General features: G+C 41.9%; 4 protein-coding genes, 1 long non-coding RNA gene and 3 pseudogenes across 12 annotated transcripts; 5 read left to right on the top strand and 3 right to left on the bottom strand.

The window, feature by feature from the left end:
• Positions 1–94,297: 94,297 nt before the first annotated feature.
• LOC126247970 (uncharacterized) lies at positions 94,298–99,166 on the bottom strand. The gene is made up of 2 exons (XR_007545391.1): positions 98,757–99,166; positions 94,298–94,635 (listed from the first exon to the last, which is right to left on the bottom strand). It is a non-coding gene; the product is annotated as an uncharacterized LOC126247970 (long non-coding RNA).
• LOC126247969 (BTB/POZ domain-containing protein 7) lies at positions 99,044–160,422 on the top strand. Its single transcript, XM_049948535.1, has 9 exons — positions 99,044–99,482; positions 99,714–99,950; positions 100,033–100,948; positions 101,081–101,395; positions 115,827–115,902; positions 125,879–126,346; positions 126,613–126,785; positions 132,927–133,148; positions 148,903–160,422. Exons 2-9 carry the CDS (start codon positions 99,733–99,735, stop codon positions 149,227–149,229), a joined length of 2,715 nt encoding a protein of 904 aa, XP_049804492.1. The 5' UTR covers positions 99,044–99,482; positions 99,714–99,732; the 3' UTR covers positions 149,230–160,422.
• A 35,070-nt stretch (positions 160,423–195,492) lies between these two features.
• Positions 195,493–199,161, top strand: LOC126248337 (bromodomain-containing protein 4-like). The gene is made up of 2 exons (XM_049949233.1): positions 195,493–195,706; positions 198,686–199,161. The coding sequence occupies exons 1-2, from the start codon at positions 195,493–195,495 to the stop codon at positions 199,159–199,161; spliced, it is 690 nt and encodes a 229-aa protein (XP_049805190.1).
• Positions 199,162–216,412: 17,251 nt separating this feature from the next.
• On the bottom strand, positions 216,413–784,047 carry LOC126247968 (polypeptide N-acetylgalactosaminyltransferase 16-like). 2 transcript variants are annotated; one of them, XM_049948532.1, is made up of 14 exons: positions 783,840–784,047; positions 427,456–427,634; positions 349,412–349,513; positions 332,682–332,749; positions 332,526–332,591; positions 309,107–309,228; positions 288,985–289,072; positions 288,828–288,912; positions 283,932–284,035; positions 269,678–269,804; positions 269,504–269,596; positions 259,667–259,750; positions 247,841–248,078; positions 216,413–217,116 (listed from the first exon to the last, which is right to left on the bottom strand). In XM_049948532.1, the coding sequence occupies exons 1-14, from the start codon at positions 784,008–784,010 to the stop codon at positions 216,943–216,945; spliced, it is 1,701 nt and encodes a 566-aa protein (XP_049804489.1). In that variant the 5' UTR covers positions 784,011–784,047; the 3' UTR covers positions 216,413–216,942. The 2 variants fall into 2 exon arrangements, with proteins under 2 accessions (XP_049804489.1, XP_049804491.1); XM_049948534.1 differs by lacking the exon at positions 783,840–784,047 and adding an exon at positions 464,816–464,839 and having other exon boundaries at positions 216,414–217,116.
• LOC126250067 (5S ribosomal RNA) lies at positions 432,534–432,651 on the top strand (annotated as a pseudogene).
• LOC126250120 (5S ribosomal RNA) lies at positions 614,328–614,445 on the top strand (annotated as a pseudogene).
• On the bottom strand, positions 641,313–641,430 carry LOC126249825 (5S ribosomal RNA; annotated as a pseudogene).
• A 195,584-nt stretch (positions 784,048–979,631) lies between the features above and the next one.
• LOC126247966 (golgin-84-like) lies at positions 979,632–1,148,861 on the top strand. Of its 7 annotated transcripts, none has more exons than XM_049948527.1 (11): positions 979,632–979,935; positions 980,013–980,145; positions 994,692–995,043; positions 1,011,614–1,011,755; positions 1,011,857–1,011,991; positions 1,020,987–1,021,207; positions 1,027,633–1,027,892; positions 1,028,415–1,028,660; positions 1,028,823–1,028,898; positions 1,148,054–1,148,214; positions 1,148,314–1,148,861. In XM_049948527.1, exons 1-11 carry the CDS (start codon positions 979,796–979,798, stop codon positions 1,148,380–1,148,382), a joined length of 1,935 nt encoding a protein of 644 aa, XP_049804484.1. In that variant the 5' UTR covers positions 979,632–979,795; the 3' UTR covers positions 1,148,383–1,148,861. The 7 variants fall into 7 exon arrangements, with proteins under 7 accessions (XP_049804484.1, XP_049804487.1, XP_049804486.1 ...); XM_049948530.1 differs by lacking the exon at positions 1,148,054–1,148,214 and adding an exon at positions 1,104,623–1,104,783; XM_049948529.1 differs by lacking the exon at positions 1,148,054–1,148,214 and adding an exon at positions 1,061,183–1,061,343.
• The last annotated feature ends 1,295 nt before the right edge of the window (positions 1,148,862–1,150,156 follow it).

Genomic DNA, 1,150,156 nt, shown 5'->3' with positions numbered 1-1,150,156 from the left:
ACCGAAAAATCCTCAATTAGTCACAAATTTTGCTTGATACACCGTACACAGTCATAGCTTTGACAATAAATGTAGGTGGGTCATTCCATTGCAAATCATCAGATTTTAGACTAAGTGGGTTGGATCATGGTTACAGATTTAAATGAACTTTGGCACAGTTAATACCTCCACTGAAGTAAGTCCATATCTCAGCTACTGAAATGTGAAACCCCCAGGGAGCTGAGCTAGGCCCTCCCAAAGTTACAATTTTGGTCGTTTTTTCCAAAAAAGATGCTAACATATGTGATGTCCTAGATCCTGTACTAAATCAGATGCAGTCAAAAGGTTGGACTCATTTGAAAGGTAGTACTTCTTCCTTGTAGGAGAAAGCAATAATGTGTTGCAATGGTTTATGGTTCGGGAGTAATACATAGACAAACAACTACACAAGCTATCACATGTTTGCAAGTTTCCAATATTTTTTATCTCGTGTGAATGATAGTACTGAAACAATATTTGGGGTGTATAGAGAGGTGATAAGGCTGAATTCACAAAATAAATTTGGTTGTGTTACTTGCATGCACACATTGACTTTTGGAGTTTTGAAAATTCTGAAATCGTCGAAAATCACTATTTGGGACCTCTCCAAATGCAATGTGTGCAAAGTCACAGCGTGCTGAAAATTGCTTCATTGTGTAGCTTGTATCTACATCTAATTACCCCCAAAATATCTTTGTGTTAATCCAATGCATAGCTTTTTTACTGTACTCTTTAACAGCGTGTACGTGACGATAAGGACAATATTGCAAGTGCCACAGAATTTGACACAAGAGACCCATTAGTCTGCAAGTAGAAATAATATGTTTCACACTCTGAACACATCAGTCCAAATGAAGGCAAGATACCACTTAGAATCGTAGACACAAATAATGTAAGAAGACAGCCTGATATCTTGCAATGATACTGCTTGGTATTGTACTGGAGGCTGTTGTGCCTCTGCATTGTGTGTGAGATAACCCATATCATACCTCACGGAGCATGAAGTATGATACGTCTTAACAACATCCTTTCCAGCAGATATAAAGAGGTGGTACTCTCTTGTGTTGGGAATTGTCCTGCACTGATCAAATCTTTCACTCAGTAGCATTGCACTGTTACTTTCAATGTCTCCTGAGGACACAGAGAAGAACTGCATACCCTTTATCTCTTGTGACCCAAATTCAAAAAGTGCTTGTGCAGTGAGGATTGGGTGATGAAGTTCATGAAGACTCCTCCTGGCAGCCAGTCTTTTGACTGTCCCCCCAACTCCATCACAGGCACTCTTCCTGTGGCTAGTGGCAAAGAAATGCCACTTAGCATCAATTCTGAAGTCCTTAGGATGCAGTGTCAGATTTTTTAAATTTTTCCAGTTTTTATCTTGAGATGATGTTCCATCTGAAAAGTAGTGAATTTTTCCTAAGTGTGGCATTATATCTTTTATACGGGGAATAAAGGTTTTCTGATAATAGTGTACTGCAGCTGTTGAGAGAACAAGATAGTCACTTATTATGCACATTGTCTTTACAGTTGATGATGCTGACCCTGATTTCTGTAGATACACTACAAAACGATGCACTGTGGCCTGGGATTGTTGCCAGTGAAATCCTAGTGTTGCATCTTGTACAATAAATGACTGATTCTCAGAAAAATCTCCAATCACAATACACTCTGATGGGCTGAGTGTTTCTTTCAGTGAAGCTAGAGAACATGATTGATGTTTTGCTATAAAATGATGACTTTTGAGCAATTCCAGTTTGTTGCAAAAATTGTGTATGAAATCATCAACTGTTTCCACCACTGATATCAACGTACACTGATCTGTTGTGATCCACAGCTGATACTGGACATCTTCAGCCAAACACAGTGCTTCTGATTTTGCAAGAAGAGCTAAAAACATTGCACTCCAGGGCATTTATCACACTTATATAACACACAGTCTTTGCTTTCTGTAGAGCAGACAATCTTCTCAAGTAAGTCTGTAGTTGTCTTACTAAGCTTGGAAATGTCTAACATCAGCTTCGTGTTCTGATGATGAATCCAAAACCCGCTGCATGGGTTCCATGAGCACCAGCGAGTACACACCAGTTGGGATGCAACTGTACAAATTTCGAGAAACCAATTTTATAAGTGGGAAACTTCTCTTTGAAGGCTACATACAGCTCCTTCAAAGTCACAAAAACAAGGCATTTCTGCTTGTGTTCTTTAACAACACATTCCGATCGGATAGATACAAAGTCTTTCATCCCTGGACACAAATGACTGTACTCATCATCTTCATAAAATATACAAACAGTATCATGTACATTATCACATAAAGACTTAGGTCCATGATGTGTCACATCAGGCAAGATTCCTTGTTTTTCCTTGAGTGCCCTGGCCTTCCGAACCAAATATTCTGACACCTCAAATCCCCTAGCACAGTATGCAATTTCCCACTTCAAAAGAAGGAGACTGATAATCTTGATTTTTATTTCATAGGCAGCCGTATTACATTTTTCTTTTAGCTGTTCAATAATATCAGCAAAGTCTGTCTGGTTGGAAGCTGAAGGGATATGATCCTCATCATTAGGTTTTGTAGCTTTGAGACCCTTTTTCAAGTGCTCAAGGTCAGCAGAGCAGATTTTCTTGTACTTCATTTTGCCATGTGAGACTATTTTACTACTACTCAGACACCGTTTCTTAAGTGGTGACACACTGAGAGCACTACATATTCACTGCAGCTACAAATTCTTCAGCAAGCTGAATACTATCACTTGTATCGATTGAACATTCATTCTCTTGGTTGCCTGTTATATTGGTGTTGACCATGCAGTAACTCTTTGAGCACAGAGTTTTGCCAGGTGCACGATTGACATTACCAGAAAGCTGCCTACACAGCTCTGTGGAAATAACTCTGAGATTTTTTTACCACAGTCTTGTGACGAGAGAATGGGTCACAACATACATGATCAAAAATGTGTGTAAAATTGTACAGGTGTACCTTCTCATGATGGTAACACAAAATTTCTTCATCATCAATTTGTAGTCCTGTATGAACAGCCAATAGGTGTTTCGTCTCATCACTATAGTCACACATATGTTTGAGTCCTCATTGTCCACAGTAAGATAGTTTATGACACTCCTGTCCTAATGCTGTACCAAGGAAACATTTCTCCATGTCATCCACGCACTGACCATGCACTTCACGACTCACTTCCATACTGAACTGTAGTGTCATGCACATTCTTCATAAGATGATTCAATACTGTGCACAATGACAGCACAGCTGTGATCGGATGGTGGTGGTGGACCAATTAAGATTCCTGGGCTGGCACAACTGTATTACAGGTGGTGTGTTAGGTTGCTATCTGTACATAAAAACGATAAATTACTATTACATGTATCTGGCTTTCCACAAGTGATGAATGGGACATTTGGAGTTAGGGAAATCAAAAGAAAATGTTTAATGTAAATCCTTGATTTCTTTAGCTGTAATTCAAACATTTATTATTTGATAGACAAGATTAATGGGCAATTTCAGTAATTCACCATTATTTTTGTCTGCAGTTTTGACTAGTAGTTCTGGATTAACACCATAAAAATATAACAGAGTGAAAAATTAAAAAAAATTAATGCTGAATTTAACTTAGTGCACTGTGGACACTTCAGAAAACATCCCAGAAAGATAGCAGTGTCATAGTTTGATGCTTCAGGGGATAGGTTTTAACTTAATTATCTGATATAAATTGTCCCATCCATCACAAGTAGCATGTGCCAGCCATCATAGTGTTTATCTATCACAGTGTTTATGTATGAAAAAAACAATTTGAATTAAAATATAGCTTACAGAATTCAGTAGATCTTGATCATGACTCAGTGAAATAAAAGTCTTTCTTTACTATCAAAAACCAAAGCATGATTTTAGTGACAGATGGGAGAGCTTTCATTGTGAAAAAGAAATTAATGCAAAAGAACTTGGTGATGCGAACAAGTTTCCAGATTTTCTAGCTATGCTACTGAAAACAAGCTTAATAATGAACTATTTGTCAATAATGGTGGGCAATCATTGTAAAGAGGAACTGTTTGTCATTAATGGTGTGAAATCAATGCCAACTTGACAACCTACCGTCTATGACTACCAAGCCACAAGTGTAATTTCTCTAAGATGATGGTGATAAATGAATGTTAAAAAGAAGTTGCAGAATGTTTCTGTCCTCTACATGTAATTTTACTGCTTTAGGATTTCATTGAAACTATTCACAGTCATGACTTTCACATTTTTTACATCCATTCACAGGCCCATTCACTCATGGAATGCCTGGTATAATATGGGGTGTATCAGTATTAGAACATTGTTAAATGACTTACAATAAATGGGAGTAACACAAAGATATTTTGGGGGTAATTAGACTTAGATACAAGCTACACAATGAAGCAATTTGCAGCACACTGTGACCTTGCACACGTTGCATTTGGAGAGGTCCCAGATAGTGATTTTCAACAATTTCAGAATTTTCAAAATCCAAAAAGTCAATGTGTGCATGCAAGTAACACAACCAAATTTGTTCCATGAATTCAGCCTTATCAGTTCTCTTTACACATCAAATACTGTTTCAGTACTATCATTCACACATGAGATAAAAACATTGGAAACTTGCAAAAATGTGATAACTTGTGTAGTTGTTTGTCTATGTACTACTTCCAAACCATGAACGATTGCAACACATCCTTGCTCTCTCCTACAAGGGAGAGGTGTTACCTTTCAAATGAGACCAACCTTTTGGCTGTATCTGATTTAGTACAGGAGCTAGGAGGTCACACATGGTGGCATTTTTTTTGGAAAAAAAATGGCCAAAACTGTAACTTTAGGAGGGCCTAGCTCAGCCCCCCAGGGGTTTCACATTTCAGTACCTGAGATATGAACTTACTTTAGTGCAACTATTAACTACCAAATTTCATTAAAATTTGTAACCATGTTGCAACCCCCATCTGATGATTTCCAATTAAATGACCCAGGTGTGGTATTCAGTTAAACACTTTTTGGAAATCAAGAAATGTTGCAGCCATGTAACTGCCTTGTACATAGCTTTCCTGATGTCATGCAAGAAAAGTGCACATTGGTTTTCACATGATTGATGTTTTTGGAACCCATGCTGGATTATGTTTGGGTTCAGAATATGCTGTAACATTTTATGACAAATGTATGTCAAGGATATTGGATGGTAGTTTTGTGGATCATTTGTACTACCTTTCTTGTAGACAGACCTCACCTGTACTTTCTTCCAACTAGTAGACACATTTTTTTGTCCAAGGAATCTATGTCAGATTACACTTAAAAGAGGGGCTAACTCAGCCACAAATTCAGTGAAGAATCTGATAGGGATTCCATTGGGCCCTGGTGTTTGGTTCAATTTTAGCAATTTCAGCTCTTTCTCATGACTGAAGTTAATGCCTATATGACTGATATTTGCAGTGATGCAAGAATTAAACTAGGGCAGTACTCGTGGATTTTCATTTGTAAACTGACTTGTAAACATTTGAAAACTGATTTCAGTATTTCTGCTTTTGGTTTGCTATTCTCCATTTCAGTTCCTGCTTCATCCATGAGTGTCTGGACACTAATATTTATATCAGTAACAACCCTTTCCATATGTCCAGACTTCCTTTCAGTTTTGTGAGAGATACTCCAATAAAATTCTGCTATGGCAGTTATTGAAGGCTTCATGTATTGCCATCTACAACCAAATGTGTTTCATTCAGCATCTCCCTATCTCTAGCCCTATGCTTTGTTTTACATGTATTATGCTGGCCGCTGTGGCCGAGTGGTTCTAGGCTCTTCAATCTAGAACTGCATGACCTCTATAGTCGCAGGTTCGAATCTTGCCTTGGGCACGGATGTGTGTGATGTCCTTAGGTTAGTTAGGCTTAAGTAGTTCTAAGTTCTAAGAGACTGATGACCTCAGATCTTAAGTTCCATAGTGTTCAGTGCCATTTGAACCATTTTTTGAACATGTATTGTGCAGTTCTGTAATATCTGTTGCTATAGAAGTGTGTATACAGTGACTGTATACCATGGAGGGTTCCACCCATTATGGACTGTTGTACTAGGTCTATACATATAAAGTGCCTGATCAACTATTTTTCTGAATCTGAGCCACAGTTTTTCTACATGATCTTCTACAGACTGAAATGTTTAAAATGAGTTGTTGAACTATGACAGTGCTGCCTCTATATCTAGTTTGCTGAAAATATAAATCCTTCTACTTGTTTTATTTTCCCTTTTTGTTGGTTTTACAACTGTCTCATTGTTACTGATGCTAGTTTCAATGTGGACACCCTCAGAGATGCCATGTGTATTTGTTGCTCTTAGATTCAATATATTTCCATCATGAATGGGTTTCTGTGTAATACGCTGTAGAAAATTCTTGGAGAACACATTCAGTAGTGTTTCACTGGACATCCTGCCATGCCCACCACTTATGAAACTGTAATTTTTCCAGTTGGTTATTGGATGAATAAAGTCTCCTCTAGTGATAACAGTATGTTTTGGGGAACTTACATATTACTGAACCTCCACAATCTAGCAAGCAATTTCATTTTCTATATTTGTGGATGTGAGTTTCTTGTCTACATCTACATTTACACTCCGCAAGCCACCCAACGGTGTGTGGCGGAGGGCACTTTACGTGCCACTGTCATTACCTCCCTTTCCTGTTCCAGTCGCGTATGGTTCGCGGGAAGAACGACTGTCTGAAAGCCTCCGTGCGCGCTCTAATCTCTCTAATTTTACATTCGTGATCTCCTCGGGAGGTATAAGTAGGGGGAAGCAATATATTCGATACCTCATCCAGAAACGCACCCTCTCGAAACCTGGCGAGCAAGCTACACCGCGATGCAGAGCGCCTCTCTTGCAGAGTCTGCCACTTGAGTTTATTAAACATCTCCGTAACGCTATCACGGTTACCAAATAACCCTGTGACGAAACGCGCCGCTCTTCTTTGGATCTTCTCTATCTCCTCCGTCAACCCAATCTGGTATGGATCCCACACTGATGAGCAATACTCAAGTATAGGTCGAACGAGTGTTTTGTAAGCCACCTCCTTTGTTGATGGACTACATTTTCTAAGCACTCTCCCAATGAATCTCAACCTGGTACCCGCCTTACCAACAATTAATTTTATATGATCATTCCACTTCAAATCGTTCCGCACGCATACTCCCAGATATTTTACAGAAGTAACTGCTACCAGTGTTTGTTCCGCTATCATATAATCATACAATAAAGGATCATTCTTTCTATGTATTCGCAATACATTACATTTGTCTATGTTAAGGGACAGTTGCCACTCCCTGCACCAAGTGCCTATCCGCTGCAGATCTTCCTGCATTTCACTACAATTTTCTAATGCTGCAACTTCTCTGTATACTACAGCATCATCCGCGAAAAGCCGCATGGAACTTCCGACACTATCTACTAGGTCATTTATATATATTGTGAAAAGCAATGGTCCCATAACACTCCCGTGTGGCATGCCAGAAGTTACTTTAACGTCTGTAGACGTCTCTCCATTGATAACAACATGCTGTGTTCTGTTTGCTAAAAACTCTTCAATCCAGCCACACAGCTGGTCTGATATTCCGTAGGCTCTTAATTTGTTTATCAGGCGACAGTGCGGAACTGTATCGAATGCCTTCCGGAAGTCAAGAAAAATAGCATCTACCTGGGAGCCTGTATGTAATATTTTCCGGGTCTCATGAACAAATAAAGCGAGTTGGGTCTCACACGATCACTGTTTCCGGAATCCATGTTGATTCCTACATAGTAGATACTGGGTTTCCAAAAACGACATGATACTCGAGCAAAAAACATGTTATAAAATTCTACAACAGATCGACGTCAGAGATATAGGTCTATTAGGTCTATAGTTTTGCGCATCTGCTCAACGACCCTTCTTGAAGACTGGGACTACCTGTGCTCTTTTCCAATCATTTGGAACCCTCCGTTCCTCTAGAGACTTGCGGTACACGGCTGTTAGAAGGGGGGAAAGTTCTTTTGCGTACTCTGTGTAGAATCGAATTGGTATCCCGTCAGGTCCAGTGGACTTTCCTCTGTTGAGTGATTCCAGTTGCTTTTCTATTCCTTGGACACTTATTTTGATGTCAGCCATTTTTTCGTTTGTGCGAGGATTTAGAGAAGGAACTGCAGTGCGGTCTTCCTCTGTGAAACAGCTTTGGAAAAAGGTGTTTAGTATTTCAGCTTTACGCATGTCATCCTCTGTTTCAATGCCATCATCATCCCGGAGTGTCTGGATATGATGTTTCGAGCCACTTACTGTTTTAACGTAAGACCAGAACTTCCTAGGATTTTCTGTCAAGTCGGTACATAGAATTTTACTTTCGAATTCACTGAACGCTTCACGCATAGCCCTCCTTACGCTAACTTTGACATCATTTAGCTTCTGTTTGTCTGAGAGGTTTTGGCTGCGTTTAAACTTGGAGTGAAGCTCTCTTTGCTTTCGCAGTAGTTTCCTAACTTTGTTGTTGAACCACGGTGGGTTTTTCCTGTTCCTCACAGTTTTACTCGGCACGTACCTGTCTAAAACGCATTTTATGATTGCCTTGAACTTTTTCCATAAACACTCAACATTGTCAGTGTCGGAACAGAAATTTTCGTTTTGATCTGTTAGGTAGTCTGAAATCTGCCTTCTATTACTCTTGCTAAAAAGATAAATCTTCCTCCCGTTTTTTATATTCCTATTAACTTCCATATTCAGGGATGCTGCAACGGCCTTATGATCACTGATTCCCTGTTCTGCACATACAGAGTCGAAAAGTTCGGGTCTGTTTGTTATCAGTAGGTCCAAGATGTTATCTCCATGAGTCGGTTCTCTGTTTAATTGCTCGAGGTAATTTTCGGATAGTGCACTCAGTATAATGTCACTCGATGCTCTGTCCCTACCACCCATCCTAAACATCTGAGTGTCCCAGTCTATATCTGGTAAATTGAAATCTCCACCTAAGACTATAACGTGCTGAGAAAATTTATGTGAAATGTATTCCAAATTTTCTCTCAGTTGTTCTGCCACTAATGCTGCTGAGTCGGGAGGTCGGTAAAAGGAGCCAATTATTAACCTAGCTCGGTTGTTGAGTGTAACCTCCACCCATAATAATTCACAGGAACTATCCACTTCTACTTCACTACAGGATAAACTACTACTAACAGCGACAAACACTCCACCACCGGTTGCATGCAATCTATCCTTTCTAAACACCGTCTGTACCTTTGTAAAAATTTCGGCAGAATCTATCTCTGGCTTCAGCCAGCTTTCTGTACCTATAACGATTTCAGCTTCGGTGCTTTCTATCAGCGCTTGAAGTTCCGGTACTTTACCAACGCAGCTTCGACAGTTGACAATTACAATACCGATTGCTGCTTGGTCCCCGCATGTCCTGACTATGCCCCGCACCTGTTGAGGCTGTTGCCCTTTCTGTACTTGCCCAAGGCCATCTAACCTAAAAAACCGCCCAGCCCACGCCACACAACCCCTGCTACCTGTGTAGCCGCTTGTTGCATGTAGTGGACTCCTGACCTATCCAGCAGAACCCGAAACCCCACCACCCTATGGCACAAGTCGAGGAATCTGCAGCCCACATGGTCGCAGTACCGTCTCAGCCTCTGATTCAGACCCTCCACTCGGCTCTGTACCAAAGGTCCGCAGTCAGTCCTGTCGATGATGCTGCAGATGGTGAGCTCTGCGTTCATCCCGCTAGCGAGACTGGCAGTCTTCACCAAATCAGATAGCCGCCGGAAGCCAGAGAGGATTTCCTCCGATCCATAGCGACACACATCATTGGTGCCGACATGAGCGACCACCTGCAGATGGGTGCACCGTGTACCCTTCATGGCATCCGGAAGGACCCTTTCCACATCTGGAATGACTCCCCCCGGTATGCACACGGAGTGCACATTGGTTTTCTTCCCCTCTCTTGCTGCCATTTCCCTAAGGGGCCCCATTACGCACCTGACGTTGGAGCTCCCAACTACCAGTAAGCCCACCCTGTGCAACCGCCCGGATCTTGCAGACTGAGGGGCAACCTCTGGAACAGGACAAACAGCCATGTCAGGCCGAAGATCAGTATCAGCCTGAGACAGAGCTTGAAACTGGTTCGTCAGACAAACTGGAGAGGCCTTCCGTTCAGCCCTCCGGAATGTCCTTTGCCCCCTGCCACACCTTGAGACGACCTCCCACTCTACCACAGGTGAGGGATCAGCCTCAATGCGGGCAGTATCCCGGGCAACCACAGTCTTAGTCCGATTGGGGGATGCGTGGGACGAGCTGGCCGTCCCCAACAAACCCCCATCCGGACCCCCACAGTGATGCCCATTGGCAACAGCCTCAAGCTGTGTGACCCTAGCCAACACTGCCTGAAGCTGGGAGTGACAAGTAAACAATCTACATTTACTATTTGCCTATGATTTTGATATACACTTGAATTTTCCTCGAATATCTCACTGCTATCAATCTTGGGTTTCAATCAGCTCTCTGTACCTGGTATAATGTGAGATCCACAGCTTTTTAGGAGCCCTTCAGTCTCTGGCATTTTGTTGTAAATTCTTGGGCATTTAATCACTAGAATTTTATACTCTTGCATGTACAAGCATTTATTTGGATTTTCTATTGACACTATCAGGTCCTCTACAGCTGGACTGGATGGTGAGTCACTTAATCTAAAAAACTCTTGTGCACTCACCAAACACAGTCAACTACCTAGGTAGCAGCCTGTGATGTGAAGTGCACACCTGATCTATTTAGATGCCCCCTATAGTTCTCAACCCTATGCCACAAGACCAGGAAATCGCAACCTAGTTTGTCACAGGACCTCTACAGTCTCTGGTTCAGTCCTACCACGTGAGTCTGAACAAGGGGGCCACAATCAGTTCTGGAGTCAGTGCTGAAACTTATGAGCTTTATTGGACATATCAACCTTCTCTGCCAGTTGCTGGAATCATACAAGTATGACCCCCCCCCCCTCCCCCAGGAGGCTCACAACTCTTTAGTGAGCTTGCACTTGGCTACCACAGGGCCCCAGCCTTTGCAGCACCTTTTTACTTTCCACATTGCATGACTGTCCTCCTGCTATTCTTTTTCACATCACTCAGGAAAAATGCCTGGGATATTTTTGGGAATGTGTTCTGAGGTTTTAATAGCCCCTCATCTGCTTTTTCTTTCTTTCCTCATTCTCCATCTCCTAATCTTTCTCTGTATCAGTGTTTAAGGTTCCTCTGTTTTTATTCTTCCTCCCTATGTGCTCCTGAAGTCCAGCCCATCCATTTCACATATAACAGGTGACTGGGTAATTCGTAATTCCCAGCCCTGGGTCAATAGGCAGGGTTTGCACGTACCCCTAGTACAGGCTAGGCCCAGGGAGAGGTGACTGTCTGAGATATTACCTTCCCAAATTGACAATTGGTCCCTCCATCAGGAGTTCAGGAGGAGTGACCAGAGGTGTGAATAACTGCCTAAGGCAGGTGAGCCTCCCTCTGAGGGGCCCCCCAGTTGGAAGCAGCGCGCCATTGTATATGCTGGCAATCATGGGGGATTTTGGCGCAATCAGCCAATCACCATATCAGTCTATGCCTACTAAACATAAATGGAATGAGGCTAAAGATTCAAAGAATCTCTCAGCCGCACCTCAGTTCCTCGTGGTGTCACATACCGAAGAACATCAGTCCTTTGTTACAATTAATCTGCTTATTATTCAGAAAGGTGTTGATGAAATTGCAGGCCCTGTGAAATCGTGCTCTTGTTTACATTATGGAACATTGCTTTTGGAGAATAATTGTGATTTTCGAGCCCAGCAACTGCTTACAACTCCACTCCTCCACAGCTATCCTGTTCGTGTCGAGGCCCATCGAACACTGAATTCTCCATGTCATGTGATTTATATTTCACTGGTTGATGGTCTGACAGAGAGAGAAATCCAAACTTACCTCTCTGATCAGGGTGTCACTGCAGTCCATGGGGTAATGGAAAAGGTTGATGCAAGGGAAGGAAGAATTTAAGTGTCTCAATTTGTATGGAAGTGTGACATGCATGGAGATCATGCACTTTACATGGAATTGCATCTCCATCTCTCTTTAGCACTGGTCCAAAACTTTCCTTGTATGTTGGCTGCCATTTTTCCTTGGCTTCTCATTACCATTGAGGGGAAATTTATAAACAGAACACTAATTATCGACACTGAGCATCATGCCAAGAGGTAACACAGCTAGCATAAAAATGGTCTAGTGACAAAGTGTGCACTTCGTGATACACAGAGTGCGGTATCAAATTCCGTTCAGAACACAACTTTTTCACTATAATTTTTAACCAAGCTTTCACTCCCCACAGACGGAGTGGCCACAAAAGACATGTGGTTCAGATTCCACGTTAAACTCAGGCCTCCATTTTCCGATTAGGTAACTGGGGAAGGTTAGGGACACCTAAGTAGCTGCAGTGGCATCCAGTTGAAAGACCTGCAAGAGGCCTACCAGGTACACCAGACAGAATTGTCTTCTGCTCGTGCTTGTTAGTATGTTTTCTTAGGTGAAAACCTGGCTTAAACTACACAAACATTTTTTTTAATAACTGCATAACAACAGCTCAGTTCTTGCACATGTAATTCTGATGAAAGTGGCTAGCAGAGAAAATAAAATCATGGTGGTGTTTGATGTCACAGACAACTTCCATCAATGAGGACTTGTAATTTGTTGAAATGAAATGTGCCTTGCAGTACTACATTTTATAACAATTCCTGTAGGCCATCCCTTATAATAATGTTTGACTATTGTACATCTGAATATCAGTGAAACAGTTCTTTGTGTATTCCCTTTAGTTGTCACAAAAATGTGAAGTACCTACTGAATGACAAAAACAAACATTTTTCTTGCACGAGGCACACCAGACTAAGGAAAAATTAATGCAGTCAGGCACTTTGCAGTAACCGCTAGTTTTATTTAGAAAGAACTGGGATAGAGTCAGAAATGGTCCCAGCCATTGTTCTGCATATTTTGCTGCATACCAGGCATACTTGATCAAATTTGTAAAGTGTGGCAAAGAAAACTGGTAATGCACTAATGACTGGAGCTTAAGAATACTGTTTTGCTGATAAACCTTTATCGAGAGGTTGAATCACACTAGTAGTTCCAGGTGGACTCCACATTATATCTACAGATTTTTCATCATCCTACACAAAAACAGAGGCATCGTTATGTCCAGACCATGAATCCAACAAAAGCAATGAGTTAGTTTCTGCAGCTGGTAGTAATATGTTTCAAATGAAATGTTGAAAATTATTCTCTTCCATTTTTCCAGATTTTGATACATCGATTACAAGATTTTTGCAATTAAACAGTCTATTTTTTTTATATTTGGTCCTTATTTGCCTTGTGGTTCTTGAAGACAGATATACAGCTGTGGAAACAGTAAACCACTCATACTTATCACTGGCATTATCGTATATGAATGTGTCATTGCATTCATTAATTGGACAACTGACTCCGTCTTTTTTTCATCCCGAAATGATAAAGTGTGGTGTGCATGCAGTTCTTCCATGATACCTAACTGATCAGTGTTATAAACATCAGTTGTGGTGATAACAAGTTTCATCTTTATGTCAGGTAAGAATTTCTGTTTAGCATTGACTATCACTGGTGGCTGCTCTACACATTTATGTGATGTAAACTTGATAATTTTGTAGCTTCCTATTCTGTACAATTTCTTGAACCTGAGTAGCCAGGTCTATGGAGCCTGGAAATTAGTGATGTTCATGTCAGATGCGATTCGGAGGGCCCAGTCTCGTAGATCTCCATCAGTAACAGTGCATAGCTTTTTACGAGCAGCTCTAAATCTTTAGAACAGTTTTTCATTCAGATGGTTTCGGGTTTTCATTTGGCGCATATTTCTTACTTCATGTAATTCATTCTTCCATTTGTACAGTTGACACTCCGATTTTATGAAACGAAAATGCCTTTGCACTCTGCGTAACTTCAAGCATTTTTCCCTCCTTCGTTTCACCAATATTTCACTGCCTCTTCTTTGCCACTGAAGCCTGTTGCAGTTAGTGTTTTTTTTAGGCTGGCACAACTTATGTCACCTGAACTACAATTCATGGAATCATCACATTTATTTCCTATGTATTCTAATGTATCCACAATTTCAAACGAAATGTCGATATCATTCGAATGAATGACAATGGAATCAACTAACAAATGACACATATGTACATCCTCAGGAGAAGTATGTGATTTCAGCTGCAAGCCACGGTCTTCATATTTCATCATTACTAAACTGAGAATGTTAAGTGGATTGCACATTTCTGTGAAACAGGAAGAAAAAAAAAGAAGGATGATAAATATTAATTCAGCTTTATCTGTATTGTCAATACTTAGTGATAATTTGTAATAAATGTTACTTGAGTGGCTAATTTGAGAGAATAGTAACTGTGCACTGTAGTGTCAGAAAAACTATCAACAAACAGTAACCTGAAACATCTTTTACCAGGTTGTATTGTTTTCCTGTTTGTGTGTGTGTGTGTGTGTTTTCTTTTTCCTTTTTTTCTTTCTTTTTTTGCACATGTGCAGTTGCTACAGTACCAGTAGGGGTGTACATTTCTACCGTCACCTGGTACACTACGAATTGGCAATTTTCCTCTTTTTTTAAATTTTTTTTTTTTTTAAATACGTGCAGTGCCTCATAGCAGCTAAAATTTTGACAGTGCAATTCTTTCATTGTCTTCTTCCTGTGTAAAAAATTTCAGGGTAGGTTTTGAAATGTCTTATTGGACTATTTCCTTGTTACTACTACAAAAAATTTCTGTCTCAAGCAAATTTCTGCATATGATATGGCAGTTCACACTGACCCATAATTCATATCCAAGCAGTATATATAAAATGAAGCCTGTCACATGTTAATGAAAATACTTTGGATAACAATAGAAAAAAATGTGTTAGTAACTTGCTATGTGGTCATATTTATTACAGTAATTGCCTATTGCTGTGAAAAATGGGCATTCTTGCTTATCACTATGTTTGAAACAATCCAAGCATAATTGTAAAGCTTATTTATGTCTTGTTTTTCATGTCTGCCTTTGTATCTTCCAGCATCCGCTTGTTTGTTTATTGTGTTGCTATGGGGCTTTCTGTTTTCCTGATATGGCCTCAACTGCCTTAGAAGCAGTGGCTAATGTCAGCAGTTATGATGCTTTGTGATATTTAATAAGAGTTAACTAGATGTTGATGAGCAGTGGTTGGTGGTCAGAATTAGCTGTTCCAATTTCAGTTTTATGTTGTAGAAGTCTATCTTTTTTTGTCTGTAAACTTGACTGCCTGTGCTACTTGTAGTACTTCTTCCAATAATGAGCATGTTAACTTGAACATCTCATACTGAACATCCTACTCGGGGAGATTTTTCATTAATAAATTAAATACTAATGAGTCAGCAAATGTCACTCGCCAATTCTGACATGTGAACCCACTTGTGACTTGAATTGCAATGACTGCTGTGCCATTCGTACTTTCTGTGATTGCTTCATGATTGGTGCAATTTTAACCAAGATGCTAGCCCATGAGTTTTTGTTAATAAGAACCTAACATATTGCATATTTCTTGAAAATTAACAACTGTGTGTCTACTAATGGGTAAACAACCCAGCAACTAATACCCTTCTCATGATCAGACAATGACAGGACAAAAAGCATTCTAACTCAAAGAGTCTATTTAATTATATGTTTTGAAATACTCTGTCAATCATTTAATATATTTAAATCTACATAGATAATCCACAAGCCACCATAAGATTTGTAGCAGAGGATAGCCTGTACCACCACTTGTCACTTCCTCCCCTGTTCCACTCGCAAATAGAGCAAGGGAAAAATGACTGTTTATATGCCTCTGTATGAGCCCTCTCATCTCTTATCTTCATGGTCCTTATGTGCCATGTATGTTAGCAGCAGCAGAATCTTTTGGCAGTCAGCTTCAAATGCCAGTTCTCTAAATTTTCTCAATAGTGCTTACCAAAATGAACACTGCCCTCCCTCCAGGGATTCCCATTTGGGTTCCCCAAGCATCTCCATAACACTTATGTTTTGTTTGAACCTGCTGGTTCAAATCTAGCATCCCTCCTCTGAATTGCTTCTATGTTTTCCTTCAATTTGACATGGTATGGATCCCCAACACTTGAGCACTACTCAAGAATAGGTTGCACCAGTGTCATATATGTGATCTCCTTTACAGGTCTCTTTGCCAAAATTCTCCCAATAAACTGAAGTCAACCATTTGCTTTCCCTACCACAGTTTTCACATGCTCATTCCACTTCATATTGCTTTGCAGTGTTATGCCCAGATATTTAAATGACTTGACTGTGTCAAGCTGGACACTAGTAATACTGTATCTGAACATTACAGGTTTGTTCTTCCTGTTCATTCACATTAACTCACATTTTTCCACATTCAGGGCTAGCTGCCATTCATCACATCAACTGGAAATTTTGTCTAAGTCATCTTGTATCTTCTTACTGTCACTCAGCTTCAACACCTTACCATACACCATGGCATCATAAGCAAACAACTGCAGACTGCTGCCCACCCAGTCCGCCAAATTATTTATGTATATAGCGAACAACAGTGGTCCTATCGTACTTCCCTGGGGAACTCCTGACAGTACCCTTGTCTCTGATGAATACTTGCTGTCTAGGACAACATACTGGGTTATATTATTTAAGAAGTCTTCGAGCCCTTCACATATATGTGAACTTATTCCATATGCTTGTACCTTTGTTGACAGCCTGCAATGGGGCACCTTGTCAAATGCTTTCCAGAAATCTAGAAATACGTAATCAGCCTGTTGACCTTCATCTGTAGTGCTCAGTATATCATATGAGAAAAAGGCAAGCTGAGTTTGCATGAGTTATGATTTCTAACACCATGCTGAGTCACGGACATAAGCTTTTGGCCTCAAGAAAATTTCATTATATTTGAACTGAGAATGTGTCCAAGGATTCTGTAGCAATCAGAAGTTAGTAACATTGGTCTGCAATTTTGCAGGCCCCTTCTTTTACCTTTCTTACATACTGGAGTCATCTGCACTTTTTTCCAGTCACTTTGGACTTTGTGCTGGGTGATAGATTCATGATAAATGCAAGCTAGGTAAGTGGCCAATGCCATAGAGTACTCTTTGTAAAATCAAACTGGGATTACATCCGGACCTGGTGATTTATTTGTTTTCAAATCTTTCAGTTGCTTCTCTACTTCAGGTGTGCTTATTTCTATGTCATCCATATGGGACTCTGTCTGATGGTCAAATGACAGTATATTTGTATGGTTCTCCTGTGTGAACAATTTCTTGAATGTTAAATTCAAAACTCAGGCTGTCGTTTTGCTATCTTCAGCTGTTGCACCAGGCTGGTCAACTAGGGACTGTATGGAAACCTTAGACCCGCTTAGCAATTTTATACCCAACCAGAATTTTCTTGGGTTCTCTGCCAGATCTTTTGCTAAGGTGTGATGGTGGTAGTTATTGTGTGATTTGTGCATAGATCTTTTCAAAAACGCATGAATCTCTACTAACTGCTTATCATCATTTGTGCATCCCCTTTTGAACCTAGAGTGCAACAGCCTCTGCTTCCTCACCATCTTACAAATTTCATTATTAATCTATGGGTGGTCTTTTTCATCCTTTATCCATTTACTAGGCATGTAACTCTCCAGACCATGATTTAGAATCTGCTTAAACTTTGTCCATAATTCCTCTACATCCTTCTTACTGGTACTAAGTGATGCCAACTCACTGTATAAGTAAGATGTTAATAACTGCTTATCTGGTCTATCTAGCAGGAACATTCTCCTAGCCTTCTTAACTGATTTATTAACTTTTGTAATCATAGTTGCTATAATGACATCAAGATTGCTAATCCCTGTTTCTATACTGACATTGTCGATAAGGTCTGGGCTATTTGTAGCTACAAGGTCTAAGATATTTTCATTGTGTGTGGGCTGCCGAGCTAGCTGCTCAAGACAATTTTCAGAAAACATGTTCAAAAGTATGTTGCATGACTGTCTGTCTGTACCCCCTGAAAAGAATCCATAGGCATCCCTGTCTATACTTGGCAGGTTAAAGTCACCTCTAACTAGTATTGTGTGATTTGAGTATTTATGCACTATTGACAGTAGACTTTTTTTGAATGACTCTATAACTGTCACAGCAGAATTGGGTGGCTGATAAAAACATCTAACAATTAACTTAGTTTCACCTACACCTGTTATACGTGACCAGACGACCTCACTGCCACACACAACTTTGACTTCCATAGAAATAATATTTTTGTCAACTGCTATCAAAACCCTCCTATCTGTGTTTCCGATATATGTTCCATGATTTGCTAAATATTTCAGAGCTTTCCATTTTGGGTTTTAGCCAGCTCTTAGTCCTTAGAATAATTTGAGCACAAGAATCTTCATGGAAGGCAGTATATTTAGGAACTTTATTATGAATACTTTCACAGTTTACTGATAAAATTGTGACAGTCGAAGTGTCTTTATTCTGAACGCTGTTTGACTTCCACTGCTGTGAATCAACTGTCATGTGTTCATCAGAGCACCTCAAACTACCGTCTAATCTAAAAAATCCTCATGTGCACTCCACAAGTACTCTGCTACCCCACTAACTGCTTCCTTTGTGTAGTGCACCCCTGACCTATCAAGAGGAGTCCTACAAAACCCCACATGATGACGCAGGTCCAGAAATCTGCAGCCAAGACAGTCACTGAGTCAAGGAAGCCTTTGGTTGTGACCCTCCACTCGACTCCAGACCAAAGGACCCTGATCAACTCTCGGAACAATGCTGAAAATTGTGGGCTCTGCTGGCACCCTGCAGGAAAGGCCAGCAGTCTTTACCACCTCCGCCAGCCCTCTGTACGAACTGAGGATCACGTCAGAACCCATGCAACAGGCATTGTTGGTGCCGACCTGAGCCACAACTTGCAGATGACTGCACCCTACAGGCTTGATAGCCACCAGTAAGATCACCTCCACATCTCAGATGAGGCCCCCGGCAGATGTACTGAGTGCACATTGGCTTTCTTTCCAGCCCTGAACACTATCTGTCTAAGGGGATCCATAATGTGCCTAACATTGGAGCTCCCAATAATCAGTAAACTCCTCCCCCTGGGTGCCTGCTCAGACCCTGCTGAAGGAGTGGCCACCTGTTCACTCACAGGGTGAATGGGTGAAGACAGGCAGCCAGTCTCCACTTTGACCCTCTGCCTTGAGCGACACGAATGCGTTACCACCGGCCACTCACCCTGCTGTGACGGTGGATCCGCCACGTCATGAGGACTAGGAGGTGCCTTAGAAGCAGAGCCCATGGGCAAAACAAGTGACACCTGAGGTGTCCCCTGCTGCCAATTCTATTTCATTGGTTGGAAGAACAAGAATTCTAGAGCTGGTGACTGCAATTTGGAATATTGTGGTGTCTAATTGTTGTTTCTTCAGCAGTAATAGATGGAACAGTTGTTCTTTTTGTATTTCCTGCTGTGCAATGTACTGTTGTTGTAGATTTTAACAGTTTCCATGTCTTTGGTATGCACTGCTGTGGCTATTACTTCTCCTCATCATAACATTACAGTTGGTAGTATGCTGATGTTCATTAATTCACAAACATTTATGTAGTTAATACCAAGAACACATCTATAACTCCCAGTTGTTATCTGCTGACAGGAACATGTTCTTGGCTAACCTAAATACTAAAGATAGTGAACAGAGAGAACCAAGGCGTGAAAAATGGTTATTAATAGTCTTGTATGACTCCAAGGTTGACATAGAGATTGAATTTGTTGATACGTAATATTTCTGCACTGAATTCCTATGATTAAATGAGCAGTGCTGTAGTTTGCTTACATTGTCTGTACATACACTATCTGATCAAGAGTATCTGGGCACCCCTATTAATGCAGAATTGACCAATGGATGTCATGAGATGCAGACCTGCTAGTATAAAATGAGGTGGGGAGCATTGTGTTGTCAGTAAAGAAGCAGTACCAGTAGACTGGCTTGGTCAGAAGACCCTAATGACTCCAAACATAGACCAGTCATTGGGCATCACCTGAAAAGCAAATCCATCACCCCTTCTAAAGTTGCTGAAGTTAACTCTTGGTGGTATGATTGTGAAGTCAAAATGTGAAAGAACAACCACAGCTTAAGGCCAGGCAGATCTTGTGTACTGACGGACAAGGGTCATCGAGTTTTGCAGAGGGTTGTGTGAAAAATCACATGAAATCAACCGAAGGAATCACTCATGAGTTCCAAATTGCTACCATTAGCCCAAATACCATGGTCATTGTGCATAAAGGGTTAAAAAGAATTGGGTAGAATGGTTAAGCAGCTCCTCGTAAGCCACACATTTCTATACTCAGTGTTAAGCAATGCTTGAAATGGTGTAAAAAGCGATGCTACTGGACAATGGATGAGTGAAAACAAGTGATTTGGAGCCCAGTGTCTAATATCCCTACCTTCTCTGACTTTAGCTCTTGAGGAAGAAAGGACTGCCATTCATGCCATCTCATTGAAAGTGACCTCAGAAGAGTTCACACTGTCATAAAGATGTAGAGTGGACATACTAAATATTAATGTCCACGAATAGGTGTCCGGATACTTTTAATCAGATAGTGTAGGAATCAACTGTGTGTTTCTGATTATGCCATCAGCTGGGAAGAAGGATTGAAGATTAGGGTTTAATGCCCCATCTATGAGCAGCACATCAGAGAAACAAGCCACTGGAACTATGAGAATAAGAAAAAGTAGTTGGGATGATAAGTTTGATTGAATAGTATTGAGGCAACATTCTCTGGATGAACGGAGAATCACTGGAGACTCAAAGTTGATCTGATGGTTGAACACTCATCATCCTGTTGGTCAAACACTGTGGCTTATACCAAAGATTTGGCATCCAGAGGATTCAAAGATCAACATTATTTTGCAATGAGTGCAAGTACCATTATGTATCTGAAGGAGTATGAAAATGACCCTATCCTAACTATGATCATCCCTTTCTGCAGTTACCAGACTGTACCATGTTCAAAAGGCTTCATAAAAGATGTATAAATGTATTGTAACTAGCCACACCTGTATCACTCATGGGACATCAGATATGGAAAAATTTCAGTAGGTAAGCCAACATACACAGTGGCATGCAGATTAATGGAGGATTATTTCTTCAGGGATAAGTCTCATCTTTTATTTCAAAGTGATAGCATACATGTTTTTGATTTGGCAAAACACCATAACTTGGTTGTTTCATCTAGTTCTTTCTATACTGAATTGTGACTATGCAGGTCAACACAGGTTATGGCCTCTGTGCTCATGTCATTCCTTGTATCAGAAAACTAGGTGATGATTTCATCTTGCAAGATGACAATGCTCAATTACATAAGGCTCACCATGCAGACAAAAACTGTTACTACCAAATAATTTGGAACATAGGATAGCCAGTTTAATCTCATACTCTCAACAACAAAGAACATGATACTTCCTGGCAGATTAAAACTGTGTGCCCGACCTAGACTCGAACTCGGGACCTTTGCCTTTCACGGGCAAGTGCTCTACCATCTGAGCTACCGAAGCATGACTCACGCCCGGTACTCATAGCTTTACTTCTGCCAGTATCTCGTCTCCTACCTTCTGGAAACAAAGAACATGTTTGGCATGCTCTCATAAGAGATGATGTTGCTCATAGTCTTGATACCTACTTTGCAGGACAGAACAGTTTTGCAAAAAGAATAACTTACTTCCCATGTAGCTAATCACTGTATAATTGCCCAAATTAAGTACTGCAATACTGAACACTTCAAACATGTTCTAGGTTCCAATTGTTTTGTTGTTTGACATTGCATTTACATGTTTTTCTATGCCATGTTACATGTTCTTCACTTGGTTAAGCTTTCATCATATTCGACATGAAATGGTGTCTGATGTAACCCTACAAAATGCTAAAATTTAAAAAGAAGCCCAGTCTCCTGACTTTTCCCTTTTTTGAATAGCTTATTGTTTCATAGTTGTTAATAAACAGATTAGCGGGCATCAGATAAACAAACCATTTGGCAACCTCTGCAGTCAAGTAATATGAGAAATATGACTTTTTATCACGTTGATGAATTTCATGTGAAGCTCTTAGTAAATATAATCATGGGGTATTAAATAAGGTAAACATGTTAATTTTTTTAATAGATCATACAAACAATATTAAATCAATTATTTGCACACCACCAATATTATTTAGAACTAAACAATGGGAAGCCCAAGTAAGGATATCAAGAGTGCTGTTCTTAATTAGAACTAAACATCATTGATGGCCAGTTCTGAGATAGAAAATGAAAATGTAAAGGAACATCTAAAATTAGACATTAAATAAAACAGGCAATTGATATTGCAGATGGGTTTAAAGGGACGGATATGAATGTGTCACTTCCTAGATAGCCTGAGATCAGGAAATTCCCAAGGAAATAAGCTTTTAGAGTTACAATGTTGTAATAGGTAACGCATTGTCCTGAGAAAAAAGGTCATGAACTTGTGTGGTAGGAATAATACGGAAAAAATGAAGTGTCCTCAGACCTCCTCTTTTTTTTAAAAAAAAAAAAAAAAAAGAAAAAGAGAGAGAGAGAGAGAGAGAGAGAGAGAGAGAGAGAGAGAGAGAGAGAGAGAGAGAAAAGAAAAAGTTGAGTTGTTGAAGTGAAAATGATCCTACTTCCTTGCAGCTACTGCTTACATACTCAATCATTCAAACTTATGATTTACTGGCTTAGGCATGAAGAGGACTGACAAGTTCATAAAAAAAAAATTCAAAAATTTTTTTTCAATAAGTATATAGCAGAAGAGAAAGGAAAATATTGTAAAACAAAACTTATGAGAGCAATGGACTGTTTGCAAATGGAATGGAAATGTTATGGTAAAATGGCAAAACAAAAATCACTGTATCATACCAAAAAAGAATTGTCCTTTCATGAAACACTTTGGTTCTCATAACACAACAAGGAAATTGTATTGTACGAGGTGTGGCTGGAAAAAAACCGGACTAGTACTGGTGAAACAATAAAACGAATGCAATAAGGCTGAAAGTAGCGTGGCCTGTCACGTGACTCTCGCTCCGCCTACTGCTCGAGTTTAATCTGCCTCCTGCACTCAGTCTGCCCGTGGCGTCTGTTTTAAGTAGTTGATGTTTTGTCTGTGTGTCGGAAAATGTTGAGTGTACAGAAAGAACAGTGTGTTAACATCAAATTTTGTTTCAAACTAGGAAAATATGCAAGTGAAACGTTTGTAATGTTACAACAAGTGTACAGCGATGATTGTTTATCGCGAACACAAGTGTTTGAGTGGTTTAAACGATTTAAAGATGGCCGCGAAGACACCAGTGATGACACTCACACTGGCAGACCATTGTCAGCAAAAACTGATGCAAACATTTAAAAAATTGGTAAACTTGTTCGACAAGATCGCCGTTTAACAATCAGTGCAGTGTCTGAGTTAACAGGAGTTGACAAGGAAAGTGTTAGGCAGATTCTTCATGAATGTTTCAACATGAACAAAGTGTGTTCAAAAATGGTTCCAAAGTGTCTCACAATTGAACAGAAGGAACGCCGAAGAATGATTTGTTCTGACATCCTGGAAAACATTGAAAGTGATCCCACCTTCTTACAAAATGTTATTACTTGCGATGAGTCGTGGTTTTTTACTTACGATCCTGAAACTAAACACCAATCGATGCATTGGAAAACTCCTGGATCTCCACGACAAAAAAAAAAAGCACGAATGTCAAAATCGAAATTCAAGGCAATGATGATTGTTTTTTTTTTGACATCAAAGGGATTGTGCACATTGATTGGGTACCAGAGGGACAAACAGTGAATCAGCATTACTACATTAGCGTCCTGGCTACCCGACGTGAGCGAGTACGGAGAAAACGGAACGATTTGTGGAGAAAAAAGTCATGGATCCTTCACCAAGACAATGCCCCAGCTCACAGTGCGTTGTCAGTGAAGACGTTTTTGGCAAAACACAACATTCCCATCTTAGATAATCCACCCTACTCACCTGATTTGGCCCCCTGTGACTTTTTTCTTTTCCCTAAAGTCAAGTCAGCTTTGAAAGGAACTAGATTTGAGACTGTTGAAGCAGTAAAAGAAAAAGCGACGGAAGTAATGTATGGACTTACCGAAAATGATCTGCAGCATTGCTATGAACAGTGGAAAATTCGTATGGAGCGGTGTAGAGACCGAGGAGGAGAGTACATTGAAGGAGATAACATGAAATTGTAAATAATTGTAAATAAATGTTTTTTCCAGCATCAGTCCGGTTTTTTTCTAGCCGCACCTCGTATGTACTGGTCTTGTTGTCTACAAAAGCATCTTTTGCATAAGACATTGGACAAGTCAAATTACAAGTACACTTGTAAAAGTGGTTGTATTGTATTGTATTGTTTTGTATTTATTGGTCCAGTAAATCTTACATGTACAGTACAGCACATCAGATATTGGACAGGTCAAAGTATATCTTACAATTAAAACACTTTAGAAACTAGAAAATGATGTTCACAAAATTTTACAGCACTTCATATACTGGGCAAGTCAATGTGTAAGTTATAATTAAACCACATTAGAAACTTGAAGTTTACAACTGAATACATGTATAAGAGAATATTAACGATTAAAGTATTTGCATGATCCTCACTTAAGCTCTAAGGATTTTTGAGGAACTCTTCTACACTATGAACTGACATGTACACTAGAGAATTACATTCACAGAATTTTACTTCATATACTGGGCAAGTCGGTATACAACTTATACTTGAACCCCATTAGAAACTTGAGAATTACATCTGAATGTATTTATAGGCCAATATTAATGGTTACAGTATTTGCATAATCATCACTTAGACTCTCGAGGGTTTTGGAGGAACTCTTCCACACTATAAAAGCAATGTGTCAACAGATATTCTTTTAATGCTGCTTTAAAATTTTTTACATCAGTCTTTACTTTAATTTCTCTTGGCAATTTATTGTAGATAATTTTTCCATGGTGTAATGTTCCTTTTTGGCACAAACTGGTTTTTGTATGGAGTACATGAAAGTCAGTTTTCTGTCTTGTATTATGATGATGAACATTTTCATTTTTGGGGAGGATACTAGGATTTGTTATTGTATATTTCTTTATAAACATTGCACTTTCAAATAGGAAAATACATGGAAGGGGAAGAATCCCCATCCTTTTAAATAATGGTCTACATGGTTTGTTCCTTTTTATTCCAGCCATTATTCTCACTATTCTTTTTTGCATCCTGAAGAGTTTTAGGCAGGATGATGAGTTACCCCAAAAAGTGATCCCATATTTTAGGACAGAATGTATATTAGAATAGTAAACTGTCATTAGACAGTCCTTATGACAGCAGTTTTCTAGCACTCTCATTAAATAACACATGGTACTTAGCTTCTTTAATACGTTGTCAATGTGAGTTTCCCATCTAAGATTATCCTGTAGCCAGATCCCCAGAAATTTTGTATTTGGCACACTTGCAATATCCGTGTCTGACATCTGAATTCTTATATCCTCTTCAATGTTTCTCTTGACATTATGAAAATTTAATGCTACTGTTTTGCTTTTATTTATTATTAGTTTGTTTTGGTTGAACCAGTTTACAACATTTGTTAATGCCTCAGACAGTCTTGTCTGTAGTATCTCTGCAGTCTTCCCGCTGACTAATATGCTTGTGTCATCTGCAAACTGGATAGTGCTATGGTACTGGTTGGTTGATGTTAGGTCATTTATATATATCAAAAATAGGATGGGGCCCAGTACCGAGCCCTGCGGTACTCCATATTTTACTGCTTTATAATCAGAATAGTGTCTTGTTGATTTATTTTCTTTGTGAAAAAGTATTTCTACTACTTGCTTGCGGTCAGTAAGATATGATCTAAGCCAGCTGTTGGGCATACCTCTGATACCAATTCTTTCAAGCTTCTGCAGCAATAGAGTGTGGTCTATGATGTCAAAAGCCTTAGACAGATCGAGGCATATGCCAGTTACTTTTTGTCCACTATCAATTTTTTCGAGTACTTCACCCAGAAATTCATATATTGCTGTTTCTGTTGATCGGCCTTTCCGGAAGCCATGTTGGGTTGTGGATAATATTTTGCACTTTTCTAGAAAATCTAGCAACCTCTTATGAAAAATTTTTTCTAGTATTTTCGAAACTGTAGATAGTAAGGCAATAGGTCTATAATTGGCTATGTCTTCTTTCTTACCCTTTTTGAACAGTGGTTTTAGTTTCACTGTCTTTAAGCAGGAAGGAAAGACTCCATTTGTTAATGAACTGTTGAAAATGTGGGCTAATGGTATTGCAATGAGGTCCCCCACATTTTTAATGACATAATCTGGAATCTCATCCACACCTGTTGAAAATTTTGTTTTTAACTCTCTTATTGATAGTATAATTTCCTTAGGGTTGGTTGGAGTAAGAAATAGGGAGTTGCAGTTTCTATTTTGATTGGATGGTGTTGTAGCAGGATTTTTATTTGAAGATTTTTTGTCAGATAGTAATTTTTCACTAATATTTGCAAAGTATGTATTAAAAGCATTGGCTACTTCTTCTGGATTTGTAATTTTTTTGCCATCTTGGATTACCTGGAGATTTACATTTTGGGAGGTCTCGTTTCCTACTTGTTCTCTGACTATCTTCCACATGGCTTTCATTTTGTTCCTGGCCATTTTTATATGGTGATCATTTGTTGTTTTTTTAGATTCTTTTATGACTTTGTGAAGCACTCTCTTATAATTCTTGAAATGCACCAGAAATTCTTCTGTAACATTTTGTGTTTTTGAGATTTCATAAAGTCTTCTCTTTTCAGCACATGATATTTTAATGCCTTTCGTCAGCCATGTAACATTTCTTTTTTTAGTTTTTAATGTTTGGTTTTTAACTGGAAAAGAAATATTGAAATAATGGGAGAATATTTCCATGAACATGTCAAACTTTTTACATGTGTCCTCATAGTTGTCTATATCATTCCATGTTTCTTTTTTCAGTAAATGCCTGAAGTGTTCTAGGTTGTGCTTACTTATTGAATTGAACGTTACAATAAAACACTTTATACATATACTAAGTATTTATATAACACACTTCATAAATTTAAATATTCTTCAATGGAGTTAAAAACAGTGGTGCTGTAAATATGGCTTTAGAGGTTTTTCAAAAGTTTTGATCCCAGTAATATTTTTTATGTTTTCAGGAAGTTTGTTATAAAGTTTAACTACCATGTGGAAAGTACCTTTTTGGCACAGAGGTGTGTTGATTTGGGTTATGTTTAAATTTTTGTTTTGTCTTGTAAAGTGATCATGTAATCACATATTTTTTCAAGTCTGCAGTCCTTACCTATTACATTTATATTAAATAATATAAGATTTCCATAATGTATGTACATGGTAATGGAGAAATAACAGATGTTTGCAAGAATCTCTAGGATTGTATTAAAGCAGTTTGAAAGTGCTATTAGCTGTTTTAGTTTCCCCAGAAAGTGACTCCATATTTAAGGCAAGAACGGAAGTAGGTTTTCTCACAACAGCATGATTTTAGTGAGCAAAGAAGGTAACATGTCCTGCTCAGTTCTGCACTGAGGTATCCAATATGCTTATTCCATTTTACATTGCTCTGCAGCCAAAGTCCTAAGAATTTGGTTTCAGTACTGTTACAGAGAAAGAATTTATATTGGATTTTAGCTGGAATACCGTAACATGTAAGTGATTAAGTTTGAAACATATCTTGAGAAATATATCTGAGTATGAGGGTTGGAACTTAAATAGTGGCAACTATTTATTCACAACAGATACAAAAGAGTTACATGTTTGCACTTGTTACTGTCCTTCAGAGTAGTCTCCAGCATTATGTAGAACCCGTTGCCAATGATGTGGAAGGTGAAGTATACTGTTAGCAGAGCCTGTTCTGTTGATGGTGTGAATGGAGCGGTCTACTCCCTGCCTACTCTCTGGAACAGTTCTGAAGTGAATGCCACGAAGTGGTTCCTTCATCTTGGGAATCAAATCAAAGTCACAAGGACTTACATCCGGGGAGTATGGTGGATGGTACAGTGCTTCCCAGTCCCATCGACAGGACAGAGCAGCAACAGCTTGTGCTGTATGTGCCCACACACTGTCGTGCAAAATGATGGGTGGGTTGTGCAGAAAGTGTGGCCGCTTCTTTTGCAAAGCTGGTCGCAGGTGATGCTCTAAAAAAAAAGCTTTGCAAAAGAAGCAGTGACAATTTCTGCACAACCCACCCATCATTTTGCACGACAATGTGTAGGTGCATTCAGCGCAAGCTGTGGCTGCTCCATTCAGTCGATGGGACTGGGAAGTACTGCACCATCCACCATACTCCCCAGACTTAAGTCCCTGTGACTTTGATTTGATTCTGAAGATGAAGGAACCACTTCGTGGCATTTGCTTCAGAACTGTTCCAGAGATTCGGCAGGCAGTAGACCGCTCTATTCGCACCATCAACAGAACAGGCTCTGCTAACAGTATACTACACCTTCCACATTGCTGGCAACAGGTTCTAAACAACACTGGTGACTACTTTGAAGGACAGTAATAGGTGCAAACATGTAACCCCTTTGTATCAGTTGTGAATAAATAGTTGCTGCTATTTAACTTCCAACCCTCATATAAAGGATGCATACTAGTCACATCTTATGCATGCCTGTATATTGGTATGCACTATGCCAGACACTTTCTGAACATAACAGGAAACTAGGCAACCCATGAAAACCTGGAGTCAGACTGTTAGCATTTAAACATTAGTAATACCATGTGAGAAATACACATTAGCAAACTAGTATTTGTTGGTAAATCTATAGATGCTAGAGAAGAGAAACTGCATTTGACTATTTCTATTAGTCTCTCATAACTGACAAAAACTTCACATCACATGGTAGGGAAAACTACTTAAGAAGATCTTTTTTTCTTATTTGCTGCCCCAGTACTTCTTTTTATCTATCAGTCTACTACAGTCTTGTTAGTTGACACAGGGTCTTAAAAGAGTGTCCCATATATTTACAGGAGATATTACTGGTCAAAGATAGAAAAAAAGGAACCAACTATTTGTTGAGATTTGGACATTGTCCTATGATAGCCATCAGACTATTGACACTACTACCCAATGTGGTTACCACTCATTCCAACATTCTCAGCCCTACTTCTCAGAGAATCATGAACATGTGAAAACACACTAAGTCTGCTCTCAGATTTTGTCAGCAGCATATGCTCCTGTACTGTGTTAATGTTGTTGATGGGTGCAGAATACACCAATGCATTTATCTGTCTCCATATAAATATAATTGATTAAGTTCAGGTGAACAAGGTGGCTGTACCACTGAGACTCTTTGAATAATCAGTTCCTCATGAAACAGATATATACTGTAACATGAAGTTGTCTTCTTGTAAGGGTAACCTTCTCCAACAGTGTGGGTAATTTGTCACACAGAAACTGGTGATAAACAGTACCTGGTAATTTGTGCCTTGAAGTGTATGGTGCTGCGAGTCTGTCACCCATAATTTATTCCCACACATTGATACTAAAATGAACCTGTAAGCAATATGAATAAAATAAATAATTGTGCAGAATTGGCCATGCCAGAGTGTGGCTTATGCCTTCAGATGCTCCAATTCTTCACACACTTGTTTCAGATCACCTTCAGCTTGTCACAACACTCAATCCTTCATATCTGGTTTTCAAGATCTACTGTGATCCCTTGTCCTTATTATGATCCTGTGTCTTAGGTCACCAAAACAACTTGCTGAACATTTTTTTTCTTTTTTCATGTGGAATGCAGATTGAGAATGTCGTTTAGCATTCAGGACACCTGTCTGTCGATTAACATAGTTGGTTAAATCAAGGGCAGGACACCATGTCCATGATCTGCCAATTACCGCATGGAACAATATGGCTCAGTGTCACTGGTTATGTTTTTCACACTCCATGGAATTATTAATCTTATTCTAATACCAGTACAACCCAAAATTATACAAATGGAATGACTGATGCAGGAAACTGTTGCAAGTACTGAGACAAATACATCTAATAATGAATGAATGTCAACAGAATGACAGGTTGTATGACTGAGTACTGACTGTACTTGTCACAAGTAAAATGGTCCACATTTAAAAATATATGTATTTGTTTCTAGACATATTTTGCAGAATTCTTGTCTCTAGTTTTGAGCAGTAATATCTCTCTTATGAATAGCATCATCCTGCATAACCTCAGAAGAATATACCTGATGTCATACAGTGTGGGTACAGTAAGATTTCCAGACATTCCATTGTAACATAAACATTAACGAACGTAAAACAAGGGTAATGGAGGGTAGTTAAATTAAATCAGGGGATTCTGAGGGAATTATATTACAAAATGAGACACTAGAGACAGTGGATGAGTTTTGTTATTTGGGCAGCAATATAACTGGTGATGGCCAAAGTAGAGAGGATATAAAATGCAGAATAGCAGTATCAAGAGAAGCATTGCTGGAAAAGATAAATATTTTTAAGAAGTCTTTTCTGAATGTATTTGTCAAGAGAGAAGCCTTCTACAGAAGTGACACATAAACAGTAAGCAGTTCAGACAAGACAAGATTAGAAGCATCTGAAAAGTACTGTTATAGAAGAATGCTGATGACTTGGTGGGCATTTTCGAAGAATATTGTCTTTCTGCTGTTCACTGTAATGTTTTATTTCTCAATACATTACAGCCAATGGCAGAAAGCTGATGTTCTTTAAAAATTCATTTTGACTGTGGACTCCAAGCCCCAGAAGTTATTGGACGGGCACATCAAGTGACAACTGGTATAGATATGTTAGACATTTCAGGATTTAAGCTAGCTTCCTACTCCTGCAGAGTAGATATCGATGGAGGAGGAGTTGCCACATTTATTAAAAACTGCCATAAATTCAAGAACATTGACATTAATAAATTCTGGTTAGAGCAGCATCTAAAAGCATGTGCAACAGAAGTAGAGTTCCATAACAGATCCTATATCATAGTAACTATTTACCAAGCACCTGCAGGAAATTATAATCTATTCTTAGATCATCTAGAAGCTCTTTTGGGTTATTTAACAGGAAGAAACAAAGAAATTTTGATTGCTGGTGACTTTAATACAGATTTTCTAATGCAATCTTCCAGTAAACATTTACTGCAGTTAGTAATGTTGTCTTTCAATCTAACTCACACTGTAAACTTTCCAACTAGGATCACTAAATCCTCAAGGACAGCCATTGATAACATTTTTATAGACAAATCAAGTGATCAAAATCATATTATAACACCTGTTATAAATGGACTATCAGATCATGACATGCAGCTCCTTGTTTTAGATGTAAATTCTAAGCAGATTATCAAGACAGCTAAATCTGAGTACAGGAGAGTAGTCAATCAACCAAAAATTGAGTGTTTTAGAAAACTGCTCAAAGATATGAACTGGAAAGACGTTTATAGTGCTCATGACATGAATGAAAAATATAACACATTCATGAACAATGTCAGTACCATGTTTGAAAACTGTTTTCCTCTAAAAGTTACTCAAATTAAACAGAATAATAAAACCACACAAGGAATAAAGATTTCCTGTAAGACAAAAAGGAAAATGTATCTGTCGACCAAGAAGAGCTCCAGTGCTGATGATTTAGCTAAATACAAGGAATACTGTAAAATATTAAAAAAGTAATTCAGACATCTAAACAAATGCACTATGAGAAGAAGGTAGCAATGTCAGGGAACAAAATAAAAACAATATGGGATATAGCAAAAGAGGAGACTGGTAGAGCCAGAAAGGAACAGGAGCAAATAGCACTAAGGGTAGATGACACATTAGTAACCGATAGGCATAGTGTGGCAAATCTATTTAACAAGTACTTTATATCCGTTACTGATAGAATGGGATTGTCAGGATCAGTAAATAATGCCCTTGAATATCTGAAACTAGCCTTTACAAATAGCTTCAGGTACATGAATATGTCACTCACTTCACCAAAGGAAATAACTTACATAATAAAATCTTTAAAAACAAAGCATTCTAGTGGTTACCATGAAATATCAACAAAGTTAATTAAGGCATGTTCTTGTGAGTTTAGTACAATTCTAAGTTACTTGTGTAACCAGTCAATTACAACTGGGACATTTCCTGACTGGCTAAAATATGCAGATGTTAAGCCTCTATTCGAGAAAGGGGATAAAGAGATACCGTCAAACTACAGACCGATTTCACTTTTGCCAGCATTCTCAAAAATTTTAGAAAAAGTAATGTACAGGCAGCTTATCAACCATTTGACCACAAATAACATATTATCGAGAACATAGTTTGGACTTCTGAAGGGTTCTGATATCAAGAAGGCTATTTACACCTACAGTGAAAATGTACTTAATTCATTAAATAACAAGTTACAAGCAGCAGGTATTTTCTGTGATTTGTCAAAGGCATTTGATTGTGTGAACCACAACATCCTTTTAAATAAATTAGAATTCTATGGTGTCACAGGCAGTGCTACAAAATGGTTCAAGTCATACCTCGCTAACAGGAAACAAAGGGTGTCAGTGCAAGGGACTAGTGAATTAAGTCATCAGTCATCATCAGAATGGGACGAAATTACATGTGGTGTCCCACAAGGATCCATCTTAGGGCCATTGCTTTTTCTTGTGTACATTAATGATCTCTCATCAGTTACACTGCCAGAAGCAGAGTCGTATTGTTTGCAGATGACACAAGTATTTCAATAAATAGTATGTCGAGTGTAGTTCTAGAAAGGTCTGCTAATGATATTTTCATGGCTATTAATAAATGGTTTAAAGCCAACTCACTGACATTAAACTTCGAAAAGACTCACTATATGCAATTCAGAACCTGTAAGGGGTTTCCCCCCAGCATATGCACAAAGTATGAAGAAGAGCAGATAGAAGAGGTTGACAGTCTTAAATTCCTGGGATTACAACTTGATAATAAATTCAGTTGGGAGGAGCACACCACAGAACTGCAGAAACGCCTTAACAAATCTGTGTTTGCAATTCGAGTGTTAGCAGACATAGGCAACATAAAAATTAAAAAGCTTGCATACTTTGCCTACTTTCATTCCATAGTGTCATATAGTCTAATATTTTGGGGTAACTCTTCAAGTCAAACAAATGTTTTCAGAGTCCAAAAGTGTGTAATACATATTATTTGTGCAGTAAATTCACGGACGTCCTGTAGAAACCTCTTCAAACAACTGGGTATACTAACTACTGCCACTCAGTATATTTACTCCTTAATGAAATTTTCCCTAAATAATATATCTCTTTTTTCCAACAAACAGCTCAGTTCATAAATACAATACCAGGAACAAAAATGATCTGCACAAGGACTTAAAAGCACTTACTTTAGTTCAAATAGGGGTCCACTACTCAGGAACACTCATCTTCAATAATCTGCCAGCAAACATAAAAAATTTAGTTACAAATAAAGATCAGTTTAAAAGGAGCCTGAAAGACTTGCTAGTGGCCAATGCCTTCTACTCCATTGACGAATTTTTTAATAGAAACAAATGATGTATTGTATATATTCATACTATTAGTATTGTTATTTCAGCTTTTTTTTAAAAAAATTGACATGTTCCACATCCATGAGGATCTCCTCAGCACGGATCTATGGAACGAAAAACTAATGTAATCATGGATGGGTGTACACAGAGTTTTATCCAAGGGGGGGGGGGGGGGGGAGATTATAAAATTGCTGCTTTTATAATACTGATTTGGGGTGTCTGAGAACATGTTGTGCCCTAAGAACTTAATTTGACAAGAGCTACACAAAACTTATTGTGTTAATTGTTTGACAGCTATCCACTCAATATGCTTTTGAAGATTAGATTACTTTCCTACCTAAATGGTCAGCATATTCTATTAGTATCTGTAAATCTCACATTTTTAAATCCAGTGAGCTATGAAATAATATGAAAAACTATTTGCAAACTATATTTTTATTCATAAATCACAAATGTTGAGCTTTTAGTGAAAATTAAAAATCCAAAAGAGAATAGCAATCAGATTCAATGAAGAAATCTTATAGAAAATCAGAAAAAATAACCAGTTAAAAGTGCCCCTCTTTGATACACTTCCAGGTGGATAAAAATTAAATAAAGTTATTAAAAAAAGTACTTATTCAACTTTGATACCATTGTTTTTCCTTACAAAATTTCACATGTTTATGTGTCACTTCTGTAGAAGGCTACTCTCTTGACAAATACAGCTGAGCATGCTAATGGATTTATCTCATTATTTCCATGACTTCTAACAATGGAATATCTAGGATGGCCACTGTAGACAGAGCCAGAGTGTTTTTTTTTTTTTTTTTTGTGTGTGTGTGTGTGTGTGTGTGTGTGTGTGTGTGTGTGTGTGTGTGTGAATGGTACATCTGGACGAACATAGAGGGGCCCAGTCAGCGCGACTCCATGCATATATATATATATATATATATATATATATATATATATATATATATATATATATATATATATATATATATCTAAAAAGAAAGATGATGAGACTTACCAAACAAAAGCGCTGGCAGGTCGATAGACACACAAACAAACACAAATATACACACAAAATTCAAGCTTTCGCAACAAACTGTTGCCTCATCAGGAAAGAGGGAAGGAGAGGGAAAGACGAAAGGATGTGGGTTTTAAGGGCGCCGGCAAACAGTGTTGGGAGCACACCCTTCCCACAGCTGGCCTCTGAACTGACTCTCAGCAACCTACTATTGAGCCAGTACAATCCTTGTCTCCTCAATTTGATACACTGTTGTGTATTCATGTCAAATGAATGGAACAATTCATAATGTGATGCCCGTGTGTTGCACTGTGTTAAAAAGGATGGAGACTATATTTCAGCAATGTCCTCATCATGTCCGAATCTGCCATGTATGAAAAACAGCACCAATACTGCCACTGCACCAAGGAAATGCTATGATTTACCATGAAAATCCTGAGAACCAAACAAATTTGAGTTTTGTAGTATTTGCAAAAGCTACAGTTCTTACTGTTGCACTCAGTATTGCTAAATCTCTCATTTAGTTGCATAACTGCCAATCATTTCTGGAGAAGGTTAAGAATCCTATAATGAATAAATTTTAGATTCCAAGAGGGATTTCTATGGATGAGTAGTTCAGATCAAGAGGCACAGAATAATTTGACGGAGGCATCAGTTTGGTAACAGATGGAATTGTGTAAGGGGGGGGGGGGGGTTAAAAATTGCCGGAGGAGACCAGGGCTTGATTACAGTAAGCATAAGCAGTTTCAAGTGAATATAAATTTCAGCAGTTAAGCAGAGGCATAGAGACTTGCAGAGTATAGACTGGCATCAAGCACTGCATCAATGCTGTCTTCAGACTGGTGTCCACAACAACAGCAATGGGAGATATCTTGATGGTAATTAAAGTTTTGTTTGTCATTACATTAATATGCCATTTGCAAGCAATGGGTTTACATAGTATAAAAGCAGTGACTGTGATACATACCAAATGGTGTACAAAATGATGCCCAGGATAGCAGACAGATGTATAGAAGTATCTGATACATAACATATTACAGAGAACATAAGAAAAATATCTACTATACAAATCATAATCTATACATATATCAGGATATGGCATGCATATTTTCAGATCTGTGGAACATACTGTCACAAGACAAATAATGCAAGGTCAAAACTACAACATTACACCACTAAACTAGAAATAATTACAGAGACAGTATAAATTACCAGAATTTATAAATTTTAAGTTAAGATCTATACACTCAAACCTTCAGCATCTTCAAAAGAGAAGAGAAAGATTTCAGAACCTAAGAGTACGATGAGTGAGCTGACTCGAAAAACTCAGAACAAAAGGTACAGACCAGTAGAATATACTCAAACATGACTGGGAATCAATCAGCCATACAAACAGTAGTATTCAAGGATACGTTGGCTCATGAAAGAACAAAATAATGGAAAAATATTAGGGTCTAAGTTTACAATGTGGGGATTGACCCATGAATCCAAACCAAACCGGGTACAAACCAGCAAAAAATGTGTCTTTAGCAGTCTTGGCTAACAATTCACACATATTAGTCACAAAACCTATCCAGTCTACTGATGCTCGAGTATGTTACCCAGCACCCACGACCTCTTGCAAGTTGACTGGTCCAGCAGGGTACAGCCATACAGCAGTGTGGAGAGTGGGTCTGCCCACATCTTTTAGCTTCCTCCTTAAAGTTCTCATCACACACTCCAACAGATAGGTAACTTCCTGTCTAGGATTCACATCAAATCCTGAAACATTGTTTTGCATACTAAATATGTTGCTCAATACCAATACCTCCTTCACATCACACAAGATATATTCTCCTTGGATATTTTACAGTCAGTTATAAGGGATTTATGTCTGGTGTGAATGAAAAGTGTTCACATATGAAACATTAATAATCAGAGTTAAATGCAGTAAAAAAATGGACTAATAAGGTAATTCACACAGATATGCTCAGATACTATTCCTAATCTTTGCAGTACAAGTTATGAATATTGTCCCATGTCAGAACTGTAAAAAGCTCTATTCATTTAGTGTCATGGCATCTATATATTAAATTCTAATGCACAAATCTATTACAGAACATAATTATATAGTGTATCATTGATTTTAACCCAGTCAATAGATAAGACAAAACTTTAAAAATCACATCATCTTACATACTAAATTCCAGACAAACAAAACACAGTTATATAGTCTTATGAATCTACAGATAGATTTAAACTCAGTCAATGGATAAAACAGAAATCTAGAAATCACATCATCTTACATACAGTACTAAATTCAGGAAAATGGAAAAAAGAACAAACAAACAAAAATTAGATACTTATGGATCAGCTCAAAAAATTGCTCTGAGCACTATGGGACTTAACAGCTGAGGTCATCAGTCCCATAGAACTTAGAACTACTTAAACCTAACGAACCTAAGGACATCACACACATCCATGCCCGAGGCAGGACTCAAACCTGCAACCGTAGCGGTTGCGCAGTACCAGGCTGAAGCGCCTGGAACCTATCGGCCACTATGGCCGGCTGGATCAGTTCAGTGATATTGTGTAATCCAAACAACAACTTAGATTTTGGATACACAAGTCTGTATGCATTAGGATGTGGATTTTCAAGAACTTTGAATGGTCCAATATAAATATCGAAAAATTTCTTTATCTCAGATGCCAACTCTTTAGATTTCTCTTTGGCTTTCACCAAGACAAGATGTCCTACTTCAGACTTAGAAAATCTACCTTTACCATCATGTCTCTGCTTTCTCCTATCCCCCTGTTTTTTCATCATCTCCTTAACACATTCTTCCCTCTCTTGAGGTGACAGAATTTTACATGGTGGAAACTCAACATTTCCAGAAATAAAGTTATGTGGTCTGCGATTAAACATGATTTGAAATAGTGAAAAACCTGTTGAAGAATGTAAGCTGTTCATAATATCCTCAAAATCACTGACATAATCTATCCAATTAGTATGATTCTTACTACAATATGTTCTAAACAGGCTTCCAGTCTCTGCAGGATTACTTGAAGATGGTACACCGAGATTGAATATGCCTTATTTTTGCATGATTGCTTACTGGTAGCTTTCTTGGGAGGAAACAGTTTTATAAATTTCAAAAATACATCAACCACCACAAAAACATAACAAAATCCATTCTTAGACTTAGGTAAAGGTCCATAAACATCCACGGGCATGAGATCTAGGTTACTATTAGGCAGTATGTTTTGCATTTGGCCTCTACTTGTTTGGTTTCTTACCTTCACTCTTTGACATTTGTCACAACTGGCAACTTTTGTGTGTATTTGGTTGTTCCACAATGACCAAAATTCTCATGTACAAGTAATTAAAGTATCAATACACTGTTCCGGACAACATAGTTTCCAATCCTCTGAGTCAGTCTTACATCTTCTGAATAAAATACCCTTGTGTTTGTGTACCTTATAATACTGTTCTGTCTTTTCTCCTCCTTTCTTACCCAACATTCTCTTGACCAATTTCCATTTTTATCATGATTTTGATACCTACAGATGTCTTTGGAATTTTTCAAGATATCTTTTTCCTCTTTCTCACATTTCAAGTACATAATTTTAAACTCTTTTTCTCCTTCTCCAAAGTTGTTACATGATTCACTTCCTAAAGGTGACCTAGACAAAGCATCAGCATCTACATGGTCTGTGCCCTTAATGTATCTGATTTCATAATTAAACTACTGTAAAAACAATACCGAATGAGTAATTCTGTTATGGTACAGTTTACACACCTGAAGATAACATAATGCTTTGTGATCAGTATAGATGATGACTTTGTGATCAAGTAAATAATTTTTAAATTTGTTTAATGCCCAATGTACTTCCAAAAGTTCTTTCTCAGTAACAGTGTATGTCTTTTCATGTTTCTGCAATACTCTACTAGCAAATGCAAGAGATCTATGTTCAATGATACCACCAACTTCAACTTCCTGAAATAAATGAGCACCCAAATCAACATCACTACTGTCTGTCATAATACAAACAGGAAGAGACAAATCTGTTCTGAACAATATCTGACTCTGACACAACTGTCGTTTGATCTCATCGAAAGCATCCTGACACTCCTAATTCCAATCCCAAATGGTATTCTTCTTCAAAAGTTCACACAAGCATGGAGCATTCAAAGCTTGGCTGCTACAAAATTTTCTATAAAACCCAAAAAATGATTTAATCTGTTTTTTGTTGCGAGGAGGAGGAAAATTAGCAATAGCATCAAGTTTCTCTTTATCAGGTGCAATTCCTTTTTCAGATGTAACATGACCTCAAAATTTAACTTCTTCTACACCAAATTTACACTTACCTATTTTAAAAGTCATGCCTCCTGATTCTAATTTTGAAAAAAACATTTCTTAACAGATTCAAATGTTGTTCCCAAGTCTTTTCTGTGACCAGTATGTCATCAACATACACAATTAATTTTGAACTCACTTCACTTTTTATGACACTCCTAATTCCAATGCCAAATGGTATTCTTCTTCAAAAGTTCACACAAGCATGGAGCATTCAAAGCTTAGCTGCTACAAAATTTTCTATAAAACCCAAAAAATGATTTAAGCTGTTTTTTGTTGTGAGGAGGAGGAGTCCAGAGCTCTTATGAATTCAGCTACAGATACATTTAGCCCAAATGGCACCACACAGTATTGAAAACACTTACCTCCACACAAAAATGCTGTATACTTTCAAGAATTAATTTCAAGTGGGATCTGGTGAAATCCAGAGGTCAAGTCCAAACTAATCATGTATTTTACATAATCAAATTTGTGTAACAGCATTCATGTTCAAAGGTTTTGCCTTCCAAACTAAACATTAAAAGCACCTGAGATTTTACCAATTTGTTTTGCTTACCTGCAGCCCCTAATTTTTACAAAATTCTTACTATACTGGATTTTGTCTCTAAATTGTTCGATATACCACAAATTGGGCAACCTGTGACAATCAAACAGTCCCCTTCCCATTGATCAGTCTTAACCTTAACATAAGGACATCCAAAATCTGAATTATCATCTCTGTTATTACACACTTCATGCAAAAGATCACTTTCAGTTTTGTCAAATGCTACATCTACACTGTTTTTGGAGGGTTTTATCAACTTTCCTGGTATCATAGCATTACTTTGGTTACACGTGCTGTTAGGTAAAGATTGAACACACTGAAAGGGTTCCATAGCACAATTAACATCACTTATTACAGAAGGAACACAAAATACATTACTGTCAAAATTATACTTTCTACTTAGATCTTCTTTCACATCACTCCCCCAATTTGGATACAGATTTTGCCTAAGCGCAGCTGACTTAATCCAGAATGCAAATTGTTGTCGTCAGTATGGTCCCAATCAAATTTCAAAAAATTTTCACCTTTATTCTCTAAGCTTACAGATAACCCTCCTTTACTGTTTGGATCATTACTCTGCATGACATTAATGAAAAACTGCTTTGACTGTACTAGTATCCCATAACTCTCACTTACATCATCACAAACATCACTTACCTTACCTGTATTCACAAATAACTCTTTAACTTTTTTATTCTTAAACTCCACAAAAACCTGATACTCATCATAATCATAATCATCATACCATCACCATCAATATTTTCATCATATTCTTCCAAAATTACTTCATCAATAACATCATTAACAACACAAGTCTCATCAGCATCAAAGTAACACTCCTCAACTTCATTTGCAATTTATTTATTTATTTACATGTCAAGTAATGTAGGACAAAATTGAGGAGCAAATCTCCAAGGTCATGGAACATGTCATTACATGAAATTACAACATAAAAGTAATAACAAATAAAAGCAAATGTTTATGAACCCAAAAAAAGTCAGTCCATAAGTTTAAATAAATGCAATCAACAATGCAACAAGAATCAGCTTAATTTTTCAAAGAACTCCTCAACAGAATAGATGGAGTGACTGACCCATGACGAAACTCTTCAGTTTCAATTTGAAAGCATACGGATTACTGCTAAGATTTTTGGATTCAAGTGGTAGCTTATTGAAAATGGATACAGCAATACACTGCACACCTTTCTGCACAAGAGTTAAGGAAGTCCGATCCAAATGCAGGTTTGATTTCTGCCGAGTATTAACTGAGTGAAAGCTGCTTATTCTTGGGAAAAAGCTAATATTGTTAACAAGAAATGATAGTAAGGAATATATATTGAAAGGCCAATGTCAAAATACCCAGACTCGTGAACGGGTGTCGACAAGAGGTTCGTGAACTTACACCACTTATTGCCCGAACCACCCGTTTCAGAGTCAAAAATATACTATTAGAATGGGAATAGTTACCCCAAAATATAATACCATATGTAATAAGCGAATGAAAATAAGCAAAGTAGACTAATTTTCATGTTGAATGATCACTCACTTCAGATACTGTTCGAATAGTAAAAATGGCAGTATTAATTCTCTGAACAAGATCCTGAACGTGGGTTTCCACAACAGCTTACTATCTATCTGAACACCTAGAGATTTGAACTGTTCAGTTTCACTAATCATATGCCCATTCTGTGAAATTAAATTGTCAGGTTTTGTTGAATTGCATGTTACAAACTGTAAAAACTTAGTCTTACTGTGATTTCATGTTAGTTTATTTTCTACAAGCTATGAACTTAGTTCATGAACTGCACTATTTCAAACTAAGCCAATGTTGCACACAACATCCTTTATTACCAAGCTAGTGTCATCAATAATCAGAAATATTTTAGAGTTACCCGTAATACAAGAGGGCATATCATTTATATAAATAAGGAACAGGAGTGGCCGCAACACTGATTCCTGGGGCACCCCCCACTTGACAGTACTCCACTCAGACCCCACATCACAGGTGTTATCAACATTGCGAATAACGACCTTTTGCGGCCTGTTGCTAAAGTAAGAGGTGAACCAATTGTGAGCTACTCCCCGTATTCTGTAATGGTCCAACTTCTGGAGCAATATTTTGTGATCAACACAAACAAATGCCTTACTTAATTAAAAAAAAAAACTTTTGTTTAACCCATCCAGTACCTCACAGAGAAAAGACAATATAGCATTTTCAGTTAAATGACTTCTAAAGCCGAACTGTACATTTGATAGCAAATTGTGTGATATAAAATGATCAATTATCCTTACATACACAGCCTTTTCAATAACTTTTGCAAACAGTCATGGCATAGAAATAGGTATAAAATTGTCTACATTATCCCTTTCCCCATTTTTATAGAGTGGCTTTACTACTGAGTACTTAAATCGTTCAGGAAACTGACCATTCCTAAAGGAAAAATTACAAATATGGCTAAACACAGGCCTAACATGTGAAGCACAGTACTTTAATATTCTGCTAGACACTCCATCGTAACTATGAGAGCCCTTAGTCTTTAGTGATTTAATTATTAACTCAATCTCCCTCTTGTCTGTATCACTGAGGAATATTTCAGACATCAATCTCGGAAAGGCATTTGCGAAGAAAGTCATATGATTCCCTGTAGAAACCAATTTTTTTTAATTCACCAGCAATGCTCATAAAATGATTGTTAAATACTGTACATATATCTGATTTATCAGTAACAGAAATATTTTTATTGCGAACTGACTTTATGTCATCAACCTTAGGCTACTGACCAGAGACACTTCCTTCACAATTGACCATATGGTTTTAATTTTATCCTGTGAATTAGCTACTCTATTTGCATACCAAATACTCTTTGCCTTCCTAATAACATTTTGAAGCACCTTACAATACTGTTAGTAATGGGCTACTGTAGCTTGATTGTGACTACTTCTAACATTTTGATATAATTCCCACTTTGTTCCTCAAGTTAAGAACATTATCAATTGCAAAGAAATGTATGTTCAAAATTTTTGTTTAGAGCAACATTTTGAATCATGTGCTATCAAAATTTCTGTAAGTAATTCCACCCTATTAATTGTGGCAATTTATAGAGCACCTTCAGGAAATCTTGACCTCTTTTTGAAGCAGCTCGATTTGCTTTTACTGCACTTATTCAACTATAAAAGAGATGTTGTACTACTTGGAGATTGCAACATCAACTTTCTTACACATAGTAGTGGGAAGACATACCCAGAAAATCTGATGTACACCTACAACCTTCTGCCAGTGGTCCATTTTCCCGCCAGAGTATTCATATTCAAGCACACTAATTGACAACATTTTTGTAGACCAAGAGAAATTGGGCAGTATCAGCGTTAGTAAAATAATAAATGGTCTTTCTGACCATGATGGTCAAAGACTTACCATCAAAAATATAAATGTTTGTCAGAATAAAACTGAGCCAACATGGAAGGTATTCAGGCCCATAAATGTGCTAACAATCAAAACATTCAAATCATGCCTCCATCATGTAAATTGGAGTCACATATAATCCAAAACAGATGTAAATTCCAAGTACAACCTGTTTAGTAAAGAAATTGCATCAATATTTGAAACCTCCTTCCCAAAAAAAGTTTATATGAATGTACCAAAAGAAAACACAAAAAAACCATGGATAACAAATGGGATTAGGACATCTTGCAAGCACAAAAGAATTTTGTACATAACAGCAAAAGAATCAGGAAACCCCAGTCAAATAAATCATTATAAAAAGTATTGTAAAACTTTGAGTAAGGTAATCAAACTTTCAAAAAGTATATATTTTAGATCCAAAATCAACCAATCCAGTAATAAAATTAAAACAATCTGGGACATAATAAGGAGCGAGACTAGTACGGACAGTGCCAGTAAACCAGTAGACATTGTACTAAACATTGATGACAATACTGTAAGCAACCAAGAGACTATTGCGAATGCATTCAATGATTACTTCATAAGTGCTGCAGAGCAAATAGGTTGCAATGGATCCTTAGAAAGTGCCATGGATCTACTGAAGCACAGTTTTCCCATTCCAGTGAGCGAGATAAGGACATCCCCCATAACCAGATATGAGATTAAAAAAACCATTGCCTCATTAAAATGTAAGGGATCATCTGGTGTAGATAATATCTCCAGTAAGCTGCTAAAAACCTGCTCTGACCAGTTAAGCAAAGTATTAGCCCATATATTTAATGCCTCTATGTACCAGGGTGCTTTCTCAGAGGGCATGAAACTTGCTATAGTGAAGCCTCTCCACAAAAAGGGAGACGCAACGCAAGTCTCAAACTATCGTCCAATCTCCCTCCTGTCCACTTTCGCTAAAGTCCTTGAGAAACCACTGCACTCCAGAATTGTAAGGCACCTAGAAAACTTTGGCATCATAAGTGATAGACAGTTCGGTTTCCCGAAAAGTATGTCCACAACTGAGGCCATATTTTCTTTCACAAATGATATACTGGAATCCCTAAATAATAAAATGAAGGCAGTTGGAATATTTTGTGATCTGTCCAAAGCCTTCGACTGTGTGGACCACAAAATACTCCTCAACAAATCATGCCACTATGGGATCACTGGGGCAGTGGGAAGCTGGCTAAAATCCTACCTCCAAAACAGGAAGCAGAAGGTAATTCTCAATGCGAGCAATAAAGAGGGAGAGGTAGTAGGGTCAGACTGGAGCACTGTACTCCATGGAGTACCCCAGGGATCCGTCCTTGGTCCATTGCTGTTTCTGATATACGTAAATGACCTACCTTTTTCATGCAATACATGCAAGTTCGCCATGTTTGCTGACGACACCAGCATTTTGATTAGTAACAAACAGCTCACTGATATAGCGGTTGATGCCAACAAATTACTTACAGTACTATTAACCTGGTTCCAAGTGAACTTGCTCACAGTAAACCTGAGCAAAACAAATTATATCCATTCAGCCTTGACAACAAACTCCCCCAGGAGATTACTGTTTTAAATAACAATAATCAGATAGAAAGGGTACACTGCACCAAATTCTTAGGCCTCCACATAGACAGTAGGCTCAACTGGGACCACCATGTCCTCGAGACTGTAAAAAGGCTGTCCTCAGCAATTTTTGTCATTAGGACAATCTCACAATTTGGAGACATAAATGTCACGAAGTCCACATACTTTGCATACTTCCACTCCATTATGTGTTATGGCATAATCTTCTGGGGCAATTCACCCTCATCTAAAAAAATCTTCCTCATGCAGAAAAAAGTAGTCGGTATAATGTGCAGAGTATCCCCGAGAACCTCCTGCCATATGCTCTTTAAAAAACTTGGAATACTTTCCACAACCTGCCAGTATATTTTTTCCCTAATGAGTTTCTTGGTTGACAATCCTGCCCACTATGAAATCAATGAAAGCTTCCATTATCACAATACAAGAAAGAAGGCTGACCTCCAATTTGAACTAAAAAGTTTAACTCGGGTACAGAAAGGAGTGCATTACTCCAGTGTAAAAATATTTAACTTATTACCGAGCTATATAAAAAGTCTACATAGTAACAGTGCATCATTCAAAAACAATCTAAAGTCATATTTAATCGAGAAAACGTTTTACTCACTTGATGAATAATTCAACAGAGAAAAGTAGTCTTTGTATGTATTTATATTTACTGTTGTTTGTTTGTGTTCTTTTTGTTCCTATTTGTAACCATATACTTACTGTGACAAATAGGCTTTTGCAATGTGATAAACTTTGCATAATGTATTATTCCTACGACTTTATTTTAGTTCATTATTATTTTTGCAAGTCTTATGTAATTTACGTCTAGTTCTGCTCTTGTAAACTAATTGATACCATGGTCTGTGAACGTATATTACGCAAGTCATTCTACATCTTAGTGTCATACGCATAACAGGATCTATGGAATTTGTAGATAAATAAAAATAAAGATATCCTTATCCCACTAATCAGCCACCCGGGCTGCCTATTAATGCTAGTACCCCATTTAGAGTGTTCTAATGGAAAGCAACTCTCAAAGGGTATGATAAATGTGTTAGTGAAAGCATTATATTTGTCACCTATGTTATCGGCACTGTAAACATCCTGCCACTCTTGTAGCAATAAGCTACCAACCTCAGACTTGCCAACCTCAGTCACTTCACAGCTCTCATTGACATTTACATCAAAAACACCATCTAATTCAGATGCAGTACAGTTATTACCTGTTTCACATACATCAATAACACTCTTTTCTGACCAAGAGAAGAAATCATTAGTACTTACTACATCAAAATTCTCATTACTCCCACATTCTGGTTTGTGATTAGTATCTACATCATTGTAATTAAACATAGTATTCCAAAACTTCTGATCAAAACATAAATGATTGATCTGGTGTTCCTTCTGATCAACTTCAGATGCCTGTGCTACATTATTAGTACTATTATTATTGTCTAAATGTACATGTAAGTTGGGGTCCTGTACTTGTTGTTTCCTTGCCCCAAAACTGTGGACCTTCATTGAGTCAGGCCACTGTTTCCCAAACATTTGCCTTTATGATTGTTTCTCCTATTATATTGCCCATGGTTATCCTTATTATTCTTGTTCTGCTGAGGTTCAAAATTTCTGTCTCTATTAACATTTTGACCCTGATTGAAATTACCATTATCTCTGTTTCTGTAGCTGTCACCATTGTGATCTCTATCATTTCAATTGTTATGGTACATGTTTCTTTCTGCTTCCCTATCCAGCCTGCCTACACATTGTAAAAGTTGTTCTAGACAATCATCAGGTCTGTGTACTAAATCCCACTGCAACCTTTCTGGTAATCTCCTTTCTAATATATCAGTTAATGTCATTTCGTCAAATGGCCTGTCAAGGTGTACTAATTTCTTAAGTTGATTCTTAAAAAATTCTTTCAGTGTACCGTCCCTATTCCTATAGTTTGGACCATTCAGAAATTCACTTTTAATTCTCCCTTGTTCAGCTTCTGACCACAATTTATTTAAAAAAACTTTTTTTTTCGAAGCTTTGGTTTGTCACACACTGACTTAAATTTAGATTTACCCACGGCAGAGCTTCACCTTCAAGACATCTTTTAACAAATTTAATCTTTTGGTCATCACTCATGACTGACACAAAACTCTCTCTACAGTGGTGTAGAAAATCCAGTGGATGTAAATTGTCTGATGAAAAACTTTTGATTGGAATTTTGGAGCACGCAATACCATTGTTTGAGTACTGATTGTGTGAATGAAATTTTCCTGAACTACTGAAACTTTTTGATCTAGAACATTTACATTATTGAGCACACTGTTTTCAACATTTAAATTTTTTTGATCTAAACTACTAAAGTTCTGTTCCATTTTTTCCTCTACGACCTTCGGTTGAACTCTGACATCATTAACATTCTTCTCCTGATGCAAAGATTGTGCAACTAACACATTTTCCAAAACAAAAAAAATTATTTTCTGTTACATCAACTTTTTCATTCACACTTTTTAATCCATCTGACAAACCCTTTTTTAGCTTCGAAATCTGATTGCTAAGTTGGTCTGTTTGGTATTGTACCCTGTCCATTTTGTCATTGTTTTCAGTTCATTTAATTGTCCTTGTAGTGAAGTAAACTTTTTGGTTAACTGACCATTAACTACACTAAATTTGCTATTGTTGTCTATCTTCATTTTCTCTAATTTTAATAAAATCAACTGCAAAATATTGGTTTTCACTGTTTCTTTGCTAACTACACTTTCACTTAGTTCAAACATGTCTAGGCTGAGTCCTACAGCTTTCATTTCATCACCACTGCCCTTGTCTCTATTCATTTTCCTAGCAATTACGTGAGTCCACTAACAATGATTAATTTGACAAATGTTTTCTGATGTCCTCCGTCATAGTTGTCAAGTCCTCCTTCAATTCATCCGATCCATCATTGTTGATATCATAGGAAATTCTCATCACTGTTGATACAACTTTGTTGGGCAGCTCTCTGGTCTTCTTTCTTAAGGTGACTGGAGTTTTATAACTTTAACTGACATAAATTACTATTCCTTCTTCTTCTACATCTAAATCTACATCTACATGGTTACTCCAGAATTCACACTTAAGTGCCTGGCAGAGGGTTAATGGCTCTGAGCACTATGGGACTCAACATCTTAGGTCATAAGTCCCCTAGAACTTAGAACTACTTAAACCTAACTAACCTAAGGACATCACACACACCCATGCCCGGGGCAGGATTCGAACCTGCGACCGTAGCAGTCCCGCGGTTCCGGACTGCAGCGCCAGAGAGGGTTAATCAAACCATTTTCATACTACTTCTGTACCATTCCACTCTTGAATGGCGCATGGGAAAAAGGAACACCTAAATATTTCCATTCGAACTCTGCTTTTTGTTATTTTATTATGATGATCATTTCTCCCTATGTAGGTGGGTGTCAACAAAATATTTTCGGATTCAGAAGAGAAATTTTCTTAAACAGATCTCAGCGCAAAGAAAACTGCCTTTGTTTCAGTGACTGCCATCCCACCTCGTGTATCACATCACTGACACTCTCACCCCTATTGCGCGATAACATGAAACGAGCTGCCCTTCTTTGCACTTTTGTGATGTCCTCTGTCAATCCTACCTGGTAAGGATCCCACACCACACAGCCATATTACTGTGTAATGTAGGATGTCTCTTAAGTGGGTTTGTCGCATCTTCTAAGTATTCTGCCGACAAAGTGCAGTATTTGTTTCGCCTTCCCCACAATATTATCTATGTGGTCTTTCCAATTTAAGTTGCTCTTAATTGTAATTCCTAGGTATTTAGTTGAATTGACAGCCCTTAGATTTGGACGATTTATTGTATACCCAAAATTTATCGTATTTCTTTTAGTACCCATGTGGATGACCTCATACTTTTCTTTGTTTAGTGCCAATTGCCACTTCTCACACCATACGGAAATTCTCTCTAGATCATTTTGTAATTGGAATTGATCATCTGATGATTTTACTAGACAATAAATTACAGTGTCATCTGCAAACAATCTAAGGGGGCTGCACAGATTATCACCTAGATCATTTATGTAAATCAGGAATAGCAGAGGGCCTATGATACTACCTTGCAGAACACCAGATATCACTTCTATTCTACTCGACAATTTACCATCTATCACTATGAACTGTGACCTCTCTGAGAGGAAATCACGAATCCAGTCACACAACTGAGACGATACTCCATATGCACGCAATTTGGTTAATAGTCGCTTGTGAGGAACTGTATCAAAAGCCTTCTGGAAATCTAGGAATACGGAATCGATCTGAGATCCCTTGTCGACAGCACTCATTACTTCATGGAAATAAAGAGCTAGCTGTGTTGCACAAGAACGATATTTTCTAAATCCATGTTGGTTATGTATCAATAAGTCATTTTCTTCAAGGTGATTCATAATGTTCGAGTACAGTATATGCTCCAAAATCCTACTGCAAATTGAGGTCAGTGATATGGGTCTGTAATTCAATGGGTTACTCCAATTTCCTTTCTTGAGTATTGGTGTGACCTGTGCTACTTTCCAGTCTTTAGGAACAGACCTTTTGTCAAGCGAACGGTTGTATATGATTGCTAAGAAAGTCACTATTGTGTCTGCATACTCTGAAAGGAACCTGATTGGTATACCATCTGGACCGGAAGACTTGCCTGTCTTAAGTGATTTGATTTGTTTCGCAACACCTAAGATATCTACTTTTATGTCACTCATGCTAACAGCTGTTCCAGTTTTGAATTCTGGAATATTTACTTCATCTTATTTCATGAAGGAATTATGGAAAACTGTATTTAGTAACTTCGCTTTAGTGGCACCATCATTGGTAACATTTCCATTGCTATCGCACAGTGACAGTATTGACTGTTTTTTGCCACTGGTGTGCTTTACATATGACCAGAATCTCTTTGGGTTTACTACCATATTTTGAGACAATGTTTCATTGTGGAACCTATTAAAAGCATCTCGCATTGACGTCCGCACAAAATTTCGAGCTTCCATTAACGTTAGCCAGTCTTGGGGATTTTGCATTCTTCCAAATTTGGCATGCTTTTTTCGTTGCTTCTGCAACAGTGTTCTGACATGTTTTGTGTACCATGGTGCATCAGTCCCATTTCTTATTAACTTATGTGGTATGAATATATCTATTGCTCTCGATACTGTATCCTTGAATTTGAGCCATATCTGGTCTACACTTACATAATTAGCTTGGAAGGAATGGAGACACTCTCTTAGGAAGGCATCAAGCGGATTTTTATCTGCTGTTTTAGGTAGATATATTTTGCGTTTATTTTTAGTGGTTTTGGTTGATATGGTTTTGAGCCTCGCTAATCCCTGTCTCCACCATGACGCTCTCTCTTACAAGGGGAGGCCACCAATTGTGAAATTCAGATTTGATTCATACTGCGCATAATAAAAGCTCATGGCCAGAGGTGTAATGTGGCAAAGCACCAAGATGCACTTCTCAGCCGTTGTCGAGAAAATCGATATATATATATATATATATATATATATATATATAAAAAACTATTAATGAATTGCTTATGCATGTTGGTGAAGGCGGATCGTTCTCCAATTGTACCACCTCCATTTTTCTGTTTGTTTAACAGGGTGTACCAAAGCTCTCACGTCCGCACTGATTTTCGACGATGTTATAAGTTGCGCTAGGGACCGCATCTACCTTCTTTCGAAGTTAGCAGGCAACTACGCTGTTATGCGGCGGCTCGTTTCGGCCCATTCAACAACTGTCCTTCAAGTGTAACGAGCGAGTAACGGAGTTTATATTTCATACCGGCCACAGCAAATTTCTGTTCGTGGGGTTTCTATTCTAATTCGAACGTTTGACTTATGCTATACGTATTCGTTTCGGAATATCGTTTCTATGTCTTCCGTTAACTATACGTGGTTAACATTATGAAGACAATTAATAACATTTGTGAAATACAACTTTGTTTGCGGAAAACATAATGATGTTCGAAGTCGCCAGTTTTTCCACGACAAACGACTTTCAAAAACTTATTATATGCATAATTGTTGCAACTGATTGCCGGGAGTGTGTGTGTGTTTATATACACATTTGGATTACAAAAAACAAATACTAAAAAAAAAAAGTTGCATGGCGCGAGATGCGAGATTCAATCCGCCAACCTTCGGATTACGAACCCGAGCGCTTACCGCAGCGCCACGACGCTGTAGAAAATTATTATTCGCAGAGAGTATTTCACCGCAATGGTTTATTTTAACTGTCGATTTTCTCGACAACGGCTGAGAAGTGCATCTTGGTGCTTTGCCACATTACACCTCTGGCCATGAGCTTTTATTATGCACAGTATGAATCGAATCTGAATTTCACAATTGGCAGCCTCCCCTTATTAGATCAGAATTATTTGAGACTAAGAAGTCAAGTGTGTTTTTGCAACCATTTACAATTTGTGTGGGCTCATGAACTAATTGTTCAATGTAATTCTCAGAGAAAGCATTTAGTACAATTTCGGAAGATGTTTTCTGTCTACCAACAGCTTTGAACATGTATTTTCACCAACAAATCGAGGATAGATTGAAGTCTGCATCAATTATAACTGTATGAGTGGGGTACTTATTTGTAATGAGATTCAAGGTTTCTTTGAACCGTTCAGCTATTATATCATCTGAGTCAGGGGGTCGGTAGAAGGAGCCAATTATTATTTTGATACGGCTGTTGAGTATAACCTCTAAAGTAATTCGCAGGAACTATCTATTTCAACCTCACTACAAGACAAACTACTACCAACAGGCACAAACACACCACCACCTACTTTATTTAATCTATCCTTCTGAACACAGTTTGCGCCTCTGTAAAAATTTCAGCAAAATTTATCTCCGGCTTTAGCCAGCTTTCTGTTCATATAACGATTTCAGCTTCAGTGCTTTCCATCAGTGCTTGAAGCTCTGGTACTTTTCCAATGACAATTTACAAATACAATACCGACTGTTGCTTGGTCGATTCTCGTCGTTTTTATGCCCTGTACCCTTTGAGACTGGAGCCCTTTTTGATCTTTTCCGAGACTGTCTAACCTAAAAAACCGCCCAGCCCATGCTGCACAGCTCCTGCTACCTGTGTAGCTGCCTCCTGTGTGTAGTGGGCACCTGACCTATTTATTGGAACCTGAAACCCCACCACCCTATGGTGCAAGTCGAGGAATCTGCAGCCTACACAGTCGCAGAACCATCTGAGCCTCTGATTCAGACCCTCCACTCGGCTCTGTACCAAAGATCTGCAATCAGTCCTGTCAATGATGCTGCAGATGGTGAGCACTGCCTTCATCTTGCTAGCAAGACTGGCAGTCTTCACCAACCCAGGTAGCCGCTGGAAACCAGAGAGAATCTCTTCCAATCCATATCAACACACGTCATTAGTGCCGACATGAACCACCACTCGCAGTTGGCTGCACCCTGTTCCCTTCATGGCATCCGGAAGGACCCTTTCCACATCTTGGATGACTCACCCCGGTATGCACATGGAGTGCACATTAGCTTTCTTCCCATCCTTAGCTGCCATATCCCTAAGGGGCTCCATCACCCACCTAACATTGGAGCTCCCAATGACAAGCAATCACACCCTCTGTGCTTGTCCGGACCTCTCAGGAAGACCGGCCAGTGCTGCAACTGGCGAGGCCACTCTTGGTGGCTCAGAAGTACTTTCAGCAGTGGGCAGTACCTCAAACCTGTTACGGAGGCATGAGGGTAGAGCCTTGTGGCCAGAACCAATTCTGCCTTCCGCCCAGGGATTCGTGACCCCGCCATGGTTCGCCAATCACCATCAGGCAAGTGTCGACCGGCAGGGATGTCCAAATCTGAGGGCACAGTTGCATCAGAGATCCCAGGCAATGCTACAGGTTCCAGAAGCGCCAAAGCGCTCGCCTTGGATGTCCCAATGTCACTGCAGCCCAGGGCAACAGCCTGGAGCCTGTCGACTCCAGCCAACACATTTTCCAGCTGTTTACCGATGATGGCCAACACACAAAACTTTGTTATTAGTCAACACTTGTAATTTTACCTTCCCACACATCTCTATTAAAATTTTCTGTGTTTGCACAAATTTTGAAGATTACGAGAGGTGTGAGATATACAAAAGAATAGCTTCTTACTTATCTTCATCATCCCATTGTTGTTGTTGATGGCTCAAAGTCTTGTCTAGGGGTACATTTTTGCAGCTTAAATTTCGATTTTATAGGTTCTTGATGACTAAGTAACAGGTGAGGATTTGCCTGTATTATTCTTGAATTTTATTCTTTGTCACATGTTTCAACATCACACCGTTTTTCCACTTTCCACATTCAAAAAAACAAATAACTTAGAAAATGTCTACTTCCATCAGAGGCATGCCCACCATTCTTACATTCTGTAGTCCTGACAATATTCCAAAGAGTTTATAAAGCAAAGAGTTTACAAACTTTCTTTACCAAAGAAGAATCTCCACCAAATTATATCATTATTTTATAAGGAAATCCAAAAATAAATTTAGCAATTAGAGTTAGAATGTACAACTAATAATATGAATTTTAAGTATGCCATGAATTTTGTAATTTCAATTATTTTTAAAAGAAGAGTAATTTTAACTGTTAGTACATGTCGATTGTAACATATTAATTTATTTTTTATACATTTTAGCCAGAAATATAATACATTACATTGTATACAGAATCATATGAGTTCCTTTAATGGAACAGCTGAGATAATTTTAACCTATGCAAGAATCAATAGTATACATGGTATCGATTATCTCTATAAAAAAAAATGTTAGAGGAGGGTGATTCATTATAAGGAGTAAAAACAACACAACCTGAAGTTCAGAAATTGTGCAGCATGTGTTATTGTGAATTCAGCCTCTACAGTCAAATGGAGTTGGGAGTAACTGACACATGACTGGCAAACTGATTTGAGATCTACACTGACCAACTACCACAAAAGTCAATGGATCACTGAGCCCCACATTCAGCACATTCAAATATCTAACACATGCAGCTCTACAATACAAGTTCTGTATCTGATTTTTTGTTATCATTTTTGTTGGATAGATATTAAAAAAGAACAACATGGTATCCTACAGTCAGGTCAAGCTGGACAAATGACTTCCAAAATTGCCATAGTTGAAACATGTAAGTTAAGACAATTCAGCATGTCCAGTACTTTGATTCTGGACCAATTTGCCACAAAAAAATAGGCTCAAAAATTCCACTGAGCTTTGAAAAGTGAATCTTTCATGCAAAATTATGATAAGTTACACAATGACAAGGACATTTAGAATATATGCAGAAATATTTCTCAGGCAAAAATTAAAAAATTATCTTTCTGTTCTTTACTCCAAGATCTTACTTGTATGTTATAGCTGGCATACTACAATGTCAGGAAAACTATATTGTTCAGAAATCACCAACAAATAAATAGCATTTGACAGTATTCCTTACTGTGAATGTAATGCTGCTGATGGTGAGGGTGGAGAGAATATTACTCATTGCACTTTACTGAGTGATATACTTTTGCTATAAGAAGCAATCTGACAAAATGAACAGCATATGGTATTCAACAGCATATGGTACAAAAGCATATTTGGCCCAGATAAATTACCATGAGAGTTGATTCCAGTTGCTACATTCTGAATGTATGGGTACATACGTGTGCCTCTGATATTAGTGGCAGGATGCAGCCTGTTTCTCTCTGCTCCCTCACAATACTAAGAGATTGTTGATCATTCTGAAAAATGTGCTGTCATTACATGCGATATTGTAAATTGTGGTTTACTTGTCTCATAACGTACATAATCTAAATCATCTGATAGAGGTACAGAAGACACATCAAATTATGGTAAAATTCCACCATAAACACAGAACATCTGATGTTAACAAACAGCATAATAATAATACAATTTTGTTATATATACACTGAAGAGCCAAAAAACTGGTACACCTGCCTAATATCGTGTAGGGCTCCCACGAGCATGCAGAAGTGCTGCAACACGACATGGCATGGACTCGACTGATATCAGAAGTAGTGCTGGAGGGAAATGACACCATGAATCCTGCACGGCTGTCCATAAATCCGTAAGAGTATGGGGCGGTGGAGATCTCTTCCAAACAACACATTCCATCGCATCCCAGATATGTTGAATAATGTTCATGTCTGTTGTGTTTGGTGGCCAGCGGAAGTTTTTAAACTCAGAAGAGTGTTGCTGGAGCCACTCTGTAGCAATTCTGAACATGTGGGGTGTCACATTGTCCAGCTGGAATTGCCCAAGCCTGTCAGAATGCAGAATGGGCACGAATGGATTCCGCTGATTAGACAGGATACTTGTGTACATGTCACCTGTCAGCCTCATGTCTAGACTTATTAGGGGTCCCATATTGCTCCAACTGCACATGCCCCACACCATTACAGAGCGTCCACAAGCTTGAACAGTTTCCTGCTAACATGCAGGGTCCATGGATTCATGAGATTTTCTCCATACCCATACACATCCATCCACTTGACACAATTTGAAATGAGACTCATCCGACCAGGCAACATGTTTCCGATCATCAAAGTCCAATGTCGGTGTTGATGGGCCCAGGTGAGGCATAAAGCTTTGTGTTGGGCAGTCATCGTGGGTACACAAGTGGGCCTTCAGCTTCGAAAGCCCATATTGATGATGTTTCATTGAAGGGTTTGCATGCTGACACTTGTTGATGGCCCAGTATTGAAATATGGAATAATTTGTGGAAGGGTTGCACTTCTGTCACTTTCAACAATTTTCAGTCATCAATGGTCTTGTTCTTGCAAGATCTTTTTCTGGCTGTATTGATGTTGGAGATCTGATGTTTTACCAGATTCCTGATATTCATGGTACACTTGTGAAATGGTCGTATGGGAAAATCCCAACTTCATCGCTACCTCGGAGATGCTGTGTCCCATGTCTTATGCGCCAACTATAACACCACGTTCAAACTCGCTTAAATCTTGATAACCTGCCATTGTAGCGCCAGGAACTTTTTACATACCTCTGTATTTGAATATGCCCACCAATACCAGTTTCTTTGGTGTTTCAGTATACAAACATAAGAAATTTCAAGGTAGTTCCATAAATGATAAATACTAAGTAACCACTATGCCACACTGCATACAGTACAGCTCACAGCATTGCTCCATCTCCTGCAGAAATAGTGACACTGTTCCAGAAGCTCTCATTGCAGTCAACCATCGTCCCTTGGACCTAAATTTTGTCAATGGTCCTGTGTATGGTAGTTCTGGTGGATCCTTATGTTATAGTCATGTTACATCCTCTTAACTATGATGAGCATCAGAGGTAGCCCATCCTGTCTGAACTTTGCAGTCATTGAGGTGATCTTCAGTTCCCTTGAACGAGAAGACCTCTTTGTTGACCTGCATGTCAGTACTGTAACAGGGCTACATATGGGGGCACTGATCATATCTCTGTCCTTTCGTGTTCCTAATAAGGAATCATAATCATTAGGTGATCGACAAGCCATAAAGGATACTATACAGCCAAAAATAATGCTATAGTAATTTTTTTGATAATTCTGTTTTCCAGACAGGTGTAAAAATCTGAGCATCCAGACTCAATATGCAAGCCAACTGTCTTGCTCTTTTAGTCCCACTCATGAAGTTTTTCATGTAGTCATACTGAACATCACCCAGTTCAAATGAGAACAGTGTACTCATTGTCATTTTGGTATTGTGGAGATTGTACTGTCTTGCTTCACTGTGCGTATGTGAATGTCACAATGGGCAGTCTTGTATCCAAATATCTCTGTTCAGCATCATCATACATCAAGAACATATCTGTCTATTTCTTATTAATGTGTTATGTCATACTGAACATCACCCAGTTCAAATGAGAACAGTGTACTCATTGTCATTTTGGTATTGTGGAGATTGTACTGTCCTGCTTCACTGTGTGTATGTGAATGTCACAATGGGCAGTCTTGTATCCAAATATCTCTGTTCAGCATCATCATACATCAAGAACATATCTGTCTATTTCTTATTAATGTGTTATGTGAGACCATTCATCTCTGGATTGTAGGCAGTTGTCATTCTGTGGGTGATATCAAAAAGTGAATTTACCTCTGCTAGTAGTCTAGACTGAAAAACTGTTCCACAATCAGATATCATCACACCAGCTGCCCTGTGCTTCAAAATGATGTTTTCTACAAGGAACCTCACAATTAATGGAGCTTCAGCTGTCAGCACAGCTTTGGGTGAGGGAGTTAGTGAACATTATTAGCCATAGATTCCCATTTGTCAGCTTGGGGAATCTCTCCAAAAGGTTCGTTTCAGTTTGGTGGAACAGTGCTGCAACAAGCATAATTTGTACCAGGCACCCCAGAGGTAATTGTTTCATGTGATCTAACCACTTCCATTTCTTACAGTGGCTCACATAGTGTTTAACATTTTGGCAGTGACTTAACCAGTGATACATGCATGTGATTCTGTCTACAGTCTTCAGGAATGACCAAATGTTGAAGTATCAAAGAAATTTTTGGGATAGCTGACCGTACATGAGCTGGATTGATAAGTACTGTATTTACCCCATCAGATCATAGTTCCTCTTATAAAATGTTCTGATTATTAATTGAAATTCTCCATTGAGTAGTTCCTTCTTCTTCTTAAAGGCTTATATGATTTACAGCAATGTTGGATCTTCCCTCTGTTCTGCATTAATATCTTTAGTGCAGCAATGACAAAATTCATTCAGTCTTCTGTGGTCTGCCAAAGGATTTCTTGGAAGGCACTCGGCATCCTTCTGTTTGCATTTGCTTTTGTGTACCACTGTGATGTCATACTCCTGAAGGCTCAGTGCCCATCTCACCAATCAACCAATTGATCTTTCAGGCTAGTCAGCCATCATAGAGAATGGTGGTCCATTATAAATGTGAATTTTTGCCAAATAAACTCAGCCAAACTTTCTGATGGCCCAGACAACTGCAAGATACTCTTTCTCAATAGCAAAATGTTACCTAAAGGGCTTGGAGAGCTCTGGAAGCTTAAGCTACCACCTTACTAATTTTGCATTAGAACTGCGCCTGTCTCAAAATCATTAGCGTCAGTTTAAAGTTCTGTCTCAGCATTCTCATCAGCACCTTCTTAAGCACAAGGAAAGATCTTTCTTGCACCTTGTTCCAGGAAAATTTGGTGCCTCCCTGCAGTAGTTCTTGCAAGGTATGTTCCAATGTAGAGGAATACTGTATGAATTCTGGTAGTATGAACACATTTTGATAAAACTTTTCACATCACAAATGTGCTGAGGAATTGGAAAACCTTTGACTGCTATTATTTTCACTTGATTGGGGTGGATTCCATCACCATTAAGTATGTGCCCCAAGATTTTAATTTCTTGGGTGACAAAGAGGCACTTCTTTGGATTCAGGTGGAGGTCTACAGTCTGAACACACTTCAGCATAGTTGTCAAGCAGCTTAGACATTCTGCAAACGTCTTTGAAGAAATGACAGTGTTGTTGTGATAGCAAAGACACATCATCCATTTAAGGTGTTGAAGCAGGTTGTCCTTCATACAGGGTGACAATTACTGAACTACACTCCTGGAAATGGAAAAAAGAACACATTGACACCGGTGTGTCAGACCCACCATACTTGCTCCGGACACTGCGAGAGGGCTGTACAAGCAATGATCACACGCACGGCACAGCGGACACACCAGGAACCGCGGTGTTGGCCGTCGAATGGCGCTAGCTGCGCAGCATTTGTGCACCGCCGCCGTCAGTGTCAGCCAGTTTGCCGTGGCATACGGAGCTCCATCGCAGTCTTTAACACTGGTAGCATGCCGCGACAGCGTGGACGTGAACCGTATGTGCAGTTGACGGACTTTGAGCGAGGGCGTATAGTGGGCATGCGGGAGGCCGGGTGGACGTACCGCCGAATTGCTCAACACGTGGGGCGTGAGGTCTCCACAGTACATCGATGTTGTCGCCAGTGGTCGGCGGAAGGTGCACGTGCCCGTCGACCTGGGACCGGACCGCAGCGACGCACGGATGCACGCCAAGACCGTAGGATCCTACGCAGTGCCGTAGGGGACCGCACCGCCACTTCCCAGCAAATTAGGGACACTGTTGCTCCTGGGGTATCGGCGAGGACCATTCGCAACCGTCTCCATGAAGCTGGGCTACGGTCCCGCACACCGTTAGGCCGTCTTCCACTCACGCCCCAACATCGTGCAGCCCGCCTCCAGTGGTGTCGCGACAGGCGTGAATGGAGGGACGAATGGAGACGTGTCGTCTTCAGCGATGAGAGTCGTTTCTGCCTTGGTGCCAATGATGGTCGTATGCGTGTTTGGCGCCGTGCAGGTGAGCGCCACAATCAGGACTGCATACGACCGAGGCACACAGGGCCAACACCCGGCATCATGGTGTGGGGAGCGATCCCCTACACTGGCCGTACACCACTGGTGATCGTCGAGGGGACACTGAATAGTGCACGGTACATCCAAACCGTCATCGAACCCATCGTTCTACCATTCCTAGACCGGCAAGGAAACTTGCTGTTCCAACAGGACAATGCACGTCCGCATGTATCCCGTGCCACCCAACGTGCTCTAGAAGGTGTAAGTCAACTACCCTGGCCAGCAAGATCTCCGGATCTGTCCCCCATTGAGCATGTTTGGGACTGGATGAAGCGTCGTCTCACGCGGTCTGCACGTCCAGCACGAACGCTGGTCCAACTGAGGCGCCAGGTGGAAATGGCATGGCAAGCCATTCCACAGGACTACATCCAGCATCTCTACGATGGTCTCCATGGGAGAATAGCAGCCTGCATTGCTGCGAAAGGTGGATATACACTGTACTAGTGCCGACATTGTGCATGCTCTGTTGCCTGTGTCTATGTGCCTGTGGTTCTGTCAGTGTGATCATGTGATGTATCTGACCCCAGGAATGTGTCAATAAAGTTTCCCCTTCCTGGGACAATGAATTCACGGTGTTCTTATTTCAATTTCCAGGAGTGTATATGAAAAAAATGTAAATTAGTTACAAACTTATGGTATGTGCCCACTTTGTTGAACATGTAAACGTCACTACAGATATTTGGATTTAGGTTATGAAATGTTTGATATGCCTGCCATCACTGGTGGTGATGTGGAGATGGACAGTAAAATTCTGCATGATCCCCTGAAGTGTTGGAACATCGATGCTGTCGATGACCTCTTGAATGACTGTTTTCAGCTCAGCAGTGGTTTTTGGGATTATTGCTGTACACCTTGTCTTCAACATAGCTAAAAAAAGAGTCACACATGTTCAGATACGGAGAATATGATGGCCAATCAAAGCCCATGCCAGTGGCCTCTGGGCACCCCAGAGCCAGAATGCGGTCCCCAAAGTGCTCCTGCAGAACCTCAGTCACTCTCCTGCTTTGATGGGGTCAAGCTCAGTCTTTCGTGAACCGCATCTTGACAAAATCAGAGTCACTTTGGATAATGGTGATGAAATCATCTTCCAGAGCCTTCACATACCGTTCAGTAGTCACTGTACCATCAAGGACTATTGCACCGATTATTCCATTACTGGATGTTGCACACCGCACATTCACCCGTTGAGAGTGAAGAGACATCTTGATTGTTAAATACAGATTCTCAAACCCCCCAAATGTGCCAATTTCGCTTATTGACGAAACCATCCAAATGAAAGTGGGCAACAACAACATGGCACATGTGCATGCACACAGTAATTCCCATCTTACCCCGAGGCCAACCATGCAGTTTGAATGTCATAATGAAATTGTTCAGAAGTTATGACAATGTTATTTCATACAGTTCAATAATTGTCGCCCTGTGCATCTGAAGGTGGCTAGTGTATGTAGTACAAACAGCATAACTTTGAACTATAGAGGCTGTCAGGAGTTATGACTTCCCAGTCAGTATTATCAACCTCGTACTGTGACAGTAATCACTAGGCCACACTGCATGCAGCACAGCTAGTGGCTATATTTGACAATGAAACGGACACTTGAGAGCAGATTTGCTTGAGAAGGTAGAATTTGGCTTCTACATTATAATAGTACAGACTTCATCCTATGTGACTGGATCAAGAAACAATGTTTTGTGGCATAAAGCTATATCTGAACACAGAGTGGGCAAAGGAGTAATAATCTGAGAAGGAAGTTTGTTACCAATATTTATGAAGTACTTATTGAATATTTCTTTACGGTCAGAGATAGTGCTATACTAATTCTTAATGTATGTTACTGAGTGACCCTCACCTTTCTTACAACTGACTCATTGATAAGTCCCACGTGGCTTTTTATTTACACTTTGACTTTATTATAAACTGCAGGTTGTAGAATATCTTGGCTTTGTGAATAGCCTTGTTGAGAATTTTTGTACACAGTATGAAATAGTCATGAAATAACTTATTGTCTGTAGTTCTTTTATATGCAAACAATTTTTTTTAATTTTTGCTAGAGACTTGTTTCCCAGAGTTAACCATTTCTTACTAGACATTTTGCACTGGGGTTGTGTAGATTTAAACCTGACTGGAAACAGTACATCATAACAGTGCAGCAGAGTACCTGCCAATTCATCTACCTTAGTACCATCATCACAGGCACTATAAACATCCCTCCAAACAGCTTTATTGAACAAATGTGTGAAAGTTTGCTACACTGTTTTTATTGTCTGCCGATACTCATTTTTATTGTTGGAATATTTCTGTCTGCTTATCTATGTTTGGCATTGTCATTTCAAAGTTAATAGTTACAATGAGATAGACCATTAAAATATTGTTTAACTTGTATAATAACAATATGTTGGTATTGATGAGAAAGGTGTCAATAATGGAGAAACTAGTAGCTGTTATTCTTGTAGGTCTGTGGTCCATGTTAGAGCAGTTTAACAAATAAAGCAGTTTTTACCATGCTGAGAAAATGTCTATGACACTGCAAGATGTTAGGGTACTTTGAGCTGTAGCACAGTGTCTAGTTTAGAACTGAATATTGGTATGCTACTATGAAGTAATCTGTAGAAGCATATAGCTAAAAGCTTCATGAAGCTAATCTTTACTGCTACATATTCAAAATGTTTTTCATAGTTCAGTTATTTCATTTTAAATATGGGATTACATTCTACAGTGTCTCTGGTAAGAACTGGACAGCTGCCTCCCTTGTGGTCATTTCAACAGAAATGGTTAACACAGTGGTAGCCTGGAAGGGAAAAAAAACTCATCTTTGAGCCAATTCTCAGCTACACAAAGCAGATCTACAGTTTTCAGTGGTTTTATATGAATATTTGTAGGTCTAAACGTTTGTTTCTGATGCTTTGCAGATATTTTGGAAGAAAATAAAAAATTCTGATTTTTTTTGTGTAGTTCACTGCTTTTAGTTGATGTCTCAATCGCTTTTAAATGGGGAGTAGATGGCTCAAAAATTTTAAATTGTTGTAAAAGGGATAGGTTTGTGCTCTTACTTGGGCTAAATTTGGAGTCTTGTTGACATAGGATGCTAAAAATACTTAAGATTTCTGTTTTTTCTGCTTTTAGTGGTTCTACTGTTAACTTATACTGCTGTTTGTGCTGACTGTGGTCTATCTGTGGAACTGGCTCGGGGTGTGGAGCTACTGCTTCTACTGTGTGTGGTGGTATCTCTCTCTTTGTGCCACTACTGCTTCTGCTGCACATGGTAGTGATATTTTAGTTACAGCATACTCATTCTTCTTGTCTTTGACTAAAAACTCATTTGGATGACAAGGAGATATAGTTTTCTTGCCATTCACTTCAGTACCCACTGTTTCTTCTGTTGACTCTTCACCATTTTAGCAGTTTCTGCATATTGTGTTGGCACTGATGTTGGTGCTACTGTTTCTACCTCTTTTAGTAGTGCATTAGTGCAGTGTTTGTTCAGTTCAAATCTCCAAAATCAGCACAGCCAGAAAAAGATCTTGCAAGAACAGGACCGCCGACAACTTAAAATTGCTCAAAGTGACAGAAGTGCAACCCTTCCAGAAATTGCTCCAGATTTCAATACTGGGCCATCAACAAATGTCAGCGTGCAAACCCATCAATGAAACATTAATATGGGCTTTTGGAGCTGAAGGCCCACTTGTGTACCCATGATGACTGCCCAACACAAAGCTTTATGCCTCACCTGGGCCCACCAACACTTACATTGGACTTTTGATGACTGGTAACATGTTGCCTGGTTTGATGAGTCTCGTTTCAAATTGTATCGAGCGGATGGACATGTACGGATATGGAGACAACCTGTTGACTCCATGAACCCTGCATGTCAGCAGAGGACAGTTCAAGCTTGTGGAGGCTCTGCAATGATGTGGGACATGTGCAGTTGGAGTAATATGGGACCCCTGATGTGTCTAGATATGACTGAAAGGTGGCACATACATAAGCATCCTGTCTGATCACCTGCATCTATTCATGTCCATTGTGCATTCTTACAGACTTGAGCAATTCCAGCCGGACAATGCGACACTCCACACATCCAGAATTGCTACAGAGTGGCTCTAGAAACACACTTCTGAGTTTAAACACTTCCACTGGCTACCAAACTCCCCAGGCATGAACATTATTGAGCATATCTCATACTCTTACAGATTTATGGACAGCTCTTTAGGATTCATGATGTATATTCTCTCCAGCACTACTTCAGACATTATTTGAATCCATGCCATGTCGTGTTGCAGCGCTTCTGCATGCTCGTGGGGGCAGTACATGATATTAGGCATGTGTACCAGTTTCTTTGGCTGTTCAGTGGATATTCTGGAATATTCAATGACTGTATAAATATCAGCATATTCCATCCAGGAGACATGCTTTCAGTGCTGAGAGTTGTACTTCATTGATGACCTTGCTTTTGTACTTGGACTCGATTGTGGTTATCATGTGACAATACAATAAACTGTTCTTTGCTGTTGGGCCTATTTCCTAAAGTGTTCAATGCACTAAAAGTAGTTGTTTTTTTTTAAAATGTTGAAAGGAGTGATGTTAATAATTACAGATCCATCTTGATCCTATCAAGCTTATCCAGGGTTCTTGAGAAAGCAGCACATGTATGTGACGGCATTATTAGGTTCCTGGAAATCAACTATTTATTGATCTATTATCAGTTTGGGTTTTGAAAAAGAGAATCACTAAATGAGGCTCTATATACACTACTAAATGAAGTTTATAGTGTACTTAATGGCAGTAAACATACAACAGGAGTATTGTTTGAAATTGCAAAGATCTTCAGTCTTGTCAACCATCAATTACTTAAGGAGAAACTGCTATAGTATGGAATTGGGGAAAAACACAATGATTACTTTTGATCATATCTCTCAGACCAAATACACAGAGTTGTAATCACCTCAAAAACAGTTGGAAGCATACAGTCAATAGTGTAAGTCATGAGGCAACATATTGCTCAAGGATCCACACTCGGTCCACTTCTGTTTATTAAATTTATCAATCATCTGCCACAAAATACACAGAAAGATCTGCCAGTAACAAATTCAAATTGCTGTACTAATGAAATCAATAACACGACTTCTGACATAAATTCCAAACTCGTAAACTCCTTAAACACGAAAAAACTGTTACAGGATAAACAGGATAAAGAAAAAACAGTGTACATACACTACTGGCCATTAAAATTGCTATACCAAGAAGAAATGAAGGTGATAAACAGATATTCGTTGGACAAATATAATATACTAGAACTGACATGTGATTACATTTTCACGCAATTTGAGTGCATAGATCATGAGAAATCAGTACCAGAACAACCACCTCTGGCCGTAATAACGGCCTTGATATGGCTGGGCATTGAGTCAAACAGAGCTTGGATGGCGTGTACAGGTACAGCTGCCCATGCAGCTTCAACATGATACCACAGTTCCTCAAGACTAGCGACTGGCGTATTGTGGCGAGCCAGTTGCTCGCCCACCATTGACCAGACGTTTTCAGTTGGTGAGAGATCTAGAGAATGTGCTGCCCAGGGCAGCAGTCGAACATTTTCTGTATCCAGAAAGGCCCGTACAGGACCTGCAACATGCGGTCGTGCATTATCCTGCTGAAATGTAGGGTTTAGCAGGAATCGAATGAAGGGTACAGCCACGGGTCGTAACACATCTGAAATGTGATGTCCACTGTTCAAAGTGCCGTCAACGTGAACAAAAGGTGACCGAGACGTGTAACCAATGGCACCCCATACCATCACGCCGGGTGATACGCCAGTATGGCAATGATGAATACATGCTTCCAATGTGCGCTCACCACGATGTCGCCAAACACGGATGCGACCATCATGATGCTGTAAACAGAACCTGGATTCATCCGAAAAAAATGACGTTTTGCCATTTGTGTACCCAGGTTCGTCATTGAGTACACCATCGCTGGCGCTCCTGTCTGTCGTGCAGCATCAAGGGTAACCGCAGCCATGGTCTCCGAGCTGATAGTCCGTGCTGCTGCAAACGCCGTCGAACTGTTCGTGCAGATGGTTGTTGTCTTGCAAACGTCCCCGTCTGTTGACTCAAAGATCGAGACGTGGCTGCACAAGCCGTTTCAGCCATGCGGATAAGACACCTGTCATCTCGACTGCTAGTGATACGAGGCCATTGGGATCCAGCACAGTGTTCCGTATTACCCTCCTGAACCCACCGATTCCATATTCTGCTAACAGTCATTGGATCTCGACCAACACGAGCAGCAATGTCGCGATACGATACACCGCAATCGTGATAGGCTACAATCCAACCTTCATCAAAGTCGGAAATGTGATGGTACGCATTTCTCCTCCTTACATGAGGCATCACAACAATGTTTCAGCAGGCAATGCTGGTCAACTGCTGTTTGTATATAATAAATCGGTTGGAAACTTTCCTCATGTCAGCGCATTGTAGGTGTCGCCACCGGTGCCAACCTTGTGTGAATGCTCTGAAAAGCTAATCATTTGCATATCACAGCATCTTCTTCCTGTCGGTTAAATTTTGGGGCCGGAGCACGTCATCTTCATGGTGTAGCAATTTGAATGACCAGTAGTGTAAATGTTCACTCATTACATATAGTTTCATCAAGAATCGATGATGTCAGATTTCAAAATGTGTCTAGAAATCGAAAGGTAACCACTATATTCCTCAACGTGTGGATAGATGACACTCCACAGGGGGGCATACATTTAAAAAGGTTAGTAAATAGACTGAGCAGTTAGTGCTATGCATTTAATGTCTTGAGTAAAATGTGTGATATCAGAACACTAAAATGTGCATACTTTGCACTTGTACATGTCAGTTCTCTCATACTGCATTCCATTTCAGGGAATCTAACACAGAGAGATATTTATTATGCAGACGAGAATAATTCCAATAATGAGACAAGTGCCTCTCTCTTCCATCACTAAACACCCATCTGTAGGGCATGGTTGTACCCTATAATGAATATTGCAAACACTAAATTCAGCTCTGTTGCAGCCTGCAAAGTCATAACAAAGGGAGTTCTGGCAGGCATCCAGAGTGCCATCTGACTGCCAATAACCATGAAAAATGAATCGCTAACACTACAACACCTCAGCATACACCTATTATACCCTGGTGCCACTGAACACAGTCCTTGATGATGTTGCATTTTTTCTCAGTAGTGTATTATAATTAATAATAAAAATAACTTACATTTTTAGTGTGAACAAAATTAGCTATAAACTTATGGTTTATAAGAAAATATATAATTTGGTTTTTTATAAATTCCTCTACTGTAAAGAACCCAGATTGCAGTTATAAAGAGTCGAGGGGCATGGAAGGGAAGCAGTGGTTGGGAAGGGAGTGAGACAGGGTTGGAGCCTATCCCCGATGTTATTCAATCTGTATATTGAGCAAGTAGTAAAGGAAACAAAAGAAAAATTTTGAGTAGGAAATAAAATCCATGGAGAAGAAATAAAAACTTTGTGATTTGTCAACGACATTGTAATTCTGTCAGAGACAGCAAAGGACATGGAAGAGCAGTTGAACAGAATGGACAGTGTCTTGAAAGGAGGATTTAAAATGAACATCAAAAAAAGCAAAACGAGGATAATGGAATGTAGTCGAATTAAATCAAGTGATGCTGAGGGAATTAGATTAGGAAATGAGACACTTAAAGTAGTAAAGGAGTTTTGCTATTTGGGGAGCAAAATAACTGATGATGGTCGAAGTAGAGAGGATATAAAATGTAGACTGGCAATGGCAACGAAAGCGTTTCTGAAGAAGAGAAATTTGTTAACATCGAGTATAGATTTAAGTGTCAGGAAGTCATTTCTGAAAGTATTTGTATGGAGTGTAGCCATGTATGGAAGTGAAACATGGACGGTAAATAGTTTGGACAAGAAGAGAATAGAAGCTTTCGAAATGTGGTGCTACAGAAGAATGCTGAAGATTAGATGGGTAGATCACATAACTAATGAGGAAGTATTGAATAGGATTGGGGAGAAGAGAAGTTTGTGCCACAACTTGACCAGAAGAAGGGATCGGTTGGTAGGACATGTTCTGAGGCATCAAGGGATCACCAATTTAGTATTGGAGGGCATCGTGGAGGGTAAAAATCGTAGGGGGAGACCAAGAGATGAATACACTAAGCAGATTCAGAAGGATGTAGGTTGCAGTAGGTACTGGGAGATGAAGAAGCTTGCACAGGATAAGAGTAGCATGGAGAGCTGCATCAAACCGGTCTCAGGACTGAAGACCACAGCAACAACAACAACTGCTACCAGTGTTTGTTCCTCTATCATTTAATCATACAATAAACGATCCTTCTTTCTATGTATTCGCAATACATTACATTTGTCTATGTTAAGGGTCAGTGGCCACTCCCTGCACCAAGTGCCTATCCATTGCAGATCTTCCTGCATTTCGCTGTAATTTTCTAATACTGCAACTTCTCTGTATACTACAGCATCATCCGCGAAAATCAGCATGGAACTTCCGACACTATCTACTAGGTCATTTATATACAGGGTGGTCAGAAAATGTCTGAAACGCTTGTAGTGATGTTGAAGGGAAAGTTGTACTGAGACATAAATGTTAAGAAAAAAATTCAATATGTTGCGCCATTTCTGAGTTACGTAGCTTAGAAGCTAGCCAATCAGGTCGTTTTGCGCTCAGATTCAAACAGCCTGGAAAGGGCAGTGTTGCCAAACGTATTCTCCATGTGGTTTGTTCAAACCGAACAAGAGAGCAACACAAATACAAATACAGGAAAATATTCACCTGTAGCAGGGATCGAACCCAGGATCAACGGGTCAGCAATTCCATGCGGTACCATCTACGCTATGACAACATCCGACTCCAATCGTCTCGGCCTGTGTAGTGAACCTTTATCTGCTTGTCATTAGATCACCGTCAGGAATCGTATGTATGCAGTCGATCTTTGTCGTAAGACTTAGCTGCGCAGGGACACGGAAGCAGGTGTGACAGAACCACAATGGAGGTAGGCTTGACACACACGTAGTGGTAACATGGCACGACATCGGTACTCCTTCGAGGAATACGCCGATATGCATTTAGCATACGGCGCTGTGGGTCCAAATGGACCGAAGGCCTGCAACATTTACAATGCAAGATTTCCCAATCGTGTTATTCCATGTGCAAATACCTTCATAGCGGTTGATAGACGGTTAAGGGAGACCGGAAGTTTTGCTGTAACAAATGTTGATGCTGGACGAGAACGCTATGTACGGAACGTTCAATTAGAAGAAAACGTTCTTGATACGGTTGCTGGAACACCTAGTACCAGCTCAAGGGCCATTGGTAATGCTTTGGGGGTAAGTAAAGTCATTCCGCTGTTCTTAATGTATGCCTGCAAACCACACATGGTAAAATTTATCCATTTGTTTGTCGCTACAGGTTTCGCACGCTGTAGTATTGGACATCCTACACGATGAAGACCTATTTCTGTACCACCTACAGAAGGTGCACGATGTGGTGGAAGGGGACTATCCCTCTTGTTACCAATATTCCGTGTGGTATTTAAATAAATGTAACTAATATCCGCATTTCGAAAGAATGGTGTTGTGGACAGACGAGGCATGTTTCACCAGAGAAGGACCATTCAACTCCCGAAACAGTCACATTTGGACGGATGCAAACCCGCATGGTACTTACGTTAAATCATATCAGCAGAGGTTTAGCGTAAACATTTGGGCAGGTATTGTGGGTGACTGGTTGGTGGGTTCCGTCCTACTTCCCCCCCATGTATATGGACAGACTTATTTAGCATTCCATGAAAATGTCCTTCCACTGTATGTAGATGTTCCACTGGCGGTCTGGCAAGGAATGGGGTTCCAACATGATGGTGCACCGCCCCACTTCGCTGCTGCGGTACGTGAGCATTTAGATGCGTTGTATCCTCAAAGGTGGATTGGCCGAGGTGGTCCAGTTCCCTAGCCAGCTCGTTCACCAGATCTGATTCTGTTAGATTTTTATCTGTGGGGGCATGTGAAACAAATCGTCTACGCGATCCCAGTAGTCACAATCGAAGAGCTTCTTGCGAGGATAATTTTAGCCTTTGATGAAATCAGGGAAACCTTTGATTTTGGAAAGCTTGTGGACTCCGTGACACAGCTGTCCACAACAGGTTGGAGGAGGACACTTCGAGCAGCTACTGTGAAGATTTATTGTTACGTTTTGCTCCTGGAAATTATGTTGTTACTTTAAAGACCTGACAAAACATCAGCTGTATTCCTTTTTTTTTTCATCATTATTTTCCCTGTATTTGTTACATGTATGGCTATTGACTATGTATGAGTTTTACTGCTTTTCTATAATTATGTCCAAACAGTTACATATTATTAGACCTTTGTCCAATGCAATCATAAGCAATTATTGAACGTTACGGATGCTGTAGCTGTTGGAATAAATGTACGCACTTGTGCTCATCACCAATGGGTTTTATGTAAATAAAAGTTGTACAAATCCTTTACAAACATGAAATTCATACATAAATGTACAAACAACAACAAATTGGTTAAATAAAAATAAAATAATGATCCTGCCGGGGGTCAAACCCGGGACCTTGCATTTCTCTTGTCTAGCCTTCTACCCCCAGACCATGCTGCCCGATAAGGCAACAGCCTTTAATACGTAGCCTTATAGCCATATGCTTACAACATGAAACATACATTTGGCAACACCGCCCCTCGCAGGCCGTTTGAATCTGAGCATGAAACGACCTGATTGGCTATCTTCTAAGCTACATATCTCGGAAACGGCGCAACGTATCACATTTTTTTCTTAACATTTATGTCTCAGTACAATCTGCCCTACATCACAACAAGCGTTTCAGAGATTTTCTGACCACCCTGTATATTGTGAAAAGCAATGGTCCCATAACATTCCCCTGTGGCACGCCAGAGGTTACTTTAACGTCTGTAGACGTCTCTCCATTGAGAACAACATGCTGTGTTCTGTTTGCTAAAAACTCTTCAATCCAGCCACACAGCTGGTCTGATATTCCATAGGCTCTTATTTTGTTTATCAGGCGACAGTGCGGAACTGTATCAAACGCCTTTCAGAAGTCAAGGAAAATGGCATCTACCTGGGAGCCTGTATCTAATATTTTCTGGGTCTCATGAACAAATAAAGCAAGTTGGGTCCCACACGATCGCTGTTTCCGGAATCCATGTTGATTCCTACAGAGTAGATTCTGGGTTTCCAGAAATGACATGATACACAAGCAAAAAACATGTTCTAAAATTCTACAACAGATTGATGTCAGAGATATAGGCCTATAGTTTTGCGCATCTGCTCAACGACCCTTCTTGAAAACTGGGACTACCTGTGCTCTTTTCCAATCATTTGGAACCTTCCGTTCCTCTAGAGACTTGCGGTACACGGCTGTTAGAAGGGGGGCAAGTTCTTTCGCGTACTCTGTGTAGAATCAAATTGGTATCCCGTCAGGTCCAGTGGACTTTCCTCTGTTGAGTGATTTCAGTTGCTTTTCTATTCCTTGGACACTTATTTCGATCTCAGCCATTTTTTTGTTCATGTGGTGATTTAGAGAAGGAACTGCAGTGCGGTCTTCCTCTGTGAAACAGTGTTGGAAAAAGGTGTTTAGTATTTCAGCTTTACACGTGTCATCCTCTGTTTCAATGCCATCATCATACCGGAGTATCTGGATATGCTGTTTCGATCCACTTACTGATTTAATGTAAGACCAGAACTTCATAGGATTTTCTGTCAATTCGGTACATAGAATTTTACTTTTGAATTCACTGAACGCTTCACGCATAGCCCTCCTTACGCTAACTTTGACGTCGTTTAGCTTCTGTTTGTCTGAGAGGTTTTGGCTGCGTTTAAACTTGCAGTGAAGCTCTCTTTGCTTTCGCCGTAGTTTCCTAACTTTGTTGTTGAACCACGGTGGGTTTTCCCCATCCCTCACAGTTTTACTTGGCACATACCTGTCTAAAACGCATTTTACGATTGCCTTGAACTTTTTCCATAAACACTCAACATTGTCAGTGTTGGAACAGAAATTTTCGTTTTGATCTGTTAGGTAGTCTGAAATCTGCCTCCTATTACTCTTGCTAAACAGATAAACCTTCCTTCCTTTTTTTATAATCCAATTTAGTTCCATATTCAGGGATGCTGCAATGGCCTTATGATCACTGATTCCCTGTTCTGCGCTTACAGAGTCAAAAAGTTCGGGTCTGTTTGTTATCAGTAGGTCCAAGATGTTATATCCACGAGTAAGTTCTCTGTTTAATTGCTTGAGATAATTTTCAGATAGTGCACTCAATATAATGTCACTCGATGGTCTGTCCCTACCACCCGTCCTAAGCATCTGAGTGTCCCAGTCTATATCTGGTAAATTGAAATCTCCACCCAAGACTATAACATGCTGAGGAAATTTATGTGAAATGTATTCCAGATTTTCTCTCAGTTGTTCTGCCACTAATGCTGCTGAGTGGGGAGGTCGGTAAAAGGAGCCAATTATTAACCTAGCTCGGTTGTTGAGTATAACCTCCACCCACAATAATTCACAGGAACTATCCACTTCTATTTCACTACAGGATAAACTACTACTAACAGCGACAAACATGCCACCACCGGCTGCATGCAGTCTATCCTTTCTAAACACCGTCTGTGTCTTTGTAAAAATTTTGGCAGAATTTGTCTCTGGCTTCAGCCAGCTTTCCATACCTATAACGATTTCAGCTTCGGTGGTTTCTATCAGTGCTTGAAGTTCCAGTACTTTACGAATGCAGCTTTGACAGTTTACAATTACAATACCGACTGCTGCTTGGTCCCCGCATGTCCTGACTTGGCCCTGCACCCTTTGAGGCTGTTGCCCTTTCTGTACTTGCTCGAGGCCATCTAACCTAAAAAAACCGCCCAGTCCACACCACACAACCCCTGCTTCCTGTGTAGCCGCCTGTTGGGTGTAGTGGACTCCTGACCTATCTGGCGGAACCCGAAACCCCACCACCCTATGGCTTGTGGGAGCGTACAGGAACGAGGTGGAGATAGGGTAGGTCAACTAGGTGCAGTCAGGAGGTTATATGGAGATGGTGGATGGCAGGAGGGGGCCCCCAAAAAGAGAGAACCAGAAGAACGACAGAAGGACAACAAACACTACAATGGACAAAAGAGGACAAGAAAACCACAAAGAGATACAAGAAAAAGGGAGAGGAGAATAAAAACAAGAAAGCAGACTACCATGGCTGGCTGAACATGAGAATAAAAAAGGAGAAGCCAGTCACTCTGCAACACATTAAAACCTCCCCCCTAAAAGCCCTAGTGTGGAAGAGACAGAGGGGTGAAAGACATGTGCTAAAACTAAGATCAAATGATAAAACCCACCCTTACGAATATAACGTAAAACTAAAGCTGCTGTTTAGGCATTGTCGCCGAACACTGAAGGCAGGGTGATGGGAAAGTTAAAAGTCCACCACAAAGCGGCTAAAAGTGGGCAGTCCAGCAAGAGGTGGACGACCATCATTTGTGAGCCACAGCGATGGGAGGAGGCACTCATGCATTAGCCACGTATGGCCAATACGAGGTCGACAAAGGACAACTGATTCCCTGCAAGAAGCCCGCAGGGAAGACTTCCACACATTCACAGTGTCCTTAGTGACACGAAGTTTGTTGTGCATACTGTTATGCCAATCCGTCTCCCAAAGCCGAAAAACCTTTTGGTGTAAGACAGAACTCAGGTCATTTTCAGAGATACCCATCTCCAGGAGCGCTTTCCGCGTAGCCTGTTTGGCCAGCCTGTCAACAAGTTCATTGCATGGGATTCCGACGTGTCCTGGGGTCCACACAAACACCACTGAACGACTGGACCATTCCAGGGCATAGATGGACTCCTGGATGTTCGCTACCTAAGAATGGCAATGGTAGCACTGGTCAACAGCTTGTAAGAAGCTCATAGGGTCAGAACAGAGAAGAAATGACTCACCAGAACAGGAACGGATGTACTAAAGTGAACGAGATATGGCCACAAGCTCTGCAGTGAATACACTGCAGCCAGTAACATGGAATGCTGTTCAATATAGCCTCTGTGGACATAGGCAAAGCCAACATTACCATCAGCCATCGAGCTGTCAATGTAAACAACTTCAGAGCCCTGGAAGACATCAAGAATCGAGAGGAAGTGACAGCGGAGAGCGGTGAGGTTAATGGAGCCCTTAGGGCCATGCAACAGGTCCAGACGAAGCTTCGGACATCGGCTGAGGCGTACACCATAAAGGTGTATGTGAATGGACCTCAAGTAGAGATGGTAAAGGGAAGGACTCCAGTTTGGAGAGAAGGGATCACACGCGAACCGCAAACTTGAGCCCTGCCCTGGGCCATGGATGTGGAAGATGAACTGCTGCGGGTGGGAAAAGGAGACAGTAATTCGGATGCTCAGGAGAACTACGAATGTGCGCAACATAACTGGTGAGCAGTTGTGCACGTCGGAACCACAATGGATGGACTCTGGCCTCCACCAGGACACTAGTCACCGGACTCGTTCTGAAAGATCCCGTCGCTAGGCGAACACCACAGAGGTGCACTGGGTCAAGGAAATGCAACGCTGAGGGCACCACCGAACTGTAAACCAGACTCCCATAGTCAAGGTGGGATTGAACAAGGGCTCTGTAGAGCTGCAGTAGCGTAGAGCGATGTGCACCCCAGTTGGTGTTGCTCAGGCAGCAGAGAGCATTGAGGTGCTGCCAGCACTTACACTTAAACTGACAAAGGTGAAGCAGCCACGTCAATCGGTTCTTGTAATATCCCTGTAGCTGCAAAGGGCAGGGGATCCGCATTGATGGGAACCAGGTTTCCTGGAGGGCAATGCAGAAAGCAGGCGTAAAGCTTATTAGTTGCTGCTCTGCCAGGTTGTGGAAAAAGCTGCCACAATTCCCCTGGAGGAAGATGTGATCGTGAGACTAAGAAGGCATGAAACACTCAATGAGGTAGTCTATGCCTCAGGATCACCTGCTGCCACAGACGTACTTCCTGAACAGGCTATATCTATTGTGTCTGCGGGTCTGGTGAGATCTAGGTCCTCAGCAGATGCCAGAATCTTCACCTCATCCTCAGACGCAGAGCTCGTATGCAGCAGTGGTGTGGGTGCCACCACAATTCCCTTGGTCTTGGGGGTCTTCTTTCTGGATTTCTCTTGCTGCTCCTTGGGTTTCTCTGGCTGGGAGGACTTCACTGATCCAATCTCCGGGACAGAGGATGATCATGAAGCCCTACAACAAGCTGCTTTTGGGCACTGGCGGGTGTCATCTTTCCCACTAGCAGAAAACTGGGAAGGGAGTGACCCAAGGGACCCCTTCCTAGCGAGAGGAGTTGAAGATGACTTACGCTTCTCCGGCTGCTGGTGTTCCCGATGGTTGGGGGGACAGTGCTCCCGAGGTACGTGGTATGGGAGCTACAGGGAGGGAAGTGCCCCCCACCATCAAAGGGGCAGGTGTAGTCTTTCAGCTCTGAGGGCCGACTGGAACTCGCGGAACTGATGGGGCTACAACTGTTCTCGTAGCGGCGGCATAAGAGGAGGTCATAGCCAGAGAATGTAGGCACTCAAATTTCTCCTTTTGGCCCCAGTGTAGGTCAGTCGGTCCAGGGTCTTGTATTCCATGATTTTCCTTTCTCACTGTAAAATCCTGCAGTCTGGTGAACAAGGGGAATGATGCTCTCTGCAGCTGACACAAATGGGAGGAGGGGCACATGGAGTATTGGGATGGGATGGATGTCCACAATCTTGACATGTGATGCTGGAAGACACTTGGCTGAACTTCAAGCAATTAAAGCACCGCATTGGGGGGAGGGATATATGGCTTAACATCACAGTGGTAGACCATCACCTTGAACTTCTCGGGCAATGTGTGACCCTCGAAGGCCAAGATGAAGGCACCAGTGGCAATCTGGTTATTCATCACACCCCAATGGACATGCCGGATGAAATGAACAGCTTGCCGCTCTAAATTGGCGTGCAGCTCATCGTCAGACTGCAAAGGAAAGTCCCTGTGAAATATAATACCCTGTACCATATTTAAGGCGTGATGGTAGCAGAAGTAGCAGAAACATCTCCCAACTTGCCAGAAGTGAGCAATGCCCGTGACTGGACAGAGGATGCTGCTTTATCGGGTAATATGTCACCCTCGAAGGCCAAGATGAAGGCACTGTGGCAACCTGATTATCCCTCGAACCCCGATGGACACGTTGGACGAAATAAACTCCTCGTTGCTCTAAGTTGGCGTGCAGCTCATCGTCAGACTGCAAAAGAAGATCCCTGTGGAATTTATGTTCTTATGAGGTGTGATGGTAACGGAAAAAACCCCCAGCTTTTCACAAGCAAGTAAGGCCCGTGACGGGACAGAGGATGCCATTTTTATCAAGACTGACACTGACCGCATTTTGGACAAGTTCTCCACCTCCCTAAACATGTCCTCTAAATGCTCTACAAAAAACTGAGGCTTTATAGAGACAAAGGAGTCCCCATCAGCTCTCGTACATACAAGGTACCAGGGCGAATAAAGTTCGCTGCCATCCTTAGCCTGGTGTTCCTCCCATGGTGTGGTGGCCAGGGAGGGCGACGATTTAGAATCATGCTTTCTTGCATTGTACTGAGACATGGAACACTTAGAGACTGCTGGTGTTTGATCAACAAGTGACGACATGGCATGCTTCATCACGTATCATCCGCCCTGATGCCACCCACTCCGACCAGGGGCCCTCCCCACGGGCGCCACCCAGCCAATACTGTCACTTGGCAGGATAGCCATTGCCGGGAGTCCCGACGCCCCAGGGTGACAGGCATCTACTCCGTGGCATACATGGGGAGTTAATGGTGCAGGCATCAGCACAGCGATACCTGTGTATAATTGGAAGGACAAACAGCATTGGTCTTTTTTTTTTTTTTTAATTATCCGCAAAATCGATTTTCGGTCACTTAGTGACCATCCTCAGTGCTGTAATATACAATTAAAATTTGTATGCACTGGTATCAACAAGCTTAGAGCGATCACATAAACTTGCTCAGTTGCCGAAAATCGATTTTGCGGATAAAAAAAAAAAAAAGACCGATGCTGTTTGTCCTTCCAATTATATCCATTATCTGGTCGTGGTGCACAAAAAACTCCATGGAGTCGCCAATCGATACCTGTGTAGTCATGGGGCTACAACCGACAGGGTACATGGTGGATCCACCACAATGGACTGTCTACTGTGTTGGGTGTTGGATATGAGGTGCCAAGAATTCCATGGTCCTCGTCGGTGCAGAAAACACAGTTTAGTGGGTGGAGGAAAATACACCCCAGAAGGTGTCCTCGCTCAAGAGATGGATTAGCGGGACTGCAGTGCCACGACGAGAAAGTGGGCTAAGGATCTCAATGCACGATGGACACGATGCACCACGTAAGGCGCCCTTCCCCAATGGGCTCGCTCTACGGGAAAATTTTGAAAAATGGAGGTCAAACCCTACAAGGGAGCAGCACGTAAAGGCTGATAGGTGTGAGACTCCTTTTAGTTGCCTCTTACGATAGGCAGGAATACCTCAGGCCTAGCCTAACCCCCAAGCCTGCATGGGGGGGCAGACGATGGGCCTTTGGGAGGTGGTAGATGACTGAAGAGGTAAGGCACAAGAAATTTGTTTCTGTACAAGGTTGGAAGGGTAATTACAGTTGGTGAAGGCCTCACTTATACCCTTTGTATATTTGAGAGGGACTGAGTACAGATGTGATAGCCACGGGTGGCTAGACTGTATGGATGAGACATCTTGGTATGAAATGGGTGGTAGCTGTTGAAGTGGATGTATTGCTGGTGATTGGTAGGTCCAGTATGGATGGAGGTGCTGATGTAGCCATCTTTGATATGGAGGTCAACATTAAGGAAGGTGGCTTGTTGGATTGAGGAGGACAAGGTGAAGCAAAGGGAGGGAGGGGGGGAGAAGGTGTTGAGGTTCTGGAGGAATGTGGATAGTGTGTCCTAACTCTTGATCCAGATCACGAATATGTCTTCAAAAGAATCTAACCAGGTGAGAGTTTGGGATTTAGGGTGGTCAGAAAAGATTCAACTAGCTGGCACATGAATAGGTTGGCATTGACAATTTGGGGGGTGGTATTACCATCAAATTACCCATCTCTGGCTGCAACCCTTCCTTCCACAATTACCGCCATCTGATCAGATTCCACCAACCCTTAACCCTCACCTCCTGCAAAACCGTATCAATCAGTCCCAAAGCTCCTTGCAATACCTCCTCCCCATACATAAAATTCTCCCGCTGTGCACTCCCAAATTCCTGGATTCCATCTCGCACAATGAAACACTTGCCCTCCATGAAATAGAGAAGCTTGCACAATGCCATCTCAGAAAACTCTCCAACCTGTTCACTTCCTACTCCTGTCTTGGACTACCACTATCCTCCAAAGCTCCCCCGCTTCTCCCCATAGCTGACAAACCCTGCCTCACAGACTTACTACATTTACCTCACACTCAAAAACTCCCATCACCATACAGAATCCAGAACCTAAACAGAGTCATGAACTTTTCCTCCAAAAAATTTAGCTCCATGGTGGTATCAGCCCTTTCCAAAGGCCTTACCTTTTGCTCCATTCCCAAACTCAATCATGCTGGAGCTATTAAAGACCTTCTCTCCTCCTGGATCCCAGATGTAGAGCCCTGGCTGACTCAGTTGACTCCTCCATCCAACACTGATCCACCCCCACAGCACCCAAATCACCCCATTTACTTTCCACAATTTCTTAACCTTGAACCTTGCCTCACCATCATTCTCTAAATCCCTCAACATGCAAGCTAACTTACATCTACAGAAAAAACCGCAATCCATCACCTAACAACTGAGCCTGATCTTATAATTCTACCTGCTGACAAAGGCTCCACCACTGTTGTTTTGAACTGCAAGGACTACCTACCAGAAGGTCTCCACCACTCCCCAAACTGCTGCCCCTTCTATATACTTTCTGAAGTCCATAAACCAAACCACCCACGATGCCTCATTGTGGCTGGTTACTGTGCCACTGAGAGAATCTCTGCTCTTGTAGGCCAAAACTTTCAGTCTATTACCTGCAACCTACCCTCCTAGATAAAATATACCAACCATTTCCTCCACCAACTCTCCACAGGTTTTGTTCCTTTACCACACAGTACCCTGCTTGTCACTACCGATGCCACCTTCCTTTACTCTACCATCCCTAATGCCCATGGCCTTGCTGCTGTTGAACATTACCTTTCTCAACATCTGACAGATTCCAAACCCACACCCCCTTTCCTGGCCACCATGACCAACTATATCCTCACCCACAATCACTTCTGCTTTGAACGCATTATCTACAAACATATCTGGAGTACAGCAATGGGCACCCACATGGCACCATTCAATGCCAACCCATTCATGGGCCATCTAGAGGAATCCTTCCTAACCACCCAGAATGAGGAGTGAGCAATTTGAACACGACATCTCTTGTATCTGGCATCACTTTTAAATAATCTGACAATGCACACAGTTTTGACTGTATAACAATTACAATCTACTATGAAACTGAAATGAAAAGACACTTTACATGTTATACATGTTACAGATAGTATTCTGCTTGCTGCAGTCCTACTTTCTCTGTTCCGAAATATACTGACCATTAGTTATTTGGATAAATTGGCTCTGCACTTAGATTCATATACATACTTACTATAAAATGACTGACAATGACCAGTGTTGAAGTAAAGTAGTGACAGTGTAATGTCCCAAAGCAGCATGTATGGATAGTCTCTGTAAATTCTAGAAGCATCTACCTGTCTCTGGTGTCACCTTACACCTCAATAATTCTCATACGAATAGTGTGGTACCCTAAGAGACGTTGTTCGTATCAGAAACCACCGGGGACTTAATTAGTAGCATTCTGTTTAGAATCTCAGTACCACACACAACTTTGTGAACCTGTTGTTATATCAGGTTCTCTGTCTCACTGCATATTGCAAGTCGAAAAGCTCTTCAACATACACGGTTTTGCATTTTTATTCACGAAGCAGCAGTTATACTGTAATAATTATGAGTAGATGACACTTTTTGTTCTTTCAGTATTTATAGACTGAATGAGTTTTGCTAAATGCTGACTTGCTCTTGACATTACTGCCAGTGTTTAGTGTTACCTGTTCAGTATCCTGATGATAACTGCCATTCCTTTCACATTAGCAGAAGCTGTAATCAAACTTGCACTGTGCACATATGCTGGTTTCATTTTCTTTGTAACATTTTTGATCATACAGTTTCCTTGTACAGTGGATTATCTTCATTTGAAATGTTATGTTATTCATATCTTACGAAGTCTCTCTTTGTGGATGTTCATGTTTTACAGTCAATGCTGGGTTACATTTTCATTTGTGTTGTTCTGTTTTGGGAATGGTGCAAATGACAGTGATCTTAAGAAATTCATTTTCTAGTCTATATCACAATAATGTTGCCTACTCACATTTTTTACAGTATTACTACTGCAGATGCTCCAAAAATATTAACTGCCTCTTGTGAATGTGCTTTACCAGTTTCAGTATATGTAAGACAGAAAAACAACGAAAGTAGCTGATTTATGATATTTAGTTTGCAGCATATGTAACTGGGCATTATTATATAGTAACTATAAAACCTAGCTGCAGGAATGAGAAAACTCTAACTTGCTAAATAACACAAGTTTGGTTGTCAAGATAGCAATGTGTGATGCCTTCAATGACTTAGCAGAATATTATTAAATGGTATTTCACAAAACCCAGTGAAATTCTGGTTGTATCTAAGGGCTGTTAGTGGCACCAAAGTTAGTGACCAGTCCCTAATGAATGAGACAGGAACTGAAATTGAAAACAGCAAAGCAAAAGCTGATAGGTTTACTCAGTTTTCAAATGTTACTTTAAAAAGGAAAACATAGGAGAACTGCCCCAATTTAATCCTCGTACCACTGAAAAGATGAATGAAATATTAGTGTCAATGGTGTTGACAAATAACTGAAATTGTTAAAATTGAATGAAGCTCCAGGGCCTGATGGAATCCCTGTCAGATTCTATACTGAATTTGCAGCTGAGTTAGCTCCTCTTCCGAATATAATCTATCGTAGAACCCTCAAACAAAAAACTGTGCCCACTTCTTGGCAAGGAGTAAAAAAAGCAAAGGTCACACCATTCTACAAGAAGGGTAGTAGAAGTGATCCACAAAAGTACCATCCAATATTCTTGATATCAATTTCATGTAGAATCTTAGGACATATTCTGACCTCAAACATTATGAGGTATCTTAAACAGAATGACTTCGTCAATGACAACCAGCGTGACTCGGAAAACAACAATCCTGTGAAAACCAAATCTCACTCTTCTCATGACATATAGAAAGGTTTGGATCGAAGCAGTCAGGTAGATGCAGTATTTCTTGATTTTCAAAAAAACATTTGACTCAGTTACACATGTACACTTATTGTCAAAAGTATGGTCATATGGGGGTATCGTGAAATTTGTGACTAGACTGAGGAATTTTTGGTAGGGAGGGCGTACCATGGTATCTTGGATGTAGTAATCGTCAGAAGAAGAAATTTCAAGTTTTCCCCAGGGAAGTACATTGGGATCCTTTCTGTTTATGTTGCATATTAATCACCTTGCAGACAATATTAGCAGTTAACACAGACTTTTTGTAGATTATGCAGCAATCTATAACTAATATCTGAAAAAAGCTGCATAAATATTCAGTGAGATCTTGATAAGACTTCAAAGTGGTGCAGAGATAGGCAACACTGCTTTGAATATTGAGAAACGTAAAATTGTGCACTTCATAAAATGGAAAAAACAAAAAAATAATATCCTATGAACATAATATCAATGAGTCACTGTTGAAATTGGCCAACTCATACAAATTCCTCAGTGTAACACTTTGGGGGGGGATATGAAATGGAATGATGAAGTAGGCTCTGTCGTGGGTAAAGCAGATGGTACACTTCAGTTTACTGTAGAATACAGAGGAAGTGTGATCAGTGTACCAAGGAGCTTACTTACAAATCACTTGTGAAACCAGTTCTAGAATACTGTTCAAGTGTGCGGAACTCATGCCAGATAGTGCTAACAGGGGACAGAGAACATATAGAGAGACTGGCAACATTAATGGTTTTTTTTTTATTGATTGATTTCATTATTAATCCATGTAACAATTTACATTGTGTGGATTTCGTCAGCAAAATCATACACAATACAATATACCTACAATTATACACATAAAATTAGTATTTACACACATTTTTGAGGTATCTTAAATTAGTTTTATATCCTTATGTAATTTGTAATTTTCTTATAGTACTGTACAATTTTTGATTTCATATTATAATTATTTCCTCATGTATTACAATGCAGACTACTTTAATTACACTACATGTTTTAATTCAGATAGTCGGTTACTGCGTAATAACTTTTATTTAATAAAAAAATTTTTAGTTTTGTTTTGAACTGTCCAATTGTGTCAATATCTTTTATTTTTTGGGGTAATTTATTATATAATTTAACAGCATTGTACAACAAGCTCCGCTGAGTTTTAACTTTATTTTTCCTCTCTAGATGCAGATTGTATTGGTTTCTAGTTTCATAGCTGTGTACTAAAGAATTTTTCATGTAGCAGTCAATTTTTTTTTATTTTTTTTTTTATTTTTACATACACAACACTTTGAAAAATGTATTCGCAGGGGACAGTTAGGATTTCCAGCTTTTGGAAATGTTCAAGGCAGTGAGCCCTTCTGCCATGCTTGGTTATTGTACAAATTGCTCTTTTCTGTAATTTGAAAACTATTTGAATATTTTTACTGTTGACTCCCCAAAATATTACTCCATAGGTAATAACAGAGTGGATATAAGAAAAATATACAGATCTGACACATGTAGTATCACAAACTGCAGTCCGAATTCTCAGAGCATAGCATGCTGTAGCGATTCTGTCACTAAGTATTTTAATATGTTCTTCCCACTTTAACTGACTGTCAACATGCATACCAAGAAATTTTGTGTAGTCTACACATTCTATAGTTTCATTGTTTAACTTAAAGTTGTTATACTGTGGTTTTTTGCAGACATAGAAGTTAACAGCATTTGTTTTTTTTAAGTTTTAGTGTTAGTTTATTATTGGATGCCCACTCACGTACACTGTTTAGTGTTTGTTCGGCTTTTTCTTTTAGCGCATCTGGTGATTTGTCACTGATTAGAACATTTGAGTCATCTGCAAACAATATTGTTTGTCCATGCTTGATGCTCTGTGGGAAGTCGTTTATGTAAATGAGGAATAGTACTGGGCCAAGGACACTACCCTGTGGGACACCTATATTTACATAATTTGGGTCTGAAGTATACTTTACAATATAGTTTGAGCAACTTGAAATATGTGAGATTTCAGTTATCTATCTTCTATTTTTTAGATATGACTGGAACCACTTTTTCACAAGTCCCCTTATTCCCAGTTCATCTAACTTATTTAACAATATGTTGTGGTCTACTTTATCAAACGCTTTAGTTAGATCAAGAAATATACCTGTTGTGTAGTTCCCTTTATCTAATGCTTCTAAAATGTGTTTTGTGATGTGTGCTGTTGCTGATTCTGTGCTTTTCCCTGATCGAAATCCAAACTGGTCAACAGACAGTAAGTTGTATTTATTTAAATAATTCATTAGCCTATCTTTCATAATAGTTTCTAATATTTTTGCAAAGCATGATAGTAGAGAAATTGGCCTATAATTTTCAATAATTCCTGCATCACCTTTTTTGAAGAGAGGTAGTAATTTCGCATATTTTAAATAGTCTGGAAAGTAGCCCTGCTAGAAAGATTGATTTATAATATCAACTAAAGGTGGAAGTAGGCTCTTGATACAGTCCTTAATTATAAAAATGGGGGACTTCATCCAGACCAGCTGAGTTTTTGTTTTTCAGTTTGCTGACTGCTTTATAGACTTCTTCCTGTTTTGTGGTGAATAACACCATTGAGTGTGATACACCATTATTTGGCTTTTTGACCTGAGGGGCTGTTAGAAAATTTTCCTGTAATTTTATTCCTATGCTACTAAAATAATCATTTATATAGTTTTTTTTTTTTTGGGCGCAAAACTGCTACGGTCATTAGCGCCCAGTCCGTGACTTAGGAAACAGTAAAAAACCTAAAATGGAAACCAGCAGCAATGGGAACGAAAGTCATAAAATTGGAGAAACAAAGCAGAAGGAAGGCTTAAAAAATCCACTACAGAAAGGGGTTGGTTGTCCCCAAAAAAAGCTTCAAATGACTGACGTCATTTCACTGGCACTAATAAACTCGAGAACGAGATCGGCTGAGCGCGTGTCATATGCTAAAATCGACGATATATCAGGCGATAGCTGTAGACGGGAGCGTAACGGATTAAAATAGGGGCACTCAATTAAAAGGTGTCTTACCGTCCACAGCTGAGAGCAGTGGGGACAGAGTGGGGGAGGATCGCCGCTTAAAAGATGTCGATGGCTAAAAAGACAGTGCCCTATCTGGAGTCTAGTTAAAATTACCTCCTCCCGACGACGCGGTTGGGAGGAAGAGGTCCAAGCACAAGGAAGAGCTTTCACGTCCCGCAATTTATTATGGGGAAATGTCGACCAATGCGCGTGCCATAAATGAACAACACGACGACATAAAATGCTCCGTAGATCGGCGAAGGGAATCGATTGGATAGCTGGCCGAAGAAGAGAGACTGCAGCCTTGGCTGCAATATCGGCCGCCTCATTTCCACAGATACCAACGTGTCCCGGGAGCCAGAGGAACGCCACCGAGACGCCCCCCAGGTGGAGCAAGCGCAGACAGTCCTGAATCTGGTGGACCAGAGGGTGCACAGGGTAAAGAGCTTGGAGACTGAGGAGAGAGCTGAGAGAATCTGAGCAGATAACGTACTGTATCCGCTGATGGCGGTGGATGTAATGGACAGCCTGGAGAACAGCGTAAAGCTCCGCAGTATAAACCGAACACTGGTCGGGAAGCCGAAAGGGATTTTGGGTGTCGCCAACAATATAGGCACTCCCTACACCTAACGATGTTTTCGAGCCGTCGGTGTAAATAAATGTGGCGTCCGTCAGTTGTGCTCATAGAGCAGCAAATGCCCGACGATAAACAAGTGAAAGGTTACCATCCTTGGGAAATCGACAAAGGTCACGGAGCAGGCAGATCCGGGGACGGAGCCAAGGCGGTGCTGTACCCCAAGTTGTCAAGAAGGTTTTAGGAAAGCGGAAGGAAAGAGAATGGAGCAGTTGACGGAAGCGGACTCCCGGTGGTAATAGGGAGTAGGGGCGGCCTGCATACCCTACATCAAAGGAGGCGTCGAAAAAAAAGTTATGGGCTGGATTAGCAGGCATGGAAGACAGACGGCTAGCATAACGACTCAGAAGGACTGCTCGCCGATTGGACAGCGGAGGTTCAGCAGTCTCAGCATAAAGGCTTTCCACAGGGCTGGTGTAAAAAGCTCCAGACACTAAACGTAATCCACGGTGGTGGATAGAGTCGAGACGCCGAAGAATAGACGGCCTAGCAGAGGAGTAGACTATGCTTCCATAGTCCAATTTCGAGCGCACTAAGGCGCGATAGAGGCGGAGAAGGACCACTCGGTCTGCTCCCCAGGAGGTACCATTCAGGATACGGAGGGTGTTGAGGGATCGCAGACAGCGAGCCGAAAGATAGGAAACGTGGGAGGACCAGCACAGTTTTCTGTCAAACATAAGACCCAAGAATTTAGCGACGTCTGAAAACGGAAGGTTGACAGGACCTAGATGTAAGGAGGGCGGAAGAAACTCCTTACGTCGCCAAAAATTAACACAAACGGTCTTCCTGGGAGAAAAACGGAAGCCGGTTTCGATGCTCCAAGAGTGGAGGCGATCGAGACATCCTTGAAGACGTCGTTCAAGAAGGCTGGTCCGTTGAGAGTTGTAGTAGATCGCAAAATTGTCCACAAAGAGGGAGCCCGAGACATCAGGAAGGAGACAATCCATAATTGGATTTATGGCAATGGCAAACAGTACAACACTCAGCACGGAGCCCTGGGGTACCCCGTTTTCTTGGAAGAAAGTACGGGAGAGAGTAGTGTTCACCCGCACTTTAAATGTGTGCTCTGCCATAAATTCGCGAAGAAAAAGGGGCAGCCATCCTCGAAAGCCCCAAGAGAACAGTGTGCGGAGGATGCCTGTCCTCCAACAAGTATCGTATGCTCTCTCCAGATCAAAAAATATTGCTACCGTTTGGCGTTTCCGGAGAAAATTGTTCATGATATAAGTGGAGAAAGCAACAAGATGGTCAACTGCAGAACTATGCTTTCGGAATCCGCATTGGGCAGGTGTTAAAAGACTGCGGGATTCAAGCCACCAAGCTAAACGGTAATTCACCATACGCTCCAAAACCTTACAGACACTACTCGTGAGAGAAATGGGGCGATAGCTAGAGGGGAGATGTTTGTCCTTTCCAGGTTTCGGAACAGGAACGACGATAGCTTCCCGCCATCGTCTGGGAAAAGTACTGTCTGTCCAAATTCGATTATAAAGGCGAAGGAGGTAACGCAGACTATGGGTTGGTAAATGCAGCAACATTTGGACGTGAATACCAACCGGTCCTGGGGCGGAGGAGCGAGAAGAAGAGAGTGCATGTTGGAGTTCCCGCATGGAGAAAACAGTATTGTAGCTTTCGCGGGTTTGAGAGGAGAAAGCAAGATGTCGCACTTCCGCTGAACGTTTCTTCAGAAGAAACGCTGGCGGGTAATTTGAAGAGCTCGAAATCTCAGCAAAGTGCTGACCCAATGAGTTAGAAATAGCGACGGGGTCCACTAATGTATCATGCGCGACAGTGAGCCCAGAGACTGGGGAGAAACTAGGCGCGCCTGAGAACTGTCGAAGCCGACTCCAAACTTCCGAGGAGGGAGTGAAGGTGTTAAATGAGCTAATAAAGAATTTCCAGCTTGCCTTCTTGCTATCGCGGATGACACGACGGCATCGCGCACGGAACTGCTTATAGCGGATACAGTTGGGCAAAGTAGGATGGTGGCGGAAAACGCGAAGAGCACGTCGCCGCTCACGTATTGCGTCACGGCACGCCTCGTTCCACCAAGGAACTGGGGGGCGCCGGGGCAATTCGGAGGTGCGTGGTATTGAACGTTCCGCAGCTGTAAGAATAACGTCGGTAATATGTGTGACCTCATTGTGGACGCTGGGAAAGTGACAGTCATTGAACATTGCTAGAGACGAAAAAAGTGTCCAATCGGCTTGGGCAAACTTCCAGCGTCGCAGGCGCATATATGGCAGTTGAGGCTGCAGTCTAAGGACACAAGGAAAGTGGTCACTCGAGTGTGTATCATCAAGGGCGAGCCATTCGAAGCGCCGAGCTAGCGGAACAGTACCGACCGCAAGGTCCAAATGAGAGAAATTTGTCGTGGAGGCAGACAAAAATGTAGGGACCCCAGTGTTGAGGCAAACTAGATCCGCTTGGTGGAAGACGTCTAGCAATAGTGAGCCACGTGGACAAGGATGTGGAGATCCCCAAAGCGGGTGGTGGGCATTGAAGTCCCCAACCAGCAAATAGGGGGGTGGAAGCTGACCAAGAAGATGAAGGAGATCAGCTCGTGCCATTGGTGTGGGCGATGGAATGTATACAGTACAAAGAGAGAACGTGTATCCAGAAAGGGAAAGATGGACGGCGACAGCTTGGAGGAAGTGTTTAAGTGGATTGGGTGATAATGGAGAGTATCATGGAGAAGAATCATGAGTCCTCCATGGGCTGGAGTGCCTTCAACAGAGGGGAGATCATATCGGACGGACTGAAAATCAGGGAGAACAAAGCGGTCATGGGGACGCAGCTTTGTTTCCTGAAGACAGAAGATGACCGGCGAGTAGGATCGTAAGAGGATCGACAATTCATCACGATTGGCTCGAATGCCGCGGATATTCCAGTGGATAATGGACATAGGGTGGACAGAAAATGGAAGAATGTGAGCAAGGTTGCCGTCAAGTCAACGACTGCTCAGAGCTTGCGACCGACAGTGTGGAAAGGCACTCAGCCGAAGGCAGAAGATCCTGATCCATAGGTTGTTCAGGAGCAGCTCCTGCAACCAGCGAACGGCCGGTTGATCGGCCGCCGGCAGTGCGCCTCGGCGACACCGAAGACGGCTGAGGGCGATTTCCGCCAGGTGGTGCTGTAGATGAGACACCTTGGCGGAGAAGGAGATGAACTGGGTTTCTTATTAGCCTTCTTGGAAACATGTTTAGATGAAGGAGGAACCGATGGTTGTGAAGTTGGGGTACGTAAAAAATCTTCACGAGTATGCTCTTTTTTCGAAGTCTTGGTGTCTGACTTGTGGGCTCGAGATTTAGCAGAACCCGATGAAGGGTGAGCCATAGAGTGGGCAGGCGAAAGTGGTGAGGCTGAACGGGCAATCTTTGCGCTGGCCGATCTGACGACAGTGGTACTAAAGGTGAGGTCGCAAGTCTGCATGGCCGCCTCCTTTGTTGGCCGAGGAGAAGCAAGGACAGTGCTGTATTTACCTGTCTGAGGCACAGTGGGCTTTCGACTGGCGAATAATTTCCGAGCAGCAAAGGTCGACACCTTTTCTTTCACTCTGATTTCCTGGATGAGTTTTTCGTCTTTATAAATGGGGCAATCTCGAGAGGAAGCAGAGTGGTCACCCATACAGTTGATGCAGCGAGGGGATGGAGGTGGACAAGCACCCTCATGGGCATCCTTGCCACACATAACCCATTTGGCCGGATTGGAACAGGACTGGCTGGTGTGATTGAACCGCTGACACCGATAGCAACGCGTAGGGTTTGGGACATAAGGGCGAACGGAAATTATCTCATAGCCTGCTTTGATTTTCGATGGGAGTTGAACTTTGTCAAATGTCAAGAAGACAGTGCACGTTGGAATGATGTTCGTGTCAACCCTTTTCATAACTCTATGAACAGCCGTTACCCCCTGATGAGACAGGTAGTGCTGAATTTCTTCATCAGACAATCCATTGAGGGAGCGTGTATAAACGACTCCATGCGAGGAATTTAAAGTGCGGTGCGGTTCAACCCGGACAGGGAAGGTGTGGAGCAGGGAAGTACGCAGCAATTTTTGTGCTTGGAGGGCACTGACCGTTTCTAACAAGGTGCCATTCCGTAATCTGGAACAAGACTTTACAGGACCTGCAATTGCGTCGACACCTTTCTGAATAATGAAAGGGTTGACCGTGGAGAAGTCGTGACCTTCGTCAGACCGAGAAACAACAAGGAACTGTGGCAACGATGGAAGAACTGTCTGTGGCTGAGACTCGGGGAACTTACGCTTGTGAGCGGACATAGTGGAAGGTGAGGAAACCATTGCGGAAGAATCCCCCATGATTACCGGCGTCTCCGATGGCGCGCTCCTCCCTTGTGGGTGCCCTCTCTGAGGGCACTCCTGCCTTAGGTGATTGTTCACACCTCCCGACAAACGGACGGAGGGACCAATCGGCACTTTCGGAAGGTATCAGCTTGGGTAATCACCCCTCCCTGGGCCTGGCCGTTACCAGGGGGTACGTACGTGTCCTACCTGTTTACCCGGGGCGGGGAATTACGCGTTACTCCGTCACCGGCTACGCATGGAAATGCGTGGGTCGGCCTTCAGACACGCACAGGGAGGAAAAAAGAGAAAGGGAAAGGAAAGAAGAGGGGTCTCAAATGCCGCAGCGGAGAAAAGGGCGAAGAGAAGAAGTAAGGAAAAGAGAAGGACGGAGGAAGGACGAAGACTTGCAAGCGTAGAAAGCAAGGAATTTGTAACAGTTTCGAGCGTCCATCTCCGGACGTAGGCACAAACCATACTCCCAGAGGGGGAGAAGGGGAAGGAAAGAGCCAGAGGTGAGGGGGGTGGGCGAAGATGGGGGATGTGGAAGGATGTGGAAAGGGAAGGTATGCAGCCCGGAAAGGAGGGAGGGCCACATTAGCTCGGGTCCCGTGCTTGCTACGCACGTATCCACGAAAGAGTTATGGATCCCCTGGGGGGATTTATATAGTTTGCCAAATATATTGGGTCTTTTATTAGAGTCCCTTCCTCTTTGATTTTCAAGTTTGACAGATTCATTTTCCTGGTACCAGTTTCCTGCTTCACAATCTTCCATACTGCCTTATTTTTGTTTTCAGCAGAGTGCACCACTTTGGAGTTCTCTCTCTTTGCTGCAAGCAACATTTTCCTATATCTTTTATAAAAAGAGTGAGAAAGCAGGATTAGTTTGGCTGTGTTTAATGGAGCTCAGGTACTTTAGAGTTTCAGACGATTTTTTGATTCCTTTTGTGACCCACTTACTTTTTCCTGTTGTTGATAATGGACATAATACTTTAGGAAATGTTTCTTCAAAATTTAATTTAAACAATGTCATGAAATTTTTGAATTTTTCATTTGCATCTACCTCTGAGTATACTGAGTCCCATGTTTGTCCTGCTATCTGTTTGGCAAACTCATGTCTATTTTGTTTAGAAAAAATTCCTCTGTAAATATGCATTTTCTTTGTTTCTTCTGGAGCCACTTTTATATTAATGATTTGACCTGAGTGATCAGATAATCCTAGCTCTGCTACCACCACCTCACAGTTTTCTTTGCCTAAATCTGTTAATACCTGATCAACAGCTGTCTTTGAGTATTTTGTTGGTCAAAAGTCTGTCTGATTCACGGGAGAGTGTCACAAAGATACTGAAGGAACTTAACTGGAACACTACCCTGATAAAGTCTGTTAAAGTTCCAAACTCTGACTTCAAATGATGACTCTAGGAATATACTACAATCTCCATCACTCGCATAGGGATTGTGAGGATAACATTAAAATAGTTACGGCACACACAGTGCCATTCAAAGAACCATTCTTCCCGTACTCCATATGTGAATGGAATGGGAAGAAACCTGAACTGGTAGACCAGGGCATAACCTCTGCCACACACCTCAGTCTGCAGACTTGAGACTTCCCGAGTGAGAAAACTCATTCATGCTGGAACAATCTTTCTTGAAACAAGGAAATCCTTTTCTGGTGTGATTTGCCCAATAGCATTCAACCCTGACATGATACAGATGTTTCAAAATGCCTGTAGTGCCTTCACCCCTTCATTACACCCAAAGTGAACAGTACATTGTTAATTTTAGACCTTTCTCCATCTGCAACTATTTTATAATGGGTAAACAACATTTAAAAGTTTCAACCCTACATAAAACTGCAGGACAAATACCAGAACTTTTAAAATATGACAACGATTGACAAATCAAAAACTCCAACTATAATAATAAACAATTCTATGCTAACCAAACATGTCCAAGTTTAACTGCTATGGACAATCACTGACTTCATGCAACCAGTGGCAGGTATCTGGCAACTGCTATACAAGTAAACACTAACATAAGCTAATCATAGCGTGTAGGCTTTCACGGCCGGCGTCTTCAGTAATTAAAACTTCCGGGCTAAGAGGCCGTGGTCCAATAGTAGAAATACTAAGATAAGCTGTTATCTTGATGCATCCATGAGCTGCTTCATGGATATGTTTCTGGTAGTTTCTGCTATCACTGGTGGATTACAAAGTGAAGCAAATTATACTTGAGGTTTCATCAGTCTAATACCCCTTTAGTAGACAGCCAAAATGTGGTTTAAGAAATGAAGGAATGTGTGGACAAACTCATGAATGTCTACATTGTTTGGTGTTTACCATTGGATCTTGAGTAGATACAGCATTGCAATGGCTTGAGGGAAGGACAAAACTTCCTCCAGAAACATCTGCATCCAGCAATATAGCAGATTGTGCAGATGCCCAGACTTGAATTCTGAGGGACAGCCAGTTCTATTGACACCATCAGTGAATGACAGTATTTACAGCAGTAAGGCTTTAAATGACATCTGTCTTTACATGACATGTCTCAAAAAATTCTCTTTGTGAATGACAAGTGTTACTATCAAAATATGTTGAATGTGAATGAATTATGTAGATAAACAGTTAAATCAGCACACAGGTTTCAAAGGAAAGTAACATTTGAATGTAACAAAACACAATGCCTAGTTTCCGACACAGTATTCTGACAAGCATTTCTGTCCCAAAATGGCCAGTCAGTGGAGATCATTTTAAAATCTTAGAATGTAGGGTAAATCGATGGCTTTCTTGGAAGTATTGCATTCAAGACTCCATGAAAAAACAATGCTGCTAACTTCACTACAAGAATGATCTCCACTGTTGCTGACACTGAGATGTGAGGCTTGTTTATTTTGCTTGCTTTCACTCATTTAGTACTACGGCATATTTTGGGGCAACACTGCACACAGTAAGAATCTTTTTAATCCAGACAAGGGCATACATACTGATCAGCAGTGTATAAACTCTGTAGGTTGCTGTTCATGTGTGAATTTTAACTTTACCATGCCTACACATATATTCTATCACAAGATGACAATATTTACTCTTTCAGCATTCATTCACAGAACACTAGGTGAAAAAACAATATGTACCTTGATAACACTAATCACTGTACAGAAAGGCGTGGGTTTTTCATCACGTTTTATTTTCAACAGGTTTGCAGCAGAGCTGGGGGAGGGAGGGGAGGGGGGGGGGGCTGCTAAATGCCAAGGACCCAAGTCCAAGTTGAAAGTTCTACTTGAGCCAATTCCTATCCTGTACAGAAGTTTTACACAGTAGTCAAGATCTCTAATGTGCTATTTATTCATATGCTCTATTCAATTTTAGGTCTTTAATAATTTTGTTCATAAATTTTCCAATCAGCATCCTGTAACCTATGTACTGACTCCTTCCAATGATAAAGTAACTTTGGCTCACATGATCCATGCATCAATACATACAGTTACATAATTTTAAGAATGTGGTGCCTTGCAATGTTCATCCTGTGAATAGTCATTATCTCAGATTCATAGTGCTTCCACTCATTCCACAGGTGTCAGGCCTGGTGATAAAGGTGGTAAAGGGTGTGACTGGAAACAAATATCACAGAATATTTCAATTTACTTTTAACCTACCTTTTCCTTCTGTGACGAAGATTTGCCATGAATGGCAAAGTTTGGATTCCAAGTTTAGGTCCCTATCCTCAGTAGGATTATTAGGTTAAGGACATAACGGTTGCCAAAGTGATGTCCAATTGAAAGACTTTCACATGCCATTGACTCCCAAGGAAAAATAATAATCATCTCCTAGATGTTGTAGTGTTACTGTAAATCAGTAGTGTGTCTGCATATCCACTATAATTCATACACTGGCATAAGTTTTTGCAAAATTTCTGTTAACTAGGTACTTATTTAAGGCAAGAAAATTAAACAGGAATGTTATGTTCGTTCCCTTCCCAGAACTATCATTGACTCACTTGGCAAACATTCCTGCTTTTCTATACATTTCACCCCACAATATTGGTAAAGTTACCTAAATAAATTAGTTTTACAAAACTTTATAGGAGTTCATCTTAACGTGGCACGAGCGAGCACACGCAGAGCTCTAATTTTCTGGACATTATTTCCACATAATATATTAAACTTGTAGAACACACAATTTTGTTTTTACCACTGTTACTGTGCCAAACAAAAATTTCTTAGTGACAATATGCAATGTTCGTACCAAGTTTTCGATTTGTTACTTATGGAAAACAGTTCAATAACATTTTAGATTTAGTTCGATATCACTATGGTGTGTAAATAATCATAAAAATGGCACTAGTTTCAATTTTAACATCATTTCTACTGAAAGTAATGGTAAATATATTTTACACCAACAATTAAGCCATTATGTTTATGCTATTCCTGCACCAACCTGGGCTCATTCAAAAGACCCAGAACTACATCTCATAAAGGGACTTATAGTGGATCAACTCTGAGGGATGATCCCAACAAAGGCATTAAATTTTTTATAATTTTTCCATGAATTATGTCTTTGGGACAGATATTCCCCATATCATACGAACACAATATAGATTCGACTTTCTCCAACATGGCACTACAAATTATATATTCAGATTCCAAGCAGTGATATTTCTGTAATTGAGACATATTGCTGACTAAAGTTTTGTATCAGCACTTATGTCTAACACAGACTGCTTGCAGCCCAGGTCAAACTGATTTTCCACAAGCAAATATCAGATACATCACACAGCTCATTCGCACAAAAGGCGATCCAAGGACACCAATTACAGCAAAATATGATATTAAATCCTTCCAAAAACCACTATTTCAAAGAAACATTGCATAACATTTACTGCATCTGATGACAGGGCTTGTGATGTGTGTCATAATACGATTCTACACATTAATGACACTCAGCACCAAAATCATACCAAGAGGAAAACAAAGATATTGACATTTTATCATACAAATGACCCACTTACCACCAAGTTTATTGCAGCTTTCCAACTTCCAGAGCACATAATTTAGACAAAAAATCTTCTCACTAAGCAGCAGCAACACACACACACACACACACACACACACACACACACACACACACACACACTTATGTATTAAAGGTTTCAGGAGCCAGTGGCTGCTGCTGCTCCTCCTCCTCCTCCTGGCAGAGAGGTTGAAGGTGAAGGAAAAGGATTGGAGAGGTTTAGCAAAAGGAGTAGAGTTTGGAAAAGTCACCAAGAACTGCAGGTCAGGGGGGACTTACTGGAGGGGACGAGAAGGAAAAAACTGACTGTCAAATATTGATTATTTTTGTTGTTATATCAGATCATCATTTCCTTCCACTGGAAATTTAGACCCCCCATTACACCCTAAGAAATCTTAATAAGTACAAAGATAATCACTACTCACCAAATATTAGTTTATCAGTATAGAGGAACCCAGGAAAGGAGGAAAATTGCTCAACTCTCAGACTAAGCCCAGGACTGTTGAAACTAGACAACTTGCCATCTTTTCTATATGCTTGGTATTTATCAGAGGTCCAATTTAGTCCCATACATATTGCATTCATTCCTGAATTTTCTATAGGTGCAAACATTTTTGAAAGAGCAGGAAATTCTGTCCACAGAGCTTAATCACATCAGCTGATTAAGATTTTTCACAGCAATAGCTTTTTGCACATACAAGTAATTCTTGCAGAATGTTCCAGTCCTTGCCTTCCTGGTCCTATATAAGATAACTATTTTGTGTGGGATTTGGTCCAAGGAACTGCAATACAAATTAATGCAAAGAAACCATGAACTACTTGCTACTGCTGTTTTAAGCAGTTACTATTATGGCTTACAGATAACTCAGTCGAAAACATTTTTGCGTCTATTTTCTCATGTAAGCTGTATATAACAGTTTGTATTTTAAGGAAACTTAGAACATACGTACTATGTACATAATCACTTTTATTGCAGCTAGTACATCATTCACAAGTAAAATATGACAACTTCCACCATAAGTTACTTTCACACAACTGTATTATGCACAACCAGCACTATTTCATTAGTTAATGCTTGTAGCAAGCTTACATCCAACACAGTAGCTGACAATATTAACAATGCACTAAGTAGTATAACAGTGAAATATTTACACCAAAACTTTAAGATACTCTACTGAAAGTAAGCCTGTTATTCTCTTCCAGAATAATGCTTCAAATTAACCAAAACATAGGCTGGTATAACACAAATACTGGTTGCCAGGACTGTTGCCAGGACGTATTTTTCCTGTAAACAAAGAGCAAAAAATTACGATTTATAAATTTTAGTCTCAATTATAAAAGCAATGCATTTTCAGTTTTCCAAAAAACTGAGACATTCCTTGCATTAAGATGACAAACCTATATAATTGTAAAATTATCCTTGGGCAAACAAATTACTAACACTAAACAATTCGTTTGGCTGCAAATGGTTACACTACTTAATGTCTTTTTGATTTAAAACTTTAGAGAACCTTTAGCAGCTTTGTTGTTCACAACAACATGATACATATCATGTGCTAGTAACATCAATGGAAAATTAAAGAGCACCAAATGAAATTAATGTGAATGCAGTCAACATTTCCACACATCTGTCAACACTCATTACAAGTCACGAAGTGTAACAAAATATATACTGTTAAAGTTTTATTTTATACAAGCTATTTCAGATACACTATGACAATATCAGTATCTCAACTGAGCTTGTCAATGTCAGTAAGCTGTTCATGACAGGGGCCACAACCACCTTCAAGCTCTGAAGAGAGAGAAAACCACACACCCCAATTTTTGGCAGCAGACAGCAGAACCACATCACAAGATGTCAATCCACATGGTCCTTCCCTCATTTTTCTTTCTTCACAGCAATCATCTTAAAATGTATGAATGCATTTGACTACAAGCAAAACAACTCTATTTGTGGGGGATGTCTATGATGCAACAAAGCTTTCCACACACTAATAGCCTGCAGTGATGTTATAGGTGACAAATATAAGTACATTTGCTGTTACTTTATGTCCAAAGAGTTCACATCATTCAACATGCTTCACAAGGTGCTTGGTAAACCACTCTGTCCATTTCACAACAACCACTTACATGTTTGAACAGTAGAACAAACCCCTGACTGTCTGGTAATAGGTGATCTGAACATACAAACTTTTAGACTACCAGTGAATGGTGTGGTTAGGAAATTTGCAGGAACCTTTTTGTTGTTGAATGGATGCCTTTTATAGCAACACCATACTGAAGGGAACCACTACACAGCTCTGTGCCCAAGTAAAAGATCTCTTAAGTTTCCAGCCAAAAATGAGTCTGCCACATTGTGTGAGAGAGACATGCTGGCTACTACATTGCTTCAGAAGGCACAACTCTTAGTGTAGTGTATACGAAGTACAAGTGTAGCTTTTGGTTCTATGGTTCCTTCCTCTATGGAACAAAAAAGGAAACTGAAGAATTGCAGGTCACTCAAAAAAAAAAAAAAAAGAAAAAAAAAAAGAGCAACCCAAGAGGAGCAAGTAGGAAGGTCACATACTTTCCTACAGAAAAATTTGAACCCCAAAGTTGTCAGAATTTAACAATTTCATAATCAGATTATTTTTATATGACAAACCAATGCCCTACATGGGAAATAACACTGGTTCTTGGAAGAAGACCAATCTCTTATTAAGAATCAATGTGTTAAGTGTGACACAAATGTAGACATTTGGCTACACCACAGATCAGTCTCTTACCACAACTTTCATTTTGCACACACATTCACCAGCACACCTGAACTCAACAGCAGAGATTTTGTTAGACAAAGTGTGCATTATCACACAACTAATCCATTTACTTACTATTAACTAAAGTATGCTGCCTCTTTCATATTTTACTTCAATCATAAGACCAGCAGAAGATGGAAAGGGGGACTTAACTGAAGAAAAGGATTAGAGAACTACTATGACGATTACCTGACATTGTCAGCTGTATTGGGAGGTAACTGCACAATCTAAACACTGTTGATCTTATTATAGAAGATCATTTGCCCAGACTGCACAAATAACACACAATGATTACCAGTTTCAGTGAAATTAAATCACTATCTTCAGCTCATTTGTATAGAAAGACTCTACAGGACCAATCCATTTTGTCAAGTGGTTCACATTAATTGAACAACTTATAGAAATTATATTCCATTGTACTGTCTGTAGCCATATAAATAAGAAAAAAGCTGTCCAAACAATGCACAACAGTTACAAATAAATTATGAGACACATGTATAAAACTCTTTCATGTTGTGTCCAGAATGGCAGTTAATTGTGTCAATACTAGTGTTACATTTGCTTCTGTTTACCAGTACATATATGCACTGTAAACACCGTTGCCTAGTAACTATGGTTGATTATGCTAGTTGTGGTAAAAGAAACTGTTGGCACTAACAAAAGTCTTCACTTCTATCTATACAGTTACTCCCATGAGCTAGCACTCCATAACTTGGAAAGTTATCAAGTATGAAAATGTGTTCATTCTGAAATTAATACCATGATATGTACAATACCCCTGTACAAATAAATCTACTAATGTGAATGCTTTACCCAACCTTGTTATTGCATACTTCATCTTACTTAAATTTCCCAAATAAACACATTAATTACTTCACATGCGAGTTTGTGAACTTTCCACATCCAATGTAGTAGGCAATGCAAAAATGTCTTTCAACTTTTTCATTTACAGTGTACTTCAAAATTTAAAAAAAATTATATATATATATATATATATATATATATATATATATATATAATTTCTCAGTCTATCTACACCCTTTAAACATGTCAAAGGGCATTCTACAGGATATGTGGTTTAAAAAAAATTGAGATTTTTCTATTACTGAGTACATTACCCAATTTACCTTGCAGCTACATTTTTTTATAAATAGAAATGGAGGTAACAAACAGCGATACCCAAAAGCAATCCGTTCCCACAAAACTATTACATATTCACACTCACTGCCTTTGACCGTTCCCAACCAAATTAACCTCCAACCTCAAAACGTATATATTGATTAGTGTTACCACATGACAAATGGTGGGTAGCAAAGGGAAGCACTATCGCACACTAGCCAACAAAAGCAAAATAAATTTGAAGTAATCATGAAATGAATTTCAGCCTACATAATTTTACATTCACACACACACACACACACACACACACACACACACACAAGGTGTGCACTTTTTCTTGGCATGTGGATCCAGTTCCTGGTCTGATGCAGACATTACCTGAGTGTTCTTTGGTAAAGAAATCTCACTGCAGTGATGGTACATGCAAAGTATGATGCCCAAGTAGCGGTCACTCACACTCACCAGACATGATTACACAGTTGTCAAACTTCCATGGTCTTTTATGGGAACTTCACAGACTTTGGAATATATGCATAACTCAGAAATCAGTATATTGACTGGCGGATAAAAACATGAAGTAACCATGTCATAGTTCTGAAAACACTTCTGAGGTTTCCTGGCAGGTTTTTAGTAAGTTTAGCTTCTCTGCTGAGTAACTTTCAACAGCTCTACAAATAAATTCATTACTACATATAGTTTACCTAGGGCCCTAATCAAATTACTGCTACAGTGTCTGAAAAAGTAAAGCTCTACAATGTATAATGAACGTTGAACAAAGCCCAGCACTATTATACTAAGATATGAAACATTTATCATAAAGACATACTGTTGCCAACTCCGTCCCCACACCCCACCACCAACGAAAAAAAATAAAAAAAAAATATTTTGACTTACGTTCATACAACGTAAACAGCAGGCTGATTAAACTTTTAACAATCATAACTAACAGGAGTTGGAGGAGACTGGTGTTTAAAGTCCATTGGTCATTACTTTCAAAGGAACCATCCCAGCATTTACCTGAAGCTATATAGGGAAATAATGAAGAGCCTAAATCAGGATGGCCAGACGGCGGGGTTGACCCGTCGTCCTCCCCGAATGAGAGTCCAGTGCGCTAACCACCGTGCAATCTCGCTCGGTAATGCATGATACGGTTTTCACACGTAGCTAACGATGTTGTAAAGGTTATACGGCCTTCTACTTGCACACAAATGTCTTACAACCAGAGTGTATCGAAAATAATTCGAAGTAAGACTTGCACGCTACAACAAATATTAGCGGCCTGTTCTTTCCGACCCTAGAATAGAAAAGAACCTGCTCGAAACCTTATCAACTTGAGGTAATATTAAATCATTTAGAAACGGGTAACTGCGTCAACAAATATCTTCATAATCTAAATTACTACTATATTTTAACTAGCTACACTAAATGATTTTGAAAAATAAAAGTTATTTGTAAGTGTAATGCTCATCTCAGATAAGTTTCACAAACATACCGCTTTTGAAATTTTTGATCGGGGCACACCCGAAACAATAGACCGACTTTGGCAAATCATGCTGCCAAATCTCGGGGCTACACGGAATGCTCCTTGAATTCCAATCATTTTCCTTACAAGTTGTTCGAACTGCAAATCCTTCTTCAATGGCTCAACCTGCAGTCTTATGAGTTCGGAATATGGCTACACGAACAAAGATGATAGACTTATATTTTTAGATGTTCGGGAGGCCAAAGATGCTACGTAGTAACTGCTGTAGCATGTTGCTATCACATATTGTATAATTTTTTACGACTTCGTAGTTGTATTTACAGTGTTCTTTTAAAATTCTTATACTTGAAAACGTGAGGGGGTTTGCCTATTGAGTGAAACGCACAGGTTGATATTGTCAACATTCAGGCAGCTGCTTACTGTAGTGTACTGTCGTAGTCTCGATGAGAAAACTACTAGCCGAAAGAGTAGAGTTTTTCTGCTCAATGAGCATGAGGCTTATAGTTATTGGATAGTTTTGGTCTTACTTTCATGCTTAGAAATGCCTCTCAGAAATAAAAGTTAAGTGGATGGTTTATATTTGCGTTGTGAACTTAAAGTATGCGATTGTCAAAACATTAGACAAATGTAAACATGGCGGCAGACTGTGTGGAGCTGTGTTTATGTTCATGTAGTGTGGATATGCGAGGGTCTTGAGAGAGAATAACGAGCACAAAATGCGAGTTCTAAACTCAGGTGAGTAACACTCATGTGAAAAACAACACATCGTTTATTTTCAATCAAGACGATAAATAGATACTTGTGTGCATGATGGACATGACTTTTTTAGTTTTCAAACAAAGTTTGATACAAGAGAATGGGAAACAGTTTTAAATAAGTTTATATTGTTTATGCTACATTCCAGCTTGATCATACAATAGTAATTAGAGATTCTCCGATTTCGGTTAATTCGATCGGTTTTTGCAGCCTGGATGCTGGGCAAGAAATGAATGTCTTTCGAGCCCTCATTCCTTGTGCGTTGCAGCGTAGTTGCTGGGCGGGAGATGATCGCATGACTGGTAGAATGGGAGCATCTGCCTCCAACCTGGCAGCAGAGTCTCAGGGCCAAGTTGGTGCTATGAGTCAAACTGCCAGATATTCGCCTGCTTTTCAACCTGTTGTTGCACCTTCAGGAACAAGTGAACAAATGTCAGTGGCTGTAAGGTATGGGCGTTTTATATTATTGTTTTCTGCCTTGTTCAGTGCCCCTTATGTGTGGTTTTTCATTGGCTTCTGAATTTTGTAGGGAGAGGAAGAAAAAAGCAACTGGGTTTGCAACACTCAGAAAAAGATTTATTCGTCGTCGTCGGTCATCAAAGGCGTGTGATCACGGGCGTGTATTACGTGAGCTGGTTGCTGAATGGGGACCTATGGAAGTTGGAGCTTTATTGGAAGAATACGAGGCATTGGCAGCCTTGAAGGACCTATCAGTGCAAGCAGAGTTGGCAAGACCACCAGCCGCTACTTACAAACAAGATCTGTCAACGTTATACGATTTTAAATATTGTACAGATGCAGATTTGGTGTTCAGAGGGTTGTGCTTCCCAGTGCATCGTGCTTTGCTGTCTGCGAGGTGTCCGTATTTCAGAGACTTGCTTGCTGGCTGTCCAGGATATGGAGCACGCATTTGCCTTGAGCTTAGGACTCCTGGAGTTGATGTTCAGATGTTTTCTGCTTTATTACGATATTTATACACAGGTGACATCTGTCCTCATGATGGTAGTTTGGATGTTGGTTTGTTACAGAGGCTTGGTGAGGAATTTGGTATGCCGAATCCTCTTGATCATGACTTGCGATATCTGTTAGAAACGGGTGATTATGCTGATGCTGCTTTGGTTTTTACTTCTGACGGGGATTATCAGAGGCCAGACTCAGGAAGTTCTGAATATGGCTTTCGGCCAAAACTAGAACTTCCTTGTCATAAGGCAATTCTGAGTGCAAGATCTCCCTTTTTCCGCAATTTGATACAGCGTCGTACCCGCTCTGGAGAGGAGCATACAGAAAGAGCTCTTCATATACCAACAAGAATAGTGTTGGATGAAAGTGTAATACCAAAACGTTATGCTCGTGTGCTGTTACATGCTGTTTATTTGGATACTGTGGACCTTTCATTAATATTAAGAGGCAGTGGTTGTGGAAGCAGTGCAGGAAGTTTGGGAGAGGTATGTCAATTGTTAATAAATAAATCATTTGTTACACATTTCTTTGTTTTCATTTTAAATGTTCCATGTTTATTTTTTATTACTGTACCTGTAAATGTCTGTGATTCATGTCTTTTACCACTGTACTTACAGGTGCAAGCCCTGACAAATACTGGTAGAACACGTCCAAGTCCTTTGGAAGAAGCAATGGAACTTTATCAGATCGGCAGATTCTTGGAACTGGATATACTTTCTCAGGGTTGTGAAGATTTAATTTTAGAGTGGCTGACTTTGGAATCACTACCAACAGTATTGAGATGGGGAAGCCAACCTCATGGTTCAGCTTGGGTACACCGTCAGGCTCTTCACTTTTTACGAGAGGAGTTTCAGACAGTGGCACAGTCACCTGTATTACACCAGCTTGATAAATCTCACTTGATTGATGCTCTGCACAGTCACTTCTTGCAGGTATGACTTATTTTTATATTAACTAATGGGAATCAATGGGTCATTTTCTGCTTGTTGTTCTTGCTTGTATTCTGTATTCAAGTGTTTTGCATTATGTAAGTCAATATGTAGATTGTGGTTGGGCACTGATTAAGACACTGGACTTGTACCCAACTACTATGGATTGTCTTCTGTGGTTTTTCTAAACTATTTCAAGTAAATGGTGCAGTTATTCCTCCAACAACGTTATGACTGATTTTTCTCAACTGTACCTAATGTGAACCTAGGCTTTGTTTCCAATACCTTAGTGCCAAATAAATGCTAGCTCTGATGTCATTATTTCTTCCCTTTCTTCAGTTAGATAGCAGTGCATTAGCTATGACACAGAAGACTTGCAAAAAGCTTTATATCGTATGAGGATAGTAAGGTGGTAGTTGTTTGTTCAAGAGAAACTTTGTTAATCTTCGAGCACATGTAAGAGTTTCTGCTACTTCTCTGTATTACCCAATCATACTGAATTTAAATGGGAGGTGTTGCAAATTTGTTACCTACTTCAGTTATCTGAATGACCTTGCATCAATTAATTCTAGGTATGAACTGCAAACAGAAGTGCGAAAATGTTTAGTTTATAAATTACTGTATTTTTCAAAGTGAGGAAATACACTCCAATTAATCACATCACATGAGCCTCGATTTTTCGACTGAAATGGAAGTTGACAAAATTGCCCTGATGACATTAAACATTTTCTTGCACAATCACAGGTATTTAAAGGTAGTGAGATGACACTTCACAGACCATATTATAGATTTAGATGAAATAATTTTTTTTAACTGTTGGGACTTTACTTTCTGAGATATTTATGGAAGTACATATGTGTTTGTGTTACCCACAAGCCAAAGTTCGTTACATAGTTGGCTGGTTAGTTAGTTGTTGTTGTTGTTGTAGCGTGTTCCATGGATCATTTTGCATGGTATGTACATGTGGTTACATTGTGAATATTTCTAAGTTTTTAAAAGTTTTTGTTGTTTATTTTTCATGACAAAAAGAAAAAAGATATGCAGATATGAGTTAGTAACTCCTACCCACCACCTGTAACACCTTACAATAATAGAAATTATTCCACAAAATAAGAATTTTCAAGGAAAATCTGTCTCAGTTCATTTTCAAATTTTGCTTTGCTGTCTGACACATTTTGTATCACTGGAAAATTTTTGTTGGACCATTGTGCACCCATTTTTGTGCTAAAGACAACTTTAATGTGGCGTTATGAATGTCATTTTTCCTTCTGGTATTGTAATCATGTACATGATTGTCCATTTTTATCTGTAGTGGATTAGTCACAAAAAACTTCATGAGGGTATAAATATATTGCGAAGCAGTAATCAAGAATATCCAACTCCTTAAACACGTCTGTAAGATGATTGTGGGGCAACATCACATATCATTCTTACAACACGTTTCTGAGCAACAAAGACTTTCTTTCTTAAAGATGAGCTACCCCAGAACATTATTCTGTACGACATTATTGATGAAAATATGCCAACTTACTGATTTCTCTCCCCAAGATATGCAGTGATTCTATGTGCAAATGTGCTTGAACTAGGTTATTCTGGTATTTCCTCACCATATGCTACACTTATTGATGATGTAATACCTCTAGATGAGCAGAACTGAATATGTTATGCCTTTTTTAAAATTGAGGGTGAGACCATTCACAGCAACCCCTCAATGATACTTTTAAAAACATTGTTTACCATTTCTCCTGAGTCTGTATGTATGCTTGGATTGATTGCAGTGCTAGTGTCTTCCACAAAAGAACTAATTCTGATTGTTCTGTATTAGCAAGATCCTGTAGTATGTGGAAAAATAGTGGACCTAAGATTGAGCCTTTGGCTGCCCCATACATGATTTCTCCCGTCACTATTACATCCCTGAATTATATTGGTTGAATTACTAAGTACAGATTTCTGCATTTTATTGCTTAGAAAAAACATTATTCGTTAGTTCGATATACCATCAATCCTATAAAACTTCAGTTTATATAGGAGAATACTGTGATTCACACAGTCAGATGCCTTAAATAGGTCACAGAAAATACCAACTGGCACCATTTTATTATTTAATGTTTGTAAAATTCGTTGAATGATCATGTAAGTGGCATTCTCAGGAGAGCAACTCTTCTATAACCCAAACTGTGATTTGATGATGATATTATTGTTGCTAAGGTGGGATACTATGCTAGAATACATCACCTTCTCAAAAATTTTGAAAAATGGTATTGGTAGTGAAACAGATTGGTAGTTATTGACATTTCTGTAATCATTAAGCTGAGCATCCCTGTATAACTGACTGGGTGAGTCAGTTTAAAGATTAGATGATTGCAAGGGCATACCCCCTCCAATAGTACCTTGCCTAGCAAAGTACTGTGATGTTGAAACTAATTTTCACATTGGGGATAGCTTTAGCTTAACAGATTTTGTAGCCCTATAATTATTTTGATTCTTGGCACTATTCTTAACTCAGATACAGCACTAAGCAAAAAACTACATGAAATAAATCAAACTCATTAAAGCAGTTATCAGATTAGAATGAATTATTTATTCAAACAGTACTTTCTATTGAAATGGAGGGAGGATGTTCCCTGCCATGTATGACTCTCACAGGTTCATCAAGGTGGTTACTAAGTCCAAATATGAAGTGAATTGACTGAGTATATTGAAATAATAAGTGGAGGAAGTGGGGAGGAGAGTGGGTGTGATGAGAGAGGCAGATGGTCTTCATCCCTAGGTTACATTTGTCAACAGTTCAGATTGTGACATTCTTCAGGGAAAATGTGGAGACGTACATGCATATTTGGCAATAGTTGTAGGTGTGGTATTCAGAACAGGATTAGGACAACTAACCACAGCAGCAAGTTAGAGCTCTTTAGTAATGGAAAGGTCTGTCCTATTTATTAAGTTGCTACAGTAGTCAGGTGACGCAGGTAGTAGCACACATCCATCACCGTAGAATACAGTGGACTATGGAGTACAAATTCAGTTACTGATAATTCAGATATTTATATAATTAATTTTCTTCTTATTTGTGTCTGTTCTCAAATGATTTATTAGTCTTTCATGAATTGCCATATTTGGTAGTGAAATTAAAAAGAAGGGAATGCCACGTAGTACACCATGTGACCATACTTCTCTAAGAACCTCTTAAAATAAGCTCTTTGTTACATTGTGATATGTAAGTAAATGAATCTACTTGATTACTCTGCAATACACACTTAAGTGATTGGCAGAGGATTCATTGAGCCACTTTCAGACTAGTGACCATTCCATTCTCAAATCTTTCCATGCGTGCACTGATTTCTCTATTTCATCATGATGGTCCAGCAACGTGGGTGGGAGTTGTCAAGATATTTTGACGTTTGGAGGAGAAATAGGTGATTGAAATTTTGTGGAAATATCTCGCCACAGTGAAAAAGCCTTTGTTTTAATGAATGTCACCCACAACTCACTTATCATATCTATTACCCCCCCCCTCATTTTGCAGTAATACCAAATGAGCTGCCTCCCCCAGGGTGGTACATCCGTCTTGTGAGTACATACATGGTCACCATGGGGTCCCAGCACTTCTTCTCTTTCCGTGCTGCAAGCCTATCTTCCTACTGTTCATTTTTCCTGTCCACTTTTCCGTTGGATGGTCTTCTTAGCACCAGTTGTTCTTGGAACTTTTTTGTTATGGACACTCTTTTTCTACAGTCTCCTTGTTGCATTTGACTTACTACTTCTTTTCTAAATTTAATGGAATGTGGATCACACAGGGAAGGTCACCCAGTGTGACATATAATCCACTTTTATTCCTTCCTCTCTTTGCACCCTTCTTTCTTGCAGCAGTACTGGGCCCATAACCCAGCAAGATAGTCATTCGGTATGCGAGGTGGTGGGGTAGGGAGGAAGGGTTGTCAAATATGTGCACTGTGGTAGCCCCCTGACCAATCAGGGATTGCACTGTTAGTGCCTGAGCTGGAAACTCCCTGCGCAAGCCAAGGAGTACGTACCTGTCTTGGCTGGGGCATGGGGACTCTGGGCAATGGTCTACTGGCCAGGTAAACCGAGTTAGAAAACTGCTACGGAAGCAAAGGGAACTTCACAGCAAACATAAACATAGCCAAAGCCTTGCAGACAAACAAAAATTACACGAAGCGAAATGTAGTGTGAGGAGGGCTATGTGGGAGGCGTTCAATGAATTCGAAAGTAAAGTTCTATGCACTGACTTGGGAGAAAATCCTAAGAAACTTTGGTCGTATGTCAAAGCGGTATGTGGATCAAAACAAAATGTACAGACACTCTGTGGCCAAAATAGTACTGAAACAGAGGATGACAGACTAAAGGCCGAGATACTAAATGTCTTTTTTCCAAAGCTGTTTCATAGAGGAAGACTGCACTGTAGTTCCTGCTCTACATTGTGGTAGATATAGAAATAGTTGACAGAGGGATAGAAAAACAATTAAAATCTCTCAAAAGAGGAAAGGCTGCTGGACCTGATTGGATACCAGTTTGATTTTACACAGAGTATGCGAAGGAACTTGCCCCCCTTCTTGCAGCCGTGTACAGTAGGTCTCTAGAAGAGCGTAGTGTTCCAAAAGATTGGAAAAGGGAACAGGTCATCCCCATCTTCAAGAAGGGACATTGAACAGATGTGCAGAACTGTAGACCTATACATCTAACATCAATCAGTTGTAGAATTTTGGAACACATATTATTTTAGAGTATAATGACTTTCTGGAGACTAGAAATCTACTCCGTAGGAATCAGCATGGGTTTCGAAAAAGACGATCGTGTGAAACCCAGCTTGTGCTATTCGTCCACGAGACTCAGAGGGCCATAGATACGGGTTCCCAGGTAGATGCCATGTTTCTTGACTTCCGCAAGGCGTTCGATACAGTTCCCCACAGTCGTTTAATGAACAAAGTAAGAGGATATGGACAATCAGACCAATTGTGTGATTGGATTGAAGAGTTCCTAGATAACAGAATGCAGCATGTCATTCTCAATGGACAGAAGTCTTCCGAAGTAAGAGTGATTTCAGATGTGCCACAGAGGAGTGTCGTAGGACCGTTGCTGTTCACAATATATATAAACGACCTTGTGGATAACATCGGAAATTCACTGAGGCTTTTTGTAGATGATGCTGTAGTATATTGAGAGGTTGTAACAATGGAAAATTGTACTGGAATGCAGGAGGATCTGCTGTGAATTGACACATGGTGCAGGGAATGGCAATTGCATCTCAATGTAGACGGTTGTAATGTGCTGCGAATACATAGATCCTTTATCATTTAGGTACAATATAGCAGGTCAGCAACTGGAAGCAGTTAATTCCATAAATTATCTGGGAGTAGGCATTAGGAGTGATGTAAAATGGAATGACCATATAAAATGAATCATCGGTAAAGCAGATGCCAGACTGAGATTCATTGGAAGGATCCTAAGGAAATGCAGTCGGAAAACAAAGAAAGTAGGTTACAGTACACTTGTTCACCCACTGCTCGAATACTGCTCACCAGTGTGAGATTGGTACCAGATAGGGTTGATAGAGGAGATAGAGAAGATCCAATGGAGAGCAGCGCGCTTTGTTACAGGATCATTTAGTAATTGCGAAAGCTTTACGGAGATGATAGATAAACTCCAGTGGAAGACTCTGCAAGAGAGATGCTCAGTAGCTCGGTACAGGCTTTTGTGGAAATTTCGAGAACATACCTTCACGGAGGAGTCAAGCAGTATATTGCTCCCTCCTATGCATATCTCGTGAAGAGACCACGAGGATAAAATCGGAGAGATTAGAGCCCACACAGAGGCATACCGACAATCTTTCTTTCCATGAACAATACGAGACTGGAATAGAAGGGAGAACCGATAAAGGTACTCAAGGTACCCTCCTCCACACACCGTCAGGTGGCGTGCGGAGTATGGACGTAGATGTAGATGTATCTGTTGCTGTGGCTGGGTGTCACCTGTGGGGAGAGCACTCGTTCGGAGTGTATGGTACCATGTTGGAAGAGTCGCACGTGAAGTGAATTAAACTATCTTTTGTTGGTGGCCCCACAGCCCCAGAAGCCTATTCTGAAGCTAAGACATATTACAAAGCAGAGAGGTATGATCCCAAATGTTTCGTTTCCTGGCTACACTGTCCGAGAAACATGATCTGAGAAACACGAGGCTCAGAGACAAGGTGAGAAATACTCTTCCCCCCCCCCCCCCCTCCCCGTCGCCCAAATGGGCTACCAAGATGCCACTTCTGAGATGGGGATACTGGAAACAGTTGGATGACTGTACACTGACAATTGTTGGAGGTTTGGAATGTGGATTGGTGTGCCCTGTTTTCTCCGAATAAACTGCAAACTGTAAAGGAGACCACAACCATGTGGCAGTGTTCCCTCCCTGCTTCTCTCAGGGAATCTACTGTCCTCTGTCAGCTTCTCATTGGTCTCACTTGGCTGACCCACAGTGACATGCTCTGATGATGTGAGGATTCACCCCATTGTCAGTGTGGTGCCCACCTTCACAGTGGCCCACATCCTTCTGGACTGACCTAATTTGGCCACCTTACAGCAAAACCTTAAACTTGCTGGCACACTACCTATAGTGCTATAGGGCTTTCCTGAGGTCTTCAGCTGCTTTCTGTGTGGAGCAGCTCTCCCACCTTCACCCTTTTATCCCTCTCTCACTTCTACTTGATTCTATCTCTTGGCTTTCTTGATTCTCGGGTACGGTTAGGTCCATTGGGATTTGTCTTTTGTGTCCTTTCTCTATGGGACTGTTCCTGGCTTGACACACAAAAAATTAAGAGCCCGATGACCTTGTAGTTTGGTCCCTTTGATCCCAACAATCCATCCCTCCAAATGAGCTAACCTTCGTTAATCTTTTTTTTTTTTTTTTAATGTCCTACATCAGTGCTATCAGTTAAGGACCCCATACTGTACAGTAATACTCCAGAAAAGTATGGACATTCATAGTGTTGAGAGTCTCTGAGTAGATTAATCTTCTATAGGTGTTCTGCCAGTCTGCTCTGATTGGAAGCCACTTGTGAAGAATCGTGTCACAGACTACTGGAAATTGTTACTTCATGTGAATAAAGAGCGAGTAGTGTTTCAAAAGAGCAATATTTTCTGAATATGGTTTGGTTGTGTGTCAGTAGAATGTTTTCTTCATGGTAGTTCATAATGTTAGAGCAGAATATATGTTCCAAAATCCTGAAATCAATCAATATCCTTGATAGGTGTCTATAAGTCATCAGATTACTTTTATTTCCATTCTTGTGCATTGGTGTGAGCTGTGCAACTTACTAGTCTTTAGGTACAGATATTTCATCAAGTTTCATATGATTGCTAAGTTACTATATCAGCATACTCTGAAAGGAGGCCAATTGGTACACGGTCTTGGCCAGAACACTTGCCTTTATTAAGTTACTTCAGTTTGTTTCATTGCATCAGAAGTATTTATTTCCAAATTTCTCTGATTTGAATTCTGGAATGTTTCCTGCATTTATTTTCATGAATGAATATTAGAAATCCGTTTTTAGTAAGTCTACTTTAGTAACACAGTTGTTGTTAGCGTTGCCACTGCTCTCTCACAGCATAGGTATTGACTGTGTCTTGTGAGTCGTACACATTATAAATGGGCATAATCACTTTGGATTTTATGACAGGTTTCAAGACAGAGTTTCATTGTGGAACCCATTAAAAGCCTCCACACTTATTTTCGAGCATCTGTATACCATCTTGGAGATGGTGTGTTCTTTTAAATCTGGTATGCCTTTTTTCATTGCTTCTGAAACAGTGTCCTGGCCTGTTTTGTGTACCACGAGGGATCTGTCGAGCTCTAAAGCCACATTTGGTTGATGCTTACATGGATAGTGTGGGGCTGGAAGCTGTCTCCTAGAGATCTGAGTTTGAATGGTACATGATAATTGGGCTCCCAAGTCCAGGCACTGAGTTGGAGAAATTTCATAGGTGTTAAACATGCTTAGGTTCACTGCTGGTGATATGCTGCTGATATGAAGTGGAAATGTCACTGAAGCATTAAACACAATCCTTGCTCATATGATCCCAAAAATTAAATGATTAAGGAGTACTGAATTTTAAAATCTAATACATCAACTGATTACTGTACATCTTTGCTGTCAAAGATAACTTCCATTGTAGCTCAAGCACAGATCTTCATTGAAATATATAGAATTTTGTTTTAATCACTGTACTGCTACACAGAACACACTGATTACAAGAACAAATGTGCAGTTTCATTAAATGACTGCAAAACAATTCCATCACTGATATATGAGGTGGTAGAAGAAGTTTGTACGGAGTGATTAGTTATAATACTTGATGTTGTTGTGATTATGAGCAGACTTGGTGGATGTCTGGTGATTGGTACTCAACTGGTCTTATGGTAGCAATTAAATTTGATAGAGGTGGTGTGGTGCTCTGATTTTTTTTCCCCCCCTCGTAGTTTGGGCTTGGGCTATTAGTTTTGGTTGATAAAATGCTCCCTCGTTTTTTGAAAAGGCATCTTTACTATATTGGTATAGTAATTCTGCTCTATCCAAAACTAGTACCATTGCATTAAGGTTAAAAAATAAATGGATTTCATGGATTTGCTCAATCCAAGCTCTGATCTGAAACCTACAAATGTCTTTGGGATGAACTACTATGTTCGTTGGATGTCAAATATGTTCTGTCAGAAGCTTACAAATAACTATTCACACAGTGCTGCAAAGGATGAAACTAAATTACACTTTCATTGTGGCTGAACTTTGTAGAATTCAGATCTTAAAAATTAAATGTTGTAATTGTGACAGAGAGAGATTCTCAACCTTGTTATTTCTGTGACTAGTGCTGTTGGAATGGACAATAGTAGATGTCCAGAAAGCTTTGGTTTCATAATGTATATTGATGAGAACTGACACAATTCAGTGCTTGCTTGTCAAAATGAGATACTAATTGGATTTTTAAGGAATTTCTTCAATTCAAAACATCAGCTAACTTTAGTCAACTGAAGAAATGGCACTGCTTGGTGAGAGGTCGGTAACTGTGGTATTTGCAGAAAAGTGTCCTACTTCAAAGTGTAGCTTATATACTTTTGTCTTCCATATGGTACTACATGTTGGGAAGTAGTAGTATCATTTTTGTTAAGTGAACCCATGAGGAATCAGCTTTTTGCCTTTACAGAGTTCGTGCAAGTGATGGGTAATTGTGGAATGTAGTTTGTCCATTATCACTGAGTCCCAAATGATTTGCCAGGACTGAAATGTGTTGGCACTTGCAACTCTCATTTCCAGTGAATACTTCTGAGACAGTTTAAATCTGTGTTTTGAGAGCTCAATTTTTTGAATTATGTATGGTTTGTTCTTACCAATTCATAGCTCTGTTGTAATAAAATGAAGACTATTAAGCCAAAAAAGGGCATATTTGACTTTCATTGTGTTCTGTCTACGTGATCATGTAGCAGTTTAGCATTACCAGGTGTTATATGAGTAACTAGAAATAGCACCTTTTGTTATAAATTTTGTCCAATAGTTCTTTCTTATTTACTTCTTAGCAAGTAATGCCACAGTTATCAGAAATAATAAATCCATCAAGTTTCAACTCAGTATGACATTTTCACCAGTATACAAATTAAAAAACTTGCTGTTACAGTTTGTATACATTTTTCAACCCAAAGCAACAAATGATGGTACTGAAGTTCGTCTGATGCAAGAGGAATATAAGCCAGATTTGTGTGTGTGGCATGCATAGCTGGCTCTAATTCCAAACAGTATCTCCCAAAACTGTTTTTTTTTCTTCTTACATGTGTTAGGGAATCAGTGAAAAGCTTAACATAGCTAAGGTTAATTCAGTACAGGAATATTCATTTAAGCAAACGCAGGTACTATATCAGCTGAAAGATGCGGATAATTTTAATGTAGAACCAGTGACACACAATGAAGTAGAAAAGACTGTCAAATGGATGAAATGTAATAAATTCACTGGACCAGGACCTTGAATTACACATAAGTATCAGGTTAGTGAAATATGGACAGAGTACCTCATGGGAAATATTGGCGTGCTTCTTTAATAAATTGGTGATGGAAGATGAAGAGCTACCAGAATATCTGCTTGTGTCTGTATATGTGTGGATGGATATATATATATATATATATATATATATATATATATATATATAACAGAGGGAAACATTCCACGTGGAAAAAATATATCTAAAAAGAAAGATGATGAGACTTACCAAACAAAAGCGCTGGCAGGTCGATAGACACACAAAAAAACACAAATATACACACAAAATTCTGGCTTTCGCAACCAACGGTTTTGAATTTTGTGTGTATGTTTGTGTTTGTTTGTGTGTCTGTCGACCTGCCAGCACTTTCATTTGGTAAGTCACATCATCTTTGTTTATATATATCATGCAAATGTGTCATATCACCGTAATTGCTGTAAATATATTTGAAATCTCACGGCAAACATCACCCAAATCAACCGACAGATTGCGACCGCATTCGTGGATGGCTGAGACCATTGCCTGAAACATCCATTGTGAGGTTGGCCGTGCTACAAAATGGATCCTCTATCGCCAACCCTACTCACAAGACCTCAGCCCATGCGACTTCGACCACATTCCACAAAGGAAACCATTGCAGGGGAGGCGCTTTGCAAATGGGGCAAATGTCCTTACAACATTTCGGTGACAGGTGGCACACATTGATGGCAAAGCCATGGGGGGAGGGGGGGGGTTCAGCCCCTTCCCCACGATTGGCAACACTGTGTGTATGCACTGATTGACTATTTTGAAGCATAGTAGCTGATTTTGATTCAGTGCATATCTTAGAGTTCTCATCACAAGATGTACCATAGTTGCCATGACTTATGGAATGACCCTTGTAGAAAAGAGATTTTGATGCACTTCTGTTCCTATGTGTTCTTGTTGTGATATCCAGGTTTTCAGTGAATATAATCTCTCTCTCTCTCTCTCTCTCTCTCTCTCACACACACACACACACACACACACACACACACACACACACACCTTTTGTTTATTTCATTCTTGGTTTCTGCAGATTGTGTGGTTCAGTGTATACCATAATCTCATTAATTTTATGTGTGTAGCATTTATAAGGTAGGCATTGTAGGGGCAGTAACATTTCCTTAGAATTGTTTGTGCAGACTAAATTTGGTCATTTTAGTAGCATATCTGCATATAATGATATGCTTTTCTCATAATCTTCCATTGGTGTTTGCCATACTGATGTAATGCTCTTGTGTCGACCTAATGGAACATCCATAGACCACACAGCTTGACTTCAGACATTATAATGTGTCAAGAGGTACAATATAGAGAAGAGATTGATGCACTGCAAATGTGATTTTTCTTTTAGAGAGGCCTCCTCTCCCCAGTGACCTGCAACAGAGTATTCACCTTCCATGCAACAAAATTCGTGCGATTGTTTGATTTTGTCACCTTAAATGGGCATTAAATTATTTGAATAGTGTTTTAGACTCAAGTATATTATTGCTGTTACTGTAGGTTTTCCCAGCTAGAGTCAGTCTCCATAAAATCCTTCTCAGCTTTAATATACTTATTTTTCTCCTGCCTTTATAGTTGTTTAACAAAAGTGGTCTGAAACTGAATGTTCCAAGTGGGGGGAAGGAGAGCTGAAGTAATAGTAATAAATTCATAAATTGTCATGAAATAAGTAGTAGTATTACTCTATGCATACTATTTGCTTGAAAATTGTGCGCAGAAAAGTTTTATATCTTTTACTTTTGGAAATAGGGTATCTAAGCTACACTATGGCTAGTTGTGATAATTCGTGTAATCTCTCCTGAATAATCATCCAACTGCTGCATGCAGGAAATAGCTGCTTGGGTGACAGTGTTTATATGGTTGCACAGTACAGTTTCTAATTTTAGTTAATTTTCCATTTAATGAAAGTTGTAGGTCCATTTAGTACTGATCTGCAGTACTCTGAGAGGGATATTGATGTACATTACTTACAGAGAATGGAAAAATGACCTTATAATCCTGAAAATGTCACAAAGTATTCATCTACTAGAGTGTTCTAGGGTAGTTTGTAAAATTACTCCATCAGCCGTATTTTCCATATAATGGTGATAACTGATAGCTCGCTGAAATTGGATGTAAGAGGCAGTGAAATTCGTGGTTTGAAATGGAGAAGGGTAGTGCGTGAGGCATTAGCCTGTATTGACGTTATTTTATTTCTGTCTGTCGGATCACTTTTTGTGATATTTGTGTGAAATATTTAGTGTTATCAGAGTGAAGTTTTCACTCTGCAGCAGAGTGTGCGCTGATATGAAACTTCCTGGCAGATTAAAACTGTGTGCCGAATCGAGACTCGAACTTGGGGTCTTTGCCTTTCGAGGGCAAGTGCTTTACCATCTGAGCTATCCAAGCACGACTCACGACCCATCCTCACAGCTTTACTTCCGCCAGTACCTCATCTCCTACCTTCCAGGAGAGCTTCTGTGAAGTTTGAAAGGTAGGAGACGAGGTACTGGCAGAAGTAAAGCTGTGAGGACAGGTCACAAGTCGTGCTTGGGGAGCTCATGTGGTAGAGCACTTGCGTGTGAATGACAGAGGTCCCAAGTTCGAGTCTCGGTCCAGCACACAGTTTTAATTTGCCAGGAAGTTGCATTTAGTGTTACGTTAAGTGTGTGTATGAGTGGGGGGGGGGGGGGAGGTATTTATGCAAAACTGAACTCAACGTGTTTTCTGATGTTTATCTTGAGTGTCTAAATGACGTAGTTTTGAGATCTCTTGGAAGTATGTTGATCCAAACTTATTTACTCAGTCTCCCTAGAAGAAGGGAAAAGCGTTCTTAAGGTTATTAAAACATTAGTTATGGCAGCCAATGGAAAAAAAATGGCAAAATACATTTGTGTGGGAAGTGTGACTATGAACTTATTTGTATGTCTATCCAGCTGCACACTTAAAAAAAAAAAAAACTGCTTCTACAAAAATATGATGGGGGATATGTATGGCTTGGGCTGTAATGTTGTGTATGCTAACTACATATATGCCATAAGAGATAACAAAGGTGGGAAAGGTCCCCCTCAAATTGATGTATTCTAAAACTATTTAGAAAGCAGCGATCATGATTGCATGTTTAAAAGAAGTTGCAAGCTTATTGCGAAACAAAATCAAAAGGACCACAAATACAGACATGACATTTATTTCTTATTTTTTGTGCACTACAGGCTATCAGTTCAATGGACAGAACAATTTCTATATGTGGTGTTGTGTTTATTCTGTATTATTGATATGTTTCAACATCAGATCATTGACATGAGTACAGTGGATGTGGGGCATTGTTATACTAATGGCATGTCAAAAATAGCATCATTGTGTTAGATCAAACATGGTATTTTTATCCACAGATTGACACAACTCCAATACATATCAAAGGAACCCACATATAAGTTCTTGCTCATAACCAAGTGCCACATGTGATTATCTCAACAGTACTTGTAATCTAGTATAAGAAATCTATAAGGTTCTAAGCAAAACCTGTGAGATTATTCATGATTTTGTTTAGTTGGTGTGAGAGTATCACATACGTGCTCAAGAAGTGCTTGTGAGAGAAACTAAAATAAAGACATTATTCTTTATAAACAGGACCAGCCTTGAACTTAAAGAGTGTCCATCTTCAAAGTGGAGTCAAGAGACACATTACTATCTTCCATGCACACATTATGTAGTGTCTATCACAGTTAAAGTTAGGCTTACATACCAGCCTCAAATGGAACTGTAATGTTAATGATATACTACAGAGTGCCTAAAATAAAATGAACCCAAAAAGTGTTTTCATCATTTCTTGACAGCACAACCTACACAGCAACGAGGTTGTGCATTGATATCAATGATGGGCAGTTCCTGTAACTTCCGCGAAGAATAGTTTTCCTGTTCATTGAGTGGGTAACTTAGGTTATGTGAACTTACTGAATTTTGTGTATCAGTTTTATTTTAACCACACTTTATACACTACCTACTGCACACCACAGAGTGGCTTACATTGCAGTGGTCATTGTGTCTATGTAGTGCCCAATCAGTATTAAATAATACACATCCATTATTATGTATTGTGTATATCTGCCATGCTTAGTTTATGGTAAACAGTGGCATTTACTAGAATAAGCAATACAGTATTCAATTGCATATTTCCAATTATGTTATTTTTTAAATTAAGTGAAACATTAGTTAAAGAGATGGAGATTAACACAATGAGGAAATGTATTGCAAGAGGTTGTTCTATCTAATTTATTCAGTTAATAACTCTCAATTTCTATATATATATTGGGTAGTATCTATTTTTCCTCCCCTTTGCCTTAATATAATTACTAATTTGTGTTGTTGTATACATTTGAAAGTTTAATGTATTCAATTTTCTTAGGCAAGTGAACTGGAAGTTCTGCAGGCTGTCTTGAAATGGGGAGAACACGAGCTAATTCGCCGAATGGAAGATAGAGGTACGAACTAAAAGTTTAAATTTTTTTTTATTCCATTTCCATCCAATCTGTATGTAGCTCATTAATATGCAGTAATGTGGGGTCTAAGTATCATATTTCTGGAAGAACCACCTAATATTACCAATCACTAAGCCAGAAAATGCAAAGACCCCTTTGAGGTCTTCTGTTGTATAGTATCACTCTTCAAGCCCTTTATGCATTCAGGAGGATGACGTTTCAAATTCACACCTGGTCATCCTGCATTGGGTTTTCCGTGATTTCCCGAACTTGCTCCAGGGAAATGCCAGAATGGTTCCTTTGAAAGGGCTGGGCTGATTACCTTCCCCAGCCTTGAAACAATCTGAGCTTGTGCTCCGTCTCTAATGATCTCAATGCCAACAGGACATTGAACCCTAATCTTCCTTTCCTTTTTTCAAGCACTGTAAATGCTGATCATGCTTTTATTAACTACTATTGAAAAGACACTGAGGATTATTTGGTCATCATACTGTGCAATGAGCCAAGATAACTACTCCCCATAAAAGGAGATGTTGAACTGTAGATAAGGTAGGCACTTACTTTTTATTTACTAAAGAGTTACAGTACTACCTTTAAGTCACTTAATTTTGACTTTCAAAGGGGCTTTGGCTTTCCCGTGCATATTCTGTATTAACCCCTTCCCTTCCACAATGCTCGGAATGTATTTGCATGTGGTTTTATTTTTGGTTCTCAGTATCTTGACACCAAGTCCACGAAATTTTGTTGAAATGAAAAACTGTTGCCGGCCGCGGTGGTCTAGCGGTTCTAGGCGCTCAGTCCGGAGCCGCGCGACTGCTACGGTCGCAGGTTCGAATCCTGCCTCGGGCATGGATGTGTGTGATGTCCTTAGGTTAGTTAGGTTTAAGTAGTTCTAAGTTCTAGGGGTTGATGACCATAGATGTTAAGTCCCATAGTGCTCAGAGCCTTTGAAAAACTGTTGCCTTCAGTTTTTGTTCAGTATTTCACTTATTTCAGCAATTTTTGTTTGCCATGAGACCCTTAAGCATCACTTAATGCATTTGTTCTGAAGTGTTAATTCTTGGTATTTGTTTTGCGGGCTATCCCCGATAGGCTGCTTCCATGGGTTGTCCTGTTGCTTTGGGGAGGGGGGTTGTCATTTAAATCTTTGTTAGTCAACAATGGTATAGTTTGTGGTCTCAGAGATAGTTAAATAATATTTTGATGTATCAGTCTGCTATTAACATTTCTTCATGTAGTTGAGTTTTTATGCCCAATGTTTACAATTATTCCCACTGTTTTATTTGATATGTTAATTTGACTAGATTTTTTTTTCTGTGATGTGCACTAGTTGACATTATATGGACAGTCAAAAGTGTTCTATTTTACCTAGTTGGGTTGTTCAAGCCAGTGCAGAATTACTCGAGAATGACTCTTTCCTGTCAGCAGTGCTGTGTTTTTTAGGAAAGTATTTTAATTTGTTTGGAGTTCCTTGTGTAATGAGGGACCTGGTGATAAAGAACAAGAATGTAGTCTTTCAAGAACTTCAATTCTTGTTTTGAACATAAATGTACACTCTTGAATACATCACTATATTGTTGTAGCCTTGTGGCCTATCTAGGATAATGTGAGTTTTACTTATGCACACCCTCATTCCAGTGTTAGAATTAGGAGACTCAGACATGCAGGGTTGACCTGAATGGTTATTCATTCCTCTAGGTGCTTGTGCAGTTGCACTGGTTTTTAAGATTAACAGAGACATTTCTTGAGGAGTGGGTAGATTACATTATAAGAACAACATCTATATTAATGAGGTGGCTGAAATGAGCGAGACCATTTATGGCCAGAGAGAACCTATATCCAAATACCTGTTTAGTCATAAAGGGCGGAGAGAATTAATGGTACATAAAAAAGACAATAAAAAAGGGCAGATTGCTACTTACCATACAGTGGAGCTGCTGAGTCACAGACAGGCACATCAAAAGGACTACTAAACAAGTAAGTTTCTTCTGGAACACACACACACACACACACACACACACACACACACACACACACACACTGACCACTGTCTCTGGCTGCCAAGGGTTGAAGTTTAAAAGGCGCTGTCCACAGACTGTACTTCCGCACTGTATAAATCAGATGTTCACAATGTTTCATAATATTGGGTAGGAAGCAGACAGTGAGGGGATCGTGTGGAGCCAAAAGCTGTTAATCAGATGATAACCATAAGCAGAGTAACACAGATTTATTGCATTGTGTGGACAGACTTTCCTTCACTTCCTGCATTATACCAAGCTAGTAACCAGACATCAGAAAATACAAATTTTGTTGACAACCCTTCGTCCACACTCTGTATTTGCCTCAAATTGTTGCTTTTATTATTGGCACACACACAATAGAGGGAAACATTCCACGTGGGAAAAATATATCTAAAAACAAAGATAATGTGACTTACCGAACGAAAGCGCTGGCAGGTCGATAGACACACAAACAAACACAAACATACACACAAAATTCAAGCTTTCACAACAAACTGTTGCCTCATCAGGAAAGAGGGAAGGAGAGGGAAAGACGAAAGGATGTGGGTTTTAAGAGAGAGGGTAAGGAGTCTTTCCAATCCCGGGAGCGGAAAGACTTACCTTAGGGGGAAAAAAGGACAGGCATACACTCGCGCGCACACACACACATATCCATCCACACTGGATATATATATATATATATATATATATATAGTATTTTTGCACTTTTGTATTGTGCTCAAACAGATTTTAATACAAGTGTTGGAACTTAAATAGTGGCAACTATTTATTCACAACTGATACAAAAGAGTTACATGTTTGCACGTGTTACTGTCCTTCAAAGTAGTCACCAGCATTGTGTAAAACCTGTTGCCAGCAATGTGGAAGGTGTAGTATACTGTTAGCAGAGCCTGTTCTGTTGATGGTGTGAATGGAGCGGGCTACTGCCTGTCGAATCTCGCGAATGGCATGAAGTGGTTCCTTCATCTTCGGAATCAAATCAAAGTCACAAGGACTTAAGTCGTATTACTGTTCATTTTTGGATCATCACCTGTGACCAGCTTTGCGGAAGAAGCGCCAACACTTTCTGTGCAACCCACCCATCATTTTGCATGACAATGCGTGGGCGCATACAGCGCAAGCTGTGGTTGCTCTGTTCGGTCGATGGGACTGGGAAGTACTGTACCATCCACCATATTCCCCGGAATTAAGTCCTTATGACTTTGATTTGATTCCGAAGATGAAGGAACCACTTTGTGGTATTCGCTTCAGAACTGTTCCAGAGATTCGACAGGCAGTAGGCCGCTCCATTTGCTCCATCAGCAGAACCGGCTCTGCTAACGGTAAACTATGCCTTCCACATCGCTGGCGACGGGTTCTACACAATGCTGGTGACTACTTTGAAGGACAGTAAAAGGTGCAAATATTTAACTCTTTTGTATCGGTTGTGAATAAATAGTTGCCACTATTTAAGTTCCAACCCTCTTAATTTCATGTGAAATATGAAATCTTGGCTGTGGTGACAAACTTATCTGTAGTTTAGCCTGAGATCTAGGTTGGGTTCCACAAGTGAAGTGATTGGTGTGAAGGAGCTGAAAAGAGAAGGATGTTGTATCTCTTCCTGTGGTTGTAGTGAAGGATGTACATATATACCTAGTAACTCACTGTAAAAGTGTATAGCTTGGTGATAAAGTACAAGACGCTACATCGAAGTTGTGGGGTTCTATCTCTGGTCAGTTGTAGAATTTTTATCTGTCTCTTAAATCTTCTTTCACCTCTGACAGTGTTTGTTAATACAAAAAATGCCAAGTTGCACAGTGGTTAGGGGTCCATGTTAATCTGTAAGTATCCATGTAACTACCTAATTCAGGCAGTTCAGAGGTCAGAGGTAGGCAACGACAATAGAGCCATGCCTAGTAAAGCACTGTAGTATTCATACCAACCTTCAGGTTAATACAGCCGCACTACTTTTCAGTATCTATGTTACATTCAAATTGAGTCTGAGAAAAATGTGTGCTTATAAATTTAATCTTGATACCTTTGCCCCACCCCCAATGTGTTGATACCCAGTCTATTGGAGGAGGGTTGAAATTTCACTGAGTTGCTATGGTATATGCCGGGAGCATATATGCTAGTAAAGTTATGTTTTCTCTAAAGATACAAACTATTTGTACAGACTGTAGTTGCTAGCAGAAGGGTATAGCTTCTTTTAGGCTGCTCTTGAGAGTTAAATTTGCCTGAACAGCTTCCATCTAGACTCTTTTTCTGTGGAATGACATTTTGTACTCACTGCAAAAAATGTGCAATCTTGCATCCCATGTATCCTGTTATTTTGGTAAACACTTAGATTTGTCCCAAGTATCACACTACTGTTGATTTCATGTTTTGTAAAACTATTGGCACAAAATATTAAATGCACCCTGCTACTTTTTAGAACTGTTTCAAATTCTGGGATATGTTTACAATTAATTAATTATACTTTTAAATTCTGAACTGTCAGAAATATTTGTTACATTACAATAAGTTTTTTTGAACTATTTGCAGATATGTTTATAAAGATTGATCATTGTGTTACTTGCTCTTAAAAATCCTTGTGTGCTTTCCATACAGACTCAGTTTTGCAGGTAGTAGTCTGTGGCATATGTGTTTGTAAGCTAATTATAGGGACATCACAGCTGTAAGTTGTGTGGGACAAGTGTAAATCATCACAACCAAACTTGTCACAGTGCCACCTAAGTGTCTTGGTTTTGAGCTTAGTGGAAAACCATAAGCTGACAACCACATCACTTGTGGGAACTTTATTGCATGTTGTGAGATTAACTGAAAAACTGTTAGCAAATGCTAGTCATGTCCACACCTACATTTGCCAGAAATAGTTCTCATGGTGTGGGATACAATGTGCAATCAATTATACCTTGTTTGCTTTGTGGCTGGAATGGTTTGTGTGATAGTATTGTATGAATACCTCAGCTGTACGTAGCATGCTCCTCCCCATTCCTTAGCATCACTTACCAAATGGACATTGTCACCATATGTGATGTGGTCATCTGAACAATTCACATTTGCGATAAATGCAAATAAAGATGTGAATTATGCTTCAAAATATGAAAATGCGAATTTACCTGATAAAAGCTATTTCATAGTGAATTGTATTCAAATGAAATATTTTATATATTTTATCAGAGATAATTTGAAATACTTTTATTCACCGTTTATAAATACCAAAACAGTAACCAATTTTCAGTTTCTGGTATTGCAGAACGTCTAGCAAAGCCCAGTGTAGGAAGAGAATGTGCACAAGACTGCAAAATAAAGAGTTTTGCTATGCACAGACACAACAACATATGAACGTGATCGTAAGTTATGCTGTGGCGCCATGTTAACTGTGGGCTGTTGTATGGTTTATTGTATTACTCAGCTGTAGGACCTATGCTTGGGTTAGAATAACAAAATGATTGACAACTAGAGATGCAAGTGGGAATTGTTGGAGGTTCGCTGTCACCCACATACCCAAATTTGTGCGGCAGCAGCACTTGTGCGATTCAGTACTGAAGTCCATCCAGTGTCTTCTGTTAATATGCAGTGATGAGTTCGCCTTGCAGGATCTTAATAGCCTTATCATTTTGCTGCATACTGTCACTATTAGCTGCAGACATTCTTTTGTGTGTTTTTAAAAGATAACAAAAATACACAGAGCGCATTATGAAAATGAATCACAACAGTTATGTAAGCAGCTGTAATTGTTGACTGGAGTATGGTATGACAATGCCAAACAAACAGGCAGTGTGACTAAGCTCATTCTCTGGTTGGTAATTGGTATGATAGCTGTTATTTTAACATCTAGGTGCCTGTCACTTTGTAACTCTGATATCGCTATAGCATTTGAGAACAAAGAAATGTGTTTCTTTGTCTGTTAGTATGCAGAAAAATGTGGTAGTTTTATGTTGGGGGAGAGAGTGTTTTGAACTGTGTTGTTATGAAGAAGAATAATAATATATATGCCGTAGTTTTAGCTAAATTTATTTGTATGTTCCAATCGGTGATTCCTTTTTAATCCTAGATGAACTATTTTGCTAAAATGATGTCTGTTATACGCTATTTGTTACACATTTGTGTCTTGAGTTGCTTCCAAATAAAGAAACTTGCTTAACAAAATGACCAATAAATCAAAGTCTCTCTAACAACAACCACTAAAAATAGTCTGTAACAGCACAGATATGATTGTGCACTCGTTAAATGGAGATGACATTGTACTATCTTTAAACACTAAATGAACCTGGAAAGGAAGGGTGGTATCCTGTAACGATTACCACCACCGCCACAGTTGTCGTGATTGCCATGGATTTACAAAAACTATGTGCAGTCATCATTTTTATGTCATTTTTAATGTAACTTTTTCACCCAAACCCTTAAAAAGAGTCAAATTCAAATTGTTCTGCAGGTGAATAAAATGTGTGACAAATACCAGCCCGGCACATGCAGTCGATGTAGAACGGAAGTTGTTATTCATTTAACTTCATGACCCAGGATTTTGCATCGGATTAACAAGGCATCAGATTGGTCCGTAAACATTTATTTTTGTAGTCTTGCACACGTTCCCATGTTTCTGCAAGTTTGGAAATACCCTTGCGATAGAACTCCGTTACAGCTTCCTGAAGACACTAACACACTGCTTGCCGAACATCCTTCACTGTCTTGTAATGTTGGCCTCACTTCTGTACCTTAACAGAACCAAAAAGATAGTAGTTGGAGGGTGCCAAGTCAAGGCTATAGGGCAACTGTGGAAGAGTTTTCCAGCCAAATGTTTTGATCTTCTCCACAGTAACAGGAGCAATGTGAGGACACACGTTATCCTGTTGCAGAATGGTATTCTTCCCAGTGCGTTTATTGTGCAATGAACAATAGAGCTTCAAAAGTGTCTGGATGTTGTGAGGCAACGGCATTTCTGGATTGTCCAATTTCAAAGAAATCAGTCAGAGTGCAACCCTGTGCATCCCTGAAGACAGTGTCCATTACTTTCCCAGAAAAATGCGCCGCCTTTCTTCTTTTTCAGCGATGAATCCGAGCAGTGCCATTGCGTACTCTGGTATTTTGTTTCAGGATTATAATGATGGAACCAATTTTCATCACCTGTCACAATACTCACCAAAAAACAGTCACCTTCATTTTCAAGTTTCTGAGGGTTTTGGGTGATTGTTCTTCTCTCAAGTTCATGGTCTTCGGTCAAGAAATGTGGGGTCCGACGGACACAGACTTTTTGATAACCTAAGCCTTAAATCGTTTCTTACACTGCACCATGTCCTGCTGCAAGTTTTGTAGCAATTTTGTTTACTGTGACACACCTGTCTTCTGTAGTGGGTTCATCAACTCTCCTTTTTGCGTTTATGGAGGCAGTTCGAGGGTGACTGTTATGAGGTTCAGCTTGAATACTCAGGTTTCCATATTTGAAATGTTTCACCCATCTCCTAGCACTGCTGACATACATGCAGGCATCTCCATATACACGTTGATGGCTGAAGTGAATTTCAGCACCACATTTTTTCCTCTTTAACTAAGAATTCAATGATGGCATGTGGTCGAAAGGAAACATTGATGTTGTCTATTTTGGAAGTACTGTCTGTGATCACACGATAGATGCTAATAATGCCACAATATGGCAACATGTGGTGTAAAGTCTGTAGATTATGATCGTGCAGTCATTTTTTTTTACGTTGTTGGAATCTTAACAATAGGTTGCTCCCGACTTTCATTGTGGCCTACTTGGCTTTTAATAGAACATGTTTAAAAAGAAAATACCATAATTACATTGAAGGAAGTCACACACACACACACACACACACACACACACACACGCACACACACACACACACACACACACAGAAAATTTCCAGAATTAGTTGCAGAGGGTACAAATAAACTCAGTAAGAAAAGGGCTCCCTTTGGGGCCATGGAGTCCAGGATATAAGTTCTGAAGGTTACCTTGAGTCTGGCCTTAGACGACTGAGGGTTGAAAAGTTGCTATTGTAACACAAGATGTATTCACATAGTTTCGGGAATTTTAATTTTTTGGAAATAATTTTATTTGTTCAGCTACATTAATGTTTTGTCCTTCAAAATAGTTCTCATTAGGGATTTACACTTATGCCAGCACTCCTCCCAATCCCTGAAACACCCCTGGAACTCAATCTTTCAAATAGCACTCAGCTCATTTAATGATGCACTTTTAATATCATATAAGCTCATAAAACGATGGCCCTTTAAGGTCCTCTTTATTTTTGGAAACAGGAAAAAAGTCACTCAGGGCCTTATCTGGTGAATATGGAGGATGGGGCATCATTACAGTGTTGTTTTTTGTCAAAAATTCATGAGCAAACAATGAAGTGTGTACAGATGCATTATCATGATGCAAATATTCACATTTGACTACACTTGCTGAGCTTTTTTCAGTCTTGGTGATCCAGAATTCCTCCACTGGGGCGATTGAGTCACAGTTTTTACATCTTACACCGTACACCCATGTCTCATCTCTCCTTATGACACATTACAGTAGTTCTGCATAATTCTTGACGTCATTTAGCAATGCCAGAGCAACTTCCATTTACTGATGTTTTTGCTCAAAACTCACCTTCTTTGGCACAAATTTTGCTGTTCTAAATTTTGTATCCAACACATCCGAAAAGATTTTGTGGCATGCGCCAGGAGGCCTGAAGATGGTACTGTCTGAAAGCAGTAACCAATCATCAAAATAAATTGTGGCTATAGACTAAAACATATACTTTTGCAAGTTGTTGATGTGCTGCGGCATCCAGAACATTCATCATAGTCTACTACTTCACAGCCATCTAGGAAACACTTGTACTACTCGTAAACCCATTTTATTCACAACAGAATCACCAAAAGCAATATTCAGCATTTCTAAATCTTTGTTATTATTCCATTTTTATAGCAAAATTGACTGAAAATTCTCTGATACATTTTTAAAACAAATCAATAATTGGCACTTGTAGGCAGACACATTTAACCTTCTTGACAGCTGACCACAGACTAAACATCCAATGTGGCTACCAGTGTAAAAATACATTTCAGCCTTATTTACCAACACTGCAATAATAAATCATGCGAATCAGACAAATACTATCTGTGAAAATACAAAATTTCTGATACCTTTTGAACACATCTCATATGTTCATTTAGTGATAAAGTCATGGATATAGTGTGTGTGTGTGTGTGTGTGTGTGTGTGTGTGTGTGTGTGTGTGTGTGTGGACTGTTGTAGTTTTCTATATTTTATGTAGATATGGCACACATTGGCCCTATTTTGAATCATAATGGTGATCACTTCAGACTGGGAAACAAGTAGTGGCTTTTGACATCGTGACCTCAAAGATCTGCATATCTTGAACTATTTGTCACTATAGTAGTTTTCTTGGAGAAGGAAAGGAATGGCTTTGTCACCTGTAATAGTGAAACCATGTATCATTAGGAAATAACTATGGAAAGTGGAAATCAGATTTTTTTAATAAAAGTTGTAGAAAAGTTTGTATTACAATGATCTGACTTTTTAAGACTGACACACACAATAAAAAATTGAAGACTGGCTGTAGCTAAGATATGAGGACAATTGGCAGAGGTGTAGCTCAGTGTAAATGGGTTCCATAATGTGCTAATATAATAACCTAATATAATAACTGGTACTGAAAACTGGTATCATTAGTGAAGCCTGAAAAGTTTTGCAAAAATATAGCCATTGTATAACTGCTTTATTCTATACCAATTATGAGCAGCTGGTTACCATCACATATGTTAAAAGCTGCTTTGTTAAGTGGTTCTTATTTCTTGTGAATATTTGCTTACTGTTCTTTCTTCATAATGTATGTTTTTCCTGTTAGATGTGCTGTTTTCTGCTGGATATATTGAATTTATCACTGATAATTTAATTTTATCTCATATATTGCCTTTATTTCCTTTCAATCTCCACAGAGCCAAATCTTCTTAGTCATACAGCCCATTCAGTGTCAAGGAAGGGTGTAAAGAAACGTGACCTGAGTGATGTTGAACTTAGAGAAATTTTGTCAGATTTGTTGCCACTGGTACGTATGGACCATGTACTGCCTCCAAGTAGTGAAGTACTTAGCCAAGCAATCAGACGGGGCCTTGTAAGCACGCCACCCAGTCACATGATAGGAGATGAAAGAGAGAACTTGCGCCTAAACGCATGGATACGATGTGGGAAGAATAATGGACTTTTTGTTCGGCCTCGTCTGTTCATGCCGTATTATGAAGAAATAAAGGCACAGCTTGATGATCATATGCTACAGGAGGTAGAATTACTTCGAATACGAAGAGCTCGATATGCCCCTGACATTCCTGATACGCTGTACATGGTGGAGGAGAAACCTCGACCAATGGGTGCAGCTGGTGTTGATGTTCTAGCTGCAGCACTTCCAGGTATGGGCAATGTTCCAAATTTCATCTTTAAAAGTTGTTGTTTAAAATAACAGCAAAAGAATATATGGTTGAGGAGAAGCAGATTACAAAGCCATTATCTGAAAATGGTTACTAGATTTCACAGTTATTTTTACTCCACATATAGTAAGGATTAAATTTATATTTCTAAATGTAATAACTTTTTGCATTGAAACTGTTTACTTGAGGTACTTACTGTTTTTATCTTCAACATTTATGCATATCTTTAAAAATTTGCCCTTTTGCAGATGCTGCCACCATGACAGCTATGTTAAAAAGGGAGCAGAAGTTAAGACAGTCTCCTAGCTGCCAAAGAGCCATTGCCTTGCCATTATCTAATCGCCAAGAAATCAATAAACAATTAAGACTTCGTGTTGTAAGAGAGTTCAACTTGCCAGATGCTGTCTCTGATTTGCTAGAGGTAAAAATACTTTTATGATTTCACCATTTAAAAAAATTAAATGATGGGTTAAAATAAAAACAATTATGTGTTTTTACTTGGCTTGTAGTATGTAATTGAGAAGCAGATACTACTGTAAGTGGTATTGATTTTGTATTTAAAATAACAGCACAAGAATATGTGGTTGAGGAGAAGTAGATTACAAAGCGATGTAAATTAATAGGGATAGAGGAAGAAACATGGAATAATAATAATAATCTTATTAAAATGATGAAGCAGTAATTCTGTTTATCAATCAGATAATATCTGCAAAGGAAAAAAAAAGTAATAGTATAGTATATTCACTGGTAGCAAGTTTATGTTTGTTGCTCCGTTGTCATGTTCTTAAAAACCAAACAGAACTTTGTAGGATTTGATGATTAGGGGAGGAATTAGCTATGATCTTTATAGGAGAATTATTATTAAGTGAAAAGGTTCAGGCAACATATGGAACTCATGGATTTTGGGTATAATAGAAAATTATGCATTGGTTTATTCAAGATATGAAGAGAAGGATATTGCAACAATGAATTGGTTTCTCCCTGTTTAGAAGGTGAGAAAATAGTTCGTGGATGCAGTCAGTTCCTCAGTGCACCCAATAGTAGAAATGTGGTAGTTGCTTAAATATGTACCTGTTGCCCAATGATATCTGGCATGTTCCCATGAATTATTATTATTTTTTTTTATAAATAGTTTTAAAACAGAAATGTATAAAATGTTTGTGCTGTTTTTATATGTTATGTTATTGTGTGGCTGCTTTTATTTGCACTGCTGTGATATTCACTAGCACTGTGTTTTAAAGCATGATAATTTCACATGGTTAGACTGCTACATATCTGTGGATGCAACTGCGTTATAAGTTGTTGGTAGTTCTGGTATGTGGTGAAGTTCTCGATCATTCGATCGAAAGATGAAATAGACATTTTGTTAGAATGTCAGTTATTCCTATTTTGAAACCTGTTTAATGTACACTGATGAGCCAAAACATTACGACCACCTTCTTAGTAGCATATTGATCCACCTTTGGAATGCAGTGCAACAGTGATTCTGCCTTGCATTGATTCAACAAGTCCTTGGCAAGTTTTTGCAGGTATGTGGCATCAGATACCTAGGCACAGGTCTCACAATTAAGATTAATTTATGAGCTGGTGGATTGTGTCCATGGTGCTGGTGTCCAATAGCATCCCAGATGTGTGTCATTGGTTCCAGAGCAGGTGAATTTAGTGTACAAGATGCCAACATGAAATCAGTATAATGTTGCACAAACTACTGTGGCATAATTATCTTGCTGGAAGATGCCATTGCATTTGAGGAAGACATCAGTCATGAAGGGATGCAGGTGGTCTATAATAATGTTCATGTAGTTCACAGCTGTCATGGTATTTATGATTTCTACCCCAGGCCCCAAGGACATCTACGTGAATGTCCTTCATGGTGTAATACTGCTTCCACTGTCCTGCGTCCATAGCAAGGTGCATGTTTCAGGCAGCCATCTGGAAATGATTGTCGATCTGGTGTAAAGTGTATGTGATTCGGATGCCCAGGTGACTGGTGACCATTGATCCATGATCCAATATTGTTGATTCCTTGTGCACTGCAGTCATAATGGACAACGTTGGATCAACATGGGAACAGGGAGGAGTCATCTGCAGCGAAGCCCCATGTTCAGCAATGTACACTGAATGGTGTTGTAGTGTCGGCAGACTTGCCAACACTACGCACACTAATTGGAAGAGGCGGCCAAGATGCACGCGCTAACTCACGAAGGATGGCGTGAAGTCTGAAACAGGATACGTAATGAATGCTATAAAGAAAAGTACGTAGCTTCTGGACTACTTAACTTTAATCCATCCTTTGTATACATCGTTCTTGATGAGACATCTGGAGATTGTGGCGATACAAGTGAGACCCTTTAGATACAAGCTATCTAAGGCTAATGGCGCCTTGCTAGGTCGTAGACATGGACTTAGCTGAAGGCTATTCTAACTGTCTCTCGGCAAATGAGAGAAAGGCTTCGTCAGTGTAGTCGCTAGCAAAGTCGTCGTACAACTGGGGCGAGTGCTAGTAAGTCTCTCGAGACCTGCCTTGTGGTGGCGCTCGGTCTGCGATCACTCACAGTGGCGACACGCGGGTCCGACATGTACTAATGGACCGCGGCCGATTTAAAGCTACCACCTAGCAAGTGTGGTGTCTGGCGGTGACACCACAGGTGTGTTCAAAACTCTTGTACCTGCACAAGCATTGTACACTGTCATTAGATCTGCAACAGAGCGGGCAAGTCTCTGACTTCTCCATTCTGTGACTTGTGACTAGGCATGTATGTCCACCACCTTGTCACCTACTCTTGATTTCACTGTCTGTCAACTGGAAGTAGATGTTCAAGACCATATCATGCAAACACCCAACCAGCTTCACTATTTCCCAAAGGCTGATTCCCCAGCAACATGCCTTGAGAATCTGTCCTCTGTGCATGTCAGTTATGTCTGGGGATTTCCTCATTTGCTGTTCATACCGTCACTAGAATGGTTCCCAATTTGTCTCTGCTCCTCTTAGATACTTTCCTTACTGATTCACGTGTATGCAGTGCCAAGGCAGTGGTCATAATTTTTTGGCTCATCAGTGTAAGACAAATTACAAATTAAATAACATATCTTCTTCCTGAAAGTTTGTCAGAAAAATAGCTGTAAGAATGCCTGTACAGATAGAATCCATGTAAGGTGGTACGCAAGATATCAATGTGACCTGTTGATACTGAATCAACCAGTAGTGATGAATGCTCTCAGAAGAATTGAGTATGAGCATATTTCTTGCACAAGTAATTGCCAAACTTCAGCATTGTTGCTCATACATTGTAGAGAATCTCCTGAACTTGAATATCATCCCTGACATTCCAAAGCAAAACTTCTATTTATCAAATAATGACATACAAATATCCTTTGCAGTGCTGTACTACAAAGACTATTGAGACATCAGTGATGTGAGAAAGTTTTGCAAATAGTGTAGTACCCAAAGACTGCTTGTGTAACATTTTTGTCCACATTGTGTTAATGACATCATTTGACTTCGTTAGTCCCTGAAAATTATCTAATGTTCTTTAAAATCAATGAGAATATTCCTGCAAATTCTTCCTTCCATTGATACAAGGATTAACATATAATCCTGCAATATTCTCTCTCTCTCTCTCTCTCTCTCTCTCTCTCTCTCTCGAATCGTATTCATGCCATTTAATGATTCATAGCAATCTATTACTTAACTTTGTTTATGTAAAATTGGCATTTTACTTACCACTACCATACTCCTAAAACTATTAAAATTTCACTTCTATATTTCTGCATCAAAGTCAGCATCATTTTTGTAATAACGCAACTGTTTGTTCATTATAGGATTATCCTACAGCGCACTATTTTTGTACGATTTTTGTGATATACAGCCTCTGCCCAGAAAGTTTGATGAATAACGTCATATGCTCACAGTGGTAAGAGTTACCAGATCCCATACCAGACAAGTCAAGACATGGCTGAACAAGTTCCCCAGCAGCAGTACTGCAAGTGTCCTTCTTGTGTGGAAAAAGACTGAGCAAGGTAGTGCAGTGGTTAGCACACTGGACGATGGTTCAAACCCACGTCTAGCCATACACATTTTGATTTTCCGTGATTTCCGTAAATTGCTTAAAACAAATGCTGAGATGGTTGCTTTGAAAGGGCACGGCCAATTTCCTTCTCCATCTTCCCTAATCCAAGCTTGTGCTCAATCTCTAATGATTTCATCATCAATAGAATGTTAAACAATAATCTCCATCTCGTGTAAATTGCATGGTGTAGAGTGAAGGTGTATTGCACACAGTCAGAACACAAAATGGATCAGCAAACGAATATGCTATTTTGTTTCAAACTTGAAAAATCAGTTAAAGTCTCTTGAAATGCTGATAATAATTTACGAAGAATGTGCTGTCACCTTGAAGTGTATTTGACTGGTTTAAGTGGTTCCGAGAAGGGCAAGACACCTTGGAAGACGACCACTGAGCTGACTGGCCTGCAACTGTTTGCACCATGGAGAGTGTACTGGAAGTAAAGGAACTCTTGTCCCAGGATTGTCATGTGACAGCACGAATGATGGACAACAAAGTGGGAATAGTGCCCACCTCAAAGTGATGCAAGCTTTGGTCCTGACCTTTTCCCCACACTTTGATGCCATAAAAAATGCAACTTCAATTAACGCCTGTGGAGACATCATCAACATGGTGGGTAGAGACCCAAATTTCCTGAAAACCATCATCGTGAGCAACATGACCTGGTGTGTGAGGTATGATTCCAAAGGTAAGTGACACAGTATAATGTGGTGGGGTTATAAAATCGCCAAAAAGCAAGAAGGAACATAGTGAGAGATCCCACATCAGGATAATGCTTGCGGTATTCTTCGAATCTGTGTCTCATCCATAAAGAATTCCTCCTGGTGGGCACCACGTCACATGCTGCTATATGTGTGGAAATGCAAAAATTTCTGCTGTAACAGATAAAATGGGTATGCACCCGTACACCAAACAAGATGACTTGATCCCTTTCCACGAAAGTACCTGGGTGCACACTGTCTTTCTGGTACAGTAGTTACTGACTGGTAGAGGTGTAGTCACTCAATAACCCACTCTACTCCCCTGAGTTGTCTGCCCCAGATTTTTTTCTCATTTGTAAAATTGAAATCTGTGCTGAAAGTTAAGAGGTTCGGACATAATGTTATGACCCAACTGAAGTCTATCTGTAAGGACCCCAGATTGCACAAAGGGTTTCCGTGACTTGTACAGCTGTTACCAGAAGTGCATTATCATCGATGGGGTTTACTTCGAAGGACAGAAACTGCTGTCTCAGCTAACTCAACAGTCTGTTTGCGATATAGCCACATTCACCGAACTTTCTCGACAGAGGTTGTATATTATTCTTCAACACTTTGAAATTAATTTTTGTTTTGCCATACATCCTCCCTTTTCACCAAGGGAAAACCTGTGGCAAATTTTTTGATTATTGACTAATAGAAATTGAAATAATTGTATTACTGAAGTTCTCACAGATGTTACTCTTATATTATTAAAACTTTTTAAGAGACAAAAATTTAACATGGAGATATATTCCTTAAGTTCATATGTAATTGGCAGAAGTGACAAGCAAAATAATGTATTGTATGTGTGTATTGTATCTTATAAGTGCTGAAATGAATCAGAATCAAAGCTTCTACTCTGCAGCTGTGTCTAAAATGAAAGTGACCTTACATCACAAAATACAAGGTCCAGGTTTGAGTCATGGAGAGCCCAAGCATTTTAACTTTTGAGGAAAATTCATTGCTGTGAACAGTTAAGACATGCATATTTTCATGTTGGAAATCATTTACCTGTAAAGAAAGGCAAAGAGTACTGGATCAAAGATTTTTTACCTCTGGCACCTCCCGTTATTTTCTCGGAGGAGGTGGATATGTTTACAGATCTGCAGCCATATGTAAAACATTTACGTATACATCTATACCCTGCAAGCCACCTTCTGGCGTGTGGAAGATGGTACTTTGTGTACCAGTGTCACTTCCCCCCTTTCCTGTTCCAGCTGCAAATATTTTGCAGGAAGAATGATTGCCGGTAAGCCTGTGTGTAGGCTCTAATCCCTCTAATTTATCTTCATGATCTTTTCATAAGATATATGTAGGAGGAAGGAATGTATTTGTTGACTATTCTTGGAACGTTTTAACATGAAACCGCACCTTATTGCAGGATGCTTCGCTTGCAGCAAAGTTGATTAATCATCTCTGTGATGCCTTCATTCTTATTAAATGTAGTGTGGTTGATTAAAATACAGTACAATTAACTTAGAAAACAAATGTTGTAATATGATTTTGTTATATACTCATAACTACTCTTCTTTTATCATGAACATAATTTTCTGTTGTTAATCAGTGATGTAAAAGGATATAAATCATGAAAACTTTAGAGTAAAAAGTTAGAAATCGTTTGTAGATAAAACTAATATACTAAGAGCTGTGTAAGCATTTTTGAGCATTTTTTGCCAGTAATTCATAATGTTGATAACTTTGCTGATAAATATTTGCAATGATTTCATTGAACTTTCCTTTGTCTGAAATTTCCAGACAGCAGCTTGTTATTGTGCTCAGGAAGAAGAGGAAGATGTTGCTATGGACGGAGAACCAGTTAAGGCACCTGTTGGAAATAAACAGCCAATATGCTCTCCTGGGATACCGCCAAATTTTGGCCGGAATATGACCTTCCCACGTGGTCACACAAGTTATTCACAGCGCCACGAGTTGCCAGCCATTGTCACGGAGGGTGATGCTTATAGAAGTCACGGAGAGGTAATTTCAACAATATGTTCTTTCTTCTTTTTGTAAGACTTTACCCATGTAAAAGAGACACTTGAAAAGTAACTCACTTTAGCATTTGATACTTAGATGTTCCTTCTTCAGAGAAGAAAGAGGGACTAGTGATTGGTTGAGGTTGGAAAGTGTCGGGCGTAGATCACTAGGACTCTGGGTGGAGAGGGACACCATCTGTTGTGTGGAGAGGAGAGGCAAAGATGATGGAGAATATGTCAGAGAGAGTAGGTGGTGACATAGTGCAGTGCTAAGCACTGTGCTGGCTTCAGACAGAAGATGACAGATGGGGGAGAGTGAGACATAATGATGAATTAAAGAAGAAGAGAAATGAAAAGTTGAATGAATAGTGCAACCAAGAAGTGGTATGAGAAGAGGAATAGAGTGTGGGAAGAAAACATCAAGAAAGAGTGAATGGGTGGAGAGAACTGAAAATAGAAATAAATAATTCAGTAAATGATCTGTGACTCACCCAGGCTTCAGACAGGTAGCATTAAGTATGCACGGCTGAACGACTTGGCTGACATGGTGGGTATTTTATTTACAGGTCACATGATAGAGTTATGATTTAAGTTTATAGAGAACAACATTAGGCAAGTGAAAAACGTCACTTTCGTGTAACTTAAATGATTTATGCAGTGCTCGCTAGGGAAGTTTTCAGGTGGCACAATTGTTGTGTTCTATATTTAATTGGCGTTCGGAATGACATCTTGTGCCAAAAGTGGAAGGTGCGAGCTACCAGGCCGCCCGGTCTGCCCTGAATCAGTGTATATGTTAATGAAAACTGTACCAAAATCCCTACAGTAGTTCCTAATAAGATTATCCTTCACATACAGAAAGAAAAACATGTTGGGGGACTTTAACTTAGAAAGGGTATACTTAGAAGTATAGCTTCAGGTAATAATAATTTTATGTGGCTCTGTGGCCTGGAAGATACTGACTTGACTCAGAAAGAGGTGCGTGTAGCACAAAATGTGCAAAACCCAGAATGGAAAGCAATAATAGCTCAGATAAATGCGACAATGTTGTCTTAGTGAGAGTGTAGAACCATACCTATTGCGAGGAGCGGTGAAGATGAAATGCTCTCGTTCATACAGTAACAGCCTAGGCTGCGAGTTCTGCCATTCACTATTAGATGATAAAAACATTGTTTTCTCAGCAGTGATTAATTCATTATAGTTTGGCCAATTGCATGGAATATTCATAAATTACATACACAAACCGTCCTTGTAAATCAGTCTACCTATTAGTAAAAACGATATCAAAATTGCTACAGTAGTTCCTGAGATTAGCCCAAGCAAACAGACAAAAGCAAGCTGGAGACTTCATTTTATATATAGAGAGAATATTTTACCATTGAGAAAATAAGGTCCGTGTGGTGTTTGGGGGGGGGGGGGGGGGGAGCGAGCAGATGTTAATGGAAGTAAGTCCAGGAGAGTGGTGATGAGAGAATGTTGGAGGAAAAGTTCCAGTATTTAAAGTTAAAGTAAACTAATACTGGGCAAGAGGATTCAAATGGTCTTTGTGGTGTAACAAGCACTAAGGTCACTTGAGTTCTCCTGTAAAGCAAGCTCAGTCACTAGATACTGGGTATTCTCAAGGACGGCACTTTTTTTATATTCATTCATTTGTTCAGCTTAGAGGTACCTCTTCATATATAAAAAGTTGTGCAGTAAATCCATGTTAGTAGTTAAATAACATGAACTGTTTCACATGGTGTTCTTCTTTTGATGAGTCAGGATTTAGGAAAGAATGACATTTCAGTTGTTAAGGAGATAATACAAAATTTATTTGTGTCTGTGAATTCTTTGACATCAGCTTTATTAGTTGTAGATATAGTACCTGTTAGTGACATAATGGAAATTTGTGCCAGAACAGGACTCGAATCCAGATTTCTCTCTTACTGCAAGAGGTCACCTTAACCGATTTGGTTATCTATGCACCCTGCTCGAACTAACCCGAACCTCCACACATCACATTGTGGACATCCTTATGCCTTAGTCTCCTATAGTCACCACCTAATGCTCGCCAAAATTATTAATTGGATTCCTGCCCAGGGAGAATGAGACTGAGGAATCAAGACCACTGCTGTTATCACTGTATACCCATCTGGGCTTGTAATACTTCACTTGCATGTTTGAAAGAACAGACAGTTTGCAGTCAGAGCAGAAATCTCAAATTATTTCATGTAGCTGTGGATCGTCAATAATGTCTGTTCTTTCAGACATGCAAATAAAGTATTACAAGCCTCGTCGGGTTTACAATAACAACAGTGGTCCCGACTCATCATAGTCTCATTCTGCCTGTGCAGAAATCAAATTGATAATGTTGGTGGGCATTCAGTGATGCATGATGCATGTAGGGAATGGTGACGTCAGGATGTAGACCATGTGACATATGGAGGTTTGGATCAGTCCAGCATGCACAGATAGCTGAAGATGTTTGTACAACAGATCGTGATAAGCAGTAAATTGGGGTTTGAGTCTCTGTATGGCACAGATTTTTGTATGTCACTAATAGGTAGCACACCTGTACCTAATACTTCAGTATCCTTTAGCTGAGTAATGTGACTGCCAGTGTTGAGATACACACTTTGTATTAACAATTGTTTATTAACGTGACTTAAACTGTGTACAGCTTCTGAGAACCAATGTTCACATGACCCAGTGACAGAAACGTTGTCCTTGACAGTGTCTAACATGGGCGGACTAGGACGAAGTCACGAGGAATAGAGAGGATAAGTAATGACACAGTCCCTCTGTGCTGGGAGCTTGTAGGTAGCCCACTGATGAGCAGCAAGTTACTGTAATGACATGGTCCCACAAGGTAATGAGCTCGTGGGCAGTCATATGTGGATACTTTGAAGTGATGCCCTAGGCAGTGGCTGACAGAAGTGCAGCATCATACAGGGCTCACAGCAAGGGCTAAACGACACGTTGTAGGATGGTGGCGGCAGTTGCAGAGGCAGCAACAGCAGGTGTTGGGTTTTTATTGGAGACTTGTAGCAGCTGTCAATTGGTCGGAGAATGGATCATAACTGGCTCTTGATGGGTGGAGTGTCGACCTAACTAGGCGTGTATGGAAGAGTGCATGTGTAGTGTCACCTAGACACACGATTGTGCGGATGCGAGTAAGTGCCCAAGACTTCAGCGCTATGCACCATGACCTGGTTGCCCTGTAGTGGCATGTCTTGCACTTCCAGGTGCCGTGGCAGGTGCCAGAGTCTTTACAGTAAACAGCTCAGCAACTCTTCTGTGAACAAAAGTCTTCCAAGGTGATGTTGGAGCCATACCTGATTTGCAAAATGTATGTGTAGGTATGGTGACCAAATACGTATGGGCACAGCCCTGCATGTACTGCAAATATAACTAGTGTCAAAGAACTTAGTGAATAAGCTTTGGGTTTGTGCAGCTGTGGATCATCAATAATGTCTCATCCATCAGATGTGCAAGTAAAATATTAATGAGATGTTTGTTGATTGTTTAAATAGTTTTTAAAATGGTTTATTGGCTGGCACAAACACAAATTTCAACAAAAATTATAATTTTCTGCCATTACTGGCCTATCAACAGATTGTAAAAGGAAGCAATTAATTGTGAGCATATTGAGAAAACCTCGGTGGTAGTGTCAGATCCTAGATCCACACTGATGATGCTGTGTCATCCGAACAAGACACAGCCAAGGCAAAAGCACCAGAGGCGCAAAGGTTCGAGCTGGTGCCAGTGCTGTAGAGACTCACTACTTGCGCGAGTTCCACCAGTGCCACAGGCAGTGCTGAGGATGAAGATATCGACTTCGCCATGGCCAGTTGCTGGCGAAGTACAATCCGCCAATGACCAGATGATAATGGGCAGAAGCCTACTTGGAAGATAGAAGAGCAGCTCTCGCACACTTGGCTATAGATCGTCGTCCAGTGCGACTTAGACAGGGAACGTCATTAGTGAACTCTTAGAATTGATCAGACAGTTGTTTTAAATTGCATTTGCTATGTACTGTGAAGTTTACCTACGATTATTTGCACTTAGCCATTGAGGGCCTCTTTTGTGTTATATTACAAGTAGTGTTGCAGACTTCTTATTTGTCGAGACGCAAAGATAAGTAATCCTTTTAACTCATTTGTGTGACTTTGTTACTAATTTGTTGGAGTGTTGTAGAACCTTCATTCTCCTAACCTGTTACCTGACCCTGGCACATAGCTCTGTAATAGCGGCAGGGACAAACTGTCCTAGTGGTGTACTGCACCAGAAGCCATTTCACAAACTCTGCCTACTGTAAGAGCAGTGGCAACTCGGCCTCCACAGCAGTAGCAATAAGGCCTTTACAAAACTGGTGACAAGGCTTTACAAAAAGCAATGTGGTTTTCTCAGTGTGTTTGTGATTGAACTATTGCTTCTGCGCATAATCTAGAAATTTCTTGTGGAAATTTTATGTGGTTATGTGTGACAATAAACCATTTTACAAAGATGTAGGATGTACCAGTGATGGGACTAATTTAAATGGTGGTGGGTGATTTTATTTCAGAAATAAGAAAATGATCACTTTGGCAAAGATAGTGAGGCATTCAAGGCCTGAGTAGTGCTGGATATTATTTTTATTTATTTTTTTTTTTTTTGGGGGGGGGAGGGGGGGTGTCGCCCTCTCCACACTCTATATTTTTCAGAAGATTGAGATAGGAGAGTGCCAGGGAGATTTGTTTTTGGTCAAGATCAGTGGGGCAGTTGACAGAGGAAAGCCTGGGAGAGGGTGTTGGTATAAGCATTGAGACTGAGTATGACTATGGAGCAGATCAATTTACCAATCATGCCTAGGATGAAGAGAATGGAGCAATTTATGTTTCAGGGTTGGCAGCTCTTGAAGTGGAGGTATTGTTTCCCTAGATGCTAGTTTTATAGAAATTGAGGGTTGTTTAATATCCCTGCCAATGGCTGATATTGATAGTGGCTCAGAGGCACTTCAGCTCATGGTGTTGACCACCATTAGGGATATGTGCAGCAGGTCACACAGTTCGAGCTGCTTGCCGCTATGGGGTAGGCGGGCAGTCATGATTCAGTCTACTGCAGTATGTTGCATGAGCTACTGTCAATCTTGCCATGCTGCTTAATGGATTTTGACCCAGCATTGTACTTGGCCTTTCATGTTCTCATTACTTGCATTCATTCAGTATTCTACTCTTGACGAACGTGGCTTCATTTATGGAGTACATGTTTGTATTGGGAGCAGATAGAATATAGACGTGAGCCTCAACGAGAAGGTCAGCATCGATGAAGAGTGCTTTGGATTTGGAAAAGGGTCTTGGTGGATTGCAATTGGGAAATGGAGTTAAGCTGCTGCAGGGAATAGTGTTCTCTTTCACAGTAAATCCAGACTACAAATATGTCTTCAATAAAGACAGTTGGCACAGTTTCTGGGTGTTGAGGGATGCTTCAACTGTGCAACAAATGACATGGTTGGAATAGGATGAAGCCATTCTGATTCCAATATCTAGTGTGATAATGACTGAAGTTTTTCAGACATTTTCAGGTTTGCATTGGGAGAGGAATTTTTCTGAGGATTAGAAGCTATGTGTCTGCAGGGATGTCAGTGTGGAGCAAGGTCGTCTCAGTTGTGACGAGGAAAGTTTCAGGTAGGACAGATGTGGGAAATGATTAGACATGTTGCGGGAAGTGGTTGGTGTCTTTTAAGTAGTTAAGTAAATTAAAGTGTTTCAAGCTCATGCAGTCATTCTTCCTGTGCACCATTTATGACAATTTGGGGGGGGGGGGGGAGATTGGGGAGGGAGAGTTGTGCAAACAACACCCACAGCCACATATCTTAAAGTAGATTGTAGGTATGGGATGGGAGACTGTGTCATGGGTTTTAGGTGGTGGTTTACCAGAGCTGAGATGGGTTCAGTTGGAACTTTGAAGCCTGTTACAAGGTGATAACTACAGCAACATGACTACACTGCAATTCACGCGTAGGTGCCTTACAGAGAGTTCATCAAACCACTTTCACACTATTTCTCTATTGTTCCACTGTTGAACAATGCATGGGAAAAACAAATGCTTAAATTTTTTCCATATGAGCTCTGATTACACTTATTTTATTACGATGATAGAGTGTGTGTGTGTGTGTGTGTGTGTGTGTGTGTGTGTGTGTGTGTCAACCGAGTAGTTCTGCATTCAGAGGACTGCCTTTATTTTAATGATTGCCACCTCATCCCATGTATTACATCTGTGACACTGTCTACTGTATTTCACTATACTACCAAATGTACTGTCCTTCTTTGAACCTTATTCCTTTTAGTTCTCATGTGGACAGTTTCACACTTTTCGTTACTTAGGATCAATTGCCACTTTTTGCACCATGCAGATATCTTGACTAAATCATTTTGCAGTTGATTTTGATCTTCTGATAAATTTACTAGACAGTAAATGACAGCATAATCTGCAAACAGTCAAAGAGGGCTGCTCAGATTGTCTCCTAAATCATTTATATAAACCAGGAACAGCAGAGAGCATATAACACTTCCTTGGGGAATGCCAAGTATCACTTCTGTTTTACTCAATGATCTTTCGTCAGTACGAACTGTGACCTTTCTGACAGGAAGTCACAAATCCAGTTGCACAGCTGAGACAATACTCTATAGACACACATTTTGATTAGAAACTGATTGGCAGGAACCAAGTCAAAATCGTTCTGTAAATCTGAAATCAATTTGAAATCCACTTCGATTGCACTCATTACTTTGTGAGAGTAAAAAGCTATTTGTGTTGCACAGAAGCGATATTTTATGAATCTGTGCTGGTGATGTCAGTAGATTTGTTTTCTTTGAGGTAATTCATAATGATTGAACACGGTATATGTTCCAGAATCCTACCGCAAATCAACGTCAGTGATATTGGTCTGCAATTCAGTGGATTATTCCTGTGTCCTTGCTATTGTTTTGGTGTGATCTGTGCAACTTCCCAGTATTTAGGTGTGCATCTTTCATCAAGCAAACTGTTTTATATGATTCCTAAGTGTGAAGCTACTATATCAGCCAACTCTGCAAGAAAGCTAATTTGTATACAACTGGGGCCAGAATACTTGCCTTCAATTTGTATACAACTGGGGCCAGAATACTTGCCTTCATTAAATGATTTAAGCTGCTTTGCTACCATGAGGATATCTACTTCTAAATTAATCATGTCAGCAGCTGTTCTTGATTTGAACCCTGGAATATTTACTTCATCTTCTTTGATAAAGGACTTTTGAAAATCATGTTTAGTAACTCCATTTTAGTGGCACTGCAATTGGTAACATTACTATTGGTATCATGCCGTGTAGGTATTGATTGTATACTGCCACTGGTGTACTTTACATATGACCAAAATCTTTTGGGATTTTCTGCGAGCTTTCGAGGCAGTTTTGCTGTGGGAATTGTTAAAAACATCTCACATTGTACCCCTGCTAAATATTAAGTTTCTGTAAAACTTTGCTGATCTTGGGGATTTCACATTCATCGAAATTTGATATACTTTTTAATCTGTAACTCTTCAGGCTTTCCCGGCGATCTAATGACATCTTGGGTTGTCGGGTGTTCTGCCGGATATCAGCGTCGTACTTGCACGATATTTCGGTCACGTAGCTCGTAACCTTCATCAGGTGTGACCTGAGACTGCTCCTCGAGTGGACCTGGTCCAGTATTTATGCCTATGGCCTTCCTCCTCCACCAACGGCTGCAGGCGCTCCCTCTGTGGTCCGCGCCCATTCCCTGCGACCTACTGGAGCGTTGCTGCTCCGTTTTCCGTCCGCTGCGGTTCTAGGTGTTCCCTCTGCAGTCCGCGCCCACCAAACCCGCTCCTGGGGGTTTCATCTACGGTCTGGGGTACCAAGCGTTCCCCCTGCGGTCCGCGCCCGCTCACCACGACCTGTTGGAGCGTTGCCGCTCCATTTTTTTGTCCGCTGCGGCTCTGGATGTTCCCTCTGCGATCCGCGCCCACCAGTCCCACTTCTGGGTGTTCCATCTTTGGTTTGGTGCGCCTGGCAGTCCGTCAGGGGCTCGTTTTCCATCTCCATGTCTCTGGTTCTTCTGTTTGTGTAGTGTTGCAGCTGGCCCCATTGCTCCCCGTAAACACAATATCAAGTGTGTTTTCTGTCCATCCAACAAGATCGGGGGACTGCTGGGGAGTGTCAAAGACGACCTGGGGTTACGAAAACCAGGGATTTACAATATACCTTGTCAATGTGGCATGTCCTACATTGGCCAGACGACAAGAACTGTGCAGATCAGGTGCAAAGAACATGAGAGGCACACCAGATTAAGACAGGTGACTAAGTCAGCCATTGCTGAACACTGTCTAGAACTAGATCATGCCATGAAGTATGAGGATACCAAGATTCTAGCACAAACACACAGATTTTGGGACAGTGTTATAAGAGAATCGATAGAAATTAAAATGGCTGACGATCTTATGAACCGTGACACAGGGTACCAGCTAAACAGAACCTGGGATCCGGCTCTGGAATTGTTAAAGGAGCAACGGGGCCAGCTGCAACACTACACAAACAGAAGAACGAGAGACATGGAGATGGAAAACGAGCCCCTGACGGACTGCCAGGCGCACCAGATCGAAGATGGAACACCCAGAAGTGGGACTGGTGGGCGCGGACCGCAGAGGAAACATCCAGAGCCGCAGCGGACGAAAAACGGAGCGGCAACGCTCCAACAGGTCATGGTGAGCGGGTGCGGGCTGCAGGGGGAACGCTTGGTACCCCAGACCGTAGATGAAACCCCCAGGAGCGGGTTTGGTGGGCGCGGACCGCAGAGGGAACACCTAGAACCGCAGCGGACGGAAAACGGAGCAGCAACGCTCCAGTAGGTCGCAGGGAATGGGCGCGGACCACAGAGGGAGCGCCTGCAGCCGTTGGTGGAGGAGGAAGGCCATAGGCATAAATACTGGACCAGGTCCACTCGAAGAGCAGTCTCAGGTCACACCTGATGAAGGTTACGAGCTACGTGACCGAAATATCGTGCAAGTACGACGCTGATATCCGGCAGAACACCCGACAACCCAAGACGTACTTTTTAATCGCCTCTACAAGTGTTTCTGACGCGTTTTGTGTGCCGTGAGGGATATGTTCCACCTCATATTAAATTATTTGATATAGATCTCTCAATTACTGTTGATATTATTTCCTTGAATTCAAGCCACATCTGGTCTAAACTTAGTTCAGAAGGAATGAAGTCTGTCTCTTAGGAAGGTATCAAATAGATATATTTTACAAGTATTTTTAATGGGCTTGGATGTGATGGTATTCAGGCTCGCTACAATGACATTGTTGTGTTTTTGTAACCATTTACAATTCAAGTGAGCTCCTGAACAAATTGCTCAAACTAATATTCAGAGAAAATATTTATTACAATTTTGGATGAAGTTTTATGCTTACCACCTGCTTTGACCCTCAATTTTTGCTAACATATTGAAGGTATGTTGAAGTTGATACCAACTGTAACTGAGCAAGTGGGTACCTATTTGAGACAATACTTCTTTGAATATTTCAGAAATTGTAACATCTGAGTCAAGGGTTTGAGAAAAGGAGCAAATTATTAATTTATTTCAGTTCTCAAATATAACGTCTACCCATACTAATTCACAATAACTATATGTTTCGATTTCATTACAATATTAACTACTTTTAGCATCAACACACATGCCAACATCAACTGTATTTAATTCATCCTTTATGAAGATGTGAAGGTCCTTTCTAAAAATTTCAACTGACTTTATCTCCAACTAAAGCCAGCTTTCAGCCGAGATGGTAATTTTTGTACATTTTAGGAAGTATACAGAAGGTAAGTGTGCTTGGATCAGGAAGCATACAGACTTCTATGGAGGCAGTTAAAACCTTTTAAGGTACTTACGGCTCTTAGAATTTTATGTTGATCATTCTGGATTCAAGGACAAAACTACATAAAATAAATACATTGCTTGACACAAGAAAAGTGAAATGAAATGTTACTTCACCAGTTGATATGATATGTGATGTTACTTCAGTAACAAATAAATTGGCAGTATGAGCCCATATATCAGTATGACATTTCAATCCTCTGGTCTGGATATGTGCATTTATTTGGTTTGAAAGGGTGTCATAAAGCCATATAGTCCTCTCATGAGGCAAGCTGGCCCCTATCTATAGTAACTGATTCTGTTAAGCGTGATCTCAGTTTGCATAAAGTGGATGTCCATCGTATTCCGTGCAGTTGTGGCATGTCATATATTGGTCAGACTGTCAGGACCTCGAAGGACCAGTGTGTTGAACATAAGCGTCACACACACTTACAGCAGCTAAGCAAATCAGCTAGAGTTGCCAGATTTCAGTGAGGGAAAGTAGGAACACATTTATCGACACTAACATTTTTTAAAATAATTATGTTCACTGGACATTTTCTTCATAATACACTCAACACAATGAAGAGGAGCACCTTCCAGTTGAGCAGGCAATTCTCAACATTTTTCATTAGACAGTACCGTCTTATAAAAATCACTGCCACTTTCATCATAATTGAAATTTCTTGTTAGATCAACTGAACATATGTTTCGCTCATCCCTCCATTTAATGTTCATAATGGAGAAAACTCTCTCTGTGAATGCATTTGAAGGAAATATACTTAAACCAAATCTAACCAAAACTAAAACACTGCACAATTTTGATGTATCAGTCATTTCTATAATGTAGACCCATCTCTGTGGTATTGCCATAGTAGCCAACTTTGCTTTCAAATGGTCATTCCCTCACCCTCCCCCCCCCCCCAAATAAAAGAGAAATCAAAAACATCTGTGACCTCTGAATACATATTATCTACAATCAGGAAATCAACAATACAAAATTATTCCGCTAATTTCAGAATATTTTGAAACTGTCTTTTTTTTTTTTTAATGACAAAACATTACTGTCATCAAAATCAAACCATTTATTTAAATATTTCAGTCAAACTTCATATACACTGAAGAGCTAAAGAAACGGGTACACCTGCCTAATATTGTGCAGGGCCCCCGCAGGCACGCAGAAGTGCCACAACACGACGTGGCATGGACTTGACTAACATCTGAAGTAGTGTTGGAGAGAATTTACTCCATGAATCCTGCAGGGCTGTCCATAAATCCGTAAGAGTACAAGGGGGTGGAGATCTCTTCTGAACAGCATGTTGCAAGGGATCCCAGATATGCTCAATAATGTTCATGTTTGGGGAGCTTGGTGGCCAGTGGAAATGTTTAAATTCAGAAGTGTGCTGCTGGAGCCACTCTCTAGCAATTCTGGACGTGTGGGGTGTTGCATTGTCCTGCTGGAATTGTCAAAGTCCCTCGGAATTCACAATGGACATGAATGGATGCAGGTGATCAGACAGGATGCTTATGTATGTGTGAGTTGTATCTAGACGTACCAGGGTTCCCATATAACTCCAACTGCACATACCCCACACCATTACAGAGCCTCCACCAACTTGAACAGTCCCCTGCCGACATTCAGTGTTCATGGATTAATGGGGTCGTCTCCATACCCGTACATGTCCATCCACTTGATACAGTTTGAAATGAGACTCGTCTGACCAGGTGACATGTTTCTAGCCATCAACAGTTCAGTGCTGGTATTTATTGGCCCAGGTGAGCCGTAAAGCTTTGTGTCATGCAGTCATCAAGGGTAAATGAGTGGGCCTTCGGCTCTGCAAGCCCATATTGATTTTTTGATGAATGGTTCGCACGCTGACATTTGTTGATGCCCAGCACTGAAATATGCAGCAATTTGCAGAAGGGTTGCACTTCTGTCATGCTGAATGATTCTCTTCAGTTGTCGTTGGTCCCATCTTTTTCCAGCCCCAGAGGTGTCAGAGTTTAATGTTTTATCAGATTCTTGATATCCACAGTACACTCATGAAATGGTCATACAGGAAAATGTGCACATCATTGCTACCTCAGACTTGCTGTGTCCCATTGCTTGTGCGCCGACTGTAACACCACATTCAAACTCTGTTAAATCTTGGTAAACTGCCATTGTAGCTGCAGTAACTGATCTAACAACTGCGCCAGACACTTGTTTCTTATATAGGCGTTGCCGACCACAGTGCCGTATTCTCCCTGTTTACATATCTTTGTGTTCGAATACGCATGCCTATACTAACTGCTTTGGTGCTTCAGTGTCTATGTCTGCATTCTTCCAGTTGTGTTTCTTTTTCACCTGGGATCAGGCCCTCCAACTGATCTAGCAATTGTTGCACATTATTGCACATTATAACCAAAAAACAGGTCAGTTATTCTATGTTCTAACTCCATTTTTATTTTCTCCATCACATGGTATACTTCACAAATTGTCAGTTCATTTTTTTCTAAGTTGAGTGCACCCTTCAAAAAAACATCAGTTAAGTGCAAGGAAAATTGTAGATATAATTCCACTGAAGTAAGTTGTTTTCCTGAACCAGACACATCTATTAAGTTGTTTTTAATGAAGCTGGGCAATTGTCTACACTAGAAAAGTATGATATAATTGTAGGAAGATTTCTCAACAATCTTTCTATGGCAGGCTTTAGGCTTAAACACCTTGTTGGAACATGTCTCAACTAAGCATTGCATTCTGTGTTAACAAATTAAAAAAAAAAAATCTTTCAGCTGAGATACCCTTTTAGCTGAATTTGAGAAATAGTTGAAAGTCTTAATTACTAACATAGTCATCATACCAGATTTACAGTAATTATGGACTATATATGCACAGCAGTTTGATTTTACTGTATCATGATTTTCCTTTTGTAAGTAAACGTGAAGAGAGATTTCTTCCCATAGTTTGCATTTGTATTGTCAGCAGTAAAACTTTAAACCGGAACAAATTCAACTCGTATTTTGGAATCCTTTTCAAGATCTGCTCAGACATTGCAGATGTAGATTCATCAGAGTCCTCATAGAAATCTAGAATACTGTGGGACACACCTGCTTGCACATCAAGATACCTTACACCCAAATAGGATAGTACTTTTGATTAACCTTTGTTGGAAGTGTCAAATCCCACACCAAAAAACTTGTTATCCTTCAACTTCCGATTTAATTATTGACCCTATTTGGTCTCAGAACACCAGTAAGGAATGTCTCACATTTTGTTTTACCACACATGGTTTTGTTCGCAATTGTCGAATCTGGTAATAACTGAGAAGATATTTTTACATTGCAGTCAGTGCTGGCATAGCTAAGATGATGTTTAACTGTGTGAAAAGTGAGTTTAAGCTCAGATGCTGTTATCTGAAAATGAAGAAAGAAGCACTAATAATAATAACATCTTTTTATAATTGGCTAAACAGATTATTACCTTGAAAATTAGAGATGTTGAAATTAGTGTGAACCTACTACATACCTTGTCTGCTTCAACAGAGTCCATCTTGTAGAGACTTTTTATCAGTGTGGTTTTTACTGGTATTAATCGTTTGTGTTCGTGATTGACACTGTTAAAATGATGCCGAACATCAGTTATGCCACCGTGTAAAATCGAAAATCCCTCTCCAGCTTTTCCAACACATAAGGTACACCTTGCTTTATATACATTTTCTGGAACTGGCCGCAATTCTGGAAATTCTTTTTCCCAAACTGAACGATACATATGCAGTTTTCTATTCTGGTGTGTGCTGGTTTTGAATATCTAATTTTCTTTTTGTGGGATTTGTCACAGTCCCATCCATTTTGAACACACCACTTCCACAAAGAAATAAGTTCTAAAACATAAAATATACAATGGCTTGCATAAAGTGTTGAATCTGCTCCCGAAATGAACGAAACAATGTGCCTCATTGCATGGAGTGTAAGTACAGCTTGTTCAGAAAAAGAAGAAAAATTATGAGGGGGTGTGGCATTGGGAGAGCAAGCCGCACTTCCATCATACAGTGCTATTGCTACACTCGCAGTTACATACCATTATCAATTTATGCCCAAGCAAGGCTCCAGTCGGAATTGATAGTTCCATGTTGAGTGATGGTGCTTTTCTGCTCTTAATTCCATATCATAGACAATTAGAAATTGAAAAGAGCCACTAATAAAACTTACATTGTGGCAGTAAAAAGAACACATCCCAACAATCACTTTGGAATGGTAACAAGACAAGGTTCTGTGTTGGATCGCTGAGGTTGACAGCGACTGACATAAAATGTGAGCAGGCCTAAGTTGGTCGACTTCTGCTGAGCAAGAACTAGGCAGGACTCGTTCATCTGTTTGTTAATATACTGCACACAATGCAGTTCTGATTCTGATGTCACATCCGTCTCGTTCTCAGTCCCAACTGCCATCACGTGCACCCTAGCACGTAGAACGTAATCTGCATTGTAAAATTTGGTACTGAAAGATTAAAAAATATAAGTCATTATACCTCAAGCTCAAAATCGGAATGTTTGGCATATGGTTAAAGGTGTGCACCGTGCCCAGAACAAAATGGGAAAATTCCGTATTGTTCTGGCTAAAATCATATGTCTGGTAACCCTAAAATCAGGTATTGCAAAACACGGTCTTGCACCAGTCATCTTATGGGATATGACAGTGTGGGGATTCTGGCATGTACTTCCAGCTATTGGCATAGTGTTCTTAAGGAAGCATTTAAGATTAAATTAGCAAGTAACCTTGTAAACAGAGATGGAGATTTTTGCTTCATTTCTATGTGGAACCCTGCTCTCTGTCTTATCAAAAAATGGGGGAAGAGTTAATGCTACGCCCCTCATTACTTAGTAATTTTCATTTTCGATAAGTTTGTTCATCTTTGGTTGTGTGGTGGCGCTAATGTTTATTTTATGTGTGTGTGTGTGTGGGGGGGGGGGGGCTGGAATTGCTATGCAAACCAAGGTTTTAAATTCAGTTTATGAATGTCCATCCTATTGCATGGACAATTACTTGCTGCAGTTCTGCCTTGATAATGGCAGGGTGGCCACCTGTCGGTTATCTATGCGATGATGTGTCACCTGGCTGCATTTTCATAGTTTACTTGAACATAGTATACACCAGGAAAAACTCAGGTCTTACACTGAAGACTCTTGTCATGTGTAAGTTAACTGAATGTTACTCTATAAGTAAAAATGAAGAAGGCTGGATGGGGACTGTCCACATTGAGGCAGCGTTAGGTAAAGTAGTTAAGTGTAAATTTCACTTTGAATAACTGTAAGATGTTCATAATGTGAGTGTGTTAGTAGTGTGGTTTTATGAACTTATGCAATCACTACTATTTTCTCTCTCTCTCTCTCTCTCTCTCTCTCTCTCTCTCCCTCTCTCTCCCTCCCTCCCTCCCTGTCTCAATTTTTCCATATTGTTATACCTCTTCAGTCTTCAAGAAGGGATTTGAAATCAGTAGTTTCTTTGTCTTCCTTTATAACAACTTTGTGTTTCATGCTTCAGTAGAGCCCAGATGAGTCTTATTGTATTTTACATATCTTGCTACAGATATTGTGACCCACCAATTACAGTCAAAAATGATTTAAAAAGACAGAGTATTGAATTTAGTCAATAAATAGGAGGACATGTGTGGTTGCCATACCTTGTATTCTTCCATCCAATTTCAATTAACATTTTATAATTCTTGTTAAATCTGCTAATTTAAACTGTTAGTGTTTTCATTACTTGACTGATGAAGTTTGTGTGTGGCTAGAGAGAGAGAGAGAGAGAGAGAGAGAGAGAGAGAGAGAAGTAAGGTATCTTTAATGTAGAGTCATCTTGTTGAATTGAAAAAAATTAGTGCAGTGATTGTTTTCTTCCATTAGCCTGAAAGCAGTTCATGCAGCGATGGGCACTTATCGGACATAATGCCAGATGTGGCAATGGCAACAGCGTCCTTTGGCCAACTGCAGTTACAAGATGGTCAGGAACTGGAGCTTGACCTCGGTGATGGAGCAAGCCATTTGGGATTTGGAGGCCTCAGCACTGTATCAACTAGGGGTCCGAGCTCTCGTGCTGCATCTCACAGTGCTGCACCCTACCATCGCTACCTGTCTGCTGTCGGTCCCAGCCCTCCCCCTCCATATCGTCCATCACCATCTCTTGGACATGGACACTCTACATACCACTCAGGTCCACCACGCTTCATATAGTCCACTGGTATTCCCTCTTTTATTAAAGAGGAGTGCCCAAGCTCATGGGTGCAAAACTTCTTGTGGTGTTACAGCAGGATCTAAATTTCACTGGGAATGTGTGTTATTATGTTCAGACAGCTTCAGTGATGATGCATGTATTGTATAACATGCAAGTAGTAATTTGTATGTATAGATAGCCACTGCTGGAATCTGGTAGCAAGTTTCTTTTGTGACATTTGTATAAAGTTTATTGATATAATGCTATTTTAATGTGATAGTAACACATGTGAAAGTGTTAGAGCTGTGTTATACATCCATTTGCGAAATGAAATGGAAGCTTGTAAATATTGTTTCCTTTTTTCATTTTCATTACTTTGTTATTGTTACTGTTACTTTTCTGTCTGTCTTTTCTTTTTTTTTTTTCTTTTTTTAAGTAAGAGTTCTGTGAAGCAGAGACTGAGAAAGCACAAGCATTGGTCAATGAGTAATCCTCTGGTGCAGAATTGCTGGTAGAAATACTAATGTCACTTGTATGTGCTTTGTTCATTTTCTGCTGACACAAATTCAAATCACTCTCTATTTGCTATCTGCATTGAAATAATGGCACTGCCATAAGTACCAGAAAATTACTCGTATCTTAATCAAAAATATTGTTTTGAGAATCTGATACCAAGCTTTTGGGAAACTAAGTTACTTATAGACGATGGGTTTTGTAGAATCTGCTGTTACTGTTGTGATTTAAAAATGAAGCCACAAAATTATATTTATTAGTTTTTTTTTAGAATTTGTGGGGAAACAGCTGAAGCTATCTACTCTAAAGTTGTTGTTAATAACTTGTGGAATGGGTGCCAGTTATGAGGTGTAGTCATGGAATGGGCATCTCATGATGCAATGCCATAAAACTCTGTATTAAAGATTTGTGGAAACCAGCACTGCTAGCCACTCACTCCTTGCTTAATCATCACTTATGATGTGTACTCTGGTCAGAATTCTTTACAGACACCCTAGAGATATATTAATGCTCACCCTCAAGGTTTGAGCATGTTGTACTTATTCTGTGTCGAGCTTCTACATTCCTTTATAGCAAATAAATCTTGCTTAAATTTAAAGACAGTGTATCTGTTAGGTATGTTTCTTTGCAAAATGTGCATTCAGCTTCCTAGAACATGTGACTGTAATACGTCGGGACTAGTGGTCTAGTGGTGAAGCACATGCCTGGAAACCAAAAGGTGGTGGGATTGAATCTCTGTCGGACCTTGAATTTTTTCAGTGTGCCTTTAACCGACTCTTCACCTCTGATATTAAGATTCAGCAGCAACAACACATAGTTCAGATTCCACATTAAACTGTACGACATGTTTTCTCGGTAGATTTACTGGAGTAGGTAGAGACATGCAAGTTGTCAAAATGGTGTCCAATTGAGAAGTGTGCGCCAAGTTGTTGAGCAACAGGAAAATATTATTTATTATTACTGTAATATTATTTCTTTGCAAATGTTAGCAGCCATGGTGTCTTTTCAAGGGCTCTGATAACCTCTTGTCAGATCAGTGTTGTCTGTTACAATCAGCTTGTCTGTTATGTTGGTGAGACCTTCATTCTGCCCCAGTTGTTTTAAAATAATAATTGCAATTTTTTGTAATGGTGAGGGTAACTGTTCTCATTTTTGTTTCAATTTTTGTTCCATAGAACAGAAATGAAGACCATTATTGCAATATAATCATGAGAAAATAATGGCTATATTCAGCTATTTTCAGTTCATTTTAGTGTACTTTTTGCAGATTGATCTAATAACATCATTTAAAATTGTGTGACAGTACCAATTGCATACTATGAAAATTATTTCCCATTGTGTATCTGTTAGAACTGTTATTTACTGTTCTGAGATCATTCTCATGAAAAAGCGTTACTAATAAACATTTTACTTCACATTTGTTGGTCGGTGACTAAGAGAAGTGAATTTCGTGTTATTTTCTTCATGTTGCCGGACATCATTATGTGCTAATTTATGCACTCCATACTTCATAGGATCTTGAAACTGAATATGAGAGAGAAAATGGAAATGTCACAAATACTAAGCTTTTGCATTATTTGTTTAATTATTACTTTATATTTAATTGTAAACTATAGCAGTATTAACAGAAATTTTTAAGATCTACTGTGGAATGTTCTGTTGATAGCTGACTGTTTCTTGTAGGTGATGTTCATGAGAGGCAGACATTAAAATGCCATTTCACAAATAAATTTTCAACTTGTCATTGTGCTGTCAGAAAACATAAAAAAACAAAATCATTGCATTAATGACATTCAGATTATTAGCTCATTGCTCCAAAATGCAGGAAAGGCTTGGCAACAGCGTGTGATTGTGGCATTATCTTCACTTTCTTTTTGTCTCATTGAATCACACACACAGTATTGGGCCATTGAAAATATGACAAGTGAATGTACAACTCGAAATTTTGTCCCTTAAGAATCACTTGACAACTAAACAAAATTTTCAAAGGAACTGCAATGAGTAGGATATTGGGTATTCTTAAAGCATTGTGGAGATCTCATAAGCATGGACTATTCTTGAACAGTTACACACACTAATTTCATATTTAGTCCATACTTATCCATCAATGTGGTGCCAAATTTGGATTTTTTACTACCTTAGTACATTGACTTATGTTACCGAAACTATTAAGACAACCGTAAGCCTGGGATTTAAAGCACAAACCACTTCTTGATGATCCTAGTTTGCACATACCATAACTTGTGGGTAGGATGAAAGTTTAAGATTAATTTTGCTGTATTGACATTTAGTTGGAACAAGTTGAAAACCTCATCTGTGTTGCCTCATAAACCTGATACCATTGTAATCTTTGGACAAATGTGTATGTTCTCAGATGCCACATTCCACACTGACTCTTTCAGTGAATATAAACACAGCATAAAACAATTCCCATGACCTAAAACTCACAACTTGTTTGTGATACATTATGGTGCAAAGTTATATTGTGAACTTTCTCCCATTGCATCAGTATTCTCCCAAAAAAAAAAAAAAAAAAAAAAAAAAAAAAAAAAAAAAAAAATTACTGTGATAATCTCTCTGTTGTGTTAAGTTTGCTCTTGTTTGGTCTCTAACTCTCTTCTCATATCTTTCTTAACTAATGCAGCAGTCTTTCCCGTATGGCAGCTGAATATGCATGGCACTCATTCTTTGAGTGAGTAAAGAATATACTGGCCCTTTTTTCCCAGATGGAATGTCTCCTCATATCTCCCCCCAGCTTTTATCTTAAAAAGTACCTTCATTCATCCTCTATGTACTACCTTCCCTATTAAGAATTACATCTCTAACAAGAGGTGAAAATAATAATCTAATTCTGTGATTCTTTAAATCAGAAATACTTGGGTTATTGTTATATGCTCCAAAACTACTTGTAACTCACCACAAAAACTGTCTTTGCTCATATCTATGAGAAAGAGAGAGCATGCACACATGTATGCTGTCTTGTGATCAACAGATTTCACACTAATCATTGTTCCAGTTTACCCCGTACAACCAACCAAATATTGCCTTTTACTGAAGTTGAGCTGACCATATATTTTTAATACTGAACTATTTACATTATTCTTCCTACAGTCCAACTACCTACCTATCCTATCTATGTACCTAACCACCCACCCATTATTGTTCCTGTTTGAATTGTAGTTTACCCACCATCTTCTGCAGACATTGACTTTGTTTTCCATTCTAGTGTCATAATATTCCTATTTTAATCACGTTCCTGTGGACACAACAGTCTAACAGTGTGCGAATGACTTCTCCCTCACTCTCCCCCCCCCCCCCCCCCTCTCTCTCTCTCTCTCTCTCTCTCTCTCTCTCTCTCTCTCTCTGTGTGTGTGTGTGTGTGTGTGTGTGTGTGTGTGTGTGTGTGTGTGTAAGATCATATGAAAGTACCAGTGATCAGAAGGCTGTGTTTTACACAGCACTATGCTTTTCTGTGCCGGTAATAAGAAAGATTCCATTAATTCCACTACTGTAGCGTTTATGAATTACTGTTTAACTTTTTATTGTTATGTCATGACTTCTGACACCTTTGCTAGGAAGAAAAGTACTTTGATTTGATGGAGACATGAACTTGCTTTAGAAGAGATTCTAAAATAAGGGAAAGATATTTTTTAAATTTTTTTTAGTGGGTGAGGAACAGATATACTAGTAATTCTAAGGAAACTTTTTTTCCCTAGAAATACAATAATTGTCTTAACTTCCTAAATAAATAAATGAATGATAATTTACAACTCATCTTCTTTGTTTAACTGGATGAGTGGCAAATGGAGTAGTGGCTGGAAGCTGTTGGAACATTTCACTTTGTTCACTCAGTCTTTTACATATTTGAAGATTAGAAGTAATTATATTAAATACCAGTGAAATATTTATATACATATTATGAAAACTCTGTGTTGACATAAACTAATAGAAAAATTCAGTGTTTGTACTGGTACCACATTATATAAATTGTAAATTAATTGGTGAGAGATTGTTGTATACTGTTTCTTAACATACTCAATACAGAATCTGATTTGTGCTGCATATAGCAGTAAACTTGCACATTAGTATTACCTGTTTGCAGCTTCTTTAAATTTGATGTAATATCTGTACACTTATTTTGTCTTGTTTGGAATTTAACACATGTACAGAAATACTTGTTAAATGTTTTCCACTTTCTCCGAAAAGAAGTTTCTAGCTGTCAAAAATATTCTACTGTGTGTTATATTGCTATTTCTTAAGCATTAAACATTCTTATAAATTGTGGTCCTCAAAAGTTTTGTGGAAAGAATTTAAGAATGGATGTCTGCATATGTTATTACTAGTTCACAAGATTTGGTTGTACAGGTTTTTTGCGGAATGTAAAAACTGAAAGCACCCAGCTTTTACATTCTTTTGCTTTCAAGTAATGCAAGCATTGGCTATTCTTAAGCTCAAGGTTATTAAAAGTCTGACAGATTGTGATACCATCACAGTTTTCACTTTTTGGACATGGGTTAAGTTGTATTTCGTGTAGTTTTAGAATGCTGAATGTGGCAAAACTTCATTTCATCCACCTTAAAATTGGATTTCCCTCCTCTTTCTCTGACAAACTGGTCCTTATTTGAACATTCCATCTGAAATACTTGTGAAGATGTAGATCTGTAAGTTTCCTACATTCCACCTATAACCTTAATTGTTATATCAGATGTGTTTGTACAGAACATGGCTGACAGGTAACATGTGAAACTACTGTATAGGCACAAGATAAACAGATACCATTGCAGTTATGTATAAATGTGTTTGTAAGTAACCTTCCTCTTAACTTTTTGCTGTTTGAGTACTGGGTAAAGTAAATTGGGCTTCCCACAAATACCCTTGTTAGAACTTCACTGCATGATTAAATATGTGGTGATCTTGTCACGTATATAAGCTGCAATATTGGAATATGGGGAATGAGATGATGATCTGTCGAGGAGATTGTTTCAGTATTACTTCCATTTAGGAAGTATGTGAAATAAAAATTATTGTACTTGTATTAATGTAAATAATATGCAAACAAATATATTTGAATCACTAATTGTTTGTGAAGTGTTCTGACTAAATAATATTCACACAGTAGTAACTGGGTCTATTAAAGTAATATATGAGAAACATGAATGTGTAATGCACAGTTTTTAATGGAATATGTTTTTATGCCTCCATTTTACACTCATTAAAAAAGGATTGAGTGCAGTGTTAAGTCTGTTTTGCCTAAAGTAAAAGTGGTGCACATCACAAAGTATAGAAAAAAATGTAGCGAAAATTTCTCTAAAATTCATGCTCATAATTTCTGTTTCCATGAAATCTCTCATTACACACATTCTTAAGATTTCTCATTCTCTGAATCTTATACTTCTGTGGGAATGGCTACAATTATAAATTCTAAGCTGATACGGGATCTTCCAGGAAATAGATTAAGTTTCTGTTTATTTATAACATGTCCATTATTTCCCATAAGGTAATAATTAATTACTGGAGACATATGTACAAATTATTTGTTGGGAATTAAAAATATTTACAGTTTTTGTTACATTCATTGTATGTGTAATTCAGTTGCATTTTGGCAGTAATATACATTTGTTATGTAACTTCAGGGTTTTTTTTATGGTGATGTTCATGGTTGATGATTTCTCAGGTGTGCAGTCAGTTGTCACAAGATGCTCTCACTGACTTCACATTTAACAATAATCCAGCCAATATACTTTTGTGTGGTTTCATAATTATTTGGATTGTATGAGTACATAACACATCGTAAGCCACACTTTTCACATGACAGCTCTCTATTTGTTTGTAAAGTGATGCATAATATACTTTTACCACTGGTGCATAAATTATAATTTGTACATATAATCTAATTTATTTAAAAGCTTTAGGTACTGGAAATTTCCACAATTATTCGTGGGTTATATCTGCCATTGGTAAATACAGTGGGTGCATTTACAGGTAGGAAAATGTTTCTGAAACCAGGTTATTACTACTTGGAACTGAAGCTTAAAAGTAACTGTATGGTGCATGAGAGACGATAGTAACTTTCGTTAATTGTTATGTTAGTATCGTAAACCACATATCACTGATGCATACTTGATGGTGAATAAGTTACAGGAGTGTAAACGCGAGTAAATATTTTATTTCATACAACCTTCCACCTTTAGGTGTAATTTTGATTCCTGTAGAGTGTGTAGGATACGAAGTTTTAGTCGTTAATTGTTGTTGGTGGTGACCGGTGACATCTCTGTAATAACTTAACTGAAGAGTAACAAATGATCATGGATGACTAAATATCATTTTTCTTCTTGTGGTTTCAATCTTACAATTGTCACCCTTAACATTGCTGGTGGACACCAAAAGGGATTGTTGAAAACTGACTTTAAGAGAAAAAGAGAATATTTTCAACCAACAGTAAACAGGCTAGATACACTATGATCAAAAGGGGCCTATTGTTTTAGGTGTGCTGGTATTTACTTTTGTTTCTAAATTTAAAAATTACGATACACAGTTAATATGTCATTGTATACCTCTGTGACTTCAGCTCGTAAAATTGGTTGTGGTGTTACAGTTCACAATTTTATGTGATTTTACCACACAAAAATAGGTATTCTAGTAATTTGAATATAGAATATTGAGTTACATTGTTGTCAGGTAGGGAATGTTAACTTACATACTTAGCAGTTTACCACTACTTTTCTTTACACTTTTGGCTCCAAACTAATGACATTTTACTTACAAGTAACTGCTAAAAATAATCATCAGGTAGAGAAATCATTTTACACACTGATAATCTGAATTTGGGCTCCAGTTTTGAAGAAATTTTTATACTATGAATTTGGTACCATAAAGCATACCTCATTGAACATCAGCAATTACCCTGTAAAGTCAGTTATAAAAAAAATTCACCCAGTCTCATGGATAGTTCTTGTACTGCTATTTGATGTTGAGTGAAACTACACTAAAATAGAAAGGAGATGCAGCAACTTACGAATCTTCATTGTGTATATGTTGCATTCATTTAGATTAATATTGAAGGTCATTTTAACTCAGTAATCAGTTGATTTATGCACTCAACCAGCGTGAGGTGATTTCTTTTAAATTTGTTGTGTATCAGTGTCAGGGCATTTTAATGCCAGATACAGTGCAAAAGCAACTGATTCTTTGAATCCTCTGATGCTCTGGATAAGTAATAGAACAATGGATGAATTTTACCCTGTGAAGAAGCTAAATGTAATAACAAGTTATGGTTTATGATGATAGTAGTAGTAATAGTAGTAGTTTCATACCCTTCTCTTGTCTTTCAAAGAAGAACTATGATATTTTCTTTTCTTGAGAGTAATTCAAAGTTTATTGTGTAACAACACTGTTGGACAATTAATTTAAAATATGACACATAAATCACACTGATGAAGTCGTAAGTGATGTTAGAACACACTGGATCCATCAAATGACTTTTTCTTCTTTTTTATTGTCTAGTGAGAATATTCCTCACTACACAAGAGTTTGATATCATACCAGTGCCTACACTTTCACAACTGATTTAGAGAGAGAGGGAAGAGGGGCTAGACTGTGAAAACGAGGGAAGAATTATACATATTTTTTGGGTCCTCTGTTTGAAAAATAACTTTTGTGATTAAACATTTGTACTAAAGTGGTAATTATTTTCTATCTTTCCAAAAGCATGACAAGGGTAAACATTGTTATAACTGTCACTCATAATGTAATCTGTGAGGTAAGTGGTAAAATTCCTTAATAATAGATGCCGCATCATTTAGCATTTATTATTATTAATGCCATTGGAATTTATTACTCTTCCTTGGCATCAATGTTTGTTGGAGTACCACAGCAGAAGGGGGTGATATTTGTTTAAACCAAATCATATTTAAATCATTTCATCATCTCCGAATCCTTTTATTTTTAAATTGTGCGAAATTCATAAAAAGAAAATGCACCATTTCTTGTAGCTTTCAAAGGAGAAATGCTTACTGTTATCGACTTCTGCTAAATCGCATCTTGCATCACATCATGTTCTGTGCCATAAAATTTTGCATTACAAAATAAGTGAGAGCACTTGTTTAATGATACTAGTGTGGATGTTTCTGCCAACACAGAAGCTACTATACAGCTGTTTATTGTATGATTGATTATAATATGTTATTTATGAAGTACATTAACTCTACCAGCAATCTTATCAGTATTTTAATAATTTTGGGCTCTTATTTGCTGATATTCTAGTAGCTATTGAAGTTCTATAATGAGCTTAATAATAATAATATTATTAATAATAATAATTATAATTATAATAATTATTATTATTATTATTGTTGTCATGGTTATTGTGGACAATGCTATGCTAATGTACAATACAGACATTGACAGATTGTGTAATTTATAAATATCGGAGAATTTCCGGCAGAATTTAGCAGTAGCAGTATCATAAAGTCTATTCTGGTATCAAATTCAGTTCAAGCGGCAAGTATTTCCATTTTCAACATGAATTCTGATGATAAGATATAAATGTTAACAGATGCACAAGATGTGATCCTTCTTTTAACAGTATTATGTTTTTGGTGGTTATAAAACAAAATTTATCTTGGGAGTTTGACTTGCCTTTGTCATATGGTAGATCAGTATTGTGCTTTATGGCTTTGTCATCCAGTAGTGTTGCTTTAGTGTGATTTGGCACTATAAATAATTGTTGATTTCTTCATCTATTGATCTTGGTGTTACTATGTTCCATAATTTTGCAAGATCTTTCAGTTTGAGACTGTTTGTATATTTTAAACCAATTTTTGTACTTAATATTCATTACTAGATAAGTTAGGTATGTTGTTTTTCTTTTATATCTCATTTAGGTTCTTTATCTTGTGTTTACAAGTAGTTTCTAAACACAAAATATGGCTAACTGTGATTTCCCGCTTATCACATTATGAGGATGTAATAGGCAGATGTGGATAAAATCAACACTCTTGTTTTACTTGATCTTTTTTTTTCCAATTTGATCTTTTTCATGTTTATATTTGGTTTTCGTAAGCGGATGTGGAGGAAGTGGGAGATCATTTCAGAGGTGTCCTGGTATTGTTTTTCTTACATATGGAATCTTGCATGTGCCTGCAAGTCACAGGTGTTTTGCTTTTCACGTGAAAATGCTTAATCCTTTTGCTCTCATCTAAAGTTTGTATTTCTTTCTTTAACATATTTTTGCCCAGAAAAGGTAGCAGAGATAGGCACAACACTACCACAGTTACAATTTTTATATGATTTTCATCACAACTTAACATTTTCAGAAAACTACTTGCTTTGTGAAGTAGCACAAATTGCACTTTACTGCATTTCTGTAAGCATTATATGTGCACAGTATCTATAATGACTAAAAGTGTTGCAGTTCATAAAAAAAGAGTCTGAACCTGATAATCTGTGTTTGATACTCTGTAAGATATCTCATTTTTTTACTGACCTAAGTTATTTACGAGGAAAATACTGGAGGAGTTAAGTGTGCAGTTTTTATTTCTCGTTTTAGGCCATGGTAGCATGAAATGAACTTTACAGTAATAAAATTCTTGCTGTTATAATGAAATTTAGAGAAAAAAATATAATTTTTCATTTGTATATTCCTTGTCTTATTTCTCAGCCAAGCTGCTGTGAAGCAGTAAATGGATTTCATGCTCTCTTTCAAGTCAGACTGACATTTTCATGCTGATAATATTTGTGAAATATGCTGATATGTCTAAATGTCCATTTTCTTTGCCTGTTCTTTATTTTACAACTGTATAAATTCCAGAATATTATGCGGACTTCATACCTTGCAACTGAAAAGTACATTTTAAATGATGATGTGTTACTTACCTTTAAGCTGCATCATTGTTTTGTTATACACTTACTGGATATGTTTCAGAAATGCACTAGTTTTCAACAGTCAGTTATCTGCTCTAAATGGAATGCTTTTCTAAAACCTGCTAAGTATGTGAATACAAAAACAAAGACACAGTTTAAAGGTAACAATGTGTCTTTTTTTTTTTAATGTATACATTGTGGTTTTCAGTATTGCCATTAATACGTAAAGGAACCTGCCATTTTATGGCAATTTATTTTATTAAATTTTGTGTATTTAAGTTAAGAAAAGTTTTGTTGCTGAAAACAGATAGTAGTAAATAAATGGATTATACAGTCTAATGGTAATTCATTTCACTGCACTCTCTTTGTCAGCATTTTTCTATGCTGCTTGTGTCTACACTGTTGTCAGGTAATGTGTACACAGTGCATAATCAAGGAATCCACTAAGTACCTGTTTTAGGATGAAAATGGTAATGTTGTTGAACTAAGTTAAAACTATTGGAGTGCATTAGTTTTGGATACACTGTGATGATGTAAGCTTTATTGTTGTTTGTTCTATTTCGAAAATGATCAGGCTGGAAATGGAGGACTTAAGATGTCATATTGTTTAAAGCATTATTAATTTGATATCATATATAAAAAGCATCATAAAATTAACAGGATCATTCCATTGAAATAGTTTTAAAATGGACATGACGAAATTTCATATTCTTTGTTGTATTTGAGTAGTACAAATGCTGAAATTGTGAAAATAATGAACTTATATATTTGTGACTGCTTTGTCACTTAAATGTTAAAGCGTAGCCTTTGAATATGTGTTGTTGTAATAAAATTTCTCTTTGAACCAAAGCATTTATAATTATTCTATACAACAATAACTTTATAGATTTTTTTAATGTCTGTAGTTTTCTTCCATTTGTGATTGTGAGTTAGTATCTCTGTGTTTTTAAAACTTACAGAGAGGTAAAACATAAATGTATATGTATCCATGAAAGGACAGTCATATGCAGTGAAGCTTTAGTCTGTCACATTAGTTAGAAAATCTTGAGACATTATTCAGTGACATGTGCAAGTTCATTTTTTAGATTAGTAGCTGTCCACTCCCCTCTCTCTCTAAACAGACCTAAGTTCAATTTAATTGCAAATTAGAATAAATTAAAAAAGGTGGAAATATATTGAGAAAGAGCCAACACTGGAGATTAGTTTACAGTGAAGAGAGTGCTGGAACAATTCTGGTACTCGCATAAGCGTACACATTGAGGGAACACTATGGAATTAAACATGTGGCTTCTCATAGGGTTAATGCAGTTATAAAAGGGCGGTGACTAGGATGCAATATATGTATACAAGACAAATTTGATATCCAGAAGCAAATGTCTGTAGCAAGATTTGTGGCTTGGAATTTAGTTGTTCAGTAAAAACCTGAGGTGTATTACCTTCCCGCTAACTGGCACTGTTGTGGATCTGTCCAGTAATATTATGGTCTGAAAGTGCATACGAACTTGTACATTCATTAGTAGACTAGCTTTTATGGAAGAGATACAAGCATATACTGCAAGCATAGGTGAGTGACACTTATCAACTGCAGCAGAAAAAGAGGAAATTTCATAACCTGTTGCCCACTACAATAGCAGATAAAAGTAAACTTTTCTTCTACAGTTTTATGCAATTTCTGCAGTAAACATGTTTCAGGTATAGTCACCTTAAGTGCTGTTCCAACCAATACATTTATACTGTAGTATGTTGTACTAAGTATCTCTCTTTACAAGGGTTATTTAACTATTTGCCAAATCTCTTCCAAACACATAGCTATCACACTTTTTTTTCCTTTATCCACTAACAGTACATAAATGACTACTCAGAGGAACCTTGTGACACACACACACACACACACACACACACACACACACACACACACACTGGTTTTCTGCTTGCCTTAGATTACTTTCTAATGGAGTTGTATATGGCATGCTGCAAAGTACAGTAGTGTCATTGAGACATTGACAGAAATTTTCTCTCGGCCTCCCTTTCCATTTATCGGAGCTTGGTCCTTTGAAACAATGTAAGAGAGTTATTCATGAGGGCAGATGTAAGAACATTACTCACTAAAGGCACTTCATAGTTAGATACTTTTTCAGTATGCCAAATTCACTTTGCTTTTCTTACCAGTGCATAATCCTTTTTGATATTGATCAAATTGTAGGCTTTTTATGAAGCATGGTCTTATTTAATTTGATAAGCTGTTTTATTAATCTTACTTGTGGTCTCAGCCAGGCAGTTATGAGGGCAGACCTTCAGATTCACATAGAATGCATTTTTCGCATTTGTGGGGTACTGTGAAGGACATAGGTTATTCTGGTTGTATGACTGCTCCCTGATTCAGAATAATCTAATGTTTTAGCCACTATTGTAGAGATATGTTCAGGTGAGTGCCGATACATACCAATGGACTCTCATTCAGGAGGTTGGTGGTTCAAGTCCTCATTCATACATACAAATTTAGGTTTCTGTGGGTTTTCTAAACCATTCAAGGCAAGTTTCCTTTGAAAAGTATAGTGCTGATTTCGTTTTTCAGCCTTCCCCAGTTTGAACTTGTGTTCTATGACCACATCATTGACACGATGTTAACACCAGTCTTCCTTACATATATCATTGATGTAGTTGTTGTTGCCCTTCCTAATCTATCCTGTGCCAGTCTCTTCATCGCTACATAACCACTGCATCTTACATCCGTTTTGACCTGCTTATTGTATTCAAGCCTTTTCTCCTTTCACAAATTTTAATCCCTTTGCTTCTCTCCATTACCAAGTTGTCTTTTCCTTGCTGCCTCTGGGTGTATTCTGTCAACCAGTCTCTTATTTTAATCAAGTTGTGCCATACATTTCTTTTCTCCTCAATTCAGTTACATATCTCCTCATTAGTTATTCAGTCTACCTATCTAATCTTCAATCGTTGTCTGTAGTTCCGCATTTTGAAAGCTTCTGTTCATGTTTTTTCTGGACTGCTTATCGTTTGTGTTTCATGGCTACACTCCAGACAAATACATTCAGCAATGACTTACTAACACTTAAATTTATATTTGATGTTAACACTGTTCCTGTTATTGTCAGCTTACATATTCTCTCTAATTTTGATATCATCAGTTAGTTTGCTGCCCAAATAGAAAAACTCATCTACTAGTTTTAGTGACTAATTTCTTAATTTTTCCCCTCGCCGTTACCTGATTTAGTTTGATTCCATTCAATTACCCTTGTTTTACTTTAGCTGGTGTTTATCTTGTAACCTCTTTTCAAGACAGTATCCTTTCTGTTGACTGCTCTTCCAAGTCCTTCACTGTTTCTGAGATAAATATAATCCCACTGCCAAACACCAAAACTCTTTTATTTCTTCTCCATGAATTTAAATTCCCTTCCCAAGTATCTTCTTAGTTTCCTTTACTGCTTGCTCATTGTTCTGATTGAATAACATTGGATATAGGTTACAACCCTGTCTTACTCCCTGCTCAACTACTACTTTTCTTACATATCCTTCAACTTTTATGATTGCAGTCTGGTTTCTGTACAGGTTGAAGAGAAGTTAAGATAGTATTCCAGTCAACACTCTAAAAAATATTCTATATCTACAAATGCTATGAACATAGGTTTACCTTTCTTCAGCCCATCTTCTAAGATAAATGGTTGGGCCAGTATTGCTTTTTGTGTTCCTACATTTCTCTGGAATCCAACCTGATGTTCCCTGAGCTTGGCTTTACAAATTTTTTCATTCTTTTGTAAATAGTTCGTGTCAGTATTTTGCAACCGTGAATTATCGAACTGATAGTTCACTCATACACATGTGCCCTCATCTGACTTTTTGGGATTGGAATTATTACATTTTTCTTTAATTCTGAGGGTATTTTGCAAGTCTAATATACCTTGCACACTTGTGGAATAGTTTTGTCACGACTGCTGCTTTTGAGGATGTGACCGATAATGAACCTTACCTCTCCCACTTGTGCAGCAGTTTCTCCTCTGTTGAGGCCTACACACACACAGAGAAGAAACTTGGGGCTCTAGGGCTCTAGGCAGTTCCAATTTTGGGTGTGTGATGACTTCTTTCAGAGAAATAACATCACAGTAGGGGGACAAGGCCAATGGGCACTCTGTATGTACCTGGGGAGGATCTGCCTGCCAGGTCAACAATTGAGAAGTTGGATCGCAGTCAGCTGCAGATTGTCACTCATGTAAGCATTGATGACCTGTGTTGCCAGTTCTCAGTATGCAGATATGATTTATCATATAGGATCAGCAGTACTGTAGGATTGTCAGCTGATGATGCTGTTGTGTACAGGGAAGTATCATTGTTGGATGATTGTAAAGAAATGCAGAAAAAAAACTTGGACAAAGCTTCTGCTCGGCTCTCGTTAAATGTGGATAAATGCAAGAAACTGAAAGAACCTGATAGTCTCAGATTATGAAATTAGTGGTGAACATCTTGAGTGTGTCACATCATATAAGTACACTGCCTGACAAAAAATTGAAGCACTGTGAAGTGGAGGAGAAAAAAAATGAAATTCGATGGGTCGAGATTGTACATGATGTTATTACAGAGATCACAAAATCGAGTTAAATTTACAAACAACTTACCAGTATCATTTTTTCAAAGGAACACACTGCCATCTGACAGTTTTATTGTTTATTGCTAAACAGGCTTTTATGCCACTTTCAAGTATTTGATTTTATGTCTTTAACATCTATTGCAAATCACTTAACATGTTGTCAAGTGTCCTGCAATATATATTAAAGACATAAAATCAAATAGTTGAAAATGGCATAAAAGGCTGAAACCTGGCTTGTACTTAAATAAACAACAAAACAGTCAAAATGTGGTATGTTCCTTTAAAAAATATAGTATGACTGGTGCTCAGCAACATCATAAACTGTGTAGCAATATCAACCCACTATCAGTAGGATGTTGCACCAACTGTGGTCCAGATGCACGCACTGATTCTGTTGGAAAGGGTGTCGTAAAGCCACTTCATGTGTCTCTCTACGAATTGCCCTGTTGAAAAATGGCAGCATGATGCTGTCACGTGAGTAGCAACAAGTGAAAATGCAGGATGTCTGTAACATACTGTTGTGCCGTCAGAGTTCCCTCAATCACTATCAGCTGTGATCTGAAGTGATACCCAATGGCTCCCCACACCATAACACCAAGAGTAACACCACTGTCCCTCTCGAAAACACTGGAAGAAGGGACCAATCTCCAGGTTGCTGCCATATTCGCTGATGATGGTCAGTAGGGATAGTACAGAATTGCAATTAATTGCTGAATAAGATGCCATTCATCTTGAGTCCATGTTTCCCATTAGTGACACCAATTTGTATGCAGCTGTTTATGTTGTGGTATTAATGATGGCCCATATACAGGACAACAGAAATTCCCTAGACTGTCCGCTGTTGCAGGATGATTCAGAATGTTGCAGAGAGTCAAATACTGGTTTTTGGATAGAAGGTGCAGACACGAAGGCATTACGTGGTCGGTGAACAATGCGGTGGTCCTCCCTTGGGGTGGTCAGATATGGCCGGCCTGAATTGTACCTACTCTCAAGTTTCCGTGCAGTCTGATGTTGGGCTACAGTCACATCTGTATGCCCCACAGATTGGGATATTGCAAAATTTGTCCAGCCAGCCAATTGGAATCCCACAATGAATCCCCTTTCAAACTCTGTCGGGTGATGATAATGCACTCTCATGAAAGTATGTAGCATCTCCCAGTCCTTCACAGTGATCACTCAACATCTGATGCTGTTGTCATCCCTTATATACTCTATCAGGCCTTGTAACAACATTAAACATGATGAACACTAACACACTCTGGTGGGTGTTCTACTTGTCACAGAAAATTGCAACTCTAATCACTTACATGCTTGCTAATGGTCTTTTTGTGTATAAGTTACACTGACATCTGATCATGTCTTCTTTGTTCTTTAATTATTTTCTCAGGCAGTGTATTTAGCAATAATACCAAGATGCGATATGAAATGGGATGACCATGTAAAATCAGTATTAGGGAAGGCAAATAGAAGGCAGATTTGTTGTAAAGGTTCTGTGGAAATGCAGTGAATGTGTATAGGAACTCTAGAGTATGATACTCCATTTGAGACATGATCAAGTTGGCATCACAGTGGACTTCAAACAAATTCAGACACACACTACTAGGACTGTAACATGTTGGTGTAGCTCACATGAAAAGGTAACAAAATGCTTGGGAACTTTCAATGGCAGTTCTTTGATGAAAGATGACATAGTTCTTAGAAAACCCTGTTTTGTACATTTACAGAATGTATATTTGAGGAAGACTGTGTGGCCATTCTGCTACTGCTATCATATATCTAGCATAGCAGTCATGATATATATAATAGAGGGAAACATTCCACGTAGGAAAAATATATCTAAAAACAAAGATGATGTGACTTACCAAATGAAAGTGCTGGCAGGTCGACAGACACACAAACAAACACAAACATACACACAGAATTCAAGCTTTCGCAACAAACTGTTGCCTCATCAGGAAAGAGGGAAGGAGAGGGAAAGAGGAAAGGATGTGGGTTTTAAGGGAGAGGGTAAGGAGTCATTCCAATCCCGGGAGCGGAAAGACTTACCTTAGGGGGAAAAAAGGACGGGTATACACTCGCACACACACACATATCCATCCACACATATACATATACATATAAATATATATGTGTGGATGGATATGTGTGTGTGTGTGTGTGTGTGTGTGTGTGTGTGTGTGTGTGTGCGCGCGAGTGTATACCCGTCCTTTTTTTCCCCCTAAGGTAAGTCTTTCCGCTCCCGGGATTGGAATGACTTCTTACCCTCTCCCTTAAAACCCACATCCTTTCGTCGTTCCCTCTCCTTCCCTCTTTCCTGATGAGGCAACAGTTTGTTGCGAAAGCTTGAATTTTGTGTGTGTGTTTGTGTTTGTTTGTGTGTCTATCGACCTGCCAGCGCTTTCGTTCGGTAAGTCACATCGGCTGTACAACTGGGGTGAGTGCTAGGGAGTCTCTCTAGACTAGACCTGCCATGTGGCAGCGCTCGGTCTGCAATCACTGATTGTGGTGACACGCGGGTCCGACATATACTAACGGACCGCGGCCGATTAAAGGCTACCACCTAGCAAGTGTGGTGTCTGGCGGTGACACCATAGACTCATTCTGCACTGCTTCTGCATTCGCAGAGAAAAACTTTGATCATTTTGTAATGTCCACCTGGAATACTATTCAATGGTACAACATTTCCCCCTTCCTTTAGAAAATTCTCCTAGAATTTCTCTGGATTGAGTATCTCTGTAATAGTCTCATCATACATGAATGACATCAAAAATTATACACTGTACAATTTAATTATCCTTTCACTCTCTTGAAGCTGAATCACATTACCCTTGTATTGACTCTGAATCTTATAATATTATATTCTATGTTCAGTCCAGTGGATCAATTATATTGATGTTTGTTGAAGTCATTACTTACATGCTAACACAATTTTACATTTAAAAGTTTATTCAATGGTTCAACACATAATCACTTATTAAACCTTAGCTCTATTAACAAACCAGTTAACATGCATTTGGGGTACATGTGACTCTGAACAATGTACTGACTGTCTAAAGCAAAAGTAGATTGCACTAATTGCAGTCAGGATCACTACAGAACTGAAAGATGTAACACTTACAGTTCTTGAGTTGTGATGTTGTCTATCATGATATTTGTGCATGAGCTCGAGCATTTGCTCTGGTGTGATTCCTCCTTTTTGTGTCACTAAACGTTCATCTACTGAGTGTAGAATGTCTAGATTCAAGGCTTTACCAGGAAAGTTAGGTTTTGAGTTTGGAGCACCTCTAATGGTTTCTCTGACCAATATAACATAGTGTGCAGGAACGACTCTGTTAAAGAGTGGCTAAGGCGATGGGCGAACTTGTTGAAAGAAATTATCCCAACACCTTTTTTGAAATGAGACCATTTATTGGCAGAAAAACCAACAGATGCGAATTCAAATGGGCAACATGAGCCAGGCCTGGGGAGGCGAGGGTGAGCCAAGATGTAGTGGTGGGCGTAACATAGTTCGCAGCAAACTTAGGCAAAGTTAAAGAAAAGTGGTGGCTGCCATTCGGACAAGTCAAAATGGCATGGCAGCTACAGAAACAAAGTCCTCAGCACCACAGCACTGGGAAGACAAGATGATGTTCACAGCTACAGGGCATGTGATGGTAGAGTGTTTCAGCTGACAGGCGGCAGGGTATCTCCAGCACGATCACGCGGCTTGCTCCGTCCTGATTGGTCAGGAGCCGAGAAAATTTCAGGGGTGGCATGGAAAGTTGCAAAGCGTGGCCTGGTCAGCTACGCCTAAGTGGCGTTACCTTGTCAGCACATGAGGGAGGCGCGTGATTCAGATTGCCCACCTCGGTGCTGACTTGCTGCTGCCAGACCATGGGACAAGAAAATTACAGGCAGCTGAAGCTGCCGGCTAATGTTTGACCATAACAAGAAAATGAAATAAACTTTTTCTAAGAAAATAGAGATAGAATCCCCTACTATCTGGCTCAACCTTACACTCCTCCCCCTTCCATGGGAGTGGAAAACGTATGTGATTTTGCTCAATGAAATTGTTATTTAAATGTTGACAATTTTAGTTTGCAAAGACAAAATAGACATTGTTTGATTGTTAAAGGTTTCCATGGAAGATGGCAGGGGCTTTAAACTATGAGTGGGAGTAGAGACTTTGAAGACCTCTTAGGGGTCACAAAAGGGTTTACACACTACAACAATATTATGTTTACACAAGAACAAGGAATAAATATTATAAAACATCAAAACAAAATTACATGAGTTAACAAGCATGAATAAAACACATTGGAAGGTAATAGTTTGAATCATGAGTACACGCCAAGCATCTTTATTTCTTAAATGAATTTAAAAGCATATACGTATCACCACAGAAGTTACAATGCAAGGCTGAGTGGCATGACACGGGGCGTTGTGTTGTCCTCGGCAGGCAGCGCCCAAGCTGGCGGCTAGAAGGGGGTGTGGCGGTGGCCAGACCTGTCCACTGGAACTCAGCGCAGTGGAGTATGAGGGAAGGTTCACACGTTTCACACACATTTAAAAGGGGATTAACCTAGGGGAGCACTTCACTATGCTGCACCAGTTTTCACATTAATTAATAACACAGTTGAACTCTAAAAATTAAAGGAGGGCACATGCCTTGATAGGCTTTTCTTTTGAATCATTGCTGATATCCGCCATGAGGCTCTGGGGTCCTGGAACTATTGGAGGGTACAGTCGTAACAGTTCGCAAAATCCCTTTTTATACAATATCCATATCAGTACAATAATAAAAATAGCAGTGACTTGGATTACTGTGACAATGGGTACAATAGTTGTATGTAGATTAGTGGCTGTCTGCCATTCACTTAAATGGCGCTAACAGGCAATCGTAAGAAATTTGTCCTCTCTTGTGTTTTAAAAGGTCATTGATTGACGTTAAAAGGTGATCATTCAATATATTAGATAAAACAGGCAATTCAGTTGACAAAGGAACCACAAATGAAATTTCAGGTAGAAGAAATGTAGGTAAAGGGGCACGAATACTGACAGAGTAAGCCATACTGGCATGAAAGGTTACAAGTGGTGTGTTAACATCACAATAGGAACTGTTTGCTAAAAATCCGCCGTTTGAGATTTGTATCTCGTATGTTTGTGACTGGAAATTATGTTCATAGCAAAGAAGTGTTAATATCGTAGGTTGGTCTAATGCATACAGGAGGTTTGTGCTAATGATTTTAAAGCAGGGTTCCACTAGGAAATGACAGTTGTTGAACAGGGTGGTGATTTGACGCTTTCCCAAGAAAAGGCTAATCTCACATCCCATAGGATGGTTTTGAAGGACGATTTCAAGGCACATGAGAATATGAACATGTATGCATTCATTCAATTGATTTTGAGACATCGTAGAATATTTTTGGTGATCCGGACTAATGACTAGAATGTCTGCCGTATTCCAGCGTGTATACTGTCTGGTTGCTGACCACACAACAGGGAACACATGTATCTTGTAACACTCAAATTGACAATACAAACAGGCAAGATATGGAACTATAGGGTGTTGGTGTATTTTAATAACTGAGTCCTAGCCATAGCATAATAATCGGGTAACATGGCTTCATGTTCAGGCAACACTAAACACAATGACAGGGGCAAACAGTCTGCACTACTTGAATAAATTGTTTGGGAGGTAAAAGTTCTGAACTCAGAATTCCACACAATCCTAGTTGTATTGTGACATGTAAATTGACAAGTAGCAGATGGGTAGTCTGCACATTATGTTATAGCATTGGTATGGTTTCAGATGCTTGAAGGTTTAGTGTAAGGTGGGATATCTCGGCTTGTATAGGCACAAAGTCTCATTGTACAGAGTTCTTAAAAGATTCATATTGGTGGAGTATCATAGCTGTAACACTGCATATTTGCCTAGTGCCTGATAACAGATTGTCTTCAATGTGCGTTAATCGTACTTGTTGGCATAATAACATCTCATGGTTCTGTTGAGTAAATGTGTCAATTTGTCTAATTTCTTTATTCTAATGTTGGGCTCTTTATGATCGGGGACTCCGAACACAGTTTTGAGTATGGCGCCTCCGGCGTCGAACCCGGCTCGTTTTACACGTGGGGCTGGTACAGTTGAAACTATATGATGCAGTTCGCATTGAAGGTGATCAATATTTTGCCTAAGATCATGTAATACCAGTAAAGCTTTCTTCTGACCCATTTGTACAAGCAATGATTCATATCCTAACATTTGATCGGCAGTTTGTTGCAATGCTAACTCTTTCTTTATGAGGGACATAGTATCAAGTATTGTGTTAATCACTAGATGATGTGGGGCATACCATAGATTTTCGGGTTTCTCAAACATGATGCCTGACACCAAAGGATGGTTCGTACATGGAGGGGCACTGGAAACCATACAAATAGCTGACAGCAGAAGTATCCTCTTCATGATGAGGCGATAGTTGAGGACAATGAAGTGGCAAATGTAATAGGGCAGGTAGTGGAGCACTTGCATCCATGTAATTGCAAATGTCCAAAATCTGGAAATAAACGATGGTCTGAAATCATTCTGGCAGTCCAGAATGGTGAAAATACGTTGCATGAACGACAGAAAAAAATGACAATCATTTGTTTTATTTCCTTGAGTGTAGAGTAGTGAGCAAAGATAGAATGTGCACACCAATAGTACTTGCAGACACGGTTCGAAAGAGGTGACTGAAGGTTACAAGAAGTGCTGTTCTCCCCTTATATTAGGGAACAAACGTATTCGCAGAAGTGAAGGTCAAGTATTTGCTGAGCAATGAGTTAGGTCAGCAGTTTTTCAAATCAATGGCCATTGAGCTGTGTACTACACAGTATACAAAGTGTTCGACATCAAAGTTGATGGTGGTAGCACTAATAATGTGGGTGGGGGGTCAGAACAGCAGCTATGTCAGAGCAGCGCGCGGTAGATGACTTCAAGGCTGATTCTCGCACTATGTCACTGTGCTACGCAGGAAGTAAGCAGCGGGTCTAAGAACGAGAGAGAAATAAAGCATACTGATGCTGTTTACTGTGCTGACTGTACTTTGCACTCTCGATTACTTGCAGAACAGAAACTCTCCATGTTTCTGGGCTCCTACACCCGATGAATGTATTTATGTGATTCAGAGTGAGAAGTGGTGAATATAAACATCACAAAAGGGGTATAATATTATTGAATAAGGATAGATGAGTGCAATTGATATGGTTCATTAAGTGATTACCAAAAAAACAATAATTATAAGGCATGTAATTATGGGTTCATGCACCCATTGAACAGATAAGTTCATCTACTAGGTTCGGGTTCCTGTTCTTGGGCACGAAAATTGTGTCATTGAATGTCAAGTCGTTGAGAACAAGAAGAGAAAAACAAAACTTGATGAGAATCTAGAAACTTCCACAGTGGAAACAGAAAGTGTAAGGGACTGAGTTATAAAAGACTAAGTTGAGCGTTATTCCTGATGAGCTTTTCCTTTATGAAGGTAGAATGTACAGCACATTGCTGACATGATGGTATCACCTACTCAACCATTTATACAACAATACTGCAATTCCAAGATAACTGCTACGTATTTCTTCTTAAAACTCGACCTCTCTCTCAAAACAAACTTTATCACATGACCAAATTCGCCATATTCATCCTCTCACCATTTTGTGACTAAATTTGCTGTCTCTATAACTCCTTGGTGCTGGCATCATCAGGTCCAGATAGTTGCTTAAAACTCACAGCTATCCTTGGATATATCGCAGTGCCCTGAGACACATCATACAGTCAAATAATACTGCTTCAGTAGTCGGAAGAAAATACAATGGAAGAACAATGTCATAGAATGCACAGATTTTGAACTGAGATTTCTGCTTACTGGCGGTTAAGCTGCGGGCTAGACATGGCTTGCGTCTGACAGTGCTTGAACAGTGATCTTCAGAGAGCACAGAACACTGTTATCATGAACTGTTCTTCAACACGAAAGAGTAAAGTACATGGAATGGGCTGTGGCACAAAAACTAAAGGTGTAATGTATGTTGTGGTTAGCTGAAGTCTGTGCAGTTGTTGGCTACTTCATGCAAGATGCATGACTCTTCAGGTGTTGTTCTGTTGCAAGTTGAAAGATGAAATGGGTAGGATGGACTATGCCACAAAATTGAAAAGTTGAGGAATGACATAGACAGCTAGGGATCCGTACGATTGCCAGTCGCATCATGCAAGAAGTGTGCCCTTGCAGGTTGTCCTCTCGAAGTCAGTTGAACTAGGTGTTGTGGCCAATACTGGTTAGCGCTCACATAGAGTGACAGCAGAATTTAATGTTACTTATCAGTGGCAATAACCTCTCCCACATGAACGACCGACGGCACTTAATTGTAAGAAGGGAGGAAGATATCTAATTTGATGTGGCTGGAAAGGTAGAAAGGACCAGTACTGTCAGAACAAACTAGAAAAGCTGACAGAAGAGGAAAAACAGGATAGCTTCCACAATTCGATAGTAGAGTAAGTGATACAGGGGAGGGCAAAACCTCTCAGCAGACATCATTTTTGGCTCTCAACTGGGTTGACTCCCAGCAATAGCCGATCGCTCACTTAATGTGTTACATAGGTGGAGAAAAAAAATGGAATTGCAGAGGCGCCTTCATTATTCAATGAACATCAAGGGGGGAACATAGTAAGTTGACACAAGAACCAGAGGGGATTGGTTGCCCCCTGGTTTATCTAACAAACAAGATGTACGGCCAAAATCTCTTGACCTGTGGGGGTTATTCACTCTGTTTACATGACCTACAGTAGGGAGGCATGTGGCATGTCCCTCCAAATAAGCATTCAAACACAAATGAAATAAAGCATGTATAAATCTTAAGTTACCCTTCCATAATAGTTTCTTATCTAGAACATTATCAGTAAACACTTAAATAATGGGCAATACTTGGGAACTTACTCTGGTATAATTGAAATCCCACAAAATAAATAACTACCCTCATAACTCTGGCAACAAATTAACACATGGAAACATTAGGCTCATTGACGCAAATGCTTAATTACTGGTGCTGGAAAAACTCTAGGGGACTGCCTTTGTAAAGAATTGATAATAAAAAAAGACAAAATGATTACTTAAAGTAGTATACAGACATAAGTAATTGGCAACCCGTCACAGTCACACACGTGGTGGCAAAACTGCAATAGGAACAAAAGTACAAAATACTATCTCCCTTACACAAAACTCCCTTATTCTCCAGTTATATTTAGTAGCAAAATAAGTATAAGTAGTCTCTATTATTCTCTTTACGCTCTTGTTTGTATCTCCATACTGATTGACATGTCTTTGGTATGTCTACCTACATGACTGCTGTCCTTAGGTCATACCAATGTTATTAGTAATGCGGTATAATAGTACAGTGTCAAGTTAATACTTCGTCTAGCAATGTTTTAGTTTAAAATGGTTTCACATCTCCTTCAGTTCTGAGATCGATAATTGCCATTACCCTCCTTGATATTATTAAACGTTAACCTATTTTGTACAACGTCACCTGCTTTAATTTGTACTCCTTGTCTCGCAACTATGTAATGTTGGTTGTTGGCAGCCTCCTAACCAATTGTGCTGAGTTATAATTGTTGTTCCTTTTGTTAACTCTCTCACCTACCTGCTCCCTAATACTTGTTGACGACAGTTCGACGATACTGGTTGCCTCTTGATGATGTCGACATAACTTACCTGCCAATGTTTTTGTTTTTTAATAAAATTAGAGTCCATTTTCCATGTGTAGAGTGTATAGGAAGGGAGGTAATTTTTTAGTGTTGAAAATGTGCATAAAGTTATACAAAATATTCGCCGTATAGTGGTTAAGAATTCTATGTTGAGGATCAGTGCTGTTTGAGGCACTAAGATGCGGCAGACATGCACTCACAAGATTGCAGAGTGCTGACATTATAGTTATGGCTGGATCTAACCGGTGTGGGAGCAGTGCTGGTATCCATGGCCACAGGATCCGTCCTACTGGCAGAGCGTTGCATGCTAAATAACTCCGGAATAATTCTCTGCGAAAGGTGGGTTCAGTGCTTGTTTTATAGTACTAACGGTGACTGCCAATGTAACTCATATACCTAATATCGTTGATAGAGGCATAGATGACTTCTCAAGTAACTCTTTGCAGGTCATGGGTTCAATGCTAGTAGGAGCTGTCTCTTTCCCAACTGAAGTATGTGGCAGTTTTATATTTTACTTTGACTATTATTCTGTTGAAAGTTACTTGTATGGTGTTGAATTGGAGCTTTTATCTCTCCCTTCTTTACAACTCGTGATTAGTATGTACATAAAACACTCTCAATGATACTGTTGCGACAGATTAAAGTTTAATTTCAGTAGTAGTAGTATTAGCGAGGATAAAAATAGTCTCATATAAGGTGTAGATATTTCATGTACTTCTTGCTTTTGCTAACGTATATCGTAGCCATCATTGTATACTGCACTAGGTGACACGGCTTAGACACTTTGGGAATGCAGGGGTGTGTGCTTCCTTAGCCATCATTTCTCTTGCCTGTGGCTGGATACAAAACAGATGGCTGGGCTTAGTCCCAATGAGGGGTGGGGCAGTGGTGGAGAGCAGAAAAGGGCCTTTGTATGTGGAGGCTGGGTAGCTTTCCTTGCTACGCACTGAGTTAAGTTCCTCTGGGCAGTTACTAAATTTCTTCTAGGCTTACCTTATGTCATTCACAACATTTATTCATAGGAGCCTTCTTTTCAAGGGACTCAAATAACTTAATCATTAATATTCATGGAACTATCACGATTCATTTACTCACTTAGAAACTCTGTTCTTCCAAAATGTATGTAATTGATAGGTTTTATACTTTTGCATGAGTTGTGATGATGACTTGACTCTCTTAAATATTGTTTACTGGTACTTGAAACTTGAATCTAACAACTTCTGAAATTGACACTGGGGTATGCAGTTAGCACTGTTATTCTGGATTGGTACTAACTCGTTTTTACTCTACTTTTCTCTATTTTATGATGGCATTTCAAACTCAATCCTTTTGGTTGATGTGTTTCCCACACAGTGGTCACTTTACTGAATAAATATCATGGCAAGGGTTGGCTTCCTTGAACGCCATATAGATCTGTTTATGAACCACGAGAGTGGCAATACAACATAGCTGGAGACTGATTTGAGACCCCAACATCTCCTATTTTGGTGGATTAGGCAGTATTTACAAAAAAAAAAAAAAAAAAAAAAAAAAAAAAAAAAAAACTTTTTTTTCATACTGAAAATTTAAATAAGTGACACAAATAGATTTCTATCCTAGAGTAAAATCAGTAGAATCTGTAGGGCAATATTAGGCTGGTGAGTTTATTTTTATAACTATCTTCTTTGGGTCTGTTGGTTACATTGCAACCATGTGATGGAATGTATGGAAGCGTAGTGTGGGGGCTTACTCCAGCGCAGCAAAGGCATGTGGCCTGTGGGGAGGAGAGAGGGGAGTGAGGGGTACCGCGTCACAAGGCAGTGAGGAGGGGTGGAATCCTAATGGACGCTCACATGGTGGGGAGGGAAACACTTGCGGTTTGTAAACATCCTGCGTGTGGCTATCTTTCCTGACATTAACCACACAACTTTCTCTTTTGCATTTGGTATACAAAAACATGTAGTATTATGAACTAGTATTATGAACACCTACCTTGTTGTCTCTCCAGCAGCATATTAAGAAATAATAAAATAGCACTTAGGGAGGACTCCTTTTACTTTTAAAGTAACATGTTTTATGTTCAACTTGAACATAGGTATTCTTGTTAATTGAAGCCACTGTCTCTCTAGCCTGGAGTTTGAATTGTTTTTTCTCTTTTTAACATTGTTATTATGGGTGTCTGAACTCTTAGCATGAACATACGCGTAATGTGGTGTATCCCAAACTGTAAGTAGAGGATGGCAGGTTCTCACTGATATTATGCTAATGGCAGTTACAAATACATGTTACTAACATGATTTATGCCAAAGCTCTAACAGCTGTTCCTGTTTGCTCTTCACTAAATCAACATGTGATGTGTCATTCCATTTGACATATAAAAGATTACTTGATTCTCACTCTGTGTGTTCTACTGCCTAATCCACCAAAATAGGAGATGTTGGGGTCTCAAATCAGTCTCCAGCTATGTTGTATTGCCACTCTCGTGGTTCATAAACAGATCTATATGGCGTTCAAGGAAGCCAACCCTTGCCATGATATTTATTCAGTAAAGTGACCACTGTGTGGGAAACACATCAACCAAAAGGATTGAGTTTGAAATGCCATCATAAAATAGAGAAAAGTAGAGTAAAAACGAGTTAGTACCAATCCAGAATAACAGTGCTAACTGCATACCCCAGTGTCAATTTCAGAAGTTGTTAGATTCAAGTTTCAAGTACCAGTAAACAATATTTAAGAGAGTCAAGTCATCATCACAACTCATGCAAAAGTATAAAACCTATCAATTACATACATTTTGGAAGAACAGAGTTTCTAAGTGAGTAAATGAATCGTGATAGTTCCATGAATATTAATGATTAAGTTATTTGAGTCCCTTGAAAAGAAGGCTCCTATGAATAAATGTTGTGAATGACATAAGGTAAGCCTAGAAGAAATTTAGTAACTGCCCAGAGGAACTTAACTCAGTGCGTAGCAAGGAAAGCTACCCAGCCTCCACATACAAAGGCCCTTTTCTGCTCTCCACCACTGCCCCACCCCTCATTGGGACTAAGCCCAGCCATCTGTTTTGTATCCAGCCACAGGCAAGAGAAATGATGGCTAAGGAAGCACACACCCCTGCATTCCCAAAGTGTCTAAGCCGTGTCACCTAGTGCAGTATACAATGATGGCTACGATATACGTTAGCAAAAGCAAGAAGTACATGAAATATCTACACCTTATATGAGACTATTTTTATCCTCGCTAATACTACTACTACTGAAATTAAACTTTAATCTGTCGCAACAGTATCATTGAGAGTGTTTTATGTACATACTAATCACGAGTTGTAAAGAAGGGAGAGATAAAAGCTCCAATTCAACACCATACAAGTAACTTTCAACAGAATAATAGTCAAAGTAAAATATAAAACTGCCACATACTTCAGTTGGGAAAGAGACAGCTCCTACTAGCATTGAACCCATGACCTGCAAAGAGTTACTTGAGAAGTCATCTATGCCTCTATCAACGATATTAGGTATATGAGTTACATTGGCAGTCACCGTTAGTACTATAAAACAAGCACTGAACCCACCTTTCGCAGAGAATTATTCCGGAGTTATTTAGCATGCAACGCTCTGCCAGTAGGACGGATCCTGTGGCCATGGATACCAGCACTGCTCCCACACCGGTTAGATCCAGCCATAACTATAATGTCAGCACTCTGCAATCTTGTGAGTGCAATGTCTGCCGCATCTTAGTGCCTCAAACAGCACTGATCCTCAACATAGAATTCTTAACCACTATACGGCGAATATTTTGTATAACTTTATGCACATTTTCAACACTAAAAAATTACCTCCCTTCCTATACACTCTACACATGGAAAATGGACTCTAATTTTATTAAAAAACAAAAACATTGGCAGGTAAGTTATGTCGACATCATCAAGAGGCAACCAGTATCGTCGAACTGTCGTCAACAAGTATTAGGGAGCAGGTAGGTGAGAGAGTTAACAAAAGGAACAACAATTATAACTCAGCACAATTGGTTAGGAGGCTGCCAACAACCAACATTACATAGTTGCGAGACAAGGAGTACAAATTAAAGCAGGTGACGTTGTACAAAATAGGTTAACGTTTAATAATATCAAGGAGGGTAATGGCAATTATCGATCTCAGAACTGAAGGAGATGTGAAACCATTTTAAACTAAAACATTGCTAGACGAAGTATTAACTTGACACTGTACTATTATACCGCATTACTAATAACATTGGTATGACCTAAGGACAGCAGTCATGTAGGTAGACATACCAAAGACATGTCAATCAGTATGGAGATACAAACAAGAGCGTAAAGAGAATAATAGAGACTACTTATACTTATTTTGCTACTAAATATAACTGGAGAATAAGGGAGTTTTGTGTAAGGGAGATAGTATTTTGTACTTTTGTTCCTATTGCGGTTTTGCCACCACGTGTGTGACTGTGACGGGTTGCCAATTACTTATGTCTGTATACTACTTTAAGTAATCATTTTGTCTTTTTTTATTATCAATTCTTTACAAAGGCAGTCCCCTAGAGTTTTTCCAGCACCAGTAATTAAGCATTTGCGTCAATGAGCCTAATGTTTCCATGTGTTAATTTGTTGCCAGAGTTATGAGGGTAGTTATTTATTTTGTGGGATTTCAATTATACCAGAGTAAGTTCCCAAGTATTGCCCATTATTTAAGTGTTTACTGATAATGTTCTAGATAAGAAACTATTATGGAAGGGTAACTTAAGATTTATACATGCTTTATTTCATTTGTGTTTGAATGCTTATTTGGAGGGACATGCCACATGCCTCCCTACTGTAGGTCATGTAAACAGAGTGAATAACCCCCACAGGTCAAGAGATTTTGGCCGTACATCTTGTTTGTTAGATAAACCAGGGGGCAACCAATCCCCTCTGGTTCTTGTGTCAACTTACTATGTTCCCCCCTTGATGTTCATTGAATAATGAAGGCGCCTCTGCAATTCCATTTTTTTTCTCCACCTATGTAACACATTAAGTGAGCGATCGGCTATTGCTGGGAGTCAACCCAGTTGAGAGCCAAAAATGATGTCTGCTGAGATGTTTTGCCCTCCCCTGTATCACTTACTCTACTATCGAATTGTGGAAGCTATCCTGTTTTTCCTCTTCTGTCAGCTTTTCTAGTTTGTTCTGACAGTACTGGTCCTTTCTACCTTTCCAGCCACATCAAATTAGATATCTTCCTCCCTTCTTACAATTAAGTGCCGTCGGTCGTTCATGTGGGAGAGGTTATTGCCACTGATAAGTAACATTAAATTCTGCTGTCACTCTATGTGAGCGCTAACCAGTATTGGCCACAACACCTAGTTCAACTGACTTCGAGAGGACAACCTGCAAGGGCACACTTCTTGCATGATGCGACTGGCAATCGTACGGATCCCTAGCTGTCTATGTCATTCCTCAACTTTTCAATTTTGTGGCATAGTCCATCCTACCCATTTCATCTTTCAACTTGCAACAGAACAACACCTGAAGAGTCATGCATCTTGCATGAAGTAGCCAACAACTGCACAGACTTCAGCTAACCACAACATACATTACACCTTTAGTTTTTGTGCCACAGCCCATTCCATGTACTTTACTCTTTCGTGTTGAAGAACAGTTCATGATAACAGTGTTCTGTGCTCTCTGAAGATCACTGTTCAAGCACTGTCAGACGCAAGCCATGTCTAGCCCGCAGCTTAACCGCCAGTAAGCAGAAATCTCAGTTCAAAATCTGTGCATTCTATGACATTGTTCTTCCATTGTATTTTCTTCCGACTACTGAAGCAGTATTATTTGACTGTATGATGTGTCTCAGGGCACTGCGATATATCCAAGGATAGCTGTGAGTTTTAAGCAACTATCTGGACCTGATGATGCCAGCACCAAGGAGTTATAGAGACAGCAAATTTAGTCACAAAATGGTGAGAGGATGAATATGGCGAATTTGGTCATGTGATAAAGTTTGTTTTGAGAGAGAGGTCGAGTTTTAAGAAGAAATACGTAGCAGTTATCTTGGAATTGCAGTATTGTTGTATAAATGGTTGAGTAGGTGATACCATCATGTCAGCAATGTGCTGTACATTCTACCTTCATAAAGGAAAAGCTCATCAGGAATAACGCTCAACTTAGTCTTTTATAACTCAGTCCCTTACACTTTCTGTTTCCACTGTGGAAGTTTCTAGATTCTCATCAAGTTTTGTTTTTCTCTTCTTGTTCTCAACGACTTGACATTCAATGACACAATTTTCGTGCCCAAGAACAGGAACCCGAACCTAGTAGATGAACTTATCTGTTCAATGGGTGCATGAACCCATAATTACATGCCTTATAATTATTGTTTTTTTGGTAATCACTTAATGAACCATATCAATTGCACTCATCTATCCTTATTCAATAATATTATACCCCTTTTGTGATGTTTATATTCACCACTTCTCACTCTGAATCACATAAATACATTCATCGGGTGTAGGAGCCCAGAAACATGGAGAGTTTCTGTTCTGCAAGTAATCGAGAGTGCAAAGTACAGTCAGCACAGTAAACAGCATCAGTATGCTTTATTTCTCTCTCGTTCTTAGACCCGCTGCTTACTTCCTGCGTAGCACAGTGACATAGTGCGAGAATCAGCCTTGAAGTCATCTACCGCGCGCTGCTCTGACATAGCTGCTGTTCTGACCCCCCACCCACATTATTAGTGCTACCACCATCAACTTTGATGTCGAACACTTTGTATACTGTGTAGTACACAGCTCAATGGCCATTGATTTGAAAAACTGCTGACCTAACTCATTGCTCAGCAAATACTTGACCTTCACTTCTGCGAATACGTTTGTTCCCTAATATAAGGGGAGAACAGCACTTCTTGTAACCTTCAGTCACCTCTTTCGAACCGTGTCTGCAAGTACTATTGGTGTGCACATTCTATCTTTGCTCACTACTCTACACTCAAGGAAATAAAACAAATGATTGTCATTCTTTTCTGTCGTTCATGCAACGTATTTTCACCATTCTGGACTGCCAGAATGATTTCAGACCATCGTTTATTTCCAGATTTTGGACATTTGCAATTACATGGATGCAAGTGCTCCACTACCTGCCCTATTACATTTGCCACTTCATTGTCCTCAACTATCGCCTCATCATGAAGAGGATACTTCTGCTGTCAGCTATTTGTATGGTTTCCAGTGCCCCTCCATGTACGAACCATCCTTTGGTGTCAGGCATCATGTTTGAGAAACCCGAAAATCTATGGTATGCCCCACATCATCTAGTGATTAACACAATACTTGATACTATGTCCCTCATAAAGAAAGAGTTAGCATTGCAACAAACTGCCGATCAAATGTTAGGATATGAATCATTGCTTGTACAAATGGGTCAGAAGAAAGCTTTACTGGTATTACATGATCTTAGGCAAAATATTGATCACCTTCAATGTGAACTGCATCATATAGTTTCAACTGTACCAGCCCCACGTGTAAAACGAGCCGGGTTCGACGCCGGAGGCGCCATACTCAAAACTGTGTTCGGAGTCCCCGATCATAAAGAGCCCAACATTAGAATAAAGAAATTAGACAAATTGACACATTTACTCAACAGAACCATGAGATGTTATTATGCCAACAAGTACGATTAACGCACATTGAAGACAATCTGTTATCAGGCACTAGGCAAATATGCAGTGTTACAGCTATGATACTCCACCAATATGAATCTTTTAAGAACTCTGTACAATGAGACTTTGTGCCTATACAAGCCGAGATATCCCACCTTACACTAAACCTTCAAGCATCTGAAACCATACCAATGCTATAACATAATGTGCAGACTACCCATCTGCTACTTGTCAATTTACATGTCACAATACAACTAGGATTGTGTGGAATTCTGAGTTCAGAACTTTTACCTCCCAAACAATTTATTCAAGTAGTGCAGACTGTTTGCCCCTGTCATTGTGTTTAGTGTTGCCTGAACATGAAGCCATGTTACCCGATTATTATGCTATGGCTAGGACTCAGTTATTAAAATACACCAACACCCTATAGTTCCATATCTTGCCTGTTTGTATTGTCAATTTGAGTGTTACAAGATACATGTGTTCCCTGTTGTGTGGTCAGCAACCAGACAGTATACACGCTGGAATACGGCAGACATTCTAGTCATTAGTCCGGATCACCAAAAATATTCTACGATGTCTCAAAATCAATTGAATGAATGCATACATGTTCATATTCTCATGTGCCTTGAAATCGTCCTTCAAAACCATCCTATGGGATGTGAGATTAGCCTTTTCTTGGGAAAGCGTCAAATCACCACCCTGTTCAACAACTGTCATTTCCTAGTGGAACCCTGCTTTAAAATCATTAGCACAAACCTCCTGTATGCATTAGACCAACCTACGATATTAACACTTCTTTGCTATGAACATAATTTCCAGTCACAAACATACGAGATACAAATCTCAAACGGCGGATTTTTAGCAAACAGTTCCTATTGTGATGTTAACACACCACTTGTAACCTTTCATGCCAGTATGGCTTACTCTGTCAGTATTCGTGCCCCTTTACCTACATTTCTTCTACCTGAAATTTCATTTGTGGTTCCTTTGTCAACTGAATTGCCTGTTTTATCTAATATATTGAATGATCACCTTTTAACGTCAATCAATGACCTTTTAAAACACAAGAGAGGACAAATTTCTTACGATTGCCTGTTAGCGCCATTTAAGTGAATGGCAGACAGCCACTAATCTACATACAACTATTGTACCCATTGTCACAGTAATCCAAGTCACTGCTATTTTTATTATTGTACTGATATGGATATTGTATAAAAAGGGATTTTGCGAACTGTTACGACTGTACCCTCCAATAGTTCCAGGACCCCAGAGCCTCATGGCGGATATCAGCAATGATTCAAAAGAAAAGCCTATCAAGGCATGTGCCCTCCTTTAATTTTTAGAGTTCAACTGTGTTATTAATTAATGTGAAAACTGGTGCAGCATAGTGAAGTGCTCCCCTAGGTTAATCCCCTTTTAAATGTGTGTGAAACGTGTGAACCTTCCCTCATACTCCACTGCGCTGAGTTCCAGTGGACAGGTCTGGCCACCGCCACACCCCCTTCTAGCCGCCAGCTTGGGCGCTGCCTGCCGAGGACAACACAACGCCCCGTGTCATGCCACTCAGCCTTGCATTGTAACTTCTGTGGTGATACGTATATGCTTTTAAATTCATTTAAGAAATAAAGATGCTTGGCGTGTACTCATGATTCAAACTATTACCTTCCAATGTGTTTTATTCATGCTTGTTAACTCATGTAATTTTGTTTTGATGTTTTATAATATTTATTCCTTGTTCTTGTGTAAACATAATATTGTTGTAGTGTGTAAACCCTTTTGTGACCCCTAAGAGGTCTTCAAAGTCTCTACTCCCACTCATAGTTTAAAGCCCCTGCCATCTTCCATGGAAACCTTTAACAATCAAACAATGTCTATTTTGTCTTTGCAAACTAAAATTGTCAACATTTAAATAACAATTTCATTGAGCAAAATCACATACGTTTTCCACTCCCATGGAAGGGGGAGGAGTGTAAGGTTGAGCCAGATAGTAGGGGATTCTATCTCTATTTTCTTAGAAAAAGTTTATTTCATTTTCTTGTTATGGTCAAACATTAGCCGGCAGCTTCAGCTGCCTGTAATTTTCTTGTCCCATGGTCTGGCAGCAGCAAGTCAGCACCGAGGTGGGCAATCTGAATCACGCGCCTCCCTCATGTGCTGACAAGGTAACGCCACTTAGGCGTAGCTGACCAGGCCACGCTTTGCAACTTTCCATGCCACCCCTGAAATTTTCTCGGCTCCTGACCAATCAGGACGGAGCAAGCCGCGTGATCGTGCTGGAGATACCCTGCCGCCTGTCAGCTGAAACACTCTACCATCACATGCCCTGTAGCTGTGAACATCATCTTGTCTTCCCAGTGCTGTGGTGCTGAGGACTTTGTTTCTGTAGCTGCCATGCCATTTTGACTTGTCCGAATGGCAGCCACCACTTTTCTTTAACTTTGCCTAAGTTTGCTGCGAACTATGTTACGCCCGCCACTACATCTTGGCTCACCCTCGCCTCCCCAGGCCTGGCTCATGTTGCCCATTTGAATTCGCATCTGTTGGTTTTTCTGCCAATAAATGGTCTCATTTCAAAAAAGGTGTTGGGATAATTTCTTTCAACAAGTTCGCCCATCGCCTTAGCCACTCTTTAACAGAGTCGTTCCTGCACACTATGTTATATTGGTCAGAGAAACCATTAGAGGTGCTCCAAACTCAAAACCTAACTTTCCTGGTAAAGCCTTGAATCTAGACATTCTACACTCAGTAGATGAACGTTTAGTGACACAAAAAGGAGGAATCACACCAGAGCAAATGCTCGAGCTCATGCACAAATATCATGATAGACAACATCACAACTCAAGAACTGTAAGTGTTACATCTTTCAGTTCTGTAGTGATCCTGACTGCAATTAGTGCAATCTACTTTTGCTTTAGACAGTCAGTACATTGTTCAGAGTCACATGTACCCCAAATGCATGTTAACTGGTTTGTTAATAGAGCTAAGGTTTAATAAGTGATTATGTGTTGAACCATTGAATAAACTTTTAAATGTAAAATTGTGTTAGCATGTAAGTAATGACTTCAACAAACATCAATATAATTGATCCACTGGACTGAACATAGAATATAATATTATAAGATTCAGAGTCAATACAAGGGTAATGTGATTCAGCTTCAAGAGAGTGAAAGGATAATTAAATTGTACAGTGTATAATTTTTGATGTCATTCATGTATGATGAGACTATTACAGAGATACTCAATCCAGAGAAATTCTAGGAGAATTTTCTAAAGGAAGGGGGAAATGTTGTACCATTGAATAGTATTCCAGGTGGACATTACAAAATGATCAAAGTTTTTCTCTGCGAATGCAGAAGCAGTGCAGAATGAGTCTATGGTGTCACCGCCAGACACCACACTTGCTAGGTGGTAGCCTTTAATCGGCCGCGGTCCGTTAGTATATGTCGGACCCGCGTGTCGCCACAATCAGTGATTGCAGACCGAGCGCTGCCACATGGCAGGTCTAGTCTAGAGAGACTCCCTAGCACTCACCCCAGTTGTACAGCCGACTTTGCTAGCAATGGTTCACTGTCTACAGACGCTCTCAGTTGCAGAGATGACAGTTTAGCATAGCCTTCAGCTACGTCATTTGCTACGACCTAGCAAGGTGCCATATTCAGTTACTATAAGAATGTATTCTGAACAGATAATATTGTGAATCATGTACCGTCAAGAGCAACGTTCATCATTAATGGATTAAAGTTAAGTATCAAACTAATTACATCCGCTTTCTGAGTTCTAATTCCTGGTAATGTTTCAGAATTCATGTCAATATAGTTATTCCCTCCTCATGCCAGCCTGCATGAGCTAAAATGCGTGCATTTCAGCTGCCACTAGTAACACGCTGCTGGCTCTTCTGCCAACACAACATTGGCGACGAGCAGTAAAAACAGTGTTCTTCACTATACTGACATTTATCGTTGCGACTGCCCTGATTTAATTGTGTAATGGCTTCGCCACAATCTCCAGATATACTGTCTGAATTTTATCGCTTACAGAATCAGCAGACGCAGGCATTACTGGATGCTCTTGGGCAGCTCGTCCAGGGTCAACATGCAATGCAAAACAATGCGGCAGGCACCTCTCCACTGCTAACACAGCCAAAACACACTGTTGCACCGACCTTCTGACCTTTTGATGCTGCACTGGAAAGCTGGACGGAGTGGTCACGCCAATTTAGATTTCATCTCGTCGCCAACAGAATTCAAGATAACGAGTGGCAGCCTTATCTTTTGTCGTCCGTCGGTGTGCAAACCTACCATGTGATAGTCAAATTATTTCCCTGACGCGACGTAGCAACTCTATCCTATAAAGAAATTTTGTCTGCATTAGGTGCATATTTCAAACAATTCGTCAATGTTGTTGCAAAACGGTATACCTTCTTTCGTACAAAACGTATGGCAGGTCAGACTAATCGGGAGTGGGTTGTAAACTTGCAAGGCCTTACTAGGGATTGTGCTTTTGAGTGTCAATGTGGACTCCCATATTCAGATACTATGGTACGTGATGCAATTGCACAGAACGTTTATGATGTTCGTCTAATGGAACAGATTTTGAAACTAGTCAATCCCTCCCTTCAACAAGTGATGGACATATTGGCGACCGCTACGGTCGCAGGTTCGAATCCTGCCTCGGGCATGGATGTGTGTGATGTCCTTAGGTTAGTTAGGTTTAATTAGTTCTAAGTTATAGGCGACTAATGACCTCAGAAGTTAAGTCGCATAGTGCTCAGAGCCATTTGAACCATTTTTGGACATACTGGATCGGCAGGACACACTTGACTTTGCTCAGGAATCATTTGAAACTTCGCCAGCCGTGTGTCAGGTTAACTGGCTCACAGGGTGAGCTGCATGAAGCAGTAAACAGCCCTCACGTCCGGCTGCGCTGCTGCCGCCAGGCTCTCAGCCACGTGTGCTGCACCGGCAAGCAAATGCAGTGCTCAAATCATGCCTGCGGAGCGCTACTAAACATTCGCGTGAGAATTGCCTGTCACGCCAAGCTATTTGCTTTTACTGTAATAAAAAGACGTGTTCAGAGTGTTTGCCAGAAAAAGCTCCGATCAGACACTCCAAACCATTCCAGGCCCTTTGCTTTGCGCCGGAATCGGAATCGAACCAAGGATACTCATGCTCGTGAAACTTCGCCCATGGAAATTCATGTCATTCATTCCACTCTACCCAGTGCCACTCTCTCTCTACCAGTGACTGTGTTCGTCCAACAAATAGTGTGCGTCGACATCGCTGGAACTCCTGTCAAGTCGCAAGTGATTTTGTACCAGTGTCAGTTCACGTTGCACGAGACAGTTGCTCTTGTCATCAGCAGGAAAATAAACTTTTTGTAGATTTGGACATTAACGGTAAAGTGATACCATTCCAGCTCTATACCGGAGCTGCAGTTTCACTGAACAATCAAGACACTTACAAACTGCTGGGCACACCTCCGTTGCATGCCACAAATGTTACGTTAACTAGCTGTTCAGGTCAAGAGATCCCTGTGTTAGGACAGTGTAGCCTTCTTGCAACATACAAAGGACAAACAAAACTTGTGTCATTTTACGTCCTACGTTCTTCTTCTGCGGTGAACTTGTTTGGTTTCGATTTATTTCAGTTATTTAACTTGTCTATAGTAAATCAGGTCCTATCAGTGAACCAGACTGTGCCTTCAGTAAGTGTGTCTCGTCTATGTGAAGAATTTGCAGACATTTTTGCACCGGGCCTCGGCTGCGCTAAGAACTATACAGCACATTTGGAACTGAAAGTAAACACGCAACCAAAATTTTTCAGAGCGTGCAATGTTCCCCACACATTGCGTGATGAGGCTGCAAAAACATTACATGATTTGGAATCACAAGGTGTAATTGAACGTGTGCAGACTTCTCTCTGGGCATCACCCTTAGTAATTTTGCCAAAACTTCCGGGAAAATTGAGACTTTGTGTGGACTTCAAGGCAACAGTGAATCCACTACTAGTGATTGCAACTTTTCCTTTACCTCACCCGGAATATCTTTTTGACATACTGTGCCCGTGAAAATATTTTTTGAAGTTGGACCTAGCAGATGCGTACTTGCAAATACCGGTGGACGAAGAATCCCATCGTGTTTTGGTGGTTAACACGCATCTTGGTTTGTATCAATTCAAACGACTGCCATTCAGGTGTGCATCCGCCCCCGCATTGTTTCAGCAATATCTGCAAACTGTTTGTGTGTCGGTCCCTACTGCAGCAAACTATCTGGACGATATTGTGATCTCCGGAAAGACGGAAGAAGAACATTTAGCCAATCTCAGAACATTATTTCAGGTCTTGCGACATAATGGTCTTCGCTTATGGAAGGACAAATGTGTGTTTTTTGCTCGTGACTTGCCGTACCTGGGCCATGTACTCAATGCCCAAGGCATACATCCCAGTCCCACGCACCTCCATGCCATACAAGACTTGCCTTCGCTGCAGACTCTGAAGCAGCTACAGAGTGTGTTGGGAAAAATCAACTATTATCACAGATATGTGCTGCATGCCTCTTCCATTTCAGCTCCGCTTCATCGCTTACACCGTAAAGATGTTCCATTTGTCTGGACGATGGAATGCGAATGCGCCTTTCGCCGGTTGAAATAGCGTTGCTTTCCAATACTTGCCTTACGCCATTCGATCCCCAGAAGCCCCTTTTGTTGATGGTGGATGTATCGGATTTTGGTATCGGTGCTGTGCTTGCGCACAAAGATGGCTCGCACAATCGCCCTATTCACAGATCGAGAAAGAAGCATTGGCTCACGTATTTGGTGTTACAAAGTTTCATGTATGGTCGTCCCTTTACCATAATCACAGATCACAAACCTTTGACATCACTTTTTCATCTGAACAAGCCTGTACCTCCACGTACAGTGCAGAAATTCATTCACTGGTCTATTTTCCTCTCGCAGTACTGCTACGATATCTTGTATTGGTCCACTGCTAAGCACGGAAACGCCGATGCGTTGTCCTGTTTGCCTGTTGCTGAGGATAGGGCATTCGATTGCTCCGAACTTGCTTGCATGTTCATTGATTCAGAAACCGATGGTGTGGTCGAATCGTTCCCGATTGATTTTCGTCGTGTAGCTACAGCCACAACTGTCGACCCTGTCCTTGCTACCGTTCTGCGTTTTGGCTCTGAGCACTATGGGACTCAACTGCTGAGGTCATTAGTCCCCTAGAACTTAGAACTAGTGAAACCTAACTAACCTAAGGACATCACAAACATCCATGCCCTAGGCAGGATTCGAACCTGTGACCGTAGTGGTCTTGCGGTTCCAGACTGCAGCGCCTTTAACCACACGGCCACTTTGGCCGGCGTTCTGCGTTTTGTTGCTACACAATGGCCCTTGTCAAAGTCACGGATCGGGGATCCGTTGGTTCGCTCACGGATCGGGGACCCATTGGTTCGCTGATTTTTTGCTCACAAAGCGAGACTTTTTGTTCGACATGGTGTTTTGCAGTTGCGTACTGATAATGATCAGTCCAGGGTCGTGGTCCCATGTTCGTTACAGTCGTCTGTCTTATTGGGGTATAGTGAGAACAAAACAACTTGCTCGCCAGCACTGTACTTGCTTCGGAATCGATGCCGCGATTATGAATATGTGCTCTTCTTGCATGGTGTGTGCCGAACAACAATCAGTACCACCGAGGAAATTCTTTGCATGGCCAAAAGCCAATTTCCCGTGGCAACACTTGCACATCGATTTTGGTGGTCCATTCTGGAATGCTCGATGGTTGATTGTGATAGATTCATTCAGTAATTTTCCTTTTGTTGTCCGGGTGTCTTCCACGACATCATCTGTCACCATCCAAGTGTTATCTGCTATCTTTTGCATTGAAAGTCTTCCACAGACAATTGTTTCCGACAATGGCCCACAATTCATGTCCGCAGAATTTCAGTCATTCTGCAAGGCCAATGGTATTTCACATCTGATGTCCACGCCGTTTTTGCCACAGCCAAACGGTGCTGCATAATGATTGGTCAGGACTTTCAAGTCACAGGTATTGAAGTTGAAAGAGTCGCATTCTCGGGAGGACGCGTTATTGCTCTTTTTGTCCTCGTATAGCTCTCAGCCCTGAGATGGTCGCTCACCAGCTGAGTTGCTCCACGGTCGCCATCATCGAACCTTGATGTCTTTGCTACATCTGCCACATCAGGTTCCCGTGCAGCGGCAGACACCTGCTTTTGCCCCATGCGATGTTGTCTACTACCGCCACTACCGAGGTTCACGGCGTTGGCTCGAAGGGCGCTATGTATCTGGTTTTGGGGCCTCTGGTGAGGTGCGCCAGCATCTCAATCAGCTGCGCCTCTGTCGTCGCACGGGATCTGCCACTCGCCGTCTGCTTTCAGCAATGGTGCCGTTCGGTCAGCGCCCCAAGGACCCATCTACTGGCTCACCTCAGCCGCAGGTGTTACCGATGCTGCCTTCCATTTTGCCCCATGGCGATGCGCCGCCGCCGCCTGTTCTCCTGCCGGAGACGCCCGCAATGGACCCGTCGCTGCAGCCGTCGGGCACCTCCCTAGGTCACGTGCTACCAATCGCTCCCCGTGACCAGTTGTCCTCCGACACGGAACTCTCCCCTGCTCCGGACCATATGTCGTCTTCACCCGTCGGGTGCCCCGGCCCGATGGAGGTCGACCCTTCGGCCCCTCCTGTCTCTCTACGGGCGCATACACCACATGTTGGCATGCACCCTGGAGTAGGTTTTCAGGCGTTCCATAGATCCCTGCGGTCCGAATGGCAGGGTGCAGGTGGCACAGCCTCACCTGTTGTTAGGCTCCCCACCTCGTCGCATATACCAACATGGAGCCCTCCCCATGGTGGGCGGAGGCCTTATACCACAACGGTCTGCCAATTTGCGGGGGAGGAATGTGGTGTCACCACCAGACACCACACTTGCTAGGTGATAGCCTTTAAATCGGCTGCAGTCCATTAGTATACGTCGGACCCGCATGTCGCCACTATCAGTGATTGCAGACCGAACGCCGCCACAAAGCAGGTCTAGTCTAGAGAGACTCCCTAGCACCCGCCCCAGTTGTACAGCCAACTTTGCTAGCAATGGTTCACTGTCTACAGACGCTCTCAGTTGCAGAGATGACAGTTTAGCATAGCCTTCAGCTACGTCATTTGCTACGACCTAGCAAGGCGCCATATTCAGTTACTATAAGAATGTATTCTGAACAGATAATATTGTGAATCATGTACCGTCAAGAGCAACGTTCATCATTAATGGATTAAAGTTAAGTATCAAACTAATTATGTCCGCTTTCTGAATTCAAATTCCTGGTAATGTTCCAGAATTCATGTCAGTATAGTTATTCCCTCCTCATGCCAGCCTGCGTGAGCTAAAACGCGTGCATTTCGGCCGCCACTAGTAACACGGTGTTGGCTCTTCTGCCAACACAACAGAGTCAATGATTGGTGGAATGCCAGCAAGAGAGAAATGCTGACTGAGTGGCAGTGAACATGGAAACTATTGCAAGACTCCAAACACAATGACATCAAGGGAACAGAAGGACACTATTGTAATGGAGACTGCGCAGAGTGTCACAAGAAAGCCCACATCTATCACAAGAGCAACTATTCAGTTATCAAGACAACACAAAAGAGCATCTTAAAGGTAAAGTTGTCATGTCCTGAAGTGACCAAGAAAGCTGACCAGACTGGAAAATCAGGATGCATGATGGCACTGCTGCCTCACCCTACCAGAGCACGAGTGCAACCAGCATAAATACCCTCCTGTCCTGGCAGATTTCTATTCAGTTGCAGTGATTCTTTAAAGGAGAGAGGCTTATGTTGGTCAACCCTGTACTCACCTAGCCACCTTCAAACTTCCATGGATCAAAAGGCCCGTTGGAGGGACTTAGCCACAGTGAACTGCAGCACCTACTACTGAGACAAAACTGATGAGATGCTGTGAGTATCACCAACCAGCTGGTCTTCTGGAAGTCTAACCAAGAGGGTACAGCAGCAGATCATCATCCATCATCCTGAAGATGAGTCACTGCTGCAGCTCACCCTGGTTCGTGCAGCAGACACTAGTGCTGCCAGCCTCTCTCTCTTAATGGGAGGCCATGGCCTCCCTCTTCATAGCTACATGCACTCCAAATGAGGCTGGAGGATGTGTCTCCTGGGCATTGATCTTCAGTGTCATCGAGAACACACTGGAGATCAATTAGCAGAGCTGAGGACCACCATTGCTAGCTCTTTGTGTTGGTGGCACTTCTGAGATTGTCATCCACGGCATGTGATCCACCAGTGTGTGGCATCCTGCAGTAGACAACTGTGTACTTGTGATTAATATACAGGGTGAGTCACCTAACGTTACCACTGGATATATTTCGTAAACCACATCAAATACTGACGAACCGATTCCACAGACCGAACGTGAGGAGAGGGGCTAGTGTAATTGTTTAATACAAACCATACAAAAATGCACGGAAGTATGTTTTTTAACACAAACCTACGTTTTTTTAAATGGAACCACGTTAGTTTTGTTAGCACATCTGAACATATAAACAAATACGTAATCAGTGCCATTTGTTGTATTGTAAAATGTTAATTACATCAAGAGATATTGTAACCTAAAGTTGACGCTTGAAACCTCCGATGTTCAGTTGCGTGTTGTAACAAACACAGGCCACGGTCGGCGAGCAGCATCTGCAGGGACATGTTTACGATGACGACCGTGTTTACGAGTGTGGCTGTAGTGCACTGTTGTGGTTTGGTCTAGCTGTCACAGTGTCTGCATGTAGCGCTTGCTGCTATTGTTATTCTGCGTTCATATCCACACGCAGACCAACTGTAGTACATCATGTTATCAGACGTCTGAGATAGTGTAGTGTTGTAGAAACTGTGACCATGGTGTATTCGAGCTCTGAAAAGGCGGAGATGATACTCATCTACGGCGAGTGTCGACGAAATGCAGCTGAAGCCTGCAGGGTGTATGCAGAACGGTACCTGGACAGAGAGCATCCAACGTGCCGCACATTGCAAAACATCTACCGCCAACTGTATGCAACAGGTATGGTCATAGCATGCAAACGGGTCTGTAACAGGCCCGTCACAGGAGAAGCGGGTGCAGTTGGTGTGTTAGCTGCTGTTGCCATGAACCCACACATGAGTACACGGGACATTGCGAGAGACAGTGGACTGAGTCAAAGTAGTGTCATACGCATACTGCATCGTCACCGCTTTCACCCGTTTCATGTGTTGCTACATTAGCAATTACATGGTGATGACTTTAATCATCGAGTGCAATTCTGTCAATGGGCATTAACAGAGAATGCGTTGCAGTTCTACCTGTTTACCGATGAAGCGGGTTTCACAAACCACGGGGCAGTGAATCTATGGAACATGCAATACTGGTCCGTGGACAATCCTCGCTGGCTCAGACAGGTAGAGCGACAGCGACCGTGGACTGTAAATGTATGGTGCGGAATCATTGGCGACCACCTCATTGGTCCTCACTTCATTGCAGGGGCCCAAACAGCTGCAACATACACTCCTGGAAATGGAAAAAAGAACACATTGACACCGGTGTGTCAGACGCACCATACTTGCTCCGGACACTGCGAGAGGGCTGTACAAGCAATGATCACACGCACGGCACAGTGGACACACCAGGAACCGCGGTGTTGGCCGTCGAATGGCGCTAGCTGCGCAGCATTTGTGCACCGCCGCCGTCAGTGTCAGCCAGTTTGCCGTGGCATACGGAGCTCCATCGCAGTCTTTAACACTGGTAGCATGCCGCGACAGCTTGGACTTGAACCGTATGTGCAGTTGACGGACTTTGAGCGAGGGCGTATAGTGGGCATGCGGGAGGCCGGGTGGACGTACCGCCGAATTGCTCAACACGTGGGGCATGAGGTCTCCACAGTACATCGATGTTGTCGCCAGTGGTCGGCGGAAGGTGCACGTGCCCGTCGACCTGGGACCGGACCATAGCGACGCATGGATGCACGCCAAGACCGTAGGATCCTACGCAGTGCCGTAGGGGACCGCACCGCCACTTCCCAGCAAATTAGGGACACTGTTGCTCCTGGGGTATCGGCGAGGACCATTCGCAACTGTCTCCATGAAGCTGGGCTACGGTCCCGCACACCGTTAGGCCGTCTTCCGCTCACGCCCCAACATCGTGCAGCCCGCCTCCAGTGGTGTCGCGACAGGCGTGAATGGAGGGACGAATGGAGACGTGTCGTCTTCAGCGATGAGAGTCGCTTCTGCCTTGGTGCCAATGATGGTCGTATGCGTGTTTGGCGCCGTGCAGGTGAGCGCCACAATCAGGACTGCATACGACCGAGGCACACAGGGCCGACACCCGGCATCATGGTGTGGGGAGCGATCTCCTACACTGGCCGTACACCACTGGTGATCGTCGGGGGGACACTGAATATGTTATATCCTAGCCAGTAATGCCAACCGAGCCCGCTGCCAAAAGGTTGGCAGCATCAAAGTCCGGACGCCGTCCGCATAAGCAGGGCCAGCGATACAGGAAATCGCCGCAAGTCTGCGCGCGCCACCGCTGGCTTCTGGCTTCGTAAGCGCTGGAGTCGCGAGCGCTAGGACAGTTCTGGATTCGCCGCTCAGTTGTATACTCGCCACCGAATTGTGTACCTGCTAGTGAGTTGTGTGTTCATCGCAGCAGAGTTGTTGTTTGTCGTCAGCCGACGCTGACCTAGCCGCTCCCGAACTAGACAGATTTCTGTAGACCATGTTCACCACTGTGTTCTGTATCGTCGTTAATAAAGATAAGTACCGACTTTCATTTAATCCGAGTGTTTGGGTTTTCATCTTTCTGTTCACTGTTCCAGCGGACCGGTCGGCCCGCTATTAAAAGTGTGGCGGTGATTTCGTAGGCCGTTTCTACAGTGAAGTGTTGTCGCTACGAAGGCCGTCACAAAACTGGCGACGAGGACTTCCGAACTCGTGTGCAGGGCTGGTTCAACTTGTTTCTTGAGATAGAATTTTGGGGGCTGGTTTAATTTGTGTTCACTATGTCTGCCGAATTACAACAGTTTATCTTGTTACAGAGTCAGCAAATACAAAGTCTGGTGGAAGCAATCGCCAAACAAGCGGCTAATCCACCACCACACAAGGAACAAGCACAGGCAGCACCGCCTTTTCGTGCTTTTGAGGCATCACGAGAAGAATGGCAAGAATATTTCGCGCAGTTGCAGGCGCACATGACAGTCTACAAAATCACAGGTAATGAGCGGCAGCTTTATTTAATTTCCACTGCAGGCGTGGAAGTCTATAGACTACTTTGTAAGTTGTTCCCGGAATCCAAGCCAGAAGCTTTAGACTATGACGTTGTTGTTACCAAGCTTGCTGAGTATTTCGAGTCACGAGTTCATGTGGCAGCGGCCAGATTCAAGTTCTTCAGATTAAAGAAACTGCCACATCAATCTAATAAACAGTGGTTAACAGATTTACGGGGCCTCACCCGTCAGTGCCGATTTAATTGTGTGTGTGGAGCTTCCTACAGTGATGTCATGTTACGCGACGCTATTACTCAAAACATTGCAGATTCTCGTATTCGTGCTGCTATCTTAAAGTTGCCTGACCCGTCATTAGAGACTGTGATGAACATTATTGAAGCCCAAGATACTTTTGACTATGCTGAGTGTGAGTTAGATCAGCCATGTATTTCTCAAATTGCCTGTGCTAAGCAAGTTATGTCACGCCCGCGGCCCCACCGGCAGAGTCAGACTGCAAACACTAGCCGGCCGCGTCATGTTAAACACATTCGTCAGCCGCGTGTGCAAAATGATAGAGTTAAGTCTTGCCCTAAGTGTGTTCTTGCTCATCCTCGTGAACGTTGCCCGTTAAGAAACGCGGTTTGTCACTTTTGTCAAAGGAAAGGACACATCCAGACTGTTTGTTTGCGTAAACGCAAGAACATTTCTAGTGCTGCCCAGCCCATGGATATTCATGTTCTTCAAAGCCAGCCCGCCCAGGAGGTCGGGTTTAAAGACTCTTCCACGGTTCGTGTGGGTAATAAACTTGTTCGCAATAAGCCACCCACCCAGCCCTCTGCTATGCGACCCAAGCGTAATTCACACGCTGTAAAAAGTAATGTACAGACTGCAAGTGAAGCGGGAGTTGTTGTTCCACCCGCCCAACCCACGAGTTGTCGTAAGCAGCGAACACGCGCTAAACGCGCTGATTTTGTGTCTTCCGCCTCCGCTGCACCGATCCAGAGACAGTGTAATAAACTATTTGTGAAGCTACGCATCCAGGATAAGACCTTCAATTTTCAATTAGACACTGGTGCGTCTGTGACTCTCATAAATAGTGCTACGTATGCGGCTATCGGCCGCCCTAAACTTTCAGCGGCAAAACATTCTTTGGCTACTTATAGTGGAGAACAAATTCCTATGTTAGGTGTATGTAGCGTGCCAGCCACATTCCGGGGCAACACAAAAACAGTTTCATTCACAATGCTCCGCGCTACAGACAGTGTAAACATTTTCGGATTAGACTGTTTTGACTTGTTTGGCCTGTCTATCCAAGACAATGTGTTGCAACTTACTTCTGTTGTTGTTCCTCAAGACAGCATAACCGATTTGTGTAAACGATACAGTGACATATTTAAAGACGAACTCGGTTGTGCTGCGAACTTTGCCGCTCATATTACGTTAAAAGATAATGCTCAGCCTCGATTTTTTCGTGCTCGTCCAGTGCCTCACGCCCTCCGGGCACCTGTAGAAGATGAACTTCGTCGTTGGCAAAACAACGGTGTTATTCAACCCGTTTCAGCGAGCCAGTGGGCTTCTCCCTTAGTTATTATAAAGAAACCGTCTGGCAAGTTACGTTTGTGTGCTCATTTTAAGTCGACAGTTAATCCTCAGACTGTCATTGATTCTTTTCCTTTACCTAGACCGGACGAGCTGATGGATAAGTTAGGGGAAGCTCGTTTCTTTTCCAAAATTGATCTCCGTGAAGCATATTTGCAATTGCCCCTCGACGAGCAATCACAAGAGTATTTTGTCATAAACACGTCGTTGGGGTTGTTCCGTTTTCTGCGTTTGCCTTTTGGTTGTGCGTCAGCTCCAGCTGTTTTTCAGCGTTTTTTGTCCCAACTTTTGGCTAATGTGCCATCGTGTTGCAACTATTTAGACGATATTGTTGTGTCCGGTCGGACGCCTGCTGAACATTTCCGTAATTTGGAGTGTTTGTTTACAGTGTTGTCTCAGGCAGGCCTACGTTGCAACATCGATAAATGTTCATTTTTCCTTACGGAGTTGGAGTATCTGGGACATGTTATTAATGCTCAAGGCATTCATCCCTCCCAGTCACATTTAGCAGCTATTCGTGATTTGCCCGCCCCTCGCAATCTGCATGAATTGCAAGCAGTTCTCGGCAAATTGACATATTATATTAGGTTTATACCTAATGCATCACAGATTGCTGCACCGTTGCATCGTCTCCGCCGTAAGAATGTTCCGTTTGTGTGGTCAGCTGATTGCCAATCAGCCTTTCAGCAGTTTAAAGAGGCTTTATTGAATGATCGTTGTTTGGTCCATTACGACCCTAACAAGCCTCAGGTGTTAGCTTGTGATGCTTCTTCTTTCGGCCTCGGTGCTGTGTTGTCTCACCGAGTCGGTAACACCGAACGTCCTATTGCGTTTGCCTCTAAATTGCTAAACAAAGCTCAGTGTAATTACAGCCAATTGGACAAGGAAGCGTTGGCTATTGTGTTCGGTGTCACCAAATTCCATCACTACCTCTATGGTAGACCATTCTATTTAGTAACAGATCACAAGCCCCTGACGTCACTGTTTCATCCTTCTAACCCAGTTCCTCAGCGGACAGCTCAGAGACTACAACGTTGGGCTCTTTTGTTATCACAATACCAGTATGAGATACTGTATCGCCCTACAGCTCAGCATGCAAACGCTGACGCGCTTTCTAGATTGCCGATTGCTGCGGATGAGGTCTTCGATTCCTCTGACGACTCTTGCCATCAGATTGACGCCGATGAGCATCAATCCCTCCGGGATTTTCCGATTGATTATCGTCAGGTGGCACGTGAGACAGCTACGGATCCTCATCTGAGTTTACTATTACGTTTTGTTCAACGTGGTTGGCCGTCCAAGGCAAAGGACATATCGGATCCTGTGGTTCGTCGCTATTATCCGCAACGTCATCTGTTGTCCGTTTCGCACGGAGTTTTGCTGTTACGCACCGAGAATGACCAGCTTCGTGTAGTGGTTCCCCAAGTGCTCCAATCCAAGGTCCTCGACTTGTTGCATCAAGGTCATTGGGGAGTGGTCCGCACCAAGCAGCTTGCCCGCCGTCATTGTACATGGATCGGTATTGATAAGCAGATTACGCAGATGTCTACAGATTGTTCGACGTGTGCCGAACACCAAGCTGCTCCGCCTCAACGCTATTTTGAGTGGGCACGCCCTGCCGGTCGCTGGCAGCGAGTACATATTGATTTCGCTGGTCCATATTGGCATTCTCGTTGGCTCATCGTGATAGATGCATTTAGTAAGTTTCCGTTTGTTGTGCCCATGCAGTCTACAACGGCTGCACAAACTATACAGGCGTTGACTTCAATTTTTTGTATTGAGGGTCTTCCAGAAGTTTTAGTGTCTGACAATGGTCCACAATTTACCTCTGCTGAATTTGAAAGTTTTTGTTCTGCCAATGGCATTCGCCATGTTCTTACTTCGCCGTTCCACGCTCAATCGAATGGTGAAGCGGAACGTTTTGTACGCACATTCAAGGATCATATGGACTGCCTTCGTGCTACGCATTCTCGTCAGCAGGCCCTCATCACGTTCCTGTCGTTGTACCGGACCACGCCACGCGACGGCCCTTCGCCTGCGGAGCTTCTCCACGGCCGTCGTCATCGCACCCTACTACGGTTGTTGCACCCCCCGGATCGACCCGCTGCTTCTGAGCATCGCACGCGTTTTCAGCGCAACGACGCCGTTTTTTTCAGAGTTTATCACGGTCGCCGTCGTTGGGAACGTGGTACCGTGATAAGTGTCCAGGGTCGCGGTTTTTATACTGTTCAAGGTGCTACTGGGGTGCACAGGAGGCATCAGAACCAGTTGCGCCGCGCTGGCCGCCCGGATTCTGCCGCTCGTTCTTTGTCCACAGATTTGGTCCGAGGCGAGTTCCAGCCGCGCCTTCCGACTTCGCTGCCGCCCCCAGGGCAGCAGCAGCAGCCGTCGCCGCTACCACGCCGACAGCCCGTCCCGTTGATGCCTCCCGCGCAGCTTCATCCGGGAGCGCCCCAGGTGGTCGCTCCGGCGCCTGCGGTCCCTCTTCAGTCGCCACCGCCTTCGGAGCTGATGGACGTCGACCCCCCAGCCGGGCCGCCTTCCCAAGCGGTGGCTGTGCAGCCTGTCCTGCAGCCGCTTTCCTTGGGCACCCCCAAGGCGTCTGACACCGCAGCGCCTTGTCTGGCGCCCACTCAGCAGCCGTCGACGCAGCGCCAGGAGACGCTGCCTCTCTTCGTGGGTCCCGACGCCCCGTCGCGTCCAGTACCAGAAGCTGCGCCCGTGGTCACAGGCGTGCACCCTGACCTCGGTTTTCAGTCGGTGTTTCCCGAGGCCCCGCGCAGCCAATGCTGAGGTGCGGACCGGGGACTGCCACCGACAACAGTCTCTGCCCCGGTCTCTTCTGCTACGTCTGCGGCCAGACCCCTCCCCCGCCGTCGACGCTCGCCACGTCATTATTCAACGACGGTGCGGCGATTTGGGGGGGAGGAGTGTTATATCCTAGCCAGTAATGCCAACCGAGCCCGCTGCCAAAAGGTTGGCAGCATCAAAGTCCGGACGCCGTCCGCATAAGCAGCGCCAGCGATACAGGAAATCGCCGCAAGTCTGCGCGCGCCACCGCTGGCTTCTGGCTTCTTAAGCGCTGGAGTCGCGAGCGCTAGGACAGTTCTGGATTCGCCGCTCAGTTGTATACTCGCCACCGAATTGTGTACCTGCTAGTGAGTTGTGTGTTCATCGCAGCAGAGTTGTTGTTTGTCGTCAGCCGACGCTGACCTAGCCGCTCCGACTCGAACTAGACAGATTTCTGTAGACCATGTTCACCACTGTGTTCTGTATCGTCGTTAATAAAGATAAGTACTGACTTTCATTTAATCCGAGTGTTTGGGTTTTCATCTTTCTGTTCACTGTTCCAGCGGACCGGTCGGCCCGCTATTAAAAGTGTGGCGGTGACTTCGTAGGCCGTTTCTACAGCGAAGTGTTGTCGCTACGAAGGCCGTCACAAAAGAATAGTGCACGGTACATCCAAACCGTCATCGAACCCATCGTTCTACCATTCCTATACCGGCAAGGGAACTTGCTGTTCCAACAGGACAATGCACGTCCGCATGTATCCCGTGCCACCCAACGTGCTCTAGAAGGTGTAAGTCAACTACCCTGGCCAGCAAGATCTCCGGATCTGTCCCCCATTGAGCATGTTTGGGACTGGATGAAGCGTCGTCTCACGCGGTCTGCACGTCCAGCACGAACACTGGTCCAACTGAGGCGCCAGGTGGAAATGGCATGGCAAGCCGTTCCACAGGACTACATCCAGCATCTCTACGATCGTCTCCATGGGAGAATAGCAGCCTGCATTGCTGCGAAAGGTGGATATACACTGTACTAGTGCCGACATTGTGCATGCTCTGTTGCCTGTGTCTATGTGCCTGTGGTTCTGTCAGTGTGATCATGTGATGTATCTGACCCCAGGAATGTGTCAATAAAGTTTCCCCTTCCTGGGACAATGAATTCACGGTGTTCTTATTTCAATTTCCAGGAGTGTATATCGCGTTTCTACAGAATGATCTGCCACTGTTGCTCGAAAATGTCCCACTGGAAACGCGTCGACGTATGTGGTATCAGCATGATGGTGCACCTGCACATTCCGCAATTAACACTAGGCTCACCCTTGACAGGATTTTTGACGGGCGTTTCATAGGACGTGGAGGACGCATAAATTGGCTAGTCCATTCTCCTGATCTTACACCTCTGGTCTTCTTTCTGTGGGGTACGTTAAAGGAGAATGTGTACCATGATGTGCCTACAATCCCAGAGGATATGAAACGATGTATTGTGGCAGCCTGCGGCGACATTACATGAGATGTACTACGGCGTGTACGACATTCATTACGCCAGAGATTACAATTGTGTGCAGCAAATGATGGCCACCACATTGAACATCTATTGGCCTGACATGTCGAGACACACTCTATCCCACTCCGTAATTGAAAACGGAAACCACGTGTGTACGTGTACCTCACCCCTCATGGTAATGTACATGTACGGTAGTGAAAAAGACCAATAAAAAGGTGTTAGCATGTGGACGTAATATGCTGTTCCAGTCTCTTCTGTACCTAAGGTCCATCACCATTCCCTTTGGATCCCTACGTAATTCGGTGCTCTCCGATACACACGATCGAACAGCGGAGGAGTGGTACTCAAGCGTCAACTTTAGGTTACAATATCTCCGGATGTAATTAACATTTTACAATGCAACAAACGGCACTGATTACGTATTTGTTTATATGTTCAGATGTGCTAACAAAACTAACAGGGTTCCATTTAAAAAAATGTAGGTTTGTGTTAAAAAACATACTTCCGTGCATTTTTTTATGGTTTGTATTAACCAGTTACACTAGCCCCTCTCCTCACGTTCGGTCTGTGGAATCGATTCGTCAGTATTTGATGTGGTTTATGAAATATATCCAGCGGTAATGTTAGGTGACTCACCCTGTATATATATATCACATCCAGCACAGTGCAACCCTGATGACTGTAGGGGCCATGGACTGGCCTTCTGTAGAAGGTTTTCATGATGTGGATGTAGTGTGATCATGCAGTAATGCCTTAAAACAAGAAACCACTGCTGAAATGTTGACTGTAGGGCTGAACAATATGTTAGTAGATCCTGTCTCAGCACTGCACAGCCCTTAAAGTATCCTCAGTAGTGATGACATCTGTACATGATACTGACCCAAGCCATGACTGACCTAGCTGTTTACTGAACTCATGGGACCAATTGCTGTGACATGCATTGGTATCTGGCTGCCTCCACATTTTCCTATGATAGTCATCAGTTGTCAGATAAACCCATCACTTATCAGTGAAGAGAACCTTATGCCATTGACTCAGACTCCATATTAGGTGTCCCTTGCTCGCCTTACTCATATATCATGGTGCTGATTACTGAGAAGCTGGTATAATTGATCCAGATTCCATTTCAGACGTTCCTTACTCACTTTCTGCATATATCATGGTGTTGGGTGGTTTGTACTGTTTAAGTTCTATCCCAAGAAGTCAAACTGATTGTATGGGGATGGTCATGAATTGTCTATGTCAACATAGCCCCCCAATTGCCTTGAAAAAGACAGCATGAAATTCTGTTCTATTATCCTTGGGGTATCTACACTCCTGGAAATTGAAATAAGATCACCGTGAATTCATTGTCCCAGGAAGGGGAAACTTTATTGACACATTCCTGGGGTCAGATACATCACATGATCACACTGACAGAACCACAGGCACATAGACACAGGCAACAGAGCATGCACAATGTCGGCACTAGTACAGTGTATATCCACCTTTCGCAGCAATGCAGGCTGCTATTCTCCCATGGAGACGATCGTAGAGATGCTGGATGTAGTCCTGTGGAACGGCTTGCCATGCCATTTCCACCTGGCGCCTCAGTTGGACCAGTGTTCGTGCTGGACGTGCAGACCGCGTGAGACGACGCTTCATCCAGTCCCAAACATGCTCAATGGGGGACAGATCCGGAGATCTTGCTGGCCAGGGTAGTTGACTTACACCTTCTAGAGCACGTTGGGTGGCACGGGATACATGCGGACGTGCATTGTCCTGTTGGAACAGCAAGTTCCCTTGCCGGTCTAGGAATGGTAGAACGATGGGTTCAATGACGGTTTGGATGTACCGTGCACTATTCAGTGTCCCCTCGACGATCACCAGTGGTGTACGGCCAGTGTAGGAGATCGCTCCCCACACCATGATGCCGGGTGTTGGCCCTGTGTGCCTCGGTCGTATGCAGTCCTGATTGTGGCGCTCACCTGCACGGCGCCAAACACGCATACGACCATCATTGGCACCAAGGCAGAAGCGACTCTCATCGCTGAAGACGACACGTCTCCATTCGTCCCTCCATTCACGCCTGTCGCGACACCACTGGAGGCGGTCTGCACGATGTTGGGGCGTGAGCGGAAGACGGCCTAACGGTGTGCGGGACCGTAGCCCAGCTTCATGGAGACGGTTGCGAATGGTCCTCGCCGATACCCCAGGAGCAACAGTGTCCCTAATTTGCTGGGAAGTGGCGGTGCGGTCCCCTACGGCACTGCGTAGGATCCTACGGTCTTGGCGTGCATCCGTGCGTCGCTGCGGTCCTGTCCCAGGTCGACGGGCACGTGCACCTTCCGCCGACCACTGGCGACAACATTGATGTACTGTGGAGACCTCACGCCCCACGTGTTGAGCAATTCGGCGGTACGTCCACCTGGCCTCCCGCATGCCCACTATACGCCCTCGCTCAAAGTCCGTCAACTGCACATACGGTTCACGTCCACGCTGTCGCGGCATGCTACCAGTGTTAAAGACTGCGATGGAGCTCCGTATGCCACGGCAAACTGGCTGACACTGACGGCGGCGGTGTACAAATGCTGCGCAGCTAGCGCCATTCGACAGCCAACACCGCGGTTCCTGGTGTGTCCGCTGTGCCGTGCGTGTGATCATTGCTTGTACAGCCCTCTCGCAGTGTCCGGAGCAAGTATGGTGCGTCTGACACACCGGTGTCAATGTGTTCTTTTTTCCATTTCCAGGAGTGTATATTACAAGGAAAAGATAGTCATATCAGATAACAAAATAAAGACAATATGGGATATAGTGAAGGAGGAGACCGGTAGAACCAGACATGAAGAGCGACAAATAGCACTAAGAGTAAATGATACATTGGTGACAGATGTGTATAGTGTTGCAAAAATTAAAAAAAAAAAACATTTTATAACTGTTACTGAAAAGATGGGGTTGTCAGTTTATGTAGCTGCTGCTATGGAATACCTCAGACCAGACATCTCAAGTAACTTCCATAATGTGAATTTGACCCTGACTACCCCAGCAGAAATAATGTACATCATAAAATCTTTAAAATAAAAAACATCTAGTGGGTATGATGAAATATCAACAAAGTTAATTAAAGAATGTGATTCTGAGCTACATAACATATTAAGCTATCCGTGTAACCAGTTGTTTATCAGTGGAATATTTCCTGAATGGTTGAAATATGCTGAAGTTAAGCCACTGTTTAAGAAGGGAGATAAGGAAATAGCATCAAATTTCCATCCAATTTCACTTTTGCCAGCATTCTCAAAAATTTTAGAAAAAGTAATGTACAACTCACTTTATAACCATCTTATCTCAAATAACATTCTGTCAAAGTCGCAGTTTGGATTTCTAAAGGGATCTGATATTGAGAAGGCTATCTACACTTACAGTGAAAATGTGCTTAATTCATTAGACAAAAAATTGCAGGCAACTGGTGTATTTTGTGATCTGTCAAAGGCATTTGACTGCGTAAATTACAATATCCTTTTAAGTAAATTAGAATATTATGGTCTAACAGGAAATGCTGCAAAATGGTTCAAATCTTATATCTCTGGCAGGAAACAAAGGGTGTTATTAGGAAAGAGACATGTATTAAGCTATCAGGCATCATCCAACTGAGAATTAATTAAATGTGGGGTCCCACAAGGTTCCACTTTAGGGCCATTATTTTTTCTTGTGTATATCAATGACCTTTCATCAGTAACATTACCAGAGGCCAAGTTTGTTTTGTTTGCTGATAATACAAACATTGCAATAAATAGCAAATCAAGTGTAGTCTTAGAAAGATTGGCTAATAAAATATTTGTCGACATTAATCACTGGTTCCTAGCCAATTCTTTGTCACTAAACTTTGAAAAAACACACTACATGAAGTTCAGAACTTGTAAGGGATGCCCCACAAGTATATGCCTAACATTTGATGACAAGGAGATAGAAGAAATGGACAGTTAAATTCGTGGAATTAAAGCTTGATAATAATACAACTGGGAGGAGCACACCACAGAACTGCTGAAGCATCTTAAGAAATCTCTATTTGCAATGCGAATTGTGTCAGACACTGGGGATATAAAAATGAAAAAGCTGGCATACTATGCTTGTTTTCATTCCATAATGTCATATAGGATTATTGTTTGGGGTAATTCATCAAGCCAAGCGAAAGTTTTCTGGGCACAAAAATGTGCAGTAAGAGTTATATGTGGTGTGAACTCAAGAACATCCTGCAGAAGCCTGTTTAGGGAATTAGGGGTACTAACTACTGCTTCCCAATATATTTATTCCTTAATGAAATTTGTCATTAAAAATATATCACTTTTTCAAACCAACAGCTCAATTCATGGAATCAATACTAGGAATAAGAATAATCTTCACAAGGATTTAAAGTTACTTACTCTTGTACAAAAAGGTGTGCATTATTCAGGAACACACATATTCAATAACTTCCCAGCAGCCATAAAAAGCTTAACAACCAATGAAATTCAGTTTAAGAGAAGCCTCTGAAGGATTTATTGGTGGCCAACTCCTTCTACTCCATTGATGAATTTCTCAGTAGAACCAACTGATTTGTGTGTGTGTGTGTCTATATATAACTTCTGCACAATTTCAGTGCAGTAATGTGTTCATTGTAAATAAGTATTATAGTAGTTCTATTACATGTTTATTACCTTATAAATAAAAAACCTTTTTTTTATTTTAAATTCAGTGCATTAATGTTTGTAAAATGATTCTTTCATATAGTGTTCATTAAGAAATGACGATCATTCCACTTGGGACCTGTGGAATGGTAAACTAGCTTATTAGTTTGAGTTGTAAATATTTGTCATGTATTATTGTTTTTCTGACATGTTCTACATCCTGGAGGACCTCCTCACTATGGATCAATTGGAATGAAAGTAAATTTAAACTAATCTAAACTGAACAGTATATGAAAGCTGTTCACAATTAAAGATGGAGTGTACTCTACCAAACTGACTGAGGATGCAATTTTAATTTAATATTGGGTCTGTTCTTGTTATTGTTCTCATAAATTATCTGCCATCATACACTATGTGAGAACCTTAAGCTAATGATAGTAGTAGTGTACAGGCCACCTAGTGGTGACCCCCATATCTTTCTGGAGAAACTTGAGGAACTCTTAATGTACATATGTATACCAAAATGGAAAAAAATACAATATTGTCATTGGTGGGGATATCAATTCAAGTTTTGATGTCCTGAAGGACAGAAAAACTGTGACAGAGCTCAAAAATTTGCTTCGACAATTTAACCTGTACTATGTTAACTGCAAACCTACCAGAGGCTCATCCTATCTACACAATATATTTACAAATATTAAGAGAACTTGTATGTCCACTGATGTAAATAGTTTCCTTTACTCAGACCATGATGCAGTATATCTTAGTCTTAATAATGTGACTTCAAACTGTGCCAAACCAGAATCTAAGATTGTGATTACTAGACCTGTGAGCAGAGAGAGTATGTATAGGTTTAGACATGCCCTCACTTATTTCAGTTAGGACACACATTTTATTAGGCTTCAACACTGTTCAGCTGATATTGTTTTCACCAAGTTTTTCTCCATATATTTAAATATATTAGAAAATAACATCCCTCTGAAAATATGTACAGTGAATATTAGTAGTAATTACAAGAAAAGGAAAAACGAAGGAATGGTATACTCCACAGTACAAAACCAGTAAATCAGAACTGTATAAAGAACTGTATGCTAAAGCCAAATACAAGTATAGGAAGCCAATAAATGAAGTGAAGAAACTGCATAACATAGTAAACATTAAAAAATTTAACAATAGATGCAAAAAGGCCTGGGGTGTAATAAACTCCATTGCTCATACTAAACACAAAGAGGAAATCACCATTACCCCAGAAGAATTTAATAAATATTGCATTCAATCCATTGAAGAAATCAGTAGCTCAATAAACAAACCCCTTGAAAATGCAATTAATATTATGGACAGCTGCTTTGAAAAGTTTCCCCCAAGCACTTTCACTTTCACAGAAGTGAGCCCAAATAATATCCTAAAATTATTGAAAAATTTCAAACCTTCAGTTAGTGTTGATTATTATGATATGTCATGTAATTTGTTGAAAGATGTTATTGATTGAGTGATTTATCCCTTAACTTTTTGTATTAACAAATGCCTAGTTGAAAGTAAGTTCCCCGACATACTAAAAATTTATAGAGTTGTGCCCATATATAAAAAAGGGGAAAAGAACTGTCCCGCTAGTTACAGACCTATATCCATAAACTGTTTTTTCAAAAATTTTAGAAACAATTATGTATGAGCAAGTTAGTGTCTACTTGGGTAAACTAAATATAATTAGTGATAAACAGTTTGGATTTAGGGAAGGTAAATCCACAACGGATGCAATGGACTCCCTTGTAAAATTAGTACTAGATGTGTTCGAGGCTAGGAACTATGCCCAGGCTACATTTTGTGACCTGAGCAGAGCCTTTGACTGTGTAGAGCATGACACTATGCTGAATAAGCTAGTTTACTATGGTTTTGATGACAACAGTATAAATATGTTCAGGTATTTTCTAGAGAACCATCAACAAATTGTGTGCATTGGTAGGGAGAGATCAAATTTGGTTAATATTAGGTACGGAGTGCCTCAAGGGTCGGTGCTTGGACCTTTACTGTTTATACTAATGATTAATGACCTGCCCTTGTTCATAAATTCTCACACAATATTATATGCTGATGACACAACTTTTACACATAAAAACTCTGATCTAGGTACACTGAAAACACTGACCGAAAATACCCTTGCTCAGTCCTCATTATGGTTCAAAGCTAATGGCTTCTTACTAAATGAAAACAAAACCCAGACACTTTACTTTAGCCACTTTAGCCTCAAAGAGATTCCTAATGACCAAGAACTAGAAACTGTCAAATTTTTAGGTGTTACCATTGACAACAAATTGACATGGGAACCACACATTAGAAATATATTGGTTAGGCTTTCAAGAGTTATTTATCTAATTAGAAATTTAAAAAGATATGTTCCCAATGACTATGTGAGATCAGCATATTTTGCCTTCTTCCAAAGCATCATTTCAAATGGAATCTTACTGTGGGGTAGTAGCTGTCATGTAAATGACATTTTACTTTTACAGAAGAAAGTAATAAGAATAATAACAGATTCTGATAAAACAGTACATTGTAAACCTCAGGCTATTAAATTGCAGTGTCTTACAGTAATAAACAATTTGTCTACAATGTTTTATTGTACATTAGAAACAATGTCTCTAATTTTGTGTTGAGGAGTGATATTCATAGCCACAATACTAGAAATAGAACATCTGTAGATGTTCCATATCATAGATTATCAAAATCGCAGAACTCCTACCTAGTTCTTGGACTAAGGATGTTTAATAGACTAAGTGCTGACTTTAAAGAACTGCCTGTAAATATTTTTAAAGCTAAATTATACAAGCTACTAGTGAACAATCCATTTTACACCACTGATAAATTTTTTGAAGATGAAAATACTGCTGTCTAATGTGTACCTATTTTATGTAAACCAATTTACATCAATATTGTAGTTTATGTAGAAATATATGCTCTTGACTTTGTCTATTGCTGTAATCAGCTGACTGACAATAAAATTTTATTATTATTATTATTATTATTTGATCAAATGTATCCGGACACCCCAAAAAACATATGTTTTTCATATTAGGTGCATTGTGCTGCCACCAACTTCCAGGCACTCCACATCAGTGACGTCAGTAGTCATTAGACATTGTGAGAGAGCAGAATGGTGCACTCCTTGGAACACACAGACTTTGAATGTGGTCAGGTGATTGGGTGTCACTTGTGTCATACATCTGTACATGAGATTTCCACACTCCTAAACATCCATAGGTCCACTGTTTCTGATGTGATAGTGAAGTGGATATGTGAAGGGACACATACAGCAGAAAAGTGTACAGGCCAACCTCGTCTGTTGACTGACAGAGACCGCCGACAGTTGTAGAGGGTCATAATGTGTAATAGGCAGACATCTGTCCATACCATCACACAGGAATTAGAAACTGCATCCAGATCCACTGCAAGTACTATGACAGTTAGGCAGGAGGTGAGAAAACTTGGATTTCATGTTCAAGCGGGTGCTCATAAGCCACACGTCATGCTGGTAAATGCCAAATGACGCCTCGCTTGGTGTAACGAGCGTAAACATTGGACGATTGAACAGCGAAAAAATGTTGTGTGGAGTGACAAATTGCAATACACAATGTGGCAATCCGATGACTGGGTTGGGTATGTCGAACACCCGGTGAACGTCATCTGCCAGTATGTGTAGCACCAACAGTAAAATTCGGAGGTGGTGGTGTTTTGGTGTGGTCACGTTTTTCATGGAGGGTGCTTGCACCCCTTGTTGCTTTGCATGGCTCTATCACAGCACAGGCCTACATTGATATTTTAAGCACCTTCTTGCTTCCCACTGTTGAAGAGCAATTCAGGGATGACAACTGCATCTTTCAACATGATTGATCACCTGTTCATAATGCGCAGCCTGTGGTGGAGTGGTTACACGACAACAACATCCCTATAATGGACTGACCTGCACAGAGTCCTGACCTTAATCATATAAAACACCTCTGGGATGTTTTGGAATGCCGACTTTGTGCCAGGCCTCAGTGACCGACATCGATACCTCTCCTCAGTGCAGCACTCCGTGAAGAATGGGCTGCCATTCCCCAAGAAACCTTCCTGCACCTGATTGAACATATGCCTGTGAGAGTGGAAGCTGCCATCAAGGATAAGGGTGGGCCAACACCATATTGAATTCCAGCATTACTGATGGAGGGAGCCACGAACTCGTAAGTCATATTCAGCCAGGTGTCTGGATACTTTTGATCACATGGTGTAAATCCAAGAGGCAGGAATGTTTTTATTTGCTGATGGTGGAAATCTTATGATCCAGACAATGGGTAAACTTCAACACTTGAAAAGTTGTATAGTTTTTCTTCAGAATTAATAACTGGTTTTATGCAAATTGTCTCTCACTGAATAGGGATAAAACACAGTGCATGCAGTTCTATACTGTCCAAGTTCTGTCTACACCATTAGAAATAATGTCTGAGTATAAGTCAATAAATGAAACAGAATATTCTAAATTCTGAACTGGTTATATTGATAAGAGCCTGAACTGGAAGTCATATGTTACAGATCTTGTTAAACATCTGAGCTCTGAAACTTTTGCATTTTGGGTAGTATCAGATTTGGAGAAGAAAATATCAACTAGTTCATTCACTTTTCCCATTTCAGTTCACTAATACCTTGTAACATTATATTCAGGGACAACAACCCATAGAACAATAAGTATCTGTGCCATAGAAGTGTGTGCTAAGCTATAAACAACTCTTTAATCAACTGAGCTTACAAGCAGCTGCTGAATCAGTCCCAATTCAAGAACAATGGTAACATTCATAAATATAATACTAGAAGAAGAAAAGATGTACTATCCTTCACTTGGCCATAGTATGGCACAGAAAGGAGTGAGGTATTCAGTCATAAATATAACACCTGTTTCTATTGAGAGAGAAAGAGAGAGAGAGAGAGAGAGAGAGAGAGAGAGAGAGAGAGAGGGGGGGGGGGATATATCTATGTATAAAACACTGTATGAAAAAGGAAGCTTAAGATAATCATGTAAATGGTCAGCATATTACAATATTTTTTACTGAGAAAATGCATTACACTGTAAACCGATTCATTCTACAGCAGAGCAAGAATTTTGAATTATGATCCATGGAACATGTAAATAATTGAACTAAGCTTACTTCTGTTATATCAGTGCTTGTACATAGTGATTTCTTATGATCCAAAGAAAACTGTGAAAGGGAGTTTGATAAAAAGACAATTATGCAAATTACGAGGTTGGTGCAAAATCTTTTTTTGGCATTTTATAATAAAAAAAGGGACAGGTAGGTATGGTTATGAACATTAGTTTTAATGAAAGTTTTACAAAATACATATTATGGCACCACATTTAACTGTTTATGTGGCTACCTGCTTTGGGTGGGACAGATGCATTTTCTCCACAGTTGGTCACTTGAAAAACAAGTCTTCTGGTTTGGAATTTATTGGAATCATTAGACAATCTTTAGCGTACATGTGATGCTGAATGAACAATATTGCATCTACTGCATTGTCATAGATGTTATTTCTAGATGAGATAAAGAACACTTTTCTAAACTTCCAACTGCAATACTTGTACATCTGTCAAAACTTTGTGTGCTACACCACAGCTCCTGCCGGGTAGTCTGCCCTTCTGTCATGGGTGGTGAGTGTTAAGGCCTACATTAAGGTGAAGCAAAAGTAGTGAGTACTTAACCATGTTAAAGAGAGGCTCCCAGTGATGACTGCACCACTTTGTGCATCTCTGTCATGTGCACCAATCAGGATGAGGGACGACATCACTGCTTGAGAAGCCATGAGTGGATACGTGATATCACTCGACAGCCACAATCAATCATGCAGATTCCCAGTATGAATCCATATGGCTATTTAACTCATGCTCCAGTGAGTTAGCAGCACTCTTGTCTCGAATCTGTGATCCACAGTCTTCACCTGGATTCTTCAGTCCATGGGTACAGCAGTTCTGTAGCCATGACTGCTTAGCGAGAACAATAATAGACTTAGCTCTAGACAGTGTTTAGTTCTGGAGAGTGAGTATGTTGTGTATTGGACTTGTTCTCAGCCAAAACAGGTTCTGACAAATGTCATACTTGAACTGGAAGTTATGATTTTGTGTTATTGTAATAAATGAGTATTCATTGATGTTGTACTGATTATGTGGTAGCAGTGTTGTAGACACCACAATATTGAATAGAAATGTTTCCAGCATGTTTAATATACTGTTTTCTGCCTGACATGAGAAGATTTTGTAAGTAAAATATGTGAATCAGAATATCCTGTTATTGGTATGCACTATACCATTTAATAATATATATGTAGGAAGTAGTATACATGTAACTGCTTTATTTATTCCTTTAACTTTACATTTAAGTTGTGTGATAAGCTGATGAGACAGTTTATGTTTCTCTCTTGAGGTAAAATGTGCCACTGAGTTCTTGTGCATAAATATTTCCAAATTCTGAAATATAAGAATAACTGCTATTCACACTCACGCTAACTGACAAGAAAAAAATAACTACAACTTGAAGAAATCATCTGAAAAGTATCAAATCTGTGTTAATAGGGCATTACACCAGCCAGCTGTGTGTGTTCTTGGATCAGAGGTTAGAAACCTTGGGTACCCTGAAAACTTTGGTAATTTCTTAAGGATAAGGCAGATTAGGCATAAGTTTTTTCATTGAAAGTAGGAAGTGTATAGAGCACATGCTTTAGGTCAAGGAAGGTGATAGGAGTAACATGTATATTAAAACTTCCTGGCAAATTAAAACTGTGTGCCTGACCGAGACTCGAACTCGGGACCTTTGCCTTTTGCGGGCAAGTGCTCTACCATCTGACTTTACTTCTGCCAGTATCTCGTCTCCTACCTTCCAAACTTTACTTCTGCCAGTATCTCGTCTCCTACCTTCCAAACTTTACAGTAAAGTTTGGAAGGTAGGAGACGAGATACTGGCAGAAGCAAAGCTGTGAGACCGGGCGTGAGTCGTGCTTCGGTAGCTCAGATGGTAGAGCACTTGCCCGCGAAAGGCAAAGGTCCCGAGTTCGAGTCTCGGTCGAGCACACAGTTTTAATTTGCCAGGAAGTTTCATATCCGCGCACACTCCGCTGCAGAGTGAAAATCTCATTCTGGAAACATGTATTTTAATGATTAAAGATAGACTTAATTTAGGATTTAAGGTCATGGCTAAGTCAAAAATACTAGGAGAGATAATCTGGAAAAATGTGACCCCTAGGGAAAATAGTTAACTGTCACTACCTAGTTAATCAAGAAAGGTTTAAGCCATGGTACAGTTCTGATAAATTAGAACAATAATAGAGTGTCACAATGGTACATCTACATCTATACTGTGCAAGCCACCTGACGGTGTGTGGCTGAGAATACCTTGAGTACCTCTATCGGTTCTCCCTTCTCGTATTGCTCGTGGAAAGAAAGATTGTTGGTATGCCTCTATGTGGGCTCTAATTTCTCTTTGCAAGATATACATAGGAGGGAGCAATATACTGCTTGACTCCCCGGTGAAGGTATGTTCTCGAAACTTCAACAAAAGCCCGTACCGAGCTACTGAGCATCTCTCTTGCAGAGCCTTCCACTGGAGTCTATCTGTCATCTTCATAACGCTTTTGTAATTACTAAATGATCCTGTAATGAAGCGCGCTTCTCTCTGTTGGACCTTCTCTATCTCTTCTATCAACCCTATCTGGTACGGATCCCACACCGGTGAGCAGTATTCAAGTAGTGGGCGAACAAGCATACTGTAGCCTACTTCCTTTGTTTTCGGACTGCATTTCCTAAGGATTCTTCCAATGAATTTCAGTCTGTCATCTGCTTTACTGATGATTAATTTTATATGGTCATTCCATTTTAGATCACTCCTAATGCCTACTCCCAGATAATTTATGGAATTAACGGCTTCCAGTTGCTGACCTGCTATATTGTTGCTAAATGATAAAGGATCTTTCTTTCTATGTATTTGCAGCACATTACACTTGTCTACATTGAGATTCGATTGCCATTCCCTGCACCATGTGTCAATTTGTTGCGGATCCTCCTGCATTTCAGTACAATTTTCCATTGTTACAACCTCTCGATATACTACAGCATCATCTGCAAAAAGCCTCAGTGAAATTCTGATGTTATCCACAAGATCATTTATATATATTGTGAATAGCAACGCGTCCTACAACACTCTCTTGTGGCACACCTGATATCTCTCTTACTACGGAAGACTTCTCTCCATTGAGAATGACATGCTGCATTCTGTTATCTAGGAACACTTTAATCCAATCACACAATTGGTCTGATAGTCCATATGCTCTTACTTTGTTCATTAAATGACTGTGGGGAACTATATCAAATGCCTTGCGGAAGTCAATAAACACAACATCTGCCTGGGAACACGTGTCTATGGCCCTCAGAGTTTCGTGGATGAATAGCGCAAGCTGGGTTTCACACGAATGTCTTTTTTGAAACCCATGCGTGGTTAGGTTTTACTGTCTTCACATCATGTGGCATTGTCTCAAAACAGTAAAAGTGCTGAGATACCCATGGATTGACGATGGTTGTTAGACATGATATCACCAATTACACTGTCCCAGGTCCCTCAAGAAGAAATGTCCATGATAGGGCTCGATTCACCAACAATAGCCAAGCAAGCAAAAGAAGTGACAAAGTGGGAAAATCTATCAGATGTCAAAAGATATGTGGAAGTAAAGGAATTTATAACATACTGCTGGGCTGATATAGCATCTGTTGCTTGGAAAATGATACATCTGTTGTACATTACAGGTAGGTCTGATATAGTGTCCATGTTATCACTGGATATGTCTCTGAGAGTGAGAGGAATTAAATAAAGAATTAATTAACAATGAAAAGCATAATAGGTTATAGTACTTCAGATAAAATTTTCAGCCACAATGTCTTGAGACCATGACTGAAGCATGGTTACTGTGATCTCCTACTGCTGTAAATAAGCTGTTCCAGACTACTAAGATAAAAGAATATGGAGTAAAAGGACAGTGTGCAAACCACAGATCTCATGCAGGCCAGAATCGAAAAACAATAGGGCAGTGCACATACCATTGTGTTCACAACAGTCAGTTTTGTTCCCCACAGGTTAAGGAAGGCTTTAGCCCACAGCACATTGTAGTCATTCATGACAGGTAGTAATTATTAGTGTAAACTTGTAGACAATGATACAGGAGGAGTAGATGAGAGAAAGTCAGCTTTAATTCTAGGAAGCCGCACTGATATCTGATCGCTTCCCTGTAATGGAGCTAAAAGCTGCTCACCAATGAGAAACAGTCTGACAAAGGACAGAAGTAACTGTGAATGAACACTCCATGTATGAGTCATGAGCTAGCATGTTCAGAAAAAGTATAAGTAGTGAAAAAGGAGCAAGTGACACCATTAGTGAAGTGTGAATAATTTAGTGCCTATGATACAGCAAAATTTTCAATGGAAATCCAAGGGCAGATTTTTTCTTAGAAAGGAGGAATTGTAAGGGACTAAAACTAAAGCAGAAGAGGAAGCCAGAGTAGTAACGAGGCCACAACCAGAGTCAGATGGCACTGGTCATTGCACTGTGTGATCAGTGGAAACAGCCGTCTCTGTGTTGTCAGACTGTGCATACCCCTGCATGACTAAGTCTTCAGGAAGTACTACTGGCAGATATGACAGCCAGTCAGTGCCTCTGTTCCAGATTGTTTGGCATGATATACATATGCAGCCACCACCACATAATCAGCTGGGAGCTGCTGCGTTTAATCATCATTGAACAGCTGGTGCAGTTATGTGATGCCCAGTCTGTGATGGATAGTGCCATGCTGATAATGCAGCCATATCTATTGACACCAAGCCTCAAATCCATTCCCCATTACCTGAGCACCTGAATGCTCAGGCAACTCAATGCTTTGTTGCTATTTTGGGGGTATGATGTGAGGGACCAACCATCCCTTCCTCTGCCGAGGTGTCAATTGAGGACGTCTCACTCTGGGACACTGCAACCTGATGCAGCTGGTTGTACACACAGCTACTGCTGCTGGGTAGCCTGTACTTTGTCCAGGGGCTATAAGCAACTAGAGGCCATCATCCTGAGGGTTGTGGTGACAGAGTATTCACATTGCTCACCATCATCATTTGCAGTTCCCCAAGTCCCTTGATTGTAAACAAACATCAATAAATAAGTGGTAGTAACCTCACCAGGACATTCTTCTGCTGCACCTACATCCATTTTTGGCAGAGAACTGTAACTCACTCCTAGCTGTCTTGCCATTCTGTTATATTTGATAGATTTAGTCCAGGATAATGAGATCAGTATTCAAATTCATTACTCATGAAAAACTGTGACTGCACTAATTGCATGCCAATGTGAAGTGACTAGATCTTTCTGATGATTCATCCCTTTTCCCACAACAACCTACTCTCTCTTAAAAAATCAAGACTGCAAGAAAACTGTTTTACACTGGACATCTTGTATATGAAGGAAGGAGGATGGTAACTAATCATCTCTCAAGGAATTCTAAATCCAGTATCCATCATCATCATTTTCATTCAGCATCAAGTAAAACCATTCAAAATCATGCTGAGATTAATTCTATCATCAGTTTGCAAGTGCCTGTCAGTCTAGGCTTCAGTGACCAGACATTCCAAAAATTAAAAGTAAGTAATAAGTTTACACATTCAATTGAAAACTCAGTCATAAATGTCCTCTGCAAATGAACTATGCACTTTATTTAGCTTACCTTGTAATACTGCAGGAATACACACAGCATGACTTTATTTTATGCTACAGTCTAAATAAATTATTTTTGTAGCTCATGAGGCTAAAAAAGTACTGTACTGGTCCAGTACAGGTAATTTGGATTTGTTGTTATGAAGCTTAAAAGTTATTTATTATTTGCACCACTATGAGGTATAACTCAAAAGGTGTCGTAGTTATTTGATCACTGTGTATTTACCTTTCCATGTAATATTTAGATCCCTCTAGCTGGTCAGGAATTAAGGGAAATTACAGAATATTACTACATTTTAAATTTAAGTAACAAATTTATTATAAACCAGAACTACAGAATGTGACAGCTCTGTGGAATGAAACAGTCTTAGCTTAATCATGTTTTGGAAAGTATATTCCAAACTGAAGCTGGTAGAGAACTTAGAATTCTACTTGTGATGTACAGTCTGATCTGCAAAATAACATATCACATATACTTGTATTATCTCATTGTCTATGATTATAAATAACAATATTCATGTGTCCATCATGGCATTAAAATAAATAATGTTCTTTTTAGTTCAATTTTTCACAGCCATTAATTGACATTTTTATATCTTTAACATCTTAAGCACCTTAATTGTTAACTCAGTTCATTATTTTATCTAGGTAATGCCCCTGAAGTGAATTTCATTTATGTAAATTTCTCTGTTATAATAAGAATGATTTCTCATTTAAACATTCTTGTTTCATCACCACAAAACATAGTTTTGATAGCTAAATGCTATTTTCATATACATGTAGCCTAAATACAAAAAAGACAACATGTGTATAGCATAATGTTGATTATCTCATCTTTTTCCATGAGATTTATTACATATGTTTTAAACTGATTATGACAATCACGTAATCCGGACGGAGGAATCATATTGCATTTGTAGTTCCACAGTGAAATCCCATTGTTGTGACAGTGCTCCAAGCCGACACTCTGATAACATAACTTCACTTTGTATTCCTGTTTCCAGGCACTGCTCTCTAGCAGTTAGTATTACTGCTCGACCATGTCGACTCCATTCCTAAAACACACACTTATCAGTTAAACTTCCTTCAGAGCCATGTTAACATTGATGTTTACACAAGTTACTTCAGTTGTGAACAAGTCACTTGTATTCAGTAAAGAACATACTGTCTTGATTTTTAGAACAGTGTCACTAACAAAATTTCAGGTTCATTTATTGTATTAAAGATACCTGTGGCAAGTAAGCGGTTGCATCAATTATGTTATGTCTCCTTGTGAAAATGAATTTACTGACTTTGGGCACAAAAATTTTTGCTGAGATGAAAAGGGTTTTCTAAACAGTTAAAATCTGTAACTTTTATATCTCTGAAATGTTTGTCCTGCATGAATAAAGCGATAAAAGTACTTCAAGTTCTTAAAGCTGTTACTAAAGGGACAAGTAATTCCTCACAGGGGAACAAATATGTGTGGAACAAAAGAACAAACTAGTGTATGTACTTTATAAGTTAAAAATGCTAGAATACAAAACTTGAAAGACATTATAGTAAAATGATTGTATTGTGAGAAGATAAACTCCTCATCATAAATGTCAACAATCAGAAACAAACTACAGGGGATGAAACTATTCTATTGATTTGCCGGTTTGCTGCAAATTTAAATATATTAACTCATATATCAAGTATATGGTTTTATGAAGATGAACACATCTCATAATATTATTTGGCTAAAAATTTACAAAAGCTTACAAAATTGTTCTCTATTAGTTTCACCATATCAAATGTAATCTGTATGTTATTCTGTATATTACTCCTTGTTAATACCTTTAGATTAAAGGAAACCACTCATGGAAATGCAGAAAAATTGAGTTCTCTCTCTCTCCCTCTAAAAAAAAAAAAAAAAATATATATATATATATTTGCTAGGAGTAACCCTTTCATGAGATACATACATAATTTTTGCAGGAGAGCTTCTCTGAAGTTTGGAAGGTAGGAGAAAAAGTACTGGAGGAAGTAGAGCTGTGAAGACACTTGTGTGGCTCATTTGATAGAGCACTTGCCCATGAAAGACATAGGTTCTGAGTTTGAGTCTTGGACCAACAGACAGTTTTAATCTGCCAGGAAGTTTCATCCTATTTACATGCTTGGTAGCAGCACACCTCCATACTTTAATTCCATATGTGAGATATGGATGCACTAAAGCATAGTTAGATAATAATAATTTGCTCATAACTGAGAACTTGCAACATTGTCCTTATTGTGTAAATTGATTTTCTTAATTTTTGGCATAAAAGATGAATGTGATGCTCCTGAGAGATATGTCTGTCTAAAATTACACCAAACAAAGTTTTATTGTCCCATTGTATTTCTGCACCACCATCAGATACAACAGTCCATTGCACTCCATCTGTTTGATGATCTATTTGTAAGTTCATTTGGCTTTCTTTTCTAATGTTTAAGCTTAAGTGATTATCTTGGAATTAGTTCTTCAAATTATTGGCCAGATCATTCTTGTTGGGTCCCCAATGAACAACTGTTGTGCAATCTGCATAGTTAAGTACCTTTTGTTGTGCCATGTGGACAGATCATTAATATATAACATGACCCTTGGGGCACAGTGCACTTTACGATAACTGGACTGAAGTTATACTTCTTAATAAAGTTGGCCACTTTGTGTGTGACTTGTGAGCGTTCATGTCTATCTTGTAGCCCATAAGTTTCCAGTTTATCAAGTAGAAGCTCATGAGATGAAATATCAAATGGATGTGAGAAATCTTGGCACAAACATGCCATCTTTCCTTTCTCACCTAATTTCTTTAATATTGTATGCACTAGGTCACATATGGCAAATGTTGTTGAGTAGCCTATCATAAAACCATGTTGGGTTTCTTTTAAAACTTTTTCTTGGATAAGAAAATTTTCTAATCTTAATGCAATAATTTTTTCTAATACTTTTCTTAAGATCAGAATTAAGCTGATTAGTTGGTAGTTTTCAACTTTATTGGTACCACCTTTTGTGTAATAGGCTGACTGTTGTATACTTCAATTCAGATGGAAAAACAACTCCATTCAATCTTTTATCAAAAAGATGTACCAGAACAGGAATGAGTGAGTGTTTGCATCATTTTAAGATAATGGAGGAAATTTCATCCCATGCAGTAGAGAATTCATTCCACACTTAATTTATAATTTGTTCTGTTTCAGCTCATCTGTTTCATACCTGTATACTAATTTCTGTACCTGGTAAGGAGGTCTGAAGTCATTAGCTCCTCATCAGCTCCAAAGTTCAAACATATGCTACCTCAATTACTAAAAAGCATATTAAAAGCACTGCTGGCCACTAATGCTCTAAAACATTTACACTATCACCCTTCAGTTGGATATTCCTGACACTAAGGTTTGTTTTTCTGTTAAATCTCTCATTTATACAGTTCCATACTGATTATTTTGTTATTTGAGTTTGCTGCTTTTCGTTGTATAATTTACTTAGTGTATAAATTTGGTGCCTGTTTATAGGCTTTTCAACACATTTCATAGTTATCTCTAGCTGATGTCTTTGGGGACTCTTCATAGATTTTCCAAGTAACAAACATTTTGTCCTCCAGCTGTTTCACTTCTGCAGGCAGTCTTACATGGTTTTTAGCATATTTATTTTTTAATTGGGCATGTTACATTGAAATGAATGAAGAAAATGTCATAAAAGTTATTCCATTTTATCTGCAGCATTTTCTGCACAATAAACAACATTCCATGTCTCAGACTGCGATGCAGACTAACTTCTCTAAAGACTTCTCATTTACACATCTTATTTCCCTCATCTCATTATGTGCTTTGAGAATCATGTATATTCAGTATTTCCATTATCTGGCAAAGATGGTCAGAGTGGTGAAAGTTTATTCTATCAACTGTACAGTTATCTAAGTCAGTGTAAAAGTTATCTATACAGATAAAGGTGTTTGTAGCTAGTCTGGTTGGCCCATCAGCTCTGTTTGGCAAATTATAGCTACACAGAATATTATGTGCTTTTTTTAAAAAATCACCAGATAAAACAATACCTATGTTCTTATATTTTCTGGATACAGTGTTAACCATTTTTTTCTGTATCTTGTAATAAATTATCAACTATGCTACTAGGAGATCTGTGCAGTCCTATAATAATTAGGGGTACTTTATTTACCACTAGCTTTATTGCTGAAAATTCAAATGTCATTTACACACTAAGTTCCATGATAAAATCCAGTTTTGTGAAATGTAATTAGTCTTTATAATATATGTCAACACCCCTCCCCCCTTTTTTATGTTATGATAAACTGAAATTACTGAGCAGTGTATAGCTGTCAAATTTAGTCATAGTAATTATGCTATTGGACAAACCATATGTTGTAATAATGAACACATCTGCAGTTTCCTCATTGAGTGCTTGCTATAATTGTATGCACTTGTTGCTTAGATACTTGATTTTTGGTATAGTACTTTGAGCCCCATTCTGTTTTTTTTTTTTCCCCCAGGATATTTCTTGCCAAAGCTTGCCTTTTCACAATTTTCCTGTGGTATATTAAGTTCAGATGCTATTGAAAATGTGAACATTTCTCTGTTTACTGTATCATTTACCATTCCCATTAGGATATATTTGCTCCCCAAGCCCATTGCATTGTTCTCTCATACCATTAGTTTCCTTTACTTGTATTTATGATTGTTATACAAGTGATACACTGCCTGACAAAAAAAGTGAATCACCCAGAAGACATTATTGGATGTCAATGTATCTATGTATATGATCATACCTTTGGTCGGTATGTAAGAGATTTGATTTGCAATTCTCTGTAACAGGTAGAACAGCCACAAGATTGTGTTAGTGTTTTTTTATATTTAGTGTTGTTACCAGGCTCAGTAGGGTATATAAGCGGCATGAACAGCATCAGATGTTGAGTGATTACTGTGAAGGATACAGAGATTGCACATACTGATATACGCATGCGAGACAACATTATCAGCACCTGACAGAATATGAAAGTGGCCTCACAGTGGGTTTCGATTTGGCCAGCTGGTCATATCATGCAATATCTGGATTTTTGGGGCATTCAGATATGACTGTGGCCCAATGTTGCACTACATGGGAACATAAGGGCAAGTACGCCTATCCTCAAGTTTCTAGTTGGTCACGTCTGACCACTATGAGGGAATATCACTATATTGTGCACCAGGCACATTATAACCTCGTCAAATATGTGCCTGCCATCCAAGAACAAGTAATTGATTCCCTGAAAAATTCTGTGTTATTCCATATTATTTGTCAGAGACTACCAGCAGCAGGAGTAGCAAATTGTTGTCCCACGTGTAGATGCCTGTTTCATCACAACACAAATGGCCACATTTGGAGTGGTGCAGTTACTAGGAAGAACGTATAGCTGGTGAATGACATTGTATTGTGTTCAGTGGTGAATCACAGTTCTGCACTACCCTGGATGACTCTGGTGGCAACCTGAGGAGAGGTCAAATCCTTCCAGTGGTTCAGAGAGGCACAGCAGTGATGCTCCTTGTGTCATGGTGTGGGGAACCATCAGGTATGACTTCAGGTCACAGCTGGTGGTAATGGAGGAAACTCTGACAGCACAATGGTATGTGACAGACATCCTGTGTTCTCATGCATTATCCCTCATGTGACAACATTGTGGTGCCATGTTTCAACAAGAAAATGCTTGTCCATAGATAGCAGGTGTCTTACAAACTGTCTGCATGATGATGAGCTACTCCTGTGACCAGCAAAATCCACAGATCTGTCACTGATAGAACATGTATGGGATCAATTTGGATGTCAACTCAACCCCAGTGCCAGTATCCAGGACATCACAGACCTGTTACAACAATTGTGAGCCAGTTTGCCCTATGAGAGTACACAATGACTTTATGACATCCTTCCCAACCGAATCAGTGTGTACATCCAGATTAGAGGCAGTGCAACATCGTACTGATAAGTGGGCTCATACCGCCAAGTTCTTTATACGTTTGACTCAATTTTGTGATCACTGAAATAATGACCATGTACCATCTCAACCTGTGAAGTTTCATTTCATTCCCTCCTCCCCTTCTAAGTGCTTCACATTTTTGTCAGGTCGTCTATATCCAGAATAGCAAAACTGTTTTACAATTTTATGTGACATAATGGTTCTCTGAAGTTATGTAGCAGTGTTTAATTAGAAAAAATGTGGCTTTTACAGAAATTTGCATTTATATTTTTGAGATCATTCAAAGAAAGAAAAGAAGGGTGATTGGGGTCACATCATGATGATGATGAGGTCATTAAATATCAAGAACAGGCTTGGATTGGGGAAGAATGGAGAAGGAATTCAGCCACATTCTTTCACAGGAACCATCTCAGGATTCACATTAAACAGTTTAGGAAAGTCATAGAAGGGCTAAATCTTGATGGAGGATTTTAACCGCTGACCTCCTACATATAAGTCCAGTGTCTTACGACTGTGTCACCTCACTTAGTGAGAAAATTGAGGATATCTGTGTATGGGATAAGGTTGCAAGTGACATACCAGCAATATGTGTGAGAATTTATTTGATTTCTGTACATGACACAGAAGCAATGTTGTTTTAACTTTCCTATGCTAATCATACGCAAAAGGGACAGACAGGGCTGGCTCAAGGCCCAAGCAACACAAGTGATCACTTGGTGGGCCAAGGTGAGAGGGGTGCCAGAAGTGCCATTTGTACAGAATTTGTACTCAGGGTGTATCATAATTTATAGTGAAAACAGCTCATTTCCATGCTCAACAATTCAGATTATTTTTAAAAGTCTTACCAAGAGCTCAACAAATAACAGGTAATGTATGAGGAAGAGAGAGAAAAGGGAGAGTGTGCCAAATGATGTGGTGCTTGTGTGGAAAAGTAGAAGGGGGGAGTGGCTCCGAATTCCTGCAACAAATGAACATGAAGTGATTAGGGTGACTAGGGGCTTAAAACCAAAAATGGCAGCAGGTGTAGATGAATCAGTAATAATAAACACTGCAGCACGGATTTCAAAATCTTTAGCACATATTGCCTATTTATCTTTCAGTGAAGGTGTGTTTCCTCAGTCACAAAAGCTCTCAAAAATAAGACCACTATTAAAAAATCGAGACAGAGATAAAATAGAAAAATGTCGATATCACTTCTTTCTGCTTTCTCTGAAAAATTAGAGAAACTGATAAAATTAAGAGTCACTAGTTACCTAGACAACAATAAAGTTTTAAATTGTAATCAATAGAATTTCTGTGCAAAATGCAGCATAGAAGCTGCAGTCATAGGCTACACTCAAGAAACAATTATAAATTTGGAGAAAAACAAAATTGTAGTAGGGATTAGTTTAGATCTGTCTACCGCCTTTGATACCAACTTCCATTAAATCCTCCTTGATAAGCTTGAAGGAGTAGGTATTAGAGGAAGAGCTAAAATGTGGGTCCAGTAATATCTCAAAAACAGATCTCAGATTGTAGAGCTCATCACTGTTAATTCAAATAAACAAGTAAGGTTAGTTTCAAAAGCAAAAGAAGTTCCTTTAGGAATATACCAAGTCAGTGTCTTAGGACCACTACTCTTTCTCATGTATATGAATGAGTTACAGTATAATATGACCAAAATTGTATTATATGCAGATGACACACATCAAATAGTGAGCAACTTTAAAAACTCATTACATTCCACTACTAATAAAATCTTAAAAAGTATTGAGACTTGGTTCAGTGCAAACAAACTTACATTGAATGCAAAGAAAACAAATTACATACAGTCTGGTAAATTGATTCAGTATTAAATCATTCATCTAGTACTAGATGACAGACTAATAGAGAGAGTGCAGTTTGCAAAACTGTTGGGAAAGCATCTAGATGAAGCTATGAACTGGAAACAGTGTGTAAGACTCCTTACACACAAACTTAGAAGGCATCAGAATGGCATACTTTACATTTTTTTCGTTCCATTGCCTCATATGGGACAGCATTCTGTGCCAGTTCAAAATCTAATTTAAAAGACATTTTTATCTTGCAAACACAGGCTGCTCAAATAATAAGCCACAGTCCTACACAACATCACTGCAGATCTCTTTTCAGGAAATCAGGAATACTTACTTTTGTCATCACTCTATATATTTAAATGTGTACTCTTGACCAAAGCAAATCTAAGAAATCTCCACACAGATGCTGATGGTCTCAAATATAACACAAGAAACAGGAATGATATCAACATAGAACAAATAGAAAGATCACAAACTTAGAAGTGTGTAAGCTATATGGACATTAAGCTCTACAATGCATTATCTCAATACGTTAAAGTATTTTACAAGATGGCATAAATTTTAAATTAGAAAATTTGTAATTCATAAATGTTGCTACTCAGTAAATGAATATCTTGAAGACCAAGAAAATGATTTTATAAACTAATCTCCAATATACATACTGCAGTTTTGTGATAAATCTTGGTGTGGGGTGGCTGTGCGGTTTGAGGCATATTGTCACGGATTGCATGGCCCCTCCCACCGGAGGTTTGAGTCCTCCTTCGGGCATGGGTGTGTGTAGTTTTCTTAAGATAAGTTAGTTTAAGTAGTGTGTATGTCTAGGGACCGATGACCTTAGCAGTTTGGTCCCTTAGGAATTCACACAGATTTGAACATTTGTGGTAAATCATGTGAGAAGTTTTTACCTTTGCATGTTTCAGTATATACTATACTACTTTACCATCTTTATTATTATTTATTCTACATGTAATTATTACTGGGAAAAATTATTACATAACATTCATGTTGTTGTTGTTGTGGTCTTCAGTCCTGAGACTGGTTTGATGCAGCTCTCCATGCTACTCTATCCTGTGCAAGCGTCTTCATCTCCCAGTACCTACCGCAACCTACATCCTTCTGAATCTGCTTAGTGTATTGATCTCTTGGTCTCCCTCTACGATTTTTACCCTCCACGCTGCCCTCCAATACTAAATTGATGATCCCTTGATGCCTCAGAACATGTCCTACCAACCGATCCCTTCTTCTAGTCAAGTTGTGCCACAAACTTCTCTTCTCCCCAATCCTATTCAATACTTCCTCATTAGTTATGTGATCTACCCATCTAATCTTCAGCATTCTTCTGTAGCACCACATTTCAAAAGCTTCGATTCTCTTCTTGTCCAAACTATTTATCGTCCATGTTTCACTTCCATACATGGCTACACTCCATACAAATACTTTCAGAAACGACTTCCTGACACTTAAATCTATACTTGATGTTAACAAATTTCTCTTCTTCAGAAACAGTTTCCTTGCCATTGCCACTCTACATTTTATATCCTCCCTACTTCGAACATCATCAGTTATTTTGCTCCCCAAATAGCAAAACTCATTTAGTACCTTAAGTGTCTCATTTCCTAATCTAATTCCCTCAGCATCATCCGACTTAATTCGACTACATTCCATTATCCTTGTTTTGCTTTCGTTGATGTTCATCTTATATCCTTCTTTCAAGACACTATCCATTCCATTCAACTGCTCTTCCAAGTCCTTTGCTGTCTCTGACAGAATTACAATGTCATCGGCGAACCTCAAAGTTTTTATTTCTTCTCCATGGATTTTAATACCTACGCCGAATTTTTCTTTTGTTTCCTTCCTGCTTGCTCAATATACAGATTGAATAACATTGGGGAGAGACTACAACCCTGTCTCACTCCCTTCCCAACCACTGCTTCCCCTTCATGTCCCTCTACTCTTATAACTGCCGTCTGGCTTCTGTACAAATTCAAAGAAATTATAAATTTACTGGTATATGTTGTATTCAATTTCATTTTGTACATTCCATATTTTTAATTTCTGTGTATGACAAGTTCAATATCATTTGTATGATGACATGGATCCTAAATAAATAAATAAGTAAATAAGATGTCACTTGCATGAAAAAATGTTCTTGAACCAGCCCTAGGGAAGGACATACATATCCAAGCTGCGAAGTTATTTAGCTTAAGATTTCAATGTGATTTATACCTCCATCACTCAATAAAGTATCTCCACTCATTGTATAATCCATTGAGTGGACAATTTTGAAGTTCCTGTATAACTGTGTGTAGCATTTCTGCATCATGCTGTTACCTTTGGTGAGGAATTCTGCAGCAATGGCAACTTTATATCCTACTGAAATTTCATTAGGACCTGGTACCTCATTTGTCCAGAGCTATTTCCATTGTTTTTCAACTATCACCGTTCTGTGACATCTATGTGAAAGTTTGTGTGGTAACATAACATGGTCTCCCTGTGTAAATAACCTTTGAAATACAGAATTTAAGGTTACAGCTTTAGTTACAATGGCATTTTCTCAGTGCCAGACTCAGTGATGCATTGTGTAATTAGGGCTAAAAGCTCCTGAGTTTCTCTGACAGATCTTGAAGTAAAGTCTATGTTTAGAAGTTGCAGTAGGAATCATCAACAGATTGCCTTAAAAATTTGTGAATAGCTACTAATTTTTTTCTGTTTTGCTCCACATATTTCTTTTAAACTGAGAAAACAAAATCTCTGTTGCTTTACCAATTTCAGATATGACTTTTAAACAAAGATGGGCATCTGCTAACACTTTTTACCATATTTGATATAAATATACTTGTAACCTATAAACTGATGAGACTGGCGACTGTGAGATTGAGTGTCACCTGATGACACTGTGGTCATATAATGCTGTAAGGAAAGTATGTAAGCTGAGAAGAGAGAAGTGGAAACAAACAGGGAAACATTCTAGCAAGATAATGGGCTAAAAATGTGGAAATGCACTGACAGAACTGACTTTCACAAAGGGCAGATTGTTGTGGCTTGGAGCCTGGGAACAAGCAGCTCTGAAACAGCAAGGCTGGTCAGCTCTTCATGTGCTGCTGCCATGAGAATCTATGAAAACTTTTTTTAAGGACATTGGATGTCCATACCTCATCACAAAATGTCGAGTTTGGAGGCTTGTTTGCTCTGTAAAGCAGTAAAGGAGGTAATCTTTGTAGATCCAAAGATAGTGTACATTGCTTGTCCAAGAGTAAGTGTTTCAGAAACACACGATTCAGTGCTCATTGTTGAAAACAGAACTCCACAGTAGACAATCCCTACATGTTCCTATGTTGACCCAACAGCATCACAAATTAGGATTGCAGAAGGCTAGGTATCATTAAGATTGGATCTTGGACTAATGGCAATGTGTTTTCAGATCAGGTGAACCACGCTTCTCATTACATCAGGTTGACAGTTGTGTTGGGGGGAGGAGAGATGTTGTAAGCTGAGAGGCACTCAATGACGAGGTTATCAGCACTTGGTTGTGTATGGATATGCAATGACCATGCACCACACCATGAAAGCAGGCCTGTGGGGCAGTAATATGCTATTGGGGACAATTACCTGGATGTCCAAGGGACCAGAGGTAATCAAAGGCATTATGACATTTGTGTACTACTTGGACATTATTTTGGACCACCTGCATCCCTTCATGCTTGATGTCTTCCCTGATGATGATGGTGCATTCTAACAGGATAATTGTCCATGTCACAAGCCAGAATCATGCTACAGTATTTCAAGGAGTGTGGTAGTGAGTTCATGACCATACCTTTGCCAGCAAATTCACCTCGCCTGAGCCCTAAGGAACATATATGGGACACAATAATTATGATGATTTATAGCAGTACGATAGCTATTAGTACAGTGGCCTAGCTTGTCAGACAGGTAGGGGAGCCAGAACTGGATCAAACCTGTGCAGTGGGTTAATGATCATGTGCTTGTACATCAGCCAGCCTGAGTAGGGTTATTAGGTGATTTAACATGTTCATTTAGGCAAATTATGGGTAGGTCCCCAAATTCAATCCACCAAAATATTATAACACACATATTTACATGATTCACATACAGATGGGATGCACAACTTCCCTCCCTTAGGTTTCCTGCATGACTGGTATTGAGAAGGGTGCCCTGCCACTCAGTCAAATAATAAAATTTGGCAAATCCTGAAAAGAGTGGATCCAATATTAAATGGGAGAAATGGAAAAATCAAAAAAAGATAAATGGTTTATAGTAGTGGGTCACATTACATTTCAAAATTTCACAAACTGAACTGCTCAAAAAGAGTTTTGCATCATTGGTATATCTACGAACATGTGTAGATTGATTCCTGTAAAGCATGGAATAGAAGGATATATTAAACTAAAAAAAAATTACGTTCCTGTGAAATGAAAACAAAGCAATGACCAAAGTAAAGTCAGTCTGTGTGAAAGTGCACAGCTTCTCACAACTTTCAAATCAAAATCAATATCATGATGCTCTACCCCTTGCATTCTAATATGCTTGCTTCCTCCTTGGCATGCTGTCCACCTGGTGGTTGAGATGTTGCTACTAATATCACCCACTACATGAGGAAGTTTCCTACAGTGGTGTTCTACAAGTTTCAACTGGTCTCAAGATGCCCAATCATGTTCATATCAGCAAGTATTGCAGGCCATTCCGTTGACTGACTCCTGCAAATATTTTGCTTCATCCAGGGTTTATGACTTTTGTCTACAGTCTTAATTTTATGTAATGTACTATCTGACACATGTAAACTTTAATATAACACCATTCCAGCAATATGGAGACAGACTTGGAGAGAGGCATTGATTTTATCCATTTGACACACAGTTCTGTCATTCGCTATCTTGACCCAAGAGGTCACAGTTAACATGTTTTACGGTACTGCCCCTTAGCTCTCTCCAGGAAATTACTACCCAGCCAAGCTGGTAGATCAGGAGCTTGTATCTTTTCATTGAAACTATCATTATGCCAGTTCTCTAATACAACTGATATTTCATTTTTCTGGGCATGGAATTTCATTTCGAACTCTGTTTGATGGTGTGTTGTTGAATAAGATGATTCTTGTTTAGTTCATCAGTAATGATTTAGATTCATGTTACTTCCAGTCATAATGTTTACACTCCACTGCATTTTTTAGCCTTGAGCTAGTGATAGTTTTTGTTCCTACGAAGTATGTGGTTTATGGCAGTGACCTGCCTAATTAATGTTAAGCTATGACAGGACTTGAACCAATGAATTTTATTAGTGCATCATGGACACAAAGTCTATTGAGATATGTCAGCAGCAGTTGATGCTGCAGCAGCAACAGCACAACAAGAGGAATTACAGCATCAAATTATGAGACAGTTCATTACACTACAGAAACAGCAGAACAATCTGCTGAAATGTACAGCAGTATGGGACAATGTTCTGCTAACACTACCAAACACTGCTCATATTGAGGCCAGTATTGTGAGAACTTACATTTCCAGTGTTTCATCATTAGAAGGAAACTTGGAACACAAAACTCCAATAGTTTCTTCTGTTTTGCAAGACTAGAGACATTTATTACACTCATGTTCAGCCTATTTTTTATTGCCTTCTATTGATCACATTTCTGAGCTGGTTCACAAATAGTGATCACACATAGAAAATAGTAGGCTGAGTAAAATCTTCTTGGTTCTCAAGACATGTCATTTCAAATATCCTCAAGCTTTCGACAGCTTTCTCTATCATTGTTGCCAGGAGTAAAACTACTGAATGTTAGCCTTACTCCTGCAATTTTCTTTTCTTAAATTTTGATGTTTTCTTATATGCATAGAATCAATTTCAAGACAATATTATTTCATCTTCAGGTACCTGTTAGGTGTACTACACAAATTGAATGCCCTAAGTACCGTAACTGTTGTTCCTACATGGGAGGTGCTTATAATGTGTCTGCCACACTGTTTGATAATTCATGTGTCGAAGCAAAAATGACATAGTTTTGATACAGAGAGTAGAGGCTGTTTGACACGAAAATATCAATTTGTGTGGCTGACAAATCATAGGCACCTTTCTTGATGGAATGACAGCTACAGTACTTATGGAATTCAGTTCATGATTCATGCCTACCAGGTGTCAGAAAATGAGACAATGTTGCCTTGAAATTGATTGTAAGTACATGAGATAAACATCAAAATAATGTACAGCTGCAAGGCAACTGATTTTCATTGGAATAAATAAATATCAGCTGAAAGTCCTCTGGATATTCATTATGTAGCCAACAGACAGCAGCACCTTCCAGAGGGGGGCTGAAATGATACATGCACATGATGAACATTTGGGCAGCTTCTAGCAACATGGGCCTGCTGCAGGACAGAGTGATGTCTGAGGGGCATGAGGGACTGCCACCACATTTGAAATGGCTGCTCCCATTTCTCTACAAGTGTCCAGCACCCATATTTACCTTTGTTATATAAGCAGAATTCTGTGCCAATCCCAACATTTGAAGCTGTGCTACTGATGATAATGATGCTGGGGATAGCGGTTAAAAGCTTGAAGATTAGGTTTGAAATGATGTTGCCTGAAAGCCAAGAAGATTTTATTCAGGGATACTGCTGTGAAAGATTTCAAGGACATGTAACCTCGTAGCTTATCATTTGACTTCTTGTGTCGTTTGTTGCCCACTGATTTTGATATGGGGAGCATTGTTTCAAATTAATTTATCTCCAAAAAACAAAATTTTACAGGAGAAGCAAAAAAGCTGATTACTCCTAACTCAGAAATTTTTCAAAAATTGTTAAATATGAAGTTATTGTGTTTGTACTTGTTTGTATTTGTACTTTGCTAATCATTATTGCCACAATCACATCATGCTTATTGATACCAGTTTCAATGTGGGAATCCCCAAAGAGGTCAGGACTATTTGCTGTCATTAGATCCAATGTATTTTCATTCTGAGTGGTGTTCTATGTAGTTTTCAGAGAAGGCATTTAGTAATGTTTCACAGGATATTTTATCGTACCCACCACTAACAAAATGTAATTTTCCCAATTAATTGTTGAATTTTTAAAGTCTCCACTGATGCTTAAGTACAACTGGGGAACTTCAGTACATGTGAACTGAGGTTTTCTCTAAAGTTTTTGGTTATATCAAGAGACAAGTCTGGTGGCTGGTGATATAAGGATCCAATTACCATTTTATGCCCACCCCTGATACTGAGTCTTGCCCAAACAATCTCACATGCAGCTCCAATTTCTATCTCTGTGGATCTGAGTTTCTTGTTGACTGTGACAAATACACCACTTTCATTTCTCAATTGTCTGTCATTTTGATATACACTGAAATTTTCCCCAAAACTCTCACTGCTATCAATTTCAGATTTCAATGAGCTTCCTGTATCTAGTATTATGTGAGCTTCACTGCTTTTCAGAAATGCTTCAAACTTTGTCCACGAAGTCACAGCCTTGCCTGTCACAGAACATTCAAAGTCTCTGGTTCAGTCCTTCCACTTGACTCAGAACCAAATGGCTACAATCTTTTTGTCTTTCTGCTACAATTCCTTAATAATATATTGTATTATTTAAATACTCAATTGTGTTATTGACAAAACTGTTAGCCCAAAATCTTAATCTTCTGGTTAAATGTTTTGATTTATAGAGTGTTCAGGATGGTCATCCTGTTTGTTTTGCTTAAAATTTGACTTAGTCCTCATTGTTCTTCCAAACAAATGCAAACTGACATACAAAATTCTTCCTCATTGGCCATTGCCAGTTATCCTAGCAACTGAATCGAAGATGTTAGCACAGAAATCTAAATCTCCTACGCTGCTCCAGTCAACCCCAAATTGTTTGCATGGTAAATTATTCACATCAGTCTACTTTGCTTAATACTCTCTGCTCAATTATGATTTAAGTTGATGGGTATGTTTGGTTTTTAGTTTTTCAGGACAGCCAAAAGTCACAGTCAGTATATTTTATTGACTCTTTAATTTAATGTGAGCATTAAAGAGTGAAACCATCCAGCTAAACATAGTGAGTGTAACTTGTGGCTGTCCTGAAAAACTGTAATTTCAACAGTCACTGTTTCCCTGCAGGGAATGCTTGCTCTTGCTATGTTTGGTTTTATTTTCACTCTTTCGGCTGTCTCTTGAATTATCACCAATAACAATTTCTGCCTGAATGAAAAAGTTGTTCCCTTGCACACAGTCCCCAAGTAAAAGATAACTGTCATTACTGAACATGTGGCATTGTCAAGGAAAGTCTGCTCATCATCATACAACCAGCTGAACAATGTAACTAATCAGCTTCACGTAGTGTTAATGTTGGACACGATATGGTTTCAAACACACAATATAGAGGACTGAATATGATTTGAAACAACAACTAGTTTTCAACAGCTATTTACACTGTTAGTGAATATGATTTGTTACAACCTGACTTCACAGCATGAATCATCACTTCAGAAACTGTACTCAATTTTGTCCATTGGTGGACATAATACAATTTGAAATGAGGCTCCTCATATACAGACACATTTAGTGGCTGTTAGATTACTTGATCCGCAGCTGAAACAGTTATAAGTGTTAGATAGTATTGTGTAGGTCACCAGTATGCTTTCCACTTCCTGTAATTACCTATCATTTAAAATTTAAAATTTCTGAAATGTTCTGGGCCTGAATATTGTGCTTCATTAGAACATTCTCTGTACGAATAAATTGGAGCACTCACTACTGAGGCAGGCAGTTCATTGGTTGGTTGGTTTGGGGAAGGAGACCAGACAGCGAGGTCATCGGTCTCATCGGATTAGGGAAGGAAGTCGGCCGTGCCCTTTGAAAGGAACCATCCCGGCATTTGCCTGGAGCGATTTAGGGAAATCACAGGCAGTTCATCTCCACGTATACTTTATGTGTGCTTAATAATTGTGCTCTCAGTTTGAAGTATGAATTCCTGTTGATGACCGTGCTCTTATAAGCGATATTCAATTTTTGATTCTATATGAAATCATGTATGTTAGTAAGCTACTATCCTTGAACACAGTACTAATAGCAGGTTGCCTATGTAACTGCTTCCAGCAGTAACAATAATCTGATTATAAAAATTTTGGGTGATTATTAACCAAATTTAAAACTGTTAAAGTGCTGTTTAATCTGCTCATTAAGAGGTATGATTTTATATTAAAAGTTTAACACAGTAAGGCAAGTACTATTGTTAGAAATTGCATGTTCTTCTTCAGGCAGCATGGCTGATGGCACACAAATACCCTGATTATCACTGCATGAATATGCAGTATTTGAGAATGAGAGCAATTAATGACACAAACTTTACACATAATTTTAAACCATCATGAAACTTCTCTTGCTCACACCCCATACAAAATGATTGAAGGAAAATGTTTATCACTTATGGTACTATATCTTTTCTGTTCATGCAGTCAAACTTCAACATCTGGAACGATGTTTTAATTCATTAATTCTTTATTACTGACTCTATTTACAACACAGTTTGCAGAGAGTATTCACATATGCACCTGCAAAACTATATCACTGAATGACACATAGTTCAAGAGCTAGTCAGATGCATGGAAAACTAGCTTTTGCTAAAAATGGCAGCCAGTTAAACTTCAGCATCATGAGTCATATTTTAATTAATTACTTATTTACTGTTAACTCTATTCATAAAACACTTTGCTGACAGTATCTAGATGTATCACTGAATGTATTTGCAAAATTATGTCACTGTATGACAGGCAGTTCATAAGGTAAGACGTCAGAATAATTGAAGTGTGTGAAAAACTAGCTTAAAATGGAGTGCAAATTACCCAGATGACATTCATCCAGTGTTTCATGATGAAAGCACTAAGTGCCTTCCAATAAACTTTAAATTTTTCTAAACCATTTCTTGCATACATATTTAAAGTTAGATATTCAACACATTAACTCATTTGTAACATAATTAGACATTTGAAGCTGTTTTATACATGGCAGTTTGATTATTTAAGGAATCAAGGGTTTACTGACAAATCCTAAATGGCCACACCTATTTGAGAACACTGCCATATTCTCTTTAAACCTAAGTATCTCAGATCACTCTGCTCTGCTTATAGAACTAAATTTTAAAAAAGAGCTACATGCTGAGCTGAAATCAAATAAGAGTCCTGAGTTCACAAAATATGTTAAAGCATATAAAAAACTATTTAAGAAGGCTGCAAAAGCAGCAAAGGAAATGGAAAACACTAAATTCATTAAAAATCACACAAATAAATCCAAGGCAGTATGGACAGTAGTCAAATCTGAACCTGGAATCAAACCTAGCAACCAGGAAGTCTCTAAAATAAAGGTACAAAACAAAATAATTGTACATCCTACTCAGACATCAGAAAATTTTAATAAATCCATCATAAATGTAGCAAAATCTGATGTTGATGTAGTCTCTTATCAAGGCAATGTACATTTGTTTGGCTCAATTCAGAGCAAGAAAGAGAGCCTACTAAATTTAACAAAGTAACAGTAAAATATGTAGAGAAAACTATACTAAACGTAAAAAATAAAAATTCTGTGGGATGGTATGAAATACTTGCCAAAGTCATTAAGGCAGTAACAAATATAACAGCACACCTACCACACAGAATAATTAATCAATCACTTGAAGATGGGCACTTTCCAGATTTACTAAAATATGCAGAAGTCAAACCAGTATTAAAGAAAGGCTCCAAAGATGATATGGGAAATTACTGTCCAATTTCTCTTCTTCCCATGTTTTCTAAGATATTTGAAATGATTGTTGCAATTAAAACCCAAAATTTCTGCTACAAATACAATGTTATCTCAAAAAATCAATTTGGATTCCAGTAAGGCAAAAATACAATTCATGCAATCAATAAATTTGTGACTAAAGTTAGTTCCACTTTGGACAAGTCACAAAAACCTGTGGGAATCTTCTGTCACTTAGCATTTGACTGCATGAATAACTCCATACTATTATATAAAATGAAAAAAAAAATTGAATTATGTGTAGCGCCTTACAGTGGTGTAAGTCATATTTAATGGAGAGAAAGCAAAGGGTTGTCATGACATCATGCAAAGGGAAAATACTCCTCGAAGTGGAGAACCATCTCACAGGGCTCAGTTAGGGCCCAATCCTCTTTCTTTTTTTTATGTAAATGATTTACCCACAAATATAAATTATCATTCGGTTTTATTTGCTGATGACACATCAGTACTGGTAGAAAATAAAAACACAGAAAATATTCCTGACAATTTCATAGAAACTCTAGAAAACCTAGATGTCTGGTTCCATCTAAATGGCCTAAAGCTAAATATTTCAAAAACACAGCTGATGCAATTTAAGACAAAACAGTCTTGAATAAATTATATTCACATTATCCACAGAAGCGAGGAGCTAAATGAAACAGAGCATGTTAAATTCTTAGGAATACAATTGGATGGAAAACTATCATGGTCCTCACACATAGATTATCTAAAAAATAAACAAAATAGCCTGTCGTTTGCTATGACAATCTTAGCCAATGTCACTAGTATAGATACAAAACAAGCAGTATACCATAGTTACTTTGAGTCAGTAGTGAGATACATTATTGTCTTCTGGGGGAATGCTAGCAACATGACAAAAATATTAACCTTTCAGGAAAAAACTATCAGCAAGAGAATCTTGTTGGCCATTATTAAGATATCTTAATACAACTAAGCATCAAATAATTTCCAGCATAGTTATGAAACTAGAAACAAAGAAAGCTTCATGCTGCCTACACACAGGCTTAATCTTTTTCCACAGACTCCACAATATATGGGAATGAAGTATACAATAAACTGAAAGACATAAACTTTAGAAAGATCAAAACTGAGGCAGTAAAAAGAGAATTGTATAGCACAATGGTGCAGAAATGTGATTACTCTGTTGATGAATTTTTTGATGCCCTGACCATCTGGACAGGATAAAAAACAATAATAATAAATAATATTCAGATTTTATTGTGATTATATAAAAATATTACATTCCATGTATAATTTATCATAGTTATAAGCTGACAAGTCTCCTGTACATAAAATCAATGATTTAACTTGTACATTATGAGACAATAAAATTCTGATTCTGATTCCACAGATTCTAGTTGATACTACAATTTTCTGTGCTCACAGTGTGGCATATCTTATTCCAGATCTTTAATTCATGGAGTGGTTGTGCACCTAGCTCCTGACAAAGGAAACAAAAGCTCTGGTATCCAATGGAAAAGCTACGTACACATGAGATCATCAGTTTGAGTGGAGTTTTGGTATTTGTTGATGCTGGGCAATGCAGTGTCATTTTATGACAAATGCTGTAGGTGGCTTAGATAGACAGCAGCCCCATGTCCACATTTCTTGAAAGCAAAACACATAGCAACACACTGTTGATAATTCTACCAGCTGTGACTGCAGTAACATTCAGTGTACAATTTCCTTATTTTTGCTATACTTTGTGCCCTACCACTATGATAATTGTTACAGCAACAACAACAACAACAACAACAACAACAACAACTACTACTACTACTACTACTACTACCACTACGATTATTGGAATTTCTACCTGCTCTACTTGTATTTTTGCTTGATCTGACAAAGAGGACAAATTTCTAACTACATTTCTGACTGGCTAACTTGAACTTTTGTGTGAGTGTGCTACAGAGCCTGTGGATGATGATGATGTTCTATCATCAGTTGCCTTTAGGGAATGATGTTGTCAAGCACTGCATAAAAAAGGGGATATGTTTGATGTCCCCCCCCCCCCCCCCCCCCATGAACCATGGACCTTGCCATTGGTGGGGAGGCTTGCGTGCCTCAGTGACACAGATAGCCGTACCGTAGGTGCAACCACAACGGAGGGGTATCTGTTGAGAGGCCAGACAAACATATGGTTCCTGAAGAGGGGCAGCAGCCTTTTTAGTAGTTGCAGGGGCAACAGTCTGGATGATTGACTGATCTGGCCTTGTAACATTAATCAAAACGACCTTGCTGTGCTGGTACTGCGAACGGCTGAAAGCAAGGGGAAACTACAGCCGTAATTTTTACTGAGGGCATGCAGCTTTACTGTATGGATAAATGATGATGGCGTCCTCTTGGGTAAATATTCTGGAGGTAAAATAGTTCCCCATTCAGATCTCCGGGTGGGGACTACTCAGGAGGACGTCGTTATCAGGAGAAAGAAAACTGGCGTTCTATGGATCGGAGCGTGGAATGTCAGATCCCTTAATCAGGCAGGTAGGTTAGAAAATTTAAAAAGGGAAATGGACAGGTTGAAGTTATATATAGTGGGAATTAGTGAAGTCTGGTGGCAGGAGGAACAAGATTTTTGGTCAGGCGAATACAGGATCATAAATACAAAATCAAATAGGGGTAATGCAGGAGTAGGTTTAATAATGAATAAAAAAATAGGAGTTCGGGGAAGGTACTACAAACAACATAGTGAACGCATTATTGTGGCCAAGATAGACACAAAGCCCACACCTACAACAGTAGTACAAGTTTATGTGCCAACTAGCTCTGCAGTTGACAAAGAAATTGATGAATTGTATGATGAGATAAAAGAAATTATTCAGGTAGTGAAGGGAGACGAAAATTTAATAGTCATGGGTGACTGGAATTCGAGAGTAGGAAAAGGAAGAGAAAGAAACATAGTAGGTGAATATGGATTGGGGCTAAGAAATGAAAGAGGAAGCCGCCTGGTAGAATTTTGCGCAGAGCATAACTTAATCATAGCTAACACTGGGTTCAAGAATCATGAAAGAAGGTTGTATACATGGAAGAACCCTGGAGATACTAGAAGATATCAGATAGATTATATAATGGTAAGACAGAGATTCAGGAACCAGGTTTTAAATTGTAAGACATTTCCAGGGGCAGATGTGGACTCTGACCACAATCTATTGGTTATGAACTGTAGATTAAATCTGAAAAAACTGCAAAAAGGTGAGAATTTGAGGAGATGGGACCTGGATAAACTGAAGGAAACAGAGGTTGTAGAGAGTTTCAGGAAGAGCATAAAGGAACAATTGACAAGAATGGGGGAAGAAATACAGTAGAAGAAGAATGGATAGCTTTGAGGGATGAAGTGGTGAAGGCAGCAGAGGATCAAGTAGGTAAAAAGACGAGGGCTAGTAGAAATCCTTGGGTGACAGAAGAAATATTGAATTTAATTGATGAAAGGAGAAAATATAAAAATGCAGTAAATGAAGCAGGCAAAAACGAATACAAACGTATCAAAAATGAGATCGACAGGAAGTGCAAAATGGCTAAGCAGGCATGGCTAGAGGACAAATGTAAGGATGTAGAGGCTTATCTCATGAGGGGTAAGATAGATACTGCCTACAGGAAAATCAAAGAGACCTTTGGAGAAAAGAGAACCACATGTATGAATATCAAGGTCTCAGATGGAAACCCAGTTCTAAGCAAAGAAGGGAAAGCAGAAAGGTGGAAGGAGTATATAGAGGGACTATACAAGGGCGATGTACTTGAGGACAATATTATGGAAATGGAAGAGGATGTAGATGAAGATGAAATGGGAGATATAATACTGCGTGAAGAGTTTGACAGAGCACTGAAAGACCTGAGTCGAAACAAAGCCCCAGGAGTAGACAACATTCCATTAGAACTACTGACAGCCTTGGGAGAGCCAGTCCTGACAAAACTCTACCATCTGGTGAGCAAAATGTATGAGACAGGCGAAATACTCTCCGACTTCAAGAAGAATATAATAATTCCAATCCCAAAGAAAACAGGCGTTGACAGATGTGAAAATTACCGAACTGTCAGTTTAATAAGTCACGGCTGCAAAATACTAACGCGAATTCTGTACAGACGAATGGAAAAACTGGTAGAAGCCGACCTCGGGGAAGATCAGTTTGGATTCCTTAGAAATATGGGAACATGTGAGGCAATACAACTTATCATAGAAGCTAGATTAAGAAAAGGCAAACCTACATTTCTAGCATTTGTAGACTTGGAGAAAGCTTTTGACAATGTTGACTGGAATAATCTCTTTCAAATTCTCATTCCTGTATCTGGGTAGTATAGTGGCGGAAGATGGTGGAGCTGGAGATGACATGAAAAACCGCATTAAAAAGGCAAATGCTGCCTTCATACAAATGTATCCAATATGGAAAAATAGAAATATCACATACAAAACAAAAATCCGTATTTTTAATACAAATGTGAAGGCTGTCCTTATGTACGCCAGTGAAAGCTGGAAAATGGATAAAAAGATAACAACCCAGTTACAAAGCTTCATAAATAGATGTCTTCAACGCATCATGAATATCTGGTGGCCAGAAAAAATATGTAATGAGGAGCTCTGGCGAATAACAAACCAGATACCTATAGAAGACCAGATACAAGAGAGAAAGTGGGGCTGGTTGGGGCACACCTTGAGAAAACCAGATGGAGCCATCGAGAAAAAAGCATTGGAATGGAATCCCTAGGGAACAAGGAAGAGAGGAAGACCAAGGGGCACATGGAAGAGGACAGTGGAAGGGGAAGCAAAAAGAGTTGGCAAGACCTGGGCAGAATTGAGGCAAATGGCCAAAGACAGAGACGGATGGCGAGTTCTCCTGGATGCCCTATGCCCCCATAGGGGCCAAAGGAATTAAGTCAAGTAAGTCAAGTCAAATTCTGAAGGTGGCAGGGGTAAAATACAGGGAGCGAAAGGCTATTTACAATTTGTACAGAAACCAGATGGCAGTTATAAGAGTCGAGGGGTATGAAAGGGAAGCAGTGGTTGGGAAGGGAGTGAGACAGGGTTGTAGCCTCTCCCTGATGTTATTCAATCTGTATATTGAGCAAGCAGTAAAGGAAACAAAAGAAAAATTCGGAGTAGGTATTAAAATCCATGGAGAAGAAATAAAAACTTTAAGGTTCACTGATGACATTATAATTCTGTCAGAGACAGCAAAGGACTTGGAAGAGCAGTTGAACGGAATGGATAGTGTCTTGAAAGATGAATACACTAAACAGATTCAGAAGGATGTAGGCTGCAGTACGTATTGGGAGATGAAGAAGCTTGCACAGGATAGAGTAGCATGGAGAGCTGCATCAAACCAGTCTCAGGACTGAAGTCCACAACAACAACAACATTTCTGATGTCAACAACTACTGCCCAATCTCTCTTCTGACTGCCTTATCCAAAATTCTTGAAAAAGTAATGTATTGTAGAGTAGCTTCCCACCTTTGTAAAAATAACATTTTAACAAAATGTCACTTTGGTTTCCAGAATGGTTTTTCAATGGAAAATGCTATATATACTTTCACTAATGAAATATTAAATTCTCTGAGTAACCGGAAGTCACCCGCTGGGATTTTTTGTGATCTCTCAATGGCATTTGACTGTGTAAATCATGGAATATTTCTAGATAAGCTCAAGTACTGTGGTATGAATGGGACAGTGCTCAAATTGTTTAAATCATACCTAACTGGAAGAGTGCAGAATGTTGAAATAAGCAGTTCACATAATATGCAAAAAACTGGTGATTTCTCAAACTGGGGAACAATCAAGAATGGGGTGCCACAAGGTTTGGTCTTGGGTCCTCTGCTGTTCTTAATATATGTTAATGACTTGCCATTCTATATTCATGAAGGTGCAAAGCTGGTACTTTTTGCTGATGATACAAGTATAGCTATCACACCCAACAGACAAGAATTAACTGGTGAAATTGTATACGATGTTTTTCAGAAAATCATTAAGTGGTTCTCTGCAAATGGACTCTCATTAAACTTTGACATAACACAGTACATACAGTTCCACACAGTAAATAGAATGACACCATTAATAAATATAGACTTCGATCAGAAATCAGTAGCTAAGGTAGAATATTCAAAATTTCTATGTGTATGCATTGATGAGGGGTTGAACTGGAAAATACACACAGAGGATCTGCTGAAACGTTTGAGTTCAGCTACTTATGCTATTAGGGTCATTGCAAATTTTGGCAATATACATCTCAGTAAATTAGCTTACCACACCTATTTTCATTCTCTGCTTTCGTATGGCATCATATTCTGGGGTAACTCATCATTGAGTAAAGGAGTGTTCATTACCGATGTGTAATCAGAATAACTGCTGGAGCTCATCCAAGATCATCCTGCAGACACTTATTTAAGGAACTAGAGATCTTCACTGTAGCCTCACAATATATATATATTCACTTATGAAATTTGTTATTAAAAATCCGAACGAATTCAAAAGTAATAGCAGTATACATGGCTACAACACTAGGAGAAAGGATGATCTTCACTACTCAAGGTTAAATCTAACTTTGGCTCAGAAGGGGGTAAATTATGCTGCCACAAAAGTCTTTGGTCACTTACCTAATGGCATCAAAAGTGTGACAGATAGCCGAATAGCATTTAAAAGAAAATTAAAAGAATTTCTTAATGGCAACTCCTTCTACTCATTAGATTAATTTTTGGATATAGTGAGAGGGTAATTTCCAATTTCCCCAACCCCCCCTCCCCCCCCCCCCCCAAAAAAAAATTAAGTGTCATATAATATTTTGTGTAATGTATTATCTTGTGTGGACACCTTTTATTAACTTGACATGTTCCACATCATTACAAAGTGTCGTATTCATGATCTGTGGAACAAGTACTAATCTAATCTAATCTAAGGCTACCAATGTGCCACACCTAAGTCACCACTGGATGCATATTGTGCTGCTGATGAATGAACTTTTGTTGTATCCTACCTACTCATTGGGGTGCTTAGGAAACCTGCTTTCTTGAATTGCTAGACAAAAATTCAAGCAAATCATATTAATGAATTTTATTTACAGAAAATAAATGACAATACTTAACTCTGAGAAATACTGATGTGTTGCGAGCAAAGGGTGACAGACAAACGAGAAATCTCTTCAGTATATACAATTTTGAATACAAGAGAAGTAATACAGTGAATGCTTCCATCCAGGTCACTGGTCTTGACACTTCTCATAGAACTTGCAGAACTGGCCACAGCCAGGCAGGTGCAGTGCTTATGTTCTCTTTGCCTAGAGGGCACAGTCATTGCATTGTCATCCCACAGAGGGGTCAGTCTGTGTACAATTGGCTGACACCATCTTCACAGATTTGTCTGCTCTAATGTTCCTGACTGGCGTGCCGGCACTCGACTTTATGCCAGAACATTCCTGCCCCCCCCCCCCCCCCTCCAAAGTGACAGACCATCATCGTGTAAGGAGCTCGAGAATGGGAGGATAGGCAGGATTGTGGATGTTGCACTGAACCGGTAGCTGAGGCTGCAGGGGACATCAGGCTTCTGGTCATACCCCGCCATCCAGCCCTCGCTCTGGCAGAAACGTCCCTTGGAAAATAACCAGAAGGGTATGCGTCCACCTCCTGAAGCCCACAACCAGCTGTAGAATGAATCTGATGCTGCTGTGGGGCAGGTCTAGCTCCATCAGTAGGACAAGAGGAGGCAGAGGAGGTGAAAGCTCCATCTCCACGGGGTCATCCAACTGTGTCACGGTGACACCTTCTCATCGTTGCAGTGGCCACACTGTCCTCGAGATCTGTGAATCTGAGGGAGGGACACAGAAGGATCGCCATGCACATGACAGTGGCGAATTTGATTGTGATGTCAGTGCTGAAATCTGTCGGGACCTGAAATGAGATACACGCATGCACCAAGTCGAGGAAGGATCTCGCATTGCGCCACTAGGAACCCTGTAAAACACAATATCGTGTGGCGCAAAGCGATACTTGTGGACTTCCTTTGGCACCTGATGCTAAGGAGGGTGGAGCTGGTGGAGCAGTGTCTGATGGTGGCGGCCATGAAGCAATTCCACCGGTGAAGGTCCATCTCGTGGTTGTGAGTGACAGGAGGCGAGAAGCAGTTGCAATGCTTGACCCCTGGTGTGTGAGTTGTGAAGTTTGGTCATCTGCTGCTTGGAGGTTCTGACAAAATGCTCCACTTTGACACTGGACTGTGGATGGAACAGTGCACTAGTTAGCTACTGTATGCCATTGCATTCACAGAACTATTCAAATTCATTTGACGTGAACTGAGGGCTATTGTCTGACACTATGATTTCAGGCAAATCTTTGAGGCAAATAATAAAGGACAATGCCCGAATTGCACTATGTGACATTGTTAAGTTCATTGCCACAACAAAAGGAAACTTGCTATAAGAGTCTACCACAATCAACCTACAGGTTTTCCAAAAAGCTCCCGCAACATCTATGTGCACACATTGCCATGGTGATTGTGACTTAGGCCAAGCAGTGGAATTAGGTGACACCATACACAATAGCCTATGCCTCTTTCTCTATTTGTGAATAGTTACACTGAGTTTTGACAGCACTTTTGATGTGAAAGCAATAGGCCTGTCCTAATCACCAATTCTGTGCAAAGCACTGCACCAATTCTGTAAGAGGAAGTGTCAACCTGCAACACAACAAGTTTGTCAGGATTGTAGTGAACAAAGCATTGATAACTAAGCAATGAATCTTTCAGTTTCTGTAAAGCTTCTTGGCACTCACCTGTCCAAACAAAGGGGGCATTCTTGAAATGCAAGCAGTGCAAAGGAGATGTGATTTGTGCAGCATTCAGTATGAACTGAATATAATAGTTCATTTTCCCTAAAACTGACTGCAATTCTGTGACACTGTGAGGGTCCGGCAGGTCCCGTATGGCTAACAAATGTGACTGAAGAGGATGTACACCTTGACTGTTTATGACATGACCAAGATAGTACAACTTAGGTTTAAAAACATCACACTTCATCAGATAACACATGAAACAAAGCACACATATCTGCAATGTGTTCTTCAGGTGTACAACAATATTGTCCAAATAGTTTGAACAGTTTGGTACTTGAGCAGTCAGCTGTTTCAAATACCATTGGAAAATGGTGGGTGCAAAAGCACTGCCAAAAAGCAAATGCAAATATTTAAACAAGCACAAGTGAGTGTTCACAACACTCACATTTGAGATTCTTCATCTAGAGGTATTTGAAGATATGTGTTGCACAAATCAGTTTTTGAAAAGTAGCGGCCAGTGCCTAATCTATTCATGAGATCCTCTGGGCATGGAAAGGGGTAAGTATCAATCACAGTTTGGGTGTTGACTGTAGACTTAAAGTCAACACAGAGGTGAGTGCAACCTCAAGGTTTGGAGAGCAAATCCAGTGGCCTTGCCCATTGACTAGCTGGTATGGGCACAACAGCTCTGCTATCTTGCAAGTCTTTAAGTTGTCCCATAAATCAATGGGTACAGTTATGACATGGCAAAATTTTGGCTGGACATTGTCTTTCATAGTAATATGTGCAACAACGTTGTCTGCCTTGCCTAAACCTTCAGAAAAAAATTCAGGGAACTCTTTCAGCAAACTAGCTACACTGTCTTTTGCATTGAATGCAGACACTGACAACACATTGTCCTGAATTTGAAAGCCTAACTAATCAAAAGAATCAAGACCAATTATGTTCTCACAATCACATGATTGTAGTACAGTGAAAGTTATAGTTCATACATAGCAAGCAAAGTATATTTTCCAAGAACGGGATTGTCTTGTCCATTACAAGCTGTCAGGTGCATGCTAGTTTTAGACAGGCATGGGGAGCCTAACAGTTCATATGTGTTATGATTCAGCAGTGTAACAGAGACACCTGTGTCAAACTGAAATTTCACACGTATTCCACCACTAATACACAAGTGAACAAAAAGTTTGTTGGACTGGTGTAGCACTGAAGAAACTGTTCACTTGCTAGTTTTGCTAATGCCTGTTGCAGGATTTTAATACACTACATTAGTTACAAAATTTTTATGAGTGAGCAGAATTCTTATGTTTGTTCTGTTGCAAACAGATAGATTGTATGTGACCTTTCCTGCCAAAAGCGTAATACTGTGCTTGTCTGGCCAAGCAGTCTTGGTGTTTGTGCAGTGAATAGCACTGAGGGCATGACCTAATTCCATTTGCCTGTTTAGAGAGCTGTTTGTGTGGGATGGAGAACTGTTTATGTGGCATGGCACATGCAAGCAGCCCCTGCCTGATGGGCTGGTAACTAGCAAGGGGTGACTCAACTCAACATATTTGTGGCTGCTCAAATTTATCAGCTGACATGACACCTGAATCACACTGATCTAGTATTTGCACTGCATGCTGAAATGATGGATTGGACTGTTTCAAAATCTGTTCTCAAAGTTTGACATCAGTGACATTGCACAAAATCACATCACACAACATAAAATCTGAATATAAAGCACCACAAACACATCTGCATTTGCATTTCTAGTGTCATACCCTTCAAATCTGTTACCTACTAGTGATAAGTTTGTTCTGACCTTTTCTTACAATTGAAGAATTAGTACCTAGATGCTACCACATTCACTTATTGGTCATAATAGTTAATTAGCGAATCTACAACCTGTTCATAGGAAAGTTCACTTGGAGTTGCATTAGGGAATAACTTCTGTATGAGGTAAAACACTGCAATTCCTACTAATAACAATAAATCATGGAGCTTCAGAGCACCTGGTATGTTGTGAGCAATTATGTGGGCTTCAGACTGTTGCAACCACTTGAGACATTCCTCTTGTTGTTCATGAAACTGGTAAAAAGGTGGTATGGCACTCAGAGTTACTGTAGGTGCCTGCTGCACCATATTGGTGGCTAGAGCAGTGAATAGCTGCTGTACTGTATTTAGTAAGGTTGTGATTTGTTGACTCTGAAACTGAAACACCTGTGTCAGCTCTGTTGTATATATCCTTGGAGCTGTGGCACCTTAGAAGGGGTGGGAGAGTTGGGGTGGGCATGTTGCAAGAGACAAATGCAATAAACAGACAATACAAGCAACATAAATAAGTAAAAAAGCAAAGAAAATTTTTGCAATGTCCATCTGAAAACAATGATTAGCAAAAACATTGTAAGAGACACTATTAAAGGAAGTAAACACGCCACTGTGAAGGAAAGACACTGTAGAATTAAGGCACCAGAGAATCAGTGGTGGCTGTCAGCTCTGGGTTCTTTGTACACCTCGTTGCCAATGTTATATCCTACCTACTTGTCAAATATGGGTGCCTAGGAAACATGCTTTCTCAGATCACTTGACAACAGTTCAAGCAAATCGTATTAATGAATTTTAGTTACAGAAAATTAATGACAATACTTAATTTTGAGAAATACAGATGTGTTGTGAGCAAAGGGTGACAGACAAACAAGAAATCTCTTCAGTATATACAATTCGTAATATAAGAGTTATACAGTGAAGAGTAATACAGTGAATGCTTCTATCCAGCTTGCCGGTCTTGATGCTTCTCATAGAACTCGCAGAACTGGCCATGGCCAGGCCAGTGCAGCACTTATAATCTCTTCGCATAGAGGGGGCTGCTGTCACATTGTCGTCCTAGAGAGGGGTCGGCCAGTGTGCACTTGGCTCATGTCTTCTTCACAGCCCTCTTTGCTCTAATGTTCCTGACCTATGGGCCAGCACTTGAATTTATGCTGGACCATTTTGAATGCACATTGGGCCACTGACACAAAAAATGACGGAGACCACAGACACTGGACTATGGGAAGCATATGGAGATTGAACCACTGCTCCCAAATGTTGAAGTCCTGTGCCAGTAGAGGAACAAGTTCCAAATGCCCTGTCCATGACACCAATTGTAAATAGAGCTTTGGCAGGAATATTGATCTCCCTTCCTCCTATATCACCAGTCCCAGTTTCACTATGGGCACTAACACTTTAAGGGTATAGGGAGCTTATAACCCACCATTCTAGTGGTATGGAGATGATCTCGGAGAGCAGCACCAACATAATTTATATGACACACAGTTCTGCCTTCGGCAGCCATGACTCAAGGGATTGTAGCCCCAAGGGTACGGCTGTTAGCCCTCTATAGGAAATAAATATACAGCCAAGCAAGTGGATTCCGCTTGTATCTCATCACAGAGGCCTTTGTTACACTGATTCTCAAATATAATTGTTACCTCAAGTTTTTGGATGTTGACTGTTTCAAATACTGTTTTATTGTGTGGTGTTGTTTAAGGAAATTCTGGCTTTGTTCATGGGTATTAACTTGGGTTCATATTACTTGCAGTTGTAATATTAACTTGGCTACAATACAAAGTAAACACCTAAGACAAGATTTGTATTGAGATGTGGTCTTGATTGCTAAAACAAACACAATATTTTAAAAATCAATAAAATTCCTGGGAATAATCAGCAAGTAGGTGATTCGGTAGTGATAATGTATAAAGAAGTAATTCATGATAGATAATGTGTGTGCATTGATGAATAAAATCCAGCAATATAAACACAGCGTTTCTTGACAGAAAATGTCATAACAAGTCAAATAATGATTGTTTCTTGAGCTATCAGTCATGTAGCTCTGAAAAATTGGAGGAAATAAATGGAATAATATATTCTTAGATAAAAACACAGAAGATACATAGTTCACAGAACTAGAGAGATGGGGAAGGAGGGGGAGCGATAAAAATGGTAAACACACATTGCATTTTACTGCTTTGTTAGACAAGGGAATTTCTTGTAAATTATCCATTATGAAAAGATACACTACTTGAGGAAGTTCTTACACATGCATACTACTAAACAAATGTACATTATAGTAAAATTAATAATACATCGTCAGTGTAACGGAAACCTATTACTCAACAATTTCTTAAATTGGATTATTTGAACTGCTTGTGCAGCTAGTGTATTAATAAAGCTTTCTCTTCTGTAGTTTTTGCATTTTCAGTCAGTACACTTATAAATCAAAGGGTGTGTTCATTTAGAGAGCATGTGAATAATGCTATGTGAGAGTGTATGAGTATTATCAACAATAAGAATAAGTTGACTGTAATCTCAGAATCATTAAGAATGCAAATCACCAGTAACAAACTGTGCATGGGAAAGTTACTAAAGACACAGAAAATAATTGCTTCAAGTTGTTTGTACCATTGATCATTCAATGGTCATTACAGTAGTTTCAGTTTGTAGTCTGTATTACCTGCTGTGGTGAAGAGTGGCATGTTTGAAGATGTGGCGTTACAGTGCCCTCTGGTACAGCAAGGCACAGCTTACCATGTTGGATAGTATGTAGGTGTGAATTGTATGCCCAAAGGTTTTGTGATGTGGACATTTCACTGCACAAGGCAAGTGATACAGGTGACTTTTCATTTTCAACTTGTAAGCAATGTGATCCTTGACGTAACTGGCCAAATGCACTGCTGTCTTCATTTGGAAGTCTGAAATGAAAAATTATAAAACTTGTTTACAGGAATCTAACTCAGAGCATGTATCAAGCAAGGATGACACTGTCAAAAATACTTATATCCTATGAAATAGTTTATATATTTGTTTTAAAACCATATTATGGAGTATTCAATTATATATAACATACAAGACTAATAAAGAATGGTATAGCACTTTTGTGTAGTAACTGGATCTCAAAGGTGAAAAACCTAGTCATTTTTGTTTTATAAAAACATGAAAAAATTATAGATATCACTAAATAAAAAGTTATTCTGAACACCAAGATAAACTAATAACAAACTGAAATGAGAACAGGTGACTATTCTCCTACATCTGATTGATGTGTGTCACACCCTATCTGTCTCTTTCTCTGAACTATGTATTTTCAGTACCTATGAATGTTTTATTCCAGTTGTTACTTTTTAAGACATACATGACAGCACATAAAATTTCACATACACAAACACAAATGAACACTGCTTTAGTAACGGTGGGGGGGAGTGAGGTTTGGGAATGCATCAATTAGCTCCAGATGAGTGGTTGCTTACCTTCATTTTAGATTATTGTTGCCATGTTGGACTTCACATTATCATAGTAAAATGAATAATTGAAAAAAAAGTCATTACTTTGATCAGTTGACTTTCATACTCCACCAGTTCCTTACCACCTTTCTGTGGAATCTAACCTATTACAATTGTGCTTTTTTCTTGTGTACAAAATGATACACAATCAGAAAATTGAGCACGGAATTGCAAATTACTTTTGATATCTATAAATAACGTAGTTAATAAATGGTAGGTAATGAAGTTATGTGCAGCTATGTCCATATAACTGCATACTGGGTATTTGGAAATTCCAATTACATACTACTAGGACTTGTAGAGGAGAGTCAGTACATAGAGGGGAGTGCATGCATAATGTTTTGAACAGGATACCATGTCAAGAAATGTACCATTTGTGTGTTATAGCCATTTGAAAACATGTTTGCTAGGTAGTTACACAACTGGTTAATCATGGTGGGGAGTGGTTACATCAGGTTGTCTGATGTTATTTGACATCTATCCTACCTCTATGACCTCATTCAAGCTTCATTCATGTGTCTGTAAGTGTTAGAGCAACATGGTTGAGTACACATTTGAAGAATACACTGACATGATCCTTTTGAAGCTCATAGTAACGAAAGAGCTGCTCGTCACCTTTATGAAGATCATTCTCCACAATGTCTGACTCCTTTACATACCCTTTTTGCCACAATTATACAATGTCTTCACCGTCAGCTCATGTGACTGTGGTGCTCCAAGGAGATACTGCACATCCGAAGAGGGTGTACTGCATCACACTGAAGGGAACATGTTAAAAAGCACACAAGCAATTTCTTTGGCTATTAACTGGTGGAACTGCAAAACAAGTGATGTACTGTGTCATGCATAATCAATTACTTGCAAAGACAGTCACATTACCAACATGTTTTCAAATGGTTATAGCACGAAAATGGTACATTTATGGACATGGGCTCCAATTCAAAACACCATGTACTCACTCCCCTTTACAAGTCTTAGAACTTTGTAAGAGTTATTTCTGAACACTTTGTGTATAGGATGATCCAAACGTCCATTAACATTTGAAAAATCAATACTTCACAGAATAATGTAAGTAGAAATGTAAAAATTTTTACACACATGCCTGAAATGAAATTGGGTTTTACTGAAACCAAAACAAAGTGCACAAAGTGACCAGCAGATGGTGCTTCATATGACACAAATGCAATAATTATCATAACAATTGATTTTTAGCAAAGACAATTCTCTTTATAGGAAATGCTCAGCATGTCAGCCATCATTCATCAACAATACCTGTTGTCAGTGGACAGTGTTGTGAGTAATACTGTACAGCATATCAGTAAGGATGAGGAGAAATTGCTGATGAATGTTGTCTTTTAGCATCCCTAATGAGGCTGGACAGCCATGGTAGACTTGCAACTGCAGGCAACCTCACAACAAATAATCAAATGTATTGAAGTGTGCAGACCTGGCAGGCCAAGCATGATGGAAATGGTGGCTCAGCACACAATTCAAATCAAAACATGTGTGCACAAGGTCTTTCACATGTGTAGCAATATGGGGTGCAGTGGAATTCTGCATAAAAGTCATACCTTCCAGCAGGTGTTTATCAGCCAGGCTAGGGATGATGAAATTCTGTAAGATATAGGCATACCCTACACCCATCACACAGACAGTTTGAAAAGCAGCATGCACATTTCCTTGACAAAAATGTGTCTGATCATGATTGATGTGGCAAACCCACATCACACTGTGACTTTCTCATCATGCAATAGAGTTTCTACGACAATTCTGCTAAAAATTCATGATGATGCTGCAATTTGTACAGATAGCATTGGAGGGTACACCTTGGTGCTGTCCAAACAGTAGTGCATGAAATGCCAGTGTGATGTGCGGCTTATGAGAGCTGACTTCACAATCTGGAGACGAACCTGCTAAAGTCTCCATTTCTTCCTGAACTGTCTGAGTAGAAGCACTTTTGTCTGGTCACCCACTACATGGTTGATTGTCTAAACAATCCATGACTTTCAGCTTTGTGATCATTTTCTTCACAGTGACACTTGTCACAGGTATACCATATAATTACACAGAAAAACACAGTGTACAAGTAATGTAATATCTGTAAAGGAACTCAGTGCTTGGTGCCATGCAGTGAGTGTTCGTTTCCACTTGTGATGAGCTGTTTGGATACATTACATGGTTTTATGTCACAATTAATAAATGTTTGCAGCAATAACTGACTTGAGACATTTTAGTTGACAGTAAATGGGCTTGGTGTATTGTCACAATTGCTTGCTACTAACACTGTTGTAACTGCAACAGGAATAGTCACAAGGTTTCTGCTAATGAAAATGCGGTGGGACCGAATGGAAGCAGCTCGTGAACAAATAAGACAGACGAACGGTAATGGAAGATCAAGCATGATGACAGACAATCGAGCAAGACACCAAGATCAACAACAAAGTATTAAGCAATGGGGTCACAAGAGAACTTCACAGAATCAAAACAACGCCCACTCGTAAATGGGAAGTAAGCACATGCAACATTAACCTGATGTCTTTAAGCGAGATATCAACTGACTCAACGTGAATACCAGCTTGCCTTGCTGAGTGAGAGGCAGCCGCCTAAATACATAACAGGGTATGTCGCTATTGGCCGCTGGGATCACATGCTCCACAGTGGCCCCCTCACATTATACTCAGGCCAAGAGTGCGTGCAGTCACGGCTTATGGTGTGACTGCTGCAGAGACTTCTAGTGGTCATCAAGTTCCATGCTGTCTGGCACGCATTCGAAACCCGCGGTGTTCAGTACCAGAAACACCATTTAAACCAGGTTGTTAGAGTGCATTGCATCCAGTGCATTTTTAAAGGCATGAGGGCTCCAGAAACCCTCAGCAGGTTTATCACAGAGAGGTTTGTCTAAACTGACAACCTCATCAAATGGATTCATATGCTACGCTGTCTGTTGCCCAAACAACTTGCTGTAGTACTTATATAACAACCTATGGTGTTGTTTCAGCACCAATATAAAATTTTAAAAAGCTTCAAATCATCTGTAAACTGAGAAGAGAACATTTAGCTTGGTGGATCTTTTGATGCTGTTTAAGACCAGACCAGGTTTCATCAGCAGCAGCATTATTAACATCATCATCAGTATCATCAAAAAAAAAATATAAACTTGACATTACACTATATATGCATTCAGCACAGTCACAATTAAGACCTTGACATGTCCAAATAGTTTCAAGTGGAAAGGTTTGCACTAAACCCTGAGATATGCAAGTACCGTAAATAAAATTCCAAGGGTTGAGTGGCTGATAAATACACAACTCTGAAGAGCTTAAGAATGAGGTAGACAATGTGACACAACATATTAACAACTTAGTGGAACTGAATTAAAGGACAGAGGCATGCTGCCAGAGGTCTCTGATGTGCATGGAAAGCTGGACGTCATATAGCATGAGGTCAGTGTGATTACAGCACCAAATAGGGCTGGCCCTGTGACATGAAGCAGTTGAAGGAATAAGAGAAGACTGTGTGTATTGATCAGTGAGCAGTTACTGTGCCCTGTGGTGGTGTTCTTCATTACAACATGGCCTGGAGACAAAATTTGGATGACTTACCATGGAGAAGAATCACCAGGAAACTGGAAGAAGGATGAAGTGTGACAAGTGTAGCTTAGGAATTTGGTACTGTTCACAGCATTATTTCAAGTTCATGATGTCCAAAAGAGGAGAGTAGTTGGTTGATCACGGTCAACTACAGCAGAAAATGTCCACTGCATTATGCAGCAGGCAAGAAGTGACACAGGTCAGACAGTGGGTGCAATTGCAACCACATGTAATGGGATTTAAGGCATGCAATCTCACATTACACAGTAGCATGATTACTGCATAGATGTGGTCTCTTAGCTCAATGATCAATAGGTTGTATTCTGTTGGTACCTGCACATTAGTGGCACCATTTGCAATGGTGCCAAGAGCATAGAGATTGGACCATCAAGGAGTGGGTTGTGTGGTCTTTTTGGATGAGAGCAGATTCAGTGTTGCCAGTGTAGCCCAAGCAACAATTTCTTGAGGGAAGTCATTTTCTTTTAATTGGTGGTTTTATTTTGAAATGATCACTTTACTTAGCTACTAGTTAACTTTGACCCCTTGAGCATTTTCAAGCTACCTCTGTTACCTGCATCACAGTAAAAAGTTCATAAATGTATAACATCACATATTTCACACGTCTTATAAATTGAAGACATAAAGTCAGAAAATGAGCCCCTGATCATATTTTGGCACTTTATTTTACAGGTCCATCTTGATCACACAAATTTTGCACTTTACTATTACCAGTTTTGTGAGCACTTACTATGTACCTACATGTTTAGTTTGACATTGATACTACATCTGAATATTTTATGATCTGATGATGGCAGTAGCCAAAACTGGTAATAATGAAGTGTAAAATTTTTGTGATCAAGACGGACCTGTAAAATAAAGTTTCACATATCTGTGTGGAGGAAGCAACATATGGTTGCACCCTTAATAATGATTTCTAACAACTGTGGTGGGTAGAAGCACAACTGCAGAGGCACGAAGTCCATATATAAAAACAGTAAGAAGTGAGTATTATGCAGGTTTTATCATTGTGCCAGTTTGGAAACCTTAAAATTTGATGCTTCACCTGAAATGCATCAGCACAATAAAGGATTTACTCCCATCTGGATCTCCATTTCATCAGGCTATCAGTATTTTTAATGTCATATACACTCCTGGAAATTGAAATAAGAACACCGTGAATTCATTGTCCCAGGAAGGGGAAACTTTATTGACACATTCCTGGGGTCAGATACATCACATGATCACACTGACAGAACCACAGGCACATAGACACAGGCAACAGAGCATGCACAATGTCGGCACTAGTACAGTGTATATCCACCTTTCGCAGCAATGCAGGCTGCTATTCTCCCATGGAGACGATCGTAGAGATGCTGGATGTAGTCCTGTGGAACGGCTTGCCATGCCATTTCCACCTGGCGCCTCAGTTGGACCAGCGTTCGTGCTGGACGTGCAGACCGCGTGAGACGACGCTTCATCCAGTCCCAAACATGCTCAATGGGGGACAGATCCGGAGATCTTGCTGGCCAGGGTAGTTGACTTACACCTTCTAGAGCACGTTGGGTGGCACGGGATACATGCGGACGTGCATTGTCCTGTTGGACAGCAAGTTCCCTTGCCGGTCTAGGAATGGTAGAACGATGGGTTCGATGACGGTTTGGATGTACCGTGCACTATTCAGTGTCCCCTCGACGATCACCAGTGGTGTACGGCCAGTGTAGGAGATCGCTCCCCACACCATGATGCCGGGTGTTGGCCCTGTGTGCCTCGGTCGTATGCAGTCCTGATTGTGGCGCTCACCTGCACGGCGCCAAACACGCATACGACCATCATTGGCACCAAGGCAGAAGCGACTCTCATCGCTGAAGACGACATGTCTCCATTCGTCCCTGCATTCACGCCTGTCGCGACACCACTGGAGGCGGGCTGCACGATGTTGGGGCGTGAGCGGAAGACGGCCTAATGGTGTGCGGGACTGTAGCCCAGCTTCATGGAGATGGTTGCGAATGGTCCTCGCCGATACCCCAGGAGTAACAGTGTCCCTAATTTGCTTGGAAGTGGCGGTGCGGTCCCCTACGGCACTGCATAGGATCCTACGGTCTTGGCGTGCATCCGTGCGTCGCTGCGGTCCGGTCCCAGGTCGACGGGCACGTGCACCTTCCGCCGACCACTGGCGACAACATCGATGTACTGTGGAGACCTCACGCCCCACGTGTTGAGCAATTCGGCGGTACGTCCACCCGGCCTCCCGCATGCCCACTATACGGCCTCGCTCAAAGTCCGTCAACTGCACATATGGTTCACGTCCACGCTGTCGCGGCATGCTACCAGTGTTAAAGACTGCGATGGAGCCCCGTATGCCACGGCAAACTGGCTGACACTGACGGTGGCGGTGCACAAATGCTGCGCAGCTAGCGCCATTCGACGGCCAACACCGCGGTTCCTGGTGTGTCCGCTGTGCCGTGCGTGTGATCATTGCATGTACAGCCCTCTCGCAGTGTCCGGAGCAAGTATGGTGGGTCTGACACACCGGTGTCAATGTGTTCTTTTTTCCATTTCCAGGAGTGTATATACTGAAATTAAAATATTGCATTTAGAATACAACTACACTTGATGTAGACAGAGTCTTAAAATAAAATGGAGTACATATCAATGACTTTAATAGGACAATGTCATGTTTCCTGAAATGAATTGTGATTGATTTTTAGCAAAAAATAGTAACTTTCAGTTTCTGTTTATTGATGTAGAGAGACATACTTTTTGTTCCCAGACATAAGCAGAAATCTAGTAATGTGTGTCTGCTGCTTCCAGCAAAAAATTGTTGTGATCTATAGAGGATTAATCACTGAAGACACACAGCAGTTGGCTCCAGAGTAGAAATGCTGAAGTTGTGCCCCCCCCCCCCTCCTTTTCAACATCCATAAATCCATCTTCGTGCAATTTTTTTGTTATGCTGAACTATAAAAGTTTATAAGTAGGTTAAATACAAATGAAGCATTACTAAAAATTATTACTTAAATGATCAATAATTAGTATTTGCAGCCATGCTTCATTAGTTACATGTATCACCTAGATAAGAATAAATATTATCCATTTTTCCAACTGAATGTTTATTTTGTTTTAAACCAAACATGTGTCAACCATTTGTACCAGGCGTCGTCAGTGGTCTATAAAATAAAGGACAATTGTTCAACTGTAAATATTATGTTATGAGACATATAGGGTTTCATGGCAGCAAATATAGGTTATCTTACTATTTACAATTATAGGCTTGTGATTTATATTTCCTATTCTTCCTTTTTTCTCCCATCAGGGCTTGCCTCATTTCTTTCTCCATGAGAGAAATCCAATAGCAGAGCTAGACTGCATGGAAAATAAAAACATCATCATGCTGGTGCCTCTAGCCAATAATATGCACCCATGCTAACCATAAAGAAACCAAAGAGTCCAGGGTGCATAGGCAAGAATTTCAAGGTAACAATTGACATGTACTCTGAGATAAACAGCACTACTGGTACTCACTGAGTTGCTTTTACAATAACTGCTTGGTGATGAATTACACTTAACAATGCTAAAAAAAAAATGGTGGAAGATGACGATTGGTTTAGTAACATGTTGTGGACTGACGAACCTCATTTCACACTCCGAGGGTCTGTAAATGCCCACAACTGCAGAATTTGGGCTACCGAAAATCCTAGAACTGTTGTGGAAACTCCATTGCACAATGAGAAAGTCACGATATGTGTTGGATTTACCACATCTACCATTATCGGACCTTTTTCCTTCAAGGAAATGCGTAATTCTGGTTTTGTAACTGCTACCGTGATGGGTGAGAGGTACGCAAATATGTTACAGAATTGCATCATCCCCAGCCTGGCTGATAAGCACCTGCTGGAACGTATGATGTTTATGCAGGATGGCACTCCACCCCATATTGCTAGACGCGTGAAAGATCTCTTGCGCACATCGTTTGGTGATGATCATGTGCTCAGCCACCGCTTTTGTCATGCTTGGCCTCCCAGGTCCCCAGACCTCACTCTGTGTGATTATTGGCTTTGGGGTTACCTGAAGTCGCAAGTGTATCGTGATCGACCGACATCTCTAGGGATGCTGAAAGACAACATCCGACGCCAATGCCTTACCATAACTCCGGACATGCTTTACAGTGCTGTTCACAACATTATTCCTCGACTACAGCTATTGTTGAGGAATGATGGTGGACATATTGAGCATATCCCGTAAAGAACATCATCTTTGCTTTGTCTTACTTTGTTATGCTAATTATTGCTATTCTGATCAGATGAAGTGCCATCTGTCAGACATTTTTTGAACTTTTGAATTTTTTTGGTTCTAATAAAACCCCATGTCATTCCAAGCATGTGTGTCGATTTGTACCTCTCTATCTACATTGTTCCGTGATTTATTCAGTTTTCAAATTTATACTGACTTTTTGATCACTCAGTAGATATAGACATAGATGTAGAGAAAGTAATGAGAGCCAAATATAAAGATCCTTCACTAAGACAGTAAAAAATGTCCAGCATGGGTTTTTAGAGAGCCTACCAGCATGGACATCCCTGACATTGCACCACCCTACCACCAAAATATAAGTCATGGCATCATCCTGCTGCTGACAGAAGATTTGGAATGCAGGGTACTCATTTCAAAAGCTACAGATACCAGAAATACTCTATTAGCCCAACTGGATATTATTCTAAGTATGGATGCCAACATAGAACTGGTGATCCAGGGTAAGGCCACTTGAGCCTGCAGACAGGCAGTGCCTCCACAGAGGTACTCTCTATGACCTACACTGCACAGTGGGAGTGTACAAATAGTGGTTGACAGTTGTGGGTATCCTCACCAAGATTCTGTACATCACATGAATGACAGCCACCACATCATAGGCCATGATCCAGGCTCCTATGAAGATCTTCACTATCAAGTGGACTCCATGCACCACAGCTTTGGGGAAGAGCCTGCAGATTGTCTTCACAGCTTGCTGCAACTTTTACTGCAGAAGTGGCTTCCAGTCGTTGATCACCACACCACTGAACCCAATACCCAATGTAGACACCAAGTGGCTTGTTGGGACATTCAAAACCAAAATGCAAGAAGTGATGACAATAGTTTCTTCCAATGAAGCCCTTCCTAACTACATTGCAACACAGTACTCTTCTGTCCATGGCCACAACCCCCACTGAGGTGCTTCACAGACTTAAGTACTGAACACTCCTGGATCCATTTCAATCACCACAATGAGCCAAGGGAATACAGCAGTAACTGAACAGCCTCACAAGGTTCCACATTTGGGCTTCCACGTTCAGGCACATGCCGCGGTGGATACAGGGTGGTGTTATCAGCCAAAAGTGATTGCATTTGTTGATTTTCAAATATAAATGGGGGGGGGGGGGGGGGGCAGTTGACATCCCACAAGAATCAGCCGCTGCCTCAGGAACCGCCAGTGGTACCAATGGTACCAGTAGTACCTTCCCAAAAGCTCTCACAGCAGTTGGTGCCAGTCATATGCCCCATCTCTGGACATGCAGTGATACGACAATCAACCATGCCACACCCACCTTCTACCAATGAATTTGAGGAGCTGCGGGGTGACATGTGGGCACCTACTGAGATTGACACAGCACTGCTTGTTACAGCACCACTGATGGAGACCCCTGTTGCAGCCATCCCCCTTGCCATCCAACCAGATACCATTTGGGAACAACTGACCCTATGGTCTGCTTAAATGGAGATGAGATTTAATAACTACATTGGAAGCAAATATGGGCTTAGACTCTGGTGGTATCAATAATAGCCAGTTAGCATGTTCTTGAATCAGTGGGAGACACTAGAGTTGCCAGCAACACATAACTTGGACATTGACTCTGGGCAGCTTCACTTGATAAATTTGCATGCCGACACATGAAGTGCCAGTATTCTGTTTACATGAAGTCTACTAGTATTGCTGTCATGTATGTAGAGATGATTGTGCAACAGTCTTGGTTACTGCTTAGATTTTCCTTGGGATGGTTTTATGTGCTTGCAACAGACTTTTCTCCTTGTAATAGTTTTGATTTGACTCACAGTTTCATTCTTAATTTGTCAGTCTATGATAACTTAACAAGTACTGTACTTGGTGCACCAATCATTTACTTTTTCAGTGTGTAAATAAAGTTAGTTTTGACTCTGAACCTAAATATACTACACATGATTTGTATGATAATGAACACTTTATGTTATGTGTTATATTTTCAAGTACACTGCACACAATCCTAGTTACTCTTGTTACCATATTTTTTTAAAATGAACATATAGTTTTTAATGAAAATGGAAGCAATTGAGTTCTTAATAATTAAGAATTTCATCACACATTACCAACTGTATAATGACAAGAACTGGCATGTTTTAAGTATGTCACTTCTTGCAGCTCTCAAATATTGAAGAAAAGACATCTTTTAATATTCAACACCAACGTAGCTTTGGTGTTAAACATTAAAAAAAGTATTTTCTTCAACATTTGTTTTTGTAAACAAGGCACTCATGACCTTACATATAAATTTATTATAGATGCTTAACAATGGTAGCTTTTGAGAAATAATATAAATGCAATGATTAACGATTGTTTATTTAACCTGTTTCACTCTTCAATTCTCCATAATGCAGACACAGGGCATCCCTGGGCACTTTAATTTTAATCACCGCTGCCTGGGCAGCAAATGAACCACAGAGAATTGTGTGAGTCTCTTAATGGAAACAATGAGATCAGTAACCAACAACTAGGATATACTTTAAAACAAAAAGTGCACTTTCATTGAAATATATTTTCATAAGTGTTACAATACAAAACTTTTCACTGTGTCATATTTTTTGCAACTATTCAGAGTAAAGTGTTTCCATTGTCATTTCAGTTGAATTGTTTACAAATGAATAACTGTCATAATCAAAATCATTGTCATTAAAATCATTGTCACACTCATTTTCACTTAGCTGTTCCTCTAAAAGCCCTATAATCTCTTCCTCAGAAAGGATTGTGCATAAAGAACTAGCCATTTTGCACCTACTAACTACAATGTAATAATTACAGCCTTTCTCTCAACACAACTGCTACAGTTTGATCCCAAGTTAACAGAGACTCTCCTTGATAGCAGTACTATGCAGCATTGACACCTAGTACAGTCATATTTGAAAATAGATCATGTGAGAGCTACAAAAGTTATGTCAAATGAGGCTCAACATTGGAGTGCAAATCAAAATTTGCAATGTTGAGCACCACTAGCTGTTGGAGTGGAAAGGGTTAATGAGGGGGTACACAGAATGAGAAAAATGGTTTATTTTATTTTATTTACTTATTTATTTATTTATTTTTTTACATGTAACACTGACAGCAATAGTTTATTTGGAACAACTCACCTGAGTTCAGGAAAAATATTTTCCAGGTACCACTGAAATGGCTTGCACTGCAGTTGTTCTTTAAGTTTTGATCTTTCTTCTAAGCTGAAAAGTAATTCAAATTAAAACTATAAAGTACTCTCATCAAATGTGAATGTTGTACAGAAATTTTCAATCCTTTTTTCAGTGAATAATAAATTAACTGAGCAATGTGCTTCCATAGTTTGAGTTACTAACACAACATGCTGGGATCTATCCAAGTGATTGACAAGAAACTGAGAAATCCTTAAATATATCAACACAATAATTACTGCAATACCTAACTGATACATTTTGAACCAATATTGTGCAATGGCTGTTTAGCTGCTGAAGTGTGAAGGTAATGTGGTTGAGATTGTATTAACTTTATGAAAGGGAATTTAATTCGTTTTTGGCACTTTCAAGGGAGTCAGTGACAGTTTATTTTCTGTATTTCAAATAATAAGAATGTGTTCACATGCTTTTTAACACTTTTCTAGCAACAGCTTTATAAATTTGCACTCATCAAAGATATGAATATGATTTTTTGAGTGATTTGTGAATACATCAGAGTACCATGTCCTCTTGTGTTATAAAAAATTATAGATGGAAGCAGTATGGTGCTCGTATTTATTTCAGTGAGTGTGTATACAATAGGCAATGACACTGTGTACATGTCTTTTAATTGCTATTATTGTTAAAAACATGCAACAAATTACAACAGTTACAGTAGACAACAGCTACACATCACATAAAAGGCCTGCAACTACTAATTTTAAATTTCTCATGTGACAACTTCAGACATTGCGGCTTACCTATACTTGGCCTTATGCAATGTGATTAAATACTGACAATAAGAAACTAATCTGCCTCCTGGAGCAATACATCACAGTAACTCTAGCAATCACTCATAAAAATTTATGGAGATGCAAGCTTTTAGAATGGATATTTCTCTTCTGGAGGTACAGAGCTTCAATGTAAAAGTGAAAGGTGTTGAAAGTACACACAAGTAAGAGTTCCTCAGTAAAAGTAAAATGTGTGGGGAGTAGAAATAAGCTATACAATAAAAAGTAAATAAATTTGAGTATCTGTTTTGGATAAACAGCATTATAGCAAGCTGAAATGAATGCTGAATATGCAGCTAAAGTGACACATTTAGTTAATGGAACCTTCATTTACTGTTGGGTTGCAGAGAGGACACTGTTTAAAGAAGTAAACAAAAATAAACTATGTTAGCATGAATCTCCAGACACCCTAATAAATCTGCTCTTTTTGACAGTGCTGTACACATTAAATGAAGTACAATCATAATGGATCATACACACAAGTCTGAGGTACCCTCTGCAGATGACCCACCACTGCCACTGAGCATAGCTGAGCTAGCCTGAAATAGACTGATGCCCATGGCAGGTTCTGATGGTGACCTCATACACACAAGTCTGAGGTGCAGTAGCCACCAGAAAGATCACGGGAGGCGCACATCAGCACGGCGCGTCATGGACGGTAGTTGCCGCAAGTAGAGTCCCGTCCACCAGAGGGCACGCGAGAATTTGGACGCGACCTCTGCTGGCGTAACAACTACAACAACAACTCAGGCAGCAGGGGCCGTGCCCAGTCAGTTAACATCGAGCATGCCTAGGGCACAGTCCCAGTCTACACCAAGTGAAGTGCGACATAAACGTGAACAGTGTTATTACACAATTGGCGACGAGTAGGGTCGTTCTTTCGCATGTTGTGTCGTTGTTCCGGTTTCGCAGCTTCTCCACAGCATGGAGGATTTAGTGCGGGTTTTGGTTGAGCAGCAGACGGAGCTCATGGCCACCATGAAACAAGTGCTTCCGGCGTTGCTCTCCATGCAGTCTGCTCCAGCGCCATTCCCTCCTCCCTTTCTCCCGTATGACGGGACGGCGGAGGATTGGGACGCATATGAACATCGCCTTCGGCAGCATTTCCAGGCGTTTCATGTTGCCGATGCGGAGGTATGTCATGCTCTCTTCTTGTCTTGGATATCTCCCTCACTGTATCAAGTTTTGCGGCAGCTAGCGCCGTTGCAGGGACCCTCGTCCTTGTCTTTTGATGCACTGTGTTCATTGCTGTCTTCATATTATAGCCGCCGCACGCATGTTGTGGCGGCTGGGGTCGAGTTCTATCAATGCAAGAAACAGCCCCATCAGTCTTACCGGGCGTGGGTCGCTACCCTGCACGGTCTTAGTCGCAAGTGTCATTTTGTCACGGAGCAGTCGCGAGAGTCGTATGCCCACGTTATGGTACGCGACGTCATTGTTCGTTTGGCCCCTGATAGGGAGGTCCGGCAATGGGCCCTGCAGTTAGAAGACCCTTCCCTCGAGGAAGTCCTGTCCATTGCTCAATCGTATGAAGTCTCTCACGCCGCAGGTCAACAGCTGGAAGTGTGGTGCGACGTCGCGGTTGTTCAGGGTGGCGCGGCCGCGTCCGCTGCGTCCGGGGTGGATGACTTGCAAGCGGTACAATCCGGCCGTTACGGCCGCTCCCGCACGGCACGTAAACAGAATTCCGGCCACCGGCCCCTGTTGCCGTCCTGTGTGTCGTGCTATATACATCATGATCGGTCAGAGTGCCCCCAGCGTTGGGCCATTTGTCGCAAATGTAATAGAAAAGGTCACATTGCTAAAGTTTGCCGCTCAGCCTCAAAAGAATCGAAGGAAGCAGGTACAGAGGACATGGACGTTGACATTCAGGAAGTTTCATTGGGCCAGGCTCCCAGCACATCGGCACGCAAACTCTTTATCGAGGTGTTGGTTCTGTCGCGCTGGTTACAACTGCAAGTAGATACGGGCGCGGCAGTTTCGTTGTTGAATGCACAAACTTATTCCGACCTTGGATCGCGCCAGTTTACCTGCGTCTACGCGGTTATGGTAAACAGTTCATTCCCCTACTGGGTCAATTCACTACCGACGTGACTTACAAATCAGTCACTCGGCCTATTACTTTTATTGTTGTCAGTGACGCGAGCTCCGCTAACCCTTTTGGCCTGGATGCCTTTCAAGCTTTCGGTTTTTCTATCGCTGACACCATACAGTTGGTCTCCGAAGACGTTCCCTATCAATCATTGGAATCTTTGATCTCAGACCTTCCAGATATCTTTGAGGAGGGCCTGGGGTGTGTCTCAGATTTTGAAGTTCACTTAACGTTGAAGGCGTCGGCTCGCCCACGTTTTCTACGCGCGAGGCAGATCCCCTTGGCTCTCCGCCCTCAGGTAAAGGAAGAGCTAGACCGGCTGACAGCCCTAGGGGTCGTTCTTCCCATTTCTTCTAGTGAGTGGGCTTCGCCCCTCGTTATTGTAAGGAAGCCCTCGGGAAAATTACGTCTTTGTGGCGATTTCAAGGCCACAATTAATTCCCAATTGGTGGTAGACACCTATCCTTTGCCTCGTGCTGATGAATTGTTCTCCGCTGTGGCAGGAGGCCAATATTTTTTGAAAATCGATCTTTCCGAGGCTTATGATCAGATACCACTTGATGAGGACTCCAAACGGCTGGCAGTCGTCAACACCCCGTTTAGCCTTTACCAATATCAGCGGTTGGCCTTCGGAATATCCAGTGCCCCGGCGATATTCCAGCGTTATCTTGAGCACGTCACGACGACAATCCCTCATTGTATTAATTACCTGGATGACATAATTGTCACAGGCCACAGCACGAAGGAACACTTGCACAACCTTCGCACCCTCTTTCTCAAATTCAGGTCTGTGGGCTTGCATTGCAACCTGCATAAGTCAAACTTCTTCCAACCGTCCATTGAGTATGTGGACTACACCATCTCTCAGCACGGCATCCAGCCACTAGGAAGTTTGGTCCAAGGTATCGTCGACCTTCCTCAGCCCGCTTCGCTGAAAGAGTTACAAGCTTTTTTAGGCAAGATAGCCTATTACCACCGGTTCATTCCCAGGGCTTCCACCATAGCCCGCCCCCTGTACTGCCTTCTGCACAAGGGTGTTCCTTTTGATTGGTCGCCTGCATGCGAGCGAGTGTTCAACTCATTGAAGGGCCTCCTCACGTCAACGCCTTATTTGGCTACTTTTGACCCCCATAAGCCGTTGGTCCTGGCTACAGATGCTTCGCAGTGTGGGGTGGGGGCGGTCCTGGCCCATCGCAACACAGATGGTTCTGAGCAACCACTGGCGTTTGCATCTAAAACTCTTAGTCCCGCACAGGCCCATAACTCCCAGGTGGAAAAAGAGGCTTTGGCCATTGTCTACGCTGTTACCAAGTTTCACCCTTTCTTGTATGGCACGAAGTTTCAGTAAATCACTGACCATAAGCTGTTAATATCGTTATTTGGCCCCGCCTCTCAGATTCCGGATAGGGCGGCCCACAGACTACAGCGCTGGGCCTTGTTCCTCTCTAAGTACCATTATGACATTCATTTTTGCCCTACCGGACAGCATGCCAATGCCGACGCTCTTTCCCGTCTTCCGGTGGGCCCGGATCCTAAGTTCGATCGAGAAGAGATTATGTGTTTTCATTTGGATGTGGTGTCCCGCCAAGCAGTTGATGGCTTCCCGATCACTAGTTCTAGAGTCGCCAGAGAAACAGCAGCTGACCCGGTTCTCCGGCAAGTAGTTTGCCTCATTCAGCAGGGGTGGTCATCCCGCCCTCCAGGCCGGGCCTCGGACCCTCTTCGTAATTATTTTATTCTACGAGACCGCCTCTCGGTCTTGGAAGGAGTTCTCCTTCTGGCTACCGATGATACAGCTCCTTGCGTGGTTGTTACTGCCAGTTTATGAAGGGAGGTCCTCACGTTATTACATGCGGAGCACTGGGGTGTTTCCCGTACTAAAACCTTGGCTTGCAGACATGTGTACTGGCCTGGTATTGACAGAGAAATTGAGCACTTGGTGGCCGCCTGTTCCCAGTGTGCGAGCCTACAGGTATCTCCCAGGGCAGCATTCTCTTCCTGGCTGCCGGCAACCCAAGCATGGGAACGTGTTCACATCGATTTTGCGGGCCCGTTTCTCAATGGCTTTTGGCTCATTGTCATTGATGCTTATTCCCGATTCCCATATGTGGTTCGCTGCTCCTCAACCACTTCAGAAGTTTCAAGCCAGGCACTAGCAAAAATCTTTTCTGTGGAAGGTCTGCCAATCACCCTGGTCTCGGACAATGGAGGAGGAGGAGATTAGTGTTTAACGTCCCGTCGACAACGAGGTCATTAGAGACGGAGCACAAGCTCGGGTGAGGGAAATATGGGGAAGGAAATCGGCCGTGCCCTTTCAAAGGAACTATTCTGGCATTTGCCTGAAGCGATTTAGGGAAATCACGGTCTCAGACAATGGACCGCAGTTTATTTCGCAGACCTTCCAGGATTTTTGTAGGCGCTTCGGTATTCGGCACGTTTGCTCTCCCCCCTTCCATCCACAATTGAATGGGGAAGCCGAGCACATGGTGCACACATTTAAGACGCAGATGAAAAAGTATGTGCACGAATTTCCTGTGGAGGAGGCATTGACATTTTTCCTGACGGTATACCGGACCACAACAATGGGCGAACGCAGCCCCGCAGAGCTCCTCCATGGGCGCCAACCTAGGACTCTGCTGCACCTCCTCTGGCCTGGTCCTCGCCAGTCTTCGCAAAATGGAGTACCTGGCTTTCCACTGGGTATGTCGGTCTGGGCACGTGCGTTTGGTCGCAATCCACGTTGGATACCAGCGGTGGTCCTGCGCCGAAATGGCCGCTGGCTCTATACCTTGCAGGCAGGGGACCGGGTGGTACATCGTCATCAAAATCAGCTACGTCCACGTTTGGGCACCCACCCTCCGACCTCTCGGACACCGGCTTCCCCATTGCCGGCACCCGTGTTGGTTTCTCAGGGGACGTTACCGCCTCTCCCCGCTGTGACCCTGCCGCACTGTGATGGTTCTCAGCCTTGGCAGCCTCCAGTAGCTCCAGCACCGGCATCGCCATCGTTCGGGATGCCCCAGTGAGAGCCGGCCCCCCTCGCAGGCCCGGTTTCTCAGGAGGCTGGTTCACCTGTGGTCGTCCCTTCCCCATCATCCCTGCCACTGGGTCTTGCCCCTCCCGAGTTGGCACAGGATCCGGAGTTCGACAGCTTGTCGCCCGTTCTGTCCCAGGCTCCGGTGGTGGGACGACAGGGGCCTCTTCGTGTGGGTCACTTCCAGCCGTATTTGAAGGTTCCGGCTCGAGGATTGGCAGATCCGCTCAACTCCTGCCTTCCAATGGATGTGGAGGTCATCGCTCCTGCCCGACGCTCCACATTCCAACACAGTGGATCACAGTGGCTTCATCCCCCGAAGGAAGAGGAGTGCAGTAGCCACCAGAAAGATCACAGGAGGTGCACATCAGCACGGCGCGTCACGGACGGTAGTTGCCGCAAGTAGAGTCCCGTTCCTCAGAGGGCACGCGAGAATTCGGACGCAACCCCTGCCGGCGTAACAACAACAACAACAACAACAACAACAACACAACAACTCAGGCAGCACGGGCCGTGCCCAGTCAGTTAACATCGAGCATGCCAAGGGCACAGTCCTGGTCTACGCCAAGTGAAGTGCAATGTAAACGTGAACAGTGTTATTACATGAGTTACCCCTGCAGATGACACAGCACTGCTGCATGTATGGCCTTTTGAAACTACATGCATGTATCACTGCAGTGTCGTTATAAATCACGGGAGATAACTGAGAGGATTCAAATGGGACACGATTGTTGGGGTCCATGTGTGAAGCATTCCATCATAGAGACAACAGTGTGCTTAACCATTAATCTAGCAGATCTAAAACATTAACTGACAGGAACTTCAAGTTTCAGCTTGTTAAAATGTTTTGTTATTTAGTGTAAATTATAGACCTTTTTTCCAGTTGAATATGATAATGACTTTTCATAAATGTTTTTCTTTCCCTTAATGTGATGGGTGTTACTTGTCAGTTTTATGTTTAGTAAAATTCAGCGCACTTTAATTGTATTTATGTTTTGTTATAATGTAGTACCCAATAGTTTTATTGTGATCATGCCAACCATCGTAACAACTAATGTCAATATTGAAAACTTCCATACTGTCCAAGAATGACAGTAGTTGATGGTAAGGCTAGATGTGAACATTTGAAGTGACAGTCCCATGCAAGACTGTTTTGAAAGTTCACCCTCTGCAATACATCACATTTTATGTATAAACATGGAAAGGCAATGGCTAGCTGCTGTGTAACGTTGAGTATAAACATGACTATGTAGTTCCAGATGTACACATATCAAACAACTGTAGATGGCATAACCAATACATTATATCTCTATTACTCAATATTGATCAGATCTTGATAAATAAGTGCAACTATGCCTATAATATACAAGTTGTGAACATGGATTTTGGTGATCATAATGCTCAAATTCTTCCAATGAATATTTCAGGACACTCAATTCCCAATAGAATATGACACACTGTAGGGAATTTCAGTACAAAAAATGTGGAATATTTTTGTTCTCTCCTAAAGGGTGAAACCTGGAAAGAGGCATATGATTGTAATGATACCAATGAGAAATATAAGTTTAAGGCTACATTCAGCCATTTTTTGAAATGGCTTTTCCGAAGAAAATAACTACATTTAATTCTACTCAAAAAACAAAAAAAAGTGGATTACAAAAGGGATAAGGATATCATGTCAAAATAACAGGAAATTGTATGAGTACTCCAAGCAAAATACTAATCCTGACTTTATTCCATGCTTAAAAAGATACAAAAGAATACTAATGCGAGTTATTTCAAAAGCAAAACAACTAGAAAATGTCAAAATATTGCGTAATCCCAAGAATAAAACTAAAGCAACCTGGCAAATAATAAGGAAAGAAATGGGCACCAGGCCAGTTAATCACAGAAATACAGAGCTGATTAGGAATAAAAATAAACTAACTGACCCTAAACATGTGGCTAGTGCTTTCAACAATTATTTCTCTAACATAGCATAGCAGTTAATAAATACACACCTTGACAAACAGCCAGCCAGTCACTCAGATCAAAAAATTCATCAAAACACATTATTCATGCATCCAGCAACACCCGAGGAACTGTCAAGAATCCTAAAAGAATTACCTAATAAATATTCATTGGGTGTTCATGAGATACCAAATGCTATTACCAAAGTCAGTGCAACAGTTATTGTGGAACCACTAACAGACATAGTAAATTCGTCTTTTGAGAGTTGTGCCTTTCCAACTAATCTAAAAACTGCAAAAGTAACACCTTTGCATAAGAAAGGTGCAAAAAGTGATATTGATAATTATAGGCCAGTTTCAGTATTGTCAGGCTTCAGCAAAATTGTGGAAAAAATGTTCCTAAGAAGATTAACAGTTTTTTTAAATAAAGAGAGCCTGATAAGTGACTCCCAACATGGTTACAAAGCTGGGAAGTAAACTCAGACAGCAAACTTTGCTTTCTTAAATGAAGTATTAAAAGTAGTGGATGATAAGCAATATGTATCTTGGATATTTCTGGATCTTACTTAGCCTTTGATGTTATTGATTATGGCATTCTCTTGCATAAATTAAGTAAATATGGAATTAGAGGCCAGTCTGAAAGGTGGCTCCAGTTGTATCTCAGTAATCAACAGCAGATTACAGAAATGAAACACAAAGATAGTAAAACACAAAAAATTTCTAGTTTTTACAGTGATGAGGAGAAAATCAAGTATGGAGTCCCACAATGTCAATTCTGGGACCTGTCCTATTACTACCGCATATAAATGACGGCTTGTAAAATATATTATGGAACCACTGTACTCTTTGCAGATGACACCAATATTCTAATTAAATCACAGAATGAGGGAAATCTGCAGGAGGCTGCAATATCAGTTATGCATACATTAATGCACTGGTTCAGGACCAATAGGCTCATCAAGAATTCTGAAAAATCTGTGGCAATTAACTTCCACATCACACCCTGTTTTCACTATCAAAGGAAAAAAAATGTGTCAAAGGTCAGTAATACAAAATTTCGAGGCATTCATGTTCAGTCAAATCTAAAGTGGGAGGTGTGCCTAAACAATTTAAAAAAGAGACTGAATTCACTAGCACATGCTGTCAGGATCAAAAAAGATTATCAGGGTGATAAAAAAAGCCAAATGCAAGGATCCCTGTGGACCCCTTTTTAAAATTCTCAAAATATTGCCTTTGCCTTGCTTGTATATATATGAAATTCTAATTTTCATAAAAGTGAGTATCTTAAAAAAGGAAGATCTCTTCACACACAACTATGATATACAAACTTATGAAACTAGGCACAAGAAGAACCTACACATGAACACAGTAAATACAAATTTATGCAAAAGAGGAGTGTATCATACTGGAACTGTGTTATATAACCATTTGCCTTCTTACCTAAAATGAACACCAACATTAAATGCATTTAAAATAAAGTTGAAACAGTTCTTGCTTGACCACTGCTTCTATTCTTTGTCTGGATTTATGGAACATCATAATAAGTAAACCTCATTTACCAAATTTTACTAATTGTCAATTCATAATATAGTTTACGTTGTGCTTATCATGTCATCTCATTTAATAACTGCTATTATAACATGTAGAAGCAACGTAGTACACCAACCTAGATTATTATGTATTTTGATTATGTCAACAATGTAGTCAAAATGACTACTGTCTTGTAAAGTAACTAGGTTTACCACTGTCCTGTACCACATGTACAAACGATGTATTAAAATGATTCTTGGAAAAATAAACAAATAAAGAATGAATGTTATTAGTTTTCTGACTGTACATTTTTTGTGTCAGAGTACAGAGCTTCTTTCCCAACTTAGGACATTTTTGCTAATTAATGAATGATTTCTATTGAAGGCATACCTTCCAATCTCAACATCAACAGCATTTGGCCTTGCTTCATAAAAGAATGTCTTGTATTCCTCAAGCCATACTTCTGCTATACGTCTGCTGTTCCTAAAAATTAATTTTTTAACTGTTAAGTAATTTGCATAGACTCAAATTTGTACTAGATAATGCTGAAGGATCTAATCTTACCTGAGATATGTTTGTGCATTTCCACGTGGGAATGAATAAGGATGCTTTTTTCGGAACACGTGTCCCACTCTGCTACAGGGAATGATTTCAAGCCTTCCTCCACACAGCCACGTCTTGAGAGAAATTTCTAAATAAATGAACAACTAAGTCAAAATTCGACTTGTAATACCACTTGTCTGTTGTAGGAATAAATAATTTGGAAGAGAAGAAGTAAGAAGCAGTTTAGAAAAATTGGACAAGGCAAATTTCAAGACTTAGTCATGAGAAGATCAGTGGAAGTTAAAATAGAAAAAAAAACTTACCATACTAAATCCATGGATGTTAATAAATAAAACATAAATTGAAATCAGAAACGAATAAATTAAAACTGAAGGGCATGCAACAATATAAGATGAAAAATTTGAAATTAAATTGGAGATAGAAAATATCAAAAGAAAGTCAGATGGATAGAAAGTGAGAGAGAAAGTTGCATCAAATAGTTAGCTACTAATAATTTGATTACCTCTGCAAAACTATAATTTAAAACTAAAGCCAAATGAAAAGAGGAAAATAAATATTCCATACTGAACAACAACAGACACATCAAAGGAATTTTTTGTGGGTATTTGACAGGTAAAGTCACTGCTTAACAACTTTTTTGGTGATGTGGCTTTTTTACCGTCTTCAGGTGACTGATAACTGCTCCCAAGGGACGTTGATACTCTGTAAAAATGGTAAGGTGTGATGGGGCAGTGTGAGTCATATCACATGTCTCATTACCATCTTTTACTGCCATCCTACTGTCATTGTTTTTTAACATATTTCATGTTGTATTTTAATGATCCAGAGACAGTATCTCACTCCATACTGAATTCAATTGTGTTTCCAAACTTCTCATAAAATCCTAAGCTGAAGAAGGTTGATTATTTTTTAATGTCCCATTGATGACAAGTTGATTGAAGGTAGTCCAAATCTCATAATGAGGCTAAAATCAGCAAAAAGCATATACCTTACACTGATCAGGCAGAACATTATGACCACCTACGTAATAGCTGGTACCATGTCATATCACTTAATAACTGCTATTATCACATGTAGAAGCAATGTAGTACACCAACCTTCGCCTTTGGCATGGATAACAGCAGTGAGGCATCATGGCATGCAAGCGATGAGGCCTTAGTAGGTCGCTGGAGGGAGTTGGCACCACCCCTGCACACACGTCACCTAATTTCCATATAGTCAAGGGAGGGGGGTGATGAGTTCTGATGCCACATTCAATCATATCCCAGATGTGTTCAATCAGGTTAATATCTGGTGCGATAGTGGCTAGAACATCAATAGGAACTTGTCACTGTGTCCCACAAACCACTCAATCACACTCCTGGCCTTATGACTTGATGTATTATCTTGTTGAAAAAGGCCACTCATTTTGGGAAACATGATCGCTGTGAAGGGGTGTATGTGGTATGCAACCAGTTTATGATACTCCTTGGCTATTATGGTGCCTTGCACAAGCTCCACTGGACACATAGATGCCCATGTGAATGTTTCCCAGAGCATAATGAAGCTGCCGCCAGCTTCTCTCCATTCCACAGTACAGGTGTCATGGTACTGTTCCCCTGGAAGACAACAGATTTGTGCCCTCCCATTGGCTTGATGAAGAAGGTATTGAGATTCATCAGACTGTGCAATGCTTTGCCAATGCACCAACATCAGGTGCTGACAGTCTTGTGCCCATTTCCATCATAGTTGCTGTTGTGGTGTTAAGCCAATGTTGTGGTGTTAGTATTGGCACATGGATGGGTCGTTGGCTGCAAAGGCCCATTGGTACAAGTGTTTGGTGCACTTTGTTTTCAGACACACTTGTACTCTGCCCATCAGATCACACAGTTTGCCACCTGTCCTGTTTTGCCGTCTGCCCAGCCTATGATGTTCAACATCTGTAATAATGGGTGGCCACCCTACCCTACAACATCTGGTTGTGGTTTCACCTTGGTTTTGCCACTTGTTAAAGACACTCACCACAGCACTCCCCAAACACTTGACAAGTTGTGCAGTTTCCAAAATGCTCATGCAGAGCCTCAGGGCTATCACAGTCTGCTCTTGGTCAAACTCAGATAGATCACGTAGCTTACCTATTCTACACACGGACAGCACGCTCACTGACAGTACATGCATCATGCATGTATCTGACTAGCAGTCATTTCTTGCCAGGTGATGCTGCTATCGCCTTGATGGGTTTATATTGATAGCTGCTCAGTGGTCATAATGTTCTGGTTGATACTTTTCTGGTGATACTAACACCAATAATTCTATGTCATCAATCACACCTTCTCTGTGAGATTAATCAAGACTATTAGTGTTTTTGTTGTTGTGACTGTTTTCCTCTTTTGGATACTCAAGCCCAGAGTCCTGTTCATTTAAATAATCAGACTGTAAGCATTGTAATTTTCTCTCTCATTGTGCACAAGATGGTGCACTTCCATAGCTTGGTGGTCAGAATGTCTAGCAGCTATGAGGAGGACCAGGATTTGATTCCCAATACTGCCACGTAAGTGAGAAGTGGGGGATCAAAGGTCAAGAAAGTTGACAGCAACTGGGTGTGTGGTGTGCTGACCCCATGTGCCTCCGTACCACATCTGAATGATGCCATTGGCAGAAGATGACATGGCGGTCAGTTGGTCCTGCTTGGCCCATCAGGGTCATAACATGGAGCTTTGCTTGCTTGCTTGTGTATAAGATACACAAAACAAATTCACTTTGAGAATTGTGGTGAATATCTGGAACCATGTAAATTCAAATGTGTGCATAGCAGGCACTGTACAGATTGTGATCAATGGAACTGTTATTTTTCCATCTGCTCAGAATGTTCGGGCTCATGATGGTGCATTCTGATTAGATTAGATTAGATTAGATTAATACTAGTTCCATGGATCATGAATACGATATTTCGTAATGATGTGGAACGAGTCGAATTTTCCAATACATGACATAAATAGGTTAATTTAACAACATACTTAAGTTAATATAACAACTTTATTTTATTGTGTTTTTTTGTTTTTCTTTATTTTTTATTTTTATATTTTATTTTTTTATTTTTTTAATATTTTTTTCTTAATTTATATCTAAAAATTCCTCTATGGAGTAGAAGGAGTTGTCATTCAGAAATTCTTTTAATTTCTTCTTAAATACTTGTTGGTTATCTGTCAGACTTTTGATACTATTTGGTAAGTGACCAAAGACTTTAGTGCCAGTATAATTCACCCCTTTCTGTGCCAAAGTTAGATTTAATCTTGAATAGTGAAGATCATCCTTTCTCCTAGTATTGTAGTTATGCACACTGCTATTACTTTTGAATTGGGTTTGGTTGTTAATAACAAATTTCATAAGAGAGTATATATACTGAGAAGCTACTGTGAATATCCCTAGATCCTTAAATAAATGTCTGCAGGATGATCTTGGGTGGACTCCAGCTATTATTCTGATTACACGCTTTTGTGCAATAAATACTTTATTCCTCAGTGATGAATTACCCCAAAATATGATGCCATATGAAAGCAATGACTGAAAATAGGCGTAGTAAGCTAATTTACTAAGATGTTTATCACCAAAATTTGCAATGACCCTTATTGCATAAGTAGCTGAACTCAAACGTTTCAGCCGATCATCAATGTGTTTCTTCTAATTTAATCTCTCATCAATGGACACACCTAAAAATTTGCAATATTCTACCTTAGCTATGTGCTTCTGATTAAGGTCTATATTTATTAATGGCGTCATACCATTCACTGTACGGAACTGTATGTACTGTGTCTTATCAAAATTCAGTGAGAGTCCGTTTACAAGGAACCACTTAGTAATTTTCTGAAAGACAGTATTGACAATTTCATCAGTTAATTCTTGTTTGTCAGGTGTGATTACTATACTTGTATCATCAGCAAAGAGAACTAACTTTGCCTCTTCATGAATATAGAATGGCAAGTCATTAATATATAATAAGAACAACAAAGGACCCAAGACTGACCCTTGTGGAACCCCAGTCTTGATAGTTCCCCAGTTTGAGGAATGTGCTGATCTTTGCATGTTACGAGAACTACTTATTTCAACTTTCTGCACTCTTCCAGTTAGGTACGAATTAAACCATTTGTGCACTGTCCCACTCATGCCACAATACTTGAGCTTGTCTAGCAGAATTTCATTTGAGAGATCACAAAAAATCCCAATGGGTGGTGTTCGGTTATTCAGATCATTCAAAATTTGACTGGTGAAAGCATATATGGCATTTTCTGTTGAAAAACCTTTCTGGAAACCAAACTGACATTTTGTTAGTACTTCATTTTTACAGATATGTGAAGCTACTCTGATTCTCCTCCACGGCCACAGTAAGCTACATGGGAGGATACATAAAACTGAGATATTTCACAACAGTTTGTAAGGGTTCACCTTCTTTTATTTCTTCATTGATTGTCCTCAGTGTCGACATACTGGCTGAAAAAATAGGGGGTGGAAGTGCAACTACTGTCTACTGTAAATGATGTAGCTGACAGATCCACAGTTGTGTTTCACAGTCTTTTACTTTCACTGTTCACAACCCCCCAATAATCCACAGTTATATATGGCCAGTGCACTATTGTTTAAACTTTCCATAAGCCTGATTAATAGTTTTCAGGTGAACATCCTCATACTGCTACAATAGTTTACTGTTGAATATCTATGAGCAGTAAAAACATAACCACATAATTCATAGTTTTTTGGAATAATCATTGTTTTACTGCATAGCCAAATTGTGTAACACTTATTTCATAGTTCAGTTGAAGCATTTTCATTGTTGTGACCAACACAAGTTTCTCGTCTGAAACTCGGCTGTGGACTGACTGTCTTGGGACCAAAAATTGGGCCCTTATACATACTCACAATAATAGGTACTGTAAGTACACAGTGTTAGAAGTTAAATTTACAGAAATTACAATTAAAACTTAACTCACTAAATAACTGCATACATCGAAAAATTTGTTCCTTTTAACACTTTCTTCTACTACAAGAGTTAGACCAATTTATTTGTTAAAATGATGAAATTAACACATATAATTATGTAAACAATACTTTTGAAAAAAACTGTTAGTTACTTTGGAATTAATTAAGGGCTGGCTTTGCCAAATAGATCCTTTAAGAATGCTATTGTTTCATCTCCCAAATGTTTATAATTATAGAGAATTTATATTTGTTTATATGTCAACAATAGAATTTAAGTTACAAAACAATGACTGATTTCACCCTATAATGAAAGATACTAACTTGGAATAGTCAAAATAAATTAGAAAATCAATTACATACATAAAACTAAGCACAAATTTAGATCTATTGTTATATTCTTTAAGACTGAGGGCCAACCTTTCACTTTTATGAAAATGCAGATTATACTCATGTATGTTAATGGTAATTAGTTAAGAACAAAATGAATTTTAAGGAGGCAGATGGAAAAACAAGAGGGGAAGTAAAATTATCCCAGCTTGCTTTGTCACAAGTTCATTTTCATAAGATCACAAATAAAGAAACCTTGTGGTGTGGACCTAGGAAGACAAATGACAACAACCAAAAGTAAGACCACAATGAAACTTGATCAGCCTCCCAGGGAATATAACTGATGAAGTTGTCTTCCGAGTGCAGGCTAAGGGTCCAAAATTCACTCTGATTCCAACTCAATTACCAATTGCAGATTTTGTAAACAACAAGGAACCACAATAAGCTAATTCTTTACATCAGCACAAATAAGTCCACATCATCAAGTCACACTCCTATGTGCTGGACCATAGTTCATTGCATTTTTTATTGTTGTAACTGATGTTTTTGTTCCTTATGCTCAAACCTAAAGCCCTGTTTGTTGAAACAATTAACTCATGAATGCTTTAATTTGCTCAGTTCTCCTTCATCTGAAGTTTTTCAGCTCAATGAGGAACCTTCATAGATGATGATTTCCAATTTTCAGGTTCATATCAAACCAGCAACAGTAGCTCCATTGTGACAGCTTTGACTCAACCCACATTAAAAAGTAGCTATTATACATACTTGCACTCTTAGGCACTCATCCATAGTGGGAAGCAGGAGTTACCTAAATATGCTGATAACCTTACCAGAGCCTTTACAAACAATATCCTGCCCATCTAGTCCAATCCCATGTCATTTCTGTTACACCTATTATGGCAGAAAGTCTGTCACCTCCGTGAACCAGTCATTTACCAGTGCTCAGTATTACCCGGTCCTTTAAGAATTCAAACAGATCCACTAAATTTCATTGTGCCCTGATGTCCAGAGCACTGTGAGATAATACAACTAACTGCTGGGAATCAGCAATTCAAATGTATGTTGAGTAACATACCCCTAAAGGAAATGGTAACAACGAATAACTGGGGCATCAGTCATAATGCTGAAGAGGCCATTCCAACAGCCACTGAGGGACAGGGTGCAACTAGCTACAGATTGTGGTGGGTATCAGAACAAACAATGCTTGCCCTCTGGGCTCTGAGGTCACACTTGAACCATCCTAATTACTGTCAGAGAAGTTGAGAGCCTTTCTCATGGGATTTCAACAAAGCTCGCAATCTGCAGTATTGTTTTCATAACTGATTGTGGGCCCCTGGTTGTGAGTTGGGTGGAAGGTGTGAACCAGTGACTTTGAAGGTTCTGGCACATGATAGGATGTCACTCCTAGACTTGCATAAAGGGATGAGAACTGTAGGGATTCCCTATATGACTCTGGGGTGCACTACATATAAGAGGTGGAGTACACATAAGTACCCTGAAGTATTAATATAAGATCCAAAGAAGTACACTCCATAGATGAGACTATTTACATTGTGGTGGAAAATTACTAAAACATTCACAACAAATTGTAATTGTTTGAAGCACTCCTGTAATACTAGGCACATAATGCAAGCTGAAACACAAAATTGCAGTAGTGAGGCGATTGGGGCAATTCTAAACATATACCAAAATGACAGGGTATTGGGAATCTGAGGTTGTGTATTCATTGCAATAGACAAGAAACTTAAATTCACCAAAACAGAAATGGAAGCTGCACAAGAGATTGTTTGTGCAAGACTCAGTATCAAGTGTGGACATACATGTATAATTTTATCTTTATACTAAAAATCAGACTCACCCCAATATGTAAGTAAAAATTTTAGAAAAAAATCTTTGATCACTAGTACATACACTGATCAGACAAATTATTATGACCACCTTCTTAATAATGTGTTGGTCCACATTTGGGAAGAAAGCAATACAGCAAAAATTCTGTGTGGCATGGATTTCACAAGTCTTTTGCAGGTTTCTGGAGGTAGATGGCTCAAGATACCCAGTGCATATTTCGAGCAGCCATTCTCCTGAACAATATCTGGAGACAACCTATTTGGTGTTTCTGAAAGACTTGTGGCTGCACCAGCACTGTACTCTGTCATCAGATCTGTTACAAATTTCTACCTATCCTGCTTCACAAAGTGGGCAAATCTCTAATCTACACATCCTGTAATGAGGTGTGGATGTCCAACAGCTTGTCACCTACTTCTGGTTTACCCATCCTTTAAGCACTTTCCATAGGTGTTCACAACAGTAGTATGGTAAAAGCTGGTCAAATTCACTATCTCTAAAGTACTTGTTCCTAGGTGCTGGTAAATAACAATCTGCCCTTTGTCAAAGTTACTTATGTCAGTAGATTTCCAGCTGATGCAGAGTGTAACTTTAGTTTGTATTAGTGCTGCTTCTCATGATGCAATTAGTAATGGCTGCTTATCTCATGTGGATGTCCAGACATGAGCTTCCAGTTTGCAATATGACCTCACTGAAGTCCTTTTGACTTCAAAAATTATATCCATTGACAATACTGGCATATTTTCAGTGTCATGCATGATGGATCACCCTTTATGCTAGTCAGATACAGTACATGGTTCCTACAATTACTACAGCATGCCAGTTTGAATACTAGATGGAACATTCATATCTAACAAGCATTCAAAAAAACCTGAAAATGTCCCTCATTGACAAAGTGACTGAAGTTTTTGAAAGAAAATATTATCATGTAGAAGAAGGTGTAATTAGACGAATGACGAACACTAACTTCACTTAATGAAGATTTATTTAGCACTTGCACATACAAGAGTGCGGAGTGAACTGCATATGGCCAGAACACATATTGTACATTTACAGTTGCAGAACATTCCACTACGCACATACAAGAGTGCGGAGTGAACTGCATATGGCCAGAACACATATTGTACATTTACAGTTGCAGAACATTCCACTACAATGATTCTTGACACTCAAACTGAATATAGAAATTAAAATTGTACAGTTCAGGAGAGTTTTGAACTCACCACCCTACATACAACAGTCTAGTATTATAACCACTACATCACAGTGACTGCATTACTCAACTTCTTCTGCAACATTACTCCCTCCTTCAGAGAACAGTGTGTCTGTGTTGTGTCCTCCTAGTCCGGGAACGAGTCATAGGTCATGCATACTCCGACTCCTGATGACTGATGTTTGCGCTGGTGGTGATTTTCTTAGAACTTCCTTTGCCACTATGCTCTTCATCACCTTTCCACTTGTTGCCCGTCGCTGGAGCTTCAAGTTTACCCTGGGTTGCAGGATCCTTATAGTGCTTCATTCGAAAGATGTGGACCATATCTCTGATCTTTCATTGTCTTGTGTTGGTGTCAAAATCTTCAACTTCATAAGTAACATCAGATAACTGTTTTACAACCTTATAAGGTCCAAAGTAGCACCTGAGGAGCTTTCAGAGAGACCAACCTCCCGCACACAAGTGAAGATCCAGACGAGATCACCAGACTGGTAGACAACAGGGCAGTGGCTCGTGTCATACCTTCAGCGATCGTTTTTTTGAGCCTGCAGTATGTGTGGAGTCGATCTAACTGCCAAGCTTCCTCAGCTCTGGCTAACACCTGGCCAATGTAGTCATCGTCCACGTCATCAGGATGTAACGGAAACACAGTGTCCATCGTCGTAGTCGCCACACACCCATGCACCAGGAAAAATAGCATAAATCCTGTGGTGTCTTGTTTGGCTGAGTTGTAGGGAAACATCACGAAAGGTAATACCTCATCCCAGTTGCTCTGCTCAACACTGACGAACATTGATAGCATGTTGACCAAGGTCTTATTAAGGCATTCAGTAAGCCTGTTAGTTTGTAGATGGTAGTGAGTCATCATGTGATGAGTAACGTTGCACCAACAGTTTATCTCTGTCACAAGATTTGATTGAAAAACTTTCCCTCAATCCGTCATTAACAATCTTGGGGCACTGTGTTTTAATACAATGTCTTACATGATGAATTTGGCTACCTTGAGTGCTTCGGCTGTTTCCACAGCTTTTGTAATGGCATAGCGTGTCAGATAATCAGTACAAACAATAATCCATCTTTTGCCACTAGCAGACATTGGAAATTGTCCGAGGAGGTCAATCCCAGCACTCTGGAAAGGCGTTTCAGCTGTTGGAATTGGTATGAGTTGGCCAGGTGGTTTCTGAGGAACTGCCTTTCTCCTCTGGCACTCTCGACAGTGTGACACATGGTGACAGACGCTCCTAAATAAATGTGGCCATAAAAATCTCTTGCAGATCCTATCGTATGTCTTAATAAATCCTAAATGTTGGGCCTCAGGTGTGTCATGGATTTTCTGTAGAACATCTATGTGTATGTGTTTAGGAATCACTGGTAGCCACCTCTTTCCAAATGGATCAAAGTTTTTCTTGCAAAGTAATCCATTAACTACCTTAAATTGTCCTTTCACATCTTCTGACCAATTTAAGGCAAGCATGATTTGAGATATCTTGGCATCCTTCTTCTGCTCAGCAGAGAGATCCTGGAGTGCAGTGAGACAGTCACTGTCTTCATCAAGGTCTTTATGGTCTTGCACAGGGATTCTTGAGAGACAATTGACATCTTGGTGTTTTCTTCCACTTTTGTACACTATGGTAATGTTATACTCGTGCAGACGCAGTGCCCATCTGGCGAGTCGTCCTGTTGGATCCTTGACCTGTCAACCAACAAAGTGAATGATGGTCTGTAACAACTCTGAATGGCCTTCCATAGAGATGCTGTTGAAATTTTCACATGGCCCAGGTCACAGCAAGACATTCTCTTTCTGTAGCTGAGGAGTTTCTCTCGGCTTTTGTAAGTGTCCTAGAAGCATAGGGTATAGTCTTCTCTTTTCCATCCGAAATTTGCACCAGAACAGCACTGATCCCATACCCACTGGCATCTGCATGCAGTTCTGTAGGTGACCAAGTACAGGGTCAGTTCTCAGAGCTTTTCGCAGCACATCAAAAGAATCTTGTTGAGCACTACCACAGGTAAATTTAGCATAGGCTTTTAACAACTCTTGGAGTGGCCTGACTTTGATAAAACGATGGTAATAAGAACATAATCTGAGGAAGCTTCTCACATTTCTAATACTTTTAGGAATAGGAAATTCCATTATAGATCTCACCTTTTCTGGGTCTGGCCGCACACCTTCGTTTGACACAAGATCTCCAAGTATTTTGATTTCTTTCGCTCCAAGGAGACACTTTCTTGGATTAAGTTTCAGTCTGCCTTGTAGGAGACACTTAAGAACGTCCCTCAGTCTTTTTATATGTTCATCAAATGTCTCTGAGAACACTATAATGTCATCTAAATAACTAAGACACACCGTCCACTTCAGGTGACTTAGAAGATTATCCATCATCCGTTCAAAAGTTGCTGGTGCATCACATAAACTAAATGGCATTAACCTAAGCTCACACAGGCCCTCAAGGGTGATGAATGCAGTTTTCTCACGATCTGCCTCATCTACTCCACTTTGTCAGTATCCCGAGTACATGTCCAAGGTTGAGAAAAACTTAGCCCTTTCAGACTATCTAGTGTATTGTCAATTCATGGAAGGGGGTAAATGTCCTTTTTAGTTATCTTATTAAGCTTCCTGTAATCAACACAAAAGCACCAACTGCCATCCTTCTTCCTAACAAGAACCACTGGTGACGACATTGGCTCTGAGAAGGCTGAATGATGTCATTCTTCATCATTTTCTTTACCTCATTGCAAATTATTCGACATTCTGTTGCTGACACGTGGTATACTCCCTGGCTTATTGGTTGATGGTCTCCGGTGCTGATCTGGTGCTTCACTGTTGATTTGTCTAATTTGCTCTTCACCTGTGGATTGAAGCATCCAGATAAATCTTGAAGAATGGCAAGTAGATTCTTCTGTTGCTCCTTAGTGAGATCTGGTGATAGTTGAGCTAGAAGATCTTGTTTTGTAGTGGTAGCTCCAATGTCGCCCACAGACTTGGCATGGGAGGTTTCTATGATGCTCAGCTGTTCAGCAAATACTGGCTCAGTGTTTGCTACATACATGCATCTTGGAAAGATCTGAGGTTCTCGGCGGCAGCTAACTATTCGCAATTCACCGAATACATTCTTAAATGAGACAACAGAGGCTGGGATGACCAAGTTTTCTTCAGTGGCATGCTTCTCTTACATTCCACTACAAGATTCACAGGTTGATGCATGGGATGACATATGACAGTTACCTTTCTAGTGCTGGCTGCAGGAAAGATCACTTCATCCAGCACACATAGTCTCCACACACTCGGATGCGCATCTTCCTGTCCACAGTATCTTATCTTGTCTAGCATAATCTTCGACTGACCACAATCTATAATTGCTTGAGAAGCTTTCAAAAAGTCCCATCTGAGAATGACGTCATGTCTACACTCTTGTAAGACGACGAATTCTAAGGGCTTTGTATGGCCACTTATACCCACACAAATGACACATCTTCCTGTAGGTTTTACATATTTCCCATTAGCCACCTTCAGCAGAGATGTTTTGTTGTCGATGAATATGGTTTTCTGCAATTGGCGGTGGTACTTCTCTGAAATGACGGAATATGATTCTCCAGGGTCCACAAGAGCTTGGGCTGGTTGGCCATCCATGAGGATATTGACACAGTTTCCTATAATTTTTGTAGTGATCAATGGCAGAGGATTTTTCTCTTCAGCGGCCTCACCTCCAAGGAAGGTCGCACCCTTTATTTTTCCAGGTTGCAATGGCTAGGTGATTGGCAGGAGCTTCTAAATGGCAATGGAGACCTTGATCGGCATGTTGGGGAGCATCCTCTTCAGCGGCTAGCTTGCAGCGATGGTGACCCATGTCGTCTTGCACCCACATCTTCTTGTTCATCTTTGTTGTCCCGGAGCTGGCGTTGGCTAAGATCAGTCTGCTGTCTTCTGGTGTTGGTGTCATCAAATACCTGCCACCTTTCTTGACAATAGTGCACCACATGTACCGGTCGTCCACAGTGGAAACATACTGATTGGTTATTCTGGGTCCTCCAGACAGCAGTCTTCCTTGGTGCCCAAACAGGTTCCTCATGTGGCATTGTAGGAACATAACTTACCCTGGGTCTTGACTTTTTCATCGTTTTAAATGGAAATGAAGGACGAGAGATTGGTTTCAATGCCTGTTCCACTTCTTCCCTTATGACCTCTTGAAGCATCTTGGTATTTTGCTCGCCGTGCAATCCAAGTGCCTTCTGAACTTCCTCTCTGACTATCTGATGAAGAACACTTGTGAAATCAGTTCCTTCCTCCATCGCAGACATTGATACGGTGTTTGGAAGCCGTTCAAACTTCTTGCATGTAATTCTTTTTTGATGCATTGTCTTGATATACTGTCACCATTTTAAGAAGTCGTCTGCTGTCGAAACCTCCTTCAGGAGTAGGGCTTGATACATGTCCTCAGCAACACCCTTCATGAGATGTGCAAGCTTATCTTCCTGCTTCATTCTAGGATCCACTATTTTACACAGTTCCAAGACATCTTGAATGTAGGATGCTGTAGTTTCTCATGGGCATTGTGCCTTGCACTTTAATTTATATTCAGCATTGCACTTCTGTCATTGTGTGTCACCAAAATACTTGCACAGTTCTGCCTAGAATACTTCCCAGCTTGTGAACTTCTTCTTGTTGTTCTCATACCATTGCTTGGCAGTGCCCTCCAAGTAGAAAAATACCTTAGCCAAACACATGGTGTCATCCCACTTGTTAAATTTGGCTATACACTCATATACCTTCAGCCACTTGTTTGGATCTTGGCCATCATCACCAGAAAACCCAGAAGGATGTCTCATGTGGTGGCACACAGCTGCTGTCATTGTAATGTCCTATTCTTCTTCTGTCTCCAATAGATTGTGATCTGTTGAATATGGCTCAAACTTGGGTTTCTCGCCACGTAAACGGTGGCTCTTTCGTGGCCTGATGGGAGCCACTGTGTCATTGATAATGTGCGCTATCACAAGTTCCAATACCCAGTGTCTCCACCAGAATAATGTCACATAAAGGAAGGTGTAATTAGATAAATGACAAATACTAACTTCACTTAATGAAGGTTTATTCAGCACTTGCACATACAGAGTGAGGAGCAAACTGCCTCCATCCAGAAGACATATGGTATATATACAGTTACAGAACAATCCAGTGCAATGATTCTTGACACCTGTGGATACTTCTAGAATGTACTCGAATGAAATAAAGAAATTTAAATTTTACACTTCAGGTGAGCTTTGAACTCACAACGCTCCATGCAACAGTCTAGTATCATAACACTAACCCACAGTGACTGTGCTACTCAGCTTCTTCTGTGACAATATAAATCAAATTTTACTGAAAAATAAGGTAAACATAGAATATATTTATATATCAGTGTAAAATCCATGCATCTAAAAGGTAGTTAAACTGGGTCTATGCTGCAAATGAACATGAAAATTCACTCGAATTAGTATCTTGAGCTGTTTTAATTTTTATGGTTTACCATAAAACTGTCCTTGACCTCATAATACTATAATCAAAAACCACCCAATATTAAGATAGTAGGATCTTTATCAAGCATCTGCTGTTGTGCATCATAGTGAACTAAATTTATCTTTATCGTTACATGATGTGTGTGTTTATTATAGGCATAAAACCCCACTGGGCTAAAAAAGGGGAAAAGTATCTTATATTTAAAACAAATGTGTTACTGTACTGGCAATTTTAAAGGACTTGATTGGTACTCACTAATGGAAACTGAGAAGTTGTTGTTTCTCTGTTTTAAAGACAACCATAGTGTATATGTGTAGCATAACCTCTTGTCTTGAAAATTCCTTCACAGTTTATGAAGCTGTGGATGTGATAGTCTTCCTTACATTGTACATATAAAATCTTAATGGATTAATACTTACCTAGGCTTTCAGCGCCCCATATCTCCAAGCCTGGATCAAAAGCCCCAAGTTGATGAAACCAATCTTTGCTGATTAAAAATAATCCACCAGCAATGGTTGGACTCCTAGGAATATTAAATCAGGATTTGTAAACGGAGAAAAAGTGTATATTAATATGTTGCTGATACTGTTCACAATAACTGCAGAAAGTCAAAAGACTTTAAACAAAAGTACATGTCATTTTATATAAACATAAGTTAATTTTTATACAAATGTTTTGTATAAATATATGTATGGGTAGTTTAACACTGCATTATATTAAATTAAAATTATACACATATAGTAATAATCTATGAGAGCAACAGATTTTAACTTTTGATGAAGGTGATGGTCATCAACTATAGTTAGCAGCTATCATGGTATTACTTTGGAAAACCAGTCACAGTGACTGGGTCTGCTAATTACCCTCAGTTTTCTATAGAAGTGCAACATTTTCAAAATTTCATACTTTCAGTGTACTACGTTAAAATTGTAACATTTGATAAATAGAAGAAGTAACCCACAAAAAACTTTAACTTGTGATTGAAATCTGTACCTTGTTACTGTCAGTTTTTATTTCATGTGGGGACCATGTTCAAGTTGTGGGGTGCAAAGCAATGAACACTTTGCTGTATGATGGACAAGATTACATTCTCTGTACAGAGGTTGTTCCATTATTTTGTGTTGCTTGAATGGATACAGCTATTAATTTCAAGTGAGTGTTCATTGCTGATAAAAAAATTTCAAGACAGAAAGTGTGTGTGATGTTGTCAATTTAGAGTGCTCCACTTATTGAAGAGTGGCTTGGAAGTATTTGAAGTAAATCAGATTCAGTGTAACCCATGAGTTGTCAGTGGCCAGTGTCCTGGTTCTAGCTCAAGGTATTATTAATTTCTATTGGGATGCACATATTTTTGGACATTTTAATGACTTTTATAGAAAGCAGTACAGTATTTTTTGTACAATGTAAGTAACCTTTTTTTTTGGGGGGGGGGGGGGGGGGAGCAGGGAGCTTTGTAGGAAACCTAATTTCAAATACTGACACAAATTTTCTGTGGAATATATTGAACTTCACGTTAGGATCTCCTTCAATATATATACCTCAACTTATTCTTAAAACATTCTGTTCTGGTCTCATTAATAAGTGTCATTGCTTTGTACACCTCACAGCTGTTAGATGCTACATTGTCTACTTTCATTAATTGTGCACCATGATGAGACACCACATTATCAACTGGGTACATATTAATCATTTCAGCTTGAGCACTGTCTATAAAAATGTTATCAATCAGGCTCCTGCTATACTGCTGCACATAAGTTGGAAAATTCACTGCCGAAACAGCCAAATAATGATTCCAGTTCATTTTTCCTGTCAGAATCTTTTATGAAATCTACACTGAAATCTCACAAATTACTACCTGTTTCTTCTTATCTGACAGGTAGCTCAGTAATACACCTAGATTTTTCATAAATAGCTGAAAGCTTCTTACAGAGGATCTGTAGACTCTTACAATTACAAAAATTTTAAGTCTATAATCCATGATGTTTGACTTTTTTTATCCCTGTGGTTACATGGTGCTGAGACAGGCACTTAGCATCTATCACTTCAGAATTTTACACACCTGCTAGAAACACAAGAAACTCATATACCTTTTTTTTTCAGCTACCTAATGCTATGATGAAACAAATTAATTTTACTTTTCTGGAAACTGTTATGTACATTATGGTCCTGTTCTGCCCTAGTGTCTTAGTCTATTTGAAGACTGTCTGTCTATAGTCTGACTAACCTAAAAAATTGCTCTCTGACTCCAGTAATGGCAGGGATTTTGCCTTTTGTGCTTGTGGATGCCCTTACACTTTCTGCAGTCTGCGGTTCCCCCTCCTGTTCAAGCACAGGTCACTATTTGTGACCAGGAAAAACTAATAAGGAGTGTTAGATGGGTGCCCACATGAAGGAAGAGAGATGTGACATCAAAACTGATCAGGAAGTCACTGTTGCCCAGACACAGGTTTTGAGCACTTTAAAAAATGTCTTTGAGTGCTTGACATAGTGTGGGCAATGACCCATGAGAGACTTCAGCAACCTTACAAGTTTTTGAAAGTACCACACACAGGGAAAATTTATTTTTCACTGTGGACATAAATAGTGCTCCTTGCTTATGCATTTTTGTAAGACCATTAAGCAGTAGCAGTGTCAGTTCTTGTGGGAACAGCATTTTGACAATTCCTTGTCGAAGCCTGAGCTGGTGAGGAGTGAGATGGTCTTCCATGTCACAGCTGGTGAAGAATCCTTTCTCACTTGCTTGTAAGCCAATCTTCCACCAGTAGTCAAGTGATGTAGCACCACAGTTGGACTGTCTTCATCTGTTGCTAGGTTAACCATGGCTTTCTTCTCAAAAAGAGCCAAGTGCTCTCTCACAGAGATGTTAGTCTTTGGCATTAACTTTGTTGAGGACTTTTTTACATGTCATCTTTCTTACCTCTTCAGCAGCTCCAGAGGGGAACCTATGAATAGCTTTCTTGATGCTGCTTATGCTCTCATGCTTAAGTAATGCTCTTATAACTGGAGCAAACTGCCTTTGAACAGCATTAATTTTATCACTTCATTTAGTTCCTTATGCATTAAACTGACAGCCGTCCTCAAATTCTGAGTGCCAATATTTTTCATGTGATCTTCAGATAGTTTCAGGTAGTTATTGGAAATTTTTGCACTGTTTTACAGCAGTTTTTAGTTATTGGAACTTGTTACACTGTTTCACAGTAGTTTACCTACTCCCACTAGCAGGGCAAGATTCTGGAGGCAGGTGCAAGTGACAGATGAGCAAAGTTCATACTTTTTTTTGCCGAAGTCTTGCTTGCTAATGCAGATATGCTCTCACACTTCATTCAGAGATATTCATGAGAATGCAGCTTTTCCACTCGTTAATACTTCTTGGGTTATCAGCTGAGTGGTTCTGGGACTATTTTTAAAGAGGAAATGAAATGATGATAATGGCAATTAGGAGAACTGTTTCATCTAAGTTGTTCATGGAATGTGATGATAAGATAAATTCATCAAGAATATTCCCATTTGAGAGTGTTGCAGGCAGCAGACAGAGTAGACAGAAAACATCTTCACATTCTCACTACTGTGAAACATCACTTCTAAAAAAGTGTTCATAGCTCTTTAAGTATGCATTTTAGAGTCAATGTTAAATAGGAAATTTTTTCTTGTTTTGGTCCATACTACCTTTTCCCAAAATATGGAAAGCAAAGAGTTTGTGCTAGAAGAAATTTGTTTCACAGTATTGAAGATGAAGAATTGCTCATAGCTCTTAAGATATGCATACTGACCATTCCTCCTGGCACATCCTGTAGACACTACAAGTTTCTAAATAAAATTCACCTATCAAATATCATAAAATGTTGGGAAGAAACACATTAGATTTCTTTGAAAAGCAACTTTTCTATCTGTTGACCCCACAGCATAATTAGCCAGTTCACTGAAAATTTTTCAGTTTGCTATGTGGTATTGTAGATAAGGTTATTATTACTCATTCTGATCTGTGACAAATTATGTACAGTAACTTTTATAAGAGAATATACACACTATGTACCAGCATTGAAAATTATTAACATCATTATGGAAGAACAGTGATCTTGTTTAATAAACAGCATATTTAATAAACAGCAGTCCATAGCACAATAAATTTTTATTTTTAGTTCTGGCTATTGGTTTCAGTCTATAAGACCATTCTCAGAGCAAGACTCCAGATGACAGGAGGAGGTGGTGCAGAGAACTGCTGTGCACCAATGATTAAAAATCTTTATGTCATTATGGAACAACACTAACTGTACTCAATACTTTAATAAAAAGCAGACCAGATCTTATTAAATTTTCATTTTTACTTCTGGTTGCCAGCTCTGATTTAAAAGACCATCCTCAGATGAAGGTTCTAGATGATATAAGGGGCTGCTGCACAGAGCTGCTGTGTAGTACCAACTGGTAAGTGTCACAAATTGGATATTTTTGAACCAATAATTTATTTTCTTTTCTTACAATGGTTCCATACCTCAGACGGTAAAAATAGAACCCATATGGATGGATCACTTTGTTTTCCGTCTGTCTGTCTATTACGACCCCTTTTTCTCAGGAATAAGTAGAGATATCAAGTTGAAATTCATGTAAGGTACTAAGGTCTACAATCCATTGGTGGCACGAAAAATTTAAGCTTCTAAGTCAATGCAGTCAAAAAATGCACCCACGTATGTCAAATATATTGATACTCACTAACTCCTTCATCAAAACGTATAGATGAAATATTTACTTGTTGGGTCTGGTGGTCTAGCATGCCTCAAAACAGAGGCCACAGAGCCACAGAGTTTTTAGTCATTGTTTTAACCTAGCCTTCACTCTCAGTGATATGAGGAGTCACCAGAAACAGCACATGGTTCAGATTCCAATTTAAACTGCAGGCTCCTTTCCCTGGTTGGATAACTGGGGTAAGTTAGAGGTATGCAAGTCACTAAAGTGAGGTCCATTAGAAAGAATTGCACCAGGCCACTGTGCCACATGAAATTGTTACCTATGTACATAATTAAGTTTTTACGAAATCCTCAGAGCATATGTCCCACTTGCACTTGTCCACTTTTTTTTAAGCTTCCACACATTTGATAAACATTACTGCTGGACAAAACATGTTTCTATCAACACTGTAAACACAGTACCTGTTTCAGAAAGGCAGTTAAAATGTTGGTGTGGTTTATGCAAGTTATATTACAAAGTGGTTCAAAGTTTGTATTTCCCTTTATAAAAGTAGCATACTACTTTCTTTAGTGGCAGTTAACTCAGGGAGACAAGAATTACTTTGTATGTCATATAAGGAAAATTTTACCTACGTGAAAGGTTCAGATGGATCTTTCTTACTTTCTTTCTCTTCATTTGAGAGAGGCAACCATTTGAAATGCAGACTCCAATCAAAACCTGCAAAACATGTTGCAGTACGTTATTTAATGACAGTGGGAAATTAAAACACATTTGGCAACAATTGCTTACCTCCTTTCAGTTGTGATGAAGAAGAGTGGTATTCAAATGTGTCTTGGTTTATCACATCAATGACAGGACTAGCAACTAGCAGAGGATTCTGTAAAGAGAGAAATCTCCACAATTACAGCTAATAATAACATAATTTCTTTAATATCATTTCAGAAACACAGTATAAATTTAAGAAGTGTAAGTTTTTAAACTTTTGACATAGTTTTAAGCATTCATTCAGCTGAACCAAATTTCAGGGTCATCTCTAATGACATCATCATTGAAGGAACATTAAGACATAAAGTTTCTTCTTTTTATGTCCCAAGGGCAGAGCCAGTTGTATTGTAGTAGCATAATCCTTTTTTCTTGAGAAACATTGGCCAACCGGTGTGGCTGAGCGGTTCTAGGCGATTCAGTTTGGAACTGCGTGACCGCTACAGTTGCAGGTTCGAATCCTGCTTCGGGCATGGATGTGTATGATGTCCTTAGGTTAGTTAGGTTTAAGTAGTTCTAAGTTCTAGGGGACTGATGACCTCAGAAGTTAAGTCCCATAGTGCTCAGAGCCATTTGAACCATTTGAGAAACATTGGCATTGTTACTCTGTATTGTAATCTGTTAAGAATGAAGAATATTTTAAGGCTATTTCCTCCCATAATTTGGTCCTGCATTTTAGCAAGGGCATACCAAGTTTCAGGAAAAGTAAAGAGGCACAAAAATAGGAAAATTTTATTGCGAAAGGTATAATGAATAATTGAAACAAAAACTTACTCTCCTTTTCTCTAAACATACTTTACACATATAAAATTTTGATAATACTTTTCATCTAAGTATTTTTTCTCTTAAAACATGAATAACCCTTATCAATCTTCCACTTACTGTGTGATATGTATAGAAAATGATGCTGTGCAGTATATAAGAAGATCTGAGTGCAATATAGGTATCCTCTATGGTTATTTCTTCATTAATGATAAAGATGCCTGACTTCATACTTCTTGTAACTAAATTAGAGTGGTGTCATGTAATATGATCTGAAATATGACCTCCAATTAGCCAATTTGAGCACTAACCGTTGGAACAAGTTCTGTCATACCAATCTGTTTTCAAACAACCATGTTTGACATATAGATCCTGATGACTACTTTTTGTGAAGAATCCTGTGTTAAATACCAATCTCTCTGCAGTGCATTATTGGACAGTTGTTCATTGGGATCAAGTCTTCACATCATGATGGTGCTGATGCTAAGTTTTATTCTCTCTCCATTTCATTATCACATTTTTTTCCACAATATCAAAGACATAACACTGTGCTTAACATACAATCATCCACAATACACAGTTACTCATTTCACACATGATATGGTAGGGTCAAAGTAAGACTAATGGCAAGCCATCTATACTTTGGTTTTGCTGAGAGAGCAGTGTAAGATTTACAAACTATACGAAGATATATGAAGGTACATCAATTTTTTGATAAAGGGTGGGCATGGTACTCATAGATATGACAACTGGAAAAATAAGACATACATAATTATAGCCAGTCATTAAACTCTTTAAATTCATCTAGTGTTTAAAAATGAGGGTATGATTATTTTATCCAGGAATTATTAACATGCAGTATATAGGTTGTACAACATTGTTTACAAGTGTGGAATAGCCTGTTGAGCCACTATTAAATTCATAATTTCCTTAGCTGAATAACATTTGAAATAACCAGAATTAAGGCGTCCAAAAATGAGGAACTGGAAAAAGAAGTATTATTTTGTGGCCATTTTTAAATAAAGGATGGAAGGTAGATTAAGATTTAATATCCTCTGGACAATGAGCACCAATAGAGGCAAAGTACATTTTTGATACTTGTTAACTCCAAGAAAGAACATTATCCAAATACATAGCTATGATTTCAGTCTTTTTTAGGCACCTATCTGCCACTCAGTGTTTGAACTATACAGCGAATGGTTTTCTTTACTCTTTCCATTTTTAATATATACATTTGTTAGTCAAAATGTGTTTCAGAGACCAGACTTCATCTTCAGATGGCAGTCTAGGACTACAGTTCAACAGTAATGCTCCCACAAACACATGGTTTTGAAGACATGCTGTATACACTCTTGCTGTTTTGGCCCAAAGTGCAGACAGAGCAAAACTACAGCAAGTATTCAGAACATGCATATTTAAGCTATAAATTGAAAATTATTGTGTTTTAATTTTCAAAATTTGCGTTACTTTAAAACATCTAATTGCTCTGTAATATCTACTTTAGTTTGTGCTCCACAGATCTAATAAAATACATTTTCATATACCACTAAAATCTGCTAACATGCCAACACTATACATGTATTGTATCCCATGTATTGTATACTATATTTTTATGCAATGCATTTTCACTATTTACAAAATCAATTTGTATGTTTTAAAAGTTATGCAGTTGTTTTCTGACTAGGCTTTTCATATGAAGACAGGTGGTTAATAGTTGTTAAGCCTGAAAGTTTTAAAGTACTATGACACATTGTTTTTACAGGATATATTATTTTGTTTTATTTAACAATTATATGATTTATTGTAACATTCTAATTAATGTTGTGGTATATTGTAGATTAAATTGTATGTTATTTAATAACAAATTACGTCAGTGGTGAACATATGGATTTCAGTGTCAGTCATCATGCACACTGGTAGTTCTGACAAATATGTACAGAAACTAAGGCTCTTGATAATTCTTTGCTATGAAAAAGTAAAAAAGTGGTAATGTGGACAAAACCACTTATAACTACCTCAAAGGATATTACAGATCACAAATTAGAATAGCCAACTGTAGGGAAAATGACCCCCCCCCATGAACCATGGACCTTGCCGTTGGTGGGGAGGCTTGCGTGCCTCAGCGATACAGATAGCCGTACCGTAGGTACAACCACAACGGAGGGGTATCTGTTGAGAGGCCAGACAAACGTGTGGTTCCTGAAGAGGGGCAGCAGCCTTTTCAGTAGTTGCAAGGGCAACAGTCTGGATGATTGACTGATCTGGCCTTGTAACAATAACCAAAACGGCCTTGCTGTGCTGGTACTGCGAACGGCTGAAAGCAAGGGGAAACTACGGCCGTAATTTTTCCCGAGGGCATGCAGCTTTACTGTATGATTAAATGATGATGGCGTCCTCTTGGGTAAAATATTCCGGAGGTAAAATAGTCCCCCATTCGGATCTCCGGGCGGGGACTACTCAAGAGGATGTCGTTATCAGGAGAAAGAAAACTGGCGTTCTACGGATCGGAGCGTGGAATGTCAGATCCCTTAATCGGGCAGGTAGGTTAGAAAATTTAAAAAGGGAAATGGATAGGTTAAAGTTAGATGTAGTGGGAATTAGTGAAGTTCGGTGGCAGGAGGAACAAGACTTCTGGTCAGGTGACTACAGGGTTATCAACACAAAGTCAAATAGGGGTAATGCAGGAGTAGGTTTAATAATGAATAGGAAAATAGGAATGCGGGTAAGCTACTACAAACAGCATAGTGAACGCATTATTGTGGCCAAGATAGATACGAAGCCCACACCTACTACAGTAGTACAAGTTTATATGCCAACTAGCTCTGCAGATGACGAAGAAATTGAAGAAATGTACGATGAAATAAAAGAAATTATTCAGATAGTGAAGGGAGACGAAAATTTAATAGTCATGGGTGACTGGAATTCGAGTGTAGGAAAAGGGAGAGAAGGAAACGTAGTAGGTGAATATGGATTGGGGCTAAGAAATGAAAGAGGAAGCCGCCTGGTAGAATTTTGCACAGAGCACAACTTAATCATAGCTAACACTTGGTTTAAGAATCATGATAGAAGGTTGTATACATGGAAGAACCCTGGAGATACTAAAAGGTATCAGATAGATTATATAATGGTAAGACAGAGATTTAGGAACCAGGTTTTAAATTGTAAGACATTTCCAGGGGCAGATGTGGACTCTGACCACAATCTATTGGTTATGACCTGTAGATTAAAACTGAAGAAACTGCAAAAAGGTGGGAATTTAAGGAGATGGGACCTGGATAAACTGAAAGAACCAGAGGTTGTAGAGAGTTTCAGGGAGAGCATAAGGGAACAATTGACAGGAATGGGGGAAAGATATACAGTAGAAGAGGAATGGGTAGCTTTGAGGGATGAAGTAGTGAAAGCAGCAGAGGATCAAATAGGTAAAAAGACGAGGGCTAGTAGAAATCCTTGGGTAACAGAAGAAATATTGAATTTAATTGATGAAAGGAGAAAATATAAAAATGCAGTAAATGAAGCAGGCAAAAAGGAATACAAATGTCTCAAAAATGAGATCGACAGGAAGTGCAAAATGGCTAAGCAGGGATGGCTAGAGGACAAATGTAAGGATGTAGAGGCTTGTCTCACTAGGGGTAAGATAGATACTGCCTACAGGAAAATTAAAGAGACCTTTGGAGAGAAGAGAACCACTTGTATGAATATCAAGAGCTCAGATGGCAACCCAGTTCTAAGCAAAGAAGGGAAGGCAGAAAGGTGGAAGGAGTATATAGAGGGTCTATACAAGGGCGATGTACTTGAGGACAATATTATGGAAATGGAAGAGGATGTAGATGAAGATGAAATGGGAGATACGATACTGCGTGAAGAGTTCGACAGAGCACTGAAAGACCTGAGTCGAAACAAGGCCCCCGGAGTAGACAACATTCCATTGGAACTACTGACGGCCTTGGGAGAGCCAGTCCTGACAAAACTCTACCATCTGGTGAGCAAGATGTATGAAACAGGTGAAATACCCTCAGACTTCAAGAAGAATATAATAATTCCAATCCCAAAGAAAGCAGGTGTTGACAGATGTGAAAATTACCGGACAATCAGTTTAATAAGCCACAGCTGCAAAATACTAACACGAATTCTTTACAGACGAATGGAAAAACTAGTAGAAGCCGGCCTCGGGGAAGATCAGTTTGGATTCCGTAGAAATACTGGAACACGTGAGGCAATACTGACCTTACGACTTATCTTAGAAGAAAGATTAAGGAAAGGCAAACCTACGTTTCTAGCATTTGTAGACTTAGAGAAAGCTTTTGACAATGTTGACTGGAATACTCTCTTTCAAATTCTAAAGGTGGCAGGGGTAAAATACAGGGAGCGAAAGGCTATTTACAATTTGTACAGAAACCAGATGGCAGTTATAAGAGTTGAGGGACATGAAAGGAAAGCAGCGGTTGGGAAGGGAGTAAGACAGGGTTGTAGCCTCTCCCCGATGTTATTCAATCTGTATATTGAGCAAGCAGTAAAGGAAACAAAAGAAAAATTTGGAGTAGGTATTAAAATCCATGGAGAAGAAATAAAAACTTTGAGGTTCGCCGATGACATTGTAATTCTGTCAGAGACAGCAAAGGACTTGGAAGAGCAGTTGAACGGAATGGATGGTGTCTTGAAAGGAGGATATAAGATGAACATCAACAAAAGCAAAACGAGGATAATGGAATGTAGTCGAATTAAGTCGGGTGATGTTGAGGGTATTAGACTAGGAAATGAGACACTTAAAGTAGTAAAGGAGTTTTGCTATTTGGGGAGCAAAATAACTGATGATGGTCGAAGTAGAGAGGATATAAAATGTAGACTGGCAATGGCAAGGAAAGCGTTTCTGAAGAAGAGAAATTTGTTAACATCGAGTATAGATTTAAGTGTCAGGAAGTCATTTCTGAAAGTATTTGTATGGAGTGTAGCCATGTATGGAAGTGAAACATGGACGGTAAATAGTTTGGACAAGAAGAGAATAGAAGCTTTCGAAATGTGGTGCTACAGAAGAATGCTCAAGATTAGATGGGTAGATCACATAACTAATGAGGCGGTACTGAATAGGATTGGGGAGAAGAGGAGTTTGTGGCACAACTTGACCAGAAGAAGGGATCGGTTGGTAGGACATGTTCTGAGGCATCAAGGGATCACCAATTTAGTATTGGAGGGCAGCGTGGAGGGTAAAAATCGTAGGGGGAGACCAAGAGATGAATACACTAAGCAGATTCAGAAGGATGTAGGTTGCAGTAGGTACTGGGAGATGAAGAAGCTTGCACAGGATAGAGTAGCATGGAGAGCTGCATCAAACCAGTCTCAGGACTGAAGACCACAACAACAACAAGGGAAAATGAACATTACATTGAAAAATGAAATAATATATGTAAGCCAGCATAAAAGCACAGTTGGGTACAGATTGTAAAGAAATCATAAGTACTGTCAGTATCACAGCACATGAATTTAATCCATTTTTTGTCAAGGCAGCAAACCTGACTACAACCCCAACTTCTGGTCAGTATATTTCTGGTTCAATGTATGCTCTAATCTAGACCCCATTTTTGGCAATCAGTTTCTTCAAAATTGTGCAAATACTGGGCCAACTTTCAAGTGGACACAAATAGAAGTATGTGATGTGGTTAAAACAATTAAAAAACTAGAAAATTCAAAATCTCAGAACATTTATAGCTTATCAAATTTTGTGATTAAAAATAGTGGATCTCATATCAACTCACCTTTTACATTAATAAACTGGATGTATGCCAGTAGCCATTTTGCAGAGCTTCCAAAAAGAACAGTTGTCATCCCTATTCATACAAAGGGCAACAAAATATGCACAAATAATTATCGTCCAATTTCACTGGCAGTTATCCTTTTCAAAATAAGAGAATACTGAGTACAACAGGAAATTTTCAGACATTTTTCTGGAAACAATGTTTTGACTCAATCTCAATATGGTTTTACGTCTAAATTATCAACAATGAAAGCTGTTAAAGACATCATTTCTTTCATACAAACATCATTTCAATCAAAGTTATCTGCTGAAGCCATTCTAGTTGACGTAAGGAAGGTATTTGATTTGGTGAAGCATACAGTGCTACTGGAGAAACTGGTGTTATGGAGTCAAACACTTAGAATTTTCCATCATAAGCACCCATCTCAATGTGACAGGAAACAAACTGTAGTTTAGAATAACCAAAAGTCCCAATACTTAGAGGTAACTCAAGGTGTTCCTCAGGGTTCTGTGCTTGGCCCTTTACTGTTTATAATATTTGTGAATGATCTTCCTTGTCACATGCTCACTAAATCTGTAGCTTATGCTGATGACACATCATTCATTAGCTCTGGGAAAGACATAAAAAATTGAAACAGAAAAACAACGAGTACCTTAACTTGTCTATTATGATTCAAAACCAATGAGCTATCCATCAACTATGAAAAGACAGTGAACATCACTTTCAGCTTATTTAGCAGTGAAACTGAGTGCTCAGCTGTTAAGCTACTTGGTATATACCCTGACTGCAAATTAACTTGGGACAAACAGACAGACCACTCATGCAGAAAGCTCTCACATGTTACCTTTTTATTGACTAAACTACAGACATGTGTAACAAAGCCTCTGTTACTTAACTTTTATTATGCCTTTTTTTCACTGCCACCTGCAATATGGTATCCTTTTATGGGGTAATTCTGCAGGTTTCATAGAATGAGATATTTACGCTGCAGCGGAGTGTGCGTTGATATGAGACTTCCTGGCAGATTAAAACTGTGTGGCAGACTGAGACTCGAACTTGGGACCTTTGCCTTTCACAGGCAGAGCACTTGCCCAGTCTTGAGTTTGAGTCTCAGTCTGGCACACAGTTTTATACTGCCAGGAAGTTTCAATTCTGCAGGTGCCCAAAAAATTTTCATCTGGCAAAAAAAAAAAAAAAAAAAAAAAAAAAAAAAAAAAAAAAAAAGGAGAGAGAGAGAGAGAGAGAGAGAGAGAGAGAGAGAGAGAGAGAGAGAGAGAGACTATCAAGTCTATTTCTGAAGTTACAAAATCTAAAACCCACTTTTTAAATACTTAAAAGCATTGATAGTCCCAACACTTTATATATATACTGTTGCCTACTAAAGATTAAAGAAAACTTAAACAATTACATCTTGGGAGAAGCTGTACATCAACATATAGCTTGGGAGCTGAAACTAATAGACTTCCACAAAACTATATTAAAGAAAACAGTCTACCTATGAATATTTGGGTATAAAATTATTTAATACCTTACCTTTACAGGTGCATAATGACTCAATGATTTTAAAACAAAAACTCAAAAATTGTTGGAAAAAAGGCTTTCTACAATATTTCATAATTTCAAAACTGTTCTAAGGATGACCTGAGATGCTAAATTATTTCTAACTGTAAACTATTTTCTATTTATATTAGTATGGCAATAGCTTATTTGATACTTCTGGATATTATTTTCTATGTATGGTAAATTAAGAAATTGTTCTCTAGAGTATATTTTATGTGCCTTGTATTATTATTATTATTATTATTATTATTATTATTATTATTATTTGTACTGTAACTATGTCAACAAAATGTATTTGCAGAAAATATGTAAACTCTCTATGATGACATCAATTGCATAAAAATGCTCAGAGATGGATCAAGTTAAATAAATAAATAAAACCAACTGAGCTGTGTTTGGGGACTGGTTGATGAAAAACGACACACCAGGTAGTCTGTGACCTAATGTGAAGAGCTGCTGTCAATGATATGTAGCATTAGGGTTCTGAAGTACTCTATCCTATTAAAAGTATCCACACACACCTATGTAATGAATAATTGACTACTACATGCCATGAGAGGCAGCCCAATGGTATAAAAGGAGGTGGTGAGTATTGTGTTGTCAGTAGAGAAGCAGTAACAGTAGAATGGGTCCATCGTTAGAGCTCATTGATTTCATACAAGAACCAGAGTAACAAATTCATCAGGGACACTTGAAACCTTCTAAAGCTGCTCAAGTCGACTGTTCACAATGTGATTGTGAAGTGGAAATGTGAAGGAAAAACCACAGCTAAACCAAGACCAGGCAGACCTCATGTACTGATGAACTATAACTGTCAAGTATTGTGAAGGGTGGTTGTAAAATATCTCATTGAATCAGCAGAAGAGATCAATCCTGAGTTCCAAGGTGCTACCATCAATGTGTTGGAAGCTGAGGAAGATGTGCAATTGTTGATCAGCTCCTTATAAACCACACATTTCTGCAGTCAGTATTGAGTGACGCTTGAGATGGTGTAAAGAGCAACATCATTGGACAGAGGATGACTGAAAATGAATTATTTGGAGTGAAAAATCTTGCTATACTGTGTGGCAATCCAATGGAATGATTTAGTTTGGCGAAAGCCTGGAGAAAGTTACTTGCCATCATATGTAATCCTAACAGTGAAGTACAGAGGAGGTGGTGTTATGTTATGGGGGCATGTTTCATGGTCAGGGTGTTGTACCTTTATTGTGCTTATGAAAATGTTAGGTATGGAAGGATATGAACACATTTATCATAAAGTAAATGGAAACAATTATTATTTGTATCAGAATGACAATGCAGTTTGTCATAAAGCAGGTTCTGTGAGGCAATTATTTGTGGACAGTGACATTCCTGAAATGGACTGGTGTGCCCAGAGTCCTGACCTGAACCCAAATGGAACACCTTTGGGATAAGCCAGAATTTCGACTTTGCTCCAAAGCCAGGTGTCAAACGTTACTTCCTTCTCTGGTTGTGGCTCTTGAGGAAGAATGGGCTGCCATTCCTCCACAGACATTCAGACATCTTATTGAAAGTGCTTCCAGGTTATTTCAAGCCACTGTAAAGGTGAAAGGTGGAACTCCCCATATTAATGTCCATTAACAGGTGTCCAGATACTTTTTATTTATTTATTTATTGATAATATGTGGTACAATGTAGATGATAATGGACTTAACTCTAGTTATTACAGAGGACAGTTTTCTATACTTCTACATGTTAATGTATTACAAGAGTTACAGATCTATACATTTATTGTGGTTCAAGTATTCACTTACTGAGCAGAAGCAGTAGTAATGTAGATATTCTCTAATTGATCTTTCAAAAGCATTAATATTTAGCATAGATTTTATATCATTTGGCAACTTGTTGAATAGTTTTATTCCCATGTAGCATGTACCTTTCTGATAGTGTATATTACACTTGTGTTTGTAGAGTCACTTGCCTCTAAATGTTCAAATGTGTGTGAGTTCTTAAGGGACCAAACTGCAGAGGTCATCAGTCCCTAGACTTACACACTACTGAAACTAACTTAAACTAACCTATGCTAAGAACAACAAACACACCAGGGAGGACTTGAACCTCCGGCGGGAGGGGCCACGCAGTCAGTCACGTGGTGCCTCTAAATGCGCACCCACTCTGCGCGGCTCACTTGCCTCTATAGCATTAACTCGATATTCGCACTATTCATCCACGAGACTCAGAGGGCCATAGACACGGGTTCCCAGGTAGATGCCATGTTTCTTGACTTCTGCAAGGCATTTGATACAGTTCCCCACAGTCAATTAATCAACAAAGTAAGAGCATATGGACTATCAGACCAATTGTGTGATTGGATTGAAGAGTTCCTAGATAACAGAATGCAGCATGTCATTCTCTATGGAGAGAAGTCTTCCAAAGTAAGAGTGATTTCAGGTGTGCCGCAGGGGAGTGTCACAGGACCATTGCTATTCACAATATATATAAATGACCTTGTGGATAACATCGGAAGTTCACTGAGGCTTTTTGCGGATGATGCTGTAGTATATCGAGAGGTAGTAATAATGAAAAATTGTACTGAAATGCAGGAGGATCTGCAATGAATTGACGCATGGTTCAGGGAATGGCAATTGAATCTCAATGTAGACAAGTGTAATGTGCTGCAAATACATAGAAAGAAAGATCCTTTATCATTTAGCTACAATATAGCAGGTCAGCAACTGGAAGCAGTTAATTCCATAAATTATCTGGGAGTAGGCATTAGGAATGATTTAAAATGGAATGACCACATAAAATTAATTGTTGGTAAAGCAGATGCCAGACTGAGATTCATTAGAAGGACCCTAAGGAAATGCAGTCCAAAAACAAAGGAAGTAGGTTACAGTACACTTGTTCACCCACTGCTTGAATACTGTTCACCGGTGTGGGATCTATACCAGTTAGGGTTGATAGAAGAGATAGAGAAGATCCAAAGGAGAGCAGTGCACTTTGTTACAGGATCATTTAGTAATAGCGAAAGCATTATGGAGATGATAGATGATTTTCAGGCTATTGGGAGAAACATGCACACACACACACACACACACACACACACACACACACACACACACACACATGTACATGGCTGTCTCCCTACAGTGTTCTCAGTCAACTGCCAGCTCTTTCCTGGACCATGGAGTGTGTACTGGGTGAGACGGGGTTGCAGGATGGAGCGAGTTGAAGGGTGGAGAGAGGCAGGAGGCACGGAGAGGGTTGGAGGCAAGTGTCTGGCAGCTTGTAGGAGAGAGAGGAGCCGCCTGTGGGCTAGGTAGTGGTGCAGCTGGAGGGGTCAGGTGACAGACAGCTGGGCATGAGATTTCATTGACTAGAGCATGAGATGACAGCACACAACTAGCTGACACAAAATGGGTGGGAGTACTGGGACAGGGGATGGAGTGTGTACACACACACACACACACACACACACACACACACTATTGGGTATTGGGTGAGGGTTGGGGGGGGGGGGGGCAGTGAGTTACCTTAGGTTTAGGCCATGGAGGTTACAGGAGCGAAGAAGGATGTGCTGTAAGGATAGCTCCCATCTGTGCAGCTCAGAAAAACCGGTGGTAGTGAAGAGGCTCCAGATGGCATTGGTTGTGAAGCATCCATTGAACTCTTGCATGTTGTGCTCTGCTGCATGTTGCCCCAATGGGTGAGGTGCCTCATTTTTCGCACCAGTTTGGTGGTAGCCATTCATTCTGATTGACAGATGGTTGGTTGTCATACCAACGTCAAATGCTGTGCAGTGGCTGTAGCAGAGCTGGTATATAACATGGCTGCTTTCACATGTGGCCTGGCCTCTGATGGGGTAGAATAAGCCTGTGACAGGACTGGACAAATAGAAGATCTGCAAATGTTGTTCTGAAAAAACAGCTTCCTGGAATGCTAAATCTGACAAATCCTACATGCCATGATAACAGCACAACTCACAGACAAAGAAGAAGAATGAGAAAAGGAATAGGTCATAGGCACTTGCACTTTATTGGGGTAATTGGACAGATCCTTAGAAAACACTCCATTAAGATGGTTTTCCACCTGCTGACTAAATCTGGGGCACTATTAGTGAGTGTAAAGGACACTCTCACACTGTGTAAGTATATCGATATAGGTATATATGTCTAATGGCCAAATGGTGCACACAGTCAAAGATATCTGCCATGAACCCCACCACCACACCCGTTTACTCCAGTCAAACGAGTCAGGGGCTGCACACATCATTTGCCCATATTACACGCTATGGAATAAGACTACACCAGAATTTTGGCATAGACATCTGAATATTGGGTCTGTGTAATAAATGAAGCCACCCTAATATGACATAGGGACCAACTGATAAACTGTGGCTGCACCTTCGCCTCAGCAAAGCCTGGGAACCTGCCCTCATTATGGTTAAGGAGGACAGATCTATGAAAACATCAAAGAAATATAAAAGAATTACTGTCCAAACTGAATGCTTTAGGAGGTATATGGGTTTTTAACTAAGGCAAAGGAAATGGAGAATTAACAGCATGTAGTGTATTGCTATACATCACTGAACATTCACAATAAATATTTTCTTTCAGTGATTGTAACTTTGTTATTACATACTTCTATCAATAAAGTACTGACTTGAGTAAGGTCTAAGATGACCTTGAGATCATCCTTGAGTCCAGGCCAGTAGCAGTATGAGTTTTACAAGATAGGGTAGCACAGCTAATGGCAGATAAGTCAGAGTTAGAGGGACAGATGAATGGCTAGCATGTATAGCTGTCTGAGCGTGAAGTGAATCCACCCTCCACCAGACTGATCACTCCTTTTTCTGGTAGGTATCCCTTTTGGAGCACTTGAAGACATCGGCAGATTTTGGTAGTTGGTCAGATAATCAGTTGTTACTGATAACAAAACTGCCATATATCAGTGAGGCAAAGACGTTTGATAGATGTAATTATGTGTTAAAAGCTGCACAAACTTTTAAGCAGTTGAGGCATCCCTCTTGAGATAGTCAAGAAAGCAAAACAGTGTGACGATTTTTAGGGGCAACTGAGTACGTTTATAGAAAACATAGGGAAACAGTAGAGGAGTTCATCCATAGAATACATAAAGTTAAGATATGGGATTATGAGTTAGGGGAGAATGATAAAATGAATTAAGTAACACTGCAGGAAACCAAACATAGAGCTCTCAACGCATTCCTGAGAGGCCTGTCACCTAACATGATGTAGACAGGTACCTCAGAAGTTCTATATTCTAATGCTAGATTGGCAACAGAATACAAGGAAATTAGTTTAGGAACTGGTGAACCTGATTAATGTGGGATATTCTCCAATGATTTGAAATGTTGTAAATGTGGGAGTGTCAGCAGCCTCAGTGGTGTAGGAAGGGTGGTTATCAGCAGAAAAATAATGGAAATGGCAATAGAGGTAAATAATGAGTTAATTGTCCTGTGTTAAACATTGAAGTGAATCCCAAGTCTGCTGAGTGGCACTCCCAGTAAATGTCAATGCAGCTTGGATACTAGGGTGCATGTGTCAGTAGTGAGTAGAGAGCTTTTCAGTCGAAAATGATTGACCTCCCATACCATAGGTTGCATGGGGTAGGGGATAGTGATGTGAGAGCAACTGGATTGATTGAATTAAGTTTTCAAATTGAGGTGGTTCAGTTTGAACAATGTATGGATGTGTTGCATCATGTAAGTGATGGTTATTGTATTATCTTAGGGTTGGACTTTTTGAGTTTGAAGACGTGTTTTTTCCTTAAGGACTGACAAAGGCAACACCCATTATGCAACATCAAATACTGATTGGAAATGAAGTATCATTAACAATATCGGTTGCTTCATTATTTGCAGCCAATTACAGAATAATTTATCGACCAACAGTTAGCTGACAGAATAACAGCAGAAAGTTTTAGGCCATGGGGTGCCACTATTGTCACTGTGCCAAAGAAATGGACAGATGAGTCCAAGAAATGTAGGTTTTGCTGTGTATATAGACATTTTAACAGTAAGATGGTGACTGACACATACCCCATCCCTAATATCATGGAGGCTGTTGATGATTTAGGACAGTGCCAATATTTTTCTGCTATGGATTTTTGATGAGTAGATACCACAAAATAGAGGTAGCTATGGATGAACAATCAGCGACAGCATTTTTGGTACCCTGGGGTTATTATCAGTATAGGATGCCATTTGGATTGAAGAATGCTCTGGAAACATTTCACGAGTTATTAGATGGAGTCCTGAGGTGATTAAAATGTGGGCAGCATTTGGTATATCTGGTTGATATAACTGTGTTTTCAGAAGATATGAATGAACATTGGCGGTGATTAAAAGAATTTTTGAAAGACTGTAGGTAGCATTTTGACAATGGGCCTAGAGGTCAGGCAGGAATTGGGTTACTTAGGTCACGTAATCAGCAGGGAAGATAGCCAAAGCAGACCCAAGGTTCAGTTACTAAAGCAGGTAAGGAGTTGTGATCATTTCTAAGACTCACTAATTATTATGCAAAATTCGTGAGGGGCTTCATAGATATAGCATAAGTATTTATACAGTTGTTAAAGAAAGAGGTTACATTTAACTGGACAGAGTAATGTCAAAGTGTATTTGAATCACTGAAGAAAGCATTAGCATTGAGCCCATTTTTAGTATTCCTGGACTATCAGGAAGAATTTACGTTACCACGTGATGCATCCAATCAGGCATTGGAGTGCATGTGGAGCCCATGAGGTCATCAGTGACGAACATCCTGTTATGATTGTATCAACACAACAAAGCAGAAAAGAACTATTCCACCATGGAAAAAAGGTTGCTTAGTCCCATATACAGAATTACATAATTGTGGTGTTACTTATAAGGGACAGTCAAATGAAAATGAGACAGATGAAAAGAATAAGCTAGCTGTATATTATTTCAAAAGTAATTGCTATAACCGTTAATACATATATCCCACTGTGAGACAAGATTGTCAATGCCTGCATGAAAAATTTTTTCATGACTGTCCCAGGCATGCATCTCTTCATCCAAAGAAAATCAACAGCTGTGAATGTCTTTCTTCAAGGCTCCAAAAATAAGGAATCACCAGGGGTTATTTTGAAATTGTATGGAGGATGTGTAAAGATTTCACAGCGTAATTTCTGCAGCGTAGTAAAAAAAAAAAAAAAAAAAAAAAAAAAAAACTGGCAACTTGTTGATATGCATTATCCTGAAACAGAATCATGCCATCCACCACCATTCCTGGGCTTTTTGGCTTGATAGCATGCTCCAATTTTTGCAAAGTGCCCACGTACCATTGTGCATTAATTATGGCACAGTGTTTCAAAGAATCATCTTGGCTTACATGGACTGGCGTACCTATTGTATTGACAATGCTGCAGAAGTTTTGCTGGGAAGCCCTTACATATTCTCTATAAAGCCCTGATCTCTCTCCATGCAATTTCCATATTTTTGGAGTCCAGAAGAAAAACATTTGTGGCTGTTAATTTGCTTTGGATGAAAAGACGTGTGCCTGTATATAATTATGGTTTTGTAGGCAACTGCAAACATTTTTCCATGAAGGAACTGCCTGTCTTGTCTCACAGTGGGATACATGTATCAATAGCTTTGACATTTACTTTTGAAATAATAAATAATTTATTTACTTTTTTCATTGGTCTCATTTGGGAAAAATTTAAAGTAGTTACACATTTTACAGCCCTAAAGTGTTTATTAGGCTTGAAGGGCCATCGAGTATGTTAACAATGTGGTCACAATACAGCCATAAGGGCTAGGCCTTGCCCAATGGCAGGTAGTACATATTTCCAACTGCAAGCTATATAGGGTACAGCTGCAGTTCAGCATATGTGGCAGTCTGTTGTGTAAGGCAACAATGTTAGGGTCATGCATGGTGGTGCCATACAAATGCAAAGAGGAAGTACTAAAGGAAGCTCACAATCATGTATAATTGGGAAGTCATGCTTGTAGGGCAACAAATTGGAGGGTAGCAGAGAGGTACTGGTGGAGAGGAAGAAAGAAATGTGTGAAGAATAGTGCACAGACAGCAGATATGAGCCATAAACAGGTGTTATTGCAGAGATTACCAGAGACTACAAAATCATTTAAAATGTTTGGAATGGATGTGTTGGATACATTTAACAGGACTCCTGTAGGAAACCATTTTGTGTTGATAGCTATTGATCATTTTCCTAGCTATGTGGAAATGACTGGAAATGACTACAGTCCCTAATCAGTATGCAGCAACAGTGGGAGAAGCCATTGTCAACAGTTGGCTACTGACATTGGGAGTTCAACTTGATGAAACAGTTATGTACATTGCTACAATCTGCAAATTTATAACTAGTCTGCTAGTACACACAGATGGATGGTGGAATAGAGAAGGTACACCGTATTGTAGGAAACATGTTGAGTGACTACCCATATGTAAACTCACACCATAATGACTGGGACCCATATCATTCACTTGTAATGGCACCTTACAATTTGAAGGTTTACACCAGTACAGTACTACAGATTTGTTAATCCATATGAGGTGATTTATGGGACAAAAATACCATCACCATTTGATACAATTAAAACAAAGTACGGTAGAGACAAAAAGGTAGAGCGTAATTTCACACAAACATTGACAGAGGTGTGGAGGCAAGTCCAGAGGAGAAATGCGAAGGCTTTGGAGCAACAAGAAGCAGCAGTTGAATGCAAGGGAAGACTTCTACATGATAGGGTAAGACAAAAAAGTTTGTCACAGGATAGCAAGGACCATATTAGGTGATAGAGACCATGACTCCAGTTAATGTGAAGCTATAGTTGCCTATAAAGACACAATAGTGCACATTGAATGCCTACGGCCATTTTCAGGTGCTCCAGATACATCACCACAAGTACTGAGAATTACTTCTGGGAATCAGACAAAAAAGAAGAAACATAGGGGTGAATGCTCGGATATTGAATAACCAATGCAGAAAGTACCATACACATTGCAGTCAAGGAAATTAATGAAAACATATAATGTACTTTCAGTTACAATAATGTGATCACAGGCTTAAAGGATTTTGAGGCAGTGTAAGGAGTTACGGAGAGTAATGATTTGTATTGTGTAGCAAGTTAGTTTCATGTGCAGTATTACTGTAGTATTTAGAATACGATTCTTTTTTTTTCATATGTGTGTCTAATATAAACCAGTGACAGTAGACTTTATTTTAAGGGGGGAGAGAGAGTGACTGTAGTCCTTGTCCTCAGGTTGCTGTGCACCAAGGTTAAGGATGAAGGGGATTCTAGCCATGGCAGTACTACACTTCTTCCTCAGGTTTGCGGTGTGGGTGCTTCATGATCATTGCCTGCAGGGTGGAGCACTGTTTACAAGGCAGGAAAATATGGTAATTACCAGCCATCAGTGGACACTTAGACTTTCAATGCATGGAAACTAAGAAATGAAGTAAGAAGGTTGGAAGATGTGTTTTCTGAACTAAGGTGAGACACAAACATCGAGGGAGCACTCGGAGAAGTATTGAGGGAATATATTTAGCTACATTGGTCTTATGGACAGCTGAGGGAGAAAATGCAGCGAGCAATAGATAAGAGTGCTGTCAACTATATGCTGATGTAAGATAGACCATTAGATAATGGAGAGAGAATAGTGAAGATGGCTTTCAGGCAGTGTGTGATTTGCAGGGGGGATGGGGGGGGGGGGCGGATTTCTCCCCCTCTGCATCAAACCATTCCCTCCTCTGGTTTTAGTTTATGCATCCCAACCTGGGATGTTTATTTCCCACTCACTGTAGTAAAACTTTACATATAATTTAAATTTGCGGAGCCGAACACTGATAGTTTTTAATAAGTCTTACTATTAATACTATTAATATGTTTCAGTTTTCTATCATCAGAATAAGTACAGCTTTTCACAAATTTGCCTCTACTTTTTGAATTCCCCTTGTATACCTGTATGTAGATGATTTTGTAAATAAGCTTTACCTGTAATGTACTTTTAAAGATATAACATAGTGCATACGCGTGAATAGTGAGTTTCGGCATTAACATCTATTTAACATCAGCTGTTTAACCATGTGTAACGCCACAGTCCAAGCTAGTAACATATATGATTCTACTAACCCCCTAAGACATCCCCCCCCACTGGTAAAAGCACAAATCGCACCCTGCTTTCAGGACTGCGAATGAGTAAGACACCACGGAAGTGAACGGGACTACAGAAAGAGTGAAGTAGTAGGAATCAGGAAGGCATTGGCTAAATGGCATACCATGTAGTTAATGTTGTGGCGTAGTAAGACAACCACGCCACTTGGAAGTAGCCGAAAGGCACGCGTTAACTCACGCAGGCTAGTAGATAGGTCTGAAACAGGATACGTAATGAATGCTATAAAGAAAAGTACGTAGCTCCTGGAATACTTAACTTTAATCCATCCTTGTGGTACATCGCTCTTGACGATACAAGTGAGACTCTTTAGATACAAGCTATGTAATGCTAATGGCGCCTTGCTAGGTCGTAGCCATTGACTTAGCTGAAGGCTATTCTAACTATCTGCTCTGCAAATGAGCGAGGCTTCGTCAGTGTGCATCGCTAGCTAAGTCATCCGTACAACTGGGGTGAGTGCTAGTCCGTCTCTTGAGACCTGCCGTGTGGTGGCGCTCGGTCTGCGATCACTGACAGTGGCGACACGCGGGTCCGACATGTACTAATGGACCGCGGCCGATTTAAAGCTACCACTTAGCAAGTGTGGTGTCTGGCGGTGACACCACAGTTAACAAGTCTAGAACATGAAGTACTGAACAATGCAAGCATGTTAGGGAAACTGATGGGAGAGTTACTGAAATACAGAAAAGCATCAACCAATACTGCGAATCAGGATTTTGGAATTATGCAAACTTGAGTGGGTTTGAAATTTCCTGGCAGATTAAAACTGTGTGCCAGACCAAGACTTGAACTAGGCAGAGCACTTGCCCACGAAAGGCGAAGGTCCCGAGTTCGAGTCTCGGTCTGGCACACAGTTTTAATCTGCCAGGAAGTTTCATATCAGCGCACACTCCGCTGCAGAGTGAAAATCTCATTCTCAAGTGGGTTTGTTAGACACGAGAGTCACCACAGGGACAATGTTGAAACAGTAGCATCTGGGAAGCACGGACAGTGATTACAAGCTTGCAGGAAGCTATTTAACACAGAGTACATGGACAGCTGAGTCCAGCATTGCTAACCTTTGAGCAATATTTGTTAGCATTACACAGGGTGCAGGAAGATCTGCTGACTGAGGTAGGACTTATTGTGGAGCCCAGTAGATAGAGTTATTATATAATATCGATAGAGGTCAGGATGGAGTAGATATTGATATTATTCCCAGTGGTACAGTGTAATGCACAATTTAGATGTTTCACTATACATCTTTGCCCGATAAGGCAGGTGCAAGAGGGAAGGAGGACGGTTAGCCAATAAAAGTACATGCAACGCAGAGCGGTTCCTAGGAAAGGCAGATGGACAAGGGTGCCTCAGGAATATAACAGAGCCCAAACCATATTCACAGCAGGAATGATACTACTGGATTTACTCATTACACAATGCTGTAATAGTAGTGGAGAACTGCTATGAGCAGGCTATACTCACAGTGGCAAAACAGTTGGAGTTAGCAGTAGCAGAATATTGACAAATGGAATAATATATAACATAATGAGACTAACCCTCCATCTATCAACCACAGTTTCAGAAACTACCAGACTAAACGTAATGCAGCCTCAGTTGTATCGGTGAGACAAGCTGTCAGCAGTGTCACCAGTGTAGAATTCACCTACCTCACTAACACCTTGAAACCAGACCTCATCAGTTACTTGAACCATATCACTGCGTATGGTTTCAGAACAAATGTTACAAATTGTCCAGCAATAGAAGGAGGGTCAGCACTGGAGAACAGTGATCCTGGGTATTATGTTGCCTAGTGCCGCAGTACCTCTGGCTTTGTTTTGTGCAACCCCCTTCTGGCTCCTTCTTTCAATTAAAAAAAATAACTGTTAGAAAAGGTATTAGTTAGCAAAAACTTTCACGTACAAGTTAGTAGATATATAATACTTAACTGATGACCTTTACCTGCGAAAGCCTGTTGAGAAGTGGCTCCAGCCATCCAGTGTTAACCTCGCAGTGGCTGTCCAGAAAAACTAAATAGTTGCCTCTTGCCTCGCTGGCTCCAATGTTGCGTGACCTGATTAGGCCTAAGAAGACAAGATTGTTTATTGTGAATTTCAGGAACTGTTGGTGACTTGATACATCATTCTTAATTTTACTGTTATTTTTTTCCTCTTAATTGTGAACATGAAAAAAAGAAATCATAAAAAGCTGCCAAGAAGTTGATGAACTGAACACCTGCTTCACTCTCCATAAGGCATTAATTTATGAAATCTACCAAACAACATTGCGTTTGAGAAGATGATTGTTTTTGTCATTTTAACATCCACCTTCTAGCTGTTTCAATGAGAATGGAACTGACACATGTCATTACCACTGTCAATACTATGTAATGCTGATAGGGGGAAATACGTATGATAAACAGAAAATAATCAGCCTCAGCAACTTGTTTTACACAGGGTGACTTTATACAGGGTGATTGATTGATGAGAGTATATGGAACAAAAAAGGACTAATGAATCGTCCAGAAATGCATGGTTTTTACAGTATGTGTTGAAAATGGTTTCCATGTGCATCAACACATGCATTTATGTGCCATAGCATGTTCTGTCCCAAACATTTACATCAGCCATGCTGCATCAGAACAGTGTCAAAGGCAGCACGGATACACTGCTCTCGTGTCTGCACATCTGGAATTGGCCCTGCATACACAATACTTCTGAGCTATCCCCACAACCAGAAATTGCACGGATTGAGATCCAGTAAATGAACAGGCCACGAAACTACATCCCCTCATCCAATCCATCGACCAGCGAAGACGTGTGTCCGGAAGTAATGGTGAAGTGGGCTGGAGCACCATCACGTAGCAGCCACAGAACCCTTTCAAACATCAATGGCATTTCTTCCAGCAGGGGAGGTAAAGTCACCCACAAGAAACGCCTATAGTTTCGTCCTGTTAGGTGACGTGGAAGGAAAACTGGTCCCAAAATACGGTCGCCAATTATCCTGACCCACACATTCCGACTGCACTGATGCTGATGATTCACTGTCACCATGTGGTAGGGGTTTTGCGTACTATCCCACAGATGATGATCGCGAAAGCTGAAGATACTACTCTGCGTAAAGATGGCCTCATCTGTGAATAGGATGAATGACACAAATCCTGGAATCGTGGTTGCCTGGTGAATAAACCAGTGAGAAAACTGCTCCTGATGTGGAAAGTCTGTCGCTAGTAAGCCCTGCACACACTGTAAGTGATAAGAGTAGTAAAAATTGTCGTGGAGAATGTGCCACACGGTAGTCTGGCTTATCCTGTAATGGCGGACCAACTGTCTGGCAATTGACATGGTCATTGCCTTCCACAGTGTCAATCAAATTTTCCTCCTAATCTGGTGTCCGAACATTTCGGGCATATCCTTCATGATTTCCTGCTTCCTGAAGCGACCCTGTTTCAGACAAACGGCGAAAAACTGTGGCAAGCATTGAATGCTGTGGTTGTTTCCAGCAGGGATGGGTCTCCTGATACAAACTTGCTGCCCGTCGTTCATAAGTAAACATTATGTTGGCAAGCTCTCGTTTGGAATACAGAAGCATTGTGTACAAGGCTGTATCACATCCACTACAAGGTGAGTCTGCAAGAGAAGTGAATCAGACACATTACCAATGACTATGGCATGAGAGAGCACTAGGGGCATGACGTATGAGGAGCACTACCTTCTAGGAGGAAACCGTGCGTACTGTAACATTGGCTGCATGGTGCCGCGCCTATTAGACCGCAGTCTCTGTAACAAAGTATGATTGAGTAAATGGTCTCTAGCACGGAAATCATGCATTGTCGGACATAAGTTCATTATAACTTTTTTGTCGTGTATCCTCTCATCGATCAATCCCTAGAGTTTGTACACGAAAGAAACAGATCACCCTGTATATGATTCTCATTAGTGTGGTTAATTTTTCAGACGCTACTCACTAATTAGTTAACGGGAATATGTTTCTTCCGTGCATATTATTCTCCAGGTAGCAAATGTATAGGTGTTAGAAGAAATATGGGTTAAATGCTAAACGTCGAGTGTTCCCTTTTCTTGTTCCACTGTAGAATAATTTGCAATTACAGGTTATTGTCCACGTCGAAATCTGTGATAACTGAACAGGAATTAGTAACTCCTAGGAGACATGACGCTAATACCGTGTAACATCGCCTCTAGCCTTTTAATAGCCGCAGTTCTGACAGGAAGAGAGGCCGCAAGTTTCTTCAGGTATGCCACATCCAGCTGAAGCCAATCATTGATGATTAGATATTGTGGAACTAACAAACTCAATGTATGTTGATTGCTACGTTTCACCAGCTGTTCCAAATAGTCGCAGACATCATCTTTGAGATGAAATCAGTGGTTTAGCGTGCCATTCGAGATACAATAGGCTGCCTGAGTATTCGTCAAACCAGGAACGTACGCGTGAACACCCCTGTTGTCATCTTGAAATACAGGAGTGTCCACAACATATTCATCTCGAAGATGTAGAATAAATGGCAAAACTTGGTCACCGCGAACACTGAAATAAAAAATCTTTGATGACGTTGATGGTAAGCAGGTCCGCCCCCGGTAGCTGAATGGTCAGCGTGACGGATTGTCAATCCTCTGGGCCCGGGTTCGATTCCCGGCTGGGTCGGTGAATTTTCTCTTCCCAGGGACTGGGTGTTGTGTTGTCCTCATCATCATCCTATCATCCTCATCGACTGCAGATCGCCGAATTGGCGTCAAATTGAAAGACCGGCAACCAGCGAACGGCCAGCCCGACGGGGGGCCCTAGCCATACGATTAAATGAATTAAATAAATGGTAAGCAGAATAAAAAGGCCCCATTACTGGTACGAAAACCAACTCCAAAACATCTGAGAACAGTTTTCAGCGTCACTATACCGTCCACATACTGCAGGTCAAACGCCTCATTGGACCATCGGTGCACTTGCTGCCTTGCATCACTAAAAAGTGACAAAATTTTGGATCATACTACGCGCTTGCACTCAGCTACGGTGCTGTTTCTGGGTTGTTTGGACCACTGAAGACGTGCAGCCTTATGTGCAGCGGCGATAAGTCACCTTTTGCTATGTACCCGACTCCAAATGTCCATCGCCAGCTGTTCCATTCTCAATGTTCTCTGGAAGCTAGTTGAGAGAGATTTGAATTCAAGCATATTCGTAAATCAGATGGACACAGCCCTGTGGCACTTGAAAATTCAAACCCCTTTTAGAGCGAAGGCATTCACTGACACCGGCATTTCCTGTCGGATTTGAAACCATCTTTATCGAGAAGAAGTGACACTCGTCTCCACTCCCCATCGATTAGGATCTATTTACGTCCACTCTTCTTACTCTGTATTAGATGGTTGCGAGTGGTACACCAATCCTTGTACACACAGTGAACAGTCCGCTGTGTGATATCATTCTTACGGTGGTCATGGGGACCTATAAACACGATAGCCTCTTTCGGTCACTCATTCGGAGTTCCACGTCGACTAATCTTACCACACTGGTTCCAAATAACCGACTGGCACTTATACACCATTTCACTGCCATGACATGCGTCAGTGGTGGAGGGTCACATAATCACCTGGTACAATTATGCAACGTGAACAACGCTCAAAAGCGACCATTATGCTCTTTTAAGGGAGCTCATTACTATTTCGTCTGGTGAACGTCGCGAAGTGGATGCTGGGAGCGAATGTACACGATACATGCAACACACATGCAGCAGTCCTGCAGGGCGGGTGGTATATGAAACAAACATCTACGTGTGTTTCTACAAAAACATAGACGATATACAGAGATAACCAAGGAAAGGCAAAGTTACATTTATAGCATTTGTAGACTTGGAGAAACTTTTTGACAATGTTGGGTGGAATACACTCTTTGAAATTCTGTGAGTGGCAGGGGTAAAATACAGAGAGCGAAAGCCTATTTACAACATGTGCGAAAACCATACGGCAGTTATGAGTCAATGCGGATGAGAGGGAAGCAGTGGATGATATGAGACAGAGTTGTAGCCTATACCCGATGTTATTCAGTCTGGACACTGTGCAAGCAGTAAAGGAAACAAATGAAAAAGTCGAATTAAATCAGGTAATTCTGAGGGAATTAGATTAGGAAGCGAGACACTTAAAATAGTAGATGAGGTTTGGTAATTAATCAGCAAAATAATTAATGATGGTTGAAGAAGAGAAGATATAAAATGTGGACCAGCAATGGCAAGAAAAACGTTTCTGACTGAAATTTGTTAACATCGAGTATAGATTTAAGTGTTAGGAAGCCTCTTTTGAAAGTGTCTGTGTGGAGCGTAACCATGTCTTGAAGCGCAACATGGGCGATAAACTGTTTAAACAAAAAGAGAACAGCAACTTTTGAGATGTGGTGCTACAAAAGAATGAGGAGGTTCTGAATAGAACTGAATAGAAAAGAAATTTGGGGCACAGCCTGACTAGAAGAAGGAATCGCTTGATTGGACATATTCTGAGACATCAAGGGATCACCAAATTAGTACTGGAGGGAAGTGTGGGGGGTAAAAATCGCAGAGGGAGACCAAAAGATGAATACAGTAAGCAGATTCAGAAGGATGTAGGTTGCAGTAGTTACTCGGAGATGAAGAGGCTTTCACACGATAGAGCGGCATAGAGAGCTGCATCAAACCAGTCTTTGGACTGAAGAAAGACAGCAACAACAACAACCCAGACACGGTCTCAAAAATTTTGTAGTACTTACTGAAATTTTGTCGCTATACATTACAAAATGCTGTAATACAATGCAACAGCGAATAGCATTGTTTATTATTACTGATACTGAGCGGAAGCAAGCCTGTAACGGCCGACTTCAACAGATTCATTACTCGTAGCAAAAATTCAAATGGTTCAAATGGCTCTGAGCACTATGGGACTTAACATCTATGGTCATCAGTCCCCTAGAACTTAGAACTACTTAAACCTAACTAACCTAAGGACATCACACAACACCCAGGCATCACGAGGCAGAGAAAATCCCTGACCCCGCCGGGAATCGAACCCGGGAACCCGGGCGCGGGAAGCGAGAAAGCTACCGCACGACCACGAACTGCGGACTACTCGTAGCACTCCTTCCACGAATGGCCCACTTATGTTATACATGTAACAATGGTCTTTTTACTGGGCAACGTTCTTTTATCCAAAACGCTGCCAGGAACATTTTCTGCTTGTAATTTCACTGCGTTACGAAATTAATGAGGAAGGTGGAGACTAGCTCAGGCTGTCCTGTGATATCTCTTCCTGGAATATACACACTGATTAGTCAAAACATTCTGATCACAGGTCACCGCCAGACTGAATGCCGCCTGGTAGCGGTGCGGGCACGTGATGCGATAAGGGAAGTGCATAAGCGGCACAGCGATACGGGTCGCAAACGTGACAATCCACTGACATAAGCGAGCTTCACGAAGGGCAGCGCCCTGCGCTTGGGAACGACCATCTCGGAAACGGCGAATATGGCCGGCTATTCGCGTGAGCACTTATAGAAAGTATCTGAAGGACGATAAACCGACGAGTAGGCGACAAAGTGTTGGACTTCCACGCTCCACTGCAGAAAGTGGTGGGCGGAGGCTTGCCCGCTTTACACTTAGGTGACAAAAGTCATGGGATAGCCATATGCACATATACAGATGGCAGGAGTATCGCGTACACGAGGTGTAAAAGGGCAGTGCAATGGCGGAGCTGTCATTTGTACTCAGGTGGTTCATGTGGAAAGATATCCGACGTGATTATGGCCGCACGACGGGGATTAACAGATTTTGAACGCGGTAATTAGACCTATTCAGTTTCGGAAATCTTTGGAAATTCAGTATTCCGAGACCCACAGTGTCAAGAGTGTGCCGAGAATACTAGATATCCGACATTTCCTCTCACAATGGTCAACGCAGTGACCGACGACCTTCACTTACGGACCGAGAGCAGAAGCGGAGTTGTCAGTGCTAACAGAGAAACAACATTGCGTGAAATAACCGCAGAAATCAATATAGGATGTACGATGAACGTATCCTGTAGGATAGTGTGGCGTTAATTGGTTATGGCAGCAGACGAGTGACGCGAGTGCCTTTGCTGACAGCACGACATCGCCTGTAGCGCCTCTCTCGGCTCGTGAGCGTATCGTTTGGACCCTAGGCGACTGCAAAACCGTGGTTTAGTTGGACGAGTCCCGATTTCAGTTGGTAAGAGCTGATGGTAGGGTTCGAGTGTGGCGCAGACCCCACGAAGCCGTTGACCCAATTGTCAACAAGGCACTGTGCAGCCCGGTGGTGGTTCCATATGGTGTGGGCTGAGTTTATATGGAATTGACTGGGTCCTCGGTCCCACTGAATCTATCATTAACTGGGAATAGTTATGTTCTGCTACTTGGAGACTATTTGCAGCCATTCATGGACTTCATGTTCCCAACCAATGATGGAGTTTTTATAGATGACATTGCCCTGTCTCACCAGGCCACAATTGTTCGGGAATAGTTTAAAGAACATTTTGGACAATTCGAGCGAATGATCTGGCCACCCATCTAACATTTAAGAACATAATCGAGAGATCAGTTGGTGCACAACATGCTGCTCCGGTAAGACTTTAGCAATTACGGACGGCTATAGACACAGCATGACTCAATATTTCTGAAGGTTGTTGCCTCCACGCCACGTCAAGATGCTGCCCTACGGCGGGCAGAAGAAGGGCCGACATGATATTAGGAGGTGTCCTATGAGTCTTGTCATCACAGTGTAAGTAAGTGGCCAGTTTGAGTATTTATTATGGAGAGGGAATGTGACTCATGTCTTTTTAATGACATTGTGTTGAAAGCGTCAAACGTTGACTTCACAATCCTACTTTAGTTATTTAAAGTTCGATAATGCTATTAGAAGGTAGCCGGCCGCTGTGGCCGAGCGATTCTAGGCGCTTCAGTCCGGAACCACGCAGTTGCTACGGTTTCAGGTTCGAATCCTGCCTCGGGCATGGATGGGTGTTGTGTCCTTAGGTTAGTTAGGTTTAAGTAGTTCTAAGTCTAGGGGACTGATGACCTCAGATATTATGTCCCGTAGTGCTTAGAGCCATTTGAGCCATTTATTAGAAGGTATACAGCTTTTGTGTAAAGACGTCAAAGAGAGCAAAGTTGCCATCTCTTGCGGTGGCTTCTGGCCGCTTTTTATAGGGGGAAAACTTAAAAGCAGCAGCGGAAACATGATCTCAGCAGCGAGACTTGTAGCATATCCTTTTAAGAGTGACCTAGAAGCGGAAAATAAAAAACGAGGAGAAGAGAAAGAAAGCAAACACTAGGAGAAACTGAAAGCAGTTGAAGAGAAGAAGATTGCGTAGAGCAGGAAGCACAATCCTAGAAGATCTCATTTCGACAACACAGGAGAATGAGTGCATGTACTGCGAAGAAAAATTTTCAGATTCGAGGACAGAAGAGCAGTGGATGAAGTACCAGTTGTGCTTCCTCTAGGCCCACGAACTCTGTACGGGAGTTGAGGAACACAGTCTGACTTTTATTTGTGACAAGTGCAAATAATGTAATTCGAATCATGTTTCACAGTAAAATAAATTTAGTTCTTTGTTAAAACAGTTTTTATCCCTTGTTTTTGATTTTAAAACTAAAACTGATTGTTTAAACTACTTAATTTTTTTACGCAGGTGATTAAACTATTCTATATTATACTTGAGTAGTTGTGGATTATAATCACTCATTTCTATGCATTTCCTTCTCCTGCTACTCAGCTTAAAAAATAGGAATATCTTAGCCTGGCCATTATATCCGACTCCCCCAGCCTCATGATGTCTGTAGTAGATCAGCGGCTGTATACATGGATGCTGTAGGTTGACTTCGAGAAACCTCGTCAGTCCAAAAAGTCCAGAGTCTGGATTAAGTCTCCGCCCTGCCACACTTCCAGACTTGAGTACTACTGAACTGGCGTGGGTGCGACATACCGGCAGATCATCAACATTTAGAAACACACTGCCAACGCACAACACTTCCAGAGATGTTATACGGTAGTACGAAGAAACAAAGGCCATATTTTGTGGTTTACAAATAGTTTAGAAAATGAAAACCGTGAAAATTAGGTGTATTTATAGTACAGCGTTTATATTATTTTGTCAATTCCTGTACTTCGTGAAAGATTCGGCATATAATTTTTCTGTATAATTTAATGCTGCATGCCCGAAGATAGTTGCTAATCGTCTGCAGAACCTTCAGTGCCTCTTCAATAGTTTTCGCAACTTCTACAAGCACTATTAATAAGTCGGTTATCTTTTGCTTTCGCTGATCTCTGTCATAACGCACCCTGGTATTGTCAGTCTATAAGCCTTTTTTCAAACTGATAGCGCTGAAAGCAACATACCTCGACCATGCTACAGTGTAACTGCGTTCACAAAATGATACACAGTGATAAATATTTGGAGTCAATGTGTACAAAGTGGCACAGTTAACACCAGCCTTCGCTGTTTGATGATTTATGTTCAAACACCTAGCAATACTGTTCGTCGAAGTTTCATGATGATAATAGCATTCACTTGGTTCTCGAAATTCTGCACAGCATGCCTATTAACCGAAAGTATAAACTGCTATTCTGCAACTCATATTACAGTCTGTGCTGACAGCGATATTCTCATCAAGCCTTTACAACAAACTACAGAGACCTGGGCTTTCATTTCAGACATTTCTAGATAAAAAATAATCACACGAAAAGACGCAGATCGAATACTGTATAATTACATGTCGTTAATGACGTATCTTCACTCGACTACAGTAAAATTTAATGGAGTACTAGAAGTTGTTTTGGAAATAAATAATTTTTGCAAAAATGACTTAACTTTTGTTACTCTTGTGGAAACTTAATATATGCTGTGAGACCTTAGTTTCTCCCGCGTATACTTTGTTCAAAAAACTTACGGGGATGCAGCCAGGTGACGTTGTCGACAACCGCCGATATTTCGACAGCTGCACACCCTTCCATTTTCAAGGCAAAACTGTAGCAGGTAAGTGCTGTGCAAGGAAATTTAATACCTTGGTTTTGACACACACACACACACACACACACACACACACTGTAAACACTAGAGCCATCACTGACTAAAGATGACCGACGTCAGAAGTTATCGATAGTGAAATTAATAATCAACGGGTGAGGCAGCATAACCTCTGCCCCTGTGTTTTTTGACAAGTCAGAGAGCAGGACTCCATGCAGAATTTAAACAAAAACCACCATCTCTATTTATAAAGTTACTTGCTAATTTAATTTCAACAGCTTCCTTAATAACACTGTCCCAAAGCCTGCCAGACTCTCTGTGTTGTTATGTGATGGGAAGCCCGTTGTCACCTATTACTGCCAATTTGTACATGGAAGATTTCGAAGAATGTGCCTAGGAGTCGGAGACTTTGAAACCTACGTGTTATTTCAGAAGTGTAGACGATACTTCTGTTGATTGGCCTCATGGCAGTGAGAATTTAAACGAATTTTTAGAACACCTGAAGTCAACCCAAATGAATGTTCGTTTGACGATGGAGGTGATAAATGATGGCTGTCTTCCCTTCCTTGATGTGTTGGTTAGGTGGATAGTACGTTGGGACATGCTATTTATAGGAAGCCTACTCACACTGACTTGTATCTGCAAGCTGATAGTTGTCAACGTGAGGGATAACTTGGTTCACAAGCCGCATGTCATGTCGGCCCCTAAGGGTTTGTCAGCCGAGGTAGTCGCCTTTCATCAGAATGGCTACCGTGAAAGACAGATTAGACGTGTGTACCGGGTGAGTCATGATAATCCCGAGGTGGCACCAAAGTCTACGGCCTTTTTGCCTTATGCAGGGAGCATCCCGAAAAGGACTGGTCGTATTTTGCGGAAATTTGATGTGAAGTGAGTTTTTCGACCCCCATCTAAGGTCAGGGTCCTTTTAAGTTCCGTAAAGGATGATTTTGATTTGCGTAAGGGGGGGGGGGGTCTACCGTATTCCTTACAGTTATGACATGTCATATATAGTTAAGACTATCAGGACTGTGGAGGACCGGTCTACCGAGCATAAGCGGCACACACGCTTGTAACAGTCGAGCAAATCTGTCATTGCAGAACATTGTCTAGGCACCCGTCATCCTATGGAATATATGGAATATAACAAAACGCAGACTTTAGCATGCACTTCCAGCTATTGGGATAGTGTTATTAAGGAAGCAGTTGAAATTAAATAAGCAAGTAAGCAAGTAATCTTATAGAGATGGTGGGTTTTGTTTACATTCTGTATGGAATCCTGCTCTTTCACTTACAATAAAAAAAAAAAAAGGACAGAGGTCATGCTACCTCACCCATTGATTATTGATGTTACTATCGATAACTTCTGACGTCGGTCATCTTCGGTGTGTCACGGCGCTAGTGTTTACAGTGTGTGTGTGTGTGTGTGTGTGTGTGTGTGTTAAATTCTCTTGCGCAGCTCTTACTTGCTGCAGTTTTTCCTTGAAAATGGGAGGGTGTGCTCCTTTTGAAATATCGGCGGTTGTCGACGACGTCACGCGCTGCATTCTCGAAACATTTTTGAACTTAATATATGCTATATACATTATGGAAACACCTTCGCATGTCATAGAATTCACACGAAGCTATCCACGATTCACAATAATGGTAAATAAATGGTAAATACTTCACTGAAAAAGTCATTTTATCTGCAGATATTTCTTTATATTGGCCACTTAACACATGATGTGGACCTTGGTGTTGTCCCTTCCCAATAAAGTTAATGGCAAATTATATCATCAACGTATCTGTGGCACTCCCACCGACAGAGAGGCTCCTTTTTTTCATTTGTTAACACTTGAAAATGCTACGTCCTCCCTACCGGGAAGTCTTCAGTGCAGTAGCAAATATCATATGACACTCAAACGCTTTTCTGAAGTCAGCAATTACTGCATTCACCTCATTGTCTCGATCCGTGGCTTTCAGGATGACATCTGAGGAAAGCGTAAGTTGGGTTTTGCATGACCGATGTTTTCGTAACCCATCCTGGTTGGCACGGAGAAGATCATTCCGTTCGACATGTGTCATTACGCTTGATCTCAGAAAATGTGATTCGACAACTCGTCAATGATAATGGCCAATAGTTTAGTGGACCAGTTCTCTTATCCTTCATGAAGCCTATCGTGACTTGGGCATTCTTTCAACCACACGGCACATCTTTTTGTTCGAGAGATTGCAGTATATTATGGTTAAGAGAGGGGCTAACCTAGCTGCAGTTTCTGTAAACCATCTGACAGGGATTCCATCGATCCTTGGGGCCTAGTTCAATTTTAGTTTTTCAGTTGTTTCTCAACGACACCGGTACTACTCCTGGATCCTCCCTTGTAAATGATCGTTTCAAAGCGGAATTCAGCACTTTTGCTTTTGCTTTGTTACCCCTGGTTTCAGTTACTGTGCCTGGAAACTAACTTTCCATCATAAAAAGCCTTAGCATATGACTAGAAATTCTTTGGCTCCTGTGGCACGAATTTCGATAATATTCTGCTACGATAATCGTCGAATGTTTCAATCATCGTCTTTTCACAGCCAAAGGGCATTTCATTTAGCATATCTCTATTTGTAACCATGCGCTTTGTTTTACATCTACTGCACAGAAATCGCTGTTTCTCAACACATATTGTATGACGTGGAGTGTCTCTCACAGCGAGCTGTTCTATTAGCTACATATATATCCACTGGGTACGCTGTTCTTCTAAGCTTGAGCCACAGTTACCTTACATGCTACTACCCAGAGAGCCGCGCGGGATTAGCCGAGCGGTCTTAGGCGCTTCAGTCATGGACTGTGCGGCTGGTCCCGGCGGAGGATCGAATCCTCCCTCGGGCATGGGTGTGTGTGTTTGTCCTTAGGATAATTTAGGTTAAGTAGTGTGTAAGCTTAGGGACTGATGACCTTAGCAGTTAAGTTCCATAAGACTTCACACACATTTGAACATTTGAACTACCCAGAGCCAAACGTTTCGTGTTCCTGCTTTGGACATATCACTGCATGTATATCTAGTTTAATGTTTACGTAAATTTTCCACCTCGTTTTAGTTGTCCTTTGTACTTCGTTAATCATTGTTGTATAATTGCCTCACTGTGACTGGTTCCAATTTCAAGAAGGACATCCTCAACAAGGTCGGGTCTATTTGTTGCCATGAGATCTACTTTATTTCTGTCATGAGTGAGCTTCCGAAATATCTATTCTAAGTAGTTTTCAGAGAATGCATTTAGTATTGATTCGCAGGATGTCTCGTCAAGCTAACCACTTATACCGGGTGATCAAAAAGTCAGCATAAATTTGAAAACTGAATAAATCACGGAATAATGTAGATAGAGAGGTACAAATTGACACACATGCTTGGAATGACATGGGGTTTTATTAGAACCAAAAAAATACAAACGTCCAAAAAATGTCCGACAGATGGCACTTCATCTGATCAGAATAGCAATAATTAGCATAACAAAGTAAGACAAAGCAAAGATGATGTTCTTTACAGGAAAAGCTCAATATGTCCACCATCATTCCTCAACAATATCTGTAGTCGAGGAATAATGTTGTGAACAGCACTGTACAGCATGTTCGGAGTTATAGTGAGGCATTGGCGTCGGATGTTGTCTTCCAGCATCCCTAGAGATGTCGGTCGATCACGATACACTTGCGACTTCAGGTAACCCCAAAGCCAATAATCGCACGGACTGAGGTCTGGGGACCTGGGAGGCCAAGCATGACGAAAGTGGCGGCTGAGCACACGTTCATCACCAAACGACGCGCGCAAGAGATCTTCACGCGTCTAGTAATACCTTTTTTTTTGGTTCTAATAAAACCCCATGTCATTCCAAGCATGTGTGTCAATTTTTGCCTCTCTATCTACATTATTTGGTGGTTTATTAAGTTTTCAAATTTGTACTGACTTTTTGATCACCCGGTAAATTATAATTATATCAATCAATTGTTGGATTATTAGTCTCATCCAATGATGACTGCATGATTGGGAAACATATATATAGACGGGGTGCTGTTTTCTCTAAAGTTTTCGGATTCATTCGCCAGCGAGACTTGTGCTCAATAGAAGGATCTAATTGTAGGTTTATGCCCGTCCTAGCAGACTTAAAATTCTGGTCTGCTCATCCAGGTTTAGGATTTTGCGGTTTCTCTAAATCACTTAGGAAACATGTCAGGATGCTAACTTTGAAAAGGACATGGCCGATTTACGATTGTATCCTTATCCTTGTCTCTACATCTACATCTACATCGCCGGCCGAAGTGGCCGTGCGGTTAAAGGCGCTGCAGTCTGGAACCGCAAGACCGCTACGGTCGCAGGTTCGAATCCTGCCTCGGGCATGGATGTTTGTGATGTCCTTAGGTTAGTTAGGTTTAACTAGGTCTAAGTTCTAGGGGACTAATGACCTCAGCAGTTGAGTCCCATAGTGCTCAGAGCCATTTGAACCATTTTTACATCTACATCTACATGGTTACTCTGCAATTCACACTTTAGTGCCTGGCAGAGGGTTCATCGAACCATTTTCATGCTACTTCTCTACCATTCCACTTTCGAATGGCGCGTGAAAAAAGGAACACCTAAATCTTTCCGTTCGAGCTCTGATTTCTCTTATTTTATTATGATGATCATTTCTCCCTACGTAGGTGGGTGTCAACAAAATATTTTCGCATTCAGAAGAGAAAGTTGATGATTGAAATTTCGTAAATATATATCGCCGCAAAGAAAACCGCCTTTGTTTCAGTGACTGCCACCCCACCTCGCGTATCATATCAGTGACTCTCATCCCTCTTTTGCGATAACACGAAGCGGGCTGCCCTTCTTTGCACTTTTTCGATGTCCTCCGTCAATACTACCTGGTAAGGATCCCACACCGCGCAGCAATATTCCAGCAGAGGAAGGACAAGTGTAATGTAGGCTGTCTCTTTAATGGGTTTGTCGCATCTTCTAAGTGTTCTGTCAACAAAGCGCAGTCTTTGTTTCGCCTTCCCCACAGTATTATCTATGTGGTCTTTCCTATTTAAGTTGCTCGTAATTGCAATTCCTAGGTATTTGGTCGAATTGACAGCCCTTAGATTTGTGTGATTCATCGTATACCCAAAATTTAACGGATTTCTTTTAGTACGCATGTGGATGACCTCGCACTTTTCTTTGTTTAGTGCCAATTGCCACTTTTCGCACCATACAGAAATTCTCTCTAGATCATTTTGTAATTGGAATGGATCATCTCATTATTTTACTAGACGGTAAATTACAGCATCATCTGCAAACAATCTAAGGGGGCTGCTCAGCTTATCACCTAGATCATTTATGTAAATCAGGAACAGCAGAGGGCCTATGACACTACCTTGCGGAACGCCAGTTATCACTTCTGTTCTACTCGATGATTTACAGTCTATCACTACGAACTGTGACCTCACAGAGAGGAAATCACGAATCCAGTCACACAACTGAGACGATACTCCATATGCACTCAATTTGATCAATAGTCGCTTGTGAGGAACGGTATCAAAAGCCTTCTGGGAATCTAGGAATACGGAATCGATCTGAGATACCTTGTCGACAGCACTCATTACTTCATGGGAATAAAGAGGACGTTGTTGCACAAGAACGATATTTTCTAAATCCGTATTGGGTATGTATCAATAAGTCATTTTCTTCAAGGTGATTCATAATGTTCGAGTACAGTATATGCTCCAAAATCCTGCTGCAAATTGATGTCAGTGATATGAGTCTGTAACTCAATGGGTTACTCCTATTTCCTTTCTTGAATATTGGTGTGACATGTGCTACTTTCCAGTCTTTAGGAACAGACCTTTCGTCAAGTGAGCGGTTGTATATGATTGCTAAGAAAGGCACTATTGTGTCAGCATACTCTGAAAGGAACCTGATTGGTATATCTTCTGGGCCGGAAGACTTGCCTTTCATAAGTGATTTGAGTTGTTTCGCAACACCTAAGATATCTACTTTTATGTCACTCATGCTAACAGCTGTTCTGGTTTCAAATTCAGGAAAATTTACTTCATCATCTTTCGTGAAGGAGTTACGGAAAACTGTATTTGGTAACTCCGCTTTAGTGGCACCATCATGGGTAACATATCCGTCGCTATCGCGCAGTGACGGTATTGACTGTTTTTTGCCACTGGTGTACTTTACATATGACCAGAATCTCTTTGGGTTTCTACCATATCTTGAGACAATGTTTCATCGTGGAAACTATTAAAAGCATCTCGCAGTGACGTCCGCACTAAATTTCGAGCTTCCGTGAAAGTTAGCCAGTCTTGGGGATTTTGCGTTCTTCTGAATTTGGCATGCTTTTTTCGTTGCTTCTGCAACAATGTTCTGACGTGTTTTGTGTACCATGGTGGATCAGTCCCGTCTCTTATTGACTTATGCGGTATGAATCTATCTATTGCTGTCGATACTGCATCTTTGAATTTGAGCCATATCTGGTCTACACTTACATAATTAGCTTGGAAGGAATGGACACGCTCTCTTAGGAAGGCATCAAGTGAATTTTTATCTGCTGTCTTAAATAGATACATTTTGCGTTTATTTTTAGTGGTTTTGGTTGATATGGTTTTGAGCCTCGCTACAAAAACCTTTTGTTCACTAATCTTTGTATCCGTCATGACGCTCTTTATTAGATCAGGATTATTTGTGGCTAAGAGGTCAGGTGTATTTTCGCAACCATTTACAATTCGTGTGGGCTCATGAACTAATTGTTCACAGAAATCCTCAGAGAAAGCATTTAGTACAATTTCGGAAGATGTTTTCTGTCTACCACCGGCTTTGAACAAGTATTTTCTCCAACAAATCGAGGGTAGATTGCAGTCTCCACCAATTATAACTGTATGAGTGGGGTACTTATTTGTAATGAGATGGAAGTTTTCTTTGAACCGTTCAGCTGTTATATCATCTGAGTCTGGGGGTCGGTAAAAGGAGACAATTATTATTTTGGTACGCCTGTTGAATATAACCTCTACCCATAGTAATTCACTGGAACTACCTATTTCAACTTCAGACATAAACACACCACCACCTAATTTATTTAATCTATCCTTTCTGAACACGGTTTGCGCCTCTGTAAAAATTTCGGCAGAATTTACCTCCGGCTTTAGCCAGCTTTCTGTTCCTATAACGATTTCAGCTTCAGTGCTTTCTATCAACCCTTGAAGCTCTGGTACTTTTCCAACACAGCTACGACAATTTACAACTTCAGTACCGACTGTTGCTTGGTCGTTTCTCATTGTTTCTTTGCCCTGTACCCTTTGAGACTGGAGTCCCTTTTTATCTTTCCCAAGACTGTCTAACCTAAAAAACCGCCCACTCCACACAGCACTTGATACCGGTGTATCCGCCTCCTGCGTGTAGTGTAGTGGACACCTGACCTATTTAGACGGAACGCGAAACCCCACCACCCTACGGTGCAAGTCGAGGACTCCGCAGCCTACACGGTCACAGAACCGTCTGAGCCTCTGATTCAGGCCCTCCACTCGGCTCTGTACCAAAGGTCCGCAATCGGTCCTGTCGACGATGCTGCAGATGGTGAGGTCTGCCTTCATCTCGCTAGCAAGACTGTCAGTCTTCACCAACTCAGATAGCCGCCGGAAACCAGAGAGAATCTCTTCCGATCCATAGCGATACACGTCATTAGTGCCGACATGAGCCATCACCTACAGTTGGCTGCACCCTGTACCCTTCATGGCATCCGGACGGACCCTTTCCTCATCTTGGATGACTCCCCCCGGTATGCACACGGAGTGCGCATTAGCTTTCTTCCCGTCCTTAGCTGCCATATCCCTAAGGGGCTCCATCACCCGCCTAACATTGGATCTTCCAATGACAAGCAATCCCACCCTCTGCGCTTGTCCGGACCTCTCTAATGGTCATATCGTCGAAACGACATTTAACCCTGATCTTCATTCCTTCCTTACATTTTCATCAGTAAAAAGCTATATATACTTTCTTGCAAGACGTTAAATCTCTAACAAAAGTTGTTGTGTAAAAAGATACTGGGAAAAGTTTAAAGATTTCTGTTGTAGAAAAACATTTACGAATTTCATTAAAACTACCTTCTTCACAATAATCGTATAGTTCAAAAAGTTTTAAGTGTCTGTATATCTGGATATCTTTCACCCCTACATAAGCTCATACCTTAAGTAAGAAAAAGACACTACACTTCCTTCTTTAGAGTTCTTGTTGATCCTGTCGGACAGAAAAACAAGAAAACAGACATTACTTTTTTAGGTTAGGTTTAGATGACAATACCAAACTAAGGTAGAATTTTCACTTGTTTTGCAAACTGTCTTTTCATAGTTTGTACAAACTTATATACATGCTTCTAAATAAATAACCTCGGTTTTCAAGGAGTTAAAAGGAAATTTAATGTGAAACATGACATTCTCAGCTTTGATTACAGGCTCATTAGACGGTCTCATTGCGTTGCGACTACTGCACGCACATCTTGTGTTGTTAGCAGCAGTATCATTATAAATTCGCAGTCTGCAACTAATAAATAAAATTCGTTTCCATATTAACTACACTGAAGCGACAAAAGTCATGGGATACCTCCTAATATCGTGTCGGACCTCCTTTTTCCCGACGTAGTGCAGCAACTCGACGTGGAATGGACTCAACAATTCGTTGGAAGACCCCAGCAGAAATATTGACCCATGCTGCCTCTATAGCAATCCGTAAAGCGGAAGTGTTGCCGGTGTAGGATTTTCTGAGCGAACTGATCTCTTGATTGTGTCCTATAACTGTTGCACGGGGTCCAAATCATTCGCTCAATTTGTCCAGAATGTTGTGTCCAGGAATTCTGCATACTCGGTTCGCTAGATAAACAATCAAACAATTCGTATTAATGAGTTTTATTACAACAAGACAATTAACTTTGATAGATGTGTCGCAAGTAAAGGGCGACATACAAAATAATCAGTCTCCTTCAGAACAGACAAACACAAGTCTGTGCTACGTAGAGAGTACTAATGATAGAGACTGCGATGCGTGTGCTAACGAGGTGTCTAACATTGAAGCTGCTATCGAAGTGGGCTGCCATCAGTCGGGCGCGGCGCTCATGTCGTCTTCACCTAGGGGCCACTGCTGTGACTTTGTCATCCTGGAGGGAGGTCGGTCAGCATGTGATTGGCTGACCTCTTCTCACAGCCGTCTTCTCTCTGTCGTTCCCAACTGGCGTGCCAGCTCTGACTTTACGCCGTAAAACAGAATGTTCTTAAAACCAAAGATGAACAATTGTGCCCTGGTGACATACCGCAAAGTCATCCATAAGAGCTCGATAGTTGTTTCGGAACATGGAGTCCATGACTAGTTGCAAAAGGTCCCCAAGAAACCGAACGTAACCATTTCCAGTTAATTATCGGTTCACTGAGACCAGAGAATTCAGTCCATTCCGTATAAGTACATCCCAAACCATTATGGAGCCACCACCATCTTGTGCCCGGTCTTGTTGAAAACTTATGTCCAAGGCTTTGAGGAGTTTGCGCCATACCCGAACCCTACAATCAGCTCTCACCAACTTAATCGGGATTCATCTGACCAGGCTACGGGTTTTCAGTTTTCTGGGGTCCAACCGATATCGTCAGGAGCCCAAGAGAGGCACTGCAGGCAATGTCGTGCTGTTAGTAAAGGCAGTCGCGTCGCTCATCTGCTGTCACAGACTATTAACGACGAAGTTCACCACACTTTCCTAACGGATACGTCCGTCGCACATCCCACATTGATTTCTACGGTTATTTCATGCAGTGTTGCTTGTCTGTTAGCACTGACAACTCTACGCAAACGCCGCTGATCTATCATTTAGGGAAGGTCGTCGTCGGCCACTGCGTTGTCTGTGGTGAGAGGTAATACCGGAAATTTGGTATTCTCGATACACTCTTCAAACTGTGGATCTAGGAATATTGAATTCCCTAGCAATTTCCGAAATCGAATGTCCCGTATGTCTAGCTCTAACTACCATTCCGCATTCAAAGTCTGTTACTTCCAATCGTGCTACCGCAATCACGTCGGACACCTTTTCACTTGAATGACCTGAGTACAAATGACAGCTCCGCCAACGCACTGTCCTTCTACTGTACGCGATACCACCTCCATCTGTATATGTGCATATCGACGTTCCGTGACTTTTGTCACATCTGTGCTCGAAAACATTCTTGTTACTTCTATTCTGTTGTAGTAGGCATATTTCACGGTTACCTGATAATTATGTTATGAAAGAACCATTCTCAGAGTAGCGTCATATTTGAACAGAATGTTATCGAAGAAGGGGGAAATCTCATGGAAACCAAAAATAATTAACCGCCATTTTATCACTTGATGGCGCTCTAAGCGTCAGAATATGCAAAGTAAAAGACTTAGGGTACACAGCTGTTCCTCAGTTTTCGTCTGAGACGCTCGACATGATTGTTCCACAGCAGGATCGCGAGCTACTGGTAAAGCTCTTTCACAGGAACCATGGTGACTGTGCGCCAGTAGCTTTGTAGCAGTTCTGGACACTCAAAGATACGAAAAACGGCGTTGTTCCGATGTCTGCCAAGGCTCTGGAGCAAATAATCACAGAGTTCGAAAACACAGGTTCTTTTCAAATGAAATGTGGCAGAGGGAAGAAGACAATTGATCCTACGTCAGTAGCAAACGTGGCCAGAACAATGAAGGAAGGGTCGAATGATAGAGGGCATGGAAACTGCCCAAACGTTGGACACAACTATGAGCACGGTGCATGAAATTCTACGAAACATCCTGCACTGCTATCCATACAAAGGTACCCATGTTCAGGAGTTGCTTCATGCTGACCTGTCAGTAACACAAGCGTTTGCTCTGTAATTTCTTGCTCGCGTGGAAGAGGCCAATGAATGGCCGTGGGACACTTTGTGGGCAGACAAATCCCACTTCCATAGACATGTCAATACACAGAACTGTAGAACATATGCAACCGAAAATCCGCTCGCATACCAAGCGATACCACTTCATTCCCCTAAGGTAACCGTGTAGTTTGGGTTGACGACATCGTTTATCGTAGGGAGGTGGCTCCTTCAGGTCCTGTTATCCGTACTGTCACTGGTAAACGCTGCGGGAGCCCTTTGTGCACCAACGTCATTCCAACCCTCCAGCATCGTGAATGTGTGGATAGGATCATTTTTATGCAACATGACACTCCTTCACAGATTGCACAGCCAGTGAAGCAGCTGCTGCAGAAGCATTCTGGAAATGCTAGAATTATCAGCCGCCATTTCCCTATAACCTGGCCGTCCACATCACCTGATCTTAAACGGGGTGACTTCCGGCTGTGGGTTTATTTGCAAGACGCTATGTTCAGTGCTCCGATTACAAACATAGCTGAACTGAAGGCACGCATTGCACAGCGTGAGCAGTGGGACACTCCAGTCTGTTGTCGAAAGTGCTATTCCTCAAGTTCTGCTTGTGGCAGGAAACAGAGGAAAACATAATGAGCGTGTCTTGCGTCAGTCTCACGACAGTTATAAAGCGACTTGATTGTTGCTTTTTATGCGGTTTTTGGCCTCAGGACAGTTAAAAACCGATTTTTCCCATCCTATGTAGTACGACCTTCCAGTGGTGGATGGACTCACTTAACTAACAGTGCCACAACTGTTGACTGCGGTCATGCTTATTGCAAAGTACGGTTGGTTTAATGTGCAACTCGCACCATAGTCGTCGCATTGTGATTCATCAGTCATTTGTGGCAGAAACCATTTACGTTATGACGCGAACAGCGCCATCTAGTGAGAAAATTTTCGTTAATTTTTATGTTGCCATAACGTTTTCCCATTCTTCGATAATACTCCGTTCAAATTTAATTTCATTCTGAACAGCGATTCTTTCCTTGCGAGCGTTTTTAAATTGGAACTTTAATTATTATCACCCCGAATATCTGTATTTATGATGTGCACAAACGAGTTTCTGTATCACCAGAAGTCTAAAGTGCTTGACACTAATCTGAACCACAAAATGTATCGTTTTACTCTTGAGAAAGCACGCATATCTGACCTAGTGTAAAACTGAAGCACCCCAAAATGAGAATTACTTCTTGAAAAGGGCCTTGCTTAAAAAAAAAAAAATACTTGAAACAAAACCTCTCGATAACGGCCTCAGTTAGTCGAGGAAAAGAGTTCTCCAGTGCCTTCAGATATATCATGTCTAGCTGAAGCCATTCATTGATGATTAGAAACACGTAGAGCTATCAGATTCTGGGGATGTTGAGAGTTACGTTTCGCGCGCTGTTTCAAATAGTCCCAGACATATTCTACGGGATTTGGTGGACCAGTCGATGTGCGACAGGTCACCAGCGTATTTGTTAAAGCAGTAGCTGACGCATGCAGACCTGTGAACACAGCTACTGCCCTCTTGGAATACAATACTGTTCACACCATATCCTTCGTGAATATGTAAAAGAAGGGCAACACTTGATCACGGAGATGGTGAAATAAATATCCTTGACCATGTTCGTGGCAAGCAGAATAAGTAGACCATGGTACGAAAAACACCCTCAAAACATAACAGAACCATTTCTGGCCCCAACTAGGCCACTGAGGTGACAAAAGTCATGGGATACCTCCTAATATCGTGCCGGAAACCCTCTAGCCCGGCGTAGTGCAGAAACGTGACGTAATATGGACTCAACAAGCTGTTGGAAATCCCCTGCATAAATATTGAGCCATGCTGTCTCTATAGCTGTCCATAACTGCGAACGTGTTGTCGGTGCTGGATCTCGTGCACGAACTATACTCTCGATTATGTCCCATAAATGTTCCATGGGTCGCCAAATCTTTCGCTCGAACTGTCCAGAATGTTCTTCAAACCAATCGCGAACAATTGTGGCCTGGTGACATAGCACAATGTCATCTATAAAAATTCCATCGTTGTTTAGGAACACGAAGTCCGTGAATGGCTGCAAATGGTCTCCAAGTAGCAGAACATAATCAGTCGGACCAGAGGACCTAGTCCATTCGATGAAACACAGCTCACTCCATTATGGAGCCACCACCAAGATGCACAACGTCTTATTGCCAACTTGGATCCACAGAACCGTGGGGCCTACGCCACACTCGACCCTACCATCAGCTCTTACCAACTGAAATCGGGACTCATCTAAGTAGACCACGGTTTTGCAATCGCCCATGAAAGGTGCTACATGCGATGTTGTGCTGTTAGCAAAGGCACTCGGCTCGCTCGTCTGCTGTCACAACCATTAACAACACAGTGCCTAAAGGATACGTTCATCGTTCATCCCATATTGATTTCTGCGGATTTTTCAAGCAGGGTCTGTTAGCACTGACAACGATACGCAAACGCCACTGGTCTCGGTCGTTACGTGAATGCCGTCGGCCACTGCGTTGTCCGTGGTGAGAGGCAATGCCTGAAATGTGGTATTCTCGGCACACTCTTGACACTGCAGATCTCGGAGTATTGAATTCCCTAACGATTTCCGAAATGGAGTGTCTAGCTCCAAATACCATTCCGCGTTCAAAGTCTGTTAATTCCCGTCGTGAGGCCATAATTGTGTCGGACACCGTTTCACACGAATCATCTGAGTACAAATGACGGCTCCACTTTTTATACCTTGTGATATATGCATATCAATACCCCATGGCTTTTGTCATCCCTGTGCATACTCTGCAAGTTAAACGCATCATACGGCGACTAGTGCATTCTGCACGTTGCGTCATTGGAAAAGAGACAAAATCACGACTCGTCTGACCACACTACACGCACCCAGGCATCTGCTGTGCAGTTTCTATGTTGTTCGGTCCACTAAAGACGTGCTGCTTTTTGTTTAAGGGTGATCAATGGTCTTCTGTGAGGAACGTGACTCCAGACGCTCTGCGAGAGGTAGAGACATTGGACAGTCCGTCTTGATACAACAACGCACTTCAGCATGGCGTTGTCACGGTCACGTCAAAAGCAATAGCTCCTTTCATTCTGCTACGAGTACGCTCGACTCATTTTACTGCGCTGATTCCATAAGACTGAGTGGCACTTTGGTGTCAGCGATGGAGAATTAGACGACGGTGCCAGCTGGAAACCATCTGTAGCGTTCCAAAGACACAAGTGTGCTCTTTCAAGCGTAGTGGTTAATATTTTGTCTGGTCATCTTAGTTTCTAGTATGGTGGAAGAAGTTCAGGGAAAAATCTTTATTCGGTTTGCGATAGGCTTATGTAATCGTGATTTTAGAATAATAAGCTGAAAAGTAGTGAAGCTTAAAAAAATAGTGAAATTTCTGTGTCAATGATGTTCCATCTCAGAGGCCTATGGTAATTCGAAAAACGTGTTGACATTAGTGACAGTGCTGTCACACCGACAGTTCTACTTACCTTCTCTGACAGTATTCCTTATGACCCGAACTTTTGGAATGGCTTCAAGAAGCGTACCGTCCTCCTCTGTAAAAAAGAATGCTGTTGTCATAACTGTCATCTCCGCAATACGCAGTTAAGAAAGTCTATAGTGAGTGTGTGTGTTTGTGTGCTTACCGTTGTCACTGAAGTCGTCTACAAGCAGTATTTCCTCCAGCAGCTCGGCGGGTGTGCGGTTGATTATGCTATTATGATAAAAACAAAAAGCCGTTACAATAACGATGACATAAATGTTGGAAAGAACAGTTTTTAGCAGCGTTAGGCAAAGTGTATTGTCGAGCACTACGTGTTTCCAGAATACTGCTTCAGTAATTCAAAGACGAACTACTAGGGTCGAAACACGTCAGTATAGCCCACAGGAGGGAACTTAAATAGGAATATTAGGCATTATTAAAACAAACGCAACCAATAACTTGTACCTTTTGTTGATGTTACTTCACAACGAATAACTAGATTCGAATGGACAATCACTCGCTGCAACATACGTCTGTAACAGGTTTGTCCAGTAGCTTGTGGTAATAGCCATCCAAAGTAGTTCTATGACGTGTGCTGGAAATTCGAGAATGGTCGCCTTCAGTCTGCGCAAAACACCCTAAAAATGTAGTGAGAACAGTTTCCTCCTCATGAGAAAAAGTACTGATACAGATATACAGTACGATAAATTGAGCGGGCACGCTAATAAGCCGAAGTGCACGGTAGTCAGCACGAGCTTTACATAGTGTTCACATATGATAAAAGACCTCTTTGCTCGAGCCTGTTTCGTGCAGACTCAGTAAGATAATTCTTGCACCAACGTCACTCGTCCGTAATGTTACACCGAAAACGACATTAGGATAGCTGTTAGTACGAGATACAGGACAAACCTCTGCAAACGCCGAATCTAGGCATCTGAAAATCTGCATATATGCTCAAGAAGTCACCGCACAGTACATATAGAGGATAATTTGTACCACCATTAGCTAGCTTCTGTATTATTCCATTTGCCTAGACAGGAACAAGAAGAATCTCGATACCCGCTCTACTCTCTGTCTTCTTAGTCTCAAGATCCCTAAACGAGGTACGCGATGGAAACAGCTTATTGTTGTGCAGTCTGTTTTGAATACTGATTCTCTAAATTTACCCAAAAGAGTTTTGCGAAGCAACTGTCGCCTTTCTTTCAAATATTCCCGCTTAAGTTCCTCCGCGCAACGTGGTAGCCCTTTGTATGGGCTGCACCGACCCGTTGCGATCCTAGCAGCCCCTCTATGAATTTGTTCGTTACGATTCTGGAGTTCTCGAGAATTGGTAACACTAGTGTCTTGTATGCTGTTTCCTTCATACACTTGTGAGCCAAAATAGTATGACCGCTGCTCACCGCGATATAGAATACCGCCTCGAGGCGTTGCTGGTACGTGGCCCGGTAAGGGAAGCGTACAAGCGGAGCAAACATCAACATTCTAACCGCAATACGAACCGCAAATGGGGAAATCCACCAACGTAAGTGGCTTTCACAAAGAGCAGATTGTTATGCCCACTGTCTGGAATCGAACTTGTCGGAAACACCGAAGCTGAACGTTTGTTGGCGTGCTTATAGTGCACATCTATGGGAATCCTGATGTCTAATTCCATTGGGAACCGCGTGCACCACGATCGTATTATTGCCAATATATATTGAATAAATGGTATGATCGGTTATAAATATCGAAAGTCTTTATTTTACAGATAGGTTTCGGTCACTGTGTGACCATCTTCAGTGCTAAAAATACACAGGGACCATCAGACATGAGGATCTTAACACAAATGTAGTCCTGTTTATAACCACCATCAAAAAAATTCAGAAACATAAAACATATACAAATGTACAGATACTCATTCAATAATTTTTTTTCTGTGCTTGTGACCGCAATGTCAATACGCTAAACTAACGAAGTTTTGGTTCCTGTTGCAAGTTTCTTCAGGATGTTTTTGTTTACTGCTGGATGTTTCTTATATACCTGTAGAAGTGGCTGTTATCTAATTCTGATAGACTGTTAAGGATGAAGGGATGGGATGTTAGAAGTCTTTATTGGTGTTTTTATTATTTCTTTGCAGTAATGCAAACACCAATAAAAACGTCAGGTTTCCACCAACGAAAAGAAATAATAAAAATACCAATAAAGACTTCTAACATCCCTTCCCTTCATCCTTAACAGTCTATCAGAATTAGATAACAGCCACGTCTGCGGGTATATAAGAAACAAAGTTTTCTCATTCAGTAGTAAACAAAAACACCCTGAAGAAGGTCACTTGCAACAGAGACCGAGACGTCGGTAGTTTTAGATATTGCCAATGTGGTCACAAACCCAGAAAAAAAGTTACTGAACGCGCAATGGCCGCGGAAGCCTACGTTTATATACAGATTCTCGTACGTACCAAATTATTCGAATGTTTTACGCTCATATCATAATAGCACAAAATTTTCTATGAGTTGTGACATGTACCACGATGACTACTTCCAACAGATATCTTCACTTTTACTGCATACAATAATTTTTAAATTAACAGAGGGGCCTATCTCATAACCTTAGCAGTTGCCGATCCAACGTACGGTGAGCGTGTAGTTTACACAGCCAACTAACTAAGCTCAGTATTGCAAAACAAGCATCATAGTGCCCTCTATATTACGAAGTGTAGACCACGAAGACATCAAAAACAACAAATATCATCAACAGAAAAACCAAAGCTTAAATAAAACATAACCTTTAAAATAACATGACGACTTTTTACTGCCAGAAGTCACAGAAAAACTTTAAAAGCGCAGTACAGCCACAATAAAAAGAAAAAAAATACAATAAAGTTACCCCGTCTGACCCAAAGTACAAGATAAAATTTTATAGGAACATACCCAACGTAAAAACACATAATAGTTTTTTAAACACAAATACAGAGAAGTTAACATCAGAAATATCGATTAAATGTAAAAACATTAACACTTTACAGTGGGACTTCGCTCCCTCTTTTATCATACTCTAAGACTTGACCAACCTAATGAATGACATTATCAGCATATGTACTTAACAAGTATTTACAAAAAGTAATAAAAAATTAACAAAAATACAATGACAATGGCGGTTATAAATAAGGCCACGTGTCTGTTAAGATCATGTCTGATGGTTCTTTTGTATTTTCAGCACTGAAGATCGTCACACGGTGACCGAAATCGATCAGCAAAGTAAAGGATTTGAATATTTACTACCGATTCTGCCATTTAACCAAAATACACACATCAAAAAAAGTTTTGCATCACCTCGATTCCGAGATTTCCGGAACCTGTACAGAAAATTGGAATAGAGATCAACACAAACATCATTTCCGCCTTTTTTTATTGCTCATGAAAACCACACCTTGCATGTTGTACCACCATACAGCGAGACTTTCAGAGGTTGTGGTCCAGATTGCTGTACCCACCGGTGCCTCTAATATCCAGTAGCACGTTCGCTTGCATTGATGCATGCCTGTATTCGTCGTGGCATACTATCCACAACTTCATCAAGGCACTGTTGGTCCAGATTGTCCCACTCCTCAACGGCGATTCGGCGCATATCGCTCAGAGTGGTTGGAGGGTCACGTCGTTCATAAACAGCCCTTTTCAATCTATCCTAGGCATGTTCGATAGGGTTCATGTCTGGAGAACATGCTGGCCACTCTAGTCGAGCAATGTCGTTACCCTACAGGAAGTCATTCACAAGATGTGCACGATGGGGGCGCGAATTGTCGTCCATGAAGACGAATGCCTCGCCAATACGCTGCCGATATGGTTGCACTATCGGTCGCAGGATGGCATTCACGTATCGTACAGCCGTTACGGCAACTTCCATGATCACCAGCGGCGTACGTCGGCCCCACATAATGGCACCCCAAAACAGCAGGGAACGTCTATCTTGCTGCACTCGTTGGACACTGTGTCTAAGGCGCTCAGCCTGACCGGATTGACTCCAAACACGTCTCCGACGATTGTCCGGTTGAAGGCATATGCGACACTCATCGGTGAAGAGAATGTGATGACTCTCCTGAGCGGTCCATTCGGCATGTTATTGGGCGGTCCATTCGGTATGTTATTGGGCCCATCTGTACCGTGCTGGACGGTGTCGTGGTTGCAAAGAAGGACCTCGCCGTGCACGCGGGAGTGAAGTTGCGCATCATGGAGCCTATTGCGCACAGTTTGAGTCGTAACACGACGTCCTGTGGATGCACGAAAAGCATTATTCAACATGGTGGCGTTGCTGTCAGGGTTCCTCCGAGCCATAATCCGTAGGTAGCGGTCATCCACTGCAGTAGTAGCCCTTGGGCGGCCTGAGCGAGGCATGTCATCGACAGTTCCTATCTCTCTGTATCTCCTCCATGTCCGAACAACATAGCTTTGGTTCACTCCGAGACGCCTGGATACTTCCCTTGTAGCGAGCCCTTCCTGGCACAAAGTAACAATGCGGGCGCGATCGAACTGCGGTATTGACCGTCTAGGCATGGTTGAACTACAGACACCACGAGCCGTGTACCTTCTTCCTGGTGGAATGACTGGAACTGATCGGCTGTCGGACCCCCCTCCATCTAAAAGTCGCTGCTCACGCATGGTTGTTTACATCTTTGGGCGGGTTTAGTGACATCTCTGAACAGTCAAAGGGACTATGTCTGTGATACAATATCCATAGACAACACCTATCTTCAGGAGCTATGGGAACAGGGGTGATGCAAAACTTTTTTTGATGTGTGTATATTCTCTATGGAAATTGGATGAAGGCCAGAGAAAACACGAGTAGGCGGTAAGTTGTTTAAGTTGTTGGACGTCCACGCCTCAACGGAGGCTTGCCCGCTATGTACGGCGACGATCTGTTCTTAGGATGATCCGACGACAATGTCACTTACGTTTGCAGTGGGCACAGAATCCTCGAGATTGGTCCGTGGATCAATGGAAACGTGGCGCCTGGTCGGAGGAATCATATGTGTTGTTAAACCAGGTTGCTAGTAGTGTATGAATTCGCTGTCATCTAGGAGAACAGCTACTTGAAACACGCACGGTATGACGGACGCACAACGCTGGGGCAGTGTCATACTATGGGGGGCCTGTGATAGTAATGGAAGGCATCTGTAGACTACGTGAACATTATTTGTGTCCACCTGCGTCGTTTCGTGTTCGATATCGTCCCCGACGGCGCTGACATCGGAGCAGCAGGAGAACTGTCCTGTCAGAACGACAGAATCGTGCTATAGTAGTTTGAGGAGCATGGTTGTCATTATGGAGAAAAAATTCGTCCAACATGGATCGAATAGAACACGTCTGGGACGCCATCGGGCACCAGCTAAGCGTCAAAAAACCACCAGACCGTAATTTATGGGAACTACGTGACCTTTCCGTAGACATTTGGTGCCACATACATTCCGAAACCTACCGAGGACTTTTTGAATCCGTATCACGCGTATTCGCTGCTGTAGTGCGTCCAAAAGGTGTACCAACTGGCTATTAAGCAGGTGGTCGTAACGTTTTGACTCGTCAGTTGAGATCCACAACACTATCCCGACAAATGTGCCTTCCATTCAGTTTCCCTTTTGTTGATTTTACGCGTTAGTCTCACATCGTGTCGCTTTGTAGTTTGGCCCACAGATAAACAAAATACCTGTCACCCTCGTAAAGAGGCCGCAGAACGCTTCGGAGGGCTGTAGGTGGTTCATAACTGCTAGTAGGCGGTAATGTGACCCTACAACCCCGACGTAAGTCTTATCAGTGAAGTCGTGTGTATGTGCCAGTCAGCTGTGTGTAATCAGCGAAGTAAGATGACCTGACATTGAGACGTGACAGCAGCCATGAAGTTTGTATGTGCCCATGGCAACACCATGAATTACGTCGCCAGATTTGTTGATTTATTAACGCGAGCTGTCCAACGTGTGTACGGCGTAGGAACAGAGGTCGTGAAGAGATTCTAAGCGACAGGGATTGGTGATTAGTGTCAATCCTTACCTAACCCAACAGTAATTGCTGTTCTCAATGAATACAGTCCATCTCAATCAGTTCCCGAAAGAATGTTACGAAAGGAAGTGCATGCAGTTGACAACTGGAACAGGGTTCTTCGCAAAAGGCCGTTGCTCACAGCGATATATGAAGGTCCGCGCCTTCAATGGGCCAAAAAACACAAACTTGACGATAGGTGACTGCAGGCAAGTTGTGTCGTCCGAATAATTGTAATTTTATCTCTTTTCCGAATGATACAAGCTGCCGCGTGCATCGAAGGCCCTCCAACGGGTTTAACTAGCAGTGTGTGGAGGCTGTAGTTCAGACCGCAGGTGGTTCCGTCACGTTTTAGGGTGTCTTCCGTACCATGACTTGGGCCCACTCATCCAAGTCACAGTGAATATGGACCAGGATGTTGATTTCAACATTCTCAAAAATGGCTCTCAGCACTATGGGACTTAACTTCTGGGGTCATCAGTCCCCTAGAATTTAGAACTACTTAAACCTAACTAACCTAAAGACATCACACACATCCATGCCCGAGGCAGGATTCGAACCTGCGACCGTAGCGGTCGCGCGGTTCCAGACTGTAGCGCCTAGAACCGCTCGGCCACACCGGCCGGCTTCAACATTCTCGATAACCAGATGTTGTCCTTGCTTCCACACTTTCATAATGACTATGTCGTGGACATTTCTGTCTTTCAAGATGACAACACCCGTGTTCACAGGGTTTCACGCATTGGTTGCCGGTTTGACGAGTACTTAGATGCCATATCGCACATCGACCGGCCTGCTAAGTCATCCGATGCTACTAGACAGTGAATACGTGAGTCTATTTGGAAAATCGGGAGAAACATAGCAATCGACGTTCCGCAGTCTGACAGCTTTGCGGGATGTAATCATCAGTGAGTGCCTTCAGCTTGATGTAGCATGTTGTTGTTTTGGTCTTCAGTCCTGAGACTGGTTTGATGCAGCTCTTTATGCTACTCTATCCTGTGCAAGCTTCTTCCTCTCCCAGTACCTACTGCAACCTACATCCTTCTGAATCTGCTTAGTGTATTCTTCTCTTGGTCTCCCTCTATGATTTTTACCCTCCACGCTGCCCTCCAATACTAAACTGGACACGAAGAAATTTGAGGACTCCCTTCCCGGCGAAATTGCGGCCTTTATCACGGCTAAAGGTCATGGTATACGGTATTAACTTGATGACTACTGTGGGTGGTTACTTTTTTGCCTGCTGTGCTTATTTAAACGAAGTGAGAGGCTATTGAAGTTTTCCACTGATCTTGAATTAGTGTCAACATATCCACCATTCGGTACACCCAGTGGAGATACTACGTCGCTCTTAATTTACTTCAGGTTATCTAGCGGCTACACTGTCTTGTGGCCGAAATATTGAATTCTGTCTTCTGCAATTGCTTCACTGCAATTCCGCCTTTCAGTCATTGCAGGAAAGCCGAGATCGCAGATATTCAGATATCGTGGAAGAGAAAATTATCTGTAATTGTGGGCAGAGGAAATATCTGTGGATCTGATGAGCTTCTTGTATGGTTATTTAAAGATGACGCGAAAAAAACTGCTAACACTGTATCAGAAGTTTATCGTAGGTCGCTGGAGTAACACACGACTGCAAAAATGCGCAACAGAGTTATGGACGCGATCGATTCGAGAACATTTCTCCGCACAAGCGACTTATCATTTGGCGCCCCCCCCCCCTTTTTTTTCTCTCTCGTTCACTGTGACCTGCGTCAGTTTTCACAACTGTGATACGCACTATATACACACTTTACGCTTGCACGCCTGGCGCCCGTTTGAGTTTGGCGCTCCAAGCGGGCCCTACTAGTTGTCATACTTCTTCTGCAGAAATCTAACTGTTGTTTCCCTTTCCAGTGTGGCGCCCCAAGAGGCGGCTTGCTTCGCTTGACCTTAAAACCTGCCCTGGTTATGGAACACACTACATACTCACGTATATTTTTGGAGAACGATAATCTCCTCTGTAAGAATCAATATGGATTCACAAACAGAGACCTTGGGAAACTTTGCTCTCTTTGTCCGTGAATACGTTCCATACTTTCGCTTCGTTAAAAAAAATACAAACTTATCAAGTTTCGGACCAGATTTCCAACTACTGGTTCCGGGACTTTTAAGCAGACAGAACTCAACACGTGGTTGTTAATGGGATGAAGTGGACAGATGTAAAAGTAATTTTGAGGACGTTATAGGGCCGCAACTGTTTACAGTATATGTAAAGGATCTAGTGGATAACGCTGGAAGCTCCATGCGAACAATGCTGAAGCTGCAGCTCCAGGAAACTTTAGCAAAATACAGGACGACTTGCGGAGGATCGATAACTGGTACACTGAGTGGCAGTCGATGATCAACGTGAACAAATGTAGCGGTGTACTCAGCCGGCCGCGGTGGCCGAGCGGTTCTAGGCGCTTCAGTCTGGAACCGCGTGACTGCTACGGTCGCAGGTTCGAATCCTGCCTCGGGCATGGATGTGTGTGATGTCCTTAGATTAGTTAGGTTTAAGGAGTTCTAAGTTCTAGGGGCTGATGACCTCAGATGTTAAGTCCCATAGTGCTCAGAGCCATTTGAACCAACCCGTTGTACTCATAAACAGGCGAGCTGGCCAATTACACTGTTCTCAGTAAATGACTGGAAACAGTACCAACCGTAAAATACGTAGGAGTAACCGTTCAAAGCGAACTAACAACGACCACATAGACTAGCTGTGGAAAAGCAGATGTCAGGCTGAGATTCATTGGAAGAAACTGCTCAAGACGGACAACATAGGCCGCTTGTACGCAGAACGCTCAATTGCCAACTGTACTCGGAAAGTTACGTTGAAGTCGAAACTTCAGCAACTTCGTCAAACAGTTACAATTAAATGAAAGTATACTAGACAGCCAACAGAAGACAGGCTGTCCAGAGCAGCGAGAGCTCAGTCTTGTAACCTACTCCGACCGAAAGGGCACCCGTACAAGCCGAACACAGAACATTGCCGCCCCCACGACAGTAGTCGTGGTTAAACGTGCCAATCAGCAACTCGAAAACCGGCGGAAAATTCCCCTCTATTGCTGACGCAGTACTATCCCACCAATGGAGATACTTGGCGCCAATTTCTGCGCCGATTTTGCTACGACACGGAGCTATTCCCTAAACAAGCCAATCACAGTTATGATTTTGCAGAAAACGCGGGCATTTTGCCCGCCAAGACTGCCTGGGAACACAAGTCATTCCCAAGCCTCGCTGGTAGCCCGCTAGAAAGTGTTTTCACTAAGTTTCTGCGAAGTAACGGAATCTCTAGCCCAGCTGCTCCGTCAGGCCCCTGTGGGCGTGTCGCCGCCGCTCTTATGACAATGTCGGCGTCTGGGGGAAGTCCGTGTGTGAAGGAATAGCGACTTTTCACCGCATGTAATTAGAGAGGAAAATCGAATTACTCAAAGATAGAAATATGAGAGGGGGCTCATGCCACCTCTCAGATGGTGAGAAAGAATTACTAACTCACATCTGCACATATATTTTTTAAAAAAGAAAGCTTATAAATATTCAGCATGTAGCCATATTTACAAACTAATTTTCGATGTGAATGTAAAATGACGCATTCCATACCATTACGACTTATCGTGAAAATTATCCATGAAACACGAAACTAACTACCTAACTAATGTCTGGAACCGTTTTCGAAACATCACCGTTTCTTCAGTGTCTAGGTGGCAAACGGGTCCATACTTTTTCTTTCCCAGCACTTTCCTTTCAAGAACGTTAATGATGAACATGATATCTCTGATGACACGTCCAATGAACGTTATTTTTTTTCTTTTCCATCTAATTTAATAATATTCTCTATTCGTTGACTTCCCTTAAGAATTTCACGTTGGCTCTTCTTCCCGAACAGCTTGTTTTTGTCATTTTTCTCCATATCCACATTTCAGCAACTTTGGGTAGATTCCTTTCCAATCTATCCAGAGTCCAACTATCTATCCACCATAAAATATTACGGTAGCTCATAGATATTCTATCTAGCATTCCACAACGAAATATTTCAGGTTTGTTACTACTACACCAATATTTCTTGTCGCACCTGATATATTGAGATATGCATCTTTATTTGGCGTCACATTAGTCCTTCCGTCTCTGATAACCTCGTCATCGACGGTACGTTAAAACCTAATCTTCCGTCCTTTTGCCTTACGTTAGTCACTGCAAAAGATATCACAAAAATATGCTCTTCAGTTCTATCCTTCTCCATTAAACAGTCCCATTGAGTCCATGCCTGCAGTAGAAATTCGTGGTAGAAGATAGTGCTGTTGCGTGTAACACTGAAGCAAACTGATTATTAGGATACTGCATTGCCTGTGTTATTCAGAAATACGATGCTTGCATGTCCGAAGGAAGAGGCACCGCGGTGACTACAGCCGTTATGAAATACATTAAATGTACTCGAAGTTTCGAACATGGACAACCATCAGCAGCATAATGGAATGACGACAATGAAAATTTGTGGGGGACAGGGACTCGAACTCGGATTTCCCGCTCGTCGAGAGCGGTCGCCTTATCATGTGTCTATCCAAGCACGAGTGACGCCACACCCAAACTTCCATATGTCGTCAACCATTTGTCTACATCCTGTACTCGTACATCCATTACGTATATTCCCGTACAGGGGAGACATTTTACTTGGAAGTCGCTTTCCCAGTGTCGGCGGATATATACGGTATTGCAGTGCCTGTGTTATCCAGAAATCCGATGCATAGTTCCTTCGGACATTTACGCTTCACTGCTGTGAAAACAGCCGCTGAGGATTTCGTGTCTTTGATGGTGTAATTTCCACCGATGAACCAAAACACTACCAGTGCATGTAGCTCTTCAGGCTTTCCCAGAGAGACGTTGCCATCTTGGAAAATTGCGTTTTCTACCGGTAATCCGCTTCTACCTCCACAATATTTGATCGGGGACTAGTGGCTAGCGTTGCTGCCTCTGGATCACGGTGTCCCGGGTTCGATTCCTGGCCGGGTTGGGTATTTTCTCTGCCCAGGGACTGGGTGTTAGTGTTATCCTCATCATTTCATCATCATCATCATCATTCGTGACAGTGGCTACATTGTACTGCGTACACACTGGACTGTGTAAAAACTGGGACTTTGTACGGGTGCTGAGACCGCGCAGTTGAGCGCCCAACAAATCAAACATCATCATCACGATATTGGATCGCGTAACTCGCAATCTTCATCAGGCGCTCCCTGAGGCCTCAAGGAACCTCAGAGAGCACGCGATGAAGACTGACAGTTACGCGATCGAAATACCCTGCAAGGACGACGTGGATTGTCGGCAGAAAACGCGATTTTCCTAGATGATATTACCAACGCCTGCTTAGTAGTGCGCGGGTTCACCTTTCGAACGTAGTACAGCAGCGATTCTGCGTGCTGGAGATTAGACAAGCCCTTGATAGGTTTTCAGAAGTGCCTCTCACCGGATGTTTACGTACAGCTCATGCAGTTCCCCTAAATTACGGGCCGGTGGTTTGCGGCCGCAGAGATGGCACCCGATAGCGTCCCTGATGTGTTCAGGTCAGGCGAATCTGCTGCTCCGAACATCAACGTCAGTTTACTATCGTGCCCCTCACACAGCTTTGGCACGATTCTGGCCTTGTCACACGTTCAGTTATCCCGCTGTTCAGGTGCCATCGCCGTCGGGAAGAGATCAAGCACGAAGGGACGTAGGTGGTCCGCAGCAATGTTCATGTTCTTCACAGTTGTTTGGTGTCTTTGATTACTAGTGCATGTCCCGTGGAAAGCCAGGTGAATGCCCCCCCCTCCCCCCCCCTTAGCGAAATGCTGCGCCCATTGGCCTGCGACCGTTGTGCGGTGCGCGTTTCTGGAAGCCGGCTGATGGCGTACCCGGACACAGCGAATGACACGGTGTAACAATAAATGTGATTCGTGCGACACTTTTCCATTGATCCACGACCCAATCTCAACGATATCGTGCCCGCTGAAATCGTAATTGACAGTACTGTTAGGTCACAAAGGAAACACGTTTGAGTCGTCTACTGGGGAGCTCCATCTTCGACAATGTGCGCTGAGTGGAGTGGTACGAAATACTTTCGCCTACACCAGCTACGTACACACATTGCCACCTATCCTGCTTCACACAGCGGGTAAGCCTCCCACCTCCACGTTCTGTGATGGACCTAAACGTCCAATAATTTGTCGTCTAACTCTTAGTTTCACCGTCCTTCAGTCACTTTCCATAGATGCTGATGACAGTAACACGCGATCATCCGACCTGCTTTTCTATTTCCGAGTTCCTCGTCCCCAGGCACCAGCCATAGCATTCTGTCATTCGTCAAAGTTCAGGTGCCCGTAACCCTAGCTACTCGTGGTGGTTGTAATTACAATGTTTTGGCTCATTGGTGTATAACCAAAGCATTTTTCAGTTACCAGAATAAGATAGTAATCATAAGAACAATTTCATGAGTACGTGTTCCAAGTGGGTATATGGCTGTTCCCTCTTTTTCTCATACCTCATTTTTGAAGAGTAATATAACATTCGAAAGAGCTCATGAACGCGACAGCATATGAAATTTCTAAACGCTTCCATTTGTTAGCCTGAGACGAGGGGAAGAAACTGGAATTCTTTTCGTAATTACTCGTACAGCCATTCAACTGAGCTTGTGCGGTAGTTAACGTTCGGAAGGAAGAAAATTATGTGTAGTAAATGATTTATCTTTCAAAATTATCCAATATGGCCGTACTATTTCTAGCTCATTGGCGGAGTTGGTGCTGGAGCGATCCTACTACATTCCGCAGATAAACCTTCCCTAAATAACTCCTCGTGCTCACAATCTTGAAGTACACAGAACTTCTTAAAAAATGAGACGGCGAAATGACGCGGGATGTCGTTACAGGACCGCTCCTTGCCTCTATGCTGTTTTTGTCAACTGAGGAACTCAGCTGTAATGTCAAAACACGAAATATTATAATGCCGCGAAATTATGAAAATGACATTACATTCACTGCTTTCAGGTTCTGCTTAAGGAGCTACACGGTTACTCCTAATGACTGCCAGTATCTTAGCTCACAGGAAAACTGTCAGCAATTGAAGGTAAACGAGAAAGTAGGAAGTTAGAGTGGGAGGAAAGTGTTTCGCGGTCGAAAAAGTAACTGGGAACAGCGAATGAAGCTCGCCAAAAGCTTCAATTCCAGCTTTCACTTAAGTTCTTCGTAGAGCTATTTCTTCTTGCTGTATCATATTACATGCTAAAGTTGCTTTTGTGTTTTAAATTCTAGTAGTTGCTCAGAAACGTTTGAATCTTTTATATACTGTAGTGTCTCCTAAACACCAGAAGGTTGCTTTTCGAAGACAATAACTTGTCACAAGCAGTTTACCTTAAAACGGTATGTAATATTTATTGTAGCTCCCTTGTCCTTCTTAAACTTGTTGTTACATGAAATACTTAGGTAATGATATCTTCAAAACGAATGTATTAGTATATTTGTCAGTACAGTCAGACACGTAAACCTGGTTTTGTAATCCGACAGCCTCTTCATTGTTGTAAATCATTTGACTCACTACGGCATGGTCCAATCCAACATGTCGAAACCTACCCCGAATTTTTTCACACAGGAAGAGTACAACGAAAGAAACGCACTGCCAAAATTTTAGCTGATAAGGCGCACTGCACGTATATTTAAAAAAATTTTAAAATTACTCATTTTTGCCGTACGAAAAACCGCTTATAACAGCGATTTGTACAACGCTTCCTGCCTAGTGCGTGAATCGGCTGATAAGCAGACGCAGCCGTGATAAGAAAACGTAGCGCCGCGTAGCGCTAAGTCCAAAGAGCACACTCGCGAATTTTAACCACTTAAACCATACCAGAAATGTCTCAAATAATCAATTTTTTGGGTAACTTGCAAACTTGCAATTCATATCAACAGCTAAACTGTTGTAATTGTTGCACAAGTGACTAGCAGAGGAAATAAAATCAAGGCAATGATGTTACATTACAGACTCATCCATCAGGGCCGGCCGCGGTGGCCATGCGGTTCTAGGCGCTTCAGTCCGGAACCGAGCGACTGCTACGGTAGCAGGTTCGAATCCTGCCTCGGGCATGGATGTGTGTGATGTCCTGAGGTTAGTTAGGTTTAAGTAGTTCTAAGTTCTAGGGGACTGATGACCTAAGATGTTAAGTCCCATAGTGCTCAGAGCCATTTGAACCATCCATCAGGCGGGACTTCATTTTATTGACATAAAACATTTTATAACAATACCTGTGGCACAGTTCTAATGATAATTTTTGAATAATAACGACGAATCAGTCTCTTTTTTATTTCCTGTAGTTGTCACAAAAATGCGAAGTTTCTTTTGGAAGACGAAAACAAACATTTTCCTTACACCAGACATGCCTGATAAAAGAAGAATTAACGCATTCAGGCACTCTACAGTAATTACTAGCGTTATTCAGATAGAACTAGAACTGGGTAGGAAATGATTCTGGTTTTGTTCTGCGTACCGGGCATACCTGATCAAATTAGTCATGCAAACTGACACTGCAGAAATGACTGAAGTTAAGCATTAATGTACCGCTGATAAACCTGAAATGGCAAAGAGCTATCGGAAATTATATTCTCCTACATCTTTTTGAAAAATGCTTTACGCTGCTCAAAATTTTTTCTGTCGAGAGGTTGAATCACATTATTAATTCCGGGTGGAATATGAATTTCTTTTCGTTGTCCTCCTAAAGGCCGAGGTATCATTATGTTCAGATCAAGAGTCCAACAAAAAGAATGAATTATTTCATAGAAACGATAAGAAGACTGTCCGCCTCCTGTAGTTGAGTGGTCAGTGCTACAGAATGTCAATCCTAAGGGCCCGGGTTCGGTTCCCGGCTGGGTCGGAGATTTTCTCCTCTCAGGGAGTGGGTGGTGTGTTGTTCTAATCATTGTCATTCCATCCCCATCGACGCAAAAGTCGCCGAAGTGGCGTCAAATCGAAAGACTTGCACTCGGCGAACGGTCTACCCGACGGGAGGCCCTAGTCACACGACATTTACATTTATATAAGAAGACTTTCAGATGTAACATTGAAAATTACTCTTTTGTATCTTTCCAGATTTTAATACGTCGATTACAAGATTTTTGCAAGTAAACAGTCTTCGTTTTCTAATATTTTGTTCTAATTTGACTTGATGTTGCTGAAGACAGATATAAAGCTGCGGAAACAGTAACCCAATGATATTTCTCATTAGCACTGTTGTATAAGAATAAGTCACAGCGTTCATCGACCGCACAAGTGATTGTCTTTTTTTCACTAGAAATGATAAAGTGCGGTTTGCACGTAGTTCTTGCACAAAACGTAACTGATTGGCTTTGTACATCATTTTAGGGGATAATAAGAAGCTTCATTTTCACATTAGCTACGAATTTCTCTATAGTATGACCTATTAATGACGTCTGCTCTTGAGGTTTACTTGAGGTACACTTCGTAATTTTGCGACTTCCTTTCCATATAATTTTCATGTCGAAAAAGACTGCAAGTCAGTAAAGTTCATATCACCTGGTATTCCGAGCGCCCAGCGTTTCGTCTCAATTTGGAAATTTTATGGTTATGATAAGTCCTATGGGACCAAACTGCTCAGGTCATCGGTCCTTAAGCTCACACACTACTTAATCGAACTTAAACTAACTTACGCTAAGGACAACACAAACACCCATGTCCGAGGGAGGACTCGAACCTCCGATGGTGGCAGCCGCGCGAACCGTGACAAGGCGCCCTAGTCCGCGCGGCTATACCGTGCGGCCGTAGTTTCATAGATATCTCGCGAGCAGTTTAAAACCTTTCGAATAATTTTTTGTTCACACTTGTACGAGTTTCATTTAGGCGCATGTTTCGTACTCCACGTAAATCTTTCTTCCATTTATACAACACATGTTGAAATTTTACGAAACGAAACTGGCTTTGCACACTGCCTAATTTTATGCATTTTCTCCCTCCATCGTTTAACCAAAAGATATACAGCCTCCATTTTTGTTCTGGAGTTTAATTCGCACATCTTCGTGTCAACCACAATCAGTGTTTCTTCTAATGTTTCCACAATTTCTAATGAAATATCGACATAATTCAAATGAATGTCCAAGAAATTGACTAATAAATAACACACATGTAGGTCTTCAGGAGAAGTAAATGATTTCGACTGCATACCGCGTTTCTCTGCATTTGATCATTGTAAGGCTAACATTAATTGGATTCCACGTTACTGTAAAATTCTGGAACCTGCACAAAGACAGGTGCAAGTATATATGAAGAAATCACAAAGAAAATTAAGTTTTATCTCTATTGTTAACACTTAGTGATACCGCAAAAGCAACTGCTAATTGTTATGGATATTAAATGAGTTGCGAAACGAGTGAATGGTAACTGTGAAAAATCTGTTGTGTTAGAGGAACTATCAAAGGAACCTGGAATTCGCTTTACGAATTATGATCGCGTTGTGCCTTGTTATCTGTTTACCGATGAGTTGTCAACGAACGATATGTGGCCACCATGTTGCGCATGCTCTGCTTGCTACAACTACGGCAGCTTTGAATAGTTCTCCAGTCGCCCGGTGACCTGTGATCGGCAATTTCCAACATTTTTTAAACTAATAATTGCAGTGTGTCTTAGCAACTAAAATTTTGACAATATGTTGCTTTCGGTGTATTCTTCCTGTGTAAAAATAAGGGCAGGTTTTGACCTTTTGGATTGGACAATTATCTTATCAGAAAGAAATTATTTGTGCTCTGAGGTCTGTGAAAATGATACTCGATAGAAAACTGGATTATTTGTATGTCGATTTCGACATCGAAGCTGGTATTAAAGTTGGAGAGCAGTAACTTACCTGACGACAGTCCTTAGGAGGGCGGAGCGGGCCTCGTTGTGGAAGGAAATCACTACGCTCGTTGTCTTGTCGCTGTCTATGGTGTATGTCATCTCTCTGCAACTAGACAAACAAAACGCACAAGATGTAGCTCGGTAGTACCACACTGTAACGCAAAGGACAAGTTTAGTTACTAGAATGCGCAAACAATCCATCTCTGGTGTTGGCTGCAGCTGATTTGCAGCCAGACTCAGGAGAAGGATGTATATTGGTCTTGTATTACTGTTGTAGCCGGACAAAATAATAAAAACATGGAAAATGAAAAATATATGCCAAGAGGAGTCACTTTCCCGAAGTAGTTTTATTACATATACACTGACGAGCCAAACCATTATGACCATCTGCTTAACAGCTTGTTTGTCCGTCTTTGAAAAGAAATACGTCACTGATTCTGTTTATCAGGGATCCGATAGCTTATTAGTAGGTTTGTGGAAGTATGTGGCATTAAAAATCTACGCGCAGGTCATATAATTTGCGTAAATAACGGGCCCTTGATTTGTGTACGCGGTGACGGCGCCCGGTAGCGACCCAGACGGGTTCCGTTGGACTTACATCAGGCGAATATGGTCGACGACACACCAACATGAATTCACTACAACGTTCCTCAAGCCACTATAGCACGGTTCTGGCTTCAAGATGCGGATAATTTTACTGCCGAAAGATGACAGCGCCGTCGGGGAAGACAAAGCATGAAGGGATTCAGGTCGTTGGCAGCTGTCAGCGTGTCTTCGATTACTAGCAGAGGTCCCATTCTAGCGCAGGAGAATGTCTCCCGTAGCATAGTACTGCTGCCACCAGCCTGCGTCAGTGGCACGCTGTACGTTTCCAGCCGCCGTTCACCTCGTTGACACCGTTTGTGGAGACAACCATCGTGATCTGCGTAATAATAATCTGCCCTTTGTCAAAGTCACTTATCTCAATGGAGCTCTCCATTTGCAGCCCATATCTTCGCTAGGGTGATCTCCAGCCCGTGTCTGCCCCGCTTACTCATTTTTGTTAACCGCGTCAGATGCCCAAAACGCCGCCAGGCGGCATCCAACGTAGCGATGGGACTGAATGCTCCCTGCGGCGTCGAGGGAAGGAGGCGGTCAGGAAAGTACACTATGTGATCAAAAGTATCCGGACACCCTCAAAAATATACGTTTTTCATATTAGGTGTATTGTGCTGCCACCTACTGCCAGATACTCTATATCAGCGACCTCAGTAGTCATTAGACATCGTGAGAGAGCACAATGGGGCGCTCCGCGGAACTCATGGACTTCGAACGTGGTCAGGTGATTGGGTGCCACTTGCGTCATATGTCTGTACGCGAGTTTTCAACACTTCTAAACATACCTAGGTCCACTGTTTCCGATGTGATAATGAAGTAGAAACGTGAAGGTTCCCGTACAGCACAAAAGCGTATAGTCCGACCTCATCTGTTGACTGACAGAGTGCGCCGACAGTTGAAGGGTTTCGTAATGTGTAATAGGCAGACATCTATCCAGACCATCACACAGGAATTACAAACTGCATCAGTATGCACTGCAAGGGTGCAAAAAAGGGCAGCTCGTTTTGTATTATCACGTAGTAGGGCAGAGAGAGTGGCAGATATGATACGCGAATTGTGATGGAAGTCATTACAGCAAAGACGTTTTTCGTCGCGGCGAGATCTATTTACGAAATTTCAGTCTTCAACTTTCTCTTCCGAATGCGAAAATATTTTGTTGAGCCCAACCTACATAGGTAGGAATGATCATCAAAATAAAATAAGAGAAATCAGAGCTCGAACAGAAAGGTTTAGGTGTTCGTTTTTCCCGCGCGCTGTTCGGGAGTGGAATGGTAGAGAGATAGTATGATTGTGGTTCGACGAACCCTCTGCCAAGCACTTAAATGTGAATTGCAGAGTAGTCATGTAGATGTAGAAGTACTATGACAGTTAGGCGAGAGGTGAGAAAACTTGGATTTCATGGTCGAACGGGTGCTCATAAGGCACACATAACGCCGGTAAATGACAAACGACGCCTCGCTTGATGTAAGGAGCGTAAACATTGGATGATTGAACCGTGGAAAAACGTTGTGTGGAGTGACGAATCACGGTACACAATTTGGTGAACCGATGACAGGGTGTGGGTATGGCGAATGCTCGGTGAACGTCATCGGGCAGCGTGTGTAGTGCCAACAGTAAAATTCGGAGGGGGTGGTGTTATGGTGTGGTCGTGTTTTCCATGGAGGGGGCTTGCAACCCTTGTTGTTTTGCGTGGCACTATGACAGCACAGGCCTACATTGATGTTTTAAGCACCTTATTGCTTTCCACTGTTGAAGAGCATTTCAGGGGATGGCAATTGCATCTGTCAACACGATCGAACACCTGTTCATAATGTACGGCCTGTGGCGTAGTGGTTACACGACAATAACATCTCTGTAATGGACTGGCCTGCAGAGTCCTGACCTGAATCCTATAGAACACCTTCATGATGTTTTGGAATGCCGACTTCGTGCCAGGCCTCACCGACCGACATCGGTACCTCTCCCCGGTGCAGCACTCCGTGAAGAATTGGCTGCCATTCCCCAAGAAACCTTCCACCACCTGATTTATCGTATTCCTGCGAGAGTGGAAGCTGTCATGATGGCTAAGGGTGGGCCAACACCATACTGAATTCCAGTATTACCGATGGGGGGCACCACGAACTTTTAAGTCATTTTCAGCCAGGTGTCCGGACACTTTTGATCACATAGAGTATGTAAGCAGAGCAGAGACGAATGGGGAATCATTCTAGTGACGACACAGTCCGCAACGGGTTAAATCCACTAATACAAGCGATTTTCACAAAGGGCAGAAGGATATTATCTGGTGCCGGGGAATGAGTATCTCGGGAATGGGGCAGCTGGACGGTTATCCATATGGTAGTGTCGTGAGCATCTATGGAAAGTGGTTGATGGACTGGGAAACCACAAGTAGGCGTCAAGGTGTTGGGCGTCCAAGCCACACGTGGACGTTGGATGTTTGCCATTACAGTAAAACGAGATAGGTGGCGACCTGTGGCAGGACATTGTAGAACACGGCGCTCCACAGGAGATGATTCCAACATGTTATCATATTAACCAGTGGCGGCCGGTTATCATACGCTAATACACTACCGCTCACTGTAAATACTGCAGAACAATTGCGCTAATTTCGCTTTGAATACGAGCCGGAAATCGCACTATTATGACGCCTTTTCTCTTAGATTGCGTGCTGGAATGCAAATAAAATGGATGAAAGCATGTTTTGTAACACTCTTCCCGTGATAACTAGAAACCACTATTGAGTGCTGAAATGATTGTGAGCCGCTCTATGATCAACTCAGAGAAGTGATGCAGCTGTCAGTTTTCGACTATGCTTGCTCTGATGTGATGTTTACCTACCAGCACTATGAGTGCTACGTTCGTCACAACACCTGGTCAGTATTTTTCCTTGAACTTACGTGTAACATATTGTCAAACATAGAGTAAGAGGAATTTTAGAGGAGCAGTTTTTGTAATGGCGCTATGGTCAAACGTATCTTCTGTACCTATTGATGGGGAAAGCATGCCACCGGCCGCTGCTGATGAGACCTATATCGGCACAAGTGTACCAGTGTACTGTAAAAGACATACCGGCCGTTTTCGTTTCCAGTGATTCCCAGGAGCTGCACCGCCCACCTGTGGAGGAGTGGGGTGTGTCGTCTGTGCCAGATGCTAAATTTCAGCATGACCGCCCGCACCCTCCCCCCCCCCCCCCCCCAACGTCACCCCATACGGCAGTCGCTTTCCTGTCCTGCAATAAACAGCGTTTTCAGCCTGAACGTGCGGCGTCGCGAAAAAAGAAGAAACATAAAGAGGATGGAGGAAAGTGCTCCAGCACTTTACATCCAGATTCATCTGTTGAATCTGCCATGGACTGTGATACACGACCGTATCCAGGCCTATACCTTTCTTACTATGAATGTGAATAGAATTAGTTCTGATCTTAAGAATTGTGGCTCTGCGACACTTTATGTACGATTCAAGTGCAGACGTAATATTTTTGCTATAGGTGTTATTTGATTATTTTTCTATTCCCAGCTTTTTTACTTTCTTTAATGTGGCTCCTAAACGATCTACTGGTACTGCGTTATTTTACAGAGAGGAAATACCACTGACCGATTTCGAAGTTCTTGATAACGGCCAATGGATGGGCAATGGATAGCTTGCACTTTTTGTAACCTTAGTTTAATTCTTCTTTATGCTCCTTCAAGTTCTGGTCATTCCACAGACCGAATGCGTTTTTACAAAGACGTTATAGTTTATTTATTTCGTAAAACTCCGCAGAAACTTCTTTTGTGTTTAGTGTCCTGCGTATCAGATCCCAGTTTTAATTTTAGCAAGAAACTAGATGATTTGATGCACTCTTCGCAAAAACGTGATTCATGGATGTGTCACTATCCAATTCTTTCCAGGTATACGCATTTTACAGCTTCTTCCAGCAGCAGACTCGACTATTTTTATCTGTCCGATTCCTTATCTGGCATCTGTTACCGATAGACGTGATACCTACTTGTTTCACTATTATTGTGCCCTAGCTGTCACATTATATCATGTGCCGCAACCAGTAAAACCGTATCGTATCCCCTGGATGTTGAACACATTTGTCTTAGAGGACACTTCCCCCGAGATTATAGTTCGCGAGGTTTGGACCTGTAACTTGCATTCACAGTACCGTTATCCTTGTCTTATGGAACGTTGGTCATAGCATGCAAAGCCGTTGCCCCGGAAAGCGTTAACGCATTACGGCGTTGACAGGGCGAGGGCTTTTCGGCAGACCCAGGAATTTTATTGTTTCGTCTTCCGACAATTTTGTGAAGGTACCAGACAATCTCCACTGTGGATTGGATGTTCACTAGTCCACCATGTCAAGGCCAAGCTTTTTCAGTTGAAAATACAACATATGAAAGGACTTAGGGTGTGATCACAATCACGCTCATTCCTACAGAATGAACTGACTTCCCAATATCACTTTACATGATCGCGGGGGTGTCGAAGAAGCGCATGTATCAAATCCCTCACTCACACCGATGATCACGGACTGACGTCCCAACGTGATATTTCGAGAGGGATCTATAATTACTCTACCGACGTTTATGGCGTCCGTGCTACTGATACGATTTTCTCTGATGCATTACTCGTCTAGTGGATTGCGTGGTTACTCCTGCATTAAATAATGAATTCCTAAGCGATTTTACTCGAGATGATATATATCGCCTTATTGTTGGTTCACCACCGCAAAAATTGCCAGGACTTGATGGTATTCCCAAGGAATTTTACGTACATTTTTGGGCTCTTATAGGTGATACCATTACGTCACTGGTTAATGAGGTGATTCCTGCCCCTTTCAAGGTTGGTAAAATCGATCTAATTCCAAAGACAACCGGAGGTCCAGGCATTGATGAATTATGCCCGATCTCATTCCTTAATTTCGATTACAAAACTGTCAACCCGGCCGTTAATAGCCGTTTGTCGAGAAAATTCTTGAAACTGCCTGACAGATTAACACTGTGTGCCGGACTGAGACTCGATCTCGGGACCTTTACCTCGAGTCTCGGTCCGGCACACAGTTTTAATTTGTCAGGAAGTTTCATATCAGCGCGCAATCCGCTGCAGAGTGAAAATCTGTCTGGAAACATCCCGCAGGCTGTGGCTAAGCCATGTCTCCGCAATATCCTTTCTTCCAGGAGTGCTAGTTCTGCATGGTTCGCAGAAGAGCTTCTCTGAAGGTTGGAAGGTAGGAGACGAGGTACTGGCAGAATTGAAGCTGTGAGGACTGGTCGTGAGTCGTGCTTGGGTAGCTCAGATGGTAGAGCACTTGCCCGCATGAGGCAAAGGTCGCGAGTTCGAATCTCTGTCCGGCACACAGTTTTAATCTCTCAGGAAGTTTCATATCAGCGCACACTCCGCTGCAGAGTGAAAATCTCATTCTGGAGAAAATTCTTGCAGTTCACCGAAGCTGTGTGCCTGGGCGCATGGTCCTGACTTCTGTAATCGAATGTCGGGACGTCGTCTCGGTGGCTGCACTTATTTCAGTTTGTAGAGCTTTACTTTTTATTGTTTTTAATAAGGCATTTGACCAGGTCAGTCACAGCTTCGTCGTGCAGGTGCTCGAGGCGACCAGTCTCAATCATACTGGCCCGCATCTCGTGGTCGTGCGGTAGCGTTCTCGCTTCCCACGCCCGGGTTCCCGGGTTCGATTCCCGGCGGGGTCAGGGATTTTCTCTGCCTCGTGATGGCTGGGTGTTGTGTGCTGTCCTTAGGTTAGTTAGGTTTAAGTAGTTCTAAGTTCTAGGGGACTGATGACCATAGATGTTAAGTCCCATAGTGCTCAGAGCCATCAATCATACTGCGGTAAGCCCCCTCTCCCTGTCTATTTTTGTCTTGTCCCCAGAGCATCTGTCTGATTCTTTATCTGGCATCTGTTACCGATAGACGTGATACCTGTTGCTGATCAATTATATGGCTCGAAGATATTGGGAAAACCCTTCTCGGTGTGAGCGGATGATGTTATAGTATCGCTACGATATATCGATGACATATCCTTGCTCGACGACATATTGGATTCATTTTGTTCTATCTCTGGGGCCCACGTCAATGAACGGAAATGTACCCTGTTACCATTTCGGAGTTTTCATCAAGCTGTCATCCTATTCCACGGTGGTTGCTCGCCACAAATCGTTGGGTGTTACTACCCGATGAAAATGACTCCACTTAACTGGCGGGAGGTGACGGATGGAATTCAAGGGGCAATTCTTGAACACGAAGGCCGTTTCCTTGGCCTTCTTCACGAAGTGTATCATGTTGCACAAATACTTTTGCTCCCAGCGATGGTGGCGCAGAAATAATGCAATAATCCGGTAGTTTCCTATGGAAAAATCATATTTTTCGACTCCGGTATGAAGTGGTAGCAAGGCTTCGTCCCCTTGGAGGTTTGCCACTTTCCAATATCAGGCCTCAGTATTGTTTATATGGTGTAACATTTTAACTCGATAGAAGATTAATACGACTATATGGCTCCTCAGACACTACGTCCACCGAGCAAGCTGGCGCAGTGGTTAGCGCACCTGACTCGCATTCGGGAGGCAATCCTGATTTAAGTTTTCCGTAATTCCTCTAAATCGCTTCAGGCAAGCGCAGCGATTGTTCGTTTGAAAAGGCACGGCCGACTTCATTTCCCATCTTTCCCTAATCCGATGTGACCGATGGCCTCACGGTTTGGTCCCCTCCCCCACAATCAACCATTCTGATTTAGGTTTTCCGTGATTTCCCTAAATCGCTCCAGGCAAATGCCGGGATGGTTCCTTTGAAAGGGCACGGCCGACTTCCTTCCCCATCCTTCCCTAATCCGATGAGACCGATGACCTCGCAGTTTGGTCTCTTCCCCCAAACAACCCAACCCAACCCACAATCAACCAACGATCTAACACCACGTCCACTATGTAGTCACGCATGACAATGATCCCGATCGCCGTGTTTTTCGCCAGTATATGGTGAACTCGCATTGGAAGTCGCCGAGGCTACCACATTATCGTGCTTTATTTGCAATATTGATCCTTTCCTTTAATCGTCAAGGTAGTGGATGGGATTTGTTTGTTTCCCATTGTTCTGGATCCTTCTCTCATTGTGTTCTTCCTAGAGAGAAATAAATTGGTTTTGTTTTGACTCCTCGAATTGTGAAATTTATGTCTGTAAAAGTTTTTTAAAATAAGTAAAATAACAGGCCAGTACCATGTCAGGGACTAGAACAGTAACAGGCGGGAAGGAGGCATCGTGACCAGACATCGGGTTACTACCCCTGTCCATTTTGTCTCCATCCAGCCTGAAGTCATCAATAAAAGAAAAATAAAAGTGGTTAATCGTGGCTAATCGCACTGACTAGCAATTTGTCAGCTCTAGTTCGATTTCCACCGCTATCAACATTTTCTTCACTTTCATTTATTTTATTTTATTCCTTACAATGATAAACTATTAATTACAAAATTAAAATGTATTTAAACAGTTAAATTTATAAACGTAAAATTAGTATATTCAAGTTAGTTACGATTACTATCCTTGCAAGTCAAAAGGCTATAGACCACCACATTGTAGCACACTGTTAAAATTTTGCACGAACCCCCGCTGATGTTAGCCGAACAACATTGTCAGTTACGATTGCAGTGGGCCCTCGATCATCAAGATTGGACAGTGATCAATGGAAACGAGTCGCCTGGACGGAGGAATAACATTTCTTGTTATACCAGAGATGTTAAGTCCCATAGTGCTCAGAGCCATTTGTTATACCAGATTGACTGTCGTGTATGGATATGCCGTTATTCAGGCAAACAGTTGCTTGAAACATCCACTGCGTCACAGACGTACGTCGGTAGCAGCAACACTCCACTGGGAGGATTCACCTGAGCTTCCAAAGGACCTGTGGTAGTAAAAGAAGGCACACGACAGCTGAGGACTGTGTGAACATTATTGTCAATCACCCCCATCCGCTCTTGCTTGATGTCGTCCCCGAAAGGGATAGCATCTTCCAGCATGATATATGTCTGTGTTACAAGATCAGAAAGGTACCACAGTGGACGCAAGTTGATGTCTTGCCTGATCTGAACCCAATGAAAAAAAATCTGGAACGCTATCTGGCGGTAGCTTGGTGCCTACATACCACTGGCCTGTAATTAACCGGTACTGACTAGACGTCTGGTGTAACATACTTCCAGGGACATATGCAATTCTTGCCACGCATAATCGCTACTACACCGCGCGCCAAAGCTGGACAAACGCGTTATCAAGCATGTGCTAATAATGTGATGTATTATATAGCTTGTTTGCTGCATATGATCGTAACTGCATAGAGGAGGAGGAGGTGTTTTTACTGTCGACAACGAGGCCATTAGAGACAGAGCACACGCTCGGATTAGGAAAGGAAATCGGCCGTCCCCTTTCAAAGGAACAATCCAGGCATTTGCCTGAAACGATTTAGGGAAATCACGGAAAACCTAAGTGAGGATGTGTTGTGTACATAGTCCCGCGTAGTCAGCGCGTACACAACTTTCCCACTAGAGCGCGCCCCACTAAGGACAACAGCGCAGGCGCAGCGCTCGTCCGTCTCCGCACTACGAGATGGCGCTGCCTAAGAGACGGACCAAATTCTGCTTCCGCCGATCCGCGTATTAATATGTAACGCAGCCAATGAGATTGCTGCTAACGTAGAACCTCTTCTCCTCGCGGATTACACTCGCGCAGCGATACCTGAACGCGCGAGGTATTATAACGAGTCTACAGACCTCCGATTAGTTAGTCTGCATTAGTCTGTACCAGTCTGCATTAGTCTGCATAAGTTTTAGTCTGCGCCTAATAAGATTATCATATTCCTGTACATAGCCATGAAGATAAAGGTATAGACACTTTGTCAAGTATCAGAGATATGTGAGAATAAGATTAACGTACCAACACCAAAGGAACTTCAGATTGTCAATTGTAAATAGCATACAGAATCAAGTTAAGTAAGGTTTATGATTGTTATTATTTTAATAAATGTGTGTGAAAATTAATCAAGTTCTGTTTAAAGTTGGTCACCGTCAATCTGCTACTCTAAGCATGCAAGTGGCATTTCTATCGTCTGACCTAATGGCAGAAGATAAACACGCCACGATAAGACCACGAGACATATTGCTGACACTCGCCTACTTCGTTAGAGCGACAAGTCAAATAATCTGATGGTGTGTGTACTGAAGGTCTTACAGTACGCACACCACAGGATGTCCGGAGACAGGTTTGAACCATCGTCCTCCCGAATGCGAGTCCAGTGTGCTAGCCACTGCGCCGCCTCGCTCGGTTTAACTGCAGAGTTATGCAACTGTGAACAGATTATTTTGGGTAATAATTTCAATATCTTGCACACACTTCGCTAGCTACAATATAGACATAGAAATTACTCATAAAAAAGATCATGCAAATGTCTAATACAACACTGTTTCCCTCTATTAGCACTAGAGCGCGGATTTTCATGCGTGGATATAGGGAGTATCACGCCGTTAAACATGCAGAGAAAGGCAGCAAAACAATAAAATCATGTGGTATCAACATTCAGTTCTACATTTACTTCCATTTTCTTCTAAAAAGTACACAGCAACCGATTTCTCCTTTCTTCACTTAGGCTCATGCGTTTATCAGACAGAACATTTTTGTACGAAAGAAATGTCCTTTCTGCGTCACAAGAAGTGAGAGGCGCATACTTAAGAAATTTCATGTTGAAAGTCTCTTACTTTTTCACCACAAAACATTTTTTTGTTCACTTCATAAACACAGAACCACGATTTGAACGTTAACTTTGATCATCTCATCTCTCGCTGCATCACACTTCTCCACAGGATGGTTGCAAAGATTTTTCAGTCTTTTAAATAAATATTCCACCAGTTACCTATGGCTTTAACTTCGCTATTGGTGCAGGCAGGCAAATGCACAAAAATCTGATTTGATATAAATCGGGTCTTGCTTCTAATCCCTTTTCTTGAATACCAGATCCGTGTCTTTAATGTAAGCTGTATCAGTCGCTCCCAAACTGTCTACGACCCACAACTGAAAAAAAAGGAAAACAAAAAACAAATAGGGGGCAGTAACTTAAGGCTCTTCAATAGAATGAAGCAAACAGATGTTAATTTCAATAAATTTACGGGAATTTATGGTCTCTAACAGACTTCATCAAAATTATCACAGCACATATCCAGTACACTATACCGGTTGTGCTGGCAAAGCTAAATGTGACAGTATATCTGTAAATGAAGCAACACGGAAAGGAAAAATGTCAGCATATGAATTAGTTAATGTTGTCAGAATCATTATCCAACCTTCGCATTTCGTGCATATATTTACGTTACTTGTTGAAGGAATAAGCGTATCCACATTGTCGTATTTTTGACGTACTGTTTCAGCTACACGATGTAACATGTAGGCTAAACATGTAACACATTTCCGATAAGGATAAAATATTTTATTTGCTTACCCAGCCTTTACGATATAAGAGCAGCACTGTTTAACAACAATAAGACTTTTTTTTATTTAAAGTTATTGGCGCGAGGTATACTGACTTCTAGCGTCATCTACCAAACCGAACTAGGGCGCTTGAATTCACTATGGAATTTACAGACTACAACAAAATTCGCGAAATTACTCATGTTCTGCACTTTGAAGTAATTTATAAAAAAAAACAGTAAAAAGTGCTAACGCATTGCCGGCCGACGTGGCCGAGCGGTTCTAGACGTTACAGTCTGGAACCGCTCGACCGCTACGGTCGCAGGTTCGAATCCTGCCTCGGGCATGAATGTGTGTGATGTCCTTAGGTTAGTTGGGTTTAAGTAGTTCTAAGTTCTAGGGGACTGATGACCTCAGCAGTTAAGCCCATAGTGCTCAGAGCCAGTTGAACCTTTTTTTTCTTTCTTTCTAACGCATTAAAATCTATGAAATCTTCGAGATACGCACTTACTCCCCAAATGGCCCAAACATGCATGTAACATGCGTTTGGTAGCGAATCTGGGCTATAATTGGCACGAATTATCAAGGCAGGTGCATATCTAGGTTTTGGTTCTTGGGGTGTCACAGTTTGTTACTTCCGCTATCCCCTCCAATATAATTTGCTATGACTACAAATGTTAACGTGGTACACACATCAGATTTTTTAAAAAATAACAACAATAAATTAAAGTGTTTTAATATATAGAAAAGTATATTTTGTTTACATTACTGCTTAGTACATCAATTTAATATAAACTGCAATGCAGAAAATACATTACTTTAAAAACATTTGTACGAAAATTTGAGACGTTCATGTGTCATGCAACTGAAATAAGAACTGTAATAGCAATACTTCTCACATTTTGACAATGTTGTAACTTGCAAGGTATTACCAGTATTTCGACTTCTTTATACTGGGTGCCATAGCCATAAGTTTATTAAATGAATTAATTTTCCCACTGTATTTATTTAAACTGCTTCTTCTTTTCGCTACTAGTTTCAGCTTTTGACGCCATTTTCCAGTGCTTAGCTATAGAAAAAAACTACGTTGCCGCCACGAAATGGGAACACAATGGGGTGAACTTAAATTAACTGGAGAAAGACGAAATTGGCAGTGTATTTAAATGATGTGCATCCGTTCGCTTTGGTTCACAAATTTAATTTTTCTTAATCGTATATAACGTTGACCAATGAACAAAAGTGAGAACAGCCTAACAGTTTCAGAGATCTATTGACACATATACCAAGTGTCCCTGCTAAGAGTCATTAGGCGTATTTTCTCTGATGTTTTGATATTTGCAATTTCGTTTTTGCAATGTGCAACTGCCGTCAGCCTAAACAAATATTGCCCATCACGTGCTTCGTGTGTCGCGCAGTGTCTACGGAAAGCGTCGGTTCATCTCCCATTAAAAAGAAAATTATGTTTAAAGGGAAATCTTACGTTCCCATTGTACAGAGTCGTTCCAAATTAATTCAGTGCGATATTCCTTTTAGCCGAACGTATTCACAGGGATAGTAAAGCACGAAGAGTAACGAATACTCCAGCAGCCACTGAGCAACGTAGCTGCATAGTGGTAGTAGTCAGTGCGGGCCGGGCCGGTGCTGTTGTTACTGTAATAATGGTTCTTCTTCGTGCTATAAGTTCCCTGTTAATACATACCACTAAAACGAATATCGCACTGTACTAACATTGGACAGGTCTGCTGAACGGGCACTTCAAATTTTCAGTGAAAAATAATTTTTACTGTAAAGGGAGACAAGATGTGATGAACACTATATGTTCAGACTGATTCGAGCTGCATTTTGCAAAAACGAAATACTGCAAATATCTGACGAAACATAGGAGGAAATGCGGCTGACATCTCTTAGGAGTAACGCTAGCTATATGTGGATATCCAAAGGAAAAAAAAAAACCTATTAAAAATACAGGTATTATCAAGATATGATGCACCACTTGGAATTATTTTTACAGGAGATCCATACACAAAACTTAGCAATGCAGAAACGAGATTCTTAGATGAGAATGTAGTTGATACACAAAACACTACCGAAGTTGTAAAGGGAAGCCAGCAGTAAGAATAATAGAGAATCTGCCAATGTTTGGAATCAGAAATGAGAAGCTTGATTCAGATCATTATCTCTCTAAGGTTAAAACATGATTCCTCCCATCTAAAACGACAAAGAAAACCTAGAAAGAAATCAGATACGACTCCAGTAGAGTCAATATTACAAAATCAATAAATAAATAAATAAATGTAGAGAACTCTCGAGAAGAATCTGAGACCGCTAGAAAAGTTGACTGGCGCGACCTCCAGGCACATATTACTGAACGGGCAAAGAGAACATTAAGATTGGTCAAAAATAAAAGAGTACATGCTGGAATGAGGTGTGTAAACAAGCGGAATGAAGGAAATTAAAAATAGTCGTGTGACTAGGGTCTCCCGTGGGGTAGACCGTTCGCCGGCTGCAAGTCTTTAGATTTGACGACACTTCGGCGACTTGCGCGTCGATGGGGATGAAATGATGATGATTAGGACAACACAACACCCAGTTCCTGAGAGGAGAAAATCTCCGACCTAGCCGGGAATCGAACCCGGGCCCTTAGGATTGACATTCTGTCGCGCTGACCACTCAGCTATCGGGGGTGGACATGAAGGAAATGGAGATGTTAAAAAAAAAAATGAGAACACCTAGAAAAATTCAGACAACATAGCTAAGAAACATCAAATGTGATCAAAAGAAGTTTTAAAAAACTTGTTGTTGTTGTTGTGGTCTTCAGTCCTGAGACTGGTTTGATGCAGCTCTCCGTGCTACTCTATCTTGTGCAAGCTGCTTCATCTCCCAGTACCTACTGTAGCCTACATCCTTCTGAATCTGCTTAGTGTATTCATCTCTTGGTCTCCGTCTACGATTTTTACCCTCTACGCTGCCCTCCAACGCTAAATTGGTGATCCCTTGATGCCTCAGAACATGTCCTACTAACCGGTCCCATCTTCCAGCCAAGTTGTGCCACAAACTCCTCTTCTCCCCAATTGTATTCAATACCTCCTCATTAGTTATGTGATCTACCCATCTAATCTTCAGCATTCTTCTGTAGCACCACATTTCGAAAGCTTCTATTCTCTTCCTGTCCAAACTATTTATCGTCCATGTTTCTCTTCCATACATGGCTATACACCATACAAATACTTTCAGAAACGACTTCCTGACACTTAAATCAATACTCGATGTTAACAAATTTCTCTTCTTAAGAAACGCTTGCCATTGCCAGTCTACATTTTATATCCCCTCTACTTCGACCATCATTAGTTATTTTGCTCCCCAAATAGCAGAACTCCTTTACTACTTTAAGTGTCTCATTTCCTAATCTAATTCCCTCAGCATCCCCGACTTAATTCGGCTACATTCCATTATCCTCGTTTTGCTTTTGTTGATGTTCATCTTATATCCTCCTTTCAAGACACTGTCCATTCCGTTCATATGCTCTTCCAAGTCGTTTGCTGTTTCTGACAGAATTACAATGTCATCGGCGAACCTTAAAGTTTTTATTTCTTCTCCATGGATTTTAATACCTACTCCCAATGTTTCTTTTGTTTCCTTAACTGCTTGCTCAATATACAGATTGAATAACATTGGGGAGAGGCCACAACCCTGTCTCACTCCCTTCCCAACCACTGCTTCCCATTCATGTCCCTCGACCCTTATGAGTGCCATCTGCTTTCTGTACAAATTGTAAATAGCCTTTCGCTCCCTGTATTTTACCCCTGCGACCTTCAAAATATTAAAGAGAGTATTCCAGTTAACATTGTCAAAAGCTTTCTCTAAGTTTGCAAATGCTAGAAACGTACGTTTGCCTTTTCTTAATCTAGCTTCTAAGATAAGTCGTAGGGGCAGTATTGCCTTACGTGTTCCAATATTTCTACGGAATCAAAACTGATCTTCCCCGAGGTCGGCTTCTACCAGTTTTTCCATTCGTCTGTAAAGAATTCGCGTTAGTATTTTGCAGCTGTGACTTATTAAACTGATAGTTTGATAATTTTCATTGGGTTTGGAATTATTATATTCTTCTTGAAGTCTGAGGGTATTTCGCATGTCTCATACATTTTGCTCACCAGATAGTAGAGTACTGTCAGGACAGGTTCTCCCAAGGCTGTCACTAGTTCTAATGGAATGTAGTCTACTCCCGGGGCCTTGTTTCGACTTAATTTGTACAAATACATGAAACTTTCATCAAAAAATACTAACATTTTTGTCAAAACTTAAATCATGTAGTTAAAGTATACCAAGAACCAAGCATTTGTTTCATTGATGAAAAGGGAAAAAATGACTAAATAACAAGGATAGTTGTGAATATAAGTCAAATTGCTTTACAGTCTCTTAAACTATCCAGTTTGTGCAGTTACACTAGAATTTTCAGCAGCACTAGAAAATCTTGGGGAAGGTTTCCAATCAACAGAGTTAGAATTTAGTGAAACCACCAAAAAACTCGAAATCCACAAAGCAGGAGGTGAATACTCAATTACAGCAGAATTATTTAAATGATCAGACGCAAAGGTTACAAGTGACCTATACTTGCTTCTTGAGAACATTTGAAAAACAGAAAAGATTCCTGAAGAGTGAAAATTAGTGTTAATCCGGTCAGTACATAAAAATGGAGGCAACAAAATGTCAACAATTACAGAGTAGTGTCACTTCAGCCAATGGCATACAAAATATTATGAAAAATTCTCATGAACAGAATAGAAGGAACTGAGAGAATGTCAGATCCGTACAGAACATATTTTAACATAAAATCAATAATTCGTCACAGAATGTTTAACTACAAACCTGTAACAGTATCATACTGTATATCGATTTCAAGAAAACATTTGATTCTCTAAAGACAGAAATAACAGGAAAAATCATTTGAGAATTTTGTGTTGAAGCAAAATTAGTAAACATAATTTGTGATCTCATACAAATATATCAGAAGTTAAAATTATGGGAGAAGTATCTCAGCTATTTAAAAAAAACTGTCGTTAGACAAGGAACGACTTATCGCCTTAACTGTTTAACTGTGTTCTAGGAAAAATCGTAAATACCTCGAATTTGGAGCTAAAGAATCACAAACTTGAACCAGTAAGTCAGGGAAGGAAATCAAATTGAATTAAAGTGCCTGGCTTTTGCTAATGATTTTGGAGTGATTTCAGAAAATCTGATGGAAGTATTACTCAGATAAAGCCTGTGCAAAAAATAGTGCATAGATCTGTTAATAAAATTTCAGGAGAAAAAAATTCATGACAAATACAAAACAAGCATGTAAATACACAAAAACAAAAATAGGTGAAATAGGAAGAGTTAGTAAATTTACTACCTTGGAGAAAGGATATAGCAGAACCGAGTAGAAAATTTGCAGCATATATAAGAGTTAATAAATTAGAATGAACATATGATGTGAAAAAAATTCTACAACAAGAAATGTATATCTACAAAAACAAAACTAAAACTCTGCACTATAATGGTAGAATGTTTGTATGCATGTCAATGCTTAACAATGAAATACAAGCAGCACAGAATAGAGGTACATGAAATATATATTATTAGGAAAACTATGACAGCTGAACAAACTACAGATGGTTAGAAAGTGAGAAGTAATGAGCAGATCTACGAAAATATACAGGAAACACCAAAAGTAATGGCAAAGCGAAGATTAATTTTCTTGGGACGAGTCTCCTGAATGAGTGTGAACGGGCTAACAAAACAAATAATCCTGTATTTCAGGTCAAAGGAGTCGACAGTAGCATGAATTATAGAAACAGTAAAAGAACTAGGAATTATTAAAGAACTGGAATTATAAGAAAGGAATATTTTTAAGAACAAACTACTAAATTTAGAAGGCTTTCAAAATGGAAGAAATAAGAAACTAGGAACAACATGGAGAGAAGTTAGGGAAAGACAACATGGGGATAAGGTGAAAGACTACTAGGGAAACAAGAAACAACAAAGAAAGATGAGGAACTGAAATTGTTGCATGATCTGATCTGCTCAATACAAAGAAAAAATGGTGCACCAAAACGAGAAATTTTAAAATTTCGCTTAGTATATAAACAATACAAATAGCCTTATCTCACGGTGTTTAAACTATGGATGGAATTGCTACTTTAGTGTTCTTAGATGTAAGCAGAATACAAGGATGCTTTCCGTTTTCTTGTTCAGTTTGTTCATTGATAAACGTATGTGGTTGATTTTTAATTGACTAAAATTTTCTATTTCCTCCAGAATATTAATTTTCTTCCCTTTCTTCGTGTGGTGAAGTATTTAGAATTTATCATAAATATTCCAGGATGTGCGTTTGTTGTTTACAAGATGCACTGTGGGTGCTCTTGCAATATTGTCATCAGATTCCATACATCATACCAATTAAATCGGAAAATTTCTTCTGGTTTCCTGATGTGTATCATATTACAATCGCCACATTAAATTTTAAACATTACTTATATATCTGATGGTTCACTTGTATGTACAGTGTATCTTCTCATACTTTTAATATTTTTTGGAGGAAAATCGAAATTATATTCTCACATTTTCAAAAGTGTTGGTTATTTGTTCAAAATGTTATCATAATATGGGAAAAATTAGTCTTTTGTTTAGCTGTTCCTCTCTCTTGAGATAATTTGTTTGTGGCTGACCTTTGTTTCATTTTTAACTTTTTTTGAACATTTCTTGAACCATTTGTAGTTCGAAATCATTCAGTTTAGCTAAATTTTCAGGGGTTACTATTTTTCTGTTAAATTCGTTTTATCAAGCTGAGATTTATCATTCTCCACATCACAGCATGACAGTATGTTTTTTTATGGATTACTGGGTGGCATGATCCGTTACTGATTAATGTAACTGTAGTAATTGGTTTCTGAAAAATTTCGGATTTGTGTATTGATTTTTTTCTTTATTTTAACATTCAAAAAGTCATTCAGTTATTTACTTCGACTTCATTGGTGTATTTGATCTTATCATGTACACTGTTTCATTATGACGGAATATTAGCGACATTCTCCTCTACACCATTCAAAATGACTAAAGCTTCATTGATGCAACATTTACAGTAAACATCTTTGTCAACTTTCTATTTAAATCGATCAAAAATTTTGTCCTCATTATGATTAGTTAATATGTTGGCCAAGGATCCAGCCATCTTGTTCCCCATGACTAAACCACCAAATTGTGAATATATACCATCTTGATAACTTAAGCTGTTTAGGTAACAGTAGGTTGCAACAGTTGAATGAGCTGACAGATTTGAACTGGATAGTTTCTTGGGCTTTATTAAGTTATTTTCGATCATATCTGTGGTTTCTTTAATTGAAATAGTAATATCGAAATAAATCAGTTTACCATTGTCATGAATAGTAGTTTTATTGATTTGGGCACTTAGTTATTGTGTATTCTTTATTGTGTATTTCTTCTCACATGTACAGAATTTGTTGAGTAAGTAATTAAGTTTTTTTGCATAAAATATAGGAGATGACTGTCAATACTATCAATGATGGTTCAAATAACGATGTCTTTTTATGAATTTTTGTTTGTGCACACAATGCTGGTGCTATGGTGTTCATAATAATCCATTCTGTTTCTTCTTCGTCTGTGAAGAAATAGTTACATTCCTTAATGACTTTCCTGATTTGTGCACTAAATTTGTTTGTGTGATCATGTTGTTACCTGTAAATTACTCTTTTCAAAAAATTCGAAAGTTTAATTTTATAAATATGAATTTGTATTACAACTAATGTGTTGCCTTTGTCAGCTTTTGTACCTATTGCATCATGTCCTTATTAATTCTTTGTAGTATACATTGGTCAGTTCTTCCTTTGTGTTTGTCTTTGCTGCCATGCTTCATTTGATCTGAAATTATTTTGGAGATTTCAGAGGTTCATGTAAACAGAGCGTAAGTTAAGAAGCTGCAGTTACTTTACCGGTATTCCACTCAGAATTACAATTCTGAACACAAGTATGCTTATGCAAGCGTTCCCATTTACGTTTGGTAAAGTGAATCTTCCTGATTTTTGTTTATTTATCTTAGTGGAGGGTTTTACCCTTCCTATCACGCTTAACTTGCTGTGGTTTTCTTGTTTTACCTGTAGACTGACAAACCATGTCGATTTTGTTGCTGTCATCAGGTACAATCAGCCCATGAATGGGCATCTTTACGTAACTGAAATATTTCTTGCAGCTGGTCAGGCTGTAAGACAATCCACGTCAGCAAGCTCTCAAGAAAGCAACTGAAAAAATCCTGTATTAAAATTAATATAGCGTGTAATTTTCTAAACATCCTTAACGTTCTCGAGACTCTTAGTTATTGTTCTGAGGTGGAGCATATCGATACCCGGGACAGCAGAGAATCATAATCACTGTCGGATATTTAACTTTCAGTAAGGTAAATACAGTTGATAAGGGCTAGTGTTGTCATGTAGCTTGATTCATATATCGTACACGGAACAGACCTCAGAATCATTAAATTACTGCCCTATATCAATGCCCAATTCAAATATGGTATTTATACATCTTGTCTTTACAGACGTTCAGTTTTAGTTCTAACTGGTGGCTGTAGATCCATGTGTAAACATACAACTTTCAGGCTATGTTTACTTACTTTCTTGCAACAAGTGGAAACTGTTATAACAATCATCATGTGTTGTGAGTCACCTGACGTCAATGATCGTTGCGATCTTACGTTCATGATATAAAAGCAAGTTGCCAGCGTCCTCCCAGTTGTATCAGTGACAACAGTCACAAATGGACTCGCGTTAGGACACACCAGGTTCAAATTCCCGTTCAGGCCTCCAGATTAAGGTTTTGCATAGTTCATGGTTTCCCTAAAACACTAAAGACGGACGACCGGATGCTACCTTTGGAAAAAAAAAAAAAAAAAAAAAAACACGACCGTTCTTTCTCCAACCATTCCCAGTCCGAACTTATGGTCTCTAATTATCTAGCTGTTGACAGGGCGTAAAACCCTAATCTTCTTTCCCTGCTTCCTTCAACAATCGCAGATCTAATAGAGAAATCAGGAGAAAACTTCGCATCCGCTAAATACAACAGTGGAAGTAAAACTGGAGACAGGAGGCAGACAGGATTATTATCTTAAATAAAATGAATACAGACACGAGAGTGACTGATGAGCGTAATACGCATCTAGAAAACACAATTTAAAGAAAAAAAAAAGAGAATGCTACTGGAACGATATAAAATATTTTGGGTGAGCAGCTTCAATGTATTTAAAAAAAACGCCACTGTTTTCCGCGGATAGCTCCTGTATTGTCTACTTTATTAGTTGAAATTGCGTTTAATCACTTGACCATCTGTCGATAGCAAAAAAAGTGAAGCACCGTGGAGACATGGTCAGATATCAATGTAACGTAACTTCTTACACGCATACACCATCGGTGGGCATGTAAATGACTAGAACAGCAATTCTCTGTGACAACCACAATGGGCACCAGAGTGCATTAGTGTTGTTCATGTTTACTGTTGTTACCAGGCCTGGCAGGGTATATAAGGGGCGTGACCAGCGTCAGATACAGAGTGGTCAACGTGAAGGGCACGGAGATGCCGTGTAATTGTGTGAGACAACGTTATCAGCACCTGAAGGAGTTTGAAAAGAGGCTCGTTGTGGGTCTCCATTTGGCCAATTGATCGAATCTTGTAATGTCCAGATTTCTGGGGCATTCAGAAGCTAGAACGGCCCGATGTCATATTGCATGACGATGTGAGAACAGGCATACTCGTCGTCAGGTTTCCGGTCGAACACGTCTTGCCACCACAAGGAAGGATTACTGTACTATGCAACAAGCACATAACAATCCCTACGCATCTGCACCTGTCATCCGAGAACAAGTAATGGTCTCCTTCCAAAATAATGTGTCATCAATCGCCACTAGTCAGACTAGCAGCAGCTGGGGTATGGAATTACCGTCCCACGCGCAGCCTGTGTTTAACATAACATACGCTGCTTTTGGAGTGGTGCTGTGACTGGGAGGAATGTATTGTTGATGAATGGTACTTCAGTGTGTTCAGCTATGAATCGCGTTTCTGCATTACCCTGTGCGGTCATGGTCACGAGTATGGCGACGACCTGGGGAAACGTCCCATTCATCCAATGTTTAGAGAGGCACAGTGGCGCCATGGTGTGAGGAACCGTAGGGTATGACTTCAGGCCAAGGCTGGTAGTAACTGAGGGAACTCGATGAAAAATACGTCATGGACCTCATGTGTTACCTCTCATGCGACAGAGTCGTGGTGCCATTTTACAACAGGACAAAATTCTTCCACACATGGCACATATCTGCATGAACTGTCTTCATTATGTTGAGGCTCCTCTTGGACTAAACCTCCAACAGCATCCTGGTTATGAATAATCTAGTTGGTCTTTTTCGTTAGAATCGCCTGCCCATCGCTGTCGCCAATGCACCAGCCATATTCCAATGCTATTTGGAACACCTGAGATGGTATGTTCTGGGGATGGCAAATTATTTGGACGATATCACTGTTACTGGCAAAAGTGCACAGGATAATTTGGACTTCATGTTCAGTGAGCTCCAACAGGCTAACGTGAAATGTCATAAGGAAAAATACTCTTTCTTTGAGCTGCAAGTGGAATACCTGGGTGCATATTTTCAGCGTATTAGGAATACGCCACACTCCGTATCATACTGACGCCATACAAACCTACCAGTCCTAAGAGACGTCAAACAATTCGGATCCATATTACGTCAACTGATCTATTACAGAAAATTCATTTCTCATTTGGAAGCTATTGTCGAACCACATCAGCTCCTTTGCAAGAATGTGGTGTGGCAATGGTCCTTCACTTGCAGCATGTCTTTTAGAAACTTTATAAAGGCTCTGCTCCGGCCACCATGTCTTATAGCATTTGATCTTTCCAAGTTCCTGATAGTGGTGGCAGCTGCATCCCACTGGGACTTGGGGACCATTCTTTCTCACACATCGATGGAGCTGGACGACCAACTGAATTTTTTTCCAAGATTTTAACGCAGGCACAGCGAAATTACAGTCGAATCGGAAAGAAAGTCTTAGCTATCATATTTACATGGAAGAAATTTCATGAATATGTGCATAGGATGCGGTTTATCCTGTTAACAGATCATAAGCCTCCGTTACTACTGTTCAATGCCCACGTTAATATTCTGATCAGGACTATCTGACACCTGCAGAGATGGGCGCTGTTCCTCCTGGGATATCACTATGATCTACAGTGCAAAGTGCTGATGTGGTCATCCTAACATGTCTCCCAGTGGGACAAGACCCAAAGTTTGATGCAGCTCCTGGCGTCTGCTTTCATACTGACGCCAAAGCTGAGGCAGCAGTGGCCAGCTTAACCATTGACGCCAAAGTTACCATCCGCTGGTCGCCAGAGGACCTGGTCTTCTCAAAAGCCAGGCAGTTCGTGAAGAATAATTGGCCAGCAGATCACAAGATCCTTGAACATCTGGACATTCAGGCCTACTTGTACTACCGATATGAGTTGTCTTCTCTCAATGGTGTCCTCTTGCTCCAAGGAGATAATGGCCGCATCAGAGTGGTCATTCCACAAGCATTCCAACACTGTGTCTTGACATTACTTCAAGAAGGTTATTGGGGTATGGTCCTTACCAAATGGTTGGCCCACCAACATATCTTCTGGGGGGGGGGGGGGGGGATCCACAGAGATACAGAACATGGTTGTGGCGTGCTCGACATGTCAAAGGAAATAGGCATCACCAGCCCATTGTATTTTCCTTTACCTGACGTGATATTCCCGTGGTCTCGCACTCATCTAGATTTTACACAACCCTTTCTAGTTTACTGTGTTAATCATGATAGATGCTGTCAGCTGTTTTCCATATGTTTCACAGATGCACTTGACATCATCAGCAAAAATCATCCAGGCTTCATGTCGCATTTTCTCAGTAGTAGTGCTCCCAGGAACCTTTGTGACAGATAATGGCCCTCCATTCATGTCAGCAGAATTCCAGTTTTTGTATGGACAATGGCATAGCTTTAATGTGTACAGTGTTATTCCAGCCTGCTTCCAACGGACTGGCAGAGAGGTTTTTCTGCACTTTTAAAACTCAACTGGCAAAGTTGCACTGACATCATAATCTACATGGAGTGCTCAGTTTATTTCTGGCCTCCTACCGCTCTTATCCACAGGATACATACGGTATAGCCGAAAAACTTCATGGACAGCTGTATCGATTGCAATTATCTGTCATCCATCCCAACTCTCTCCTGTCTACCACCTGCCATTCGCGCAGTCACCCCTCAGGATGCAGTCTGGGCACTAGTTTTTGGCAGGGTCGCCAAGAGTGTATATCGGTTCACATCACACACCTTTTGGCCAGAGCAGTGATCGAAGTCCAGATGCCTGCAGCAGAGGCATATCAACGAAGTACGACCTTGGAGTGCGTGAGCTGCCCAAACAGAGAAATTCCCACAAGTTTCTGTTCTAGAATTAGTCCCCTTGACGCCCAAGAGTGTCCATCGCGACAGCTGGCAGACATCCCAGTTACACGATCCTTCCTGTAGGCCTGGCGCCCACTCTCATGGACACTGAAAGAAGTCACCCGGGTTCTCTGCTTCCCCCATACACTGCAGCAGGACTGCCATCTTCTGGGAAGCAACGGTGTTTTACTATCTCTCTTCTAAGGGCAGGCTGGGTGGTATAGTTCGCGCAGAATACCGTGGCCGGTAGATGCGCAGACGGCAGGGCACACGAGGGGAGAGTGGTAGTGACGGGGGCTACGGGCAGACGCTGTAAGGGATATGCCAAGTGCTGGAGGAGAAGTGCCATTCTAAACTGAAGCCTACACTCACATTTTTTATAAATATTAAGCGAGGCCCCTCCATGCCCACACTTACATAGTAATCATTCAAAAAGATCTGTCACCTCTGCTTTGGTTAGTATCTAAAAGGAATTTCGCTGAAAATGTAGCGATTTATTTTCGCCAGGCTTGTTAACCATTTGTAACTTTCATAGAAGTGTCACGAGTATCGAATTTTGAGTAAAACCTAAACATTTCTCTTGTTGGCATATCAAAATCTAATTCTTTTCACAAAACACAGCAGAGTTTACACAGTTTCAGTTAACTAACATGTCGTGCAGACGTACTCGCGAGATAACTGTGAAACTATGTTTTTTTTTAAGCGAGGAGCTGAGGAAAAGCAGGGTCAGTATCTTATGAAAAAGCACATCCTCGGTACGAAATAAACATGTAATTTCTTCACTTATGTTGTTCCAAAACCCATTGCATTTCTCATTTCACGACGTATCGATGGCCGTTAAAAATTACATTCTTTCACCCAAGAAGTCTGTAGTTAGAGGAACAACACGGTAGACAATGAAGTTTTGCCTAATAACCATGTGGAAACATACTCTCCTCTTTGTGTACTATCATTTGCTAACATTTCATTTCGATATCTCAAACCGTTTATAAAATATATGACATGTTGTGGATATTTCACTCTGAATTTATCGCTGGTGCGGCGACATCACAAATAAGTGTGCCACGTCAGATCAGATTTCTCAAGATTGGTGATAGACAGAGACCCGCACCCGACACTAAGAGAAAAATTCAATACGTTCACCAAACACAAAATCATATTGATACCTATTTTTCATTGCAAACTTATCCGAATTTCGCGCAGTGTCTTATTTCCAAGTAAATATCACAATAACTATGACTATTAACGAAATGATGGGCACATCATAACGAATATGACATATAAGGTTACCGAATAATTTCTGTAAAATCGTTTGAGAAAGATTGCAGGGCATGCGCCTCGCTTCTGCGATCGGTGACCGGCCCAAAACCGCACGACCGCTGCGGTCGCAGGTTCGAATCCCGCCTCGGGTATGGTTGTGTATGATGTCCTTAGGTTAGTTAGGTTTACGTAGTTCTACGTTCTAGGGGACTGATGACCTCAGAAGTTAAGTCCCATAGAGCTCAGAGCCATTTGAACCATTTGAACCGCCCCAAAAGTGGCAAACACTTGTCGCCCTACCCTTCCGACCAAACGAATGAACTCGCCCGGCGCTTTGGACGAAAACTGGTCACTGCGCATCGGTCACCATATCCTGCACAGAGTCAATATTGGGGCTGATAGCCCTCTAGCATAACAGTGCTGCACCACAGGTGGCCGATGCCAAAAGTCGCTGGGGCTACAATGGCGAACACCGCTGCTGCAGTACTGAGTACATACTTCGCCAACAGGTGGCACCAGCATCATTCCAAGAGGCAGCAGTCAGGGTGGACGTATTTTCATTTACAGTATCAGGTTCTCGAAAATAGGTCTCACCATATCCTGGCTCCTCAACACTATTTAGGCCAGTGCACAGTTAGGCTAGTCAGTTCTGCACAGACGAGCTCTCTGGGCTCCACGCTGATAGCTTACACAGTTCCTCAATCTATAACTCTCCAGGAATCCTCCTCCGAACTGTCATCCGATGGAAGTCTACCTGCCTCGGATCGCCATCTCCGACATTACGTGTAGCCACAAGCGGTGGTCCTCGAGCTATGTCGGGCCTTCGCCTCTACAGTGCGGAGCTCCAAGACTTTCGTATATTGGCGAGAGGCAATGTTTGTGTAATTAGAATCAGTTCCCCGTGAATCACTACTTTGAGACTAATAATTATGATTCAGTTTTCAGTGGCTGACACACCACTGAGCTAACGTCTCTCACCCAGTTCAAAGACAGAGACATAACTGTGAACTATTTCTTGTGCTGCGTAATTATGCTTTGAAGAAGGAGAATTGAAGCTTTATTTTCATTTGAGTAAATATGCTTTTTATTGGGCTTTAATTTCCTTACGCAGACAATGACATGGGCCATTACAGGAAGGATCCCCAGATCTGTCTCTGATATAACACGTAAGGGAACAGCTTGAACATCAACTCCATCCCAGTGTCTGTACCAAGGATACTAAGGCCCTGTTACAACAGTTGTGGGCCAGCTTGCCTCAGGATAGGATACAACGGATTTATGACATCCTCCCCAACCAAATCAGAGAATGCATTCAGGCCATAGGGAGTGCAACGTCGCACTGGTAAGTGGCCGTATACTGCCAATTTCCTTGTAAATTTGACTCGAGTTTGTAATCACGGAAATAACATCACGTCCCTCTCAAGCCGTGAAGTTTCAGTTCCTCCGCTTCTGACTGCTTCCCGTTTTTCATCAGGCAGGGTGTGGCTTCCAAGACAGGCCACCACAAATACATCCAGAATGAGTAAATACACTGAAGCGCCAAAAAAGTGGTATAGGCATGCGTATCCAAGTACAGAAATATGTAAACAGGCAGAATACGGCGCTGCGGTCGGTAACGCCCATATAAGACAACAAGAGTCTGGCGCAGTTGCTAGATGGGGTACTGCTGCAACACTGGCAGGCTATTAAGAGTTAAATGAGTTTGGACGTGGTGTTATAGTTGGCGTACTAACGACCGGGCACAGCATCTCCGAGGTAGCGATGAAGTGTGGTTTTTCCCGTACGATCATTTCACGAGTGTACCGTGAATATCAGGAATCCGGTAAAACATCAAATCTCCGACATCGCTGCGACCGGAAAAATAGCTTGCAAGAACGGGAGCAACGGCGACTGAAGAGAATCCTTCAACGTGACAGAAGTGCAACTCTTCCGCAAACTGCTGCAGATTTCAATGCTGGACCATCAACAAGTGTCAGCGTGCGAACCATTCAACGAAACATCATCGATATGGGCTTTCGGAGCCGAAGGCCCGCTCGTGCACCCTTGATGACTGTACGACACGAATCTTTACGCCTCGTCTGGGCCCGTCAACACCGACATTCGACTGTTGATGACTGGAAACACGTTCCCTGGTCGGACGAGTCTCGTTTCAAATTGTATCGAGCGGATGGACGTGTATGGGTATGGAGACAACCTCATGAATCCATGGATCCTGCGTGTCAGCAGGGGACCGTTCAAGCCGGTAGAGGCTCTGTAATGGCGTGGGGCGAGTGCAGTTAGAGTGATATGGCACCCTGATACGTCTAGACACGACTCTGACAGGTGACACATACGTAAGCATCCTTGCCTGATTATCTGCAACCATTCATGTCCATTGTGCATTCCGACGAACTTGGCCAATTCCAACAGGACAATGCGACATCCAGCACGTCCAGAATTGCTACAGAGTGGCTCCAGAAACGCCCTTCTGAGTTTAAACACTTCCGATGGCCACCAAACTCCCCGCCGGCCGCGGTGGTCTAGCGGTTCTAGGCGCTCAGTCCGGAACCGCGCGACCGCTACGGTCGCAGGTTCGAATCCTGCCTCGGGCATGGATGTGTGTGAAGTCCTTAGGTTAGTTAGGTTTAAGTAGTTCTAAGTTCTAGGGGACTGATGACCACAGATGTTAAGTCCCATAGTGCTCAGAGCCATTTGAACCATTTTCTGAACCAAACTCTCCAGACATGAATATTATTGAGCATATCTGGGATGCCTTGCAAGGTGCTGTTCAGAAGAGATCTCCACCCCTTCGTACTCTTACGGATTTACGGACAGCCCTGCAGGATTCATGGTGTCAATTCCCTTCAGCACTTCTTCATACATTAGTCGAGTCCACGCCAAGTCGGGTTGCAGCACTTCTGCGTTGCTTGCGGGGGCCCTACACGATATTATGCACGTGTACCAGTTTCTTTGGCTCTGCAGTGTATATACATGTGCGGTTTCCGACTAGTTATAGCGGAAAATATTGTGAATTTCCTAGCCTTCGCAAGTACATTTTATCATTTATAGTCGCCGAATGGCGACATCGAATTTGTATTTTCTGATGGAACCATATATTTTTTTCTGTGACATTTGAAACAATTTTTTAAGAGAACACCAACGACATATCATGTATGGGACTTGATCAAATAGTATCAATATAACAGCGCCGCAAACGACTGTGCTACCGTCAGGAGGAGAGGTTCCACAAACGCCTGCCCTATTATACCAAGTGTAAGCGAACACGTATCTCAGGTACGGTTCGTATTTTTACTATCACATCTGACATACCAAGTGCTCAAAATGTTGGCCTTCAGCATTGATACACGCTGTAAATTGATTCTGGAGAAATTATAATGCACGTTGAATTTCATTTGGAGTTAACAGCAACACAGACCCTTGTTATAAGGCATTTCATTGCTTCGAAGATCGTTGGTGTTTCCTAGTAGCCCTCCTGTTTTAATTTTCGGCACAGATAAAAGTATAGAAGTATTTTCTATTGTGAGTTCCCTGACCGATTGTCTGATTGCTCTCCAAATGTTCCTGTAAGAGGGTCTATCATTACATGTGCAGAATGGGAGGGACATCCGACATGCTGGTACCACACTGACTGCCGTATGTCCAGCGGGACGTCTTCCTATAACCACAGCAACAGCATACCTTACGAACACGAGATCTTGAGTGTATTTAGGTTCCCATCAATAAACTTTTTTGAGCCAGCGTGGATTTTCAACTGAAGATTAATGGATATTGCGAAGACTGACTTGCCCATGTTTTGAAAATGAGTCTGCTTCCTCTTAGTGACGTTTTCATTATGTGTTACTGCTCCTAAAATGTTAGTTCCGTTTCTTTCATTAGTTGCTCTTCTTTTTCCTTGCCGTGTTATATTCTCCACACTTTAGGTTCTAGAACTTTCTTTTAAAGTATGCAAAGACAGATCGTGAGCGCTTCGCAGTACCTGGATACTCTTCAGCGTACAAACGCACCGCTGCTCTAATAATATGGCGACGTTCACCATAAACGATATTCACTTTTTCGACTGTGACGTATATAGATCCACTAGAAGAAAACAAAATCGGTATCGTAGGTCGACGGCTATAAACGATAAAAAGTTCTTATAACTTCGCAAAATTCGCTATATTGTCCGCTATAGCTTGGTGAAAACAGCATCTCTGTACATTAATTCGTTCTGAATATATTTGGGGTGGCGTGTCTTATCTAACTCACCCCGTAAAATATACCGGCTGTCTCTACCACGAGTCGTCAGGCGCAATTTATTTGGTGCTTCGAGAGATATTTGAGATTCATCTTTTGCAATATTTAGGTGGAGTCATCCCAAACAAATATTGTCCATCACGTCTTTCGTGTGATGCTCATTGTAGACGGGCTGTGTCGGTTTATTTATTGTCGCAAACAAAAACATTTTTAAAGAGGAATTTAGGGTGCCTTTTCGACTGTGCGGTCTCAATTTACTCTAGTGCGATATTCGTTTTTATCGATATGTATTAACAGGGAGAAAAAAGTAGGAAGAGTAGCCTGGACTCGTGCAGCGATTGTGTGCCATCGTGGCCCAGGTTGACCGTTATCGCCATGCAGCAGCGCTGCGCAGTCGCTGCTGGAGTACTGGATATTCTTCATGTTTTAATGCCCCTGTTAATACAAACCAATAAAATGAGGCTGCGCTGTTATATTTTACCACGAACGGCACTTGTACAATGTCCTAAATACTTTGGAAGTATCAGTCATGGTCAGAACTGTGTTATGTGTAGTTGTGAGTGCATTATGTCGGAGCTAAGTGATTTCGTACGTGGGCAAATTATTAGTGCTCGTATGATGGGTTATTCCGTAACCGAGAGAGCGTAACTGTTTGGTGTTACAAGAGGCGCCGTATTGAAGACTTATACAGCATACAGGTTCAAATGGTTCAAATGGCTCTGAGCACTATGCGACTTAACTTCTGAGGTCATCAGTCGCCTAGAACTTAGAACTAATTAAACCTAACTAACCTAAGGACATCACACACATCCATGCCCGAGGCAGGATTCGAACCTGCGACCGTAGACCGTAGCGGTCCCTCGGCTCCAGACTGTAGCGCCTAGAACCGCACGGCCACTCCGGCCGGCCAGCATACAGGGATTGTAGAAAAACATCGTCCGCTAAGTCACAACGCGGTCGAAAATGAATGTTGAGCGATCGTGACGGGCTGTCGTCGAAGAGGGTTGCGGCGAAAAATAAGAGGACGACAGATGCAAAAGTCACTACAGAACTGAATGTCGCTCTCCCGATTCTTGTTAACACCGAAACAAAACGAAGAGAGCTCCATAAGCAGGGAACTGCAGTGTGAGCTGGAATTCTAAAACGATTCATCAGTGAGGCAAATGCCGGTAATAGCAAAACGTCGTGCCTAATCCATAAAACCTGGACTTTCGAGCAATGGAAGAGTGTCATTTGGTCGGATGAGTCCTGTTTCACACCGTTCCCAGCTTTTAGCAGAGTATACTTCCCAAAAATGAAACATGGTGGGGTTTAGGTGAGAGTTTGGGCAGCTACATAATGGTATTCCGTGGGCCACATGGTTACTCTGCAACGCTGCATTACTGCCAAGGATTAGGTGACCATTTTTGCTGATCAGGTCCATCCCACGGTACAATAAGTGGTGATGCTGTGTAGCAAGACGACAGGGCCGCTGTTAACACAGCTCGCGTTTTCGATGAGTGGTTTTGAGAGCACGAGGATGAATTGTTGCATCTCCCCTGGCAACCATAGTCACGAAATCTGAATATTATCGACATTTTGTGTTCTGCTTTGGAAAGAAGGGTGCCTGATCGCTGTTTCCCTCCATGATTGTGACCTGAAATTGCCACTATTTTGCAGAAAGAATGGTATAAGGTTCTCCTGAAAATGGTGCTTGATCTATATCTATCCATTCCGAGACAACTTGAAGTTGTTTTGAATGCCAATAATTTTCCTACAACGTATTAGGCATGGTACTGTGTTGTGTTGTTTGGTGTTTCCGAGTTTTTGTAATTCCCTTCGATTATTCCCTTTAGGAGTGCGTGTGAACTTGAGGCAGTCACAGCTTCACTCCTAATTTCCTCATTTAGTTTCTTCCCAAGACTTCTTTATTAATTCACTGTGTTTTTTCCCTTTTCTCTGTCCATATTTTTTACCCTCCTATTTGATTTTCTTGATGATTGTCAAATTTTCATGTTTCTGCCTTCATTTCTCATTTGTTTTCTGTCCTCAATTTCTTCTTCTGAGATTTTTAATCGCTTCACGTCTTCTTGTGTTTGTTTCATCCATCTGGTCTTTAATTTACTTACATTAACGACGTTGAAAATGTTCTAAGTGAGTCTATATTCATCCGCCCTCCACAGGAGTCCGAAGAACTGCAGGCGTCTTTCCCTAAATTTATTTGCAATGCTGTCTGTGTTTTTGTAGAGTTCCTTTGCAGGTCGTCTGACCCCATTCCTTATCGGAGAACACCACCATAGTTTTTTCTAAGGATTTTCCGTCCCTGCTTCGTGAGGTCGTAAATTTTTGTCATCGCTCTAATTACTATGGATACTGTCGCATACAAGGTTCCTGGTGAAACAACCGTGTAGGAGTGTCGTGGTTTTGTATTAAGAAATACTGCTTTTTTTTTTAGTGCAGAGATTCCATGTAAGTTTGTACGCCCTTTGAAGTTTGAATATTCTTTCTGTGTTAGAGATCTTGTTCAGTCCTGAGAGTTGGATAGTTCCTCCTAAGTAACTGAAGTGAGTGACCTGAGATATTTTTCCATACTGTGTTTTCAGAGAGACTTTTCCGGTTGATTTGGTGTCCATGTACTGAATTTTTTCATAAGAAATTTTTAGTACGGTTTTACACGATATTTCATTAAGTTTATCTCGTGCTAATTTTGCATCACCTTTGTTGTTCATTAATATAGCCACGTCATCTGCAAAAGCTAAGTATTTCACAGTGACTTTCTTTTTCAATTGGGATACCTTTGACGTGCTTTTCCCATTCTCTGATTATTCGTTTTCCTATCGACGTTGAACAAGAGTGGCGATAAGCTATATCGTTGTCCGACCCTTACGCGAATTATGAATGAGATTGAGATTTCTCCCATGAATATCACTTTTGAGGGAGCTGACGATAATGTTTTCGGGATGATGGCCATGGTTTTCTTGTCAACACCTAATTCTTCTACGTTATTAAGCAGAGTTTGTCCGTCGAAACAATTGTAAGTTTTTTTGAATTCCACAAATGTGAGTATAGTGCTCCGGTATCGTGTGATGTGTAGTTTGGTTTTGAGGTTCCAGATCTGCTCAATACAAGATCTCCCTTTAATGAATCCGCCTGGTTTTCGCCAATCTGTGGATCCGCTTGGGGCTGGAATCGGTTCAAAAATGTTTAAGAGAGAATTTCATTAGTTACTGGAAGAAGTGAGATTCCTCTGTAATTATGAGGACTCGTTTTGTCTCCTTTCTTGTGGAGTGGGTCCATCAAGGCACTCCTCCACTCTTTTGGAATTTTCTGTTTTCTAGACTTCAGATATTATCCTGTGAAATTTTGGTGTTCTGTTTTTGTGGTCCAATTTCCGTAATTCTGCAATGTAAATCAGATGACTTAATGTAATCTGAAGGTTTCTCCAGACGTGTTATTATCATAAATCCTCAAAAGTTTTTCTTTGGCAGCGAAGCCATGTAGGTGAAATCCTTGGGGTCACAGAATAGAAAATCTTATTCTTATGCTGGTAAAATCTTGCCATGTCACTTGTAAAAATTCTCGGTTTCTTTACATCACTGCTACTGTCGCTATCTTTACATCACTGCTATCAAGTGAGCGTTTACGCTGACCACTTGCGACGATCCTAAGAGCTGGATCAGCTGATACCTCTTTACATATGGAGCCAGTGATAGTGGTTCTGCGATATCGAAATCTTCGGGTAGTCAAACATACATGTAGACCAACGTTCCAGGTCTATATGTTGTATGCTGGTAAAAGATTTCAAACGTGTGACAGAACTTTTAGCAAATAGTAATTTCTGTGTTACACTAGTCAACCCTCGGAATACTGCTGTTTCATATGGGGGATTATAGATAAAACGTATATGCATATATAGTGATACAAACACTAACTTCCTGATGTTACAGTTACAGATGGTGTATGAAATTGATTGTTTCATGTATAAAATTCCACTATTAAAAACTACTTCAGTCTACTCTTACAGGTTACAGTTCTTCTTTCATATTCAGTTGAATTTAAACTTATATACGAAATAAAACATTTAATAACATTAATAATTACATTAGAAATTACATTAATAAAACCGAAAAATTGCAGGGACTAATTTCTGACCGGAAGTGGAGGAAAAAAGGCTCTACGAACATGTGTCCAGAAACGCATCGTTGCCACGGTAGATGGTGTTGACGAATGACAATTTCTCTGACCACGTGCCGTGGGTTCCTTATGCACAGTAAGCAGCAGAATGGTCCGATATTCATGTCGGGAACAAGGCGAGATGGTACCGTGCACGGCCTAGCAGATGAAAACGGTCGAGAGGCATTTCAACAATGCCAAAACAAGTACCGTTATAGACACCAACCACATCACACAACATTTCAAGCGCTTTTTATGTGTTCGTATGATCGTGGATCCTTTCAGACAGACGAACATGCAAGGAGGCGGCGGACTTTGCGTACACCAGATTTGGAGGACCGTGTTCTACAGGCTACTGAGACGAACCCTAGCGTGGTGAAAGCCAAACTACGATTATGCATGACAGCCGCCACTATCCCTATCATCTGAAATCCCATGGAGGCCACTTTGAACATCCGTCATGACATGGATGCTATGCAGCTCTGTACTGTGTTAGGTGATGTTGCAAGCACAACGTCCATTTCCGGACTCATGTTCATAGGACCTTGTTTTCTCGATTTCCAGTCAGGAATTCGTCTCTGCAGTTTGTCGGTTTTATTAAAGTTCACCCTGTATAGTAACATAGTCTCTCGTTTAAATAAAAATATCAGTTTTCTAATTACATTTGTAGATAATGTAAGAGTCTAATATATCGTAATATAAAAATATACTATTAAAATCAGTTTTTAGTCTGCAACTTTTCGGTTCACTTAAAATAGAAATACAGTTACTAGTCATGTCTTCACATTCTAACCGAAGTGCGTAACAAAGAGCGTCTGTGACGGTAGCATTACTATGACAATTTACAAAGCAGCGTTGTATATTTGTATACCCATAAAACTCGAGTAAAACACTGAAACTGAAGTTGTGGCACGTTGGAAAAGGGAGCAGGGAACAACAATGAGAACCAATAATAAATGACAGAAAGCGCTTTATGAATCACGACTGGCTGACTGCTCATAACGACGTTTATTGTATGACTGTATTGGCATGAGAACACATTCTTAAACTGTCTGGATATTACTGAACGCTCAACTAGTAAAATATGGTGTGAAACCATATAAAAGGCAATAAGTAACGTATAAACGTACCAGGAAGCAGGAAGGGTATCCTTAAGCTCCGGAAAATCGTAAAGAACTGGCCATAGTTTCACTGTTTGAGCCCACAGTTTATAGAAATGCTTCCCGGAGGACAACGGTCAGCGTTTTGGATGTACCTACCCAGGCATAGTCAGGGTGCGATATACTTAGCCAGTAGACCGGCCACGGTAAAAGCGGGCTCTGGTATGCTGCGAAAAGGGCTCAAATATTTCAGGCAACACGGGACCGAACTTATTCTAGTTGGAATATACTGCCAGACATACTACAATAGCGGCGTTGAAGTTGGCGAGGCGTGACTCTCACGGGGATCAGAAACGTGTTACAAGACTCAAAAGAATTAAAATTTTCAGTTGTGTACTGTAGTGAGTAGGGCTTTGAACCCTGGAACTTGACGCAGACATAGAGTATTGCTAAGGGTGGTTACTCTTGTTAGCCAAATTTCCGACGATACCTGTTTATGGTCACCACAGTCACGCCTGTCTTTCGTTCTGCGAGGCACTCTTGAGTACGTAGTGTCATAGCCGACCAACGGTCCACTCGCCGGGCCAGTTTCAAAGACAATGGCGTGTCGGATGGGAACTGGCCGAGTTTCCGGGCACCGGCCCTCTATAGCTAGCGCTGCATTCGCTTAGCCAGTCCACTATTGTGCTCGTCATTTTTTGCGTGAATAGTGGGAGTGTCGTTGCCTCGATCTGCGCTTGCTGAGACAGCTTTCGGATAAAAACCTGTAGTAGCGAGAGTGGCGCTGGGCAAAGGTGTGCAGTTTAATTTTAAGTCCTTCATTTACATAATGTCCTATGCTGTATGTTGTATTCCGACAACGGTTGTGTGCAGTGGCACCACATATAAGCTCATTAAACGAAGTGCGTGCAATATACAATCTCAGCAACTAGGCTTGTCAGTTCCGTTTACCACCGGAATCTTCGCGGAAAACGTTTACCACCGGAATCTTCGCAGGAAATCTGAAACAATCAAGTACTTCATAAAAAGAATGACATAAACATCTAGAGATCAGTCAAATTACACTGCCGGAAAAAAAATTAGTACACATGGATAGACCATGTCGATTTTGATCCGATGACGGCATATGCCACCTGGGGAATAGTAGACATACTGATAATGGTTTCAGCATCGTTCGCCAACATGTAGCGTAGTATCACAGCTACCAGAGTGTCATCTGTGTCTACCCTTTAATACGGAATGTTCACAGCCAGAAGATTCAGTGTGGTCTAAACGTGTGAATCAGGCTGGCGACTGTGCCACGGAGAATCACTCGTGCTTCGTACAGCCAAATGAGCGAGTTGGAAATGGGTCAAATTCTCGCCTTCCAGGTTGCGGGATGGTCATTCCGGAGAACTGCCACACAAGATGGATATTCCGCGTCGGTTATGCAACAATGCTAGTGTAATTGATCACGTAAAGGTTCTCATACCCATAGATGAGGCACAGATGCTAGCCAGGATCGTCATATGCAAGGGCAGCAGTGGCAGATCCAACACAGATAAGAAGGTTTGTGAGCCCAGAAGTGTCAACACCCACTGTTGCGAACCGGTTATTAGCAGTGGAATTACCGGCACGCACACCTCTAGCCCATCCTTCACTCACGCCATAGCATCGACGTGGACGTCTCGACTGGTACAGTCAGAGGATCACTAGGAGATGGGATGGCATGCCGTGGTCTTCAGTGACGATAACAGATTCTGCCTTCACGCAAGTGACGGTGGTTGGCGCGTACGATGTGGACCTGTGGAGCACTGTCTCAAAGAGTGCAATCGTCCGAGACACACTGTCCCCATCCCAGGCCTTATGATCTGGGGTGCGATATGCTACAACTCTGGCGCACCTTGAAAGGTGGCTACACTGAGCCACAGCGCCAGAGATTGCGCTAGAGAGTATTGTTCCGCCGCCTCCACTGGCAGTGATTATTGAGAACTGGTAGTGGGTAGTGCTTTGGGAGAACTCGTGGTAGTCAGTGCTGAGATGTCGTAGTGAGGAGTGTTTGTTGAGATGAGCTAGTAGGCAGTGCTTGCTGAGATGTGATACTGAAAAGTTCTTGTTGAGATGTGATAGTAGCGAGTCGTTGTGGAGAGATTGTAATGTCTAGAGTGCTTTTCATCAATATAAATTAAGGTAACAAACTACTTTTCTTTTCTTTCTCATTATTTCAATGTCCTGAATAATGCGTCATTACAGGTTCAGTCAACAAAGCATCTGGCTTGTGTTCTTGTATTAGAGTGTAATTCTGGTTTTCTTGAGTAATTATGGTATTTCTATTTTCTTTAATTAATTCAGTATAAATGATATTTAAAATTTCTTGTGTTGTTGAAGAAGAACCGTGCCAGATGCGTACGTTGAGTCATACTTCCACACACAGAACAGTTACACTTGTGCTTTGGTTTCGTAGGTTTTATAGTTGCTGGGGACTTAATTAATTAATTGTGTTAATGAAAATTTCCATTTCATTCTTTGATGTTGTTCTATGCAGTCAGATTGCGTAATAATACTAGTCAGGGCCAACCGTTACGAGACTTCGTAACCGGACAGACAGCTACGAAAATAAAAAAAAAAATATTAAAATTATTTGCATTTTCATTTAATTAAGCCCCCATGCACGTGGCGACCCTGCCAGGATCGTCCCTTGGAATTCTTCTGATTGTAAAAATAGTAGACAGTAGTATTGTTGTAGTAATTTGTAGTTTAGTAATTGTAGTCTATATTGCATGTGTAGATTTGGTAATTGGCATTCTTCTAATGTTATTTTTCAAAATGTATTTTTTTTGTTGTCTTGTATACGCGTTTGATAATTTAGTGCAATTATTTCAATTGTTTGTTAATCGTGTTTGAGGGAAGCATTTCGTGTGAATGGTATTGTTGGTGATAACGTGTTATATTCTCTGTAATTTTCATATAGTGACGAGTTTTGTATGTTTTGTAAATGATTACGCGATCAATGAAAAAGGCGAAAATGATGGATAGTGAGAATGACGAAATTGTTAACATGGCGAACTCGCCAACAGAGGAAAACAGTATCATGAATAATGAAGTGGAAAACAATTTAATAAGCAGGGAAAATGGTCCGGAAACAGTTCAAAATTTTTCACAATCAAAAAATTTTCAGAATACGAGATTAACGACAGAAGATATGGAGCAGTTGATGAGTGCTATATTAAATTTGGGAGCACGAATGGAAACACGGTTAGACTCACAACGATCTGAATTTAAAACAGAGATGGGAACTTTGGCAACACGGTTAGACTCACAAATGGAAACACGGATGGGAACAATGGAAACACGGTTTGGATCTGAATTAAAAACAGAGATGGGAACTTTGGAAACACGGTTAGATTCATGAATAGGGACATGTTTCAAAAATATGAAAGATGAATTGAAGAAAGAAATCAGAGAAGAAGTACAACCGATTTTGAATTCTCACAATAATAGCTTAATTTCAACAGAAATCAGAAAAGAGGAACAGGACAGAGAACGGGAAGAAAAAGATCGCGTGATAGTACAAAATTTTTCAGAGTTAAATTTACAAAGTGCACACGATAAGGAGGAAATATTTGAGAGAATCGAGGAATCTGTAACAAATAACCTAACACAACAATATGAACAGTTAACTACTAAATGTGACAATACCGAAACCCGAGTCGCGACACTTAAGGAAGACGTAAACTTATCGGAAAGAGTTGAGATTTCAGATAAATTGACAAGTCTTAGCTTAAATGGGGACAGAGATTTGGATGATACAGCTCCATTACCATTTGCAGAAACTGAAGAGTATCAGAACATAAATAAACATGTTGAAAATCAGGGAAAAATTAATGAACGCGTTAAAAGGGAAGTTGAGGCATTACAAAAGCAAGACAAATATATTGAAAGCGAAATCGTAGGAAAAGACAGCAGACGAATTTTAGTATCACAGATAGCAGAGGGCTTTGAAGAAAGTAATTTGTTTCATTTACGGGATGTAACAAGAGAGCGCCAGGCGCGGGAACTTGACAATAATCGACATTGGGACTGGGACAGACGCGGTAGGTCTTTGTCGCCACGAGGCGAAAACTTTGACTGTAAACATTTCTAGACTGTTCGGAAATTTAAGATCTTTTGCAATTCTAGGAATGACATACGTCCATGTTCATGGTTGGATCGATTTACGTGCGCACTTCCGCCAAATTTGCCACTAAGTCACAAACTGAAATTTATATGCAGCTATTAATGTCCTCAGGGGATTCACTACACTAAGTGAATATGTGCCGTAGCGATCACAGGGCCCCGAGCTGTAGTGGTGCTATTTCCCTTTTAGTTTTCTGCACCGCTGCCTACTCTTTCACTATTCTTTGTATCTATAAAAAAGAACTCTTCTACTATCAATCTATCTAGACAGTAGGTAAAGATTAACCGGATTTGACTGTTTTACCCGAAAGTGACTTCGAAAGTTACCATTTGGACTTACTATATTTTTTTTGCAGGATTTATTCGTAGTATAAACGAAATTTTACCTGTTTATCTTCGTGACAATATTACTTCATATATTGACGATATTCTTATTGCGAAACGTTCTTGGAGTGAGCATAACAAAATTTTTGATTCATCATTACGTATTTTTGCAAGAGTTGCCATTACAGTGAACTTGGAAAAAATCTGAATTTGGTCGTTCTCAGGTGAAATTTCTCGGTCACATTATTTCTACAGACGGTATTCTTCCTGATCCAGAGAAACTAGACGCTATTCGTAATTATGCTGTTCCTTCCACAAAACGTGATGTTCGTAGTTTCCTTGGTGTCTGTAATTTTCTTAGACGCTTTGTTAGATTGGATGATTTGGCCACACCTCGTTTACGCATTTCAGTTATGCACACTTTGGTCCCAGAAAATGCTTTCATAAATTACGAGAAAATTGCTACTTCAGTAATATGGAAAAACGTATTCGATCTGTTCTTGCCAAATGCAAATTATGTCAAAAGGCTAAGCCGCCAACTGTTTCTCACAGAGCACAGTTGTTTCCTATCATTCCAGTAAAATTAAAGGAGATGGCTGCAGTCGATTTGTTCGGTCCAGTGGTTCGTTCTACTAATGGTTTTGCGTACATTTTGGTAGCAGTGGAATTGACATCAAAATATGTGTGTTTTACACCTTTACGCAAAGCAACAGCTCGTTCAGTATCTAATGCTTTCATCAAACATTTTCTTAAAGAAGTTGGTCATGTTGATAAGGTTATATCAGATAATGGATCACAGTTTCGCTCTAAAATTTGGCTTCGTACTCTACGGCGTCGTAAGATTAAACCAATTTTTATTTCACTTTTTCACCCTCAATCTAATGCTTCAGAGAGATGGATGAAGGAAATCAATAAATTGTGCCGTCTTTATTGTCATCAGAATCACAGAACTTGGGATCAGTATCTTCATATTTTTCAAAACATTCTGAATGAACTTCCTAATGACTCAAGTTCTTTACCGCCTCTATTGATATTAAAAAATAAAGTACCAACAAATCGCATTTCTGAAATCGTTCCTTTTCCGCCTTCACGGAAACTGCGGCATTCTGAAGTTGTCAACCTGGCTCTACGAAATATTGCATCTGCGGCTGCTAGAAGAGAGAAATCAGCGAAACGTCCTGGTCGTTTAAAAATTTTGTCAGTTGGTCAAAAGGTGTTAATTAAGTCTCACCGTTTGTCTCATAAAGGAAAAGGCTTATGTCGCAAATTTTTTCTGCTTTATAACGGTCCATATAGGATTCGCAAAATTATTCATGATAACACTGTTGAAGTAGAAACTCTTAAATCTCGGCGCTCTAAGGGAATACATCATATATCGAATGTAAAAATTTTTGTGGAATGACATACTTTAGAGAAACTAACAGCTACATGTAAACGTGCAGAGAATACAAGGATACCGCGCCGTGTTCTGGCGGCGGCGCGTACTCAAAGCAACAGTGAAGTCTGCGCGCCGCAAAAGGCAGTCGTTGACCGCAAACAATCACCTTCTACGTCACGCGTCTACAGCTGATCGAGCGCTCAGTGCGAATGCACTGACAGACGTAAACAAATACACAGTCTAATTTCTCGGATTAAATTCAGTATAAAGCTATGGTGACTTTATAAATTATGTTATTAACGTTCAGTATTTTTCAGGATACGGTTGTGTAAAATATTTAAGACCTTCAGGTAAATTCTGTGCGTGTCCGACGTTAAGACGACTTGCTATGGAGAAAATTTCAGGAAGAATGTAATTTCAAAGAAAAAAGTAATAAACTAAAAAGGGTAACTATTAATTGAGTTATTTTTCAGGTAACATAATTCCACTTAGGTACGTATTTTAGATGTAATTTGCTGCTCGCGATTACGTGATTCATACTTTGTGCTAATTTCATGTTCTATGAATTTACTTGTGAAGCGACGTGCTTGTGCACATTTGCTGATTTTGACAATTATTGATTAATGAACAGTGTTATTACTTGTGTATATTATGCATCGCTTGGCTGCTATGCTTTTTCACTGATGTCATATTTTTTAATTATGTGCCTGCTGTGCTTATTTATTTAAATTGTAATTGTCAACTGATTAATTGTGCTGACTGTGGTTATGTATGTAAGATATACTTTGTGATTTATCTGCTTGCGCCTTCATGTTTACTTATTAAGATTACGTATGAACATTTATTTGCTTATGCTGATATGATGCTAATGACTTGTTTATTATGTAAGATACGTACTTGCTGCTTTGCGTATGGATTGCATATTTACACATTTCTGTTTTGTTGTCATAACTACTCTTTAATTTAGTATATAGAAATGCTGATATACTGTGTACGAACATGGAGTTTAGGTTACACTGTGGTATTAATTATAGATTGTTCGCTTGGCAGAGCCTCGTTGTAGGGATTGTGCTGCATCCACTTGTTGACATTCTGTTCTCTACTGGTATATTTACGCGCTATTGCATGTTTTGCTTACGCTCAGTGCCTTATATTTTTAAGATAAGAAAATGAACTGCTATAATTCTACGAACGACATTGGTACAAGAAACTGCATAGAAGTCACATGAGCTGGAGGTTTTTAGGAAGCTGTATAAATTTATGCTAATAGGAAGGAAGCTAACGACGTGACATACCAACACTAGGTTTAGACCATTGACAGTTATTACACTGCATTCTTCGTGAGCAATTGAAATAGGAAGTGACACTTGACAAGAAATACTCCACATGTTTGCTTCTGCCATGATTCTTGAAGTGGTGTACACACTGTGAAATATTATGATCATTCACACTCCGTAATCGTAATTAATTACTGAGAGTTATTCGAACTAAGTCTGTTAGAGGTCATGTACGCATTTCTTTTATTTAATGATGGACAAGGTAAACAAAATGTATCTTATAATTTATAATGAGTAGCAGATTTGGATCAGATGGATTACACGAGAGGTTGTGTGTTGACATTGTGTCTTCGGATTGTATGAGATGATGAATTGAGGTTTGCATTAGGATTTTGTCTGCACTTGTTCGAGGAGACTGACTAGAGGAAAGAGTTGTTATGGAAGTGAAATGATATTGGCAATGAGGTTATATATATCGACGTATTGAAGAGGTATGATTGAGGTATTGAGATTATGTGAAGTTGATGATTATTGGAGTTTTCGTGGACAAGAGGTAAGGTAAATGATATTGATGATCGACGTATTGAAGAGGTATTATTGAAGTATTGAGATTATGTGATGCTGATGATTATTGGAGTTTTGGTGGATAAGAGGTGAAGTAAGTGAGGAGCATATTTTTTTTTTGTTGGTCTATATGGAACAAGGAGGATAAAGATGGCAGACTAGAACACTCAAGTAGAAGGAAGATTGTCTACACACACACTTTGTTAAATCACTAAGCAGTATATGCTTTTTTTGAAGAGAGGAAGTATTTGCATATCTTGGCTCACTGACAGTTGTCCAGCAACCGTACATTTTGATCTGGCTTGGCAAACATTGGTCTTGACATGATGACTATGACGTTGACTAACTATTATTGACTGTTATACATTGCTGCCACTACTACTTGATACACATGATGAACATAAAATTTTGACAGAATTGCATTTACACAGTTAACACTATTCAACTACACAGTAGCACTAAATGTGGATGAAAGATGAGTGAGTGTGTTTTGTGTGTTTTCCTTTCCCTATCCCAAATTGGTACCAACCTATCTCCTAAATATTATTTTACTTGTTGTTGTGGCTTGCACTGACACCCATAAAAATTATAGGTTTACTGATATTTGTGTATTTGTAATATTTAATATGACAATTATCTGATATCATTTGTGTGTTTGTTATGATTTGTATGTTTAGTGTAAAAGCATTGTATGTGTATTCAAACTATTGTTCATGCCTGAACTGTCTGATTAGTGATGGTGCTGCACTTTTCAACATGATGTGTGACATTTAGTCATGTTTAATTTCTGCTGATGAACAGTGTGATTAGTGAAAGTGAATACTATGGACTGCGGTCTGCACCTGTTCAACATTGCTGGTGCCACTAATGGAACTGCTTATACTGAAATGGTGTTACTTGTTGATGTCTGCACCTGCTCAACATTGCTGGGTGCCACTGATGGACTGCTTCTACTGAAATGATGTCACTTGTTGGTGTCTGCACCTGCTCAACATTGCTGGGTGCCACTGATGGACTGCTTCTACTGAAAAGATGTCACCTGTTGGTGTCTGCACCTGCTCAACATTGCTGGGTGCCACTGATGGACTGCTTCTACCGAAATGATGTCACTTGTTGGTGTCGGCACCTGCTCAACATTGCTGGGTGCCACTGATGGACTGCTTCTACTGAAAAGATGTCACCTGTTGCTGTGTGCACCTGCTCAACATTGCTGGTGCCACTAATGGAACTGCTCATACTGAAATGGTGTTACTTGTTGGTGTCTGCACCTATTCAACATTACTGGGTGCCACTGATGGACTGTTTCTACTGAAAAAATGTCACTTGTTGGTATTTGCACCTGTTGACCATTGCTGGGTGCTACTGCTGGAACTGTCAACTACTTGTTTCTTGAGCTATGGAAAGCGTTTATGTGAATATTTGTATAAACTGATTTTTTGTGTATTACTATTTGTGAAAAGTTATGAGACTCTTACCTGCACATATTCGTCATTGCTGACGCTATTGATTGAACTGTTTAGCCACATAATACTTGTGTAAACTATTACATAAAAGTCACATGTATGAAAGAATTTGTATTGCTTACTGTATTCTATATATTAGGTTATTGAAAGGTCAGTGCAAAGCCAAAATTTTATCTAGTTATATGATATTTACGCATTAATATTATCTTTTATTTTTGTCTGTATTTTTTTGACGAATTTGGTGGTATTTTCACCACCAATGCTGGCAAAAATACCATCAAATTCAGGCCCGTAGAGGAAGGGCATATGAAAGGTGGCTACACTGAGCCACAGCGCCAGAGATTGCGCTAGAGAGTATTGTTCCGCCGCCTCCACTGGCAGTGATTATTGAGAACTGGTAGTGGGTAGTGCTTTGGGAGAACTCGTGGTAGTCAGTGCTGAGATGTCGTAGTGAGGAGTGTTTGTTGAGATGAGCTAGTAGGCAGTGCTTGCTGAGATGTGATACTGAAAAGTTCTTGTTGAGATGTGATAGTAGCGAGTCGGTGTGGAGAGATTGTAATGTCTAGAGTGCTTTTCATCAATATAAATTAAGGTAACAAACTACTTTTCTTTTCTTTCTCATTATTTCAATGTCCTTAATAATGCGTCATTACAGGTTCAGTCAACAAAGCATCTGGCTTGTGTTCTTGTATTAGAGTGTAATTCTGGTTTTCTTGAGTAATTATGGTATTTCTATTTTCTTTAATTAATTCAGTATAAATGATATTTAAAATTTCTTGTGTTGTTGAAGAAGAACCGTGCCAGATGCGTACGTTGAGTCATACTTCCACACACAGAACAGTTACACTTGTGCTTTGGTTTCGTAGGTTTTATAGTTGCTGGGGACTTAATTAGTTAATTGTGTTAATGAAAATTTCCATTTCATTCTTTGTTGTTGTTCTATGCAGTCAGATTGCGTAATAATACTAGTCAGGGCCAACCGTTACGAGACTTCGTAACCGGACAGACAGCTACGAAAATAAAAAAAAAATTAAAATTATTTGCATTTTCATTTAATTAAGCCCCCATGCAACCTCTGATGTTTCTGGAGAGGACGCTAACCAGCGCTCGGTATGTGCAGTATGTTGTTAGACCGGTTCCTTTGCCGTTCTTGCAGCAGGAAGGTGATGTGTTGTTCCAACAGAATAATGCTCGCCCACATACCGTCCGTGAAAGTGAACGTGCTCTGCAAGACGTACAGCAACTTCCCTGACCAGCACAATCTCCGACTTGTCGCCCATCGAACACATGTGGGGCACGATGAGATGACAAGTGACCTGTGTGACTCATCGACTAACAACCCTTACAGAACAACGTAAACAAATCGAACAGGCGTGGCATAACGTATCCCAGGACAGTATGCGCCACCTGTACGATCGACTGGACGCCACAGTCAGCGCCTACATTGGCGCCTGTGGAAGGCTACACCACCTACTAATATGGATGTATCAGCATGGGTTGATACCTGGAACCTCAGAACCGCTTGTGCTACTGATCTGTAAATGTAATCATTTCATGTACTCCATATCCACTGTAGCAACAATAAATCTTGAGTGAACTGGAAACGTCTAAAAGGGCCAATTTTTTTTTCTGGAAGTGTATTACATCGATTTTCTAAAGTAATGAAAAGAGCCACAGAAGAGTACCTTCTTAAGTACGACTGACGAATATCAAAAATGATTTATGGAGAATGAATTAGCTGACATAATAATCTTTGAGATTCTGAAGGAAGTTTGTTACGCCATAGATCGTGATGATACATCAAAAAATTCTCTATGTATTTCACATTTTAGATTCATACATATGTAATTTCTAGTTACGAAACTACTAAGCCGAGTGTCATATTGAAAGTACAATCACAGCTGCAGGTTTAACTGAAACGTATCAGAACTTTGTGTAATGTCATCTATATGTGCACATAAGCACAGCGGATAAAAAACTAGTTACCCACAAGACACATCACCCTGATACCTTGCGACATCACCTCTAAACTCGCCCGGGTAGCCGCATGTGTTAACACGACCATTTGCGGGACGGGGATGCATGCTGGCCCAACTGAATCAAAAAAATGGTTCAAATGGCTCTGAGCACTATGGGTCTTAACTGCTGTGGTCATCAGTCCCCTAGAACTTAGAACTAGTTAAACCTAACTAACCTAAGGACATCACAAACACCCATGCCCGAGGCAGGATTCGAACCTGCGACCGCAGCGGTCGCGCGGTTCCAGGCTGTAGCGCCTAGAACCTCTCGGCCACTTCGACCGGCCCAACTGAATCCGATCGGCAGATGAGTGATGAGGGTTTGATGTGCTGACCGGATTGGAAATGGTTTTTAGGCAGTTTTCCACACCCCACTAGGTGAACACTGGGCTGGTAACCATGTACCACCTCAGATACACGCTATGCAAACATTTTGTACATTTTCTCACACTTCCACAAAGAACTTACTCCATCCACAGTCAAACTGGATACACTGCTTCTGTCCTGGTGGGGTGGATAATAGGAGACTGATGACCTTAGCTGTTTCGTCTCCCTAAACACTTACTCAGCGCCACTTCTAGCTTTGATAATGGATTCATTGCGGTGAGTAAGAGAATCCACAGATTTCCTCTGGTGTGTCATATGCAGGCGAACCACTCACTGAACATTAGGTCCTGTACAGCTACCAGATTGAGGGGAAGTGGATTGCTGAGTTTCAAGAGCTGTTCCAAATATTCCCACATATTTTCTATAGCATTAAGATTGGGTGATACAGCGTACCAGCTGAAATGCGACACAATGTCAGTGTTTGACAAACCAGAAAGGTCTTGCGAACATGGATGTTGTCATAGGGGAAAGTGGCAGTGTCAACAGCATAATGACCATGGACATGCGAGATTTAGAAGAAATGGCAACACTAAACCTTTGAGATCATTGAAATAAACACGCTGGTTCATATTCACATTAGTAGTGGGGCAACAAGGACATGAGCTCAATTTGTTAGTGTGAGATGTCTAGATAAGGGGCGTGTATACACTCAGGGGCGCAAACCTATTGTTCTCTTTGATTGACAGGTTCTTAAGCTATTGTTCCCCACCCTTTCCCCTCCCCTCCTCCTCCCAAGCCCTCTGGAAACCTCCAACCTACCCCCCTTCACCTCGCTGATACAGATACACTTTCAAGCCTGACCCATTCAAACAGCCCCCTCTCACTCTTATCATTACGACTGACTACTTAATTAAACAGCTCAATTAATAAAATCCACCCTATCGGAAACCCCCCTCCCCTACCTGGAAATTGGTGGGAATAAGATTCAGTTGGTTGGTCATTTGGAAGGAATAGAGTGCAGTGTTTGGAATACTGTTTATTTATTTATGGCAATGTATGGAATATAGTTTGTTTATTTAGTTACAGAATTTGTCAGGAAACCGACTGAGTACGTTTGAGTATCACACACAAACATTATGCAAATCAGGTATTGAAATTTCCACTACAAATAGATCCTAGCACTAAATTTAGCCAAGGTCTTGTACACACCAGTGTTTGAGAGCACAAACACCCTCCTCCACGACACCGCTTCTACTAATCATATCTGTTGAAAACAATCCTACCAATCACACAAAATAGCGATCGCGAGGCGCATGCCCTCAGCTGACTGCAGGGTAGCCCCCATCAGCACCAGCTGGGAGAGAGAGAGCTATACCCGATCACATACCTGCGTGCAATACACCTATCAGAAATGCGATGGGGTTTTTAAAAGTACTATAGGATTCCTAAATTGATTCTCTCCACTACATTCAGAAAGATGAAGAAAGGCTCCATGACTGAATGGGTTCGAGTGCAGTGCTATATTATGCCGCCCGACAAGAAAAATATTGCATTTGCACTAGCTGTTGGCAACTGTACTACAAGTAACTCTAAAATACGGTATGAGAAGTGATGCCATGATCGCATGGGTAGAAGTGACATAAAGTCAATAAACTACGAAAAATGACGGAAAATACGTATAAATTGAGGGAAAATACGTCGAAATACATGGAAATTGAGGGAGCACTTATATGTCTTCTGCTTGGCGCAGAAAAATTCCTGTACATGAGAACGAGTATGCGACAGGAAGAGGAATATGAGAAAACGTTAACATGGAAGCACTGGGAACCAGGCAAACAGTCATTTTTTTCGTCAAGGTAATAGTGATACACCCAAGTTGACAGCTGTCTTTGATGTTTTTCTGGAAGAAAGAGAACCATATGCCACTAAACTTACTTGTATTTGCGTTAAAGGGTGAAAGAAAGTGGATGGTGTGATCGGTTGAGATGGAGTCGTAACAAGGTACGATTACATGGTAGACTGATGATGTGATGCATTCTAGAGAGAGAGGACGATGTTGCTGTAGGTCATTTAATCACTTTTTCACAATGATCTGTTGGGATGTATCAGCTATGTGACATAACCTGTGTCTGACTCGTATACAACTGCGTGTGACTTAGAGGAGTATCTATTATCAATCGTTAACAGTAAACCTGTCGGTCATCAGAGGACTTCCATGTCATGTGTGATGAAAAATGTCCATCCTGTTTCGGCGCTTTTGTCAAGACAAACGAGGATTTATGGGACATACTCTATTCCCCTGCCGCATATTTGGCATAAAATCGAGTCTTCAATTTCATAACTACAGTGATTCTAAGTTAGCGACAGGTGTTTGTGAGATACTGCAATCCTCGTGTACACATCTGCTTGATAGATGTTCTGTTTATGGCGTTAGTGGCTGCATGACATGTAATTTTCACATGTTAAACACCACTGCTATGCGTTTGATTCTTTCTTTATAAGAGGTATTCTCCGCTACTAACAATCATTTTATACAGCACTGATGCGAGCATAGTATAATTTCTGAACCATGATCGGATATTAACAGTGGGCAATATATACCTCTGGAAAGCTATATTGTGCATGTATCGCAAAGAATTATTGTTTTAAGAAAGTAGTTTTTTTCATTTCTCAGTTTCTCACCATAGTTTATGGTAGAGAAACCTGCTAGGAGAATGTATGTCATGCACTGGAGATATATTTCTTACATCGGTGTAGTAACAGCGTTGGATTCCCCATGGGTAATAGGTTGGAATCCACACTGCTCTAACACTATAGCATGTTTTAAGTGCAGAACCGTGTAGCCTTAGGGGTGTATGTGCTTATGTTCTCTCTTACCAATACCCGGACGCTAGAACAATACTTTAAAATTGATAGCACAGTTAATTTACGTAAAATTCTCCAAACTCCGTCTTTCTGGGGCTCTATCACGCATAAAACCACCAGTTTCTTATTCTTGTCATCTGTTATATCATGACAACAGTTTCATATTTACTATACTCCGCCGACCGGGGTGGTCGAGCGGTTCTAGGCGCTACAGTCTGGAACCGCGCGACCGCTACGGTCGCAGGTTCTAATCCTGCCTTGGGCATGGATGTGTGTGATGTCCTTAGGTTAGTTAGGTTTAAGTAATTCTAAGTTCTAGGGGACTGATGACCTTAGAAGTTAAGTCCCATAGTGCTCAGAGCCATTTGAACTATACTCCAATAAGGGGTGCAGACCTCCTCGACATTTGTGCATCTGGAGCAATGTTATGCTCTTGGATGGGTGCGGGACAGTGTTTACGGACTCGGCTTTCACTGTTCCTTCACAAAAGTGGAATGTAGTGGCCTACTTCTGGTCAGCCAGTGCTGCAGGGAGCGTTGGTCAGAGACAATGCGAGGAAATTTTTCGGTCATTAACTTTATCCTAAGAATGCGAGAATATTCTGTGACTCCCATCACACAGAGAAAGATTGTAAATTACTCACTATGCTCGAAGTGCTAGAAATATGTAGATCACTGTCTGGTACACTTTGATGTATATGTTCAAGAATTAATAATAAATGGACGTACTGCACAGTCATCTATCTTCATTCACAATGGTACTCGCAAAGTAGTGGAGAGGCGGTTTAGCAATGATGCAGAATTTAGGAAGCCTGCTGCCACATCATTGGTTGGTGTCGATATTATGGTAAAATTACTAAAATTTATCGCGCTATCGGCTGTGATGCTTATTATTAGAGTACATCTGATCACTGGTACGCTGTTGGCTACCAGATAAAGATTGACTGACATTGCTTGTTTGAAATGGACAAAAGAGTCTTGTTGGAGGGGCAGCACCTTCAGGGGATGGCTAGCAACAAAACAGTCATCACGTACATGACTGCAATATGAGGGATTAATCGAAACAGAACACAGAGCCGTCAGCTATAACATCACTGTGAAAGATGAGTTTTGTTGTGTCGATTCCCTAAGGTCTCGACACAATGAGTGGCTAGGTGCACGCGAAACTAACGCAGACGGGCGTAAATTCTGAAACAGGAGACTGGATGAAAAACTATAAAGAAAAGAAGAGAGATTGTCATCTACTTAACTTTTAATGATGTTCTTCTTGTTGAAATACATCTCTTGCATAGTAGTAAGCAATTAGCAATGATACACATGGCGCCTTGCTAGGTAGTAGCGATGGACTAGCTGAAGGCTATTTAATCTGTCTCTCGGCAAATGAGAGGAATACTTGGTAGGTCTAGTCGCAAGCTATGTCGTCCGTACAACTGGGGCGAGGTCAAGTCCGTGTCTTGTGACCTGCCCTGTGGTGGCGCTAGGTTTGCGAATACACAGTGGCGACACGCGGGTCCGACATGTACTACAGGACCGCGGCCGATTTAAGTTACCACCTAGCAAGTGTGGTGTCTAGCGGTGACACCACAAGTTTACATTTAGAAGTCGTCAATCACCTTCAGACAGCAGTTTGGGAATGCTCCACAACACTGCAAAACTCTCCCAGTTTCTGTATGTTGTGTCTGTCTTTTATTTAAAATCACCCAGTGTGTGTGTTGTGGTAGCAGCAGCAACATGATTTACACCGTGCGATGTCTAGTTTTCTGGACCAAAAGGTGTTAATGCCAGTTTAGAACCAGACACAGACCTCCAAGGAGCAGTGGAAAAAACAAAATGTATGGCAATGTACAAAGTGTGTTATAGCAGAAAAAAACAATGTATGAAACAACAAAAAGGAGACCCTCTCTTGCGACTGATAGTCTGTTGGATATGGTCCTCCCACAGTATAGGCGATGAGACTTAACACTGGTCTGTGCAAGCAACTTCCATCCAATGGATCAATACCTGTATATTTAATAGGATCACAACATATGCCCGACGCCAGCACACAGATGGTCCTTGTTTTCAATATATCGGAAGAGAGAGATGTGGTAAAAATCTTACCGAGTTCTCTGTCTGGAGGGAGGCCGGGGCAGAGACCGAGGAACAGTTACAAGATGCAGAGGAATTGTCTAAAACCACATTGGAGTTTTGTTGTAGCGGATAGGTTCGAAAAAGATGACTTGTTTCAAGATATGAGAGTGGCACTGATGTTGTTCGTCAGTGGCTGTAATCATTAAAATACATCTCCATAAGATCCAACGCAAGTTTGTGGCTGAATGTAGAGACTTGATTCAAATCGCTGACATCATTTCTACCAGAAAGTGTTACACTATCATCGACTTTTGTGTGAGCCTGTCGAATCAAGACCGCTTTTTATGCAGTGTGACGGTAACAATAGGTTAATGACCTGTCAATCAAAAGGGTGGGTTATCCCGAGGTGGTCATAATCTGTCAATGAAAAGGGTGCATTATTCAAAAGAGAACAATAGGTTTGCCCCTGAGTGCATACCTGCCCCTGATGTAGGTAACTCACACTAACAAATCGTGCTTATGTCCTAGTTGCCCCACTACTCACGATAGTGACTGAATAAGCTGAAGTTATTTGATGAAAACCGTCAGCAAAACATCACGAAACAGCCTCCAGGCTGAAATTCGCTCTCGACACACTGTGCATTAACCACCCGATGGGGCCATTCATGCGCTCAGCACCTAGAATGATTTGGAAAGAGATAAAGTTACGACTGGTCAGACCACGGTACACGCCTCCAGGCAGCTACTGTCAAGTTTCTGTTTTCTTTGTCCCATTGCAGACTTACAGCTTCATATGCTGCTAAGAGGCATGTCATTTTCTGAGGTACGCAATTCCAAATGTCCAATGCGTGCAGTTTCCTTCGCAGTGTTCGCTCACAAACCGACTGAGACGGATCTGCATTCTCTGAGAACTGCTGTTGTCATTGACAAAGCGTGACACCCGCCTCCGCTCGTTTATGCTGGGATCTTCTTCCGACCACCGTGGTTACGGCTTGTAGCGTGTCTGCAAGTGGTAAACCATTCCTTGTAGACACGCAGGACAACCCTTGCTGGTACACCGGGTACTTAATTCCCACTTCGTTGGCATGTCCAAATACGATAAGTCTTTTCTGCCACCCTGTTGCGACTCTTCGTCCCATCTTACTGCGCTTACATCTAGCGTTTGTACTCCGCAAGCCACGCTGCGGTGTTTGGCAGAGGGTACTTCTGGTACCACTATCTGATTCCCCCTCCCCATCCCCATCCCCTTCCCTGTTCCATTATCGACAGCGTGTGGTATGAACCTCTATAATAGCTGTAATTTTCCTATTGTGGGAATTTCGCGAGAAGTGTTTGGGAGAATGTAATATGTTGCCGGAACGTTGACGAAATGGAATTCCAACAGTGAACCTCTCCCTGACGCGCAACGCTTCTCTTGTAGCGTCTGCCACTGCGGTATGTTGAGCATCTCCATAACGCTCTCGCGCCGACTAAACGATCCCGTGACGAACCGCGCTGCTCTTCGTTAGATCTTCTCAGTCTGTTCCATTAAACCAACCTGGTAAGCGTCCCAGGCAATTGCGAAACAATCAGGAATCAGTCGAACGACTGCTTTGTACGCCCCTTCTTTCGCGAGTGAGATATACTTTCTTCAGATTCTTACTATGAATCTCAGATCTCAGCCTGCCACTTGCTTTTCCTACTATTTATTTTATATGGTCATTCAATTTCCATTTCAGGTCGCCCCGTTTGGCTACTCCTAGGTAGTGCTTGATTTGTAAAAGGAGAGGTTCCGGTATTGTGACCACCTTTCAGGGCGTGCTTTTGAAATTTAGACTTCTTCAAATGTTATTTTAACGCTTTTCTGAGCATTTTAAAAGTGTGAGTACAACATTTGCTTTACAGCTGCTCAACAGCAGCAAACTTTCTGTTGTTCCACATCTCAAAATCTGCGGTTCCGATTTTTTCTCGTTAGAAGTAACGACACGGCATAACGGTGCGTAACGTCACAAATGAATCACTGCTCCTGGGTATTTTACGGTAGTTACTGTTTCCAGCGACTTGGCACCAATGGTGTGGTAGTACAGTAATAGAACTCGTCCCAAATATGTTATATTTATTTAAGTTCAGGGTAGACTACCAGGCCCTGCATCATTCTTCAGTCCCCTGCAGGTTTTCCTGCAGTTCGCTACCGCCACATAGGGATGCAACCGCAATGTAGACAACAGAATCTTCTGCTGATAGCCCCACGGATCCTCCAACTTTATCCACCAGATCAAATGGCTCTGAGCACTATGCGACTTAACTTCTGAGGTCATCAGTCGCCTGGAACTTAGCACTAATTAAACCGAACTAACCTAAGGACATCACACACGTCCATTCCCGAGGCAGGATTCGAACCTGCGACCGTAGCGTATCCACTAGATCATTAATATAAACTGTAAATAGTAGCGACTCCGTAACACTCCCTTACAGTACCCCAGAAACTAAGTTTACATCTGTCGATCTTTTTCCGTTGAGTTCTGTCTGTGATGAACTGCTATTTCTAACCACAAACCTTGTCCGATACTCGCTAAGGTCTCGTTCTGTCCACTAAATGTCAACCTGACGGCCGTTGTCTACAGCACTAGGAATTTCTGAAAGTGTTCTGAGCTGTTAGTACGTCTGAGATCGTTGTGATATGGTGTACATCTACCATCACGACGGGACGAACAGATATCCAACAAAGAAGAATGTCAGTTATCGCTTAGTAGGTGCACCAGAGAGCTACTCTTTCGAGTGCCATGACAGCATATGTTGTTCATTTGGATACGTCGTCTGCTTAATCTGTATCTAATGTCCTCGCTAAACCCTAATCTTATTTCCTTCCTTCTTTCAACCAATAGTCATAATGGTGAAAAAAGGCCTAAATTTAATAATGAATAGCGGAGGAAATCGATGAGGATTGTTGCCGTTAACAAACAGACCACTTCTGAGCTTGATATGCGTCTAGAGAGCACTATGTCAACTCTAACAGTACAACGGAAAATGAACATAAGCAATCACTGTAGTAGTGTTATCGACAAATTTCGTCTACGTCATGTGTATGAAAAGAAAGGACTTAAGTGGTGTAAAGAACATAAAAAAACTGTCCTATCAACCGCAGGATGTGTTTACTTATGAATTCCAAGAGAAGTATATACTCTTGTCTCTCTTCTTTCAGTTATGACGAGCGGTAGAGGTTCTGTAATAGCGGGAAACTCATTCTAGTTGACCATGTTCGCTCAGTATTAAGTTTAGTTCCGGATCGAGACAATGTAACCAATTACATGGTCGTATATGTCCCCGATTGATCTGATGCGCATAAGGATAAAAACATTCTTCTTCCCTCGCCCTTTAAAGCTGGTGTGAATGAAAGTTATTGAACAACATTTGCCGTTATTCGAGAAACAGGTAAGGGTGTTTTAGGATTACTCAAAGGATTTTCACTTTCTTTGGGACAAATACGACAGACCACAATTCAGTAGACGCCTATCAATACCCAGGAAAATCCACACTATTTGATTTGCTAAATGTGGTTCAAAAATGGTTCAAATAGCTCTAAGCACTATGGGACGTAACGTCTGAGGTCATCAGTCCCCTAGACTTAGAACTACTTAAACATAACTAACCTAAGGACATCACACATCCATGCCCGAGGCAGGATTCGAACCTGCGACCGTAGCAGCCGCGCGGCGCCGAACTGAAGCACCTAAATGTGGTCCTCTACCATATTCGTTTGGTGTTCATATTACTTTGTTCATTTACTGACTGTAAAATTTGTGCCATATATGCCTAGCAACGTTCCAAATAAACGATTAAAGTTTCAGATCGATAATTCTACAATTACACTACGTCTGAGACACGAACATATCTTTGTGACATATGAGTTGTAACGATACCATCTCTATATCTAAAGCGTGTAACAGAGGCTGCATTTCAAGTATCGATAAGATGTTGCTTCTCAGCTTGCTCACTCTTTAGAGAGGAATATGACACACAATTTGATCAGGAGTATCACCGACACCTACTAATCGATATTAATAGACGGTGTGTCTATTCTTCGCCTATATGTTGGCCTGAACTCTGCTGCGAGGTGCCTGAATGTGTGTGGAGGAATGGAAGCCCATTCTTCCACAAGAGCTGGGACCAGAGAGAGAAGTGATTTTGGAGGCTGGCGTCTGGAGCGAAGTCGACCTTCTAACTCATCCCAAAGGTGTTACATTGGGTTCAGATCGGGACTGTGTACAGGCCACTCCATTTAAGGAAGGTTATTGTCCACAAACCACTGCCGCACTGATGCTGCTTTATCACAAGGTACACTGTTATGTTGATACAAATAATCATAACTATAGTCGACACAATCGTCTTTAAAGAGTCAGCAACTGTAAGCTATTTAAGATAATTATAATATATTGTTCCGTCTCAGTTGCACATTTTTAATTAGATAACATTTTCAATCATTCTGGATCAGCTTCAGATCTTAGCAGTTGCGTCAGCAACCCGTCTTCTCTACTCAGAACCACACATCAGAGTACTGAATTCTGGTATCAGTTTTGCCACATTACATCTACAGTTCTTTGTGACAACACAACAGTGTTTACATAGACCACCGAGGATAATTTTCATCTACTGCAAGGATTATCCATAAAACAAGTTTCCCACATTGTTAAACGACACGAGACCAGGAACTGTGAAAGGTGTGTATATAAGTGATAGCTACTTCTCATGTCCGTCTGTAATCGTTATGCTATTGCTTTGGTGTGGGTGAATGTAGTTTTTCTAACTCATCAACGTCTCCGTGACGAAGAGGGCAGTGTTGGTCGCACATCATTAGATGTCACCAGATGTATTACGTGCAGCAGCACATTATGAAGAATCGTAGCTTTCAACGACTATTTCCACAACCAATCTTCTTCTCGCCTCTTCGCGTTTCTCTAGGGGACCGGCATTATTACAAGGGTTTTCGCAGTGTTAGTGACAGATTTTGGCCAGATGCCCTTCATGTCGTCACCACTCCCTCAAGGAAGGAATCTGCGTGCCCCATCTGTCTGTGTGTAGAGTAAATCTCATCTTCACTGGCGATAGCTTGTCAAGAACAGTTGTGTATACCGTCAGTACCTTGGAAACTGTTGCTCTTGCCACTCTCGACATATTGCCAGTCTTTGTAATTCGAGAGGAGAGAAGTTCAAAACACCAACCTACTTTATGTTTTCCACGGTTAATTGAACCACATGAGGTGAATTATATGACGGTTCTTCCAACAAGGCCATGTCCGATTTTCACCCATCTTTCCGTATTTACAGCTAGCTCTCCGTCTCTGTTGAGGTCTATCTATATGTGACGATAGAATCTAACCTTCTTTCTTTAAACAGCACTTATTCTCCCTGAAAATCAATGAAATCTTTCCATTTGGCTTATCAACTTATGGTCAGTTTCACTAGCGAATAAGAAATACGTTGCCTAACATACAGCAGACTAACTTCGCTACTGCAATAACAAACAACTCGCAAAGTAGGAAGAATTACATTTCACAAAGACGATGTGTTCCGAAGCCTATATTTTTCTATTTTTACGATTATCACCTAACAGGTCATAGTGCGCACAGCCTATTAATCCCAAGTTTTAATTTACTTTGTGTTGTGGTATATGTTACATTTCATTTATAAACTAAACAATGTCATGCGGACTTCAGTTAAAGAAAGACTAATTAATGTACTATTAGGAAAATGCACTGTTACTTATGACACTGTTATCAGTCACCTCGAGTCGTCAGTATATACGCTATTTTTAGAATATCAAGGTCAGACTGGAGCTGGAGACCGCTCAGCCACAGTGTGGCGTGTGAGTGAAGCAATAAATTGACTGAGTTGCTCCACTGAATCACAAATTGCATCTATGGAATTGAAATTTCCATAAAATATACGTAGTCCTGGAGCATGCGCAACGCGTACGTCAAGTTAATCAGCAGGAAGATACACAGAGCATATTGGTACTGTAGAATCCCGTATACGGCGGTGTGCAGTGAACGACATTCGTATATATTATGAATAGCATCCCCGTAGTGGTCCTAAGCACTGGGCAAAAGAGCTATAGCTGTACGAAGTCCTCATGAGATGTAAACAGGTAGGATTAAATACACACCTCATTTTCATAATTTGTTTTCCGATTCATCTATAGCTCTCTGATGCTGTCTTTTTGTTTTGCCACGTACTACAACCTTTCCGAAAGTGTTCTGAGCTGTTAGTACATCTGAGATCGTTATGATATGATGCACATCTACCATCACCTTTTCAGTACTCTGATATGTAGTTGTGAGTAGAAAATACGGGTTGCTGACGCCACTACTTAGATTTGAAGATGATGGAGAGCGATGGAAACATGTAACTTAATGAAAATGTGCAACTGAGACGGAACAGTAAAGGAGAATTATCTTAAATTATAGACAATCATCGTCTCCAAATGGTTCCTCTGTTGTACAGACTACACAATGCTGTAAAATGTGTTCATATCGTTCCCCATTCAGCGTTTTCTTTAGCGTGCTAAATGGATCACACCACATCCACGAAAAATACCCCATAACAACGCCCCCTCCGTACCTCACTGATTGCATTTCATATGATGACAAGTTAAGTTCTCCAGGCATCCGCCAAACGCAAACCTTCCATCGAACTGCCACAGGGTATGGCGTGATACATCATTTCAAATCTCTCCCGTCACCCACTGTCCAGTTGTGTCGTTCTTTAGACCATCCAAGCGGAGCTTGGTACTGACTGCACGAATGTGTAGCTTATGAGGAGCTACTCGACCACTGTGTCCCATTCTTTCTATCCCCCTTCTCGCTATCATTGTGTTAGATGGATTTCTGCTAGCATTTTGAAATTTACGAGTGATGCGACTTTTTACAACCCTTCTTCGCAATGCTTGACAGTCGCAGTTCGTTAGCATGTGATGTCTGCCTGGTCTCGGTTTGGCTGTGTAGTTCCTTCGTGTTTCCACTTCACGGTCACATCATCAACAATCGACTTGGGTAGCTTTAGAAGAATTGAAATGTCCCTGACGGGTTTGTACTCAGGTGACAGCCAATGACTAGTCCCCATTCGAAGTCACCGAGCTTTCCCGACCGATCGATTCGTTACTGGTTCTCTACTGACAACACAATAGGCCCCCACCCTCTTTTTGTACTAATCTTGTGACATGTAGCCGTCAATTCCGCATTACATGAATGCCGGACATTTGCCACGCCGGACATTTGCCACGCCGGACATTTGCCACACTTACCCCTTCGCCAGGTAGCGTGAGTAGCGATACCTCAGGTAAGGGACGCCCTTCCTCGTACTTCTTCTGTCCGCTTTCAAACCGCCGTCTCCACATCTTACTAGATACGACCAGTACGTAAGGGACCTTCTTCATCTTGGTAAAATACAGAGCTTCTTTTCCGAAATCGAAATATTTATAACTTTTGGGAAACTAAAGCAATACCGACGATTTTGTCGGGATGTAATTAGTTCTGCCAAGTATAAATATAGATCCCTCTGTCTGTAAGGTAGCTTCCTTTCACGCTTACTGATTGCGATAGAAACAGTCCATCGCCATGGGAGCAGCAAGAAAGGAACAATGTAACGAGAATGCGAATGTATACTAATCATTTGTTTTTGAGCACTGCATTTGTGCCTACTTTCATTACTACAACTGCTTACCCAAAAGACAATAAGGAAAGAATAAATGGGTATGTGAATGTTTGAAAAGAAGAACGACATACTCCATATTAATTTACTCTCTAAAAACATTAGTTAATAGAGTGTAGCGGGACAATGTTCAAAACATAACTGAAAACATGCTCACTAAATATAGATAAGAACATCTATGATTGACATGTCATGTAAAGTCAACGTACAATTTTAAAATGTTAGAAATAAGGAAATAAAGTAATACAGAATGCTACGCTTGTAACGTACGTTGTTGTTCTACGTTGTTTAGCTCTGGTATTGACAGGGTCACAGAGAAAGCATACTAGGTTCTGGAGGGAAAAGCCGTAATTGTAATTATCTGCACTACAACAGAACCAAAAAGGACAACTTAAGGAAAAATAATGTAATGTGTGTTCAAGCTCACAATCGACATTGAAGCAGATAGTTCCTATGACTTAGCATGGGCAGAGGTTATATTCGACAACCGGAATAAATTATTAACTGGCTCCTTTTACCGACACCATGTCTCAGATGAAACAGTTGCTGAAAAGTTCAAAGAAAACTTGAGTCTCATCACAAATAGGTACCCTACTCATACAATAATAGCAGTGACTTCAATCTACTTTCCGTATGTTGACAAAAATACATTTTCATACCATGTTGTAAATAGAAAACAACTTCCGTAATTGTTCTAAATGCTTTCTTTAAAATTATTTTTAACAATTAGTTGACGATGCCATTCACATTGTAAATGGTTACGAAAACATACTTGACCTCTTAGCCACAAATAATCCTGAACAACACGACGGATACAAGGATTAGTGAACACTAAGTCGTAGCGAGGCTCACTTCCGTAACAAAGAAATTCAAAAAAACTGAACGCGAAATATATTTATAAAAGCAGCTGAGATAGTCTCCAATCCTTCCAAACTATGTAAATGAAGACCATATGCGGCTTAAGTTCAAATAAACAGTATCAACAGCACTCGAGATATTCATACCAAATAAATTAATAAGAGACGGAACTCATCCCCCCATGGTACACAAAACACGACAGATAGCTGCTGCAGGAGCACCGCAAAAGGCGCGTATAATTTAGACGAACGCAAAATCTCCAAGATTGGTGAAATTTTTCTGAGGCTCGAAATTTGGTGCGGATTTCAATGCGAGATGCATTTAATAGTTTCCACAACGAAACTCGCTCTAGAAATGTGGCGGAAAATCCAAAGAGATTCTGGTCCCATGTTAAGTAAACCAGCGGAAAGGCTCAGTAAGTACCTTTAATGCGCGACAGCGACGGTAATGTTACTGATGACAGTGCCACTAAAGTGGAGTTACTAAATACATTTTCCGAAATTCCTTCACCAAAGAAGATGAAGTAAATATTCCAGAATTCGACATGAAAACAGCTGCAAACATAATTTAGAAGTAGATATCCCTGGTGATGCAAAGCAACTCAAATTACACTGTCAGTGACAGAGGAAATGATCAAATATCTTTTCAAAAAGTCTCTAATGTATAAGAAAAGTAGGTCTAATACATTTGTTTGTGACGTTCTTTAGTAACAATTAATTTTCAGTAGTAAGCTCCTTGCTTTTACTGGCCTGTTTAATGATAATCAACAATTTAGTACGAAATTTTAATTTTTAAAGGAATATATCTAAATGTACTTAAGTAGATTGACATCTTCTATAAATGTTTGCAGCTAAACTTGAATAAAAAATATTTGAGGTGCCAAAATTGTCAACCTTAGGATCAGATCAGTTTTGGGATGTCAATTTTAGGTGCAATTCAAAGGTACAGTTCCCATTTTCTTTTACAAAAGCGTATACTATCAGTTTAACAAACCATGCTATTTTAGGTGATAGTTGCGACTTTGAAGCTTCAGAAAATAATTTTAGAACTCACAATTATTTAATAGTATGGCTACAATATTGGAAGGTAGAAAAAGCTTATCTTAACTACAATAAGGATACTTTTGTGAGGCTTGAAACACCTTAATTTTTACATTAAAGGCTGATTCCCATCACACTTTAATAATTATAACTCAGTAATCTGCGAGGACTCAGTGGTCTTCATAGTTTCTTAATACATTATTTTTGCCGTATTTTAGTCAAGTTCATGAATATTGGCAGTGGCTTTCAAGCAAGGCCTAATGTTGCCAGTCTCTTCATAATTCTTTACGATTCTCTCTATCCTGTCGTCCAGCTTCAAGTACTTCTTCTTCCTCTTCTTACCGTCAAGATTCATTTCCAATTTCATGTACATGCATTTTGTGGGCTCTGCTTTCTTTTTCAAGCACTCCACCAAATAGTTGATTCTAGGATGAGGGTTTCCAATAATACTATTTATTTTGTTGTGACACCCTTCAACAGCATTCGTCGTTCGGTGCCTTTTTCCGTAACAGTCCCACATTTCTATTGTGATATCCTCATTCTCTAGCCAGTTATCCACAAAGTAGTCAAAAAATTGAGAGAACCTTCCGTTATCAGGAGCTTCTGCATGAATCTCACTGAATCCATCCATTCCTTACGTCCTCCGTTTTTACAAATGCCAGCGCTGCACACATGCTGAAGTGAAGTCTCACATCCTCGTTCTGGCGGTACTGCTCAGTTAGACCGAGAACTCGAATTCTTCTCCATAAACTCTTCTTCATATGGAAATAGAATCCATTTATTTCAATTGTAGTAAAAACTTGACGAATATCGCAGCTGCCTCAAAGTCGACCTGTACTTGTTTAGGACACCACTCAGGGACTGCGTGTTTTATCAGAAGAAACAGACGAATATATGTGTCTTTCTTCTTATTAGGGAGCAGTGCAAATACAGTAGGAAGAATGTTTGTTTCTTTAATCGGGCCTCCTAAGTCTACGTGTATGGTGTAGATCTGTGCAAACTGCTTGCTGCAGCTCTTAAATGTTCCATCCATAAAAAAATGGGAATATGTTTTTAAACGTTCTTTTCCTTTGCTTCCACTAAAAATCATTATTCTCTCCTCTAATCTAACGTCTTCCAGAAGAAAACTACTGCCATCTCCCATTTTTAATAGATCTTCATGGAGATCAATTTCGTAAGAGTTCTTTGGCACTTGTTGGTTCCCCAGCGCTTGACTCCATCGACGACGCGTGGTTCTCTTCATAGATTCTGAATTAGGCATCACTGTAACAAAGTCATAAATTTTATTATGTAGATTTCCCATTTCATCCGCTTATATCTCCGATAACTGTGTAGTTTCTTCTCGAGACCTTCTCTCCGCCCTTTCCACTTGCTTTCTCACTTTCAGAGCCGCATCGTCAGGTGGTCCACAGAGATGTTCTAATACGTTCAACACTTGTCCGTTCCTCGAAAGCAGCTTTCCCTTGCAATGATCCGCTTTTCGGCGTAAGCACATCCATGTAACAACACCTTCTTTAGATTCCCTCTGTTTAAGATACGTGTAAGCTTTGTAATGAGCAGGAGGCCTGTCCTTGCTCGTTGTAATAACGTCCAAACTGATAGTCACGTTAGGAACTTCGAAAGCAAACTGGGCGGGCGGGTGAGGAGGAGGAGGAGGAAGGGGGACGGAGCAGGTAAAACAGTGGCAAATGTTCGGCGTGGCAAATGTCCGGATACCCATTACATAGGGATGTTCGGATGCTTTTGATCAGATAGTGTACACAACTGCTACCATAAACCATTTTGCATTTTCAGACATTCAGTAAAGTGAGAACACACTGATGACGGCAGAGATGAGGCGAATCATGTTTGGGGAAGAGATCTAAAAACGATTTGTGCTTTGCAAAACCAAGTGGGACCCTGTCCTTTAATATATGAGTCACACAAAAAATGGACAGTGCCTTAGGCCTGCAAATATTTACGGCCAAATAAATCATTCAGGCGCCGAAACTGTGACTGGCTATGAAATTCTTTTATTGTTACGATTTAGAGAAACGGAGGAAATCTGAAGCCTGTTCAATCCGAGAAGGAGATCATGCCTCTTTGCTCAATAAAGGTTACAAGTGAACGTTTTTTGTTCAACACAATAATATGGGATGAATGGGACTCCTACTGATCCAAATTTATATTTTTTCAAGAACAATGAAAAGGAGCCAGTAGCCGAGATTCGAAGCGCATATACTCAAATATTTGAATTTGATCGATAAAGGTGTATGATAGAAGGTTGGAACAAGCGATATTTCGAAACTTCCTGGCAGAATAGAACTGTGTGGCGAAACTGAAGTAGATACTTAGTGTGAAATAGTATGGGTAAAGGTTATACCTGACAATCGGACTAAACTATTAATTGGATAGTTTTACCGACCCCCCCCCCCCCCCTCCACCTCAGAAGATACAGCTGCTGAACAGTTCAAAGAAAACTTGAGTCTCATTTCAAATAAGTACCCCGCTCATACAATTATAGTCGATGGTGACTTCAATCTATCCTCGATATGCTGGAAAAATTATAAGTATAAGCCGGCGGCAGGCATAAAACGTTATCCGAAATTGTACTGAATTCTTTCTCAGAAAATTATTTTGGACAGTTAGTTCATGAGCCCACTCGAAGCGTAAATGGTTGCGAAAGCATACTTGACCTTTTAGCAACAAGTAATCCTGGACAAATAGTGAGTATTGTGACGAATACAGGGATTAGCGACCACAAGGCAGTTGATGCTAGGCTGAATACCGTAACACCTACAACCATCAAAAAGAAACGCAAAGTATATCTATTTAAAAAAGCTGATAAAAATGCTCTTAACGCCTTTTTAAGAGACAGTCTTCACTCCTTCCGATGTGATCATGTAAGTGTAGAAAACTTGTGGAATGTTTTCAAAGAGATAGTATCGACAGAAATTGAGATATATACCACATAAATTAATAAGTGATGGTACTGATCCCCCACGGTACACAAAACGGGTCAGATCGTTGTTGCAGAAGCAATGAAAAAAGCATGCCAAATTTAAAAGAACCCAAAACCCCCAGGATTGGCAAAGTTTTATACAAGTTCGAAATATGGCGCGTACTTCAATGCGAGATGCTTTTAATAATTTCCACAACGAAATTCTGTCTCGAAATCTGGCAGAAAACCCAAAGAGATTCTGGTCATACATAAAACACACCAGTGGCAAGGCGCAATCAATACCTTCACTGTGCGATGACAACGGTGAAGTCACTGATGACAGCGCCACTAAAGCAGAGTTATTAAACACGATTTTCCGAAACTCCTTCGCCAAATAAGACGAAGTAAATATTCCTGAATTCCAATCAAGAACAACTGCCAAGATGAGGAACATAGTAGCAGGTATCCTCAGTGTAACGAAGCAGCTTAAATCACTTAATAAAGGCAAGGCCTCCGGTCCAGACTGTATACCAGTCACGTTCCTATCAGAGTATGTTGATAAATTAGCTCCAGAGTTAGCAATTATATACAACCACTCGCTCACAGAAAGATCTGTACCTAAAGACTGGAAAATTGGTCAAGTCACACCAATACCCAAAAAGGGAAGTAGGAGTAATCCACTGAATTACAGGCCTGTATCACTAACGTCGATATGCAGTAGGGATTTGGAACATATACTGTATTCGAACATTATGAAGTACCTCGAAGAAAACGATTTATTGACACATAGTCAGCACGGTTTCAGAAAATATCGTTCTTGTGAAACACAACTAGCTCTTCATACTCGTGAAGTAATAAGTGCTATCGACAGGGGATGTCAAATTGATTCCATATTTTTAGATTTCCAGAAGGCTTTCGACACCGTTCCTCACAAGCGTCTTCTAACCAAACTGCGTGCCTACGGAGTATCGCCTCAGTTGTGCGACTGGATTCGTGATTTCCTGTTAGAAAGGTCACAGTTCGTAGTAATAGACGGAAAGTCATCGAGTAAAACAGAAGTAATATCCGGCGTTCCCCAAGGAAGTGTTATAGGCCGTCTATTGTTCCTGATGTATATTAACGATATAGGAGACAATCTGCGTAGCCGTCTTAGGTTGTTTGCAGATGATGCTGTCATTTACCGTCTCGTAAAGTCATCAGATGATCAAAACGATTTGCAAAATGATCTAGGTAAGATATCTGTATGCTGCGAAAAGTGGCGATTGATCCTGAATAAGGAAAAGTGTGAAGTTATTCACATGAGTACGTAAAGAAATCAGCTAAATTTCGATTACGCTATAAGTCACATAAATCTGAAGGCTGTAAATTCAACTAAATACTTAGGGATTACAATTACAAATAACCTAAATTGGAACGATCACATTGTGGGTAGAGGAAACCAAAGACTGCAATTCATTGGCAGAACACTTAGAAGGCGCAACAGGTCTACTAAAGAGACTGCTTACACCACGCTTGTCGGCCCTATTCTGAAGTACTGCTGTGCAATGTGGAATCCGCATCAGATGGGACTGACGGATGACATCGAAAAAGTACAAAGAAGGGCAGCTCCTTTTGTATTATCGCGAAATAGAGGAGATAGTGTCACAGACATGATACGTGAATTGGAGTGGCAATCATTAAAACAAAGACGTTTTTCGTTGCGGCGGGATCTTCTCATGAAATTTCAATCACCAGTTTTCTCCTCCGATTGCGAAAACATTCTGATGGCACCCACCTACATAGGGAGAAATGATCATGGCGATAAAATAAGAGAAATCAGGGCTCGCACAGGATAATTTAAGTGCTCGTTTTTCCCGCGTGCCGTTCGAGAGTGGAACGGTAGAGAGACAGCTTAAAGGTGGTTCATTGAACCCTCTGCCAGGCACTTTATTGTGAATAGCAGAGTAATCACGTAGATGTAGATGTGTGACGGGACGAGACTCGAATTCGCGACCCCTGCCGATCGCGGGCAAGTACTCTACCGACTGAGCGAGCCAAGTACGATCTAAGACCCATCCTCACTGCTTTCCTTCCTCCATTACCTCGTCTTCTAACTTCCAGACTTCACAGAAGTTCTCCTGCGAAACTTGTAAGAATAAAACTCATGGAACATATACACGTACATGTACGTCATTCAGGGGCCGAAACTGTGACTGGCTACACAATTCTTCTCTCGTTGTTACGCTTTAGAGAAACGGAGGAAATCTGAAGCCTGTTCAATCCGAGAACGAGATCACACCGCCTTGCTCGATAAAGGTTACAGGCGAATGTTTTTTGTGCAACAGAATAACATACGATGAATGGAACTGTTACTGATCCAAATCTATATTTATACTTAGTGTGAGCTGTGCAACTTTCCAATCTTTGGGTACGGATCTTTCGTCGAGCGAGCGGTTGTGTATGGCTGTTAGGTATGGAGCTATTACTCGTACATCAGCATACTCTGAAAGGAACCTACTTGGTATACAGTCTGGACCGGAAGATACGCTTTTATTAAGTGATTTAAGTTGCTACAGTACTCCTGTTCTCTATTCTGATTCTGGAATATTTACTCAGTCGTCTTTGGCGAAAGAATTTCAGAAGGCTGTGTTTATTAACTCTGCTTTAGCCGCACTGTCATCGATAGTATTTCCATTACTATCACGTAGTGGAGGCGTAGATTGTCTCTTGTCGCTGTCATACTTTATATACGACCAGAATCTCTTTGGATGTTTTGCCAGGGTTCGAGACAAAGGATACTGCGGAGGCATGGCTGAGCTACAGAATGCGGGAAGTGATATTTTTGTTGGATACCTCGTAGAAATCGGATACAACAGTTTCGCAATTATATTAGTCGACCACAACATTATTGCACCTGGGAGTGAGGGCTGTAGGTCGGCTCGTGTGTTTACCTGTGCGCTCGAAGCCGATCAGTCTGAGCTCTGGCTACACATTTTGCTCGTGAAGTTATTCGGACTTCTACTGAGTATACTACAGTTCAAAAAAAATGATGTGGTTTTTGTTTACTGTAATGCCACCTCCCGTTTCCGGTAACGGCAACAGGAGGCCAAGTGCAATAATAGTTGGGTAGTGCAACGCAGGGTTCCATGGCTGGTATTTACGTTCCTGTCAATTTCTGTTTCATGGACATTAGGTGGTGATCTAAGCACGTTTGTGCTGTATCCTCCGGTTGCTGCGGTACGCGAACATACAGAGGCTGCCGCACACCAACTCTGGTTTCCGTCTGGCGTCATGTAGTTCTGACCGGACGCCATAGTGGGCGAAAATAACGGAATATATTTTGCTTCCACCCTACGCCATTCACATAGTCCTATCCATCAGCCATAGTTATGTTCCGATACTGCAGAAAGCGCTCAAACAGGGACTATATCCTGGTCACGCCTGACGTCAGGCAAATAGTTCGGAACATACATCTGCCAATCGTGGATTTAAGACGACACATAGCTCCACTCATCAGTCAGCGGCTGCAGAATCTCACAGTGTCGCAGTATTCGCCAAGTGTCGTGCTGCACCTTACTCGACACACTTCCAAATTGTCATCGCTAGTAGAACCGGACTGGGCAGACTACTAGTTAGCGTTCACTATAGTCAGGAATAAGCCTGTCTTCGTAGTTCGTGAACTTCAACTAATTTGTTTCACCTCAGCATCATACTCAAATTAATTATTTATAAAGGTAAATATTGTAAATTGTCACATATCTGTACTGCCAACATTATATCGTCGTAATTCCATTGTTTCCTGTGAGGAGACTGTGTTGCTGTGCGTTTAGCAAGCAACCTCAATAACAGCAGTTAGTTTGTGTGGGAGGGGTTCTCTCCCTGCCCCTTTATATAGTACACGAAGCACATCTGTTGCATATAACAGTTTCTGCGGTGTAGTCCTAACAACGAGGTGCCGAGGTGAGGTCGGTACCTTGTGACAGAACCTTAAGTAAACGTAGTCACTGCCAGAAGCAGCAGCGAACGAGAGACAGTGGCATAGACACACTCAGAAGAGCCGGCCGCGGTGGCCGAGCGGTTCTAGGCGCTTCAGTCCGGAACCGCGCGACTGCTACGGTTGCAGGTTCGAATCCTGCCTCGGGAATGGATGTGTGTGATGTCCTTAGGTTAGTTAGGTTTATGTAGTTCTAAGTTCTAGGGGACTGATGGCCTCAGATGTTAAGTACCATAGTGCTCAGAGCCATTTGAATCATTTTGAACACCCAGAAGAGTTTCCCTGAGCCACCACATTAGCTCGCTTAGCACAATGCCGCTCAGGTCAGTCGGCAATCATCATTGAACACGACAGCACCGTCTCCCTACCGAGCCAGCTGTGTGACAATCGTATAAGACAGAACTCTGGATAAAATCTTACAGTAAACTGTACTTTGTGAGAAGAGACTGGTATCCTGTGCTGTATGAAGTGATACATTAATGTTTTGTGACAGTAATAAATACTCACGACATTCCTGTGGACACGGATCATAACACAGTTATATGTTTCATCTTGTTCAAGTTATAACAAAGTGGTCTAATATTCTATATATTGAGTATCACTCGGACCCCTCTAGCAGTAAAGCTAAGAACCCACCACTGTACCGACGAGTATTATCTCGTCCAGTCCAACACTTTCTTTGTTTAATGTTTCGTTTTCTCATGCTTGAGATATCCTCAGAGACTATAAAGACGTAGTTGTTTACTTTTCAAACATAAACTTCTAGTTGAGTTTAAGTTTAAAAATTAAATAATTACGTGTTCATACTCTCTGAGGATGTCTGCAGCATTAGGAGACGAAACATTAGGGAAAGAAACATGCTTTAGACTACAGTCTAATGCCCATAAAATAGAAATCATCACATTTCGAAATAATTTCTGAATGTCCCCAACTTCCTCCACTATTGTATTTCAGAGCATTGTTCCATTACATCAACGCAACTCAAAATATCATCACAGTAATATTTTAGTTAGTCAACTGGAGAGTTGAACACAAGGAAGTATTATGTATGCGCCGGAGTAGGCTGTTGCCAGCACACCAAGCAGCAAAGAGGTTGCGAGTAGATCGATAGAGGCCAAAGACAGACTCCTAAGAAATGGACCGCCAACGCCCTCTCGGCCGCTAGTATTTATATCGCCGCCGCCCAGTCAGACCCAGTCAGTCCTCCAGTGAGTCAATGAGTCGAGACTTCAGTCGCAGCCCAGTGGGAATGGTAGTCGCAGTTAGCTCCACCTCTAGCTCAGAGTCAGTCTGTACCTAGCGACCAGAATAGTGAACATAGCAGGACTTGTACTTCATCGCCGGCCGGAGTGGCCGAGCGGTTAAGGGCGCTACAGTCTGGAACCGCACGACCGCTACGGTCGCAGGTTCGAATCCTGCCTCGGGCATGGATGTGTGTGATGTCCTTAGGTTAGTTAGGTTTAAGTAGTTCTAAGTTCTAGGGGACTTATGACCACAGCAGTTGAGTCCCATAGTGCTCAGAGCCATTTTTTTGTACTTCATCAGCAGTGAGGCTAACGTAGACTATTACAGGAGAGCTTGTACCACAACACCTGAACTATCTTGAGTTAAGTAATTTTCTGTTCTTATAAATAAAGAATCCTATTAATACATGTGTGCAGTTGTGTTACAGAAACAGGATACCAGCCACCAACAACATCGTCTCCTTGCTTCCCATGGTACAAGCCTACAGCGACAACGAGACAACACAAAAATATATGTCTGTAATATGGATGAGTGCAGAAAGAAAGAACACTTAGGGGATGCCCATAGTGGAGTGGAACAAACTGAAATTGATTGGGTTGGATGGGTTGATTGGGGGAAGAGACCAGACAGTGAGGTCATCGGTCTCATCGGATTAGGGAAGGACGGGGAAGGAAGCGGCCGTGCCCTTTCGAAGGGACCATCCCGGTATTTTCCTGGAGCGATTTAGGAAAATCACGGAAAACCTAAATCAGGATGGTTGGACGCGGGATTGAACCGTCGTCCTAAAATTGGTACTGCTTATAGATGCATAAGACAGTCGACTGAATAAGAAGGAAGCAACAAGGTGGGTATTGATAAATATGGTTTGGAGGTCATGCCAAACACGGTTGTAGGAGTTTTCGAGGTCAAGGAGAAAAGATGGTAGATTACTTATTATAAATGAAAAGCACAGGAGTGTGTATGTTCTAGAGGATTAATTTATTTAGTTAACCTGCTTTCGGCTTATAAGACCATCATTGACTTTAACTGCCTATCATTGTCAAAGAAGTTACAAAATGGTTCAAATAGCTCTGAGCACTATGGGACTTAACTGCTGAGGTCATCAGTCCCCTAGAACTTAGAACCACTTAAATCTAACTAACCTAAGGACATCACACACATCCATGCCCGAGGCAGGATTCGAACCTGCGACCGTAGCGGTCGCGCGGTTCCAGACTGGAGCGCCTAGAACCGCTCGGCCACTCCGGCCGGCAAAGAAGTTACAAAATTTGTAAAAAACATTGAAACTGATACTGCTCGTCAAGACTGAGGCATGAACAAGCAGTAACTGTCATCTCTGACAGTGCAGTGGTATACAAGTAAAAAGGTAAAAAAAAAAACTGAACAGTAAATATATATAAAGGGAGAAAACCAGGAGAAATCAGCTCTCTACATTGGATAAAGAACCTTTTAGTGCAAATATTAAATACTGGTTTAGATATGTGGATGATGTACTGTGGATGTGAACAGGTACTACAAGGCAACCAACCCAATTTTTTATAACTTATACAGTCAACATTAAAATATTCAGTTAACAATGGAGATTGGCAACAAGTTCATAAACTGTCTTTATCTAACTATTGCCATCTGTACCCAAACACAGTGCTTAAAAACTAATAGAAAGCCTACAACAACAGACAAATTAATACCTTCTTGCTCGCAACACTCAGTAACATACAAAGATGCAGCTTTCCACTCCATTGTACACTATCTCATAGCTGTTGCTATGTCCAAACAAGAGTTCAAAGTAGAGTTATAGACATAAAATTTATTGCCTCAACCAACGGCTACAGTCCTGTCCTGTTTGACCACACCTTGCATAGGAAACCAGCACTGAAAATTGTATCCTTTTTCTATGGTCCCTCTGCTGCTCCTTTCACTGTCCACAGGAAGTGGAGTACACTCCCACAGCTAGGATTGGTATCACAGAGTGTAGAAGAAACTGAAATTCTCCAACTATATATTTTCCTACCATGTAAGGAACACCACAGCCCAGTATGTTTTCAATATCAAAATTAAGACCCAGTTATTAGCCAGTAGTGTGGCTTACAAAATTACTTTCCCAGATTGTGATACCTTTTGCATTGGTCGGTCGGCAGAGACATAGTAACTATGTTGGCTCAACATGAGTGCAGCTGGAGGCTTCAGAATTATGACTCCACGTTTGTTGAGCATGTACACAGTAAGGTCACAGCTAGCAGCCACAGTCCCATGTCCTCCATTAGCAAACAAAGGTCAAAAACTTAGCCTACTGGAAGCCGTACATATCAACGAATATCTTTCCCACGATCTTCATTTAATAGACCATTAAATGACAAAAACACAACTCAGCACTTCCCCTCTTCTAAGCTTCACTTAATCCTCACTTTACAATGCTACCCACACTGTCTATCCCTTTCTAGTCCTCCATTCTTTTATATTTATTTATTTTATTTTGATTGCATATGTAGTCCATATATTCTGTTATTACAATTATCAGTTCTAGTTTTAACTGTGTTTCTGTATCACTCTCCACGTATAATACGTCTTTAAGGTATGTTTCAGTAATCTTGTCAACACCTTATTTTATTTTATTGGGACAGTTAATTTAATTTCAATTATTATATAGGCACCGTTTTTCGAATTTATTTTTAATGTTTTTCCTGGTTTACTTTATTGTGTTCTGCCCACTCGTCTAATAGGAAACCTGCATTCCCGGATCGGTAGACAACAATTCAAGCGAATCGCATTAATGAGATTTTATCACAGTAACATAATTGACAATACTTAACTTTTGTGAAATTCAGAAGTGTCGCAAGCAGTGGGCGACAGACAAATAAGAAATTTCTTCAGAATATACAATTCGCAATACAAGTAAAACAGTACAAGTCCTAAATCACTACTGTAGCGTTTGTAGATCAACTTGTCTTCCACTGGGCCACGGCTTTTTAAGTACAGCTTCACCGGTTGCTCATGGTCTTACTGTGTTGGTGGATGGTAAAACTGTTCCATTCGACAGTGATGCCATTCCAAAGACATCACCGGAGTGCACTTTGAAGGTGTGGCGGTGGGACTTGAAGTCCCATACCACGCTCCGACGGTGGAAGTTCAAGTTGCAGGCAAGAGGTAACATAATGATGAACAACATTAGGTATAAACACTGGTTGTTTACGATGGTCGACACCCATCCAGTGGTCAAGTCAGTACTAATGCTGCGTGAGTGGCCGTAAGAAGGCTAATGATAATTGTGATCAGAATCGGAGTCCTCAAGGATGGTGAGGGGAACTGGGTGCTGGTGCCAGTGCCAGGGTGTCGTGGTGCCAATGTTTTGTAAACCAGCGACCGTGTCGTATAGGGCTTGTACTGTCACATAGAGATGCCTTGCCTTCTCTCGCATGGACGTCTTGAGAGTGGCCATGTCCATTTCCTTGTGGAGGGTAACTACCCTCGTCAGGGGAGGGGCATGCAGGCTCCACCGAAGCACCTTATTCAGCAGGCACCGGAGGATCTAGGAAGCACTAATCGTAGCCCACGCAGTGGAGCCATAGGTGAGGGAAGGGTGGACAACCATCCAGTACAGCTGGAGCTTGGTGTTGAGGTTCAGATCCCTGCTGATGAACACTGGGTACAACGCTTTGATCAGCTTGAGTCCTTTTTGGGTTACACATTCTGCAGGGCGATGGAAGAGCAGTTTTTTATCCATCCAGACACCTACGTATTTGGTATTGGGACCATGGGACCTGGACGCCTGATATAATGATGTTGCGGCGGAGAATGGGGCGCTGTTTAATGAAGTAGACTGCTGTAGTTTTGGCGGCATTGAGGTCAATCTTGTTGGAACAGCACCAGGTCACTGTCGCGTCCACCTGTCTGTGGAGGCGAGTAATGAGCTTGTCTGTGTTGCGGCCGGTTGTATAGAACGCCGTATCATCGGCATATTGTGCCAGGTGGCAATGTAGGAGGACTGGCATATCGTTAAAATAAATGTTAAAAAGGATGGGAGACAACACAGAGCCCTGAGGTGTATCCATCAACACGTGACATAAGCTGGAGTGTCGACCTCACCGAGTAACCAAGAAAGTCCAATCATGGAGGAAATTATCTACAATCTTCACATAGATGTTGGGTATGGTCGTCTGTGTCAGCATTTTTTACACAAGATTGTCCTGCCATATCTTGTCATGCGCGTTTTGCAGGTCCAGGAAAACCGCTGGTGTCGACATGGTGGAGTTAAAGCCCTTGCTGACATGTTCCGTGATCCAAAGGACTTGGAGTTCGGCTGACAGGTGGGAAGCGAATCCAAACTGTTCCAGATGGAATGGTCCCAGCCACCGCCAGAGGCTGGGAAATGCGGTGGAGGATCAAAGATTCGAGAACCATTGCCATGGCATTCAGAAGGCTAATGGGCCTGTTGTTAGTAGGCACCGTAGGATCCTTTGAGGGCTTGGGGATGGCAATCATTTTGGCCTGTTTCCACTGTGGGGGAAATGCGCCATTTGTGAGACAGCGGTTCAGAATGCTGGTAAATAAGACCAGTGGCTTGTGTGGGAGCCGGCAGAGGCGTTCGTTTAAAACACCATCCAAACCTGGAGCCTACCGTCCATGCTTCCACCGGAGGATCCGCTGGATTTCCGCTGTGGAAGTAAGTTGAGGGGCTGATAGAGATGGTCTTTGAAAGAGCCAACGGCCGCTAGAATATCGTGTTCATCTTGTAGTTCATCATGCGTGATGTCCTGGATACGAAACTGGTTTTGGGCCTCAAACGCGTCGGCCAGAGTTTCTACCACATGGGGGGGGGGGCATCATAAGTTAAGCCATCAACAGTGCAGAGGGGGACAACATGGATGGGCATAGGGATTAACTTGCGGGTCTCTGGGTTCCTCTTGTTTTGTTGGTGAATCAAAGGGTCCAGGAAATTGAGACGGAGTAACTCATCTCTGACATCTGCTTCTGCAGCTTCACAAGGAAGGTCTTTGATGACAATTTTTGCTCTTCTGTCGGCAGAAGCCTGATGAGTGTAGTAGTCCATAGCCCTGGACTTCACAATGTTGAGGACTAGGAGATAATCATCCATGTAGTCAAGCAGGTACTTCACGCTGTCTTTCCGTTATATTGCCTGCAGTTGGCCCGCAATAAGGCTTTGCAGTTCAGTGTTCAGTTTGATGTAGTTTCTGGGATTGTAAACAACGGTAGGAGGGATCTTCTCCTTCTTTTGTGGTGTTAGCGGTGGATTAGGTGAAGTGGAGCTAGGAGGGGGACCCACGTCCTGGTCCACAGAGGCATCGGTATCCGAATCACGACCGCTGTGACGGGCACGAGTGGAAGACCGTTTAGAGTATCGATAACAGGGGGGACCGACAGGGTCGGAATCCCCAGAAGGCCCGATGGGCTGACGAGATGGTGTAGACGAGGGAGCACCCGATGGAGCGTCGGTGTGGCGGTCGGTTGTATTAATGCTGGGGGACGACATGGCTTGACTGTCACTACGTGAGAGTTCTATCACCAGGAGGCCATGGGAATCGTTAGAGGACGAAGAGAAAGATTGGTCCCTCACGCGACGTTGCGTATAGGGTTCACGTGAATCAGTATCACTCTCAGTGGTCATCAGTGACTTGTGGCGGGAGGGACGATGCCCTCGGTCCTTTGCCAGTTGGGTGGTGGCAGTATCAGTGCAGCCGGCAGCTTTCCGGGACGGCCGTCTAGCGGTCGGTGTCACATTGCTGCGAGAAGGGGCGGCGGAAGAGTCGCCTTGCCGCGAATTCCTGTCCTTGGCCCCATGCATGCTTAGCCCTGGCCCGACTGACGTAGTCAGGGCGCTGGCAGGATATGGGCACGAACGCCGGTCGCCTATATATACCAAGTACAACGGAACGCGTACGAAATAACCACGCTGCCTTACAAAGCGAATGACAAATCAACGTCGACTCTGACACTACGACTACACAACGCTGAACAACACTCGTGAGCGTAACGACGCGCACAAACTCGCAAGTAAACACTGTCAGGTCTCCAGCCTGACTCTTCGTGTAGAGGCCGCTCCTGTCTCGGTATTGTGCTAGAGAAGGGTCGGTCAGCGTACTATTGGCTGACGTCGTCTCACAGCCCTCTCTGCTGTAACGATCTTGACCGGGGTGCCGGCGCTTGACGTTACGCCGGAAAATACTTCCTTTACATTTATTTTCTGTTCGATTTTTTTACCTTCTTAACTGCATACCACTGCACTGTCAAACGTGACAGTTACTGTGAGTTCTTGTCTCAGTCTAGATGAATAGTATGAGCTCTGATGTTGTTTAGAAACGTTGTAACGTCTTTGACAACAATAATTAAAGTTTGATGATGGCATTTAAGGAAAACCGGTTATTGTAACTAAATGAACTAATCCTCTAGAGCGTACGCAATACAGCGATTTTCATTTATATACAGAGTGAGTCACCTAACGTTACCGCTGGATATATTTCGTAAACCACATCAAATACTGACGAACCGATTCCACCGACCGAACGTGAGGATAGGGGCTAGTGTAATTGTTTAATACAAACCATACAAAAATGCACGGAAGTGTGTTTTTTAACACAAACCTACGTTTTTTAAAATGGAACCACGTTAGTTTTGTTAGCACATCTGAACATATAAACAAATACGTAATCAGTGCCGTTTGTTGCATTGTAAAATGTGAATTACATCCGGAGATATTGTAACCTAAAGTTGACGCTTGAAACCACCGACGTTCAGTTGCGTGTTGTAACAAACACGGGCCACGGTCGGCGAGCAGCATCTGCAGGGACATGTTTACGATGACGACCGTGTTTACGAGTGTGGCTGTAGTGCACTGTTGTGGTTTGGTCTAGCTGTCGCAGTGTCCGCATGTAGCGCTTGCTGCTATTGTTATTCTGCATTCGTCTCCGCACGCAGACCAACTGTAGTACATCGTGTTATCAGACGTCTGAGATAGTGTAGTGTTGTAGGAACTGTGACCATGGTGTATTCGAACTCTGAAAAGGCGGAGATGATACTCATCTATGGCGAGTGTCGACGAAATGCAGCTGAAGCCTGCAGGGTGTATGCAGAACGGTACCCGGACAGAGAGCATCCAACGTGCCGCACATTGCAAAACATCTACCGCCAACTGTATGCAACAGGTATGGTCGTAGCACGCAAACGAGTCCGTAACAGGCCCGTCACAGGAGAAGCGGGTGCAGTTGGTGTGTTAGCTGCTGTTGCCATGAACCCACACATGAGTACACGGGACATTGCGAGAGCCGGTGGACTGAGTCAAAGCAGTGTCATGCGCATACTGCATCGTCACCGCTTTCACCCGTTTCATGTGTCGCTACATCAGCAATTACATAGTGATGACTTTAATCATCGAGTGCAATTCTGTCAATGGGCATTAACAGAGAATGCGTTGCAGTTCTACCTGTTTACCGATGAAGCGGGTTTCACAAACCACGGGGCAATGAATCTACGGAACATGCATTACTGGTCCGTGGACAATCCTCGCTGGCTCAGACAGGTAGAGCGACAGCGACCGTGGACTGTAAATGTATGGTGCGGAATCATTGGCGACCACCTCATTGGTCCTCACTTCATTGCAGGGGCCCAAACAGCTGCAACATACATCGCGTTTCTACAGAATGATCTGCCAACGTTGCTCGAAAATGTCCCACTGGAAACGCGTCGACGTATGTGGTATCAGCATGATGGTGCACCTGCACATTCCGCAATTAACACTAGGCTGACCCTTGACAGGATGTTCGACGGGCGTTTCATAGGACGTGGAGGACGCATAAATTGGCCAGCCCGTTCTCCTGATCTTACACCTCTGGACTTCTTTCTGTGGGGTACGTTAAAGGAGAATGTGTACCGTGATGTGCCTACAACCCCAGAGGATATGAAACAACGTATTGTGGCAGCCTGCGGCGACATTACACCAGATGTACTGCGGCGTGTACGACATTCATTACGCCAGAGATTGCAATTGTGTGCAGCAAATGATGGCCACCACAGTGAACATCTATTGGCCTGACATGTCGGGACACACTCTATTCCACTCCGTAATTGAAAACGGAAACCACGTGTGTACGTGTACCTCACCCCTCATGGTAATGTACATGTGCGTCAGTGAAAAAGACCAATAAAAAGGTGTTAGCATGTGGACGTAATGTGCTGTTCCAGTATCTTCTGTACCTAAGGTCCTTCACCGTTCCCTTTGGATCCCTACGTAATTCGGTGCTCTCCGATACACACGATCGAACAGCGGAGGAGTGGTACTCAAGCGTCAACTTTAGGTTACAATATCTCTGGATGTAATTAACATTTTATAATGAAACAAACGGCACTGATTACGTTTTTCTTTATATGTTCAGATGTGCTAACAAAACTAACGGGGTCCCATTTAAAAAAAACGTAGGTTTGTGTTAAAAAACATACTTCCGTGCATTTTTTTATGGTTTGTATTAAGCAATTACACTAGCCCCTCTCCTCACGTTCGGTCTGTGGAATCGATTCGTCAGTATTTGATGTGGTTTACGAAATATATCCAGCGGTAATGTTAGGTGACTCACCCTGTATAACAGTAATTCTTGCTTGTATTGTGTCTTACATGCAGACGATGTCACACTGCTGGCAGAGAATGAAGACGACTTTGAAAGGGGAATACATTTATTAGGTGAGGTTTATGAAGAGTACCAGTTGACGATTCCAGAGAAGAAGACAAAATCAATGGCTCTCGAAGAGAAATATCCCGTACAAACAAACATTATGGTCAACAACTGCACAATAGAAGAGATCAAATATTTTAATTATTTAGATTCTGACGTCACATATGAGTATGGCGAAGATATAGGGAAGAAGTTAGCAAAGTTTGGAAATATACGTGGAACAATACGAGGAAAGAAACAAGACTGCGATTTTATAAGACAATGGCAGTTCCAGTGCTTGTTTACGGAAGTCAATCGTGGTTTATATGTGAACGTCAAGAAAGTCGCATACAAGCAATGGAGATGAGGTTCCTAAGTGCAGTACAGGGATGCATATGAGCCAATAGATTTCGTAATCTGGAAATTAAGGTAGACCTGAACATATTTAATATCCTAAACAAAATACAGAAAATAGAAGATGCAGGAATGAACATCTCGAAACAATGAATGAAGAAAGATTATCTCTCCCTGTAAGAAGGTTTAAGCAAGCTGGGAAAAGATATCAATAAAGACCGAGGACGCAATAGGTACCGTAAAAATCAAAATAAGAAATGGCCTAATGCTTGAAGTGAAGATGATGGTGATAATGATGGTGTATAATTATGTTGTTCTATCAAGAAGCAAAGGAAGAGTCAATTAAAAAGATGACTTATTACTGGTTCTTAGTTTATGGGATAGTAAGTGCGAAATGTTAGTGTCGGTCATCGGAAGAGAAGTTGGGGTAGAGCCCACAATGGTCAATACGAAGAAGTATTCGATAGTGTTGATATTTCTGAATGCGATGCAAGATGACGGCTTCGATAACCCGAGAAACACAGAGCTCCCGCTGTCGGGGTTAGTCAGAAAGGTGTGACTGCTGCTGAGGAGAAGGCGTTTACCTGTGGTGCCTGGTGTCGGGCAAGGGGCGGTCGCAGCGGAGGCGGCTGCTGGCGGCGGCGCTGAAGGCGTGACGCGAGAACGGCTCGTTGCTGGCCGCGCCTGCCTGCAGGTAGGCGCGCTGCTGCACCAGCGCTGCCCACAGATGGCTCTGCGCGCCGTCAGACCCACCCGTCCGCACCTGCCAACAGCCCGCCGCAAACTTCACCAACGATCAACTACAAAATAAAGCAATAAACACGACAGACTCATATTTTTATTATCTTGTTGCATAAGTTCGTAGCGTCTTTGCTTTGTATGTTGGTATTCCGATTGGTATGGATTTATTTATCGGTTGTCATTTTTTATCTGTAGTTAACTTTTGCTATTTGAGTTTACATATTGTCATTTTGTCATTTGGAGATAGCGAGTGGAGCTGTGGATGCTTGAAAATAAGAGTGCCAAGTGGAGAAATCGAAGCATATCCGACATATTCTTCTGTTTGAGTCCAATGGAGTGGTGACAGTAGCGGAGGCAGCCAGGAACATTTGCGCCGTGTTGGGGATAATACCATTGGACAGAACACGCCAGGAAATGGTCCTCTCGTTTTAAGGAGTACCTTTGTGTCAGCAGTGACACTCTATGATCAGGAAAACTCCTGTACAGGAGTTGGGTTGCGAAGTCATTCAGCACCCACCTTATTCACCAGATCTTGCGCCATTAGATTTTCGCCTTTTACCTCTCCATCAAATAACTTCAAGGAACTCTCCGAAGTTGCCGCAACGAATTCCTCGCCTCAAAACCATGTGATTTCTACAGTCGCGGAATCGAAAAATTTCCGCAGCGCTCACAGACTGTTGTAAGTAATGAAGGAGAATATATTATTGATGAGTACATTCTCTGTTGTGATGGTAAAACGCTACGAACTTATGCATCAACCACCAACCCAGTACTATAGTCCTCATTTCATTTCCCTCACATGGGGGACAGACTGGCAGCAGCCAAATCACTGTACTGTGGCCAGATAGTGTTAAAATATATACATATAATGTTATGGATCAGGCGAAAAGTAGTAGAAACATCTAAAAATAAGATTGACAGGAAGTGCAACCAGGAATCGCTAGAGGATAAACGCAAGGCTGTAGAAGAATTTTAGGAAAGTGTGGTTCATCTGTAAAGGAGACGGTGAGTTGCACAATAGTGCGACCAATTCGTCAGTACTGCTCGAGTGTTTGGGGTCCCCATTAGATCGGATTAAGACAGCGAAGCAATTGAGAGGGAGGCTTCTAGGTTTATTACCGGTAGGTTCGATCAACACGCGAGTCTTATGGAGATGCCGCGCGGGATTAGCCGAGCGGTCTGGGGCGCTGCAGTCATGGACTGTGTGGCTGGTCCCGGCGGAGGTTCGAGTACTCCCTCGGGCATGGGTGTGTGTGTGTGTGTTTGTCCTTAGGACAATTTAGGTTAAGTAGTGTGTAAGCTTAGGGACTGATGACCTAAGCAGTTAAGCCCCACAAGATTTACACACTTTTTTTTTTATGGAGATGCTTCGTGAACTCAAGTGGGAATCTCCGGAGGTAGGACGACGCTCTTTTTGCGGAACACTATTGAGAAAATGTAGAGAACCGGCATTTGAACCTGAGAACGATTCTTCTGGCTCCAACGTATAGTTTGCGTAAGGACCACGAGGATAATAGAAATTAGGGCTCGTGCGGATGCACATGAAGAGTCGTTTTTCCCTCCTTTATTTGCGAGTAGAAACGGAAAGGAAATGACTAGTAGTGGTACAAGTGATGCCTCCGCCGCCCACCATACAGTAGATTGCGGAGTATTTATGTAGATGGAGATGTAGAAGATTGCATAACTAGGAGAACACAAATGTCGCTAATTGTAAAATTAAACATACCTTTGGAGAAAAGAGAAGCAGCCGTATGAATATCAAGAGCTCAAATGGAAAGCCAGTACTAACGAGGGAAACTCCCCATCGCACCCCCCTCAGATTTAGTGGTAAGATGGCCCAGTGGACAGCCCGACAAAAACTGAACACACATCAAGCATGAAAACAGGAAGGAGGTGAGCAGAACTGCGAGAAAAGAAGGAAATTTGAAACAGTTAACGGTCTACGCCTAAGATAAGCAACATCGAGCACACTGGAGTGCGAGGTCGGAGACCCGTGTTCAAACCTCCCTCGTGCTCAATTTTTTTTTTCTCACAAAATTATGAACTGGTCGTACTGGCGTTGACGAGTCTGTTCGCTGTATTCAAATTAGTGTCTGTGTCGTGGTGTAACGTCCGTTTGCAACATCGAGGTGGGAGTAAGGGACCTCCAGATACACGCACCTCCTATTTGTTGTACATGAGTACCACATGTTGTGACTCTTGTCTATCGTTTTTAGAAGTTTTGGTTCTTGAATTCCTCTTTGTAGCATAGGTCACACCCATTTATTTGTTGTTTTCATTTCTGTGAGAGGTCTGTGCAACAGCAATATGCTCTTACCACATGACATATTCTATAACCAAAGTACAGCATGACAGTTCCCAAGACTACAGAAGGAGAACAGACACATCAATGAACGGACGGAAAGTTCATAATTTAGTGAATAAAAAATTAGGATTCAAGGGAGATATGAATGCGGACCTTTTGCTTTGAAGTCCCACACGCTGACCACACGCCACGAACCCATGGTTACTTCTAGTTACTTGATATTGGATATCTTGAGCTTGGACCGTTCACTGCTTCTAGTTTTCTTCTTTTTTGACAGTTCAGTACATCTTCTTCCTTTTTTCAAGCTTGATCTTTGTTCAGTTTTGGACGGGCTATGCACTGGGCCATTGCACCGTGAAATCCGAGGGGGGTGCGAGGGGGAGTTACTCTTGTAAGCAAAGAAGGGAAAGTTGCAAGGTGGAAGGAATGTATAGAAGGGCTACACAAGAGAATGAACTTGAAGGCTGTTTTACAGCAAAGAAAGAGGAAGTAAATGAATATGTGATGGGAGATATGATACTGCAAGATGAATTTGACGGAGCACTGAGAGACCTAACTGAAAACAAGATACCTGGAGGTGCTGACACTCCCTCATAATTATTAAAATCATTGGGAAAACCAGCCATAACAAAACAAGTCCATCTGGTTTGAAAGATATGTGAAACAGAAGAATGTATTGGCTCTGAGCACTATGGAACTTAACAGCTATGGTCATCAGTCCCCTAGAACTTAGAACTACTTAAACCTAACTAACATAAGGACGTCTCACAACACCCAGTCATCACGAGGCTCAGAAAATCCCTGACCCCGCCGGGAATCGAACCCGGGACCCCGGGCGTGGGAAGCGAGAACGCTACCGCACGACCACGAGCTGCGGACAGAATGTATTGATTGCAGTTCCAAAGAAGACAGGTGCTGACAGGTGCGAATATTACCAGACCGTCCGATTGATAAATCACGGTTCCAAATACTCATAGTCATTATTTACAGAAGAATGCGAAAGCTTGTAGGAGTCGACATTGAAGAAGATGTTAGAGTTCGGGAGACATGCAGGAACACAAGAGGCAATATTTGTCCTACCACTACGTATAGTTAGAAGAAGATTTTTACAGTTTTCACTGGAATTCACTCTTTGAAATTCTAAAGATATCAGGTGTTCTGGCGTAACTACAAGCGCCGGAACGAAGATGCAGAACGGAAGACCAGAGAAGGCGGTGAGGAAACGTCGGCCAATGGTGTGCGGAATTGGAGCGCGCCGCGCCAAGAGCGACACCTGCAAAAAGTGATTATAGCGCCGCTCCTGCCTGCCTCGGGAGTTTAGATCTGCCCAGTCTCAATTGACATTAGTGCTGCGCTATCAGATTGTCGTCATTCGTATCGAGTGTTTACTTGGACTTTGTGTATAGCAACAACTTCACTAGTGACATTTGCTGTAATCAGAGTTACGTGTTGTCAATTTGCTTTCTAGAAATAAAACTATAATGTTATTTGTTTGAACTGTTGTATAGCATTCCGAGAACGCAACATCCTTTAGGCACCCTATAAGTAACGAGTGGGCAAGATCCCACAACTGGCGACCACGTGTTAGAAACACATACTGGCCAACGCTGCGCTCCGGCCGGAACAAGCACCGCCTACTACAGCTGTTGTACCACCTTTTCGACAGTTTAGTGAACAAGACGAGGAATGCCTCGAGTTGCCGTCTCAGTTTGACGCCCACGTCATCGCCCACAACGTGCCAGGTACATCTATTATCAACGGTAGGAAGTGCAGTGTTTGATTAATTCAAAAACTCTTTCCTAACTCCACTCCGAGTGAACTTAGCTACGAACAGGTGGTACAGGCCCTAACAAACTATTATGACCAACAAGTGTATGTGGTAGCAGCTCGGTATCAATTTTTTCATTGCAAAAAACGATCATAACAAACTTACCGCGAGTGGGTAACAGATTTGCAAAGCCGCGCAGGGTAGCCGCGCGGTCTGCGGCACCTTGTCACGGCCCCTGTGGCTTCCCCCGTCGGAGTTTCGAGTCCTCCGACGGGCATGGGTGTGTGTCTGTTGTCCATAGCGTAAGTTAGTTTCAGTTAGATTAGGTAGTGTGTAGGCTTAGGGACCGATGACCTCAGCAGTTTGGTCCCATATGGCCTAACAACAAATTTTTAAAAAATTTGGAAATGCAAATTCAAATGTCTTTGCGGTGCTTTATATTCAGATGTTACATTGCGTGAACAAATTTTGAAACAGTCAGAGCCATCATTTCAGCAGGTAGTGCAAATGGTAGATCAGTGCGATTCCGGTGCCTTGTCGGCTCATACATCTGCGCAGCCAGCTATTTGCCGGGTTGAGTCCCTCAGTTGTGATCGCCCCATTCCGCACCGGCGGCGTCCGCTAGCCGAGGCGCGTAAACAACCTTCCACACCGCGTACGGCTGTTACACACGACACAAACGAAGACTGTGCCTCCCGCCAAGCTAAATGTTACGCTTGTGGTAGGAAAGGACATGTGACATGTGCAATCAGTGTGTTTTCAACGGAACGAATAGCAGAATTCGGCCCACTCACGAAAATCTAGTCACAAGGCCGATGTCATTAATGCAGTATATTCCAAATCTGCAGGGCAACGGCCTTGCCACAGTGGATACACCGGTTCCCGTCAGATCACCGAAGTTAAGCGCTGTCGGGCGTGGCCGGCACTTGGATAGGTGACCATACGGACCGCCATGTGCTGTTGCCATTTTTCGGGGTGCACTCAGTCTCGTGATGACAATTGAGGAGATACTCGACCGAATAGTAGCGGCTCCGGTCAAAGAAAACCATCATAACGACCGGGAGAGCGGTGTGCTGACCACACGCCCCTCCTATACGCATCCTCATCTGAGGATGACACGGCGGTCGGATGGTCCCTATGGGCTACTTGTGGCCTGAAGACGGAGCGCAAAAAAAAAAAAAAAATCCAAGTCTGCAACAAGCAAGCGTGCGGTTTCTTCAGTAATACGCCAGTCATACAAACTTTTTGTTCATTTACTTGTTTGTGGGAAACGTGTGAAAGTCCAGTTGGACACGGGTGTCTGTCACATTGCTAAATCGTCACACATATGAACTGTTAGCCTCCCCGCGCCTTGGCTCAAATGGCTCTGAGCACTATGCGACTTAACTTCTGAGGTCATCAGTCGCCTAGAACTTAGAACTAATTAAACCCAACTAACCTAAGGACATCACACACATCCATGCCCGAGGCAGGATTCGAACCTGCGACCGTAGCGGTCGCTCGGTTCCAGACTGTAGCGCCCAGAACCGCACGGCCACTCCGGCCGGCGGTAAAGAACTTGCAAAACGATTTGAACGAAGTGGATAGTGTCTGTAACTGAGGTTATGAAATGGACAGCAACAAAATTAAAACAAGGGTAATGGATGGTAGTCGAATTAAATCGGGCGAGGCTGAGGGAGTTAGATCTGCATAAGAGACACTAAAATAGCAGATGACTTTTGCTATTTGGTCACCAAGATAACTGATGGTGGCCGAATTCGGGAGACTATAAAATGCAGAATGGCTATAGCAAGAAAATCATTTCTGAAAAAGATGAATTTGTTAACATCTAGTACAAATTTTGGTGTTAGGAAATCTTTTCTGAAGGCCTCTGATTGTAGCCTTGAGCCGGCCGGAGTGGCCGAGCGGTTCTAGGCGCTACAGTCCGGAACCGCGCGACCGCTACGGTCGCAGGTTCGAATCCTGCCTCGGGCAGGGATGTGTGTGATGTCCTTAGATTAGTTAGGTTTAAGTAGTTCTAAGTCCTAGGGGATTTATGACCTCAGCAGTTGAGTCCCATAGTGCTCAGAGCCATTTGAACCATTTTTTTTTATTGTAGCCTTGTATGGGAGTGAAACGCGGACGATAAGCAGTTCAGACCAAAAGGTAACTTCTGAGGAATGCTGAAGTTCATATGGGTAGATCGAGTACCTAGTGAGGAGATACGGATCGAACTAGGAAAAAAAAAAAAAAAAAACAACTTGAGTAAAAGAAGGGATCAGCTGAGAGAATATATTCTGAAACATCAGTTAGTCGTCACTTTGATGATGGAGTAAAGTTTGGGGGCTAAATATTCTAGCGAGAGGCCAAGGGGTTTGTACAGTAAGCAGGTTCGAACGGGTGTAAGTAGCGGTAACTATTCGGATATGTAGAGGTTTGGAATAATGCGGAGATCTGCCCGCAATTAACCTTCGAACCGAAGACCGCAGAAGCAACAACTGTGGTGTTTTGTCAGTAGGTGAAATTATGATGCTTAATGCAACCATCTAATGATGAAAATGTTGGAAACCGCAATGGCAAGACAAAAAAAAAAGTGTTAAAGAAAAATGACATCTTGTTCGTGGTTAATAACAGTTTTGATAACATATCTTATACATATAGCGTTTTTTTTCACTTGACAGGTTAAAATAATAGCATTAAATACAATAAAATACGATGAAGATGGCACTGACGATAACGGCGATGATGACACATTATATTCACGTTTGCAGCATCCATACGGACTGCGAAGACATCTGAGTAATTTGAGGTGAGGGAAGAATTTTATCAAGTAGCAGAGGGTACTTGTAGGAAAGGGAAGGCAGATATGAAAATCGAGGCGGTGTACATGGCATTGTGAGAAAGAGAAAGGAGGAAGGAAGATTACGTTTTATCGTCCCGTCGACATCGAGGTCATTACAGACGGGGCACAAGCTCTGGCTGTGCCAAGATGGGGAAGGAAATTCGTCGTACCCTTTCAAAGGACCCATCCCGGAATTTACCAAAGATAAATCACCAAAACGCCGTAAGTTTTCAAAAGCCGTTATTTTATTTAGACGGCTATTTTCGACATCTCATTTATACCATCTTAAGGCACATATGCACTTCATGTATAAAAAATCAGATACATCGATGTGTGCATAAGTGGAGCCACCAATACCTGGATTCTGTGACTTTTTTTGTGAAGAATGTACTTCGAAGACTTGACAGCCAGGGTGGAGTCTTCGAAGTACAAACTCTACAAAAAACTCACAGAATCCAGGTATTTACGGCTCCAGTTATGCATGCATCGATGCATCTGAGTCTCTATACATGGAGTACATAGGGGCCTGAAAATGGCATTAATGAGATGCCGAAATTGGTCGTCCAAATAAAGTAACAACTTCTGAAAACATATGCTGTTCGGTGATTTTTCTTTGGCAAATGTCTGACCGGCCGCCGTTCTATATCCACGATGGCTAAACAGAGATCCCGGTATTTGTCTGGAACGACTTACGGAAATCACGGAAAACCTAAATCTGGTTGGGCGGATGCGGATTTGAACCGTCGTCATCCTGAATGCGAGTCCAGTGTGCTAACGCCTGTGCCACCTCGCTCTGTGTTACGTGAAAGAGAACTATATTTCTGAGTTATTGTGTAGGTACGCTTCGAACAAGAACAAAGCCACATTCTTCTTCTTCTTCTTCTTCTCCTCCTCCACTTCTTCTAGGCTTTAGTAGGCAGTCAGTGGAGGTCGTTTTGTTAATTCATCATTTGGAAACTATTTATTGCAACTTTGTGCCTGAATGCTGTTCCTCCTACGACAGTCGGCTTGTGATCCAAGGAGAAAGCCGTGAGCTCCTGTTTTCTGTGAATCTTGTAAACTGTTCTACTCTTAATTGTATTTAATCTGTATGTGTATGAAGCGGAGTTCCGGGAACTAGTCGGTATCTGAGCAAAGCAGCGTGGGAAGCGCCTAAAAGCAACTCTAGGATTGGTGAGAACAGCAGACCAACATCGTTAACTGGACGCATGGATTCTTTCCGTCTCTGACTCGCCGCCCCGCCTCCTAAGATAGCGTTCTGCAGCTTAAGCCTCATGAGCGGGTCAAGTACAGCTACAAGAAGAAGATTACGCTGCGTGACTAACAGATGGTGTTGATATTTTTTATATTTATTTTTTCTCACGTCGGTACAGGAGGAGCAACAACGTAGGGCAAGTGTGAATATGACATGTTGGATGATTTTGTTTACATGCCATTTTATGTATGTTTCCTCCCAACAGATAAACTGGAATACCGTGACACGATGAAATTCATAATCTTGGGCGGCTCGTTGCTAACGGAAATTCATCCAAAGTGGACAAAGGTTTACAAAGAGACTGCCCTTTCGGTTCAACAATTACGAAATTGCTGTCCGAACTCAACTTCCCTTGAAGTTGATCCACCACGAAGGACGTCTGAAAACTGCCACCTCTGATGAAAAATCGGGAATCCTACAATACGTAGTAGTGTAAGACTGTTAGTAATAAAGATGTATGAAATAGCTGACGCTATAGACATACCAGAACAAGATTACGGTGCGTTGTACATAAAAACTAATTGCGACAAAGATTTTTGTAAGGAGAATGGCGTATTTGCCAAATGATGACCAAAAGGAAAACACAAGACGAAATTCTCAACAATTTTTGGACTCTTCTAAAAGGAACCCAAGTGATTTTTTGCCCTATTTTTTTTTCTGTAGGACGACGTGGGTATACCAGTTCCCGCCAGAAACGGAACACTTATCAAGGCACTGCGTGATCCTGCATCAAAAAATTGCGAATCCAGTAGCCACAAACCTTATGGCCAGAGCCATCTCATTGATTACCTTGTGAAATGTAAAACAATAACTACCATATATTACGTAGGAATTCGTAGTGCATTAATTGAAAGAAAAATGTGAGAAAAGTCTTAGACTACAAAACAAAAGTATACCACAATGGTCCTATCAACAAAAGTGTTTAAAACTCAGCTCCCCCCCCCCTCCCCCCCGAACAGACCATGAAAAATTAACGGTGCCGACCGGCCGCCGCGTCATCCTCAGCCCACCGGCGTCACTGGATGCGGATATGGAGGGGCATGTTGTCAGCACGCCGCTCTCGCAGCCGCATGTCAGTTTACGAGACTGAACAAAGAGGTTTGCCAGTTGTAAAAATGAGTGATTTGCGATTTGAATTATTGGAACATCTACCATGTCACCAGATTTGGCATTAGGGATGGCGGTTATCGCTGAAGCAACCTGTTTTCGCTTACACTGGTGCTTTTTTTTCTGCCCCTTTCTAATCGGCCTACTGGATTGCGATATTACTGACCGTGATCACATATGACTAATGAAATTTTTCAGTGAATAAGGCTATCGTTAGCGAAGGAAAATAACACCGGTTGGTTGGAGGAAAGTGTACAAGACTCTTCTGAAGGAAGAATATATTCAAAATTTTAGATGATAATTTTGAAATGGGATATAGTGCAATCGCTCACGAACCGCACAGGTGGAGGGGGGGGGGGGGGGAAGGGTACCACGTGATATTTACTACAATACTACAAAAATCACTGATAACACAAAGTAATCACTGATTAGCTAAAAAAAGGATAATTAAACGGTCGCCAACTCGCTAGGACAATGAATCCCCAGAATCTTGAGAAAGGTAATGGCAAAGAATTTTAAGCAAATAATCACTGGCAACAGAAGGGTGCCACGCTTTTCTACAGCACAAAAGTTCACGAGAAAATAAATGAATCAGAAAGCACTAAGTTTGCAGTTACTTATTCTGAAATAATAAATTTTGAAAGTAACTTCAAATGAAATTACTGGTTTAATAAATGACCGGCTTAACTTGAACTTTGTTAAATAAAAAATAATTTTCAGTAACCTCTGTGTAACGTAATGCAAAATTTAGAAAAAGGCAAGCAATTTACCTTTGATTACTGAACGATTGAACTGAATTTACTTTAAGCAAATGAGCAATTGGTTTTACTTTTAAATAACAGCAATAAAATACATACCAAACCAGCAGAAGTCACTCGCTAAGCTAAATACAGAATAAATGAATTTGCGCACTTTTAATTTGTGCTATATCTTTGGTTATTAGTTTTGCCAGTGAAATTTTACTCTACTTTAAGGAACCTCAGTCATGCAATACAAGGATGAACAGTTCTTGAGGCAGAAAATTTAGACTAAAACTGATCAGAACCAAATACACAAAACTGGCAGTAAATATTTAATCGGTTTTCATATTCTTACGACACTCGGTGATTGCATGGAAAGGAATGGGACCCTGCTTGGTAATACTGTCTGAGGACAATGACTGCCGGCCGCGGTGGTCTTGCGGTTCTAGGCGCTGCAGTCCGGAACCGCGGGACTGCTACGGTCGCAGGTTCGAATCCTGCCTCGGGCATGGATGTGTGTGATGTCCTTAGGTTAGTTAGGTTTAAGTAGTTCTAAGTTCTAGGGGACTGATGACCTCAGATGTTAAGTCCCATAGTGCTCAGAGCCATTTGAACCATTTTTGAGGACAATGACTACACATGTGCCCTACAAGTTTTAACTATTGCAAGTTATTATTCAAGTTATTCATACTTTGTGAAAGAAATGTTGCTGGGCAAAGCCTATACAGAACTATGTTTGTCAGTTAACAGTCTTATGATGTTGCAGCTATGCGGACGACGAAGAATGTAGCCGACGACAATGCTGAACTGCCGTTGTTGTTATTGTTGTTCTTGCTGCTGCTGCTGCTGCTGCTCGATGACAAGAACCCCGAGTCGTCTCCAGAGCCACGGATAATTGTGGCACAGGTAATAGTTGGAATTGCAGCTTCCCCCGCCTGTCCACTCATACCGTGCTCTTAGTACTCACAGGTCAACGAATCAGGCGCTTCTACATTGGCGCTAGCATAGCTGCACAACAAACACTTCCGAACTCTTTCATAACTCAAGCTGCTCTGCTTCCTCTCTGCTCGCAACGCGACAGACTCTCCACACGCAAAGATAAACAACGGCACAGCAACTACCATTTCGTCGTTGCTATCGATACATTTCAAAAAAGCTCCCTTGGCTATTAGCCAGCGATTTACAATATTTTCATTACAATCAATTATATACAGTCAAAATTAAATACACTAGTACTTCGATTACGTATTAAATATAGTTTCTGTAATACAGCTTTCAGCTTCAGAAGCAAAAGTACAGTGCAAGTTATCAACGAATATTAAACGGCGAAAATTTGGGCTCTTGTAGAAGGAATTTTATCTGCAATTTCGGTGTTACAGATGTTTAGCCCGCTCAAAACAACCGGTTTCTGAAATAACCGAGTTTGGATTTTTTATTGCAGTTACTTCCAGTAATAAACGTAGGCTTCGAACAGAGATTGAAAAATTCTAATGAAGGTGAAGAAGTAGGTGATAATTATCGATATGGGGCTGAGGCTGCGGCAGTAATCGGTCTCATTGTCTCCGGCAACGACTGCAAAGGTGAAGGAGACGGGCGTGGCGACAGAGGGAGCAAGAGGACGCTACTTGATGACTTGCCTGCATCGTCACGTCTTGATGGTATCAGTTTTTCACATTGGAGCAATCACAAATTAAGGGTTCAATTATTATCCCAAGTTTATAGCACGTCAATAAAATTGTAGGTTTATCAGTCAAATTTACCTTCTCTTCCACGGAACATTGTGAATTTTTTCATCTTATATACTGCCGTAAGTTTGTTGTGCTTCCTCGGGCTTTTAATCTTTTAAAGCAAATGGAGCGTTGTACTTCACTGCTACCGCACTTCTTAAAATACTTTCAACCTAGGGATGGTACGATTCTACAACACAACAGATGTCGGAGGACGCGCCGTGGACAAGGTGGGAGCAAATTATGCCCACGGCACATACACAAAAACCGTTTAACAGGCCACGCCACCCGGCAACATGTACACTAGTGTCTCTGCAATGCTGTACTACCGATTCTTGTGTCTGTTGCCAGTTTCTAACTTAAGGCGTTCTTATGAAAATAGTGCTGATCACTTTTCCAAGCCGGCCGGGTTGGCCGAGTGGTTCTAGGCGCTCCAGTCTGGAACCGCGCGACCGCTACGGTCGCAGGTTCGAATCCTGCCTCGGGCATGGATGTGTGTGATGTCCTTAGGTTAGTTAGGTTTCAGTAGTTCTAAGTTCTAGGGGACTGATGACCTCAGAAGTTAAGTCCCATAGTGCTCAGAGCCATTTGAACCACTTTTCCAATTTCTGTAATAATCCAAAAGCAATGTAAATTTTCGAATAAACATTACTCGTTTCTCAAAAAGTTTTATTTGGAAACCAAACATTTTAGCACTGCTGCTACGGCAAACTGTTAAGCCGATTTTTTACCTGGTTATTAGTAAAAAATGAAAGAACTTTTTATAACTGAAACCAAACAAATACCGAAAAATACCGGCTATTCAGAAGAAAATACCGGTATATTTTTAACCGGTCGGCTTTTCCCGTCCATATTTGGCATCCTCTAACTTCCACTTATCCCATATCTTAAAAAGATTGTTAGTGGCAAACGTTGTGAAACCAGTGAAGCGGTTATTGCAGTTGTATTCGGGCATTTTGGAAACCTTCTAGAATCGTTTTTCAGTGCTGGATTCTATTTACTGGAGAAACATTGGTCAAAGTGTATTGAGTTAAAAGGAAACTATGAAAAAATTAGTTCATTTTGTTCTAAGCAGAAATTGGTTCTTTTTGGGCTTCTTGCTTTTTATTTATGTAGAGGATACAGCATCCCTTCAACAATCAATTCGTAACACGCACTGAGGCGTAGTTGCACTAGAGGGTTGACGTATCAGAACATGAAGACAAATCAGTTCTCTGTATTGACGCATCGCGCCTGCAGAAAGGCAACCCAGTGAACGGATTTTCTGAACGGGCTGCCGACGTGCCTTCTCGGGAAACTTGCGTCTGAGACTTCCACAAATTCACTTTTGCCGCGTCATGAACTGCGCCCACATCGAGCACCTGTAATGGGAGCTTAAAAATTTGGATAGGTGCTCTGTCCACTAACATATATATATGGACAGAGCATATATATATATATATATATATATATATATATATATATATATATATATATATATATATATATTTATTCTGTCTTGTAGTTTTATCGAGCGAGGTGGCGCAGTGGTTAGCACACTGGACTCGCATTCGGGAGGATGACGGTTCAATCCCGCGTCCGGCCATCCTGATTTAGGTTTTCCGTGATTTCCCTAAATCGCTCCAGGCAAATGCCGGGATGGTTCCTCTAAAAGGGCACGGCCGACTTCCTTTCCTGTCCTTCCCTAATCCGATGAGACCGATGACCTCGCTGTTTGGTCTCTTTCCCCAAAACCAACCAACCAACCATCTTGTAGTTTTCACGCAGTCTTTTTCTCAAACCCCAGGCGTACTTATAAAAAAACCCTGTTCTATCAATAAGTATGAGTTCTCTATTAAGAAAGTCTAAAAAATTTTATAATTTTTAGATTTTAATTTTCTTTTTTAGGGTTCTGTACCTCGATCAGTAAAAATCCTTATAGCATCACTTATTAAGATCCCTTTTTGTCAGGAATTGCTACAGGTAACGAGCAGAAATTTACGTCAAATACTAAGGTCTGTAGTCGTTGGTGGTTTAAAAATTTGAGCTTCTAAGTCAATGTCACATATTTTGATACTCGCCAACTCACTCATCAAAACCCGTAGATGGACCATCTATATACATAAATAAGCTTGTACAGAACCCTCAGAGGGCGGGTCCTACTCGCTCTTGTGCCGTCTCTTCGTTATTTTTATGACAAAATGGTTCAAATGGCTCTGAGCACTATGGGACTCAACATCTTAGGTCATAAGTCCCCTAGAACTTAGAACTACTTAAACCTAACTAACCTAAGGACATCACACACACCCATGCCCGAGGCAGGATTCGAACCTGCGACCGTAGCAGTCCCGCGGTTCCGGACTGCAGCGCCAGAACCGCTAGACCACCGCGGCCGGCTATTTTTATGACAGGTTATGATGATTCTGAAATGCGTCATAACAGGTGATGTAGAAAAATAAAGTTCGTTCTAGACTGTTCTTACATTTAATAGGTTTACCGTGATTGCTGGTCTCTCCCTCTATCTTCTGTAACCAAAGTGGTGTTCTTACACTTCTCAGAAGTATGCACCGATTTATTTAAGTCTCTCCATCTAGGAACGTGTTCCATCCTTCCTGTCTAAAAATTGTCAGCATACGACTGAAATCAGTAGTTTCCATGGATGTAGTGCTAATTCACTGACTAAAGCCAAGAAACACCACAGCACTCTGCTTACGGAGATCGATGGCTTTTACGATATTATGTATGCAGCATGTGAATGATCGAGGTTTACACTGCAGTCTATTGAGTATATTGATATAACATTTCCATCAAATGTCCGACCCCGGTAGCTGAGTGGTCAGCGCGACAGAATGTCAATCCTAAGGGCCCGGCTTCGATTCTCGGCTGGGTCGGAGATTTGCTCCACTCAGGGATTGGGTGTTGTGTTGTCCTAATCATCGTCATTTCATCCCCATCGACGCGCAAGTCGCCAAAGTGGCGTCAAATCGAAAGACTTGCATCCGGCGAACGGTCTACCCGATGGGAGGCCCTAGTCACACGACATTCACATTTATTCTTATTTGCCCCAAATGTAGCTGTATTATTTATCTACTCGGCAAATAGTTCAATACCTATGTTAACCATCCTCCGTATTCTGGTACATTTGTTTGTATTTATATGCACCCTACAGGACGATGACAGCCACTCAACATGCAGTGTGTTATGCCACTTTGATCTGTGTAGAGTGGAGTGGCGAGACGTGACTCTAATCTGTAAACTGCCTTCAGGACTAGGCACACCTCGTCCCAGTACTAGTATAAATCATTAAATTTTTGCTCAAGATGTTTAATCGCGTGAGTGTAATAGGAACTGTGCACAAACTACCCATCCGGCTAAAACACAAATACACAAGTCACACGACCCTATTATATCGTACACACACTATCAATGCTACTACACTCGTCAATAGTACTGCAATGCACTGAAATCGTGACGGTGAATTTTAGTATCGATACTTCTAGTTATAGTAATTAGGATTTGATTAAATCTTGTGCCCACTGCACGTTACTAGAAACAAAAATACGCTCTTTGAATGAGCCGTAACGTCGGTTGCTATTGACAACAGTTCAACAACTCTTAGTAAATTTGCATACGTTATAACCCGAAACTTACCCCGACTATGGCGTTATTATTCACAGTTTAAATGATAAAAAACTCTTAATGACAGCAAACAACTTTATAACCCGAAATAACTGTAGCCATCGCTGGTTATTTACTTTATTCACGCTAACGATCAAAATGGTTCAAATGGCTCTGAGCACTATGGGACTTAACATCTGAGGTCATCAGTCCCCTAGAACTTAGAACTACTTAAACCTAACTAACCTAAGGACATCACACACATCCATGCCCGAGGCAGGATTCGAACCTGCGACCGTAGCGGTCGCGCGATTGCAGACTGCAGCGCCTAGAACCGCTCGGCCACACCGGCCGGCTACTATAAAACAAAATCACCTACAAACGCGTAATAAATATTTACAGTGACAAACGTTTGACTTCCTTACTGTGAAATGAAATGATGGTGTGGCATTCATTGTTGGCTGGGAGGGCCCTTCCGGGAGAGGTCGGCCGCGGGGTTGCAAGTCTTACTTCAGGGCGACTTGGGCGTCGGTGATGATGAGGACAACGCAACACACATATCGGCGGAAAAAAATCTCCAACCCGCCCGGGAATCGAACCCGCGCCCAGTGTATGATAGACAAGCACGTAACAACTTTTTTTTTTTTGCGCCAATCTCCCATGACACCTGTTCAAGTTCAGTGTTGATCCGTTCCCTCAGTTTTTTTTTTTATTACAGATGGCAGCTAACCTTCCGACCGAACACGCTGAGCTACCGTGCCGGCATTTAAATCCTTGATATAACCATTAAGTGAATAAAGAAGTAAATATCTTTGCCTTTTCTTAACCGAAATCTAATTAAATCCTTTTTCTGCCATTACTGATTCCAAATCGTAATAAAATCTCAATAAGACATTAATTCTTTGAGTCTTGCTCTTTGAAACCTGAAACAACTGACTTATCTTTGCAAGACTGACTTTTAACTACGTTGCATCAATATAGGTATTTACTCCACTTGCTTATCAGGCAAAATAGGAAGAGTCCTGGGTAGACGGGGCATAAGACCGATTTTTCGTCCTCATAAGAAAATTAAGGAGATGATGCGCCCTGTAAGGACAGTTTCGGCCTCAGGGTCCCTGGAATTTACAATATCCCCTGTGAATGTGGAAGCAATGATATAGGTCAGACCATTCGTACCGTTTCCGACAGCTGTGGAGAACACCAACGCCATATTAAAAATAGAGAAGTGGAGAAATCGGCAGTTGCGGAGCACAACCTCACGAACAAACATAAAATACTGTTCGATGAAACAAAAATTCTACCCATTCCCTCCACATACTGGGATTCTGTTATTAAGGAGGCTGTTGAAATAAGAATCTGAGCTGTGCATGGAAACGAGCGCTCGATGCAGAGAAGCAGCAGACACATTCCTTGCAGGGTTACGTTCCAACGGAAGCGGTGGCGCCACCAGCGCACACATACAGTCTGCGACAGCAGTACGTAATCGCGGACCAATCACAAGCTGACCAATCAGAAGCAGTCCACGGTCTATAAAAGGCCACCACAGCAGCAATGAAGACAGTCAGTTGCTCCTGATGATGACGATGGAGGCTATCGTCGAAAGCTTGAGGTTTAATCCCGAACTGACACGGCAAGAAAACCGAGAATGTTTTACATATAAGTGCCGTCGCGAAATACTTCGTTCTCGTATCGTATATTGTTGATCGTGGAGCTCCCAACCCCTAGGTGTTCATATGTTGATCCAACGATATCGTCAATCACGAATGCAGTGGGCACGGGACCATCGGGATCCGACCGTCGATCAATGGAAACGTGTCGGTTCTCGGGTGAATTACATTTATACTACTCTAGATCGCTCGAAGTTAGTCGTCCCCACAAACACCGTCAGCGATGTGAACGGCGGCTCGAAGCGTGCAGCGCGCCATGGATGCAGACTGGTGGAACCTGTATGATGCTACGAGAGACATTCTCCTGCGCTTGCATGGGACCTTTGGTAGTAATCGAAGACATTCTGACAGCTGCCAACGATCTGCATCGTTTCATGCTTGATGTCTTCCCCGACGGCGATGTCATCTTTGAGCAGTCCGTGTCTCGAAGCCAGAACCGTGGTACAGAGGTTTGAGGAGCATTATAGTGAATTCACGTGGATGTGAGATAAATCCTACGGAACTCGCCTGGGTCGCTATTGGGCGCCATCACCGCATATGACAATCAGCGGCCTGTTATTTACGCAAATTACACGACCTGTGCGTAGACATATAATGTCACATGTTTGGCGTAAAGTCGAGCGCCGGCACGCCAGCCGGAAACGATAGAGAAGAGATGGGTGTGAGAAGACGTCAGCCAATCGCACACAGACCGACATCTCTCCAGGACGACAAAGCGACAGCAGCGACCCCTGTGTGAAGAGGAAAGAAGCGCTGCGACCGACTGGTGACGCCCCAGTTGAATAGTAGCTTCAAGACTAGCGATTTGGGTAGAAGCGTCGACGCTCGTTACTTCACTTGTACACTTTACGTTCAAATGGCTGGTTCAAATGGCTCGGAGCACTATGGGACTTAACTTCTAAGGTCATCAGTCCCCTAGAACTTAGAACTACTTAAACCTAACTAACCTAAGGACATCATACACATCCATGCCCGAGGCAGGATTCGAACCTGCGACCGTAGCGGTCGTGACACTTTACGTAGCTCAGACTTGGAATTGTTTATACTGAAGAAGATTTAATGTTTTGTATGTTTTCCTTTGCTTGAGACACTTCTGTGTAACTGTCAAAGTTAAGTATTATCATTTACTTTTTTGTAATAAAACTCGTTAATACGACTTGTTTGATTTGATTGTCTAGCGAACCGAGTACGAAGGATTCCAAGACACCGAATATTTGACGACAAGGCTGGACGTAATATTTGACGATGAGCATGGAGACATAATACCACATACCTCCAAAAATCTACCATCAAACTGTGAGATCACTGATACGTATAATACGTGATGTATTTCGTTCCAAAGACGGACAAAGAAGCTATTAAGCAGGTGGTCATAATGTATTGGCTCATCAGCGTATGTGATGCAAATCGATTGAAAACTGTTAGTATTTTCTCTCGAATAAAATTTTTTTACAGTCAAACTTCAACTGACAGACGTGTAAAACTTTCAAGTTTGAATCTCGAATTGCATTCATAATTGTGCAATGCTTTTCTTTTACGAGAAAACAATATATCACTTGGACGAGCTAGTGGCACTTAAGTACAGTACGAAAGAGCAAGAGAGATAGTAGTTACTTTGAAATCCAACTCGTTATCCTCTAACGATCTCAACGACGGCAAGCTGCACATGATATCACGTACTTATTAGTCCAAACGAAGTTCCTCCTCTTACAGAAGAGGTGTACACAGAAGTAATTCTCTGCTCAAAATTATATCAGCTGTTCACAAGGTATTACTTGGACCTGTGACTTAAATGTAAAAGATTTATCTGCAACAGCTAATGTGCGAACGCTGTTCATACGTGGACCCCACTGTCTCAGACAAAAAGATTATTAAGAGATACGAAAGTACGGAATGCTGTTGTTCCAATACTTCTAGGTAAAACAAGGCAGAATTCCGTGCAGACAAACATGTCCGTCTGTTGCCTTGAACTAAATTCGAGGAACAGTAACAACTAGTTTTTGATGGTGAAGTTCGTCTCGACAAATTCCGAGCTATTGTGAAAATCACTCTTTTATACCCATTACTTACATGCTTTCGTGCAAGGCAATGATTCTATAAATTTGTTAATCAAACAGTGTTGCAAAGTACCGAAACGTCCATTTGGGAGGACTATGATCCGACTCATCAACTAAATAACAATGACGTCGCTCCTTTTGATTACTCCCTTTATATGTAAGGGCTAGAGATAGGCTGTCCACTCTTGAATTGATACAAAGAGCCCAATCATTCTAAAGATTGGATGATGGATGATTCGGAAAAAAAGAATGGTAGCTCATCTGATTTCAAAATGCGTCTCTGGTGGCTGTAACGAGCAGGATGAAAATTCTGCACTAGGCTGCTGCAGTGGCACCCCTTCCCACATCCTTAAGAAGACGTTTCCCAAGATATAAAAACTGTGTTATAGACCATGTGCACATGTGGATTTGCATGCTTTATTAGTACACGAACTTCCTCTCATCCATGAAAAGAGAAAATAAAGAAAGCTCCATTTTTTTTCAATTTATTGGCTGTCGGGCAGTACTCATTCACCCATCTCAATAGTAATACTAATTATGACGATAGGAAAGTAAGTATAACACAACACCCAGTCTTGGAGTGGAAAGAAAAATTTTCGACCCCCAACCAGGAATTGAATCTGTATCCCTTTGCTTCACAATACGCTGCGATGGCCGCACGGCTATCGAGGCACACACTACCAACGTCGCGAAGTACGACACATTCAGGCAGAAAACACTTCCAGCATCATGTTTCCAGTTTTGATTTCAAAAGAATGTCTCAAATTTCAGAAGCTCGATAAACGTTTACATACTTTGAGAGTGATTTGCAACTCCTTATCCTTTGGCTTAGCATCGTACTCGGAATGTGTGAGCATAAAAGCTGCCGTCGGAGCGTATCGCAGTGCGATCCAGGCATCACTCCCCTCCCAAGAGCTCAGCGTTCCCCAGCATTCTCACCGATCGGACCGTATGCTGTCTCTCTAGCTCACTGCTCCCCACCATTTTCAGGGGTCGGACTGCAAGGTATCAAACTAGCTCATTGCTCCCCCACCATTCTTACTGATCTGACTGCAAGATAGCTCACTGCCCCCCCCCCCCCCCCCCCACACACACACTCTCACCGACAAGATCGCGCGGAGCAGAACACCGGTGACTTGAGACGTCACTATGTTCGCTGCGCTTTTGGCACAGTGATACAGCTTGCAACTCGCTTTCTTGACTGAATACCTCTCCATCCGAGTTCACGTCTTTATTCTTGTATCCTTATTTGATTTGTTCTAATCTTCGTCTTCTTGTTTTGTTGCTCTTCTGATTTATTGTTGTGTGAGTGTTGTTGTGAGGTGTACTATTATGTCTTGTTCTATGTCTGTTGCATTTATAGTTACTGTTGTCTCTGTGTTGGTATCCTTTATAAAGGTTTTAATACAATGGGTGGATAGGATGCTAAATATAACGGTTTGTGTAACACATAATTATTTTACATACATGATAGTCCATGTATAAAGGGTGTCTCGGTCAATATTCGGAGATATGACAGGAAAGAACATTTGAATCAAAAAACTAAATACAGACATATGCCTTATTCCAAATGGTTTCTGAGATGGAACATATGTAAAGTTACTTTTATATGTATTTCTTGTATAACATGAAATCGGCGACCTCTAGCGAAAACTTGTTGCAGTACAAAATTAAACTACATTCCTTTAAAAAGCTCCAGTTAATTTTTTCTCGAGGACTTACAGGTTGTGTGAAGAGAGCGAGAGAATGGGGGAAATCTTGCGCAACGTACATGTTGAGGTGTAAGTAAACCAGTTTGCGGTAGTTTCCCGACTTGACAGACCACGTGTCCTGTATCAGATTATTCGTTTCGACTTAGTCTACGCTACGTTGTAAACAGTGACAGTGTACTGAACAGTAAAGAAAATGAGTAACAATGTACATTAAATATGTTCTGTCCCGGAAACTATTCACAATAATGCATATGTACACTTGAAGTTTTCTGCTTCAAATGATCGTTAGTGTCATATCCATGAATATTGACCATTCATCCGCGGGCAGCCTATATATTACGTTAAATTTTTTATTTATTCATTTAACTTGAACAAATTAATGCCTTAGGGTGTCCTCTTACATCAGACCAGTTTATATGTAATTATAAAAATTATTACAATCACAGTTACTTAAAAAATCATAATAGTTTGAACATAATTTCTCTTCTTCCTCTCTCAACATGTATTAGGCATTTGCCTCTTAGCCCTCTTGGTTGAAATTGTTGACTTTCCTCGCTCTTCCTAAATGTCTTCTGCCCATTTCGTAATAATTATCACCAGTTTTGGTAATCTGTCACCTTCCATTCTCGTGATATAATCCTTCCAGTTATTTCTGTATTCTTTAATCTGCTCATTGACATTTCTCACTCTCAGTTGTTTTCTGAAGTCTACATTCACTCTCCCCTCAGACAGAATGTACCCAGATACTCTTTTACGTATTCGGAATTCAAGTGCTTGTATTCTGGTCGGAACGATTGTTTCTGCTGTGTTGTCCAGGCAAGAGCTTCAAAGTCTGCAGAGCAGTAATTATTATGAACAGTAGTAGGTCAACAATAAGTCTGACCATTAGGACTGCGCCGTCGCCCTATACAGTAAATGCTGAGCTAGAGAATTATTCCACGGCATTGTCAGCTAAAGAAAGAATTTTTCGTGACTACAATCACTTACGTCAGTGAAATAATTAGTAAGTCTATGTTTTGTTTGCTAAAGTCAAGTACTAGTTTAGTTCCTTGGTTGGGACAATAGGATCAGCTGCAGCTTCTACTTTGCCTACTCTTCGTAGTTCACACAAGCTTTTCCATAGAGCATCTGGTCGTTATTTGTTAGATTAATGTATTGGGATGTCTTACTTATCGTTTCTCTCCGATTGATTGACTCTGTTTGCTTTTTGTTTCTAATCAATTCTATTTTCAAGGACAGGAGGTCGTTTGTAAGTCCTATGTGCAGTGTCTCCGAGATTCATGAACCATTTTAGCTCTTCCACTAGTCATGGTGCAGGTTTTCCCTGCAGGTTTACGGTCTTTGGGGGAGCATACTATTAGTTTCGTAGTAAATCCATGGAGCTGTTCTTTCACATCCAGGAATGCTATGGAAGTTGTGTCCCAAATTATCTCTTGTGCCTCCGCTGCAAGTTCAGGTACAGTGGTACACTTAAAATCTTTGTATGTTGTCACAGTTCATTCCTTGCATATTTTAAAGAGTAAGTCATGAATATGATAATGTGAGCTGATATTCCAGTTACGAATTTCTTTGCTTGTGGATCTCGTGGCAAATATATGTATGGGGGCCTGACTATAGGCTGCATTATGGATAGGTGCAAGCTGAAATACTGTTACATTTGAAGAAGAAATTACACACTTGAATTTCAGAGTGAAGGGGCAGAGTATTTATGTTAGTGTTCCTAGCAATATATGTATGCTTCTAAGTCGAATTCAATTTTGAAAGGTCAGTTCTGAAACAGGCTAATCCTACTACTTTCGGAGGTCTGTAGAGGACGCACGTTATGCAGGTTTTCTTATTGGATTTGATTTTTACGAACACATATTTGACTTGTTTGTCTTCATTACGATTGAATGTTAGTAGCATGGTCGGTAATAAGTCAAAGCGTTTGTATGCCACTACTCCGCCTACTCGTCTGTTACTTTTCTGGTGTCTCAGGACAATGAAGTCTATATTTAGGGAACTGGAGAGCATGCTTGGCTTAAGCCAGGTCAACGTTCGTTAGAAGAAATACATGGATGTCGGTATTCATCGAAATAAGTTGAAAGTGATGGCCAACTATGTTCTACAGTAACAGTACAGGCACACAAATAGAACTAGTGGCTGCGTGAGTAGACAAGTTCGTAGCTCCTAAAGGCTTTAGAGTTCATTTGCATTGCTTTTCTCCAGCCTTTATCTGCACTATTATCCTGCCATCTCTTGTTCACGCGCTATGAGACCCAAATTCACATTATTCAAAATTTTTATCTTTCAGCAGAGAAATCCTCGCATATTATCAGGCTTGTCTTCGCGAGTTTCTTAATCACTATGACTGTTTCAGACCTTTCCGAATATGATACAAACTTCACGATTGTGGGTTTAGGTTTCCTGGATCACAACGTTCTATTTCCTACTCTGTAACTTCTGATTATACAATGTGCTGCATGTATATTTGGTGTCGCTTTAAGCTTTTATCATTTTAAATGGTTATGTTAATAGAAAATATTTTAATTTTACCAGTTTACTTTTCAGTACTGTGCAACAATATGTCATCCACGTTGCCTTCCCCTAGAAGAATTACGAGTGATGTTTGGTATCATTTTACCAAAATGGAAGAAAAGGGAAAATGCCGCAACTGTCAGCAAATAATTGCCATGGCTCCTGGCTCATCGTCAAACCTGAAGAGACATTTAAATTCGAAGCATCCTACGGTACCTCTGGAACGATGTGGGTCAGGAAGCCCATCACGCCATCAATCGATGCAGAAATTCGAGAAATAACTTCTCGTGAACCGTCCTCACGGACCTCTGTTTCTGCTTTAGGTGAAGTTATCCTCTCAGAAAGCCAAACTGAGTCTCAAGCTGTATCCAACCCACCAGTGTCGTCAGTTTCTGGACCAAGTCCTCACTTATTTCCTTTCATGATGCCTTCACCCCAACTGCTCTTCATTTACAACAACCAATAAGTAATTTTTTTAATATTATAAATCCGCTCACATTAAATAAAAGTATGGCATTAGATGTACAGCTTTTAAAAGTGATTTGCAGAAAATACTATTGTTGAAGAAACAGAATTTAATATATGTTTTGCCCAAATTGTATTTAACCAAGTCGTAAAACGTTGGCAAACTCTACATCATGAGTTGTTTGAAAAAATTAAAAATGATTTGATCACCGCAAAGGCAGTCTCTTCTTCATCTGATACGTGGACGAGTGTAAATAACATTAGTTTCTATGCACTCACTGCACATTTCATAGACGAGAAAAGTGAACTAAGTCATACCTTTTAGAGTGCTCACAATTCGAACACAGACACACTGCAGAAAACATCTCAAACTGGATATAGTCTGTTATCCCAAATACAACATCAGTTTTAAAATCACTTCCATAATAACAGAAAATGGCTGAAATATGAAATTAACTGTCATGCTTCTGAAACTTCCACATATCCTACGCTTTGCACATTCTTTAAACCTCACTGCGCAACATGCAATTCAGAAGTCCATACAGAAAAAGGTTGACGACGTTAAATGAATTGTTATCTTTCTTACGGAGAGACCCTTTGCTTCAAGCAAACTTGTCGAAATACAAAAAATAAAAAAAAAAAAACGACTGAAACTGAAACAAGATGGAACTCTACTTACGAAATATTGCAAAGATTTACTTTAAATGAAGAGCCTATAATTTCTTCTCTCACTATATTACGTGGAAAATCGATCACCTTAAACTTAAAAGGTACAGACTGGGAGATAATGGAACAGGCTTTACAGATTTTGAAAGTTTGCGATGAGGTACCCAAAGACGTGTCCCCAGAGAAAAGAGTTTCACTTTTAAAAATGAAAGTCTTGCCAAGATTAATGGAATGGCAACTAAAATCTTTTGAAGACAAAAATAAAGAATGTCCCCCAGAAACAGAGTCATTGGTTGATAATTTGCTTAAAGGGTTAGCAGAGTGGTTTGGGACTATGTCCAGCAACGAACTGATTAGTCAGGCAACGTTACTGGATCCTCACTGCAAAGCAAAGAATTATCAGACGACAAAACATTTCAGGTCTGCTACATGAAGGCTACTGAAGAAATGAAAGCGTCAGTTGTTGGAAACAGGGCTCGTTTCTCAACCAGTTACCACAGTAACACATGAGACGTCTTCCTTGTGGGAGGAGTTCAGTGAAACTAACCCAGAAAGTGCAGCAATTGTCGCGCTGAAGAAAAGTTTGCCTAGAAACAGCAATTCCTTAAACTGCTGGGAAACAAGAAAATTGCTGTGATCTGCGATGTATCAATTGGTTCTACAAGTATTATGTATCACAGCAACATCAGTGGCCTGTGAAGGAATATTTTCAAAAGCAGGACAAATGTGCACAAAGAAGAGAAAGAGACTCACATCAACTAAAATGCGTCAAATTTTATTTATGAATGAAAATATTGATTAATTTTTCCTTTATGGGAACATATATGGTTATACTGACTGTAAATGATGATTGCAGATACACTTCAACTGCAGTTGTAATAATTTTTATATCGATTTTTTCAATAAAAGTATCAAAATATAACAAGAATCAGTCTTTATTCTTGAAATGTTTCTACTTGATAATAAATATTTAAGATTATGTTATAATATTTATAATTTTTACAGCAGACGAAACTTTTGTATCTGAAAATTACTAGGGACATAACATAAAATTATTACTCCTCTTTATATTTTCTTTCAAAGTAGGACCAAATTAGATAAAAATACAGGGTCAGAGATCTGAATTAAAAAGGCAATGTACCTGTCTTTTACTTATTTTTGTGAGTGAATGGTGAGTGCTGCGTATGAAAAAGAGCTAGTTCATTCCAGTGAATGACCAGGTCTGATCCAGTCTCTGGAAGGAACAGTTTTGCCCATCTCTAGTCAGGACATATCATTACACAAAGAGATAACGATTCAGTTCCCGAGCTTTCCCAATTCAAAATGCGTTTGCCATCTTGGAGGAGCTTACTCGCGAGAGATTAATAAGTACAGTATCCTAAAACTAAACCATCCATCAGGATATCCGTGCGTGTTAAAGCGCCGCTTTCGGGGCGGGGAGGTTCACCAGCCCTGGACCGAATGCTCCCGTCAGATTAACGGCGAGGGTCGGTGTGCCGACCAGTCTGGATGTGATTTTTAAGCGGTTTTCCACATTCCAATAGGTGACTACCGGATTGGTACCCAATTCCCGCCCGAGTTGCAGGATTCGCAAACTTTAGAGAAGTTTCAATCATTTTCATACGAATGACACTACACGCAAACGGTTGGGGTACACATATTCCGTCCCGGGGGGTAACGGGGTGGCTATGGAAAGGAAATCCGGCCACCCCTTAAAGTAACTGTGTCAAATCCATTAAGAACTGTGCCGATGCCGGACAAAGGCACAAGAAAAAGAAGAGGACTCTGAAGGTAAACCAAGTTTTCGACAAAACAGCTCAAACCAGACAGTATAATTTCTGTAAGTGTTATCAGTATCCTCGTATTGAAATAAATGACGCACGGATTAGATCCTGCTCTTAACGTACACAACAGCAGATCTCATTTGAACCTTCTTAGATTGTTGGTTGGCACTGTTTAGCTTCCTTTGACTACAGAACAACCCCAGGGAAGACTGCAAGAACTCAATAAAAAAGTATGATAGGGTATTTGAAAAGTAGCTAAATACTGAAATTAAGACGGGATTTGCCACTACGATACTGAAGTAATTAACTAATTTACGCGATAAGTCTTAATAAAGTGGAGGAGTCCGAAAAATACTTTTATCCAACAACAGGTGGAAAATGTCTGACTATGTTTATGACGATGATGGTGATGAAAATGATTAAAGTTCAAAAGGAAGTGAGTGCAATTATTTATGTTTACTGTTGACAACAATATAATGCAGGTCTCTCATACTTTACTTCAATTATAAAGGGAAACGTTAAAATGACACCTCATCGAGAAACGTAACAAATTTAACAGCAAGAAGTGGAAGATGAAAACTTACATTTAATAGGAATTCTCTTTAAAATGGAATTATGTTTATTTCAAGGTGCACTTTAAATACAGGTAGACGGATTGCTTTCATTTGTGTTTATCGGATTTGCTCATTGTAAGGTAAACTTTCATCATACTGAAAACGATCCTTAGGAGACAACGAGGCGGCGACTGTTGTTATCGTGCTAATACACTCAAGAAAAGACATAATTATGAATGTTGCGATATGCAATAATACCGATCTTGACGACACACAGTAAACAGGGTTATTCACAGGTAGGTCCATGGTTTCAGTAGGCGACTGTGTGAAAACTAGAAGACTTTGAAGTGGTGCCAGTTGAACAGTAGATCGGGTTTCACTAGGCATAGCCTGCACTTCAGTGGTTATAAGAAGGGAAGACTGGCAAAGCTTATAGGTTACAGTGTAGTGGGTAGTGGTGGGATCACCCATGGAAAAATTCCTGTAGTAGTTGGTGTTAGAGCTGCACTTTTTTTTTTTTTTTTTTTTACTCTGGAATTATTGGTACATCAGAGCACCGCTTAAATAATTTGAAAATTCCTAGGCTTCCTTTACCAGGATACAGATTAAGTGGCTGTTTTTCAAGGAATTTCTTGCGGAGTGGGGGAGTGGCCATGTACGCAAAAAGCAGTATTCCATCTGAGTCCGTAGACGTATCACGGCACTGCACTGAACAGATATTTGAATGTTGTGCAGAGGCAGCTGAATTTGGTGAAACCAAACTTCTAATTTTTATTGTTTATGGGTCCCATTACTCTGACTTCAGAGCATTTCTATTCAAGCTAGAGAGGGTTCTCGATTCACTTTATAGGAAGTACCAGAAATTAGTTATACGTGGTGACTTCAGTATTAATTTTGTATACGATTGTGCAAGAAAAAGGATGTTGGTCGATCTCCTAAACTCATATGATCTGATGCAGACTGTGTTTTTTCCAACTAGGGTGCAAGGGAACAGTGGCACAGTCATAGACAATATTTTTATTCATTCATCATTACTATCTGGGCATTCTGTTAGTAAAAGGGTGAATGGCCTTTCAGACAATGATGCACAAATTTTAACACTAAAATTTTTTGTACTCAAACAAATGTCATATATAACTGCAAACTATGTAGGATGGTTAATCCAACGGCAAAAGAGAGTTTTTTAAACCTCGTCAAGGAACAAGAGTGGCAGGTTGTTTCTAGTGCCGATAACATAGATGACAAATATAATGCTTTCCCTAATACATTTCTCATTCTCTTTGAGATTTGCTTTCCATTAGAACGTCCTAAACAGGGTACTAGCACTAAAAGGCAGCCTGGGTGGCTGACTAGTGGGATAAGGATATCATGTAGAACAAAGCGGGAATTACATCAAAATGTTAGAAGTATTCACAATCAAGCTACTGTAGCCCATTACAAACAGTACCGTAAGGTGCTTAAAAACGTTATTAGGAAAGCAAAGAGTATGTGGTACGCAAGTAGAATAGCTAATTCACGGCATAAAATTAAAACCATATGGTCAGTTGTGAAGGAAGTGTCTGGTCAGCAGCACAAGGTCGGCGATATAAAGTCAGTTCGTTGTAAAAGTTTTTCTGTTACTGATAAATTATATATATGTACAGTATTTAACAATCTTTTCTGAGCATTGATGGTGAATTAAATAAAAATTTACTTTCTAAAGGGGCTCATAAAACTCTCTTGGCAAATGCCTTTCCGAAATTGATGTCTGAAATACTCCTCTGTGATTCAGACAAGGGGGAGATTGAGTCAATAATTAAATCACTGAAGACTAAGGCCTCTTATGGATATGATGGAGTGCCTAGGAGAATATTATAGCACTGTGATACACATATTAGCCCCGTATTTAGCCATATTTCTAATTTTTCCTTAAGGAATGGTCAGTTTCCTGAACGATTAAAGTAGTCAGTAGTAAAGTTGCTTTGTAAAAAGAGAGAAAGGGATAATGTAGACAATTTTAGACATATTTCTATGCCATCAGTGTTTGCTAAAGTTATTTTGAAAAGGCTGTGTATGTGAGGATAATTGATCATTTTATATCACACGATTTGCTATCAAATGTATAGTTCGGCTTTAAAAGTCGTTTAACAACTGAAAATGCTATATTCTCTTTGCTCTGTGAGGTACTGGATGGGTTAAACAAAAGGTTTCGAACCCAAGGCAATTTTTTTATTTAACTAGGCGTTTGATTGTGTTGATCACAAAATATTGCTCCAGAAGTTAGACCATTACGGAAAATGGGGAGTCGCTCAAAATTGGTTTATCTCATACTTTAGCAACGTGAAATGTGGGGTATCCCAGGGATCAGTGTTGGGGCCACTCCCTTTGCTTATTTATTTAAATGACATGCCCTCTAGTTTTACAGGTAACTCTAAAATACTTCTGTTTGCTGATGGCACTAGCTTGGTAGTGAAGGATGTTGTGTGTAATACCGGCTCGGTTTCAAATAGTGCAGTTCATGACATAAGTTCATGGCTTATAGAAAATAAACTAACGCCAAATCACTGTAAGACTCAGTTTTTACAGTTTCTAACACACAGTCCAACAAAACTTGACGTTTTAATTTCACAGTATGGGCATATGATTAGTGAACCTAACATTTCAAATTTCTAGGTGTTCGAATAGATAGTAAGCTGTCGTGGAAATCCCTCGTTCAGGATCTTGTTCAAGGACTTAATGCTGCCATTTTTACTATTCGAACGGTATCTGAAGTAGGTGATCGTTCGACACGAAAATGTGTCTACTTGGCTTATTTTCATTCGCTTATGTCGTATGGTACTATATTTTGGGGTAACTCTTCCCATTCTAAAAGGATATTTTTGGCTCAGAAACGGGTGGTTCGGGCAATAAATGGTGTAAGTTCACAAACCTCTTGTTGACCTCTGTTCACGTGTCTGGGTATTTTGACATTGGCCATATATATATTTCTCACTGTAATTTCTTTTTAACAATATTAGTTTCTCCCCAAGAATAAGGAGCTTTCACTCAGTTAATACATCGCAGAAATCAAACAGGCATTTGGATCGAACTTCCTTAACACTTGTGCAGAAACATGTGGAGTATACAGCTGCATACATTTACAGTAAGAATTCAAAAATCTTAGCAGTAATCCACGCACTTTCAAATCGAAACTGAGGAGTTTCCTCATGGGTCACTCCTTCTATTCTGTCGAGGAGTTCCTTGAAAAATTAAGCTGATTCTTATGTTGTACTGTTGATTGCGTTTACTTAAACTTATGGCTTGATTTTTTTCGGTTCATAAACATTTTATTTTTATCTGTTATTACTTTTACATTGTAATTTCATGTACTGTCACGTTCCATGACCTTGGAGATTTGCTCCTCAATTTGGTCCCACGGAACTTAACGTGTAAATAAATAAATAAATAATAAATAACATACAGAGAACAGACATATTTCAGTGGATAGAGCATCTCCCAAGTTTTTAACTCACATTATAGGTGCTTTATCTGGGCGCCGTTTGTGACGTAGTGAACATCAATAGAAGTGAAACAGCATGTGCATTGCTGCTGCTGGTGTCGCCCACGTAGGCGCAACGTCTGCAGCCCACTTTGTGTTGCCGATAAGCAGGGGCGACCTGAGAAGATCCGACAATACGGAATCGATGATTTGTCTACATGTTCTGATACATGTGTCCTTAATAGTGCACTCTGCGTCTAGGCCACGAATTGACACTTGAAGATGCTCTATACGCTCATAAGTGTAAATTTTCTGCGTGTCTTGTAGTTTTCTCACAGTCATCTTCTGAAACCCCATAGCTCCTTAGAAAAAAACCTGTAAATTACTGTAACCATGCGTGTTAGTGAAACGAATTTCGTATCACGAGGAGGTGCACGGTAATACATAAATCATCAGATTTATGGCACAAACTTCATAGTATGGACTCAAAACGGGCCTGGACAGGTTCTTGGCGAATTTTTTCCTCGTAAGTGGTATTCGAGTTTCAAAGTATCAGTAGTGCGTGTGGTGGATCGTAACGTAAATGCTTTCTTTTACCCACGTCCCAAACATATTCGATAGGAAACAGGAAACAGTGTTATCCGTCAGTCTTCGATGGATGCAATCGAGATTAGTGTGTAGCGGCCTATCGACGACGAGATCATTAGAGACAAAGTACAAGCTGCGATAGGACGAGAATGGGGAAGGTAATCTTTCATGTCCTTTTCAAATGAGCAAACCCATCATTCGTGTTAATCGATTTAACGAAATCGCGGAAAAGTAAATCTCCGGATCTGAGTCAGTTCGCTCGGTGTCGATCTCCAAGGAAGACTCGTACCTTCCTTATTCATATCCAGAGTCAAGGTTAAGTTCCGACCAACTGCCCTGTCTTCATCCGCCACTGGCGGCACCGAAAGCGGTATGGAGGGACACGTGGTCAGAAAACCGCTTTCCCGATAGTTGTCAGGTTTTTTGACCACGGAACCACTACTAATCGCTCGAATAGCTGCTCAGTTAGCTTCAACGGGCTAAGTACACCCCGTACCAATCTTCCCACCACGGAAAAATCCCTGGCAGTTCCGGGAATGGAGCCCGGGTCTTCCGCATGGTACTCAGCATCGCTGATCAAAATCGCTCTGTGCACTATGGGACTTAACTGCTGGGGTCATCAGTCCCCTATAACTTAGAACTACTTAAACCTAACTAACCTAAGGACATCACACACATCCATGCCCGAGGCAGGATTCGAACCCGCGACCGTAGCGGTCTCGCGGTTCCAGACTGTAGCGCCTAGAACCGCTCGGCCACTCCGGCCGGCCATCGCTGATCCCTCAGCTACGGAGGCTGACAACCAGGCTGAAGTATGGCATGTGGGGCTGCCTGCAGGTGGAGCAATACCTCGGACTCTATTGTGCGGACACTTTAATGTGGCATTTTAAGTGTAGGGGGGGGGGGGGAATTGTTTGAACTACGGTTGCGTAAAGAACAAGTAAAGGTCGGGCCTTTACTACCTTATTACCGACATTATCTACCTCAGCAAGCTATTGTGACAGCCACTACTGCATGATTTGTGTACTCAACTTCGTTTTATCTTGTGTTTTACTCGTCGATTCCTTATTTTGAGCTAGTAAAGAGGTTACTCCAGATCCATCGAGATGTTCGAGTATGTCTCCCGCGACCCCAAAACGTTCGGTGAACATAGGAATATTTTGTCCTGAAAGCTGGGCAAAAGTACGCTTTTCAAGTGCGAATAATTCTCGGAATGGCATAACTTTCTGCGATAGTCTGATAGGTGCGGCGTTGCTGAGGCAGTGTGTTATTTGCTTATTGCGCACTGATACGCCGTAGACCTAGTCTGCATTTACGTCTCGCTTACAGTGCTTCTGAAGCTTCTCTACTGGCTTGAAATCACTCTGCGTTTGTGAATGTGTCAATGTGAGTTTTTACTTGAAGTGTGCTGAAAAGCAATATGTATTCCGAAGATCCGAGTATTTACCGTTATTTATAATTATCTTTATTCTTATTATTTACTACTTCTATTAGTAATCATTCTTTTTGATTTACTTCAGTGTGTTTCCTTGCATATTTGTTTATATAGTGTGATACAAAAGTCATTCCTCTACTGTGAATTTAAAAAAGTAGCCGCTGAATACCGCAGTTTGATTTTGTACGATTGTTTTACATTAATGAGCTGTCAGCTAGAAAAAACGTCATTTCCGAAATGAATTCTGAAAGCATTTTGTTTTTATCCTAGGTCCTCTGAAAGTAAAAAATATGACAAGAGAAGGCCCCTAGGACCCACGAAGAGATATTTTGAAAAGTGTTTGTAAAAAGATTGGATTTTATGGAAAAGTGTATATTATCAGTTCCTTCCTTCCCTGGCGAAGAAAAGAAAGGTTTTAAACATAATCTGTCTTATATAAAGTCACAATTAAAGCAACGATGGCTTGCTTCATTCAAAGTTGAAAGTACCTTCTTAAATATAACCATAATTGACTGCAAAGTACCATTAAAATTCCATGTTGAAATACTCGAGTTGATAGACCGTCAAAGTTACGCAAAAGCAGTAAAAGGCGTAAGACACAGCTATTACGAAACCCTTGTGCCCCCACAGAATTAAAGTATGTCCGTCAAATAAAGCTTTGAAAACCTGGAAATGTTGACAGTTCCAAATTGGTTAAAGATGTTACTTGATCTCCTACATGGGGAGCTAAATACAGACAAGCATTAGATCGGAGTCGTAGAGACTTACAAGCACAAAAATTACTTTCACATATGCTAGCCTTGTCAGGCTTTGTGGAAGCCTCGCTGAGAAGAAAACAGTACGAAATAATCCGAACAGCTGATAAGAAGGTCTATCCCTGTTACAGTAACCTTCAAGAGGTAGTGCTAGCCTCTGAATCTTATCAGGTGACTACCACATGTTTGGAGATTCAACTTCGAGCCTTGCTCGGTCACACATGTGAGCGATTAATATTATATTTGCGAGAGCTTTTAAATGAACTTGCAAATTATGACATAAATGTATTGGAACTTATCTATAAACGGGGTTTTGATGCTTCACAGTAAATTCAGTTTAAACGAAAATCTGAAAATACCACGATTCTGATGTGAACATATCTCAATCATCTTTAGTTGCGTATAAAGACGTAATTGTTTGGAAAATCTTACACCATCGGCTCCTCGCTATTGCATGTCAACAGGAATTAAATTTATTCACGAAACAGATAATGTTACTAATGAAGTAATTGGTTATATCAACAGGCAAATTGAAATATTACAACAAACAAAAGTTGCAATAACACACATTGCTGATGACTATGGTAGATGCAGCAACAGAGACAGCATCAACAATGAGATGCTATATTTGCAAGGCTATCTCAGAACACTTGAATGACTTGTGACAAACAAAAGTAATAAATACAGAGGCTCTTCAGTTTGGCCTGTCTGTACTCCATGCACGTATTAGATTTTTGATTTTACACTCCTGGAAATTGAAATAAGAACACCGTGAATTCATTGTCCCAGGAAGGGGAAACTTTATTGACACATTCCTGGGGTCAGATACATCACATGATCACACTGACAGAACCACAGGCACATAGACACAGGCAACAGAGCATGCACAATGTCGGCACTAGTACAGTGTATATCCACCTTTCGCAGCAATGCAGGCTGCTATTCTCCCATGGAGACGATCGTAGAGATGCTGGATGTAGTCCTGTGGAACGGCTTGCCATGCCATTTCCACCTGGCGCCTCAGTTGGATCAGCGTTCGTGCTGGACGTGCAGACCGCGTGAGACGACGCTTCATCCAGTCCCAAACATGCTCAATGGGGGACAGATCCGGAGATCTTGCTGGCCTGGGTAGTTGACTTACACCTTCTAGAGCACGTTGGGTGGCACGGGATACATGCGGACGTGCATTGTCCTGTTGGAACAGCAAGTTCCCTTGCCGGTCTAGGAATGGTAGAACGATGGGTTCGATGACGGTTTGGATGTACCGTGCACTATTCAGTGTCCCCTCGACGATCACCAGTGGTGTACGGCCAGTGTAGGAGATCGCTCCCCACACCATGATGCCGGGTGTTGGCCCTGTGTGCCTCGGTCGTATGCAGTCCTGATTGTGGCGCTCACCTGCACGGCGCCAAACACGCATACGACCATCATTGGCACCAAGGCAGAAGCGACTCTCATCGCTGAAGACGACACGTCTCCATTCGTCCCTCCATTCACGCCTGTCGCGACACCACTGGAGGCGGGCTGCACGATGTTGGGGCGTGAGCGGAAGACGGCCTAACGGTGTGCGGGACCGTAGCCCAGCTTCATGGAGACGGTTGCGAATGGTCCTCGCCGATACCCCAGGAGCAACAGTGTCCCTAATTTGCTGGGAAGTGGCGGGGCGGTCCCCTACGGCACTGCGTAGGATCCTACGGTCTTGGCGTGCATCCGTGCGTCGCTGCGGTCCGGTCCCAGGTCGACGGGCACGTGCACCTTCCGCCGACCACTGGCGACAACATCGATGTACTGTGGAGACCTCACGCCCCACGTGTTGAGCAATTCGGCGGTACGTCCACCCGGCCTCCCGCATGCCCACTATACGCCCTCGCTCAAAGTCCGTCAACTGCACATACGGTTTACGTCCACGCTGTCGCGGCATGCTACCAGTGTTAAAGACTGCGATGGAGCTCCGTATGCCACGGCAAACTGGCTGACACTGACGGCGGCGGTGCACAAATGCTGCGCAGCTAGCGCCATTCGACGGCCAACACCGCGGTTCCTGGTGTGTCCGCTGTGCCGTGCGTGTGATCATTGCTTGTACAGCCCTCTCGCAGTGTCCGGAGCAAGTATGGTGGGTCTGACACACCGGTGTCAATGTGTTCTTTTTTCCATTTCCAGGAGTGTATTTTGCATTAGTCCTATAAAATAAACACAAAAAAGTGGCAAAACCGTTCAATAGAGGAAAAGAAACATGTTCAAGAGAGGAAATGAGTCACACAAGAAATGTTTAGAAGTGGATTGGGATTAACAGTATATGTTCCCAAGCAAAGCTATGGAAAGAAAATGATCCAAATGCCAGTAGAAGATGTTTTGCAGACCCTGAAACATTAGCAGAAACATCAGGTATTCATCTGCAACTCATCTGTCAATTCAGGGTTATTCTTGAAGCTATTTCCAGTGGACATAAGGTAGACATAGACAAATTTTCTTCTTATGCTACTGAAACAGCAGGACTGTATGTTGATTTATGTCCATGGTATCTTATGTCTCCCACAGTACACAAGATTTCGATGTATGGCCCAGCGGGCATTGAACATGCCCTCTTACCCACAGGCAGTTTGTCAGAAGAAGTAGCCGAGGCCTGCAACCAGCACGTTTGTCTGTACACACAAACGTTCACTAGGAAACTCTCACGAGAAGGATGCAATCTGAACTCAACAAACAGGTTAATACTGAAATCTGCTCCATTAATACGTTAATAACAGGTATGAGACGGGAAAAAACAGCACACCTTTCATAAAAGGAACAAGACATTTACTGCTTTCAGGTGTAGGACGGAATAGGCTGAGCATGATGATTAGGAGAAGTCCCCAATAGAAACAGACTGCTCAAGTAAACAAGACTGGGAGGCATCATCTGAATAATACGTAGTTACTGTAGATAAAAAATAAAGAATCCGATGAAAATAGCATAATTTTGTTTTATTTCATGTTATAAAGTATGTAAATACATTATAATCCTACAAAAATGTTCTCTAGGGTCTCAGAGTACAGAAAATACAAAACACTAATTAATGTCTATGGGCGGCGGTTGCTCTCACTATGTGTCAGTTCCGCTTTCGCAGAAGCACATATCACTGGTTTATGTTTCCAGCCATGCGAGAGGGAGGCAGCGCTTGTTCCCCCAGACCGCTTCTCTCCCTACTGCAGTCTAAGAGCTTGTTTACGCTCGCTGCCAGCTGCTACCTTAAAGTGTGTTCGAATCATAGGAGGCACCCGATGTAGCATTTGTAGTAAAGACCGTCCTCAATATGTAAAAGTGTTTTGAATCCAATGTCTCCCAAAACCATCACACTTAGTGTTCGTGCGCCACGGTTTCCAACAGCGCAGGTTACCATATTGAGATTACCACAGCAGTGTCTAGGTCGTATGCGGGCAGGATGAAAGCAATTGTGATTTCTGGACAACGGAAGCCGTTGCAACGTTTATGTCGCCACTTGCTCAACTCGAAGTAGACGGCGGATACCTGTCGCCGCAGACAGATTCACGTCTGTAGAAGTACTTCAGCATCCGAATTTGGATTCTTTTGGGTCCTTTTGGGCCACTGTTTCCGGTTGTTGCAATTTTACACACGTTAGTGTTTTTCCATCAGCCTGTGAAAATTTTAGGTCACAGTTAGGTTCGACTTTTTTCTGGTGGGATTTAACTTTCGTTGGTGTCGAAGTCGTCTGTGGCGAAGAACTATCGGTTACATCAAGAGCTGGAGAATTCGTAGTGTCATTCATTTTGTGTGTTTTAGAAAAATTCTGATCGGTATTGTCGGAGTGGAATTTGAAGCCGCCAGTTGCTGAAAATTGGTCTATAGTTTTTGTTTCCTGCACTTTCATCTGCTGCCCAGTAACACTTTTTTCTTTAGTTTCTAAACTTTCTTGTTCATTTTCTAAGACTACCTAAGAGTTACAGTTAACTGTATTACTGTGACCATGCAGATTTATATGAAGTGCAGATACAGACTTATCCAAGAATTTTCCGTATGGTGTGAGGCACACGATTTTATTGAAGCAGTTTTTGTGCTGTAGCAGCATCCTCTTCGGTGAAACCGACCAAGGTGGCGTAGTTAGTAAAATAGTCTGGTGGAATGGCTAATTCTCATCTCATCATGATGATTTAGGTTTTCTGTGTTTTCCCTGAATAACCTGAAGTGAATGCCGATGCAGTTTCTTATGCAAATTTACATCAGATTACCTTCTCCATAGTGGGCTGTTGCCACCTCGTGCTACCTCTCTGTTGGCATCAGTGTCGACAGTACGTTATCTCTTCCTTCCTTTATTCCCTCTTCAGCAGCCGATGAAGAAATCGATCCGTGCCAGCATGGTCCTCGAGGTTGACGTCATCTCTCAGCAACAATCTGAATGTAGTTGAGCAACATTAGTACTGGGTATACCTCTGTTACCCTCAAGAGAAATTGTACCGCAAGATTGCTTGGCGATCTTAACTACCAGATCGTGACATCTCTTGCAAAAATGGTTCAAATGGCTCTGAGCACTATGAGACTTAACTACTGAGGTCATCAGTCCCCTAGAACTTAGAACTACTTAAACCTAACTAACCTAAGGACATCACACACATCCATGCCCGAGGCAGGATTCGAACCTGCGACCGTAGCGGTCACGCGACTCCAAACTGACGCGCTTAGAACCGCACGGCCACACCGGCCGGCCATCTCTTGCAAGTGAGTGAATAAAATCTACAGTAAACCTGATAGGAAGAACTGACACTCTTTGCTACAGTGCATATATGGGAAGGTCTAAACACGCAATGAATGAGACCGTGAACTGCCCATCTTAAGCTACACATTGCATAATACACTGAAGAGCCAAAGAAGCTTGTAAACCTGTATAATACCGCAGAAGTGCCGCAACACGACGTAAAATGGACTCGATTGATCCCTGAAGTAGCGCTGGAGGGAATTGACACCATGAATCCTGCAGGGCTGTCCATAAATCCGTAAGAGTACGAGGGGGTGGAGATCTCTTCTGAACTGCACGTTGCAAGGCATCCCAGATATGCTCAATAATGTTCGTCTCCGGAGAGTTTGGTGGCCAGCGGAAGTATTTAACCTCAGAAGAGTGTTCCTGGAACCACTCTGTAGCAATTCTTGACGGTTAGGGTGTCGCATTGTCCTGCTGGAATTTCCCAATTCCGTCGGAATGCACAATGGACATGAATGGATGCAGGTGGTCAGACAGGATGCTTACGTACGTGTCACCTGTCAGTCAGAGTCGTATGTAGACGTATCAGGGATCCCATAACACTCCAACTGCACACGCCCAGAGAGCGCTACCAGCTTGAACAGTCCCCTGATGACATGCAGGGCCCATGGATTCCTGAAGTTTCACCATACTCGCACACGTTCATCCGCTCGATACAATTCGAAACGAGACTCGTCCGACCAGACGACATCTTTCCAGTCATCAACAGTCCAATGTCGGTGTTGACGGGCCCAGGCGAGGCGTAAAGCTTTGTGTCGTGCAGGCATCAAGGTTACACCAGTGGGCCTTCGGCTCGGCAAGCCCATATGGATGATGTTTCGTTGAATGGTTCGCACGCTGACACTTGTCGATGGCCCAGCATTGAAATCCGCAGCAATTTGCGGAAGGGTTGCACTTCTGTCATGTTGAAAGATTCTCCTCAATCGTCTTTGGTCCCATTCTTGCAGGATCTTTTCTGGCCGCAGCGATGTCGGAGAGTTGGTGTTTTACCGGATGCCTGATATTCACGGCACACTCATGAAATGGTCGTACGGGAAAATCCCCACTTCATCGCTACCTAGGAGATGCTGTGTCCCATCGCTCGTGCGCCAACTATAATACCCTGTTCAGCTTCACTTAAATCTTGACAACCTGCCATTGTAGCAGCAGTAACCGATCTAACAACTGCACCAGACACTTGTTGTCTTATAGAGGCGTTGCCGACCTCAGCGCCGTATTCTGCCTGTTTACATATCTCTGTATTTAAATACGCATGCCTATATCAGTTTCTTTGGCGCTTCACTGTATGACAAAGGAGCATTGTGCGATGGTCAGGATTAAACCGCTTAACTGAAACTCGCCCACGAAATGAAAGCGCAAATTTTCCTAGATTAATGGTAGTAGTAACAACGTCACTTTCAGATGCCTAAAGGAATTTTTTGACTGGTCCACATGTCGAAGACTTCGATATTCTTTATAAGTCATTAATTTTAGCCTCACTAATCAGTTTCGGTGTATTAAAACTCTCGGGTGTCTCCATTTCACCACTTTATCTACCACTGTTCATCGCAGTGTTTTTGGTTTGTTCGAAATACTATGTGTGGAATTAATAGTATAGCAGATAACTATAATTATTTGCTTTCCAGCAGCACTCTGGTGTCCCCTTCAGTTTATTTTGACCGGTAAAGCTAGATAAGTTTTCTTCCGAACATAGATGTCCTTATGCAAGTTACTAACATTTACTTGACGTCCGGTATCAACCTGCTTCTCTTAACGGGGTGTGCCAACTCGAGTATCATTAGCGGAAGAATGAGGAGTCAGGACTGAGGTACCCTATTCTCATACATATTCCGTAAACGATGTCCTAAATTCATTTCGTTGGCTTCCACGGCCAGTTTCTGTCTGATAAAAAAGCTTTTTGGTTATTAGGTTGCCTCATTATCAAACACTAAAACAACGAAAATGCGACTTTGCACCGGTCGAGTTCAGGGCGATTAACTATTCATCATCCTGAAGAGAAGCGCTGCACAGTCGATCGAAACGTTGGAATTTTAGTTGTTTTAGTGTTTCATAATGACCCGGCCTAATAACCAAAAAGATGTTATTCAGATATCCTTGTTAACTGGTTTTGTACTATGTTAAAGACATGACGGCAGAAAGGCCAGCGCGAGTACCTGGAAGTTATACAGCGTGAAGCCAAACTCCACCGACAATATTTTGGAGGCTGTTGAGGCATATATTCTAATTAGGTGTAAGGGACTCATGGTTTCGGGCTACGCATTATAGAGTTATTGTGTATCGTTTGATTTCTTATCCTATACATCTTCTTATCTGCACTGTATTGGAAATATCTGCGCAACAGTGTCTTGTTTGGAAAAAACTTCCTCAATTCACTCACGGTGCTTGCTGCTGACAACAATATTTTCATAGACTCTTCTCCCTAAAGCTTGCATTCAGTGCTGTTCACTTCTGCCTATGATTTGTTTCTCCGGTTGTGATAGCTGCACGTTAACAGTGATACACGGCAGTATGGATAGGTTTACTGGTGAAGAGTTTGGCGACATGCATCTTGCGTGTGGATTCACTGAATGCAATGGGAGATCGGCGTTACGATATTATATCGATCTGTTCCGGGAGCGACGGGAACCACATCACCGTACTTTTGTATCTGAAACTTTTGTAATGTATCTATGCATACTGCTATGCACCATTATTAACGTACAACGAACACTGCTGGAAAAACAAACCCGAGACGGAACCGAAGAGCATTGAATGCAAGCTTCAGAGCGAAGAGTACAATGGACAACAGCAAGTACAGAGAATGAATGGAAGAAGTTTGTTTCCAAACAACTCACGCAGTGCATACCGTGGACATCTGCAATTGTTCTGCAGATATTTTCAGTGCTATACAAGTACATGGGTTCGATTCCCGGCGGGGTCAGGGATTTTCTCTGCCTCGTGATGACTGGGTGTTGTGTGATGTCCTTAGGTTAGTTAGGCTTAAGTAGTTCTAAGTTCTAGGGGACTGATGACTATAGATGTTAAGTCCCATAGTGCTCAGAGCCATTTTGAGCCAAGTACATGGGAGCAAAAAATAAAATGAAACCACCGGAACCCTTACACCAAAATACTAAGAAAATGTTCATGGAAAACCTTGGAAATTTTGTTGCTGCGGATAAGATTGACTCCGTATAAGCCGACAAGCCGAGTGCTGCATCGCGACCACGGCCCCGTAGTATGCCAGTGTAAAGTGCTTAGGGCTACAAAAGCACTTGTTCAAAAAGTAGTCTTCCACTTCAGCCACACATATACGCACAGGATGCCGAGTGTAAAGCACAATGAGGTTTTAATGCATCCTACTAAAATTAATCGCACTTTAAAGGTACTTTTCCCCACACAAGGGATGCCAAGTGTAAAGTACTCATGAAGATACGTCAAGTACAATTCCCAAGAGATGCAAATAGTTACGTTCAAATACTACACAGTGGGTTCCTGAGTATAACACTTCCCACGAAAAATATGTGCCAGGATTAACAAACAAGGTGAATTTCAGTAAATAATGTCCGTGCTCAGTGGGTCCCTGAGTATAATACTTTCCACGAATAAGATGTGCCACGATTAACAGACAAGATGAATTCCAGTAAATAATGTCCACCATAAATTTCCCTAGTGCAACGGAAGGGAACCTCTTTACCTTTCGTCTTATAAAGATGTAGCTGCCGTCCCAATTCGTTTCTTCTCCGCTGGTCGCAGGCTATGGCGTGCACGCAGTAAACAGTGCACGACGAACTGGCAATTGGGAAAGAAGTCAGTGCCATTAAAACAAATTACGGAGTATTGGGATGCCACTGGATTATATGTCTATTTATAGAAGCAAAATATCAATAAAAAGATTCTGACAGCTGAAACTCCCTGGCAGATTAAAACTGTGTGCCGGAGCGAGACTCGAACTCGGGACCTTTGACTTTCGCGGGCAAGTGCTCTACCAACTGAGCTACGCAACCACGACTCCAAACTTTAGAAGGCAGGAGACGAGGTACTGGAAGAAGTGAAGCTGTGAGGACGGGACGTGAGTCATGCTTGGGTAGCTCAGTTGGTAAACTGAATGTTGGTACAGATGCTCTGAAAAGGACATAGTCGATTTTTAATTCCCATCCTCGTCACCTTCTATTTTATGATCCATTCCTAACTCGTCTTCGGTTGCACGTTGAGTACCATATCATGCTTTCATGAGGGCTGTCGCCGAGTTCTTCTCTCATGCTCATCTAACTGAACTAAAGCTCCGTCTCTGATCTTCACACTGACTGAACGCTAACGCCGAGGATGGAATAGGATGGTACATATAATCATTGTGCTTTTTTTTTACAGAAATAATAAGCAGTTCCCCAAACGTTAAACATCAGTTCTTCCAATGATTCACACGTAACAAAACGCATTTTTTGTGAATCCGCTGTGTGCACCTGGATAATTCAATCTTACACTTGTGATCTTTATTTGAGATAATATACGAATGCATGGCTTCGCGGTGTTATGTGCTGATAAAATTCTCTCGGTCTTCCAGCCGCGTCAAGCAGTTTAAAATCCACGAGCTTTCGACTAAGTATTCCTCGACCGTTGTCTAGTGGTGGGTGTCGTGTGGTTGCTGTTGTCGTCTTTATATTCATCTACGTATACATACCTGCTGTGGAATTCACACGTAAAGGCCTTGCAGAGGGTTCATCGAACCACTTTCGACTAAATATTCCTCTACCGTTGTCTAGTGGTGGGTGTCGTGTGGTTGCTTTTGTCGTCTTTGTATTCATCTACGTATACATAGCTGCTGTGGAATTCGCACGTAAAGGCCTTGCAGAGGGTTCATAGAACCGCTTTCAAGCTATTTCCTTACTACTACACTAATTAACAGCACACTGGAAAAATAAACACTCAAATCTTTCGGCATGAGCTCTGATTTCTCTTATTTTACTATGATGATCACTTATCCCAATGTAGGAGGACATCAATAAAATAAACACATCAAAAAAAGTTTTGTATCAACTCGGTTCCGAGAGTTCCGGAAACTGTACAGAAAACTGGAACATAGATCAACATAAACATCATTTCCGCCCTTTTTATTGCTCATGAAAACCACACAGTGCATGTTGCACCACCATACAGCGAGACCTTCGGAGGTTGTGGTCCAGATTGCTGTACACACCAGTACCCCTAATATCCAGTAGCACGTCCTCTTGCATTGATGCATACCTTTATTCGTCGTGGCATACTATCCACAAGTTTATCAAGGCACTGTTGGTCCAGATTGTCCCACTCTTCAACGGCGATTCGGCGTAGATCCCTCAGAGTGGCTGGTGGGTCACGTCGTCTATAAACAGCCATTTTCAGTCTATCCCAGGTATGTCGATAGGGTTCATGTCTGGAGAACATGCTGGTCACTCGAGTCGAGCGATGTCGTTATCCTTAAAGAAGTCATTCACAAGATGTGCAGGATAGGGGCGCGAACTGTCGTCAATGAAGACGAATGGCTCGCCAATATGCTGCCGATATGGTTGCACTATGGGTCGGAGGATTGCATTCGGTATCGTACAGCCGTTACGGCGCCTTCCATGACCACCAGCGGAGTACGTCGGCCCCACATAATGCCACCCCAAAACATCGTCATGGAACGTCCACCTTGCTGCACTCGCTGGACTGTGTGTCTAAGGCGTTCAGCCTGACCGGGTTACCACTATACACGTCTCCGACGATTGTCTGGTTGAAGGTATATGCGACACTCATCGGTGAAGACAACGTGATGCCAATCCTGAGCGGTCCATTTGGCATGTTTTTGGGCCCATCTGTACCGCACTGCATGGTGGCGTGGTTGCAAATATGGACGTCGGGAGTGAAGTTGCGCATCATGCATCCGATGGAGCATAGTTTGAGTCGTAACACGACGTCCTGTGGCTGCACGAAAAACATTTATTCGACATGGTGGCGTTGCTGTCAGGGTTCCTCCGAGCCATAATACGTAGGTAGCGGTCATCCACTGCAGTAGTAGCCCTTGGGCGGCCTGAGCGAGGCATGTCATCGACAGTTCCTATCTCTCTGTATCTCCTCCATGTCCGAAAACGCCCGACTCGCTACATGTGAGCGACCATTTATAGCTGTAGTTTATGGCGGGTCATGGCCTATCGAACATAGGCCGGTGTGAGGTGGAGGTTACACCATTAAGTTAAGTAGTGGTTTAGACTTTGTATATATGTACTGTTTGTGTTTGCCTTTTTTTCGTTTATAAATGTATAGCTATGGTGTTCTTTTAATAATTGACAAAGGTCTTCTTAGGCACTTGTGGGTTTTATTGTTCTGAAGAAGGTGTAGTTATCTACGCCGAAACATAGGTTAACACTAGGTGCTATTTTCGCAATCGTGGCGGGTTTCTAGTTTTTTAATATATTAACCAACGATTGCTGACGCGCTGCGATGTTGAAGGTTCTTGTAATCAAACAACCTTGATGAAGTTCACAACTCTTCTTTTGATCTCTTTCGTTAATTCAGATTGGTAAGGATCTCAGAGCGATGAATATTACTTAAGAATTGGGCCAAAGTGCATTTTGCAAGCATCCTCCTTCTTGGGTGCGTTAAACTCCGTAGGATTTTTCCAACAGAGCTCAGTCTGGTGTCTGCATTTTCTCGGTTAGATTTACCTGGTCGTTCAAAGTCACTCATTCGGGAAAGATACTCCTGCATACTTGAAAGTCGTGACTGATTCTTGTCACTGATCGTAAATCGCATTGTCAAACGATACCGGATCTTTTCGTTTATTTAGACCTATAACATTTATTTTTGTTGAGGATCTGCTGCATCTCCTTGCAGCATGCTGTGATCATCTGAAAGTCTTTATGAAGTTTGCAACAATTTTACAGTGGCGCGACTTCCCTGTGGAAAATTGGTCGTGAACTGCGACGATCCTGTCACCCTTCCCTGAGATATGGAAGGTTTTTCTGTCACTTGTGGTCCTACCTTCCCGCTGCTAATGACATCCTGGGTTCTATTTGCTAGGAAGTCTTCACATGAAAAGAAAAAATACGAACATATCTGTTTGATATTCCATAGGCACTCTAATGTCACCTTTACGGAAGTTATTTAAGTGTGATGGACCCGTACTCGACTCATTTTCACGAGATAATAACATACGGAATTAAAGAAAAAATCTGTTCAATGTCAGTGAGTAACTTCCTAATTATTGAAGAAGCAGGGGGATAAGTAGCGTCTGAGGGCAGTAATGAAGCAGAAATTTTCTGAACAAAATAAACCAGCGTTCAGCATTCTTTGAAAACTATTGGCCTTAACAGAAAACGAGGTTTGAAACTTCCTGGCAGATTAAAGCCGTGTGACTGATCGGCACTCGAACCTGGAGCCTTTGCCGTTCGCGGAAATTTTTCTATTGACTCGACAATCAAACACAACACGCGTTTCGCCATCGCAGTTTTATTGCTGCCAGTAACCCTGTCTTATTTTCCAAACTTCACAGAAGTTCTGTATGCCTAACGGGACTAGTACTCCTCGAAGAGAGGATTTCTCCGCAATATTCGGGAAATTTCGCATCGGCGCACACTCCGTTGAATAGTGAAAATTCATTCTGGTGTACACAAGGCTATACAACTTAGGAAAAGTAAAAAAAAAAAATCTAAAATCGAGAAAAAAGCAGTTGACACAAAGCTGAGTACCGCAATAACGCTGCACAAAACTGCCACATGCTAGCCAGCGGCGCTACAATCTGCTTTAGTTATCTGAGAAGAGCAGATAGCAATTTGGTTTTGAGTCGGACGGCAGTTCGTTTCAGCCAAGGCGAAATAAGACAATTTGTATTTACATCACATTATATTGGTCTTATTCGATCGATCCCACTCAGACGTGTCTCTGGGATGTGGAATGAAGTCAAGGAACAACATTTTATTTCAGCAAAATTCGGTAAAATTACTTATTATTATGAAACATGTGGTAATAGTAATTATAAAATAACATAAAGCGCTAAGTATAAACATATCCAAGAAGACACGGTTCAGCAGAGAAGAAAGGTTTCCCCAATAGGAAGTCCCTTAATTAACAATTCAGCTCCACTCATGAGACAATCTGTAAGCTATCGCAGTTTGTTGAACACTTGAATAGTCATACATTTGATCCCTTTCTGCAATAACGTTAATGCCTTGAAGGTTTTGTAGAGGTTGATGTTAGTCGCAGAACTGCTGTATGTTCATGTCATGCATTATTTATTGAGAAAAGAGAAGCATTGGTAATGACAGAGGATGTTACCTCATAATTACTTTGTTTCGTTAAAACCGTTGACAGTGTACGAATTTTTCTGAAGAGTTTCCTGTAGAATGTCGTAGAACCAACAACACATTTAATTATTAAAAAACGCTTTTGTATTTTGAATATACTGTATCTGTGAGATGGACTTCGCCTAGAATGATCCCGTAACTCATTAATTAAGGGACATATGTAAAAGGAACTAGTTTCTTAATATTTAAATCACCTATAAAAGAAATAATTCGTATAATAGATATAAACGATCTGCAGGACTTTTTAATTCTAGTGTTGGTTTTTCCAATTAAGGTTGTGATCTTTTTGTGGTTCCAAAAACTTAACACTATCTGCTTCTAGTATTTCATTGCTTGAGTAGACTGTTCTTACAACTTGAGGTTCTCTTTGAGTAGTACTGAATTGTTTGTACTGTGCCTTGCCAAAACGGAATGCTAATCTAGTAGCCTTGAACCACATACCGCTGTTTTCAAATAGTTCATTAGCTGCTTTCCAGTAAGACGAAATATCGAACTTGTAGCTTCCGAAGCTGTAAGTCGAAGATCATTTAGACTGAGGTGACAAAAGTCACGGGATACCTTCCAGTATCGTGTCGGACCTCCCTTTGCAATCGACGTGACATGCATTCAACAACTCCCGTGCTGTAATATTGACAAATGCTGTCCCTACTGCCGTCCATAATAGCGTAGGTGTTGCCGATGCAGCATTTTGTTCACGAACTCACCTCTCGATTATGTCCCATAAATGATCCATGGGATTTATGTCGGCCAATCCGGGTGGCCAGATCATTTACTCGAACTGTCCAGAATTGTTATTCAAACCGACAGCGAACAGTTGTGGCCCGGTGACATGGACATTGTTATCCATAAATGGCTGCTAATGATCTCCAACTATTTCCAGTCAATGATCGGTTCTGTTCGGCCAGAGAACCCCAGTCCATTGTAAACACAGCCCACACCATTACGGAGCCACTACTAGCTCGCACTTGGGTCCACGGCTTCGTGGGGTCTGCGTCACACTCGAATCCTATCATCAGCTCTTACCAACAGAAATCGGGACTCATGTGACTAGTCCACGGTTTTCCATCTGTAGTGTCTGAGCGATATGGTCACGAATGCAGGAGAAGCACTGCAGGTGATGTGCTGTTAGCAAGGACACTTGCGTCGGTCGTTTTCTGCCATGGCCCATTACAGCCAAATTTCGCCCCACTGTCCGAACGGATGTGTCCGTCATACGTCCCACATTGATTGCTGCGGTTATTTCACGCAGTGTTGCTTGTCTGTTAGCACTGACATCTTTACGCAAATGCCGCTGCCCTCGGTAGTTAAGTGAAGGCCGTCGGCCACTGCGTTATTCGTGGTGAGAGGTAACGCCTAAAATGTGGTATTCTCGGCACATTTCTGAGACTGTAGATCTCTGAGTATTGAATTCATTAACGATATACGAAATGGAATGTCCCACACGTCTCGCACCAACTGGCATTCCTCGTTCCAAGTCTGTTAATTCCCGCCGTGCGGCCACGATCACGTCGGAAACCTGTCACATAAATCACCTGAGTACAAATGACAGTTCCGCCTTTTATACCTCGTGTACGCTTTACTACCTACTACTACTACTACTACGTGATCAGGCCCAGTGGACCGCACGCATCTACAAGTTTCCTCCTCCGCTGTATTCTGCCCATTGCTGCTATCCGTCATTCGTCCACATCTACTGACACTTGGTTTAAATCTTCATGGAGTCCATCCCTCCAACGCTTCTTGGGTCTCCCTGGCGGTCTCTTTCCTGTAGGTGTGAAATCCAGGAGCTTCCGAGGCCATCTGTGATCCTCCATCCAGGCCACATGGCCGGCCCACTGCATTCGTTTGGCTTTGACAGTTCCTGCAATGTTGGGCTGCTGGTATGGTTCCTCAAGCTCTTGGTTGTATCTGATCCTCCATTCCCCTGTATCTGCATCCAGAACCGGACCGAAGATCTTCCGAAGCACTCTTCTCTCAAAAACAAGGAGCTTATGGACGTCCTGTTTCCGGATACTCCATGTCTCACAGCCATATAGAACAACAGGCTGGATCAGGGTTTTGTACAGTCGAATCTTGAACTGTCTGGAGAGACAGCTTACTACCTTTACTACCGCCTTCTCTATATGTCCATATCGCTATCTCAGGAGTTTTGTCACCTCAGTGGATGTGTATCAGAAACAATAGTGGGCCGAAAATAGTACTCTGAGGTAGAACATGTCTGACTGCTTCAAATTCTGACTGCTTTTTACTTTGTGTTTGACATGAAGAGACAAAGGAAACCACGAACTTGCTGTGTCTACTAGTCCACAATATTTTAACTTTCGCACTTAGATAAGTCCATCAAAAATTATTAATTAAGAGAGAACACTGGTCGCTTTCTGGCGCTGTAAATGGTGTAAAATTGGTACCAGGCGGTCATGTGAGTTCCCACGGCTTACGTAGTAATTCACAGCAGTAAGTGGTCTCCATGTGCCTGTCGCTAGTATCGAATCAGTGCAGACGTTACGGAACGGATAACAGCAGCTATCGTGTTTAGCCATGCCCATGACCGTAGCGTGAATGAAGTTGCCCTATTCATTGGTCTATCAACGCCGACTGTCGCATGTGTTCGCAGGGAATAGTGTACCACTGGGAGTCACTTAACAAAGCGGAAGAATAGTGGCCCTGAAAATGTCCTACCCGACAAGGATCGGGGTCGAGTGTCACTTATTGTCAACAACGATCGATTTCAGTTCCGACAGGAAGTAAGGCTGTCAGTGAATTCAGATTCATCTCAACCAGTTCCCGAGCAAAAATTGCAAAAGAAGTTACACGCAATGGGCATTTGGAATTGAGTCCCTCGCAAAAGGCTGTTTCTTTTGTGACGGCCTTCGTAGCGACAACACTTCGCTGTAGAAACGGCCTACGAAGTCACCGCCACACTTTTAATAGCGGGCCGACTGGTCCGCTGGAACAGTGAACAGAAAGATGAAAACCCACACACTCGGATTAAATGAAAGTCGGTACTTATCTTTATTAACGACGATACAGAACACAGTGGTGAACATGGTCTACAGAAAACTGTCTAGTTCGAGTCGGTGCGGCTAGGTCAGCGTCGGCTGACGACAAACAACAACCCTGCTGCGATGAACACACAACTGACTAGCAGGTACACAATTCGGTGGCGAGTATACAACTGAGCGGCGAATCCAGAACTGTCCTAGCGCTCGCGACTCCAGCGCTTAAGAAGCCAGAAGCCAGCGGTGGCGCGCGCAGACTTGCGGCGATTTCCTGTATCGCTGGCGCTGCTTATGCGGACGGCGTCCGGACTTGATGCTGCCAACCTTTTTGGCAGCGGGCTCGGTTGGCATTACTGGCTAGGATATAACAGTTTCTCTCAGTGATACCGAAAGCTGCATGTCTCCAGTGGGACAAGCTGGACTGTGGATGACTGCACGACAGTAGTATCTTTCAACTGGTGGTGAAATCCTCTCTATTCAAATGATTCACCGAGCGAGGTGGCGCAGTGGTTAGCACACTGGACTCGCATTCGGGAAGAGCGTAGCGTTCCAAAGGATTGGGAAAGGGCACAGGTCATCCCCGTTTTCAAGAAGGGACGTCGAACAGATGTGCAGAACTATAGACCTATATCTCTAACGTCGATCAGTTGTAGAATTTTGGAACACGTATTATGTTCGAGTATAATGACTTTTCTGGAGACTAGAAATTTACTCTGTAGGAATCAGCATGGGTTTCGAAAAAGACCATCGTGTGAAACTCAGCTCGCGCTATTCGTCCACGAGACTCAGAGGGCCATAGACACGGGTTCCCAGGTAGATGCCGTGTTTCTTGACTTCCGCAAGGCTTTCGATACAGTTCCCCACAGTCGTTTAATGAACAAGTAAGAGCATATGGACTATCAGACCAATTGTGTGATTGGATTGAAGAGTTCCTAGATAACAGAACACAGCATGTCATTCTCAATGGAGAGAAGTCTTCCGAAGTAAGAGTGATTTCAGATGTGCCGCAGGGGAGTGTCGTAGGACCGTTACTATTCAAAATATACATAAATGACCTTGTGGATAACATAGGAAGTTTACTGAGGCTTTTTGCGGATGATGCTGTAGTGTTTTTTGGTAGGTTGGTTGGTTTGGGGAAGGAGACCAGACAGCGTGGTCATCGGTCTCATCAGATTAGGGAAGGATTGGGAAGGAAGTCGGCCGTGCCCTTTCAGAGGAACCATCCCGGCATTTGCCTGGAGTGATTTAGGGAAATCACGGAAAACCTAAATCAGAATGGCCGGACGCGGGATTGAACCGTCGTCCTCCCGAATGCGAGTCCAGTGTCTAACCACTGCGCCACCCCGCTCGGTGCTGTAGTGTATCGAGAGGTTGTAACAATGGAAAATTGTACTGAAATGCAGGAGGATCTGCAACGAATTGACGCATGGTGCAGGGAATGGCAACTGAATCTCAATTTAGACAAATGTAACGCACTGCGAATACATAGAAAGAGAGATCCTTTATCATTTAGCTACAATATAGCAGCTCAGCAACTGGAAGCAGTTAATTCCATAAATTATCTGGAAGTAGGCATTAGGGGTGATTTAAAATGGAATGATCATATAAAGTTGATCGTCGGTAAAGCAGATGCCAGACTGAGATTCATTGGAAGAATCCTAAGGAAATGCAGTCTGAAAACAAAGGAAGTAGGTTACAGTACACTTGTTCGTCCACTGCTTGAATATTGCACAGCAGTGTGGGATCCGTACCAGATAGGGTTGCCGGCCGGGGTGGCCGAGCGGTTCTAGGCACTACAGTCTGGAACCGCACGACCGCTACGGTCGCAGGTTCGAATCCTGCCTCGGGCATGGATGTGTGTGATGTCCTTAGGTTAGTTAGGTTTAAGTAGTTCTAAGTTCTAGGGGACTGATGACATCAGAAGTTAAGTCCCATAGTGCTCAGAGCCATTTGAACCAGATAGCGTTGATAGAAGAGATAGAGAAGATCCAACGGAGAGCAGCGCGCTTAGTTACAGGATCATTTAGTAATCGCGAAAGCGTTACAGAAATGATAGATAAACTCCAGTGGAAGACTTTGCAGGAGAGACGCTCAGTAGCTCGGTACGGGCTTTTGTTGAAGTTTCGAGAACATACCTTCACTGAGGAGTCAAGCAGTATATTGCTCCCTCCTACGTACATCTCGCGAAGAGACCATAAGGATAAAATCAGAGAGATTAGAGCGCACACAGAGGCATACCGACAATCTTTCTTTCCACGAACAATAAGAGACTGGAATAGAAGGGAGAACCGATAGAGGTACACAAAGTAGCCTCCGCCACACACCGTCAGGTGGCTTGCGGAGTATGGATGTAGATGTAGACGAATGTTCAAACCAGCGGCGGCCCTTTCTAATTTAGGTTTTTCATGATTTCCCTAAATCGCTTCAGACAAATGCCGGGACGATTCCTTTGAAACGGCACGGCCAACATTCTTCCCCATCCTGCCCTAATCCGATGGGACCGATAACCTCGCTGTTTGGTCCCTTCCCCGAATCAACGAACCAACCAACGAACCAACCAACGAAATGGTTCACGGCGTCGAGTGCGACGACGGCCAAATAAGAGGTTATATGTGTGGAGGATGTGTTTCAGGGCGGGCGTGCTTCTATGATGTTTCGGGGTCACGTTTTTCGTACAGTGACTTGAGTCCACTTATTCGGGTTGCCGTTAACATGAAGCATTGCAACATTTTCGGTGAGTAAGTGTTGCCCTTCCTCCTACATCTTTATGATGAGTATGGTGGACACTCCCATCTTCCACCATGGCAACAACCATGTTTACGGGGCTGAACGTATACGGTCCTGGTTGGACAAATACTCAGGTATCCTACTGCATCTCGCCTGCGCCGCTAAATCACCCTATCTTAACTTCACAGAACATGTGTGGGACGTGTGGAACGTTGCTATCAATATCCCTGGAATTTTGTATTTCTACGGAATCTAATCATAGTGAGTGCCTTCACGGGCAGAACATTGTCGGGAGTGGATTCTGTTCTTCGCAGAAGTGAGAGCATTATCGTGGCCAGAGGCGGTGTTACGCAGTATTAACATAATTTCTCCTGGAGTGACTAATTTTTTGTCCGATGTGCCTACCGTGGTTCACACGTTCAAAGTCTCAGCCAAGGGAGAAAATGCAGTACTCTCGATGTTGATCATTTCTTATTGTTTATTGAATCTAGAAAATCATATTTTATGGTAAATATATATTGTCAAGTGGACAGTAACTTTTGAAATCCAAACTATTATTAATTGAGAATATTAAGTGTCCACAATTCATAAATTTCATTGTGCACAATCTTCTCAAAAAATTTTGAAATTTCTGGTTATAATTAAATAAGTTGGTTATTGTGTACTGTTCTACACTCCAAACTTGTGTGCCAACAGAGAATTCTTTGAAACACTTTCACAGTGGTTCTCTACCGTTCAACTCTCTAACAGCGAGTGGGAAAAATGAACTCTTCATTTACGAGCTCAGATTCTCTTATTTTATTACAGTGAGCTGTTATCCCTATGCAGGTTGGATATTATAAAACATTGAGAGGAGAAAGTTGGTGACTGAAATTTCGTGAAAAGATCACGCCGCAACGAAAAACGTCTTTGTTTTAATGATTGCCACCCCAAGTCGATTACTACATCCGTGACACTCTCTCCCCTATTTCGCGACTGTACAAAACAAGTTGCCCTTCTTTGGTCTCTTTCGATGTCCTCCATCAGCCATACCTGCCAAGGATTCCATATCGCACAGAAATACTCAGCAGAGGACGGACAAGCTGTCTCTTTAGTACACCTGCCGCATCTTCTAATTGTTCAGCCAATAAAACACAATCTTTGATTTGCTTCCCCACAACATTATCTATATGATCGTTCCAATTTAAGTTGTTCATAACTGTAATTCCTAGGTATTTACTTTAATTGACATCCTTTACATTTGTGTGATTTATCGTATAAACGAAATTTAACTGAATTCTTTTGGTACTCAAGTAGATGACACCACACTTTTCCTTATTCAGAAACAACTGGCACTTCTCGCACCATACACTGATCTCTTTTTTGTGAAGAGGCTTGAAAACAGCTTATATACGGCTGTCTGGAAAATACCACTACGAAATGAGTAATTTGTTTATTTCAATTGATTAGATGCCCAATTTCATCACATGCCGCAAATGCATCGTTTGGCGGAAAAACTACGATGAGGGGCCATTAGCAGATTGAAGTGCGTCACACTCTTCTCAGGTAATCAAATGTTTGTACCGCGTTTTGAGAAGACACTGGTAAAGATTTCTTACCAGAGCTTTGGGATCCTGAATGGCCAGCCATTGATTACGACACGGAACATATTTGCTGTTTTGTAGTCTAAGTCATGGGGTCACGATCTCATTCCAACAGCGGGCTGCCCGTGCTGCAGCCACCGGAAGGGTGATATCATCGAGCACTGCGCGCTGAAAGCTTCACGAAGGTCGTATGTTTGTGTGCACCGCTCACCGCTCATCACAAGGGACTGCACAGCAACGGAAATCGATCTCTGCGCGGTCGACTTCCGAGTTAGATTGCATAGTGAAAGCTGCCGTGTTGTGGTTCGGCGAGATGCCTGAACTCATTCCCACTCAGCAACCATCAGTGAAAGGAAAGCTTAGGAAGATGCAGTGTCTGTATATGTTTTCGATTGTGGATCTTTATGCAGTCGTTAGACTTCTAGGTCCCTTCACGTGAAATCGTGTCTCCACAGGTCTCCAGAGATGTCATTCTTCATACTTGATAGGTTGGAAAACAACAGCCCACCAGTTGCAGAAATAAAAGTTTATTAACCCTTTACGATGGTTTTGACAAATACAAATTTGTCGACCTCAGAAGGGAAATAGACCTATTGAACAAATTATCACCAAACAGTTACAAATGAAAACCTGAAATGGAATCAAAGACAACAAATTAATATTTGTCGAAACCATGCCAAAGCGTTGATAATTTTTTATTCTGCAACTGGTTGGCTGTTATTTTCCAATCCTACCAAGTTTCTACGTGCACCGTTGCTGAAGCGGCACCATGTTTAAAATTCCGAAATTTCAAATTCATTCTTGATAATTGTGTACGTAGTTATGGTGGTAAACTAAGTGCCAATTGCATCCAACAATGCGACAACGCTCGATCACACTGAGCTCGTATGGTGAATGCATATCACCAACTACAACAATTCTAAGCATGGAGGAGAGAGCTCTATCCTCTAATCTGAAAACTGAAGAAAATATCTGGAATGGTCTTTGGAGCAGGAACGTGACAATACTACACACATCAAAAAAAGTTTTGCATCACCTCGGTTCCGAGAGTTCCGAAACCTGTACAGAAAATTGGAATAGAGATTAACATAAACATCATTTCCACCCTTTTTATTGTTCATGAAAACCACACATTGCATATTGTACCACCATACAGTGACTTCTTAAGTCAAGAATACCATCATAACGACCTGGAGAGCGGTGTGCTGACCCCACGACCCTCCTGTCCGCATCCTCCAAATGGTTCAAATGGCTCTGAGCACTATGGGACTCAACTGCTGAGGTCATTAGTCCCCTAGAACTTAGAACTAGTTAAACCTAACTAACCTAAGGACATCACAAACATCCATGCCCGAGGCAGGATTCGAACCTGCGACCGTAGCGGTCTTGCGGTTCCAGACTGCAGCGCCTTTAACCGCACGGCCACTTCGGCTGGCCCGCATCCTCCTCTAAGGATGACACGGCGCTAGGATGGTCCCGGTAGGCCACTCGTGGCCTGAAGACGGAGTGCTTTTTGTGCTTTTTTTTTTTGCAAATGCCAGTGTGATATACCACTGCATAGGTAAAACGGGACCTGCCATAGTGTACAAAACAAAAATGGCTTCTTGAATTAAAGCTTATTGTTGCCGAACGTAAAATGATTGTGTTTTTTCCGACATGTGAACAAATGGCATGAAAGGCTGTATTCTGTATTGTTATTTCATGTGTCTCAAGTCTTTGTAATACACACGTGCATGACAGTTTATTTACCGACACGAATTTGAACGCCAGGGACGCTTTCAAACCATGTAATTTTGTCCATTAAACTGAAAGAAATTGCTTAACATAGATGTTTTTTTCTTTGGAGTTTAAATTATCGCTTTTTCTTTACTCCAGTGACAGGCTGCTGTGATCAGTAGTTTTTGCAGCAAAATAATAGAAGTCTTTTCGATTTTGTGCAAGATGGGCTTGTATAGGAGATGTAAGATAAGTTAATACATCTGTCAGATGTATCGCCATAGACCACTGACCTCTGTACTTTGGTCATCTGTAACCGACGGCAGTGCTGTAGTTTTTTTTTTTTTCGAGTCGTTGGATGTCACAAAATAAGAGGAGGCGGGGGGGGGGGGGGGGTAGAGAGATGTGAACTGTATCTTGCAGTCGAACGTAAAAAACTATACCGATTTTGCTCATAAAACTAAAATGGACTGCGCCTAATTTCGTGAAAACAGGACATTTATTACCACTAGAATTGTGCTTGTTTTAAAACAGGTGCTCGCTTATAAGAGGTGTGTTGATGTTAAATACAACTGTTACAGTGAAATGCCTTCCTTCACAGAATGGCGCGAGTCAGCAGAAGCAACCAGTTATGGTAGAGACAGTGCAGTGCAGCTGCAGTTTTAGACAAACAATTCGCAGTCGGGGTAGCTGCCATTTATCTCACTTTGTTCTGTGGCTTATTGTGTACGTCGGCGCCGATAGCTCTGACCGCCTGGACCGCTTGGACCTCTGGCTACAGCTGGCCGCGCCTGCCTGCTGGAGTGGATTGCGAGGTGGCAGGCTGGAGGCTATGTGCTCAGCTAGGGCAGTTGGTCGCAGTGGCAGCTACCTGTTTCCCCTAGTAGAAGACGTTTCAAAAAGTAACCTGGAGAGTTCTCTGAAAGTTTGTTGTTGGCGGTACGTTTAACAGCCTGCGGGAAGCGTCCTGTTCTCGTCTTTTGTTCATCTGTGACTGATTCCCGCAGATCGGAAACAGTATATCACCGCCACTAGATGGATCTCTTTGTGGACCATCAGTGACAGGATAGAACAGGCTAGTATCCCTACCTACAGTGAGGAGACGGAGGGATGAGCGGTGACAGGGGGGAGATAGGACTCGCTCTAAGCAGGTTACTTCCTGATTGCACATTGAGGTGAACACACATGATGCTGCTTCCCCTCTCTCCTGGTGCTATCTTTTGGGGTCGGTTTGTGCAGTAGTGCCCGCATCTCGTGGTCGTGCGGTAGCGTTCTCGCTTCCCACGCCCGGGTTCCCTGGTTCGATTCCCGGCGGGGTCAGGGATTTTCTCTGCCTCGTGATGGCTGGGTGTTGTGTGATGTCCTTAGGTTAGTTAGGTTTAAGTAGTTCTAAGTTCTAGGGGACTGATGACCATAGCTGTTAAGTCCCATAGTGTTCAGAGCCATTTGAACCATTTTTTGTGCAGTAGTTCGGTTATTAACAATGACTTCCACAATCCTCAGTACATATGTTGCATTACGACCCATTGTTTACGAGTGCTGGTTTTGTTTTCATGACAACTGCTATGTGTAACTAGAACGGCGAAGCATTTCCCAACAGTTGTGGTAGCGTATATTGGCCTCTGTGAAAAATGAGCCCAGGGCTGCAGGGTGATTGTCGAGCAATGCTGTGGGAGGCGTCTGTAGCCAACTTTGACGTCAAACAGCGATAGACAAAGTCCTCTACTGTTTGCTTAAAGGTAATAGACTTATTAAGCTCCTCTCTGTCCAACACAAAAATCTCGCCAGTTGAACATATTTCCCGCCAGAAATAAAGATAGGACTGTTCACTCCAGCCTTCTTTCCACCAGCTTGTAATTGAAGGGATCATCCTATGTAGAGTTTAGCTCGCCTGCCACTAGTTTCGAGTGGAACTGTGAATTCTTTCCCCTGCAGGATAACACCAGTTGTTAGATGCACATTGAGACGCGTATAGCGCGTGTGGCGCGGCGCAGCGCAGCGCGTTTTTTTTGTAACTTCACTGGTTCAAAAACGAATCAGGCTCGTCTATAATGGCGCGAGCATAGCTGCACATTGCGTCTGCTGGAGCGCCCAACAAACACTTCCACACTCTTTCATCACTCAAGCTGCTCTGCTTCCTCTCTGCTCGCAATGCGACAGAGGCTCTCCATACGCAAAGATAAACAATGGCACAGCTACTACCGTTTCGTCGTTACTATCGATACATTTAAATAAAGTTCCCTAGGCTATTAACCTGCAATTTACAATACTTTCATTATAATTAGAATAAGTTATATACAGTCAGAAATAGATACACTAGTACGTCGATTACGTATTAAATATAGTTTATGTAATAAAGCTTACAGATTCAGAATCAGAAGTACAATAAAGATTATCAACGAATATTTAGCGGCGAAAAATTTTTGATGTTGCACAAGGTATTTTATCAGCATTTTCGGTGTTAACAATGTGTATATGTAACACTGGGTAAGTGGGAGAAGGATTCACGCTCTGAGGGTTCCTGCAAAACTTAATTATGTATACAGGGTGGTCAGAAATAGTCTGCATAGCTTGTAAGGATGTTGCAGGTGAGGATCCGTCGAGAAATAATTGTTAAGAAAAAAGTTCTATACGTTGGGCTTTTTCTGAATTGTTTAGCATTGAAGTTAGCCAATCAAGTCGTTGTACCCGCAATTCCTCGAGCTAAAATGCAGTAATGCACAAACACCTGTGGGTCTGAGAGTTATCACTTGTTCAAATGCTCATTATTAGTTAAAATGCGCCTTTTTCGGAAATGATAAACTAAAGCTGGATGAGCAAGAGCTACGGTGCTTCGGTTTTAGGAATCCAAACGAAGAACAAGTTTGGCGACACTGTCTCTGGCAGGTTGCTTGAATTTGCGCTCGCGGCGACCTGATTGCGTAATCTCAAAACTAAATAACGCGTAAACGGTTGCAACATGTCGAATTTTTTTCTTAGCAATTGTTTCTCAGCACAACCTCCCCTGTAATACACTTTAAGACTTTTTCTGATACTGTATAGACAGTTCATCTATAGGTATTGCTGAGTGAGTTTCTGATACTATATAGACAGTTGATCTATAGGCATTGCTGACCGAGTTTGCATACATGGTCATATCTTCTGAGTACATTGACTTAGAATATTACTTTTTTACACCACCAAAGGACCGTAAACATTAGTATTTTATACAAATTTCAGCTTGATACCTCTACTGTTGCTGTGAAATGGGTGTCTGAACAGACAGACAACAAAGTGATTCTCTAAGGGCTCTGTTTTCACCGGCTAAGGTATGGAACCCTAAAAAAAACGAGTCTACTTCTTTTAGAATATTTAGAACATAAATGTTTTATTGGGAAGAGGAAGGGGAAGGAAATCGACCGCCCCCTCTACAAAAAAAGAAAACGACAAAACCGGCATTCTCCTTCATCAATGTAGAGAAAGGAACGAAAACAAAAAAATATGTATGGCTGAAAAAAGAAACCCGTTTCCGCTAATGCAGGTACAGTGTTTTAACCACTGTGCCACCTCGCTTAGCAAGTATACTGTTACCGTGAGGACATAAAAAGAAACTGAAGCCAGGTAATGAAACAAAAATCTAATTTTCATTACTTTTTACGGCCAAGTTCTTGTTTGCTGTATTGTATTATACGCGGAATTGTGAGGTGTGGGAGACAAACCGCAATTCAGAATACAGCAATTAAATGGTTAATCGCAGTCCTTGGCTGCGGAGTGAGCGTCATAGCGATATTCGCAGGGGACTGGCGCTTGACCTTGACGGATGCATCTGTGCGTTTTTCTCGTCATGGCGTATCTCTTGAGCAACTGAAAAAGCCAAGTCTGCGACCTTAGGACGGCCGTACGCAGGGACTGCTGTCCACAGCTACCGGCCTCGTCGAGCACCGACGAGAGACGATCACCGGCTTCGAACATATTCACAACGTAGTCTCCTAGAGACGTCTCAGCTTAGAAGTCTCATTCTTGTTAAAGACCATCCCACCAGCGCTGACAGCTTTCCTGCTGCACCTCTGACAACAGTTACACTGAATTTGAACTGTGAAAACTGTTTCCAATAAAAGTATGACAGTGAACTGACAGTACTTTTTATTATATTTACACGCAACTTCATAATCAGTGAGGATTAGGGCTCAACAATCCGTCGACCACGACATCATTAGTGACGGATTGGGAAAGGAAATCGGTCTCGTCTTTTTCACTAGAAACATTGCAGTATTTGCCTTAATCTATCTAGGAAAACAACGGAGAACCTAAATCTGGATGGCTGGACGGTGATCTGAAGAGCCGTCCACCTGACTTAGATTGAGTGCCTTCTTCTCTTGCTCAGTAGAAACACTCGTAAATTACGTTCTTTCTGTTGTGTCCTCTTGGAACAGTTGTTTCGTATAGGAAAGTCGTCTTCAGGCTGCAATTACTTATACAGGATTGGCAAAGGACATCGCCTCTGTGGATGATAGAGAAAATAAAGAAACGACAAGGGTGAAAACCGGTGACGGTTCATGGTGCGAAGGAGGGCGTGGACATTAACATTTCCAGGTGATTGGCAGATCACGACCAAAGTAGTCACATAACTTCACCCCATAGGACTTTGTGAAGATGTACATACATAAAACTGCAACCAGTCACTTTTTTGAGATAGTTATGTATTCATTCCATAACCGAAACCTTTTCAGGCTTTTCTTCAGATGGTTTTCCAGAAGTTACATAGCTATTTCAAGCATAACGCTGGATGCTGACTTCCGATAGTATGGGCGGGTTTTGTTGTTAGTATCCATCTGTATGCTTCCATTTTGTGGCCAGTTGGTACCACATCACACAATTTTACACGACACGTATGAATATACACTGTGATAACAAAAATTTGCCAGCGTCCAGCATGTGCTACACACACACACACACACACACACACACACACACACAAAGGCTCAAATGGCTCTGAGCACTATGGGACTTAACTTCTAAGGTCATCAGTCCTCTAGGATTTAGAACTACTTAAACCTAACTAGCCTAAGAACATCACACACATCCATGCCCGAGGCAGGATTCGAACCTGCGACCGTAGCGGTCGCGCGGTTCCAGACTGTAGCGCCTAGAATCGCTCGGCCACCCCGGCCGGCCTGTGCTCTTTTATTGCATTGACTTAGAAACTTAAGTTTTTTCTATGCCAAGGGATCGTAGACTTCCGTTTGTGACAAAAATTTCAACTTGACGTCCCTAACCGTTCATGCAAAAAAGGGGCCTTACAGCCGGACAGACAGACAAATAGACCGACAACGAAGTGTTTCTATAAGGCTTCTGTTTTCGCCGTATCAAGTACGAAATCTAAAAAGAGTTTCACGGTTCCAATCGATGTCCAGATCACCAACAATAGCGACACGCTCTTTCACTTCATGGCACACTCAAGAGAGATTAATGTACAACAACTCATTCTACGTCTGTTTTGCAAATTTGGAAATTTGTGGTAAGATCTTATGGGGCCACACTGCTGAGGTCATCGGTCCTTCAGCTTACACACTACTTAATCTAACTAACTTACGCCAAGGAAAATACACACACTCACGCCCGAGGGAGGACTCGAACCTCCGACGGAGGAAGCCGCACGGACCGTGACAAGGCGCCCTAAACCACGCGGCTACACCGCCCGGTTCTACATCACTGGTTTATTCCAACATAAACTTTTTCAGATAAATAATTTCTTTCTGAATCGGTTAAGGCTTTTTCCGTATTTCGTCTACTGCTATCATCGGATAAAGACTGCATTTTAATAGAAAAAAAAAAAAACACAACGAATACACAGCACACGCACCTCATTCCCCGTATGTACACATCCAAGTTGACCCCTCTGCGTCCTCCGCAAAAAAGAGAGGCAAAGACTCACGGTACATACACACGACAAAAGACAAGAGGGAATTCGTAAATTAGCACCACGCTAGCTCACATTTACACTAGTTAGGTGCGTTAAATGAACGCAACAAAAATGGAAGTAAGAGATAAAATCGACCACAGATATGTCGGTGTCCATTTGGAAACAGGGACAGACATGAACAGAATGACCAGTAAAACATGAGCTTTAATATAGACATACATATGCTCACCAACTACTTTCTGTTATTGATATACGATGATTAAATTGATCCTTCGTAAATCTTTCAGTAAAGCACTGATGGCCCGTTGATACAAAAACTGAAACGCATCTGGCAGTAATAAAAGTATGACTAAGCAGTTATGTGTAGATAGTTTTTTTTTAATTTTATCATTATAAATGTATTAAGGAAACGGAGACTTAGCTTCAAGATATGATACATTTAATTTGGATAGTTTCGTTACATTTTGGCGAAGACGTAGTACCGGTTGCATTATTCAATATGTACGTCAGAAGGAAAATGTTATGATGAGAATATATTGTGCACACACCTTTATGACGACGTGTTGAAAGGCAAGCTTGTTCATGAAGTTGGAATGAAGCTATCCAAATACAACCTGTGAAGTCCATAACAGACAGTCCCTGCCCCGAGTCACGAACAGACTGCAACACAACTTTTGATTAATTGACTGCTATTAAGTATCTCTGTTTGAGACGTCTGTCCAGTATGGATTCAGGATCGTAAGTAGCGTAGGTGGCTATTGTTACTCCGGTTCCTTTAGAGTCTAGAATACGGAATTGTGGATCTTAAGAACGCTCATTAGTACCAATTCGTATAATTATGAACTACTGGCATATTGTTCCATGTAACATTTGACCACAATGCATTTGTACGTAGCGGAAATGAGGAACTACTTTCTCTGGGAGCATCAACACTGTTCCAGATGAAAGTCGCACCCCGCAAACAACATCCTACCAACAAAGCACTGATTCCCGAGTGTTATAAGTGGAAGATGTGCTCGCCCACCCACCCACCCACCCACCCACACACACACACACACACACATACCAAAATTTCACTTACGACACTTATTACTTTCTTGTTTTTTGAATACAAGGAAACTGTGCAGTTCTATGTAAACGAGAGTTGGGGTATAAACGTGAACATTAATGAAATAGATAAACTGCAGGGACAGATTCCTGAATGGAAATGGAGGAAAAAAGCTCCTATGAACATGTGTTCGGAATGCATTGTTGCCACAGAAGATGGCGCTGACGAATGAAAATTCCTCTGACTACGTGCCGCTGTTCTTCGTGTGTTGCAGGCTGTGTGATTGACGCAGCGTCTGTAAACAGCAGAATGGTCCGGTATTCATGTCGGGAACAAGTCGAGATGGTGTTTGTGTACGGCCAGGCAGATGGAAACGGTCGAGAAGCGGCACGGCTGTACGAAAACAAGTACCCTCACAGTCACCAACCACATCACACAGCATTTCAAGCCATTTTTGGGAGTTTGTGTGATCATGGGTCCTTTCAGACAGATGATCGTGCAGGGAGGCGGCGGACTGTACTAACAACAGATTTGGAGGACCGGATACTCCCACTCGACAGTTTCCATCTGCTTGGCTGTATACAAACACCCTCTCGACTCGTTCCCGACATGAACATCGGACCATTCTGCTGCTTACAGACGCTGCGTCAATGACGCTGCCTGCAACACAGAAGGAACCCACGGCACAAGGGAACTTTCATTCGTCAGCGCCATCTACAGTGGCAACGATGCATTTCCGGACTCATGTTCATAGAACCTTTTTTCCTCCATTTCCAGTTAGCACTCCGCCCCTGCATTTTGTCGGTTTTATTGATGTTCACCTTGTACGAGCGGGTGACCAAGAAAACCGGAAATATTTTTTAAAAGCTATATATTTTGAAATTGTTTACGAAACAACCTTATCCCCTTAAAAATACTCTGCATTACAAGTAATATATTTGTCTCACCAGTGCTTCCACTGTTCGAAACATTTTTTATAGTAATCTTCAGAAATGGTTGACAGTTGCTCCCTCGTTTTTTTCTTGATTTCTTCAATGTTGTCAAATCGGTGTCCTTTCATGCCCCTTTTCACGCGTGGAAATAAGAAAAAGTTGCACGCAGCCAGAACAGGCGAGTAAGCTGCGTGGAGTAGCGGAACCGTGCCATTTTTAACCAAACGATGTCTAACAGAAATGGCTGATGTGTACAGGTGCGTTGTCGTAGTGGAAGAACCAGTCTCCTGTCTGTCACAAATCGTGTCTTTTTTTATTAACACTGTTGCGCAATCTTCTCAAAACTTCCAAATAAAATGTTTGATTGACCGTCTGACCTGGTGAAACAAACTCTGAATCAACTACGCCTTTGGCATCAAAAAAGCAAATCAGTATTGTTTTGATGTTTGATTTGACTTGACGACAATTTCTTGGACAGGGTGACCATGACGCCTTCCATTGGCTTCACTCTTGCTTCGTTTCTGGGTCGTAACCATAACACCATGACCTTTGACAGAAAATCTGGATCTGTTTGAAGCTTTTGGTTCAAAGCACGACATGTTTCAACTGGACGTTCCTTTTGATTGTCAGTCAGAACCCGAGCAACAAACTTGGCAGCAACCCTTTTCAGTTCTAAATCTTCCGTGAAAATTCGCTGAACCGAGCTCCAACATAACGCACTAATCTCTGTCAGTTGATCAATTCTCTGTCGACGGTCTGTGAGAACAAGCTCTCGAATTTTTTCGATATTTTCATCGATTCGGGTAGTTTATGGAAGTCCATTCAGTTTGTTATCAATCGGCATGTCGCCATTTTCAAATCGAGCAAATCACTCGTACACTTGAGTTCTACCCAGAGCGTCATCTTGGTTAGCTGTTTCCAACATTAAAACAGATTCAGCAGCATATTTACCGAGTAGACAAAAATTTCACAGCTGCACGTTGTTCACTTTGGCTTACCATCATAAAAACGAAACAAGAGCAAAACAGCGCTAGCAAAAACAATCGCTGCAGATGAACAGAACGAGCCAGGTCGACAACACAGGCGCCACTGAACTGGCAATGAGTTGCGCTATACACGCATAGTGGCAGAAATGCGCACTACACAAGATCCGCCCACGGCAATGTTATTCCGGTTTTTTGGATGCCCCTTGTATAAGTTTTAGCATCATATCAATATTCCTAATACAACTAAAAGAGCCGTTATCGACACTAGAGAGGCTTCTATTAGATTCTTAACCTAAATGGATCAATGGGAAAGTATTTTGTGATGAAAACTAAATCATAATTGATGATTATTATATACACACGTACGTATCTTCCACAAATTTTGTACATACGTCCATTGCTTTCATTTCTGAGTTATTCTTATGGTACTATCGGAACCGTTCCTGCATACATTCATAGAAAATTTACTGCCTGTTAAGATAAAGAGCTAATGACAGTATTTTTCATTTGTTCACCGACACGTAGTCTGGTAAGAAATGTTTTAACACTAAAAAACGCGCGAAAATCGTCTCATGTCAAATTACAACTGTAGAAATGCTGAGGAAACTGATATCAACCGAAAGTCGTGACTGTTGTGTTGCGCCCGGGTAATTATAATGGAACGTAAGAAGAGACTTATTAAGCGTGACTCGTCGTTTACTGCTTTTTGAACAGGCAAGAACTCTGATTTGACGACTAATATCACTCATTAAAAAGAAAAACTAGCGTTCGCTGCCCGAATGTATCACGTTGGAATACCAATTATATTCCTCTGTATAAACACGAGTGATAACACCCATAACGCTAGCTAAAGTCAAAAATGTGCGGTACAGAAAAACCGGGTAGCCGCACGACACTGTTGTCGGGATTCATCATAATAAGTTACATGCCGATGGGTTATCGTATTCCAGAGACAACTTCATCTTCAAGCCAATGTAGCAACATATTCTACTTCACTTCCATCTTGTACAGTCTGTATGTGTGTAGTAGTGGAAACAACAACGGGTTTTGCATCAGAAAGCAAATTGCTATTCGTATATTGCCTTTTTGCTTCAATTACTATGCAACAGTGAAGTTAGGACACTACCACATGTCAAACTGCTTGTTCATTAATACTACAGGAGGCTTACTGTATAATGAGAAGGTACGATGTGTCGCTGAAAGTCTCCAGGGCACTGTATACGTTATGAGTGATATAAGCGTATTCGTCTGGAGGTATGCATCAGCATCAAGTACTTCTTTTGTTTCAGAATGTCATAACAAAGACAACTGAGTGACTCCGAAGGAGCCGTGAAAGTAGGTCTAAGAAATTAACTGGTAGGCTCTGCGGAACTCTGAAGTCTATAGTGTGAAACGATAACAGCCTTTTTTGTCAAATATTACAGAATTTATTTCTCTAATTCCACTAAGAAACCGGCGTCAGATCCATTTTGACCATCAGTATAGGTGAGAGCGACAGCAAAGAGGATGAAACTGGTGGTTCGTTTGGTCCCGTTTGTAGCTAACGAGATGAACGAAGACATCGTGGTTATTAGAAAATTAGGCTAATTTGCTGGTATAACCTGGTAAAAGCAGCGATCTGAACCCATCGAACATTACCGAACATCATCGATTCAGGTGAGCTCAAAAACCTGACAAGAACTGTTCAACATGCTTCACAAGAATTTAAGGAAATTCGGCTTTCAGTGTACCAGAAGGTTGTGAAAAATCTTCTGCAGAGCCCTTGAGGCAACAGGTACGACACATACAGATTATCGCAGAACGTTGAGCCGTTTATAAATTGATATTTTTCATTGATAGTTCATTAGGATTTTACGGGGAATTAAATTCATCGGGATATTACGGGGAACTGGAGCTCAAATCTCTGGAGTACTGATCAGCCCCTTAAACATCCTATGCACAGATCCACACACATAGTGAAGTCCAGATAATAGTCTTCTTTACTACAACAATACATTTTATGTCGTGTTAACTAATGACACTACTATATGCTCTGTATATTCTTACACATAATTTTAATCGGATGAACTATCTGCGTAACAGGCTGCTGGCTGCATGATATGTTCGCCAAGTGGCACAAAAAGAAAAAAAAATCGAATATAGCCCCGTCTGCAAACAGGTGGACTCTCCCACTAGTTCCTGCGGAGGCATCTAAAATACGTTACCTTCTTCGTCAACGGCAGCTGAAAAGTTTCTCACCGAGTAAAGTGGTGCAGTATTATGACAGTGAGATTTTATTATGAAGCTCAAACATATTCTCCCCGAATGGTTTCAACTTCGTTAGTGTTCCACTCGGAGAATTTAGTTGTCGATGAGACATTAAACTCTCAATCTCCCTTCATTATTCCTTTTTTCTGCGGTGCCCTGTAGAACTTTACACAGGACACAGAAAAAAGTACCTGCTGATGAGGTCAGAGAAGTGTAGCGAACGTCGAAACGACCAAAATGTGCCTTAAAAAGCATATTTCACAAACGCACCGTCGTCGATATACTGTCGTAAAAAGCAGCAAATGAGCGAAGAGCGCTTTAAAGTGTGTTCATTTAATCTACAAGTAACTCGGCTCAACTAATTCTTATTATGCGAAAGAAAGTAGTTACCCTTTTATTTATTGGCGGGACAAAGGAGTCGCGGCAGATTCTGTGTGGAATTATGTTAACTCGAAAGCCCGTTAGCTGCGTTCGCAGTGGCACCGACAACGGTCGTCAGACACCTTCGCCAGAGGTCGACCGATAACATCGGCCGGTAACGTGGTCATAGTGCGTCCCATCTCCTTCGTCAGTTTTTGGCACGGTCAGGGAGGTTAGGTTAGGTTAGAATCTATTCTATGTATGAAGTAGGTTAGTTATTAACTTCTTAGGGTGGGGTGGGTACCACGACGCCCCTGTGCTCGGATACAAATGCTGCATAGTGGCTTGTACTATTAAAGCAACGCCTAATGCACGTGATCGAGCTCCCCGTGGCGAGTACTATACGTTCTGTCTTCAGTTATCGGAATAACCAGACAAGTTTTAGGAAATATATGAGATGACGGGAGAAACCTTCTGCTACATTCTCGACATAATTCGTGGTGACCTTGAGAAGCAAGTTATAAACGCTCTGTTTCACTGTATTTATTTGAAGTTGTGCAGACGTATGTCAGTTAACCTTCAATGACTGTCATTTAGCCCAAGAGTGGAAGAGAAGCATAACGTGTAGCATACGATACTTTGGAAACCTAAAGCACTTAGAAGTGGAAGTACATAGCGTACATCACATTTGCAAATCACTTCATATCAATAGAATCACTACCCTTCTGGCATAAAACGCCAGTAAGCAGTAATAATAGTTTGTAGACAACTAATGAAAACCTACCAAAAAAAATATTCAGTACAGTAGCTATAAGTGTATAAGATATGCCACCCTTTTGACTCGAACAAATTATTTTTTGACGCTATAATCTATGCCTAAAATTTCCAATAAAGATTTTACCTATTTGACGTTGCGAATAAACCTGCTATTTCAGTCCATAGATTCTGAACTATATCCCGATTATGCTATTTTCATCTTCAGGATGCCACAAACTCACTCTTTCTTGGACTAAATTTATCAGTTTCGCACGCTCCATATTTCGTGTGAGAGAACGTCGGTCGATTTCACCGAAGGAAACTAACTGATTTGAATTTCAGCGATTGCCATACGAAGTCTGTACGTTCGGGAAATAAGATCGGTTATAGTGTGACCGCGCACGTTATGGCGTTTTGATTTGAAATGATCGGCCGTCTCCGACCGATGTCGGACGTCGGCGGAATCCACCGATATCTGTGCCATTGTGACTGCAATCTTAGACTTGTAGCGACTGAAAGGTGCCACTCCATACAGTTTGTGCATCCTACGGGAGATGTCAGTACACGCCATTCTGAAGCCTATACACCAGCCTGAATTGTGAATAGCTGTATTGCAAATGGCTGCTTGGTGTGTGAAACAATGCTGCAGGGTTACGTAAATAAAAATGAGGTTCGAGTGTGAACTGAGGTGAGTGACAATTGCTGTGTACTTACCTTTATAAACACTGATGTTAATTTTGATAAAATATTTATACAAAACCCTAGTGGTATTCAATTATAGCGTAAAATATGACCTGTCAGGTCCAGCACAGTGACGTTGCAAGTTGAGGTTATATTAACTTTTGGTTGCTTCCCTTTGATCATTACAGCTTTTTCTGCTTTCAGAGAAACTTCTGTAAACAATAACAGATTCTTGCAAAGGACAATATAGCACTTCATTTTATAAAAAACAATAGAAATAATACGTGACTTGTAAAACAGTGGCGAACTTAGTAAGATTTTGTTTGTTTCGGGTCATGGCTACCTATTGCAAAAGAGATGTAACAGACGAAAAAAATTATACTCAAGTAGGTAATTTTCCACATGATTTTCATACACCATCTGATGTAGTGATGACAATGCAGATGTAATGATGCGGAGTACTCTGCGAAACAATAATGAAAAACTCTTCAGGCGTGTGCCTGTACTTCACAAAATATGACAGAACCTGAACCAAGCGCTAATGAGGAAGAGGCAGACAATGAAGAAAATGTTCAAACTGTGTCACTCCAACTATGTGCTAGTACTCCACAGAATATGGATGGGCAATCGTGAAGTTCACTTTCTTTCAAATTATCGTGGAAATGAAGTGCGTGGTGTATCAAGAACCCAGAAAGATAAGAGGATGAAACTGGTGGTTCGTTTGGTCCCGTTTGTAGCTAACGAGATGAACGAAGACATCGTGGTTATTAGAAAATTAGGCTAATTTGCTGGCAGTTGTATATGATTATAATGAACACGTAGCTAGCGGTGATAAAGCTGACTTGCTGAGGTCTTCTTATGAATCAGACAGGAGGTCAAAGAAGCATTGATACAGAATGTTTTATGCAATGGTCGACCTGACCCTTGCGAATTCCTATATTTCATATTGTGACGTAAAATCGACACTTCAATTGATTGATTTCAAACACAGAACTGCACTTGGTCTACTCACACTTGTAAAGCAAATGCCCAAAAGAGTCAAAATTATTCTCTTTCAACTCCAGTGAGACGAAAGATAGCATTTTCGGTACCAAACGACGTAAGTTTTTGGAATTCAGGATCTTACTAACCAACATTTTTTAATTAGAGACACAGATTTGAACTTTGCTCATCTGCAAATTTGGAATCTAGACCCCATTTAAAGTGTTGAGAACGCAATATTTTTTGTGTGTTAATGAGAAAAAAACTGTTTTTGTAAGTAGCACCAGAAGCACTAATCTTAGCTGTATGATTTTTTGGGACTTTTTAGTCCCTTAATATACTTCCCCTGTATAATACTGTCGGGGCTTACATGCCCTCTGAACATTTTATGCATTTTAATGACGTTGTATCATATTTGAAAGAAAGCAATTTAGGATTAATTCAATCAGAATTAATGAAGTATTAAAGCAAAAATTTTTAATCCTGATTTATGTTTTTTAATTACATTAAATAAAGTGTTAAACAAGCTCGAGGAAATTTTTGAAGCTGAATGGTCAGAGTTACGCAAACTTAAAATTCTCTACGCTGCTAGTTACTTTAGACGCAACTTTTCTGTGATGTTTTTTCAATAGCAAAATATACTGATCAGCCAAAACGTTATGACCATCGACCTATTATCGATATAAACCCGTCCAAGCTATAGCAGCGTCGCCTGGCGACGTATGACTACTAGTCAGGCACACGAACGGTGCAAGTAGCGTCAGAGCGTGCTGTCCGTGCGTAGAATGGGGAAGGTGCGCGAACTATCTGAGTGTGACCGAGGGCAAATTGAGATGGCCCGGAGTCTCGGCACGAGCATTTCGGAAACTACACGAGTTGTCGGGTATTCTAGGAAAGCTGTGGTGAATACCTTCAACATATGGCGAAACCGAGGTGAAACACCGTCCAGACATCGTGGGGTTGGGCGGCCACCCCTCATTAAAGATTTCGGACGTCGTAGGCTGGGCAGACTGGTAAAACGGGACAGGCGGCGGACTGCGGCGAAACTAACATCAAACTTAAATGCTGGGAAGAGTACAAGTCTCTTTGAACACACAGTGCACCGATCACTCTTAACGATAGGCCTCTGCAGCCGACGATTCATGAATGTGCCACCACGACATTGGCAACTACGACTGAAATGGGCACCTGACCACCGGCGCTGGACATTGGCGCAGTGACAGAGCGTTGCACAGTCTGACGTATCCCGATAAGTTCTTCATTGCGCCTATCGGAGGCCGTGAATCAGTCGTCTTCCAGGGAAACAGCTCCTTGACAACTGTACTGCGGGACAGAGACAAGCGGCGGCGGCTCCATTATGCTCGGGGCAACAGTCACGTGGGCTTTCTTGGGCCCAGTGGAGCTCGTGCAAAGCACCGTGATGACAGGGGAGTATCGTACACTGGTTGCAGACCACTTACAACCCTTCGTGACGATCATGTTTCCTGACGGCAGTGGTATTTTTCAACAAGATAGTGCGCCATATCACAAGGCCAGGAGTGTGATGGAGTGGTTCGAGGAATGCAGTGGCGAGTTCCAGTTGACGTGATGGCCCCCCAACTCGCCAGATCTGAACCCGTCTGGGATGTGATTGAACGTAGCGTCAGAGCATATCGCCCCCCTCCCCTGAATTTACGGGAATTAAGTGACTAGTGTGTCCCTCCAGCGACATACCAAGGTTGCTTCTATTCTATGACGTGTCGCCACTGTTATCCGTGCCGAAGGTGGACATACCGGCTATTAGGTAGGTGGACATAATGTTCTGGGTGATCAGTGTATTCGTCCATGTGGTATCATGTATAGATACCATGCTAAAGGCGTCACAGCAGTGGAATTGAAAGTTTCCATTAGACGGCGATAGCAGTCGCGCGGGGTCTGAGAACCCAATGGTGTACACCTACTGTCAAAATGGTTCAAATGGCTCTGAGCACCATGGGACTTAACATCTATGGTCATCAGTCCCCTAGAACTTAGAAGTACTTAAACCTAACTAACCTAAGGACATCACACAACACCCAGTCATCACGAGGCAGAGAAAATCCCTCAACCCGCCGGGAATCGAACCCGGGCGTGGGAAGCGAGAACGCTACCGCACGACCACGAGCTGCGGACTACACCTATTGTCCCACGCCTCCAGAAGCTCTGGACCATGAGCGCTCTCGGCCGTCGCAACATAGGACGGCCGGCGGCAACCAGTCAATTCACTTGTACGACACCATCGTTTGTGCTTAGTACAGCGAGTCTCAAAGTTGCTATTGTACGAGCTGGCCTCTAATTCTTGCTGCATTATCTGTGACTAGTCTTCGTACACTTGAAGAAATACAAGATAAGTGAATCTTTTGTTTGTAGTGTTATCTTGTTCGCTAATCACTTCTGCTCCTGTCCAGCTTTCGTACGACGACAGTTGCAGCATCACACTGTGCCCACTTCTTCTATGAAATCATACACAACATTCCACACATGACATGTGTCTCATGAATTGTCTGCGTGATGCTGACGTTCTCCCGTCGCCGGCAGGACCCCAACTCTGTTTCCGATTTACATGTATGGGACCAACGCGGACGTCAGTTCCGTTCCAGTGCCTATAATCGGGATATCAAGGACGAGTTACAACAGTTGCGAGACAGCTTGCCTCAGGAAGGGGTACAACAGCTTCATGACACCCTCCCCAACCAAATCATTGCATACATCCAGGTCAGAGGAGGTAAAAGGTCATACTGATAAGTGGATTCCTTCTGCAAAGTTCCTTGTACATTTAACTCGATTCTGTAATCACTGAAATAACATCACATACCCGCTCGATCCATGAAATTTCATATCATTTGCTCCTCTCCTTCTGGGTGCTCCATTCTTTTTGTTAGACGGTGTAATACACTGCATTAAAGAGACAGCATTACAATACCGTGGAGGACGTGTTTTAATAATAAAATCTAAAGGTTACATAATTAATTTTTCTTACTGTATGAGGAGCACAAATGAACTAGTATTCTGAAAAGTTGATAGGTAACTCTAAACAAAGTAGATTTTCAACACTCCTGTTTTCCCCCCTATCATTTTTTACAATAAATGCTCGAAATTTTCGGCTTCAACTCCGTTAAAAGGTAAATATCCCTGTAGAATGATTGATCAACTCTCTCAAAAATTCCTGGTATGTTGCAAATGACTATCGTGACCTCAAAAATTCTCGCAACGAACGAACCTATTGGGCACCGCGCACCCCTCGCTGATTGGGTGCCGTTCAGTGCCAGAATGGTGCGTTTCCAGCATATGGTTATCTGACAAATTTCGGTCGATTCGACATCCCCTACTGTGCTCCGACCTAAACTGTTTTTTCTGCGGGGTCGTGTGGTGATACGACTCTGGAGTCGCGTTCGAAAGGACGACGATTCGAATCGTCTGGCTAAGCCTATACCAGCTTCGGCTCTATCTCTACCGGTAACGACAGCATTGCAGACCTGACGTTAAACCCTTATTTTACTTTCGCTTCCAAGAGAAATGATAGGGGGATATACTGTTACATCGGTAACATTTGTCGTAGTGTCCGCATGCTTAGCTGGGTGGTTACGTGCCTGCCTCCCATGCAGCGGGCCCGGGTTCGAATCCCGGCCGGGTTGGGGATTTTTCTCCTCTCGTGGACTGGGTGTTGTGTTGTCATCATCACTGGCACGCATGTCGCCCAACGTAGTGTCGACTTAAATAAGACTTACACTCGGCGGCCGAACTTTCCCGGTTGGGGCCTCTCGGAAAACAATGCCATACGCTCATTTCCATTTCCACACATTCCACACATGACATGTGTTTGTAAAGAAGAAAGCTTTTTGTATGATATGTTTATATTTTTCACTCATGTTCATTTAGCTAATTCAGTCATGTATACTCAGTTGCGCATTCGTGCAAAGAGGGCATATTTTTTGTAATCTTAATTTTACACATTATTTTACATAGCGAGATTTCATTAGAATGATGTGAAGAGAGATTCTTGAATGTGTACAAATGGTAGCCACGTACGCTTGATGTAGTATGTACTAATTTATTCCTCTATATGTTTTCTTTTGCTTTATGTTAACAGTTTATCCTTAAGATAAATCTCACAGAACTTAAAAATATAACAACGGTAACTAAATCCTTGTAACATTTTTCACGAGGTATCTGGAAGGTAGAACAGTTTTCGTTACGTGTAAATTTCTTGGATGAGAAGATGTTGTTTAACGTACGTACTCGCAGTCACATCATAAATGTTTTAATTTGATTACAGGATCAGACTGTAAATACTCTTGACTCCTTTTAATTTTTGAATTTTGGACTTACTGTGATATAAAAAAAGCAATTTGTATTTCAAGTAACTGCTAATTGAATAATATGTTAAGATTTGCACCAAGCAAAAGTTTGTTGCTGTCCTTAGTGAAAAACAATTAAGTCCAGCTTAAAAAGCGTCATTTTGTAACCGATATGTCTACCTTTCTTCACCAGAAATTGAGCAGGTTCTTGTTAATTGTGAAAATCCTATTACTTCTGTGTGTATCATTTGCTGTCTGACCAAATAACCGATGCATTTGTTCTGGAGTCCATTTCGTCTTGCCAGCATGTACGTGTCCGATGAACGTAACTATAATGTCACAGTGTTTTACAGCAGCGCGCAATCCGATGCAAAGTGAAAGGTACATTCGAGAACAACTCAACAGACTGTACTGAAACCATTTCTCCGCCATGTCATTTCTTTCAACAGTGTTACTTCAGCATGGTTTGCAGGAGAGCCTCCGTGAAGTTTGGGCTGTAGGAGAAAGGTACTCGCAAAACTGAAACTGTGAAGGCAATGTTTGCGTATTGCCTGAATAGTGCAGTCTGTTCAGAACACTGCTCGCAAAGCGCAAGCCTCCCTTTTCGAGCCTCGATCCGGCACAGAATTTCACCTGAGAGAAAGCTTCAAATTAAGGGAAGTTCGTATTTACTATATTAGAGCAAAAGGCAAACAGATGTCCATAAAACAGATCATGAAAGTGGTGATTTGATTCCGATATAGGATGTCGAATTTAAACTGTGATATAATAGTCCTTTGCCCTGTGACGATATAGGATGTCGAATTTAACCTGTGATATAATAGTCCTTTGCCCTGTGGCGTCATGCGTGAAGAAATAAAGATCTAAAAGAAACATGACAATATTTATTTTGTACATCAATTGAATTCGCAATTGCGAATAAGGACAACCACCAGCTGCATGCATGTCCAGAGGAACTTTGCATCGTAATCAGAATAACACAGGCAGTGAAATATCGTATATTTATTTTGCGTCTGTATAATTTTTTTGGAATATGGGTTGTGGTGACAATCTATCTGCAGCGTAGCCCGAGGTCTAGGTTAAGTTGCACGTGTTTGTGAGCTGGTGAAGCCAATGAATGTGAATTAAAATTTTTCACTGTAGTAAATATGTAATTCGATGAGTGATTTTCGTCTGCCATTATGACGACGCCATGCGTCAAAAAAAAGTGTGGTGTCGGCAGGTTCAATACTCCCCACGAAAAAATTAGCGTAGTGTTGCTCAAGTGGTGAAAGCGAGCGAATACACAGCATGAGCCACGCCAAGCACGCGCCTTGTCTCGCCACCTGTGAAGTGCGAGCGCCGCTGGCTGTTTGCACTGATAATGTCCTCGTGTGCGTGCGAGTAGCTCGCCTCACACCACGAGATACGGCTCCGTGCAGCGCTTGTCACGGCTGTGAGAGTTTGCTCACACGTCCACCTGCAACCTCTTACTGAAATGTTTTCGTTTCGTCGTTTTCCCCGAATGGTAGGGCACGTCTCGTATGCGGGAGCAGATAATTTCAAATTCACCTCCAACCATTACGAGCCTTTAGTGTTTTCAGTAACTCACTTCGAGGTGAATGTCGGAATGGTTCCTTAGACAAGGCAATGGTCGACTCCTTGCCCCATCCTCGTAAACTGAGCCAGTGCTCCGCCTCTAAGGACTACGAGTCCACGAGACGTTGAAGTCGAAGTTACATACCTTCCTTTCTCCTGGCTGGGTGGTGGACGACGTAGAAAGCTTGCCACTGTCTAGTCTCATCGCTATTATAGCACCGGAAGATATACGGGGTGATTCAAAATGAATGTGACAAAGACCAATCATTCCTGTGACTACCGTAATGATTTCACTTCAGAAATACACACATAGACTGAAAGATTAACTCCTACAATTGCTATGGAGATTCACAAATGTTCGATGTGGGTTCCAGTTGCGACACGGCAGGTGTCTAGCCATTACTGCATTTGCTGTTTTAAAGTAGCTGAATAAAACGCGCTGACTATCCTGCGGCAATGGGGTGAGGGTGTGGTGTGCGGTGTCACTTTTTTTTTAAAAAAAATCTTTTTTCAATCCAAATAATATCATACATAATAACCCACCACCTTATACATTAGTGGGTCTTAATATCTACAATACAATTCAATGATGTTAGCAGCATTTTCTAATTCTAGTTTTAGTCTACTTACATGGTACAGCAAATGATGAGTTAGTTACTTAATGGGTAAGATCTAGTCTCTACCCTAACTATTATAAAAGCTACTTCCTGCAGCGTTACAGGCGTGCCAGTTGTTGTATAAACCTACTATGTGGCCGTGCCCACCGAGCTAATCCCAGTGGGCATGTCGCTGGCACAGGGCTGGCCCTTAGAAAATCGCTGCAGCTTCTGTTTGGAGATGTCCTTTCTACTTCCTATTGACAATTATGTATCTACTAGGTCGCTATCGGTGTGCTATTGTCAAGTTCGGATGTTAGCGCACCTTCCCCCTGTTCCAGGACGTGGCGGATTCCTACCGTCACGGCGATTGACCAATCCACGCCCTGGCGGAATGGGATAGGTCGCATTGAGTCATGTCGTGATCAATAGTTCATGTGTTTTCCTTACGATATTCTCGCAGGACTTTTGCCGATACCTCGCTGGCAAGGCGGTTTATGATGTCAAATGTGGCCGGGTTTCTGATTAAGTGATAGGTGTCATTGTTTGGTAGCTGGTTTCTTAGATCGCTGGCTACGTCATCGAAGATAGGGCACTCGTAGATCACGTGATCCGGAGTACCCTGTTCGGCTCCGCAGTTACACGAAGTGGTAGCCCTTTTCCCGAACAGGCAAAGATATGCCGGGCTCGGTCCATGACCTGCTTTACCAGACTTGGTCCTAAAGTATATTTGAACAACGATTACTGATGATGTTTTTGTGTATTATGTGGCACAATATGCCTTTTCTATAGCGGATGCCACCACTCTGAATATTAGCGCCAACGATGAACAACAACGATAACTTTTTATGTTTGTTTCATTGCTGCCAATCTAAACTCTGAGAGTTAAACTTCGAGTCTATACGGGTTTTTCTGAAATAAAGCCATTACTGAAGCCAAATGAATAATTCCTTTATGTCCCAATGTCCCACTCGTTTTCAATCGCCCTGTATTCAAAAAGCTCATCGACCCAGGTGGTGCAGTGCCAAAGTACCCGCTCAAATCCCCTGCCGGCCATTCAGATTTCGATTTTCCATGATTTCCTAAATCGCTTAAGGTGAATGCCTGGATGGTTCCTTGGAAAAGACTTCAGCAGTTTCCTTCCCTACCTTCCCCAGTCCGAGCTTTTGTTCGGTTTCAAAAAATGGTTCAAATGGCTCTGAGCACTATGGGACTTATCCGGAGGACGACGGTTCAATCCCGTCTCCGGCCATCCTGATTTAGGTTTTCCGTGATTTCCCTAAATCGCTTCAGGCAAATGCCGGGATGGTTCCTTTGAAAGGACACGGCCGATTTCCTTCCCCATTCTTCCCTCACCCGAGCTTGCGCTCCGTCTCTAATGACCTCGTTGTCGACGGGAAGTTAAACACTATTCTCCTCCTCCACTATGGGACTTAACATCTGAGGTCATCAGTCCCCTAGAACTTAGAATTACTTAAACCTAAATAACCTAAGGACATTACACATATCCATGCCCGAGGCAGGATTCGAACCTGCGACCGTAGCGGTCGCGCGGTTCCAGACTTAAGCGCCTAGAACCACTCGGCCACACCGGCCGGCTGTTCGGTTTCGTAGCGCATTATACGTTAATCTTCCTTCTTCCGCTGATGAGCTAAAGCATTATGATCGCTGTCCACCACAAGACTAAATTCCGCCTGTTGGCGATGTGGGCACCTGTCACTGTAAGGAAAGTATATGAGCGGAGCAGAAACAAAGGGGTAATGGTGTAGCCACGATAAGGGGCACAAATGACATAAACCACTTTGACAAAGGGCAGATTCTTACGGCGCGGTGCCTGGCAAGGACATCTCGGAAATAGCGAAGCTGGTCGGCTGTTCGTGTGACACTGTCGTGGGTACCTTTGAGAAGTGGTTTCAGAATTTGGAGGTCGGAAGACTGCCCGCTTTGAAAAGCAGCATAGGTGACAGGCCTCAACGTTGGTGCAGGCACAATTGTTTCGTCGGAGCTCACGGTGATACATCCGTCAGAAGAGGTCGTTAAGTTGCGCGGCTTTGTGCGCTACTCCACATAAGTACGCTACGAGCAGGCATCAGGTTTCACATCTTGCCATCTTCGAATGGTTCAAATGGCTCTGAGTACTATGGGACTTAACTTCTGAGGTCATCAGTTCCCTAGAACTTAGAACTACTTAAACCTAACTAACCTAAGGACATTACACACATCCATGCCCGAGGCAGGATTGGAACCTGCGACGCAGCGGTCGCGGGGTTCCAGACTGAAGCGTCTAGAACCGCTCGTCCACACCAGCCGGCTTCTTGCCATCTGTCATCATCTTCATCATCACGAACGGTACGGAAATAGCTCTATAGCCTTCGGTCACATATCACCATCAATGACGTTAATTAACTACGCTTGAGATACAATCGTCACTTTGCAAGATGGCCGGTTTCAACAGTCTTAGGCTGCCATCACCTGATCTGCCAATGCGTACGAAGGAAGGAAATCATTTCATGATGTAAGAGCAATTCAGACCTCAGCAGCAATTCGGCACTGAAATAAATATAATGACAACAAGTGAAAATTTGTCCTGGACTGGGCCTCGAATCTGGATTTCCGGATTTGCGCAAGCGGTCGCCTTAATTGCTTCGGCCCAAATTCTCAACTTGTAGCACACTTCATATGTAGCTTCCACCGTCTATTATCATCATTGTTTGCAGCTTCACGTATTCCCACAACAGGTCTGTCGTAGCGCGCATCTGCACTGAAGGTGTCATCATTCGCCGTCAGGCGCATATATACAGAAAATAAACACGCGTAGTACGCTGCGATCGCAGTGTAGTCACTTTTGTTGCTCCAAGATTCCCCCACCTGATCTTACGGACCTCGTAATAAAATTTCCATGTTACATTGGCAAAGCATGAAAGGCACTCCCCACGTATACATGTCTTGATAAAAATGCAGCTGATTTGTATCAATTAGATTTTTATCGAGACATGTATACGTGGGGAGTGCCTTTTATGCCTTGACTTCATGTAATGATCATGACAATTTTATAGCTAGTTCCATAAGATTATGTGATGGTAGCATTAGACTGTTGAAACCGGCCATCTTGGAACAATAAAAGTGTCTACACTGCGACCGCGGCGTACAAAGTATGTTCATCTCCGATCATACCGATCGCCCCACAGCAAAGCATGAGTACCTTACCGCATATATACAGGATGTCTCTCACAAGAGTCGTCAGGCGCATTTCCTCTGGTGTTTCTACAGATATTTGCAACGTATTTTTTGCAATGTCTAGCTGCAGTTACCCCAAACAAACTGCTCATCACACCTTTCGTGCGAAGCCCATTGTCACCAGAAAGTGACGGTTTGTTTCATATGATTTTTGAAACAGAATTTTACGTGTCCATTCGATAGAACGTTCCAAATTAGTATAGTTCAATATTCATCTTATCGATATGTAACAAGAGGGACAGTAAAAGACGAAGAATAACCAATACTTCAGCAGTGACAGCCCGCGCTGACTGCTCAGTCCCTGGTGGAGTATTGGCTATGTTTCGTGTTTTACTGTCCCTGTTATTACGTACCGATAAGACATAACGGGAAACAAACCGACACTTTCCATCGAACCTGGGCGTCACATGAAAGACGTGATGATCAGTATTTGTTTGGGCTGACTGCAGCTACAACTGCAAAAAATAAATAGCAAATAACTGCCGAAACACGAGAGAAAATGCGCCTGACGACTCTTAAGAGAGACACCCTGTATATACACTGGTACACATGCCTAATATCGTGTAGGGTCCCCACGAGCACGCAGAAGTGCAGCAACACGACGTGACGTGGACTCGACTAATGTTTGAAGTAGTGCTGGAGGGGATTGACCCCATGAATTCTACACGGCTGTCCATAAATCCGCAAGAGTACGAGGGGTGGAGATCTCTTCTGACAGCACGTCGCTAGACATCCCAGATATGCTCAATAATGCTCATGTCTGGGGAGTTTAGTGGCCAGCGGAAGTGTTTAAACTCAGAATACTGTTCCTGGAGCCACTCTGTAGCAACTCTGGACGTGTGGGGTGTCGCATTATCCTGCTGGAAATGACCAAGTCCGTCGGAATGCACAACTGATATGAATGCATGCAGGTGATCAGACAGGATACTTACGTACGTGTTACCTATCAGAGTCGTATCTAGACGTATCAAAGGTCACGTATCGCTCCAACTGCACACGCCCCACGCCATTCGAGAGCGTCTACCAGATTGAACAGTGCCCTGGTGACATGCATGGTTCATGGATTCATGAGGCTGTCTCCATACTCGTACACGTCCATCTGCTCGACACAATTAGAAACGAAACTCGTCCGACCAGGCGACATGTTTCCATTCATCAACAGTTCAATGTCGATGTTCACAGCCTAGGCGAGGGGTAAAGCTTTGCGTCGTGCACTTCAAGGATACACGGGTGGGTCTTCGGTTCCGAAAGCCCATATCGATGACATTTCGTTGAATGGTTCGCACGCTAACACTTGTTGATGACCCAGTACTGAAATCTGCAGCAATTTGCGGAAGGCTTACACTTCTGTCACGTTGAACGATTCTCTTAAGTCGTCGTTGGTCCAATTCTTGCAGGATCTCTTTCCGGCCGTATCGATGTCGGAGATTTGATGTTTTACCGGATTCCTGATATTCGCGGTACACTTGTGAAATGGTCGTACGGGAAAATCCGCACTTCATCGCTACCTCGGAGATGCTATGTCCCATCGCTCGTGCCCCGACTATAACACCATGTTCAAATTCACTTAAACCTTGACAACCTGCCATTGTAGCAGCAGTAACCGATCTAACCACTGCGCCAGACGCTTGTTGTCTTATGTAGGCGTTGCCGACCTCAGCGCCGTATTCTGTCGGTTTACATCTCTCTGTATTTGAATACGCATGCCCATACCAGTTTCTTTGGCACTTCAGTGTATGTGTTGTCTATGTTCTTTGTGACATGTTCGAAAGAACAGACACCACATATATATTAAATCATTTCAATTAGGCGGCTTCTGTAGGGCTATAAATGCGTATCTTATCCGTAATAGAAAATTTCGAATGCTGTTCAGACGATGGCTCTCTCGTCTGCGGAGCGTGGATGGTATCCTCTTGCACCCACTACTGTGTGTGGTATTCAAATTCAGTATAAATCTGCAGCTACACGTGTGGCCGTCCGGTCCCTCTTGCAGACTTTTCTTTCAAACGCGGAAGTGCTGACGCTTTCTAATAGAAGCCAGTGTGTGTCTCACTCTGGTGCTAACCGCTAGTACTAACAGTACGGTTGAATTTATTTGAGTCGCGTCTGACTTTGTATACTGACTGTGAAGTTATGCTTGCTGGACAGACCTAAAACCTGTACTTCACCTGGCTGGCTTCTTCTCCTCTGTTATTTTTCCTGGTGTTTGTTCCCTTTGCTACGGCATCCGCTTTACCGATCGCGGTAAGTCTAGCACGCAGCTTCTTCTTTTCATATTTATTGCTGGCTTGACGATTCCGTTGCGTCCAAACCATTATACAACGTAGTTGAAATTGCAGTGGTGGAAAATGCGAAAGCATTACCCCGAAGCAATGATTCCACACGACATACACTTATGAACGAAAGCATTGTGACCCCGGCCAGCGTGAAACTGAATTTGCCTGGTGGCACTGCGGTCGTGTGACACGGTACAAAATGTACATGGGTAGGATAAAAAAGTAGTGTTAACACCGTCGTAACATGAAGGATGTGCGTCACACGACACGTCAACTGTCTTTGGCTGATAGCAGAAGGCCAGGAGAAATTGTACAGAGAGCGGCGACTGCAGCTGCCACGTGTACTGCCTGAACTGGCGGAAGGTCAGTGCGAGCGCCCTAACAATATGCTTAGGAAACACAAACAACGTGCGTGGATCAAGACTGAAGTGGCAAGTGGACTACAGTCTTTCCTTCTGGCACTGCATCCCATCTTCCTCCGTGACAATGCACGATGCCACACGGCGAACCCCGTGCAGGAACTCCTGCGAACGTACGGCTGGGAGATAATGGGTCATCCACTGTATTCGCCCGATACGAGTACGTGCGACCCTCACCCACATTGCTGACCTCTAATAGCTACCTGCGGTTGTACAGCGTCCCATATACATATTCATCATCGCACCTTCGTCATGACAATTTTTACATCTCACACATAGCATCACCATCACACTGTGGCATTATTTACATTCATTAGTGAGTATATTTTAACTCTAATATAAAATCGTCAAACGAGTTTTAAAAACCATAAATATTTTGCGTCTGTATGTATTTTACTAAATCCTCGTTTATTTTCACTCGTTCTTATGCAAAAATCGTAAATATCGTCCGCCTGCATATTTTTTACAAAATCATCTGTTATTGTCACGTTTTGTATATTTTAATCATCTATAAATACAGTTTATGTGACTCTTGGCGGAAGAGGAGTTTTTATCCGCTGGCAGCCCGAGCCCCGTTGTGGGGAACTGAAACAACAATAAAGAACAAAAAGACTGGAGAATCATTTTAGCGACGATACGGGACGCAAATGCGGAAATCCACCTAAATAAACGACTCTGACAAAGGACAGATTGTTATGGTTCGCCTGCGAACAAGCTTCTCGAAAACGACGAAATTAGTCCGCTGTTCACGTGCTACTGTCGTGAGCATCTATGAAAAGTGATTGAAGGGCACTGAAAACACGTGTGGGCGACAAGGTGGTAGACGTCAACGCCTCATCCCAGAACGTACAAGTCTAAGGCTTGTTGCTCTGTAAAGCAGGACAGGCGGGCAGAGTATAACGATAGCGCAGCCACAAGTGTTTCGGAGCAGTCTGTTCGCCACTAATTGTTAAACACCGGATTCCGCAAAAGACGGTCCCTAAGTGTTCCCAAGTAGATCCGACGACATCGTCAATTACGACAGCAATAGGCCCAGGTCTTCGAGATTTGACCCTGAACCAATGGCAATGTGTGCCCTGGTCGAATGACTCTCATTTCGTGTTACACCAGGTCGATAGTTGTGTCCTGATACGCCTTCATCCAAGTGAACTGATGATCGAAACGTGCACCGTGCTACGGACACAGGCCCTTGTGGTACGGCGTTTGATTCCTCCATCAGGGTGACTGACAACTGCTGGAAGATCATTGGTGCATGTGTAACTGCTGGAATACGTCTCCTCGGACATTCACCTGGGCTTCCACGAGACCTGTAGTATTAATCGAAGGCTGTACGAAATCTACAAATTACGTGACTATTATTACGGACACTTATATTCCTTCATGTTTTATACTTCTAATTCTGTTGCAATTCTTCTGGTACTCGTCCTTCGGGACAATGCCTATAGACGAGATTCTCACGTTACGCAGTGCTGTTCCCAAATTGTTGGTCAACTGCAGTGTCCCGTTTGGTCATAACATTTGCGTCTCGACATATCTGGTACGTAAAGGGAACGCGACTGGTCCGAGGTGAATATCGGAAACATCTTGTCACCGACGCGACAACAGGAGGAAGTAGAGTGGATATCACAGTGGTGTGCAAAACTTAAGGACGAAGGTAGCTTTCGCACGATGTGACACTGCCAAATAACATAACTCGATTAACCTTAGACCGTACATACAGAGAACCGCTACATTTAAGTACAGTACAGTACGGTCCAGAAGGCAACTGATAGAAACACGCAGTGAGATGAACAGCAGTGACACTTTTATTGAAAGGCAATAATCACACTAAAGTCAGCGCGATTCTCGATGGTTCCCTGGACATTACAAAAGGCAGGACACGGTTCTCATTGGGGTGCGTGATCACCACGGACGGCAATGCATGCTCTGCAACGTGCTGCCATGTGGACCACGAGGCTGGTAAGGAATTCTTGTGGTAGGGCGTCTGATTCCTCCATCAGGGTGGCTGGCAACTGCTGGAAGATTACTGGCGCATGTGAAACTGCTGGAATACGTCTCCCCTACGCATCCCACTCGTGCTCGATGGGATTTAAGTCGGAGGAATGGGCAGGCCAGTCCATTCGCCAAATATCCATCCTCTCGTTCCGAGAGCTCGTCCACCTAGGTTGTTCGATATAATCACGCATTTTCCTCCGTAAGAATGAAGTCGGAGAGGAATGCACAAACACACAACTGAAAAGACGCATATGGGAGAGGAGTTTAGTGTGACAATAACGTTGACTGGTGAGTGTACCGTGTTCAGTGATTTGGATGTCAGTCCTCCCATACAACATTATGCCTCCCCAAAGCACACCTGGGCGGCCTAAGCGATCATATTAGAGTATCCTGATTCAGAGAGAGGTTGGAACACGTAACGTATCCAGGAACATTGTCGAACATGAGCGTTTTGGTGGTCCGGTTGTTATGGCACAAAAAAATGGCTCTGAGCACTATGGGACTTAACAGCTGTGGTCATCAATCCCCTAGAACTTAGAACTACTTAAACCTAAGTAACCTAAGGACATCACACACATCCGTGTCCGAGGCAGGATTCGAACCTGCGACCGTATGTTATGGCACACTCACCAGTCAACGTCATTGCGACACTCTACTCCTTTACCATCTGCCTCTTTTCGGGGGTGCACTCGGCACTGAATCCATTTTTTGCGGATGATAAGGCGCGGCTGCATCGAAGAGCGCATGTGGAGGAGGAACATTGGAACGAGAGCATATTCAGCGAACGGACTGGCCTGCGAGTTCCCCCGATTTAAATCCCATCAAACATGTGTGGGATGCGTCGAGGAGAAGTATTGCAGCACGTCCTAATGCACCAACGACCACCCAGAAGCCATCAACCGCGATGGTGGAGGAACGCAACGCCCTGCCGCAGCATGGGAGCACGTTGCAGAGAATGCTTTGCCGTCCGTGGTCATCACACACCCTGTTAAAAATCATATTCCGCCTTTTGTGATGTCCAGGGGACCATCGAGAATCGCGGTGACTTCAGTGTAATTATTGTCTTCGAATAAGTATGTCATTTCAGTTCGTCTCATTGTGTATTTCTTTCAGTTTTCTTCTGGCCTGTACTGTGCTCTAGTGTACTACAGCCGTTCTTTCTATGTCCAAGTTTCATCGAGCTATGTTACTTGGCAGTGACACATCATCCGGAAGCTACTTTCACCCTTAAGTTTTGCACACAACTCTAGTATCCACTTTACTTGCTCCTGTTGTCGCGATGGTGCCGGTATGTTGCCGGTATGCATCGAGGACCAGACGCTTTCCCATTACGCGACAGGTTTATCGAGACACCAAATGTAGTTACCAAACGGGACAATGAAGTTTACCAACAATCTGGGAATAGCTTTGGGTAACGTGGTAAGTTTGTGTATGCGTATTGTCCTAAAGGGAAAGTACTGCAAGGGTAACAGTAGAATTAGAAGTACGATTTTCTCGCTGTAACCTGCATTGTTCAGTGTACCTTGTAAAAAAAAGTAAGGTTTTTGGACTTGGTGGCTCTACACTGAAAGATTCCCGCTCTTGTTCCGGAATGTTTCTGGCAGAAATACTCCGTTAGTTGCTACCGTCCTGAATGACGACCGTCAATGGCGCCAAGGGAGAATCTGCTCTCATCACTGAACACAATTTTGCTCCATTCATACGTCCGACGCCATCTTTCAGTACATCATCCAAAGTGGGCTGTACAGAGATAAAGCGTAAGGAGATTGACAACTACCTAAGCAGAGCATCGCATTCTGTCACGGGTTCATCCTGTAAGAGTGAGAGCATTACGAAGAACGAAATTAGAATTACATTAATATCTTCAGCTGCTGACGGGCGTTGATGTATATCAACGGGGACAGGTGAAAAATGTGTCCCCCGACGGGGACTCGAACCCGGGATTTCCTGCTTACATGGCAGACGCTCTATCCATCTGAGCCACTGAGGTCACAGAGGATAGTGCGACTGCAGGGACTATCTCGCGCACGCCTCCCGCGAGACCCACAGTCTCACCTTGTATGTCCACACTACATTCTTAGTGTCCCACCCCAACACACGCATTACTCTTGGAAGACATACTTACCACGTCCCGTAAGAGTTCGGGGAATATGTGTGCATCCGCACAGAAGAAGAAGGTCATGGCCGGTATTGCCAGAACTATATACTTATACATGTCCGAAAGAACAGACACTATACCCATATAAGTATGCATTACGAAGAAGGTCATCAAACTCCATTGGCAGACGTTCCAAGGGAACTGTTCTACATCACGACGATTACTCTTAACATTACGACGACGTACGTTCGAAGAAGTGAGGCAACATATTACAAGCTTCCATACCCATTTCACGATATGCGACGGGAAAATCAGAAAAACTATAGCTCCGTTGGGGCTTTAACGACAGGTGGACAATAGCGGTGATCTCCGTACGGTGTCGTGCGATGTTAGATATCGATGTAAATCCAGACAAACGGCGGTCTTCATCGCAGCCCGGCTTCCTGCACTGTATCTGCAGCTTGGCTCCATATTTGTCCTGCTATCGTCGAGAAATCGACAACGACAGCTCACCTGACACGGCGGTCGAGCCGACAATTTGTACACCACTGCCGTTTACAACCAACAGAACCAGTGTGCCTCCTACGGAACACCGGTATTAACAGTGATAGTCAGCTAACACCTCATATCAACATTTTAGGGTAATTTTTCGGAATAAGGGAATGTTACGATTTGGATGATGTCATTGAAGACGGTGAGCTAGCTCGGATAATGGAAGCCTGGGGCAGGAAACTGCCTGTGTTCTTCACAGCGGAACCTTTCCAGATTTCTCAGAAGTTCAATGAAACCTCTCGTATGGCTACAATATCACCTCATTGAATTTCAATTTATTGTGCGAATTGTTTTTCTGCACCGCCCAGCCATGCCTATAATGTTTACTAACCCCGTGCGATGCGCGAAACAACAGCCTAATCTTTCAACAAGCCAAAACCAACTGTTATGTGCTCAAAATTTAATACATAGTATACGACTTTTCCTCCATTCACAATTTGACTCTTTGGTTTTGTTATCTACTGTCGGTGCCTAATTCACGGCTAACGTTTCTACCCAGTGTATTTTGAGATGCTCACATTTCTTTTTCACTGATGTAGTTTCCTTTGAGCTATGAAGTACATTGAAATTATTTTGTTGGGTGGACTGCTATATCTCTGCCAACGTGTGTTACAGTTGCATGTGTGGGCGTTCACATCCAGAAATATGCAGAGGGGCATAAGCGACGTCGATACTCTACCCTGAAGCGAACTTATGAACCACATCCTGTCAGACGTTGTGGGCACGAAGACTTGTGTCACAGTGTAATCAAATAATGGACCAACATCAAGTTTTGTTACATATTGCGAAAAAAAGCGATGAGGGTGCATGCGACATTGGCGTAAGTGTGCGGAGCAGACGTTGTGGATATAAAATGTGTTCCTACCATTTAATCAGTTTCTGAAGGAGAAGGAACAGTATGATGATATGGTGTTAGCTAAAAGAACGTATAGTGACAGGCAAAAACTGAGCATTTCTTCTTTTCGTTCATGGCCTTATCCCGTATCTTCACGGTGTGAGTATGTTAATCTGGATATGGCAACATTACTGGCAGAGGGTGGCCAAGTGCCCTTCCTGTCGCCTCCCCTGAGGTGAACGGAGAGAGAGTGGGGGGGGGGGGAGGGGAGGGAGAAGATGAGATGGACAGAGATATGTGGAAGGGAAAAGATGGAAAGAGAGATGGGGGAGGAGAAGATGGTCAGAGAGAGGGAGAGAAGGGGATGGAAGGTGAGAGACGGGAAGGAAAAGATGCGAAGAGAGTGGGGGAGAAGGAGATGAACAGACAGAGGGGGAGGAGCGGATAGACAGAGAGAGGGAGAGGAGTGGAAGGTGTAACATGGAGATGGGTAGTGGGCAGATATAGGATATATTGGGCCATACATGGGTGAAGCCGCGGATAAAAAGATGGTAATTCTTAAATTCCGGGAATAGAGTCGTGCAGATCACAACTCTTCCACTGATGTTTCGGTTGCTGTCCTTCCGGCTATCATCGGAGCGAGCCAGTTACATTTCAGACAAGTATAACGGATGCTCCTAATCGTTATCGAAGGTAGTTTCACGACTGTGCAGTATCGGGAGAGGCTCTTCCAACTTATTGTCTAGCGATGCAGTCAACATTTCGGCGATGACTCTTCTTTCAGGTCCAAAATGCACGAGAACACCACGCCCAACTCGCGAAAACTCCTCCAGAACGCCGGAATGAGCCGAATGAAGTGGCCTACATTATCTGATGATATAACCTTGACTGAACGTGGCTATGACAACCTGAAACTCGCAATGCTTTGCCGGAAGACTCTTAGTCTCGCACTGGATGACCCCAGCAGGGCTCGTGTCGCAGGCACGTCTCGACCTTTTTGTGTGTAGCATGCCAAGGAGCATCCAAGCACGTTGTCACGCATGGGCTGTACAAATACGCTTCTGACTGTTACCCGGCACCAGATAGCGATTTCACAAATATATGAACATGTGCACTTTCGAACAGACAGCCGTTACTTCGGTTACTGTTTTGTCTTTATTTCACAATGAAGTTCTTTTGCGCTTGTATAAGTTTTATTACTTCATTCCCTTGTTCCTTTAAATCTAAACTCACATACAGATTCCCAGGTGCAGTTTAGTTGGTGTGCCATATGGTCAGTCGGTTCTACGAGCCAGCTGCGTAATGCTATAGGCAATCCTAGGGAGTTATATGTGTAACAACGTGCATCTCAATCGATTAAGCTTCTATTTTGAAACTGTACCGACGCTTGAACCTGTGAGGGCAGACCCGCGGTCAATAAGTGTTGCAGATGTTCACGTCAGTTATCGCTGTTTGACCTTACAGGGAGACAGCTCGTCCATCGTTCCTCGCGTGACAACCGCTGCCGTATCAAGTGGCGTTCAAAACTGGAACTGTAACTAGCATTAAATGCCAAGTGTTAAACAGCAGTATCTCAAATACATGTTACCGAGCGAAGTGGCGCAGTAACACTAGACTCGTTTTCGGGAGGACGATAGTTCAAATCCACGTCCGGCCACCAAGATTTAACTTTTCCACAATTTCCCTATATAGCTCAAGGCAAATGCCGGGATTGTTCCTTTCCAAGGACACGGCCGATTTCCTTCCACGTTCTTTAAACATTCCGAAGTTGTACTGAATCTCTAATGACTTTGATGGCGACAGGACGTTAAACATTAATCGTGCTTCCTTAATTCAAACACGTGTCTTCCGAAAGAAATATGGGCCATTCCCGCACGTAAATTACATTTTACGCTCGTCTGTGAAACCCAATAATCAAAAAGTGTAATCGTTTCGCTGAGCATGAAGCTTTTCATGATGCAATTCAGTGATACTGTCAAACCTTCATCTTTCTTTAACCATCTAGTTCCAGGTACCAGCGATGGTTCTCGGTAATAAGAACGAGATAACATCCAAAATTTCGAGCTACAAAGAGAAATTAATCGGCTTGTAAGCCAAACACTTTTTATGAAGAATTGTCATCGATGTAAAATAACTAGAAAGAAACTATTAACACACGTAGTATTTCTGTAATATCTTTTGTCATCAACGGTGAGGCTCCAAGCCGCAAGCCGTGTGGTAAAGTCTTCAAATGAATGCGTAGGATTTTTTAATGACTGGAATTCCAATCTTTCTAATGAAGAAACGCAGAGCAGACAACTGTGAAATTTCTTCTTGAAATCGTGCATAGGTGTCCAGGACGAACGTCGTTTCAAAGCAATTTTTCTTGGAAGTGGAACATGTTGCTTGAACTGCTGCATTATGTGTGTTGAAGAGTAAAAGTATGAAGTAACTGAGTGAGTGCCACTGGTCTGGTTCGAAGACACATCACTGCAGCAGCACTTTTAAGCACTCGACGGCTGCTCGCCTGGTGAAAAAGATTGGTTAAAAGTGTGCGCGGATGGCGGCCGTACACCGTATGTAGTGTTATGATTTAGCTACTTTCAAGACTCAACTTCAAGATTCCGAGTCGACTTACAATTTTAACTAGTCACAAACGATAAAACAGTGTACACATCACGGAGAGTAAATTCAAAGTACATCTTTAAAGCTACATAAAAGTAAACAAAAGCATGTATAAAAACATTAAATGCTAATACATTTGTCTTTATCGCCAAATTTTTTTAAATTTCTCCCCTCATGATGCATTTTGTGAGAACCTCATCATCAGATCTGTTAAAATCAATACAAAATATCTTGTCTCTTCCATAACCTTAGAAACAGATGATGTTACGGAAGGGAGCAGCAAGCGACAAAATGCTTTGTATGGATTTTAACAGATCTGATGATAGGGTTCTCCCGAAAACGCGTCATGAGATGATAAATAAAAATATTATTTTAGCGACTAAGACAAGTGCATTGCCATTAGCGCCAAAGATGGTCGCAGATCGCCTGAGAAGCTTTTTGTCTGATGTATTGAACCATTTGAGAACAGTGACAAGAAGTACAGTGTAGTGATATGAAGCAAAATTTAGGACGTTGACGGACAAACGTCTACGGATAAGAGAATCACAAACGCATCCGCATTTGCGGATATTAAAATTTTGAATATTATTCGATGCCGTGCGTCGGTACTCTATCAGCAGTCTTGCCCCTGTCCTGCGTAATTTATCTTGTTACCAAATAACTCTGAGGCCGATTATGAGAATATTTTAATTCAACATAGCCTGTCATATTCTTGATATGTTTCACAAATTACATCTTTCTGTTGTAATTACTGAAAATAATTTTGCCGGCCGGTGTGTCCGTGCGATCCTAGTCGCTTCAGTCTGGAACCACGCCACCGCTACGGTCGCAGGATCGAATCCTGCCTCGGGCATGGATGTGTGTTATGTCCTTAGGTTAGTTAGGTTTAAGTAGTTCTAAGTTCTAGGGGACTGATGACCTCAGATGTTAAGTCCTATTGTGCTCAGAGCCTGAAACGAATTTTATGAACTTGGTGGAAAACATTCCGGCAACCTTGGAATGTCAAATTAAGTCGTCTTACAAGTGGTCGTCACATATTCCAGGCTGTTGAAAATTAGTCATATAGTTCGTTTATTAAATTTACACTAGTTCACCTAAATGTTACATGGTGACAGTTATTGAACAATATGAAATAGAATCGCCATAATTTCTGAACGGTTAGCGTTGGGACATTCAAACTGCCCGTTTGGCCGCGGGGGATGATGGGTATTAGTATGCGCATACGCACGCGCATTGTTGGTTTCGTTTAGCGTCGTAGCCCACTTTCATTTGGATGGGTTCGTCAATAAGCAAAATTGGCCATTTGCGGGACTGAGAATCCGCATTTCGCGACCGAGAAGTCTCTTTACCCCCAACGGGTGATTGTGTGGTGTGCAGTTTCACGGAATAATCGGTGCGGTATTCCTTGATGGCACGGCGACTACCGAACAGCACGTGAAGGTTTTGGAAGATGATTTCATCCCCATTATCTAAAGTGACCCTGATTTCGACAAGATGTGGGCCATGCAAGACGGAGCTCGACCCCATCGAAGCAGGAGAGTGTGTGATGTCCTGGAGGAGCACTTTGGGGACCGCATTCTCGCTCTGGGTTAGCCAGAGGCCACTGGAATCGGCCTCGATTGGCTGCCATATTCTCCGGATCTGAACACATGCGACTCCTTTTCGTGGGATATATTAAAGACAAGGTGCACAGCAATAGCCCCAAAACCATCGCTGAGCTGAAAAAAGCCATTCAGGAGGTCATCGACACCATTGATGTTCCGGCACTTCAGCTATTCGTCTGCGCCACATCATCACAAATGATGGCAGGCATATAAATTACACCATAACCTAAATCCGAGTATCTGTAGTGACGTTTATATGTTGAATTAAGTGTCTGCACGCCGTAACTTGTAACTAATTTACGTTTTTTTTCATGTAGTTAAGTAACTGTCACCCTGTAAATCATATTTAATGATACACTTCTCACTTTATTAAGCACTGCATTATATATTTGTAAATATGTTTAAGAGAAACGTTGATAGATTCACTGTCTTTATACAGAACATTATTTGTGTCGTCAGTGATAAACAAACAGAAGTAAGACCACGAAATAGAGATTCCAAGGGAAGAAGTATCCTAGAACAGCCCCATGTCGTGTTGTGGAAGATTTCGGAAACTGTGTATGTGTCCTCGGTTACTCCAAAGGAAACAAGAATCACACAGACGTAAGGCAGTTGGTGATACGATGGAAGCAGGATCCATGTGCAGGATTTGCGGAAAACTAAGGAGGGGGCATGTCGCCATTTGTAGCTGTTGTAGATGTCAACAACGTATCTACCTTACACTGGGCACTGAAGTCAATATAGTGACATTTCGTCTCGAATAGGTAATATACTGACTTAATAAACTGAAATGACTTGAAATGATCGTATTGCTTCATTGGCAGAGGGTCCCCGTCTGGCGATGTTCGGTCCCTTTGTGTTAGCCTTTCTGTTTGACGACACTCAGAAGACTCCCGCGTCTGTGAAGATGAAATGAAATGAGTGGGACAACATAGCACCCAGTCCCCGAGTCAAGAAGAATCCGACCTGACCTGTGATCAAAACCAGGACTCCGCGATCAACTACTAGACCACGAGCTACGAGCATTTAATACGTTAATATTTATTATTACCGATCGCATATCATGCAATACATGAAAATCGTGGCACTGTCATTGTCTTTTAACTGTTGACCACAAAGTAATTATTATTACAGATATCTGTAGATATACCTGCAATACCTTTATGGGTGAGGACTTCATCAACAAAGTAGTTATTACTGTATATAACCAACGGCATCAGTATAGGCCCTGACATCTACCTATACTCGATCTAAACTCTTCGTTACGTAGAAAAAAATTTCTGTATTGATTATAACTTCCTATCATTCTCATTTTTTGTCGTTTATTGTCCTCCAGTTTCTCTATACTGTTTCTTGTGTTTGCACTATTAGATTAAGAAGAAGTTTCGCGCTCTGACGAGACAGAGTCAGTGGAAATGAAAATGGAGATAGAGGACGAGGATGAATAATCGATGTACCTTTGTTCAATCTACTATCTCAAAATTCACCTAACATAACTTTCATGCACTACGAAAAACTTTTTTGGAGTGATTGGAGGGAATTTAAGCTCTGCTCCTACAAGATTCGAGCCCAGTTTCAGAAACGTTGCACAGTACGTGTCGTTACAAAACATACGCTGAGTTTCAGTTCTAACAAAGCAAAATGCCTTTCGTTAATGACGCCGGACTGGCATAACTAACCTCGTATTTTCCTCTTGTACCTAAACTGCAGTCCATATCGACTAACGACGAGTGTGCGTGTCCCGTTTTCATGTCACCTTTAGTGCGTTGTGTAACCCGCGAGATGATGACAAGAGGCGTTGCGAAGATCGCTGACCACACATTCGATGGTCGATGCCTTTTTAACACGAGGGTAGCGAACATAATGAGCTCCATGTCGAAGGGGCACTAAGCGAGTAGACAGTCACCCGAGCCGCTGCTTTAACAGGCAACAAACAAAAAGCAAGTTGTTGTTGCTCCGGCTGTATTAACATGAACGCGCGTGGCATGTTTCGTGTCCGCACCGGTGGTCAGGTTCTGGAACGCGCGAAACAGCCCACGAGGTAGAAAAAGCGGTTTATTCTGCAGCATGTACAGGCGGATGGAACGGGTTTCGAATTTTTTACATCTCACGAATTATTTGACATAGATGGTCTCAAATAGTGTAGAGTAAAATACGAAAACGGTTAACCCGACGTAAAGCACAAAATTCTGGGTCTGTACACTGATAAGATCTAAAACTGGAAACATTATATAGCTTACTAAACGTTATTGCTAAGCAACGTTTGCTGCGCGTCAATGCTTGTTTTAGTGATCAAAATGACAGAAAGCAGTTTGTTTTGCGTATCTCCCTTCATTAATGTCAAATGGAACGATAATATGTGACATTTCTACAGGTTGTAATGATGTGCTGAGGGAAGCCCCGAAGAGAGACATGCAGTTAATCTCAAAAACTGTTCAAATGTGTGAATTCCTAAGGGACCAAACTGCTGAGGTCATCGGTCCCTAGACTTACACGCTGCTTAAACTAACTTACGCTAAGGACAACACACACACACACACACACACACACACACACACACACACACACACACACACACACACACACACATGCACGAGGGAGGACTCGAACCTCCGCCAGGAGGGGCCGCGCAATGCGTGACATGGTGTCTCTAACCGTGCGGCCACACCGCGGCGCAGTTAATCTCACTGCTGAAAGAAGCGAGATGTGTCCTAATGGGTCTCAGCCGTTAGTGACGAAACAAGATGAAGAATTGGCGTTTGATAGATAAAGTGCTGGAGATACGAGATGATAGCCAGCAAAGAATCAGAAGTAGACTAGTCTGGCACGTAAACGGACATTTTTGAAACGAAATAATGTTTATTTTTTATTTCTATTTATTGTTTCCATATTTATTTACTTTGACTTTAGGCAACATCGACCTTACAACCAATAATCATTATAACTGCACAGATGTAACGTGAAACTGGCTTAAATTATGCTGACAGAATAAGCTCAGCTACGTCGATAGTGCGCTACTGGCCATTAAAATTGCTACACCAAGAAGAAATGAAGATGATAAACGGGTATTCATGGGACAGATATATTATACTAGAACTGACATTTTCACGCAATTTGGGTGCATAGATCCTGAGAAATCAGTACCCAGAACAACCAGCTCTGGCCGTAATAACGGCCTTGATACGCCAGTATGGCGTGTACAGGTTACAGCTGCCATGCAGCTTCAACACGATACCACAGTTCATCAAGAGTAGTGACTGGCGTATTGTGACGAGCCAGTTGCTCGGCCACTATTGACCAGACGTTTTCAATTGGTGAGAGATCTGGAGACTTTGCTGGCGGGCAGCAGTCGAACATTTTCTGTATCCAGAAAGGCCCGTATAGGACCTCCAAATTGCGGTCGTGCATTATCCTGCTGAAATGTAGGGTTTCGCAGGGATCGAATGAAGGGTAGAGCCACGGGTCGTAACACATCTGAAATGTAACGTCCACTGTTCAAAGTGCGGTCAATGCGAACAAGAGGTGACCGAGACGTGTAACCATACCTGAGGCCATCAGTCCCCTAGAACTTAGAACTACTTAAACCTAATTAACCTAAGGACATCACACACATCCATGCCCGAGGCAGGATTCGAACCTGCGACCGTAGCAGTCGCGTGGTTCCGGATTGAAGCGCCTAGATCCGCTCGACCACCGCGACTGGCCATGAATTCTGGAATAGCACTGAAGCCACATAGAGTAATGTTCCCATATCTGTCACTCCCACTCGATTCCCAGCCAGGTTAGTGTCACTGTTGCAGCCAGAGGTGGCATCTCTGCGTACTAAACTTCGCACCCTGTAAACATCCAAATTTGCTCCAGATTTAATATTGTATTCTTCCCACTATAGTGTGTGTATAAGTGTATGTGTGTATTGACCCGGGGACCTAGAAACGACGGAAAGGCTTCGTCCCGACGTAGACCTCAGTGGTTCACAACCCCACAACAGACCACAACAGTCTACCTACCCCACCGCCGCCCCACAACGAACTCAGGGTTATTGTGCCCCAAATGTTTGCATGGTAGAGTAATTATGATGTACACGTACGTGGAGATAGTGTTTCTGCAGCAATTTCTGCCATAGTGTAACTGAGCCAGAATAAGGGGAACCAGCCCGCATTCGCCGAGGCAGATGGAAAACCTCGACACTAATCCGCCGGGTGGATTCGTGCCGGGGGCTGGCACGCCTTCCCACTCGGGAAGCAGTGCGTTAGACCACGCGGATAGCAAGGCGGGCTACTATAGTGTACTCACGCAGTAAATAAAATTTCGTTATTTTTTTTTCTTTTGTGAAGCTTTTATTTTAATGGCCATCAGAGTAGATATTCTGTTGTGGGAACTCCTGGCGAAGACATTTCTATTATGGACCTTAGACACTTGCAGCTTGGCCATGTATTCATTTCACTAACGGTAGCTCCGGACAGTTACTCCTACATATTTTGCGTTTGTTATTGTTTTCACTGATTGATCACCTGCAGAGCAATGGAACAATTACGGATATCTTCACCCGTTTATGGGCAATACATTATTACATTTATTTACATTCAAAGTCACCTACCAGCCCCAGTAACAATGATCGAGCCTCCTCGCTCTTCCTGCATTTACCTCCAATTTGCTGGCGTTGCACTCTTTCTGTAGAAAACAGCATCGTCAGCGAAGACCCTAATAGAACCTCCGACGGAGAAAACTGCCACCGTCGAAGGCACCTGCCCCGGGAAATAATTTTATAATGACGGGGGTCGCATTATAAGAATATGCACTGACGGAAAAAATCTCAACGCCGAAATATAATTAATATAGCGTAATGAAATTTATGGATTTTTAAGTGATTAACATTGCACGTTAACAGATTAATGTAAGAGCGAGATAAGCAATTATACATGTGAAATGCTGGTACATTAATAACCGGCGTAGGTACCAGAAGCCGGCCGGAGTGGCCAAGCGGTTCTAGGCGCTACAGTCTGGAACCGAGCTACCGCTACGGTCGCAGGTTCGAATCCTGCCTCGGTCATGGATGTGTGTGATGTCCTTAGGTTAGTTAGGTTTAAGTAGTTCTAAGTTCTAGGGGACTTATGACCATAGAAGTTAAGTCCCATAGTGCTCAGAGCCATTTGAACCATTTGAAGCTACCAGAATGTTGAATGCAGGCATGCAGACGTGCACGCATTGTGTTGCACTGGTGCCGGATGTCAGTTTGTGGGATGGAGTTCCGTGCCTGTTCCACTTGATCGGTCAATACAGGGAGGGTTAATGCTGTTTGTGCATGACGCTGGAGTTGTCGTCAGATGAGTCCAATATGCGCTCGACTGAAGACAGATCTGGTGATGTGGAAGGCCAAGGCAACATGTCCACATCCTGTAGGGCATGCTGGACTGAACAGCGGTATGTGGGCGGCCTTTATCCTTTTGGAAAACACCTCCACGAAGAGCGGTTTTCACGAATGGCAGCACAGGAGGTCGAATCACCACATTGACGTACAGATTTGCAGTCAGGGTGCGTGGGGTAACCACGAGAATGTTCCTGCTGTCATACGAAATCGCATCACAGATCATAACTGCAGGTGTAGGTCCACTGTGTCTAGCACGCAGACAGGTTGGTTGTAGGGCCTCACAAGATGACATACCTCGTCACACATGCAGCAACTGGGCTTGTCGATCCTACCCTCGCAGATAGGCGCACCGGTAGGGTACTCTGTTTTCGTTCATGCACGTTCCGATGTGATACGCATACTGCTCGTAGTAGTTGAAATACGGGACAAAAATGATTCGGTTGACATTTACGAAAACAGAGTACTCTAGCGGAACGATGTGTAGTACTGTCCACTACTAGCGACGAGACCAACCCTGCCTGTGCGGCGAGATACGGAACCTGGTGATGTCACATATTCAACATTTGGCATCCTCTTTTGGGGTATTTCCCGACATTTGCGGCCCTATGTGTCTTGTATTAATTTACTTGTCTCAGCGCCCTCTACGTCGCTTTGAGGGTTTTTAAACGTTAATAAGAATCACGCTGTATGTTTCTGTGGTAAACGTTTTGAGTATCAACTTACACTGACATCAAGAATGGCTAAAACTTTAATATGAGTTCCTGCATCGTCTCTATTCACCTCGACCTTAAAGCGATCTTGAAACGCAACTTTGTTTCATTTCATACAGTGATGACATGTAGTAATCTGTTCTGCACACTGCAATTAAAACAAATCCAATAAATCCATTTACTAAAAAATGACATGCTTCTACACGTAAACTGATGAACAGAAATATTATGACCACCCACTTAATAGCGTGTTGGCCATCTATGGAACGCGGAACAGCAGCGAGCGATTCTTAGTGTCACGGATTCGCAAGTTTCCGGAGGTATGTGACACCACACGTCTACACCCAGGTCACGCAATTTCCGTAAACTAGGGGCCCGCGATCTGTGGGCGCGGAGCTGGCGCCCGATAGTGTCCCAGATGTCTGTCGTTGGGTTAAGGTCAGGCGAATTTGGCGGCGAAGACATCAATATGAGTTAACTATCATGCTTCTCAACGTACTGTATCACGATTCTGACCTTGTGACACTGACAGTTATCGTGCTTAAAGCTGTCATCGCCGTCGGGGAAGACATAAAGCTTGAAGGGATGCAGATTGTCCGCAATAACGTTCACGTAGTCTGCAGTTGCAACGGTGCCTTTGATTACTACAACCCACGAAAGACAATGTGAAATACTGCCCTCCAGCGGCCTGCGTCCGTATCGTGGTACATGTTTCGAGCAGCCATTCGCCTCGGTGACGGCGTATCCGTTTGACAAAAAATGTCATTTATACCCAAAGCGACACGTTTTCATTGACACACGACCATATCTCAATGATCCCGTACCCACTGCATTAGTACATGACGGTGTCGTTGAGTCACCATGTGGACACTTAAAGGTCGTCTGTTGAGGATCCCTATGTTCAACATTGCGCGTTGAGCATTAGTGCCAGCACCATCATTGTACTCTGTCGTCATATCTGCGACAGACCACTGACTACCCTACTATATACAGCGGTCAAGTCTCCGATCTCCATTTTGTCACCCGCTCGGGTTTCAGTGCCTCTCAAACACTTTCCATAGATGCTGGCAAGAGTTCGATGCGAACAGCGGACGAGTTTCGCCATTCCCGCGATGCTCGTTTTCAGGTGCCGGGCTGCAACAACCGTCCATCTGTGAAAGTGACTCATCAGTGGATTGTCCTATTTGCAGTCGGTATCGCCGCTATGCTAACATACTTCCCTTACCGTGTAACGTGACCGCAACGCCAGCAGGCGGCATTTAGTCTCGCGCTGGGAAGCAGTCTTAATAAAAACCGCCTTTTATTGTTGCACTGTACATTATTGCTTCCAGACACGTTTCTCATTGTACTTTATGGTATCTTCAGTGGAATCTAGAATGATAAAATTTCGTTTTGAAATGTGATATTTGTAGATTATAAAACAGTTCGCGTCTCGTTTTTTACGTAAATAAGCGATTACTTACAAAGGTACAGTTCTCCGCGGTTTTTGTTGGCACCTGCGTTTCCTTTCATCTGGTCACATGTTGCAGGTCGCACTATAACTTCACTTACGAAACACATTTTTCACAATTTTCATATTTTTTGCCCTTATTTCTGTGGAGCACTATTAGTCTTCTGTCACTAGTTGCAGATATTTGATCAAAAACTGTGATTTAAAGTCGTAGGTAGGGTGAGTTCACTTTGTCTTATACTGTTTTGTTTGTTTGCGTACATGTTGCCAACTTAACGAAATATATTCATTTCTGTTATGTTTATGTACGTGTGTGTGGGTGTGTGTGTGTAAGAGCGAGAGAAAGAGTGTGTATATAAAGGGTGTCTCATCTAACTCTGCCACCTCAAATATCTCTGGAACAACAATAGATATTAAAAACGGTTTTCACCAGCATGAACGTACGGCAGGAACTTCGGAAACCAAATGCTATGCGAAATTTTAAAACGTAAACAAATACTATTTTCAACACAAACTTGTGTATTTTTAAATGAACATGCCCTATTATTTCGTATGCAATCAATTGCATGAAAAATCGCAAAAATAATGGCGTTGGTTGCATCGCAATACGTCAATTATAACCCGAGAAATTGCGAAGCGAAGTTGACGCTTGAAATAAATGAAGCGCACAGATAAAGCGCCTCCTGGGACTCAAGCGTGCACCTCACGCTGCCTGTGTCAGCGGCTCACACGATGGGAAGGTATGCACAATCCACAAAAATAAACAAGTAACACGTCCAACGCAAAGCTAAGTTTTCAAAATTGTAAATTTATATTTATTCTAGCGAAATGACAGACGGGTAATGAGAGAGTGTTGCACAGATTGTAGAGTTTCTACAGATGCTGCCGCACACGTCTTAGTAATACGATGTTGCATATCCTCTACTGTCGTTGGGGGTTCTTGATAAATTCTGTCTCTCACTGCGTCCCAGAGAAAAGAGACTAATGGCGTCAAGTCTAGGAACCGTGCTGGCCATCGCACAGTACCTCCCCGCCCCATCCACCTATTTGGAAACGTCGCATCTAGAACGTCTCTGGCAACTTTTGCATTGTGTGCGGGACATCCATCATGTTGGGACCACATTGATAGACGAGTTTCCAATCCTAGATCCTCCGTGAGGAGCGCTAGTGTGTGTTGAAAGAATGATGCATATCGCTGTCCATTCAATGCTCCACACTAAAAATAGGGACCTACAATACAGTTAGCAATGATACCGCATCAAACACTGACACTCCACTGTCGTTGATGAGCAACTTGGCGAATCCAGTGGGGATTTAGCACGGACCAGTAGTGCACGTTCCGCAGATCCACACTACCATGACTTGTAAATGAAGCCTCGTCCGTAAACAACGTATTGCTTAGGAATACTGGATTACCATGCAACTGCTGAAGTGCAAAACGACCGAATGCAATGCGGGATTCAAAGTCATTTCCGTACAGTTCGTGGCGCAGTGCGATATGGAACGGATGAAACTGATGCCGATGCAAGACTCTGCACACACTTGTGTGGCTTATTCCTTGTGCGCTACAGCAGCCAGAACAGCAGCAGAACAGCATTCGTCATAAATTAAAATATCTAGTTTTTATTAATTACTGAAGGCTGGCATATGGACTAGATGCCGGCAAATGTAACAAGTCACAAGAAAACAGGTTTTAATGTGGCAACGAGTGTGAATTATGTTACAGTGTGAAAGCAGTTCAGCGGACCAGCTTTGGAGAGACTTGTACACTGAAGGTAGAGCGTGCCCCGGTGATATTGGTATGTTTACGGCAGGATACAGGCGCCAGTGCAGGCAACCCCTGCTCTGAGCACAGTACTACGTGCGATGCATTACGTGAGAAACTGTGACGACGTTGCTATCCTTTAAAAGCTACATATTCTAGGACTTATGAGGTTTAGAAACGTGAAACCAAGTGTGCTACCACTAATTGTACCTCTAGTTGTCATTTCGCAACAATAAACATTATGTGCAGGACATCTATCATTCTGATACCGCATTATTTGACACATTATAAGAGGTGGACCGGTTCAATAGGGTACAGCTCAAGAAAGGGCTACACTGTCCCCCTTTAGGAGTGCCATCAATGAAATATGGGCCAATGATGTGTTGTCAGCCGGCCGCTGTGGCCGAGCGGTTCTAGGCGCTTCACTCCGGAACCGCCCTGCTGCTACGATCGCAGGTTCGAATTCTGCCTCGATCATGGATGTGTGTGATGTCCTTAGGTTAGTTAGGTTTAAGCAGTTCTAAGTCTAGGGGACTGATGACCTCAGATGTTAAGTCCCATAGTGCTTAGGGCCATTTGAACCATTTGATGTGTTGTCATACAATACCACACCATACATTAACACTCCACTGATGCAGTACGTCAATCACATCACGATTACCGGTAGCGTGAGGTGCACGCTTGAGTCTCAGGACGTGCGCTAGCTGTGCGCTTCACTTAATACAAGCGTCGACTTCGCTTCGCAATTTCTCGCGATGTAATTGATGTATTGCGATGCAACCAACGCCATTATTTTTGTGATTTTTCATGCTATTGACTGCATATGAAACAATAGGGGGTGTCCATTTAAAAATACACTAGTTTGTGTTGAAAATAATATTTGTTTACATTTTAAAATTTCGCATAGTATTTGGTTTCTTAAGCTCCTGCCCTACGTTCATGCTGGTGAAAACCGTTTTTGAATATATATTGTTGTTCCAGAGATATCTGAAGTGGCAAAGTTAGGTGAGACACCCTGTATATGGATTATTATGTGTGTGTGTGTGTGTGTGTGTGTGTGTGTGTGTGTGTGTGTGTGTATGGTTGGTTGGTTGTTTTGGGGAAGGAGACCAGACAGCGAGGTCATCGGTCTCATCGGATTAGGGAAGGACGGGGAAGGAAGTCGGCCGTCCCCTTTCAAAGGAACCATCCCGGCATTTGCCTGGAGCGGTTTAGGGAAATCACGGAAAACCTAAATCAGGATGGCCGGACGCGGGATTGAACCGTCGTCCTCCCGAATGCGAGTCCAGTGTCGAACCACTGCGCCACCTCGCTCGGTGTGTGTGTGTATGTCAGAGAGAGAGAGAGAGAGAGAGAGAGGGGGGGGGGGGGAGAGAGAGAGAGAGAGAGAGAGAGAGAGAGAGAGGGAGGGAGGGAGGAAGAGTGTGTTTACGTATGGATTAGTACTTTGTGTATGTATGTGTGTGTGCGTGTGTGTAGAAGAGAGAAAAAATCATACATAAATAGACGGTAGTTTGGCTGGCTCTGAGCACTATGGGACTTAACATCTATGGTCATCAGTCCCCGCCGGCCGGAGTGGCCGAGCGGTTAAAGGCGCTACAGTCTGGAACCGCACGACCGCTACGGCCGCAGGTTCGAATCCTGCCTCGGGCATGGATGTGTGTGATGTCCTTAGGTTAGTTAGGTTTAAGTAGTTCTAAGTTCTAGGGGACTTATGACCACAGCAGTTGAGTCCCATAGTGCTCAGAGCCATTTGAACCATTTGAATCATCAGTCCCCTAGAACTTAGAACTACTTAAACCTAACTAACCTAAGGATAGCACACAACACCCAGTCATCACGAGGCAGAGAAAATCCCTGACCTCGCCGGGAATCGAACCCGGGAACCCGAGAGTGGGAAGCGAGAACGCTACCGCACGACCACGAGCTGCGGACTAGACGGTAGTTTCCAGCATAAACTTCATTAGGTTGGCAACATGTACGTAAACAAACAAAACAGGATGAGACAATGGTGACTCACAGTAATTACGACTTTAAACCACAATTTTCAATCAAATATGTACTACTAACAACAGAAAACTAATAGTTCTCCACAGAAATAACGGAAGACAATATGAAAATTGTGAAAAAAAGTTCGAAACACGAAAAGGTGCGTACGTTTCGTAAGTGGAGTTGTAACGCGATCTCCAGCATGTGACCAGATAAGAGGAAACGCAGATGCCAACCAAAACCGCGAATAACTTTAAGTAATCACTTATTTACGTAAAAAACGAGACGTGAGACTGTATCTATAAATATCGCATATCAAAACAAAATTATATCATTCTAGATCCCACTGAAGATGCCTTAAAGTAAAAGGTGCTTCTGGAAGAAATAAAATTCTTTGCATCAAGAAAAGGCGGTTTTTATTTACAAAACGAATATTTCTGTGCTTGTTGCGGATGATGGCCACGCAAACAAACTTGTTAACTGACGACACTAGCATCTAGACACAATGACTCTTCTCACTAAACTGTCGTCACTTTCGAACATGATAAATAATATTTATAGCTGTTAATACATTTATGTTTGGCGATTGAAATTTCGGCGGCTTGTCTGGCACACATTAACAATATCAGAAGCGAACAAATTCGGCTGCAGTAATAAGATGTCTAAAATCTGTCACTTGTGTTGCTTCATTTGGTGACTGGAATACAAATGCAGCCATTGGAAGGCACATATATTTAGTTCCTTCTGTGGCTCCATCCTTACTTATGTTCCAAGAGTTGCATTTTAATACAGCTGCCTGAGGAAGCAAGCCTGCGGCAGATTTTAAATGTGGTGATTCTTTTTCCTTCTGGGGGTCATAATTGTCATAAAATGGGATTCGACAGCTTTTGTTTGCTAGTAATATTGCTAAGGTGGATTACGGTACTCGATATGTAGGCTACAAAATGACAGACCATTGAAATGAATCGCCATCTAGTTAGTATATTGGCAGCCATAAGTGTTTATACTACGTTCAAAAACCTGTAGAACCGTGTTTCACCAAACTGTTGGCGTTTCATTGTAGGTGCGGGAAGTGTGAATGAAATCTGAAGCAAGATGAAATACAAGTTTGGCTTGTGACTTGTGTGTGTTGTTCAGTATGTGCCGAGGCAATGTTTATGTGGTATCTGTTGTATTATTCTTCAATTATAATGATAGCTGACTGTGTTGTATAAAACCTGGAGACAATTTCAAGGCAATAAAATCTTCTCGGGATTCCTGCCATGTCAATTCGTAGTGTGTCCACCCCGATTCGGAGGACATATCTTCTACTTCAATTTTCGCCAGAAGGTGAAGGTAGAGAACACTAAAAATGACGTTCAATGAAGGAAAACTAATTTTCTGTCTAAAATGTTAAAATAGCTCCAGACCGGTGAGAAAGTTGGCTGTCACTGGAACTGAGCTATGTTTACTATGCTCTCGTTAGAAACTTGTAGATTAAGGGCAGTGCTGTTCAGTTACTTTGTCACTTTCCAGTAAAGTAGCGCAACGAGTTATTTAAGAGTCTTGGGTAACGCGAAGTAATCGGCAACATTCACGTACGATCTGGATCTTTTCGCCTCGCACCGGTTTAGTGAATTACAAATCATGTACAGTAAATGAGGTGTATTTCACTTATAAACTTAGAATTTTACATGGTACTAGAGGATATTTATCTAGTAATCTAAATAATCTACCAGAAAAATATCCTGTAGCAGTCTGAAATTCTAAGATTCTAAGTTAAACCTCAAACTTTAAATTCTAGATCGGCACCTCGCTTGCCGTATATGCTTTCGACCATAATTCAAAGGCGCGTCAATTTTTTCTCTTATCTATTTTCTTTCTTACATTTAGACATATCATTTCACAAAATATTTGACTGTTTTTCAGTTTATTTATTTACTGGTTCCTTAGCTCCTGTAAAAAAAAAAGCCACTGGTCCTTATGAAAGGAGTTATTCGGCTCGGTATTGATTGATAGAGTGGTTGGATGTCTTCCTGAGGAATATCGTGCCAAATTCTCTCCAATTGGCGCCTTAGATCGTCAGAATCCCGAGATGGTTGGATGAGTCTGCCCATAATGCTTCAAACGTTCTCAACTGGGGAGAGATCCGGCAACCTTGCTGGCCAAAGTAGCGTTTGGCAAGCACAAAGAAAAGCAATAGAAACTCTCGCCGTTTGTGGACGGGGCATTATCTTGCTGAACACTAAGCCCAGGATGGCTTGCCGCGAAGGGCAACAAAACGGGGCGTTGAATATCGTCGACGAACCGCTGTGCTGTAAGGGTGTCGCGGATGACAACCAAAGGGGATCTGCTATGATAAGAAATGGCACCCCAGACCATGACTCCTGGTTGTCGGCTCGTATGGCGGGCGACAGTCAGGTTCGTATCCAACTGCTGCCCGTCGCGTCTTCAGACGCAGGACCAGCTCAAGATAGAATCACTTGTTATGTTTTTAAGAAAGATAGAGCTTTACTTTACCCAATGAGTAAGTTAACTGGAGAGTTATGTTAGTGACCAATAAACTTATTAGTGTTTGACAAAGACTTTCCTCCTATTGCTATAAAAGTTTATCGTAATAGCTTCCGTGTTTCAGTAACAGCCTACAAAAAAAATGGTTCAAATGGCTCTGAGCACTATGGGACTCAACTGCTGAGGTCATTAGTCCCCTAGAACTTAGAACTAGTTAAACCTAACTAGCCTAAGGACATTACAAACATCCATGCCCGAGGCAGGATTCGAACCTGCGACCGTAGCGGTCTTGCGGTTCCAGACTGCAGCGCCTTTAACCGCACGGCCACTTCGGCCGGCCTAACAGCCTACAGTTCAGGCTTATAAGCCCACGGACTTAATTTCGTGAAATCTACTACAGCATTAAGAAGAGTACAAAGAAATGTAATTCTCAGAAGTATTGAGGCATTTGGGACTACTTCAACGAACATACTACCACTGACATTTGGGTGTATGTCCTATTGAACTGTCAATCGAAATACAAACTGGGAAACTGGGAAGATTAAACAGGTAATTACTGAACCATCTTTCATCAAGCATGAAATTAAGATTACCATATTAGACATATTGCAGAGACAACGGCCGCAGATTGCAGAAATTTTGAAGTGTTTACTATTGTACAACAGAGACTAATATTACGATTTTTTCTGCGAAAGCATGGAATGTCGCACTTCCTTAGCGATTATGGTTGCTACCCATTTTACTTGTATATTTCAGGGAAAAGCTTTACGCGAGATTGCGAGTATAATGGAAAGTTTGTGTATCGAATGTAATAGCTAGATGGCCTCGGTGGGAAGGCAGGCATTAATACACAGAAATGTAAGTGAAATAATAGGTCAGAAAGATTAACTGACTATATACTTCATAGCTTACTAGATTAAAAGTCTAAGAAACCTCAAGATGGCTTTTCAAGGCATCGAAGTTAGGTAAATGCGAGAAGATGTCTGGTTATGTGTAGTGTACTGAGCGTTGGACAGGAGAGATGCCAACAATAGCCCGGACCCTGCGGAGATAGACTTGTACGACTATAGGCATGATTTGCAGCAAAATGTGGTAGTTTCCGCTAAATATTCAGTGTTGACAGTAGTGGACTTTAACATCATGTTGTTATAACAGTTTATCTTTACAGTAAATGAAAACAAATGTTTAAAATAACGAAAAGAAATTACCAGCAATGGCAAAAAAGGTTAAGGAGATTGGTGAAATAATACTACGCGTAGGTCGTAATTGTCCGTAATTCTGTTATTGTTTTATCTGCAAAGGATCAAGGCAATCCACTATCTGTAGCCCACGACCCCGTATCCGGAGAGCTGTAGCACCTCCAACTCTCGGCGTCGGATTCAGAAAATAAGTCCTCCTTTGTACTGGCAGATATCCACACTGATCTTCGTGCTTTTGGTATTTCGAGTGTCATGTGACTGAGGTCCTGTCCTTTGGCCGACTTTGTTGCCGTGAAGTGGTGTGCTGTCTTTTTTTTCTGTGCTGGAATTCTCACCAGTCCAGGATCACTGGAATTCGTGATGGACTCGGGAGGAGAGACTCGTGGTACATGCTGGGAACAGAATGCGCTCCGTCCCAGGTGTCGACGTCAGACACCACTATCTCCTCTGATGCTGGGTCTACATTGATGCAGTGCTGTCGGATAATATCGAGTTTCCTCTTCCTCTCTGTAGAACTCTCTTCTGGAACGTGTGTGTCTGATAGCCTGGCCAGAGCAGCGCATGCTTCTCTGTTATGTATAATACTATACAAACTATGACCTCTTAGACACCCAGTCTCTGCATCACCTGTGCGCCTTTGATCGAGGCACTCCATTACTACACGTTCAGGTGTTCCCGTTTCTCCACAAATCCTTCTGTTGTTCTTCCTATACTGAATTTATAGAAATAACAATTAATTCGTGCATATCGTGGAAGGAAAAACTCAAGTGGGATGGATCGGGATTCCGATCACTGAATTCCGAGTGCGAGGCGGGCCATTTGACGGCTGCGCTACCTACGGGGAAGAAAAAGAGGAAAGTAATTTCTTTATTAGCTCGTGGCTGGGAGCTATCCTGTGATGAGTGGCAGGGCTTTAACACGCGTCAAGGAACGACATAGACGTCGAGTCACGCTGACGGAGGCTTGCGCAACAGTAAATTGCTTTCTGCCTCTGGGCTCTGCACCCAGGGTGAATTTATCAACTGAAACTACAAGTTACAGTAGTGCCCAGTCACATTTATTATACTTCCTACAGCGCTTTTCGGGGCATTACACATCCGTCACCAGGTGGACTTAGGTCAATTAATAAGTCACGGATGTATTCTATATTGACTTTCAGTGATTTCAGGCTACTTTTCCAATCGTGTGTACGTCACACGCATTTCCTATAAACGAACATACCATACAGAAGTACACGAGGTATGGGTATAGAATAACGAAACGATTGGTGTAAAACATTTTATTTCAAAAATATATATTTATTTTCACCCTCAATATAGTCCATTCCTCTATCCCTGCAACGCCCCATACGAATTTTCCATTGATGGAAACAGTGATGGAAGGCTTCCTCTGTGAGCTCCTCGATGACGCGCGCCGCTTTTTCTTTCACTGCTTCAGCAGACTGAAATCATGTTCCTTTTGAAGCATATTTGACCTTGGGGAATAGATAAAAGTCACATGGCGCTAGGTCAGGCGAATGAGGCGTTTGGTCTACCACTGGGCTGCTATACTTCTTTACAGATGGTGCTATAAGAGCCGGTGCGTTTTCTTCATCCAGAACCTATGACTTGTTCTTGCATAGTTACGGTCGTTGTTTCCTTGTTTCCTCAACAAGTTGAGCAAGAACGCCAAGGTAGCAACGTTGATTATGAATATCGAAAAGACGCACTCATCACTGCTTCGAATCATGATTTGCTCGTTCGAGCTTTTCTCGCCCTTCCATTTGACGGACTGACGCTTAGTTTCTGCATAATAAGAGAAAATCCAAGATTTGTAATACTTAATCACTCTTACCGTGGAATTAGGATCATTTTCAATGGTATTCAGAGTGTCAGCGCAAATATTTTCACGAGCACCTTTTTTGTCCGACAGTGAAAATTTTCGGCACCATTTTCGCACACACTTTTCTCATATTAAATTACTTATGTATAACTTGCCTTCCGCATTCTTTGTCAGTTCCTACAGTTTCAACAATTGATCGAATACTCGACCGACGGTCAGGTCGAATCAGATTACCTACTTTTTTTATATTTTCATCGACTTTTCACGTTGAAGGGCGTCCCGGGTACGCGTCATCTCCGTCTTTTCAGTCAGCTTGGAAACGCTTGAACACTCAAAAACTCGCTTACTTGAGAAACAGTCTTCTCCATACACTCAGTTTAGTTACAGCAGCTCTTACACAGACGAAGTTCACGCCCATTTTGATTTGTCTTCAAACACCAGAGATATCGCATTCGTCTGATGCTTCACGCCTCACAGCTATTGGTCATTCACCTTCGGCGCATGCGTACTTACTCGGTGACAGCATCAGTCTCATTATTTTATAGTCACACTTCGTATGTCATCTAAAAGCAACCTGAGATCGTAGAAAGACAATGTCTTTGAATATCCCAAAGTCGTATATACAATACATCCATACCTGATGAATTGGCAGAAATCCGCCAGCTGATGAAGATTAACCCTCCCAAACAGGTGAGGGAACGTATAATAAATGAGACTGGTTACAATAATTTGTATTTTCAATTGACAGTCATAACTTAGCCCACCAGGATAGATGCACGCCTTAGCAGACCGGTTACGGAATTTGGGGAGTCGCGACAGCTGCCGATCGACTTCGCACGACGGGTTAACTACAGAGGCGGTGTGCCGGCCAGGCTGCACTGGTTTTCAGGCAGTTTCCCACATATGACTAGGTGAATGCCGGGCTGGTACTCCTGTTCCGCCTCAGTTACATTTAGAAAACGTTGGCACACTTTCACGTGGAGTAACACTACTCGCAGCAGATGGGATACACACATTACGCAGCCTGGCGGAAGGGGTGGCGACAGGAAGGGGGTCCGGTCACCATCTACCACTAACATTTCCAAGTCCATAAATTACCATGCCGATCCAGTGAAAGGCCAGGAAGAAGAAGAACTGATATTCATAACGGTCACGGTGAAGTCTAACCTAAAAGGCTGAATTTATTATTGGAGCCAGAAATGTGAATACACAGGAGCAAAATGCCCCTACGTAACTGGATTTCCAGATGAATATGCTTTCTTCTGTTTATAACAAATTTATTGATATGTGTAGTAGAAATTATTACCCTATGTGACGTACTACGTACTTACATGTTCCATAGGTCATTCTAATGACATTACTTACACCCGAAATGTATGGACAAATATAGCGAACATATTAATGACATTCCTGTTTAAGAAAAGAGAACTGAAAGGGTATTTATCTACTCATCTCTGGATATAAAGTATTATCGAAGACTCGCAGTAGTTTTAGAAATTATCTTGCTGGAGAAGCAAACTGGTTTCAGGAATGGAAGGTCTTGTTCAGACAATACATTTGTCATCAGATAAACACTTGAAAAGCATAAAGAATTTAATAGTAAAAGTCTGCTATTTAGTGACTTTGTGGAAGTCATTGACCATGTAGATAGGAGAATGTCGTGGGAAATACTAGACAGGAGAGACATACCACACCGTATTGTAAGAGTAAAGCTAAAAAGTACCAAGACTTCAGAACTGCCAACGTTGGAAAAGAGAATATTAAAGTGACAACAAATTTAGCCTTACGGCAGGGATGCAGTTTGTCTCAAATACTTTTTAATATCGATGGTGGGGACAGTGACTAAAAGAAACAGAATTTTATACTCGTAACTTTAACCAACGAAATTATCTGATGACAACACTCTTCGCTGGTGACTAGCTTCTAATTATAATTGACGTGCAGAACACCCTTCAAAAGGCGATTTATAAATTAAAGACACGCATCAAAATGTTTGCATCACCTCGGTTCCGAGAGTTCCGGAACCTGGACAGAAAATTGGAATAGAGATCAACATAAACATCATTTCCGCCATTTTTATTGATCATGAAAACCACACATTGCATGTTGTACCACCATAAAGCGAGACGTTCAGAGGTCCAGATTGCTGTACACACCGGTGCCTCTAATACCCAGTAGCCCGTCCTCTTGCACTGATGCATGCCTGTATTCGTCGTGGCATACTATCCACAAGTTCATCAAGGCACTGTTGGTCCAGATTGTCCCACTCCTAGACGGCGATTCGGCGTAGATCCCTCAGAGTGGCTGGTGGGTCACATCGTCCATAAACAGCCCTTTTCAATCTATCCCAGGTATGCTCGATAGGATTCATATCTGGAGAAGATGCTGGCCACTCTAGTCGAGCGATGTCGTTATCCTGAAGGAAGTCATTCACAATATGTGCAAGATGGGGGCGTGAATTGTCGTCCATGAAGACGAATGTCTTGCCAATATGCTGCCGATATGGTTGCACTATCGATCGGAGGATGGCATTCACGTATCGTACAGCCATTACGGTACCTTCCACGACCACCAGCGGCGTACGTCGGCCCCATATAATGCCACCCCAAAACAGCAGAGAACCTCCACCTTGTTGCACTCGGTGGACAGTGAGTATAAGGCGTTCAGCCTGACCGGGTTGCCTCCAAACACGTCTCCGACGATTGCCTATTGCGCACGGTTTAAGTCGTAACACGACGTCCTGTGGCTGCACGAAAAGCATTATTCAACATGATGGCGCTGCTGTCAGGGTTCCTCCGAACCATAATCCGTAGGTAGCGGTCATCCACTGCAGTAGTAGCCCTTGGGCGACCTAAGCGAGGCATGTCATCGACAGTTCCTGTCTCTCTGTATCTACTCCATGTCAGAACAACATATCTTTGGTTCACTCCGAGACGCCTGGACACTATCATTGTTGAGAGCCCTTCCTGGCACAAAGTAACAATGCGGACGCGATCGAACCGCGGTGTTGATCGTCTAGGTATGGCTGAACTACAGACAACAAGAGCCGTGTACCTCCTACCTGGTGGAATGACTGGAACTGATCGGCTGTCGGACCCCTCCGTCTAATAGGCGCTGCTCAAGCACGGTTGTTTGCATCTTTGGGCGGGTTTAGTGACATCTCTGAAGAGTCAAAGGGACTGTGTCTGTGATACAATATCCACAGCCAACGTCTATCTTCAGGAGTTCTGGGAACTGGGGTGACGCAAAACTTTTTTGTGATGTGCATATTACAGCCACGAGCCATAACTTATCAGTCTCCAACCAAATAAACAAACGTCATGAATTTTAAAGGTCAAGAGGTTGTCGCATGCAAAATTATAATAAACGACCAGAAAATAGAGAGAGCGAACGAGTTCATCTTCTTCACAAACGAAAAAGACGTACGGAAAGTATTAAAAGGTTCAGATATATTAATGGGACCATATACAGAATTCTGAATGAAAGGCGAAGAAAGATGCCCTGCGAAAATTCTACAAAACAATGTCAATACAATTTACACTGATGAGCCAAAACATTAATAGCGTGTTGTTCCCCTTTTCAAACACAGTACAACAGAGATTCTGCTTGGCATGGATTCTACAAGTCTTTGGCAGGATTACAGAAGTATGTGGTACCAGACGTCTACGCACAGGTCAAGTAATTCCCACAAATGGCGGGATGGTCGGTTACGGGCACGCTGCGGTCCGATATGTGTTCCAGTGGGTACAGGTCAGGCACATTTGCTGGCCAAGACATCAATGTGAGTTCAGTATAATGCCCCTGAAACCACTGCAGCACGACCTCGCAACACGGGCAGTTATTCTGCTGGAAGATGTCACCACCGTAGGGGAAGACATCGATCATGAAGCGATGCAGGTGGTCTGCAAAACGTTCACGTAGTTCGTTGCTGTCGTGATGCCTTCGATTACCACCTCAGATTCCATGGGAGCACAAGTCAATGCACCCTATAGCATAGTTCTGCCCTCACTGGCCTGCACCTGCGGCGCGGTGCACGTTTCGTCCAGGCATTCGCCTCGATGACGGCGTATAAGGCCCCAACCATCGACCTAGTGCAACAAGAAATCCGGTACGTTCCTATCGATCCACGGTGAAAACTCAGTGATGTTGTGCCCACTGCAATCATAGGTGACGACGTCGTTGGGTCAACACAGGAACACGTAGGAGTCGTGTGACGTGGAGCTGCATGTTCAACAATGGCCTTTGAACGCTGTGCTCCGGAACAGTTGTGCCTGCTCCAGCACTGCATTCTGTTGTCAGATCTGCCACAGATCGCTGCCTATCCTAGACTGTACAGTGGGGGATTCTGCGACCTCTGCGTTTTGTGGTGAAACGTGGTCGTCAAATACCATACGGCCTATTCGTTATTTCGCCTCCCTTCAACCACTTTCCATAGGTGCTCGTGTCAGTAGTATCCCAACAGGCAACCACCTTCGCCGTTTCAGAGAGTCTCGTTTCCAGCCTCAAGGCCCTAACAATGTGCCATTTGTGAAAACCGCTCATATCAGTGGCTTTCCGCATCTGTGGTCCGCACCTTCGCTATAATGACTGCCCATTCGTCTCTCTCACGGATACGTTCTTTCTTACTGCGTCACATGTCCGCAACACTACGATAAGGCACTGAGCATCGCGGTGGGCAGTGGTCATAATGCTTTGGCTCGTCAGTGTATATCTTACGGAGGCGAGACCTGGACAATAACAACTGAAAATGAACGAAGAATACAAGCCGTGGAAATGAGGTATTCAGGACGAGAAACTGGCTACAGAAAGCTTGATATGATAACGAATACAACAGTCATAAAATAACTAAAGCTTAAAAGCATAAATGAACAGATCAAGAAGTATAACAGTAACTAGAGAGAACGTGTCACAAGAATTAATGAAAATACAATGCGTATAATAATAATGAATTGTTGACCAACAGGGAAAAGACCAATAGACAGAGCAAGAGAGAGATGGAGAGATCAGATAAGAAATAACCACAGGGGAAGAGGACGTAGTAGGCAAATGCCTAATGCTTGAACAAATAAACAATAAATGAAGAACTGAGACTGAAAGTACTATTAGATCTAAATTGAGACTCAAACTGCAAAGCGTGACGGCAAAGTGTTTCCCACGATGACAGTAAACTTTAGCTGAAAAAGGAGTTGCAGGACGCTTAAGACCTCAATTATGATTTGCACATTTCTATACTTTAATTGTTACGACAATTTAGCTCCTTATTCGTTGAGCTGTTTCTTCCTAATAGAGGGATTATTACTTCACATGCAATTTCTGCGTGAGAGAAACAGACAAGTACAGCAGTGCTATAAAGTTAAATGGTGGTGGAACATGTAAGCAGGTATCACATCCACATTTGTGTATCAAACTGATGATAAAAGTACAAAATTTTCTAGAAGTAAAAGAGCTTTATATCAATAGCCTTAAAAACGAACTGGAATAGGTTCTATCGAACAATATTATTATTTTCATAGCACTCTGTACGCTCTTGTTCGGCATAAATCAAACACGCGTGGTGAAAACTGGATTTATAATTAACTACGATGGAAACTAAAAGAAGTATTCAAACGAAAATACGATGAATTCATTTGAAAAACTTTTTGTTAACGGTCTCGCCACTGAAGACATGACGTGATGGCCTGTGAGCCGAGGACCTGCAGGTGGCTGCCTCACCAGGGTCGTCTAGTCAGCAATGTAAATGCGGACTCACTTTTAATTGCAACATTATACACGACATTATTTTTGTTGTCGCAGCTCGAACCTGGTCCTCAGGTGGCACCGTGAGGTAAGCTCTTATTTCTGAAGTAGGAACCCGTGCACCCAAATGAACATACCAACGGGAGGTAGCACAGGCCGCGAGCCAGAGTCTTCTGCATGTTTTAATCTTCGCTATAAGGTTCATTACTTGATGGTGATCATTAGTGACAGTGCCTTGACATGTTCTGCACAACAGAATTTGTCTCTACATTGCAACCTTTTCTATCTTCACATGGGAAGTTTTGGTTCTCTTTACACATTTCCTGGTACGTAAATTACGTGGGGAGAGAGAGAGGGGAGGCTGGAGGGAAGGAGGGAGGGAGGGAGAGAGAGATAGAGAGAGAGAGGGAGAGAGAGATAGAGAGAGAGAGAGAGAGAGAGAGAGAGAGAGAGAGAGAAAGCGTTGTACACGGAAAATTATGCTAATAAAACCGTAAAGGTTAAGACTCGTGTCTGCTCGATAAAACCGTCAAGGTAATGTATAAGCAACAAACAGAATTTAACGCTCTCATTTCTGCGAATTTATGATTTCGCCTTATGCCTTGTGGTTGATGTGGGACAAAACGACTAGGACGCACGGCAAAATGCTGCAGTACGTGCCAGTCTCGAAAGTAGAATAAGGGACAGCAGTAAGCGTTGTGTAAACTCATTCGAGAAATACAATTGAGCGTTTTGAAGCTTTAACATTATCACTGTTCATACATTAAGGGAAATATGTGGGAAAACATCACATGGCAACAGTGAAGAAAATGTGGGTGGTGAACATTCAAGCTGGATTAGTACGGTGAGCGATAGATAGAACCCTACTAAACGTATTCTCTTATGGGAACAGAAAAGAATTGACTCGGCTTGAAAGTCTTACTTATCACTTCTCCCCACAGCCCGCTTCCATTATAATTTATCTCCTTTTTGTGCTTATTATTTTATTCGTGAACTACAGTTAGTTTCAGCAGCCCTTCCCTGTTATTGGTGAGTCAGATAAACTCTTTCAGTGGCTACTATCTGTGCAAGTCCGGTCCCTATGTGTCCCTCGTAGCTTCAGTTTATGGCTGACTGTCCATTCAGTTTCTACCGTCTTCTCAAACCGTATTTCGTTTCTCGTGTCGTTGGAGGAGAGGTCTGGACTGACCTACAACAGGTGAAATATGTATTTTATCTTTTGAACACGTTTCCTGCTGCAGTTTAGGATGCCAAACAGGCGTTTACTTCATTTCCCAGATCTCTACAATACTTTTCTTTCTAATGTTGGAACTATGTCCTATCGAATACGCTGATTTGCGAGTGCTTTGAGTGTTTCGAGATGTATGGCAGAATTCTTTAACCTTCTCTTATAACAGGACTGGACCACGGCAAGGCCATCGTACTCTTTATCAAAATATTTTTTCCATCGCTCAGTTAATTGTTCTATTCCTCCTCGAGCGATCATTTAACGAACGTAATGTGACGATTAAGACATAGTAAATGAAGACAAGATTACTCTTTTGCGTAACGTAAGCTTGAGAAACTTTACATGAAAGACGTCTAGCTTAAGATTGACGAAGGTCGAAAAAGTGCTCATCAGCCCCATCCTGGGAAACTAGTTATTAACAGAGGAAGATTGCCACGAAATGTAACATCTGGCCAAGGATAATAAAGAAGGAGGATGTGGAGTGAGTGTGTTTCAGTAGACCTATCACGAGGTTACTAGTGTTCCGTTATTACTTACAGAATTTTTAAATCCCAGAACTAATACGATGGAGAACTAATAAAACGATGAAGCCGTGTTAGAAATATAGAGAGGTAACACAGACACGATAATTTAAACTCCCATCCGGCAATCTTGATTTAGATTTACCTGGGTCTCTTCAGCAAATGCCAGTCTAGTTACATGAACACAGTTCCGTAGTTTCGTTCCTCGTCCTTAGCCACTCTGAAGCTAATGCCGTATGTCCAACTTTCACGACGTCGAAAGTGTCGGCAAACATACCAGTTGTATTTTCAAAAGAAATTGACTCACTTTTTCCGTAGTGTCCTCAAAATTCTCTGAGTGAAAGTAGTGATTATTGTTTCAATAATGCAGCGGCCACGACGTAAAGGTGAAATATTGCACCCTAGCTGAATTTCTGTCAAATTGCACTTGTCTCTGGGACTTGAAAACATTTTCTACACCAGACAGCTATTTCTCCGACAAGAGTTGTATCCGTAATGCTTTCTGAATTGATAATATCATCTGTACTTTTCTTTAAAACTACCGTAACTTAAGGTCAAAAGAACTTTGTGATAATGACGTCATTACAATTCACACGAGGCAATAAATAGGCAATAGCGTAGAAACAGCAAAGAAGAAAATGAATGATTTGGCTATAGCACCAGTGTAAGATCGTGCTGATATAGAAACCCGCTGACGGAAAGAGCAAAGAATGCAAGAGAAGTATGTTGGGTGGACATAAAATGTAATAACAACGAATAGGAAACAAAGGAGAAACTAATAAAAATGAAGTTTTGCGACGCCACGGCCATTTCAATGCCCCTCACTGCACGTGAATAGCACTGCAAACAGTAACTTGTTTGAATGAGGAGCCTTTATCTAGCTATGCTTGGCAACATACACTCAGAATCTATTGTCCAACAATAATCAGTGCTGTTGAAGTAATAAAAGTATTACCAAATGTTTTGAAAAATACGTAGCACTTATTCACGCTTCATATGAGACTGAACAGATGCCCCAGTGGGAAACATAAAGGAAAATAGAAAGTTGCCTAAAATCTATCTCAGGCTAACCTGGGCATTAGTAACGTAACTCGTCTACCCTATACACAGGGCCGCCTTACAGCATACGTACCAGGATACAGGCAAGGACGGACAATACAAAGATATAATTTTTACTGGTTCAAAACATAAAGACACTATTGAAAGTTTCCGTCACCCCTTCCAAATAATCGGAATCAAGTTTCTAACATCCATGTAGTCCGGGATTTATGAGTTTAAGAAAAGAAATGACGTTGTTACAAGAGGCGCAAGTTTGTTTTACGGGTGTGTATTTCTCCGCCGCCCAGCAGAGTGAGACGTCACTTTAAGCGTACTGCTTGCACGTCGTCGTCGCTGCAATTTCGCCATGTGTGCAGGCGCGTTCTCGCCAACCGAGATTTGTTTATTCTTCGGAATTCCTGAAAGTCACTCACTGCTTTGTTGCCACACAGTCATCTCCGCTACTCGCCCCTTTTGAAAATATGCAAAAAAGTCTTAATGCTGCACTCCAGTTTCTGCACTGATGCGTGTTCTGTGTTTCTGTTACATTCTCAAATTAAAAATGACTTGAGTAGTCGACAATATCCGTAAGTTTACTTTCGCTTGTGTTTCGTTTCTGATTTCTACGAAAGCTGTCGCCCTTTAACCGTTTCTTGTATCAAGAAGGTAACAGATGCTCCTCGCCATGGACCAGGCTTCTGACGCAAGCAACTGCAGTGGCCCTCGACCCTCTCTGTTCGAATCCTGGTAGTAGAAGAAATGTTCATTGACTATTTTTGCTCATCAAAGGGAGAGAAAATGGTATCGTAAAGTTGCTTATTGCCAGATCATATACCAGTGTGCTTTGTTAAATCCCATCCATCTCCGCAGTCTCACACTGAGTAGGAGTATGTGATAATGCTGTTGGTGATTGGTCAGTAGGATGATCGGCGCTCCCTAACCTGTTATTTGAGGGGAATAATCAGTATACTATAAATTAATTTCATCGTCTCCCTTAATTATAAGAAAAGGCAACACAATTTTGTGTATTGTTTCACGCATGCACATCAACCAAATATGGACTCAACCTTCTGTACAATAATTACATTTAATTATGTGCCGCCTTATCAAATCGCTGACTCTCTCACATCACTGGCGTCTGCTACTCCGTTTATTATCAAATGAACGTTTTTGATTCTCAAGAACAAGGAGAAGCTTGGTGTAACTTTCTTTCTTAACATCACATCCACTTACTGAAAATCTGAATGTAACTACTGACAACTTTCTACATAGTTATATAAATCTAATATGCCTGCGTGAGGACTTGTTTAATTCATGATGAATGACTGATAAGACGAATATAGGCACTCTTATACTGGGTACCCATAAGAAAATTAAAAGATGACGATTAAAGTTAATACTGTAAATTTAAGTCATTGTAATTGTGGCTGTATTACTCACATCCTTGGAGTGCTGTTTTTGAATCAAGACAACAAGACAACGGATTACTAATTTCTAATCATTTCGATATTAACTTCTCGAAGTATTCTAATAGAGGAAAGTAGTGTTAAGGTATTTATAACTTAGTATCAATCGTAATTTTGGGTACTCATGTAGATTTATGCTACATAACGTTAGCAGATAATTTTATTTGCGCATAAAGCTGAAGTTAAGCTAGTATACGCCAGCGTTTGTTAGCATGAGCCATTTGGAAGTGATCAAAGAAAGAAAAAGGTTGACGACTAATTTTCAAAAATGGTTCAAATGGCTCTAAGCACTATGGGACTTAACATCTGAGGTCATCAGTCCCCTAGACTTAGAACTACTTAAACTTAACTAACCTAAGCACATTACGCACATCCATGCCCGAGGCCGGATTCGAACCTGCGACCGTAGCAGCAGCGCGGTTCCGGACTGAAGCGCCTAGAACCGCTCGGCCACAGCTGCCGGCGTTGACTAATTTTGTGACGGAACAAATTCTAGCAATAAAACTAAAAATTCCAGTGAAAAGTTTTTTTTTAAAAAAAAAAAGGGTTTCATTGACAAAGTCTCTCAAAAACAAAACGTGAAATTTAGAAGATGAGTAGAACAGGTGTCGATCAGGAAGATCTATCATGTTTTAGGCGATATTGTGTCATATTAAGAAACTCAGCAAAAGTGCCTGCACAGCATACCTAGAAGTGGGAAGTTCGAATAGTAAAGCAAAACTAATATGGAGAATTGTTAAGAGGGAGACTGACATGAAAGTCAAAGAGGAAGGAAAATAAGAATATCATAATTTAAACTGTTATAGACAATGGAAAAAAGAACAGCCATCGATCGGGAAATCCGTTGTTTTATTACAGCAGATCTAGATTTCAATTATTAAGTGGTCATCTGCAGCGCATATAACAACAAGAGATATTAGTCCATAGTTGTTACATGTTGTTATACGCACCGAAGGTGACTATGTAGTAGTTAAAATCTAGATCTGCTGTAATAAAACGGCGGATTTCTCGATAGATTGTTATTTTTTGCCGGCCGCGGTGGTCGAGCGGTTCTAGGCGCTTTAGACCGGAACTGCGCGACTGCTACGATCGCATGTTCGAATCCTGCCTCGGGCATGGGTGTGTGTGTGATGTCCTTAGGTTAGTTAGGTTTAAGTAGTTCTAAGTTCTAGGGGACTGACGACCTCAGATGTTAAGTCCCATAGTGCTCAGAGCCATTTGGACCATTTTTCAAATGCATCTATTCTACTTTTCCTGTTTCCCCATAGTTCATGATTCACTTCCATACGCTGCCGTGCTCCAGACGTACATTCTATGAAAAGTCTTCCTCAAATTAAAGCTGATTGATACTAGTAGAATTGTTTTCGTGCAGTGCTTGTCTACTTTTTACCTTCTACTTGCTTCGTCCATCATACGATGTTTTGCTTCTAAAGTATCAGAATTAATCTACGTTGGGGACCCCAATTTTGATGTTAAATTTATCGCTAGTGTCATTTCTGCTACTCCTCACCTTCGGTGCGTATAACAACATATAACAACTATGGACTAATATCTCTTGTTGTTATATGCGCTGCAGATGACCACTTAATAATTGAAATCTAGATCTGCTGTAATAAAACAACGGATTTCCCGATCGATGGCTGTTTTTTTTCCATTGTCTATAACAGTTTAAATTATGATATTCTTATTTTCCTTCTTCTTTGACTTTCATGTCAGTCTCCCTCTTAACAATTCTCCATATTAGTTTTGCTTTACTATTCGAACTTCCCACTTCTAGGTATGCTGTGCATGCACTTTTGCTGAGTTTCTTAATATGACACAATATCGCCTAAAACATGATAGATCATCCTGATCGACACCTGTTCTACTCATCTTCTAAATTTCACGTGTCATTTCTGCTACTCCTCATTAATTGTGGTCTGCCTTCGGTTTACTCTCAGTCCATGGTTTGTGCTCATTAGATTGGGCGATAGTTGTCGCACTTATGTAGCCTGCTATCTTTGGCCTCGAGTAAATGATATTTTTCCAGGAAGCTGATGATACACTATGTGATAAAAAGTATCCGGAGACCCCCAAAAAATACTTTTTTCGTATTAGGTGCATTGTGCTGCCACCTACTGCTAGGTACTCCATATCAGCGACCTCAGTAGTCATTAGACATCGTGAGAGAGCAGAATGGGGCGCTCCGCGGAACTCACGGGCATCGAACGTGGTCAAGTGACTGGGTGCCACTTGTGTCATACGTCTGTAAGCGAGATTTCCACACTTCTAAAAATTCCTAGGTCAACTGTTTTCGGTGTGATAGTGAAGTGGAAACGTGAAGGGACACGTACAGCACAAAAGCGTACAGGCCGACCTCGTCTGTTGATTGACAGAGACCGTCGACAGTTGAAGAGGATCGTAATGTGTAATAGGCAGACATCTATCCAGACCATCACACAGGATTTCCAAACTGCACCAGGGCCCACTGCAGATACTATGACAGTTAGGCGGGTGGTGAGAAAACTTGGATTTGATGGTCGAGCGGCTGCTCATAAGCCACACATCACGCCGGTAAATACCAAACGACGCCTCGCTTGGTGTAAGGAGCGTAAATAATGGACTATTGAACGGTGGAAAAACTTTGTGTGGAGTGACGAATCACGGTACACAATGTGGCGATCCGATGGCGGGGTGTGGGTATGTCGAATGCCCGGTGCACGTCATCTGCCATTGTGTGTATTGTTATGGTTTTGTCGTGTTTTTCATGCATGGGGCTTGCATCCCTTGTTGTTTTGCCTATACTATCACAGCACATGCCTTCATTGATGTTTTAAGCATCTTCTTGTTTCCCACTGGTGAAGAGCAATTTGGGGATAGCTATTGCATCTTTCAACACGATCGAGCACCTGTTCATAATGCACGGCCTGTGGCAGAGCGGTTACACGACAATAACGTCCCTGTAATGGACTGGCCTGCACAGAGTCCTGACCTGAATCCTACAGAACACCTTTGGGATGTTTTGGAACGCCGACTTCGTGGCAGGCCTCACAGACCGACATCGATACCTCTCCTGAGTGCAGGACTGCGTGAAGAATGGGCTGCCATTCCCCAAGAAACCTTCCAGCACCTGATTGAACGTATGCCTGCGAGAGTGGAAGCTGTCATCAAGGCTAAGGGTGGACCAACACCATATGGAATTCCAGCATTACTGATGGAGGGCGCCACCAACTTGTAAGCCATTTTCAGGCAAGTATCCGGATACTTTTGATCACATAGTGTATGACTGCGGACTCATAGATTCTACAAACTAACTCGAATAGTCGTTTTGTTGTCACCTCTCCGCAACGGTTATAAACACTTCTAAGGAATGTTTTGTATTCCTTCCACCTTATTCGGTCTGAAGTCTTCCAGAGGTCTCTCAGACTTTGGTTCCAGTACTGGATGACTCATGTCTTCCATATTGACTCCAATTTCTTCTTCGATCACCTCATCAGACATTTACACCCCCTCGTAGAGGCCTACATCGTACTCTTTCTACCTATACGCTCTTTCCTCTGCGTTTAACAGTGAAATTCTTCTTGCACTGTTGATATCGACGCCTTTGCTTTTCGGTTCACCGACGTTGTTCTCACTGCTCTATATGCTGAATGAGTCCTTCCAACGACCATTCCTTTTTCAGCTTCATCAAATTTTCCTGCAAACATTTCGCCTTGATTTCCTTGAAATTCCAGTTTATTTTATTTCTAAATTACTTATATTGCTGCACTCCTTTCCTTTCCTGAACATTCTTACACTTCCTTACTTATTTGATCAACTGAATTATTTCTTCTGTATTCCATGCTTCTTTCGTAGTTACCCTACTCGTACCAATATTTGTTTGTCCAACTTCTGTTATTACTCTTTCAAGGACGTCAACCACTTTTCAACTGAACGGACTATTGTGACCATCAATGTCGCAGTATCTACATTGTTGGAGAACTTCAAAGGCACCTCATCGTTCTTCAGTACTCTAGTATCCAACTTCGTCATACACTGATTGTTCCGGACGATTCTCTTAAACTGCAGTCCACTGCTCTACACTACATAATTGTGATTTGTGTCTGTATCTGGCCCTTGGTATGCCTTACAATACAATATCTGATTTCTATATCTCTGTTAGATCATGATGTAATTCAGCTGAAATCTTCTCGTGTCTCCAGCTCTTTTTCAAGTATACCTCCTCCTCTTGTCATTTTTGAACAGTGTATTCGCTGTTACTAACTGAAGTCTACAGCAGAACTCTGCTAGTCTTTCAACTGTATATTCCTACTTCCGAGTCCATATTCTCCCGTGCCCCTGTCTTCTATTCCTTCTCGCACTACAGCGTACCCATGACTATTAGATTTTTATCTCCATTTACATTTTGAATTACACGTTCAATATACTTTTCTCTCTATTCATTTTCTGCTTATAATGTCCAAATGTACACCTGAGCTGTTGTTGTTGCCCTCGATTTGCTTTCGATTCTGACGGGAGTAATCGTTCACAGTAACTTATTCTCTTTCCTACCTTTCTGTTCATTACGAATACTACTCCCGTAACAGAATTTTTGAGAACAAACTGTAAGAATCAAGTAGCAAATAGCCCACCTTCTGAAACGAGTAGGCTCAGCAAGTTTGCCAATAAAAACAAAATTTATTGATATCTAAATCAGTAAATTATTTATCTGCGTATACTTCTTATGGTATAATATTTTGAGCGTAAATCTGTTAGACAAAAAGAAAGTTATTATAAATTTGCATGTAACTGACAGTAACACATTTCGTAGTCTGTCGACTAAGCCGTAAACGTTATCATATAATGTCTCTTGCCAACAGTAGCAAGCTACTGTTTCACTTCATGCATAATTTTTTCCGAAACTGCGTAAAATCGGGGTTACGAGCTGCAACTTTGTTTCATTACCTTTTCCTCTGCTGCCAGCATTTATTTGACATGTGGCTGTTTTATAACACCAGGTTTTTTTCTTATAGCGCACAGGCTAAGGCGATAACTTGTAACACAAGGAGGTGAATCAGATCCTCTGGAATAGCAACGGCGGTTTAACGACTGTTATGTTGATTACTGGCCCGCCTGGTGTTGGTTTTCAGGTTCTTGCTCAATTACCTCCGAAAGTACCCTGCCGGAAAACAAACTGATCACTTCAACATAATTTATAAATAGCAATCACGGTTTCTATTGCTCAAATGAAGCTGATGTGGTTGCAGAAGTGGAATCAGGCTCCGGAAACAGATGTCACAATAATAAGTGAAAGTTCATCACATGCAGAGTTAGTAAGAAAAAAAGGAAAGGGAGTGTCACAGACTATAATTGGACAGGATATCCCGGGAGGCACGTCAGCTGCGATTTTTTCCTTCACACATTCTGCCACGCTACATGTGACTGTTCTCAATCTCACGTATTTGCTTAGAAAAGAAGACTGTAATGAATGTATGGAGCATACAGTATGGTGTGTTCGTTGCTGGTGGTGATGAGAGAGAGGATAGGCGATGAAATCGAGTACCAGCACTTTGCCTACTCATCGCGAGGAGGTTTTGGGATGTAACCCAGTACGATTGCGCACAGCTTGTTTAATGAGAACAATACATCGCCACTTCTCCTCCTCCACCTGCCGGCAGTATGCTGGCGATGCAGATTCAAAAATGGTTCAAATAGCTCTGAGCACTGTGGGACTTAACATCTGGGGTCATCAGTCCCCTAGAACGTAGAACTACTGAAACCTAACTAACCTAAGGACATCACACACATCCATGCCCGAGGCAGGATCCGAACCTGCGACCGTAGCAGTCGCGCGGTTCCGGACTGAAGCGCCTAGAACGGCTCGGTCACAACGGCCGACTGATGCAGATTCAATCCACCGTCTCATTACAGGAAAATAACGCGTTCCGTCGACGTCAGAGTCTTCAATGAACTTCTCAACAACTGCTTATAAACACAGAGCAATCAGAAACGCAGCATATGGACTGCAATAAATATGACATACGTTAAAAAGTGGGGATCGATAAACCATATAAAAAAGCGTTTTTCTTAGCGGATCTCGGTCTAGTAAGGCATCAGATGATGAACGAAGACTTCAAATGTACGGCACAGAGTTAATTAATAAGTAAATATATGTAAATGATTACAACTGAAACAAAATAAAATTGTTCTAGCGACCTGCTCCGACTTCGCTCAGGTAGTGCTAACAAGGAACCCCTTTAGTGTGGGGTTACAAAAAGCCAACGATATTTACGGCACTCGATGCCCCACATGTTGTCTACCATCCATGCAACCACAATATTAGCTACAAATGACAACAGGGGGTGCGACTGGAGGTACCCAATGATGAGCACAACATGAGGCTACAGAGCATACTTAACTTGCCTAGTCGACGAGTAACTCACAACAGTGCTACAATGCTAGGGGCGCTGATACAACGCAGAGCAATGGTAACGATAAACGAAGCAAATATTGCATTGTATCTACAACAACAGTTCCCGAAGTTCACATTTCAGCAGAAAGGAACCCAAGGAATTTCACAGAGTGAGAAAGAAGGTACAGATGAAATATTACCGTTTCTGCAAGATGATTCAGTGGAAAGGGTGGAATTGAATACGCCCTACTGTGCGGACAATGTACATAAGGTGCACAATGATGACGATTCATGCTGAAAAACTGAAAGTGATATTGAAAGAGGTGTCGAGCCATGTAATTCATCATGCTTATCAGACAGGGAGCCACAAATCCCGTCTCCAGTGAAACGTAGTAATTGACAATCATTGTCCAATGTGCCGGTGTTAATCATAATTACATCTATGGAAGATCATCCGCAAAATAGTAAAAAAAAGCAATTATGAATAGATTTAGAATACGTCTGCAGCAATATGACCGTGTAGTGCATAAGAAAAACTGTTGATATTCAAGGAAGGACAAAACGCACTTATAAACGCTGGTGTTTGCGCGTTTTAGGGATGCTCGATACGCCGGCCGGTGTGACCGAGCGGTTCTAGGCGCTTCAGTCTGCAACCGCGCGACCGCTACAGTGGCAGGTTCGAATTCTGCCTCGGGCATGGATGTGTGTGAAGTCCTTCGGTTAGTTAGATTTAAGTAGTTCTAAGTTCTAGGGGACTGATGACCTCAGACGTTAAGTCCCATAGTGCTCAGAGCCATTTGAACGTTTTTTGACGATCGATACGATTTGCAGGACGTGCATGATAGTGACCTACTGCCTTATGCACATCAAACTGCACGCGACATAGATTACAATGATTCCAAGGGAAGCGGTGGATGGTTGCATAAGTTCATACAGTGCTGCAGAATTCGAAGACGTAAAAAGATAACGAAATTTCAAGCAAAGCGTCAACTTGACGATGCACAGCAAACTGCGGAATCGGCCCGAAGATTTGTAGATGAGATAAACTTATCCCGTCGTCCAGTAAGGAATTTGTTTTCAACTCCGACCATCTGGGATTTAAAGAAGAAAGGCATGTGAGAGAAACCCCGGAAATTATAGGTACCAAAAGAGTTGTATCAAGAACAATTAACATCAATGCCGTAACGCATTCGTATACAAATATGCCGACTGTTAATCTGGATGGTAAATTGACTGGAAAATTATTTATTATGCTGCGAGAAGTTGGCGGTGCTCTGCCCCCTACGATTCTTTCTCGTTTGCGTCATCTTGCAAGGGCAGTAGGGAATGTTTATGTCGCAGCAAGCAGGAGTGGACACATGGGCGTAAGAGAACTACAACTGTGGTATGAGCACTGCTTTTGGCAAATAGCTTGTCAAAATAACTTGCTTTTGCTTGATTCCTGGTCTGCGAATAAAAATCATACTTCTTTATAGCAAACTAGCCCTCTGAAAAGTGAGTGACATAGCAGTTCATATCACCAGGAACTACTGGACAAATTCAGCCTCTGGATGCTTGTTTTTCTCTGTGCTTATAAAACACGTTATCGCACTCTCTGCAGCTGGGATAGCCAGTTTCACGATAAGCTCCGCAACAGACTGTTTCGCATGCGGTTGCATGCCGTCGCATTTCATCAGGTCCCATCACCCGTTACACCAATATGATTTTATATGCATTCTTCGAGCGTCGATACCTAGCTGGACGTCCTGCACGGTTTGTAGCTACCAAGGAGTTCACCTCCGATCCTGATGGTGCGAACCTTTCTGATCGCTGTGGCACGCCATTTTTCATTCGATGTTCATCGTGTAAGGTAATGGTTTGTTTTGAACATTAGGTTGATCTCTGCAGCTCCTGGACACTAATTTTCTGTCGCCCTCCTGATGCAGATATGTTTCCTGTCATAATTGTTAACACAACACTGTAAAATTAGATATACTAAAGACCGCACACCTCACACACAAGGTGTTCCTTGTAAGTACGAAGGGCGCTTAATAAGTAATGTAACACATTTTTGTACTGAAAGTAGGTTGTTTTCATTCAGGATTCGAATACACCATATTATTTCGCACGGTTTCTACTACAAAACGATGCGCGGGATTAGCCGAGCGGTCTTTGGCGCTGCAGTCATGGACTGTACGGCTGGTCCCGGCGGAGGTTCGAGTCCTCCCTCGGGCATGGCTGTGTGTGTTTGTCCTTAGGATAATTTAGCTTAAGTAGGGTGTAAGCTTAGGGACTGATGACCTTAGCAGTTAAGTCCCATAAGATTCCACACACGTTTGAACATTTACTACAAAACCTTATTTTTCAACATAATCTCCGTTGAATGTGACGGCCTTACGCCACCTTACTGGCAGGGCCTGTATGCCCGCGTGGTACCTCCCTCCACGTACTGCTTCCCGCAGAGTGCATCCTTCATTGGGCCAAACGGATGGAAGTCGGAAGGTGCGAGATCCGGATTGTAGGATCGATGACAGTCCAATGAAATTTTGTGGCCGGCCGCTGTGGCAGAGCGGTCCTAGGCGCTTCAGTCCGAAACCGCGCTGCTGCTACGGTCGCAGGTTCGAACCCTGCCCCGGGAATGGATGTGTGTGGTATCCTTAGGTTTTTAGGTTTAAGTAGTTCTAAGTCTAGGGGACTGATGACCTCAGATGTTAAGTCCCATAGGGCTTATAGCCATTTGAACCATTTTTGAAGTTTTGTGACTGGTGGACAAATGTGTTAGCTCTACCGACGGAGACGTCCAGCAGAGCAGCGAGGTGTTTTATTCTCATCCGTCGATCACCTTGAATGAGAGTGTCTGCACGGTCCGAAATGTTTTCAGCCAAAAGATGCTCAATGACAATTTTCTGCTTGGACTCACCTCCGTTACAGATATCATTTTGAATGCTACGTACAGTGCCGCCAGCTATTGGAACTTCATGAAGCTGTAGCAGATGAAGCGGGAATATTCCACGATGTCCCACAACAAATTTTTTTCAACCGAGAGGGAGAAAGAAAGTGTTGCATTACTTGTTGAACACTCTCGTATGTACTGCCGGACGACTTGTCTGGAGCACCGATCATAAATTATACCGGCTGTCCTTAGCGGAATGGTCAATATTCGGGAATATGATAGAAACAATCTAGTGTCTAGTAAACATGGCCTCTAAAATGCATACCTTAAGAGCTATGAGCACTTATTCAGCAGAAGAGAGGTGTTTCCACAACAGCGAAGATGAACAAGCGTTCATAGCTCTTACAGTATACGTTTTAGAACCCTTGGTTACTAGATTTTTTTGCTTCGAATGATCGTTCCTGTCATATTCCTGAATATCGACCATTCTCCTGGGACACTCTGTACGCACAAACCCTCCTAGTGGCTTATCCGTCTGTTAGTGGAAATCGTATCAAAATCCCTGTAGTTTCTCCTGATATTAGCCTTCACACAGACAGAAACGCATGGGGGGGTAGGGGGGGGGTAGGGGGGGGGGGTAGGGGGGAGTCTTTAATTTAGTAATATGTACAGATTTGAGCAAGTGCTCCATCTCGTGCCTACAATGGCGGTCTCGTTGGCGATACATTAATCATTCTTCTTCATTTCCTAATTCAACCATCCTAGGTAAGTGATAAAACTGAATTAAAACTTCACCCTTTCATTATATTCTTTGCTATCGCATGAGAGACAGAGACATCACAGATTTAGCTTGTCACAACTATTTGAATTTACTTGATGTCATAACTGACTTTCGAATGGGCACGTCCCGAAACCGATGAAATGGAAAAAGTCACTCGCTACAACGTAAATACTGATATGGGAGCCAGCCACAGGCAACAGCTAGCAGGAGCAGTAATAATAAAAGTAATAATAGTACACGAAACTGAGATACTACAACTCAGTTACCTAACCAGTATGTCTTTAGGGGGCTTTGAAACACTCATTTTAAACAGAAAGAGTGACACTGAAGAAATCCAAAAGGGAGAATGAAAAGTAATCAGAAAAATACTAGCTGTAAAGTATGTTGAAGAAGGCACAGTCAGAGTAAGAGCCAATAAATACATTGAAAAGCACACCAACAATTATTGAGATAAGAGAAAAACATAGGTTTGAATCTATGAACAGTTTAAAAGAATGGAACCAACTAGATTAACTAGACAAATTATAGAATTCTGCGGATTTCGCAGTAACGCTAAAACTGAAAAAATAAAGTGGATCGGTGTAGTAAAAGCAGACCTAAAGAAAGCAGGACTATCAAAAGTGGAGCGCCAGACAGAACACTTTTCAAGCAGAAAATTCACGAATGGACAGCTGGCCCAGCAGAAAAGCCCAAGAAGGCCAGAAGAACATGGTTTGACGAACTGAAAAGATCCCATTCTGAAAGAATGAATGTAATTTGGACACAAAGGAAAAATAAAACAAAAATCTGAAAATGCCTCTCGTGTACATACCGTGGTCTAGTAGCTCCGATACGTGGATGATGATGACAGTAAAAATAGTAATAGACTTTTAAAATATGAGCCTTAGTGTGCTGTTTTCGTAAGTAAACAATTACAGCTGGCGAAGAAATAAATCTCTGAAATTTAAGATTTTTGTACATCGGTCAGTTATTCGACATACGAATGAGAAGTTTCGTTCTAATTAAAAGATAGTATGGAAGGTTGGCGTCTAACGTCCAGACAACACGGAGATCAACAGAGACGGACCACTATTTAGTTTTTACTCAAGGATGTGGGCAGGAAACACTTCCGAATTAAGCTGCAAGCAATTCAGGTTCAAATGGTTCAAATGGCTCTGAGCACTATGGGACTCAACATCTTAGGTCATAAGTCCCCTAGAACTTAGAACTACTTAAACCTAACTAACCTAAGGACATCACACACACCCATGCCCGAGGCAGGATTCGAACCTGCGACCGTAGCAGCCCCGCGGTTCCGGACTGCAGCGCCAGAACCGCACGGCCACCGCGGCCGGCGCAATTCAGGAAAACGAAGGAAAATCGCATCAGTATGGTCGGAAGTGTATTTGAAGCTTGGTCGTTTTCTGGAGGATCAGATTTAAACTCCAATTATGGTCATCTTACTTTTTTACGATATACCAGGCAAACAGAGGTATAGAACTTTAGTAAGGAGATTGATGGTTCCCTCCATTATCCTTATCCAGAAGAAATGGTTCTACATCCATAGTAGTCTCCATATTGTATTCGAAATAGGTCTCGTACTCAATAAGTGCTGGTAAAAACACAGCAAGTCAGCATTGGTGTCTTTATGCCAATGACTGTGATTTACTAGTGATTTCTGCGAACCCGTGTAGTACATGCCAGATGTGTAACTCTATCACGTCGATAACTGCACAGTGTAGTTCTTGAGTGTGTGGTTATCGATGAGTATTAGATGGAAGAAAATGAGATACTGATATCCGATGCTTTCAAAACACCAAGGGAGTAGCTGAGCTGAATGTCTCCGTAGGACAGATGGAAAACCACCAATACTGTATCAAGCTCACACTCCAGAAGACGATAAAACATCTCAAGTTTAACGCAGTATATTGGCACAGAAGTTAGTGATTAGGATCTGTACGTCGAAATCCTTCTTCCATCTCCGGCAATGTTCAGGTCACGAAAATGTCTTCCAGGAATGGGATTCGAATTATCTACATCGATTGCTACCATGTAGAACCATTTTAGTCCACTCTGATGCAAACGCATGTTAGGATGTCAGACTCCAACAAAAATACGAACAGAAACCTTATGTGAATAGCGTAAGTACAGCAGCGACATCATACATCCGAAATAAGCGAGAGGAGCTGCCCAATGTCGCGAGCAGCCACTGAAATGGTTGTAAGTGGATTGGGGGAGCTGGGCGTGGATGAGTGTTTGACATTTGTGCTGAGGAAGTGGGCCGCTCGAGCAGGGGCTTCGTGTTTGTTGCCAGACAGCGCGCGCTTCCGGGTGACGTATTCGCTCTTGCCCAACCTCCCACTAACACCAGACGTGCCGCTCCTTAGGACTACCGCTAACTTGGAGGCTGGCCACTCGACACTGTTCCGTTTCTTTGATACGATTAGCTTTCATAGTCGGTGCTGCTGGCAAAATACAGTATCCAAATTCCCGAGAGACGGGAACGTATCCCCGCCTAGTCACCTTGCTCCAGGATTCCGAAGGAGACAGGGAGAGGGTGAGAGGGTGGGGGGGTTCTTCAAATTCAGACAGTAAGGACGCTGCGAGAAACCGATGTTTTTCACCAGCAAATGCCAAAACTTTAGTTAAATAGCTATTCTTGTGATGCAGATGTCATTGGGACGTCAGATCATAGAAATACGAATACAGGCTTAAGTCTTCTTAGCAACAAAACTCTCCTTAACCAATCACTAAACTTAATAGTGATTAATAATGCCATGTTTCACAGCCCTAAATTCACGTACACATAAACGTTTTGAATATTGTACCAAAGCTCTTGGTACTAAACATACGAGTGCTATCTACAGGGGATGTCAAAACGATTCTACATTGTTCCTAGAAGACTTTTGATACTGTTCCCCAAAAAGAGACTGTTAATCAGATTACGTGCCTATGGAGCATAGTCTTAGTTGTACGACTGGATTCGTCATGTCCTGTCACAAAGGCCACGAGAGCCGTTGAGTAAAACAGAAGTGATATCTGGCGGTCCCCAAGATAGTGTTACAAGACCACTGCTGTTTCTGATGTATGTAAAAAATTTAGGAGATAATCTGACCAGCCATTTTCGCTTGCCTACACCTAAACCTACTTACACCTACCTGGTTACTCTGCAATTCACACTTAAGTGCCTGGCAGAAGGTTCATCGAACCATTTTCATACTATTTGTTGATACAATAATGGATCAGCAAAGATTTTCATACTACTTCTCTATCATTCCATTCTCGAATGTCGCGTGGGGAAAAGGAACACCTAAATCTTTCCGTTCGAGCTCTGATTTCTCTTATTTTATTATGATGACCGTTTCTCCCTACGTAGGTGGGTGTCAACACAATATTTTCGCATTCGGAAGAGAAAGTTGATGATTGTAATTTCGTAAATAGATCTCGCCGCAAAGAAAACCGCCTTTGTTTCAATGACTGCCACCCCAATTCGCGTATCATATGAGTGACACACTCACCCCTATTGTGCGATAACACGAAACGAGCTGCCCTTCTTTGCACTTTTTCGATGTCCTCCGCCAATCCTACATGGTAAGGATCCCATACCGCGTAGCAATATTCCAGCAGAGAACGGACAAGTGTAATGTAGGCCGTCTCTTTTGTGGGTTTGTCGCGTTTTCTAAGTGTTCTGCCAACAAAGCGCAGCCTTTGTTTCGCCTTCCCCACAATATTATCTATGTGGTCGTTCCGATTGTTCGTAATTGTAATTCCTAGGTATTTAGTCGAATTGACAGCCCTTAGATTTGTACGATTTATCGTATACCCAAAATTTATCGGATTTCTTTTAGTTCCCATGTGGATGACCTCGCACTTTTCTTTGTTTAGTGCCAGTTGCCACTTTTCGCACCATACAGAAATTCTCTCTAGATAATTTTGTAATTGGAATTGATCGTCTCATGATTTTACTAGACGGTAAATTACAGCGTCATCTGCAAACAATCTAAGGCTCAAATGGCTCTGAGCACTATGGGACTCAACTGCTGAGGTCATTAGTCCCCTAGAACTTAGAACTAGTTAAACCTAACTAACCTAAGGACATCACAAACATCCATGCCCGAGGCAGGATTCGAACCTGCGACCGTAGCGGTCTTGCGGTTCCAGACTGCAGCGCCTTTAACCGCACGGCCACTTCGGCCGGCAACAATCTAAGGGGGCTGCTCAAATTATCACCTAGGTTATTTATGTAAATCAGGAACAGCAGAGGGCCTATGACACTACCTTGAGGAGCGCCAGATATCACTTCCGTTCTGCTCGATGATTTACAGTCCATCACTACGAACTGTGACCTCTCTGAGAGGAGATCACGAATCCAGTCACATAACAGAGACGATACTCCGTATGCACGCAATTTGATTAATAGGCGCTTGTGAGGAACGGTATCAAAAGCCTTCTGGAAATCTAGGAATATGGAATCGATCTGAGAACCCTTGTCGACAGCACTCATTACTTCATGGAAATAAAGAGCTAGCTGTGTTGCACAAGAACGGTATTTTCTGAATCCGTGTTGGTTATGTATCAATAAGTCATTTTCTTCAAGGTGATTCATAATCACAGTACATGCTCCAAAATCCTACTGCAATTTGAGGTCAGTGCTTAAATATTGGTGTGACATGTGCTACTTTCCAGTCTTTAGGAACAGACCTTTCGTCAAGTGAGTGGTTGTATATGATTGCTAAGAAAGGCGCTATTGTGTAAGCATAATCTGTAAGGAACCTGATTGATATACCATCTGGACCGGAAGACTTGCCTTTCTTAAGTGATTTGAGTTGTTTCGCAACACCTAAGATATGTACTTTTATGTCACACATGCTAACAGCTGTTCTGGTTTCGAATTCTGGAATATTTACTTCGTCTTCTTTCGTGAAGGAATTACGGAAAACTGTATTTAGTAACTCCACTTTAGTGGCACCATCATCGGTAATATTTCCATTGCTATCGCACAGTGACGGTATTGACTGTTTTTTGCCACTGGTGTACTTTACATACGACTAGAATCACTTTGGCTTTTCTACCATATTTTGAGACAATGTTTCATTGTGGAAACTGTTAAAAGCATCTCCCATTGAAGTCCGCACTAAACTTCGAGCTTCCGTGAAACTTAGCCAGTCTTGGGAATTTTGCGTTTTTCTGAATTTGGCATGTTTTCTCGTTGCTTCTGCAACAGTGTTCTGACGTGTTTTGTGTACCATGGTGGATCAGTCCCGTCTCTTATTAACTCATGCGGTATCTATCTATCTAGGCAGATGATATTGTCATTTACCGTCTAGTACAATCTTCAGACGATCAAAACAAATTGCAGAATGACTTAGACACGATATCTCTGTGGTGCGAAAAGTGCCATATGACTGTAAATAAGGAAAAGTGTGAGGTCATCCAGATCGGTACTAAAAGAAATCCGTTAAATTTCAATTGCACTATACGTCACACAAGTCTAAAGGCAGACAATTCAACTAAATACCTAAGAATTATAGTTACAAACAACTTTAATCGGAACGATCACATGGACAATGTTGTGGGGAAGACAAACGAAAGACAGCATTTAATTGCCAGAACACTTAGAAGATGCAATAGGTCTACTAAAGAGACTGTCTACACTATGCTTATCCGTCCTCTGATAGAGTACTGCTGTGAAGTATGCGATCCTTGCCAGATAGAATTGACGGAGGACATCGAAAAAGTTCAAAGAAGGGCAGCTCGTTTCCTATTATCGTGGAATGGGGAAGAGAGTGTCTCGTACATGATAAGGTAGTTCAGGTAGCAATCACTAAAACAAAGGCGTTTTACGGTGCGTCGAAATATCTTCACGAAATGTCGATCACCAACTTCCTTCTCCGAATGCGAAAATATTCTGTTGACACCCAACTACATAGGGAAAAAATGATCGTCGTAATAAAATATGAGAAATCAGACTCGTACGGAGAGGTTTAAGTGTCCGTTTTTCCCACGGGCTGTTCGAGAGTTGAATGGTAGAGAAATGGTCTGAAGGAGGTTCGATGAATCTTCTTCCAGGCACTTCAGTGTACATTGCACAGTAGGGACATAGATGTAGATGTGTCAGCTGGAAAATTTTAAAAATCGGATATAAAACCCTTAGGAAAATACACTGCTTATATTGGACCACGCTACGGAAATTGTAATGACATTCAATTTCTGACGGTTATGCTCAGGAACCAATTCATTTTCCTCACGACCTAACCAAGGTTGTGATAACGCACCGCGACTAATTAATATGCATTTAAGTGAATTTTCGCTGAAGATTTTGTTACTTTAGCAGTTTAACACAGATTTACAAATATGATCGCGAGTAATGTTACTAGTTTTGTAAGCGTAGAATAGTGGTTGTTGCAGTATTGGTAGGTTAATAGTTGTAGTCGATATTCTCAAAATAGTAGTGAAAGTAATAGGCGATAAAGCTAAATGTAAAATAAGTGAATGTGGATAAAGTATAGAGAAAACTTGGCTATTTGTCTGTGACATAGAACGGACACGTGACAGGGAACTGAAAACGGTGCTATAGAAGAGTGCATTTAAAGTGTAGGCAGTCAACATAATTTTAATTTTTGAAGGAAAGATGTACAACGTATTTATCATGAATATTATTATAAATTGAGGTTAAAATTAGTGGAGAAATAACCTTATTAAACTGAAACTGCGATATTAAATAATTACAAAACTTGACGACTAGCTGGCCGCAGTGGCCGTGCGGTTCTAGGCGCTACAGTCTGGAACCGAGCGACCGCTACGGTCGCAGGTTCGAATCCTGCCTCGGGCATGGATGTGTGTGATGTCCTTAGGTTAGTTAGGTTTAATTAGTTCTAAGTTCTAGACGACTGATGACCACAGAAGTTAAGTCGCATAGTGCTCAGAGCCATTTGAACCATTTTGAACATTGACGAGAAACGGTCCATTATTGCTTTCGAGAAGTTGTACTATTACAAATAAGTGCAGAAAATTTTCACTGTTGATTGAATTGATGAGAAACAACAGCAAGATGAAACTAATATTAAAATATCCTGATACATACAGAGGAGCAGGATGGGCCAGCAATAGAGTAGAGTACATGCGCTCAGTATTACAGGAAAAGGAAGTAGGCCACTTGTTTTTGCTAGGTTGAATTAGACGTGCGTGTGTGTGTGTGTGTGTGTGTGTGTGTGTGTGTGTGTTGTGTATTGAACCGGGGACCTAGAAACGACGGAGAGGCTTCGTCCTGCCGTAGCCCTCAGTGCTTCACAACCCCACCCCACAGCTGCCCCACACCGAACTCAGGGTTATTGTGCGGTTCGGCCCCCAGTGAACTCCTCCCCCCCTCCCCACCCCCCTGGGAACGTCTCATAACAGACGAGTGTACCCCAAATGTTTGTGTGGTAGAGTAATTATGGTGTTCTCATACGTGGAGACAGTGTTGGCGCAGAAATCGCCGACATAATGTAACTGAGGCGGAATAAGTGGAACCAGCCCGCATTTGCCGAAGAAGGTCGAAAACCGTGTAAAAACCATCCACAGGCTGGACGGCACACCGGACTTCGACACTAATCCACTGGGCTGATTCGTGCTGGGGACCGGCACGCCTTCCCGTTCGGGAAGAGGCGCGTTAGACCGCGCGGCTAGCCGGGTGGGTGAATTAGACGTACTAGCAAACGCATATAACTTTTTAATATGTGTAGATCGACCTGATCATAACAAGAGAACCAATTTCCTCAGAACTATTGATAAAACAGAGAAAGTGAAAAGATGGCTCTGAGCACTATGGGACAACTTCTGAGGTCATCAGTCCCCTAGAACTTAGAACTACTTAAACCTAACTAACCTAAGGACATCACACACTTCCATGCCCGAGACAGCATTCAAACCTGCGACCGCAGCGGTCGCGCGGTTCCAGTCTGTAGCGCCTAGAACCGCTCGGCCACCACGAAAGTGAAAAGATGGCACAAAGCCAACGCATTACAACATGGTTTTGTTGTAATCCATTGGTGTTGTCTGACAATTTTAGTTTTACCATTTTTATCAATAGGCGCTAAGATGACTGCATGTAACGGATGCAACCGGTAGCCTTTTAATTGTTGTAGCGATCTACACACATTAAGAAGTTTTATGGTTACACAGAGATCGCGTGTTCCTGAATCTGATCATGTTAAATTTCGTGAAAACAGTAGTAAATATTGTATAGTTCAAATAGTGAACTTCCAGGAGTCGTGCGATGTGTGTTCACAACGTTACCGGAAAATAAAGAAAGGATGTCCAGATTTAGGCAACAAACATGTGAATACCGTTAGGGAGAAAACAAATGAATTTGGCAGGAATCTGCGTAAGTGAACGTGTGAACCTCTACGTTATGGTTCTTGAAGCCTCACATATTTACTCCACACATTTTATTCTGTCGCATTCTGGTGTTGTTGGTGCCTGCTTTGTTTTTTGGAAGACGATCTTCGTTTCCTATACATTAGTGAAGTATTAGATGCTAAAAGTTAACAGTAACATTCGGTTAACATGACCAGACTGTTCTGCGGTGATCAGTCCGTTTGAACATAGCTGACGTTGGTTTAAATGAAGTTTTGCAGATCCGTTTGCAGTTTCAAGACTGTAACGGAGCAAGGACAACAAATTGTATTAGGACACAGTAATTATCATAGCTTGATGTGTTTCTGACGTGTCCCACTGCTGACAGTGATGTGGTGGTTATCAAGGTCTTTGCTGACTATGAGTTTGTGCCTCTCATGGCCTGCAGAAAGTCGGGTATCCATGGTAACGTTACTGCAACACATTCTCTGCACCAGATGTCTTTGCAGCAGTGAGTTTCACTGAAAGAAAGATACAACTAAGATAATTCCCATACTCAAGCGATGGATTAATGAAAGTATCCTTAGCGAATAATTTTAAAGAGATGAGCACGCGATCCGTGGGGTCCCGCCGAGCTATCAGGCCAGCGTCTCCCCCCCCCCCCCCCCTCCCACCGTAAAAAGGATTTCACGGGAGCATGTCGCTCCTGCGGCGAGGTTTTATACTTTCAACGTGGTGTGTGTGTTTAGGGATGTCTAGATAACAAAACTGAATTAACTTATATCGGGTCTGCCAAGATTGAAGCTGATAAATTTTCAAAACCTCACCTTTATGAGGAATAATGATGAGTTTTAACGTTCATACTGAATATCGTGCGGGCAACCTGCAATAGTACTGTAAGTGAATTCTGGTTATTTTTTGATCCTGACACAATTGCGGTCATTAGGCCCTGTTTTACGTATAATCAACCATTCATCTTATTTTACGTTACATTCATTACGATTCATATTACAAGATTTTTACATCCAGTATGGAATTCAGTATTAGGAAATGGTTATGGCATAAATAATGGAAACGATAATACGCCATCAGTCCACAAAGCTTCGAGCCTGGATTAATAAAAAATACAGAAAAGTTACTACGGTGGATTTAATGCTTCAGGTGTTCTACATAGTCTCGCCCACCCTTCTCCCCTCCCACTTGAGCACAACGAACAGAATGTTCATACAACCACGTGGAACTGACTGAAAGATCTTGTTTTCTATTGTTTTCACCTCCCCCGTCACATTGGCTCGAACGACAGTAATTTCGTCAAAGTGTTGACCCTTCGCGTGAATTTCTGCACCTAGTCGCATTGTGGCAGTCTCGTCAACCGTGATTTTCTTTCCAGAAAACAATTGTTCATAATTTGCATTTCAGTCAAGCTGCAGCAGATATTAATGCGTCGTTGCTTTTGTCGGGGAGTCAAGGTTAGGGGGACATACTTCGTAAATATATTTCTCTTCTTCACAACATTCTGGAGAATATCTTTAACACTTGATTTAGAGAAGTTGCTTTAGTGCGATTTGTGACACAACAGTTTTGACACACTATGGCCACACACCCCTCGACTTAACATTGGTCGAATGCAGACATGTTGTGTATAATTGTTAGTTCAAGCTGCTGCCGTAGTTACTGCGCTGAAGTCGTTTATGCGCTAGGACTATCTCAGAACTTTTAGATGGGTGGCGTAGCTAGAGCAGAAAGAAACAAACTTTCTATTCCATTGTAAAAGTAAAGATAAATTATACTCAGGTTGATTTAAACTACTCACTTGCATTAATGGTTGTGTAACAGAGATAGAGGAATGTCACGGAAATAACGAAGGGAGCAAGGAAAGAAAGTGGCGCGACAGAGAGAACTGGCACAGAACGCCAGCTGTGAGTTGTTGTCATTGTTTACAGACTGTTCTATTAAAAATATATTCTCATGTTGGGGTCAACGGCCATGATCAACAACGTTTGGATGTCAGTAATCATTCTCGGCTGGCTCGGGCTGTAATAGTGGACTGAGAAATGGATTAAAATGTATTTCACAGATACCATTTAAAACTACGGTTTACTTATTAAATAATTTTTTTTTCAGGCACTGCGTACAAGTAAATATAATGCACTTAATAAATGCCAAATCTTAGCAGTGTCCCGTTTGGCACTGCCTTTGAAGATATTACTGTCCACCTGGTGTGAGAATTCTTGACACTATTGACATGGATGCAGATCAAACTTCCAGAACATGTATGGGTTATATAGCAAGATGTGAAGTGCATTATTCTCAAAACTTTACATATTCTAGCAGAATCCACGACACAAGTAGTGCCGTCCACCAACTAAAATAGCATTGTCGTAACAAATGCTGTCTGCAAACGCTAATAGGTTTTATCAAAAATGTTTTGCTGTTCAGGTTAGCTTTATTTTTATTTGTGCTTTAAGTATATGGATTGCCTGAAAATGAGCTCTCAGAGTATGAACAGCATAATTTCTTAAATAAAATAAACAGAAATATGTTCTTTATCGGTAGCTGTGAAGTGAATTAAAATATGTGTACAACATTTTTCAAGGTTTCTGTAACATCGAGAGCTTCTGAAATCGGGAAAACGATGCATCTCGTTGCGCAATGTCACCCCGGGTGAGGCTAAGAGCAGTGTTGTGATCGTGGGATGGACCTTACAAGAACGAAGTAGATCTCTGTTCAGGTGTCACAAAATGTTCTCATCTTGTGAGACATGGAGCTTTTGTAAAATTTCATATTGAGAGAGGGATATCAGAGACCTAGACTCTGTCGTGAAATGCTTTTATGGGGAACATTCCTGGTAAGTAGGTGTTTTTCATATGAGAAAATACGACGTTACTTAACAACGACGAAACTAGTTACCAAACTATTCATTTGGTGGGGCTCAAAACCAGAGCCCAGAGCTGGCCGGGGCGTCTTCAGTCACCCTCAATTCGAAGCGATACACATCACTGAAGGCAATTCTACACCAATCAATGAGATTCTAGGCCGAAGACATGTACAATACATCTACCGATTTCCATCCCACTCAGATAATTACTTCTTGGTGTGTCTTTTTTTTTTTTTTTGTCTTAGAGGGTATGTGCACAGGCAATAAAGGAAGCCTGTTTTGAAAGTATCATTTTCACTTTCAGTGCAAGCTCCCTTCTTCCGATGTCAGCTTAACTCAGGTGAATGGAAGATGACTCAGGTTCAGACGCACCACAAACAAGAGTGTCAGACAAAGTGACTCAGCGACCTGAAGGCAGTAGGTGTGCTCGAGCAACATCGCTGGGTTGTATGCTTTTAGATTAGCACTAAGAAATGTTCGTTCGCTGCCGCCATGTGGTCTGTGTAGGCTAAGTCAACGACACGTCAGCTTCGAGTAAACTAATTTTATGGCGAATAGCCTTTCGAAGCCACGCTTACGAGTTCTACCGTAGCGTTACACAAAACAGTCTGGCCATTCACATATTTAAACTCAATCTGAAGCTGCTTATGTGGTATACAAACACACGCTAATGTCTTAGTGGACAATACATGCGACAGAAATGCATAATGACTAAAGAAATCATGTATTATCTATTGTTCATACACCGAAATGAGGGGTAGTTAAGAAAGTGCACAGGCCTTCATATTTAATTAATTTCAATACCATATTTCAGAGCTATAAATGCCGAATCTTATGGCATTCCTGTTGATCTCTATTTATTAGCGCACAACAGGGTGTCATGTAATCAAATCTTTCCAAAGCATGCATTTAAACTCGTACTGATCCAGCCCGTGCAGTATCATTTCACTCGATAATGTTTTCGAAAACGTTTCGTTTTGGCTTATCAGTCTATTCATTGGTTTAATGCGGTCCGCAACGAATTCCTCACTTGTGCCAACCTCCACCTCTTATATCAGCACTAGCACCCATCTTCCTGAATTATTTGTTGGATATCTTTCCTTACAGTTTTTATCCTCTACAGCTCCCTCGAAGACCATGGCTGGTATTCCTTGATGTCTTAACACGTGTCCTACCATCTTCTCCCTTATCCCTGTCCTGTTCTCCACATGTTTATCTCATAGCTGATTTTGCAAAGATCCTCCTCATTTCTTATCCGTTCACCTCATTTGCTACATCGTTTGTATCAACACATCTCAAATGTCTCGATTATCGGCATTTCCTGTTTTCCCGCAGGCAGTGGTTCACTTTTATGAAAATTATATGAACTGTTGAAATGTGCAGTAATTAAAGGAATCTTTTTAAGTAATGTCTCTTATTCTCGTACCGAGATAAACGTCATTAAAAAAAGAGACCTAGAAACACGAACATACTAACTTCAGAACTGCAAACACTGAACCTCATGGGAGACTGGCGAATGGGATTGTACCGTAAAGTGGGGAAAATATAAACAGCGGGATGAATAGAAACGAAACTTCCAAAAAAATGTCTAGGCTATAGTGACGGAAGACAAATGGGAATATGATTCAAAGATTCGTTTGTGTAGGTTGCCAGTCAACCAGTCTAACAGGGAAATTATTAATTTCAAATTTGGCGACAGTGTCAGTTGATGATTTATTCATTCTATGACAAACATTTGGTGCTGAACTTCCTTATTTCAAACCTTTTTTGTAAGTATTAATCTAAATAGCATTGTTTTAGTTTAAGTACATCGTAAGGAAATATGCAATTGCGTTTCATTAATCGAAAGTTCATTTTTGAAGTACACTTTAACCTGATTTGTGTTTCAGCTGATTAAATACGTAGGATCTGAATTTGTTTTCGGAATTTTGGGGGTGAATAGGAACAGTAATTGTCAGTGTTTCTTCAGAATACCAAGAATTTGACGCAAGTGAAGAAATACCAAGCACTATTCTCAACCCAGGAGATTATGCTGTGATTAAAGTATATGGGAAGCGTAAGTTGTCGTTTATAATTTCTGCAAGTGATATTTGTTAATTAGAACGCAAAGATTATGTCGTCTTCTTTGAAGGAAACAAAAACAAGGTTGATCAAACAGGTTTATTTTAACAGATGAGGAGTCATTTCTTAGTCAAGGAGATGATGTTCAAAAGCTCTTTGTTATTTCTGCATGTACAACTTGTAGCTTCAAAGACGACATGTTTAAACATATCAGTGACTTAATGCATCAACGAACAAACCAAGTTCATCAATTTAATGTTACAATACAGTAATTAGAGATATAACATTATTTATTCGGAAAACAGAATAAAAAACCAAAATTCATTCAAAATTTTTGTAGTTTTTTCGTTGAAGAGAACTTTGTTGAACCAGGTAAGTCCCTATCTACCCCAAGGACCAATAAATAGTAAAAATAATAATGTTAGCACTGCTGTTTTTGTTCTCTGCAGGGTGAACAGAAACGCCAAGTTTTTATTTTATTATTATTATTATTATTATTATTTTTTTTTTTTTGCTATAAAAGCGTGAGCCACGCCTCAAATCTAATTATAAGTTTAAAGTTAGGCGCAAGACCACTAATTTCACACAATTTTGATGATCATATTTTCTTTTTAATTATCAATTTTTTCTTTTAAAAATGTAAGCTGGTTCTACTTACCACACTTTACGGTATTTTGTTGTCTTAAACAAAATATAACGTGCAGTATAAATATTTCAGAAGTGGATGAATAACGATGTTATAGGAAAATAATCTTATGGAAGCCAAACCGGAACCTTGTCATTACTGAAATGTCTATTTTGGCAGCTTATTTGAGCCAAAAGTAAGTTAATGAATCCAAACATAGAAGACGTATTCCGTCAAGCCCAGTCACTGAAGAGCCATCAAACGAAGTGGAAACGTGAAAGTAAGGGCAGTATGTCTCGACAATATCAAGGTGCAGTACCAGTATTTGAGAACCTTCAAAAAGAACAAAACAATTGTATCTAGAAAATGCCGCTGCTGCGACAATAATATGTGTGTGAAACCAAAGGACAGGAGCGTCTGCAGCGACAAGCGGATACTGGGCTACGTAGTGTAATCACAGCATGAGATGAGTGACATTCTGTCCGCATAGTTTTGAAATGCTGTACAGCTTCAATGTTGACTCGACACTCGACTGCCGCATTGAGTGCACAGCTGTCTACGTCGACGAAATGGAAACCACAGGGAAAATCAAAACTGTTTTATTTCCAACAGTTTGCTTCGCCTTCCAGCTACTTCTCCAATAGTTACCACTCCGACGTAGACATTTGTCGTAGCGTTCTACCAACTTTCCAATAACCTCGTCTTCTAAGACAGCCGCCTCTGCGTCTTTATGCTGGTCTGCAGTTCGTCGTCTGAGCCAAAATGTTGTCTCCAGAGACAGCGGTTCATACGAGCTGGGATGAACATCAGAGAGCGCCAAGTCCGAGCTCGTATGTTGGGTGATCAAACACCTTCCATCAGAAACGCTAGAGGAGTATCCTCATTGCCCCTGCAGTGTGCGGCCGAGAATTGTCGCGAAGGAGGAAATGCATGACAGGTGCGTTATGTGGGGTTGCATGAAGTTAGGCGTAATCTCGCAGCGGGCACCCATACTTGGAGGGAGACGCTATTGTTCTAGATAGCTTTACGTGTTCATTGTGTGCTCAGAACTGAAAAGAGCAATGTGACGCGGTCGACAGGCATACTAGAACACTGCCCAAAACATCTGTGCTAAGCTTCATCAGATTTTCACTGTCGTTTCCATTTCGAGACCTATCGGACTTTACTTTCCGAATAGCTCTCGCATTTCAGTAGGACAGAGCCTAGTCTCATCACAGGGAAAGTGCAGCCTTCTTCAAATAATGATGAGTACAACAGTTTACCTTCTTGCACGGTCAGCGAACATGTCACTCACCACCGTCGTTTTGGGTACAATCTTTGACTAATAAACCAAAGGACGTGTCTCCCTACTAATTAGATGTTGAGTATTATATGACCATTACTGTTCACAATATGTGTGACCTAGTGGATAACGTCAGAACCTACAAGAAGCTGTTAAAAGATGATGGTGTGCATCAATCCAAATAGTTTCGAGAGTAGATTAATAAAAAAATATATAAAAGTTAAGATGGTGATTCTAATGTTTCAGATGCTCTATATAGTTTCTCCCCCCCCCCCCCCCCCAACACCCCTTCAGTACAACGCACACTGTTCATACAACCACGTGAAATTGTCAGAAAGACTCTTCTTTTGGCTGTGGTTCAACGTGTGTGTCACATTGACTTGAATATCGGTTATGTCTCCAATCACGAAAAATTCTGCATTTTGTCGTCCTTCGCTGGGTTTGTATTGATAGCACCAAGTCTCGTCACCCGTGATGATTATTTCCAGAAGCGAATTGTTCGCGTTTTGCATTTCAATCAAGTCGCGCAGGCGTCCACGCGTCGTTGTAGTCGTTCGGGAGTCAAGGTGTGCGGGAAAAACTTCGCACACATTTTTCTCTTCTTAAAAACATTTTGTAGACTGTCTTGAACACTCGATTTAAAAATGTTCCTCAGTTGCGATTTGTGACACAACAATTTGACACATTAAGCAGCACGTCTTCTGCTTAACACCACCTGCTCACAGCTGAATGTTGGAATGCACATCTGTTGTTTACGGTTGTTAGTTCAAGCTGCTACCACAGTGACAGCCTTGACGACCCTTATACGCTTGGAATAAAATCAATTTAGGAACTTTTTGGACGAATGGTGTGTCGATAAGATTTCAAAAACTAAATTACACATATTATGGAAGGCCAAATAACGGTTACTGAATGATGTACTACACTTCAAAGTTCGCAGATACATGACACTGTTTCTCAACATATACACTACTGGTCATTAAAATTGCTACACCAAGAAGAAATGCAGATGATAAACGGGTACTCATTGCACAAATATATTGTACTAGAACTGATATGTGATTACATTTTCACGCAATTTGGGTGCATAGATCCTGAGAAATCAGTACCCAGAACAACCACCTCTGGCAGTAATAACGGCCTAGATACGCCTGGGCATTGAGACAAGCAGAGCTTGGATGGCGTGTACAGGTACAGCTGCCCATGCAGCTTCAGCACGATACCACAGTTCTTCAAGAGTAGTGACTGGCGTTTTGTGACGAGCCAGTTGCTCGGCCACCATTGACCAGACGTTTTCAATTGGTGAGACATATGAAGAATGTGCTGGCCAGGGCAGTAGTTGAACATTTTCTGTACGCAGAAAGGCCCGTACAGGACCTGCAACATGCGGTCGTGCATTATCCTACTGAAATGTAAGGTTTCGCAGGGATCGAATGAAGGGTAGAGCCACGGGTCGCAACACATCTGAAATGTAACGTCCACTGTTCAAAGTGCCATCAATGCGGCAAGGTGATGGAGATGTGTAACCAATGGCGCCTCATTCCATCACGCCGGGTGATACGCCAGTATGGCGATGACGAATATACGCTTCCAATGTGCCTTCACCGCGATGTCGCCAAACACGGATGCGACCATCATGATGCTGTAAACAGAACCTGGATTCATCCGAAAAAATGACGTTTTGCCATTCGTGCACCTAGGTTCGCCGTCGAGTACACAATCGCAGGCGCTCCTCAAAAATGGCTCAAATGGCTCTGAGCACTATGGGACTTAACATCTATGGTCATCAGTCCCCTAGAACTTAGAACTACTTAAACCTAACTAACCTAAGGACAGCACACAACACCCAGTCATCACGAGGCAGAGAAAATCCCTGACCCCGCCGGGAATCGAACCCGGGAACCCGGGCGCGGGAAGCGAGAACGCTACCGCACGACCACGAGCGGCGGACAGGCGCTCCTGTCTGTGATGCAGCGTCAAGGGTAACCGCAGCCATGGTTTCCGAGCTGACAGTCCATGCTGCTGCAAACGTCGTCGAACTGTTCGTGCAGATGGTTGTTGTCTTGCAAACGTCCCCATCTGTTGACTTAGGGATCGAGACGTTGCTGCACGATCCGTTACAGCCATGCGGATAAGATGCCTGTCATCTCGACTGCTAGTGATACGAGGCCGTTGGGATCCAGCACGGCGTTCCGTATTACCCTCCTGAACGCACCGATTCCATATTCTGCTAACAGTCATTGGATCTCGACCAATGCGAGCAGCAATGTCGCGATACGATAAACCGCAGTTGCGATAGGCTACAATCCGACCTTTATCGAAGTCGGAAACGTGATGGTACGCATTTCTCCTCCTTATACGAGGCATCACAACAACGTTTCACCAGGCAACGCCGGTCAACTGCTGTTTGTGTATGAGAAATCGGTTGGAAACTTTCCTCACGTCAGTACGTTGTAGGTGTCGCCACCGGCGCCAACCTTGTGTGTATGCTCTGAAAAACTAATCATTTGCATATCACAGCATCTTCTTCCTGTCGGTTGAATTTCGCGTCTGTAGCACGTCATCTTCGTGGTGTAGCAATTTTAATGGCCAGTAGTATATTTACATGCGCTCCCAAAACCGGACTTCGCAAACCGATTTATCCATACCGTTTCTGGCTGGCCATGTAAACACTCCAAAATCAATTATGGAAATCCGTTTCCAGCTGCCGGTTTTCCACTTCCACAATCTACTTTCGCTCCCATTTAAACGCACAACAGTTTTTGAAACATGCTTCGGCTCTCAACTTACGTCTCGTTTTCAAAACATTCAACTAATATGGAAGGAGTGATTTATTGTGCAGTGAAGGAGAAACAAAAATATTAGACTGAGCATGTCTATCTCTAATATTCAAGTGAAGATATATAGCGTCTGTGCTCTCTAATTCAGTAACTGGAACAGCTGTTTTCGAGACTCCATATTTAACTGGGCTAGCAAATCCCATTCAGAACTTAACATATAAAGACTACAGCGAAAAACTGTTTCCGAAATTCCGTTTTCGTCTTTCGGAAGATGTGACGCAAGTAAACGTACTTTGTAATCATCGGTCGGAACGTTCAGTTCCTCGATGACAGAAGTCAGTTCCCTGGCCACGGACGCTTTCCACAACCGCTGTGTGAACATCTTCATCACTGGAAAATCTCTTTCCCTCCAGTAGTCCTTTCAGCGTGCCGAATAGATGGAAATGACACGGTGTAAGATCTGCACTTTCCGATCAGCATCACCCACGTCTGTGCGCCCTCGATCAGATTGCTGGCGCCTTTTCACTACGGTTGGACGTGACATTGCATTTGTTCCACATACCGCCATAATTTCACGGTCAATCTGTGTGCAACTTAGTCGTATTGTCTACAAAATCCTAGTGTCCAACATACGTCAACTTTAGAATACGTTTCCAATAGCAATATATCTTGAATCGCACACTCTGATGCCCCTTTAGGCCGTACCGCAACAGAAGTGTCTCTGCAGGAAACCTGGAACTTATTCTCTTCTGGCAATGTGCCCCTCTTGTTGCGCAACGTTATTAGCGTGGGACAATCATGTGTGTCCATGTGTAGAAGTCGCTATGCTAGAAAATTGTAACGAAATGCTGAAAAACGTGCAGAGAATCAAAGCTCGGTGCAGAAACTGGCAACTGGAAATCATTATAATGAAATATAAGGTACTGAGCACGAATAAGTGGAAAGACCAGCTGTTGTTTGGTTACGTGATTGCTGAACGATGACTGGAAACAGTCACATTCTATAAATATCTGGAGCAGTGACCACGTAAAAATAATCGTGGGAAAGGCAGATGCCATACTCAGCAGCATGGAAAAAATGTTCGGCAATATAGTCCATCCGTGAAGTAGGCAAGTTGCAAAACATTCGTTTGACCAATACCTGAGTATAGTTCCTCAGTCTGGGATTATCAGCAGGTAAGATTGACAGACGAAATAGACGATCGAAAGAAGAGCAGCGCGTTGCTCCAAGAGTTGGTTTAGTAAGAATGAAAACGTCACGGAGATGCTAGTGCAACTCGAGTGGCAGGGGCTACAAGAGAGGCGTTGTGCACCACGGCGTGGCTTACTGTTAAAATTACGAGACTGTACATTTCAAGGAGAGGCAATCAAAATTTTACTTAATCTTACGTATGGAACACGAAGGTAAAAAAATTATAGAGATTCGAGTTCATACGGAGACTATACCCGCACACCATTTGCGGTTGCAACGGCAGATGGAGGATGTGACAGTGATACACTAGACTTAACATAGGTGGCCTGCAGAGTACAGAGGCACTTGTAAATTGCTGGCATAACGTTAGTCGGCAACATGTCCATCACGGATCTTCAGCGTCCACTATCGATGCTCTGTGGGCTCCCTTACAACGCTATTTGCAAGGAACCTATCTGAGCGCTCTTCGAATCGAGATCGCGACATTTAGAAGCTCTCGTTATGCCATACTAATTTCTCAAAGTCCGTGATCATGTACAGTACTGGAATCGTAACCATTTTCATATTGTAATGTATGTAAAATGTGATAGAAAGTTAATTTTAGCCTCATACACTTTTCCAAAAAATGTTAGAGTATAATATTCGTCCATGCTATAAGAAATTTCTGTCCAGTTTGATAATCTCCCGGCCAACCAGATTAACGACCCCTTTGTAGTCATATATGCTGGCTTCAGCTTATAGCTGTTTTTTCTGTACTCACTACCGAGTAAAGACTGATTCTTTGAGACTGTCCAGACCTCGACAGGAGTGTGCCTTTCACACCTGCGCGCAGCCAGGCAGAGTTGAAGGATGTGGAGACTTGGCAGTGGCGGGGGCAAGATTCGCGGAGGCCACCAGGGCCCCCAGAGGTGCCCCCCGCTTTTCGGCTGCAGCCACGCCTCTCTGTCTGCACACTCTCTCGTCACTCCTAGGCACGCTGCACAGCTGGTCTTCCTGATCTAGTCAAAAGATGCACACGAGTCCACATGCAGACTACAGTGCCGGAGAAGAAAATCTACGTCTGCTTACAGGGACTGGACAAAAATACGGAAACGGCGGAAACTAAGGTGACCATCCGTCCCTTTTCTTTCGGGACAGTCCCGATTTTTGTGTGTCTGTCCCGAATTTTTTCAAAGGTCATTCGGGACACCTGTTTGTCCCGAAATTAACAATCATGACCCAATTTGTCCCGAATTAGACATTCATTTCACCTGTATTGGTCTATTTTATTATTAGTTTTAGTTATGATGGTAAATTGTTTGACAAGAGAGTACGACAAACTGTCGAAACCGTTATCAAACTGTTTCTACTGTGCAAACACGTGTTGGCCGCAGCTCGAACAGCTAAAGGGGAGCCAGAGACCACGGAAACTGGGAAAAAGTCGCACTCGAACGCATTCGCGCGGTCGAAACGGTTCTAACCGTAACTCGAACCCGAAGAAGGAAGAAATGTGCATATTTTCTGTTAGCCATGGAAGAGGCAGAGGAGGTTTTATGGCAAACATGCAGATGAAATGCAAAGTAACTCGAACAGACGAACAGTAATATACGCTCTCGTTGACTTTGGCGACGCCAACGCACTGTATGGTGGTCTCTAGAATACTACCATTTGTCATCTGTGTGCGCCATATTATATCAGATTGAATTTTGTGTTACGTCGTGTTATGGTATATTACGTTTGATAAGTTTAGTTGTGCTATCAACACTGTTCCAGGTCATAGATGGGTTGAGATGATTTCTCATTTCAGCCAGAATCATGTGCCATTCTCAAATGTACTCAAGCTAGTGGAGTTTCTTTTCTGCCTTCCTGGCACTAATGTTGCTACTGAAAGGGTATTTTCCCACATGAACAATATATGGACAAGTGACAAAACACAGTTGGCTGTAGAAACCATGAAAGCAATGTTAGTAAGTAGAATAAATTATGAAGAAACTTGTGTCGAGTTTTTTCATATGTTGTCAAAAAATACAGACTTGATAAAGAAAATTCACAGCACTAATAAATACAGTTGCCCTGATCACACTCATTCATCTTAGAAGGTATTAATAAGATGTAAATGTGCTTTAATTTGTAACAAAGTTAATTAATATTTTGTGTTTATTACATGTAATTGAAACCTTTTCCTCATGTAATAAACAAATAAATATAGCCTATTTTGCAAAATTTTTAATGTGTCCCGGATTTGGGCCTAGGAAATATGTTAATGTCCTGCATTTGAGTCTAGAAAATATGGTCACGTTACGGAAACACAACATATTATTATGCCTAATACGCTGGAGGAAACCCGTTGGCATTCGAAATAGCTTTGTGTCGTCTCGGAATGCATAAATACAGGTCCCGTATGGTTTCCAAGGAGATCTTACAGTATTTTTCCTTGAAAATAGTGGCACGTTTAAGTTACGATGATGGTGGTGGATAGCGATGACGCACCCTTCTCTCCAAAGCCGACCACAAAAGCCCAATACTGCTGACATCTGATGTCTGTGGTGGCGGGGAGTGATGCAGCAATTCATTTCGTGCTTACAAACCAGTCCTGGTCGATGCGAGCTGGGGCTCTGTCATCTTGGGACACAGAATCACAACATTGTACCGTAGGATGAACCTGATCAGCCAAAATGGTCCCATAATCCTTAACAATAATGCGACCTTGCGGAGTAACCGTGGGGCCCATCGACTCCCACGAAATGGCTTTCCAAATCACCACCCAACCACCGCCATGTTCACTTTTGGGACGTAAACTCGGCCAGAAGTTGGAAACAGTGTGAAACAAGATTCATCCGACCAAATGATATTCTCTCATTGCTCCAAAGTCCGGGTTTTATGGCTTCGGCGCCACGTTTCCCTGTTACGGACATTTGCATCACTAATAAATGGTTTTGGAATATTGCACACCTTACCGATCGAGGTGACACAGTGGTTAAGACACTAGATTTGCATTCGGGAGGAAGGCGGTTCAAATTCCCGCCGATACATCCAGATTAATATTTTCCCCGATTTCCGTAAATCTCTTAGGACAAAGTTTCCTCAGACGAGGCCACGACCGAATTCTTTCCTCAACTCGAGTTTGTACTCGGACTGACTTTGTGTAGTTTTGTGCGAAATGGGAATTGTTCTTCTTCGGCCGTTTTGAAATAAAAGTCCAATTATATCAATTTTTTTACTATGGAAAAGACTCTGACCTACCACATTAAACAAGAAACGGAAAACTAAGGGACCTGCTCGAACATCGTTCTTCTTAGTCAAATTTGGGACCTTCTGACTTTCGGTTATTCATTCCCACGTCTAAAGAAATTTATAGCAGGAAACTTTTTGTGTTCAATAAACGAGCTGTGTCAGCCACATGTGGCTATTTTGCTGTCTTCCCAGTGTCTCAGATCTCGAATGAAATCTACAAATTGCATGCATAAAAAATAAGTGTATTTCATAGAGGTACGTATGCTTTGACGGCCAGTGGATGTTAGGCTGCGCTATAGTGAAGCACTAACACAGTTATAAAGCCGACACTTGGAACATGTTTGTAGCGGTTCTCTAAAGGGCGGCCAAACTACAGCTGTTTAGTCGCCCTGAAGAGAACCGGTGCAAAGACGATCGAGACGTCAACTTTACAGTTGTTTTAGTGTTTCATTATAACGAAGCCTAACACTCAAAGGGATTTTATTAAAATACGTTGATTTCATTCGTAAAAACAATCATTCACTGCCAAGCAGGAAGCTTTTTATATATTCCTCGGTACATTTTTAATGAACCGGATCATTAATTCTAATTTAAGATTGGATTGGATTGTTTGAGGACAGAGACCAAACAGCGAGGTCATCGGTCTCATCGGATTAGGGAAGGACGGGGAAGGAAGTCGGCCGTGCCCTTTCAAAGGAACCATCCCGGCATTTGCCTGGAGCGATTTAGGGAAATCACGGAAAACCTAAATAAGGATGGCCGGACGCGGGATTGAACAGTCGTCCTCCCAAATGCGAGTCCAGTGTGCCTAATTGAAGACTTCTCTTAGATTTGACGGATATCGTCCCTAGAGAAAACGTTCAGAAAGTCAGCTCAGAATGCGCAAACACCTTTCTCTTAATCTACAAGAGCTGTTATCTGTACGTCGGTATTTCGTGCCATGTTTCTTCAGTCACGTTCCAAAGACTTTCAAAATCGATGTCACGACCAGCTGCAATTTTTTATGAGGTCTAAGGTGGACCAACACGCTATTACGACGTGTTAACCATGCTGTGGCTGGTCAACAAATGTTTCTGAGATGTCCGCATGAGGCCAACTGGTGGGGACTCAATGTGATTCTATCGTTAATTCGCTTATCACTGTTTTGTGTAAATGGTGTACCGGTAATTGTCTTCCTTCTTGTTCTACTAACCAATGCTGCAAGAGAACACATCAAAGCTTCCATACATACCAATACGTCCATTTGTACACAACTGTCCGTGGACATCGCAGCACCATGGAGTAACGAAGCAAACGATAGGAAATTTATATAACTTTCAAAAGAAAGTTTAGGATCTAACGTCTTCCCGTCATGTGGAACAGCGCGCAAGCTTAGACTGTACAGCGAAGGTGCAGGAAAGCCGTCGAGGTTTTCCGCATCGTTCGTGTATTTGTCTGAACGGATTTTTTTAAAACGCAGAAAACGTAGATAACTAGGGGCGGACAATTTTTTTTATTAACAAACCTTCCAAATTCGATTGCAGCATTGTAACAGTTAAGCAATTTAATTCGTTTACAAGATACTCAATGCACGGAATGTATTACCTGTACGTAATTTGAATTAAGGATATGGCTCATCTGAGAGAAATGTACTAAAGTAGACTGAATTGTTAATATAGTAATGAATGTGCCGAATTCAAGGACTAAATAAAACCGAAAGAATCAAAAACTAATCAGTGGGCAACAGAAAGTACCGTCAGTGTGAGAGAACAGTCACTTGAATCACAACGGTAACGACAGAACATGGTGGTTCAGTCTAACGACGGGACAACATTGGAGCAAGGCTACAGCTGTTCAAAAGTTCACCAGAGAGTGAAATGAACGCTACATGAGTATTCATCTAAGCCGGGATATCCCTGATGCTAAGGAAAAAGACGCCTCTAAAAACGATAGCCTCGTCAATGGAGATAATCACTTTCTGACCTGAAATAAATTGTCCTTTCTTACGAGTGACGCCTCAGATTGTCTTACACCGGTGACAAAGCTCACTAGAGACGCAACAGAAGTGCATAATTTCATCTCACTAGGACGAATGCTTGACATGATCCTCTGGGGCGTCATTAGGTATAACTGACAATCCCGATTTTGGGTGATCTTAGTATTCACCTCATCAACGAAGTTGTAGAGCCCATATTTTTGCAACTTATTTCCAGTGTGAGTTATCTACATAGCACGAGGAGGATTTTTTGTAATTCCTCAAAAAAACGGCGATCGATTTCTTTCTTCATCTTCTCCTACATGAGCGACAGCTCGTCTCCAGTTACCTCCATGATGTGGGTATATTAAGCGCCCTTCTCCACCTTCTACATATGCCAGAAACTGCTTTCCATAAGAACAATATCCGTTCATATTTTTCAAGAAATGTGCAAGACCACTTCTCCATACAACGCTGTAGATGACAGTAGACTTCCTCCATAGTGTACCCATCCCCACGAATTTCACCCACAAAAAAGTCTGAGATTTTGTAATTCGTTAAGTCGACACACTCTTGATGCTCGTCCTGTAAGCAATAAAGATGACCTCTAGAAACAGATATAAACTAACTTTAAAATCATTTCTCAGTGTCACTATCGAGATCCGTCTGGTCTGATACCAGCACTTATTGCAGCACGTTGCATCTAACAGTTTTAATTATACGAGGGCCGTTCAGAAAGTAACCTCCGGTTGATTTAAAAAAATACACCAAGTTAAATAAAAATACACTCCTGGAAATGGAAAAAAGAACACATTGACACCGGTGTGTCAGACCCACCATACTTGCTCCGGACACTGCGAGAGGGCTGTACAAGCAATGATCACACGCACGGCACAGCGGACACACCAGGAACCGCGGTGTTGGCCGTCGAATGGCGCTAGCTGCGCAGCATTTGTGCACTGCCGCCGTCAGTGTCAGCCAATTTGCCGTGGCATACGGAGCTCCATCGCAGTCTTTAACACTGGTAGCATGCCGCGACAGCGTGGACGTGAACCGTATGTGCAGTTGACGGACTTTGAGCGAGGGCGTATAGTGGGCATGCGGGAGGCCGGGTGGACGTACCGCCGAATTGCTCAACACGTGGGGCGTGAGGTCTCCACAGTACATCGATGTTGTCGCCAGTGGTCGGCGGAAGGTGCACGTGCCCGTCGACCTGGGACCGGACCGCAGCGACGCACGGATGCACGCCAAGACCGTAGGATCCCACGCAGTGCCGTAGGGGACCGCACCGCCACTTCCCAGCAAATTAGGGACACTGTTGCTCCTGGGGTATCGGCGAGGAGCATTCGCAACCGTCTCCATGGAGCTGGGCTACGGTCCCGCACACCGTTAGGCCGTCTTCCGCTCACGCCCCAACATCGTGCAGCCCGCCTCCAGTGGTGTCGCGACAGGCGTGAATGGAGGGACGAATGGAGACGTGTCGTCTTCAGCGATGAGAGTCGCTTCTGCCTTGGTGCCAATGATGGTCGTATGCGTGTTTGGCGCCGTGCAGGTGAGCGCCACAATCAGGACTGCATACGACCGAGGCACACAGGGCCAACACCCGGCATCATGGTGTGGGGAGCGATCTCCTACACTGGCCGTACACCACTGGTGATCGTCGAGGGGACACTGAATAGTGCACGGTACATCCAAACCGTCATCGAACCCATCGTTCGACCATTCCTAGACCGGCAAGGGAACTTGCTGTTCCAACAGGACAATGCACGTCCGCATGTATCCCGTGCCACCCAACGTGCTCTAGAAGGTGTAAGTCAACTACCCTGGCCAGCAAGATCTCCGGATCTGTCCCCCATTGAGCATGTTTGGGACTGGATGAAGCGTCGTCTCACGCGGTCTGCACGTCCAGCACGAACGCTGGTCCAACTGAGGCGCCAGGTGGAAATGGCATGGCAAGCCGTTCCACAGGACTACATCCAGCATCTCTACGATCGTCTCCATGGGAGAATAGCAGCCTGCATTGCTGCGAAAGGTGGATATACACTGTACTAGTGCCTACATTGTGCATGCTCTGTTGCCTGTGTCTATGTGCCTGTGGTTCCGTCAGTGTGATCATGTGATGTATCTGACCCCAGGAATGTGTCAATAAAGTTTCCCCTTCCTGGGACAATGAATTCACGGTGTTCTTATTTCAATTTCCAGGAGTGTATTTTAATATATACATCTTACAACTACATCTTTGCACTATTTTTCTACATAGTCCCCATAGCGATTGAGGCACTTATCGTATCTCTTCACAAGCTTTGAAATTCCTTCTGCATAAAAATCACCCGCTTGTGCCTGGAGCCAGCCTGTGACCGCATCTTTGAGCTCTTCGTCGTCATCAAACCGCTGTGACCCGAGCCATTTCTTCAAATGCATGAAGAGGTGAGAATCACTTGGCGCCAGGTCTGGGCTGTAAGGTGGATGGTTGATAACGTCCCACTTGAAGGACTCAAGAAGGGCCGTTGTTCTGCGAGAAGAGTGAGGACGGGCGTTATCGTGCAAAAAAACGATACCGGAAGTCAGCATACTACGGCGTTTGTTCTGTATAGCCCGTCGTAACTTTTTTATTGTTTCACAGTACACGTCTTGATTAATGGTCGTACCACGTTCCATGAATTCAACCAACAACACCCCTTTGGCATCCCAAAACACCGTTGCCATCAGTTTTCTGGCAGAAAAATCTTGCGAGGCTTTTCTTGGTTTGGTAGGCGAATTTGAATGTGCCCACATCTTTGATTGTTCTTTTGTCTCAGGGTTCACGTACTTAATCCAGGTTTCGTCACCGGTCACGATTCTGTTTAACAATGGTTCTCCTTCGTCCTCATAACGTGACAGAAAGTCTAATGCAGAGGCCATTCTTTGAGTTTTGTGGTGGTCGGTAAGAATTTTGGGCACCCATCGTGCACAGAACTTACGGTAACCCAATCTTGCTGTCACTATCTCGTACAAGAGAGTCTTAGAAATCTGTAGAAAACCAGTAGACAACTCCGACATTGAGAAACGTCGATTTTCACGAACTTTTGCATCAACTGTCTGAACGAGTTCGTCAGTCACCAATGATGGTCTACCACTCCTCTCTTCATCATGAACGTTTTCTCGTCCACTTTTAAATAAACGTACCCATTCACGGACAACTCCTTCACTCATAACTCTTGGTCCGTACATGGCACAAAGCTCATGATGAATAGCTGCTGCAGAATATCCTTTGGCTGTAAAAAACCTTATGACAGCACGCACTTCACATTTGGCGGGGTTTTCTATTGCAGCACACATTTCAAACTGCCACAAAAACTAAACTAGCGCAGGTACGACGTTCACTCGACCACGGCTTGATGCCGACTGACCTGTTGAGTGCGTGAACGCACAGATGGCGTCGCTACTCCCCCCACAACCCGCACTGTGACCAATCGGAGGTTACTTTCTGAACCGCCCTCGTATGTAGTCTTATTTTATTCATTTATGAATTTATTTCACGTGACAAGATTAACGCCTTAAGGCGCTCTCTTACATCTAGCCAGACATCCTCAGTGAGTCAAAATCACAACTTGTATAGCACATGAGCAATATAAAACAATAATAATAATAATAATAGTAATAATAATAATAGTAATAATAATAATAACAACCAACACAACTGGATACAGATCACAAGTATACACAACATTTATTACCAGATACCCAGAATTAAAATTTTTAACAGAACAACGACTAGCTGATCAGATCCGTGAAATAATCAAAAATAAGAGGATACCTCAATCACAATTAGAAAACATCAAAATACACAAGGCAATCACTCATATAAATACATCGGCTACACCACTGCAATTTCATAACCACTTCTACAACCCTTTAGATCACATAACATCAACAGATACGAAGAAAGTAAATTGGAAAAAGAAAACACTTCATGGCAAGCACCCGTATCATCTGACACAGCCACACATCGATCAAGACGCATCCAACACATGGCTAAGAAAAGGCAATATATACAGTGAGACAGAAGTATTCATGATTGCAATACAGGATCAAACAATAAACACCAGGTATTACAGCAAGCATATTATTAAAGATCCCAATACCACAACAGATAAATGCAGACTTGGTAAACAACAAATAGAAACAGTAGATCACATCACAAGCGGATGTACAATACTAGCAAATACAGAATACCCCAGACGACTTGACAATGTCGCAAAAATAATACATCAACAGCTTGCCTTACAACATAAACTTTTAAAACAACAAGTTCCTACATACAAGTATGCACCACAAAATGTACTGGAGAATGATGAATACAAATTATACTGGAACAGAACTATTATAACTGATAAAACAACGCCACATAACAAACCTGACATCATACTCACCAATAAAAAGAAGAAATTAACACAACTAATCGAAATATCCATACCCAATACAACAAATACACAAAAGAAAACAGGAGAAAAAATTGAAAAATACATCCAACTGGTTGAGGAAGTCAAAGACATGTGGCATCAGGATAAAGTTGACATCATACCAATTATACTATCAACTACAGGAGTCATACCACACAATATCCACCAGTACATCAATGCAATACAGCTACATCCAAACATATATATACAACTACAGAAATCTATAATTATTGATACATGTTCAATTACCCGACAGTTCCTAAATGCAATATAACACATACTGTACAGTTAATAGGAAGTGACGCTTGATCAAGGTCTGCGTCACTTTCCATTTTTAACCAGACTTAACGTCTGAGAAAGTAAAGAAATAATAATAATAATACCCGTGGAGGCCCAGGAAAAGAATAGGCCTCTGGTATGTTCTGCCAGTCGTAAAAGGCGACGAAAAGAACAAACCACTAAGAGGGCTAACCCCCCTTTTAGTGTGATTAGTTGGTTCAGGACAGAACTAATGAAGCCTCGGACAAGCGCTGTCATGGTCGGGGACGACGCTTGAACCCTATGCCCGTCCACAATGGTAACGACACTGCTAGCCACACGGAAAATGATTTAAATCCAAACAGAGGTGTTTTGCGGGATATTCTTCCTGCAACCACTCTAGAAGGAAAACAAAGACAGAGGATGAGATGGTCAGATGAAGTTAATCGACACCTCATGATCTGTTATTACCAAGCAACAAACTTAGGAACCAACACAACTGGATACAGATCACAAGTATACACAACATTTATTACCAGATACCCAGAATTAAAATTTTTAACAGAACAACGACTAGCTGACCAGATCCGTGAAATAATCAAAAATAACAGGATACCTCAGTCACAATTAGAAAACATCAAACAACAAGTACAACAAATACTGGAACAAAATAATGTGCAATCAGAAGAAGAAGAAGAAAATACAGTAATGGACTCAAAAATCCAAGAGCAAACAAACAAAGAACAACACGCATCAATTAAACAATCAGAGGAAAATGAAATCTTAAGACAGCCACCAGAACAAGGACAAATAGAACACGAAGTGACACACATGTTAGATATAGAAGAAAAATTTCAGTTGACATATATAGAATACAAAGACACAAATACAGACATTAGACCATTCTTGCATAGACCACCAAATAACCCACAAGTCGAAACAACAATAACAACTATAAACACAATCATACACAACAAAATAAATGAAAATACAACTATGGAAGAGTTACAACTACTGGTTTATATAGAAGCACTCACTACACTTAATATACACACTAGGCAGAGATCAGAACCAACCAACACACAGAAGAAACCCACAAAACCAGCATGGCAACACAGGTTACAGACCAGAATAGAAAAACTGAGAAAAGACATCGGACAGCTAACACAATTTATAAGAAATGAAATGTCAGACAAAAAACGAAAAAGGTTAGGTAAAATCTCACAACAAGAAGCGATAGAGCAATTAGATGAAAAGAAGTAGAAATTACAAGCATTGGCCAAACGACTTAGAAGATACAAAAAAAGTGAAAATAGAAGGAAACAAAACCAAACATTCAACACAAACCAAAAGAAATTTTACCAGACAATAGATAACACACACATTAAAATAGACAATCCACCAAACATAACAGACATGGAACACTTCTGGAGCAACATATGGTCAAACCCGGTACAACATAACAGGCATGCACGGTGGATACAAGCAGAAACAGACACATAAAAGATGATACCACAAATGCCTGAAGTGATAATTTTGCAACATGAAGTCACCCAAGCAATTAATTCTACTCACAATTGGAAAGCCACTGGAAAAGATAAAATAGCAAATTTCTGGCTAAAGAAGTTCACCTCAACACATTCACATTTAACTAAATTATTTAACAGTTACATTGCAGACCCATACACGTTCCCTGATACCCTTACACATGGAATAACCTATCTCAAACCTAAAGATCAAGCAGACACAGCAAACCCAGCTAAATATCGCCCCATAACATGCCTACCAACAATATACAAAATATTAACTTCAGTCATCACACAGAAATTAATGACACATACAACACAGAACAAAATTATAAATGAAGAACAAAAAGACTGTTGCAAAGGAGCACGAGGATGTAAAGCGCAACTGATAATAGATGCAGAGGTGACATATGAAGCTAAAACTAAACAAAGGTCGCTACAGCACGCATACATCGATTACCAAAAAGCTTTTGATAGTGTACCCCACTCATGGTTACTACAAATATTGGAAATATACAAATTAGATCCAAAATTGATACAGTTTCTAAACATAGTAATGCAAAATTGGAAAACCACACTTAATATCCAAACAAATTCAAATAATATCACATCACAGCCAATACAGATTAAGCGTGGAATATACCAAGGAGACTCATTAAGTCCTTTCTGGTTCTGCCTTGCTCTGAACCCACTATCCAACATGCTAAATAATACAAATTATGGATACAATATTACTGGAACATACCCACACAAAATCACACATTTGCTATACATGGATGATCTAAAACTACTGACAGCAACAAATCAACAACTCAACCAATTACTAAAGATAACAGAAGTATTCAGCAATGATATAAATATGGCTTTTGGAACAGACAAATGTAAGAAAAATAGCATAGTCAAGGGAAAACACACTAAACAAGAAGATTACACATTGGATAACCACAGCGACTGCATAGAAGCGATGGAAAAAACAGATGCCTATAAATATCTAGGATACAGACAAAAATAGGAATAGATAATACAAATATTAAAGAAGAACTAAAAGAAAAATATAGACAAAGAAAAACAAAAATACTGAAAACAGAATTGACAGCAAGAAACAAGACGAAAGCTATAAATACGTATGCTATACCAATATTGACCTACTCATTTGGAGTAGTGAAATGGAGTAACACAGACCTAGAAGCACTCAATACACTTACACGATCAAAATGCCACAAATATAGAATACATCACATACATTCAGCAACAGAAAGATTCATATTAAGCAGGAAGGAAGGAGGAAGGGGATTTATCGACATAAAAAACCTGCATTATGGACAGGTAGACAATTTAAGAAAATTCTTTCTAGAACGAGTAGAAACTAGCAAAATACACAAAGCAATCACTCATATAAATACATCGGCTACACCACTGCAATTTCATAACCACTTCTACAACCCAGAACATCAACAGATACGAAGAAAGTAAATTCGAAAAAGAAAACACTACACGGCAAGCACCCTTATCATCTAACACAGCCACACATCGATCAAGACGCATCCAACACATGGCTAAGAAAAGGCAATATACACAGTGAGACGGAAGGATTCATGATTGCAATACAGGATCGAACAATAAACACCAGATATTACAGCAAGCATATTATTAAAGATCCCAATACTACAACAGATAAATGCAGACTTTGCAAACAACAAATAGAAACAGTAGATCACATCACAAGCGGATGTACAATACTAGGAAATAAAGAATACCCCAGAAGACATGCCGGCCGAAGTGGCCGTGCGGTTAAAGGCGCTGCAGTCTGGAACCGCGAGACCGCTACGGTCGCAGGTTCGAATCCTGCCTCGGGCATGGATGTTTGTGATGTCCTTAGGTTAGTTAGGTTTAACTAGTTCTAAGTTCTAGGGGACTAATGACCTCAGCAGTTGAGTCCCATAGTGCTCAGAGCCATTTTGAACCAACCCAGAAGACATGACAATGTAGCAAAAATAATACATCAACAACTTGCCATACAACATAAACTAATAAAACAACACGTTCCCACATACAAGTATGCACCACAAAATGTACTGGAGACTGATGAATACAAATTATACTGGAACAGAACCATTATAACAGATAAAACAACACCACATAACAAACCTGACATCATACTCACCAATAAAAAGAAAAAATTAACACAACTAATCGAAATATCCATACCCAATACAACAAATACACTCCTGGAAATTGAAATAAGAACACCGTGAATTCATTGTCCCAGGAAGGGGAAACTTTATTGACACATTCCTGGGGTCAGATACATCACATGATCACACTGACAGAACCACAGGCACATAGACACAGGCAACAGAGCATGCACAATGTAGGCACTAGTACAGTGTATATCCATCTTTCGCAGCAATGCAGGCTGCTATTCTCCCATGGAGACGATCGTAGAGATGCTGGATGTAGTCCTGTGGAACGGCTTGCCATGCCATTTCCACCTGGCGCCTCAGTTGGACCAGCGTTCGTGCTGGACGTGCAGACCGCGTGAGACGACGCTTCATCCAGTCCCAAACATGCTCAATGGGGGACAGATCCGGAGATCTTGCTGGCCAGGGTAGTTGACTTACACCTTCTAGAGCACGTTGGGTGGCACGGGATACATGCGGACGTGCATTGTCCTGTTGGAACAGCAAGTTCCCTTGCCGGTCTAGGAATGGTCGAACGATGGGTTCGATGACGGTTTGGATGTACCGTGCACTATTCAGTGTCCCCTCGACGATCACCAGTGGTGTACGGCCAGTGTAGGAGATCGCTCCCCACACCATGATGCCGGGTGTTGGCCCTGTGTGCCTCGGTCGTATGCAGTCCTGATTGTGGCGCTCACCTGCACGGCGCCAAACACGCATACGACCATTATTGGCACCAAGGCAGAAGTGACTCTCATCGCTGAAGACGACACGTCTCCATTCGTCCCTCCATTCACGCCTGTCGCGACACCACTGGAGGCGGGCTGCACGATGTTGGGGCGTGAGCGGAAGACGGCCTAACGGTGTGCGGGACCGTAGCCCAGCTTCATGGAGACGGTTGCGAATGGTCCTCGCCGATACCCCAGGAGCAACAGTGTCCCTAATTTGCTGGGAAGTGGCGGTGCGGTCCCCTACGGCACTGCGTAGGATCCTACGGTCTTGGCGTGCATCCGTGCGTCGCTGCGGTCCGGTCCCAGGTCGACGGGCACGTGCACCTTCCGCCGACCACTGGCGACAACATCGATGTACTGTGGAGACCTCACGCCCCACGTGTTGAGCAATTCGGCGGTACGTCCACCCGGCCTCCCGCATGCCCACTATACGCCCTCGCTCAAAGTCCGTCAACTGCACATACGGTTCACGTCCACGCTGTCGCGGCATGCTACCAGTGTTAAAGACTGCGATGGAGCTCCGTATGCCACGGCAAACTGGCTGACACTGACGGCGGCGGTGCACAAATGCTGCGCAGCTAGCGCCATTCGACGGCCAACACCGCGGTTCCTGGTGTGTCCGCTGTGCCGTGCGTGTGATCATTGCTTGTACAGCCCTCTGGCAGTGTCCGGAGCAAGTATGGTGGGTCTGACACACCGGTGTCAATGTGTTCTGTTTTCCATTTCCAGGAGTGTATACAGAAGAAAACAGGAGAAAAAATTGAAAAATACATCTAACTGGCTGAGGAAGTCAAGGACATGTGGCATCAGGATAAAGTTGACATTATACCAATTATACGGTCAACTACGGGAGTCATACCACACAATATCCACCAGTACATCAACGGAATACAGCTACATCCAAATGTATATATACAACTACAGAAATCTGTAATTATTGATAATGTTCAATTACCCGAAAGTTCCTAAATGCAATGTAACATATACCGTACAATTAAAAGGAAGTCACGCTTGATCAAGGTCCGCGTCACTTTCCATTTTTGACCAGACATAACGTCTGAGAAAAGAAATAAAGATAATAATAATAAAATAACAATAATAATAATGGCAATACGTATAGTAATGAATACGCGGAATTTAAGAAATGCCAGTTTTATTACAACCAAGGAATTTCCTCAATGTTCTTGTCGAATCTGAGTAGTAACATCTAACAGAAACGTGTGAGAACAGTGCACAAGAGTTGTCGTCAAACGTTTTTGCTCAAGGGCCAAAACTAACAATACGATGTGGCACCTCGTGCCGCAGATTTCCAGGTCTTTTTATTAACTGGAAAATCACGTAAATGGTGTGTTATGAACCTCCAATAGACTAGCTATAGTAAAGAAGCGAGAGGTTTACCACTGACTTTCTAGCACTTATCGTTAAAGTCGATAACATTCGGACCACTATATATAGAATTTTCTCTGTTTCAGATTGTTGCCACCCTCAATGACCTGTAAACAGTAGCACTGTTAATTGCCCGACGAAATGTTGCTGCGTTGTCTTTGTGAACAGATGGTTAATAACAGCAAAGAGACTTATACCTAAATGTATTATGTAACATGAGACACGATCACAACTGTTTTCTACATGTTTTGAAAGTCATTTTTCTTCAACTCACTTGACTGAACTACAACAGCCTTAATTATATTTCGTATTAGATGAGGTACCTGGCATTGGCTAGATATGTATTTATTCCAATCTTATGTTATTCTGTCTCTTCCTTCCCTCACTCTCTGTCGCCCATCTCGACTTTCCTCTCACTCACCATCTCTTCACCCCTTCATCTGCCCATTTCGCACTCCCCCTGTATGTGTCCATGTCCTCCTCCTGCTTCTCCCTCCACTTTACCATCCCCCGCCCCAATAAGATGTTGCCTTTGCTTACCCCACAATATTTCTTTACAGATTGAAAATAATATGTGTATCAGAGTGGCTGAAATCCATCCGAGGGTTTAGGAGGAGAAGTGGAGGATAAACACACACACACACACACACATACATTCTTAAGAGCTAATATTTCCTTTAACAAATATGTACCGCATATGACCGTCTCTATAATGCGTATTCATGAATCCAACGCACTTTCATTTAAGATTGGTACAATAGCAGATAATTGGTACGAGGCACACGCACCCATTTGTTGTCAGCACTGAGAAACAAGCAAGAAAACATTTCCATTATTACGTCCCTTCCCACCGCAACGACATATCTATCTGCCCCTGTACCAAGTGGCACCTGTAAAGGTGATAGAACAACTTTACGCTCTCCTACTTACAATTCTTCCAGTATATTATTCATTTGACGAAGGAGACAGGTACAACCGACAGCTGAAAACCACTTATTCTTTACCGGATTTCGATATATATCATTTATCGTTCTTCAGAAACTGTAAACATTAGCACCTGTTAAAATGAAATAGTGCTTTCGGAAACAAACCACTCGCAACTGTAGGATGTATGTGACTCCTTCGCCAAATAACATTGCTGTTGAGTTTCTGACAACAATAAGCCATGTTTATGACACTGAAATTCTGCAATACAGGGAAAAAGATTTTTAAATACCCGTCCGCCGGTTTGACAACTATTAGATTATGAGGGATATATTCGTAGGAGACATACGAGCAGTTATGTCACGTTGTCAACAATTGCATTTTTAGTCAGTCTTCACAGGAGTCGAGTGTTGAGACCGACTGGAATAATCGTTGTGGTAGCATGAATCAATGATGACATGTATCATTCACAGACTTTCACAGAGTGACTGTCAGCATGTTTACGAGTGTTGAAAACTGCATAAAATGCTTCTGATCAAATTTCAATAAACTGGAAAAAAGCATACAGTACATCTGACTAATTCATTCCAGTTAAATTATCTCTATGAAAATAAAATTCACATGACTTGCATAATCTTACAATATTCATGTAGCTAGGCAGAGGCATGTGAAGGGTGAAGGGAAGGAAGGGAATCATAACTAATTTTGAGCCACTATCAAAAACAAATCTGGGATCAGTGATCTTGTTCCTGAAATTTATTTTAAAGTACTTTCATGCAAGATGAGATAGATGTATGATTAAAACATTATATTACATTATTCAAATAGCCACAAAAACTTTATTATAATTGCATTAACCTCAAACTTTCAAAAATGTAGAAATAAATAAGAAATTTAAAAAATAAATAAAGGACGGATGCACTGCACATGCAACAGGCTACATAAGAAAGCTACAGGTCTCTTATTGAATCTAGTTTTTATTCATTATAATTGCAAACAAACGTAAATACAAATATATAATTTTTCATTAATGTGACTTGCGATGTTGAATTTTTTGGCTATGTCGTCTATATCTGCGTCGTTTGGACTGCATGTAATCCTCATTGCGTCTTCTAAATGATTGGACAACCGATTACGATATTTATTCTTCAGGTACTTCATTTTCGAAAATGAAGCTTCACAAAGGTAAGTTGAAGGAAATAGTGTTAAAATGAACTGTGCACAGTCTCGTAAATTTTTATGATTGTTAGGCACACATTTCTAAAATTCAGTGTACTGTTGTGTTTCATGATGTTTTATAAACAGATCTTTAAGCTGTGTGTCATGCTGAAGTTCGATTATTTCATTTAGCAAATTAGTTTTGGGAAATCCAAATTGGCAGAATAATTTGAGACCATCATGTCCAATATGCCAAGGGTTCTCTACGAGAATGAAACAGCAGCTGAATATTTCTGACATCTGCAAATCTGTTTTTTATTTCTTCCAAATAGGGATATAAATTTTCTTTCATGTTTTGGTAAATAGTTTCGGCGATAGTTAAGCCTGATCGGAGGATAGCAACAATTGGAAAATTAGACAGATAATTTACTTCGAGTTCATTTATATATAATTGCAGTTTGGCTTCAAATGCAAATATTTTGTTAGTCATTTGTCCCATTATCCTGTTTGGTCCTTGTAATTCCAAGTTAAGTGTGTTGAATTTTTGTGTAATATCGGTCAAAAAAGCTGTAAGTATCCATCATCCATCATCATCAAGTTCAGGATAATTTTTGCCACTTTTTTGTAAGAATAAAACAATTTCAGATTTCAAATTGACAAGCCGTTCCAGCAGTTTTACTTCGCTTATCCATCTGACAGCAGTATGTAGGAGAACATCACTGTAACAAGCTTGCAATTCCTGCAGAAGCTCTTTAAATTTTCAGTGATTAAGTTCGCGGGTACGAATGAAATTTATAAAGCTTATAACCGTTTACATAACGTTCTTCAATTTTGTACTTGAAATTTGACATGCCAAACCTTCTTGATGCAGTAAGCAGTGAATGGAGAGTAAATTTGGCAAATTCCGTTACTTCTTAATCAGTGCTATCAAACCATTGTTGACGCCCGTTATTGACGGACAACCATCTGAACATACTATTAATTTGCTCATAGATAAGTCATTTTTTTTACAAATTCTGTAATTGCATCCACAAAATCACATCCTTTAGTGTGACCTTTCATGGTTATAACTACTAAAAAATCTTCCTCTATTACCCCATCATTTGTGCAGTAACGCACAAATAATGAAAACTGAGCCATCGAAGCTAAATCTGTACTGGAATCACATGCAAGACTGAAGTATTTGCATAGTTTAACTTTATTAATTACTGCCTCAAATATATATTTTGAAATGTCCTCTATACGACGTCGACAGGTAGATTCTGAAAGTGTGAGCTTATTTATTTCAGCTGATATTTATTTACAGTTGCAGAAATTTTGAAACAAAGTTTCAGAAACAGTCATCATACATTGCTTCACTAATTCAGCATCAGTGAAAGCTCTCCTATTTTTTGCCAGAATATTATATACTTGGTACGATGCTTTTGTGACAGCCTCACCTTGCCCAACTGCTGCTAACATAACGTTTTGTTGACGACGAATGGTAGATTTTAGATGAGCAATTTTTTTCTTTCTTTCATTTGAATTCAAAGGAAAAGCTACTGTAATTGAATTGTGCTTACTTGTGTAGTGGCGAAATTGTATCTCTTCAACCCCACAAACGTATCCCAGCATGTTAAGCAAGTAGCAGTACCTTCTTTGTGTCCACTTGTAAAGCAAAACTCTTCTTCCCATATTTCTTGGAAACTTCTTTTCACATATTTTCCTCTCTCTTAGTCACTGTTCTTGAGGGTGCATCAGACATTAATTATTCCACTAATAATTATATCGCCAAATATTAGCACAAATACACTCAATACGCGACGAACAATCAGGGGCACCGAAACTTGGTTCACGACTGACACACCGACACGACAAAGCTAACAATGAGGCGGCTGCGGGACAAGACCGCCGCCGACAAACGAGCGGCCGTGGGCACGCGGAGCGTTTGATGCAAGGCTCACATTGTTGGCTAGCAGGCCGCTCACGCCTTCAGCGCTGCGGAACACCGGCAAGTGGTGCGTTAAATGAAAGTGGTGGATGGTTTTCAGGTACCTAATTACTTCCCCGACTTTAATCACAATTCTACGCAGTTTCCGTAAACAAAACACCGCTATGCCCTACAAGTAGATAACTAATGCTACCCGTGCGAAGCCGAGGAGGGTCGCGGGCCGCAATAAACGTGATCTGGGCCGCATGCGGCACGCAGGCCGCAGTTTGATGACCACTGGTGTAGAAGGTATCAATGAGGAGAAAACGTTGACTGGTCAGAGGAAGTACGAGAAATAATAGGGTAAGATTAGCAGATAAGATGGGAGGAAGAAAACAGAAATGTAAAGCGATGAGAAAATGTTTACGGTGTGACAGAGATACTAGTTTCCTGTTGGACAGAAAAAAGTTTAACGTTTCTTTGCAAAATAATAGTTAATCGGTATACTAAAGTTAATTTGTTTCTCATTCCTTCAGGATGTTGTAATTTTCATAAGAAAAAATGAACTTAGGTGGTAGCCATTCTTAGCCACTCTTCTAACTATGCGAGCTCTCTCAGTCTTAAAAAAAATGTCATTTCGTTGCGTACATTTCTTCTCTTGTTGAGTTTTGGTTTGGAGTCTACTGCACATCTGTGACGCAGATTCGTACTGATAAAACAATCCAGAACGGGATCGAGTTGCTCTTACTTTGAACTTCTCTTGTCTCTTCGGTCAGTCGTACTTGGCATGGCACCAAAGCAGGTGAAGGATACTCAAGAATAGGTCTGCTAACACATTTGAGAGCGGCCTTCTCTTCGGATGAGTTACACATCACAAGTCTTACAGTGTATATTAATTTATAGTATATTATTCGTAGTTACAGGTTTAGGCGATTGTTCCACTTCACGCCTCTTTGGGTGATGAAGAATAAAAGTTTAATGTTGCGAATGAAATTAACAGCTTATGATCGATATTATGGTTAAACATCTGTTCTGTTCACAGGAATCGCATTTGCATATACAGTGCACCAAAATACAGATTTTGTGCCGAGGTCTGACTTTTGTATTACTTCTGTTGCAATTCCTAACTAATTTCTAGGGATAACACTTCTCTATAAGTATAATCTATTCGATCAAAATTTTCTGGAGACGCGAAACAGCAGTATAGGTACGTTCATATATCTATTTTCTTGGATGGGGTCTGCTGGGGTTGTAACCACTACTATTTTTTACACTGAGGTGACAAAAGTCATGGAATACCTCCTAATATCGTGTCTGACATCCTTTTACCTGACGTAGTGCAGTAATACAAAATTGTTAAGGCTTTCGTTGACACTTGTTGACAAACTGCCCATTAGCTTCTGTCTCGGGTTTTTCGGCCGCCGTTCATCTGATGATTTTACTGACGTTTCGCCAGCAATGGAGGGTGAAGCTTTGACAATGCCAGCCACTCGTGCTGGCGAAACGTCAGAAAAATCATTAGATGAACGGCGGCCGAAAAACCCGAGACAGAAGCCAATAGGCAGTTTGTAGAGCAGTAACTCGACGTGGTATGCATAGATTCAACAAGCCATTGGAAGTCCCCTGCAGAAATATTGAGCCATGCTGGCTCAATGGGCTTCTATAATTGCGAAAGTGTTGCCGGTGCAGGATGTTGGTGCACGAGCTAACCTCTTGATTATGTCCCATTAATGTTCGATGAGGGGCAAAATCATTCGTTCCAATTGTCCAACTGTAGCCCAGTGACATAGCGCATTCCCACCCATAAAATTCCATCGTCGTTGAGGAACATTAACTCCATGAATGGCTGCAAATGGTCTCCAAGTAGCAGAACATAACCATTTCCAGTCAGTGATCGGTCCAGGTGGACCACAGAACTCAGTCCATTCAATGTAAACTACGCCCGCGCCATTATGGAGCCACCACCAACTTGTACAGTGCCTTGTTGACAACCTGGGTCCATGGCTTCGTGAAGTCTGCGCCACAATCGAACCCTGTCATCAGCTCTTAACAACTGAAATCGGGCCGCGCGGGGAAGCCGCGCGGTCTAGGGCGCCTTGTCACGGTCCGAGCGGCTCCCCCCGTCGGAGGTTCGAGTCCTCCCTCGGGCATGGGTGTGTGTGTGTTGTCCATAGACTAAGTTCGATTAAGTAGTGTGTAGGCTTAGGGACCGATGACCTCAGCAGTGTTGTCTCATAAGACCTTACCACAAATTTCAAATTTTCAAACTGAAGTCGGACTCATCTGACCTAGCCACGGTTTCCCAATCATCTAGGGTCCAACCGATATGGTAGGGAGCTCAGGAGAGGCTCTGCAGGCAATGTCGTGCTGTTAGCAAAGGCACTCGCGACGGTCGTCTGCAGCCATAGCCTATTAACGCCAAATTTCGCCGGTCTATCCTAACGGATACTTTCGTCGTGCGTCCTAAACTGATTTCTGCGGTTATTCCAAGCAGTAATGCTTGTCTGTTAGCACTGACAGGTCTACGCATACGCCGCTGCTCTTTGTCGTTAAGTGACGGCCGTCAGACACTGCGTTGTCCTTGGCGAGAGGTAATTCTTGAGAGTTGGTGTTCTCGGCACATTCTTCATTTCGGAATACTGAATCCCCTACGATTTCCGATATGGAATGTCCCATGCGTCTGGCTCCAACTACCATTCCGCGTTCAAAGTCTGTTAATTTCCGTCGTGCGGCCATAATTACGCCGGAAACTTTTTCACATGAATCGCCTGAGTAAAAATGACAGCTCTGCCAATCCACTGCCCTTTTATATGACTTTGTGACCTCAGGGAATTATAGATTACTCCTTCGTCGTTGCACCAGTTATTTGGAGCAAACAGAACGGAAACACTTATTTTCACGTAATACTACAAAGTGGAAAGGAAACGGTATAAGCGTTTGTGTTGTTTAATTCAAGCCATGATTATAAGCAGACAAGATTATTGTTTTTTGTTAAATTACTCCTTCGCACACTATTTCGTACGAATAGAAGTTCTTCTTGTTAAGAAGCACCAGCTCATTGTTGGGGTGTTCTTGGGTGATAGTTCGTAAATGCTAAGAATATTCTTACAAACCAAATCTGTGTCACAATTTCACAAAACAATAAGAGCTTCATTACTCAGTATAAAATGGGTAGATGTTAAAGTGTTTAAGGCGCTGGACTGTTGTTCGGGGAGATTCGGATTTAAAGCCCTTCTGACCGTCCTCGCTTAGGTGCTCCGTAATTTCCCTTAATCGTATCAGGCGAAACGTCGGACAGTTCGTTCCGCAATACCCTTTAACCTCTTATGTCAGAGTGCTGTTAAACTCTAAAATTCCTTCTTCATTCCCTGCTCAAAACAAGTGACAGAATCGCATCGCAACTTTCACATCTGAAAATGTTACCGTTGATTCCATACAGGCAGGTGGATTACATTCACCGGATATAGTCCCAGCTAGCGCAAATTTCATAAGAACAGCAGATGTCGTATCTCGATTCCTCGTTGTATAACTAAATCGGCCACGGTTCTGTGACGTGCATACACGAAGAGCGACAGCATATATGTTAGTGTGATGTGAGGAATATGGGTGCCAGCTTACATCCGGAAAAAAATATATATGTCTCTTCTACGCTCACCGGTTTAAGGACGTCAAAATGTTTGTTCAGTCCGGTCACTTTTACGCTGTGAAAGTTCCTTCACATATCCGTTGCACCGATGATGTAGAAACAGTTGATGTGAATATCTTCATTAATTCTGAAATTCCTCGCGTCTACTAGTTTTCCTAGTAGCACCAAATCACCCATCGAGAAAGTTGCACCTGTTGCAGCGTTGAATTTAATTCCTCGTCCAGCCATCCTGATGTATGTTTTCCACATTTTCGTGCAACAACTTCCTTCAACCACGTGGCCAATTTATTTCCTCCAGCACAATCAGCTGACCATCATGGAAACACACTTATTCTTCTCTTCTTGTGCCTGTGTTCCGCATCGGAACGGTTATTAAGGGGGTAGGACGGCAAACGGGCCGCCTTGGTGCAGGAGAGGCACCACAGGATATTTAAATTTCCACTGTCTATACTTTTACAAATAAATTCATAAAACTCTGTCAGCATAAGGAGGAAGGATTCAGGATTCACATTCGTAGCAGTGGAAGTTCAAAAACATAACAAATTAATTTTTCGCATGTGAAACTTCATTATTTTTTCACTTACTATTGGCTGCATTTGTTGCTATAGGTACATTTTTCTTCGTAAGTAAGAGAGATTCTTCGACGAATTTTGCATAGCATACAAACTATACTTACATGTGTACTAAACTCTCGAATTTTCCAAATATATTAAAAACTGTGGTGAAAAGTGAGGTAATTAACTATAAAATTTGAGTTTTTTCTAAACGTGAAATTTAAAATGTAACAGCTCATCGATTAAAAAATAAATAAATAAAATAAATATTATATATATATATATATATATATATATATATATATATATATATATATATAACAAATGAAATAAATGTTAAATAAATATTAAATAAATAAATTAAATAAATTTTAGAGTTTCATACACCTGTAAGTATGGTTTGTATGCTGTGCTAAATTCATCGAAGAATGTCTCTTACTTTAAAAACTGTGGTAAAAAGTGAGGTAATTAACTATAAAATTTGAGTTTTTTCTAAACGTGAAATTTAAAATGTAACAGGTAACAGGTGTGAAGCGCACAGTGAAAAAATGATGAAATTTCACATGTAAAAAAAAATATTTTGTTATGTTTTTTAACTTCCACTGCTATGAGTGTGAATCCTGACGTCCTACCCCCCTTTACGGATAGGGCGCGGTTAGATTAAGGGGTAGCCGGATATCCTCCATGTTGCCACCCCGTTACTCCCCGGGACGGAATACGCGTACCCCAACTGTCTGTAGCGTTATTCGTGAGAAAGTGAGTGAAGTGTTGGAAATATTTCCGAATCGTGTAACTGAGGCGGGATTTGGGTACCAGCAGGGTATTCACTTAGCGGATTGTGGGAAACCTCCTAAAAATTGCAACCGAGATGGCCATCACACCGATCCTCGTAGTTAATCCTCCGGGCTGATGCGATCTGGACCCGGCGTATCTCCCCGTCCCGGCAGCGGCGCTTTAATACGCACGGCTATCCCGATGGGAATCTTCTACAGGACAGCCAGTAACTGTGCTGAGTTTAGAAGTGACAATGTTGGTAACAGTCTTTCTAGGGTACAACCGTGCCCCACAAACGAGTACGTACTCCTGCTGAACAGCTTCAGCCTACAGGGAGTTAGGTGGACATATCGACGCCTTTCTGCTCACGTTCGGCACAATATATCGGAGGTGTGAAGCGCACAACTGTAGAACAGACGCATGTCAAGATCGACGCATTGTGCAGACAGTGATGGCCCACTGGGATGAAGTCAGAGCACATGTTGCACCTGCTGTGGATGTTTGAGAACCGTCTGCTTGCAGCAGGAAAACCACCACAGACGCCACGCCTCTGCCAAGCATGGCTACTCCGTGAAAGAAGTGACTGCAGAGTGGAATGGCGCTCCGTTGTCTTCAGTGATGAGAGTATGTTCTGTCTGTATGCGACGTACACGTGGAAGGCGTAGGCCTGGTGAGCTGCCTATTCCCGAGTGCATTCGTCAACGACACTGTAGTTCATTCTCTAGATTGTCGCACAGATGACAAAATGGTAGATATCGAAATAGATGACAAAGGGATAGAAAAACAATTAAAATCGCTCAAAAGTGGAAAGGCCGCTGGACCTGATGGGATACCAGTTCGATTTTACACAGATTACGCAAAGGAACTTGCCCCCCTTCTTGCAGCGGTGTACCGTAGGTATCTAGAAGAGAGTATCGTTCCCGTTTTCAAGAAGGGTCGTCGAACATATGTGCAGAACTATAGATCTATATCTCTAACGTCGATCAGTTGTAGAATTTTGGAACACGTATTATGTTCGAGTATAATGTATTTTCTGGAGACTAGAAATCTACACTGTAGGAATCAGCATGGGGTTCGAAAAAGACGTTCGTGTGAAACCCAGCTCACGCTATTCGTCCACGAGACTCAGAGAGCCATAGACACGGGTTCCCAGGTAGATGCCGTGTTTCTTGACTTCCGCAAGGCTTTCGATACAGTTCCCCACAGTCGTTTAATGAACAAAGTGAGAGCATATAGACTATCAGACTAATTGTGTGATTGGATTGAAGAGTTCCTAGATAACAGAACGCAGCATGTCATTCTCAATGGAGAGAAGTCTTCCGAAGTAAGAGTGATTTCAGGTGTGCCGCAGGGGATTGTCGTAGGACCGTTGCTATTCACAATATATGTAAATGACATTGTGGATAACATCGGAAGTTCACTGATGGTTTTTGCGGATGATGCTGTAGTATATCGAGAGGTTGTAACAATGGAAACTTGTACTGAAATGCAGGAGGATCTGCAACGAATTGACGCATGGTGCAGGGAATGGCAATTGAATCTCAATGTAGACAAGTGTAATGTGCTGCGAATACATAGAAAGAAAGATCCTTTATCATTTAGCTACAATATAACAGGTCAGCAACTGGAAGCAGTTAATTCCATAAATTATCTGGAAGTAGGCATTAGGAGTGATTTAAAATGGAATGACCAATTAATCGTCGGTAAAGCAGATGCCAGACTGAGATTCATTGGAAGAATCCTAAGGAAATGCAGTCCGAAAACAAAGGAAGTAGGTTACAGTACACTTGTTCGCCCACTGCTTGAATACTGCTCACCGGTGTGGGATCCGTACCAGATAGGGTTGACAGAAGAGATAGAGGAGATCCACGGAGAGCAGCGCGCTTCGTTACAGGACCATTTAGTAACTGCGAAAGCGTTACGGAGATGATAGATAAACTCCAGTGGAAGACACTGGAAGAGAGACGCTCAGTAGTTCGGTACGGGATTTTGTTGAAGTTTTCAGAACATGCCTTCACCGAGGAGTCAAGCAGTATATTTCTCCCTTCTACGTACATCTCGCGAAGAGACCATGAGGATAAAGTCAGAGAGATTAGAGCCCACACGGAGACATACCGATAGCCTTTCTTTCCGCGAACAATACAAGACTGGAATAGAAGGGAGAACCGATAGAGGTACTCAAGGTACCCTCCGCCACACACCGTCAGGTGGCTTGCGGAGCATGGATGTAGATTAGATGTAGATGACGATGTAGAGGTAGACTCCCAAGTCCCTTCCCGGGCTTAACGGTATGGGGGACCATAAGTTACGTCCGCCCCCGATAGCTGAGTGATGCCGGCACGGTAGCTCAACGTGTTCGGTCAGAGGGTTAGCTGCCCTCTGTAATAAAAAAAAAACTGAGTTAATCGATCAACAACGAACTTAAACGGATGCGTTACGACGTCCGCCCCGAGCAGATGCAACGAACAAAAGCGAACAAAATGAGATTAAAAAAAAAAAAAAAGGTGATCAGCGCGACAGAATGTCAATCCTAAGGGCCCGGGTTCGATTCCCCGCTGGGTCGGAGTCTTTTTCCGCTCAGGGACTGGGTGTTGTGTTGTCCTAATCATCATCGTTTCATACCCATCGACGCGCAAGTCGCCGAAGTGGCGTCAAATCGAAAGGCTTGCACCTGGCGAACGGTCTACCCGACGGAAGGCCCTAGCCACGCGAAGATAGATACCATAAGTTACAACTAGCGCTCAAATTTGGTGTTTCTGCCTGGTAAACTAAGCAGTGCCCGCTACACTGCATAGGCTGTTACACCCGTGCTGCTGCTATTTCTTCGACAGGAAGGTGACGTGCTTTAACAGAAGCCTCGACTACATAGAATTGGTGGGACGCAACGTGCTCTTCGTGGAGCATTCCTCATTATAAAGAGATCGCGTAGAACTTCCATCAGATCATTTTTCTGCGAAAAATTCGTTTAATTTGTTGACTATAGGCAATTATATCACCACGAGTCACATAATATCAGTTATAATCTGTCGCAGTGTTAGAAGGTGTATCGAACCTTACTATTCTTCGCCATGTTCCGTCAATTAGGCGTTACTTTTCGGAAACAGAGGAAACAATACACTAGCCTCTTTTTGGTTCTTTTTAAAGACAAGTCCAGGAATACCCAGTGAACCAATCTATGCATCATGTATAGAGAGTGGTCAAAACAGTCTGAAATGCTTGTAAGAGTGTTGCAGGGTAGGTAGTGCTGAGAAATAATTATAAAGAAAAAAATTCGATATGTTGCGCCTTTTCCGAGTTAATTAGCATTGAAATTAGCCAATCAGGCCGTTGCGCGCGCAAATTCGAGCGGCCCGCCAGAGGCGGTGTCATCAAACGTGTGCTTCGTTCGGTTTCCTAAAACCGAACAAGAGAGCGACACAAAAATTGGCCCTGGGGCGGTAAGTAAGGATCGAACCCTAGCCCAAGGCCGTGCAGTATCGTGCGCTATTATCTACGCTATGAGGACACCTGATACTAATACTGTATCTAGTGGGCCACTTGAATTTGTGGTCGCAGCTGCCTCATTGGCTAACTTCAATGCAAATTAACTTGGAAACGGCGTAACGTATCGAATTTTTTGCTTAATAGTTATTTCTCAGTAAAATCTACCCTGCAACGTCCTTACAAGCTTCTCAGACTTTACCTGAACACCTCATCTATCAAAGAATTAACGATAAACAATTTCTAATCTTAAAATGGTTCAAATGGCTCTGAGCACTATGGGACTTAACATCGGAGGTCAGCAGTCCCCGAGAACTTGGAACTACTTAAACCTAACTACCTAACGACATCACACACATCCATGCCCGAGGCAGGATTCGAACCTGCGACCGTAACGGTCGCGCGGTTCCAGGCTGTAGCGCCTACAACCGCTCGGCCACCACGGCCGGCCTTTCTAATCTTAGTTCGCATATCGACTCTAAAACATATTCCTTAATTTTACTCTTGCAAGTCAGCCTGCGCACTATCTCCACTCCACACTCACTACCACATTTATTTAGACCTTATTTTTCCTCATAGATATATGTAAATTACATAATAAAAATATTACAGACTAAACGTGTGAAATAAGTTATGAGCAGACATTTGAGTCTAGTAGAGCCTGATGGAAGTGTCACCGTTTGTGAAGTATTAGTTTGTAATCGGAGGTTCTAAATAATGTACATGATACAAATTAAGCGACAAATGAACGGAAAATATGGTAAATTCATATTCATTACTATTTTTAAGTTAACGTTTATCCGAGACGCCATTCTAGCAAATGAACAGTTGTCTAGTTTTTTTATGAGCAGATGGAAAACTTAAGAAATGTAAGGTAAAACCCCAAATTGTAGTGTCTGTAAATGTAGTTTATCACGGAAACGCGTCGAATATAGAAAAATAAACATAGAAAACTGATAAACATACATCGACTGGAGATGGTTTGTTGTTATAGATTACCCTGAATTAAGAGCTAAAGTCACGGTACAAAAAATAGTTGACATTCCAAATCGTTTTAATCACTTCGACTACCATTTTTCGCGGTTATTTATGTCAATATGCTGAAGACGTGAGCATCAGGCATTCTGAAAATCATGCTCTTAGTTAATCAGTCAGATACTATCTCCACAATAAGGGTCCGACATCGCAATATCTCCCAATGAACTTACTGTGTTTGTTATTCAGAATTAAAATGGTGTATGTTAAATGATCTCGTAAACTACTATGCAAATGTGGTGCTGCAGTTACGAAGGACCTATTACTTGTCAGGTGATTTGTTATAAACAGGAGTATGCAGATCTTAAGACTCGTGTCCTCCTACACGAAATCTGAATAGTCAGAAACCCGCCGTGGTTTCCGATGAACGCATATGACCTTGATACTTGCACCGCCAAGGTCATCTGCTGAGACAATTCACTACCTGCACGTGCACCTGGCCAACCGGCCTTGATAGTGAATTGGAGAAGAAGTACTGTTATTTTTTTCATTTGGACGTAATCTGATTTAATTTCGGTATGCGGTAGAAGAAAATTGCTTCCTGTGCAACAGGTACAGATAAGTAGCAGTACTGGTGGTTCTGTTTTGCAGGTGCTCAATACTGGACATTCTAGTTTTCAGTAATATACTGGGATAGAAGATATAGCAATCTTTCTGGGACATACCCACAATGATCAGTCGCTTAAAAATGGCTTCAAGCGCTGCACGATACAACAATGCAATCCGTTATTCTAAGAGGAAGATACACAGCACTTGACATTCATGATAATCAAGACCTGTATTCTGGGGCTGGCGTGAAGCAGGGTCATGCTCGAGGTGCAAGCCGGAAATTACGTCAACCTGCCTTTCATAGGTTGTTCTCTTCCTAAAACACCTCAAAGTTCGAGGGAAACTTTCAACCTGTCACTAACAAAGGAATAACAATGATTTTAAAATACAGAGGCATAGACGTTCTAAGCGTGGAATGTCAGATCCCTTAATCGGGCAGGTAGGTTAGAAAATTTAAAAAGGGAAATGGATAGGTTAAAGTTAGATATAGTGGGAATTAGTGAAGTTCGGTGGCAGGAGGAACAAACTTTTGGTCAGGCGAATACAGGGTTATAAATACAAAATCAAATAGGGGTAATGCAGGAGTAGGTTTAATAAAGAATAAAAAATAGGAGTGCGGGTAAGCTACTACAAATAGCATAGTGAACGCATTATTGTGGCCAAGATAGACACGAAGCCCACGCCTACAATAGTAGTACAAGTTTATATGCCAACTAGCTCTGCAGATGACGAAGAAATTGAAGAAATGTATGATGAAATAAAATAAATTATTCAGATAGTGAAGGGAGACGAAAATTTAATGGTCATGGGTGACTGGAATTCGGTAGTAGGAAAAGGGAGAGAAGGAAATGTAGTAGGTGAATATGGATTGGGGGGAAGAAATGAAAGCGGAAGCCGCCTGATAGAATTTTGCAATGAGCACAACTTAATCATAGCTAACACTTGGTTCAAGAATCATAAAAGAAGGTTGTATACATCGAAGAAGCCTGGAGATACTGACAGGTTTCAGATAGATTATATAACGGTACGACAGAGATTTAGGAACCAGGTTTTAAATTGTAAGGCATTTCCAGGGGCAGATGTGGACTCTGACCACAATCTATTGGTTATGAACTGTAGATTGAAGCTGAAGAAACTGCAAAAAGGTGGGAATTTAAGGAGATGGGACCTGGATAAACTGACAGAACCAGAGGTTGTACAGAGTTTCAAGGAGAGCATAAGGGAACAATTGACAGGAATGGGGGAAAGAAATACAGTAGAAGAAGAATGGGTAGCTTTCAGGGATGAAGTAGTGAAGGCAGCAGACGATAAAGTAGGTAAAAAGACGAGGTCTGCTAGAAATCCTTGGGTAACAGAAGAAATATTGAACTTAATTGATGAAAGGAGAAAATATAAAAATGCAGTAAATGAAGCAGGCAAAAAGGAATACAAACGTCTGAAAAATGAGATCGACAGGAAGTGCAAAATGGCTAAGCAGGCATGGCTAGAGGACAAATGTAAGGATGTAGAGGCTTATCTCATGAGGGGTAAGATAGATACTGCCTACAGGAAAATCAAAGAGACCTTTGGAGAAAAGAGAACCACTTGTATGAATATCAAGAGCTCAGATGGAAATCCGGCTCTAAGCAAAGAAGGGAAAGCAGAAAGGTGGAAGGAGTATATAGAGGGTCTATACAAGGGCGATGTAATTGAGGACAATATTATGGAAATGGAAGAGGATGTAGATGAAGATGAAATGGGAGATATGATACTGCGTGAAGAGTTTGACAGAGCACTGAAAGACTTGAGTCGAAACAAGGCCCCGGGAGTAGACAACATTCCATTAGAACTACTGACAGCCTTGGGAGAGCCAGTCCTGACAAAACTCCACCTTCTGGTGAGCAAGATATATGAGACAGGCGAAATACCCTCAGACTTCAAGAAGAATATAATAATTCCAATCCCAAAGAAAGCAGGTGTTGACAGATGTGAAAATTACCGAACTATCAGTTTAATAAGTCACGGCTGCAAAATACTAATGCGAATTCTTTACAGACGAATGGAAAAACTAGTAGAAGCCGACCTCGGGGAAGATCAGTTTGGATTCCGTAGAAATATTGAAACACGTCAGGCAATACTGACCCTACGACTTATCTTAGAAGCTAGATTAAGGAAAGGCAAACCTACGTTTCTAGCATTTGTAGACTTAGAGAAAGCTTTTGACAATGTTGACTGGAATACTCTCTTTCAAATTCTGAAGGTGGCAGGGGTAAAATACAGGGAGCGAATGGCTATTTACAATTTGTACAGAAACCAGATGGCAGTTATAAGAGTCGAGGGACACGAAAGGGAAGTAGTGTTTGGGAAGGGAGTGAGACAGGGTTGTAGCCTCTCCCCGATGTTATTCAATCTGTATATTGAGCAAGCAGTGAAGGAAACAAAAGAAAAATTTGGAGTAGGTAGTAAAATCCGTGGAGAAGAAATAAAAACTTTGAGGTTTGCCGATGACATTGTAATTCTGTCAGCAAAGGACTTGGAAGAGCAGTTGAACGGAATGAATAGTGTCTTGAAAGGAGGATATAAGATGAACACCAACAAAAGCAAAACGAAAATGGTTCAAATGGCTCTGAGCACTATGGGACTCAACATCTTAGGTCATAAGTCCCCTAGAACTTAGAACTACTTAAACCTAACTAACCTAAAGACATCACACACACCCATGCCCGAGGCAGGATTCGAACCTGCGACCGTAGCAGCCTCGCGGTTCCGGACTGCAGCGCCAGAACCGCACGGCCACCGCGGCCGGCTAAAGCAAAACGAGGATAACGGAATGTAGTCGAATTAAGTCGGGTGATGCTGAGGGAATTAGATTAGGAAATGAGACACTTAAAGTAGTAAAGGAGATTTGCTATTTGGGGAGCAAAATAACTGATGATGGTTGAAGTAGAGAGGATATAAAATGTAGACTGGCAATGGCAAGGAAAGCGTTTCTGAAGAAGAGAAATTTGTTAACATCGAGTATAGATTTAAGTGTCAGGAAGTCGTTTCTGAAAGTATTTGTATGGAGTGTATCCATGTATGGAGGTGAAACATGGACGATAAATAGTTTGGACAAGAAGAGAATAGAAGCTTTTGAAATGTGGTGCTACAGAAGAATGCTGAAGATTAGATGGCTAGATCACATAACTAATGAGGAGGTACTGAATAGGATTGGGGAGAGGAGAAATTTGTGGCACAACTTGACTAGAAGAAGGGATCGGGTGGTAGGACATGTTCTGAGACATCAATGGATCACCAATTTAGTATTGGAGGGCAGCGTGGAAGGTAAAAATCTTAGAGGGAGACCAAGAGATGAATACACTAAGCAGTTTCAGAGGGATGTAGGTTGCATTACTTACTGGGAGATGAAGAAGCTTGCACAGGATAGAGTAGCATGAGAGCTGCATCAAACCAGTCTCAGGACTGAAGACCACAACAGCAACAGACGTTCTAATAATGTTCAGAATAATTTATATATAAAACTCTGTATTTGTGTAAGATCGATGTTTGAAAGTTTACGAACGCAAGACTACACAAGCACAAACACCACCCTGTTACAGACAACCCTAACCTGTAGATTAAAAAGAGTCCGAAATGATGTATTATTTGGCTGTAAACTAAAAATTAACCAGGGTGTTAACAGTTTAAGTGCAGATATTTTTAGTGGTGGCAGAGGACAGTGTAATGAACAACAACTCATCAGTATTTACTTAATTCGCACACTAATAATTATAGCTATTAGGAGTAATATGTTTTTAGGTTGGTTAGTACCTCCAAGTACATGTGGCAAGAGCAAGCCATTAATGCTTTTTCTCCCTGGCCATCAAGTCAGGTTCTGAAGTTTGGACGCTGGACACAAAACGGTTAGTCTGTACTGCCAGGCGTGGTTCACTTAGTGGTGCAATTACGAGCGCGCAGAAAACATCAGGTAGCAAATCATGTGACGTGTTTGTGGAAAAAGCAGAGAAAAAACAACTAACACACTAAAAAGAGTGCATATTAAGGTAACAGTGATCACAATATCTGAACTTAAACGCCTAACGCCCTGCATATTAACGCACGCTACTACAGGGTCACATTATCGAAAACAGAAGCTGCTTTATTTATAGAAAGCGAAATGAAAAAGAAGTTGTTGTGTTGTACGTTCTTCTCTCATTCATCACTGAAGTGCAAATGCAGAGTCTGAACGAAGCGATAAAACACAGCGCAATGGTACAGATTGTACACTTGACACAAAATACATGTCGACGTACTAGATCGTTTTCGGTGCATCCGCACAGCAGCAGTCCAGAATAAAAATCCACGTTATCCATTTACTTGCGACGAACTCTTCCATTCCGTTAGATTTTAATCTATTCGTTGAAATCCACATTCGTATTTCGGTGACGAATAGGGTAAAAACATACGACTACAAAACAACGTCTACTTTCGGAAATATGATTGAAAGTATTGCATGCCTCCAATGAAAGCATTCTAGTCCTCGCGCTGAAAAGAAAAATAACGTAAGTATGAAAAAACCAATGGAATACATGAACGCCATACACAAAAAAGATTAGCAGACGGTTTCCATATTGAAGCGTCGTAACCGAAGCAGGTGAAGTTGTTGATATTCGTGCTTCCTCGCTTAGTGAAATGAACATGAATTGCTCTCGATTCTTTTCTGTGTCATCATTATATGCCCTCCTGTTTTCTGCACGGAAGCATGTTTACAGCTACAACGATTTTTCGGCAAATTTAGATTCGATTGTTGTTTAGTGCACTTGTAGAATCGTCTGGATATCTCATTTACTAGGAAGTAAGGAAGACTATGGTTTAACGTCCCATCGACAACGAGGTCATTATAGATGGCTGTCATATACAGAACAATGCAGTAATTAACACTTCGTTACTCTCAAAACATCCGTCAAGTCCAGTCACTGTACATTGATTGCCACCTGATGAACCCCCTCCACCTCTCTCTCTCTCTCTCTCTCTCTCTCTCTCTCTCTCTCTCTCTCTTCCCTCCCCCGCCCCACCCCACCGAACACACACACACGTTCGTACGTGCAAACGCGAGCGTGTTTGCACCGCGCAGAGAGAGCCACGACAATGGGACCTTGTGTTCCAGAATTCTGCCCTTAAACGGTTTTCCATTCTATAGATAAAACTTTCTCCAACAAAAAGTAAAGGTCTTCCGCGAGGAGCAATTGTTCCTTCCCTGTAGGTAAGATGGAAAGCATTATATTATGAATATTATACACATACTCTGGGTCATAAGTTGAATGGGTGCACCCACGCGCTCATTACAGATTTTATGTTATTACTAATAAGGGGTGTCTCACGACGATGAAGGAAAATATAAGTGAGGTTTGTTGGAGCGGACATATTCGCAGCAGCGATATGAACTGCGCGAATCGCGAATAAGGAGTGCGGTTAATGTTACCACAAAACAAAGAAAACAGAAGATGAAGTACCATTTTCAGTCTTCAAAGTTGTCCCTTCTGGCCACAAAGATCTTTTGAATACTATTACAAAGCTGCAAGAAACTTTCTGTGAAGGTTTATTTCTTTATTGATAGACGCGTTGATGTCGCATTACGGTTGCTGCACGTGAACTCACACTATATCTATGGATGTCGGTCGAAATGTAATGTAGAAAGGTGCACACTCCCATCCCGTCATGGTTGTTTACTCTGCTTAGAATCAAACTTATAGCACTGTGACGATAGTTTGCAGAAAAGATTGAAATGCGTTAAATGTTTCTATGAAATCAGTTTCTATTTGCAGTCCTTTATCCTCGGCAGTCACGTTACGTAGCAAAGAGCTTTCACTTATATTCTGTTGACTATTTTTGTACTTGTTGACGGGCAGTCCGAGTATGGCACACAGATTCCTTTAAGTCCCGAAAGCGTTTGATGGAGTCGTAAAAACTTTTTTAACAGGTCGTCTGTTCCGTGCATTTTCACGAACATCGCAAGCGCCTGCGACCTCGTTTTTCGCAATTCATAAAAATTAATCTGCGTTCTTACGGGTTGTCCCGTAGTACTAAGACTTCGCTACGTTCGAGCGACCACAGCAGTCGGAACAGCTCCAACGTAGTGTGAACGACTCGATGTGGTACTTTTCGGCACACCCCTCCACGTACACACCCACGAACTCATTTGTTTCGGATGTTATCATTTAGATGTTATCTACCCACGTAACATTGTAAACGTATATTTATGAACTATTTTAAACGAAGATTAACACTGATCATGATGACATATTCTGTTCAGAGACGCCGCAATTGTGTGATTAATTATATACAAATTAGTGTTACATATATATTTTTAGATCAGAAGATAATCACTGTATGATAGAAACTCCTTATCATTTGTGACGAATTACAACTGAGACTGTTAAGATGATTTTTTTAAAATTAACATGTTTATTAAATCTTTCGTCCCCCCATTGTGTCCTTACCTTGTCGTGGTGGTGGGGCTTGCTTGGTCAAATGATCCTGAGAGCTAGACTGGGGGTGGCTTTGCTACTAGTAGAGTCTCCCATACCAGATTGGTCAAAGGTGATGCTCTAGACTAATTGGGACATCCCCCCGCACCGTAAAAAAGATGACTGTTACGAAATACCAAGAAGTAGCCTCGGACTCGGCACGGAACAATGGAAACGATCGCAGCAAATCAAAGGAGGTTAATAATTCCAGCAGATCACGGAACAAACATAGAGTGAAGTGTGGGACTTGGAATGCAAAAACACTATTCTCACCTGGAAATGTTAAGGTCCTTGATGATGAACTGAACAGGTACAGGCTAGACATAGAGGCACTACAAGAAACGAGATGGCCTGCAGAAGGAATGCACAAAGAAATGTGGTATAGCTACTTCCATAATGGAAATAAAGAAGGTAAACATCAGTTTGGAGTGGGCTTTGCAGTAGCGAACAGAGTACGGGGAAAGATCATTGACTTCAAGGCTGTTAATGAAAGAATATGCTGGATAAGAATAAATGGAAAATTCTACTACTTAACTCTGGTTTTATCCCATGCACCTACAGAAGATAAAGATGACGGTGAAAAAGACAGTTTCTACGAAGACCTTGAATCAGTGTATGAAGATGCACCATCATACGATGTGAAGGTTTTCCTTGGTGAAGCCAATGCTAAAGTAGGAAGAGAAGATATGTTGAGACCTTACGCTGGCCTTCACAGTCTGCATGATTCCTCTAACAACGATGGAATGAGACTAGACAAACTGACAGCTTCAAAAAAATTAAGAATGATGAGTATCTACTTTCCTCGCAGTGACATCCATAAGACAACATGGAAGTCACCTGACCAAGAGACTCAGAGCCAAATAGACCACATACTTGTGGATGCCAGACACAGAAGTGCTATCCAGAATGTAAAATCTCAAAGAGTTGCAGAAATAGGAGCAGAGCATTACCTTGTGATGACAACCATACAGGAGAGAATAGAAAGCCGTAACAGCAGGAGAAGAGAAGCAGACCAGAAAATAAATGCAGACCTACTGAAAGAGGACCACATTAAGGAAAAATATACACTTGAAATTGGAAACAGGTTTGCTTCCATAGAAGAATAAGAATAAGATGATATTGAAATGTTTTGGTCGAGAATCAAGACAGGTTTAAAAGATGCTGCAAGTGAGGTGCTGAAACCAATGAAGAAAAGGAGGAAGAGCGGAGGATGGTTTACTGATAGGTGTAGAGATGCAGTCACCAAGAGAAAAGCAGCGAAACTGTTATAGCTGACAAACGAACAGAATGAAAGAACAAGGTTGGGACACATGGAAGCAGCTAGAGAAGCAAGACAAGTTCTTCGAACAGAAAAGCGAGAGTTCATAAACAGCAATATAAAACTGGCAGAAGTCAGTCAGGTTCTTGAAGAAAGGATACAATCCAAAGATTGAAGTGATCAGAGGTCAAGAAGGACAGATAATCACAGATGAAATGGACGCTATGGAGGAATGGAAAAACTACTTCGAAAACCTCCTGAATGTGGATGCTACATGAGTGCTACAACAGAAAATGAAGAAGAAGAATCATATAGAGAAAACAGAGATACTATAAGTATGAACTACCAAGCATGGAAGAGGTAAGAGCAACCATAAAATTGCTGAAGAGGGGGAAGGCACCAGGAATAGATGGCATACCTGCAGAGATGCTGAAGGAGGGAAGAGCTAGACTATACCACTTAATCTGCTTAATTTGAAAGAAGGAAAGGATCCCAGACGAATGGAAGGAGTCTGTCATCTGCCCTAAACTAGAGAAAGAGGACCCAACGAGATGTAGCAACTATAGAAGAATCACACTACTATGTACAGCATATAAGATTTTGAGCATTTTGTTACTGAAGCAACTAACACCACATGTCTAGAAAGTACTGTGATTCCAAAAAGCAGGTTTCAGAAAGGGAAAGTCAACTGTACACCATTTACATACAATACGGTAAGTGCTAGCAAAGAGCTGGGAATTCCGAAAAAATGTTCACTGCATTTTTGTGGACTTGCATAAAGCATATGATAGTGTGAATAGACAAGCAATTTGACAAGAACTCGAAAGGGCTCAAGTTTCCAGAAAACTCACAAAACTGACACAGATATGTACCCAGGAGACAACACGCATGGTGAAAGTAAATGGAAACATATCAAAGAATTTCAAGGTGAGTACTGCCTCTCCCCATTCCTGTTTAACCTGGTACTGGAGAGATCCCTGAGAAAGGTATCAAGCCTAGAGACAGGAATACAGCTGGGAAGAAGGACTAACACCCTGGCCTATGCGGATGATGTAGTTTTAATAGCAGAGAAAGAAGAAGACCTGGTTCAAACTACAAGCACGTTAATGGAAGAGACAATGAGAGCAGGCCTGAAGTTGAATATGGGCAAGACAAAATACCTCGTAGTTAGCAGAGAAAATGGTGACAGACCCCTGAAAGTGGAGGATAAAGTCTTTGAAAGGGTAAAAGACTTTAAATATCTCGGAGCTGTGCTCAATGAAAGGAACGAGATAGACCAGGAAATTACCAGACGAATACAAGCAGGAAACAGATCAAAGTTTGCACTGGGAAAGCTGTTAAAGTCCCTGCTTCTATCGAGATCCTCAAAGACAAGATCTACAAGACAATAATACAACCTGCAGTCTTGTATGGAGCAGATACCTGGACCATTACCCAAAATATGAAAAGAAAACTCCTGACATTTGAGAAACCCATCCTCAGACAGATTTTTGGGCCAGTGAAGGATGGAGACGAATGGAGGAAAAGAGAACTGTGAATTGCAGGAGCTATACAAGTCGATGGACATCGTGGCAGTGATCAAAGGAAGAAGACTGACGTGGTGTGGACAAGTAATGCGTCGAGAAGGCCAGATCATCAGGCAGGCAGTGGAGGAAGATATTAGAGGCAAAAGACCACGGGGAAGACAACGACTCCGATGGATTGAGCAGATCAGAGAGGATATGAGTACGCTGGGGCTGTCTGAAGAAGAATACACAGACCGAGGACGCTGGAGGAGGCTGATTGGTGAGGTCAAAGACCACCTGCGGTTTGTGTGGCCAAGGCAGTAAGTAAGTAAGTATTAATTCTTTCGTAGTTGCCTGGTAGAGCAACGTTATAACTGTGAACGAAAAATACGAAACTGTGAATGTTCTACAGCATACATTAATTTTGGTAACTGGTTTTTGGTTTACAATACCACCCACTATCAAAGTGCTACAGGAATCTTAATATTTCATACTAAATGATAAACCACAGCTTAATAGGCCTACTTTCCCTCTGGAAACTTAAATTCCCCCAATTCTTTCCACACTGTCTGTTAGATATTATTGTTCAATTTTTCCTGTATTTTCTATACTTGTATGTACATCTTCCCTGCAGTAATCGTAATTCTTCATATATCCATACATATTATAAATGTGTATGTATGTATGTAAATATGCATGTTCGACATATCTTCCTAAACCGCTGCATCGAATTCAACCAGGCTTGGTACCCATATCGCCAACGGTCTTGCCGCAGTGGTAACACCGGTTCCCGTCAGATCAACGAAGTTAAGCGCTGTCGTGCTGGGCTAGCACTTGGATGGGTGACCATCCGGTATGCCGAGTGCTGTTGGCAAGCGGGGTGCACTCAGCCCTTGTGAGGCAAACTGAGGAGCTACTTGATTGAGAAGTAGCGGCTCTGGTCTCGGAAACTGACATACGGCCGGGAGAGCGGTGCGCTGACCACATGCCCCTCCATATCCGCATCCAGTGATGTCTATGGCCTGAGGACGACAAGGCGGCCGGTCGGTACCGTTGGGCCTTAATGGCCTATTCGGGAGGAGTTTAGTTTAGTTTCGTACCCATATAACTTACTGGAAAGAACCGCTGTGAGAGTAAGAAACACTACCTTTCAAAGGCTTGGTGGTTAAAAGAATGCATAGCTCACGACGCACAAGTAGCCAAAGAATATTCACCCAGCATTTGAGAATGAGAGCACTTAGGAACTCGCATGCATCCTTACACATAATTTCAAGTCTTTACGAGACACTCTGGCTGACACCCTCTCAAAATAATGAAAGGAAAAAAGTTTATCTCTTACTACAATTCCGCTGTTCATGCAGTAAAACTGCTGCATCAGCCATGATCTTTTAATTTATTACGTCGTTACTACTAACTGCACTTGCAACACAATTTGCACAGTGTATTCACATATACCACTGAATGTACTTGGAGAAATATATTGTCACGTAGAAGAAGGTGTGTGTAATTAGATGAATGACGAACACTAAATCCACTTAACGAATGTTTATTAAGCACTTGCACATTCAAAAGCGCGGAGCTAACTGCCTCCGGCCAGAACACATACAGTATATATACAGCCACAGAACATACCAGTACAATGATTCTTGACATTTGTAGATACTTCTAGAATGTACTCGAACCCAATACAGAAATTAAAATTATACAGTCCACAATTATACAATCTCATTGTACGACACACAGTTCAGGAGATATGATGTCATGAAAATGAGATACATAAGGAACTACCGCGTCATGCATGAATTTTTAATGTAATACTTCTTTCCTACCAACTCTATTCGCAACACATTTTATACCACTGGAAGTACCTGGAAAATTATATCACTGTTCAGGAGCAATAAGGTAATAAACGTTGTGCTGCGTGAATACGAAACTACAGAGCAAAATTCAATAGAGATACAGGTGAAATATGTGTACAAACATAGATGAAATATATTAAATGTGTGCGAAATGTGACATATGCGTAGAAGGGTGCAGCTGCGAGTAAAAAGTCCTTCCTTAACTCCTAGATCGATTTCAACCAAACTTGGTACATGTTCCGGCCTAACGACAAGCGCCGGCACGAAGATGAAGAACGCAAGAGCAGAAAGGGCTGTGAGACGTCAGCCAATAGCTCGCTGACTAGTACCGTATCACGACAGGAGCGGCCTCTATACGAAGAGAATATAAGCGCCGCTCCTGCCAGCCTCGGGGACAGTAAAGGGAGAGCAGAAGACGGACACTAGCAGAGAGGCCTAAATGAGCAACGATATTAACGAGAGCAGTGACTTATGAGCGAGTGTGAATGCTTACATGGGCATTGTATATAGTGAAGGACACTAGCTGTTTCCATGTCGCCCATCGCTTGCGACAACTCTTTGTAAATCCGAAGTTAAGTATTGTCAATCTTCTTTATAGTAATACAAATCATTAATGTGATGTGCTTGAATTGTGGTATAGCTATCTGAGAAAGCAGCATCCTTTGGGCAACCTATAAGAGACGAGTGGACAGGACCTCACAGTACAGAAATTACTTATTATCTGGAAATAAATACTGCGAAGGTAATAACCAGCAATCTCCTATTGGGGTGGGGCTGATTACATGGAATGACAAGAATACTGGGATGAGGAGATGGACATAGACAGACAGGAAGAGATGGACAGAAGAGGAGTAGGGGGACTGCACAGAAAGGGAAGAGGTGGTAAATGACAGGGAAAGGGAAGAGGAGGAGAGAGACAGAGAGAGGGGAAAGGAACAGATGGAGAGAGAAAGGAAAGAGGAGAATAGACCAGAGAGAGCGGGAGTTGCAGATGGATGGAGAGCGGGTGTAGGAGGATATGGACAGAGAGGGTGGAGGTGGAGATAGAGAGAGGGGGAAGGAGGAGATGGACTTAGAGGGAGTGATGAGCGATAGTGGAGGTGGAGGGGGTGAACGTAGAGGGGAAGGAGGAGCTGGATTGGGGAAACAGCAGATGGTCAGTGAGGGTGGATCACATGGACAGAGAAAGGAAAGAGGAAAAGATGGACAGACACAAGGGAGAGGAAGAGATGAATAGAGAGAGGTGGGACGAGGAGAGGAGGAGGAAGAGGTGGTGGAGGTGGACAGAGAGGGGATGAGGAGATGATAGAAAGATAAAGGTGGGAGGAGGAGATGGGCTTAGAGATTGTAAAGAGGAGACACCTGGGTGAGGAGGACATGGGCAGGTGCAGATAGGGGGGGAGGAGGAGATGGAGAGGGGGCAGGAGCTGATGGACATAGGGGAGGAGCAGGTGGACAGAGAGAGGAAAGAGGAGATGGACAGGAACAAGGGAGAAGAGGAGAGAGGCAAAGAAAGGAGAAGGAAGACATGGACTTTGACAGGGGAGGAAGAGAGGGACTAAGAGGGAAGAAGCAGATGGACATGGTGGAGGATGAGATGGACAGAGAGAGGGGTAGAGGAGATGAAGAGAGAGAGGGGAGGAAGAGAGGCGGAGGAGGAAATGGACAGAGAAAGAGTGAGCAGGAGATGGCCAATAGAAGATTAAAATACACTCCTGGAAATTGAAATAAGAACACCGTGAATTCATTGTCCCAGGAAGGGGAAACTTTATTGACACATTCCTGGGGTCAGATACATCACATGATCACACTGACAGAACCACAGGCACATAGACACAGGCAACAGAGCATGCACAATGTCGGCACTAGTACAGTGTATATCCACCTTTCGCAGCAATGCAGGCTGCTATTCTCCCATGGAGACGATCGTAGAGATGCTGGATGTAGTCCTGTGGAACGGCTTGCCATGCCATTTCCACCTGGCGCCTCAGTTGGACCAGCGTTCGTGCCGGACGTGCAGACCGCGTGAGACGACGCTTCATCCAGTCCCAAACATGCTCAATGGGGGACAGATCCGGAGATCTTGCTGGCCAGGGTAGTTGACTTACACCTTCTAGAGCACGTTGGGTGGCACGGGATACATGCGGACGTGCATTGTCCTGTTGGAACAGCAAGTTCCCTTGCCGGTCTAGGAATGGTAGAACGATGGGTTCGATGACGGTTTGGATGTACCGTGCACTATTCAGTGTCCCCTTGACGATCACCAGTGGTGTACGGCCAGTGTAGGAGATCGCTCCCCACACCATGACGCCGGGTGTTGGCCCTGTGTGCCTCGGTCGTATGCAGTCCTGATTGTGGCGCTCACCTGCACGGCGCCAAACACGCATACGACCATCATTGGCACCAAGGCAGAAGCGACTCTCATCGCTGAAGACGACACGTCTCCATTCGTCCCTCCATTCACGCCTGTCGCGACACCACTGGAGGCGGGCTGCACGATGTTGGGGCGTGAGCGGAAGACGGCCTAACGGTGTGCGGGACCGTAGCCCAGCTTCATGGAGACGGTTGCGAATGGTCCTCGCCGATACCCCAGGAGCAACAGTGTCCCTAATTTGCTGGGAAGTGGCGGTGCGGTCCCCTACGGCACTGCGTAGGATCCTACGGTCTTGGCGTGCATCCGTGCGTCGCTGCGGTCCGGTCCCAGGTCGACGGGCACGTGCACCTTCCGCCGACCACTGGCGACAACATCGATGTACTGTGGAGACCTCACGCCCCACGTGTTGAGCAATTCGGCGGTACGTCCACCCTGCCTCCCGCATGCCCACTATACGCCCTCGCTCAAAGTCCGTCAACTGCACATACGGTTCACGTCCACGCTGTCGCGGCATGCTACCAGTGTTAAAGACTGCGATGGAGCTCCGTATGCCACGGCAAACTGGCTGACACTGACGGCGGCGGTGCACAAATGCTGCGCAGCTAGCGCCATTCGACGGCCAACACCGCGGTTCCTGGTGTGTCCGCTGTGCCGTGCGTGTGATCATTGCTTGTACAGCCCTCTGGCAGTGTCCGGAGCAAGTATGGTGGGTCTGACACACCGGTGTCAATGTGTTCTTTTTTCCATTTCCAGGAGTGTAAATACGTAACAAAGCAAAACCTGGTACTCGGCTTGGTGCAGTTGTATATCTTTTACTCTGCTTCTGTATCATCGTCTATATGCATTACCTTTCCAAGCTGTTCTCAAATACTCGTTTCTTGATAACTTAAGTGAAATTGTTATAGAGGTTGATTCACAATTCATATTACTGGCTTCTAGAGGTATAGAGGGGACTTGGTAGATAAAGGTTTGATAAGGAGCCCATGCTCGGAAATGTACCGTTTGGTTATAAAATAAGACTGAAAATCGAATCATTTTCAGATCTCCCGCTTCACGTTACGCATGCGGACAGAAGAGAGCGCTGTCGTAATTATGATAGCACAAATATTTTTGTCCGACTGCAACAAAGTCTACGAGAAGCTGAAACGATTGTAACTGCAAGGGTTGGCTGTGGTGCTCCAAGGATGCGCTGCACCCTTGATTTGAACAGGACCCCTCCGTCAAGTATAAAGGCAGCACGGCGACGAGTACTCGAAGCATTGCCCATGTCACAGGGTCTTGTAGAGCACACATTGTCTCCGCTGTGTGCGTACCGTGAAGATGGAGATTTGAAAGTGATCTTATTTTCAAATTTATCTTACATCCAAACGGAACATTGCCGGACATCGGTTCTTTGCCAAAATTTTATCTACTAAATCCTATCCGCAACCCCTTAGAAACCTATAATGGAAATTTTGTTGTATTATTGCATGTACATCTTTCTTCTGTTGACTGTAATTCTTTGCCAATGCTGCCATCCTCCTCATGTTCCTGACACACACAGAGCACTCGTGTGCGCACACACACACACACACACACACACACACACACACACACACACACAAACGCGCGCATGCACGCACACGCATACACACAATGTTTTTTTTTTTCGACGTTTTCGATGTTTTCTGGTTGGTTCCCTAAAGATATATTTACTCTTTTGCTTTGACGTGTTACTCTGTCGCCGGCCGGAGTGGCCGAGCGGTTCTAGGCGCTACAGTCTGGAACCGCACGACCGCTACGGTCGCAGGTTCGAATCCTGCATCGGGCATGGATGTGTGTGATGCCCTTAGGTTAGTTAGGTTTAAGTAGTTCTAAGTTCTAGGGGACTGATGACCACAGCAGTTAAGTCCCATAGTGCTCAGAGCCATTTTTTGTTACTCTGTCGAAGATGACTTTTACTCCGTGTTTGCAGCTCACTCTGCGTGTTACTGTCTGTTCAGTGTGCTCACTAGCACTATAACGACTGTCAGTTATAGCCTGATGACAGCCTTGTAACCGGAAAATCGGTTAAGGAAACTTAATACTGTAGAAAATTTTGCATTGTCATTTATAATTTCATTTTAGAGTGATATCAAGAAATGATGCGTTATACATCTGTAGTCAGTGTTATGTGGAACCACGGAAAATTGTGGACTATCCCATGGCGCCCACTGAAATTCGTTTTAAACAGAAAGGAGAAACACGGTTTAATTTAAAACATCTACAATGTGCGATACAGCTGGTAGTTTCGTTTATTACAAATTACAGATTTGTGAATGTTTGCGCAGGATAATGACACTGTTTGTACAGTGTACATTTTGTTTTTCGAGTGTTCGCGTTTGGAATCTACGGTGCACACAGTTAAGAGGCAACGCTTCCGACGTTTATAAAGTTGGGAAATTATGTCATCGATTCGTATCGCGGAGAACAGACAGCGTTATTTGTATTCAGTTTCGGCTAGCCTGAAAGAGATAAAGCGTAAATGGCAGTATTTCAAAATGAATTACTCGGAATTTGTCGCTCATTATCTTTCAGTGACTCAGGCGTGGCCTTTAATCCTTGTTAACTAAGCACGCGTGCTGTTTGCTGGCCTGAGAAATATGGACGCACACTTCGACACTGGGTTCGTACTAGCTTGTGGGCGCGGTGCTCACCCCGGAAACACACCGACCTCCTGCAACCGCTATGCGAACACACTGCGGAAATGCTCAAATGCTTATCGCTGGAGAAAATCTATCGTTCTGTAAGATCTGACCGAGAAATAGTTATGAACGCAAAGAAGGCTTTAAAATTCTCAGAACGTCGTACACCCTCATGCAATAAGATACTAGGGAGACGTTTTGATTTTATCACTGAAGACAGGGATGTCTCACTGATGGCCAGTTTCTGAGATGAAATTATCTTCAATTCCATTAGCTACCTCTCGAGATAGTCCACCTTGGCTATTAGGAAATGTGACTGCCAAAGTCAAGCTAGCACTCTATTCGAAAAACAAAGGCAAGTAAATGTTAACTTTAGAAATGCTGCTCACATTATCTGGGTGCCTTTTTAACTAGTGATAATGATATGAAAAAATGTACCTGAGAAAGACACAAGGAGGAGGGCCTGTTATGGGAATTCACAAGTGTTTAAGAATTCTGTAATCAGAAGAACAACAAATTTAAGAGTATACAATTCCCTTATACGACCAGTTGTTATTTATGGGTCAGAAATGTGGAAAATGGCTGAAGGGGATAGAGACAAACTAATGGCATTTGATGGAAAAACCCTGCGAAAAATCTACGGGTCTGTGAGAGTGGCAGAGGGCTGGAGAATAAATTATAACCACTAACGTTTATTAACTCTAAGAGAATACGCTGGTCAGGACATATGGAGAGTATGGCAGCTGACAGGATGCCCTAAAGAATAATGAAAGGAAGACTGTATTGAGCCAGAAGAAAGGGCCGACCAAGAGCAAGATGGTGGGACAATGTGTTGTTGGCTGTGCTTCCCAGCATGTGGAAATCTGAGGCAGGGAACACAGTTGTAATGTGTGTGAATTCCTAAGGGACCAAACTGCTGAGGTCATCAGTCCGCAGACTTACACACTACTTAACTAACTTACGCTAAGAACAACACACACACCCATGCCCCAGGGAGGATTCGAACCTTCGGCAGGAGGGACCGCGCAATCCGTGACATGACGCCTCACACCGCGCGGCCACTCCGCGCGCCACACAGTTGTATGGAGGCCAAGGTCCATTAAAGGCTGTAGTGACAAAGAAGAAGAAGATGATGAAATAGAAAAAGAAGGATGAGGTACACCAAGGGAAACGGAAAGCTGAATTACGCAACACACAAATCAAAGGACAATTCGTTCTTAGATAACGTGAACCTTTGGCTCCACTATACACAAGCGCATGAAACAGCGCTCTAGGAACTGTGTGTGTAGATGCAACCAAGAAAGAGACCTCAGAGGTGAAAGATAATTACTGAACTGCTGAGAAACAGTGTTGCAACTCTTTCTTTTTTTTAAGACGTCTCTCTCTCTCTCTCTCTCTCTCTCTCTCTCTCTCTCTCTCTCTCTCCACGCAAGTAATCAAAACAACTCATTTTTTTGCATTTAGCTTGCAGTTATGACTGTTACTCTTGTGCAATAATTGGTTTTCACGCCGTAAGGAAATTGCAAGTCTCATCATGAATTTATATGCTTGTAGCATTACTCCTGCGCAGATTCTAATAGTTTGTGTCGTTTAATAATTACACATGTATCATTTCATTCTTCTAAAGTGTACCCCATGTTTTGTAACCGTTCTATTTGGGATAAAGCGGTGACACTGTTTTGCAAGAGAGAAATTTTCGTGGAAGAAACGACGCCAATTACAGTACTACTCTCCAACTGTGTTTCATTCTTACTTTAATCTACCGTCTTCTCCCTAACATACGTGAGGCGAACGCCAAGACGGTGCTTTCAAGGAGGCTTGGTCGGATTTGCCTTTCAACAAGGCTTTCCAACTTTACTCCAAGCGAACTAGAACTCCGTATTTGATGACCTTCAAATCGACGGCGCTTTAACTTCAACCTGTATTCTATCATTCACTGACTCACTTCTTAAAATGTTCCATACGAAATTTCATCAAAAAGTGACGTAATGGAAACGTTGCTGTATGCAAATACAGGGAGATTCTTACTGATATCGAAAACAGAACCCACCCCCCCCCCCCAACACCACCATTAATTATACTGCTTCTTAAAAAATAGTGCTGCTACCTGTTTCGAAAAGACAGGTTAATCTCCAGACAACTGTCAAATGGTTCACAAGTTACAACGGTTCTATTAAAAAAAAAAATAGTATCATTAACAGTGGTGGGTTCTATTTTCGCTTTCAATAAGAATCTACCTTAATATTCAAATGCTTTTACGCGTACTCTTTCTAAGAGTGAATGGCAATGATAACATATATTTTTCTTTATTGGTCATTACATTTTCCTCACAGATGATGAGTTGAGGCAGAGCGGGCTGCCAGCAGCTATGCTGCTGCTCTTCAATCCAAATTATTTCAAAAATACAAACATAACATTTTTACAGTTAAAACGATTAACACAGTAAGATTAAATTACAATGGAATGTTTTCCATCGGTTATTTACTATAGAAATAAAGTTGGTGATGGTGCGACTGGTGCTAAGATATGGAAGACGGTGTTGCTATCTGGCGAGCCAGCTCTCATTACGTGCCGTGATGGTAGAAGGGGAGGGTGGAGAGGTGAAGGGCAATGCAGATGGATAGATTGACGTGGTGGGGTGGTTCAAATGGCCCTGAGCACTATGGGACTTAACTTCTGAGGTCATCAGTCCCCTAGAACTTAGAACAACTTAAACCTAACTAACCTAAGGACATCACACACATCCATGCCGGAGGCAGGATTCGAACCTGCGACCGTAGCGGTCGCGCGGCTGCAGACTGTAGCGCCTAGAACCGCTCGGCCACGTGGTGGGGGTAGGGTGTATTAGTTAGAAGGAGCCTTAAGCTAGGGAAAATATCTTGGGGTGGACGGCTACAGCTTGTAGCACTAGTCGACGCCAGGACGGATTTTTGGTTTAAAAACAACGTGCCTGTTGAATTTTTCTTAGAATAGGGTATTGTGGATATAGAAGTGCAATGAGGTGTCAGCAGCAGCCCAAGGTTGGAGAGGATTGGGGAGACAGTGCGGGTTTCATCTTAGAGTTTACGGGATGCGTGGGACCTGCGAATGTGTTCGATGAGTTTGAGGGAGGATGGGGGAGTGTTATCAGCTGGTAAAGGATGTCTGAAGAAGAAAGACGGATATCAAAGCTGAGGTGAGGTGTTTGGCATTCTAAGACTCCTAAGGAATGCTAAAATTTTGTGGGCGTAACGTGCTAATGTGATTTGATAGATATATTTACTTATATGTCACTCAGAGTCAGTCACGTAGTCAGGAAATCAACGCTCATTGCAGATACGGGAATCCCGCATTACCTTCTCGGGCAAGGTCCTAGTGGACGTGGTTTTGACGCTATGGAGTATCATGTTTGTAATCGTAATAGGTAATTGTACAGTGTGGCTCTTTACATTGTTATGGAAGAAAGGAAGAGGATAAAGGCCTGTGCCATCCGACAGACGGATAAGAACAACAGCATCCTCTCGATGTAATACTGCAGAGAAATTTGGTGTAAGTTGTAACTAAGAGGTATTTTATACCACCACCTCTCGTTTCCTTGCCACTCTAATAGAAGCGATGAAAACTGGCTCCTCTACCAGGATTCAGACTGACTATTTCCGAGTCAAGTGCCACTGGACAAGTGGCATTAGCGTGCTCGGTTACAGCCGTATGTTAATCGGTGGTAGCATCTGGACTTCCTGCATTAATCAGTGAGGGAAAAAGCGACAAATTATAGAGAACTGTTTTCTGTGATCACGTCAGCACTACTGCATTTTTATTGTGTACCTCTTAATTGTGTGACCGTGGTGGTCTAGCTGATAAAGCACTGGACTCCAGTCCTGGAGGTCCTGCATTCGATCCTGGATATAGGTGGGGATGTTCTCCGTTCTAGTCCCTCGGGGACGGCCGCAGGCTCACTCAGCCTGATATCAAACGACTCCCGGCGGGGCTGTGGGCCCGCCACCATCCTCTCTTAGTGCACTCTTCCGGCAGTCAGGTCAATACTTTACCTTTACATCTTACTTGTATCCCGTCATCATAGTCGTCAAAATCCTTTTTTTATTCACTCATCGATTAAGACACATGACTTGTACTCAAGAAAAGTCGTTCAGATGCTCCGTACGGCGGCACTAACACGGATTTCTCGTGGTTTCTGTAAATCACTTCAGATGAACACCAGGATCATTCCTGAAGCAAGACCACAACCTTCACCAGTCAAGCACGAATTTTACGATCAGACGTCCCGTTGACGACGAGGTTGTTAGAAAAAGTCCGCACGGTCACAGTGGGGTAGGTTCAGTAAGGAAATCGCGTGTATACGATTCAAAGCAATCATCGTGTAATTTGCGTTAAGCGATTTAGGAAAATCGTGAAAACATAAATCTGGATGGGCGGGCGGGTATTTGAAGCCCCGTCCTTCTGGTGGCTAAGCTGGTGTCGGACTACAAGTCCAGAAATCTTGCCTTAAATCCACAGTCTCGCCTATTATTTTTTTTCTGTCACTTATTAGTCATTTCACTTCTGTCAACGATTTATATGTATGATATCAGTTTTGTCCCGTGGTTTGGAGTTCACATGAAACTGTAAGTTCAAATGGTTCAAATGGCTCTGAGTACTATGGGACTTAACATCTGAGGTCATCGGTCCCCTAGAACTTAGAACTAATTAAACCTAACCAACCTAAGGACACCACACACACCCATGCCCGAGGCAGGATTCGAATCTGCGACCGTAGCGGTCGCGCGGTTCCAGACTGATGCGCCTAGAACCGCACGGCTACTGCGGCCGGCAAACTGTAAGTCCTCCTACAACTGGCTGAGTAAGACAGTTAAAAAGTCTGAGGAAGGCGTAACAGCTCCAGGAGGGCCAAGCTCAGTAAAGCACTCGTGTCCAAATCAAACTTGGGACTGATGGCAGCTTTCACTTACTTCTCCAGTGCAAGTGCAGTGAATTAATCCGTGCGCGACCTTGCTCGACTCCAATTCCAGTTTGTGCTACTTAACGATGTCGTCGAAAACATACATTAAATTTTATGCTTCCTTCACTCACTGACAACAGTCACGATCTTCGACGACACTGTTCTGCTTTGTTTATATTGTTCCAAAAGCAACTCAGTTGCTCGTAAAAGGGAGGTCTCAGATATGTCTGACGGTGCTGATCAAGTTTCTGGTCCATCACCTTCTACACTCCCAAAAATTACGTTGCCGAAGGCAATGACAAGTCCTGTATCACCTTCTCGACTTCATACAATGTGCCAATATGAGGAATGCAATCAATTGTCTTCTGACAAAGCAGTTCCTCAGCGGTACTGTAGTTAGTGCCTGAAAAACGGAAAGGAAAATACGGAAGATCGGAATCTAGCTTTAACAGAGAAGAAGCAGCTCCTCCAAAACTTTAGTAATAGTATTGGTAGTTGAAGAAATTACTGTTGGAAGTATGTGACCGATGTCAACAAGAGGAGAAGGTATACAGTGCAATGAATTTATTGATCGTCATACTGTCCCAAGATAAATTCTAAAGCTTTTTGAAACGTCATGGGATGACGGCCAGTGACACCTGGGATGGTGATCTGTCTGCCGAATGGGGATGTCGAGCTTAACGGCCATCTAGTTATTATTCGGGACGAGTTAGCAAGATTTCACACTCTCCGTCATAACATTATCACAATATTCTATTGCAAAAACAACTTCGTGCGTGGCTGGTACTCGGATGGCTAACCGCATCGGTACGCCACGCACTATTGGCAGTTTTCCCTTTGCCTTCCCGGCAAAGGAGAGAAGGCGCAGTGGCATAAGGTTCCTGATCACCACACTTTGTGATACGCCACGCACTATTGGCAGTTTTCCCTTTGCCTTCCCGGCAAAGGAGAGAAGGCGCGGTGGCATAAGGTTCCTGATCAATGTCCTGGATTACATTCCAGACCTCACCGAAATGTCTCAAAAAGTGAGGATATGTGACACATTTGATAGTGATCCGTCCGACGGATGGCGAGGTTAAGCTCGGTGGCCCTCTTGCTAGTAGTGAGGAATAGGCTATGTGCCGGCACCAGGTTCCACCTTCTCCCTTCTATCATCATCACACAACGCAAACAGGAGACCACACTACACACACACCCTTTAGTCATCTACCGTTCCGAGGCGTCTTGTCACAGTCTGCGCGGCTCGCCCCGTCGGAGGCTCGAGTCCTGCCTCGGGCATGGGTGTGTCTGTTGTCCTTAGAGTAAGTTAGTTTAAGTTAGATTAGGTAGTGCGTAACCTTAGGGACCGATGACTTCAGCAGTTTGGTCCCATAACACCTTACCACAAATTTCCAATTTCCAGCCATCTACATGTATCACATACACTTAACACCCAACCCTCACACTTCGCGAAGGAAAGGTGCCAGTTTGCACGAAGGATAGGAAAAACCTTTCTAGTCAGACTCAAAGATCTACCCCTCGTGGTCTCCCAGCCAATCGTGCCATATCACTTTACTATTCTAACTGCAAAAGCACTTACCACAGCGATCAAAACATTACATACACCCAACTGACAGGTCAGAGGAAGGTAACGGCTCCTTACCTAAGTGTGGGACAGATTTTCACCTAATATAATCCCCAGGAATTTGGGTTCTTTATTTGTCAGCTAACAAGGGAACGCCACGACATTGGGATCGCGGATTTACTTCAAACTTTGTGCACTTTCAGCACGCCACTAAAAAAACTAATGTGCAAGTATTAAGGTGCACTACTCTGGCTATTCCGAGAAAATCGCAAGAGAAGTTTCATGCGTCTATTATGTAACTTATACTATGTGATCAAAAGTATTCGGACACCCCAAAAAACACGTTTTTTATATTAGGTGCATTGTGCTGCCGCCTACTGTCAGTTACTCTATATCAGCGACCTAAGTAGTCATTAGACATCACGAGAGAGCAGAATGGGCCGCTCCGCGGAACTCATGGACTTCGAACGTGGCCAGGTGATTGGGTGTCACTTGTGTCATACGTCTGTACGCGAAATTTCCACAGTCCTAAACATCCCTAAGTCCACTGTTTCCGTTGTGGTAAGTGGATACGTGAAGGGACACGTGCAGCACAAAAGCGTACAGTCCGACCTCGTCTGTTGACTGACAGAGACCGCCGACAGTTGAAGAGGGTCGTAATGTGTAATAGGCAGACATCTATCCAGACCATCACACAGGAATTCCAAACTGCATCAGGATCCACTGTAAGTACTATGACAGTTAGGCGGGAGGTGAGGAAACTTGGATTTCATGGTCGAACGGGTGCTCATAAGCCACACATCACGCCGGTAAATGCCAAACAACGCCTCCCTTGATGTAAGGAGCGTAAACACTGGACGATTGAACAGCGGATATACGTTGTGTGGAGTGACGAATCACGGTACACAGTGTGGCGATCCGATGGCAGGTTGTGGGTATGGCGAATGCCCCGTAAACATCATCTGCTATGGTGTGTAGTGCCAACAGTAAAATTCGGAGGCGGTGGTGTTACGGTGTGGTCGTTTTCAAAAAAAATGGTTCAAATGGCTCTGAGCACTATGGGACTCAACATCTTAGGTCATAAGTCCCCTAGAACTTAGAACTACTTAAACCTAACTAACCTAAGGACATCACACACACCCATGCCCGAGGCAGGATTCGAACCTGCGACCGTAGCAGTCCCGCTGTCGTTTTCCATGGAGGGGACTTGTACCCCTTGTAGTTTTGCGTGACACTATGACAGCACAGGCCTACATTGGTGTTTTAAGCACCTTTTTGCTTCCCACTGTTGAAGAGCAATTTGGGGATGGCGATTGGATCTTTCAACACGATCGAGCACCTATTCATAATGCGTGGCCTGTGGCGGAGTGGTTACACGACAATAACATCCCTGTAATAGACTGACCTAAATCCTATAGAACACCTTTGGGTTGTTTTGGAACGACAAGTTCGTGCCAGGTCTCACCGACTGACATCGATACCGCTCCTCGGTGCAGCACTCCGTGAAAAATGGGCTGCCATTGCCCAAGAAACCTTCCAGTACCTGATTGAACGTATGGTTGCGAGAGTGGAAGCTGTCATCAAGGCTAAGGGTGTGCCAACACCATACTGAATTCCAGCATTACCGATGGAGGGCGCCATGAACTTGTAAGTCATTTTGAGCCAGGTGTCCGGATACTTATGATCACATAGTGTATGTATCTGTGCGCAGGTGCCGGACGTTAGAGATCTTGCTGATCAAGTGTTAGCGTTCGAGATTCGTAAGACGTGCGTGTATGAGGCGACGGATCGACTCCCGCTCAAACCTTCAGTTTTATAGTACAAATGTAACTTCTGAGATATTCAAAGAAACTGCAGCTACACCATTCGTTCTTGTTACATAAGCAACGTCTGACCGCTACATGCCGGACGTTGTGGCCGAGCGGTTCTAGGCGCTTCAGTCTGGAACCGCGCTGCTGCTACGGTCGCAGGTTCGAATCCTGCCTCGGGCATGGATGTGTGTGATGTCACAAGGTTGGTTAGCTTTACGTAGTTCTAAGTTCTAAGGGACTGATGACCTCAGATGTTAAGTCCCATAGTGCTTAGAGCCATTTGAACCATTTGACCGCTACGCAGGGTAACTGCCAAATGGGGCCTGCCTCTGTATCTGCATTCGAAAGGTCGAGGTGCAAAGTACTCGTAGTTCCGGGTACCTTACAAGATAAGGGATTTCGCAAATCACGACAGGCATACATTTTCGGCGAAACTCTGTGCGTTTCTTCGTTTACTTGTCGATAGTTATAAATATGTTGTTCTAATGATTAAATTTAATTAAAATAGTAAGTAGTCAAATAACATGTAATTCACTAAAGCTTCATGCAAACACTCGTGGTTTTTTAATTATATTACCCCTCAAATGTCATATAAATAAAATAATATGACCAGTGATTAAAAAATATAGATTAAAAATTAAGTGTGAGCGGGAGTCCAACTGTCGCCTCATACACGTTCGTCTTACGTAGCTCGAACGCTAACCACTTGTTTTTTTTGTTTTTTTTTTTTCATAAGGTAAAGGAATAGAAGGAATGGTCTCGGGGCAAAGTCGGCCGAGGTCATTGTACGAGGCCTGGACACAATGTCTCCGTCGCCAAACAAGAATATATTGAAGGGGTAAATGGCGACAGGAGAATATTCATTTATTTATTGACAAAAAACAAATCCGCATTTTCCATGACTTGTCTTGGAAAAAAAAAGAAAAGAAAGCTACTCTTCTGTAACACGCACGTGCGGCGCCGATACTCCACGGACGCCGCCGCCCTGTCTTCATGGCATGTCTTCTCGCAATGTCGTGTAGGCACCGTTATCTGTTCATCTTCTTGTGTGAATGTATCAAATTTATCTCCTGCGATGCATAATCCAGCTACGGGCCGCATCGTGGAAGATGCTCCGCAAGAAGTTCGAAAAGTATTGACTGTACTTAGGATTCTTCACAATAGCACAATAACGATTGTTTAAATAGTTCCAAAACTCCATGAGCCTTATGACACTACCTCCAAATAAATAATGAATCTCGTGACCTCTGATCCAAGTGGCAGCGTTGTGTTTCGCCCTCGGATAATAAACAGTATCAGGGTAGAGGAGAGTGCAGGAATCGACATCAGCGAGCGACATCCATAAAAAGAGGGCCAAAATTTGGCGCAGAAAATACCAAATCTCTTAGGCGGTGTTTATATGTGTCCTCGACGTTACAGTTCACACATAAAGGCGAATCTGCAAGATGGATCCTATGGAGTATCTCTCGAGTAATTTGTTTTCTGTTCACCGTCAAGTACCAGGTCAAATGTACGTCTGAATCAAGCCTTACCGCGTTGACAGTGCGCCATACTACGTTCCAGTTCAGGGTAGGGCATGTCAGTTCGACGGCGAAGTAGTGTGCGATAGATGTCCCTGGCCGTTGGTAAGCGAGAGAGAGGGAGAACGTCCCGTAGTAAGCTAGACTTCAGATAAAACCTCCTACAGTAGGAAAAGGGCAACGGTACCTCAGTAAGCGCCACCGGATGGTCGGGGGAATATGGTGCCAGAGCCTCAATCAGTAAGCCCGTGAGACTGGTCGGGCATCGTCACCAAAGCTTGAGCTGCATACTAATGTATAGAGGCACTGATCGATCATGAACATTGACAAGGCCCAGTCCTCCCCGTTCTTTAGGAAGAGTGAGGGAGTCGTATCGAATCCTAAATATCATTCCAACGCTGACAAAGGAACCGAATGCCGCCATGATGCTCCGAGCTATATGTTTAGGCATCGGTAGTGCTTGCGCTACATGCGGAATTCGTGATACCTTATAGACATTAATAAATTCCGTCCATTGATGAAGGTCCAAAGTACGAAGACGACGGTTTATGTACATTTATGTGGCTCCCCGTAGCTTCACCATAAGTGGCTAATCAACCCAAGGCTCTGTGGACATCATGTTCGTCATGAAGAGTTAACAGCAGATCATCTGCATACGCGGTGCACCTAAAAAACGACGCCACATCTCGTGAGGCGGTGTCGCAGACAACAGAACAGAGGTTCTAATGCTAAAGCATACAGTATTGTCGATGTGGGGCATCCCTGTCTAACAGATCGGTGAATTTGCAAAGTGTTCGACTGTCTACTGTTGACAAGCACTTTGGATGTTGCGCCATGTAGGAGAGGAGTACCACCCGACGAAAGCGCCCGGGTAATGCATACTCTGAAGAATAGCAGTTAAGTACGTATGACTGACGCGATCAAATGCTTGACTGAAATCTATCACAGCCAGCGGTCCCGCCACACGACGCGCCTTAGCGAGGACAGTCAGATCAAATCAAATGTTCAAATGTGTGTGAAAACTTATGGGACTTAACTGCTAAGGTCATCAGTCCCTAAGCTTACACACTACTTATCCTAAGGACAAACACACGCACCCATGCCCGAGGGAGGACTCGAACCTCCGGTGGGACCAGCCGCACAATCCATGACTGCAGTGCCGCAGACTGCTCGGCTAATCCCGCGCGTCTATCAGATCCCTGTAGCGGCACAGGGCGGCGCGTATCTTATACATCCCACTCATCGCTGCGTGATCCACTGATAGGACACGAGATGTACGCCGAATTGGAGGTGCCAGTAGACGTGTGATGATTTTCATATCAGTGCTCAACGAAGTTAATGGTCGGTAGTCCGTAATACGTGATCCTCCATGAGGTTTATGGATTGAGATGATGATACCTTCCACAAATGCAGCCGGAAGTTGCACCTCTGCTGTCATGAACTCTTGACATGTAGTAGTCCAATAGGCCACCAATAATCTCTGAAACGTCCTATAAAACTCCAAGGGTAACCTATCCGGTCCTGGTGACTTACTGGGTGCCGCTATTCCTGTGGCATCCAACACTTCTTCTTCAGTCACCGGTTCTAGCAGTTCCTGTTGGAGTTCCGTAGTAACCGTGGCGTGCGTCAAACAAGCGACAGCAGTAATGCTCACTGGATTAGATCTCTTCTCCGCGTACAGGTGAGAATAATGGGTGAAGTATGCATTGCTTATGTTGTTGGTTGTTTTTTGGGGAAGGAGACCAGTAAGCGAGGTCATCGGTCTCATCGGATTAGGGAAGGACGGGGAAGGAAGTCAGCCGTGCCCTTTGAAAGGAACCATCCCGGCATTTGCCTGGAGCGATTTAGGGAAATCACGGAAAACCTAAATCAGGATGGCCGGACGCGGGATTGAACCGTCGTCCTCCCGAATGCGAGTGCAGTGTCCATTGCTTATGTCTCTCTGCGTGACGCGACGGACGCCATCGTCTGTCGTCACCCCATGGATCAATGTCCTGTGTCTGCGCTTTCTTTCCATGGCTATATGGTACATGGAGGGCCGTTCATTGGCGATACCGATCGTTTGACGTGTAAGAATGATGTTCCTTTCCAGGTGTTGACGTGCCAACGTCAAAATCTTCGCTTTTCCTCGGCTAACAGTCATCTGGAAAGCCGGTGATGGCGGCATAACGGAACACTACCTGAGGATGGAGTATTAGAACGGATCGGAGTCGCGATACGTTGCATATACGCTGCAGCAACACCCTCAGATGGAAACTTTTTGTTCGCACTTTATATTGCGATAATTCTTCGCAGTTTGTTGATTATATGTGTAGTACGAGCTTGGGTCACCACCATTTTTATGCAGCATGCAATAGTGAACTCAGCGTCATCTTCATACAGGACACTTATTGACTCCTCCAAAAGTTAATTACGTGTGCTTAACGTCAAATGCAACTACCACGAGAATTTAATCGCACAGGTTACAGTGATGTATGTCCGTACACAGCAATAGCGACCTCTACGGTATGTTTAGCTGTCTTGCTATTGATTGTGCTAATGGCTGTGTAAGCGCGTTTTATCACGCAGGCACGGAGTTAAGGAGCCCTTGTTTCCATTAACTCTTGTCACAGATTCTTTTTTAAATCTTTTAATTATTTTTCAAATAAGCTTTTCTTTGGCATCTTCTCCCGTATGAAACTAGCAGATTAAAGCGGGTTTAACGATACAATGACAGAGTGTATCATCTGTTTTAAAATAGACAGGGAATCTCACTTTTAGCATACACAAACATATAAAGTCACTCAGTCTGCCAGGAATGGCGTTAATATCAATGAAAGTTTGCTGTTGATGTAATTGTACATGTGGTACAATAAAGTAAGTGAATGTGAGTTCAATTTTCAGAATAGTTTCGTTTGTGCGGCTTTTAAGTTTTCGTTTCTTGAGTGCCGTTCAGATGGCTAATTTGAATTTAAAAGTCATTGTTTTGAACTATTTATCTACAGAAAAAGTTCATGCGAAGTTAGTGAGTGATTATAAGAAGTCTGCTCCTTTCTCGGCAGCTAAGAAATTAGCAGCTCATTCTTACCGTGGCTGTCGTACTTCTGTTGAAGTTAATCTACAGGATGTACCGCAGATGCAACCACAGAGACTGTGTACCATATGGTATTCTTGCTTGTCAGTTTAAATTATATGAAGCACCTGACGCTGTAGGCAAATGAGAAGGAAAACATTGTGCATGTTGGATACAGCCTTTGTTGAATACTGACCAAATCACATACGAAAATAAAATTCAGTAATCTTTGGTCCGTTTTTAAAAAGAATCCAACTGGTTCTGTACACCAATTTCATATTGTGGATGAAACCCGGATGTACAACTTCACGGTAGAAACGGAACAGTAGTTAAAGCTGTGCGTGTGATATAGTAACCTAAAAATGTGCCGCGCGGGGGAGCCGCACGGTCTGACTTCCAACAATTCAACCATGTAAGGTAATTTGTCGATGGTAACTTTTTTTGCTCCAAATGAAGATGTTATGGGAAGCGTAGATGGATAATTTGCAGATTTTGGAGAACAGCATTTCAGGGATGGGATCTATTAATTGGAAAAAATGTTGGAAATAGTAGAGTGACGTACAATATAATTACGAGAAAACGTGTGTATTCTTTACTTAAAACACTGTATTTCACTGCCAGACCTTTTTAGAAACCAAATCTAGAAAAAAATACATATAAATTGTAAACGCTTATTTTAATAGGCATCGTTAAGGAGAACGTGGTGTAGCCTTGGTCTTATAGGCTGTTCGCTCTACGCTAGTATTCGTATTAATGAACGAAGACTAACTCGTTCGTTGTTCTATTACATTTACTGATCCGTGTGATTTAGATAGCTTATCTTTGATTTCACGACGGGTGTTTTGGAGCTCAGTGTATTATAAGTAAGAATGTAATGTAATGATAGAACACGTGGATGTGTTTTTTTAACCAGAAGGGAAACTGAGTTCTCTGGAAGAACATCGTATCTTGTTCATGGCACAGGTTCCCCGTTATGACTGCGCAATTCTATTTGGCAGCAGTACACGGAATTACGCTTGCCGTACTCGCAGCTGTGCTGGTAATTATTCAGCGAACGTGTAGGGAATACGCTCTGTTGCGGAAGTCTTCATGTATAATCGTGCATCAGCATACGCCAATAGATAGTTATCTTCTTGCTACGAAAAAAAAAATCATTTTACTGTGAGGCAGCAAAGCTGCAGGTGGCACCAAACTTCAATTGTCTTTTTTGAATCAGGGATACTGAGCAACTAATGACCAAAATATCTGCTGCATCGTTGAGTACTTGAATTTTGAAAATTTACGACTGAGTTTTCAGGAATCTACCGTTGGAAAACAAGAAAACTGAATGAGATGAGCAGGGATTTGTACATCTGAGATGATTGTACGACTGCATTAGTGAAAAGCGACGCATCCAGTTTGACGCTGCATTGCCGAAACAGAATCAGATTTTTCATTTATCTATAGAAATTAAATTCTGCTGAAAGAATTTTACATGGACTGACTCGCCGTAAGCTTAATCATTAACTAAAACGAAGAGTCAAAGTTAAAATAAAAATCAACAGTCTATCGTCGTCGTCGTGATAAAACGTTTAATCTGCCAGAATGTATTTGTGGCGACTGTACCTCCCGTAACATAAGAAGCAGCACAGATGAATGCACGGTCTCATATAGCTTACTGGGTTGTTTAACAAGCCTGAAAGATTTCTCGTATTTCGTTACCTTATTCGTATTTCAAATACGGATGTCAGGAAGTTCCTGGCATAAGCATAAAGGTTAACTAAATTCCGTAGCGTTAGCGTCCTGACGACGAATGCTCCTTCGTCCGGTACCTGAATCGTCGGTGAACAGCGGTACTGGAGAGGCATGTGGTCTGCACTATGTCTTCCCTAATGTCGGGTTTTGTAAACGGAGTTGCCGATTTCCCTTCAAGTAGTTCCTCCATTTTCCGCACGAAGCTTCGTGGGTGAGGTTTTTCCACCAAAAACACCTATTAGAGTCACTGTGAGTATCTGGTCCTCCGTGTGGCTGCCACTATATAAACAGCTCACTGGACAAAATATTAGTTAGCCAGTTAAAAAGAAACAATGGTCCCAGTGGAGCGCTGCGGATGGTGTAGAAGTGATACCAGGCCGCATGTCAACCTCCACCGCTGACATAGTAATGACAGAGAAGTAGTGTGTACAATCCAGACACCTACTAGTGGACATTAATATGGCGTGAGTCCACATACTGGGAACACTTTCAATGAGGTGTCCGAATGTCTGTGGAGGGATGACAGTCCATTCTTCCTCGAGAGTCGAAAGTGAAGTTCAGGTCGGAACTCTGGGCAGACCATTCCGTTTCGGGAATATTTTAGTCCACAAATCATTGCCTCACTGATGTTGCTTTATGACAGCGTGCACTGTCATGCTGATACAAGAAAATCATCGTCTCAGAACTGTTGCTCTACTCTATGCAGTACACATTGTTGTAAAACCAGTTCACATCCTTTCGAATTTAGTGTTTTCTTAAGTGCAATAAGAGGACCACATCATAAACATGAAAATACCCCTATACCGTAACACCACCTGCTGTGTACTTCAGCCGGCCGAAGTGGCCGTGCGGTTAAAGGCGCTGCAGTCTGGAACCGCAAGATCGCTACGGTCGCAGGTTCGAATCCTGCCTCGGGCATGGATGTTTGTGATGTCCTTAGGTTAGTTAGGTTTAACTAGTTCTAAGTTCTAGGGGACTAATGACCTCAGCAGTTGAGTCCCATAGCGCTCAGAGCCATTTGAACCATTTTTTTGTGTACTTCCCTGTTGTCACCACACAGGATAGCAAGTAACGTTCTCCAGCCATTCGCCAGACCCAAACTCTGGCATCGGACTGCGTGATTCCTCATTCATCATCACTCGTTCCCAGTGGTGTCGCTGTATACACCACCTCGAGCGTCGCTTAGCACTGACTACAGATACGGAGCTGCTCTCCCACTGTCTCCAAGTAGCTGTTGTGCCAGCTGGATTGCTGGTAGCACTTTGGAACTCACAAATTATTCCCTCCGTTCGTTTTGTGCTATTTGTTTTCAGTGACCCTGTGCAATACTCGACCGTCCGTACTTGAGGTCTACCTGGTTTTGGTTTAGCTGCGGTTCTTTCTTCGCGTTTCCATTTCACAACCGGGTTGCTTTACAAGGGCTGACGCGTTTGTTACTGAGGTGACTGAGCTACGTTCGAAGTCAGTGAGCTCTCCTGACCGACCCAATCTGCTGTCACTGCTCCTCTACTGAGAACATACGCTACAGGCTATTAAAATTGCTACACCAACAAGAAATGCAGATGATAAACGGGTATTCATTGGACAAATATATTATACTAAAACTGACATGTGATTAAATTTTCACGCAATTTGGGTGTATACATCCTGAGAAATCAGTACCCAGTACAACCACCTCTGGCCGTAATAACGGCACTGATACGCCTGGGCATTGAGTCAAACAGAGCTTGGATGGCGTGATCAGGTACAGCTGCCCATGCAGCTTCAGCACGATACAATAGTTCGTCAAGAGTAGCGACTGGCGTATTGTGACGAGCCAGTTGCTCGGCCACAATTGACCAGACGTTTTCAATTGGTAAGAGATCTGGAGAATGTGCTGGCCAGGGCAGCAGTCGAACATTTTCTGTATCCAGAAAGGCCCGTACAGGACCTGCAACATGCGGTCGTGCATTATCCTGCTGAAATGTAGGGTTTCGCAGGGATCGCATGAAGGGTAGAGCCACGGGTCGTAACACATCTGAAATGTAACGTCCACTGTTCAAAGTCCCGTCAATGCGAACAGGAGGTGACCGAGACGTGTAACCAATGGCACCCCATACCATCACACCGGGTGATACGCCAGTATGGCGATGACGAATACACGCTTCCAATGTGCGTTCACCGCGATGTCGCCAAACACGGATGCGACCATCGTGATGCTGTAAACAGAACCTGGATTCATCCGAAAAAATGCCTTTTTTCCATTCATGCACCCAGATTCGTCGTTGAGTACACCATCGTAGGCGCTCCTGTCTGTGATGCAGCGTCAAGGGTAACTGCAGCCATGGTCTCCGAGCTGATACTCCATGCTGCTGCAAAACGTCGTCGAACTGTTCGTGCAGATGGTTGTTGTCTTGCAAACGTCCCCATCTGTTGACTCAGGGATCGAGTCGTGGCTGCACGATCCGTTACAGCCATGCGGATAAGATACCTGTCATCTGGACTGCTAGTAATACGAGGCCGTTGGGATCCAGCACGGCGTTCCGTATTACCCTCTTGAACCCACTAATTCCATATTCTGCTAACAGTCATTGGATGTCGACCAACCCGAGCAGCAATGTCGCAATGCGATAAACCGCAATCGCGATAGGCTACAATCCGACCTTTATCAAAGTCGGAAACGTGATGGTACGCATTTCTCTTCCTTATTCGAGGCATCACAACAACGTTTCACTAGGCAATGCCGGTCAACTGCTGTTTCTGTATGAGAAATCGGTTGGAAACTTTCCTCATGTGAGCACGTTGTAGGTGTCGCCACCGGCGCCAACCTTGTGTGAATGCTCTGGAAAGCTAATCATTTGCATATCACAGCATTTTCTTCCTGTCGGTTAAATTTTGCGTCTGTAGCACGCCATCTTCGTGGTGTAGCAATTTCAATGGCCAGTAGTATAGTACACTGGCGGGTCTGCTTCTCGCGCCATCTAGTGAGTAATTTCACTTTACACAGTAGTGTGTCGGATATATTTAATCACATAGTGTATGTCCCAGTCAGTTACATGGAATCAGCGCAATAAGATGTATGGAGGTGGAAACGTGCAGAATGGCAGAAAGAAGCTATTTTCTCTGCATTTACCCATGTCCACACGGTGAACCAAGTTGTCCGATTTGGTGGTGTTCAACGCGGACTGTCCAGTGTGTTTACAAGGAATGGTATGTCAGCCTCAACCGAGCAAAACGGCTTAGTAACAGTAGTCCTAAAATTTTCATAATACATAGGCACCGGAGACGACTGTCACGCCTTGTCAAGCACAAAATAAAAACAAATCTGTTGCTGCTGTCAGTGAGTGCAGCTCCATCTTAACCAATTTTTGGAGATATCATCGCGAAGGGGGCTGGATGCAATGGACATTCGGAGTCGGGTTCGTCAAAAACGGTCACTGATTGCAGCAGAACATGAAGCTGCTCGTCTGCAGTGGGCCAAACAACACAGAAATTGGGAAGGAGCTGAATGGAAGTGTGTAGTATGGTCCAATGAGTTGCGATTTTGCCTGATTTCGACTGCGCCGACGATCGAATGGGATGTGTAGCCCGCAGTATGTGGAGGGAGCAGGCCAGGCCGGAGGTGGTTCTCTGATGTTTTGGGGGTGTATGTTGAACCGTGACTTGAACCCACTCATTCAGGTAACCGTGAACAAGAACCGGGCTGTTTACTTGAGTCTTCTCAGTGATCAGGTATTGCCCTTTCACCTGCTTCTTCAAGAGGAGTATGTTGTGGATGCTCCCTTTTTTGCGAATGAGAACAGCCTTATTCACAGAGGTGCACGCATGCGTATCTGGTTTGACGTGGACACCCAATCGCAATACAACTGGCCCGCTAAATCACCAGAGCTTAAACCCATAAAAAATATCTGTAACTATTTGGGACAGCGGGTGAAACGTAGCCATCAACATACCCACAGTTTGGTAGCTCTACGGGATGCAGTCAACAATCGACTGTTTCAGCACAATATGACATACGTGAAGAAACTTGTGAGCTGTCTTTTTCGTCGAACTGAAGCCATTAACAAGACTGGAGGAGCTGTTAGAAGCTATTAGTGTGATTTCTTCTGGGAGTGACTAATTACACTGACGGAAAAAAATCGTAGAACTAAATGGTTCAAATGGCTCTGAGCACTATGGGACTTAACTTCTGAGGTCATCAGTCCCCTAGAACTTAGAACTACTTAAACCTAACTAACCTAAGGACATCACACACATCCATGCCTGAGGCAGGATTCGAACCTGCGACCGTAGCGGTCGTGCGGTTCCAGACTGTAGCGCCTAGAACCGCTCGGCCACTGCAGCCGGCTCGGAAAACTAAAAATGATTAATGTAGAGCAATGAAATTTCGGATATATATTTGTCTAGGTAACATATTTAAGTGAGTAACATTACAAGATCACAGGTTAGTCTAAGAGCGGGATAAGCAATTGCAAAATGTGAATTGGTGTGTATTAATAAACGGTGCAGCCGCTAGAGTGTTGAATGCAAGCACACAAATGTGCATGCATTGTGTTGTATAGATGCCGGATTTCAGTTTGTGGGATGGAGTTCCACGCCCGATGCACTTCATCAATTAGTACAGCGATGGTTAATGCTGTTTGCGGATGACGTCGGAGTTATCAGTTGTCGTTCGATGATGTCCCGCACATGCTCGACTAGAGGTAGATCTGGTGATAGAGTAGGCCAAGGCAACATGTCGACAGTGTAAAGTATGTTGGGTTACACAGCGGTATGTGGGCGACCATTATCCTGTTGGGAAACACGCCCTGGAATGCTGTTCACGAATGGCAGCGCAACAGGTCAGATTACCGATTGACGTACAGATTTGAAGTCAGGGCGCGTGGGATGACCACGAGAGCGCTCCTGCTGTCGCACCACGGACCATAACTCAAGGTGTAAGTCCTGTGTGTGTGTGTGTGTGTGTGTGTAGCACACAGACAGGTTGGTTGTTAGCCCTCAACTGGCCGCCTTCTAACAAATATACGGCCATCACTGGCACCGAGCCAGAACCAGCTTCCATCAAAAAACGCAACCGACCTCCACCCTGCCCTCCAATGAGCTCTCGGTTTTCAGTCTGGAACCGCGCGACCGCTACGGACGCAGGTTCGAATCCTGCCTCGGGCATGGCTGTGTGTGATGTCCTTAGGTTAGTTAGGTTTAAGTAGTTCTAAGTTCTAGGGGACTGATGACCTGAGATGTTAAGTCCAATAATGCTCAGAGCCATTTGAACCATTTAGCTCTCGGTTGACACCACTGATGTCACGTATGGCGGTGATTTTGGGTCAGTGGAATGCACGCTAAGGGGCGTCTGGCTCGGTGCTATAATTGAAGTAACCGATTTGTTACAGTTAGTTGTGTGGCTGAGGTGCCAACTGCAGCTCAGATTTCTGCAGCAGATGCAGTAGGTTGTGACAGAGGCATACGCTGAACACGATGGTCTTCCCTCTCGGTAGCGCCACGTAGCCGTCCGGAGCCCGATCTTCTTGCGACCGTACTTTTTCGTGACCACCACTGCCAGCTATCACGAACTGTGGCTACATTCCTGTCAGGTCTTTCTGCAATATCGCAGAAGCAACATCCAGCTTCTCGTAGCCCTACTACACGACCTCATTCAAACTCAGTGAAGTATTGATCGTGGCGTCTTCGTCGCCTTAAAGGCATTCATGCCTAACATCAACTCACCACGTCCAATCTCAAAGGCAACTAACGCTCACCACGGTCTCAGCCTGTATTTAAAGCAAACCTGATGTGCATTACCATAGCGGCGCTACTAGCGCCATTTTTATGAAACTGGCACGAAATTTGAATAGACATCATCTTTGAGATGTAGAAACACGCCTACCAACTTTCGTTATGTCGCACAACTCCTCCTTGAAGTTGCGATATTTTGCTGTCAGTGTATTTGTCCGAAATGCTTATTACCTACCAAGAAATAGTCGCGGCGGTTCATTTAACGATTATTGTTGTGATCGACTGCAACTTCGATGAAATTAGCCACAGCCGACAACAGCGGTAGTGTTCTCCGGTATTTGCCATATGGTGGATCGGTGCGTCTTCCCTGAGTTGAGCATAATCTAGGACTCAATGTGACTAAATTAAAGCACTCCGTCTTCAGGCCACGAGTGGCCTACCGGGACCATCCGACCACCGTGTCATCCTCAGTGGAGGATGCAGATAGGAGGGGCGTGGGGTCAGCACGCCGAAAAATGGCAACAGCGCAAGGTGGCCTGGATGGTCACCCATCCGAGTGCCGACCACGCCCGACAGCGCTTAACTTCGGTGATCTCACGGGAACCGGTGTATCCACTGCGGCAAGGCCCATGCCTGACTAAATTAAGTTTACCTTTATTTACAGCAGGAGCTCAAAATGACGTCCGTCTGTGGGCCGAGCACCGTCATATCTTATGAATGCATTGTCAAAGACTTGTCGAATTTCGCCTACTGAAATTCTTGAACATAGTCGCCGTCCTATAGGCAGAGGACATCAGCTAGCATATCATTTAAACTTTCTTTCTGTGGTGTCCTCCGAAGAGCGAGGTGCAAAAGCAAGGTTGGTACCTCGCAACGCAACTGCAAGAAAAGACAGTAGCTGCAACCGCACCGACGAATGAGCGACACCGGCGCAGCCACGCCCATAAATGTTTGGCTGCGCCGGGGTAAGGGATTTTCTACTTAGGACCGAGCACAGTACCGCTGAACCCAGTCTGAGATCATCGAGTAAGGCGACAGAATCGTCTTGCAGTAGGCGAGCTGTGCGATAAATGTGTTAGGCAGGGGACTACGCGAAAGATACTGTTAAATGTACACTGAGTGAGAGACTTGTACTGTATATTGTCTGCATCAGGTGGTACGTTAATGTTCAGAGACAGTTGTAAATACTCATGACTTTTCTGTGAAAATGGATTGTACAGAGTAAGTAATTCTTCGTATCATTGTTGTAATAAAGTGACCAAGCATTCTACGCTAACGAAAAAAAAATCACAACACGAAGAAGGAGTTGTGTGACATAAACGAAAGATGGTAGGCGTGTTTCTACATCTGACAGACGATGTCTGCTCAGAATTCGCGCCAGTGCGATGCATGCCAGATTCGGGCTAAATACTGTAACGATCGTGAGCGTTAGTCACTAGACTGGACTTGATGAGAGACTGGACTTGGTTAGTAGGGGTTAGCCAAGAATGCATTTAAGGCAACGGAGACGCCATTATCCATAGCAGGCAGACTTGGCAGGAATGTTGCCGCTGTACGTGATTGTTGGCAGCGGTGGTCACGAGAATGTACGGTCGCAAGAAGACCGGGCGCGGACGGCCACGTGGCACTACCGTGAGGGAAGACGATCGTCTTCGGCATATGGCTCAGTCGCATCGTTCTGCATCTGCTACAGCAATTTGAGCAGCAATTAGCAACACACTGACACGACGAACTTTTACAGATTGATTACTTGAAGGACAGTTCCGAGACAGACGCCCTGTACCGTACATTACACCCGCCCCAAACTGCTACCATTTGTGGTTTCAGTGGTGTCAAGAGGGAGCACATTAGAGGGCAGGGTGGAGGTCTGTTATTCTTTTCTGGTGAAAGCTGGTTCTGTCTCGACGCAAGTAATGGCCGTGTTTGGACAGAAGGAGGCCAGTTGAGGACTGCACCCAACCTGTCTGCGTGCTAGGCAAACTAGACCTACACCTGGAGCTATGGTCCATGGTGCGATATCGTATGACAGCCGGACCTCTCTCGTGGTTGTCCCACTCATTTTGACTGCAGAACTGTACGTCAGTCTGGTAATTCCACCTGTTGTGCTGCCATTCATAAACAGCATTCCGAGGGGGGGGGGGGGGGGGAGGGTGTTTCCCAGCAGGATAACGCACACCCACATACTGCTGTGTAACCCAATATGCTCTATAGCTTGCTCTATCACAAGGTCTGTCTCCAGCGACATCTGAAAACTGCTTTAATCGTTTCTGTATTGACCGACCAAGTGCGCTTAGACTGATACCCTGCATCTGTTCAACACAATGCATGCACGTTCGCATGCTTGCATTTAACATTCTGGCGGTTACACCGGTTATTAATGTACTAGCACATTTTTCAATGGCTTATCTCGCGCTTACGTTAACCTGTGATCTTCCAATGTTAATCACTCAAATATGTTACCTAGACAAATGTAACCACGAAATTTCATTACTCTGCATAAATTATTTTCTTCGTTTTGCGATTTTTTTCCGTCAGTGTGTATTGTCTGTATCAAGTGATACGTTAACGTTATTAAATACTCGTAACTTGCCTGTAGTAATGGACTGTAAAAAGTTAAGTAATTCTTCTTATTTTTGTTGCAATAAAGCGAACTTGCATACTACATATTACAGTATCCACTCGGTCTCCTCCCGCAGCATCAACAAGTGTAAAACAGATTGTTTCTTTTTCGTCTGCGTTTATCCCGCCTAGGATATACTCCGCTGCACTGAGCATGTGGCAGGTTTATTTTATTACACTCTGCGACCGGACGCAGTTACTGTCACCGCAGTCGTCGTTTACCTGACGGAGGGAAACCGTGAGCGTACCCAGTCTGCGAATTGTGTAAACTCTGTTCTGTCTGTGGTCGTATTTTAACTGTTTATACATCTTACATTTTGAGGCGTACATTGGGGACCAGCCCAGCATTTGCTTAAATGAGCGTGAGAAATCCACAGTGAGGCTGGCCAGTTCACCAGCCACGTCGTTAATCCGCCGTGCGGATTAAATCCGGGTCTGAGTAATTTCCCTGCCTCGCCAGCTTACGCGATACGCTATACCGACAGCTGGGTATATTACTTAAAAAACTGATAGAACACTCATGGAATACTGACTCCTGCCATGTTCTGACTCAGTGCTTACGGGCTATTAATAATGACTACACAGCTGAAATTAATTTAATCATTAAAAGTTTATTGAAATTCTTGAAATGACAAGCGGATAACTGTCTTCTAACTCTTCGACTGTAAGGGAGTTGTTAGCATGATATCTTTTAACATCCCCCAAAGATAAAAGTCACATGTATTTGGATATGGGTAATAAGGAAACAAATGAACTATACTATGATCGAAGACACTCCGAACACTATCGCAAATGCGTTGGCGGTGTGCGCTCTTGCTCTGTCCTGCATGTAACAACCGTAGGTATTTTAATTAGTTGTTCTATGAGAAACGGTTGCAGTATGTTGTTCACATACTTATCAGAAGTTACGATTTACTGAAGCAAATACAACTGACACGCCAGTAACGTTTTTAACAGAATGACGACTTTTGTGGACTTTTTTGCGAGATGTCTCCTAACTAGTTTAGTTTACATTCGGTTAATGCACTGGCATTTTTAGACCTCTTTTTGTTTCACACAGATCTAGTGTCTTGAAATTAAGTTACTGATCTATGTACCGTCGAGTCTTTCGGAAAACAAATTTCTGTACGGAGACAAGCTAACATTACACATACAACTTTGTTCTTCCATTGTTCGAGAAAAGAAACACTCGCTGATTGCTCATGTGTAACGTAATGAACGGAAAATACACGCAGAATGAAAGGGAAAAAGTATATCGATCACAATGTAATCTAAATAGACGCACACACAAGAACACGAACACACACACACACACACACACACACATATATATATATATATATATATATATATATATATATATATATATATATATATATATAACGATACGCCACCTCTCCCACAATCTAAGCAATAGCCGGGACATCATGCTATGATCGCAGCCTGCCTAGCGGGTGTATTAGTTCGCGCGCAACGAAGGAGAAAACGCATAAGGCGTAACACAAAAACCCTGTATTTCGCTATCTTTGCGGGAAACGATGGTCGTAAAAGTTAGGCTCAATAACTGACAACACTAGAATCCAGCACTGATGTATGAACCCCACATATCGTTGGCGACAACGTTTACTGCTTGGCGGCTATCAGTTACAGCTTTAGATCACATCCCGTGTTTCTTGTGGGCCTGGACATATCACAGCAGTATACCGTGAGCCGTTGCAGCTGCTCTTCCATCCATTTCAGCGTGCCGTTCCCAGCGTGATAATTTGCGGAATGGAATGCCGTAAAGCGTAATACTGAGGCTACTGTAGCTGGCCTTTAGGTGTTACGTCCCCAACACGACGCGCTACATTCTGGGAAGAGGTAGTAAAATGATGACGTACTCAGAAAACTACGTAAATTTAGGTGAAACTCCCAGATAATCTAAGAATCACCGGTCAATAACTCAGCAGTGATGACTGAGCCGTCGTAACATCGTAATGAAGTCCTGGAATTCAACCTGCTTCAAAATATTGGGTTGGTGCATAAGTTGGTAGCACTTTGCCGCAATAAACACAACAGATACACATAACAGAGACTTTAGTATTCTGCTTCACAATTTACAACGATCTTCCAATGCTGGGGCAACTTTTCGATCCCGCGACTTTAGAAATCACGTGGTTTTGAGGTGAAGAATTCGTCGAGCCATCTTCGGAGCGCATTTTCATCCGGAAAGGAAGTTCTTTGAATCGATAGAGATCGGAAAAGGTGAAAATCTTAGGACGGAAGATCGGGTGAATAAGATGGGTGCGGTGTTTTTTGTCGGTCTAATAAAATGCGGGCGGGCGTTGCCGTGGAGTAGCATTACTTCACGCACTGTTCCTGGTCGGTGTTCTTGGACTGCTCCTGCAAGACGTCTCAGTTGTTGACAGTAAATGTCAGCACTGATAATTTCACCACCTGGAAGCAATTCGTAGTTAACCACACTGCGCTGTTCCACCCGATGCAAAACATAATCATTTTTGAATGCACGCGGGTCATCGTACGAGGAGTTGCTGCTTTGTTTGGGCTCAGCCATTCCTTTCTTTTCCTTACGTTAGCATAAAGACCCCATTTGTTGTCACCAGTAACGATACAGGACAGAAAAGGTCGGCGTTTTTCACGAGCCATTTGGTGACGAGCAAGCACAGACGCACATGCGGCCACCCGCTGATCTTTGTGATTTTGGCTTAGAGCATGCGGTACCCACACACCCGATTTGTGAACCTTCCCCATTCCTTAAAAACATCGCACGACGGTGGAATGATGACAGTCCATCACATCTGCCAGTTCTCGAGCATACTGACGTGGATCATTGTGGGTCAATGCGTTTAATCGATGCTCATCATACCCCGGACGTCTTCCTGAACGTGGAGAGTCACTAATGTCAAAAACGGTCCTCCTCTCTTTCTGTGCTCTGGCGAATGGCATTATCCTCATGCACGGCGCAAATGTTTCTGGCTGCTTCCGCTGCTTTCAACCCTCTACTGTACTCAAACAGAAGAATTTCTGCCACTTGACACTCCATTTTCTAGCGTCCACAGTTCCACTCACTATATCTAAATCACAAAATGTAAATTCAAATACCAATATGAACTACAAATAAAAATGACAATCGATAAATAAACCCATAGCAACCGTAATATCAACATGTGAAATAAAAACGCTACGAACTTCTGCACCAACTTCATAGAACTGCCGCTCTTCTGACTCGAATTGCGATAGTTCTTGAGACTTGACGTAATAAATAGTGAAGTCTTTACCAAGACAAGGAACTGCAGTAGAAACAGGTTCCCTAGATGTGGAGACTCTACTTCTCTGACAGATAACATAATAAAGTTACAACCTGGAGAAGTTGAAGCGATGCGCTCTGATCTGTCGCTATACGATTCGGAGGCGACAGCACGACCAATCAAATACGAAACGATTAGAAAAATTACGAGAGCATTCGAGGATTAAAGAGAAAAATTGTTGTATAAATGAAAGAGGTTTTAGGAGGAGTTTTGTTCTTTCATCACTGTACATTGGGATCATTGGGATGAGCTGACAACAAAATTCAAATGGCTCTGAGCACTATGGGACTTAACTTCTGAGGTAATCAGTCCCCTAGAACTTAAACCTAACTAACCTAAGGACATCACACACATCCATGCCCGAGGCAGGATTCGAACCTGCGACCGTGGCGGTCGCGCGGTTCCAGACAGTAACGCCTAGAACCGCTCGGCCACATCGGCCGGCTGAGCTGTCAACAGCTGAAGGATGAAAAGTATTTTGTTTATAACCTCAATATTGCATTTAACAACAACATGTCCGTTTGAAGTTCCCACATTAGTTGAACAACGTTCCTTTCTGAAGGTGAAAACCAGCTAAAAACTTTACTTTACAGTATTGTAAAAGTTGTATACACTACAGAAATTTTTATAAGTGAGCTGAACAGCTCAAAAATGGTCGAACCCGAGTTACTAACAACGTCCTGGCTGTCCAGTTGAAGTATCAACTTCATCGCTTGAAACCCGAACTGACGGCATTATTCTTGAAGATCGACTTATTACGGCTGAACATGTAGCAAAAGCGGTTGAAGTAAGTGATGACGCAGTTCATCGTGTTATCGGTAACAAGCTCTAGTACAGAAAAACAAGTGCGACGTGGGTCCCGAAAGAGTTAACGGAGCAACCGAGAAAACAAGACCCAAAGAGTATACAGTCTTGAAATGTTTTTTTCTATATAAATTTCTTTCTTTAATGATTTAATATCCAGCGTAGTTAAAGATGTATGACAGTGAAGTTTGTGTATTTTCATGATATTAATGTGGATAAAAAAGGAGTATAATAAGACAATAAAGTATTCCACTTTGATGTTGTCAGCGTAAGTGCCCAAACGCGCATCCCAAACAAAACAAATACTAATTAGAAGAAAAGTAGTGCTAACAATGGAACCTCCCCATCGCACCCCACTCAGATTTAGTTATAAGTTGGCACAGTGGATAGGCCTTGAAAAACTGAACACAGATCAATCGAGAAAACAGGAAGTAGTTGTGTGGAACTATGAAAAAAATAAGCAAAATATACAAAGCGAGTAGTGCATGTGCAAGATATGTAACATCAAGGATGGTCTGAGCTCAGGAGCGCCGTGGTCCCGTGGTTAGCATATAGCCGGCACGGTAGCTCAGCGTGTTCGGTCAGAGGGTTAGCTGCCCTCTGTAATAAAAAAAAACTGAGTTAATCGATCAACAACGAACTTAAACAGATGTCTTACGACGTCCGCCCCGAGCAGATGCAACGAACAAAAACGAACAAAATGAGATTAAAAAAAAAAGCATTAGCAGCTGCGAACTGAGAGGTCCTTGGTTCAAGTATTCCCTCGAGTGAAAAGTTTAATTTTTTATCTTCAGACAATTGTTATCTGTCCGTCCGTTATGCTTTCATCACTTTTTGGGAGTGATTATCACATCAACAAGAAAACCTAAATCGGGCAAGGTAGAAGAATCTTTTTACCCATTCGCCAAGAGTACAAGTTAGGTGGGTCGACAACATATTCCTGTCATATGACGCACATGCCTTCACCAGTGTCGTATAGAATATATCAGACATGTTTTCCTGTGGAGGAATCGGTTGACCTATGACCTTGCGGTCAAATGTTTTTGGTTTCCATTGGAGAGGCACGTCCTTTCGTCTACTAATCGCACGGTTTTGCGGTGCGGTCACAAAACACAGACACTAAACTTATTACAGTGAACAGAGACGTCAATGAACGAACGGACAGATCATAACTTTGCGAAAATAAAGAAAGTAAATTTTTCACTCAAGGGAAGACTTGAACCAAGGACCTCTCGTTCCATAGCTGCTCATCCCAACCACGGGACCACGGCGCCCCTGAGCTCAGACTGTCCTTGATGTTGCCTATCGTGCGCATGGACTACTCAGTTTGTATATTTTGCTTATTTTTTTCATAGTTCGACACAACTTCTTCCTGTTTTCTCGATTGATTTGTGTCCCGATTTTCAAGGCCTATCCACTGTACCAACTTATAAATCTGAGGGTGGTGCGATGGGGAGGTTCCCTTTTAAGACTATATTACACTGCTGGCCATTATAAGTGCAGTACTGGAAAGGATAAACAATATCGAAATTTTACGGACTAGAGTAGAGTAGGAAGAATACGTGATTAAATTTGTAGGGGATTTGGAAGTATACTGGGTGCGAAATTTCTGCCAGCTCTGGCATATACAACCGGTCTAATTCGGCCGGGCGACCGCATCGAACAGCGCAGGTGATGCAGCTCTTGAAACGAGAGAATATTCGGCGAATAGACTGGCCTGCCAGTAACTCCGACTTAAATCCCATAGATGCGTTGGGCAGATGTATTGCAGCACGTCCACATGCACCTATGACCACCCAGCAGTCGGGAATCTCGCTGGTGGAGGAATGGAACGCCCTACCACAAAAACTCCTTACCAACCTCGTGGCCAGCATGGGAGCGCTTGCAGAGCATGCAATATCGCCTGCGGTGATCACATCACACACCCTATTAAGAACTCTGTCCTGCCTTTTGTAATGTCACGGACCGTCATACACTGAGGCGACAAAAGTGACGGGAGAGTCAAAAGCACATATCCAGATGGCGGTAGTATAGCGTACACGAGGTATAAAAGGGTGGAACTGTCATTTGAACTCAGGTGCTTCATGTGGGAACGCTTCCGACGTGATTACGGCCACACGACGGGATGTAACAGACTTTGAACGCGGACTGGTAATTGGAGCTAGATGCATGGGAAATTCCATTCCGAGAACAGTTAGGAAATTTCACATTCCGAGATCCACAGTGTCAAGAGTGTGTCGAAAATACCAAATTTCAGGTATGACCTCTCACCACAGACAACGCAGTGGCCGACGGCTTTCACTTAACGACAGAGAGCAGCGGCGTTTGCGTAAAGCTGTCAGTACTAACACCAAGCAACACTGCGTGAAGTAACCGCAGAAATCAATGTGGGACTTAAGACGAACGTATCCCTTAGGACAGTGCGGCGAAATTTGGCGTAAATGAGCTATGGCAGCAGACGACCGACGTGAGTGCATTTGCTAACAGCACGACATCGCCTGCAGCGCCTCTCCTGGGTCGTGAACATATCGGCTGGACCCTATTCGGCTGGAAAACTGTGGCCTAGTCAGATGAATCTCGATTTCAGGTGGTAAGAACTGACGTTAGCGTTAGAGTGTGGCGCAGACCCTACGATGCCGTGGACCCAAGTTGTCAACAAGGAGGCACTGTGCAAGCTGGTGGTGGCGACATAATGGTTTGGTTGTTTTTACATGGAATGGACTGGGTCCTCTGGTCCAACTGATCGGATCATTGACTGGAAATGGTTATGTTCGCCCACTTGGAGACCATTTGCAGCCATTCATGGACTTCATGGTCCCTAACAACGATTTCATCTCACCGAACCACAACTTTTCGCGATTGGTTTGAAGAACATTCTGGATAATTCGAACGAATGATTTGGTCATCCAGATCGGCCGACATGAATCCCATCGAACATTTATCGGACATAATCGGGGGGTCAGTTGGTGCACAACATTCTCCACCGACAACACTTTCGCAATTATAGACAGCTGTAGAGGAAGCACGGTTTAATATTTCTGCATGGTACTTCCACCGACTTGTGGAGTGCATGCCATGTCGAGTTGCTGCACTACGACGGGCAAAAGGAGGTCCGATACGATGTTAGGAGGTATCTCATGACTTTTGTCACCTCAGTGTAAATCGCGGAGACTTCAGTGTAGTTTTCGTCTGGATGGAAATTCCTTTCAGTTACCTTCTGTACTATAGTGTTTCAGTCCTTTCTGTGCATAGTTCAAGATTCATCGGGTTGTTAGCCTAGCGGTCTAAGGCGCTGCAGTCATGGACTGTGCGGCTGGTTCAGGCGGAGGTTCGAGTCCTGCCTCGGGCTAGGGTGTGTGTGTTTGTCCTTAGGATAATTTAGGATAAGTAGTGTGTAAGCTTAGGGACTGATGACCTTAGCAGTTAAGTCCCATAAGATTTCACACACATTTGAACATTTGAACATTCATCGGGCTGTGTTACTTGGCAGTAACGCATAATGCGAAAGTTAGTTTCCTCCTTAAGTTTTGCACTCCAATGTACACTCCTGGAAATGGAAAAAAGAACACATTGACACCGGTGTGTCAGACCCACCATACTTGCTCCGGACACTGCGAGAGGGCTGTACAAGCAATGATCACACGCACGGCACAGCGGACACACCAGGAACCGCGGTGTTGGCCGTCGAATGGCGCTAGCTGCGCAGCATTTGTGCACCGCCGCCGTCAGTATCAGCCAGTTTGCCGTGGCATACGGAGCTCCATCGCAGTCTTTAACACTATTAGCATGCCGCGACAGCGTGGACGTGAACCGTATGTGCAGTTGACGGACTTTGAGCGAGGGCGTATAGTGGGCATGCGGGAGGTCGGGTGGACGTACCGCCGAATTGCTCAACACGTGGGGCGTGAGGTCTCCACAGTACATCGATGTTGTCGCCAGTGGTCGGCGGAAGGTGCACGTGCCCGTCGACCTGGGACCGGACCGCAGCGACGCACGGATGCACGCCAAGACCGTAGGATCCTACGCAGTGCCGTAGGGGACCGCACCGCCACTTCCCAGCAAATTAGGGACACTGTTGCTCCTGGGGTATCGGCGAGGACCATTCGCAACCGTCTCCATGAAGCTGGGCTACGGTCCCGCACACCGTTAGGCCGTCTTCCGCTCACGCCCCAACATCGTGCAGCCCGCCTCCAGTGGTGTCGCGACAGGCGTGAATGGAGGGACGAATGGAGACGTGTCGTCTTCAGCGATGAGAGTCGCTTCTGCCTTGGTGCCAATGATGGTCGTATGCGTGTTTGGCGCCGTGCAGGTGAGCGCCACAATCAGGACTGCATACGACTGAGGCACACAGGGCCAACACCCGGCATCAGGGTGTGGGGAGCGATCTCCTACACTGGCCGTACACCACTGGTGATCGTCGAGGGGACACTGAATAGTGCACGGTACATCCAAACCGTCATCGAACCCATCGTTCTACCATTCCTAGACCGGCAAGGGAACTTGCTGTTCCAACAGGACAATGCACGTCCGCATGTATCCCGTGCCACCCAACGTGCTCTAGAAGGTGTAAGTCAACTACCCTGGCCAGCAAGATCTCCGGATCTGTCCCCCATTGAGCATGTTTGGGACTGGATGAAGCGTCGTCTCACGCGGTCTGCACGTCCAGCACGAACGCTGGTCCAACTGAGGCGCCAGGTGGAAATGGCATGGCAAGCCGTTCCACAGGACTACATCCAGCATCTCTACGATCGTCTCCATGGGAGAATAGCAGCCTGCATTGCTGCGAAAGGTGGATATACACTGTACTAGTGCCGACATTGTGCATGCTCTGTTGCCTGTGTCTATGTGCCTGTGGTTCTGTAAGTGTGATCATGTGATGTATCTGACCCCAGGAATGTGTCAATAAAGTTTCCCCTTCCTGGGACAATGAATTCACGGTGTTCTTATTTCAATTTCCAGGAGTGTATATCAAAGTATCAATTCATCACTTTCATACATACATGGTTCAAATGGCTCTGAGCACTATGGGACTCAACTGCTGGGGTCATTAGTCCCCTAGAACTTAGAACTAGTTAAACCTAACTAACCTAAAGACATCACAAACATCCATGCCCGAGGCAGGATTCGAACCTGCGACCGTAGCGGTCTCGCGGTTCCAGACTGCAGCGCCTTTAACCACACGGCCACTTCGGCCGGCTCATACATACATGTTGATGTAAACATTCTTAAATTAGTTGTCAGGTGTGAAATTGTTACAGATATACTATTATACTACAAGGAGGTCGAATCTTGACGATCTGATAAAATTCACCATTCATATGTTGACAGAGCTTCATAGATTAGCCGCACGGAGTTAGCGTACGGTTTATGTTTTCAGTTCGTCTTTCTATGTACATACCTCAGACTCAATTTTTCTAGTAATCTTCTGACACACAACAGTATTAATAGGCCTACGCAGGGATAGTGGTCGTATTTACCACTTTACATGGTCGATGAAGGGACCATTATGGCATTTTTTTATTAATTTGAAAACAGAGTATTAGCTTATTGATTTACTCGGCAGTGTAGGATTCGAAAAGGAAGTCATATACGTATATGCAATAAATAGTAAGATGTCTGTAAAATGAATGTCAGGCTCACCAAACTACTTGTATCACAGAACGTAAAAAAAGGTTTACGTTAATTACCTGTATATATCAATGCAAGGAATATATAATTGCTTCTGAGGTTTTCATCAGTTTTGCTAATATTACAGCTGTAAACTTCAAGCATTCCAATAACCTGCCTGCCGTCGGCAACCTCAAAGCTACTCCTCTTCTCCCGTCGACTCGACTCTCTCTCTCATTAACTATATGAAATGCATGAGGTTGCTGAACAGCATCCACAAGAAATGCTCTCTCATTAACGTATTTTGCTGCTCTATTTTACGTCGAGTAGACATTAATAATTTGTCGTATGATGCAGGACCCATCCGAACGTAATTTATGAAAACTTAAGTGTTCATGGTTCTGATTTCAGTCAGTATATTAATATGCGACAAAAGCACTCCGTCATCAGGCCACAAGTGGCCCATCGGGACCATCCGACCGCCGTGTCATCCTCGGTTGAGGATGCGGATAGGAGGGGCGTGTGGCCAGCACACCGCTCTCCCGGTCGTTACGATGGTTTTCTTTGACCGGAGCCGCTACTATTCGGTCGAGTAGCTCCTCAGTTGGAATCACGAGGCTGAGTGCACCCCGAAAAATGGCAACAGCACATGGTGGCCCGGATGGTCACCCATCCAAGTGCCGGCCACGGTGATCTGACGGGAACCGGTGTATCCACTGCGGCAAGGCCGTTGCCGTTAATATGCGACAAGTTATTCCTTTTTAGAGCCATTCTCGGACCCATTTCCTCTTTTTCGCCGTTTTCTGTTGTTTCTTGCCAGCTATAGCTACTGTAATTGCGTCACAAGCTTTCTTTTGATTGTTCGCCATCTTAACCGTGTAAAATTGCGTTGTTAACAGACAATACAAATAGTATTAGAGATGCGGTGAGGGCCGTTTCAGTATATTGAGAGTTCGACAATCTAGGGTTGTCAGTAAATACTAAACGTATGGAGGCACTGTAAGCCCATTTTACGGGAGCGACTTTGTCTCAATCGATCATTCGTGGAAAGTGTGTCTACTGTAGCGTCCCTGGAGGATTATTCCTGTACTGCACTCGCTTGTGACGAGAGGTCGTTTTCGTGTGTTGAGAGAGGTGTCTGCTGTGAAGTTTTGCATCTGAACTGTGAAAGTAGGGTTATGTGACAGCGTCGTTTTCACGAAAAAAATTAATATAGTAACAGAATGTAGGAAGAAGCAGTGATGAGAGAGATTATTAATGACCAACGCAAACTTCAGAGTGAATGTTCTTGACAACTTTCTACATTACTGAGAACTGGAAGAACAGGAAATGTGTCATCTACAGTATTTAGAAGACAATAAACAGCGCCTTCTTACCTTATCCTTTGCATATTGTTTTCCTACCAAGTCCCAATTACACGTCGAAATTTATTTTTCTCGTCCAGTAGATCTCACTTTTTCACTGTTCAAAGAATTTTCATTAAAAATGTTTATCCATTTACGTTCTTTTCTACGCATACTATAGGCTTTTTCCTTGTCCAGTCGTTTTAAAAAGCAAACAATCCCGCCGGTGCAGCATCCGTAACTGGGTATTACAGCAGAGGTTAAAATACCACTTCAGTTGTACAGTTATTTTTATTTCTAACTAGTTAAAACACGACCGGTTTCGTGCTCTTACATGCACATCATCGGTTTTTTTTTACTGAAAATAAACAAGAGACCGGAGCTAATAATAGTTTTTACACGCAGTAGTACATATAGAAAAGCAAAAAAGAAGTTCCACATAACATTCTAGAAAACAGCGGTCGGGCTAGGTGCGGCAAAGCACAAGTCAATGGCAAAGTGACACCAGACAATACTACGGACGACTGCCTGGGTAAAGAAATATGCAATGAACACCAGGACACTTACACTCCGTGCTGCGACCCCGAGTACAGGACGCGGTTTACAACCAGCGAGGACAGACCTCGGAGTAGCGTACACGAAGGGAGAAGCAAACTGGTAAACCGAAGTGGCAAAAGTACTGCCATCTGTTGACTAGCAGAACAACGCGTGGACAACTAGCCCGGTCGTTCACAATTTGAATTGGTGATTTACATTCAAAATGAAAAAAAAAAAAAATACGTTGAAAGTTATATGAAAAGCGTTAAAAGTACGTTAAGAGCGGTAAGGGAACATATTGAACGGGGGTAGAACAGAGCTGTAGTAAAACTAACTGGAAGCAGGTGACATAAAATTTATATATGAACTGTAAAACACAATGAAAATTTTCCCTTTCCATCAGTGGCATGCAAGTTTTTAATTTAGTGGGGATCTGCACTGAAGAGACAAAAATCTGGTACACCTGCCTAATATCGTGTAGGGCCTCCACGAGAACGCAGAAGGGCCACAACACGACGTGGCGTCTACTCGACTTATGTATGGAGTTGTGCTGGATGGAATCCTGAAGGCTGTCCATAAATCCGTAAGAGTACGAGGGGGTGGAGGTCTCTTCTGAACAGCACGTTGCAAGGCATCCCAGATATGCTCAATAATGTTCATATCTGGGAAGTTTAGTGGCCAACATAAATGTTTAAACTCAGAAGAGTGTTCCTGGGGCCACTTTGTAGCAATTCAGGACGTGTGGGGTGTCACATTGTCCTGCTGGAATGTACAATGGACATGAATCGTTACAGGTGATAAGACACGATGCTTATGTACGTGTTACCCGTCAGAGTCGTATCTAGACGTATCAGGGGTCACATATCACTCTAACTGCACACGCCTCACACCATTACGGATCCGCCACGAGCTTAAACAGTCCCTTGCTGATATGAAGGGTCCATGGATTCATGAGGTCGTCTCCACACCCCTGCACGTCCATCCGCTCCATACAATTTGAAAAGAGACTCGTCTGACCAGTCAGCATGTCTCCAGTCATCAACAGTTCAATGTCGGTGTTGACAGGCCCAGGCGAGGAGCAAAGCTTTGTGTCGTGCAGTGATCAAGGATATACAAGTGGGTCTTCGGTTCCGAAAGCCCATATCGATGTGTTTCGTTGAATGGTTCGCACGCTCACAATTGTTGATGGCCCAGCATTTAAATCTGCAACAATTTGCGGGAGGGTTGCACTTCTGTCACGTTGAACAATTATTTTCAGTAGTCGTTGGTTCCGTTCTTGCAGGATCTTTTTCCGGCCGCAGCGATGTCGGAGATTTAATGTTTTATCGGATTCCTGATATTCACGGTACACTTACTTGTGAAATGGTTGTACGGGAAAATCCCCACTTCATCGCTATCTCGGAGATGCTATGTCTCATCGCTCGTGCGCCGACTATGACACCACGTTCAAACTCACATAAAGCTTGATAACCTACCACTGGAGCACCAGTAACAGATCTAACAACTGTGCCAGACACTTGTCTTATATAGGCGTTGCCGACCGCAGCGCCGTATTCTGCCTGTTAACATATCTCTGTATTTGAAAACGCATGCCTATACCAGCTCCTTTGGCGTTTCAGTGTATATGGTGACGTGAAGCAGCGGGCCACAGTCATGAGTTAAAAGAACATACACATGTGAGCTTCCTATTAAAAAGCATCTCCCTACTGAACAAAATGGAAGGTAGCAACACCTTACAGTCCACACTGTCACAAATTACTATACCAATCAATAGCTAGTAGGAATTGCACTAAAGGGACACATTAAAAGTAGGATCAATTTAAAACCTGCTAACTAAAAGCCGACGACTTAACGAGCCTTACATAAGATAAGACCCACGACCAATTTTACATCATGAAAGACAGGAAAATTTTAACTTAGTGAGGACACAAATAATGACGCACAAAAATGCGGCGTAGTCATAAGATAAAAAAAATACACAGACCTGATAATGGGCGTGTAAGAGCTCGAAATCGGTCGTGTTTTAACTATTGAAAAATAAAATGAACCTTACAACTGAAGCGGTATTTTCAACCTGTGCGTTTTGAAATGTAAATAACGTTTTGCTTTTCGACGTGTGACCTTCGTAATTTCTCATGAAAAGTAATAAAACTACGACTAAAGGTTAAGAAGACAGAAAAGCAGAAATCCATTAGTATAACAGGAGGAGCTCGGCAGGAATAGGTTAACTTCCGATGTTAGCAGATGACGCCACAGTCTCACGGGCAGTCTGCCTCATAGTCAAGGGTTCGTAACTCCACACTCGGCAGTGTTAATGGATGAAAGACGTCACTGACCCACTATCGACTTGCTTGGCGGCTGATTTACACGTAAATGTGTGACATGCAGCTAGAACGACTACTCGATTTTGATCGGAAAGTCGCTCGGCTAAAAGGGGTAGCCGTGTTCAGACTGCCGCACGAGCGTGTTATGGGTCCGACGAGAATGGTGAGTGGCGAATAACCAGCGCCGCGGCTCTTGTGTTATGCCATGTTCTTATCCCACGAGGCGAGCCATTATCGCAACGTCAACTCCTGGCAATCAATCGAGACGACGCCGGCAGCCACACTACTCAGAATCTGGCGCTATCTGCAGCCACATCCAAGTGAACGCCAGTTGCAAACAAACTCTCTTACTCTCCCACAGATGGTCTGGTTTCCTTCCGGGGAAGTTGGATCCAGAGCTCTGCGGATATTGGAAACTGAAAAAGTTATATAGTCAGTTCCACAAGAAAGTGTACGCCATAATTTTAAATGTAACGTCCGCAGCGACGTCTCTAGTAGAGGCCTCGAATCTGTAATCAATGTGCTTTTGCGCAGTTTATAGATAAACAGTGTGAGAGTTGAATGTTTTGTTTTGTCGGTTGCAGTTTAAAATGAGTGCAAAGTATCTGAAGCGTCACGAAGCAGTGTTCCATAAAACTCATCCAAAGCGACCAAAGCTTTCGTATGGAACTGCTACTAAAATTCTTAGAAGATCAAAGACATCCGTTGCGAAGTAGGCCAAACGATATTTAGAGATTTGAAACGTGGATGACTTACCGGAGAGAGTGATAAGGTGGTTATAATCTATAATGGCGGCGACTGGAGTAACTATTAGGTAAATGTGGAATTAGTAATAACATGTATTTTCATGTAAACATAAATTTATAATAGTGCGTTTTACTTCACACAGATAGCGGCGTACACTTTCTTGTGGAACTGACTGTAGATTTCTTCCATCTAGAGCGATTTTGCTTCTGTTTCCCTTGTCTTCATCTTTTCACGGTCAACGAAGAATCTTGTATTACAGTACAAAATAAACTGCAGTTACGACTGCACCGGGTTACGTGACAATCCATTTCAGAGTAGAGCACGCTGCTACCTTGCAATCTAAGCGAGAAAATAACCCCGGAAAATGTCTTCAAGGAAGCGCACGAAATTCGTTATTAACGTAATTAAATTTATTGACGATGAGGTCTACGACTACATCCGTGCACAGCATATCCCTTTTAAGTGTATGAGAGCGTATGCTTTGCATTGTTCCACACGTTATGATTTCTTTCCGTTTTCGCATGACTGCTTAAATGTGTCTCTGTTTTCTGTAATTAGTTAAATATCATCTCAGCGTTCCGTATAGGAGCAATACGTCGGGGGCGGTGATACATAGGGTGCAACAGGGATAAGCGCACATATTTTTATATATGCTACCTTTACACAGCGATCAGCCAGAACATAAACCCGTCCAGGCGATATCAGCGTCACCTGGCGAGGAAGGACTGCCGTCAGACACACGCATGGTGCATGTATTATCAGTGAGCGTGACTTCCGTGTGTAGAATGGGGAAGGCGCGCAATGCACCTGAGTTTGACCGAGGGCTGATTGTGATGTCCCGGAGGTTCGGCACCAGCATTTCGGAAACCGCTGCTTCCGTGAGTGTCTTCAACACGTGGCGAAACCGAGGAGAAACCACATCCAGACATCGTGGGTTTGGGCTGCCACCCCTCATTAGAGATATCGGACGTCATAGACTGGGCAGACTGGAAAATAGGACAGGCGGCGGACTGTGGCTGAACTAACATCAGACTTTAGTGCTGGGCAGAGTAAAAGTGTGTCTGAACAGAGCACCGAACACTCCTAACGATGGGTCTCCGTAGCCGACGACCCATGCATGTGCCAATATTAACATCATAACATCGGCAACTACGACAGAAATGGGCATGTGATCATCGACACTGGACGTTAACGGAGTGGTAGAGAGTTTCACGGAGTGATAAATACCGATACCTACTTCATCATGTTGATGGGAAGGCGCGAATCCGTCGTCTTCCAGGGGAACAGCTCCCTGACATCAGTACTGCAGGACGGAGGCGAGATGGCGGCGGCGGCTCCATTATGCTCTGCGAAACATGCAGACCATGTACGCCCCCTTCATGACGATCATGTTTCCCGACAGCAGTGGAATTTTTCAGTAAGATAATGCGCCATATGACAAGGCCAGGAGTGTGATAGAGGAACACAGTAGCGAGTTCCAGTTTAGTTGATGTGCTGGCCCCCCAAGTTGCCAGGTCTCAACCGAATCGAACACATCTGGAATGTGATTGAATGTGGCGTCTGAGCTTATCACCCCCCTCCTCGGAATTTACGGGAATTAGGTGACCTCTGTGTGCAGATGTGATGCTAATTCCTTCCAGCGACTTACCAAGGCCTCACTGCTTCCATGCCATGACGTGTCGCCACTGAGAACATACGGCTGTTAGGTGGGTGACTATAATGTTCTGTGTATGTACACACATCAGTGTGTTGGTTGTTTCTTCTCTGTGTAGAACAGTATTCTCACAAACACGTCACATAATTTACTACCCCACGTTTTCAGCGTGGTCGTAACTGCACCACTAAGTGGACTACCCCTGTCGGTATAGACCAACCATTTTGCATCCGTACGTCCGCACTTCGAAACCAGACCTGCTGCCTAGGGGAAAATAAGCTTAATGGATTGTTCTTCGCACATGTGCATGGCGGTACTACCCAACCTAAAGAAAATACGACTTGTAATAGCTATAATTGTTACTCTGCAAATGACATAAATATTGATGTGATGTGCTGTTTGAGACTTTCCTGTCGTAATAACTGCTTCATTGGTTCACGCGCGTGATGTTGGATAATGTATCTGAATAGATGTAAGATAGCGAGTTTCGATGTGGTCTCTTTGTTGACATGGGTACCTCCGGTGATTCACTACAACCTACAGGACCTCAGTGGAGAAGGACTGCTTGGATCTGTTCAAACATGTGCTTACCTCGACTTAGTTTTTATTTAATAAATAACATTCTGAGATAACTGACGCTGTTGCTATGAATAGCCCTTTGTCTTCCACAGTAGCTAATCTTCTTAAGGAATACTTCGAGCAAAACGCACTTCATCCAGCGGAATTGAAACCTAAATGTTTCTCGAGATATGCGGACGACACCTTTGTAGTACGACCACACAGGATAGCAACAGTTCCTGAATTTCAGGAACACCTTAACTCCTTCTGTCTAAGTATCTGCTTCGCCATGGAGATGGAGAAAAAGGGAGATCTCCCATTCTTAGATGTCTCGGTCTGCAGAAAAGACAATGGTTTCTTGGGTCACAGCGCGTTCCATAAACCAACTCATACTGGCCTGTATCAACGAACTACGATCTGCCACCACCCATCTCAACACAGAGTCGTGTTACGGACTCTCGTTCACAGAGAGTTTCACGGAGTGATAAATATCGATACCTACTTCATCATGTTGATTGGAAGTCGCGAAACCGTCGTCTTCCAGGGGAACAACTCCCTGACATCAGTACTGCAGGACGGAGGCGAGCTGGCGGCGGCTCCATTACGCTCTGCGAAACATTCACGTGGGCATCTGTGGGTCCACTGGAGCTCGTGCAAGGCACCATGACGGCTAAGGAGTATTGTACACTGGTTGCAGACCATGTACGCCCCCTTCATGACGATCATGTTTGTTATGTTCGCAGGAGAGTTATGTCGGATGCAGGGAGCTTATCAGCAGACCTTAGCCATCTTCGCTCTGTCTTTATACAAAACGGGTACTCTGATACACAGATTTGTAATACATTTCAACCTGCACGTTATGAACCTCAATAACAGCCAGAAGAAACGAAGAACTTCACGTGGTCGGTTTTTCTACTCTCTGTTGGTGGCGTGTCCTTTAGTTCACGTTCAAGAAACGTGAAATAAAATGTGTCTTCCGCCCTCTAGCGCGAGTACAAACAATGTTGGGTTCTGTTCAAGACATCCTAGATCTAAGGAGACTGGTGTATATAAAGTCCTGTAGCAGTGTGGGAAATCATACGGGTCGCACTGTTAAAGATAGATGCGCTGAACATAGACGTCACACCACAATGGGTCAGACAGAGAAGTCTGCTGTTGCTAAGCACTGTCGTGACACGGGACATAGCGTGAACTACGGAGAGACAAAGATCGTTTCGTTCGTCTCCACGTACTGGGTTCAAATGGCTCTGAGCACTATGGGACTCAACTGCTGAGGTCATTAGTCCCCTAGAACTTAGAACTAGTTAAACCTAACTAACCTAAGGACATCACAAACAGCCATGCCCGAGGCAGGATTCGAACCTGCGACAGTAGCGGTCTTGCGGTTCCAGACTGCAGCGCCTTTAACCGCACGGCCACTTCGGCCGGCCCCACGTACTGGGACTCCATCAGTAAAGAAGCAGTCGAAACACGTTTGAGTAACGACCTGATTAACAGAGACACGGGCTTTCAACTCAGCAATACACGGGAACCAGCACTGGCGGTGCTAAGGCCACAGAAGAACGTATCCAAGTACAAACAGACGGGGAATCGGATCCACACACTTAAACAGGGCGCCAACGCTCTGCTCGCTCGCGCGCTGGGCCGCGATTTGCCGCCGCGCTTTTGCGGCGCGTCACGCGTGCGAAGACCGTGGCCCGTTTCTCCAGCAGGGGGACACTGGATGTTGCCGTGCTCTGTGACTCGCCCCATCCCGTGGCGCCTGCCGTCTTCTAGCGAGCCAGCGCACATATTGGCGAGCCACTGCAGTAACACTTCGGTAAGCACCTAAAAATAACGAGCAGGTGTCTCGTTGAAATATTTGCAGCATTCACAACATTATCCGGCGCGACGCCCGTGAACCAATGAATTACTGATGTAATGTTGTTCAGCACACCGTCCGCAGTTACTAACAGAAATATCTGCACTGATACCCATTACACCCAGTATTACTTGATCCCTCACATAACATTCGTTCTGGAAACTTTGAAAATAAGCGTTCGCTAGGATCTATTTACATATATTTTGACACGTCTGCCAGTTGAGGGGTTTCAGCATTTCCGTTATGCCGTCCTGTGAATCAAACAAACCTGCGACAGTTCGTACAGCCCTCTCTGCACAGTTTTAATTATGCCCTGTTAGTCCTATTTGGTATGGGTCCCGGAAACTGGAACAATATTCTTGGATGGGTTACACGAGTGTTTTCTAAGCAAACGCCTTACCAGACCGATTGCATTTTTCCGGTACTGTACCAATACAAAATGTGTCACTTGCTTTGCCAACGATTGGGCCTATGTTGTCACTCCATTTCATATCCCCAAAAACTGTTACACCCAAGTATTTGTATGGTTTGACTGATTCGATTTGTGACTCACTGGTAAACTCATCATAGGATAGAACGTTTACGCGTTTTGCAAACTTCACAGTTTTACATTTCTGAACATTTAAAGCAAGTTGCCGAAGTTCGTACTACTTTGAAATCATATCAAGGGCTAACGGAACATTTGTGTATCTTTTTCATATGGTTTGTTGGTTGCGCGGGAGGGAACCAAACAGCGTGGTCATCGTTCCCATCGGATTAGGGAAGGATGCTGAAGGAAGTCGGCCGTGCTCTTTCAAAGGAACCTTCCCGACATTTACCTGAAGCGATTTAGGGAAATCACGGAAATCCTAAATCACGATGGCAGGACACGGGTTTGAAGCGTCGTCCTCCCGAATGCGGGTCTAGTGTGCTAACCACTGTCCCACCTCGCTCGGTCCTTTTTCAGACAGAACATTATTGTGTAGATAACTGTATTGTCTGCAAAAAATCAAAGGTTACTATTAATACTGTTAGCTAGGTTATTAAGAAACGAGCGACAGTCTTATCGAAGAAAGTGCAGAAGTGTGGTTGATCAATGATGGCTTTGTGTTAAGTCAATGGTGTGCATAATATCGAAGGAAGGGCATGATACACAAGGAGTGGGATACAGTATATATCCCAAATATGAAGCGGTTCACAGTAAGTATTCCATTGATGCTGCGCATAAATGTGCTGTTAATCAGCCATTTATGCAATACTACTAACAAGGGAACCTCCCCATCGCACCCCCCTCAGATTTAGTTATAAGATGGCACAGTGGATAGGCCTTGAAAAACTGAACAAAGATCAATCGAGATAACAGGAAGAAGTTGTGTGGAACTATGAAAAAAGAAGCAAAATATATAAACTGAGTAGTCCATGTGCAACATCAGCAACATCAAGGAGAGCGGAAGCGCCGTAGCGCCGTGGTCCCGTGGTTAGCGTGAGCTGCTACGGAGCGAGAGGTCCTAGGTTCAAGACTTACCTCGAGTGAAAAATGTACTTTGTTTATTTTCGCAAAGTTATGATCTGTCCGTTCGTTCATTTTCGTCACTGTTCACTGTAATAAGTTTAGTGTCTGTGTTTTGCGATCGCACCGCAAAACCGTGCGATTAGTAGACGAAAGGACGTGCCTCTCCAATGGAAACCGAAAACAAAGGTCAAACGATTCCTCCACAGAAAAACACGTCTGATATATTCTATACGACACTGGTGACGGCATGTGCGTCAGATGACAGGAATTTGTTGTCGACCCACCTAACTTGTACACTTGGCGAATCGGTAAAAAGATTCTTCTACCTTGCCCGATTTAGGTTTCCTTGTGGATGTGATAATCACTCCCAAAAAACTGATGAAAACATAATAGTTTGTCACATAAACTGAAAATAAAAAATTAAACTTTTCGCTCGAGGGAAGACTTGAACCAAGGACCTCTCGTTCCGCAGCTGCTCACACTAACCACGGGACCACGACGCTCCTGTCAATAGATTGTCCTTGATGTTGTCTATCTTCAACATAAGACTAATCAGTTTATATATTTTGCTCATTTTTTCATAGTTCCACACAACTTCTTCCTGTTTTCTCGATTGATCTTTGTTCAGTTTTTCAAGGCCTATCCACTGTGCCAACTTATAACTAAATCTGAGGGGGGTGCGATGGGAAGGTTCCCTTGTAAGAATTAAAGAAGATACTAACGCTGCAAAAATTTCTCGTTGCGAGTTGTCTTCTACTCGCTGCGCTCCACAACTTCTGTTGTACATATATGGCGTGCAAGATTAGCAAAGAAACTCCAGGAAAAATTACTCTAAGTGATGTATTCGGCTTGAAAAGCTGACAGATTGAGAGAATGATCACATGTAAACGATGAAAAAAGACTGCGAAAAGAGCATACTAGGTGTTTTTCGCAAACATAAAGCTACGGGATTCAAGCGGACAGTACTTTATTTAGACTAGACGTGGAATCAAGAGACATCGCTTGGAAAATAAATACTCACTAAATGATAGTTGGTGAGTGGTATAGCTCTTAAGTGCTAAACTTTCAACTGTCGTTTATCGCGTGACAATGTTTCAGTTGTAACTTACCGCAGCGTACGTTGTTTGTTATGTCTGTATCTTTCTAACTTCACAAAAACAACGGAGCGATCGGGGCCTTCAGTTTAGCTTGTCGCGTAATACAAACTCGCATTGGATGTTCTGCCTTCCTATATGTATCGTAATTAAGACCATGTTTTGTTTCTGCTTTGATTTACTACACACTGATTTAAAATTTATTTATCCTTTAAATAGAGGAACTAGAAAATACTGAAGTTCTTCCCAATCACTAAAAAATTACATTAAAGGTATATCAGAAACAATTCGGATCATGAAACTTCCTGGCAGATTAAAACTGTGTGCCCGACCGAGACTCGAACTCGGGAAGGCAAAGGTCCCGAGTTCGAGTCTCGGTCGGGCACACAGTTTTAATCTGCCAGGAAGTTTCATATCAGCGCACACTCCGCTGCAGAGTGAAAATCTCATTCTGGAAACATCCCCTAGGCTGTGGCTAAGCCATGTCTCCGCAATATCCTTTCTTTCAGGAGTGCTAGTTCTGCAAGGTTCGCAGGAGAGCTTCTGTAAAGTTTGGAAGGTAGGAGACGAGGTACTGGCAGAAGTAAAGCTGTGAGTACCGGGCGTGATTCGTGCTTCGGTAGCTCAGTTGGTAGAGCACTTGCCCGCGAAAGGCAAAGGTCCCGAGTTCGAGTCTCGGTCGGGCACACAGTTTTAATCTGCCAGGAAGTTTCATATCAGCGCACACTCCGCTGCAGAGTGAAAATCTCATTCTGGAATTCGGATCATATCAAAAATGAACATCTCATTACTTGTTATACCTTGTTTAACTCACATGCTAAGTTCTGTTGGTTGACTTCTTCTTACAGCTAGAGCTGTTTGACGTAAGACGTGTAAATAAATACAGTACTTAGACGTTAAACATCATTATTTAGCTTCGGAGCTGTAATAGCAGTCATGTTTGCAGATTAAATAATAGGAATCCAAGTCCGCCTACTATGCGAAGAACTATTATTTTGAATGCTCAAATATGTTTCAGTGGTTAACTGTATTGAGGTGATATTCCCTAGAATTTTAGTTTCCGTAAGACCCACGTGTCATTTCTCTTTACCTTGCCATAGTTATTTTCGTGGTATTTGTCCCTGTCTGCATGCTCATCTGTTGTACAAATACACACAGAAACAGGGAGCATGCCCTTAATGACTCACACTACAAATTCAAACGTCGAGACTTCACAAAAACACAATGTGTATGTTCTTTCTCTGTTTTTGTTCCCTAATGAACATAATATTTAGTCATATTTGCTTTCAGTCAAGATCATCAACCAGTTTTCGCCAAAAAGTAAATATTCTCAGTTATTGCTTTGTTGTAACTTTAGAATGTGTTTTACTGGATCTTCTGGTGAGATAAGTGCGCAGGCGCAAAGTAAACAGAACACAAATTTGTAGGAAACCTTATTGTTCTTGCTGAAGTTTTCTAGGTGATACAGGGAAGAAAGGAGGCTGAGAAGGTGAGGGAAAGTTGTCATAATAACAAACAAGATCGAACTTATCAGTCTCACGCCACAAACGATGGAAGACTTTTTCCTGCTGTATGCTGAGCGCATCGTGATGAAATCAAGGAGTATTTGTGGGTCTCTTGAGATGAACCGGCGGGCATAAACTGTGATGCAGCAAGCACAGATAAGGGCCGCTGATTTATGAGTTACACCAAGAACGTCGGTTTCTTAAGCAATATACAGAACTCACTTGCTAAGCGTCCTTTTGTAGTAACTAAATAACTACAGAAATAACTGATGCTGGCGACACAGAGATACATAACGTCTTTCTGCAGCGCGGGGACTGGTCTCTGCAATTAGTCTTTTTATTTTAAATATTTTGAAGACCTTCTAAACCATCCGACTCCAACACCGCGACAGTTCCTTTCGGAAAGCAACGATATTACTGACGTCTCAATTCACACAATCTGTGACAAGAAAAGACGTGCCGGTGACCAATTTGACCCACGATTAAGAAGAGGACATTGGACTCCTTGTCCTTAGTAAAGCTTTTTCATGGTAACAGACAAAAACTGGCCACCCGTCTTTCTTTTTGACGTGACACCGTCTCATTCCGGGGCATGCATGTACGAGAAGCTTGCGATAGGAAAGTTACCTTGCCTGTCCCCGGCTATTTCTAACGAACTATAAGTGATATATGCAACATCCTAGCATCACTTCGTAACCTAAGATCTTAGACAAAAACTTTCTCAATAGGTTTTACGGAATGTCATTTCTCCTGCCCGTGTTAGGAGTTAAATTTTATGCCCATAAGAACACGTGGCTAGATCACACTGATGCACCAAAACAAATGCAACCACTAACCAATTTGTGAAATTTTGGATAGTAGTATTATTTGCAAATTAGAAAACGTACAAATCTCTCAAATTATGTACTATATCATGAAATCAAACATAACGACAAAAAAGAAGCTAGTCGCAAAAAACTAATTAGACTGGCATCAAGAAAGAGTGTAACTTTGTCTGTGGAGTGACAGAAAGATGACAGTGAAAGACAGAAGAATGTGAAACGGTCAGTGAAGGTGCGCCAACTTCAGACGAAGAGATATCGACTTCCACCGAAGTCACTCAAGTAAAGGGACACTCCATCATTGTGTGGTGAAACAGACCCATTGAAGGGAAGTCATATTCATAAAATTATACGAAAGATATATTCTCCAACATCAAATAAGCTTCAGTGTAATTCAGTACCTTAAATACCTGCATTTCACGAGTAATCACCCTGTTTTCTTTCAACTACTCTGTTTATGTCCATGTTCAATTACTTAACTTGTTCTCCCTTTCATTAGACATATTTGGGTCTGTAGATGGCCTCACTTTTGTGCAGTAAGTTAAACAGTCAGGCACTGATGAAATTATTTTTTTCTTGAATTTATCTTCATATATTACTTATCATGGGAACTAAAGTGGGAATAAGTGAAACTCGGTGGCTGGAGGAGCAGGACTTCTGGTCAGGTGAATAAAGGGTTGTAAATACAAAATCAAATAGGGGTAATGCAGGAGTGCGTTTAATAATGAGTAAAAAAATAGGAATACGGGTAAGCTAGTATGAAAAGCATAGTGAACGCATTATTGTAGCCAAGATAGACACGAAGCCCACACCTACTACAGTTGTACAAGTTTATATGCAAGCCAGCTCTGCAAATGAGTACGAGACTGAGAAAATGTATGATGAGATCAAAGAAATTATTCAGATAGTTAAGGGAGACGAAAATTTAATAGTCATGGTGGACTGCAATTCGATAGGAGGGAAAGGAAGAGAAGGAAAAGTAGTACAGGAATATAGACGGGGAGCAAGGAATGAAAGAGGAAGCTGCCCGGTAGAATTTAGCAAGAGTATAATTTAATCATAGCTAACACTTGGTTTAAGAATCATGAGAGAAGATTGTAACCATGGAAGAGACCTGGAGACGCCAGAAGAGAGATACTGCCTACAGGAAAATTAAAGAGATCTTTGGAGAAAAGAGAACCTCCTGTATGAACATCAAGAGCTCAGATGGAAAACCAGTCCTAAGCAAAGAAGGGAAAGCAGGAAGGTGGAAGGAGTATATAGAGAGGCTATACAAGGGAGATGTACTTGCGAGCAGTACGGTTCAAATGGCTCTGAGCACTATGGGACTCAACATCTTAGGTCATAAGTCCCCTAGAACTTAGAACTACTTAAACCTAACTAACCTAAGGACATCACACACACCCATGCCCGAGGCAGGATTCGAACCTGCGACCGTAGCAGTCCCGCGGTTCCGGACTGCAGCGCCAGAACCGCTAGACCACCGCGGCCGGCCGCGAGCAGTACGGAACTGGAAGAGCACGTGGAGGAAGATGAGAAGGGAGATACGATACTGCGTGAAGAATTTGGTAAAGAACTGAAAGACTTAGGTCGAGACAAGGCCCCAAGAGTAGACAACATTCCGTTGGAGCTACTGACAACCTTGGTAGAGCTAGCCAAGACAAAGCTTTTCCATCTGAAGAGCAATGTACCAGACTGGCGAAATACCATCAGACTACAAGAAGAATGTAATAATCCCATTTCTAAACAAAGCAGTTGCTGACAGGTGTGAAAATTACTGAACTGTCAGTTTAATAAGTCACGGCTGCAAAATACTAACACAAATTCTATACGGAAGAATGGAAAAACTGGTAGAAGCCGACCTGAGGGAAGATCAGCTTGGATTCCTGAGAAATGTAGGAACATGCGAGGCAATGCTGACCTTAGGCCTTCTCATAGAAGATAGGTTAAGGAAAGGCAAACCTACATTTATAGCATTTGTAGACTTAGAGAAAACTTTTGACAATGTTGACGCGAATACTCTCTTTCAAATTCTAAAAGTGGCAGGGGTAAAATACAGGGAGCGGAAAGATATTTACAATTTGTACAAAAACCAGATGGCAGTTATAAGAGCCGAGGGACACGAAAGGGAAACAGTGGTTGAGACGGCAGTGACACAGGACTGTAGCCTATCCCCGATGTTATTCAATCTGTATACTGAGCAAGCAGTGAAGGAAACAAAAGAAAAATTTGGAGTAAGAATTAAAATTCAGGGAGAAAAAATAAAAACCTTGTGGTTTGCCGATGACATTGTAATTCTGTCAGAGACAGCAAAGGACTTGGAAGAACAGTTTAATGGAATGGACATTGTCTTGAAAGGAGGATATAAGATGAACATCAACGAAAGCAAAACAGGGACAATGGAATGGAGTCGAATTAAATCAGGCGATGCTGAGGGGATTAGATTTGGAAATGAGACACTTAAAGTAGTAAATAAGTTTTGCTATTTGGGAAGCAAATTAACTGATGATGGTCGAAGTAGGGAAGATATAAAACGTAGACTAGCAATGGCAAGAAAGCGTTTCTGAAGAAGAGAAATTTGTTAGCATGGGGCATAGGTCTAACTGCCAGGAAGTTCTTTCTGAAAGTATTTGTATGGAGTGTAGCCGCGTATGGAAGAGAAACATGGACTATAAACAGTTTAGACAAGAAGAGAATAGAAGCTTTTAAAATGTGGTCTACAGAAGAATGCTGAAGATTAGAAGGTTATATCACATAACTAATGGGGAGGTACTGAATAGAATTGGGCAGAAGAGAAATCTGTGGTACAACCTTACTAAAAGAAGGGATCAGTTGGTAGGACACATTCTGGGCATCAAGGAATCACCAATTTAGTACTGGAGGGAAGCGTGGGGGGGGGGGGGGGTTAATATCGTAGAGGGAGACCAAGACATGTATACAGTAAACACATTCAGAGGGATGTAGGTTGCAGTAGTTACTCTAAGATGAAGAGGTTTGCACAGGATAGAGTAGCATGGAGAGCTGCATCAAACCAGTCTTTGGACTGAAGACCACAACAGCAACATTACTTATCATGTATAAATTCAGGTATTCATCATTTTTTTTTAATCTTTGTACTGACCAACTAGGGTCACTTAATAACTTCAGTTCCTCTCCTTTCTATGTTGTTTGCTGTTTTTGCGGTACTCCTTCATCGTGCTCCCATGTTTTCTTTTCATTTCTTCTGTCGATGTTGTTCCCGATTTCTTATTTCGTCTGCCTTGAAAGCCTTCTAAACACTATTCTTAAATACTTTTATCCCTTTTACCTCTGATTTTTTGATGTTTCTTTTGGGTTCTTTTCTTATTTGTACATACATCAAAGAAAGTTTTGCATCACCCCGGTTCCCAGAACTCCTGAAGACAGTCGTTGACTGTGGATATTGTATCACAGACACAGTCCCTTTGACTCTTCAGAGATGTCACTAAACCCGCCAAAAGATGTAAACAACCATGCATGAGCAGCGCCTATTAGACAGAGGGGGTCCGACAGCCGATCAGTTCCAGACATTCCACCAGGAAGGAGGTACACGGCTCGTATTGTCTGTAGTTCAACCATGCCTAGACGGTCAATACCGCGGTTCGATCGCGTCCGCATTGTTACTATGCGCCAGGAAGGGCTCTCAACAAGGGATGTGTTCAGGTGTCACGGAGTGAATCAAAGCGATGTTGTTCGGACATGGAGGAGATACAGAGAGACAGGAACTGTTGATGACATGCCTCGCTGAGGCCGCCCAAGAGCAGCTACTGCAGTGGATGACGCTGCCTACGGATTATAGCTCGGAGGAACCCTGACAGCAACGCCATCATGTTGAATAATAATAATGTTAAAAAATTGTATTCCACTGGCACAAAAGACTTCTCTGTAACTGATGACATTTGTTTGTTTCCTTTTTTATGTAGTGAGTGGCTCATTTCTATCTTCCATCCTTCTGGAATCTTCCTTGTTTTCCAAATGTTGTCAGAATGCAAGTGTAAATCATTCATAATCTTAGATTTTGACCATTTCAATAATCCTGCTGTAATGAAGTCTTCAGCACTTGCTTTCTTTGTTTTCAGCGTTTTTCTGGCTCCTTGAATTTCTAGCTGTGTTGGTGGGAAATATTTATCAAGATTTACCGGTACTACTGAAAATTCTTTTACTGTTGAAACTGGAGAATTTAAGAGCCTTTAACAATTTTTTGCTGGTATTTCTCAGTTTTCCTGCTTATTTAATTATATTTCGCCATTTTCATTTTTGAAACAAATAATTGGTGCTTGACACTCTTTAAGTACGGTTTAGAAGTTTGGTAAAAATTTCTAATATTGCTTTTGTGAAATTTTCTTGTATTTCTATATGCTGAGATTTTTCCGCGGTTCTTATGATTTTAAAGGTTACTTTAGCTCTTTTCCTTTGTTGCCTGTATAGTTCTAGGTGTTCCCCTTTTTTGTACATCTCTGTTTCCTCCATATTGAGCTCTTTGGTCTAGAACTTTTTCACACACCTCGTTTTTGCCTGTCTTATTTTTATTCTTTGGCTCTGCTAATGTTTTCTCTGCCGCTATAATAATTTGTACCTCTAGTTCATGCCAATCTCCCTTTTTAGATGTCTTAATTTCTTCTCCAATATTTTCCATATTTTCTCTTGCAAATTGGTTCTACTGTAGTTGTGTCTGATAACTTTTGGGTTTCCTTTTTTGTTTTAGATGAGAGAAGCTGTGTTTTAACATTAGAAAGATAATTATCTGAATCAAACTCCCCATTTATGATCGCTTTAACAGTCGTAATTTCGTTGATATCCCTTTTGGGAATGGCACTGTGATCAATTGGAATTATCCTAGATTTGGATGCAGAGATATACAAGTTTTTGCTTTCCGTCGTATTTTGCGAAAATGTGTGGAAATAAGTTTTAAATGGTTTATGTTACCCATATCTGCCAGTCTTTCACCATTTCTGTTTGTTCTTAAGAGTGTTGGATATTTTACATTTCTTTTCCTTTCCAGATTGCCCATTGAATTGTCCATACGTATTTTTACATTCTTTTTATGTATGATAGAAATTTCAGATGCTTGAAGGTCCCAAAATTGTTTCATCAATTATTGTTTGATTTTTCTAATACTGTAGAAGATGGTCATCCACATAAACATATTATGTATATGTTGTTTCAAATAAGACTTTTTTTCCTTAGGCACCAGGTGTACAATATGTAAATACATTTTGAAATATTATGAACATTTTACTCACTATTCTACACGTGTTTCACTTAAAATAAAGTTCAGAGCCATTAAACGACATTGCCAATTTACAAATTGTCAATTTAAACAATTCCCATCTAGACCTACAAAAAATGATAACATTAAAGAAGAGGTGAGGTAAGAAAAAAATTTCACGAAATTCAAAGATAGATGTTCAGTGATAAAACACTGAACTCGTAAACAAGAGAAAACGAGTTCAAATTCCAGGACAGCCATATAGGCTTATATTTCGCACAGATTTGCTAAGCTATATCTGCTGAAATTAGTTTTCGATAGGGTGAAACGATATTAACACTTTAAAAAACGAAATAAATTGTTATCTATCTCAACGTTTAAAGCCACTTTACAAATGCTCAAAATTTTTTGACTCCATTGAAGCTAGAGATTTTTTCGAGTGAAACTTAACGTCCCTCCAATAACAACAAAGGTGGTAGAGTATTCGTTACTGTACAGTGAAAATAAAGGCCTGGAGGTACGAAATGGCTCCAGCTGGATTACATCATGGCCAGACAGAGATTCTGAAATCGGTATTGGATCGTAAAGCATACTCAAGAGCAGATATAGACTCACATCACATTTTAGTAATGATGACGAGCAAACTAAAGTTTAAGAGATTCGTCCAGAAGAATCATTTTGGAAAGGAAAGGGATACTGAAGTACTGAGGAATGATGAGATACTTTTGAAGTTCTCTAAGACCGTAGATACTGCGATAAGCCCAGCAAAGTGGGCATTTCAGTCGAATAGGAATCTGCATCTGTAAAAAAGGTAATTACAGAAGTTAGACAAGCAAATATAGATACAAGGCAGGTATCTGCGTAGGATCGTCGAGTAACAGAAGAAATACTTCAACTGATCGAAGAAAGAAGAAAGTACAACAATGTTCCGTAAAACACAAGAATACAGCTATATAAGTGACTTAGAAATGAAATAAATACGATTTGCAGGAAAGGCAATGAGAAATGACTGTAGGGGAAACGCGATGAAATTGAAAAAGAACAGTTGTAAGGATTTATTCAGCATATAGAAAAGTCAAAACAACCTTTGGTGACATTATAAGTAAAGATGCCAACATTAAAAATGCAAGAAAATTCTATTGTTAAAAGCAGAGGAATGACCAGACAGATGGAAAGAGTAATGTATGCTCTTTACGAGAGGGAGAAGCTGTCTGATGAGGTGAAAGAAGAAGAAATGGTAGTCGGTAGGAAAGACAGGGGGTATGCAGTATTAGAGTCAGCTATTCAGCTATGGAAGACTTGTGATCAAATATGGAGGAAGGCATAGATAACATTCCTTCGCAATTTTTAAACTCATTGGAGGAAGTGATAACAAAACAACTATTCAAGATGACATGCTGAATCTATAAGTCTCAAGAGATACCACCAGATTTTTGTAAAAATATCATACACACGATCCCAAGAACAGAAAGAGCAGGTAAGTTCGTGAATTACCGCACAGTCTGATTAACATCACATGCATCCAAATCGTTAATAAGAATAATATGCAGAGAATGAAAAAGAAAGTTGAGGATCTGGTAGATAACTATCAGTTTGGCTTTAGGAAAGGTAATGATACCAATGTGGCATTCCTCAGGTTGATATTGTTAATGGTAGCAAGACTTCAGAAGAATCAAGACATATGCATTGGATTTGTCGACCTATATATAGCACTCGACAATGTATAGTGCAAGGTGTTCGAAATTCTCATAAGAACAGATGTGAGCTATAGCGAAATATTGGTGCTATTCAGCATGAACAAGAACCAAGAGGGGAAAATCAAAATGGAAGGCAAAGAACGAAGTGCTCGGAATAGAAAGAGTATAAAATAGGGATGTAGACATTTTTGCTTATTGTTCAGAGGATACACTGAATAAGCAATGTCAAAAATAAAATAAATGTTCAAGGGTGGGATTAATATTTGTGCTGAAAGGCTATCAATGATAATCGCTGGTGACACTGCTATCTACAGTGAAAGTCAGGAAGAACTGCAGGACCTGCTGAATAAAACACAATGGATTGAGAAGAAAGACGAAAGTAATGAGGAATAACAGAAATTAGATTAAACTTACCTTCAAAATTGGGGTTCGCGAAGAAGTCGAAGTTGGAAGCAAATTGCCCGCATCTCGTGGTCGTGCGGTAGCGTTCTCGCTTCCCACGCCCGGGTTCCCGGGTTCGATTCCCGGCGGGGTCAGGGATTTTCTCTGCCTCGTGATGGCTGGGTGTTGTGTGCTGTCCTTAGGTTAGATAGGTTTAAGTAGTTCTAAGTTCTAGGGGACTGATGACCATAGATGTTAAGTCCCATAGTGCTCAGAGCCATTTGAACCATTTGGAAGCAAATTAACACATGATGGACGAAACAAGCATACGCGAAGAGGGAATCCCTGGGCAAAATAAGTCTTCTAGCATCATAAATCAACCTCAATTTGAGAAGAAATCTGTTAGAAATTATGTATGGAGCATAGTATTTTATGGAAGTGAATCACGGATGTGGGAAAACCGGAAAAGAAAAGACTCGAAGTCTTCGGGATGTATAGCTCTAGAAGGATGCTGAAAACCAGGAGGATTGATAGGAAATAGGAACAGGACGATAGGACAGTTTGTTAAGACATCAAGAAATAACTTCCACGGTAATAGATGGAGTTGTAGCGGGTAAAAACTGTAGGCGAAGACAGAGACTGGAATAATTGAAGACACTGGGTACAGGTGTAACACAGATGAAGAGGAAAGGGCTGCATCAGCAAATAAGTCAGGAAACTGTTGACTCATAAAAATACGAAGGAAGTAAGGTTATATGGTTCAAATGGCTCTGAGCGCTATGGAACTTCTGAGGTCATCAGTCCCCTAGAACTTAGAACTACTTAAACCTAACTAACGTTAGGACATCACACACATCCATGCCCGAGGCAGGATTCGAACCTGCGACCGTAGTGGTCGCGCGGTTCCAGACTGTAGCACCTAGAACCGCAGGGCCAGCCCGGCGGGCAGTAAGGTTATAGCTGAGGCCCCAACGATAAGAGGAGTCTCAAGCTCACATTGCAAAAGTATAAGAAAACAACTCTGTCGTGTCTTTTAGAAAGCAATAAGCCCATATTACGCGCCACTCGATCTGGAAAAACCGCAGGAAACCAAAATGCGTATGTTCGGAGCGTAGGTAATTTGAATGCAGATGTGAGTCTAGGGTTTCCTCACTGCGCCACCTCTCTCGCTCGGAGTGATACTGCAGACGGCATTTATTCTACACTGTGTGCTCCAGATTCGTGATGAACATGCAATAGACTAGCAGAATAAAAATTGAGGAGGTCCTTCGAACGGTGATAGGGAGTTCTATAATTACTAAGCGTCTGCGCCATTATGGACATTTAGTTTCCAAAACTTACCAAAATTATGATCGACTAAGGATTATACGATACCGACCGTCATCGATTTGACTCTGGATGTCGGAATGGAGGAACACACGATTTGCATGCCCGCCTCCCGGCCATTCCTGACTGCTTCTTCCAACCGGAGCGCGTTCTTATAATTCAAATATCTGCCAAATTTTTGTAACCAAACTGAGTACAAGCAGTTTCTGCTAGTCCTCAATACAAGGAAAAGTTTTCGACCCGCCTGGGAATCGTACCTTTCGCCACCGAGTGGCCGCTGACTGGTCAGACACTGGGCTGCTACAAATAATAACCGAGAGACATGTGAACAGAAAGAGAACGCGGAGAAGACAGCGATCTCACTATACTGATCAGCTGCACCTGACGGTTATAAATAGATGAAGAGCGGAGGGCAGAAACAAGAACATCGCAAAACAGTTGTAGACCAGATTTCAGACTGACCTCTAACGCTGATGAAATGGTTCCTAAATCAGATTGACGAGCCAATATTTTGTGCTCGGCAGCTTCCGATTGTAAGACCATCCTTACACGCTGTGTCACCTCATTCGGTAAAAGAGATATGAACAATGATTTCACACAATGATGTTCTCACGATCGTATGAATACATGGGAGCTCCGATTAGGTGTGAGTCAGCGCATTTTCTTTCGCTTCATTAAGAAGCGTTTGTGTTTTAGCCCTCCCGTACTACCTTGCACGACAAGGGCACGCGCTCGAGAGCCACTGAGCAGATGAAGCCCCGCACTTATTTGCCTCTCCGTCCTGGCAGAGGCACGCAGAAGGCATCCTTACTAACTTATCTAGGATATTTGGGGCCAACTCTAAAATTGCAGTCAAAGCTTATATCATTTATTAGAGTCCAACGGGTGGCCGCCCGCCTTCTTCGTGTAAGTAGAGACACGGAAAAAGTGTGACTTCTTAGTGTCTAGTAGATAATTTTTTACTCGATTCATTTGAACTGATACTTTTTCTCACATCAGTACTTTATAGCAAGTGAAAGTTATTTGAGCTGACTCGATCGTTCGTTCGTGAGCGTTAAAATGTTTGCTTGCTTTTTACTCAAAACTAAAGGTACTGTCCTCCGTTATAAAAATGTTGAACTGAAATTTCTATTGCGAACAGCGTGTCTCGGTACACACATTTACATAAAGACAAAACTGGCATTTGCTGTGCAGTAAATTAAATCAAACTGTTACTCGAAAAACCACCACCAAAATCACACTGTGCTCTGCCCAGAAAACTGAACCACTGAAATTACATTGCAATACTATGAAAGACAAACTGTTAAATGGCCCATTAAAAATCTAATTACAAAGAAAATATTTAGAATTTTGCGCAATGGAAACGTGAGATGAGAAACAAAAGAACCAACAAAAAATGTAACGAATCTCACCTGAAAAATTGCAGCATAATCAGCAGCAACAGCACAGCATGAAGAAATCGCGCCAGTTAAAATATGCTAAAGTAAAACCAAACTACTGGTATGATTTTCTCACACTTAGAAAAACTTCTTATTTGAGATGAAAATACTAATCCGTTCATTACAATGACAATGCTGTATTTCAAACTCTTATTTCATAAGAACATAAGACTCACGGAAAGCCAAAAACTTCACTTTCTTTACAAAAGAATTACAAGGAAACGCTTTTACCATTACGCAAATTGAAATGAATTTAACTGAAATGACTTAATGTGAGATGGAGAGGTGGACTTGTCTGTTGCAAGAATCGTTAATATTATCAGTGCGCGCGAAAGAAAATTGTAACCTTAAAAATATATCCATAATACAGATCCATTCTCTCTGTTCCATAAATGCTGCGTCTGTAAGTTCTTCCATCATATTAATAATTCCTAACAATTTTCTTGAGCAAAATCCTCCTCCAACATGCACTGCACTAAGCGTTCTGCCAGGTTATTCCATATCCAACACTTGACTACTCTCTGTCTCTGCTCTACAACTGAGACAAAGATACACAAGTTCAGAGATACTACTGTCACCACCGTAAGTCGGTTATTCCACAGCTGTTACACGCGACTGCTTCGCTCTCGTAACATGAAATTTCCACTTATTTTGAAACTATCCGCGAATAAATGTGCACTCCACCTATATATCTCCACCTTTCACAAGTATCGTATCCAATGATAATAATAAAGATTTATTACATTTTTATTATTTACCCGAAACGTTGGCTGCATGATTCAGTCCCAACACTTTCAACAATGCAGGTAGAACAAGTCAGGCCAACAACTGAATGAGCGATGTGGGCGAGCGAGAGAGTGAGAATAAAAAGAAATAAAATAAAATGTATGCGAGGCATCAGCAACCTTGGAAACGTTCGTAGTTGGTTCACTTGGAGTCCCTATGTTTTCAACATTCGACTAGCTTGTTTGCTTTTGTATTTTTGGTTACAGCAGTTTATGTGCGATAATTATTGTATCAGCAGGCAAATCAGATAATCATCTGGATGCAATATCCCGTTTGGGTGACCCAAGATTCAAAGGAACATACATTTTCAGGATCTAACGACGAGTGCTAAGACAATACCTACAATAACATGTTTATCAGCAATTAGTCTTGCTGCTACCGCCGGTACCAGCAGTGACGGATCACATAGTGATTCTTCTCTTGAAACTCGTATATGGCTTGTGAAACATTCATGAGACATTAGCACACAGAAAACAAAAGACAAAAAATCTGGAGAAGACGCCTCTTCCGAATCCGCTCTGGCTGAGCAAAAATTCGGAGTGAGCCAAAATTCTCCCAATGAACGATTCGACTTCCCTACCACAGTCCTCATATGCTGGTTCCATTTCTTATCGCTTTGCAACGTTCCGTCTAGGTATTTAAACTGCGTGACCGTGTCAAGCACCACACTACTAATGCTGTATCCGAACATTCCAGTGTGTGAGGGTTATATGCGTACATATGAGCCTTCAATTTGTCCCATAGGTAAAAATCACAAATCAGATGATCGAGGGGGCCAGAAGATTGCAATGCCTCTGCAGATTGTCCTCTACTCACCGAACACCTCTTGCATTCGTGACAATGTTGTCATGGACGTATGTGCTGTTGTTCCGCCTGGTTGAAGATATCAATACAGACGTTCATGTTCTGCCAGCTGATCCCTATACAGATTAAACAGTTTCTGGACAGACAGGTTAGCATTAAGAGTTTGGTGAAAGAATCATGCTACAGCGCGGACACCAGACATTGCCACAACCATCTTGACATTATGCAACGGCTCTTCAATTTTCTGATGGACAATGGCGCATGTTCTATGAGTTCACATACCGTGACAGACTGGACCACGCCGTATCTGAAGAAATGGAAACCTGATTATCCAAAAGTCCTGATTCCACTTCACCCAGAAACCACTGGTTGAACTCAACAGCCGGCCGGTGTGGCCGTGCGGTTCTAAGCGCGTCAGTTTGGAACCGCGTGACCGCTACGGTCGCAGATTCGAATCCTGCCTCGGGCATGGATGTGTGTGATGTCCTTAGGTTAGTTAGGTTTAAGTAGTTCTAAGTTCTATGGGACTGATGACCACAGATGTTAAGTCCCATAGTGCTGAGAACCATTTTTGAACTCAACACATACAAGTTCTTCTGAATGCTTTAACTCATGCCAACGGTTAATTTGTAAGGATGCAGATGCAAGTCCAGTTTCTTAATGTTTCGATCTGTTAATTCACTGTTGCACTGTAAATGACGTTGAGATTTCGTTGGTCTTTGATTCACGCTTTCCTTCAATCGAACAATGTTTTCTGGCCTACGTACTCCTTTCGGATAGTTACAGTTTTTATTCGCTACAGTTTCCGTTCCTCGCTATTTTACCACTACGTTTTGCATTGAAAACTTTGCTCGGGGTTTTGATAGTACACTTCCAGTTTTAAAGTCTTGCGCAGACTGTTCCGCACACGTTTTCCACGAATTGTGCTTCGCCTAACACTCGACAACGAGCAAACACTGTTTTTTCGTAACCGTCATTTTGTGTCGCATGCAACCTGTCTGCTCAAGTCACTCCTCAAACGTAATGACGCAGCGAAGTACTCGGGACAGAGCATGCGGGCGATGGACATGCGCAGACATGTAACAGCAAGCGATTGCAGTATTTTCTGTGATGGGCAGTTCTACCGTTCATTAACAAGGGTCAGCCTTATGTTTTCCGGACGAGTTTTACTTAGGCCACACTGTAAAAGCTAGCCAACCAATAACTGTCAACTGCAGCGACGTCAATGTCCTCAGAGAGCCAATATAGTGAAGTTGTCATTTGTCATGAAACAGATTATCAGCGAAACCACTAGACAAAATATTGTTTTTGAGTGATTGTACAGATGAAGAATGGGGAGTTTAGGAGAGATATGATTTATTCACTTTCGGATACTATTCACCAACTTTTCTGATAAAATTTTCTGTAATTTCGTATTTCCAGTTCCAAATTTTTAAGGATTGTAGTATTTAATGAAAATAAAATAATTGCTTGTCTTAGAGCTTGTTTTATTATTATTATTATTCGAATTTGGGCAACTCAGGACCACGTGAAACAGCTGTTTTATGAAATCATGTTCTTTTCCTTTTTTGGCTTGCCAATACTTCTTCATTCTTGCTCTGTTGTTCTCCTCTTTCTTCTGTGCATGACCCTCCTCTCTTCCTTTGTGTTTTCTTCTGGAAACCCTTGGCGTTTTCTATCTTTTTCATGAATTAATGTCTTCCCTAGGTCTTTGTCCGTTATTCCCAACTCCTGTAGATCTTTCTTCACTTCTATAAACGATGAATTATGGGTTTTTGGATTTTTGTCAAAGAAGCTGAATATTCGTTTTGTCAGCGTTTTGTTATCCATTCTTTTCAAGCGGTCATAACATGTAATCCTCCGCTTTCTTCTTGTCTCTGTCATATTCTCTATTTTTTTCATACACCGTCTGGTTGCTTATCAATTTTTTAATCTCATTTTCATACTCTGGACCCAAAGTTTTTCGGATTACTCTTCCTTCTTTCTTCCTTCTCAAAAACGGTTTGGCTCTGTTTATGGGGAGGCATTCTAAAGCTTAAGGACACCCGGTTTTAATCACTACATTTCAATGCCTCAATTTCATGTAATAGATAAGCATTTCTTATTGTACGTGTTCTTTGTCAAGTGAGTCGTGATTTCCATTTTCCTGGCTCTATTTTTGTTACCCGCTTTTTCGAGAACATTTAGCTGGATCATTTCTCTCAAGTAATTAAATTCTGACACTTCCTTTATTTTTACATGTTTTGATTCTATATATTTTGGTATACCTTTAACGTTGGTCAGGTGAGTGGTTTTTCAAATGAAATGTTAATACAGTTTTTCCTGCTGCCTCTGGAGGATGTTTATCTGTTTTACTGTGTCTTGTAGGTTCTCTGCTAAGATTTCTACATCATCAGCAAGACATAAGTGATCAATTTCAAAGCTCTCTCTCGTTAAAAACTGAATTATTCAATACACAGCTGTATTAGTATATTTTATTATCTCTAATAAAATATACTGATACGGCTGTGTATTGCGTAATGCAGATTTTAACCTTAGTTAAAGCTGTAAACCCCTTCTGCATAAATTTTTTCTCTGTATTTCTTCCAAGCTTCACCTTACGTATTCCCACTTCTTCTGTTATTTTTCTCCATTCGCGTATTACTTTTTCCAAAACGCAAGTTGAATAACAACGGAGACAGTCTATCCCCCTGTCTCACGCCTATTTTAATTTCGAAAGGTTTTTATATTTTACTTAAAAATTTGACTTTGGAAACTGTGTTAGTCAGACTGCTTAATAATGGGCATTGTTTTATAATCAGCTCCAGATTCTTCAAGGACATTAAGTGATATGTCTTTATCGACTGACTCATAGACTTTTTTAAAATCAGCAGAAGTTACATAAATATTTTGTGTTCGAGATTTTTTTGTACCTGAGTAACACCTTTAAGTTAAATGCACATGATCTTCCTCTCCTGAACCATCCCTGTATACTCCTAAGTATTCCTCCATTTGGCCGGCCGAAGTGGCCGTGCGGTTAAAGGCGCTGCAGTCTGGAACCGCAAGACCGCTACGGTCGCAGGTTCGAATCCTGCCTCGGGCATGGATGTTTGTGATGTCCTTAGGTTAGTTAGGTTTAACTAGTTCTAAGTTCTAGGGGACTAATCACCTCAGCAGTTGAGTCCCATAGTGCTCAGAGCCATTTTTTGTTCCTCCATTTGATTTTCTGATCTCCTTTTGCAAAGCTTTTGAGACAATTTTATACGTCACTGGGAGGGCAGATATCTCTCGGTAACTGTATACAATTACAATGGATAATCAGCGTTATTTTCTAATCTTCTGGTATTTTTTAAGTCTGCCAGATATCATCGACTCCTTTTTGTAGTAGCCTGACACGTCCGTCATCTGTGTCTTCCCACATTTCTGCAAGGACATTGTATTCCCCCGAAGATTTGGTATTTTTTTTAGCTGCTTAACGCATTAGAACTGTTTAAACCTTCTGGAAATCGACTACATCTCTCTACTATAGATAGATTTCAAAAACAGAGGTAGAGAGATTGGAGGTGATAGACAGTATCTAATCTTTTTTTCAAAGATAAGTATCGTTACTTCAGTGTATCGATACTTTTATGAGTACGATACATTTTTACGATACTATTTATATGTGAAGTATCGAGACTCACCGTTCGATACATGTCCATAACTGTAGGACAGTATTTACTGTATGTGAACATATGGAAAGGCGTCCTATCTTTCAGTGATGGCTGATGTGAAGATGTTGACGGAAGAGTTTATAACCTGTGGAGAAACCTCTGATTCGCAGAATCGTATAATCGGACTCAAATCCGAACGATGACCAAAGCAACAGATCACTAACAATTCGTGGAATCACGGATCTTACTTTATGAACAGGTACTCCCTTTAAACTGATACCCACAGCATTCAGTTTCAATGCTGTCTTTCATAATCAAAAGTCAATGTCAGCCCCATGCTCAACTCTCATCTTCGAAGCGGAGAAGGAATACCGCGTTGCCTTCTCGGAAAGATCAATGTGCAAGGAAGGAAGACAAGAACTTAACGTCCTATCGAACACAAGATCGTTAGAGAGGGAGGACTGGTTTGGATATGTCAAGGATAAGGAAGGAAATCGTTCGTGTCCTTTACAGACGAACATTCTTCGCATTCACCCTAGTAGATGTAGGGAAACCACAGAAAACCTAAATATGGATAACCAAAGAAACTTTGCACCCCGCTCCTTTCAAATGAGAGTATAATCTCTGAACCACGATGCCATTTCGCTCGGTCACTCTAGAAGAAGTGGTCTGCCGATGCCTTCCTCAGTGAAGCGTCATAGGGGTAGCTGTATCGTGGTGATAACTTGTGCCGTGTGCTGTCGTGTTTGTATTGCTATAGATGAATTATACATGAATGTAGAAGCAACTGTCAAATGAAGTGTCAGTTGTAAATCTGTGTCTCGGTGCTAAATGTAATCACACTTGTACAGCGTACTGTCGGTTTTTTATTGTTGTGGATGAGTTGTGCATAAATGAAGGCGTGCGCTTTTTCCCAGCAGCTGCACGTAGCTTACCCCATTTGAATAACAAGAAGGGACTTTAATGTCCACAGCCTTCTTGTGGGTCACCGTCAACACTGTCATACGCTCTCTTTCTGTGAGATATTGTGTAGAGCTTCAGCATTTAAGTTAGGCCAGTGACGCGGAATCTGGTGATCAGACTATGTACGCCAGCACTTTTCGTGCTCTTGTCCGTTAAATCTATACACGGAAATTTCTTCCAGGACTAGGATTTCTATCTGCCTATAGGACGAGCGACAGCTTGGTGAGTGCATCAGCGATGTCGGCTGTGAAGGGCATGTTTCTTGAGTCTTAGCAGGCTGCACGTAATTGGTACGAATATCTATATAACCTTCTGGGGTGACATTTCAGGGCAGAGCGATAAGATGCCTAAGACCTTTCAAAGTGCGGTAAAGCGGGTACTCTTCGACCGCCGTGGTTACTTTGATCACTCATACATCAAAGTTTTACAGCTCTCTACTAGCTCTCAGTTGGGTGTTAAGTGTATATTGTTTGGTGGTAAAGTTCCATAAATATACGCTAAATGGCCCCGCGAACCTGTTTCGACTTATAATTTATATGAAAAAGTGTGTTACAATAGGTTTTGCAAAACCCATCGATATCAAAAATGTTCAAATGTGTGTGAAATCTTATGGGACTTAACTGCTAAGGTCATCAGTCCCTAAGCTTACACACTGCTTAACCTAAATTATCCTAAGGACAAACACACACACCCATGCCCGAGGGAGGACTCGAACCTCCGCCCGTTGCGGACGTCACATGACATCTGTTAAAGTTCGTTTGTTGATCTTTCGACTCAGTTTTTTTATTACAGAGGCCAACCAGCTCTCTGACCGAACACGCTGAGCTACCGTGCCGGCTGACCGCTCGGCTAATCCCACGCGGCCCATCGATATCATTTAACTGCAAAGCGATAGGTGCTTTCAACTATGATTAATTATCAAAATAGATCACTGATTAGTTTTTTGTTCACATGTATATATCTGCCACTATATTACGCTTTCTGAGGTCATGTGCATGATTTTTCTGTTCCAAGGCTACTTTGACCATTGGTTACCTCAGGATTAGAGATACAAAGACAGTGTGGAACTAAGGAATAAATACATTAACCATCGGTACATAGGCGAAGTCCCTTTTGTGACTCTTAATGTGGCTACATCTGAGAAAAACAAATGTCCATCATAAATTGCTCAAACTGCAAACAGTTATGGTTCACGCAGTGATTCAGGTACAACATATAATGTCGAATATTTCCAGAAACAAGGAATGATGCTCGTCTGGTCACAAGTGCCAGATATTGTCTCGATAAATGAAGAACAGAAAATCTTAGCTGTAATCGACGTTTTGGAACGAGGATTTAGGTCCAAGATGGATGAAACTGAAGGCATTATGCTCAGCTAAACTTGTAGCTTTCAGTTTGATGCTCATCTTAGCACCTTTCATTATAGTTACTTTGATGTTGGATCACACTTCGATTTATGTATCGTACTACGATTTTTCTTTCATGAGCCTTAACAAATCACTTAAGAAAACATTATATCAGTGTATTTGTTTATATTATTTATGTATTCTTCTGTTATATCTTGGGAGAACAATTCTATATTTATAACAAAAACAGTGTACTTGTTATTCAAACATAAATATTTTGGGTAGTCTTAGTTTCATCGTGTTTTTGAAATACTGCCCACAAATGAAATGGTAGCTGGCAGTTGTTGCGGAAGTGTAGGCCCGTCAATGTATCCCAAAATCCATGCTAACATGGACCACCTTCATTTTTCCCATCGCTTCCTCTGCATTTTAGAAAAAGTATTGTAGTAATTAGTATGTAATCCTTCCATAAAAGCCCCCACGTTCACTAACATAAATATCATAGAAGTTAAAAACAGTCATGATAATCAGATTTAAATCCGAAAATCGGTCAGAGTATACCCGGTTTATGTTATACAGGAGAACAATGCAACATCCCCGCGACCTAATTTCTCTATTTACGTTTATTCACTGGCAAATTTATTTCATCTTGTGACATTACAGGCGCTGTGCAAACTGTAGACAAGCTCGAAACACGGTGTCTCATGGTATTGTCGAATTATAACAGTTATTCATCATTCCACAGATCGGTTTCCGCTTCTAACTATTTTATTGTCAAGTCGTGTCACTCCATAAGGCAACAGAAGTGCCGACCATTAATTGTTGAAAGGTTGTGTAAGTTATGGATTTGTACTTGGGCAGGAAACATCACGCTGTTCCCCTAAGAGAGTTACAGAAACGTCAGAAAACTTAATTCAGTATGGTCGGACGGTGATATGAACCCGACTCCTAGCAAAGTTCGAGTCTCTGAACCACCTTGCTGAGGGAATTATTCAATGAGAGTAGCGATGGATAATCGCTCATTTCTGAGAGAGACCCTCTTCCACTCTCTCTACGCGCAAACACTGCTGTGGGTTGTCGGTTTGAGATTTGAAAATCTCCCGCCAAGTTTCTATTACTTATAACACCGGAAGTAATTCACTATGATATGACAATGCTGAAGTTTTTTCTCATTGACATTTTACTCGTGTGGCAGCCAACACCTCAACATGTGAGAACCCAGAGAAGTCCGAAAAAGATTCAGTCCGCTCTCTCGTGGGCTCTCGTCACGACACGTAGAGCGAGGTCGCTCCGTAATAAAGCAGTGGATCAGCATTCACGACGGCAGCGGTTCCAAAAAATGGGTCAAATGGCTCTGAGCACTATGGGACTTAACATCGATGGTCATCAGTCCCCTAGAACTTAGAACTACTTAAACCTAACTAACCTAAGGACATCACACAACACCCAGCCATCACGAGGCAGAGAAAATCCCTGACCCCGCCGGGAATCTAACCCGGGAACCCGGGCGTGGGAAGCGAGAACGCTACCGCACGACCACGAGATGCGGGCGGCAGCGGTTCCGATCCCCGTCCTAAATCGCTTGAGGAAAATGCCGTTTTCCTTCCCTATCCTTCTCATATCGGAGCTTGTGCTGCGAAAATAATCACCTCTTCGTCCGCGGGAGATTCATCCCTAATCTCCCTTCACTGAGTCCTTTCTTCGTTACGGCAACGAACGCTGTACGTGGGTGTCGGGTGGCAGGAGAGATCGTTATGACCAAACACATTTCTCGATATTTCTGCTATATCGTGTATCTCTGTGCGAACAGTCGTTTAAAGGACAATGCCACACATTCACTCATTCAAACTAACTAACACACTATGTGATCAAAAGTATTTGGACACCCCCAAAAATATACGTTTTTTTATATTAGGTACATTGTGCTGCCGCCTACTGCCAGTTACACCATATCAGCGACCTCAGTAGTCATTAGACATCGTGAGAGAGCAGAATGGGGCGCTCCGCGGAACTCACGGACTTCGAACGTGGTCAGGTGATTGGGTGTCACTTGCGTCATACGTCTGTACGCGAGATTTCAACACTTCTAAACATACTTAGGTCCACTGTTCCGATCTGATAATGAAGTAGAAACGTGAAGGGGCACGTACATCACAAAAGCGTACAGTCCGACCTCGTCTGTTGACTGACAGAGACCGCCGACAGTTGAAGGGGGTCGTAATGTGTGATGGGCAGACAGCTAACCAGACCATCACACAGGAATTATAACCTGAATCAGGATCCATTGCAAGTACTATGACAGTTAGGCGGGAGGTGAGAAAACTCGGATTTCATGGTCGAACGGCTGCTCATAAACCGACACATCACGATGGTAAATGCCAAACGAGGGCTCTCTTGGTGTAAGGAGTGTAAACATTGGACGATTGAACACTGGAAAAACGTTGTGGAGTGACGAATCACGGTACACAATGTGGCGATCCGATGGCAGTTTGTGGGTATGGCGAATGCCCGGTGAATATCATCTGCCAGGGTGTGTAGTGCCAACAGTAAAATTCGGAGGCGGTGGTGTATGCTGTGGTCGTGTTTTTTCATGGATGGGGCTCGCATCCTTTGTTCTTTTGCGTGGCACTATCACAGTACAGGCCTATATTGATGTTTTAAGCACCTTCTTGCTTCCCACTGGCCGGCCGCGGTGGTCTAGCGGTTCTAGGCGCGCAGCCCGGAACCGCGCGACTGCTACGGTCGCAGGTTCGAATCCTGCCTCGGGCATGGATGTGTGTGATGTCATTAGGTTAGTTAGGTTTAAGTAGTTCTAAGTTCTAGGGGACTGATGACCTCAGAAGTTAAGTCCCATAGTGCTCAGAGCCTTTTAGAGCTTCCCACTGTTGAAGAGCAATTCGGGGATGGCGGTTGTATCTTTCACCACGATCGAGCACCTGTTCATAATGCACGGCCTGTGTCAGAGTAGTTACGCGATAATAACATCCCTGTAATGGATTGCCCTCCACAGAGCCCTGATCTGAATCCTATAGAAGACCTTTGGAATGTTTTAGAACGCCGACTTCGTGCTAGGCGTCACCGACCGACATCGATACCTCTCCTCAGTGCAGCACTCCGTGAAGAATGGCTGTCATTCTCCAAGAAACCTTCCAGCACCTGATTGAACGTATGCCTGTGAGAGTGGAAGTTGTCATCAAGGCTAAGGGTGGCCCAACACCATACTGAATTTCAGCATTACCGATGGAGGGCGCCACGAGCTTCTATAGCGACTACTACTGTCCACTATTTATATTAGAGTTACTTCCTTGTATCCCGTATTAAATATAAGCAATTTTATATGGCCATAACGTAAAATATGTACGAGAAGGAGTGAAACGAAAACATTAACAACGTAATTAGCATTAAGTCTGCCGCGCCATAGCTCTGCAACTTGTCAGCAGAGTTCCCAGTGCTTTAAAAATCGTCCAGCAGGTGGCAGTATCCTGTAGACATGCGAAATGCTGCCGAAAACCCGCTTGCGATATGCACCAACGAAAAACAGCGTTGTGTCATATGTTTTCCGAGCAGCGAAGTTACGAAACCTACTGATATCTAACGGCGAATGAAAGTCCAGTACGGTGAGGTATGTTTATTACTGCAGCAAGTGTACAACTGGAAATGGAAGTTCAGAAACGGCGTCACTCATGTGGCAGATACTCCTTGCCCAGCTTAGTCACACAGTGTTGTGGTGCAGTCTATTGCAGCAGTTGAAGCCATTGTGATGGACCATTGCGATAAGGCGATGGGTGGAATAGACGCAGATGTGAACAGTAGCCATGGCTCAGCACATCACATTATTCGTGACGTGCTTGGGTTTCACAAAGTATATGAAAGGTGAACGCCACGTCATCTCTGTCCAGAACTGAAACAGCAGAGCGTTGATGACTGTGAAGAACTTTTTCGGAGCTTTGAAGCATAAGGTGAAGGCTTTCTTGAGGCAGTCATTAAAGGAGTAAGTACTGCTCCACTACCATCAGCCCGAAACAGAGATAGCAAGCAAGCCATTTACCCTCACCGTAACCCAAGAAGTTCCTGGCGCAGCCATCTGCAGGGAAGTTTAGTTGACTCTCTTTTGAGCTGAACGAGGCGTTATTTTGAAACACTGCACACAAAGGGGAAACGGTCTCCGCAATCTGCAGTCAGATCAGATCGACTCGGACGTCTGCAACATGAAAATGCTCGATCTCATACTGCCTGTGCAACAGTTGCAACCATCACTGATCTACATTTGATGCTCTTCCACGTCCGCCATATTCGTCCTAAGTGATTGATCCACTGAAACAGGCGATGGAAGGCATGAAATTTCATTTGGATGAAGAGGTACACCAGGCGTTACATGAGTGGCTGCGCACAGAACCAAAGAATTTTTTCTAGAGCAATTCGTGCACTTTCCCGTCCGGTAGAGGGTCTGTATTGAACGTCAGGGAGACTTGGTCGGAACACGATACACTTATGTTTCAAAAATGTTCAAATGTGTGTGAAATCTTATGGGACTTAACTGCTAAGGTCATCAGTCCATAAGCTTACACACTACTTAACCTAAATTATCCTAAGGACAAACACACACACCCATGCCCGAGGGAGGACTCGAACCTCCGCCGGGACCAGCCGCACAGTCCATGACTGCAGCGCCTCAGACCGCTCGGCTAATCCCACGAGGCCCTGTCTCCTGTGGATGCTCTATTCTCTACAGTAAGTACAGAATCTACCAACAAATTCGAGTTGCTGTTGCGGCACTTATGTTTCAAATGGTTCAAATGGCTCTGAGCACTATGGGACTTATCATCTGTGGTCATCAGTCCCCTAGAACTTAGAACTACTTAAACCTAACTAACTCAAGGACATCACACACATCCATGCCAGAGGCAGGATTCGAACCTGTGACCGTTGCGGTCACGCGGTTCCAGCCTGAAGCGCCTAGAACCGCACGTCCACACCGGCCGGCACTTATGTTTCACTTTTGTTAAATAACTTATATGTAAAAACGTATTTAAGATATTCATTTGACTCGACTTGTTAGGAGCCTGGTTAGATGTATGATAGGGCCTGATGGCCGTAGTCTTGGCAGTAATAGTAAATAAGTGAATAAATCAATTCCTAGTTAGGTACTTTCATCTGCTTCCGTAGAAGCCTCGAATCGATGCATTTCCCCGAGCCTTTGTCCTAATCGCTGTGCCCCAACCAGTCCTGGGAGAAATTGAACGTCGCGTACGTCCTGCGCACAGAGCCTGAGCTATTCAGACATAGAAATACAGCTTTATAAAATGCGTACACATTCGTGACTCTCACATCACAACTCCATATTTCCGTTTTGTCTTACCATTTTCCCCATGTGGTATGTAAACTATCCGCCTTTCGTAATCAGTCACTGCTTGTCAGGCCTGTCGTGGTATCCTTTCTCGAAACTGCAGATACAAATTATACTAAAGCACCTTATGTTAACGACCAGCAATCTATGGGTCTTCTTATATGGGCATCAGTAGAGGCAGTGAGACATCGAGATACGCTGACTACATAGTGGCTGAATTTCTATATCAAGTACTGCAGGGTTTTATACTGTAAATAGAGATTTCTGTATTATTTCGTATTGTAGCCGGCACAAAATGCAGCTGAAGGCATTTGTCTCCAATGATGAGAATAGATTATAGAAACTGGCGCTTTCTCAGAGGTGTAGATTTCTATTCGATAACCGTTATGTATTGTACACACGTAATTAATACTCACTGAATTGGTTTTTGTTCTACCTTCAGACTTTCTGCTGTTATCCCTAGCTCGATTGGAAGGAATTATTATCCCTCAGATTTGTCTGGTATCCGAAAGCGAGGTACGCGAACACTGCCTTCCAAGTCCCTGATATTAATAGTAAGGCGTATGAACGTTCCTCCACTAGGCCGCGGACCGAGACAGGTAAAACTGTCCCTGTATTCGAGTTAGTATAAGTATAATGCCTCTGGGATATGTTAAGCAGTGAGAGCACAATACAATCTTGGCGGTGATTTTCACGTATCTCGTTGTCCCTTCGGTAGACTGGATTTCGTGCAGCCTACGTGCAGGCTCCAGGATCCTCCATTCTCTCATCTGCGTCAGCGACACCACTGGCGTAACACTATATTTTATTCTTTCTTACCGCGCAGTCGCCCACACTCTTTTTTTGTTAGAGTTGCACGTTCCGCCGTAGCCTTCCACACCGAACGTCAGAAACAACACTGAAGCGTCAGTGGAAGACGCCAATGCGCACGCAAATACAAAAAAGCTTCGGATCGCAGCGGCCTTCCACACCGTAAGGCGCCTCCCAGGCCCCGGGACGGTGCCGTGTTACACGATACGTCGACTTGCCCTGCTCTTCTGTAGACGGGATCCAGTATATTACTTGCCTAAGTGAGAACGAAAAAACCTCGACGAAGGATATGTATGCTAGATAGCTTGTGAAAATGTGCCGCGCCGCTTATTCCCACTAGCGGCACCGGAGTGAGACCTGACTTGCGTTTTCTCTTCCTTCTGTGTCACAATTACTCGACGGACTCCGTTGCATCATTGGCTCAGACCTTATAGTCACACCTCACGAACGTCTCCAGTACAGCACCACATTCCTCGCCAGTTTTCTCTTTATTTTTTATAAATGCTTAATTTTACACCAAAAGAAATCGTGGCAGAATTCTCTTAGTAGAGTGGGAAAATGTGTTACGGGACAGTGCACGCTGTGGAGAAAATGTGTAACTAGATGGATCATTCGTACATACTCGGAGGACTCTAGCGCTAACAACGAAACTCTAGGAGGATATAATTATGATCCCGACAACATAAACGAGGACACAATCGTCAAAATATCAGACTTGTGCTCAGCGCCAATGCTGGTAGGGAACCAACAAGACTCGGTATAATAGACTATGTAACAGGTGGTCGCTATATATTATCTGGATAAAATGGATATCAGGATGTAGTGGAAGGACACCGTGGTGTAAGAGGGTGTGAAGTTGTTGATGTTCTTGCGAATGAGGCAGCTGTTAAAGGTACAAAGACATACTATCAATTTCCTATAGGGAGTGCGGCAACGTATTAGAGGTAAACATAGGAACACGTTGCATCTCTCCTGCCAGCATAAGGAACGACGCTACATGCAGACAGTCTCGAGTATCTCATAACTGTGACGCAGTGCGTAACGTGTTATTATTTCTTAAACTTCTGGTGACAATAATTCAATTTCATTGAAACCAAGGAAGATTTAGACAGCAAACTCATCGACTGCAATAGACGCAATCATTCTTTTGCGAGTACTGCATTGAGGTGTTACCAACCGTAGCATCAGCGGCTGAGATCTGACAAGGAACCCCTTCAGTGCGAGGTCGCATAAGGCCAATGATGTTTACGGAATTCAAAGCCCTACGTATTGCCTACCGTATTGGCTGCTAGTGGTAACGTGGGGCGGGACTGGAGGTATCCAATGGTGAACAAAGCATGAGGCTACGGAATGTGGCTCAACTGCTTAGTCAATGAGTAAGTCACAGGTTTACAGTGCTAGTGGTCTTTACACGAAGCAGAGCAATGGCTACGATAAACAAAGCAAACATTGCATTGCCTCCACAACAATATTTGACGAAGTTGACATTTCGTCAGAAACGAATCCAAGGAATTTCGCAGAGTGAGAGAGGAGTGGGAGATGGAACATTACCGTTTTTGCAATATGAGTCAATGGAATGTATGGTGTCGTAAACGCTCGACTGTCCGGACCTTGTACATGAGGAGTACAATAATGAGGATACGTGCTTAACAAGAGAAAGTGAAGGTGACACTGAAACAGATGTCGATCCGCGTAGTTCATCATCCTTGTCGGACAGGGAGCCATAAATCACGTCTCCGGTGAAACGTAGTAAAGGACAATCGTTCGAGGAGCAGGTCCTAAACGTAACTACGTACATGGGCGATCATCAGCAGCACGGTAAAAAACAATTATGAGGAGATTTCGAATAACTCCGAAGACTTATGACAGTGTAGTGCATAAGGAAAACTACGGGTGTTCAAAGGTGAACAAGGCGCGCTGGTGTTTGGGAGTTTCAGGCATGTTCAATACAATTTGAAGGTTGTGCATCATAGTGACCTACGACATTTTGCGCAACAAACTGCGCGCGACATAGATTACAGTGATTTCAGAGGAAGCAGTGGATGCTCGCATAACTTCAAGCAGTACTCCAGAATTGGAAGATATAATATAACGATATTTCAAACAAAGCGTCAACCTGGTGATGCACAGCAAACTGTGGAATCGACCCGAAAGTCTGTAGATGACATATACGAACTTATCCCATCGTTCAGTAAGGAATTCGTTTCCCACTACGACCAACTGGTATTTGAAAAGGAAATGTATATGATAGGCATCCTGTCAATTAGAGGTACAAAGAAAATTGCATCAAGATTAAATAACATGAGTGCCTTTGTGCATTCTTATACGATTACGCCAGCTGTTAATCCAGGTGGTAAATTGGCTGGAAAGTTATTTATTGTGCTGCGAGAACTTTGAGGTGCTCTGTCCCCTAAGATTGTTTTTCGTGTGCGTGATCTTGCAAGGGCAGAAGGGAGAATTTACGTCACAGCAAGCAAAAGTGGGTAAATGGGTGTAAGAGAACTGCAACTGTGGTACGAGCACTGCTTTTGGCCAATAGCTGGTCAAAATAACTTGCTTTTGCTTGATTCCTGGTCTGCATATAAAAATCATACTCCTTTAGAGAAAACTGTCCCTCCTGAAAAGTGAGTGACATTGCAATTCATAACACCTGGAACCACTGGACAAATTCAGCCTCTGGACATTTGTTTTTCCGGAGCCTATAAAACATACTATCGCTCTGTCTGCAGCTACGCCCTAAAGGATAGCCAGTTTCACGATATGCTCCACGACAGACTGTTTCGCATTCGTTGCATGCCTTCACATTCCATCAGTTCTCATCACCTCGTTACACCAATATGGTTCTATATGCATTCTTTAAAGAGTGAATACCCAGCTGAACGTCCTGCACGGTTTGTAACTCTCAAGGAGCTCGCCTTCGATTTTGATGGTGCGAACCGTTGTGATAACTGGGACGCACCATTTTTCATGCGGTGTTCATGGTGCAAGTTAATGGTTTGTTTTGAACATTTCTTGAATATTGAATATGTCAATTTTGTGAGGTGTAATACATAGCGTCTCACAAAAGGTTGATCTCTGCACATCCCGGCCACTCATTTACTGTCGCCTTCCTAATGCACGTGGTGAGTCATTAGCAGCTAATATTTTTCCTGTCATATCTATAAAACAGCACTTTAAAATGAACATTACTAAAGATTGCACTTGCAACCTCGTACGTAAGGGGTTACTTGTGAGATCCTAAGTCGCAACTTCTTTACTACACCGTCAAGTGAAGCGTAGACAACTGTTTTTTACTAGTGCGAAGATGTTGAAAGTGACACATATGATGTGTCGATAGACACTGACGGAAAAAAAATCGCGACCTGAAGAAGGAGTTGTGCGATATAAACGAAAGTTGGTAGGCGCGTTTCTACATCTTAAGGATGATGTCTAATCATATATAGCACCAGTCACATAATAGTGGCGCTAGCAGCGTCACAATGAGGATGCAAATCAGATTTGCTTTAAAGACACGCTATAACGGTCGTGAGCATTAGTTGCCTTTGAGATTGGACGTGGTGAATTGATGTCAGTCAAGAATGCCTTTACTTCAAGGACACCTCCGAACCAGATGCCGTGTAGCGTGCATTCCACTATCCGGAAACCACCGCCATTTGCGACTTCAGCGTTGTCAAGTGAGAGCTCATTAGAGGGCAGGATAGAGGTCTGTTGTGTTTTCTGCCTCGGTGCCAGTGATGGCCGTCTTAGTTATAATGAGGTCAGTTGAGGGTCTGCAACCAACATTTCTTCATGCTGGACACACTGGACCCACACCTAGAGTTATGATCTGGGGTGTGATGTCGTATGACGGTATGGTTATCCCATACATCCTGACTACAAATTTGTACGTCAATCTGATGATTCGATCTGTTGCGCTGGCATTCGTGAACAGCATTCCAGTCCGGAACCGCGGGACTGCTACGGTCGCAGGTTCAAATCTTACCTCGGGCATGGACGTGTGTGATGTCCTTAGGTTAGTTAGGTTTAAGTAGTTCTAAGTTCTAGGGGACTGATGACCTAAGAGGTTAAGTCCCATAGTGCTCAGAGCCATTTGAACAGCATTCCGGAAGATGTTTTCCAACAGGGTAATGTTCGCCCACATACCGCTGTTCTAACCCAACTTGCTCTACAGAGTGTTGACATGTTGCCTTGGCCTGTTCGATCGCCAGATCTATCTCCAATCGGGCACATTTGGAACATCATTGAATGACAACTCCAGCGTCATACACAAACAGCATTAACCGTCCCTGTATTGACCGACCAAGTGCTATAGCCATGGGACTCCGTCTAATAAACTGATATCTGGTCCTGTACAACACAATGCATGCACTTTTGCATGCTTGCATTCAACAATCTGACGGTTATACCTCTTATTAATGTACTAGCATTTCACCACTGGAATGGCTTATCTGTATCTTACATTAAACTGTGATCTTGCAATGTTAACCACTTAAACATTTTACCTAGACAAATATATCCCCGAAATTTCATTAGTACACATTTTTTGTGTGTTATAATTTTTTATGTCAGTGTATTATGAACTCTAATTATTCTAGTCGTTGGGCAAATAATAATATATTTTAAAGAACTTATCCTAGACGCACGAATTTCCAACCCTATAATGTGTGTGTCTGTGTACCCGGAATTTTAGACCTTTTTCTATGCCATCAGTGTTTGCTAAAGTTATTTAAAAGGCTGTTCAAATGGTTCAAATGGCTCTGAGCACTATGGGACTTAACATCGGAGGTCATCAGTCCCCTAGAACTTAGAACTACTTAAACCTAACTAACCTAAGGACATCACACACATCCATGCCCGAGGCAGGATTCGAACCTGCGACCGTAGTGGTCGCGTGGCTCCAGACTGAAGCACCTAGAACCGCTCGGCCACATCGGCCGGCTAAAAGGCTGTGTACGTAAGAATAATTGATCATTTTATATCACACGATTTGCTATTAGATGTAGAGCTCGGCTTTAGAAGTCGTTTAACAACTGAAAATGCTATATTCTCTTTCCTATGTGAGGTACTGGATGGCTTAAACAAAAGGTTTCGAACGGTAGGCATATTTTTTTGATTTAACCAAGGCGTTTGATTGTGTTGATCACAAAATATTGCTGCAAAAGTTGGACCATTACGGAATACAGTGAGTGGCTCAGGATTGGTTCACCTCTTACTTTAGCAACAGACAACAAAAGGTCATGATTCACAGTGTTGAGAATGGCTGTGATGCGGGTCTGAGTGGGCTACAGTCAAATGGAATGGAGGGGGGCGGGGGCTCTCTTGTGCCCCGTCATTCAGTTCAAGACGGGTACACGAAATGTCAAAATACATGTGTCAGTGACAAGATAAGCACTCTTACCATCCTGTGGAGAAAATTTGTTAGTGTCCATATCACTCGCATTCACACAGAAGGAATTAATTTTGTCCTGTATCTTGACACTGTTCAATACAAGGTAGTGATTCATTTAGGAATTCATCACAATATGCACATTTCAATCACGGCACTGTTTGCTCCTTATTTATATAAATGATATGCCCTCTAGTATTACGGGTAACTCTAAAATATTTCTGATTGCTGATGACACTAGCTTGGTAGTAAAGGATGTTGTGTGCAACACTGCCTCGGTTTCAAATAGTTCAGTTCATGACATAAGTTCATTGCTTGTAGAAAATAAACTAACGCTAACTCAGAGTAAGACTCAGTTTTTACAGTTTCTAACACACAATTCAACACAACCTGACGTTTCAATTTCACCGTATGGGCATATGATTAATGAACCTAACAGTTCAAATTTCTAGGTGTTCAGATAGATAGTAAACTGTCGTGGAAAACCCACGTTCAGTATGTTGTTCAAGTCTACTTTCCTTATTTTCATTAGCTTATGTCATTTGGTATTATGTTTTGGGGTAACTCTTCCCATTCTAAAAGGAAATTTTTGACTCAGAAACGGCGGTTCGGGGGATAAGTGACGTAAGTTCACGAACCTCTTGTCGACCCCTCTTCATGAGTCTTGGTATTTTGACATTGGCCTCTCAATATATATATATATATATATATATATATATATATATATATATATATATATATATATATATATATATATATATATATTCCTTACCGTCATTTCTTGTTAACAATATTAGATTATTACCAAGAATAAGGAGCTTTCACTCAGTTAATATTCGGCAGAAATCAAACCTACATTGGGACCGGACTTCCTTAACCCTTATGCAGAAAGGTTTGCAGTATACTGCTGCATTCATTTTCAATAAGCTACCACTAGAATTCAAAAATCTTAGCAGTAATCCACGCGCTTTCAAATCGAAAACTGAAGAGTTTCCTCATGGGTCACTCCTTCTATTCTGTCGAGGAGTTCATTGAAAAATTAAGCTGATTCTTGTTGTATTGTTGATTGTTATGGCTTGACTATATCGGGTTCATAAACATATTTTTTTTTATCTGTTATTGCTTTACGTTGTAATTTCATGTTCTGACACGTTCCATGACCTTGGAGATTTGCTCCTCAATTTGTTCCTATCGAACTGACGTGTAAATAAATAAAATAAAGAGAGAGAAAATGTGTAGTTCAGCATTAGAAAGCAGTTCATATTCTGTTCGGATTTCATGAAAGGTAGACTGGCTGAACTGATGATGACCAGCGTCCACGAAGTTAAATAAAAATGCCGTTCAAAATTTTGGAAAGTTATCTCAATTTCGTTTTTCTCTAAATAACGCCAAGGAAAAATAACGCACAAATTGGAACAAATACGAATTTGTAACAATCTGTTGACTTGTCTGTTACGTGAAAATCCTTTCTTTTGTTCGTAAACCTAACAAACGTGAAAATTTTAACTCTATTTGATGCTAGTACATGCAGAGTCGCCTAAAAAAAGTAGAGAAGGTATCGTCGGAATTGTTAATTACAAATCTTTTTACCTTTCAGTGTCTGAGGTAACGATTCTGCACAGGATACGACGGGAAAGTCGATCGTATAAAGCGATCACATTTACCTCAAAACCTGTCTTTCGGCGAAGCAATACCACTTCTTGTGAAACTGAGTACGGATGTAATATAATCTACATCTACATTTATACTCCGCAAGCCACCCAACGGTGTGTGGCGGAGGGCACTTTACGTGCCACTGTCATTACCTCCCTTTTCTGTTCCAGTCGCGTATGGTTCACGGGAAGAACGACTGTCGGAAAGTCTCCGTGCGCGCTCGAATCTCTCTAATTTTACATTCGTGATCGCCTCGGGAGGTATAAGTAGGGGGAAGCAATATATTCGATACCTCATCCAAAAACGCACCCTCTCGAAACCTGGACAGCAAGCTACGCCGCGATGCAGACCGCCTGTCTTGCAGAGTCTGCCACTTGAGTTTGCTCAACATCTCCGTAACGCTATCACGGTTACCAAATAACCCTGTGACGAAACGCGCCGCTCTTCTTTGGATCTTCTCTATCTTGTCCGTCAACCCGATCTGGTACGGATCCCACACTGATGAGCAATACTCAAGTATAGGTCGAACGAGTGTTTTTTCAGCCGCTACCTTTGTTGATGAACTACATTTTCTAAGGACTCTCCCAATGAATCTCAACATGGCACCCGCCTTACCAACAATTAATTTTATATGATCATTCCACTTCAAATCGTTCCGTACGCATACTCCCAGATTTTTCACAGAAGTAACTGCTACCAGTGTTTGTTCCGCTATCATATAATCATACAATAAAGGATCCTTCTTTCTATGTATTCGCAATACATTACATTTGTCTATGTTAAGGGTCAGTTGCCACTCCCTGCACCAAGTGCCTATATGCTGCAGATCTTCCTGCATTTCGCTACAATTTTCTAATGCTGCAACTTCTCTGTATACTACAACATCATCCGCGAAAAGCCGCATGGAACTTCCGACACTATCTACTAGGACCATTTATATATATTGTAAAAAGCAATGGTCCCATAACACTCCCCTGTGGCACGCCAGAGGTTACTTTAACGTCTGTAGACGTCTCTCCATTGATAATCCCGAAAATGATACTAGTCTTCAACGGGAATCTATTGAATGCTGTCCAGGGGCCCAGGCCATAGGTGTTCGTGATAATCAGAAAACACCACACACACTAAGAGTAGTCAGTTGGAAGACGTCTGAAGTAATGACTGTCCACAGCGACAGATTCCTCTTCCACAGACAGTAGCCTGCGTACAGTACCCCCTTCAAGTCAAGTGTCTAAAGAAAAGTGTAAAGTCGAACTGCTAACGCATGTTTAACGAATGAAATTTATTATGGCTCTCACTTTTTCAGTGCAAGTTAGGTTCTATTTGATTCACACAGCTACTGGAAGATTTTCCGCCGCTCAGAGATTTAGCCTTACCAGATATCTGAGCCACCGAATTTAACAACTTAAAAAACCCAGAAATCGCCAAAGAAAAATATTGAGAGGTGTCAACCAACAGTCGTTCCGTCATTAGAAAGGCCGATATACAAAGTGCGTCTGAAAAGTTCGGTGAACGATTTCATAAAATAAAAGAAACAAGAGTTACAAACGAAATATCTTTACTAGCCTTCAAAGTAGTCATCATTGATCTACAGCACACTTCTGGCGTCGGTTGTAACGCCGTTGGAAGCTGTCAGCAAACGTTTATTGTGGAATCGTTCGAAGCGTCGTGGTCACGCGTTGTTGGATATCCGCAACGTTTGGGAACGTTCGTGAACAATAGTGCCTACTCTGTATTTGCTTATCTTCAATCCTTCTGCTCTCATTCTCAAAGACAGCAGCTGATCATTCGCAAGCATCCATCGGTCTTGTTCGATTTTATGGGGACTGTGCGTGTTGACCCAATCGCGGCTCATCCTCGACACCATCCTTTTCCTCCATAAAGCGTTTAAACCACACAAACACACACTTTTTACTCACTGATTCAACGCCGCACACTTGTACTAACATTCCACGAGTCTCCGTCGCCGTTTTCTCTAATTGGAAGCAAAACTTCGTGTTAACACGTTACTCCATTTCACGCTCGATTTTGCAATGACACGAATGCGAGGAATGCTTGCGGACGATCGGCGGCTGTCTTTGAGAATGAGAGGAGAAGGACTGAAGATAAGCAAAGACAGTGTAAAAACTATTGTTCACGAACGTTTGCAAAGGTCGCGGATATTCAACAACGCGCGGACAGGTTGCTTCTAGCGATTCCGCAAGAAGCGTTTGCTGAAAGTTTGCACCAGATTTCCAACCGATGTCAGAGGTGTGCTGCAGCTAGTGCTGATTTATCAAAGGCCAGTAAAGGTATTTTGTTTGTAGCTCTTAGTCATTTTATTTCCTGATTCCATTCACTAAACTTTCCAGACGCATCTTGTATAACGATTGCAGTACAGGGTAGTGCGCGATGTACCGGCTTGTTAGGACGTAACAGCGTTTCTATTTACGTAACGCAGCAGATTTTTCGCCGCGTTTTCGAGTTGTCGATTTTACAATGTAAGGCAAGGAAGATGGTGAAGTAGTTGTAAACCAGCAGTCTCGTAATACTGACGCCAGAGGCGTGCAGTTCCTTTTAGTGTTGTACTTTAATTGGGAAGATGAATAGGCCTGTGTTAAATTAATCCAAAAGTAGATGCGAGTTCCAGCGGCCGGAAAACGATAAGACCGTTTTCGACCTGGCCAGTAGCTTGTTAGTCACGCTCGCCGCTTGGGAACTGGTGCGGGCAGAATATGCTGGCTGATTACGAAGCATTTCCGCAAGACATGGTAGTCCGATGCGATAAGAAACTGCCGATGTTCTTGGAAATCAGTCCGAGCTAGTGGCGTCCCTTTAAATCAGGAACAAACACAGAAGTAGCATATCGGAGAACCGTCCCAGAACTGTTGACACTATAGCGATGATTAGCGGAATAAGAGTGTCGGCTAGTATTTCAATGTGTGCACCTTCAGTAGGTAGCAAATATACAGCTGAAAAGAGGACCTCTTACTTTTAGTTTTTGTTTCTACTGAATTTCACAGCCGTAATTCTTCCCGAGGACATGCAGCTTTACTGTATGATTAAATGATGATGGCGTCCTCTTGGGTAAAATATTCCGGAGGTAAAATAGTCCCCCATTCGGATCTCCGGGCGGGGACTACTCAAGAGGACGTCGTTATCAGGAGAAAGAAAACTGGCATTCTACGGATCGGAGAGTGGAATGTCAGATCCCTTAATCGGGCAGGTAGGTTAGAAAATTTAAAAAGGGAAATGGATAGGTTAAAGTTAGATATAGTGGGAACTAGTGAAGTTCGGTGGCAGGAGGAACAAGACTTTTGGTCAGGTGAATACAGGGTTATAAATACAAAATCAAATAGGGGTAATGCAGGAGTAGGTTTAATAATGAATAAAAAAATAGGAGTGCGGGTTAGCTACTACAAACAGCATAGTGAACGCATTATTGTGGCCAAGATAGACACAAAGCCCATGCCAACTACAGTAGTACAAGTTTATATGCCAACTAGCTCTGCAGATGATGCAGAAATAGATGAAATGTATGACGAAATAAAAGAAATTATTCAGGTAGTGAAGGGAGACGAAAATTTAATAGTCATGGGTGACTGGAATTCGTCGGTAGGAAAAGGGAGAGAAGGAAACATAGTAGGTGAATATGGATTGGGGGGACGAAATGAAAGAGGAAGCCGCCTTGTAGAATTTTGCGCAGAGCATGACTTAATCATAGCTAACACTTGGTTCAAGAATCATAAAAGAAGGTTGTATACCTGGAAGAATCCTGGAGATACTAAAAGGTATCAGATAGATTATGTAATGGTAAGACAGAGATTTAGGAACCAGGTTTTAAATTGTAAGACATTTCCAGGGGCAGATGTGGACTCTGACCACAATCTATTGGTTATGAACTGCAGATTGAAACTGAAGAAATTTCAAAAAGGTGGGAATTTAAGGAGATGGGACCTGGATAAACTGAAAGAACCAGAGGTTGTAGAGAGTTTCAGGGAGAGCATAAGGGAACAATTGACAGGAATGGGGGAAAGAAATACAGTAGAAGAAGAATGGGTAGCTCTGAGGGATGAAGTAGTGAAGGCAGCAGACGATCAAGTAGGTAAAAAGATGAGGGCTAATAGAAATCCTTGGGTAACAGAAGAAATATTGAATTTAATTGATGAAAGGAGAAAATATAAAAATGCAGTAAATGAAGCAGGCAAAAAGGAATACAAACGTCTCAAAAATGAGATTTGCAGGAAGTGCAAAATGGCTAAGCAGGGATGGCTAGAGGACAAATGTAAGGATGTAGAGGCTTGTCTCACTAGGGGTAAGATAGATACTGCCTACAGGAAAATTAAAGAGACCTTTGGAGAGAAGAGAACCACTTGTATGAATATCAAGAGCTCAGATGGCAACCCAGTTCTAAGCAAAGAAGGGAAGGCAGAAAGGTGGAAGGAGTATATAGAGGGTTTATACAAGGGCGATGTACTTGAGGACAATATTATGGAAAGGGAAGAGGATGTAGATGAAGACGAAATGGGAGATAAGATACTGCGTGAAGAGTTTGACAGAGCACTGAAAGACCTGAGTCGAAACAAGGCCCCGGGAGTAGACAACATTCCATTAGAACTACTGATGGCCTTGGGAGAGCCAGTCATGACAAAACTCTACCATCTGGTGAGCAAGATGTATGAGACAGGCGAAATACCCTCGGACTTCAAGAAGAATATAATAATTCCAATCCCAAAGAAAGCAGGTGTTGACAGATGTGAAAATTACCGAACTATCAGTTTAATAAGTCATGGCTGCAAAATACTAACGCAAATTCTTTACAGACGAATGGAAAAACTGGTAGAAGCGGACCTCGGGGAAGATCAGTTTGGATTCCGTAGAAATGTTGGAACACGTGAGGCAATACTAACCTTACGACTTATCTTAGAAGAAAGATTAAGAAAAGGCAAAACTACGTTTCTAGCATTTGTAGACTTAGAGAAAGCTTTTGACAATGTTAACTGGAATACTCTCTTTCAAATTCTGAAGGTGGCAGGGGTAAAATACAGGGAGCGAAAGGCTATTTACAATTTGTACAGAAACCAGGTGGCAGTTATAAGAGTCGGGGAGCATGAAACGGAAGCAGTGGTTGGGAAAGGAGTGAGACAGGGTTGTAGCCTCTCCCCGATGTTATTCAATCTGTATATTGAGCAAGCAGTAAAGGAAACAAAAGAAAAATTCGGAGTAGGTATTAAAATTCATGGAGAAGAAGTACAAACTTTGAGGTTCGCCGATGACATTGTAATTCTGTCAGAGACAGCAAAGGACTTGGAAGAGCAGTTGAACGGAATGGACAGTGTCTTGAAAGGAGGAAATAAGATGAACATCAACAAAAGCAAAACGAGGATAATGGAATGTAGTCAAATTAAATCGGGTGATGCTGAGGGAATTAAATTAGGAAATGAGACACTTAAAGTAGTAAAGGAGTTTTGCTATTTAGGGAGTAAAATAACTGATGATGGTCGAAGTAGAGAGGATATAAAATGTAGACTGGCAATGGCAAGGAAATCCTTTCTGAAGAAGAGAAATTTGTTAACGTCGAGTATAGATTTAAGTGTCAGGAAGTCGTTTCTGAAAGTATTTGTATGGAGTGTAGCCATGTATGGAAGTGAAACATGGACGATAACTAGTTTGGAAAAGAAGAGAATAGAAGCTTTCGAAATGTGGTGCTACAGAAGAATGCTGAAGATAAGGTGGGTAGATCACGTAACTAATGAGGAGGTATTGAATAGGATTGGGGAGATGAGAAGTTTGTGGCACAACTTGACTAGAAGAAGGGATCGGTTGGTAGGACATGTTTTGAGGCATCAAGGGATCACAAATTTAGCATTGGAGGGCAGCGTGGAGGGTAAAAATCGTAGAGGGAGACCAAGAGATGAATACACTAAGCAGATTCCGAAGGATGTAGGTTGCAGTAGGTACTGGGAGATGAAGAAGCTTGCACAGGATAGAGTAGCATGGAGAGCTGCATCAAACCAGTCTCAGGACTGAAGACCACGACAACAACAACAACTGAATCTTTCAGACAGTGTAGTTTATAACGCACGGTTTTACATTCATTGAAGTCATTATTCGGTATGTCACGTTGTTGGGCACAAAATGTCATTAGAGCTTTACGTTGATAATTCTGATCACTCTTTCTTATGATACGTCGTAAACACTTACGCTATAAATGGGATCTTCGCAAGGCTGATAAATTCACATCTAATGCCCGTAGTAAAATATTGTTCATTTATACTGGCGACCATTAAAACTGAAACAAACTGAAGGCAGCATAAGCGCATCTGCCAAAGTAAGAGGACATGCTGAAAAGTAATGCCTCCGAATTTTTTACGGGAAAACTCTTAGGCAGAATTAACGTTATCATTCTTAGGGCTCCGAATTGAAGTGCGTAATGTAAGTACACTGACGGAAAAATATCGCAACACCGAAAAGTAATTAATGTAGAGTAATGAAATTTCTGGATTAAATTTGTCTAGGTAACATATTTAAGTGATTAACATTGCAAGATCATAGTTTAACGTAAGCGCGAGATGTGCCATTACAGATGTGAAATGCGTGTACATTAATAACAGGTGTAACGGCCAGTATGTTGAATGCAAGCATGCACACGTGCATGCACTGTTTTTACAGCTTCCGGATGTTAGTTTTTTGGATAGAGTTCCATGCTTGTTACATTTGGTCGGTCAATACAGGTGCTGTTTTCGTATGACGCTGGAGTTGTCGTCCGATGATGTCCCATACGTGCTCATTTGGAGACAGATCTGGTTATTGAGCAGGTTAAGACAACATGTCGTGAAGCATGTTGGGTTACAACATCCGTATGCGGGTGAGCGTGATCCTGTTGGAAAACACCACATGGAATGCTGTTCATAAATGGAGCAAATAGATCGAAACACTCAGACTGACGCCTTTAGAGCTGGCGATAGTATCACGTACACAAGGTATTTAGGACAGTGCAATGGCGGAGCGTCTGCTAACGCTCTGTGAGTGTATATATTTTCTGACACCCCCACCTGTATCGACACAAATAAAATACGAACGCACCCGGCAGTAGCAAAACAAAACACAGGAATTGGCGAAATGACAGTACTTCTTCTCAACACAAAAACAATAATATTTAGTGCAGTGAAAGTGCTGTGTGTTGAATACCCTAAACATACACGTGCAAGAGCAAGAAGAATGAAGTTAACAACAACAAAAAAACCTTGAGTAACGATAAGAATTCAAACTGTTTACTGTGATAAGTAAAGCATGGGAACTGTTTATGATCCTAACAAACAAAATTGTAAGAGGAAAAAACCATACTGTTACAGTGATCACTGAAGATGTTTTGGAATAAAGCGAAACCCGTCTGGTCTAAATAAGACGTTTATTACAGTTACAAAAGACGGTAATTCACCTATACATCCTTGTATATCTATAACTCCGGAAAAAAGAGGCCAAAAAACAAGCGGAAAAAAGAGGCCAAAAAACAAAGAAGACGATATGTAAACATTTATTTCTAAGAGAACTTCGTTCTGTTGGAATACGGCACCTGTAAAAAAAACGAGGATGACTATTACTTCCAAAAGGACAGTTGCTAAAATCTATGCAGCTAACATGTACGTAATAATTAGTAGCGACGACTCTTTGGTGCCAGAACTCGGTGAGACTTCTTCCTTATTATCAATATTGCACATGCGGAGGTTCCAAGCAAGTTGTATTGCAGCAAATAATAAGTTGTTTGTTAACTTAAAGGGTACGTTCAAAATGGTTCAAATGGCTCTGAGCACTATGGGACTTAACTTCTGAGGTCATCAGTCCCCTAGAACTTAGAACTACTTAAACCTAACTAACCTAAGGACATCACACACACCCTGCCCGAGGCAGGATTCGAACCAGCGACCGTAGCGGTCGCGCGGTTCCAAACTGTAGCGCCTAGAACCGCTCGGCCAAAAGGGTACGTGTTTTATGAATTGCATGTGATATTTGTTTTTCATATCATGCGTTGAACTGATCTGAGATTTTACTACTCTTACGTCCCGTAGGGCTACTATCTGCAGACATTTCCAATTACAAATCGAAGCTTATACCGTAAAATTTTAAGAACAATATTTTAATAATTCTGTAAGGAATACAATATAGTAGAATCTATATTGTCACATCGTAACCACACTAACGTCCAATCTGAGAGTAGGGTTGCCAGTGAAATACAGTACTTAGCATTGAAACCGCCTTTAATATAGACAGAACTGAACTCTTGAGCAGACAGGGCTGCTATTTATACATTGAATATTCCAGAGTATACAAACATTAGAGAGAGACGAAATTTCGAGACCATTCCACAACAATAACTATTAAATAAAATAATTCCTGGTGGTTGGGGTTAAACTGGCGACCCGTGTCTCGTTAGCCAACGACTCTTCATACATTACAGATAGCGACATTGGTGAAATGGTGACCAACTGTTGTCACTGGTGCCGACTACGGCACCTTGGCTTTAGATTTTCTTACAAAGAACCCCTTCAGAGAGAGATCAGAAGTTCAATCTTTAGTAAGGCTCATTTGAAAGTGTTGTGTTAACAATTAAGACAGGAAAAATATTAGCTGCTAATGGCTCACAACGTGTATCTGGAGGGCGACAAAAAACCAGTGTCCGGGAGGTGCAGAGATCAACCTTCCATGCGATGTATGTATTACACTTCACAAAATGGACATCGTCGACATTCAAGAAATGTTTAAAACAAACCAATAACTTGCACCATGAACACTGCATGAAAAATGGCTCGTCATAGCGATCACTAAGGTTCGCACTATCAAGATCGAAGGCGAACTCCTTGGGAGTATATACCGTGCAGGGCGTTCAGCTGGGTATCCACTCTTAAAGAAGGCATATGGAGTCATATTGCTGTAACGGGATGATAAGAACTGGTGAAATGTGAAGGCATGCAACGAATGCGAGACAGTCTGTCGTGGAACATATCGTGAAACTGGCTATCCTTTAAGGCGTAGCTGCAGACAGAGGGATAACATGTTTTATAGGCTCGCGAAAAACAAATCCAGAGGCTTATTTTCTCCAGTGGTTCTAGGTGTTATGAACTGCAATGTCACTCACTTTCCAGGAGGCATAGTTTGCTCTAAAGGAGTATGATTTTTATATGCAAGCAGGAATCAAGCAAAAGCAAGTTATTTTGACAAGCTATTGGCCAAAAGCAGTGCTCGTACCACAGTTGTAGTTCTCTTATGCCCATTTTCCCACTTTTGGTTGCTGTGACGTAGATACTCCCTACTGCCCTTGCAAGATGACGCACACGAAGAAGAATCGTAGGGGGCAGAGCACCTCCAAATTCTCGCAGTACAATAAATAACTTTCCAACCAATTTACCACCTAGATTAACAGTTGGCATAATTGTATACGAATGCGTTAAGGCATTGATGTTAGTTAATTTTGATACAACAATTTTGATACAACCATTAATTGCCAGGATATCTTTCATATGCATTTCGTTTTCAATTCCCGATAGGTCGTAGTTTAAAACGTATTTCTTTTTCAACGATAGGATAAGTTTGTTTATCTCACCTACCATCTACAAATTTTCTGGTCGTTCCACAGTTCACTGTGCATCACGAAGTTGAGGTTTTGTTTGAAGCCGGAACCGCGAGACTGCTACGGTCACAGGTTCGAATCCTGCCTAGGGCATGAATGTGTGTGATGTCCTTAGGTTAGTTAGGTTTAAGTAGTTCTAAGTTCTAGGGGACTGATGACCACAGATGTTAAGTCCCATAGTGCTCAGAGCCATTTGAACCATTTTTTTGTTTGAAATTTAGTTATCTTAAGTCTTACAGTTCTGGAGTAATGTTCAAAGTTATGCGACTATCCTTGTCTTGAAATCACTGTAACCTATGTCGCGCGCAATTTTACGTGCATAACATAGTAGGTCACTATGATACACATCCTGTAAAGTGTATCGAGCATCCCTGAAACGACAAACACCAGTTTTTGTAATAGGGCGTCTTGTTCTCCCTTGAATATCCGTAGTTTTTCTTATGCATTACACGATGATATTGGTGCGGACTTATTCGAAATGCTCATAATGGTTTTTTACTATGTTTCGGACGATCTTCCATGTACGTAATTATGGTTTGTACCCGCTCCTTGGAGAAGGATTGTCCTTTACTATGTACTATGGCTCTCTGTCCTACAAGGATGATGAACTACATGGCTTGACACCAGTTTCAATAGCACTTTCATTTGTTAAACACGTTCGACATCATCGTACTCGTCATGTACATTGCCGGCACAGTCGCATGTATATCACACCACACATTCCACTGACCCATATTGCAGAAACGCTAATATTTCATCTGCCACTCCTTTTTCAGGCTGCGAAATTCCTTGGGTTCCTTTCTGACGAAATGCCGGCCGGTGTGGCCGAGCGGTTCTAGGCACTTCAGTCTGCAACCGCGCGACCGCTCTGGTCGCAGGTTCGAATCCTGCCTCGTGCATGGATGTGTGTGATGTCTTTAGGTTAGTTAGGTTTAAGTAGTTCTAAGTTCTAGGGGACTGATGACCTCAGATGTTAAGTCCCATAGTGCTCAGAGCCATTTGAACCATTTTTTTTTTCGACGAAATGTCAACTTGGGCACCATTTGTTATGCGCATAATACAATATTTACTTTGTTTATCGTAGCCATTGATCTGCTGTAGCACTGTTGTGAGTTACTCGTCACCTAACCAGTTCAACAACACTCACCATTGGATACCTCCCGTGCCCATTTCACTTTAATCGTTTTCGAGTAACCAAGGAACTCCTTCTGAACGTGATTGCGCCGAACTGACAGCTTCGCCTTTACGCTCGGTGATTTTAGCTTAAGGAAATTTTGTACCCAGCAGTTATCAAATTACTATTTTTTTTTGCTTTTTGGCGACAAATTGTTGGGAGCACAACGCGTTGTACAGATTTTTTTTTCATAAAACACACTTCTAGAAACACAGCAACTTGAGAGCCTTCCGAGATTACGTTACGATAACTCCATGAAGAAGAATTTGAAATTTAGAGGAAGTCATTTACAATTAAATCGATAGTTCTAAACTGAATGTCTGTTTACATTTAATGAATTATTAGAGGAGTTATGTACAAATCAAACAACTTTCAGCCACTCCTGAAATGCTCACTGACTGCAGTCAGGTACAAAGAGGAACAGCGTCAGTTTCAGTTATTTTATTCTTGCTTCTTCTAATCTAAACCGACAGTGCAGCACTATTTCAAATTTTCCTAGGGCATACTGCAGAAATCTTTCATCATGATGGAAGACTTCGTCGCTAGTTCGGGGACACGGACGAGCTAACGTGACGCAAATTCAGTAATCGGGCATCGCAGTCACAACCCGTTTCATGTGGCTCTGGTGTCCGATATAATTTCTCACAGTGGCATTAGGCGTGTTGAAAATTCAGTAATTTGACACGTCAGCCAACGACCATAACCAGTTTTATATGACACAAGTGCGCAGTATAATTTATCAGAGCAGCCTTAGTCGTGCAAGCAACACTGGACAGACCTTGACAGTAATGTGAATGGAGTAAGGTGTGATTCGTATCTTGGGTACAATCTTTTCTCCTCCACTTCTTTTTCTTCTTCTCGTTCCGCTCCTCCTCTTCTCTCTCTCTGTCTCTCTCTGTTTATAGCTGGAGAAACGTTATAATCTCTTGTCGGTTTTTTTTTACTCTATAATGCATCTTCCATTATCATTAGTCCCAGGAACCCGATCCTCCGTCTGAGGAAAGATTCCATTAGTCCTCTTTTCCTTACAAAATATATCTAACTTCTCCTGATTTCAACAAAAAAAATGTGCTACACGGGTTAACACATTGGACTCAAATGCAGGAGAAGCGTTATTCGAATCCTGGAATAGCCATTCTGTTTCAGGATTTTCGAGAGTTCCGTCCAGTACCGTACGTCAGACGAATGCCGAGAGTGCATTACATAAGAGAACGGTTGATTTCTCCATTCGTCTTCCTCCATCTGAGACAGATGTCTTTTTTCTGTTTACTGCTTAACCAGCCGCCTCCTTAGCTGAGTGGTCAGCAAATCTGACTACCATGCAGCGGACTCCGGTTCGATTCCCGGCTGGCTCGGAGATCCTCCCCGCTTGGGGACTGGGTGTTGTGTTGTCTTCATCATTATTTCATCATCACTGACATCCAGGCCGCTCAGTGTGGCGTCACCTGAAAAGACTTGCAACTCGACGGCCGAACTACTCCATGTGGAGTTTCCCAGGCAGCAGGGCCATACGATCATTTTATTCACTGCTTCACCAGCTCACACTATGTTTAAGATCTTTATTTATCAGCAGATTTAAAGCTTAGCGAGTTTCTACTTTTCTACACTCACACTTAAGTCCGACTTGTGCATTACATAACACCGTGTGCAAGCCTTAAAACTTCAACGACTGTTTCTATAAATATGTGTAAAGTTCGCTCATTCTTTGTAACAGTTCCCGTAAGCTGTCCATAATTTGAGTCAGAGGGGTAATGACATCAGTGAATCTTATTATTTAGTCCTTTCCCACAGCATTTTTAATTTGAATAGGAGTTTTATTTCCAAGTTCTCATTGATCCTCAATACAAATGTCAAAATTCGTGGTGTAAATTATGTTCCACCTTACACTCATCCAGATAAAGTGTTGTCTTCCCTTATTTTCCCTTTTATAATTATCGTGCCGAAAAAATCAAATAACGTGATTAATTTATTGTTTGTTTGCAAGTAGATGTCTGCAGCATTGGTACACATTGAAATCCACCTGCCACAGCACCATAGCCAGCCACCTGAGCCAAAACAAATAGTCGCAGCGCATTCGTAAGGTGGAGTATAGTGCGTTAACACGTGTTCTCCATCTGAAGAGGAACAACGTTTGAACGATCCGTGGCGAGTTGGTTGGAGTGCTGGAAAACAGTGCACCATCATAAGCTCAGCGGACAAAAACTTAGTCACCCCTACAGAAAGCACCGTGTAATTGCTCCGTTAGACTTGAAAACCACCTGGCTTCGCTTAGGAAGTGAGTCCACAAGGTTGTGCAGGTGCGTCACATCCAGGTTAAGCCGCTCGCTGACGATTTGATCGCGCCATTCCACCCATTCACACATTCTTTCTGCCCGATCAATTTTGCTATTGTCTTCAAAAATATGGGGAGCAGTGGCCTCTCGTGCGGAGACCAACTCCAAAAGTGCCTTGCATGCAGCTCCCGTCGCAATCTTCTCTCGCTGACAGCTTCGGGTGGACCTTCATTCACTGCGTGCAGCAATTACTATCGGGTTTGGAAGTGATTTTGATTCGCAAGCCGTGATATGCATCTCCGATTCCTCTGTCAGGATCTTTCTTCGACCATAATTCTGAAGTTGTGTTTCGTGGCCAAGTGTGTTCCACCACTGCACAGATCAATCGTTTTTTGTCCAGAGAGCTTATGAAACACTGATTAGTGATTACATGGCGCGAACTATTTCAGTGTGTTCAAACAAAGTAACAAACCGTCTCTATCTCTGAAAAACTGGTTATCACAAAAAGGAGTGAAGGTCCTTGCGCACGAAGACGTATCACAACTGAGGTGATAGTGGGAAAAGTGAAAATCCGTCGTGAATGTTTTCAAAACCTTGCACGATATTTTGAACACGATAAAGTTTGCCGCCCACTAGGGCCCTCGAGTGCTCACGTCATTCAAAAAGCCCGCCGAACCGGGGCAGTAGTGGAAATATTGCAGCAGTGTGTGGCCGTTGAAGATGACTTCTTTAGCCACCTAATTATCGTGGACGAGTTCTGGATGTATCGCAAATACCCCGAGACAAAGGAAGGAGGCAGGCAGCGCAAACGTGGATTCACCGCCCCTGAAGAAGTCGGGGAAGGTTGGGCTCTTTTTTTTTTTTTTTTGCTCGTAAAGGGCAAACCGTCAAAGGAGCATACTACCGATAAATCTGACAAGGTTACGGGAGGTCGTGAAGACGGAGCGTCGAGCGAAGCTGCACAAGGGGGTGCTTCTTCAACGCCCCAGCTCGTTCTGCGCAGTCCACAGCCAAACGTGTACTTTTTTGGGCTATCAAATTTTGCCTCAACCCACGTAATCTCCTAAGATGGCACCCAGAGACTTCTCGAACGAAGAAACTACTGTGTGGCAGGCGTTTCCAGAACTGCACAGATGTGATTCTTCGAGGTGGAACGTTTCCTAAACGCTTGTAATGCAGACTTGTACAATCAATGTCTTCGTCAGGTCATGCATCACTGCGAAATATGTGTCGCATTGAAATGTGAATTTGCAAAGAAGGGTCAACACCATCACCGAGATTCGTGGTCGCAGCTTGACTTTTTCTAGGTGAAAATTAAACTTTATGGCAAGCGCTCGGTCGGCTCAGGCAGAGTATTGCGGGGATGTTCAAGGCCCTTACGTGGAAATCCTTAAAATAAGGACTACATTCTTATCTCAAAACCCTGTCGAACAACCGTGAAGGACTAATATTCTAGCTAGACTGTAAATTGATTCTGCTACTGAAGGACTAATATTCTAGTCAAACTGTAAACTGATTCTGCTACAACTCCGTATATTTCGCAGAAGTGCCGTAAGATCAAGGTAGGAGAGATCAGGCCATCTATGGGAGCTTCAAACACTTTTTGTCCATCTGTCCCTTTTTCATTTGACTGCCCCTTATGTATAAGGGCTTCCCAGCTAAGCGACTGCAGCGTTGTCGAAATAACAGGCACAGCAACAAGTCGTGAGACCTTTTCATTTGAGTGCAAGGGTCCGTTCAAAATGGTTCAAATGGCTCTGAGCACTATGGGACTTAACATCTGAGGTCATCAGTCCCCTAGAACTTAGAACTACTTGAACCTAAATAACCTAAAGACATCACACACATCGATGCCCGAGGCAGGATTCGAACCTGCGACCGTAGCAGTCGCGCGGGTCCGGACTGAAGCACCTAGAACCGCTCGGCCACCACGACCGGCGCAAGGGTCAGTACTCATTGACTTTCTGGAACACGGTGCACAATTAACGCACGGCACGTGAATATTTTCCAAAACTGAAGTGTGCCATCAACTCCAAATGCCAAGGAACGCCTACGTGTTCCCAAGCTTGTTTCAACTAGGCTGCAGGGATTTCGCTGGAAAGTCCTTTCACACGTTCCATACAGTCCAGATCTCTCCCCATCCGATTTCCAGTATTTGGAGTCCTCAAAAAAGACATTCGTGGTCGTTTATTTCCCTCGGCCGAATAGATACACACCTGGGTACAATCTTCCGTAGGCAAACGCAAACATTATTCCCTGAATTCCCTGAAGGCACTGACCGTCTTGCCTCACAGTGGGATAAATGTGCTAAGAGTTGTGGCAATAACGTTTGAAATAATAAACAGTTTGCTTACTTTTTTCCATCTCTCTCGTTTTCATTTGACTGTCTCTTGTACAGGGCGGACAGAAACACTCTAAAAAGCTTGTAAGTGTGTTGCAGGGGAGATTGTGCTGAGAAACAATTGTTAAGAAAAAACTTCGAATCGTTTCGCCATTTCTGAGTTACTTAGCACTGAAGTTATCCAACTAGGTCTTGCGGCAGCAAGATCCGCACGCGTTAAATGGCTCTGAGCACTATGGGACTTTTCTTCTAAGTTCATCAGCCCCATAGAACTTAGAACTTACTTAAACCTAACTAACCTAAGGACATCACACATATCCATGCCCGAAGCAGGATTCGAACCTGCGACCGCAGCGGTCGCGCGGTTCCAGACTGTAGCGCCTAGAACCGCTCGGCCACCCCGGCCGGCTCACGCGTTTAAACGCGGCAGTGTACCAACATCTGTGAGTCCGTGTGTTACCACTTGCTCACATGCTCATTATTAGTTAAAATGCGCCTTTTTTGAATGTGATAAATTTTAGCAAGCTGAACAAAACCTACGTTTGTTCAGTTTGAGGAAGCCAAATGAAGAACACGTTTGACTACAGTATCTCTGGCGGGCTGCTTGAATTTGCGCTCGCGACGACCTGACTGGCTAACTTCAATGCTAAATAATCCCGAAACGGCGCAACGTATCTATTTTTTAAAAAAATTATTTCTGAGAACAACCTCCCCTGCAGCATCCTTATAAGATATTTAGACTATCACTGACTACCCTGCATAAAGGGCAGTCAAATGAAAACGAGAGAGATGGACAAAAAGTACGAACGTCTTTGTTCAGAGCTGCAGGTATTGGAAACTGGATCGGGAGAGATCGGGACTGTTTGGAGGATGTGGAGAGACCTCCCAGCGAAACTCTTGCAGCCTAGTCGAAACAACCGTGTAACATGTGGCAGGCATTGTCCTGCAATAGAATAATGCCGACCGTCAACATTCCTGGGCGTCTGGACTTGATGGTGCATTTCCAAGTGTACACCTACCATGCGTTAATTGTGGCACCGTGTTCCAGAAAGGCAATGAGCACTGGGCCCTTGCGCTCAAAGGAAAAGGTCATTACGATTTTTCCGGAGTTTACTCGCCTGTGATTTCGAGTACGCCGCAGCTGTTTCGCTGAGAAAACTTTACACATCCTCCATACGGTCCCGATCCCTCCCCATACGATTTCCATATTTCTGGAGCCCTCAACAAAGACATTCGGGGTCGTCGATTTGCTTCGGACGAAAAGGTGTACGCCTGCTTCCGTAGGCAACCGCAAACATTTTCCGTGGAGGCATTTATCGTCTTGTATCAAGCTGGATACATGTGTTAACAGTTACGGTGATTACGTTTGAAATAATAAACAGTTTACTTACTTTTTTTCCATCTGTCTCGTTAATAATGGAACGCAGTAACATTCCGCATTCAGTGAGTGCTGACCCCTAGCATGATATTTGCAGGAGTAAATGTTGATGAATGTAAGTCGTACTTGAAAACAATAAACTGGAGGAACTCCCCGCACTGACACCTAAGTTTAACCACATAAGTGATAAATCGTTTTATTCAGAATAACAAAGAAATACATGTTAATATGTACGCTTTGGGAATAGTAATCAATAAAACTGTTCAAGTTGTAATGTATTTCCAAGTTCATCATGATTAATGGAACGGTAAATATTCATACAAATTAATCTGTAGCACAAAATTTGTGCTGAAAAAGTCTGAAAAATCTACAGGAAATTAGCGATGTCAACTTCTGTTAGCAAACATACGCCCAGGATGAATCCATTTCGTGGAAGACTGGAACTCACAACCCGCTTTAGACCATGCATATAATTTCATAGTTGCAGGCACTTCAGTGCCAGAGTCAGTTTGACGGCTTTCATGAAATACTCCCTGAAGCGCAGGCAAACAGTCTACCCTACATGCTGCACCTGTACTAGACGTTTTACCCACTAGTTCACTTGACACCGTGTTAGCCACACTATCATCAGTTAGTGTAGTAGTGTTTGAAACTGTAGAAATGGTAGCTACATCGTCTGCATCAGATTCTGCTCCAGATTTTGAATCTTCTGCGTGCGCCTCTGTAATCTCTTCCCAACGGTTTGTTACACGATCAGCCAATAATACATCTGCCATGGAACTATACCACCTCTATGAAGTCATTCTTATAGATCTAAAATAAATATTCACGAATGTCAGTATGATCCCTCTAACTATCAAACATAACTAAAAATATGTAAATAATACGTGTATTACATTCAAGTGTGTGTGTAAACTGTTTTCGTCATGTTGCATATTGTTGGAGCTCATTCTGCACGAGCTCTGTCGCCGGAAGTAATTTACATTATCTCAGCGGATAACATTTTCGAGATAATGTGTGACGTAATATTTTCAATGTTGATTCTTCATTAGAAGAAACATTTCACAGCATACAATCAAAAAAATTGGATATAACTCCGAACTGAATTCACGACGCTCTATTTGTTTACATGTACGGTGCGGAATAAAACTACCAGAAGAAAATCTTACAGACGACTCCTGTACGCATTTTATACTTTATAATGTAGGTCATGTTACTGTGAATTGAACTTACAGGCGCTCATATCAGAAGAAAGAAGAGTAAATCCACAGGTGACAAATACTAACTGAAGACAAAACCAGCTCGGAAGACGAATGCCTCATAGGTCATCTGTAAATATTCATATTACACTCACTTGTTTGCTGACATCCCAAGCCTACTGAGTTAGAAACATAAAAATAGTGTTCATACTTATCAGTTAATCTACTGTGAATATATTAATATCAATCAAATCGACTGTTTGCAGTAAATGAGCAGCATTCACGACCAGTGGTATATATATGGTGGTCAGCAACAATATTAAAAGCTTGTAATGGTTTTGCAGGATAGGTTTTGCTGAGAAGTAATTGTTCAGGAAAAAAAATCGATACGTCGCGCCGTTTCTGAGTTAATTAGCATTTAAGTTAGCCAATCAGGCCGTTCCGCGAGCAGACTCGAGCAGCCCGCGAGATACAATTAACGTCAGTTGTTCTCATAACGTAGATGATAGCGCATGAGACTTCTCAGACTTTGGCTAGGGTTCGATCCTAACTACCGTTCCCATGACCAATATTTGTATCGCTCTGTTGTTCGGTTTTAGGAAACCAAACTAAGAACACATGTGGCGACACCGTCTCTGGCGGAATTTGAATTTGCACGCGCAACAGTCTGATTGGCTAACCTGGATGCTAATTAACTCGGAAACGGCGAAACGACTCGATTTTTTTTTCTTAACAATTATTTCTCAGCACAGCCTACGCTGCAACACCCTTACAAGATTCTCAGACTGTTTCTGACTACCCTGTATATTTACCAGTGTTAAAGCGAGTGCGCAAGCTGGCGGAATTGGTGATTTGCGGCAGGTCTTTGAGGTAGGGTGTACACCGTGAGAGCGCCACTGCAAAATGCGGCCTCTTATCTGCCTTGTTCCACCGCCGACGCGTGCAAACGCTTCGCCTTTTACTTCGTTTTTTAGATACCTAAGCCTCGGAGACTCTCCCCCACAATGTGCGAAATCGCGAGGTTGTACGAAGTAAGATAGGGAAGGCACTGATCCTCTTCAAGCAATATAGATAACTGCTCTCCAAATTTTAAGTGTCCCGCACGAAGACGTACCACCCGTCTTATTTCGTGAACGAGTCAAGATAGTGGAGCGCGGTTTTCGGAAAATTGTAGTACGCTGAGAGGCACGTGACGAAGTTCTTTATTTACTCCTCCCAAATTTTGTATTAACCGAGATATTGAAACTCTTACTGATTTTTAATGGAACAATACACTTTTCTTCACGCCGTTCGGAAACTCTTAAAATAGGAGTACAGAGGTACATATTTTGCTAGTGTTGTAGTTGAAACTGCTCGCAGAAGTATCCAGGAAATGTGCTTCAGTTGAAAGGCAAGGCGGCTGAATTTGGCTGTCATCCTTGGTTTCTCAACTCGGTACTCTCGAGAAAATAAATTATTACTAGTAACAGACTAACAGCAGGTCACACAAACACTAATAAAATGAGACACTACTTAAAGTTAATATCCTCTCCAAGCTGATTCCTGCCTCACTGACGAGGTCATTGTACATATACTAATGGAATATGATAAATACGATCATCCAAGAACAATTTCACTTAACAAAATTTTAAAAACTGGGGATTAATTTTCTCTTACAGTAGCTCTTAATGCCGTGGGTAGGTATGTTGCAAATATATTTAACATTTCATCCGTCTTCGTAAAAGGGAACTTCAAATTATGATAATTTTTCTTATCTTCCATGCATACGAGTATATACACACATAAAACTGTGCGAGATGATTAATCTACAATATGTTTAAAAAAACCAGTCACAACTACACTTGCGATTAATTCTTGGAACATCGGAATAGAAAACTTGTTCTCAGTTACTCTCAAGCAAAGAAAAATCTGTTTTCTTTACAAGAAGGACGAGGAAAAGGTCTTTGAGATGTCAATTGCATACATTTAGAGCTTAAATAAATTTTCAGTGTAAACGGACTATCATGGAGACTTGTAAAGGAGAGCTAGAGGAGCTGGAGAGAAAGTGTGCTAACGTATAATGGTATGATTACCACACAAGAAACAATTACTCAGCACGTAGATCTGACAGTATGTTTTCATGTGTCCAGCTGTCCATTTCACTGACACTTCCATGAGTAAGTTCCTAGCATGTACGTGATCCCTACATCATCAACGCTTATTCCTCTGATTGAAAAATCAGTTTTTCGATATCACTTTTGTATCCGGTGTGTTTCTTTTAGATGTGTTTACAGGTCCCTGGAAGCCATTAACCTTTCATATAAGTCATTAAACGTGAAAGCTTGTGCGCATCCTCACTTTCGTATCACAGGTAACACAAGGTCTTTGCATAAATCTTCTTTTCTCACGTGATATACTGCGAACTATGGATGAAGGGAAACAGGGAGATTCCATATTTCTAGACTTCTGGGAAGTATTTGAAACGGTGCCCCATTGCAGGCTGTTAACGAAGGTACGAGTGTATGGAATAAGTTCACAGACATGTGAGTGGCTCGAACACTTCTTGAGTAATAGAACCCAGTAAGTTGTCCTCATGGCGAATGTTCATCAGAGATAAGGGTATCGTCAGGAGTGTCCCAGGGAAGTGCGATAAGACCGCTGTTGTTCTTGTGCTGGCGTAAGCTGGCGCCAGCACACCATGCCGCAAAGAGGTTATGAGAAGATCGATAGAGGCCAAAGACAGACTCGGAAGAAACGTGCCGCCAACGTCCTCTCCGCCGCCAGTATTTAGATCGCCGCCGCGGCCCAGTGAGTTCCAGTCAGTCGTCGAGTGAGTCAACGAGTCGAGTCATCAGTCGCAGCCCAGTGGGAGTCACAGTAGCAGTTAGCTCAGCCTCTAGCTCAGAGTCAGGCAGAACATAGCGACCAGAGCAGTGTACATGGCGGACTCTTACTTCACCAGCAGTGAGGCTAACGTGGTCTATTACAGAGAGCTAGTATCACAACACCTGGACTATCTTGAATTAAGTAATTTTCTCTTCTTATGAATAAAGAACCCAGTTAAATTATGCGTGCAGTTTGTGTTGTAGAAAGAGGATACCTTCACCAACCAACATCCTCTCCTTGCTTCGCGTGGTACAAGCCTACAGTGACAACGAGACGACACAAAAGTTTTCTATCTACATAAATGATCTGTCGGACTGGGTGCGCAGCAATCTGCAGTTGTTTGTTGAAGATGCTGTGATGTACGGTGAGGTGTGGGAGTGTGAGGTACAAGACGACATAGACAAAATTTCTAATGTGACGAATGGTAGCTAGCTCTAAATATGGATAAATCTATGTTAATGCGGATGAGTAAGAAGAACAAACCAGTAATGTTGGGTTACAGTATTACTGGTGTCCTGCTCGACTCACTCAAGTTGTTTAAATATCTGGGCGTAACGTTGCAAAGCGATATGAAATGGAACGAGCATATGAGAACTGTCGTAGGGAAGACGTATAGTCGACTTTGGTTTATTGGGATAATTTTTAGAAAGATTGGTTCGCCTGTGAAGCAGACCGTATATAGGATGTTGGTGTGTCCTGTTCTTGATTACTGCTCGAGTATTATGGATCCGTACCAGGTTGGATTGAAGGAAGACATCGAAGCAATTCAGAGGCGGGCTGTTAGATTTGTTACCGGTAATTTCGAACAAGACGAAGGGGTTATGGGTATGCTTCAGGAACTCAAATGGGAATTCCTGGAGGGAAGGCGACGTTTTTTTCGACAGACACTATTGAGAAAATTTAGACAACCGGCATTTGAAGCTGACTGCCGGACGATTCTACTGCCGCCAGCATACATTGCGCGTAAGAACCACGAAGATAAGATTCGAGAAATTGGGGCTCACGCGGAGGCACATAGTCGTTTTCCCCTCGCTCTATCTGCAAGTGGAACAGGAAAGGAAATAACTAGCAGTGATACAGGGTACCCTCCGAAACGCACCGTACGGTGGCTTGCCGAGTATAAATGTAGATGTAGATGTAGAAGTGAAGGAACAAGTGCACCAACCTTGCTGGAATCCCTGGCTCGGAAAAATACTGTTTACTGATGCGAAGCGCAAGTTGATAATGCATACTCAGGGATTTCTCATCACTCGGATGATGCTGAGTTCATGCCGCATCTCTTGTCCTGCTCACACAACTCAATGTGGCCTTCCTTCGTATTTACACTATATGAGAACTGAGAAACCTGGTTTATGTCGTAGACAATTCACTGTTGCTGGAACTCTTATAATTTCGTTTCATTCCCTGGCCATCTAGTGTTAATTAATTTAATTAAGATATGTTTAGATCTTAAATTAAATGAAACAATAAGTTCACTGTTACCAGTCACCGTTTTATTTATTTCCACGACGCGTTTCGAAGGTTTAAACCTCCATCATCGGGTGGATTTACATTAGTAAGTATTACATTTGTGTGTGTGTTGTGTTACGATTTTTGGAGGAACTTGTGGCACTGCCTAGTAGAGAAACGAGACACTATTTCAGAATATGGTTTAGGATAACTTTTGACGAAAAATTAAACTGATATCTAATGGTAAATATTAAATAAGTAAACTACAGTACCTTCAGTGATCACAGGTTCCTTTTGCTGTCGTAACACATCACATGTATACTGCCACATTTGTAAACAAATATGGCGTCTGGAATCAGCTGGGTGCAAAGTTCGTATAACAGAAGTGAAGACATACTCGCAAAGTGCAAAGAATATACATCATAACAATATTATTACAGAATAATTGCTTTAAGCATTTGGCGGTGTTTGTTTTGAGGGGTCAAATATATGTGTGTGTACCTCAGGTCGTATATAAATCCAATTCTGACAAGTTAGAACAGCAAACATTCGTACTCGTTTATACAATCAGGTGAAATGTTAAAATGGCTTAAACTTCATTCTTATTGATAACAATTAGGTGAAATGTTACAGACTATAATTACAATGATCATATTGGCTACAACAGTAAAATCATACATACATTACATTCTTTGATTGGGGTTAATAGACAGATGTGAAGTGAGGGGCTAGAGGCAGAAGGAGAGGTAGAGAGAGAAAAAGTGTGTGTGTGTGTGTGTGTGTGTGTGTGTGTGTGTGTGTGAGTGAAAGGGAGAGGGAGAGGGGGGAGAGGGAGGGAGAGAGAGAGAGAGAGAGAGAGAGAGAGGGGGGGGGGAGAGAGAGAGAGAGAGACAGAGAGAGAGGAAAAAGTGATTATTGAGAGGAAACATTTACATGGCAAGGAGTCTTAAGATTGCATGTTGCATATAGTAGCTGCCTAAAGGTTGGAGTAATACATTGGTTAATGCTATGAAATATGCAGATAGATATACATTTGTGCCAGTAGTTGATGTACATACAGTTTTAAGCTGACAAGGGGTACAAGATGTTGGTGTGATGCATTATCTGTGAATGAGGTCAATCTCGTGTACTCTTGGCAGCTGTCAATATTTATGGTAAATATTAGGTGTGTGTGTGTGTGTGTAAGTGTGTGTGTGTGTGTGTGTGTGTGTGTGTGTGTGTGTGTGTGTAAGTGTGTGTGTGTGTGTGTGTGTGTGTGTGTGCGTGTGTGTGTGTGCATTTTATGAGTGTAGGCAGTCGCTGAAAATGGAGATGATACTATTGTAAATATTGTCATTTTTGTCATTTAAGATAGATTCTGGTTGTTTCATTTGATGTTTGTATATTTGGAGTGTTTCAAGGATGTCTAGTTTTCTGCCTTTTGGTTGGATGTGTAGGATGCTAATACTTGTGTTGTTAACATGGTGTTTTGTTTCATGCAAGTGTGTAGCTATTGCTGATGTGTGATATTTTTTGTTTTTTAGTGCTGCCATGTGTTCCTTGAACCTAATCTCAAATGATCTGCCTGTCTGGCCTATGTAGAAGCAGTCACAGTCCAAACATTCAATTTTGTACACACCTGTGTGATGAAGTGGGTTTCGTGTGCCGATGTTGTGGGGTAACTTCTGTCCAATCTTGTTGTCCGTTGTAAAGGATATGCTTATGCCTTTCCGTTTGAAGACATTAGCAATCTGGTATGAAATGTTACCCAGAAAGGGGATTGTATGGAAGATGTTATTTTCTTTTTGTTTATTGTGTTGTGATTCCTTTGTATGTCAAATGAGGCAAGTGTGGCTCCATCAGGTACTTGTATGTTTTTGACATGTCTATTAACCCCAATCAAAGAATGTAATGTATGTATGATTTTACTGTTGTAGCCAATATGATCATTGTAATTATAGTCTGTAACATTTCACCTAATTGTTATCAATAAGAATGAAGTTTAAGCCATTTTAACATTTCACCTGATTGTATAAACGAGTACGAATGTTTGCTGTTCTAACTTGTCAGAATTGGATTTATATACGACCTGAGGTACACACACATATATTTGACCCCTCAAAACAAACACCGCCAAATGCTTAAAGCAATTATTCTGTAATAATATTGTTATGATGTATATTCTTTGCACTTTGCGAGTATGTCTTCACTTCTGTTATACGAACTTTGCACCCAGCTGATTCCAGACGCCATATTTGTTTACAAATGTGGCAGTATACATGTGATGTGTTACGACAGCAAAAGGAACCTGTGATCACTGAAGGTACTGTAGTTTACTTATTTAATATTTACCATTAGATATCAGTTTAATTTTTCGTCAAAAGTTATCCTAAACCATATTCTGAAATAGTGTCTCGTTTCTCTACTAGGCAGTGCCACAAGTTCCTCCAAAAATCGTAACACAACACACACACAAATGTAATACTTACTAATGTAAATCCACCCGATGATGGAGGTTTAAACCTTCGAAACGCGTCGTGGAAATAAATAAAACGGTGACTGGTAACAGTGAACTTATTGTTTCATTTAATGTCAGTAACAGTCACGGTAAAGCCTAACCTAAAAATGTTCGCATTTAAAGTTATGTTTAGATCACTTTAATGGTGAGAAAAAGAGCTTCGATAGCTTTCTATAAAGCTCAATATACGTATTGTTTTTTTTCTCCAAAATGCTTTATGAACTGATAGTAGATAATCTTCCTTTAATGGCAGAAAGAAGCGAGAAACATTTACAGTGTACCTAACTGAGTAATATTTCCGTAAGGCGTAAGGATATGACGTGGATCGACTCGCATACTTGCCAAACGAGCGAGGTGGCGCAGTGGTGTGCTACACCGTACACTGGAGTCGCATGCGAGAGGACGAGGGTTCAATCCCGCTTCCGGTCATCCTGATGCCGGGATGGTTCCTTTTAAAGGGCACGGCCGATTTCCTTCCCCCTCCTTCCCTCATCCGATGGGACCGATGACTTCGCTGTTTGGTCCCCTCCCTCCAAATCAATCAACATACATGCCATTTAGTGATAAATGTATTTCACGACGACAATAATCAGTAAGAGAATATATGTACGTAATTCTCATAGACCACGTAACGTTACAAGCAGCTGCTTCGACTGCCGCTGGACGGAGTGAATCTGACAGGTCGGCTGTGGGCCGGCGTGAATGTTTGCCGTGCGGCCAGCTGTCGGACGGGCTGTGACAGGCGAGCTGAGGCAACGCAAGTCACGAGGCCCAGCGGTCATCGCGTTTTTCCCAGGCAGAAACAGGGGTGTTTCGGTGGCATGGCCGCGGGACGAGGCTTGTGACTAGGAATATCGTCACTAATATAGTTTTAATGAAAATACGTAAAAGTCGTTACAAGCATGCTAGAGAAAAACCAATAAGTGTTTTGGAACCGCGGCAGTGGAAAAGAGCTCGCTGAACACAAATCCACGTTTGGAGCTTTAACACTATAAAGTTATTAACGTTATTACCATTATTGTTTATAATAAATTGTAACAACTCAACCCATCACGCAAGTCACATTTGTGCTACACCGGACGAAAGAGAATAATGCCTGCAATATAATCAGCAGATAATGTTTCTAATTAAACAATTTTTTAAATGTAACAAACTAATAAGTTTATTTAGTAAATAGTGTCATAATTACGGAATCCTCCACAGAGACACAAATGATCTTATCAGCGTGAGTTTCCTTCTTTAATATTTCAATAACTTTCGATATTTATTTGAGTTCAAAAATGGTTCAAATGGCTCTGAGCACTATGGGACTTAACATCTATGGTCATCAGTCCCCTAGAACTTAGAACTACTTAAACCTAACTAACCTAAGGACAGCACACAACACCCAGCCATCACGAGGCACAGAAAATCCCTGACCCCGCCGGGAATCGAACCCGGGAACCCGGGCGTGGGAAGCGAGAACGCTACCGCACGACTACGAGATGCGGGCATTTATTTAAGTATAGTATAGTGTTTTGACTCGAGAGCCAGAAGCGGCGGTTTACATGTGACATTTGTTTCAAATTGTTAAAATAGTGTACACATGAGTTTATTAAGAGGTTGTAAAATGAATGCCAAGATTTATATATATTTTTATATTAAATATTTATATGAGATTATTGTGAAAATTACGAATGGTGGTCGGGATGAAAGTATCTGAAACGAATCGAGGAGTGGTCACGTGACTGAACCTTTAAATAAGCGTCAAGGCAGAGCTCATTGTCTTTCATCCGGAGTTTTGGCGAGGCATTTTCTTCTTGGTGTCATCTGGAATTGGTAATGTTATGGGCGGCGTTTATGCTACGAATGCTATTTTCGCGTAGCGGGACTTGTACGTTATTATTGAGCGCAAGCCGTTGGGTGTAAATGCTGTGGCTGCACAAAGTAACTCCAAATTTTTCACTGGTGGTATATGTATGTGGCCACCATTTGCATTCGTTGTGCATTTCTGGAAAATAAAAGGGATTTATATCAAAATTAAAATCAATGTTTTGAGCAATATAATCACACTTTGGGATTTCAACCAACAGATTCAATTCCAGTACATCTTTCATTAAATTATTCGCCAATGTCTCACTGCTAGTATACGGTTTAGGGATAAATATTATTATATTGTGTTGTTGGGTTATAAAGCAACCGTGTACGGCCACCCCTTGTTGATGATAGTGAGCTATGCTCAGAGTTGATAGCCTTACATTGCCCACACTCTAGCGGAACTTATTATTGTTTGTATTAAAAGGGATACACGATGTAAGGAGTAGGAGCAAGAACCTCGAAAGCAGAGTCGTAAACACATTAATTAGCCTTTCCTAAAAATTCATGTAAATAAGTAAAGAAGTAGCTGTTATTGGTTGGTTTTAGGGGCTCTCTACAGTAGTTGTGAAGGTGGAACAGGCACATTCTGGCATGCGCTGTGCAGTGGTTTGCGGAGTCTGTGTATACCTGCAGACATATTCAAATTGCTTTTAAAATTAATTTTCATAGTTGTTACGCAATTTAACTTATTAAGAAAGTGATAAAAAGGTATTTTCTCCGCATAATTAGGTCGTCGTTTGTCCAAGCTCTACCCAGAAGAAAAGTCATATTTTCGTTTAGCATCGTAGTTAAGGTGTAATATTTATAAGTAATTTCATTACATAACGTATGTATCGTAAAGCTGTAGATGAAATGTCTAACTGCTTAATGATCACCACAAGGTGGGCCGGCCGGAGTGGCCTAGCGGTTCTAGGCGCTACAGTCTGGAGCCGCGCGACCGCTACGGTCGCAGGTTCGAATCCTGCCTCGGGCATGGATGTGTGTGATGTCCTTAGGTTAGTTAGGTTTAAGTAGTTCTAAGTTCTAGGGGACTGATGACCTCAGAAGTTAAGTCCCATAGAGCTCAGAGCCATTTGAACCATTTGAACCACAAGGTGATTGTGAATGAGGCAAATTCTTATTCGGCGTTATTGTGGAATGATAACTATCCCCCATGAAAACTAACTACACCACACTATTATTATGTATAATATTTAACAGTTTCATTTCTCTAAAATATTAGTTTTTTGTATGTAAAATATATCATTCAAATATTAACTGAATTTTCCGTCGACATGCGGCAGGACATGGTAATATTATATCTCCCTATTTATTTTCTTCTCGCCGAGACTTGAAGTATCTATCAAAGAATACTATAGGTTAAACAGTGGCTAAGATAAATGGTGGTTCTGGTGTTGTGTGTAGAACATCGTATTATTAGTGTTCATTAATTTTCGTTTGATACTTATTTTCTTCCTTTATGTAGTCCAGTTTCTAGACAGGCACATTTTACGCACAGTACACCTCTTCTGTTCCCATCCAGCGACCGAATTTACGTTGTGCTTAAGGCACTGCCCTTGTATTCGCGGTAAGCAGGGCTCAAATGCCCATCCGAACATCCAAATTTAAATTTTGCATGATTTTCCCAAATCATTATAGACGAAGCCCGGGGTGGTTGCACCGTAACGCTACCGTCGTTTTTCTGTCACGGTCTCTCCCAGATGAGGCAGCACTTCGACTACAGAGATATGTTGCAATCCAAATATGTAATTAATTTGTCCGCTGCATCACTGACTTCTTAACTATTATTTAATGACCTCGTGTAGACGGAAAGTTACACTTGCTTCTTCCTTCCTTCGCGCCCTTGCCACGCCTTCTGTTTTGCCATTCGCACTTACAAGGGACCTCTTGAGTGCAAGGTCGCCAAAGGCCAATGATGTTTACGGCATTCGACGCCGCACATATTGGCTGCTAACGGCAACATGGGGCGGAAATGAAGGTATCCAACAGTGTGCACAGCATGAGGCTACGGAGCGTAGTTCAGCTGCTTAGTCGATGAGTAACTCATAACAGGCTACAGTGCTGTTGCTGTTGATACAAAGCACAGCAATGGTAACGATAAACAAAGCAAACCTTACGTTATATCTACAACAACAGTTGCAGAAGTTGACAATTCGTCAGAAAGGAACCAAGGAATTTCACAGAGTGAGAAAGAAATGGCAGATGAAATATTAGCATTTCTGCAAGACGCAATGCGTGGTGTCGTATTCGCTCTACTGTGCGGTTAATGTACATGAAGAGTGCAATGTTGACGATAAGTGCTTAACAAGTGAAAGTGATAATGAAACAGGCGTCGAGCCATTTAGTTCATCATCCTTGTCGGACAGGGAGCCACAAATCCCGTCTCCGGTGAAAGGTACTAAAGGACAATCGTTCTCCAGGGAGCGCGTACTAAACCTAACTACCTACATGGAAATCATCCGCAGCATGGTAAAAAAAAATGGCAAACAGATCTCAGTTAAGTCCTCAGCAATATGACCGTGTAGTGCATAAGAAAACCTACGGATATTCAAGAGAGAACAAGACGCACTTATTACAAAAACTGGTGTCTAGCGTTTCAGTGATGCTCGATACAATTTACAGGATGTGTATCTTAGTGACCTACTACGTTATGCACATAAAACTGCGCGCGATATAGATTACAGTGATTTCAAGGCAAGCAGTGGATGGTTCCATAACTACAAACGGTGCTACAGAATTTGAAGACGTAATATAATGAAATTTGTAACACAGCGTTAACTTGAAGATGCACAGCAAACTGCAGAATGGGATCGAAAATCTGTAAATGAAACAAACTCATCCCATCGTTCAGTAAGGAATTTGTTTTCAACTCCGACCAGTCGGCATTTGAAGAGAAAATGCATATGAAAAGAATCCTGGAAGTTAGAGGTACCAAGACAGTTGTATAAAGATCAGCGAACATCAATGCCTTAACGCATTCGTATACAATTATGGCGACTGTTAATTTGAATGGTAAATTGGTAGGAAAGTTATTTATTGTGCTGCGAGACGCTAGAGGTGCTATGCCTCCTACGATTCTTTCTCGTCTACGTAATCTTGCAAGGGCAGTAGGGAGTGTTTACGTTACAGCAAGCAAGAGTGGGGAAATTGGCGTAGGAGAACTACAACTATGGTAGAAGCACTGTTTTTGGCCAATAGCTGGTCAAAATAACTTGCTGTTACTTGGTTCCTGGTCTGCGTATAAAAATCATACTCCTTTAGAAATGAATTATCCCTCCCGAAAAGTGTGTGACATTGCAATTAATACCAGCTGGACACGATGGACAAATTCAGCCTCTGGATATTTGTCTTTCCCGTGCCTATAAAACATATTATCGCTCTACCTGCAGCTACGCCTTAAAGGGTAGTCAGTTTGACGATAAGCTCCACGACAGACTGTTTCGCATTTGGTCGCATGCCATCACATTCCATCAGTTCTCAGCACACACGTATGATGCTATGTGCATTCTTTAAGAGTGGATACCTATCTGAACGACCTGCACGGTTTGTAACTGCCATGGAGTTCGCCTTCTATCTTGATGGTGCAAACCTTCGTGACCACTGTGGCGCGCCATTGTTCATTCGGTGTTCATGGCGCAAGTTAACTTTTTTTTTTTAAACATGTCTTGAATGTCGACGATGTCCATTTTGTGAAGTGTGATACGTACATCCCATAGGAGGTTGATCTCTGCACCTCCCGGCCACTCATTTTCTGTCGCGTTCCTGATGCACGTGGTGAGTCATTAGCAGTTAATATTTTTCCTGTCATAATTGCTAACACAACACCTTCAAACAAAATTGTTGGAGACTGAACTTGCGACCTCATACTCAAGAGGTTCGTTGTTAGTTTATGCTTTAAGAAGTAATCATACACTTACGTGTCGTGACGTATCCACGGCAAATACTCAAAGCCTAAAATAAAATTCTACTTTGGCCATAATTTTCTTTCTTAATAACGCTACTGGTTCCGAAGGATTAATCGGATTAATCCTCCATCTTTATGTATTGACAGTTGTAGCCAGATGGCACGGACAAGTTATCTTCTTCCAATGTAACGAGGTAACATGCAAAAGTTCCTGAACTAAATATTTTGCACACAAATGGCAACGAGTACATTGAAATATCGCTAGGCGTCTCTCCATACCTCTTTCTTGGATAGCGGTGCCAACTGTCTGCGAGCTGAGTAATTTGGTTAGTCGGTGAGCATATTTCGATTGTAGTGTTTCCATGAGTTTGCTTTTTTTCGGTGGCTGATCTGAAACAGCAGCCTGTCTGTATAAATTATTGTTTTAAACTTGGAGCCGGCCGCTTTGACCGAGCGGTTCTAGGCGTTTCAGTCCGGAACCGCACTGCTGCTGCGGTCGCAGGTTCGAATCCTGCCTCGGGCGTGGATGTGTGTGATTTCCTTAGGTTATTTAGGTTTAAGTAGTTCTAAGTCTAGGGGACTGACGACATCAGCTGTTAAGTCCCATAGTATTTAGAGCCATTTTTTAAACTTGGGGAAAGCGCTGTAAAATTGCATCAAATATTGAAACACGTGTTTGGAGACAATACTTTCGGTCAGACACAACCTTAAGAATGGCATAAGCGTTTCAGAAACGTTGATGACTATTGCTCCGTTCGACCGTCAACTGGCATCATACCAGAAAATGTTAACATAGTGAAGGACTCGATTCTCCAACATCCGAACGTACTGTATCAAAATAATTGAACATGAGAAGGATTCCGACTAAGTTTATGTCACGGATGCTTCAAGAAAATTAGAAGCAATAATGCGTGGAAGTCTGCATTGAACTTCAACAACTACTTCAAGTCGATTCAGGTTTTCTTTCAGAGGTTGTCACTGGTAACGGAAGTTGAGTTTATGGCTATGACCGTGAAACTGAGGAGCTATGGTCGAAATGGAAGAATCCTTCATCATCTTGGCCAAAAACGTTCGTAAATCCAAGAGTAACATTAAGTGCTTGCTTATCTGTTTTTTAGATACTGACGATATACTTCATCTTCATACAGAGTTATTTCCGCCTGGTGAGACGGTCAATAAATAGTTCTTTCGCGTTTTTCAAACACATTTGAGGAAGTACCTAAAGAGAAAACGTCTACAGAAGTGGCGTATGAACGACTGCATATTCCATCACGATTACGCACGATCGCACCCGACCTATATTTTTTAGGAATTTTTCACTAAAAACAAGATGACAGTTATTGTCCGCTCGACGCAGAGGTTACTAGACACCCTAATAAACGAAGACTTCCAGAGTGTTTTTAAGGAGTAGCAGAAAAATTGGTATCGTTATATTCGCTCCCACTGTCCACTAAAGGGACTGCCTACACACGCTTGTCCGTCCTCTGCTGGCGTACGAATGTGCGCAAATGGATCCTTATCAGATAAGATTGACGGAGGACATCGAGAAAGGTCAAAGAAGGGCAGCTCGTTATGTACCATCGCGAAATAGGAGAGAGAGTGTCACCGATATGATTCGCAAGTTGATGTTGCAACCATTAAAATGAAGAAGGTTTTCGTTGCGGCGAGATCTTTTCACGAAATTTCAATCTCCAGCTTCCTCCTCCGAATGCGAAAATATTTTTTTGATGGCGTCCTTCGTAGGGAAAAATGATCATCGTAATAAAATAAGAGGAATCGGAGCTCGCACGGAGTGACTGAAGTGTTCGTTTTTTCCGCGAGCTGTTCGACAGTGGACGGTAGAGAAATAGTGTGAAAGTGGTTCGATGAACCCTCTCCCAGGCACTTAAATGTAAATTGCAGGGTAGTCACGAAGGTGCAGAAGGCGTTACACTGAAATTGAAAGGGAGAGTAAGATCTAGGTAAGACGTCATAATCTGAATTAATATTTTGGGAACTTTTGGAAACAGCCAAGTGATTTATAGAAATCATGGTAACCTAAATCGGAATATCGGCTAGTTCTTATACGAAAATAGAAACACAGACCAGCAACTTTTAATAATGCTATTTACTAAGAAAAAATAATTTCTGACAGACAGGTTTATCATCAGTCGGCTACTCATGTTTAAAATTATATAAAGTAGATGTAATTTTAAGTGCGAGCAGCCGTCTGATGGTGAACCCGTCGGTTCGAAACAGGTTACGGTGCTAAATGAATAACACTATTAACAGCGTCTGGTTGCTGATTTATTTTATCGTCAGAACTGACTTGTATTTTCACGCTGCCATGGCCTCAACATATCAATTTTCGACAAACTAACACTAAATGGTTACAGGCTATTAGAATCACGATTCCGCAGAATGCGGATCCAGAGCTGTAAAAACTGAGCCAGTTTACTCGATCAGCCTGATAATGATCTGTGACGTAAGTGCACCTGTGCATGAAAATTGCCACTTCTTCTTTTCACAAAATTGCTCGATCAGGCTGAATACTACTCCACTGTTAAATTCAAACTTTTAGATACATTTGCCTCTAAATATTTGAGATACTTTAATTTGCTGTGAACAATATAAGTGTTTAAAGGCTACTGCAGTATCTTCTCAGTCGTTGGGCATAGAATAATAGGATTCGTATCAAACTGAAACGGCGTATTTGGGAACGTAAGCAGATCAGTCTCTCTAAGCGACTCAAATGGCTAGAATGATGTGGATCGGTATGTTATGTTCGACCGCAATTTAATCAATGTTAAGTGTCATACAGTTCCACCCACAGTGAAAGTCAGGTTAAAACGGTGAAGTGGTAGATGCAATACCGTGTTAATAAAATGTATAATATGAATACTTTTGCAATAGAATGATAATTTTATTACCTCTCTGGACAGTTGCATTAGAAACGAACACATTTTCATTAAGAAAAGAATCAACTGACCAATAATGATCGCTACCAAAAGGAAAAGTAGTTTCCTGGCTATTTTAGGACGCGGCACGTTTCATATGTAGAAAATAACTAGCCTATCACTAAAAAATATTTATTCAACCGAAACAAACTAACCTATAACGTCTAAGTACTGTACAAGGTGCACTGTCACACAATTTTGGACAAACCTACAACAATGAATTTGTAGTTAACAGCAAGCAGATTCACCTATACTTAAAAAGTTGCCACTCACGTTTATTTGAAATATCTAAATCCGTTTGATTTGTAATTACATATGTAATAGCATTCTTGCGGAATAGTCATTGCTTCTTACCAGAAGAACAACTGCATTTTTTAAGCTACAGAGCCTTGTTTCTCTGTGTGACAAATACACCGGACAGCGCGCTCAGAAAATATGTCTGTCCTCATTGCTCAAATTACGTATCACTGTACAGCATCCAGCACGTCCTCTGGCCGGCCTATGATTGACTGACAGGACACACCTTTGAGGAAAAAGGTGGCAGTGCACCCAATGGAAGATCTACGTTAATGTGCAGTGTCACCTCTGTAGAACGCAGCGGTCCATTCGTTTTCAACTCTAGTACCATTCCTATATTTCGTTTTTAAATATTTTTAGTAACGATAATTGAGTGCTTATCTTTGCAATGTGTTTTTTATTTACATATATCGCAAATACTTTTCTTTCGTGTTTCTTTATTTCATTTTTTATCAGCGGACTGAGAATTATGTAGAGATTCGTTCCAGACTGCGAAGATTTGGTTCAATTGATCTCATGGAACCAGAAAAAAAATAGCGATACTTTAAACTTCATGAAATTATGTTGAAACTATATTGTTTGTAACTTTAAAGCGTGTTGCATACATCTTCTCATTTTGGTTTCCTAAAAGATACATAGCATTTGAAGCGTTACAAGTAGTAACATTGTCCTCGGTCGCGAATACTCTACGATACTTTCAACTTACACTTCGTTTTGAAACGTATGTTTCAGTAACTTGTTTGACGTCACTAATTAAACTTTTTTTTACAGATTCTGAATAAAAGAAAGGATTATAATTCACCTTCTGGACATCATGGTTACTGGATATGGTGCAGTAACAGCTGGGCAATGATTGAGAAGGAAATCGGCTGTGGTCTTGCCGGAAGAATCAGTTCCACATTTACCTACGACGACGTAGGGAAACCATAGCACCAATAAATCAGGATGCCTGGAAGCAGATTCACATCCTGCTCTTCTCCAGTACGAGTCCAGTGCCTTCATCGATTTGGATGGCCTGCTTAAGTTGGTGTTGAAACATAAAACACTCAGCTTGTTTAAGATACTGGTTCAAAACACTGGTGAGAAGTGTATGTAGTAACTTCAGGAATTAGTTAAAAACTTCAGAAAATGTATATTAGGGTCACATTTGTAAACAAAATGTTGTATCCTAGCGAAAAATTGTGTGACAACAAATAAAGTGCAATGTTTCCAAAGCTATGTGATGCCCAGTTAATTTCAAGGAAGGCCTCATTTCGCCCGTCGAAGAGTTCGACATTGTCGAGGCCTGGAATAAGTCGGTAGGTGTCAGCCTCAGAACGATACATTCTTTCCCGATAGCCTCTTCTAATAACACAATATTAGCAGGTATAAACATTTGTCGTATCCAGAATTCTCTATCATACACCGCATATGATGCATTGGGTATATCTCCTGGCGATTTATATGATTTAATTATAAGTTCAAATGTTTCTGGATGATTTCGAATCAATCGCAAACAGACTAGGCCCAGAAAACTCGCATCGTCCTCCTTAAAAGTTCTATACTGGCAGAATACATGAAGTCCTCAGTCATGGAACGGTTGAGCATATGAACGACACGCTTGTTACCACATTCATGCCAGACTGCTTCGCACAGATCTCGTCACAAGTATGTCGTGCGCGCCTCATTCATTGCGGGCAACATTTGACATAATGTCGAAATGTTTTTTTGAAACTCGGACTTCGGTAGCCATGATCATTAATCAGGTTTAGTCGGACTCTGTGTTGTCGATGGCAGACGGTGATAGTGCCAAGAATATAATGTCTGTACGCTACTGACAATGGGCAGAAAATTATTGAAGGCCGAATAATTTATGAAATTGGATGCACCACGAATCGCGCTGTAACTATTACATAGCGTACAAGCTCAGATAATACTAAAAAATAAAGGTTTTGTTATTTGTCATTCCTTCCGTATGTTACCTCAGGACTTTTCCATCACGCAGGATGTCAAATTAAACACCTTTCAGCCGTCTAGTTTTTAAAATTATTTTATTTGGTTACCAGTGTCGGCGATTTACAACGCCATCTTCAGGCCCCTGACCGACGTATAGGAAGATTCCACGTTGGTTCTGATCAAAACAGGGCCAGCAATAGTGGTGTTAGTAATTTATGCTTGCTATAGCGCTACCTTGAACCATCATCTGCCGGCACATTATTTCAGATAGATGTCTGATAGATTTCTGCTTGCAGATGATGGTAGAAGGTATCGCTATAGCAAGCAGAAATCTACTAATATCACTATTGCTGGCCCCTGTCTTGATCAGAACCGAGGTGAAATCGCCTTACACGTCGATGAGGGGCCTGAAGATGCAGTAATAAATTGCCGAAACTCATAGCCAAATAAAATAAGTTTGGAAACTAGACGGCTGAAAGGTGTTTACTTTGACATCCTGCATCGAACAGCTGAGTCCCGCAGCCATCTCTGAAAAGATGGACCTACATCACGTGTCGTTTCTAAATTGTACCTTTCATTTTCATTTTTTATGTTACTATATACGGAGTGAAAATCTAAGTACCATTATCCACTTGAATATTCCTTTTCGACATCATACCCACATGTTTTCATTCAGTGAGACATAGACGACTTCGTCTGTGGCTTAAAACTTTCAAAACTCAAGGCAGAACTGTTAGGATATAAATTTCAATTAGTGCGTTTGCAAACTGTGTGTAATGGGCATCTGTTTGGAACATGGCTTAGAATTTCTTCGCAAGAAGTTCTGTCCTGGTTGTCATACCTGATATTAAAATTCCCTAATTCTATAATGAAATCGATCAAATGATGTGCAACTACCACACAATGAACAGCATACCGTGCTGTCCTCTAAAAGTTTGAGTTACGTCAGTGAGTAACAGTATTACCCAACAAGAAGTTGATCGGTCACAAACTGTTTCGTTTTCAATGTCATTTCGTAATGTGCACTGTAAAATTTGCTCATTCCTTTTGCTCTGTGCGATGTAATATTCTCCTTTCGCTTCTGTTTATGTTACAATGTAAATGTTAAGTCTTATTGAAATCTAGGTCGTCACTTAAGGCAAATATCAAATTTTATTGTAAATTAATTTCATTAAAAATGTAGAAGAATTGGGGCTGTATTGTTACGAGTTTTAGTCGTATTGCAACCTGAGTTCTCCATTTGCTTATTCGGCAACTAACCTACTGATAACATCGAAAGTGAATCGTATAGGAAGGGAGGAATAGCAATATCTGCAAGAGGAAATAACGCGCTGCTGAAACTAATTATAAAAAGTCTAAGGTGATTACTACGTCCAGAAAAACTATTGTTGTACTTGAGACAGCTCACGTGGACAGGCTAAGTTAATAAACGGCATCGAATTCCTGTGTGATAAAAACTCGCGAGTTTCTTGCGCTGGGCCGATAATACCTAAATATTTAATGCTTCAAAAATGGTTCAAATGGCTCTAAGCACTATGGGACTTAACATCACTCATCAGTCCCCTAGACTTAGAACTACTTAAACCTAACTAACTTAAGGACATCACACACATCCATGCCCGAGGCAGGATTCGAACCTGCGACCGTACCGGACTGAAGTGCCTATAATATTTAATGGACTCACAGTTACTTTATTTCAATAAGACTATCATAATGCACAAATGCACGTATTACTATTAATTGTCTGCAAAGACCTACGCTTAGGCATTATAGCATCTGCTTGCAATACATAAATAATACGCCAGTATATGACGTCATGATGTAGTATACAATTCTTATGGTAATTCGCTGTCAGATAATCTTGCCTGTCCCCCATGGCGAATACAATATATCGAATTGCACCAATTACACATAATTACCTTTTCATCTCAGTGTTAATTATTAAAACTAATATCTTTTTTTATTTCAACTAAGAATGACGTCAAGATAACTATTTACTGTTCTTTTGCTTCATCCTCTCCAAAACACTTTCATTTTCTCGGAAAGAGATCTTTTACACTCATCGAACCAATTGACTCTAGTTATTTTTATGCTTGTTTTATCTTCCTGAAAACCTATGAGTATCTTGACTTGTAGTCTGAATTTTTATCTGTTGAGTAGGGTCTTCTGTCCAATGTCCAATTTCTTCTAAGTCCTTTTGTGTCTTGCCTCCCAACTAATTAGCTTTGCCTGTTTTCCTGCTCTGAAGGAATGTGTGGCTCTTCTCTGTTAATCAGTCTTCCATCGTTCTCTAGATGTCTATAGGGTACAACACGTTCTTTTTTTCTACCTTAACATGTTATTTGAGGGCGGAATGAATATATTTCCTTGTTTGGTCTCATAACTGTCACCATCTTCGTTCTTACTATTTGTTTTACTTTATTAATTTATTTATTAGTTTCCGTGGGACCATGCGAAACAAAGGTGCCTGATCGTCAAACGAGTTAATGTATGGTCTATAGAATTCTGAATAGAAAATTTATGAACGAAAGAATTAAATAACAAATAAAACATAAAAATATTTTGTGAGAATAAATAACAGATAACTTTAACTATTGCGAGGAACTCCTGTACAAAATTGAAAGAGTGTGCCACAAGTGAAACTTTCAGCTTGATATTAAATACTTGGAGTTAATTACTCTTTTCTTCAGTTCTGCCGGAAGCTAATTCAAACTCAAACTTGCTGAATAGTGCGCACCTTTCTGTATGATGCTTAAGGAAGTATTGTCCATATTCATGTCTTTTCCTGTCTAGCATTCACTGAATGAATGTTCTAGTTTCTTTTGTATGATTCAACAACGAATGATGGAATATCAGCACAGAATGGCAGAGTTTGAATTCGACGACACCTGAACGACGGCCTACACGAAGTTCGTGAATTGACACCACAGAGCAACACGACCCACTTGTTCTCAGCCAAGGACATTCTTGACGAATGCGCATGGTTTCCTCGGAACGGAATTTATTAAATACATACATTAATCATGTATGTGATTCTCCGCTCGCCCGTTTGTTTGTGTATATTTGTTTGTGTGTGTGTGTGTGTGTGTGTGTGTGTGTGTGTGTGTGTGTGTGAGAGAGAGAGAGAGAGAGAGAGAGAGAGAGAGAGAGAGAGGAGGAGAGTACAGTACGGGGTACTTCCTTCTACAATGAATTAAAAAATAGGCATCAAATATTCAGCCGAGAGCCATTTCAGCACAGGAGTTGCGTATCTGTACTTCACAAGCTAGAAACTATTTAATAAAAAAATGGTTCAAATGGCTCTGAGCACTATGGGACTCAACTGCTGAGGTCATTAGTCCCCTAGAACTTAGAACTAGTTAAACCTAACTAACCTAAGGACATCACACACATCCATGCCCGAGGCAGGATTCGAACCTGCGACCGTAGCGGTCTCGCGGTTCCAGACTGCAGCGCCAGAACCGCGCGGCCACTTCGGCCGGCAACTATTTAATATAGCAGGCCTGACGGGAACGTTATAACCCGAAGAAGTGAGTGAAACCGACCTTCAGCGACTGCCGTTTATGGGAGATATTTGATGGTAACAGACAGCGACAAAGTTTGTCGTACTGGAAGTTGTTCTGATACTGTTACATCCGGGGATGATACACTATGTGATCAAAAGTAACCGGACATCCCCAAAAACATACGTTTTTGATATTAAGTGCATTGCGCTGCCACCTTCTGCCTGGTACTCCATATCCGCGACCTCAGTAGTCATTAGACATCGCGAAAGAGCAGAATGGGGCGCTCCGCTGAACTCAGGAACTTCGAACGTAGTCAGGTGAAATGGGTGTCACTCGTGGCATACGTCTGTACACGATATTTCCACACTCCTAAACATCCCTAGGTCCACTGTTTCCGATGTGATAGCGAAGTGGATACGTGAAGGGACACGTACAGCACAAAAGCGTACTGGCTGTCCTCGTCTGTTGACTGACAGAGACCACCGACAGTTGAAGTGGGTCGTAATGTGTAATGGGCAGATATCTATCCAGACCATCACACATGAATTCCAAACTGCATGAAGACCCACTGCAAGTACTATGACAGGCGGGAGGTGAGAAAACTCGGATTTCATGGTCGAACCGCTGCTCATAAACCACACATCGCGACCGTAAATGCCACACGAGGGCTCTCGCTTGGTGTAAGGATATTGGACGATGGAACATTGGAAAAACGTTGTGTGGAGTGACGAATCACGGTACACAATGTGGCGATCCGATGGCAGGTTGTGGGTATGGCGAATGCCTTGTGAACATCATCTGCCAGGGTGTGTAGTGCCAACAGTAAAATTCGGAGGCGGTGGTGTATGGTGTAGTCGTGTTTTTTCATGGATGGGGCTTGCACCCCTTGTTCTTTTGCGTGGCACTATCACAGTACAGGCCTACATTGATGTTTTAAACACCTTCTTGCTTCCCACTGTTGAAGAGCAATTCGGGGATGACGATTGCATCTTTCAACACGATCGAGCACCTGTTCATAATGCACGTCCTGTGGCGGAGTGGTTACACGATAACAACATCCCTGTAATAGACTGGCCTGGACAGAGTCTTGGCCTGAATCATATAGAAGACCTTTGGGATGTTTTGGAACGCCGACTTCGAGCCAGACCTCACCGACCGACATCAACACCTCTCCTCAGTACAGATTGGGTTGCCATTCCGGAAGACACCTTCCAGCACCTGACTGAATGTATACCTGCGATAGTGGAAGCTGTCATCAAGGCTAGGATGGGCCAACACCATATTGAATTTCAGCATTACCGATGGAGGGCGCCACAAACTTGTAAGTCATTTTCAGTCATGTGCCCTGGTACTTTTGATCACGTAGTGTATCACGCTGCAGTGCCTTCTTACACAGCCGAATAACCCACGCTGACAAGCCTCCAAATCGGTAGTTCGCTGACTTGCAGTGTACTGGCGTGCGCCAGACATGATGAGCCCATTGTGCTCCTCCAGCAGATGTTACTTACGAACTACTTGGAAAGGCAATACACGTGACACGCAGAATCTCCACAGAATCCTGCTAAGCCCTCAAAGGCTTGTACTCCTGTCAGGATGCACCTAAACCCTCTAATGGTTCTACCAAGAGTGTCAAGACGTTTCTTCTAGAGTTTATGACATAGACGATTTCCTTGTGCTGATTAAATGTACAAGGATCGCTGAGCTGAAGAAGTGATTTGTCATAAAAACACCTTCCAACAACTTTCTATCTGCGCAAACAATATATTTATTACAAATAAAGCATGGACTCTATCTCGTTTCTTTATTTACGTCTGCAATGACAGTTTGATTTTAATGAGTTATTCACGATATACCTTGCTAACTAAAATGGACCTTGGTAATCATCGTCTGGATTAGATGTTCTTGCTTTGGCTGTGTTTGCAGAAAAAATTATTGGATACAATGTCTGCCTGTTATGCAAAACACTGTTTTTTCCGTTTTGATCCATCGTCAGTGTGTTTTCTTTATTCAAATCTGTGATATGTGAATTTGTTTTGAGTGATAAATTATATACGAAATTTAAGCCTTAAAACGGTTTTGGTTTGTTATTGTAATTACCTTAATTTCCAATTACAGCGTTAAACAGGTCTCTCTGTACATTATCAGGTGCTAGTACCTTGTCACCTACTACTAAATAATGTTAGTGTGAATTTGGTTGTCTAGTTAAAACATCATTTTAGATATAAACGTAATTTTGCGGTGTGAGGATATTTCGCGCCTACATTTGCGGTTATTTATGTTCAGCTTCGGCAAATCCTTTTTCAGCTACGTTCCCGTGCGTTACTGAAAGCCACGCACAAATCCTACACGTATGTTGCAGAAATTCGTTTGTAAATAATGCTTTTCACTTCGTCAACACGCAGTGCAAACGCTGTTACTGTGTGTCTATCAGTTGGCGTTCATTTGCGTCTCGTGCCAAATTGTTCCCTCTTACCATCTCTCTTATTTTGTGTGTGTGTGTGTGTGTTTTATCTGTTCGTGTTACCATTTCTGTAAAGATCCTTTAATGTGTTAAATAATGTTTGCGTGGTCTAGTGTAGCAATTTACAATCTGTTTTTATGGCGCTAATGCTTTCTGCACGTGGAAGTTTTCTTCTGTTGTTAATATATGGTATAGGCTGTGGCTGGATTTTAGTATTTTTAAATCTGTTTCTATTTTAGATGGGTGAAGGTTGGGGACTATTACGCGGTCAGCAAACGTGCTAAGGGGGCTGCTATTGTTTAGAGCTCTGATATGTTCTGAGTGTCCTGTTTTATAGTTCCTGTATGTTCGTCCTATGTATACCGTCTGACATGTGTTGTATGTAGGTTCATATATGCCTGATCTGTTGAATTTTATCTCTGGATGTTTCCTATGTTCTGAGCTTTTCCCGTGTTGTTTTGTCTGTCTTCTGTCCTATTTGAAGTCCGTGTTCTTTCAAATGTTATCTGTTCTATTTTATCATTGTAGACAAGTATGTTCCATTTTGTTGTGTGTGTGGGTTGTTGCTCAGTTGTGTCTTGCATGACGTCATTGTCTGTGTGTTATATTCTTCTGTGTTGTGCAAGGTATATGTGACCTGTTCATTTCTTTTCTGTATATATATTCGGTTGTTGTGTTTCTCTATCATATGTATATTATAAACATTTTCCGTTCCTATTTCTTTCATTGTGTTTAGCTCCTGTGTGTAGTTCAATTTGCTCATAGACGTTCTCTTTAATCTGGGAAACATGAATATGAATTTTCCTTGTATGTGTGTCAGTGGGTGGTTTGTGTGATTGTGAATGGTGATGCTCGTGGTTTTTGGTTTCTAAACATTGCGAAATAATGAGTATTGTTTATTCTTTGTATGGTGATATCCAGAAAATTTAGTGTGTTTCCTGTTTCTGTTTGTAATATGAAGTGAATTTTTGTGTTACATTGTTTATATCATTGTGAAGCTGTATTTATGTGTGTATGTAGTTCATGGATCAGGCGTATTATACACTCCTGGAAATTGAAATAAGAACACCGTGAATTCATTGTCCCAGGAAGGGGAAACTTTATTGACACATTCCTGGGGTCAGATACATCACATGATCACACTGACAGAACCACAGGAACATAGACACAGGCAACAGAGCATGCACAATGTCGGCACTAGTACAGTGTATATCCACCTTTCGCAGCAATGCAGGCTGCTATTCTCCCATGGAGACGATCGTAGAGATGCTGGATGTAGTCCTGTGGAACGGCTTGCCATGCCATTTCCACCTGGCGCCTCAGTTGGACCAGCGTTCGTGCTGGACGTGCAGACCGCGTGAGACGACGCTTCATCCAGTCCCAAACATGCTCAATGGGGGACAGATCCGGAGATCTTGCTGGCCAGGGTAGTTGACTTACACCTTCTAGAGCACGTTGGGTGGCACGGGATACATGCGGACGTGCATTGTCCTGTTGGAACAGCAAGTTCCCTTGCCGGTCTAGGAATGGTAGAACGATGGGTTCGATGACGGTTTGGATGTACCGTGCACTATTCAGTGTCCCCTCGACGATCACCAGTGGTGTACGGCCAGTGTAGGAGAACGCTCCCCACACCATGATGCCGGGTGTTGGCCCTGTGTGCCTCGGTCGTATGCAGTCCTGATTGTGGCGCTCACCTGCACGGCGCCAAACACGCATACGACCATCATTGGCACCAAGGCAGAAGCGACTCTCATCGCTGAAGACGACACGTCTCCATTCGTCCCTCCATTCACGCCTGTCGCGACACCACTGGAGGCGGGCTGCACGATGTTGGGGCGTGAGCGGAAGACGGCCTAACGGTGTGCGGGACCGTAGCCCAGCTTCATGGAGACGGTTGCGAATGGTCCTCGCCGATACCCCAGGAGCAACAGTGTCCCTAATTTGCTGGGAAGTGGCGGTGCGGTCCCCTACGGCACTGCGTAGGATCCTACGGTCTTGGCGTGCATCCGTGCGTCGCTGCGGTCCGGTCCCAGGTCGACGGGCACGTGCACCTTCCGCCGACCACTGGCGACAACATCGATGTGCTGTGGAGACCTCACGCCCCACGTGTTGAGCAATTCGGCGGTACGTCCACCCGGCCTCCCGCATGCCCACTATACGCCCTCGCTCAAAGTCCGTCAACTGCACATACGGTTCACGTCCACGCTGTCGCGGCATGCTACCAGTGTTAAAGACTGCGATGGAGCTCCGTATGCCACGGCAAACTGGCTGACACTGACGGCGGCGGTGCACAAATGCTGCGCAGCTAGCGCCATTCGACGGCCAACACCGCGGTTCCTGGTGTGTCCGCTGTGCCGTGCGTGTGATCATTGCTTGTACAGCCCTCTCGCAGTGTCCGGAGCAAGTATGGTGGGTCTGACACATCGGTGTCAATGTGTTCTTTTTTCCATTTCCAGAAGTGTATCTTTGACATAACGATACCATGAATATGTTGGCTAAGAAGCCACTAATCGCTGATCCAAATTGCAGTCGTTTGTGTAGGGAATAAAATTCTTTTTTAAATGCAAAGTAATTTTGTGTTGTTATGCTCCTGAGTATGGTTGATATATCATCAGTAGGTGTTCAAATGGTTGAAATGGCTCTGAGCACTAACTTCTGAGGTCATCAGTCCCCTAGAACTTAGAACTACTTAAACCTAACTAACCTAAGGACATCACACACTGCTGAAAGTTTTTGTGTGAAGACACGCGTTCCAGTCCGCCAACAATATGTCAGCATCGAGAGAGATGGCGCCACTGTTCTTATTTATTGACATACTTGGTAATGTGTCCCATCGTCTGGTGCAAGCATGTCAGTCTGACACCATACTGGAGGCACGTCTGTTAAGTTTTTAGGAGTAAATGTTTGTTTGGGGGACAGGTAAACAGTGAAGTGGTGTGCTCATACGGTTGGTGGCGATAGGAGATAAGGGGAAAACTGGAAATCGATAAACAGCTCCAAGTGGTCGCTACCCCCTCGAACGGACGGATGACCATGAATAGTTCAACACGCCCTCGTTCCTTATGACGTTGTGCAAATGTTTGGAATTTAATCCCGGACATTGGACGCAGGCCATTACTCTGCAAATAAATGCCAGTACCTCCCATTATCCCGCCAGCAAGCACTGATAATGAAACTTTGTAACAACAGTAGATTTCAATAGGATTACGACTCGATCGACCACCACAGTTGTAACTTGCATTTCTTTTTCAGTTGAATAGAAGTGATTTTTTCCTCGAGGTTGGTTCTTGTAAACTGAACCCAATTTTTTTTTTTTTTTACTTTCGAAATTAAAATTTCTCTGAACTAAAAGTCTTCGAAAACAATTCTTCTCTGGCTCAAAATTCTTAAAAATCTATCTTGAAGTGAGTGGTACAATGGTGACAATCCTCGATTACTGTTTAACAAAATCGCAGTTCTAATTCCAACTTAGGCAACTTAATCTAGTTTTCCTTGGTTTCCCAAAATCACTTCAGTCCGTGATAAAAGGAATCTTTCGTCACGGTTATATTTACCCTGACGAGTAAATAGGTCGTCAACAAAGATCTTCAACCTACACGCCTTTAAAAACCTTAGAAATAAGATCAGACATAACATCTTTTCTGTAACTGTGATCTTGACTAATGTTCCAAAAGTGTGCAGATGATCCTGTAACTTTCCAGCTTTTCGGAAATGACGGAAGATTAGACGATTCGGTCGTTAGAGACGGAGTGTTTAATTGAACAGAGATAAGAGAGAAATTTGCCTTTTATTTCTGAAGCAACCATCCCGTTCTCAGATGTTAACGTCGGAAGACGTCGCTTAAACTTCAAAATATTTTGGCTAAACAAATGTTCGTCATCTTGGCTCCTTAAGAGTAATACCAGGCCTCCGGGAAGTGCTCATCTGACATTTACTACGTCGGGAAAGCCTATCTGGCATTTATCTGAAGTGATGTAAGTAAATTACGGGAAACTACAATTTGGATGAACGGACGAGGACTTTAACCTGGCTCTTCCGAACACGAATACAGAGTTGCAACTATTGCGTCAAATTGCTCGATGACTATTCACCTTTGTCGAAGAATAAAATCATTTTTATTGGCCAGCAAGTTCATCAAGCGTGACCACTAATGAAAATGTGGGCACCGTGTTTGCCTTGGAGCTGGTCTACCGGCCACTTTCACCGCTCCCCCACCAATTATCTCCGGATTTATGCCCAAGGAACCTGACACACGCTTCCGCAATAACATGCCCACAAGTGTGTTCGTACAGTAGCATGACGTGACGGGTTTCGATGTTGCATGTGGCATCTTAAACCCATACTTATTTGCACATCGATAAATTATCATATTTTGTTTACATGGGCTACTGAAATGTATTTTCATCGCCCTCGTTTCTGTTTTTCTTGGACCTGCAATCTGCGGGAACAGTTTTACACATCATATTCTAAATATTTTTATGAAAATCATGTACAGGATATTTCCAAGATGATGATGATGAAGGTTCAAACTGTGAGAGAAGATAGAGAAAAGCAAAGGTATCGGTTTGAGACGAGGGATCTCGATTCGCAAACAACTGAAAGGATAGTTTTATGAGTGAAATGAGAAAATGATACCATAAATGATTATATGTTTGAGATACAAATAGTAAACGTTTCACGGTTTCAGTAGTCGAAAATGAGAAGCTGAGATCGATCTGCTGTTTTTCGTGTGCTCGGAAGAAATTGTTTACTGCTTACATATTGATTTTAAGCGCAAATCACGATCGGAGGTTTGCTTTCGTAACAGAAAAAATAGTGAAAAAAAACTGTCAATAGAAAAAAGAATCTTTCGTTACAAATTGTAAAGCCGAGGTAAGAACCAAACGCCCGAGATGAAGGCCAGCCCTCGTCCCTCAGCCTGAGACCGAAACGCAAACAAACTGTTCCATAAATTCATCGATGAAACAGACCTTGTTTGTGATCATAGGAAGCAAAGTTGCTCAAGAGCAGTTCATACAGCCAGATGGAAGTACTTGTCACTGAGGAACTGCTTTTCCATGCATCTTATGTCGAGTGTCTTCATCCCCCAGGAATATTTAAACAATAAAGTGCGCAGGAGTTCCGTTCCATGTTGACCAAATTATTATTGAATCACTGAATATACTTTTAATAATGAAGGCGAGGAGGATGTGGCTCATTAGAGTTTAATGTTGTGCCGTTGTTGACGTGACACTGGGATATGGGGCAAGACGAGGCGTTGTTTAAGGAACTATTCAGGCATTCGCTCGAATGATTTAGGAAACCAAGTATTTCCTCCTCCACGTTTTTTCCGACTAGCTGGCGCTCCTGCTTCAATAACTAACATCTCAAAGAGACATTACACTAAAAACTTCCATCGTATAACAAAGAGCGGCACTTTCTCGGATGCGGAATTTGTCCAAAGTTTCTATCGTCTGTGTTTCGTCGGCTTGTTTGTTTCATTTAATAAACATTAGTTAGTTGCAGAGTTGTCGTTCATGTTCTCAGATGTAAATCCTATCCTTACAACTTTACACGTGGTTCGCTTCGAGGATGACGTGAGGTCATGGAGTCCATTTGTGTTGTGAACATATAAACTGTGAGTTGTGTGTTTCAGTATTTTAAAATTATTCCTGTCTCGTGTGTCTGAAGCGTATTTAGTGAATTACAACAGTGACTTTATAACCGAACGTGGAGAGTTAGCTACGAATTACACACAACAAATGTATCGGACCATTTATTGTTAATTTGGCGCACGGATTGCTGAAAGAAAGTAAGATTAGGATTTTATGGCCCGTCGACGACGAGGTTATTACAGTCGGAGCATAGACTAGGATTGAGAGAAAAATGAGGAAGAAAAATGACAGTGTCCTTCTTCGAAGGAACCACCTCGGCATGTGCGATTTAGAAAAATCACATAGAACCTAAACAAGGATAGCCTGAAATACGGCCCTGCCGAATGCGATTCCAGCATCCTAACAATTGAGCCGCCTCGGTGAGACTTCTTGCTTCGGTTCATTTCCTCGTTATAAAATTTCACGGTATCTATCGCAATATAATGTAATAACAACTAGAGGGTAACAAGTTTCGGTCGACTAGCAACCATCTCCAGGTAATGCTTACACTGTACACTATCTGATCAAAAGTATCCATACACCTATTAGTGCATATTAATAAGTGATGTGTCCACCGTTCGCCTTTACGACAGCTTCAACACTTCTGGGGACACTTTCAGTGAGATATCTCAATGTCTGTGGAGGAATGGTAGCCTATTCTTCCTCGAGACCCGAAACCAGCGGCGGTACTAACGTTCGATGCTTGGGTCTAGAGCGAAGTGGACGCTCTAACTCATCCCAAAGGTGCTCCATCGGTTACAGGTCGGGATTCGGGGCAGACCAGTTCATTGCAGAATGTTGTTGTCCACAAACCATTGCCTCACAGATGCTGGCATTGTCATCCTGATACAAACAGTCATCGTCTCCGAACTGTTCCTCAACTCTACGCAGCCCACAGCACAATAGAATGTGTTCGTATTCTTCCGATTTTGGCGTATTCTTAAGCGCAATAAGGCGACCACACCCTAGCAACGAAAAACAGCACCATACTGCATCACCACCTCCTCCCTACTTCACCATTGGCACCGCACATGATGGTAGGTAACAGTCTCCTGGCATTCGCCAAAGCCAGTTCCTTCCATCGGAGTGTCACAGGGTATAACGTGATTCTTCACACAAAAGAATTCGTGGCGTCGCTCTCTACACCACCTCGAGCGACCGTTTAGCATTGGCTACAGAAGCGTGTGTCTTACAACAAGCTGCTCCACAATTGTACACAATAGTTTTTAACTGCCTACCCACAGTCATTGTGCTATCTGGACTTGTGGTAGCAGTTTGGAACTCACGAGTGACTCCTTCGGCTAATTTCATGCCATTTTTTACAACCACCCCCCACAATGCTCGACAGTCTCTCTCCGTCACTACAGTGAGGTATACCTAGTCTCAGTTTATCTGTAGTTGTTCCTTCGCGTTTCCACTTGACAATCGCATCACCGACAGTCTACTCGGGCAGCTTTAGGAAGATAAAATGTCCCTGATGGAATTATTACTCAGGTGACACCTAATGTCTATTGATGTGATTCTTGAGTTTCTCCCGACGTATTTGATAATCAAAATATCCACGGGTGTGCTGCCGATCTATAGTGTTCCCACTGAGCAGCCATAGCGTACGGATCTCCGTGCCGGCACGTTCACAGGAGCTCAGTCCGTCAGTTCACCTGATGATGGCGACATGTATGATCGCCGAAATATTGTGCCCGTTGGACACTATAGACCGGCAGCACACCCGTGGATATTTTGATTACCTAATGTCTAGTCCACGTTCGAAATCTCTGAGCTCTCCTGACCGACCCATATCGCTGTTACTGCTTCTCTGCTGACAACACAATACTGCACCGCACGCCTCCATTTATACTGATGCCCCCCCCCCCCTCCTTTGACATCTAGAGGTCAGTTTCCCGTTACATACGAGTGTCTGGATGCTTTTGATCAGATAGTTGGTACCTAAGTTCAGTGATAACCATAACAAAATCATTCCTAAGCGTAAACTGTGAATAGCTAAAGGCTGGTCAAGGTATGACTATTAGGGTATAAAATCTGTAGGAGACTTTATTCTCTCGGCAGTTAATGCTCTACAGGCCATACAGGCGGTTAGTGCGTGTCAGTCCAGAAGTATTTCATTTCCCATTTACACGCATCAAAAATGGTTTGCATCACATCGGTTCCGAGAGCTCCGGAACCTGTACACAAAATTGGAATAGAGATCAATATAAACATCATTTCTGCCCTTTTTATTGCTCATGAAAACCACACATTTGCATGTTGTACCATAATACAGCGAGACCTTCAGAGGTGGTAGTCCAGATTTCTGTGCACATTGGTACCTCTAACACCCAGTAGTACGTCCTCTTGCGTTGATGTACGCCTGTATTCGTCGTGGCATACTATCCACAAGTTCATCAACGCACTATTGGTCCAGATTGTCCCTCTCCTCAACGGTGATTCGGCGTACATCCCTCAGAGTGGTTGGTGGGTCACGTCGTCAATAAACAGCCCTTTTCAATCTATCCCAGGATTGTTCGATAGGGTTCATGTCTGGAGAACATGCTGGCCACACTAGTAGAGTGGTGTTGTAATCCTGAAGGAAGTCATTCAGAAGATGTACACGATGGGCTCGCGAGTTGTCGTCCATGAACACGAATGCCTCGCCAATATTCTGCCGATATGGTTGCACTATCGGTCGGAGGATGGCATTCACGTATCGTACAGCCTTTATGGCGTCTTCCATGACCACCAGCGGCCTACGTCGGCCCCACATAATGCTACCCCAAAACAGCAGGGAACCTCCACCTTGCTGCACTTGCTGGACAGTGTGTCTAAGGCGTTCAGACTGACTGGGTCGCCTCCAAACACGTCTCCGTCGATTGTCTGGTTGAAGGCATATGCGACACTCATCGGTGAAGAGAACGTGATGCCAATCCTGAGCGGTCCATTCCACATGTTGTTGGGCCCATGTGTACCGCGCTGTGTAGTGTCGTGTTTGCAAAGATGGACCTCGCCATGGACATCGGGAGTGAAGTTGCGCATCATGCAACCTATTGCGCACAGTTTGAGTCGTAACACGACGTCCTGTGACTGCACGAACTGCATCATTCAATATGGTGGCGTTGCTGACAGGGTTCCTCCGAGCCATCATCCGTAGGTAGCGGTGATCCACTGCAGCAATAGCCCTTGGGCGGCCTGAGCGAGGCATGTCATCGACAGTTCCTGTCTCTCTGTATGTCCTCCATGTCCGAACAACATCGCTTTGGTTCACTCCGAGATGCCTGGACACTTCCCTTGTTGAGAGCCCTTCCTGGCACAAAGTAACAACGAGAAGACGATCGAACCGCGGTATTGACCCTCTAGGCTTGGTTGAACTACAGACAACCCGAGCCGTGTACCCCCTTCCTGGTGGAATGACTGGAACTGATCGGCTGTCGGACCCCCTGCGTCTAATAGGCGCTGCTCATGCTTGGTTGTTTACATCTTTGGGCGGGTTTAGTAACGTCTCTGGACAGTTAAAGGGACCGTGTCTGTAATGCTATATCCACAGTCAACGTCTATGTTCAGGAGTTCTGGGAACCGGGGTGATGCAAAACTTTTTTTGATGTGTGTATTTCGTTTATATTCCATATGAGAAAATAAAGAGACGTTCATCTATTGAAAAATGTGTCTTGTGAGAAAAAAAGATGCATAAATATTTTTTGTCGCACTTTTGAGCTTAGTATCCTGAAGTTGAGCAAGGATATCGAAGGAACCTTGCCAAAGGACCTTTGTATGTACGGCGGGATGCTGTCCTGTAGATCGAATTTTCTTACCAATACATTGCTTCATGTACATTCGTGTTCAGAAAAAAACAACCTTGAAAGACTAGAGATACGATGTTCACCTTCGTATGTACGGCCGGATGCTGTTCTGTAGAACGAATTTTCTTACCAATTCATTGCTTAATGTACACTCGTGTTCAGAAAAAACAGAAAACCTTGAAAGACTAGAGTACGACGTTCATATTCACAGGACATGTACATTAGTATGTCCTGCAGAAATGATTAGCTTTTCAGCCACCTCGGTTCAGCATAGGCCGGTCGGTGTGGCCGTGCGGTTAAAGGCGCTTCAGTCTGGAACCGCGTGACCGCTACGGTCGCAGGTTCGAATCCTGCCTCGGGCATGGATGTGTGTGATGTCCTTAGGTTAGTTAGGTTTAATTAGTTCTAAGTTCTAGGCGACTGATGACCTCAGAAGTTAAGTCGCATAGTGCTCAGAGCCATTTGAACCATTTTTTTTGGTTCAGCATATGTCCAGTTGCCTAGTAGGCACAAGGTCCGCCATAGTCCGGATAACTTTTTCCACGTGTGATGGCATCGACGCGTGTAAGGCGCGAATGCCGTGGTGTAGTACAGCTATCCGTGCCGCATTCACCTGGTTCCAATGTTGATCTGTGGTGGTTGACACTGGGTCACTGCACTGCACCCGTTGTTTCACCATATTCCACACATTTTCGATTGGCGACAAGTCTGGTGATCTGACGGGGCAGGGCAAAAGGTTGTCATCCTTTGACACCAGGAAGGTGCGTGTTCGTGCAGCAACATGTGGTCATACATTGTCTTGCTGAAAAATGCCAGCTGGGTGTTGTGCAGAAAGGGTATGGCTACGGGTCGCAGGATGTTATTCACGTAGGTGACGTACCAACAGTGATTTGTGTTTGTCCCTAATACCATCCCACATCAGAAGGCCTTGAGTTAACGCTGTATGTCTTGTGCGAATGCAGTCACTGTGGCGCTGCTCCCCCTGCCTGCGGCGAACCAAAATGCGGCCATCCTTTTCAAACAAACAGAACTTGGATTCGTCCGAAATCATTATTTGATGCCATCTCTGCCCCAGTGACGTCGTTCCATACACCATTGCCCCCTATTGCCCCCTAGTACGTTTCTGCACATTCGTCGATGGTAGGCGGAGAAGTGGACAACGCGCATGTAACCCTTACCGTAATAAACGGCGACAGACTGTCAGCCCTGATAGTGTACGATGTGTTACACTCTTCCACTGTTGCTTCAAAGCCGAGGAGGACGCAGATGTCTTCTGCAATACCATTGGGATGAGGTGTCGATATTTTCGGTGGGTCGTCTTCATGGTGCGACCAGACCCATTTCGTCATGTTCTACGGCCTTCCGTGAACAATTCTGCACACATTCGTTACACTGCCGAAACGCTTCGTCCCACAGGAGAAGCAATTTCCCGGTTGGATTCATCACACTCTCTCATGCCAATTGGCCCTCTTTCAAACTCATTGATTTCACGTCACGGTTCGCACATGCGTCTGCAAGGCATCCTGCACGAATACTCAAGTCACACTGGTCCATTACCTTCGGTTTATAGCGACAACGAGAGCTGCAGGTATGGCTCAAATGGTAATCATTTCTAAAGAACATACTAATGGACATGTCCTGTGAATATGAACGACCTTCTACTCGTTCAAGGTGTTCTGATTTTTTCTGAACACTAGTCTATTTGTGATCTACCTTGACTAATTGTCCGTGTATGTGAACGAAGCTGTAAGAACAGCGAATGAAAGGCTTAGATTGGAGCTGCTGAGGGAAATGAGTGAAAAGGTGAAACTTTGAAGAAAGGACTAAAGATTAGGTTTTAACATCGCGTCGAAGACCAAGGAATTTGATACGGTGGAACAGCTCGGACAGTGCAAGAATGGGGAAGGAAATAAGCGATTTCATTTTTAACGAAACTGTCCTGGCATTTGCGCTTACCGATTTATGGAAACCACGGGGAACCTAATTCTGAATGGGAATTCGGGGATTTGTTGCCCCGCTCCCCACATCCGGGCCGGCCGCGGTGGCCGTGCGGTTCTAGGCACTTCAGCCCGGAACCGCGTGACTGCTAAGGTCGCAGGTTCGAATCCTGCCTCGGGCATGGATGTGTGTGATGTCCATAGGTTAGTTAGGTTTACGTAGTTCTAAGTTCTAGGGGACTGATGACCTAAGATGTTAAGTCCCATAGTGCTCAGAGCCATTTGAACCATTTTTTGAACCCCACATCCGAGTTACCTCTGCTTAAAGAATGGCGGAGGTTAAGATCATAAACTGACTCTGAACATTTCAGAGATCGAACAACAATTTGGGTGTGAGAATGCTGAGGGCGATGGGCAGCACACAAGCATCAGGCGTGGTAACCTCGGACAGAACGAGTGCATTGCTGCCGAAGGACTGAAGGCGCGGACAGGTGTAAACTGAGACCACTTCAGCCTCCACACTTTTTCGTAGGGGAGTCTCACAAGCTATGTCAATCTCGAAGCTGATATCGTAGACGACACGAAGTCGGCGAGCCCCTCTGTCAAGCACGAATTTTGGCAACGCCGTCCTATGTCACGTACCGGAGTATTTTCCCTGCTAAACTGGCAATACTGCCACGCTAACATGTGTTCATACATTGAGAAACGAGTTTTATAATCAGACCAGCCCCTCTGGTGGTTGCTCTGCCATGTTACAGTGTATGTAATACATTGTTTCTCAAGCAGTTAGTAGCACCAGTTCTCCTTTTTATTGAACTAATAATTAAAATCCCTCTTCTAGAGATTATCCCGTCATACAGGGCCCGCGTTTTTTCACGAATGGATAAATCATTATATTTTGCTTTTAACTTTCTGCCGAGATACACTTCCTATCACCACAGTCGTCAGTTGAGGAGTTTGTTCTGTGTGTTACGTCTATTTTGGCAGTCTGCGTACTGTATTGTCTGAGATGGAGATTTGCTATCCAGTCCTACATTTGCCTAAGCCAGTGTGCAAAACCGCCTGAAAACCACACTCAGCCTGGCCAGTACGTAAGGCCAACGGCCGTTAAACCGCCGCGAACATTCGGTAGTTAGCGCGCTGCATTTTAAGCTGTATGAGCAGCTCAAAATATTTATGATCATGCTTTGTAAATATCTATCCGAGTGATAACATTGTCAAGTAAATTAAATCTATTTTTCAGTATTCTGGTTCATCATACCGTACGTAATTATGTACATAATATTTCTCCCATGCTGTTACTTAAATGTAATTATAGCTGGTGACACTAACATTAATTTTCTGTGCAATAGTCCTTCCACTGGGAAATTTAAGAGGATGCTTTCTTCCTCAAATATGACGCTACTTCAGCTGGCACCTACTCATCACACGACTACCAGTCACACTTTCATAGATATATTCGCAACGAAATCTCCGAACAGAATAATCCGCACCTCTCAAATATCTGCGCCTGGCATGTCTGCCCATGACATCATTTCCATGACGTATTCACTAGAATGCCCTAGAAAGAAACAAAAACTGTCTACATACCGAGACCTCAAACGCATAAATTTGCCTGAACTCGAAACTGAGGCACAAGAAATAGTTTGGGGGATGACCTCTACTCCTCTCATGGACATAAACGACAAACTCCACGATTTCACTAACAAAATTACTCAACTATATGACAAATATGCTCCAATAAAGACCAGAAAAGTAAAAAGGCAACCTGCACCTTGGCTGACTGATGAACTAAAACGGCTCATGAATCTCAGAGATGCTGCACATCGAGCATACAAGATGCACCCTACACCTGAAAATCACGCTGTATACAAGCAGAAACGAAACAAAGTCAGTCAAGCGGTGAGAAACGCTAAGCTCAGACATGCCCGTACATTAGCTGACAATAGATGTAGACCAGCTATCCTGTGGAAAAATCTCCGTAGTCTCGGTTTAGGCAAAATAAAAGTTGCAGAAAATCCCATCGTCCCAGCTGAAGAACTAAACCGATTCTTCACATTACCTGCAACCAAAATTGATCCGCAAAAAAAACAGAAAATCATTGATTACTTCATGGGGATGAACGACTGTAGCAAAGAAAAATTCTATCTGCAGCACGTCACTTGCAGTACTGTCAAGAAAGCCGTAATGCGGATTAGATCAGCATCTACTGGACATGATGGTATGACTATCCAGATGGTAAAACTTATTATTGACCAACTACTGCCCTCTATAACAGACATTTTCAACGATTCATTAATCACAAGTGTTTTCCCTGAGGCCTGGAAACTGGGACAAATTAAGCCACTGCCTAAAAAGGACATCGCCACAGCACCCTCTGACTACCGCCCCATCTGCCTTCTTCCTGCACTATCAAAGGCCTTAGAGTATATAGTTCATGACCAGCTCACCAACTACCTAACTACTAACAACCTACTAGACGAATACCAATCAGGTTTCCGTAAACATCGAAGCACAACATCCGCTCTGATAAAGGTGACAGATGACCTGAAACTTGCCATGGACAGACAAGAAACGACTATCATTTGCTTCTTAGATTTCAGCAAAGCATTTGATACTGTCGACTTCGACATCTTACTAGCCAAACTTAGCGGTCTAAATTTCTCACCAAGCGCAGTGCAATGGTTTCGCTCATACATGACGTCTCGTCAGCAACGCGTCCTGTCTGGGAATATAAAATCACAATGGCGGCAGGTAGTGTCAGGCGTTCCCCAAGGCTCAGTATTAGGTCCTATACTCTTCTCTCTTTATGTCAATGATGTGTCATCGGTCCTGACCTATTGCAAATACCATATGTATGCTGATGACCTTCAGTTGTATCTAAGTGCGAAACCAAGCAATCTCAAGAAAGCTATTGAAAATTTCAATACTGACCTCGATGCACTGTCAAAATGGGCACAGGACATAGGTCTAAAACTAAACCCATCTAAAACCCAAGCGGTACTTGTTGGTCACTCTAAGCTCATTAGCCCAAAACATCGGGAATCCGTACCACCTCTTATCCTAAATGGAACAAATATTAAATTCTCTCCCTCAGCAAAGAGTTTGGGAGTAATAATAGATGAAAATCTAAATTGGACAGAGCACGTAACTGCAGTGTGCAAAAAAGCATCAGCATCCCTTCATGTCCTACAAAAATATAAAAAACTCTTCCCTTTCGATCTGAAAAAGAAATTAGTACAAACGCTTATACTCCCAATCATTGACTACAGCGATATTATCCTACAAGGCCTCTCTCAGGAAAATTCCCGACGTCTAGAACTGGTCACGAATGCCTGCGTCCGATATATCTGTGACGTTCGACTTTTTGATCACATTTCACCAGCATATGCAAAATTGTCCTGGCTGCGTGCAGACAAACGCAGAGATTTCCATACACTCTGTCTCATCTACTGCCTTATAAATGTACACTGTCCCTCATATCTCTCCTCGTCCCTAACACTCATGTCGGAACAACATGACAGAAACACACGTTCCCATCATAATAAAATCCTCTCCGTTCCACTGCATCGCTCAGTCACCTTCTCCAAGTCCTTTACAGTAGCGGGAACCCGACTCTGGAATAACCTCCCTCGTTATGTTAGAGAACTTAAAAACATGACCGGCTTCAAAAAACATTTAATGACGTATCTACTTAAGCAACAGTAATGCCTTCCTCTGTACATGAGTGCACTTCACCTCATTAGTTCCCTCTTTCCCCCTCCTTAAACCTCCCTTACCCAAAACTCGCTATACTAGTAAACATCTACTTTACACACCAAGATATTAATGTACATCTGCACAAACCTTCATTACTATTGCCAATCTTTCCCATGTTTGTCATTATTATTTGATTTTTTTTACTGTTATTATTATTGCTTTCACCATAATCTGTATGTATAGCACGTGATGTAAAAATACTGCCAGCATTTACTTTATTATGTCTTAGTCATGTTTATCATCATTATTTGATTTTTTTGTTTTACTGTTATTATTATTGCTTCTATCATAATCTGTATGTATAGCAACTGTTGTAAAAATACTTCCGCATTTACTTTATTAGGTCTTAGTCACTACTCTTTATTCATATTGTCACTAGAGTAAGCTAATTTTCTCATTTAAACTATGTTCATGATGTAACTCTGATGTGTGAAATGCTGCATGTGTGGAACACTGGTCCGATGTAAGAGAGGGCCTGATGGCCCTAATCTGATCAGGTTAAATAAATAAATAAATAAATAAATGTTATCAAGTGGCTCTGAGCATTATGGGACTTAACATCTGTGGTCATCAGTCCCCTAGAACTTAAAACTACTTAAACCTAACTAACCTAAGGACATCAGAGACATCCATGCCCGAGGCAGAATTCGAACCTGCGACCGTAGCGGTCACGCAGTTCCAGACTGAAGCGCCTAGAACCGCATGGCCACACCGGCCGGCCCTTAAATGTTATCGGTTCCCGTCTTCTTGTAAGGAATGACTCATATTTGCACTCATTGCGTCAATTGTCTCGTATTGGGGATGTCTTGTCTCTTACTAGTTTCCGTTCAGAAGAAAACTGGGACTGGACAAACATATGGAAACACCGCGACAAACGCATGCAGATGCCAGCTGTGTTCTTGTATTTGACCCTTGCGATCTCCTCAATACACTGAAAGTATCAGCCATATTCTGTGTAGTTGTCAGTGCATTCTGTCGGAGCTCAGAGTATTCGATAATGGGTAAATTATTGATGGTCGTATGGTGGGTGCTTTCTGACCAAGGTAGCCTAAATGTTCAGTGTTCCAAGAGGCACCATATCGAGGTTTTATACCGCATACGGAGAAAGCGGAAAAACATAATCCGCTAAGTCACAACTCGGACGAAAGTGTGTATTGAGCGATCGCGACCGACGGTAACTGAAGAGGAGTGTGACGAAAAATAAGAGGTCGACAACAGCAGAAGTCACTGCAGAACTGTATGTCGCACTAGCGAACCCTGTTAGCACCAGAACAACAGCCGGCCGCGGTGGCCGTGCGGTTCTAGGCGCTGCTGTCCGGAACCGCACGACTCCTACGGTCGCAGGTTCGAATCCTGCCTCGGGCATGGGTGTGCGTGAAGTCCTTAGGTTAGTTAGGTTTACGTAGTTCTAAATTCTAGGGGACTGATGACCTAAGATGTTAAGTCCCATAGTGCTCAGAGCCATTTGAACCATTTTTTGAACCAGAACAGCCGGCCGGTGTGGCCGTGCGGTTCTAAGCGTGTCCGCTACGGTCGCAGGTTCGAATCCTGCTTCGGGCATGGATGTGTGTAATGTCCTTAGGTTTAACTAGTTGTAAGTTCTAGGGGACTGATGACCTCAGAAGTTGAGTCCCATAGTGGTCAGAGCCATTTGAACCATTTTTGAACCAGAACAACACGAAGGTAGCTGCATAAACAGGAAATTGCAGGGCGAGCTGGAATTCCAAAACCACTCAGCAGTGATTAAAAAAACTTGGACTGTGGAGCAATGGAAAAAAGTTATTTGGTCTTGTTTCACAGTGTTTACAGCTTCTTGCCCAGTTTACGCCCCAAGAGTGAAACATTGCGGTGGTTCGTTGATAATTTGGGAAGCCATACCCTAGGGGCCACGGTTACTCTGCAAGGTCGCGTTACTGACAATGATTATGTGCTCATTTTGGCTGATCGGTTCTATACCGTTGTACAATGTTTGTTTCCCAATGGTGACGCTGTGTTCCTACACGACAGGGCCCGCCGTTCACAAACCCTCGCATCGTTCAGAACTGGGTTTTGAGCACGAGGATTAATTTTCGTATCTTTCCTGGCCTCTACAGTCACCAGATCTCAATATTATTGAGCCATTCTGATCTACTTTGGAGAGGAACGCGCGTGATCGCTATCCACCTCCATCACCGTTAACTCAACTTGTCACTATTTTGCAAGGAATAGCGGCACAAAAGTTCCTCGAATACAATACAGGAACTGTATTTATCCATTCCGAGACAACTAGAAGCTGTTTTGAATGCCAGTGTGTTTCCTACATCGTATTAGGCGTGGTAATGTGTGGTGTTTATAGTGTTTCCCTAATTTTGCCCAGTCCCTGTACGTAGTTATAATGCAGTAACATTTTGGGACCTTCCACAGACAAACAGACACCATTAGAAAAATACTCTGGACAGAATCAAGGTGAGCTCTGAAATTTATTTCTACTGAAATGGAACTGATTGATGTCAACGACTATCTTCCGATATTTACAAACCTGCACACATTTTATGCTCCTGTTATTTTTATTTACCGCAATAGTTTCTCGCTACAAGTTTATCTCACGTGTTAACTTAAATTACATTTTTTCGTAAAGGACGCAATGTTTCGCCACTTAACACAAATGGCTCGCCCACCAAAAACACAATTTTGCAAGAAAATTGTACAACACAATGTACGGATTTATCAACAGCAGGCATCTGAAGAAGTTAGCCCGTTGCCGAACAGTGTCCTGCCATACTAGTTTTGGTGAATAAATGTGACAGAAACAGTAAATTCGTGTAGTTTCGTGAATTTTGCAAGCGACTATCTTACTGTCTATTCCTTTACAACATGCATAGCAAACTTCATAACTAATACAAATCATACTGTGGTGTCACCGCCAGACACCACACTTGCTAGGTGGTAGCCTTTAAATAGGCCGCGGTCCGTTAGTATACGTCGGACCCGCGTGTCGCCACTATCAGTGATTGCAGACCGAGCGCCGCCACACGGCAGGTCTAGTCGAGAGAGACTCCCTAGCACTTCCCAGTTGTACAGCCGACTTTGCTAGCGATGGTTCACTGCCTACATACGCTCTCATTTGCAGAGACGATAGTTTACCATAGCCTTCAGCTACGTCATTTCCTACGACCTAGCAAGGCGCCATATTCAGTTACTATTGATATTGATATTGATATTGTGAATCATGTACCGTCAAGAGCGACGTTCATCATCAATGGATTAAAGTTAAGTATCAAACTAATTACGTCCGCTTTCTGAATTCTAATTCCTTGTCATGTTCCAGACCTCACGGCAGTAGAGTCCTTCACTCCTCACGCCAGCCTGCGTGAGCTAAAACGAGTGCATTTCGGCCCCCACTAGTAACACGGTGTTGGCTCTTCTGCCAACACAACACATACACCATTAACTAAAATAACTATAATGTATGAATGGCTTCACACTTGAGAACTGTATACCAATTAGGTTCCTTACAGAGTTTGCTGATGCATTAGCTCAATACTTGACAATCCTACAGAACCGTTCGCTTGACGAAAGATCCGTATCCAAGGACTGGAAAGTTGCACGGGTCACGCCGATATTCAAGAAAGGTAGTATGAGTAATCCACTTAATTACAGGCCCATATCATTAACGTCGACATGCAGCAGGATTCTGGAACATATATTGTGCTCAAACATTATGAATTACCTCGAAGAAAACGGTCTATTGACACATAGTCAACATGGGTTTAGAAAACAACGTTCCTGTGAAACACAACTAACTCTTTATTCGCATGAAGTGTTGAGTGCTATTGACAAGGGATTTCAGATCCATTCTGTATTTCTGGATTTCCAGAAGGCTTTTGACACTGTACCACACAAGCGGCTTATAGTGAAATTGCGTGCTTATGGAATATCGTCTCAGTTATGTGACTAGATTTGTGACTTCTTGTCAGAGAGGTCACAGTTCGTAGCAATTGACGGAAAGTCATCGAGTAAAACAAAAGTGATTTCTCGCGTTCCCCAAGGTAGTGTTATAGGCCCTTTGCAGTTCATTATCTATATAAACGATTTGGGAGACAATGTGAGCAGCCGTCTTCGGTTGTTTGCAGATTACGCTCTCGTTGATCGACTAATAAAGTCATCAGAAGATCAAAACAAACTGCAAAACGATCTATAAAAGATACCTGAATGGTGCGAAAATTGCCAGTTGACTCTAAATAACGAAAAGTGTGAGGTCATCCACATGACTGCTAAAAGGAATCCGTTAAACTTCGGTTACACAATAAATCAGTCAAACATAAAGGCCGTAAATTCAACTAAATACCTATGAATTACAATTACCAACAACTTAAATTGGAAAGAACACATAGAAAATGTTGTGGGGAAGGCTAACCGAAGACTGCGTTTTATTGGCAAGACACTTAGAAAATGTAACAGACCTGCTAAGGAGACTGCCTACGCTACGTTTGTCGGTCTTCTTTTAGAATAGTGTTGCGCAGTGTGGGATCACTACCAGACAGGAGTGACGGAGTACATCGAAAAAGTTCAAAGAAGGGCAGCACGTTTTGTATTATCACGAAATATGGGAGAGAGTGTCACTGAAATGATACAGGATTTGGGCTGGTCACGATTAAAAGCAAGGCGATTTCGTAGTGACGGAATCTTCTCACGAAATACCAATAACCAACTTTCGCCTCCGAATGCGAAAATATTTTGTTGACACCGACCTACATAGGGAGAAACGATCACCACGATAAAATTAGGGAAATCAGAGCTCGTACGGAAAGATACAGGCGTTCGTTCTTTCCGCGCTCTATACGAGATTGGAATAATAGAGAATTGTGAAGGTGGTTCGATAAACCCTCTGCCAGGCACTTAAATGTCATTTTCTGAGTATCCATGTTGATGTAGATGTATGTACCAATTACCTCCTCCATCCATGTGTCACTAGGACAGCTCAATTTGCGATGACAAGGTGTGTTATCCAGAATGGTCCAATGTACAGGGAAAGTAGCTTCTGTGATTTATTCTTTAACTTGCAGAAGGGGCAGTGCTTTCTCACCAGCACCTTCTATCCTGCGTAGAAGAAACGTGGATTCACGTTCTTCATAATCCTCCTTGTTGTTGCAATGCCACTTTCCTGATACTTGTGACTGCTTCCGCAATCACCTGTCTGTGCCTGATATTTTTCCTGTACATTGGCCCATTCTGGATAACACACCTTGTCTTCGCAAATTCAGCTGTCTTAGTGACACATGGATGGAGAAGGGAAATGATACATACCACTTATCGAATGTGAAGCCATTCATACGTTGTAGCCGGCTGCGGTGGCCGAGCGGTTCTAGGCGCTTCAGTCCGGAACCGCGCGACTGTTACGGTCGCAGGTTCGAATCCTTCCTCGGGCATGGATGTGTGTGATGTTCTTAGGTTAGTTAGGTTTAAGTAGTTCTATGGAACTGATGACCTCCGATGTTAAGTCCCATAGTGCTCAGAGACATTTGAACCATTTTTCATACGTTATACACACATCAAAACAGTTTAACATCACCCCGGTTCCCAGAACTCCTGAACATAGACGTTGACTGTGGATATTGTATCACAGACACAGTCCCTTTGACTGTTCAGAGATGTCACTAAACCCGCCCAAAGATGCAAATAACCATGCTTGAGCAGCGCCTATTAGACGGAGGGGGTCTGACAGCCCATCGACGGTCTGCGAGTATACCGCGCTTCGATCGCGTCCGCATTGTTACTTTGTGCCAAGAAGGACTCTCAACAAGGGAAGTGTACAGGCGTCTCGGAGTGAACGAATGCAACGTTTTTCGGACATGGAGGAGATACAGAGGCAGGAACTGTCGATGATATGCCTCACTCAGGCCGCCCAAGGGTTACTACTGCAGTGGATCACCGCTACCTACGGATTATGGCTCGGAGGAACCCTAGCAGGAGCGCCACCGTATTGAATAATGCTTTTCGTGCAGCCACAGGACGTCGTGTTACGACTCAAACTGTGCACAATTGACTGCATGATGTGCAACTTTTCTCCCGACGTCCATGGCGAGCTCCATCTTTGCAACCACGACACCATGGGGCGCGGTGCAGATGGGCCCAACAACATGTGGAATGGACCGCTCAGGATTGGCATCACGTTCTCTTCACCGATGAGTGTCGCATATGCCTTCAACCAGACAATCGTCGGAGACGTGTTTGGAGGTAACCCAGTCAGTCTGAACGCCTTAAACACACTTTCCAATGAGCGCAGCAAGGTGGAGGTTCCCTGCTGTTTTGGGGTGGCATTATGTGGAGCCGACATAGGCCGCTGGTGGTCATGGAAGACGCCATAAAGGCTGTACGGCCATCCTCCGACCGACAGTGCAACCAAATCGGAAGCATATGGGCAAGGCATTCGTCTTCATGGACGACAATTCGCTATTGTGTACACATCTGGTGCCCTGGTTTGTTGTGGACAGGGGGCGCTGTGTGGCCACAGCCATCCCTAGAGAATAATTGAGTTTGACATTTTTGCCTTTTCTGCACAGACTTTGAAGACAGAGATGCCTGAACAGTGTGAGAAAATGTTGCTCCAAAATGTTGGCCATCCAAACTCATTGAGCTAGCCCGCCACCATGCCTGGTGCGAAGCATCCTACTAATTGAGGAAACACTGCTCCAGGCTGGTACCAACCTCGTGTTCATTAATGTGCCTTTTGTACACAAAGAGTGGGAAATTGGTGCTGCATTACCCGGTTTCTTCACGTAATAATTAATATTCTCGACCATCACATTTGCAACAAATCTGAGTCGTCCCCTCCATGTTGACTTTATTGAAAGTACAAAATGGAGTGTATTCGTGTCTGGGCCATCATTGACAGGGAATCGTCTCCGGCCACCATATGGTGCTAACTGGGGCACACCAGCTGATTTGGAGAAAAGTAAGTGTCGTAAATTTCGATGGCGTCATCTACGTTCTGAACAGCTCGTTACTTGCTTACGTTGCCACTTTATAAGTTTTTGCGTCTTGTTACATCGTTAACTTTGATTCTGCGAGCTGCCCAGTACAGTAGATTTCGTTGCGCTTTCTCCGTACAGTCTTCCCTATTTTTAGGCACAGATTTGAGTTTTAGAGAATTTGCTCGTGTTAGCTTTACTGTGATTTGTGTCAATGCTTAGAACAAATAAATAAGTGTTACGGTCTCTGCTTAGATTTCTAGAGCCCTCACTACCCTACGACGTTTCTGTGGTTAGGCGACCCACAAATAACAAATATTACCTGTTGTACACCCAATTTGTTATTCTCACTGTGGCGGTGTTTTCGTTGTGTACAGTGGCCACAGTCAACGATGAGTTATGTTAAGAATATAGAGAAAAGAACGAGCAATGCACTCGCTCGCCACGTATGATCAAAGATTTGTGTCATAACAAGCTTTGCACTTAACGCTCCTCGAGACAGATCTGGAACACGCCAGACGTAACATTCAACATATTGTGCAGTAGTCTGTTTCTTTATAGTGATGGTTGCTCCATGGAGTGTCCCTCCCATCATGAACTGATCTACTTGGTAAATATCTATCAAGTCCATGGCCAACTATTATTTTAAACTTCAGCCATAGTTCCTCTACATGCTCCTGTCCTGAGCTAAAAGTTTCAATTTCCTTATTCAGATATGACAGTACTGCTTCTTTATCTAATTTATTGAAAACTTAGATCTTTCTTCTTATTTTAGTTTCCTTTGCGCTTCGGTAATCTTTGTTGCTAGAGCTGTCTCATGGTCACTGATACCACCTTCAATGTGGACATTCTGAAAGACGTCAGGTCTGTTTGTTGCCATTAGATCCAGTATGTTTCCATCATGACTGCGATATATGTTTCTAGATAGTTTTCAGAGAACGCATCTAGTAATATTTTACAGGATATCTTGTCACACCCGACACTAACAGAACTATAATTATACCAATTGATTATTGGTTGATTAAAGTCTCCTCTGATAATTACAGTATGATTAGGTAACTTACGTACTAGCGAACTCGGGTTTTCTCTAAGTTTCGGGCTACATCAGGAGGCCAGTCTGGCCTTAGAAGCCGCGCAGGATTAGCCGAGCGGTCTGAGGCGCTGCAGTCATGGACTGTGCGACTGGTCCCGGCGGAGGTTCGAGCCCTCCCTCGGGCATGGGTGTGTGTGTTTGTCCTTAGGATAATTTAGGTTAAGTATTGTGTAAGCTTAGGGACTGATGACCTTAGCAGTTAAGTCCCATAAGATTTCACACTCATTTGAACATTTTGACCTTAGAAAAATCCAGTAATAATTTAATGACCAGAATGAGATTTTCCCTCTGCAGCGGAGTGTGCGCTGATATGAAACTTCCTGGCAGATTAAAACTGTGTGCCGGACCGAGACTCGACCTCTGAACCTTTGCCTTTCGCGGGCAAGTGCTCTACCATCTGAGCTACCCAAGCACGACTCACGCCCCATCCTCACAGCTTTACTTCTGCCAGTACCTCGTCTCCTACCTTCCAAACTTTACAGAAGCTCCCCTGCGAACCTTGCAGAACTAGCACTCCTGAAAGAAAGGACCACCTCTGATAGTGAGCCTTACCCAAACAGTCTCGCACGTAGCTTCAATTTCTATCTTCTTGGATGTGATTTTCTTGTCTACTGCAACAAATACATCACCTCCATTTCCTATTAATCTATCCTTTCAGTATATGTTTAAATATTCTCCAGCAATCTCACTTCTGTCAGTTTCGGGTTCCAGCCAGCTTTCGGTTCTTATTATTATGTAAGCTTCACTGATTTTTAGAAGTGCTTCAAACACTGACACTTTGTTGCAGATGTTTCAGCAGTTATCCACCAGGACTTTAATACTCTCGTCTGTAGGAATACTTCTTTGGATTTTGCATTGATGCTTCCCGGTCTCCTACAGCTATCGTTATCTAGACTGGATAGAGAATCACCTAATTTTAGAAACCCTTTTGTGCATCTTACACACAGTCAACTACGTGGATACCAACCTCTGATGCGTAGGCACACCTAACCGAGTTAGCGGACCTCAAAATTCTCAACCCTGTGGTGCAAGTCTAGGAAGTCGCAACCTAACTTCTCACAAAACATTCAAAGTCTGTGGTGCAGGCCTTCCACTCGTCTCATAACCAGGGGGCCACAATCTGTTCTGGGAACAACGATGCAGATTGTGAGCTTTACTGAAACTCGATGATCAAGGCTGATAGTCTCAACGTTCTCTGCAAGTCGCTGGAATGATCCGAGTATGACCTCAAAGCCTAGACGACAGGCATTGTTTATCCCAACGTGCTCCACAATATGCATTTGGTTACACCATGTTCTCTCAGTGGGTACTGGAATAGCCTCTTCAACACGTTGAAAGAGGCCCCCAGACACACACACTGTGTGCACATGGTGTTCCTTCCCAGCCTCGCTGTCATTTCCCTAAGTGAATATTCGCCGCACGTTCGAACTGTCGGCAACTAATAGACCCCTACTCCTATATGTTCGCCTCCCACTGAAACGGGACACTAACGTTTCCCAACAGATGAAGTGGGTCTCACTGATTCAATTTCAGTTTTAGTGGCAGACAGCAACTCGAATTTGTTGGTAGATTCTGTACTTCCTGTAGAGAACGCAGCATCCACAGGAAACGATACTACTTGAGTCTTGAGGTACCTTTAGTATCTTTGGTGTATGACTCTTGATAGCCCTCCCAACACACCCATTCGCACGAGCTTCCAGTAACTTTATTTTAACGTATGCTACTTTCCTTTTAACTACTTTGTCAGTAAATAATTAAAATCATCGGTGTTATTTTATGTAATATGAAATTGTCATCTCTCTCACACTGTTTGTCGACGGTATCGATTTCGTCGAAACCTTCACAACTGCAATATATTAATGAATTACATTCTTTTATACAGATTATGAGAAATCATGTTTCTTATGTATTTTGTATAACATATGTAAACAAGAATGACATGAGGACGGTGTCCCCTGCAGAGGAATGAATACGCATTGATTCAGTTCACAGTGTGCAATTACTTGAGAATGGTACAATATCCGAAGCCACGGTCGTAAATAAATGCGCTTAATAACATTCCAGGCGGAAAATATTATCGTTTCTAAAATATTGCAGAACAGCTAATGCAAGTAAACAGAAAATAATAGTAGTCAAGTCAATCCGTCGCTGATGGTTCGTATGTGGACGGAACAACAAACCCCAGCTCAAAATCCCAGTTCTATTAGAAAATTTATTACTTTATAATGACAGTTAGAGGATTCAACAGGAAAGACATGAAAACGTTAGCTGCAGATATCGTTTGATCACACATTCAGAACACAAAGGTTTCTGCCTAACCTGAAAAAAAGGAATCGAAATCCATGTCCGAACTGCATACTCTCATATAAATGAGAAACCTCACAAAGTTAGACCTGTTTTAGTGATTTTTAAGCATTTAAACGACGAAGATGTGACGCGAAAGATGTCCCGTGCCTTTATATTTCATTCGATAAAAGCCATTGTTACATTTTGGCCGTCTGCACGCGCCCTGAGATGCGGTACGACTCCGCGAGGAAGCAGTGAAAGTTTTTAACAGATTTCCGTGCCAGAACCTCCAGAACTCACTTATTTAAGGAAGTGTCTCTTTATAAGTTAGTTTAGCAACAGAAAATAAACTCCGCCCTGAGGCAGAACAGCTGCGCGGTCCTTCGCGGCAGAGCCGGCAGTTTCAACGAGTGAAAATCTCGGCCATAAACACTCTCTTCCGTCCAGTGACGTAACCAGAGCAGGTGGCACTGTGACACATCACTGCACATGGAAAGGCTTACTTCATTTGTTATTCTGTCTGCTCGTCGCTCTGAGTTAATTAGACGGGGTGCGGCTATGATACAAGGAGCAAGTGCTCGATGGTTTGGAAAGTATGGAATAAAGCTAAATAACGCACGACAGTGCGATCTGTGGTTCCTACCAGAGTGACTCCAATCTCGCGTTTACGTTCGAGACAAGGAGGAATGCATAAATACAGAAACGCCCCGATACGGTCGCAGAGGGAGCGTTATTACACACTACTCGTGGCCTGGTGATCGAGTGGTAAAGCGTGTGTCTGGAAACAGAAAGGTTACGGGATCGTATACCAGTCGGACCACGGTATATTTCAGTCTGCCTTTTACCTAGCCGATATCTCACAATGAGGTGATGACTCTCCAGATACGACACGCGGTTCGGATTCCACGTTAAGTGTAGATCGCTCCCGCCATTGAACATTATTATTAAAAATTACTAGAGTAAATGATCAGACCAGTGATTATCGAGTAGACAGACGTAGATAAATAGGACTTAAGTTGTCTTCCGCTGCTGTTCGTGATATTTCGCTATTACTAGCCGTGCAGTTACCTCCTATGGCGATATGACGATCTTCGCCAGCTTCGTCATGAACGAATATCAGTAATGACGAAAAAATGTGGTCCAGCGATCGAATATATCGGTTTGGTTGACTACCACAAAGTTTCGAGAAGTGCGTGAAGTGTCGTGAGAAGTACTGATCAGAGGAAAAAGTATAATAGTATCCGCAGTAATGTAGTTAAGTAGCTGGATCTGTGGTGGAAGGAGAATTACAAGTCACTCGCAACGGTTCGTACTTTGACTGATAATATACTGACACCTCGTTGCGATGCATGTGGTTAACGTTGTCGGTGGACCACGATGATATCTCTTGGACCAATTCCAGTGAGATGTGGCCTATCTTATTGGAATCAATCGAAAGTGTTCTACAAGGATTTTCACTTACCTCTTTGATGTAATTACAAATAACAAGCAGCTACTTTGGTTGTTCCATCATACTCTAATCATTAGCGTTCGGACGCTAGTGCATATACCTACTTCCATATGAATAGCTCGCCTAAAAATATCGTTTGAATGTTGCTGGTGGTCTGTAGAAGCTCGTAAAATGTTACTGCATCATACACTCTGGAACAGCGAAAACAGCTCACCATGAGAGGAGCATCGGAACAAAATGAAATTTAGTAGACATAATGATACAGATGAGAGATTCACTTGATCCCAAAATCAAGACTTGTAAACAAATACAGTGAGGACATGTATACAAATGCAATGCAACATCTATAACGCGTTGGACCACATTTAGCAGCAATACATCCCACAACACGGTCCGGCATCGAGTTGATTACACGTCTGATGTTGCTCTGAGGCAGATTGGCCCACAAATCCTGAACAGCCACCCTCAACTCAGGTACAGAGTGACACGGCGGCATTTGGCGTTTCAACTGGTCCCACACGTGCTCTGTAGGTGTATAGGTGTAAGTCTAGGAAGCAGGCCAGCCGTGGAAGAGTCTGAACATGACCTAACTCGAGCTGTATGTGTACACTGGAAAAGTGCCACTGGTAGACCATACAGGAATGATTGGCTCTGAGCACTATGGGACTTAACTTCTAAGGTCATCAGTCCCCTAGAACTTAGAACTACTTAAACCTCACTAACCTAAGGACATCACACACATCCATGCCCGAGGCAGGATTGGAACCTGCGACCGTAGCGGCCGCGCGGTTCCAGACTGTAGCGCCTTTAACCGCTTGGCCACCACGGCCGGCCAGGAATGATTGCACATGTGGTTGAAGAATGTCATCAACATAGCGCTGGCCCGTTAAGGTTCCACGTACCACAAGTAGAGGGGCCGGCAGTCGTAGGCATGGCCCCCAGACCATTATGTCGGTTGTATGGGCAGTGTGGAGCGCGACAGCTTGGACGGAACTGTACTGTTCACCGGCCTGCCTCCAAACCCGTATGCAGTTACCGACAGTCCCCAAAACGAATCGGGACTCATCACTTAACACCATGTTTTGCCAGTCTGTGACAGTCCATATCGTTCTGGCTTGGCACCACTGTAGATGGAAACGCCGATGTCTCGGTGTTAATGGCAGTACATTACAAAGGCGCCTTGATTGCAAAGTCGCAATGAATCTAAATTTGAATCGTTGTTGACGCAAACCGATGATACATATCATAGTACTATCATTTTCACTGACTTAGTACAAAGTGTAAATGTCTGCTAAATGTCTGGTGGCCAAAACTTGACTCTTTGCGTAGTGGTCCCCAAGTGATTGAACCATAAAAGGTGTGTAGGTTCGTAAATACCGCAAGATTAGCGCTGATGTCAATCAACCCCATTTCTGTAGAAACAATAATAAGCGACAAAATGTTGTCATCTTAAACTGACACACTCAGCAAACTGTTCAAATCCTCTTCTAGCCAACCATGATATCCATGGCTACCCCGAAAAGTCAAGTTGTGCCACAAACTTCTCTTATCCCCAATCCTATTCAATACCTCCTCATTAGTTACGTGATCTACCCACCTTATCTTCAGCATTCTTCTGTAGCACCACATTTCGAAAGCTTCTATTCTCTTCTTGTCCAAACTGGTTATCGTCCATGTTTCACTTCCATACATGGCTACACTCCATACAAATACTTTCAGAAACGACTTCCTGACACCTAAATCTATACTCGATGTTAACAAATTTCTCTTCTTCAGAAACGCTTTCCTTGCCATTGCCAGTCTACATTTTATATCCTCTCTACTTCGACCATCATCAGTTATTTTACTCCCTAAATAGCAAAACTCCTTTACTACTTTAAGTGTCTCATTTCCTAATCTAATCCCCTCAGCATCACCCGATTTAATTTGACTACATTCCATTATCCTCGTTTTGCTTTTGTTGATGTTCATCTTATATCCTCCTTTCAAGACACTGTCCATTCCGTTCAGCTGCTCTTCCAGGTCCTTTGCTGTCTCTGACAGAATTACAATGTCATCGGCGAACATCAAAGTTTTTACTTCTTCTCCATGAATTTTAATACCTACTCCGAATTTTTCTTTTGTTTCCGTTACTGCTTGCTCAATATACAGATTGAATAACATCGGGGAGAGGCTACAACCCTGTCTCACTCCTTTCCCAACCACTGCTTCCCTTTCCTGCCCCTCGACTCTTATAACTGCCATCTGGTTTCTGTACAAATTGTAAATAGCCTTTCGCTCCTTGCATTTTACCCCTGCCACCTTCAGAATTTGAAAGAGAGTATTCCAGTTAACGTTGTCAAAAGCTTTCTCTAAGTCTACAAATGCTAGAAACGTAGTTTTGCCTTTTCTTAATCTTTCTTCTAAGATAAGTCGTAAGGTTAGTATTGCCTCACGTGTTCCAACATTTCTACGGAATCCAAACTGATCTTCCCCGAGGTCCGCTTCTACCAGTTTTTCGATTCGTCTGTAAAGAATTCGCGTTAGTATTTTGCAGTTGTGACTTATTAAACTGATAGTTCGGTAATTTTCACATCTGTCAACACCTGCTTTCTTTGGGATTGGAATTATTATATTCTTCTTGAAGTCTGTTGGTATTTCGCCTGTCTCATACATGTTGCTCACCAGATGGTAGAGTTTTGTCATGACTGGTTCTCCCAAGGCCATCAGTAGTTCTAATGGAATGTTGTCTACTCCCGGGGCCTTGTTTCGACTCAGGTCTTTCAGTGCTCTGTCAAACTCTTCACGCAGTATCTTATCTCCCATTTCATCTTCATCTACATCCTCTTACATTTCCATAATATTGTCCTCAAGTACATCGTCCTTGTATAAACCCTCTATATACTCCTTCCACCTTTCTGCCTTCCCTTCTTTGCTTAGAACTGGGTTGCCATCTGATCTCTTGATATTCATACAAGTGGTTCTCTTCTCTCCAAAGGTCTCTTTAATTTTCCTGTAGGCAGTATCTATCTTACCCCTAGTGAGACAAGCCTCTACATCCTTACATTTGTCCTCTAGCCATCCCTGCTTAGCCATTTTGCACTTCCTGTCGATCTCATTTTTGAGACGTTTGTATTCCTTCTCATACTCGTGAGGAACCGAAATCAAATCATAATCCATCCACTTTGACTTACGTTTTATATGGTTTCCTTGTGATCACATTAGTGGAATTCCAGGAAGGCTCCATCAAAAACTGTCGGCCCTGCATGTCTGACTACCCCTGCTAGCGCTCAGTGTCAATCCTCATAACATAACAAGGCCCACAATGGTGGGATCTTAAACAAGTCAGCTGGACTTCTCTGTAGCCCAGAAAACCGCAGGCTTAATGCGAGCAGCATAATAATTCAATGTTACATTAATTGGAGTTCACATTATACCACAAGTCCCCCTATAATCGAATGGATAAAAGAGTTAAAGGTATAAGAAAAGTAAGACTATACGACCTCCAGCAGGACCAACTCTAGCGAAGCATAGCTGTGTTCAGACCAACATTAATTAGTCTTGAGAACCACTCTACACTTACTTTACAATGGTGTGCGGACATGTCTGAAAGAACAGATACCATCTTCATATAGATAAGGCTTACCGGCCAATGATCTTCTTCAGTGCGGATGCACTCACATTGCCCAAACTCTTACGGGAATCGGTAGATTGACTGCCGCGAGTAATGAGTATAGTGGGCAGGGGCCCTACAAATGTAGTGTGTGACAGTAAGTTGGAAATGTGGGTCTAACGGGGAGCGTGTCAGAGATAAATCCCTGCAGTCGCACTGTTCTGTGTGTTCTCAATGGCTCAGTAGGATAGAGCGTCTGCCCTATAAGCGGGAGATCCCGGGTTCGTGTCCCTGTGGGGGCACACATTTTCAACTGTCCCCGTCGATATAAATCAAGGCCTGTAAGCAGCTAATGGTCTGAATTTCATTGTAATTTCATGCATCCATTCATGTCCATTGTGCATCCAGACGGACTTAGACAATTCCAGCAGGACAATACGACACCCCACACGTCCAGAATTGCTATAGAGTGGCTCCATGAACATTTTTTTCAGTTTAAACAAAACTCCACAGACATGAACATTGTTGAGCATATTTGGGATGCCTTGTAACGTGCTGTTCAGAAGAGATCTCCACCTCCTCGTATGTATGGACAGCCCTGCAGGATTCATGGTGTCAATTCCCTCCAGCATTACTTCAGACATTAGTCGAGTCCATGACACGTCGAGTTGCGGCACTTCGGTGTGCTCGCGGGGGCCCTAATCGATATTAGGCAGGTTAACCGTTTCTTTGGCTCTTCAGTGTAATTCATCCAGTAAACTCTGTATAGTCAAAATCGGTGAATAGCGCAGAGAAAGGCTGCATTCTCTAAACGAGGTAATTTGCAATGTTTATGTGAGCACAGTGTAATTTATGTCGCCACCTGAAGGTTGTAGTGTACGAGTCTGTCGGTATGTGTCTTAGGGGTAACAATGTGACACACACTATACTAGAGAAAATGTACCTGCTCGCCGTGAGAAATTTTGAGTAAATTATTTTAGCGTAGTGCTATGATGTATGTACCTGCTCACACAGACAAATACTTAAGCCAAAAACCTACTTAAAAATTGTTTGCTGATACTTTCTAATCATTCCACGTAATATTATATATTTCATAGGATTAATATCTTGCTTATGGTGCCTTCTGTTACTGAAATAAGTAGACTATCCCTTAACCGTAGTGAATACATTTCAGTGTTTCTCTGTAAACTATGGGATAACTAGGTGAAATTTGCGAGAGTATTGATAATAAATAGCATTCTTCGATCAGGGGTTGTGAATCGAAACCTGATGAATTCATCTTCATCTAGGTTTTCTACAAATTTCGACTCTACATAAGTGTCGCTGTTTCTTCAAATATGAAGGAAAAGTTTCCTCCTCTATCGATTCTCTGTCAAAATGTAATAAGAAAATAAATTGACAGTGATGTTGAAAAAGAAACAGTGAAACCGCTTTTGACTAAGGTCTCATTCCTGTTTGAAATATAATCGATTGAAGGAGCTTTCCTTGCAAGGTAGGTTCAAAATCTTCCTCAGAAGTTACGTGATAGCATCTTATAGGACTTTAATGCGGTTTCATTAAGCTCTAGAAATAAAGAGCGCTAATGTGATCGTGGAATAATGGAAGATCTGAATGTATGTCCCATCGACGCTGAAATCATTAGGGACAGATCGGAGGCAGATCCCTCTTCAAGTACACCATCCTGGCATTGGCCTTAAGTGATTTAGAAAAATCCACAAAACTTAAATCTGGAAGGATGGAGGTAATTTGAACCCCATTCTTCCTAATGCGAGTATAGTGCCTTACCCACTGCGCCATCTCACTACCTACGGTCATCGAAAACACTGGTTTAAAATTGGAAATTTGTGGTAAATTCATACGGGACCAAACTGCTGAGGTCATCGGTCCCTAGGCTTACACACTACTTAATCTAACTTAAACTAACTTATGCTAAGGACAATACACACACCTATGCCCGAGGGACGACTCGAACCTCCGACTGTGTGGGAGGGGGTAGGGGGGTGGGGGTGGGGGCAGCCGCGCGAACCGCGGCCAGGGACCACAGACCGCGCGGCAACCCCGTGCGGCACTGGTTTAATAACGGAAAATAGTCTGATATCAGGTCGGTATTTTATAATTTTCTTACAGGTGAACGCAACACTCATAAATAGAGCTTTCTTTTTTTAAATTTTGCCCTTTAAATACGCCGCAATACAGACAGACATAAAATATTCAGCGTTACACAACGTTTTCTCTGCGTTCCTCAATTTTATGACAGATAATGTGTTACAAAATTCAGCGCGTCTGCTGAAAGTAGTTTAAACGCAGGATGATATTTGATGGTTCGCTGACACGTCTACCTTCTGTACAATTGCTTTATCGACAAGGAGGAACAAAAGAAGGAAGGGAGGTTATCTCTGTTCAGCGTCCGGTCGCCGTGGAGGTCATTAGAGATGGAGCGCGTGCTCTGAGAGAAGAAATCGACCGTTCCCTTATCGAAGGAACCGTCCCGACATTTGGGTTCAGCGATCCACGGAAAGCACTGTCGAATGAAATCAGGTCAACAGAACGGGCGTTCGTTTCCTGCTTCTCCCGAATAAAAGTGATATGTATTAACCGCTATCCCACGTCGCTGGGTAAATGAGTTTTTATGCTTTCACGAGAGAGATAATAACTGTAACTTTGCTCCTACATCCATCACATGAAAGGTATGACAGAAGCAACGAGATAATTTCGTGACGTCCTCCGAATAAAAACACTGAGATCGTTGCTAATTCTGTTCACTAAAACAAGGTTCACTATAGGAAGGCTCAACGCCATAAGACTGTAGTGCAGGAAGGCCTGCGCAGGATCAGTTTACTGGTGCAGGGACCTACAACGTAAATAAATATAACGTATTGCACATTAATAGAAGAAAAGATCCATAACTGTCCAATTACACTATTGGCGAAAAATCCATGGAAGCAGTACTAATCATAACCGTACGGAGCAATCTAAAGTGGAATAACCACAAAAACTAAATGAGGGAAAAGTAGGTTCCAGGCTGAGACATTGAAAAAACTTAAGTAAATGTAATTCATCCAAAAACAAACAAATGACATTTGCCAAATAAATTTTTGATTATTGCACAATTATAGTTATTACAATCGCCGCCATTAACGACTATAGTTTGTACCTTTTTGGCATGCTTTTCACGAGATTTTCTGTATATTCTCTCGGTAACGATCTCCACATCATTCTGAGTTTATATGACAGCTACATCGATGTATATATTGGCTTCCCTTCAAGCTTCATCTTAATATACGACCAAACATTTTCGATCGGATTTGCATCTACATCTACATTTATACTCCGCAAGCCACCCAACTGTGTATGGCGGAGGGCACTTTACGTGCCACTGTCATTACCTCCATTTTCTGTTCCAGTCGCGTATGGTTCGCGGGAAGAACGACTGCCGGAAAGCCTCCGTGCGCGCTCGAATCTCTCTAACTTTACGTTCGTGATCTCCTCGGGAGGTATAAGTAGGGGGAAGCAATATATTCGATACCTCATCCAGAAACGCATCCTCTCGAAACCTGGACAGGAAGCTACACCGCGATGCAGAGCGCCTCTCTTGCAGAATCTGCCACTTGAGTTTGCTAAACATCTCCGTAACGCTATCAGAGTTATCAAATAACCCTGTGACGAAACGCGCCGCTCTTCTTTGGATCTTCTCTATCTCGTCCGTCAACCCGTCCTAGTACGGATCCCACACTGATGAGCAATACTCAAGTATAGGTCGAACGAGTGTTTTGTAAGCCACCTCCTTTGTTGATGGACTACATTTTCTAAGTACTCTCCCAATGAATCTCAACATGGCACCCGCCTTACCAACAACTAATTTTATATGATCATTCCACTTCAAATCGTTCCGCACGCATACTCCCAGATATTTTACAGAAGTAACTGCTACCAGTGTTTGTTCCGCTATCATATAATCATACAATAAAGGATCCTTCTTTCTATGTATTCGCAATACATTACATTTGTCTATGTTAAGGGACAGTTGCCACTCCCTGTACCAAGTGCCTATCCGCTGCAGATCTTCCTGCATTTCGTTACAATTTTCTAATGCTGCAACTTCTCTGTATATTACAGCATCATCCGCGAAAAGCCGCATGCAACTTCCGACACTCTCTACTAGGTCATTTATATATATATTGTGAAAAGCAATGGCCCCATAACACTCCCCTGTGGCACGCCAGAGGTTACTTTAACATCTGTAAACGTCTCTCCATTGAGAACAACATGCTGTGTTCTGTTTGCTAAAAACTCTTCAATCCAGCTACACAGCTGGTCTGATATTCCGTAGGCTCTTACTTTGTTTATCAGGCGACAGTGCGGAACTGTATCGAACGCCTTCCGGAAGTCAAGGAAAATAGCATCTACCTGGGAGCCTGTATCTAATATTTTCTGGGTCTCATGAACAAATAAAGCGAGTTGGGTCTCACACGATCGCTGTTTCCGGAATCCATGTTGATTCCTACAGAGTAGATTCTGGGTTTCCAGAAGCTACATGATACGCAAGCAAAAATCATGTTCTAAAATTCTACAACAGATAGACGTCAGAGATATAGGTCTATAGTTTTGTGCATCTGCTCGACGACCCTTCTTGAAGACTGGGACTACCTGTGCTCTTTTCCAATTATTTGGAACCTTCCGTTCCTCTAGAGACTTGCGATACACGGCTGTTAGAAGGGGGGCAAGTTCTTTCGCGTACTCTGTGTAGAATCGAATTGGTATCCCGTCAGGTCCAGTGGACTTTCCTCTGTTGAGTGATTTCAGTTGCTTTTCTATTCTTTGGACACTTATTTTCGACGTCAGCCATTTTTTCGTTTATGCGAGGATATAGAGGAGGAACTGCAGTGCGGTCTTCCTCTGTGAAACAGCTTTGGAAAAAGATGTTTAGTATTTCAGCTTTACGCGTGTCATCCTCTGTTTCAATGCCATCATCATCCCGGAGTGTCTGGATATGCTGTTTCGAGCAACTTACTGATTTAACGTAAGGCCAGAACTTTCTAGGATTTTCTGTCAAGTCGGTACCTAGAAGTTTACTTTCGAATTCACTGAACGCTTCACGCATAGCCCTCCTTACGCTAACTTTGACATCGTTTAGCTTCTGTTTGTCTGAGAGGTTTTGGCTGCGTTTAAACTTGCAGCTCTCTTTGCTTTCGCAGTAGTTTCCTAACTTTGTTGTTGAACCACGGTGGGTTTTTCCCGTCCCTCACAGTTTTACTCGGCACGAACCTGTCTAAAACGCATTTTACGATTGCCTTGAACTTTTTCCATAAACACTCAACGTTGTCAGTGTCGGAACAGAAATTTTCGTTTTGATCTGTTAGGTAGTCTGAAATCTGCCTTCTATTACTCTTGCTAAATAGATAAACCTTCAAATGGTTCAAATGGCTCTGAGCACTATGGGACTTAACATCTATGGTCATCAGTCCCCTAGAACTTAGAACTACTTAAACCTAACTAACCTAAGGACATCACACACATCCATGCCCGAGGCAGGATTCGAACCTGCAACCGTAGCAGTCGCGCGGCTCCGGACTGAGCGCCTAGATAAACCTTCCTCCCTTTGTTTATATTCCTAGTTACTTCCATATTCAGGGATGCTGCAACGGCCTTAGGATCACTGATTCCCTGTTCTGTGCTTACAGAGTCGAAAAGTTCGGGTCTGTTTGTTATCAGTAGGTCCAAGATGTTATCTCCACGAGTCAAGTCTCTGTTTAATTGCTCGAGGTAATTTTCGGATAGTGCACTCACAAGTATAATGTCACTTGATGCTCTGTTCCTACCACCCGTCCTAAACAGCTGAGTGTCACAGTCTATATCTGGTAAATTGAAATCTCCATCTAAGACTATAACATGCTGAGAAAATTTATGTGAAATGTATTCCAGATTTTCTCTCAGTTGTTCTGCCACTAATGCTGCTGAGTCCGAAGACATTGCAGGCTAATCCATCGTGGACACCCCATTGTCTTACTTCCACGCTGTACAGAGACATCTGCGTTGTTTCGGATCATTATCCTCTTGAAGCACCCACTTTGCCTCGTTCGAGCCAAATAGCTTCTTAACGAACATTTGGATGATTTACAAGGAAAACTGCCTCGTGATACTTCAGATACTTTGCACTCTTTTAGATTGCAACCAACAAAGCAAAACATGCAATTCTCACACTGTTTCTCTATACACTGTGCAAAAGCGCACTGAATACAGATTCCAGACCACTACCAGTGATGTCGCTGCGGACGTTACATTTATGGCGTACACTTTCTTGTGGAAATGACTGTAAATCGTCGGTACGGTGTCTCTTGAAACGACAAACACTTCGGCTACCTTGATTACCGAACCACCAGCAACGTACCCAGTTATAATGCACCGATGTTCGACATAATAGCCTCAAAACTACACAGAACAACGTCCTGACCGCGACTGACACGTGTAACGTACTGAGGACATGAACAAGAGCTGTCCGTCGACAAATACAACAACAGCGCAGCCTGGAGGCTTGGCTAGCATCTCGATTCATGTCCAGGCATTCATTTCTTCCGCTGTTTCCGTATTTCTGGCCAACCCGTGTAGCTGTAGATGTAGATGTGGTAATATTGTCTTTTTACAAAGTTTCTTGTGTAAGGCCACAAGGGATTTTGATAGCAGCGCGTGTTTAAATCAGTATACACCTAAGTGAAACTTAGTGAGGTTTCAACAAAGCTCTACATTACTCAAGAAAAAATCGTACCATTGTCTTGCTTGTAGGGTCTGTTTTCCGTAAAATCGCAACAAATGACCAACTGTTCTCAAGCGCCTCACCTACTCCTTTCACATGATTTTTCATTCTTTAACAGCTAACATTCTGCAGTTGCAGATAGTTTTGGATCGCTTAAGCCCTCATTAGTAAAGACTAAATTAGTTCGTTTGTAATTATATCGTTGTCGATAAGAAGATAACGCCTCTCACTTATCCCTTCCGTTTCAAGAACTGACACAAAAAAAGAAAAGAAAAAAGGAGCCTGCAGTTAGACAGCCTCTACAATATAATCTTCTTGGCTTAAACATCAGTGTTTAATGAGTTCTCAAATCTCGCTGCTTGCAGTTGATTAATTATATGCTACATTCTTATGTCTGTTATGTCTTCACAGTTAATGTTCTATTTGTTCAGCCTCTTTCCACAGAAGCGGTACTCGTAACGATATACGAAGTCGCACTTCTGATGATCGGAGCAGCAGAAGTGTGTTACACGCGGAAATAAAATTCCGTTGATAAGATCACTCTAACTCAGATAACGTTGGTTTACTTTAGCTTTTTCTTAGCCGTTAATCTTGCAACACTGGTTACGGAGAAGCGACACCTGATAGCAGAAGCCAGAATCCTTTTGAATTTCCTGTAGTTTCTTCGTGTTATTACTCTCGGTAAACTAACTTTAATGCAAATACAGTAAGAAATATACAGCTAATGATAGAAATGTTGATAACTAATTTTCGTGCACTTTTGTTCTTCTGCTTATGCTTCTGCTTTTCTTCTTGTTTTGTTGGCTCCCTTTGAAGGTTGATTATCATTAGGTGGTTTGGAACTTTATTTATAAATGTTCCACAGACGTACAATTAAATCATTGCCGCATCTTTTCGAGCCGTAGTGTCATCCTACCACCAATATGCAGGATGTTAGGGGTTTTACTTCACATACTGTGATCATTGGTACATTAATAATTACCCACTTCAGTGTGTTAGTATTTTTTTCTGAGCGTCTACCAGAATTTCCCAAACACGTCACATAATTAACTACCTGATGTTTTCTGCACCGTCGTAACTGCGCCACTAACTGGACTACGCCTTTCAGTATAGGCTGATGTACTTTGAGGTACTAACCACCCTAAAACACACTACTACTATTAGATATAATTATTATTCTTCAAATGAAATAAATACTGCTGTAATTTAGTTCAGTACACTGTCCGCTGTCACCAATAAAAATATCTGCAATTATACCCGTAAAACTCTGTCTATGTTTAACGTTAGCTATCCATGATAACCAGCAAGGTATATCCATTGAAACTTTATTCATTCTTTTATTGTCGTTAAACAATCTGAAACAACCTGTAACTTAGTCCAGAACGTGAACTGACAAAAACAATGTCACAACCGTATAAATTTGGAAATTTGTGGTAAGAACTATGGGACCAAACTGCTGAGGTCATCGGTCCCTAGGCTTACGCACTACTTAATCTAACTTAAACTAACTTACGCTAAGGACAACACACACACCCATGCCAGAGGGAGGACTCGAACCTCCGACGGGGGGAGCCGCGCGAACAGTGACAAGACGTCTGAGACTGCACGGCTACCCCACGGGACATAATAACCGTATAATTTTCGTACTGTACATACCGCATTCTGGAGATTTGTGACTTTGATTTATGAAAAAAATGGTTAATGTTTGTTTTAAGAACCGCTCCCCCAAGCATTTGTGCAAAAGACCATTGAATTAATAACACAGCGTCTGATCAAGAGCATGGAGCTCAGTTGGCTGCAACACCACTTCGTAGCATTCAGTTTTTATCTGAAACTGATGACTGAAAGCAATTAAAAATCAAAACAACGGAAAAGAACACTGTTCATTTTTTAGTCTTATTATATTTCTTTGAGTGTTTTAATTTTATCTTGCCTATCTAAAGGGTGCCTTTTATGCGTTATGAGTGAATGGAAGCACAGATTAACTGTGTTAGAAAAAGTTCGTAAACAGCTTGTGGTGTCACCGCCAGACACCACACTTGCTAGGTGGTAGCTTAAATCGGCCGCGGTCCATTAGTACATGTCGGACCCGCGTGTCGCCAATGTCAGGATCGCAGACCAAGCGCCACCACAAGGCAGGTCTCGAGAGACGTACTAGCACTCGCCCCAGTTGTACGACGACGTTGCTAGCGACTACACTGACGAAGCCTTTCTCTCATTTGCCGAGAGACAGTTAGAATAGCCTTCAGCTAAGTTAATGGCTACGACCTAGCAAGGCGCCATTTGTACCATTGCATGTATCTCAAGATAGTCTCACTTGTATCATCAAGAATGCTGTATACCAAAGGACGATATAAAAGTTAAGTGTTCTAGTAGCTACGTTCTTTTCTTTATCACATTCATTACGAATCCTGTTCCAGACTTCGCGCCAGTCGGCGTGTGTGTACGTGTGCCCTTTCGGCTACCCGTCACTGTGGACTGGCTGCCTTGTCAGTCCACTACACAGCTCTCAATTTAAGACGGAATGTTGAAGCCGGATTCCCCATGTTATTAGTGTTATCATAAATCAACTTTACAGGGTAACTATCTAAACAGCCACGAACGCCGAGGATAATATTTCGATGTCCCTCTCAGCATGACTAATGAGACTTGCATCATATATCAATAAAATATTACAAAATTTTAATGCTTTCGTGGCCACTTGTTGACAAACTGCGTATTGGCTTATGTCTCGGGTTCTTCGGCCGACGTTCATCTAATGATTTTACTGACGTTTCGCCAGCACGAGTGGCTGGCATTGTTAAAGCTTCACCCTCCAGTTCACCACCGGCAATGGGGGTTGAAGCTTTGAAAATACCAGCCACTTGTGTTAGCGAAACGTCAGTAAAGTCATTAGATGAACGTCGGCCGAACAGCCGGCCGGGGTGGCCAAGCGGTTAAAGGCGCTGCAGTCTGGAACCGCGCGATCGCTACGGTCGCAGGTTCGAATCCTGCCTCGGGCATGGATGTGTGTGATGTCCTTAGGTTAGTTAGGTTTAAGTAGTTCTAAGTTCTAGGGGACTGATGACCTTAGAAGTTAAGTCCCATAGTGCTCAGAGCCATTTGAACCATAGTGCTCAGAGTCATTCGGCCGAACAACCCAAGACAGAAGCCAATAGGCAGTTTTTAAATAAAATATTAGACCGTATACCAGCAAAATATACGCTTTTTTATGTTAACTTCCTTCATTAGACAGAAAATACACTGCTAGAGCTGGTGTGTGTAGCTTTCACAGGGACGTAGATTAAAAATCATTTAATGGTACTCTTCCAGAACTAATCTCCCGTGACTTCACTGACGCCTTAATGTCAAACAATACATCATTCTCAACGGCAGAAGTTATTGTCAGCATCTGTTCCCAAAACTTAAAGAACGCCTTCGTGGACTTCACTTTGTTAGTGATGAAGCGGTTGGCCGGCCGAAGTGGCCGTGCGGTTCAAGGCGCTGCAGTCTGGAACCGCAAGACCGCTACGGTCGCAGGTTCGAATCCTGCCTCGGGCATGGATGTTTGTGATGTCCTTAGGTTAGTTAGGTTTAACTAGTTCTAAATTCTAGGGGACTAATGACCTCAGCAGTTGAGTCCCATAGTGCTCAGAGCCATTTTTTGAACTTTTCAGCATGCTCTCGCAGTTTCGATGTGTAATGTTAATTACTGAAAGCTCAGCATAAAGTGTGAGATTTAAGTTTTTAGAGTGTATTTCAAGTATAACAGTAGAATTCAGTGACAGAACAATAAAGTCTTTTAATTTTGAGTAAATGACTTTAAGAGACTAAGATAAAGAAGTGACTGGCAATGAAATCGCCAGTGCATGCGTTAAAGTTTTTCACTAATGATGACTGTGCAAAGAATAAGGAAGTTTCCGCACACAGTTACGTGTTTTCGATTAGTTATCGCATTTCATTTCATTTCAAACTCACAATGTCTAGCTTTGAAATCTTTGACAACAGAACTGTAATTCCCAAAATGTAGTGGGTGTACTGGAAGACTAGGTCGCTATACCTCAGGAGTTTCACAAACTGTTCCGTCAGTCACCGTTAATTTACCAGTAGGTCATTCTTCCCGGATCGGTTGTCTCTGGCGTTGAGAGCTAACGATCGTGCTTATTTTCTTTAAGTTTTGCACTCAGCGTATATAAGAAGCCATCCGATAGTTAAAAGCAATCGAATAATTAATGAATGATTGAAGCAGTGACTCACTTTGCACTTTAAGCAACATTTATTCGTGCCATTATCGGCTATGAGCTGATCATCAGATGGCATGCATTGTTGTTCATATGTGAGAATCTTCATATTTGATGGCTTAGCGTAACACTGGTTCCTGCGGAGCGAGCAATGCAAGTTTCGAATAAAGATATATGACGTTCGATTGTTCCACAGGATTAAATTAACACACATACAAATTACAGAACACATTGGGCCCATTATTTGTGATAATTATGTTTCTGCCTAGTGTTTCAACGTTCAACCTGTGCAACATTTCATTCAAACTGAAGATAATTCTGTAAATGCTAAAACTTTGTTGCTGCCTGAGATTCATCGAGGCTAATCGACATGTGGAATTTTTCATGCATATAGGATACAAATTTGTATCAGCCAAACACAAAAGTCAAGATTCAAATGCCTGAACAGTAACAAATGATACCCGAAATGAACTTCGCCATTTGCAGCATGTAATGGAAGAAATCGGTGTTATTTTACGTAATTAGGTTCTGCGTTTGTCGTTAATCGTTTTATTTACTACAGTCTTCTGGTACGGTTGCACCTTTCTTCAGATGAGACGTTAAGTGCTTGTCTGTCTTCGATGTTGATGTTTTTTACATAATTAGCATGCTTTTACAATCTAAATACGCCCATAACCTCCAACAATCGAAATTCGTTGAATGCCCCATATCGAAGGCAAATGCCATGGTGGTTCCTTTGAAAAATACATGAGCGAAATTCCTCATCCATGTCGCATCTGAGCTAGTGCTCCGTCTCTAATGCCCTCATCATCGTCGGCACGTTAAACTCAGACGCTATTCTTTTAAATAGTTTATATCGTAATTGATGCGAGTCTATTATGATTCAGCTAGCATCTCTTATCGCACACAAGTGTTTCTCTGGGAGAAAGCAACTTCGTTGTACGGAGGAGGAGGAGGAGGAGGAGGAGGAGATTGGTGTTTAAAGTCCCGTCGACAGCGAGATCATTAAAGGCGGAGCACAAGCTCAGATTAGGGAAGGATTGGGAAGGAAATCGGCCGTGCTCTTTCAAAGGAACCATCCCGGCATTTGTCTGAAACGATTTAGGGAAATCACGGAAAACCTAAATCAGGATGGCCGGAGACGGGTTTGAATCGTCGTCCTCCCTAATGCGAGTCCAGTGTGCTAACCACTGCGCCACCTCACTCTGTTTTCGTTGTATGGGAACGTGTAGTTGTAGCCTAGTTTTATGATTTTTTGGAATATTGGTATGGCTCTCTAGTGCTTAACCTTCTATTGCATGGTGTTGACGTTTGGTAACAAACCGTGTATTTACTTATTATGTTAAGGAAAATACTCGTATATGCATGTTGCAGTCACCTGGCAACACACGCGGTCTGGCTGCATTGAGCTACATTGCGTTTAGCGTCATTATTTTAACAGAAACAGTAGAAAATCGATAATCTATGCCGAAGATCGAGTGTACGTGAAAGCAGCTGAAAGAGTGAATTATTTCTGTCACACCTAGACAAATTTTTAACGTATGTAAAATAACGTTTAATGATAGCATAAATTATGTTTCTACATCCCTGCAACTGAAAAATTAATAATTAATCAATATTTTCGGTTTTCCCGGGTGGCAACAAACCCAAAATGTCGAATACATCAAAATTTCAAGTGACCGTTACAAATAATTAATGACATACATATATAAATATGCCGTAACAGGCAAAGGTCTAATACTTGAACTGGAAAGGATATGTAAATATTTGTTGATAATTAGAATATAAATTTTTAATAGTTGTGATAAATACACAGAGGGCACCTTCACACCAAGCGAAAGACATTTATTTTAAAAATTATCTTGAGAAACGATTAGTTATTGAAAAAAAGGGTCCTGTCCAATGGAAGGTAGGCATTTATTGAGTATAATACTAGTTATGTCGGCAAATAATTTCTGTGGCTGCGTATAATAAAGGAAATATGTATGTACCGCAGCCGGTCACAGTGTTCGAGATTATTAATCTTATAACATTAATCTATGAGCGAAGCGTTTAGAGACACTAGTGTTCACCGTCAAGCACTGAGTCGTAAAAATCACTCAAACATAATTTACGCTGCTATTATTATTAACTAGATTATAGCTAACTCAAGAAACTATCGGGTAAAGTTTAAGTAATTTGTATACCTTGATGCCTAATGGTGAGCACTTAGTGACTCGAAACACTTCGTTGATAAATCAATGCCATAAAATTAAAAATCTTAAACATTTTGACTGGTTGCGGCACACGCATATTTCATTTGGATGGTTACACAGTTTCATCGCAGTTAGATTAAATACGCGATTAATTCTTCAAATAACACCATTTTCGCTTTTAGTTGTAACTATCTTATTACGCTGTTGTAACTTCGGCTTCTGTGCCACTTCCAAGCGTAAGACTTGATGTCCGTTACGGCATAAAAATAGTAATCTTTGCCGCCGTCTGCATGTAAATAACACAAATATACTAGTGTCACTGATAACAGCCACCGTGAGTGATACAGCCCTACGAGATAGTTATTTTTAACCTACTTCTATGCCATCGCATGACATCAGCTCTCTCTCGAAACTGGCACAAAAGCCGAAAATACAATAGCGCTATAAAACAGTTACAACAAGAAGAAAAATGAAGTCAGTTAAAGAATTTATAGAGGCTGTGGACTCGTTTTGAAATAAGTTAACGTAATTAATTAATCGTGGTAAGTACCACTTTGCCGAGCGGTGTGCAAAAGCAGCGAGAGAATGATAATGCGCACGCGAGATGCTGCGGCTGCGTACACGAGAATGGGCTACCTTGCGCGTGGCGCGCTGACTGAAGGCGGCGAGGTCGGCGAGCGCGTACAGCAGCAGCAGCGCCCCGGCGGTGGCGGCGCAGGCGAGGCGCAGGCGTCTGCGCGCGGCGCGCATCTCGTGGCAGCCGGCGCGCCGCAGGTACCGCGCGCCTTCTGCGCCCACAAAACTCATTTCCCGCGTGTGCCGGAGGCGCGGCCAGTCGAAGGCCGCCGGCGCGCGTCACCACCACCTGGCCGGCATTGCGCGTAGTTCACAGATGGCAATACTGTCCGGCGCGCGCGCCAACAGTGGCGCTAGTGTCGCTCTCGCAGCCGACTACCGCCGCGCGCACTCCACTTCTGCGATGACGTTCGTACCCGCCGGCCGGTCTGCGGCGTACGGCGGAGGGTACGTTGCAGTGTCGTAACAGGGACCAACTTCTGCCGCCGACGACGTCGCGATTGTGGTCAGTGACGTAGATCGTGACTCGACTGCCCTGACAAGAGACGTCTCTCGGCTCGAACGGGAACTTGTATTCAAACATTTGTACGCAGACCCGCCTCACATTTCTAATCACGCCTGCGACGGCGTACGATCACGTTGCTCTCGGTTTGTGCACGACATCACTTGCAGTGGAGGAGGAGGATATTAGTGTTTAACGTCCCGTCGACAACGAGGTCATTAGAGACGGAGCGTAAGCTCGGGTGAGGGAAGGATGAGGAAGGAAATCGACCGTGCCCTTTCAAAGGAACCATCCCGGCATTTGCCTGAAGCGATTTAGGGAAATCACGGAAAACCTAAATCAGGACGGCCGGAGACGGGATTGAACCGTCGTCCTCCCGAATGCGAGTCCAGTGTGCTAACCACTGCGCCACCTCGCTCGGTCTATCACTTGCAGTCTCGGAGGAAAGGGGATGGGGTTAACACGCCAGTCAAATAGTTACCTCAGCTACTATACTTGTACAATTTACATGCTGACTCAAGAGAGTCAAGCAGGGCAGAGGTAACTATTTCTGTGCCATAATACGATATCCATCTTATGCTTGAAAATGACACAGAGGCCGAAATTATAATACCGCAATAAAACAGTTACAATTAAAAGCGGAAATGGTAACATTTGAAGAATTAATCGCGCATTTAATATAATTGTGACGAAACTGTGTGACCATTCAAATGAAATATGGAAGTGTCACAACGAATCAAAATGTTTGACACTGTTAACTTTATGATGCTGATTTATCGAGGACGTGTTTAGTATAGACTACATGTGTCAGTATTGGCACACATACAGAGCAAAAATGAGCGAGGCCATTAATGTTTGGAACATTTTAAATATTGTGGCATCCAAGTTAAGCAGGCATTGTCCAACGGAACGCGATGTAGGATAAGATGACAACGCTTTCGCGGTGTTTTTTATGAATCTGGTTATTCAGAAACAAGAATATTCATTTGACTGCCCAACTGAAGTTACACTGGATAGAATAGTGGGTTAAGAAAACGACTTTATAAGACGATAACATGATAAATGGTATTCAGGATTGTAGTGCTAGTGGCAGTGGCGGGAGCAGTACTCCTCAAAGAAAAGTGAACAGTTCTGGTGACTATGAATCCCCACAAGAAAAGAAATCCAATACTGTTAGTATCTTAAGAAAATTGCCGGAAGAACATCTTGAAAGTATGATTACCACACACCTCCAGGTAAAGCTGCGACCTACAGATCATTATTGGAGAGGCATCCATCTACAAAAAGCGCATCGAACATCGAAGTTAATATTTGATTATGTGCAGAAAAAAGGCGTGATGAACATCCATTTCTAGGCAACAAGGCAGTCAAATAACTGGAGATAAAAGGACACCCTAATTCTACATAACGAGGAATGAAGGAAAATGTGTCCATAACTATCACCAGAAATTTTGGGCAATTAAAAAATCAAGAGACATTGGGCACACGAAGTTTAAATGTTCTGTAGCTCTCATAGCACGTCTCAAGAAAGAACACAGAATGTACCATAAACACATCACTGCTTTCGTGGCAGCCACAGATGTACAGGAAGACCAAGGTTCAAAATGGTTCAAATGGCTCTGAGCACTATGGGACTTAACTTCTAAGGTCATCAGTCCCCTAGAACTTAGAACTACTTAAACCTAACTAACCTAAGGACATCACACACATCCATGCCCGAGGCAGGATTCGAACCTGCGACCGTAGCGGTCACGCGGTTCCAGACTGTAGCGCCTTTAACCGCTTTTTTTTTCTTTTTTCTTGTTTTTTGATCTGGTAGTGGGCTGGCGGAGGCAAGGTGGGCAGGGGTCGCGACCCGAGGCCTGTCCACGATGTCTCCCCCCTCCCATCCTGGGGATGTGAAGTGGTACAAAGGATGCAGTTTGTGTATTATTGTGATTGTTTTTTTTTATTTTATTTATTCATGTATGTATTTTTAATTTTTTTTAATTTATTTTTTTTAATTTCTTTTTTTAATTTTTTTTTTTTTTTTTTTTTTTTTTGCAGTAAGGAACTGAAAACTAGTAAGTGCACTCTTTGCGTCGAGTTGGGGACGCACAGAACTAAAACCACGTTAACAGTTGTAGAAAAAGGCATAAAGAAAGAGAGCAAAGTGCGGGGCGAAGGAAACCATGAAACAAAACTGAAGGGTGGAATCCATACCACCATTAACCAGTGCTACATCTTGCACCGGATGGGAAAACTGAAACTGCGAAGACCTTTTCGCACCGGGGACAAAAAGAGGAAATGGGGCTAATACTGCTACAGAGTGTGAGGGTTCACAACGAAACTCTCCATCTGCTGTATCATCCAGGTATGACTTCTCGTAATGATGAAAGTAGATCCCACGTTGTACCGTGTAGTGTTCTATCATCGTATTGTAATTTTAGCTTCTCTTACCCGTGATGTTCCAGCTACGTGGAGGGTCGTGGAACGCACTCCACAAAAAATTGGAAAAATATTGTCGATACTTGGGGTTACGGAGGATCTTGCAATGTCGTTCCTGCAAATAGTTCCAAAAGTCTAAAGTGTCCTTAGTGCCGTCTTGAAACAAATAATGCACTGCATGTCCACGAAGCCACGTCATTGCATTAGTTTTAGTGCGTGGGTAATACGTTTCATCCGGGAATAAGATAGTCTTGGGGTCGATATGATTCGGCGTTACCCGAAGGAAGTATGCTGACATTTGCCTCACTAAGTGCCACACTGCCGTAGACTCGCCACAGCTAAGACGGTGTTCATCGTCGTCTTGAACGCCACAGCTCGTGCACGTGGGTGAGTCTACCATGTGGATCGCATGTAGCCTTGATCTGGTCACCTGCTTACCGTTGACAGTGATATACCACATCGCCGTGACGTCAGTGTCCAGTGTTACGTGGTGAATTGTCCTCCGCACTACTCGCCAGTTGACGTTCGGGTGCTTCCTCTCCACGACGTTATCGGGTCGTCCACGTTGCAGGACCCTATAAACCGCCTTTGCCGTCGCCAGTTGAGTCGCTGGTAAGGCAAGTCGAACGTAACTGAGTTCGAGGTAAAAGACACCGATGTAGAAGAGCGAGGAGGGGACGTGGTGTATCGGCACAGGCGGCAACAGGGAGGGCGGCGCTAGTTCTTCTATTAACAAACTGGTCAGACTGTCCGGACGGCGGTGCCATAGTTTGACTAATGTGCTCACAAATAGGGCGACCGCTCTGTCATAAACGTGATAAAGGCCAAGCCCTCCCCGATCCGGGGGAAGGGTGAGAGTCTCATATTTTATCTTGAAAAGCATTCCTGAACTCACGAAGGACCCAAAAGCCGCAAGTATACGGCGAGCTAACAGCACCGGTATAGGTAATATCTGGGCGGTGTGCGGAATGCGTGACGCTAAATGTGTGTTAACATACTGGGTCCGTTGGACGATGTCCAGGGCTCGTAGGCGGTTGTTGGCAATGCCAGTCCGAACATTCCGTAAAAGCCGTCGAAAGTTTTGAGCAGCGGTCCGTCGAATATCGTCTGTAAAGTCAATGCCGAGACATTTCAAACTATCTCTGAGCTGTAAGGGGGTGACACTGTTCTCAGACAATCCGACCCCGATGTTCATCGCCACCGATTTTGCGACGTTGATACGACTACCAGTGGCCATGCCATACGTCGTTATCCAATTTAGTGCGCTAGCGGTGTCGTCACCGTTGCGGATGACAATCACCAGGTCGTCAGCGTACGCTTTACATCGGAAAGTGTGGCCTCGTAACGTCATACCCGTTAGTCGTTGGCGCAGGCCGCAGAGGAGAGGTTCCATGGCCACAGCGTAAAGTAAAGTGGACAGAGGGCAGCCTTGGCGTATCGATCGAGAAATGGTGAGGGGCCGCGAAGGTCGGCCGTTGACGATCACCTTGGACGTCGCGCCACGGAGTAGTCGCATGACGACAGTGACGAATGGCTGTGGGTACCGCATATGTTGGAGGACCGCTTCCAAATAGTTGTGGTCTACTCGGTCGAAAGCTTGACTAAAATCGATTGTCGCCAGTGCACCCTTCAGACGACATGCCCTCGCCAGTGAGATCAAGTCACGATTTTCACTGAGTGCTGTTTGAATATTATTGTCGCCTCCTAATGACGTTTGATCGGGTGAGATAACATTTCGTAGGGTCTGGCGTATCCGCGCCGCCAACAGTCGAGAAAAGATCTTAAAGTCGCAGTTCAATAGTGTCAACGGGCGGTAGTCCTGCAGTCGTGAGCCACCGGACGGTTTGTGAATAGGAATAATCATCCCTTCCACAAGGGCCGCAGGGAGCGGCACGTCCGGGGATAGGAGTTCGCGACAGATGTCCGTCCATCGGGAGGCTAATAAATATTGAAAAGTCCGGTAAAATTCCAAGGGGAGGCCATCAGGACCCGGAGACTTGTTGACAGCTCCTTTTCTAATGGCGTCGATCACTTCTTCTTCTGTAATTTCTTCCATCAAGGCCGCTTCCATTACCGGGGTGACGGTGCCGTAAATCGTCTGAGAGACGTCCTCCAGTGCTGTCGGATCAGGGGTCTGAGCGGAATAGAGTTGGGAATAATGATTGTAGAACGCTGTGTTTATGTCTTGTTGCGTGGTGAAGCGATGACCGTCCTCCGTGTCGATGAAGCGTATCAGCGCTCGTTGGCGTCGTTTACGTTCACGAAGGACGTGGAACATTGACGGGCGTTCGCCCGGTATCCGATCCTGCGTCCTAAAGCGGATGACTACCCCCTCTAGGTGGCGTCGTACATGAGCGAGGATCTGAGCCTTAGCACGGTGGACCGCCGTTTGTCGTTCCGGAGACGGCGCCATAGCATCGCAGTCGCGCAGGACCCGGAAGTAAAAGTCGAGTGTATATCTTCGCCAAGTAGCGTGGTCACGACCGTAGGTTATCAACGTTCGCCTCAGTGCCGGTTTGGCGCAGTCCAAACACCAGCGGATCGTTGTGGGATATGCACGGAGGCGATTTTCACACGAATGCCACGTATCCTCAACGGCTTGGCGGCAATCCGGGTACGACAGGTGAGCGATGTTTAATTTCCACGGGCTGCGGCTTCTCCACACTTGTTGCCGCCGCAGGGTGACGGCACAAATGTAAGCCGAGTGGGGCGAGAATGCTGCAGGCCACAGTTCCGCATCCTGTGTTCCAGCGGCGAGAGAGCGTGAGACATAAATCCGATCGATACGACTGGAAGAGTGACTTGTGAAGTGCGTGAATCCCGGTCGGTGGCCGTGAAGATGTTCCCAAGTGTCCACCATCTGCAGGTCTCGAAGTAGCGTCCCGAGTTCCGGGCACGGATTATGTCGTGGGAGTTGATCTCTGGGCGCCAGTACGCAATTGTAGTCACCTCCAAACACCAGATGGTCGTGGCGGCCTTGGAAGAGCGGGGCGACGTCTTCCGCAAAGAATCGGGAACGTTCGCGACGTTTGTCCGTCCCGGAAGGTGCGTAGATATTGATAAGGCGGACACCCAGTACTGTGAGTGCCATTCCTCTTGCCCCAGGCAGAAACAGGATATCGTCCGCCACTATCCCTTCCCGAAGAAGTACAGCGACACCGCTGCCCGTTGGGGAAGCTGGAGAGACGCAAGCATCGTAACCGTACATGCCTGGGAAGTCGTCGACGTACACTTCCTGGAGAAGGGCTATGTCGATGGAAGCAGAGTTCAACATATCCTGAAGCAAGGATAACTTAGCACGCGTCCGTATAGTGTTGATGTTTATAGTTGCAACGCGATAAGTTTGAGGTCTATCCACAGCATCCGTGTTGGCCATCAATACCCTGGTAAGGCTGTCTCGTCACTGTAACTGACGGCGGGAAAGGATCAACACTGGTGGGGTAAATTTCCCCCCGTGTCGTCCGACACGATGGGCAAGGAGTGTTCCTCACAGTCGTCCGCCCAGTCGCCATGACCGCTTGGCCACACCGGCCGGCGGAAGACCAAGGTATTCGCCAGTCTCGGGCCCGTTTTGCCGAAGAAGTAAACCAGAAAATTGCAAGTTCCCAGACACAGCTACACCGCATTTGGAAACTGTTCAAAGTGGATTTAATTATGAACTAACTTCTGGTGCGACACTATTTAGAAACGTGGAAAAAATCAACAGTCGTCTCGGTCTAGTCTGCGCACAATACAACTCGTGCAATAGATGTTAGACTTTCAACGAGTGGACGCCTAAACAAAAAAGCTGTATATTTGTCTTCAGAAAAAAAAACTTTCGACCAGAAAGTTGAAAAGGCTGTTGAAGACAATTTTCCACGAAACATACATTTGGAGGCTAGCACAAGTGGGCAAATTTTAAAAGACAATTAAAAATTCTTTTCGTTAATTTTGTTTATGACAATGTCGCAATTAACGGAAGTATATACTACTTTGTGTTTCTTGGAGTGCTCACACGGACACGACAATAGTAAATGATTCGTTTGAGGGTGAAAGCAATGAATGGATGATCATTCCACCAAAATCAACAAAATACGTACAGCCTTTGGATTTACGTGTCTTCTAAGAATATAAAATATACAGAAGAAGTATAACAGCCTCAGTAAGGACTTTCTGCAGTAACTTCGACACTAAATTAGGAAATAGAATTTTCATTATGAAAATGCATTCTATTATTGATAACCAGCTACAGTGTTATTACCCTGCGCTTCAGTATTCCTGGCGAACGACTGTCTACAACACTCCTGACAGTGTTGCTGAATTCGAGAATGTCTAATTTGTGTGGCATTTGATTTTGCAGCTCAGGAGTGTGATTCTGAGGTTTGTCCATATATTGTTTTCTCCAAGTGCGCCTACTGTGATTTTGCACTATGTTTCATGCATTTTTTGAGGAACCTCTTGTACAGTTTTAAAGTCCGATAGTGGGCAAACTAAGAGCAGTCGAATACTTTCATCATTCTAATCACAGTGCTATGTAAAGCTTCTAAATGGGTTGTCACTACCCTTCGTCTTTGTGGCGGGTTCAACTCTACTGGGAACATTTCTGATGAGGTATCTGAATGTCTGTGGAGGAATGACAGAGCATTATTCCTCAACAACCGAAACCAGACGAGGGAGTGGTGTTGGACGCTGCGGTCTGGAACGAATTCGACGTTATACCTCATCCCATATGTGTTCTACAGCTTTCAGATTGGGACTTTGGGTATGTTATTGTGCACAAACTATTGTCTCGAAGATACCGAGCGAGGCCGCGCAATATTTAGCACTCTGGACTCTTATTCGGGAGGACGAGAGTTCGAGTCCGCTTCTGACTGGCCTGATTTAGGTTTTCCGAAATTTCCCTAAATCTCTCCAGGTAAGTGACAGGATGGATCATCTGAAACTGCACTGCTGATTTCCTTCCCCATCCTTAAATAAACAATCCAGGTTTGTGCCCCGTCTCTGATGACGTCATTAAACCGTACTCTTACTTCCCCTTCGTCTCGGTGCCCTCCCGTGCTGATACAATCATAATATCCGAACTGCACATCTACTTAAGCAGTACACAATGTTGAAAATGTGTTCATGGGACCACACCCTAACCACAACAATCCTACTCACCATAACACTACCTCTGTGCTTCACTGTTAGCATTGCACACGATAGCAGGTAACGCTCTCCAGAACCCAAACCCCCCATCGGATTGGCGCAGGGTGCAGCGTGATTCATCGTTTCCACTCATTCACTATCCAGTGGCGTCACCCTTTACGGCACCTAAGCGTCGTTTAGGTTGAACGTATGGCATATTAGGAGCTGCTCGACCATTATGCCCCATTCTTTTTACTCCCTGTGTACAGTCATTGTGCTTGGTGGAATGCCGGTAGCACTTTGAACTCACGAGTGATTTCTTACGCTGATTTCATACGAATTTTTACAGCCAACTTCCGCAATGTTCGACAGTCCGTCAGTACATCAGGTCTACCTGGTCTTGCTTTAGCTCTAGTTGTTCCTTCGCGTTTCCCCTTTGACAGATACGTTAGCAACAGTCGATTTGGGCAATATTAGAAGTGTTGAAATGTTCCTGATATGTTTGTTACTCGGATGACGTCCTATGACTAGTCCACGTACGAAGTCACTGAGTCCTCCTGCTGTTCCTTCTTTGACAACACAATACTCCACGTTTCATTTCTTACCGGCGCACAATGGGTCAACTCTCATCAAAACGTGGACATAATAGAAAAATGGATAAAAAATCCCACAAAATAGTGTTCCTTTTAGAGTGTTTGGGTCGCTGATTGACAATTCGATGTCGGAATAACATAATTCAAAATGGCGGATCCAATTTGGTGGATCAAAAATTATAGACTTAGCGGATTCGATAGAACTTAGGGTATGAAGTATTTTGAGGTCGCTGATAACGAATTAGGAATCGAAATTGCCTTACTGAAATATTTTATTCGATATTTTACGTTTTTCAGTTGAAATCGTAGTCACATTCTTCACTTGTGTGATTACCGTTTTCAGAAGCGTCGCTGTCGGGTTGTCCACTGGCAGATGGTTCGAAAATCAGACCTTCTACCTCACGTGGCATCTACTCATCTTCCTCAGCTGTCTTTTTCTGTCATCTTGAGAAGAGCGGATACGAAGATGCCAGAAGCCGATGACAGACGACATCCATTGTTCTCTCACGGAAGTGTTTACGTGTAAAATTTTCTCGGTGACACTGAATATCCTTACTCCGAGCTTTCTGGGCAACTTCAGATAGCCGACCAATCGGCAACGGTGCAGCTTCGATTACGGCTTATCTGTGCATCAGTACTATATGGAGTGATCGGTATCGGGCATATTGCAGAATATTGGGAGACCAGTGAAACCGGCATGTGACTTTTGAGAAATATACATTTTTTCAGAGTTCGTGATGGATATGCTATAGTTCAACAGTTATCTTCACAAAATTTGAGTAGTTCTGCGAAATTTAGCAAAAAATAGTAATCGGGAAAATTGTAATCTTGTAAAAAATTGTTTGATAGATTGCGAAAAAGAATTATCATCACAGTTCTGAATAGTTCCGCAGAAAACCCTAATGACATTTTTTGTGCTGGTAGTAGTTTATGGGGTAATTGCAATAGTGAGGAATAATATTTTTACCCTGTGACATTGACTCATGATAGAAAAATAACTGTCCAGTAAAAACGCATAAATATGCGCACGCAAATACAGTTGAACTCGATAACTATACTATTAAGGTAGTAGGATAGCCACGCATAAATATGCGCACGTAAACACAGTTGAACTCGATAACTATACTATTAAGGTTGTAGGATAGCCACTTATAAAGGTGGAGCCACGCAGAAGTAATTTTGCAGCCAACGATTTCGGGTGGTAAGTAGTATAGTTTTAAGCCGATATATATCATTATACCTGTGGTGTCACCGCCAGACACCACACTTGCTAGGTGGTAGCCTTTAAATCGGCCGCGGTCCGTTAGTATACGTCGGACCCGCGTGTCGCCACTATCAGTGATTGCAGACCGAGCGCCGCCACACGGCAGGTCTAGTCTAGAGAGACTCCCTAGCACTAGCCCCAGTGGTACAGCCGACTTTGCTAGCGATGGTTCACTGTCTAAATACGCTCTCATTTGCAGAGACGACAGTTTAGCCTAGCCTTCAGCTACGCCATTTGCTGCGACCTAGCATGGCGCCATATTCAGTTACTAACAGATAATATTGTGAATCATGTACCGTCAAGAGCGACGTTCATCATTAATGGATTAAAGTTAAGTATCAAACTAATTACGTCCGCTTTCTGAATTCTAATTCCTTGTCATGTTCCAGACCTCACGGCAGTAGAGTCCTTCCCTCCTCACGCCAGCCTGCGTGAGCAAAACGCGTGCATTTCGGCCTCCTCTAGTAACACGGTGTTGGCTCTTCTGCCAACACAAGAACACCATTTAAACATGTCATAAACATACCCTTTGTAGTGCTACCTATCTCATTTTATCCTGACAGCTGAGCAAGATCGCTGTCATACATTAAACAGGCCCCACAAACAATATGCGAAAAATGTGTCCGATACAGCCGGCCGAAGTGGCCGTGCGGTTAAAGGCGCTGCAGTCTGGAACCGCAAGACCGCTACGGTCGCAGGTTCGAATCCTGCCTCGGGCATGGATGTTTGTGATGTCCTTAGGTTAGTTAGGTTTAACTAGTTCTAAGTTCTAGGGGACTAATGACCTCGGCAGTTGAGTCCCATAGTGGTCAGAGCCATTTGAACCATTTGTCCGATACATTGTTTACCCGCGGCTGTCACGGCACGTCTATCGACTTGTGGCTGGAATGCCATAGGAGCACTGGACGAGTATGCACCAGCGCTATCTACAGAAGATTTCGGAAGGCGCAGCCTTTCCTGTTTCTGTTCTGTGCAGGACTTGAAGGAGTTGGCCCACTGTGCGGCTGGCCACCTCTCGTGACATCTAGCGGTAAATTCTGCATTACGTACAGGTGTCTGTATACTTTGGATCAGATATTCTGTCTGAAGCACTGGCTCAAGGCCTCGACGATACTGAACGATTAGCGACGTGATCTTTCGGTCGATCCAACAGCTGCTGCTGTTAATGCAGCAGCAGTTATTTCCGGAGATCCTTGTTTTTCATTTACATCCTTGTTACTTGAACTGCACACATTCTATAGGCACTCCTCTGTATCATACTACGACATCAATAACAAAGCAGGCTGTCTTGTCCACTCCATTTCAGTATCAGTTTCACTGAACAGTAAACCGAACGCATAAGCTGATGGACATTAAAAGTATAAGCAGACGCAAAAATAGGCGAACTAAGGGGGCTCAAACACACACAAACGCCAGCGCCCTTGATCTGGGCTGACTCTGGCACGGACAGCTGTTTCCGTGATTCAAACATGTTTGCAAACATTGGTCAGCAGTAGTTACCGGAAAGAGGACCATATCGAGACGACGCAATAGCTGACAGACTTAAAAAAAAAAAAAAGTGATGTAAGAACTAACCGCGAGAGGTACATAAGTTCTCTTACCCCTCGTGTTCCTATTTTCTGCCTACGAGAACAAGCCTTTCCCTCGTCCCACGCTGTTGTTACAGTCTCACTCTTCCAAGTACGAAAGCGTCCTGAAAAGCGATGCCTCTAGTTTTTTTATGTGAAAACTCTTAAAAATTGTTAAATAAAATATTTTTTTAACATTCTGTATCTTTACGCTTCACGTCTACATATTTATTACGCAGTGTGGTCACCGTTGCGACGAAAACATTTCCCTCAACGAGAGATCAGTTTGTTGACACCGCCTCGGTAGAATGTTTGACTTTGTTGACAGTCCCACAACATGCTTGCACCGCTTCATCACTATCAGTGTGAAGTCCTCGAAGGTGCTTTTTAAGTTTTAGAAACAGATGAAAATCAGATAGGTCCTGGTAGGGACTGTATGGAGGATGATCGATGATAACGAACCCAAGGCGTCGGGTTATCGTATATTTCGCAGCGCTCGTGTGCGGTCTCGCATTTTCATGCTGAAGGAGAGAGTGTTCTGTGTGCCGACGACGTTTTCTGCGGTTAGAAACTCGATTGTAGCACACTGTTCCTCACGAACAGACATAGTTACATTATGCACCGTCATGTTACACGCTACAGTTCGGAGCCATCTAGCGGTAGAGGGTTGCAATTTGCGTCATTGAAGCGGGAAAGTCGACCGAGCAATATGCATGACATGTAATACCACATCCGATAGTGAGAACAGAATAAATAATTCGGAGGCTCTACTTTTCAACACGCCGTCGTAGCTTCATAGATAAACTACTACTACCCAACAAACGTCCATAGCTAAAGTGGTTTATGTGACAAAATGTGCTTGTTTCACACAGCTGCCGTCTACACAGCTCGTTCATGTTCAACATGGAGTCCTTGTTGCTACTTCACTATGGTAATGCAGGATCTGAAAGGACGACGAACGGGTGCTGAACTAAAACTAAATATGCTATTTAACGGAAGGATTCCGATTTTTGGCGACTGAGGACTATGCTGAGCTGCGAAGATGGACGAAGCTAACAAAATACAGGGGATATGTACTCTGAGGGGGAAAAAAAAAAAAAACTCATGGGGTACCTCCTAATATCGTGTCGCACCTCATTTTGTCCTTTAGTGCAGCTACTCCACGGGCATATACTCAACAACTGTTTTGAAGTCTCCTGCAGAAATATTAAGCCATGCTGCCTCTACAGGCGTCCATAATTGCGAAAGTGTTGGAGGTGCAGGATTTTGTGCACAAACTGATCCCGCGACCATGGCCCACGAATGTTCGATGGGAATCATGTCGGGAGAGCTGGGTGGGCAAATCATTCACTCGAACTGCCCAGATTGCTATTCTAACCAATCAAAAACAATTGTGGCCCGGTGACATGGCGCATTCTCATCTATAAAAATTCAATCGTTGTTTGGGAACATGAAGTCCCTGAATGGCTGCAAATAGCCGAACATAACTATTTTCAGTCAATAAGCAGTTCAGTTGGACCAGACGAACCAGTACATTCCATGTAAATACAGCCCATACCATTATGGATCAACCACCATCTTGTACAGTGCCTTGTTGACAACTTGGGTCCATGGCTTCCCGGCTCTGCGCCGCACTTGGACTCTACCATCAGCTCTTAGCACCTGAAATCGGGACTCGACTGAGCAGGCCACGATTTTCCAGTCAGCTAGGATCCAACCGATAGGGTCACGAGCCCGGGAGAGGCGCTGCAGGCGATGTGCTGTTAACAAAGGCAGTTGCGTCGGTAGTCTGCTGCCATAGCCAATTAACGCCACATTTCGCTGCACTGTCCTAACGGATATGTTCCTCGTATGTCCCACATTGATTTCTGCGGTTACTTCACGCAGCGTTGCTTGTCCGTTAGCAGTGACAGCTCTCCGCAGACGCTGCTGCTCTCCATCGTTAACTGAAGGCTACCGGCCACTGCGTTGCCCGTGATGGGTTTATTCTCGGGACACTTTTGACACTGTGGATCTCGGAATACTGAATTCCCTAACGATTTCCGAATGCTGCTCCGAAATTTCTGTTGGGACGACCTACTGTGTAAATAAAAAAGAATTGAAGAATAAGTTTTCTGTGGCTCATTAATTATACTGTGCGAGTTGCTAACTGTTGTGTCTAAATATAGTTTGATTTTGTTCACCTAAGTGTACCGTGCTTACACCTATTTCCTGGGTGGGTGTGACAGGTATTTCCTCCACGATGTAAACTCCTTTGTTTTCCTCGTACACCATCATCCTATATGGGTTAGATGAGTATATGCCAAGCAAGATCGTAAGAGATGGAAAAGAGCCACCGTGGTACAACAACCGAGTTAGAAAACTGCTGCGGAAGCAAAGGGAACTTCACGGCAAACATAAACATAGCCAACGCCTTGCAGACAAGCAAAAATTACTCGAAGTGAAATGTAATGCGAGGAGGGCTATGTGGGAGGCGTTCAATGAATTCGAAAGTAAAGTTCTATGTACTGACTTGCCAGAAAATCCTAAGAAATTTTGGTCTTACATCAAAGCGGTAGGTGGATCAAAACAAAATGTCCAGACACTCTGTGACCAAAATGGAACTGAAACAGATGATGACAGACTAAAGGCCGAAATACTAAATGTCTTTTTCCAAAGCTGTTTCACAGAGGAAGACTACACTGTAGTTCCTTCTCTAGATTGTCGCACAGATGACAAAATGGTAGATATCGAAATAGACGACAGAGGGATAGAGAAACAATTAAAATCGCTCAAAAGAGGAAAGGCCGCTGGACCTGATGGGATACCAGTTAGATTTTACACAGAGTACGCGAAGGAACTTGTCCCCCTTCTTGCAGCGGTGTACCGTAGGTCTCTAGAAGAGCGTAGCGTTCCAAAGGATTGGAAAAGGGCACAGGTCATCCCCGTTTCCAAGAAGGGACGCCGAACAGATGTGCAGAACTATAGACCTATATCTCTAACGTCGATCAGTTGTAGAATTTTGGAACACGTATTATGTTCGAGTATAATGACTTCTCTGGAAACTAGAAATCTACTCTGTAGGAATCAGCATGGGTTTCGAAAAAGACGATCGTGTGAAACCCAGCTCGCGCTATTCGTCCACGAGACTCAGAGGGTCATAGACACGGGTTCCCGGGTGGATGCCGTGTTTCTTGACTTCCGCAAGGCGTTCGATACAGTTCCCCACAGTCGTTTAATGAACAAAGTAAGAGCATATGGACTATCAGACCAATTGTGTGATAGGATTGAAGAGTTCCTGGATAACAGAACGCAGCATGTCATTCTCAATGGAGAGAAGTCTTCCGAAGTAAGAGTGATTTCAGGGGTGCCACAAGGGAGTGTCGTAGGACCGTTGCTATTCTTCATATATATAAATGACCTTGTGGATAACATCGGAAGTTCACTGATGGTTTTTGCGGATGATGCTGTAGTATATCGACAGGTTGTAACAATGGAAAATTGTACTGAAATGCAGGAGGATCTGCAACGAATTGACGCATGGTGCAGGGAATGGCAATTGAATCTCAATGTAGACAAGTGTAATGTGCTGCGAATACACAGAAAGAAAGATCCTTTATCATTTAGCTACAATATAGCAGGTCAGCAACTGGAAGCAGTTAATTCCATAAATTATCTGGGAGTACGCATTAGGAGTGATTTAAAATGGAATGATCATATAAAGTTGATCGTCGGTAAAGCAGATGCCAGACTGAGATTCATTGGAAGAATCGTAAGGAAATGCAATCCGAAAACAAAGGAAGTGGGTTACAGTACGCTTGTTCGCCCCCTGCTTGAATACTGCTCAGCAGTGTGGGATCCGTACCAGATAGGGTTGATAGAAGAGATACAGAAGATCCAACGGAGAGCAGCGCGCTTCGTGACAGGATCATTTAATAATCGCGAAAGCGTTACGGAGATGATAGTTAAACTCCAGTGGAAGACTCTGCAGGAGAGACGCTCAGTAGCTCGGTACGGGTTTTGTTTAAGTTTCGAGAACATACCTTCACCGAGGAGTCAAGCGATATATTGCTCCCTCCTATGTATATCTCGCGAAGAGACCATGAGGATAAAATCAGTGAGATTAGAGCCCACACAGAGGCATACCAACAATCCTTCTTTTCACGAACAATACGAGACTGGAATAGAAGGGAGAACCGATAGAGGTACTCAAGGTACCCTCCGCCACACACCGTCAGGTGGCTTGCGGAGTATGGATGTAGATGTAGATGTAGATGCCCCGCAGTTTGTAAGAATGCGAATTCATAATGTCGCTCTTATAAGGCAACTGACTGCTTTGTGCTACAACAAAACAAGTTAACTGTTAAATAAGATTGTCGCCACTAAGCCTTATCAGCTACAAAAGAATGAAAAATGTTTGGCTCATCGCCATGTCAAAGTCCTAAGAAAGAAGTTGCACATATAATAGCTTGTTATCGTGATCATTCTGTCATTAGCCACAACAATATCACCTTAAGAGCACAGAACGCCAAAGAAAGTTTCCTGCTACTATTATCCTGATACTTAGCTACATGTTACTCCTATGACTAAATATTGGTATTGTGAAAGATGTTGTATAAATAATAAACATGGTAGCGAATATAGTTATTGATCCATGCGTTGTACCGCACTTCAGCCAGTGTTGTGCTGCCCCTAGGGCGCGTCCGGCGTCTATGAAGATGCACTCAGGAGTGAAGTCCTGTCTCACGGTTTTTAGCGGTCTAGTGTCCGTATTGCACCCAACCTTTCGATTTCGAACTGGACCAACAGGCAATCGCAAAATTTCCAACTACAAGCCAGTCCTCTTCTTGTTGCAAAACAATAATATTTTATTACTTTTAACACGAGACAGACATATGTTTCCATTTAAAGGAGTCATTATATTCACCTTTTTCGTTTATTTATTAAAACAGATTGCTCACTGTGCTAATAAATGTAGTTTCAAGAATTGTGATATTACGCCATCATAGGGTCCACAGTTACGGTGTTCTTTCGAAAATCTCCCTCCTCTCGAGGGATAGTTGGTGATCGAAATTGCCTGCCAACCCAGCAACGGGTTTGTGCCCTTTCTGCTTCTGGAAAGTGCTGCCCTGGAGTCGGCTGGAAATTGTTCATGCCAGATTGGCTCAAGCACGTCTTACGATCTCGTTATCTTACAAGTCGAATTCTCCTGAAAGTAAGTGTATGCTCTGCTACTGCTGATTTGGCTGCATTACTCAAGCATCTGGTGTCGCAAAAACCCTAGAAGTAGGACTTACGAATGCTTACGTATTAAACATTCTGTATTTATTCTAGCGCAGATGAATCTGTGACATATGTCAAAGAAGCAAAAAAAGAGTTAAGTTTCTTTACTAATCGCTGAACTAAACGTTTAACACGTGTAGCTCTTGTAACGAATCTCACTGGACAGTTGGGTTCGCTGTGCTTAATTTTTATTAAACTACTTACAAGATTATAAAATTTTATAAATCTGCGTAGAAAAAATTGCAGAAAGGTAGTTTTCCAGGGGGGAAGGGGCAGCTTTGGCACTACTGCCAGGGATGCAGGATCATCTCGCTATGGCCGGTAGCGGATGATACGTTGTAGTGGCATAACGGAGGTAGCTTCGCGTCCAGGGAAAACTTCAACTTCGCACTCCCCTCCCCCTCCCTAAATAGTGAAATCTCACCCTTTTTGTTTAATTCTCACCGCTGCTGAGCCTGTTTACAGAGTTCAGTACGTCTTTAAGCCCACTTCACACCAACGACTGACTGTTCAAAATAAACTAATCACGGTGGGTGCACATCAAATGCCTAAATGTAAATGAACCGCTGACCGAGGAGCGGATCCATAGTAGGGGGGTTTTACCAGTACGAGCTAAATGGGCCCCTTGAATAAACAAACTGGCCACTTGGCCTGGAACTCTTTTGTACACAAACCAGTCACTTGGTGATATTTTATTATGTTTAAAAACATCTGATTTGTGATTCGGTTATAATAATGTCCCAAAAAAAGACAACATTCCCGTGCCCCACACCTCTAAGCCAATTGGGTGATGTACAAATGCTATGGTGGCCTGCTGAAATATCTTAATTACTATGCTTGCCCAGAAACTTCGACATTACTGCAGATGTGTGAAAATGTGGGGGGGAAATTCAAAGGAGCATTACCCTGTTGTCTGAAATATCTTAATTGCTGTAATTTATGACCCCAAAAAAGACGTCATGACTGTCCAGACACTTTGGCATTACAGTGGATGTGCAGAATTCAACTGATATAAATGGTTCAAATGGCTCTGAGCACTATGGGACTTAACTGCTGTGGTCATCAGTCCCCTAGAACTTAGAACTACTTAAACCTAACTAACCTAAGGACATCACACACATCCATGCCCGAGGCAGGATTCGAACCTGCGACCGTAGCGGTCACGCGGTTCCAGACTGTAGCGCCTAGAACCGCACGGCCACTCCGGCCGGCCAACTGATATAGAATGCATCTACTAGAAAACACATCCACACAGTGTTAATGTGCAATTATAATTTTCAGAAAAAATTAAAGGACTAGTTCTCACATGATCAGTGTGCTAAAATACGTTACACTCCAGTTACTGACATGTTATAACTTTTAGAAGCACATAAGGAACTTGTTCTCAAATTATCATTGTGTTAAAATACATCGCACTGCTCTTACCGACATATCATAACCTTCTGAAATATGTAAACATCTTTTTCTCATATTATTGGTGTGTCAAAATACTTCACGTTGCACTTAATTGTGTGTTATAATTTTTTAAAAACGAATGTGCTGTAAGGAGCAAGTGTAAAAAAGTTCGCACTTCAGGTGATGGTCGTTGCACAGATTAGTAGCATGTAGTGGGCTGGCAACTTGAGTGGCGTATGTGTTACCGCTGCAGACACCCTCATTCTTACACAGGACTGTGCGGTGATCGCTCACCTATTAACATACTGGGCAGCAGCGAGTCTTCTGTGCATATGAACAGTCAGTTCACTCAAGGTACAGCAACATGCTACTTGTACATGCACAGAGGTGAAGAGGCTGTCGACTCATCGCTCATGACGTTTCTGCGGCAGAGGGCAGACAGATATCTCACTGAGCCACAGCTGCCGACTCGTAAGACCCGCTATGCATCACAGTCCAGCAAGTGCAGCATAATTTCATTTCATCATATAGGCTGCTCTTATTTTAAACAGCACATCCGACTCTTCCCATATAAACTCCCAACACAGTCTAAATAATACAAAGCAGACATTTCCCAATTTTTCACCTCTATCAGAAATTATATGCATTTGGATAACTAACCGATATAATACACACATTCTGTATGATAATGGAGAGTGACAGGGACGTTTAATAATAAATACTCGAAATATATAGCCTCTGGTAAATCTCCTGTGCGCTATCAACCCTCCATATAGTAGTAGGAATCAGTGTGTTAATTCAACCCCACACATATGTGTAATAGATCTACATAAATAAACCATACATATATCCAACTATCCTTCAGTCAACACTTGCAATGAAAACAGTTGTATCAACATCCTCTTTTGCTACTGATTGAAAAAAACGGCAGGAAGTTATCCCATTGGCCAAATTTGACCCCCATCAACGTACAGAAGCTAGATGTCAGTATATCCTGCTTCTCTCCACCACTCGACTACGTGTAATTCGCGCTATACAGCTTAAGTCCACTTCAGTGTTAGTCCAACTGTCAGCATTAGAAGTTGTAACTATGAAACACTCTTAGGATAAACCAGGGGATAGTAACGAAGACTGCAGATGCACTCATTTCAGTAGTGACAAGATTCCTGTTATATGTCGAAAATAATCTGAGTGTGTGTGCCTATTTTTGTGTATCTAACGATTTTCTTTGATGTTACAGACTGCAGCATACCATCACCAATGATGGCATGTAAACACTGGACCTCAATCTGTGCTCCAGAGTGAGGTGGCTGGTTGGGAGTCATTGAACAAGCATTGCTAACAAATGAATATTATGATCATAATCATACATATGTTAACAATTATTTTTACAATTATTATTTGATGTAAAGCTTCTCTTTCCTGTAGGAGTTTTGAATGATGGTGTCAAATGGGATAGATGGGGGTATTATGGCTGAGCTCAGTCACTGTCTGTGTGCTCCCAGAGTGTAGACACTATGGGGAATCTGCTGGCTCTCTGTGTGGTTAGCTCCTGGGACGCTGAGAGAAGGCCAGTTTGCCAGCTGCACATCAGCATAAGTAATATTATCATCTCTATCCGTATATATATATATATATATATATATATATATATATATATATATATATATATATATATATATGTGTGTGTGTGTGTGTGTGTGTGTGTGTGTGTGTGTGTGTGTGTGTGTGTGTGTACAGTGTGACCCAATAGTTCATTAATATTTAAAATGCACTAATTCACAGAGTAATGTAGGTAGAGAGGTAAAACTTGTCACACATGCCTAAAATGACATTGGTTTTAATGAAACTAAAAAAAAGTTAAAAAAACAATCTACATCTGGCACTGGACAGCAACATGTGAGTGATACAGCATGAGAACTGTGTATAAAAGGAACGATAGTAAGAAAGGTAGTCAGACGTGCCAGCAGACATGGCATCTTGACTTTACCAGAAACGGCACTTTTAGTGAAGCTTTACTACAAGAATGGATAATCTACTATTGCAGCTTTACGATCTTGTCGCCATAAGAAGGGTATTTTAACGGATAAAGGTCCCATGATAGGTGTTGCTGTGAAGAAAATGATTACAAAGTTCAAAACACTAGGTTGTTTATATGATCGGCCCCATAGTGGGCGACCAGACACAATGCTGCTGCTGCTTGGGCAGTTCAGGAAGAAATGGAGACTTTTGCGAGTTCATCTCTGCGTGGTGAAGTCGGCGCTAATGAAGTTTTGTATCACACCAGCATTCCACACACTGCTTTCTGCAGAGCACACGGGCGTACCATCCAATGCTATCTGTCATCATGGAGTGTTAGCCACTGATTTTGTGACGTCAAGAGCATTTGTAGTGTGGGCACTTCAGAATATGGGGGAAGATGACAATTTGTTGTCTAACATGTTGTTGACCTATGAAGCCCATTTCACACTCAGAGGGTCTGTCAACACCCACAACTGCAGAACTTGGGCTACCAAAAACTCTAGAACTATATGTAAATAGAAAGTGGAGGGGGATAAAGGAGAGGAAAGGAAAGGAAAAGGATTACTGATGTCAGCTGCATTGGGACATTATGCGGAATCAGTGGCTATGAGCAACAATGTGTGCCGAAGCGGGATTCGAACCCTGGATCTCCTGCCTACTAGGCAGGTGCATTAACCACTGTGCCATCTGGGACACAGTGTTATCGCAACTGCGCAGACTATCGTAACAGACCTCATAGCTGAACCACATTCCTACTGAGTGCCACTATCCGCAGTCCCTGTCCATTTCCTTCATGCTCGCTATTCTGAGGTTAATGCAGGAGGTTGGACGTACTTGTGCATCTGCACTGAGGAAGGTGGATTCATTACCAATCATCTAGACAGATCAATTCCTTTTGTTTCTCTCTCCTCTCCACCTTCAATTTATATACACTCCTGGAAATGGAAAAAAGAACACATTGACACCGGTGTGTCAGACCCACCATACTTGCTCCGGACACTGCGAGAGGGCTGTACAAGCAATGATCACACGCACGGCACAGCGGACACACCAGGAACCGCGGTGTTGGCCGTCGAATGGCGCTAGCTGCGCAGCATTTGTGCACCGCCGCCGTCAGTGTCAGCCAGTTTGCCGTGGCATACGGAGCTCCATCGCAGTCTTTAACACTGGTAGCATGCCGCGACAGCGTGGACGTGAACCGTATGTGCAGTTGACGGACTTTGAGCGAGGGCGTATAGTGGGCATGCGGGAGGCCGGGTGGACGTACCGCCGAATTGCTCAACACGTGGGGCGTGAGGTCTCCACAGTACATCGATGTTGTCGCCAGTGGTCGGCGGAAGGTGCACGTGCCCGTCGACCTGGGACCGGACCGCAGCGACGCACGGATGCACGCCAAGACCGTAGGATCCTACGCAGTGCCGTAGGGGACCGCACCGCCACTTCCCAGCAAATGAGGGACACTGTTGCTCCTGGGGTATCGGCGAGGACCATTCGCGACCGTCTCCATGAAGCTGGGCTACGGTCCCGCACACCGTTAGGCCGTCTTCCGCTCACGCCCCAACATCGTGCAGCCCGCCTCCAGTGGTGTCGCGACAGGCGTGAATGGAGGGACGAATGGAGACGTGTCGTCTTCAGCGATGAGAGTCGCTTCTGCCTTGGTGCCAATGATGGTCGTATGCGTGTTTGGCGCCGTGCAGGTGAGCGCCACAATCAGGACTGCATACGACCGAGGCACACAGGGCCAACACCCGGCATCATGGTGTGGGGAGCGATCTCCTACACTGGCCGTACACCACTGGTGATCGTCGAGGGGACACTGAATAGTGCACGGTACATCCAAACCGTCATCGAACCCATCGTTCTACCATTCCTAGACCGGCAAGGGAACTTGCTGTTCCAACAGGACAATGCACGTCCGCATGTATCCCGTGCCACCCAACGTGCTCTAGAAGGTGTAAGTCAACTACTCTGGCCAGCAAGATCTCCGGATCTGTCCCCCATTGAGCATGTTTGGGACTGGATGAAGCGTCGTCTCACGCGGTCTGCACGTCCAGCACGAACGCTGGTCCAACTGAGGCGCCAGGTGGAAATGGCATGGCAAGCCGTTCCACAGGACTACATCCAGCATCTCTACGATCGTCTCCATGGGAGAATAGCAGCCTGCATTGCTGCGAAAGGTGGATATACACTGTACTAGTGCCGACATTGTGCATGCTCTGTTGCCTGTGTCCATGTGCCTGTGGTTCTGTCAGTGTGATCATGTGATGTATCTGACACCAGGAATGTGGCAATAAAGTTTCCCCTTCCTGGGACAATGAATTCACGGTGTTCTTATTTCAATTTCCAGGAGTGTATATTCAACATCTAGAAGCTCCTCAAAATACGGGATGCTCCATTTTCAGCTGTCAGCGCAACAGATGCGAGATATTCTGACATGTTACAGAATTGCGTCACTCCAAGCCTGGCTGATAAACACCTGATTGAAGGTACGACTTTTATGCTGGATGGTGCTCCACCCCATATTGCTACATGCATGAAAGACCTATTGTTCACATCCTTTGGTGAAGATTACGTGCAGAGCTGCCACTTCTGTCATGCTTGACCTCCCAGGTCCCCAGACCTCACGCCATTGGTTATAGGGTTACCTGACGTTACAAGTGTCGTCTGGCCTCATTATGGATGCTAAAAGACAACATCTGACTATTGTTTCTCACCATACTTACTGATATGTTGTACAATTCTGTGCACAACAAGCAGGAGAAGAGATGGTTTTTATTTACGCCCTTTATGCCACCGTGTCGGTACTGAGGGCGGTATGTCTGGAATGCTTTCCTCAGCTACCCATAAGAAAACCGCACGAATTCAACGCTGGTCATCATGGTTCTGACCTCCATCACAGAGGCATCAAAAGGAGAGGTGAAGCTTATGGGCGCTCAACGCCGAGGTTATCAGCGCACTTACACATTGTAAAAGAAACGAATATAGGTAAAAATCACATGTTGTCACATAGTGATGAGGAAACCTATAAAATGACACTTATTGACTCACTCCGACCTCACTCGCATTAACCAACACAACCACTCTATCTCACTGGTCTTAATCCAATGGGGAATGGTGAAAGGTGCTAGACATGGGATTAAAACAGAGGTAAAACCACGGAAGAGATAAAAGAATGGCACAGGGAAATGTGACTGGCTGACCACTTACAAAATACGTGTTTGGGCTAATCACCCTTTTAACACATTTGAGGAAACAAGTCGGACAGATTAAAAAACCTTAAAACTCCAACCACATTCGTTTCAACGTCACTTAAAATAGATTGCAGGTCTGTCGACAAATCTACCGCTACCCTCTGGTCCAAAAATAAAACACAGTCTAATAAAATGTGTCACACAGTGATATATACACCACAAGCACCACACATTGGAGGGTCGTCACGCTGGAGCAAAAAGCCAAGTGTCAGAGGATTGTGGACTATACCTAGATGCGTGAGGAGGACCTCATCCCATCTGCGAGGCTGGGAGAAGGTCCACCACCGCTTACTTACTAAATGTAACTTATTATCAGCCAATTCCAGTTACTCATCTTCCTGTCAATACATAGCTCTGTACCTCAACAGTGAGGTGATACCATGGAGGGGGATACCACATTGAAAAAGCTGAGGATCACTACACACCTCCTCGGCTGCTACATCCACCCTTTCGTTCCCCACAATACCTATGTGTCCTGGTACCCAACAGAAACATACCTCTTTCTGGCCTCGTTTCCATGTGCCGACCTCTTGCTGTCTGAAGCGTCGCCAACCCCAAGGGTGATGTCACAGGATGCCACGCATTTGCACCATTGCAGAGGACAGTTGTAGGCACTTTGAAGCCAAATTCCAAACTCCTATTTCGCAATGGGAGACAATTATGCGTTTATAAAAGCGACTCTTTAATTGTGTTGCTCAATGTATTAGCAGACACAGGATACAAGTGTTGTCATATCAGCGAGAGGTATAACTTAAATCTTAAGGCCAATTCACATTGAAAGTGAAGTGAATGGAATACAGCATCACTGTCACTGCTGGTGTGGTAGTAGCGCAAAGCCAATACAAACGCAATCTGCGTTGTTGTCAAATTTACTCTCCCTCCCCCATCCTGGTATAGCGTTGTAGTGGTAGATGTGGCAACATTGCAATTTAATTATCCAAATTAATCAATTTAATTATGCAAATTATTCCTCCTCTGCCCCCTCCCCCCTTCCTCTCCCCACCCCGTCGTCCATCTGTCTTACCGGCAGGAATTTCGAATTTTCGCAGCAATTCTGAATTTTTGCGATAAAATCGAATTTCGAGAGAATTTCGCGGTAAAATTCATTTGTCAGTTCAGAGGACGTAACATTAACAGAAATTATTGACAGAAATTATTTATAAAATGGAAATTGTTTATAACATGGAAATAAGGGGTAGAAATCGAAAAAATTCAGAGGACATAATTTGCATTTCAGAGGACTGGGATACTCTTGTTTAACTTACGGTCATATTGTATAGTGCAGTTTCTTCATCATTAAGACACTCTGCAGTACGCTTCCTGGTGCGAGCGCACTGAGAAAGCAACGCCTTGACTCCATCCACCCAGCACTGGTGTTTGCAAGTGAATAGGCCTTGTCTCAGCACAGACCACGAACCCACGCGAATTGTAAATGGTTGCGAAAACACACTTGACCTCTTAGCCACAAACAATCCAGAGCTGATAGAGAGCATCATGACTGATACAGGGATTAGTGATCACAAGGTCGTTGTAGCTAGGCTCAATACCGTTTCTTCCAAATCCACCAGAAACAAACGCAAAATAATTTTATTTAAAAAAGCGGATAAAGTGTCACTAGAAGCCTTCCTAAGAGACAATCTCCATTCCTTCCGAACTGACTATGCAAATGTAGACGAGATGTGGCTCAAATTCAAAGATATAGTAGCAACAGCAATTGAGAGATTCATACCTCATAAATTGGTAAGAGATGGAACTGATCCCCCGTGGTACACAAAACAGGTCCGAACTCTGTTGCAGAGGCAATGGAAAAAGCATTCGAAGTTCAGAAGAACGCGAAATCCCGAAGATTGGCTAAAATTTACAGACGCGCGAAATTTGGCACGGACTTCAATGCGAGATGCCTTTAATAGGTTCCATAACGAAACATTGTCTCGAAATTTGGTAGAAAATCCGAAGAAATTCTGGTCGTATGTAAAGTACACAAGCGGCAAGACGCAGTCAATACCTTCGCTGCGCAGTGCCGATGGTACTGTTACCGACGACTGTGCCGCTAAAGCGGGGTTATTGAACGCAGTTTTCCGAAATTCCTTCACCAGGGAAGATGAACGGAATATTCCAGTATTTGAAACACGAACAGCTGCTAGCATGAGTTTCTTAGAAGTAGATCGCTTGATACGGGCAAGTCAGGTCCAGATTGTATACCGATTAGGTTCCTTTCAGATTACGCTGATACAATAGCTCCCTACTTAGCACTCATATACAACCGCTCGCTCACCGATAGATCTGTACCTACAGATTGGAAAATTGCGCAGTCGCACCAGTGTTTAAGAAGGGTAGTAGGAGTAATCCATCTAACTACAGACCTATATTAAATGGTTCAAATGGCTCTGAGCACTATGGGACTCAACTTCTGAGGTCATTAGTCCCCTAGAACTTAGAACTAGTTAAAACCTAACTAACCTAAGGACATCACACACATCCATGCCCGAGGCAGGATTCGAACCTGCGACCGTAGCGGTCTCGCGGTTCCAGACTGCAGCGCCTAGAACCACACGGCCACTTCGGCCGGCAGACTTATATCATTGACGTCGGTTTGCAGTAGGGTTTTGGAGCATATACTGTATTCAAACATTATGAAGCACCTCGAAGGGAACGATCTATTGATACGTAATCAGCATGGTTTCAGAAAACATCGTTCTTGTGCAACGCAGCTAGCTCTTTATTCGCACGAAGTAATGGCCGCTATCGACAGGGGATCTCAAGTTGATTCCGTATTTCTAGATTTCCGGAAAGCTTTTGACACAGTTCCTCACAAGCGACTTCTAATCAAGCTGCGGGCCTATGGGGTATCGTCTCAGTTGTGCGACTGGATTCGTGATTTCCTGTCAGGAAGGTCGCAGTTCGTAGTAACAGACGACAAATCATCAAGTAAAACTGACGTGATATCAGGTGTTCTCCTGGGAAGCGTCCTGCGACCTCTGCTGTTCCTGCTCTATATAAATGACCTGGGTGACAATCTGAGCAGTTCTCTTAGGTTGTTCGCAGATGATGCTGTAATTTACCGTCTAGTAAGGTCATCTGAAGACCAGTATCAGTTGCAAAGCGATTTAGAAAAGATTGCTGTATGGTGTGGCAGGTGGCAGTTGACGCTAAATAACGAAAAGTGTGAGGTCATCCACATGAGTTCCAAAAGAAATCCGTTGGAATTCGATTACTCGGTAAATAGTACAATTCTCAGGGCTGTCAATTCAACTAAGTAGGTGGGTGTTAAAATTACGAACAACTTCAGTTGGAAAGACCACATAGATAATACTGTGGGGAAGGCGAGCCAAAGGTTGCGCTTCATTGGCAGGACACTTAGAAGATGCAGCAAGTCCACTAAAGAGACAGCTTACACTACACTCGTTCGTCCTCTGTTAGAATATTGCCGCGCGGTGTGGGATTCTTACCAGGTGGGATTGACGGAGGACATCGAAAGGGTGCAAAAAAGGGCAGCTCGTTTTGTATTATCACGTAGTAGGGGAGAGAGTGTGGCAGATATGATACGCGAATTGGGATGGAAGTCATTACAGCAAAGACGTTTTTCGTCGCGGCGAGATCTATTTACGAAATTTGTCACCAACTTTCTCTTCCGAATGCGAAAATATTTTGTTGAGCTCAACCTACATAGGTAGGAATGATCATCAAAATAAAATAAGAGAAATCAGAGCTCGAACAGAAAGGTTTAGGTGTTCGTTTTTCCTGCGCGCTGTTCGGGAGTGGAATGGTAAAGAGATAGTATGATTGTGGTTCGACGAACCCTCTGCCAAGCACTTAAATTTGAATTGCAGAGTAGTCATGTAGATGTAGATGTAGACCCTGCTAGCTGCATGTCAGCAGGTCCCCTCCCGACCTTTTCCACCTCCTGCTAGTGGTGTGCTTTGCTCCACCGCTTCCCTGCCTCCCACACATACTCTGTGCCGCCTGCCTGCTAAGCAGCAGCTGCCTCGCATGAGCTGGAGGGGGGGGGGGTCTTGGTCTGCCACCACTGGGCCACCTTCCCTGTCTTCCACTCCTACTGCACACTGCCTGCCCCCTCCCAAGCCGCAGCAACCCCATGTGACCTCAGCCAGTCCAGTCCGCCTGTAACACAATGAAACAACCCGCAACCAGCAAACACTCCAACTGAGACAGCTAGCAATCAAAGGGAAGCAGCAGACGATTGGAATGCGAGCTGAGCCACTATTCCTGAAGCACGCAGCAGTGGATGCCTGCTGCACCCTCTAGAACGAACAAAAGACGTCTATTTAAAAGACAGCAGCTTCTTACCACAGCTGTGCTCTGACCAACAGACATCTATTTAGAAGGATGCAGCTGATCGAAGTCAGCTGTCAAAGCCTGATTTCGAATAAAACAAACTTCCTTCGAGCAAAAGATGATGCTTCCAACCAGCTGCAGCAGGAGCAGAGGAAATGCTATGTTATCCGTTTGTCCCAGAACGAACAAAGGATGTTTTTCATAAGATAGCAGCTGTGTCGTCTTTTCCAGCGGCATGCAACCACTTGCTGGGAAACAAAGGATGTATTCAAAAGTTTTGTCTATCTTTTTGCCCATAATGAACAGAGGGTGTTTCTTTTTAAAGATAGCTCTCCCATCACAGCAACATTCTGTTTCCTCAGCCGCCTACACCAGGCATAACCCAGACTGCTTGAACAAGAAGAAGGCATGTTCTAACTTACCAGCATCGCCTTCTGAATTCCTATCGGTCCTCTGAAAAATAGAGCGTGGAGCCTGAAGGTATATAAAGCCCAACCCCTCCACAACCATTATCAATATGAATTTGGCATTGTCTAGTTTAGTTCGTGTGCTTATTGCAGTATGAAACGTTCAACCAGTAGCAGCGCCAGTGGCAGAAGTGATGGGAAATGCCAAACATTGGAGTAATAGCTCAGAATCGCCTTGTAAATCTTATTGAAAAATTATGAGTTCAGACTGCCACAGTTAAAAAATTTTGTAGCAAAGTCTTCAAATTTTTCGAGATCATGCTACATTTTCGTGACAGTATCTATACCAAAAACAACAGCTTTCATAACAAGTAGTTATAAACGTTCTCTTTCTTGCTGTTACAGCATTCATTACCGAAATTCTCGCCGACCTAGAGTTTTGGCCGGAAGCTGAGAAGCAGCCATGTAAGTACATCTCCAAATTCTGTGCGTGTGATAGTTTACATGTTCAGAAAACGGCTCTTGATGTATTCAGATCGTAACAAGCGTTAATAAATGTTTTGGTCTTGCTGTTGCAGCATTAGAGCGGCAGCTGACCGAACTTGAGCGGCTGCTGGAAGCCAAAAGGCAGCAGCATCAAGCCACACATCAAAAACGTAAGTACATTTGTAACATGTTGCTGTTAGACAATTTTTTTTTCATCATCTACAGTTGTGAGTGACGTATATTCTTTGTTGTTATAGATGTTGCTATGGAGCAAGTGGAGAATCTAACAGGCGTATGTGTCGAGGATGATGACCAGAAGTCATCACTTCCATCTGTAAAGAACTTTAATTTTCGCAGTTATAATCAATATCTCTTTGTAGGCAATTTCAGTTCCGATTTTTTATTTGTTGTTTCTTATAATCACTATCCTTTTGTGCATGAGTTCAATGAGATAGATTGCTGGCGGCACGGCAGTTCTGGTGAGGGTGAAATGCCTGAGTGCGCCAAGGAATTAACCTCTGAGGAAGAGACACAAAGACGTTGAGGCTTGGCCCTTTTAGAGGAGGAAGACTTATATGTGTGAGTAGGGCAAATTCCTGATAATGGTGATGAAATACTAATGTCGTGGACCCAGAGTGTACAAGGTAATTGTTTTTTTGTTTATACTCACTCTGATTATAACACTGAAATCATCGATCTCAGTCTGGAACATTATACGAGGGGCGTTCAGAAAGTAAGCTCCGATCGGTCGCGAAATGGAAACGACTATGAAAATCCGATAAAGCTTTGCACAGATGTGTTGGGTAGTGTCTCTAGTATAACCCCAGTTAGCATCACGTCGCTCTTCTCATTTCTGAGCTCGCAGTGAGTGCGTAAAGATGTCTAGAAAATAGTGTCTGCCGCCAAGTACGAGGGCCTGGTGAGAAATTTCGCCTGAAGCTATGCAGCTAACATTACATAACTGTCGTGCTCTTTCTTCTTCAAGACAATTCTCAGCCGCATTCTGCAGGGGCAATGAAGATGCTCCTGCATCGTTTTCAAATGGAAATGTTAGATTACCCACAATACAGTCCGCAATTGTCTCCCCCGAGTTTCATCTCTGGTCACATGAACCGCTGTCTTTGAAGACAACATTTTGACACAGACAACGAGGTGTAGGCCAGCGTGGAGTATTGGCGGAAAGCACTGGCGGCTGCCTTCTATGATGAGGCTATTGAAAAGTTGGTACAACGCTATGACAAAAGTCTAAGTCAGAACGGCGACTACGTAGAGAAGTAGCTGAAAGGTGTAGCTAATTGTTACAAGTAAAACATTTCTGATGTTCACTGTGGTTTCAATTTGGCAATCAATCGGAGCTTACTTTCTGAACAGGCCTCGTACTTAATTGTTGTTATTCTTTCACAGAGGTGATGCCTTAGCCTGCTGTGGCGCGCGTGCTGAGGTCTGAAGTGGATGTGAAGCACACTCCACAGCATCACACATCACCTTGTAAGGCCCTGCTGATGGCTGCACGGGAAGCCATGGCCGCAGCCGCAGCCGCCGCTGCCCAGCCCTCCCCAACAACCACTCAGGCGTCCGTGGGTCAGCCAGCACGATCAGTGAACTCCAACCCCTCACGCTAGCGGTTCAGGCCTGGAGCATCAAGAGCTAAGCTGCTCGCACTGGCCCTCTCCTTCTCCTCCTCAGGCAGATCACCCTCGCCATCGCAAGGTAAATGTGCCTCGGCACATACCCCTGTCGCCATCATCCCCGACACCATCATCGACTGGATAGGCCTCCAGCTGGTTGAAGTAGTAGTGTTAGTTATAGTGAAGAACCTGCGACTAGTGGCAGTTCCCTCCCCCATCCTATTACTGATAGATATCAGTTGATGCCACAACTAAAGTATACAGAGTTTTTGAGGAGCGTATCTCGTTTTCTCATGTAGAGAACCCGACGGGAGGGTACCAGGACCCAGTCAGGTTTCTGAAAGTGGGCCTTCCCATTGTAGAGATAGAACTTCTCAAAATGATAAGCGATCCGTGATATCCCGCCATTAATGTAGCACAGTACATTGCTGTGAGCTCACTCATCCACCAAACAGGATGGTGGTGTTGAAGAGACAAGTGTTGTCTACATGTGGGGGATAATGGTGTGATATTACGAAGCACCTCAATCACTAAGTTGTTCAATGAATCCACCTTGAATTCTATACTAGGTCAGTTTTCCGAGATGGAAGTTAAAGGCTCAGGAAAAGCACTCAGATGTGTACTACAACTGGACCTCTACACCCATGTCTTTGGTACTGTAAATGGAGGGTCTAGCTATAGCAAGATTCGTGATGATATAGCTACTAAGCATGCATGTATTAATGTCAAACACGAAACCGTCACCTTTTGTTTTGTGTAGTCTATCCTGGGTTGTGAAAGAAATTATGAGAAAGATCTGTAGCGTCTATCTTGATACGGCAGGGGTATTGATGTTCGTGGGTTTTATAACTTTGACAGTATTGAGTTCCTCGTGAAACTTAAGGACACACCGAAATTTGAGAGGAAGAATAAGAGTATTCCGATTGACGTTTATGGCTTGAAGATGAACAAGCCACATGATGATGATGACGATACCAAAGTCGCACACGAAGTTGTAGACTCCCTCTATTTATCAAAATTTGCAGGTCAGCGTAATTTGCATGTGAACGTGCTGTTATTCTCGAATGGACACTATCTTCATTACGTCTGAATAAAAGATTTGTCCTGAATCCCTTCATCCCAACTGAGGAAACATGGATATAAACAGCATTTTTATTTCAGATGTCTCAATGCCTTCTCCACAAGCGACTTATTAGCAAACCATCTTATTGATTGCCCTGCCCAAGACGCAGTACGTGTTGAGATGCCGACCGAGGAGAAGAAATTCTTATTGTTTATGAATGCCTACCACCAGGAGCGATGTCCCTTTGTAGTGTACGCTGACATCGAGTGCCTCTTCACTCCTGTGATATGCTGTGAAGGCGACTCCACTGCCTCACATACAACCTTCACAGAGAAACATGTACCACATGCAGTGCTTACCAGGTAATGTGCTCGTTTGATTCGAGTCTTAACCGCCACAAATCATTTGTTGGGGATAAACCTGCGATTTGATTGCTCATTGAGCTCAAAAAAAATTCATGGGAAGTTGATGGGTTTTACAGCTGCAACAGCATGACCAAGTGCAAGGAGAATGATGATTTGTACAATAACACAGTGTACTGCCATATTTGCGGGCTGCTGTTAGACAGAAAAGCAGAAACTCCGCATAGGTATCAATGTCATCTTACAGTGAAGTCCTGTGGCGCAGCTGAAAATTCGTGGAATTTCAAGTATCAGTAACCAAAGCAATACCCGTTTTCTTCCATAATTTAAGCGGGTACGAACCTCAATTTCTCGTTGAGCACTTACCTCATTTCGGCTGGGAGAAAAATCAGGTCAGTGTCCTACCTGAGAGCGTCGAGAAATATATCTCCTTCTCAAAATTAATGACGCATAGAATTACCATTCGCTTCCTGGATTCGCTACGTTTTATGCATGCGTCATTCCTGCCTCAGGAAGACATGCACATCATTTAAGATGCATACCACGTAACTAGGAAGAGTATTTTTCGATTCGACTATATGAATAGTCTGAGAAAACTCAACCACACCATGCATAACTGCATTCTCCAGCAGCGTTACAGGCAATGACATTACGAGTGCAGAGTATGAGCATGCTGTGAGTGTCTGGCAGGAATTCAACATCCCGAATTTGGACGAGTATGCAAGACTTTACATGGTCACTGATGTGCACTTGCTTACTGTTGTATTCGAGAAGTTCTAGTGTGTATGCATGACAAACTATGTTCTGGACCCCGCTTTTTATTACGAATACACAGCACCTGGGTTGTCTTGGAATGGTATGCCGAAAAAAAACTAAGTGGAGCATCGAACTATTGACCGATGTTGATATGCTTCTTTTCTTTGAGTGCGGGATCTGTATAGGACTTTGCCAAAGTGTCCACAGGCATACCAAGGCAAAAAACCCACGGATGGGTGCGAGGTTCAAACCATCCCTCGATCTTAGTTACATCATGCACTTAGATGTGAGTAACTTATACAGGAATGCCATGCAACAGTCGCTGCCGACTGGCGAGTTTTGATGGCTGAATGTGAGGGATTATGTGGATAAAGCAAACGTGTTGCGGCTGATTCTGAGGTAGGGTTTGTTGTTGAGGCAAACCTCACACGCCGTGTTAGTTTGCATAATGCGCACAGTGACTTGACGCTATGGCCGCAGCAACTAGCTCCGCAAGGAGGCTCCACCTCAAAGCTGTTAACAACGTTGGATAATAAGCAGAGATACATCACTCACTACCATAATCTCCAGCAGCTTCTCAGTTTGGGAATGAAGCTGGATAGAATCACGTGGGCTGTCTCCTTCATGCAGTCCCCCTGGATGAAGGAGTACATTAATCGGAATACCGCAAAAAGGGGCTTCCGCGACATGTGACTTCAATAGAAATTTTTTAAAATTAATGAGTAATGCAATTTTCGGCAAACAATGGAACATTTGAGAAAACACCGCGAAATTATTATCAGAAAAGAATGGGATGGCGTAAGGAAATGTATAGCCAGACCAAATTTTAAGTGGGTTACTACTCGTATTTTCGATAAGTACTTTGTTGCTATGGAGATGGCGAAGGTTGCAGTTGAGTCCACGAAACCTATCTATGTGGGAATGTCCATACTAAACCTACCCAAACTCCACATGTACCTGCCCGCATCTCGTGGTCGTGCGGTAGCGTTCTCGCTTCCCACGCCCGGGTTCCCGGGTTCGATTCCCGGCGGGGTCAGGGATTTTCTCTGCCTCGTGATGGCTGGGTGTTGTGTGCTGTCCTTAGGTTAGTTAGGTTTAAGTAGTTCTAAGTTCTAGGGGACTTATGACCACAGCAGTTGAGTCCCATAGTGCTCAGAGCCATTTGAACCATTCACATGTACCGATTCCACTATGAGTTTGCGAAAGCTCGTTTCGCTGATCAGAAGTTATTTTATATGGATACAGATAGCTCCATCTATTGGATGAAGAACTGCAATACATATGAAGTAATGAGGTACTACGGAGAAGAATTCGGCACGTCCTCAAACACGGCTTGATATTCCTTACGGTATTGTTCCACAGAACAAGAGGGTTATCGGTCTAATGAAAGACGAGGCGAATGGGTCTCCAATTGTGAAATTTGTAGGTCTACAGTCCAAAATACATGCATATCACACATTGTAAGGTGACAACCAGAGTGGGCAAAGGGGTTTCGTTGTGCAGCATCAACGGTCCACGAAATCGAAGATTATTTGCAGCGCCTACTTGGCGGTGTTCGTGGTGCTCCTCTGCATCCGCCACACATGGTGCAGCAAACCAGTATTTGATGTCGAGGACATGACGTGTACACTGTGCTGCAGCCTAAAGTCGGCCTGTCGCCTCACGACGATAAGCAGGACATTTACGAGAACGGGATTGACACTCACACATACTTGCACTATTCACTTGATGAAAGTGGGGGTGTGGGGGGCTCTGATTGAGAGAGAGAGAAAGAAAAGGGAGAGGGAGGGGGAGGGGGAGAGAGAAACAGAGAGAGAGAGAGACTGTAAATAGTGTATGTATCTGGAATAGTATGACCCATTTATCATAGTGTCTGTGTGTGTGTGTGTGTAGATATGTATATATGTTTACCATATGTGCCACATGCAGTGTATATCTACACTTCATGTGTGTTAACATATGTAAAAAAAAAAAAGTCGCCATCCCTGTGCTGACGAAGAAGAAATATCAACCCTGAGCATTTGTAAATAGTTTCTAGTATTTAAATTTCATCCACTGCTAGTCACCTAGTCAGATTAGTTTTTAGTGCTGACATAGTTACCAGTCTATCGAAAACTGTGAAAGTGCTACTGTGTCAATTGTAAAATCTAAATACACTCAGCCTGTGCTACTGTATCAAATGCAAATTGTGGAAGGGCTAGGTGGACTGTGCATTTAATGTATCTCCCCTGAAATTCTAGTAATAGTGTTAAAAAAAGTATCTTTGCATTAATTTTAACCTATTGTATAAACTGTGTAACTTTAGATGTAAAGTATCTCTGCTGAAATTGTGAATCAAATTTTATAACTGAAATTGTAACCTAAAATTGCATCACTGAAATTATGAAGCTAATATAGCTTTTTATTTACGAAAAAATGAATAAACTACATTTGTCACCATAGTCTTTGTTGTTGTTATTTAACAAAAAAACCCTTATCATCAGTTTTGAAATAAACAAATATATGATTTTCTTACAACGTGAACTGCACGTGTTCTTTCTATAAGAATGGTCACATTTACACTTGCTTTAAAATGCTTTTTTATTCCAGTCTCTGATCACAATATCAATTCTTAAGACGATGACCGGTTTCAGTCCGTAATGACCATCCTCAGATCTTTTTTACACCATGTCCTAAAGTGATACGGCCATAATGGCGTCGTCAAAACATATAAATATAATCAGCACAGCATCGTGACGATTCTATTGGTTTGAAAAGCAATTATGATGAATCTCTTTGTCTTCAGCTGCACAGAGTTTTTAACAGCCCATGTTTGTCTGCTCACTGTCGGTAGCACTGGAGACTCAAAGAGTTCCCATAAGCGGAAAGTTAATGGCAGATATGTACCGGTATTGAGAACTTTTAAAAGCTTCAAACACTCCTCGTCTGCCACAGTGGTGTGTAGCATTTTCTACATAATTTTATTGGTGACGATCTGATTCTCCTCTTGAGCTCCTAAAATGTATGAGTTGCTATCCGTTGCACTCCGTACCAGAATATGTTCCTATTTAGCATTCATAATAATTCGCTGCATGTCCTCAAAGTATCCCATACGCATTTTTGGGGGTATGCATGCCGTAAATCAGCGGTACTCTTCTGCTGTTCTGCCCACAGACTCGTCTATGAACCATCCAGCATTTTCTAAACCACTGAAATCCGAGGGTGATGATGAGACTATGTTTTAAGGGTTGATGATATGTCCACATCACGTGTACGATCAATCTCAGCCCCCATTAAGTTCATATCGCATTTCCTGAAACAGGAATTCAATCTATTTCGTGTAAGCCTTGATGATTTCCTCACCACGAAAGTCAACAAGTTGGTTATTCTGGTCCACAGTATGCAGCTCCAGTGAGTCTAATGTCTGAATAGTCGCTGGAAGGTATATAGCGGTGGTAGGAGTGTCAACAATTTTATACCCTGTTCCTACTGATGGGAAGAATCCGTAAATTGAATGGATCAGTCTGTCGTTGAGGTATGAGTTCGTTGCAGTGTTACACTCAACACGTATTGCACTGACAGGGAGAATATCCATTGTATGACCAGATGTGTAAAAATTACTAGGATCCTTCTTCAAAACCAGTCCCTTTGTGAAACCCAATAGCGGTCCAAGTGAACCTTTCAGCTTAAAGCCACGCGATGCAGTCACCGTCCTTATTTCAGATTTAAGTGTACTGATGTTTGCACAGAGCTCGATTCGTTTACCAGACTGTTTTAAAACTTCGTTTAAATCGCCAATAACGTATGCACCAGGTTCAATTTCGACAATTTCGTTTTTATCATTAATTTCCAGATGCAGTTTACTGTTAGCCTCTGTGATATTTGGAATTGTGTTGTAAGTCTCCAGTCCCATAACCGAGATACTCCAATCTCCAGTGCTTAAATCAATTGGAACGTTCAAACACGCGTCCGGTCATCTTGATGTAGGTTTTCAGTGATTTCCCTAAATCGCTTCAGGTAAATGTCGGGATGGTTTCTTTGAAAGGGCTTGGCCGACTTCCTTCCCCAACTTTCCCTCATCCGATGGGAGCGATGTCCTCGCTGTTTAGTCCTCTTCCCCCAAATCAACCAACCAATCAAGTAGTAAGTAGAAGTAATTCGCACATAATACAGACGATCGTTCTTTTAAAGTCAGTTTGTACGGCACTGCATCTAACCCTCAAATGGTGAATGGATGCTTAATGCCCGTCCTTATATATCATTCGTAAGCGTCAGGAGGAACATAATACATAGATGACCACATAGGAATGTATTAAAGTATTACTAGCGTCGAAAATTTTAGAACACACGTCTTCTGCCATCGTTGTAATTCTTCTGGCGGTTGTAGGTCACTGAATGAGTCGAAATACTAGACATTATTTGTGCTTCTTTTTTTTTAAATATGCTGCCCAGTGAGTTCCAGGTCCTCCTGCTACATCTAGATTCACAATTCCGCATTCTCCTGATTTTCACATAGTCTTCAGTAATGTATTTCGCATAAACGCACCTCGGAATCTCGGAATGTTGAAATTCTTCTTAACAAACTTAAGCAGATCTCTATTTGTAAATGCCCTGCCTGGTAGGACTGCTAGAGGGCCTTTTTTTTATTTATGAGGAGACCAAGTCCTTTCTTGTATGGTTTCAAGTATAGTCCTTTTCCGATGCCAGCTGCGTCCATCACGCAGTTATGTGTTCGTGCCTCCTGCAGTTACTCCTGGGAGTTTTGTACGTTCTTGCCTGTCCTGGCAATAGCCGCAGCACTCCCAGCCAGTGAACCCACCGCCGAGAGACCGGCTAGGACAGGAATGAGGAAGGGAAAAATCCATCCAACGTCCTAGGTATTGGTAGAAAACTGTGTGGTTTAATCGATCTTCTTTTTCTGGCTCCTTTCTGCTTAAGAGCGCTTTTAGCTGCATACATCACTGTCAGGATGCAGTTTTGCATGCACCCTTTGGTTATCTTGTTCTTCCTTAGCGCCCAACGTGCAGCACTCATACTTTGGCTGAACTTTTACACACCCAAGTCCAACTTAACTTTACCGCACATGCGTTTTTCAGCTGCAAATGCTGCAATCACTTGACCTACACCAGTATCAACTAAAATTCGATCTTCAGTGTGACGATCTTTATTTGCTGCGTATGCGATGTCGTGTTCTAAACACACACCGTCAAGCAGATTTATCCCCTTATCACTGAGTACCAATCGTTTTTGAAATTTTGTTCCAGATCCACAGTAGTTATATCCAGGAATGTGTAATTCGACTGATAGTTTGTCCAGAATACCACCTCCTCCTCCTCTAATGCTTCTGCTATCACGCACGTTATGCTACTGTGGTGGTTGTGGTCTGCGCACCCTGTTATATAGCAAATTGCTATCGTCAATCCAGCTCTTTTGTGATGCAGAAAAACCAAGTCATTTAAATAACGCTCTATTCCCTCGACGCGTTATCACCCGCTGTACGAGATACACATCTAGTTCTGAGCTTTTCTATAACTCTTCTGTGTAAAAACATCCTGCAATTTCAGTACCACTGATGTCATTTAAGAGGTAGGTTCTAGGATTTTTTTCTCTGCAGTTTGGAAACTGTGAATATCTCAATTGACCAGTTTGTCATGTACGATTTCTCAAATGCTGTCTTGTGTTTTGAAATTGTTGTGGCGTAACAAGACCGCTACGCCACACGGAAGTAGCCGAAAGGCACGCGTTAATCTCACGTAGGCTACAGAGAGGTCTGAAACAGGATACGTAATGAATGCTATAAAGAAAAATACGTAGCGGCTATAATACTTAACTTTATTACATCCTTGTGGTACATCGCTCTTGACTATACAAGTGAGACTCTTTAGATACAAGCTATGTAAGGCTTGTGGCGCCTTGCTAGGTCGTAGCCATGGACTTAGCTGAAGGCTATTCTAACTATCTGCTCTGCAAATGAGCGAGGCTTCGTCCGTGTAGTCGCTAGCTAAGTCGTCCGTACAACTGGGGCGAGTGCTAGTCCGTCTCTCGAGACCTGCCGTGTGGTGGCGCTCGGTCTGCGATCACTGCCAGTGGCGACACGCGGGTCCGACATGTACTAATGGACCGCGGCCGATTTAAAGCTACCACCTAGCAAGTGTGGTGTCTGGCGGTGACACCACAGAAATACGTACTAAATCGCCTACATTAAATTGCTGTTTGCGTGGATCTAGCATTTTAATATGATTGTATAGTGTATCTAGAAGTCTATTATCATGAACATCAATTGGTCTCATTTTTATTGTGCGTTTTTGGTTCGATTATACTGCGCAATTATTTGCGGCAGGATATCGGTTCATTTGTGTGAGCCACGAAGATTGAAATGCATCCACATTTGGGCTTTCACAATTCTTTTCAGACGTTCCACGATATTCGCCTTCAGCTGGGTGAATGTCGAGTAGTGATGCTTTCCATACCTCTTCATCACAGTCTTGAAATATCTGTTGAAAAACTCACCACCGTGATCTATTTGAAGGTTGTCTGGGCTTCGATTCGTCCCCGTCTGCAGCAATCGCTCAAATACCTATGCGACATCCTTCCCCCATTTTCCTTTTCATAGCTAATGCCCAGAAAAATTTGGAATAAGTATCAATGACCACTGAAATATATTTTAAGCAGTTACTGACACGTGAATATTCCCTCATGTCGACAAGACGCAGCTGCCACAGGTCATCCAAACCTTAAATCGTAACATATCTATGAGGGCATTTTTTGTGTGCTTGTTTGTGCAGGTCTTGAACTACAGTCTCCATACTTATTCGATGGTACCTCTCTCTCTAAGTTCAGAAATTACTGAAAAAACTTCATTTGAATGAGCTGTATTACCAGCAGCAGCTGATGCCATGAGCAGCCATAGTCTATCTATTAGCTCATTGGGGTCGTCGTAACATATATACTAAGGGAGTAAATTAATCTCTCTTTTATGCTGGATATCAATACCATCACCTCAGCTATTTTTTCACCATCCAAACAGGTTTTATAATGGATTTGTGTTTCACATTGCTTTGTTTTTCCACATTCTTATGCAGATCAGTCAAATGCAACATCTCATGATACACTCTCTGAGCTTTAGGTGAATAATTTACAGTTTTTGTGGGCCTTAGGAAAATAACTTACAGTAGACTAGGTGTTCTCTGAAACTGTATATCACCGATCTGTATTGTGTTCCAGTTAAACATATAGGCTGCATGCCCTGTATGTATGGTTTTACTCTGCGGAGGCCGAATAATTTGTCTATCCTAGCATCACTGTGACGCTTAATGTTATCGGCAATGGCATCGTTGTCACTACGTAACTCTGCTGAGAGTTGACTGAGAGATCAGGTTAAAGGTTTCTCTTAGTGTTTGGTCCTGCTTCAAATGCCCTAACCTCAGCAGCCATAATTTCTCACAAACGGCCTTCCATGCCTCAATGACTCTATGCTTAGTGAACATCTCGTTGTATACAAATCGGACTTCTGTGTAGCATGAGTCTTTATATATCTGATCTTCTTCTTCTTATGCTGCTCCCCCTTCTGAGTAACAGTTATTTTCCCTTCTGTTAAGTCGCCTATTTTCTTTTAGATTGCATTATCCCTGCTATACAATGTCTCGTTGTCAATAACAGCTGTTTCCCTTCAGTTAAGTCGTTTACTTTCTCTTCCATTGCATCAATCCTATCATTCAGTGTACTGTTCAGTCTCAGAAGGGTACGACAGTACATCTCTAGTTCCTTGCGTATGCCTCTAACTTTACTTTCGAGAGTTTGAATTCTCGCGTCCATGTATAACCAAATGATTTGTCTATGCACACCCATCCTATCAGACTGAGTGCCCAACATGCATGAGAATTTATCCATGGTGATGTGTATACTGATGTACTCACCTGTTTCCATGGCTATATATAGGAACTCCTGGAAATTTTGTCTCCATTTGCTATCATTCAGCTTTCTCGTTTTACCAATAAGGAGAAACCGATACTATGAGTGATTCCGGCGATTTGCACATAACTTTACAAAATCATTGAACGATGTATCGGTTCCTACATGAGCCTGGTAAATGTGTTTTAAATTCAGATTGGCTCAAAATGGCTCTGAGCACTATGGGACTCAACTGCTGAGGTCATTAGTCCCCTAGAACTTAGAACTAGTTAAACCTAACTAACCTAAGGACATCACAAACACCCATGCCCGAGGCAGGATTCGAACCTGCGACCGTAGCGGTCTTGCGGTTCCAGACTGCAGCGCCTTTAACCGCACGGCCACTTCGGCCGGCTTAAATTCAGATTGTCCGATTTAAAAGCTGTAATTAGGTTTGAGTTATCCCTCACTAGCTCTTTGGGATTCTGGAATATGTCTGACTGAGATAAAATACATCAGCAGCCATATGGCGAACAAAACTGGGATATCGTCGAATTTGATCTTGGTTTTACCCAACAACATCCTCAAATATGGACACTGTATTTTGCTTTACTTTTTCCAGTAGAGGAATATCACTGCTCTCACTGAATCTCGTGTATGTCACACCATCTACACCCAGGAATATGTCCTGTAATAGCTGGTATTTAGGCTGAAACACTGGTTTTGAAAATACAAAAAAAAAAAATCGTTCAAATGGCTCTGAGTACTATGGGACTTAACTTCTGACGTCATCAGTCCCCTAGACTTAGAACTACTTAAACCTAACTAACCTAAGGACATCACACACATCCATGCCCGAGGCAGGATTCGAACCTGCGACCGTGGCGGTTGCGCGGTTCCAGACTGTAACGCCTAGAACCGCTCGGCCACACCCGCCGGCTTTGAAAATACACATACATGCCTAAAGCAGACTCCATCTAGGTGTGCTAGCAGTGACATGAGAACATTTGTCTTCGCACAGTTGGATGGACATATAATTATTGCACATATGCTGTCAGGTAGGAGTATGCCATTCTTCTTCCTGTCTTCTTGCACACCATCACAGCTCCAGTCGCTTACAACAAAGTCTTGATGCTTCATCCACCATGGCATGAGAACGACTACATCAGGCACTGGCGTGCACTGGGTTTTTATACATAAGTAATGAACGCTATGCCCTGCCATGATACCGACTATGTCAGCTACTGCCAGCAATGGGCTTTTACAAAGAATTTAGCTGTATGACATAATTCTCTGCTGTTGCATGATTGCAGTGAAAATACTGAGACCACACTATCCAGCGATTTGACCACTCTAGGAAAATACTTCCGTGACTGGAGGCTCCAACCCAGCCCATCCAAAACAGAGGCCACTTGTTTCCACCTGAATAACAAATTAGCAAACAAAGAGCTCAAGATCCGCTTTGATGGCGGCATTCTTCCATATAATAGAACACCAAAGTATCTGGGCGTGACACTCGATAGAACATTGAGCTATAAACAACATCTTGTAAACACTGCTGAAAAAGTCAGAACTAGAAACAACATTGTCCAAAAGCTTTGTGGCACTAGTTGGGGGTCCACTGCCTCCGTTCTGCGTAGCTCTGCACTAGGACTTGTCTATTCTGCAAGCAGAGTACTGTTCCCCAATATGGTTAAATAGTGCTCACATCAAGAAGGTGGATGCAGTCTTGAACCAAACGATGAGGATTATCTCTGGAACGATCAGGTCAACTCCTGTCCAATGGCTGCCTGTATTGAGCCATATCCCGCCGCCACATTTGCGCAGAGAACACGCACTTGTCAGGGAGTGTCGAAAAATCCAAAATATCCCAGATCTTCCTATCCACACCCTGAGTAATGGAATTGAGCAAAATAGATTGAAATCCAGACACCCCCCTCTCGCAAGTGCCAAAGATCTGGTAAAGAACGCTTTTATTCTTGAGGACCGCTGGAGAGAAGCATGGGAGGAAAAGACACCGCCTCAGGTTAACACCTTATTGGGAACATCTAACAGACCTCGGGGCTTTGATTTGCCCCGCAAAATCTGGTCTACCCTTAACAGGATCAGGACGATCCACGGCCGTTGTGCGGACTCCTTGTGCAAATGGGGCATAGTGCCATCACCACAGTGCGACTGCGGCGCTGACTGGCAGACAATTCACCATATCGTGGTAGAATGCCCTCTGAGGGCCTACCCTGGGCCAACAAGGGACTTCATGGATGCGACTAACAGTGCAATCGATTATATTTCTAACCTAGATGTTTGTTTGTGATATTGTAACTGTTTTGTGTGTTATGTACTTTTAGATTTTTCATACGTGATTTGTACATTGCCATACGCTAAATAAATAAAATAAATAGTGAAAATACTGGTAGCAACAGCTTTAGTACTTGCAGTATAATGAGGGGTAAGAAATAAAACACATACATATTTATATACATCTTTATTCAGTAATCCTACATTGGGTGCACTACATCAACAGAGTCTTTCTTTATCTTAACACCAGTACAGAATATAGAACACAAAGCTTTCTTGCAAGCACAGAATTCAGCATGTATTTCTCTCAAACTTAATTGGCAGTTCATTAGTTTCCATCAGCTGCATACTGACCCACTGTTCGAAATCGTCTACACGCACACTCTTCGTACAGAGATACTCCGCAGTGTTGCTAACACAGCTTTAACACAAAGCAGCCTTCTGTTCAGTCCTTCCAACACAATGGATAACACCATCTGTAGATCAAACAAGTTTGCAATAGTGGAGAGCTGTAGGTAAATGGATGGGTCACCCGATTCACATGGAGTGCAGAGTCATCGTACACTGTTGTAATGGACAGAGTTAGAGCAGCACAGTAAATGTCCACAGGAGGACGGCTCGGATGGTACTCAGTGCTCATGTGCTGCTTGACGCGGATCTCAGGGACAAACAGAGCGAGCTAAGTTTCGCAGGATCTCTTTTTGCGGAATCCATGTTGATTTTTATAGAGGAGATGTTCATTTTCCAAAAACGTCATAATTGTTGAGCATAAAACATGTTCTATAATTCTACAACAGATTGACGTCAACAATATAGGTCTATAACTGTGTGGATCTGTCTTGCGGCCTTTCTTAAAAACGGGAATGACCTGCGCTCTTTTCCAGTCGTTAGGTACCTTTCGTTGCTCAGTTGATCTACCATAAATTACTGCTAGAAGGGTAGCAAGCTCTTTCGCATAATCTTTATAGAATCTTATAGGTATCTCATCTGGTCCTGAAGCCTTTCCGCTACTCAGTGATTGTAGCTGCTTTTCAGTTCCGCGATCGATTATCTCAATATCTGCCATTCCGATGTTCGTTCGACGATTGAAAAGAGGGACAGTGCTACGGTCTTCCGCGGTGGATCAGCTTCGGAAGACCGAATTCAGTATTTCGGCCTTCTCTCTGTTATCTTCCGTTTCGGTGCCAGTGTGGTCGCTGAGAGAATGAATAGATGATTTTGACCCACTTACTGATTTTACATACGACAGAAATCTCTTAGAGTTTTTGCTCAGGTCGGTTGACAACGTCTTACTTTCAAAATCATTGAACGCTTCTCTCAGTGCTCTCCTTAAGCTCATTTTCGCTTCATTCAGCTTTTGTTTGTCAGCTAGGTTTTACTTCTCTTGAATCTGAGATGAAGTACTCTTTGTTTACGTAGCGCTTTTTTAACATAGCTATTAAACCATGGTGGATTTTTCCCGTCTTTTAAAACCTTACTCGGAACATACTTGCCTAGGGCATATTGAACGATGCCTTTGAATTTTTTCCATTTGTTCTCCACATCTTCGTCCTCATTACCGAATATTAAATGCTGACTGCTGAGATATTCTGAAATTTGTATCCTGTCACCCTTGCTGAGCAAATATATCTTCCTACATTTTTTAACATTCCTCGTAGGATCCATCGTCATAGATGCTGTTACAGCCTTATGATCACTGATACCTTCCTCTACGTTAACTGATTCTATAAGTTCAGGTCTGTTTATTGCCAGGAGGTCTCAGACGTTACCCTCACGAGTTGGTACTCTATCTGCTCAAGGTAATTTTCGGACAAGACATCCAGAACAATGCCACACGATTTCCCAACTCTGGCACTAGTTTTGATGGCATAACACTCCCAATCTATCCTGGCATGTTGATGTCACCCCATATTACAACGGCATGATCAGGTTCAAATGGCTCTGAGCACCATGAGACTTAACAGTTGAGGTCATCAGTCCCCTAGAACTTAGAACTACTTAAACCTAACTAACCTAAGGACACCACACACATCCATGCCCGACGCAGGATTTGAAACTGCGACCGTAGCGGTAGCGAGGTTCCAGACTGAAGCGCCTAGAACCGCTCGGCCACTCCGGCCGGCGGCATGATCAGGAAAATTACTAATGGTATTCTGCAAGTTCTGTCTGAAGCGCTCTACAACTACAGATCATGGCCCAGGTGGTCTATAAAAGCATCCGATCACCATTTTTGACCGTTCAATCTGAACTTAGGATTTCGTTGTCATTGACGTCTGGTTTCAACCAGCTTTCTGTTCCCAATATTATCTGTGCATTATAACCTTCAGTAAGCGATACTAATTCTGGGACCTTTCCTTGGATGCTCCTGCAGTTTACTAAAATCATATTAATTTTTTCTATCTCTGATCTGCGAGGACCAAGATTCTCTGAGGACGTTGGAGCTGATTTAACAGGCAAATCGTCTTTGATCCCAAGGGAGGGGTCCTCTAACTTAAAAAAGCCTCATGTGCACGCCGCACATACTCTGCTACCCTAGTAGCCGCTTCCTGCGTGTAGTGCACGCCTGACCTATTAAGAGGAATCCCACAATTCTGCACCCGATAGCGGAGGTCGAGAAATTCGCATCCGATTCCGTCTCAGAGTCGTCTGAGCCTCTGGTTGAGACCTTCCACCCTACTCCAAACGAGAGGACCGCGATCAACCCTGGGTACGATGCTACAAATAGACAGCTTAGCCTGCACCCAGCATGCTTTGTTAGTTGCCTTCACCAAATCAGCCAGCCGCCGAGGAGCCGAGGATGGCCTCAGAACCCAAGAGGCAGGTGTCATTCGTGCCGACATGTGCCACTACATGCAGACGGTTGCACCCAGTGCGCTCGATAGCCACCTGCAGGGCCTCCTCCACATCACGGATGAGACCTCCCGGCAATCATACCGAATGCACACTGGAATTCTTTCCCGCCTTGCCTGCTATCTCCCTGAGCGGCTCCATCACCCGCCTAACATTGGAGCTCCCAATGACTAACATACCCACCTTCTGTACTTGTCCGGACTGGGCAGGAAAATCGACCGCTGGCCCAAAAAGAGAGGCATCCTGTGCTGGCTCAGAGTTATCATCAACACTGGGTAGCACCTCGTACCTGTTGTTAAGAAGTAGGGAGCCAGCCGTACAGCCTGCTCCCTCTTTCGCCTTCCGCCCAGTGACACGCGAACCCACCACGGCCTGCCACCCACTCTGGAGTGAGACGGACCGGTCAGATGTTGGTTATGAGAAGCCACAGCGACGTCCAGGTCACCCGGGGTTTCCAATGGCACCAAAGGTGTCGCAGGTCTCGTCACTCACGCCCCGACTTCACTGCAACTTTGAACATTAGCTAGAAGCTTGTCGACAGTAGCCAACGAAGCTTCCAGCTGTTTACGGACAGCAGCCAACTCTCCTTGTATCCGCTAACAACAAGCACAGTCCCTAGTCATATAGCACTGTGTATATAATAAATATAAGGTCTCAAATTGCGCTACCAAAGGAGAATAAAGTAACACAAAAAGTTGCAGTGCACATTTCTCACTGTACTCTGAAACTGCAAGCTATTAAACAGTATATTGTCATCGACTACATCCTCACTTTGTCGATGCAGTATCCCTGGAATATTCTGCAATGGCGTGCATGATGGGGTCTAATACCGACCTGCATCATTCTGTTTAGGACTCCCAGTGCACATCTGTGAGTCATGAACTAATTGGGTGTCTTCAGCCGACAATAACAGCTCATTGTCTTGCTCCAACAAGCTGACCACGTGTGCAACAGGATCCCAGGGTGCTGCCACTGCTGTGGGTCCTGACACACTGGATGGTACCACTGATGCAGGTCCCAATAGGATGGGACACGTCGCTGTTGCAGGTCCTGCCAGGCTGGAGGATGCCGCATCCACTTATGTAGAAAGAAGAAAAACCGTTACAAGCGATAATAGCAGCAAAAAGACTTCATCTTTTTACAATGACAATAAACACAGACATTAAGCAAGGGGTACTTACTCTTCCATGGCTTCTTCCTATACTGCTGCTGAAGCAGTTGGGCAGCATTGGACGATCTCAGCTGGCACTTCATGTTGACTGACTGACTGCAACTGAGGCTGCAGAGCTGCTGGGCCGCCTTATATCCCTAGTGTGATTGGATGCTACGTTCCTATTGGCTATTGCCAATTTGAAGCGCCAGTGGTGGCACAATTGTGAACTGGACCAATTGCTTGGCGCTCTCAACTGGAGGCACACATCTCTCGTGAGGTGGAAAACCACTTGAAAATTTAAAAAATGGCAAGCATTTATAACAACAGCATTGTTCTCATTACTTGTGGACTGCATCTTGATAGCATTCTGCAGCATAGCTATTATCTGCTGGACAGCATTCGTCTTGTTCAGGCACTCATCCAATATAACTCCTTTCCATTCTACATGTAGGAGGCTATGGACACAACCTTCTGCTTTATGCTTACAGGCCAAATGGCTGTTAAACTCCTACCAGTCAGACACCAGCACGTTTTCAATAGAACAAATTCTGCATAGCGCCAAGGATGGCAAGCCACTGATAATGGGATTAGAGGATGGGTTGGTGGAGGAGGAAACGGATGGGGATGAGCAGTTGGTGCTTTTCAGTGGTATATATTACATAATATACTTCCATTGAAGTGAATTAGCATCAACTGCCTGCCTCTTCCATTTTGGAAGAGTGAATGGTTCATGTGGAATATGTCAGCAGTCTACATGTGTGCATGAGCATGTAACAGTTGCAACACGCATTTTGGCTCTATCCCACTGCATTGTCACACTCTGCTGAACCGAATTCTTCTGCTTCTTTCTTCTAAACTCTTTCATTTTCATAGTCTTCCAACCACCATGTAGTGAGCTACAATTACAGTATCCTTTCAAATATGTACATGTGATCTAGATACTGAAAGCTGCTCTATCCTTCACATTCATCTCACTGATTGAACACATCATGACGCTGCCACAACGACTGCTCAGCGTAGACTGAGATTTCCCCACCAATTGTAGTCATATGAGTGGAGAAAAAAATTCTCACCCAAATTTGAATTTCCTACAAATTTCTGGAGGATGGGGTGAGGGAGTGGTTTTACCCTTTTCCCTGTGTAGGGAGGTGCAGTTGGGCTTTCCACCTAGAAGGAGCAGGGTTAGAGTCCCAGAAAGGGCACCCGTCATTTTGAATTTCCCCCCAGTTCCCTGGCAGGTTGTGGAGGTGTGACATCAGCACAGACTTGGGACAAAGAAATTCCCTCCATTTTTGAAATTTCAACCAGTTTTTGAATTTCCCTCCAAAATTCGAAATTACCACCAATAAGGGCAGGTCAGAGAGGGAGAGGGGGAGGGTAGGGGAGGAGGAGGAAAGTGAGAGGGCTAATTTTCATAATTAAATTCATTAATTTGCATAATTAAATTGCAATGTTGTCATATCTACCACTACAGTCTGGGGGAGTGGGAGGAAAATTGGCAACAAAGCAGACTGGGTTGTATTGGCTTTGCCCTACTACTGGTGAGTACACACTAGGTAAAAAGCCAACACAACTTGACTTCGCTTAGCCCAGCACCGAACGAGGAAAGTGAGGTAATAAGATACCATTAGTGATATAGAAAGAGGGAACGTAGTATCAGAATTAAGAAAACAGCAATAACAATGTATATTAATGGCGAATGCAAACTTTATAAAGGAGGTTACTGGCAAAATTGGTATGATAAACAGCTGTGAAGTGAATCAATGGGAAATATTATGCGCATGATATCATGCCTTCCCCTGGTACCTGTGGACTTGATGTGGGATATGAGAACTATTGGGGATAATTTATTATTTACACTCTAAGACAAAAAAAAAAGCTCTACGAAAAAATTATCGTAATGGGATGGAAATTGATAGATGTGATGTACGTGTACAGACAAATAAGTGATTAAAATTTCAGAAAAATTGGATAATTTATTCAAGAGAAAGAGCTTCATAAATTGATCAAATCAATAATGCGTTGGTTCACCTCTGGACCTTTCGCAAACATTTCTTCTTCCTGGTATTGATTGACAGAGTTGTTTGATGTCCTCCCGATGTATATTGTGCCAGATTCTGTCCAATTGGCTCGTTAGATCGTCAAAATCCCGAGATGGTTGAGGGGCCCCTGCCCATAAAGTTCATTTAGGGAGAAACCCAGCGACCTTGCTGGCCAATGTAGGGTTTGGCAAGCGTGAAGACAAGCAGTAGAAACTCTCATCGTGTGCAGGCGTACATTATCTTGTTGAAATATAACCCCAGGATGGTTTGCGATAAAGGAAAATAAAATGGACCGTAGAATATCGTCGACATGCCGCTGTGCTGTAAGGGTGCCGCGGAAGACAACGAAAGGGGTCCTGATATGAAAAGAACTAGCACCTCAGACCATAACGACTCCTTATCAGGCCGTATGACGGGTGACACTTAGGTTGGTACCCCATCACAGTCTGGAGCATTTCCAAATATGTCTTCACTGATCGTCTGGGCTAATTCGAAGCGGGACTCATCATTGAAGACAATTATACTATAGTCGATTAGATTCCAGGCCGAAGACTTGTCTGGAGGCGCTCCAGACAGTGGTGGGATAAGAATCTGACTGTCGTCAGATACACGGCCCAACACCCAGGATTGCTGGTCTGGGGTGCAATTTCTTTTCACAGCAGGACTCTTTTGGTTATCATCCTCGGTCCAGAGATGGAGCAACGCGTGACTGCTTGCTCAATTTGTGAAGCCCTTTCACTTGAATAAATAAGCCAATTTTTGTGAAATGCCGTAAAGCGCTTATTAATGGTTCTGCCAACAGTTGCAGTATTTATTAGACAACTAGTTTCGAACATTACAGGTTCATTTTCAAGCCTGGCCTACTGAGGCTGCACTGACAGTGCCTGACCTTAATAATAAATACTGAGTGGCAACACATACTCTGTAAATGTTTGCAGGATGAATGCCACAATTCACACATACCTCTTACCAAGTCAAAATCAACTTTTGACTTGGTAACAGGTATGTTACCAAGTTACTTTCTTTAGATGTGTAGATGAGATATTTGTGTTGTGGCCACGTGGCAGAGAAAACCTGTAGGAGTTCCTACATTATCTCAGTATCATAACGACAGCATCAAGTTCACGATAGAGATAGAAGAGAATGGAAACTTACCCTTGTCGGAAATGTTGATGAAGAGAAGTTCGGACGGCATGTTGGGACATTCAGTCTATAGGAAGAAGATGCACTCGGACCTTTAGAGGCACGAAGTTGCCACCATCCAACGCAATGCAACTCGATATTAACCATCTTAGTACATAAAGCCATGTCAATCTGCGACAGGAAGGGCTTGCCGAGTGAATTACAGCATCTGTGGGACACTTCCCCGAAAATGGTTATAATGAGATGCAAATAAGACGCAGATAAGAGGAGGGAGGACAAACCAGAAGAATAAGCAGCGCAGCGTGTGTTTTTCCCGCCGCATGCAGGGCCGCCTGTCTCCTAGATTGCGACACATCAACTAAAGGCCGTTTTTCATACAACGCGGAAAATTAAGGGGATGCTCCGCTGGACCACAGACCGGCTAGGACTGCAGACGCCGCTCGTTTACAGTACTGAGTGCGAAGGTAGGATGTAGTACATTGGACAGATACAGCTATGCATCTCACAGCGCCGCACGGAACACATCAGATATGTTCGAGTAGGGTAGAGAGCAATGTGCGCAGTGGCACAGCACACCATCACCGAGGATACACATTACACACCTTAGATTTTGAACAAACGAAGAAGCTACACAGCACCAAAGGGTTCTGGGACTCAGTCGTCAAACAGGTGATGGAAATGTGTCAGCCCAGTCTGGGATTCCACAATTACGAACATACGGCAGGCAAGCTCCGTCATTAAGGCAGCAGCATCCCGGAGAGAATAGGCAGACAATGGAGCTCGATGCCCGCACCAGTGCAGCGCCACGTTCCCCACCACCGGCGCAGCGCTCTCTTCCGGGCGCGAGTGGTTGGCCCGCCCACAGAAGAGGTCTGTGCTCCAGCAGCTATATAGATACACAGAACACGACAAAAAGTGGTGGATCACCCTAAACGCCGATAAGACCCAGGCAGTAATGTTCACAAGGAACCGAAGGAAAAGACCCCCAGAAATCGACTTCCTCCTGTACTGATCTTCAAGGCAGGAATTTACCGTGGAGAAGCTCGGCGCAGTACCTAGGCGTCACGGTAGATAAACGTCTCACGTGGCAAACGCACATAGCCAACTTACGAAGAAAGGCCATTCCCAGACTACAGGTCCTATACTAAATCCTGAACCCTAGTAGTGGCCTTCCCGGCGAGAGTTGATGGCAGTTTAGTGAGGTCAATACTAGAGTGTGACTGCCCAGTGTAGGGCTATGCGGCAAAATCTTATATTAAAAGGCTCCAAATCTTGCAAAACAGAACCCTTAAATGAGCTATACATGTCGATACTAGTTTCCCCACCAAAGGTCTCCACGAAATAACGGGTCTAAAAACGCTAGGGGAGAGAGTTAAAGAACTTACCCAGGCGTTCTCCAGGCACACTGCTCACAAAACGCGCTTGTCAGCGGCCTAGCACAATATGACCCACTACAGATCATGTGCAAGAGGCCCAAAATACTCGCACTGGACGACATCTAAAACACACACAAAAACAAAAAAATAATAAAACAAATAAAAACCACAAAATACTTCAAAAATGAAAATAATAATAAATAAATAAATAAATAAAAACAGAAAACCGGCATCCAGCCCAAAAGAATAAAATAATCGTGCTCACTACACATAAAGGGCATACCTCAAACAGGCCAATTATAGAAAAAAAAATTCCATGCAGGAGGAAATGTCAACAGACAATACCCTCCGTAATATACAGCCACTCATGTCGGAGGCCATAAATTAGTGAAAGCACCAGCATCGCGACAGCTCTGAAACGAACCGTACGTGTAGACAGGTGTTTTCCCACCGCAGACCTACAGGCTGCTGCCAATATAGAGAGGCTAAAAGTAAAGTTCAAAATCCAACCGAAGCATTCTATCAAAGAGCCAGACACTCACCAAACGAGTTAATAAGCTTCCTAGGGAACTACAACCCTAGAGATTTCCAAATAAAATCCCCCAAATCGTTAATTGACGATTAACCAAATGACAACACACACACACACACTCCCAGTCACACTTTAGACCCTGGTAATTCATTCTCATTTCTCATAAACTACGGGACCTTACCGAGACCCCAGGAATATCACCATTACCCACCAAAAGGAAGAAGTAAAATTGGTAAAGGGAAAAAACTTCGAAGAAATCAGCCCTGAAAGCAAGGCTAACAGTATGAGAGACGACGAGCATCCCGACATTTCACCTGAAGATGACGGGTACGCAACTCAATGAAACGTAACGACGACACCACAACTTGGCGGATCACCTGAGACGATTTTATTAAGAGTAATATTGTTCCCACAACCTATCAGTCTTATGTGGTAGTGAAGAGTGCTAACATGGACTCCTCTCATCTGTCAGGGAGAAAGACAAGACCAACCGAAGAACACTTTGGTTTGTGGTTATTACTGGCGATCCTGGCAATGAAAATGTGACAGCAAGAGAAACATTGGAAAGGATCGCCAAGGAAGCACTGGAAACCATTTCGAAGAAAAAGAGAGGTCCTGTAGCTATACCACGTAAAGTGGAGTTAGCTGACGTTAAAATAGATAGATGAAATTATAATGGAATGACGACAATGAAAATTTGTGCCGGACCGGAACCCGGATTTCTCGTTTATCACGAGCGGTCGCCCTACCATTACTATCCAAGCACGCGTCACGGCCAGACCTAAACTTCCATACATCGTTAACCATATGTCAATAACATGCACACTTACATCCATTATATATATTCCCCTACAGGGGAGACAATTTAATTGAAAGTCGCTTGCCCTGTGTCACCAGATAAGTACGATAATTACAGTGATATTGCTCGCGATAAGAGGGAAATTCGGGTTTGAGTTCCAATACGGCACAAATTTTCATTGCCGTCATTCCGTTATGCAGCTCATGGTTGTGTGTATTCGCAACTCCGACTGTAGTCGCCACAGTGCCTGTTCCTTCAGACACACATTCATGTCCGAAAAACAGTGCATTGTACTTCTGAACAGCAGAGGCACTGCAATATCGTTAAAGTGGATGTTCTCGTGGAAGAGCTGCCAGGAATATTGCAACAGCTTTTTGTAGACGACTGTTACCTTTTGGGTTTTGACGTAACACTAGATATAATCGAGATTTTAACAAAATGGAGATGTGTGACTATCTAATATCAAAACACGACTTCTGCACAGAAGGAGACTACCAAGGAAACAGCAGTGTGATTTTGGACAACGATAAGAAAGTTGGGATTGACTGTTTGACGTGGATGAACTCTAACTGTAGAGGTAGTGTTGAGATACATAACAAATTTAAATGGCAAATCTTAAGCCTAGGAGCGAACAAAGCTACTGGTAATCACCTTATAGATTTAATAAAGTGCCCATGAGACGACTACAAACTTTTGTGTCTTCCTTGGCTAAAGAACATGGTATTAATAGGTTGGAGGCTACAATATACAACTACAGAATGGCGTGTTTCAATCTGTGCAAGACTGTTTAACTGTATTAGACACCAACAAACGGTACTTACAATATGCTTCACTGAGCTTGCTGCCAATCGCTTTCATGTGGTGTCAATTAACGAATAACTTAGAGAACAGCTTTTGTATGCTGTTTAATATCGTTCTGCAGTTTGTCTACAGGATAATAATAAAACCCGAAAATTGACTGGTGTGCAAGTGAGCCTCCCAGACACTCGAGACCGAGAAAAGGTTATAAACTATGTTCTGTCTGCATGTAGTTTTAATTATCTACATGTAAACTACGTGGTGATTCTTAACACAGACTCCAACGAAGATTATAAGTGTTACGCTGTAGCGTTATATTGAAGCAGAAAAAACAAATTTTTCTCAATCTAGAACACTGTTCTCCACAATACCATGAAATATAGATGTTGCTGACTTAGATCTGGCACCCGGAAACAAACTTATGCCACAAGTCTTAATAAAACGAAACCAATGTGTCGAACAGACTTAAACCATTCCCTATTAAAGAAATTATCACTTTAAGTGCAGTTAATGTGTTATGCGTAAGGAAAAAGAAAACTGGAAATGAGAGAATAGGAGCAGCAACAGGAGAAGAGGTCGTTCACGTGACCTCAGTAACTTCGAACGTGGGATAGTCACTGGATGACACTTCATCTAAAGATCCATCAGGGATATTTCAATCCTTCTAAAGCTGCTCAGATCTGACTATGAAGTGGAAACGACAAGGGGCAACGAGAGCTAAACCAAGACCATACAGGCCTCATATACTGACTGATAGGGACCATTGAGCTTTGCGGAGGTTGGCTGTAAAAAAATCGCAGAAAATCAGCGAAAGGAATACTCGTGAATCCCAAAGTGTTACAAGTAGTTCAGCTAGCACAATAACAGTATGTACGAAGTTAAAAAGAACGAGGTGCAATGGTCGAGGAGGTCCTCATAAGTCACACATTTCTGTAGTCCGTGGTAACGGACGCTTGAAGTGGTGTAAAGAGCGACGCACTGGCCAGTGGATGACTGATGTGGCAATAATATGGAGAGGTAGCCTGTAGAACGCTACCTGTCATCAGAGAACAATGAAGAAGAGACGGTGTTGCGGTATGAGGGTATTTTTCGTGGTTCGTGGTTAGGGTGTGGTCCTCTTATCGAACTCTAGAAAACGCTAAATGCCGAAGGATATGAACACATTTAACATCATTGTGTACTGTATACAGTAGAGAAAAAATTGGGAGAAGATGCTTGTTTGTATCAGCATGAAAACGCACCCAGCATCTGTGAGGTAAAGGTTTCTGGACAATAACATTCCTGAAATGGACTGGCCTGCTCACAGTACCGACCTCAACCCAATGGAACACTTTTGGGATGAGTCAGAACGTCAACTTCGCTCCAGACTTCATTATCCACCTTATCTGGTTTGCACTACAGACATACAGGGACCTCTTTGAAAGTGTCCCTGGAAGAACTGAAGCCATCATAAAGGTGGAAGGTGGACAAAATTAATATGTGTCTCCATACTTTTGGTAAAATAGTGCTTCTGTTTTCCAACGGAGCACAACACGGTAGAGCCCAGAACATCTCTACGCCCACAGGCGAAAACCTTCATTTAAAAATATCACGTAATTCAATATGTCACAAAAATGAAGTCTTTCACCAAGAGCATATGAAGGATATGAGCTAAGGAAGGAGGAGACTTATATTAGTTTCATGATGAATGGCGAAATAGTTTTAAGACTTGAAGACTAACTGTTCATTTCTTTGCCAGGGTGCAGTTGCCTCCCTCTCCCACTGGGCATACCAATGGCCTACGCGTTTACTAACATCCGGACACCTGATACATGATCATCTACGATGCCGGCCACAAACGACTCCCCATTACATTGTCGAAATCTCTCGACAATGTGCTTTTCAAAGAGACGCGTAACCCACGCTAAACATTACCAGGAAAGCACAGGCACTGAACAGACCAACCTGCCCAGCAAAGACCCTAGTACCGCCAAAAACTGTGCTTTACAGCTGTGATCTTGTTTTGCCTCGGCTGAGATTTCTACAGAAGTTGTGAGAAACTTACTGAAGGTGGTACATTGACTATTAATAGAGAACATTTTCAGCACCAATGGTCGGATTTTTTGAGTGCAGTTATGGTCTACAGGGCTTAAATAATTGGTGCAGGACCTGTGATAGTTTTCACTTTGGGCCGAGTATCAAAACGAGGCTAACGACTCTAACCAAAACTGCTTGACAAGTGTAGCACTCCATACAATCGATCCGGATCCTCCTATAATGTTTTTCGAAACTAATCAGTTGCTTACTGCGTTGAGGTGACAAAAATCATGGGATAGCGATATGCACATATACAGATGGCGTACGGTATCGCGTACACAAGGTATAAGAGGTCAGTGCCGTGGCGGACCTGTTATTTGTACTCAGAGGATTCATATGAAACCATTTCCGACTTGATTATGAACGCACGGCGATAATTAACAGACTCTGAACTAGGCCGCATTTTCGTACAGTTGTCAGTGCTAACAGACAAGTAATAGAGTGTGAAGTAACCGCAGAAGTCAATGTGGGACTTACGACGAACGTATCCGTTAGGACAGTGCGGTGAAATGCGGCGTTAATGAGCCATGGCAGCAGACGACCGATGTGAGTGTCTTTGCTAAAGTGCACAACATCGCCTGCAGCGCTTCTCCTGGTCTCGCGACCATATCCGTTGAAACCTAGACGACTGGAAAACCGTGGCCGGGTCAGATGAGTCCCGATTTCAACAAGGCACTGTGCAAGCTGGTGGTGGTTCCATAATGGTGTGGTCTGTGTTTACATGGAATGGTTTGGGTTCTTTGGTGCAACAAAGCCGATTATTTATTGAAAATGGTTATTTTCGGCTACTTGGAGACCATTTGCAACTATTCATGGACTTCACGAACCCAAACGACGATGGAATTTTTATGGATGACAATGCGCCATGTCACCGGGCCACAATTGTTGGCGATTTGTTTGAAAAACATTCTGACAATTCAAACGAATGATTTAGCCACCCAGATCGCCCGATATGAATCCCATCGAACATTTATGGGACATAATCTCGGTCATTTCGTGCACAAAATCCTGCACCTTCAGCACATTCGCAATTATGAACGGCTATAGTGGAAGCATGCCTCAGTGTTTCTGTAGTGGAGTTTGAACGACTTGTTGAGTCCATGCCACGCCGAGCTGCTGCATTACGCCTGGTAAAAGGGGGTCCGACACGATATTCGGAGGTATGGATGCCTTTGTCGCTTCAGTGTTTGTGAGCAATACAACTAGACACTTATCGCCAGGGATGCTGGGAGTGGAGATACAGGTAGAAGTAGACGTATACTTGATGATTTACACAAGGTGTCAACCTTAGTTAATAAAAAATCTGTCAGCACCAACATCGTATAGTAGTATTTTGTAATTTGTGGCATCAAGATTGCATTTTCGGCTATATAAAATCAGGTTCAAAATGGTTCAAATGGCTCTGAGCACTATGCGATTTAACATCTATGGTCATCAGTCCCCTAGAACTTAGAACCACCTAAACCTAACTAACCTAAGGACATCACACAACACCCAGTCATCACGAGGCAGAGAAAATCCCTGATCCCGCCGGGAATCGAACCCGTGAACCCGGGCGCGGGAAGCGAGAACGCTACCGCATGACCATAAAATCAGGTAAGCGACAGTTATCTCCTTCTGTCACCCCTGTTTTCGCACAAAGACAGGTATATATTTGTTTTATACGCTGCCTGTCCTGCCAGCGTACTGTTTATGAGAGACAGTGATCTCTTACATGCCCTGCTAGTTACTAATGTCCTTCGCGAGAACTGCCGCGCAATATTGCCCTTACATCATGTCGCATAATTTGACACAGGGGCCGTATATCGCCAGAAAAGTGTGGATTTCGGCAACAAAAACTCCTAAAAGTTTATGACGCCACAACATAATGGCGATGGAAGGTGCGTTACGGTATTTCTTTAATTTTAAATGAATAAAGGTGACTTTTCAGTAATCGTTTTTCATGAGAGGCAGTTACTTTACAAAGCACCAGTTGGGTTCCACATAATTGTAACGGTCCTCCATTCTGTCCTTAATAATCACAGAGAAATCTGAAGCCTGTTGTGCTTCAATTAAATAAAGGAGTGTTACATATACGATGTATGGTCTTTCTTCAGAATGTCTTCATTAAATTCATTAAGACTGTTAGCAATGCCACCATGAAACTTTCATTGTAATCATTGAGTATGGAACGTCCCATACATCTACTTGCAGTTAATTGTTCACGTGCCTATTCCATGAAAAATGTAACAGTCGATGAATAAAATTGGAAATTTGTGGTAAGTTCTATGGGACCAAACTGCTGAGGTCATCGGTCCCGAGGTTTACGCACTACTCAATCTAACTTAAATTAACTTACACTAAGGACAATACGCACAGCCATGCCCAAGGAAGGACTCCAACCTCCGACGGGGGCAGCCGGGCGATGAAGAGATTTGCGTTGTTGGTAGTGTTAGTGTCCTGACTTGCCGTTAGGCGTTGGAACTGGTACGGCGACATACGGTTCAAACACAAGTATCAGTGTGTATTACAGTCGCACACAGTCCACATGGGTCTGGCGAAAGTGAGCAGGGCTTTCCTAGGAGTAAGGAAAAGTTTTCGATACATTCGATTCATGGAGGGGGCTTGTTTGTGTAGCCTCGTGGGGATGGCAGTTTCCAGTCAAAGATTGTCGCCTGATGTACTTACTTACTCATACTCTCCTGTCTCCACAAACTGCAGTCGGTTTTTGGCCTCCTCAAGTAGTCTCTTCCGTCGTATTTTATCTTCGGCATCTTTTTTCCTTGCTCCTAGTACCTGGAGATCCGTGGCAACCTTGTCTTTCCATCTCATTTTCGGCCTGTCCAGAGGTCTTCGTCTTTCCGATTTATTCTCTGAGACTTCTCTCAGTAAAGATCCCTGCTCTCTTCTATATACGTTCAGTCTGGAACCGTGCGGCTGCTACGGTCGCAGGTTCGAGTCCTGCCTCAGGCATGTATGTGTGTGATGTCCTTAGGTTAGTTAGGTTTAAGTAGTTGTAAGTCTAGGGGACTGATGACCTCAGATGTTAAGTCCCATAGTCCTTAGAGCCATTTGAACCATTTTCTATATACGTGGCCAGCCCATCAAAGTCTTCTTGTCTTGGCTTCTGCCGCTACATGTGGTTCACTGTACAGCTCCCTGAGCTCCCTGTTCTTTCTTCTCCGCCATTCTCCTCCCTCATAGATTAGTCCAAATATCTTTCGCAGGATTTTATTTTCAAAAACTTTTATCTTTCTCTACGTGTATTTATCTATTCTCCATATTCCTGCCCCATATAGTAAGACTGGTCTGATTATGGTTTTATATGTTCTTACATTGGTTCATCTTGAAAAAATTTTAGATGACAGTAGTTTGTTGAGTGAGTTGATGCTTTGGATTCAGCTTTGATCCTCGCCTCTATTTCTTGTTTCTCGTTGTTTTTGTTGTTTACTACTACCCGCAGATATTTAAACTCATCTACTTCTTCAAACCCGTGGTTGTCGATCTGCAGAGTATCCCGTCTTTTTATTCTGTAATTGCTTTCTACCGTAATGAATTTTGTGTTCTTATCATTTACTTCAAATCCAACTTCCTTTGATTTTTGAAAGAATCTTTTTGCCAATATTTTAAGGTCATCTGGATTTTCAGCGATTAGTGCAACGTCATCTGCAAAAGCCAGTACATTTGTTTTTGTTCCTATTTTAATTCCCTCTGCGAGGCCCCTCCCGCCGGAGGTTCGAGTCCTCCCTCGGGCATGGGTGTGCTGTTCTTCGCATAAGTTAGTTTAAGTAGTGTGTAAGACTAGGGACCGATGACCTCAACAGTTTGGTCCCTTAGGAATTCAAACACATTTGAACATTTTTTAATTCCCTCTTCTGCTTAACTTGCTGCGTCCAGCACTACCTGTATTCCAATGTTGAGCAAGAGGGATGATATTTCATTTCCTTGCCTGACTCCTGTTTTTATGTCAAACGCCTTGGAATATTCTCCATCCATTTTCACTACCCCTTTCCAGTCTTTCAATGTCACTTTCACAAGATTTATAATCTTCTTCGGTATTCCTAATCTCTGAGGTTTCTCCCACAACTTATCTCTGTATATACTGTCATAGGCTTTCTTAAAAGTCAACAAATAGTATTGCCATTGTTTCGTTATACTCCCAATATTTGGATATGGCTTCTTTCGGTATGAATATATAGTTGAACGATTTTTCATAAATCCCGCTTGTTTCTCATTTATTATCTCTCTTAAATATGGTTCTAATTTTTTGTGGAGGATCTTGGAGAACACTTTATTGAAGATGCTAATTAATGATACACCTCTGTAGTTCCTGCATTGTTGTTTGTGGCCCTTTTTATGAATGTGTATTATTATCGCTTCTGTCCACTTCTCTGGAATTCTTTCTTCGTTGCAGATGTTCGTAACAAGTTTGTTAATCTGTTTTGCAATTTTTATTCCTCCCTTCTTAAACAATTCAGCTGTAATGCCATCTCTCCCTGGAGCTTTCTTGTTTTTTAGTATTTTGATTGAGTCTATTGTGTCTATCGTTGTCAACGGTTCCACGAAGGGATCTACACTCTGATAATCATGTTGTTGCTCCATTTCTGCACTTCTACACTCCTGGAAATGGAAAAAAGAACACATTGACACCGGTGTGTCAGACCCACCATACTTGCTCCGGACACTGCGAGAGGGCTGTACAAGCAATGATCACACGCACGGCACAGCGGACACACCAGGAACCGCGGTGTTGGCCGTCGAATGGCGCTAGCTGCGCAGCATTTGTGCACCGCCGCCGTCAGTGTCAGCCAGTTTGCCATGGCATACGGAGCTCCATCGCAGTCTTTAACACTGGTAGCATGCCGCGACAGCGTGGACGTGAACCGTATGTGCAGTTGACGGACTTTGAGCGAGGGCGTATAGTGGGCATGCGGGAGGCCGGGTGGACGTACCGCCGAATTGCTCAACACGTGGGGCGTGAGGTCTCCACAGTACATCGATGTTGTCGCCAGTGGTCGGCGGAAGGTGCACGTGCCCGTCGACCTGGGACCGGACCGCAGCGACGCACGGATGCACGCCAAGACCGTAGGATCCTACGCAGTGCCGTAGGGGACCGCACCGCCACTTCCCAGCAAATGAGGGACACTGTTGCTCCTGGGGTATCGGCGAGGACCATTCGCGACCGTCTCCATGAAGCTGGGCTACGGTCCCGCACACCGTTAGGCCGTCTTCCGCTCACGCCCCAACATCGTGCAGCCCGCCTCCAGTGGTGTCGCGACAGGCGTGAATGGAGGGACGAATGGAGACGTGTCGTCTTCAGCGATGAGAGTCGCTTCTGCCTTGGTGCCAATGATGGTCGTATGCGTGTTTGGCGCCGTGCAGGTGAGCGCCACAATCAGGACTGCATACGACCGAGGCACACAGGGCCAACACCCGGCATCATGGTGTGGGGAGCGATCTCCTACACTGGCCGTACACCACTGGTGATCGTCGAGGGGACACTGAATAGTGCACGGTACATCCAAACCGTCATCGAACCCATCGTTCTACCATTCCTAGACCGGCAAGGGAACTTGCTGTTCCAACAGGACAATGCACGTCCGCATGTATCCCGTGCCACCCAACGTGCTCTAGAAGGTGTAAGTCAACTACCCTGGCCAGCAAGATCTCCGGATCTGTCCCCCATTGAGCATGTTTGGGACTGGATGAAGCGTCGTCTCACGCGGTCTGCACGTCCAGCACGAACGCTGGTCCAACTGAGGCGCCAGGTGGAAATGGCATGGCAAGCCGTTCCACAGGACTACATCCAGCATCTCTACGATCGTCTCCATGGAAGAATAGCAGCCTGCATTGCTGCGAAAGGTGGATATACACTGTACTAGTGCCGACATTGTGCATGCTCTGTTGCCTGTGTCCATGTGCCTGTGGTTCTGTCAGTGTGATCATGTGATGTATCTGACACCAGGAATGTGGCAATAAAGTTTCCCCTTCCTGGGACAATGAATTCACGGTGTTCTTATTTCAATTTCCAGGAGTGTATATTCAACATCTAGAAGCTCCTCAAAATATTCCCTTCATATTTATATACCTTTGGATCTCTCAGGAACTGTATTGTCACTTATATCTTTAATGCCATACATTCGTGGTATATATCTCTTTCTGAAAAATACGACTGATCTGTAAAAGTCTCTTGCATTCCCTGCATTTTTATCCTCCTCTGCTCTTTTGTTTCGACTATCCATATGTTCTCTCTTTTTCCTTCTGAAAAGATTTTTAGTTTCTCTATTAACATTTTCACATGCTTCTTTACTTTCGTTGGAATCCTCTTGTAGATGTTATTCCATCGCTGATCTTCTTTCTTTCACTTTTTGCTCACATTCTCCTGAAAACCATGGATTTTTATTCCTTTTTCTTTTTCTGCATACTTCTAGCGCCGCTTCTTCCACATTCGCTTTTATCCTTTTCCAGTGGTCTTCAATATCAAGGTTGTCTTCCTTTGTTAGAACATCAAATTTGTTTTGCAGCTTAATGACAAACTCCTATGAATTGCCGTTATCCTTCAATCTGTCTATGTCAATGTTATTGTCTTTTATGCTTCTTCCCCACTCCACTTTTCTACGGCTATTCTTTGGCGTACCACTGCTACGACTAGATAATGGTCTGTGGATGCCTCGGCTCCCCTTGTGGTTTCCACGTTTATTACAGTGCTTTTATGTCTTTGATCTACCAGGACATGGTCTATTTGGTTTTTTGTTCTTCCACCTGGTGATACCCATGTTACCTTGTGAATCTCCTTCTGAGAAAAGTGTGTGATCATAACCCTTAGGTTGGCTGCACTTGCACAGCTTGGTAGCATCACTCCAATATGATTACCTTCAACACGTAGGCTTTCAGTCTCAGCTATTCCTTTCCAGATGATCTCCCTTACAACTTCAGCATTAGCAAAAAAATGGTTCAAATGGCTCTGAGCACTATGGGACTCAACTGCTGAGGTCATTAGTCCCCTAGAACTTAGAACTAGTTAAACCTAACTAACCTAAGGACATCACAAACATCCATGCCCGAGGCAGGATTCGAACCTGCGACCGTAGCGGTCTTGCGGTGCCAGACTGCAGCGCCTTTAACCGCACGGCCACTTCGGCCGGCTCAGCATTAGCATCTCCCACAATGAGCTTCGTATCATATCCTGATGTCTTACTAATTACCTCTTCGAGAATTTCATAAAAACTGTCTTTCTTTTCGCCTTCCGCTTCCTAGGCCGGAACATATAGTATAACTATTGTTATATTTGTGAATCTACCTTTTAGTCTCATGACAGCTATTCTATCATAAATCGGTTGGAAATCAATTACTGCAGCTGATAAACATTTGTTGACCGTACAAGCTACTCCCTTCTGGAGCTTTCCATCTTCCGATCCACTGTAGTAGTATAGAATGTGCCTGACCGTTTCCAAGCCGGCCGGTGTGGCCGAGCGGTTATAAGCGCTACAGTCTGAAACCCTGCGAACGCTACGCTCGCAGGTTCGAATCCTGCCTCGTGCATGGATGTGTGTGATGTCCTTAGTGTTTTGGTTGGCAGGAGAGCCAACACCGTGTTACTAGAAGAGGCCGAAAGGCACGGGTTTTAGCTCACGCAGGCTGGCGTGAGGTCTGGAACAGGACAAGGAAATTAGAATTTAGAAAAAAAGGACGTAGCTGGTGGAATATTTAACTTTAATCCATTAATGGTGAACGTCGGTCTGGACGGTACATGATTCACAATATCAATAGTAACTGATAATGGCGCCTTGCTAGGTCGTAGCAAATGACGTAGCTGAAGGCTATGCTAAACTATCGTATCGGCAAATGAGAGCGTATTTTGTCAGTGAACCATCGCTAGCAAAGTCGGTTGTACAACTGGGGCGAGTGCTAGGAAGTCTCTCTAGACCTGCCGTGTGGCGGCGCTCGGTCTGCAATCACTGATAGTGGCGACACGCGGGTCCGACGTATACTAACGGACCGCGGCCGATTTAAAGGCTACCACCTAGCAAGTGTGGTGTCTGGCGGTGACACCACACTTAGGTTAGTTAGGTTTAAGTAGTTCTAAGTTCTACGGGACTGATGACCTCAGCAGTTAAGTCCCATAGTGCTCAGAGCCATTTGAACCATTTGAACCCGTTTGCAGCTTTCCTGTTCCTGATATCTAACTTCTTGCAGTGCTACGAGATGCATTCCATATCTGTAGAGTTCTTCTGATAGAATATTGGGAGCTCCAGGTGTTTCCAAAGTCCTAATGTTCCACAATAGAAATCATAAGTCCTTGTTCGTAAGCCGTTTTCTGTACTCCTTGTTTCTATTTTCCTCCGAGGCATTTTCTTGACGTTACGTAACAAGTTCTTTTGTATGGGACGGGTTGTTAACCCGGTGCGCAACCCCCAACCTGGAGGATCAGTTCAGTTATTATTTCACGGTGAGTATTTTATTTACTCACTACCCTCCGACTCCACTGGCGGCAGACCCAGCGAGCTTTCCCCAGTTCTAATGGGGACGCACCCGATGGACGTAACTGGCAAATACCCACACAGGTGCTTTATGTAAATTGAAATTGGAAAGGAGGGGGGGGGGGGAGAGTGGGGAGAAAGGAAACGAAATGAAAAGAAGTAAAGACATCAGCTGCATGCGGGATCAGCGGCGTCGAGTAAAAATGTGGGGTGGTCTGGGAATCGACTCCAGGATCTCCTGCTAACTACGCAGTGGCGTCAACAATTGTTCCACGCGGACACAGTGTTCACCGCAAATGCACGCACTGCACATTCCCACATAGCAAGAATGGGGGACATGGACGAGGACTGCGGATGCGGATAAGTGGCTATCCGTATCCCCGTCAATTTCCTCCATGCTCGCTAATTTTAAATTCCCGTTAGAAGTCGAATGTAACTGTGCACCCGCACTGAAGCTTGTGGATTCATAACCAATCGAGGCGAATCAGTTATATGAACGGGTGGTCTTTCGGACATGTTTTGGTGGTAGGTTCCTATGGGATCAACTGATGAGGTCATCGGTCCATAGACTTACACACTACTGAATCTAACTTAAACTAACTTACGCTAAGGACAACACACACACCCATGACCAAGGGAGAACTCGAACCTCCGAAGTGGGGAGTGGCGCGAACCATGGCAACGCTCCCTAGACCACGAGGCTACACCGCGCTGTTTCAGACATGTCTGAAAGGACAGACACCACGCGGTTTCCGCAGCTGTGATACAATTACACTACTGGCCATTAAAATTGTTACACCAAGAAGAAATGCAGATGATAAACGGGTATTCATTGGACAAATACATTATACTAGAACTGACGTGTGATTACATTTTCACGCAATTTGGGTGCATAGATCCTGAGAAATCAGTATCCAGAACAATCACCTCTGGCCGTAATAACGGCATTGATACGCCTGGGCATTGAGTCAAACAGAGCTTGGATGGCGTGTACAGGTACAGCTGCGCATGCAGCTTCAACACAATAGCACAGTTCATCAAGAGTAGTGACTGGCGTATTGTGACGTGTCAGTTGCTTGGCCACCATTGACCAGACGTTTTCAATTGGTGAGAGATATGGAGAATGTGCTGGCCAGGATAGCAGTCTAACATTTTCTGTATCCAGAAAGGCCCTTACAGGACTTGCAACATGCGGTCGTGCATTATCCTGCTGAAATATAGGGCTTCGCAGGGATCGAATGAAGGGTAGAGCCACGGGTGGTAACACATCTGAAATGTAACGTCCACTCTTCAAAGTGCCGTCAATGCGAACAACAGGTGCCCGAGACGTGTAACCAATGGCACCCCATGCCATCACGCCAGGTGATAGTACGGCGATAACGAAAACACGCTTCCAATATGCGTTCACCGCGATGTCGGCAAACACGGTTGCGACCATCATGATGCTGTAAACAGAACCTGGATTCATCCGAAAAAGTGACGTTTTGCCATTCGTGCACCCAGGTTCGTCGTTGAGTACACCATCACAAACACTCCTGTCTGTGATGCAGCGTCAAGGGTAACCGCAGCCATGGTCTCCGAGCTGATAGTCCATGCTGCTGCAAACGTCGTCCAACTGTTCGTGCAGATGGTTGTTGTTTTGCAAACGTCCCCATCTGTTGATTCAGGGATCGAGACGTGGCTGCACGGTCCGTTACAGATATGCGGATACGATGCCTGTCATCTCGACTGCTAGTGATACGAGGCCGTTGGGATCCAGTACGGCGGTCCGTATTACCCTCCTGAACCCACCGATTCCATATTCTGCTAACAGTAATTGGATCTCGACCGACGCGAGCAGCAATGTCGCGATACGATAAACCGCAATGTCGATAGGCTACAATCCGACCTTTATCAAAGTCGTAAACGTGATGGTACGCTTTTCTCCTCCTTACACGAGGCATCACAACAACGTTTCACCAGGCAACGCCGGACAACTGCTGTTTGTGTATGAGAAATGGGTTGGAAACTTTCCTCATATCAGCACGTTGTAGGTGTCGCCACCGGCGCCAGCCTTATGTGAATGCTCTGAAAAGCTAATCATTTGCATATCACAGCATCTTCTTCCTGTCGGTTAATTTTCTCGTCAGTAGCACGTCATCTTCGTGGTGTAGCAATTTTAATGGCCAGTAGTGTGTGTATACTGAACCGCCAAAAAAACTGGTATAGGCCTGCGTATTCAAATACAGAGATATGTAAACAGGCAGAAGACGGAACTGCTGTCGGAAACTCCTATATAAGACAACAAGTGTCTGGTGCAGTTGTTAGATCGCTTACTGCCGCTACAATTGCAGGTTATCAAAATTTAACTGAGTGTTAACGTAGTGTTATTGTCAAGGCATGAGCGATGGGACACAACATGACAGAGGTAGCGATGAAGTGGGGATTTCCCCGTACGACCATTTCCCGGGTGTACCGTGAATATCAGGAAACCAGTAAAACACCAAATCTCTGACGTCGCTGCGGCCAGAAAAAGATCCTGCAAGAACAGGACCAACGCCTACTGAAGAGAATCGTTCAACGTGACTCAAGTGCAAACCTTCCGCAAATTTCTGCGGATTTCAGTGCTGGGACACAAGTGTCAGCGTGCGAACCATTCAACGAAACATCATCGATATGAGCATTCGGAGCCGAAGGCCCACTCGTGTACCCTCGATGACTGCGCGACACAAAGCTTTTCGCCTCGCCTCGGCCCGTCAGCACCGATATTTTACTGCTGATGAGTGGAAAAATGTCGCCTGCTCGAACAAGCGGATTTATGTGTACGGATATGGAGACAACCTCATGAATGCATGGACCCTGCATGTCAGCAGGGGACTGTTCAAGTCAGTGGAGGCTCTGTAATGGTGTGAAGCGTGTGCAGTTGGAGTGATATGGGACGCCTGATACGTCTAGATACGACCCTGACAAGTGACACGTACGTAAGCATCGTGTCTCATCAACTGCATCCATTCATGTCCATAGTGCATTCCGACGGGCGTGGGCAATTCCAGCAGGACAATGCGACACCCCACACATCCAGAATTGCTACAGAGTGGCTCCAGGAACACTCTTCTAAGCTTAAACACTTCCGCTGGCCACAAAATTCCTCAGACAAGAACATTACTGAACTTATATGGGGTGCCTTGCAACGTGCTGTTAAGGAGAGATCTCCACCCCCTCGTACTCTAACGGATGTATGGACGGCCTGCAGAATTCATGGTGTCAATTTCCTCCAACACTACTTCAGACATTAGTCGAGTCCATGCCACGTCGCACGTCTTGTTGCTGTACTTCTGCGTTCTCGTGGAGGCCCTATGCGACATTAGGCCGATGTACCAGTTTTGACGGGAGACAAAGGGGTAGAAAGGAAAGGAAAGGGAAGAAAATAATGATAGCTGTTGCATTGGGATTATGCGGAAACAGCAGCGATGAGTGAAAATGTGTGCCGGTCCGGGACTCCAACGCGGTATCTCCCACATACTGAGCAGCGCATTCTCACTTCACGCCATCTGCCCAAGATTGGTGGGAATGCGGGTCCGCTGGGGAGCATGCCGAGATAGTTTGCGATAAACACTGTGCCCAGGAGGAGCAGTGGTTGATGCAAGTGCCTAGTAAGCAGGAGATCCCGGTTTAGTGTCATGGCCTGGCAGATATTTTCACTCGTTGCCTCTGATTTTGCGAAAAGCTCCGATGCAGCTAATATTACTTGCGTCCCTTCCCTTTCCTTTCTCCTCTCTCCGCCTTTTGTTTACATGGTATGCATCATAGCTGCGGATACCACATTAATATAAGGTGCTTTTGCAATATATTTACATGTTTTTTCTAATTCAAGGGCTTCACTACTGCATACGAAAACTTTTCTCAAAAGATTTTGGGAGTCCTCGATACCTGTAGAGACATTGTTCACACTTAATAGAGTCCTTTCTGTCTTCACAGAAATTTCTGAAACTACTCTTTAGACTGCACTAGTCTACTACGATACTAAGAGTCAGCAGTAAAACTTCATCTTTCTAATCTACTATAATTAGGTTCTTCTCCACATCGTGATAAATATTTTGAGAATGTATACTTAAGCTTACCGTTCACAGTACTTCGTCCTTGCTAATCTATGTGACTGCTGCTTTTCAGGTCAATACTCTGTTTCTACAGCACCCATCTGGACTAGAGAACCTCGGCTCTCGATATTTCTGTTAGTTTATCAAATGGCTCTGAGTACTATGGGACTTAACATCGGAGGTCATCAGTCCCCTATAACTTAGAGCTACTTAAACCTAACTAACCTAAGGACATCACACACATCCATGCCCGAGGCAGGATTCGAACCTGCGACCGTAGCGGTCGCGCGGTTCCAGACTGAAGCGCCTAGAACCGCTCGGCCACTCTGGCCGGCTGTTAGTTTATCACACAGTGGGATTCTCTTCGGATTTGTCCTATGAGTTTCCTGTAGTAGCATCATATTAAACTCTATGGGAACCCCCTCGGTCCACTTCCAACAGCAGATACTACTCATAATTCCATCCAGGCCATGTTGTAAATTACCCTTCTTACTCACATGCCCCATTTCCTTCACGGGTGTCCGGGAAGTTAGGACGAATTTGAATTTGTGCCATTTTGTCATATGACGGTTGACACCTGTAATTTTTTCATGTTTGTTATCTGCGATCCTTCCCATTAGTAGCCTGATACCTTTTATGTGGTGAGGACTGTTGCTTGATACTTATTTTCGTCTTGGAGCAGAGGGCACGTGAGCAACGTATCCAAGTTATTACGAAAACAGTGGAAGTCTCACGGCAGCCTTTCGTGAATCGCGTGTGACACTCGACGCTACTTTGGCCGAATCATAAGCTCAGAAGTTGATTCCGAAGTTTGAAACCACGGGTTCTGTTTCAAACGTAAAGAAAACAGGACGACCGCGTTCTGTTCGAACACAAGAAAACATTGCTGTCGTGCATGACAATGTGACCGCAAGCCCGAGAAAATCGGTTCGCCGACGATCTCAACAATTGAATTTTACACCAAGTTCACAGCAAGAAATCCTTTCAAAAGATCTGAAAAAGCACGCGTACAAGATTCAACTTACACAAGAATTGAAACCTGCAGATCATGGAAAGGGACATCGATTTGCTCAACGGATCTTGCCTCGACAAGCGGAGAACGAGAATACGAAAAGAATAATTTTCTCAGATTAAGCGAAATTCCACCTCAGTGCAGAATATGGGGTAACAGAAATCCCGAGTGACTGTGGAAAATAAGATGCATCCGCAACTCACGACTGTCAGGTGTAGGTTCTGGGCAGGAGGAGTGATCGGCCTGTCATTATTGAAAATGATGAGGGAGCTGCCGTCACTGTGAACGGCTACCGCTACCGAAACATGCTTTCTGATTGGTTTTTCCTTCTTATTGATGAAAATGACGATATTTAGTTTCAACAGGCTGGTGCGATATGTCACACATCCTTTAGAACGATTACTATGCTGAATGAAAAGTTTTCTCAAAAAATTATCTCTTTGCATGGCAACTAGGAACGGCCTCCCAGAACATGCGATCTTACACCTTGTAACTTTTTTGTAGGGATTTGTGAAATCAAAAGTGTACGTGAACAAATCACAAATATGGATCGAGAACTTCAATGAACGCATTGTTCGTTGCCGCTCGGCCTTGGGTGGTCATACGCAGGATGTAATTTTTCATATATGAGTGGGAGAAATTACTTAATGTGTTTGTAAAAAAATACATTTTCAATAAATTTTGTATGTTCTATAGCACTTCAATATTCGTTCATACTTCCCCGACACACCATAGACTTTTTTCTATATTACTAACGACTTGACCTTAGCTAATATTCCTGTAGTGCAAACAGCTGTCTTACAGAGCAGAGCTATTTTTCCCAGAACTCGTGCTCATACCATATGCGTCTGACTCTTATGAGACAGAGAATATTGTCCCACAAGAACATGCCTTTCAACTGGAACATCCTACAGTACGACAAAGAGCTTCTTCTCTATGAAGAGACCCCAAGTCAGTACATCACTGGACATGATGTGTCTGTGATTTTCTGTCTCTCTTCTCGAAATTCAGTCTCAAACATTATACCTTCGTAGCTGTTCTGAGTTTCGTGGAGCTGCCGAAGTCATCCAGCAGGACATTTACAAATACTCTGAATAACAACTGTCCAATGACAAATGGTTCAAATGGCTCTGAGCACTATGGGACTTAACATCTGTGGTCATCAGTCCCCTAGAACTTAGAACTACTTAAACCTAACTAACCTAAGGACACCACACACATCCATGCCCGAGGCAGGATTCGAACCTGCGACCGCAGCAGTCGCGCGGTTCCGGACTGAGCGCCTAGAACCGCGAGACCACCGCGGCCGGCTGTCCAATGACATTTCTGTGAGATATATTGTACTCTGCTTTCGCATATTCTGGTGTCTTCTCAAAATTCGTACAGAAACATCTGTTTAAATTCGTCCTAAGTCCTGATTTTCTCATATGGGATACAAACGAAATACACACATCAAAAAAAGTTTTGCATCACCCCGGTTCCCAGAAATAGACGTTGACTGTGGATATAGTATCACAGACACAGTCCCTATGACTGTACAGAGATGTCACTAAACCCGCCCAAAGATGTAAACAACCAAGCATGAGCAGCGCCTATTAGACGCATGGGGTCCGACAGCTGATCAGTTCAGTCATTGCACCAGGGAGGATGTACACGGCTCGTGTTGTATGTAGTTCAACCATGCCTCGAGGGTCAATACCGCGGTTCGATCGTCTTCTCGTTGTTACTTTGTGCCAGGAAGGGCTCTCAACAAGGGAAGTGTCCAGGCATCTCGGAGTGAACCAAAGCGATGTTGTTCGGACATGGAGGACATACAGAGAGACAGGAACTGTCGATGACATGCCTCGCCCAGGCCGTCCAAGGGCTACTACTGCAGTGGATCACCACTACCTACTGATTATGGCTCGGAGGAACACTAAAAGCAGCGCCACCAGGTTGAATAATTGTATTCCACTGGCAGAAATGACACTTCTCTGCGCCTATTAGACGCATGGGGTTCGACAACCGATCAGTTCCAGTCATTGCACCAGGAAGGATATACACGGCTCGAGTTGTCTGTAGTTCAACCATGCCTAGACGGTCAATACTGCGGTTCGATCGTGACGGCGTTGTTACTTTGTGCCAGGAAGGACTCTCAACAAGGGAAGTGTCCAGGCATCTCGGAGTGAACCAAAGCGATGTTGTTTGGACATGGAGGACATACAGAGAGACAGGAACTGCTGATGACATGCCTCGCTCGGGCCGCCCAAGGGCTACTGCTGTAGTGGATCACCGCTACCTACGGATTATGGCTCGGAGTGACCCTGACAGCAACGCCACCATATTGAATGATGCACTTCGTGCAGCCACAGGACGTCGTGTTACGACTCAAACTGTGTGCAATAGGTTGCATGATGCGCAACTTCACTCCCGACGCCCATGGCGAGGTCCATCTTTGCAAACACGACACTACACAGCGGGATACAGATGGGCTCTACAACATGCCGAATGGTTCTCTCTGGATTGGCATCACGTTCTCTTCACCGATGAGTGTCGCATATGCCTTCAACCAGACAATCGTCAGAGACGTGTTTGGAGGCAACCCTGTCAGGCTGAACGCCTTAGACACACTTTCCAGCGAGTGCAGCAAGGTGGAGGTTCCCTGCTGTTTTGGGGTGGCATTATGTGGGGCCGACGTACGCCGCTGGTGGTCATGGAAGACGCCATAAAGGCTGTGCGACTCGTGAATGCCATCCTCCGACCGATAGTGCAACCATATCGGCAGCATATTGGCGAGGCATTCGTCTTCATGGACGACAATTCGCGCCCCCATCGCGCACATCTTGTGAATGACTTCTTGCAGGGTAACGACATTGCTCTACTAGAGTGGCCAGCATGTTCTCCAGACATGAACCCTATCGAACATGCCTAGGATTGATTGAAAAGGGCTGTTTATGGACGACGTGACCCACCAACCACTCTGAGCCACCTACGCTGAATCGCCGTTGAGGAGTGGGACCATCTGTACCAACAGTGCCTTGATGAACTTGTGGATAGTATGCCATGACGAATACAGGCATGCATTAATGCAAGAGGACGTGCTACTGGGTACTAGAGGTACCGGTGTGTACCACCTCTTAAGATCTCGCTGTTTGGTGGTACAACTTGCAATGTGTGGTTTTCATGAGCAATAAAAAGTGTGAAAATGATGTTTATATTGATCTCTGTTCCAATTTTCTGTACAGGTTTCGGAACTGTCGGAACCGAGGTGATGCAAAAAGTTTTTTTGATATGTGTAGAGTTTAGTGAGAAACATCTTAACGTAAAAAATATGGATAATATGAGGAGTCATATAAAGGTATTGTAAGTAGAGTATGTGAATATTTTGCAATTGTGATGAGGGTCATCATAAAGGTTTACGCTTTGTGGAGTCGTCAGACTTAAGTTAAGCTCATATATTCTTGCGTGTTTCAGAACTTTCATACGAGTTGCAGATTAAAGAAAACATTTTTATTGGAGGATGATAAAAAGATGTAAGTATCAGAGAGAGGAAATCACATCATGATAATCAGGAAGTAATCTACATTAACTATATTGCATTTCCACTAACTGCTATTAGCAACACCAATTTATCATCTAATTTCCAGTGAACATCACTAAGATTGGCTAATATAAAGCCATGCTTATATTGTTATATTTAAATGTGTTGATCATTTGCTAACAGCTCTAACAGCCTGAATTTCATTATTCCAGTTTTAGAGACCGTGGAGTCCAGGTACTTTCGTAAACACTTCATAAGTAATGTGAGACTTAAGTTTCTCTCTGCGTATACAATGTTCAAATAATTTACGAGAATGCAGCCAGGTAACGTCATCGACAGGAGCACACGCCGCCATTTTCAAGGCAAAACTGCAGCAAGTAAGCGCTGTGTAAGTGAATTTAAAGCATGGGTTTTCAAAGAAACTCCTTAAAGACAACACACACACACACACGCCCAGTAAACACTAACACCAGCATAAACCAAAGATGACCGACGTCAGAAGTAATGGATAGCGAAATTAATAATCAACGGGAGAGGCAGCATTAACTCTGTCCCTCTGTTTTCTGGCAAGTGTGAGAGCAGGATTCCACGCAGAATTTAAACAAAAAGCACCATCTCTATTAATAAGGTTATTTGCTAATTAATTTGAACAGTTTCCTTAATACCCTATCCCAACAGCTGGGAGTGGATGCCGGAATCTCCGTGTTATATTCCGTAGGATGCCGGTGCCAATACAATGTTCTGGAATGGCGGATTTACTTGGCTCTGCCGCCTGTGGTCGGTAAACCGGTCCCCCCCCCCCCCCCCCCCAGTTCTGATAGTCTGAACAATGTATAACATGCCACAACTGATATGAATACGATACACACCCGCGTTACGCAAGATCCTGATTTTAGATGGTAGTCGAAAAACCACACTTCACAGCAAATTTCCGCAAAATACGACCAATCCTGTTCGAAACGCTCCCTGGGTAGGGCAAACAGGCCGCAGACTTTGGAGTCACCTCGGTATTATCATCGCTCACCCTTGTTCGTCCCCGGTAGCTGAATGGTCAATGTGATGGATTGTCAATCCTCTGGGCCCAGGTTCGATTCCCGGCTGGGTCGGGGAATTTTCTCCGCCCAGGGACTGGGTGTTGTGCTGTCATCACCATCATCCTATCATCCTCATCGACTGCAGGTCGCCCAAGTGGCGTCAAATTGTAAGACCGACACCCGGCGAAAGGTCTGCCCGATGGGGGGCTCTCGCCATACGATTAAATAAATATAATCGCTCACCCAGTGCACAGTTGGTCGATAGGACAACGCACGTCTAATTTGTCTTTCACTGTAACCATTCTGAAGGAAGGTGACTTCGAGATGGGCTAACTCAGCTGAATAACTCTCAAGGTCCGAAATGACAGGTGCCGTGTGAACACAGGTAAGAAGTACCCCCTCACGTTGACCACAATGACAACTGTCATCCTGCAGATACAAGACAGTGTAAGGCTTCCTACAAATAGCAGGCCCCAACGTACCATCCACCTTCCTCCTCACCAACACACCAAAGAAAGGAGACGCGAGGAGTGGCGGCGTGGTTTGAGGCGCCGAGGCGCCATGTCACGGATTTTGCAGTCCTTCCCGCCGGAGGTTCGAGTCGTTCCTCGGGCGTGTGTGTGTGTGTGTGTGTGTGTTTTGTTCTTAGCGTAAGTTAGTTTAAGTAGTGTGTAAGTCCAGAGACTGATGACCTCAGCAGTTTGGTCCCTTAGGAATTCACACACACAAAGAAAGGAAGACAGCCATTCTTTTCCACCACGAATATTCGGGTTGACTGAATTCAGATGTTCTAAGGCACGTTCTTGGAAATCTTCCACAAACTGCAGTGTCCTCGTCGCCACTGCAGAGTCTTGTACCATAGGAATCAAGGGAGAGGATGTTGTTTGGTGGCCAGTATCCTCTTTCTACAACACAACTGCACACGTGTATTAACAGGGTTCTTTATTTACGTAAACAGGAAGATACCTATCTTTAAGAGAGTCCATGTGTTGTGGTACAAGCTCTTCCGAAATAGTCCTCTTGCACACAATGTAGTGGACTGTTAAGGCAGCCAGTCCACAGTGAAGTAGCCGAAAGGGCACGCGTCAACTCACGCCGACTGGCGCGAAGTCTGGAACAGGATACGTGATGAATGTGATAAAGAAAAGAACGTAGCTACTAGAACACTTAACTTTTATATCGTCCTTTGGTATACAGCATTCTTGATGATACAAGTGAGACTATCTTGAGATACATGCAATGGTACAAATGGCGCCTTGCTAGGTCGTAGCCATTAACTTAGCTGAAGGCTATTCTAACTGTCTCTCGGCAAATGAGAGAAAGGCTTCGTCAGTGTAGTCGCTAGCAACGTCGTCGTACAACTGGGGCGAGTGCTAGTCAGTCTCTCGACACCTGCCGTGTGGTGGCGCTCGGTCTGCGATCCTGACAGTGGCGACACGCGGGTCCGACATGTACTAATGGACCGCGGCCGATTTAAGCTACCACCTAGCAAGTGTGGTGTCTGGCGGTGACACCACACACAATATCGGTATTCTAGCTATTACAAACTTTAGTATCGCTACGGGTAAAGTAGAAGTCCCTCTATGTGCACTAATCACGTCGCAGTGTACTGACAGGCGCCAACTTGGAGTGCGAGTTAGTGCTCCAGTGACTGAGCGACTGCACTAGTGACAGACTGACTGAGCCTCTCCGGTCAGTAGCGGCCTACTAAATACTTTCTGTCCAGACGGAGTTGGCGGAATGTTGCTTTTGAGTGTGTCCTTGGCTTCTCTTCTGATAGGTGCGTTTCATCTTGCGCCTACTATCGATCTTCTTGCTACGTCTTTGCCGACCAGCGTGCTGGCGACAAATTATGGCAGCACATAAACGAATTGGCAATATTAGGTGACAATGTGCTTCCCATCTCAACTCCATCTGTCTCCTCATAGAACTGGTCATTGAATTACAAGTAAGTGGAAATCAACACATGTCGAAATAAGTTCGTTAATTCAGCACCAAACCTACCATGAATTAACCATAATGAACAAGGCAGAGAAACCTCAGTGAAGAGACAGATCACATCAAAACTTACTAGAATATCAGTTATTCAAATACATTGCCTCTAATAGACGTAAAAAATCGGCAGAATTATTAATGTGGTGTTCACACCGACCTACTATAGGACTCAACCCAGTAGCCAGGTGTTTTGCTACACGATATGTCGGCGCAGCAATGTTACTTACAATCGGACGAAGAGGGACACGTTCCTTGCGGACCTTAGAGAGACCATGTAACGTAGGGGGAACAGCACAATAAGAATTGAGACTCTCTTGATAATGCCGGCCGCTGTGGCCGAGCGGTTCTAGGCACTTCAGTCTGGAACCGCACGACCGCTACGGTCGCAGGTTCGAATCCTGCCTCGGGCATCGATGTGTGTGATGTCCTTAGGTTAGTTAGGTTTAAGTAGTTCTAAGTTCTAGGGGACTTATGACCTCAGATGTTAAGTCCCATAGTACTCAGAACCATTTATTTCTCTTGATAGTCTGCTAGATATGGTAACTTTCTTCAGGGGGCTATTAGTCTTTCTCTCAGCAATTTTCGTGGGGTCAGCACCGATCCTACGATACTCTGACTCAGACAGAAAACACAGCATGTTTTGCAATATGCAGATCAACTCTTACTGAACGTAAAGCAGCCCTCTCAGCCGCTATGATATTACACTTACAAAGGAAACTCCCCATCGCACCTCTCTCAGATTTAGTGGTAAGAGGGCCCAGTGGACAGCCCGTCAAAACCTGAACACAAATCAACCATAAAAACAGGAAGAAAGTGTACTGAACAGTGAAAAAAGCAAAACAGAAACAGTGAACGGTCCAAGGACAGCAACTGCAATACATAGCAGCCTGTAAATAAAACGGTGTCTTGTTTAAGTGGTCACGGTGTTGGACTGCCAAACGAGTGAGCCGTATTCAAACCTCCCTCGTGTCAATTTTTTTTTCTACGCTGTTCGCTGTACTCAAATTTGTGCCTGTGTCGTGGTGTAACGTCCGTTCGCATCAGCGAGGTGGAACGAAGTGACCTACAATGACAGTCGATTCTGCACTACTACTCTATTAGCAGCCGAAAGGAAATGGCTTTTGAAAGGGAACCGCAAATGTTTGATGACCAGGCGACAAGTCAGCCGAATCCTCCACGGGAAAATACGTCTGGTGTGTCTCAAACGGCATTAGTGACAATACGTATGTCATATGATAGGAATCTCTTACCGAAGCACCTAATTTGTACACCTGGTAAATGAGTGAGATACACCTCCTTGCACGATTTAGGTGTTCGTACGAAGATGAATGTGATAACTCCCAAGAAAACAACGAAAACATAACAGTTTGTCACATGAGCTGCAACAAATGAACGCAATAGTTTCACAATCACATAGTTTCTCTGTGCTCAGTCAAAACATACGTTTTTAACGTTTTTGAAGTTCAATTTTGGAAGTTTTGACTCTTGAATTCCTTTGTTGTAACATAGTTCACACGAGTTTATTTGTTGTTTTCATTTCTGGGAGACGTCTAAGTGATATCTCGCCTGCTCTCACTATTCACCACGTTTACTTGCGATGGTGACGTATTCTTACCGCATGACTCATATTCTGTAAACAATGTATGGTATGACAAATGCCAAGACTACAGAAAGAGAAACAAACATTTCAATGACCGGACGGACAGTTCATAATGTTGTGAAAAAGAATAAAAAAGAGAAACGGCACGAGAGAGTTTTGAACAAGGCTCGGCCGACTTGCGATGGTGACATATTCTTACCCCATGACTCATATTCTGTAAACAATGTATGGTATGACAAATGCCAAGACTACAGAAAGAGAAACAAACATTTCAATGACCGGACGGACAGTTCATAATGTTGTGAAAAAGAATAAAAAAGAGAAACGGCACGAGAGAGTTTTGAACAAGGCTCGGCCGTTTCACCGACCAGTATCGTGACCACAGAACCACGACGCTGCAGCTAGTCGTCTTCGCTCAGTATTATATTTGTTAAGCTTGGACCGCTCACAGTTTCTACACTACTAGCCATTAAAATTTCTATACCAAGAAGAAATGCAGATGATAAACGGGTATTCATCGGACAAATATATTATACTAGAACTGACATGTGATTACATTTTCACGCAATTTAGGTGCATAGATCCTGAGAAATCAGTACCCAGAACAACCACCTCTGGCTGTAATAACGGCCGTGTAACGCCTAGGCATTGAGTAAAACAGAGCTTGGATGGCGTGTACAGGTACAGCTGCACTTGCAAAAAATGGTTCAAATGCCTCTGAGCACTATGGGACTTAACTTCTGAGGTCATCAGTCCCCTAGAACTTAGAACTACTTAAACCTAACTAACCTAAGGACATCACACACATCCATGCCCGAGGCAGGAATCGAACCTGCGACCGTAGCGGTCGCGCGGTTCCAGACTGTAGCGCCTAGAACCGCTCGGCCACTCCGGCCGGCAGCTGCCCATGCAGCTTCAACACAATACCACAGTTCATCAAGAATAGTGACCGGCGTATTGTGACGTGTCAGTTGCTCGGCCACCATTGACCAGACGTTTTCAATTGGTGAGAGATATGGAGAATGTGCTGGCCACGGCAGCAGTCTAACATTATCTGTATCCAGAAAGGCCCGTACAGGACCTGCAACATGCGGTCGTGCATTATCCTACTGAAATGTAGGGTTTCGCAGGGATCGAATGAAGGGTAGAGCCACGGGTCGTAACACATCGGAAATGTAACGTCCACTGTTCAAAGTGCCGTCAATGCGAACAAGAGGTGACCGAGACGTGTAGCCAATGGCACCCCATACCATCACGCCGGGTGATAGCCAGTATGGCGATGACGAATACACGCTTCCAATGTGTGTTCGCCGCAATGTCGCCAAACACGGATGGGACGATCATGATGCTGTAAACAGAACCTGGATTCATCCGAAAAAATTACGTTTTGCCATTCGTGCACCCAGGTTCGTCGTTGAGTACACCATCGCAGGCGCTCCTGTCTGTGATGCAGCGTCAAGGGTATGTGGGGCGGCGGGTGGAATTTATGGTGGTATTTATATAAAATGTAGAAAAGATGCATTTCCCGGCCGATTAGCAACAATTGTGGGGCGGCGGGTGGATATACTTGTTATATAAATGTTCCTATTAATTATGCTGTCTTTTGCCGTTCTCAACACTGGCTCTCTAACTGCAATGTTGGCAACCAGAAAGTGATTAGCAAAACGTGAAGCCTGTAATTAGAATTCATAGTGCCCACTTCATCTGAGAAATACACTTATAGCTACAGCTTATAGCTCTGAGGAATTAGGAGATTGTCTGGGATTCATAATCAAAAACGATCCTGTAAAAACGTTCGCTATATTCTGAAAGTCACAGATTTAAAAAAAAGGAATCCACGCAATCCAACTACCAGAGCAGTTCAGAGTCTAATGCGCTGATGCAACTATAACTGTCCAAATTAAATGTTTAAGTGAATGCTTGCCATAATTTGATGATAATGTTCATCAAACGCCACGTTAAATAATGGTAGAATGTTTGTCCCGCGGCAGCACGTGAAAATACGACATACGCAAACTGAAGATAGATCCCAGAATTAACACTTCACTCGAAAAAGATTTCATGGTTACGCGTATCCCGAGTAACTTATTACGGCATCCGAGGCTGTTTATAGCAATGATACCGATGCGACGCGAGTCCCGGCACAGATGGTGCGCACATCAGCGTCTGGAGAGAACTGGGGCCTTCTTCTCTCACGCAGCGTTCTTGTATATAAAGCCGCGGTGCGGACGGCTAAGGGAACGCCTGATCAAAATTGCTGTCCCGACTAGCCGCTGGGCTAGTAATGCACCACTTTAAGTTATTGAATAAATCATTGCTTCCTTTGCTGATGGCCGATGAAGCTCTCAATTTGAATGTGCATTCAGCAAACAGGTAAGTAATCATAATAAAAGTCTGACGTGGCTAAGTTAAATGTTTTGGGCGAGAGAATTAATTTAATTACACTACACGCAGTAGACGAGCTCTGAACTTGCTCCTTGGAGATACGCTATCGCTATAGTTGTATAGTTATTCAGATGAAACTTCTCACATCTTTATGATTATAGCGAATCTCCCTTCTACTTAAATTTAAACATCCTAGCCTTATTTATTCGCCTACTTAATCTATCTTGCTTCCTTAATTTTTAAGACAAAAACCAGAAAATCATGAATTTCAACTAAAATTTTAATTTGTGAGATCCAGAATACTGTTTCTACTAAATTATTACGAAAAAGGAATCCAAATATAAATTTTTAAGTCTCTAACTCTTTTCTGTTGTGCCAATGATTTTTACAGAAAAACGTCCAAATTTCGAAAATGGTTAAAGTTATTCAACTGATATTCAACACATATTGATTTAGTATTACTCCTGACATGCTAAAACCGTTTCAGGTTATTTACTTGATTTTTAAAGTATTGCGCAACATTTATGACGTCAGAGCTAGTTACAGCGGACTAGGCTGGCACACAATGGAAAGACTGATGAGATTTTTATAATGCGTGAGTAGGCTGCGTCCCTACATCACCCTCTACTTAAATTTTTTTTGAATGTTAATGAACAAAAAAAATTTAATTACAAAAAGGGAAGCAAGAGTACAGCTTTACTCCCTATGAAAATTAAAATTGAAATGTAAACATATAGAAATATTAAAAGAAAACTGATTACCTACTTCAATTATTTAAATTGCTGGCATGTTCACTGCCTCTTAAGCAACCTTATAACTCAAAATTTAAGCAAAATCAATTAAACACTTTGGCATACATATTGCCTTAGACAGACAAACACATAAAATATGTAAAACTATGAAAATCTTAATTCCATTAAATACATTCTTACATACACAAATTCAAAGAAAATAACACAGTTATTCATGATACATAAACAGATGATTATATCTTAGCAGTCTTTTCTAAACCTGAAAGAAAATTTCACAAATCACGACAATTTCATTTTCACACACGTGGTTGTAGCCACTTTGGCTGTTCCATTCACAAGGGTAGAGGAGGGGAAGTTGCTACGGTGTGCATACTTCACGTTCACTCTAAATTACATGGGGAAAGGGGAGGGGTCACTGTGAGTTGTGTCGAAGTCACTCCACGCTTTCACGCAGCTACCAGGCTGCCATTGTCTGGTTTGTCCTGTAGAACAAACAAAAAGAGTGCCTCAGACACTGTTCACTTAATATCTAAGGGTGGGTCACAATGAAATGGGGATATATACATTTTATCTTTCAATATGTTACAGGAACAAAGTTAACAGAACTTTTTCAATTTTACTCTCGCAGTTACTTAATTGTCATAAAATCGGTAAACAAATGGCTCAAAACGCCGTTAGTCACGTACTAGAGAAAATTTTTGCTCAAGGTATACAATCATAAATCCTATTTAATTTCAATTTATTATTTCTGGGCCGGAACACTGAACCAATGCTCGGTACATTCCTGATACATTTGTATTTTATTTACTTGGCTGACTCATCTCCGATTACCTTATTCTTAGAGATAGTATGAGTATATTTGATTAGTAGTTGTCTTCTCAGCTTTTTGTACATGTGAGTAACTTGTGGTAATAGTACAATTCTGAGAGTTCAAAACACACTCCGTTTAGTTGACTACTAAATCCACTTATTGGTCCTCTGCTGCTGTGTCAGTTCCACATCTGCAATTATGTACTTACTTCATCGAAGTGTATTTATGCTGAGCTATAAATATTATTTCACGTCTACCATTATGTTACTCAAATATGTTGCTAGTGTATGTACTTATTTAACACTCACTCTATTAAAATTTAAAGCATAGGATAGCACATTTATTTCATATCTATAGTGTATTGCAGCTGATCAATTTGCTCACGTGGCAATCCATTTCCACTCGATCGGACGCTGAAACCACAGGTAGTCTCTCTCGACCTACCCCTAAAATGCATTAAGTAATTATGGACGAGCGTAATGCTAAATTCCTTAAACCTATAGGACACCATGAGCTGCTCTGTCTCATCTAACATAAGGGTACCTATGGTCGCATTCATGCCTCCAACTCATAAGCTCAATACATGTAGGTGTGTCCTGTCACACACTACACCAAATAACGGCCAGCTCCAACCTTATAAATACTTCAGGGACGTGTCCTTCACGTCTCAACCACAAACACTGTTATTTTTAAAATATTATTGTGGGACCATTTCCAATAAAACAACAACTTTGTACTTATAATATTACCAGGGTTCTATACATACTTGTTACTCAAATACATTTGTATCTTAATTACGTCACACTTCTCTATTGTTTGTCACTATTAGGTTTGTCACATTAGGTATTTTCTTCACTAATCAGTGGATAGAATGATTACAGAACTCATGGCTTGATAGCCATGACGGAAAATTTTTGTATTACAAAGGAGTCGAAACTTTGGTGTATAGGAAAGATGAAGAGCGAGTGAGACCTGAAAAGGAAAGAAGATCTCACACAGCTGGGACTGCACAGCTGCCATACTGTGTAAAGGTTACAGAACAACCTCCTCCCTACAGAGTTAATTGGTTTCAGAAAATTTTTATATTGGAAAGAAGGGGTCGATTTTTTTTTTTTTAGATAGTAAAGATGAATGAGTGAGACCTAAAATGGAAAGAAGATCTCACACAACTGGGACTGCACAGCTGCCACACTGTGTAGAGGTTACAGAACAACCTCCTTCCTACAGAATTCATTCACTACCTATGAACTTCTTTAGGTCGATAACGTTCCTGAAACCTAATAGCTTTTTACTCTTAGGGTACTCTAGCCTATATGCATTAGCATGTGGTTTTCCTATGATCCTGAAAAGTCCTTGGTATTTACTAAGATTAACACCTTCGTCCCAATATCTCCTATTTTTCAGAACTCGTATAGGCAGCTCCCAAGTTTCATCATTAGTTACTACATGTTTATCACTAAAAGGTACTGTAATTACTCCGGTTATCGGCAAGACCATTTTTAACTGGCTTTTTTCAAAGTCAACAACACTCTGATATTTTGACAAGAAATCTATGCCAATTAAAACCTCAATACTGAGATTGCTTACAATTAAGCATGGATGATCAATTAAATTACCATTAATGTTAAAGGGCAGCAAAGCTTCTTGCTTTACCGTTTTTGACACCTTGCTAGTAGCACCAATTATTCTTAGTCCTGATACCTTCATTACTGTAAGCTTGTCTTTACCAGGTAATGCACCAAAGAAGGACTGAGATATTGCACTCACCTCACTTCCAATGTCTAAGAGACAACGTACATTGATACCCAACATATTCACTATTATTATAGGGTGGCTTATTCTAGTTTGTACAGGTGGTTCCTCAAACTCATCCAATAGTTCCTTTTGGATTTTTCTCCAACTAAAGTGATCGACATGTGTCTTCATTACATTTAGGTCAAAGTGTGTAGGGGTTTCCTGAATTACATTTTCAGCTGCCTTTTCCAGTCGGTCTATTAATTTCAAATCGAAACACCGCACGACTTCATTACATTTAGTTTGCTGAACACGACCCAAATTACTGTAGTCCGAGCGATTCTACGCCTCCAGACCAGGCATAACACTAGTTACAGCTAAACCACTTTCACTATTATCGTCGGGTTCCTTCTCAAGTGACAACTGGTCACAGCTACTGGGTTCATCGACCCCCAACAGGCTACCCTCTACATTCTCACTTACCTCCTGTCCTAAATCTATTAGTACAGTATCAACATCCTGTACAGGCACTTTAGATAAGAGCGCATCATCCTCATCGTAAATATAAGCATGAATTTCTTCTGCTTCTTCACCTGACAATTCAGTATTTTGTAGCTCCTCCCTACCGTTACACTGCTGCGCCTTCTCTTTCTCTTCCCACTTAGAAAGCGTTTCTAACACGTTATCTATCAAATACTGTGAGTGATCTAATATTTCTGCTGTATCCTTAGATGCTACCGACCCCTCATCCACATGTTCAGTCTGAGTATTCTGATCTGTCTTACCAATTACTGTAATTACTGGCTCAGGAAAAGTAACCGCCTGGTGAGCGCCAGTGTCCTCATAGACGGGAACTAGTTTTCCTGCCTCGGCCTACTACTGTTTCCTTTATTTCCATTATAATTAACTGGCACAGCATTGCTTTCCACATTGTTGTTTACCTGCATAATTTTGTTCGGAACAAAATTACTATCATTTGGATGCCATTGTTGGTTCTGATAATTATTTCTCCAATTCCTACCTCTCTTAGGATGGCGAACACCTACTGTTCTGATGTTTACATTGCCATTCTGCTCGTTCTTAAAATTCCTACTAGTGTTATTACCATTTCTGTTATTTCGTGCTTGCTCCTCATTGGCAGCCACACGCTCTACACGTTCCAAATATTCAATGAAACGATCCAGATTGTCTCTAGGGGCAGATATAATTCTAGCTTGCCAATACCATGGCAGTTTGGCTTCAAGACCTAGTATTATCATTTCAGGTTTTAGATTTTCGGCCAAATGTGACAAACGTGAGATCCATGACCTGGCAAACTCTTTAATAGATTCCTTGCCTACATTGAAGCGTTTCCCACTCCAAAATTCTCTCAACACTTCATTTTGCTTATTACTAGACCAATACTCATTAATGAAAGCTGTTTTAAATTCCGCTAATGTTTTACACTTCAACATAACATCAGCTGACCAACGCATGGCGTCACCTGCTAAATGGCTTCTAATAAATGAGATTTTCTCTCGTTCAGACGAAGTTGGTGGAATCACATCTTCAAAATCGTTCCAGAAATCTAGCGGGTGGATATTTTTATCTGGGTCGAACCGCAAGAACTGCCGACACCCGATAAAAGCGGCGTTTGCAGTTACAATTTGTTGCATACTACCATTACCAGAAGTTACTGAAACTACTTTACTCTCAATGTTAGCAATGTTAGTACTAATATTTTCTACTCTCATTTTAACATTATCTACTCTTTGCACAATATGAGTAGCATCAGTTTTGATTGCATCTACTTCTGCTTGACATATGTTTACTTTTATATTAACATCTTTAAACCTATCTGAGCACAGTTCAGATTCCGCCTCGATCTTTTCTGTTAACTTGTGCTCCAGCTTCGCATCTTCCATTTGGAAGTCTCTGTGAACCTCAGCAACTTCGGATTTTACTGTTTTATACATTTCAGAAAATTGTTGAGCAACCGTTTTCTTAATATCCTCATGGTTGTAATCAATTTTATAATTTAAACTGTCCAGATCCTCTTTCAACTTATTGCAGCCAGTCTTGAAGGAAGTTTCTAATTCAGCATTATTGGATTCTAATTTATTGTCCATTGCCTCAAACCGTTTATTAAAATTGGTTTGGCTGGCCACAATTTCAGACTTGAATTCAGCTGTCATTTTAGCATTACTGGCTGACATTTTTGGATTACTGGCAGCTATTGCTTGTAATATAACATTTAAATCAATAGCCCAAGCATCTTTGGGTTGATCACTAGCTGGTTTTTTATCACACTCAGGTGACGAAAAACTAGCTCCAATACCAGAATCATCGAAACGAAATGAAACATCTGATTGATCAGTGATATCTAACTTATCCTTTTTAAACTCTACCACCTCTGATGACTGTTTCATTTTTAATTCATCAGAGAAACTATCACCCAATAAATTGACAATTTCTGCTTTCTGCTTTACTACAGGGGTCTCTATTATTGAATCATTGCCCCTTCTCACACTACTGTCAGGAGACAATACTTCATATTTCACTTTAACATTACTATTTTCATGCATATTTACACTTGAACGGTTGTCTGGATTTACAGTTCTCTCAACAGACATAGGTTCTGATTTAAGTTTAACCTCGGTTTCTTCTGGCTGTTCCATTGCCGACAGTCTTTTAGTGCAGGTTAGTAAAATTTTTAACAGCTTTTCACTTAACTTAATTCCTTCTGCACGACGTATGGCGTTGCCGGCGCGGCGTACCAGGATAACTGATGCGACGCGGCGCGTTGAACTGCAGACGGCACTCCGACGGCTGCTGTGTGTTTGGCTGGCAGCGCCGCTAGACTCAGTGCCAGCTCTAACAATCCAGATGCGTTGTTAATCCAATTGCGTCGTCCACATGCACACGTAACACTATCACTCTTCTATTACTCAGTTGCGTGTCGCATTTCACTCCCGAATCCGAATATTTAAAAATCACTTTCACTTTTACTCAGTTTGTTTCCCGGCCGATGCACCATATGTGGGGCGGCGGGTGGAATTTATGGTGGTATTTATATAAAATGTAGAAAAGATGCATTTCCCGGCCGATTAGCAACAATTGTGGGGCGGCGGGTGGATATACTTGTTATATAAATGTTCTTATTAATTATGCTGTCTTTTGCCGTTCTCAACACTGGCTCTCTCACTGCAATGTTGGCAACCAGAAAGTGATTAGCAAAACCTGAAGCCTGTAATTAGAATTCATAGTGCCCACTTCATTTGAGAAATACACTTATAGCTACAGCTTATAGCTCTGAGGAATTAGGAGATTGTCTGGGATTCATAATCAAAAACGATCCTGTAAAAACGTTCGCTATATTCTGAAAGTCACAGATAAAAAAAAAAGGGGGAATCCACACAATCCAACTACCAGAGCAGTTCAGAGTCTTAACGCGCTGATGCAACTATAACTGTCCAAATTAAATGTTTAAGTGAATGCTTGCCATAATTTGATGATAATGTTCATCAAACGCCACGCTAAATAATGGTAGAATGTTTGTCCCGCGGCAGCACGTGAAAATACGACATACGCAAACTGAAGATAGATCATTAAAGTCATCCCAGAATTAACACTTCACTCGAAAATGATTTCATGGTTACGCGTATCCCGAGTAACTTATTACGGCATCCGAGGCTGTTTATAGCAATGATACCAATGCGACGCGACTCCCGGCACAGATGGTGCGCACATCAGCGTCTGGAGAGAACTGGGGCCTTCTTCTCTCGCGCAGCGTTCTTGTATATAAGGCCGCGGTGCGGACGGCTAAGGGAACGCCTGATCAAAATTGCTGTCCCGACTAGCCGCTGGGCTAGTAATGCACCACTTTAAGTTATTGAATAAATCATTGCTTCCTTTGCTGATGGCCGATGAAGCTCTCAATTTGAATGTGCATTCAGCAAACAGGTAAGTAATCATAATAAAAGTCTGACGTGGCTAAGTTAAATATTTTGGGCGAGAGAATTAATTTAATTACACTACACGCAGTAGACGAGCTCTGAACTTGCTCTTTGGAGATACGCTATCGCTATAGTTTTATAGTTATTCATTTGAAACTTCTCACATCTTTATGATTATAGCGAATCTCCCTTCTACTTAAATTTAAACATCCTAGCCTTATTTATTCGCCCACTTAATCTATCTTGCTTCCTTAATTTTTAAGACAAAAACCAGAAAATCATGAATTTCAACTAAAATTTTAATTTGTGAGATCCAGAATACTGTTTCTACTAAATTATTACGAAAAAGGAATCCAAATATAAATTTTAAGTCTCTAGCTCTTTTCTGTTGTGCCAATGATTTTTACAGAAAAACGTCCAAATTTCGAAAATGGTTAAAGTTATTCAACTGATATTCAACACATAGTATTTAGTATTACTCCTGACATGCTAAAACCGTTTCAGGTTATTTACTTGATTTTTAAAGTATTGCGCAACATTTATGACGTCAGAGCTAGTTACAGCGGACTAGGCTGGCACACAATGGAAAGACGGGCTGGCTCTGAGCATTATGGGACTTAACATCTGTGGTCCATGGAAAGACTGATGAGAATTTTATAATGCGTGAGTAGGCTGCTTCCCTACAGGAAACCGCAGCCGTGGTCTCCGAGCTGATAGTCCATGCTGCTGCAAACGTTGTCCAACTGTTCGTGCAGATGGTTGTCGTCTTGCAAACGTCCCCATCTGTTGACAGGGATCGAGACGTGGCTGCACGATCCGTTACAGCCATGCGGATAAGATGCCTGTCATCTCGACTGCTAGTGATATGAGGCCGTTGTGATCCAGTACTGTGTTCCGTATTACCCTCCTGAACCCACCGATTCCATATTCTGCTAACAGTCATTGGATCTTGACCGACGCGAGCAGCAATGACGCGATACGATAAACCGCAATAGCGATAGGTTACAATCCGACCTTTATCAAAGTCGGAAACGTGGTGGTACGCACTTCTCCTCCTTACACGAGGCATCATAACAACGTATCACTAGGCAACACCGGTCAACTGCTGTTTGTGTATGAGAAATGGGTTGGAAACGTTCCTGATATCAGCACGTTGTAGGTGTCGTCACCGGCGCCAACCTTGTGTGAATGCTCTGAAAAGCTAATCATTTGCATATCACAGCATCTTCTTCCTGTCGGTTAAAATTCGCGTCTGTAGCACGTCATCTTCGTGGTGTAGCAATTTTAATGGCCAGTAGTGTATTTTGCTTTTTATTCCACAGTTCAGTACACCTTCTTCCTGTTTTCATGCTTGATCTGTGTTCAGTTGTTGACGGGCTATCCACTGGGCCATCTTACCACTAAATCTCAGGGGACTTCGATGGGGAGTTTCCCGTTTTAGGTGGACGTGCCGCAGGCAGCACACTGCAACTGGAAGGGGAGCTTCCTATAATAGTGGAAACAGCCAAGTTTCATACGGTGAAAATAGAGAAGACTTGCTGATAGGTGACCGATGAGTAAAGACTTGCTTCTGGGTGATTGATGAGACGAATCTTGTTGTCATACCGAAGGATATCTCCACGGGATAAAGAAGGTGAGCCTGGATGCAAGCCGTCCAGCCGTTACTGCCACCGCCTTCCACTATCAAAAGAGTGATAAGCGTGAAAGAGTGATGCAATCACTGATTCGGAAGGGACACGATGCTAGTTAGCTTTCATCAGGGGCTAATTGCACAGTTTTATCGTTCGTGGCCAGCTCGTTGCCTCCATCACGCACTTAGGCGATTCTACTAGTGTTCATACTTATTTTTCTGGGTTGTTTCTTTAAGCCACTAACCATTATTACAGTCATTGCCCGTATCAGCAATTTATCCTCATAATTTTGCTTTTATTGTGCTTACCCACTTGTGCCAGTGTTACATTTCTTCATTATAATCCCTTGCCCATTTGCTAAATGTTCATTTACTATCTCAGTGGGCAATTAAAAGTTGATGCTTTACAGTAATAAATCTCATTATTACAGTGACCGCTTGTTTCTGGTATAGATAAATAATCGCACCTTCTCATTAACATATCGATGTGTTGTGCGGTACCCATGTTTTCATGCATTATGAACTACCACTATTAATTATCATTCAATAGGACATTTCCGTTTTGTGAAATTCCCATTTTCTTAAAAGTTTGCGTGATTCTGTGGGGAGCTTCCCTTCTTTCCTTTTTTGTAGGTCACCCGGGATCGGACCTACAGCATCTTACGGCTATGCTAAACGGCTCGACCGACACCCTACATTATTTGAAATACAGTGTTTCTACTTTTTCTTATTTTTCACCCAAATATGCTCTGACGCCTATCTGACATCTTCGATGGATCTCCTACTTATTTCTGTGAACATTATACAAATCTCTTTTAAGTTAATTATTTTAGGCCTAAAATATCACATATGTAATTACTGTCTTGTGAGTGTTCATAAGGAAAGCAATCGTAACAAAATAAAGCACAAGTAATATTTTTAGGCCTAAAAGAAACAAATAACAAGAATTTTGTGCATTATTTTACAGAAATAAACGAGACAGCGGAAGCTGCCATGTAGGTATAGAAACAAATTTGCATAACAAAAATTAAGAAAAAATAAAGATTTTCTTTTGCAGGAGGCAGTTTAAAAAAAACTCAAATTTAGTGCAGAAACGCAACAGGAGCCTTTGAATTCAGCAAGAAACGTTTTCAAGTGCATCTAAGCGCTGGTTTAATCGTGACGAATTAGAACAGGCTAAGCAAGCATCATTTGTTCAGCTTTCTGGTGCGACGAATAGGAAAATATGAGATTTGGGAGTTGTTGCATCCGCCTAAGGTGACGTAGGACTGGGTGTGGCATGCGTGCATAGTATTCACTACGAATGCGACAGAATCTACCCAGGACAAGACATTCATCTTCTCGTTAAGTGCTGTGCACTCGTGTCACATGAAGCAAATGGCCGTGAGGGAATATTGCTTAGAGAAGATGTAGTAATCCTTTGGTCGGAATATTTCCTACCAGATCGTCATGTCACAAGAGATAAAATAGTAGCTCTAATCGTGTTTACTTAAAGCTGTACCTTCTAATTTTACTTTTGTTGCGATGACAGACCCGAAAAGAGTTATCTACATTTAGGATAAGTCATTCTACTTCATTTAGAAGAGATTGAAATAAACAGATATCAATGCGATTGCCTGTATTTCCACAATGTTATAAAGAAGATTTAAAGCGTAGCATTGTTATTAATACAGAAGAGTACTAATACAGAAAGTCAGGTAATACAGTCTTATGCAAACTGCGCAGTTTTAACAAACTGTCGCCCGGCCTAATTTGATCGTACTTACCAGATAAATGCAACTTTCACTATATTGTTTGAGATCCCTCTTTAAAAGGGGAATAAATGAAAACAGTCCAAAAGTAGCAGAGTTTTAATTCAATGAGAAAACTAACAATTTTGAGCAATAATCAACGTGCACTAATGAGATACATTCATATTAGACATACACTTTCTAATCTAATTCTGGGTGAGAACCGCATATTAAGAACGCTGATGCAACACCTTGTACGAGGGGCATTCAATAAGTAACGCAACACTTTTTTGCTGACAGCAGGTCGGTTTTATTGAAGATTCCAATACACCATATTATTCCTCACTATTTCGGCTACAAAACCCTGTTTTTTCAACATAATCTCCGTACAATGTGAGGGCGTTACTGCACGTTACTTGGTGGACCTGTATGCCCGCCTGGTACCACCCTACTGATCGATGTCGGAGTCAACGTTTTGCTGCATCAATAACCTCCCATCATCCATGCACTGCATTCTGCGGAGGGCATCCTTCATTGGGCCAAACAGATGGAAGTCGGAAGGTGTAAGATCCGGGCTGTAGGCTGGATGATGAACACAGTGCAAGGAAGTTTCGTCTGCCCCTTTCGGGTGCACAGATTTGGGCGAGGCTTTGCGTTTTCATGGAGAAGGAGACGTTCGTTCCCATTTTTGTAGTGACGAACGCGCTGAAGTGACATTTTTTCAATTTATTGAGGATAGCACAATACACTTCAAAGCTGACCGTTGCGCTATAAGGGACGACATTAAACAGAATTCCCAGACGACAGTTGCCATCACTTTACCGGCTGAGAGTGCGGCTTTGAACTTTTTCTTTGGAAGAGAGGTGGTGTGGTGTGGTGTCACTCCATGGATTGCCGTTTTTTCCGGTTCGAAGTGATGAATCCATGTTTCATCGCCTGTGACGATATCCGACAAAAAATTGTCACGATCAGCCTCATGACGTGCAAGCAATTCCGCTCAGATGGTACTTCGTTGCTTTTTATGGTCTTCCGTTAGGCGGCAAGGAACCCAATGAGGATACACCCTTAAGTAGCCCAACTGGTGGACGAGCGTTCATCACTACCAGCAGATACGTCCATTTGGCCGCCGACATGTTCGAAAGTGATCCATCGATCACCTCCAATGAGAGTGTCCGCACGTTCCAACATTCCAGGAGTCACGTCTGTGTGCGGCCAGTCGGCGCTTGCGAGACCTTGTTGCGATGATGACAGATGCTTTGCACAACGATTCACCATGTTTTTGTTCACTGCCAGATCTCCGTAGGCATTCTGCAACCGCCTATGAACATCTGCAATGCTCCAGTTTACCACCAAAAGAAACTCAATGACAGCATTCTACTTGGAACACTCCTCCGTTACAAACGCCATTTTGAAGGCTACCTAGAGTGTGCCGGCCAGTGTGGCCGAGCGGTTCTAGGCGCTTCAGTCTGGAACCGCGCGACCGCTGCGGTCGCAGGTTCGAATCCTGCCTCGGGCATGGATGTGTGTGATGTCCTTAGGTTAGTTAGGTTTAAGTAGTTCTAAGTTCTAGGGGACAAATGACCTCCGAAGTTGAGTCCCATAGTGCTCAGAGTCATTTGAACCATTTTGAACCGAGAGTGTCGCTACCTATCGGAACTTCGTAAAAACTATAGTGGATGAAACTGGAATATTCCACTATGTCCCACAGCGTATTGTGCATGTATTCAACCGAAATTGGCAGAAAAAAACAGTGTTGCATTATTATCGAACGCACCTCGTAAAATTAGCCAACATGTTCTTGCTGTAATGGTGTTGCGAGCGCCTATTATTTTCTTTGAGGGCATGCAGCTCTACTGTATGGCTTAATGATGAGGGCATCCACATAGATAAAAATTCCAGAATTAAAATATTTCCCAAATCTTGCTGCGGACCAGTCAAGAGGATGATGTCATTAATAGAAACAAAACTGGCGTACCACAGCTCGGTGTGTGGAATGTTAAATCCCTCATTTGGGTAGATAGTTTAAAGAATTTAAGAAGGGTAACGAGCTGGTTCCAATTGGGAATTTTGATAATTAGTGAAGCATAGTCGCAGGAAGAACAGAACTTCTGGTCTGGTGAGTATGGGGTCATTAACACAAAATCATATGCGCTGAAGTGGTAGAAGGACTAAACATGAATGAAATAATTGGAGTTCAGGTAAGCTACCACGAAAATCATAGCGAATGCAACATCGCAGCCAAGATATACATGAAGCCAACAACCACCATAGAAGTACAAGTCTATATGCTAGTTGCTCTGTATATGATGAAGGAACTGAAACAATCTTTCACGAGAGAGAACGAGTTACTCAGAAAGTTAAAGAAGGTCAACATTTCATTACAATGGGAGACTGGAATTCGATAGTAGGAAATGTAAGATGGAAAAATAGTAGAACAGCATAGACTGGAGAAAATGAATGAATAGTGAAGAAGCCTGCAGAATTTTGCACGGAGAACAATTGTAATACCATCAGACCTCAATAGGAATAAAATAATTCCAGTTCTGAAGAACACCGGTGCTGACAGGTGTGAATAGTACCAAACTATCAATTAAATAAATCATGGTTGCAAGGTACTGACATGAATCATTTAAAGAAGAATGGAAAAACTGGTAGAGGCCGACCTTGGGGAGTATCAGGTTGGGTTCCAGAGAAATGTAGAAAAGACGTGAGGCAATACTGTAGTATCCCGCCCACTCGTCAAATATATAATGCCTAGGAAGATGTTTTCTCGGATTGCTAGACAATAATTCAAGCAAATCATATTAATGGAGTTTATTACTGTAAGTTAAATTGACAATACTTAACTTTGCGTATTCTCAAAGGGGTGTCGCAAGGAAATGGCTCCTGTCTCAGTGTCATCCTAGACGGTGTACTACTGGCTGACATCGTCTACTCTTCTGTTCTTCATCGCCATGCTGGCGCTTGTCGTTACTCTGGGGCGATACGAATGTAGTACTGGAACAAATTTCATGTCATCCAACTCTCCACTGTTGCCAAAATTATTCAAGATGGCGGATCCAAGATGGCGGCGATAGATATGGCAACATCACAATAACTTCATGGTGGGACATTCAAATTTTGGTGGGAAGGTAAGTCAATTGGGTTACCTCCACTAACGTAACCCCCTCCCATCCTACCTCCCCTCCCCAGAAAATGGTGGGAAGTTCAAATATTGTTGTGGGGAAAAAGCTCAATTGGGTTACCTCCACTAACCTTAGAAAATGGCAGGAAAATGGGTCACTTGGGCTGCCTCCACTAACCTAAGTCATTTGACCGCCACCTCTTCCAAGAAATTGGTGAGGAAAAGACTCAGCCTGTGTTGGATAGGATGGGCCTAAGTCTTTGTTTAAACAGTATTTATTTAGACAATTTGAGGCAGTAGCTCAATCCAGTGTGTTCACCATGAGGTCCGGAGTCCAGCTGACCTAGTACACAGTACTGCCACCAGAGAACACTGTCGTCCCTCCATGACATAATCCAAGATGACGGTCTGAGAGGAAAAGTGGCAGGAACCAATAGGAACCCTTAATCCAGTAGGATGGCGGTATCTGGTAACGTCATTGGAGGGGATATAGGACAGGCTCAGCAGCTCTGGGACCTCGGTCATGCTCAGTCATCCAACAGCAGCAGAAGAAGAACCGTGAAGTATCAACATCAGTCGTAGTGCAGCACAGCCCTGCAGAACAGGAAGAAGTGGAAAAGTAAGTATCCCATATCACATCTTTCTCTGTGGTTAGCATTATTATTATTTCTTTACTTTCTCAGACGTTAAGTCTGGTTAAAAATGGAAAGTGATGCAGACCTTGATCAAGCGTCACTTCCTTTTAACTGTACGGTATATGTTACATTGCATTTAGGAACTTTCGGGTAATTGAACATGTATCAATAATTATGGATTTCTGTAGTTGTATATATAAGTTTGGATGTAGCTGTATTGTGTTGATGTATGGTGGATATTGTGTGGTATGACTCCTGTAGTTGATGGTATAATTGGTATAATGTCAACTTTATCCTGATGCCACATGTCCTTAACTTCCTCAGCCAATTGGATGTATTTTTCAATTTTTTCTCCTGTATTCTTTTGTATATTTGTTGTATTGAGTATGGATATTTCGATCAGTTGTGGTAATTTCTTCTTTTTATTGGTGAGTATGATGTCAGGTTTGTTATGTGGTGTTGTTTTATCTGTTATAATGGTTCTGTTCCAGTATAATTTGTATTCATCATTCTCCAGTACATTTTGTGGTGCATACTTGTATGTGGGAACGTGTTTTATTAGTTTATGTTGTATGGTAAGTTGTTGATATAATATTTTTGCTACATTGTCATGTCTTCTGGGGTATTCTGTATTTGCTAGTATTGTACATCTGCTTGTGATGTGATCTACTGTTTCTATTTGTTGTTTGCAAAGTCTGCATTTATCTGTTGTGGTATTGGGATCTTTAATAATATGCTTGCTGTAATATCTGGTGTTTATTGTTTGATCCTGTATTGCAATCATGAATCCTTCCATCTCAATGTAGATATTGCCTTTTCTTAGCCATGTGTTCGATGCGTCTTGATCGATGTGTGGCTGTGTTAGATGATATGGGTGCTTGCCATGTAGTGTTTTCTTTTTCCAATTTACTTTCTTCGTATCTGTTGATGTTATGTGATATAAAGGGTTGTAGAAGTGGTTATGAAATTGCAGTGATGTAGCCGATGTATTTATATGAGTGATTGCTTTCTGTATTTTGCTAGTTTCTGTTCGTTCTATAAAGAATTTTCTTATATTGTCTACCTGTCCAGAATGTAGGTTTTTTTATGTCGATAAATCCCCTTCCTCCTTCCTTTCTGCTTAATGCGAATCTTTCTGTTGCTGAATGTATGTGATGTATTCTATATTTGTGGCATTGTGATCGTGTAAGTGTATTGAGTGCTTCTAGGTCTGTGTTACTCCATTTCACTACTCCAAATGAGTTGGTCAATATTGGTACAGCATAAGTATTTATAGCTTTTGTCTTGTTTTTTGCTGTCAGTTCTGTTTTCAGTATTTTTGTTAGTCGTCGTCTATATTTTTCTTTTAGTTCTTCTTTAATATTTGTATTATCTATTCCTATTTTTTGTCTGTATCCTAGATATTTATAGGCATCTTTTTTTTCCATCGCTTCTATGCAGTCGCTGTGGTTATCCAATATGTAATCTTCTTGTTTAGTGTGTTTTCCCTTGACTATGCTATTTTTCTTACATTTGTCCGTTCCAAAAGCCATATTTATATCATTGCTGAATACTTCTGTTATCTTTAGTAATTGGTTGAGTTGTTGATTTGTTGCTGCCAGCAGTTTTAGATCATTCATGTATAGCAAATGTGTGATTTTGTGTTGGTATGTTCCAGTAATATTGTATCCATAATATGTATTATTTTGCATGTTGGATAGTGGGTTCAGAGCAAGGCAGAACCAGAAAGGACTTAATGAGTGGGGTACACTATCAAAAGCTTTTTGGTAATCAATGTATGCGACCTTTGTTTAGTTTTAGCTTGATATGTCACTTCTGCATCTATTATCAGTTGCTCTTTACATCCTCGTGCTCCTCTTTGTTCTTCATTTATAATTTTGTTCTGTGTTGTAAATCATTAATTTCTGTGTAATGACTGAAGTCAATATTTTGTATATTGTTGGTAGGCATGTTATGGGGCGATATTTAGCTGTGTTTGCTGTGTCTGCTTGATCTTTAGGTTTCAGATAAGTTATTCCACGTGTAAGTGTATCAGGGAATGTGTATGGGTCTGCAATGCAATTGTTAAATAATTTAGTTAGATGTGATTGTGTTGAGGTGAACTTCTTTAGCCAGAAATTTGCTATTTTATCTTTTCCAGGGGCTTTCCAATTGTGATTAGGATTACTTGCTTGGGTGACTTAATGTTGCAAAATTATCACTTCAGGCATTTGTGGCATCATCTTGTATGTGTCTGTTTCTGCTTGTATCCACCATGTATGCCTGTTATGTTGTACCGGGTTTGACCATATGTTGCTCCAGAAGTGTTCCATGTCTGTTACGTTTGGTGGATTGTCTATTTTAATGTGTGTGTTATCTACTGTCTGATAAAATTTCTTTTGGTTTGTGTTGGATGTTTGGTTTGTGTTGAAGTTTTGGTTTTGTTTCCTTCTATTTTCACTTTTTTGGTATCTTCTAAGTCGTTTGGCCAATGCTTGTAATTTCTGCTTCTTTTCATCTAATTTCTCTATCGCTTCTTGTGGGATTTTAATTAACCTTTTTCGTTTTTTGTCTGATATTTCATTTCTTATAAATTGTGTTAGCTGTCCAATGCCTTTTCTCAGTTTTTCTATTCTGATCTGTAGCCTGTGTTGCCATGCTGGTTTTGTGGGTTTCTTCTGTGTGTTGGTTGGTTCTGATCTCTGCCTAGTGTGTATATTTAGCGTAATGAGTGCTCCTATATAAACCAGTAGTTGTAACTCTTCCATAGTTGTATTTTCATTTACTTTGTTGTGTATGATTGAGTTGATAGTTGTTATTGTTGTTTCGACTTGTGGGTTATTTGGTGGTCTATGCAAGAATGGTCTAATGTCTGTATTTGTGTATTTGTATTCTATATATGTCAGCTGAAAGTTTTCTTCTATATCTAACATGTGTGTCACTTCGTGTTCTATTTGTATTTGTTCTGGTGGCTGTCTTAAGATTTCGTTTTCCTCTGATTGTTTAATTGATGCGTGTTCTTTGTTTGTTTGCTCTGGGATGTTTGAGTCCATTACTGTATTTTCTTCTTCTGATTGCATATTATTTTGTTCTAGTATTTGTTATACTTGTTGTTTGATGTTTTCTAATTCTGACTGGGGTATCCTGTTATTTTTTATTATTACACGGATCTGATCATCTAGTCGTTCTGTTAAAATTTTTAATTCTGGGTATCTGGTAATAAATGTTGTGTATACTTGTGATCTGTATCCAGTTGTGTTGGTTCCTAAGTTTGTTGCTTGGTAATAACAGAACATGAGGTGTCGATTAACTTCATCTGACCATCTCATCCTCTGTCTTTGTTTTCCTTCTAGAGTGGTTGCAGGAAGCATATCCTGCAAAACACCTCTATTTGGATTTAAATCATTTTCCGTGTGGCTAGCAGTGTCGTTACCATTGTGGACGGGCATACGGTTCAAGCGTCGTCCCCGACTATGACAGCGCTTGTCCGAGGCTTCATTAGTTCTGTCTTGAACCAACTAATCACACTAAAAGAGGGGGTTAGCCCTATTAGTGGTTTGTTCTTTTCGTCGCCATTTACGACTGGCACAACATACCAGAGGCCTATTCTTTTCCCGGGCCTCCACGGGTTTTATTATTATTATTATTATTATTGGTTTTTTCGCAGCTTGGTCCATGTGTAATGCTTATTCGTCGTTTTTGTCTGTCCCACTCATCGCCTTTTGTGATGAGGACATGCGATCTGCTCCCAACACATCGAATGCTACTGGTGGTCCTAAACAACAGCAAGGTGGAAGACAGTACCAGTCACCAACATATGACCCATCTCAGCAGAACATCCCTGTGCTAGTGCAGGCACAGAGTGCAGATACTGTGGATAAGAAGGCATTGAGGATACCCACGTTTTTCAGTTCTACATACAATTTAACTCCCAGTGGAACGAAATGTGTAAAAGTTGGTATAGTAGCACATCATGTCTGGGACTTGCATGCTAGAATAGAAATGGAAAATGCATCGAAGGATGTTAAAGTGCCAATTTCTGAGTTCGACTGGGACGAAATATGTCATGCAGAGCGCTACATCAGTCAGCAAATGACTACAGAGTATTATCCAACTCTTTCTTTTGTGGCGGCCTTCGTAGCGACAACACTTCGCTGTAGAAACGGCCTACGAAGTCACCACCACACTTTTAATAGCGGGACGACCGGTCCGCTGGAACAGTGAACAGAAAGATGAAAACCCAAACACTCGGATTAAATGAAAGTCGGTACTTATCTTTATTAACGACGATACAGAACACAGTGGTGAACATGGTCTACAGAAATCTGTCTCGTTCGAGTCGGAGCGGCTTGGTCAGCGTCGGCTGACGACAAACAACAACTCTGCTGCGATGAACACACAACTGACTAGCAGGTACACAATTCGGTGGCGAGTATACAACTGAGCGGCGAATCCAGAACTGTCCTAGCGCTCGCGACTCCAGCGCTTAAGAAGCCAGAAGCCAGCGGTGGCGCGCGCAGACTTGCGGCGATTTCCTGTATCGCTGGCGCTGCTTATGCGGACGGCGTCCGGACTTTGATGCTGCCAACCTTTTTGGCAGCGGGCTCGGTTGGCATTACTGGCTAGGATATAACACTCCTCCCCCCCAAATCGCCGCACCGTCGTTGAATAATGACGTGGCGAGCGTCGACGGCGGGGGAGGGGTCTGGCCGCAGACGTAGCAGAAGAGACCGGGGCGGAGACTGTTGTCGGTGGCAGTCCCCGGTCCGCACCCCAGCATTGGCTGCGCGGGGCCTCAGGAAACACCGACTGAAAACCGAGGTCAGGGTGCACGCCTGTGACCACGGGCGCAGCTTCTGGTACTGGACGCGACGGGGCGTCGGGACCCACGAAGAGAGGCAGCGTCTCCTGGCGCTGCGTCGACGGCTGCCGAGTGGGCGCCGGACAAGGCGCTGCGGTGTCAGACTCCTTGGGGGTGCCCAAGGAAAGCGGCTGCAGGACAGGCTGCACAGCCACCGCTTGGGAAGGCGGCCCGGCTGAGGGGTCGACGTCCATCAGCTCCGAAGGCGGTGGCGACTGAAGAGGGACCGCAGGCGCCGGAGCGACCACCTGGGGCGCTCCCGGATGAAGCTGCGCGGGAGGCATCAACGGGACGGGCTGTCGGCGTGGTAGCGGCGACGGCTGCTGCTGCTGCCCTGGGGGCGGCAGCGAAGTCGGAAGGCGCGGCTGGAACCCGCCGCGGACCAAATCTGTGGACAAAGAACGAGCGGCAGAATCCGGGCGGCCAGCGCGGCGCAACTGGTTCTGATGCCTCCTGTGCACCCCAGTAGCACCTTGAACAGTATAAAAACCGCGACCCTGGACACTTATCACGGTACCACGTTCCCAACGACGGCGACCGTGATAAACTCTGAAAAAAACGGCGTCGTTGCGCTGAAAACGCGTGCGATGCTCAGAAGCGGCGGGTCGATCCGGGGGGTGCAACAACCGTAGTAGGGTGCGATGACGACGGCCGTGGAGAAGCTCCGCAGGCGAAGGGCCGTCGCGTGGCGTGGTCCGGTACGACGACAGGAACGTGATGAGGGCCTGCTGACGAGAGTGCGTAGCACGAAGGCGGTCCATATGATCCTTGAATGTGCGTACAAAACGTTCCGCTGCACCATTCGATTGAGGGTGGAACGGCGGAGTAAGAACATGGCGAATGCCATTGGCAGAACAAAAACTTTCAAATTCGGCAAAGGTAAATTGTGGACCATTGTCAGACACTAAAACTTCTGGAAGACCCTCAATACAAAAAATTGAAGTCAACGCCTGTATAGTTTGTGCAGACGTTGTAGACTGCATGGGCACAACAAACGGAAAATTACTAAATGCATCTATCACGATGAGCCAACGAGAATGCCAATATGGACCAGCGAAATCAATATGTACTCGCTGCCAGGGACCGGCAGGGCGTGCCCACTCAAAATAGCGTTGAGGCGGAGCAGCTTGGTGTTCGGCACACGTCGAACAATCTGTAGACATCTGCGTAATCTGCTTATCAATGCCGATCCATGTACAATGACGGCGGGCAAGCTGCTTGGTGCGGACCACTCCCCAATGACCTTGATGCAACAAGTCGAGGACCTTGGATTGGAGCACTTGGGGAACCACTACACGAAGCTGGTCATTCTCGGTGCGTAACAGCAAAACTCCGTGCGAAACCGACAACAGATGACGTTGCGGATAATAGCGACGAACCACAGGATCCGATATGTCCTTTGCCTTGGACGGCCAACCACGTTGAACAAAATGTAATAGTAAACTCAGATGAGGATCCGTAGCTGTCTCACGTGCCACCTGACGATAATCAATCGGAAAATCCCGGAGGGATTGATGCTCATCGGCGTCATTCTGATGGCAAGAGTCGTCAGAGGAATCGAAGACATCATCCGCAGCAATCGGCAATCTAGAAAGCGCGTCAGCGTTTGCATGCTGAGCTGTAGGGCGATACAGTATCTCATACTGGTATTGTGATAACAAAACAGCCCAACGTTGTAATCTCTGAGCTGTCCGCTGAGGAACTGGTTTAGACGGATGAAACAGTGACGTCAGGGGCTTGTGATCTGTTACTAAATAGAATGGTCTACCATAGAGGTAGTGATGGAATTTTGTGACACCGAACACAATAGCCAACGCTTCCTAGTCCAATTGGCTATAATTACACTGAGCTTTGTTTAGCAATTTAGAGGCGAACGCAATAGGACGTTCGGTGTTACCGACTCGGTGAGACAACACAGCACCGAGACCGAAAGAAGAAGCATCACAAGCTAACACCAGAGGCTTGTTAGGGTCGTAATGGACCAGACAACGATCATTCAATAAAGCCTCTTTTAGCTGCTGAAAGGCTGATTGGCAATCAGCTGACCACACAAACGGAACATTCTTACGGCGGAGACGATGCAACGGTGCAGCAATCTGTGATGCATTAGGTATAAACCTAATATAATATGTCAATTTGCCAAGAACTGCTTGCAATTCATGCAGATTGCGAGGGGCGGGCAAATCACGAATAGCTGCTAAATGTGACTGGGAGGGATGAATGCCTTGAGCATTAATAACATGTCCCAGATATTCCAACTCCGTAAGGAAAAATGAACATTTATCGATGTTGCAACGTAGGCCTGCCTGAGACAACACTGTAAACAAACACTCCAAATTACGGAAATGTTCAGCAGGCGTCCGACCGGACACTACAATATCGTCTAAATAGTTGCAACACGATGGCACATTAGCCAGAAGTTGTGACAAAAAACGCTGAAAAACAGCTGGAGCTGACGCACAACCAAAAGGCAAACGCAGAAAACGGAACAACCCCAACGACGTGTTTATGACAAAATACTGTTGTGATTGCTCGTCGAGGGGCAATTGCAAATATGCTTCACGGAGATCAATTTTGGAAAAGAAACGAGCTTCCCCTAGCTTATCCGTCAGCTCGTCCGGTCTAGGTAAAGGAAAAGAATCAATGACAGTCTGAGGATTAACTGTCGACTTAAAATCAGCACACAAACGTAACTTGCCAGACGGTTTCTTTATAATAACTAAGGGAGAAACCCACTGGCTCGCTGAAACGGGTTGAATAACACCTTCGTTTTGCCAACGACGAAGTTCATCTTCTACAGGTGCCCGGAGGGCGTGAGGCACTGGACGAGCACGAAAAAATCGAGGCTGAGCATTATCTTTTAACGTAATATGAGCGGCAAAGTTCGCAGCACAACCGAGTTCGTCTTTAAATATGTCACTGTATCGTTTACACAAATCGATTATGCTGTCTTGAGGAACAACAACAGAATTAAGTTGCAACACATTGTCTTGGATAGACAGGCCAAACAAGTCAAAACAGTCCAATCCGAAAATGTTTACACCGTCTGTAGCGCGGAGCACTGTGAATGAAACTGTTTTTGTGTTGCCACGGAATGTGGCTGGCACGCTACATACACCTAACACAGGAATTTGTTCTCCACTATAAGTAGCCAAAGAATGTTTTGCCGCTGAAAGTTTAGGGCGGCCGATAGCCGCATACGTAGCACTATTTATGAGAGTCACCGACGCACCAGTGTCTAATTGAAAATTGAAGGTCTTATCCTGGATGCGTAGCTTCACAAATAGTTTATTACACTGTCTCTGGATCGGTGCAGCGGAGGCGGAAGACACAAAATCAGCGCGATTAGCGCGTGTTCGCTGCTTACGACAACTCGTGGGTTGGGCGGGTGGAACAACAACTCCCGCTTCACTTGCAGTCTGTACATTACTTTTTACAGCGTTTGAATTACGCTTGGGTCGCATAGCAGAGGGCTGGGTGGGTGGCTTATTGCGAACAAGTTTTTTTACCCACACGAACCGTGGAAGAGTCTTTAAACCCGACCTCCTGGGCGGGCTGGCTTTGAAGAACATGAATATCCATGGGCTGGGCAGCACTAGAATTGTTCTTGCGTTTACGCAAACAAACAGTCTGGAGGTGTCCTTTCCTTTGACAAAAGTGACAAACCGCATTTCTTAACGGGCAACGTTCACGAGGATGAGCAAGAACACACTTAGGGCAAGACTTAAGTCTATCATTTTGCACACGCGGCTGACGAATGTGTTTAACATGACGCGGCCGGCTAGTGTTTACAGGCTGATTCTGCCGGTGGGGCCGCGGGCGCGACATAACTTGCTTAACACAGGCAATTTGAGAAATACATGGCTGATCTAACTCACACTCAGCATAGTCAAAAGTATCTTGGGCTTCAATAATGTTCATCACAGTCTCTAATGACGGGTCAGGCAACTTTAAGATAGCAGCACGAATACGAGAATCTGCAATGTTTTGAGTAATAGCGTCGCGTAACATGACATCACTGTAGGAAGCTCCACACACACAATTAAATCGGCACTGACGGGTGAGGCCTCGTAAATCTGTTAACCACTGTTTATTAGATTGATGTGGCAGTTTCTTTAATCTGAAGAACTTGAATCTGGCCGCTGCCACGTGAACTCTCGACTCGAAATACTCAGCAAGCTTGGTAACAACAACGTCATAGTCTAAAGCTTCTGGCTTGGATTCCGGGAACAACTTACAAAGTAGTCTATAGACTTCCACGCCTGCAGTGGAAATTAAATAAAGCTGCCGCTCATTACCTGTGATTTTGTAGACTGACATGTGTGCCTGCAACTGCGCGAAATATTCTTGCCATTCTTCTCGTGATGCCTCAAAAGCACGAAAAGGCGGTGCTGCCTGTGCTTGTTCCGTGTGTGGTGGTGGATTAGCCGCTTGTTTGGCGATTGCTTCCACCAGACTTTGTATTTGCTGACTCTGTAACAAGATCAACTGTTGTAATTCGGCAGACATAGTGAACACAAATTAAACCAGCCCCCAAAATTCTATCTCAAGAAACAAGTTGAACCAGCCCTGCACACGAATTCGAAAGTCCTCGTCGCCAGTTTTGTGACGGCCTTCGTAGCGACAACACTTCGCTGTAGAAACGGCCTACGAAGTCACCGCCACACTTTTAATAGCGGGCCGACCGGTCCGCTGGAACAGTGAACAGAAAGATGAAAACCCAAACACTCGGATTAAATGAAAGTCGGTACTTATCTTTATTAACGACGATACAGAACACAGTGGTGAACATGGTCTACAGAAATCTGTCTAGTTCGAGTCGGAGCGGCTTGGTCAGCGTCGGCTGACGACAAACAACAACTCTGCTGCGATGAACACACAACTGACTAGCAGGTACACAATTCGGTGGCGAGTATACAACTGAGCGGCGAATCCAGAACTGTCCTAGCGCTCGCGACTCCAGCGCTTAAGAAGCCAGAAGTCAGCGGTGGCGCGCGCAGACTTGCGGCGATTTCCTGTATCGCTGGCGCTGCTTATGCGGACGGCGTCCGGACTTTGATGCTGCCAACCTTTTTGGCAGCGGGCTCGGTTGGCATTACTGGCTAGGATATAACACTTTCTCCCCCAGACATTCACCTTACTGGTGTGACCCCATCTATTACAATAGTGTATGATGACTGTGCACTATGTGTGAAATCGGGTGACAACTGTGTTTATCTAAGGCACATCTCAGTTATGAACTTATACAATCTGGATACTGCACTGCATCTTGCATTGGAGAGACTGAACCGTTGGTTGCCGAGCAAAGACTGCATACAGTGATGTAAACTTCCTACGAGTGCATAGTGTACATGTTGATGATTTGGAGCATTACCGTTGTTCGCTCATGAACACTGGACCAAAAGAGAAGCAGATTAAATGTGCGTGTGAAAAATCCGAGTACTGTGATGCATCCATTAGGTTGAGGGAGATACACGCGGAATTTATTGCATATCAAAAAGCTTTGTTTGGCAAATTCAGTACAGGTGCGAAGAAGAAGGAGAAGGTACAGAAAGAGTCTGATTATTTTCTTGAAATATTTAATTATTTAAATAAATAATGTGTGTATATATAATCTCAAAACGTGTTTGTGTTTTATTTCACACTTCTCTCATTATAGTCAAAGTACTACAATTATTACAGTTATTAAGATCATTATTTTTCAATGCTACACCATTTACTCAAAAAATGAATGATATAACTTCTCTGTGTAGCCAATATAGCTCAGTCGGTCAAATGATTTAGTTATAGTGGCTACACACACTATTACCGTCCCTTCAAGTGTATCTTTCTATATATGCTAATTACTTGTCAGTACCTGCTGTAGTTAGTATCATGGCAAGGTGCATAAAATGATGTGTCGGCAGAAGTGCCAACACCGTGTTGTTTGAGGAAGCCGAAATGCACGCTATAAGCTCACGCAGGATGGCGTGAGGTCTGAAACAGGATACTTAATGAATGCTATAAAGAAAAGTACGTAGCTGCTGGAATACTTAACTTTAATCCACAATTGGTGAACATTGGTCTTGTTACTGTACATGCTTCATTAGATACATAGCAGAGGAGAAATGGCGCCTTGCTAGGTCGTAGCAATTGACTTAGCTGAAGGCTATGCTAACTATCGTCTCGGCAAATGAGAGCGTAATTCTCAGTGAACCTTTCCTAGCAACGTCGGCTGTACAACTGGGGCGAGTGCTAGTAAGTCTCTCTAGACCTGCCGTGTGGCGGCGCTCGGTTTGCAATTACTGACAGTGGCGACACGCGGGTCCGTCGTATACTAGCGGACCGCGGCCGATTTAAAAGCTACCACCTAGCAAGTGTGGTGTCTGGCGGTGACACCACATAAAACATCCTCATCACAAGGACTTTATTGTTGGTGACCGGTCCTGTGAAGATGCAGAAGACGACCTGAGGATGAAGAAGAACAGAATTTTCCTTCTTGATAATATACGTGAAATTATTGTAGGTTTTGTATCCCGCCAGGAAGGCGGCAAGTGGGTCTGCTACTGTAAACTGAAGGGTAGGCCGAATGTAGGAAGTCAGTAGGAGCAGGAAAAGGTGAAATGCTTCGATACTGCGTATGGGTTATAACTCTTTTACTTAACTTTGCACGTAGGAGCGAAGCCGTTCATCAATCAAACATCGGCTAGAAGGTACAAAGGCAAAATCTGTAGTGGCTCGCCCACTATGAAATAGAAACTATGTTGCTTGGTCGTCTACTCAGAATCAAATGGGCTGAATCTGGAGCGGCACTCTTAGAGCTGCACAGCGCCGGCTAGAGGTCGGTGTGTCGTAGTACGAACCTAGTAGAGCTCACCTACGTTGTGGCATCGTAGCTATCGATACCACATCCGTCCCCCCTGAATCGACACACTGTCATTGAGTATGGCTTCCGACGGTGGGTGGAGGGACCCAGGGGCGGTGCAACTGAGGGGGCGGACAGCGGAACTGCTAGGGCGCGCTGTCCACCCGCGACCGCGAATTGTTCACGAGGGTGCGAGGAAAACGCCCCGTGGAAAACCTGCCCAGGCCACACACTGCCACTGGGTATGCTCAGACGAGGAAGCGGAGCAACGACCTCCATGAGCGACGGCGGTGGCGGCGTGACGGCAGCCTCAGCAGCCTCAGCAGCCTGCGGAGGAACGCGGCGGCGACGGCTGCGACGACGGTGGCCGGAGGTGGGGCCGTGGCGGCGGCAAGAGGTGTCCGCCCAGTGCAGGAGACCGGAGGCGCGAGCGGCGGAGGCGCTGTTGGTGGAGTCGTGGGCTGAGGCGGTGGAAGCCGCAAAGCCTTCTATTCTGCTTGAAAGCAACCAGCAGCAGAAAACCGAAGACGGCACAAACGGATCTGGTTCCGGTGTCTCTTGACAGTGCCGGAGGGACCAGAAATGACATAAAGCGCGGCCAAGCTGTCGAAGAATGCGCCCCTGCTCCCAGCGCCACCTGCCAGAGAAAACGCGATAGAACACCCAATCCTGCGGCGCCAAGCCAGAACGAGGCGAAGCAGCGGGAGCGCGCGGCGGCGGGTGCAATAGCTGCAGGAGCGACCGATGGCTGTGGCCATGTAGCAATTCCGCTGGGAAATGGGTGGCGCGCGGCTGGGAGCAATAGAAAGCAAGGAAAATCCATAGTGCGCACTCGCGAGAGTGCATGGCTCACAACCTGCTCATCTGTGATTTATATGTACGCACAAAGCGTTCAGCGGCGCCGTCGCACAGGAGGTTGAACGGGGCCGAGGTCAAGTGGCGTATGCCATTAGCAGCACAGAACGTTTCAGACTGAGGACACAAATTGGGTGCCATTGTCGGAGACAATAAATTCAGGGACGCCCTCAATACAAAAAATAGATGTCAAAGCCCGAATAGTACTGGAGATGTTGAAGACATAGGCACAACAAAAGGAATGTTGTTGAATGCATCAACAACTATCAACCAGTGGGTGTCCCAGAAAGGACCCGCAAAATTAATATGAACGCACTGCCATAGCGCAGTAGGAGTCGGCCACGCAAAGAAGCGCTGGCAGGGAGTAGATTGATGCTCCGCGAAAGAGCGACAGTTAGCAAGCAAATTCTCTATTTGTTTATCACTGCCGACCCAAGTGAAGTGACGACGCGCTAATTGCTTCGTCTGCACAGTGCCCCAATGACCAGCGTGCAGCAATCGGAGGATTTCCGATTGCAATTAACGAGGTACAACACACGAGACTGATAATTGTTATTTCATAACAAGATAACACCGTGGTGTACAGACAAGTTGTGACGTTGTGCACAGGAACGTCGAACAATGGGATCACGAATCTGCGTAGCAGATGGAGGCCATTGAGTACGAATACACACATCGACGGCTGTCGCGGAAGCAATGCGACGAAAATCACCGGAAAACCATCAGCTAATTCCTTCTCTTGCGAATCAATAAACATGCAGGACAATTCGGAAGAATCAAACACATCGTCAGGACCTATAGGTAGACAAGACAAAGCATCAGCATTGCCATGCTGGGCCGTAGGCCGAAACAAGATTTCGTAATTGTAGTTAGAAGAAAAAAAAAGACCAACATTGCAACTTTTGTGCAGTACGGGGTGGAACTGGCTTTGACGGGTGGAACAACGACGTCAAAGGCTTATGGTCGGTGACCAAATAGAACTTGCGACCGTACAAAAAATCGTGAAACTTAGTCACTTCACAGACAATGGCTAAATCTTCTTTCTCGATTTGCGAATAGTTTTTCTGGGCAGAAATGAGCAACTTAGACGGAAAAGCGATCGACAGAATTGATGCAGTGTGAGAGAACCGCTCCGATGCCATGAAAAGATGCATCGACAGCCAAAACCACTGGTTTGGAGGGATCTAAAGTAATCAAACAGCGATCACTCAACAAAGCAGATTTGAGCTTGTGGAAAGCAGCGTCACATTCTGAAGACCAAACAAAAGGAACGTTCTTATACCGAAGGCGATGCAAAGGCGCTGCAATCTGCACTGCATTTGGTATAAACCGTATATAATATGTAATTTTGCCCAACACAGACTGAAGTTCTTTGAAGTTCCTGGGCGCTGGCAAGTCTCTAATCGCACTGAGATGTGACAGTGAGGGGTGGATAGCCTGTCCGTTAATCATATGTCCTAAATACTGAATCTCAGTTTGAAAAAATTTGCACTTGTCTGTTACACTTGAGTCCTGCCTGCCAAAGTACAGTAAATAAGGCACGCAAGTTCTGCAAATGTTCATCAGGTTCAAAATGGTTCAAATGGCTCTGAGCACTATGGGACTCAACTGCTGTGGTCATCAGTCCCCTAGAACTTAGAACTACTTAAACCTAACTAACCTAAGGACATCACACACATCCATGCCCGAGGCAGGATTCGAACCTGCGACCGTAGCATGTTCATCAGGGGTGCGGCCTGATACAACTATATCGTCCAGATAATTTGAACAACCAGGGACAGTGTTACACAACTGCTGCAAATAAGACTTAACAATAGCAGTAGCCGAAGCACAACCGAACGGAAGGCGGCGAAACTTGAACAAGATGGGTGTTTATCACAAAATAGCGCTGCGACTGTTCGTCGAGCGGAATCTGAAAATATGCGTCCCGCAAGTCAATTGTGGAAAAGAATTTTTTCGCAACAAGCTTATCAAAAATGTCTTCAGGACACGGCAAGGAAAACGTAGCGACCATTGTCTGGGGATTTACTGTAGACTTAAAGTCAGCACAGATACGGAGACGACCGTCTGGTTTCTTCAAACACACTATAGGCGAAGCCCATGGCGAAGCAGAAACGGGTTCAATGACACCACTGACTTGCAAATGCGAAGTTCAGCAGCTATGGCGTCATGCAGTGCGTGCGGTACCGGGCGCGCGCGCCGGGAAATAGGCATGGCATTGTCTTTAACTACAACATGCACTGCAAAGTCTGCGGAGCAACCAAAGTCTTCAGAAAAGAGTCCAGCAAAATCATCGCACAGTGCGGCAACACTGTCTGCATGGTCACTAGCGTTGATGCAAAGTACATTGTCCTGAATGGCGAGGCCAACAAGTTCAAATGCGTCCATGCCAAAAATGTTCGTAGCATCACTAGAGCGGAGCATATAGAAAGACACTGTACGGGTCGTTACACCATACATGGCTTGCAAACTACACATGCCGAGCACTGAGATTTCCTGTCCAGTAAATGCAGTCAGCGTAGAATGCGAATGACGAAGCAGGGGTGAACCAAGCAAGTCATACGTTGATCTGTTCAGTAAAGAAACTGACGGACCAGTGTTCAGCTGCATGCGAACAGAACGTCCACAAATGTTCAAAGCCACAAAAAGTTTCTGTAGTGTTAGCAGTTAGCCAACACTACGCACACTACTTGGTTGAGGAGGCCGAATGCACGCGTTAACTCACGCAGGCTGGCGTGAGGTCTGAAACAGGATACGTAATGAATGCTATAAAGAAAAGTACGTAGCTGCTGGAATACTTAACTTTAATCCATCATTGTTGTACATCGCTCTTGACGATACAAGTGAGACTCTGTAGATACATGCAATGTAATGCTAATGGCGCCTTGCTAGGTCGTAGCCATTGACTTAGCTGAAGGCTATTCTAACTATCTGCTCTGCAAATGAGCGAGGCTTCGTCAGTGTGCATCGCTAGCTAAGTCGTCCGTACAACTGGGGCGAGTGCTAGTCCGTCTCTCGAGACCTGCCGTGTGGTGGCGCTCGGTCTGCGATCACTGACAGTGGCGACACGCGGGTCCGACATGTACTAATGGACCGCGGCCGATTTAAAGCTACCACTTAGCAAGTGTGGTGTCTGGCGGTGACACCACATTCCTCCCCCGCAAATCGGCGGACGGTCGTGTTATAAGGCTTCCGCCCGCCGCGGGGAGGACCCCATGTTGACGTATGCGATGAGGTGGGGAGCCTAACAACAGGCGAGGCTGTGCCACCCGCACCCTGCCATTCGGTCCGAGGGGAGCTAGGAAACGCCTGAAAACCTAGTCCAGGGTGCACGTCAACATGCGGCGTATGCGCCCGTAGAGAGACAGGAGGGGCCGAAGGGTCGACCTCCATTGCGTCGGGGTACCCGACGCGCGAAGACGACATCTGGTCCGGAGCCGGCAAGAGTTCCAAGTCTGAGGACAGCTGGTCACGGGAAGCGATCGGCGGCGCGTGACCCAGGGAGGCGCCCGGCGGCAGCAGCGAAGCGTCCGCTGCGGGCGGCGGCGGCGGCGGCGGGGGGACCGGCGGCGGCGGTGGCGCGTCGCCATGGGGCAAAATGGAAGGCAGCGTCGGTAACACCTGGGGATGAGGCGAGCCAGTAGACGGATCCCCAGGGCGCTGACCGGACGGCACCGTCGCTGAAAGCAGACGGGGAGCGGCAGAACCCAGGCGACGACAGAGGCGCAGCTGATAGAGATGCCGACGCACCTCACCAGAGGCCCCCAAAACCAAATACATCGCGCGGCCGAGGCAGCGAAGAATGCGCCCTGCGAGCCAACGCCGTGAACCGCGATAGGTGCGATAGAATACAACGTCGCCTGGAGCAAAAGCAGGTGTCTGCCGCTGCACAAGAACCTGATGCGGCAGATGCAGCAAAGACATCAAGGTTCGATGAGGACGACCGTGCAACAACTCAGCCGGCGAGCGACCATCTCGGGGCTGAGAGCGATACGAAGACAAAAAGAGCAACAACGCGTCCTCCCGAGAATGCGACTCTTTCAACTTCAACATCTGTGACTTGAAAGTCCGGACCAATCGTTCAGCGGCACCGTTTGACTGAGGCGAAAACGGCGCGGATGTCAGATGTTGAATACCATTGGCCTTGCAGAATGACTGAAATTCTGCGGACATGAATTGTGGGCCATTGTCTGAAACAATAGACAGTGGAAGACCTTCAATGCAAAAAATAGCGGATAACGCTTGGATGGTGGCAGATGACGTCGTGGAAGACATCCGGACAACAAAAGGAAAATTACTGAAGGAATCCACCACAACCAACGATCGAACATTCCAGAATGGACCAGCAAAATCGATGTGTAATCGTTGCCAAGGGGAAGTGGCTTTCGGCCATGCAAAGAATTTCCGCGGTGGTGCGGATTGTTGTTCGGCACACGCCATGCAAGAAGAGCACATATTCGTAATCGCAGCATCGATTCCGAACCAAGTACAGTGCTGACGAGCAAGTTGTTTCGTTCGCACTATACCCCAATGTCCTCGGTGAAGAAGCCGTAAGACAGAGGACTGTAACGAACGTGGGACCACGACCCTGGACTGATCATTATCAGAACGCAACAACAAAACACCACGCCGTACAAAAAGTCTCTCCTTGTGAGCAAAAAATCGGCGAACCAACGGATCCTCGATCCGTGACTTTGACAAGGGCCATTGCGTAGCAACAAAACGCAAAACGGTAGCAAGGACAGGGTCAGCAGCTGTGGCGGTAGCCACACGATGAAAATCAATCGGAAACGATTCGACCACGTCATCGGTTTCCGAATCAATGAACATGCAAGCAAGTTCGGGAGAATCGAATGCTCTATCCTCAGCAACAGGCAAACGGGACAACGCATCAGCGTTGCCGTGCTTAGCAGTGGACCGATACAAGATATCGTAGCGGTACTGCGAGAGGAAAATAGACCAGCGAATGAATTTCTGCGCTGTACGTGGAGGTACAGGCTTGTTCGGATGAAAAAGCGATGTCAAAGGTTTGTGGTCTGTGATGATGGTAAAGTGACGACCATACAAGAAATCGTGAAACTTTGTAACACCAAACACGAGAGCCAAAGATTCTTTCTCGATTTGTGAATAATTTATTTGCGCTGATTAGAGCAATTTGGACGCAAAGGCAATAGGGCGATCATGCGAGCCATCTTTGTGCGCAAGCACAGCACCGATCCCGAAATCCGATGCATCTACCATCAACAAAAGGGGTTTCAGGGGATCGAATGGCGTAAGGCAACTATTGGAAAGCAACGCCGATTTCAACTGGCGAAAGGCGCGTACGCATTCCGTCGTCCAGACGAACGGAACACCTTTACGGCGTAAGCGATGAAGCGGAGCTGAAATGGAAGAAGCGCGCGGCACAAATTTAATGTAATAGTTAATTTTTCCCAACACACTCTTAGCTGCTTCAAATTCTGCGGCGAAGGCAAGTCTTGTATGGCACGGATGTGCTCTGGACTGGGGTGTATGCCTTGGGCATTGATGACATGTCCCAAATATGGTAAGTCACGAGCAAAAAACACACATTTGTCCTTCCGCAAGCGAAGACCATTTTGTCGCAATACCGAAATAATACAAAATTGTTGAGGCTTTCGTGGCCACTTGTTGACAAACTGCCTATTGGCTTCTGTCTCGGGTTCTTCGGCCGACGTTCATCTAATGATTTTTCTAACGTTTCGCCAGCACGAGTGGCTGGCATTGTCAAAGCTTCACCCTCCATTGCCGGTGGTGAACTGGAGCCGAGCTCGCGGGCGCAGGCTACATGTACCTGGCGCGCCAACGTCCGAGGGCTTCTCCGCGGTCATTTCCGGTGCGGTTCTCCTCTTGCTACCTGCGACGGTCGTTCGCTGCAGTATGGGAAGCCAGGATCCGTTGACCTTAAGGCTTTCCTCTTTCTTGTTCAAACTGTTCGCGTGTTTTTGTATTTCTACAGCTTCTCTGAACAAGCGCGTGTGATAGTGCTTCTCTACAGCCAGAACTTCCGTGAATGAGACCGACCATGTAATAAAATTCGCCGACACGGAAGTTCTGGCTGTAGAGAAGCACTATCACACGCGCTTGTTCAGAGAAGCTGTAGAAATACAAAAACACGCGAACAGTTTGAACAAGAAAGAGGAAAGCCTTAAGGTCAACGGATCCTGGCTTCCCGTACTGCAGCGAACGACCGTCGCAGGTAACAAGAGGAGAACCGCACCGGAAATGACCGCGGAGAAGCCCTCGGACGTTGGCGCGCCAATGCCAGCCACTCGTGCTGGCGAAACGTCAGAAAAATCATTAGATGAACGTCGGCCGAAGAACACGAGACAGAAGCCAATAGGCATCTGAAATAATGTTCGGAGATTTGCTAAATGATCGTCTGCTGTCATTCCGGAGATCACAATATCGTCCAGATAGTTTGCAGCAGTAGGGACCGACGCACAAACAGTTTGTAAATATTGCTGAAACAATGCAGGGGCGGATGCACACCCGAATGGTAGTCTTTTGAATCGGTACAAACCAAGATGCGTGTTAACCACCAAGACGCGCTGGGATTCGGCGTCCACTGGTATTTGCAAGTACGCATCGGCTAGGTCCAACTAAGAAAAGTATTTACCCGGGCACAGTTTATCAAAAAGATCTTCCGGGCGGGGTAAAGGAAAAGTTGCAATCACTAGTTGTGGATTCACAGTGGCCTTGAAGTCCACACAAAGTCTCAATTTTCCGGAAGGTTTTGGCAAAATCACTAAGGGTGAGGCCCAGAGAGAAGCCTGCACACGTTCAATTACACCTTGTGATTCTAAATCGTGTAACGTTCTTGCGACCTCATCACGCAATGCGTGAGGAACATTGCGCGCTCTGAAAAATTTCGGTTGCGCGTTTACTTTCAGTTCCAAATGTGCTTCATAGTTCTTAGCGCAACCAAGGCCCGGTGCAAAAATATCTGCAAATTCTTCACATAGACGAGAAACACTGGCTGAAGGCACAGTCTTGTTCACTGATAGGACCTGATTGACGATAGACAAGTTAAACAACTGAAATAAATCGAACCCAAACAAGTTCACAGCAGAAGAAGAACGAAGGACGTAAAATGACACAAGTTTTGTTTGTCCCTTGTATGTTGCAAGAAGGCTGCACTGTCCTAACACAGGGATAAGCTGTCCTGAATATGTAGTGAGCTTAACATTTGCGGCACCCAACGGAGGGTTGCCCAGTTGTTTGTACGTGTCTTTATTGATTAGTGAAACTGCAGCTCCAGTATCGAGCTGGAATGGTATCACTTTGCCTTCAAAGTCCAAGTCTACAAAAAGTTTATTGTCCTGCTGACGAGAAGAGCGACTTTCTCGTGCAATTTGTACTGATACTGGTACAGAAGCACTTGCGACCTGACGGGATTTCCGGCGACGTCGACGCACACTTTTTGTGGGACGAACACAGTCACTGTTAGAGAAAGTGACACTGGACGGAGTGGAATTAACTACATGAATGTCCATGGGCGAAGGTTCACGAGCCTGAGTATTCTTGGTTCGATTCCAGCGCGAAGCAAAGGGCCTGGAATGGTTGTGATTGTCTGATCTGAGCTTTTTCTGGCAAACACTTTGAACATGTCCTTTCTTATTACAGTAAAAGCAAATAGCGTGGCGTGACGGGCAATTGTTACGTGAATGTCTAGTTGCACAAGGCGGGCATGATTTTAGTACTGCATTGGCATGCTTACGCGGCACACGTGTTTGAGAGCTAGGCCGCAGCTGCGCGGACGGGCGCGAGGGCTGTTTATCGTTCTGTGCAGCGCGCCCGGCGGGCCGGTTAATGTGACACACGGCTGGCGAAGTCTCAAATGATTCCTGAGCAAAGTCAAGTGTGTCTTGCCTATCCAATATGTCTATCACTTGCTGAAGGGTGGGATTGACTAGTTTCAAAATCTGTTCCCGTATACGAACATCAGAAACGTTCTGCGCAATTGCATCACGTACCAGTGTATCTGAATAAGGGAGGCCACATTCACGTTCAAAAGCACAATCCCTAGTAAGGCCTTGCAATGTTGCAACCCACTCCCTATTAGTCTGACCGGCCGTACGTTTTGTACGAAAGAACGTATACCTTTTTGCAACGACACTGACTGTTTCTTTGAAATAGGTGTTGTGTCGATTCCCTAAGGTCTCGACACAATGAGTGGATAGGTGCACGCGAAACTAACGCAGACGGGCGTAAATTCTGAAACAGGAGACTGGATGAAAAACTATAAAGAAAAGAAGAGAGATTGTCATCTACTTAACTTTTAATGATGTTCTTCTTGTTGAAATACATCTCTTGCATAGTAGTAAGCAATTAGCAATGATACACATGGCGCCTTGCTAGGTAGTAGCGATGGACTAGCTGAAGGCTATTTAATCTGTCTCTCGGCAAATGAGAGGAATACTTGGTAGGTCTAGTCGCAAGCTATGTCGTCCGTACAACTGGGGCGAGGTCAAGTCCGTGTCTTGTGACCTGCCCTGTGGTGGCGCTACGTTTGCGAATACACAGTGGCGACACGCGGGTCCGACATGTACTACAGGACCGCGGCCGATTTAAGTTACCACCTAGCAAGTGTGGTGTCTAGCGGTGACACCACAATAGGCATCTAATGTCGACAAAATTTCTTCGTAGGACAGAGTTGGGACGTCGCGTCGAGGAAACAATTCCACTATCACACGGTACGTCTGCACCCCAACACACGACAAGAAGTGAGGCTGCCGCTCATTACCTTGAATTCTGTAGGCGGCGAGATGAAATCCAAATTGGCGTGACCACTCCATCCAGGATTCCATGGCCGGGTCAAATGGCCGGAACGGGGGTGCAACAGCATGTTGTTGCTGCGGTAGCGGTGAAGTGGCGGCGGCCGCATCGTTTTGCATTGCACGTTGACCCTGGACGAGCTGTCCAAGGGCATCCAATAACGCCTGCGTCTGCTGATTCTGTAAGCGATAAAATTCGGACAGTACATCGGGAGATTGTGGCGAAGCCATGACACAAGTAATTTAAGCAAAGCAAGAATAAAGAAGACCGTTTTTACTCTCGTCGCCAATATATCTAGTGTTAGCAGTTAGCCAACACTACGCACACTACTTGGTTGAGGAGGCCGAATGCACGCGTTAACTCACGCAGGCTGGCGTGAGGTCTGAAACAGGATACGTAATGAATGCTATAAAGAAAAGTACGTAGCTGCTGGAATACTTAACTTTAATCCATCATTGTTGTACATCGCTCTTGACGATACAAGTGAGACTCTGTAGATACATGCAATGTAATGCTAATGGCGCCTTGCTAGGTCGTAGCCATTGACTTAGCTGAAGGCTATTCTAACTATCTGCTCTGCAAATGAGCGAGGCTTCGTCAGTGTGCATCGCTAGCTAAGTCGTCCGTACAACTGGGGCGAGTGCTAGTCCGTCTCTCGAGACCTGCCGTGTGGTGGCGCTCGGTCTGCGATCACTGACAGTGGCGACACGCGGGTCCGACATGTACTAATGGACCGCGGCCGATTTAAAGCTACCACTTAGCGAGTGTGGTATCTGGCGGTGACACCACAGTTTCCTTGCATTGCTCTGAATGCGAGAGGAAGTGTCTGGCAAAACTTGATTCACACGACGAGCTGTTGACGCACCTGATGCAGAAGGCTTTGAATAAATGGCATTAACGTCCACAGGCTGATGTGAACCATGATTATGGCGGTTTCCGTTGCGGTGACGCCCACGCGAGCCACGCGAATGGAAGACAAGTTAGGAATTAGAGTTTCCCTTACTACACACAGCTGACACATGTCATTTCTTATTACAAAAATAACACTGTGCTTGACGCGATGGACAACTGTCCCGTGGGTGGGCACGAAAGCAGTTCGGATATGATTTCATTTTCTGAGTGGGTGCCTGGCTTGAAACTTGTTTACGTGCGTGCGAGCGGCGCGGCGTGGCTGGCTGTGCTGGGGCCGGGCTGCAGTGCACGTGTCGTGCCGCGCTAACAGTACACACACCCGGGGTCACGTCGAACGCCGAAGTAGCCACGTCTAATGTATCCTGGCTGTCTATCAAGTCTTCCTGCAAAGACGGGTTTTTAAATCGGAGGATTTGTTCGCGGATGCGGTGATCCGCCACATTCTGCGCAATAGCGTCTCTAATCATTATATCCGCATATGAGCGTCCACATGAGCAATTAAAATCATAATCAGAAGTTAGTCCCTGAAAGTCCGCTAACCAATCCTTATTAGACTGAGTAGGGCCACGCCGGAGGCGAAAGAATTTGTAGCGGGCAGCTACCACATTTACACTGTCAGGGTAGTGGGAGTTCAAAGCATCAATCACTTCGTCGTAAGTTTTAGCTTCTGGGCGGGTGGTTGGAAATAATTTTACGAGCACGCGGTATAACACAACAACCGCGTTGGCACTGAAGAAGGCAAGCCGCTCTGTACCTGGTATCTTGTAAGCTGTGAAGTGTGCCTCGAGCTGAGCGATGTATTCTGGCCAGCGTTCAACGTCAGAATTGAAGGCACGAAATGGCGGCGCTGGAGGCTTCGTCGGCGTCGGTACAGGCGGTGGCGTCGGAGGCGCCGAAGTAGCTGCAGTTTGTAGTGTGACCAGTCCATTTATGGCAGCAAGCAGCTGCATCATTTGCTGAGCCTGAAAACGAACAAGATCGGACAGCGAAGCCTCTTTCTGTGGCGAAGCCATGGTTTACACAAATGAAAGTCTTATAGCAAAAGATGGGAGCACTTAGAGACACTCAGTCACATGGGATATCACAACAAAAACTAAAGTAGTACCGAGCAAAACCATAGGTAAGAGGAGAAAAAGCGATGCTCGTCGGCACTTTTTGTATACTTCCTGGAAGGCGGCGCGTGGGTCTGCTCTTGTAAACTGAAGGGTAGGCCGAATGTAGGAAGTGAGTAGGAGCACGAAAAGGTGAAATGCTTCGGTACTGTGTAACTCTTTTACTTAATTTTGCGTACAGATGAGCACGTAGGTGCGAAGCCGTTCATCAGTCAAACACCGGCTAGAAGGTACAAAGGCAAAATCTGTAGTGGCTCGCCTACTATGAAATAGAAACAGTGTTGCCTGGTCGTCTACTCGGAATCAAATGGGCTGAATCTGGAGCGGCGCTCGTAGAGCTGCACGGCACCGGCTAGAGGTCGGTGTGTCGTAGTGCCAACCTAGTAGAGCTCACCTACGTTGTGGCATCGTAGCTGTGGATACCACAGTAGGTCCATCCAATTGTGCCAAGACTTATGTCCTCATAACGCTGCTAACACATGTAGATGGAGTCCGATTTGAACATGTTTGTGTATTCTCAAAAACACTGTTTCAACCCAAGTATCAGCTATTACAGGAGATATTGCGCGGTGTAGATGGTGTTACATACACGACATTCAGTGAAAGCGGTGATATCCTTCCACCTGAAAAAGCAAGCCAAACACTGTCTTCACATTTGACGACGTTGCTGTGGAAAACCAAGACCAAATTCGAAAATATTTCTGTTTCGGTCGTCATATGGGTGCTGATGTATTTTATCTAAGCCAAACATATTCCAGAATAGCGAAACAGTTGCTTAGGGATAATGCAACCCTCATTATAGCCTTCAAACAAGACAATCTGAATTTAAAACACATTTACCAGGCACATGTAGGAACTGACATGTCGTTCAATGATTTTGTAAAGATGTGTGCTGATTGCTGGAATCATTCACAGTATGGTTTTCTCGTTATTGATAAAACAAGAAAACTGAATATTGGTGGGTACAGGCGAAAACTTTCAAGAGTTTCTGCATATACAGGGTGGTCCATTGATCGTGACCGGGCCTAGTATCCCACGAAATAAGCTTCAAACGAAAAAACTACAAAGAACTAAACTTGTCTAGCTTGAAGGGGGAAACCAGATGTCGCTATGGTTGGCCCGCTAGATGGCGCTGCTTATAGGTCAAACGGATATCAACTGCGTTTTTTTTTTTAATAGGAACCCCCATTTTTATTACATATTCGTGTAGTACGTAAAATATGAGTGTTTTAGTTGGACCACTTCTTTTGCTTTGTGATAGATGGCGCTGTAATAGACACAAACATATGGCTCACAATTTTAGACGAACAGTTGGTAACAGGTATGTTTTTTAAATTAAAATACAGAACGTAGGTACATTTGAACATTTTCTTTCGGTTGTTCCAATGCGATACATGTACCTTTGTGAATTTATCATTTCTGAGAACGCATGCTGTAAGTAGGCTGTTTAGGTTTTTTTATTGATAACGCCACCTCAGTATGAAAATCACCGGCTGTGCCGTGTGCAGTCTGTGGCTGCTTTGCATTGTTGTAATACTCAACCATTGTAGTGTTAGGCAGCTGGCTGTGAACAGCGCGTAGCGCTGGGCAGTTGGAGGTGAGCCGCCAGCAGTGGTGGATGTGGGGAGAGAGATGGCGGAGTTTTGTAATTTGTCATGATATCAAGGTAAATACATTGTTGGTTCTCTATTAATATCTTTTATTTGCTAACTATCCCTATGAGTAGTTAGTGCCTTCCATAGTTCGAATCTTTTATTTAGCTGGCAGTAGTGGCGCTCGCTGTATTGCAGTAGCTTGAGCAGCGAAGATTTTTGTGAGGTAAGTGATTTGTGAAAGAGATAGTTTAATGTTAGTCAGGGCCATTCTCTTGTAGAGAATTTTGAAAGTCAGATTGCGTTGCGCTAACAAAATATTGTGTGTTGAAAGTCAGATTGCGTTGCGCTAAAAAATATTGTGTGTCAGTTTAAGCACAGTCATGTAAAATTATTCAAAGGGGAAGTTTCATATGTCGACCCTTAGCCGAGGATACCTCACTGGAATCTTCTGATTTTTTCCTTGTAGTTTGTGTAATTAGTGTAGATTTTGTTTATTGCTAGTGCGTAAGTATAGAGAGAATTTCCTTTGTAGTTGTAGTTTTTCATTGTTGTACAGTAAAACAGTTGTGGCATGCATGTAGATTTGCAGCAAGTATTTCGCAGCTGCGCTTGCAATTAACTAGATATTATTTTCAGTGCTATGTTAATGTGTTTTCTTATTTTTGCTCTTCAAATTGTGTTTTTTCTGTGTTGTCGTGTGAAATACTGTGACAATAATGGCGTGTGAAAAACGTAACACTAGGCTCCAAAGTAAATTGAGAAATGACAGCGAAGACGAAAGCAGTGTGTTAGCGCCATCGTGTAATGAATTAACTAATATTCAAAGTAGTAATTTGGTAATTGTGCATACGGAAATGGAGCAGGCGTCAAACAATGGTGTGGACAGCGAAACAATTAGAGAACAGGGAAGCATTATCGACCGATCGGTCGGCGACGGCTCGGCTCGGGAATCCGAAATGACACGACGCGATCTCGCAAATACTGTGGATTCGGGATTTGGGTCCTCTCCGTTTTCTCAAATAGGTCAAGACGCGTTTTCTGCTTGTCAAAATGTGAATGTTGCCGGTGAGAGTGCACTGCCAAAAGGCATGGAGAAGCAGATTCCGGACACTGATACATTGTTATTGCAATTAATACAACAAATGGGACAAATACAGCGGCAGTTAGACGGAATGGTGCAAAATCTTCAAAGGTTCGACACAATGGAAGAAAATCTTCAAAAGTTAGACACCACACTTGAACAAACACGTGAATATTTGGCTACTGAGTTGCATCCCATTGAATCGAAATGTCGAGAAGTCTGTAATGACGTGAAAACACAAATTTGTGAGCGTTTCCAACCTGTTTTTTCGCGTCATGAAGATGCACTGCAGAGTCGCGAGGCAGCCATGAAAGAGCTGCAAACTGCTGTTCATGAAAATCATGAGACCTTGCAAGCTAGATTTGACTCAGTTGCATCTGCCGATTCGGTTGCGCAACTTGCAGGGGCTCAGGAGGGCTTAAAGGACACAGTAAATACTCTGAAACTTGGTTCAGAAAAACACACTGAGGAGATGTGTTCACTATCGGATAAAGTAGCCGAACTTTCAGATCAGTTCACTAACTTATCTACGAAGGTAGATGATAATCTGAATGACACAAAACCGGTAGTCTTTAATGACACAGAAAAGTGCGAACAAATTAGGAAATTCAATCAAAATCAAATCAATATACAGTACAAAAGAGAAATCCGGGAAGTACAAGATCAGTTGGCACAAGTAATACAAAAATTACAAATTTCAGAGGACACTCGCGCTCCAACACGGGAAGAGGGACTTAGAAATACGGAAAAGCCGCAACATAATAACACAGGGCATTTCGGAAGTTATGAAAGAGGTTGGCGGTGTGCGCCGAATTTTGAGATGGAACCGCCGACGCGACCTAGCAATGACCGATATGCTACTCGCCGACACAATGATTTTTACTATAAGCTGTTGGGAAAAAAAAAAAATTCTCCACCACATGACCGACAAACGGGAAACTATGTAAACTGCCGACATAACGACAGACATGAATTTCATCGGAACTGGCGGGATTGTGGCAGAGCTGGGCCATCTCGTCGGGGCGAATTTGTGGAGGTTCGGTCTCCGAATCCCATTAACGACGCGCGCCAACAAAGCGGCAGGCACTGACCCGCACAGCAGGCAGACACCTGCGCCGGCTGGCTCCGAGAAAAATAACATTGACGCTAACCTTGAGAAAAATTCCAGTATTCTTTAACGACGTATACCGCATGTTAATTCCATTGTTCAAACTCTGAGTACTATGAAGAGCAAAGGTTTACACCACATTTCACATGTAAAACCGTTTATTCAAAGATAATCTGGTTTTTTTTAATGCAACATTTTGGTTTACTTGCAAATACATTATGGATTCAAGGTGCTTTCTGAGAGATACCAGGTGACACAGTGGTTAGTTTATTTGACAGCTACACGACTATATCACGACGCTACTAATGTGTGACACAATTCACCTTGTTGCTTTTGCGGTGTATCTGTTTCATATCTGCACAATTTTTCTGTATTATTCTGAAAAGTAAAACATGTTTTAGTAGTAACTTTTGTGGTATAGCAACAATGAGACAGCCTTTTCCGTAGCACAACAATACGTTAGAGTACAGTACTTTCTTCATCACAACAATAAGCGTAATAACTAAGATATCTATACGCAAAGCATTTCACTTTTCTGTATCATGAGGTAAGTACATTGACTTCTGCAGAACTTAGATTTCGGAGGACGACAACTACGACACTTCCACAGAATTATCTTACAGCAAGACGCACATTTAGCGCTACAGGACACGCATTTGAGAGATTAATTTTGTACTTAAGCCATTTATTTTTCAAGATTTTTGAATTACAAAGAAAGTTTTCCGTGATACATTTCATTCCATTGCTGTAATCTATAACACCTGAGGGTATAATTACATTAATCCTCAGGGGGGTACACGTTTACTTTGTGTACCATGTGTGTGGCAACCACAAGGAACCCTAGCTAATATGGTATTTGCTTATACAACTTTACACATCGGTACCATATTTCTCCAACACATAAATTACACAGCTATCTGATCATGTAACTGAGAGATAAACATTTTTTTTACTACATCAGTGACAGATGTTTACGTAATTACACAGTTGGATAACTTCACTCTTACGAAATTGTATTTTGTATGTACCTTGTGAACTCTTCATATTTTTTTCAGAACCATTGTGATACTATGAGAGCTTTGAATGATGTATTTGGTATGGGATCATGATTTTTAAAGTACGTTTGAGGTAGATAACACTTTTGAAATGAGCAGAGAATTTTTTTTAGGTTTTGAAACTATTGGAGGAAGCTACGACGATTTTGAGATTTGACTGAGGTGTTATGATGTTATTTTTATGACGACGATGTGTATTATGTTGTTGAGGTATGTTTATGATTAATAAGCTAATGTTATATGAAGAATTTGATTATGCTATGTATCTAATGATGAAGTATTGAAGAAGCGTCGACGAATTTGTATATGTGTAATAAGGTAAGGAGTAATGAGTAGCGGTTAGGAACTCTGCCTTGTGAAGACGTATGCTGGAAACCGAGAATCGTACTTTTAGAATTATGAAATGTGTGTAAATGCGTGAATGTATCACAATGCCGACGAAAATTTTTTGGACACTGTTATATTCATGGGATTTTGTTTTTACAGGTTTGCAACGCTAATTCTTGACCTGTGAAATATTTTTATTTAAGACTGCCATTGTAGCGGAAACTGCTGTCGTAAATATTTCCGTACGAAAGTTAAGTGACCACCTGCACGTAATACGTCGTGGGCACACAGCTGTGTCAGACACCTGGGCGACAGCCGCCCGAACAAAAAAAAAAGCCATTAGCCTTCCAGCAGCACAGAACGACACGGACGAACTTGAAAACGATGAGAAACATTTCACGGCTATTGTCGTGCTAATTGAGAGAAATGCCATATGGCTAGTGAATGACGTTTCACGCCTTGCTTTGCCCATTTTGTTTAATATCTAGTTTCTAGCTGCACTGCAGCACTGGTTAAAATAAAATTTTATAGATGTACTAATATAAATATTTTCTGTCTGCAGATCTATTAAATAATAATTTTGTAATCCACATTCTTCGAAAAAGGAGCTCTTGGAATGGAAAGAACAATAAGAAGGGACTAATACCAGGAACTGCATACATAATTTTCTTTTCAACTACTGAGTAATTTTTTGTAGAATTAGTTTTTGTGGTGCACCACTTTAATTACTTAGACATTAAGATGTGATTATACATTTCCCTTATCTGCATTGTTATCTTTAGTGTACTATTTTTTTTTGCTTGAGCTGTCATGTTTAGGTATAAGTTGCTGCTGTTTGCCAGGCATAATGTTACTGAATTTGATTTTGTATTACACTGTTAAGCCAGTTTTACTAATGATTTCTTGTTATTGTTTGCTGCACATTGCCTTAGATTAGTTGTAATATTACAATTGCTTTGCTAATTTCTTAAGGCTGCTTGCTTCGCAAATCTGCGTTTTTTTTTCATTGCTGTTTATATTAATTGTTTTATGTGATGCTGCATTGCCTCGTCCCTTGGTATATATATCTGAGCTCAGTAGATTTAAGTTAGCTTAAGAGGGGGTAGACTATATAAGAAACTAACTATGATGAATTGGAAGCAATGCATTGACAAGGTATATAAAAAAAAGATTTGGGCCTAAATGAGTATTGTACAATGAGCCATATTTATTTTGAAAGACTTATGGTTGGAATACAGAAAAGAGGTACAGATAGGACTTTTTGGGAATAATGATGAACACAGGGAGATCTCCTAGAACAAAAAAGGTTTTGTTCGCACAATACTGCAGTACCAAAAGTTACACTGAAAACGAACCCTATCCATTCCTTTTGTGTCAGCCCTCTATGTGTTTGTGTACCCTTGTGTATTTGTGTTTTTCCTGTCTTTATGTGTTTAGCTGATTAGAGCTATGTTGTAGAATTTTTCTAATACTATGTTATTTACTTGGTAAATTCTGTTTTGTTGCTCATATGTGGAGGTGATGTTTCAAAAGTTATTCTGATCTTTATGTAAGTACTTATGTCATTATTTTTGTAACACTGATGTATATGTTTATTTCTATTCTTTTGTAAAGCCCCTATTACTACGAATGTTATCTCTACTATTATGTTTTTAATGATGTTTTCTGTATCTTTGTAATTGTATTCTTATGTTATAAAATTGTAATTGACACCAGTTCATCAAATTAAGTAACTTCTAAGTTACATTTCACTGCACACGTTTCTGTTGGTCATAGTATATGGACAATATGTGAGAAGTAGGGACTGATAGTGTTTGCACGTGTGTTAATAATTCAGCAAGGGACTGGATAACAGCATTGCTGGTTCTAAGGACAATTCCAACAACTTTGTGAGTGCACAAGTGGTGGTTATGGACTTGTTATATTATCCGCAAGACTCTTCAATGGTGATTGTGTACCTGCACAGTCACAACAGATGGCTGCTGGCCATCTCTACAAGGACTACAGTGGGTCTGCGTCTTTGCTGACTCACCAGTACCATTATCTCTACAAGGACTACAGTGGGTCTGCGTCTTTGCTAACTCACCAGGACCATTATTTCTACAAGGACTGCAGTGGGTCTGCACCTCTGGTGGCCCACCAATACCGTAATCTCTACCAGGACTACAGTGGGTCTGCTCTGTGATGACCTACACACCAATACTCTTCAAAACTTCGACTGACTCTGTTGTGGGTTTGCTCTGTTGTGGCCCATTACCTGTCAGCATGTCAAGAGTCAGCACTGTCTTTCCGTTGGAAGGACAACACTACTTCTTCAAGACTGCATGGAAATCCACTACGTCTGTGTGCATTGTCTTTTACTGCTCAGACTTTGAGAAAAACACTGCAATGTGATGAATGATCAGGACTGTCTTTAGGGACTGTGAGAAAATTTTAGCTTTTGACCAACATTGTATCAATAAGTGTGTGCATTTGATTTATTTGTTATTGTAATTACGATTATGAAAAATTTTAACAAATATGTATTGCCCACTGCCCAACCCAATTTGTAAAATTTTTTGTGGGGAGCATGGGGGCTATGTAAGTAGGCTGTTTAGGTTTTTTTATTGATAACGCCACCTCAGTATGAAAATCACCGGCTGTGCCGTGTGCAGTCTGTGGCTGCTTTGCATTGTTGTAATACTCAACCATTGTAGTGTTAGGCAGCTGGCTGTGAACAGCGCGTAGCGCTGGGCAGTTGGAGGTGAGCCGCCAGCAGTGGTGGATGTGGGGAGAGAGATGGCGGAGTTTTGTAATTTGTCATGATATCAAGGTAAATACATTGTTGGTTCTCTATTAATATCTTTTATTTGCTAACTATCCCTATGAGTAGTTAGTGCCTTCCATAGTTCGAATCTTTTATTTAGCTGGCAGTAGTGGCGCTCGCTGTATTGCAGTAGCTTGAGCAGCGAAGATTTTTGTGAGGTAAGTGATTTGTGAAAGAGATAGTTTAATGTTAGTCAGGGCCATTCTCTTGTAGAGAATTTTGAAAGTCAGATTGCGTTGCGCTAACAAAATATTGTGTGTTGAAAGTCAGATTGCGTTGCGCTAAAAAATATTGTGTGTCAGTTTAAGCACAGTCATGTAAAATTATTCAAAGGGGAAGTTTCATAACTTCCGTGTGCATTTTCTTTTCCTGCTCAGACTTTGAGAAAAACACTGCAATGTGATGAATGATCAGGACTGTCTTTATGGACTGTGAAAAAATTTTAGCTTTTGACCAACATTGTATCAATAAGTGTGTGCATTTGATTTCTTTGTTATTGTAATTACGATTATGAAAAATTTTAACAAATATGTATTGCCCAGTGCCCAACCCAATTTGTAAAATTTTTTGTGGGGAGCATGGGGGCTATGTAAGTAGGCTGTTTAGGTTTTTTTATTGATAACGCCACCTCAGTATGAAAATCACCGGCTGTGCCGTGTGCAGTCTGTGGCTGCTTTGCATTGTTGTAATACTCAACCATTGTAGTGTTAGGCAGCTGGCTGTGAACAGCGCGTAGCGCTGGGCAGTTGGAGGTGAGCCGCCAGCAGTGGTGGATGTGGGGAGAGAGATGGCGGAGTTTTGTAATTTGTCATGATATCAAGGTAAATACATTGTTGGTTCTCTATTAATATCTTTTATTTGCTAACTATCCCTATGAGTAGTTAGTGCCTTCCATAGTTCGAATCTTTTATTTAGCTGGCAGTAGTGGCGCTCGCTGTATTGCAGTAGCTTGAGCAGCGAAGATTTTTGTGAGGTAAGTGATTTGTGAAAGAGATAGTTTAATGTTAGTCAGGGCCATTCTCTTGTAGAGAATTTTGAAAGTCAGATTGCGTTGCGCTAACAAAATATTGTGTGTTGAAAGTCAGATTGCGTTGCGCTAAAAAATATTGTGTGTCAGTTTAAGCACAGTCATGTAAAATTATTCAAAGGGGAAGTTTCAATGCTGTTACTGCGTGATTACCTGTAAATACCACATTAATGCAATAAATGCTCAAAATGATGTCCGTCAACCTCAATGCATTTGGCAATACGTGTAACGACATTCCTCTCAACAGCGAGTAGTTCGCCTTCCGTAATGTTCGCACATGCATTGACAATGCGCTGACGCATGTTGTCAGGCGTCGTCGGTGGATCACGATAGCAAATATCCTTCAACTTTCCCCACAGAAAGAAATCCGGGGACGTAGATCCGGTGAACGTGTTGCTTCGACGACCAATCCACCTGTCATGAAATATGCTGTTCAATACCGCTTCAACCGCACGCGAACTGCGTGCCGGACATCCATCATGTTGGAAGTACATCGCCATTCTGTCATGCAGTGAAACATCTTGTAGTAACATCGGTAGGGCATTACGTAGTAAATCAGCATACATTGCACCATTTAGATTGCCATCGATAAAATGGGGGTCAATTATCCTTCCTCCCATAATGCCGCACCATACATTAACCCGCTAAGGTCGCTGACGTTCCACTTGTCGCAGCCATCGTGGATTTTCCGTTGACCAATAGTGCATATTATGCAGGTTTACGTTACCGCTGCAGGTGAATGACGCTTCGTCGCTAAATAGAACGCGTGCAAAAAATCTGTCATCGTCCCGTAATTTCTCTTGTGCTCAGTGGTAGAACTGTACACGACGTTCAAATTCGTCGCCATGCAGTTCCCGGTGCATAGAAATATGGTACGGGTGCAATCGATGTTGATGTAGCATTCTCATCACCGACGTTTTTGGCATTCCCGATTCTCGCGCAGTTTGTCTGCTACTGATTAGCGGATTAGCCGTGACAGCAGCTAAAACACCTACTTGGGCATCATCATTTGTTGCAGGTCGTGGTTGACGTTTCACATGTGGCTGAACACTTCATGTTTCCTTAAATAACCTAACTATCCGGCGAACGGTCCGGACACTTGGATGATGTCGTCCAGGATACCGGGCAGCATACATAGCACATGCCCGTTGGGCATTTTGATCACAATAGCCATACATCAACACGATATCGACATTTTCCGCAATTGGTAAACGGTCCATTTTAACACGGGTAATGTATCACGAAGCAAATACCGTCCGCACTGGCGGAATGTTACGTGATACCACGTACTTATACGTTTGTGACTATTACAGCGCCATCTATCACAAAGCGAAACAAGTGGTCCAACTAAAACATTCATATTTCTTTACGTACTACATGAATATGTAATAAAAAGTGTGTGTGTGTGTGTGGGGGGGGGGGGGGTTCCTATTCAAAAAAACGCAGTTGATATCCGTTTGTCCTATGGCAGCGCCATCTAGCGGGCCAATCTGGTTTCCCCCTTCAGGCTAGACGAGTTTCGTTCTTTGTAGTTTTCTCGTTTGATGCTTATTTCGTGAGATATTTGGCTCGGTCACTATCAATGGACCACCCTGTACAGCACGGTAAGAGAGGTTAATGCATCTGTATACGCTGCACCATGGACAAATTCGCGCGCATGTCTAGCTCTCAATCCGAGAAAATGGGTGTGCACAGACAGAACATTCCCCTGTACATGGATGCGAAAATTCAGGCTGTTGTGCATAAGGTTGGAGATATACGCTGGGAACTAGAGACGTATTACCAGACTCTTCTGAGAATGGTGAATGCGTCAAATGAGTTAGTTAATGAAGGCAGTAAGAAAGTAAACGACTTAAGCGAAAAGGTCGAGGCTATTGACGGGAAAAGAGATGTAGAGTTCCTTGTTGTTGAGAAGAGGGAGCAGGAACAAAGTAAGAGGAAGAAGAAGAGCGGATATATAAAGCTTAACGCTGGGGTGATGTCTGATTAGTATACACCGAGATGTCAACGAAGCAGAAAGTGATTCAAGCGCGGAAAGCAGTTCGAGAGAAATTACGGTTACTGAGGTTAGGGCATATGGATCGACAGCAAACACTAAGAGAGACCTTTAAGCCGATTACTGAATGTCTCAGACAGCTCTCAGCAAAAACAAAAACATGCGATAACGATAGCGTTGCCATTGACGAATTCATTATACGTCACGCCCCTGGTCAGATAGATAGAACATTCCGCATTAGCAGGGGAAGACTGTACATGTTGGGCATGCATCCTATAACTGTAACTGATAACACAATACAGATTGGTGATAGGTGGTTTGAGAGAACACCTGACTTAATGAATCTTATTTTCCTAAGGCCTACCAAAAAACCTATAAATTATTCAGTTAATGATAAGGAAACTGCCGTGAAATACACATGACTGATGTACATAAGGTAACGAAAAGCCTGAGCAACAAGAAATATAAAACCATTATATAACCAATACCTGATGGCGAAAACAACAACAACAGCAGCAGCAGCGGTGATGGTATTGACATTGAGCATAAAGCAAGGTACAATCGAATCCCGCAGTATATATATCATGACGACCTCAACGAGCTAATAGATCGACTACGGCTACTCGTCGCATCAGCTGCTGCAGGTAATACAGCTCATTCGAATGAGGCTGTTTCAGCGATCTCTGAGCTTAGATAGAGAGGTATCATCGGATAAGTATGGGGACAGTAGTTCGAGAACTGCACAAACTAGCACGCAAAACATACCCTCGTAGGCATGTTGCTATTAAAGGTTTGGATGACTTATGGCAAGCTGATCTTGTAGATATGAGGGAAATTTCACATGAGAATAATGGATTAAAATATATTTTAATGGTTATTGATACATACTCCAAATTTGCCTGGGCATTACCTGTTAAAACAAAAGCAGGTAGAAATGTCGCGGATGTTTTTGAGCGTTTTCTACAGACAGGGACGAATCGATACCCAGACAACCTCCAAACCGATTACGGCGGAGATTTTTACAATAGGTATTTCAAGACCGTGATAGAGCGGCACGGAATACATCACTTATCCACATTCACTCACCTGAAGGCAAGTATCGTGGAGCGTCTGAACAGAACAATAAAAGGTCGAATGTGGATGTGTTTTAACCTTCGTGGTTCATACAAATGGACAGATATCTCCCAGAAATAACTGCTCTCTATAATGGAAACCAAACATACCACAATAAAAATGGGACCAATCGACGTTCGTGATAATGGACCCATGGATACGGTGTACTGGATCCACGCAGACAGAAATTTAATATAGGTGATTTGGTACTATTTTAAAGCACAATATGGCATTTGAGAAATCATACCTACTGAACTGGTCAACAGAGATATTTACTGTTTCAAAGGTGCAACGAACGAATCCTGGAACTTATGTATTGACGATCAGTAAAGGTGAAGAAATTGCAGGCTGCTTCTACACCGAGGAGCTGCAGAAAAGCTCAGAGCCGGATGTGTTTCTCTTGAAGAGAATCATAAGACGTCGGGGAAATAAACCACAAGTCAAATGGCTTGGTTTTCCTGCTGCAAAAAACACCTGGATTGATGCTAACGACTTGCTATATAATGGGGGCGCACAGTTCAGAACCACCGCAGTAGCATAACATACATGCTAGGAGACGCATTAGAGGAGGTGGTGGTATTCTAGACAAACTGCCCGTTGAATTACACATCACTGCGTATAACTATTGTGGACCTGGAACAAAGCTTCAGAAACGCTTGGCACGAGGTGATAAGGGGGTTAATCTGCTCGACGAATCGTGTATGGAACATGACATGGCATACGCTGCAAATAAAGATCTATCAAGTCGTCACATTGCAGACAGGATTTTAGCTGAGAAGGCTAAGGCGATACGGAGAAGAAGAGGATCGGTTAAAGCACCCAAGACATCTGGCGGTTTTCTTCCATTTCTCATCCCAGCCCTCTCCACTCTCTCGGCGGTAGGATCCCTCGCTGGTGGTGCTGCAGCTATTGCTCGAACGGTCAAGAACGGACAAAACTCCCAAGAGCAGTTAGAAGAGGCAAGAAGACATAACCACATGATGGAAGCGGCAGCCATCGGAAAAGGACTATACTTGAAACCGTACAGTAAAGGGCTTGGTCTATTCATAAATTTAAAGAAAAGCCCATTAGCGGTCCTACCAGATTGACCACTCACAAATACTGATCTTCTTAAGTTTCTTAGAAAGAAATTCAACAGTCCAAGATTCCGTGGTGCGTTTATGCGGGATACATTACCGAAGGCTATGTGGAAAACTGGTGAATGTGGCATTGTGAATTGAGATGTTGCTGGAGGCCCCGGCACCCACTGGGTATCATATGTTATGAAAAATGCGGATACTATCTACTGTTTCAACTCATCTGATGACCTGCAACCGCGATAAGAATTACAGTGATACTTCACTCACAGAAGACGTGTGTTCTACAATTATCGGCGCTATCAGGACTTTAATACATACCTCTGTAGACATCTATGCATCATGTTGCTCTTGATGTTTACAAAGAAGAAGAAGCATGCTATATAAGGAGGAGCTTTAAACATTCCTTCATCAGTTGAGGTTCAGATGCAATGTCGTACACTTTGACGTTAAAAGAACGATCATCTGTATTGCATGCAAATTACTTCCCGCCAAATGATTTGAGCATTGGTGAGTGGAGTATTACATTGATTGGACTGGAGGCGTACAACAGCATCCCAAATATAACTGAGACTAACAACAAACTGCATCTGGATATTAATGGTGAAAAAGACATTGTGGAAATAGAACCGAGTACATACGATATCGATGATTTAAAGGAAGTCTTAAAACAGTCTGGAAAAGGTATTGAGCTACGTGCAATCATCAATACAATTAAATCTGAAACTAGGACTGTAAATGCAACCATTGACTTTAATCAGAAAGGTTCAATAGGGCGCCTACAGGGTTTCACAAAAGAGCAGGTTTTGAAGAAGGATCCAAGTAAATTTTACGATTCAGATCAGACTGTTGACATACTTCCCGTCAGCACAATCCGAGTCGAGTGTAACATTGCAACTAACTCCTATCTCAACGACAGTTTGATTCATACTATTTATGGATTCGTCCTCTCAGTTGCAACGGGGTATAAGATTGTTGAGACCCCTGCGAATGCAATATATCTTCCAGTGACAGCTCAGACATTGGACTATTTGGAGCTGCATATTGTGGACCAGAATAATCAACTTGTTGACTTTCGTATTGAGAAAAACATTGTACGATTACATCTAAGGCAGGATGGACGTACGTTATAAAACAAGTGCACGCAATCCACAGCATGTCACTTCGCTACCGAACCACAAAGTGATAACACGTGCGAACCACGAGTTTCTTAAATCATTTGGCTTGAAACCTCGCAATGACGTCCTCACTCAATATAACCAGTCAAGTAGAGTATTATGAGAGAATTATACGTCAGGAATACTTCTCTCATAAACCTTACGCTTCAACCACATTTAACACGAACGATGAAATTAGGATTGTCATCCAGCAGCAGGACGCACTGACGCTTCCATGCAACAGTTTCATTTATCCAGAGGGGTCATTCAAGAAAACTGACGGCAGCTATACAGTGGGATCCAAGCTTACACGTAACGCTTTAGGATTCTTGTTCCAAGAGATACGCTATGAAATCAGTGGGTCTGCGACCGACCATACACGCAATGTCAGCATAACATCAACCCTTAAAACATACGTCTCTGCATCACCCGCTAATTTGTATAATTTAGAAAATGCGGGGTGGTTCATAGACGATCCGTAGAATAGAACAGTTGCAGAGTACAAGCGATTTACTGCATGCATACCTCTAAAAATGTTTATGAGATACTTGAGGACATGAGGCAGATTGTTATGAACGCTAAACAAGAACTCATTCTGGTACGGAGTGCAACGTATAATAACTCATACATCCAAGGAGGTCAAGAAGAGAATGTGATCACAATCAGCAAGATAATATGGAATATGACTCACATCAGTGTATCAGACGAGGAGCATTTGAAACTATTAAAAGTCCTGAATTCTGACATTTCGCTCGTGAAACGTTTTCGCGTACCCAGTGTTACCGATGGCGAGCAGACAAACATGAGCTACTGAAATCTCCTCACAGCTATAGACACCTAGATTCATCATACTTGCGTTTCTGACTAATAGAAGAGGTAATATAGCAAATGATTCCACCGTGTTCGACAACTGCAAGTTAACTAATGTCTGCCTGAATTCAAAGTTCTACCCATTTGAAAATTTAGACCTGCAGTGGAATGAAAATGTATACGGTCTAGCATATGACACGTATGCAAGGTTTCGTGCTTCTTACTATGAAATTGCTGAAGGAGAGGGAGGAGGATGTCTACTCAGTCCACGGAAGTTCAAGGAGCTTTCACTGCTCATCGTAATAGACTGCTCGAAACAGAACGAGATAATTAAGTCTGGACCTATAGATGTGCTGACTGAATTTGAATCTTCGACAAATTTCCCAGAACACACTGCGGTGTATGCTCTAGTTCTACATGGCCGTGTGATCAACTACTGCCCAATCACTGGTGTTGTGCAACGAGATGTACAAATGAACAGGTGCTGCACCAATGGCATCTTAAGGCGTGAACATCATTGCAGACACTCAGGGCTTCTATGATTGTGTGCGTAGACAGTTTATATTTAAAGATGTGGCATTCGTAGCATACACACAAGATGCAGGAATAATAGAGACATTCTCAGCAAACATTGCATCACCGAGGTCTTTGAAGTATGTGAAGTGTGCTAAGACACAGAAGAGTGCAAAGTGGTTAACACATTTCTACCATGGAATTCACTGGGATGATCCTGGCATACCCTACAGAGATATAGTGACAGCGTTTAAATTATTCGATCACAAGGATACTATCATCTATGTGAAGGGGAAGGAGTGGTTTTCTTCAAGCACAGGAGATATAATTTTAGGCATGTCTGTTATATATCTTTGGAAGAGGACACGTTCACATACCTCCTGCTCCCACAACCCAATTCGTGCTGCATGATAGGTGTAATTCCGTGCAACCATTCTACATATTTTGTTATCTTCCATCTTAAACTTCACCTTCTTAGTAGCACTCATCTTCAGCAAAACTAATGTCATTTGAGTCCTGCACAGCCTTTATATACATATACATACATAATGCAATAGGGGATAGGGGATTTTTTTGTAAATAACAACAACAAAGACGCATGATGACTAATTTTTTTCTCCGTTTATGGCTCTGAGCACTATGGGACTTAACATCTATGGTCATCAGTCCCCTAGAACTTAGAACTACTTAAACCTAACTAACCTAAGGACATCACACAACACCCAGTCATCACGAGGCAGAGAAAATCCCTGACCCCGCAGGGAATCGAACCCGGGAACCCGGGCGTGGGAAGCGAGAACGCTACCGCACGACCACGAGCTGCGGACTCCTCCGTTTATTCAGTTCACACAAATACAATATAGTCCCTAAGATACAATATAATTCTTGAGGTACAATGTAGTTTTTGAGGTACAATATAATATTCTTGAGGTATAAATTGACTCTGCTATTCCAATGCAGAAATGCTTTTAACTTACATGCTACAACAGCAACGCTGGTAGGAATTTTTTATATATATAAATCTGCGCTAAAAACTAATGTGGAGATACTTTCTTTACTACAACTAAATTCCACAGCCCCAGTAGCATAGCTTTTACAATAATTCTGAAGGACTGTGCAGGTTTAGAATCTAATTTCAACAGTCCCCAATAGCAAAGGTTTTTACAGTAACAACTCTGATGGACTGTTAGCTATATAGATATATGTACACTTAAAAACTATTCTGACTTGGGTGGCTAGCGACAGGTGAAAAACTTAAAAGCTATTCTATTTACAAGATGCACATACGTTGTTCACAAACATGGTGTGCATATATATATATATATATATATATATATATATATATATATATATATATATATATATATATACTCCTGGAAATGGAAAAAAGAACACATTGACACCGGTGTGTCAGACCCACCATACTTGCTCCGGACACTGCGAGAGGGCTGTACAAGCAATGATCACACGCACGGCACAGTGGACACACCAGGAACCGCGGTGTTGGCCGTCGAATGGCGCTAGCTGCGCAGCATTTGTGCACCGCCGCCGTCAGTGTCAGCCAGTTTGCCGTGGCATACGGAGCTCCATCGCAGTCTTTAACACTGGTAGCATGCCGCGACAGCGTGGACGTGAACCGTATGTGCAGTTGACGGACTTTGAGCGAGGGCGTATAGTGGGCATGCGGGAGGCCGGGTGGACGTACCGCCGAATTGCTCAACACGTGGGGCGTGAGGTCTCCACAGTACATCGATGTTGTCGCCAGTGGTCGGCGGAAGGTGCACGTGCCCGTCGACCTGGGACCGGACCGCAGCGACGCACGGATGCACGCCAAGACCGTAGGATCCTACGCAGTGCCGTAGGGGACCGCACCGCCACTTCCCAGCAAATTAGGGACACTGTTGCTCCTGGGGTATCGGCGAGGACCATTCGCAACCGTCTCCATGAAGCTGGGCTACGGTCCCGCACACCGTTAGGCCGTCTTCCGCTCACGCCCCAACATCGTGCAGCCCGCCTCCAGTGGTGTCGCGACAGGCGTGAATGGAGGGACGAATGGAGACGTGTCGTCTTCAGCGATGAGAGTCGCTTCTGCCTTGGTGCCAATGATGGTCGTATGCGTGTTTGGCGCCGTGCAGGTGAGCGCCACAATCAGGACTGCATACGACCGAGGCACACAGGGCCAACACCCGGCATCATGGTGTGGGGAGCGATCTCCTACACTGGCCGTACACCACTGGTGATCGTCGAGGGGACACTGAATAGTGCACGGTACATCCAAACCGTCATCGAACCCATCGTTCTACCATTCCTAGACCGGCAAGGGAACTTGCTGTTCCAACAGGACAATGCACGTCCGCATGTATCCCGTGCCACCCAACGTGCTCTAGAAGGTGTAAGTCAACTACCCTGGCCAGCAAGATCTCCGGATCTGTCCCCCATTGAGCATGTTTGGGACTGGATGAAGCGTCGTCTCACGCGGTCTGCACGTCCAGCACGAACGCTGGTGCAACTGAGGCGCCAGGTGGAAATGGCATGGCAAGCCGTTCCACAGGACTACATCCAGCATCTCTACGATCGTCTCCATGGGAGAATAGCAGCCTGCATTGCTGCGAAAGGTGGATATACACTGTACTAGTGCCGACATTGTGCATGCTCTGTTGCCTGTGTCTATGTGCCTGTGGTTCTGTCAGTGTGATCATGTGATGTATCTGACCCCAGGAATGTGTCAATAAAGTTTCCCCTTCCTGGGACAATGAATTCACGGTGTTCTTATTTCAATTTCCAGGAGTGTATATTGTTCTCTTCTTTTTTATCCTTCCTTTTCCACACATTTTCTCAATGTATGTATATATACGCGTACATAGTACAGAAAAGTATTTACACCACACACACAATTACTTACACTATGATAAAAGGGTCATACTACTACTCTGCAGACTCTCTCTCTCTCTCTCTCTACCTCATTCTCTCTCACTATCACTCAATCAGAGTTCCCCACCCCTTCTCTCACTACTAGTGAGTAGTGTGAGTACAGGACAGTTTCAATCCCGTAATCACAAATGACCCTTTTATCATCATGAGGTGACAGACTGGTTTTAGTTTGCAGCACAGTGTACACCTTGTGTCCTTTCGATAGAATGTTGGTCTGCCATACCATATGCAGTGGCTGTGGTGCAGCACCATGAACACCACTGCACAGGCACTGCAAATAGTCTTCGACAGAGGTGGATCTCTATGCCATACAACGCACACCCTTAGCCCGCCTCTAGGTTGCACTTTCCAATGTGTGATACGCATACATTTTTGAGCATAGACCTACAAACTCCACAATCGGCAATCCATTCGCCTCGTCCTTCATAAGACCGATAACCTTCTTGTTCTGGCTGTGTATGAGGACGAGTCGAATTCATTTCCATGGTGCCTGATTACTTCATATGGATAGCAGATATTCACCCAATAGATGAAGCTATCTCTATCCATATAAAGTAATTCAGGATATGTAAAATGAGTTTTCGCAAACTCATAATGAAAGTGGTACATGTGGAGTTTGCACAGGTCTAGTATGCACATCCCCACATAAATAGGTTTCGTAAACTCTACTACAGTCTTTGCCATCTCCATGGCAACAAAGTTTTTATTGAATATGGTGACCCGCTTAAAATTGGTCTGTCAATGCATTTTCTTACGCCATAACGCCCATCCCATTCAGTTCTAATAAAAATTTCACGTCGTTCCCTCAAATTCTCCATTGTTTTATCGAAAATTTAATTATTAATTAATTTATAAAAATCTTTTTCAAAATCACACGTTGCGGAAGCTCTCCGTCTCATATTCATATCCATATACGCCTTCAAGCAGGGGGACTGCCTGAACGAGACAGCCCAGGTGATACTAAACAGCTCCATACCGAAGCTGAGACACTGCTGGTGATTACAATAATGAATAATGTATCTCCACTTATCCCCCAGCGTTGTCATCAGTTTTGGCGTAGAGTCTCCTCGCGGAACTAGTTGCTCTGGACACAGTGGCAAATCGGCGTGCACATCATGCAAACTAATAGGTATGTGAGTTCTGCCTCAACCACATCCTCTATATCAGAATCAGCTGCCATACCCCCCATGATTTTTCCACCTAATCCCTTACTTTCGTCTTCGGGCACCCATCGAAACTCAGCAATCGGCAGCGATTGCTGCATGGTGTGCCCGTATAAGTTATTTACGCCCAGGTACATTATATAACTCGAATCAAGGGATGTGTTGAACCTGTCACCCATCCACAGGTCATTTGACTTCCCGTGCCTATGGACACATTGGCGAAGTCCCCCACAGATCCCTCGCTCAAAGAAAAGTAGCTTGTGAGCATCGGTCAATAATTCAATGCTGTACTTCGTTTTCTTCAGCCTTGCAACCCAAGACAACCCAGGTGCAGTGTAATAAAAGGCGGGATCCAGAGAGTATGTGGTCATACATAGACTCCGGAATTTCTCGAAAACATCCTCAAGCAAGTGCACGTCTGTATCCATGTAAAGCCATGCGTCCTCTCCTAAAGTGAAAATACTGAATTCCCGTCAGACATTCATGGCATCCTCATACTCTGTATCCATTATGGCATCGCCTATAAGGTTGCTGGAGAATGCAGTAGCCTGGTGTCATTGAGTTTTGCCAGACTATCCATATACTCATATGGGAAAATCCCCTTCCTAGTCACAAGTTGAAACTTCTCCTCGTCGGGAAATGCAGCTGGAGTGATATGCGTATCCTCCCAAGGTAGAGTTTCAACGAGTTTATGGAGTGGTGTCTGCATAAAGCGTAGCGTATCAAGGAACCGGAGAGTAATTCTTGGCGTTATTTGTTTGAAGAATGAAATGTATTTCTCGACGCTTTCAGGTAGGAGACTGACCTGATTGTTGGCCAAGCTGAAATCAGCCAAGTGCTCAACTAGAAAGTGAGCATCATACCCGCTTAAATTATGAAAGAAAACGGGTATGTGCCTTGCTAACTGGTACTTCAAATTGCACGCATTGTGAGCTGTGCCACGGAACTTCCCCGTAATATGACAGTGGTCCCTATGAGGAGTTTCTGCTTTTATGTCTAACGGCAGCCCATAAGTATGACAATCAACCGCTTTATCACACAAATTTTCATTCTCCTTCAATTTGGTCATGGACACATTGTTGCTGTAAAGCTTATCAATCTCCTGTGAAAATTTTTCGAGTTCAGTGAGTAGCCAAACCGCAGGATTATCCCCGATATAAGATTTGTAGCAGGTAAGACTGGAATCATATGATGACACAATTTGGTACGCTGCCTCATATGGTACGTGTTTTTCTGTAAAGGTGATATGTGAGGCTGCAGGGTCACCTTGACAGCGGGTCACAGGGGCGAGGAGGCATTCAAAGTCGGTGTACACTGCAAACGGGCATCGCTCCTAGTGGTGAGCATTATTGGACTTCATGAATTTGTTTTCCTCAGTAGGCATAATAACACGTACCGGGTCCTTGGAAGCACAGTCTACTAGATGCGCCACTAATAACTTGTCTGAGAAGAAATAATTCAGACATCTTAAGCAAATATGTTTTACACGGTGATTAGATGATAGTTGGGCGGAAAGGAGTCGGGACATGGGTTTGATGCAAACATAGTGATAATTGTCACCTTCAGAGAAGAGCAGCATGTTTACATGCAGCTCATGCTCAAAGGCAAATTTTGAAAAATGGAGGAGGCCGACAACAATATGCTTGTCTTGCTCATCTCACTTTCTTTTCTTCTCCAGGCCATAAACATGAACCGATATGCCGGTGTTCTGCGCCTCAAATTTAGCTATGTTCTGGCTCTTGACGGGGAACTCTGTACATCTACATCTACATCCACACTCCGCAAGCCACCAGACGCTGTGTGGCCGAGGGTACCTTGAGTACCTCTATCGGTTCTCCCTTCTATTCCAGTCTCGTATTGTTCGTGGAAAGAAAGACTGTCGGTATGCCTCTGTGTGGGCTCTAATCTCTCTGATTTTATCCTCATGGTCTCTTCGCGAGATATGTGTAGGAGAGAGCAATTTACTTCTTGACTCCTCTGTGAAGGTATGTTCTCGAAACTTCAACAAAAGCCCATACCGAGCTACTGAGCGTCTCTCTTGCAGAGTCTTCCACTGGAGTTTATCTATCATCTCCGTAACGCTTTCGCGATTACTAAATGATCCTGTACCGAAGCGCGCTGCTCTCCGTTGGATCTTCTCTATCTCTTCTATCAACCCTATCTGGTACGGATCCCACACTGCTGAGCAGTATTAAGCAGTGGTCGAACAAGCGTACTGTAGCCTACTTCCTTTGTTTCTGGATTGCATTTCCTTAGGATTCTTCCAATGAATCTCAGTCTGGCATCTGCTTTACCGACGATTAATTTTATATGGTCATTCCATTTTAAAACACTCCTAATGCCTACTCCCAGACAATTTATGGAATTAACTGCTGCCAGTTGCTGACCTGCTATAGTGTAGCTAAATGATAAAGGATCTTTCTTTCTATGTATTCGCAGCATATTACACTTGTCTACATTGAGATTCAATTGCCATTCCCTGCACCATGCGTCACTTCGTTGCAGATCCGCCTGTATTTCAGTACAATTTTCCATTGTTGCAACCTCTCGATATACTACAGGATCATCGGCAAATAGCCTCAGTGAACTTATATATATTGTGAATAGCAACGATCCTACGACACTCCCCTGTGGCACACCTGAAATCACTCTTACTCCGGAAGACTTCTCTCCATTGAGAATGACATGCTGCGTTCTGTTATCTAGGAACTCTTCAATCCAATCACACAATTGGTCTGATAGTCCATATGCTCTTACTTTGTTCATTAAACGACTGTGGGGAACTGTATCAAACGCCTTGCGGAAGTCAAGAAATACGGCATATACCTGGAAACCCGTTTCTATGGCCCTCTGAGTCTCGTGGACGAATAGCTCGAGCTGGGTTTCGCACGATCGTCTTTTTCGCAATCCATGCTGATTCCTACAGAGTAGATTTCTAGTCTCCAGAAAAGTCATTACACTCGAACATAATAAGTGTTCCAAAATTCTACAACTGATCGACGTTAGAGATATAGGTTTATAGTTCTGCACATCTGTTCGACGTCCCTTCTTGAAAACGGGGGGACCTGTGCCATTTTCCACTCTTTTGGATCGCTACGCTCTTCTAGAGACCTACGGTACACCGCTGCAAGAAGGGGGGCAAGTTCCTTTGCATACTCTGTGTAAAATCGAACTGGTATCCCATCAGGTCCAGCGCCATTTCCTTTTCGAGCGATCTTAATTGTTTTTCTATCCCTCTGTCATCTATTTCGATATGTACCATTCTGTCATCTGTGCGACAATCTGGAGAAGGAACTCCAGTGCAGCCTTCTTCTCTGAAACAGCTTTGTAAAAAGACATTTAGTATTTCGTCCTTTAGTCTGTTATCCTCTGTTTCAGTACCATTTTGGCCACAGAGTGTCTGGACATTTTGTTTTGATTCACCTGCCGCTTTGACATAACACCAAAATTTCTTAGGATTTTCTGCCAAGTCAGAACATAGAACTTTACTTTCAAATACGTTGAACGCCTTTCGCATAGCCCTCCTCACACTATATTTCGCTTCGTGTAATTTTTATTTGTCTGCAAGGCTTTGGCTATGTTTATGTTTGCTGTGAAGTTCCCTTTGCTTCCATAGCAGTTTTCTAACTCGGTTGTTGTACCACGGTGGCTCTTTTGCGTAAAAAAGGGGATAGATCTGATGTCAACAATTACCGCCCAATCTCCCTTCTAACAGCTTTATCCAAAATTTTTTAGAAAGTAATGTATTCAAAAGTAGCTTCACTATCTGTAAAAATGAAGTACTAACAAAATTGTCAGTTTGGTTTCCAGAAAGGTTTTTCAACAGAAAATGCCATATATGCTTTCACCACTCAAATTTTGAATGATCTGAATAACCGAACACCACCCACTGGGATTTTTTGTGATCCCTCAAAGGCTTTTGACTGTGTAAATCATGAAATTCTGCTAGACAAGCTCAAGTATTGTGGCATGAGTGGGACAGTGCACAAATGGTTTAATTCGTACCTAACTGGAAGAGTGTAGAAAGTTGAAATAAGCAGTTCTCATAATATGCAAAGATCAGCACATTCCTCAAACTGGGGAACTATCAAGAGTGGGGATCCACAAGGGTCGGTCTTGGGTCCTTTGTTGTTCTTAATATATATTAATGACTTGCCATTCTATATTCATGAAGAAGCAAAGTTAGTTCTCTTTGCTGATGATACAAGTATAGTAATCACACCTGACAAACAAGAATCGACTGATGAAATTGTCAATATTGTCTTTCAGAAAATTAGTAACTGGTTCCTTGTAAACGGACTCTCACTGAATTTTGATAAGACACAGTACATACAGTTCCGTACAGTAAATGGCATGACGCCATTAATAAATATAGACCTTAATCAGAAGCATATAGCTAAGGTAGAATATTCAAAATTTTTAGGTGTGTCCATTGATGAGAGATTAAATTGGAAGAAACACATGTGGGGAGGGAGATGGCGGAATTTTGAGAGCAGACGATCTGGACGTGTGTCCATCAGAAAGAGTAAATTTGTAAGACTTGATGTCATGAACTGATATATATATATATATATATATATATATATATATATATATATATATATATATTATGACTTTTGAACACTATTAAGGTAAACACATTGTTTGTTCTCTATCAAAATCTTTCATTTGCTAACTATGCCTATCAGTAGTTAGTGACTTCAGTAGTTAGAATCTTTTATTTATCTGGCAGTATTCGCGCTCGCTGTATTGCAGTAATTTGAGTAACGAAGATTTTTGTGAGGTAAGTGATTCATGAAAGGTATAGGTTATTGTTAGTCAGGGCCATTCTTTTGTAGGGATTTTTGAAAGTCAGATTGCGTTGCGCTAAAAATATTGTGTGTCAGTTTAAGCACAGTCATTTATAATTTTTCTAAGGGGACGTTTCACACATTGATGATTTGCTGAAACGTTTGAGTTCAGCTACTTATGCAATAAGGTTCAAATGGTTCAAATGGCTCTGAGCACTATGGGACTCAACTGCTGAGGTCATTAGTCCCCTAGAACTTAGAACTAGTTAAACCTAACTAACCTAAGGACATCACAAACATCCATGCCCGCGGCAGGATTCGAACCTGCGACCGTCGCGGTCTTGCGGTTCCAGACTGCAGCGCCTTTAACCGCACGGCCACTTCGGCCGGCTATGCAATAAGGGTCATTGAAAAATTTTGGTGATAAACATCTTAGTAAATTAGCTTTCTACGCCTATTTTCACTCATTGCTTGCATATGGCATCATATTTTGGGGTAATTCATCACTGAGGAATAAAGTATTTATTGCACAAAAGCGTGTAATCAGAATAATAGCTGGAGTCCACCCAAGATCATCCTGCAGACATTTATTTAAGGATCTAGGGATATTCACAGTAGCTTCTCAGTATATATACTCTCTTATGAAATTTGTTACTAACAACCAAACCCAATTCAAAAGCAATAGCAGTGTGCATAACTACAATACTAGGAGAAAGGATGATCTTCACTATTCAAGATTAAATCTAACTTTGACACAGAAATGGGTGAATTATACTGCCACTAAAGTCTTTGGTCACTTACCAAATAGTATCAAAAGTCTGACAGATAACCAACAAGTATTTAAGAAGAAATTAAAAGAATTTCTGAATGACAACTCCTTCTACTCCATAGAGGAATTTTTAGATATAAATTAAGAAAAAAAAGAAAAAACCAAACAAAAATTTATTAAAAAAAACAAATAAAAAATAAAAAAGTTGTTATATTAACTTAATTATGTTGTTAAATTAGCTTAATTATGTCATGTATTGGAAAATTTGACTCGTTCCACATCATTACGAAAAATCGAATTCATGATCCATGGAACTAGTATTAATCTAATCTAATCTAATCTTTTCCATCTCTTACGATCTTGCTTGGCACATACTCATCTAATGCATATCGTACGATGGTTTTGAACTTTGTCCACTGATCCTCAACACTACCTGTACTTGAGATAAAACTTTTGTGTTGAGCCGTCAAGTACTCTGCAATCTGCTTTTTGTCACTTTTGCTAAACAGAAATATCTTCCTACCTTTTTTGATATTTCTATTTACGGCTGAAATCACCGATGCTGTAACCGTTTTATGATCGCTGGTTCCCTGTTCTGAGTTAACTGTTTCAAATAGTTCGGGTCTGTTTGTCAAAAAAATGGCTCTGAGCACTATGGGACTTAACTTCTGAGGTCATCAGTCCCCTACAACTTAGAACTACTTAAACCTAACTAATCTAAGGACATCACAAACATCCATGCCCGAGGCAGGATTCGAACCTGCGACCGTAGCGGTCGCGCAGTTCCAGACTGTAGCGCCTAGAACCGCTCGACCACCCCGGCCGGCGTCTGTTTGTCACCAGAAGGTCTAATATGTTATCGCCACGAGTCGGTTCTCTGTTTAACTGCTCAAGGTAGTTTTCAGATAATGCACTTAAAAAATTTCACTTGGTTCTTTGTCCCTGCCACCCGTTATAAAAGTTCGGGTCTCCTAGTCTATATCTGGTAAATTAAAATCTCCATCCAGAACTATAACATGGTCGGGAAATCTACTCGAAATATATTCCAGAGTTTCCTTCAGGTGTTTTGCCACAACAGCTGCTGAGCCAGGGGGCCTATAGAGACATCCATTTACCATGTTTGAGCCTGCTATAACCGTGACCTTCACCCTAATTATTTCATATTTCGGATCTCCGTCAATTTCCTTCGATACTACTGAACTTTTTATCGCTATAAGCACTCCTCCCCCTTCACTGTCCAGCTTGTCTCTGCGGTATACATTCCAATCTGAGTTTAGAATTTCATTACTGTTTACATCTGGTTTCAGCCAACTTTCCGTCCCTAGTACTAAGTGGGCACTGTGACCGTGTATTAATGAGAGCAGTTCTGGGACCTTTCTATAAACGCTCCTGCAGTTTACTATTACCACATTAATATTGTCATTCCTGTTGCGTTTTGCCTGCTGCTACCTTGTCGCGTCTCAGGAGGCGTCTGGTCGGGTCTAGGGAGGGAATTCTCTTACCTAAAAAACCCACATGTGCACTCCACACGTACTCCGCTACCCCTGTAGCCGCTTCTCGCGTGTAGTGCACGCCTGACCTATTCAGGGGGCCCTACATTTCTCCACCCGATAGAAATTTGCGCCCCAGATCTCCGCAGAATCGTCTAAGCCTCTGGTTTAAGCCTTCCACTCGGCTCCAAACCAGAGGACCGCGATCGGTTCTGGGAACGATACTACAAATAGTTAGCTCAGATTCCACCCCGCGAGCGAGGCTTTTCGCCTTCACCAACTCCGCCAATCGCCTGTATGAACTGAGGATGACCTCTGAACCCAGACGGCAGGAGTCACTGGTGCCGACATGAGCAACAATTTGCAGTCGGGTACACCCAGTGTTCTCTATCGCCGCCGGCAGGGCCTCCTCCACATCTCGGATGAGACCCCCCGGCAAGCAGACAGAGTGAACACTGGCCTTCTTCCCCGACCTTTCCGCTGTTTCCCTAAGGGGCTCCATCACCCGCCTAACATTGGAGTTCCCAATCACTAATAAACCACTACACCCCCCCCCCCCCCCATGTGCCTGCTCGGACCTTGCTGAAGGAGCGGCCACATGTCCACTCACAGGCAGAGCAGGCGATGCCAGATGGCCAGCCTCCTCATTGAACCTCCGCCTCGTGCGACGCGAACACCGTTGAATCCGACACTCCCCTTGGGTAGAGGGTGCCCCAACTGCGCCCGGTACCCGGGAAGACGTCTCGACAGCAGGGGCCGTGGGTGAAGCATGTAACAACTGGGGTGTACCATGTGACACACCAGACTCCCCATTGCCGCTACACTCCGAGGCAGCAGCCTGAAGACGGCTGACCGCGGCCATCAGCATGCTCAGCTGTTCGCGAACAGTGGCCAGCTCCTCCTGCGTCCGTACACAGCAGTCACACATCCTATCCATCCTACGAAATTAATAATTCACTATAGAGAGTAAAGTAATCAACTCTTAACTAGACTGCTAATTCACTAAAGGCGGCTGATAGCTGACTAAACTGTGGTTACTAGACACTTCTTGTTGGAAACAATGAAAATAAGAACTAACTTTATCTGGACTGTATTCAAAACAAACACCAAATCTATGGAACACTATTACTAGTACTCGAAAATTAAAGCTTCCTAAAAGCAAAAACACACGGAAAAAGAAGTGACAAGTAAGAAAAACACAGTTAATAGTTAAATTTACGTAGTTTGCTGCACAGGAAATGTGAAACAGACAGCAGTTATCATCAAAGTTATAACACCCATGGTATGTACTCGAACGCCCCGAATGATCTCTGTAATTGCAGTTTCTTTCGCAAGCCAGGGTTGACCACGCAAAACATGCCTGATCGTTTCTATTTTCGACATTAATACATGCCATTTTGTTAGCTATATCTTTAGAGAGCTTGATATAGCTTGACCCTCCATTTACTGGATCATAGGCATGTGTATGGATGTCCAGGTGAAGTATTCGGCTGACTGCTTTAGCTGACCCTCTAACCTCCATTTCGGAAAACTGAGCCAGTATAGCACTCAAGGTGGATTTACGAAACCAAACGGTGATTGATGTGCTCCGCGTTATCACGCTACCCCTCCCCCCCCCCAAAGATAATGAAGAGTTGTCTCTTCAACACCATACTCAACTTTTGGGGGGGGGGGTGCAATAATTCGATGCGAAGCACCTCACTGCATTTAATGGCGGGATACCGCAGATCATTGACTACCTTGAGGAGCTCCATTTCCATTTTATTTATTTGTTCGGCATATACAAGGCAAATATTACAGTGTCATTACAATCCACCAGGAAATTACAACACTACACAATGCTACTTATAGTTTTGAGCCAATCTATGGCTAGGTCAGGCAAGTAATGTATGTCCTTCAGTTCACCACTATATCCTACCACTTTACACACCAGTAGGTGGTCCATTGTCTGGATTTCACCACATTCACACACGGGACTCTCCGCAAGTCCCCACTTATTCATTAGATGTTTGCATCTTCCCACGCTTGTTCTAAGGCGATTTAAGGCAACCCAGAGCTTCCGAGGGAGATCAAAACCATTTATCTTCTTGCTGGGGTCATCGATAAGCTTTTGGTTCTTGTGTGTCCCTTTGCGCCATGATTCCCCCCAGGCTAGCTTTGGGTCGAAGTCCTGTAATTCCCTGCCAATCTTCCAAAAGGGGGACCTAGATTTTAGCCTGTTGATGGGTGATAAGTCTTGGTGTATAGGGAGTTCTGGATTGTGTACGATCTTCCTATACATTCTTGATATCGCCATGGAGCGCCTTATATCAGGGGGTTCTATGTTGGCAACGACTGGGAGCCAGTCACATGGGGTAGCCCTAAGTGTGCCTGAGATAATTCTCATCGTCTCTTTCAATTGTGTGTCTACTTTATTTACATGCGCACTTTTCGCCCAGACTGGTGAACAATATTCAGCCACGCTGTACACGAGGGCTAATGCTGACTTCCTTAGTGTATTAGCTCCGCACCCCCATGATGTTCCGGCCAGTTTCGACATAATGGCATTTCGAGATTTTAATTTCTGTTTGGTGTCTTCCAGATGGGAGCTAGACGTTAGTGTACGGTCTAATTTTACTCCCAGATATTTGGGCTTATCTTCATGTCTGATATGCCAGTCATTCAGGGATAGCTGTAGTTTCCTTCATGAAGCTCTGTTATTAAGGTGCATTATGGTACTGGTCGTTTTATTGGGGTTGGGATGCGAATTCCACTTAAGGTAGTAGGTGTTCAGCACTTCAAGGTCCGAATTCAATGTTTTTTCAAGATCTTCGAAATTTTTGCTTTGGTATGCGATGGCCAGATCATCCGCATACGCAAATTTACGCGACCTGGTGCTCGGCATATCAGATATGTATAAATTAAAAAGGGTCGGCGCCAGGGCTGACCCCTGCGGCAGGCCATTGTTTATGACCATGGTTTTGCTGCTCTTTGCATGGAGACAGACCTTGATCTTCCTGCCTGTCAGCATATTTTTTAGTAATGTGTACGTCTGATTGCATTTGATAATTCGAGTAAGCTTGAGCAGTAGTCCTTCGGTCCAGACAGTGTCATAGGCTGATTTAAGATCTATTAATACCAGGCCCGTTTTCAGCTTGTTCTGATAGCCTTTCTCTATATATGTTGTAAGGGACAAAACTTGTTCACAGCAGTTCCTTCCCACACGGAACCCTGCTTGATAGTCCGGGAGGTTCGCCTCAATGTATGGTGCTAGTCTGGTCAGTAATATTCTCTCAAATAGTTTGTAAGAGGTACAAAGCAGTGAGATCAGTCTATAGTTCATTGGATTATCTCCATCCTTCCCTGGTTTCAGTACCGCTATTACCTTAGCTTCTTTCCATAACTTCGGGAGTGCACCTGATTTAATGCATTCCGTGAAGAGCTTGGCCATCCATTTCCTCCCAATGGGTCCCAGCTCCCTCAGAAATTCTGGGAGGATTTCGTCGGGTTCGGCTGCTTTTCATGACAGGAAGGCACGCCCTAGAAAACCAACAGGGTCATGGTACCCTCCTGCCATGTTCTCAATCCTCGTGAACGAGATTCGCCCCTCAAAAGTGTCCACAATCACCGAGTATTCTAACTGCGGTATGGTATCACTGACCTGATGCCCTTCACTAAAAGGACGGGAGAGAGAACAGCCACTACCCACAACATCATCTATATTAGTATTAATATTGTTCTGAGTCCACGCCATTTATGATGGTGTTGGGGAGGGACAAGTCAGTATGTGGAGAGGCGCACATACCTTGTGTGTATGTCGATACCAACAAGGCTCGTACAATGATAATGATGATGGTGATGGCAGAGGAGGATGTTGTGGTGCTACTGGGTCAGAGCAATGGGAACAGCCAGGCTGCGGCGATGACTCCCGATGCTGTTGTAGACCCAGCCCGGTAACTTGAGGGGTGGTGGTTCGTTGCCTGGTCCATGGACGCGAGTGCGGCGGTGCCGGGGCGGTGGTGGCGGCGGTGGCTTCCCACGCAGTGAGCAGCGGCGCCCTTATAGGCGAGGCTTGCCTTACCAGACACAACGTGTTGAGTTTGCAGAGACACGACCGCTGTAGAAAAGAAGAGTTAAAATAAATAATAGTTAAATACATTGCTTACCGCTGCTGGCATGGTGAAAGAAAGAACTCTGACGATCACAAGGTTATAAGCAGAGTGAGTAATTACCTTTTTCGCTCTGTCTCCAGGGCATTAACACTTCATCAGGTGACTCCACCAGACCCTCAAAAAAGTCATCATCATCATTTAATAGGGCCAGATCGGAGCACATTTGTCTGTCCTCGTCAGAATCTGGAAATTGGTCTGTCTCGCCTACAACAACAACAAACAAGATATATAAACCGATTTGTTACAGAAGAAAACTTCCTATACTACTAACAATACTACTAGCGCGCCGTACAAACGTAATCTTTCTTTTTCTTTAAAACGTACAAACGTAATCTTTCTTTTTCTTTAAAACGTACAAGTATGCTGCTCACGCATCACATTATTTGCTGGAGGCTGTTCCTGCATCTGCTGTTGAAAAGCCTCCAGCTGCCTGTCCAACTACTGTAACTCCTATAGAGCTGTTTCTGTAACATGACGAGACATAATTTTATTTATTTTGAATGTCGAGTCCCACAGAAATATCACATATGGATATTTTTTTCTATACCTACTTGAGTATTGTTGTTGGTTATCCACAGTTGGAGGCTGTTCCAAATAGCAGTGCTGCTGCTGCAGTAGATAGTTCTTTTTTTTTTTTCAGCCCCCAGCTCTGCCTCCAGCTGAGTTTGCAATTGCCTCAAGTGAGATAGAGGGGGAAAAAAAAAACAAGTATGAAATAAGAAAATTTTGAATCGCTTCTATACAAGAACAAATTACAATGAAAATTATACTCACATGGCAATTCTGGCTGTAAACCCAACACAGGAGGTTGGACTTCGAGAGTCTGCCACAGTCCAGCCACATCCTGTTTCTCCTCACACTCCAAGACAGAATCCTGGAGTTGTACTATAACAAGAAGACGGAATTAATAAGGCGACTTTAACATAAACACACGAAAATTTACACTCAAAATAGAAATTATTTACTCACTTGGTAATCCTGTCTCCAGAACTCTAAACCTCTGGGCGCTACTCTCTGAAGCGTTGCTACAGCTACCTATCTTCATCTTGTGGAGAGAAAAGAACAAGTACACACACAGCGACAATGGAACGCACAACAAGACGGACCGCAGCGGACTGAGGACCATGGAGGTTGGTTGTGGGTTTATATATAGACTGAGGCGACCAATGAGAGAGCTTCATTTGAATGTTCACCCAATGAGAAAGTTTTATGGAAGGTCTCTATTTCTGGAAGGACTTGATGTGACCATCATCTCTCTCTCTCTCTCCAAGTAACAAAAATGCTTTTAAGGATTAAAGGGTGTTTTCGCAAGCATGAACATATATGACGAAGGCTTTTAATGGTGAGAAGTTAACTGTTTCTGTGGCTTATGTTGAAAGCAGGATATTATGATTTCCAGGGAAGATAACACATGATGCCTCGTTAGGACCATCAGGAAGAATGGAATCGGTGTTATTCTGGGCTATTTTCGTTAACTGGTCCTGTTAGGACAAGAATTTCGATTCAAACAAAATGAGTCATCACGAAAGGTCTACCAAAGTGACCGTTAACTATTTCTGCAGCACTTTACCATTTCCAAGCGGTGGACTTGGCTCTTATTTACATAGCCATGTGACGTCAGTATAACACTGAGAACCTTTTAGATGGTGACTTTCCACACGAACATTTTGTGTCGATGCACCAGCCACACTGGGCAGGTAACAACACATGCATGACTAGATGCAGCTCGCTTGTCCCATTAGGATCATTAGGAACAATGCACCCTGTGCTATTCTGGGAAGCATTGGAACAGATTTCTAAAGCGCAACCTGTGATATCGGTATCCACAAGCAGTGAGGTATTGCGCTAGCAACAGTAAACACTCGTGCGTGGCCCAGAGTGTGACTTGGCTCTTATTTACATAGACATGTGACATCAGTATAACACTCGAAGAACTCTAACTGTATACCCGAAAATAGACAAAACTTTCACCTGCTGGCTGCCATCTGCAGCAGCCCGAAATCAATAGCTAACGGTGCCGTCGATGCGTGTGCGCATTGGAACTGTTCAGTGATACATTGCGGTTGATGATAGTTCAAAGGCGATTTTAACGTGAACTAAGTGTTTGTGCACTGCATTAATTTTGGCTATTTAAGCGTTGTGAGCGTGTCTGCAGAGCGTTTTACATGCATTATTTTGACAATTTACTAGTTGCTTGCGTGTCTGTAGGCTATGCAATGCATTAGTTCGACAGTTTACGAGTTGTTTGCGTGTCTGTACATCTGTGTACCGCATTATTTCGGTGATTTACGAGTAGTTTGCGTTTCTGTATGCTGTGTACTGCATTATTTCGGTAAGACATGGGTTGTTTGCGTGTTTGTACATCAGTGTACTGCATTATTTCGACAGTTTACAAGTAGTTTGCATGTCTGCAGACGATTTACTGTGACCCCTACCACATCAGGGTGAGTGTTTTGTATCAGTGTAATAAATAAACTATGTGAAATTCGTCCCTAAATAAATTGTTTCAAAAATAAATAAAGTACACCCCTTCCTCTCTCCAGCAGCCCAGCGCAGACTGAGTCCTTTTCCCGCCATTTTCCCCCATACCGCCATCTCGGATTATGTCATGGGAGGGCTGACGGCGGCCTCTGGTGGCAGTACTGTGTACTTGGTCAGTTGGACTCTGGACCTCATGGAATACACACTGGATGGAACTACTGCCTCAAATTGTTTAAATAAAGACTGTTTAAATGAAGACTTACATCTGTCCTATCCAGCACAGGCTGAGTCCTTTCCCCTCCAATTCCTAGGAAGAGGCGGTGGTCAGATGACTTAGGTTAGTGTAGGTAGCCCAAGTGACCTACTTTCCCGCCATTTTCTTAGGTTAGTGGAGGTAGCCCAATTGAGCTCCCCCCCCCCCAAATTTTTGAACTTCCCGCCATTTTCTGGGGGAGGGGAGGGGAGGGGGGATGGGCTTAGGTTAGTGGAGGTAGCCCAATTGATCTATCTTTCCGCCAAATTTTTAAATTCCCGCCATGACGTCATTGCGACATTGTCATATCTATCGCTGCTATCTAGGATCCACCATCGTGAATAAATTTGGCAACAATGGAGAGTGGGGTGACACGAACTGTGTTCCACTGCTTGGGTGGTATCTGTTGTTTCGGACACATATAAAACAACAGACATCACGCATTTGTATAGTTGATTCACCTTGATGGGCAATTAATCCAGCTCCTTCATTGTGGATACGCAATTATGTATGACCTCCTGCAGGAATCTCAAAGTAGCGAGGACGGAGGATATGGAAAGGGACTGCAGACAGTCGGCGCTAGGTGGGAATTGGGGATAGCAGAGATAGTCTGGACATTTGTGATGAACACTGTGCTGCCTAGTAAACAGGAGATCCTGGTTTCGATTCCCAGTCTGGCCCACATTTTCACTCGCCGCCGCTGCTTCCGCATAAAATCCCAGTGTAGTTGACATCAATAGTCCCTTTCCTTTCCTTTCTTCCTCTCCACCTTCAATTTACATAATACTGAGCCTATGACTTATCTTGATAGTTATGTTAAAGAAACGGAAACCTACATTTATGGCATTTGTAGGTTTAGAGAATGCTTTTGATAATGTTGTGTGGATATATTTTTGTTTATTTCTGTAAGAATCAGGGTAAGTTAAAGCGAGCAGAATGTTGAGAGGTGACACGCCCCTCTCTTACTTTAACAACATTATCCCTCAGATAAACGTTCATATTTTAGTTCACGATCTTGGTGCTCCTTGGTACTACATTTGTTATGTATGGTTAATGACTTTTTCTACATGAGGATATTGTGGGCACAATGTCCTCGTAACTCCACGTGTAACCTGTAGATAGTGGGTACGGAGGCAGCTGTAGCAGTAGTGACTGAGAACAGAGAGTAAGCCGAATTGTGGGCCATAAATGCTGAGTGCAGCGAACTGGCTGTCAGGGTGATTCTGGTAACAATGTTCAGTGGTTCTTATGTGCGAAGGGATTTCTGGCCGAAGCTCTTTCCTCCTTCCACTTAGCATCGGACAGAAGGGCGCTGGATTGCAAGACATTTTACCTTAACTAAGCGCCAGACCATCGTGGAAGATGCACGGATGGCTGCAGGTGAGTGGAGGAAGCCATTTAAGAGAGACCGTTGTAAACTGAGCTTTTGTGCAAAAGGTTCGAAGGTCATAAAACTCCGTGCATCCTCGTGTTAGGAGTTGGGACGATATGCGCAGCGCATCTGGCGTACATGCCTAGTGGAGGTACAACTGTAAACCCCCACCCCAACCTGACACCAGGAAGTGACCAGGTTCCCTTAGTGAGCGGAGAAAACATGTATTTCATCAGCACAACTGTCTGGGAAGCTTAACGGCCTTCTTTCAGAAATTCTAAATGGTTGGTCCAGAACGATTAGATCACTCCGTAAATGAGGGACTGTGTGTAACGTCGCGAGTCAATCCGCAATAGTGTTTTAATGCAGTACGGGCTCGTAGCTTTGGAGCTGGTGGCAGTGACAGCCGCTTGTATCTCGGCTTGATTCATTCGCACCTGTCGCTAGCACGGCCGTGGGAAGTGCTACTTGTGTCAGTTCCAGCTACAGAATATTCAAGCCCCTAAGAATGTAAATAAACGGTACCAAGTATTATTCAATTTTGATAAAACTTAATATGTATCCTTTTGTTATTAAAAAGAAGCTGGTTGCAAAATCTCAGCTTTCTGGCTGGGGTATTTTCAAAATTATAGAAAATTACCTAAAATACCAAAAACTGACACTTAGGGAATTAAATTCAGTTAGTAACTATAATAGTTTATCTTTTGGTATTATTTAAAAACATACACAGTTCTCTCAGTGTGCAGAATTAATTAATTGAGATTTTTCGTATTAAAACTTTAATTTTCATTTTCGTAATATAAAATTCAGACAAAATTATTATTTGTGTCGTATGTCATTGTGGGAGTAAGTAAGAGTGACTGAGAGTGCGTATGTGGGACATACGTTAAATTTCAAAATTAATTTTATGTAAAGCATTACGCAATCATAGCGTGGGAAAGATGTTTGTACCCACATTGCTGATGATGTATGTCCAAGCGTACTTGTTTTTGTAAGAAGGCAGCCAAAATAGTTATTTGTAGAGTAATGTTTTCCTAAAGTTATCTCAATATTAATTTTCGTTTAATTTGAATTAATAAACATTACAGTGATAATTTGCTTGTGGAAGAGACGCCAATGAATCTGATGTAGTTATTGGCTCAGAACAGTTTAGGCGCAAATATCATCTTGAAAGACTGATCTGATTGGCTGTTCATTTGATCAACCAATCAGAGTGAAGTCTTTCCAGCACTCTATCAAGTACTATATGCGCTGTGAGCAACAGCATTGAGAGACTCGTGAACTAGCTTTTGAGACGCGAAGGTCATGTTAAATGTGTCCGTCCGTAAAATGTGTGAGATGAAGACATGTTCGGTCCTTCGCGTTCAGATGGATTTGTAATGTTGGCTTTTGTTACTGCAAACATTTCGTAAAAGTTTGTTAGTCGTTGGATATTTTGTTCGAGAGATATACGCGTGTGACTTGTTGGACTTAGAAAATTCCGCGTGGCGATGTTCTGTGTTCTACTACAATATATATTTGGCGAGCAATCTTTGTGAAAGAAATCCACTGAATGACTTACGTAAGAAATCAACGTTATGTGCAGAAAGTGACTGTATATTCGCGTGATTATTCTCGGAATGGACTTAGGAGAATTCTGGCTGCTTTACGTGTGACATAAACTGGGAACTTATAATAGCAGTTTTGCATACTAAATGTGCGCTGATTACACATGTTTAAGCAAAGAAAATAAAACCTACTTTTACCAGATTTCCGAACTTTCAATGAAGATCAGAACTCCTTTGTCCACCCGAAAATTTATTATGAATATTTACAGAAACAATCATAACGAGATTTACGCGACCTCAGTAATTGTAAATATTAGGTGCTGTTTTCTTCAATGCTGCTTCTTCATCACCTTCTAAGTGTCTACGTTGCAGAGTGAAGGGACAATGAGTAGACGCCGATCTGAGGTAGGTGAATATCAATTTGCAGCTTGCTTTAGTGACAGTGAACCTCAGAGACACTTCTGTCGCATGTGGTCCCGTCTAGGTAGATGTTTTTTGGCAAAACATGGCCATGCTTACTGTGAGAACGACGCTTCCCTAGTCTAAAGTCTTCTTTTTTCATACAAGAGAGATTTGGAGGCGCTGGTTGGGTCCTCTCAGTATATGCAAAGGAGAGGATTTCTGCTCAGCATGAGAATCCCAATGCTGTGTCTGGAATGTCTACCAGGCCAACAGAACAGTCAAGAGGGGCGATTCATGAGTAAAGTTCGATTGGTTTTTGCAATGTGAGGGCAGTTTCGTGTTGCTAATTAGGCTTCCATACTGAGGCTTGGTGGAAAGTGGTTGTGAGTGTTTGGGGTCCTCGTCTTCTGGGCCTCCCCTGGTGGCTAACTTCAGGTCTTTCCATAGTGGGTGAGACGTGTGGTCTGTGTCTTGTGGTGGACTAAAAGCTGTGAGAGTTTAGAACTGTACCAACAGTGGAACTGCACATCATCTCGGACATATAGGGTGTCACGAGGATGACCTTATTCGTCCTGACTTGACCATCAGATAGGTGATAATTCAACCACGCACCGTCATGCCTGTGAGTCAAATTGGTTTGGCCAGGTAAGCAAACGGGTGCACCTCAAACTGAGATCTGACAGGATTTTAGGACTCTGTTAGGAAAGATTCCCGCTTTCTACATCTACATCCATACTCCGCAAGCCACCTGACGGTGTGTGGGGGAGGGTACCTTGAGTATTTCTGTCGGTTCTCCCTTCTATTCCAGTCTCGTATTGTTCGTGGAAAGAAGGATTCTCGGTATGCCTCTGTGTGGGCTCTACTCTCTCTGATTTTATCCTCATGGTCTCTTCGCGAGATATACGTAGGAGGGAGCAATATACTGCTTGACTCCTCGGTGAAGGTATGTTCTCGAAACTTCAACAAAAGCCCGTACCGAGCTACTGAGCGTCTCTCCTGCAGAGTCTTCCACTGGAGTTTATCTATCATCTCTGTAACACTTTCGCGATTACTAAATGATCCCGTAACGAAGCGCGCTGCTCTCCGTTGGATCTTCCATATCTCTTCTATCAACCCTATCTGGTACGGATCCCACACTGCTGAGCAGTATTCAAGCAGTGGGCGAACAAGCGTACTGTAACCTACTTCCTTTGTTTTCGGATTGCATTTCCTTAGGATTCTTCCAATGAATCTCAGTCTGGCATCTGCTTTACCGACGATCAACTTTATATGATCATTCCGTTTTTAATCACTCCTAATGCGTACTCTCAGATAATTTATGGAATTAACTGCTTCCAGTTGCTGACCTGCTATATTGTAGCTAAATGATAAGGGATCTTTCGTTCTATGTATTCGCAGCACATTACACTTGTCTACATTGAGATTCAATTGCCATTCCCTGCACCATGCGTCAATTCACTGCAGATCCTCCTGCATTTCAGTACAATTTTCCAGTGTTACAACCTCTCGATATACCACAGCATCATCCGCAAAAAGCCTCAGTGAACTTCCGATGTTATCCACAAGGTCATTTATGTATATTGTGAATAGCAACGGTCCTATGACACTCCCCTGCGGCACACCTGAAATCACTCTTACTTCGGAAGACTTCTCTCCATTGAGAATGACATGCTGCTTTCTGATAATCAGAACGCCACGGCACGTAGTTTGCATATTTTCGTGGACGTGTCAGAACATTACAACTGCTACAACGCGCCGTTTTCTGCTGCCGCCTGAATTAAGACGAAACGGTAAAGTACTGCTGCACTGGCGTGGGGCTGTTAAATGAGATCCACAGCTCCCTGTTCTCATGTGAACCATAGTTTTTGGTATAGTTGATCGTAGTTGACTCCATTTAAATAGAGTTGCACCTCACAGTGGATTCGTGTAAACAAAGGCTGATTGCGTTGTAAAAGGGACAAACTCCTGGGCGAATTTGTATAGCTTCCACTCCAATGTATGCTATGCCTATCAAATACCATTTCTTAACTGATTTGTGTTTGTAATTTTTGTGTGGGATTTGTGAGCTGATACTCCAAAAAGTTGTGGTTACTAAAGGTTTAATAACACTTGTCATTATTGTCTAAACTTAATTACACCACTGTTCTCATTCATACTCCCTCTACTATTCACAGTTTTTATTTTATTGTGGTGGTAGATGGGTACACCAGCAATTTAAGGTTCAGTATTATTAAATTAGTTAATTTGCTTATCAATTTGACTTCTGAAAGCGATTACATGCATAGGACAACTAAAGTGCCATGAGTAAATTCAGCAATTCATATAAAGACTCATGTGAGTAGCACACGATTTGAAGATTATTGGTCAAGATTAAATTTTTTCTTTATGTAAAGATAATAACATTTAGCTACGCCTTACAGGGTTATTCACAACTTGTACAGAAGGCAGATTGCAGATATAAGAGTCTATGGAAATGAAAGGGAGGCATTAGTTGATAAGGGAGTGACACAGAGTTATACACTATTTCCATCTTACTCAGCCTGTCTCTCTCCTCCCCCCCCCCTCCACCCCCCATGAATCATGGACCTTGTCTTTGGTGGGGAGGCTTGTGTGCCTCAGCGATACAGATAGCCATACCATAGGTGCAACCACAACGGAGTGTTGTCTGTTGAGAGGCCAGACAAACGTGTGGTTTCTGAAGAGGGGCAGCAGCGTTTTCAGTAGTTGCAGGAGCAACAGTCTGGATGATTGACTGAAGTCGCCTTTTACAATCAACCAAAACGGTCTTGATGTGCTGGTACTGTAAACGGCTGAAAGCAAAGGGAAACTAAAGCTGTAATTTTCCCCGAGGACATGCAGTTTTACTGTATGGTTGAATGGTGATGCCGTCCTCTTGGGTAAAATATTCCGGAGGTAAAATAGTCCCCCATTCGGATCTCTGCGCGGGGACTACTCAGAAAGACGTCATTAACAGGAGAATCAAAAGTGGCATTCTATGGATCGTAGCGTGGAATGTCAGATCACTTAATCGGCCATGTAGGTTAGAAAATTTAAAAACGGCAACGGATACATTAAAGTTAGATATAGCGGAAATTAGTGAAGTTCGGTGGCAGGAGGAACAAGACTTCTAGACAGGTGAATACAGGATTATAAATACAAAATCAAATATCGGTAATGCTGCAGTACGTTTAATAATGAAAAAAAAATACGAATACAGATAAGCTACTACGAACAGTATAGTGACCGCATTACTGCAGCCAAGACAGACACAAAGCCCATGCCTACCAAAGTAGTACAAGTTTACATGCCGACTAGTTCTGCAGATGAAGGGATTGAAGAAATATATGATGCGATAAAAGTAACTATTCGATAGTTAAGAGAGATGAAAATTTAATAGTCATGGGGACTGGAATTCGATAGTAGGAAAAAGAAGAGAAGGAAAAGTAGCAGATCAATATGGACTGAGGATAAGGAATGAAAGAGGAAGCCCCCTAGTAGAATTTTGCACAGAGCACAACTTAATCATAGCTACCACTTGGTTTCAGAGTCATGAAAGGAGGTTGTATACGTGGAAGAGGCGTGAAGACACTGGAAGGTTTCACATAGATTGTATAGTTGTAAGACAGAGATTTACGAACCAGATTTTAAATTGTAAGACAATTCCAGGGGCAGATGTGGACGCTGACCACAATTTATTGGTTATGAACTGTAGATTAAAACTGAAGAAACAGTAAAAATGTAGGAATTTAAGAAGATGAGATCTGGATAAACTGAAAGAACCAGAGGTTGTAGAGAGTGTTAGACAGAGCGATAGGGAACGTTTGAGAAGAACAAGAGAAAGAAATACCACAGAAGAAAGTGGGTAGCTTTGAGAGATGAAATAGTGAAGGCAGCAGAGGATCATGTAGGTAAAAAGGCGAGGGTTAGTAGAAATCCTCGGATAACAGAAGAGATGTTGAATTTAATTGATGAAAGGAGAAAATATAAAAATGCAATAAATGAAGCAGGCGAAAGGAATACAAACGTCTCAAAAGTGAGATCGACAGGAAGCGGAAAATGGCTAAGCAGGGATGGCTAGTCGACAAGTGTCAGGATGTAGAAGCACATATCTCTAAAGGTAAGACATACTGCCTACAGGAAAACTGAAGAGACCTTTGGAGAAAAGAGAATCACCTGTATGAATATCAAGAGCTCAGACGGAAAACCAGTCCTAAGCAAAGAAGGGAAAGCAGAAAGGTGGAAAGAATATATAGAGTGTCTATACAATGGCGATGTAATTGAGGGCAATATTACGGAAATGGAAGAGGACGTAGATGAAGATGATACGGGAGAAATGATACTGCGTGAACAATTTGACAGAGCACTGAAAGACCGAAGTCGAAACAAGGCCCTGGGAGTAGACAACATTCCATTAGAACTACTGATAACCTCAGGTGAGCCAGCCATGAGAAATCTCTTCCATTTGGTAAGCAAGATGTTCAAATGTGTGTGAAATCTTATGGGACTTAACTGCTAAGGTCATCAGTCCCTAAGCTTACACACTAAACCTAAATTATCCTAAGGACAAGCACACACACCCATGCCCGAGGGAGGACTCGAACCTCCGCCTGAACCAGCCTCACAGTCCATGACTGCAGCGCCTGAGACCGCTCGGCTAATCCCGCACAGAGAGCAAGATGTATGAGACAGGTTAAATACCGCCAGACTTCGAGAAGAATATAGTAATTCCAATCCTAAAGAAAGGAGGTGTTGACAGGTGTAAAAATTGCCAAACTATCAGTTTGATAAGTCGCGGTTGCAAAATACTAACATGAATTCTTTGCAGGCGAATGGAAAAAAAGGTAGAAGCCGACCGGGGGGAAGATCAATTTGGATTCCGTAGAAATGTTGGAACTCGTGAGGCAATACTGACCCTACGACTTATCTTAGAAGATAGATTAAGGAAAGGCAAACCTATGTTTCTAGCATTTGTAGACTTAGAGAATGCTTTTGACAATGTTCACTGGAATACACTTCTTCAAATTTCTGAAGGTGTCAGTGGTAAAATATAGGGAGCGTGAGGCTATTTACAATTTGTTCAGAAATCAAATAGCAGTTATGGGACGTGAAAGGGAAGCAGGGAGAGAAGGGAGTGAGACAGGGTTGTAGCCTACCCCCAATGTTATTCAATCTGTTCATTACATGTGCAGTAAATGAAACAAAAGGAAAATTTGGAATAGGAACTCCAATCTGTGGAGAAGAAACAAGAACTTTGAGGTTTGCTGACGACATTGTGTCAGATACAGCAAAGGGCCTGGAAGAGCACTTGAACGGAATGGACAGTGTCTTCAAAGCAGGATATAAGGTGACCATCAACAAAAGGTAAATGACGATAATGGAATGTAGTCGAGTTAACCCGGGTGATGCTGAGGGAATTAGATTAGAAAATGAGACATTTAAAGTAGCAAATGAGTTTTACGATTTGGGGAGCAAAATAACTGATGATGGTCGAAGTAGAGAGGATATAAAATGTAGACTGTCAATGGCAAGGAAAGCGTTTCTGAGGAAGAGAAATGTGTTAACATCGAGTATAGATGTAAGTGCCAGGAAGTCCTTTCTGAATGTATTCGTATGAAGTGTAGCTATGTATGAAAGTGAAACATGGACAATAAATAGTTTAGACAAGAAGAGAATAGAAGCTTTCGAAACGTGGTGCTACAGAAGAATGCTGAAGATCAGATGGGTAGATCATGTAACTAATGAGGAGGCACTGAATACAATTGGGGAGAAGAGGTATTTGTGGTAGAACTTCTCTAGAAGAAGGGATCGGTTGGTAGGACACGTTCTGAGGCATCAAGGGATCACCAATTTAGCACTGGAGGAAAGCATGGAGGGTAAAAATCGCAGAGGGAGACCAGGAGGTGAGTACACTACGCATATTCAGAAGGATGTTGGTTGCGGTAGTTACTCGGAGATGAAGAGGCTTGCACAGGATAGAGTAGCATGGAGAGCTGCATCAAACCATTCTCTGGACTGAAGAAAACAATAACAATAACGAAAACTCAGCCTGTACATTGAGCAAGCCGTGAGGGAGACGTTAGCTTCATTTCGGTCATACGTCTCCGTGATGTAACCATGACGTGAACATGCCCAGTTTCGACTGCGTGGGATGTCTATCGACTTCCGTGGTCGTATCGAGTCTGAGGGCGGTGAGCCTCTCGTGGCACAACGCTCACATCTATCATACATTTTACTTACGGCCGTAACTTAATGCCTCTTAGAAGCAATATGCGTCAAATCTGTTTTTAGTCTCCATTTACTTTCAGGCATGAAACTAATGAGTGGCTAACCAGATTATGATCATTTCAGGAAAGCCTTCTACAAATGCACAGTCGTTGTGTGTGTCTTAATAAATAGAACGTGTTTGAAGGTTGCGCACCAGTGGATAAGTCACCACTTCCCTCATCTCTTTCGTTCTTCTGAGCCCGCAGCGTGATACAAGTCTTGTGATGACATTATAAATTTGAATTAAATTGAAGCAGCGAACTTTGATTTGTTTTTTATAGTGTCATTCCCTCGTGTTATTCGATTTGTTGACTTTGTTTTATGACCTATTTTTTCATTTGAGGGCAATAAACGTAACGTGATGTCGTCTAGTTACATATACAAAATATACGTGCTTTGCACACCAGAATAATAAATGTAGTATTACCATAACACTCTGCTGAAACCGTACAAAGATTCAAACACGGAGAATCGACGTGCATGTAGTAGCCACTCTTGCGCGCGAATTACAGCAGCAACTCATATCTTCATTTTGTAGATTCACTGCAATTTTGGAAACTTGTTGGCTTTTTCTCTTTGAAAGTGAGAATCTGACAACTTCATACCCGTTATTTACATAATCATATATTGTGAAAAGTACTTAACAATAAGCTCTCCCAATAGTGGAAGTGTACTGGTTCTGTGAAGTATGTTCTAATTTCTCTGCAAGGAAGATGAACTTCTTCCTTTGCACTTGAAAGTAACTCAAACAACGACAAAAAACAGCAGAAGGCACATTCCTCCACCAGTACCAGAATACATTTCGCCTGCACCTCTGTAAGATGTTCTGGTTTAGAAAAGAATATCTTGTAAATTTTATTTTATACTTTATAGTCGGCTGAGACGTAATTACCTTTTAAATGTTTCAGATGTATTAGTTTTTTATACTTTTTACATTGAGTGTTACTTAGTTTGTTTTATCAGACAGTCAACGTATTTCAAACGTATTGCTGACATTTGCGTGTTTCATGCTCAATTTGTAAGTTATTGACAATGACAGTTCACTCCTGTACGAGAATGCTATTACATGTAATTGTCATCAAATATTACATTACATGTTTTAGAAAAGTGAACGTAAAAATACAATTAAAAGTAGCAATACGCCAACTAGCGCACTAGTTAAACTTATAATCATAGCCCAACTTGTTATCCACTATGCCACTACAGACACTTATAACTGGCGACTGTTTCTCCCATTTAAGTGCACGACACGTTTTCGAGAGATATGTATTTGTATTTGTATTTCTTTATTGGTCCTGTAAATCATGTGTGGTACATATTTTGCACAAAGGATGTGGGACAAGTCAGGTTGGTACAGTATATCAACATCATACACATTGTTATTTTGAAAGGATAAATAATTAAAAATTATTCAGTACATGTTGAACATTGATGACTAATTTAATATAATGAAATAAAATGATGGACTTATTAAGAATATTTGAGCAGTTACACTACACTTTTCTGGTAATCTAAAAACTCGGAAACAGAATAGAAGCAGTGGTCAAGCAAGTACTCTATCAGTTTCACTTTAAATTTTTGTAAATTTTGCATCTGTTTCAAATAGGGTGGCATGTGATTGTAGAGCATTATGCCAGTATGATACACTCCTCTCTTACAAATGTTTGTACTTACTGTATTGACAGGCAAGTAAAGCTTCTGCCTAGTATCATGAGGGTGGTAATCACAGCTATACTTGAAGATTTTTCCATCTTTTAAAATACTTCCTTTTGTGAAATTTAATATTTCATACATATATAAGGAGGGAAGAGGCAGTATACTGAGTTTTTTAAATATTGGCTACAGGAGTCTCTGTACTTGGCATGGTTTATTATTCTAACAATCTTTTTCTGTAGCCTAAATATTTTGTTTGTACCTACAGAGTTCCCCCCAAAAATAATGCCGTACATCAGCAGTGGCTGAATACTGCCATGGTACATTGTGATCACAGACGCATGGCTTGTATTTTGTGCGAGGATTCTTACTGCGTACAAAAGTGTGTTTAGCTTTTTATTTACATGATTAAAATGTGTCTCCCATTTTAGGTTTTGCTGAATATGTATACCTAAAAATTTTGTGTCGCTCGCAGATGAGACAGTTTTTCCATCAATTTTAAAAATTGATCTTGCAGGATGTAGTTTCTGTGAATTGTGGAAATTGATCGTCACTGTTTTTTCATTATTTATTATTAGCTTGTTTGTTCTGCACCATTGTGTCAAATTTTGTATTATACCTGTAGCTGTTTTTTGTAGGCTTTCTTCATCACGTGATTTGATTAGGATATTTGTGTCATCTGCAAAAAGTACTGTTGTCCCTTTAGTTACTTTTTCTGACAAATCATTAACATAAAAAATGAAAAGAATTGGCCCAAGGACTGACCCTTGAGGAACTCCATATGTAATGTTTTGTGCATTACTCTAAAAATTACAATTTCTTTGTGTTTTTATGTCTTTGTATTTTATTTGAGTGATCTGTTGACGGTCATTAAGGTAGGAATGTATCCACTTGTTTGGAAGGCCTCATATTCCATAATTACCTAGCTTCTGCAACAGAATATTATGATCAGTTACATCAAAGGCTTTACTAAGGTCAAGAAATATGCCAGATACATGTTGCTTATTATCTACTGCAGTTAGAATTTCATTTAAGAAGGTATAAATAGCTGACTGTGTTATCCTGCCAGTTCTGAATCCATGTTGCACATCACTTATTATGTTTTCTTTATTTAGAAAGTCTGTCAGCCTTCTAAGAAATAGTTTTTCAAGAATTTTACCAAAGCCTGACAATACTGATACAGGTCTATAGTTTGCAGCTTCATGTTTGTCCCCTTTCTTGTACAGTGTTGTCACTTTTGCCATTTTCAGATTTTTTGGGAATATACCACTCATGAATGATGAATTGAAAATATCCGTTAATGGTTCTACGATAGATGTTACACTTGCTTTGATGATAATATCTGGTATTTCATCAATACCTGCTGAATACTTATTGGGTAACCTTTTTATAATGACAGACAATTCCTCAGGTGTTGCTGGAGACATGACTAGGGTTCTTGCAAGAATTTTTGTATCTGACTGGAGTGTATTGCTGTCTGGTTGTGAGTTCTAATGTTTGGTAATCAGGTAGTGTGCTACATTAGAAAAGTAGTTGTTAAATTTATTAGCCACTACTGTGGGGCTGATTATTTTATTGTTGTTTTCATTATGTTCTTTATTATTGTGGGCTAATGATGTAGTACCTGTCTCTCTTTTAATGATACTCCAGGTTGCTTTAGTCTTATTCCTGGAATTTTTTATTTGTTTGTCATTTTCCATTTTCTTTGCTTTTGTTATAACTTGTCTAAGTATTTGTTTATATTGTTTAAAGTAGTTGATAAATACAGGATTTGTGGTTTGCTTTGAGTATTCATATAAGATCCTCAACGTTTGAAGCAACTTATATTCATAGGACATACTTTGTAGTTTAAAACCTATCAAAAATGAGCTTCGAGTCAACCGGCGAAATCCATTATGGCTTCTACACTTCTCAGAACTCGGTACGACCACGAAAGTCGATAGACTTCCCAAACAGTCGAAACTGGACATGTTAACGTCATAGTGATGTCACGGGGAAGTATAACCGATGTGAACCGAATGTCTGACAAGCTGGAACGTGAAGGAAACCAACAAGACGTCTGGAAACGAAATTAAATTTCAAGGACAAGAAATAGAAACTTTTACGTTTATTGATGACAGTGTAATTCTGTCGGAGGTGACAAAATAGTTAGAAAAGCAGTTGAACGGAATGGATAGTGTCTTGAAAACAGATTATAAGATGAACATCAACAAAGGTGAAATAAAGCTAAAGGAACGTAGACAAATTAAATCAGGTGATGCGATATTAGGAAATGAGACACTGAAAGTAGTAGATGAGTTTTGCTATTTTGGTACCTAAGTAACTCTTGATGACCAAAACAGAGGATATGAAATGCATACTAGCAATGGTGAGGAAGTCATTTCTAAAGAAAAAAAAATTATTAACATGGAATATAAATCTAGACGTTAGGAAAATATTGGTTCAAATGGTTCTGAGCACTATGGGACTTAACATCTGTGGTCATCAGTCCCCTAGAACTTAGAACTACTTAAACCTAACTAACCTAAGCACATCACACACATCCATGCCCGAGGCAGGATTCGAACCTGCGACAGTAGCAGTCGCGCGGTTTCCGACTGCGCGCCTAGAACCGCTAGACCACCGCGGCCGGCCCAGGAAAATATTTTCTGAAAGTATTTGTCTTGAGTGTACTCTCATTTGGAAGTGAAATGTAAGCAGTAAACGACTCAGACAAGAAGAGAATACAAGCTTTTGAAATGTGATGCTACAGAATAATACTGAGTAGGTCAAATAACTTACGAGGAGGCGTTGAATTTAACTGGGGAAAAAAGATATATGAAAGCCAAATATGTAAAGAGATGAAAATGACGATATCCGACTCAACTGATCGTCACACCACGTAGAGTACAAATTAGTTTTGTCACTACGTGGAGAAGTATTTGTGGCTGTTATATGAAAATGTCGTTTAAGTTATTATAACCATATGTGTAGGCTGTGATTAAACTAATTCATAGTCCTAAAACATGTTTTTTACTCACATCCTAAACTTCAAATTTAGTGTCACTGTATTGAGAAAAATCGTAGAAGAATGGACTTAAAAGTGATTGTCAGAGTTCTAACGTATTCTAACGTAGTTCCTTTTTGTCCACTACATGTGTGCAATTTCAAAGCAAGTTTAAAAAAAATGTAACATGCACTGGTGTGCAAATCTTAAGGATGAAACTAACTTCCGCTTGATGTGTCACAGCCAAGTAAAATTCGCTGAAGGAACTTTGACTATACATAGGAAGAGCTGCTAGAGTATAGTACAGAAGATAATTGAAAGAAACACGCAACGAAACGATCAGAAACGATACTTTTATTCAAAAACGAAGCCACCTTGAAGTCACCGCTATTTGTGATGGTCCCCTGGGCATTACAAAAGGTAGTACATAGTACATGGTTCTTAATAAAGGTGTGTGATCACCACTGACGGCAACGCATGTTCTGCAACGTGCTGCCATGATGGCATTATGGCTGGTGACGAATTCTTGTGCAATGGTGTTCCTTTCCTCCACCAGCGAGGTTGATAATTATTAGATGGTCGAAGGTGCACCGGGACATGCTCCAATACGTCGTCACAAAGCATCCCACATGTGCTCGACGGGATTTTAGTGGGGAGCATTGGCAGGTCAGTCTATTCGCCGAATATTCTCCGTGCCAAGAGCCCCTCCATCTGCTCTGTTCGATGCAGTCGCGTATTATGATCCATAAAAATAAAATCGTGGTTGCATGTACCCCTGAAAAAACACACATGGGGAAGGGGTACAGTACAGTGTCACAATAACGTTGACTGGTGTGTGTACCAAGTTCAGAGATTTGGAGGCCAGTACGCCAGTGTAACATTGGCTCTGAGCACTATGGAACTTAACATCTTAGGTCATCAGTCCCCTAGAACTGAGAACTACTTAAACCTAACTAACCTAAGGACATCACACACATCCATGCCCGAGGCAGGTTTCGAACCTGCGACCGTAGCAGCCCCGCGGTTCCGGACTGCAGCGCTAGAACCGCACTGCCACCGCGGCCGGCAGTGTAACATTCTGCCTCCTCACACCGTAATACCTAGACCTCTAAAAGATTACGTTCGACAGTACTGAACGTACCTCCATATGTCGAGAGGTGGAAATATATACTGAAAAGGCAAAGAAACTGATACACCTGCCTGATATTGTGCCACAACACGACGTTACATGGACGCGACTAATGTGTGAAGTAGTGCTGGAGGAAACTGACACCATGAATCCTGCAGGGCTATCCATAAATCCGTAAGAGGACGGGGGAGTGGAGATCTCTTCTGAACAGCACGTTCAGCATGTTCATGTCTGGGGAGTTTGGTGGTCAGCGGAAGTGTTTAAACTCAGAAGAGTGTTCCTGGCGCCACTCTGTAGAATTTCTGGACGTGTGGGGTGTCGCATTGTCCTGCTAGAATTGCCAAAGTCCGTCGGAATGCACAATGGACATGAATGGATGCAAGTGACCATACAGGATGCTTGTGTACGTGTAACACGTCAGGATGGTATCTAGACGTATCAGGGGTCCCATATCACTTCAACTGCGCACGACCCACACCATTACGGAGCCTCCACTAGCCTGAACAGTCCCCTGCTGACACGGAGGGTCCATGGATTCATGAGGTTGTCTCCATACCCGTACACGTCTATCGGCTCGATACAATTTGAAACGAGACTCGTCCGACCAGGCACCATTTTTCCAGTGATCAACAGTCCAATGTCGATGTTGACGCGCCTAGGCGAGTCGTAAAGCTTTGCGTCGTGCAGGCATCAAGGGTACACGAGTGGGTCTTCGGCTCAGAAATCCCATATCGATGATGTTTAGATGAATGATTCACACGCTGACACTTGTTGTGGCCCAGCATTGAAATCTGCAGCAATTTGCGGAAGGGTTGCACATCCGTCGCTTTGAACGATTCTCTTCAGTCGTCGTTGGTCCCGTTCTTGCAGGGTCTTTTCCTAGCTACAGTGATGACGGAGATACGATGTTTTAGCGGATTCCTGATATTCACGGTACACTCGTGAAATGGTTCTACGGGAAAATCCCCACTTCATCACCACCTTGGAGTTACTGTGTCCCATCGCCCGTGCGCTGACTATAACACCATGTTCAAACACATTTTAATCTTGATAATCTGCCATTGTAGCAGCAGTAACCGATCTAACAACTGCGCCAGACACTTGTCTTATATAGACGTTGCCGACCTCAGCCCAATCTTCTGCCTGTTTATAATCTCTGTATTTGAATGCACATGCCTATACCAGTTTCTTTGGCGCTTCAGTGTATAATGCATCCAGGAACATTGTCTAACATGAACGTTTTGGTGGTCCCCAAGTGTTGTGGTGTGGGGAGGCATAATGTTGCGTAGGTGTACTGACCTCCAAACCTTAGAACACGTTACATTCATTGCCAACGTTATTGACACTGCCCTCCCTTCACATTTGTGTCTTTCCAGGATTTTCAGGTATGCATTCGGCCCTGATTTCATTTTTATGGATGACAATGCGCTACAAGATCTAGCTGCGCAAGTAGAGGTAGTCTTGGAACGAGAGGATATTCAGCGAATGGACTGGCCGGCACGTTCCCCAACTTAAATCACATCGAGCGCTTGGGGGATGCATTGGAGACACGTGTTGCACAACGTCGCATACACCAACGTTCATCCAGCAGTTGTCAACCGCGCTGGTGGAGGAATGGATGCCCTACCATAAGAACTCCTGGAGCACTCTGCAGAGCAAGACATGGCCGCCCGTGCTCATCACACAACTAATTAACAACCATCTCCCGCTATCTGCAATGTCGCGATGACTTCAATGTAACTATTGTCTTTTAATAAAAGTGTCTTTTCTTTTCGTCTCATTGCGTATTATTTCGTGTACCATCTGTACTATACTGTAGCAGTTCATCCCATGTATGGTCCAAGTTTTACTGAGCAATGTTATTTGGCAGTGACATATCATTCAAAGTTACTTTCGTCCTTAACTTTTGCACACTGTGCATATCTCGGCTTAAAAATAGTTGTAACCTGCAGTACGCCGTGTTCCAGCTGCTTGTGGAGGACTCGCCGCACCACTCGAGGTTACCTGGCTGCTCGGCAGAAAATCTTGCGACTTCACTTGGAGAGACTGAACTTCACTGGACTTGGGAATAATTACGGGACGTGCACCCCACCATGCACATTCGGGCATTGGTATAACCGAACTTTAATTCTGCATTACTTCTGAGAGTGATCCTGGGTAGACGCTTGGCTAACATAATTGTTAAAAAGTGATTTGTGATTTAATAAACCAGACTGAAGAGGTTATTGTGTTATTCCTGATTATAACACAATAAAATGGCGACGAGCACGCACCAGGAGACGTTGGAAGATCTCCTCAAGAAACTTCTCCAGCAGCAGGGCGAGATCCACAGGCTGCTACTCAACACCCTCCAGCCACTTATACAAGGGTTCATGAAGACGCAGGCCACACAGCAAGTACCGCCGTTTCCGTCTTTTGAAGAAACGTTAGAGGACTGGGAAGCCTACGAATCCCGATTGCTGGAACATTTCCACGCTTTCAAGGTAACTGAAGTTGGTCTCGCGAAATCTTTGTTTTTGTCTTGGTCTAAACCTGAGATTTATCGGCTCTTGTGCAAACTGGCCCCCTTATCAAAACCTTCGGAGCTAACTTTTGCCGAGATTTGCTCGTTGCTCACTAAATATTACCAGCGCCATACCCATGTTATTTCATCTCGAGTCGCCTTTTACCAATGAAAGAAACAGCCGAATCAGACGCATAGAGAGTGGGCAGCGGAATTGCAAGGCTTGGGGCGACGATGTCACTTCGTTACCTCTAAAAATAAGGACTCCTACGCCGAAGAAATGATCCGGGACATGATAATCAGGGGTACGCCAGATAGGGAGTTCCAAAATGAGGCCCTTCAGCTCGTCGACCCTTCATTGGATAAAGTCTTGGACTTGGCGCAAAGCTTCGAGGTGACCCGTGCAGCAGGCAAGAAACTAGAATCATGGGTCGACATTGCAGCAGTCAATGTAAACGCATCAGAGCCGGCGGCTAAGGCCCGCCCGAGTGGTGATTCCGAAACAGCGATAGTGCGGGCAGGCCACCGGTCCACTCAGCAGACCCGTCCGCCACCTCGCTCCAACCGCTCAAACCGGTCGTGGGTGCCAAAACGTTTGCCAACATGTCCTGATTGTTTTAAAAAACATCAACGAGATGACTGTCCTGATCGATGGGCCTTTTGCTACAAATTTTCTTCCGAGGGCCATTTAGCTTCTGTGTGTCGAAAGTCCCGCCGGCCGCAGCAACCTTCGGATTTTCCGATGGATGTTAATCTGATCGCCGCTATTGATCATCAGGAGACCACCAATAGGCTTTTTATTGAAGTCCTGATTGCGGAAAAACCGATTCAATTACAGGTCGACACTGGCGCAGCCGTGAGCATTCTACATTACGCCACATATTTGAGACTTGGCGCTCCTCCCTTGCACGACATGCAGCGGCGCCTCATGGCGTGTGGTAAACATTCCATTCCAGTCCGCGGTCAAGTCGACTTGCCGACGACATACCGGAATGTCACCCGCCAGGTCACCTTCTTAGTCGTTAACAGGGATTCGTCTGAGAATTTATTTGGGCTGGACGCATTTCGGAAATTTGGTTTTTCAATCGACGATTCTGCGAATTTGGTGTCGGACGAGGTTCCGTACTCGGATCTGGACAGGCTTTGCCAGGATTATGCAGACCTGTTCACCCCCGGCCTCGGTTCCGCAAAGAATTTTGAGGCACACATCACACTGAAACGGAATGCGCGGCCTCGGTATTTTCGCGCCCGTGCCGTTCCTTTAGCTCTCAGAGATCCAGTGAAGAAGGAGTTGGACCGCCTCACGGCAAGTGGCGTTCTTGAGCCTATTCCTTCTAGTCAGTGGGCTACTCCCCTCGTCGTTGTTCGGAAGCCGCCAGGACAGCTCCGTCTCTGCGGCGACTTTAAAGTAACAGTTAACGCCCAATCAGAGATCGAGACATATCCTATTCCAAAGCCGGAGTAGTTGCTGTCCAAATTGAAGGGTGGAAAATTCTTCTCGAAAATAGACCTCGCTGAAGCACACCTACAACTCCCACTTGATGCCGTATCTCAGCAGTTCCTGACCCTCAACACACCGCACGGGTTATATCGTCTGAAACGCCTTATGTTTGGGATAGCCAGTGCCCCTGCTATTTTTCAGCGGTTTTTGGAACAATTAGTCCTTAAAGTGGATGGATGCATTAACTATTTGGACGACATCGTGGTGACGGGTCGTACGACGGAGGAACACCTTCACAACCTGCAATCTTTATTCCATGTCTTACGGGAGGCTGGCCTAAAATGTAGGAAAGAAAAATGTTGTTTTTTCCAACCTGAAATTGAGTACCTGGGCCACGTCATTTCCTGTTTGGGTGTTCGTCCGTTAGAGAAACATATAGAAGCCATCATCAAGCTGCCACGACCTACAACGCTGACACAACTTCGTTTCTTTCTGGGGAAGATTTCATATTACCGAAAATTCTTACCCGCGGCTGCGACGGCAACTGACCCCTTGTCTCAGTTATGCAAAAAAGGGGTTCCTTTCGAGTGGACGCTGGCATGCGACCGCGCCTTCCACAGGTTGAAATCCCAATTACTGCAGGCCCCGTGCCTCGCACGTTTTGACCCTACTAAGCAAATCGTCATTGCAACGGATGCCTCGGATACAGGCATCGGGGCGGTTCTGGCTCACAGGGAGGCAGATGGGTCGGAGCACCCTGTGGCCTATGCATCGAAAACATTAACCGATACGCAACGCCGGTATTCCCAAATTGAAAAAGAGGCACTGGCCATCATCTTCGCCTTAAAGAAGTTCCATGTTTTTGTGTATGGTACAAAGTTTCACCTCATTACGGATCATAAACCCCTCATATCGTTATTCAATCCTGCAGCAAAGATCCCTGACCGGACTGCTCAACGTCTTCAGCGCTGGGCTTTGTTTTTGACACGATACCAGTATGAAATCCACTTTCGCAACACAGCCGAGCATGCCAACGCTGATGCCCTCTCCCGCCTTCCATGGGGACCGGATTTGGATTTCGACAAAGAGGAAATTCTGTGTTTTCACGTAGACGAAGAAGCACAGGCCGCAGTAGAGGCGTTTCCCATTACCAGCTATCGGGTAGCGGACGCAACCAGTAACGACGAGTTGCTCCGACAAGTCTGTCGTCACGTGCGTAATGGATGGCTCGAACGACCGCCTCCCACGGCTTCTGCGGCGTTTCGTCAGTTCTTTACTGTCCGCCATCAGCTTCAGTTGGTTGACGGGGTCCTTCTACTTCTTTCGGACGACGGACACCCACGGGTCGTCATTCCGCAGTCTTTACGTCAGCACGTTCAGCACCTGTTACACCAAGGTCATTGGGGGATATCCCGGACGAAGCTTTTGGCTCGCGGGTTCACATACTGGTCCGCTATGACTCAGGAGATTGAACGCCTCACGCAGACGTGTCGCTCCTGCCAACGCCAGCAGGCAGCTCCACGACACTCCTTTGCCTCTTGGCCACCATGTGCTCGCCCTTGGGAACGGGTGCACGTTGATTTTGCTGGGCCGGTGTTTAATGCCATGTTTTTTACTGTCGTCGAGGCATATTCCAGGTTTCCATATATTGTCCGCTGCAACTCCGTTTCCACCTCCACCACTATTGCAGCCTTAGAAAAAATATTTGCCATTGAAGGTCTGTCGGAGGTTCTCGTCTCGGATAACGGTCCGCAGTTCCGCAGTGAGGATTTTCGGGTTTTCTGTGCCCGGCATGGCATTCGCCACATTCCGACGCCCCCCTTCCATCCACAATCTAATGGCGAGGCAGAGAGGATAGTCCGCACCTTCAAAACGCAGATGAAGAAATACCTCCAGGATCACTCCCCCGACGCATCTCTTACTTTTATTGATTGGCGACTCCATGGAGTGTCCTGTGCACCACGACCAGATAATGGATATACTTAGAAGGAGAGACAGCTTTGGTCGTATTTTTTTTTTTTTGTTTTATTAACCGCAAAATCGATTTTCCCGAAAATCGATTTTGCGGTTAATAAAACAAAAAAACAAAAAATACGACCAATGCTGTCTCTCCTTCTAAGTATATCTCTTACTATTTTCTTGAGCAGTTACAGGTCCACGCCCATCGGAGATAAAAGCCCGGCGGAACTTCTTCACGGACGGCAGCCCCGGACCCTCTTGAATCTGCTTCTGCCGACACCTCGGTTGGCTCCGTCGCTGTCTGCTTCTCGTTTCCGCCCAGGTACTCTGGTGTGGGCGAAGGGATTCGGCCAACAACCAGCCTGGATTCCGGCCACCATCATCCAGGGCAGGGGCAGGAAAGTCTTCCGGGTTCAACTTCCCGACCGGGCGGTTCTTCGACATGCCAATCAGCTTCGCCCTCGCCTGCCTTCCCAATCGTTTTTCTCCTCCCCCCCTCGGCATATTCTCCTCCCGTCCCCTGCTTCCCCTGATTCCCCACGCCAACCAGAGGAGGACACTCCAGGGTGGTCCTCGCAGTTGGCCCCCGGTCGGCTCACGGATGACGCCTCCCAGCCAGAGCTTCTTTCCCCGGACGTGGACCAGACCCAGCCACAGCCAGCCGGGGAATCAGAGGTCTCCCCCGATCGCCACCCCTAGGTCACTCCGGATGCCGATGAAGACATGCCACTGGTTCCTCCTGCTCTGCCTCCTCTGCTGCCGCGGTCCGCACGCTATAACCTTCGCCCCTGGCCGGGGCGTTTTCGCCCCTATGCTCCTGTGCCCAGTCTCACCGCCGCCGCCGAGGTTTCGGAGGAGGAGGCCGCATGGACGTGGCATTCATTTGCAGCCAATGTTTCCACGCTTCCCCACGGGGGAAGGGGTGTGGTATACACCACTTCTAACAAACACCGAACAACGCGCTCCAGTACGCGGCCGCAAAATACATCGCTGGCCGCACTTCTCTGGGCGGCCCGCTGCTTCCATCGCTGGCCGTCTTCACACGCACGCTTCCTGACGTGGCCGAGAAATACATCGCTGGCCGCACTTCTCCGGGCGGCTCGCGGCTACCATCGCTGGCCACCTTCGCGCGCGCGCGTTTGTCAGCACACAGCAATTGGCTACGCCAGGAAACATTGCGATTGGTTTTCCCTGGAAAACAGCGACCCCAGCCGACGGCTCCATTAACTAGCAAGCCTTATATAAACCCGACCGCCGCCGCAAACGACAGTTCTCATCGGGAAGTGCAGTACGCCGTGTTCCAGCTGCTTGTGGATGACTCGCCGCACCAATCGAGGTTACCTGGCTGCTCGGCGGAAAATCTTGCGACTTCACTTGGAGAGACTGAACTTCACTGGACTTGGGAATAATTACTGGACGTGCACCCCACCATGCACATTTGGACATTGGTATAACCAAACTTTAATTCTACATTACTTCTGAGAGTGAGCCTGGGTAGACGCTTGGCTAACATAATTGTTAAAAAGTGATTTGTGATTTAAGAAACCAGACTGAAGAGGTTATTGTGTTATTCCTGGTTATAACATAACCATTCTAAAGTGTTATTTGTTTCATTATAAGTCAAATCTCGTAGCAAGTATATCAGTGTGTGTGTGTGTGTGTGTGTGTGTGTGTGTGTGTGTGTGTGTGAGAGAGAGAGAGAGAGAGAGAGAGAGAGAGAGAGAGAGAGGAAGGAAGGAAGGAAGAGAGGGAATTTAAGTTTATTTATATGTAAGTACATTCTAAGCAATAAAAGAAAAACGACGCACCATGCATGTCTTTGCTGGTCATAGGGACGCAGTTCGAAGCGAGATTCATCCATGAAGACAATTCTACTCTAACCAATAAGATTCCAAGCCGAAGACATTTCTGCAGACGGTCCAGACAGCCATGGGATATCAACCAGACTGTCGCCCTCCATGCAACCTGACAACCAGGAGTGATGGTCTGGCGTGCCATTGCTTTTTCTATCAGGACCCATCCATTGCACCGTTGCAGCACAGTGATATTATACGCCCCGTTTTGTTGCTCTTCGTGGGAAGTTATCCTGGGCTTACATTTCAGCAAGATAACGCCCATCCGCGCACGGCGGGAGTTTCTACAGTTTGTCTCCGCGCTTGCGAAACCCTACCTTGGGCAGCAAGATCGCCGCATCTGTCTCCAGTTAAGGTTTGGAGTATTATGGGCAGGGCTCTCCAACCAGCTCGGGAGTTTGACGATTTAACGCGCTAATTGAACAGAATTTGACGCGATATCGCTCAGGAGGACATGCAACAACTCTATCAGTCAATGCCAAGTCGAATAGCTGATTGCATAAGGGCCACCAGAGGTGAACCACAACATTATTGACTTGCTCAATTTGCGAAGCTTTTTCTCATGAATAATTCATCCAGTTTTGTGCAGATTGCAATCATTTCTTTGTCTGTACATATACATCATTTCTACCAATTTTCGTCCCATTCGCATAATTCCTTCGTAGTGTGTCTTTTTTTGTCTTAGTGTGTACCACGAATTCCCTATCCTTTTTAAATACATCGTCAGATGTCTCTCACAGGTTTTCATGCTGAGGGCTCAGTTTATCGCCATTCATTCTCTCTCTCCCTCTCTCTCTCTCTCTCTCTCTCTCTCTCTCTCTCTCTGTGTGCGTAGGGGCGGGGGGGGGGGGGGGCGCACGCGTTCACTCGCGCGTTCGTGTGGAGGGAGGGGCGAGATATTTTGTATTTGATTTAATGGAATCTTTTTTTCGTTATTGACATCCACTGTGTTTAAGTATTTTAGTATGAATGCTAAAGACCAAGACATCAGGAACCAAGCCAAATGACATCCACATCATCATAGTAACTACAATGTAGCTCATTAAAATTGCGATACCATGAGGACAACAGGCAAAAATCATGGAACTAGGGTGAAGAGTACTACATGCTTTCATATGCAAACGATTAGCGTTTCAGCATAACCACACAAAAGCACAAACGATAACATCATCCTCATTTTGTATATAGGGAAAGATTACGCTGTAGGTTTCTCATTCGGAAATGACATCCCAGTTTTCGTTGTTTGTGAGATCGTGTTACGAATTATGTAAGAAGGAGAAATGTCTACTAACCTGTGTCGGTATCTAACACTGGCTGGATGGTGGGCTATAGAGATAGCGATTTATGGTTCCGTTATATTGCTGCTCGCACCCGTGAGTATCCAGCAACTATCATGCGCCTATGAAATCGATTGGATCAGGAGGTCCGTACCAAAGTCATTACGATGGATGCATTCGTGTGTGGATGTTTCGGCGAGAATAACGTCACCAGATTGCATTCGCAGTCCTCATACGGGCCCAGCAGGTGGCGTGATAGTGTGTGGTGTCATTGGGTACACAACGCGATCATCTTCTATTCGCATGGTCAGTAATTTTGACAGCAGGTATTACGTTTCTGACGTTTGTTCGAAATCTCCATAACATTGTCATTCAATTACACAGGGTGAACATTTACAAAACCGACAAATTGCAGGGGCGGATTCCTGACTGAAAATGGAGGAAGAAAGGTCCTACGAACATGTGTCCAGAAATGCGTCGTTGCCACGGTAGATGGCGCTGGCGAATGAAAGGTCCTCTGACCACGCGCCTGTGTTACCTGTGTGTTGCAGACTGTGTGACTGACACAGCGTACTGTAAGCAGCAGAATGGTCCGGTATTCACGTCGGGAACAAGCCGAGATGGTGTTTGTGTACGGCCACGGATATGGAAATGGTCCAGAGGCAGCACAGCTTAAACAAAACAAGTACCGTCACACACACCAACTCCATCACACAAAATTTCAAGCCCTTTATGGGCGTCTGTGTGATCAAGTGCAGGGGGGCGGCGGACTCTGCGTACGCCAGATTTGGAGGACCGGGTCCTACAGGATATTGAGACGAACCCTAGCACAAGCTCCAGGCAAGTGGCCCACCAACATGGCGTAAAGCCAAAGCACGATTATGTGTATCCTTCATGGCAACCGCTACTACCCCTGTCACCTGCAACGAGTGCAGGGATTATCAGCAGAAAATTTCCTTCACCAGAAGTGGCATCATTAATCTGCATAGTCGTCTTCTGTGGGCTACAGACAATCACCAGGAAATGATTGAGGCGTCTCATCAGCATCAGTTCAGCATCATGTGTGGGCAGAGATTATTGGTGACCACATACTTGTATCGGTTATTATTCCACAACGCCTCGACGCAGAACAGCACATTGCCTCCCGTTGAGGCCACTTTGAACATCTGTTGTAACGTGGATGAGATGCAGATCTGTACTGTGTTCCAGGGCAATCTGTTGTCGTTGCATGCACACAGTTTATTTCGGGACACATGTTCATAGGACTTTTTTCCCTCCATTTGCAGTCAGGAGTCCGTTTCTGCAGCTTCTCGGTTTTATTAATATTCACTCTGTATAAAGCAAGGCTATGTGTTACCTGTGCTGTCGTGGCCTGTCTCGACATAGAAAGTGTTCGGCTGTTGCCCTGCCCAGCATTTCTCTCAGCCCTTGAAAATATATGATCATATATTGTTGGGAGACTGGCACGTAACAAGGTGTCAGTCACTACGATGGATGAAATCGAATGACGTACCGTTATCTGCCATCCAGGCTGAGTTCAACTCGATACCCAGCCGGACTATAGCCACTGTAGCCGACAGACGTGGCAGGTGTGACTAGTGTCTTCCACATCCTGTACACCCCTAATCGTCTAAAGCTTTAGACATGTATTCTTCCCACCATACTGTATACACATAACAAGTGTTGATTCCGGAGTCTGCACAATCCTCAAGCGTAGTCAAGTGCCATATTCTCTCACATATGTCATCACATCGATGTAATTCACTTACATAAAAAGAAATTAATGATGAATACAAAACTGCAGGGCCCTGTTAACGTTGTATGGGCGTAAATTTTATGGTGTGAGGTGTCTTTGTTTGTGTGTGCAGGTGTTTTTGTTAGGTTTTGGTTAGTTCTACTCCTGTCATGCACGCTAATTTTACGCTGGCGCTACCTCTATACCTCCACCAAACGTGCAGACTTCTCTCAACACTAAATACTAACGTATTGTACTAACCTATGCCTTTGGTAATACTGCCGAAGCGAAATTTCATGCATTTCATTCCTTGTATACTCTTTTATTTTTCGATATCTGGCGGTGTTGTCTGCTGACCCTGAAGTGGCCAGGAAATGCGTCTACTCACTCAGGTACTGGTGATTTGCCTGAAAACTTTGAAGTGGCATTTTATGATTGTGTACACATAATTGTACATAGTACAAGAATGCCCCCTGTCTCCTCTGTCAGGATCACTGCTGCTGAAGTGAAACAGAAGCATCTGCATTATATACATATAAATATTTTTCTAATTTAAGTATCATCCATGGTCCATCATTTCGTTTCTGCTTCCTATTTCGGGGTCTGTGGTTCTTCACTCTATCATGACTTGCACTTGTCCATGCTAATTCCCCATACACAATATTTCGCCGACGGCGCTCACATGGCGCTGGCAAAATTCCACCACGAGACAGGCTACATCGCACGACAGACGATGGCTCATATCACACCCAGTCTTAGCGCCCACACATGCCCAAAGCGTGGACCGCTAGCACCATACGAAACACATTAAAAAATCGAGACGCACATGCTCTATCGCACGATTTACCGTCTAGACACCATGAAAAACATAAAGTAACTTACATCCGTCCCTTGGACAGTGTACAAAAAACCACGGAAAGGAAACAGAAATAATTTCATCGACCATGGTGATAATTGTGAAGGCCCTTCTACGAGAATGCTAAGACAGAGTACGATGCTCAATTGCGGAAAGTGGACAACAGTTGTGAGGTCCAAAGAACTAATAGCAGTATTCAGTTGTTTGGAGTACTCAGTATTGCAACGTGCCTGGTTTGGTATGCCACAACAAGTGCCAATTGGTGATGAGATATAATTGGCAACGGAACTTTAATTCAATCTGCTACCTGCCAGTGAACGTTAGCGTGAAGATGTGACAAATGCGCAACTCATTTGACCACGTCCAGCAAGGACTCATGCTGAAAACTAATTGAAATGACAAACAAACAGAATAAAAGCGAAATAGAACAAATGGAAAATTACCCTAGTTAACACAGTATCAACATTTACGTTAAACAGTTCATCCATTGAAACTATTTACATAATGCACCTTCTCTGATCTACACTCCTGGAAATTGAAATAAGAACACCGTGAATTCATTGTCCCAGGAAGGGGAAACTTTATTGACACATTCCTGGGGTCAGATACATCACATGATCACACTGACAGAACCACAGGCACATAGACACAGGCAACAGAGCATGCACAATGTCGGCACTAGTACAGTGTATATCCACCTTTCGCAGCAATGCAGGCTGCTATTCTCCCATGGAGACGATCGTAGAGATGCTGGATGTAGTCCTGTGGAACGGCTTGCCATGCCATTTCCACCTGGCGCCTCAGTTGCACCAGCGTTCGTGCTGGACGTGCAGACCGCGTGAGACGACGCTTCATCCAGTCCCAAACATGCTCAATGGGGGACAGATCCGGAGATCTTGCTGGCCAGGGTAGTTGACTTACACCTTCTAGAGCACGTTGGGTGGCACGGGATACATGCGGACGTGCATTGTCCTGTTGGAACAGCAAGTTCCCTTGCCGGTCTAGGAATGGTAGAACGATGGGTTCGATGACGGTTTGGATGTACCGTGCACTATTCAGTGTCCCCTCGACGATCACCAGTGGTGTACGGCCAGTGTAGGAGATCGCTCCCCACACCATGATGCCGGGTGTTGGCCCTGTGTGCCTCGGTCGTATGCAGTCCTGATTGTGGCGCTCACCTGCACGGCGCCAAACACGCATACGACCATCATTGGCACCAAGGCAGAAGCGACTCTCATCGCTGAAGACGACACGTCTCCATTCGTCCCTCCATTCACGCCTGTCGCGACACCACTGGAGGCGGGCTGCACGATGTTGGGGCGTGAGCGGAAGACGGCCTAACGGTGTGCGGGACCGTAGCCCAGCTTCATGGAGACGGTTGCGAATGGTCCTCGCCGATACCCCAGGAGCAACAGTGTCCCTAATTTGCTGGGAAGTGGCGGTGCGGTCCCCTACGGCACTGCGTAGGATCCTACGGTCTTGGCGTGCATCCGTGCGTCGCTGCGGTCCGGTCCCAGGTCGACGGGCACGTGCACCTTCCGCCGACCACTGGCGACAACATCGATGTACTGTGGAGACCTCACGCCCCACGTGTTGAGCAATTCGGCGGTACGTCCACCCGGCCTCCCGCATGCCCACTATACGCCCTCGCTCAAAGTCCGTCAACTGCACATACGGTTCACGTCCACGCTGTCGCGGCATGCTACCAGTGTTAAAGACTGCGATGGAGCTCCGTATGCCACGGCAAACTGGCTGACACTGACGGCGGCGGTGCACAAATGCTGCGCAGCTAGCGCCATTCGACGGCCAACATCGCGGTTCCTGGTGTGTCCGCTGTGCCGTGCGTGTGATCATTGCTTGTACAGCCCTCTCGCAGTGTCCGGAGCAAGTATGGTGGGTCTGACACACCGGTGTCAATGTGTTCTTTTTTCCATTTCCAGGAGTGTATAAATCTACTATGTACACTTATTCTACGAATGGCTTGACATGACAGACATGATGGATGCCAAGAGATTTCCTTGGTTTCAAGCTCTCTAACTCCAGAGAGTTCAAGTGAGCGATTCTCCGGACACGGACAGGTCCATAATAGATGAGATAGAATTTGTGACAGAGCTGTTTCTGTTTGTTAGATAGATTGAAACTTCTAACGAGCGCTTTTTGCCCAGTTCGGTACCTTTTCTCGCGTGCTTTTCTATACCAACTCGCTTTCCGTTTCTCTCCTGCCTCATACAATCTCATGAGCACAAGGACAACAACTTGTAGGTGTTGTTCATGAGTTCGCGGGGGAAAATTTACAACTTCGTGGATGAGATCTGTAGGTTGCCTGTTCTTGAGAATTGTTATTGGTGCTATTCTGGTGACACTCGTTCAGCACGTCCTGGAAATCACGTAGGAAAATACTCCAGGTGGCGTGTCGTTTCGCGTAGTAGGTACGGCAGAGGTTTCCCAGACTTTTCATCACACTCTCTACTGGCGACGATTGTAGATGTCGTATAGAAGCGAATATGGGTTTGATTCTGGGTTTCCGCAACATCTCTTTCCACTTCTCTGACTGGAACTGAGGTCCATTTCGGAGATGATCCTGTCGACTTGGCCGACTTGCGTGAGGAAATCCTTGCAGAATGCTCTACATACTGACTGCGCAGTTGCTTTCTTGAGCGGGATTAAAGTGACATATTTGGATGTCAGCTCTGCAACCACAAGGATGTAGCAGTATGCTCTATTTGTTCGCACTAGTGGGCCCATTAAATCTGTTGCTGCAAGATGCTTCAACTTTCATGGGATGATGGGATGTAGAGGTGCTTGCGCTGCCACAGTGACGTACTTTGACTTCTGACACGCTTTGCAGGCAGCCAAAACCTTCCTGATTCTTCTGTCCATATTCTTGAAATAGCACAGTGTGCATAATTTTAAATAGCACTTCCTGGGTCCAAAATGTTTGTGACTCAGGTGGGCGTGCCAGATGATCTTGTTCATCTGGAATGCAAACGCGCCAGGGCACTCCTTCTCCCTCACTTCGAAGGAACAAAATGCCTTTTCGTACTAAGTAACACTGCCTCAGTTTAGATTCCCTCTTGCCTTTCACCCTCTGTTTTAGAGCAAATATAGCAAAATGTCCTGCTCCTTGCTGATGTCCTTGAGGCTCGAGGCTACATAATTCTTAAATGCAACCTTTTTCATATAGAACAAGCTGCAGCGTTCGTCTTCCAGTCGGTTGGCCTCATTTGTTTCTAGCCCCACGGGTGCACATGACAGCGCATCCGCAATGATGCTCTCCTTCCCTGGTATGTGTGTGATCTAAAAGTCATACTCCTTGAGCAAGAGTGCCCATCTTGTTAGACGTTTGTTTCGGCGTTTCACTGTGAGTAGGAATTCCAAGGCTTTGTGGCCGGAATATACTCTTGTTTTCCTCCCATACAAGAAAAAACGAAATTTCTCGAAGCCGAAAACAACCGCCAAAGCTTCTAATTCAGTAACCGAATAATTTCTTTCACACTTGCTAAGGACTCGGCTTTCAAACGAGATGGTCTTGGGCACCTTGTTTCCCCCTTGTTGATATCGTTGGAAAATCACTACAGCAATCCCAGAGTAGGAGCTGTCTGACACCATGCAAAAGTCCTCCTCCAGGTTGGGGTGCGAAAGAATTGGCGCATTAATCAGCGCGGTTTTGAGTCCTTGGAATTCATCTTCCACCATGTTGTCCCATTCCCACGGCGTCTTTTTTCCTGTGAGCTGACATAGTCGCCGTGGCGCCAATTTCTTCACATGGACGAATCATTTATTGAAATTTGCGATGATAAGGAAGTCTCGTAGTTGTTTCTTGGTTGTTGGCGTGGCAAATTTCGTAATTGCCTCTATTTTGTCCGGGTCTGGTGTGATTCCTTCGGCGATAATGATATGTCCGAGGAACTTTACTCGTTAAGTTCCTATGCATGACTTCGTGATGTTGGCGGTTACGCCGCATTCTTTGAATATCTGTAGGGTTTCTCTGAGGATCGCATTGTGTCCTCTCCACGTCGGTTCCTCTATTAAGAGGTCGTCTACGTAGGCGGTGATCCTTTGCTTCATGGAATCCTTTAAGATGCTATCAAGTCCTCTGATGAAGGCAGATGAAGACACGGTTAGCGCGAATGGTAGAAGTTTAAATCGATAGCATTTCCCAAATGCAAGGAACGCCGTGTATTTCCTGCAGTCTAGGTGGAGCATAATCTGCCAGAAACTGGACCACAAGTCAAGAGATGGAAAAACCGTAACGCCACGGAAATTTTGCAGGAGTTCTTCCAGCTTTTCCAGCTCTGTTGATTTGCTGCGAAACCAGCACCAAACGGATCTAGCCGTCAGCCTTCTCGACCACTGTGAGTGGGTTGTTGTACGTGGAGCCTGTTGGTTCAATGATGTTCAAAAATGGTTCAAATGTCTCTGAGCACTATGGGACTTAACTTCTGAGGTCATCAGTCCCCTAGAACTTAGAACTACTTAAACCTAACTAACCTAAGGACATCACACATACACCCATGCCTGAGGCAGGATTCGAACCTGCGATCGTAGCGGTCTCGCGGTTGCAGACTGTAGCGCCTAGAACCGCTCGGCCACCCCGGCCGGCTTCAATGATTTTTTTCGTCAAGCATCCTCTTGATCTCGAGAGGAACCTTCTGTCTGTAGGCGTGTGGGATTTAGTAGGGAGGCAAGAAGAATTTAGTGTGTTGCCCCACCTGGAACGCATACATGAAATTTCGGATTGCTTCAGTTTTCGGTAGAAAGACATCCGATTTTTGCTTTAATATTCCCTCTAGCTCTTGGTTTTCCTGCGTCGGGATGTTTACTAAATTCCCTAGCATGCGATCAATAGCATCGCGCACCTCTCGTCGAATTTGCTCAATATCTTGGGTGTTGTGGCTATACTCATGGTGCCACGATTCCACGATTGAGTTTCCTCTTCCCCTCTTTTTTTGCGTAGTTTAGATTGAAGCATTTGGCTGGGATTTTCGTACGTATTGTGTAGTCTGCAAAGGAAATCTTCATGGCGCCGTCCTCATGTAAAGTCAGTTCTCCTCGCCCTACGTACAATACAGCCTATTGTTGATTTAGAAAATCCATGCCAAATATTCTCTCAATTGCCAAAGAAGGGACGACCAGAAAGTTCGCTTCCAAGGTATTCCCTTGGCAGCTGAAGGTCAACCTGGTTTGTAACTGCACTTCTGTATGCTTCCCTCTCAGAGCGCCTGTGATTTTGGTTTTCTTCAGCGTGGGTGCCGGCCAAGAATGATTCGCAGTGCACTCTTGTATGCCGAATCCGATATCGCAGTCACTTGGCTCCCACTGTCCACAATCCCGGTTAGATTGACCTTGCCAACTGTGATGCGAATGATGGGGAGTGAATCCGGTTGTGTCATGATCTCCTTCACTCTCCGTAACAGTTCTGTTGTATCTTCGTACTCTAACAGGTTAATATCGCTCTTTCCGATAGTTTCTGCGGCATTGTTTTGAGCGGAGTCCGCAGCGGCTGTGTATCAATTCCAGGTTGAATTTTCTCTGCGTGACCCCTGCGATGGGTTAGGAGGCCTCAATTCCACATATTCGCTACGTTGGTCATTCCACTGTCGTTGATCGTTGTATGTCCTGATAGTGCTCTGCTGTTGGTCCCTAGAATTCTGTTGATCCTGGTTAAAGTTCTGTTGCTCTCTCCAGTTTTCGTTTCATCGGTAGTTATTGTTGTTATGATTATAATTTCCTCGTCTTCCTCTATTTTCCCATGATGGCTGGTTATTCCCATTGAAGTTAGAATTTTCGTTTCGATTCGATCGATGTTTTCCCCTATTTCGTCCATCGTCATTCCTCTCTGGCCAGTTACGGTCATTGTTTTTACTTCTTTCCCGCGAGTTTTGAATTTTATTCATGTACTCGGGTTCGCACAGCGCACTCTTGAAAGCTACGGTTGCATCCCAGCATCTACCGATGAGCAGTTGCTGGTAACGTAAAGGTAACTTAATGTGGCAGTGCCTTATAATTTCCTTGGGACTGTACGGTTGATCCACGAATCGGTTCTTCTTGACCAGGAATTCGAAGAATTTGACAGGATTGCGAAATCCTGACGCTTCTAAGTCCTTTCCTAACGTGATCTCCTGTTTTATCCTCTCCTGTGTGTCTTGCGACCAATATGTGCTAAGGAATGCGTCCTTAAATTATTGGTAGGAGCGACAACTCTCTGCAACTCCGCGCATATGTTCTGCAATCGACCCTTCTGAGAAACCACAGATAAAGTGGAGCTTGTACTTCAGTGGCCAATATTCTGGTAGCACGTGATCGTAAAGTGCCATCCAGGTCTTTGGATGTAATGCGTTGTTTGCCTCCTTGTAGAATTGAAAATTCTGGATGGTCAAGAAAAGTTTGTGGTCGATAGGTTCGACGTATCCGCCGTACGAATTTTCCCTCTCATCTGCAGCCCGTGATTCCATGTATCCGTGCCCAAACGATCATTGTGCACTGTTATGGTATCCCTTCGTGTTGTCAGTTTCACGTAATAACGTTTCTGACCTCCGGAGACGTGTACAACTGTTTTGCGGCTCGGTCTCTGATATGCCGCGTGTTACCGACGGAGCGTGTTCTATTACGCGTTTCGCCGTGGCAGAAGCATATCCCTGCTGCATTCGCCCATGTGCAGGGTGTGTGTCCTCATATAGCGGTTCGGGGCGTCACAAAACATTTTCTTCACTTCTGTCATCCTCTCGATGGCGCTCTACCGGACGAGTTTGTGTGCAATTGCGCGATCCGCTCATGTGCCTGCCGAACCTCGTTAGCCATCTCGTTTTGTTGCGCTGCGACTCGGACCTACTGATCTTTAACTTCAGAGATTTCGGCCTGTTTGATTTCTGTTTCATCAATTCGCTTCGCAGGCTCACTCATTTATTCCTGCGTTTCTTGAACTATTTTTTTGCCTTGCTTTTGGTGACTTGCAAGTGCCTTTTTTTTATGCACCTCAGTTCTTGCCAGTTTAACTTGTTCTTTGGCCACTGATGTTTCCTTTCGTGCTACCAATCGCGCTGTTGTGGCGTCGCGCTTCGCTTGGTCCGTGACCTCACGCGTTTCTACTGTCGTTTTATTGGTATTCTCTAGCTCTTCTTGGATTCCTGTGATCTCTTTCTTGACTCCATCTAATCGTCTGTGACCGTTCTTATGACTAATTTGTGTTTTTCCTCCTCTTCCTCCTGTCTCTTTTTCTCTGCCTCTTGCATGAGAGCCTCAAACTGAGATCCACCGCTGACACGTTCCAGACTAGCTGAACGACATTCTATCATTCTGTGACGTTTCGTTCTTGATTCTGGTCTGCCAGTCTCACTGATAGTGAGTCGCGTACCAGCAGCTCCTACATTTCGTTCTGCTGCGGCCTCCCGTTCACTTTCGTCACCTGACTGAGACATGTCGTCATAGTCTGCAAGTTCTACGTTCGACGTTTCTGCCCGGTCTGCAACTGAATTTACCTGAGAATCCTGTGTAATATCTGTCTGGTCACCGCTAATAATCTGACGTGGATCCACGGTTAATAAAACACAATTACTTCCGCTACTCTGTAGCGAACGTGCCTTGCTTCTTGTAAGCATGCACTCTAATTCTGACCCAAACGAATTTAAACACTACACATCCCAAATTACGCTCCCGTGAGCTACTGATTCCTAGTTCCTGACAACGAATTCAAATAACAGCACGCTTGTCTATGCTAACAAACAAAACCTCAATCTATCCGAACAAATCTGCACAACGCCGTTCGCCATCGGAAATAAACAATCAAGTGACACAGAAGTCACAACCACAACGTGAAAATACACACATACAATAATTAAATATTAGTACTATGTCTAGGTGCCAGCAAGGCGAATCGACTCTACCCAGTGCACCACTTTAAACATAGGAAACAGAAACTTCACTAGGCAATACTATCTACTATCTGACGGTCACTGAAGGTGCCATCAATTCAAAATTTTGCGCAATGGAAGTCAAATTGAATGACTACGCTAGGCAACGCGATCTGACGGTCACAGAAGGTGCCATCAATCCGAGATCCTGGCAGAGGACGCCACAATAGAAGGTCACCCTATTTGGAGGCTATATAAATGAACGAGAATGTATGCAGAATTTAGTTTACTAATAACACTTATTTTCCCAAAACAAGGACAGCCATAAATTATGCTTAACAAGTTATTGATTGAATACCGTAAACAACTAACAGGTGGTTTAAGAGCACAATGGGCAAGGATCCTGGGTGGCAGAAGTGAGTCAAGTACTCTGACCCTAAAAATGTGGATAACGCAATCTGAATTGATCTGACGCTGAGCAGATTTTGATTGATCAAATTTACTGTAAGTTCTCTACATAGGTGCAGCTGAGAGCAAGTGGCGATTGAGATCCGTACGCCCTGACAAGGCCGGAGCGGAAAAAAAAAATCTTTATTCAAATTAATTACAAGGATACATATTAACCCACCACCTTACTACATTAGTGGGTCCTAATATTACAATCATATTACCACTACTGCAGCTTAATTGTTAACCCTACAAGTTTGCAGATTCTACTCGTACTATTATTTCTCTACAGTTGTTATTGTTGACGTATATGCTACTATCTATACCTAACTAATCTACACTACCTGCAGCGTTACAGATGTGCCAGCGTTTAACAAACCTATGTTGTTGTTGGCCTTGCCCACCGAGCTAACCCCAGTGGGCGTGCCCCTGGCAATTGGCTGGCCGGAGACGTCAATCGCTGCAGTACTGTCCTAAGGGGTTTTCCTAGCTTACCCTACAACTAACCTATTTCTTTTCTGTACTGTCATTGTCGGCGCTTCTCATGTTCGGTGAAAAGTGTGCACCTCCCCCCCTAATCCGAGACATGGCGGATCTCAGCCGTGAAGAGGCTGGCCAAGTCCATGTCCCGGCGGAACAGGATAGGTGCACGGAGTCTAATTCGGGTATTAAATATTATCGATTGTTCCGTGAAAATTATTTGAGAACTTTGCTGAAAATTGCATCTGAAAGTTTATTCAGGACGCGAAAGGTGTTCTCATGCCTGAGCGTGTCGTGGTTAGGAAGTTGTTGTCTAAGTTCCTCTGCAACGTCGTCGAAGAGGGGGCACTCATACACCACATGGTCTGGAGTGCCTTGCACGGCACCACAGTCACACGGTGATGTAGCCCGCTTCCCGAACCGACATAGGTGTGTCGCGTAGGGTCCACGTCCAGTAAGAAAGTGCAGCAGTCCTATGGTTGGTCTGAGATATTTAAGCTGTAATCGCTCCTCAATGTGTGGCAACAACTCATATGTTCTTCGCCCCGTTTCATCATTATCCCACTGCTCTTGACGTAATTCTTCCCCCCTTCTTTTTATTCCAATCTTATCCCCAACGTATACCCCCACTATTTCCACTACCTTTTCCCTTCTTTTCTTCTTCACCCAGTACCAGGTGGCTTGTATACCCCCATTATTTCCACTACCTTTTCCCTTCTTTTCTTCTTCACCCAGTACCAGGTGGCTTGTTCTCTGATTTTTATGTCAAGGGGACAGAGCCCCTTCAGTACTAGCAGTGCCCCCTCCCCCCCGGCCCAGGGCATGTTTTGCTGCACCCTTCTTACCACCATAGCAGACATAACCCTCGTGAGCCTGTGTGCCCAGACCCCTGACCCGTATCCCACGATTGACGTTAGGATGCTACTGTGATATAATTTAATTAGGTCGGGTGAGAGATGGAAGCGTTTGTGGCCAATTCCAATTAGGTTATTTAGCGTTTCTAATGATCTTTGTGTTACAGTGTCAATATATGATGCATAGTTCCACCTCTCGTCGACAACTACACCTAGATATCACGCCTCACGGCTCCGAAGAAATGGAGAGCTGTTTATCCTAACAGTTGGATTCCTAATAAGTTGTCCTTTTAGTAGCAAGTATGTGGACTTGCTTGGCTCGCTTGTCATTTTTGCTTTGTGACACAATGCCGTGAGAATAGATATAGCTCTTTCAACTTCTGGTTCTAAATCCTCGCGGCTACGGCTGCCAACCAGCAGGAGAAGGTCGTCTGCATAGGCTATAACTTCTAGCAGATCGTTACTGCTTTTTAACTCATCCAGAAGGGGTTCCATGTTTAAGTCCCAAAAGAGAGGCCCCAGGACAGAGCCCTGAGGACACCCCTTTGTTATTTGCTTGCTAATTCTTCCGCTAGAGGCCGACAGACAGACCCTGTCTTCACAATAGCTCCTAAGACAGCTGTATAGCGGCTCTGGACAGTTCTTCTCCCACAAGCAAAGAAGAGCGCAGACCACCACAGGTTGTCAAAGGCGCAACTGATGACCACCATGATGCCGACAATGTACTTGTGTCAGAGTCACAGACATCCACAGCCAGGGAGATTGCATCAGATGCTGATCGTCCCGACCGGAAGCCGAACTGTCTGTCCCTCAACGACACATAGCAAGTGGTGTGCTGTCAGTCTGTCTGCTAGCAACCTCTCAAAAAGTTTGCCCAGCAGGCCCAGTAAGCAGATGGGGTCTGTAAGATTTCACTTCTTTGGGGTCTTTATCTGGACTTTTTTCGATTATTACCACATTTGCTTTTTTCCAAACGGATGGAAATTTTTTCAGCCGTAGATACTCATTGTATAATTTAGTGAGAGGTGCCACCAGCTGGGGGGCGAGGAACTGCACTACTTCCACTGTAATGCCGTCTGGGCCAGGAGCCTTGCCCTTCTTGAGGTCCTTTATTTGGGCACCTATCTCCTCTTCGGAAAAGGGATAAACCATGGTGTTATTTATGTAAACCTGTTGGTTTTCTCTCCTGATCCTTTGTTGTTCATCTGAGTCGTCTTCCTCTCTATCGTCAGGTGACAGGACCTGGAGGAGGACTTCGGCAGTTTCCCGTCAAGTCCTGGTCATCCGGTCCCCATCCCTGACGGTAGATAGCACCATAGGTGACCTTTTTTTCCTGTACTAATTTGTATGGGACACCCCAGGGGGCAGTAGCCAATTGTCTTTGTACATACTTGTCGCAACTCCTCAGCCTAACTGCCCTGAGCTCCAGTTGGAACTGTTCTTTGGTTTCTCTGTACACTTGCAGCCATCGCTGCTTTTCTCCCCAGACGACACTTCGCTGGTAATACCTCCTCGCCCTCCTTACAGACTGGTGCATCTGTCCCAATTCGGCTGACCATGGTGAAGGAGAGGCCGCAACGGCTCTCTTCCTGGTTGATACAGCTGTCCTCACCACCTTAGTAACTGCTTTCACCAGCTCTACATTCTCATCACCCTCCGGCAATATCGGTATGTCGCACTTCCTTGCTAAGCGCCTCCTGTTCGCGACCTGGTGGCCATTATCGTATGGGGAGTTCCGTACCGTACGGCTGTATCCGGCGAATACAGGGGGGAGAGCAGTGTGGATCTGCGCCAATCTTCGGTATTTCCTCATAAGCCTTAGGATGTTTTGCCGTTATTATTGCGGGAGGGGAATCTCTCGGCCAGAACTGTTATAGCAGCAATGTCACCCAACAAGCTGGAGAGCGTTATAACGCAACTTTAACGACTATTGCTGGGTAGTGTGTCTGCAAGTATCGGCGTTCGTGGTTATACACACATACGTCGAAGTCTGAGGAGTGATATAGAGTATCAACCCTGCAGGCAACTTGATTTCCACTGCTCACCTCTCTAGAGGTGTATTTTGTAGCGATGTGTTACAAATACAGTGTCTTTGGTTGAGGCTTCAGAATTTAACTATGACATCACACAATCTAGTAATGTAGAGTGGTATTTCTTATACAATATCTTTGGTTAGAAATCGGTAGTACTTATAGAATTCTCTGTGATGTCACTATTTCTACCAATGTGTTCGTTTCTAACATTGTGATGTCACATTGTAGCAATGGAACGATGGTTTAGCAATGATACGTAAATCGGGACCATGCTGCATTGTGATTGATTGAAATCATGTACGAGACTTGACACTGATGTGACATCATGACGTGACGTTGTGACACGATGCGACGTGGTTTTTACACATAACTCGCGTAATTGGGTACAGTGCGCAAAATTTCGGAAAATGAGAAAAAAATACATAATATTTGGGATGAATGAGAGTACTTACACATCTGTCTAGATGAGGCCTATGCTGGTGCCTCGAAATATTAGACTGTTATAAAAAATAGCTCTCAAGTGACACAGATATAAAAGATGCATTTGGGGAGGTATGCTGCCGTATCAGCAATATCTAATTCGAGCCCAGACTGCATTGTGATATCCTGAGATCATCATGACGTCGACGCTACGTGGCGAACAGTCTTGCGTAATTGGTCAAAATGCCAAAAATTGTGGAAAATATGAAAAAATACATAAAATTTGCGATACATGAGAGTAATCCCATATCTATCTGGGTGTGGTCTCTACTGGTGTCTCAAATGACGCAATATTGGTATTAACAAACGGAACTCAAGTGATATAATTTGTTTAAACGGTAGACACACGCCACAACTTCTCCCCAAGCTACCCAGCTCCAGAGCGCCTCCAGTTGTAAAATAGAATGATCGGTGAAAGAACATGTAAAAAATGGAATAATGAGAGTACTCATATATTTGACTAATTGTGGTCTCTGCTGATTCCATGTATGACTAACCTGTTATTAACAAATACAGATATGTTCAAATTATTAGACTAAACGATTATTTTTTGATGCTCTGGTTTTCTGGTGTAAAAATAGGAGAGAAAAAGTGTAATAATTGTTTTGTTTTAATGGTTTGATTGATGTCACGATATTTGTCTTCCAAGCAACTCACAGATCACTGAATTTTTCACAATTGGTAAAATTTGCCATTTTCCCTCCAAATCGTGTTGGTGTTAGTTGTCTGTGTACATACTTTGAAACTGTGTTTACAGTAATGTTTTACGTTTCTGTGGTGTACTTCAGCTTGCTCTTTATTCTATCAACTTCTTACTACATTAACAAGTCATTATATAGCTTGTGGACTTGTATGTCTTTAGTTATAGGGAAAAATCGTGGAATTTCCAAAGAACGTGAGGTTATAGGGAAGGCGAAAGATGTTTCACCTCGAAAAGTTTCGGCTGTGGTAGAACTTCTTACTGAAAATCGTTATACGCAGCAAGAAATTGCTGACAGAATGAGAATATCACAGAAAACCGCCACCAGAATCAAACTTTAAGTGAAGAAATGCGGTGAATAAAAAACCAAACAGGAAAGGAAAATGTGGATGAAAAGAAAAATCAGACGTAGAACAATGAAAAGACTTAAAAACAGGGCAACACTGAACCGTAAACTTACTTCTACAGACATGAGCCATTAGCTGAAAGGTTTGTGTGTTGAAGTTTCACCTGTGACAGTGAGGAGGAGGCTGTTTGAGTGTGGTTTAAAGGCATGCCGACCATGGAAAAAAAACGAAAATCACACCTGCCATGAAAACCAAAAGATTGAAATGGGCTAAACAACTTCAGGAGTGGACAAGTGAGGACTACGCTAAGGTATGTGCAATGATATGGTTAATTAAGTGGGTCTGATCTCTAAAATTAGGAGTTTTGGCTTGAAACTGTGATGTTTTAATGATACTAAAGAAATGCACATAAGAATTTTGGGACTGTTGAGGTCTCTTATGCTGCTATTCCCATCTCTTCTAATTTGCTATTTTGTGCACATGCTTCAGGTCTGCTTCAGTGATGCATTTGTATTCACTGGAATCGAAGAAAGCAGCCAGTATGTTCGTCGCATTCGTGGAGAACAGTTCAAAGCTGAGTATGTGCAGCAATGTGTGAAGCATCCAGCTTCCATTATGGTCTGGAGTGTGATGTCTGTGAAAGGTCCTGGCAAATTACATATTGTTGAAGGGTCAACGATGCAAGAACAATTTAAAGAAATCCTTGGAAAGGAACTTTTCCCCCAAATAAATGAGTGGTTTCTTAATAAGATGCCATTTTTATGCATCATTTTTATGCCACAAAGCCAAAAGTGTTTCCAAGTATTTGGAAGAAAAACAACTGAAAGTGTTTCTATGGCCAGGGCAAGTCCTGATATGAACCCAACTGAAAATTTATGGCCTATTGTAAAACATAGGGTAAGGAAATTTACAATAACTACCAAACAAGATCTCATGGAGGAACTGGAGGAAATCTGGTACCATGACAATGATATTAAAATGAGTTGTGAAAAGATAAGAAAAACTATGCCAAACAGGACAAAAATGTATATTAAGAAGAAAGGCGTGCATACAAAGTGTTGAGTGCACAAATATATTCTGTTTGTGGATGTAAATGTGTAACAAATGTAAAGTTTTGTAAACAATGTCTTTAGTCTAATAACTTGAACACGTCTTTAGACCTAAAGTGACATAATTTATTATAAACATATAGACACTGTCTATAACCTTTCTCTATGCTCCAGAGTGTCTTCAGACATAAAACAAGAAAATTGTGGAAAATGGGTGCAAAATACGTGAAATTGAGGAAATCACGAAAAATATGGAAAAATGCATAAAAGTGGGTGTACTTATATATCTGCCAGGGTGTGGTCTCTGCTGGTGTCACGTAATATTGTTATTAAACAAATAGACACATCCTTTCCCTATGCCATCCAGCTCCCTTGAACATAAGCGTCCAAGTTAAAAAAAAGATGAAGGTGTGGAGGTGGTACATGATATTCATTGGTCCAGATAGGATTGAAGTTCTCAAGGAGGAGGGGAGGGGCTGGTGATTCCACTTTGTGACGTTGATCAATTCCCTGTAGTTCCCCTGGGAGATGGAGTAGGGAGCACCAAGGAGCCCAACTGGGTAACCTGACTCCAGATGTGTAACATAACACCAGATGTGATAAGATTGTTGTTTCGCCATTAACCGGCACTGTTATCATACTTCTACTATGCTAGCGTACTGAAAAGATTGCCTCGGAAAATTCTGAAGAAGAAATCAAAATTGTGGCAATGTACCGTCTCAATCATCTTTGATAATTCGCAACTTTAATGTAAAAAAATCATGTGATTGTTATCTCACAGCCAATTTACTTCATAGACTTTCTTCTACGTGTGTTTTTCTTTTCCCCAAGGTTACGGTCACGTCTGAAAAGATGCCGTCTCCACATTATTGATGACGTTAAAAATAATTCGTCGTGAGCACTAAAGGACGGACATTCCAAAAGACGTTTTCAGCGCTGGGAAGCGTCATGGAAATACTGTGCGAATGAAGGAGGAAAGTACTTATGAAAGGAACGAGGACCAAATACCTGCAAGGTGAATAATCCTATTACCCAAAAAGTTCCGTTTTATTCTATACACATCTCACACAGTGAACAATATCTGCCCCCTACTGTCCATGACAAACCAAGCACAATGTGATGTCACAGACCATCTTCTGCACAGATCTTCAATGAATTTATGCCTCATGCACACCAGCTCAGTGTATTTATGGCACAATGTAACAATAACACTGCTGCATGATGTTAAGATGCTTGCAGGCTTTCTGTTTACACTGTATTCGGTATATTGTATAATGTCCAATGACTAATTAGTGCTCAACAGATTTTTGATTTTATTTAACTCGCATTCCTCAGTTTATTGACGTTGAAGTTTTTTTATGTCTCATTACCATGTCCTGCAGATCAGTTTTTTACTGTATTTGCTCTGCATTTTTATGAAAGTTTTTGCAAAAATCACCAAATCTTTTCTTTCACAAATATTTGCCCTTCTTTCTCTTCTCGTTTTTGACAATCTGGAGCTCCTTAACAACAAACTGGCATTTCCGACATTTCTTTTCTAGAAATGTGCTGTAGGCAACTGATGATCGCTTGGAATTCATGACTATATGCTTGGATGTCAATCAAGCCAAATCAAAAATCTTAAAATTTGTATTCTTTTCTTAATATAGTTCGTGCTGAAGTGTAAATTTAATGAGATATTACAATAATTTCAGGTACAGAGTTGTTTCAAGACCATTGTACGTAAGTAAATTGTGCGTTCACAAAATGTTAACAAATAGTTATTTTTTACAGTTATTTCACTATACTGGAGTTTTTGGCTGTTTTCTAAAGCTATCAAAATTGACTATTTTCAGCAGTCTATATGAATTTCAATATGGGGTAGTGTTATAGTAGTGGTCATTAGGTTTCATCAAACACCTGTCAAAATTTCCATTACAGTATTAGTCTAACAGATATAGTTATTAAACTTTTAGATTAGAGGGAAACAAAGCAAGGGAAAGGTGAAGGTCGAACACAACAAGAACGTCGCTCTAGGAACCATCGGAGTAACAGTTGCAAATTGTCGTAGCTGTGATGGTAAAGTACCAGAGCTCCAAGCGCTAATAGAAAGCACAGACGCTCAACTCGTTATAAACACTGAAAGCTGGCTAAAACTGGTGATAAGTTCAGCCCACATTTTTGCGAATGACCCAACGGCGTTCAGGAAGGATACATACTGTTGGCAATGGCATGTTTCTTGCTGTTAGAAGTAGTTTATCTTGTAGCGAAATTGAAGTAGACAGTTCCTGTGAGTTAGTATGGCTAGAGGTCATTCTTGGGAACCGAAATAAAATATTAACTGTACCCTTTTATCGACCTCCCAGCTCAGATGATACAATTGCTGAAAGGTTCAAAGAAAACTTGAGTCTAATTTCGAACACGTACCTGACTCATGCAATTACAGTTGGTGGTGACTTCAATTTACCCTCCATATGTTGGCAAAAATACATGTTTAAATACCGAGCGAGGTGGCGCAGTGGTTAGCACACTGGACTCGCATTCGGGAGGACGACGGTTCAATCCCGTCTCCGGCCATCCTGATTTAGGTTTTCCGTGATTTCCCTAAATCGTTTCAGGCAAATGCCGGGATGGTTCCTTTGAAAGGGCACGGCCGATTTCCTTCCCAATCCTTCCCTAACCCGAGCTTGCGCTCCGTCTCTAATGACCTCGTTGTCGACGGGACGTTAAACACTAACAACCACCACCACCACATGTTTAAATGCGGAGGTCCGCATAAAACATCATCCTAAATTGTGCAAAACTCATTCTCTGAAAATTATTTCGAGCAGTTAGTTCATGAGCCCACTCGAATAGTAAACGGATGTGAAAACCCACTTGACTTCTTAGCAACAAATAATCTTGAGATAATAACGAGCTTCAAAACGGATACAGAGATTAGTGAGCACAGGGTTGTCGTAGCGAGACTGAGTACCGTAACTGACAAATCCACCAAACATAAATGAAAAATATATCTGTTCAAAAAAGCAGATAAAAATTCGCTTGATGCCTTCCTGAAAGACAATCTCCACTCTTTTCGAATTAACAATCTAAGTGTAGACCAGATATGTCTTTAATTCAAAGAAATAGTGTCGACAGCAATTGAGAGATTAATACCAAATAAATTAACAAACAACGGAGTTGGTCCCCAATGGTACACAAAACAGGTCATAATACTGTTGCAGAAACAACGAAAAAAGAATGCCAAATTTAAACGAATGCAAAACCCCAAAGATCGGCGAACTTTAATTTAGTGTGGACTTCAATGTGACATGTGTATAATAGTTTCCAAAACGAAACTTTGTCTCGAAATCTGGCAGAAAATCCAAAGAGACTCTGGTGTTATGCTGCTACTGCTGCTGCTGAACTCATCACAGAGTCATACGAGCAGTCAGAGTCATATTATTTGCTAAAGTAGAGAGCAGTGAAACAGTTAAAGTAATTTTGTTATCGTTTACAAATGATGTGCTATTTCTGGTTAGTTAGATGAAATAGCCTATGGTTAAATATAAATATTATACGAAAGCCATTTCGGCACAGGGTTCAGTCTTATTATTTAACCCTTTTGCCAACACGATGAATAAATGAACGCAAAAGGCCAAAGAAGTGTGCAGTCTAATCATCAGAGCTTAAGCAAGTTCACTTCTTGCAGCATAGATTTACGAAAGGATTGAGTTCAGTTAGCTCATGACCTTTCATTGCGTACATAGTTTCGCCAGTAATCATTGCACTGAGTAGACCAGCTGCCGAAGTATGTTTTAAACACAAAAGTGTGATGACTATCTTTGATGTTAATTTGTTTGGTATGATAATGGTTGTATGTGGCTAATAAGTTGACAGGGGGTGATTTGTTGAGTTTTGGATTTGTTTACGTTCAGGAAAGACGTCAAAATTTGTGATTTAAAATGATTTGTAGGTAGCTACTGCTTAATACAAAAGGTCAACAATAGCAGCTAGCACATGCCATTCGTTCAATGGCGTGGTTTAAAGATTTAGCTGGAAAAGCTGAAGACCTATTGAATCAAATAGACCAAAATGCTGCGGTTGCTTTCCAAAATGAAAAGAAAGAGAAGATGAACTCGCCATCTCCAACGTGGGAGTCATTTCAGTCTGGGTACAAACAACTTCATTTACTCCATGTCAACGGTACCATCGCGAAATATGTCAATTTGTAATTGAATTTTTTTTCAGCAGTTTGAGTTGTGAACTGGCAGAAACAAAGGATTCATATCAGGATACCGATGCACTTGCAATCGTTGTTGACTCCGGTTCCACGACTTCAGAACAGATTCTTACCACAGAACCGTATGAAAATGGATTTGAGGTATATCAGGTCTAATAAATCTCAGTAACTATTATTTCCATTGCAGTGTCCAAAATAATCGATAAAAATGTAGCTACGCGATAAGTGGGACGTAAAAAACACAATTTGAACAGTTTGAATGACCGGAGTACTCTTGTTTTTAAGAACTGTGAAATCGTGGCTCCAGTTATATTACCGTACAGCAAATGAATCCCCCACCCCTAGCCGAATCATGTGCTGCGGTGGCAAGATACCATACTTGTAATTGAAATGTCATCACTTAAAGTCCCACTCTGGACCCCCAGATTTATGTTTTACAAGATTTCCGTAAACTGGTTAAGGTGAGTTCTGGGATGACTCCTTTGAAAGGGCAAGACTGGTTTCCTTCCGTATCCTTTCCCAATCTGATCTTTTGCTCTATCTCATAAGACCTTTTTGTTGGTGGGAGTTTAAACACTGGCCTTTCACTCCCCCCCCCCCCCCTCCCCCCTCGATAAAACTTTCATTTTCGCACAGCATAGCATGGAAACGATTTATTTGCCTCTAAACAATAAATTGACTGTAGATTAATGGACAAGTCATTACTATTGATTACTGCCTGGACCGTAATCACTGCAGCTGGGCAACAGTGGTTGAAATATAGAAGCGCATAGGATAGGTAACAGTTGATTCAGTAACCTTTTTTTTATGTAGAATATCTCTTGCATTTATCAGTTTCTATTCATGGTGGTTTTTATTATTGTACATTATTTCTATACAATCACCTATTGTGCACTATGTACGCTATATTTTTCATAGGTTACTAGAAAAAAATAACTGAAAGGGGTAAATGTTATCCCATGACTTGGGGTTACATTGACCCTTCAGTTTTTTTTGTATATACATGCACAGTGGTCCAAAGACAAATAGTAGTGCAGAGCAGTATGAGTATGACCCTGCAAGGGGATCTCAATGATCTCCATTGAAAACTGAATGTTTTGTAAAATGTTAAGATATTGGTGAAAAACACATTTCTGTGAATATGATTATCATTAATTATTTCCTCCGTGGAAATTTATACAGAGTTCTGTGCTCATCAGCCTGTAGCTCCAGTGGAGGCAGCTTGCCAATTGCATCACAGAATGGGACAGTGAATATACTGATGAGCCAAAACATTATGACCACTTGTGTAATAGCGTATTTGTCCGCTTTTGGAATGAAATACATATGTCTATGCACAGTGCATGTAATTTGCATAATTAATGGCCCGCTGATTTGCGTGCATGCTGATGGCCTTCGATAGTGATCCAGATGGGCTCCATAGGATTTACATCAGGTGAATTTGATTGCTGAGACGATGACTTGAGATCATTATAATGCTCCTCAGACCACTGTAGCATGGTTCTGGCCCCAAGAGACACAGTTATACTGCTGAAAGATGACATCGCCATTGGGGAAGACATCAAGCATGTAGGGATGTGGGTGGTTCACAGCTGTCAGTGTGTCTTCGATTACTATCACAGGTCCCATGCAAGTACAGGAAAATGTCTCCCATAGCATAATACTGCTCCCACCAGCCTGCGTTCATGGCACACTGCACGTTTTCAGCTGACGTCCACCTCAGTGAGGGCATTTGTAGACAAAGGCAGTGACGTAGTATAGCAAAACTGTGATTCACCTGAAGAGCCGACACATTGGCATTGATCGACGGTTGAATGCCGATGGTCCTGTGGCCACTGCATTCATAATTAACTACATCGTTGAATCAACATGCGAACACGTAGACGTAGTTTGCTGTGGAGCGAACAATGTACTTGTAAAAACACCAGCACTGTGCTCTTTTGGCAGGGGTGCCACAGATCACCATCTGTCCTACTTTACAAGCAGACAAGCCTTCAAACCCACATTCTGTGAAGAGTCATGAACATCCAACCATTTAGGACCTAGTGGTAGTTTCACTGTCCTCCTAACTCTTTCTGTAGATGGTCATGAGAGCAGCACGTGAACATTCAACCAGCTTCACTGTTTTCGAGGTACTCGATCAGTCTCTTCATACTAATAATCTAATCTTTGTCAAAGTCGCTTATCTCAATGAATTTCCCCATTTGCAGCCCGTATCTTCACTAGGGTGCTCCCCCATCTGTGTCTGCTCCACTTACATACTTTTGTTACCGCATCGTGTGCCCGCAACACCACCAGGCAGTGTCCAATGTCACAGTGGCCAGTGGTCACAATGTCTCGGCGTATCAGTGTATTTCTTTTGGACTAACTGTAGTTTTCGTTGAGGCAGTAGAGTTAAGTCCCATAACTTCAAATAACTTTTCCCTTGTTGTGACTTTTAGAATTACACAAATATAGTGAAAAGTTCGCTTCCTCCTTTTACCCCCAACTACTTTCACCATAGTAAAGTCAGTTGGAGAAAGATCTTGAAACTCACACTTAATGAGCAGAAAATCTTTGGCAGTAGGATTGTCTGAAGGATCAAAATCACTTTCATCAGTTCCCAGAGTCTCTGGCTGTTTCATTACACCAAGGTGGTCATCTGATGAAGAATCATCACACTTTTGGAAGACATATTTCGTGGCCATTGAGAGTCATTCACTTGCTGCGAATGACTTAGAACAACCAGGCTGAGGATCATTTGTACTTGCAGACAATTTGAATCTTTTATGCAGTGCAGACACATTTTCATTTGATGATCCTTTGAAAAATTGTGGACCAATGTTCAATGCATGGACAGCTAAAACAGCTTTACCAGGGCTTGTATTAATTTTCTTTCTTTTTGTATTTGAAAGGGCTTTCGGTTTTTTTCTTTTCACGTAGAGACTGTAAATAAGAAATCGGAGGTTCAGCTAGAGCTTCATTTTTCTCTTCTGTATCCTATTCATGTTGGAGTTTATAGAGTACAGCTTCTTTTTTGAGTGGAAATATGCCATGTGCCTTGAACACATTTTGGAGATTCGTCTTAATCATACCTTCTAGGGTATTTATGAGGTCATTAAGAAGAGTTGCATTGCATTTGTTACAGCTGAGAATTGTGGATTGCTAATTTTTAAAATTGGTTAGTATTTTCCTCCAGTGAGTCTTCAAAGAATGAAACAACCTGTAAGCAAAGGTTGTGTTAGATGAGTTGTGTTGGCTGGGATACACAGAAATTTTGTCATGTCATTTCCTTCACATAGCTGAAGAACTTCACTTGCGAAATGTGAACTTAGGTTGTCTCCTATCATTATCTTTGTTCAAGCCAGCCTCGTAGCATGAGGAAGCAGCTCTTTTTCAAACCAATCTGTAAATATTACATTGTCAAAGCAACCATGTTGAGTTCTGTTATAGTGTGTTCTGTCTCTGCAGCACCATTCGTTGCAACAGGGTGCACCCTTTGGTCCTCCCAGGGTCCAAGTATCATATAAATTTTCACTTTTATAAACAACATAAACTGGAAACAAAACACCAGAAGCAGACCCTCACATCATAATAGTTATGGATTTATTTATTTATCTATTGATAGACGATGCAAATTGTATGGATGTTGTCAGCATATTAATGCATAAAATACAGACACGGAGATACCTAAATGTACACAATTACAAACATAAACAATTACATACATTTTTTGCCTTACTGAGTTACCCATTTGGGCAGTGTATTTAACTATTCTATTGAACATATTGTAAGATGCCTCTTAATTTCAGTAATTAATCATTAGCATAATTGTCAGCAAAACTTACTCATCATTTTAGGTAATCCTTTATGGTATAAAAACACTTTTCTGACAAATAGTGTTTTTAGGGTATTTCTGAAGGCATGTATTTTACTATAGTCTTTGTTCCCTTGTTATAGTTTATTGTATAGTTTAATTCCATTGTATAGCACACTGTTTTGGGTTTCTCTTTTGTTTTTTTCTATTTAGATGTAAGTGGCTGTTGGATATGTTGTTCCATGTTCGTGTAGAGATCTGTTCATTGGGTACTGATCAATGTTCCTTTTAAGGTGGATCACTGTTTGCAAAATGTACTCACATAGAACAATAAAGATTCCCATAGATTTAAAGAACTCAGTGCAGTGATTTCTCTTGCTACTTTTTGTAATTCACACAGCCCTTTTTTGTAGCTTAAAGACTGTTTGTCTGTTCTGCTCATTTGTTCCCCAGAACATTATCCCATTACTCATCACAGAATGAACATACGCAAAATACGTTGTTCTGGTACATGAACTACTACTGCAAAGCATGTTGAAGCTATTTGTTTCCCTAGGACAGTAACATGTTCAGTCCATTGTAGTTATGTGTCAACAAGCACCCCTAGAAATCTTGTTTGTGATACACGTTCTGTGAGCTCATCTTCCACTTTTTAAAAGTTGAGTTTAGGTTTTCTGCTTATGTGGAAACTAACACTGTTTTTTTTTTACATTGTCTACCCATCTGCATAAATATATGAGTTTCTTCAGCTTTGTCCTTTTGTATAATTGGTGATGTTTCACTGATTAGAATGTTACTGTCATCAGCTGCTACACCATGTTTGACACTTGGGGGGGAAATCTGGTCAACGGAAGCATCCGATTCCACCCGTCGGGTTTGACCCATGACGTAAGGCTGTTGTTGTGTGTGACTTCACTGTGGCGCGACGTTCAGTTTGTGCATTTCGCGTGTTTGTAGGTATCATGTTGATGCCGTCGGTGGTGCTCTCTGGTGGTGTGTTTGGGGTTTTTGTGTTAGGTGGTGTTGTGGGTTTAGTTTGCACTTGCAGTGTATTTGTAGGTGGCGTTTTGCTGGGGTCTGTGGTGCTCTCTGGTGGTGTTTGTGGGTTGCGTGTTGTGTGTAGTATTGGGTTCATTTGACTGGTAGACGTTGACTGGTTTTGTCGTGGTGCTGATTGTGTGTGTGGAATATTTTGCAGTGAGTTGATGGTATAGTTTTTTTTATGCGTAAGTTACTGTAGTGCCATTTTCGGTTAGCCGTGTGTGATTTTTTATATTAATGTTGTTATGTCTCTGTTAGGTATGGATATGACCCAGAAGATTAATAGTTTTCGGTTATGGAGGCTTTTGGGTGACACTCCCTTGCTGCTTACAAATTTCCTGCAAATTTTCGGTCTTTTGGCTGAATTCATGTGGTGTTCGTTGTATGGAGAACCTAGGCTTACCAAAGTTGCGGCATCTCAGACCAGGGACTGCTATATGTGGAGATGTCGGAGGGATAACGTATAGTGCTCTATACGTCAAGGTTCCTGGTTCGAGAAATGTAGGTTGGGCATGCTTGAGATTGTGTTGATGAGTTATCATCTGTGCACATGAGGTGGGTGTGAGTGAGTGAACAGTGCTTGACTGGTATTCTTTTTGTCGTGAAGTTTGTTCTGAATATATTAAATACAGGGGTAAGTTGGGTGGGCCTGGGATAGTTGTGCTTTGACCAGGCCTGAATCCAAACTGATCTTCACACAAAAGATTGTACTTTGTTAGGTACCCCATGAGTCTAATTTTCATTATGGTTTCCATTGCTTTTGAAAGTGATGACAGTAAAGAGATGGGCCTATAATTTTCTATATATTTGGGGTCGTCTTTCTTATGTAGGGGCAGAACCTTTGCATGCTTTAGTGCCTCTGGGAAGCAACCTATGGTGAATGATTCATTTATGATGTGCACTAAAGGGTCTTTGCACTGTCTATACAGCGTTTCAGCAAGCACACTGGTACTTGATTTGTACCTGCTGAGATTTTCTCTCTTAAGTTCTGAACAACATTGCTTATTTTGTATGAAGTGGTGAGTCGCAACATCATTGTGTAGAACATGTTCAGTGTTTGTACATTTATTGTGGTACCATTGTGCTGTAATTGTATGTTCACCTGTTTTGTCTTTTTTATTATTATTATTTTTTTTTTGTTTGGTGACATTCCAGGCTGCTTTTATTTTGTTCTCTGCCTTTTCTGCAAATTTATCATTTTGAGACCTTTTTCTGTTACTAAACTTTTTCTGCATGTATTTTTGAAATTCAGGGTCATTTTGGTTTTTTTATGCTGCTGAGATATTTGAGTGCTACAGAGGATTTTTTTATCCTGCTGGTCACCCATTTACTTTTGTTTTGTGCTTTAGTGACTCGTAGTACTTTTGGAAATACATTTTCGAAACTGAATTTAAATTGTGATAGAAACTTTGAAAACTTCCTATCTGTACTAGTCTGCGTAGACATTTTTTCCCATGTTCCATTGTTCACTTGCATGATAAATTCGACCCTTTTTTGCCTAGAGAAGACCCTTCTATGCATGAATATTTTAGTTTTGTATTTAACAGCTATGTTTAATTTTGAGAGCTGCCTGGAATGGTGTGAAAGGCACAGGTTACTTACAACAACATCACAATTTTCTTTCTCCAAGTCAGTCAGTATTAGGTCAATGATTTATGCTGAATGCTTAGTTAACCTTTTGGCTGAGTTAATCAATGGAGAAAATCTCTTCAAATGGTTCAAATGGCTCTGAGCACTATGGGACTCAACTGCTGAGGTCATTAGTCCCCTAGAACTTAGAACTAGTTAAACCTAACTAACCTAAGGACATCACAAACATCCATGCCCGAGGCAGGATTCGAACCTGCGACCGTAGCGGTCTTGCGGTTCCAGACTGCAGCGCCTTTAACCGCACGGCCACTTCGGCCGGCTAGATAATCTGTAGCTGTACATAATGTTCAGAAATGTGTTGCAGAATCCATCTGGGTTCAATGTGTTGCTGTTGAAGTCCCCCACAAATGATAATTTTACCCCAAGGCTTAGTAGCTCGGATTAACTTTGTTATGAATGTATCTATGTCACCACTTAGAGAATACATAGTATTGTTATTCTTTGGCCGTAAATCACTTAATTGCAGGATGTCCTTCCATCTGAACTGGCAGAAACTGGAAGACTTCAAGGTGCCAATGTTTCCGGGACTGCCACTAAAATTATTATTAATAATAATAATAATAATAATAATAATAATAATAATAATAATAATAATAATAATAGAAGGAAACAAAACCAAACATTCAACACAAACCAAAAGAAATTTTACCAGACAAGAGATAACACACACATTAAAATAAACAATCCACCAAACATAACACACATGGAACACTTCTGGAGCAACATATGGTCAAACCCGGTACAACATAACAGGCATGCACGGTGGATACAAGCAGAAACAGACACATACAAGATGAATACCACAAATGCCTGAAGTGATAATTTTGCAACATGAAGTCACCCAAGCAATTAATTCTACTCAAAATTGGAAAGCCCCTACAAATGATAAAATAGCAAATTTCTGGTTAAAGAAGTTCACCTCAACACATTCACATCTAACTAAATTATTTAACAGTTACATTGCAGACCCATACACATTCCCTGATACACTTACACATGGAATAACTTATCTGAAACGTAAAGATCAAGCAGACACAGCGAACGCAGCTAAATATCGCCCCATAACATGCCTACCAACAATATACAAAATATTAACTTCAGTCATTAAACAGAAATTAATGACACATACAACACAGAACAAAATTATAAATGAAGAACAAAAAGGCTGTTGCAAAGGAGCACGAGGATGTAAAGAGCAACTGATAATAGATGCAGAGGTGACATATCAAGCTAAAACTAAACAAAGGTCGCTACACTACGCATACATTGATTACCAAAAAGGTTTTGATAGTGTACCCCCACCCATGGTTACTACAAATATTGGAAATATACAAAGTAGATCCTAAATTGATACAGTTCCTAAACATAGTAATGAAAAATTGGAAAACCACACTTAATATCCAAACAAATTCAAATAATATCACATCACAGCCAATACAGATTAAGCGTGGAATATACCAAGGAGACTCATTAAGTCCTTTCTGGTTCTGCCTTGCTCTGAACCCACTATCCAACATGCTAAATAATACAAATTATGGATACAATATTACTGGAACATACCCACACAAAATCACACATTTTCTATACATGGATGATCTAAAACTACTGGCAGCAACAAATCAACAACTCAACCAATTACTAAAGATAACAGAAGTATTCAGCAATGATATAAGTATGGCTTTTGGAACAGACAAATGTAAGAAAAATAGCATAGTCAAGGGAAAACACACTAAACAAGAAGATTACATATTGGATAACCACAGCGATTGCATAGAAGCGATGGAAAAAACAGATGCCTATAAATATCTAGGATACAGACAAAAAATAGGAATAGATAATACAAATATTAAAGAAGAACTGAAAGAAAAATATAGACAAAGACTAACAAAAATACTGAAAACAGAATTGACAGCAAGAAACAAGACAAAAGCTATAAATACTTATGCCATACCAATATTGACCTACTCATTTGGAGTAGTGAAATGGAGTAACACAGACCTAGAAGCACTCAATACACTTACACGATCACAATGCCACAAATATAGAATACATCACATACATTCAGCAACAGAAAGATTCACATTAAGCAGAAAGGAAGGAGGAAGGGGATTTATCGACATAAAAAACCTACATTATGGACAGGTAGACAATTTAAGAAAATTCTTTCTAGAACGAGCAGAAACTAGCAAAATACACAAGGCAATCACTCATATAAATACACTCCTGGAAATTGAAATAAGAACGCCGTGAATTCATTGTCCCAGGAAGGGGAAACTTTATTGACACATTCCTGGGGTCAGATACATCACATGATCACACTGACAGAACCACAGGCACATAGACACAGGCAACAGAGCATGCACAATGTCGGCACTAGTACAGTGTATATCCACCTTTCGCAGCAATGCAGGCTGCTATTCTCCCATGGAGACGATCGTAGAGATGCTGGATGTAGTCCTGTGGAACGGCTTGCCATGCCATTTCCACCTGGCGCCTCAGTTGGACCAGCGTTCGTGCTGGACGTGCAGACCGCGTGAGACGACGCTTCATCCAGTCCCAAACATGCTCAATGGGGGACAGATCCGGAGATCTTGCTGGCCAGGGTAGTTGACTTACACCTTCTAGAGCACGTTGGGTGGCACGGTATACATGCGGACGTGCATTGTCCTTTTGGAACAGCAAGTTCCCTTGCCGGTCTAGGAATGGTAGAATGATGGGTTCGATGACGGTTTGGATGTACCGTGCACTATTCAGTGTCCCCTCGACGATCACCAGTGGTGTACGGCCAGTGTAGGAGATCGCTCCCCACACCATGATGCCGGGTGTTGGCCCTGTGTGCCTCGGTCGTATGCAGTCCTGATTGTGGGGCTCACCTGCACGGCGCCAAACACGCATACGACCATCATTGGCACCAAGGCAGAAGCGACTCTCATCGCTGAAGACGACACGTCTCCATTCGTCCCTCCATTCACGCCTGTCGCGACACCACTGGAGGCGGGCTGCACGATGTTGGGGCGTGAGCGGAAGACGGCCTAACAGTGTGCGGGACCGTAGCCCAGCTTCATGGAGACGGTTGCGAATGGTCCTTGCCGATACCCCAGGAGCAACAGTGTCCCTAATTTGCTGGGAAGTGGCGGTGCGGTCCCCTACGGCACTGCGTAGGATCCTACAGTCTTGGGTTGCATCCGTGCGTCGCTGCGTTCCGGTCTCAGGTCGACGGGCACGTGCACCTTCCGCCGACCACTGGCGACAACATCGATGTACTGTGGAGACCTCACGCCCCACGTGTTGAGCAATTCGGCGGTACGTCCACCCGGCCTCCCGCATGCCCACTATACGCCCTTGCTTAAAGTCCGTCAACTGCACATACGGTTCACGTCCACGCTGTCGCGGCATGCTACCAGTGTTAAAGACTGCGATGGAGCTCCGTATGCCACGGCAAACTGGCTGACACTGACGGCGGCGGTGCACAAATGCTGCGCAGCTAGCGCCATTCGACGGCCAACACCGCGGTTCCTGGTGTGTCCGCTGTGCCGTGCGTGTGATCATTGCTTGTACAGCCCTCTCGCAGTGTCCGGAGCAAGTATGGTGGGTCTGACACACCGGTGTCAATGTGTTCTTTTTTCCATTTCCAGGAGTGTACATCGGCTACACCACTGCAATTTCATAACCACTTCATCAACCCTTTAGATCACATAACATCAACAGATACAAAGAAAGTAAATTGGAAAAAGAAAACACTTCATGGGAAGCACCCGTATCATCTAACACAGCCACACATCGATCAAGACGCATCCAACACATGGCTAAGAAAAGGCAATATATACAGTGAGACAGAAGGATTCATGATTGCAATACAGGATCAAACAATAAACACCAGGTATTGCAGCAAGCATATTATTAAAGATCCCAATACCACAACAGATAAATGCAGACTTTGTAAACAAGATCACAAGCGGATGTACAATACTAGCAAATACAGAATACCCCAGAAGACATGACAATGTCGCAAAAATAATACATCAACAGCTTGCCTTACAACATAAACTTTTAAAACAACAAGTTCCTACATACAAGTATGCACCACAAAATGCACTGGAGAATGATGAATACAAATCATACTGGAACAGAACCATTATAACAGATAAAACAACGCCACATAACAAACCTGACATCATACTCACCAATAAAAAGAAGAAATTAACACAACTAATCGAAATATCCATACCCAATACAACAAATATACAAAAGAAAACAGGAGAAAAAATTGAAAAATACATCCAACTGGTTGAGGAAGTCAAAGACATGTGGCATCAGGATAAAGTTGACATCATACCAATTATACTATCAACTACAGGAGTCATACCACACAATATCCACCAGTACATCAATGCAATACAGCTACATCCAAACATATATACAACTACAGAAATCCGTAATTATTGATACATGTTCAATTACCCGAAAGTTCCTAAACGCAATGTAACATATACCGTACAGTTAAAAGGAAGTCACGCTTGATCAAGGTCCGCGTCACTTTCATTTCGAACCAGACCTAAGGTCTGAGAAAGGAAAGAAATAATAATAATAATCAGTTATACAGTGGACTACAACCAACCAACCACTTTCGTGTATTCTGGCACTCACAAGTTGCTGTGTGCTGCTAGATTGACTTGTTGGTATGTTTTGATAGTGATGCCCAACAGTTGGGCAGCACTTGTGTGTGACGTTAAGATTGAACACTCTTAATTGAGTATATGAAGTTTCCATTGGGGAAAAATATTTCTGTTGCAGCTAAGACACATTAAAAGATAATGTTGTACAAAGCCTTTTAACTGTGCAGACCTTTCCCTAATGGTCCATAAATTAGAAAGTGCTTTGAAATGATTCAGATTGTATTTAACATAGAGAGAGAAAAATAAGGATTAGAGTTTCACGTACCCTTAAACGATGAAGTTGTTACAGATGGAGCATAAACTCTTATTGCGAACATATGGGGAAGGAAATTGGCCATGCACTTTTGAAGGAACCATCCCAGTATTTGCCTTAGGAGATTTAGGGAAATCACAGTGAACCTAAATCTGGATGGCCGGATAGGTATTTGAACTTCCATTGTCCCAAATGCAACTCCATTGTGCTAATGACTGCACCAGCTCGCTCGGTAACAGAGAGAAAGCAACGGGTGTTTGTAGTGTCAAGTACCACCTATTGTTTCTCAGACTGGAACATTATTTCAGGGACACCCACAAGGCTTTGCGCAATCTGCCCCCCGCCCCCTGCCCCCCCACCCCCCACCCCCCCCTGCGCACACACACACACACACACACACACACACACACACACACACACACACACACACACACACACACCTACCTCTGAATAAAACTTTGCAGACTGACATATCTGTACTCGTTGAGAGTAAGACAACAGAACAAATTCTCCAAAAAGCCACTGGCACCCCAAACAGCTTAGGACATTGGTTTTATCTAAATGGGTTAAAATCAAACATGACAAAGATATAGTTAACACAGTTTAAAGCTAAACAGTCAAAATCAAATGACTTCTAAAGTATTCTTAAAACTCAAGAATGTAAGGAAGCAGGCTTCTGTCAATTTCCTGGGGATATCTGTCGTAAAATTATCGTAGTCTTCTCTTGTACATTTTGGCAAACAAGCTAAACATTCTTGGCTTTGACATTATAATACTATGCTATGAAAGTGACATGGACACCAGAAAAATTATCAAGCTACTCTTAATCTGTTGTAAAATATGGAATAATCTCTTGGGAGAACACAAGCCATGTAAATAGGATATTTAAACATAACAATACAGAATTACGAAGGGCATTCAGTAAGTAATGCACCACTTTTTTATTCTGAAAGCAGGTTGGTTTTATTCAGGATTCCAGTATATCATATTATTCCCCACTGTTTTGGCTACAAAACCCTGTTTTTCAACATAATCTCCATTCAGTGCGATGGCCCTCTGCCACCTTACTGGGGGAGGGCCTATATTGCATGGTAACATTCTACTGGTTGACGTCAGAGCCAGTGTCTTGCTGAATCAATTAACATAAACATTATCCATGTACTGCTTCACATAGCGTGCAGTCTTCATTGAGTCAAAACAGATGGGAATCGGAAGGTGTGAGGTCTGTACTGGCATGGGGTTTGAGGAAGAACAGTCCAGTGAAGTTTTGTGAGCTCCTCTCAGGTGCACAGATTTGGGTGACGCCTTGCATTTTCATGGAGAAGGAGAAGTACATTTGCATTTTTCTGGTGACAAACACACTGAAGCCGTTTATTCAATTTTCGGAGGAGTTGCTCATTGCACCATGAGGGGGGACATCAAACAGTACAATGCCTTCAGAGTCCCAGAAGCGTGTTTCCATGGCTTTACCAGCTAATGAAACTATAATGGCTGAAGTGGGAATATTCCACTATATCACACAACACATTTCACATATTATCAACCAAAATGGCCTGAGAAAAAAAACATTACATTTCTTATTGAATGCCCCCTTGTATTTATAGGAAATCATTTTCAACTTATGTATGTAATACTAGAAACAGAGAAAATTTCATGTTGCTAGCTCATGGATTAAAACTTTATTCCCAGCAGCATTCCCAGGCTGCTCATGGCTATGAAAATGTATAATAAATTAAAAGGTAAAAACATTTTCATATGCAACCAGGTTAATCGGAAAGAAAATTATATTGCATCCTTATGTATAAATATTGTTATTCAGTCACAGGATTTTTAAATGCTGATCAAGCTGTTATTATAAAGTAATAAACATGTACTGATGGTTGTAAATTATGAGGGATTTAGGTTTTATGACACTCTGTGTGTGTCTGAATGATATTATATATATTACAAGATCACCAGTATGTTAAATCAGTGATTTATGTAACTAAGTAATGAGATATTTAAATTTTGATTCTGATGTACCTTTGACTGGGCACAAATTACGACGAGTGCCCTACAGGGCTCAGTTCTGGACCTCTCTTGGCCTTGCTATATATTAATGATCTACCATTTTATGCTGATAAAGCAAATCTTTGTTGATGAAGCAATCAACATAATCAAGCTCAACGGAGCTGCATCAACAAAATGAGAGAGAAATGATATATTCAGAAGTATTATTGATTAGTCCTCAGTAAAGGGTCTATAACTTAGAAAAAACACAGTTCATTCGATATTGTACGTGTGAGATATATCACCGTTAGTAACAATAGAGCATGGGAGAAATGAAATATATAAAACACATTGATCAAAATTCCTAGGTGTGCATATTGGTCAGAATTGGCATTGGAAATAACATTTTATAGATTTTATTCAAACACTCAAGTTCAGCAACAGTTTCTTTATATGTAATTGCTGATTTAATTGATTAAAATATTAGAAAATTAGTTTACTGTGCAGTTTCCATTAACTGGCATCACACAGAATAATTTTATGGGGCAATTGCACACATAGACACAAAGTATTAATTACACAGAAAAGTGCTGTAAGGATAACATATGGTACTTATCCTAAAATTTCATGTAGGTAACTGACTGAAAAACTAGCATACTAGCAATTTCATGTATGCAACTGTTTGAAAAATTTGGCATCCTAACAAAGCTTCACAATAAATTTGATCCTGTATGAAATTTGTTGTGAAGAATCAGATTCTGTTTGAATATAATAGTAGCATTCATCAATATTTCACTTTGAACAAAAATAGCATGCACTATCCACAGCTTAACCTTAGTCTTGTACAGAAAGGAACAAGGTAAGTAGACATGAAAATATTGGACTACCACCTCCCTTGCGAGTTAAAAGATGCTAGTAGATAATGAGAGTTTTTTTTAAAAAATTGAAATAATTATTTGTCGAATTCTACTCTATAGATGAATTTCTGAGTAAATAGTATGTATAAACAAACAAAAAAAACATTTATTTTAATGACCAACATGCAGTGTGCAGCCATATTTTCACAAAGAATTGTTTTTAATTTGATGTTCCACATCTTGATGAATTGTTGTGAATGTGCCCTTTGGAACCTGTAAAAAACTAAACTGAAATAAAAAGTTTTGAAGTTGTGAAAGGAAAATAACACAAAACCTAGTCGGACAAATCTAAAATGTATGGGTAATTAACCACAGCCAGGATACTTTTTGTTTGCTGTTCTCATTGTTGTTTTGTTATTTTTTAGGTGCCCAATGTGCCAGAAATTATTACTGTTGCAACAAATGATGCATTAGAATATTCCACGTCAGTAAGAAACATTGATAAAGAAATGTTTGATGATGCCATTAGTGTGAAGAAGGTACCAACTGATCTACCCCAAGATGAACAGAATGATCAGTTAACTGAAGCTCTTGTGACAACAATGCACATATGGCAGCAGGCTGAAACTGAAAAGACTGAATGTGAAAAACATGAAAATAGTTCTGCTAAATCCAAATCATCATTAATGGCAGATCATGCTATTTCTATGAGAGAACTGCAAAATGCAAAGACAGATAATGAACTTTTGCAACGAAGACTGACAGCTGTTGAGACAGGTGAGATTAGCTACTGAATCCTTTTTTCTCTTGCCCATGTATTATCAATTGCCTGGACAGCTATAGTAATGACTTATTTTTCTTTTTAAAACTCCCGTTGAGTGCATATCAGTGTTGTGGCAGGAGTATACATGAAGTTGACAGTTATTGTACAGTTTTGTCATGCCCATAGGCACCACCTACTAGACATATTCAGAATTCACAGTGCAGAACTGTGTGTGATGCTTGTGGCTGTGGAAGAGAGAATTCATGATGGGAAAGAGTTTTATCATCTGTTCAGATTCCCCATAACTACCCATAAAACAACCCAAATTTTAATTAGAAGAGAGAAAGATTTAGGTCATTCCCTTCTCTTTTTAGAAAGGTACAGGAATTAAGTAGCATTGTACTGTATACTGGTGCACTTGAGAATCCAGAGGAATGAAGAAACTGGCATAGTGACAAAGGAAACTTTCCGGGGACACCATATGAAAAATGTGTTGTCTGCTTTAGGGAAGGGTTTTAGTGTGGTATTCATGACACTCTGACATGGGTGCAGTATATGAAGAAATGTGAACTATGGAGACATTATTACTTAATGCGTCCAAACAGAATCAATGCGCTGTTATTATTTTCTTGGCTGCCGAAGGACAAACACTAGTAGATATCCACTGGAGAATGAAAAATGTGTGTAGGGCAGCATGTATGTCAAAAACCAGCGTTGTGCATGATGCGCCAAGTTCTGTGCTGGTTGGTATTCAACACAAGACACCATCAATCTGGGAGGCCAGCCTCATCTATTATGAACAAGAACAGGCAGCCAGTTGACGATGCAATCAGGCTGGACCAGCACATAACCATTTGTGAGCTAGCAAAGTATCTTGGCATCAGTTTTAGTAGTGTGCATAACATTACCTGGCAGGAGCTAGGCTTCACATTATTTGGTAGGAGTTAATCTACCAAAAAGTTTACTGCCAGTGGGTGCCTGCATGTAAAATGAGAACAAAGAGCGAAGTGAATGGCTGTTTACCTGAAGTATCTGGTGTGCTTCAATGTTGAAGGCAACATGTTTCTTGAGCGCGTTATTACAGGCAATGAAAGCTGGTTACACCACTAGGAAGTGGAGCCAGAAACATTGCTGGTGCAATGCTGTCACCCATTGTCCCCTTCTCCTCAGACATTAAAGAGCCAGCCATATGCTGGAAAGGTGATGCTCACGCTGTTCTTTATCAGGGTGCATTGGTTATTGATTTTGAGGAATTTGGTGTTTCCATCTGTAGGGAAGAGTACTGTGCAATGCTGGAGAAATTATGGCATGCAATTAAGGCAAAATGTCCAGGAAAACTGCTAAAAGGGGCGCTGCTGCCTCATGATAACGCACATCCCCACAACACAAATGTTGTAATGCTCAGTTGGGAGACACTCAAACACCTGCTTTGTAGTCCTGATCTCTCCCCACGCGATTATCATGCCTTCGGTCTCCTAAAGAAGGGTTTGAATTGTCGATGATGTCTATCAGATGAGGATGTGCAACAGGCAGTTACAGTCTTCACACAGCGGGACATGATGTATTATCGTCACCCTGGTTCACCGGTGAGATGATCGCCTTAGTGCACATGAAAATTTTACCTGACCGGCGTACCAACTCAGGATTGTATAGCCTTCAAACAGAAACTTCTTGATCGCTTCTTATATATCACATTTAGCTGCATTGTGTGCAATTCTACAGCAGTGACCAGTTGGCACCTACATAAGGTACATTAAAGCAGTATGAATAGTAATAGTTCATTGTGGGTACTATTGACTGATGTAACCAATAGGAGAGCATTAAAGACTTGTTTAAAAAGTTATTTCAATTGTTTTCTTCTTTAGTGTTTGTATTTTAGAGTAGCATGTCATCTCTGTGCAGGAGATTTTCATTTTATATACCAGAACTTTTGTAACATTACATTGCTGGATATTGTTTTGAATCACCTTAAGAATGATACATAGAGATCAATATTGGATTTAAGACAAGTACCGCAACAGGGAGGTCAGGCCATAGAGAATATTGTACTGTGACTGTGGCTTGATACTCTTTCAAGGTATATAATCACAGGTTAGGCAAGGCAACGAGTCCTAACAAGTATATTTGCTTTTCATAATATGACAACATGCTATACTGCTGGCTGTTTGACTATCACTGAGCACAGCAGGGTAAAATGTGTTCTACTCACACTAGCAGCTTGCGTGTTGTTTGACTGAGCCTTTCCTAAGGGGCGACTGTTTTTTATTGTGGTAATGCTCTAAAGCTACATGACTTGTCAATCAACAAACACTTTTAATAATAATATTAATGGTCAGATGACAAGAAATACTACTGATTTGTAATGAAAAAGAACCTAAAGTCTTTGTTTTGGGTACATGGAATTGTTGAATGACTTGTGACAGAGGTTGTAAAAATAATTTTCGGACAACTCTGTTCAGTATATAAAATTAAGGACAGAAAACATTCTACATACCTGTCCAAATTATCATAATGTGCTAGCTACAAAAAGTCATGTCACATGTATTACTATTTTGTACAAGAACATGCACATATCACAGATGGCACTTGAACAAAAATGTTTCTCATAGTGCCCTTGGTATTTCATGGTGATTTCCATAAGCAGATCTTTGTGGGGAGCAGGCATTGGCACTTCGGTTATTAGACACTGCCAGAAAGTGTTGACATATCACTTTGTGCTTTTTGTGCCATATGTCAAATTTTTGTGTTTAGTCTATCTGCATTCATTTTATCAGGCTTATGCCATATAGAGTGACACTCATTTCAAAATTAGTATGTTAGATGATTGCTGTCGTATTCAAAAATTCATTGACATTTATGAGCTGCATAATTCACTCTTCAGTGGTGGGACTGTAGTAAGAGTGATTTTTACTACCAAATACGTACAGCATTCAATGGCTTGTGAATGCGCACATCATTCTCAGTTGTTTGATTATTCCAGACTAAGCTGCAGTTGATGAAATGGTAAACATTTTAATATATGAAAAGGTGTTAGCTGTAAGAGTTTGATAGATGGGCCACACAATTACCAGTATTTCACAGACATTAAACATTTCATATGTGATGAGGACCATCAACAATTAGCAAGAATTTTGAAGAGAACCAGAAAAAACTATGCGCTTAATATAAAAATAGAATGTAATGCAGGGTCAACTATAGATGCACCTCACAGGAACTTGAGATGTGCCTGACAGACATATTAGTTGTTTATTATCTTTGATAGAATACGGCAGCACAAGACTCAATAGTGCCTGTGTTAAGCCTACATCATAGTAAGTAATGCCTTGCCTGGGCTTGCGAAGTTTATTGGACTGTAACTAATTGGAAATATGACTTCTTCAGACGAGATGCTTTTACTAAAAAGATTCAATGGTTAAAGCAATGGAAGGATAGACTTTAAATTTGTCAGACTATCTGTCGTGTCCTGACACAGGTGGGAGAGGGAAAAAGGGGTTGTTGGTCAGTCTGCGCTCCCGTGTGGTACAGAGCAGAAGGCAGAAGAACAATTCACAGTGAAGGCATTTGATTGTTTTCTTCTATCTGAGCCAACACTGATGCAGACATTTACTAGAAATGCAGGTGATGAGACTTGGTAGGGAACTTGTTGTGGATACTCTTGGACAAACAGGGTTTTGAAATAGTTTTTTTAATTCCAGACAGGACTAACTAATACACTGGAGGCTAGTTCTAGGGTTAGAAAAAGCATGAATAACACTGTTACAACAGAAGCCAGTGCAGAAGTCCCAGGAGTGGATGCTAACCACATTAGCAAACACTAGCAGCATCTTAAGGCAACAACTTAGTTGCAAAACAAAACATACTGAAAGTGATACTGTTCACTGAGGCACTCAAAGTGAGAAAGAGAAAGAGAGAGAGAGAGAGAGAGAGAGAGAGAGAGAGAGAGAGCAGACTTATGCGGAGCTGGACCAAGGCTGGAGTCGACGGACGTGGATTCGGTGCCCAGATCGTCTGACTGAGAACTCTGCCAAAATGTGGAATCTAGGGTTTTAGGGGTTTTGAAGAGTCGCATGGGGGCACTGTTTTTCCCACTTAAAGCCACCCAGCCAATCCCGTAGGTCTCGAGCAGGTGCCTGCCAATCGAGGTTTAGTTAGGTCCCTTCTACTGCTCCTAAAGTGGGGATGTTAATGCAGTTGCACTAACTATGTCCTTATTTGATATCAACATTGTTCAGCTGAAAGCTAAACGTAACTGCTCTGCCAAATAAGGCTTGCAACATTATTGTTATACGTCATTTAGCCCTGCCCCTCAGGCTCCCCAGAGTAGGGTCTGCTAGGTCAACAGTTTTTGGGATTTTCGCTCTCTTTCTAACCCTTGTGAGTCTACTGACATTGCTGTTCTCAGGTCTGGTATTAAGCTGGCTTTATACACTAGTACATGCCTGTTGGTTACAAAGTTCTATGGTGACAACCTTCTACAGCGTCTAGACAACATATGAAGTTATATGTTAATTCCTTGAAGAGTAACTAACGCCCTGGGACCACATCTGGGGGTGTCTGCATTTTTGTAAGGCTCTCCCCTTACTGTTTACTTCATGTAACAATATCTCTCCTAGTTTCATCTGCCCTCAGCATTGTCTCTGGTTCCACGCCTTGGAACGCCTGTCCTCCTTTCTCACAGCTTCAAGATAACTACCCCAAAGACATGTCAAGTTGTAGACAGGCACAATTAAGACACTCGTATAGAGCTTCCAGCCACAGCCTTCATCAGTAAAACCACACACACACACACACACACACACACACACACACACACACACACACGCCTGTCCTCCTTTCTCACAGCTTCAAGATAACTACCCCAAAGACATGTCAAGTTGTAGACAGGCACAATTAAGACACTCGTATAGAGCTTCCAGCCACAGCCTTCATCAGTAAAACCACACACACACACACACACACACGCCTGTCCTCCTTTCTCACAGCTTCAAGATAACTACCCCAAAGACATGTCAAGTTGTAGACAGGCACAATTAAGACACTCGTATAGAGCTTCCAGCCACAGCCTTCATCAGTAAAACCACACACACACACACACACACACACACACACCAGCTCCAGTATTCCAGCCTGAGATGCTGGAGTAGGCAGTCGTGTGTGCACTTGCTATTGTGTGTGTGTGTGTGTGTGTGTGTGTGTGTGTGTGTGTGAGACAAATGGCGAAAAGCTATATGTGATTATCTTCTAATTGCACCTGTCTGCAAGTTGACGTGTCATCTTAACAGTAAGTAGCAATCTATCTTTTCCTACATTGTTGATACTCCTGCCTGGAGTTTACATTGTTGCATTATTACTTACGATTAATATTGGAATCATTCCTTCGGAGTGGCCACAGCTGATTTCCTACTCCTTCTTTGCCCAGTCTGAGCTTGTGCTGTCTCTGTTGACCTTGTTGTTGGTGCAGTGTTGAACTTTACTGTTGCTTCAGTCTTCTTTGAGATGTATTGATCTTATGGTGAAACTCATTTATGACACAGTTCATATAAACTAGATGTAAAGTGACAGTTCTTACGAATATGAATTTGTAACTGCCTCTGCAAAATTTGTAAAATATTATATCGAGAAAGGTTTCTCTCAGTTGATTCAACTTAAAACAGCTCATCTCCTATCAGTGTAAGATGGCCAACATTTAGTGGAAATTAACTTTGATGTAATATGTTCAACATAATTAAAAACTGTATTGAAGAAAATTGTGCCGGCCGGTGTGGCCGTGCGGTTCTAGGCGCTTCAGTCTGGAACCACGTGACTGCTACGGTCGCAGGTTCGAATCCTGCCTCAGGTATGGATGTGTGTGATGTCCTTAGGTTAGTTAGGTTTAAGTAGTTCTAAGTTCTAGGGGACTGATGACATCAGATGTAAAGTCCCATAGTGTTCAGAGCCATTTGAACCATTTGAAGAAAATTGTGAGATCTGTTTTAATCACTTCTAGACAAAGGAAGGAGGGGAGGCATTCTTGCCTAGCTCAGAGATAATTTTCATTGCTCCTGTTAATTTCCACCTCTAATTATCTCATTGCCAATGGGGTGTTGAACCTTAATCTCTCTACCTTCCACCTTGCTCTTGTTAATTGTGCAGGGGCTCAGCATTTGTGAGATTCCTTGGCAGCTGTTGCTTTATTATATTGACCATATATTTTTATAAATTTTCTTTCTGACAATGAACATAACCTTACTTGCTATAAGTCAACCTACAATGCCTCAAGTGCTTGCTGTGTGTGTTAGAAAATAGAAATTTCAGGTTATTTATTGGTATGTACCCATAATCAAAGCAAGCCTATTAGCTTCCTTACAGAAATTTCTGCGGCTTCATTGATTATCGGTGTATCTACATGTCCAAATAGCAAACATGGATTTCAGTTCCTACCATCCATATCGTGTTCCATATGCCTGGTGAAATGCAGAGCAAGCTAGTTCAGTTTATCTTTCACTCATTGAACTCTTGTTTCCTAAAACTACAGATATTTTTACTATTTGCATGTATTGAGACAGTTTTCTTTATGCCCGTCTGTGGGCACCACTTTGCAGGGAAGATGCAGGGAACTGGTTATCTGAAGCCACGGCCACCAGACTTTTTCTGTGTTATAGAAGTTGGTCTTTGTCTGAGGGTGGTTACTAGCTTCTCCTGGGCAAACACTCTGTGATGATGTGCTTTTCTTTTGAAAATGTTTGTCTGCATTGTTGGCATGTATACGATATGCAGAGAGGAGGGCGCTCATCATCTTAGCATTCTGCCTCATGGCTGGTGCTAAATAATGGAACACATCAAGGAGCCCAGTCTTTGTTGACCAAGTTTGAACTTGGAAAACACAGGATTCCTGAACTAGTGCAGGTCAGGTGCACCTGCCATCTAAACCTTGAGCATACTTCAGCAATAACTGGTAGGCATGAAAGTGGAATTTCATGTCTTCCAGAAAATGGGGATCTTGGTTGAAGAGAGGGTCTCAACCTTAGGTATTCATAAAGTGATTTAGTGTACTTCGGGAATATTTAAATTAGAATAGTGACTCAAGGGTGCAACATTGACTTCAGAAATGTCTGTGAGGGCATGCTGAAAAGTAGTGCCACTGAATTTTTTTATTCTGTTAACAATGTTGGTCAAGGTATTAAAAGTCATGCATATTACTAAGTTGACTTTCCCACTTAGCTGATGCAAGTTGTAACCCTTTGCCACTAGAGACCTTTGAATTGTAGCGGGTAACATGGCAGCATGTAATGTGACTATGTCGATGTGTGAGAAACTGAAAGCACACATTCGAAGAGTTCCTCCACACATGGAGCAACCCTCTCCTTCAGCATGGCAATGTGAGGCCATGCACAAGCACTGTGACACCTGCAGCAATCTGATGCCTTGGGTTCACTATCATTGATCATCCTCCATAAAGTCCCGACTGGGCCCCATCTGATTTTCATCCATTTCCGAAACACAAAGAACACCTTCGATGGCTTCACTTTGATAGTGATGTTGTGCTGACAGAGGTGAGGTTGTGGTTGTGGTAACAAAGTCAAACATTCCACAGTGATGGTATCAGCAAACTGATAGCTCGTTAGGAGAAATGTGTTTGTCACCAGGGTGACTATGTTGGGAAATAAATACATAGAAATGAAAATAAGGATGTGGAATGTTCATAAAGTTTTTTTATTTAAAAAGCTTAAAGAGTTTTCACAAAAAAATTCAGAGGCATTACTTTCCAGCATGCCCTCGTATATCTCTGCAAGCCACACAACTACAGAAGGCAAAATTGCTCGGTGAATAGCCAATACCTACAGAGCTTCACTGAATTTCATTAAGAGTGCAGTATCTTGCAGAGACCAATGGGAATGGATGTTATTGAGTATAAAGGTGAGTAGGAACAAGAAGATAGTGTTTATTGATGTAAGCAACACAATGAAGATAGTAAATGCTGATAGGTAAATAATGTAGAAGTGAAGAAGACAACTCACCGAATAATGTGTACCTACATCATGCCAACTGAACACTAAAGTGTAAGGACTGTAGTTTGTCAGGTAGACTGGAATGAGGGGCTGTATCAGGTATGGTGGATAAAGGGAGAAAGAGGTGGGAAGTGGAGAAGGGGTTGGGAGAGGGTAGCTGATGGCTTGGAAGGAGGCTGTAGGTGGTTTGCAGAATTGGAATGTGGAAGGGAGAGGCAGCAGGTGCATGGCATAGGAATGCAACATTTGGGCACCAGAGCCGGTGAGTTCGTGCTGCCCATGGTGGCCATTATGGGGAAAGGGTGATGAGTTAGGGGAGGAAACTTGGGGGCAGAGGGTGCGGGTGCAGTGGTTTAGCGGAGACTGAGGCTGAGAAGATTATGGGAGTGAAGGATGTGCTGCAAGGAAAACTCCCATCTGCATAGTTAAGAAATGCTGGGGGGGGGGGGGGGGGGAGGGGGGGGGAGGAATCCAGATGTCACGGCTTCTGAAAACCTGTGTCATCTGGATTCTTACCCCCAGCACTAGCATTTCTGAACTGTGGAACTGTGCAGGAGGTAGTTCTTGCAACACATCCTTGGCTATCACAATTCTCTCAGCCTCAACCACTGTTGACCCTCTTCACCCGCATCCTCCGCCCCCCAGTCTCCACTTCTTTGATCTATCCCTCTCTCCCAATCCAGTACTCCATGTCATCGTCATATTGTGCTGCACTAGTTCACCAGCTCCAGTGCCCGTATGTTACTTTCCTATCCCCTACAACTGCCTTTCTGTTTTGCTTTCCTATTCCGCACACCCGCTACCTTGCTGTGAGCTGTCAGCTACCCTTCCCTAACCCCTCCTCCTGCTTTTGCACGTTGTACTCTATATGAAGAAGATTTCTTGTTGCATATTTTCTTTCCTCAACATTATACATTTCTATTTTTATGCTTCTGTATTTCAATTTCAAGTGATTTCTACACCCTTCATCCACTTCTCACATCACTAATGTGATCATCTAGTTGTAACTCTCCATCATTACCTGACTGAATTAATGCATTCAGTATAGAGACATTTTTTAACTTACTTAGTGTTTTTTTGTTTTATATGTGCTGCATTACTGTGTCCACATTATGATTTTTTTTCAGAATGTTTTTCAGAATGATCTAGCTCTTATCCTCTTACTTCACTACTTGTCTTCACTTGCTGTTCTGTAGTTTTTTTTTTCATTAACTTTGTTTTAAATGAATTGAGTCTCAAATTTCCTTCATCTGGCTATTTGTTCCACAGTCGATATGGTCACAATTTCATTGGAAGATGTGAGCATCTTGGTTGTGGAATAATGTTGAAGGCTGTGGCTGTGGTTTTCTCCTTGATGGTTGCTGCCTTTTTAAATTTTTACCATCAATGTCATTCTGTTTTACTGACTGTCCAGTCATATTAATGTGACTGGCTGTCAAAAGTGTGCATAACCACCTTTTGCAGCACAGACTGCTGTGAGATGTGCAGGAAGAGTGTCAGTGAAGTTGTAGTGTCCTGTGGTTGGCAGGTAAAAACTAACAGTCAATTTGAACACACTTTATTATAATTAAAGAAAAATACTTCTTGGCATACACTAAGTGTTAAATGCAAGAACAAATAGAAAAAACCCCACAACTCTTGTGGTGGCAAATCAGATAAGGAAACAAGACAATGGAAGAAAATACTGACCAAAATCTACTGTACAAAATACAACATGCTACTACAGTGCTACAGTGAGTGAATACAATGCTAGGGCTGGCGTAAGTACTGGCTGGAGCTGTTCCTAGCAGTTGGTAAACACTGCTGGTCTGATGGTTTAGGCGTGCTTATAAAGCCAGGTTGGCAGAGTGCTACATGAGTCATATGAGTTCCTATTGGTGGAACACTGTCACATGTTGTCTGGCAAAGTAGTTCCATGTTTATTTGGAAAGTTTGTAATTGTTTCCGACTGCTGGCGATGTTTCTCCCTGCACTCCTGAAAGGAGGTCGGCAACCCATCTTGTGTGTCAGTTGTGCGGGCCCTCTAACAGTAAGGGGCCACTACAACATTCCTCCCCCTGGGGAAAAAATGCACAGCACCACAAATGTCCATAGGAGTAGGGGTGTCTTCGTTGACATCCATGGGTTCGTGGCTGGCAGGGGCGGGCGGCGATGATGCAGCACAGGCAGCTGGCAGCAGAGACAGCAACTGAGGTGGAGGCGGAAGCGGAGGCGGCCCTTCCCCCCCCCCCTCCCCCCCTCCCCCCCCCCCTCCCCGGGCGTCGTGGTCCACCAGACGGAGCTGGTTGAGTTGCTGGCGGGCGGCAGAACTGTTGGCCCACCGGAGAGATGCCATCACCTGGCTGCAGAGCTGGGTGATGACCGCAGGCACCCAACACGCCCATGGATGAGAGAAGGTCCACGCCTAGACTGTGTGCCCGATGCGAAAGGGGTGCGTCGGCAAGTGGGAGGGTGAGAAGCCTCGGGAACCGAGAAGGATAAGGGTGAGCAGAAAGGTCGTCCATGAAGTATCTCTACTGGAATTTCATCGGCATGGGGGTGGCGTGGTATATAGCCAAAAAAAGCACTACCTCCTCTAGCGGGTGATGGCTCACAGCTTATTGAGCTGGGTCTTGGACGCCCACACACAACGTTCCGCCTGGTCGTTTGGATGAAGGGTGAAATGGGGCGATATGGATGAGGAAAATTCCATTGGAAGTACAGAATTGCTTAAACTTGGTCAAAGTAAACTGTGGATCATTATTTGTAACAATTGTTTTGGGGAGGCCCTCGACAGCAAAGAGGCACTGGAGAATTTTGATAATCTCAGCAGAAGTGGTGTTCATCATGCGGGAGACATAAGGGTATCCCGACCGACCCAGAGGCACACTGGACTCGCATTCGGGAGGACGACGGTTCAATCCCGTCTCCAACCATCCTGATTTAGGTTTTCCGTGATTTCCCTAAATCGTTTCAGGCAAATGCCGGGATGGTCCCTTTCAAAGGGCACGGCCGATTTCCTTCCCTAACCCGAGCTTGCGCTCCGTCTCTAATGACCTCGTTGTCGACGGGACGTTAAACACTAACAACCGCCACCACCACCGACCCAGAGTCGATAAATATGAGCCACTGGGAACCGTGAAACGGCCCTGTGAAATCCAAATGGAGATGTTCCCATGGAGCAGCTGCATCCGGCTACGAAAAATACTGGCGCGGGGATGCTGCCTGACATGTTTGGCACGTGGTGCTGACTGACGTGAGGGGGGGTCAATGTCTTTATCCAAACAGCGCCAATAAAGGTGTCAGCGGGCCAACTGGTTAGTGAGGACTATGCCCCAATGGCCTCTGTGGAGGTCGAGGACACGGCGGCGCAACGCATGCTGTATGACCACCTGGGTAACGTCGGAATCACTATGAAAAAGGATGATGCCACTGCGGAAAAAGAGCATGTGCTCATGATCCCAAGACTGCTGGACCTTGGCATCGTGGAAACTACGTCGGCTGGTTGGCCAACCTGCAGCAGTTCGGCAGCAGAGAACTTTGTAGTGTCTGATCCTGAGTGGTGGCCTGCCAGACCGCATCAGCATCCAATGGAAGCGCATCCAGAGCTATGTACATGCCCAGTTCCACATGGAAACAAACCAATGGGGAGGTGTCAAACTCGTGCTCTGCCATGGTAGGCAGCCGGGACAGAAAATCGGTGTTTGTGTGCTGTTCAGAGATGTGGTAGACAATATCAAAGTCGAACATCACCAGGAAGAACGCCCAATGCTGGAGGTGGCGCGCTGTCTGGGTGGGCACAGCAGCACCCAGGTGAAACAAAGAAACCAAAGGTTTGTGGTCGGTCTGCAGCGTGAAATGACGACCATACACGAAATCGTAGAATTTCGTCAGGGCGAAAACCAGTGTCAAAGCTTCCTTTCTAGTTTGACTATATTTGGTTCGAGCATTGCTCAGTTTTTTGGATTCGAAAGCCACCAGCCTCTCAATGCCATCAGCCACTTGGGAGAGGACTGCACCCAGGCCGTAGTCCAAGGTATCGGCGGCGACGATGAGAGGCAAGGAAGGATTGTATGCGGCCAGACTAAGAGGGTGGAAGAAAGCTGACTTTAGACGTGTGAAAGCCTGCTCACACGCTGTGTCCCAAACCCAACGCGCACCCTTGCGCAATAACCCAGTCAGGGGCACTGAAATCTTGGCAGCGTGGAATATAAAACACTGATAATAGTTGATTTGACCAAGGACGGATTGCAGTTGCTTCACGTTGATGGGAGGAGGCAGGTTTTGAATCACCTTGACATACTCCTTAGAGGCGTGTAGGCCATGAGCATCCATAATGAACCCGAGATAGCTGACCTCCCACGCAAAAAAGTCACACTTTTCTTTCGGGCAATGCAGGTTAGCCTTGAACAAAACCTGAAACAGCTGATCCAGCTTGCCCGCGAGGTCCACCGCGGCCATGCCACTGACTGTGACATTGTCTAGATAATTGGCCACCCTGGGAACAGGGTTTGTGAGGCATTCCAAATGTTGGAAAATGACGGGGGTGCTGGTAAAGTCCACACGGAGTATTGATGACTAGGATCTGCTGCAATTTCTTGTCCAATGGCAACAGCAAATAAGCATCGTGCAAACCAATTTTGGCGAAAACGGTAGAGCCCGCAAGATGTGTGAGTACATCATCCACTGATGGAACAGGATAGGCGTCAGTGACGGACTGAGAATTGACTGTGACCTTAAAATAGCCACTGATGCATAAAGCACTGTTCGACTAATCAACTACCATGATAGGCATCGCCTAGTGACTGTGCGCGATGGGAGAAAGGACGCCTTCATTTTGTCAGTGGTGAAGTTCCACTTGGAGCCTTTCTCAGAGAGCAAAGGGGACTGGGTTGGCCTTAAAAAATGAGGAACAGCAGAGGGAAGAAGCTGAACATGCACGGTGAAACCCTTCACCAGTGGTGTGGAGGATAAGAAGAGCATTTCATATTTGCTGAGCAACGGGGCAAGGAGGGTATCCAATGAGGGAATTGACACCGCTTGTACCACATCCTTCACTGATAAACCCATACAACCAAAACTGTCCACACCCAGAAGGTTAGTAGCGCCAGGGGATCCAACCACCGAAATTGAGCAGTGAAGGAATGACTGTTGTAAGAGATTTGTGTGGAAAAAATGCCATAGACTGATATAGAGTGATTACTGAAACTGCGCAAGGTGCGAGTGTATAGGGATAATGCCGGTGAGCCCAAATGTTGGTATGTGGCAACATCCCCAATAGAAATGGATGATGCCGTGTCAATTTGGAAGACAGCTGTAATATGTGCAACCTCCAAGGTAAGGAGAAAACGGGCACCCGATTGGGGAATGATGGAGAATAGTTGCCCATCAATGGAATGCGAGGCTTCCAGGTCCAGAGATGACTATTCGTGATGAACCTGTGCATCCGCAGGAAGTGTGGCATCTATGTGATGTGTCTGTGCGAAGCCTGACACACCATGGCAATATGGACCACTGGGCTGCAAGCCATACATCTTGCTCGCCGGTGAGGGCACTCCAACCGTTGGTGAGTCCGGAAACAGTTCGGATAGGATGAAAGCCAGGTGAAAGACTTCCTCTCACGAAGTGGACCAATGGATCGACGAGGCTCCCGCTCAGTGCTAGGCAACTGGTGACCCGTGTAAACAGCTGGATCAAGACGTGGTGGTCGTAGCTGGTAAGACTGTTGAAACGCACGAATGATCGACAGATAGGTGTCGAGGGACGAGTCCTGTAACTTCAAAATATCAGCCCGAAGACCCTTGTTTGATGTGTGAAACACCACCATATCACGAATCAACAATGAGGCATAAGGCGACTTGCAGGCAACGTTGGCACACCAGAATTTACAATCGCCAGAGAGACCCTGGAGCATCGTAATCCATTCATGATAAATCTGACCTGGTGACTTTCGACAAGAAAATAAAGTCTAATGGGCAGAGGTGACATGTATTTGGGCATCTAGGTACTCAAAAAGGCAGCCCTTGATGTGAGTAAATGAGAGATCTCAAGGGGACTGCTAGGGATTCAATTTTTGAACTAAATGATGCACTTGTGGACCGACTGTTGCTCAGAAAAGCTCGACTTCAATTTTCATCATGGATCCCATGTGCCAGTAAATGTTGTTCCAAGCATTTAATATAATTTGACCATGGTTAGACAGACCTAACGAAAGTTGGAAACGCCGGTGGAGCCACATGCAAAGTGTTCAATTTACCTGCGATGGAATCAACTCTATGAGCTACCTCTTGCAATGCTGACAAGTGAGAGTGAATTTCTGAATGTGTGAGCATTTGCTGAATCTGCTGTAGAGTTTCCACCAAGGACTGAAGAAGCTCTTCGGAGGAGACCATTCCGTTTGAAAATGGAAGTTTTTTCCTCGTTGCCAATAACTGTAGTACACTGCAGTCAGCAGGAAAGAACTAACAGTCTGTTTAAATGCACTTCATTGTAATTAAAGAAAAACACCTTCTTGGCATACACTAAGTGTTAAACACATGAAAAAACAGGAAAAACCCCACAACTCTTGTGCTGGCAAACCAGGTAAGGAAACAAAACAATGGAAGAAAATACTGACCAAAATCTAATCTAAAAAATACAGTGTACTACTACAGCGAGTGAATACGATGCTAGGGCCAGCGTAAGTACTGGCTGGAGATGTTCCTAGCGGTTGGTAAACACTGCCGGTCTGAAAGTCTAGGCGTGCTTATAAAGCCAGGTCGGCAGAGTGCTACATGAGCCATATGAGTTCCTATTGGTGGAACACTGTCACATGTTGTCTGGTGAAGTAGTTCCATTTTTATTTGGAAAGTCTGTTATTGTTTCTGTTCGCTGACGATGTTTCTCTCCGCGCTCCTGAAAGGAGGTCGGCAACCCATCTTGTGTCTCGCTTCTGTGGGCCCTCTAACAATAACGGGCTGCTACGAAAGAGGTTCTGTAAGGTATTGACAGGGAGACTGGAGCCATGTCGACTCCAGTGCTGTTGTCATCTGGGCTAGATTTCTTGAATGAGGATCTGTGGTGTGAATAACCTAATAGAGGTGTCCCACAGATTCTCGATTGGGTATACACATCTGGAGTTTAATGGCAAGGGAGTATGCTAAATTCATCCTAGTGCTCTTTGGACCACACATGTACATTTCGAGCTGTGTGACACATTGCATTGTCCTGCTGGTAGATACCATCATGCAGAGGTTAAAAAAACCTGTGTGTAAGGGTGGACATGGTCTCCAAGGATACATGAATTGTTGCCTTGATCTGTTAGGCCTTCCAGAATGGTGAGATCAACCAAGGGAATGCCACGAAAATGTTCCTCAGACTATAACATTCCCTCTTCAGCCTGGACCCTTCCAACAATTGTTGCAGGGTGTTTGCTTTCAGTCTGTCCAGTTGTAGAATTGACATGCAAATTCCAGCCTTCATTGCTGATGGATAGGAGCCATTGTGGGTTCATGAACCAGGCACCTGCTGTGAGGCCCATACGCAGCAACAGTTGTTGTGGAAACTATGAGGGTAGCCCTTGGTTGATCTGGTCTGTCAGTTGCTCAACAGTTGCAAGTCTATTTGCCTGTACACATCTCCGCAGCCATTGTTCACCCCTGTCATCTGCGGCCCATAGTGCACCACAGTTGCCTCAGTTCCAGTTTTGGATAGTGCCATTTTGCCATGCTTGGTATAATTTAACTGTGGCAGCACATGAACAGTTTAAAACTTAGCCCTTTCAGAAATGCTTCCACCCTTGGCTCGAAAGCCAGTGATCATGCCCTTCTGGACATTGGATAAATTACTCTGTTTCTGCAAAATCATAATGACTGCATTGTTTTCCTCATTCCCTGACTTGTTTTATATATCTGAGAGTGGTTATTGCACATTGACATCGAACATAGGTGGTGGTCACATTAATGTGACTGGACTGTGTATTTTCATTCATGAACACAATTAGTGCTTTTATTGCCACTTTATAAGAAAAGCATTGTTGGTAAATTATTCTGTTGGATCTGTCCCACTTAAAAATTAATTGTATTCTTTCAACAGAAATGTACCTTTGGATAACTCTTTATGTTGTGAAGTAACATTATGAAAACAAATACTTAATATTCTGTCAAAACAATTCCTGTGACATTTGAGAGTTAAATTATTTTTTCAGTTATGAATTGGAGTGCTTTTTCACTATGCTCACTGGAGCTGTATTTAACAAAACAGAACTTGAGATATAGCTTTTTATCTGCACAGTTCCTCAGTAGTAAAAGATCATCCTACTGCTGGAGCCAGATGTGAAGTAATTACAATTTTTGTTCGTTTCTGGATCGTGGTGGAGAACTTATTTTTAGTTAGTTACATAATGTCATTGTAAACAACTCATAATTGCTTGGGAAAAAATTAAATTTTGTCTCATGTGACAGTTCATATACAGATGTTTTTTAAGTACAGTAGTCATTGGTTTCTTTATTGGCTGTTTATATACTGATATTAAAGTTCACTTTTTTGAATTTTTGCTCCATTTTTATTGCTGTAGGTTTTATATAATAAATGACCTTTACTTTCTGATACTTAAACTGTTTATTCTGTATGAACTTAGATTGTAATGAGTACAAAGACAGAGTTGCGTATCTTCAGCAACAATGGAACACTATGGCAAAAATGCAGACTCACTTGAGAGATGTTAATGAAAAGATGAGTTTTCTTGAAGAAATCCTTAAAAATACTCACGACATTGACTGGTAAGAATACTATCCTTCTTAATTTATAAAAAAACCATGAGAAATCTTCTGCTGTTATATTAAATACTCTGATATGGATGACTCTTTTTTTCTCTTCCTAGGCATCACATCCAGGACAGTGACACAAAAAATGGTGTCGTCGGAACAAATAAAACTGTTCAATTGCTTGAGGAGTTCATGCAAATTAAAAATGAGGACAAGGGGCCTAAGGAGGACCAGAAACTTGTGAAACAGCTGTAAGAGCACCCTATTTCATTTCATAATTTGGTAACAAAAATGTAAGAGTCCAACATTAATGTATTCGTGAATGACTATTTTACAACGCACTGATTCTGCTTAAAAACATTGTCATATTTAGTGTTGATAGTGGTTGTTGTTGTTGTGGTCTTCAGTCCTGAGACTGGTTTGATGCAGCTCTCCATGCTAATCTATCTTGTGCAAGCTCCTTCATCTCCCAGTACCTACTGCAACCTACATCCTTCTGAATCTGCTTAATGTATTCATATCTTGGTCTCCCTCTACGATTTTTACCCTCCACACTGCCCTCCAATGCTAAATTTGTGATCCCTTGATGCCTCAGGACATGTCCTACCAACCAATCCTTTCTTCTAGTCAAGTTGTACCACAAACTTCTCTTCTCCCCAATCCTATTCAATACCTCGTCATTAGTTACGTGATCTACCCACCTAATCTTCAACATTCTTCTGTAGCACCACATTTTGAAAGCTTCTATTCTCTTCTTGTCCGAACTATTTATTGTCCATGTTTCACTTCCATACATGGCTACACTCCATACCAATGCTTTCAGAAACGACTTCCCGACACTTAAATCTATACTTGATGTTAACAAATTTCTCTTCTTCAGAAACACTTTCCTTGCCATTGCCAGTCTACATTTTATATCCTCTCTACTTCGACCCTCATCAGTTATTTTGCTCCCCAAATAGCAAAACTCCTTTACTACTTTAAGTGTGTCATTTCCTAATCTAATTCCCTCAGCATCACTCGACTTAATTCGACTACATTCCATTATCCTCGTTTTGCTTTTGTTGATGTTCATCTTATATCCTCCTTTCAAGACACTGTCCATTCCGTTCAACTGCTCTTCCAAGTCCTTTGCTGTCTCTGACAGAATTACAATGTCATCAGTGAACCTCAAAGTTTTTATTTCTTCTCCATGGATTTTAATACCTACTCCAAATTTTTCTTTTGTTTCCTTTACTGCTTGCTCAATACACAGATTGAATAACATCAGGGAGAGGCTACAACCCTGTCTCACTCCCTTCCAAACCACTGCTTCCCTTTCATGCCCCTCGACTCTTATAACTGCCATCTGTTTTCTGTACAAATTGTAAATAGCCTTTCGCTCCCTGTATTTTACCCCTGCCACCTTTAGAATTTGAAAGAGAGTATTCCAGTCAACATTGTTAAAAGCTTTCTCTAAGTCTACAAATGCTAGAAACGTAGGTTTGCCTTTTCTTAATCTTTCTTCTAAGATAAGTCGTAAGGTTAGTATTGCCTCACGTGTTCCAACATTTCTACGGAATCCAAACTGATCTTCCCTGAGGTCGTCTTCTACCAGTTTTTCCATTCGTCTGTAAAGAATTCGCGTTAGTATTTTGCAGCTGTGACTTATTAAACTGATAGTTCGGTAATTTTCACATCTGTCAACACCTGCTTTCTTTGGGATTGGAATTATTATATTCTTCTTGAAGTCTAACGGTATTTCCCCTGTCTCATACATGTTGCTCACCAGATGGTAGAGTTTTGTCAGGACTGGTTCTCCCAAGGCCGTCAGTAGTTCTATTGGAATGTTGTCTACTCCCAGGGCCTTGTCTCGACTCAGGTCTTTCAGTGCTCTGTCAAACTCTTCACGCAGTATCTCATCTCCCATTTCATCTTCATCTACATACTCTTCCATTGCCATAATATTGTCCTCAAGTAAATAGCCCTTGTATAGACCCTCTATATACTCCTTCCACCTTTCTGCTTTCCCCTCTTTGCTTAGAACTGGGTTTCCATCTGAGCTCTTGATATTCATACAAGTGGTTCTCTTTTCTCCAAAGGTCTCTTTAATTTTCCTGTAGGCAGTATCTATCTTACCCCTGGTGAGACAAGCCTCTACATCCTTACATTTGTCCTCTAGCCATGCCTGCTTAGCCATTTTGCACTTCCTGTCGATCTCGTTTTTGAGACGTTTGTATTCCTTTTTGCCTGCTTCATATACTGCATTTTTATATTTTCTCCTTTCATCAATTAAATTCAATATTTCTTCTGTTACCCAAGGATTTCTACTAGCACTCGTCTTTTTACCTACTTGATCCTCTGCTGCCTTCACTACTTCATCCCTCAGAGCTACCCATTCGTCTTCTACTGTATTTCTTTCCCCAATTCCTGTCAATTGTTCCCTTATGCTCTCCCTGAAACTCTGTACAACCTCTGGTTTAGTCAGTTTATCCAGGTCCCATCTCCTTAAATTCCCACCTTTTTGCAGTTTCTTCAGTTTTAATCTACAGGTCATAACCAATAGATTGTGGTCAGAGTCCACATCTGCCCCTGGAAATGTCTTACAATTTAAAACCTGGTTCCTAAATCTCTGTCTTACCATTATATAATCTATCTGATACCTTTTAGTATCTCCAGGGTTCTTCCATGTATACAACCTTCTATCATGATTCTTAAACCAAGTGTTAGCTATGATTAAGTTGTGCTCTGTGCAAAATTCTACCAGGCGGCTTCCTCTTTCATTTCTTAACCCCAATCCATATTCACCTACTACGTTTCCTTCTCTCCCTTTTCCTACACTCGAATTCCAGTCACCCATGACTATTAAATTTTTGTCTCCCTTCACTATCTGAATAATTTCTTTTATTTCATCATACATTTCTTCAATTTCTTCGTCATCTGCAGAGCTAGTTGGCATATAAACTTGTACTACTGTAGTAGGTGTGGGCTTCGTATCTATCTTGGCCACAATAATGCGTTCACTATGCTGTTTGCAGTAGCTTACCCGCATTCCTATTTTCCTATTCATTATTAAACCTACTCCTGCATTACCCCTATTTGACTTTGTGTTGATAACCCTGTAGTCACCTGACCAGAAGTCTTGTTCCTCCTGCCACCAAACTTCACTAATTCCCACTATATCTAACTTTAACCTATCCATTTCCCTTTTTAAATTTTCTAACCTACCTGCCCGATTAAGGGATCTGACATTCCACTCTCCGATCCGTAGAACGCCAGTTTTCTTTCTCCTGATAACGACATCCTCTTGAGTAGTCCCCGCCCGGAGATCCGAATGGGGGACTATTTTACCTCCGGAATATTTTACCCAAGAGGACGCCATCATCATTTATTCATACAGTAAAGCTGCATGCCCTCGGGAAAAATTACGGCCGTAGTTTCCCCTTGCTTTCAGCCGTTTGCAGTACCCGCACAGCAAGGCCGTTTTGGTTATTGTTACAAGGCCAGATCAGTCAATCATCCAGACTGTTGCCCTTGCAACTACTGAAAAGGCTGCTGCCCCTCTCCAGGAACCACACGTTTGTCTGGCCTCTCAACAGATACCCCTCCGTTGTGGTTGCACCTACGGTACGGCTATCTGTATCGCTGAGGCACGCAAGCCTCCCCACCAACGGCAAGGTCCATGGTTCATGGGGGGGATATATATATATATGTGTGTGCGGATGGATATGTGTGCGCGCGAGTGTATACCTGTCCTTTTTTCCCCCTAAGGTAAGTCTTTCCGCTCCCGGGATTGGAATGACTCCTTACCCTCTCCCTTAAAACCCACATCCTTCTGTCTTTCCCTCTCCTTCCCCTCTTTCCTGATGAGGCAACAGTTTGTTGCGAAAGCTTGAATTTTGTGTGTGTGTTTGTGTTTGTTTGTGTGTCTATCGACATGCCAGCGCTTTCGTTCGGTAAGTCACATCATATATATATATATATATATATATATATATATATATATTGTGTGTGTGGTATTGTGGGTAAAATAGAAACGGCTTACAGAGTGGTAGAAATGTCTGTTTTTAGTCATGTTGTCATACAGCAGTAACATAAATTTTTATTGTATGTGCACTGCTTCAGATAGAACAAATATTCAGTAATATAACAACTAATACGGTAGCTCATTTTAAAAGTGAAGTAATTTTATTGAATATTCTCTTGACTTTCATTTCTGAATAATGTGATGGACTATTCCTATTTTGATTTTAAATATAAATAGGTAATGTTGTTTATATCAAGTGATACCAGAAAGAAGATGTAAAATCGGGAGGAACACGTATTTTGGATTTTCTGGCATTACAGTTTCCCTAAACAGCCTCATGCAGCTTTCAGTGTTATCCATTAGCTCATATATATTTTTTGTGAGCAGTAAGAGTCCTATAACATTCCACTGGGTACATATGAAGCTTGTGTGCTTCACATCTTATGCTTTCTCATCATTAATAACAGCAGGTTTTGCTAAGTATGCTAAGAAGTCTTTTGTTCCATCACAAAACTGGTCCAGAATTCCATAAGCTTGTATGTACCCCAAGACAAACAGAGCAAGTAGAACTGAACACAATCACAGGCTTCCCATCAGATCACATTGCGTTTTGTCTGTTTAGCAATACTAGTTGACATGATTATATATTATCATTTATTTCAATATCAGTCCAGCATTCAGTTATAATAAAAGAAGAAACCACAGTACACTACTCTCATTGAAACAGTTTAGGAAAATGGAATTCAATATTTTGCTTTTCTGTGCTATTTTCTGCTTTGATGCTAGTATGATTGCTGAATGATTCAGTAAATGCCATTCGTCCATTTACTGACTTTATGAAAGACCAACACTTCTTAGGTTTTTTGTCATATCGGCAGACAAAATTGTACTCAAGAATTCATTGAACACATCTTGCATTGCTCTTATTACACTCAGTCTGTCTTCATTTGGTGGATATTTAGTAGAGGTGTACCCTAAGAAGAGGAAGGGGTAAGTCTTTTTTTTTTCTTTGTTTTTTTCTTTTTTCCATGGCGATCATGACATGATTATAAGTGTCATTTGAATGTTACAAGAATTTTCCCAGTGGGTCTTGGCTGTGAAACAATAATTTTAAATGTGAGCAGCCATCTGATGACATGTCAGTTCAAAACCAGTAAAGCTGCTGTTTGTTCTCAAAAAATCGCATTATTAACAGTGGCTTTTTTGTACTTTATTGTAAGAATTCATGTGTAAAAGCATCTTGGTTTTAAAAGAGCTGTGCATACAACAAAATCTGTGGAATTAGTCTGAAAGAGCCTTGCTGTGACTGTTGCTAAAAGTATTTCCCATAGTACCATAGGCCTAAATAGTTTGATGGCTTTAAATTCATGCACTTTGGAGAACAAGTTGACAGTCCTTGATGGGACTATGCATGAAGAACTAATTAATTTTTGAATGTCTGCTAGGTTATAGTACATATACTTAACATTGTCAACACATTTTGAAAGTCAACTGAAATATAAATGACATTTTCCCCAAATTATAGCTGTATAGCTTTCTTCTTCTTCTTCTCCTCCTCCTCCCCCCCCCCTCCCATCATTCCCCGCCCCCTCCCCACTCCCCCACACCCCCATAGGCTTTGCACCACATTCATACACACTTTATCTATACACGTGAAAAGTCTGTGTTAACCAGAATAACCGTTTGAGTAGTATACTGCAGTATGTATACAATATTTTTAACACTGTCAACAGTATAGCAAATTAAGAATGTACCTTAAGATTTGAACCAATGCTGTGCCTCCAGTTCATCAGTCCAAGTGACAGGTGTGAAACTGTGCACTTTGGAGCTGACAAGAATGGCGTGGAGTGACAGATGGGTTGGTAGTTGAGGGTAAAAAATGTTGCTAAAAGTGGATTTCAGGTACTGACACACTTCACACATTTTCAGGGGTGGATAAGTTGTAAGTGCAGCAGTGTGCTCAGCTGCCAAATACATACCAGTTCTGGACACCCTGATTCCCATGAACGTCAATTTGTTAGCACCAATGGCATGTTTAGCCAGATTTATGCAGATTCCATAGTTATCAAACATTTGTAAAACTGTGTGTAGATATGTTTCATGTTGTTCTATGGATAATACTGCCACCAACGTGTCATCAGTGTACGCAGAGCAGAAGTCCAATCCCTGCAAAACTTCATTGATAAAACACTGAAAAATCTGTGCCATGTTCAGTAGAACTTATAACGTGTGTGGGATTCTAATAGTCCACAGGGCATACTTACTGCAGTTTTTCGGAAGTCCTCTGTTGTCACAGGTGTTTGGTTGTAGGCTTTTACAGATCCAAACTTTAAGAAAATGGTGTGCTGCAGCAGTTGGTATACAAAATCATCTCTCATGTGGTGTACAGGGTACTGGTCAGAAATTGTCAGAATGTTATGCCTGTATAGTCACCAAAGGGTTGGCAGCCTCCTTTGTACCAGATGAACGGGAAAAGCACAGTTGATTTTTGATGGTTGTGCCCAGCACGCTTGGATCATTTAATCAAATTCTTCTCTTGCGATGCGGAGTTTGTTGGATGGCAACCGTCTGGCCATGAGAAAACAGTGTGATGCACTGCTGAGTGGATGGGCCATGACAGCACTCCAGGGAGTTGTATAATCAACAGGAACTGGTTTAGCAGACATACCAGCACTGATGTCACGGTGAGGAACTATACCAATGGTTCACTGTACTGTGTGGGCTGGCATGCTACCGTAACTTATTTGACCCAGTCCATAATGGAAGCATTCCTCACATCAAGGTTGAGGTCAGACTAGTAAAGGAAATCGAGCCTGATGATAGTGCAGGTTGCATCTTCTGTTATAAATTGCCACTCGAATAAGCCAGTATCCACCAACAACTGCATCTCAGTAGTCCTGTCCATTACCACCAGGGACTGATGACCCTGTTGTTTGGTCCCTTTACTCTCCAAATCAACCATTACCACCAGCATCATGATGGATGCTGACTGACTTGGCCTTTGGGTATTGGAAGCTACTGTTCATGTTTACCACCCAGGGGTGGGTTATCTGCACCTACATGCTCTCTTGCCAAAATCACAGTGGTAAAAACACTCTTTCTGGTCTGATGAGCTTGAAGAGACCACACTGCATTGTCTTTGTGATGACATGCAATCTGGTTGTTTGTATGTGCTTAGGGCTGCAACCTGCAATTTGTCAACTTGTCAAGACACGAGGTGATGTCATCCAACCTGTGTCTGGCAGTTGTTGTAGTAAACAGATGCAGAGTAGCAGCCTTCATTACTTTGTGCACAATCTTTGCATTATCAAGAACAGGGTGTGATACCTCTCAGGCAATTGAGACAGCCACGTGGACCGTAGGAGTAAGTCTCGGACCTCCTGTGGGGCCAAGGTGCGGAGATGATGTAGGAACTGTGACAGCTCCATGTTGCCAATTTCCTCCCTGTGTGACAGTTTTCCTAAGCATTGCATGCTGGAGAGGGAAAGCGATGAATGAGCTTGCTTCTTTAGTAAGTCATGCTTTACGGAGGCAGGTGCATTTGTGATAATGTCGCTAACCTCACTGGCACAGTCGCTGTCCAATAGCCCCATCTCGTGTGCGTATTTGGTGGAGTCGTGCATTATCCCGGTGGTGATGAAATGGGTGTCCATGTGCATGAATCACAGTAACAGACAATCCATCCAGAGGGCTGTTGCCTTAAATGCCATGCCGTTCAACTGTGCTGCAGGCAGTGTAATGGCCAGGGAAGAGGCAGAGGTGGTGGTGGCCAGTGGCAGGTGGCTGGCAAGTGACACCACCTGGCTGCATGACTGCAGCAAATCCTTTAGATGCACCGTAGGTGGTTTCTCTGCTTCTGACTTGGGTTCATAACCACTGTTGGTGTAGTTGTTGCAGCATGGGCATCTCTTCCATGTGCTGTCACTGCCTATCAGACAGTAGCTGTAGCTGCCATAACATCAGTTTTTGCTGATGCTGTGTAACTGTTGCTGTAGCTGTTCCATGATACTTTCTTTTGTCACTACTTTGTAGGTACTTAATAAATGGTACACTTCACTGAAAAAAAGTGCTTTTATTGGTCTGTTGAATAACAAGATAAATAACTGAAGTGTAAACTATTATCATCCCTCTGGTTATTTCTCATGTTGTGTGTCCAACAACCGCACACACTCAAGTGCTCATGCTGCGGCAGGTAGTGGTCTCATGACTGTTTCAAAGTGCTGTGTTAGCAGTGTTGGTCATTGACATCAGTGCTAATGGATAAGTGTGAAGTGGCCTGCGAGCCGAGGTCACTACATTTTCCTTGGTGCTTGGTTTACCGCTGGTGTTTCAAAACCCCCAAAATGGGCATTGGGGCTTCCAGTTTTCTGTATGTATTTGTGGTTACCATCAGAAATGAGATCATTTGTGTATCATGATTTTAAAAGCTTACAGGGTATAACAGGTAGGGGGGATGGGGGAGTATTTGCAATGAGTGGATAACACACAGTCTTAAAATAGGAATAGAGATTTAGTTATGATAATTCTAGGGAAAGATGCTTGATATGTTATATTCAACATTGTAACTGCTGAATAAATGTGACTGTCATGTGTTTGCAGCTTGCTGAATGGACCTTGAAAATAGTATGAACTTTCTTTGCTACAAGTGGACATATTGCCACAATCGAAGGAAACAGATCTCTGCCAATAGATTGATATGTTGCACTAAATAGTATTAAGCTTTTTGAATCCAAGCAAAGCATCTAAAAGGCGTGTCTCCTTGAGATCATATTGAACCGCAGAAATGCACCGGTTCTGAGGGTAGTCAAAATACAATAAGTGTTGTGGACTCCTGAGTCTTCTGCATTCAGCTTGCTGCCCAGGTCAGCTCCCCTGTGATTCGTTTTACTCATAGAATGTGGAAACTATGTATGTGCAAACTAAGCTTGTGTCTAAGTGTAAGGCCTGAAAGTTACAGATGGTTTATGAACTACTCTTTGACAGTTTGTAGTGCCATATGACTCTTTGCTGTTTTCGTAATGTGAAAATTTAGAATACTTGTAAAATCATTTAACCTTGCTTGAATGTATTGTAGGTTTTGTTTCCTCCATGAACGAACTGAAATGGCTATTAAGTGCAGGGGAATTAATGTCTTTTTTTAAAATCCAGCTGAATATTTGTTCTATTGTGTAATAAAACTTAGCAAACTATGGGGCTGTTAAACAAAAATAGGGCCACTAATTTCTCATGTTGAATTTCAGAGGATTGCTGCATCAGTTGCTGGAGCACTTTAGCCGCAAACTGGAAGTCTTATCTGTAGCAGTTAAGAAGAGTGAAACTGAACGGCAGGAGGCCTTGCAATTGGAAGAGATTGCACGCAGGGATGCTGTTGTAGCCCGACAAGACTTTGACCAGTATAAATTACGAGCGCAGCGCATTCTTCAAGACAAGGAACGCGCTCTTGCTCAGCTACGTGGAGAAAGTTAGTAAAACAGCATTTATCTTACTTGTGTTTATAGCAAAAATTTTATTATTTACAGAATAGCACAGTTTTGTGAGCACATCATTTTGAAAAAAACAACTAGAGGAGGAGAAAATCCACCTGCTTTTAAGTTGAAGGAAATTCTAGCCTGTGACTCTCCCGTACTAATAGTACGCACCACTGGCATTCCCCCCAGGGGGCTCACCACACTTTGGTGAATTTGTGCGTGATTACCGCAGGACTCCGGCCTTTGCAGCGTCTCTCCCATTTCCATGCTGCATATCTATACTCTTGCCATTCTTTTTCCCCTCCCTTGGGGAACATGTCTTGGACAATTTTGGTAATGTGGTCTGAAGTTTCGATAGCCCAGCATCGGAACAGCTCCTCATCTTTTTCTTTCTTTCTTCCTTCTCTATCTCCTCCACTTCAGCATTTGAGCTCTCTCTTTGTTGCTTTATCCTCTCTGCGCGCTCCTGAAGGCCGGCTCATGCGTTTGATGCTTAACAGGTGACTGGGTAACTTGTAATTTCCAGCCCTGGGTTGACAGGTAGGGTTTGCATGTACCCCCTGGTACAAGCCAGGCTCAAGGAGGGGTGATTGTTTGAGCTGTTACCTTTCCAATTGCCAATTCACACCTCTGTCAGGAGTTTAGGGGCTGTGACCTGAGGTGTGAATGGTCACCTAAGGCGAGTGAGCCCTCCCCTCTAGCCCCCCCCCCCCTCCCCCCCAGTTGGAAGGAGTGCACCATTGGAGACTGACAAACATGGGTGATTTTTCCACAATGAGCTGATCGCCATATCAATCTATATCTACTAAACACAAATGGAATGAGGCTAAAGATTCAAGAAAACTCCTAGATTCATCCCAATTCTTTGTGGTATCATGTACCGGAGGACGTCAGTCCTTTGCTACAGTTAATCCACTTAATATTCAGAAAGGTGCTGATGCAGTTTCAGGCCCTATGAAATCCTGCTCTTGCCTATGTAATGGGACTGCTTCTGGAGACCAGTTGTGATTTTCAAGCCCAACAACTGCTCACAGCCTCACTCCTCCATGGCTATCTTGTTCATGTTGAGATCCATCGTATGCTGAATTCTTCTCGTGGTGGTGTTTATACTCAGGTGCTTGATGGTCTGGCCAAGGGAGAAATTAAAACATATCTCCCTGATCAGGGCATCACTGCAGTCCATTGGGTAATGGAAAAGGTTGGTACAAACTTAGTGCCTAGACACACTCTTTTTCTCGCATTTGGTTGAGTAGTGCTTCCATCAAAGGTTAAGGCAGGCTATGAAGTCATCGTCATCTGACTGTACATCCCAAACTCGATGGGTTGCTACCAGTGTCAACATTATAATCACACACGTGTCATGACAAAACATGGCCAAATGTGTGTTTCTTGTGGTAGAGATGCTCACAAGAACAATTGCCCACCTCCTTCTTCCTGCTGTTTGAGTTGTAATGGCAACCATGCCACCTTGTCCTGTGAATGTCCCATTTATCTCGATGAGCAAGCCATCCATGAGGTCTGGGTGAAAGAAAAAGTACCCCCACCCTATCTCTTGCAAGTTGTTGGTTAGTCGAAATCCCTGCATTTTACCATCTGGCACTTAACAGTACTGTTCTTGCAATGCCTCGCTCCATGAAGGACACGGCCATGCAGACTTGCAACGTTGAATTCAGTACTGCAGTTGTGGAACAGGCAAATATCACCGTAGCATCTGCAGCACCTTCTCGTACAGCTGCGCAACAAGCCACCATATCTTCACTCTTGGCAGTGAAATCACCTGCTACACAACTAGCAGGCCAGAAAGAACAAAAAGAATACTCCCGTGAAGACTTTCTACATCCCTCCAGCCAACAAATATCTGAGTCTTTGTCTGTCATCTGTAAAGGCTCTAGGAAATCAAACAAAGGCAAACAGTCTTCCCCTTTCACAACTCAGAGATCCTCTTCAATGGTGTTGGTGCATGATACCTCACCCAGCCGACCTCCATTTCGCTGGTGTACACCACCTACTGTTTTTCTGCCATGGATGATCCAGAGAGGATGCTGATGCCTCTGTAGATCTCATGGAACAGGATCCTCCAGCCCCTGCACCCCGTAGCAGTGAGTCTTCTAAGGCTAGGTGTTAAGACTTGTCTCCAATAGAACATTTGAAGCATTAGATCCAACAAGGGAGAATTATGGCTGCTCTTGGAATTGCATCATCTGCTTGTTTTCTGCTGCCAAGAAACAAAATTGCATACCTGCAACTGCTTTGACCTCTTGCATTTCCTTCTGGTTTGCTTTGACCCCCCCCCCCAGGATGGTATTCCATCTCATGTGGAAGTCATCTGCTCATCTGGGATGATGATCCTAGGCAAACCATCTCCTTGAACCCCTGGCTGGCTGCAAGCTGTTGCTGTTCACATTTTCCTTCCTCGTTTCACCTTTTCGCTTTGTAGTGTCTATATCCCTCCATCACTCGCTGTCACCTGGGCAGACTTACTCCAGTTTATTGGTCAGCTAGACTGTTTTGCTGCCTGTTGACACCCACCATCCCCTATGGAGCTCTTCAAAAACCTGTTTGAGAGGTTCCCTCGTGGCTGACCTCAATAAACACAACCTCGTCTGTCATAACACTTGAGCACCCATGTTCCTTTCAGACTCCACGCACACCTGTTCCCATTTGCACATCTAATTCTGCACTCCCTAGCTTGCCCATCATCTTGAGTGGTCCGTTCTCTCTGACAAGTACTTGAGCGACCATTTTCCATGTACTATCCGTTTGCTGACTCCTACCACATCTGAGTGTCAACCCAATTGGCATGTTTCTAGGGCCTACTGGAGGCTTTGCTCCTCTTTGACACCCTTTGGCAAACGACATTTCCCCAGTTGTGATGACAAGGTAGAGTATCTTATGAACATTATCCTTACCACCACAGAACGTGGCATACCTCGCAATTCATCTTTACCGCACTGTGTACTGGTACCCTGGTGGACTGAGGCATGCCGTGATGCAATATGCATGCGGGGATGTGCCTCCACATTTTTAACCATCATTCTACAATGGTGAACTGTATTTGTTATTAACAGTTATGTGCACAGTGTTGTCACATTCTTTGGGATAGCAGAAAAGCTAACTGGATTTCATTTACTAGTTCTTTTAATAGTTTCATTCTCTTTTCCGTCATGTGGGGAAACCTCAGTCGGCTCTTTGGGACCAAGGTTCATACCCCAATTTCCAGTCTGACCATAACAGGTGATGTCATTGTGGGCCCTGTTGCTATCTCCATCATCTTGGGCTGTTATTTTACAAAGATGTTGAGCTCCACCCACTATTACCCCACATTCTTCCTTCAGAAATGAGTGATATCCTTCTCCTCTCAGAATCATGAATGCTGTGATACCACCCTTACTATGAGGCAGCTAGACCATGCTCTGACTTCATGCCGATCTTCCGCCCTAGGGTGGGACGATGTTCATTTGGATGTTGGCGCAACTTTCTCTTGGGGGGGGGGGGGGGGGGGGGGGGGCAAAATGGCCTTTGCTATGTTTGTACTGTGAATGGCTGAAAGCATATGAAAACTACAGTTGTTATTTTTCCCAAGGATGTGCAGCATTACTGTATTACTAAATGATGACAATTTCCTTGTGGGTAAAATATTCCAAAGGTAAAGTGTCCCCCATTCAGATTCTGGCCAGGGATTGCTCCGGAATTACAAAATTTGCATTTTGTGGGCAGTGTGTTGCATGTTAGACCCCTTAATTGGGTAGTGAGGTTCAAGAATTTAAAAATGGAAGTGGTCATGAGTGAATACTGTTAATTGCAGATCTATATCTACTGATCATTGTAGATTGTTTTCCTGTTTTTATGTTTTCTTCCAGCATTCCAGCTGCTGCTCATCAACTGGAAGAGTTCAAATATTGTTTCTTTAAAAATATCTGATCATGCTACAAAATTCTTTCCCTCCCAAATACTCATTTTTTCCTTTTAAAATAGTGGGCATTTACCAAGCAGAGAAGAGAATCAATCCAATATGGCACAAAAAAGGGCCCTCATGGCACATGTAAATTTTAGGAAATAATGCTTCAGGAAAAGCAGCTAAGGATTCCTGTATTGGACATACTGCGACACAGTTTGTCATTCCATTGAAAATGCTGTCACCTTGCGATTAATGCATATGATTGTATCCCAGTGGGAGAAAGAATGTTTACTATATACCCCTACACCCCTGCTACCAATATCTCAATTTGGAAAAAAAAAAAGAGACCTACTGTCTTGGACATTAAGTGATTATGTTCTTTCATGTTATCTATTTTATGAGGCAATCACTTGAGCATTTCACAATTTGTAACTAGTTTCACCCAACCAGTGGTCATCTACAGACTAAAACCACAGGCTCCAAATGGTTTACACTGTGTCAACAATACAATGCACAGAAACTGTGTGTGGTATGTGCCGTTAGTCTGCAGATGACCACTGGTTAGTCAGACCCGGTTGCAGCATTGTGAAATGCTCATGTGATTGTGTCGTAAAAAATACAGAAAAATAAAAGGACTAACTGATGTGTGTTTTCAATATGGCGAGCTCGACCTTCTATTTGATAATCAATGAGGCACGTTTTTATAACACGTTGGATTACCATGTGTTCTATATGTGTAATTTCAGTACACTTACAGCTAGAGTTAGTAAAAATTTTGTTTGGGATTGGTCTGTAAGTGAAAGTTAATGAGACTGGGGGAAAAATAAGGTTTATCTTAATGAAGCTTTTATATAATTAGTGTTGATATTTTAATTACTTTAACCGTATTCACCTTGGACTGCTTTTGTAAGAGCACTAATAATTAGACTATTGGGTATTTAAAATCAGTCCCATCATTTTCAGCATTGCACAGAGGAAAATATTTTGCAATTTTTTGCTCATATCATATAATGTGGAGGAAAAAAAATACAAAAACTAGCTGCCTCAGTCTGTGTCTGTGGCAAGGGAGGCTGAGGATGAGCTGCATGTTTTATACAGATGCTGCCAGGTAAATGATTTACCTTGCATGTTGACAACGAGACAGTACTCGGAGAAATCTAATTGGAGATGATGACGCAGAGAGTTGACTGAATAATGCAGCTAATGTCTTAGGAGCTCTAATTAAGATAGTTTTGCCATTTTTATTTTGTGTCTTTTTGGGCATATTAGCATTAATCAAAAGACTTTCTGTGCTGTTGCAAAACTAAGTTGAAGAATTCTGAGAGAGAATGACCCTTGCCCCTTGACAAAAATTCAGTTGTCTGATATATTCACTCCCTCAGGAAGATATAAAGTCTACACTTTTAATATTTGCTTTCCTCTTATAGTGGCTCTGTTATTTGTCTAGGTCCTGTCACTTGCCCTGTTTTTATTCTTTGTCATAAATAATTCCATCTCTCTTTGCAAATTGAACATTACCAATCCTCGCAAAGATCGGCTCTGAATTGGCCTTTTGGGAAAGGGCGCTGATAACCTTGTTGTTGTGTGCCCTAAAAAACCATCATCATCATCATCATCATCATCATCATCATCATCCATCTCTCTTATAACTCAACATTAGTATCAAGGTGCTACTACTATGCATGTTATTTCATGTGGCAGTTTAGTACCACCGGATTGCCACTACTTATAAATTATGCTTACTCCATCACCATTTTAATTTCTGCAATCTAGTAGAGTGCTTGATCTATTCTGGTAACTGCATGAGTAATGTGTCTGTTGGCTATGTTTCCAGTGTTGTGTAACTTGGACTGGGAGCTGATTTTCTGGTAATAGATTCCAACCCATAATGTGGGTTACTGAAATGATTTATTTACTGATTGTGTTCAGTTTTGTTCAACTTATTCTTTTATTGTATCTCATCTGTGTGAGACCTAGCTGGATTTTCACCTGGCATAGACTGTTCCAAGTCTGCTCCATGGAGCATGAGCACAAGGGAGTGCCCATCATCTCACTCGCCGGCAGGCATTGCTGGTATAGGGTACGTGCCAGTTAACCCCATTGCATGCATTCTGTGCACATGGCCTCTCCTGCTTTGGGTGCGAGACTAGGGCAGTACTGTCATGTACACTTAAGTTCAGCCATCTGACTACCCATAGATCAGCTATTTGCCCATCCCTGCCCACAGACACCCATGTGCTGGCAGGCAGGCACGGGAACTGTAATAGATTAACCTAGCATGTTCTCAAAAGTACAATTGTGAGTAAGCATATGCTAAGTACAGCTTCAATCTCTTTTCTCGCTGTGGTGGGGGAACTGACTTCCAATACAATACTTACATTTAGTCCCTTGGCAGAACTCCTTGATGAATAAAATATAAATTTTGCTGGTAATGTGTCTAATGACAACACGTGTTTATCAATGATGTAACTTTTAAAGAATTGTCAGCATTACTTGTATCGGCATCTGGTCAATTATTAGTTTCAGATATCAATTCAGGAGTCACTCCGACAGATGACACACACTATCTGGAACTGCAGGCTCTCCGACACGAACACGAAGTAGTGTGTGAAGAAGTTTTGCAATTGGAAGCACGCTTGCAAGGTATGAGAGAAGAATTATGTGAGGCAGAGCGGCGCTTGGCTACTGCTCGTGAAACAGAACGTAGGCTCCAGGAAGCTCTAGAAAGTGAACGACGAGCTCGTCAAGCAGCTGAGGATGATTGTCGAGCACACATAGAGGTATGTTGGATTCGTAAATGTTACTTGGCTGACTGTTCAGAGTTTCCTTATTGACTCACAATTGAATTGTGAATATGAAATTCATATTGATGAATATTAGGTGAAGACAGTGAATATTAGGTGAAGACAGTAAAGCAGTAAGAGTTTCTCTTATGTGTCATCACTTTCAATCGGAATTAGAAAATTTGACTGTTAAAATATTCCCTTCTGTGCCATGTAATTTATTTAGTTCATATTGCTTTGTGCCACTGTCATTTTCAGACCAGTTCACTTGTTTAGCGACTCTTAAATGACACTAAGAATATTTTAAATTGTGAAGCAATTTTTAAAATGTAGTATACATAACAATTTGCATGCAAATCTGACCATATTTATGTCAGGAAATATTTAATCTTAGGTAATCAAGTAAAAACATGTCCTTTTATCGTAATGTATTTTTAATTGTATCAAGTTGTTTGCATTACCAATTATTTTGTCAGATTAAGAGATATTGATTTGACTCTTTGAAAACTCCGTTTTTAGGAACTTCGAGCGGTAAGAGAGGATTTGTTTGTGCAGCAGAGCACATTAACTACTAAAGTCCGTGATCGTGAAATTGAACTCAATAAACTACGTAAACAACTGTCTCAAAGACCAGTTTTGCCTTCATCTGATGATATTGAATCTCGGTTGCATAGTCTTACTCATGCACTTGTTCAAAAACAGAGTGCAGTGGAAACTCTTACAGCAGAAAGAAATGCTGCACAGTTGCAGCTAGAGAAATTAGAGGTAAATATTTCATGTAAAAAAAAAAAAAAAATGTAGTACTGTAAACTGTGTTTTGATGAAATTTTATTTGTTTGATTTGCAACATTGGGTAGTTCAGTAACAGTACTTATTGACTGAATTGTGAAGCTGTCCTTTATGGTGGTTTCTTTCTTTCCTTTTCAGCACAAACATCAAGAGTTACTCACTCACATCCATCGTTCTCCGGCTGGCTTTGTCAATCTGAATGATACAGATGATGGTAAGATGTACTTACTTTTATTTTATTACATGATCTTTTCAGTATTCAGTACTATTTTTTTTCCGCATTGAAGCATGAAACTAAATGTTTGTTTCTGAGTGGACAAGGAACTTTAATAGAATATAGATGTCTAACACTTTGGCTGCCTTACTGTTAACAACCATCTCTTGGCAGTCCTACACAGATCTATTGCAGCTATCATATGATACAATAAGAACATTTCAGAGATGTAATTCATTGGCTGTTGTTTCAATTTAGCTTCTTGCTACTGCGTCCCTCTTGGCCAACCATCTGACATAGAGGGTGAAATGCAGGAAACAAAACAAAGAATCAAAATTTTGGAACAATATTCCATCCATGAAGTGAACTAGGTGATGATGCTAGGTGTTTCTAGCAGCAAGTTTGGACAAAAAGCTTACTTCGTTCCACTATAGTTCAGTCTATAACAATTGAATGAGAGTAATCATAAAGTTTTAATAATAGCTTCAAAAATCAAGCTGTGACCATGAAATTTGCTGATGGTGTTAGCCCTTCTGTGCATTTTCACCCTTCTGTGCGACACATTTTTCCCAATGGTGGATGACTTGGTGGCTACCTCAGCTGTAGAAGTCTGCATTTTGGATGTTTAGGAAACATTCCACCTCAAAAATAACCTCTTAATTTTTCTGGGTATGGCAGTCGTGCAGTGGTTTTTCATCTGAGGAAAGAGGAAGAAGTCACTGGCTGCTATGTCAAGAAAATATGGGTGATCCAAATTTGACAGCCTGTAGAAGTAGCAATTGTGCCTTTTGTGAGTGAACTGGGGCATTGTGCGAAGCAAAATCATCCCCTTCATACATTGCTTCATCTTGACAAGCCTCAGGAGATTTTGGTAGTGTGTTCCTGTTAGCTCCACTCCATGACAGTCTCAAAAACCACATATCACTACCTTGTCCATTGATGGTTGAGTCTTCACCTATTTTAGTGGTGGAGAAACTGTGTGTTGCCACTGCTTGCTTTGCTCCGTTATCTTGGGGTCATAGTGATACACTCAATACTCATCCGCCATGATTAAGTAGCTAAAGAAGTCATCAGGCTTGGCCTAACACAGCTGCAGCATTTCCTGGAAGCTTAGTTTTAGTGGACTCTTTGAATCAGTGAGAACAGTCACGGAAACTAGCAGGTGTTACCTTTGCCATCTTCAAAATGTTGTGCAAGATGTTGAAAACTAATCAGTGATCATATTCACTTTTTTCCGGTATCGTCTATGTCGTGATTCCTTGTTCTTCACAGATAGTGAGTCTGCCACATTTTTATTGCCACTGGAAATATCTGCTCCACCTAAGTACTTAGTTATATGACAGTGCATTGTTGCCATACACTTTCATCCACTCTGCATGGATTGTTGCAGTGTTGTTTCCTTTGAAATGCAGAAAATGAATTGCCATCCAGTACTCAACTTTTCTCAGTGGGCTATAGTCCAGCAAATGCTGGGATGGTTCCTTTGAAAGGGCACGGCTGACTTCCTTCCCTAATCTGATAAGACCAGTGACCTTGCTGTTTGGTCCCCTCCCCCAAATTAACCAACCAATCAATGAGCTATATGGTACAATACTGTGCCACAGGGATTTCAGTGTGTTCCAGAATTGCATAGTTCTCTGGAAATTAGTGAAAAGGATTTTGGAAAAATCAGAGTTGTTCTGAGCAAATTTACTGATAGGAGTACATGAACCATACAGAGTTCTTCTATTGTCTCACAAGGGAAGACAGAATGTCAGTACACAGAGACTTGGGGCCTGGATAACCTTGTATAGCGACAGATTGTTATGTGAAGATGCAACGATTCATGTAGATTTTAGTTAAAAGTTAAAGAGCTTGCCAACAAAGTGGGCATCGTTGTGCCTCGCAATCGAAACATTAAACAGTACATGCACTGCAGTATTGAAATATTTGTTTGAATGGATGGAAAGAGAATTGCTTTGTCATTCATCAAGAGAGGTTTCAAAATGCAGGTAGTGATGAAGACTTCAGGAAAAGTGTTGTGACAAAGGATGAGATATGGCTCTACTTCGTTGGATCACCACACCAGAGAAAGTGTAAAAGAGCCACAATTTTAAGTTACAGTGAAACCTCTCTACTTCATACTAATTGTGGTGAGTCCTAGTCCAAATCACTGGAACATCGAAGTATATAAATTTTTAAGATCATTATCTGAAGTTATAATTTGGAATACAGTGTATGTATTGGTTAAATGAAAACTGAATGAACTGTAAGATCATGTTAAGTACTGTACAGTATATTTAAATATAAAATCAACTAATGTGATGATATCAAAATAATGAAGAGTCGGATTAAACAAATTAAAGCTAAAATATATATTCAAAGGATACATTAAACAAGCTTGTTATGTACACTACTGCATGTATATATTACTGTATACTTTCAAAAATGAAAGTCTGCGCTCTGCTGGAAATTGATACACTACATTCACTGTAAAGTTGCCCCCCCCCCCCCCCCCCCCCCCCCCCCCCCCCCCCGCTCCGGGGCTCGTCACTCTTTGGTGGGTTCGTGCTTGGCTACAACGGTGCCCCAGCCTCTGCAGCATTTTTTCTTTTCCGTGCTGCATGTCTATCCTCTTGCTATTCTTTTTCGTTGGAGAACATGTTTGGGGTATTATTGGGAATGTTATGCATTCTGTCGCTGATGTAAGAACGGTCTCACCTTTGTTTTTTGCTCCCTTTTCCTTTCTTTGTTTCCCTTTTCCTCTCGTTCCTCCACTTAAGCGTTTGAGGAGCCTCTTTTTTTTCTTCTTCCTCCCTGTGCACTCCTGAAGGCCAGCCCATGCGTCTGATGCGTAACAGGTGACCACTTAATTCCCAGCCCCGGGTCGACAGGTAGTGTTTGCACATACCCCCAGTACAGGCCAGACCCAGGGAGGGATCATTGCCTGAGCTGTAACCTTCCCCAAAATTGCCGATTGATCCCTCTGTCAGGTGTTCGGGAGGTGTGCCCGAGGTGTGAACAATCAACTAAGGTGGGTGCACCCCCTTGTGAAGGGGGGCCGCCAGGTGGAAGGTGTGCGCCATCAGAGACGCTGGCAATCATGGGGGATTTCCTTGCGATGAGTCAATCATCTTCCCACTCAACATCGACAAAACGTAAATGTAACGAGGCTAATGATTCAAAGAGCTTTCCTGCTGCACCACAGTTACTTGTGGTCCCACATACTAAAGATGGTCAGTCCTTCACCACAGTGAATCTGTTCATTAGTCAGGAAGGTGTAGATGCAGTTGCTGGCCCTGTGAAATCCTGCTCTCATGTATGGAATGGCACTTTGCTTTTGGAGGCTATTTCTGATTCTCAAGCACAACAACTGCTTGCTGCCTCGCTGCTCCTCAGTCGCCCTGTTCGTGTCGAGGCCCATAGAACTTTGAATTCTTCCCGTAGTGTAATTTACACCAGGCTGCTCGATGGTGTAACCAAGGCTGAAATCCATTCTTACCTCTCTGATCAGGGTGTCATTGCTGTCAATCGTGTAATGAAAAAGATAGATTCGTTCTTAGTGCCCACCCGCACTCTCTTTCTCACATTTGATTGAGTGGTGCTTCTGTCCATGCTGAAAGCAGGCTATGAAATTATCACAGTCTGGCCGCACATTCCAAACCCAAAGCGCTGCTGCCAGTGTCATCGTTTCAACCACACTAGAATGTCTTGTCGACACCCAGCCAAATGTGTCACTTGTGGTAGGGATGCACACAAGGGCGTGTGTCCTTCTCCTTCTCCCTGCTGTATCAACTGCAATGGTGGCTATGCCGCCGCCTCTCAGGATTATCCAGTGTATATTGATGACCAGGCTGTTCAGGAGATCTGGGTAAAGGGGAAGGTACCATATCCAGTCGCTTGCAAGTTACTGGCTAGTCGCAAACCCTGTGTTCTCCCGTCTGGTACCTACGGTTCTGTTCTTGTTACCCTTTGCTCCATGAAGGACATGGCCACACAGACATGCGACATCCAATTCAGCTCCAAGATTGTGAAATCGCCCTGTGTCAAGATAGCATCGCAGCTGTGCAACAAGCCTTCAAGCTCTCGCCTCGAGGGGCGAAGCCACCAGCTACACAACCAGGAGGCCGTAAAGAACAGGAGTACTCCAGTGAAGACATCCTCCATCCCTCCAGCCTTCATCTAACTGTAAAGGCTTGAAGAAGTCTACCAAAGGCAAACGGTCTTCTTCTTCGCCACCTCAAAAGTCTTCTTCGATGGTGTCGCCATGTGATACCTTAGCCCGGCCAGCCTCCATGTCGCCAGTGCACACCAACAACTGTTTTTCAGCATTCGAATCTACAGAATAATCACACAAGCCAGCTGATGCTTCTGTGGACCCCATGGAGCAAGATCCTAATGCTTCTGTGTCCTGTAGTAGTGCCTCTTCCCCAGCTGTCACTCGACAGATGCCGAGGTGACACCCTTACATCTCTTCCTCATCGTGGCTCTCCTCCAATGGAATGTTTGTGGCCTTTGGTCCTACAAAGAGGATTTATGGCTGCTTTTAGTGTTGCAGCAACCCCTTGTATTCTGCCTTCAGGAAACGAAATTGCACCCTCACGACCACTTTGAGCTTTCACATTTCTTACTGATTCATTTTGACATTCCCGATGAGGTCGGCAGTCCATCTCGTGGGGGTGTCGTGCTGCTTATATAGGATGACATTCATAGTCAACCCATCTCCGTAACTACCAGTCTTCAAGCTGTTGCAATTCGCCTTTTCCTTCCCCACCTGACTTTTTCCCTCTGTACCATGTGTGTCCCTCCGTCATTTGATGTCACCAGGGCAGACTTCCTTCAGCTTATTGGGTAGGTCCCTCCCCCATTTTTGCTACTCAGTGACTTTAATGCACATCATCCCCTTTGGGGTTCTTACAGGACCTGTCAGAGGTGTCCTCTTGGCTGACCTTCTTAACAAACTTAACCTCTTCTGCCCTAACACTGGAGCACCCACTTTCCTTTCAGACTCGTTGCACATTTATTCCCATTTGGACCTCTCCTTGTGCACTGCCTAGCTTGCCACCCATCTTGAGTGGTCCATTCTTTCTGACACTTACTTGAGCGACCATTTCCCGTGTGCTATCTGCCTAAATGGCAGCTTCCTAAGGCTGACTGGCAGCTTTACTCCTCCCTGGCAGCCTTCGAAGACCAAGATTTACCCAGTTGTGATAACCAGGTCGAATATTTCACAAACATTATCCTTACTGTTGCAGAACGTTCCATCCCCCACAGTTCTTCTTTACCACGTCATGTCCGAGCCCCTTGGTGGACTGAGTCACAGCTGTGACGCAATTTGCGCATGGAGACATGCTCTCAAAGAGCTAGCTGGATTTCATTCACTAGTTCTTTTAACAGTTCCACACCTTCCTCTGTTATGTTGGCCAACCTCCGACAGCTCCCTGGCACCAAGATCCAATTTCCGGCCTGACAGTAGCTGATGATGTCATTGTGGACCCTGTAGCTATCTCCAACACATTGGGCTGCCATTTTGCAGAAGTTTCAAGCATTTCCCAGTATCGCCTTGCCTTTCTTCATCGGAAACGTGCGGAGGAGGCTTGGTTGATACCGTTCTCTTTTTTGAATCATGTGTGATACAATGCCCACCTTTACTACGAAGGAGCTAGATAATACTCTGTTCATCCCGATCCTCTGCCCCAGGGCCAGACGCCATCCTCATTCAGATGTTGCAGCACCTCTCTCTTGCGGGCAAGAACTTTCTGCTTAACATGTAGAGCTGCATCTGGGCAGAGGGCACATATCCTGGATGCTGGCGTGAAGCCACCGTCATACCCATACCTAAGCCCAGTAAGGACAAAAACCTTTCTTCTAGCTACCGCTCCATCTCTCTTACCAGCAGTGTTTGCAAGGTGATGTAACATATGATTCATGCCCGGCTGGTGTAGTGGCCTGAGTCTCGCCATTTACTAACAAATGCACAGTGTAGATTTTGAGCGGGGCGTTGTGCAGTTGACCATCTTGTTACTTTGTCCACCCATGTCGTGAATGGTTTTCTGAGGAAATCCCAGACTGTGGCCATGTTCTTCGATTTGGAGAAGCCCTACAACACCAGCTGGAGAACTGGTATCCTCCGTACTCTTTACACGTGGGGCTTCCATTGGTGCCTGCCCTGTTTTCTTTAGGCATTTTTACAAGACCGAGTTTTCAAGGTGCATGTGGGTTCTGCCTTGTCAGACACCTTTACCCAGGAAAATGGTGTGCCTCAGGGTTCCGTCATGAGTGCCGTCCTCTTTGCTGTTGCCATTAACCCTATAATGGCCTGTCACCCACCATGGATCTCTGGCTTCCTTTGTGTCGATGATTTTGCCATCTATTGCAGTTCTTCAAGGACCTGTCTCAATGAGCGGCGTCTTCACCACTGTATTGATTGTCTTCACTCCTGGAGCATTGACAGTGGCTTTCGCTTTTCCACTGACAAAACCGTCTGTATGAATTTCTGGCGGTGCAAATGGTTTCTCCCACCATCTCTACATCTTGGGCCTGTTGCCCTTCTGTTCATTGAAACTACGAAATTCCTGGGGCTCATGCTTGATAGGAAACTCTCTTGGTCCTCCCATGTATCTTACCTGGCAGCCCACTGTACGCAGTCCCTCAATGTCGTACATGTCCTCAATGGTACTTTCTGGGGTGCTGATCGAACCACACTCCTCCGTTTGTACTGGTCCGTTGCCCATTGGAAACTCGACTATGGGTGCTTTGTTTATGCACCTGCATGCCCTTCCCTCTTACGCCGTCTCAACACTGCCCACCATCATGACATTCTTTCAGCCAAGGGCACCTTTTACACCTGCCCGGTTGGGAGTCTGTATGCTGAAGCCGCCGAACTACCACGTCGTACTCCCATGACTTTCTCCTCAGCAGGGATGCATGCCACTTGTCTGCCATGTGTGGCCACCCCTCCTATGCCTCCTTCTTTGATGGCTCTTTTGATTTTGAGTATGGGGCTCTTCCCTCTTCTGTTACTTCCTGGAGTTCACTTTGGTCACTTGCTACGGCTGCTCAACTTCACACTACCTGCAACTTTCCTGGTGATTGTGAACCCTTCACCACCTTGGCTTCGTGAAGCAGCCCATGTTAACCTTGGCCTTCATTTGCTTCCTAAGGATACTACTCCAGCCTCGTCTGTCACCTTCAGTTTCACGAGCTTTGCGTGGAACTTTGCGATAGTACCTTTGTATACACTGATGGCTCTCGGACTGACCATGGGGTCGGGTGTGCCTTCATCATTGGCACCCATGTCCTTCGATATCAGCTTCCGGCACACTCCTTAGTATTTTCAGCCATGCTCATTGCCTTGTATCAGGCCACAGAGTACATCCGGCAACACAGCTTTTTCAATTGTGTTCTCTGCTCAGACTCACTCTGTGCCCTTCAAAGTTTGTGTGTGTTGTACACTATCCATCCCTTAGTGCAGCGGTTCCAGGAAAACTGTCACTTGCTCACTCTTGGTGAATCTTATGTCATGTTTCTGTGAGTTGGTTCCTGGTCATGTCAGTCTGCCAGGAAGCGAGGCTGCTGATGCTGCTGCCAAGGCTGCAGTCCTCGTACCTCAGCCTGCAAGTACCTATATCCCTCCGATGATCTCTGCCGTTTGTCAGGAGGTGGTGTCTCTTTGGTATTGCCAATGGTCCTCCCTTCACGGGAATAAGCTTCGGCTTATTAAGTCTCTCCCAGTGCCTTGGACGACCTCCTCTTGGCCCTCCTGCCGGGAGGAGATTATTTTAACTTGGCTGCACATTGGGCACTGCCTTCTTAGCTGTTGTCATTTGCTAAGTGGTGCTACCCCACCACTTTGTACGCATTGCGCCCAAATATTAACTGTCTGCCACTTCCTGATGGAATGCCCTTTTTTAGCCATTTATGTTCCAGCTGGGGCTTGCCATCCGATTTATCAGCCGTGTTAGTGAATGACACGCGGGCTGTCAATGCATTTTACTTTTTATTCGCCAAAGCAATATGGCGAAGGCCATTTAATTTTTAGTTTTTGACCACCGTTTCTATATGGTACCTTTTTTAGCCCTTTTTCTATGTGCCTGTTTTTAGCCGTCTTCTATTCTGCCAGTTGGGACTGACGTATAGTCATTTAACTCCTCTCTGTGTTCATTTTCTATAGTTTTGACTTGGGTGCATATGACCCCAGTTGTTTTTTGCACCCTAAAGCAAAACAAAACAAACAAACTGTAAAGTGGCATGTACTTTACCTGTTAATTGCTGCTGTCATCTAGATCTACAAAATGATCCACAGCAGTCGAGGACGCCCTTGTACCTGATGTTGATGCAATGGCAATATTTTCATCCCAAAATATATATTGATAACTGCTTAAAGAAGGAACTTATTTTCGGTCAACACCCTTGGGTGCACTATTCTTTTAGTACTTGTTGTCACATCTCTTTTAGTGTAAGATAGTACTCTCAGTAATCTGGATTAATGTCAGTAAAGTTGATTAGTGTGTCCCAAGTTTCCCCTTACATTTTACAGTTTATTCATTTGTCTGTTACTTGTACATTCACTGATATCACTGACTCCCTCTTCAGTGGAAACTCCGTGTGCTAGGCCCAGTCAGGATTTGATTGCCAAAATCTTCATCTTTATCCAGCTTGTCACAAACTTCCTCTGTGATTGTAGCTGAAAATGCATCCTACAAATCTGAATTTACTTTTCATTCAAAACCAAACTCTGTTCTTTGTTGCATAAAAGATTATTCCAATCATTTTGTAAAGTGATAGTTTTAACTTCATTCAAGTTGCTGACATTTTATCTTCTAAACTTAACAATTTTCTGTTTTCTCCTAACACTTGCCTTAGTTACTGTTTTGTACTGTACAACACTTTAATATACTTCTAAGTGGTCATGGAAGTGGAATTTAACATAACTCATCGTGTGGTTTTCAGCAAGTGAACTTGGAAGGCTTTGACTTGGTTGCATGCTCATGAACAAAAATGATACATTTGTTACTCAGTATTGACCACAAGTGAAGGAAGTGCTAAACGAGGGGATGCTTTCAACATTTTACAATAACTGAGCAAGGTGCAAATGTCTTTCAGTACCATAAGGCAGTGTTTCTATCTTCATGACAAAAGACCAGTTTGAATTGCTGCAAATTCAAAATTAATGAAGTCCAAATTTGTGAGTTTACTTTATTACAAGAATACTGAAAAATGTGTAAGTACAAATAATGTTATTGTACTCAAAATATTTGTGTTAAAAATTTATTCATTTTTTGCAAGAGTCCAAACCAATTCTGGCAAAGTTTTTCCCATTGATATTTTTACCTAATAGAACATGGTCCTCTAAGGATCCAACAGATTCTTAATGTGATAAAAATTACTCTCTAGACATTTTTTGTTTGGCATAAGGAGGAAAAATAGTTGTTAGGCAATAAATCACAAGAATACAGAAAATGAGACATTAATTCAGTTTTTTATATCCATCACACAATCAATTGTTTGATGTGTTGTTTGTTAGCTGGCATTGTCATGCTGAATAATGTCACAACATTTTTGTTGGTTTTCCTGATTTTGTCGATGACTTGTGGCAAACAAAATGTCGTATGCCATTCAGCATCAGCTGTTCTTCAATCGTGATTACTTGTCCAGTGTAACCAAAGAAACAAGCTATCATTTTATTTGCAAACAAATGACATTTGTCAGTTTTGGTTCATCTTGGAACTCCCAAACAGTGGACTTCTGCTTAGTTTCTGGCTTGTACGAATATGTCCAAGTTTAATCTCTGTTATGAAGTTATATATGGATTTTGTTCTTTGGGAATCAAATTTTTTGAACATTTCTTTGCACCAGTTGATATGAGTTTGTTTTTGAGGTTTGGTGAAATTGTGATTTTTTTTCGCAGCTAAAAGTTTGTGCAAAATAAAATTACTACAGTTTTCAATATTTCAGTATGATTAAAAATGCTTCTATCTTGTATTTTCTGAAAGTGATTGAGTACCAAAAGTTGTAAGAAGTGAATAGATACAGTGTTTAGAGTTAGGCCTTTATGAAAACTGTAAAAAAAAAGTCTTCTAACAAAACCATTCATATAAAATTTCCATTTTTTCACTACACTGTTTCTTTAAAGGTTTACAGCAAAGAAGCTGCTCAACCAGTTTCTAAGCTGCACTTTCTTAATCATAACAAATGACATATTTTAAAACAATAATAATGTCACATCTCATTGTGCCCTTTAGTAATCATCTGTAAAAATATGAAAGGCTACCCTCATGTGAGTTATGGTAGTTATGTTCGTTGAACAGAAAGGCAATATATATCACAGATTCATACACTGAGGCCATGTTGTAAACAAAAACTAACAGCAATGGGATTTGACACTCCTGTGAGAAGCTGTGTACAGGGAGAGCCCCAAATATTGGGAAAGCCAGTTGTATGCAAGGTGCCGTGATAATGCATCAGCTCTCACATTTCATCTTGAAGGCACTCATCTGACATAACGTTGGACAACTTTTGTGCCTCACCCACTCTGTTTTCCTAACTGGCTTTCAGAGACTTCTTCCTGTTTCATAAACTTAAAACCATGCTGCAGGGACACAATTTCCTAATTGTATACAAGATCCAAAAATACTTAATGAGATAACTTCAAATCATCCTATTAATCTTGAGCAGGGTTAAGCAGTAATCAGCATCTGCAGTACTTAGTTTTTACATAATATTAATTAAGTTTTTATTACAAATTTATGTCTGAAACTGTAAACAGTAAGAGTTTCTTTTTGTCTGTGTTTAGTAGCAATTTTATTTTATTTACTTGTTTGTGTATTCAATATTAGTAGTCCACAATAATTCACCCATCTGTAGACATATTTATTGTGCCTCATTTCTTCTAGCTGTCAAGTCATGTAGCTCTGTAGATCTTTTCAATTATTTCACATGCTTAATTAATTCTGTATAATGGTGCATGATGCTGAGGGACTCTGTCTGTTGTGTGTGGGTCCTAGAGGAATTAGTCACAGTCAACTAAGTTAGGAACTGTGGTGGCCGAGGTCAACAATCTTTGGTTACTGCCTTGAGCTGTGGCCATGAGGGGCGGGGGGTCTCTGGGGTAAAGGATGTAGCATCTGTTGTTCAATCAGTGTCGCCTGGAATCGCTGATATTCTGATGATTTTACACCTTACGATTCACTTGGTGTAGTCAGTTCATCCTCACCTGAGCCTGAATGACAAATAGTGATGAGGTTGTGGTCTCCAGGTGGAGCATGAAAAATGCAAGACCGGTTCATGGCACTGCATTGTTACAGGCTTCTGTACATTTGGTTAGCTTCATGTGCAAGGGGTGGAGGGGGTATTCACTTCAGTAGCTCGGTACGGGCATTTCTTAAAGTTTCGAGAACATACCTTCACCAAAGAGTCAAGCAGTATATTGCTCCCTCCTACGTATATCTCCCGAAGAGACCGTGAGGATAAAATCAGAGAGATTAGAGCCCACACAGAAGCATACCGACAATCCTTCTTTCCACGAACAATACGAGATAGGAATAGAAGGGAGAACCGATAGAGGTACTCAAGGTACCCTCCGCCACACACCGTCAGGTGGCTTGCGGAGTATGGATGTAGATGAGTAGTAGATGTAGAAGAGATTAATTGGATAAGTTTGCAGGAGAGGAAAGCAGAAGGTTTGATACTTTTTAAGGTAATGGTGGGTAGTCAGTTATTGTGATCTTTAGTGAGTATGGTGGATGAGTTTTATCAATGGAACAATTTGGGGGACAGGTTAGAGAGAGAGAATATAAATTAGAAATTAAATGCAGATGGACTATAACAGCACTGTCACATGTTCTATTTTCCCCGACTTGAAACATGGCAGTTATTTCACTGTACATGGGAATAATAATATTATGTTGTTATTTTATGCTTAAAATTATTTTTGAGAAATGTTCTTATAGATGATGATGTCTACCAATTTGTTTATGTCATCTGGTGTCAGAAAACTCTTTAAGATATTGAGCACTTGTGAGAGCATTCATCACACTGTTTGTGCTGATATTGATCTCTGCAACAATGACTCATTATTACTTAAGTGTCTTCAGGTAAATTTGTGTTATACTTCTCCATTTCACCCTTCCCTTGAAACTGTAATGTGATACTGTCTGTGATAGTCTTTGTCTTCAGTGCCATCCCACTAGTGCACATTTGCTGACCCATGACTCACTACTGCTCTAGTAGCAGTTAGTTTGCTTGTACCAAATATATAATGTTTCTGTGTCATAACTGATGTGTCGGCAGCTGGGCCAACACCTTGTAGATAGAGGTGGCTTAAAAGGCACGCTAGACTAACGCAGACGGGCGTGAAGTACTGGAACAGGATACGTAATTAATGCTATGAAGAAAAGTACGTGGCTGGTATAATACTTATCTTTAATCAATCATTGTGGTACATCCCATCCTCGTCGCCATGTGATGTGTCGGCAGCTGGGCCAACACCTTGTAGATAGAGGTGGCTTAAAAGGCACGCTAGACTAACGCAGACGGGCGTGAAGTACTGGAACAGGATACGTAATTAATGCTATGAAGAAAAGTATGTAGCTGGTATAATACTTATCTTTAATCAATCATTGTGGTACATCGCACAAAGGAGACTTTAATTACAATCACTGTAAGGCTAATGGCGCCTTGTTAGTTCGTAGCCATTAACTTAGCTGAAGGCTATTCTGTCTCTCGGCTAATGAGAGAGAAAGGCTTCGTACGTCTAGTCGCTAGCTCTGTCGTCTGTACAACTGGGCTGAGTTCGAGTCAGTCTCTCGAGACCTGCCTTGTGGTGGCGCTAGGTTTGCGATCACACAGTGGCGACACGCGGGTCCGACATGTACTACAGGACCGCGGCCGATTTAAGCTACCACCTAGCACGTGTGGTGTCTGGCTGTGACACCACAATAACTTCATTTTCAGGCTTGTCATCCGATATCTGTGACATTTCTTTGGCTACTGTAAGCCTGCCTATTACTGTGACATTTCTTTGGCTACTATATGGCTGAAGTTTGTTGTAAGCCTGCATAGTCTCCCATTAGTGTAGAAGGGTGACAGAAACTTCAGATCATATCTTGGCACTTTCTTCAGGGGAAGCTGTCAGTATACTGCTGTGTTTAAGGAGACTGTCTTCCAGTTTTCATATCATTTTGCGTATAGCCATCAAACATGAAACTAAAAGACCATAACACTTTTTTTTTCCGTGGGAGTAATCCACAGTTTCAGCAGTAGAACCTGAAAATGTTATAAACTGTTTTATGTCCTCAAACTCGGTGTCTTGTATTAAAATTTTAAAATTGAGAACTCTGTGTAACTGCATAGATCAGTTAAATATGTTTCGAAGCTCCAACCAGGTAGCCATGTGTTTTAAAGTACTGCTTCCAGGACAGGGGGTTCACCAGCCCAGGATCGAGTCCGCCCAGTGGATTAACAATAAGGGCCAGCGTGCTGGGTGTGAGCCAGCCAGGATGTGGTTTTTAGGTGGTTTCCAACATTCTACTAGGTGAATACTGGGCTGGTACCGAAGTCCTGTTTCGGTTACACAATTCACAGACATTTAGAAAACTTTCGTTGTCTTTCACATGAATAACACTACACCCCCGACAGGTGGGGTACACACATTCCATCCTGGAGGGAGGGAGGGGGGGGGGAGGGGGAGGGAGGAGACACCCTGATGCAACCAGATGGGCATCCAGTCACCCTTTAAATTAACCATGCAAAATCTGTTAATAACCAAGCTGACACTGTGCCAATGCGGGAGAGAGGCACAGCAAAAATAAGAAATAAATTTGTTCCATTACGCCATACAAACTTCTCCTTTTTGTGACTCCAGGTCCTCTTGAATTTTGTCCTCAAACATGTTCAATATATAGGGTGTAGAAAAACTTCCACTACCAGTGACTGCAAAAGATTACGTATTTGTCACATGACCGGTTTTGGGCTTATGCCCATCCTCAGGTGTTTATACATTCATATACATGAAACTCCCTGGCAGATTAAAACTGTGTGCCGGACTGAGACTCAAACTCGGGACCTTTGCCTTTCGCGGGCAAGTGCTCTACCAACTGAGCTACTCAAGCACGACTCGCGCCCCGTCCTCACAGCCTTACTTCTGCCAGTACCTCATCTCCTACCTTCCAAACTTTACAGAAGCTCTCCTGCGAAACTTGCAGAACTAGCACTCCTGAAAGAGGATTCATATACATGTTTATATTGCTGGAGATTACTGTCTAAATAGAAAGCAAATTATTTGCTTGTGACTAAACAGATATAAGTGGGACAATTGTAAATGGCAAGGCCGCATTTGTAGAAAATATATCAGTACTTACATAAAGATGAAGCATCCTTATTATAATCATGCTGTGGTGGGAGCTTTCCCACTCAGTTGCACATTGGTTATCATTTTCACGCATCCACAGCTCATGGTCTAGTGCCTAGCATTACTGCCCCTGGATCATAGGGTCCCGGGTCCGATTCCGAGGTGGGAAGGGGTTTTCTCTGCTCGGGGACTGGGTGTTTGTGTGGTCGTTATCATTTCATCATCATTTGTGATAGTGGCTAGAGTGGACTGAGTAAAAAATTGAGTCTGAAAAAATTGGGACTTTATATGGGCGCTGATGATAGCGCAGTTGAGCGTCCCACAAACCAGTCATCGTCATGATCATCATTATTTTCAATTCCCCCCCCCCCCCCCTTGCCCCCCTTGTTTTTTCTGCATATTTCAGTACTGTGTCATGCACTTGTGATATACACTGTGTTTACATACAGATATGTAGGCTATGATCAAAGAATTTAAACATAGGAGCTGCAAAGATGTTGCTCATACAAAAACAGGTAGGTTACAGTCAGAGAACTTAGCCACAGCAAGTGCAAGGATGTTGCACACATACAAACTTAAAAAGCTGTTACAAATTGCGAAATTTTTTTGATTCACATTATGAAATTTTTTATTCTTATTGTTGTTGGAGAACTTAGACCTAGGAAGTACAATGATGCTGTACATATGAAATTACTGAAAGCTATTACAAATTACAAAAATGACGGAACTGTTTTAAGCCCCACTGTTCTCAGAGAACTTAGATCTAAGAAGTACAATGATGTTACAAACACGAAATTTTCAAAGTTATTACAAATTATGAAAATGACAGTTAAAGCATGTGTTTACAATATGACTTCTAGAAATTACGATATGGCACTTTAACTGTTGTATGATTGCTACATCGGAGTTCCATAGCATGTTACTCTGTTATTAGATATCAGAGGATAATGAGTTTTTGTTTTTGAATATTTCCTGAAATATATGGAGATAAGATTTGTTTGCAAGCTCCACATGTTCGCTGAGAATAAGGTGTGGTGAGTTAGAGCTATGGATGTAAATTTCTAGCTCTTCGAGCAAATCCATTTTCTTTGCTTTGTTGACAATGTGTAGTATTTGTAGGTTGTCTGTAATGGCTGTGGCTGAGTGACAATGGTCTTTTAGATGCACTGCAAAGGTGGATTTGTCAAAGTTATTTAGCCGGAAGGTATCCATATGCTTAAGGCATCTTGTAGCGAAACTCCTTCCAGTTTGGCCTATGTAGAACTGTGGGCAGTTGTCATGTCAAAGTTTATAAATACCTGATTTGTGGTGGCATTGGTTATTTGTCTTATTTTGTGGATGATGTGCTGTTGTAGCTTGTTGTTAGTGCTAAAAGAAATGTGACTAGCAGTTTTCCGAAAGAGGTTAGCGATTTGGTATGAAATTTTACCCATAAAGGGTATGTGGGCGAATATGTTTTTTCCGTCTAACAAATCTGATTTAGGAGGAGTGCATTGTTTCTTTTTGATTTTGTTTTTAAGTTTATCAATTACAACTGAGTTGTCTCCATTTCTACGTGCAATTTCTTTGATAATATTAATTTTTTTTTTTGTTTGTCATGTCGGCTGAGTGGGATTTTATGTGTACGGTTAAGTGTAGATCTGAAGAATGCCATTTTGTGTTGTACTGGATGACATGGGGAGTTGTTAATGACAACATCACTAGTGGTGGGTTTTCTGTAAATCTGGAAGGCATGTTTGCTGTTTACATTAGATATTCTAAGGTCAAGAAAATTGATTCCCTTATCCACTTGATGTTCTACAGTGAAGTTGTTGTTGTGCATGCTGCTGAGACCATTAACAAGTTTCTCTGTCTCCTTAGTTGTACCATTGTACAAGATAATAGTATCATCCACATACCTTTAGCAGTATATTACTTTATTTTCAAGTGAGCAATCTGATCCGAAAAATTTATTTTCTAAGTGGTTAATGTAAGTATTCCTGCCAAACTACTGCCCATTGCAAGAACATCTTCTTGTTTATGAATTTTGTTATTAAAAATAAAATAATTGTGTGACAGGATTAGTTTTAGCAGTTCAGTGAGTTCATATATTTCAGTCTTGGATAACTTTTTGTGTTTTAATTGGTTGTTTTTAATTATCTGAATAGTGTCATGTATAGGAATGTTGGTGTAAAGGTCTACTATGTCCATTGAAGCCACACTGGACTCGCATTCGGAAGGACGACGGTTCAATCCCGTCTCCAGCCATCCTGATTTAGGTTTTCCGTGATTTCCCTAAATCACTTCAGGCAAATGCCGGGATGGTTCCTTTGAAAGGGCACGGCCGATTTCCTTCCCCATCCTTCCCTCACCCGAGCTTGCGCTCCGTCTCTAATGACCTCGTTGTCGACGGGACGTTAAACACTAATATCCTCCTCCTCCTCCATTGAAGCAAATTTGGCACTTCCTGGTATTGCTAAGTCTTTGATATGTTCAATAAGTTCATAGCTATTCTTAATTGAAAAATTGTTTTCATAGGTATAAAAGTTACTGGGAATGTCTTTGTTTCTTGCTGATAAAATATGCTGGACTGTTTCTTGGGTTGGCTATGGGGCATATAGGACAATTGTATTTATGATTCTTTGGCTGCAAACATAGTTTTGGTGTCAATGGATTCATGACAAGGCATTTTAGAACATCAGAGTCAGATAAAGGAAGTCAGAAGATTTCAGTAGTTCCTCAAGCTGGGTGTGGGGTCACTGTGTATTTCATGTATGATGTTGTTATGGAAAAATTCTAGAGATTGTTAATATATTCAAATTCACACATAACAACAGCCGAGTTCCTCTTGTCAATTTGACTACCAGAGCTTTGTTTTCAGATAGTTTTCTATTAATATCCCTGAGCAGTTTGGAATCATAGTTACATGATTTTTGGTTATGTAAGTTTTTGTGTATAATATTCTTAACTTGCAGCCCAATACTAATGTTTTCATTATTGTTTATTTTAGCTGAGCCACATGCCATTTTAGAGCAGTCAATTAATTCTTTGATATTATTGTCAGTGAGTATTGGTGGGATATTATGTTTGAGACCCTTCTCAAGTAACTCGGTTTCATTTTTGTCAAGTTTGATAGTGGTTGAATTAATCACCCTGCCATAAAACCTTTGTTCTGATGTGGTAGGAGATTCTAGTCTTTGTAGTTTGTTAGGATTGACAGCTAGTAATTTGCTAGTAATTTCTGATTATGCCTAGTTGACACAACTAGTTGTTCTTCGCACACATGCTCATTAATGTTATCTAAAATACACACAAATTGCTTTGGAGTCAAGGAGTTGCTTAGAGCCAAGTGGAGTTTGAGCATTTATTTAAGGGCATGTCTGTATGATGATTCGATTTCAGTTTTTAACCAATCAGTTTCACACTTTGACTTTGCTGTTTTGGCTGACTTTGTGAGGCTCCTAACATTAAAATTAATTTTGTTCGGTATTACTTTAGACAAAAGGCAGTTTCTGTTGAATTTGGTTGCTTGAATGGTCATCATCTTGATTTAACATGTTCTTAATGCATTGACAGTTCGTAATACCTGACTAGGTAACATTAAGTAAATTTTATCCATAGTAGAGAACTCTGTGACTGTTCCTTTATAGGGTGCAGAAAAATTTCCAGCACCAGTTACAATAAAAGATTATTTATTGTAAACACAAGCTTTAACTGTCAGTTTCATAAATTTCATGTGTACTTCTTAAATCTCAGTTCTCTGACAACAGTGTGGCTCAAAACAGTTCTGCCATTTTTGTAATCTTTGACATGTTATGATTTTAGATTGTCTGTTCAGGTGATTGTCACACCAACGTCAAATAGCTTTTACGCGGTCATTATCCCTTTATTTCTCCCCGTGCTATCTGCTGTGGTTGTTTTCTGCAGCATGGGAACCCAGGATCCATTCACTTCGAGGCTTTGTTCTTTCTTGCTGAACCTCTCTTCCACAGCAAGAACTTCCATGTCAATAAATTTGTTTTTAGTAGTCAGTCTCCCACGGTGGGCACTCTGTCACGACCGATTTCTCCTACTGCCTCAACCTGCAAAAATCATCAAACAAACACCAACCAAACCTAAAACAGGCTATTTGTCAACATGTGACCATGGAAGCTTTAACAACTTTTCTGACAAATAATCATCAGTTAATTACATTTATTCCATAATCTGTAATGTTTAAATTGCTTAGCATTTTAATAAACAAAGTAACAGATGGGTCTGCAACAGTGTTCAGAGGGATCATGGAATGGATGAATACTCATTGTGAAATGCATCTTGTGAAAATACTTGATGACTCATAGAGTTCATGACTGAAAGTGGTTCAAAAAGTTAGACATTGAATTAGCATTCTCCATAATTCAAGCAGACTTAGGTAAGCAACTCGAACATGTAACCACCATTCATTTTTTTTATTCACTCTTTCTATAACATGTGTAAAATTTGCCCCCAAGTAGGGTCGGTGCTGATGGTGAATAGTTTTCATCTAAGCTGGTTACCTGCAAACACAAGATAACTTTGTAATTGGATCCTCATCCCATAGCTCTAGCAGTCCTGTTACAGCTGAGAAGATAATGCGTATTAGTTTCTGTTGGCTGCATTCGTATCTTTTCGTAGTTACAGACAGGGCTTCTGAATGTTGGAAGCAGGGGTTAGTTGAATTTGGCCACATCGTTAGTGTAACAGCTAAAACCATCTGCTATGGTTATATTTATTATGCTGTAAAGTAAACAAAGCTGTGCACAACCTGAATGTTAGGTTGAACACAGCAGTGCTTTACTGGACGAGATTCTATTGAAAATGATGCTCCGGTGACCTCTGAACTGACTTACCTAGCCAGTCGCAAAGTGACCTGTAGCTTACTGTGGAATCTGAACCACAGTGGAAAGTGTAACTTGTCACATTTATAAATCATTAGTAGAGGTGAAAGAAGTGATAACTGGCAGAAAATATCCAACGACATACTGGGGATCGAATTCCAGGATTTTCACTTTATAGTCGGCACTTAGCCACTGTGTCGCCAAGGCGTACTGCTGCACAAAGCTTTGATACATGAATAATTAAACAGTAAAGGGAGATGAAAATATAATCGTCATGGAGGATTTGAACACCATAGTAGGCGAAGGAATGGAAGAGAGTTTTGGGAGTAGCGATAGTAGAAACGAGAGAGGAGAAAGACTAATTGAGTTTTACAATAAATTTCAGCGTGGAGAGATGGGAAGATTACATCTTTATCAGACAGAGATTCTGAAATTAGATATTGGATTGTAAAGTGTTTGCAGGAACAGATACAGTCTTACATTACAATTTAGTAATGATGAAATGTAGACTGAGGTTTAGAAGTATTGTCCAGAAGAATCAGTGTGGAAAGAAGGGAGATCAGCACTACCAAGAAATGAGGAAACATGTTTGAAGTTCTGTAAGGTACAGATACTGTAATAGTGAATAGCACAGTAGGCAGTTCAGTTGAAAGGAATGCAATATCTAAAAAGGGCAATTACAGAAGTTGGGCAGGCAAACATAGATACAATGAAGGTAAGTGTGAAGAGATCTTGGGTAACAGAAGAAATAATTTAATTGATCGACAAAAGAAGGAAGTACAAAAAATGTCTAGGGAAAACAGGAACACATCAGTATAAGTAACTTCAGAGGATGAAATAAATAGGAAATAAATGGCAGCCAAGACCAAATGACTCCAGGAAAAATTGTGAAAAAAAAATTAAAAGAAATGGTCCTTGAAAAGACTGAGTTAGCATATAGAAAAGTTAAAATAATATTATGGGAAATTAAAAGCAAAGGCTTCAACATTAACAATGCAAGAGAAATTCTGCTGTCAAAAGCAAAGGGAAGAGTAGTTAGGTGGAAAGAGTACATTGAATGATGGACCCTGCAGGGGTCAGGAACTGTCTGATGACGTAATAGGAGAAGAAATAGTAGTAAAATAGAAGATTCAGGGGATCCAGTGTTGGAATCAGATTTTGACAGAGCTTTGGAAGACTTGAGATCAAATAAGGCAGAAGGTGTAAATAACATTCCCTCAGAATTTCTAAAATTGTTGGAGGGAGTGGCAATCAAATGTCTTTTAAAGTTGGTTTATAAAATCTGTGATATTGGAGATAGCCCATCAGACTTTTAGAAGAATAATATCCACAATCTCAAAGACAGCAAGAGCAGGTAATTGTGGATACTATCACATAATCAGTTTATCAGCTCATGCATCCAAGTTTCTGAGAAGAATACTGTGCAGAAGAATGGAAAAGAAAATTGAGGAACTGTTTGATCGTGATGATTTTGGTTTTAGGAAAGGTAAAGAAAGGTACAAGAGAGAGACAGATATGACAGTGAGCTGGATAATGGAAGCAAGATTTAAGAAATATCAACACATACTCATATTATTTGTCAGTGTAGAAAAAGCATGTAACATTGTAAAATTGTGCAAGATGATCAATATTCTCAGAAAAATTAGGTGTTAACTATAGGGAGAGATGAGTAATGTAAAATGTGTACAAAAACCAAAAGGTAACAATAGGCGTGGAAGACAAAGAACAAAGTGTTCAGATTAAAAAGGGTGTAAGACAGGGATGCAGTCCTTTGCCCCTACTGTTTAATCTGAGCATCGAAAAAGCAATGATTGAAATGAAAAACCATTCAGGAGTGTACCGTATTTACTCGAATCTAAGCCGCACTCGAATCTAAGCCGCACCTGAAAAATGAGTTTCGAAATAAAGGAAAAAAAAAATTTCCCAGATCTAAGCCGCACCTGAAATTTGAGACTCGAAATTCAAGGGGAGAGAATAGTTTTAGGCCGCATCTCCAAATCGAAACAAAGTTGGTCCATTGTAATATGAGACACAATTTAGTTTGAATGAATGACGATACAGCTACAGTAGTTTGGTTCGAGCCGTAAGCTTAGTAGTTAAGTTTTACCAGGTAGCCATTGCTATGCGTCAGGTGCTCCGTCCATATTTAAATGGGTACCCTTTGTTTTTCACGTGCTTCGCCTGGTTTGAATTGATTGGTTATTTTTCTTTGATCTGATAAGTGCCGTTCTCTTTGTTATAGGTGTTTACGTCACTCTAAGCTGAAAATACATTACTGTACTGTGTCATGCATTGTTTGTCGCATTCTGATGATGAGTGTTTACGACCTGTCGCCGCTCGCGGCATGGTTTGCTTTTGTGCGTGCTACCGCCTTTACAATAAAAAAAAAGAGGAATTGTCTCAGTTGCGAAACAACTGTTGTTATTTACACTGCTGCTTTCTTTGATAATAATCAACAAGAACCAAATAATAAACTGCGTATGACAGAAGATGTTCTGAACGAGAGTTTAGCGAAAATTTTTCTCCGTTTGAAAATCTTTGCAGACGCCTCTTTAGTACATTACTTTCTGCACAGAAATTAGTCATCTTAGATTAATTGCCATACTTCATTTCTGACTGTATCACTATTAGGCATAAGAATAATACAAATATAAACATGACATGATATGTGTATACTCCCACGTTTGCTGTTGTCTCACTCTAGTTTCGTAGTTTATTAGGCAGACAGGATCTAAATGAGATAGCAGCAAACACGAAAGAATACATGGCAAAATGTTAATATTCGTATTATTCTTATGGTGAAGAGAATACTGCATGTGATTCACAATTCATAAAAGTTCCCATTAGCAACCATCTCTTCTCACAGGTAGGAAAAAATTCAGAACGTAGAATTGGCCATATTTACTAACATCGCAAACAGTCTTGCCAGTCGGATTTTCATAGTACATTGAAAAGCTGCTACATTCGAAGATGAACAATACAGAATTTGTATTTACTTTGTTGGATAATGTATGAAAATGCAGTGGTCGAAATTCGGGGCGGAGAAAAAAGCTCGTCTTCCACTTTTTTTTTAAATTTATTTACTGACGCAGAGGTTTTGGCGCCAGTATCTATCTTTGTGCCTGCAAAGCATGCCTGTGTAGCGCTACATATATTCGACGGCAGAAGTTAGTTGTGGCAGCACCTACCAACATATTTCAGAACTCCTGCTTACTTTGCACTCGATTCTAAGCCGCAGGCGGTTTTTTGGATTACAAAAACCGGAAAAAAAGTGCGGCTTAGATTCGAGTAAATATGGTAATTAAAACTGAAGGTGAAACTATAGCAGTGTCATCTTATTATTGATAATTTTTCACCCTGAACGTAAATGTCAGTGATAAGATTTGCTAATGACATTCCTAATGTCAGTGAAAGTGAAGAATTGTAGGATCTGTTGATTGGTATGGACAGTTGAATGAACACTCACTATGTATTGACATTGAAAGACAGAAGTAATCAGGAGTAGCAGGAATAAGATTAGCAGTAAACTTAAAATCAAAATTGGGGACCATGAAGTAGACATAGTAGTAGTCTGCTATCAGCAAAATAATATATGACACAGGAAGCATGGAAGACACAATACGTAGACTACCATAGGCAAAGAGGGCATTTCTAGGCAAAAGGAGTCCTCTAGTACCAAACATTGAACTGAATTTGAGAAGAAGTTCATAGAAAATATGTTTAGAGCTATAACTACCTTGTATATAATGTTCATACATAACAAAGAATTCAACTTTGTGTGCGTACATTGTTGTAACTATACAATAGTTTTGACAATGTTTAAATTATATTAAATTTGCTGATAAATATTACTTATCCTGCTAAGTCATGTCAGTGTCTGGTTGGCTTCTTTGCTCATATATAAACTTTTGGAATATTTGGTCCAGGTGTTTTTTGAAATAACGAGTTGCTGGAATATTATGTGACCTTTAAACACAGTCTTCGTGTGTTACTAGGTTTTTGACATTCTTTTTACAACAGTAAATCTTAAATATGCATTGTGCAACGTTCTTGAGCTAAACAAAGAGCTTTGTTGATCAGAGAATAACATGTGCCAAACTCAATAGCTCCTGAACCCACTATCCTCTGAACCTTTCTAAAGCAACTCTACACAGTTCATGCCAAAATTGTCTATAAATATTACAAACCCAGTTTCCAGTACCTTCTAGAGCAGGCTGTAGGCCAGATAAGTACTAACTGAAATTCTTTTTCATATTTAATTTATAAAATGTTTCCTGGAAATCATTATTTATGCGAAGATTTATATGCTTCACTTAATGGTTTATAAAAAAAATAGCAGATTTTGACAGTACGAAAAATAGCAGCTTCCTGTTGTCGTATAAGATTTATTTTATAATCCGTAATAAAATTAGAAGAATTATAAATGGAGGTAGAAATTTTGTATGCATAAAATCTGAAGCATCAAATTATTATTTTCACTGTAAAATGGTTTTCTGATAATTTGACAATTGTGATTATTAATTTTTGTGGTTCAAGATCGATATTATGAAATGGATCTATAAGAATAATAAAAATATATTACACAAATGTAGACAACATTGTCTTGGAAGCGCAGTTATCTGGTACTAAATTTGATTAGAACAACAGTCAAGATCACAATAACATTGGCTTATTATGATCGGTTTCGGCTTCTGTTACAGCCGTCCTCGTATTTTTTGGCATGGTATGGCAGGTGCTGATGGCTCCTCAGTTTTTTCATGATACCACAATCTTACACAGTATACGATAATGGTATCACATGATAAAACTGAGGTGCTGTCAGCACCAGTCATAGAGAGCCAAAAAATGTGAGGATTGCTTTAACATAAGCCAAAACCAGTCATAATAAGCAAATGTTATCTTGGTCTCGACTGTTGATTTAATCAAAAATATATTACCAGAAAAATAGTCCTTTGGCAGTCAGATGTGTTAAAAATATCTTTAGATGTGGAATATTTAATTTAAGTATAAAATTTAACTCAAATCTAACCAAAATTTATACAGAATTGAACATTTCAATTGAAGTGCGAAAGTTCCAAGGAATATATCTCACATGAAAATTAGTTGCAAAAAAAAAAAAAAACTGATTGTAAGATATAATTTGATTCTCCACTACACACTAGATACAAGGACTGCATGAAGAGAAATACAAGAAAAATTAATTTCCTGGAAAACATTTCCCTGAGAATTACAGTAAAATACAATTGGATTGTACTAATGCGATTCTGGACCACTTTCCAAAACTGGATGAAGTGTTCTTGAACTGATGTTTAGTGAGAGACATTTTGAATAACTTTCTTATGATTTTACAGATAAGATTTCGTAACTACAAATACAGTCACCCAGCTAGGGATTTTACTACTTGCTTAGCACTGAAATCTATCAGTTGTATGTAACCATAGAGGTAAAAACTTTAAAATAGTAATCCACAGGACAACATGCCATTGGATAAAGTAGTAAACATCAAAGAATTAAGATCATTAAGCTTTTTAAATTTCAAATAAATTTTTGAGTTTTGCTATGGTACCACAGTTGTAAAATATTGATGTAAAGCAGTAAGAACACATTTCATAAAAAGAATGTACACGGTAATAATCCTCTAAAATCTCAAGTAATATTCTCATCAGGCAGTTGCCTTGGTCCAAATAATCTCACATTTTAGTAAAACAAGTCACATGTGGTAGGTATTTTCACCATAATAATTCACCAATTTATTTTACACTGTACAATCCCCCAAGCTGTACTTTCACAAAGTCAGATGGCATTGAAGATTTTCATATAGTTGGCAACAACATATTTAGCACTTCATATAAGCCATTTCATACCAAGGCTAACTCTTTCTCACACCAATGCTGTGTAATCGTACAGTTGTTAATTAAAATTCAGATATTACCAACAAATCACATCCAGCTCAAACTTCATAAACATCAAGAATATAACTATATACCAATGTTCATAATAATCATCATCATCTAAGTTGTGTGTGTGTGTGTGTGTGTGTGTGTGTGTGTGGTCTATTCTTGATGAAGGCCTTACTGGCCATCTTAGAATATTATACGGCATACCATCATAAACAAAAGCACAGTGCATTACCAAACAGAATACCAATAAGTCCCTAACATTTCATTTCCATAACGTCTGTACAACTGCAGAATCATTACACGTATTGTGGAATAAACCTCATCACAGTATCATAAACCTGAAACATCGAAGAATCGCTGTACTTCACAATACTATGAATCATCTCTCAAAAATTCAGTTCAATATAAACTTCATTAGCTTTACAGAACATTTCACAAAACTTCTTCATAATATCATAAATATACCTGAAATAGAAAAATTGCTCTGCATTATAATTTATACATTCCATTCATAATTGTACAACATTAGTTTTAAACCAAGAAATATATATTTTGCATCATAACTGATTTTTATGTACTTCATATAACCATTAGCTTTGCATTTTTCTGAAAAACCCCACTCTCTATTATATCTTTTTCTCACAAAAACACCACAGTAATGACTGAATTGACAGAGTTTACAAAATCCTTCATTTTTCTTTAGACAGTTTTCATTCACTAAAGCCCTAGATATTTTTGTATTACTAACACTGGATAGATAAAGTAACATTATCTCAGTATGACATTTCTTTATGTAAAAATTTAAACTTTCTTTTCAAAATATATGTTAAGCTTCCCAACATGACAGTAATTTCAAATATATTTATTTTCAGTTACTTCCAAACAACACTAATACAAAGTAGTAGATTATGGTTTAAGTAATCTGTGACAAAACATTTTCCCATTTCTTATTTGGGCTCACATAAACAAATAAGATACATAAACAATGAAAAAATCCAGAAATACTTAGAATGTTTTACATATTGGAGGTTTCCTAATATAAACTGCAAATAAATCGTATTTTTCTGCTTTCCAGTTTACCCAAATATATTTTTAATTCATCATATTTAATAATAGTGTATTATTAGACTGTTGCAGACAGCATCTGGTTTTTTGTACTGAGAAAGTAGAAGACAAATGCATAGTGTAATGTGATTATAAAAAGATGAACAGATGAGTAAGAGAAAAACATTGCATCATGGAAATCCAAATTGTTGAAGTAATATTCACAAACAAAAATAAATTATATAGTCTATGGTGGCATCGAGTAAAAAGATACAAACATTACGTACAAATTTCCTTAGCATACAGACAGAATGGAGGTATGAAGTACACTTAAGATCATTTTATATAAAAAATATTTTTCATCAGTAACAAAGTAAATGTATTGTTTTTAGTAAGGAATCTTTTTCCAACTACAACTCACATTTTTGTTTTTGTATTAGATTTTCCACATCCTCTAATTACCATCTCAGTGTATATTAGAATTTTTTTCCTATAATATTGGGTTTCTTCTTTTATTCTATGTCATTCTATCTTAACATGGATGGTAATCATAATTTTTCATTTCAGTTACTAGTTTAGTTAAATCATTATTATTTCACATTGCTCTGTACTTTCATATTTGCAAATCTCAGCCTTTTTTTTCCCACTCTTGTCTGAGACTCTTTCTTGACAACTTTCTTCAGATAAACTGCCTATTGGCTTCTGTCTCGGGTTCTTCGGCCGACGTTCATCTAATGATTTTTCTGACGTTTCGCCAGCACGAGTGGCTGGCATTGTCAAAGCTTCACCCTCCATTGCCGGTGGTGAACTGGCAATGGAGGGTGAAGCTTTGACAATGCCAGCCACTCGTGCTGGCGAAACGTCAGAAAAATCATTAGATGAACGTCGGCCGAAGAACCCGAGACAGAAGCCAATAGGCAGTTTGTCAACAAGTGGCCACGAAAGCCTCAACAATTTTGTTTCTTCAGATACAAATACTTAGGCATAACTACTCACATGATTTCCTGAATGTAAATTACTATCATTCATGCCACTAAGTTCCTAATCCATTGCTTTATTAACATCATATTTCCATACTCTACAACATCATCATCATTATCATCATCATCATCATCATCATATTAATCTATAGACCTAATGCATTTCCATTAATCATCACTTCTCACAAAATATTCTCTTCTCTTCACTTCACAGTTCACCACTAAATATCATCAACAGCAATAAACCTACCGTATAGAAACAACATGATAGTAGTATAATATTCATTTCCTCCTTACCATGTTACCAATACTAAATCCAGCATAATTATCAATATCACACACCTCAGGATAAAGTCTTCACTTTTTACATAACAGTTGTTTTTTTACAATGACTGAAATACTTCACATTATATGTGAATTGACTGAAAATGGCTGATACTTATGATAAAAAATTTATAGTCATGTCTCTGCTTATCATATTACTTTTATTTAACTTACATTATCTCTCATGTATTAATTTTACTTTTTCCATAGTATACCAGTAGAAATAAAAAATTATTTTATATAGTCCACTGGGCAGTGGCAGTAATAGTACCCCTCAAAGAGAAGCAAACAGTTCTGGTGACTATGAACCTCCACCAGCAGAAAAGAAGTCCAGTATTGTCAATATTTTAACAAAATTTTCAGAATAATGTCCTAAACGTGTTTATGATAATTACCATACACCTCCATGTAAACTTGCAGCCTACAGCTTATTATTGAAGAAATATCCATGTATAAAAAGCACACTGAACATCAAAGCAACATTTGATTATCTGCAAAAAGACATAATGAACATTCTTTTAGAGGAAACAAGGCAGTCAAAGAAATGGAGATAAAACAACCCATTCTGTCCTAATTTGAACTAACAAGGAATGAAGGAAATTTTGGGCAATTCAAAAAGCAAGAGAAATTGGGCGCACAAGTTTTAAATACTGTGCAGCTTTCATAGTATGCCTCAATGAAGAATACAGAATTTTTTGTAGACACAGCTGTACTTTCATGACGGCCAGAGAACAAGAGGAAGACCAAAATATTCGCCAGTTTAGGGCCCTGTTTGTCAAAGAATTAAACCAGAAAACTGCAGGTTTCCAGATACAGTCATACTGCATTTGGAAAACTGATCCAAATGGATTTGATGAATGTAACTCCATCTTCTGTCTGGAGTATCCAATTAAACAATACCAACTGCCATTATTTAGGTGTTATTTTTAGGCTACCAGTTTCGATGATCCACTACGTCATCTTCAGGCCTGCTTCAATTCAGCAGCCTTCATGTTACAAAATACAGCAGCACTTTTAAATGGTCTCGTAACAATTATTACAGGCATGTGTGCTCCTTGGACAACTGTCAGCAGCTTTGACAGTTGTCCCAAGGAGCACGCATTCCCATAATAATCATTCCGAACCAATTAAAAGTGCTATTGTATTTTGTAACAGGAAGGTTACTCGATTGAAGCAGGGCTGAAGATGACATAGTGTATCGTCGAAACTGGTAGCATAAAAATACAACCTAAAAAATGATGACTGGTATTGTTTTATTCCAAATGGATTTAGTTATGAACTGACTTCTGAAAATGGAGAAAAATCAACAATTGGTTTAGTCTGTTCGTCATTCAGTACAAGTCATGGCTATAAAATAGATGTTGGACAAATGATTCATTTGCAGTAGAGACATGGAATAGATGACCATTCCACCAAAAACAACAAAATACGTACAGCCTCTGGATTTACATGTCTTATATATAAAACACACTGAGGCACAAAAGAAATTGGTATAGGCATGCTTATTCAGATATGGAGGTATATAGTTCAGGCAGAATACCGTGCTGTGGTCGGCAATGCCTATATAAGATTACAAGTGTCTGGCGCAGTTGTTAGATTGGTTACTGTAGCTACAATGGCAGGTTGTCAAGATTTAAGTGAGTTTGAGCGTGGTATTATAGTCAGCGCATGAGCAATGGGGCACAGCATCTCCAAGGTAGTGAAGAAGTGGAGATTTTCCCGTACCACCATTTCACAAGAGTACTTTGAATATGAGGAATCCACTAAGACATAAAATCTCCGACATCGCTGCAGCCGGAAAAAGATCATGCAAGAACAGGACCGACTGAAGAGAATCATTCAGCATTACAGAAGTAAAACCCTTCTGCAAATTGCTGCAGATTTCAATTCTGGGCCATCAATGAAACATCATTGATATGGGCTTTCAGAGCCGAAGGCCCATTCGTGTACCCTTGATTACTGCATGACACAAAGTTTTATGCCTTGCCTGGGCCCATCAACACTGACACTGGACTGTTGATGACTGGAAACATGTTGCGTGCTTGAACAAGTGTCGTTCCAAATTTTATCGAGTGGATGGACGTGTATGGGTATGGACACAACCTCTTGACTCCATGGACCCTGCATGTCAGCAGGGGACTGTTCAAGCTGTTGGAGGCTCTGTAATGGTGTGGGGCGTGTGCAGTTGAAGTGATATGGGACCCCTGATACATCTAGATACGACTCTGACAGGTGACACATACGTAAACATCCTGTCTGATCACATGAATCCATTCATGTCCATTGTGCATTCCAATGGACTTGGTCAATTCCAGCAGGACAATGCACCACCCCACATGTCCAGAATTGCTACAGAGTGGCTCCAAGAACACTCTTCTGAGTTTAAACACTTCTGCTGGTCACCAAACTCCCCAGACATGAACATTATTGAGCAATCTGGGACGCCTTGCAACATGCTGTTCAGAAGAGATCTCCACCCCCTCATACTCTTACGGATTTATGGGCAGCCCTGTGGGATTCACAGTGTCAATTCCCTCCAGCACTACTTCAGACATTCTATTATTGATAACCAGCTGCCTGCTCAGTGTATCAGCCTATGCTTCAGAATTCCTGTTAAACAGCTGGCTACAATACTCCTACACATGTTGCTGAACTCAAGAATGTGATTACAGTAGCATTTGATTTTGCAGGTCAATAATATGATTCTGAGAATTGTCCAGATTGCTTTCGCCAAATGTGCCTATCCTGATTTTGCATTTTGTTTCATGAATTTTCTCAAAGAACCTTATGTACATTTTTACAGTCAGACAGTAGGAAAACTAAGAGTAACACAATTGAATGCTTTCATCGTTCTAATCACCATTGTACGTAAAGCTTCTAAATACTATTGGAACACCAAATTCCTGTTTAAGCTTAGAGACTTGTTAGTATCATTATTTCACAAATTTTTCTGCGAAATGAAAAAATATTCTAGCTAATATTGTCTTTATTCCAGCTGACACCCCCAAATACAATGTAACTCCCTTCCACTTAATGCTCCTATATAATGAATAATTTAACTTTGTGTGCATACGTGGTTGTAACTATGTAATAGTTCTGACAATGTTTAAATTAGTATGTAAAAGTAAGTATATTATATTTACAGATAAATGTTACTTACCTTGCTAAGTTGGTCTCATTGTCTAGGCAGCCTTATTTGCACCTATATAAACTTTCGGAATATTTGGTCCAGGGGTTTTTTAAAATAACAATTTGCTGGAACATTGTGTGGCTTTTAAACACAATCTTCATTTGCTGCTATGTTCTCGATGTACTTTTTACAACAGCACTTCTTAAATATACATTGTGCTAAATTGTTGAGCTAAACAAAGAGTGAGTTGATCAGAGAGTAACATGTGCCAAACTCAATAGATGCTAAACCCACTTTCCTCTGAACCTTTTTAAAACAACTCTACAGAGTTCATGACAAAATTATCTATAAGTATTACAAACAAAGTTTCCAGTACCTTCCTGAACAGGATGTAGTCCAAACAAGTATTAACGTGACTGTCTTAACGGAAGTTGTTTCTCATATTTAATTTATATAATGTTTTCTGGAAATAATTATTTACGTGAAGATTCATGGGCCTAATGGTTAATAAAAGAAAGTTGTAAATTTTGACAATATGAAAGATAGCAGCTTCCTGTCATTGTATAAGTTTTATTTTATAATCAATAATAAAACTTAGAAAAATTACAAAAGGAGACAGAAATTTTGCATGCATAAAACCTGAAGCATAATAGTATTATTTTTACTGTAAACTGGTTCTTTGATCATTTAAGTTGACAATTGTGATTACTGCTTTTCATGGTTCGAGATAGATATGACGAAATGGATCGGTATGAATAATAAAAATATATTACCAGAAAATTAGTCTTCCGCCAATCAGATAGGTTCAAAAATATCTTCAGATGTCAGATATATAATTTAAATATGAAAATTAACCAGAGTCTGGCCAAAATGTATATGGAATCAAACATTTCAATTGATGTACGAAAGTTCCGAAGAGGCAAGATTCATTACAGAGCACAGCATTGTATGGGAGGTAATCATGATCTGTGGGAAAACCAGAAAAGAAGAGAATCAAAGTGGTTGATATTTAGTGCTTTAGAAGGTTACAGAAAATGAAGTGGACTGATAAGATCAGAAATGTGGTAGTTCTCTGCAGGATATGGATAATACTAACAAGGAGAAGGGGCAGGACGATAGTACATGTGTTAAGACATCAGGAAAGGAAAGAGCATTTGAATAATTAAATAACTGCAACAACTGCCGTGCCATGCAGCTTGATGGTGGTGTGTTTATTTATTTAGTCAAATGGGTTTATACAGCTGTGGCTGCCCCACTCTCCAAGTGATCATGGGGGGGAGAGAGGACCAGTCCTACAGGAAGGCTGTCAAGCTATAGGAAGAAACTCTGCCTATGCACATCACAGTACCAATCAATAAATAAAAAAATAAAATGTGGTGGTAGGCTACTTTATTCATTAGTCACATGATGAAAAATAACACATGTGCATTTGCAGAGAGAAGTAATCTCATTAGTCACAAATAAAATTTTTTAAATTACCTATTTATTTATATAATTATCTAGATAGAAATTTATTAAAATACTGCCCATCTCTGCCTTATACTCTGCATTAAATGATTATTCCATCATATCGTATGTTCCATTTACTGTAAAATGACACCATTTTATTTACTTTTATTTTGTAACTAATCAAGATTCAGAAATAAAACAACTAAATAGCATCATAAACTTAAATTGCCATTTTTGTATGTGTTAACTCTGCTTCTATTTGGTGCATTAAGAAGGTGAATGTGTGTTTACAGCCAAGGCTCAAGTCCCCAGCCTTTTTGTAGAATCACCGTTTGACACGGGAGTGACACGCAGAGTAAAAAGGGCTTATACAACACTTGATGCGGTCAGTATTAGGACTGGTGTCTTTTTAAGGAGGTACCCATTGGCCCGAGTATTAGTATTTTCTTACATGGTAAGCAAATAACATCCAAAAGTATGGAAAAGAATCTTTCAGTGTAGGTATATTCTTGATCTTGTATCGTACTTACCATTTTTTTCTTAATTTTTACAGATTCTTCTTCACATTTGGGTGATGGTTGTATTGTTCACATACACTCCTTCTGCTCAAGGAGGACAGTGAAACTAGAGAATCTACAGAAATTATCATAAACATTGGTCCAACAGTACATATCCTGTTGTGATTAATCTCTAGTTCATATTTATTTATCTAGAAATGGAACACTTTGGAACTAGAGTGAAACCATCAGTAATTGCATTGTATTCCAGTTTGTTATTATCTGTGTATTGGTATTTCTATATTAGCCTAAGCTAATTATGTTAATATGAATGTAAGTTTCTTAAAAATTGAGACATAATATCAACAAGATGTGATGAGCAAAGTTTTTGATTACATCGAGATTAAGGTCATGGTGAAATACCATTTGCTGAGTGTTGAGCTATGAATACAGTCTATTACTGGTTGTAAATTTTATTTATATGCTAGGAGAGAACTGTGTATGCAGGGAATACTTTCATACTGCTGATGTATCCATTTATTTTGCTTTATGTACTCTTTCCTGTGTTGCTAAATCTGTCATCAGTTTCAAATGTTTTTTTTTTTTTTTTTTTTTTTTTGGTGTTGCTAATCCTGTCATCAATTTCAAATGTGACTAAACTATGTCACTACAACTTTTGAATCTGGAAATAAAGGTGTTCAAGGTCTCTTAACATTATGAGTGTCTGCTGCTTCTGTTACTGTGATTAAATCACAAATTTATAACCTTTAACAACAGTCTAATTTGGTATTGAATAGCAAGTAATGTGTCTGAATTGATACAGTGCTCAGAATTGATGTATACTGATACTGGATTTCCCATGTGATTTTATGCAGTAAAGAATAGCAATGTTAGTGTTGCTGTATGTTACTGTGATAAGTTTCTCAATACAAAAAGTTTACTAATACATAGCCCAGGTAATAGTCTCTCTATGTAGCACTGCTCACACAGGTATAGATGTTTGTCAGTTGACATTAAACTGGGGTCTATACTAGAAATAGCATAGCTCTCTGTGTGTCATAAGTTGGACGCAGAATGGCAGTTGGAACTAGATACATGGGACATTCTATTTTGGAAATAATTAGGGAATTCATTACTCTGATATTCACAGTGTCAAGAGTGTACCAAAAATACCAAATTTCAGGCATTACCTCTCACCCCGGACAATGCAGTGGCTGGTGGCTTTCACTTAAAAAGACTGAGAGCAGCAGCGTTTGTGTAGACTTGTCAGTTTTTACAGACAAACAACACTGCATGAAATCAATGTGGGATGAATGACAACCGTATCCATTAGGCCAATGCAGTGAAATTTGGTGTTAATGGGCTATGGCAGCAGATGACCTGTGTAAGTGCCATTGCTATCAGCATGACATTGCCTGCAGCACCACTCCTGGGCTTTTGACCATATTGGTTGGACCCTAGACAACTGGAAAACCATGGTCTGTGCAGATGAGTCCCCATGTCATCTAGTAAGAGCTGATGGTAGGTTTCGAGTGTGGCACAGACCCCACGAAGCCATGGACTCAAGTTGTTAATGAGGCACTCTGCAGCCTGATGGTGGCTTGGTAATGGTGTAGGCTGTTAACATGGAATGGACTGGGTCCTCTGGTCCAGCTGAACCTATCATTGACTGGAAATCGTTATGTTCGGGTGCTTGGAGACCATTTGCAGCCATTCATGTTCCCGAACAATGTTGGAATTTTTATGGTTGACAGTGCACCATGTCACTGGGCCACAATCTTTTGTGATTGGTTTGAAGAATTACACACCACCTTGAACTATTCCAAGGGCATTGTGTCATGCAGGGCTCATATTCCCAGAGAGGAAATGGGAGAGTATCACTGAGATGCTGAAAGAAATGCACTGGTCAAATCAGACTCATTTATTCTTACTTTCAGTAGCACAAAACTCCCAGAGCATGTTGAGGCAGTTTACCTTCGCTAAAGTGTGCGACCCCATGTCCATAATCCAATGTGCTTTGGGCACACCACTTTAGGATGTAAGGGTGAAGCCGCTGGTGGCAAATGGGGTAGGGCCATCCACAAAGGTGTAATTTGTTCATCTCCTCTGAAGTATGTGATCTGCTCTGGGGCTCATTCTGTCTGGAGTAGGAACTGCAGCATATGTCTTGAAGAATGGAAGATACCAGAGCTTAAAACTACCAAGTACATCTACATATGGGTCATTCCATGTGAAGTGTCCTATGGCTCCCAGCTCAACCATCTTCAATTTTGATGAATTTTGTACAGTATGAACCTGAGGGCCCGACATGAACTTATGCAAAGTTTTAGGCTCACGTGTAACTTGGTTGAGGTGCTAGAGCCACTTTTCTGAAGACCACTTTCTCCGAGACCGAAAAGTCGCGAAGAAATCTTAAAGTTTGGGATTCCACTGTTTCTAATGTAAAAGAACTAGGCTCTTGTTCCTGGGTGTAGTGGTACAACTTTTTGTGCTCTACACACAAATGATGGAAGTAAAGTTCAGAAGCAATGCATTTGGCATAATCTCAGTTCAAAGTGGGCAACAAATCATGTTGTGAGTAATTTGTCGCATACTTTAATGAGGCATAAGTAGTGGAGAAAGTGCACTATGGACCTGGTCTTTTGCCAAACTATTGTCTGTGTGGGTGTTTAGTGTATCACAAATTTGGGCCTGGCTTGTGTGTTTAATTACTGTGCTACCATTCTGTAAATTAGCTAAAAAACTTGAATGTATCAAAATATTCCCATGTTCAAAGCCATGTGTCACAAAATGGGCACCTACCACATTACATTCATTAATACCATTCAACAGAGCACATTTCATTCTGTTAGAAAAACTTATTTTCATTTTGGTGTCTCTTTGGGTAATGTGCAAAAATTGCACCTAAGCTATTGAAATTTTTTGTAATTCGAGAAAAATCCTTGCATTGGTCCATGGTGGCTATGCCACTACCAATCTCAGTGACTGGTAGCCCCATTGCCAAGGGGCCCAATAGCCATGCAAGGTCAGCCATGGGTAGGTTTCTTTACTGCAGGTTCCCAAGACTGAAGGTGGGAGTCTAGCAGGTTCCCAAGCCTGAATGTGGGTATCCAACAGGTTCCCAAGCCTTGTCTGGGTCTCTTCGTGGTTCCCAAGCCATAATGCAGAATTTTTCAGTTAAATGTTTTAAATTTGTTGCTGATGTCCAAAACTATTGCTTCCAGCTAAAACTGTATTGCCACCCCATCATTGAAGCAGCTGGAACTGGTATGACTGCAATTATCTTTTGTTCTGGAATCCTGCATATGTCTCTTCTAGTTGGCCAGTGAAATGATTGAGCAGCTCCGTGAGGATGCATGGAATTAATCAACGCATCTTTTTCTTCACATGAAAGTTCACAGATATTTCCTGTCCACCATTTTCCATCATAAATGCAAGTCACATACTGGCTAGGCTGTAGTTCAGTAATGGCAACATGTTTAGTAGCAACTTTAGCATATCGGTTAACATTTGCTATAAAAGACGATGTATGATTTGATACTGTATGAATCTGAAGTCGCTTTTCATCAATTACCACAAAATGGTGAGGGTCTCTTGTACCACACACTGTACATCCATCCTCAAAACTTTTTTCTTGTTCAATTTTTGCATCTTCAATAATTTCTTTTTTAATATAGATAAATTCAATGCCATGCACATTTTTTTGGCATTATTCAAAGAGATCAGTTGGTGTGAAGATTTTGTTGTCAAATTGGCACTGAAGGCTAGCTCTTGCTGCTAAATGCTTAACTGTGCCCCCAATTCCATCACATGGTGATTTCCCATGGCTTGTTCCAAAAAAATTCCATTCTGCAATAATGCCAAAATCTTTTTTATGATAGCAAAGATTTAGGAAGCTCTTAAAATTTTTGTACTCTGTGGCAGAATCATCACTAAAATAATGAATATGCTTAATTTCTTTAAAAATGCACTTCAGGGATTTGATCCAGTTCGTTAAAAACACATGCACTGCAACTGTGTCATGTCGGAGGAAATCACTGATTATGCAGTAGCTGACACTTTTTAAGTCTTCATTATCTTTGTAGTAAATGACAAATGGATGTATTGTAGCTTGGCTATTTTCCCTGTGGACTCCTTGAACTGCGCCTTGGACAATAAAGGAGTAATTTTCAGCGAAATCCATTCATATAATCAATTCTCCTGGTTTGAGACCTTTAGTGAACTGCAAATGCTTGCTCTGATGCTTTGCAATCTAGTGGTGAATAGAAAGGGCCAAAAGTTTTGTAACTAATAGTTCAATGAATTCTTCCACTGTAACTCCATCAGTGAGAGTCCATTGTTTCAACTGAATTGTATCCTCAGGATCAGTATCTGCAAAAGTCCTTTCCAAGTATTCCTTTAGAGCTTTTGTTCCTGGATGTACTTTACAGTGATGAAGCATGCAATCCTTTGTTTCCAAATTCCTGACAGTTTTGCTCAGTAACATTTTGTAATCTTCTTTTATGTAATCTTCTATGTGCCAACATTAGTTTCACATCTTGATGTATTGTGCAGACACAAACTGAATGTGAACCAGCTGTGCCTACAGTCACACACCACTTTGGCCTTAATACACGAAATTTGGAAAATCCAATTTCTGGTCCATTTTTACTGCGGTATGCAACAAACATTTCTTTTAGGTTGCTCAGTAATAAGTATTTTTGTTTTTGAATGTTTTCTCCATCAATCCAAACAGTAATACAGTAATTTTTTCCTTGACAAATCTGACTAAACTCTTCAGCATAAAAATGTTCGAGGACTCTTGCCTTCACAGCCTCAGAAATCCTTTTCCCACATTTACCTTTGGGCTGTGCCAATATTCCCTGTTCAGCTTTTAACTTTCTAGCCTTCCTTACCATTCTTTCTGAAACACAAAACTCTTACATAGTCTTTTTGATAGACCAGCTTTGGGGATCTAAGGTCAAAATTTGAATTTTCTCCTTATGATCTGATGTATGTAATTTGTCTTTCAATTCTTGGATCGGCTGACTGTATTCTGAACAAGCCAAGCATTGCTTGCTTGTGGATCGTTGCTCCATTTCACTGGAATCAAGTCCTCCCACTTCTGCAATTTTCTTAATAATTGCACCTTCAACTTGATGTATTTTGTGGTTTGCATATCCTTTTGTACGCCTTGCACCAATTCATTGAAATTTTGATGCTGATATTCCAACCACTGTTAAGCTTGTATACAAATTGTGAGCAAAATTAGTCTCATCATCTTCATCTGACTGATATGTAACTTCCATTTGTGAATATTTCAGTGTATGAAATTCTTTTCTACTGGAAGGACAAATTTTTTTGGCCTGGTTTAATATCACACACAGTTATCCTTTGTTGCAGGTCAGCTGTTTCTGTGTTGACTGAGGGCAAACTGTTGCGTGCAGTATGGTTTTTCTTACCAAATGGGTCACAGCATGACCTTTGTAAAAATTCAAATCTTTGTACTCTTTACAGTGTTTAGTCATTTTAATGCACTGTATGTCGTTAAATGGGATGGGGAATCAGTATTTCCAAAACTGCTAACATTAACTTGATCTTTTTTTCCATTTCAGCAGCAACTAGATGTGGTTCAGGCACTAAAATCAAATTGTCGAGTCCTAAATAAAGAAAAGAAATAAAATTAATAAGCACTAAGCTTCACAAAAACTATGTAGCAGTCTTTAGTATAGTTAAATGGTTAAATTTAGCAATGAACCTGTCAAACAGGTTTAAAATCACCAAATAAACAGCAAAATGAATATTTAAACACTGCAGACCTAATCAACAAAATTTCAAATTTAAGGCGCAATTTTTGCATCTTACCCAAAGAGACACAAAATGAAAATAAGTTTTTTTAATAGAATGAAATGTGCTCTGTTGAATGGTGTTAATGAATGCAATGTGGTAGGTGTCCATTTTGAGAAACATGACTTTGAACACAGGTATATTTTGATACATTCATGTTTTTTAGCAAATTTACAGAATGGTAGCACAGTAATTAAACACACAAGCCAGATCCAAATTTTTGGTGTACTAAACACCCAGACAGACAGTAGTTTGGCAGAACACCAGGTCTATAGCGCACTTTCTCCCATACTTATGCCTCGTAAAGTATGGGACAAATTTCTTGTGACATGATTTGTTGCTCACTTTGAACTGATATTATGCCAAATGCATTGCTTTCTGAACTCTACTTCCATCATTTGTGTGCAGAAGACAAAATGTTGTACCACTATACCCAGAAGCAAGAGTCTAGCTTTTTTACATTAGAAACACTGGAATGCCAAACTTGAAGATTTCTTTGCGACTTTTTCGGTCTCGGTAAAAGTGGTCTTCACAAAAGTGGTTCTAGCACCTCAACCAAGTTACAGGTAAGTCTGAAACTTTGCATAAGTTCACGAAGGACCCTCAGGTACATACTGTACAAATTTCATCAAAATTGAAGATGGTTGAGCTGGGAGTGTCTTCTAAACTGGGACTCTTGACATGGAATTACCCATATACATCTACATCTACACTCTGCAAACCACTGCGAAGTGCATGGCAGAGGGTACGTCCCATTGTACTAGTTATTAGGGTTTCTTACTGTTCGGTTCACGTATGGAGTGCACGATGAATGATCGTCTAAATGCCTCTGTGTGTGCCGTACTTATGCTAATCTTATCCTTGCGATCCCTATGTGAGCCATACATAAAGTGTTGTTGTATATTTCTAGAGTTATCATTTAAAGCTGGTTCTTGAAATTTTGTTAATATACTTTCTCGGGATAGTTTGTGTGTATCTTCAAAAGTCTGCCAGTTCAGTTCTTTCATCATTTCAGTGACATTCTCCCATGGGTCACACAAACCTGTGACCATTCCTGCTGCCCTTCTCTGTATGTGTTCAATCCCCATTGTTAGTCCTCCTTGGTATGGGTCCCACACACTTCAGCAATATTCTAGAACTGGTCACATGAATGATTTGTAAACCCTCTCCTTTCTAGACTGACTGCACTTCCCCAGTATTCTACCAATAAACCGAACTCTAGCACCTGCTTTACCCACAACTGAGCCTATGTGATGATTCCATGTCATATCCCTACAAAGTATTACAGCAGGTATTTGTATGAGTTGGCCGATCCAGCAGCGACTCATATTATAGCCATAAGATATCATGTTTTTTCGTATTGAGAAGTGCACAATTTTACATTTTTGAACATTTGAAGCAAGTTGCCAGTCTTTGCACCACTTTGAAATCTTATCAAGATCTGACTGAATATTTATGCAGCTTCTTTCAGACAATACTTCATCACAGATAACTGCATCATCTGCAAAAGACTTCCCTGGACACATCCTAAGTTACTTCTACATCTGTTGATAACTCTCCATCCAAGATAACATGCTGCAGCCTTTCTACCAAACAGTCCTCAATCTAGTCACAGATTCCCCCTACATTCACTACTTCCTTTGCTTCAGCTCTTTAAAAGCCTGTTCATAAAGCTGATGCCGCTATACAAACAGAGGTTGCTAATGTCTGCACTAGTACCTCCATTTATCAATGCACTTGGGCTGCTGCAGTTATTTTGAAGCCCGTACATCCCCCCAGAACATCAGAAAAGGCCATGGTTGCCGATGTTGTGGAGTTTCCTGCCTCTCCAAAAGTTCAGTTTGGTCCACTGTCCAGTTCTGCCACTACCACTTCTGTGGTTGTAGCTCTGAAACTGCACCAAGCCAAAAGAAACAAAGCTGAATGTCAACTACTGACAGAGACAAGAAATAAACAGATCATGTTGACATCACTCTCTCTGAAATCTCCCATGGACATTGATATTAGCCTGGGGCATTCATTTCTCCCCAAGACTTAGCCTCTACCCATTGTGAGCTCCCCTCCACCGCAGAAAAACAGGGTATAAGTGCTACCCCAACGATAAATGGCTCCCACACATCTGTAGAGCATTAATGGTTTCAGGATGCGTAGTGCTAAAGTATCAACTGAACAACGACCAGCGCAGCGTCACAAAATGGCATCAAGAAGGTGCTGATCCACACGCAAATGGAAAGAGTGGGCAGCACCACACCTCCAGGAGGACAGAGTTCAGAGCTCCCTGTCAATGCTGACTTAGCCAGCTGCCCATCACTGGTCGGGTCCAGATTGGTCACAGACTTTGAGAGTATCAGTACTTAGTAATAGAAAGATGATACTCAGCCTGCTTTCTGCGAGTAGTAACAATGTGTCAATTGCATATAGGAGTCACAATAACCACATCAAGCCACATCATAATGAAGTTATGTTTCTTTCCTTTTTTAAAATAAAGTTTTCCATTAATCAGCAAGTGTTTCATATGATCATTTTGGATTCCTGGCACCAGCCATCACAAGTTCTCTCCTTCCTTGTTTGTGTCAGTGCTGATTCTCACAGTAGCCTACACAACACAGGACACATGTGAAGGAACTGAAACTGCTAGCACAGGAATGCCTCCTGTGCTTGTGTTTGCAGGAAACACATTTTAAAGCATCTGATATCCCTGTGCTACAGGGCTGTAGCCTCCAACACAAGGATGATTTGACTGGAGAAAGGGCCAAAGACAGCATTGCTGTGTCTGTCGGTAACACACACCACTCCTCCCTCGTGTGTGTCAGAGTATCACTGATTGTCCACTGTACTTACCTCCACAAGAGAGGCTCTCACAGATCTTATAGAATAACTCCCCTGACCATTTCTCCTACTTGTAGACTTCAATGCCCATCGTGTATTGTGAGTCTTGACTTCTACTTGCCTTCGGGACCAGGGTTTGGGAGCCTCGTGACGTCTCAAAGGCTGTGCATCTTCAACACAGCCACTCCCACTCGTTACTGTGCTGTTACTGGGTCATCCTCAGCCATCAACCTCTCTTTCTGCTCTCCGGCTCTCATGGATTCTGCTCAGTGAGAAGTCACTGACGATCTTCATTCCGTAGACTACTCTGAACTCTGGATTCACCTACTCGATGGAGCTCTTTCTGAACAGACACAGCCACGACTAATTGTCAGCAGAGCTAAATAGATGCTGTACAGCTAACTGGCTGTGTTTGAATGCTGCAACAGCATCCAGGAGTGGGTGAGCCACATCATGCGAGTGATCCACCGTGCCATTTACTTCTCCATCCTGAAGTCCTCTCATCATCCTCGGAGACAACCTATCTATAGGTGGAATGACGAATGCCATTTAGTACTCTGGGTCAGACGTGTGGCTCTGAGACAGTTTAAGTGCCACCCGATGGTGGAAAACCTCACATCATTTCACTTAGCGAAGGATGAGACTTGCCATATCACTGAGGACAGCGAGAAAAGGTCATGGCAAGCGTTCCTGGACTCTGTCAACAGTTCCACTTGTTCTGATACAGTATGGGAAGCCATTAGGAGGATTTCTGGTAAAGGCAGTCAGTTACTTGTAGTGGGGTTGTCGAAACAGGGGTGTCTCCAAATGAGACCTGGAGCCATCGCGCAGACAATGGCAGAGCATTTTTCAATGACTACTGTCACTGCCAACCAAGATCTAGGGTTCCAGCATTACCGTGCTACCACGTAAATGGGTGAGTGGGAATTCAGGTCCAACTATTTGGAGTCCTACAACTGCCCTCCTTGTGGAAGCAGTATTCAGCATGTCTCCTGCTCTCAATACTGCACCCACTCACGACTACGTCTGATACAGCATGCTGCGTAACTTGAAATTAGCATCAAAGGAAGTCGTCTTACAATGTTTTAATTTTGAATGGCAGACAGGCCACTTACCCAACCTGTGGAGGGAGACAATTTTGATACATCTCCCCAAACCAGGAAAAGACCGAACGTGTCCCAGTAGCTACTGGAGCATTGCCCTAACAAGCTGTGTAGGAAAGACTGATGTACCTTCACCCATGATGCGCGCGATTTCAGAGGTCACCCACCCATACAGTTAACAGGCCCGCTTACATGGGCCACCTGGGTCGGCCCCCTGGCGTGCTCTGGTGAGTCACCAAAGAAACAGCGTTATTGAAGTGATCGCAAATGGGTGCGCTGCCTATTCTTTACGCTGTACTACTATTGACCAGTCAGTGTGTTCAGTGTTACGCACAACCTGTACTACAGTGTATCGTATGTGTTGCTCTATGCCTATTGTTGCATAAATCATGTTTGTTCTTGCTATAGCAAACTTGGTAATGAGTGAGCGTTGGGTTTTCTCCGTGTGTTAGTGTCAGTGCTAAATCACCCGACAAACATCTTGAGGGAAGTAATACTCATTGCCCAGCAGCAAGACTTCACGGAACAACAGCAGGCTCTCATGACCGCTCTCAATCGGGTGGCATCTGCATGTTCACAGCAGGTTACTCTGCCCCCGTCACACTCTCCAGCATATGACGAACTGGATGAAGATTGGGACTCGTAAGAGATACAGTTACCTCAACATTTCCAGGTTTTTCACATGGGTGTGTAGCATAGCACTTTTTTTTCTTTCCTGGCTTTCACCGCACGTTTATCAGTGGTTGTGTCAACTTGTACCTTTCCGAGAACCTGCCAGTTTATCATTTGATGAAATGTGCAAGCTTCTCCCAACCTATTTCTGTGACAGAACGCATGTCACTGCAACACATGTAGAATTTTTCCATTGTCAGAAACATCCAAACCAATCTTACAAAGCCTCAGCTGAGAATTGCACGGGTTGAGCTGTCATTGGAAATTTGTCACTAGTATCTGTCTCAAATCCTACACCGATCACATGGTGCATGATGTCATTATTCATCTGGCCCTGGATAGGAAGGGCCACGAAAAAACATTTCAGTGTGAGACTGTGACACTTACGGATGTGCAAAATACAGCATGGTTCTTCGAAGTGTCATGGTCCACAGGTGATCAGATTGCTGCATGGGGGGAGGTACGGTAAGTTGCTCAGTCAGCTGCTGTTGGGCCCACTACAAGTGTTCAGAATGACAGGGAAGCCATTGCAGTTGCATAAACTTCGACTTAGTGTCATGTGGGGCAGTGTAGGGTTATGGTAATAGCAGCAACAGGCCATGTCACGATGGCAGCCGCATGCCCTCCTATAGTCTCGTCCGTACTGCTTCACCTGACATGAGCATGCTGCCTGCCCTAAGTGGCAGACTGTTCATGACTAGTGTCAAAAGAAAGGCCACACTGCATTGGTGTTACTCCTCTTCAAACGTGGTGGATACAGTAGTACCAATGGACATAAACTGTTCGTCTATAATGACTGTCTCCCAGAACAAATTGTTTATTGACTTGAATTTTTAATAAACCGCTAAAAATGCAAGTGGACACACAAGCGGCAGTGACTTTACTAAATGCACAAGTGACTTTACTAAATGCACAAATGTATGTAGACCTGGAGAATATACGTAGACTTGGACTCCCCTCCCCTCACACAGGTTTGACAGAAGTCAGTTGGCTACAATAAACAGAAGATTCCAACCCTAGGTCAGTTCTTCACTCGTGTCTCTTACAAATCTGTTGTTCGCCCTCTCACCTTCCTTGTCGCGGATCATTCCTATACTGCAGACCTTTTTGGGTTAGATGCATTTAGTGCTTTCAGTTTCTCTATTAGTGATGAGGTAAGTTCAGTGTCAGATTGAGTTACGTAGCAGCAACTGGAGTCCCTCTGCTCTGAGTCTCCATCTCTGTTTTCCCCTGTGCCCCTGGTTTTCAGGTCCACATTACCATGAAAGAATGCACCTGCCCTCATTCTTCTCGGGTGCGGCAGTTGCCTATCCAGTTGCGCGACTCTGTCTAGGCTGAATTAGACTGTTTGACATCGCTCGATGTTATTTGGCCTATTTCTTCCAATGAATGGACTACACTATTGGTCATCATTAAGAAGCCGATGAGTAGGCTTTCCCGCTGCGGCGACTCCAGTGTCACGATTAATGCACAGCCTGTCATAGATAAGTATCCTTTGCCTCACCCTGATGATTTGTTCGCAAAATTATCGGGCAGCCGCCACTTTCCCGAGATTGATTTGTTGGAAGCATACCTCCAGCTCCCTTCGGATGAGGCCACTAGGCACCTACTCCCTGTCAATACACCTTTTGGCTTATACCAGTATCAACACTTGTCTTCTGGCGTCACTAGCGCACCTGCAATTTTTCAGCATTTTTTAAAATAGCTGATAGCCTCTGTGCCCAGCTTCAACAATTACCTCAACGATATTGTTGCTTTGGGTCCTTCCACCAAAGACCACCTTAGAAATCTCCAGTCATGTTTTCTATTTTACAGCCTGTGGGTCTCGAGTGCAGTCTTGCCAAATCACAATTTGGGTGAACTGTGCACTGTGTGGTGTCAGTGGCGTATAGATCACTGTGCGCCACATTTTACTAGACTGTTTTTAACTTTCAGACCGGAGGCCAGCGGCAGATCTTCTAATAGATATGCCCTCATTTTAAGTGGCCTTCAAACAAATGTGGTTAGAGTTTTAAAGTTTTGTGATTTTTCCACCTTGTTTCGTAAGATTTTGAGGAGATGCTCTTAATGTGTCAACAGGTTGACTGGCTTACGCATGTTTTTTGTAAGTGGTCAGCCAGTTATATTTCCATGTGATGTCATTTTACTTCCTTTGTCATTTTCTTTATGTTTTAATCTCTGGTATTGCACCTTTCACCATTTCTCCACTGTCTTAGTGCATGTGAGATGGAGTGGTTGTGTGAGTCAATGTGCGTGAGGTAGGAGAGAGTGTCATTTTGATTTGCAGTTGAATTTGCTGGTGACTAAATACTAAACTTTTAAAAGAGAGACAGTGTTAGACAAATAATGCTACATCAGAAGTACAATAGATAAAGAAAGGAGATGAAAGAAAGATATAGTAGCAAGAACTGCCCAAGATGAAAGAGATTTATGTAACAAAGAAACAACTGTTAACAGTAAAAAATATAAACTATAAGACCAGAAAGAAGATTAATGAAAAGCAATTTTTGAAGCACAACTCTGCATGGCTGTGAAATTTGAAGAATGGTAGCACAGAACTGAAAAAATTAGAAGCTTTTGTAACGTAGGTTTGTAGACAACTGTTAAAAATAATGGACTGCCCGAGTATGGTATGAGGATGTCCCGCAGTGAGCTTATGAGAAAAAAAGTCTAATACCAAACATAACAAATTTAAGAAAAATAATGGTTGGGCACATATTATGACTCGAGTTCTTGTTGAAAACAATGATTGAAGGGATGAAGAACAGAAAACATCATAGGGGCAGGGTTTAGAAATTAGTGTTTAATCCAAATTATTGATTCAGAATGCAGCAATAACACTGGAATGAAGAGGATACCAGGCAAGAGAGAGTAATGGAAACTGCGTCATACCAACTTACAGTGCTGGTGACTGGAACAACAACAATGAAGTTCCATGAGATGGAGAAGCTTCTGCCTGCAAATCAGCACAGTTTTAGAAAGCATCACTCATGTGAAACTTAACTTGTCCTTTTTTCACATGATATCCTGTGAACTATGGATAGAGGGCAGCAGGCGGATTCTATATTCTTAGATTTCTGAAAAGCATTTGACACCATGCCCCAGGGTAGAGTGTTAATGAAAGTATGAGCATATGTAGTAGATTCTCAGATATGTGAGTGGCTCAAAGACTCCCTAAGTAACAGAGCCCAGTGTGTTGTCCTTGACAGCTAGCGTGCATCAGAGACAAGTTTATTGTTCGTTGTGCCCCAGGGAAGTGTGATAAGACTGCTCCTATTCCCTGTGTATATAAATGATCTGATGGACAGGGTGAACAGCAATCTGCAGCTGTTTGCTGTGGATACTGTGGTGTACAGGAAGATGTCATTGTTGAGTAACTGTAGGAGGGTACAAGAAGATTTGGACAAAATTTCTAGTTGGTGTGATGAATAACAGCTTGCTCTAAGTGTAGAAAAATATAAGTTGATGCAGATGAGTAGGGAAAACAATCCCACAATGTTTGACTACAGCATTAACAGTGTGCTACTTGACAAGTCAGGTCCATTAAATATCTAGGTGTAACATAGCAAAGTGATATGAAATAGAATGAGCATATCATGATTGTAGTGGGGAAGGTGAATGATTGACTTCAGTTTATTGGGAGAGTTTTAGGAAAGTGCAATTCATCAGTAAAGGAGACTGAACATAGAACACTAGTGCAATCGATTCATGGTACTGCTTGAGTGTCTGGGATTCCCACCAGGTAGGACCGAAAGAAGACATCGAGGAAAGTCGGAGACAGAGTGCTACATTTGTTAACAGTAGGTTTGATCAACACTAAGTATTATGGAGATGCTTCAAGAACTCAAATAGGGAATCCCTGGAGGGAAGGCGATGCTCTTTTCAAGGATGGCTATTGAGAAAATTTTGAGAACCAACATTCGAAGCTGATTGCAGAATGATCCTACTGCTGCCAATGTACTCTTCACATAAGGACCATGAAAATAAGGTAAGAGAAATTACGTCTTATATGGAGGCATACAGACAGTCTTCCTGTCATTCTGTTTGTGAGTGGAACAGGAAGGAAAGTGATTGGTAGTGGTGCAGCATACCCTCTGCATGCAGAGTATGGTGGCTTGCAGAGTATGTATGTAGATGTAAGTTACTAATTTTACTGTATTTTAGTCATATAAAAATGATCCCTGACCTGTTACAGAGCCATGATGGAAATTTATCATAGCCATGGGTAAGAATTTTCATATCCACGCCCTTTATCTCTAAAGGTTTTCTTCTGCCCAAATGCATGTTGTGCTACTATCTGCATTGCATGCATGTCACACCACACAATACTACTTCCTGGTGACAAGTGGTAACTCAAGAGACTCTGAAGAGATGTTGTAAGGACTAAGCCTTTAGAAGGCTCCAATGGGAAGTCTAAACTCTCATGTTGAACTTCATCTGTTGTATCTGAGGTATAAGGGCCATGTTGCTAAGGCTTCTGAAGTGTATTTCTTATGCAACTTGTGAGTACAGCAGTTTGATAACCACTGAGGAAAGTATGATGTTTTCTGTCAGCAGCAAATTTACAGTTAATCAGCATGATATATTTTCTAATCCTCTCATAGAGAAAGGGAAAAACTCTAGTTTTAGTCTCTCTCTCTCTCTCTCTCTCTCTCTCTCTCTCTCTCTCTCTCTCGGAACGCGATGAAAATTGGTGGATGTGATGGACATGTACAGACAAACAAATGATTACAATTTCAGAAAAATTGAAAGATTTACTCAAGAGAAATAGCTTCACAAACTGAACAAGACAATATGATGTTCATCCACCTGTGGCCCTTATGTAAGCACTTATTCAGCTTGGCATTGATTGACAGAGTTGTTGGAAGTACTTCTGAGGGATACCATGTCAAATTCTGTCCAATTGGCCCATTAGATCATCAAAATCCCAAGCTAGTTGGAGGGTTCTGCCCACAATGCTCCAAACTTTCTCAGTTGAGGAGAGATCTGGTGACCTTTATGGCCAATGTATGGTTTGGCAAGCACAGAGAAATGGAGCAGAAATTCTTGCTGGGCAAGCATTATCTTACTGAAATGTAAAGCCCAGGATGGATTGCCATGAAGGGCAACAAAACAGGGTGTAGAATATCATCAACATACTGCTGTGCTGTAAAGGTGCCGTAGATAATGACCAAAGGGGTCCTGCTATGAAATGAAATGGCATCCCAGACCATAACTCTTGTTTGTCAGATTGTATGGTGGTTGACAGGTTGGTATCCCACCACTGTCTGAGGTATTGCCAGATATGTCTTCGCTGGTCATCGGGGCTCCGTTCAAAGTGGGAATCATTACTTAAGCCAATTCTACTCCAGCCAATGAGATTCCAGGCTGAATGTGCCTGTCACCACTGCAAATGGACTAGTTGGTGTCCTGAGGTCAATGATAGTCAGTGCAAGTGGTGCTGTGAGCTGAACCCTCTTTCTGTGTGCTACCTGTTAATAGTCCTCGTGGTCACTGCTGGGGCAGTCCAGCTAGAGTAGAGTGGCCAGATAGCGGTTGTGTGTGTGAGGTGCACCTGCTTGTGCAAATATCTGTCTGTGTGTGTGTGTGTGTGTGTGTGTGTGTGTGTGTGTGTGTGTGTGTGTGCGTGTGCGTGTGCGTGTGCGTGTGTGTGTTTGTGTTTGTGTGTGTTTTCTCCTTTCTTTTCTGAAGAAAGCTTTGGCCAAAATCTTAGTGTGTAACAGTCTTCTTATTCTGCCTGTCTGCAACTCAATCTGACATCTTTATGGTGAGCAGCAATCTGTCCTATTCATAACTGTTGGTATTCCAACCTGGACTTTCTATTGTTTGAAACCAATAAGATATGTATTTAGTATGCAAGTATGGTTGAAATAATGAAACTTTACATAATTTTTTCTTATTTTTCCCCCTCTGGTTTCCCTAGATATCAGCTGGACATGTCCAGCAGACCTACTTATTTTAGTCGCCATTCATTATATTTTGACAGTACCTTTCTGATGAGGTTATTTTAATAATTCAAACAATTTTTGTGTTTGAAGGTGAATGAATGTGGTTATGTGAGAGAGAGTTGTATAAGTTGAGTGTGATTTTTAACTAAGGTTTGGTTTTATTAATGGTTACATTTTAGGTATTTTAACGACACATGTGTCACAATGTTTTAGTAAGGTTGCTGGTAACTATGATGAGTACCCCAAACTGAAAATTTTCATCAAAAAAAAAACTGTGAAGCTGATTGCAGATGATGAGCTTCTGGAGCTACTCAGTATGTTCAATATGCCCAGTATTGCCAAACTCCACTTTTTTTTTTCAGCAACAGACAGTCCGTTTTTATGTCTCCCGACTTGCTTTGCCAAGAATATTCTGGGAATAGTGCATCAGCAGCTTAGAAAATTCTGTTGATGATGTCATCCACCAGTTATTATGTAGTCTCTGTTATCAATAACAGAAAACTGGTAGCCTCACTCTACAAGCACCATGTTGATCATCTGTTTTTGTTGCACTGTTTCAGGTAATCCTCTGACTGGCAGTTAAATACTGTGCAGAAAATGGCCATCCGAGTGCGTCATCAGTTATGCAACATGTACAGTGACTCGCTACTATCAGTTGAAGGCAGAGTCCCACCAAACATGCTATACAGAAGACAATAATTTTGTATCAACAGTGGGAGAATAATAGTGAAATATTCAGACACATTCAAGATGATGAACATCTTAGCCTCAGTTACACAACAAAGATGATTATACACTTTGATAAGGAAAGATTTTGCAGAGGGTTCCAGTTTGATGCAGCTCTCAGAGTTACTCTCTCTCTCCCCCCCTCCCTCCCTCCCTCCCACAGTACTAAATTGATGATTCCTTGATTTCTCAGAATGTTTCCTATTGCCCGATCCATTCTTTTAGTCAAGTTATATCACAAATTTCTCTTCTCTCCAATACTATTCAGTACCACCTCATTAATTATTCTCTCTACTCATCAAATCTTCAGAATTATTCTGTAGCACCACATTTCAAAGCTTCTATTCTCTTTCTGTCTGAAATGCTTACTGTACATGTATCCCTTCCATACAAGGCTACACTCCTGACAAGTACCTTCAGAAAAGATTTCTTGATACTTAAATTTAAAAGAACGAATTAAGGACGGGTCCACCTTTTTGCAAGGACACAAATTATTGTTTTGTTTTATCACTCAAACATGTTTCACCTCAGTTGTGGCATCCTTAGTGGTTTTTTTATTATTTTCCTCAAAGACATACATACACCTATTTTTGGGTTAAGAAATATGATACATCAGATTTTGTTGTCAGTAAAATTGTATGTGCAGTTTACCATTTATTTCACATTCTGTGTGTCCAGTGGCTGCCAACCAGAATTGGCCACAGGTCTAAATTACTATACCATGTCATCCACCAACATGACTGATGATATGCATATGTCATAAATTTTACCGTAACATAAATTTTAAAGGTGGTACACTATGCAAAATTCAATGCACAAGATTTTCTAACATTCCTCATGTTTTCAGATGACACAGTGTCCTGATTTAGAACTGTGGCTGTTTTTGGTTGGCAGCCACAGGACACACACAATGTAAAATAAAACATGAAGTGTACATACCATTTAAATGACAACAAAATCTGATATATCATATCCCTTAAGCTAAAAGAGATGTGTACGTATTTCAGGAAAATAATAAAAAAAACCAATAAGGACGCCACAACTGTGGTGAAACATGTTTGGATGATAAAACAAAAAAGTAATTTGTGTACTAGCAAAGAGGTGTACCCATCTTTAATTCATTATTATATTTCTGCAAGCATGGGATCTGAGCTCAAAGCTCCATTGTGATACTTAAATTTATATTTGATCTTAACAAAGATTTTTTTGCAGTTGCCATTCTTTGTTTTACATTCCTTCCAGTTCGGCCATCGTAAGCTATCTTATGACCCACATAGCAAAACTCATGTACTACTTTTAGTATCTCATTTACTAATATTAATTTGACTACATTCCATTAAACTTGATTTGATTTTCTTAATGTTCATCATAGATTCTACTTTCAAGATACCATCCATTCCATTCAACTGCATTTTCAAGTCCTTTGCTGTCTCTGACAGAATTACAAATTCACTGGCAAACTGCAATGTTTTTATTTCTTCTCCCTGAACCTTAATTCCCTTTCCAAAGATCTCCTTGCTTTCCTTCACAGCTTGCTCAATGTGCAGAGTGAATAGCACTGGAGATAGGTGACAAACCTTTCTCACTTCCTTCTGAGCCACTGCTTCCCTTTCATGCCCTTTGTCTTTTATAACTACCATCTGATCTCTGAAAAGTTGTAAATAATCTTTCCCTCCCTGTGTTTTAGCCCTACTGCCTTAAGAATTTCAATGAGTGTATTCCAGTCAATATTGTCAAAAGCTTTCTCTAAGTCTGTAAAAGCTGTAAACATAGATTTGCCTTTCCCTAGCCTATCTTCTAAGGGAAATCATAGAGTCAGTATTGCCTCCCATGTTCCAATGTTTCTGCAGAACCAAAACTGATCTTCCCTGAAGTCAGCTTCTACCAGTTTTTCCATTCTTCTGTAAATAACTTGTGTTAATATTTTGCAGTCATGACTTATGAAACTGATAGTACACTAATGTTTACACCTGTCAGCACTTGCTTTCATTGGGATCAGCATTATTAAATTCTTCTTTAAGTCTGAGAGTATTTCCTCCATCTCATATATCTTAGACACCTGGTGGAATAGTTTAGTCTTGGCCAGTTCTCTCAAGGACATCAGCAGTTCTGAGCGAATGTTGGCTGCTCCAAGGGTCTTGTTTCGACTTAGGTCTTTCAGTGCTCTGTCAAATTCTTCTCTGCTCCCTCACCTCTTTCTATAATACACTCCTGGAAATTGAAATAAGAACACCGTGAATTCATTGTCCCAGGAAGGGGAAACTTTATTGACACATTCCTGGGGTCAGATACATCACATGATCACACTGACAGAACCACAGGCACATAGACACAGGCAACAGAGCATGCACAATGTCGGCACTAGTACAGTGTATATCCACCTTTCGCAGCAATGCAGGCTGCTATTCTCCCATGGAGACGATCGTAGAGATGCTGGATGTAGTCCTGTGGAACGGCTTGCCATGCCATTTCCACCTGGCGCCTCAGTTGGACCAGCGTTCGTGCTGGACGTGCAGACCGCGTGAGACGACGCTTCATCCAGTCCCAAATATGCTCAATGGGGGACAGATCCGGAGATCTTGCTGGCCAGGGTAGTTGACTTACACCTTCTAGAGCACGTTGGGTGGCACGGGATACACGCTGACGTGCATTGTCCTGTTGGAACAGCAAGTTCCCTTGCCGGTCTAGGAATGGTAGAACGATGGGTTCGATGACGGTTTGGATGTACCGTGCACTATTCAGTGTCCCCTCGACGATCACCAGTGGTGTACGGCCAGTGTAGGAGATCGCTCCCCACACCATGATGCCGGGTGTTGGCCCTGTGTGCCTCGGTCGTATGCAGTCCTGATTGTGGCGCTCACCTGCACGGCGCCAAACACGCATACGACCATCATTGGCACCAAGGCAGAAGCGACTCTCATCGCTGAAGACGACACGTCTCCATTCGTCCCTCCATTCACGCCTGTCGCGACACCACTGGAGGCGGGCTGCACGATGTTGGGGCGTGAGCGGAAGACGGCCTAACGGTGTGCGGGACCGTAGCCCAGCTTCATGGAGACGGTTGCGAATGGTCCTCGCCGATACCCCAGGAGCAACAGTGTCCCTAATTTGCTGGGAAGTGGCGGTGCGGTCCCCTACGGCACTGCGTAGGATCCTACGGTCTTGGGTTGCATCCGTGCGTCGCTGCGGTCCGGTCCCAGGTCGACGGGCACGTGCACCTTCCGCCGACAACTGGCGACAACATCGATGTACTGTGGAGACCTCACGCCCCACGTGTTGAGCAATTCGGCGGTACGTCCACCCGGCCTCCCGCATGCCCACTATACGCCCTCGCTCAAAGTCCGTCAACTGCACATACGGTTCACGTCCACGCTGTCGCGGCATGCTACCAGTGTTGAAGACTGCGATGGAGCTCCGTATGCCACGGCAAACTGGCTGACACTGACGGCGGCGGTGCACAAATGCTGCGCAGCTAGCGCCATTCGACGGCCAACACCGCGGTTCCTGGTGTGTCCGCTGTGCCGTGCGTGTGATCATTGCTTGTACAGCCCTCTCGCAGTGTCCGGAGCAAGTATGGTGGGTCTGACACACCGGTGTCAATGTGTTCTTTTTTCCATTTCCAGGAGTGTATTTTCTTCAAGTTCATTTCCCATGTATAGCCAAACTATATATTCCTTCCACTTTTCAGCTTTCCCTTCTTTGCTTAGTATTGGTTTTCCATCTCAGCTCTTGACATTCATACAGCTGTTTGTCTTTTCTCAAAAGACTTCTTTAATTTTCCTGTAGGTGGTATCTATCTTTTCGCCCTAGGTAGACATGCTTCTATAGATCTACATTTGTCCTGTAGCCATTCCTGCTTAGCCATTTTGCACTTCCTGTCAATCTCATTTCTAAAAATTTGTGTTCCCTTTCACTTGCTTCATTTTTATATGTTCTCTTTTCATCAGTTAAATTCAACATCACCTATGATATTCATAGATTTCTACTAGGTCTTGTCTTTTTACTTATTTGAGCCTTTGCTACCTTCACTATTTAATCTCACAAAGCTACCCATTCGCCCTCTACTGTATTCCTTTCTCCTGTTTCTGTCAGTCATTGCCTAAGGCTCCCTTTGAAATTCTCAAAAAGCTCTGGTTCTTCCTATCTGGGTCCCAGCTCCTTAATTTCCTACCATTTTGTAGATTCTTCAGTTTTAATTTACAGTTCATAACCGTTAAATTGTGACCGGATGTAACGTAGCAAGTTATTACAAGATACGGTGGCTGCACGAGAATGATGAGGAAGGAACGTTCTGATTGGCCGTTTAGATCAACAGCCAGAGTTAAGCTGTTCCCGTGCGAATAGAGGAGTGTGCAGAAAGGGGAGTACCTCAAGAAAGTCGCTTGCTAGCCGGCCTACATTCCATGTTAGATCGCTCCTTAAAAATACTCTTTAAGATGCGGAAATAGTGAGCTAATTCCGGTTCTAACATATCGTGACTGAAGCGACTGGAGTTATGAACACTTTAATGGAAGTTTGGTGTTTCGAAGTTAAATAGTTTGAGAGATACGAATATGTGAACTTTCTGGTCGTAGTAACAACTCCGCGTGGCGTGTTTCGTGCTCTGTACGGAATGTTTTGGCGAGCACTTTTATTTTATTTACTTGTTTGTGTATTCAATATTAGTAGTCCACAATAATTCACCCATCTGTAGACATATTTATTGTGCCTCATTTCTTCTAGCTGTCAAGTCATGTAGCTCTGTAGATCTTTTCAATTATTTCACATGCTTAATTAATTCTGTATAATGGTGCATGATGCTGAGGGACTCTGTCTGTTGTGTGTGGGTCCTAGAGGAATTAGTCACAGTCAACTAAGTTAGGAACTGTGGTGGCCGAGGTCAACAATCTTTGGTTACTGCCTTGAGCTGTGGCCATGAGGGGCGGGGGGTCTCTGGGGTAAAGGATGTAGCATCTGTTGTTCAATCAGTGTCGCCTGGAATCGCTGATATTCTGATGATTTTACACCTTACGATTCACTTGGTGTAGTCAGTTCATCCTCACCTGAGCCTGAATGACAAATAGTGATGAGGTTGTGGTCTCCAGGTGGAGCATGAAAAATGCAAGACCGGTTCATGGCACTGCATTGTTACAGGCTTCTGTACATTTGGTTAGCTTCATGTGCAAGGGGTGGAGGGGGTATTCACTTCAGTAGCTCGGTACGGGCATTTCTTAAAGTTTCGAGAACATACCTTCACCAAAGAGTCAAGCAGTATATTGCTCCCTCCTACGTATATCTCCCGAAGAGACCGTGAGGATAAAATCAGAGAGATTAGAGCCCACACAGAAGCATACCGACAATCCTTCTTTCCACGAACAATACGAGATAGGAATAGAAGGGAGAACCGATAGAGGTACTCAAGGTACCCTCCGCCACACACCGTCAGGTGGCTTGCGGAGTATGGATGTAGATGAGTAGTAGATGTAGAAGAGATTAATTGGATAAGTTTGCAGGAGAGGAAAGCAGAAGGTTTGATACTTTTTAAGGTAATGGTGGGTAGTCAGTTATTGTGATCTTTAGTGAGTATGGTGGATGAGTTTTATCAATGGAACAATTTGGGGGACAGGTTAGAGAGAGAGAATATAAATTAGAAATTAAATGCAGATGGACTATAACAGCACTGTCACATGTTCTATTTTCCCCGACTTGAAACATGGCAGTTATTTCACTGTACATGGGAATAATAATATTATGTTGTTATTTTATGCTTAAAATTATTTTTGAGAAATGTTCTTATAGATGATGATGTCTACCAATTTGTTTATGTCATCTGGTGTCAGAAAACTCTTTAAGATATTGAGCACTTGTGAGAGCATTCATCACACTGTTTGTGCTGATATTGATCTCTGCAACAATGACTCATTATTACTTAAGTGTCTTCAGGTAAATTTGTGTTATACTTCTCCATTTCACCCTTCCCTTGAAACTGTAATGTGATACTGTCTGTGATAGTCTTTGTCTTCAGTGCCATCCCACTAGTGCACATTTGCTGACCCATGACTCACTACTGCTCTAGTAGCAGTTAGTTTGCTTGTACCAAATATATAATGTTTCTGTGTCATAACTGATGTGTCGGCAGCTGGGCCAACACCTTGTAGATAGAGGTGGCTTAAAAGGCACGCTAGACTAACGCAGACGGGCGTGAAGTACTGGAACAGGATACGTAATTAATGCTATGAAGAAAAGTACGTGGCTGGTATAATACTTATCTTTAATCAATCATTGTGGTACATCCCATCCTCGTCGCCATGTGATGTGTCGGCAGCTGGGCCAACACCTTGTAGATAGAGGTGGCTTAAAAGGCACGCTAGACTAACGCAGACGGGCGTGAAGTACTGGAACAGGATACGTAATTAATGCTATGAAGAAAAGTATGTAGCTGGTATAATACTTATCTTTAATCAATCATTGTGGTACATCGCACAAAGGAGACTTTAATTACAATCACTGTAAGGCTAATGGCGCCTTGTTAGTTCGTAGCCATTAACTTAGCTGAAGGCTATTCTGTCTCTCGGCTAATGAGAGAGAAAGGCTTCGTACGTCTAGTCGCTAGCTCTGTCGTCTGTACAACTGGGCTGAGTTCGAGTCAGTCTCTCGAGACCTGCCTTGTGGTGGCGCTAGGTTTGCGATCACACAGTGGCGACACGCGGGTCCGACATGTACTACAGGACCGCGGCCGATTTAAGCTACCACCTAGCACGTGTGGTGTCTGGCTGTGACACCACAATAACTTCATTTTCAGGCTTGTCATCCGATATCTGTGACATTTCTTTGGCTACTGTAAGCCTGCCTATTACTGTGACATTTCTTTGGCTACTATATGGCTGAAGTTTGTTGTAAGCCTGCATAGTCTCCCATTAGTGTAGAAGGGTGACAGAAACTTCAGATCATATCTTGGCACTTTCTTCAGGGGAAGCTGTCAGTATACTGCTGTGTTTAAGGAGACTGTCTTCCAGTTTTCATATCATTTTGCGTATAGCCATCAAACATGAAACTAAAAGACCATAACACTTTTTTTTTCCGTGGGAGTAATCCACAGTTTCAGCAGTAGAACCTGAAAATGTTATAAACTGTTTTATGTCCTCAAACTCGGTGTCTTGTATTAAAATTTTAAAATTGAGAACTCTGTGTAACTGCATAGATCAGTTAAATATGTTTCGAAGCTCCAACCAGGTAGCCATGTGTTTTAAAGTACTGCTTCCAGGACAGGGGGTTCACCAGCCCAGGATCGAGTCCGCCCAGTGGATTAACAATAAGGGCCAGCGTGCTGGGTGTGAGCCAGCCAGGATGTGGTTTTTAGGTGGTTTCCAACATTCTACTAGGTGAATACTGGGCTGGTACCGAAGTCCTGTTTCGGTTACACAATTCACAGACATTTAGAAAACTTTCGTTGTCTTTCACATGAATAACACTACACCCCCGACAGGTGGGGTACACACATTCCATCCTGGAGGGAGGGAGGGGGGGGGGAGGGGGAGGGAGGAGACACCCTGATGCAACCAGATGGGCATCCAGTCACCCTTTAAATTAACCATGCAAAATCTGTTAATAACCAAGCTGACACTGTGCCAATGCGGGAGAGAGGCACAGCAAAAATAAGAAATAAATTTGTTCCATTACGCCATACAAACTTCTCCTTTTTGTGACTCCAGGTCCTCTTGAATTTTGTCCTCAAACATGTTCAATATATAGGGTGTAGAAAAACTTCCACTACCAGTGACTGCAAAAGATTACGTATTTGTCACATGACCGGTTTTGGGCTTATGCCCATCCTCAGGTGTTTATACATTCATATACATGAAACTCCCTGGCAGATTAAAACTGTGTGCCGGACTGAGACTCAAACTCGGGACCTTTGCCTTTCGCGGGCAAGTGCTCTACCAACTGAGCTACTCAAGCACGACTCGCGCCCCGTCCTCACAGCCTTACTTCTGCCAGTACCTCATCTCCTACCTTCCAAACTTTACAGAAGCTCTCCTGCGAAACTTGCAGAACTAGCACTCCTGAAAGAGGATTCATATACATGTTTATATTGCTGGAGATTACTGTCTAAATAGAAAGCAAATTATTTGCTTGTGACTAAACAGATATAAGTGGGACAATTGTAAATGGCAAGGCCGCATTTGTAGAAAATATATCAGTACTTACATAAAGATGAAGCATCCTTATTATAATCATGCTGTGGTGGGAGCTTTCCCACTCAGTTGCACATTGGTTATCATTTTCACGCATCCACAGCTCATGGTCTAGTGCCTAGCATTACTGCCCCTGGATCATAGGGTCCCGGGTCCGATTCCGAGGTGGGAAGGGGTTTTCTCTGCTCGGGGACTGGGTGTTTGTGTGGTCGTTATCATTTCATCATCATTTGTGATAGTGGCTAGAGTGGACTGAGTAAAAAATTGAGTCTGAAAAAATTGGGACTTTATATGGGCGCTGATGATAGCGCAGTTGAGCGTCCCACAAACCAGTCATCGTCATGATCATCATTATTTTCAATTCCCCCCCCCCCCTTGCCCCCCTTGTTTTTTCTGCATATTTCAGTACTGTGTCATGCACTTGTGATATACACTGTGTTTACATACAGATATGTAGGCTATGATCAAAGAATTTAAACATAGGAGCTGCAAAGATGTTGCTCATACAAAAACAGGTAGGTTACAGTCAGAGAACTTAGCCACAGCAAGTGCAAGGATGTTGCACACATACAAACTTAAAAAGCTGTTACAAATTGCGAAATTTTTTTGATTCACATTATGAAATTTTTTATTCTTATTGTTGTTGGAGAACTTAGACCTAGGAAGTACAATGATGCTGTACATATGAAATTACTGAAAGCTATTACAAATTACAAAAATGACGGAACTGTTTTAAGCCCCACTGTTCTCAGAGAACTTAGATCTAAGAAGTACAATGATGTTACAAACACGAAATTTTCAAAGTTATTACAAATTATGAAAATGACAGTTAAAGCATGTGTTTACAATATGACTTCTAGAAATTACGATATGGCACTTTAACTGTTGTATGATTGCTACATCGGAGTTCCATAGCATGTTACTCTGTTATTAGATATCAGAGGATAATGAGTTTTTGTTTTTGAATATTTCCTGAAATATATGGAGATAAGATTTGTTTGCAAGCTCCACATGTTCGCTGAGAATAAGGTGTGGTGAGTTAGAGCTATGGATGTAAATTTCTAGCTCTTCGAGCAAATCCATTTTCTTTGCTTTGTTGACAATGTGTAGTATTTGTAGGTTGTCTGTAATGGCTGTGGCTGAGTGACAATGGTCTTTTAGATGCACTGCAAAGGTGGATTTGTCAAAGTTATTTAGCCGGAAGGTATCCATATGCTTAAGGCATCTTGTAGCGAAACTCCTTCCAGTTTGGCCTATGTAGAACTGTGGGCAGTTGTCATGTCAAAGTTTATAAATACCTGATTTGTGGTGGCATTGGTTATTTGTCTTATTTTGTGGATGATGTGCTGTTGTAGCTTGTTGTTAGTGCTAAAAGAAATGTGACTAGCAGTTTTCCGAAAGAGGTTAGCGATTTGGTATGAAATTTTACCCGTAAAGGGTATGTGGGCGAATATGTTTTTTCCGTCTAACAAATCTGATTTAGGAGGAGTGCATTGTTTCTTTTTGATTTTGTTTTTAAGTTTATCAATTACAACTGAGTTGTCTCCATTTCTACGTGCAATTTCTTTGATAATATTAATTTTTTTTTTTGTTTGTCATGTCGGCTGAGTGGGATTTTATGTGTACGGTTAAGTGTAGATCTGAAGAATGCCATTTTGTGTTGTACTGGATGACATGGGGAGTTGTTAATGACAACATCACTAGTGGTGGGTTTTCTGTAAATCTGGAAGGCATGTTTGCTGTTTACATTAGATATTCTAAGGTCAAGAAAATTGATTCCCTTATCCACTTGATGTTCTACAGTGAAGTTGTTGTTGTGCATGCTGCTGAGACCATTAACAGGTTTCTCTGTCTCCTTAGTTGTACCATTGTACAAGATAATAGTATCATCCACATACCTTTAGCAGTATATTACTTTATTTTCAAGTGAGCAATCTGATCCGAAAAATTTATTTTCTAAGTGGTTAATGTAAGTATTCCTGCCAAACTACTGCCCATTGCAAGAACATCTTCTTGTTTATGAATTTTGTTATTAAAAATAAAATAATTGTGTGACAGGATTAGTTTTAGCAGTTCAGTGAGTTCATATATTTCAGTCTTGGATAACTTTTTGTGTTTTAATTGGTTGTTTTTAATTATCTGAATAGTGTCATGTATAGGAATGTTGGTGTAAAGGTCTACTATGTCCATTGAAGCCACACTGGACTCGCATTCGGAAGGACGACGGTTCAATCCCGTCTCCAGCCATCCTGATTTAGGTTTTCCGTGATTTCCCTAAATCACTTCAGGCAAATGCCGGGATGGTTCCTTTGAAAGGGCACGGCCGATTTCCTTCCCCATCCTTCCCTCACCCGAGCTTGCGCTCCGTCTCTAATGACCTCGTTGTCGACGGGACGTTAAACACTAATATCCTCCTCCTCCTCCATTGAAGCAAATTTGGCACTTCCTGGTATTGCTAAGTCTTTGATATGTTCAATAAGTTCATAGCTATTCTTAATTGAAAAATTGTTTTCATAGGTATAAAAGTTACTGGGAATGTCTTTGTTTCTTGCTGATAAAATATGCTGGACTGTTTCTTGGGTTGGCTATGGGGCATATAGGACAATTGTATTTATGATTCTTTGGCTGCAAACATAGTTTTGGTGTCAATGGATTCATGACAAGGCATTTTAGAACATCAGAGTCAGATAAAGGAAGTCAGAAGATTTCAGTAGTTCCTCAAGCTGGGTGTGGGGTCACTGTGTATTTCATGTATGATGTTGTTATGGAAAAATTCTAGAGATTGTTAATATATTCAAATTCACACATAACAACAGCCGAGTTCCTCTTGTCAATTTGACTACCAGAGCTTTGTTTTCAGATAGTTTTCTATTAATATCCCTGAGCAGTTTGGAATCATAGTTACATGATTTTTGGTTATGTAAGTTTTTGTGTATAATATTCTTAACTTGCAGCCCAATACTAATGTTTTCATTATTGTTTATTTTAGCTGAGCCACATGCCATTTTAGAGCAGTCAATTAATTCTTTGATATTATTGTCAGTGAGTATTGGTGGGATATTATGTTTGAGACCCTTCTCAAGTAACTCGGTTTCATTTTTGTCAAGTTTGATAGTGGTTGAATTAATCACCCTGCCATAAAACCTTTGTTCTGATGTGGTAGGAGATTCTAGTCTTTGTAGTTTGTTAGGATTGACAGCTAGTAATTTGCTAGTAATTTCTGATTATGCCTAGTTGACACAACTAGTTGTTCTTCGCACACATGCTCATTAATGTTATCTAAAATACACACAAATTGCTTTGGAGTCAAGGAGTTGCTTAGAGCCAAGTGGAGTTTGAGCATTTATTTAAGGGCATGTCTGTATGATGATTCGATTTCAGTTTTTAACCAATCAGTTTCACACTTTGACTTTGCTGTTTTGGCTGACTTTGTGAGGCTCCTAACATTAAAATTAATTTTGTTCGGTATTACTTTAGACAAAAGGCAGTTTCTGTTGAATTTGGTTGCTTGAATGGTCATCATCTTGATTTAACATGTTCTTAATGCATTGACAGTTCGTAATACCTGACTAGGTAACATTAAGTAAATTTTATCCATAGTAGAGAACTCTGTGACTGTTCCTTTATAGGGTGCAGAAAAATTTCCAGCACCAGTTACAATAAAAGATTATTTATTGTAAACACAAGCTTTAACTGTCAGTTTCATAAATTTCATGTGTACTTCTTAAATCTCAGTTCTCTGACAACAGTGTGGCTCAAAACAGTTCTGCCATTTTTGTAATCTTTGACATGTTATGATTTTAGATTGTCTGTTCAGGTGATTGTCACACCAACGTCAAATAGCTTTTACGCGGTCATTATCCCTTTATTTCTCCCCGTGCTATCTGCTGTGGTTGTTTTCTGCAGCATGGGAACCCAGGATCCATTCACTTCGAGGCTTTGTTCTTTCTTGCTGAACCTCTCTTCCACAGCAAGAACTTCCATGTCAATAAATTTGTTTTTAGTAGTCAGTCTCCCACGGTGGGCACTCTGTCACGACCGATTTCTCCTACTGCCTCAACCTGCAAAAATCATCAAACAAACACCAACCAAACCTAAAACAGGCTATTTGTCAACATGTGACCATGGAAGCTTTAACAACTTTTCTGACAAATAATCATCAGTTAATTACATTTATTCCATAATCTGTAATGTTTAAATTGCTTAGCATTTTAATAAACAAAGTAACAGATGGGTCTGCAACAGTGTTCAGAGGGATCATGGAATGGATGAATACTCATTGTGAAATGCATCTTGTGAAAATACTTGATGACTCATAGAGTTCATGACTGAAAGTGGTTCAAAAAGTTAGACATTGAATTAGCATTCTCCATAATTCAAGCAGACTTAGGTAAGCAACTCGAACATGTAACCACCATTCATTTTTTTTATTCACTCTTTCTATAACATGTGTAAAATTTGCCCCCAAGTAGGGTCGGTGCTGATGGTGAATAGTTTTCATCTAAGCTGGTTACCTGCAAACACAAGATAACTTTGTAATTGGATCCTCATCCCATAGCTCTAGCAGTCCTGTTACAGCTGAGAAGATAATGCGTATTAGTTTCTGTTGGCTGCATTCGTATCTTTTCGTAGTTACAGACAGGGCTTCTGAATGTTGGAAGCAGGGGTTAGTTGAATTTGGCCACATCGTTAGTGTAACAGCTAAAACCATCTGCTATGGTTATATTTATTATGCTGTAAAGTAAACAAAGCTGTGCACAACCTGAATGTTAGGTTGAACACAGCAGTGCTTTACTGGACGAGATTCTATTGAAAATGATGCTCCGGTGACCTCTGAACTGACTTACCTAGCCAGTCGCAAAGTGACCTGTAGCTTACTGTGGAATCTGAACCACAGTGGAAAGTGTAACTTGTCACATTTATAAATCATTAGTAGAGGTGAAAGAAGTGATAACTGGCAGAAAATATCCAACGACATACTGGGGATCGAATTCCAGGATTTTCACTTTATAGTCGGCACTTAGCCACTGTGTCGCCAAGGCGTACTGCTGCACAAAGCTTTGATACATGAATAATTAAACAGTAAAGGGAGATGAAAATATAATCGTCATGGAGGATTTGAACACCATAGTAGGCGAAGGAATGGAAGAGAGTTTTGGGAGTAGCGATAGTAGAAACGAGAGAGGAGAAAGACTAATTGAGTTTTACAATAAATTTCAGCGTGGAGAGATGGGAAGATTACATCTTTATCAGACAGAGATTCTGAAATTAGATATTGGATTGTAAAGTGTTTGCAGGAACAGATACAGTCTTACATTACAATTTAGTAATGATGAAATGTAGACTGAGGTTTAGAAGTATTGTCCAGAAGAATCAGTGTGGAAAGAAGGGAGATCAGCACTACCAAGAAATGAGGAAACATGTTTGAAGTTCTGTAAGGTACAGATACTGTAATAGTGAATAGCACAGTAGGCAGTTCAGTTGAAAGGAATGCAATATCTAAAAAGGGCAATTACAGAAGTTGGGCAGGCAAACATAGATACAATGAAGGTAAGTGTGAAGAGATCTTGGGTAACAGAAGAAATAATTTAATTGATCGACAAAAGAAGGAAGTACAAAAAATGTCTAGGGAAAACAGGAACACATCAGTATAAGTAACTTCAGAGGATGAAATAAATAGGAAATAAATGGCAGCCAAGACCAAATGACTCCAGGAAAAATTGTGAAAAAAAAATTAAAAGAAATGGTCCTTGAAAAGACTGAGTTAGCATATAGAAAAGTTAAAATAATATTATGGGAAATTAAAAGCAAAGGCTTCAACATTAACAATGCAAGAGAAATTCTGCTGTCAAAAGCAAAGGGAAGAGTAGTTAGGTGGAAAGAGTACATTGAATGATGGACCCTGCAGGGGTCAGGAACTGTCTGATGACGTAATAGGAGAAGAAATAGTAGTAAAATAGAAGATTCAGGGGATCCAGTGTTGGAATCAGATTTTGACAGAGCTTTGGAAGACTTGAGATCAAATAAGGCAGAAGGTGTAAATAACATTCCCTCAGAATTTCTAAAATTGTTGGAGGGAGTGGCAATCAAATGTCTTTTAAAGTTGGTTTATAAAATCTGTGATATTGGAGATAGCCCATCAGACTTTTAGAAGAATAATATCCACAATCTCAAAGACAGCAAGAGCAGGTAATTGTGGATACTATCACATAATCAGTTTATCAGCTCATGCATCCAAGTTTCTGAGAAGAATACTGTGCAGAAGAATGGAAAAGAAAATTGAGGAACTGTTTGATCGTGATGATTTTGGTTTTAGGAAAGGTAAAGAAAGGTACAAGAGAGAGACAGATATGACAGTGAGCTGGATAATGGAAGCAAGATTTAAGAAATATCAACACATACTCATATTATTTGTCAGTGTAGAAAAAGCATGTAACATTGTAAAATTGTGCAAGATGATCAATATTCTCAGAAAAATTAGGTGTTAACTATAGGGAGAGATGAGTAATGTAAAATGTGTACAAAAACCAAAAGGTAACAATAGGCGTGGAAGACAAAGAACAAAGTGTTCAGATTAAAAAGGGTGTAAGACAGGGATGCAGTCCTTTGCCCCTACTGTTTAATCTGAGCATCGAAAAAGCAATGATTGAAATGAAAAACCATTCAGGAGTGTACCGTATTTACTCGAATCTAAGCCGCACTCGAATCTAAGCCGCACCTGAAAAATGAGTTTCGAAATAAAGGAAAAAAAAAATTTCCCAGATCTAAGCCGCACCTGAAATTTGAGACTCGAAATTCAAGGGGAGAGAATAGTTTTAGGCCGCATCTCCAAATCGAAACAAAGTTGGTCCATTGTAATATGAGACACAATTTAGTTTGAATGAATGACGATACAGCTACAGTAGTTTGGTTCGAGCCGTAAGCTTAGTAGTTAAGTTTTACCAGGTAGCCATTGCTATGCGTCAGGTGCTCCGTCCATATTTAAATGGGTACCCTTTGTTTTTCACGTGCTTCGCCTGGTTTGAATTGATTGGTTATTTTTCTTTGATCTGATAAGTGCCGTTCTCTTTGTTATAGGTGTTTACGTCACTCTAAGCTGAAAATACATTACTGTACTGTGTCATGCATTGTTTGTCGCATTCTGATGATGAGTGTTTACGACCTGTCGCCGCTCGCGGCATGGTTTGCTTTTGTGCGTGCTACCGCCTTTACAATAAAAAAAAAGAGGAATTGTCTCAGTTGCGAAACAACTGTTGTTATTTACACTGCTGCTTTCTTTGATAATAATCAACAAGAACCAAATAATAAACTGCGTATGACAGAAGATGTTCTGAACGAGAGTTTAGCGAAAATTTTTCTCCGTTTGAAAATCTTTGCAGACGCCTCTTTAGTACATTACTTTCTGCACAGAAATTAGTCATCTTAGATTAATTGCCATACTTCATTTCTGACTGTATCACTATTAGGCATAAGAATAATACAAATATAAACATGACATGATATGTGTATACTCCCACGTTTGCTGTTGTCTCACTCTAGTTTCGTAGTTTATTAGGCAGACAGGATCTAAATGAGATAGCAGCAAACACGAAAGAATACATGGCAAAATGTTAATATTCGTATTATTCTTATGGTGAAGAGAATACTGCATGTGATTCACAATTCATAAAAGTTCCCATTAGCAACCATCTCTTCTCACAGGTAGGAAAAAATTCAGAACGTAGAATTGGCCATATTTACTAACATCGCAAACAGTCTTGCCAGTCGGATTTTCATAGTACATTGAAAAGCTGCTACATTCGAAGATGAACAATACAGAATTTGTATTTACTTTGTTGGATAATGTATGAAAATGCAGTGGTCGAAATTCGGGGCGGAGAAAAAAGCTCGTCTTCCACTTTTTTTTTAAATTTATTTACTGACGCAGAGGTTTTGGCGCCAGTATCTATCTTTGTGCCTGCAAAGCATGCCTGTGTAGCGCTACATATATTCGACGGCAGAAGTTAGTTGTGGCAGCACCTACCAACATATTTCAGAACTCCTGCTTACTTTGCACTCGATTCTAAGCCGCAGGCGGTTTTTTGGATTACAAAAACCGGAAAAAAAGTGCGGCTTAGATTCGAGTAAATATGGTAATTAAAACTGAAGGTGAAACTATAGCAGTGTCATCTTATTATTGATAATTTTTCACCCTGAACGTAAATGTCAGTGATAAGATTTGCTAATGACATTCCTAATGTCAGTGAAAGTGAAGAATTGTAGGATCTGTTGATTGGTATGGACAGTTGAATGAACACTCACTATGTATTGACATTGAAAGACAGAAGTAATCAGGAGTAGCAGGAATAAGATTAGCAGTAAACTTAAAATCAAAATTGGGGACCATGAAGTAGACATAGTAGTAGTCTGCTATCAGCAAAATAATATATGACACAGGAAGCATGGAAGACACAATACGTAGACTACCATAGGCAAAGAGGGCATTTCTAGGCAAAAGGAGTCCTCTAGTACCAAACATTGAACTGAATTTGAGAAGAAGTTCATAGAAAATATGTTTAGAGCTATAACTACCTTGTATATAATGTTCATACATAACAAAGAATTCAACTTTGTGTGCGTACATTGTTGTAACTATACAATAGTTTTGACAATGTTTAAATTATATTAAATTTGCTGATAAATATTACTTATCCTGCTAAGTCATGTCAGTGTCTGGTTGGCTTCTTTGCTCATATATAAACTTTTGGAATATTTGGTCCAGGTGTTTTTTGAAATAACGAGTTGCTGGAATATTATGTGACCTTTAAACACAGTCTTCGTGTGTTACTAGGTTTTTGACATTCTTTTTACAACAGTAAATCTTAAATATGCATTGTGCAACGTTCTTGAGCTAAACAAAGAGCTTTGTTGATCAGAGAATAACATGTGCCAAACTCAATAGCTCCTGAACCCACTATCCTCTGAACCTTTCTAAAGCAACTCTACACAGTTCATGCCAAAATTGTCTATAAATATTACAAACCCAGTTTCCAGTACCTTCTAGAGCAGGCTGTAGGCCAGATAAGTACTAACTGAAATTCTTTTTCATATTTAATTTATAAAATGTTTCCTGGAAATCATTATTTATGCGAAGATTTATATGCTTCACTTAATGGTTTATAAAAAAAATAGCAGATTTTGACAGTACGAAAAATAGCAGCTTCCTGTTGTCGTATAAGATTTATTTTATAATCCGTAATAAAATTAGAAGAATTATAAATGGAGGTAGAAATTTTGTATGCATAAAATCTGAAGCATCAAATTATTATTTTCACTGTAAAATGGTTTTCTGATAATTTGACAATTGTGATTATTAATTTTTGTGGTTCAAGATCGATATTATGAAATGGATCTATAAGAATAATAAAAATATATTACACAAATGTAGACAACATTGTCTTGGAAGCGCAGTTATCTGGTACTAAATTTGATTAGAACAACAGTCAAGATCACAATAACATTGGCTTATTATGATCGGTTTCGGCTTCTGTTACAGCCGTCCTCGTATTTTTTGGCATGGTATGGCAGGTGCTGATGGCTCCTCAGTTTTTTCATGATACCACAATCTTACACAGTATACGATAATGGTATCACATGATAAAACTGAGGTGCTGTCAGCACCAGTCATAGAGAGCCAAAAAATGTGAGGATTGCTTTAACATAAGCCAAAACCAGTCATAATAAGCAAATGTTATCTTGGTCTCGACTGTTGATTTAATCAAAAATATATTACCAGAAAAATAGTCCTTTGGCAGTCAGATGTGTTAAAAATATCTTTAGATGTGGAATATTTAATTTAAGTATAAAATTTAACTCAAATCTAACCAAAATTTATACAGAATTGAACATTTCAATTGAAGTGCGAAAGTTCCAAGGAATATATCTCACATGAAAATTAGTTGCAAAAAAAAAAAAAAACTGATTGTAAGATATAATTTGATTCTCCACTACACACTAGATACAAGGACTGCATGAAGAGAAATACAAGAAAAATTAATTTCCTGGAAAACATTTCCCTGAGAATTACAGTAAAATACAATTGGATTGTACTAATGCGATTCTGGACCACTTTCCAAAACTGGATGAAGTGTTCTTGAACTGATGTTTAGTGAGAGACATTTTGAATAACTTTCTTATGATTTTACAGATAAGATTTCGTAACTACAAATACAGTCACCCAGCTAGGGATTTTACTACTTGCTTAGCACTGAAATCTATCAGTTGTATGTAACCATAGAGGTAAAAACTTTAAAATAGTAATCCACAGGACAACATGCCATTGGATAAAGTAGTAAACATCAAAGAATTAAGATCATTAAGCTTTTTAAATTTCAAATAAATTTTTGAGTTTTGCTATGGTACCACAGTTGTAAAATATTGATGTAAAGCAGTAAGAACACATTTCATAAAAAGAATGTACACGGTAATAATCCTCTAAAATCTCAAGTAATATTCTCATCAGGCAGTTGCCTTGGTCCAAATAATCTCACATTTTAGTAAAACAAGTCACATGTGGTAGGTATTTTCACCATAATAATTCACCAATTTATTTTACACTGTACAATCCCCCAAGCTGTACTTTCACAAAGTCAGATGGCATTGAAGATTTTCATATAGTTGGCAACAACATATTTAGCACTTCATATAAGCCATTTCATACCAAGGCTAACTCTTTCTCACACCAATGCTGTGTAATCGTACAGTTGTTAATTAAAATTCAGATATTACCAACAAATCACATCCAGCTCAAACTTCATAAACATCAAGAATATAACTATATACCAATGTTCATAATAATCATCATCATCTAAGTTGTGTGTGTGTGTGTGTGTGTGTGTGTGTGTGTGGTCTATTCTTGATGAAGGCCTTACTGGCCATCTTAGAATATTATACGGCATACCATCATAAACAAAAGCACAGTGCATTACCAAACAGAATACCAATAAGTCCCTAACATTTCATTTCCATAACGTCTGTACAACTGCAGAATCATTACACGTATTGTGGAATAAACCTCATCACAGTATCATAAACCTGAAACATCGAAGAATCGCTGTACTTCACAATACTATGAATCATCTCTCAAAAATTCAGTTCAATATAAACTTCATTAGCTTTACAGAACATTTCACAAAACTTCTTCATAATATCATAAATATACCTGAAATAGAAAAATTGCTCTGCATTATAATTTATACATTCCATTCATAATTGTACAACATTAGTTTTAAACCAAGAAATATATATTTTGCATCATAACTGATTTTTATGTACTTCATATAACCATTAGCTTTGCATTTTTCTGAAAAACCCCACTCTCTATTATATCTTTTTCTCACAAAAACACCACAGTAATGACTGAATTGACAGAGTTTACAAAATCCTTCATTTTTCTTTAGACAGTTTTCATTCACTAAAGCCCTAGATATTTTTGTATTACTAACACTGGATAGATAAAGTAACATTATCTCAGTATGACATTTCTTTATGTAAAAATTTAAACTTTCTTTTCAAAATATATGTTAAGCTTCCCAACATGACAGTAATTTCAAATATATTTATTTTCAGTTACTTCCAAACAACACTAATACAAAGTAGTAGATTATGGTTTAAGTAATCTGTGACAAAACATTTTCCCATTTCTTATTTGGGCTCACATAAACAAATAAGATACATAAACAATGAAAAAATCCAGAAATACTTAGAATGTTTTACATATTGGAGGTTTCCTAATATAAACTGCAAATAAATCGTATTTTTCTGCTTTCCAGTTTACCCAAATATATTTTTAATTCATCATATTTAATAATAGTGTATTATTAGACTGTTGCAGACAGCATCTGGTTTTTTGTACTGAGAAAGTAGAAGACAAATGCATAGTGTAATGTGATTATAAAAAGATGAACAGATGAGTAAGAGAAAAACATTGCATCATGGAAATCCAAATTGTTGAAGTAATATTCACAAACAAAAATAAATTATATAGTCTATGGTGGCATCGAGTAAAAAGATACAAACATTACGTACAAATTTCCTTAGCATACAGACAGAATGGAGGTATGAAGTACACTTAAGATCATTTTATATAAAAAATATTTTTCATCAGTAACAAAGTAAATGTATTGTTTTTAGTAAGGAATCTTTTTCCAACTACAACTCACATTTTTGTTTTTGTATTAGATTTTCCACATCCTCTAATTACCATCTCAGTGTATATTAGAATTTTTTTCCTATAATATTGGGTTTCTTCTTTTATTCTATGTCATTCTATCTTAACATGGATGGTAATCATAATTTTTCATTTCAGTTACTAGTTTAGTTAAATCATTATTATTTCACATTGCTCTGTACTTTCATATTTGCAAATCTCAGCCTTTTTTTTCCCACTCTTGTCTGAGACTCTTTCTTGACAACTTTCTTCAGATAAACTGCCTATTGGCTTCTGTCTCGGGTTCTTCGGCCGACGTTCATCTAATGATTTTTCTGACGTTTCGCCAGCACGAGTGGCTGGCATTGTCAAAGCTTCACCCTCCATTGCCGGTGGTGAACTGGCAATGGAGGGTGAAGCTTTGACAATGCCAGCCACTCGTGCTGGCGAAACGTCAGAAAAATCATTAGATGAACGTCGGCCGAAGAACCCGAGACAGAAGCCAATAGGCAGTTTGTCAACAAGTGGCCACGAAAGCCTCAACAATTTTGTTTCTTCAGATACAAATACTTAGGCATAACTACTCACATGATTTCCTGAATGTAAATTACTATCATTCATGCCACTAAGTTCCTAATCCATTGCTTTATTAACATCATATTTCCATACTCTACAACATCATCATCATTATCATCATCATCATCATCATCATCATATTAATCTATAGACCTAATGCATTTCCATTAATCATCACTTCTCACAAAATATTCTCTTCTCTTCACTTCACAGTTCACCACTAAATATCATCAACAGCAATAAACCTACCGTATAGAAACAACATGATAGTAGTATAATATTCATTTCCTCCTTACCATGTTACCAATACTAAATCCAGCATAATTATCAATATCACACACCTCAGGATAAAGTCTTCACTTTTTACATAACAGTTGTTTTTTTACAATGACTGAAATACTTCACATTATATGTGAATTGACTGAAAATGGCTGATACTTATGATAAAAAATTTATAGTCATGTCTCTGCTTATCATATTACTTTTATTTAACTTACATTATCTCTCATGTATTAATTTTACTTTTTCCATAGTATACCAGTAGAAATAAAAAATTATTTTATATAGTCCACTGGGCAGTGGCAGTAATAGTACCCCTCAAAGAGAAGCAAACAGTTCTGGTGACTATGAACCTCCACCAGCAGAAAAGAAGTCCAGTATTGTCAATATTTTAACAAAATTTTCAGAATAATGTCCTAAACGTGTTTATGATAATTACCATACACCTCCATGTAAACTTGCAGCCTACAGCTTATTATTGAAGAAATATCCATGTATAAAAAGCACACTGAACATCAAAGCAACATTTGATTATCTGCAAAAAGACATAATGAACATTCTTTTAGAGGAAACAAGGCAGTCAAAGAAATGGAGATAAAACAACCCATTCTGTCCTAATTTGAACTAACAAGGAATGAAGGAAATTTTGGGCAATTCAAAAAGCAAGAGAAATTGGGCGCACAAGTTTTAAATACTGTGCAGCTTTCATAGTATGCCTCAATGAAGAATACAGAATTTTTTGTAGACACAGCTGTACTTTCATGACGGCCAGAGAACAAGAGGAAGACCAAAATATTCGCCAGTTTAGGGCCCTGTTTGTCAAAGAATTAAACCAGAAAACTGCAGGTTTCCAGATACAGTCATACTGCATTTGGAAAACTGATCCAAATGGATTTGATGAATGTAACTCCATCTTCTGTCTGGAGTATCCAATTAAACAATACCAACTGCCATTATTTAGGTGTTATTTTTAGGCTACCAGTTTCGATGATCCACTACGTCATCTTCAGGCCTGCTTCAATTCAGCAGCCTTCATGTTACAAAATACAGCAGCACTTTTAAATGGTCTCGTAACAATTATTACAGGCATGTGTGCTCCTTGGACAACTGTCAGCAGCTTTGACAGTTGTCCCAAGGAGCACGCATTCCCATAATAATCATTCCGAACCAATTAAAAGTGCTATTGTATTTTGTAACAGGAAGGTTACTCGATTGAAGCAGGGCTGAAGATGACATAGTGTATCGTCGAAACTGGTAGCATAAAAATACAACCTAAAAAATGATGACTGGTATTGTTTTATTCCAAATGGATTTAGTTATGAACTGACTTCTGAAAATGGAGAAAAATCAACAATTGGTTTAGTCTGTTCGTCATTCAGTACAAGTCATGGCTATAAAATAGATGTTGGACAAATGATTCATTTGCAGTAGAGACATGGAATAGATGACCATTCCACCAAAAACAACAAAATACGTACAGCCTCTGGATTTACATGTCTTATATATAAAACACACTGAGGCACAAAAGAAATTGGTATAGGCATGCTTATTCAGATATGGAGGTATATAGTTCAGGCAGAATACCGTGCTGTGGTCGGCAATGCCTATATAAGATTACAAGTGTCTGGCGCAGTTGTTAGATTGGTTACTGTAGCTACAATGGCAGGTTGTCAAGATTTAAGTGAGTTTGAGCGTGGTATTATAGTCAGCGCATGAGCAATGGGGCACAGCATCTCCAAGGTAGTGAAGAAGTGGAGATTTTCCCGTACCACCATTTCACAAGAGTACTTTGAATATGAGGAATCCACTAAGACATAAAATCTCCGACATCGCTGCAGCCGGAAAAAGATCATGCAAGAACAGGACCGACTGAAGAGAATCATTCAGCATTACAGAAGTAAAACCCTTCTGCAAATTGCTGCAGATTTCAATTCTGGGCCATCAATGAAACATCATTGATATGGGCTTTCAGAGCCGAAGGCCCATTCGTGTACCCTTGATTACTGCATGACACAAAGTTTTATGCCTTGCCTGGGCCCATCAACACTGACACTGGACTGTTGATGACTGGAAACATGTTGCGTGCTTGAACAAGTGTCGTTCCAAATTTTATCGAGTGGATGGACGTGTATGGGTATGGACACAACCTCTTGACTCCATGGACCCTGCATGTCAGCAGGGGACTGTTCAAGCTGTTGGAGGCTCTGTAATGGTGTGGGGCGTGTGCAGTTGAAGTGATATGGGACCCCTGATACATCTAGATACGACTCTGACAGGTGACACATACGTAAACATCCTGTCTGATCACATGAATCCATTCATGTCCATTGTGCATTCCAATGGACTTGGTCAATTCCAGCAGGACAATGCACCACCCCACATGTCCAGAATTGCTACAGAGTGGCTCCAAGAACACTCTTCTGAGTTTAAACACTTCTGCTGGTCACCAAACTCCCCAGACATGAACATTATTGAGCAATCTGGGACGCCTTGCAACATGCTGTTCAGAAGAGATCTCCACCCCCTCATACTCTTACGGATTTATGGGCAGCCCTGTGGGATTCACAGTGTCAATTCCCTCCAGCACTACTTCAGACATTCTATTATTGATAACCAGCTGCCTGCTCAGTGTATCAGCCTATGCTTCAGAATTCCTGTTAAACAGCTGGCTACAATACTCCTACACATGTTGCTGAACTCAAGAATGTGATTACAGTAGCATTTGATTTTGCAGGTCAATAATATGATTCTGAGAATTGTCCAGATTGCTTTCGCCAAATGTGCCTATCCTGATTTTGCATTTTGTTTCATGAATTTTCTCAAAGAACCTTATGTACATTTTTACAGTCAGACAGTAGGAAAACTAAGAGTAACACAATTGAATGCTTTCATCGTTCTAATCACCATTGTACGTAAAGCTTCTAAATACTATTGGAACACCAAATTCCTGTTTAAGCTTAGAGACTTGTTAGTATCATTATTTCACAAATTTTTCTGCGAAATGAAAAAATATTCTAGCTAATATTGTCTTTATTCCAGCTGACACCCCCAAATACAATGTAACTCCCTTCCACTTAATGCTCCTATATAATGAATAATTTAACTTTGTGTGCATACGTGGTTGTAACTATGTAATAGTTCTGACAATGTTTAAATTAGTATGTAAAAGTAAGTATATTATATTTACAGATAAATGTTACTTACCTTGCTAAGTTGGTCTCATTGTCTAGGCAGCCTTATTTGCACCTATATAAACTTTCGGAATATTTGGTCCAGGGGTTTTTTAAAATAACAATTTGCTGGAACATTGTGTGGCTTTTAAACACAATCTTCATTTGCTGCTATGTTCTCGATGTACTTTTTACAACAGCACTTCTTAAATATACATTGTGCTAAATTGTTGAGCTAAACAAAGAGTGAGTTGATCAGAGAGTAACATGTGCCAAACTCAATAGATGCTAAACCCACTTTCCTCTGAACCTTTTTAAAACAACTCTACAGAGTTCATGACAAAATTATCTATAAGTATTACAAACAAAGTTTCCAGTACCTTCCTGAACAGGATGTAGTCCAAACAAGTATTAACGTGACTGTCTTAACGGAAGTTGTTTCTCATATTTAATTTATATAATGTTTTCTGGAAATAATTATTTACGTGAAGATTCATGGGCCTAATGGTTAATAAAAGAAAGTTGTAAATTTTGACAATATGAAAGATAGCAGCTTCCTGTCATTGTATAAGTTTTATTTTATAATCAATAATAAAACTTAGAAAAATTACAAAAGGAGACAGAAATTTTGCATGCATAAAACCTGAAGCATAATAGTATTATTTTTACTGTAAACTGGTTCTTTGATCATTTAAGTTGACAATTGTGATTACTGCTTTTCATGGTTCGAGATAGATATGACGAAATGGATCGGTATGAATAATAAAAATATATTACCAGAAAATTAGTCTTCCGCCAATCAGATAGGTTCAAAAATATCTTCAGATGTCAGATATATAATTTAAATATGAAAATTAACCAGAGTCTGGCCAAAATGTATATGGAATCAAACATTTCAATTGATGTACGAAAGTTCCGAAGAGGCAAGATTCATTACAGAGCACAGCATTGTATGGGAGGTAATCATGATCTGTGGGAAAACCAGAAAAGAAGAGAATCAAAGTGGTTGATATTTAGTGCTTTAGAAGGTTACAGAAAATGAAGTGGACTGATAAGATCAGAAATGTGGTAGTTCTCTGCAGGATATGGATAATACTAACAAGGAGAAGGGGCAGGACGATAGTACATGTGTTAAGACATCAGGAAAGGAAAGAGCATTTGAATAATTAAATAACTGCAACAACTGCCGTGCCATGCAGCTTGATGGTGGTGTGTTTATTTATTTAGTCAAATGGGTTTATACAGCTGTGGCTGCCCCACTCTCCAAGTGATCATGGGGGGGAGAGAGGACCAGTCCTACAGGAAGGCTGTCAAGCTATAGGAAGAAACTCTGCCTATGCACATCACAGTACCAATCAATAAATAAAAAAATAAAATGTGGTGGTAGGCTACTTTATTCATTAGTCACATGATGAAAAATAACACATGTGCATTTGCAGAGAGAAGTAATCTCATTAGTCACAAATAAAATTTTTTAAATTACCTATTTATTTATATAATTATCTAGATAGAAATTTATTAAAATACTGCCCATCTCTGCCTTATACTCTGCATTAAATGATTATTCCATCATATCGTATGTTCCATTTACTGTAAAATGACACCATTTTATTTACTTTTATTTTGTAACTAATCAAGATTCAGAAATAAAACAACTAAATAGCATCATAAACTTAAATTGCCATTTTTGTATGTGTTAACTCTGCTTCTATTTGGTGCATTAAGAAGGTGAATGTGTGTTTACAGCCAAGGCTCAAGTCCCCAGCCTTTTTGTAGAATCACCGTTTGACACGGGAGTGACACGCAGAGTAAAAAGGGCTTATACAACACTTGATGCGGTCAGTATTAGGACTGGTGTCTTTTTAAGGAGGTACCCATTGGCCCGAGTATTAGTATTTTCTTACATGGTAAGCAAATAACATCCAAAAGTATGGAAAAGAATCTTTCAGTGTAGGTATATTCTTGATCTTGTATCGTACTTACCATTTTTTTCTTAATTTTTACAGATTCTTCTTCACATTTGGGTGATGGTTGTATTGTTCACATACACTCCTTCTGCTCAAGGAGGACAGTGAAACTAGAGAATCTACAGAAATTATCATAAACATTGGTCCAACAGTACATATCCTGTTGTGATTAATCTCTAGTTCATATTTATTTATCTAGAAATGGAACACTTTGGAACTAGAGTGAAACCATCAGTAATTGCATTGTATTCCAGTTTGTTATTATCTGTGTATTGGTATTTCTATATTAGCCTAAGCTAATTATGTTAATATGAATGTAAGTTTCTTAAAAATCGAGACATAATATCAACAAGATGTGATGAGCAAAGTTTTTGATTACATCGAGATTAAGGTCATGGTGAAATACCATTTGCTGAGTGTTGAGCTATGAATACAGTCTATTACTGGTTGTAAATTTTATTTATATGCTAGGAGAGAACTGTGTATGCAGGGAATACTTTCATACTGCTGATGTATCCATTTATTTTGCTTTATGTACTCTTTCCTGTGTTGCTAAATCTGTCATCAGTTTCAAATGTTTTTTTTTTTTTTTTTTTTTTTTTTGGTGTTGCTAATCCTGTCATCAATTTCAAATGTGACTAAACTATGTCACTACAACTTTTGAATCTGGAAATAAAGGTGTTCAAGGTCTCTTAACATTATGAGTGTCTGCTGCTTCTGTTACTGTGATTAAATCACAAATTTATAACCTTTAACAACAGTCTAATTTGGTATTGAATAGCAAGTAATGTGTCTGAATTGATACAGTGCTCAGAATTGATGTATACTGATACTGGATTTCCCATGTGATTTTATGCAGTAAAGAATAGCAATGTTAGTGTTGCTGTATGTTACTGTGATAAGTTTCTCAATACAAAAAGTTTACTAATACATAGCCCAGGTAATAGTCTCTCTATGTAGCACTGCTCACACAGGTATAGATGTTTGTCAGTTGACATTAAACTGGGGTCTATACTAGAAATAGCATAGCTCTCTGTGTGTCATAAGTTGGACGCAGAATGGCAGTTGGAACTAGATACATGGGACATTCTATTTTGGAAATAATTAGGGAATTCATTACTCTGATATTCACAGTGTCAAGAGTGTACCAAAAATACCAAATTTCAGGCATTACCTCTCACCCCGGACAATGCAGTGGCTGGTGGCTTTCACTTAAAAAGACTGAGAGCAGCAGCGTTTGTGTAGACTTGTCAGTTTTTACAGACAAACAACACTGCATGAAATCAATGTGGGATGAATGACAACCGTATCCATTAGGCCAATGCAGTGAAATTTGGTGTTAATGGGCTATGGCAGCAGATGACCTGTGTAAGTGCCATTGCTATCAGCATGACATTGCCTGCAGCACCACTCCTGGGCTTTTGACCATATTGGTTGGACCCTAGACAACTGGAAAACCATGGTCTGTGCAGATGAGTCCCCATGTCATCTAGTAAGAGCTGATGGTAGGTTTCGAGTGTGGCACAGACCCCACGAAGCCATGGACTCAAGTTGTTAATGAGGCACTCTGCAGCCTGATGGTGGCTTGGTAATGGTGTAGGCTGTTAACATGGAATGGACTGGGTCCTCTGGTCCAGCTGAACCTATCATTGACTGGAAATCGTTATGTTCGGGTGCTTGGAGACCATTTGCAGCCATTCATGTTCCCGAACAATGTTGGAATTTTTATGGTTGACAGTGCACCATGTCACTGGGCCACAATCTTTTGTGATTGGTTTGAAGAATTACACACCACCTTGAACTATTCCAAGGGCATTGTGTCATGCAGGGCTCATATTCCCAGAGAGGAAATGGGAGAGTATCACTGAGATGCTGAAAGAAATGCACTGGTCAAATCAGACTCATTTATTCTTACTTTCAGTAGCACAAAACTCCAAGAGCATGTTGAGGCAGTTTACCTTCGCTAAAGTGTGCGACCCCATGTCCATAATCCAATGTGCTTTGGGCACACCACTTTAGGATGTAAGGGTGAAGCCGCTGGTGGCAAATGGGGTAGGGCCATCCACAAAGGTGTAATTTGTTCATCTCCTCTGAAGTATGTGATCTGCTCTGGGGCTCATTCTGTCTGGAGTAGGAACTGCAGCATATGTCTTGAAGAATGGAAGATACCAGAGCTTAAAACTACCAAGTACATCTACATATGGGTCATTCCATGTGAAGTGTCCTATGGCTCCCAGCTCAACCATCTTCAATTTTGATGAATTTTGTACAGTATGAACCTGAGGGCCCGACATGAACTTATGCAAAGTTTTAGGCTCACGTGTAACTTGGTTGAGGTGCTAGAGCCACTTTTCTGAAGACCACTTTCTCCGAGACCGAAAAGTCGCGAAGAAATCTTAAAGTTTGGGATTCCACTGTTTCTAATGTAAAAGAACTAGGCTCTTGTTCCTGGGTGTAGTGGTACAACTTTTTGTGCTCTACACACAAATGATGGAAGTAAAGTTCAGAAGCAATGCATTTGGCATAATCTCAGTTCAAAGTGGGCAACAAATCATGTTGTGAGTAATTTGTCGCATACTTTAATGAGGCATAAGTAGTGGAGAAAGTGCACTATGGACCTGGTCTTTTGCCAAACTATTGTCTGTGTGGGTGTTTAGTGTATCACAAATTTGGGCCTGGCTTGTGTGTTTAATTACTGTGCTACCATTCTGTAAATTAGCTAAAAAACTTGAATGTATCAAAATATTCCCATGTTCAAAGCCATGTGTCACAAAATGGGCACCTACCACATTACATTCATTAATACCATTCAACAGAGCACATTTCATTCTGTTAGAAAAACTTATTTTCATTTTGGTGTCTCTTTGGGTAATGTGCAAAAATTGCACCTAAGCTATTGAAATTTTTTGTAATTCGAGAAAAATCCTTGCATTGGTCCATGGTGGCTATGCCACTACCAATCTCAGTGACTGGTAGCCCCATTGCCAAGGGGCCCAATAGCCATGCAAGGTCAGCCATGGGTAGGTTTCTTTACTGCAGGTTCCCAAGACTGAAGGTGGGAGTCTAGCAGGTTCCCAAGCCTGAATGTGGGTATCCAACAGGTTCCCAAGCCTTGTCTGGGTCTCTTCGTGGTTCCCAAGCCATAATGCAGAATTTTTCAGTTAAATGTTTTAAATTTGTTGCTGATGTCCAAAACTATTGCTTCCAGCTAAAACTGTATTGCCACCCCATCATTGAAGCAGCTGGAACTGGTATGACTGCAATTATCTTTTGTTCTGGAATCCTGCATATGTCTCTTCTAGTTGGCCAGTGAAATGATTGAGCAGCTCCGTGAGGATGCATGGAATTAATCAACGCATCTTTTTCTTCACATGAAAGTTCACAGATATTTCCTGTCCACCATTTTCCATCATAAATGCAAGTCACATACTGGCTAGGCTGTAGTTCAGTAATGGCAACATGTTTAGTAGCAACTTTAGCATATCGGTTAACATTTGCTATAAAAGACGATGTATGATTTGATACTGTATGAATCTGAAGTCGCTTTTCATCAATTACCACAAAATGGTGAGGGTCTCTTGTACCACACACTGTACATCCATCCTCAAAACTTTTTTCTTGTTCAATTTTTGCATCTTCAATAATTTCTTTTTTAATATAGATAAATTCAATGCCATGCACATTTTTTTGGCATTATTCAAAGAGATCAGTTGGTGTGAAGATTTTGTTGTCAAATTGGCACTGAAGGCTAGCTCTTGCTGCTAAATGCTTAACTGTGCCCCCAATTCCATCACATGGTGATTTCCCATGGCTTGTTCCAAAAAAATTCCATTCTGCAATAATGCCAAAATCTTTTTTATGATAGCAAAGATTTAGGAAGCTCTTAAAATTTTTGTACTCTGTGGCAGAATCATCACTAAAATAATGAATATGCTTAATTTCTTTAAAAATGCACTTCAGGGATTTGATCCAGTTCGTTAAAAACACATGCACTGCAACTGTGTCATGTCGGAGGAAATCACTGATTATGCAGTAGCTGACACTTTTTAAGTCTTCATTATCTTTGTAGTAAATGACAAATGGATGTATTGTAGCTTGGCTATTTTCCCTGTGGACTCCTTGAACTGCGCCTTGGACAATAAAGGAGTAATTTTCAGCGAAATCCATTCATATAATCAATTCTCCTGGTTTGAGACCTTTAGTGAACTGCAAATGCTTGCTCTGATGCTTTGCAATCTAGTGGTGAATAGAAAGGGCCAAAAGTTTTGTAACTAATAGTTCAATGAATTCTTCCACTGTAACTCCATCAGTGAGAGTCCATTGTTTCAACTGAATTGTATCCTCAGGATCAGTATCTGCAAAAGTCCTTTCCAAGTATTCCTTTAGAGCTTTTGTTCCTGGATGTACTTTACAGTGATGAAGCATGCAATCCTTTGTTTCCAAATTCCTGACAGTTTTGCTCAGTAACATTTTGTAATCTTCTTTTATGTAATCTTCTATGTGCCAACATTAGTTTCACATCTTGATGTATTGTGCAGACACAAACTGAATGTGAACCAGCTGTGCCTACAGTCACACACCACTTTGGCCTTAATACACGAAATTTGGAAAATCCAATTTCTGGTCCATTTTTACTGCGGTATGCAACAAACATTTCTTTTAGGTTGCTCAGTAATAAGTATTTTTGTTTTTGAATGTTTTCTCCATCAATCCAAACAGTAATACAGTAATTTTTTCCTTGACAAATCTGACTAAACTCTTCAGCATAAAAATGTTCGAGGACTCTTGCCTTCACAGCCTCAGAAATCCTTTTCCCACATTTACCTTTGGGCTGTGCCAATATTCCCTGTTCAGCTTTTAACTTTCTAGCCTTCCTTACCATTCTTTCTGAAACACAAAACTCTTACATAGTCTTTTTGATAGACCAGCTTTGGGGATCTAAGGTCAAAATTTGAATTTTCTCCTTATGATCTGATGTATGTAATTTGTCTTTCAATTCTTGGATCGGCTGACTGTATTCTGAACAAGCCAAGCATTGCTTGCTTGTGGATCGTTGCTCCATTTCACTGGAATCAAGTCCTCCCACTTCTGCAATTTTCTTAATAATTGCACCTTCAACTTGATGTATTTTGTGGTTTGCATATCCTTTTGTACGCCTTGCACCAATTCATTGAAATTTTGATGCTGATATTCCAACCACTGTTAAGCTTGTATACAAATTGTGAGCAAAATTAGTCTCATCATCTTCATCTGACTGATATGTAACTTCCATTTGTGAATATTTCAGTGTATGAAATTCTTTTCTACTGGAAGGACAAATTTTTTTGGCCTGGTTTAATATCACACACAGTTATCCTTTGTTGCAGGTCAGCTGTTTCTGTGTTGACTGAGGGCAAACTGTTGCGTGCAGTATGGTTTTTCTTACCAAATGGGTCACAGCATGACCTTTGTAAAAATTCAAATCTTTGTACTCTTTACAGTGTTTAGTCATTTTAATGCACTGTATGTCGTTAAATGGGATGGGGAATCAGTATTTCCAAAACTGCTAACATTAACTTGATCTTTTTTTCCATTTCAGCAGCAACTAGATGTGGTTCAGGCACTAAAATCAAATTGTCGAGTCCTAAATAAAGAAAAGAAATAAAATTAATAAGCACTAAGCTTCACAAAAACTATGTAGCAGTCTTTAGTATAGTTAAATGGTTAAATTTAGCAATGAACCTGTCAAACAGGTTTAAAATCACCAAATAAACAGCAAAATGAATATTTAAACACTGCAGACCTAATCAACAAAATTTCAAATTTAAGGCGCAATTTTTGCATCTTACCCAAAGAGACACAAAATGAAAATAAGTTTTTTTAATAGAATGAAATGTGCTCTGTTGAATGGTGTTAATGAATGCAATGTGGTAGGTGTCCATTTTGAGAAACATGACTTTGAACACAGGTATATTTTGATACATTCATGTTTTTTAGCAAATTTACAGAATGGTAGCACAGTAATTAAACACACAAGCCAGATCCAAATTTTTGGTGTACTAAACACCCAGACAGACAGTAGTTTGGCAGAACACCAGGTCTATAGCGCACTTTCTCCCATACTTATGCCTCGTAAAGTATGGGACAAATTTCTTGTGACATGATTTGTTGCTCACTTTGAACTGATATTATGCCAAATGCATTGCTTTCTGAACTCTACTTCCATCATTTGTGTGCAGAAGACAAAATGTTGTACCACTATACCCAGAAGCAAGAGTCTAGCTTTTTTACATTAGAAACACTGGAATGCCAAACTTGAAGATTTCTTTGCGACTTTTTCGGTCTCGGTAAAAGTGGTCTTCACAAAAGTGGTTCTAGCACCTCAACCAAGTTACAGGTAAGTCTGAAACTTTGCATAAGTTCACGAAGGACCCTCAGGTACATACTGTACAAATTTCATCAAAATTGAAGATGGTTGAGCTGGGAGTGTCTTCTAAACTGGGACTCTTGACATGGAATTACCCATATACATCTACATCTACACTCTGCAAACCACTGCGAAGTGCATGGCAGAGGGTACGTCCCATTGTACTAGTTATTAGGGTTTCTTACTGTTCGGTTCACGTATGGAGTGCACGATGAATGATCGTCTAAATGCCTCTGTGTGTGCCGTACTTATGCTAATCTTATCCTTGCGATCCCTATGTGAGCCATACATAAAGTGTTGTTGTATATTTCTAGAGTTATCATTTAAAGCTGGTTCTTGAAATTTTGTTAATATACTTTCTCGGGATAGTTTGTGTGTATCTTCAAAAGTCTGCCAGTTCAGTTCTTTCATCATTTCAGTGACATTCTCCCATGGGTCACACAAACCTGTGACCATTCCTGCTGCCCTTCTCTGTATGTGTTCAATCCCCATTGTTAGTCCTCCTTGGTATGGGTCCCACACACTTCAGCAATATTCTAGAACTGGTCACATGAATGATTTGTAAACCCTCTCCTTTCTAGACTGACTGCACTTCCCCAGTATTCTACCAATAAACCGAACTCTAGCACCTGCTTTACCCACAACTGAGCCTATGTGATGATTCCATGTCATATCCCTACAAAGTATTACAGCAGGTATTTGTATGAGTTGGCCGATCCAGCAGCGACTCATATTATAGCCATAAGATATCATGTTTTTTCGTATTGAGAAGTGCACAATTTTACATTTTTGAACATTTGAAGCAAGTTGCCAGTCTTTGCACCACTTTGAAATCTTATCAAGATCTGACTGAATATTTATGCAGCTTCTTTCAGACAATACTTCATCACAGATAACTGCATCATCTGCAAAAGACTTCCCTGGACACATCCAAAGTTACTTCTACATCTGTTGATAACTCTCCATCCAAGATAACATGCTGCAGCCTTTCTACCAAACAGTCCTCAATCTAGTCACAGATTCCCCCTACATTCACTACTTCCTTTGCTTCAGCTCTTTAAAAGCCTGTTCATAAAGCTGATGCCGCTATACAAACAGAGGTTGCTAATGTCTGCACTAGTACCTCCATTTATCAATGCACTTGGGCTGCTGCAGTTATTTTGAAGCCCGTACATCCCCCCAGAACATCAGAAAAGGCCATGGTTGCCGATGTTGTGGAGTTTCCTGCCTCTCCAAAAGTTCAGTTTGGTCCACTGTCCAGTTCTGCCACTACCACTTCTGTGGTTGTAGCTCTGAAACTGCACCAAGCCAAAAGAAACAAAGCTGAATGTCAACTACTGACAGAGACAAGAAATAAACAGATCATGTTGACATCACTCTCTCTGAAATCTCCCATGGACATTGATATTAGCCTGGGGCATTCATTTCTCCCCAAGACTTAGCCTCTACCCATTGTGAGCTCCCCTCCACCGCAGAAAAACAGGGTATAAGTGCTACCCCAACGATAAATGGCTCCCACACATCTGTAGAGCATTAATGGTTTCAGGATGCGTAGTGCTAAAGTATCAACTGAACAACGACCAGCGCAGCGTCACAAAATGGCATCAAGAAGGTGCTGATCCACACGCAAATGGAAAGAGTGGGCAGCACCACACCTCCAGGAGGACAGAGTTCAGAGCTCCCTGTCAATGCTGACTTAGCCAGCTGCCCATCACTGGTCGGGTCCAGATTGGTCACAGACTTTGAGAGTATCAGTACTTAGTAATAGAAAGATGATACTCAGCCTGCTTTCTGCGAGTAGTAACAATGTGTCAATTGCATATAGGAGTCACAATAACCACATCAAGCCACATCATAATGAAGTTATGTTTCTTTCCTTTTTTAAAATAAAGTTTTCCATTAATCAGCAAGTGTTTCATATGATCATTTTGGATTCCTGGCACCAGCCATCACAAGTTCTCTCCTTCCTTGTTTGTGTCAGTGCTGATTCTCACAGTAGCCTACACAACACAGGACACATGTGAAGGAACTGAAACTGCTAGCACAGGAATGCCTCCTGTGCTTGTGTTTGCAGGAAACACATTTTAAAGCATCTGATATCCCTGTGCTACAGGGCTGTAGCCTCCAACACAAGGATGATTTGACTGGAGAAAGGGCCAAAGACAGCATTGCTGTGTCTGTCGGTAACACACACCACTCCTCCCTCGTGTGTGTCAGAGTATCACTGATTGTCCACTGTACTTACCTCCACAAGAGAGGCTCTCACAGATCTTATAGAATAACTCCCCTGACCATTTCTCCTACTTGTAGACTTCAATGCCCATCGTGTATTGTGAGTCTTGACTTCTACTTGCCTTCGGGACCAGGGTTTGGGAGCCTCGTGACGTCTCAAAGGCTGTGCATCTTCAACACAGCCACTCCCACTCGTTACTGTGCTGTTACTGGGTCATCCTCAGCCATCAACCTCTCTTTCTGCTCTCCGGCTCTCATGGATTCTGCTCAGTGAGAAGTCACTGACGATCTTCATTCCGTAGACTACTCTGAACTCTGGATTCACCTACTCGATGGAGCTCTTTCTGAACAGACACAGCCACGACTAATTGTCAGCAGAGCTAAATAGATGCTGTACAGCTAACTGGCTGTGTTTGAATGCTGCAACAGCATCCAGGAGTGGGTGAGCCACATCATGCGAGTGATCCACCGTGCCATTTACTTCTCCATCCTGAAGTCCTCTCATCATCCTCGGAGACAACCTATCTATAGGTGGAATGACGAATGCCATTTAGTACTCTGGGTCAGACGTGTGGCTCTGAGACAGTTTAAGTGCCACCCGATGGTGGAAAACCTCACATCATTTCACTTAGCGAAGGATGAGACTTGCCATATCACTGAGGACAGCGAGAAAAGGTCATGGCAAGCGTTCCTGGACTCTGTCAACAGTTCCACTTGTTCTGATACAGTATGGGAAGCCATTAGGAGGATTTCTGGTAAAGGCAGTCAGTTACTTGTAGTGGGGTTGTCGAAACAGGGGTGTCTCCAAATGAGACCTGGAGCCATCGCGCAGACAATGGCAGAGCATTTTTCAATGACTACTGTCACTGCCAACCAAGATCTAGGGTTCCAGCATTACCGTGCTACCACGTAAATGGGTGAGTGGGAATTCAGGTCCAACTATTTGGAGTCCTACAACTGCCCTCCTTGTGGAAGCAGTATTCAGCATGTCTCCTGCTCTCAATACTGCACCCACTCACGACTACGTCTGATACAGCATGCTGCGTAACTTGAAATTAGCATCAAAGGAAGTCATCTTACAATGTTTTAATTTTGAATGGCAGACAGGCCACTTACCCAACCTGTGGAGGGAGACAATTTTGATACATCTCCCCAAACCAGGAAAAGACCGAACGTGTCCCAGTAGCTACTGGAGCATTGCCCTAACAAGCTGTGTAGGAAAGACTGATGTACCTTCACCCATGATGCGCGCGATTTCAGAGGTCACGCACCCATACAGTTAACAGGCCCGCTTACATGGGCCACCTGGGTCGGCCCCCTGGCGTGCTCTGGTGAGTCACCAAAGAAACAGCGTTATTGAAGTGATCGCAAATGGGTGCGCTGCCTATTCTTTACGCTGTACTACTATTGACCAGTCAGTGTGTTCAGTGTTACGCACAACCTGTACTACAGTGTATCGTATGTGTTGCTCTATGCCTATTGTTGCATAAATCATGTTTGTTCTTGCTATAGCAAACTTGGTAATGAGTGAGCGTTGGGTTTTCTCCGTGTGTTAGTGTCAGTGCTAAATCACCCGACAAACATCTTGAGGGAAGTAATACTCATTGCCCAGCAGCAAGACTTCACGGAACAACAGCAGGCTCTCATGACCGCTCTCAATCGGGTGGCATCTGCATGTTCACAGCAGGTTACTCTGCCCCCGTCACACTCTCCAGCATATGACGAACTGGATGAAGATTGGGACTCGTAAGAGATACAGTTACCTCAACATTTCCAGGTTTTTCACATGGGTGTGTAGCATAGCACTTTTTTTTCTTTCCTGGCTTTCACCGCACGTTTATCAGTGGTTGTGTCAACTTGTACCTTTCCGAGAACCTGCCAGTTTATCATTTGATGAAATGTGCAAGCTTCTCCCAACCTATTTCTGTGACAGAACGCATGTCACTGCAACACATGTAGAATTTTTCCATTGTCAGAAACATCCAAACCAATCTTACAAAGCCTCAGCTGAGAATTGCACGGGTTGAGCTGTCATTGGAAATTTGTCACTAGTATCTGTCTCAAATCCTACACCGATCACATGGTGCATGATGTCATTATTCATCTGGCCCTGGATAGGAAGGGCCACGAAAAAACATTTCAGTGTGAGACTGTGACACTTACGGATGTGCAAAATACAGCATGGTTCTTCGAAGTGTCATGGTCCACAGGTGATCAGATTGCTGCATGGGGGGAGGTACGGTAAGTTGCTCAGTCAGCTGCTGTTGGGCCCACTACAAGTGTTCAGAATGACAGGGAAGCCATTGCAGTTGCATAAACTTCGACTTAGTGTCATGTGGGGCAGTGTAGGGTTATGGTAATAGCAGCAACAGGCCATGTCACGATGGCAGCCGCATGCCCTCCTATAGTCTCGTCCGTACTGCTTCACCTGACATGAGCATGCTGCCTGCCCTAAGTGGCAGACTGTTCATGACTAGTGTCAAAAGAAAGGCCACACTGCATTGGTGTTACTCCTCTTCAAACGTGGTGGATACAGTAGTACCAATGGACATAAACTGTTCGTCTATAATGACTGTCTCCCAGAACAAATTGTTTATTGACTTGAATTTTTAATAAACCGCTAAAAATGCAAGTGGACACACAAGCGGCAGTGACTTTACTAAATGCACAAGTGACTTTACTAAATGCACAAATGTATGTAGACCTGGAGAATATACGTAGACTTGGACTCCCCTCCCCTCACACAGGTTTGACAGAAGTCAGTTGGCTACAATAAACAGAAGATTCCAACCCTAGGTCAGTTCTTCACTCGTGTCTCTTACAAATCTGTTGTTCGCCCTCTCACCTTCCTTGTCGCGGATCATTCCTATACTGCAGACCTTTTTGGGTTAGATGCATTTAGTGCTTTCAGTTTCTCTATTAGTGATGAGGTAAGTTCAGTGTCAGATTGAGTTACGTAGCAGCAACTGGAGTCCCTCTGCTCTGAGTCTCCATCTCTGTTTTCCCCTGTGCCCCTGGTTTTCAGGTCCACATTACCATGAAAGAATGCACCTGCCCTCATTCTTCTCGGGTGCGGCAGTTGCCTATCCAGTTGCGCGACTCTGTCTAGGCTGAATTAGACTGTTTGACATCGCTCGATGTTATTTGGCCTATTTCTTCCAATGAATGGACTACACTATTGGTCATCATTAAGAAGCCGATGAGTAGGCTTTCCCGCTGCGGCGACTCCAGTGTCACGATTAATGCACAGCCTGTCATAGATAAGTATCCTTTGCCTCACCCTGATGATTTGTTCGCAAAATTATCGGGCAGCCGCTACTTTCCCGAGATTGATTTGTTGGAAGCATACCTCCAGCTCCCTTCGGATGAGGCCACTAGGCACCTACTCCCTGTCAATACACCTTTTGGCTTATACCAGTATCAACACTTGTCTTCTGGCGTCACTAGCGCACCTGCAATTTTTCAGCATTTTTTAAAATAGCTGATAGCCTCTGTGCCCAGCTTCAACAATTACCTCAATGATATTGTTGCTTTGGGTCCTTCCACCAAAGACCACCTTAGAAATCTCCAGTCATGTTTTCTATTTTACAGCCTGTGGGTCTCGAGTGCAGTCTTGCCAAATCACAATTTGGGTGAACTGTGCACTGTGTGGTGTCAGTGGCGTATAGATCACTGTGCGCCACATTTTACTAGACTGTTTTTAACTTTCAGACCGGAGGCCAGCGGCAGATCTTCTAATAGATATGCCCTCATTTTAAGTGGCCTTCAAACAAATGTGGTTAGAGTTTTAAAGTTTTGTGATTTTTCCACCTTGTTTCGTAAGATTTTGAGGAGATGCTCTTAATGTGTCAACAGGTTGACTGGCTTACGCATGTTTTTTGTAAGTGGTCAGCCAGTTATATTTCCATGTGATGTCATTTTACTTCCTTTGTCATTTTCTTTATGTTTTAATCTCTGGTATTGCACCTTTCACCATTTCTCCACTGTCTTAGTGCATGTGAGATGGAGTGGTTGTGTGAGTCAATGTGCGTGAGGTAGGAGAGAGTGTCATTTTGATTTGCAGTTGAATTTGCTGGTGACTAAATACTAAACTTTTAAAAGAGAGACAGTGTTAGACAAATAATGCTACATCAGAAGTACAATAGATAAAGAAAGGAGATGAAAGAAAGATATAGTAGCAAGAACTGCCCAAGATGAAAGAGATTTATGTAACAAAGAAACAACTGTTAACAGTAAAAAATATAAACTATAAGACCAGAAAGAAGATTAATGAAAAGCAATTTTTGAAGCACAACTCTCCATGGCTGTGAAATTTGAAGAATGGTAGCACAGAACTGAAAAAATTAGAAGCTTTTGTAACGTAGGTTTGTAGACAACTGTTAAAAATAATGGACTGCCCGAGTATGGTATGAGGATGTCCCGCAGTGAGCTTATGAGAAAAAAAGTCTAATACCAAACATAACAAATTTAAGAAAAATAATGGTTGGGCACATATTATGACTCGAGTTCTTGTTGAAAACAATGATTGAAGGGATGAAGAACAGAAAACATCATAGGGGCAGGGTTTAGAAATTAGTGTTTAATCCAAATTATTGATTCAGAATGCAGCAATAACGCTGGAATGAAGAGGATACCAGGCAAGAGAGAGTAATGGAAACTGCGTCATACCAACTTACAGTGCTGGTGACTGGAACAACAATGAAGTTCCATGAGATGGAGAAGCTTCTGCCTGCAAATCAGCACAGTTTTAGAAAGCATCACTCATGTGAAACTTAACTTGTCCTTTTTTCACATGATATCCTGTGAACTATGGATAGAGGGCAGCAGGCGGATTCTATATTCTTAGATTTCTGAAAAGCATTTGACACCATGCCCCAGGGTAGAGTGTTAATGAAAGTATGAGCATATGTAGTAGATTCTCAGATATGTGAGTGGCTCAAAGACTCCCTAAGTAACAGAGCCCAGTGTGTTGTCCTTGACAGCTAGCGTGCATCAGAGACAAGTTTATTGTTCGTTGTGCCCCAGGGAAGTGTGATAAGACTGCTCCTATTCCCTGTGTATATAAATGATCTGATGGACAGGGTGAACAGCAATCTGCAGCTGTTTGCTGTGGATACTGTGGTGTACAGGAAGATGTCATTGTTGAGTAACTGTAGGAGGGTACAAGAAGATTTGGACAAAATTTCTAGTTGGTGTGATGAATAACAGCTTGCTCTAAGTGTAGAAAAATATAAGTTGATGCAGATGAGTAGGGAAAACAATCCCACAATGTTTGACTACAGCATTAACAGTGTGCTACTTGACAAGTCAGGTCCATTAAATATCTAGGTGTAACATAGCAAAGTGATATGAAATAGAATGAGCATATCATGATTGTAGTGGGGAAGGTGAATGATTGACTTCAGTTTATTGGGAGAGTTTTAGGAAAGTGCAATTCATCAGTAAAGGAGACTGAACATAGAACACTAGTGCAATCGATTCATGGTACTGCTTGAGTGTCTGGGATTCCCACCAGGTAGGACCGAAAGAAGACATCGAGGAAAGTCGGAGACAGAGTGCTACATTTGTTAACAGTAGGTTTGATCAACACTAAGTATTATGGAGATGCTTCAAGAACTCAAATAGGGAATCCCTGGAGGGAAGGCGATGCTCTTTTCAAGGATGGCTATTGAGAAAATTTTGAGAACCAACATTCGAAGCTGATTGCAGAATGATCCTACTGCTGCCAATGTACTCTTCACATAAGGACCATGAAAATAAGGTAAGAGAAATTACGTCTTATATGGAGGCATACAGACAGTCTTCCTGTCATTCTGTTTGTGAGTGGAACAGGAAGGAAAGTGATTGGTAGTGGTGCAGCATACCCTCTGCATGCAGAGTATGGTGGCTTGCAGAGTATGTATGTAGATGTAAGTTACTAATTTTACTGTATTTTAGTCATATAAAAATGATCCCTGACCTGTTACAGAGCCATGATGGAAATTTATCATAGCCATGGGTAAGAATTTTCATATCCACGCCCTTTATCTCTAAAGGTTTTCTTCTGCCCAAATGCATGTTGTGCTACTATCTGCATTGCATGCATGTCACACCACACAATACTACTTCCTGGTGACAAGTGGTAACTCAAGAGACTCTGAAGAGATGTTGTAAGGACTAAGCCTTTAGAAGGCTCCAATGGGAAGTCTAAACTCTCATGTTGAACTTCATCTGTTGTATCTGAGGTATAAGGGCCATGTTGCTAAGGCTTCTGAAGTGTATTTCTTATGCAACTTGTGAGTACAGCAGTTTGATAACCACTGAGGAAAGTATGATGTTTTCTGTCAGCAGCAAATTTACAGTTAATCAGCATGATATATTTTCTAATCCTCTCATAGAGAAAGGGAAAAACTCTAGTTTTAGTCTCTCTCTCTCTCTCTCTCTCTCTCTCTCTCTCTCTCTCTCTCTCTCTCTCTCGGAACGCGATGAAAATTGGTGGATGTGATGGACATGTACAGACAAACAAATGATTACAATTTCAGAAAAATTGAAAGATTTACTCAAGAGAAATAGCTTCACAAACTGAACAAGACAATATGATGTTCATCCACCTGTGGCCCTTATGTAAGCACTTATTCAGCTTGGCATTGATTGACAGAGTTGTTGGAAGTACTTCTGAGGGATACCATGTCAAATTCTGTCCAATTGGCCCATTAGATCATCAAAATCCCAAGCTAGTTGGAGGGTTCTGCCCACAATGCTCCAAACTTTCTCAGTTGAGGAGAGATCTGGTGACCTTTATGGCCAATGTATGGTTTGGCAAGCACAGAGAAATGGAGCAGAAATTCTTGCTGGGCAAGCATTATCTTACTGAAATGTAAAGCCCAGGATGGATTGCCATGAAGGGCAACAAAACAGGGTGTAGAATATCATCAACATACTGCTGTGCTGTAAAGGTGCCGTAGATAATGACCAAAGGGGTCCTGCTATGAAATGAAATGGCATCCCAGACCATAACTCTTGTTTGTCAGATTGTATGGTGGTTGACAGGTTGGTATCCCACCACTGTCTGAGGTATTGCCAGATATGTCTTCGCTGGTCATCGGGGCTCCGTTCAAAGTGGGAATCATTACTTAAGCCAATTCTACTCCAGCCAATGAGATTCCAGGCTGAATGTGCCTGTCACCACTGCAAATGGACTAGTTGGTGTCCTGAGGTCAATGATAGTCAGTGCAAGTGGTGCTGTGAGCTGAACCCTCTTTCTGTGTGCTACCTGTTAATAGTCCTCGTGGTCACTGCTGGGGCAGTCCAGCTAGAGTAGAGTGGCCAGATAGCGGTTGTGTGTGTGAGGTGCACCTGCTTGTGCAAATATCTGTCTGTGTGTGTGTGTGTGTGTGTGTGTGTGTGTGTGTGTGCGTGTGCGTGTGCGTGTGTGTGTTTGTGTGTGTTTTCTCCTTTCTTTTCTGAAGAAAGCTTTGGCCAAAATCTTAGTGTGTAACAGTCTTCTTATTCTGCCTGTCTGCAACTCAATCTGACATCTTTATGGTGAGCAGCAATCTGTCCTATTCATAACTGTTGGTATTCCAACCTGGACTTTCTGTTGTTTGAAACCAATAAGATATGTATTTAGTATGCAAGTATGGTTGAAATAATGAAACTTTACATAATTTTTTCTTATTTTTCCCCCTCTGGTTTCCCTAGATATCAGCTGGACATGTCCAGCAGACCTACTTATTTTAGTCGCCATTCATTATATTTTGACAGTACCTTTCTGATGAGGTTATTTTAATAATTCAAACAATTTTTGTGTTTGAAGGTGAATGAATGTGGTTATGTGAGAGAGAGTTGTATAAGTTGAGTGTGATTTTTAACTAAGGTTTGGTTTTATTAATGGTTACATTTTAGGTATTTTAACGACACATGTGTCACAATGTTTTAGTAAGGTTGCTGGTAACTATGATGAGTACCCCAAACTGAAAATTTTCATCAAAAAAAAAAACTGTGAAGCTGATTGCAGATGATGAGCTTCTGGAGCTACTCAGTATGTTCAATATGCCCAGTATTGCCAAACTCCACTTTTTTTTTTCAGCAACAGACAGTCCGTTTTTATGTCTCCCGACTTGCTTTGCCAAGAATATTCTGGGAATAGTGCATCAGCAGCTTAGAAAATTCTGTTGATGATGTCATCCACCAGTTATTATGTAGTCTCTGTTATCAATAACAGAAAACTGGTAGCCTCACTCTACAAGCACCATGTTGATCATCTGTTTTTGTTGCACTGTTTCAGGTAATCCTCTGACTGGCAGTTAAATACTGTGCAGAAAATGGCCATCCGAGTGCGTCATCAGTTATGCAACATGTACAGTGACTCGCTACTATCAGTTGAAGGCAGAGTCCCACCAAACATGCTATACAGAAGACAATAATTTTGTATCAACAGTGGGAGAATAATAGTGAAATATTCAGACACATTCAAGATGATGAACATCTTAGCCTCAGTTACACAACAAAGATGATTATACACTTTGATAAGGAAAGATTTTGCAGAGGGTTCCAGTTTGATGCAGCTCTCAGAGTTACTCTCTCTCTCCCCCCCTCCCTCCCTCCCTCCCACAGTACTAAATTGATGATTCCTTGATTTCTCAGAATGTTTCCTATTGCCCGATCCATTCTTTTAGTCAAGTTATATCACAAATTTCTCTTCTCTCCAATACTATTCAGTACCACCTCATTAATTATTCTCTCTACTCATCAAATCTTCAGAATTATTCTGTAGCACCACATTTCAAAGCTTCTATTCTCTTTCTGTCTGAAATGCTTACTGTACATGTATCCCTTCCATACAAGGCTACACTCCTGACAAGTACCTTCAGAAAAGATTTCTTGATACTTAAATTTAAAAGAACGAATTAAGGACGGGTCCACCTTTTTGCAAGGACACAAATTATTGTTTTGTTTTATCACTCAAACATGTTTCACCTCAGTTGTGGCATCCTTAGTGGTTTTTTTATTATTTTCCTCAAAGACATACATACACCTATTTTTGGGTTAAGAAATATGATACATCAGATTTTGTTGTCAGTAAAATTGTATGTGCAGTTTACCATTTATTTCACATTCTGTGTGTCCAGTGGCTGCCAACCAGAATTGGCCACAGGTCTAAATTACTATACCATGTCATCCACCAACATGACTGATGATATGCATATGTCATAAATTTTACCGTAACATAAATTTTAAAGGTGGTACACTATGCAAAATTCAATGCACAAGATTTTCTAACATTCCTCATGTTTTCAGATGACACAGTGTCCTGATTTAGAACTGTGGCTGTTTTTGGTTGGCAGCCACAGGACACACACAATGTAAAATAAAACATGAAGTGTACATACCATTTAAATGACAACAAAATCTGATATATCATATCCCTTAAGCTAAAAGAGATGTGTACGTATTTCAGGAAAATAATAAAAAAAACCAATAAGGACGCCACAACTGTGGTGAAACATGTTTGGATGATAAAACAAAAAAGTAATTTGTGTACTAGCAAAGAGGTGTACCCATCTTTAATTCATTATTATATTTCTGCAAGCATGGGATCTGAGCTCAAAGCTCCATTGTGATACTTAAATTTATATTTGATCTTAACAAAGATTTTTTTGCAGTTGCCATTCTTTGTTTTACATTCCTTCCAGTTCGGCCATCGTAAGCTATCTTATGACCCACATAGCAAAACTCATGTACTACTTTTAGTATCTCATTTACTAATATTAATTTGACTACATTCCATTAAACTTGATTTGATTTTCTTAATGTTCATCATAGATTCTACTTTCAAGATACCATCCATTCCATTCAACTGCATTTTCAAGTCCTTTGCTGTCTCTGACAGAATTACAAATTCACTGGCAAACTGCAATGTTTTTATTTCTTCTCCCTGAACCTTAATTCCCTTTCCAAAGATCTCCTTGCTTTCCTTCACAGCTTGCTCAATGTGCAGAGTGAATAGCACTGGAGATAGGTGACAAACCTTTCTCACTTCCTTCTGAGCCACTGCTTCCCTTTCATGCCCTTTGTCTTTTATAACTACCATCTGATCTCTGAAAAGTTGTAAATAATCTTTCCCTCCCTGTGTTTTAGCCCTACTGCCTTAAGAATTTCAATGAGTGTATTCCAGTCAATATTGTCAAAAGCTTTCTCTAAGTCTGTAAAAGCTGTAAACATAGATTTGCCTTTCCCTAGCCTATCTTCTAAGGGAAATCATAGAGTCAGTATTGCCTCCCATGTTCCAATGTTTCTGCAGAACCAAAACTGATCTTCCCTGAAGTCAGCTTCTACCAGTTTTTCCATTCTTCTGTAAATAACTTGTGTTAATATTTTGCAGTCATGACTTATGAAACTGATAGTACACTAATGTTTACACCTGTCAGCACTTGCTTTCATTGGGATCAGCATTATTAAATTCTTCTTTAAGTCTGAGAGTATTTCCTCCATCTCATATATCTTAGACACCTGGTGGAATAGTTTAGTCTTGGCCAGTTCTCTCAAGGACATCAGCAGTTCTGAGCGTATGTTGGCTGCTCCAAGGGTCTTGTTTCGACTTAGGTCTTTCAGTGCTCTGTCAAATTCTTCTCTGCTCCCTCACCTCTTTCTATAATACACTCCTGGAAATTGAAATAAGAACACCGTGAATTCATTGTCCCAGGAAGGGGAAACTTTATTGACACATTCCTGGGGTCAGATACATCACATGATCACACTGACAGAACCACAGGCACATAGACACAGGCAACAGAGCATGCACAATGTCGGCACTAGTACAGTGTATATCCACCTTTCGCAGCAATGCAGGCTGCTATTCTCCCATGGAGACGATCGTAGAGATGCTGGATGTAGTCCTGTGGAACGGCTTGCCATGCCATTTCCACCTGGCGCCTCAGTTGGACCAGCGTTCGTGCTGGACGTGCAGACCGCGTGAGACGACGCTTCATCCAGTCCCAAATATGCTCAATGGGGGACAGATCCGGAGATCTTGCTGGCCAGGGTAGTTGACTTACACCTTCTAGAGCACGTTGGGTGGCACGGGATACACGCTGACGTGCATTGTCCTGTTGGAACAGCAAGTTCCCTTGCCGGTCTAGGAATGGTAGAACGATGGGTTCGATGACGGTTTGGATGTACCGTGCACTATTCAGTGTCCCCTCGACGATCACCAGTGGTGTACGGCCAGTGTAGGAGATCGCTCCCCACACCATGATGCCGGGTGTTGGCCCTGTGTGCCTCGGTCGTATGCAGTCCTGATTGTGGCGCTCACCTGCACGGCGCCAAACACGCATACGACCATCATTGGCACCAAGGCAGAAGCGACTCTCATCGCTGAAGACGACACGTCTCCATTCGTCCCTCCATTCACGCCTGTCGCGACACCACTGGAGGCGGGCTGCACGATGTTGGGGCGTGAGCGGAAGACGGCCTAACGGTGTGCGGGACCGTAGCCCAGCTTCATGGAGACGGTTGCGAATGGTCCTCGCCGATACCCCAGGAGCAACAGTGTCCCTAATTTGCTGGGAAGTGGCGGTGCGGTCCCCTACGGCACTGCGTAGGATCCTACGGTCTTGGGTTGCATCCGTGCGTCGCTGCGGTCCGGTCCCAGGTCGACGGGCACGTGCACCTTCCGCCGACAACTGGCGACAACATCGATGTACTGTGGAGACCTCACGCCCCACGTGTTGAGCAATTCGGCGGTACGTCCACCCGGCCTCCCGCATGCCCACTATACGCCCTCGCTCAAAGTCCGTCAACTGCACATACGGTTCACGTCCACGCTGTCGCGGCATGCTACCAGTGTTGAAGACTGCGATGGAGCTCCGTATGCCACGGCAAACTGGCTGACACTGACGGCGGCGGTGCACAAATGCTGCGCAGCTAGCGCCATTCGACGGCCAACACCGCGGTTCCTGGTGTGTCCGCTGTGCCGTGCGTGTGATCATTGCTTGTACAGCCCTCTCGCAGTGTCCGGAGCAAGTATGGTGGGTCTGACACACCGGTGTCAATGTGTTCTTTTTTCCATTTCCAGGAGTGTATTTTCTTCAAGTTCATTTCCCATGTATAGCCAAACTATATATTCCTTCCACTTTTCAGCTTTCCCTTCTTTGCTTAGTATTGGTTTTCCATCTCAGCTCTTGACATTCATACAGCTGTTTGTCTTTTCTCAAAAGACTTCTTTAATTTTCCTGTAGGTGGTATCTATCTTTTCGCCCTAGGTAGACATGCTTCTATAGATCTACATTTGTCCTGTAGCCATTCCTGCTTAGCCATTTTGCACTTCCTGTCAATCTCATTTCTAAAAATTTGTGTTCCCTTTCACTTGCTTCATTTTTATATGTTCTCTTTTCATCAGTTAAATTCAACATCACCTATGATATTCATAGATTTCTACTAGGTCTTGTCTTTTTACTTATTTGAGCCTTTGCTACCTTCACTATTTAATCTCACAAAGCTACCCATTCGCCCTCTACTGTATTCCTTTCTCCTGTTTCTGTCAGTCATTGCCTAAGGCTCCCTTTGAAATTCTCAAAAAGCTCTGGTTCTTCCTATCTGGGTCCCAGCTCCTTAATTTCCTACCATTTTGTAGATTCTTCAGTTTTAATTTACAGTTCATAACCGTTAAATTGTGACCGGATGTAACGTAGCAAGTTATTACAAGATACGGTGGCTGCACGAGAATGATGAGGAAGGAACGTTCTGATTGGCCGTTTAGATCAACAGCCAGAGTTAAGCTGTTCCCGTGCGAATAGAGGAGTGTGCAGAAAGGGGAGTACCTCAAGAAAGTCGCTTGCTAGCCGGCCTACATTCCATGTTAGATCGCTCCTTAAAAATACTCTTTAAGATGCGGAAATAGTGAGCTAATTCCGGTTCTAACATATCGTGACTGAAGCGACTGGAGTTATGAACACTTTAATGGAAGTTTGGTGTTTCGAAGTTAAATAGTTTGAGAGATACGAATATGTGAACTTTCTGGTCGTAGTAACAACTCCGCGTGGCGTGTTTCGTGCTCTGTACGGAATGTTTTGGCGAGCACTTTTATTTTATTTACTTGTTTGTGTATTCAATATTAGTAGTCCACAATAATTCACCCATCTGTAGACATATTTATTGTGCCTCATTTCTTCTAGCTGTCAAGTCATGTAGCTCTGTAGATCTTTTCAATTATTTCACATGCTTAATTAATTCTGTATAATGGTGCATGATGCTGAGGGACTCTGTCTGTTGTGTGTGGGTCCTAGAGGAATTAGTCACAGTCAACTAAGTTAGGAACTGTGGTGGCCGAGGTCAACAATCTTTGGTTACTGCCTTGAGCTGTGGCCATGAGGGGCGGGGGGTCTCTGGGGTAAAGGATGTAGCATCTGTTGTTCAATCAGTGTCGCCTGGAATCGCTGATATTCTGATGATTTTACACCTTACGATTCACTTGGTGTAGTCAGTTCATCCTCACCTGAGCCTGAATGACAAATAGTGATGAGGTTGTGGTCTCCAGGTGGAGCATGAAAAATGCAAGACCGGTTCATGGCACTGCATTGTTACAGGCTTCTGTACATTTGGTTAGCTTCATGTGCAAGGGGTGGAGGGGGTATTCACTTCAGTAGCTCGGTACGGGCATTTCTTAAAGTTTCGAGAACATACCTTCACCAAAGAGTCAAGCAGTATATTGCTCCCTCCTACGTATATCTCCCGAAGAGACCGTGAGGATAAAATCAGAGAGATTAGAGCCCACACAGAAGCATACCGACAATCCTTCTTTCCACGAACAATACGAGATAGGAATAGAAGGGAGAACCGATAGAGGTACTTAAGGTACCCTCCGCCACACACCGTCAGGTGGCTTGCGGAGTATGGATGTAGATGAGTAGTAGATGTAGAAGAGATTAATTGGATAAGTTTGCAGGAGAGGAAAGCAGAAGGTTTGATACTTTTTAAGGTAATGGTGGGTAGTCAGTTATTGTGATCTTTAGTGAGTATGGTGGATGAGTTTTATCAATGGAACAATTTGGGGGACAGGTTAGAGAGAGAGAATATAAATTAGAAATTAAATGCAGATGGACTATAACAGCACTGTCACATGTTCTATTTTCCCCGACTTGAAACATGGCAGTTATTTCACTGTACATGGGAATAATAATATTATGTTGTTATTTTATGCTTAAAATTATTTTTGAGAAATGTTCTTATAGATGATGATGTCTACCAATTTGTTTATGTCATCTGGTGTCAGAAAACTCTTTAAGATATTGAGCACTTGTGAGAGCATTCATCACACTGTTTGTGCTGATATTGATCTCTGCAACAATGACTCATTATTACTTAAGTGTCTTCAGGTAAATTTGTGTTATACTTCTCCATTTCACCCTTCCCTTGAAACTGTAATGTGATACTGTCTGTGATAGTCTTTGTCTTCAGTGCCATCCCACTAGTGCACATTTGCTGACCCATGACTCACTACTGCTCTAGTAGCAGTTAGTTTGCTTGTACCAAATATATAATGTTTCTGTGTCATAACTGATGTGTCGGCAGCTGGGCCAACACCTTGTAGATAGAGGTGGCTTAAAAGGCACGCTAGACTAACGCAGACGGGCGTGAAGTACTGGAACAGGATACGTAATTAATGCTATGAAGAAAAGTACGTGGCTGGTATAATACTTATCTTTAATCAATCATTGTGGTACATCCCATCCTCGTCGCCATGTGATGTGTCGGCAGCTGGGCCAACACCTTGTAGATAGAGGTGGCTTAAAAGGCACGCTAGACTAACGCAGACGGGCGTGAAGTACTGGAACAGGATACGTAATTAATGCTATGAAGAAAAGTATGTAGCTGGTATAATACTTATCTTTAATCAATCATTGTGGTACATCGCACAAAGGAGACTTTAATTACAATCACTGTAAGGCTAATGGCGCCTTGTTAGTTCGTAGCCATTAACTTAGCTGAAGGCTATTCTGTCTCTCGGCTAATGAGAGAGAAAGGCTTCGTACGTCTAGTCGCTAGCTCTGTCGTCTGTACAACTGGGCTGAGTTCGAGTCAGTCTCTCGAGACCTGCCTTGTGGTGGCGCTAGGTTTGCGATCACACAGTGGCGACACGCGGGTCCGACATGTACTACAGGACCGCGGCCGATTTAAGCTACCACCTAGCACGTGTGGTGTCTGGCTGTGACACCACAATAACTTCATTTTCAGGCTTGTCATCCGATATCTGTGACATTTCTTTGGCTACTGTAAGCCTGCCTATTACTGTGACATTTCTTTGGCTACTATATGGCTGAAGTTTGTTGTAAGCCTGCATAGTCTCCCATTAGTGTAGAAGGGTGACAGAAACTTCAGATCATATCTTGGCACTTTCTTCAGGGGAAGCTGTCAGTATACTGCTGTGTTTAAGGAGACTGTCTTCCAGTTTTCATATCATTTTGCGTATAGCCATCAAACATGAAACTAAAAGACCATAACACTTTTTTTTTCCGTGGGAGTAATCCACAGTTTCAGCAGTAGAACCTGAAAATGTTATAAACTGTTTTATGTCCTCAAACTCGGTGTCTTGTATTAAAATTTTAAAATTGAGAACTCTGTGTAACTGCATAGATCAGTTAAATATGTTTCGAAGCTCCAACCAGGTAGCCATGTGTTTTAAAGTACTGCTTCCAGGACAGGGGGTTCACCAGCCCAGGATCGAGTCCGCCCAGTGGATTAACAATAAGGGCCAGCGTGCTGGGTGTGAGCCAGCCAGGATGTGGTTTTTAGGTGGTTTCCAACATTCTACTAGGTGAATACTGGGCTGGTACCGAAGTCCTGTTTCGGTTACACAATTCACAGACATTTAGAAAACTTTCGTTGTCTTTCACATGAATAACACTACACCCCCGACAGGTGGGGTACACACATTCCATCCTGGAGGGAGGGAGGGGGGGGGGGGAGGGGGAGGGAGGAGACACCCTGATGCAACCAGATGGGCATCCAGTCACCCTTTAAATTAACCATGCAAAATCTGTTAATAACCAAGCTGACACTGTGCCAATGCGGGAGAGAGGCACAGCAAAAATAAGAAATAAATTTGTTCCATTACGCCATACAAACTTCTCCTTTTTGTGACTCCAGGTCCTCTTGAATTTTGTCCTCAAACATGTTCAATATATAGGGTGTAGAAAAACTTCCACTACCAGTGACTGCAAAAGATTACGTATTTGTCACATGACCGGTTTTGGGCTTATGCCCATCCTCAGGTGTTTATACATTCATATACATGAAACTCCCTGGCAGATTAAAACTGTGTGCCGGACTGAGACTCAAACTCGGGACCTTTGCCTTTCGCGGGCAAGTGCTCTACCAACTGAGCTACTCAAGCACGACTCGCGCCCCGTCCTCACAGCCTTACTTCTGCCAGTACCTCATCTCCTACCTTCCAAACTTTACAGAAGCTCTCCTGCGAAACTTGCAGAACTAGCACTCCTGAAAGAGGATTCATATACATGTTTATATTGCTGGAGATTACTGTCTAAATAGAAAGCAAATTATTTGCTTGTGACTAAACAGATATAAGTGGGACAATTGTAAATGGCAAGGCCGCATTTGTAGAAAATATATCAGTACTTACATAAAGATGAAGCATCCTTATTATAATCATGCTGTGGTGGGAGCTTTCCCACTCAGTTGCACATTGGTTATCATTTTCACGCATCCACAGCTCATGGTCTAGTGCCTAGCATTACTGCCCCTGGATCATAGGGTCCCGGGTCCGATTCCGAGGTGGGAAGGGGTTTTCTCTGCTCGGGGACTGGGTGTTTGTGTGGTCGTTATCATTTCATCATCATTTGTGATAGTGGCTAGAGTGGACTGAGTAAAAAATTGAGTCTGAAAAAATTGGGACTTTATATGGGCGCTGATGATAGCGCAGTTGAGCGTCCCACAAACCAGTCATCGTCATGATCATCATTATTTTCAATTCCCCCCCCCCCCTTGCCCCCCTTGTTTTTTCTGCATATTTCAGTACTGTGTCATGCACTTGTGATATACACTGTGTTTACATACAGATATGTAGGCTATGATCAAAGAATTTAAACATAGGAGCTGCAAAGATGTTGCTCATACAAAAACAGGTAGGTTACAGTCAGAGAACTTAGCCACAGCAAGTGCAAGGATGTTGCACACATACAAACTTAAAAAGCTGTTACAAATTGCGAAATTTTTTTGATTCACATTATGAAATTTTTTATTCTTATTGTTGTTGGAGAACTTAGACCTAGGAAGTACAATGATGCTGTACATATGAAATTACTGAAAGCTATTACAAATTACAAAAATGACGGAACTGTTTTAAGCCCCACTGTTCTCAGAGAACTTAGATCTAAGAAGTACAATGATGTTACAAACACGAAATTTTCAAAGTTATTACAAATTATGAAAATGACAGTTAAAGCATGTGTTTACAATATGACTTCTAGAAATTACGATATGGCACTTTAACTGTTGTATGATTGCTACATCGGAGTTCCATAGCATGTTACTCTGTTATTAGATATCAGAGGATAATGAGTTTTTGTTTTTGAATATTTCCTGAAATATATGGAGATAAGATTTGTTTGCAAGCTCCACATGTTCGCTGAGAATAAGGTGTGGTGAGTTAGAGCTATGGATGTAAATTTCTAGCTCTTCGAGCAAATCCATTTTCTTTGCTTTGTTGACAATGTGTAGTATTTGTAGGTTGTCTGTAATGGCTGTGGCTGAGTGACAATGGTCTTTTAGATGCACTGCAAAGGTGGATTTGTCAAAGTTATTTAGCCGGAAGGTATCCATATGCTTAAGGCATCTTGTAGCGAAACTCCTTCCAGTTTGGCCTATGTAGAACTGTGGGCAGTTGTCATGTCAAAGTTTATAAATACCTGATTTGTGGTGGCATTGGTTATTTGTCTTATTTTGTGGATGATGTGCTGTTGTAGCTTGTTGTTAGTGCTAAAAGAAATGTGACTAGCAGTTTTCCGAAAGAGGTTAGCGATTTGGTATGAAATTTTACCCATAAAGGGTATGTGGGCGAATATGTTTTTTCCGTCTAACAAATCTGATTTAGGAGGAGTGCATTGTTTCTTTTTGATTTTGTTTTTAAGTTTATCAATTACAACTGAGTTGTCTCCATTTCTACGTGCAATTTCTTTGATAATATTAATTTTTTTTTTTGTTTGTCATGTCGGCTGAGTGGGATTTTATGTGTACGGTTAAGTGTAGATCTGAAGAATGCCATTTTGTGTTGTACTGGATGACATGGGGAGTTGTTAATGACAACATCACTAGTGGTGGGTTTTCTGTAAATCTGGAAGGCATGTTTGCTGTTTACATTAGATATTCTAAGGTCAAGAAAATTGATTCCCTTATCCACTTGATGTTCTACAGTGAAGTTGTTGTTGTGCATGCTGCTGAGACCATTAACAGGTTTCTCTGTCTCCTTAGTTGTACCATTGTACAAGATAATAGTATCATCCACATACCTTTAGCAGTATATTACTTTATTTTCAAGTGAGCAATCTGATCCGAAAAATTTATTTTCTAAGTGGTTAATGTAAGTATTCCTGCCAAACTACTGCCCATTGCAAGAACATCTTCTTGTTTATGAATTTTGTTATTAAAAATAAAATAATTGTGTGACAGGATTAGTTTTAGCAGTTCAGTGAGTTCATATATTTCAGTCTTGGATAACTTTTTGTGTTTTAATTGGTTGTTTTTAATTATCTGAATAGTGTCATGTATAGGAATGTTGGTGTAAAGGTCTACTATGTCCATTGAAGCCACACTGGACTCGCATTCGGAAGGACGACGGTTCAATCCCGTCTCCAGCCATCCTGATTTAGGTTTTCCGTGATTTCCCTAAATCACTTCAGGCAAATGCCAGGATGGTTCCTTTGAAAGGGCACGGCCGATTTCCTTCCCCATCCTTCCCTCACCCGAGCTTGCGCTCCGTCTCTAATGACCTCGTTGTCGACGGGACGTTAAACACTAATATCCTCCTCCTCCTCCATTGAAGCAAATTTGGCACTTCCTGGTATTGCTAAGTCTTTGATATGTTCAATAAGTTCATAGCTATTCTTAATTGAAAAATTGTTTTCATAGGTATAAAAGTTACTGGGAATGTCTTTGTTTCTTGCTGATAAAATATGCTGGACTGTTTCTTGGGTTGGCTATGGGGCATATAGGACAATTGTATTTATGATTCTTTGGCTGCAAACATAGTTTTGGTGTCAATGGATTCATGACAAGGCATTTTAGAACATCAGAGTCAGATAAAGGAAGTCAGAAGATTTCAGTAGTTCCTCAAGCTGGGTGTGGGGTCACTGTGTATTTCATGTATGATGTTGTTATGGAAAAATTCTAGAGATTGTTAATATATTCAAATTCACACATAACAACAGCCGAGTTCCTCTTGTCAATTTGACTACCAGAGCTTTGTTTTCAGATAGTTTTCTATTAATATCCCTGAGCAGTTTGGAATCATAGTTACATGATTTTTGGTTATGTAAGTTTTTGTGTATAATATTCTTAACTTGCAGCCCAATACTAATGTTTTCATTATTGTTTATTTTAGCTGAGCCACATGCCATTTTAGAGCAGTCAATTAATTCTTTGATATTATTGTCAGTGAGTATTGGTGGGATATTATGTTTGAGACCCTTCTCAAGTAACTCGGTTTCATTTTTGTCAAGTTTGATAGTGGTTGAATTAATCACCCTGCCATAAAACCTTTGTTCTGATGTGGTAGGAGATTCTAGTCTTTGTAGTTTGTTAGGATTGACAGCTAGTAATTTGCTAGTAATTTCTGATTATGCCTAGTTGACACAACTAGTTGTTCTTCGCACACATGCTCATTAATGTTATCTAAAATACACACAAATTGCTTTGGAGTCAAGGAGTTGCTTAGAGCCAAGTGGAGTTTGAGCATTTATTTAAGGGCATGTCTGTATGATGATTCGATTTCAGTTTTTAACCAATCAGTTTCACACTTTGACTTTGCTGTTTTGGCTGACTTTGTGAGGCTCCTAACATTAAAATTAATTTTGTTCGGTATTACTTTAGACAAAAGGCAGTTTCTGTTGAATTTGGTTGCTTGAATGGTCATCATCTTGATTTAACATGTTCTTAATGCATTGACAGTTCGTAATACCTGACTAGGTAACATTAAGTAAATTTTATCCATAGTAGAGAACTCTGTGACTGTTCCTTTATAGGGTGCAGAAAAATTTCCAGCACCAGTTACAATAAAAGATTATTTATTGTAAACACAAGCTTTAACTGTCAGTTTCATAAATTTCATGTGTACTTCTTAAATCTCAGTTCTCTGACAACAGTGTGGCTCAAAACAGTTCTGCCATTTTTGTAATCTTTGACATGTTATGATTTTAGATTGTCTGTTCAGGTGATTGTCACACCAACGTCAAATAGCTTTTACGCGGTCATTATCCCTTTATTTCTCCCCGTGCTATCTGCTGTGGTTGTTTTCTGCAGCATGGGAACCCAGAATCCATTCACTTCGAGGCTTTGTTCTTTCTTGCTGAACCTCTCTTCCACAGCAAGAACTTCCATGTCAATAAATTTGTTTTTAGTAGTCAGTCTCCCACGGTGGGCACTCTGTCACGACCGATTTCTCCTACTGCCTCAACCTGCAAAAATCATCAAACAAACACCAACCAAACCTAAAACAGGCTATTTGTCAACATGTGACCATGGAAGCTTTAACAACTTTTCTGACAAATAATCATCAGTTAATTACATTTATTCCATAATCTGTAATGTTTAAATTGCTTAGCATTTTAATAAACAAAGTAACAGATGGGTCTGCAACAGTGTTCAGAGGGATCATGGAATGGATGAATACTCATTGTGAAATGCATCTTGTGAAAATACTTGATGACTCATAGAGTTCATGACTGAAAGTGGTTCAAAAAGTTAGACATTGAATTAGCATTCTCCATAATTCAAGCAGACTTAGGTAAGCAACTCGAACATGTAACCACCATTCATTTTTTTTATTCACTCTTTCTATAACATGTGTAAAATTTGCCCCCAAGTAGGGTCGGTGCTGATGGTGAATAGTTTTCATCTAAGCTGGTTACCTGCAAACACAAGATAACTTTGTAATTGGATCCTCATCCCATAGCTCTAGCAGTCCTGTTACAGCTGAGAAGATAATGCGTATTAGTTTCTGTTGGCTGCATTCGTATCTTTTCGTAGTTACAGACAGGGCTTCTGAATGTTGGAAGCAGGGGTTAGTTGAATTTGGCCACATCGTTAGTGTAACAGCTAAAACCATCTGCTATGGTTATATTTATTATGCTGTAAAGTAAACAAAGCTGTGCACAACCTGAATGTTAGGTTGAACACAGCAGTGCTTTACTGGACGAGATTCTATTGAAAATGATGCTCCGGTGACCTCTGAACTGACTTACCTAGCCAGTCGCAAAGTGACCTGTAGCTTACTGTGGAATCTGAACCACAGTGGAAAGTGTAACTTGTCACATTTATAAATCATTAGTAGAGGTGAAAGAAGTGATAACTGGCAGAAAATATCCAACGACATACTGGGGATCGAATTCCAGGATTTTCACTTTATAGTCGGCACTTAGCCACTGTGTCGCCAAGGCGTACTGCTGCACAAAGCTTTGATACATGAATAATTAAACAGTAAAGGGAGATGAAAATATAATCGTCATGGAGGATTTGAACACCATAGTAGGCGAAGGAATGGAAGAGAGTTTTGGGAGTAGCGATAGTAGAAACGAGAGAGGAGAAAGACTAATTGAGTTTTACAATAAATTTCAGCGTGGAGAGATGGGAAGATTACATCTTTATCAGACAGAGATTCTGAAATTAGATATTGGATTGTAAAGTGTTTGCAGGAACAGATACAGTCTTACATTACAATTTAGTAATGATGAAATGTAGACTGAGGTTTAGAAGTATTGTCCAGAAGAATCAGTGTGGAAAGAAGGGAGATCAGCACTACCAAGAAATGAGGAAACATGTTTGAAGTTCTGTAAGGTACAGATACTGTAATAGTGAATAGCACAGTAGGCAGTTCAGTTGAAAGGAATGCAATATCTAAAAAGGGCAATTACAGAAGTTGGGCAGGCAAACATAGATACAATGAAGGTAAGTGTGAAGAGATCTTGGGTAACAGAAGAAATAATTTAATTGATCGACAAAAGAAGGAAGTACAAAAAATGTCTAGGGAAAACAGGAACACATCAGTATAAGTAACTTCAGAGGATGAAATAAATAGGAAATAAATGGCAGCCAAGACCAAATGACTCCAGGAAAAATTGTGAAAAAAAAATTAAAAGAAATGGTCCTTGAAAAGACTGAGTTAGCATATAGAAAAGTTAAAATAATATTATGGGAAATTAAAAGCAAAGGCTTCAACATTAACAATGCAAGAGAAATTCTGCTGTCAAAAGCAAAGGGAAGAGTAGTTAGGTGGAAAGAGTACATTGAATGATGGACCCTGCAGGGGTCAGGAACTGTCTGATGACGTAATAGGAGAAGAAATAGTAGTAAAATAGAAGATTCAGGGGATCCAGTGTTGGAATCAGATTTTGACAGAGCTTTGGAAGACTTGAGATCAAATAAGGCAGAAGGTGTAAATAACATTCCCTCAGAATTTCTAAAATTGTTGGAGGGAGTGGCAATCAAATGTCTTTTAAAGTTGGTTTATAAAATCTGTGATATTGGAGATAGCCCATCAGACTTTTAGAAGAATAATATCCACAATCTCAAAGACAGCAAGAGCAGGTAATTGTGGATACTATCACATAATCAGTTTATCAGCTCATGCATCCAAGTTTCTGAGAAGAATACTGTGCAGAAGAATGGAAAAGAAAATTGAGGAACTGTTTGATCGTGATGATTTTGGTTTTAGGAAAGGTAAAGAAAGGTACAAGAGAGAGACAGATATGACAGTGAGCTGGATAATGGAAGCAAGATTTAAGAAATATCAACACATACTCATATTATTTGTCAGTGTAGAAAAAGCATGTAACATTGTAAAATTGTGCAAGATGATCAATATTCTCAGAAAAATTAGGTGTTAACTATAGGGAGAGATGAGTAATGTAAAATGTGTACAAAAACCAAAAGGTAACAATAGGCGTGGAAGACAAAGAACAAAGTGTTCAGATTAAAAAGGGTGTAAGACAGGGATGCAGTCCTTTGCCCCTACTGTTTAATCTGAGCATCGAAAAAGCAATGATTGAAATGAAAAACCATTCAGGAGTGTACCGTATTTACTCGAATCTAAGCCGCACTCGAATCTAAGCCGCACCTGAAAAATGAGTTTCGAAATAAAGGAAAAAAAAAATTTCCCAGATCTAAGCCGCACCTGAAATTTGAGACTCGAAATTCAAGGGGAGAGAATAGTTTTAGGCCGCATCTCCAAATCGAAACAAAGTTGGTCCATTGTAATATGAGACACAATTTAGTTTGAATGAATGACGATACAGCTACAGTAGTTTGGTTCGAGCCGTAAGCTTAGTAGTTAAGTTTTACCAGGTAGCCATTGCTATGCGTCAGGTGCTCCGTCCATATTTAAATGGGTACCCTTTGTTTTTCACGTGCTTCGCCTGGTTTGAATTGATTGGTTATTTTTCTTTGATCTGATAAGTGCCGTTCTCTTTGTTATAGGTGTTTACGTCACTCTAAGCTGAAAATACATTACTGTACTGTGTCATGCATTGTTTGTCGCATTCTGATGATGAGTGTTTACGACCTGTCGCCGCTCGCGGCATGGTTTGCTTTTGTGCGTGCTACCGCCTTTACAATAAAAAAAAAGAGGAATTGTCTCAGTTGCGAAACAACTGTTGTTATTTACACTGCTGCTTTCTTTGATAATAATCAACAAGAACCAAATAATAAACTGCGTATGACAGAAGATGTTCTGAACGAGAGTTTAGCGAAAATTTTTCTCCGTTTGAAAATCTTTGCAGACGCCTCTTTAGTACATTACTTTCTGCACAGAAATTAGTCATCTTAGATTAATTGCCATACTTCATTTCTGACTGTATCACTATTAGGCATAAGAATAATACAAATATAAACATGACATGATATGTGTATACTCCCACGTTTGCTGTTGTCTCACTCTAGTTTCGTAGTTTATTAGGCAGACAGGATCTAAATGAGATAGCAGCAAACACGAAAGAATACATGGCAAAATGTTAATATTCGTATTATTCTTATGGTGAAGAGAATACTGCATGTGATTCACAATTCATAAAAGTTCCCATTAGCAACCATCTCTTCTCACAGGTAGGAAAAAATTCAGAATGTAGAATTGGCCATATTTACTAACATCGCAAACAGTCTTGCCAGTCGGATTTTCATAGTACATTGAAAAGCTGCTACATTCGAAGATGAACAATACAGAATTTGTATTTACTTTGTTGGATAATGTATGAAAATGCAGTGGTCGAAATTCGGGGCGGAGAAAAAAGCTCGTCTTCCACTTTTTTTTTAAATTTATTTACTGACGCAGAGGTTTTGGCGCCAGTATCTATCTTTGTGCCTGCAAAGCATGCCTGTGTAGCGCTACATATATTCGACGGCAGAAGTTAGTTGTGGCAGCACCTACCAACATATTTCAGAACTCCTGCTTACTTTGCACTCGATTCTAAGCCGCAGGCGGTTTTTTGGATTACAAAAACCGGAAAAAAAGTGCGGCTTAGATTCGAGTAAATATGGTAATTAAAACTGAAGGTGAAACTATAGCAGTGTCATCTTATTATTGATAATTTTTCACCCTGAACGTAAATGTCAGTGATAAGATTTGCTAATGACATTCCTAATGTCAGTGAAAGTGAAGAATTGTAGGATCTGTTGATTGGTATGGACAGTTGAATGAACACTCACTATGTATTGACATTGAAAGACAGAAGTAATCAGGAGTAGCAGGAATAAGATTAGCAGTAAACTTAAAATCAAAATTGGGGACCATGAAGTAGACATAGTAGTAGTCTGCTATCAGCAAAATAATATATGACACAGGAAGCATGGAAGACACAATACGTAGACTACCATAGGCAAAGAGGGCATTTCTAGGCAAAAGGAGTCCTCTAGTACCAAACATTGAACTGAATTTGAGAAGAAGTTCATAGAAAATATGTTTAGAGCTATAACTACCTTGTATATAATGTTCATACATAACAAAGAATTCAACTTTGTGTGCGTACATTGTTGTAACTATACAATAGTTTTGACAATGTTTAAATTATATTAAATTTGCTGATAAATATTACTTATCCTGCTAAGTCATGTCAGTGTCTGGTTGGCTTCTTTGCTCATATATAAACTTTTGGAATATTTGGTCCAGGTGTTTTTTGAAATAACGAGTTGCTGGAATATTATGTGACCTTTAAACACAGTCTTCGTGTGTTACTAGGTTTTTGACATTCTTTTTACAACAGTAAATCTTAAATATGCATTGTGCAACGTTCTTGAGCTAAACAAAGAGCTTTGTTGATCAGAGAATAACATGTGCCAAACTCAATAGCTCCTGAACCCACTATCCTCTGAACCTTTCTAAAGCAACTCTACACAGTTCATGCCAAAATTGTCTATAAATATTACAAACCCAGTTTCCAGTACCTTCTAGAGCAGGCTGTAGGCCAGATAAGTACTAACTGAAATTCTTTTTCATATTTAATTTATAAAATGTTTCCTGGAAATCATTATTTATGCGAAGATTTATATGCTTCACTTAATGGTTTATAAAAAAAATAGCAGATTTTGACAGTACGAAAAATAGCAGCTTCCTGTTGTCGTATAAGATTTATTTTATAATCCGTAATAAAATTAGAAGAATTATAAATGGAGGTAGAAATTTTGTATGCATAAAATCTGAAGCATCAAATTATTATTTTCACTGTAAAATGGTTTTCTGATAATTTGACAATTGTGATTATTAAATTTTGTGGTTCAAGATCGATATTATGAAATGGATCTATAAGAATAATAAAAATATATTACACAAATGTAGACAACATTGTCTTGGAAGCGCAGTTATCTGGTACTAAATTTGATTAGAACAACAGTCAAGATCACAATAACATTGGCTTATTATGATCGGTTTCGGCTTCTGTTACAGCCGTCCTCGTATTTTTTGGCATGGTATGGCAGGTGCTGATGGCTCCTCAGTTTTTTCATGATACCACAATCTTACACAGTATACGATAATGGTATCACATGATAAAACTGAGGTGCTGTCAGCACCAGTCATAGAGAGCCAAAAAATGTGAGGATTGCTTTAACATAAGCCAAAACCAGTCATAATAAGCAAATGTTATCTTGGTCTCGACTGTTGATTTAATCAAAAATATATTACCAGAAAAATAGTCCTTTGGCAGTCAGATGTGTTAAAAATATCTTTAGATGTGGAATATTTAATTTAAGTATAAAATTTAACTCAAATCTAACCAAAATTTATACAGAATTGAACATTTCAATTGAAGTGCGAAAGTTCCAAGGAATATATCTCACATGAAAATTAGTTGCAAAAAAAAAAAAAAACTGATTGTAAGATATAATTTGATTCTCCACTACACACTAGATACAAGGACTGCATGAAGAGAAATACAAGAAAAATTAATTTCCTGGAAAACATTTCCCTGAGAATTACAGTAAAATACAATTGGATTGTACTAATGCGATTCTGGACCACTTTCCAAAACTGGATGAAGTGTTCTTGAACTGATGTTTAGTGAGAGACATTTTGAATAACTTTCTTATGATTTTACAGATAAGATTTCGTAACTACAAATACAGTCACCCAGCTAGGGATTTTACTACTTGCTTAGCACTGAAATCTATCAGTTGTATGTAACCATAGAGGTAAAAACTTTAAAATGGTAATCCACAGGACAACATGCCATTGGATAAAGTAGTAAACATCAAAGAATTAAGATCATTAAGCTTTTTAAATTTCAAATAAATTTTTGAGTTTTGCTATGGTACCACAGTTGTAAAATATTGATGTAAAGCAGTAAGAACACATTTCATAAAAAGAATGTACACGGTAATAATCCTCTAAAATCTCAAGTAATATTCTCATCAGGCAGTTGCCTTGGTCCAAATAATCTCACATTTTAGTAAAACAAGTCACATGTGGTAGGTATTTTCACCATAATAATTCACCAATTTATTTTACACTGTACAATCCCCCAAGCTGTACTTTCACAAAGTCAGATGGCATTGAAGATTTTCATATAGTTGGCAACAACATATTTAGCACTTCATATAAGCCATTTCATACCAAGGCTAACTCTTTCTCACACCAATGCTGTGTAATCGTACAGTTGTTAATTAAAATTCAGATATTACCAACAAATCACATCCAGCTCAAACTTCATAAACATCAAGAATATAACTATATACCAATGTTCATAATAATCATCATCATCTAAGTTGTGTGTGTGTGTGTGTGTGTGTGTGTGTGTGTGTGTGTGTGTGTGTGGTCTATTCTTGATGAAGGCCTTACTGGCCATCTTAGAATATTATACGGCATACCATCATAAACAAAAGCACAGTGCATTACCAAACAGAATACCAATAAGTCCCTAACATTTCATTTCCATAACGTCTGTACAACTGCAGAATCATTACACGTATTGTGGAATAAACCTCATCACAGTATCATAAACCTGAAACATCGAAGAATCGCTGTACTTCACAATACTATGAATCATCTCTCAAAAATTCAGTTCAATATAAACTTCATTAGCTTTACAGAACATTTCACAAAACTTCTTCATAATATCATAAATATACCTGAAATAGAAAAATTGCTCTGCATTATAATTTATACATTCCATTCATAATTGTACAACATTAGTTTTAAACCAAGAAATATATATTTTGCATCATAACTGATTTTTATGTACTTCATATAACCATTAGCTTTGCATTTTTCTGAAAAACCCCACTCTCTATTATATCTTTTTCTCACAAAAACACCACAGTAATGACTGAATTGACAGAGTTTACAAAATCCTTCATTTTTCTTTAGACAGTTTTCATTCACTAAAGCCCTAGATATTTTTGTATTACTAACACTGGATAGATAAAGTAACATTATCTCAGTATGACATTTCTTTATGTAAAAATTTAAACTTTCTTTTCAAAATATATGTTAAGCTTCCCAACATGACAGTAATTTCAAATATATTTATTTTCAGTTACTTCCAAACAACACTAATACAAAGTAGTAGATTATGGTTTAAGTAATCTGTGACAAAACATTTTCCCATTTCTTATTTGGGCTCACATAAACAAATAAGATACATAAACAATGAAAAAATCCAGAAATACTTAGAATGTTTTACATATTGGAGGTTTCCTAATATAAACTGCAAATAAATCGTATTTTTCTGCTTTCCAGTTTACCCAAATATATTTTTAATTCATCATATTTAATAATAGTGTATTATTAGACTGTTGCAGACAGCATCTGGTTTTTTGTACTGAGAAAGTAGAAGACAAATGCATAGTGTAATGTGATTATAAAAAGATGAACAGATGAGTAAGAGAAAAACATTGCATCATGGAAATCCAAATTGTTGAAGTAATATTCACAAACAAAAATAAATTATATAGTCTGGTGGCATCGAGTAAAAAGATACAAACATTACGTACAAATTTCCTTAGCATACAGACAGAATGGAGGTATGAAGTACACTTAAGATCATTTTATATAAAAAATATTTTTCATCAGTAACAAAGTAAATGTATTGTTTTTAGTAAGGAATCTTTTTCCAACTACAACTCACATTTTTGTTTTTGTATTAGATTTTCCACATCCTCTAATTACCATCTCAGTGTATATTAGAATTTTTTTCCTATAATATTGGGTTTCTTCTTTTATTCTATGTCATTCTATCTTAACATGGATGGTAATCATAATTTTTCATTTCAGTTACTAGTTTAGTTAAATCATTATTATTTCACATTGCTCTGTACTTTCATATTTGCAAATCTCAGCCTTTTTTTTCCCACTCTTGTCTGAGACTCTTTCTTGACAACTTTCTTCAGATAAACTGCCTATTGGCTTCTGTCTCGGGTTCTTCGGCCGACGTTCATCTAATGATTTTTCTGACGTTTCGCCAGCACGAGTGGCTGGCATTGTCAAAGCTTCACCCTCCATTGCCGGTGGTGAACTGGCAATGGAGGGTGAAGCTTTGACAATGCCAGCCACTCGTGCTGGCGAAACATCAGAAAAATCATTAGATGAACGTCGGCCGAAGAACCCGAGACAGAAGCCAATAGGCAGTTTGTCAACAAGTGGCCACGAAAGCCTCAACAATTTTGTTTCTTCAGATACAAATACGTAGGCATAACTACTCACATGATTTCCTGAATGTAAATTACTATCATTCATGCCACTAAGTTCCTAATCCATTGCTTTATTAACATCATATTTCCATACTCTACAACATCATCATCATTATCATCATCATCATCATCATATTAATCTATAGACCTAATGCATTTCCATTAATCATCACTTCTCACAAAATATTCTCTTCTCTTCACTTCACAGTTCACCACTAAATATCATCAACAGCAATAAACCTACCGTATAGAAACAACATGATAGTAGTATAATATTCATTTCCTCCTTACCATGTTACCAATACTAAATCCAGCATAATTATCAATATCACACACCTCAGGATAAAGTCTTCACTTTTTACATAACAGTTGTTTTTTTACAATGACTGAAATACTTCACATTATATGTGAATTGACTGAAAATGGCTGATACTTATGATAAAAAATTTATAGTCATGTCTCTGCTTATCATATTACTTTTATTTAACTTACATTATCTCTCATGTATTAATTTTACTTTTTCCATAGTATACCAGTAGAAATAAAAAATTATTTTATATAGTCCACTGGGCAGTGGCAGTAATAGTACTCCTCAAAGAGAAGCAAACAGTTCTGGTGACTATGAACCTCCACCAGCAGAAAAGAAGTCCAGTATTGTCAATATTTTAACAAAATTTTCAGAATAATGTCCTAAACGTGTTTATGATAATTACCATACACCTCCATGTAAACTTGCAGCCTACAGCTTATTATTGAAGAAATATCCATGTATAAAAAGCACACTGAACATCAAAGCAACATTTGATTATCTGCAAAAAGACATAATGAACATTCTTTTAGAGGAAACAAGGCAGTCAAAGAAATGGAGATAAAACAACCCATTCTGTCCTAATTTGAACTAACAAGGAATGAAGGAAATTTTGGGCAATTCAAAAAGCAAGAGAAATTGGGCGCACAAGTTTTAAATACTGTGCAGCTTTCATAGTATGCCTCAATGAAGAATACAGAATTTTTTGTAGACACAGCTGTACTTTCATGACGGCCAGAGAACAAGAGGAAGACCAAAATATTCGCCAGTTTAGGGCCCTGTTTGTCAAAGAATTAAACCAGAAAACTGCAGGTTTCCAGATACAGTCATACTGCATTTGGAAAACTGATCCAAATGGATTTGATGAATGTAACTCCATCTTCTGTCTGGAGTATCCAATTAAACAATACCAACTGCCATTATTTAGGTGTTATTTTTAGGCTACCAGTTTCGATGATCCACTACGTCATCTTCAGGCCTGCTTCAATTCAGCAGCCTTCATGTTACAAAATACAGCAGCACTTTTAAATGGTCTCGTAACAATTATTACAGGCATGTGTGCTCCTTGGACAACTGTCAGCAGCTTTGACAGTTGTCCCAAGGAGCACGCATTCCCATAATAATCATTCCGAACCAATTAAAAGTGCTATTGTATTTTGTAACAGGAAGGTTACTCGATTGAAGCAGGGCTGAAGATGACATAGTGTATCGTCGAAACTGGTAGCATAAAAATACAACCTAAAAAATGATGACTGGTATTGTTTTATTCCAAATGGATTTAGTTATGAACTGACTTCTGAAAATGGAGAAAAATCAACAATTGGTTTAGTCTGTTCGTCATTCAGTACAAGTCATGGCTATAAAATAGATGTTGGACAAATGATTCATTTGCAGTAGAGACATGGAATAGATGACCATTCCACCAAAAACAACAAAATACGTACAGCCTCTGGATTTACATGTCTTATATATAAAACACACTGAGGCACAAAAGAAATTGGTATAGGCATGCTTATTCAGATATGGAGGTATATAGTTCAGGCAGAATACCGTGCTGTGGTCGGCAATGCCTATATAAGATTACAAGTGTCTGGCGCAGTTGTTAGATTGGTTACTGTAGCTACAATGGCAGGTTGTCAAGATTTAAGTGAGTTTGAGCGTGGTATTATAGTCAGCGCATGAGCAATGGGGCACAGCATCTCCAAGGTAGTGAAGAAGTGGAGATTTTCCCGTACCACCATTTCACAAGAGTACTTTGAATATGAGGAATCCACTAAGACATAAAATCTCCGACATCGCTGCAGCCGGAAAAAGATCATGCAAGAACAGGACCGACTGAAGAGAATCATTCAGCATTACAGAAGTAAAACCCTTCTGCAAATTGCTGCAGATTTCAATTCTGGGCCATCAATGAAACATCATTGATATGGGCTTTCAGAGCCGAAGGCCCATTCGTGTACCCTTGATTACTGCATGACACAAAGTTTTATGCCTTGCCTGGGCCCATCAACACTGACACTGGACTGTTGATGACTGGAAACATGTTGCGTGCTTGAACAAGTGTCGTTCCAAATTTTATCGAGTGGATGGACGTGTATGGGTATGGACACAACCTCTTGACTCCATGGACCCTGCATGTCAGCAGGGGACTGTTCAAGCTGTTGGAGGCTCTGTAATGGTGTGGGGCGTGTGCAGTTGAAGTGATATGGGACCCCTGATACATCTAGATACGACTCTGACAGGTGACACATACGTAAACATCCTGTCTGATCACATGAATCCATTCATGTCCATTGTGCATTCCAATGGACTTGGTCAATTCCAGCAGGACAATGCACCACCCCACATGTCCAGAATTGCTACAGAGTGGCTCCAAGAACACTCTTCTGAGTTTAAACACTTCTGCTGGTCACCAAACTCCCCAGACATGAACATTATTGAGCAATCTGGGACGCCTTGCAACATGCTGTTCAGAAGAGATCTCCACCCCCTCATACTCTTACGGATTTATGGGCAGCCCTGTGGGATTCACAGTGTCAATTCCCTCCAGCACTACTTCAGACATTCTATTATTGATAACCAGCTGCCTGCTCAGTGTATCAGCCTATGCTTCAGAATTCCTGTTAAACAGCTGGCTACAATACTCCTACACATGTTGCTGAACTCAAGAATGTGATTACAGTAGCATTTGATTTTGCAGGTCAATAATATGATTCTGAGAATTGTCCAGATTGCTTTCGCCAAATGTGCCTATCCTGATTTTGCATTTTGTTTCATGAATTTTCTCAAAGAACCTTATGTACATTTTTACAGTCAGACAGTAGGAAAACTAAGAGTAACACAATTGAATGCTTTCATCGTTCTAATCACCATTGTACGTAAAGCTTCTAAATACTATTGGAACACCAAATTCCTGTTTAAGCTTAGAGACTTGTTAGTATCATTATTTCACAAATTTTTCTGCGAAATGAAAAAATATTCTAGCTAATATTGTCTTTATTCCAGCTGACACCCCCAAATACAATGTAACTCCCTTCCACTTAATGCTCCTATATAATGAATAATTTAACTTTGTGTGCATACGTGGTTGTAACTATGTAATAGTTCTGACAATGTTTAAATTAGTATGTAAAAGTAAGTATATTATATTTACAGATAAATGTTACTTACCTTGCTAAGTTGGTCTCATTGTCTAGGCAGCCTTATTTGCACCTATATAAACTTTCGGAATATTTGGTCCAGGGGTTTTTTAAAATAACAATTTGCTGGAACATTGTGTGGCTTTTAAACACAATCTTCATTTGCTGCTATGTTCTCGATGTACTTTTTACAACAGCACTTCTTAAATATACATTGTGCTAAATTGTTGAGCTAAACAAAGAGTGAGTTGATCAGAGAGTAACATGTGCCAAACTCAATAGATGCTAAACCCACTTTCCTCTGAACCTTTTTAAAACAACTCTACAGAGTTCATGACAAAATTATCTATAAGTATTACAAACAAAGTTTCCAGTACCTTCCTGAACAGGATGTAGTCCAAACAAGTATTAACGTGACTGTCTTAACGGAAGTTGTTTCTCATATTTAATTTATATAATGTTTTCTGGAAATAATTATTTACGTGAAGATTCATGGGCCTAATGGTTAATAAAAGAAAGTTGTAAATTTTGACAATATGAAAGATAGCAGCTTCCTGTCATTGTATAAGTTTTATTTTATAATCAATAATAAAACTTAGAAAAATTACAAAAGGAGACAGAAATTTTGCATGCATAAAACCTGAAGCATAATAGTATTATTTTTACTGTAAACTGGTTCTTTGATCATTTAAGTTGACAATTGTGATTACTGCTTTTCATGGTTCGAGATAGATATGACGAAATGGATCGGTATGAATAATAAAAATATATTACCAGAAAATTAGTCTTCCGCCAATCAGATAGGTTCAAAAATATCTTCAGATGTCAGATATATAATTTAAATATGAAAATTAACCAGAGTCTGGCCAAAATGTATATGGAATCAAACATTTCAATTGATGTACGAAAGTTCCGAAGAGGCAAGATTCATTACAGAGCACAGCATTGTATGGGAGGTAATCATGATCTGTGGGAAAACCAGAAAAGAAGAGAATCAAAGTGGTTGATATTTAGTGCTTTAGAAGGTTACAGAAAATGAAGTGGACTGATAAGATCAGAAATGTGGTAGTTCTCTGCAGGATATGGATAATACTAACAAGGAGAAGGGGCAGGACGATAGTACATGTGTTAAGACATCAGGAAAGGAAAGAGCATTTGAATAATTAAATAACTGCAACAACTGCCGTGCCATGCAGCTTGATGGTGGTGTGTTTATTTATTTAGTCAAATGGGTTTATACAGCTGTGGCTGCCCCACTCTCCAAGTGATCATGGGGGGGAGAGAGGACCAGTCCTACAGGAAGGCTGTCAAGCTATAGGAAGAAACTCTGCCTATGCACATCACAGTACCAATCAATAAATAAAAAAATAAAATGTGGTGGTAGGCTACTTTATTCATTAGTCACATGATGAAAAATAACACATGTGCATTTGCAGAGAGAAGTAATCTCATTAGTCACAAATAAAATTTTTTAAATTACCTATTTATTTATATAATTATCTAGATAGAAATTTATTAAAATACTGCCCATCTCTGCCTTATACTCTGCATTAAATGATTATTCCATCATATCGTATGTTCCATTTACTGTAAAATGACACCATTTTATTTACTTTTATTTTGTAACTAATCAAGATTCAGAAATAAAACAACTAAATAGCATCATAAACTTAAATTGCCATTTTTGTATGTGTTAACTCTGCTTCTATTTGGTGCATTAAGAAGGTGAATGTGTGTTTACAGCCAAGGCTCAAGTCCCCAGCCTTTTTGTAGAATCACCGTTTGACACGGGAGTGACACGCAGAGTAAAAAGGGCTTATACAACACTTGATGCGGTCAGTATTAGGACTGGTGTCTTTTTAAGGAGGTACCCATTGGCCCGAGTATTAGTATTTTCTTACATGGTAAGCAAATAACATCCAAAAGTATGGAAAAGAATCTTTCAGTGTAGGTATATTCTTGATCTTGTATCGTACTTACCATTTTTTTCTTAATTTTTACAGATTCTTCTTCACATTTGGGTGATGGTTGTATTGTTCACATACACTCCTTCTGCTCAAGGAGGACAGTGAAACTAGAGAATCTACAGAAATTATCATAAACATTGGTCCAACAGTACATATCCTGTTGTGATTAATCTCTAGTTCATATTTATTTATCTAGAAATGGAACACTTTGGAACTAGAGTGAAACCATCAGTAATTGCATTGTATTCCAGTTTGTTATTATCTGTGTATTGGTATTTCTATATTAGCCTAAGCTAATTATGTTAATATGAATGTAAGTTTCTTAAAAATCGAGACATAATATCAACAAGATGTGATGAGCAAAGTTTTTGATTACATCGAGATTAAGGTCATGGTGAAATACCATTTGCTGAGTGTTGAGCTATGAATACAGTCTATTACTGGTTGTAAATTTTATTTATATGCTAGGAGAGAACTGTGTATGCAGGGAATACTTTCATACTGCTGATGTATCCATTTATTTTGCTTTATGTACTCTTTCCTGTGTTGCTAAATCTGTCATCAGTTTCAAATGTTTTTTTTTTTTTTTTTTTTTTTTTTTGGTGTTGCTAATCCTGTCATCAATTTCAAATGTGACTAAACTATGTCACTACAACTTTTGAATCTGGAAATAAAGGTGTTCAAGGTCTCTTAACATTATGAGTGTCTGCTGCTTCTGTTACTGTGATTAAATCACAAATTTATAACCTTTAACAACAGTCTAATTTGGTATTGAATAGCAAGTAATGTGTCTGAATTGATACAGTGCTCAGAATTGATGTATACTGATACTGGATTTCCCATGTGATTTTATGCAGTAAAGAATAGCAATGTTAGTGTTGCTGTATGTTACTGTGATAAGTTTCTCAATACAAAAAGTTTACTAATACATAGCCCAGGTAATAGTCTCTCTATGTAGCACTGCTCACACAGGTATAGATGTTTGTCAGTTGACATTAAACTGGGGTCTATACTAGAAATAGCATAGCTCTCTGTGTGTCATAAGTTGGACGCAGAATGGCAGTTGGAACTAGATACATGGGACATTCTATTTTGGAAATAATTAGGGAATTCATTACTCTGATATTCACAGTGTCAAGAGTGTACCAAAAATACCAAATTTCAGGCATTACCTCTCACCCCGGACAATGCAGTGGCTGGTGGCTTTCACTTAAAAAGACTGAGAGCAGCAGCGTTTGTGTAGACTTGTCAGTTTTTACAGACAAACAACACTGCATGAAATCAATGTGGGATGAATGACAACCGTATCCATTAGGCCAATGCAGTGAAATTTGGTGTTAATGGGCTATGGCAGCAGATGACCTGTGTAAGTGCCATTGCTATCAGCATGACATTGCCTGCAGCACCACTCCTGGGCTTTTGACCATATTGGTTGGACCCTAGACAACTGGAAAACCATGGTCTGTGCAGATGAGTCCCCATGTCATCTAGTAAGAGCTGATGGTAGGTTTCGAGTGTGGCACAGACCCCACGAAGCCATGGACTCAAGTTGTTAATGAGGCACTCTGCAGCCTGATGGTGGCTTGGTAATGGTGTAGGCTGTTAACATGGAATGGACTGGGTCCTCTGGTCCAGCTGAACCTATCATTGACTGGAAATCGTTATGTTCGGGTGCTTGGAGACCATTTGCAGCCATTCATGTTCCCGAACAATGTTGGAATTTTTATGGTTGACAGTGCACCATGTCACTGGGCCACAATCTTTTGTGATTGGTTTGAAGAATTACACACCACCTTGAACTATTCCAAGGGCATTGTGTCATGCAGGGCTCATATTCCCAGAGAGGAAATGGGAGAGTATCACTGAGATGCTGAAAGAA

This window comes from Schistocerca nitens, chromosome 3, assembly GCF_023898315.1.
Source record: "Schistocerca nitens isolate TAMUIC-IGC-003100 chromosome 3, iqSchNite1.1, whole genome shotgun sequence".
NCBI classification, from domain to species: Eukaryota; Metazoa; Arthropoda; class Insecta; order Orthoptera; family Acrididae; genus Schistocerca; species Schistocerca nitens.
Note: the sequence above shows the minus strand (reverse complement) of the source record. Positions and strands in the feature narration are given on the sequence as shown.

Excerpts from the sequence above, each read along its gene's own strand:
- LOC126247969 (XM_049948535.1), top strand. The coding sequence starts at position 99,733 with ATGAATGTCTTTCGAGCCCTCATTCCTTGTGCGTTGCAGCGTAGTTGC. Across the intron at positions 99,951-100,032 it reads CAAATGTCAGTGGCTGTAAG|GGAGAGGAAGAAAAAAGCAA; the intron begins GTATGGGCGTTT and ends TGAATTTTGTAG. Across the intron at positions 126,347-126,612 it reads TCTAGCTGCAGCACTTCCAG|ATGCTGCCACCATGACAGCT; the intron begins GTATGGGCAATG and ends GCCCTTTTGCAG.
- LOC126248337 (XM_049949233.1), top strand. The coding sequence starts at position 195,493 with ATGGATATTCATGTTCTTCAAAGCCAGCCCGCCCAGGAGGTCGGGTTT. Across the intron at positions 195,707-198,685 it reads CGCCCAACCCACGAGTTGTC|ATTTGGTCCGAGGCGAGTTC; the intron begins GTAAGCAGCGAA and ends CTTTGTCCACAG.
- LOC126247968 (XM_049948532.1), bottom strand. The coding sequence starts at position 784,010 with ATGAGTTTTGTGGGCGCAGAAGGCGCGCGGTACCTGCGGCGCGCCGGC. Across the intron at positions 284,036-288,827 it reads GATCCATCTGAACCTTTCAC|GAGTCCAACCATTGCTGGTG; the intron begins GTAGGTAAAATT and ends TAATATTCCTAG. Across the intron at positions 217,117-247,840 it reads GCCACTCTTCACCACAGCAG|GAATGGAGTCGACATGGTCG; the intron begins GTAATACAGACT and ends TGTGTGTTTTAG.
- LOC126247966 (XM_049948527.1), top strand. The coding sequence starts at position 979,796 with ATGGCGTGGTTTAAAGATTTAGCTGGAAAAGCTGAAGACCTATTGAAT. Across the intron at positions 995,044-1,011,613 it reads ACTGACAGCTGTTGAGACAG|ATTGTAATGAGTACAAAGAC; the intron begins GTGAGATTAGCT and ends GTATGAACTTAG. Across the intron at positions 1,028,899-1,148,053 it reads TCTGAATGATACAGATGATG|CCAAGGCTCAAGTCCCCAGC; the intron begins GTAAGATGTACT and ends GTGTGTTTACAG.